General features: G+C 38.5%; 15 protein-coding genes, 2 long non-coding RNA genes and 1 other non-coding gene across 36 annotated transcripts in view; 9 read left to right on the top strand and 9 right to left on the bottom strand.

Annotated features, from left to right (window-relative positions):
* Positions 1 to 44,217, bottom strand: part of raw (NDT-like domain-containg protein raw) — a 136,076-nt gene extending 91,859 nt beyond the window's left edge. Inside the window, exon 1 of one of the 3 annotated variants that reach the window (XM_071591312.1) lies at positions 44,160 to 44,217. In XM_071591312.1, the coding sequence (XP_071447413.1) occupies positions 44,160 to 44,185 (26 nt within the window). In that variant the 5' untranslated portion in view covers positions 44,186 to 44,217. Of the gene's footprint in view, positions 1 to 8,274; positions 8,666 to 44,159 lie in introns of those variants that run through there. The other 2 variants (XM_071591305.1, XM_071591326.1) reach the window with 2 other exon arrangements.
* A 35-nt stretch (positions 44,218 to 44,252) lies between these two features.
* On the bottom strand, positions 44,253 to 82,206 carry LOC139686049 (uncharacterized). Its single transcript, XR_011700288.1, has 3 exons — positions 81,936 to 82,206; positions 66,815 to 66,955; positions 44,253 to 44,637 (listed from the first exon to the last, which is right to left on the bottom strand). It is a non-coding gene; the product is annotated as an uncharacterized lncRNA (long non-coding RNA).
* Positions 82,207 to 83,212: 1,006 nt separating this feature from the next.
* Positions 83,213 to 100,421, top strand: Fbl6 (F-box and leucine-rich repeat protein 6). Its single transcript, XM_071583099.1, has 8 exons — positions 83,213 to 84,192; positions 88,923 to 89,089; positions 89,318 to 89,487; positions 90,399 to 90,539; positions 92,428 to 92,595; positions 93,938 to 94,154; positions 98,941 to 99,103; positions 100,145 to 100,421. Exons 1-8 carry the CDS (start codon positions 83,213 to 83,215, stop codon positions 100,419 to 100,421), a joined length of 2,283 nt encoding a protein of 760 aa, XP_071439200.1.
* Positions 100,422 to 125,447: 25,026 nt separating this feature from the next.
* On the top strand, positions 125,448 to 152,153 carry Mvb12 (multivesicular body subunit 12-like Mvb12). 4 transcript variants are annotated; one of them, XR_011702026.1, is made up of 9 exons: positions 125,448 to 125,925; positions 127,065 to 127,302; positions 127,522 to 127,651; positions 131,051 to 131,161; positions 132,992 to 133,302; positions 133,401 to 133,462; positions 136,179 to 136,229; positions 144,319 to 144,464; positions 152,077 to 152,153. XR_011702026.1 is itself a non-coding variant. In XM_071591290.1 (8 exons), exons 1-8 carry the CDS (start codon positions 125,827 to 125,829, stop codon positions 144,352 to 144,354), a joined length of 1,038 nt encoding a protein of 345 aa, XP_071447391.1. In that variant the 5' UTR covers positions 125,448 to 125,826; the 3' UTR covers positions 144,355 to 150,677. The 4 variants fall into 4 exon arrangements, 1 of the variants encoding a protein (XP_071447391.1); XR_011702025.1 differs by lacking the exon at positions 152,077 to 152,153 and adding an exon at positions 150,776 to 150,978; XR_011702027.1 differs by lacking the exon at positions 152,077 to 152,153 and adding an exon at positions 137,662 to 137,715 and having other exon boundaries at positions 144,319 to 150,677.
* A 29,725-nt stretch (positions 152,154 to 181,878) lies between these two features.
* LOC139685851 (uncharacterized transmembrane protein DDB_G0289901-like) lies at positions 181,879 to 290,931 on the top strand. Its single transcript, XM_071583004.1, has 4 exons — positions 181,879 to 182,824; positions 260,541 to 260,807; positions 287,706 to 290,801; positions 290,855 to 290,931. The coding sequence occupies exons 1-4, from the start codon at positions 182,716 to 182,718 to the stop codon at positions 290,929 to 290,931; spliced, it is 3,549 nt and encodes a 1,182-aa protein (XP_071439105.1). The 5' UTR covers positions 181,879 to 182,715.
* LOC139693139 (proline-rich protein 12-like) lies at positions 290,719 to 434,829 on the top strand. 3 transcript variants are annotated; one of them, XM_071591286.1, is made up of 8 exons: positions 290,719 to 291,532; positions 364,264 to 364,293; positions 371,807 to 372,097; positions 386,224 to 387,031; positions 415,609 to 415,719; positions 424,137 to 424,525; positions 426,086 to 426,347; positions 431,168 to 434,829. In XM_071591286.1, the coding sequence occupies exons 1-8, from the start codon at positions 290,966 to 290,968 to the stop codon at positions 432,502 to 432,504; spliced, it is 3,795 nt and encodes a 1,264-aa protein (XP_071447387.1). In that variant the 5' UTR covers positions 290,719 to 290,965; the 3' UTR covers positions 432,505 to 434,829. The 3 variants fall into 3 exon arrangements, with proteins under 3 accessions (XP_071447387.1, XP_071447389.1, XP_071447390.1); XM_071591288.1 differs by lacking the exon at positions 364,264 to 364,293; XM_071591289.1 differs by lacking the exon at positions 415,609 to 415,719.
* Positions 434,830 to 445,811: 10,982 nt separating this feature from the next.
* Positions 445,812 to 474,086, top strand: Atf6 (bZIP_ATF6 domain-containing protein ATf6). Its single transcript, XM_071591283.1, has 12 exons — positions 445,812 to 446,015; positions 446,367 to 446,425; positions 446,811 to 446,997; positions 453,316 to 453,440; positions 456,318 to 456,570; positions 457,451 to 457,674; positions 460,216 to 460,359; positions 462,862 to 463,085; positions 464,069 to 464,365; positions 464,915 to 465,163; positions 468,388 to 468,662; positions 469,720 to 474,086. Exons 1-12 carry the CDS (start codon positions 445,901 to 445,903, stop codon positions 469,968 to 469,970), a joined length of 2,403 nt encoding a protein of 800 aa, XP_071447384.1. The 5' UTR covers positions 445,812 to 445,900; the 3' UTR covers positions 469,971 to 474,086.
* Positions 474,087 to 475,238: 1,152 nt separating this feature from the next.
* On the bottom strand, positions 475,239 to 483,906 carry LOC139685764 (tetraspanin-6-like). The gene is made up of 4 exons (XM_071582903.1): positions 483,871 to 483,906; positions 481,232 to 481,402; positions 479,259 to 479,558; positions 475,239 to 475,304 (listed from the first exon to the last, which is right to left on the bottom strand). Exons 1-4 carry the CDS (start codon positions 483,904 to 483,906, stop codon positions 475,239 to 475,241), a joined length of 573 nt encoding a protein of 190 aa, XP_071439004.1.
* Positions 483,907 to 498,885: 14,979 nt separating this feature from the next.
* On the bottom strand, positions 498,886 to 503,148 carry NC2beta (negative cofactor 2beta). Its single transcript, XM_071591282.1, has 3 exons — positions 502,629 to 503,148; positions 500,220 to 500,383; positions 498,886 to 499,196 (listed from the first exon to the last, which is right to left on the bottom strand). Exons 1-3 carry the CDS (start codon positions 502,834 to 502,836, stop codon positions 499,074 to 499,076), a joined length of 495 nt encoding a protein of 164 aa, XP_071447383.1. The 5' UTR covers positions 502,837 to 503,148; the 3' UTR covers positions 498,886 to 499,073.
* A 34-nt stretch (positions 503,149 to 503,182) lies between these two features.
* Positions 503,183 to 510,676, top strand: LOC139693094 (uncharacterized). 5 transcript variants are annotated; one of them, XR_011701959.1, is made up of 4 exons: positions 503,183 to 503,215; positions 504,568 to 504,735; positions 505,742 to 505,883; positions 510,570 to 510,676. It is a non-coding gene; the product is annotated as an uncharacterized lncRNA (long non-coding RNA). The 5 variants fall into 5 exon arrangements; XR_011701965.1 differs by lacking the exon at positions 504,568 to 504,735 and having other exon boundaries at positions 503,189 to 503,215; XR_011701971.1 differs by lacking the exon at positions 504,568 to 504,735 and having other exon boundaries at positions 503,199 to 503,215; positions 505,688 to 505,883.
* On the bottom strand, positions 510,500 to 516,731 carry Aptx (aprataxin). Of its 3 annotated transcripts, none has more exons than XM_071591280.1 (5): positions 516,470 to 516,731; positions 516,187 to 516,326; positions 515,440 to 515,573; positions 514,379 to 514,577; positions 510,500 to 510,904 (listed from the first exon to the last, which is right to left on the bottom strand). In XM_071591280.1, exons 1-4 carry the CDS (start codon positions 516,626 to 516,628, stop codon positions 514,411 to 514,413), a joined length of 600 nt encoding a protein of 199 aa, XP_071447381.1. In that variant the 5' UTR covers positions 516,629 to 516,731; the 3' UTR covers positions 510,500 to 510,904; positions 514,379 to 514,410. The 3 variants fall into 3 exon arrangements, with proteins under 3 accessions (XP_071447381.1, XP_071447380.1, XP_071447382.1); XM_071591279.1 differs by having other exon boundaries at positions 510,500 to 510,860; XM_071591281.1 differs by lacking the exon at positions 510,500 to 510,904 and adding an exon at positions 511,125 to 511,238.
* A 14,270-nt stretch (positions 516,732 to 531,001) lies between these two features.
* On the bottom strand, positions 531,002 to 604,113 carry Helz (Helicase with zinc finger). Of its 2 annotated transcripts, none has more exons than XM_071591277.1 (27): positions 604,014 to 604,113; positions 593,798 to 594,127; positions 591,489 to 591,751; positions 585,882 to 586,333; positions 582,150 to 582,401; positions 580,315 to 580,576; positions 578,004 to 578,309; positions 577,196 to 577,395; positions 575,397 to 575,566; positions 573,002 to 573,149; positions 571,098 to 571,302; positions 568,775 to 568,905; positions 562,815 to 562,921; positions 561,407 to 561,506; positions 558,219 to 558,345; positions 557,960 to 558,092; positions 556,279 to 556,397; positions 556,034 to 556,180; positions 554,885 to 555,031; positions 553,450 to 553,633; positions 552,634 to 552,871; positions 552,224 to 552,485; positions 550,886 to 552,096; positions 547,807 to 548,342; positions 544,497 to 544,660; positions 537,324 to 538,046; positions 531,002 to 534,006 (listed from the first exon to the last, which is right to left on the bottom strand). In XM_071591277.1, the coding sequence occupies exons 2-27, from the start codon at positions 594,045 to 594,047 to the stop codon at positions 533,494 to 533,496; spliced, it is 7,350 nt and encodes a 2,449-aa protein (XP_071447378.1). In that variant the 5' UTR covers positions 594,048 to 594,127; positions 604,014 to 604,113; the 3' UTR covers positions 531,002 to 533,493. The 2 variants fall into 2 exon arrangements, with proteins under 2 accessions (XP_071447378.1, XP_071447379.1); XM_071591278.1 differs by having other exon boundaries at positions 568,781 to 568,905.
* A 214-nt stretch (positions 604,114 to 604,327) lies between these two features.
* Positions 604,328 to 755,834, bottom strand: Tmep (Transmembrane endosomal protein). 4 transcript variants are annotated; one of them, XM_071591272.1, is made up of 11 exons: positions 755,609 to 755,834; positions 743,229 to 743,523; positions 632,698 to 632,863; positions 632,430 to 632,520; positions 631,757 to 631,924; positions 627,863 to 628,032; positions 627,064 to 627,302; positions 626,418 to 626,502; positions 623,610 to 623,657; positions 616,473 to 616,837; positions 604,328 to 605,784 (listed from the first exon to the last, which is right to left on the bottom strand). In XM_071591272.1, exons 2-10 carry the CDS (start codon positions 743,466 to 743,468, stop codon positions 616,593 to 616,595), a joined length of 1,452 nt encoding a protein of 483 aa, XP_071447373.1. In that variant the 5' UTR covers positions 743,469 to 743,523; positions 755,609 to 755,834; the 3' UTR covers positions 604,328 to 605,784; positions 616,473 to 616,592. The 4 variants fall into 4 exon arrangements, with proteins under 4 accessions (XP_071447373.1, XP_071447376.1, XP_071447374.1 ...); XM_071591273.1 differs by lacking the exon at positions 604,328 to 605,784 and adding an exon at positions 606,123 to 606,206; XM_071591275.1 differs by lacking the exon at positions 623,610 to 623,657.
* A 3,511-nt stretch (positions 755,835 to 759,345) lies between these two features.
* LOC139692954 (rab11 family-interacting protein 4B-like) lies at positions 759,346 to 1,054,856 on the bottom strand. The gene is made up of 14 exons (XM_071591271.1): positions 1,054,768 to 1,054,856; positions 1,051,352 to 1,051,454; positions 900,754 to 900,895; positions 896,537 to 896,821; positions 891,688 to 891,732; positions 834,032 to 834,067; positions 827,981 to 828,131; positions 776,169 to 776,272; positions 773,628 to 773,768; positions 772,772 to 772,970; positions 771,174 to 771,366; positions 770,424 to 770,584; positions 765,271 to 765,312; positions 759,346 to 759,686 (listed from the first exon to the last, which is right to left on the bottom strand). Exons 2-14 carry the CDS (start codon positions 1,051,407 to 1,051,409, stop codon positions 759,564 to 759,566), a joined length of 1,680 nt encoding a protein of 559 aa, XP_071447372.1. The 5' UTR covers positions 1,051,410 to 1,051,454; positions 1,054,768 to 1,054,856; the 3' UTR covers positions 759,346 to 759,563.
* LOC139686042 (uncharacterized) lies at positions 1,040,304 to 1,043,631 on the top strand. The gene is made up of 3 exons (XM_071583141.1): positions 1,040,304 to 1,040,573; positions 1,040,837 to 1,040,978; positions 1,042,793 to 1,043,631. The coding sequence occupies exons 1-3, from the start codon at positions 1,040,426 to 1,040,428 to the stop codon at positions 1,043,250 to 1,043,252; spliced, it is 750 nt and encodes a 249-aa protein (XP_071439242.1). The 5' UTR covers positions 1,040,304 to 1,040,425; the 3' UTR covers positions 1,043,253 to 1,043,631.
* Positions 1,054,857 to 1,119,680: 64,824 nt separating the features above from the next.
* LOC139686024 (mpv17-like protein) lies at positions 1,119,681 to 1,134,397 on the top strand. Of its 2 annotated transcripts, none has more exons than XM_071583123.1 (6): positions 1,119,681 to 1,119,776; positions 1,119,895 to 1,120,054; positions 1,120,141 to 1,120,232; positions 1,123,057 to 1,123,169; positions 1,124,748 to 1,124,818; positions 1,132,630 to 1,134,397. In XM_071583123.1, exons 2-6 carry the CDS (start codon positions 1,119,929 to 1,119,931, stop codon positions 1,132,765 to 1,132,767), a joined length of 540 nt encoding a protein of 179 aa, XP_071439224.1. In that variant the 5' UTR covers positions 1,119,681 to 1,119,776; positions 1,119,895 to 1,119,928; the 3' UTR covers positions 1,132,768 to 1,134,397. The 2 variants fall into 2 exon arrangements, with proteins under 2 accessions (XP_071439224.1, XP_071439231.1); XM_071583130.1 differs by lacking the exon at positions 1,119,681 to 1,119,776 and adding an exon at positions 1,120,468 to 1,120,559 and having other exon boundaries at positions 1,120,044 to 1,120,054.
* Positions 1,134,398 to 1,141,773: 7,376 nt separating this feature from the next.
* TRNAG-CCC (transfer RNA glycine (anticodon CCC)) lies at positions 1,141,774 to 1,141,844 on the bottom strand. The gene has a single exon. It is a non-coding gene; the product is annotated as a tRNA-Gly (tRNA).
* A 223-nt stretch (positions 1,141,845 to 1,142,067) lies between these two features.
* On the top strand, positions 1,142,068 to 1,146,015 carry LOC139692941 (MAPK regulated corepressor interacting protein 2-like). Its single transcript, XM_071591269.1, has 5 exons — positions 1,142,068 to 1,142,332; positions 1,142,473 to 1,142,585; positions 1,142,665 to 1,142,724; positions 1,142,808 to 1,142,861; positions 1,143,176 to 1,146,015. Exons 1-5 carry the CDS (start codon positions 1,142,328 to 1,142,330, stop codon positions 1,143,250 to 1,143,252), a joined length of 309 nt encoding a protein of 102 aa, XP_071447370.1. The 5' UTR covers positions 1,142,068 to 1,142,327; the 3' UTR covers positions 1,143,253 to 1,146,015.
* The last annotated feature ends 7,418 nt before the right edge of the window (positions 1,146,016 to 1,153,433 follow it).

Here is a 1,153,433-nt window from a genome sequence, read left to right as displayed (position 1 = left end):
ATAGCACTAACCTATCACTGGCTGTCCATTTGAAAAAAAAAACAAATTAAAATTAAAACCCTCGGTATTTGGGCAAGGAAATACATTTAAAATCCCACAAGTTATACGACAAAATAATTCGAGATGGAACTACCAAAAAATAACTTTCAATCAGACTTTCCTAATAATTCCCAATCTTAATTAAAAACAGTCCAGCATCTGCAGTACGCTGTTGAAAAACTTAAGAATTTTAATTAGTTCGGAAAGGAAAATAAAGGCAAGAAAACTGCTTTAGAAATTTCGACCCAGTTACTGCTAGCTAAAATCCAAGCGTCATAATTTTCTGAGAACCAGACTCTAGTGGAACCAGGTTTTTGTTATATATATATATATATATATATATATATATATATATATATATATATATATATATATATATATATAACGATTGTCCGGAAAAACTCATACGAGCGGCACAATAATGGGCTGACACAACATAACACAAATAGAAAAGAATAGACACATATAAAAGAACACTTACACGGTAAATTGTTCGAGCTTTCGGCCCTCTCAGGGGCCTTCTTCAAGAGAGACTATATATATATATATATATATATATATATATATATATATATATATATATATACATACATATGATATCTTATTACTGTTACCAAACCCAGATAATTTGTTTAGTTTCGAAAACAATCCATACCATTTATGCCTCACACATGGTATGGCAAACTTTTACTGAATGTTGACGATTCCCGTAAAACGTTTAGGATATCCCGATGGCCCAGCTCAATACAAATTCTACACACTGAAAGCAGATGAGTATACCGTTTACCAAATAGTTACGCTATGGAATTCAAAGCATGATTGACCTATTGATACCTAGGGAACAGAGATGGAGGATTAATAGGCTTGTTTTTTCCCCGAAGGACAGGGAGTGTCGTTCTACCCCTTCTAATGACTCCATCACCCTCAGGAATAAACAAAGACTGTGGCCTCATCGTGCCAATTGTTAAAAAAAATATTTAAATAACAATGCAATACCTTATATTCGTTTCCATTAAAATATACGTGACACGATCACATTAGAAGTTACCGCTGAAATATAGTACCATATTAATCCATGGATTTACGTATTCACCCCTCACTCTTTCTGTAGACGTGGTATCAACATAATCGTGACTTGGAAACTGAACATCAGAGCCGAATATCGCTACATCGGACATGGAACGTCGCCGAGTTTCTCAATGATATCCCGGGATATTTTTTACCTCATCTTGACATCTATGAAATGCCACTTTATCTCTGTATGAAAAAAGCGAAAGTTTTTTTTATTTGCACTAACCGCATGCAAGCGGAAAGTACACATCCAATACATGAACGAATGCAATTTATGGTAACTGATCTATCGAGTTCCCTACACCGCTCAAGTTCTGCAAGTGTATTATGGAGATTAAATCGGGACGAAACGATGATTTTGATCAGTTGGAATGGCCGGAAAAGATAAGAAATAGAACGCCATCGCAACGGGAGCCTTTCACTCGGAAAAAAGAATAAAACAAGAGGTGAAGGAAGCGTCGAGAGAACGGAGAACGTACCCCTGGATCGTTTGACAGTTGGTAAAGCGATTCGAGGACGAGAACAAAAGTGAGATATACTGGCAAACATTTTCTTAAGGCTAATTATATGCCAGTGGGAAAGGAGAAAGTTTCGCAGACAATGGCTGGCAAGACCGAGAGTTTTCAGATTGTTTAACACTTCGTCGACGTTCCTGCGAACTTATGGTGCTCGGAAGGTTACATATCCTATCCTATCCATAAAGTTACGCCTGAGACAACAAAATTAAAAAAAATATATCCTATCCTGTTAGTCTGATTGACCATCATCATGTTCAAATCTTAATAATTAATCTCCCACTACCGCGAGAGAAAAATTAATGAAAATGAGGGAAAAAGAGACGCTGCTAAGAACATTCAAGTACGCATATCCATAACAGGAGGGCAGCACGATGATTAAAAAACCACTCGGCCTTCACAGGAATCTCAAAAGATAGTATCAAATTAAGTGGGGATTGCAAGAGAAAGGAAAGGTTCCAATTTTCACATGAAAAGAAATACACCATGATAGATATTTGCGAACTCAAGAGGAAAGGCTTTGTTTCGTCCTTTCGTCTAGGTAAAGTTTCCCAAACACCGGATGCAATAAGGTTGAGGAAAATAGCAAATAATGTTGATCCAAACATAAGGTAAATATTGAGATGCAAGACAGCATCGCCATACAACGCGAAATTTGACGCCATTATCAATGCTATCCTGCTTACACCACATCACTTTGTGGAGACTACCGAGAAAGGTAGGATTAGGGTGGTCCCTCTCATCACTCATGGTCGTGTACTTATTGAAACTATTCTGCACATCAATATGATTTAGAGCCTCACAATACCTATTTCCATCTTCAGTTCCCATTTTTTTCCACCATCGACGGCCATTTAAAATTTCTTTTTTAATTGCCCTCCTCCTTTACCGCTTGCTTAATATCTTCATTTTCATCTCAAACCACTACTCGCTAAATCCAACACATGGCGGTAACAACCTACTCCTCTATCCACTTTTTTGCTTTCTTCGAATTTCCTTCAACTTTCTCCCTTTCCACACCTACTTCTCCGCCTCTCCTTAATCTACCCCATTCAGTTCATTTCTTCAGCCCTTCTCCGAGAGGATACCACGCCCCAAAATTCGCCTGACTGTGCTTATCCCATTTCGTTAAAGACTGGGTTTCTGAACCCGGAAAGCTACACTCAAATCTTTCATTTGATCAAAATAATCAAAGCTTTCATTTTATTTTCCTTTACATCCTTACTTTCAGTCTTCATTTAAATTCCATACTTTAAAAAAAATACTTTTCCTAACTCTGCTCTTTCCATAACTTAATTATTAGGCCTATTTTCGCAAGAAATCGTGCACTGGTGCAAGAAATATTATAAAATTAAACAAATTATACTAGAAAAGAACGCGTACACTGCGCCTTCACTCGTCATGGGCGGGTGCTAAGGACCAAATCTTACGACTCCTAAACACGATTTACCCTCATGAAAGATAATATTTAGCACAGTACTCAGCTCTATGTAGCAACTATTTAAAATAGACAAGGGGTAGCTTTGATCTTCGTTTTATTTTGTAATGGAGGTATGAGTCATTTTTTTATAAAAAGATAGCTCCTTGGTTAAGCGCTAACGAGAGTTTACCAATTTGACACGGGTTTTCTTTGCCATCTAAGAAAGAAAGTTTATCATGGTCGTAACCATATCAACAAAAAACCACACGATTGCGTTAATTTTTAGCTTATCCAATTAGATCGTAATGGATGAGAACGATGCAATAGAAACTAACAAAAGCAACAAATGTACGATGGTCCGGCGAATGGCCCAGAAGCCACTTTACCCTGACGCTCAGGGATTTCCACACTATCGCGTCATTTCTTCCCGTGTCCAAAATATAACGATCGTTCAAAGAATTCCCCACTATAAAACTCTTTTGGGGAGCCCTTATCGTTCGCCGAAGAGGCTATATCGTGTTTCATCACTTACATAGGGGTTCATATTCCACATAGCATCGTAAAAATATTAACAAAATATGGTATATCTTACAACTGTTCTTTACATCTACCATCGCCGGATAAACATCCTTCATAAGGATACTGAATGACAATACAGTTTAAGAGAATAATTTACACCCTAAACAGAATTCCTCGGTACCAGCTTAGTCAGATGAGAAAAAAACTACTCAGCTTGCCGACTGGCCACACTGAACGGTCCAAGCGCGAGAAATGTTTCGCACCTCTTAATTTGGTAAATTAAACTGAAAATATTACTAATTGAATTTCAGCTGTTGTTTCAATAGTAAAATTATTGTCAGATAACAAGTTTCACCAAATAATGGCTTAGCAACATTCTGACTCAGGACAATTTTATTTTGCACGTGTAACCCTTATGATAATGATGACTGTGGTATTACTGGTATTTTTTCAGCTTTCTATAAATACAGTTGGCACAGAGAACGATTTCTACTGAAGTAATAACCAACGACATTATAAGGAGTCTATGGTAATAATCAGGATACTTAAGTTAAAAACTCACAGTTATTCACAACTAAATAACTTAAACAACAAAATGGGGTCCATGTTTATGGAACTAATGTTCTTTTTCAAAAACAATTCCTGATAAAGATGGAATAAGTTGGTGAAGAAATTAAACAAAATAAGACAAAAAAGAAAGAAATTCGGATAAAAATTATAAGATACGTATCAATAGCGACTCTTATAACCTTACTCCATTAACTTTTATAAAGGAATGCGTTTTTATTCTTCATAACTGGCAATTTGGCACGATTCTGTTACTCACGTACGGCCTACCCAAATTTAACGTATCAGATGTAAATTACGACCGAAATCTGTCGATTTTTAAAATAATACGCCATTTTCTCTACTGAATAACAAACGACTAATATAATTTCAAAGGATTTAGACTCATTATTTTCTTGGAAAATTCATAAAAAGGATCAAAGGTCCTAGAAAGATATTTGCCTTCCGGAAACGTTACATACCTGTAGAAGTATTCGCCCGAGAAAGTCTACAAGCAATCCATATATTCACGGAATATTTTGTTTGTGAAATTGGCACAATGCATGTACTCGTGGTAAGATCAAACGATTCCATTTTGCATTACAAAATTCCAAATTAAAAATTAACTGACGATATTTAATGGAAATTTCACTGTCATACACAGAACATAAACGCTTCTTTTATCCAAAAATAAAACTTTAACTAATACGCCCAATAGTTAAATTATATTGAAAATGGAAAAACACATGTCAAAGTGTACATGTAAACATAATTGCGGAAGAAAATATCAAAAGTTTGGTCATATATTGCGGGGTCATGTATTGAAAAACAATTGCATATATGCCACGAACTACCAAAATAATAAATTTACCGACGATATTTTCTACACAAGATCTTTAAATACATACCATAGGCTTTGTGATTATCATATTGCTACCGGTTTTGATTGTAGAAACGTGGATAAAATGGTTGATGACATTTATTACGGAATTATATCGTTCCTTGTCATTATAACGTTAATGTATCCGTGAAATATAATACTGATGAGAGAAGAAAGTGACAAGAGAATATATATTTCTTCCACTACATTATGATCATACATTCTTAAATAAGGTAACATTTTATATACATGGGCCATTCATTAACTCCTTTGAAAATCCAGGAAATGGATTCGTAGTATCGGAAAAGGTTTGATTTTATTAATCATCATCTCTAAACAGACTGCTATTAAAGTTTCAGCTATATTCATCAGGTGATTTTTATTTTTATAGTAAATTAAAGCACGAAACTTTTGTTTATTTAGAAAAATAGAAAAAAAATGTGTTTCGTGCGATGGTCAAAAAATTCTATTTAACAGTCTTAACACCGAATGAAATCAAAGCAGACTTGGATGAAGTTCATGGCACACCTGTTCTTGTGTCTTGCGACTGTTTACAATTGGGTAATTGAGTTTCAACGCGGCCGTACATCCACAAGTGATTAACATCGTTATGGACGTCCACAGGAAGTGATTCCCTCCGAAATGATCGACAAAATCGACCATATAGCTTTGAGTGATCGACGAATCAAAGTCCGCGAAATACATAGTTGAGGCTAAAGGCATATCACATGGTATAGCGTTTTCAATTTTGCACGAAAAATTTTGTTTTAAAAAAGTCTCGGCTACAGACACATTTGCCCTCACTGGGGAATAAACGTCTTAGTGTGGTCGATTCGGAGGCCGATTTGGCGCTTTGACGTCGAAATCCTGACGAGATTCTGAATCCATACATAACTGTGGGCGAAACATGGATAGACTACTACGCCCCAAAAACAAAGGTACAGTCGAAACAGTGGGTTTCTACAGTAAATCCGGCTCCAAAGAAAGCGAAAACGTTAAAATCGCCCTACAAAGTGATGGCCGCGGTCTTTTTGGGATGCACGCGGAATCATCTATATCGAATTCTAGCAAAAAGGACAAACTATATATGGAGAGTGATATGCGTCGTTATTGTACCGGTCGAGCGACGAAATCAAGAAAATGTCCTCATATGGCAAAGCACAATTCTCTTTCATCAAGACAATGCCCCTTCGCAGTTTCGCGAAGATTATTTAATTAAAGTTCGAATTACAACAACATTCACCGTATTCGTCAGATTTGACCCGAGTATTTTTTTGTATTTCCAAACTTGAAGAAACAGTTCGGCGGAAAACGATTTACACCGAACGAGGACGTCATCGCTTACACAGATGCCTATTTTGAGGATATTCCAAAATCCTACTTTTTGGACGCCTTAAAAAAGTTTAAAAGAGAAATGCTCGGAATTGTACCGATCGAAAAGTACTTGTACTTGTACCCAAAATAAGTACTTTTTGTATTTTTTCCTACCGACTTATTGACGACCTACGTATTTTTACCCGTAAGTTGGTCTAATCGTGATTTGGACATCCAAACGGCGATATTTAAACTTTGAAAAAGTAATTTCTTTTATATCAGTGGGTTTTACAAGTAAGGGTTTCACCATAAGGAAGAATGTCCTCTCCCTCCCCCCAGTTTAAGTAATAGCCAGAATGAAAGGTGTAAAATACCGAACCTATATTTTGTCAGCGTGTCCTCAATTATGAACTTGATGAGTAATTGAATCGAACGTAAAGAAAACCAAAGTGCTAAATCAGGAGGACAACGAACGGTGACAAGAGCCGGCCCAGAAATGGCGTCCCACTTCCGCTCGTGTGCGCACTGAATGCCTAATGTTAACCAAAGTGTAACTCACATGTAACGGGAACAGAGGGCTACAATCTCGGCAACCCGTGAAGGTAAAACGAAATTCACCGACAACGAATTTGCGATGACCTTTGCAGCTTGAATGAAAATCTAGAGAATGGACCAGCGACTCGAGGAAGTTGTGAAAAAAAGCTGTCATTCGAGAGAGGACAAAATCCTTAGTCCTCGAGGCGCTCTAGCGTAGGTGCGCCTACGCGCGACTTGTGAAAAGCGTGGGGACACACCAGCAAGGAGAAGCTGCTTGCCTTCTTTCTTTTTTTGCTGAAATTTTAAAGACGACGATATGAAGTGTTTGCGAGTCGACACGCCAAACTCTTCAAAACAAATTACAGCTAAATATTGAAACGGGTGTTCGAGAATCAAACTCATTCGTCACCGTTATATTCCCTTTTTAGCAATCACTAAGAGGAAAAAATAATAAAAGTACCGAATAATACTGAGTGTAAGTTAAAGAATGGCATGAATACGTAGAAATTATACGCACACATATAAAACCGTCATGCTTTGAATTATATCATTACCCACGCAAAAAAATAACCTGTTTCAAATCAAATAGACTATTTTTCTCATTACTTCAATAGAATTAAATAATAAAATACAAATTAAAAACAATCACGCCCATCACCCGATAAAGTATCAACTGTTTGGAGTGACTTTAATGTAGATTAGGAAAAGATTTAGTAAAAATAATGCAGTGATAATCACGTACGACGGTGATCAATTGAAAAGGAATACATTTTCTAGACCTACTGACAAGTAGAAATCGGGCCCATAGAGATGCCCAAAATTTAGAGAATATGACAATAACATTTCTTGCGGGAACGGTAACAGCATTAAACAACCTTCAGTTCCACATATAACAATGCTGAAATCATTTAGTATAAATTACAGACTCAGATGTGATGTGATGGAACCGTTCCATAATAACAGAGACGAAAACTCTCGCAATTTTCCACTTAATTAAGCTTTATTATCGACTAGGTTCGACATACTATATCATTCTCAAGTGACAATGATGCACTACAGTGCAACCCTTGAGATTGATGTAGTACACCGAAATTAGACGATAATAAATCTTAATTAAGTGGAAAAATGCAATAGTTTTCGTTCCTGAATTTTTTTTGTGAGATATGACCATAACTGTTTGCTACGCCGATGCGAAATATGACCAATTACAAAGCTCAAAAAGAAAACATTTAACTTTAAACTCTCGAGGTAAAATATTAAGGTTAGAGGAAATATTCCTCATCAGGAAGGTAACTATTTGACACCAAAGGGCGCTGGACTATACAAAGGTTTCATTTCTACGCTCACGCTTCAAGAGCCCTTAATCAAGTCGCCGTAGCATTTGAACGCGCGCCGACGCGTTAAATAATAACCTTTCCGAAAACCGTACTCACCTGTTCCCTCACCCGCAAGATAGTCCGCACATTTATCCCCTGGCGATTCTCCACACAAACACACTCCCTCACCCTAGCGCTCCTCCGAATTTACGAATTGTCCGCACCCATTCGTCCACTCCCGTCCCCCTATTCGACGACGGCAGACGGCTCTGCACCAAGGACGAGACCGACTCCTGCCGACGCGGGCGTTGAAATCCCCATCCGCAGCACGGAGAGGAGAGTCGGAGAGGGAGTTGGGGGATCGAAGGAGAGGGGTATGGTTACGGGGCTGAACGGCTAAAGGGGTGGGGGGAGACGACGGCGCTCTCGCGCGCTCGCGTGCACGCAAAAAAAGTGACGTACCCGTAGGCGGGAGTCGACAAGAGCGCACAGCCGTCTCGAGGGGCGCCGCGAGATACACTGACGAGCGAGAATACGCGAGACACCCGAGAACGCCGAGAGAGGGAGGGAAAGAGAGAGAGGATAAGAAAATACGGCACTAATGAAAGGAACACGCGGTTCTCTCCCTTTCTCACTCCCCCTCTCTCGGTCGAACGGACACACTACCTCACCCGCGGCCGTTCGCTCGCACAATAAAACGTCGGCCGGACGGCAAAAGAGCGAACCCGACTCTAACCCCTCCTCAACCCGCCCCGCCGAGCCCTCTCCCCGTTGCCCCCCACCACTCAACCACTCCACTCGCTCGCTCACCTGCCCACCTTAAAGAAGCGATGCTACCCACGTGGTGTGACGTCAGAGGTCAGCGCCCACCTCATTGGTCCTCCTACACGCCGCGGAATGTAGTCCGGTGCCACTCGCCAATCAGGTGGTCCGTGCTGTCCCCACGCACATAATAAAATATATTAAAACCGAAGAATATATTAAAAATCGATGAGGTATGCTCACACCAAGGGGGCCAGTTATGAGCCGATGTTGAGAAGGGAGTTCATCGCGTGTCACTTAAATGGATTACGGAGTAATTCCCAATCCCCGGGAGATGGGGAGGACTAGGCGCTATCGGCGCCCCACGTTCGTAAATACATACATATGTATCGGGGCTTGAGGGAAGCCGTCGAGAAAAGTCAAGACGAAGTGTCTTTTCGCGGGGCAATCGAATGAGAAAGCGGGAAAGCCATTGACACATGACAACTGTGACGTGACACGGAGAAATAAGCCCTTCGAGCTCCGGAGATAGCGGAAGCGAAAATAGTTAAATTAAAGGACCAGAGCTGCAAGGAGGCGATCGTCGACGGCGGCAGCGAGGAGTTAATTGGAGTGGCGGAATGTGAGGAGATTACAACGCTACAATCACAAACACAGGTTACACTCAAATCTAGCAATTGTTCCGTAGAGCCCATCATTGACCTTATTCACAATTAAACCAAGCAATGTTTTTATATACATTTTTAAAATTTGACATTGGCAATGGACGTCATTAAACTAAAAACTATATTTATGTACAAATTGAGGACAAATAAATAATGGCTGATCAAAAAGAAACCGTCGTGATGAAATATAATGCTTCCTCTGGTGACAACAAGATAAGAAGGCGAATGATTTTTACGATTTGAAATTGTTGCACTGCGGTTGACATAAGGTTATCACCACTCGAAACTCGAAGACCCACTGCAAAATTGGAGTTAATGCAAAAATATCAGTCGTGATAGCTTTCACCGTTGTTATTACAGACTTTACTTCAGATAGATATCATACAAATCCTGTACATTTCTTCCTTTTCTTCGAAAAATAATTTAATAATATACGTAGGCCAGTTGTAAAACGTTGACAAATAAGGTCAAGAGCCTAGTACGAATACGCAAAATAATCACTTTTCCTAGAATGTGAATTCAATTTAAATAGCAAAAAGGAAGAAGATATTTTACGACTTACAGAAGATATACTTCCATAGACTAATTTAATTTAAAATACGGACTTGTCCATTTTAACCCCAACCGCCAATGGCATCCCCAACAGTTCTTTGAATTTTTCCCAAAAAAATCTTGAAATAAAAAACTCTTGCTCATTTTCAAAAGTGCTTATGGTAAAATTAATACGACAAATACATACAATTGTATGAGAATTAAATCAATCAAGACTACTGTGCTACTCCATCACATGGAATGCAATTAATAAAAATACATAACCCTAAGCAAAGTTATATTATTCTCCCAACGTTCTATACTTTTACGTTTATTGGAATTAGACACAACCACAATAAGAAACATGTTCCTTAACGATGCCGATTAAGGTCTTGTCACATGGGACAAGTTATAATACAATTCACGCAATGACTGGCATGTGGTCCTATTGGACAATCGTATAAAAATGGCACGAGACCTTACACGAGAAAGAGTTTGAGGCAGACATTTTTCCTCGCGCGAGTTGCATGCAACTACAAACCAGAGACGAGAAGGCGCAGTCATTCATATTCCTATGAAAGGATGCCTCAAGATAATATGCAAATCAATCGGCTCTGAGCTTTCCTCAAACTAGATATTGTACAGAAACTTGGCCCGTGTCACACGGCCCTTATTGCAGTACGAATAAATTATCTCCACTGTGTCCATTACCACAAAAATGCAGTTTGCGTGGTTAATCTAAAAAATAATAGACGATATTTCTTCACTAATTGAAAAATGGTATAAAACCAACTGAAATAATCCGGAAATTCACATTATATCCTCTGCAGGCCGCATGATTGTACATCGCCAGGGACGCAAGCAAACATGGTTGGCCAGTGGGGATAGATGGTCTTCGGATTTCGGTAAGGAGATCGAAGAGCTGGGATATGAAGGCAAACGAAGTACTCATTAAATAAGATACTCGAGACTCATTTATGCACTTTTACACAAAGCATGAATATGATTTTTTTCTGTTAAAAGAATTTTAACAGAAAAAAGAATTAAATTTAAAGAATTTAAATTTAAAAGAATTTTATTTGGTCGCTACCCTCGGCCAAACTCCCAGTGCCTACATGTGTCCGCATATGCTGGTTTCATAAGAGAATTTTTTAATCCTGACAATCCTGATCCATTCTTCAAAAACAAGTGTGGCTACGGATTTTTAATAAATACAGTTTGAAGGCAAACTCAAATGTTCTTATGCAGTATAATAGGCGCGGAGAGGCTATAACTATTAATACCCTGAATATGTAAGACGTACAATGTCGGTCCCAAAAGCAGTACCACTTATTTTTTCCCAGATAGACGGAGGAGCGGGCGGAGGTTTCTCTGGCTGGGTTCGAGGGGAGTCTCAGGAAAGGTAGGAGACCAGTGGCAGTTGGCTCCCAGCCTTTGCGGAGTGCGAATCGTTCGTTTGTGAATCCTCTATAACGTGACCTCGTTACGCTCCGTAATGAACCGGTTATTGGAATTAAGTTTTGTGTGAAACTGGGCAAAACCGGGAAAGAGACTCATGACTTGCTCAAGGCCGCTTATGGTGAAAACACCATGGGTAGATCGGGTGTTTTTGAGGGGCACATGTTGTTTCGGGAGGGTAGATAAGATGTTGACGAAGCCAAACGTTCAGGACGCCCTTCGACCTCAAAAGGTGACGAAATTTTTAAAAGAGTGAAGACTGCGTTAGACAGGAATCGCAAAAGAAGTTTCCACATGGTTTCTGATGAACTTGGCATCCCTAAAAGTGATGTGCATCGAATTGTGACCGAAAACATAGGCAAAAGTAAGGTGTGTGCGAAGTTGGTGCAGCGAGTGTTCACCGCTAGCAGCGGTGTGCATACGCAAAAGACTTTTGAGTGAATTTCTCAATTCTGGCAATAATATTTAAAAAAATTTAAATACTACTTTTGGGACAGACTTTGGGCACGCTGCTACGTGAGGGAGCGACATTTATTTTATTTATTTATTTTAAAACATTGTTCACATACAGCAGTGGCGCCAATTTACAGTGAAAAATATAACAAACATAAAAGAGGACAAAATACAATAACAGTATAACAATAACAACGAGAACCAAGCATGGACCGGGGAAAAGTTTAATTTACTGAAAGGTGGGATAAAGCTTGGGTGGTGAAGTTTTTGCATGATAGGTTAAAGGGGTCGACAGTGTGAGGGAGTGAATTTAGAAGGGAGGAGAGGCGAAATAACAGTGAGCGCTTGGTGAGAGATATTCTAGGAATAGGGAGATGGAGTAGGGAGTGGGTGCGGGTGGATCGGGTAGGTATTCTGAAGTCAAAGAAAGATAGCAGTTCAGGGCAATCAATAGCCGAGTTTAGGGTCTTGTAGAGGAGTTTTAAATCAGCTTTAAGTCTGCAGCTTTGGGGACTAGAAATGGATAGGGAAGACAGAACAGCATTTGAGGACATATTGCGGTAATGTGGGACTCGGTGTTTGAATATTTTGGTAAAGAAGTGAGAGTTGCAATCAAGGGATTTAAGGTTAGTTGGGGATGATGTGGACCAAATGGGGGAGCAATATGATATGATGGGAAGGACAATTAATGAGAAGTACGAATGGAGTGCAATTGGATCTTTAATTTCTGTGAAGCGGTAAAGAAGGCCTAGTAGGGACATTGCTTTATTTTTTAAAGTCTGTATGTGGCCGGAGTAATTTAGTTTCTGGTCAATTAAAACGCCAAGGTCTTTAATGGTTGTTACTCGATTTAAGGGAGTTGAATTAATTGAGTAGTTAAACATCAAGGGGTCTTTTTTCAGAGCAAGAGTCATGATGTTGCATTTTCCAGGGTTTAAGTTAAGCCTCCAGGTATCACACCATGGGGAAATTTTATGTAAGGCAAGTTGAAGGTGAGTTGAAGGTGAGAGTGAGGTGGTTGAGGTGAGGTGGTTGAGGTGACATAAGCCGAGGAGTCCAATTGTCTCTGTTTCAAGGACCACCTTAACCCCGGATTTACTTTTCTAGCATTGTTCAATAAAATTTATGCATTTCATATATAAAGGCCAATTTAAAAATTTACAAGTCCCGAGTCAATCTATTATGCTATTATTTATTGTAACTGCCTAGTTTTCACTACCACTTGGAACAGATAAGTACAATTTTTTCACTTACCTCAACTAAATATAGAAAATCAAAATTATCATACCCGTTAATTTGTTGAAAAAGACAAAAGCGCCCAATGAGGTCATGCAAACGGGACTAATTCATAATACAATTTATAAAGATAAACATAGCGAAAAAATTATTTTTAGGGAGGTGCGTTTATCTCATTCATCTGACCCAGAACCCTAGGTGAGGGTAGGTGGTTGTTGTTGGCCGCTGATGGAGGAAGATATTTTGGGGGAGTTCGTATTTTATAATTTTCCCAGATTTATGGGAAATTTGACACACAGTTTGTTTATTTCATATTTAGTTGTCTCTTCTATTAGGGGGATTAGTATTATGGTGGATAGAGCGTCGGGGTAAATGGGAGGGCCCGGGTTCGATTCCAGATGACGACTCTGGGCACCCCAGCTTCACCCGAGTTGTAATTTTTCCGGATTCAGATCTTCCTTGGAAACCGCAAAGGGCACAGGGATGTATTCGCACAACATAATAGTTCATAAATGGATCTCAATCATCTCATTGAAGTTCCTTGTTTGCCTTCATATCCCAATTCTCCAGGCTGTAACCCGGAGACCATCAATTACAACCGCCGTAGGTCTTTAGTGCTAGGTGAGCTCTATCATTACCAATCAAACAACCTTGGGTTGATTACTGAGGTTTTGGTAAGTTGACATCTACTGCAGAATTGGATGTGAAGCCTTTGGATTGTACTACGCTTCTGTCTTCGGAAAAAGGAACCAGTTTACTCCTCTAGTCTATTTGTCTCGCAAACACCCTTTGACTCAGATACGGAAGCCGAAAGTAACCTCTTGTTATCTATATTATGGTTCATGCCACTTTTGTTTACTTTTATTGTACTATTTCAATAGCAATTTTCATTTATCGTACGTAGAAGGCAATCTAGGTCGGCCCACCATTACACGGAAGTATATGAGTAAAATAGAAACAATCGTGGAAATAAGTGGGATATGTATCAAAGAATTATAATTGGATACGAAAGAAGAGAGGTTTGCAATCAGACAGTCTTCCAAGTGAAATATTAATGATGATATGATGACATCTGTACATAACGCAAATTACATACTAATCACCACGACCACAGCATATAATTGAATTATACATAAGTACATCTATAAAATAAACTGACTTTTCTGTACCCTTTACAGGACATTAAGTTATATTTTACTATCCTTCAACTGACCATTAAATGACATATACTCGGGTGCCATGAAAATTGACTCCGTCACGTTTTTGGAAGACCAGAAAGTGACTTAAAATGCATGTCTTTTTGGTAACTTTCGAATAGTCACCATTTATTATGACCCAACTGTTATGGTGAATTACCTATAAAAACCAAAATTTAACCAATGGTTCACTCCAATTTACTGACTACATCCGAGAGCAATTTAATGTATTTCCGTAGCTGCTTCAAAACCAGAATCATCTTTCCAAAGATGAAGGTGTTTCCTCGGATTAAACAAAAAAAGCAACAAAGAAAATTACCATAATGTTAACTCATAATTATCAGCAAAATTTAAATGTTTTCAAGATACGGAAGAGGAGGTCAAATTTATCAGTGCACGAAGTTTGCAACTGGATTTGACGAGGAACTTAAAGGAGCAAATCTTTCGCGCAGAGCAATGGCTACGAAAACGTGACAGTACTTCACTAACTTCCGTTTTTTAAGCGTCCGTTTAGTTAGTCAACAACATGAAACACAACACAACCGCTCCTTGCAAAAGGATGCAGACGAAGCACATATGTATACGCAGTAGTCATTGTATACTCAGCAGGAGTTTAGCTGAAGAGCCAGGAGTTATCTGAAGACGACCTTGTATCGTTAAGCGGTCGAACTCAAGGAGAGATAATGGGGGGACTTGGGCTAAGGTTTTCGAATTAAGAAACCAATGGGGAAGTAGCCATCCATGCGTCGGAGAGGATCCATCATATGTATGAAATAGAAAACCGTGTTATTATGTAAATGATTAAGATCTTTTGCAGAGCCAGTCCCGTCCGAATCAGACATTTAAGAGCGTAGGAGCTCACCATAAAGATGTCTTTCATGTCATATAGGATTGGATATAATTTTTTTGTTAAAATTTCATTCGAGATAATTTTATGCAATCGTTTCTTATGAGGTTTCCGACTCAAAATAATGTCGAAAAGAATCGTTACGGATTATATACACTACATTTTCTTATATAAGAAGATAAGTTCCATTAATGTAGGCATTATAAAATGGCAGGCGAAATATAGCCGACATCACACGAATGTGATTATTCCCTTTTATATCAGTATCTTTTATAAGTTTATCCCTTTTACGAAGTTTTCTGCGACGTGGCCGTCGCCAAATGAGGTCGCCTTCCATCTAGTCGTTGGGGAATTGTGGAATCTTAGAGGGATAATAAAGCTACTTTATCATCAATACATACGCAAATGTATTCGTCCACAGCCACACGAAACGATGGAAGCAAAACGAAATACCTGATACTTGTCGTAGTGACAGAGGTTTCCAGAGGTGACTCCAGTCAAATGATTAAATTCGTCAACGAGGTCGCTCTGGACTCAGTGGCCAGGACTCCGAGCCGTTGGTGTTTGAAAACAGGTTCTTTCGGTTAGGAAATGTATATATAAATGGGAAAGGCACGAGAGAAGGAAATGATCGGGGAGATATCTTCATTTTCCGTTCTTGATATTAGTGGGAGAAAGGCAAAGCAGAAGCGTCCCCGTACCTCGAGCGCTGACACACACATTCCTCGGTGGATCACACTTAAAAACGAACGTTTCAAAATAAAAATGGGACATCTTTGACTAGCGTATCCACCAATATTTCGACTGAATTTCTTAAAAGATTGGTTTTTATATCTGATAGAACTAAGGAACTAGTTTTCTTAAACGGCTCAATACAATGCAGTAAAAATTAATTATATCCATTCTTTCTCCGAACAAAATACTTGGGAAGGTGTTCGCTCGGACTGACGCTAAAAAAATGGGCTCACCAGCTCGTGCTCTTTGGGTTTTCTTCATTCATTTTCTTAATTTTCCGATTAAGTACATGAAACTATGTTTTAATGCTATCGATAAGTTACATTATTTCCCATATTATTCAAAATGCTACTTATCCGAGACTTAACAACAATTATGACAAGCAACTTAACAAATAACCGAAAAGTACATACGCATAGTAATAATAGAATAGGTACACAGTAAAGATTATTCTAGTCCGCTATTATAAAAAAAAACCAAGCAGCATTTACAGATTGCCCGCCACGTATCCTAGGTCTTTCCTCTTCTGAACTAAGGCTTGCGGTAGCACTTGTGAAAAGACAGGCTCACTGCAGAATGGAGGAAATCAGACGACGGCGCCTTCCGCTTAGATAACCCACATTTCACCCAAGTAACGAACCCGCTCTCTTTGCTCACTGGAGCCACCGTGAGGGGCGCCTGGACAGTACACACCAGTAACGACCCAGCAAATGACATTTTTTACTAAATTTTTTTTCATTCCCAATTGTGCATTTATCTCACAAAATTTATAACGCGCTTTTTTCACAGAACCGTTTCAGTTGTGCCTAAAGCTATTTTGTCATTTTCTCAAAAATACGTAACCTCAACGATGATTTCATGAAGCACTCGCCTAATATAGGGTTAAAATGTGAAATTTTAACAACATCATGTAGTTTTAATGTACCAATTGCCGGTTTCAGCCCACAGATGGTCGGACAACGCCGCCTAGATTTACAATAAAAAGTAGTTTTTGCAATCGTGTATGATGCTTACGTAAACTTTCAATAGGTATACATTCGTGGCCCGCCTACATTCGAGAACTTGAGACTCCAGCCCACATAAAAATCGATCCCCGGGAGCTGGAGTGATACATTATTTCTGCTTTTCGTTATATTTAAGCAAAGTTCACACGAGGAGGACAGGAATACTATCGGTTGAGATATAATTTACTTTATACCATTTAACAAACACGTTCCACACGGGCGTTTGGGTGATTCATTGAGCCAAATTACCAAACTGAGAGCTCATAATATGCCAGAATAACGACAGTCTGCCCATCTTCGTCCCCGCGGAATGCATGGGGTTGGGGGAAAAGCATTTAAGCCAAAACATTTGGTCAGAGCTGTCATCGGCTCGTCTCGCTTTGCAGCATTCTCGCAGGAGATATAACCGTTGGTCTCACCAGCGTGGGCGCCTTTGCTCTCGCTACTTTGGGCCACCCACTTACATCCAGACCGGGCATGCTAATGCATTTTCATTCTCGCACCTATCCGAACAATGCGTAGCCGGTCTTTTGAAGTAGAGGACATCCATGTGTTGTCTATGCATATGTTGGTCCGCTTATTCAGATGTGTACAGCGAGGAGCACTACAGACCTCATGAATTCTTTGCCCACTTCATTTTCCAAACGCCTGTTATACGGAAAAGAGAAATATCTAAGCTTGAGTATTCCTGCAACGATAGTTCAAAGGGAACAAAGCAACAATAATGGCATCCTGCAAACTAAGCGGCAGAGCCCGGATCTCAAAGATTAGTACCATGAGACGTGGTGCGTGCTTGTCAAATGAAACTCTCTTGAAGTTTTCTCAATACGATCCCCTTCACAAATAAGAAGCTATATTTTATCAGATCGAAATACTGAACTTGGAAAAGCAATAAGAAGAAGGAAATATGAATTTTGGCAGGATAAATGTCTTGGTTTGAATTTGTGATCAGAGCATTGACATGGTAGTAGCAAGACAAATGAAAAGGACTACGATTGCGCAATACGCGCCTTTGCCTCTCTCCACACGTTGGAAAAGACGCCATATTATCTATCACGTTCTGTGACTATAATCATTTTTTCCTTAAAAATATATGGATAACAGAGAAGATGAACCTCTGAATCAAGTTCATGAAACCATTGGGAAATCAAATGATTTCTCATAAGAGAAATTTCTCTCTCGCTATTTTTATTGCATGAAATTTAATACAATGAGTGACGAAATCTATGGTCTTACAAAATCTCGCGAAAATAAATTGCGATTCGCTAATAATGAGCACCACCCTGCCATGGTGATCCATATATTCACGTCATCGGATTTTTAAATAGAAGTAAAATTTTCCGATTATATTAAAAAATCACGTTCCCATAGTTTTCATCACGCTTGCCCTTTTATATCAATACAATTGCATCCAATGCACATGTCTGTCTCCGATAAGCAACTCTCCCCTCTTAAAGCAATTCCTCATTTCCAAAAGGTTCGCCTTCCTGGAGTCTCAACTGACTCCTCAGCGTTTAATACTTGTCTTCCTCTTTATTTCCACAAAATTTTTACATTCGATGCGGCGTGTAATGTCCCATTTATATTCATTTTTGCCGGGCGATCAGAGGAGCATTTCCTCTTCTGTCTGAATAGTAATTTCTCTTGGGCTGAATATTTGCTTTAAATCATCATTCACGGTAGTTTATGCACACTTCAATCTCCTTTTCAAATTTCCCGCAATGCACATAAAAACTTAAATGCACATGTTTTCATTCCATGTGAAATTTGATAACGCAGTTTCAAAGCATTGCAGTCGCTTTGAAGTCCATCACATACAATAAATAAACTTCGGATTTAACAGTTCATGGAGTTTATTTCAATACCGCATATACATCCTGGTCGCTGAAGAATTCGCTTCTTATGGAATCTCACCCATTAATATCATTATCATCTACAACTTTTCTCAACATATAGGTCTTCTAAATTCAGCATTATTATTTTTTCCGCTCATAATTTTTACGTGAACGTGTCGTCTCTGGTAAATATAGACTTAAAAAGCTTTGATGGCGATTTAGAAGCACGTGTTTACTGTTTCTATATTTCTCCTTCAGTATTTCAGTCGGGTTTAGATCCTGATTTCGGTTGCCACAGTATTTTATATTCAAAACGAAAAGCAAACTGAAAATCTTTCTGATGTTATACACTTTATTGAGCTGTGGAAAAATAACAACATTTCCCATATCATCACCAGTGTTTTTTAATGCACGAAACTGCTGGGTGAATGATGTCGGCATTCTGAGGATTCCACTCAACCAAGATCAAGGAATTATGAGCGACTGCTGGAAATTGCGATTAATTTTATTATATATATATATATATATATATATATATATATATATATATATAATTTCACCAGGGTTGTCATTTTTCTATGAGAATAGACGTTACAATAATATTCCAGTTCAGAAAAAGATTTGCGGAAAAATATACAAAAAATTACCTTATTTGTCCATTTTTAACACTTCATTCCCGTTAACTTTGACGAATGTGATTCCTTTTTCGGCCAATCATGGCCCAAAGTAAGAAAACTATAGCAATAAGAATCGATAACAGTTTCCCAGTAAATAAATTTTACTAATAAAATTTCAGCATTACATTCTGAGCGAAACGTTTACACTAAATTATTTGGGGTCCTACATACGAGTATTACATGAATAAAAAATATTCAGCGAGTGGCTCGCGTGACCTGGCTGTTTCCAGTTTCCAATCTCTTCAAAGTCCATTCCGCCCGAACCCACACTTCTGACGCGTTCCTCGTTAATTTTATTGTATGCAATGTACTATATTGAGCGACAAAATGCGCTTAAATGTTTGAGTCATTCAAATGTTTTCTTTCGAGAATCAGTAAAGTGAGTCAGTTTGCTCAATTAACCGAAAAAAAGCAAAGCTGTAAATGGACCGTTATCAAGGAAACAATCAATGATTCCAAAATCGAAATAGTGAGAAAAAACTCGCGACTCATGAAAGAAACTCAACACATATCATCAACCTCACGGTTGGGCTGCTTTAGGCGAGAGCAAAGCTCACCTCCAACCAAGCCTGTGAAATTGTCATTTTCAGAGCAGGGATGGCGGCTCCTTTCCCTGGACCACTACTATTAGTTTTATAGAGTTTTAATAACCAGAAAATTTCACCGTCTGGATTTTAAATGGAACTTCCTAGGGCAATCATTCGGAATTTGAACCAGGCCCCCTCCGATAAGTAGCCGAAAGCTTCGCATACTGAGCCGCCACGCCGTCACCAAATCACAAAGCAAAACGAAATAATCATTTAACTCGTAATAGCTTCACTTGTAATAATTATTACTTATAAACTGCGATAGGAACCCCAGGAAATTCTAAAACGATAAGTACCGCAATTATAACTTTAATTGCGACATCGAGGAAATTATCTGAGTCCTATGCCACATCGGCATCCAAAAGTGGCAACAAAAGAGAAACCAGCGACTATACTAAGCTTCGTTTTGACCAGCCAATTTTCGAAAGCGACACAAAAACAGGGAAACTCTAGCATATTAAAAAATATCTCCCCTTTCACAGACTTCTTCCTCTCCTTGACCATAGTCCGTGTCCTGAAACCCTCTGTCACACGTCATTGAGACCATTATGTAGAAGTAAATTCTGTTCAAACTTCAACCGCATGCCTCCAAACATTACTATCTTCTAATTGCGTAACATTTGAAATAACGGTAATTACGCCAAAATATAACTTTATTTGATGCAAACACCAATATTTGAATTACATTCCCTAATTCCTGCAGGGTTGAATTATATTAACTTATGAACCAAGCTACTACACAATTTATTTGCCAAGACTGGTCACTGCTGAATATTTCAGTATTATGTGACATGAAATTAAACCTTGATGTTTATTTTATTATAGAATAACCATTTCCTTATATACAAATATTATGCAGATGCAGAATTGAAGCAGTCATTAGGGCCGGCAAATGAAAGAGTTCAAGTTTACCATTGGAAATAGGCAGGTAATTTGGAAGAGATTGACATGGAGTGGGGGTAAGGGTAGAGATAAACCAGAAATCAGTGTAGTGTCGTCAGTGTGAAGAAAATTCCTGTCGTGGAAAGATTGCCGTTTTCTCTTAGCTTCCATTCTACATTGGCATCCTCGGTATTAAAGCGGTAGGCTTCGCTGTTAAATTATCCGCATGGAGTGGAGGGAATGTAACACAGTTTCCCACCGACGACAATACCCAATACGACATAATGGCGAACATTCGTTCAATGATACAATAGTTATTTACTAGGTCAAACGATCTTGTGCAGGGCAATAAACTCAAAGCACCAAGGAGAAATTTGGAGCAGCGGAGTAGTTACAGTAGGGAGAATCGCCTGGAAGAAGCTAAACTGGATCTAAGTTCCAGGTTCCGTTTCAGCAGTAAGCAGTCGTAGTAGTAGTTATTATGGATGGTGACCAACAGCTGAGGTAACCTGCGCTATTAGGCGTTGGTGAGCAGTTTGGTAGAGTCAGGGTATTCAGGGAACGGGAGAAGGTTTGAGATAAACCCGACGTCTACATAAGCCTACTCTTAACGAAAGGCAGCAAGGGGGTCCCACAAGTCAACGTCCCATCCGACGGACTCCACTTGAAGTGCTCTTCACGTGGTACCCCAGGAGGTATCGGAATCCCTTTGAAAATTCTTGCCAACGTCAGCATTCGAACCCGGACCTTCGGGGTTCGAGAGACTAGTAAACTAGTCAACGCAACTATGCGATCTAGCGAGTGGAATTAACTCGGATTCATTCGTTTTTTTACATCATGCAGCCCACATACTTAATATGAGCTCCGAAATTTCAATAAAAACGGGAACATCTGAGTTGATGTCACTCACACAGTTTGAACACTTGGAAAAGAAAAAGAGCAATTAAATTACATTTAAAGTGGAAAATTCGTCTCTGACCCCTCTCTGTTATGCTTTCACGATTCCAATGTCGGCCAAGGGGGGACATTGTTTATAAGCAACGCACGGCAGTCTCGGCGCCTAATCCTCGGGGCGTCCACTCCCATAACACTGGAAAATTCCATACCTATCCTCCTCTGAGTTCATTACTCATCACCTTAGTCACTAATGTCTTTAACCTTTAGCATCATAAAAACTCACGACTTTTACTGGCCTACAGCATCACATCCCACATAAGCCGAGCCATGTTCAGTCACTTAATTTTTTAACCTTCCTTTCGCTGGGGTAGTTTTTAAACGGAAAATACAACGAAGATGAAGAATAAAAAAATTGCTATATTGTATTTCGCAACACCTGAAAAATATACCTACACAAGTTTATAAGTTTACCGTTCTATTTAATGAATTTCAGGAGATATTTTAGATTAACTACTTTTTAACTAATATTTTAGATTTAACTACTACTAACTATGTCGCAATTCAAATGCAGCGACAGGTTGGCAACTTATTAGTGCAAAAGTTAAACAGCAGCAAAACATATGGTTCTAAAAAATGAAATAGGAGAGTAAACAGTGAGATACGTACCAACCCGAGTAAAAATGAAGGACTTTCGGGAGTATTTTGGGTATTGACATATGTTGAGTAGCTTTCGTGCATAGGTAAGTGGAATAATTCACCTGGAGGGGAATTATAGGAGAATAAGGGGAAAAAATATGTCAAGAAACATTCTGCGGTAAAATCGATCACGGCGAATTTTCCTGGAAACTTTCTCTTTGATTCGATATTACCGCAGAATTTTTTCTTACCATCACTTCCATTCGATTAGATATTACATACATGCATGCCTTTAGAGGGGATCATAATTACAATTATTTCATGCGTGTTTTAATTAATCACGTACATACGGTGCAACATCAACAAAAGGATAGAGAGTAGGGCAAATGATTACTTAGTGGATGATCAGTTTGAGTTTAGCAGGAGAACCACGCACGATGTCATTGCAGTGATGAGATCCCTAATCGAGATAAATATAGAATACAATCAGGACGTATTTGCCTGTTTCGTAGATTTCGAAAAGGCGTTTGATAGAGTGAATTGGGAAAAACTAATGAGTATATTGCAGAAAATAGGAATAAAATGGAGGGACAGGAGGCTAATCCGCAGTCTGTACATGTCTCTGGTTGCTCAGGTGCGAGTGGGGAACGGAGAGTTCGGATGGGCAGTGTTGGGAAAAGGTGTAAGGCAAGGTTGTTCATCATTGCTGGTGCTGTTCAACGAATGTGTGGAGGAAATAATTAAAGAGGCATGGGAGGAACTGGAGGTGAACATGAAATTCGGAGGGGAATTCCTAAAATCAATTATATTTGCTGATGACCAAGCTCTAGTTTGCCAATCAGCCAAGGGCTTGCAAGCATTACTGAGTGAATTAGAAATTCAGTGCGATACATTGGGATGTGAATCAATATACATAAAAAAAAGATTATGCGATTTTCCAGAAAGAAACAGGATAAGCTAAACATTGAAATAAGATGGCAAAAAATAGAGCAGAGCAGGTAGAACTGCTTACGTATCTCGGAAGCGTTTTGGACCAACACGGTCAAAGTAGTAGGGACGTAAGGAGAAGAATTGCGCTAAGCAAAGAGGCTTTCACGAGGAGGGATATGTTGATAGGGGGGTTGAGTGAAGATGCAAAGAAAAAATTTTAATAGATGAAATTCTTGAATTTGTAACGCCACACATTTTATTCAAAAACACGACCCAGGTTTCGAAGTTGAACGTCACCTGATGATGACGTTCAACGTCGAAACCTGGATCGTATTTTGAAATAAATTGTGCGAAATTACAAAGTCAATTATTTCATTTCATTTCAATATGTTATGCAAATTCCATAAAGTTACGCCGGAGAAAACAAATTTGATGCTAAGAAAAGGCTCGTAAAAACTTTGATATGGCGCGGCGCGGAAACGTGGTCACTGAAGCAGGATGATAGAAGTAGATTGGAGGCTTTTGAAATGCGGGTGCGGAAAAGAATGCAGAAGGTGAAATGGACCGAGAAGAAAACAAATGAGGAAGTACTAGTATGGTGGGCGAGGTTTGTTGGGAGAAAACATAAGGAGGCAGGAAAAATGAATGAAGAGCGTATTGATCGGCAATGGGCTGTTGAAGACTGAAATAGGGGGGAAAAGGTTGGGCAAACGAGGAAAGGCCAGGAATAGGATAGGGATGTTGAACGGGATGAAGGGAAGAAGGAAGTACACAGAGTTGAAGAGGGACTTGATATAGAGTAGGTTGCTAGATGGTGTTTTGTAAGCAGTCACAAAATATTTATTTGTTAGTTGTGTCCATCCAAAAACCTAACTTAAGCGGTTGATCACTTAAAAAAATACGGTGCCAATTTCGAAAAAGTTATTCCTTTAACATTTGGTCGCAATCAGCAATTGTAAGCTTTAGAGCATTTCCATCGAGGTTCCATCCAGATCTCGTAATCGACGATGGTGGACTCGACAATCTTAGACAGTTCCTTCTCCTGCCACACGCTCACTGTAAATTACATAACCCGGGCATTAAAATGACCTTTACGGTTAAAGCATGACAAATTCGCTCCTACAGGTATAACCATGCATGCATTCGCTAATATTGATTTTAGTATATTTTATTAAATAGTATAAATAGTAAGTATATTTTTTTGGTAAATTACTTCTAGAGATTTTCTCTTTAACTCTTATTTAAACCATGGTAATATATTATATGGGCAGAGGGTAGCAATAAGAATGTCCATTTGGCTGACAAATTTATTTTCGCCAATTTAAAAGCTGGGGCTAATAGCTTTATTCTGCATCTACTAACACACAATTATTTGGTTAAAAGTTTAAGTCGCGCGTTTCCAATTTTACTCCCCTCGTTTTTCTTCCAATAACACGCACATATTAAAAACCTTCCTACGAACCGATCCAGGTTCCTGTAAATACTCTCAAAATTTCACAAAGACACTTTTACTTGGTAGACTTTCAATATCGAAAGGCATAACCAAAGCATTTGGATGAGAATAGCATTAAAAAACTTACGATACATCTAACACTTGAAAATTAAAATCTGAAAGAAGACTCAGCGTAAGGAATTTATGGAACGAGAAAAGAAACTTGAACAGAGAACTCACACGTAGCTATGGTGGTTAATTGATTAAGAGCTTACGAGGCAATTGAGAATTATGAATACAATACATAATGGAAAGTAATTAATAAGAATAAGCTGGTGGTGAAGAAATATTATCTCACACATACTTCACTACGACGTCCAAATGGACTAGAACCTTGACGTAATTGAAGGGTTTGTGCGTTCTGATGACCCCTAGAGCTTTGCTCGTGGGACCACTGATAATTACTCCTGGTAGGGTCACCCATGCCAGATTGGTCGAAGTTTAGGAGCCAGACGAAAGGTTGTCCACGCAGCGTCTGTTCCTCAGTGAGATGGCTGCAGAGGCGTCTCACCCCGATGGTGTGGCCATTGAGTGAGTGTCACGTTAAAAACACTATTGAGGAAGGCAACGGGAAACCACCTCAATTATCATTCCCAAGATTTAAATGATGGATACTGCAGAGAATATGAGTACTGGCAACTCCAGGACTCGGCCCAATCGGCCGTGTGTCGGGTCCGGCAGCGAGAGAGGCAACGCTTCCGCGGTCATCTCACGAAACCCTTGCAAAGGAAAACTGACAGCAGCAGGACAGAAGAAGCAGAAGAAGAAGACCAAATTAGTTAGAATAGGAACTTGGAATGTTAGGACAATTTTGAGGAAAGGAAAATTATACAATATAAAGCGAGAGGTGGAAAGGGGAGCCAGACGAAAGGTAGTCCGCGCAGCGTCTGTTCCACAGTAAGGCGGCTGCAAAGGCGTTTGACCCCAGAGGGGTGGCCATTGATTGATGGTGCTACGCTAAAAACACTATTGAGGTAGGCAACGGGAAACCACCTCAATTATTAAAACCAAGAATAATTATAGATGAATATACAGCGGAAGGGAAGACATCCAGAGAGGGGTGGCGATAACACTAAACAGAAAGGTAGGAAGCAGGGTGGTAAGCAAAGAGCAAGCAACTAATAGAATATTATTAGTAGAAGTAAAAGCTAAACAGTTGAACTAGATTATCGTTAAGTTCTAAATGCCACAAAGCAATGGAGGGAGGACGAAGTCGATTCGGAATACGGATAGTTAGAGAACATAACTGCAAGTATTCCACGGGGAAATATCTGATAGAGTTGGGATATTGTAACGCGATTGTAGGAGAAGGAAGACATGGCAGTGAAGTAGGGGACTATGGTTTAGGAACAAGGAATAACCACGGGGAGAAAGCAATAGAGTTCTGTTGGAGACACGGTTGAATCATAACGAATATTTGGTTTAACGCCCACAAAAGGCGTAGGCAAACATGGAAATTGCCCGGAGAATCAGAAAGATGTCAGTTACACTATATTATGGCTAGGAACAGCGTCTTTAAGTCGCACAGTTTCCCAGGAGTAGATGTAGATTCAGATCATAAATTTAGTACCCATGAAATTCAACGTCAGATACAAGGGGATAAAATAGAGGAGACAGTCGAAGAAATGGGAGTGTAAAATCATTAACCGGGGCGATGAGAAAGGGGTACCAGTATAGAGGACATTATGAGTATGTACAGGGAAACGGGTAAAATAAAACGAAAACTGAAATTTATAAAAACAGGGATAAAAAAGCTGAAAACGAAAGTATAGGAACAGCAAATGATAAAAAGATGAGCAAATCATTGATTATGGACGAGATGATTACAAAGATAGACGACAGAAGGAAATGACAGAATATAAACACAGAAACGTGTAGAAAGAAGTATTAATAGATAATAATAAACTGAATTTGGTAAACGAATAGAGCGAAAGAAGCGTGATGGAAAGATACGCAGTGAGAGGGTATGGAAAGTTTACAAAGAAGGGGTGAATTGGTGCGCTGTACAGGAAGTAAGCAGGAAAAATCCGTACAAACAATGAAAGATACGTGTAAATGAGGAAAATTATTAATGGAACGAGAAATGCCTCGAGGGAGATGGAAATAATGTACAGAATGCATATGGTAAAAACATTCGGCCAGCAAGGTTAGACATGGAAAGTGAATATGCCGTAGATGAGGATAGCTTCCATTCAGGCGGAACTACTTAAGGATTTAGGAAAACGTGGAAGAAGAGGAATCCGTAGAAATAATTAGGCAGGACTTTGGCCGGAAGTTTCCTCAAATTGACTATTAGTTCATACTCCAAGACACGAGTTTAAGAGGGGTACAGAAAAATAAGTCTGATTTCGTAGGAAGCTTAAGTGGTTCTCAGGATCACCAATTAGAGGATGGAGAGTCGCGCAAATGGTTACTTAAGGGATGATCAGTTTGTGTTCAGGAGATACCCGCGTTATGCCATAGCAGGATTGTTTTTTTCTTAGCATGTATTTTTTTCTTTCGAAGATTTTGGGAAAGCATTCGATTGAGTGAACTCGGTAGAATTAAGAAACATATTACGGATGATAGAAGGTTGGAAGGATAGCCGCCTTATCCGCAACCAGTACAAGTCTCAGATTGCTCAGGTGCCGTGGCGAATGGAGAGTCTGGATAGCCAGTATAAGGAAGAGGGGTGAGACTGTGCTGTCCACTATCCTAATAAAATGATCACAAACGTTGATTTAGTTGCATTTTATCAGTAATTAGCTACACTAAATATGGTCAAACAGGCATCGGAAGAACTGGATATAGATCACAGTTAATGAGGAGTTCATAATACCCATCAGGTTGACAGATGACTAAGCTTCAGTTGGCTAGTCAGCTAAGGGGTTTCAAGCATTGTTGATCTCATTTGAAAGCCAGTGTAATAGGTATTGGACGAAAACCTATATTTAAAGGTTACACGGTTTTCGAGAAATGCCAAGTTAAATGTCGAAAAAGAGTTTATAAACTAGAGCAGGAGGAACTGTTTACCTATCTTGGAAGTGTTTTGGATCGAAAGGGTAAAAGAAGTAGGGAGGTAAGGAAAAGATGGTTTTATAAAGAGGAGGGCATTGATGACAGAGACTTTGAGTCAGGAGTTCAGTTAGTTCAGTTGAGTTAAGAAGCGTCTCGTCCAAACTTTGATACTGAGCCTGGTTTTGTACGGCGCGGAAACATGGCCATTGAGGCAAGAAGATATGATGCTTTTAAATTTGGGTGCGAAGAAGGATGGAAGAAGTGAAATGGATAGAAAGGAAAACAAAAGACGAAGCGCTAGGCAAGGTTAGAAGGTGAGGGGATTATTGTAAGAAATTCGAAGAAAGGAAAAAAAGATGGATAAAGATCCTTTTTCTTAGTGCTGTAATGTTAACGACTGTGATATAGGGAAGAACGTGGCGAGGAAAGCGAGGAAACTACCGCATGTTAGGAGGGATGAAGGCAGTATGTGCAACTGAAGAATGGTTTATTGAAAAGTCGGCGGCCAAGTTGTGTTTCCTTAGCAGAGGCGAAGAAATATATCGTTGTACCATTGTAGTACACTCTGTGTCCATCCAAAACCTAGCTTAAATTGTACAACACAAATAATAATAACTTAACCAAGAACAGAGTAATAGATGGAACGAGAAAGACTTAAAGCAGTTCTATACAGGTTTACACTTGTACATCCAATTTTTAATGGGAAACATCTTCACCGAATCACCGAACGTGTAACGAGAAATTAATTTCCGAAAGGCTATGAACAGGAAATGATGAATATATACTATGCATTCATTACATTGACATTTTTATGGATTAAGTGGTAAATACAGAGGACTGGCATCTACAGGTACTATGGATTATTACTGAGCCTGAATATTTTGAATTTCCACGAAGTCAAACTTGTTTCAGTTAATATCACTTTCAATAATTTCTATTAGTTATAATCCTCTACTTCCGTCCAGAATAGTCTTAGTCCACAATCTGGGTTAAACAAAATAATGTTTTAATCTTGAATCGGCAAAGATGTCGTTAAATGGGAGATGATTCTCAACCTCTATAAGATTATATTACCGCGAACTTTCACGGTAATCAAGGCAACAACAGGCCACAAATATTCAAATATTAATTTGCAATAGCTCCAATTATAATTTTAAATAAACATCATCATATCATGAGTATAAGACCTCTTGGGAGGCATACATTTAGGTAAGTCGTAAAGGCTGTGAACACCGAACTATGTAGTGTATGCTAATGTGAACGATCACCTAGAAACATGGCATTTAGACATTATCCGAAATTCTAAACCGACCGCCGAAGCCGAATTCCATCCGCATTTCATAACCTTGGCCGTCGAAGACCTCCCATCCGTCACTCACCACCTATCCAGCCATTATGGCGAGAAATTTCAATACAATTACCGGAAATGCCAAAATGCCTAGGTAATAGTCACGTAAAAACTTAATCGGAGATTATATCAGATCCCGCAAACACCCTGGGTGGTATGGTTCTTTGAGGAATCAAAAGGAAGGTTTCAAGAAAAGAGAACGACCACTGGACAAATGCAGAGACCTAATTAGGAAGAACATGAGACAGAAGAGTCATCAAGGTGTAAGAAAATCATTAGAATAGGGAAAAATCGAGGGATGAAGTCAATCAACAGGCGGACTGAAATGAAATGAATAATCGAGTACTGAAATTCTAAACAAAAAAAAAGATTTATTATCATCCCACTTGAAAATGAGATTTCGTTTGAATGAACAATTCTGAGGTAACGTTTAGAAATCGCATAGATGAGTGGAGATGCGGCGGCTAGGGAACAAGGAAATGGATTCTCGACAAACGGGAGAAAAAAAATTCTTTCGAAATGAGACAGCGCGGGGGCACCTGAAGTATTTCTCAAGGCGGACAGTCGCGGTAGAGATGAGCGGGACCGTCGGCGAAGAAAATGCAAGTAGGTGATGGACGGTAATAAAATGTCCAGCTGGATGAACGACGGGACGGTGAGTAACGGGCGAGGTAAACATAGGTACTAAGCGGCGGCCCACGTACTCATAACTAACGGGAGTTGTATCACTTGTTTCCTCAAGGCTTCAGTTTCTCAACTGCTTTGTCCTTTTAGTGAAGCAATTACGATTTTCAATGCTCTCAATGTATTGGAGTATAATAACGAAGGAATTCGAGAAGAACAACTTTCACATCAACGAGGTTCAATTCCATCGGCGGAAGGTATCTCATCGATAACGGCTTTAAGTTGGACAGTTTTAGGAGATGGTCATGATCGTACCATCAATCGCACATAGCTACATGTAACTGAGGGGAAAGACCGTGCCTAATAAGACATCGAACTCACGACCCTTAAGTAATACAATGAACTACTAATCCTGAGAGGTTCCCACGCGAGGTTCTTCCCTAAATTGCAAGGAGCTACTTCAATGATTGTGATTATAATTCAAATAAATCACATTAGATTAGCAACACATTTTAACTTATATGTATTTCTCGGATGAAAAAGGGTAAACAATCAACTAGCGTTTCTAGTAATTCCCTGATCAAATTATTTTATCGAAGTATATGATACCGCTACATTAGGTAGGTGTTACTCTAGGTGCTACAACTAGGTGTTACCCTTCGTTCAGGCATAATTTATATCCACAAGCTTAGTGTTAAATTTATTTTTTTCATCCTAGTTTAGTGCAAGCATCAAGCTTGTCCCACCACCCTTGTCGTGGATTTACTGTCCATAAACCTCAGTGTAGACCACCTCCGTCAGTAAGCAATTCTCACCAAAGCTGGTTGTGGATGAGCTATGACTCGAACCCACCCTGCTCAAAGAATATTACAATAGAACAAGAGGTCCTCCGAACTATTTTTTATCAAACTTGATATATATTTGAAAAACAATTTCGTTTTTCTCAACAAAATATAATATAATAGAGGTTTTTAGCATAAGCCTTTTTACGGGTTATTTATTAAAAAATTATCATTCTGATCACCTTTTTATAAATTTTTTATTTTCTTATCATACACGAAAAATTTGATAATCATCTTTCGCAAGCAGATTTTTCGTGGTTTTTCGGTCTTCCTGCATCCGGTTCCCATTCCCGGCTCTTTAATTCCACTTGGAACAAAAGATATTTCCAAAAAAATACGTATTTAAGAAAAAAAGTTTAAGAGAGAAGATTTCGGGAAATCTTAATTCCGCCTCCAGAGGCAGATAAAAAATCTTTAATAGACCTGAGTTTAAAAGGCTTCCAAGCAAGAATGCTATTCTTATCTTTGGCAAATGACAAGGAAAACCGTTTGAAGAAAGCGATGCTCTGACCGCAGACTTTGAACAATGTAGACGCAATGAACGATGAGTTGGTTGGAGGATTTTATGACGTAAACCAAATTCACTCGTACAAATACAAAATGTGACCAATGTGATATACATCCAGGTTCCATCTCAATGGTAATCCAGCCACTTACGGTAATGTCAGGATCTTTTAGGGCGGAGCTCACTTCGTCCGAGGCCCTGTGTTTGTGTAATTCAGATATTAACAGGGCAGGGGAGCTACTTCCTTTCCGTTTGCCGCATATGTTTCCCTGGAAGATCCTGGTTCCGGAAAAATCACAGCCTTGATGAAGCTGGGAGTGTTCCATTCACCGGGAATCGAATCCGGGATCTCTGTTCAATATTCGAACGCTCTACCCATTAGACTACCACTTGAGGAGGTTGTGATGATATAAAACCGGTTTAATAGAACACCAGACAAATATACAAGTAAAAAATAAAACAAACATGTATCAATCAACTCAAATGCTTAAGTTATGGTCTGACAAGCGGTAATACTAGCACTAGTGAAATGCAAGATAATGGCTGACCAATGAAAATTTAGTCAGAGGCGACGGAAAATAAAAAAATATATAGATCTACACATCCAAGGATATGATTTAATACCACTAAAGAGTCTTAAAACATTCTCCCTAATTGCGGATGAATAATCCAATCTTTTCCAAGAGCAATCAGGCTTTGCAACTTTCGTGAGCCATACGGTTTTCCACGAACCGTATAATCTTCAAGAACCCCAAATACACTACTCATATTGCTTTGTCTCCTCCGATGAGCACAGAGATGAACTTGCTCTTACAATAATGACTCCAATAAACAGGACGACAACTCTCGTTGGGCGTGTTTCGCCCCGCAAGAGAAACGGTACTGCGAATTCTGCCTTTTAGCTCCCCGCCTACTTCATCCAATCGTTCGGCACTCTTACGGTACGGGGGCGAGTGCTCTTTTTTTTATAGGATACTTTCCGAATCGCCCCTTTCTTGCGATCATCAACGCCTACTGTTGCGAATCATTCTTTTCTTTCAAAATAAAAGACGCTGACTTTCCTTTCGATAATAAATGACTCACAAAGAATACGTTCGTTTTGCGTAAATATGGCTCGACGAAAATATATATTTTAGTCGAAGAGGCTTGCGACATGTGTAACCATACCCGTTGCAAAATTTCAACAACGCTAGCAGATATTTCGCATAATCCATACCCCTTCAATTTAAGGTCCGATCACGACCTTGTGAAGCAATCAAAGTTCCGAGCATAAAAAAGCACCTTAGAACAAAAAACCAACACATCAACACGCAAGCTACGATATCTCACACATATACACACTATTTGACGTATGATACTCTGTAAATAATTTGCTGAGGTGAACACGCACATGCATTTAAGAAAAACGTAAATTTGCATCGCTCCATAGTTCTAACAGTGGGATCTAACATAGCAAAAAATGGAATAACCACAAAATTCAAATATTCTTTCAGATTATTCCAGATTAAAAGCTAATAGATATCCCAAAGTACACTAGTGAGTGCACAGATACGCAAAATTACGCAAATTTCACTTTCGCAGCTCATCTGAAATTTCATTCAAAGGAACGACGAAGAGAGTTAGGCCAGGGATTGGTGCACATTTGAGAGTTTTACAAGTTTCCGCAGTGGCCATTCGATAAATCCAAGGGACTTTCACCCGGAGAGAAAGAGAGACAGAGAAAGTCGACCGCGAGATAGGACAGTATGTACAACGCAGGTCAGCATCATTTCCCACCACGGAGGACTCATCAAACGGATTCGGATGCAGTTTTTTTAAAGGGCGAGCTGATCGGGACAAGTCCACGGCCAGGGCTCCCGAAATACACGCGCGGTGAGCGTGGGTCGTCCCGGGAGTGGCGGAAGAGGAGGTGGGGAGTGCACACTGGGGAGGAGGAAGGACCGACGCGGGCAAACAATTCCTCAAAACTTAGCTAAAAACGGTCAACGATCCGCGGGGCGGAGGCTCAGGGGCGGACGACGACGGCATGGGCGGCAATTCGAGCATCATGGAGGAAGGCTCCTCGCAGGACAGGGTTCAACACAACAACGACAAGAAACTTCTATTTAAGGAGCAGGATGGATATTAGTCCCCTTTCCCCAGTCCCACTTAAACCCCTACCATTATCCTCACCCCCCCCCACCATCAACAACCACGCCGAACCAATCACAACCTCCCACTCGTCATTATGACGTCACGGTACCCACACCGACGGCGACCTCCAACACTTTCTCCATACACCCAACCTCCCCGCGCTTTAAGGCCGATTCCTCCGCCCACGACTCTCACCAAATATGGTGGAGAGTCACTAGTCGGGATCGAGAGAATGGGTGTGGAGAGGAGAGAGCAGGGAGAGGGAGGGCAAGAAAGAGATGACAGGAGGGGGAGGGAGGTGGAATGGAGAGAGAGAGAGTGGGAGGGAGTGACGCGGGAGACGGGGGGGAGAGAGGGGTAAGAGTGGTTCTCTGGGGGGGATGGGGTTGAGGAACGGGATGGAAAAGACAGGGTACGAGGGGATGGTTCGCGGAGGGGGGAGGTAGTAGATTTGGGGTGGACGAGAAGGAATGGGAGGAGGTAGACGTGGGAGGGAGGAGAAGGAATCTTCAGGGTAAGAGAATGAGAACTGGTTACGGAGGGTGGGGGGAAGGAGGATGGCGAGGGAATCAAATGCAATAAGGACTTGATAATCGGACGAAATTGCCGCTCCATGTCCCGTCAGACAGACTAATATTAGGTGCTCGCCAGCCTAAGAGCTGTCGGGGACGTTCTCAATAGAATCATTAATCCGTAATGGTGTTATTTTGAAATCCATTATTTTTCAGGAACAGACTCATTTTATGTCAGTTCATAGTTTAACGAAAGTATCTACCTCCGTTATTAATTAATTCGTTTCCCAACGGATGGAGTTCCCGATAAATTTACTAGAATAGGAGTTTCATGTTCTGATACAGGCCACTGCTACATCTCAAAATGTGCACTCGTTACTCCTCAAGACCAGAGTGACGACTTGGTTGGATATGTTCAGAAGATAAGACATTTAAACATCGCTATCACAAGTAAGCTGAGAGTAGCCATACAATCACAGCGCGACTATAACTAGAGGGATCGACTCTCCCAATTGGTTTCGTGTCGTACCGCCTCGCATTCTTTGAATTAATCTTTGAGAATAAAATCCACGAATCCTATGAACTGTAAATGGCAAACTTTATGCCGAAAAGGACAGTCCAGATTTCACGCGATTAAAATAGGCCACATTAATACAGCCCAATATTTACGCGAAAACATCAATTAAATGGTCCCGTAATTTTAAGAGTGCGAAACACGGCCACAGCTAGGCAACCAATCTGCCAGGCGTAATATACACGCCAGGTCAACTCCAAGAAGGATTACGGTGAAATTGAGACAATCTGCTGTTTCTTCCGACAGGCAAACAAGTCAGCGGGCTTTTAACAGGGCGGCCCTCGGAAGACGTCGGAGTCTCAGCTGCCCACGCGAAATAGAGAGCAGGTCCGACGCGGGGCGGTGGCCGCGAAACTTGGCACATTGGGTGGACATAGTTGATGGGGTGGGAACATTTCGTTAAACAAAACAAAATGTAAGAGTGTCAGGCAGAAGATTGGCCACCGAAACTGCTCGACTTTGCGACAACCCACGCGTCCCCTCAAACCAAACACCCACGACATTGAGTGAATTATTTAGCGACGCCCGAGAAATGAAGGCTTGCACTTTCAGGGTGGGTGAGCAAGGTGTACGAACAACCGATATAAACTGCACGAAGCTTAAGCACCTGCGTTTTACAGTTATTCTTTTTGTCCTCTTTTCAGTGCGTACGCTTTAAGAAAAACACTGAAGCATGCAATCCAGCGACACAGGTAGAGCAAGAGAATGTGTCAGAGTAATTGGAAAATACACGGAAGATCGAGTGAATGCTCAGATCGATGAGAAAAAAATACCGCCGTAGTTTTAACAATTCCTCCTAAAAAGAAAATGTGTATGCCGATATATATAAAAAATATATTATTTATTCATTCATATATTGCATAAATAGGAATAGAATGGAGGGACAGGAGGCTAATCCGCAGTCTATACATGTCTCTGGTTGCTCAGGTGCGAGTGGGGAACGGAGAGTTCGGATGGGCAGTGTTAGGAAGAGGTGTAAGGCAGGGTTGTTCATCATCGCTGGTGCTGTTCAACGAATGCGTGGAGGAAATAATTAAAGAGGCATGGGAGGAACTGGAGGTGAACATGAAATTCGGAGGGGAATTCCTAAAATCAATTATATTTGCTGATGACCAAGCTCTAGTTTGCCAATCAGCCAAGGGCTTGCAAGCATTACTGAGTGAATTAGAAATTCAGTGCGATACATATGGGATGAGATTCAATATAAATAAAACAAAGATTATGCGATTTTCCAGAAAGAAACAGGATAAGCTAAACATTGAAATAAGAGGGCAAAAAATAGAGCAGAGCCAGTAGAACTGCTTACGTATCTCGGAAGCGTTTTGGAAAATCACGGTCAAAGTAGCACGGACGTAAGGAGAAGAATTGCGCTAAGCAAAGAGGCTTTTACAAGGAGGAGGGAGATGTTGACAGGGGGGTTGAGTGAGGATGCTAAGAAAATGCTCGTAAAACTTCGATATGCAGGGAAGCTATGTACGGCGCGGAAACATGGCCACTGAAGCAGGAGGATATGTGTAGATTGGAGGCTTTTAAAATGTGAGGGCGTAGAAGAATGGAGAAGGTAAAATGGACCGAAAGGAAAACGAATGAGGTAGTACTAGGTATAGTGGAGGAGGAGAGGGGTTTGTTGGGAGAAATCATAAGGGGGCAAGAAAAATGGATGAAAAGCATTTTGATCGGCAGTGGGATGTTGAAGACTCTAATAGAGGGGAAAATGTTTGGCAGACGAGGAGAGGGCAGGGAAAGGATAGGGGTGTTGGACGGGAAGAAGGGAGGAAGAAAGTGCACAAAGATGAAGAGGGACTAGACATAGATTAGGATTTTGGATTGTGTGTTGTTAGTAGTCACAAAATATTTATTTGGTAGTTATGCCCATCCAAAACCTAGGTGAACTGGTAGATTTCCTTTAATATATATCTTTCCCCTACTTGCAACCACCCCCGATGTAAAACATGTCCGCTTATCAGATCTGCTCCCTTCTCCCCACGTCCCCTCATTACCTCCCCACCTCATTCCGACGCTAACTACCTCTCCAAAAATGTTATCTATCTTCTTCTGACATGTAATCAAAGCTCTCCATTTTATATAGGTGAAAACATTAACCCCTTGTCCATCTGCATGAAGAATCACCGTTTCTCCTGTAAATCTTCCTCACTCCCTTCTCTTTCTGTCCCTACAAACGCAAATTTCCACAACTTTGCCTTCGACCAGTGTTTCTCCCTAACCATCCTAGAATCCCAACCCGATTCAGACACCAATAAAGAGGTCAGAACTCGCGAATCCGCGTACATTTTAGCATTCCGATCTTTTGAAACTCCAGGCCTCAACCGTCGCCACTAGATTCCTTCCCAGAATACCCTGCACCTCTCCTGCCCCAGCCCTCGCATTCCCTCCGCACAAAACCTTCCAGTCTGACCCGAAGATGGTCTCAGAAAAGGCCGAAAGCTTAACTTTTCTGAAGTGTGAGTGTTCTTATCGAGTTTTCTATTTGCAGTTTTTTGTTCTATTGCGTCGTCCAAATGTTTTATATATATATATATATATATATATATATATATATATATATATACACACATATATATATATATATATATATATATATATATATATATATATATATATATATATATATATATATAACGATTAACTAATTCCCAACTACTCGATAAATCTGCCTTACTCTTCCCAATCCAGACACTTCTTGATTAAGGGCGTGGTGTTTCCTGATCGTATTATCTCAGATGCCTACAATCGAGAACAACCGGTGACATATTTAAGCTAAATCACTAATTAAATGATTTTCTTTTTGCATCGCTCTCTTAGTTAAAAGAATTTATTTTCTAATAAGTAAAGACTATACAGACTGTACGCTTCTACGCTTTTAAAAATCATGAATGAGATGCCAAGGATGGAAAGTCAAGCAGTGATATTTGACGGCTGTATGTTTTACAAATAAAAAATAATTATGGGGTGATAAGGACGATCAAGATTTACATTAATGCACTTTGGTTTAAACCGCTACGTACCCAACGAAAGTTTCTTTTCGTAAATACACCAGGAAAAAGTGCAGCTGCAGTAAAATTCCAGCCATGATTTTTTATTGCCACTCAACTACAATAAAAAGTAGAATTGCAGCTTGGAATTCTGCCGCACCTGACTCTCATCGTTAGGCTGTGTTCCGTCGTTCGTTCTACCGTTTCACTACGCGGTATACGGTCATCCAGTTCACACAAATTAATCAAACTATTAACACTCAATGAATCACACATTACAATTTTTATTTGTTTACTTCAGTCTTTCCGAATCACAGCACTCGGGTCTGAATTCTAACGGTCTGCTTTCCCAATACAATATCAGGCATGCAATTAAACTTTCTGAATTCCACTTCAAACTGTTACCACAAGACACATGAAAAACAAAATCATAACGTAACTGAATCTTGTATCTCGACTTTAGGTATCCTAACATAATAAAGACGAACGAAACAGTAAAATTTCTCTTTTTTGCAGATTCTTAACTTGAAAAACAGGTTTTTATTATCATGCGGTTGCTTTCCTTAAATAAAGGAACGAAAATTCTTCCGACGAGAACCGAAGTATTAAATCTCACAACCTCTTTTCTTCTCCACATTTCCGCCACCGACATCACTGGGATAAAGGAAAACGACGCCGATTCCAGCTTTTATCAAAAAGATTATCACTGTCAACGAAGAAAAGAATGCCAGTACGACGAAATTCCGTTAAATGTACGTTTGAGAATTGCTAAAGGTGCTGGTGGAGGTACTTAACATTCAATAGTGTTCCACAACTATCTTCTCTAGCAAATACATTTAGGTTATAGTCATGAATGGCATAAAAAATTCGGAAAAATGTGTTTCCAGGCGAATAGGACTCCATCCACTACAGCTGGCGAGTGGCGTGAAGTGACCACGCGCACTGCTTGCCGGCAGTCTGCCTTCTGAATACGGCCGAATAAACGAATCCTGTGGAAAAAAGTCTCTAGAGCAGGAGATGCACAGTGGGAAGTGACGGCTTACTCATCTCCCCGCGTCATGGCACGCAGTTCCATCTCAGCTGTAATGCGCATGACCCTGGGTAATCCCCGCCAATCAATTACGTCTGGATGAAATGCGAGCTCTTCCGTATTATACTTTATGGAGCGTGAGCAGGCATCCTTCCTCTTCAAATCCTCCACACGAAAATGCCGGGTTTCCATCTTCCGCTAGCCCCCGTCCACGTTTGAATTCCGAACGAAATAGCGCTCAGGATCGTAGTAGACTTATGCAACACTATGGTCCATGGTATGCAATACTATGTCCCAAGGAGTGCCAGCCAAATGGAGACCAAATTGCCAAGTACGACCGTTTTGAATTGTAAAACAAAATTGCTGTACCCACTTCTCAATTCGAATCATCATTTTACAAAAACTTGATAAACAGTAATGTTGTAATGTAAAAGTAGTTGGTGCGAAGGCTTTCGAAGTGCGTGGCAGATGGAGAATTTCATCTCTTCCAAATCCATTACTTTTCTATTGCCGACTACAGACACGTCCGAAATCCAGGCAGTCACCAATCGTAATCAGAACACACAATTTTCTAAATAAAAGTCCCTGATTATGAAGATAAGTGATAGCTTTTTAGAATTATGCACATTAGAAAGTTATGAAAGGGAAAAATTAGACGGCTTGTGTATTTACTGATAACATAGACAAAGAGATTGAATTTAGTCAGTTGTAAACTATGGAATTAAGAAACAGATGCGTGCAAGATATACCATTACGCCAGAGGTTAACATCCACGTACGGTGAGACTCGAACACGCGATCTTCGTTTTAGTCTGTCATTGGGCTCTCCTCAGGACTAGCTGGGTTGGCAGATGCTATGAATACGTAATACATGTATGTCCTGAATTCGGCCAAGTACTAAGTAATTTATTTTTACCCATATAAAAGAGTAAAAACAAATCATAAAAATATATTAGTTGCGTTATGTCAACGTTAGTGTCAACTGAAAACCAAATCTATTCGTAGAAATTTCCCTCGTTCGATGCATATGGTAGATTTAAACTATTGCAGGAATTAAAGAAAATCGAATAATTATAAAGCATTTATTTCATATTGACAAAGTTACAATAAATAGATTGGCATGAATTTATTGGTTTTGCATGTAGTTTTATCCTCTTTTACGGACGGTGACCTAACACTCCCCGCCACACGCCCTTTCGGCGGCCTGTGGGGTATTATGTAAATGTGCATACATTTATGAGAAGCAAGTAAACACTGATGCAGCGATATCAGGAATAAAATGCTATTACCTGGGAATAAGAAATATATTTTCAATATTCTAAACTGACGATCGGATTCCCTAATGATCGAACTTTCAAATAATAGCAAATAACAGCAACGAAGGAGAATCCAGTATTGAAACAGGTGATTAAGGCAACGAAGACATTCTGCACTAGCTTCAAATTGTACACAACAGAAGTTTAGTTTTCTTCTATGCAATTTGATTATCTTTTAAAATCTGGAAAGGAGCGGCGGACTCCCTTTAATCTGAGTTGATAAACACCGATACTGAAGAATCTCAACTAGTGGTGCGTTTATGACTGGCGACGCAAAATGATGGGTCCAAAGATCCCCTTGCCTACACTGAATTATGAAATCAACTAGAACAAGGGCAAAAAATAACGTTAAGGAATTCGCCTCTGCGTGAATGTAGCCCGTGTTTGGTTCGTACCACGAATATAACTAACTGTAAGTCAACTCATGGCGCAACTTAAATGGCGCGTGGCGGAGGAATTGGGTAACATGTTATAAAATTCTATTAACACCAATCCAATTCGACTGGCTTAAATGTGAGCGAGCTAAGTGAGTCTGGGGACCGGGATGGATCAATTCTCCCTGAATGTGCACGTCACCCGAAGGAGACTGAATGAAGATAGATGTGAAAGCGATAGCCGAATGGAAAGCATGACGTGTTGCGGTGTCATCCTGACTTAGTAGCTGGTGCTAGAGCGCTTGACGAGAGCAAATTAGTTCGTTTCGTCCGCCGGTTCGCCAACCTTCGGCCCTGCTCGATTCCCGCAAGCATTAGCGAATTTCATGGTTGACAACCCGAATGAACATGGAGCATATCATAAGGAGAAATCAAACCCACGCATTACAAATTACAAAACTGCGTATGTGTATGAACATGCGTGTACATGGATACACATAAACAGCTGCCGGTGACGGAGAAATACAGGATGAAGGCTTCGATTTAGCACAATGGTTATCAAATGTCAGCCCGGCAGAGCTAGAACTGTTAACTACCCACGTTGTTGGAAGGAATGCAAATAATACAGCGCTCAAAAATTGACAGCAATGGAAACTCACATTGATGAATATCCCCTTAGTCTAAAAAAATCCTATTGGCACGTTGTCAGTAAGGCCTTATTCAACCACATCTCTCCATTAGAATGCTACTATTCAATAATTAATAATATACAAAACTGATTAATCCCTACACCAGGGACGATCTCATACATGTATGTACACCATACGGCAATTACATAAACATTTAAGAAAATTAAACTTATTGTTCACCATACCTAAGAATTGCTACTTAAGTGCGGGGACATTTTCGAAATCTCTCATCTCAAGCTTCAGGTAATAGGCTACATTCTATCCATGTAGGAAAATAAAGATATTTATGGCCTCTTTTGACATCTACATAATACCCCGCAAGCCGTCGCGAGGACGTGTGGCAGGGGGTAGTAGGTCACCAGCCATTCTATATATATATATATTCCCTCGGTTTCCTCATGCAGCTGGCACCCCGCGATCCACCAAAAACCGCGTGGAACCCCAATCATGCATCATGCCTACAAATATGGATTACGAGTATTACATGGTTAGCAGCTATCCTATGCCTACACAAAGAGCAAAATAAAATACATTAAAAGAGGGCAGGCACACATGCAAATCAGACGCATTACCGGTTAGTATTCTACACATTCTGGACGGACAATTCACAAATACAATAGACTTCATATATACAATCGCCTACACCCCACCTGGCACAAGGGCGCACATTAACGGGGGTATTAGGACGCCAGACTTGGAGAGTGTGTTGTGGGAATATAATCTTGTACATCCCTATTTTCGGCAGCGCGCACCAAATATTTTCTTAGGTGTTCCCCCTTTTATTGTTGTCGCGAAAGTGCGCGGGAAAAAGGTAAACTTGAATCTCTGAGTTCGACAGTCTCAATGTGAGGCCCTACTAAAGAAAAAGAGCACGTTTCCTCGTTTCCACGTTTAGCGAATGCCACCCTTTTTAGCGCCCTTCCCCACAAATAGTGCGCACGTACATGTTTTCCCCAAGAAAGATCCGATACAATGGTGACCCCCAAGTATTATACTATACGTCATCTACGACGCTCATCCGAACACCTCCGATTGTGTAATTTGGTAAAGTTTGGTTATGTTTTCTATTGTTTAATAAATGTATGATGGTACATTTTTTTGTATTTAATTCCAGCCCCCATTCTTCACACCATTTTTTAAATGTCGTTTAAGTCAGTTTGTAGTGAATCACGATCTGCGTTATTCGCTTTTTCCCTTATAGATTACAGTGTCATCGGCAAAGAGTCTTATGCTGCTTTCTATTTTACTGGTGATGTCATTGATGTATAGAAGAAATAGTAGTGGTCCTATGATGCTACCCTGTGGGACGCCGGATGCTACTTTCACATAATTAGAGCTTGAGCCATCTATCACTACCCCATTGAGATGAAACCACGCTTAAATAGGAACGAGAAATTTATGTTGCATGGTTATTCATTTTGCACAATTTCCAGTCTTTGAATGTCTGCGCTACGACGAACATCAGAAAAAATATCATGATTGAACGCATCTCATAGGCCTGATCATAAAATTCAAACATTGCACTATTTTAATGTTTCTCTCGCATAATTTTCTTTTACCTAGCTGGTCCACTAGCTCTCTATGTTTTAAAAAATTGTACGTTTCTCGAGCAATAGAGAATTGGTATAGAGAAATTTACACGGAATCTTAATAAATGCTCCTAAGTAACGAATTTACAGAGGCGCTCGCCAGTTAATGGCTTCTAAATTTGGAGAAAAGATATAACGCTAGTAATTTGGCCGGTAGCATAAGTCAATTTAAATAAAATATCAACTTAAAACAAGACTCATTTGACCGAAAATGCAATATTTTTCAAACAACCTGACCAGTAATTTCCTCCAATGGGAAATTAATAATTATATGCAGTGATATTTTATCTATCACCCATACGTTACTTAGACAAAAAACGGTGAAAATTTATCATGGCTATGGCTCCTTTTGCACATAATAACATTATAGCACCCCCTGAAGAGTGAACCCTTATAACGTCTACACTAAATAACTATGAATAATGTACGGCTCTCTGTCACACATTTCCCGCCAATTTACGAGATATAATGATGCGATGAGTTAATACAGAAAAAATTCCGCATCCCTCACGCTGATTTCATTTCACCCATCCCAAGTGTCTTTATATTGCCTTAACACCAGTATCTTTCATTCCGAAAGGTCAAAGATCCATAAAATAGAAATCATCAACCTTTCATTACTATTTCATTAACTGATACGGAATATTGTGCACCACCTGGTGGCAGGGACCACCGAAATATAGAAGTGAGTTGTATTTGTTTTGGGTAAACTTTTCATTTTTGACTACAATTAAATGCATACCTATACATCGCATTTGTACTAATTTTATATCCGCTACTTTGGTCCTCTTCTGCGTCACAGGACAAGCATATTACTGAATTCAGACACTGGCTTGGGTGTCTATCATAACCTACTCTACGCTGTCGGAGAATATGATAGAGACACACGCCAATGTCTGAATTCTATATTAATAGTCCTGCGACGTAACATGGCTTTAACATATTACTTTTAGAATTCAGACATTGGCGTTTGCCTCTATCATATTCTCAGACAGCGTAGGGTAGGCTATGATTGGGACCCACGCCGGTGTCTGAATTCAGTAATATGCTAGTCCAGTGACGCAGAGGTGAACTTGCGTAGCAGACATTAAACTATATTAAATGTTAGAGTCCGTTTACGTGTGTTCTATACATATTTTTGATTTCTATTGTGCCGTCCACGTATTACATGTATATTGTTCTCGTGAAAGCTTCTACATCATCATGACCACCGGGGTCGAGTGCAGGAGAACACCGGACAACACGTGCACAAGAGGCGTGTGATAAACCAGAAAAGTGTCCCAAAAGAGAAGGTCACTTCTATCTAAAGCGCCTTAGTCACAGACGCAGAGCGTCCCAGAAATAATCGATCCCCGACCGAAACGTTACGGTTACGAAGATTTCACTATGGACTCAAACAAATTAATTCCCGTGCCACCGCGCCGCAGCCACTTGTTCCCAGCCGACAAGGCGGTCTGCCGGCCATTTGCCCGCTCTTCCGAAACGACATGATCTTTTGAGGAGCCGCTCGATGAGGAATGGGACACAAGTACGTCATCATCCGAGCAAGCGTGTCCGTTTTGTTTTAATAAAGATAAGGCTCCGGACCGAAATCATCCCAATGCTGTTCCTGGTCCGCGCCGGCCTTGTTTTTGATAACAAAGATCACTCTCACCTGGTTACCGCACCGAAGACCATCATAGCTGCCGACCCAACTGCCGCAGTTGTCGCAATTTCCTCCTCTCCCCCGCTCCCTCCGCCACCTCCCCTCGCCTCCTCCTTAACTGCCTCCTCCCTCCACCGCCTCCCTCCTCCTCCGCCGTCGCAGCCTACGCCCACTTCCCACTCCCCCCTCTTGCCCCCGGAGCACCCCTCCACGCCGCCCCCCCCGGGTCCCTCCTCTGCGGGAGGGCCGCGCTTGCGCCGTCCCTTCAAGAGGATCGGAGTATTGGCGGCCGCCGGGGCGCCGGGGAGTGTCGGCGGCGTCTGCGCGGGCTGGGCTCCGGGGGACGCCGCTGAGGGGTGCGGGGGGTCCGCGGGCGGCTGGGAGGTGCGGGGGAGGGGAGCGTTGGTCGATGAGGCTCCGTCTTCGTCGCCAGCGCCGTCTCCCCCGCTCGAGGACGCCGTGGCTAGCGCATAGGTGCTACCTGTGGCTGCGTGAAAAAAAATGGAAGAGAGGAGATTCTGGTTAGATTCGGTGCGCCAGAGCGCCTTGCGCCCTCCCGGCTGAAGAAAGCCGCCAGGAATACAAGTGCCCGGAGGATAGGGGAAAGCATCCCACCATCGCGATACTCGCGTGTGATTGCGGTCGTCAAAATAAATTGCTGCATCCCACGAATGCGAATCAACTATTTTTGTCGTCATCAATATCGTCTTGAAAAGTGCAACTCGGCTTCCAGGTAGGTTACGAGGCCTGATTATAGATCAAAATACGTGCTGCAATGTAAATGATTTTTTAGTGCGACAAGGATTTAAAATCACTTCAAAAACATAACATATATAAATTTTAATCGTTCAGAGAAGAGTTTGAAAACGTCTCCACGTTGACCATCTTTTTCTCGTGCACCAAAACGCATACGCCCGCGATAACATAACAGATGAACTTCCTCGGTCAATGAGCTTGAAGCACCACTGGGAATGAACACTTACGGGACTAGATGACCCTGCGGATACTGAACGCCGACCGGTCTTGGACAAAAGTCACTCAAATGACTTTTTTAATTAAAGTGTTCGGCCCCATCGTATTTTTACTCAACTGGTTTCATCAATATCCGCGGTGTCCTCTTAAAAAATAATCGACACTATCAGTTATTATTTTGCGCCTTGGTGAATTTAAGTAATTCCTCCGTAAACGATTCATCAATTGCTTAAATTTTACAAACAGTCCTTCAAGAAAAAAATCTTTCATCATCTTTTAATGACTTGGAACAGCAATTTAAGGTAAAATTTCATAAATTTAGAGTATTTCTGGGACGTATTACTGTCTTCCCATGTCAATCAATACAATTTTTATTTAACAAATTTCAGCCCAAGAAAATTGGATTTCAGTAGTCAAGTATCAATATTACACTTCAAATGTGACAATATACACATTAAAAATCAGATGCTAGAAGAAATACGTGCATTTAATTAGGGATAAGGTATTTTCACGATGTGGATTCTTTTTCGAGTCGTCTATCCTTAACAAAAGCTGCCCAGTACTAAAAATCCCTTTTGATAGGATCGCAATTTTGATGCGTTCTCCATACAAAGAGAAACCATAATTCCAGGTAATATTTATATGCATGATAAAATACTTACCCCAGAAGGTATTAGGGCAAAAGTTTATAGCATTCTATGGCGTGATACACGGCGGAGTAGGCTATTTCACAGGATATCACTGAACTGAGATTTTTAGGCTCATTACCTACGTGGCTCATAAAATATTTAAAAAGAAAATCGACAAAGACCATTATAAAAAACATGGAATAGTCTACGAAAATTTTAAAGAACGAACTTACTCATTTGATAAATGGCAAACACCCCAAAAGACAAATGTACTCTTTACGTTCAAACAGTTTTTGATTTATTGTATTAATTTCATTAAGGCCCGTCAATAAAAAGATTTCCACGCTCCTTCATGAATACCATGACATTAGGGTCAAACAATCCATCGTTTCCACGGATTTCACGGTTCTCCAACTGAGTTATACATTAAAGAACGATGGTAGAGGCATTCGGCGTACACCTTACAAAACCCTACACCGAGATTTAGCAGGAAATGGCCATATTCATGCGCAAAATTTCTGAACTACAAATACAGCTAAAAAACACGAACAATTGCCCAAGAAATGTGACTTAATATTTATTAAATATAAAAACCAGGTAAACAAGACTCTTTATTATATGCAATGACGTGGCACAGGGTGAGATGGCTTTATGAGGCCTTCTGGCAAAGTTAATCTGTTGAACTCATTGCACGTTAGCGTAATACATATGAGAGGAGAATGCTCTGGTAAAGCATTATATGAGAATAAAACTGAAACTTACACATTATATCAAGTTTTCTGGGAATCTAGAAGACGACAAGAGGAAGTGCGCTGAAGGCTTTGAGGAATCCAATTAGAACAAAATTTCTAAGAATTCAGATTTCACCTGCATGACATCCTGAAAATGGCTAAAAACCTCCAACAGATTTCCTACCATATTCCTGGAACCTTTCCTACGAGACTGTCCGAAAATAAAAACTATGCGATTACAAAGGAGAATGCTAAATATTCATGAATTCATTCAATTCAAAATTAATGTTTTTAGTTGCTTAAATTTTCTTGGTTTTTCGAAAAAGAGCAACTGTTATATTGTGTCAATTTTATCTGCATGTGTACGCGTACCAGGGATTACCGCCAGAATGAAGCACCAGAGCAGCCCAGGGCCCAACCCCAGGCACTGATTTCAAAAAGTTTTAGTCATTCCAGTTTCTTTTCACCGAATTGGGGAACTGTGGGTATCTTAAGCCAGCTACATTCAGGACAACCCACCTGGTAGTTTTTCCTTTGGGACGATACTTCCGCGGATACCATTATTCGTATGTTAGGAAATACCTATTTGATTTCAGAAGTTATAAAATTATAGCCTTATTCGTAACTACTTCCGTGGATTACAATTGTAAATTAAGTAATACACCGATTACATCACAATCATAGGTTTTCTCCCGCGTTGATCAATATGGTTGTAAAAGAGCAGTCAACTATTAACCAAGCGATACGATTGAACCCCTAGGCACACAACGAGTATTGTATATATATGTAAATATATATATAAACTCGGACAGCAACAAACAATATAAGAACCGATTGTTCTTATATTGTTTGTTGCTGTCCAAATTTTTTTATTCGGCACTTCCGAGTTGCTTCGACGAAACTATATATATATATATATATATATATATATATATATATATATATATATATATATATGCTTTCGTAGACGTAACACGGAAGTGCCGAATAGTACAATACACAGTAACACACAATATAGAAACACAAAAAAAGAAGAACACTCACACGTTATTTCTTGATATTTCGACAGAAACAATCCGTCTTCCTCTGAAGATTGTTTCTGTCGAAATATCAAGAAATAACGTGTGAGTGTTCTTCTTTTTTTGTGTTTCTATATTGTGTGTTACTGTGTATTATATATATATATATATATATATATATATATATATATATATATACACACACACATATATATATATATATATTATTTTAGGTATTTTACCGGTTAAGGTAAGTTTTTGGATTGACACAGCTACTAAATAAATATTTTGTGACACCTAAACAAACACAAAATCCATCATCCTACTCTACATCCCCTCTTCATCTCTGAGTACTTTCTTCCTGCCTACAAAATATACGTATATATATATATATATATATATATATATATATATATATATATATACTTGTATATAAACTTCGAGGATGTTTTCGTGAAAATAGATAATCTAATAACAGCAATACACTAGGGATACTATTTCGCCGACAGGTGTGTGATATCCGCGTATATGACTACTTTTTTCCGCAGGTTATTAAAAAGAGAAGTAACATTGTCAGACGACAATTGGAAAAAATCTCTGGTCAAAAAATGTCCAGATTCCTTCCCACTTTTTCCAATGCACAGAAAGAAATTTCCCTCTTCTGCCGTCGAGTGGTCAGCCGGCACACATGCAGGTGGGTGTTGCCTCACATAGTCAAGCATAGGATTTATCGTTGTGACTCCACTAGCACAACAGAGAATTAACGAAAGTTCGAAAAAACAGCAAAAATTAACGATCCGAAAGGCAAGTCTCGAACATGGGTGCGCCATCAGTTGACTCTATTCCGAAATATCCATTTAGATTCGGAAGGCTGATAGCCTAAATACGAGTCCCTTGTAGTCGCCGCTAGCGAGGATAGCACTAGTAACGTACGGAATATACCGATGATATAATGATTTTAGTTTCTCCGGCGTCAGGAATAATGACGTGGACATTCCCGAAATGCACGAGTATGATGATATTTAATTCCCTGAGTGAGTAGAATAGTTGGGTTGCAAATTGGGCTTCATATGAGTATTCTCTGGCAGAAATCAATAGGTAAAAAAAGGATTCTACGATTATGAGAATCGATCCCACACAAGCAACACCACGACTTAAGTAATAATTACATATGAGACTAGGAATATAGAAAATAAAATTTAGAATACAAATTTAACCTTCTGCAATTTGCGTATTAAGAGTGTCATTAATGAGTCGGAGACCAGAAAATTCATGACGGACACAATAGTCGGTGAGAGATTTTTTTTCATTTGTCTGAAAATTACAAGGGATTATCTTGCGTAAAATATGCTATTCAGCTCTAGAGACCTCGTTCTTACTTCCATTTAAATATTAAATGACAGCGTAAAAATAGAAATTTTTTTGCAAGTTGGAAAGTGAAAGAGTCATTATCATCAGTAAATTTTGCGACGCCACGAATTAATATTGACGGCACGATACGACAAGTTAATACGAAAAACCTTCGGCATAAAGTTTACGAATCCTCCCTAAAGACATCTCGTAATCGATGAAGCTGACCTGGGCCAGCAGTACGGTGAAGCCGAGGACTGAACGCCTCTATGTTCGAGGGACTCCTAAAAGTTAGTCCATCTGGAATAAAATCCAGCTGGGAAAAAAATAAAGCAAGAGGGCTTGGGGTTCAGAAAGCGGTGCTTTTTAAGGGATACCCATAAATGACGCCAGCCAATCGGGGGAGGGGTAGATGGTTTAGCTGCGGTGATGTCAAGTTACATGGGAGGGAGGGTTACGAGCAAGGTGACGTCACTATGAAGTAATTAAAGAGGTCCGCAGTTTTAGGCCACTCTTTGACCTTTGATGGAATTAGCTTTTCGTTGCTTTCCTTTCCCCCCCCCCCCCCCACTTTGTGTCCGGCTAAGTCCAATTTCACAAACACCCCATCCCATCCCGTGGGCATAGACTATTACGTACGGGCATAGGATTCCCTTCCGGCTACAAAAGAAATTATTTCATACCGCACGAAAATTTATGAAAGGGGAAGATAAATTTTTTCAGTTGTATTGAATTAAAAGTCCGACTTTACGAAACGAATTCCTTTCGAATAATAGCAACTATCGAAGAAGGTGACGTCAATGGGTGGGAAGCCCTCTCGCGTCATTGTTTCTTCCAAATAGTGACGGTTGGCGGCAGGGGAATAAGAGGGTCAAAAATTCCAAAAAATTAGGGTGATGTCATTTATGGGCGGGCATATATTTGAAGAGGTATAAAGGCAGTCAGTTAGTGATAAAAAACAATTGTAAGCTAATGAACATCATCTCACCAACATTTAAGGTTAGATCCATGTTTGGATTAATTTCTGGGTGTCAAAATACATATGCTGCATACTTTCGAGTGATTAAATTAATTTGTCGATGATGATTTGCACTTATTTTTTCTGTGATTTACTGATTATTACTATTTTATTTATTATAAAGTATGAATTCATAAGAACTAAATAAATATATCGTCAAACAATTAAGCACTCCCTAAAATTATCCAGCATAGACAGGATTCTAAAATAAACCACAACGGAGGAGATACAATTTTGTACACGGTTAAATATCAAATCCGCCATAATTCTAAAAAAATCTATTAAGAGTCAATTAAGAATTAAGTCTAAATAGAGCATTGAATACTCAATAGATTCAATTTTAAAAATCTCATATATCCAAACCATCATATAATGATATATCACCGCACAATAATAACTCACAAAATAATAACGGCTCTGACAGAAATAAAAAAACTTCATTTGCTCGAGGAGAAATTCCCTTGAAGAGAACCCCTGAAGAATGAAGAGCTTCCCCAGGAAAAGCAAAATGAGAAATGTTACAAATGAATGGATTTAATGCCTCTGAGGCACTCTGGAAAATTCGCGGCCGACGTGACGGCGAAGTAGGAACAAATACCACTGAAAGGCCATAGAGAGAAGGAACAACAAGAAATAGCGCCATGACTTGATTGTGTATGGCATAATGATGACGCAAGACAACGTTCGCATGAACGCACTCAGGAGGGACAGTATAATGATGAGGCGAGCGCTTGCAAGGAAATTATTGAAACGGGAACAAGGAAGGACAAAATAAGAGTGAATCCAACGAGGTACTGGGAGGGCAGAAGAAATAGTTTGCGTAAGGTATCAAATTTCGATATCAGGAGAAGCCATGACAAAAGAATGAAAGGAAACCTACATGGCCTAACATACACATATTTATGGATCCCCCTACCGCTCCCAATTTATACATGCACTTGTACCTGAGAATGGGTCGCGGTAGTCCAGTGGGTAGAGCGTTCGACTGCTGACCAGAGGGTCCCGGGTTCGATTACCGGGCAAGTCACTCTGGGCACCTGCAGCTCAACCCAAGCTAAAGTGATTTTTCAGGTACCAGGTCTTCCTGGGAAACCATAACCGGCACAGGGAAAGGAACTGCCCCCCCCCTTCCCTGATGTGTGAATTTTCACACGCCGTATAGGGCTTAGTACTGGGTGAACTCTGCCGTCACCAACCAAACCGACCTTCGGGTTGATTACCGTGTTTATGGTTTTTTTTTGTACCTGAGACAACTTAATCTATCCAATCAAATCTCTTTGTTTCGTTCTTCCGTCACAATGTTGCTGAAAGACTTGTCATGGTTGCGGGGGTTGACCACCTCGTACCCATCTTAACTTAATGAAGCGCTGCGTGTGGAGCTGCCCCCCGTGGCCGATGATAATCAAGTCTCATAACGGGGATAAAAGATATGAGTTTGGAAAAGTTGTGAAACGTAACGTTAGTTTGTTTTTTCGTGGCGCGAAGAGGAAAATTGGTGGAACATCAAGCTAAATAAACTAATTTTATCCATCATATGACACGAGGAAGTGTATTTTTTAAACCCAAATTTTTATTGCATCTTTATGCTTTTTAATTTTTTTGGCCTGGTTCTGCTCTGCAAAGTAAAAAATCTAGGGGAATCAAATTGGAGACGCTTTTTTCGCGGCCTCGATATAGCGTATGCTTTTCACTTAGTTTTTTTTTTAACAATTAGAACTGGAAATCATGAACACATATCTGGAAGAACGAAAGACACAGCTCGCCACTTGCTGCACATCGATGGCCTACAGGAGTCCTTACATCCTGTACTATCCTTCAACTTGCGTGATAGTGCATGCGCCAGAGAACGCCAGCGCTCCGTTCGGCGGTTTGGCTTTGATATACACGTTCCTCCCAAAACCCCACTTCTCACCTCCCCCATCCCTAGAGCTACCACGCGGCGAGCAAGCTACAGCCACCCCGCTAACCCTGTTCATGATATTTACGCTGACTAACTGTAGTAAGTTGCACCTGCGGTCTCACAATGTCGTTCTCTTTATCTATCTTCCGCAATTGCATTCCAAATTAGCCGGGTTATTTTTCATGAATCTCTTCCCTTCTATCGCAACACGGACGAGGCAATCCCTCCCTCTCCTGCTATAACGGTTTTAATTCTTGGATACACTCCCATAATGCTTAAGTACAGCACCAATACTCCCTTATCGTTTCTTTAAAACAAATATTTGACAGAGTTATAAATATTTAATCAGATATTTATATTGACTACTCATCCTCCCTCTTTCCCTCACCTCCATCCGTGAATCAGATTATCAATATTCCTTGGACCATCTTCCTTCCGCCTCGGCATTCGTTCACTTCATTCCACATTTCCCTTTCGTTATAGGGTGAACAACCATTTTCTCCCATTCCCGGGTTTTTCCCTAACGACGCGTCGTCCTTTTCCTGATTTTAAATATTTGGAATCTGATTCGGAACTTTTTGTGAATCATCCATCCCTCATCACTGCTGCGGCAGCCACGAATATGATCCGTCTGCTCAGCCATCAGTTTGTCTTGCTAAAAGTCTCGGTGCCTGTAATCTCCTTATTGCTGCTATGACCTACGCTAAACATAAACTTACCTCATTCCTCAAAAGAACGTGCTTTTCATCTTGAATTCTCGAATATTTTAATCAGATTAGCCGCTCCTTCGAGAGATTCGGCCCCTTTCACGATTTCCCCGAATCATTGACTAAATTGAGCAATTCCCGACTTTTTCCAGAGTTCTCAATTTTCACGACTGGGTAACACCCTGAATTAACACCAAACCTCCTATTCAAATTACTTCCAACCTTCCTGATACTCCCGAAATCACTACGACCACACTCGAACACTAGTCACCCTCCATTCGCTAATAAGAACGGAAATAAGAAACAACAGCAAGGGAAACAAATATCGCCTTTCGGGGCTTCACGGGCCGCATAAAATGTTTTGAGAAAGTAATCGAGTAACCCTCTCTCACCTCTAACATCCCTCCCATTCCATGGCAATTCATTTGTCCCGCTTCCTGCTGCTGACATCCCTTAACCGGAGAATAACGGCCCATTCGCTAAATGATATCGTACAAACCCCTGTCTCTCACAATAAACCTCCGGTCAAACCATACCTCAGACTATTACGGTCCAAGTGCTCCTCTCCTATGCGTTTGAATACTCCCTTCGCTAGCACTTACGATACTTCTAAATATTACATGGCAAACTTTATCCACATAATTCTTCGAAAAATAAAATTTGAGGGTGCGATTCAAGATAGCATGGCATTGAACCGTCAAAATCCTTAACCTTAAGTAATCATCAATACTTGACGACATCGCAGACGAAAAATGTGAATGAGTAAAAGCGGGTATCGTCATTAGTTGCACAAGAGGGTATACAATTTAATCAAGATTTAATCACTCAAGGAAGTGAATTACGCAGAGCATCACGCCTTTTTGTGGGCTTTAAATGCGTTTGCACCTACACATGAGCAAAACCTGCAAAAAGGCATTTTTTAAAATTGATTTTAAAACCGCTAACATAATGAGAAATTAAAACGTTGACAAATGATTATTCAAAGGACTAAAAGGAGTTTTTAATTCTTTGTTCGGAAAAAAATTTACTGCGACGAATGAATTGGAAGATAGCGAGAGAATGTGCCTTTGAGTCTATTATTAATAATTACTAATTTTTTTCAAGTGAGTCTTTCTCAGCGCACCAAATCTATTTGCCCCAAGATGATCGTTATTAATTACAGATATTATTATACCATTTAATTGATAAAAATTTCTATGATTTCCTTCGTACTTAATAATCCTGCAAACGTGAATATACTATCTCTCCGTAAAAAATCGCGATGGAAAATGTGAAGATGCATTTATTCTATACATTTAATCATGTATTCACTTGCATATCATTTATTTCAAATGAAGGAATACATTCGGGCGTTGACCAAACTAATTAGCACTAATTTTTATATTGAAAAATGAACATCACATAAATGCTGGCCATTATTCAATCCTGCGTAAGGTATGCAATACTGCCTTTGAGAAACCATTGCGTCACATACGCACACAATCAATCAGAGTAAATGAATCACGGTTTGTAATGGAAATGTTAATTCCATTAAAGCAAACGTCTTTTACATGATGAAAACGATGGCTTGAAAATAGGCATGCCCACAAATTTGATTCGAATTCACATGCACCTAAATATAACGATTGCAATAACCAATATATCACACCAGAATTCAAGAAGGCAAATAATGTCAATCTGATCTGCTAGGTTAAACTTACGAAGGCGCCCAAACGGAAACGGGGCAAAGAATCGGCTTGTCCCCACGGTATGGACTCGTTTATGAAACGTAATTTTACTCCGAAGGAAATAGGAATAATTACAACAAAAATGTGCCAAACGTCCGCAGATACGTAATGTTAATAAACCAAAATCCTGCCTGGGCGTCTGTTTGCGGGTTCCCTTGGCACTCCAACCTATAACCAATGTTTAACTCTTCGCCGACAGTCGCCATGCTCAAACACCGACTAAAACCTAGGAAATCTTACGTCCACGGCGTTACATGAAAATGAACACCCGCTACAACAACCAATCCGAGAAACTAACAAGGACAAGGACCCAACAACTGCGTGCGCCTGTGAGTTGTCACTATGTAGTTCTCCTACCACAGCTACGGCAGTAGCGATGCTTACAATGTTAGCTTCTAGCTTTTAACGGACTGTGTTCGTTGAGGCGGATGCTCGATTTTCATTTGACTGCCCTTAGTATATTACATATCCGCGTTAGTTACTCCCCTAATCATCTCCTTCCTTTCTTTTCAAACCTGTTCAAGGCCTTATCTTGCATTTACATCTCCCCTACTACCCAAATTTGCCAAAACCGACGATCTTTCGGATTCTCTGAAGTACTATTTTGATGCTTAATCAGACAGGACCACCAGTTTTTTCTCAGTTCTATCAAAACTTCTTTGGTGAGCTTTGTTCTTATGCTCTCACAAATTCACTTAATCCGACAAAAATGAGCTCCTGTCTTCACTTTTTCTTCAGAGCGCCAGGTCAGGCACTTGACCGAGCGATTCGCCAGTGGCTTCAACCATCGCCTGGCCTATTGCCTAAATTTCTCTATACTAAAGATACCATTCCATTCAATGAAGTGTAGTGTCATTTATTTTCCAGCCGATGCTCTATCATTAAAATCAACCCACTTCAAGATGATTTGTATTCCGCTTCCACTGATATCCTACAAGGCAATTTTTCGCTGCTCCTAGTGTTTAACTTGTACATTAAATGCCTCACAGAGCCCTCTTTCAAAAAAAATTCATCATATCGATCATTCACACTATCCACAGCCCAATCGCATCGTCCATTGACTACCTAAGGGGCATTTGGATATCATTTTTGACTGAATGTTAAGCCGGAAGTCGTCCGCTATTTTATAAAAATGCAGCACGGTGGATTTCAGTCATGTTATCAAGGAAAACGACTTTCATCCCTGTACCATGGATGCATCGAGATCTCACGGAAGCAGTAAAAGTCCCACAGGACCGTGCTTAACAATTTCCTTCGACGTTTCATATTGGTAATCGGCAAAAGCCAGGGGAAATCGCTCCCCGTCGAAATATTTTACCATTAATTCGCTTTTGTTCATTCACCAACCTTCTGCTCAATACGTCCCATTCCTTTATCTCCAGTCTGGTTCCACATCAATTACGTCCAATCCCTCTTCCAGTGACTCTGTTTTCTACCGCGTATCGATTTTTTTTGGAAGCTGGCTTAAACAACGTCTACGCTCGTAACAGCGTCTTGCTGTCTGACCCAAAGATTACACATTTTTCAGGTGACAACCTTTCCCTATCAAAATCCATATTTACCCCGACTATCTCCTCAATTAATCCACATCGACTCTATTTTTTGGGGGAAACGGATATGAACCGAATCTCCTTCACCCAGACTATATTTTCCTCTCATATCTTCTGCTTCCACCCTTCAATGACCCATAAGGAAACAATATGACTAACGAGTCATCGTAAATATATCGTAGACAAGACAAAAGCGCTGGGAACGAGGCCACCTGGGGAACCAACCGTCGAACATTGAATGGACAGAAGTGTCTCCTAAAGTTTCAAAGTTTAGAGAAAGTGGGAAAGGGGTGAACCAAAAGATAACAGAATCAATGTGAGAACTGCAAGATCTATACCACCCCATAATTTACAATTTTATGTTTTTTGGAAAATGGGAAATGTGCGGATCCGGAACTGGTCGTACCTTGAATTTCGTTTAAGGTCACGGAAGTCTCCGTAAACGAAAGATTACAAACAACAAGTGCTGACGCACTTCGCATTTACTTCACGAACGTGGAACCTTAAGAAAACTAATTAAATAGTGAGGCCACACTCAATGAGCATGTAGAAAACAAATGAAAAAAACCTTTAAATTGTAATGCAAGTATTCCACCTTAGGTAGCCATCCATCGCGTCACTCAACCACACATCTTTCTAAACTCCCCAGCGTACTTGCCATAGTTCCAGCCCATATCAAAGTATCGGGTAACATTTTCTTCACTTAGTAACAAATGCACCTAATAAATGTAAATAATTTTGAAACGCGAGACTTTCAAAAGGAAAATGAAAGCGAAAAATAGTTGGAAGTTCATAATTGAAAACTTTTCTTTGGTCATGAAAATCTCAGATTTTAAGGTTTGCGGACCACAACTTTCCTTCAGTAGCGAGGTAAGAACTCTAAAAACAAAGAAATGTTAACCCGAGATGAAACCCGATGTGATAAATTTCATTTCGAAAACAAGTCGAACAACAGCATCTATAATTACATTAAGTTCATCGTAAAGTATTACTCTCCTCACTTCATAGAGGGCCAACACGCATTCATCCTTGAAGATTAAGAACCAGGAAATCTTTCACCGTCTAGGAACTATCCGTACATATCTGCCAAGAAGGAAACATTTAAAAGCTGCTTTCGGTATCGTCGCTGAACAGGTAGTTGCCGGCCTACGAAGAAAAAACCGGATTAGGACGGAATTTGACCAAAGGTTCCCAAAACTGCTAGGAGACTAGCGTAGTATACAAATTTCTTGGCCATAAAAAACGATTAATCGTCTTAGCATTTGGAAATTTGGCCACATTTCTCTCTAGTCAAATCAACCCAGAGCGCTAGGATTTAGGTCAGGCGTCAAAGTGAAACTAACTGAGCGCCCGAGATCTTACACCATTCAATAAGGACATATTCATATTTGGGGACCCAAATGTCTCATACTCTACTTCTCAGGCCCAGCACAGAGGCCGCCACTCAACTGGAACGAACTCTTGCACACATTAAAATATTCATGAGAAATCAATATAGTTACGAAAAATAATAGAAAAAAATGGTAATTATATTTCAAGGGAAGCATAGCAACCGGTGCTCGAAACGGAACCGGCAATAATTATGTAACGATGAAGGTAAACGTGAAAATATACACCGCGCATCGGGTGCTTGTGTTTCTACGTCATTGTTGTCACAGCGGTGTGCTGCTAATTTAAGGCGCTTAATATTTTAAAGTTCCAAAACGTTTCATAGGAACATACAAGAGCATAAGAAACAGTAAAATTACAGGTATTTTAGGTGTCCTTAAAGGCTTATCAGCACCGCTAAAACACAGTCGAAGATTAAGTCAGTGATTGAGTGGTTTAAATAGGAATTTAGAGAGTATTAACGTCAGCAATATATTAAGTACCATAATTTTGTAATCAAATAATAGCCTCATCATAAGCTATTCCGAGGCTTAACCATCCAAATAATTATTTCATTATAACTCTTCCACGGTATAAGTGGAAAATATAACCTGCGAAGTGAAAGACCAATCTTCCAAAAACCTGCTGAAGACGGTAATTTCTCAGTGGATATACGAGTATTAATGATAGCTTGCGTTCGCTCCTGAACTTTTATCCCTTGAGGGGCCATGGCGTTGCCAAATCTTACAAGCCCAGGGCTGAAAGGTATTTTACGAAAACATTATTTAATAAAAGAATATTATTCTCCATAATGCTTCAGGGAGTTGCAGGGCATTAATGTGAGGAAGGTATGCTGGAATTCGCTATCCTTCTGGCTTCGCCAAAGCTTCAAGGAATGGGATGAGACCAAGGGTTGACTTTCCGAGTATGCATGGTGTTTGTGGCAGATCCTCAACTCGGTTTAACTGCCCCGTCCTTTAACAATTGTAAATTTTCGCATATAATTTTAAGTCTCAAAGTCAATCATAGTAGCGGCGGAGTCTTCTCTCGCCGTTTACAGTATGGATATATGTTTATCAAACCAAACAACTAAAAGCTATCCCAAAATTACTAAATTCCCGCTGCCACACGCCCCCATGGTGGATTACAGGGTTGGGTGTACATCAGGGGTGACATAACGTTCAATTTAAACAGATATATCATTATTCTGAGTCATTACAATTCCACAATACGAATAACTCGTACAGGACGCACAGATGCAACCGGCTAGGTTTAATGAAAGGCAATATAGACATTACTTTAAGCGGTGAAACGAGAAACCACACAGCGAAGTGTTTTTGCACCGAATCCAGGGATCTCCACGGATTCGTGGTAAGTAAACGTATACCACGGACGCGCGCCCTCAAATATCGTTTAAATTGACCGGTTCGCCAGCCCTAATAATATAACCTCCTACCCACCGACTGCCTCAACTCCACAGCGGCAACCCGGCCGCGCTATCTCCTCCCCCGCAATACCTGCCCGCCCCGCTGTTCTCCAGCCCCCCCGGGAGAAAGCACGCACTCCCCGGCCTCCTTTCCTCCCCCCCCCTTGACAGAGTCCCTCATTAAGAGTACGTACGGCCCCAATCGAAACCAAATGCTATTACTCAAGTAGCATCTACAGTTGGAAGTGAAGTGCTGGAAAAGAAAAGTGCATCAGGTTTCCTCGAAATCGCGTGAAATAAATTATTGCGAAGTCGATAAGTAATAAAGCTCACTTCTTCGTGATAATCTGAAACAAATACGATACATAAGGGCAAAATTTACTCGTTTACGGGCGTTTAATACACGTGTGTTTTTGACGGAACATGGCGGATCCTATCAGGAATCAAGCCAGCACTGGCCGAACTCTTCCCAAAGGGACTCTACCCCTTACCGCTCGCTCACGGCGCCGCCAGCGACACGCCGTGCCCTCGGGGGGCATTAAGCCTATTTCGGGAGAGACTGCGAGACGTGAGCTTTGATACGATTAATCCGAGAGCATCGCCTCCCTTCATTCTCGTGTCAGCGCTCCCTCGCTTCTCTCTCCTTCCCGCTCTCTCTCTCTCTTTCTCTTTGCTTCTCCCGCTCCTCCCTTTCAGTACACTCGGGCTCGTTACGACCGTGAATCACGCACTCCTCCCGACCCCCCTCCCTCCCCCATACAACCCTGAGATCTTTAGCTGCTCTCCGAACGGGTGCGTAGCGTATGTAGTAAGTCGCGTCGGCTTGTAATTCGGATGAGGAGAGAGAATAGGATGGATGGTGCAGTTGTCCCAAACCCCTCACCCTCCGCCCGCGCCTCCTCAATCAATGCAAGGCCTGGCTTCCTGAGGGTAAGTACCAACATCAAGTCCGTCAATGTCGCATCAGGAAGAGCTATTTTGCCCACCACAAACGAAGATTGCGTCACAAATTTTACACAAAAAGACGTGGTTATTGAAACACTTTCAGTACCTTGTCTGAATACCTAGCTAATGAACTCTAGGACGGAGCTCGCGCGATATCATACTGCATTTTCCTAAATATAGGGATGAATTCGAAATTTCCTACGCTTCCATGCACTATGGACAATAAATATTTACCATTGTAGTAGTAGTATTTTGGGGAGGCGACCGACAGCTGAGGTCATTTGCGCCATAGGGGAAAGGATGAAGGGTGGAGAGAAACCCGGCTTCGGCATTAGCCTACTCTTTACGAAAGGCGCCAAGGGGTCCGCAGCTTAACGTCCCATCCGACGGATGGTGTACTCACTCAAAGTGCCCTCCACAAAGCACCTCAAGTAGGGATCGAGATACCTCTGAAAAATATTCAACACCGGCGGGATTTGAACCCGGGCCCTCAGGGTGGAAGCCAGTACGTTAGCCCCCGCACCATCTTGATCCCCGTATATTTATTATTATAAATATAAATTTTCATACTGACATTGCTGGATAGCACACAAGTTCCTAGCATGACACCTCAGAACAATAACATGTACATTTTAAATTCCACCTCTTAACACAAAATAAAATCAACTAAAGGAAAAAGTAAACTAGAAAACTACAGGAAACATCTTGTACTTTTTATCACCAAAAAATTCCTGCATCTTCACCAACACCTTCTCAATCAATTATAAATAAATACTAAGTCGCTGCGAACAAAGGTAAGCAAAGAAAATACGAAGCAAGTACCATCACACATTGGCCAGGATCACAATCCGTCCAAAATCACGAACTGTCCACAAAACGACTCGTAATTTCATTCCTTCCTGTACCAATCACTTAAGGAGAATTAAATTATGAGAATATATTACACATATATGTGTGTATTTAGTATTTGTAGAGGGAATTTTAAAAGTGATTTTAGTTCAGAGGTCTCCCTGAGCCCTTGTACAGGGTCCGTACAATAAGTATCGGGACTGGTTCCAAAAATCAAAGTTTATCGTAGTTACCATTACAATTACTTAATAATCTTCAAAATACTTTCCTCCTGCATCGATACACTTAGTTCTGCGCGTCTGCCACTCGTCAAAAGCCCGCTGGAAATCGGTTTCCGGAATACTGTTGAGAGCCTTTGTCGTCGCCACTTGTATCGCCTCGATGGAGTCTAACCGATATCCTTTGAGCTCCTTTTGAGCTATCCTTTGAGGTAATAACGTTGTCGAGAAAAGCTTCATTTTCCTGGACACAGTCCCATCCACCGCTCTGTTGAGGCTACAGCGAACCAGTCACGAAACTTATTGTACGGACACTGTACTTCGACCTAATGGATATCCCTTTCCTTCGACCTAATGGCTATCCTTGTCCTTCGACCTCATGAAGCCGGCTTGGATTCTGGCGACGCTGTAGTCTACCCAAGCGAACAAAAGCAGTGAAAACTCGAGAATAATACAAAGCTCAGGGTGATCTAAGAGCAATTTTATGCTATAATGCTGGGCAGTATTTAAATTATGGATACCATCCCTGCAAGTTAACGATTCCGTTGAACATGATTCTGCTGAGATTCATATGAATTTTATTGAATTTATCATAGGTAAAACAGTAAAATCGAAGAACTAACGAAGATGTGATAAGATGATTTAAGTGAAAGAAAGTTCAATGAATACCTAGCAAAGAAACATCATGATCTTATGTATAATTTTTAGGTGCCATGGCCTAATAAAGGCCATCTTTGAGGGAGAAATTAGCGCCGAACAACGACAGAGGAAGTCTCCGGATGAAATAATTGAAATAAATAACGACGGGCGTTGCAGAGACGAAATATGTAGGCATTAAATGCCTAGCCTAGCCGACAGAAGAATTTAACGGAGGTCTGCATCCGACCGACCTCCGAAAGATCGATCAATCAATGGCATTTTATATGAACCTACGAACAAAATTAAATACGTTTTATTCACAAATTTAATAGAATATTAACATTTGTGTGGGAAAACTTCTGAAATATTTGGCCACCGAATTTAAAAACTTAAAATATAATGTTCACAGAAAGGCTAGTCACGTTATGATGTTGACTCTGCAACAGGTCATATATTATGTGTAATTAAATTTTCCATGCAAAATCTAAAACCTAAAGTTCAGCCCAAAACCATACGACAAGCTCCAAATAATCGTGTATTTACCAAAATACTGAATCGCATCACGGAAAGGGATTCAATTACCCTAATGACACATGAAATCGTACAGTCACATTCAAATGGCTTTTTTCGGATTTGCATTCACAAAAAGACGTTTTTGACATGGCGAAACGAGACAGTTTCACTGTATCTGAACATATCTCTAGAGTAATTAATTTTATCTCTTAATATAGCCTTGTCGTGAATCAACATCGTACGTAGAAACAGCTCATGGGGAAGTGAAGGGGCCACTGGGTCATTAGGTCCAGTGCCAAAGTCGACCTTGGAAGGAGGGACCTCATTTTTCCGCGGGTTGACCTTCGGGTTTCCTAGCGTCTATTTTCAGGCAGCTTATTTTCTGCTTTTAAATAATTACAGGTATAATCTGAGATAACAGGTTGGTCTGAAAGATGGAAGGGTTTCAAGACAGCTACGTATTGAGTACTACCACGGCTCCCAAGCTTTTTGTGTCCTTTCGGAGGGAATGGTGCGTTGAAACAGGGCATTACATAATCATCAATGGGCATAATTCCTGAGAATGGCGTGAATCAACTGTCCCTGCTCTTTCCCGATCGGGGATCCCCTTCATTTCTTCGCTTTCGAATCCACAACAAGCGTCTGTATTGTACTTGTATTCCTTGTTCATGTACGTAAGTCATCCGCGATATTTCTTTGCCTTATGTCAATTTATCCATCCATAATTATCTTCAGCAAGACTTCATTATTCAAAAGTCGGGTATTCTTAAAATGTATTCCATCTTCTTAAATGTTCCTGTGAACTTCTAGCTTCACCAGATGTGCGTAGAATTTCAGCGTTAGTTACTCGTGAGTGACACTATCTACGAGGGTGAGTCAATTGAAAGCCTTAAAACAGCGCTACAATTTCGAAACATCGTGCCAGTGCCAATTTTCGTTTCCCACAGTGATAGCCACGGTTTGATGAGTGGCCTACAACTGGCAGCTTGACACCATAACGCAACAACAATGTAAACAGGGTCGCTCCACTTTCAACACACACCACAGAGAAACATTCATCTCTCATTCTTTTATGCAGTAATAAGGGGATTAAACGTATCAAAATTCATCCACAAATCAAAGTTGAGAATGGTGATGAACATATTTCACTTCAGCAATGAAGTCTGGACTAGAAATTTCTAAGCAACGTCATTTCCGTATCGGATGCCCCTCGACCAGGTCAGACACACCTGGCTGTGACGGCAGAGGCTTTTAGAGTAGTTACAGGAATGGCTTTTCTAGAGGAATCCGTGAACTTTCGAATCGTTGAAATACTTCTATTGTATTTTCAGAGGACTACATTGAGAGAGCCTTAACTATTCAAGATTACGCGATAAAAATATTTAATTTTTAAGGCTTTCATTTGAGTCAGTCTCGTACTTTATGTCCACTCCGTATTGCCACTTTGTTTTAATTTTCTTCTCGCTGCCGTTGACATCGTTCATGTCTCGTAATCATACAAAAATGTTGTTCACATGCACGTCTAGAATAAGCATTATCTAATTCTGAGGCTCATGTCCCTCTGCTATGAGGACATTTTATTATGTCTTCTTGGTTTAAAGTGGTAGCAGAGTAGTAGTAGAGTTTGATTCTGTCCATTTTTCTGTTCTCTTACTTGTTCCGTTGCTGGCGAACCTGCCAGCAAATAGCATATCAAAGCTGCCGGCAAAAAGCATAATCATTTCACTATCTGTTTATCACCATCAAATTCTATATTTGCATTGCCTCCTGTTCTTCTACCGCGGAACTCTTGATTTTGCTTTGTTTATCTTAAATTTGTATGCTTTTATCACCTTTCCCGAGTAAACAAGCATATTCTTCAGATCTTCATCTCTGCCAATAATGATGTCATAGACAAAAGGCATCATGTTGATGTTTTACGAGGATCCTCACTCCTGGAGCGTTTCATTTCCTATATTGTCTCTTCTATGTAAACACTAATGATGACGGGCGAAAGTACACACCCTTACCTCTCTCTTCACTAAAATCTAGCTACTTAACTTCCGAGTCCAGATTTAAATACAGTCACATGGCCCCTACTGAGGCTGTGCACCGATCTCCGGTCGTTTTTTTGACACCCCTATGCCCCAGTTAGCAATAATTCTCTTGAATCCAACATGATTTAATGTTTCTTCTACATCCACCACTGAGATGAATGCCCGCTGATCTATACCATTTTTTTCTCAAAGTAGCATAGCATTAAATTTTACTCCTGATTTTTTAAAATAAAAATTGGTCTTAGTCTATACATTCCTCAGATTTACGCTCTTTACTTCTACCAACGATTACTGCCACGGTCATCCATGCACTTGCCTTAACCATCTTGCAAACCTTGAACTTATGGTTCGAAAATATTAATATTTATCAGACCGTCCTTTTTCGGTTATTGTAGTTGACGCTCTTGTAGCATTTCATCCGTGTTTCCGGTTGAATTGGTGTCACAGTCTGCATTTGTAAAGATTGGTTAACCCTAGTATTCAAAGTTTTCGCTGAACTACCTACAATAAACCTCGATTACTGAGGTCCTTACGCGTAATGTCTTTACTATGACATCGAATTGTAAATGTCACAATATCATGTGGGATTCTGCTATCAGTTAAACTTCTCAATTATTATCTAAATAAACTTGGTCTTTAGTTTAGAATACTTATGTGTTACGATCATTGATTGCAATTTTTTTCCAAATACTCTCGATCTCTTCATCTTCGATTTTAATTTTACTTCTCTCATAATAAAACGCATGATATCGTGTCACGCTCATGCCAACATTTTTTCGCTGTTTCGACTAAAAGGCTACTCCAATCTTTCCGCGTAATACGTTTGTTTTGCTCTTATGCATTCAAGTCCTTAATTCATCCCTCCATAGTTTTTTTCTATTATTACGGCTAATTTCAATTTCTTGTCTTTCTATAGCACCGCTCTCCAATTTTTTTGTCACTCCATCCAATTGGGAGTTGATTGGCAACGATTTTAGACTTCCTCTTGACGACTTTCCGTTTGCCTACAACGTTCTTCGCCCTGTCTAGCTATTCACTTGTTTCACGGTCCACAGTTTATTTTTTCAATTCATAGGAAACATTCAGTAATTGCGGCAAACTTTCGCGTTTGAATATACATCAAACTTAATTAACTATTTCCAAATATTTCGCCCATTCCACAATCACTTATGTATTCCTTTGGAACATTCACCAATGTTTTCCTCTGCTATACGATAGTCATGTGGAAAAGATGTAACTTGAAGCCCAAAAAATGCTAGCATTAGGATGTTTGACGGTCTGAGACGTAAGTAACTTACGTGGGAGTTCGAGGATTCAGAGAACAGCTGTGGGAATATATTAAACCTGAGATTATAAATTAAAGCATTTTCCAGTGAAAAGCACGCAGACAAAGCCCGATTTCCCCGTGTATGTGATACAGCGGGCCTCCAATTCGCTCCTTAAGACGCCTGCTGCAACGCGGAAAAAACTTGAAGCCTAAAAACACATTACGCAGCTGAAGTCCAAATTTACCCGTGTCCACGTACTAATGGGCAATTAACGAGCCCCTTTTTCTAAAAAAAACATTACAATGTGACAGTGGTCGACGGCCATGAGGAATATTTCCATCTGAATAGCGTGCCTGCGAGTTTCAAGTGATACCACGTTGTTCAGGTAAAACAAATCGATCAAATATGAACACAACGGTTAGATTTCACCAGATTAAACATGCCTGTGAGCCCTTCATTCGATGACCTCTGTCGTGCTTCGAGTAGGAAAATAACCGATGATGAATCACTCATGAACAAATGGCGTTGCTGGGGATCGTCACCAGTGAAAGTGGGTTTCCATTTGTGTCACGCAAGTTTATTTTCATGTGACAAAGATTAAAGCCCATCATGAACCGCGCTGCCTACTAAAAACCCTGAATTTCTCATTTTGAATTGTTTGATTTCAAAACTGCTTTTTTTACAGGACCTATTACATTGCCATTTCTCGATTTCGAAGTAGGCACCAGCCGTTCCGAGAGGAACGGCAGCCAGGAACTGAAAGAGAATCCGGCAATCGACCTTTAGGGTGAGAAGCGAGCATTTAAACCATTCGGTCATTCAGAATGGTTTCTCGGCTATTGCGCTGGCTTCCGTCCTGTGACCCCGGGTTCAAATCCTAGAGGGGGCAGGATTTTTTAGTGGTATCTCAGTTCCTACTTGGGTGCAATATGGAGAGCACTTCTAGTGGAGTACGCAGTCCGTTAGATGGAACGTTAAACCGCGGGCTACCTAACTGCCTTTCGTTAATTTTGGGCTAATGTCGACGCCTAATTGCCCACCAATTCCTAATGGCGGAAATTACCTCAGCTGTTGGCCACCTCCCCAAAGAACTACTACTACTGCTGAAACGGAATCAGGAACTTATATACAATTTAGCGTCCAGACGATCCTCCCTACTACAACAACTACCCTGTTCCTAATTTCTTCTTACTTCCTCGAGCTTATTCCTGTACTATAACGCATGACTATAAACTATAACTAGTAAATAACTATCGTCTCATTGAACGAATGTTCGCCATTATATCGGATACTTGGTGGGAAAATGTGTCCAATTCTCTCCCCACCATTTATGTGGCTGATTTAGCAGCGGAGCCAGCTGCTTCAATGGAGGGCCTGTCAATGTAGGATAGGATGTTATCCGGGAGAAAACGACAGTCTATCCGCGACAGGATAGACTGTTGTCATACTGACGACAATGCACTGACCATTGGGTGGATCACAAGAGCCAAAGAGAACTTCAAGGGGTGGGGAGGGGTTGGATATTAAGGTGTATGGATGGCTTTAGCACATAAGGGAGAAAAGGGCAAACTTGAAACAATATCATAAATAGGGACCCGCACAACGCGGTACGTAATTTTCGCTAGCTTAGCTACATGTGGAAGGAAGACAATTTCTTTCGGCAGGGCATGTTTACGCACTTCGCGGGCGATAAGCCGCGAGAAGGACCGCGAAGACGTTTGTTATATAAAATAAATGTCACGTGGCCCCGATCCGTGCCTCCCGCTCGCTACTTCCGTCGCCCCGCTCCTCCAACTTACCTTCTCCGGTCGTTGCCGCCCCATCCATTCCTTCCGCTCTCCCGACCTGCCTACTCCGCCGACCGTCCTTCGCATATCTCATCTACATCGAGCCCTGAGAAAAGGGTGCGTGGCCGGGTGTGTAAGCACACCACCCCAGTTCTGGAGGGAAAAGAAAATGAAGGATAAAGAAAACAAAACAGCACACGGAAAAGAAAAAAAAGAACACAGAAATTTGAAGAAAATGCGTGTGTTTGACACACAAAAGAAAATTACCCAAAAGCACGAAGAACTTAAAATTATGAGGTCGGGAATGTGTGTTTTATGGTGGGAGATTAAAGTTAATTTAATTAGTCAAATAAATTAATTGATACAAAAATAAAATTTTTAATGGTTTTCACTCAAAATCTGGTAGTCAAAGAGAGAGGGTATTATACCCTTAAAACCCCTTACGGAACGCTTTCGTAACTCGTTGAAAGGAGTGGGGGGCGAGGTACGTCATCTACCCATTAAATAATCAAGGCTCGATGGTAAAACAAGCAAGCACCTTTCCACTGATATTTCTAAAAACCTAGGCAAAAGAAAATCTCGTTTGTTCAATGGGATATATTGTAGGGAAACGGAGTTATTTCCTTGACCGTCTTTACTAGTGATGTTATCTCCCAAATGATAATGAGTTGAAGATGAGATTTTCCACACTACAATTTATTAGCACGCCTCTGGGAACCCTTAGCTACACACAAGCCGTGTGATTTTTCGGGGACCAGAGCTTCCAGTGAAACCATAGGTGACAGATAAAGGAACTGCCTACCCTAACCGTAAGGCATGTATTTCACACGCCGTTGATTGGGTGAATCCTACCCATCAAACCGACTTTCGGGTTAGTGACTGTTTTATTGCGATTAATGGCCTCGGCAATTGACGGTCATTTTTAAGGTCAGTCGATTGTCTGAGGGTGATTTGTCGAAACCATAGTGCGTGTCCAATTAACTGTGGTGCGGAACACTATCAAGTCACAGTTAACTTTTATATGGCACGTTTCCACGGAGTACTTACTGCCTGAAACGGATTTTTGCATATATTGATTAGTCCTGTGTCCCTCTGTTTGTGGAATAAAAAAAGCGATGACCGCCAAGTAAATTAAGATCTGAAGTTTAAGAGTTCCCAAGGGACACGATCGAGTGAAAATAAAATCCATCACAGTGTTGAAGGGAGACCGACAACTTGTGGGCGTCTTCACAATTGATGGGCAAGTGAATTACATCACTGTGTTGTTCGGATGAAATGTTATATATCTATCGACGCAAGTGCCTTGGCACACCCCCGAGCTCCCTTCAATTGTCTCACACCGCTGGCAGGGAGCTTCCCGATAGTGAATTGCGGCCACTGAAAGCATCTACACCGCTAAGAGAGGTCGCAGTTGCATTACACCAGCTTGAAAAACATTATTAATTTTTAACAATAATAATACATAATAAATAATTAAATTATTAATGAATAATTAAACCCCCGCATTATTTTAAACCGATGTATAATTTTGTTTCGCGTCCAGCAGGAGGGAGCCAATGACGGAATGGAAGGAAGACTGATATGCAACCATTTTTATGCACATAATACATCAATTAATATCGATTTTCATAAAATTCCATTGAATAACAACGAAAAAAATGTTTCCTAAAAATCTCTTATTTTTGAAGGATTGAATCAATAATAAAAGACATTAACTAAAATATTTCTGATTTTTGAAAGATCTGATCAATTTTAGTCTTCCAACAGAAATGATACCGCAGTAACTTTCCAGATTACTACGAGACACATCTCTAAGAAAATATCGCTGCCTTAGCTGACGCTTTCCAATACCCATTTCGTTACTTCAGGGCAAAAGAGGGTATTCGCCCTCAGCACTCTACAACACTGCATCTAGAAGGAACATAACATTCACTAAAATTAGAATCTTACAATGATAAGTAGTACATTTCACTGAAAATATTTTGGTCGAACTTTTATCATGTCAAAAATATCAATTTTTCTGGCAGAGCTCAAGAGCTTCAATAAAAAAATTATATTTTTCACAACGGTGGTTTGGAATATATGCTATCAGGTAGCGGAAGATGGTCAGAATCAGTAAGGGTGCGGTTGCGCTTTGGAAAAATACCTAAGTAGAGAAACGTCTAGAGGTAGAAGTACGGGTAAACGATGTATACGCCGAGAAAGTGGTGGATAAAACTATAACAGTTAAACAGTCGTTTGCAACAAATTGTACATCTTCTGGGTCAACTTAACAGATAAAGGACGAACCGGTTAAGGAATCATCTATCAAAAATCCCATTTCGGGGATGGTGTAAAATCTGGCAATTACGTCTCTTGGATACCTGACAGCTTAGATGCATGATTAGCGAAATCCAAAGGTCATGCGATCCATTAGCAGAATTCAATTGAAAAAAAACACGCAAAAAGATCTATTAACAATATAGAAGCGAATGAAATGAAGATAAATGGTTGCAGAGTTGAAAAGATTTCCCGAAGGAGGTAAAAGGAAAATGAAATATTCACCCTGGAGTAACTAGATCCGTTGGGAAATTTCCATAATTGGACAGCGTCATAAACAAAGCTAGAAGAAGTAAGGAAAACGATTACGAAAGGAAAATAATAATTTTTGAAGATTATGGTGGGAAACATGGAGTAAGGTAACGAATAGATTAGCGGAATTTAAGTACCGTGTAGCTTTATACGAGTGGTTCGGAAATAGGCTGGCTAAAGAAGAGTGCGAGAACGGCTTTTGGGACCTAGGCTTGAAGAATAGAGCGAGAAGTGAACAGAGAGGAAGATATGTGAACCAAGATGGATCAGGCACAAAATTAACTTCTAAATTTGACAACATTTTCGATTGGTAGCTACCCTTAGGCGAATCAACAATAACTTCTCCGCATAAAATATATGCCTGTACTTTGCGCACTAAGCTCCATACACATACTGATGGTAATATGAATAACGAATGTTAACAAATTAAAGACTAAGAAAAAATAAGAAGCAAAGCTGATTACATTACAGATATAGACAGCGTTAATATTTGGTTGGTCGCGGATATAGAAAACCCCGTGGAATTCCACTACAATGGAAAATTCTAATGCAATTGAAAGCTATAGAGGATTTAAGTTTTTTTCTTAATCAGTATTAGTTACTTTATAACTCGTTGCTTACATGTTGTACAACACATAGAGGTCTTATAAACACTTAAGAGTACTGATATTCGGCGAAGAAAAGCCGCATTGGTTCTTTCAATGTCATTCGTAAGACTTACCACCAAGGGAGATGCAGGAAAGGAATAATACACTAAAAACAAAAAAAATAGTTCTGTCGTGAAAGGAAAAAATCAACAAATTTTTCTCCTAAGGGCACGCTAAATGAACAAGGGAAAGCAGCCACTGGGAAATAAATGTTAGTTCCCACTGAGAAAGAAACAAAATCGCAAATCAGGGCACGACAAATTGCGGAAAGACGAAACGAAGATATGTTCCGAAGTTAACGCCGAGTATGACGACCAAATGCACTGTCCCATTACTTTTCCGCTATTATACGTATACGAAATACCAAGTCTCTGAACTACGACAGAGTAAATGAAAACGCGGCAAAGATTGACTTCACAGGGTGGTAACCAATGAGGGGAAAGGAAGAATGATTGATTAGAAGGTAATAGGGTGACATCCCTCAGCAAATATTTCGAGTCGCTAGATTTCATACAAAATCAAAAGACACATCCGGACATAAGGTGAAATGCAGAAAAGCTGCCACACGACCGAGAAATTGAAAACACAACCAAGACTCCCTCAAGAACTGACTTAACAATTCCCCAAGCGAAGGTTACCAACTCCCATAAATCTATAAACTATTGCGCATACTGGCTAACTATTTCTGAAACTCATAACTCTCCATTGCAGCAGTTAAACTGTCTAGTGAGGATTTCGCGCAACCGGATTCGAGAGCGTCGCAGGAGTGCCCGTGCACGAATTATGGGTAAAATAAGATAACCGACGTGAGTGCTGACTGAACCTCGCCGAAAAACTCAAGACAATGAGAGAGATTTAAGGGCTACTCAATGAGAAAATGACTCTTCGTTGCTTAACTGAAGCATGCACGGCAATCCTAGGAATCAAGCCTCGATCCCACGCCATGAGCGGCAAGTTCGGCGTCAACCGCCGCGAGCTGGCCCCTTCAATGAACGAGCGTGGAAGGAGCGATTGATGATTTCCTCGCAGCGGGTACAGTCGGAACCATTAACTAGCAATGAAAAGTCTGACACATCACAGCTCCAAGAAATTTCCGTTCTTCTTGAGCTTGGACAGGTCTATAAAATGTTGGCGGCGACGGTGAACAAGCATACTTATTGCATGTATTTGGCCATGACTTGTGTGCTGTCAACGTTTAACAGTTGTGCACGGCTACTTTTGAGTAAGCTGACACAAATGTTTAGAATATAAGAATATCCAAAATTAAAACCGGCAGTTTACCTCAACATACTTGTACGAGGGTCATCCGGAAAGTAGTACCCGTTCGTGAAATAAAGACACAAAAGTAAATATTAACAAACATAAAAAATTTTATTTGAAAGAGGATACTTTAAACTACTTCTCAACATAATCTCCAAGCAAATTAAGGCATTTGTCATAACGTGTGACAAGTTTCTGTATTCCTGCTGCATAGTCCTTCGCCGCCAGCTCATTGAGATACGCGAAGGACCCATCTTGCACAAATTTTTGCATAATGCAGATGGTGTTTAACAATTTCATGAACAATTGTTCGAGAAACATTGGGAAAATGCTCACAGATGTCATCAATTGTGACGCGCCGATCGTTCCTCACGAATTCGTCAACTGAGCTCACCAGTTGGTCTGTAATGACAGACGGTCTCCCCGAACGCTCATCGTCGTGTGTGTTCCCCCTCCCCATGTTGAAGTTGCGACACCACCGCCGAACAGACGACTCGTCCATTACATTGTCTCCATACACCTCCTTTAATTGGCGATGAATATCACATGGGCGAACGTTTCTTGCATTGAGGAATTTAATCACTGCCCTCACTTCACAACTGGCGGCGTTCTCAATTTTTTTAAACATTGTAAACAATCACAGAAACAACACAGGCAATGCTAGCGTCACGCAACTTGGCTCAGAGAAGGCAGACAAGCCACTGAAGCTATCTGACCTCGTCCAGCGGCTACTCGCGTCGTCAGCACTTCATGCGGCACGAACGGGTACTACTTTCCGGATGACCCTCGTACATGTGCAACTACTCATTTTTTCACCTCGAAAAATTCGGTGGGTAGAAACTATAATTTTTACTCCTTCGAAACGTAACGCTTTACGGCCAGCAATACAACCATGTAGATATTCTGATTTTCTGCCGTACGTAGAACTAAATTTCGCATTTTCCTACAAAACAGGCTCGGGGATAAGAATTCTCAACAAAAATTCGCAGCTGGATCAGTCACACACTCGCCAGAATCAGCTGAGTTCGGAGAAGAGCTCCGAATTATTCTACTCTGTTAGCCCTCGCGTGAAAATTACTGGATTCTTCTGACGAAATAATTCTTCCTCCAAAGAAACAGAGTTCGAGAAGAACCTCGATGGCTTATTTTTTTCGGTTTTGAACGACATGAGGGTTAGTCACAAATAATGAAACAGAGCCCAGGATATGTGACAACACGGGTAAAATACTGTTCGAAGTCCTTAACGTATTCGGCCAACAGCATAGTGGCCATTTCATCCTATGGTTATAAGTATTCCTTTCTTTTCGTCAGTATCATTTCAACATTAGGTATGCAAATATGCAGAAGAGAGTTGGGATTTAAACATTTTAAATATATCTATCAGTCTCCATGGACTTGCAAAGCTTCAATTATAATCGCAAAATCAGGTGCCTAAATGCTTAAGGATATGTTTGCTGAAACACGATGCCCTTTGACTCAATGAAAACACTGATTTCCGGACATCAAAACATACCTTTCCAAAACTATAGCAGAAATACAGGAATAGAAATACCTGTACAGAAATACATGTGTTATCTATATTTTCAATTCTGTGCAAACGGACTCCTTAAAACACAATGACATAACAATATTATTTGAATCGGAATTTCTTTCGGCACACTTTTCAATCGCACTAGACAAATGAACACGATGCGTCTAAACGTTTTTCCTTTTTCCATTTAATCACGAGTTCCTGCTTAACTAAAGACTGAAAATCTAGAACTTGGTATTGTTGCGCTTGTGTTATTCAGGCAATCTTTATTTTTGCTCCTGAAAAAATACAGAATAATCTCTGTCGATGAACATCAATAGACTTTCATAAGCTACTGTCTTTAATTGACTTAAAAATTAAGAAAATGTTACAGCTACGGAGGGTGTTTATGAGTCTTTGACATGTTTTGTTGAAATTAAAACCATCTACTTCGATGAATTGACACAACGAAACTGCACGAATAAAACAGGATTGCAAACGAGTTTGACTAAGCCAGGGTATGAACTTTAATTACATATAGTACATAAAACCGAAAAATATTTAATCTGCACTATCGCATCAAGAGATACACATAACTATCCTAAGGTAGACGACAGTTATAATGGTGTTTGTTTTCAAATTTTTAAGAAGTAATTTGAAAATCGGCTTTTATCAGAGTCTATTGCATTATTTTATAGCAGACTATTGCGTACAGATTCCGGGTAAATATTCTCGGGACATGGGTCAAAACTCAATAAATTCAAATGAAAGCATAGCATAACAAACCCCATCTAATTAAACCAGTAGGTCTTTGAGAATAAGAGAACACCGAAAGCTCGCAAGATGCGCAGGAAAAGTAACGCCTCCCAATTGCTTGGATCTCATTTCAATGAATGAATTTCAATATTTATATGAATCCTTTCTTCAAACTAGTAATATCTACTCCTTGGCCTGTTAATACGTCTTCCGGGGTGAAGATTTTGGAATTTTTTGTGAATAACAAACTCTACAAAGGCTGACAATATCGTGCTTATTTTACCAGAGTATGCTCGGTATTTTTTTACATGTTACCCTTAACTAATTTAATCGGGACTCGCGTCTAGAAGCAACTACTCGGCCAAAAGATGATAAACAAAAAGACAAAGAAAAATATGTACGTGATGCAAAGAGAGTATATGCATATATTCTCTATGCATATATATATATATATATATATATATATATACACACACACACACAGACATATATATATATATATATATATATCAGTATATCAATCCTAGGATTGGTTTACCGCAGCCCCGAATTCTACTCATTTAATATCAATTCCCTCAATCCTTGATACCTTCTCTGTTCTACATCCTTCTTAATTTGTCCTAGCATGTACCTGTCTCTTGGTCTTCCTCGTGGATTCTTCCCTTCTATTTTATTCCTAATCAATCCATTGCGCCTCCGTGTGTGTCCAATCCATCTATTTCTTCTTTACCGTGCAGTTCTCCATATGGTCCTATCCTCTTCTGCTCTGCTTTATACATCCTCGTTCCTTACTTTTTCTGTCCATTTAATCTTCAGCATTCTTCTCCTGCACGTGTATCAAAGGCTTCTATTCTTCGCTGGTCCACTTTTCCAATGTTCCAAGTCTCGGAAACATAGAGCGCCATGCTGCACACGAAAGTCTTGACGAGTTGCTTCCTTGTTTCCAGCCTTAGGTTCTTTGAACATAGCAACTGCCTCTTCTTCATGAATGCGGTCTTAGCTCGGGCTATTCTTCGCTTGATGTCGGTCAAACTTTTTCCATCCCATGATATGCTGCCGCCTAGGTAGATGAAGGATTCCACTTGCACTAGTTTCACCCCTCGAATTGTGATATCTGCGTTTAGCTTCTCTCTTCCACACACAAGGATTTTAGTTTTCTTCTTATTAATGTTCATATTATATTCCCTCAGTACTTGGTCCATAGCACTTAGAGTTGCTTGCAGGTCCTCTCGCCTTTCCTCCGCTACTGCGATGTCATCTGCAAACCGGAGCATGTTGATTTCTTCTCCATTTACCTTGACTCCTTGATACCCAATTCTTAGGTTACTTTATTGCCTCCTCCAGGTTTACGTGGAATATTGCTGGCATGAGGCTTCATCCTTGTCTTTCCCTTTTGTTTATTCTGGCTTCTATTTTTCTTCCATTTTTCGTTACCATTGTTGTAACCTGATTCTTGTAGAGTTTATGGATAATTCTTCTGTCGTTGTAGTCCAATCCAAGAGATTTTAGTATCTTGAACATCTTTTTCCATCAGACGATTTCGAAGGCCATCTCCAAGTCCACGAATGCCTATCTGTAGTCTATAAAGTGTAACGTCCGTTTCAAGAAGATACGATAAGGCAGGGGCGGCGGGTCGGGAAATGGAATGTAGAAGCATTACATGGACTGGCAAGAAAGGTGAATGTATCTGCAGGCTATAGAGAAAATCATGGAAGAGGGCAAAGAGCTGAGTACTATTACGGAAAATTGGGAATACATCAAAAAAGGGATTTCGAAAGCCGCGGGAGAAACTATAGCAACCGGTAAGGGGAAAAGGACAAGGAATCCATGGATCACGGATGAGATAAATGCAAAGATGCTTGAGAGAAGAAAATGGAAGAAGGTAAACACAGTTAGGCAAAAGGAAGTACAAAGGGTTAAGTAATGAATTGAGACGGGGAACTAATGAAGCAAATCTGTGCTAACAGTTAAGATAAATCGGTAAGATAATAGTTGACACAGAAAAGATCCAAGAGAGATAGAAGAAATATATAGAAGAACTGTATGGTAAAGAACTTAGGCCAGCAAGGTTAGACATAGAAAAGGAACATGACACAGAGGAAGATAGCTTAGGTCCAGGCATACTCGACGATGAGACAGAAAGGGCATTAAGGGAGATGAAACCAAATAAGGCCGTGGGGGAAGACAACATTCCTGAGGAATATTAAATGAAGAACACAATGTATATTTAATCTGTTCTTCTTAGAACAGAGGATATATACTTTGTGTTCTTCATTTAATGAACATGGACTTCCACAAAGTTGAGCCTGGAACAATTGCATTCCTGAGAAACTACCAAAAGGTTTAGGAAAATGTGGGAGGAAAATTCTAAATGGACAGATTTGGAGCATCTCTGAGGAAGGAATCTAGCCGGAATACGTCAATCCAAAACCTACCTTAACCGGAAGATTTTATTCAGGTAATCTACCGGTTAAGGTAGGTTTTTGGATGGACACAACTACCAAATACATATTTTATTACTCCTAACAAAATACAAAATCCATCATCCTACTCTATATCAGGTCCCTCTTCATCTCTGAGTACTTTCTTCCTCCCTTCATCCCGTCCAACATCCCTATCCTGTTCCTTCCCTTTCCTCTTTAGCCCAACATTCTACCCTCTATCACAGTCTTCAACATCCCACAGCCAGTTAACACCCCCTTCATCCACTTTTCCTGCCTCCATAGGATTGCTCCCAACAAACCCCTCTCTTCGCCCACCATACCAAGTACTTCCTCATTTGTTTTCTTCTCTGTCCATTTCACCTTCTCCATTCTTCTCCACACCCACATTTCAAAAGCCTCCAATCTACGTCTATCCTCCTGCTTCAATGACCACGTTTCCGCGCCGTACATAGCTACGCTCCATATCAAAGTTTTTACGAGTCTTTTCTTAACATCCTTACTCAAAGTCCCCGTCATCAACTCCCTCCTCCTTGTGAAAGCCTCTTTGCCTAGCGCAATTCTTCTCCTTACGTCCCTACTACTTTGACCGTGTTGGTCCAAAACACTTCCGAGATACGTAAACTGTTCTACCTGCTCTACTTTTTGCCCTCCTATTTTAATGTTTAGCTTAACCTTTTTCATTCTAGAAAATCGCATAACCTTTGTTTTATTAATATTGATTTTCATCCCATATCTGTCGCACTGAATTTGCAATTTACTCAGTAATGCTTCCAGCCCCTTGGCTGACTGACAAACTAAAGCTTGGTCATCAGCAAACTTAGCTGATTTTACGTATTCCCCGCCCACTTTCATTCCTACCTCGAGTTCTTCCCATGCTTCTTTGATCATTTCCTCTGCATACAGGTTGAACAGCAACGGTGATAATGGGCAACACTGCCTTACACCCCTTCCTAACACTGCCCATCCTGACTCCCTGTTTCCCACCCACACCTGAGCAGTCTGAGACATGTAGAGGTTGCGGATTAGCCTCCTTTCCCTCCAATCTATTCCTATTTTCTGCAATGTACTCATTAGTTTTTCCCAATTCACTCTATCAAACGCTTTTTCGAAATCTACGAAACAGGCACATACCTCCAGGTTGTATTCTATATTCCTCTTGATTAATAATCTCATTACTGCAATGGCATCACACGTACCTCTTCCCTTCCTAAACCCAAACTGATCATCCCCTAAGTAATCATTTGCCCTACTCTCTATCCTTTTCTTGATAATAATGAGAACAACTTCAGCTGCGTGGGATATCAAACTTATTGTCCTGCGGTCCTCACATGATGTATCATTTACATTTTTCGGAAAAGGAACTAACACTGATCTCACAGTCTTCCGGCTTGATTCCTTCCTCATAGATACTACGTATCAGCCCATATAGCCTCTTCCTCCCACACTTTTCTAAACATTTCAGTAGTTCTGCAGGAATGTTATCCACCCCACGGCCTTATATAGCTTCATCTCCCTTAATGCCCTTTCTATCTCATCGTCGAGTATACCTGGATCCAAGCTATCTTCCTTTACGTCATGATCATTTTCTACGTCTAACTTTGTTGGTCGAAGTTCTTTACTATACAGTTCTTCTATATATTACTTCCATCTCTCTTGGATATTTCCTGTGTCAACTATTGTCTTACCAGCCTTATCTCTAACTGTTAGCATAGATCTTCCCTTCTTACTTCCCGATAAAGATTTAACTTTGCAGTACAGCGCACCAATTTCACCCTTCCTCTGCAAACTTTTCATGTCCTCGCACTGCGCCTTCCACCATGCTTCTTTCGCTTTATTTGTTACCCGCCTAAATTTATTATTTAACTCTTTGTACTTCATTTTGCCTAAATCTGTGTTAACATTCTTCCATTCTCTCCTCTCATCCATCTTTTTTATCATCTCATCCGTGATCCATGGTTTCCTAGTCCTTTTCGCGTTAACGGCTCCATTAGTGTCTTTTGCGACTTTCGATAACACTTTCTTGATGCATTCCCATTTTTTTCGATAGTACCCAGCTCTTTGCCATCCTCCATGCCTGTTTCTACATCCTGTTGATACTCCTTCCATGTCAATCCATTTAATGCTTCTAGATTCTATTTTCTAACCCGCCGCCCCTGCCTTATCTATTTGAAACGGACGCTACATTTCATAACAAGTAAATTGTGGTCCGAGACCGCATCCGCTCCCGGGAGGCTGTGCGATTTTATCACACTTTTCCTAAACCTGTGTCTAACCAAAATATAATCAAGCCGATACCTTTCTGAGTCACCTGGAATTTTCCATGTATATCTGCGCCTTTTGTGGTGCCTAAACCAAGTGTTGGTGATGACCAAGCCCTGTCTCCTGCGGAACTCAACTGCTTTCTCCCCGCTGTCATTCCTCGTGCCTAAACCGTAGTCCCCCACATCATCACCATCTCTCCCTTCGCCTACCATCGCATTCCAATTCCCCATCACTACCTAATGTTTTCCTGCAGCAACACACTCGATTATGTCCTCTAACTGTTCGTATATCCTATCGACCTCTTCCTCCGTATGGGTGCTCGGTGGCATGTATACCTGAACAATAGCCAAGTTCGTCGGTTCTGCTTCTATCTCTACTAGTAATATTCTGACAGTTGCCCGTTCTATGTTGACTACGCTTCTTCCTACCTCTTCATTTAATACTACGGCTACCCCTCGTTGGCTCCCGTCCCCGCCGTTGTATATTATTTTATAATTATCACTCCAGTAATCCCCGATATCCTTCCATCTTACTTCGCATAGACCTAAAATATTTATACTTCCCCTTTCCATCTCTCGCTTAATATTCTCCAATTTTCCAGTACTCATCATTGTCCTAACATTTCACGTTCCTATTCTAACTAATTTGGTCTTCTTCTCTTGCGTCTTCTGTCCCGCTGCTGTCGGTTTTCCCTTGCAAGGGTTTCGTCGGATGATGACCGCGGAAGCCTTGCCTCTTCCGCTGCCGGGCACGACATCGGCCGATTGGGGCGAGTCCCGAGGTTGCCAGAACTCAAAATCTCTGAAGTGACCACCATATTTATCTTGGGAATGATAATTGAGGTGGTTTCCCGTTGCCTTCCTCAATAGTGTTTTTAACGTGACACCATCACTTACTGGCCGCCGCACTGGGGTCCGACGCCATTGCAGCCGCCTCACCGAGGAACAGACGCTGCGTGGACTACCTTTCGTCTGGCTCCTAACCTTCGACCTATCTGGCATGGGTGACCCTATCAGGAGCAATTATTATTACTCCCGCAAGCACAGCTCTAGGGGTCATCGGATCGCACAAGCCCTTCCACCACGTACAGGCTGTAGTCCGGGGAGGGAGCCGGTTGATTACTTAATAATTATATAAATAAATAAATAAATATATATATATATATATATATATATATATATATATATATATATATATATATATATATAAACCATAAACACAGTAATTAACCCGGTTTAGTAGGTGATGGTAGAGATCACCCAGTACTAAGCCCTATACGGCGTGTGAAAATTCACACATCAGGGTAGGGGGGCCAGTTCCTTTCCCTGTGCCGGTTATGGTTTCCCAGAAAGACCTGGTACCCGAAAAATCACTTTAGCTTGGGTGGAGCTGTAGGTGCCCAGAGTGCCTTGCCCGGGTATTGAACCCAGTACCCTCTGGTCAGCAGTCCAACGCTCTACCCACTGGACTACCTCGACCCACAAATATATATATATATATATATATATATATATATATATATATATATTTATTTATTTATTTAAAGGGGGGCGAAACGGATTCGAAGGATTTTATCTTCGCTTATTTTGCCAAACACAAGACATAAATAATTCTGATGAAAACAGACGAAAACTCCAGCCGTTAAATACATGATGGGTGGGCAAAATGTGATGGGTGATTTTCCGTTATTTTTCATTTTGCTTTCGCAACTTGTTTAAATTTGTTACACAGGAGAGTCTAATGATATCGATAAACGAGGGGGAACTGCGCGCCATCGAGGGAGCATTTGTATTGGAAGTTTACGTCGCAGTGGTAAAAATAAGAGCAACCGTGCGCGAATAAATCAGCATGGAAGTTAGCCATGCTTTCCACCATCATAGGCCATCATCACGTATCACATGGCCCGCAAAACCGCATGTAACTCTTGCGTAGCAATCTGTGATCTCTGGGAGCTCTCTCGAGTACGTAAGGTACCAATTTTAAGCGCGCGGAATTTCGTAAGTTACATCGTATCAGTTCTACCTAAGTTGGCTTTTCATAACCAATGGGATCGGACCCAAATTTACTTAATTTAATATATTTTTCACAACCTTCACTTTCACTGCGTTTTAATGGGTTGGCATATTATCTAATACTCTACTTTCATTCATATTGAGTTCGTTTTGGAAGCTGGAGCTGCATTGTCACTCAAAGCTGCGGAAGGAATGCTGCAAGAATAAGACATTTACAGTAAAATTCCATCTTCCCATTAAAATCTGATTCCAGCAAAGGATACTCGGAGAAATAATATTTTTTAAAACCCTTAAAGAGAACGTCAACTTCAACGCTCACGAAAAAGAAATGATCTTGATTTGAAAGCATATGACTCGAAGACATACTCTCTCCGACTTTGAGAATGGGTCAATACAATTCTAAGCTAAGAAGAAGCGCCGTTAAAAAAGCCTGCTCACCTGTTTTTCCTTAGGATATATCATCTTAAGAACAACGATTGGCACGACTAGGGATAACATCGTCAAATTACTTTAGGTAAGGATCTATAAGGGTCAATAAATACCCAACATGCGAAGGGGATAGACGATGGAAAGTTTGGCCAACATATATAAAACCGTTTTACCGGTTATTGCCGATTGTTAAGTAGACATTAACAATTAAATAAAGAACTAGTTTATGCATTAAATTGGTTCATAAAAGTAGAAGACTAATCAACTTCAAAAATGCACTTCCCGCTTGTCAAGGTTCACGTTCTAAAATCAAATTCGATACACTCTGATTTGAATACATTCATGAATTCATACACTTTTCAAAATATGTACCCCCTCTTTATGCATGCGTATCAATCGGCAATAGTATTAATCAATCAACCAATGAAGTTATAATTAGACAAATAAGCCAGAGGAATCGTTTTCCAAACGCTTTGGAAAGTATACGCCGGTGGTGAAAGAAAACATCACTGTCAAGGATTAAAGACAGATACACAAATTTTGGAGAACGGTGGTGATGCTGTCATCCACCTCAGGTGATCGATAATTCTTTTGATAGTATTTAAGTTTTGGAACTTTGGATTCTTTCCATGAAATTGTTACACATATTCGACCATTCACGAATTGTCACTCCAAAAAAATAGGTCAACGAGCTAAATGACATTCCTTTCCACTCTGGCAAAGAATAGCTGGCTAACATATTGAGGTTATAACACTTCGTTTGAGAAAACCCAACAGAAAAATTCGGAAGAAAATATGATCGTGTCTAGGAATAAATAGCGTACGAGTAAATGTGAACCAAGTTTCAACCAAGAACAGTTGCTACTCCCTAAGTGGAACATGAGGGAACAACAGTGAATAAACATTTTGGTTCCGTCATCCCGTGCACTTCAAAATAATGACCAGATAACTGCACGATTAATGGTTCAAGAACTTCTCATGGTTAAGCCTGTACACACAACCACAGCGCGAACAGGAAGTCACAACGTTAAATCTACGCGCGCATTACATTTAAACGTCGAATGCACACTGCACACACAAACTCCTACACTGTAAAGTCAACTACAATGAAGTTCAAACTTAATCAAATTTTAAACAATCTGTTACTTTCTTGGGAAGAGAAATATGTTTAACGTCTAAAGGAGAAGGCCGACAACGGACTTTAAGATGATTAAATAGAATAAATACACGGTGACTACATACCTTAAAATAGCTTTTCCAGAGTAACCCATTGGTAAGATTTGCAATGAGCTGTTCACTCGGTTCTGAAGAGTAACCCACAATTCACGTACAATACACAACCAAAGGTCTTTTTGCGCCCTGTATGTTTATGTGATGTTCGGCTGTTTTACTGTTTTCTAACAAATGAGGGTTGAAATACGCGTATGTAGGGGAAGAAATTATGATCCATGGTTCACTGGATGTTCTTACCCAAATATTAAATCAAAGAGCGACGATAGACATGGTGCTTGGACTATCGATAACGTAGCAAACAGTAAACAAATATGGGCCGCATCTTTATTCATAGAGATTACGTCAGATATCTTGTGTGCTTGCCAAGTAAAAAAGGAGTAGTTCGACAAGTGATCCAAGATGAAACACAACCGTTTCGCGGAATTAAATAATTGACATTTAAATTGCGAATATGTCAGATATAATCAGCATTCAAATTACAATTTAGCGTCAGCATCCCAAATAATACCATTAAATTCCTGCGTACTTTATTGCCATCTAGTGAGGAGTTCTATAACGAACACGGCAGGACAAGGCAGAGATGGCGCCCCATAACGGTAAAATTTCGATTCTCTAAATGCGCTTCCGGCAGGGATATACATAAGGTCAGTGGCACAAGAAAAGTCAACCTCCCGAAATGAGAATGGTAATATCCGTTTGTTTGGTGTTTTCAATGACCCGCAGTAGTGATTATATTGCCTTTATTGTGAAGCAGCCGACGTGAATAACTTGATTAGTGCAAACCATGGAAAACAACGTTTTATTTAAAGGTAAGCGTCTTGAGGAACTAGACAGCTGCGAATCGTAAATAAAAATATTTGATAGAAGGCGTAGGTCTCATTTCATAAACATATTAATGGGAATTATAACCCATTTTCTTTTCTTAGCGGAATAATTTCTTCCTTTCCAACTATAAGTGATGACACCATTTACCTTGGAAGTAAATTAAGGAAATATAATGCATAATGTTTATGGCATCTGTCATTAGTGTTGTGTTTGTTGACGTTGGGCGCCAATTACCAAAGAGGAGTGTTTGTGTCGGAAAGATGCTGGAAAGGGGTTCTAATTCACACACTTTTCGACAAAAGTTGGACTACGTATTCAAAATATCTAGGGAAATGTAAATAGCGTTAATATATCCTGATTGAGATTTTATTGTTGAGAGAATGTAGAAATTTGAAACTTCTTAGAATATTTTTAAAATGGATGAAACTGAAGGGACAGTAATACCGATCGAGGTGCCGACCATGGCCACCCTTTCCCATTCTAGCCCTCCCTTAAAACCTACGATAAATCCAATGGTTCAAGTTAGTCCAAGTGGAGTTTCAAACTATGACGTGCAAGTGAACTGTATTTCTTGGGGAAGTGGGACGCCGCCTCAAAGTGGAGAGCCTCTGGATATTGTTAGTCCCAGTGAATGTGGCTTGGAACAAATGAGTCGAAGTGATAAGTCATTTAGCTTAGACAGCATGCTGCTGGAACAATCCCAGCAGGAAGCTGAAATGTCAAAAAGGAGTGAAAGTGAAACAGATACTGATCAGCGTGTCTCCTTATCTAGTGGTTCATCCGCTAGACATACGGGTGCAGGGGATAGCCCCGAAGTGACTTCAACGGTCGAGGTTGCAGGTGCGCCAGAGCCCCCTTTAGGCTCCCCTCCTGGGGAGGCGGAGGTCACTGAAGAGGGAAGTGCGTCGTTTTCAAAGTGCAGGCAAAGTTCACATCGCAATGAGAACTGTTCCTGTGTTCTATGTTCTCCGCCTCTTGGTGTAACCTCAGTGGAAGAAGGTGCGATGGGACGATTATCAGCAGCCGCCGAAAGGCCGGGGCGCCGGCGGCGTGGTAGGCGACGGAAAAGGGAGGCTACTTCTCCGTCCCCGGAAGATCAAAGGATTCGAAGTAAACCCCATCCTGGCGTCACCTACCGTAGTCAGATATCGCCGGGACAGAACGGAATCAAGCTTCGAATCCGTAAGGCGTCTCCTGGGGGGGGCTCAGCGCCTCATTCCGGAAGAGGCAGAGGCGGAGGTGGTACGAGAAAAGGTAGGAGAAAGGTGACTGGTAGTGGGAGAGCCGAGGGTTCATCTGCAGCCGATGGTAGTACATTCGTGTCTGGAGAGGAGGAGACGATGGAGCAAGGAATGTGGGGGACTAGCATCCCAGCATCAATTCTGTGCAAAGTCTTCTGGATGGTTACCCAGGATGAGGGCTGCGTACCTTTCTTGTTCAGGTAAGAATTTGGGTGAAAGTATTGAAATAAATAATTTGAATTTGATGGTTTTTGTACAATTTATGCAGTTGGTGCAGTACAACTGTAAACGCTATCCAGTGCTAGTCCACAGCTCTAGGGACGATATGTAGGTTCAGGTATAGAAAAAATATTTCCCTTTCTTTCAAAGAATGTCTTACGTCTTTTTTTCCCTAATTTAGAAATTTGAAATGAAAGCAGAATAAAGTTTTTTTAGTTATCCTTTTAATAACAAGTAAGTTTCTGGGAAGTTGAGTAATACATGCTTCCACTACCAATCTACAATGGCATTGTTAGGGGACTACAGAATGATCTAAAAATTACTCAAATTTATCTTTGTGCTTCAATGGCCGTCTGCATGTTGATAAAAATAATGAATTTATTTTCTATTGCTTGACTAGAGTCAATACAAGTTTGGGGACCCATCCCTGTATCTGGTGCTTATTGTCATGAGAGGTTGTCTGTCGGAATCTTTATTTGTTTACAGTTCTTCACTGTGTTCTCACGTATTTATTCATTTTGTTTCATCATAATTTGCAACAGTCACGTTTAACTTTGCCAGCTACTCTATGCAATCCTTGGTATTTGTTTTTTTTTGTTTTTCTCATCTATTTAATGGTCCATTATTGTCTTAAAAATTATGTGTATACCTTATGCCAGTAGCCAAAATATTTGGCGCAGTGAATAGAATAACAGCATGTTAATGAGGAACACCTGGGATAGACTCGGATTTTACTGATTCAGTTTCCTGTCTACTATATACTTTCCAATTGGTTTCAGTACTTTCTCTGTCTCAGTACTTCAGTACTTTCCCTTGGTGTTGCCAATATTTTTGAAATTGATATCAGTGACTTATATGTACATTATGGCCATGAGATTGGCACTCAATTTTTCATGGGGAATTTCATAAAAAATACTGTTTTATTGGAATTATGTCCCGAGATAAAACTTTGTGCTGTGAGTTATAGCTATTACTCTGAGGACACTGCATTAAGTTCAAGCTGGGTATTGTTCTGGGTACCTGAATTTCTGGGAAGCCATTGGCGGCAGAGGAGGAGAAACACACTCCTACTCTTGAGTGTGTGGATTCTTAGATCGTAGCAATAACCGTTTCTATTCAGTCATTATCTAAAATGTCATTAGTTGAATCTGTTTAAAGATTGTCCTCAATAATTGGAAATTTTGAATATATCATATACAGGTATATTCAATGATAATATATTTTTGAGGAATAATTGAAGTATCCAAAACTGGAAGTCCACCATCTCTATGTTTGCAAGTCCCAATACCACAATTTAAAGCCTCTATAGTTGCTACCCCATGCATGCAGATTTCTACCGTAATATTTCACTTTACATTCATGGCCACTATATTTTCAATTATTAGCCTTCCATTTATAAATATCTAAGAAAACCTCCATGGCCTCCACTCCTACAAAAATATTGTGTAAATCTGATGAAGTACTCTGAAGCAAAATCCTCTTTTCCCCTTCCCAGTATACACTCCCTTGTTCCCAGAGTACCAGGCAGTTCCGAATTAATTTTGAACCTTTTTCCCTAAGTTTCGAAAACTTTCTATTCAAAAAACAATAACTTATTCATCTGATTGAGTATAAAAAATGTCTAGTATTTTTGCATCAACAAGCATAGCACCACTTCATCAAATATTGTATGTTCCATATCCTACTGATCATTGTTTTTCCTGCAGCAGCACCAAGGTAAGAGCTTGGGGAATGCCTCAATTAGCATTTTACCTTGCAACCCACCACCATTGGTAATTGTAAGCATTGAATATAATTTTCTTCTCGGGAGATTTTAATTATCGTGTGATATTCCTTATTGTTGTTACCATTGTGCAAACAGAAAAAGGATCATTATGCCAGTCTTCTCAACAGTCAATTTCATTCATTATCAGTTTTGATCTCATCTACCATTATAATTGAAGGCTGAAAGTATTCCCTGTATCATTGTTGAGCACAAATAATTTGTATTTATCTAATAGTTTGTCTAGCATGTAGTCTGTGTACTTCCATTTATAAATATCCATTATCCACTATTCCATTAGTTTAGGTTAATATTAATAATTAAAATAAGGGATGAGGAAGGGGAAGCAAATAAAGAGAGTGACTTCAACCTGGAGTTACTACCTTAGATTGGAAAGGGAAGGGGGATGGATCGGAGGGAGGAGTTGCAGGTACAAAATTTTAAATGGGGTGATTTGTTCATATTGTTTTAGCAACTCTCTCCAATCCTGGTAGCCCCCCTTTCCTTCACAGAAAAACAAACCTAACCCACTGCTGTGTCCCTCCCCTCATTGATATACTGGCAAACCCTTCCCACCCCTCTGCCACCCCCCACCAATTTGACCAAAGACCTCCCTTTGTTCAAAAATGGAATTTGCTTGCCCCCTTCCCTTCCTCATCCCTTTCCAGCTAGCAAAAGTATGTATGTGTAGGCTTACTAATTTAAAAAAATTGTATTTAATGATAATGCTGAAGAATTGAATTAAGTTGTACCTGAATATAATTCAGTGGACGAATATTGTGTGTTCCCTTATTTAAGAAAAAACATATGACTCAAGCCATTTGTAATAATTGTTGAAAACTATAGAAAGACCTGACTCAACAGCTTCCTTTCAAGGCTTAGCACAATCTCTTGTTTTTGTCCAATAGTTCACAGTAGTCCCTCCATCTGCGAGAGTTCAGTTTCTTCACCTATGCCTCATCATGTTATTAGCATATTCACTTTTTTCCTAAAATTACCTGTATGATATCACAATGATTGTAATTAATTGAATATCAGTTATTTTCATAATGCTTGTCTTCTACCCATTGCATTCCTTTCACACTAGTAAACTCCCAGAATCGAAAGACCTCCTTCTGAAAAGTAGGTATTTGAAGATTTGGAGATAGATTCAAAAAAGGTTTGATTTCGAAAAGGTTTATTATTCTTGGCTCCATAAAATGGTTCATTATCTGATGAAAAATGATAAAAATGTAGGAGTATCTTTTTTCACTCTAAAGTCACTAAATTTAGGGGTAAGCAATGGATAGGTGCCCTCAAAAAATTGTTGATTATGTGTTTTTGATAAATGCTCTGCACATACAAATGTATTGGCCCCCTTATGCTTTCACAAATTGCATTGTAAAAAAGTTCAAAAATAGAATTATCTTGCTCAATCTTTTGATTATGCCACAAAAACAACCAACCAGTGTTCTTTGTCAACCCATTCCCTTGCATGTGTTTCCATGGTATCACATATGTGATCTTCACATTTTTCCATTCATTCATTCTCCAAGAAAGATCCTACCCAAACCAACAGTAATTACAACTGACACATCTTCACCGTTAAAGCTGCTTCCACTTGTGCTTCAATCATCGCCATTGCTTTTCATTGATAACATCAACAGGCAAATTTGCCATTTTGTTATCCGTTATTTTTATTATGTAAGATAAAATTTTAGAGGCAGAATATTTCCTATGACTTGCAAAATAAAAATAGTACATCCACAAGAAAACAAATTGATGATAGGAAAACACTATTGAAGAATTTATAACGGGTGACAATTTGAAGACTACATATTAATAGGCACTGATTACTCTGTAAATCAATTATAATTGTGGAAAATAAACTAAAACAACCCTGGAAATGAAATCATTAGTCCATGCTCTACTTTAAAAGTGAAATATGTGGAAATATAAAATATTCAGTTCACCCATAAAATGGCAGCACTTTGGATAAAAAGATATTAAGGTTCCAAAATAGTGATGACTTAATCCTTTGATTCGGAAATACAACCGAAGGAAAACAAAAGAAATATTTATTTGGCTTTCAAGCTATCCTTATATTTCATGTGTGCAAATGATATGTACACAGGTAGGTCCTGTAGGTCATCTTCTCTGTCCACCAGTTTAAAAATACATTATTAGATGATGCACCTTTCCAGAGTAAGTTATGTATTGTACTGAATCAACGTCTTTTATAGATATAACGTTTTTGCTATGTGTTTCTGTAGATATCACTTCATTTCAATGGGTGGGCGGCAGAGTACATCTGCATGTGCTCTCCCCATTATTTTTCTTATTCGTTATTTTCTTTGAGCTAGAAAGTTCCAGAGCTCATTTAATGTCCATTGCACTATGGAAAAGTCAACCATCTTGCTGATGATGTTGTTCTTTAATGAGGCAGGTGCCTCATAGTTTGGTTAACATACAGCATATAAATATCTGTTGCTCCTTAATGATTAAATATTTCCTGAAATGTATTTGAACACCCTCAAATTAATCTCTTACGATAATTGAGGTGTCACTTAATGCAATCATATTTAGAGGTTTTAGTGCCTTATAGCAATTATTTCGGATACCTTCTGTGATCACAGCTTTGTAAATCTATTTGGGGATTAAAAAACCGATTTCATCCTTAATAAAATAAAATGAAAACTCCCGTAACTGTTAAAAGTTATTATATTAAACTAATATTACGGCTATAGGAGTTTTCATTTTATTTTATTAATTTATGAGGCCGTAGAGCTCAATTTTTTACATTTTATATCATCCTTCTTTAAAAAAGCCAGCATATTTGTTCTGTTTTCTTTTATCTGGAATTACTTTTTTCACCACTATTAATAGTTTGAGATTGATATTTATTGTACATTATTTCATTTTTGTTTTTTTTTATGACTTCCAATTTATAGAATTTTACTCTTTTTCAAGGATGTGCAGAGTGTGTCACCTCTGGAGAGATATTGCACTGACACCTTCATTGTGGCACTCCCTTGATCTTTCATCACCTTTAATTGGAGAACGTGTTAAATCTGACCAGCTGAAACTCCATTGGTTTTTACAAAACCGCTGTGCACTCACACAGGAACTAGGACTCGGTAAGTAGAAGATTTTTAACTGAGTCATTTTAGGATTCATTGCCATTTCTTGTAAGGATTTAAATCCTGGTTGTCTCAAGCAAATATCACTTAAACTATAAGGGGCAATTTTAATTGCTCTTCAAAGGGTAGGATAAATTCAGCAATGTAAAAAAAAACATGTTAAAGACTGTGTATGTATTGAAAATTCATTTTTTGAGCTTCAGTGAATAAACTTTTTCATTTCAGGGGGTTGGAAAGTTTCGGGAGTCCCAGCTGCACTGGAAGAAATTGCTACAAATTGCCCTCAACTCCGTGGAATCAATTTATCTTCATGGACAAGGCTTGGGGCTGACAGTTTACGCTCTCTCGTGGAGGCTTGTCCTCAACTTTCCAGGATTGATATCTCAGGAATAAATGTAATGACCTATTTTTTCCCTAAATGTAATTACGTAGTTAATTTATATTCTTGTTGATTTTTGACAGGGTTCATGGCCAAGTGCAAATCCTAATTTTTAACAGGTCAAGTATGTACTTATTTTCCAATGTCAAGAATACTTCCTTTTCTGTGTACATTTGGTTACCTAGGATTACCTGGATAATGTGTTTAAATCACTTTTTTAATTGATATAGGTTGTTTAAATTAAGGGGGTATTTATTTAAAAAATGTGGACAGGTAATTTTGAAAATTGATCTTGGGTACACTACTTGTGTGGTATGTATTTACAGTTATGTAGGTGTTTACTTTTCTTTCACTTTTTAGTTTGTAGGCATCATAAAATGTCTACTGTGAAGATAAAATTTTCCCTGAAATTTTTTAAAAGCAGTGCATTCCCATGCTGTTTTACTAGCCATACTGCAAACATTATGTCATGATAGTTTATTTCACACTAATTGTTATAAACACAATTGTTGTTGACTTTGGCAGTTCTTAAGGAAAAATTTCATTGGCTGGTTCTTCTCTTTACCTAGACCATTTTTGGCAGTGTTAACTAAAAGATGTCTCTCATCACTTTGTCTCCTCCTGGTCTTTTCATCCCTTTCCTCTCATTCCATCATATAAGATTTGACTTTTATCATGATTTCATGACTGAGTAATTTGTACCTCAGGCATCTCATATAGTTTTTATAATGCCTTGCCATGAATCAAGTGCTTTAATAAGATAAGTTGAAGCTATAACCCTGTGGTTAGTGGTGGGTTATGCTAACCACATTGTCAGTTGAATCAAAATCAATATATAATTTTATATAATCAAACTACAGGACTTTCATTGCTCTCTTTTTTAATGTAGTAACTTCTGACTAATAATCCCTTTTTTGTTTATTTTAGACAGAAAGCAACAATCCACGTAGTGCTGTTTCACTTTCTTCAATATTGGGCTTAACAGAGTTCATGGGAGATCGTCTCACACAACTAATATTAGCAAGCAATAAGCTAGCTGGACTTTCACAAATTGTGATTGCCATAGCGGTAAGTGTTTATTCAAAGAATGAAATGGACTCTAATTTTTCCAGTTCCAGTGTTAAGTTTGGCTTATGCCACTGATCTTGGGTATGCACATGATCTGTTGTTAACATATTATAATCTCACCACCTTCTTTAATTATGTCCAATGCATAATTCAAAACTGCAAAATATGGCATTCAAATTCTTGATGAGTATGGGGCCATAATATTTGCTAATAAGACCATGGGTCATCTTCACACATCGGGGTGCTGGGCAATTGTCCTAGGGATATACAAGCATAGGAGTCCTGATGCTTAATCTTTGCTTTACAGCTTGTTTTTTAATATTTAAGTACATGTGACAAGTTCACCTCGGGACCTGCTTCAGCAGTTTATGGTGATAGGCAATCAGATTAGGTAATCAAGAACTGTTACACCATTTATATCTTTAGAGTCATTGATTGAAAGCATTAATGGCACAGAATGGTCATCACTTTCACCATGGATGTATGTATTGACATAATGTTTTAGAGGGAGAATAATTCCTATTTTTCTGATTAGACATTTGCTGGTTGAATTTATTCATAAACAGTTAAGCATGAAGGAATATTCTGTAGGAGTTAAAGTTATCGAGTTATTTTTTTCTTCCCTTTTTAATGAAATACATTGTGATTAAAAAGAAAGAAGACTGGTGAACAGTTTAATAAGTCACTGAATGTGGTAGTTCTGTTTCTTGAGCATCAATATTTATTTTTAATTATTGTTCAGTAGACTTATGTTATTCCACAGTTCACCAGTTCCACATTCAATACCCTGCTCCCCCAGTGTCTTATTCATTACTATGGTACCCTTGTTAGCTCTCCCACCTTCTACTATATATTACTCTGTATCTATCACTCCAATATTTTTTGCTATCTCTTCATGTTACCTTCAACATGTGTAACATGACTGCATTTCCTCTCTCCCTCTATTGCTTGGTGTTTTCCAATTTTCATGTTCTCATCATTGCCCTAAAATTACCTATTCTCACTGTGGCACTCCTCATTGGTTAGGAAAAAGAGTGTTAGTGGTGAGGGAGAAATGAGGAATGATTGGAAGTAACTTCTTATTTGAAGATGTCCTCGCATTGTAATATGCTATTTAGAATAATATAAATTAGGAAGAAAGGATGCATAATTCAGAAATGCAACCTTGAGGGAAAAACACTTTCCATTTGTGCCACATGTGTACACTCATTTGGTAGCAAGATGGAGAAAAAGGAATGTTGCCAAGAGACTGGGCCATCTGTGACAGCTAAATGATAAAAAATGCATGTTGTAATATTTTTTACATTAAATCGGAAAATGCTAATTTTAATCGGTCTCCAAGTTTCTCATTCCTCTTGCATCCATATTGTAATGCAAGAATAAGGTGTTGAATACGCTCATCTTTATTTATTGTGATGGGAAATCGTTAGTATTTATGTGCATAGTGTGTAGATGAAAAATTTGTCTCAATGAAGAAATAAAAATCTTAAAAGTCCAGTAATACCACATAGACAAGTGTAACATTTGTTTCACATGTATATGGCATTGCATTATGCCATGGTTCTCAATGATATACGTTGTGAAAACCTGGTATACATTTTTTACAAAAGAATGAAAAAATTCCTAAATAATGTACAAATTTTTAAGTCACCGAGGTCACCTGAGATCAGGCTGTACATTGAAGCATATAGGAAGCTGGTTGATGTATACTATGCAACAAAACCATTACTTTTTCTTCATTCATAGAGCATTGAACTAAACAGTTGTCATTTCTGTATAACATTTTGATTGGATTTAATAGCTATGAATGTGTATGTTCATCTTGTATGTAAACACATGACTATATAAATGTAATTATTTAGCAATGAATTTTTTACTTTTATTATAGACTCACTGCCCCTGCCTTGAGGTGCTTGACTTGTCAAATGTCCGTACCCTGGCACACACAACAGCTCCAATTGCCATCGAGCGTTTGCAAGAAGGTTGTCAACGCTTGCGTGTCCTGCGCATCACCAATAGCCAAGTTTCCCTTGCGCACTCGACACTCAAAGAACAGGTAAGATTATTTAATATGGAGGAGGAGGTGGGAGAGGGAGGCTTTTCAGATATTAAAACTTTGCATTGGCTTACAAAAATAACCTTTTTGCCATAGTGGGAGAGTGTACATTAGCAATGTATCTTAGTACTCAATATTCTGTCATCCATTTTGATTAGTTCTACTCCAGTGGTATAATATGAAACATCACATTTATCATTGCCACTCTCATCAGCTGTGAAGTATGTGGTATTACTCATTTTATGCATGGGGAAGGGAAAAGCATTGACGGAATCCCACATCAGCTATGTCATTTTTGTAGTGGTGATGTTAGAGCAGGAGTTTCCTGAGGATAAATGCAGAAAATTCATGGAGAGAAACATCAATGTGACTGACAAGGGGAAATGGTGATACTCGATCATTACAGATGAACTTGTTCAAATATTTAAAAAGACTATGTGTGATGCCGTTTCATCAGTGCAATATGGGCAGTTTGCATTTCTACAAGTTCTGTGCATGGTGAGTACTAAAACAACTGATGGACTTTCACAGTGGTGAAAGAATGGGTATGGTATTCCTGTATCCTGGGCACTACAGATAAAAAAAAGACAAATTTGTCAACAGAATTGACACTGAGAATGAGACAAGAGTCACTCTTGTTAATTTAGAGTCTAAGGAAGAGTCTATATGATGAATACACACTCATTCACCTAACAAGCCCAAAAACTTCAAGGAAACGCTGTCAAGCCAAAAGAAATGGTAGCAACAGTGTTTTGGGACCACACAAGGAGATTGCGCTGACAGAATTCTTGAGAATCAGGACCAAAATAGCATCAGAAGTTTATGGTGAAACATTTAAAATCCTTCGGAGAATGATCCAAAACAAACTGCAATGTTCACAAAGAGTCCTAATCTTCTGCACTGCAATGTGCAGCCCCACTCTGAAAATCAGACAAGGTTTTCAAGGGGTTCAAATTGAAGATTTTCGGTCTCCCCACCTACTGCTCAGACTTAGCACCAAGTCACTACCATCTTTTCCCCTAGCTGGCTGGATACCCAGCATCTTTCAGCATATAAGTAGCTAATGGATGGGGTCAGCAACTGGCTGGGTACCTTGCTGGCACTATTCTTTGGTGAGGAACGAGAAATCCAGTGCCACGGTATGGTAGGTGCCTGAATGTATGCTGGGACTATCTAGGGAAGTAATGGGAGATGGGTATGACTCCTTTGTAAGCTATAAAAATTTTATTCTCCATTAGATTTTTGCGAGCCAATCATACATTAATTTCTGAAGAGCTCTTTTGACTTTTATGGTTTCCTGTACATAAAATTGTTTGAATAACTAATTTTAAATATTTTATAGGCTTCCTCTCCAGGGTTTCCTAACCTCGAGGAGTTGTCCATAGCTGTGGATGGTCGAGGTTGCTCCCAGGTTCCAGTTGTTGACAATTCTTCCCTCGAAAGGATCCTTAAAAGTTCACACCAGCTACGCCTACTGGATGTGCGAGGCTGTACACGTGTTTCTGATTCCAGTCTTGTGCGTGTTCCTGCATGGGACCTTGAGCATCTCTTTTTATCTGGTATGTGAATATTTATATATAATCATCATAAAATTAACCATTGTGAAAGTATTCCTGAAAGCTTCTTCATGCTTTTCATATAATTCTCAATACTAATTACATTAAGAGATTTATTGGTGATTATGTGTTATTTATGTATTGGTGATTATGTATAAAACCATAAACACAGTAATCAACCAGAAGGTCGGTTTAGTAGGTGATGGTAGAGTTCACCCAGTACTAAGCCCTATACGGCATGTGAAATTCACACATCAGGGTGGGGGGGCCATTTCATTTCCCTGTGCTGGTTATAGTTTCACAGGAAGATCTGGTACCCGAAAAATCACTTTAGCTTGGGTGGAGCTGCAGGTGCCCAGAGTGCCTCGCCCGGGAATCGAACCCGGGACCCTCCAGTCAGCAGTCCAACGCTCTACCCCCTTGATGAGCGCGACCCACATTGATTTTATATATATAAAATATATATATAATATGTATATATATATATTCCCTCCCCGGACTACAACCTTGACGTGGTGGAAGGGCTTGTGCGTTCCGATGACCCCTAGAGCTGTACTGGCGGGAGTAATAAAAATTGCTCCTGGTAGGGTCACCCATGCCAGATAGGTCGAAGGTTAGGAGCCAGACGAAAGGTAGTCCACGCAGCGTCTGTTCCTCAGTGAGGCGGCTGCAATGGCGTCTGACCCCAGTGGGGCGGCCAGTAAGTGATGGTGTCACGTTAAAAACACTATTGAGGAAGGCAACGGGAAACCACCTCAATTATCATTCCCAAGAACAATGTGATGGACAATAGAGATATTTTGAGTCCTGGCAACCACGGGGCTCGGCCCAATCGGCCGTGTGTCGTGCCCGGCAGCGGGGGAGGCAAGGCTTCCGCGGTCGTCATCCCACGAAACCCTTGCAAGGGAAAACCAGCAGCAGCAGGACAGAAGACGCAGGAGAAGAAGACCAAATTAGTTAGAATAGGAACGTGGAATGTTAGGACAATGATGAGGACGGGGAAATTGGAGAATGTTAAGCGAGAGATGGAAAGGGGAAATATAGATATTTTAGGTCTATGCGAGGTGAGATGGAAAGATAGCGGGGATTACTGGAGTGATAAGTATAGAATAATATACAGCGGTGGGGACGAGAGCCAACGAGGGGTTGCCATAGTATTAAATGAAGAGGTAGGAAGAAGCGTAGTCAACATAGAGCAGGTAACGGATAGAATACTACTAGTGGAGATAAAAGCAGAACCGACGAACTTAGTTATTATCCAGGTATACATGCCACCGAGCAACCATAAGGAAGAAGAGGTCGATAGGATATACGATCAGTTAGAGGACATGATTGCATGTGTTCCTGCAGGGAAACATTTGATAGTGATGGGGGATTGGAATGCGACAGTAGGCGAAGGAAGAGATGGTGATGAGGTGGGGGACTACGGTTTAGGCACGAGGAATGACCGCGGGGAGAAAGCAGTTGAGTTCTGCAGGAGACAGGGGTTAGTTATCACCAACACTTGGTTCAGACACCACAAAAGACGCAGGTATACATGGAAAATGCCAGGTGACTCGGGAAGATATCAGCTAGATTATATCCTGGTTAGACACAGGTTTAGGAACAGTGTGATAAATTCCCACAGCTTCCCGGGAGCGGATGCGGACTCAGACCACAATTTAGTTGTTATGAAATGTAGCGTACGTTTTAAAAAGATAAGGCAGGGGCGGCGAGTTAGAAAATGGAATGTAGAAGCATTAAATGGGTTGAAAAGAAAGGAATACAAACAGGCGGTAGAGAAAATCATGGAGGACGGTAAAGAGCTAAGTACTATTGAAGAAAAATGGGAATGTATCAAAAAAGGGTTGTCTAAAGCCGCAAAAGACACTATTGGAACCGTTAACGCTAAAAGGACTCGTAAACCATGGATCACGGATGAGATGATTACAAAAATGGATGAGCGGCGAAAATGGAAGAATATAAATACAGAATTAGGCAAAATGAATTACAAAGAATTGAACAATAAATTGAGGCGGGCAACAAATAAAGCAAAGGAAGCATGGTGGAAGACGCAGTGCGAGAATATGGAAAGTCTGCAGAGGAAGGGGGAAATCGGTGCGCTTTACAGCATAGTTAAATCTTTATCGGGAAGTAAGAAAGGGAGATCAACGATAGCAGTTAGAGATAAGGCCGGTAAGGTAATAGTTGACGCAGGAAAGATCCAAGAGAGATGGAAGGAATATGTAGAAGAACTGTATAGTAAAGAGCTTAGACCAACAAAGTTAGACATTGAAAAGGAACATGACGTAGAGGAAGATAGCTTAGGTCCAGGCATACTAGACAATGAGATAGAAAGGGCATTAAGGGAGATGAAACTAAATAAGGCCGTGGGGGTAGATAACATTCCCGTGGAACTTTTGAAATGCTTGGGAAAATGTGGGAAGAAGAGGCTATATGGGCTGATCCGTAGTATTTATGAGGAGGGAATCTGGCCGGAAGACTTTGTGAGATCAGTTTTAGTTCCTATTCCGAAAAAGGTAAAGGCCACGTCATGTGAGGACTATAGGACAATTAGTTTGATATCCCACGCAGCTAAGGTTGTTCTCAGGATCATAAACAAAAGGATAGAGAGTAGGGCAAATGATTACTTAGGGGATGATCAGTTTGGGTTTAGGAAGGGGAGAGGTACGCGTGATGCCATTGCAGTAATGAGATTATTAATCGAGAGGAATATAGAACACAACCAGGAGGTATTTGCCTGTTTCGTAGATTTCGAAAAAGCGTTTGATAGAGTAAATTGGGAAAAACTAATGCGTATATTGCAGAAAATAGGAATAGATTGGAGGGATAGGAGGCTAATCCGCAACCTGTACATGTCTCAGACTGCTCAGGTGAGGGTGGGAAACGGGGAGTCAGGATGGGCAGTGTTAGGAAGGGGTGTAAGGCAGGGTTGCCCATTATCACCGTTGCTGTTCAACCTGTACGCAGAAGAAATGATCAAAGAGGCATGGGAAGAACTCGAGGTAGGAATGAAAGTGGGCGGGGAATTCGTAAAATCAGTTAGGTTTGCTGATGACCAAGCTTTAGTTTGTCAGTCAGCCAAGGGGCTGCAGGCATTGCTGAGTGAATTGGAAATTCAGTGCGACAGGTATGGGATGAGAATCAATATTAATAAAACAAAGGTTATGCGATTTTCCAGAAAGAAAAAGGCCAAGCTTAACATTAAAATAGGAGGGCAAAAACTAGAGCAGGTAGAACAGTTTACGTATCTCGGTAGTGTTTTGGACCAACACGGTCACAGTAGTAGGGACGTAAGGAGAAGAATTGCGCTAGGCAAAGAGGCTTTCACAAGGAGGAGGGAGTTGATGACAGGGACTTTGAGTAAGGATGTTAAGAAAAGACTCGTAAAAACTTTGATATGGAGCGTAGCTATGTACGGAGCGGAAACGTGGTCATTGAAGCAGGAGGATAGACGTAGATTGGAGGCTTTTGAAATGTGGGTGTGGAGAAGAATGGAGAAGGTGAAATGGACAGAGAAGAAAACAAATGAGGAAGTACTTGGTATGGTGGGCGAAGAGAGGGGTTTGTTGGGAGCAATCCTATGGAGGCAGGAAAAGTGGATGAAGGGGGTGTTGACCGGCAGTGAAATGTTGAAGACTGTGATAGAGGGTAGAATGTTGGGCAAAAGAGGAAAGGGAAGGAACAGGATAGGGTTGTTGGACGGGATGAAGGGAGGAAGGAAGTACTCAGAGATGAAGAGGGACCTGATATAGAGTAGGATGATTGATTTTGTGTTTTGTTGGGAGTGATAAGGTGTTTGTTTGGTAGTTGTGTCAGTCCAAAAACCTACCTTAACCGGTAGATTACTTAAAAAAAAAAAAAAAATATATTATATATATATAATATGTATATATATATATATTATATATATATAAGTATTTTATATATATATATATATATACATATATAATATATATATATATAAAATCAATGTGGGTCGCTGTCGTCAAGGGGGTAGAGCGTTGGACTACTGACCGGAGGGTCCCAGGTTCGATTCCCGGGCAAGACACTCTGGGCACCTGCAGCTCTACCCAAGCTATGTGATTTTTCGGGTACCAGATCTTCCTGGGAAACCATAACCGGCACTGGGAAAGGAACTACCCCCCCCTGCCCTGATGTGTGAATTTCACATGCCGTATAGGGCTTAGTACTGGGTGAACTCTACCATCACCTACCAAACCAACCTTCGGGTTTATTACTGTGTTTAATATATCTTCAAAATAGAACGCTCTTCGGCGATGCACAAATATATAAAAACACAGATGTAGATTTTTAGAATATAGAGACACAAAGAAAGGACTCTCACAATATGTTATTTGACGTTTCGACAGTTTAAGACGACAGCCGAGCTGTCGAAACGTCAAATAACATATTGTGAGTTTCCTTTCTTTGTGTCTCTGTATTCTATAAATCTACGTCTTTGTTTTTATATATTTATATATGTATGCTCACACACACCCGTGAAGAGAGAGGAAAATGAAAGAATATAATAGACTAGAATATTGGTGACAAGATGTTATAGCTAAGTAAAGTAGCAATATAAAAACTAAATAGCTCTTGCCTTTGGATGGAGAGTCTGTGGTCATTTAATCCATCCTCTTTGGGTTGTGTGGCACTTTGGTGTTAGTTCATTACTGAAATCTTGACTTGAATGTCCTTCAAACGTTTTCAAATACATAATAGTGAAATTGTTGGGTCTGAAACTATTTTAACGTCAGAGTAAAAAGTGAAAATCTTGTATTTTTAGGTTGTTATGCAACACGTCCCACAGGAGGTGATGGCTTAGAGCTGATTGCCCGCAAGTGGGTGCACAGTTTAGTGGAAGTGGACCTTGCCTGGAGCACTGCCACAGATGCCCTTGATGCTGCTATTTATGCATTGGCAGATAAAGAATATCAGTCACCTCTGAGGTCAGTTGCCAATAAATCATTGAGTGACATTTTTTTATCAAATGTCAAAAATATTTTTGTACCTTTGAGTGGCTGAATGAAATTCTTGAATCCTGCCCTTCCAGTTTCAAATTTCCCAATTGCATTTATTACTCCCTGGATTAGTCTGCCATGCCTAGGTGTAAATAGTAAATATGATGTTAACCTTTGAAGGGCCTAGAACACTCATTGCCTGGTACATTATTTGTGATTTGAATGAGAAAACATTGAGCAAAACATATTTACACCATTTCTTTCACAAAGGTTGGTCTTCCAATCACAGCAACCCTGTGTGCATTAGAGTCTGCAAATGGAAATGCAAAATTTAATAAGATTTGCCAATGCGGCCACTTGCCCGTGATGAACTTCAATGTGTAATTTGTTCATCCTCTAGCCCCTTGATCATTTTGTCTAATTTTGAGGCAGGCTGAAAACTAATTTTATTTCCTCCTGCAAGTATATGGTGGAGCAGCTTACTGAAGTTTTTAGAATTTGGGTTTCAAACGTGTTAAATTTGCCTGGTTTAAGTTTTTATTGTACTTAACTAATCTGCTATCACCAATGTCAATACTCCTCAAGAATCCCACTCCTGTAAATGAAACTTCTTAAACCATTTTTTAGAATAACAATGGCTTATTAGGAGGTAAAGAACTGTCCTCCCAATTGTTACCATTAAATTACTAATGGCCATGATAGACTAAGTTATATTTTGCTACTCCATACTCGAAAAAACTAGAGAATTATTTTAAAGTGAAAATCATTACTAAAAAGACTTTTAATTTCAAGTCACTCATTATCTTTATTGGCACGATTTTGGATAAAATTTAAGAATTGAAAATGGTCGTTATGTAGTTTATTATATGCATTATCCTCCTTTTGTATTCATATTCATTTCCCTTCAATTATTTGCCGGAGCTTAATTTAGTTCCTGAATTAATTTAATTTTTGATGTACACTTTGAGTGTTCTATATTTGACTAGTTAATTCCATTCTCGGGATTCATTTTTCTCTTTCATTTTCAAGAGTACTGAACTTGTGTGGATCATCGGTGAGCCTTGGTCCAATCCAGGCATTGCTCAACAGCTGCCCCCACTTGGGTTCCCTTAACCTCTCCTCCTGCCGAGCTCTACCACGTGGAATGAAGCGCCTCTACCAAACTGCAGCTGAAATTGATGCCCTTAGGGCATCAATACGAGGTGATCGATTGCAACGGCATCCAGAGGAAGAGGTCACTGCTTCTGAAGAAACCCCTACAACAGATGGGAATGCAGGAGAGGAAGGAGCATCACCTTCAGCCTAGAGTTAGCTAAAGATATGTGTACAAAGTCATTATGTTTCTGGAATGGTGGGGCGTATTAAGGCAACATAAAGGCATAATTTTAAGGTAGTTTATTCAATCTACTCTCAGTTTGCAGGGAAAGTTGTGTTGAAAACATAAAACATTGAAGTTTTGGGCATCTCAGGAATTCCCTTTGCAGAAAGTCAAATAGTTGGCATAATAAGGTTTCCTGAATGAGTACTAGGCAAATTTACATTTAATGTAGAAAAGCAGGTGTAGATATAATATATAAAGAATTAATTAGTGAGGTTCACATTGAAATTGTGATTCTTGTAAGGAACAACTGCTTTTGATGCCTATGCAAAATGATGATGTACTTTTTTTCTTCTGGAGAAAGTGGACATGAATTAGTATCTTAAGGTCATCATAAATGTTGGCGTCCATGGTGTCTAGATAGGGTCCAACCATTCAAAGCAGTTTGTTGTTGTTTCTCATCAAGAATTGCTACAAAACTATTTTCTTGGTGATTTTACAAAAGATTGTTTCAGATTGGAAACAATGCAGAAATATAGTTCATTTGGGAACTAAAACAATTTAGGTAATCTCCATGAATATAAACTGCCATATTGCTTGCTGTATGAATCAAATAGTGGTGATTTATTCTTTAAAATCTATTTTTAAGAGCCAAGGGCTGAGCCCATGGATTATAACAGGATTGATAGCACATCATTGATAATTAGTAAAATTGAAGCAGCACACTGTCATTTTCCTATATTTTCATTTGCGGTCATCACTCCTTTTAATGCTGTAGTGGGGATGACTTCTCCATTTGGAAAATCTTGCTTCTTCATGCTTTCAAAATAGTAGTCTTTGGTAATGAAGCATCAAAATTGTCATCTTATTCAACCCATATTTTCATTAGCTTATTGTTTGGTTCCAATTTATGAAACATACTAGATCAGCTATCGAAAGTTGTCAAGATTAATGAATCTTTCTCACAATTAGGTTGAATTCATGAGCATTTTCTTGTAAGCAGTTTTTGGCATTAAGTCTTATTAATTGCCTATCTCATCATGCAACAGTTTTATGCTTTTTTCCTAAATTACTCTAAGCTAGCCATCTTTCTTTCATCTCACATTTACTTCCTCCTTTATGGTTATTTATTAATTGCATAGGTGAATTTTTAACTTTCTAAATTTTTATATCTTGGCAAAAGGCAGTTGTTGAATACAGAAGCAACCATTAAGGTTTCCGAAATTATATTTTGTATTTGGCAATGTATTATGCCATAAGAATCCTAATTTTACTCCATAGAGAATGAAATTCATTAATACATGTATCTATATTGCCTATCAGAGTTCACTGTTTTCTGTTGCTTTTGTTGATTGAAAAGCAATCTGTTTCAAAGTTATTTTTTAATATATTAGTATTTCATTTATACATATAAGTCAACTATAACATTGCCTTTTATATTTAAGCCCATATATTTGCATGAAATGCATGTTATTTCATACTTTCCCTGAACCACAGTTCATGATCAGTCACTCAGATTGTTCTAATTTCTATTCCTTTTGGTGTTTGAAAAACAATCATGTCAAAGTGATTTTTATTCTAGTAATATTTCATTTGCAGATATAAGTCTAATTTAACATTGCCTTTTAACTCCAATTTATTGCATGAAATGCATGTTATTTCATAATTTCCCTAAGGCCGCCATTTGTCGTTCATTACACTTGTGTGTATGTGTAATTTATTGTTGGTAGTATGGTATAGTGTTTTCTCTTTTTGAAACATCATGTTCTTATCTACATCTTTTTTCATGATATTCATGCTAACTTTTAGATACTCTCTGCACACTCATAGATGATGACGAATTTCTTTAAGCAACAGTTGTTAAGTTTCGGAACAGTCTGTTCCTTGATGTTCATAATTTGCATTTTGGCATAATCTTTTTTTTTTAATCTTACTGCATTTCATTTTAGACAGCCAGTTGGTTCATAATCATCAGGTGCAGAATTTTGTGGCAATTATATTAATGTAGCTCTTTTATTTCTATAACTGATATTGAGATTGACGTCTGTTTTAAAATAATGTTGAAATATGCAACTAACATGTAAAACCTGAAAATTTCAGTTGGATATTGTCATTTAGAAACACAGTATGTGGATTATCGTGATATATGATTGTCATGGGAAGGAATGTTGTTTTTGTTTCATACATCAACAGCATTCTCCAATTCAGGCCAAAAAATTACAGATTTGATTATAGTAATGGGAACGAATTTTGGAGACACAAAAAGAGTCAGTTGTGCATTCTTTTGATACCCATTTCAACTTATGTAAGGGATCCTTTTGACTAACCTTAATGTTACTTAAATTTTACATCAGTTAGAAAGTTGTGAATTTCTTATTGGAGAATATGGTGGCCACTGCCATCCTTCATCTCCACCATGTGATGACCCTTTTACCATATTAATCATATATTTCATTATTTGTGGATATAATTACCACATTTGCTCACATGTACACTCTAAACTCAATACGGTTGGTCAATGTGAAAAATTGAAAAAGCAATTAGCCTGTCTTAATTGCCTTTCTCGGGGTCCAAATCAAGACTATGCACTTTTGCTCATTATTTTCGTGCATGCTTCAATAAGTGAGTGGATGAAAGGCAAATCGCCACAATTTAATCGACATCCCTGTGATTATCTTGTTTACTTTGTAGCAATACCCATCTATAATTAACCTTTTGAAAATGCAGAACTCTAGTTGCAGGGGTCTTGTAGGTTCATTGCATTTGGTTCCAGTGTTAAAACCCTCTTTGAAGCAATTAATATTAATCTGTTACACCCCTAATTTATGTCAAATTTAGCGAAAAATTCATTTTTTGAAATTTTGGCCACCATTTTCATCTTTGGTGATGTGTTTTTCTCATCATTGAACATCATAAATTTTGCCCGAGGTCAGAATGGATTGTGTGATGGCAATTCTTCTCTAAGAGCTTATGTTGCTTCAAAGAAGGTGATAACACTTATGATTAAATATGCTTCTCTTTCACTCACTCTAATGTGTTCATTCAATTGGAATCTCCAATTCTTGGAATTTGTATGGATTAAATAATAAGAGTAAATACCCTCCAAGGAATGCATTACATCTCAAGAAAATGAGCTAAGAAGGCCTCTCTTGATCTCTTTGAAGTTAAAATTGTAATGAATGATACAGATGTTTTGGGATTTATCTAATCAAAATAATATCACACTCTCATGTCATTCCTTTGAGCTAAGTGCAGAACTATTCCAATTATGGTGAACATCAAAGGTCATTATGAAACAAGCTCCTTCAAACTGCTATATTAGCTTCGCTTGCACTTCCAAATCAGTTTTGTTATGCTGCTAAGGTTTTATTCTCATTTTGTCATTATTTGACCACTTAAGTGTCCCATCAATATAAAATTGAATGAATGTTGAAAAAAACATTGAATAATGTGGATAAATTTGTATCCCAGACAATGGCAGTAGACAACTTACATGATTCAAGAAAACTAATTTAGGAGAAATGACATCATTTCCGGCTTAATATCATAGAGCTCCTTCATTATGAGTGAAAAAGGATAAAAAACACAGTGTTTCCACATTAAAATATATTTTTCATGACCATAATATCGTGATAATTGGGAAGGTGTAATGGGGAATATTCTAGTGTCCCACAAGAGGGCCTGGGTTTGAATTCTCAAGGTGGCAGGTTTTTTTATTAATATCCTGATCCCTGCTTAGGGTCTTAGAGGAGAACACTGCAAGTGGAGTATGCCATCATCAGATAGGACATTAAATGTCCATCCCTTGGCGACTATTGTTAAGTAGGCTAATGCCAATGCCAGATTTCTCCATATACTTAATGGCACAAATTATCTCAGCTATAGGTTTCCTCCCCTAATAACTGTATTACAACCATGGTAGTGAAGAATATATTTAAATATGGTTACCCAGGGTTTTTGTTCCTTCTACACTGAAAATATAGGAAGTGCTGTACATTCTCATAGGGTAATAGAAAGTATGGCTGCCTTTTGGTTGCTACCTTTATCCACTTCAATATATTTTATCCATGCACATGTTGAACTCAGCCCTGATTTCCTTCAAGCATATTGCAGTAAAGTGGAACCCTTCTTTGTACTAATTCAAAGAACTGCAGAATATGCTGCAAGAGTAACTTTTATCAAAGTCATCTGCCAAGTTGCATTAAAATGCAGACATTTCAATGCTTAAAAATCATTCGCCTTTGCCGGGTTTCGGACCCAGATCCTTTTTTAGCCCCTAAAATTTCAGTGTAGGTGGATGTCTAGGTAGCTTAACTGGCTAAAACCTGGAGATTGAGGGATCCTGGTTCGAATCCCAGTCAAGATGAATGCATTTTACTCTTGGAAATTTCTGCATTTTTTCTTTCATGCTGCTATAGAAGAGAATGAGAAAAAGTTTAAATGGCAGGAAAATGAGTAATAAAGGGATTCTTACTTCAGGAACTAGAAACAAATGACTTTATTATACTGTGCAAGAGGCTGGCACTGTTATGATTTTCATGTGGCAAAGTTCCCCTTTGAGATCTAAATCATTGTGAGGCAGTGCAGTGAACAATTTATGTGTTTTCCGCAGTAAAAAATCTTTTAAATTGACAACCATCCACATGTAAATGCTCTCTGTTTCCAGTTAGCTGCTTTTTTTAAATCTTGAAATTTCAAGAAAAAATCTTGAATTGCTCTGAAAATATTAATTTATCAAAATTTCATAACTTTTTGAAATAAATTGAGTTTGCAGCAACATTGCATTGTATGAACAAATCTAAGTAAAAATATTTGCTGTCATGTATGAGATTAGAGTTAATTTAACGTCGTTTCTTCTAAAGACAGGAAAATAATGGGCAGTTGGTGGGCATCGTATTAATATTTATGATTGATGCTAAAATTTACATTGGAATGGTTCCATTTTGTGAGCTTTTTATGTATGTGGACAAAGTAATGAATATAGTTTTATTACACTGAATGGCATGCTTTTTCAGAAATACTAGTGACATTTGATTTGGCATCAAATGGTGAAGTATATTTTTGATGTAATCATGTAAGTTGTTCATTCATATGTAATTTTTAACGTTATTTAAAACAATGATCTCATTCTTTAGTAACTGTGAACTTTGAACTCCATGCTAAGGCTAATTTTCCTTTCAAACTCCCCTCCTGTCGATGCCTCAAATTGTGGTAAATTTGAAATCTTGGAGGTAAAGAATAGGCTTAGATGTAATCGGGTGATTATTCCAAGGGCAGTGACATTAATGGCAGAAAATGAGGTAAACATTTTTGACAGACCAAACCAAAGTGTATAATAAAGGCAGAACTATTATTCAGTTGGTATAAATGTTAAATGTAATACTAAATTCCATCATTTTTAGCTGGCTATATGCAAGTTTTCACTTTGAATGAACAGCAGCATCAGCACATGATAAAGATGCATCAAAATATTTTTGCATTTTTTTGCAATTGAACCTTGCCTAAATATTTGAATAACTCTCTTCCTAAGTTTTACAATAATATTTTGATGACAAAGGCATTTGTGTGCAGGTTTCTAAAGGAAAACTAGTTTCCTCATGATGTGGCCATCAGGTATATGCTCTAGTTTGGTTTACTATAACCACACTTCATTGAAGCTATGTTTCAATTGCAGTGAATTCATTGGGTCGAGTCTGAGTTTTGTCTGGTAAAGCTCCCACATACTCTAAAGGATTGGATCAAATCTGGGTTATTATGCCTTTGGTAGGTCAACCGCAAACCAGGAAAGCTGATAAAGTATAAGAATCAACATAAATAGGGACAAGTCGGGGTTTTCCTTGTTTTTTCTAACTTTAAAAATGGCCAGTGTTCAAATATTTCATTCCAGATATCAATCATTATGTGCACTGCCTAACAAAAGGTACCTTACTGTTGGTGCTGCATTAAGAAATATGTTATTCCTTGTATTTTCTGTAGTTGGACATCATCTATTTCATTGACATCTTGAGAGCATGTAACTGCATTGACATCTCATTTTCACATTCATTTTCTTTATTTTTCAATCAATTAGTTTATAATTGCATGCACCATATAGCTCACTTTTTGCCTTTTACATGTTATTTTGTTCAGAAGGCCGGTGTGAACTTGCGATTCACCATTTAAACATATTTAATCTTTGAGTAGTCTAACCACCAAAAAATAGGCTTCAGACAGTCTTCAACATATGACCTGGCATATTTTATTTCCTTTTTGATATCATGAAGTCCATAAAGCATCCCCTTATCCTTCCTTTTCCTTTGTCCACATTATCAAGCCCGTAAGCATACCATTACCCCTCATACTCACTCAGTAATTAGTCTTCTTCTTCATCCAACTTATTTTTCCATGTACCCATTCTTCAAAAGCCTTCTATCTTTTCCATCATCTTACCTCAAAAGACCAAATTTCTGTACCATTAAGCACTATACTTTATATTTAAGTTTTTACCATCCTAATCTTTATGTCTTCACTTAGCATTCCTGTCATCCTGTGCTTGAAGATGCTTTTTTAGCCAATTCAGTTTTTTTATGAAAGGTTTCAACTTTTTTAATGACACATGCACAATATATTTGTTTGATCTTCGTTTCATCTCTGTGCAACTTCATCACTCCTTATGATGTGATTATTTGCCTAATGGTTCTACTTCTATGTAAGTTTTCTTCCAAAATACTGCACAGATGTGAAGTGTTCCACGATATCCTGGTTATGTTTTATATTTCTTTCTAAAAATGTTGTAATTACTATGGCCATGTCATGTGTTCCTCTCCCCTACTTATCCCAGAATAGTCGTTATTGAGGTAGTTTGTTCTGTTATGAAATCTTCTATTGGTTATTCTCCGTGCCATAAAAACATATAAAACATAAAATGTAAAGCAAATGAAAAATTATAAAACATTTATTAAAATTATGTGGTTGACATTTTTAGTGTTGCCATTCTCATTTATTTCATTGCAGTTGACTCACTCTTGCAACTCAATATTAATGCTCCAGAATACAGTATGAATTGTGCAATGTGATGCAGTTCCCCATTTGTGCTTAATTAAATGGTTCTAAACCAAGATCTGGTGATTTCCCAGTGTATTGAATGTAGAAATTCCTATGAGGTCTTCCACCGGGTAACATTCACCATTCTGGCTGATGTTTTGGTGAATACTTGGGCATCATCTGCTGGGCAAGGGTGCCATTATGCCATGGCAAAGGTGAGTTGGCCAACTTACATACTTAACCCTGGAGGTGAAAGTATATTACGTGGCCAAAAAAGGGAGACATGGCACTCTTGCCCTGAAGATGATACCGAAGTTGATCATTGAAGTATCACTAAGAATGGAGACTCACCCTGTGGAAGACCTGAGAGGAATTTCTGCATTGATTCTCGGCTGTTTCCCTCAAGTAGATCGATTTGAAGGAGGGATAATTCAAGAAATTTGAAAAAGTCTCTGAAATGTATACATATAAATCCTTTCATCAAATATTCCTTAAGTAGTAGTCATAAATTGCACAATTCTCTGAGGGGAATGAAAAGGAGTGTGCCCAGGAAGAGAGATATATAGTATGTTAGTTCTAATAAAAAAAGTTCCAAGATTGGTTTAAAAAGTAATATTTCAAAACATGACAATTTATTGCACATTATCCCCTTAGTAGTAGCTGGCTATCCAAGGTTTTTTCACAGTGTCACTTCTACTGCTGGAATCTTTTGAAAAATCCATTTTCGTGATCCTAGTTTAGTTCCTCCTGAGATTTTTCTTTCTATATCTGATCATATCATATTTTTTGTCCCTTGATGGGGGACTTGAGCCTGGGAAATAGAAGAGAGTCAGCAGGGGGCTAAGTAGGTGAATATGGGGATGAGGAAATGACTGCAATACCATTTTTGAGTCAAAAGTTGCCAATAACAAGAGATAAATGACGATAAGAATTATTGTGGTGTAACACCCATTCACCAATGCAACAAAACTTAGGCCTCTTTCATGTGGCACTTTAGTGCAATTGTCTCAAGACTTGAAGTTTTATAAACTAACCAAAATGTTGCATTTTTCAGCCATTTATCAAAGGGTTAGTTAACAATGTAACCGAACAAGTTCTTTCACTTGTGCAACATAATTTTTATCAGTCAATGTTGACAGTAGTTATCCAGAACAAGGGTCATCTTTGATTGATTAATTGATTTGATTCTACTCCTGAACCTTTAAAACCATTCATGGCTTCTTGAATTACATCAAACTTTATGCCAGTGAGCTGTTTGTGACATTTGAAAAGTTCCTGTGAAAGATTTCCCCAACTTCACTTAAAACTTAATGTAAGCATATTTTTTTTTGTTGTGGCATCTCCTGCAGTTTCTTGGAATTTATCTGGAACTTGTTGATCGAACTTCATGCATGGATTTGATGAGGAGGAGGGTCTCCAGGGCATTAATCATGCAATACTTTCCATTCATTTGCATCCACAAAGCATGTCACTTCCAACAGCTTTTCCACCCATGCCAAGTGATTTGGATTTGTGAACCTAAACATCCATTCTAAACCTGATCTGATTCTAAAGAAAGCTGACAGACATACATTGTTTTTATTATTCTTGAGGTTGTAGTAGTTTAGTGGTTTGAGTGTTCAGTTACTGAACCTGGGCTCAAATATGAGTGTCTGGGCACCCTCAACTTCACCCAAGCTGTGTGGTTTTTTGGATACCAGATCTTCCTGGGAAACCATGGGCAGCACCTGGAAAGGAAGTGGCCCCCCTACTCCGATATGTGAATTTTACATGCTATATGGCTTATTACAAGTTGAGCACGACCCTCGCCTACCAGAACAAATTTTGGGTTGATTACTGCTTTTATATTATTCTTAAACCTCCAAATGAATGCCCATATTCTTCACAACCTGCAGTGAGACCATCCAACAGTTCTACTGTGAAACAATTATGTGGAAAATTCAATTGGTAGAAGGATCTTGATAAAATGCCATTAGGTTTCATCAGGAGAGCAAAGGCTGGGGTAAAAGCTGGCTTCAAAATGTGGACTCTCCCAATCTGGAAATGTTCTCTTTTATTCTTAAGTCATCAACCAAGACAAAAAAAAGTTTGAAGAATGAAGTATTGCATATTCTTTTTATATGCACTTCTCATTTTTTTATCTGCCCTTCTTATTTTTACATAAATTGATATTTTTTAAATTATATGGGAAGGGGTATAACCTTAAATCCATTTCAAAATATTGCCTAAAACATGCACTTCAATCATCTTTTCTGCTTTCACTTTTTCCCTTACGGACACTCACAGCAGACATGAATATAAAGCCATGGAGTAAAAATAAGTTCCATATGCATTGCATTTATGATATTTGTGTTGACTAAATTTTTGATGGGCAAAAACACCTCAATTCATTGGAAAAGTTTGGAAGAATTTTCCATCATAAAACACATGGTCATATTTCAGATGGAATAATGCAAATAACACATTTAAATTGCTTGTTGAAGATTGATTATTTTTGTTTAGTATGCATATAAAAGTCTAATTATTTACTGCTACTAGCACTAACCTCATAGTAAACAAATGTGTGCTCCTTATATTATGTTACAGGACAATTTTGAAGGCTGAAATTTCATAGATGCTTTTAGAAATAACCAGGATGAAAAATAATTTTTCACATCCAATCAATTTCCTCTCATCATAAGCATATAAATGAAAGTACACAGTCATCATAAAATCATATGGTTATATTAATTCAAAGAAACACTCTGAAATAACTGAAATCGAGTCACCCATTGATGTGCACACTAATATGAGAGTTTCACAGGGAAAAATCATTCACCATGCTCATCACTGTGATTACTTTGTGGCATTACATGTGCAGTAATTCATCAGAGCATCTTGTTCTTTAAAAGCAGTTTCTATTCACATTATAAGAGAAGCTTGGTAGCTTAACTGACCAAAGCACTCAACCAGAAATTGATGTATTCAAGTTTGAGTCTTGGTGTGGTGAATTATTTTTGCATAAGATTATATACTTATATATACTGCCCAAACAGTGATTTTCATAATATAAATTGCAAGTATAGCTAAGAATTGTAAGAATTTCTTTCATTTATAAAACAGTGGGTTGAGAGGGATGTTATTGGGCTCAGTCTTGAGTGTGTGCAATGTAAGTTTATTGTAATGGCTCCTTAATCAGATTACCATGCATCTGTAAATCTATTTATGAATCCTCACTGCACTTTACTTTCTCTCTCTAATGTCATTGTTAGTGATTTATCAGTGCATTTGTGTTTATAAAGTGAAACCAAAATTTGACCAATTGAAATTTGAAACTGTGGTGTAAGTAGTTTACTTTTTGTAGGATGAGGTATCATTGTTCTGGTTTTTCTCTGCGATGTCTGCCCCCTCTGTGAGAGTTGAAATGTAATGCAAGAATGAGTAATTTCACTTGTAATTGGGCTTAACATGATTAGATGGATTTTTAGGGTTACCGGTGATGAATTTAGGTTTTTTGGATATGTGCATGGTGTTTTCAGTCCATCTTAATTTCTTGAATTTCAGAGCATGCTAATTCCACTATACTATTTTGTAATAGTTAACTAAAGAGTTCAGAACACTTTTACAACTTTTTTTGAGTTAGTGCCAACCATAGTGTGTATGTATTGTATTCCATGGATGCTTAGAAGCATATTCAATAACTTTAGGAAGTTATCTGTTAAAAACAAATCAAATTACGTTGTGCAGAGATTATTTCCCATCTTAATTAGTATCACATCATTTATCACATCGACAAACATTTTTCAGCCTTTATTGAAAGCATATCATGCTTAGAAAAAATATGCCACTGTCTTTGGCTTCAACCTTCTCTCATTCAGTACCTTCATCAGTACATATGGCTACAATTATCAGATAAAAATGGTATTAAATCTAAAATGCTGTTGACATCATTTTTGTTAAATGTTTTATACAGTCATATCTCAAATTGCATGTTACAATGCAAACTTTCTTGACATAAGCTCACATTAAATGATTCAAGCCTTCAGACTATCATTTGATTTTTTGATTTAACAATGCAAAATTGATTTTTTGCCTTTTGCAGTAATTTATTTTTTACCTGATTTTATTTAAATTTTTAATGAAAAAAATAACAAATGTGCACATGGGCATTGTATGATACACTTAGTGGCCTTTACTATCCTGAAGAATAATTGGTCTAAGGTTCCTAACTTTAAATTCATTATATAATGCAATTGTATTATTTGAGGCATGACTGTAATTTTATACAACTTCAAATAGCTAATTTGAAGAAATAATGAAAAAGTGCTATTGTCAATTTTACTATCCTATGTGAACTTTTCTGATTTTTTTTATTCTTTTTATTTCTGGAAATTATTATAGTTTTGCAAGTGGTAACTTTATTTCAACATGAGTTTTCTCTTGGACTAGAGTTGAATATTGCCATTGTGTGTTTTAAAATAAAATATGTAAATATACTGTGAAAACTAGATGAGAGATTTAACTTGGATGAGTGAGTTGAATGTCTTGATCTTATTAGCCATTTGTATGTGTTGACATGCCTAATTATATTATGCATAATAGTTTATGAAAGGCATGCATATTTCATTGCAAAAGTACATATTAATGGATTGAGGACATTTGTAAATTGAAAATTTAAATTTGTGGTTTGGACATTTTCCTCTGAACAAATACTCCATATATGGTGGAAAGGGTTATTTGTGAGCAAAGTGGACCTAATTATTTAAATCTGTTGATGTGTGTGGGAAATGGATTAATAAGAAGCAATGCACATAAGGCGGGAAAGTCATAATTCATTCATGCATTAATTTAAGGAAATTTAACAATTTGAAAGTAGCGAAAATCAATTTAAATCGTAATTATAATGCTTGTATTCACGGCAAACAATTTATGCTGATTTGGTATGGGACATTTTATTTATTTTAATATTGAACAAAGTTAGAGTGGTTTGCATGAAGGAATTTTAATGACATATTATAAAACATTTGGAAAGTGGTTTCTCATATCATAAGTTTTAATCAGAAGGAAAGTTTTATGCTGGATTTTTCAGAAGTAACTTTAAATAGAAAGACCTAGATCTAAGTTGGTTTGTAATAAATGATTTTATCATCTGGAAGGCTTCTAGTATTTCCTGGCATATAAGACTTTGTAATCATGAACTGGCCTTTTTTTAGTCTTACCATTATGAGTAGTTTTTCTGGGTAAATCTTTCTCAATATTATTCAGGGACACACTCCCCATTGAATCATGTGTGCATAGTGAAAAAGGCATGAAAGATGACTAAAACAAGAATATTTTGCCACCTTTTTCAAAATGATTTTAAGTAATTCCTAATTTCATTACTATTTTAATGCAGCTCAATTAATAAGATTAAATTTACACATGATTATGAATGATTAAAAATGAAAAGATTTTTTATTGGCTTTGTTCTTTGATTTAGTTGATTTTGATGCATAACTAGCACAAGTCATTGGTCTTAAGGGTGTTAAATCATAAATTTTTTATATTAAGCAATTCATGATGTCATGTGTCCCTGGGTTTAATCTTTCATTATTGACAAATTTGAGTAATAAGTGGCCAAATTAATTTGTACTAAAAGGGTACATTAATTCTGGGAACAGCTGCAGTATGCAAGAGAAAATAATTGGAAAAAATAAAACATTTTATGGTGTATGAAGCATCCTTGTGCTCCTAAAAATGGCTCAAAAACCTTACGTAACTTATATAAATTTGCTGTTTTCCTTCATTTAAAATTTTACTAAATGCTTCAAATATTTCCTTATTATTTCGAATTCATCATTATCTCCTATCAATTGAGAAATTAATGCTCCATTATGTCGATAAATAAGTAAATGGGGGAATATCTTCTGGATATTTTTCTTTCGTAAATATTTCTTTCTTAAGTAGACATATGTCCTTTACACCTACAAGTCCTATTTATCATACAAAGAATTGATATTTTGAACTTGAAGTGATTAAGAATTTTGTATTACTTTAGAAGAAGATATGCATCCCTTGAAAATTATGCATGTCCTTTCTTTATAAGTTTTACATTTTACATCAGTTAATAACTTTACAGATTATAGAATAAAAGGGATAAAATTCCCTTCAGTCTTGGTCAGTTTTTCTCCGATTCACTTAAATTCACACATGCACTGATAGGTAAGTCCCAGTTTCTCTTGATTTGAGTGGGAAAAATCTGCTCCTGAATGAATGTTCCACTTGTATACATCATGTGAATTGACTTAAATGGATTTTTTTTAAGAATCGGATCTTTATTTGAGTTTTTAAATTAGAATTTACCTTATGCGCCAGGAAATACTTCTTTTAAATTTACTGTTTCTATGAATATGTAGTGTGGAAGTTGAACTGTTTGAAGAATTCCTTAAGCAATATTATGACTTCCTCCAATGTTCCTTTAGATTATAGAATTATATGATGGTGAAAAATTTTCTTTTCAGTCAGTTGAAAAAAGACTGTTTAGTTTATAATTAGTGTACTTTTTATAGAAATTTACTGAAATGTTGAAAGTTTATTTTAATGGTTATTTCTGTAAAAGTTGAAATTTTTGAAAATTTTTATTTATTAAGGTAAAATATAGATGAGTTATATTGTAATTATCATTTTTATACTTTTATGATAAAAATGGAGTTGGAGTGGTTGTTACCCAAAGTGAGGAAAGTCATTGATTGTTAAATGCCTAAGTACTCAAACAGGCAGTGGCCTTGTATAAACACACCACAGTTTGAAGCCTTACTAGCCAATTATTGTATAGAGTAATGTTCTAATGCAATTGTTTAGTAAAATGTTAATTTCTATTGGTGTATTTTGGTGTTTCTATTATGAAAACTCTTTCACTTTAACCCTTGAGAATCAGTCAGACTGTGACCAGGTGACACTTGTGGTGCTGAATGCTGAACACATTTCTAATCATTATATTACATTAGTGGTGAATAAATTTCTGCTCTTAACCTATAGTTTTCAGGAGTATAGTGCAATAAGTTTTGAAACAATTCCACGTTGTATAGCAGCTTTTTAGTTTATAAATTACTTCTTATAACCAGGTCAATTGAATTAATTTTGCTCTAGTTAGTCATAATGAATCTGTGCCAGACCTCATATTTTGGTTATCATAAAGGCAAAATTTTCTTCATATGTCATGTTTTACTCTATTACGGGCTCAAAAAGTTATTGAATTTGTTGAGTAAAAGGAAGTGTATGTGCACAATACTATTCGGTAGATTGGATCAGCTCTTGATTGAGTTATTATCCCTGATACAGGTAGTGAAGGAATGTTGCTTCAGAAATTTTAATTTCAGCATTAGAATGTTTTGTGTGCATGGAAATTCAGCACTTGCCAAAATGAAATATCTAAACTACAGAAATATTTGCCTTTTGTTGGTGTTTTTAATATCACGTAAAACTCTTGTTAGATATTTTGTTTCTAGAGATTTCTATCAAAGAAAGCCAGATAAGACTATATCTCCAAGAGATATATTCGTACTTGTAACAGCTGCTGACTAACCTTTCAGTTTTCATTAGAAATATTCTTAAGAAGTGACTGAAGTGATAGTGATTATTATCTTGTTCAAAATAGCTACGTTTAATTATTCAGCAGTGAGTGCTCTTAGAACAAACTAAAGTTATATATGTTGCTTGTGGAAATTAATAGTTTACTGTACATTAGGTTACCTGAATGTTCACATTTTTGATCATTTGAGTAGTATGCAGATGACCCTCAGTTGCATGATTAATCGCTCAGGAATGCACACTGAGCATTCCTTTAATTTTGCAAATGTACTGACTCTCACATCAGGTTGCACATGCTTTAATTCTTTCTTTAATTTCTTCTAGTTTATGCTATATAAAATTCAGGGCAAAGCAATGTTAACATGATTTAGTTTCAGTTAGTGCTTACTACTTTACCTTCTAATATCCCTTCCTTGTCAATTGCTTAACTAACTAGTTATTCATCTTTGAAATTACTTACCAAAGTTTGGTTGTATTTGAGCAATTAAAATTTCAGTATGTTTGTTCTCATCTCCCTCTCAATTGAAAATTTCTTGATTTCCATGTGATTAAAAAATAAAATATCTGGGCTTATATTTCCATCTCTCTCTACTTTATCGGCAAAGTTTTGAGACACCTGTAAAAAATCAATCATAACCATTTGCATATTTCCCCATACAAGCATGTACACTATCTCTTTCAGTGTGTCCCATTATAATGTGTTTATGTGGTAATTAATGAATTTATTTGGCATCATTGCATTTCATGTCCAGTTGGGCTTAATATTTGTTGACCCGAACCCTTCCCTATTAAATCAACCTACAGTTTGAGCGCTGTGGTGTTTTTCCTTGTGTCTTGGCATCTTTGAAAGACACCATGGCCAAGTAAATAACTTTTCCTGACACGAAATATATAATATATATGAAATTTAAATTAAGATGGATTTCATGAGTTTTCAGGTAATCCTAAGTGTCCCATTATTTTATAGGGCAAGTTTTGTAGTTTATTCAAATATTTAAGTACATACAATTTTGCAAACTTTAATTATTTGCATTGATATGGGCTCCCCTGATTGAGAAAATCATAATGTAGCCATAAGGAAGGCACTGGCAACATGGAGATGTTAGAGATGCTGTAGAAATTCTTTAGATGATCTGCACTGTTATTATCTTTCTATGAATGCTCATGTGAGAGTGGCACCAAGCCAGTCAACATGGTGTACAACTCAAGTTTGGGTTAATTTGAAGTTTGACAGTTTGAATCTCGCCACTGACATGGATATTCTGTTGCATTTTGATATAGTTTTTGGAGTGTTTTTATTTTTGTGAAACCTAGCCCGAACTAGCAGACAGAGTATTGGCTTGCCATTACTACTACATGACATATGCTTGACCAACTTTATATACATCTAGTTTGTATTTTGTATTGTTTTTTGACTGCAAAATAAGTTCTCTGGGATAACAAATTCAAATCTGCAAAATAAGTTCTCTGGGATAACGAATTCAAATCTAATGAAGATAACTTGGTGGGATGACGTGTTGTTTCACAATCCTAATGTAGGCCACTTATTGCAACTTCTTTGTTGTAATGTGATAAATTAACCCATATGCTGCCACAAGCTGCTTGATTACCTATTCCAGAAGGGTGATTCAATTTAACGTTACATGCAATTGACTGATAATTAAGGTTTTTTAATGAGGCCAGTTTTATATTATCAATTCATGATATTGACTAGGCTTCCTGGAACAGAAAGTAATAGATTTATTTGAAATGATACCTTTGCTAATGGAAATGTGGCTCTTGATTATGATACCATTAAACAAAATATTTAAGCTACCCGATAAAGTGCTAATTTTTCCATTTTGGACCTGCCTAATATCATAATTGTATGGACATGAATATGATTAAATAATGTTTTTTTTTACAAAACTGTCCTTTCTCAAAAGCTTTTAACATAAATTGACCATGCTCAAAACATTGATAAAATCAAGTTTTAATTGATGAAATTTGATTTTTAAACTGTTATGGAAAAAGATTTCAGTGCATGGATTGGCATTGGGTATTTTTATTCTTTAACCCACTTTCTCCATGAAATTTAGAAATGATGTATTGTTGATTTTATGTTAATTGTATAATTTAAATACATGAATTGAAGTTATATCAGCTTACAGCTTTAATATTCTGTTTATGTTTGTTTAATAGTCCTTCATGATTTTTTTACAATTGGAAAAAGAACACCACACTTATTCAAGGGAGGTCACATTTCATTTAATGGTTTTTAACTTTTTATGTGAAATTTACATTGCAGTGATGCTGGATTGAATACATGCATTTAAATAAAGTGCTAATAATGTATTTAGTTGGAATCGTAATTCTATCACAATTATTTGTATTTCTCCAAAAAGAAATGAAACAGGTAACTCTGATTTTATGACATTTGTGGTTTTGTTTAATTTTGTGTATAATATCACTTTCATTGATACACACAGAGGTGATTCGTCATCACTGCAGTTTAGACTGAAATCTTTAAAAATCTATTTGGGCCAAATAATTTAGTTACTTCATCGTTTGATTACTTTTTAAGAAAGTAATGTCATAAAGGTTGAGATGCAGTTTCTAAATCTTTTATTAATTTTTGTATCTTACCATTGATGTTTTCTGATTAGTTATTTATAGCTGCATACCATCTAGGCATCAGTGTTACATGCAAGAATACTACCTTTTATGATATATTTTTAAATCCTTAACATTGTTCTGTAGCATCAAATAAATTATTGATAATTTACAGTACATAAAATTGCCCAATGCAGTGTGCTTGAATAACAGATATATAACAGATAGTTCTTACACTATTTGGAAATTAAATAGTAAATTAAATTTTGAAAATGCATAATTAATTATTAAATGAATTATATGTTAATGTAATAATTCTTTATTTCATGACACCATACAGAGGATAAAGGTATAGGCTCTTTTCATGATAGAGAAGGGAAAAATAAATATCGCTGTTCGGAGAGGGTTGTCGGTATTTCAAAATGGTTGGACCTTATGTATGTTTTTAATCTTATCTGGATGCAATTCAAATAAATGAGGTAGTGATATTGATAATGTTGCTCTTAGCCATGAAAACAATTGTAAAGCCCAATTAATTATTTTCTAAGGACTTTTAAAAGGAAATCAAATACCATCTTAAGTAGATGGAAGAAAAATTATAATGAGCCATTCTAATTATCTTTCATGAAAGTTGCTATGGTCTATGACATCATCATATCTCCCAAGACTGATTTTTATTTGTTTAAATAAGTTTGGTTAAATGGAAATGTTAAATAACATTCTCTAGTTTATCATCTGTAAGTACCTAATTACTTTATTACTGTTATGGTTCAATGTTCAATTATCCCTTCATAATAAAGTCGTATAGAAATATTGTCATTTATACATGAGTGGAAAAGTCAAAACACCAACTGTGTAGGAGAGCAAATGGATGTAGAATAATGAATTATTATTGTCCAGCATACAAAGAATAAAAAATTTACTGTTAATGTTGATTAATGAAATGACTCTCATTCCTGAATATTGTATGGATTCTTCAAAATATTAATTGATTAGATATAATGTGCCAATTAAAAGTTTTTGAAACAATTCTTAGAGTGTTAACAGAAATGTTCTTATCCTAATTGGATAATGCGCAGAAGATAAGGTCCAGCTGTAAGATTGTTTTCTCTATTTTGCCGCAGTGGAATCATTTTTATATTGTGATTAGTTGTTTGTGAAGAATATACATAGCGCTGTGCCATTACATCATTTTCATAATCCTCACTAACATCTACCATCAAGTAATTAATTTAGATTTTTCTGCCATAATCATTGATTAGGGGCTATTTTGTTGTACACAGTTTGTTACAAAAACTTGAATAAAGTTCCATTGACAAATTATGTGGCACCCAGGTTGAAGGGGCATAGCATAGGGAATCTCTAAAGCTGGTATTGGGGAAGTGGTTACAAAGAATTTTGATGCCACTCTGAAAGTCTTTGTAATTTGCAATATGCCAATGAAACGTTACATTTATGTTCTAATGTGGTGGTAGTAATGACCTGTAATCAGTTGATGGTATTGATTGTTCAGTACTCATGTCATGGCACATCTGGAAAAATGTTGGAGAGTGGAACCTGCGGGAATACTAAGAGTGGGTTGAAAATTATGGTCAAGGATGGTGTGGAGGACGAGGGAAGAGGTTGAAAATTTTGTGATGTAATATATCATATAAATCTCTCCAAATATACATTGAATAGGTCCCATGCATTATGATACGGAAATTTCCCTAGAAAAATTATTAGTCCTAATTTGGTTGTGTCCAATGTTTAGTTCCAGCTTTCCTGAAGGTTGTGTTTTGACTTTTGTGTGGGCATTGGGTGTAGCTGTTTATGATTTTTATTAGTACAGGCCAAAATAGTCATGGCAATGAGTCAACATGATTCCAAATAAATACCAATTAATGTTTTTATGTCAGCATCATACCCTGAATGTTCAAATAACACATGGCGAAGGGTTTAGTACGAGGTGAGTTCTAATCAAATCAACTTAGGGTTAAAGACTGGTTGGTTGGCTGTTGGAATTAAATCTAATGTACGAGGGATTTCCAATCAATATTATATTAATTGGTGAAGGAAAGGTAAAATTTAGAAATGATGGATGATCTGGAAAATGTAGATTGAGTAAAATAAATCCTATCTCTCAATTTTTGGCTTGATGAATTTTCAGGGTGCCCTGGTAAATGCAGTAAATAATTCTTTCCATTTATAATGTGGTATGACATTGATTTATGCTCAAACTTTTTTTTCAATTTTGAAGTTCAGTGAAACGACTTCAATCATTGTTCTAGTTGCTTTGTCTAATAACATATACGTAATAAGGATATGGTGGTTACTCATTGTCATAAATATTTATGAAACCATTCCTGTGTGTGTTGATAGTTACAGTTTCAAAGCGTGTTGTCCTCACTCGGGACACACCAATTTTAAACAATTTTTCCCGAACTCTTCTTTCATGAAAGAGTTGTTGTTCAGAATTCAAGAGAAGATCAAATATGAAACATATTATATTTGCAATTATCATTTGATGAGTATCAACTAGAAGTGCTACTTTTCAAAAAAACTGATGGTTGTTTTGTTTCAATGTCTCTTTTTGAAAAAAGAATCAAAAATAAGTTTGTGTGTGTGTTTACAAATGTATATAGTGCCGTGATATGTGCATTGTGAAAGTGACTGTAATCACTCCAACAGAAGGGCCAAAGAGAGAAGTTTACTTGTGCACTAAGTGCTCAAAGAGTATCAGTGGTTAAAATGGAAGCAGTGCCTTTCTGTCTTCTATTGCATACAAAATAATGACCTTGAATATTTCCAAGGGTATATTAAACTTAGGATTCCATGCCCAATTCAAGGCATTACTTTCTCAATGCACCAATTGTTTAAATGTTATTTAGGTTATTTGTTCAGAGTAAAGGTTGAAGAGATGATGTTTGGAGTGTTATTTATGCTCCTCATCCCTGTAGCAGGAGCCAAGCTAAACTCTATAAGAGAGATATTAATGCAAATTGCCTTTTTCACAAATCAGACATTTGTAAAGAAATCTAATGGTTTATGTACAGTCCGATTTAAGTTTTGTAGGTAAAAAAGTTTTAAACTAAAAAGATGAATATTAAATTAGAGATGTGTGTGTTTTTTCTCTTTGTGTGTATTATAATACTACTCTTCTGTACAAACTTGACTGCTATTTTCCACTAATAAGGATCTGCATAAAGGTAGAAAAATACTTGAACAGTAAGTTGTGTGACTTTATGTTTATAATACAGCATTTATTTTTGCAAAAGTGCTATTACCTTGCCGATTCAAATTAAAAACACTGTTGCCTAGTTTCTGTGGTATAAAATTTGAGCACTATTTAAAAATGTAAAAGACAAATTTTAAAAATTAAATGATGACAAAAATGGAAACCTAAATGAAGATCATTTCTTTCATGTTTAAATATTCCTGATTGCATGTATCTATGATTAGCTATCAATTGAAATTTCTTGGATACAACATATTAACATTTTTAATGTTGAACCTCTGTCAAAGTTGATTTAAATTATAGAACAATAGGTTAGTAACTACTTTCTACTGCTCATACTAATCCATTCTGTGATTGCTTTCTGCAGTGTTATCGTAATAATATTCAGTTTTCTGTGAAGAATGAGTTGGAGTCGTCCTATTCGCAATTCACTCTTATGCTACTCTGTTGTCCCGTACAGGTCAAGCCCTGTAAAAAAGCCTAAGATGAGCAAAAACTAGATCATATCTTTCATTGCCATAAGATAGTATCAACACTAAAATCCTTTAGAGCACAGCAGGTAATATTTAATATCATTCCCTCCACAGGAAGAGCTTGACTTTCTTAGTCATAATTGTAATGATTCTGAGCCAGATACAGACTTAGGATCATTTGGTTGGCCCTTGGATTTCAGTAGCATAAAAAAGAAAAAAATATGAAAACCCTAAGAAATTACTTAATCCAAATATCAAACCAAATATGTATTACCGAAGCTTGCTCTCCTGAAGGTTATGGATTGGAATTAACTTGGGGCTTTGGCATTGAATTTAGCTGTTTATGATATTTTGACTAGCCAAATTAATCATGGGCAATGAATCAAAATAATTCTAATCAAAGTGTTTTTACCATATCATCATATCTTGCCCTCCCATGGGCATTGAAATGGTAGGGGGACTTACCTACTCATCCTAATGATTCCTAGACCTCTACTGGTAGGGAAAATGACAATCGCTCCTGGTAGGAGGTGGCAGTATTCCCCAGTGAGGTGGCTGCAAAGGCATCTGACCTCAGTTAGGGGGCCATGATATTATCATACATATTTAAAATAGTACATAATGGAAGAAGGCTATGGAAAACCAACTCAATTATCATTACTATGGCAAAATGGATATTATTAAAAGTTTAGTATATTTAGAATTTTTATTTTCAGGAATTGCAGAAACACCCTCCTTGAACAAAATACGTTCAAATAATTATTTAAGGAAGATCTGTTGTAATAAAGACAAGTTATCAACCAACATCAAAACTCAATTCAATCCCATAGGTATTGCAAACAAATATTTAGACTTTAAGAGAATGGCCAAAATTTTGGTAAAGTTATCACATACGAGTAGGCAAGTGGATTCCAACTATGCTTTACAGATAAAATTATGATTGAAAAACATCGAAAAAACCTCATCCTCTGACCAGTTCCATGCAACTCGTAGCAGCCAACCAGGCAAAAAATGAATCACCTAGACAAAGGCTGAAGTTTATATCTCATCGCTGATGTAAATATTGGGGAATACTGGAGGGAAAGGTGACTTGTCCAAATCCTGACCATAAATCATATGGAACATGTAACATTAGGAGAGGAGGACTTTATATGGTATATTTTGTGGCATAACCCCTCCCTATTCCTTCAAAATTTGCAAATGAACTCTTTTCCAAGTGTTCCCAGTTTTCATGCATAGTTGTCACTTCTTATCCTAATTTACATACACTTACATCCTGTTAATATCACATCAGTGTACATTGTTTATACAAAAATCTATAACTTGGAGAGGACAAAATGCCTTCCATAAAAAATGGTTAGTAAATAGTGTTAACACACCCTCTCACTACCCTAAAGGGCTAAGGTATGATGTTAAGTTCCATGTAAGCATATTGTTTGGTTTGGTGGTAACTTGTCCTTTAGCTCAACATACATTCTATCTCTTTTAATTCCATCCAAATGCCTATTCTTTTCCTCCTTGTAGCCCTTTCCTAGAATTTTCTATAATTGTCTTCAGAATCTCATTGCTTCTCACTATCTCCTGCATCCACTTGACATGCTTTCTTTGAATTTCACCTAACAGTCATATTGCTTCTTCTACCATACCTAGAACTTCATTGTTAGTTTTTCTATCCATCAATTTTATTTTCTCCATACCCACATATTGAAAGCCTCCAGTCTTATGCTTATCCTTATTTCGTAATGAACAACTTTCTAATTCTTAAAAGCATGCTTCATATTTAAGTTTTCATGAGCCTTAGCATAAGGTGCCTGTCATCAGGTCACCACCTCTTTGCATATGCTTCCTTAACTAATGCCATTTTTCTTTTAATTTCTTCATCACCCCCCAATAGAACACTTCCTGTAGAGCTGATCTATTCTCCCTGATCTAATTTTCTCCCCCGACTTTGATGCTTATTTTAGCCTTCCTATTTATTGATCTCTTTGATTGACTGGCTAACTAATTGTTTATCATTGGCTAATCTTCCTGTTTTGATGAGGACTCCATATTTTACCACTCTTGTCCTTCCCATGCTTCACTTACCATTTCCTCTGCGCATGTATTGAAAAGAACAGGTGATAATGGACATTCCTGCCTTCCTCCCATGCCTAGCACTGCCCATACCAACTCCAGTTGCTATCTGCACCTGTGCAGATGTCTACCTACCTGTCTAAGACATGTAAAGTTTCTGACCATGGAATTATCTCTCCAGTCTACTCCCATCTTCTGCAAAATGTTCATTAATTGTGTTCAAATTACTGCCTTTTCGAAATCTACCAAGCTTAAAAATACAGGTACATCCTGGTTGTACTCATTATGTTCCTTCCTGCTAGTGGACTCTGTTGCCATGGTATCGCGCATACCCATTGCCTTTTTAAACCCAAACTTCACCTAGGTACTCATTTGGTCTCTTCTCCATCCTTTTATTGATGATATTAAATAATACCAAGCCAAGTCCTCACCTACTATTGATTTTCCCTTAGGGATGGTATCAATGTAGAGCTGACTAAGTTTGCTAGCCAAATTTCTCCCTCATAAATTCTGTGTTGATTCCATAAAAAATTTCCTCATTTTCCTAAATTCTTGAATATTTCTACAGATATGTCATCTATATTACCTCAGTATTTTTCAATTTCATTTCCTTTAATTCTATTTATATCCTTTTACTTTAATTTTATACTGGATAGGTGGCTTTTGAGATTTGGGCATGGAGAAGGATGGAAATGTAAAATGGATGGAGAGGAAAAAAATAAAGAAGTACTAAGCATGACGGCGAGGAGAGAGGGCTGTTGGGGAAAATTCAAAGTAGGCTGGGAAGGTGGATGCAGAGCATTTAGATTGGTGATGGAATGATGAAGACTGTGATAGAAGGAATCACATTAGGCAAGCAATGTACAGGGAAGAAAATGATACCCATTCTGGGTGGAAAGAATGGAGTTATAATGTATATGCAATTGAAGAACAGTTTATTATAGGTTGTGTATTGTACAGAGGCACCAAGAAATTTAGACATGTTAATTTTGTGTCCATCCAAAACCAACCTTAAATGGTAGACTAAAAACACAATAATCCTATGCATATACGTTTGTAGATTGATTCATGCTGTTTACTGGGGATGTCAATGATAAATCCATGGGATATGCTGTGCTGAAAGGTTCGAGTGGTACTGGATAAGGAGTCGCCAAATTGGTCAACCTAATGAAAGATTTTTAAAAACTAAATCATGGTAAACAAAGATAATCGCCAAAGTAGGGGATTGGCTCGTAGAAGGATCCCATTTGGAAGCCATTTAGCTTTAAAATAGTCATGTTTCCCAGTCAGCATGCCAAAAACTCCTTCAATCATGGCATCAATATACCATGGTTATTTCATTCATGTCATGAGGTATATGGCTTCCTTTTAACTAAATGGAACCCATCTCACATATTTTATTTCATTAATAGATAATCATGCCCTAACAATTTTCCAATCTCCTCCCCCAAAGCATTTATCCCTTTCTCGCGGAGAGGTGCTCAAGGGGTTGTTGTTGCCGTGAAATTCTCTCTCCCTCCCCGGCAGCAGATTATTGCACTTTGAAAACCACTCTCCTTCTTCTCAGAAAATGTGATGTGCCGCAGACCAATGTTCTAAGTCACTTACTTATTGAAATCCACCACCCTAACTCCTTAAAAATTGGAAATGGCACACCCCCATCTTCGGGATAGTTTCGGGGATGCAATCTAGTGGTACATAGGCTACACGGGCGCGATTATGTGCATTGTGATTGGAGGAATTAATGGCTTTCATTATGGAAATATCCCACAGCGTAAAGCCACCTTACTGCTGACATAAATCGGCATTTAATAAATCACTTAATGAGTTAGATAAACATCGAAATATTTTTATATGTAACAAGTATTGCATGATTGTAGGGAATAATGTGGTCCTCATTATCTATTTGCAGTACTCCAGCTACTATGAATCCTTCCTAACAACATCCACTTCATAGATTTATTTACGACTGGTCGAATATCATACATAAGAATATCAGTTTGATTTCTTAAACATTCGATTACAGCGACTCCACGGCAATTAGGAACACCATTCGAAGAGCCTGTTTCCGGCAGTGTTATAATAGTTTGGTCACGGGTAGAAAGGACGATGTAATCGTCATTAATGTTATTAATTATGAGTTCCAGCATGCTATTGTGGGTAATGTGATAAAGACTTTAAAAGCGTTGAACTTGGGGAAGGTTTTTGTAACTGATTGTCCATTGTTTTGAATCAGTTACAGTGCAGCTGTTCTCGTCTGATGGCATTATTGGAATACTTTTGTTCGAATGTTATTCATTGTGGAACTAAGTTTTGTAATGCAGCATTCATATTATTTGTTTCTCAATGATTAGAATGTGTACGCTACGGGTAAATACGTCGAGTGAGGGAGAGACTTAATAGGAATTGTGAAAATTGGTTATGTTGAAAGTGCCACTGCGGTGAATAATCCCACGAACGAGGAAATATGATGCATCAAGTGTACAGTACATTGCCTGATGATAGGCCCATTACGGCCATTGGTATAGTGTCAGATCCTGACAAATGTCCACCGGGATACATAGTTGTGAGTACCTTATTTATTAACCTCTAGAGCAGAAAAAAGTAAATAGTTAACCTTTTAAATATTGTGGTCCTGAAAATTACGAATTCGTTCTTGATTATTTTTTGCGGACATAGCCTGCAAGATGACTGTTTAATGAGGTGTGACATTAAATTCTTTAAAATATGCGAAGAGTTAAAGAAAATTATTCTAATGTCTTCTTAATAAGGAACAAAGTGTTATAAGTAGAAGAAATAGAATGTTTTAATTTACCCATTTTCAATAATTGTACGGCTAAGTAGTAAATTTTCTATTGATATTGATGTTTGAAACCATGCTTCACTTTCTAGCATATATGATGTCACTTTGAGGAAACAATTGATATCATATGGTACATATAATTCAACCATCAGTGAGATAAGAAACCGGAATGTTAGCTTAGTTTTATGGCTGTGGTAAATTTTATGACGTATAAAGCACTTGCAACACTCTATTAAGCTGTCATTCATTAGTTGACTTACTGTCATATCTCCAACCCTTTCCTTTATTGAATGGGGTTGGTCAAGGTAGTTGATGCTCTTGGTAGATGTACTAGAATCCTGCCGGGCCTCAGGCCATCTTGTAATTGCGAGGTTATACGTAGTTCACTTATCAAAAACCAATTAAAGATGTGCTCCGTAATCAGGAAACCAATCCAGATAGGTATTTCATCTATCTATCTTCATAGGGTCACCTACCTGTGCTAAGGTAGTTAAAGTTATCCCTCGTTTTCTGTCACCGGTTCTAAATTTCTTTTAACTGCCCTCAAAGAGAATACAGTAAGAGTATTGAAGAAATCTGACACTAAGTATAATCATACTAAAAATCATTTTAAAGTTATCGCAAAAGGCCTATGAAATTGTATTAAAGCCAATTTACAGCCCAACAAACATAAATAAACTAATACATGCCAAAAGAGGCAGTTCTCCAATTTGAAATATGGATTTTATTTCATGGTGATTGCTGTAATGAACATTTGGTTTGCATCATATTGCCTCAGATTAGATATGTTGAGCAGATGATTTTGTTTTTCTGTATAAATATGGAATTTATGTATATAAATGTTGGGCAAAGGATGAGTCGGGGTGAATGTAGCACTTATCTTAATCTTGTGAAATCTTTAGGTCTCCCGTACACATGATCAGGATTCTGATGCTGACCTATGGAGGGAGGGTTTTTTTGGCCGCAAGACTCGCTATATCTGCTTGTCAAAGACAGAAGGCATTGGAGGTATTCAGTTTGGTGGAAATGGCCCTCCTCCCCCTCCAGCTACAGATTACATTGTTCAGTCTGTGATCATCATCAATGACAAAGAAATGCCTCCTGATGGGTATTCCTTACTACCACGTACCATAGACTCAGGTATGTATGTGCCTAATAAAAATAATTTAAACCTGCAGTGCTTAAAGGCTAATGCTTAATTTTTATTGATATTTTTTTTTTTCATTTATGGCACATTGAATATTAACAAATGTCAAATTTCTTTGTCTCTACACATTATTCTCTGTCAAAATTTATTAGGTATGTTATAATTTCCATAGTTCACAATCAGGAGATTAATGGAAGTTTTTTCATTACTAGAACAAAAGGCATGGCGCAAGAGACAATTATGTTACCGATTGGCCAAAAGAAATCTAGCATCTTGTGCTGTTACAGATATTATTGTCCTTAGTCGTAGCAAGAAAGCTCCTGAAGGCTTTACAAGGGCTGGGTAAGTTCCTCTAATGTTATAGTATATTAAGTATATTAGATTTTTTCTATTTCATCACTACAAGAGAAAGCATTTTTCAATGTCTTGAAAAATTATTGAATTCAATGAAATATTGAACAAAGATCTTAATTTTTTTAATTTTTCTCCAGTAATTTGCCACAGTTAACTAACCAAATATTTATATACATGCAAACACATGGAACATAACTTCCTTCACACCGTCATAGTCCCTAAGTTTCCATCAATGAAACACAATGAATTCTCCTGAAATGTACCCTGCATCAAGGAAAAATTGACATACATTTTTGCACTTTTAATGAAAATTTTGAATTGCTTAAGTTCAAAATGTGTAATATTAATATTGGATAATTTGTGATGGAGTAAAATACAGAGAAAGTGTTTCTCCATTTTGTAGTAGAATTAACATTTCATTTTCAATGTACAAGCTAAATTTCATCATTTGTAATGCATCCCTATTTGAAATAAGGAAGTTTTTTTGCTTGTAAGTGACAATTAGAATGCCTAACATTCAATGTTTGGGGAGGTGAGATTTTAAAGAAAAATTATTATTTTATTTGTAAATAAATATCTCCTAAGCCTAATTTTCCTACAAGATTTAATTTATTGAAAAATAGAGAAGATGTTATTGTACCATATCCATCATAAAAACTTAACCAAACTTGTTTTAGGCTAGCAGTACCATTTTCGAAAACTCAGTTGCCTTATACAATTTTGAAACACTACATCCGAAGGCTTGTGTATTGGAGGAGGCATGAGAATTTCTATGTGGGTGATGGATTCTTGCAAGAATTTCTTGGTAGGAGGGTATGGGAGGAAAAAGGAAGAGCTGAGGAAGTGGGGCCCTAAAGGTTGAGTGAATGATGACTGCTTAGGGAATTTGAAATCAGCCGGCCTCTCTCTAGCCCATGCAGATATGGAGGAGGGATGGTATCAGTTCACTCATAATGGTTAACACCCTAGGAAGCTTTAAATATTTGTGACCTCAAGGATTAAAAATATTATTGGTAATCTTCCAGTTAACTTAGGTTTTGGGTGGACCCAGCCTATACAAAGGTACATTGATATATATAGTTGCCTCTCCTAACAAAAAACCTTACATCCGACATTATAATAAGCCCCTTTTCAATTACACGTATTTCCTCCCTTCATTCGATCCAACATACTTGTCCTATTTCTACCCATTGCTTCCTTATTTAATGTTCACCCCCTCAATCACAGTCGTCAACATCCCATTGCTAATCCAAATGCTTCGTATCCATCAGGCTTCCTTTGGATTTCTCCCAACAATTTTCTTTCCTCCCCCACCTTGTCTAGCACTTTATTGTTTGTTTTCCCTTCTGTCCATTTCACCTTTTCCTTGCTCACATTTCAAAAACCTTCTTTCTATGCTATTATCTTACTTCAATGACCACGTTTCCGCACCATACAAAACCATGCTCCATATCAAAGTTATCACAAGCATTTTCTTAAAATCCTTACCCAATGTCCTTATCATCAATTCCCTGCTTGTGAAAGCTTCTTTGCCTAATTTTATCCTTCTCCTTTTGTCCCTGCTATATGTATTGATCTATTTGGTCTAAACACTTCTGAGATAAATTGTTCTACCTGCTCTAGTTTATTAACTCCTATTTTAATATTTACGAGTGACTTTCTTGAAAACTGAATAACCTTTGTTTTGTTTACATTTATTTTGATTCCATACCTATCACACTGACTTTTTAATGCGCTCATTAATAAATTGAGTAGCTTCAGGCGTGATGTGGTGGAAGTCAAACATAATGAATAACTGATCGTAGCACTTTTCTACTTGATGTAATTTTTATTTTACGACCGGGTTTCAATGTATTACATCATCATCAGGTGACCTGATGATGATGTAGTACATTGAAACCCGGTCGGAAAATAAAAATTTTATCAAGTGGAAAAGTGCTACGATCGGTTATTAATTGTGATACTTAATTTTTACAACCCCTGGTTCATTGGATAACCAAGGCTTGATCATCCAGAAACCCTACTAATTTTATGAGTTCTCCACAAACGCTCCTATCTCCAGTTCTTCCTATGCCTCTTTAAATATTTCCTTGTTGTATACATTAAAAGCAGAGGTGAACATGCCTCTCTTACCCCACTTCCTAAGATTTCAACTCCCCTGCTCCCACTCACACCTGAAAGTTGTACTAGTTGTGGATGAGTCTCCTATCCCTTGAAACTACTCCAATTTTCTGTAATACAGTAAGCAATACTACCCAATTTACGCTATCAAATGCTTTCTCAAAATCTATGAAACTGACAAATGCATCCTTGCTGTATTCTATTTTACTCTCTATTAGTGATATCATTATTGCAATGGCATCACGCCATTCTCTCTCCATTTTTTTTGTGATCCTGAGAATCACTTCACTGCATGCGAATCAAACTTATAGTTCTCATGTTCTCTCTTAATCACTGCCATTCCCTTTCTTTTTGGGTGTGTAACTAACACTGAGATGATGAAATAATCTGGCCAAGTTCCTCCCTCATAAATGCTATAAATCAGTCCTTGAAAACTCTTTCTAGATGTTTTCCATTTCCATTATTAACTCCTGCGGGTATGCTATATACTCCAATGAGTTCATTTAATTTTAATTTCACTTAATGCCCTTTCTATCCTGCCATCAAGTATGCATGGACCTAAGCTATCCTCTTATACATTATATTCTCTTTCTATGTTTAAAATAACTGGCTTAATGTCTTAACTGTATAGTTTCTGAGTATATTCCTCCTTTCTCCCTTGAATTTTCCCTGGTTCAATTGATTTTTTGCCTTGACCCTTTGATTGTTTGCATGTATTTTCCCCTCTTGCTACTTAATAATACTTTTGCCTTCCTGTACAGTGCAACAATTACACCATTCCTTTGTAATGTTTTCATATCCTCAATCTGTTTTCCACCATGCTTCTTTTATTCTATTTGTTTGCCACCTCAGTTTATTATTCAGCTCTTTATACATCTGCTTTCCATAACTCTTCCTTTGCCGTTTTCCATTTCTTCTGTCATCTATCTTTCTAATCATCTTGTTTGTAATCAATGGTTCTCTTGTCCTTTTTGTATTTGGCTTTCCTATAGTTTCATTTGCTGCTTTTGATATCCCTTCTTTGGTGTATTTCTTATATTGTACCCATCTCCTTTCCTCACTCATAATTTCCAGTACAGCCTGTTCTCCTTATTTGTTCCCTGTGTTATCCTTTTGAATCTGATGCTACATTTTATTAGTGCTAAATTATGATATGAATGTCACCATATGAATTGTATGGGCCAACAAACTATGAATTGTATGGGCCATTGTGAGTGCTCTGGTATATGATGAACTACATGTTAATATTTGTTTTTATTCTTCCAGGGAAATCAATGGTCTTACATTATGTTACAAAGTAATCAACATGAGTGATGATGTGAGGAACCCTCACACAAACTCTGATGCTCAATCTGTTATACCAAACCTTGGTTATGGGTAAGTTGATGTAAATAATTCCTAACGGCTGCCCCTTGAAAGAACCTTAGATTTTCAACTCACAACCTCAGTTAAGAATATTATTACTATTAGTACAAGTAAAATTAAATATAATTGCAGTGAGACATTCATCTACTAGGGTTGGTAAAAAATGAATTTTTTATATTCGCTCGGGCATAGCATACCTTTAGTGTCATTTTTGACTTGATTCACTAAGGTAAAAAATGTTTCTATTTTTAAATTTCCATATGCTTCTGAGTGATCCTTGAAATTTGGTCCAACATCTGCATATGCAGCTAATGTGACTTTCCAAAACCGCCTTTACTCCTAACAGTATGATGAATACTTATGTCATCACCTCTTAGCTCACAATTTTTAAAAATAAAGGCTCATCTGGTGATTGAATGATACTTTTCAATGGAGAATTTCTAGCTCAATTACTCCACAAATGTTGTCGTCTGCAATTCTTTGTTTGTTTTACCAAAACTACCCAGAACTTACCTTCAGGTGATGGCTTGAACTCAATATAATATTTATATTGAGTTCAAGCCATGTGGAATTACTTATAGGTTGAGGATACCTGTGCCCAGTTTCTTAGGAGAGGGTCTGGTGTTCTGCTGAGTTGCTCCAAGTCTACCTATGTGGTAGAATTTAATACCTAAAAGCTCTTTTGCTTCAGAAGCCTTGCGCAAGGGTTCAATACAGAGTTGTTAAGAATCTATTGTGATACTCTGGGCATTGGAGTTAGTGTCTTGCAAATACCACCAGCATGAAAGAGTGTAATGTGTCAGTGCTGTAGTTCCAATGCCAACTCTTCTGCTAAAAATTTATCCAGTGGGAGTATTTCATAGGAAAGATGTCTACAGAGTGATGGGGCAATTTCTCCACTTTGGTGCTCAAAGGTTTTGTAGAGATGGGAGTTGGTAGAAAGAGGTCAAGATGTGTGCGTTATAATATGTACAAGTCTGGCAGGACCACAATGGTTTGCTCCTGAAGCGGAGGTTTTCATAGTAGAGGGATTTGTTAACCTGCAGTTTTACTGTAATAATTTATACAACTGCCACACTCTATATGTAACAATAAAGGAACAATATAGGGGAAATAGGAAAAAAACACACAATTGAAAGTTTGTTACAGTCATTTCCATCTTTTATATGGATCTGAATGCTATATGAGAGCAAAATGAAGAGGGAAGCATATGGTGCAAGCTGGAGAAATTAAGTTCCATGAGCGAGTACTAAAACATAACATGACGAAGGAAAAGACTTAAATACTAATTTGCATTGTTACTGAGCAATATTTCGCACAAAAAATGGAAAAAAAATGATTGAAGGCATCAGGAAAGAATTTGAAATGTATGGTGTTCGTGAAGAGATTTTGCAGAATAAGAAAAACTAGTAAAGCCATTGCAAACATATGAAAGATTAGAAAAAGTTTTCTGGTTCAACCCTTACGGTAAAGGAAGTATTGGAAGAGTAAGAAAAAGAGGCATGTCCCCAGCCTTTATCCTAGGACAGGCTCACAGCTGAATGCATGAAAGAATTTTATACTTAATTTTAAAGGGCAATTGCTTTGCATCTTCATCAAGAGGATTTGTAAGTTTTTTAAGTGAGTCAAAATAGTTATTGATCATAATTCAGTGTTGAGGGATGGTTTAAAATCCAGACTTGTTTTACATGATATTGTTATGTAATGGTATATTTTATATTGAGTGACCTTATCGAGTTATTTATCTTATACGTAGTTTGGCAGTTGATTTTATTTATTTTGGCTAATTAATCAAAGCGTCTTCATAAGATTTAACTGATGAATTTTTTTCATCCTTTACAGTCTCAGAAATGTGAAAGGTGTAACACCTTCACCTCCAATGGCAGCACCTAATGGCTTTGGACCCATTCATGCAACAGAAACCAACAGTCCCTCTCCTCCGTCAGCAGCCAGGAGAGTTCCCATCCACCCGTCCACCTCTCCTCCAGAGAGCCATGAGTATGAAATCCTATCTGCTGCATTGCGACCAACGCGTCCAGCACCTACACCACCACTAGTCCCTTTAAGGCCCCCTCCTCCAGTACCGCAAGTTACTCCTATTGCCAATACATATGCAAACTCAAAGAACTATGCCACACTCAATGCATACCAGGGTGAGTATCACTTTTTTGTGGTAAAATAGATGTACATATGTGTATACAGGTATTTATTGCATTTAACTGATGAAATACTCATATATTTGTGCTTACAGGTCTGGAAGGTGTTCCATTTATTTTGAATCCTAATTTTGTGGAAATTGCAGATCCTCAAACAGTAAGTATTATTTGCAGTAAAATTTTATGCATGAGATTCAAGTTTGTTCAATACTGACCGAAGAAGGTGGAGCAAATTAAAGCAAATAAAATTGTACATATGCAGACATATTTGAATTAGAAATAATGAAGCAAAAGTGTTTTTAAATCAATGATATTTAACTCTATCATCAGTGTGTCAAAGTTGAAATTTTTTGAAAGGGATCAGAATGGTGTGGTGGATAATGTGCTAACTTGTGATACTTGGAGCTCAGGCTTGAATATCCTAAGTAGCAGAATGTTTTGAGTGGTATTCTGATCTCTCCTTGAGGTGCTACGTGGAGCACTTTGAGTGGAGTATGCCTATCATGAGATAAGACGTTCAAGTGTAAACCCCCGAGACCTTATGTAAAGAGTTGGCTAATGGCAACCCTGGGTTTCTCTCTACCATTTTTCCCAAATTATTCTACTACCACGGTGGACCTTAGTCATCCGTTACCTTCCCATATATCTACGACTACTTAAAATTTCTAGAAAATTCAGACTGTAGCTAGAAAAAAATACCCAAGGAGAGCAACGATCTTCCAATAGGTATAACCAAACCTTAATCGTTCAACACTAATGTATTTAAATAATATACTTGCGAGTAAAGCTGTTCTGTTTAAGGCTTAGTAAACCTTGTCTGGTTAGTATACAGGCAACCCCTACTTCATCCAAAATTAACCTACTCTTTCAGACTGTGCATAGAGTTTTTCATGATCAGTTTCCGAATGTTTTTAAATCATCATGCATGACTGATTAGGGTATCCACCTTTCGTCCACAGTTCTGTGTGATCTCAGAAACTCGCAAGGATTTTGATGGAAAACCAGACCAAACCAGCCTCCAAGTAGATCACATGATTGCATTTATTTTCGACTGAGAGCAAACGCGGTACCTATCTTGCCAACATATTGCTCACACCCAATTTTTCGTGCAAAATTGAAAATGCTGTACCTTGATATTCCTGTGGCGTCAACTATTTTGCAGAATTTGAATAGTCAATCACTCAAAACCGTTTCGTGGATAATATCAATCATTTCTGAGGAAGTCACTTCCAATAAATATCCCAAATGGATTTCATCATTTGTGGATGTGTGGCCACATTTAAACTCTTTTATCCAATCGTAAACAGTTGAAAACACAGCGGCAGATGTCCCACGAACTTTACCCAACTAGACTTCTAGAACTTTTGGTGTTAAGCCTTTTAAATGGAACTGTTTAATCACGGCACCAAACTCATTTTTTTCCATTATTCTAAATGAGTGCAAGTGTGTGAGTTCAATTGACTATGAAAATGAAACCACGTAAAGGATCTAGCTGGAACTATCTCTCACTAATCTGCTGTTTTAGCAGAGTGGTGAGAGATAGGCTAACTGAAAGCAAACCTTTTCTGTTACTATGAGCGTCATCTCTTGGATTTTCTAAGGACTTACTGAAACAACTCACATAATAGGTGTCAAAGTACTGATTGATGAAAATCTCATAAATATTTTCCTTTCATAAATTTTATAAAATGTATCACATCTTATAAAATAATACAAATATTATAAATTTTTATAAAAATATCTCAAATATTTTTTGAAGGCAAAGTGACATTATAGATAATAATTTCTACATTTCAATTTTTCAGATTCTAAAATTTGGGAGTGCAAGTAAATTATTAATACATCTATTAATTTGCCGATATTACTTGGGTAGACAATATGTAGTTTACTGATACATTTTTCTTGTTCACCAAACATCTGATATATCACTCCAAGCTTGTTCTTTATTGCTTTCAAGCATTGTCTAGCATTCAAAACCAAAGTCTCACACTTCAAGTATCTGAAAGTTAAAAGAGTATTATCCTATCACTAGTGATATTGTATCACAATATTATTACACTCAATGGGGAGATTTTATCATAATTTCTTAATTTTTGCATCCAGGTTTATTCTTTGCACAATGCTTACCCTTCCTCATTTGGGGTGATTTACTCATGTTGCTTTTTCCTGATCTCAACCTTAATTGATGTGGTTGAACCTATTTTTTTTATTCACCTTCTAATGCCCCATTTAGAGAGTAATACAAAACCATGCTCCTAAGACATTACATGTTACATAGAAGAATATAGAGAAAATACCAGAAATAATACATTTTGGACTAATTACAGAAGGAAACAAAATGCATAAAAACAGTATCATGAAACTTTGTCTAAAGTCATTGCATGCAAATAATTGAAGGTATTCAAAAATGAAGCTTGAGAATGTGAAGTAATATTCTACAATGACATGTATACACACAAATACATGCACAGCCCTAATACATGAAAATAAAATATATATTCATATGGGTAAAGAGAGAGAAAAACATGTTAAGGACAAACACAATTGCAGCTGCAAAGTTGGAAGGGTGATAATTTCTAGTAGAAATTAGTTTCTCTGACCAGGACTTGCTTATGCTCTTATCTTTGACTTTTTTCTGGTAGAAATCCTCCCCCTTCTGTGTTCCCCAATGGCCTTGTGTTTGTCCTCTTATGCATGTCTATCCCTTTACCTTTATCCATATGAAAAATTGTTCTCCTCTTGGTGGAATGAATATTTTTACATTTATATATGTATTTCTTTATGTATTAATGAAAGTGTATTGTTTACATTAATGTGTATGTCTAGGCTGTTTTGTTTGTGCATTTTCACTCATTTTAATTTTCAACTTATAGTTACTGTTGCCTGCAGTCAAGCCCAAGACAAAATATCAGTTAGAGCAAGAGGTGAGTACAGATTCTATTTCATGCCAGAAAAATAGAAGTAATATCTGTCTGATTATTATATATGGTTGAGGAAAAGTCCATTTAGGATTGAAGCAGTCACAAAATATGTCATACAAGACTTTTAAAAAAGGGACAGACCTTGAATTTTCCAATGCACATTAGTGATGCCAGAGTAGCACCACTGTGCACATGAGGAAGGAGACAGCTTAATGTGCATGTTTTAATCTTACTCCTCCTATGCTCTTTTACTCTTACTCCTACTATGAGTGAGCCAGTTGCTGCCTGCTGGCCGCCAAGTGAGGTGCTATCATACATGTTCATTGCTTTTTGATTTCTCTGATGAAGATGACGAATGAGTTGATTTTCTTGGGTTTATTGAACACCATTATCATGGTGTTCAATAATTCAGGATATGTTAGTAGTGTCCAGTAGATCCTGTGTTGGAGATGAGTCATGATTGTATGGTTACGACTGAACGAAAATAAGCCATTCAGTTATTTTGAGAGAAATCAAAAAGGGATGAACTTCTATGACAGCATAACAGTTTCAGGTTTAACTTAGTGGAATTCCTTCATTCACAGCATCAAAACCATGGTCGTGAAACATTAAATCTTTTTTGTGGAAGTGTGAAGTTTCTTTTTACCCTCACAATTCTATGACAGTAGCCGGCTGGCAAGATCTGGCTAATAGGTGGGGAAATTGTTCAAGCATGCACATTAATCGGTCTCCTTCCACTGTGTGCTGTTTTGCTACCCTGGAATCCCTAATGTGCATGGGAAAATTCAAAGTCTATTCCTTTTTTGACAGGCCTTGTATAGGTATTTGAAAATGAAAAATATATAAATATCATATGTATTTGAATTGGTCAGTTTTATTCTGTTAATGCTGCTGAGATATTTCGAGATCCACTTATTTGTTAAAATGTTACCACTAAATAGACTTGTGAAGTCCTTATGTTCCTTACTTGTGTTTATGAAATGCTAAGGGAAGAAGCTGCATTGAGCCCTATAATTATGTGGAACCCTATTTAAATGCTGTTCGTAATCAATATCACCATTAATGAGCATTCTTTTCTAATTTTTTGACTAATTCCTCTGGTATTTTAGCTGATATCTTAGATTTCAATATTTTGTAATATCTCCTTCGCGTGTTGTGCTTAGGTTTACATAATTGTATTTTCTTGAACAAAGCAAGTTAATCTATTTCAATAAATATCTTGCCTGAAAATTCCTTTAGGCTGTTGTTGTAATTTATGTCCAAACATAGTATTTTATCGATCAAAGTACCTTCATTTTACTCTTGTTAAACTTTATTTTCTGGCCACATTTCCCAGTATTAGGTAATCTTCAAGCTTAAATATGCATTTGGTTTTCAACTTGCTTCCTTCAGAAACAAAGTGTGTTTTTGATGTTGCATTCACTTCATATTTCAGTAAATTTGTATTGATTATGCAAGGAATTATGGCTGGTTGCTGTGCATTTGTCAGGCAAGTTTTGAATTTATGGAATGAAAAATCCAGAATTATCAGGCCATTTGTAAAAAAGTGATTTCCATCCCGTCAAAATATACCTCATTAACCACTGAATTTTAGAAGAATCCCGAAGTAACCATTTTCCTTTCACTCTAACACCTCACTCTAGAATCAGATATCTGTTGTGGCTGGTACATTTTTGTATTATAAGCACCTTTCCTTGTCTCATAAGTTTTTCAGCTGTGGGATGAAATTAGTAACTTAGTAGTATTATCCAGTTTCTTTATCAATTACTTGGAAAACACAAAAATGATATTATTTCATGTGGTACTTATGTTGTCTATATTTTTATGGTAAATAAGAAGATAAGGATTTAACAAAATTTCAAATTGATGTCAACTTTTCATATTAATCTTGGTCTCTACTGACCTGGAAGAGTCATGGGATGTTGTGAAATCAGCTAGAAGATTTTCAAATCAACTATAAAATAATTAGCAATATGCCTTAAGAAAAGATGAGCTCAAACATTTGATATTCAAATTCAAAAGAAATGTAGTGATCCTGTCGATTTTATCTAAAACTCATTTATCTCCTTAGATTTTTGTAAATATGTGTAGTTCTCGTAAGCTGTATTGAAGGCTGAGTTATGAGACTATTATTTGGTCTTTCTGGTTTTGTTTTTGGAAGAATTTTCTACTGCATGTTGAAAGAACTGGCCGCACTTGGGTTTGAAGGTTCACTTGAAATAGGCAATAGAAAGAGCAGAGTACCTATTCACAATCACAGTGGAAATTGCAATAATATAAACACTTATTTCACAAAATGCAGTGCATTCTCACTTTATAATATGTTCGCAATACAATAAATGTGCTCTGTTTCTCTCCTTTCTGAACCCAATCTGATCATCTCTTGAGCAGTCATTTGGTCTCCTCTTGTCTTCTTTTGGATAATCCTGAGAACCACTTGAACTGCATAAAAAATCAAACTTATTGTTATATAGTCATCAATTATGCAGTTCTTTTTCTTCAATTATAAATTTCTCTACTGCCTATGAGTAATCCTTTCTTACTGTCCCAATCAATGCTTCTACATTCCATTTCCTCGAATCCCTTCCCTGTTTTATTCACTTAAATAATAATAATAATTTTATTTGCCCAAGGATTGGTTTACAGTAACAATATAGGGCACATCATAAAAATCGGACACGGCATAAAAATCTGATGTTACACTTTATCAGTACTAAATAATAATCTGAATCTGCATCCTCTGCTAGGAAGCTGCAAATTAATCATTCCTTCCCTAAATCTTTGCCTAGCCATAATATAGTCTAAACAATATCTGTCTGAATCCCAAGACATATTACACAAATTTTACTTCTACTTATTTTTCTATCAATCACTTCCTCTATGTTGACTATGATTCCTCCTACTTTTTTATTCAATATTATGGCCACCCCTCACCTTCCCCTCTACTTCATAATGCAAACTATCACTACAGTAATCCCCATCTCACCTCTCTTTGCATCAAGCATTAATGATGGCCATAAAAGTTTTATCTCTACGATATATATATATAATGGGCTGACACAATATAACACAAATAGAAAAGAATAGACCCATTTAAAAGAACACTCACACGGTAAATTGTTCGAGCTTTCGGCCCTCTCAGAGGCTTTCTTCAAGAGAGACAGTCATATAGACAGAGATATATATATATATATATATATATATATATATATATATATATATATATATATATATATATATATGTATATATACATTCAAACACGAAATCCCGCCAAACGGCGAATAAATACTCATATATACAGAAACATATAAAAGGAAAAGGGATAGGAACACGTATAAAGGACGAACACAATAGAGGTGGGGAAGGCGGAATCGAACGGATCACAAGAGTAAAAATATTTCCTCAACCGGGACTCGAACACCGGATCTTTCCACTTGCCGGGCGGATGCTCTTAACCACTTGAGCTATCGAGGATATGTAATTTACCCTGAGATCCGTGGGTCTTATATGTCGCCAAGCGCCCCGATTCTTTAGCCAAGAGATGGCGTCAGGGGGCTGTTTCACCCACCAAAGGAGAAATAGACAATACACAAGAGGAAAGGCCAGTGGTTAGAATTCATACAACATCATACAGGAAAAGAACAGTGCGTTTCGTGGCACGCATAGCCAGAAGAAAGAGATGAGCCACATTGGCCAAATACACATTCAAACACGAAATCCCGCCAAACGGCGAATAAATACTCATATATACAGAAACATATAAAAGGAAAAGGGATAGCTCATCTCTTTCTTCTGGCTATGCGTGCCACGAAACGCACTGTTCTTTTCCTGTATGATGTTGTATGAATTCTAACCACTGGCCTTTCCTCTTGTGTATTGTCTATTTCTCCTTTGGTGGGTGAAACAGCCCCCTGACGCCATCTCTTGGCTAAAGAATCGGGGCGCTTGGCGACATATAAGACCCACGGATCTCAGGGTAAATTACATATCCTCGATAGCTCAAGTGGTTAAGAGCATCCGCCCGGCAAGTGGAAAGATCCGGTGTTCGAGTCCCGGTTGAGGAAATATTTTTACTCTTGTGATCCGTTCGATTCCGCCTTCCCCACCTCTATTGTGTTCGTCCTTTATACGTGTTCCTATCCCTTTTCCTTTTATATGTTTCTGTATATATGAGTATATATGTATATATATGTATGTATATATATATATATATATATATATATATATATATATATATATATATATATATATATATATATATATATATATATATATATATACATACATATACATATACATATATATACATATATATATATACGTATATATATACGTATATATATACATATATATATATATATACATATATATATATAATACATATATATATATATATACATATATATATATAATACATATATATATATATATATATATATGTATATATGTATATATATGTATGTATCCCTCCCCGGACTACAACCTTGACGTGGTGGAAGGGCTTGTGCGTTCCGATGACCCCTAGAGCTGTGCTGGCGGGAGTAATAAAAATTGCTCCTGGTAGGGTCACCCATGCCAGATAGGTCGAAGGTTAGGAGCCAGACGAAAGGTAGTCCACGCAGCGTCTGTTCCTCGGTGAGGCGGCTGCAATGGCGTCGGACCCCAGTGCGGCGGCCAGTAAGTGATGGTGTCACGTTAAAAACACTATTGAGGAAGGCAACGGGAAACCACCTCAATTATCATTCCCAAGATAAATATGGTGGTCACTTCAGAGATTTTGAGTTCTGGCAACCTCGGGACTCGCCCCAATCGGCCGATGTCGTGCCCGGCAGCAGAAGAGGCAAGGCTTCCGCGGTCATCATCCGACGAAACCCTTGCAAGGGAAAACCGACAGCAGCGGGACAGAAGACGCAAGAGAAGAAGACCAAATTAGTTAGAATAGGAACGTGAAATGTTAGGACAATGATGAGTACTGGAAAATTGGAGAATATTAAGCGAGAGATGGAAAGGGGAAGTATAAATATTTTAGGTCTATGCGAAGTAAGATGGAAGGATATCGGGGATTACTGGAATGATAATAATAAAATAATATACAACGGCGGGGACGGGAGCCAACGAGGGGTAGCCGTAGTATTAAATGAAGAGGTAGGAAGAAGCGTAGTCAACATAGAACGGGCAACTGTCAGAATATTACTAGTAGAGATAGAAGCAGAACCGACGAACTTGGCTATTGTTCAGGTATACATGCCACCGAGCACCCATACGGAGGAAGAGGTCGATAGGATATACGAACAGTTAGAGGGCATAACCGAGTGTGTTGCTGCAGGAAAATATTTGACAGTGATGTGGGATTGGAATGCGACGGTAGGCAAAGGAAAAGATGGTGATGAGGTGGGGGACTACGGTTTAGGCACAAGGAATGACCGCAGAGAGAAAGTAGTTGAGTTCTGCAGGAGACAGGGGTTAGTCATCACCAACACTTGGTTTAGACACCACAAAAGACGCAGGTATACATGGAAAATGCCAGGTGACTCAGGAAGATATCAGCTAGATTATATCCTGGTTAGACACAGGTTTAGGAATAGTGTGATAAATTCCCACAGCTTCCCGGGAGCGGATGCGGACTCTGACCACAATTTAGTTGTTATGAAATGTAGCGTACGTTTCAAAAAGATAAGGCAGGGGCGGCGAGTTAGAAAATGGAATGTAGAAGCGTTAAATGGGTTGAAAAGGAAGGAATACAAACAGGCGGTAGAGAAAATCATGGAGGATGGTAAAGGGCTTAGTACTATCGAAGAAAAATGGGAAATGAACAAGAAGGGGTTGTCTAAAGCGGCAAAAGACACTATTGGAACCGTTAACGCTAAAAGGACTAGGAAACCATGGATCACGGATGAGATGATTACAAAGATGGATGAGCGAAGAAAATGGAAGAATATGAATACAGGATTAGGCAAAATGAAGTACAAAGAATTGAACAATAAATTGAGGCGGGCAACAAATAAAGCGAAAGAAGCATGGTGGAAGGCGCAGTGCGAGGATATGGAAAGTCTGCAGAGGAAGGGTGAAATCGGTGCGCTGTACAGCAAAGTTAAATCGTTATCGGGAAGTAAGAAAGGAAGAGCTATGCTAACAGTTAGAGATGAGGGGGGTAAGGTAATAGTTGACACAGGAAAGATCCAAGAGAGATGGAAGGAATATATGGAAGAACTGTATAGTAAAGAACTCAGACCAACAAAGTTAGACATTGAAAATGAGCATGAGGTAGAGGAAGATAGCTTAGGTCCAGGCATACTAGACGAAGAGATAGAAATGCTATTAAGGGAGATGAAACTAAATAAGGCCGTGGGGGTAGATTACATTCCCGCGGAACTATTGAAATGTTTAGGAAAGTTTGGGAGGAAGAGGCTATATGGGCTGATTTGTAGTATTTATGAGGAAGAAATCTGGCAGGAAGACTTTGTGAGAGCAGTTTTAGTTCCGATTCCGAAAAAGGTTAAGGCCACGTCATGTGAGGACTATAGGACAATTAGTTTGATATCCCACGCAGCTAAAGTTGTTCTCAGGATCATAAACAAAAGGATAAAGAGTAGGGCAAATGATTACTTAGGGGATGATCAGTTTGGGTTTAGGAAGGGGAGAAGTACGCGTGATGCCATTGCAGTAATGAGATTATTAATCGAGAGGAATATAGAACACAACCAGGAGGTATTTGCTTGTTTCGTAGATTTCGAAAAAGCGTTTGATAGAGTGAATTGGGAAAAACTAATGAGTATATTGCAGAAAATAGGAATAGATTGGAGGGAAAGGAGGCTAATCCGCAACCTCTACATGTCTCAGACTGCTCAGGTGTGGGTGGGAAACGGGGAGTCAGGATGGGCAGTGTTAGGAAGGGGTGTTAGGCAGGGTTGCCCATTATCACCATTGCTGTTCAACCTGTATGCTGAGGAAATGATCAAAGAGGCATGGGAAGAACTGGAGGTAGGAATAAAAGTGGGCGGGGGATTCGTAAAATCAGTTAGGTTTGCTGATGACCAAGCTTTAGTTTGTCAGTCAGCCAAGGGGCTGCAAGCATTGCTGAGTGAATTGGAAATTCAGTGCGACAGGTATGGGATGAGAATCAATATTAATAAAACAAAGGTTATGCGATTTTCTAGAAAGAAAAAAGGCTAAGCTTAACATTAAAGTAGGAGGGCAAAAACTAGAGCAGGTAGAACAGTTTACGTATCTCGGTAGTGTTTTGGACCAACACGGTCAAAGTAGTAGGGACGTAAGGAGAAGAATTGCGCTAGGCAAAGAGGCTTTCACAAGGAGGAGGGAGTTGATGACGGGGACTTTGAGTAAGGATGTTAAGAAAAGACTCGTAAAAACTTTGATATGGAGCGTAGCTATGTACGGCGCGGAAACGTGGTCATTGAAGCAGGAGGATAGACGTAGATTGGAGGCTTTTGAAATGTGGGTGTGGAGAAGAATGGAGAAGGTGAAATGGACAGAGAAGAAAACAAATGAGGAAGTACTTGGTATGGTGGGCGAAGAGAGGGGTTTGTTGGGAGCAATCCTATGGAGGCAGGAAAAGTGGATGAAGGGGGTGTTAACTGGCTGTGGGATGTTGAAGACTGTGATAGAGGGTAGAATGTTGGGCAAAAGAGGAAAGGGAAGGAACAGGATAGGGATGTTGGATGGGATGAAGGGAGGAAGAAAGTACTCAGAGATGAAGAGGGACCTGATATAGAGTAGGATGATGGATTTTGTATTTTGTTAGGAGTAATAAAATATTTGTTTGGTAGTTGTGTCCATCGAAAAACCTACCTTAACCGGTAGATTACCTTAAAAAAAAAATATGTATGTATATATATATATATATATATATATATATATATATATATATATATATATATGAATGAGAATGTGTGTGTGTGTGGAGCTGAGGGCGCCCAGAGAGGCATGCTCGAGAATGTTGTATATTGAATATTTGGAATAATACATGCACGTACATATACACATGCACAGATGCATACTAGATGATATCTATTGTGAATGAATGAATATATCTGCCTACATTATTAAGTATTTTTTATTCATTTCTTTCAGTTCACATATGACTTCAGGATCGAGAGACAAACTTAGATTATTATCATGTCATCAAATATTTGGGGTGTTTGATGCAGACTGAATTCTTCTGAGTTGAACTATCTGTGAGCTGCAAGGTTAAGAAACAGACACATTACATGTGAAAGGTATTCAAGCAATAATTCTAGTTAGGTATTTATCTTGCAAACATTGTGTCATAGGTGATCTTCCTCAGAAATCAAGTCTTGCTGTTTTTTCACAGCAATAATTTGAGGTATTGTTATACCATCACTGCCATATTCATTATAGTTTACAATATGTAATGGCATAAATGGTGATACCGTGTGTATTTTAATGAAGGAGTAAATCTAAATTGCATATGTTTGCCAACTTTATTGTTTATTGAAACATACAAATATTTTGGGCTTTGTAACCCCACATGATAATATGAGGTATAATTCACAATAACACTGAATTATCTTTGTCGTTTGCTACTTAACCTTTCAAAGCTTTATCATATAATATTTTCAAGGTGTATTAGAATTTTTTTATTTATTCTTATGTTAAGATGTCTTCCACATGCCTAAAAAGTCCTAAAACTGTGTTCAAACCAATTACGTCAACTTCCAGTTTCAGGAAGCTACTAATTTGTTGTTCCTCACTTGTAATTTTAAAATCAAGACTACCGTGAAATTGCCTGGTATCTTTTTACCAGTTTCAATTGTGGTGTTGTAGGTGCAACATAATCTCAAAAATGAAATTCCCAAAAATCCACAAGTGATTGTGTATTGAACATTATGCCACACACGTTTCATAGTTACTGTCATATTATGTATGAACTAATCTAAAATGAAAATTTTCTCTCAGCTCGTTACACTGAAATAATGTTTGTCAGATTTGATGATTTTGTTCTTTTGTAACATGGCCCCGCATTACTGATAAATCGTTAACCTCTATTTTAAATATCTGGCAGGCGACGCTAAACTTCTTAATCGTTAACCTCTATTTTGAAGATCTGGCAATCAGCACATAACTTTCAATGTTATCTCTATTACTTACTTCTTTGAGTGATATTTTTCTGAATCCATTATTTACTTTTAAAGTTACCAACCCACTTTTGTCGATGGAGATGTGTTTGAAATGTAAAGAAGTAAAAATATAGTTGTCATGTTAAAACTGGCTCATAATGATTTATACATCCAGTCCAGCTTTCAGTACAATCGGAATTTATTCATTTCCCATGAAATTCTGTTGTCTTAGAATCTAGATTTGGTGTATCCTCCAATATTTAACTTTTTAGCCAAATTTTTCCCAAAAAAATGATTTCCTGATGGGGCTTTCTTTGCCCTTGGAGTTTTCCCAGAAAAATCTTGAGTTACTGCATCTCAAGGTGTTGCCTTATTTTTATGATTTCTGTTTCATAATTATATTTCATCCTGGTACTCACTTTGTAAAGTTAATGTCATATTTTTAATTTTTTTATGATTTTGTTTTAATAAATGGCTAATTATTACTCTTAAGGGTCATTACATTCTCTTTAGAGAGAACTAAGTCATTCATGATTTTAAGGTTTATTCAGAACATTGTACATATTTCTACTTTGCAAAAGCATCAAGTCATAAACCATATTTTTTACACAATTGACCTTTTTTCTAAGTAATTTTAGGTACCAGAAACCTCTTTGTCAGTATTTAAGTTCATTGCCAATATAATTGTTTTTGTGGTTCTGTGTATAGACTAAATTGTCAGCTAGGGTGATGGTGCTAATCAGTTTTCAAGATAAAAGTTAATGGGAACTCCTATTTTTATGCATAAATAATGTAATACATTAAAATCATAAGTCCTAATGCTAAAAATTACTTTGGCCCTTTTCATGGTCAAAAATGAAATCTTTGAGATTCTGTATTTCATCTTGTTTTTTATTTTGTCTAAGGAAGATTTGTGGTTCAAACTACTCCAGAATTCTAATAGTTTTCAGAAATTTAGGTAAAGTAATGAGTATTAGAGGGCCTTCTATTTTTTTTTCATATGTTTAGTTCATTGCTTATCCCTTATGCCCAAGATAGCTTTGTGCATACAGATAGATGTCTGTTAACTTGGACACAATGAACGGGCATCTGGGCCTGTCCATATTCTGCCTCGGAAATATACTATATACCTCATAAGGTCCTTAACCTTGGGTTTCAGAAAATGTTTTTGGACCTAAACAATTGCAAACAATTTAAATATTCTTAGTTTGTTATTTGTGGAGATAGTTTTATGTTAGAAATCTAAAATTCTTTCGTTTACCTACTGGGCATACATTTTAGGTCTGAGTAATTTCAATAAAGGCTACAAATATTAACAAATGAGTGATATAGGTGATATATGTGATCAGTTGTGCCATTGGGAGTTATTTGACTCCTGAAAATTTACCTGGACACTAGTGACTTTCACATGGTTTGTCTGGAGTGTCATTTCATGGTATGGATTACAACTTTCACTGCACAATTATAAATCAGGGTTGTAGATGTTAAAAATGGGACCTATCTATTGGTGTTAATTACTATCAAATTATGCCTTGAATTTTTAGCAATAAAAATGAGATATTTGTCTCTGTGGTTCTAAACTTGGGTACATTAGAATATAAAAGCCCATGTTTCAATTGATATCAGCTGTAAGTTGTGCAAGAAGACGCCTCTCTTTACTTTTGGAATGAAAGTGTGCCCTTAAAGGCTCTGCAAGTACTTTAAATGTGTTTCTTATACAGTATTGGCTTGAATGTAAGGTACTATGATTGCATATGGTAAAACTAACATAATCCTAAGTATTCAGTACCTTCAACTTGATTGTGAAGACCTCCACTCCTGTCCAAAGAGATAGATTTTGGAAGAAAGTCTCACTTATATTCTGGCCAATAAAGTATTTCATCTTAATTTGCTTTGTGCTGAATGTAGCAAAATTCCACAATGATCTAAAAATTAGCTATCAAAGCAAAACATTTCATACATAACTTTAACAGTGTATATACTTGCTTTGGAAATAGCTTTGCTTAGGAAATTAAATTAGATAATTTATGATACTTCTTTATTTATGAAATTCAGTGAGGTACCGAATTCATCCCATTTTAAAGCAATTGGGCAAAATTCCCTTGCAGCGTGGATTGAATTTCAGTTCATAAAATTCGGTGATGGCTTCATTATTTTCAGGTGTTTCTTATACTTTCATACTCTCATGAATGTTCATTCACTCTCTTGATTACCTCACCATTCGTTTAATCGCTCATTTGTGTTTTGAAAATATTTTTGATTTTCAAGTGAGCATTACATGAATTTCATCCATTTATAGTTGGCAACTAAAAACAAAGTGATGAAATTCTCAATAGTCAGCTGTAATCTACTCATAGATACCTAATGCCTGAGAAAATTTCATAATCTAGAGAAGCCATGTATCTCTAAATGTATTGATATGTGTTTAGGATTATGGCAACTCATTAACGGCTTATTTATATGGTGAAGCCATTGCTGATTTGTTTCTTTTAAAAGCAGTTCCTCACAAAAACAATCCCACTGCACAATATAATTTTCAGTGCCACTTATCTGTGCATATGGGCATGACTCAGTGCTTATTACATGTTTACAAAATGTGTATTTTTCTGCTTTGTGCCGTGATTCTAATTTTCAGGGTTGTGAATATTTGAATGAGGGCACTCCTGTAATGGAAGTGTTTCATGATAAGATACAATGATAAATGTATTGTTTTGGAGTCTCCCAAAATTCAAATAAGTTGTTGAATGATAATTTAAACTTTTTTCACTATTTGTCTTTTGGTTTTATTTCTGTTATAGTTTGGCTTTTTAATTTTTCCTCAATTTGTAATACTCTTTTGTACCCCTTGTTGTTATTATTTTGTTACCAGAGCTGGATTATTAATTGTTTGCAATTATATTTCATTCCTATTTGATGATTTTTGCCTCATTTGTTATCAATGTATGTTTTATTTTTAAATGTGTAGCATGTTTTATTTACTCTTTCAATTTATAAAGACTTGCTTTTGTAGTCAGTTAATTTACATATCCCTCTGCTTGGGCAGTTGTTCCTGTGTGTTGTAAGTTCTTAAAATATATGGTTCATCACATTGTCAATGTAGCAATAATGCTATATGCTAATGCTGGTAATTAAGAATAAACAACTTGTTTGAGATTGCAATTTTAGCTTTAGTTCCTCTAAGCATGTGTGTTAAATGATTTAAAAATGAAATTGTTGGATATACAGGATGTAAGAATGATCACATTTATGTCGTTAATTCAGAATCATGAGGATGTGCATTTGATGTGTTTGCATGCTCATCAGGGTCACTACACTACATATTCAGTCATGATGTTCTCATTCACATGTATATCTGCTTTTATATTTTTCATTTATTGCTTTTCTGAATTTGCTAATTTTAAGTTGGTGCTACTCTTTTTAACTGTGCATTAGGTGTTGTTATACGGAAGTGATTGTAAAAAAATAGCAAAATCTTGTAAATGATAAAATGGTAGTTTTATCCTGCTGATGAAAGAACAAAATAAATCTGATTGATTTGAAAAAAGTTCAATTCTTTGGTAATGTATATACATATAATTATTTTATGCATTTTTGATAGAAATGCTCTTCTAGATTTTTTAATTTTTTTCTGTTAAATCTGAAATGTATATTGCTGCCAATTTTTCCATAGACACCACACCAATGAGCTGCATAGATTCTTTGTTGTTGTAATTTAATGGATAATATGCATATGTGTTTCCATTTGTAGAGCTTGTTGAATCAATCAATCAAAATTATTATAAGTGTACCTGCATAGCCAAGTTTTTCTAAATAATAACCTGCTGGTAGGTTTTTCAGATTGGTATTCAATCCTTTAATGATTTAAATGGTAAAATATAGTCAACTAAAATGTCATTAAATGAATTATGCATATGGTTGGATGAATTGGTGAATAAATCTTGTTTGTATATATCATTATGTAAATAAGTCATGAAATATTGTCAAGTGCCTACATCATTAGAAACATTTTGTTGAAATTTAAGTGTAAATTGGACTACCATTTATACCAGTCGAAAGCCAAATATTATCTGGATTTTATATGTTAGTAGTAGGTGTGATGTCCCAAATATCATAACTAAGTTGCATGTGTTAATCCACATTTTTAATGCAGTGAGTAGCATAGTTAGCATTATGCATCGAGGGGGGTGGGTACAATGGGAAACATTGTCTATACCATCTTTGGCCTCTTAAATCATCTACATCCATCCTCCTTCCATATATTTGTTTTAATTTTTAGATTTGCACATATCTCTTGGAAGGATTATTCAAGGAAAGTGGGAGAGAAGGGTTTCTGCATAACAACCCTCTCATTATCCCAATGGCTGTGCTCCTAATTACATATGCCTGCTTCAAAAGAATGATGCACATTTTTTTCTGTGCCAGCTGCATGACTATGTAGATTGTGACTGTTCTGTATTTATTTATCGAAAATGGCATTATTTGGCCAACTGATGTAATGTTAATATCCATATATTTCTGAATCATATTTTATTTTGGTTCGTAAGTTTCAGTTGTTGCAATTTGAATATGGCTCACCTTCCATTTGCATAAAAGAGGTACTAGGTTAATTTCACAAGTTGTTGATGAAATGGCCATTTGCTATAGAATAATGTTTATTCATGAATCAGTTGTGGTCTCTGTTAGATCTGATCCAGGCTGTTGTGCCATTTTGAAGGCATTGCTGTTAATTTTTGGAGTGCATTGTCGGTACACTCCATTGAGGATCTTTCACATGTGAACATTGAATACTAATGCCATGCCTTCTCTGTATTTGTGAAGTAGTTTATCTTAGTGTAGTGATATTGTGGTTCTTCATTGTACATTCAGTCAATCTAATGCATTCAGTACATTTTTAGAATGCAGGTGACAAAGTTGAAAGTTCTGATGTTTGTTTGAGGTGAAATCATTTGTATGTATATCCTTCTCTTCCTTGTTTCTATTAAAATGGATTGAGGTTGTGCACATATTATCTTTTCGCTCAAAATAACTAGATGTGTGCATACTCCAAACATTAGTGTAGAAAAATATTTTTGTGGGGTTGGAGCCTGATCCATGGTTCGACACAGTCAAGAAATTGTGTCCAATGTGGTACCAATTCTGTCAGGTCCAACAGAGTAAAAATAATAGGATGATAAAAGAATCTATGACAGTATATATGTGAGGTGCCAAATTCTTGTGTATTATTTTTTTGGAGTAAATTTTTAAACCCTTGTGGTGTCTTTTGTACTGTAGTTATTAAAACTGTTGTATGCATTTTTCTTCCCAGGAGAGGAAGTGTAATGTGTATGCACTTGGAAAAAAAATTTAAAACTATTCTGTGCATTTTCTTTTTCATATTCACCTCCTCACACTAAATGATAATTTTTTTAGGAATATTTAATCATCACTGAAATAATACCCATGTATTTCAGATACCAATGTTATGAAAATTGAGTCTATAAAGAGAAGGCCTACTCGATGACCCCTATGAAAAGCAAGGGCAGCACAAACCTAGGAAAAAGTCTCAAGTGCATCTTGTTGAAAAATGTCTCAGAAGACTTAAAGACCTGGAAAACACAGAAATTTCCATGATGGTATTTAATGCTCCATGACCCTGGTTCAATTTTGAAGCATCATCAGGTGAATTATGATGAGGAATCATTTGATGATGTTGCTTCATAAGAAAACCATGATAATAGAGAATAAAATGTGATTGTGTTTCTTCCTTAATCTTTCAAGAATTCACCTTCCTTATTGTTTGCAATCTTTAGTTAGTTTCATTGACTATGAATGTAGCCTCTATGATGGCCAATTAATGTTACAGAATCAGGTACACAATGTCCTTCCTATAAAGTTGTCTCGAGTACATATTTGAAGTATTTTTATGCCCGTTATCATGTCTTACATTATTTGGTTGATCATTTCCCTATCTACCTGCTTTGGTTGAAGCCAAGGTCTTTTTGATTGGAAATCAATATGCCAATTAAATCTATTTGCATGTCTGTCTGATAAAATCATAGATTCCAGTTTCTGTGGTATTTGACTGGACAACTCACATAAAAGAAATTCTTCAAGGCCTCTTACCTTGGACTTCTATTGGTAGTATTTATGAGTATGAATATTTTCAAGGAATTTTGGAAGATAAATAATGAAAGGGTTTTAAGTTTTTCTGAAAGCATTCAAATTAATTTGTGTGAAACTGTTAGATATTTTCTTATAATATAAATCCCAACTCTGAAATTTTTGCATTTTACTGCACACTTAGCCGAGGACTCAGTTTAAGGTTACAACATCTCATGCAGTTTGTTGGAATTTGATAATTCCCAGTGATTGAATCTTAGAATTCATATGATATGAGCCACTTACAACCGCAGATGATAGCATTATCACTTGAAAGAGGTGGCTCTTCGACCTCGGCAATGAGGAGTTTTGAAAAAAGGTCCTATGAATAACCAGTGGATGTTGATATTTACATTTCATCATTTATTAATTCCTTAATTACACAATCTTTCCTCCGATTGTTATTATTTGCTACAATTTAAGTATTATATTGTAATTTCCATAGTTTTTTATTAAAAAAATTGATAAATTAGATTGCTGGGGAAAAGTTTCTGTGTGATGGGATGTTGCAAAAAGACTATAATGTGTAGCTTTCAATGGATTTTCTTTGTACTTCAGACTGTTGTTCAGATTTTTCCAGGGAGTAAAAAATTATTTTCTTTTAATTATCCAGGTGGTATGTGCCCTATTTTATGGAATGGAGAGAAGATAATTTAGGGTATTGTTCATCAAGCATTTAAAACACTTTCAAGTGTTTTAACTCTCTTGATTGCTGACCACTGAGGAAGACCAGATTACCTTTCCCCTCTCCTACCCAGAATCCAAATTTTGGAAAGAATCATGCATTTAAAATTTACCTTTAATGTAAAATTACTTCAAGTGGATGAGTTGCCTTTCACGCAATATTGGAGCAAAGGTAATTTTTATTTTACATAACATGGAAAAAGATAAATGTACCTATGTGGAAAATTTTAAATGCTATTTCATTCATCTGCATAACACATAACTGTGGTTTGGAAAAATGCTGATATTGGACAGCGGCCATTTTAAGAACTTGGGTATTTATATATTTCTTCCTCAGGAAAAAGATACCTTCATGTGTATATTGTACTTAAATGGTGATCTCCAATAGTATGGTTAAGTCTAAATCATCTATTTTTAATTAAAGTAGAAAGAAATTTTTATGATATCCACCCATGTTAGAATGCTTTTAGGATAAGATAACTTTTAATACCAGTAATTTCCATGTTGAAGTACATATATGGAAACTTAAAAATTGCTTATCAGTGATGACAGCAGCTATTTTACGATTCAGTTTTATTAGTTTCAGCTAACATTGATTCTACATTGTTATGTCGTGTTTTTTTTTTGGTATCAGAACTTACTGGGAAATCTTAGGCGGCACAGTGAAAGGAACTGGTCCTATCCTACCCTGATGTGTGAATTTCACATACCATTGGGCTTGGTATTGGGTGGACTCCTATCACCTATGGAACCAACCATCGGGTTGATAACAGTGTTTATGGTTTTATTAATTAGATATTACTATTTTATCATGCAAGATTTATTTTGTTTAAAACTTGAATATTCAAGTCGAAGACTAAATTAGACACTAAACAAATTAGTGCAATTAATGGAATATCCACAATCACATAGAACTCTGCCTTAATTCATGTGTATTGGGATTTACTGTTATATACAGATTTTAGTATAGGTAAATAAGTAAGCTTAGGGTGTAGGAAATCATCATTATAAAGGGGAGGTAATTTAAAAGTCTAGGTAAGTTTTTAATGAACCCAGGAACTGCTACACTTCAAAGCTTTGCCTAAAAACACTACATGTAAATCTTGAAATCAAAATTTACATAAACCATCATTTTAACTCAGCACTTTTTTTAACTCTTGACTTTAAACTTAATAATGCTTATCATTCTGTTCAATATACTTACTTTGTTTTCTTCCTTAACTTCATTTACTCGGCGTTCTCTCCTCTTAAAAGTCTTCAATGAGTCTTTGCTGTTCAATATACTTTCATTTTCACTACCTTCTTTGATTTTATATGGCCATATTCTCCCCATTCAAGCATAGAAATTATTGATTTATTATTTCCAAAGATTTCATGTTTTCCATACTTCCCCATGCCCATATATCAGAAACCTCCAAACAACATTTCTTCTTTCCTCGGTGACCAAGGTACCGAGCCATACAGTACTTTAATCCATGTTAAAGAGTTCACTCGTCTTATTTTTACATAATTATTTATTGTCCTTCACATCAACCTCACCCTTTTTGTAAAATCTCGGCATCTAACAATTCTTTTAATGTCCTTACTACTTGGCCAACATTCTGAACTACTTGTAAATGCATAAACTGACTTACCTGCTTAAGTATATGTCCCCTCACTTGAATAACCTTAGCCTTGAATTATCTAAGCCTTCCTATTTATTGAGGATCTAATTATCTTTGGTTTCTTTGCACTGATTCTTACCTATCTTATTCTCATACAGCACAGCATACCTATCGTATTCGTTATCCAAGTAGGCAGTGCAATCCCTTAATTGACTGGCTAAATAAAGCTTCATCATCAATAAGTCTGACTGGATGAGTTACCCACCTCCTTGCATTCCTTCCCATGCCTCTTTTACGTATTCCTCCACATATATGTAGAAAAACATGGCTGACATTGGACAGCCCAACTCGCTGCCTATGATTCCGAAAATCACTTTGTATCTGAACTCGCGCTGAGGTGGCACTCACTAATTTCCACCGAGGCTCTATTTTCTGTTTAAATTGTCGACCAAAGAGGATCCAGGAAGTATTTCATGGTCCTCAGACTCTTCCGGTGGCCTCTGGTGCATCTGGGATCCTGATATTCCATTGCTCGACTTCGGACTTCCCCGGAATGTGATGAGTTCGCGCTGCATGGATTTCGTAGGCTAAACTTTAACACATGTCCTTTTGAATGAATGGATGCCCAAATAGCAGATCATCCGACCATCTTGGCAAGTTTGCTAGGAAGAACACGTAGCTGTATCGCTTCAGGACCAAAATCTAGGGGGTTTCCTAGATGGCCTTTATTTCGAGCAATGATAAGCACTCATCGTTAGAACGTTTTTACGAGCTCAGTGGCGGCATGATACCAGGAGGGAAATTATCGACCGCTCTGGTGGCTTTTCTAAAATAGTGATACTGAGTTTTCGACAAGTTTCCAGCCTGTATCTATCATTGGAAATGAAACTAAGATTCGTGCTTCTGCTACGTTTCTAAGTCCCCGACTGGAGATGGGCGCGGCCGCTGTCATCTGCTACAGGCAACTGACCAAATTGGAGAACCCGACAAAATTGACATGAACTTGGACCCTTGCTACGGACACGAAAAGAAGTTTGCGTTGGATTCGGGAAAGAGTATCATTGTCCTTGGATGGTGTGCGTGTAAATAGTTGTCCAGGCACCAAAAAAACCACGGGCCGGCCCTTTTGGGAGTGTATAATTGTTATTTATTTTCCTCAAAAAGTACGTGTTTTCATAAATTATTTGTGTCTTTTGGCGCCGTAAAATGTCAACAAATATTTATAGCTACCTATAGAATTAGAGATAGGCGTTAAGGGATATTTGATCGGCTACCAATCTTAACTCAGAGGAGTTGAAAATTCTTAGATTATTAGAATAAGCTACATGATTCCTGGCATTATGTTCATCAAACCTGGGAATGCATTAATGACACGCTGCTTATTGATAAAATGGACTAAATGTTATAGCTGTGACAGCTGAACTCCAAATTATCTCGAATAGTTATTAATCAAAAACAGCAATTAGGTTTATTTAAGCACGTTGGAGTCGTACAATTCGTGAAAAGTTAGGAAAAAGTAAAAAATTAATTAAAATTTCCTGGTTTTGAGAATTGATCGAGAAAAGTTTCAGAGCCACTGAAAAAAATAAAATTTTGTCCATTGATACTAGGGATTTTATTTTCTCAACTATCTCCGTGAAAAAGATGTCGACTTGATTTGGTTTTAATATGTATTGGGATACTTCATGGTAAATTTTTACTTATTTTTCCTTAAACTACCAATAAAGTTGGGAGATAATATACACACTAATTTGTCTTTGAAGTCATTAAGCCATATATTGGCTAAAGTTCCATCAATCAAAAAGTATCCCTAATTGTTTTATATTTATTATATTAAAAATATATGAGCCTTGTATCTGATCTGAAGTATTGTTAGAGGAAATATTCATCAGCTCGAGTGGAATACTCTGCAAGCACTCTTTAAATCCTTAAATGTTATTTTCTCTGGGAAAACTAATATTTAAATTCGTTAAATTGTTTTAATGACGGCCGCTGTGTTTTATCAGCTAAAAATAAGTTAAAATGAGGCCTTTTTTCCTGCATTTTCTATTTCCCATTTAATATCGCATTAATGTTTGTATTATAATGAATGCTTTTAAGTTTAAAAAACTTATTACAAAAGCCGTGAGGTGATTTTAATATTTTTATTTGAGTAATTTTAAATATTGTAAACATAAAAATTGCCGAAAATAGTGTGTTGAACATCCAATTGGAGAAAATAAAGAACAGATAATAATTTTCCACCAGATAAGTTTAATTGCACGACCGGGTGTCGATGTATTATGCCATTTTCAGGCGATGAAGACCTGAAGATGATGTAATACATCGAAACCCTGTCGTACAATTAAACTTATATTGTGGAAAATTGTCACAATCTGTTATTTATTATGTTCGCATTCCACAGCATCAAGCCTGAAACTACTCAATTTGTCCAATCCAAGAATTTCCATTTACTATTTCTCTTTGCATCAAAATGTTTGTTTTAGAGACAGCAACGCAGAGTAAGTTTTCGTCACCTGAGCATATTTGAAACTTTTCCGTTAATCCGAGTCCGGATTTATACCCACTATGAACTGAAAATTGATAAAAAGATATTTAAAGAGGTGATTTACTCAGGAAATCTGTGAATGTGGAAGGTATTTTAATGTATGTTATGGCTTTGGTTTTTATCTATAAGGAGAGTCCAGATTCAGTGCAATTGGTTTAAGAGAGAATTTTGATTCAGGGATTCAAGAAATAATAGTGCGATTGTATTGCATGCGCTTGGGTGAAAAGGGCTTGGGAAATAGGCTTAATACCTTTTGCAGCGAGTGTTAGAAACAAGATTTAATGGTGTGAATCACAGTTACTTATCCTTCCGCACGAACGCACCACACGACTCCACAGAAGTTGTATACGCCTTCCGCTCTCCTGCTCCATATGCATTCTTCTGGGCATTCCTCGGATGCGTCGGAGACCGTTTTACATGGCCGCCATCATCGAGGTCAAACCGTTGCCCAAGGGCCAGAATTTCGATGCGGGACGGATGGCTACGAAGTCCTAGAATTTGAACATCGCCAGGCGACTTACGTCCCCTTGCAATGATTCAGTCCATTCTTGCATGATGTATACATACTATATATGCATGTACCTGTATGTGTACGTGTGTTCTTGTATATTAGTTAATGTACAGGTTGTGTATGTATTCAAGTGCATGAATTGTTACAAGAATTGTGCATGTAATGCTGGTTCTCTACCAACCCCGCCACAAGCCTTGGCGGTAATATGCGGGGTATTTAGTAGATCTTCAGTAGTTTATTTCGAAGTATCGATGGATCCGAATCGCGAGGTATGCAGAACTCATTGTAATTCCATGCATCTCGTATGCTCTACTCATTTTGTATTTACGTAGTAGGTTTGTGTGATTTGAAGACACTGACAGCATTCTGAAAATGTCGAGGGTCGACTTTTAAAATTTAATATTGCCTACCAAATCTACGTCAAAATCCGATGTATTCTATTGCCTGGTGGATCGGTGATGCATGACCTTCGCCGGACGCTGTTTATTGGGTAACTCGATCCCCTGATAACTCAAAGGTAGTCGGTTCGAGTCCCGTCTCGAGCATGGGTAGAATGGGAAATATGGCGGTCCGATTTCTTAAGAATGTTGATGAATAAGGATCTCAAGGGTACACGGGCTGCCAAAGATGTCTGGGGAACATGTAAAAGGCTGAAAGCCACTTTCGATAGATCGAAATATCTTCCATTCCTACCGGGAAGGTATCGGATGTCATTCACCCGATTGCGATGGCATAGAAAAGTTTTTGAATGACATTTTATGACTGAAGGGTGTGCATCAATCAAAATTCAGTTTCCGTTTGATCGACCCCTAAAGTAGTAGGGCTGAGTCGATTGAAAGAATTTATTGCCATAATCGATGCACTCCCTTAAAAGTCTTCGAAGTAACACACCGCTGCGAGCGGGTTTACCACGCCTCGTGCGCTTTCTGGTAGGCGGCGCCCGGAATGCTGATAAAATCCCTCGTCACGGTCTGTTGTAACGCCTCCACCAAGCCGCGGTGACGTCCTTTCAACGCGGATTTGAGGCAGGGGAAGAGGAAGAAGCCTGGTGGAAATCTCTAAAAAAATTGGATCCTCACTCACATGGTCGAGAAGCTCTTGGCAGACCCGCTTACGAGTTTCCTTTTGTTCGTCCGAGAGCACTCGCGGCACCAACTTCACACACACTTTTCTCATACCCATGTTTTCGGTCACAAGTCGATGCACATCACTTATAAGGATATCAGCTTCATCAGAAACCGTGCAAGCACTTAATTTGCGATCCCTTTTCAGCAATTTGATAATTTCCTCCACATTCACGTAAACTTTGAACAGTACCGTTGATAAGGGACAACCCTGCCTTACACCTCTTCATAACGCTGCCCATCCTCACTCTCCGTCTCCTACTCGCACCTGAGCAGTGTAAGGCATGTACAGGTTGTGGATTAGCCTCCTGTCCCTCAATGTATTCCTATTTTCTGCAATATACTCCTTAGTTTTTCCCTATTCGCTCTATCAAACGCCTTTTCGAAATCTACGAAACAGGCAAATACGTCCTGTCCTGATTGTATTCTATAGAATAACATTAGGACAGGACGTATATGCCTGTTGCTACCCTCGACGTCTTAGCCAATGACAATAAAGGAAGCATCATCGACCCCGGAAGTCGACATACATGGATATACAAGTTTCCGAACGCCAAAAATCCCAGGTACCCAATCGTCCTGCTCCATTGAGGACAGCCAGGTGGGGACGATTTTTCCAGCGCTCCTCTAGAGGCGGACCACATCGAACCATCTCCCCTGTTTTTTCACAACCACATCCCTTCGGCAGATGACTTCCAATCCGACCCACAACCATAGAGGCCACCTCCTGTCTTGTGACGGCTTCATCGGTGCTCTCTCGAAGAAGGCCCCCCGTGGAACGCTGCCAAATTACCCGCTCTTCGGGGAGACCACGGTTAGCTCTTCCTCTTCGAGGAGGGATACGGCGACAGACCTCGCCCTCGCTCGTCGACCCATCGGACGAGGCATCCCGGGAAGCGGCGAAGCACTCGTCGCCCGGGGTCGAGTGGCGACCGGAGCGACGTTAGCCAAGACCAGAACTCTGGTAAGTGATGTCCGGTAGCCACCTGGTGCCTTTATAAGTATACAGGGTGCGGCGCTAAAATCCGGACAAGCACACGTTTACGCGAATTAGATTTCCTCGCCGGGTTAGAGAAACCTTACCCAGACTTCCCCAATGCATTATATATAGCCAAAATATCGTAAACAGTTGGTCTGGGGTACCAGAAGAATCGAACTATTTCGAAATGTAACGCCCAGCGCGAACACTTTCGAGAATATCGGCTCTTCGATTGGACTCCGCACTTGCACGTAACATCTCGACCATTTTGAGGTTATGACTGTTGACATGATGCCTAGAGCTTTCAAGAACGCCAATCGTGACCTCCAGTGCAACTAGGATATGGCGGGAAATTCAAATTGAAATTTGTCCCGATCCAAGCGCCGCACACTGCAAATGTATATATGTACCTATAAAGAAAAAACATGATGTAAACAATCTGTGAACTGACATTATGACAGACACAAAAAAACCTGGTTATATTCTGGACCGAATAAAATAATGTATATCATAGCTCAAGTGGTTAGAGCCCGGCCAGTCGAAAGATCCTTGGTTCAAGTCCCGGTCAAGCAAATAATTTTGCACATGTGATCTGCTCGATTCCGCCTTCCCCAACTCTCTTATGTTCGTCTTTTATGTGTGTTTTTATCCCTTTCCTTGTACCTATTTCCATGTGATTAAGTGTATGTATATATATGTATATAAACACACACACTACTAAAGTTCATTACTGTGTTTATGTATGTTACATTTATATTTATTATATATATATATATTTATTTATTATATATATATATATATATATATATGTATATATATATATATATGTATATATATATATAATTATATATATATATTTATTTATTTATTTTTTTATGAATGTGATATAGATAAACACAGTAATGAACTTTAAGGTCGGTGAGGTAGGTGATGATATACTACCTTGATCAAAAATTTCCCGGAATTTATTCAGAAAATTAAAAATACAAGTTTATTCATCTAAATCTATATTGTCCCCTTCAAAGTAATCCCCATCGACTGCAACACACTTATGCCAGCGCTTGATCCAATCCTCGAAACATTTTTTATATTCGGTTTTCGGTATGTCCATCAGTGCTTCCTGCGATTTTTCCATTACTTCCTCTCGGCTGCTAAAACGCGTTCCCCGTAATGGTTTTTCAACTCGATTGAACAGAAAGAAGTCACAGGGAGCCAAATCAGGTGAATTCGGTGGCTGTTGGATGGTATTTGTTGCATTTTTCGTCAAAAAATTACGAATAATGATAGCACTGTGCGACGGTGCGTTATCATGGTGCAAAATCCACGAGTTTTCTGCCCACATTTCTGGTCTCTTTCGGCGAATTGCTTCACGCAAACGTCTCATAACGCCCAAATAATACTCTTTGTTTACTGTCTGGCCTTCTGGCAAAAATTCATGATGCACTACACCGTTGTAATCCATGAAAACCGTCAGCATTGCCTTCTTTTTTGACTGAAAACGACGTGGTTTTTTTGGTCTCGGCTCATTTGGTGAACGCCATTCACTTGCCTGATGTCTGGATTGCGTGTCGTACTCATAAACCCACGTCTCGTCTCCAGTAATGATCCTTTTGATGAATGTGGGATCGGATTCAGCCTCGCAAATCATGTCTTTTGCGACGTCAACACGGTCTCTTTTTTGCATGAAATTGAGGTCTTTTGGCACCATTCTTTTACTTTATCAATTTTTTCACCGACTTTCGATGTCGATGGTCTGCCACTGCGTTCATCATCTTCGATTGACTCACGACCACTTCTGAACCGCTCGTGCCACTGGTAAACGACCGTTTTTTTAGAGAATCGTTGCCGAAACACTTTTCCAACATTTCCAACGTCCGTGCGCCACTAAATCCGTTTTTTACGCAAAATTTAATACAAGTTCGTTGTTGCAAATTTAAATCCATTTCTGCAATTGTAAAAAATCGCCAACACACACAGAGATAGATGTACTCTTGGCTACGTAACTTTTACAAATGTCAATTTATGACACTAAGATTTAAAGGGAATATCAACAACAGATGTACCAATTTAACAAAAAAAAACAGAACTCAAATCGGAACGATGGGAGCGCCACACGGTGGTTATTCCGGGAACTTTTTGATCAAGGTAGTAGTTCACCCAAGCCCGACAGCGTGTGAAATTTACATATCAGGGAAGGGGCGCCAGTTCCTTTCCCTCTTCTCTGCAGGAAGATCTGGTACCCGAAAAGCACATAGCCTCGGTGGAGCTGCAGGTGCCCAGAGAGGCTTGCCCAGGAATCGAACCAGGCCCTCCGGTCAGTAGTCCAATGCTCTACCCCTGGACTACCGTGACCCATATATATATATATATATATATATATATATATATATATATACACACACACACACACACACACACACAGACACACATATATATATATATATATATACACACACACACACACACACACACACACATATATATATATATATATATATATATATATATATATATATATATATATATATATATATATATATATATATATATACACACACACACACACACACACACATATATATATATATATATATATATATATATATATATATATATATATATATATATATATATATATATATATATGAGGACATAATCGCGTGTGTTCCTGCAGGGAAACATTTGATAGTGTGGGGGGATTGGAATGCGACGGTAGGCGAAGGAAGAGATGGTGACGAGGTCGGGGACTACGGTGTAGGCACGAGGAATGACCGCGGGGAGAAAGCAGTTGAGTTCTGCAGGAGATAGGGTCTAGTCATCACCAACACTTGGTTTAGACACCACAAAAGACGCAGGTATACATGGAAAATGCGAGGTGACTCAGAAAGGTATCAGCTAGATTATATCCTGGTTAGACACAGGTTTAGGAACAGTGTGATAAAATCGCACAGCTTCCCGGGAGCGGATGCGGGCTCTGACCACAATTTAGTTGTTATGAAATGTAGCGTCCGTTTCAAAAAGATAAGGCAGGGGCGGCGAGTCAGAAAATGGAATGTAAAAGCATTAAATGGGTTGAAAAGGAAGGAACACAAACAGGCGGTAGAGGAAATCATGAAGGATTCTAAAGAGCTAAGTACTATCGAAGAAAAATGGGAAAGTTTCAAGAAAGGGTTGTCTAAAGCCGCAAATGACACTATTGGAACCGTTAACGCTAAAAGGACTAGGAAACCATGGATCACGGATGAGATGATTACAAAGATGGATGAGCGGCAAAAATGGAAGAATACAAATACAGAATTAGGCAAAATGAAGTACAAAGAATTGAATAATAAATTGAGGCGTGCAACAAATAAAGCGAAAGAAGCATGGTGGAAGGCGCAGTGCGAGGATATGGAAATTTGGCAGAGGAAGGGTGAAATCGGTGCGCTGTACAGCAAAGTTAAATCGTTATCGGGAAGTAAGAAAGGAAGAGCTATGCTAACAGTTAGAGTAGTAGTTTTGAGGGGAGGCGACCGACAGCTAAGGTCATTTGCGCCATAGAGGATGGACAGGAAAGGATGAAGGGTGGAGAGAAACCCGGCGTCGGCATTTGCCTACTCTTTACGAAAGGCACCAAGGGGTCCGCAGCTTAACGTCCCATCCGACGGACGCCGTACTCACTCAAAGTGCCCTCCACAAAGCACCTCAAGTAGGGATCGAGATACCTCTGAAAAATATTCAACACCGCCGGGATTTGAACCCGCGCCCTCAGGGTGGGAAGCCAGTACGTTAGCCCCCGCACCATCTCGATCCCCTAACAGTTAGAGATAAGGCGAGTAAGGTAATAGTTGACACACGAAAGTTCCAAGAGAGATGGAAGGAATATATAGAAGAACTGTATAGTAAACAGCTTAGACCAACAAAGTTAGACATAGACAAGGAACATGACGTAGCGGAAGATAGCTTAGGTCCAGGCATACTAGACAATGAGATAGAAATGGCATTAAGGGAGATGAAACTAAATAAGGCCGTGGGGGTGGATTACATTCCCGTGTAACTATTAAAATGCCTAGGAAAAAGTGGGAGGAAGAGGCTATATGGGCTGATCCGTAGTATTTATGAAGAGGGAATCTGGCCGGAAGACTTTGTGAGATCAGTTTTAGTTCCTATTCCAAAATAGGTAAAGGCTTCATTATGTGAGGACTACAGGACAATAAGTTTGACATCCCACGCAGCTAAAGTTGTTCTGGGGATCACAAACAAAAGGATAGAGAGTAGGGTAAACAATTACTTAGGGGATGATCTGTTTGGGTTAAGGAAGGGGAGAGGTACGCGTGATACCATAGCAGTAATGAGATTATGAGTCGATAGGAATATTTAATACAATAAGTATTTGCCTGTTTCGTAGACTTCGAAAAAGCGTTTGATAGAGTGAATTGGGAAAAACTAATGAGTATATTGCAGAAAATAGGAATAAAATGGAGGGACAGGAGGCTAATCCGCAGTCTGTACATGTTTCTGGTTGCTCAGGTGCGAGTGGGGAACGGAGAGTTCGGATGGGCAGTGTTGGGAAAAGGTGTAAGGCAAGGTTTTTCATCATTGCTGGTGCTGTTCAACGAATGCGTGGAGGAAATAATTAAAGAGGCATGGGAGGAACTGGAGGTGAAAATGAAATTCGGAGGGGAATTCCTAAAAACAATTAGGTTTGCTGATGACCAAGCTCTAGTTTGTCAATCAGCCAAAGGCTTGCAAGCATTACTGAGTGAATTAGAAATTCAGTGCGATACATATGGCATGTGAATCAATATAAATAAAATAAAGATTATGCGATTTTCCAGAAAGAAAAAGGATAAGCTAAACATTGAAATAAGAGGGCAAAAACTAGAGCAGGTAGAAGAGCTTATGTATCTCGGTAGTGTTTTGGACGAACACGGTCAAAGTAGTAGGGACGTAAGGAGAAGAATTGCGCCAGGCAAAGAGGCTTTCACAAGGAGGAGGGAGTTGATGACGGGGACGTGGAGTAAAGGTGTTAAGAAAAGACTCGTAAAAACTTTGATATGGAGCGTAGCTATGTAAGGTGCGGAAACGTGGTCATTGAAGCTGGAGGTTAGACGTAGACTGGAGGCTTTTGAAATGTGGGTGTGGAGAAGAATGGAGAAGGTGAAATGGACAGAGAAGAAAACAAATGAGGAAGTATTTGGTTTGGTGGGCGAAGAGGGGGGTTTGTTGGGAGAAATCCTATGGAGGCAGGAAAAGTGGCTGAAGGGGGTATTGACCGGCAGTGGGATGTTGAAGACTGTGATAGAGGGGAGAATGTTGGGCAAAAGAGGAAAGGGAAGGAACAGGATAGGGATGTTGGACGGGATGAAGAGAGGAAGAAAGTACTCAGAGCTGAAGAGGGACCTGATGTAGAGTAGGAGGTTGTGTTTTGCTAGGGGTCACAAATTATTTAATTAGTAAATATGTCCATCCAAAAACCTACCTTAACCGGTAGATTACCTAATAATTATATATATATATATATATATATATATATATATATATATATGTAACTTGGACTGCGAAAAACAATATAAGAACACATAAAAAGAACACTCACACGTTATTTCTTAATAATTTCGACGGAATTTAGCTCCGTCTTCCTCGGAAGATACAGAAGTGTTGACTGCTGGAATAGGTAGGGTGAGGGATGCGAGAGAAAGAGAAGGGGGCCAGGGGAAGGGGAGAATGGGAGGCGAAGGAGGGGGGAGAGGAATGGTTGGGGGAGAGAAAAGGGAGAGGAGAGGCTAGAGGAGAGCGGAGATAGGGTAGGAGTGAGAGGGAGGCGGTGGAATTAACACAATCGGAAAATAAAACAATTTTTTCACCACACCTATTGCAACATCCAAGACCCAGGTTTCAACGTACAAAGTAGTAATCAAGACCCTGCAAATCGAAACAAAGGCCACGCACACCAAAACTCATGCGGAAGAACAAAGTATTCTCCTTCCCGATATGAATCGCTTCCACAAAGTGACAATTCAAACCATTCTCATTAGTGAACGACATTGAGACCCGGATGCTGATAGGCCATACAAAGCCAAATGAATGCCATTTCAAGTTTTTCATTCCATAGAATTATCGGAAAGGGGAAAGGACGCTAGTTTTCTGTTCTAGCGGAACTAGACCTACAGGTATGTCAGACCTGTATATATTAGAAGGTATATGTGTAAATATAAATATATATATATATATATATATGTATATATATGTATATATATATGTATGTTAATATATATGTATATATATATATATATATATATATATATATATATATATATATATATATATATATATATATGTATATATGTGTGTGTGTATGCATGTGTGTATCTACTAACGCACACATAGGAGTTAAAAACAAACTCGTATATACATATACATACCTGTATATACCACATATATTCAGACACTAAAGAATATAATAAAACTATTAAATGCATAAAATATTTGTTGTAGTAGGAGGTGAGGCGCAGGAGAGCAGATGTCATTTTATTTAAATTAGCAAAGTATTTAGACTGTGTAGGAGTGGAAGGGGGTGGAGGGAGGGTGAATGGAAACCCCTGGCACTGGCCGACTTTTGACGCGAGGCGTAATGGTCCTCAGTTTAACGTTTCATTGAATGGCGTTACCACTAATTTCCTTTCTCGCGTTTGCACTATCGTGAATGGAATACGAAGGAAACAATTTTAAACCTGCCCCTTGACGTACGTGTGCCAGTGTACCGTCGCTATATCGATTCGATTATTTTTGTCGTCGGCATTCATAATTAAGTTTCGATACAAAATTGTCCAAAGCTTCGCTTTGAGGTTCACTTCCTCAGGTCTATGCAGCTCCTGTAGTAACCTCTGCGAAGGCTTGTTCACTTTAGGTAATAACTTATCTCTGATGTCCCTTCCCACTTGGATCATCCATTTATGAGAAAGGCTTCAAGCTGATATATGAACTCTCTCCAGTCACAACAACCGATTTACAACAACTGTTTTTATTGCAGTCTCATTTTCTAACATGGAGTACATTGATCACTGCGAACTGTTAAAATGTGTGCTGCCAGTGAAAACGTTATCACCGAACTGATTTTACATTTGGCGGGATTTCCAGCTACATTGTTCATTTTGGCTCGCTACCGTAAACAGAAGACAAGCGCGGCCTTCCAAACACTGCAGCTCGAGGCGTACGGCCATAGTTTATGTATCATACAGCAAACATTCGGTATGAGGTTCTAGCTATTAGGGAAACGCATTGAATTTTTTGCAGATTTCCTATGGCCTCGAGGATAATGGTCAGGGTATTTCACCATTGACCATGTGTCTTCTTCTTCATCCAAGCCGAATATATTATAAACGTATTTTGAATAGTTACTCTAGTTTTAGGTACACAGACGGTGTCGTGCAGCGTCGGAATTAAGTTAAGAGCTATACATACCGTATGCGGTCAAGAAATACCTCCTGATAATAGGAAAGCGCGCTCCAGAAACGTACGCGTCTTCGGAGAAGGCTTACAACGATGAGTTGTGTCTCATTTGTCTCATCCCTACTCAAGTTTTTGAGCGAGGCCTAAACTATAGAAATGGAAAGGAGGACATCGGAGATGATCCCCGTCCCGACCGTCCTCACACATCTATAATATACTATACCATCGACAGAGTTGGTAAAATTGTTCGAAAATATCGCTGCCAATAGTTTGAGCGAGTTTTGAAGCCATCATCTGTTGGAAACAAATTTAGCATACGATTTTGGCAAGAGCATGTGTCACAAAAATGGTGCCGTGGCTCCTCACTCATGAACAAAACGAAACTTGAATGAGTGCTCGTGTCTCATTACCTCCCTGAAAACATCGTAGGTGAGTCCCGTGTAATCACTTGTGATTAAACCTTTTTTAGAATGATCCAGAAAATAAACGCCAGTCTATGCGCTGGAAGAGTCTAGTCCACCAAGACTTAAAGAAGTGTGGATTAGCGAGTTCAAATTCTAAGCCACTAATCGTTTTTTCGCTATCGAAGAAATTGGTTACCTGAAAGTCAAACAGTCAGCCAGGCATACTTTTTTAGGCTTAGAAAACCTTCTATGAGTGGATGAGAAGAAATGTGGAAAAATGATTCATTTTTCATCTAGGCGATCCGATCTTGGCGAAACACAAGACATTCTTATTGGACAATCCACTATATTCAAGAGAATTTACGTAATTTGATTTCTCTTTATACCCAAAGGTCACAATGGTATTAAAAGGGATCCATTTCGATTTGTTAGATGCGATGAAACGAAAGCGATGGAGCACATGAACTTGTGCATACTATCCGCCTAATATCCGCCTATACAAGTCTCGCATGACAAAACAACCTGACACCCTAAACTTCAACAAACTCTTCTTCAATTCCGGGTACAGTCTACCTCCCTTCATCCCGTCTAACATGCCCATCCTTTTCCATATCTTATCTCACTTACATAACGTCCTCTCCTCTACCACAATCTTCAGCATTCCATCGCCAATTTAAATGTTCTGCATCCATCTTTCCAACCTTCTTCAAATTTCTCCCAACATCGGTCTTTCCTGTCCCACCATGCCTTGTACTCTTTCGTTTATTTCCTATCTGTCCATTTGACCTTTTACAACCTTCTCCTCTTCCACATATCAAAAGCCTCCAATTGGTGCGCATCATCGTAATTCAATTACCATGCTTCCAAACCAAGCTCCATATCAAAATTTTATAAGTATTTTCATTACATCCTGTTTTAACGTACATGTCCCTCCTCCTAGTAAACGCTTCTTTCCTCTCTCCTTTTGTCCCGACTTTGATAATCTTGGTCCAAAATACTTCCACCTTCACCGGATTTTGCTCTTCTAATTTAAAGTTTAACTTAGCCTTCTTTTTTCTCGAAACCCTCATATCCTTTGTTTAATTTACGTTGATTCCCATCCAGTACCCATAACACTGATGGTCAATATTATCGGCAATGATTTTAACTGTTTTCTTGACTGGAATATGAAAGGGTAGTCATCCGCCAATCTAACTGATTTTATGATATCTCTACTGACTCTCATTCCTATCTTCAGTTCTTCCCGTCTCTCTTACCGTTTCCTTCAGGTATACATTTAAAAGAACGAGTTGTAATGCCCCCCTGTCTTAGCAGTAGTAGTATTTGGGGGAGGCGACCGACAGCTGAGGTCATTTGCGCCATAGGGGATGGACAGGAAAGGGCGAAGGGTGGAGAGAAACCCGGCGTCGGCATTAACCTGCTCTTTACGAAAGGCGCCAAGGGGTCTGCAGCTTAACGCCCCATCCGATGGACGGCGTACGTACTCAAAGTGCCCTCCACAAAGCACCTCAAGTAGGGATCGAGATACCTCTGAAAAATATTCAACACCGCCGGGATCCCGACTCTGTAACCGCCACTCGCACCTGAGTCTGAGACATGTATAGGTTTCGGATAACTCTTTTATCTCTCCAATCTACTCATATATTTTCTTGGACATTAATTTTTTCTTTTTAATTTATTCTATCGGTTTTACTTTCTCGAATGACTTGTCAAAATCTACGTATATCCTGTTTATATCATATATTTCTCTCTATTTGTGAGCTCATTACTGCTATGGCATCGTGTGTACTTCTCCCCTTCCTGAACCCAAGCTGATCATCCCCCAAGTTATCATTTACCCTCCTCTTCATCCTCTCATTGATGATTTCAAATGCCACCTCCGCTGCGTACGAAATAAATTTATTGAATTAAATACGTATTATTGAATAGTCTTCACACATGGCTCTCTCTCTATTTTTTGGAATGGGAACTATCAATGATCTGCCAGATCCTTCCGTCCGAATTCCTACCTCATGAATGCTCATAGCTGATGTATATGCTGAATTAGTCCATTAAAATTCAAATACCACGTTTTGCCAAACACTCTCGTGCGGGGAGGTATTATCTATCTATTCTCATGCCCTTATCTGTTTCTAACCCCCTTAATGCACTTTTTGTCTCGCAATCAAGTATGACTGAACCTAAGTTCTCCCCAACTGTTTCCTTTTACTTGTGTATGTCTAAATTTGATGGCCTAAAATCTTTACCATATAAATCCTCAATGTGCACGTATTACTTTCATCTCTCTTGGGTCTTTCCCAGTTCAACTAATATTTACCCTGCCATATTTGTAATGGCGTGCCCGGATTTTCCTTATTTACTTACTGATGGCGCTTTCGCCTTGCTGTAGAGCACATCCTTCTCACATTTCCTTTGCAAATTCTTCATACCCTCGCACTGCATATCCAACCACGCCACTTTCATCCCACCATAGAATAAATACACTATATGCTGTGAACATTTTGTGTGTTAAAATTTGGAATAGATTGCAAGGGTAGAATAATTTATCAATTCTCCCAGAACCAATTCGCTGCATTGCTAAGGAAAGATAGAACATGAATAGAAGCTGGAATATATTAAAGAGTTATATAAGAATGCAACCTCTCACCATCGTAATTTAATGCAAGCTTGGTGAAGAAATGAGGAAAAACTCCAGGAATGAGAATCAAAAGAATTGAGGTGAGTAAGAAAGAAATTAGCATGCTCCGTTTCACAGATGACACCGCAGTCAGAGCAGAAAATAGAGAAGGCCAGGAGCATTCTTGAATGTTAAAAATCAAGTACTTGCTGGGAGATACATTATGTACTGATGAGAAAACTACTTGGAAGAATGCTAAAACCCTAGTGTATGGAAAACTGCAACGAAATACAGATCTATGCTATGCGGTGAGAAGAGACATTTTAACGAATGGAATCTCCCTCACCTGTATCGGAAGTGGTGTAACGGGATGGAAGGAGCAGCGTGGGTACATCGAGCGCGGAATAGATCATTATAAGAAGGCATTTATGATGACGAGGCAAGCATAGTAGGAGGGCATATCAATAATGAGTGATATTAAATTTTAATTATATATTATCTTCAAAAAGTAAATGTTCTGTTATACTGTAAGCTCAATGGGTAATTTATATGCGATATAAACTTCGTTGATTTGACTTCAGTATTGCCACAGCTGTTGCAAATTGAAACATGTTCAGTTCGCCTACGTCTGCTTACGGTGATGGAAAATACTTTCCATGAAGGCTTAGGGGAACAGAAAAAAGTCACATGAGTCTGAACTATTGGGCGGATGAGGAACACGTTTCACGTTGGTTTTCGCGAGATAATTGTGATTTCGCGGAACCAATGCACATAAATGCAGGTGTACGCCCTAGGTATAATATTCCTGTCATTAATGTGTGGATGGCACCAATTGGAAAATTTATATTTCTGATATTGATCTTATAGTTATTCAACGATCTTGTCGCACAATTTCCGAAACGGTTTCAAGTTTACTTCTGCCAGAGCAATGACTGAAGCTCCGAGTCCACCTTCCTTCGAGATTTTCTCTCCTTTTTAAACATGTTAAACCATCTTGTAGATGTACTATAGGTAAGAAAATACTCTTCATAAGTCTCCTGTAGTATGACATTGGCCTCGACTGACGATTTGCTCAGGCGAAAGAAAAAGAAAAAATTCGCTACATTGTTGCAAGGGTTATGCGTCAGCACAATCAAACTCTTGGAAACCACCGCCGCGACCACCGGCTAATCAGTCCGGGGACTGATACCGGAAGAACGTTGTGAGTCAGGAGCGGAGTCACGAGTGATTCCCCCGGCCCTGCCGTGCGTCACAAGAGAGACTACCCTTTGTACCCTGAGCTCCGATAAAAGGGTGACCATCCTCGGCAGACGGGTGGCCCGCGAGTGTAATCCTGATCGCCCATAACCTCGGACCAGCCGTGCTCCGCTCGGAATTCGGTCCACGCCCGCTCCCTATCCCCGCTTCCCCGGACCAGCCTCGCTACGTAAGGGTTCGGTCCCTTCCTCACCGATACCACCAGACCAGCTCGCTCGAGTTACCGGTCTACATCCCATCCCCCGGCCGGTTCCTTCCGACGACTCGACGCCGACGACGCCTCTGGTCACCCTTCAGCCCGGTCAATCCTCTTGTCCTCCTGTAAGTACCTACCCAAGTCTTCCCTTCACTTCCTACTCTCTCGCGGCATTGTCTCATGAGCTGTGTACCGCCATACTGTCAAACCTTCTGTTACGCACATAAAAATACCCGTACCGAAGACCGCTCTTGTTATTTAATTAATACCCTCAACCCTTGTTGTCGCGGATTCGGAGCGCTGCGACAACATGTTAACCTCCATCGTTGCCGTAGTCGAACTGAGCATATTTCAACGTGCAACTGTTGCCGCTGATGCAGTACTGGTGTCACATCAATGAAACTTTAATCGCACATACATTACACGTTATGCTCAACATAACAAAATTAAATTTTCATACCATAACTTATGCGAGTAAATATTAATGATTACTCTTCATTGAACTGTAATACGGTAGCAAACAGAGGGATAATAATAGCTTTGTGTGGGATTTGGAATTCTAAAAATCAAAGACAAAAGTTGGGAAAGCAGATCAGGAAATAATAGATAGCTTCGAAGGCGAGGAGAATGCTGGTTCAGATCGAAAATAATTTAAGAAATGAGGAAATCTACAGAAAAATATAAGGGGAAAGAGCAATATGGACCACTATTTGGAGATTATGAATTAGATGGGTAAGATCCACAATGTGGGACAATGGAATTTGTTAGGAATATGATTACCAGGGAGAAAGTTACCGCGAGGAAGGTCACGGGATGGATACAAAAACAAATTGAAGAGGCATGTAAACAAGAAGAGCAATCAGGATACGTTAGAGAATCGGCTTTTGGTGGGGAGAAATGAAAGAGAAGACAGGAATCGACCAATCTTCTTGGTTGAAGGACTAATCGAATACATGATTTCATATCTGAAGGTACGAGTATGTAACCATTTCATTCATTTACACATGTATGCACCCATAAGACATGTTTACTCATATGCGTAAAAGTATGCATAGGAAATCACGCCTGTTTTTTACATTCCGTTCTTCACGCCCCTGCGCCTGAGGAAGGCCGTGAAGCCAGTTACGTTAACGGTTAAAATGATCGATCGCTCGACTTCCAGCTGTGCCGAAGGACATGCAATCAAACCCCAATTTAAATACGGGTATTGCCGGACATACTGGTTTCGTCGGCAGTCTTCGTCACCGATTCCCTGAGGGTTAGGTGAACTTCATTTCAGGGATTCCGAATTTTCTTCGATTTCGTCCATGTTTCATAAAACTTGGTCGAGAAAACAACTCCCACCTAATTCTTTTCAGCCAATGTCGTTTAAAGAACTAAGACTGCCTAGTTATCCGCGTGAAAGTTTACTATGCTCCATATTAAAGTTTTCAATCGTCTTTTCTTCATATGTCTTCATGTGGTCCCTGTCATCAACTCCTCCTCTATAGTTGATGCTTCTTTAGGTAAAGCAATTCTTCTTCCAACTTATTTTCTACTTAGTCCATCTCCTTCCAAAACACTTCCCAAATGGATGAAGTATTATCTCTCATCTAGTATGCGCCCCTCGAAAAAAATATTTATCTTAACCTTCCTATCCATACCTTAACCTCCATATCTTAACCTTTCTTGAGGGTCATTACCTTGAATTACTTTTCTTAGATTCGAATGCCATACGTATCACACTGCTCCTGTATGACACTCAGAAATTATTGCAAACCCAATGGCTTTGTGGCTAACTTAAGTTTGATCATCCGCAAATTTAACTTCTTTAGCTCCTACCTACCTCATTCCTTCCTCTAGCCCTTCAAATATCACTCTTAGATTTTCCAATGCGTATACGTAGAAAAACATGTTCGATGATGGACATGTCTTACTCATTGATTGGCACTGCCCATCCTTACTCTCCTTTACAGTCTGAGGCGCTTACAGATTTAAGATACATTGCCTATCTCTACTCTATACTCGCGCCGTAGACAAGAGATTCATAAATTGCATCAAACTTACTGTCGAATGCTTTCTCGTAATGGACGAAGCAAACATATCCTGGTCGAATTCTATATTCTTTTCTATCATGGTTCCTCTGAAATCACACCTACTCTTACCCATTCCAAACCCAAACTGATTTATCATAAGTAGCCATTGCCCGACTTCTTCATCGTCTCGTTGATGATAAGTACTACCTTAGTTGCGTCTGAAGTCAGATTAATGGTCCTAAATTCCTCCTAAGAAGCTAATGGTGCTGGGAAAAATACTGCCGTAACATATAAAATATGTAATAAAAGCGTTCATTTGACTAATTATACAAGGAACTAATGCGAAATAATAAAATATTTTTAGAGGAGAGAGGTAAAATGGTCAATTTTTACTGTCAAGTAAAAAAATAATTCTGATGGCCATATTTATTTTTTATTTTTTAAGCTTTTTTTATTTCATATCCATCAGTATTGCAGATGAATTAAATCTCTGATTAATGCTCTTAATTGTGAGAGCAGATCGCTCTTCTGTCGTAGCCATCCTGCTATTTCTATCTCCTTCAGTATTTACCTTAGGATCTTCAGCGTTGTATTTCAGTCAACTGCATCAGTTTTACTCGAAAAATCAGTTTATGTATATAAGTTATTTATCTGTATGTATTCCTTTATTCACGTAATATTACGATAGAACTATCAAGAGGTAAAGTTCATTCTCTCATGCCCTTAACGCGTTTCATGTAATTCAACCGATGTTCATTTTTTTAATTTTTTGCCCCTATTCTAGTCTTCTGGAAAAGCAATTCTGTCAATATTTCGATGTTTGCAATTAGTTTGACTCAGTAAACAGATTTTTCCAACAATTTTGCCACAGCTAATTACATGGGGAATAAAAATAGACGTTTTCCAAGAACCGCCCTCTGGTATCCTATGTCATTTTCGAATAGATTAAAAACCACACGTAATTTCACATAACTTTATTGACGATATGCTGACTCCAGCTCATAGGCGAATATATCATATCATTTTCAGATACCGGAATCTAATTTTTTTATTGTGCTAATTGATGGCGCCTTGGAATCAAAATAATTGTAGCGTGAATATAATTCTATGGAATTATAAAGTTTAATTTTTAATATATCCTAAATTAGTTGTCACGAGTTTAAATTTTTCTATCGATAACGTGATTACTTGCATGACCATGTCCTTACCACCACCTTTCACCACCATGTCCTTAGGTGTAGCTTGTTTCCCAGTTATGATTATTCTTTTCTTAAATCTCGCATAAATCTCTTCACTTGCATTTCCTGTACCCATACGAAGTATGATTCCCCAACCGGCATATGCGTGTATCCGGTTTGAATGATCCTGTAGCTCTGACTCAAAAAAATACTGTGGAACACTTAATTTAATATCTAAGACCGATTCTTCTGATATTCACTTTCAGGTGCCCCCTTCTCAATGTTAGTTTAATTATAGATTCATGCATCTCTACTCGCGGACCCATTTAATGACCATAAATCCGTTCCAACGGCAATCATTCGTCTATAATTCACTCGATATAAATTATCAAGTCTCTTTGCTGCGTTAACGACCGTGTTATTACGTACAGATTGACTTGTAGCTTTGAGATACGCTCCCAACGTTTTCCAGTTGTCCGTGGCTTCTGTGCTGCTCGGGGAACCGACGTTGTTTAGCACACCTCACCGTTCTACTCTTTCGTTCTGCCCCTGCCCGGGGATCCGAATTGGAGACTAGTTTACCTGCGCAATATTTGCTCGAGAGAGTTCGGTCATGCCTTATTAAATCAATACTAGAGGGAGTAGGTAATGATGTAAGAGTTGCCGCTCTTCACTATAGTAGAGCTGTGATTTCCCTTTGCCTGTTACATCACATTACTACAACCGTAAAAAAATTGCTACCTTTCCTGTGTACATTATTTTACCGTACTCTTGTATCCGATTCACTCTTTATTAAGAAGAGTTGCTTGCTGCTCCCTCCACATTTTTGTGAGGCCGATGATTGACGACCATTCGCTAATTCACGCTACCCTCATTGGATTTTATGCCATTTTGAGACTTAGATTTCACTTGAAGTTAGACACAGTCACTTTTTCGAGTAGACTTTGTCATTCACTGTTTATTCATGAATTATACTCACTGAGCGTAGCCCGATATTTAGTTTCAAGGTAATATAATAGAATTTTTGGCGGCTTTTAAAGATGTTTTCCCAAACATTTTAACTATTTTTTTAACGAATTTTAAGGTTTATTTATTGATAATTCGGTAATTTTGATATTATTAAAGAATTTTTAACGCCCAAATTACACTTTTTTCAATGCTTTACACCGGATGTAGAATTGGCTGAAAACATTTTTTACAGCTTTCTCTCCGCATGAATCTGGGAAAATCAGGTTGATTTAATTATACTCTCATTATATGATCAAAATATTCTTCATTCATCGAACATAAGATATTAATTTTATCCAGTATAAGCCAATAGTCAAAACTACCCTTAGCTACACTCTGTTAGCTTCAGTAGCCCCTTCAACAGTCTCCAGTATTGGGTTCATTAATGGCGGCGTATCTCTTCTGACTCATGTCTTCTGTTTACTCATGGATGGGTTCAGTATCTAGTATTACGTTAACGTTCAGTGTTTTTCTGGTTTAATTTAATTGCCGAAACTTAGGGGGGCGCTATGAGGGGCGGGAGGAAAAGTCCATTACGTGATAATATGCCGAACACATGTGAAAATATTACAATTGTGGGGTGTACTCGTCCACCACTTGCTCTTAGTATACATACTGTTAGGTGTTGTTTGAAATTTATTTCCTCAGAATTTATTAGGTATCCTCTTACCATACTCTGTAGCTGTTCGTTTACAAGTCGAGGATAGCTTTGGTGGAATAGTCTAAAACTACTATCTGATATACTTAACGATGTGTTATTCGAGATAGAGCACGTGTATAATGGATTATCGCGGAGAATATATTTCCAACTAGCTCTGAGTGACGCTCTTCTCAGAATTGGAGGAATCTGACAATGAAAAATTCCCAATGGAAATTGGGTACTAATATAGAGGCATTTCACGTGTATGGACCAAAGCCCCAGCTCGAATTGATTGGTTAATGCTAAATATCTAGATATTCTAATTCTATCTCGATACACAAAACTAATCCTAATAATCTCGAGCTATCGCTATGTCAAGTGTGAGTGGGCGACATCCCGTTTCATATTGCGCACACATCGCGTTCACATCACGCGCAAGCATGGCGCATTTGCAGTAAAAAAATTTTCATCTTCCTTCCCACACTCCCGCTTTATCTTTCACCACAATCATCTCTCATGCTAGAGATTTCGAAAACAAATCATTTCTAAGGATAAAATTTATATCAGTTTCTGCGTGAATCCGAGGGACCCTTCTGGATAGTGCTATGTAGGTGATGTTTGACTGAGATTCCCTTGGTGAATTTTACATGGCATTCTGAGTAGTTTGCCATGAGACAATGATTTTCGTGAAAGGGAATGTAAGCGGATCATCTGGAGGTGGAATGGCATCTCCCTGAAACAGGTTTTCAAAACAGCATTGACGAAGAAGAATCTGCCAACTCTCCGTTTTTTCTGAATTGACGAATATATTTTCTTATTTTTAACAGAAATGAAAACCGCTCCAGCATGTCTTTAAAGTCGATATCTAAGGTGATCATTTCTTTGTTTAAACACTTAAGGTCCGTTTGTTATTTAGATGAATGGGTTCAATGGTAATTGCATAGGCGGTCCATATCGAGGGGACAATTTCGGTTCTCGACGGTGGCAGATTTTGCAACGGCATTCTATTTCTGTTTCCGTGTATAGAAAACTTAAAACACACTCCACCCGTCGGATGGGATCCCCTACAGGATGGTCAGGATTATGCCGGCCTCGATTATCTCGCCAACATGCCACCATTCCCTGGTTGTTGTTAAGCTAGCCACCTACAAGTATTCCTCGTGGCGTAGGTGGTCACAGCGTCGGCCGCCTCCTTAAATTAATACTTCCAGTACCAATTAATGCATTTCTGCCACAAAATAACGACAGCGTGACTGAAGGGAGAATATAAGGGAGGGTGGATTGCATACAGAAGCATGTCTGATAAGTGTTGTGCGCTCCTCTCGACAAGTAAATCCTTTTACAAAATCATGGTGGAAGGCTGTTATTAGAGACTACGCACTCATCCTTATTAGAATTTGAATGGGTGCTCCCGCTAAGGTGAGCACCAAAAATTTATATTATAAATGCAATAAATACGACTATATGTCAATTCACTGAAGTTGATCAACTTACTTTCAATGAGAAAGTTCTTTTCCCAAAATTGCTTCGGCTTTCAAGACATCTCCCTTCTCAAACGTTTTTAATTTGAAGAAGAATGAGGGAACTGCTGTGGCGTCGATGCATCGGCGTTCAGCGAGCGTAAGAGTAGGTGGTATGGAGGAAGGTTAAGACGAAGATGTCTCCGCGAGTCCTAGGGCATGGGAGGAGTTTAAAGAGGGAAGGAGAAGGGAGGGAAGAAGGTGACCGTCTCGGAGGAAGGGAATGAGGGTCAGGCAAGCGGTTTAGTCTTTTAGTGAGAGGGGGAGCAAAGTTTGGCTGATGGCATTTTCGTCTTTCGAACTTTCTGCCGTATGAGTCGTACGTATAAATATTTTAGTTCAATCCCATCGCTCATTTCCGTAGAATCTTAACCAGCCAAAGGGTTATCATTCCCAATAATCTTCTCCATTCAGTTTTAATGTTTCTATTACTCTATCTTGTTGAGTTAGTGAATTAAATTAATTTTTTTGAACACTTGTTTCCTCAGAAAAAGTAATCCAGCAATCCAGCCACCACCGACCTTCGTCTATCTCGTTGCGGCATCGCTGGGCAGTTTAAATTTTCCGCTAGATGAGTTCATTTCGAGCCATTTATGCAATAAAAATATGTTTAAATTTCACTTATCGCAAGACATTGACAAGACTCCGTACAGTTAGCGTACAGCTAACTGTACGGAGTCATCATTGTCTTGTGATAAGTGAAATTTCTGCTAAGTACAGCAAGCTCATATTTCATCGAGCTCGACCACTCGTCACGCATGTTGTTTCTCTGTAAATTGAAGAAAGTGGAGTGTGGAAGATAAAATTCAGAGGGAGTAAAAGACTTAGTGGGACAGAAACAATGACTCTCTTTTGTAATCATATCCACGCCATGTCATCATAACGGAGAAATACTCTTAATTTTATGACTTTTTCAACCGTGGAATAATGCGCAATTTCTAAACCGTTTCCTTGGAAGTTCATTATTCGGTCCACTGAATCATTTGAAACACTCAAAGTGAGCCTCTCTAGCACAAAAATCCGTCGACCTGGTCCAGATGAAGCGACAGAAAAAAATGAATTTTTAGCCTAAATATGTTGAGGTTACGGGCAGACGGAACATCGGGCATCAGGATTTATATTTTGGATGAGTTTCCATGAGAAAAATTAGTATAAGTATACGAGCAATGCTTGAATACGATGCATTCAAGAAAATGTATCAGGACGGTTTCACATTTCATTAACGACCGAAAATGAATGTTTAACACGAGAAATTCGAGAAGATGTCATGAATTTGGTGTTATCGGAAAATTTTGCCGACTCCCCATAAACCCTTAAATTGAACTTTAATTAAGCTTGGGGTTGGATATATATTTTTACGTTGGCCAACGCGGAGTTTTGTGATTGAGGATAAGGGTATTCGGTCTATTCAATGATTCTTAAAGGGAGAGAATTTCGGTTTCCGGTGTGATAAAGAGCGATGTGGGAGGAGGACACGTCGTTGCGGAAAGGTCAGTAACCCACGCAGGCACGTTGTCAGGGAGGTATGGATTGCCTCCCACGCCCTCGGATTCTAGATGATTTTTCGGAATAAGGATTTCAGAACCTCCTCAGAGCCGTACTCGGAAATGAGTTTTCGGAACAGGTATTTTAGAGCCCGAGAGGGTAAATGAATAATTAATTCGAATGAGGATTGAAATGCTTTTCAAATTAATAATGCCTTGGAACACATTTCAGGGGCATCGACTTCGAGCGAATTTTGAGATTTGTCTTGTCACTTTGAAATTAAGACAACCGGCAGTTATTTTCCGCGACGGAATTCTGACTATATCCCTGTAATCAGTTATTGCGTAAGCCGGTGATATTCATGATAGTCGAGTCAATTCTTGATTTTTATATTCAAATTCATATTGGCAGTGTTCATTATATTTAGTATAATTTTTTGTAATTTATTTCCCTCTCTTATCATTGTTTATTTACAGTATGTGATAACATGTCGGAAGTAATTCACCCTTGACTGCTTGGTCGCGATCATTGATATTTTCCTCGTTATCGCTATCACTCACGATTTTCCGCTGAAGCACTGTTTAACGATAGCGTGTGGGCCTTGTGAAGATCTGCGATTGCGTCCCTTGTTAATAATCATTGTGCTACACTTATTTCCTCCCCCCTTCCCAAGGGAGTAGAGCTAACACTCGAAGAAAGCCTAATTATGCCTGGATTTTTTTCCATATCCGCTTGAATAGAATCGAGAATGTGTACAGGGCTGTCCACCATCATTTTATTGGGACATGAATAAAGTCTGACCCTTGGGCGATGGTAGTTGCAAAACCAGGAAGACCCCATAACCTTCTTAATGTTCGTGGGCGAAAATATACGCGTCCAGAGAGTTTGCTTATTGTAACTTAATCATATTTTAGATTCAACCTTGCTTCCTATGGGTAGACACGAGGGTAGGGATGGGCCAGGGAGTTTACCGGTCACAAAAATCCATTGAACCCACCCGGGCTGTTTAAAAATATGAATTCGGAGTAGATGACTTTTATGATCGTTCAAGGAGACAGCCACGATTCAGAATAATCTCCCTAATATCATTTTTCCTAATCTCATTCATGATTTTCACACGGATATTTTCTACTCACCCCTCCCCATTCCAACCCCTTACCCCATGCTACCTACCTCCTTCGCCACCGTATTGGCCCATTCGTCGTACGCTCTAGCCGGACGTGATAGCCGTCCGGCCATAAAGGTCGCTCGTCCTCGGCGATGTCCTCGTTAGAGATGATTATATTTAATTCGTGGCTATAATAGTAAAATAATCTTCTGACCGCCGGAGATGCCGCCTCCTGCTCAGCCGCCCCATCATTCAGACCCCGGGGTATGACGACATTTCTTACTTCCGTAAAAATAATTCATGAACTCCCGAGCACTCAGCCCCTTCCCTCAATTGCAATTCTCTCAGGGGCATCGAGTCCTCACTCCGAAATTTCTGCGAATGATCCACCTGCACTCGAATGCAGCGCCTCTGCCGTCATTCGAGGGTACCCTCGAATGACGGCGGTGGTTCGCTATGGAGCACTGGCAGACTGGTGGAGGGGGAAGGGTGGGGTATGGAAGAGGGCAACTAACCGTGGTGGAGGGCGAAGAAGAAGGTGGAGGTGGTGGTGGAATTGTGTTGTGGTGGTGCGGTCTAGGGATTGGGCCGGCCTGCAGGACGGAGGGGTTATAGGAGCGAGCGAAAGAGGAGGGTGGGGGGAGACTTGGGGAAGCGAGGAGGGAGGATGACAGGAAGGGGTAGCGACGAAGGAGGGGAAACGAAGGGAGTCTTTGCGGGGGGAGAGGGGAGCGGAGGAGGCAGGTGGCGGGCAGCGGCGGCGGCCTCTATCGTGCTAGAACAGTCGCCTGGCGGCGTGGTTAACGGAGACGTGTACGGCTGCATTATCGGTCCGCTGTTGCACTCTTTGCTTGGCGTGGAGGGAGAGAGTGTAAAGGGGGCGAAGCATCTCGTCTTGAGCGATCGGAAGGGCACACTCTTGGTCAACTAACCCTTCTGTGTTTCCGAGTGGGAGCGCGCCCGCACGATCCCCACTTCGATTCGATAGAGGCGTCGGCGATCGTGTTGCTTATTGTCCGCGGCCTAGCGTCTTCCTCCGCAACTCATCTCTTCTTCGGCGGGTATCCCTCTCCGGCTGCTGAGGCTACGAGGGAGCTCTGCCGCCCGGAACAGTGAGTTCACCGCCCTGGATGGCTTCCCCCGTCCGTGTGATCGCCGGACCTTGAAGTGCCTTCGCAGTGCCGTGGTTTCACAGTTGGTTGGAGAGTGGTGCCCGGAGGGATAAAACGGAAGCAAACGGTGATACACTTCGCTGGGAGAATTTTTAAATATGTTCTCCTCGCTTGGGGTGGATGTAACTCAAGAAGTTAGTTTTTTTTACTCATCCGCCTGTGTGGATTCAAGGTAGTGAAAAGCGAACTGAATTAGAGAAACTGGTGTGTATTTTACTGATGACACATGGATATCGACGGACAGGTTTGAGAACAGTTGCCATAACATTTCAAATAATCCTGCTGACGATTTCATAGAGCGGCTTCCGCTTCATCCGAGGTTCTTGGAAGTTAATTATTTTGTTACCCGAGGTAGGATAGTCTGCAAGTTTGAAAGTGGGAGTGACCATATCGCAGAGTTTTCAGTCATTGTGATTCTTTGACATCTCCCGCTTTCGCTAGAATAATTCTGCCCTAGGTGGGAAGAAGTTTCCTCCTTCCCTGTAAATTGACGTTATCGATTTCAAATTGGAGTAAACATCTGACCAGTTGGAAGAAAGGATTGTTTTTCGTCAATCCTGTGGTAAAACTGACTGTCTTGGAGAGGGTAAATTTCTACGACTCTTGATTCGGTAATTTAATCGGGAAAGAAATTCGATCGGATTTAGTTTGGTGTTTCTCCATGTTAAAAAGGCTGAGCGTGTGTTGCTATCTATGTTGTGCGGAAAGTCATCGCTTGTTATTGTTCGAGTTCTCCTATCAGCGAGAACCTCGGGACCTTTTTTTCCTCGAGGAGGAAGTGGAGCGGGGTGGTAACCGGTCGTGGAAATAAGGCTGTTAAAGTCACTTACTTTCCTCTGCCTGTTTGCTTTTCATCTCCTTTTGCAGCCTTAATTCTGGATGTAACCATTCTCAAGGGGTAAATAGATGGGAAAAACAATTGGAAAACGTCTCCACGTTATGTCGCGCATGCGCGCATAGTTCACGCCCACTCATTGGTCGAGGTCGTTTACCCTCGACCTGGTTACCCGTAACAACCTTCCGGGTCTTCACTATTGTGCATTTTTATATTGTCATTCCAGCCAGTAATTCAGTCGGATGGACCTGACTCGAACTTAAGTGCATGCTCCCAGCGGCTTAATCGGGGAAACGGAACGACAGCCACAAATCGCCTCGTCCAAGACAATAGCCTTTTTTCACCGACGATATTCGCATGTTGTGGTAAGGTACCCCGTTAATCTCAGTCATAATTCGCGCCATTGTGTCGAGGGTGTCTATCGACCGCAGATTGCAATTGAAGCTTCGGAATTACTTTTGTGCTTTATTTACGTTAGCAAATGAATGATTTTCTTGAAGTTCGATGTACTTTTCAGTTTTGATGTGCTCCTAAGAGCTTCATGTGCTCTCAATAGAAAGTGATGGTCGTTCTTCATTCCTGGTGGAATAGCTTGTTGGCGGCTATTGTCGGAGATTCGGTGGTTTATTTTCCTCTGGAGTCAAACTTGCTGGCAAGTTAGTGATTCCGAATTTGGTCACCCAATCCCGATCAACTGTCTTTCAAAACCTAGAACGTTGGCGTCTGGCCCTAAGGAGGCAAGGGTGAAATTCGTCGCAGTGTGCTTCTCCGTCATGTGATACACTGGAGGGAGGGTGGAGTTTTTTCAAGCGAAGAAAACCTGGACAAAAACAGTGCCAAAACACGGTGTGGTTGCGTCATAGTGAGGGCGGGTGAATGTAGGCCCATGTGGAGGCGGTCGCTCTGGCGTTGCATTCCTAGGGGGTGAACACAAATATGGCTGCGTTTTCGGATTGGCCCGGAAGAGGAGGAGGTCACTGGTTGCCGGCTTACGGGTTCACGCAACACCTCACGCACCAGAACCACGGATTTATCGAAGATGATGGTGAGTTAGCATATACATTCATAGCATGAAGTATTTCATGGAGATTATAATAAACTGAGATTGATGGTTTGAACTTAGGGGTACATTTGCCCTCTCTTCTCTGTATGCAACGAAACAAAGCGTTTACCGTATAATTTTCAAGAGAGGCGCCGTATAGTAGAACTACATACTCACTCTCTTTTGGAGCTGGTTTTCAATGAATTACATATAAACGTATACAATGAAATAATTAACTATGCATTGTGAAGATATCTCACTTGAGTATTCATCGTTTGGAAAAGTTAAACTGATTTCTTAAACACGAATGGTTGTTTGTAACACAATAATGCTCGTTTATTGTTTCTACAAACGAAGTATTCAGCTGTCATAACTAGTAATAACTTGTATATTGTACAGAGTCATTCGGCAGTAATTTCGACAATATAAGCATTAATTGGGGTGAATTTTGCGTCAAATTAATTGTTCTATTTTTCGATATGCATGTACAAGTGTTCGAAGAAGCTTGCGTCAATGATTTCGTGTTGCAACGTTTTCGTACCCTTCAAAGACGAATCACTGAGCCTTGGTTAGCCCGCGGAAGGCGTGCGCTGGAAAGCCTTGAGATCCTTAAGTTAGATCATGCAGAGGTATGCCGGTACTCTCTCCGCAGATGTTCCCTTCCCTCGGCCGCCTTTCAAGTACCAAAAGGGGATAAAGGTTGGAAGTAGAGATTCGAAATATGCCGGGATTTTTTAAAACCTGCCTGCGAAAGTAGTGGATAATTATCTCATTAACGAAATGAGAATTTTCCTCGCCCTGCGACACTCTTCACCAAGCGTCAAGCTGTCTTCAGATCTGCAAGCTGATAAAAGGACCGGTAGCGCTTTTTTGTCGCGGAAATCCAGTAGTTTTTATTCAAATGCCATTCTTTCCAGTCTCTCTCTGAAATTATCTCAGGTGAAATCGAATAGATTCTTGTTCGATTTTGGAAATTAGTCTTCTTCACTGTATCTGCTGAAAAAACGAAGTATATGTAGCATGAACATGTGTTCAGTATGGTTTCCTCTTCAGAGTCTTTTTGGGCTAAGGGAGTATTTACAATTCACATCGGTGAAAGTTCATGAGGGCGGATTGAGTGGAAAACATTTTGAATGCCCTGTCTCTCAAAACGAGCAGACGGTGCTGAAAATTAAAATTCACCGTGACGAGATGGCGAAGTTTGCTTTTATGAGATATATTTCTCTTCGCCGTCCCGCGTCCAGCTAACGGCTTAGTGAACGCAGAACTTCGCTTGACCCTACGCCTAGTATTTATTGCCGCATCACGACATCGGTCGCAATTTTCCCAATGATTTACGGGCACATAAAGGCCGGTTGCCAAGATACAGGCTTCCCAAAAGTCCAGTCGCCCGTTGTGCTTCGATACAACTGTACCCGTAAACGGTAAATCAGCACCAGAGCAAAAAAAACTTCCACTTGCTCACTTCCGTCAATACTGAAGAACTTATTCGTCTCTCGATCATTTTCTCACCCTCTGGCATAAACTGTGTTCATTCCAGTAGGTTTACCTCATTTTTCCATGTGATAAACGCAATAAATGAAATTTTCAGTTTCACTCCTCAGTGTTGAATTTCGATGTGGAATTGGCATATTTTCAATTTTCAGTTGGAATCATACATACTGTTATGTAGAGTAGAACTCACTAGACCCTCTGCGTAAAGTGAACAGTGTCTACTGGGTTCTATTGACCAATCCGTGTGTGAAGTGTCAATCTCAGACATCGTAAAAGATAGGGGCGTCAGATAAAATTGGTGTAAATAGTTGAACTCTCTAGTTAGAGGATTTCGGAAGTTACGGGATCTTTGAGTAGATCAAGCTACCTTGAAACGTCGCTATATCAAGACGTCTTCAAGGAAAACTGTAATTGTTGCAGGTCTGAAACCCCGATCATTTCGATAATCGAGCCGCATTCAACCCGAAGGTCAGCAGATGCGTGAGTGGAGAGCTCACTTCATTCTAAAATCTTAGGGTAGTGAAATCCACACATTCCGGGAAGGGGGACAAGCCCCTTTATCTCTGCCGCTCTCCGTTTCCATTATGTTCTGAAATTCAGAAAAACGAACTGGTGGTGTGGGCATGCGTTGGGAATGTTCCCGGTACAGATGGATCTGGACCAAGGCTACCAGTGCACAAGCGATTGGTCCACCATTTAACCAATCATTTCTACGTAAGTCATGAGATACTACTCTTGGAGGCTTACAATTGCAGTGTTTCCTAATAAATAGACCACATTCGCACACACACACTTGGCCTAGCTGGATTCCTCCGTGTTCAATGGGAACACCGCCGAATGGACAAAAATTTATCGACACGAATCACATCACCTTAATAAGTCCACTAAAAAAATTTGTTTTCAAGAGAATCGATTCGCATCGCATCAGCTGCTCGAATTCGAAATTAATTGTGTTTATTATTGAATCGAATCGGATTATCATATTTATTCTAGAGGGGTTTTGAGAGGAAGTGGCGGTGGATATTGGAATTGATATCGACTGTCGAGAGATCGGATCGGCTGGAATGGTAGTAGGAACGACTCGACACTGCATCGAATAAATCGAAATTCTTATGAAATTAATGCTTTCTGGGGCGAATCAAATCGGAATCACTCATCTCCAGTACGGAGGGAAACCCCGTTAACTTGTGCGTGGGGGGAGAGGATATGCTGTTGCTCCCTCTGCAGTTGTCTGGGTGTTGTGCGTTTAAGCATGTCTGACTAGGAGTGGGAGTTTAAGTACGATTCTTCTCCAAACTAATATTTTTGTCTTTAATAGAATTTATAGCATTGTTAATTTGTTTTAAAATTTTTATTGTGCGGCATTATTACAGTGATACCATAGGTACACTATGTATCCTAGGTATTTCAAGAGTCATAGGACAAATTCGTAAGACAACGCTAATGGACCGCAATGTCGTTTTGACCTCAATGTACTTGTCATAGAAATTTGCATTGGGCGTAACCAAGTGCATATGATGTGTAATGTTCTCTGTGTTGTGATTTAATTGTATATCATATCTTTATTTAGGGGTTATATCTATTCAGGGGTTTTTGCATGAATATATATGCCACTGTGGGTATAGTTTTGCTTGTATATGTTGATTTTGCATGTGGTTGTGTTCCTTTTTATGGGTGGTGACCTAACACCTCCTGCCCCGGATCCTTGCGGCGACTTGCGGGGTTTTATGAATACGTAGTTGTATGTTGTTGCTGTGGTAATTATGAACTTAATTGGACGTTACTTAAAGTTTCACTCGTACAAGATGATAGGTTATTGAAATTCTCCATCATTGTGGCGTCATATTTGTTTCCTAACGTATTACTTTTCTCAAATCGTACTCTTCTCTTTTTTGATTCGTTTTTTCTTCGTCTCTAGGACAATTAGCAGATTCAGCAGTGGCGCCTTGCGTATGCACTTATGGTTCAAAATGGGTGGGAGACGAGGGTGGGAGACGAGGGTGGGAGAAGTGGAGTAGCCGTTGCAGGCGGCTTAGAAAATGTTTTCCATTTGGGCAAGCTTCAAATGCTTTCTCTTGTTGGGCTTCGCTTTCTGTCCAAGGCTGGGGTAGGGCTGCCCTTCTGGTCCGCCTCCTCCGTATCCGCTTCCGGTTATTACCGTATGTCGATTTATTTTTGTCAGAAGCCCTTCACTCATGCCATTCCCATTTCTCTAGTCCCTCCCTCTTTTCTCCGGGCCTATCCTGTTTACCCTGCTCTTGGATCGGGAACAAAAGAGAGCATATCAAAATTTAATGTTTTCTGGGAATTCGATTGTTTTTTAAATGATGCACGACGAATAATATTCATGGTCATCATGATTATACGTCAGTTCCCATTCATCCCAAGGTATTGAAATTCAGGTTCGCGTGCATTTCGTTTGTGCGTAAATGTCACATGCGCCACTCGTGCATACAGGTATGCATATATATATATATATATATATATATATATATATATATATATATATATATTATATATATATGGAAATTAGTCTCTTGCTTGTCTTTTGAGGTAATGAAGAGAAAAAGTGGATGCACCATCATTATTGCACTTCCACCCGCGATGAGTGACAGGCCGAATACTCGTTCACGACCTATTGACATTTGCCAAATGTGTATTTCATATGTATTTATTGTATTTTTAATATTCGGTAATCTATTTATCCCACTATCAACGCCACATTAAATGTCTGTGCAGACACATTTCGAACAATTTTCACTCCCACTAAGACCTAGTTTGCGTTTCTGACCAGGACGTAATGTGAATGTTTTTCCAGTCCCTTTATGGCTTAAAATATTTCAATTAATAGTTGAGTTTAATTTCACCATGGAGAATTATTAGACTCGGCAGGGTTTCAGTAAATGAATCTTTTGATTTCCTGTCGAGTGTTTTATCAGTTTAGCTTCAGAAAATCATTCACCAAATTGTCGATGAATTTTCACCGAAGCAATGAGATTCACGTTTTATGCCTGGTGGAAAATAGTTGAAGCTTAATTTCCGGAGTCTTCCAACGGGGTCGTTTTAGGGCGTGGCCTAAGTCGCAATTCATCGAGAGTCAGTGGTCGTCCGACGCTCCTCTACTTTCTTCGCCCTCTCTATCCTCACGGTGCTCTATTAACTCGGCCGGCCGTGAATGGCGCAAACGCCATCGGCTCTCGATCCCTTAACTCAATAATCACCTACTTTTGCTAACTCTCCTCACGATTCCGTTACCTGTGTCTTTTCGCGGTCGGTATCACTTTATTCACCACGTAAACTAAATTAAATCTGTCTGAAAAACTCGGAACTGAGATAAAACTGATCTGATCATCTTTCTGCCGAGAATGGATTGAAGGAGTGTTCCAGTTAGTCACTCCAGTTTGAAAAGATTGGCCAACATTTTTTGATACATCAGTCTGGCAGCTAAAATAATTAATTAGTTGCTGTATATCATGAATATATAAAGTTCTCGATAAGCCCTGGCCACTATGGGAACGTTTAATACGTTCAAAAATAATATTCTTTACAATCTTAAAACATTTTTAGCATGTGTTGTAATTTTAAATATCGAATATAACTTATGTGAATTATAAATATCTATCCTGGACAAGCTCTTACGCTAGGCCCATAAAACACCTCATAAATGTTTTCCTGAGGAAATATTAATAATCTACGCGAGTTAATTTTTATCATCTTAGTGAAACTTATGTTTGTTTCAGCTTCAGTCTGCTGTTATTGATTTTCTTGTTTTTTTCCTTCTTATTTTTTCTCTTTGGTTCGCCAATTTTTCTGCATGCTTTTTCGTGTTTATTTCGAAATGTCATCGCTATTTTCTATACTGAGACCTGTGCAGATGTCACCTTTGGCAATTTTGTCGGAGTTACTGGAAATTCGTAACTACGCAGCTCGTAGCTGATATGAAAATATTCTCATCGGGTGGGAATGGACGCTTTTCATTTTGGTCACGCGTGGAATTATTGCGTGAAAATGTGGGTCCATTTTTTATTCAAACAATCTCAGCAGAATTGAGACTACACGAAACCTTAACAGTCGAAGGGCGTTGGAGTTGAAGGCCTTTCTCCGAATTCCTTTGTATCAAATATGTGTCTGCCCAAGAAAGGTTTTCGTAGCTGAGACGCAAAACAGCACGAAAATATATATTTATGCTATGATTTTTATTAAACTGGGCTGAGCTGGTTTCACATTTCAGTAGACTCTCATAACCGTGTCCTATCAAGTTCCATAGAATATGAAGTTTAGTTGAATTTTCCCTGTCATTGGCATTGCTCTTAATTAAAGAAATAATCAAGTTTTCTGATTCCGGTAAGTGTGTATGAAATATCTGCACTCACGGCGACGGCCAACACTCAATTTTCAGGACGCAACAATGAGAGGCACTCATATTATCCTAGGTAAACGTTACGTACGCGCTCGGGGTTCATTTATATTCATCTTATTTTACGCATGTGTTCTTTCATTCAGATAAATAAAATGCATGAAGTGAGCAGAATGTGAGCTATAGAGAATGATAACATAATATTTTGTAACGCGATAATTTACCCCAATTTTCATTAATTACTATAAACGTGGAAACATGAACTATATTGCAATGTCTCACTTAATCAAGGTCGTAATTAATTGAAATAATTAAGTTTACAACTGCATCAAGCGTTGAACAAACTTTGTCTCTGTGCCACAGGTACTCACTCAAAATTCTGCTTCCAACTTGATTAATGTAACTGTTTTCTATTTCTTCGTGAACATGTTTCTCAGCTGTTAATTTAACAAAAAAGTATAACGCGTCGCATGATTTATTCATTTCTAACTGAATCAAGAGTCGAGACGCTCGTTCCAAACCAAACCGCGATGCCACTCCGAAGATGCCTTGGCTACTACTCTAGCTCTTGATGAAGAAAGTTTATTAGGAATCCGTTGCTCTTTCGACTCTCTCCTGTGTTTTGCGATTCAAATGACTGTCGGATAAGTCCGGTCAAGGAGCGATGAATGAGGCGAATTCTATATTCATACTTAGTATTTTTTTAAGCAGGGCGTAAGAGAACAATCCCGATCTCAAGGAACCGAGCGAAGTTCATGCGATGAAATGAATCGGACTGTGCGATCCGTCTTCGATGGCATGGGTCCTTACCGTGAAAGCGTTTTGATCGCTGCCTGTTCTCTCCTCAGAGCAAAGCAAGCCACAGCGATTCTAATCGTATCCTTCAAAATATATCAAGATGGGATTTATATCAAGCGCGTTTCCCGTTCTTCGTCGTGAAATAAAAGGCCAAGACGAATGACCGCTACAATGCAACAATCATGGAAGCGTCTCGGAAAGCCGTCGTGCAATACGTATGTATGTATGTAATATTTGCTGCTGCCACATAGTTCTTCCGTGAAGGGAATGTGCGTGCCCGAATAGTTTTGATGCATTTATTTTTTGCGGGAATGGTCTTTCGTGAACGCATCACGAAAGTTTGGACCTTGATTAAAGGAGAGAGGGTGGATAAGATCCGTGTTTGACGATGAAATCTTAAGATCTTTTTCGGGGAGGTCATTGTTTCAAGGACATTCACGTAATGATACCTAAAACGATCATAATTTCTTCCCTAGGATTCATGAAAGAAAACTGTTTTCGAGTCCTGCAGGTACGTGCTCATATTAGCTAGAAGGAATGACAACGAGCGAAATAATCTTTAGATAACGGGCGGTACGTATGAAGTGTTGCTGATTTTTCAGGCTTTATTGGCACAGCAAGTTACCGGTTGAGAAGTACCCAGCTCGCGAGTTCTGCATATAGTCCATATCAAATTAAATTTCCAATTAAGTTGAACTCTCCTGTATTTACTTCTTTTAATTCTAAGATTATTTTATTTTTTATTGTCTTGCCTACAAAATTACTACTGTATATTTAAAATTGGAGTATTGCTCTAGAATATCCTAATATAGAGCAGCTTACCAATAATAGATCTGTATTATTCTAGCCTAAATACTTACTGCCAAATCACGTCATAAAAGAAATTATATTTGTTTCCAAACAAAAATTGTTTTTCTGGTAGAAAATATACGGTATCGGCTTTTCGATATCGGAAGGTCCCTTGGAGACAGGTTTTGCGTCTTGATAAATTGTAAAATATCCTCATGGACGTATCTATATAAATTCTTGTTGTGGTTTTTCTTCACCCTATCGAATCGATCCGGTATTGAAGGCCTTATCGCTGAACGGGAACTAGCACAGTGGAAAACAACGAAAGGGCGGCATAATCTCCTTTTCTGCAAGCCTCATCAGTTTTAAATGGTGTCAGGGAGCCGTCAAAGGAACTCTCGAAAATAAATGTTGCATCAAAGAAATGACCCTCGATAGCACTAGCCAGAGGAGCCATCGGAAACTCATTTATTTCAAACAAAATATTTGATTGAAATAGTTATATAGTATGTCTGTATGTATGTATATATATATATATATATATATATATATATATATATATATATATATATATATATATATATATATATATATATATATATATATACACACAAGTATATGTATACACATATATACACACATGTTTACAATATTTATTTGGTCCCTCAGATAGTTAACATTATTTTGTTCGATTCTCGCTTTTTAGTTTCAAATAATGAAAATACTGAAGGAATTAAAAATATATGGGTTCTGTTTGAGCAGTTTTTCACCAAATTATAGAGAAACCTAATTATTTCAATTACTCAGGCCCCTTACTATTATTATTATATACATCTCGTTGCTATCAGGCAATCGTCCTGGTGGCAACGGTCAAATCTGGTCAACGGTCACCCTTACAATGCACGAACATACATACACGAGGAGAGCAGGTGTGAGACAAAATGCTCTTATGTACAATGACACTTTAAGATTATTAACCGCACCTTTACCATCACACAAGGGCTAGGTTCACACCATGCCTCTTAAAGACAAAGATGGCACATAATCCCAGAGATGAGGCCTATTAGGCTGTAAATCTCATTGCTGAGTCTCAGAGGGATTTCTGGTTTCATAAATTCCCACAGAACAGTTGATGTTATTCATATATACATTTGAAAGACGCTTATTGATACGTTATATATTTAAACTCAGATGTTTTTGTTAATAACTAGAGTTCACTTTTCCGTATTAGAAATTGTTGGGGTCATTACATTGAGAAACCTATGAGGGATATCGTCGCAATTGTTTGTCTCACACATACTGTTTTGTCTGATGATCTCAATTTCAGAATTATGGGCTTTTCATTTAAGTATGTACGCAAATTTTGTCATGCTATCATATGCCTATGCCTTATGTTGGCTTTTTTTACAATTGTTGGAGTGCAAACAAATTCATTTTTCCTTTCCAAGACAGAGTATTGCGATCAAGAACGAATACTCCGGTGGAATGGGACCGTTTATGGTATAACTCCATTTTCTAGGAATCGGTGCATCTTGAGACTCGAAACGCAGTTTTCGGGATTCCATTGGGGTCCTCGAGGTTTTTATTTAGCGTCCAAATGCGAAATAAAAAAACCCCGAAGGTCCCTATGGAATCACGATAACTACATTTCAAGATCCCACGATTAATAGATCCCGTGAAATTGGTGAATCTTGGCAAATATAAAATTGGCAAAGTTTTGTTCACAGTGGGAGAAATGGTTTAAAATTATATGAGGAACGAGAAAAAAATCTAACTCTCTGATTTCGGTGTGTAGGCTGCCGATAGCATTCAAACCGATATCCGCAATAGTAAACATCATCGAATAATCAATTGCAAATCTGGGCTCACATATGCACGGTGGCACGCTGCCGGGGAATAATGCCTTTGATGGTTTGTCTACAAAGTTCCTGTTATGTTGGGCATATTTGTGAACATTCACTGGCGTTTGGTACGAGAGTAAATGCCATTTTTTGCCATTACTGTATTTATTCTACCGCGTCAATGCAGTTGCGTTGGTTTCACCAGCGTTCACGGTCATGTTTATCCTTTTCGGGCACCGCAGCAAAGAATTGGACTGTCCGTCACAAATGTCATAAAAACAGCACACCCTTTCCGAGAATTGCAAAATTGTTCTCTAATATTTCTTATAACGTTGCATTTAGGTATGTACCTTGCATACGAGCGGAAAGCAATCAATCACGTATCTGGTGGCTGCCATAAAACTCATAGTTTGGTTTACGGTTAAAGTGAAAATATTTGAAGTACTTGCGATGTCAATTGATGGGTGAATTTCTTCAGGACTCGATTAACTTTGACAGTCTACCATTTTACGATTCAATAATTTGAAACCGCATTAATTATAGCATCAAAAAATTGCCTCATTTATGGCTTACGATTAGTAAAAAAGGATTTAATGGTGTTGACAGGGGTTTTATGTTTGCAATTTGTTCTTTGAAAGAGAGACGTGGAAGACATGCCTCTTAACTGCGATCATTCATTATAGCTAGAAAATTTAGAGTGTATGTGTGGGAAATCTTGTCATTTTAAAATACTCCTATTTTATGGTATCTGGTTGAATTTTATGGTATGAGGGGTAGATAGTAGGTATATTCCCTAAGAAGTCCATCAAGCGCAAAGACTTAAAAAGAGTTCAAAATTTTCATCAAGATGTTATACCTGTATGTCGAATTATAAATGGATTTTATTTCGTTAACATTTTTACTCACAACAACGAATTTCTTTTGTATTTTAAGGTAACATCAGCTTTCCTACCCTTCATCCCAACCATTGTAATGAATTTATTCACTTTAAGACAAGTTTACTGAAAAATTCCGCTAACAGAATGCGTTTATTCTTAAACGCGCAAACAATGGATTTCGCGGGATCCCATCCGGAAAAAAGTGAGCATTCGCGTTTTCGCAACTGTTAAGTTTCCTTTTGGTTCATTCTTCGGGAGCTCAGGGCAAATCTGCGGCCTTTGCGGGGAGAGCTTTCTAAAACAGATCGCGATTTGCAGACTGTCGAGGACGTGGCTGTGAATGGAAAAGGTAGGTCACGATAAATAACTCACGGAGAGTTAGAAATCACGAAAAGGAAGTTTATTTGTTGTCCTCGGGGTCCCCTTCTGTTTATTACCATACCCTTCCGTGAAAACATAGGCTTTGAATTTTGGAAACCTTATGATTATGCAAGGGAACACGGGGCCGATGCATACTTCGGAGGTCAGCTATCCTTTGGCGACATTTGTGTGGTTTAAAAGTGTGGAAAAGCCGGCCTAAAGGTGATACGCCTTGTCCGAATTCCATGCTCTTCGTTTTCTTCCGTCGAACTAAATTGAAACGAAACCTTTCAGTTTGCTCCAAACTCACAACTTTCAGGGCTTTTCAATTACTCTTTGTTTTTATGGCTTGGGTGGGGCACAACTACCCTAGAAGTGATCAATCTATGTTGTTTGTAGTTCAGTGCGAGGCTCCGCCAGTGGCGCTAAGCATTCAATGCTCTGGCTCGTCGCCCACTATTCCTCTCCTCACGGGAATATTTCCATGAGGGCAAGAAGACCATTGGCCATCCCTAGAGAACATTGACGCGAGTGACGATGAAGTCACAGTTTTCCCCACGGGAATTGAAGTGTGCAGATTCCAATTATCCGTTTTTGTTCAAACCGTAATACTTTTTAGTCTCGAATAAATGGTGGGAAGCAATATTCTCTTTGATAAGGCTAAGTTTTGTGTTTCAAATTTTGAAACGTACAATTTTTGCAACTTAGGAATGTTCGGTCATCAGTGCTGACGCGGAGTCTAATCGGCGTGATGTATCGAGTTTTGTGATGTAAACCCGTTCAAAGCTTAAAGCATTACAAGCAATGATAAGGGAGTAAATAAAAACGATTTTGGTACGCCTTCAATAATTGTGTCAGCGAGGAAGCCATATCATGCGTGGACAACCTGCCGTGAAGATTCGATTCCTTGACAAGAAGACAAAATATCATTTCAGGGTACCTTATCCTACCTCGACAAAAATTTCTTCCGATGTGATCTCGTATTCAATAACGTGGAGTTTTTGCCTCTGCCAGTTTTAATACTGATTAACTATTCAAATTTGCCCAAATCCCCCTCAAAACTGTGCCTCAACCACTCCCCCCAAATCCCTCACCATTATGGCACTTACAGTCTTTAATATGTTGTCATATTTCAAAGGAGTTAGGAAGCGTACACATGTTAAAATTGATGTTAGTTACTTCCTCCAGTATTGTACAAGCAGTATTATCGCATTAGAAGCTATGAAAACTAAAGAAATTATTCTTGTGTTTTAATGATGTAAAATATGATAGACGGCAAATCTTATCGGTCATAATTCATTTAAAACAATCCCGAAATTTTATTACCAAGTTTTCCATTATCATATTTATTCCTTTTGCGTCGACGTTTTTATTTGCCCCCACCCACCCGAAAATGTTAATGACGCAGTTTGCGACGTGAAACCCTCACTCCTGCTAGCACCCCTGGATTGCACTGCACAATTGTACTGCAATGCTGGATTGCCGATGAATCCTTATAGCAGCATCCAAAATAAGTATGGTAGAAAATGTGGAATAAGTATAAGCAGTTGTATAATGGAGGAAGTATGCGGAAAGAGACCCCAACATTAACTCCGATAAATTCATTTTAATAAGTCGATTCTCTGGTGGTTTTTTTTTGTAAATGGTACGGTGATGTGATTGATTTGCGATGCACCTTCCTATTTCGTGTTTCTCAATTTTTATTCATCGAAGGACTGCTTGAAAATGCTTGATTAACTTGCTACTCTACTTTTGAATTGCTAATATTCATTGCTTGAATAGGACGCATTTTATTTTATGAAAAGTCAGCCAGCTCTTTTTTATGGTCCTGTTATTTTTACCTCACTACATGCATGTTTATCTTTCATTAAGTATGTATGTGTGTGTATATATATATATATATATATATATATATATATATATATATACATACATACATACATACTACCTTGATCAAAAATTTCCCGGAATTTATTCAGAAAATTAAAAATACAAGTTTATTCATCTAAATCTATATTGTCCCCTTCAAAGTAATCCCCATCGACTGCAACACACTTATGCCAGCGCTTGATCCAATCCTCGAAACATTTTTTATATTCGGTTTTCGGTATGTCCATCAGTGCTTCCTGCGATTTTTCCATTACTTCCTCTCGGCTGCTAAAACGCGTTCCCCGTAATGGTTTTTTAACTCGATTGAACAGAAAGAAGTCACAGGGAGCCAAATCAGGTGAATTCGGTGGCTGTTGGATGGTATTTGTTGCATTTTTCGTCAAAAAATTACGAATAATGATAGCACTGTGCGACGGTGCGTTATCATGGTGCAAAATCCACGAGTTTTCTGCCCACATTTCTGGTCTCTTTCGGCGAATTGCTTCACGCAAACGTCTCATAACGCCCAAATAATACTCTTTGTTTACTGTCTGGCCTTCTGGCAAAAATTCATGATGCACTACACCGTTGTAATCCATGAAAACCGTCAGCATTGCCTTCTTTTTTGACTGAAAACGACGTGGTTTTTTTGGTCTCGGCTCATTTGGTGAACGCCATTCACTTGCCTGATGTCTGGATTGCGTGTCGTACTCATAAACCCACGTCTCGTCTCCAGTAATGATCCTTTTGATGAATGTGGGATCGGATTCAGCCTCGCAAATCATGTCTTTTGCGACGTCAACACGGTCTCTTTTTTGCATGAAATTGAGGTCTCTTGGCACCAACTTTGCTGCTACACGACGGAAACCCAAATCATTAACCACAATGTCTTGGGCGGATCCATAGGCAATGTTCAAGTCCTCCGCTATTTCTCTGATGGTTAATTTGCGGTTATTGACCAACATTTCTTTTACTTTATCAATTTTTTCACCGACTTTCGATGTCGATGGTCTGCCACTGCGTTCATCATCTTCGATTGACTCACGACCACTTCTGAACCGCTCGTGCCACTGGTAAACGACCGTTTTTTTTAGAGAATCGTTGCCGAAACACTTTTCCAACATTTCCAACGTCCGTGCGCCACTAAATCCGTTTTTTACGCAAAATTTAATACAAGTTCGTTGTTGCAAATTTAAATCCATTTCTGAAATTGTAAAAAATCGCCAACACACACAGAGATAGATGTACTCTTGGTTACGTAACTTTTGCAAATGTCAAGTTATGACACTAAGATTTAAAGGGAATATCAACAACAGATGTACCAATTTAACAAAAAAAACAGAACTCAAATCGGAACGATGGGAGCGCCACACGGTGGTTATTCCGGGAACTTTTTGATCAAGGTAGTATATACATACGTTCTGCAATCTGAGAGTGTTTATTATATTTTACTACGAAGACTTGTTGAAATATGTTGACATCTTTTTCATCATGCCCTCTGCTGCGTTCATTTGTCGAACTATTGAGGCGTACCATGAGCCCGCATCTAGTCTCATCTTCTCTGATTATGCCAGCCCGACTCAGGGAGGCTCCAAAGGTCGCGGCAGCAATAATAGAAGGTTTGTGTTGGGGGAGATTGAACTCAGGCGCCCCTTTTCACTTAAAAATATATCTCTATTTCAAGAATGAAATCTTGGATTGCATCTGAGAATGCCTGTTGTGAGGAAGTTTAATTGAACAAAATTGAAAATCATGACTGGTTAACTCTTTTAAAGCTTTTTCTTAACTAGCATAAATCAATAGCATCAATTTTAGATCACCATTCTCTCAATTATTGCAATTGTAAACATCAAGTTTATTCGATCCTCTTCTTTAGAACTTAATAAAGAGGGGCAAACGGGCTCGTGTTGTCCAAATCCAATGGATAGGCATTCATAAGACTATGGCTTGAAAAGACTTCAAAAATATGTTTATATTTTTTTAATTTCTGTATTATTAGTGTTCTTTGACCTTTACATCCTAAGAATCTGAGATTTATTTGATTTTATACCCTATCATTATTTGTCATTCCGTTGAAAAACCAATACATATGGACATGTTTTTGTGCTCTATGAAGCTCTTTACGTAGGAATACAATTTAAAGGATTTTGCTTTCCAATGCAGCTGCCTCCATTAATGTCACCGAGTTTTTTACTTAAAAAATATTATTTGGCTCAAAATATTGATGCGTATTTTTGAGGCATTTGAAATTGTACGAGCAATGTGTTTTTTAATCTGCACACAAACAACACAGCAATTTGCACCACAATCTGTATCGATTTCTGTTTTTAATTCACCACTACATTCAAAGGTTTTTGTCTTAAATCGTGTATTTCGGTCCATTTGCACTGTATCGTGAATGTGAATATATGGCGTGTGTATTTTTTTTAGCTTTTCTGCAGAGTTCACACCTTGTTGATATACTGAATGACGACGATAACAACTCAATCCGTGGGTCGTGAAAAAATATTTTTCTTCTTGTCACTCACTTGTAGTTTACTACAATCAGAGTGCTTTATGCGGTATCCGGGTTGCATTCCCTTAACATTTCAAAGACCATAATCGAATGTGATTCTCCATTCCGTTGGCCTCGCCTCCCACACCTTCTGCAGGCTCGCCAATGACATCGCACCTGAAAGTCACGTCGACATCCATTCTACCGTTGCTCACATTTGCTGCGCTTGCCGAAGATTAGTGTGCAGTCTTGCGTTTAGCCAGGAGGTTCGCACGAAACTAACAGTTGTGTACTCATCACAAATTGTGCCGATTTTTCATCCGCTTTTCCACCACGTGATGGCCCCGATTAATTCGATCAACCAGACCCGAAGGAAAGGGTGCAGGAAAGAGTAACAACGCATTCCACTCTAAGAAAATTGATGAATTGATTAACTCGTCAACTTGGTCATGTGAAAAGACAAGTATCTATTTAGCTTAATAAAAGATTAGCTTGTATGGTTGCCTTCAACGTTTGATATCCTGTGATCTCTTATTGTGTACCGGGGGAACACTACCTTGATACTTTAGTTCGAATGACTATTTCCCTTCTTTCCTTATCGTGTTGCCTACCAAGGTAATATTGGATTAGAATTAATTCTTCGGTGCTGGAATTACGCTCATTTTGAATTTTTTTCCGTAGACTTATGTTTTCTGTGAGGTCTTTTCCCCTTAGATAGCTCCCATCCTAGTTTTTAGAATGGTGGAGTAACTTTTTCTGTTTCTTCGTTACGGCTTTCAATGAAATGGATGTATTTTATTTGTACCTGGTTCAATTCCCTGATCAAAAAATATTTCTGTGCTGGGTCTGTCACGTCCGAAATATACGGGTGATTTTAATCTTGCTTAGTCAGCGGCAAATGATTTATTTATTTTAAGGCTGCCATCGCTACCTTTCGTACGACTTGGCACTTCTTGCCGTTTCACAACACCCATCTAACTTTTTGGCGTGCTATGGCTACTTCGCGGATCTTAGCCGAGAAATTTATTTTCAAAAAAATGGGAAGATCGGTCGAAATCCATAAATTTGTCAGAAAAAATCGAGAAACGTGTAATTCAGAAGTTTACCTCCCCTGAGAGATTTTCATTCATGTAGCTTGAACAGATTTTGAAGAAGTCGGAAAGATAGTGTCCCCAACATTTGGACACAAAGGCAAGTTTTCACATTTTGAGCCAACTTCCCGAGGAGACGGTATACTAATATCAATGTACTTTTATTTCACACGGCTGCTCGTGAGACTTAACGTTATGACAGAAAATAAGTTTAAAGTACATTGGGGACGGTACTCTCGTATGCACGGACAAATATTATGCTTGAGGGAAAAAAGTTGAGGTAATTAAAACTTAAAATCGGGAGGGGAGTGCGGTCGCGCGTCCGTTCACCCTCTTTGCAGGTTGCTTGCCGTTCTAATCTTGGACATATCGCATGGGAAGTTGGAATGGACGTTGAACTGCATAAATTTAAGTGCGCTTGATAAAGTGAACAAATTACGAGAGGCATTGTTGGCGTCATTAATAGCGGACCGCAAGTAATCGGACGGGGCAACGTGTGGAGGGGCTTACAAGAACTGTTGGTCTCCCACGAGCTTGGTCTAAGGTGCCCAGGAAGTGCACAGCGTTAGCATTCTGAGACTTGGAAATGAGTCGACTCACGTTATATGGGATGGTTGATATTACACGCTTTTTAGCTCTCGGCTCTATTTTTACGTGGGAAACTCCGCCCAACTTAGTACCATGCAAAAACTTAATGACCGCGTCCGGCATTTTAACTTCGTTTATTTACGGTCCGATGAGCGAAAATTCATGGGTTTGAAGTTGCCCCTCAAAGGACTATGGACGCACTCTTAAAAGGTCTCATTAATCCCTGCTCTCCGAAACGAACTACGCAGAAATTAAGGGGATCATAGAAATATTTCCGCGTGGTCTCGGGCATAAACTGGAGACTCTTGAAACCGATGGCGGCACTTGCCTCATTTTGGGTTGTATGAATTCAGAAGAGAGAGTTTCATGCCGGATAAAAAGTATTCTATCCTATCAGATCTTCAGCCTCATTTGGCATCAAAATTATTGCTTATCTTTCTTAAATCTAAACCGATATGGATCGCGTGCAGCGTAGAGGAGTTAGCTTTGTGAAACATTGCTATGACAAACTTAGTAGCGTATCAAAATTATTAGAGGATCTGGGTTGGGAGCCACTCACCGAGCAGAGGCCAATTTGCAGATTAAATCTCTTGCATTAATTGGAAGGATGTCTCTTAGCAATGATATTGGAAATGTATTATTAACCCTATCGTACTAAGGTAGGAGAGATCATGTCAATACAATTCGAGAGATTAAGTGATGAACAGATAGATTCAAGATTCATTTCTCCCACGAACGATGAGGGATCAGAATGTAATAACGTTTGTCCAACGGCGCTAGAAGGAAAAGATGTTTTGGGTCAAGTGAAGTCTGGTGTGTAATCAACCCCTACCTCGCAACCTAGGTGGTGGCTCGCAGAGTACTGAATAAAACTAAAAAAACAATCCTCGTCTAAACGATTGCCTTAAACGTACGTATTTTAATGAAATCATTAAAATAATTTTGTCGAGCTTTAGAGAAAACTATCCAACAAAAAGTATAATTTAATCTCAGTGCCTTATAGCCATAACATGTTCATCTGCGTAATATCCTGCGACCTGTCACTGAGAATTTAGTAGGGGGTGATATGGACCCATCATACAGGTATATCGTGTAAATAATTAAAAAAGAAACTTGCTAGGCTCTCTTATGACTGGGATTTATTTCACTAAAATCTTCTCACAAATGATAGTGGCCATCCCTCCTGAGACGTTCAAGACGTCTGCTGTCAGAAACCGAAAAAGTTGATTTCCTCAGCTTATTTTTCACTATCAATCTGTAAGCTTTCAACCCAGCCCTTTTCTGGGAACAGTAGTTTCACAGGGTTTCCCAAAATATTATCATGAGTTTGGATTATGCGTATCGGAATTCTTTATTACTAATTTCTTCTCCAGGACAATGGTTGGCCAGTGAAGGTAGTATTTCGCAATTTTACTTCACACCAGAAATCGGAAACCTATATGTTCTTTCTATCACAACCTACGGCATTGGATTCTGCACGGTATACAATTTTTTTGCGTTTTGAGTATTTCGTCGCCTTTCATTCTATCACTTTGCCGGCAAAAGCATTGTTGCGTAGACAAGGACCGATATTTCTACCTGATACTTCCGTCTAGAATATCCTTCCGCCCTCGAGTGGAATGGTCGAATGCATCCCTCTGGGGTGGTCGAGGGGCCGCATACCGGAGGTGAACTGGATAGGCCTTCATCGTGCCCTGATATTTCGGGTACCCTGTTCGGCAACCCATATTTTTTTTCTACCTTTCCCCTCCGGGAACTTTATATTTCCACCTGGATTGGAGCAAAAAGAGAAAAAAAAACTAGGTAGGGGAATAGACACGAGGGGGGTTGGAAGGTGGGGCACAAGATGTTCTTAGAGTAAAATTGGGCGGCCCCGAGCCCCTCGGGGAATGCCTCCACGTGTAAAAAATGTCGTGCACGGGAGGCGCGGGTTACAGACGGAGAGAATAGAGGGAAGTAGGAGGGGAGAGGAGAGATAAGAGTGACTTTGTAGAGAAGCGCGGTAGGTTGAGGCGGCGGCCCTGGAGAAGAAGGAGCGAGAGAGAGAGAGAGAGAGAGTGAGTGAGTGAGTGAGTGAGTGAGTGAGTGAGTGAGAGAATGCTGAGCTGGAGGAAATACCTCCGTCGGCCTCCTCCTCCTTCCTCTCCTCTTCTTCTTCTCCTCCTCCTCCCTCGTAACCTCTCCCCGCGCGAGGGGGAGGGAGCGAGAGAGTCGTGGGAGGAGGGAAGATGACGGTGTTAACGGGGGGAGGGAGGCGGGGATATCTTCGATAACAAAGGGGGTCGGGTAGCGTGCAAAGGGGAACGAGGAGCGGTGAGGGGAGAGCGTGGGAAGGCGGATGGTGGCGGTGGCCTGGACGGTAGGGTCGGGACGGGAGGCGGAGAGATTGGTTCTCCGGGGGGATGGGTTGGGGTGTGGGGGGGGGGAAAGAGGAGCGAAGTGCTAGACAACCGGTTTTTCTCTCAACTTCCTCAGTCCCCCGTCCCCCCTCTCCTGGCAACCTCTCCCCTCCTTGCTACTTCCCCCCCCCGCCTCAGCTCTCCCACTCAACCCCTCCCCCCCGGCACACGCGAAGGGAAAGAATTCACGGAAATGCCCCGTCCCGTCAGGAACGCTGAGATTTGTATTTCTAATATCTCCGTCACCTCCTGACACTCACCCATCCTCCCACGCGGTTTCCTCCGACCTTTCCAACAGGACCTATCCTCCTCTATCTTCCGGCCGCCCGACTTCGAAACATCAATCAAAGGCTCCGGATCAGCTGGTTCATTTGCTCGATAAATTGATTCCGTTCCGAGCATCTTTCTAAGGGCTCTTTCGTCCCACAAAACAGGGTCGAGCAGAGTCCGCGATTAGTCTCTTTTTCGAGTTGTTTGTTTCTTTTACTGTGCTCGAGGTGGGTGTTCCCGTCGATGGGGAGCCGATTTCTCCGTGAAATATTCGGAGGATCCCTCCCGACCGGCTGTGATACAGGGCACTGAACCATGACACATTCTCGGCGTTGTTTTGCATTCGCTCGAACATCTGCAGTGGTGATCGTTGACGATGTGATTCCAGGAGCACGTGGCGAATCCTGATGAACTGCCGTCGATAGTCCATCTTGCGTACCCTCGGCATTCCCGCCATGCACGGGAGAGCGAATTCATTCCACGTCGGAAACTGTAAATGTGAACATTTCAACGCGTGTTTTTTTCCAACCCTGGTTTGACCGTGTGAGACGAGAGGGAAAACGAAGTCGTGAGCTAATCCAATCACATGTCTTGTAATCTTCCACCAAATTTTCAAAAGGCTTAATTCTCTATTCAAGAATATTTGAGTCGCTAATGGACCATTTGATCAATTCCATGAACGAAATGCAGCAGCACTGGTTCCTACGAGGCTCTGGGGGATATCGTTTGAGAAGTGATTGTAACTCCGCGTCCTTCAGCGCCGAGCCTAATGTGATGTAGCTAAAGAAGGGAAAGGGAGACGTCGAACGGGAGGGAGGAGGCGGGGCGAGGAAGATGATTGTGCTGGGAAATCCCGTTCAAGTTTTCTGCCTCATCAGAGAGCGTTGCTATGGCAACCATTCGCTTTCAATGTGTGTCAACGGAATACCATATGATCAGATCATAATTCTTAGCGGGGAACTTGTCTGTTGGTTTCCCGAAACAATGAAAGTCTCTGATTGAATGGCAAATGACAATTTAGAGGTACTCCTTCGAATCATGGCTAATCAAAATGAAAGCGACATGGTGGTCCCTACTCGAGATTTCTTTAGAAAATATTAATATTGTTTTCGGAAGGGGGAGTATTGGCCACAAAAAATACATTGTCGCTCACATCTCACAACAAATTTAGTATCATAGGTAAAGTAACATTGGAGAGACCACAGCCTGGGTACATATTTAGTAATTCATTAAATTTTCTGTTCTTGTTCGCGTGACGTGGTAAATGAGGATTCTTTGTGATTACGTTGACTTTTGGAGGGAAAGTGTTTCCGGAACACGATTCTTTTTCTAATCTCTGATGGAAATATGAGATTGGATATGCCGGCGTTGGCGAAGGGGCGGCGTGGTTCACGCCCACAAACGTGTCGTAGTCGTTAAGATTATTGTCTTTGCTGCTCTTGCCTCCAGACGAGCTTCTTTCTTTGTGTGTAGGCAATTGAGGACTTTGCTGTCATGAAGACGTTATTCCTCCTCTTTATTGCATCCACGTTATTCTCACATTTGATTGTTATGGTGTGTCATATTCAGACAATCAATTAGGAATTTAAAGAAAATTCTCCGACGCCTTTTCTTGAGAGCATTGTTAAGCTACCATTTTAATTTCTACTCATCATATTATCATCATGATAGTATAACTCTTTTTGGCGTTATCGTTCTGAATGATTGTAATAATAGAGCATCCACCGAGAAATGCGTAAATCAGGTTGAATTTTTTGCCGATGGACGTGTGTGCGAATTCAATTTAATGCTAGCATTAAACAATATTATTTTAAAGGCGAGGAAATTATGTGGTGTAAGGGGGATATGTTCATTTATTTTGGTATGGCGAATGATTCATATGATTAGAAGTATGTGTGTACGATGATGGTCCTCGTTAAGTATCTTTTTGCACGGGAGACTGATAGATGATGTCTTTGTGACTTAATTGAAAAAGGCCGGAATAACGCCATCGACGTGCTTTAGTTTCCAAGTCACTGTCTGTCTTCCTTGTTTGTTAATACTTCTTCGTTACTAGTCCAGTGTCTGGGTTACCTAATAGCACTCACTATTGTTAGTCAATTATTTTAAATGAAATTGTGAAATTTGGCGACGAATATTTCAAATGCGGAATATGGGTGGGTTATAATGGGACTAAAAGATTTTTGGGTTGGTGAAGGGTGTACTATTCTTCGCTCATATCCGTCTGAAGTTGCTGTTGGAACACTGCATCCTAAAACGATCATTTCAGCAGTTGACGAAAAAACAACAAAAATTGCATATCCACGACCAGTCATGAGACCTACAGGATGGATATGGCGACAATCCTAGTCGCGTCTATCAACATCATCTATATTAAGTTTTAACAAACCATCTATCAACGATTTGCAATATATCTACCAAGCAAAAAAGCTCGTTGTGTATCGAAGAAAAAATTATACTAAGTTTATTGAAGGTGATTGGCAGAACCCAAGTGTTGGTGCATCGGGGCTTGCCTGGGAAGTTACATGGACGTTATTTACCGATAACAATCCAGTGAAATCATATAGCTCAAAATTAGTTCTCAGTTCTCCAGTATGGCTAGTAAAACACTTTACAGAGTGTCTTCCACTTCCAAGTAATCTCACCAATAGTGTAGAGCAGTGTTTCCCAGACTTTTTCGAGCCACCGCACTTGGATCCATAAACCTATACTCAACGCCCCTTAATCTGTAGCTTCCAAATAATAATGAGGAACATTGAAATAATTAAATTAAAAACAATGACTAAGCTAATGTTTATTTAGAATCCAATAGATCTATAGTTTTCATATCACATTTATGTTATAGACTTAATACACAATGAAAGGAACTTTGGTGAGAATATACTTTTTACATAAAAACATTATCTAAACAAATAATTTTAAGAAAGCTTTTTTGGAAGTTTACATGTCATTTTTTGCTTAAAATAATCAATTATATATCATGAAAATGTTCAATTTATGATAATAGAATAACCAATCATGTTTTGTTTAAATTAGTTAAACAAAATAAGTGACTATTTTTTCATGGTCTAAGATAGTTTTTCATGATGTATAAATCATTGAAGGAGATTCTATTTCCTACTTTAATGACATATTTCCATCTAATAAAATTTTAATGGGATGGATGGGCTTGACGACCTGATACCAGTTTTCTAATGTCCGGCTTAATATCACTTAGCAGGAGTCTTAAATCACCGCGTTCACAAACCTGAAGTATATTTCTATGCTTGAATATAAACTGAATGACTGCACTAAAACAACATTCCGCTATATATGAAGTCGGAAATGCAAGAAGTTTTTAACCACCATCCATAATGCAGGATGACGATCGGAAACTTTCTGTAACCAAAACTTTTGATAATTTTTTTAAAATATTTGATTTCAATTCAACGTCATTTTGTAGTCCATTAATTCTTTCTCTAATACTTCAACCTCCTCACTATCTAGAAACGGATTTATCACCCAGTATGGAATTTCCAACAAAAGATTGGAAATCGCTGGGTCATATTTTTATGCATGGTGACTTAATGGTCATAGAAGTCTCTCAAATCATCATCACCTATACCAGCTTGCTCTTATAGCTTAAGCAGGGAAGGGAATTGAAGCTCGAGGCGACCTATATTGCGTTTAAATAAAAGCAACTTCGAAATAAACACAGCCACCACAGATTTCACCTTTTTAGGTTAGTATCATTTCCCTGCAATTGTAAATTCATTCCATTGAACTTTGCAAATAGTTCAGACAAAAATGCAACATTACTTCTTATCTCTTTAAGGTTGTCGCTGAGAAAAGCATCTTTCCCCTCAAAAAACTGCAAAAAGATTATAGAAGCACTTTATGCAATTGCTTTTGATAGCCAAAGGACTTTCGTGTGTAGTGGCAAAAGTTTGAAATCTTTGTCGTTTTCATTACACATTTCTCGAAAGAGTCGATCATTAAGAGTATAGGCTTTGATTTTGTTCGCCGCTGTAATTACAATGTTTAAGGACTTGTGTAGGTGATCACTCTGTATTTTAGCCATAAGATTTTGTCGGCGAATGACTCAATGAATAGCAAAAACATTTGGTACATATTTTATCAAATATGCGATACAACCATGGAGACGACCAGTCATTGACGGAGTTCCGTCCGTCGCAACAGCAAGTACTATATGTTAGAAAGTGGAATTTTTTTGCCCCTGAAGAAGTGCTCTACGATACGAAATATTGACTCCCCTTTAGTGTCAGTTTCTAATAGCCTAGCAAACAGCAACTCTTGGGATAGATTTTCATCTTTGATAAAGCATACGCTAGGTAGAAGCACAGATTCATTGCCTGGCAAAGTTGATTCCTCCAACTGTAATGCAAATTTTGTTGTTCTCAGGATGCTGCACAATACTATATATCTTCCACATTTTCAGTCATTTCATCTACTCGTCGTTGAACTAAAGTGTTTCTTAATGGAATAATTTTTATTGTATCATATAGTGGCTTATGTAGAGCAGTACTCAGGACTTTACTTACTGCTGGTAAAATGAGTTATTCGCCAACTGTTTGTGGATTTCCAGGGATGGCAATTAATAGTGATATATTGAATTATACACGCAAACCATCAGTGATATGTTTTGAATCGTTACACTGCATACTTGAAAGTGTTGGACGAATTGCAATCTGTCACGAATTGACTGAAATAATGTTAGTCTTTTCTGTCTTGTGAGGATGTGCTTTCCAAAAATGGTCAATTAGTCTGGAAAGTTTCATCGCCTCATTTGAAAACACACTTTCGCATATTAAGCAGATAGCCATGTTTAATTAGAAATTGGCAATTGTCCATCAAATGAAATTTAATACGACCGGTTTCAATGTAACTACATCATCATCAGGTTTAGGAAGGAAAAGTTTCAGGAAAATTGCCAATTTTTAATTAATCATGATACTCCACCATATCATGCTTGAAACGTCTCTTTTTAATACATCGGCATATGTTTATTTATTGATGGCACTGTAAATCCGTACTTACGATAATCCACGTTATACTGTCGACATTTCTTCTACGATGAGTCATTTCCTGCCATGCTGTTTCTACAGTAAAGGCTTATAAATTATTTTTTTTAAAGTAAAATTTAATGAAATTTATTATTTTATAGTTAACTAAATAGAATTTACATGTGAGTTAACTGATATGACGTAGATTAATCTTTAAGTGGTTTCTTTATAATTAAATTACTGATAACCGTAGGAAAAACAGCCAAACAAAATATTTATGTGCTTGCGGCATAATTTCCAACATATATAAGCAAGGCTGATACATGTGTTTGTTCTGCATGCCTGGGGAAAAAAGGTTGTATACACACGGTATTTTGCTCTTGAACGGTAATAGTTTCATTTCGGGTAAACTGAAAATATTAATGCAGTTTATTTATTTCATATAAATATTATACGTGTCATGTACAAATGCAATAAATTTATCACACGAGCGCGAATTCAAAAATGGTGCGTTGGGAGTTTGTGCCAAAGGTCTGCACATGCACTTTTGCCGTCTCTTATAGAGAAACCAAAAATCGGCTGCAAAGTAAGCTCCTCTCGAATTCGATTTATTATTTATTACTGGTTTAGTCAGGTGAGGATGAAATAATATTTCTTTGGCTCCTATTCCGTCGTTATGAATCATATTAGTCCATGCAGTTCCCTAAATTGTATTCATAAGAAAGGCAGTTCAAGGGGCTGTTGCGGTGACATTGGCTTTAATTCAATTTTTGGATTCTTGTGCGTTGATTCAACTAACGTTTATTCCATAGCAAGACCACCTTTTCATATGATGATATATTATTAAGAGTGATTTTGTTGAAGAAGTATGTTTACTACTCAATTTACTCGTGAAGGTGAAATATTTCCAAAGTTTTCTTTGTATACAAAGAATTATTGTGAATATTACCCATTATCTGAAAAAAGCTATGCCTCAAGGAAATGCGCAATGTCAGGAAAACTGTGACTTAAATCAGTGAACCGGGAATTTGTTTAATTGATATCTTAGCGGCAAAGGGAAAGTTCAATCATATATATACGTAGTATGAGAGGAAATGTCCTCTTTTTGAACTATCTATTATCATTTCATGAACACATAAACAATATACTGGCCGTTTATTTTCGTAATCTAATTAAATACTAAATAAACTACTGCCATCATAAATTAATACAAAAAATTATATGTTCGTACTATAACAAGAATGATATCATGCGATGAATGAAATATAACTTACCAATTCGCCCTTGATAATATCGTTGGAACCGAATGGTTTGTAAAATAATTATCCGGGTAAGTAGTTGATATTAAACCACCGAATCTAATTATCAGATGAGCTTATTCCTCTCTGGATTCACACCTGTTTTATTCGCACTGAGCATTTCTGCCGAAGTACTCAGGGTCGTGAATTTGTGCCAACGATAGACCAAATGAGAATAAATCCCTTCAAAAATTTTCCTTGTGTGAGAAAGACTTAGAAATATTTTTCAACTGTTCATACTTTATGATTTAAGGAAACACATGGTTTAAATTACTTTCAGATGCGGGAAATAAGGTGGACTTAAAAAGCGAAACTTTAAAACGGAGGCAAAAGGAATGTTACCAAGTCTTCGCAGATGTCACATTGTTAGGATCCTCCGGCGCTCCCCTGCCGTTTCCTTGCTTCTTTTTGCCCTCAAAGACTAGAGCACCGCCTAACTGTGGGCGGTAGCTCCCACTTTTGGAACCACTGGTGTGGAGGCATGAGTACGATTTCGGAATCATATTGTCCGCTTGAATTCCAACGGTCGTGACCACGGCTCACCTAAGTTCCTCCCGGCAAATGGAAAACGGCGATATTTCAAGAAGTAGGTTCGGGGGATTGATGTCGATCAATCTTGTTCCCGCCCAACATTGGGTGAGGGGTTTGTTGCCGGTGTAGAGAAAACCGGTTGAGGTTAAAGGTCAGTGTTACGTTGTGCGAGCAGTTACATTTGACCCTGCCCTCAAACTGGGCTCCTGCTGCCTCACTTATATATCAATTCTCTCTTCCCTCTCTCTCTCTCGCGCTGTCGGGTTTTTGCTTAGTTTCAAAAGTTCATTCCCGCGCGCAGGGCTGGTAATTATCAATTCACGGCGTCGTGATTGTGTTCCAGGTAGTGGAGAATTTCTCTCTGGGAATTTATTTCACAGTTGATTGCGGGCGGAAGCGAGCGCCGCCGACTGAGGTATAACGGGGAACGTCGATTCGCAAAAACGGAACCTTCTATCGGTTTCGAATTCGGTGCGGGAAATTCGTCCCCGGCATATGATAAACGGAGGTGTCCCTGCTGGACATCGGATCTCCTCCCAGAAGCTTTTAAGAGATTACTTCCGTTGTCATTGCGGCCTTAGTTGTAAGAAATTTGCGACCCTCATTGGAGAGATAAATAAGAAATGGATTTTTTATTGCTCCGAGGAAGGATCTAGTCTTTCATTTGCATTTTTTGATAAATTACAAATTATCCGTAAGTGCATTGCTTTATTTTTACTTGTACCTAGCTAACCGCAGAGGATGACATTATGGTTGGGAGCCATTGGGATTATTTTCACGAATATGGCTTTGATTATTTCCAATAAAGTTTAATCCCATCAGAATCTTGGTTAGGTTTTGTACTAGTTGTCTCTTGCATGCAATCCAGCAGCCTTTCTAGATAGTTGAATGCCTGCACCATTAGTTCATGTATTTTGTACAAGTAATAAAATACCCGTGATGTGAAATATTATTACCCAATGTGCCAAACAATTGATGTTACCATACTACCTTGATCAAAAAGTTCCCGGAATAACCACCGTGTGGCGCTCCCATCGTTCCGATTTGAGTTCTGTTTTTCTTGTTAAATTGGTACATCTGTTGTTGATATTCCCTTTAAATCTTAGTGTCATAACTTGACATTTGCAAAAGTTACGGTCGGTTTTCGGTATGTCCATCAGTGCTTCCTGCGATTTTTCCATTACTTCCTCTCGGCTGCTAAAACGCGTTCCCCGTAATGGTTTTTTAACTCGATTGAACAGAAAGAAGTCACAGGGAGCCAAATCAGGTGAATTCGGTGGCTGTTGGATGGTATTTGTTGCATTTTTCGTCAAAAAATTACGAATAATGATAGCACTGTGCGACGGTGCGTTATCATGGTGCAAAATCCACGAGTTTTCTGCCCACATTTCTGGTCTCTTTCGGCGAATTGCTTCACGCAAACGTCTCATAACGCCCAAATAATACTCTTTGTTTACTGTCTGGCCTTCTGGCAAAAATTCATGATGCACTACACCGTTGTAATCCATGAAAACCGTCAGCATTGCCTTCTTTTTTGACTGAAAACGACGTGGTTTTTTTGGTCTCGGCTCATTTGGTGAACGCCATTCACTTGCCTGATGTCTGGATTGCGTGTCGTACTCATAAACCCACGTCTCGTCTCCAGTAATGATCCTTTTGATGAATGTGGGATCGGATTCAGCCTCGCAAATCATGTCTTTTGCGACGTCAACACGGTCTCTTTTTTGCATGAAATTGAGGTCTTTTGGCACCAACTTTGCTGCTACACGACGGAAACCCAAATCATTAACCACAATGTCTTGGGCGGATCCATAGGCAATGTTCAAGTCCTCCGCTATTTCTCTGATGGTTAATTTGCGGTTATTGACCAACATTTCTTTTACTTTATCAATTTTTTCACCGAATTTCGATGTCGATGGTCTGCCACTGCGTTCATCATCTTCGATTGACTCACGACCACTTCTGAACCGCTCGTGCCACTGGTAAACGACCGTTTTTTTTAGAGAATCGTTGCCGAAACACTTTTCCAACATTTCCAACGTCCGTGCGCCACTAAATCCGTTTTTTACGCAAAATTTAATACAAGTTCGTTGTTGCAAATTTAAATCCATTTCTGCAATTGTAAAAAATCGCCAACACACACAGAGATAGATGTACTCTTGGCTACGTAACTTTTGCAAATGTCAAGTTATGACACTAAGATTTAAAGGGAATATCAACAACAGATGTACCAATTTAACAAAAAATACAGAACTCAAATCGGAACGATGGGAGCGCCACACGGTGGATATTCCGGGAACTTTTTGATCAAGGTAGTATGATATTTTTTGTTTCCTATTTATCGTAAGACTTTGATTTAACGAGTGAAAGCCTGCCATTCCCTCGTTGCTGCGTCATTCAGCTTAGTGGTAGTTTCATGAAGTTCTTTGTAACGAGTGGGCTCTCAGTTTCTTGTATTATATTGAAGTTTCATATTTTCACAGAAGCTTTAGTTATTTACTGATTGTTACTGTAGGGTAGATTTCCGGACTTAAAATCACCTTACATGCATCCTCGGCATCACATAGTTTATATATTTATCATTACTTTAGTGTAAAGTAACCACATCGGTGATGTCCGTAATCTGTTGGAACCTCATATTATTAATGTATGCGGTGAGTGAAATTGACTCTTTTCAACCATTCAAGTATAAAAAATTTCATTTACTAAGAGAGAGAGTATCTGCGTTAGAAGGCTGTTGGGTTTCTCTTTGCTGTCAGGGATAGTGGAAATTCTAGTCGTCAAGATGGTCACTTTCTGAAAATATTTTTTAAAAGAGGATCTTTCGGTATTATATAGCTTGCTAATTACTTCAAGCATGTGCCGATGTTAGTTCGGTTAGTTATATGTTCAACATATTTTTAATTATTCTTTATTACGTTTTCCAAATTGCGATGTCTGCCATGGGAAATTTCATGAACATGTGGCTGCGCAATTCTCATCCACTATTTGGTAGTGTTTCATATTACAACTACAATTATGTCCTTGCTTTGACATGGATTTGAATTAGTTTAGGCACCACCTCCGTGGATCAAGCTGTCATCTCCTAGATATATTATCGAGGCGATATCCTTCAGGGAGACTGTGATGTCTAGTAAGAGAAGGGAGGAGATGCCTACAGATTAGTCACAAACGAGTCAATCAGCGAATCATAGAGATGACAAAAAACCGAAATTAAATAAAGTAAAAGAATTACATAAGTAAATCAGTCCAATAAAGAAAATCCTTATCTTATCAATGACCTCTATCCCCTATCAATTTATGCATTGTGTTGAAATGCACCATACCTGTACGGAATACTTGCAAATCTTTCAAAGCGTCAATGGAGGGACTATCAATTTCATAAAAATAAACATATCTCTCTTAACATGCATATATGGGGGACTGAAATCCGTTATGGACAACAATAAGATGAATGACATTACCTTGGGCCGAATCGCAATCAAAAAACAATACCCTGGTGACCAAGTAAATAGAATGTGTTAATGATTTATTTTGAAATTACAACTTTTTATAGTATTCGTAATAAACAGCATTCCGCTGATGTGCGTGAAGGTCCGAAGGACCACTTGTATACATTTAGTTGGACCAAAAATGTATCATAGTTAGGATTTATCATGCTATCTCTTAAAACACTTGCCATCACTAATTTTGTCGATTGCTTCCTTTATAAAAAGTTGAATTTACAATGTTTTGTATCCTGTTCATTGCGAATTTTTCGCAGGAGATTATGTCAGTCGTTATATTAGATAATGTTTTGTATACGATGTGCAAAATATTTTTATTTTGAATCCATGAGTATTTTGTAATTATCAATTACTTACATCAGTGAATATGATCGAAAAAAATAATACGTTAACCACATCTCCAGGCTTAAGAGATATTTCCCTTCGAGTTCTGAGTGATATTTTGGTACATTCGTTATCTAATTAATGTAAATGAAGATGGAGACAGAGTTATTTAATCATATCCCTGATTTTTTTTACCTTCTATACCGTAATAACGGGATACAGAGTTTATACGAACAGGTGTTTTCGTTGCAGTGCAAGCAGTAATTTCATCCCAGCTCCGTAATCTACGCGATGCCGCATAACATCGTAAAAAATAGCATCATCGTTGGAATGTCTCTCTAACATTTTCATGAAAAAATGAACATTATTGCTAATGGAGCATGTATATTTCAATAATAAAATCACTAATAAGTTGTGTTTTCTGATCGCCCTTCTGCTCCTCGAAACCCCTAAGGTTGCTCTTGACTCCTCGTGCAAACTATCTACAGGTCGCATGACCGGGCGGGACTTATTAACCATGACCTTTGGATTAGTATGTAGGCGTATGCGTTGCTCGATTGACAGGCTCGGTCCTCGTTAAGCGACATAAGTACTTAAATAAAAAATGATTTTTCATTTATCTTGCCAGGGAACAATGTCATGAATGCGTTCGAATTTATTTCCGTGGAAATCTGCGAATTAGAACGCTTCGGTATGGAGATATATGGTTTCGTTGAAATTGTTAACATTTCATTCACAAATTTTTCCTGGAGTGACTGGAGTTGAGTGATTTGCATTCTCTGAACTGCTATATTAAATACATTTTATTTGGATACGATTGTATTCTGTCGTTACTCTCCTTAATTTTACATGGTGCGAATGCAGATGAGCAAACTGATGCTTCCACATGGTTCAAAGCACGTGTTTTTTACGAAAAAAATAAAAACATTTTTGCAAATTATTGACGAAAAATATGAAATGTCCAGATAAATATTTTTGCATCCAATAACTTAACGAGCGTAACAATCACGTGTGTTGGTCGCCTGTGTGAGATGACCGCAAGCAGTCTACTCAGACTTGCTATCGCTCGGGTTCTATTGTCTGTTGAGTGAGAAGCGCTTCCACAGCTTCACATCGCCTTGCAAAAGATATTAAACATATTAAACCTGAAGACTTCTTGCCGCAATGTTCGTGTGGACGAAGAATCATTTTGCTTTTCCTCTACCTTTGCGTACCGCTTTGTAGATTCTCATTACGGCCGTGAAGTTTTCCAGTGAAAACTATCCACGCACAATGCTGACCTACGGCCATCCGAAAGGAGATAATCTTTTAAGTGGTGCTATTTCCTTTTTCAAAAGATAGGTAAAAGGGATTTATTGATGCTAAAGAATGTAATAGCGGAAAGAAAATGAGCGAGCGAGTGAACAAATGAAATGTTCCAATTTAACAATTTTAGAGTGCAAAAATCATTCGCCTTGACCGGGATGATTTTTACACTCTGAAATGGTTGCATTGAAATGCATATTAGCGGATGACTCGGTCAAAAGTTACTGTTACGATATCTCCAGCTGTGTCTTGGAAATTAAATGTTCACAATAAACTTTCGTTAAGAATTCGGCTTCCGCGACCAAAAAACGATGAGGAAAGCATTGTTACTATCTCATATATTTTTATTAATCATTGAATAATAGCGATTTTTAATTTTAAATATATTATATTTATAATTAAATGAATTTAAATGTATAGTGATACATTAATATATAATGATACATACAGTTGATAAATCGCTAGTATTTACTTATTGGCGTTGATCAAAATAAATATGTATAGCAAAAAAAATAACATTCATGTATTTCGAAATTTTCGGTGGCACAACCACCTACCATCCTCTGAGGACAGAAGGAGCTGAGCTATACATATACTCGTACTTATCCATGCACTCACAGCTACGGGTGTGTATATTGTCAGATTTAAAATACGTTAGAGCAAAAATAATGTGGACGAATAATAATCTCATAAAAATACAGTTAAAACATCTTGTTCCGGTGTTTACAGAAGCCGTATTTAAACTGATATGGAGGAAAATCTCTTAATGTGAAATACAGTATGAAATGTTTTTTGGTGCATGATGTCCTTTTAAGGGGCAATCGATATATTTAGAATTTTTAATGATGATTGCATCGCTCGAGAGCGTCCTGAGAGAAATTATTTTCAATAAACGGGGAGGCATTTCCTTTTGAAACAGAAGGTAAAGAAAGTTAGGATAAATAGGTACTTTCCTCCAGTGACATTTTTCCACCTTTCAAGCTTCATTAGATTTTGGGTAAAATGCCTTCATATTTCCTTTCATGAGAAATGAAACCGGCAGAAGAGACTGCTCCAGTGAGTACGTGATTTGAATAGATGTGTTTTGGGGAGTGGATCTGCCATTTTCACATCTGCCAAATATGGACTGAATGGCAAACCCGGAATTCCACGCAATTCGTTATTTTATTAACTACATACATTCGTGGTTTTGCATGCAAGGGAGGTTAATCTCTGAGAAAATGGAAGCATCGCAGTGCGAAAATTTCAAAGTGTAAAAATCATTCGCCTTAACCGGGATCTGGGATCAAATCCCGGTCAAATCGAATGATGTTTACTCTTTGAAAGTCTTGCATTAGCGGGCTCAGTTGCAAGTTACTGTCGCGGTATCTTCCGCAGTTTATTAGAAGCATCGTTTTGCTTTTACTAATGCATCCAACATATGAAATTATCGGCGTGTTACTTTAAGTATTGGACTCAATGGGACATAAGAACTTCGTCCTTAGTGCGGCCGCAAGGTTGGAGAATTCCGATCAAATTTTATCAGCACATAATCACTAAGATAAAATGTAATCTATTAGGTTATGTGGAAATGTCCTTTGTTAAAAGATGAAAGTATTTATTAAGCCATTACGCTTCAAGCACCATATTTTATTTGTTGCTGCACTTGGCATTTCAAGATTAAATTTTTGTGTGGAAACATCTCTCAAGAATAATATATCCATGTTAATCGAAGGTTTTTCTGTCAATAGTGAAAGGATAATATATTTTTTGAGCATGCTAGGATTATTGTAGACAACTGAAATTGTTAGAAAGCTTGATAGCTAATGGTTAAAAAGTATTCTTTATTATCGGTCTCTATAATATTTATTCTATATTTAGACCACTCGATCTGCGAATGGTTTGCAATAATTATTAAGTTACTCGTGTTATCTGGCAAGGTCAGAAGAATTTTGAATATCTATATATGTTGTTTAATGAAGAGGATTTGACTTTTCTGTGATTCATGGAACATCGGGATCGCAGGTATTTTGGTATTTAAATGTGAAGTGCAATCTTGAGAATATTTTTACCTAAATCCACCAATTATATGCATTTGAGACCACAGTTTCGTCTACCTTTTTCCTCTTCCAAGTTTATTCCATTCTCTTCCCTTCTTCCGCTGTAAAAGGATGTACCATCTTCATTTTGTGAGACTAACATTGACGCGAAAGGTCGTTAAACCACGAATCATCAAATATCAGTTGCATGTCAGTGTCTTTTTAATTTTATTGGGATAAGCTTCAAACCGTTCCTCTTGTTAAAATTCTATATCATGAAGCTTTCTTTTCGTTACTAATCATTAGTTCCCAGTCGTTATTTCAAAATGCTAGTTCGTTTTTTCAGTTTTGTTGCTGTTCATAGTAGTAGTAGTTTTGAGGGGAGGCGACCGACAGCTAAGGTCATTTGCGCCATAGGGGAAGGACAGGAAAGGATGAAGGGTGGAGAGAAACCCGGCGTCGGCATTAGCCTACTCTTTACGAAAGGCGCCAAGGGGTCCGCGGCTTAACGTCCCATCCGACGGACGGCGTACTCACTCAAAGTGCCCTCCACAAAGCACCTCAAGTAGGGATCGAGATACCTCTGAAAAATATTCAACACCGCCGGGATTTGAACCCGCGCCCTCAGGGTGGGAAGCCAGTACGTTAGCCCCCGCACCATCTCGATCCCTTGCTGTTCATGGTAAGTATTCGTGATATGGTATGTGCCCAAGAAAACTATTACGTATTGCCATGTACTAAAAGAAGTCCCGCACAACTTAAACACCTTAGCGTAATTTCCCCCCTACATTTTTGATCTTATCATTAGTTCGCAGTCGTAGAGTTCCAAAGCAATCCGCAACGCGTAAACACATTGTGAGCCATACGTTTTTCTCCTTCACCTCCTTATACTTGAATTCATCCTGCACCCAAAATATTGTTCTTTCTTGCACACCCGCTACTCCTGTTTTTATCACACCCCAATACTTTTTCGATATCTCCTTCATCTACTTTCCCTGCCATCTTCGGAATTCATCCAGCAACTTTCTCTCTTCGCCTTCCATATCAGCATTTAAAAATCCTACTTCGTACGCTGTACCGAGGCTATATTCCCCTCTCTTTGTCTGCTTGTCGAAAGCCTCCCATCTACGCCCATCCAATTCTTCAAACGACCAATTTTCTGAATCATGCAACGTATCCATGTCAATGTTTCCCAAAATTTTCTTTGCGTCTTTAATTATAGTACCGTTTATCAGTTCCTTAGTAATTTGCACACTTTTTTCCAAAATGATTTCCAGATATATTAACTATTCCACCGGTTCTCATGTACCCATCATTAATTTTTGTTTAACTTCTTGAGAATCTCATCACTTTCATTTTTTAATGATCTGCCTTCATCCCGTACCTCTCGCATTGATGCGAAGCGCGATGCATGGCTTCAATTTGAGTTCATTTGCGTGAATCTTCCCTCGTGATTAGATCCTGCCATCTTTCATAAAGTTGTGGGATCACACTTCGCTTAGGGTATTGATTTCGCGTCCCACTTTGTATTAATAATACTAGTGTGTTTTCAAGCCTCGAAAACACCTCCAGAGAAGTACTGCATGCACTCTTAAAACGCCATTTTGCTTTTGTTTAGAATTGTTAGCTAAAATGAGAAATATGCTGATTACCACTGCATATTTGCGGATCTGCAAATTCCGATCTTCCTCCTTTTCTCCACGGTTGTCAGTAATTTTCAAGAAAGCCATGTAACCGTTTTCCAAATCCTTTTTTTTGCAGATAAGCAGTACCTAATACATATTTATTAGTGACACCCACATCTCGTTTCTCTTTTGTCTTGACCTTGATATAAGAATAATTCTTAAGAGAAATTTAATTAGAGAGCCAGCCCCTCTAAATGATGATTACTGGATGGCGTGCTTCCTCGTCAAATAACAGAATGGTCAGGCTTGTGGACTGACCTATGACGCGAATGGGGTGTGTCGTCGCGAGACTAAAGGATCGCATGCTTTCTTCCAGTAACCCGGCAGGGTTTCGATCGACCGCGAGGGCACAATATCTATCCGTCCTACCCCGTTCACTTAGGTTTAGCTTAGAGGGGGGCCAATTTTACTGCGCAGATGATTCTTTTAGTTGGTAGAATAGGGTTTTCGCAATCTCTTTCTCAAAGGAACGGAAAAATCACAGTTGGCATAACACGTGATACTCGGCGAGGATTATCCCTCCGCACTCTGAAGGGGAGCCCTTCGTGAAGAGCTGGACTCAGACCTACAAATTGGGTGATACTCTGAATCTTTGAATTAGTTTAATCTTTCAAAAGTTAAATCAATTCGTTCCGCTGTAATTGGCGTCCAAGTTGATGAACTTTTTTCCATTAACGTTCCTGTGGGGACTCAGCTTGGCACGTACAGTGTTCGTGAGTAAGAATTCAACGCAACAAATTGTGATACGTATAGGCGTTCTTACTGCAAAATTTCCATTTTTACATTATTGTAACTTTTATGAATTTTCAGCTCTCGTCATGAAATTGGACTAGAAATAAGGATCCATTGTAGTTGAATTGCAAATTATCCTAAATTCTCCTAAAAGAAAAAATGGAGTGATAAGCCCAAGATTAATGTCGGGTAAGGTGGTTGAAGAATAAAATAATGTACTTACGCAATGACATTACATTTTATGTTCAGTGTGTACAATATTTAGGTAAAAATATGGAGCCCAATAGATATTTTATTGTGTAATAGTGCGGGAACGATTTCAATTAATGTTTCATAACCCATAGTTTCATTTTATTCATCCGACGAAGGGGTTTAGGAAGACTAAGTAATTATATTTTAAAGGTGAAATTACAGGTTGCGGCAACATTACTTCCTTTTTTATAAAGCAAAACCCCTTTATAAAAGAAAGTTATGTTGTCGCACCTTGTATGATAAGAGTCTGGTATACGTACCAACATGGTATTGAGCCTGCAATGGCTAGGTAGAAATTGTTGCTGTAAGGTTGGTTTTGAAAACATCTTGAAAAATGGATGAGATTTATCGTACGCTTATTCATTTGATTGAAACATAAATTTTATGACATCTGTTAATTAGTTGTTACTTATTTGAGCATAAATTTGTTAAATATGGTATGAAAGAATATTGTGACTTATAGTATAAAGAATGGTATACGTGAATAGCAAGAATATATGAGAAAATACTTCTGTGATATTTTTGATCATTGAAACCATTGTAAAGTCCTATGGTTCGTTGAAAATCTTTCATCGGATCTTGTCTTGACGTTAAACACAAATTCACCAATCCCTTCTATCAAGTTGAAATCCTAATTATAAATGTCTGTAAGATTTTTGAAATGGAAGGAAGCATATTTGATATAACAGCAAACACTTCTTATTCCAATCTTCGATGAAAATAGTTTCCCTTCCTCGACTTCATGATGGTGCGAACGTTCGAAATTTAATCCTTGCTACGTGCTTCGTCGCCACTCAGGATCTGGATCATAGTTAGATGGATCGCTTTAAGGAAAACCCATAACGACTTCCCCCTCTCCACTCCGGCATGTGCCCCTGACATCAAGTTTTAAGTACTGTATTAAAAGCTTCGAGGAACTTCTGGTCGCATTTATGCGAAAGTATGCGTCACTGGCGCAAATATTCCGGGTGGAGTAGTGACCTTGGTGAAGGAAATCCTGGAACTATTACAATGTGCTCGACATGTGTCGGGTGCGATTGTATGATGCTCCAAGTACACGTCATATCATAGTGAAAAAATGATAGAAACGGATATACATGTATATATCGAAAAACTCGCTTACCCCGCGGAAATAGTTTTTTATATTTTTTATGTACTCATATATAATTAGACACACACACAAACATATATATTAATTCATTTATTTATGTATGCATCGAATGTGTTATTGATAATAATGGCTGGGATTTCTTATAGTATCAACTCAGTTTTCAAGGTTTATCGCGAACTGATGAGGTTTTTTGATCGAAACGTGTCGGATGATAATTGAGGTCCGAAACATTGCCGTAATGAAGAGGATTAAGAACCTAGTGTCCATGATCATGCTCGTAAGTGAAATGATGTTCTCGCATTATTATATAACCTGAAACCATTTAATGGGTTTATCGGCCCGTAACTCCAAACTTGCTAGTAAGTAAGGGATTAAGAGGGGAATTGAAAAAGGCGGTTTGATTTTTTAATGCTGAGAGTGATTAATTTATACGAGGTGCCCGTACTATAAGTAGGTGTATTGGGATAGGTTTTGGAAGATCCATAACGCTTTTGCACATAGATGGTGGCCCTCTAAAATAATTCTACTTTGTACGAACACCTTTTTTCCAATTACTGTTGACATTTACCATACCGCATAGTTTCCGGTCCGTATTGCCATCCAAAATGATCATATTTTTACTCTTTTTTGTCTTCTCTGATTATTATTTTTTTAAATTTACTTGCCTCTGATTCCTCTGTCTGCTGTATCTCCAACACCGTGTTAGCTCGTAAAAATACCCTCCTTGTGCATCCCAAAAACTTCTCTACTACTTATGCTCTAATTCTTTCCTTAAAGACCGAATTTCCCAGCCACACAAAGCTATCGCTGTCTGTATAAGTCTTCCCAACACATTTATTGACGTATGAACTCATTGTCATGGCCACCATTTTTTCCCATTAGCGGACGCGATTTTCCCCCTATATTTACAATACATAACCCGCCAACCGTCGCCAGGGCGTTGGGCCTGAGTGTTAAGACACCATTGTTTTATGTATAAAAATGCTATTGTATATAAATATATATTTCATATGTGTACATAAACACATGTACACATCCAAAAATACATGCCTATTTACATCATGCAATTATGGTTGAGTTCTTGTAAATTTTGAAGTTTTTCAATTTGAATTTGTGGTTGCATCTGATCTTGTTATGATTATGTATCCTGCAAGGGAAGAAAGAGTGCTTGAATATACTAGTGCTGGTATCTATCTCTCTTATTTTTACTGTTAGTTCGATCTGCCAAAGTAATGCGGAGCCATAATAACTCCCTCCGTGTCACTAGTAAACTCGGTTATTTTCTAGATACCTCACAAGTAGTGTTAGTCTTACTTGCCTCTCTGTGTGTCTCCTAAGAGCTCCCATTCAAATTCCTCCAGCCTACCCATCCGTTTTCGTCGTTTCTCGCAGCATGTTTTTAACAAATTTAGCGGATTTTCTCTGAATTATTTCCAGTTCCTCGTCTTATGATTTGGAAGTAGTATTGAGCATCTCTCGTACTTGTCACTATCATAATGAATTCGCGACGACGGAACACCGTACAAAGGTCCTAGAGTGTTACAAGTTGTTGAGAGTCACACTTGTGGCTCATTGGCACTCCCTGCGATGTGAGCGTGGTGGAGACTCTCGCTTGAGTTGGAAACGAAACGTGTGCTTTCGGGTTGAGAGGAACACCAGCCAACTTCCTACGGCCGATCCCTCCATGTCATTGGCGTCGACGCGCCCTCCCGAGCAAGAGCTCGAGCGTGTCGTGGGCAGCCGAGTGAGTCTTTTACATGCATATTCATTTGGTGAAGTTTTCATGTTCTTACCCATGCTCCTTAAGTTGTTCAATTCCACCCCATTCGGTGTCGATAAAATTCGTTACTTAGCGTTCGGGGTGTAGGGCTATCTCGCGTGACCGCCGAAGACCCAAAATAAGCCCCTCCTCTGTGTATTGATTCTCATGGATTACTTCGATTGGCGTAGAGCCTCTAGGGCCGTCCTCCTATGGCGTCTTAAATGCAAGCTCAGCTATACATCGCGTGGGAAGGCTAGGGTATATTATAAAGGACATTATCGATAGCCACGTAAAAACAAACGGTGTTCCTAAGAATCTGCAGCAAAGTACTGAATTGTTATGAGGATAACCATAGCACTTTACACCACCTTTGCGATGTACTTTTTGAATTAAAATAGTTTTACAATTGAAATTAAATTTAAAATACTTCGCCTTTCCACATAAACTACTTTCATTACTACCTAGGTTTCGTTATGGTATAACATCATCAGGTACTATAACGAAACCTAGGTAGTAATAAAAGTGGTTTATGTGGAAAGGCGAAGTATTTTAAATTTAATTTCAATATGAAGAATTTCCTCCAAGTGACGCCAGAAACTGTTTCATTTAGTTTTACAATTGTTAATATATAATTGAAAACTTCATAATTTTCGGAGATGGAGTGGGAATTCATTTGTAATTCACTCCACAGTTTAAAGGCATGCTTTCCTCGGACCATTATTGGAATCATTGCTTGTTTACAGTCAGGTCGTCTATCAACCGATTTGCCAATGATGACCAGTGTTTTCTCTAAATCGAAGTTTTGTGTTTCATCGATCACGTGTGCCATAAGAACAGTTCTCTGAATCAATTGGGTACGTTTCTGTTCCTGGTATTCCATGGAAAATTCCAACACATAATGAATTTAATGGAAAGTAATCACATCTTTTAATCTGTTCTTTATAGAAGTATTTCAAATACCTTTCATTAACTTTTCATACTTCCAGTCTGTTTTGGTGGGCACTGATGGTATGTGCCGTTCTCGTGATATTATGTCTTGTTTCGCGTCCAAAAACAGCCGAAAAGAGCTTACAATTTTTTGAGAATAATAAATATTCTACATATTTGATCATTTTGAGAAATATGTAATTATTCCATTTCGGAGAAACGACAAGAAAATCTCTATGTAAACAGGTTAATGACTTCCAAGGGGGTTTCAGAACACGGTGACTTATCCTTCATAAGGCTAGGTCGCCCACTTCATAAGGCGATGCCTGTTAATTGTGTGTATTTATACTTAGCAATCAGCTGCAATCCCACCTAAATGACTGTCATACATTAAGTTCTATTTTGATGAATGAAATGAAATTGCTGGAATGGTGTGTACATGGAAAGGTGGTAACCCCTGACTATAGTTACGTGGGTTAGTTGCCTGCGGGTCAAGTGGACAAGACGTGCAGGTTCGGATTGTCTCTGGTAGGAAAAAAACACTTTTTTAGGACTTGTTTGTTACTTAGAAAATGTAATGGTGAACGTATCAATTTTTAAACCAAGGATGCATGAAATATGTCACTTTTCGAGAACTTTTATTCATTCGATAGTGTACTTTCTTACACGATAGTTTCAGTAATTTCCAAAGGAAAAGTAATCCTCCTCTAATGGTCAGATCCCTGGACCCCAATGGAATTGTTTGCCCAATAAACCTTCAATTTTCTAGTTATGTTGGCACCCGAGTTCGGCATGGGCTACCTAAATCTTCCCTCCTGATCTTGGAACAATGGAGTTTCTAATTCTGTGAAGTGATAAATGAGAAGAATGGACAAAATAACAGGATTCGTTGAATGAAGAGCCCTTGCGTGCACGTGTAGGTAATTTTCCATGCATCGGTTGAGGTTTTTTTTCTGATAGAGCCCATTTCTTCTGATTTCTCTAGAATTAATATACTCTAGATGCTTTCACAATATTCTTTTCATGGTGGGTCGGATTTGAAGTCGGAGCCCGAGTTCTCTAAGGGGAGCGAGGCACGTTATTATCGGACTTGCGCATAAGTTTTTAGGGACACGCCCATCACCTCTGCTCGTGGGAACACGGGATCCCCTCACTCTTGACACGGGCTGATTAAGATGAATTATGAGTTGGGAGTGTTCCTAAATCGAAAAACCGTTTTTGAGCTTATGTCGCCGTACTGATATGACCCTTGGAAAACTTATCTATTGGCTTCAGCTGAGAATTCCTCTTCGCGCAATGCGCTGCCCTAAAGCACCAGCGAACGCTGGCCTTAGTGAAACCGTGTTTTAAGCAATGATAAATAGTGATTGTTTTTCAGCTTCAACTTTAGCTAGATGAAAGGTTTAGACCACACCATAAAATACTTGTGTATACCATGAACAGAGTAATCAACCCGAAGGTCGGTATGGTAGGTAGGTGATGGTAGATTCACCCATTACAAAGCCCCCTTTACGGCGTGTGAAAATCACACATCAGGGTAGTTCCTTTCCCTGCGCCGGTTTGGGTTTCCCAGGAAGATCTGGTAACCGAAAAATCTCATAGCTTGGGTAAAGCTGCAAGTGCCCGGAGAGGCTTGCCTGGGAATCGAACCCGGGCCCATTTGGGTTCAGTAGTCCAATGCTCTACTCCTGAACTACCGCGACTCTTTTTTGTCTGTATTTTTTGCAATATATTTTGTGTACCTGTGCAAATCCAAAATATTGCATAGGTCCGGAAAACTGCATTCGGTAAGATATGGAAATGAGCCTCGTATGTTTATATATATATATATATATATATATATATATATATATATATATATATATATATATATATATATAGATATATATAAATGTATGTGCATACACCCACTGTGTATTTGTATTTATCAGTCTGTTATCTCACTAACGGTTGACTTCATTCATGTCTAACCCAGATAACTGACGTTCCGTTTCCTTATCTTTATGGGTATTTATGGATGTCTTTATTCTTAACTATATATATTCCACCGTAGTATCCCTGCTTCGTCTTTAGCTTACTTGCCACACCCCCCCCCCCCTGGAATGTCGAGATTTGAATGGAGGGATGCCCGTATCGAGGCTAATGAGCTCAGGCGCAACGAAGGAATGGCGGGAAGTGCCCACATTCAAATTAGGGTGTGCTCTGTTGGTCACTTCGAAGCCGTACGATTTCTCTCCAGACTCATAACGCGGTGACAGCGATAATTGAAAAGAGTTTGAAACAACTGATAGACCGTTGAATGCTTACTCATTTGGAAAATTGGATGAAGGTAAAGAGATGGTGGCTTTCGGGTTGATGGAAGAAAGGTGAGAACGGCATCATTATGACGATTTCGTCAAGCAAGGAAGTTATTCAAAATTGAGTTCAACGAGATCGACAGGTGTTCCGGTGAGTTAAACCAAAGTCAAACGCGTAGGTCGGCTAATAGGTGTGAGTAGTACTCAAGCCTATGGCATGTGAAATTACACCTTCTTAAGTAGATGGGGGGACTTTGAGTAAGAATGTTAAGAAAAGACTCGTAAAAACTTTGATATGGAGCGTAGCTATGTACGGTGCGGAAACGTGGTCATTGAAGCAGGAAGATAGACGTAGATTGGTGGCTTTTGAAATGTGGGTGTGGAGAAGAATGGAGAAGGTGAAATGGACAGAGAAGAAAACAAATGAGGAAGTACTTGGTATGGTGGGCGAAGAGAGGGGTTTGCTGGGAGCAATCCTATGGAGGCAGGAAAAGTGGATGAAGGGGGTATTGACCGGCAGCGGGATGTTGAAGACTGTAATTGAGGGTAGAATGTTGGGCAAAAGAGGAAAGGGAAGGAACAGGATAGGGATGTTGGACGGCATGAAGGGAGGAAGAAAGTACTCAGAGATGAAGAGGGACCTGATATAGAGTAGGATGATGGATTTTGTGTTTTGTTAGGAGTAATAAAATATTTGTTTGGTAGTTGTTTCCATCCAAAAACCTACCTTAACCGGTAGATTACCTTAAAAAAAAAAGTAGATGGGAGTGGGAAATTCCTATCCCTTAACCGGTTATAGTTTACAACGTGGAAGTACCGGTATCCTTTACATCCTAGACATCACCCAAATTTGAACCCATGCTCCGGTCATTAACCTAACTCTTTACATACTTGGTTAGCTCATGGTGATTTAAACTTGAAATCTCATTGATTCAAATAATCTATTAATGTTCTTTTTCTTTTGTTGGGCAGTGTTACACTGCTTCGAAGTATCGAGGAGGTAGTCCTCGAGTTGTAGTTGCAGTTTGGGACTGGTCCATCAAACCACTGGATTGGATGTGGGGCTCTTTAGAGAAGACACGTCTTGGATTCGTGTATCCTAATTACAAAATGTCTGCCCGTTTACCCCGTATCCAAGGTCTAACTGTCGATTTACCCTTCATATGTTTCGGACTTGTTATTTTATTGCATTGTTCTTTTGTGTTGTTTCCTAATTCTGTGTTTAGGGCATCACAAGTATCGATTTTTCTGTATGTATTTTAATCATGGCGTGAAATTTGACATATTCACTCATCTCATGCATACGTTATTTGAATAAATGTGGCTGATTTTTTGAAGGTTCTCCCCAAAAGTGGTTATGTGACCTATTTTCGTCCTCCACTATATTTACCGAAATTGGACGATAAATTCTGAACCGCTAATTTTCCGTGTTTCTCAGTTTAAATCTTATCTGTTACGTTGACCTGATAACCAAGAGTGCGCTCTATCTATATAACAGGTGAAATTCACTTCCTTTTAAACTCGTGTTTAAAAACTCTTGAATTTAAATACTGACTGTAGGATTTGCATCTAAGAACATCGAAAATGAATAGTACTTAATGCCCTAGCTCGTTAGGACGAGCTTTGTAATGAAACGTTAATAATTGGACAATTCGCCCGGTGTTCATCAACTCATATAATACGTATACTATATTACAAAGTTTTGTTTAGTGCGAATTAAAAGGAGTGGCTGAGTACGTTTTGCTTCGCGATTCTATGCGCCGATTGATATCGCTTAACTTCCATCTCCGGTACCACTCCAGCTTTGGGATGACGTTATTATCATCGCAAAGAGTAACTCACTTCTAAGTTACACTTTGCATGGAAATGGCAATTTGCTATGATCATATCGATCCCCTACACGTTGCTACGCCGGTACAAAATAGTTTTCCATGGCCGTATAATGCGATGCAAGAACATTTCTCTGTTTTACTGGTTTTTTTTACGTTGATCTAAGAGCAAGTGGGGGAAAGAAGCCATTTCCGGCGTCAGGTTGTGGTATCTTGCCATAAATCAAAGATGTAATTCTTTAATTATAAACCGTTCGTTACGACGCGTGTTTACGCACGGCTTCCCCACCACGCAAGGCTTACGGATGTGAAAAATTGTACATTGAAGATGAGACGGCGCATCGAAACACGCTGCGTTTAGCTGCGTTTAATTTTATGACTGTATAGGAAACTTTAATTTAAATTAATGAAATTCATCTCTGCCAATAAATCGGACCAATTGTCACCAATTAGAATCATTTACAACTGTCAAGGGCCAATCAATATTTATTATATTCGCCATACTGTCGCCTCAACCGATCCTGACTGAATTGCCTTCAGTGATAGAATATTCCGTCCTGGTCCCTCATTGAGTTCTGTTTGTTGTATGAGTACTTCGTTTTACCATTCGCGGAACTAGAATGAGACGATGAATCCTTACGGGTTTGCGGCAAGAGTAAGCATGAGCCTAATCGTGCAGTTATGGTAGTGGTGTTAATGATCTGCAACATATCATGTCTGTGCATATGCATTATAGTGATTATTTTAATTGTGTCACAATAAATACGAATGCATTAATTTGTTATACCTACAGAACATAATGTCTAATGAAATTCCATCGAATGAAACTCAAGAAGTGCACCTAAATTGAAACTTTTAGCTCTCATGATGCTAGCCATGGTTCTCATGTACTGTGGCAGGTTCCATTTGGTGGGAATTCATGATCAATAACTCTCGATCATACTTTTCCTGTGTACTTTTATTCCGATATACAACGTGTTTCGACGTTACGATGATATCCAATTATGGGAGCTAACCATGAGAGCAGATAAAGTTGAAACTAACCTTCCTCTTCGGTGAATGGTCTTGGGAACATAATAATTTTGTACAAATCAACTGCGAATCGTTACGCGCGCAAGCCTTCATTTTGCAACCAATGCCAATGATGTTAGAATGGGCGTGGATGGAAATGGCCTGCCCCAGATTCGTGCGGGCCTCAGCAGGCGTCAAACCTATCGTCTATTGTGCCGCAAGAGGACGACCTCCGGCTTTGGTTGTGCGACATACAACCAGGCGGATCCACCTGATAAAGAGATCAGCGGTATTGAAGGCACACGAGTGGAACGCCTACGTGTTATCCTAGCTTCCGGTGTTTTGTGTGCGGTGTGCATTCGCAGTGCCTGCTACCGGTAGAACTAAAAAGAAATTAGATTTCGTAAAGCTATCCGAGTGAAGGAGCAGAGAGGAAGCCTAAGAAGCAGAGTCCTTCCCTAAATTCTATTGTTTGTTTTCCATTGACTCCTTTTAATTGGGATGAAAATCGTAAGCCAACTTCCTTCCTCATTTTGCCGGTAAAACGGTTTGTATGGAGCCCTTTCAACACTCGTCACTATTCCGTAAATGCTTAGGTGAAGGCTGATTGTATATTCGTTCGGTATAAACGTTCAAGCGTTGTTCAACTTCGGCCTCATTCTAAATTCCTTGCACGTAATTGTTTTAGGCAACTGGCTTGGCGCATCATAAACTGCATTGTTATTCAAGACGTAGTTAATTATGGAAGTAGAAAACCCCCTCCGTCCCAAAAGAATTTTACCTTCCGTTGAATTGACCGTTGCGTAATTCCAGAGATTCCTGAATCTTCCACCAGGCTCAGACGCAATTGACTTAGGGCAACTCTAGGAAAACCTTGAGTTTATACAAATACATTTTTGAGATCGTTTTAAGTAGGTCAGACGTTGCAGTCGCATGCTGCCCTTCCGAATGCAGTACTCAGGTCACTTGTGCGAAGGCTTTTAGATAATTAATTCATATCTGCGCTCGTTTATATGGAGAGTAACTGCCTCCATATGGTGCGCACATTCCGTGGGAAATGTGACTCTGGCCGACTTCTTTTGACATTGAAAAAAATGGAAAATGTTTTGCCGTCACTAGCTCACGACATCGCTTATATCCTCTCCACGGCAGGGATTAGAACTCAGATTGAATTTACTGAGGTTTCGGAAATGTGTACGCTTTTTTTCCTAGCTTGATTATTCGTTTTTAGAAAAACTTTCGTTCGGATGGCCTATCAGTTAATAAATCAGTATTGCTTCTGTAGCAGCGTTGTCAGAATTCTCGCGGTGATGTTCAGACTTTCAATGAAACATAAACTTGGAAATTAATCTCCTCCTCCTAAAAAAAAATTCCCAGCTAATTTTAGATTGCTGTTAAATGGTTATGATAATATTTCGAAGTCTTTTATTGCAGAATAATTATCTTCATTCGAGAGTTGTTTATAGCATTTTTTTGGGAAAAGGCCGACCACCACGCCATTTCACATGCTGTTCCACTGGTTGCCGGCTCTCTCGAATCCGCTGGAAGTCTCTCGGGATTATGCAAAATTCTTAAATTTCGCTCGACGGCGATTTTAGGCCCTTTCTCTCGCTATCACTCAACAAAACGATCATTTTCACGGAAAGTTAGTTATCAGACGCAGCAATTATGTTGAGCATGAAAAACAGCGATACCACGAGAGAGGTAAAGGGAGATTTCTGAACTTCCATCCGATTAATACCATATTTTCTAATCCTGAGTCAGCATAAAATTTTCAAATTTCAATTTTTAAAGCGGCAAGGAATATCGTTCCATGGCTCACGTATAAGATAGTTTTGATTTTTATGTATCTCTCGTAATCTTTCGGGATGTCCAACTCATGGGATAGAGCTATCCCTGAATCAACTCTCTAGAAGTTGTCAACACTAGTTGAATCCTAGCCGAATGAGACATGTTCGTGATTAATAGCTTACGTATAGAGTGAGATTACTCCAGTATACTACTATAATGAGAGTGATTATTCGGGTGCCCGATAATCCAAGCAGCACAAGCCAGTTAAACCTGCGTTTCTCAATATTTTCGATTATACGGCGTACTTGCACATTTTCTCATCTTTGGACACCCAAGCCCTTAAATCAACTAATTTAACTTCAGCATTTTGAAGTTCTAAAATCCTGCCCGTGCAGCGTGCTTCCTACGATGTTCTTTTTGCAGAACGATTAACTTATCAGAGGAGTTACATTCGTCCAAAAATGGTTGCGACACCAATATTCATATGCCGAGGAATGAGTTGTGCCCAATGCGTATCTATTTTAATATGTATGTTATGTACCGGTGTGACACACTCGCTCAATCCCAAGGTTTCAACGTCGCTTCTCCCTCACTTGGGCAAACCATTGTGACAGCGAGTATTCCTCCACCCAATTCAGACGAAGGGCATTGCCATTTAAATAATCCTTTGAACTTTGCGGCTCAAGGTGAGGTTGTTGATTATTTAATTTGTTTTATTAACGTCCATCAAGTTATGCTTTCAACTCTCGGAGCAGATTATACGCTCCTTCCATCTGTGCTTTCCCAATCTAGACACTTGTCGCGATCGTGCAAATGTATTCAAAGCGACGATAACCATGAAAGGTGTCAGTCCTCTCATCCGAATCGTTCATGTCGCGTATATTTCAAAAGTTAAACGCTCGTGAAGTGTTATTATTATAATTCATTGCTGCCTGTCTTATCGAGAGCATTTTTTTGTTGGTTTCAAAATTCTACGAAGTCAAAACCCCTCGGAGTTCGGGTACGGAAGAAAGATTTAAGTGGATGAATTACGGTATCGAAAGTTATCGTTTCCTAGACATTTTGCAAAATGAGAAAGAGGGCAAAGTAAGCGTGCCGGGAGCGAATCTTTTCGGATCTTGTGCTTGTCTCCGACCGGCACGCGATCGGGATTGTGATTTCCAAGGAGTTCGACGAACGGAGTCAGCCGTGTTTTGTCTCCGGAAAGGGCGAAAAATAGCGACACTTTTTGGAGTTTTAAAGTAGACTAATGGTTGGTCGGCTCACGGTCGCGGCAATTTTCGCAAAATCGTTAAATGTGTCGGAAAAAAGTTTTCGAGATCGGAATGTTCGAAGGCAGTCAGTGAGATCGGCGGCGAGCAAACTTTCGATCGGCGCCGCCCATTCTCACGCCTCCTCCTCCCCCATCGCCTCCCTTTCTTCCTTTTAAGGTCATTGTGCTCTGCACTCGGGCGACCAGCGGACGCGGGCGTCGCGGCGCGGCGATTCGCGACCCCCGTTCGCGGAGCGGTGAAGTCTCTCGCGTCGACACGATCGGGACGCGCCCAGCCGTCGTCCGCGCTTGCCCCCAATCGCGCTACGGCGATCTCGTGGGCCCTTTGAGCCAGGAACTGTTGAGATGTGCGAGGGACCGATGCGGGGCGACTGGGGGATATCCGATGGGGAAAATGAAAGGAAGGAAGGAAGGAAACTCGGGGTCGGTTCTCGTTTAAACTGGTAGCGGGTTAGGTGCTGCATATGTAGTTATCCGATACTCCTCGCCATATTCGTCAATATCACGAGGATCTAAATGACGCACTAGTGCATAATTTCGTGGGAACGCGGTTTTAACTAATTAATATGCATGCGAATAAAGTTGGTTTTAAGTGATGCATTATAAGAACTACTCTAGTGTGAATAGCGAAGGGAGAATCGGAATGGTCGGGAGGGGATGAAGACGCGGATGTCCATTATCGCATATTATTTTCAGTATAAATGTAGAAGACGCGGGATGGGCTGGAGGTAGGATTGAAAGTAGTTGGTAGTTGGGGAACTTAATGCATCCTTAGATTTGTGGATGTTCTTGTATTAATTGGCCAGTCAGCCAGAGGGTTACTGTCTTTCTGAGCTCATTGCAGAATCGGTATGAAATGTATGGAATAGTAATTAACCAAAAGAAAACGAAGGTAATGAGACTCTTAAGATATTGGAAGGCTAAGATAAACATTAAATATAGGAGTTATGAGCAAGAACAGGTAGAATAGTTCACTTTTAGGAAGTACTTTAGAAGAAGGTGTGCAAAGTAGTTGGGACATTAAATGAAATCTTTCGTTAGATTAAGAAGATTTTAAAAAGAAGCGTGAGTTGACTACAGACATCTTGAGTGAAGCTATAAAGAAAATAATGGCAACAACTTAAATAAAGAGTGTAAGAATATATGGCTCAGAAAGTGTGTCGTTGAGGCAAGAGGATAAGCGTAGATTGGATGCTTCAGAGATGTGGGCGAGGAGAAGAATAGATAAAGGAAAGTGGATGTAGGAAAACAAACGATGAAGTTCTGGGCATAGTAGGGGAGGAGATAGCCCTCAGGAGAATTTCGAAGAAGACAGGACAAGTGGATGCAAGAGATACTGGGGGGGGGGATATTGGATGGCGAAGACTTAATAGAAAGGTAAAATACTAGGAAAGCGATAAAGAGGATGGAAAGCAAATATGTATAAGTATGTTGGATGGAATTATGGTAGGTAGAAAGTATGCAGAACTAAATAATAAGACATTGTGATATGTATCACGGGGTTTACGGATATTTTGTAACAGATTAGCTATTGATTAGGAGTACAGTAGTGTGTAATGGCTGGTTCCATTACCTTTCCTAAACCGGCCGACTACTTTAAATAATTATGTCGAAGTGTAAAAACGAAATGGGATTTATTTTCGGGGGTAGGTTTAAACAAGGTGACGATTTAGGAGAAAATTGAAAAGCACTCGATCACATGGGTTTGTTTGGGAAATAGTGTCCCTCGCGAACTTCAGCCACACACAAACAATGCAAAAATAAATAAAAGGAAATAGTCTCACACGGTCACTCGGGTGTGTTAAGGAATAGCAGTGACTTGTCAATCGCATTCACACCCGCACTCAGGATTTGCAAGGATTTCTCCATTGTCAGGGACCCGTCGATCTCACTCAGGAATTTACAAATAAAAAAAAAAGAAATGACACCAATTCACGCTCACAGTCACTAAATCACTCGGGTTTGGTTGGGAACAGTGATCATTATGAATCACACTTACTCGCACGCTCAGGGTTTGCAGGCGCTACAACACACCATTACTTGTGGGGCGTAACACTTTCAATGCAGACGCACTTGCAACGGACGTTTAGGGTGAGTTAAAAAAATAATGACGTGGATTTTCAATACATTTTTAATGTATCCCAAGTGTTTTTCCCCCTGCAGGGGCTCGAGTTTTACCAAAAGCATTCGGCTAACATGCAGTCCATTTCATGGAAATAATAATATTATGGAAACTTCTGCTAAGTTCAAAGAAAGCTATGTATTCCAGAAAAGAACCGAGGGTCATACTTAACGAACTACTCTTCTAACCTTTGGTATCACTCGGTTATACTTGTGTGCCTTTCATTCAGTATTGTACGTATGTAGCGGGTATTATTCGACGATGTTTATCTTTCATTCGCATAGAAGTGTATCTCAGAAAATCATGTAATTGCTGTTCTGAATTATTTTTCCGTCCCTGAGGAAAAAATAAAAAAAAAACTTTCTTGCGTACGTCCTGGGTTTCATTTAATTATGCACTGTGTCAATTGAATTGAAAAATATATTTTACCTTCGCTGTATCTCCTCCCTGTTGCATGCTCTCTGGCGTGTGACCTAATAAGTGGAAATCATTGACCTAGGTCTTAATGCTTGAAAATTAATATTGATGCTCCTTTTCTATTAGTTGAAATGATATCGTAGTACATTTAACATCTTGAGCGCGAGTGGAATTTTAGCTCCATTACGCTATTTGTCTGCATTTTAATTACCTTTCTAACTGTTCTTAATTCTGAGTGAAGATTTCGACTCATCATTATGTATGGCAGATGCAAATCTTAAACTAACTTCTCTGTCGGAGCGAATTCAACCTACATTTATTTTGATGAAGGTGAAGTTTCATTTTAGTTTTTTTAGTGAAACTAGTGGCACTTTCGGTGGCCTATATAACCAAATCACCGCATTAACGTTACTGTGAAGTTCTTTTTAGCGAAAACTTTAATTAAACTCGGGGCAGGAATGGCGAGAGGTGGTTAATAAAATAATTGACTTTCAATCATTAAATGAGCAGTAAATACTTAGGTTTCTAAGGGATATTAAAGTGAAAACTTAAATATGGGTCATTTTCTCTGAAATTGAACGTTCAATTCATGCAGAAATAAAAGCGATTGATACATTTAGGCATCGGCAAAATGCTTTTATTTTCTGAATTCCATTCTCATTTCGTATTGCATGGTTCGTTTTCATGTGCATATGATTATAGTCCAACACATGAAATTATTTTTTAAACGTAATACGATGATTGAAGGGATTTAAAAAATATTCCATGGAAGTTACAACCGGGGACCTTAAAAAAGAAAAGCTTATGAAGAAAATTTAATAGCAGTGTTTGGTAGTAAAATTTAGTACTCTACCGAAAATGAACTAAAAAAACTCGAAGAGAAATGCAAAAGGTGATGGTATTCACTGTATATGCAATAGTTTCAAGACAATGAAATCAAGTGTTTGCCTGTATCAAGTGCACATACGTTCTCAAGAACACACGCTCGTACCCAGATATTCTAATTGATTGGACAAGAATTCTTCTCCGTACAGTCGCATCATAAAGGCATTCAGTTTAATGGCCCCTGCAGTAATTTACGGGCACATTTATGTTTTAGAAATTATTTCATTATAGTGAAAGGTGTATCGTTGATCACTTTGAAAGAATTAGACAGACTTTCACGCCCTTTAGTACAGCGAAATAATAAAATAATAAGCTTCTCTTTTGCGGAATTTACCTTTGCGTGTACAATTACGTGCTGTAGATAACAGTTTATGTGTAAAATAAGGTTTTTCTGATATTATCACAGAAATGCACTATAATTCCATATGTTTTATAGATGGGGACACTCTGAGAACATGCAGTTTTAATTTAAATATATTTAGGTTTAGGGTGAAACAGTTTAAGCATGCTATTCAATTTGGTCCCATTGTAAATATTTCCTGCGCCGTCGGAAAATTTTAATAATAACTTGAAGGTTTTGAAAAAATATTAACCCTGGGCACGAAGAGGAATTTAAGACATTTTATTGGACACATTGGATTACCAAGACTGAAATTTGTGGGTTGTAATTCTCTCCCTTCCTAGACCGCATAATGTTCATAATTGAGTATTTCAATGAGATGTAAATATAAAATTAAATACGGGGAAAGTTTTAATTGGGTAACAATTTGGCGTAATGTACCACGTTTACATTAAGGTATATTCATTTGCATCGTCCCTATCTTCCCGCCTCATCGTTTGAACGATACAAAAAAGGGATTTTATTGTTTCGTTTCGGACGATATTTAAAAAATTCTTCTATACCTCTCTCTCATTGATATTTATATGTCGATTTTAAATATTTGATGCACACTATAACGTTTAGTCCAAATTGGAATCGCAATGTAGTATTTGCATCTAAATACAATGCAAATACTACATTGCGCAGTACGATGATGATCATTATCCATGGCATATTTTAATGCATCGTAATTTGAGAATAGGGCCCTAAACTGCGAGTACCTTTATAGCTGGAGATTTCTACGGGCACTTTTGAATTCTAATAAACGTTTTTGTGCAGCTAAAATAGCGATAAAAGTTACCATTGTTCTGTATATGATGCCATAAATGTTTGTGAATCACAAAAATCCCGGTTATGTTGATATTCTGCCGGTTAAAAATTTAGGCGTACTTATTTGGAAACAGTTTTTCATAAATCATTCGTATTGGTCTCCAGCGTTTTTCAATGCAGTAAACTCTCACCTTATACTTAGACTTCAATTCGCTGAAACCGCTGATGATTGAGACACGTTTCCATTTGTCACTATAAATTTTATTCCATCATAACTTTTTATGTGAACGTTGGAAGCTACAACCCATCAATCTTCTTTTTTCGTGATCATTCTGTTTCATCCTTCGGTATCATTTTATTGCAATTTTCTTTATTTTTTTTAATTCTCTACTCGAGGACTTACAATCTTAGACCGCCGCTTGTATTTTATATTTCCTTAATGCTTCTGATGAATCGATCCTATTTCATGGCGCATATTTGAAGTCATGGGGTTGCGGACTACTTTGTGGGAAGAGAAAAATCATATACTTCGGGAGGAAATCTTATTCTATCAATACATATTTTAAAGCTACAGTACTGTGTGGAGGGTACACATATACATTTGTATTATTTTGAAACAATGAAACAAAAAGGGGAGTGGGTTCCACCCAAAGAAATGATAGAGAATAGGTATTGGTATAATTCTTTTGAAAAGGAAATTCAGATATATCTTCAAGAGTTACGCAAATAGTCACCGGTCAATATGAATAAATGGTGTCATAAATTTTGTTTTGAAATGGCGTTTGTGTAAAATTGTATTTATTCACGAGTTGAACATAATTCACGTCTGCGATCACTATCTATCAGTGCCATTTCAAGGCGATCTCCCACGCCCATGGTTAATTTATTTACCGCAGATTAGACCACATCTCGTGGTCGCCCCAGTTTCCATGGAACGCCATGGATGTGTAGGAGGACGTCTTTGATGCGGCCCCAGAAATGGAAAGGATGAAATTGTTCGTTCCGGCAAACACGTTCCGGCCGACCACCTCAGCCGCTTAGCCCTGCCCACTCGCAAGGAATGGCGACTGATGGAGATGACCTCAGCGTTTGCGGGATGGCCAACCGATGGCCTACGCCCCGCCGAGGTCATGTGGTCCTTTAAATCCGGCCCGGCTTCTCCACCCGAATGTCCGTAAACAAACGGTCCTTCGTGGGAAAGCTTCATTCGGAGTTGGTTGTATCGGGTCGGAATCATCGGTTGAATCTTTTCAATCGCCATCTTTGCTTGAGGGGAGCATCTGCTTTCCCAGCCACTCGTTCACCAATTTCCTCGAGGTCTAAGGTCGCTGAACCGCGAAGAGCCGCGGGAGAGCTGCTCCTCGCTTTCTCTGAAATCCTGTTGCTATTCTTTGTTTTCCAACTGCTATAGCCTTGTTATGGATGCAGACTCGTCTGCCTCCTTCCCCTGTGAGAAACGATCCGCGCTCATTTCGTTAGATGCGCTCTTTGCTTCTGTCACTTTGTGTAAGGTGTATGCACCCTTTCATTAACGCCACGAATTTTTGTGAGCTAAGCCTAATGTGGCTTGAAGCGGCGGATATAATTACGTTCACCTCTTAATGCTGCTGAGATATTAGAATATGAGGGTTTTTGAGGAAGTAACGAATATTTGTGGAATGCGTGGAAATAGGAATTGCGTCAAGACTCCCACGAAGGGTCCCTCGTGGTGCGAGGATCAAACAGAACGGGACCCAGAGCGAACGATGCTAAAATGCTGTACTCGTAATTTATTACGTAATTTTTAAGAATTAAGCCTAAGCCTTTGCGATTTATATTCAGTGTATGTATTCAGATAAATTTCCTAAAATAGAAATTCGTACAATTTGAGTTCCTGCTGTATGAAACTACATACTCTTCCGAGACGTATTCAAATTCTTACCCAAAAATTAAATACTACACTCTAGTTTCTTCATTACATGTAAATACTCTATAATTGGGAAATTTTTATAGTTTAGATGAAACAAAATTCACGTCGCGTTCGACCTAGTGGACCCTTGGGGGTAACGAACCGCAGTAAGGCTTCGTCTGCTGAGGATGGGCTAACGCTGTAGCTGGATTTCTCTCCACCATCCTGCCTTTCTCATGAACCTCCTTAGCCTCCATTCACCCACCCTCCCTCAATGTTGCCAAAGACCTCCACTCTGTCATGCCCCCTTTGTTGCTTTTGGATTACGCAATTTCACTCGTCCGCTCATGTAATGTTTAACGGTCGTGATTTTACCGGAATGCCTTCCTATTTCACATTTAATTTGCTGTGTTCACGGTTCAAGTTATTTCATATTTGGTTATTGACCGACGCATTAGTTTTTCACAAAATATTGACTTCGAGTTCCTTTCCGTTGACTCAGACATATTTAAGAATATCGGCCCAGACTGACGATTAAAAATGCAACTAAATGAGTGTGGGGTGATGAAGTTTGGAAAAACGGCAGGTAATTGCAATCGGTCGGATCGGCATAAGATTTTTGGAATGTGTCAGGTGCTCTGTGGTCCTCGTCTTTCTCTTCCTGGGGAGCACATGCTGGAAGATTATTCGAGGGCACTTTTAACAATTCGAAGTCATGAAGCGGTTTTTCGAATTACATGACATACTTAGATAAATGTGAAGAAGTGATTACGTCATATTAGTAAGTTCGGGTTGAACAGAATACAATTATATGGAACTATCAGAAGGCCCTTTATCTTAGGATTTATATGAAGTTCAAAAGAGGTCTATCACAATCCGTAACAAATCCGCAAAGCTTCAAAAGGTGGGGAATAGTGAAAAAGTTGAAAATGTTCATACATATAGTTGAAAATTATTTAAAATTTGAAAATTGTTGCACTAATTTAGAGACATTAACGCTCTCTACAGTGGACAGATTTATGTTCATAGCCTGGAGGGATTCAAAATTACTTTCGGGAAAATAAGTAACATTAATTTGAAATTTTATTCAACCCAAATACGAATATATTCTCAAAGAGGGGCGTGGCACTCATGGTCTCAGTCTTATAAAAATGAATATGATAAAAATTTAAATGCTACCGGCTTAGATGATAAACTGGAATTTAAACATCCCTCGTCTCGGAAGACGGATAATAGTCGGGGCTTAAGTTTTAAATTGGCTTAGCACATTTCGTTCTACTGATAGTTGAGGGATAGTGATTATAACTCTCAGCTATTTCGAAGTATTGTACTATCTGAACCAAATGAAAAGGATGTATAGATGATAGATAGGAAACTAGGTACTTACCTCAAGCAACCCGCGATCATAGCAAATTTATTTTATATGTCAGCGTTTTTCTCTCTCGATTCGAGCGTATTATTCGTTGATTTTATCAGTTCCATGACCTTTCTTTGGGAAATTCCTCTGCAAATATTTATTTCTATCCATAGCCAAATAAATTAACCAAATAATGGTTGGTTTGATTCACCTTCCGGTGATTCGCCCTAATAGCGGCTCAGGGCGTATAATTTACTTTAGTGCTGACAGTTTATCGTTTACTCGGCAAATTTACCCACTTATTTCTCATCTGTCTTCAAATAAAATATGCATTACTCTTTTGGATCAAGCGCAAAATTTCCATGATGAAGATGACTAATAAACTAACGATAAGTTTCCGGAAACATTGTTTGCTCTGTTAGGTTTTTCTCTTGGAAAAAACAATCTGGTTTCTGTAATATATGGAATCTGGAATCATTTTAATTTTTAATTTACGCTGAAGTAATATTCTCTAGCCGCCATGGGCATACATGTTCCACAATATTGCTTCTAACAAGAAGTCATAATTTCTTTCCTTTTCGTTACTTAGGAGTATAAATCCCTCTTGACTAAAACATGGAGTCTAATGCGTCTTAATTTCAAGTCATAACTGCAAAATCCAATGAATCTGGTTATTTCTCTCTGCAACTATCGGAAGCTATTATTCTGCAATTATTTGTCACATCTGACTTTTTACATTGAACCCAAATCTGGGCTTCCCCAATAGTCCTTAAAAATTATGCCCATTCCGCCCCTTTCACCACAATATTTCTGTTTAAAATAGACCTTAGCACGCATTAAAATCACTGACGGCGAACCAGTAATTTGTAGCTTGTTATTATACGTTTTTGGGAGATCATTTATAGATATCAAATTACGCTCCGGGCGTCCTGTCACCGTTGCATTTAGATATTTTTAGTTTCGTATTTGCATATTGGGAGGTATTGCGCCATCTGGTTTTACTCCTTGCGTCAGTGCCCAGTTTATCCCAGCATTTTATTGCTCTAATGAGAGTGAATAAATATTATTGCCGTTGACAATAACTACGATCCTTCAAACGCCTATTGGGTGAGTGAATACCAGTGCTCGTTAGCCTTTTATTTTTTACCTGAAATGTCACAAAGTCAAGGCCATAGCAGTCGAAGTTTTTCTTTTATCTAATAAGTTCATCTGCTCTTCATTTGTCACGCGAACCTCACCCGTGCGCCCGTTAACCCTCACCGATAAAAATTACTTTGGATGAAAGCATGAAATCGACTTTTCTTTGTTTTTCGACCTGCTTTCTGAACTCAAGCACGAGAGGCCGACCCCGAGCGAGATACAAGTATTTCAAACACCCACTGACAAAAGACGCCGACGGTCGTCGACACACCTTTCGATCCACCGCGTAGAATGCTGGACATGAGTAACCTCTGGAGTCTTGATTACTCACCACCGTGAATAAAACTCACGTATGTTATCCTCAACTGCGGGACACACCTACATACTCGCAGCGAGTATATTTTTCTCTGTCGAAAGAAATGGTGAGCAGAGAAACAATTTCATAGTTTTCTTCACTGAGATACATCGGTTCTTAGTGGTCGCCAACTCTCCCATGTTTCGCAGGATCTCCCGTATTACGTACTATTTTTTGCCAAACCTACTGACGCTCATGTTCTTTCGTCCAGAGTGAAAAATAGTCGTCATATTTTAGAGCATTCAAATATCTTTACGCCAGACGTTTAATTTTTCTACGAGATCAGTCATTCGTGGAAAACTTGTCTGAATTGATAATCAGAAAAAACATTTAAATTGTAAATAGTTTCCGAGGCACACATACGTACCTTGCTGCGTGGGAAATTTTTATCGGGCGTAATACACTTTGCATTTTTTCTTCAATTATCTAACCCATTGTGCCGTTGATCCCTTAGTGTCGCTTATGTTCTTTGAAAAACTTTGACAACTGTAGTTTTTCTCCTCAGGAACAAACGTAACCATACTTCCTGTGATTTTGGATGTCGGGGTTAACACTTTGAAACGGAGAATAGTGGTATATGGAATGTATTCCCCTGTTTTAAAATAAAAATCATCACGAAACGAACTCAATCTCTGCCTAACGCCAGGCAGAAGACCTGACGCACCGTTCATTCCAGCGTTTCCATTTGGAGGTGGGTCACATATGACCTCACTCCCCCAGTATACGCGGCTGCCCGTGGGACGTGCTCCGAACGGTCAATCAGCGTCCTTTCGTGTTTGTTTTGTACCCTTTCTCGTCCCACCCCACCCGGCACGATCTCTTCGAGACGCTTGGAAGGGACCGAGCGAGGTCTTTTGGTGAAAAAGAAATTTTATGACAAGATTTGATCAGTTTAGGCGGCGTTGACGCGTGCCTGTGACTGTGCGCCTCCGAAAAATATCTCTACGCGTTCACATGCGTTGATACCGAGGGGGTAGTCCGTCACTTGCTTTCATACTCGGACAAGTCTCTGGTATTAGGTGTTTCTTCTGGAGGTTCGCTCAGTTCCGTCACCGTGCAACATGCTCGCGCTAGAAGCATCAAAAATGTCTGCGGGCGCTGAGAAAAGTAGTTGATCAAGGAGCGTTTTTCCCGGGTCCTAGGTCGAAAAATTCTCCCTTACGCTTATCTATCTAGGATAAACAGACCACTGAAATTATTTCTTCAAATTGATACCTTACGTATTCCTGTGACGATGTCATTTCCCATGCAAAACGCATACGACCTGCACGCCGTCCACAAGTTCATCGCCCCTAGTAGATGTCCCGAACGCGAGAGTTAGTTGAGTCCAAAACGTTAAAAAAAGAATATCGATCCGTAATGCTGTACTATCAAGAAACATTGGATACAACGTAATGCTTCCGAGAAGTTCACTGTAACGGTATTCTACCGCATTCTCCCTCGCCCGTTGGCCCTTTCCTACGCCGCCCTTCAGATTGGGATGGCTTCGCGCTACCCAGGGCGAGTCGCACGTGCCGGCTGTAATTGGCCACGTAATAGGACTCGCTGCGGCGAATGGGTACGCTTACGCACCCGAACTTTTAATTGCGCACTGCCGACGCCATTGTTACACCATATTACCCTCTATTATCGCAGAAAAGGTTCAAAATTAAACCGAGCACCATAAAGTTCTTCCAATCAAGATTATCAGTCATGGTTGTGCATCTGGGTATAGCCCTGCGTTTGTAGGACTTCTTCGGGAAATGTGGCATGGAAGGGCATGCGGAATATTCTCTATGTTATTCTTATCCTCCATTCTATCCAAAATTCCTAATGTGATAAACAGAAATGTCAGGCAAAACAGTGAAATTTGTTCATGCTATAAATAAAATTCAAATGATGTACCTCTTAATACAATTATTAAATCCTCATCTCAATGACCAAGATTCTGAGCCGCATAAAATTGCCACTATTCCGATATTTCCATTATATTTTCTTTATATCTTAAAATGTATTTATTTTGTTATACCCTGTGCCATAAGATCTCCGTCTCAGCTCCTTGCTCTTTGTAAAAGCATCTAGAACTAACGCAATTCCTTGCTAGTTCTCCCCATTTTCCTCTTAAATATTTCCAAATTAATAGTAATGTTCTACATGATCTTGTTTGCGCTTTACTTTTTTTGAACTCTAATATTTAACTTAGCTTTACTCTTTCTCGAGAATTTCATTTATTTCGTTATCTTATAGTCAATTCTCATCCATAACCTATATCATCGGTTCTGCAAAACTCCGCAGTTATTCTAATCCCTTGGCCGAATGAATAACCGTCATCATCAAAATCTGAATTGATCAGTTCCCCAACTTCCTAATCTCAGGTTTTTTCATTCATCTTTCCCGTTTCCTCCCTGCACCCGTTGAAAAGCATGGGTGGTAATGCATAACCCTCTCTCTCCCCCCTGTCGTATCACTGCCCATCTTTGATTCTCCCTACGATAACCACACTAGTGCAGTAAATGTTTCGGATATGCCGTTGGTCCTTCCCTTCTACTCCTTTCCTCTGCTCTTCTTTCATTAATTGGGGCCATTATAGCGCCTCCTGAAATCCACGAAGCCACAAAAGACATCCTGGTTATATTCTATAATACCTTTTATCAGTGACCTCATTGCTTCTGTGGCGTCACGTGTGCCTGCCCTCCTCCTAAATCTAAACTGCTCTTCTCCTAAGTAGTCATTTTCCCGCTTCTCCATTCTTTGGTAGATTATTAGTTTATAGATTATTAAGTGGTACCTTTTCCGCTGGCGAAGTCAAACTCTCGGTCAGGGTTCTCAAATAATGGCGCTTTACCCTTTTTTATGGTAATTAACACAGAGCTTACGAGATCTTCAGATTTAATTCTTCCATCCTTAATGCTTCAGGTGAACCTATAAAAACTAGTCATTTCGTTGGGATTTTTGATCCCCACATGCCTTGTTTGTTTTCATTTCCTTTAATGCCTTTTCCCTTTCAATCGAGACACTTAACCCAAGCTATATTCCTCCTCGTCATATTCATCTAGCCTAAGCTTATTTGCAGAGTATTTTTACCTCATAGTTCTTCCATCTTTCCGCCTCGTTTTAATCTTTCTTTTCTTATTCGAACGTTTCCTGCCGTACCTCTGATATTTTGTTACTTCATGACAGTTCTTCCACCTTCCTGTTCACCCCTCTCTGTAAACTCCGTTTTTTCACACTGCTCTTTCCATCACGTTGCTTTCGCCCTAATAGTTAGTCGCTTCAGTTTATTACGATTATTGTAGTTCTGTATCGACGTTCATCCGTTTTCTTCTCTTATCTACCCTTCTAATCATCTCACTTCTAATACTTGGTTTCGCCAAACCTCTACTAAATACCGTACCTATCGTTTCTTTGTTGGTTTACGTTATCAATTTTTTGAGATTCGTCCCATTCCTTTTACCGTATCCTTTCCCTTGTCTTAACTCAGATTTACATTTACTATTGCTGGCATTCGTTTTTTTGTCCCAGTTCTGACATTCCATTTTCACATCCCTCTCTTTTTTATCCTCTTGAATGTAACAATAATGAAGCATCATCCGATCTGCATCTTATTCATACCATATTCCTGAAAATTGTACGAATTGATGGCGCTCTTTCTTAAACTGTCTAGCCATAATATAATATAACTGGTATATCCCTGAATGCCCTGTTAATTACCACGTTTATTGTGGTGTTCAAACAAAGTGCAGTGTCCAAGGAAAAGCATCACCCTTCCGCCTCCCAGGTGGTCGAACGGAGAGCAGTGGTTTTTTCGGAACCTCAATATCTGTTTCGTTCCCAAATTCCATAGACATGGGCGACCGCTTGGGTCGAAATATCGCAGGATTCGATCGTTGATTTTTTTTCTTTTATCCTCACCTTGCTGGTCTTTGAATAATTTTGAAACCAATGTATTTTCTTCTTTAGCGATTAATGTATAATAAATTCCCCCATTAGGTGGTGTGGTAGCCCAGCCCGTAGTGTTTGTCTCCTGACCTGGGGGCTCTTTCAAGTCGGAGAGAGGTCTCTAGACTTCCCCCCCAGCTTTACCCGCGCTTTGCGCGATTCTTCGGATACACGATCCCCTAGGGAAACAGTACTTGGCCCTGGGAAAGGAACTGCCTCCTATTCTGATGTATGATTTTCTCCACAGCTTACGGCTTGATGCGTGGTGCCACCTAGCTTATTAAACCGAACTCGGGATTGTATAGTGTTAATTGGCGACGTAAAATATAAGACAGCTACAGGCGAACTGAAATTTCCAAGTAATTTGCTTCGAAAGGTTTGGGTTCATTTTCTTTCGTAGTATACATGTAGTATTCCTTCTATCTGAGGGGTGGACAAGTTACTGCGGGAGACGATCGACTAGGTTACGCTCATCTTCTCTCCTTCATCCAAATGAAAAAATATTTTTTCTTACATTATAATTTTCAATCAGGCGACCTAAAATAAAGACTCGATGGGTGCGCCTGGCAATTTTAGTATATTTCACCCCTTTTTATTGTTGCATTTGTAAATTCTGTTGATAATTTCTAAGCGTTTCTTGTGAATCATGTTTTTCTAATACGAGGTGTTTGGCATATCTTTATCGCTATTTGCTCCTGGATTAATCAGTACATACCACCACCATAGTCATCGACCTGTGGGTTTATGTGGTGGTTGAGATGAGTACTCATTCCTACCCAGCCCTTCTGCGTGTGAAATACGTACATAAGTCCATTTCCTTTCCCTTTGCCGTCTGTGGTTTCACTGAAAGTTCGGATCCTTTGAAAATCCCACAGCTTTGGTCGAGGAGGAGATGACCAGTGGAATTTGGACCATTCGTATTTGAACTCGAGGCGCTTCATTGAGAAACCGACCGCTCTGTCGCCCACACGACGACGCCACGTCTAATCAGTTTGATGTATGCACATTCATGCTAAAGGAAGAAAATTCGCTGTTTCACAAAGTATATTCTATTCGCGACCGGTTTCGGAACTGCATATCATCATCTGCGATGTTCATCCGTCTGAAGAATATGTGATGGACATATTTTCCTGTTCATTCACGATACTCGTGTCCTAGTCCTTGAATATTTAATGCGAGCGGAGGTATGTCCACCTTCACCAATCTGATGCGATAAGTATACCCATCCTTAATTGTTCTCTTTCGGTGAGTATACAAAAGTCAATCATTAAGGGTCGAAAAATCTATTCTTGGTTTAAGATCGCTATTACTTTAAAAAGCTAAGACGAATTGCGCAAATTGGAACTACTGTTGACTCGTGCCCTTCATTTGATCCAGAGCAATATGAATTACAATCGCGAAACCATAGCAATTTCTGCGGGAGTGAAGAGAAGATTGTGAAGGTTTGAATCAAAGCTATTATTTTTGGGAATAAATTCAGGGCTTTCTTCAATGTTTCCAGTGCTCAACACAAAACGTACGCACGTTGCTATCGAAAGATAAGGCACTAAACCTCAATGAAGAAAATATATTCTTCAGGACCTGAAGAGTACATTAAATGTCGAAACCTTAGCCGTGAAAATAATTCTTTATTAATGGAACCCACTAGTAATTTTTATTGACTCTCCAATAATGGAGAAGTTCCACAATTAAAACCCGGATCGCGTGTTCTATTAAACTAAAACTTATTCTTTCGCCGTTGGAAATTGATTGATGGCCATTTAATATTGTCAGTGCCTTCGGCACGTTCTCCATTTATGAAACGCGGCGTAAGTCTGTTGGGACAATTGTCTGCCATTGAGACAATTGTCCGTTTGGTGGACAATCCCGCCATTCGCTCCACGCTAGCCTAGTGCAAAAATTGGGACCTACTTCCGCCAAGGAGGCGGCGCGCCCCCGTATACTTTAGCCCTTCCGAAATGAAACGAACATTGCCGTGTTTACTCATCCTTATCTTCATCTTCTCTTCCATTACGATAAATCATCATTACTCCTCGCAAGGAGCTATAAATCTCCGGGCAAACGAATCCTCCCCGTAATGGATCCGTCGGCAAATGAGCCTTCGAAAACGTATCGCTCCCAAACAGGAACCCATTCTTCTCGTTTGAAGAAAGCATTCTCTTTTAGGTGAACCAAGCTCCGAAACTCGAATTGGCTCATTGTGGTCCCTCCCCGCTCTCCGAGAAAGGAATCTTCAAGACACCCTCGACCAAAAGAGTGACCGTCTCGGCCTAGACCCATAATCCTCTTGAACCAATCAAATCAGGGGAAAATGTTACAAATAAAGTTGGACTGACGTCCATGATAATGAATAGAATTGCAAGTGAAGGATACATTTACGTTTGCAATTTGGTGCATTCGCTTTTCCCGAATAAATAATTTAAAATTAGAAATAATAAAAAATATCATCCTTTGACATTGATCCCTTTGGTTGACTTCGTCTTAGCTCGGTGCCCGTCGCCTTATTGGATTCGTTACGTTGAAAATTAGGTATTTAGCTTAGGCTTTTCCTCAAGGCTTGTAATGATAAATATCCTTGATCATTTGATTCGTCACATGTCTCAGTGACTTTGAACGAGTGATGAGCTAATGGTTAATGGGGTTCCTGTTCCGAAGATAAGTAAATGGTCCACGATACCTGAAATGTATGACGGCTCGAGGTGTCGTCGAATGTCGAAATACGAGGGAAATTTTCGTTGCTTATTTATTTTATTGTATTGGAAGAGATTTGAATCTCCTTAGGTTGCAACTCATATTTGTAATTCGTGAAGCTTCCTTATTTGTAACGATGACCATATGGCTTTGTTTCTACATTTAAAAGAGAAGGCCTTCACTCTTTATTCAATGCTTGAACTGCAGTATGTTATTCCTTATTTACCACCAACAGTTTCTGTAAATCATTTTATTTAACCCCGTAAGATTTGTATAATCAATAATTGTCCAAAAAGGGTGGGATTATATTGTACAGTCTAGCATTTAGGTGAGCACATTGGCACATGCGTCCTGCTTTGCAATCAGTTTTCACCGTATGCATACGTAATTATTATGAGTCTGCTCCAAAAGCACATGCATGAAAAAATCTTTCAAAGTTTACTGTTATTTCATAGCAAAGCAAACCATTTATTTCTGCCTCCGATGCGGTGCGTAGTACGAGGGTAAGTCAATAAATAACTCGCAAAACTGGATGGAGGCAAAAATCATCAAAGTAACTCCCTGTAATTTAGTTCACTTTTCCAAATATTCACCCGGTGCATTCAGACACTCATCCTATCTCTTCACAAGTCCTTAAAATCCGGTAGCAAAGAAGTTTCTGCTTGCTCTCGCGGCCATCGAGTAACCCCTCAAGACTGCGGCATGGCCATTTTCAAAACGTCGACCACCCAAATGATTTTTCAAGACCCCGAACGGTTGAGTATCACGGGGCGCTATGTCGGAACTGCGCGAGGGATGTTTCAAGCGTTTTTCATGAAATCTTTGATACAGCGCCTACTAGCGACAGCGACTAGCTCACGTTAGCGATTTAATTATTGACTTACCCTCGTATCTCGAGAAAACGCGATCTATCTGCGGTTAGTTTTAACGTTAACTATATGCTGCCTGTATGACTTTAGATTTGTCCGAGGTAAAGATACGATGCTCAGGAAAGTTGTCCTTAAGAAGTTTTGGACCCTCAGATTTCCTTGGCATGGGTGAATAAGAATTACGGCTCATTTCATTCATTTTGGATTACATAAATGGTTCCCGAGAGACATCCAAAATATGATATCGCTCACTCCATTGACAGCAGCCTTGTCGTCCACCGATCTGAACTAGCGAAGGGGATATAGAATAATCGCTTGTATAATGATCGGCGGACTAAACAAACATGACCTGGGCTCAGCTTCTTTGGCTTACTGGGATAATACTATATGTTGTCTGCGGGTAGATATTTAGGGATTAAAGGGATACCTCTTTTTCAGGCATGCCCAATTACTTGTTTTGCATTAAGAATACGCTTATCGTGTATTATCGACAGACTTTACCTTTGCGGATAGTGAAAATATATTGTAGTTACCAACGAATTTACCAAGATTTTGTCATGTTTGAAAATTTTGGAATTCGCCTTCATATCGCATTACCGTAATCGCATGATAATGATCTTTCACATTTGACACCAAAATATGGCCTGATCAATGCTGCCCAAAATTTATTATTACTCGCGTGAAACGTCTGGGCACAGTTGATATTTTTGGAGCATAGGTGAACTACATGAAAACACGGATATCAAAGTTTAAATAATAATAATAAAATTCCGGTATTCTTAGAGTCACATTCAATATATCATCATAGAAACGCTTTCCTCATGAATATTGATTCAATTTTGAGCGTAACAAATTAACATTACATACCTTTTTTAAATCGCTTTACAAGTTATAGCACTCAAAAATCAAAACCAGGGAGGAAAACTTTGGATGCAGAGCATGTTGTTTGGGGATGGAATACTGAAGACTAATGGAATGGAGAATGTTTGCCGGGCGAGGGAGGAGGAGGTAAAGGATATGCGTGTTGAACAGAATGGAGGGAGTTAGAAAAGTTATACGGGATTGAGGAGCAGATTAATGTAATTTGGGGTGCCAGGGCGTCTCCATGTTTGACGGAGCTAAGAAATGTAGGGATGCTCAGTCTATGTCTATTCAAAGTCTGCCTTAAACCGATTGAAATACCAATTGTCATAATTAGAGATTTCTCATAAATATTTCAAATTTATAGTTATTTTTTTCGTCAAAATAGTAATGACTGCTTCATTCAGAACAACTCATGCTTTAAATATGCTCCGAAAAACGCATGTTTATGTTATTAGACCGCATAATTACCAAATAGAGTAATCAGATCACATTAATAATTATATAAATGGTATCTACCTTGATAAGCCGAAACTCTTTCACTGCCGCTGATATTGTGAATACAATATTTTGAAGCTTTTCCCAGGGTTATCCATTGAATTACACCTTTGGTCGTCTAACACCCAAAGGCGAGAAGAACCGTTTCCGTTTCACCGACCGATCAATTTTTCCTTATCGGCAATTTTCTCGGGTTGCGAATTAAGGATGGAATCGTTCAATTTTCTCACCCCCTAAGCTCGTAAGGTCCCGACTATCGGTCATTCCATTGGACTCGGTGAGCCGGGCGGGGGGGGGGGGTGGAGAGAGAGGGGGGAGGACCTCCATAATAAAGCATTGGTCGATTGACAGTTAGTATCAGGAGTGGCGTATTTTGGCTTGCGTCCACCTCCCCCCCTCCCATATGCTTCTCTCCCTACCCCCCCCCCCCGTCTCATCGCGATAGGACGAGACGTCACGGCTTCGGCACACAAATATTTCATAAGGTGCACGGCCAAAAGCGGAACAATAGGCGATCGAAGCCGGGTGGAGTTCAATGGAGAGAGGTTTGGTGGCCTTCGATGACGTCACAAAAAAGTTGGCGAATAAGGAGATTCCTGCCCATCCCCCTCACCGCACACCTTCCTACCCCTTGCTTTCTTTTCTTTTGAGGTGCATGTGGAGTAGCACTCGAAGAGGAGTGAAATGCTTATAAAGGTAGTCAAGCAGCTTTGTCAGAGGGAAGTTGTGATCTCGAGGGATGATCGCTATTGTGAGAAGCTACATAATAAATGCTCCGCGAGCGAGGTGCACCCTCCCCCCACCCCCCAGCTCCCTCCTAAGACGAGAGTTTCCCTAACTCTGCTCGCCGATCAGTATTGCTATTTAATATTTGGGGATGTCATAATGGGAACTTCGCAGTCAAATTTGTGAAAAATATGTCTTTCAAATTCGCACAATTACTCCGAGACAACGAGACTTGGCGAAAATAATGAAATATTACAAATAAAAAAAATTAACCAAGTTCATCGCACCACCTTAATTAACTTCGCGTTTATATCTTAACATTTAATGGCGTAAGAAAAGCGTTTAACTCGTTGTAGATTGTACGAAGGTTTTTATTTGAAATTTTTTTGAACCCGAAATTTACTGCAATAGCGGCAGCCATTTCTTGAAATCCCAAAGAATTTTAAAAGGATCGATGTTAACTTAGTAGAGGATATTGCCGTTCCCGATGAAAAAAGGTTTTTCTGTTGGAACACTGTTTATTCAATGTCCTTGCTTCTGAATGTGGTGCTTAAGTTTTCGCAGTATTGACTGTCGTAAGAGTTTGTCATAATTAATTGGCTGATCTTCTAACACCCCCGCCACACGCTCTTGCGGCGGCTTGTGGAATGCCGTGTTGATGTAGGTGAGTGTTAAATAGCTGCTTCGAATGTAGACGCGGAAAAGACGACAGCGATGCCAAATACCCAACAGCTATCGAAAACCAACCCTCGTGAAACATGCCTCTCTTCGAATCCTGGCGAAGGAAAATTATATCTATTATTTGTTTCCGATCTCCCAATAAATTTTGTATTCGTAAAATAGAATGCATAAAGGCAGCTAAAATCCTCGCCTGTTACACGCTAACTAGCATCTCCTTTTCAATTTATCTATAAGCCGACGAATCTTGGAAGATATCTCCGCCACTGTGCTGCGTGAGCAGGAAAGTGATTATTCATGGCGAGTTGTGATTAAAGAGTTGTGATACAAGATTAAATTAACAATGTAACGCAGAATGTCCTGATAGTGCGTTTCATTCATAATTGAAACATTTTAGTTATTTTAATATGTTTTCTGACAATCGTATTGGCTTCGTATTCGTCGTACGAATGAATTATATCATGCTCGAAAATTTGAATCACCAGGATCTAAGATATTTATCCCTCTAATCAGTGTTCATTCCAACCCGATAGGTCTGCATGATGTTTAGACTTCTCACGAAAAAATAGCACTCTCGATGTCACACTTTTTAAATCGGACGAAACACTCGTCCACAACATGGTCCTCGCGAGTGCTGCCGCAGACGAATTTGTTCCATTTCGGATGAAACGTCCCTCTAATGTGTTCTAAAGCGTAAGTTCTGAGATCACGAAAGTGACCCAGAGGTCGGTCGTTTATATTTCCCACGAGTGTTTTTCCGTGAAGCGCTCAATTTATCACGATTCGTGCCGCCAGAGAAGGCAATTGAATTGCGACGAGAATTTAATTATGTTCATTTGTACGTACGTCCGTGGCAGCTGAACGGGAGATGCAGCAGCTGCCCCTGGCGGTGCCCGTAGTGCTCCAATCCCCGTAATTTGCAGACGGTGTTCTTGAGAGACGAAATAGTGGCACATCATAATATGCTGGGGGGGTTTATTGCTTGGAAATGTGGACCGCCTCTTTGCCCAATGGATGAAGTTCTCCTCTTCGGTTTTATTACGGAGAGACCTAGAAAACACCGTATGTGAGTTTATGCTTGAAGAAGAGCTATATAGTAAAACGGAAAAGTGAGAATGCGACTCTTATGCGTATAGCAGGGAATGCAATTCATTTTTGTTTGACATTTTCCTCAACTGCAAATAAGGTTTTTGGGAGCCACTAAGAAACCATTTGAAACAAACAACTAACTTTAAGAAATGAAAAGTCATGCAAATACCAGTTTTTAAAAATTGATTTATTTAATTGAAAATTTCATTATTACAGTTGAAATATATGTAGTGATATCTTATTGATAAATATACTTTGCGCAGTTAGTTTTAATGCCTGATAATAAATCACAAGGTTAACCAACCGTCGAAATATAGTATAGTCTAAAAAGAGGAACTATTTTTCAAATCAGTTCTACAAATCTTGGTAATTGGTGTTTTAAATATAAACAATTGATATAGAGGTAATTGGAGACCTATTTGTTGTTTTCCACTTTTTAATAATATTTGGACGTCATCATCATCATCATCATTATTGGTCGTTCAATCCTAAGATTGGTTGACTGTAGCCCTCCATCCTACCCTATCTGATGCTAATTGGCTTACTTCCTGGTATTTTTGCAATGTGCTTTCTTCTGTATTTGTCCCTTGTGTTTATCTCTTGGCCTTCCTCTTGGGACCTTTCCCTCTATTTTTCCTTCTATTATATTCATCACGAATTCATTGTGCCTCAGGGTGTGGCCTATCCATCTGGTTCTTCTTTTCTCTATGGTGTTCCATTAGGTCCGTTTTTCATCTATTCTTCTTATATTCATATATTCATTTCTTATTTTATCCGTCCATTTGATCTTAAGCATGGTCCTCCAGCACTAGGTTTCGGAGGCTTCTAGTCTTTTCTGGTCTACTTTTCCGATGGTCCATGCTTCTGATCCATTGAGTACCACTCTCCATACGAATGTTTTCACTTATTGTTTCCTCGTCTGTTGTTCTATCTTCTTTAATCACAGCAGTGGTATTTTCATTGTAAATGCTCTCTAGCGTGAGCTAATATTCGCTTTATATCTGTAGTAGTAGCAGTAGTTGACGTCTTCTGTCCCATGTGATGGTACTTCCGAATTGGGTGAAGAAATCCACTTGCTCTAACTTTTGTCCGTTCAGTGATACTACTGCATTCCGCTTCTCTCTTCCACATACTAGGATTTCAGTCATCGTCTCGTTAAATTTATGTTGTATCTTTGTAGAACTTGATCCAATTCGTTTAGTGACTTTTGAAGATCCTCCTGGTTTTCAGCTATCATTGCAAATATCTTCGGCAAAGCGTAGCATGTTTATCTCTTCTTCATTGATCCTAATTCCGTTTAATCCGATGCCTTGTGCTTCTCTTATTGCCTCCTCCAGGTACAAGTTGAACAATGCAGGTGAGAGGTTGCATCCTTGTCGAACTCCTTTGTCAATTTTATCCTCCATATGGCTTCCATCTCTCATTCGCATTGTAGCTACATTGCTTCTTGTATAGCTGATAGATTATTCTTCTGTCGCAATCTATTCCTAGTTTTCCCCCAGTCCAAACATCTTGTTCCATTCCACATCGTGGAAGGATTTCTCCAAGTCCACGAAGGCCACATACGGTTGCTTGTTCACACGCATTGTTTTCTCTATCATGATTCTCAGACTGAGTATGGCTTCCCTGGATCCTCTGTTCCTCCTAAAGCCAAATTGGTTTTCCGATAGCAGTATTGGACGTCTTCTCTGAAGTATTTCCGCTACCTCCATCGATTGCGGATGGTGCAGTTTGGGAACCAGTTTTCCATCCTGTGTGAACTGCGTAGGAGAAAATACCATGGCGATGGTAACTTTTGGTGGACTCAGACTATGAGCCACGTACCACGTTTTCTTGAGGTGAATTAGGAGTATTTGGTTTGTCTCCTCTATCCAAAGTCGATAAACTATTCCCAAGCCGAAGAAACCCTTCATCCTCTTATTCCGCGGTGAAAGGTTAATTGACGAAATGGATTTCACAATATCATTGATTTTTCAAGTTCGTAAATATCCATAAAGCTGCTTCTGTTCTGTCTCACGCACACATTTCCATTACTGCACGAACCAAGAATTGGAAAAAAGTATCATTTCTTTCCTCAGAATGAATTAAAAAATGAGAATAGGAAATGGATGATTCTAATTGATTAAATTAAGAAGGCGATACGAAGTTCTCCAAATATTGCCATATTTCGTCCATTTATTTATTTGATAGTATCAATAACCATTACTGCTCATCGCATCATCAATATTGGACCGCATGATTGGATGTGGAGCAATGGCAATCACTTCATTCATTCAGTTAGTTCATAGGACCTCATAAAAGTTTAATTACATCTTTATCATGGTTTATAAGCTTGGTCATATGTTGGCCAATGCATGATGTTTCACATCGATACTTCCTTTAGATCTATACTGAATAGGATGTAATCTCCATAATCAGGAAGCGATCATGATAGTTAAATATTAAAAGTGATTGGCTTAGGAAAGTTTACCTAAGCACAGTGCGGTACATAATTAATATCTTATGAATAAGATAGTGACAACCTGTATAATGTGCCCTTATCAGCAGAGAAAATTCGTTTGGAAGTCAGAAGGGTTCTAGAAAAAATAATTCTAATGTAGTCGGAGGAGCTGACAACATTTTCTGATGGAGTGATAGACAAAGAATGGCGCCTTCATCCAGGATGTGCTATCAACAAACGCGCGAAATATTGCTTGTAATGTATCATACGAGATAATTATTGCCATACATTTTTATTCTTACCTGAAAATAAATGGAAACGAATAACAATTTTTTAATGAGTTATTTTCACTCTTAAGTTACAAAAATATTTCTTACTATTGAAGCTTAAGTGCACAATTTTATCTTTAAGTTACTTATTGCCTATTTTAATTATTGAAAACTACATTTTTGGCGTAATTTATTTGCCCGGTCATTTTCTCTGGAGATTTTTTAGAGTTTTCGAAATTTTTATGATTATAATTCTCAATGAACGCATCGGCTATCAACTAATACAAATATGTCGCAGATATATCGAGATTTTTCTCATGTCTAAGCGGGGTTCGAAACCCGAAAACAATCATCTCTCCGAGCCCTTACTCCGTCCCCATAATTGTTTTTCACATGTTCCTTGGTGGCCGGAGATGTGAAATCTCTTCTCTTTTACATGTTTGCTCCACGAATAATGTTGTTCCGGAAAGTGAAGTCTACTAGAAAAGGGCTAATGCTATTTATAACGCTATTAGTTGCAAGCTCACCGAAGTGATAGATGATAGACGAGACAGTTTTTTTTTGAAAACCATTTATATTAGTCTCTTGTTCTCTCAGCATTTAAAATCAGCTTTATCGTCTCAGGTCATTTATTAATAATAATATTAATATTTATTAATGTCCTCTTAGTCTTATCTCAACCCGAATTAATTGGGATACCGAGAAATTCGCTACCGTAAAACTAGTCATTTAATGAGAAAATATTTTTCCAAGATGTGGGTAATACCCACGGTAACTAGAGTTAATTGTAGTTTGAGACCTTTGTATTTTTCCTGGGAAATCGTTGCGCATCACTTAATGAATAAAACAAATGGTCGATTTTGAGGGCAGTTCCCGAACGCATCTCTATATTTCCTCTGCGCTCGTCTCGTGGCGGCAATCCCATGTAAACGAACTAAAGATGTGAAGTTATGGGAAATTCCGGGGTGACCCAGTAACCTTGCCCATGGAGGGAAAGGGAATGTGCGAAAAAGCCAAGAAAACCTAACACAATTAACAAGAGTTTCGAATACAATTGAATTGGATGAGAATATAATGACACAGGTTCACAATATAATTTAGGTGAGTGTTAGTTTAGCGTGGCTTGTTCATCAAGATTTAAAGCCTTCGTTAATTAAATAATTAGTGACTGCAGGTGCAAGGAGTCCGCCAGTCGCGTGCGTGTGGCTGCAGTTCTTATTCTTCAGTCTTGCAACTCTGATTATTTTTATTGACCTGTTTCCCTCATTCCAAATGCTCGAAAAATTCTTTTGATGCGTGTTATTATTTTGACGAGAACCTCGTTGAGTGTTCAACAATAGAACTTTCGGTGATTAAATTTCTGGATTCACAATGCATTTTCCATGAGGACTTGCACATGCATCGAAGAGCACTAAATTATGTACTCAAAGGATTTTACGTTGGGAAGCATTTAGAGGGCATCCATGTTCCACCGCAGCGGTGAGGTCATGTAAATGTCATTGTATGTAAGAGTATTTTATCTCATATCTGTTCTTCTTGTGTATGTATGTATGTGCATTGTAAGAGTGACCGTTGACCGGTCTTGACCGTTGCCACCAGGACATTTGCCTAGTTGCAACGAGATTGATATTATAGTAATAATAAAAATTTAGCTTTCCGTTGGTCCTCTTTCGTCTCATTCCTGCTTTTCTCCCGCGGTTACTCGTGAGGTTGTCAGGGTGTCATGTTGTTACCTGTTACCTTGCCAAATGACCCACCCATTCCTGTCGGTTCTTTTCCTCATTCCTTCACACATTGGGACCTCGAGTTCACTCCAAAGGGTAGCTTCCCCGGAAATCCTTGCGATGACATCATCAGCTCTAAATGCTTACTGAATTCTACGCACCCTGAGCCATGGAAGGCGATAATATATCGTATCCACATAAACAGGTGGGCCGTTTTTTTTTAATGTAGGGACTTTGGATGTGTAAAATATATTTACCTTTTGCTCTGTGCTAAGGATCGTATGAGAAACAACGGGATAGGAACAGAGTGCTGGACGGTATTTGCGCGAGTGACGTAACTGGTATAATTTGAGAAAAGAGATTGTGGAAGCGTTATTTCGGTAACTCCTTGCGTATTACTATAAGCAGGTGGTCTCGACCACAGAAATTATGCAAAATTTATGAGCGACAGACATTGAGTGACATGGCATCCACCGTTGTCATATTCTTATCGTCAATACAGATATGGAAAGGACAACTCGAGCTTCTTAAGGCCTCTTTTAAGACTGACTATATTATATAATATTAAATAGTTAATTCCCTTTACAGCTTTAGGAAATATTATTTAATATAGTCGGTAATATAGATATACTTACTCATTTACATGTACATTATACCTCACTAGCCGCCACAAGGGCTTGCGGCGTGGGGCATTAGGAGCTAGCTATTTATGCGTACATATTCGCGTTCCTTTCCCTGTGCCGGTTATGGTTTCCCAGGAAGATCTGGTACCCGAAAAATCACATAGCTTGGGTGGAGCTGCAGGTGCCCAGAGACTTGCCCGGGAATTGAACCCGGGACCCTCCGGTCAGTAGTCTACCCCCTGGACTACCGCGACCCACACACACACGCACACACACATACACACGCACATACATACACACGCATGCACACACAAACATACATTATGTGTGTGTGTGTGTGTGTATATATATATATATATATATATATATATATATATATATATATATATATATATATACACACACACACACATACACGTGCATATTATTGTATACACAAGTAAGTTAATATATATGATCATATGCGTAAACACACTGCAAGCATGCAGTAGTGAGTTCGACGAAAAGTAGGGCTGCTAGTGTTTGATTTTGCTATGATTGTGTATCATATAAAGGAAGAGGGAGTAGTTGAACCTGTAATTGTAAGTGAAATACTCGCTCATGTAATGCTATTGGTTGAATAGTTCATTGTTATTTGGGGCCACAAAAATTTCCTATGTGCCGCAAGTAAACTGTACTCAGCTAAATTTCTTCATTAATCTCTCAGTGACTCTCGATTACTCGTTTCCTCTCAACTTTTAACAAACCATGCTCAGAACGTTTTCCAAATCCTTATGTGAACTTTTCTTCCTTGAATCCCAAATACTTGCCGCGTATTCCATATCGGTCCTAGCTAAAGCGAAGTTCAGTCTAAGGTCACAACGAGGAAAAGTTGACTGAAGGAGTATTTTCTCTCGATATCCGTGGGTCGTAAGGGTCTCTCTAATCGACCCTGGGATTGAAGTATTCGTAGTTTCTGTGCGCAATTTTTTCGTTAGTTCATTACCAAGTGCGCATGTAGCTAAATCGAATTTTACGTCGAAGGAGCGGTCCTACATTTCGCCTCAATTTTTCCTCCTCGGCCGCCTTAGCAGGGCGTGCTGATGCACCCCAGTGCATTTTAACTGGCGTGGGGGCGTAAATCCATTCACGGAACTTGCACGACGGAAAATTATTCAGCGGCGCTGTTTCGCGTGATTTGAAGGGACTTATTGGATTGCATCCTCATCAGAACAATCCGAGAAGATTCACGTGTGATTTTATGAAATTATCGCATATGCTCCTGAAAATGAGAAATTTTCCCGAGTATAAAACTTATTTAAGGTTTCGTTTCCCATGTAATATGTTCTCGTTACCCCTCCCCCCACTTTCTCCCCGATGGTGATGCATCACGTTGAAATCTTTTTTTGCTATGTTTATTCGATTGAAAGATTTTCTATTTTGTTATAAATGACTCGTTATTTATCTTGAGTTTTCGTCGTCATCTTAGCGTCGGCAAATAAAATGTTGCAGCAATGACATTATCTTCATTCATAGTACTCGAATGAATAAAGCACAGAATTAATGACAATGCAACGTAATTATTTAAAAAGAGAATTTGTGGCAGCTCACTCAAATATGAAAGAAAATGTTAGTGGTAATAAGGGCTGATATGTGCGATTTTTTCTCCATAAATATTTCAATCTTACGATAAATTATTTGAATTATAGGTACGCCATATCTAGTCATATCTTGTAAATATTTTATATTATGTGGAACTTATATTGAAGCCTTTCGCGGAAGCGGGTGTATTAATTAAAATAGCATTGCGCACATTAATTGAATGCGAGGAAGAATTCCGCCGGCACAAATAATTAAATTTTTACGTGACTTTATCATATTGGTGCTTTCCATACATTCCAATGAAATTGCACAAATAAATTCATAGGCAATTTCATTAATGAAATTCATATTCAATGCATTTCATAATGCAGTGGTGTTTTGGTGTAATTGTTTGTAAAAAAACAATGCTTCACTTGATCCTTCCGAAATCCGTCTTGTCGAATATAAATGCGAATTCAGCCTTTGCGTATGTGTAATGACACTCAATGCGTTTGCGTCATCCAAACGGCTCCTACTTTATTGTGTTATATAAATCATGCGTGGAAGATTTTTCTAGTACTTTGTGAGTTACTAAAAGAAGCTTTTCTATGTTTTTACAATCCTCTGAGAAAGCCTTTAGATGTAAGAACCTTAGATATCAGAGCGTAGCTTTTATTAGTAACACAATTCTCAAAATTTGGCACCCAAATAAAATCTTGAATAACGTTATATCCTTCCCTATGAGCCTGATGAAATACTTGAATTATTAAATGGGTATAAAATTACTTGCTTTTTGGTTTATGCTCCATTTCCAAAGGTTGTTTTATGAGATGCGAATGTTTTTCTGTGTTTGTTCATTACTGTGGGGGGCTGATCTGATAGAGGAAAGTGACATTCTCGGTCGTTAGTGCTATTAAGAAGATGGTGTATAGCGCGACATTTTAAAACGGTTAACTGTCACTTAGCGGCAGACAAAGCAATAAAAGTGATTCAGAGGAAGATCATTTATTTTTTATTTCTTATTAATTGCTGGAGTTAACATGTATGTGTCTCTATCCCCAAGGGAAGCTCTCTCTCTCCCTCTCTATTTCCCAACGTCCATTCCATGAATGAAAATTAATTTTCATTTAATGTTTTAAACTGTTATTTAAAAGTAAGCTAACTTTAGTAAAAATGTTCTGTAACAATTAAATTGTCTCCGATATTCTTTTCTCTCCCGTCTTCATCGATTCACTATCCTTAAGTATGGTCATTATTTGTGTTATTTTGAGATCCACTTTTTTTGTGTCGAAATTTTCATACCTATGTGTTTTTGAAATAACTGATTAATGCATTATGCAGAAATTCAAAACATAGTACCGCATCAAAATTTTAATTCGCTTATCACCTCTGTTCTGAATGCTATCCTTCGAATCTTTTGCATTATGGCACGCATTCAACAATTAATGTTGGTGCAACACTGTGAAGGGTAGATCATTGTCATAAGGCGGCGAATCGTCTTTGGTTACTTATTAGAATTTTAGGTTTTATCAAGGTGCAATCAAATTCTTAGTTTTGCAACGAGTTCGTTACATGACTGCTGGTAGAATTATTGTGTGACATATACTTATCTACTCATAATAGCATTATATTAGTATCGATATAGTCGGTGGTTCAATGATCAAGTAAGAATAGGTATTCAATGTTCATGAGAAAATGACTTCTTATGAAACTCTTATGTCTGACAAATTAATTTTCAGCTATAAATAGATGTAGATTGGAGGTTACCTACAGGTTTTGCCCAAGATTTTTGCATTCAATAGTTCCATCATATTAATTAAAGCAATTATCATGAACAAGGGAGATTGTAAACGCGAATACAACTGTACATTATTAATATTAACGTACCTAATTCGTGTACTAAGTAAGCTGATATTTCCAACATGCATTAGACGTAATAATTCTACCGATAGGTTTGGCTTCACAATGTTTTTGCCTCAATTGTTTCATAATTTGAATTTATTTAGAGCATTTAAAATATAGTTAATTTTGTTATTTCTCCGATCCAGCTTAAACCTCCCAAAATTAATAGTAAGTTTTAAGCTGTACACACTTAACTGCTCTTGTCTCTCTTTGACTAAAATAACTCACCCTTGTTGTTGACTATTTTTCTTCTTGTCTTAACGAATTGATTCGCAACGAGAGAAAATTCAATCAATGACAAATGTTCAACGTAATTTTCCTAAGTACTAAGAATTTTCCTCGTAATTACGCTCGTGATAACGTGCAAAATCATTGCCAGAGCAGTCTATATGATTCATTATTTATAATAATTTGAATTCTCGACCATTTAAACCAGTTACGGTGAACGTTTTAGCTAGGTTTTGAAAAAATTCTAAGAAGTCAAAATAATTGAATTTGCATGTGGCGCGTTGTTTCCTTACTTGTGTCTCCTGGTGTAACAATTGATTTGATGGATGTGATTTTGTTGCTGCATACAATTTTTAACCTTTTACGTGTTCGTATTATGTAATTATCCTGTAAATATTTGGGTAATTCTGAGGATATTAACTATGGTGCTTAAATTCGTTTCACAGATGATGAAGAGTCGATAGTAGTGGCGGAATCCGCATGCTTCGCAGAACCTCTGCTAGAGAGCGCTAGCAGTCACGATGTTACGAACCTTGGCAGCGCAGTTGGTGGCGGCAGTGGGAACTTCTTGTTCGTCCTGGAAACGATTGTGGAGGAGACAACCGACCAGCTGAATGGAGATGCCTCACCGAGGAGGCCAGCTTCAGCTGCGTCATCTGGCGAGCATGGAAAAAAAGATGTTCCGTCTCTTAGCGTCTTCGATGACGACAACTGTGAGTTCCTGGTATTACGTGGGCGGGAAAGTTGTAAACCTTTCAATATTCCCTCACTATTTAATTGCTACGTGGAACTGGGTGTGTCAATCTCCTGGCAGCGAAAGGATGAGTGGTTTAATGCATATTTATGAAAAAGAGTGCGATGGTAGTAATTGCAATGGAACAAATGTATAGGAAGGATCAGCTTTCTGGTCAGAACTACTTTTTGTTTGTACTATTTTTTTTTGTCTGAAATCGCCTCTTCTTAAAATGCATTTATATCTCTCTGCTTGGCTTTATCCTTTTTATTTATTAATATAATTCATTAGTTATCCGGTTGTTTGCATAAATTTACAAATTAACGACCTTTTACTTATGTTACAGTATGTTTACTCAAGTTAAAATTTGAAGTTTTATTTACCAGAAACTTTATATTTTTCATCTTCATAGCTACGAAAATATTTATTGTATTTCACGAACTCATCTACCGAGCACGATCTTTGTGTTTAAAGTAGATGTAATTATTTTTTAATTACCTACAGTTTAGACACTCTTGGTCTGAATCATGTTGATAAACTTAAGTTAATGGTTTTCAGGTTTAAGGGAAAGTTTTTTAGATCCCGATGGGAAATATGACTTCCAGTTATTGACACAATATTCATATAAGCTATCAGGACTAGTTCAAGAATGGCATGTGAAATTAATAGCATTGAAATATAACAGTTGATCTTAAACAGAGCTTAAAGTTTAAGACTTATCATGTCATTTTTGTATCAAATTTTATAACGTAGTCTAAGAATCATCATAATTATGCTTGAGTGAAAGAGAATTGCCAGACAATATTTTATTCAGACCAAAATATATTTTTGCATATTTGGCGAACTATGGTAAATGAAACCACATGCTCGTCGCAAATGGTGGTGTCATTAGAAATTGTGATAAATTATGCTTTAATTAACTGTTTGAAGCATATTTAAGATTGAATTAAAGGCCAAAAAACGAATTTCATTCATTCTCTAAATATTTTTGAAAAATCCTTCGCTATAAAAAACAGCGTAATTACTTTAATATTAATTGTTTTTATAGTAATATTTGATTCTATTTATTTGAACACATTTTTTATGCCTTTATGGACAGGCCCCCAATAGTTATTTAGGAGGATAATCAAATGTAACATTTTTAAAAAAATAATTCATTTGGTGGTTGGGTGTGTCAAATCTGTCACCTGTGTTCCTTGAAGCTGGAAGATAATACGTATTTTAATTTGAATTAGTTAATTCAATATTTTCACTCTCATGGTAAATCAGTCTGTAAAGTGAAAGTTATGCCTTAAAACTATGGAGAAATATCTGACTCGACATAACATGACGAGAGGGAGAGGCATTTGTTGCGTATTTTGGCGCTGAAGTCATCGCTCCCCTCTTATGATGAGGATTTTTGGTTTATACATCGGCCGGTGTCCTCTTATTCAAATGCAAAAAACTGCCTGGAATGCCGCAGCAGTTGGATACTAACACGGATGCACCCGCTGATGTACACACAAATACGAGAATTTCTCAGCGTAAGAACCATTCGGGTTTTCGGGTATCCGAATCTAAATCCAACCAAGACAGATGACGATGTAAACGCATATTGGTACCCTTTTTCCCTGATAGGAATCAGTTTCAGAATCATTGCGTTACCGCGTTCCTTCGACTTACTCCGTAATTGGGTTTGCATAGTCGTTTGAAGTTTGCCTTCAACCCGAATGAAAAGGGGCATTCTGTTTCCTTAGCAGAAAAATTTTTATTTTAGTTTGAAAATCCAAGTTTTTTCTTTAGAATGAATGCGTAATAGTGGGTGCTAAAACGCGAAAATTCGTAATTTGTGCCTGCGCGGAAAATTTCAGCCACTAGTGATTGATAATTTCCTTTTTTTATCATTTGTTTGCATCGCGATTATACATCTGCGATATAATTCAGGTTACCTGATAAAACACGTACAATTCATCACTTTTTAGAGGGTTACTCTTATCATGCTCAAAAATTATGTTGACTGTTGTTATGGATAAATAACTTGAGTTGTGGATTCAAGTAGTTGTAGAGGTTAGAGATGCATTAATGTACCCATTCTCCCTTACGCCGACAATGCAGTATTCTAGACTGAGAACTCGAATAGAAGTTGCTAGGATGGATGAAAAGCTTAAAAGACTAGAGAATTCGACCTGAAATGTTGTTGGTAGTATAGTTGATGGGGATTATAATAAAGAAATGAATGTTTTTCTAAGGGAGGAAAGATGGTTGTGCATTAAACTGTACTCCTCCCGACATTGTTGATGGAAGGAAAACTTTGTTATGTCAGGATGGGCATAAATGTCGAATAATCCATGCAGTCATGGGTATAGGTTCTTGGTGAGTGTCTGCGTTATGTATAGGAAAGATTGGATGAGGAATGAGTGATTCATGTAAAAAATTGTATTGGATGCAATGGTGATAAGCGAACAGGAACGAAGTTTGGCCATTTTCAAAGAATGGATGTGAGTCGAAACCGAACAGATACTTGAAAGTGGAATAAATGGTTTGAGCGGAAGTGGCGGGCTGAGGAGGTTAATAGATGGTCCAAGGGCCTCTCAATACGATATATATTAGAAGGTTTAAAAGCAAAAGAGTCCATGTGAAAAATGTATGCATGTTACTGGAGACAGAAATGTGCAGAAAGTAGTTCGAAGAAATTAATAAATTGAAGTACTTTGTCTAAAATTACTTAAAGTCAGACTTTGATGTCTAACTAATAAGAGCCCTGGGTAAAGAGTAATTATTGGTCATTTCTTAGTAGCCGAGGTTACTGTATCAATCTCGGGTAACCACAGTTATGGGAAGTAATTAAAGTGACATGTGTGTGTATACACACACACGCATAACAGTTATGGGGAAACTATTGTAATTGATAAGCAGTGATTAAGGGAAGAATATAGTCTTTTGAATAAACGAATTTTCACAATTTAATTTATGTGACATTTCAATGTTTAAATAAAGTGATCTAAGAGTATAAATTTGCGATGCGAATATTAAATAGTTGTAAAAAACGGGACGGCAGTGTTTTTCATTCCTTCATGACTCATCAAACGCTCTCGCCCGCGTGAATTTTTTTTGTGTAATTCAGGAGATCAAGCCAGCAATGTGTTTGAAACGGTTTTGGCCCACATGATTCGACTCATACAGTGCTGACGATTTTCCTCCCTTGCCGGAGAGCTGGGAGCGTCGAGACTTTTCATTAGATAGAACTGCATCGCCAGATCAGAGGGGAATCGCTTGAAAATTTCCTTCATCGCTTCGTAGTAGAATCGGAAGGATAAACAAGAACGATAGAAAAAGTCGAGAACGATAGAAAATCTTTGAATAGTAGTGCAATAATTATAATAATAGTACTTATTATAGCTTATGAACTAAAAAAATGATAGATGGATCTATCATTTAAATCAGAGTAATTGCTAAGTGGAGGTATGCAGTAATTTGCAATGTTTTTCATATATTTTTAATTTCCTTGGTTAATTTTCGCTCTGGAGAAAATGATACCATGCATTATATTTTTCAGATATTTGGCGTACATATTCCCTACACCTTTCTTCGTCTTAACCGACGGCGTGTCATTTTTGTACGTGTCCCTTTCTTTCTTTTGACTACTCAAGAGTTTCATAGCATTTATTTCAGTCCCTTCAAGCGAAGGAGTAAGGAAGGATATCGCGAAATCCAGTTGGTACGAAAATATTGTGCGGGGCACCCACATTTCCTGGTGACCCATTTCCACACTTATTGCGGGTCAAATGGCTTGGGTGCGGATGTCATAGGCGCTTATTGGCGGCGAGCAACTCCGCAATAAAACCAGAAATTGATTGGCATCCCGTCACAACCACAGAAATATGCTTTTGTTATCGATACTTAAAACGCATTAGCAGCTTATTCTACCAAATGAAAATTTCTCCTTTTTCCTTGAAAATTGTTTTAAGGCCGATGAAGTACAGTTTTCACTCGAAGTGAAATTTATATTCTTCTCAGGAGGTTAAATAACGAAGACGCTGAACATTTAGACGAATATCAGGATAATGGCTTAAGGCGAATATCTGGATCAGCTTAAGGCATTTATTGACTGTGTGAAGTTGAATGTGTCAAAGATAGTTCATATAGCTTGGTTAAATTCTTCCTTTCCAAAATTTTCATTAAGCTCTGAATATACCATCGAATTCGGGGCCTTGTGTGCGCAAAGGTGTATAATTGCGGCTTTGAGTTTTTCCATCCCTATTTTGTCTCTTTTATTATCATCGTCAACGATGTTTTTATGTCAAAATGCGTTCATACTACGTTCTCGTCCATTGAATATTTTTTCTAATCAATCTCTCTATTATCCCACTGACTTCATTTTCATTACAAATATCAACTTTGTTATCCCGTTGTGAGCAATCTTCAGTTTATTTCCATGAAATCATGTGCCACTATCTTTAAGACTGTTTTAATAGCCCAAAGATGAACCAATTTTGCCAAAATACTATCCAGTCTACCTAATATTCCTACGCATAAATCTTGCCGGGATTGGCCCCATGGTAAGCTGCTTTTAATAATTATCCCGAGTCGAAGCTGAATCAATCGCATCAAGTCAAAATAAATCATAACTAACTCGTAGTAACTCTTATTTTTTGTATTCATAGTAATAAAATATTGAGAAATTATCTCACTGAAGCGGCAGTAACTTAATAGTGTAGTTAACTATGTTAAATATTTAGCCATTATTCGTGGAATATATTTCTACTTAGGTGCCGCCACAATATCCCTACGAGTTCTTGCAATTTGTGCTTACGTTTTCCAGTTAATAGAGTCATGAATAAATTTTATTAGTTCTGTAGTCTTAGGAAAAATAATTGATCCATAGTTAAGGTTGTACACAGGTCACATCGGAGAGACGGATCAGCTGGCCAAAGATGAATATCCCCAGCTCTCGAAACATTTTAAATCCTAAAGCTGTGGGTAGTTTGGTTCGAATCCTTGCACTATCATCGTGGTTTACTTAGATTGCGTCAACGTAGCGAAATGACCTCAACTCTCGGGGATGCCAAGAACCCAACATTGATGTGATTGCGCTCGGCTGGAAATAAAATTTCAGCAAATGGATGGTTTCCCGACGGCGAAAACGGTCGTGAATCGAAGGGCGACACGCTCTGGTTAAATTTTTCTGCAACACTTATTTCCGTCTCTAGCCCACCGCGAGATCGTGAGCAGGCGTGGCCGCTCGGCTTCGGTCGTAATTATGGCGGGAGGGAGGAAGGGGGACCGACGGGGCCCTCTCGCTCGCTTGGAGGTGTGCGGCTGCTTCCCGATCTTTTATCCGCGAATCACTTTTTTCGTCACCGGCGATATTTTGTTCCCCCGCGAGGAGGACGCATCGCGTGTTTGGAAAGTCATCTCCTGGGAACGGTATCTTGAGCGACCCAAAGAGGGGATGCTTTCCTTCCGCTGGGGGGCAGGAAACCCAAATGTGTAATTGAAGCGAAATTCTGCATTTAAAAAATGCTTCCGAGGAAACCCAACCCCCCTGCTCTCCATTCCCTTTGTTCCAGATAAGTTTTTTTTATAATAATCTTCGATTTATGTGTAATATTCAGGTTTAAGTGGAAATTACCTGTTCTTGAAAGAGCTCAATGATATTTTCATATGCATTAATCCAGTTTAAAGTCTCTCAACGGCCGATATAATTTGCGTTTCCTCTTCCCTGGAAGTGTAGAGAAAGGAGATAAGTCTACTCTTTTCGTGAAATTTTGATTTTCGAAAATGAACGTAAATGCTCACCATGGCATGCTTTTTTCCACTTTCTAGATTATTTTTCTGCCATTTGATGACATTTATGCCATCGTACAAAGTCGGAATGCTAAGGATTCGTATAAATTTTAAACATCATTCATATTGAGAATGTATTGGTTCGACGAAGGCTATATTTTAGCGTAATAATGTTTTCTTTTGTTTTTAACGACTCAAAAGTTTTAAGAAGTGGATATTCATTTGAATTGCAAAAGGTTCGGAATTATCCATTTTAAGTAATTATAAATGTTTCATCGTGACTCATTTAACCACACGTATTACATTCTCGTTGAAATTGGTGAAAATTTTATCATGTCATCTCTGTTTTTTTCAATATTGGATCATTCAGTCATAGGTTTGGGGAATCGAATACAGACTTCGGACTCCATAAAAAAATGGCAACGGAACAATTAATTGACGTGGTTCAAAAAGGTGCAGAATGAACTTTTCTTGGGGGAAGAATATTTTTATTATACAGCAGGAATGGCATTTTGAGCAATGCTAATCATCTGTCATAGCGGCGCGAGACTTAAAAGCTCACTGTCTTGTTTCCTCTCGAGTTTCATTCTATGTCAGATAAATTACTCTTGATGCTTGTTCACTTTATGAGGCGAACATTTCTTAAGTATACAGGCCTGTAGGCTCACTTTGATTTTTCGTTGCAGATGAATTTGAGTTTTATGTTTCAATTTTTAGTATGTGTATTTTTAGTTTGAAAAATTATGAAAATAGTCTTTCAAAGTGAGGCTTCGGATACCCTTCTATAATTTATAATTTGATATTGAATCAAACCAGCCCTACCATAATTTAAAAACTGCCATCACATTTACATGTTATTACGTGCTCACTGATAGATATACCTGACCTCGGTGTCCAAAATTGTTGTTTCTTGAGCAATTTAGAAAACGCAATTATCGTGAGCGGAACAGGAATAACGTTCAATATCCCCTTATTTTTTGTTTATTAAGGAAAATTTGATAAATATAACAGAAAAAATCGATCACTACCCAAAAAGGCATATTAGAATACCCATTGGGTCTACAAGGCTAATAATAATGTATCTTGAATCGATATTCTGAATATTTATTTTAGTCTAAAGTTCTCTTAAGACATCAAATGCTGTCATTAAGAATCTAAAATCGCCATAAAAATTAAATCGATTTGTATAAAAGAAATTTTAGGTGGAAAGAACGTTGAAAGTTTCACTAGAATATTCAAAGAAAAGCACTAATATAATAATCGAGGCCGGGCTAAATACATGCTTGACTCGAAAGAAATATATCTATGGTGTATTTTGTCACCTACCGCGAGGGTATGAGATACATTTTCGTAGGACAAAAGGGAAATTCATTTGCAGCCAAGTTATTTATTTACATGCACTTCACTTTTCGGTCGCTATTCAAAATCAAAATGAATTCTCAGAAATCAGTATTCCCAATGAAGGACGTTGCTGAGTTGGCATATTGTATTTATCGAGATAATATAGTACAGCCGTTACTTCGTGGAATATTAGAAAACCAATATTAGAAATCTGATACAGAAAGGTCTTTATCTGCAATATTATGTTCTCATTTAACCATTCAACTGTCGATTTCAGCTTAGTAAATCCATTCTGTAGCTACATAAGTAAAGAAAGCACCGTGAAAAAATATACTAAAAGCTACGTTGCATACAGAAATGAAATGGTTCAAGGGAGGCCAATGTTGTCGGTAAAGAAAGGTTGAAGTCCGTTGGTCGCATTGAAGAGCTGAGATACAGCACTTACTGGTAGGCGGAGGTTTTTTAATCGAATCATCACCTCTTAAACTAACTTAATTCTTCCTGATAACGGGGTGAACCAAAAGTCATGCACATCTTAAATATTTACGTTAGTGAATTCTTTACTTTTCTCCGAGTTTTAAAATCATCGAAATTTCCTCTGGTTACTTCTGGTTTTATTTCTTGCCAAAGTTAACAATTTAATTGAACAGGATGACAGTAACAAGTTCGCCAAACATGAAGGAAATAATGGGTCGCCTTACTTGAAATGAGTTCCCTGTATAGTCATCTTCCAATGTAATTTTGGATACCTTATCAGTAAGTAAACGGCTGACAGCAGATGTACTTTGTGGCAAGTCTGCGGCCTAATCTTGAATACATATTATCTCTATGAAGGAAATGCATTCTGGTGCAATTCAGTTCCTTTTTTTTCGCCATATGATTGTTTTGGGTATTTTTAAGAATATTTTTCGGCCTTAATATCAAAGTAAACTAATGTTAATTTTCGGGGGCTCTACAAGCCGAAAGGTATCAAGGCATAAGGGCATCGATAACACAAGGACTGTTCGCCGATGCCTTAATTCAACTCGCAAGTTTAAAACTTTCTCATGTTTGAATACATAGAAATATTCTTTCATCCTATAGAAAGTAGATTATTATTTGGTAATCTGCCGTTTAATGTAGGTTTTGGATGGATGCCGAGATATTTCTTAGCTTCGTCTCGTACCCGAATGTACATTAAACTGTGCTTCAATTCCGCGTATATTCTACATCCTTTCGTTCCGTCCAACATGTCTATCCTTTTTCTCACCAATACTCGTATATCTAACGTTCTCCCCTCTATTACATTCTTTAACATTCCGTCCTCTATCAAAATGCTTTTAATACACTAATCCTTCCCTCTCCTCCCCCATCATGTTCAGCACTTCCTCATTTGTTTCTGCCCACTTTCTGCCCACTTCACCTTTTCAATCCTTATCCACGTACACGTTTCCAAAACCTATCTACGCCTATCAACCTGCTTCAATGACCATCTTTCCGCGGCATACATACCTGCACAACATATCAAACTTTTCACTAACCATTTCGTATCATCCTTACTCAACGACCCTGTCATAAGTTATCTCCTCCTTTTGAAATCTTCTTTACCTGCAGAAATTCTTCTTTTTTATGTTCCGGCTCCAGTAACAATCTTGATCGAAAACACTGCCGATGTGGTTAAACTGTTCCCTCTGCACTAGATTTTACCCCCCTATATTATCTTTCGACTTAGCCTTCCTTTTTCCAAAACCCTATAACCTTTGTTGTGTTAACTTGGAATCTCATCCCATACCAAAAGCACTGATTTTCTTGTGCGCTCAGAAATGCTTGTTACCCCTTGGCAGACTGGCTAACTTAACTTGATCATCCGCAAACCTAACTGATTTCATGAATTCCCCACCGGCTTTAATTCCTATCTCTATTTCTTCCCAAGCCTCTTGCACCATTTCCTCCCGGTACGAGAACAGCGATACCCCTGTCTTACCCCTCTTCCTAACGCAGCCCATCCCGAATTTCCTATCACCATTCGCACCTGAGCAGTCTGAAACAAGTACAATTTAACGATAAGTCTCCCATTCCTCCGTTCAACTCATATTTTCTACGATACATTCCTTGATTTTTTATATTCTACCTGGTTCACTGCATCAAACATTTCGAAATCTACAGAGCGAACAAATACATCGGAACTGTATTTTTTGTTTCTCTCTATTAGTGACATCATTACCGCCATGTCGTTTCGCGTGCCTCTCCTTTTCCTGGATCCAAACTGACAATTCCCTAAATAAATCATTGCTCTCATCTCCATCCTCCTATTGGCGATACTAAGTACCTTTAAGCTGCTTGCGAAATCAACCTTATTGTCATATACGTAGTCTTCAATTATGGTTGCCTTTCCCTTTTTTGGGATCGAATCTAACAAAAATATTATGAAATCTTCCGACCAAATTATTATATTATTAATTAACAAACAGTTGGGCACAGAAATTTGCCGAAATTCTGATCGAAATGTCTTGCTTATGTTTATAAAATCGTGGTTATATTAAATGAATGAATGGAGAGGAAGAATTAATGCTTAAACAGTGAGTTGAAAACGATAGGCGAGATAGAGATATTGAGGGATCAGCTTTGTCTACTCAAAAGGATATCATGGTAGAATGAATTGGGAAATAGGTTATCCTAGACAGCACGATTACATGACGTATGCGTTTGGAGGAGCATTACCACGCACAAATTCTATTATTTGTTGCTTTTTTTTCGAAAAATCTTTTGAATGAAAAGATGCTTATGAAATCATATTTTCTTCTCTTAGACAATGAGAGTCATTCCATGGATAATGTATTCCTATATTTTATAGCTCAAATCTAATCTGGGCCAGTGAAGGACGCAAAACTGCGTGAGTTTCGATGATTGCTCTGGTTATTTTGAAAATGACGTTCTTGCCTAGCAAACCCAAGACACTTGAGTATTGATTTGGATACTTCATTTTCACAGATATCTGTCCATGCATCGCTAATACTTGCAGCACATTCCCTCTTAGTCGCAGCACATTTAGGTTGTCCACCGAGCAAGGTTGCTTTGACTTTGAGTTATTTCTTCGAGAGGACAATTTTAGTAAATATTTGACCGAAAACCAACAGAGAACGGCGTCAAGACTACTCTTCAATTGTACCCGACACTTCATAATTTCGTGTGCTGGTTTTCTCGATGGAAGTGAATGATCAATATGTTGGACGTGTTTGGAGAGCGTGACAATTTATAATTTATCTGCTATGAAGTGCCATAACTACTTTATACGCCTAAAAAATGCACACCAAATCCAAAACCGAGGAACTCGATTACAATAAATTTGACGGATTTGAGGGTAAATAATCCACTTACTTTAATCATTTTATATGCTTGTATGCAGATAATATTGTATCGTTAATTGTCGTGTTAATGATCTTCTGATAATCAGGATCGATTTATAACTTTTCAAGTGCCTGACATATAAATATATATAAATAATATGTATGCATATTTTTTCTGCAAGGGGATGGATTTGAAATGCGTGGTGAATACAGCCCGCGTACGTACGCCTACACCCTTACCTACAGAAAACCAAGGACTCGATGGGAAGAATTATCCATTTCTTTCATGTCACGCCTGACAGTTAAGACAGCAGACTTAAAATCTAATTAAATAAGCTTTTGTTTTCTCTCGCTAGTGATTCCTACGGAATCAAAACTAACTTACGCAAATTTCCTCGGAAGACTACTGTCGTAGTTTGGTTATATTAAACGCCATCGTCGCTTTCATTTCAAAATCTGTTCCACTTCCAACTATTAAGTCGAGACTGGAAAGTGTCGTCGTCGTAGCGTTCGTTCATTCATAGGATTCCGAAGTAAATGCACCGCCGCCTTCGAAGAAAAAGCGTGCCGGCTGTGGAAGGAATAGGTAGGTAGATAATGATTTCGACGCGGTGATGTGTTATTCATGGCACCATATTGAGCGCGTGCTCTTGCGTATATTAATACTTTTACCCACGAACCCTAAATTTTTCCCCGACAGGGGCCACACCTATTACAATGCCCGTATTATTCATGCAAAAATATGCACGTGTAAAAAAGAGCTGGGAGGGGAAAACCTCCAATTATCCGTCGCTCAAAACAGAGGGAATCGCTTAGCACTGGAGTCCAAACATTATTTTTTTTCAACCTCGTTTGCTCGGCCTTGCTCGTTATTTGCGTTGATGGGCTCCTTCATCATGCCAAACACGCGTCGCTTGTGTTTATTTATTCGCCAGCATCTTATGCCCTCTTCGCGATAGTGCTAATTCCATGTGCTAAAAAGGTTTTATACGCGGTAAGCGTTTGCAAGCGTAATGCTATGGTCTCTTTGTTGATTGAAGGCCACTTTATTTGGATGTATGCAATTTCTCCTGTTCCAATTGCGAATTCTTTTGGGAAAAATATCGGATGCAGCTAAAAGTAACAGCATATTCTGCGCCGTTATGGAAGGGCCTTTAGCTATTGGTAATGTAAACAGTTGCATCGAGACAAGATTTTGGAAAAAACTTCACTAAATATCACGCCGAAAGCATACAGATTTTACTCCAATATTTTAGGTGGGCATCGGGGTGCTTGTAGCGATGGGAATACATACTTCATTAACATGCATTACGTATTGTAGACTAAATACCCACGTAAAGGATAAGGAATTTTCTTTTTTATAATGATAAAAATGTATTGTTAACACTCTCTTGCCAAAATCGATGGTGAAAATAGGACGCGATAAATTGTTGCACCAATATGATTTAATTTTCCAATAAACGATGAGGGATCAGGATAATCGACTTTGCGATAACATGTTTACATTAGGTAGACTATTTTCTTTCGAACTCTGGTGATAATGTAACCATTGCTGTTAGATCATCCCACATGTTTAAAATAGTACTTTATAATTAGATTCTATAGTCAGTGTAAAGTTTGCATGCAGTATTTGTAAAAAAAATACTTCCATCATTTGAATATTCTGATTTTAAAATTTCCGATAAACCCTAAAATCTTAGTTGTATTCAGCTTCGATTATAAATGTCTGGTTTGGAATCATCCTCCATTACGTAGCCCAGCGTGGCTAGCAGGGTTTATTGTAGATGTGGATACTGAGTTATATGTGTATATATATATATATATGTGTATGTATATATGTGTATATATATATGTATGTATATATGTATATATGTGTGTATATATATATATATATATATATATATATATATATATGCGGGTCGCGGTAGTCCAGTGGGTAGAGCGTTGGACTGCTGACCGGAGGGTCCCGGGTTCGGCACTCTGGGCACCTGCAGCTATGTGATTTTTCGGGTACCAGATCTACCTGGGAAACCATAACCGGCACAGGGAAAGGAACCGGCCCCCCTACCCTGATGTGTGAATTTTCACTCGCCGTATAGGGCTTAGTTGATTACTCTGTTTATGGTTTTATAAATTGTATAAGTCTATTTTTTCCAAAGATCTTGTCCTTGAATGTGATTATTTTGCATTCAAGTAGTCTCCAGAATAAAATTATCTTTGACTCCAGTCATATTTACACATTTACCCGTCCTCTTATATCTAAATAAGTTAAGTGTTCTGGTTGCATTGGTGCTCATTAATTAGCGTTTGATGTTTATGACTGCTCTCTAGTTTCACGGGATCTCAATGCTAAGAAATAAGTATCATCACACTTATTCCGAAGCTGTAATATAATTTGTCATCATCATTAATGTTGTACACAATGCATAACATACATCCCTACCCTGCTCAGCGTTCTCTTCTGGCTTACTCTCTTTAACTAATATCCTCCATAATATCCTATCCTGGCTTACTCTTTTTGCCTCTTCATAGAATTCCTCGTATAATTTCTATAATTGCTCTTCTGTTTATGAAACTTTTTTGACTTTAATTTATTTAATAGAAACATTTGAGTAATCCGTGGCAAACAGTTTACTTATTCGCCGAGGTACACGGAGTTAGATCGAGGATTACATCGAGATGTGAGCACCGTGTTTTCATTTTTAATCACAAATGAATGAACCGTTGTGAATTTCTTTCGTAGGAGCCTAGCGCCTCCATGTTTTAATGAGGAATAGAATCTTCGAATCGAATTCTAATGACTGTGAATTTATACATATGCATACTAACTTTACAGTATATTTTACAGGCATTATTAAGAGTGGATGTAGTTCAAATGTTTCCTATGGTTCAAAGCCTATTCTATGCCTGCGTTAATTTATAAAAGCAGCTCTTAAACCTTATAAGTTTCCAATTTTAAACCAATTATAAGTTTCGAGGATTTTTTCACGGCTTAGAGCTCATAGATGTTAATTTTTCACTAAAAAATGTGGCAATATAAAGGAAGATATTTGTTATATCACAAGTATTCCGACACATTCGCCCGGTCCTCGAAATACCATGAACGTTAATTTTCCTTACATAGGTACAAAGTGTTTATTTGAGCGTTATATAGTACAAAAGAATGCAATTAACATTTGTTTGTCATGCGAAAAAGATTTTCGTGAAGTAATTGAGACTAAATAACGTTATTTGTGTACTTGATGTCAACCAAATACAGTTTTTGAGCATTTTTCTCCCTTCATTTGATTCTACCTGACGTTTTTTCGGACCAAGTCCATTTTTCTGCGTACTTTGGAGCGCAGTTATTTAAGGCCATGGTTGCTGTGGTGGAATTCAGGATAGTCGAAAGGATGTCGAAAGACTGAAGGCCAGAAGGGGATTGACGCGGGGGAGGGATTAGTCAACAGTGGCAGACAGCCGGAGGGGTTTATGGGGGCAGTGGAACGTTTGGCGCGCAGGCTATCTAGAGTTAAGAAAACGAGCCTTTTGGTAGAAAGCAGAAATGCCGAACCCGTACCTACTCAAAATGCCTGACGAAGAAGAAGCAAAGGCATGGTTAGAAGTACAAGTTCGTGTTACCAGCCAGCATCGTCGTGTGTTATACTGTACTGTTAATATAAATATATATACATATATATATATATATACATATATATACATATATATATATATATATCCATATATATATATATATATATATATATATTTATATATATATATATATATATATATATTTATATTGTTGTAGTATGAAGTTCAAAAAGGGTGCATTTTGGGAGAAAATCAGAGTGTAGATGCTGACATAGTTTTGGATACAGCGAACTGGTTATTTAAACTCAAAGACAACGTAATTTTCTTTTGGTTTCAATGAATTAATGTGAGAATGTATTTATTTAGTTCAGGTGTGTATTTTATTCGTAGTTTTTAGCGACTGACCTTTTGTATTATCATTTTTTTAAGGTAATCTACCGGTTAAGGTAGGTTTTTCGATGGACATAACTACCAAACAAATATTTTATTACTCCTAACAAAACACAAAATTCATCATCCTACTCTATATCAGGTCCCTCTTCAACTCTGAGTACTTTCTTCCTCCCTTCATCCCATCCAACATCTCTATCCTGTTCCTTCCCTTTCCTTGTTTGCCTGAAATTCTTCCCTCCATTACAGTCTTCAACATCCCACTGCCGATCAATACGTCTTTCTTCCATTTTTCCTGCCTCCATTTCTCCCAACAAACCCCTCTATTCGCCCACCATACCAAGTACTTCCTCATTTGTTTTCTTCTTGGTCCATTTCACCTTCTCCATTCTTCTCCACATCCACATTTCAAAAGCCTCCAGTCTACGTCTAACCTCCTGCTTCAATTACCACGTTTCTGCGCCGTACATAGCTCCAGATCAAAGTTTTTACGAGTCTTTTCTTAATACCCTTACTCAATGTCCCTGTCATCAACTCCCTCCTCCTTATGAAAGCCTCTTTGCCAAGTTCAATTTTTTTCATTACGTCCCTACTACTTTGACCGTGTTGGTCCAAAACACTTCCGAGATACGTAAACTGTTCTGCATGATCTAGTTTTTGCCCTCCTATTTTAATGTTTAGCTTAGCCTTATTCTTTCTGGACAATCGCATGACCTTTGTTTTTTTATATTGATTTTCATCCTGTATCTATCACACTGAATTTCCAATTCACTCGGCAATGCTTGAAACCCCTTGGCTGACTGACAAACTAAAGCTTGGTCATCAGCAAACCTAACTGATTTTACGAAACCCCACCAACTTTCATTCCTACCTCCAGTTCTTCCCATTCCTCTTTAATCATTTCCTCTACATACAGTTGAACAGCATCGGTGATAATGGGCAACCCTGCTGTACACCTCTTCCTAACACTGCCCATCTGGACTCGTTGTTCCCAATTCTCACCTGAGTAGTCTGAGAAATGTACCGGTTGCGGATTAGCCTCCTGTCCCTCCAATCTATTCCTATTATCTTCAATATGCTCATTAGTTTTTCCCAATTCACTCTATTGAACGCTTTTTCGAAATCCATGGATCAGACAAATTCTTCGTGGTTGTATTCTATATTCCTTTCGATTAGTGATCTCATTACTGCAATGGCATCACATATACCTCTTCCCTTCCTGAACCCAAACTGATCATCCCCTAAGTCATCATATGCCCTATACTCTATCCTTTTGCTTATGATCCTGAGAATAACTTTAGATGTGTGGGATATCAAACTTAATGCCCTATAGTCCTCACATGATGTAGCCTTTATCTTTTTTGGAATAGGAACTAACACTGATCTCACGAAGCCTTCCGGCCAGATTCCCTCCTCATAAATGCTACGGATCAGCCCATATAGCCTCTTCCTCCCACATTTTCCTAAGCATTTTAAAAGTTCCACGGGAACGTTATCTACCCCCACGGCCTTATTTAGTTTCATCTCCCTTAATGCCCTTTCTATCTCATTGTCTAGTATGCCTGGACCTAAGCTGTCTTCCTCTACGTCATTTTCTTTTTCAATGTCTAACTTTGTTGGTCTGAGTTCTTTACTATACAGTTCTTCTATATACTCCTTCCATCTCTCTTGGATCTTTCCTGCGTCAACTATTACCTTACCCGCCTTATCTCTAACTGTTAGCATAGCTCTTCCTTTCTTACTTCCCGATAACGATTTAACTTTGCTGTACAGCGCACCGATTTCACCCTTCCTCTGCAGACTTTCCATATCCTCGCACTGCGTCTTCCACCATGCGTCTTTTGCCTTATTTGTTGCCCGCCTCAATTTATTGTTCAATTCTTTGTACTTCATTTTGCCTAATTCTGTATTTATATTCTTCCATTTTCGCCGCTCATCCATCTTTGTAATCATCTCATCCGTGATCCATGGTTTCCTAGTCCTTTTAGCGTTAACGGTTCCAATAGTGTCTTTTGCGGCTTTAGACAACCCTTTTTTGATCATTTCCCATTTTTCTTCGATAGTTATAAGCCCTTTAACATCCTCCATGATTTTCTCTACCGCCTGTTTGTATTCCTTCTTTTTCAACCCATTTAATGCTTCTACATTCCATTTTCTAACTCGCCGCCCCTGCCTTATCTTTTTGAAACGTACGCTACATTTCATAACAACTAAATTGTGGTCAGAGTCCGCATCCGCTCCCGGGAAGCTGTGGGAATTTATCACACTGTTCCTAAACCTGTGTCTAACCAGGATATAATCTAGCTGATATCTTGCTGAGTCACCTGGCATTTTCCATGTATACCTGCGTCTTTTGTGGTGTCTAAACCAAGTGTTGGTGATGACTAACCCCTGTCTCCTGCAGAACTCAACTGCTTTCTCCCCGCGGTCATTCCTCGTGCCTAAACCGTAGTCGCCCACCTCATCACCATCTCTTCCTTCGCCTACCGTCGCATTCCAATCCCCCATCACTATCAAATGTTTCCCTGCAGGAACACACGCGATCATGTCCTCTAACTGATCGTATATCCTATCGACCTCTTCTTCCTGATGGTTGCTCGGTGGCATGTATACCTGAATAATAACTAAGTTCGTCGGTACTGCTTTTATCTCCACTAGTAGTATTCTATCCGTTACCTGCTCTATGTTGACTACGCTTCTTCCTACCTCTTCATTTAATACTATGGCAACCCCTCGTTGGCTCTCGTCCCCACCGCTGTATATTATTCTATACTTATCACTCCAGTAATCCCCGCTATCTTTCCATCTCACCTCGCATAGACCTAAAATATCTATATTTCCCCTTTCCATCTCTCGCTTAACATTCTCCAATTTCCCTGTCCTCATCATTGTCCTAACATTCCACGTTCCTATTCTAACTAATTTGGTTTTCTTCTCCTGCGTCTTCTGTTCTGCTGCTGCTGGTTTTCCCTTGCAAGGGTTTCGTGGGATGACGACCGCGGAAGCCTTGCCTCCCCCGCTGCCGGGCACGACACACGGCCGATTGGGCCGAGCCCCGTGGTTGCCAGGACTCAAAATATCTCTATTGTCCATCATATTTTTCTAGGGAATGATAATTGAGGTGGTTTCCCGTTGCCTTCCTCAATAGTGTTTTTAACGTGACACCATCACTTACTGGCCGCCCCACTGGGGTCAGACGCCATTGCAGCCGCCTCACTGAGGAACAGACGCTGCGTGGACTACCTTTCGTCTGGCTCCTAACCTTCGACCTATCAGGAGCAATTTTTATTACTCCTGCCAGCACAGCTCTAGGGGTCATCGGAACGCACAAGCCCTTCCACCACGTCAAGGTTGTAGTCCGGGGAGGGTGTATTATCATTATATGTACTAATTTTTATCATTTAATTTTGCATTTTGTTTTACAAAACGGGAATTCTCGTAAATTAAGGTGTCGAAATGTAAACGATACTCATGTAGACTTTATGTGGGACATCGAATGGGAGACGTAATATTCAATGCGTTTAGAGTGCTTTCCCCGAACTAGGCGCCAAATTTGTGGCGAATTGAAAAGCCTATCATGCTCGAGGGGGAGAAGCAGCATACCTAGTTCCCTGCAAGTCACCGCTGTGTGGCATGGGGATGATTACACACCAGGCAACCCTTGACCCAAAACACCGACCCGTCCTTGCGCGGTCGACGTTATTCTGGTCCTTCATCTTTCTTGGGAAAAATTACAGCTTAAATCTACCTTTTCTACCCAATCTCGCCGAATTTCATTGGCATGATCCCCCCTACTGTGGTACGATGGGGCTAACAATACATATTCAGCATCATTTCTAAAGGGATATCCTCCCAATTTATGTAAGAGATTAAATCTGTAATTTAACCTTCGCTCCGTGAGTGACTCCCCTAAGAGCAGCTCCTCTAATAATTTTGATTGTCTACTCTATTTGTCATAACAACCTTTTCCCAAATCTAGCTCTTCTACCCTGCGCGCCATCCTATTCGGCAATACATTCAAATTCATGAGGATCCTTTGGCCAGCAGTATATTCTAAATGAGGCATAACGAGCGAAAGATAACATTTCTCATTGATCTTTTCATCATATTTCCCCAATATTCATTTATTAGTCATAATTTTTTTGTTAGCTTGTCCACATATTCCTCATGAACTGTTCTGGTGTTCATTGCACATCTGAGACCGTCGGGTGTGTAGCGGGTAAGATATTTATGCCCTGCAGGGCTTTTTTAGGTTTAAGTGTTAGTCAAATGGTGGGCATGTAAAGGGTCAGTGCTAGAGTTTCATGCAATAATTCACTTAATACATGATAGTTACTAGCGGACGGAAATTTTATCAAGGGATTAGATGATAAAGGAAAGCAATCCCCGTTAAATATTCAAGTAACCATTACGTCAAGGAAACTTATATGTTAGTAGTTGAATGCCGAAGTTTACAAACAAAGTCGCGGAATATCATCACCTTGTTCAAATCGCAGGCGAAGATACAATTATTGGAAAAGAAAGCTCGTCATCCACTGATATCACCGACGGTGAACTTTTCCCAACATTCTTTTCCGTTTACAGAAGCTACAGAGTAAATAGAATCGGGGGGCGGTGTCTTTATTTCAGTTAAGAATTCTCGCGTCTGCAGGGCTGAGGTGATTCCAGGCAACGGTTTTAAAAGCGTTTGGTGCTCAATTTAAAGTCCTGAATCCCAAAGAATCTATGCTCGCGCATTTTACAGACCGTCGGACGACAAAGATAATTCTATACTTTAATTAGATCAGCAAATCAGAAGTTTCTCATCCCATAACAACCATCGCGACATAATAATCTCGGTGGAGATTTCAATGTCCCATCAATTGATTGGAGCACATATGGTTTTGAAACGGGGGGTAAAGACAAAGATATCTGCGAGTCGCTATTACATTCCTTTACCTTGAACTCCATGCATTAACTTGTCACTTCACCAAGTGGGCTAAAATAATCTTGATTTGTTTGCAACGAACATACCCGTAAAAGTTTTAACCATAGAAACTATAAAGGGTATTAGTGACAACAGGGCAGTAAATGCTAAATTTTCCCTTAACGGGGTCCGAAATGAGAAGCCTGAAAGAATAATTAAAGGCTTAAATTGCGTGTTACACAGTCACTTTGTTAATTTTAAGGCTGGTAGTAAATACCGAAATACTGCGGATACGTGGAATCAATTCCTTAATATCACGTGCTCAGCAGTCAACAGGTTCATTCGAAGTAAATTTATAAAACATCATACGGAGCCTAGATGGTTCAACGCGGATTCTAGAAAAGCTTTGCAACGTCAAAGGCGATGTCACGCCAAGGTGAAAAATATTAGTGATGACATCTCTAGCAGCAATAGGGATGAGATCATTTATGATTACTAGGTATCTGGGGCGAATGCCAAGTAGGAATTACGGAAAGCGTTAACCGAATCCACAAGATAAAGATTAGGAGAAAATTTGAAAGAGCTACGCATTGGTCGACCAAATGAGGTGACGACTCAAGAAACGGTGAACAAAATCCAAAAAGTGATGCTGGATGACCGTCGACTGAAAGTGCGCTAGCTAGCAGAAATAGTAGGCATTTCAAAAAGTGCGGTACATCGAATATCAACTAAAAATTTGGGCATGAGAAAGCTGTGTGCAAGCTGGGTGCCGCGTTTGCTTTCACTCGAGCAAAACCAGTGTCGTGAAGATGTTTCAATTGAGTGTTTAGCAAAGTTTCACAGCAACAAAGCAGAATTTTTGCGTCATTTCATAACCGTGGATGAAACATGGGTCCATTACTTCACACTCATATTCGAGACAATAGAACAATCAGAATAATGGATTCAAAAGGGAGAGCTGTCTCCAAAGGCGAAGACCGTTTCATCTGTAGGCAAGGTCATGGCGTCGGTTTTTTGGGATGCGCCTGGAATAATTTGCATTGATTATCTTGAAAAAGAAAAAAACTATCAACGGCGAATTATATTCGAACTAACAGCAATGTTTGAGCGAAGAAATCAAGCAAAAGCGGCCGCATTTGGCTAAGAAGAACGTGTTGTTTCATGGACCCAATGCTCACGAATCCGTTATTGCAATGGCCAAAATTCATGAATTAAAGTTTGAATTGCTACCTTATGCACCCTATTTGCCAGATTTAGCGCCCTCGGATAATCTTCTGTTCGCAAACTTGAAAAAATAGCTCGGTGGTCAAAGATTTTCCAACCGTGAAGAAGTGATGTCGGCAGTTAATGGCTATTTTGAGGAGCAAGACAGTTCTTATTATAAAACGGGTATCGAATAAATTGAACATCGCTGGGAAAAGTTTATAGAGCTGAAAGGAGATTATGTTGCAAAATAAATATTTTTCCCCAAAATTTTTGTTTTCTTTGTTGGGTCGGGTACTCCTGGGACCACCCTCGTATTTAAGGAACTTGCGTCGAAAATCGCATCGTTTCTAGAAATCATATTTAAGAAATGGCTATCAGACCACAAGGTTCCCAGTGTTTAGAAAACGGCTGATGTATCACCTATATTTAAAAATGAAGACAAGGAGTAACCGAGCAATTACTGTTCTATATCAGTCACATCCATATCATGCAAGGTCATGGAGCATGTGGTTGCTAGTTCGATAGTGAGGCACCTCGATAGTCAAGTGTTTAATTGATGAAAGATCAGAACAGTTTCTGGAAGGTTAAATCCTGCGAGACACAACTTTGGTATTTTGTTCATGATATCCTTAGTTCAGGAGAGAGCAATGGAAGCAGTTTTTCCAGATTTTAAAAAGGCTTTTGACAAAGTACCTCATAGTATACTACTTACAAAGCCAGAAACATTTGGTGTAGATAATAATATCCTAGGCTGGATCAAACACTTTTTTAATGGTCGGGTACAGAGAGTGGTCAAGAATGGTGTTAACTCTAATGCAATAGAAGTCATTTCAGGTGTTCATCAGGGAAGAGTTATGAGACCGTTCTTATTCCTTTTTTACGTCAATGACTTTAACTCCGTGGCCAGTAGTAAGGTAAATTTATTTGCGGACAATGCAGTGGTTTACAGAGTTGTCCGTAATCTTGAGGATAAAGCAGCTTTAGCAGATGACCTAAATGCTATACAGCATTAGTGCAACACTGAGCAATTAGAATTAAACTTAAAACATTTCATAGTGATGATTTTTTAAATTTGCAATACCCTTCCCTCGCTTACTACATCAGGAACACTGAAATAGAAAGTATAAGGTCGATTACCCTCACTCGGGACCTCTCCTGGGTAAAGCATATACGGGGAATGTGTGGACAAGCCAAAAAATTGGGATTTATTGGATGGGTGTTGGGGAAATGTGATTAAAAGGTTAAATAGAGACGTCATCTTTTGCTTTTTAGGCGTCATTTAGAATATGTTGGTAGCATATGGGATCCTCATGAAGTTGGATTGATTGCTGAATTGGATCGCGTGCAGTGTAGAGGAGCTGGATTTGTAAATCGTTGCTACGACAAACTGAGTAGCGCATCAAGATATTAGAGGAGGCAGGTTGGGAATCACTTCAGGAGTGAAGGTTAAATTTCAGATTTAATCTCCTGAATTCATTGTAAGGACGTCTCTTTAGCAATGATGTTGAAAATGTATTATTAGCCCCATCGTACTGCGGTAGGAAAGATCATGTCAATAAAATTCTGGTGATTAGGCGCAAAACCGATAGAATTAAGATGTCATTTTTCTCCCTAACAATAAGGGATCAGAATAAAATGTTTTCCCGGCCGCACTAGGAAGGAAAGGTATTTTGGGTCAAGGCAGTCTGATGTGTAATCACCCATTGCCATACATCTTAACAGTGACTCACTGGGTACTAAATAAAACTATCTGTGTCACCCAGGAGAACTTGTGAATGAGGGTGACTCCTAAGTATTTAATCGAGTGTACACTTTCATTTCGGTATTTATGATAGAGAGGGCGTTCGGGGGCTGTGTTAGCAATCCATTACCAGACTTATGATATCTAGTAAAAAGTAATACCTAGTAATGTCTTTATGTTTATAAAATATGTGATTTGGGAGCTTCAGTTAATCTTGTCAATTTAACAATCTGGTCAACAGATTTTTATGCTAGAGAATCTTGTTGCAAAGTTTCAATAATAATATGAAAGTATTAAGTTCCCCGTGATTCCTTAAGACGCCTATACATGTATTAATTCCTGGATGGTGGTTTAAACGTGAGCTGGACTTAACTTCGCATATTCAAATAACAATCGATACCTGAATATCTAAATTCACGACTGAAGCTCGTTCCACTTTTAAAATTAAGTTTCATTCTTTCTTTCCATTTAATTTGTTTCCCACAAAGACCAAATCCTATCTGTACGTATGTTTGCCTTCCGCGGACATTTGGCGCTACTTTCGGAAACAAAGTAAAATTCATGAAGTCATTTAAATTGTGCATGAACGGTTCGACCGAAAATTTTTCTTTTAAAAAGTTGAAATGATGCAAAGCCCGCTTAGGCTACAATAGAAATTTGTACTTTGTGGTGAATAGATTCCTAGCTTTTGCGCTTGAAGTTTGTCGAAAGATATTTTCAGCGTTGGTTCGTTTGAGCGTATTTTTAACTACTTGGGTAACTACCCGAACTCTAGTTCACCTCAAATCTTACTCGGGTTTCAGAATACTTTTACGTTGTAACCAGTTTCAGAAATTCCACATCGAAATCGAACTCCCGTCTCGATGATCTTTGTGTTGTTAATACGCTTCGGAAGTTCATACAAGTCCTGGTAAGTTTTTTAAATATTTGTTATTGTAATTAGCCGAAAGGGGTATTTTTTAATTTTTGTTACCATTCGGGGTAAATTCACGCTTTTAAATTTGCTTTGACGAGCGACCTGATGTAAACCGCACTATTCTAACTTAAGCAGACAAGGTCTTGAATTAGTATTCTATATCAGTTAATAGGATCTCCAATTTCGACGGATTAACAGTCAACATTAAAATGGATTTTCATGTCTCTCAACCCTTGTGAATATGTTATATAAACTGATGATTCAGGCTCAAACTGATGAAAAGGAAAAAAATGTCATCAGGCTATTCGTTGCATCAGACATTTTCTTCGCATTATTAATTATAAAGCTGAGAATCTACAGTTTAAAAATGTACACAGCAGGATGGTATTTTGGTACGAAAAATTAGTACATGGCCGTGAATGATCCATTCACAGACAACAGACGGTTTGGTCCTACAATAAATTTTCATCTTCCAATAGTGAGAGCGTTTCCGACCGAACTTCCCGTACATTTCTGCTCCTGCCTGCTGCTTCGGGTCGCTGCTTTGCGTCCAGTGTTCATGTATTAAACCTTTAGTGTGCTCCCGATGTCAAGTATGAGTTCGACGGTCTTGCATTGGACGGTGTTTGGTCGGAGGGAGAGGGAAGGATGACCTTGTCGCGGGTGGATGTGTCCACCTTCATGGAATAGAGCTGAGAGGAAACGATTTTCTACAGGGATACGTAGAGGAAATAGCCTTCAAAATGTTACATCTTGGCGGACCAGTGCTGAATTTGAGGGTCATTTTCATTTCTCGTGATAATTTCTTCCACCTAGGTAATGTCGGCTATTATAATAAAGTAATAACTGTGTTTTTATGAACATTACTTTTTTCTTGGCGTCAAGATATCACTAATTCTCATTGTCAGTGGCTGTATTTGATGTCCGGTGTAATATTTTGAAACTCCCGGCTAGAAATAACGAGTATCTGTCGAAAATTGTAAATTCATTATTCAAAAATATTTTTCAGCGTTTTCATAATGTTAAGTTAGAAGAGTGCATTACGTTACGTTACATTATGTTACGTTCCAAAATTAGTTTGAGTTAATATCGCGGATAATAATCGGGTGCAAACGTCGTCTGAAGGTAAACCTTCGGGCACTGCCCAAAAAGTAATTTGTTATATTTTAAATGCATACATACACCTACTAACAGTTTTAGAAAGGCTCGCACAATTTATAATACTATTAAAATTAACGATTCGCCTACCAAATGTTGTGCGGGCGGGTGGGCGCTTCTATGACGAAGCACAGAAAATATTTCACATCCGCCGGTATCTGTTGAAGACAGCGGATGCGGACTGACATCTTCCGGATGCTATTTGGTTGTCCGGGTGAGGCTCTAACTATAGTTGCAATTGCTTTCCCTCTACACACGGGCTAAACCTGGGCGCCGTCATTGTCTTACGATTTTTATGCCCCTTCAAACAGTCGGCTCGTCTCGCTAGGAACGGCCGGCTCATCTCGGTCAGTTAGAAACTCCTTTCTTTGTGCGCTCTCATGTTTAGTAACCGATTCCTGGGAAAAAAATTACGAGGTAATTGTTTTGAGCCGGTTACTGAGGTGTAGAAGGCAAATTGAGCTCATTAAAAATGGTTGTGCTTTCATGGTTAGTGTGGCGAAATTATATGTCCGTTGCGTGAACTTCACTTCCATTGCAACAAAGTCGACAGCATTAAGAAATTGTTCGATTTTGGTTTATTAAATAAATTATGTGGATGTGATGTAGTAATATATACCTTGAAAATAACTCACTTCATATTATCAATCGGTGAGTCTTTTCCATTGACAGCCGACTTACTGATATTAAATGAGGTACTGAATTTTCCTTCTAGTGAATGATGCAAATTTATCATGGAATACCCATCTTTCAATAACCACGCCTTCATCCTCGTAACTCCTTCACCCTATCATTTCACGTATCTATTATCTAACTCCCTTAAATACGCCTATTTCACCAATGTTGGACGAACGAAAAAATGACCCAGAGAATTAAAATATTTTTTTTAGAGTTAAGCCTGATGTTTTTATTCTTAACTGAAATTATGGAATGTCTGCGGTTTATTTACATGATAATTCAAAATTTTCATAATATTAATCGTTTCAAGCGTAATTTGTGTAATTTTTCCATGATGAATTGCGTCAAATTAAAATTGTGTGATTCCACTTAGAAAGCACGCTTCAATGCGACCTAGGTTCCTCTGCGGTACAGCATTATCATGGGTCTGATGATGCCCCACCGAAGTGAAACTTTGAACTTATTTTCTATGTGGAATTGAATAGTTATCTTTTGACAGTATTTAAATTTTTTAATTGAAAAATTTGAAAAGATAATTTTAAACCGGAATTTCTCTTCCATGGAGAAAGCTTACAGGTACTTCCGGTTCTTGCAATAAGAAATTTCCTGTGGATAAGCTGTCGATGGAAATCTCTGAAAATAAAATTAGGCGATTAGCATGCCATGAAGTGGAACTGGGAACATGCTAACAAAAATGATACAAGTATTCTACGAAAGGGTAACTGTGAAAAAAAATCAATTTACAACATAATGATCATTTGAAAGTTTCTGTGTTTAATTTTTTCCAGTTTTTCAATCGTATTTTCATTGTTTTCCCAACGAAGCCTTCCAACAACCTCTTAATAAAAAAGAATCGGGAGAGGTAATATGCTATCTGCCATCGCTTGAGGATATGGATCACGCCTTGTTAAAAATAGTATAAGGTCTTTTTTTACCCTGGAATGTATTCGGTCGCCCCCCTTCGTCTGCCTGCTAGACAAAGATACTTGTTTTTCTTATTTTGGGGCAAATGAGAAGATTGAAAGCGTCACATAGGAAGTCTGGAAGTTGAGGCAAGCCTATGAGCCTCACTGCCTCTAACAGGATCATCACGTTAAAACAGTTTGTTAGCTGTTAATTATTTGATTTTTCTTGCGCATAACCTTATGCATTAACCAAAATCTCGTAACAAAGGACAAATATATGATTGAAGTACGCAAAGAAAATTGAAAAGTTGTACGCAGGAAGGACAGAGAAAAGAAATCTGAACTTCGAATTGACGTCCTTTTTTTCCTTTTCTGATGAGAGGTGCTTTGTAATTATTAGAGGAAGACATTACGCATAAATAATTTTTTGTGTATGGAATGAAAGTTTTGTAAAACAATCATCTATGTATACAAGAGATCTGCGGAATTGTCTTCCTCCTCAACATGAGTCATAAATCAGATTTTTAACCACTCCCAAAAGTCAAGAAACGTTTCAGTGGAATCATAGAGAACTCTAAAGTTAAATTTTACAATCATGAGCTCTAAAGTTAATTTTTACAATCATATTCCGCGGTGGTTTGCGAATCACTCCCCAAGTTTTTCCAGTTGCTCCCACTTTTTTTCCATTTCACTGGATGATAGCTTCGCCGGCATTCCAGTCAGCATCCCTGAAGTTTGTACTTGAAATTACCTACTGGAATACCGGCGATATTAGTTCAGCGAAATGGGTCAACGAGGGCACAATGTGAAATCTATGGAGTAATCATATCCTCCGGCGATTTTCGTATAACGTAAAAGTTTTAAGGATTCATTATTTGAAAATGATAAATTCTATAAAACCTTCGGAATAACTAACATAACTTATCACCCATGTATTAAGACTAAATTTACAATCCGTTCTCTTCTCTCTAGCTTGCGACCCTGAGGCCGATGGCAATCGAAGCGTTAGTCGAGGCTCCGACGGGGAGGTGCCCAAGAAGCGCAGACGAAAAGACCCTTCATCCTTCCTAGACACGACCGTCACCTCTGGTGATCTCTCTGACGAGGAGGAGCTCGGGTCAATTTCCAGATCCAGCAGTCTCCTCCAGTTCGAATCCCTAGAGCGGCAGCTGGAGAACGAGCTGGTGCCCTTCCGGACCACGGCGTCCAGTGACCCCTTCGGCCCTCCCCAATCCCCGGTGTCCCCACCCCTCTCCTCCCCCTCCACCTCTTCGTCGTCCTCTTCGTCTTCCGGAGACGATGAGGAAGAGGAAGACGGGAATAGCGACAACAGCAGCTCGGACACCTTGACCGGTGACTCCTTCCCACCAGTCCCCGCCGTGCCCTATTCGTCATCCTCGTCCTCCTCGCCGCCGTCCTCAGACTCGCCGACGGCGAATCGACCTCGCGTTAACCGCCTCCGCTCCTACCGCAGCTTCGACAGCCTCAACCTGATGGGGGCCCGGGGCGACGACCAGAAGGACCGAGGAGGGGAAGGGTTTCCCTCCACCGCCCCCTGGAAGGGTGGTTGGAACCACGGTCACAATCGCTCCCTCCGGCACATGTCGGATCGGCAAATCTATTCAGGGCGCTCCCTCAACGCTTTCCGCATGGAGCCGGAGACACACGAGGACGGGTTCGATCGGGGGTTCGGGTCCGATTTCCGACCACCTCCAGAGAGGTTCGGCTCCTGGTCCGAGCGCGGGAATGACTTCTTCTTCGGCGAGTTTGGGGGCGTCCCTGAGGATTCTGGGGGCGAGATGGCCTGCGACGAGGAATATGGAGACGATTTCTGGGGAGATGAGACGCCAACCGAGAGGTCTTTCAACGAGGACGCCGTCGCGAGGATCGACGAGGAGTCGTCGGAGGGCGTGACGAAGTCGATGGCCGTCGACGTTGACTCGGGATTTGCATCTAGCGAGTCTCCTAAGAGCACGAGGGCGGGGGGGAATCGCAAGACATCTCCGAAGACGTGCACCCGAGAGGGGAGCAACGCCTCGCGCAGGGACGGCGACGGTGCGGTGTCTTCCCTCGACGCCCTCGGCTCCTGGCAGGCGGAAGAGGAGTCCGCCAGCAAGGCGCTGCTACTGGTGTACTCGGGAAAGGTTTCCTCCGTTGATTTTGACGGCGGCGCGACAGAAAAATCGGCGTCCGAAAATGGGCGCGGCGGCGATGGAAACGTGTCTTTGGCGGGAGGGGAAGGGACGTACGCATATGTGACTGAGGAAGTGAAGGAGGTTTCAGAAGGGGAAACTGGTGAGGACATGTGGAAGAGGAGTGGGAAGGGAAGCAGCGAGAAGGATGTAGAGGGGAAGGAAAATGTGTTGGGTATGGTGGGAGGCGCGGAGGAGAAGGGGAGGAGAGAGGTTGGAGGCTGTTGGGAAGTCAGGGTGGAAAGGGGAGTGGTGGGGGTCGTTCGAGGGTCCGAGGGGCGGCGGCACAACGTGGTGGAGAGGAGTGGGGCTAATGGGAAGGCACCCGAGGAGTTACTACCACTGAATGGTCGAGTGCCGGAAGCGAAGGGTGGAAGCCTCATTGCCTCCGAACGAGCGCAAGTAGTGAATCCTCTTTTTGCGATTGGTGACGTCAGGGACGTGGGTTATCATCTGGGTGCCGGCAGTTGCGCCGGTGTTGGTGCTGGTGCGTGGGTGGCGGAGGGAGGCCAGAGGCACGCGAGTCCGAGGGGCGGGTCCACGGAGGGGGGAAAGGGGCTGGAAGAAGAGGAGGAGGAGGGCGGCCGGCCGCAGCGTGGAGAGAGGAGTGCAGTTAGAGCGGAGGCAGTCAGTGAGGAAGAGCGAGGAGAAATCCCGAAGGAGGTGGCTGAGGAGTCCGCCAGTGGAGAACGGAGCCGAGTTCAGGCGGGCGGCGTTGTCGGCGCGAACGACTTGGACTCCCGCGAAGGGAAGGCGACGCCGCCGATACCAACGTCGGCGAGGCAGTCTCCCGCTCTTCGCGACTCCGTAGGGTCTCCGTTCGTCGCCGGCATAGGAAGCGGCGACCGCGTGGTCGAAGGTGAGGCGTCGCGGGAAGCGATAGCCCGCACGGCTGCTGGGAAGGAGGAAGCTGCACCCTCGTCCTCTTCGTCTGAAGGGACTGCCGCAGTCATCAGCAGCAGCAGTAGCTCCGACGGCGAGGGGGCGGAGCCGGTTAAAGGTCGGAGCGGTGCGGAGGGCAGCAGCGACGGTGAGGAGGGTCTCCGGAAGCAGCTCCTGGTGCGCGGCTCGGCGGACGGCGAGGAGGACCACCGCCACGGGGGAGCAGAGAGTGTGACGGCTCGGGAGGAAGTTTCGCCTGGCGGAAGAGGGGTGGAAGAGGCAGGGGGGCAGAGCGGCAAGGGGAGCAGGGCGGGGGCGGCATCCGGTGCAGTCAGCGCGTTGGGCCGTGGGTCGGCGGGGCCAGTGGGAGGGGTCGAGGCGCGCGTCAAGGAGGGGAGGAAGGGCGGTGGTGTTAGTGGTAGTGGGCGGGGTGAGGAGGCGAAGACAGAAATAGCGGTAAGGGAGTCGGAGGATCGCTCCTTAGGGGAGACCAAAGGGGGGAGGGACGAGGAGGAAGAGGTGGGATCCGCTTCTGGACATCGCCCTTTCGTCGGAGGGGAAGGAGGGCGTCTCAAGGGTGGCGGGAAGGGAGTGTCAGGAGGGTTGGAAAAGGGCGGCCACCACCGCTCCCCCCGTCTGCATTTCTTCGGTGGCGCGGGCCGCCACGGCGCGCATTCCTCCTCGGCGGGCCGTTTGGACGCCGCTGAAGCGGCGGAAATCCGCCGGAGGAAGAAATTCGGCAACGCTGCCAGCGACTACTGGCGCGGCGAGAGCGCCGTCGAGGGTTTCTATAATGGCAGAAGCCGATCGGAGGGTGGGATAGGGGTAGAGGGGAAGGGTCGGAGTGCAAGCGAGGAGGAGGAGGACGACTACGACGACGAGGAGGTGGGGGGAGAGGAGGGGCAGGGGTGGTGCATACCGGAGGGCAGCGGCAGGTCCAAGGGGCGCAGCGCTTCGTGGACGGAGAGTGGTTCTTCGGGCGCGGACGGGAGAGGTTGGCGCCTTGCTCTGAGGGGGATTCTGCGGAGGGCTTCCGGCGGCGACAAGGGACACCGGTCATCGGCGAAGGAGAACAGCGGTGGGAAGCAGCACCGCGACCAGCAGCGCTCCAAGGCAGGAGGTAAGGGTGGACGAGACGGCGGCGGAATCGGCGGCAGCATGCGGTCCGAGGGCAAGCCTCCACTCCCGCCCAAGAGCGGCGGGGGAGCGCTCTCCTTTCTCACGCGGCTCTCGTTCCGGCGGAGGAAGGCGCCGAGAGGCGGAGAAGGCGGCCAACAACAAGTGGGGGGTGGCGTAAAGGCGCAGGCGCACCCGGGTATCGATCGCGAGCTGCCCGACGGGAAGGATGCGTATGCGGCGGCGGTGACTCTGGGCGGCAGTCGGGAGGCGGACGGGGCGGGTGGCGCTGGCCGGGAAGAAGGATGCTGTCGCAGTGGACGGTCGGACGGGGGCAGGAGGCAGGCCCCGGCCGCCTCTAACGGCGGCGGGGGCGGCAGGTCGACCAGCTTGATGGATTTGGGAGAGGATGGCGGTGGAGGAGGCAGGGGCGTTGGGGGCAAGGTGGACGCGACCTCGTGCAATGTGGCCGCCTCCAATGTGGCCTCCAGCGTGCACCAGCAAACTCAGCAGGGTGTTGGTGGTGGAGGAGGAGGCGGCGTGGTGGTGGACTCGAGGGCCAAGTCCATGGAGTTCCTCCTGGACGAAGGCAACAAGGCAACAGTATTGGTGAGTGTCCCACTATCCAGATTGAGAGAGAGCGTGGCCTCGTGCCCGTTCGCAGTCCTCGGTTATCTATATTATATATGTATGCATATAGATACATAATGATTTCCTCTAGTTTTTGCCCATCATGTGTGAGCATTTTTGACTGATGTGGCCCATTTTTATCGTCGAACCCGAACGAGGTGAACAATCTCCTTGATTGTTAATTGTTTTTTATGTGGTTTGGGGGACAACCGTGGGGGATGTGACCTGCAATGATCGTTGTGATGCCTCGCACATTTCTCTTGGAAACACCTTTTGGAGCCCTTTCGATTAAAGGCGACACCCCTCGCCGTATCTCGGCAGTTGTGCTCCGTGCACGCTCATATGATGCACAGTAAATTATGTGCTAATCGATCATTTACTGCGGTTCATTATCGTCATATGTGGTTCGTGCGTTTTTACGGAGCTTAAGAACTCTTGAAAACTCTAAACCGTAAACAATGGCTTCGAAATATTTTTTCTGTCCATTAAATAGGTTGCGATCGATCATTGGATTGCACGTATGCGAGTTATAGTAATAGTGGAGGGAACGATTCTGGAAGTCTTCACGTATTTTATCATGTGAGCGTGTTTTATTGTGACGGATTTCTTGGTTTTTCGTTAAAAATCTCACATATACGGTATTTGACTTTGGAATAGTTGATCAGTCTGTCTGATTATTTTTTTTAGTTTCAATTGGTGTTTTATAGCTCTGTAAAACGTGCATCCTCAAGATTTGATATCTTTATTCGTTATCATAACTGTCCATTTTAACCTCCTTTCCGTGCTGATTAACCGACATTGCCCTTTATCTCTCTCGAATCACCTGAGACTTATTTTCCTCGACTGGATGATTTTTTGCTATCCCTCCCTCAGTCTACTCGGCCTCAGATTTGGTTTATTTATACCGTTGGCATCTGAAAGCATCTCCGGTCTGTGGCTTTTAGAACACCGCCTCCCGATTTGCTCTGTCCGCCGAGAGTTTTAATTTTTTCGTCCTTTCCGAAGGGTGTCAAACCTATTGATGCATCGCGGCTATATCGGGGCCTTTGTGGTCCTTGAATGATTTTGTAGGAGCGTGAGGGTGCTGAAACCCGATCGAAGAAATTATTATTATTACCATTAACTCTGTGAGTGTGCCATTTTGTGAGATTTTCACGTTCCCCGGTTGGGTAATTTGTATGATGAGACTTAAAGAAGACGGGCGGCAGGGACTTCGGTCGATTCCCACTCCAAGCTTCCCAGCACGAAACTGTTTACAATAGATAATGAATAACTCAATATTTACACATGACTGATAGCGTTTTTGGTGGATTCCTTTGGAAGGGGCCTTGAGGAAGGGAAACGGGCCTCACGTGCAACACTCTCAAGACTTACTAAAATTTTTGTACTCTGACCCATTGATGGATCATTTTTTATTAACTTGGGGCTTAATCAGATCATTTATTACTGTCAGTGATGAGGGCGGTGACATTTCCCGTCCGTAATTGTTAGATGCAAATACATTTTTCAGCGAACTCCGTAAATGTGCGTTTTGATCGAGTTTATAGTTTGTTCGGATTTTGGCCACTTCATCTTCCGCCAACCAAATGCATGTACATTTTTTTCATACCGGAGCTCTTAACCCAGGGATTCATTCATTATTTTCCGGAAGTTCCGATTTTATGGTCCATATTTAGTTCCGGACGCAGTCACTGTCTCTGGTGACTGAAGATACCGCTGTTGTGTAGCTGAAATGCTTAAAGGATATTGAAATTGTTCTTAGTTTGCTTGTGTTGCTTTGGTGATATCATTAACTTCCTCACATATCCGTACGATCATCTTGAAATCGGCGGATTATCTATCAATGAAAAAATGTTTCATTTTAGGAGTAAGGTTATTTCCGTCACTATCCTTGATTATCGATTCTGGAGACACTTCAGTCGAGTGATTGTGACTGATAGTGATTTTTGCTCAAATATTTATTACTTCAAATTTTGTTTACCGTGATACGGTAGTTAAAGCATAAGAGGTAATTGTATAGGTTCCATGTAAAACTGACCTATTTCAATTGAGAGCAAATTGTATTTGTTTGCTTACCAATAATGAAGTAAACACCTTAGAATAAAATCCTTCTTGGAATTTTAGAAACTTTAAGACTACTTCGACTGAGAAGTAAGGTCCACTGCTTACTTTAACTGATTACGTTATTTTTTTCGTTTCGTGGCTTTTTTTATTAAAATTGCATTTATTTATCGGACATCATTCCATGATTTATTTCTATATTTACCCTTTTTAATATTGTAGAACCTGGTCTCATGATATTCTCGCACCACGTGCAGCTGGTGTACACACCTTTTTCTCGCGGGACACTTAATATACCTTTATATGTATCATTAAACATTGGAAAGATGATTGGAAGGGTTTCAAACTCGTATAAGTTTGTTGCTTATGACAAAAATCTTCACCATTCCTACGCTGTAAATCGTAATCATTTTAAGTAATCCTTGCCGAGGAAGTTTTTGAACTCAAATCCCAGATGAAATAAGATTATTCTGAAATTAAAGTTTATCAACACTTAGCCCAGCGAAATCTTCATCTGCAACTTTCCTTCCTTTTTTCCATTCCTGCAAAAAGCCTTCGAAGTTGACATAAATACCCTGCGATCCACCAAAATGGTGTGTGGCAAAGGGGTGCAAGCACCAGGTGGGAATGGTAAGTAATAAGCGAGGATATGGAAGAGGAAGGGAGAAGGGATAAATGGTATTCAGCAAAAAACTATCAAATAACGTGGACATTTCTATACATGCTGGAGGTAGACTTAATTAAAAAAAAGGGTTAATTCACTTAATACATTAGTTGTTTGTTATGCAAAAATTAGGACCAAAAATAAAAATTTAGGGTTCATAAAAAGAATACTTGGGAACTGTAATGAGAGGGTCAGAGAGTTTTGTTATTTCACGTTAGTTAGGCCCCACCTACAGTAGGCTGCGGTTGTATGGGATCCTCACGAGGTAGGTTTAATGTTGGAACTAAATGAGTGAAACGTAGAGCAGCTAGGTTTGTGAAAAGTTGTTATAAACAAGGCAGCAGTGTTATGACACTGTTGGAAGAATTAGGATGGGAACACCTAGTTGGCCGTTGGCTTAAATATGAAACATTTTAGGCAGGTTACTTATCTCAGTATGTTAAAGACATATTATATGCCTGGACTTGCTTTGGTAAATAAGATCACGTACGTAAAGGTCGGGAAATAGATAGTAGAACGTGTAGATTTAAAATGTCGGTATTTCCTGACGGGATTAAAGATCAAAATACTTTTTTAGATGTTACGAAAATGAGATAATTAGCATTGGTAGTGTACATATTTTGCCGATCTCCTGCTGTTTTTTTTATTTGATCCATCTTTTTTAAAAATTTAAATTCACTTTAAAAGCTATGCGCAAAAATTTGATGACCAGACAGAGACCGTTTGGTGCAGAAAAGAGAGAAACAAAAGAAATACCCGTAGACTCATTTTACAGGCAACCTGACTACTTCAGATGCGGTAGAGGTCCTAAACAACCAAATAATACATTTTATCCGCAAGAACACTAATAGCGATATTATAGTTGGGGGTAACTTCAATCTTCCTTCAATAGATATCTACATAATTATTTAGATCTAGATAATACCCCGCAATCCGCTGCAAGGAGGTTTTTTTTTCTTTTCTAAATTACGGGTGGTGTCTTATCACCCCCCGCCACACGTCCTTGCGGCGGCTTGCGGGGTATTAAGCAGATGTAGATGAAGGAGTATCGCGAGGGTTGTTAGGTTTCCACCTGTAAAAGAGAACAAAACCACTTGCAAAATCAACACATACATGTAAACCTATACCCACAGTTGCGTATACTTTCATTTAAAAAATCCTTTCAACTTACACGCATGCAAATACTTATACTATCAACTGGATAACATTTGCACCTTAGAATGCAGTAAATAATTTATCCAATAACGTGCAAGCTAGAATTTGAAAGGTAAGAAGGCGTAATTCCAATACCACACAGACGTAATATACAACGTTCTCCTCCCCCAAGGGCGCAGGGAATGTGATCCAATGCTGTAGGTTGCGCGAGGGTCCCCCCACAGAGAGAGACGAGGGGTGGAAGGGGAAACTTAAAAACAAAGCAGAGCAAGAATTACTGTAAAGAGTACTATATTACTTAATGGCATTCTAATGCGGTCATGCGGGAAGGGTTTTGGCAACAAAACACTCGAGGTAATTGAAAGTGCATGCAATTAAGTAAAACTAATTATTCCCTAGACGCTGAGGTTGTCTAGTGGAATTTTAGCTTTCTATAATCCTAGAGATGCTATCCCGTATTGTCCGTGGGAAGAAGGGTCCTTAATTCTGCTAGTTCTGGAATGTATTTCCCGAATTTTATATACATGATCCAAGTGACCAATGTATGTTGGAGTGCGAATAATTTGCGAGACCTCGGTGCTGAAACATGCGGATCTGAATTTATTTAGCAAGTTCAACATAGCATTGAATCGTCTTTCTTCTAATGATTCCCACCCTAACTCCAGAAGCATTTCAGTGACGCTTTTCGTTTTATCGTAAGAGTTTTTAACGAATCGGGCTGCCCGGCGTTGAACCTTCTCAATTTCCCGAATGAGGCCTTTTTCTCTCTGATCCCATACACTATATGCAAATTCTAATCGAGGCCTTACAAGAACGTGGTAACAGCGTTCCTTGACCTTGGAGTCACTTCTGCCGACAAAGCGTCAAAATAATCCCAATTTTTTATATGCTTGCCCGCAGACTTTTCGTATGTGGGTCCCCCAAGTTAAATCTTTAGTGATTGTAACACCTAGGTATTTTACCCTATCAACTAATTCTAGATCAACTCCAGCTAATTTTTAAACGAATAATATACCACCACACTCGTGCACACACATGCCTGCATACGTCATGCGGTAATTGTTGTGTTTGAGTTATTCATTGAACTTAAGGGTATAAGTTAATTCTTGACCTTTTGGGTTCGAATATGCGATGTTCGCGAATTGTGCGAGAAAGGAACTAGTACTTGAACCTGTCGGTGACAGTATCTGTTTCTCTAATTTGACCTGGATGGTCGGACCTACCGTAAATGGTTTGGTTGATTCCCGCTGTGCCACAAGGAAAAAGTGTCTTGTTCCTCTCTAAAAGTTCAAATAAAAAAAGTCTTTCATAGTAAAAATCTTACCTGTATCTTCGAGATTTAAACCTATATCATCCAGCATCCCCGTGACTATTACTCGCTACTCGTAGCAATTTTTAACAAACCTAACGAAATTTCTCTGATCCTTATTTAATTCTTTAAAAACGTTTTCTCTCATGGATCCCAGACACTCACTGCTTAATCTATATGTGGCCTAACTAAAGCAAAGTCCCGCCTCTACCTCTAACCTTTTTATTGCATATTCCGACAACTCGTCATATGAAATAGCTTCTTTATGGTTGGCTCCGATATTAATGTGTACTCCATGGAAGACATGATGTTAGTGTGACTTTTTGTTGTAACTTTATTCAGTGTAGCTAACCTTTCTTGAAATCCAATCTTCGGCATTTGGTCTTTATTCCTCAAAGTTCCTCGATGCAGCGATACCCTTGCCGTTTTATCGTTCAGAAATAGATTTTTTGTCAGGTACGTCAATGGGGAGATACCATCTTCCGACAGGGTGGGGCATTTTCAACGGATCATTTGCTCGTCATGTGAAATGGTAAATTTATCTCGTGGCTGTTCGCACATTTTTAGGACAGACCGTCGCCTGGCAGTCAGGGACGGAAGGAGGAACTATTTCCACCAGTCAAAGTAGCTCGTGATTCGTTTCCTTTTCTGTTCCTGTATTCTAGCTCGATTCGCTCTCGGCGGCTTTGGGGTAACACCATTTTGTACGTAACTCTTTTGAAATAGGCTTTTTGTCCCGTGCCGCTGCCTTGGTTACTCTTTCTAAGAGGCATTTTTCTCCTGCTAGGGATTCTATTGGATAGATTCGTGTTAATCCGTGATAGTCTGTCGGATTCTTCCGGTAGGCCCTGAGTATTACACTGAAAATAGGTAGAGATGTGTGCCAAATGTGGTACGAAGTCTTTTTCATTTCATTTGTAAAATAACACTTTCTGAGACTTCCTTAAAAGCCGTATTCAATGTCACTCCGCGGGCGTACCTACAGTTGCCAAGAATCTTGGTTTACGAAACAAATCACGCTTGTTTCGTAACGTGCATGAGAGCTGCGTAGTGCCCATCCCTGTGATGTCACATGAGCGATTGTTTAATTCGCACACCGGCGGAAGCTTAGGTTCACATTTCTCCTATCGCGAAAGGAGGTCATGCCTTTAAATGGTCAAATATGCAACAAAATTTTTGACGATAAATCTTCGCCAAAAATATTTACAGCACTGTCAAAGCGGAATAAATGTATGGTTATTAAAAGAACATTTTTTAAAGCCGTTCATGCCATCATCTCTCCAACGTGTCGTATTGCTGCGTATAATTTTTCCTTTTGGCGCTATCCATTTCCCTTCGGTTTTCATATATATTTTTTATTTTCCTCCTCCTGTGAATTTGGTATCGTAGTGGTATTTTGAGTCAGAATTAAGGTCCTTGATAAAACCTTTCATAACCGAATTATAAAATTAAATTTTTACTAATATCTAAAGGGTATTTACTCGGCAAGACAACGCCAGGATATGATCTAATCTATATCTACATCTATTTAATACCCCGCAAGCCGCCGCAAGGGCGTGTGGCGGGGGGTGTTAGGACACCACCCGTAATTTAGAAAAGAAAGAGAAAAAAAACCGCATGCAATAACCACAAAATCATATATACAAAAAAAAACTTGGCATAAATTCATGCATGAACACTTACACCCCACACACATGCAAACACTCAATTTACACCTTACATACACATGCACCTGAAAGTATACCTAGCATCTCTATAGTGTTTAATTTGTTCCGACTTATAAATTCAACGTTTTTAATATTTCTAAAGTGACTTCGGTTTCTTACTATTATGATTTCTGATTGTTCATCTACATCTACATCTACTCAACACCCCGCAAGCCGCCGCAAGGGCGTGTGGCGGGGGGTGCTAGGACACCACCCATAATTTAGAAAAGAAAAATAATTAAAAAAAAATCGCATGCAATAACGACAAAATCATATATAAAAAAAAACATGGCATACATTCATGCATGAACACTTACACCCCACACACATGCAAACACTCAAACTACCAACTAACATACACATGCACCTGAAAGTATACCTAACATCTCTATAGTGTTTAATTTTGTTCCGACTTGTAAATTCAAAGTTTTTAATATTTCTAAAGTGACTTCGGTTTCTTGCTATTATGATTACTGATTGTTCGGGGAAAGAATGAGTATTTGTACCTATCTGTCTTGGAATCTATATCCCTTAGTTTATCTTTGTGGTCTGATCTACCTAAGTAGTGTGGGGCCATTATAATTCCTTCAGTGTCATATTTAAACTCGTTTGTTCTGAACCTTTCTAAAAGTCTAAGCCTCGCTTGTTCTCTCCGCACTTCAAGTGGTTCCCAGCCTAAATCCCCTAAGAGACCTGTCACACTTGTGTTTTTATCATAACAATTTTTAACAAATCTAGCGGATTTTCTCTGGACTTTATCTAATTCTTTTTGCCAAATTTTCTCCCACGGATCCCAAATACTTGCGGCATATTCCAAATGAGGTCTAACTAGAGCAAAATAACACCTCTCTTTAACTTTTTCATTACATTTCCCCACCACCCGTTTTATGAAGCCAAGTTTCTTTAAAGCTGATCCGCATATTGTCCTGATATGTGCTCCCCATGAAAGGCGTGGTGTTACAACAACCCCCAAATATTTAACTTGATTTGCCGTAGTCAATACTGAACCCTCTATTTTGTAGTTTATATCCTGTTCCTCGCTTCCTTTATTCCAAAATTTCAAAACTGCACATTTATCTATATTAAGTGTTAATCCCCATTTATTGCACCATCCCGAGATATTGTCTAAGTCTCTAGAGAGTAGCTCGCGATCTAGTTGGCTCCTTATTTCCCTGTATATCACCGTGTCGTCAGCAAATAACCTTAGATTGCTACTAACGTGTGTGCTTAAGTCATTTATGTATATTAAGAACAGAAGAGGCCCTATTACACTTCCCTGGGGGACGCCCGAAGTAACATCTCTCTCCGTTGAGCACAACCCATCTATGACTACTATTTGTTTGCGGTTTGACAAGAAGTCCCTTATCCAATTAATTATTTTCTCATTGATCCCATAGTATTTAAGTTTGTGTAACAATTTATTGTGTGGGACTTTGTCGAAGGCTTTTTTGAAATCCAGGAATACTGCATCGACTTGGGTGTTGTTTTCTCCCGATCTAAGTATATCGTGAATGAAGAGACCAAGTTGTGTTTCGCAAGATCTGCTTTTCCTAAATCCGTGCTGGTTGTGGATTAGTATTTTCCTACTATCAAGAAATTTCATAATGTTAGTGACAATAACGTGTTCCAATATTTTACAAGAGATCGATGTTAAAGAAATGGGTCGGTAATTGGTTGGTTTATCCCTATCGCCGCCTTTATAGATGGGAGTTATATGTTGTTCGGGGAAAGAATGAGTATTTGTACCTATCTGTTCTGGAATATATCTCCCTTAGTTTATCTTTGTGGTCTGATCTACCTAAGTAGTGTGGGGCCATTATAATTCCTTCAGTGTCATAGTTAAACTCGGTTGTTCTGAACCTTTCTAAAAGTCTAAGCCTCGCTTGTTCTCTCCGCACTTCAAGTGGTTCCCAGCCTAAATCCCCTAAGAGACCTGTCACACTTGTGTTTTTATCATAACAAGTTTTAACGAATCTAGCGGATTTTCTCTGGACTTTCTCTAATTCTTTTTGCCAAATTTTCTCCCACGGATCCCAAATACTTGCGGCATATTCCAAATGAGGTCTAACTAGAGCAAAATAACACCTCTCTTTAACTTTTTCATTACATTTCCCCACCACCCGTTTAATGAAGCCAAGTTTCTTTAAAGCTGATCCGCATATTGTCCTGATATGTGCTCCCCATGAAAGGTGTGGTGTTAGAACAACCCCCAAATATTTAACTTGATTTGCCATAGTCAATACTGAACCCTCTATTTTGTAGTTTATATCCTGTTCCTCGCTTCCTTTATTCCAAAATTTCAAAACTGCACATTTATCTATATTAAGTGTTAATCCCTATTTATTGCACCATTCCGAGATATGGTCTAAGTCTCTAGAGAGTAGCTCGCGATCTAGTTGGCTTCTTATTTCCCTGTATATCACCGTGTCGTCAGCAAATAACCTCAGATTGCTACTAACGTGTGTGCTTAAGTCATTTATGTATATTAAGAACAGAAGAGGCCCTATTACACTTCCCTGGGGGACGCCCGAAGTTACATCTCTCTCCGTTGAGCACAACCCATCTATGACTACTATTTGTTTGCGGTTTGACAAGAAGTCTGTAATCCAATTAATTAATTTCTCATTGATCCCATAGTATTTAAGTTTATGTAACAATTTATTGTGTGGGACTTTGTCGAAGGCTTTTTTGAAATCCAGGAATACTGCATCGACTTGTGTGTTGTTTTCTCCCGATCTAAGTATATCGTGAATGAAGAGACCAAGTTGTGTTTCGCAAGATCTGCTTTTCCTAAATCCGTGCTGGTTGTGGATTAGTATTTTCCTACTATCAAGAAATCTCATAATGTTAGTGACAATAATGTGTTCCAATATTTTGCAAGAGATCGATGTTAAAGAAATGGGTCGGTAATTGGTTGGTTTATCCCTATCGCCGCCTTTATAGATGGGAGTTATATGGGCTAGCTTCCAGTCGCGAGGCACTGAGCCTTCTTCTATCGATTTTAGAAAAACAATATGTAAAAACGGGGCAATGTCTTCAGCTAATTCCTTTAATATTCTAGCAGGTATTTCTTCCGGACCAGGTGCCTTGTGTGCTTTGATACTACGGAGCAGATGTACTATTCCCTGCTTGGTCAGTGTAAGATCGCTCATGTGTTCCCCGGGTGGGTGTGGAGGATCATTTGGTGCGTTTGTGTTTTTGTTGTAGACGCTCTGGAAAAACTGATTTAAAATATTTGCCTTTTTCACGCTATCTGTAATGATTTCTCCATTTTCAGTCTTCAAAGAGTGAACAGTGGGACGTTTACCCTGTATTTCCCTAACATAGGACCAGAATGACTTTGGATTTTCCTCAAGATATGCTATGCTAATACGCTATGTTAATTCAAATAATGTATTAGGATTAAGTTTAAGATCCAAATAAAAAGTAATATACTTAAGTAAGTAAGTAAATAAAGACGGAAAAAACTTGGGTTACGCCCTACAGTATTTGAGCTTTTGTACAAGAACTTCTCCCATGCGGGACCAACTGCTGGAAGTGGTAATCGTTTATTGTGTGTGATTAGAGTTACATGTAACAATTTTCACGTAAATGCCATCTAGTCCAACCAAGCTGTATACGATTTCAATCACCATTCTCTGTTCTATTATTGCTCACGGAAAAATAAAATTTTTAAGTCAGTCCTCCGAACATTCTATCCCTCTCTCATGCCTACATTCAATGTCTCTCCTACCATAGTGCGACGTAACGACTTACCCATTATATTGTTAACGTCCCTAGACTTAAGATCTGTTTAAAATTTAGGAAAGAGGTATTACTAGTATAGTAATCATCAGCCTACAAAGGATTTAAAGCCCTTTTCTTTTAGTAACTGAGTCTCACCGAGTTTATCCCCCCGCCACACGCCCTTGCGGCGGCTTGCGGGGTATTATGTAGATGTAGATATCATCACAAATTTTCTGGTACACTACGAGGGTATTGGAAATGTGAGATTTAACAACTGAATAATAATTCTGTTCCTTTCTGACTTCATCACAATTCTCAGGTTCCCTTCTAAGAATCCTATCATGTTAGCTCATCCTTACATTTCCTTTCTTTGATCACAAATAATATACCGTATCAGTTAGGGTTATGAGATGTAAGAGATCCCCAAATTACGGTTTTCGCCTGTTTGAAACAGCGTTTGAACTAGAATTATTTTTAATAGTATCCAATTTTCTTCTTGCATAACTTATTTTTCGCAACTGGAAAATAACATCTACACGTACAATATTCCGCAAACCGGATGTAGATGTAGATGAAACCGCCGAGCGTGTGTTTCCCTGGGGTTTTACGGTACGTGCACGAATATGAATCCATACATGCATGTGAACAAATATTTGCCCATGTATACAATCACACGTACACGTATACATAGCCATATACTGAAATATATCTGTATCATATTTTAATAATACAGATCGTGTAATTATTATTCGATCCCCACTCATTGGTATGGACGTGTTGAGATAATTCAGGGCGCGAGCCAAATGAAAGTAAACCCGCAGCATTTCATGCTCGAGCGATTTTCTCAACGGGGTCAATAGAGCTCTATCGGTAAGAGAAAAAATGAGTATTTCAAGAATGCCGGAGCTTATCACCACGTATGTCTGACGTGCGGCCGAGAAATTTAACCTTCAATAATTTTATGAATAAGCAATTTATTACGGACTCATAGCTTGCTACCCGGGGAAGAACAATTTATTTTTTTCAAGTTTTCATCCTGTTTGCCAACTAAAGACTGTCACTTTGCCTCAAAATACCAGGATTTTCCTCCAGACGATCGGGCACGTACTTGGTCTTAACTCGTTGGACCTCGTATTTTTTTGGTAGCGCTCGAATTGAAGTGGATCGAAAAGTTTAGCGCGTAGGGAATTACCCCCTGCCACACAGCTATTGTAGAATCGAGGGGTATTTATGTAGATGTACCCGCGACCCACCAAAAAGGTGTGTGTGAGGAGGTGCAAGCAAGCAGGTGTAAAGGGTAATATGCATCCATAGCAGTATCTGGGATCCTTATGAGGTAGGTTTAATAAAAATGTTAGATATCGCGCAGCGTAGGGCAGCTAAATCAACCCGAAGGCCGGTTTGGTAGGTGAGTTAACTCAGTACTAATCCCGACGGCATGTGAAATTCACGCATCAGGGTAGGGGGGGCCAGTTCCCGTCCCTCTGCCGGCTATGGCTTACCATGAAAATCTGGTACCCGAGAAATCACATAGTTAGGGTGGAGCTGCAGGTGCCTAGAGAGGCTTGCCCTGTAATCGAACCCGGGGCCTCCGGTCCGAAGTCCAACGCTCAACCCCTGGACTACCATGACCCTCTGGTTGAGAGTATCCAAATTGTATTCATCTTCTGTTTTTTCTTATTTATTTTGGTTTATCAACAAAGCATTTCGTTGATGCGAATACCGCTGCCATTCCCTAATTAAATCACGTTGACGTAATCTTCTGGTAATTTTTATGGAAAATTATAAATTGAGGACTTACTCCTCCAGCATGTTTGCGTCTTGGTACGTTATTTTATACATTTTAATTAAATATTTTTCCATTTCCCCTTTCTCTCCCATATCCTCCCTAATCACTCACCCATCCCATATGGTGCTTACACCTCCTGCTACACACCTTTTTGGTGGATTACGGGGTATTTATGTCGATGTCGACACCTGATACAAATCAAATACATTACATATTGAAAAGAACACTCGAGTGTGTTCAATACACCAGTTTGTTTAGAAGCCTTGAATATGTTTTAGTGAAATTTCTGTGCTGAATATATTTATTCACATCTACATGTTAATAAATATATTCAGCCCCCCCGCCACACGCCCTTGCGGGGTATTATGTAGATATAGATGCATGCATGTGCTCAAGAACTTCCATCGTTGACAGTTTGCTTGCATAACGAATATGTTATATCATTCGATGGTTAGGTTGGCTGATAATGGCGCATGTTACAAAGCGTAAATAATTGATGTTCCTTAAAATTGAGTTCCACAAAATTTCAATTGTTATAAATAATCCAGGCTCTCTGTTTTGAAAACATCGCGTAACCCTTTTTACGGTCTTAGCATTTATTTATTTTGACCGGTGTTATAACTCTTCAGTCGGCGCCTTCTATTTAGAAGATGCACATTTTTGATCATGGAATACATCTTCAACTGCGTCGACGGACTTTATAAGGCATGCATCTGTTATGGGCTCAACTTAAATTAACGTGATGTGGTAGCGGCCATGGAGTAAGTGCTGAGTGTAAAACAAAAATAGCGCGTGCGCCCACCATCGTTTTGTTGGCGTATAAGGTCATCGCAGTCGAATCAAATGCATTATGTATTTTTTTTTCAAAATCTTGCGCGTGAATCATATGTGCCCGAAGCAGTCTGCCTCTTTGAGATTCTGCCTCTTGTTGCCATCCAACAAATTTTCTTTCCTTTGCCACCGCTTACACCATCCCTCTACTCGGTGGCGTTCACGGCTCGAGGTTGGAAAGTATGTAATGACTCCGTGTGAATGGAAGGGACACGATGTCCCCTCCTAGACTAATGACTCCGAAATATCTCGGCGGGGGTGCAAGTGGGGTGGTGACTGTGACACCAGGCAGCCCTCCATCAATTGCTTGCGTTTACATGGGTTTACTCCCAGAGTCATTTGTTATCCTAAGCTAAGAATATCTGACGGAATAGCTTGAAGGGGGTGATTTTTTCCCTATTATCGGAGCTCGATGGTCTCATTACCTACCCCTCAGGAGCAAACAAAGGGGTCCGGTTTGGAGAAGGAGAGTGGAGGGTAGTCCTTAGCCCGATACAACAAAAGATTTCTGTCGATGCGTGGGAAGTGTCCCGAATCTAGGAGAGAAGGCTAGGGGGAAATTAAACGCTGCAAGTAGTGGCCAAAAACAGGACTGGGGAGACTCACCCTCTCCACCCCCTTCTCTCCCTGTAACCCCGCCGTGATGGGTCGTTTGGTCCCTTGTCCTTATTGGTGTGATTATGTTTCCCTTCTTTTGTCTTCGCTCGTGCCCCGGTACGAGGGTCTCACGCAGCCATGTCTTCATATTCCCCACATTTCCCCTACCACTTTCCCTACTCATAAAACTAAACCAGAAGTTCAAAACGTTCGCGATGAGCATGCCATGTTAATGTGGCTCTTCTGGAAGGACGGAGTTCCTCAATTCGAAATTCGATTTCTACAGCTACTTATTGTCCCGCAAACTGCCGCCAGGGCGTGTGGCGGTGGGTGTTTGGGCACCACCCGTAATTAAGAAAAAAACAGCATGCAAAAGCCACAAATTTATACAATCCACAAACAAAACATTGTAGTTATACATTCATGCAAAAACCCTTACAACCCACAGACATGCAAACACTACCAGCTAACATGCACATGCACCTACAAATATACCTGCTATCTTTGCAATGTTTACATCTACATCTACATCTACATAATACCCCGCAAGCCGCCGCAAGGGCGTGTGGCGGGGGGTGTTAGGTCACCAACCGTAAAAACGAAAAATACCACATGCAAAAAACAACACGGAAAATTACACCCCAGCAGCGCACACACTCATGCAAAACTCCCTCCATCCAATACTCATGCAAACACATACACCGCCAAACAACAAAAAACTGCACCCCAGGATACAGCACGAAAGCCATCCTAAAACACGCAAGCCAGGACACAACAAGCAAGAATGTGAAACATCACTACCACATGAAAATGCACCACAAAACACTCAACCCCCCAAAGAGACAGTAAAAGGAAGGGAATTCGACCCAACGTTTAATTTTGTTCCGACTTGCAAATTTAATGTTTTTAATATTTCTAAAGTGTCTTCGGTTTCTTACTCGTATTATGATTCCTAATTATTCGGGGAAAGAATGAGTATTAGTATCTATCTGCACTGGAATCTGTCTTCCTAATTTTATCTTTGTGGTCTGATCTACCTAAGTAGTGTAGCGCCATACTAATTCCTTTAGTGTCATCGTTTAACTCCTTTGTTCTGAGCCTTTCTAAAAGTCTTAAGTCTCGCTTGTTTTCTTCTTTTTGATTTCAGTTAATACCCCGTATTTTTTGGTCACGATTATGTAAACGACGTGAGGCATCGGCCTCGGTCGATTCATTCATGTGTTTCCATCCCGGTGGACGAATGTTGTGATTTCCCGATTTCGCCAAAAAGAAAATGCGAATTCTGGGTTGTTTTTCATCTTGTTTTGTCGAATCCGTTATTTACGCGGTGTATCATTCATGAGTTCATAAATGCTGGATCTTTCAAGATGGGATACAGAGACAGTGGTTAAGAACTCAAGTGACGATATACTATCAAGCGTCATTTATATTCTTTCATTCCAAGGTTAGCAATTAGTCCTCGCTGCCTTCTTCTCGGTATTCGGAATTTTTTTCGAGAGAAGTGACGCGTGATAATGTCGTCTGTTAGCTTTCCTCCTGGAAGCGGTGAATAATTTCAAAGCAGAGTACGGAACGAGAAAGATGTGTTGGTTAGTTAATAGGTCAAGGTTCACCTATGATGGTGTGGTCACTTATTTTTCCTTCTTCCCGTCCCGAATGGCTTTGGCATTCCTTGGGTCGTGTCCCTTTTCGGGAAGCAGTCGTTCTTCCAATTCGAGAATTAAAGCCCGTGCACCTCATCCATCTACGTAATTATCAATCTTCTTTATCTCCGGACTTGTGCAGCTCCTCAAACGGCCACCCACGATGGAGACATCTTTCAGAAGAATGAGAATTTTTAACTTCGGTTCGCCATTGCCATCCTACCGCCTTTCTTGATCACCCCCCCACTCGCCCGCCCTCTCGTCCTTTCACTCCACGTTCACGCTGGCGCACTCTTGGTTCATCTCGTGCCTCCGCTCCCAAGTATTGCGCTGACGTTCCTCGTGGCGGCATTGATTGAGCATTGGTCGTCGTCGGAGATGGGCGTTACGGCGATGAAGACGTGGTTAAATTTCCGATCGAGTCTCGCCGATACCAGTCGAGTATGACACATGGGTGAATTTTATTGGACGTTGCATACGCGTGAGCAATCCTGGAAATAAACGTGAAATAATCCCGCGAAGGGGAGTGGATAAGTTTGAGCGAAATCGATCAGGTTTAAAATGGTTATGGCTCGCTAGCATTGATGACCTTGCGTTAAAACAGGTGGAAATGGATTTTCATCTCTTAATGGGGCTGCTGAATTCAGTAATATTTTTGAAAATAAGAATAGAGTATAAGTTAATCTTTTTCAAGGATGGCTCAGAGAAAGGAGTGTTTATACTTTGGAATAGCGTGTGGAATATAGCGTACTTATGAAGGAATATTATATCCGAACCTGGGTTAAACAATGAGCGGGAGTAACCTGATCATCTATGTACGGCTATACAATATCCCGCAAACCACCGCAAGGGTGTATGGCAGTGTGCTAACCATACATGCGCAAATATTAGTTAAGGAATGAATATTTTTATATATTTGATCAAACACAATCACTTGTAGTCGTGCATACTTACAAGTCTGTATTTTCGGGACATGTACATTATGAAATAATTGACTAAATAAATCTTTGTCTCTAAGTAAATATATTCATTTTGGATTTTTTTATGATTGCTTATCGTGCGAGAGAAGAACGAGTACTTGAATGTATGTCGGAGACGTTGTATATCTATTTTATTTCAACTCGGTAGTCGAATCTACAAAAATATCTTGGGGCCATAATAATTCGCTGTCTGTTGTAAGAAAACTCCCCCTAAGGACGTCACGGTTATGATGCCGAATACGTCGCATTATTATTTATTTCTTAAATCGCGTTCTTTATCGTCTTTTTCGTTCTGTTTCAGTGAAGGTCTTCTTTGCTATTTAGTAAATAAACTAGAGCAATTTTTATCTACATCTACATAATACCCCGCAAGCCGCCGCAAGGGCGTGTGGCGGGGGGTGTTAGGTCACCAACCGTAAAAAAGAAAAATACCACATGCAAAAAAAACAACACGGAAAATAACACCCACAGCAGCGCACACACTCATGCAAAAATCCCTTCATCCAATACTCATGCAAACACATAAACCGCAAAACAACTAAAAAACTGCACCCCATGATGCAGCACGAAAGACATCCTACAACACGGAAGCCAGGACACAACAAGCAAGAAATTGAAACATCACTACCACATGAAAATGCACCACGAAACGATATGAACGATAACATGAAATTTAATCAAAATAAAGGCTTCCATCATTTGCGACTTCTCCGAGAATTGAGATTTGGGAGAATCTTGATTCACCAACTATTCTTTCTCATCCCTGTAGTGTTTATTTTCCACCAAAGATTTTTTTACGGGGGCCAATCGCTAAATCCTAGAGGTATCATTCTCATGCTTCGTCCACCCAAGCGACCGGCTCACCCAATGTGAGCCAAAAAAATATTTTATGCCTAGGTTTGAGGTTTAGATTGGGTTTATAGCGATCGTTTTGGGACATTTAACTTTTTCAGGAATCACCTTGACGTTCACCTATGATTTCGACGTCCAGTTAATTGTTTCCTTTATATAGGACCTAGATGGAAATACTCTAGCCGTGGTATTCACTTTTGAAGTTTATTCCGAGTGATAAAAACGTTAAAAAAATAAGAGTAAATCGTGTCAGCTAAGCGGACACTTGATGCTTAAGGTATTCAAGGCAGACATGTCAATTCTGCAGATCTCCGTTGGAGGTTGTGCTTTGTTGGTCGTCATGTGCCATTGAACCACCGTCGGCTCTTTGAACTTCAGTATTATCCGTCGCCTGTGGACGCAATTCAAATAACACGAAACCGCAGGCAAGCCTTTTTGCGCTCTTAAATATCAGTGGCTTTGAAGCATGGTCTGAATACAGATGAGAGAATGGTGCGGCCAGGAATGAGAGAGAGGGCGCCGACCCCTACTCAGTCAACCATTCCGGAACCCCACGCCATCGCGAGTCAGTCGTACGACTTTATTCATCGTCGCTAAGCTTTGTCATTTACTAATTTGTTCTTTTCGCTTCTATTCGATCCGTCATGTCGATAAACTTTCGACGTATCTTGGATTGACGTGCAAAAAATTTCTCTCTAATGAATAATTGATTTTTCATGAAAGTTAAGAATGGGTTAGTGACTCTTTAGTGAACTTTATTATCGTTTTGTTTCCTTATTTGTCACCCAAAATCATTCTAAATTTATTCAAGAGAGATCTAATAGGATATTTGTAGCTGTAAATCGTTAGTGCCTCGGTTAAGTACTTTTTTCACAACATTTTATCCTCATTTTTACATTTTCCATTACAATCATTCGTATAATGGTCAGTCCACAGAATTGAAGTAGGTGTAGTGCGTCACCAGATAACTCACCTTACGTGGTCACGTCGCGATTTTAGTCACGTCACTAAGTCGTGAATTTCGAAAGTAATATTGTACGACACAAACACGTAGTAAATTATACCGCTGTCTTCTCCTTGTGTATATAATTAAATAATATTTCTTCATTGAGTTTGAGACCTTTGATATTTCATCCTCACCCTCATCCCCACCCCATTGTTATTGTTTGAATCATCATTTTAAAGTCACAGCGTCCTTTTTATCGTTTAATGACTTGTTATTATATCTTTTGAAATAGTCTCCTGAGGCGTATGCCTCATGGGACTTCTCACTATAGCAAGGATTACGGATGTACACAAAATTGCGTCTTTGCTCAATGAATCGTGCCACAAGCCTAACCAATGAGCTTATGACTCAATACTTTGAAGTATTAATGAAAAAATGATTTAATACGAAAAAAATAATTATTTGCGAGAGTTTTGTTTTATTTTGAGTCACTTCGTATGCCGAAGGTCATAATCAGGTTTATGCAATTGATAGGCATTTTGTGTGGAGAACTCTATAGAGATATCATAATTAAATGAAATATTTCTATTTTTATGGTCGGTGGATACATTTCCTTTTGATCATGTTAATGTTTTGGAAACGCTCCATGGGTGCGGTAAATGATCTTTTTCTCTGAGGGCTTATCCTTATTAATTCGGAACGGACGCCCTTTATTCGCAGCCGAAATCATTGGTAATTGATATGATTTATAATTAAAACCATTTCGATAGATTTATTTGGTAACACGTCGTTAGTACCTTTTCGACTCTTAATCCAACGAAAAAAAATCAAACCCCTTGATTGCAGAAAATGAAACAAGTGTAAAAATTGCACATTGGCGCAAGACAACGATTTGTATACAGCATGACAGAAGACGAGGCAGGTGAACTTTTCGAAAGTAAACACGCAAATAAAAGTTAGAGATTGTCTCGTCGCGGGCTGTGTCCGTCACCACGAAGACGCATTAAAATTTTCTGGCCGAATCCACGCTTTCCTGCTGGTGATAATATACGGCCAGTCGACCTTTTCATCACGGGATTCAACCCTCCTTTGTTTACGTGCACGCTCATCCATTTTTCCGAGTCGACCGACCTTTCCTGCTTTCCACCCTTCGACCATCTCCCCTCCACTCACCCCCTCCATTTACGCCTATGCCTTTGTTCCCTTACTCTCGTTTCCGACTTTTTTTCATCCATACTCACTTTTTCCTTCAGCTTAGTACCATTTCGGGAAATATTCTTGCCCTGTTTCTTGAACCAAAACAATTGGCAGGTTAGGTCATCCACGTAAAAAGTAATGACGCTAGAGCACTGATCTTTTAAATACTCGTCCTCTCCTATCACAGTGTGCTCACAACAAAACCAAAGTACTTTAACCATAGCAATCGAAGAAACCTTATTTTCTTCCAACTTCCTTTTGCGAAGCATTCACGTTCATCCACACTTATAGTAAAGGGCTGATGTCCAGATCACTTGATGCCACACTCCCGCGGTAGCTCACCCGGTATGTGATGTAGATGTGCACTGAAGTTTTTTAGGTGTAGTTTTTCAGGTCTATCTGGGGTCTTAATGTTCAGACCTTAGGGATAAAATAATCCCTTAAGTAACCCCAGAAGTAGAGGACCCCAGAAGATTGCGGGCCACTCTTTAGAGATAAGACACAATGTCGGATTGGTGCAAGGAATGGGGATTAGAACTGAATTCGTTGGACATTTTTGGGGGTAATCCTAACACCTCATGGGGGTGTTATATGAGGATTTCATAGGGTGAAAATATGAGGATAATATGCGGTGCCGCCTTAAAGAAACTTGGTTTCAATTAACGGTTAGTGGAGAAATATAATTCAGAAGTAAAAGAGAGTTTGTGTATCCCATTATTTGGCCCTCGTTTGGAATACGCTGCGAGTATTTAGGATACTTGGGAGAAATCATTGATAAGAAAATTAGATAAAGCTCGGCAAAAATCCGCCAGATTCGACAAAAATTGTTACGATAACAAAACGAGTGTGACCGGTCTTTTAGAGGAATTAGCTGCTTGAGACGCGAAGAGAACAAGCGAGACTTAGACTTTTAGCTAGGTTAAGAGCAAACGAGTTTAACAATGACACTAAGAGAGTTATTATGGTCTCATACAACTTGGGTAGGTTAGACCACAAGGATAAGATAAGGGCTCCAGTATAGATAGATACAAGTATTCATTCTTTCCTCGCACAATCAGGAATTAAATAGTTAGAAACCAAAGACATGGTAAAAAAATCCAATTACAAGCGAGGACCAGTTTAAGCGCTGTTTATACATCTAGGTTGCATTTGTATATTAGTTGATTGCATATTTGCATGCGTGTTAGTTTATATAAGTATTGCATGAATAAATTCGTCTATTTGGGTGTACATTAGAATTTTGGTTTTCATGTAGTTACACTCTTTTTACGGGTGGTGTCCTAACACTTTCCGCTACTCGTCCTTACGGCGCGGCGGCTTGCGGGGAATTGTTTAGAATAAGAGAAAGCTTATCCGTATCTAATGTAAGGGTAATTTTCGGTAATCAAATGCATCTGCATCTAAATGACGCACTGCTATCCGCCACTAGGGTCCGTGACAAGGGATGATTCAGCACAAGCCATATACGGAACTGATAAAAGACGCTGGGTAAAGCCACTTTGTAAACTTGTTTGCTTTTGAGAGCGTGTTTTAGTACTAATTATAATGACAGAGGGAATTTTAGTTTTTTTCTATTTGTTCTGTAAAGGAATTCCGGTTACAAACACGAAAAACGCCATTAAATTGCAAGAATTTCACACTGTAAAAATCATTCGCCCTGGCCGGGGCGAATGAAGTCGACCCCGGTCAAGGCAAATGACTTTACCCTGTGAAATTCCTCAATTTTAATGAGCATCAGCAATTGAGTAATTTTCACGGCATCTCCCTCAGTACTTTAAATCAGTCAATTCTGTTTTACTAGAATTTCGTAGTACAATTTTTCAAATTTCAATTTCATTGAGTCAAAAAGTTGAGTGCCCCGCGATCGCCACATTTTTAATTTTCCGCGTGAAATTTATCTACATCTACATTTATTAACGATGTTTTAAAGATTTGTGATCGGGTTAAAACATCTTGATCCGATGATTGATATTCATATATCGTTGACGAAGAGGGAACTGCGTGGGAATTTCGGACTTCTCGGTGCTGTCGTAAATCGTTGAGAAACCTTAGATTATTGTCAATTCCGTCGCCCGTAAAATACTTTCCCCACGTGGTGGTCCCGAATTTTAATGCAATCGGAGGCAGGCTAACTTAGCCGCTGATACTCAACTGTCACCCACACCCTTTCTCCTCGTCAAAAGATCTCAGTCCTTCCACCGATAGTAGCCAACATCTATGCATAGCTCAGTTCCTATCGCACACTCTCAGGCAGCTCGACCCGTTTCGCAGCACCTTTTAGGTTCCTTTCGTTAACGATATTGATCTCATATCGACTTTTATCGACCGAGAGGACTCGTCTCTCGAGATTAATGGAGGGCATGCTCAGGACTGTAATGAGGCCTTCGAAGAAAGTCTTTGGACCGAAATGAGTTATAAACGAGGGAGTGGAGTTCAGTGTAAAGATAGTTCCGAAGGCGGGTGGGCGGCTATCAGCCGTAACTTTATCTTCTCTTGACGTCCCTTCGATAATAATTTTCCCCTTCCTTTGAACTGCCGATTAATTTATTTGGTTCGTATGTTTGACGCAACAATTTTATGCTACTCGGCCACTCTGGGAGGGTTATTACTGGAAAACATTTTTTTCTCTTCGTTATTATCTCGGGAAATATTGCGAGAGTGTTGGTAGTATACAGGGACCTTAGATGTAGTTTTTTTTTCTGAAAATGTGGATCACTTTGTCAAACTTGAGAGTAATTTATTTTCGGGCCCACGCAAATATTGCCATAGTCCTACAATTATTTCATTATCAGCGAATTCTATAGCGAATTACGGTGATGACATCCGGACCACGTATACCGCAGTCTAACGCTGTCGCCGCGCGGTAACCAGATGGTCGCGGCCTTGAGTCCCTCAACGAATAAGGATTTATTTGTGTGTGTGATTTCTCTGGAGTTAACATATGATGCTCAACGGCCTTGAGCGTTCGGGCACCTTTAATTCAAGTTAATACTTCCCTCAAAGGTACCAGTTGGAATTTCCAACCAAAGAGAATTACGTTAAAAACGTGTCTGGGTTGCGGAATCGATGCAATATAATTTTTAGGGCAATTTATCCGTGAACTAAGAATGAAATATCATATGACGTTTACAGTCCAGAAGTGCTTATAAGAGTGTATTTCCTGAATTTTGTGTACTATTGTTTCCGATTTGTAATCATATTTGTTAGCCAAGTCACGCGATTCGTTTTATACGTGCGTTTCCACCAAAAATACATTCAACAGAAATCTTGTCCGACACTTCTCACAGTGTGACTCAGATGAAAATGCATGCATGCTGTTTCGTTCCAACTCCTTAAATGTAATTCATACACATTATATCTGCCATTCGAGATTATGAATTGAAATTAATAGCGTTAATCGACGCGAGGGGACGAAAATGAGTTTTTCGGATTTTTTTTGTTTCGGTCCCACCAATAACAAACAGCTGCTCCAAGGAAATTTCGAAAATAACCGACGCGAGCGGGGTCGCTCTTCTTTCTTAGACGCCCACCCTTCCAAATCTGTCTCGTCTCTGATCGGTTGTCGCACCGAGAGCCTTGGATGGAAATTTGGAGTATGCCCCAAACCGATGGTTCCCCAAAAAGTCGTCCTAACTCCTTTTGGAGACGCGGAACTGCCGAAGAAGAGGCGTGAAAAATTGTTTTGAAAAATAATAAGCAAATCTGATTGAAAAATCTAGAGCAATTTATTTGGGATTAATAAGTTATATTTTAATGTATCATTTTATTACGAGTAACTCAATTTAGATTATTTTGTAGAATTTAATGCTTTTGAAAAGGAATGCCGTAATTCTTGTACATATCACAGGGACAGAGTGAGATGTGAAAGATGAAGATAATTCTTTGAAACAAATGAAAATACGATGACTCAGAAGTAGTAGAAATGCTGACTGAAACATTTATTTAGAGGTACGAAATTGCAGGAGATGGAACATAACCCTCTATTTTTCATATATTTTTGATGCCAATTGGCATATCATTAGTGCATTGCAGGAATAATTGCTTTGGCTATAAAGGCGTTAACGAAGGGGAGGAAACTGATAGCTGAGACTTGTTTAATTATAGTCCTGTAGAAAATATTGTTAAGGATTTCGATGTGAAGCCGAGCGTTACGTATTTCCGAAATGCGGCCTTCGAGGAACGATGGTGAGAGTGAATCGGAGGCTTCCAAGACTTGGGTATGGAGAGACCGCAAAAATAGGATGAACGGAGAGGAAGACAAATGTTCAGTGTTTAGGCATGTAGAAAAAGAGAGAATGGGTTGCTGAGGAGGGGGACGCGAAGAAGGCAGAAAACTTGGATAGAGGTGACAAAGGGGGTGGAATGAGGCCGTGACAAAAGGGAAGGTGAGTGCGGAAAGAAAGGGAAAAGAATGGGCATTTTGCATGGTATGGAGAGTGTGACAAAGTTCATCTACATCTACATAAAACCCCGCGTGCCGCCTGAAGGGCGTGTGGCGGGGGGTATTAAGTCACCACCGGTAAAAGAAAACAGAACCACATGCAAAATCAACACATCCATGCAAACCTACACCCACAGTGGCGTATACAGATTTTCGGAATGAAATTAACTTTGGGATTGCTGCCATTGTTTGATGTTGCGCAAGTTGCGCCATTTTCGTCTTGTTACATACTACTCAGTCTGGAGTGCTAAGGACATAGTACTTGTGATAAAATAACCCAAAAATCTCAACGTTCTCTTCATTCTGTTATCACAACCGCGGAAATCAGCACCGGAAGTTATAAAGTGTTATTAAAAATGTCTTGATTTAAAACAAACATTTATTTTATTAATTTCATTAGAAGTTTCAAGGCATTCAGAAGACTCAAACGCTCAATAATAGTGTTCTGTGCCCATACAAAACCTACCTGAACATCATAGACTGCTAATCACGATGAAAGTTTTCAGCAAGTATGGAGACGTGATTAAATAGTAATTATTAATTATTTTGAGTTCATATGTCGCCGGGTATCCAACAGTAATTATCAAGGGCGAAGCATGGTAATTGTTTTAAGGTCGAGGAGGTCACCAATCAGAAACGCTTGCGACCACTCTCCTAAAATATTTCTCGTGGAGAGCTCTCGTGTGAAATCCCCAAGATTTCAATCTGCGTCCATGTCGCAGTCGATCCCCCTTGAAATTCTTTATAAAAAATTGGATTGTGTGACAGGGCTTTAAACGAAGTCCGCCACCTGCCCCTTCCTCTAGCACACCTCGGGGAGCGCAGTGCATACGCATCCGTAAATCTCTCCGCACCTGGCACCTTTCTTCCCCACGCTGATGTAGCTCGCTCTGAAAGTGAGATTATTTTCACATTCTCTTACGCGGCCAAAACATCGACGATTTCAAAAACTGGAGTCCTTACCATTTTTGCTAAAAAATCCACGATTAAAAAAATATTTCGTAATCAGAGGTAAGATATTTTCGTGCTTCATATTTTGGATTGGGCGAGTGAGTTCCACTGAATATAAAGCGGTTACTCCTGTGCATTTGTTAGAGCAATGTTTCGGAAGATGATGCAATAATTGAGAGAAAGAATGTGACAAAAAGAACTCCCCAAGCTCCCATTATAATATTTAGGGTGTATTACGTCTCCGTTATGCAATTGCGTAATTGTAAAGAAAAGGGAATTTGTTTGTGAAATGTTCATAGAACACACCTTGCTCATGAAAATGATCTATCGAAAATGTTAGAGAAAGGCAATAGCTGAAAAAATGGGGACTTCCAGCGAGTTTAAAATGTGTGTTCTCGTGCGACTTAAATCATGAATGTGAAGTTATCCTTCAGCCATGCTCGGTTCAAGGGTATTATGCATTGCAGGGCTCATTCTTCTGGCACTCTTATCTCCGAGGTCGCTGTAGTCGTCGTCTTGCTTTGAGATTTGGAATGCGCCTAAGGGTCTTTGTCATGTGGGGGGTGGAGGGGATATTAGAATGTTAATGCCGCAAGCCGAGCGATTTACTTAAATAAGCTATCACTCGCGTGTGAATTCACAGCAGTGTTGATCCGCTCTTGGCCAAATAAAAAAATATTCCTTTATTCAGATTTCTTAGGAATCGATATCAAAATTAGAAGACTACCGTCCCCAGGATGGAGAGATAAGAAAAAAATCGACCGCCAGAGGAAAGGCAATGGCTGCTTTTGTTTCGAGGAAAGAAGAGAGTGAAAGGGAGGAGACAAAAGGAAAGAGAGGGAGGGGGGTTTGGAGGGGGTTGCTGATCACGTGGTCTTCTTTTCGGAGGGAATCGGATGGAAAGGATTTTAAATCTCCAGCCTTGGCGAGGCGGCGTGGTGCGGTCGGTGGGCTCCGAGACTTAACGATTCCGGTCTCTTGACTGTACAGACAGACTCTGGGAATACTCGACTTGCGATGCAGCCGGTTTCGTTCATTCGTTCTTCTCTTTACAGTGGTCATATTGCATTCTTCTCTTCTTCTACAGGCCCACGTAGAAGGGCTACGCAGACCGGTATATTTCAATTTCTTTAAACAAGAAGAGTGATCACGCTAAAATAAAAACAACTTTTGGCGAAAAGTTTTTATTTAAACTCTTAACATTTCCAGTCATTGATTGCTAATGGCGGTTTTATAGACAAACAGTCGGGAAAGTTAATAGTTTAAAAGCGCTAATGAAAGAATATGAAAAGTATAAAATTGTGAAATTATGATGTATTCCAGCAGCATATTGTGTCATCACCAAAATAAGTCGCCATAGAAAATGTTCTAAGATATCATGGAAAGTATGAACTAGAGAGGTTGCCCTCGTGTTTTGAAAATTGTTGTTAGCAATATAACAGCCATCTGATAGCAGACCGTAAACTCATGTTTCTTGAAATTTTTAGGAATTTGATCTAATGAATTGTACTTATGCACAAAAAATATAATGCATTTATGCTATGTAACCTTCCTAACTCTAATAGTCCAGGTACATGAAGGTAATGTTTGTTTGTTTAATTTTTGGCATGTATACTCGGTCAAATCATTTTAATAATAATAATTTCAGAATTGTGAGGAGGAATTCAGTATTCGCCAATGAAACACCCAAGTTATTTCGTCACACCCTGGCATCTCATATTGAAGGCCAACGAAGCGTTTGAAATCATCATAATCGTTCGAGATTTAAGGCCCTCAACAATTTGCTTGCTTATTTGTCCTTAAATTCATTCAATTGGAAGGAGCAGTGATTTGTGCTCATTATGAGGAAATTAGGAATGGAGGATTTGAGTGGTAGACGTATAAATACTTACTGTAATTATCGAGGAAACGGATTTAAAATAAAAAGTAGAGAGAAATTTTAAGATATGAGTGAGAATGAGGATTTGAAAGTCCTATTCCATCGATAGCTGTCCTCTACGTGGTTGTTTCCTGCGCACGCCAATTAGTGAAAGGTCGTCGGGCCGCCATTAGTGCGCGGCGCATGTGCGAGGAGAGTGCGGCAAAGGAACCGCGTTACTTAAAGAGTCATAAAGCCATCACCTCTCTCGCATCTTGAGTTTATTCACCCGGGATGCCGTTCTGGGATGTGGATTATTGAACGCTTAAGAGCGTATGGAACGGAAAATGAAATCCAAAAAAAAAAGAAGAAAGTTTGGTTGAAAAGTAGAGCGGAGGAGTAAAAGGTCTCCGCAGCAGTTAATGGACTTATTAATTCCTTTGGGGTATTAGCGGTAAACACAAGAGCTAAGTACTTCAGTGCTCACTGCAGAGCGGCCCGAATTTTCGTCGGTGCCCCTATCAATGTGCCCCTCGCTGGGGTTAAAAAAATATATCCTTGCCGCAGAAGTGCTCATATTAAAAGAAGCAAAAAAAATACGGACGGTACATGTAATCGCTTGTTTAAGTTCACAAAAATTGGGAGTACCTGTAAAGGAGAGTGCAATTTTAATTGTAATTTTACAGTATTGAATTTCCTTTGACCCACATAAATTAACCTCGACAGTGGCGTATGGTGACCTCAAGGTCAACAGACGCAGCGTAGCACAAACAGTGAAATCTCTGTCAAAATGAGGCGAGGGAACCTATACTCATTCTCTGCGATGGGACCACTGATAGTCATCGCGGGTTATTAAAGCCATGGTAACGAGAAAATACCTGGTTAATATGGTAATGTAATATTTCCGGCATTGCTTTGAAAAGAAAAATTACGGCTAAGAATGATGTGAACACCGCAAGAGCAGGGTATAACCATTATTTTGAAAACGGAAATCGTCCTTTGAACAGTAGGCAGCTTTGCGTGCTTTTTGATATTCTTTAAGGGATGTCCCCGTAATTCATTCTGGTGAGATATTCTTTCGAGAAATTCTCTGTTGTTAACCCTTGGGCGTCCGATATGCTCGACTCTGAGGAGTTCTGGCCAACTCATCAAGGGAGAGGCCCTAATTTTTTTTAACGCAACCGAATGCCAACCCTCATCCCCACTAGATGTTTACTCCCGCCTTCACCGTACACGCCCGAAAAGTTCATTCCGTTGGCGTGCACACATTCGCCCAAAGACCCGCTGGCATTCGTCCCCACGGGGGGAGAAATATCCCGCCCACCTCTGCAATGTATTAGAAAATTTGATAGGACGGTGCACGTCAGATTCAGGCACGAGCTGGCTCGGCCTTCCTTCGACCAAGCTCAGCGTAGATAAAGGAGATAAGAGAGGCGTGGGCAATTTCTCCCCGAAGTCCTAAGCGTCTGTGCATTCCCCTCTCCCCATCCACCTCGTTCCTTTTCTTAAACGGCGAGTGGAACGGCCTCAGACCTCTTATGCCTTCCGTTCTTCCTCCTGCCTTCCGCGCGACGGAAAAACTCTTTCGCTCTCGAGTGTGTGTGTGTGTGAGTGAGAGTGAGTGAGTGAGTGAGTGAATGTGCTCTTTAATATGAGCCGACACAGACGGAGAGATCCTTACCCTATCCCTACCCGAGAGACCCAGCCCTATCCTTACAACATCTGCATCTGCAGCAACGGCCCTGCGCGTCGCCGTCGTCGGGGGAGGGGTCCGCCTGGGTAAGCCGGCCCTGCTTCCCCGCCGCGACAGCCCCGTCGCAGCGCGCGGCCATTGTCCCGACACCGCCAGCCCTCCCTTCTCCACCTCCCGACGTCGCCCACTTCCCTTCCTACCCCACTGGCCTCTCCTACCAAATCATCCCCCCTCCCCCTCCGATCCTCCCTCTCCCTTCTTTCTTCCTCCCTCTCCTTCTCTCTCCCGCTCTCTCTCTCCTGGCCTACATTCCCACCTCCCCGACTAATCGATCCTCATTTTGGAAGAGTGCGCAACTCCCGGAGAATGCGAGTGGCAGCGGGAGGGAAAGGAAGGAGGGTGGAGGGGACAGGAAGGGGGAATGGGCTTTTGGGGGGGAAGAGTGTGTATGTATGGGGGGGATGCCCGGGGGCGGAGGAGGGAGAGGATGGTTTGTGGTGGGGTGTTTTCGCGCTGGAGAGGGATGTGTGGGTTGGGGAGAGTGTGGTAGGGGTGATAGAGGTTTGGCCGAGAGTCGGCGGGAGGGTGTGGGAGTACGGCGGGGTATATTCGGTCCTTGGAGAGAGACAGACAGGGAGAGAGAGGTCAAAAACTTTCTACGTTCGCCGTTAGTATGTCGCGAGTGGGCGCGTGTGACGGTATGACAAGGGACCCGGCGATGATGCATGGGTGGACTCCCGCTCACATGCACGCATACACTAACACACGCGTAGAGATGCATGGGCCCTTGTTTACAAATTGGATTTCCTTTTGTCTTTGACGCTTTTAATAATAAGTAATAAGAATTTTATCTGCGAAAGTTGCATAAATCTTTAATTTGACGTGAGATTACTTCTAGTATGTACTCGGTTGGGTTCGGTAGCCACTCGTTTGCAGCGAAATATATCGTTTTTGTAATGCCACATTCTACTTCATTGTCGTATGCATGAAATAACACCACTAGATTGTTTTTTTACGGGAGTTAACTTCTAGAAAGAGATTTGGTTCCTTGAGACATGGATTTAAGCACTGTTACTTTCGTCTCTCACATACCCTTGGAAAGGAAAATTAAAGTGCATTATCAAAAATGGCTGATATTAATACCATGCAAATGATAATTAATTTTTTTCTATCAAATGTGTTCTTAACTCTAATGGTTTCACACCTAAACATTATTAACGCAATAATTAAATATTGTTCTTAATATAGGGTCACATTAATAGAAAATAAAGTGTCGCGAAATTCAATTTTTCGGCGAAAGAGAAGTATATCACTTCTGGGAGTTTTGAATGCACTTAAATAGCTCTCTCTTATCGCTCTAGTCGGAGCATACGGAAAAGAGGTTTGAATATGTTTTCAGATATTGTAGCTCGGACATCAAACATGCCTCTATTGCAAATAATGTCATTATATGAACATAAACCACCTCAAATAGAAAAAAAACATAGATTTATTCTCCTTTTTAAAGTGCCCCTAGACAAAAGAAGTTTAGATAATACATCTTAGTGATTATGCCATTCGTAATATAATTACGTCCTTCCGATTATCAAAACATGATTTTTAGTGTACCTGACTTGTGAATATTTGTTCATGGTTCGGTAAATTTTAGTATGAATATACAGACACACGTACATTTATACCCGCCGTATCAGTGTTTTGTGATTGATCAGTTTATCGATTGATCAGATTGTGTTCCTTATTAACCTACAAATCAATAATGATTGAATGCCTACTCGCCTTTCGTAATCGTACTACCCTGGTGTGATCATATCTTATCTGGAGAATTGTGACCCCAGCTATAACTTGCCAATTTGGGGTGTTTTCACTTTCTGATGAAGATGATGTAATTACGATTTGGAATTCATGCGCCGAAAGTTTTCTCCTTACATGTAGATGGAGAATAATTCATGCTACAAAATAATATCTAGCGCGGCGAGTTTCTTCTGAGACACGGTGTGAATTCTTTTTCATGAATGACTCTGTCTGTTATGTCACCTTGGTAGGCCGTGGACTATGCGCACTGGAAGCAAACTTCTGTGAATGAAATCGTAGTAATGAAGTATTTTCCACGTTTCGGACGAGCCAAATATTCCAGCGTGGATAGTTCGTTCTCCGACGTAAGTGGGAGGGGGTTGGCATGTTTTCTTTTTCCCTCCTTCGCTTCCACTTTCTTTACGTTTAGATGTTTTTCTTTTCTATCAACAACGTATATTTTCCTTCATTTAAGGCCGGAAAAAAACGGTTCATTTTTACTCTTGTCTGCGGGGACAAGTGTCTGTCAGAGTCGAGGATCTGCCTGAAATTGTGAAAGCCCTTATAAACTTGTTGAATTTTAAACATTAATGCAGTTCCCACAGAGGCTAGAATTTCACTAAAAAAATTGAATTTTTTAGACTTAAACGGCGCGCTTGATTCTTAAACTCAAGGTCTGTTTTCTGTCGCTGCCGATTGAAGCGGACTTCAAGTATTTCTTCGTGCAGTTCTTTGCTTCGCAAGCGGAGCGGATGTCTTGAGCGGAATACCCTCTCTTCGGCACAGAAGAGAGTTTGTTTCTCTCTCTCGCGGGGGCTTAGGCGTGACGGTGACAACTCGTGAAATACTCCGATACTAGTTCAGTACTCGTTCACCTTTCCGAAAGGCATTTGCGCCGCATCTAAAATTGCATACTAACTAATTCCGAAACATCGGACCTTGAAGTTAAGGAAGACGCTCTGCAAAAAGTCCCTTGGCGTCATCCATTGCACATTAATGCTGGGTGCTCTGATAACGTCCTCCCTAGTGGAATGACCCTCTGCTCTTCTCCGCTCTGCGTAGCATTGAAAAACGAGCTCGGCACACGAAAATCTTTTTGGCGTAAGAGTTTGAAATGGTGTTTCAGTTTGAACTGGGGTATGTGGATATTTTATTTTGTGCAGGACTAAAAATGTTGGTGAATTCTTTGCGTATAAAGTATTCACGTTATTTCACAATTAAATATATTTCTGTCCATTCACTTTCTACGTATACGGTATTTAACGTAATTAAATTTTTGAGTTACCTCAATTTCCATCCAAATGAAGTGCAAGTGCATTCACTAGTCCGCCAAAATTTGTGCAAGTATTAAATTTAATACTTTCTCATTTTTTTATGTTATTAGGGAAAATATTTAGAGGACCGAACAAAACCGCGTTGGGTAGGCTTTATGGAATTCCAAACATGGAATTCTTAAATTATGACCTTGGAGCTTTCGGCAGTCGTATCCGGTGTAATGGTAATGTTTTAAATGGTATCATCGAAAGTGATTCCTCGAGCGATAATGGTACACATAGGATACTTGCCTGATGACGAAAATTTTGAAACGATTTAAATGGTAATGACATCATCATTGATTGAAAATTAAAATGTTAAAGAAATGAGTCGCAGAGGGCGAACGAAGCCTTAAGATCTGTGAATGTGGAAAACTAGCCACCAGCATTTTATAAACCGGTATTTGGAAGTTTTTAGTTATTATTTCCACATCTTTGACGGCGCCGTCTTTTAAAATATGAGACTATATGTTGTTAGTTCGAATAAGAATTGTAATAGTAGTAGGGTTTGTTTATAAGTCCGGTGTCTGAACCTAGCAACGTGGGTTCTTAGCGACTACGCGGGAAGTAATCTTTAAGTCGACGATAATTGCAAGCAAGTGTACAGTATATATTTTTTAATTTTAAAAATTTAATTTCGGTTTGAAACTTGAGGGTTAAGGGATCTTAAAAAGGGTTTCATAGATATTATCTCTGTGCGGGAAAGGAATTGCTTCGTAGATCTATTAATTATGAAAGCGTGAGTTTGCTTAATTGAGATCAATCGTGTATCTTCCCGAGGAAGTAAAAAGTAAGGAATAAATTACGTTTATTATACAGTCAACAATGATATTGTTATGGCAGAAATTATCGTGATTCATGGAGAAATATCAAATGAGGAAGTTCGGACTATATTGATTGGGTGCCTGTATAATATCGTAAAATGGTGTGATGTTAAATTATTAATTTGAATTTAAGTCGAGAAGATCTGTTTTCCGTAATACTTCAAGTCATACTGATAAAAGTAATTTAAAGGTCTATAATGGTTGTAAGACATTGACCAGGTGCATGCTGGCGGCTCCCCAGTTCGGTAAAAATTGAAATTGCGAAATGAGAAGTGTGAAGTCAGGGGTTTCAGGTCTTGGATGAGTATCATTCAAGAGGGATAAAATTCAATGCTAAATGGGAACATCCATCAAAGAAGTCACATTAGTTCATATCTTATGAAAAGTCTGTTGTTTATAGCTCTTTTCTTGTCGATCGGAATGTTAATATAAATTTAAAGAAAAGGATGCCAAAAATATTATTCATAAAAATGGTCATTTCAAAAGTACCATCTCCTCTCAGTATCCTAATGTCCCAGCTCTAAACTTTTACTCAATCAACTCTTTCACTTTTCACCGTTGCTTTTGTTCGCTCTCTCGCACATACATGAGTAGATCGTTTGAATATTATAGTCGTTGGTCATTATCATCAGTATTTCTATCCAAAGATTAGTTTACTGCGGCCCTTCATTTTTCTCTATTCAGTGTTTATTCCCTCCCCCCATAGCTTTTTGGTTTTACGTCATTTTTAATTAGTCCTATATACTTGATAATCGCAGATGCAGATTTAAATAAAATATTAAGGACAATTGTCGATATCTTTTCATCAAACAAATTGTTATGGGAAGATTTAAATTTGTATGACTCCGTTTTAGGAATGTTGGAGTTGCATATTGAGATGTGACGTGGACTGTAGTAGTCTACCTACGTATTACGTTCTCGCCGAAGCATCATTTCCTTTGGTTTATTGTGCATGGATATAATTTCGAAAACGAACTGCAATAAATATGGCGCTCGAGGCGAAGAATGAGTCATGGATTGATTCAGTTTTAATTGCCGTGGATTTATTATGCATTACCATACCTTTAGATGCATACTAATGTTCCGCCTGAAATGGCATCAATGATACGTCTGTGGTAAACATTTCATTATTATTCGTCGTTGCTACCTTGCTTTCAAATCACATTTGATAGCTCCATTGTGGACTGCTGTTAGTGAGCGAGACTTAAGAGTTAAACTTGAATATTTAATTAAAATAATGTAATGGATTAGGGAATGATTTATATAATTTTTAAAAATTCTATTCTATTCTGGTTTATTATTTTGAATATTTTACATTTATCAATTCCTTCGGTCTTTATCAAATTCAATTATTACATGTCATTTTTTTAAATATATCTTTTAATCTAATTTTTAATCTTATTTTTTAAATGAAACTGTTTCCGGCGTCACTAGGTGTAAAATATTCGTATTGAAATTGAAATTAAAAGTTTTTAATGTAGTTGTCCAGAGGTAGGGTGTTGGAGTGCTGACCAGAGGTCTCGGGTTCCCTGTTTTCTTCTTTCCTGCTTCTTTCCGATTTCCTCCGGCAGTCACCTCCCCTCTCCCACCTTGCCCAGCACTTCCTCTTTCATTTTTCCTTACGTCCACTTATTTAAAAATCCCCCAATCTACGACTATCATTTTTCCTTCAATGACCATGTTTCCGCGCTGAACCAAAATAAATCAGAAGTTTCGCAGAAATATGTTGTCACTAGAGAATTTAGAAATACTTCATTTTTGAAGTCGAATGCTTAGCGTGAAATCATCGTGGCCGCATACTCTAGAGGTGGCGGGCAGTTAACCATGTTGATAGATAAAAGCTGAGGATGCCGAGGGACACCACCCGGAACCGAACGCAGGCCCTCCACTCTGTAGCTCAGGAGTATACACAGGACTACTGCGCCTTGGAATTTAGAAATTATTTCGAAAGTAATCATGGCGTATGAGTCTTCAACACTGAAAATTTTATCCAGGAATTTTATCTCGTGGACATGAAATCGTAGCCACCAGTAATAAAAATGTCAACTCAATGGATTGATGATGTAAATAAATTATTAGAAATTAAAAACAAACTCGAAAATGAGAACAGAATCTCAATAGTCTTTGTACTTCAACAATAGAAAAGAAATTCATCCGACAATCATTTTACATCAATGGTAAAGTTTCCGAAATTCTTGGAACCATTCAGTCAATCCTAACCTTTAATCATTTTTAAGTACGTATCTCCTCATTTGCATTCATTTTGCTTAGTTAAACTTAAAAGGTTCTTTTTTACTGTAAGATCTCTTATTAATTAATCAAATGTGTTTTGAAGAATATGTAATCGAAGTATAAATTAACAAGTGAAGTGATATACCCCTTCGATTGGATTACAACCTTGAAGTGATGGAAGGGCTTGTTAGCTCTCATGACCCCTAGAGCTCTAAGTTCTAACTTAGATACCGAAGTGCATGTACATGTAGTTAATATAACCTACATTATTTTAAATATTATACAAAACCATATTGTTATTAAAAGTCAAGAGAAAGTTAATTTTTGTTCTGGCATGCCTGGTGTGTAATGATCTCCCAATCACCTTACATCTACGTAATACCCCGCAAGCCGCAGCAAGGGCATGTGGCGGAGAGTGTTAGGTCACCACCCGTAAAAAGGAACACAACCACATGCAAAATCAACACATACATGCCAAACATAACCCACTGTGGCACATAAGTTCATGCAAAAATCCTTTCATTCCAAAAGGTGGCTTACCTTAGAGGTGGCTTATGGGTGCCAGATAGATAATGGCAGTCATAATGAACACTGAAAAAAAACGAATGGATGCACTTCAAAAGTTTTCCTTTAAAGAAATTATTCAAGACCATCGAATTTCACCTTAGTAATTTTCCGAAAAAGATATATGCTTTTAAAGTTATTTAGAAATAATCCAAGATCTTTGATTTTTGCCGCAGCATTTTACAATGTGCGAATTATTTTCCCAGCTGTCGGTATAAATCTTAATATACGGTTTTAAATGATATAATAGCTAGATAAAAGATGCCATTGTTAAACTGTCGCCTAACATTGACGTGAATGAATTGAAATCATAACTCTGGCCAAAACGTGCGCTGCATTCTGTGTCTGAAAAAAATAAATTAGTTTTTCCAAAAAACTACTTTTTTTATATCTCAAAAATCTCCAGAAAAATATAAGTATATCCAAATCAGACCCTAGCCAACGTTACTTTCGGAATGTTTACCCTATTTATGCATAAAATTTCAAGACCTTACTCCATACCGTCTTGGCGTGATGTGTCCCCAAGCAAACAAACAGATTAATTTTCAGATTTAGTAATTATTTGAATAATTATGAAATGAAAGGCGGTAGGTTGCGTGTTCCTTGATTTACCCGATGGAATGTCAACCCCAGTGTTTTCGGGTAGTCTTTATAATTGCGTGCTCCTTATGGGCACATCTCGGGCATTTCATCACGTGCTGAACCAATTAAAAGCGATAAGCCTCTAGGTGTCCGGTTCCGTCTGGCCATGTGCGCAGCCGTAACGCGAGCCGCGAACGTAGCGTGTCGATGGGTGCGGAAAATGGACATGGACGCAGACACGCGCAGGTTTTTTTTTTCTTTTCGTCGACCGGTTCGAGAATCATCATCTCGCCAAGAACGGACGATGACGATCGTTCGTGAAATCCAGCTGACCTCAGGGAGCTTAAGCGTGTTAAGTAATGACTAGAAAAAAATAAACGTACGTCTCGCTTCCATTTCATGGTGTATCCATCTCATCATTCGGGGCTTCATTTTTATTATGCCTAATGACAGCTGTACGTTTTTTCGGAACATTCATCACTTTAGCGGTTTCCCGGTCGTTAGATGCGGAGGGAGCGGTTTAAATGCCAACGGTCTTCTTCTGACTCACCTCTTTTTCACATTGAGCAAACTTATGTGTCATCGGCCTCATGCTTTCGGTCTACGGGCACTGGGTGGTAGACTCAGTACCTGTTTTAAGCGTCTCATCTAAATTTCCTCTTTTTGGCTATGCAACATTATTTTAAAAAAATATTCAAGCCAATTTAAAAATTTCACGTGAAGTAAGAAATTGGGCTTTGATAATTTGAAATGAAATATCACGAAGTTGAAGCTGAGGAAGTCGAATACACGAATGTGACCTTTTAAGAGAAAAAAGCCTTAAAGTGCATAGTTAGTATTAGCTTTTAAGTCAGGAGTAGTGTGTGAATATGGAATTGAGTGTGCGTACTAGAAAAAAATGTTGAATCAATTGGGCAATTAATTTTTGTTGCTGCATAATAAAAATAATGTCTCTAGATTGGACGGTTTGGTAGGTGTTGTTGTTGTTGAATAAATGCCTATTTCATGGAATTGACCTTTGCATCGGGTCTAGAGAGCGTGAAATAAAAAAAGGTCAGTCTTGTCGCTTGGAAAGTTAATTTTTTTAGACAATTTGGAGTAGATAATTACACCTAATAATAATGTTTGGAGATATAACGACACTTGAGTTCACTGCGTGGTACATTCGTTTGGATTGTATTATAAAGCTATACAGGATTAAAGCTATGTATAAAGTATTATAGATTGACTATAAAGCAATTAATTATAGTAAAAATAAGTTAAAAGATTGAAATTCAGTCTGTTCCTGTTGAATTTATCATGTCTTCGAAGAATGATGCCATGTAAGGCAAATTGTCATAAGTTATTCTGCCTTGTACCACTTATAATTCACGAATTGCGGTCCCAAAGTTTTGGCTGTTCAGCAAATTTTCCATGATCTACTCGAGGGTCATTCCTGTCTGGTGTTGACATTTATGACTACGTGTATTCCGAAGAGAACGGATGCTACATACTTGTATATCGGCGCTAACGTTGCGGGTTTCTCGTAGCGTTTTCACGGCGGAACGGTGAGAGATCTCGTACAGTTTCTTAGCTCCTATCTCCCATCGTGGGAAGTGGTCGTGAAGTGTGATTCCCGGACCACTCCTTCCTTTTCCCATTTCTTTCCTTTTTTGTGCCCTGTTTTGTTGGATGGTGATTTATAACATATATAAAAGAATTTTGAAAACAACTCTACTGGGAATAATCCATCCAGCTCCGCTATTTATGATGTGGTCACGATTGTGCTATAACGCTTAAAGCAGGTGTGAAGTATCATTATTGAGAAAAAGAGGATGTTATAGCGATGGGGGCGGAAGGTTACGATGCGATCCTGAGGGACAGATGGGTCGCCCGAAATGATTTTCACCCGAAGGAGCCGTTTGGTCTGGGATCGACGAGTGGCGACAGCAAAGAGTTTGGCATAACAAGGGAGTCACAGATGTTGTGGAGGCAAATTTTGATAGCCTTTATGAAAAGAAACGTTGGCAGGAATCACGAGGAGTTAAAGATCGGAGATTCGGAAATGAAATCTTTTATTTTGATTGGAAAAATAATGTTTATCATGGAAATTTTGATGTTATCACGTTTTTAACAAGAACCTAAGTCAGGAAATATGAGCGAATTGGTCCTCGACCAGGCTGACTTTTACTTTAAGTTGTGATCAATCCTCGAAGATGACTCAAGATAAAATTCGATTGTACTAACAGTATTTAACTTCCATGTTTATTAATTTTAGCCAGCCCTTTAATGTCTTCGTAACTTCTTGCTTCGGCGTCTACGTTAGCTTTTTTGACAAATTCTATTATAATCCTTCCTTTAAATTCTCCCATTCGATTCATTCTCTAATTACTTTTCGAGACTAATGTCTTTGAGTATGTACAATATATGTCTCCTCTCCTAGCCGCGTCTTGGAAAAATTTCGTCCTTTCACTAATTAGTTCTTGTTGGTGATTCACTTCAACCGTTTACTCGTCGATATTACTCATAAAATATTGCATTATATTTTCGCGTGGCGTTGAGCTCAATGCCATTAAATTGATACATTTCTTATTCCTTAAGTCGTCTTCAAAGAAACTTTCACGTGGAAACTTTTTGCACGGAAACCTTGGTAAAGAGTGGAATCCGAAATTGTAGTAGCCCTCTGGGAAAAATTACACGAAGACACTTGCGTATCGATCATACTGGACTCATGAAAAGGGAGTATCACGGAACAATTGGATTTCCTGCGTCTTCTTATAATGAATTGATGATGTGAATTTTTTCAAGCTTCACCTTATTGGGCGCAAGGTATATTAAAAATATATTTTTCCCAAATATCATCTCTAAGTATTTTAGAAAGCAAAATACTTCCAAAATCCAATACACTTATTATTTATTGTATATTAATAAGTAAATTTATATTCGCCATCATCTAGTTTTCGACACATTCAAAGCTATAGCTTCAGGCGTAACATTTTCTGTAAAAAAAATATTCTTGGGCTATAGTGGTTGATGTATAGGAAGGGTTTCGCCTTTTTGACGAATATTGAAAATTATATTCTAGCGCGTCCGAATGTATCTGTCTTATTGGGCACTCAATTAATCCCTCGTTCTTATCTGTACTTTTAGTTCAGGAATCGAGGAAAGGGCGCAAAAATGGCAGTGTTTCTCGCCATAAAAAGATGGAGTTTCGTTTACCTCCTACATTCGTGATTCGAATTTTAAACAGAGTCCTTTGTGTAGCTGATTGATGTAATTGAAATTATTCTCCATTGATCGCGTGCGCTTTTAGATTTTCATCGCGCCCTGGTCACGAAATCGAGTGGAATGGAATTTCCGCCGTGTTAAGACTTGCAGTCGTAGGCCGTAAGGTTCTGGAAAATGAGATCGAACTGGCTGATTGTGGCTATCGTTAAACAGATTCCTTGACGCAGCCGTATTTGCCTGCAGAATATCCTCTTTCTGTTTTTGACCTTGGTGACCCTGAGCGCATGCTTTAATATACCATGTCCTCCTTTGTTTGATTGCGTGATTACACGTCGTGGTGCAAATTAAAGTGCTGCGATCTCCTCCGCCCATCGTCTCATACTCATTGGTGACTTAACATTGTAGACATCGGAACTTGAACTTAAAATTCTCAATGGTTAGACAATTTACCGAAAGCTTCAAGGAAATTCTTTCTGTTTTAGCACTGAAGGTATTTATTAGGGATTATATATGTGCATAGGAGGCCAACAAGTCTCATAGAGTCTTGCGTTTTATGGGTAGCTCAAATTTTAAATACGCATTTACGTCATTAATAATTTAAACGATTTAGTTTCTCTTTAAATAGGAAACAGTTTAACCACCGCCTGCGGTATTGGTATCCCCAATTGTGATTTCTATTGATATGGCGGAAAATTACACGATGAATTCATACGCACTTGTGATTAGATATGCATCGGCGTGTCAGATTTGGTATTTCTCATTACCCACGTTCCGACGTAAGCTGCAGCATTAAATTATATTCGCAAGGCAAAGTGATAAAGAGAGAAATGATGAATTCGAAATGAATTTGAATGAAAGTGATAGCGGTTTAATTTCCCGCAATTCAGACAATATTTTGGGTTCGTTCAAACGATTTGGATAAGGATTAAATATTAATAAATTTGCAGCAATGGCATGTGGATGTAAAATTTATGAGAAACACGGCTATGTATTTACGTACGTGAACATCGACGGGATTGCTTCAAGGAATCAAATCGCCAATTATTTGGAAGTCACCGCTATTACCCCTAATACGAATGTTTGCAACCCTTCCCGAAGAACTACACTTTGGAATTGGTGTATAGATGAGCTGCACCATGAGAAACATGGTGCATAGATGAGCTGCCTGTCTCCTGGAGAATCGTTATGAGCGAATAGAAAGTCTCGCGATATCATTGGATAGCCTGAGTTGGCTGTCACTAGAAGCACGAATATTACATGCATTACAAACTTTGGATAGATAAAAATTATATTAGTGTAACGGTGTAACAAAGGGAATAAATTTAGCTTTTCACACTGGTCAATAATAGCATAATACTTACTCGCTTTGAATCGCAAAAGCAGCATCACATTGTTAGACGAAACTACATCGAGAAGAGCCGAACTGACGAGTATAGTGGGTCCTCTTTCCCCAGCGTGATTCGTGACCGCAGCAGTAGGAAACATAAATCATGATAGTTTGAATTTCCTGAAAAAACATTATACGGAATGCCATTTATCAACAATTTCTCTAATGCCTGGTGACCTCAGACGACCTCATGGCTGCTTAAAAAGTAAGATATTGTGGTTCTCCAACCATGGTGTAAATGCCATAATCGCCATATGAATATGGTGGGTCTGCTTCAAAGAAACCTCACTTCATTAGAGAGGTGGTAGAAAGAGAGGTTTCTATATCGTTTATTTTTCCGCATTGAGAGTACACTGTAAGCATTTTACCTGTAGACCTCCATGAAACTTGTTATTCAGTATATACAACACTACACTCATTTCTCTCCGTGAATTGGTAAACAACCTTCCCAAAAAATGTGTGAACATTCCGCCGATCTGTTGTATGGAATTCATTTCGTATTACGTGTATTTTAGTCCAGTTTTGCTTGAATTAACTCGTATAATGGCTTTAAAGGCAACATGACCCTCTTAGGAATTGTCAGAGCATGTCAGAAGTGTGCATGAGAGCTCTAAGCGCATCAGCTTAGCCATGACTTAATTAGACGTGGAATTCGCATGGTACCTGTCGCGTGAACGTAACGCTAAAGCGCCGCTGAGAAACTCAGGAGATCCCGTGGGTTGCCTTGGGAAGGAGAGGGTACGAATCGGCCAAGGGGGGAAAGAGAACGCGGGGAGCGTCATGTCCAGAGGCGGTGTCATTTATAGCTCTCTTTTTAGTCCGCCTTTTAAAGTGACGTTTCCATTTTAAAAATTCAGCCCCACATCTCAAGAACGCCGGTTTGCTCTTACGAAGTCGACCGGGATCTCGTCACTCAATGGCTTCATTATATATGGGTAGATTTATGGTAATGGAAATAATGCATTTGGATCATGGAAACTCGCTGTTATTGGCAAAACTAAGCATGCATAATGTGGATAGGATTTGGAATTCGGATGAGGTTATGAGTCGAGAAGTCATAGTGCATGGCAGCAGACAAGGGTCTGAAATCATCTTTTCCGTATTGTGTTTAGATAAATCTTTGGAAATTATCCGTTTGAAATATATGATTTATATGCACCCAAAGATGAACTTTCCGTGAAAAATTGACATTGATTTTTTTAATAGTGATCTTACACTGATTTTCATGCCTGCTTTCTTGAATAAATAAATTATAAATAAAAGTACAGTATGTGTCTCAATTATAAACTAAATATGACGATATTGGTCTAGCGTATAGAAACATTCCTGGTGAACTGATCTGTGCGTATTACCAGTCCTGTCTGTGCCCGAGTCAAATTACGACAGTGTGATTTTATAGGTAATAGGGTTATCCAGGTTATTCGGTAAGAAACTTCCCATTCTCGTAAATTTGCTAGGTGATATAAATAAGGCAATTTACAGCTTATTGCGAGGTGAGCCTCCATACTGCCCCTTCGAAGTCCATGGTGGTTTTTTTATGTTACCTTTAAATCCAAGTGACACAAAAAAATATGCGTTAGTGACTATGATAACCTTATTCTATTGTCATTCATGAACGGAAAACTAAATTTTTTTAAGTCTCGTCATCATTGCATTACTTCTACATCAACATCATACCCTGCAAGCCGCCGCAAGGGCGTGTGGCGCGGGGGGCTTGGTCACAACCCGCAAAAGGGAACAAAACCACGTGCAAAATCAGCATTTTTATTCTAACCTATACCCTAGTTGTGACAATTGTGTCCCTTAGCAGGGTCAGTTGAGGGAAACTTCGGTTACTTGCGGAAATAGGGATTTGTGAATAATTAGGGAAAGCTAGGAACTTAGAAAAGATTTCGCCTCTATTGGTTAAAGTGCTAACTGTAACATTTTTTAGGGTTCCATTTAAGATCCGCACACCTTTTATATACTGGTCTCATCTGGCGAACGACGGTCATGCTACATTAGCAGTCATCTCTCTACTCCGTGGTAGGAACGTACTTATTTTGGAAAATCCTTCGCTTTCCCTCACAATCATAAAATTCTGGCCCATTGGCTCTTGTTAGATCATTCTGCTTATTTTTTATCATTTATTTGTCTAATTCCAAGATTCCAACATTCCAAGTTAATGTTTTTTTTGGAAAGCCGATGTATTTAACTATTTTAATCTACATCTACACAATACCCCGCAAATCACTGCAATAGCACGATGGATTTGGATACTAGTCTTTTATGTATAGATGTACATAATTTTCAATTTTGGCTGCGTAGATTTTCGCGGCGGTGGCTTGAAGAATTCTGCATGTCCGGGTTTTCACCGCGTTGTTGTTTGAAGCCGACAACAGTTTCGCCGAAGTTTCATCCGGCGTCTTCAGGTCGAAGAACTTCGACTCTTTGACCTGAAGACGCCGGATGAAACTTCAGCGAAACTGTTGTCGGCTTCAAACAACAACGCGGTGAAAACCCGGACATGCAGAATTCTTCAATTTTCAATTTTGTTCAATGAAAAGCCATTCACTTTCTCCTGTAAATTTCCTGAAACACTGTTATCCATAACTAATACAATTTTATTTTTGTAAGATTTTTCGAAGTACCCTTCGAAAAAAGAAAAGCGTCCGAATAGTACCCCAATATTTGTCTTTCTCATTCGCATAAGAATAAGTAATAGTTTTTGCTCAGTTATAATTTAGAAACCGTATAATGCGTCGGGTTGCCCCATTCATGTTTGTTGAGTCCAGCCTTCTCGCTCCACGACCCTCTTCTTCCCCGTATCAATTTTTGAAAGATAAGCTGGAGCGTGGTCCCGCTGAGTCACTGGGCAGGACACCCGACCCCCCTGCCCTCATCGCGGGGGTACTACGGTGTGTGTGTGTGGTGTGTGTTTGTATGTCGAAAACGGTTCACCCCGCACGAGCGAAGCCCATGCCTCCCCGGCCTTGAAGCAGTCCACCAGCTGACGCTTGCGCCTCCATCCCCCCCTCTATAATTAGAATTTCAAAATCACTCGCGACCAAGGTGCCAACTTGCCACCCTCGGCTGACAGCATCACATTGGAATGAGAGAGAGCGAGACAAGTTTAAGGGGGTTGAAAGGGAGAATTCTCAACGTCGGAGTGGTTTGGCGTGGGGGATGTAAGAATAAGGTGCGAGTAGACAGCGAGAGAGGGAAAGTGCAAGGATGTGAAGGGCCGCGGACGGGGGTGACAGATAAAGGGAAAGAATAGGATGGGTCGTGGAGCCATCCCGCTCCCCTAGAGGTCGCTGCGTTATTTCCCTGACGTGAAAAGACGTCGAGTCGCCTCTGGAAGAAAATCCCTTTCTTGCAAAAGCGATTGAGATCCTTCTTCATTCCGTGGATCTCATGTACAGTAAGTCGTCCCTTGAAATTTGAGCGGTGAGCAATTGATGCAAACGTAGGTGGTGGCATAGTGTATAGATAGGGATTTATGTGTATGTATGGATGTTTATAGAAACCATAAACGCATTAATCAACCCGAAGGTCGGTTTGTTAGGTGATGATAGAGTTCAATAAGTACTAAGCCCGACGGGGTTTTTATTTTAATAAATTGTTTGGTAAATACGAGCCAGAGCGCAATGAAATATCCTAGTAAACTCTTTTCAAAATTTCTCTCACGAAAGCAACGAAAATTCGGTGGTGAAACATAACAATAATATGAACATTTCCGATTATATTAGGTGAGTATTATGTATCGTGGCTAGACAATTTTCCCGTTCATTTGTAAAAGATTTCACGTGCACAATGTGCTCAGAAAATGCTAACAAAACGATCGACACCTTTATCATATTCAAAGATTTAAGAATTATTATGTCACGAGAATCATTATTAAATATTAACTTTCCTTCTGTCCCGAAAGGGAAAAATGTTGCCACAAGTCAACTGAATATCATAAAATCTTCATAGCGTAGCAAGTAATTTTTATTTGAAATACACTTCTCGGGAAATATTATTTTTATCAATTTCAAGTGACATATTCTGTAAAAATAACTGTTTTTACTTTCTTATCTCTGTACTACATATTCCAAGAAAAGGATATATTCCTGTACATTAAGCATAGCACTAAACACCTTTAATCTAATGAAGAACTTGCATTAAACTCGCAGCACGGATGTGTTAAACGCGCAATAGTATGTTCTCGATACTAAAAAGCAGATGTGCTGAACATATTCTACAAGCTTAATCTCATCACGACTGCGTTCTGTTGAAATACCGTGAAGCACATTTTTTTTAAAATGCGCTCCTGTGAACCATCAATCTTCGCTGATTATATATTGCAAGGAAAGCTCTTTGATCGTGGCATACGTGTGTGCAAATACAGCTCACGATGCTCATTTTAAACCTCCTTTAAAGAGCAAAAGGGCACCGTACCCAGAAAAAGAACGTGTGGAGCTCGTCCCTCAATAAGCCCTCCCGCGGCGCGCGAAATAACGCATTCAGGGTGTGCGGGGACAGATGCTTTCCACCTGCCGTCCGTGCCATTCGAGATAAAAATCTGGTTCCAGAAAAATCACACAGCCTGCGCTCAGCTGGCGACGCGACGTCCGCCATTGAGCTCGACACCTGTGTCAGTGGCATTGGGAAAGACAGGATTGATGTTCAAGTGGTAGGGGTTGTAATAGATTTTGCATAATTGATTCTTGCTGGCCAACCCCTTACTTATGGATAAATTATCCATTGAATTTTAAAATTCTGATTGATAGATATTTGCGCAGTACACACAGAAGACTCCTTTTTAACTCACTTTAAAATTTCAACGCTCTAACCGGTGTTAGTTACTTCAAAATGTGACTTATAAAAACAATTCAGTGCTTCCGGGTTTTGTGGGAAAAACAGATATTAAGAGAAATACTCGAACAGAAAATAAGGGATGGTTCCTGTATTATTTTACCTCAAAACGATCACCGACCTGAAAACAGTGTATTTTTCCTGGTGAAACCTAGAGCTGTTAAAATTAAACTGTGCCAATGTATTGGCAGAGGTTCTTTGGTATCCACATTTACGGATGATGTGATAGAAATCATTTTTAGGATTATATAAGAAACCTATATTTTCATTAATGTTCCTGTAATTATTTAAGACAGATTTAACCCATCTTAATGATATTATTATCAATCAATTTATTGGTCTGAAATCACAATTTGAAAGTACCATCGATGAAATAAAATCTTTCTTCATCCGGGCTGTCACCCAGTCCCATAGTGTCCAGGTAAGCGGGGTCTTGTGTACTTAGTGGCAACTGCCATTTGTAGAAACTAATTTATTCAATTGTATGATATATTGTGAAGTCTCTGTGGGCCTCGGATTTTTCGCAAATTTAGATCAGTGCCATGCGCACTGCTTATTATACAATTTTTGAAATTATTAAGATATTGGGGGTTGTCATTGCATGCACGTCCACCCTGACTAATTATTTCCAGGGAGCGGTATTGTTGACCACGAGCGGAGTTCAGCGAATTGTTAAAACTATGTAATATTCTCTGGTTTGGTGCCGTGGTTGCTTAACATCCCAGTTTAATCCTTAATTTTACCATTGATCGATTATATCAGGATTATTGTGTTATAGGTTATGGGAGTATCCATAAATTACGCCACAACCGAAATGAGGGTGCATGGTCTGGAAATGAGTGACACAAAGTAGGGGAAGGATTGCACGAAGTGACGTCGCGCAGGAAGCACTACTATTTATTCGCGGTACACACGACTGAAGCCAATAAAATACGTCACTTTCATACTCTAGCGCGTTGAATGACCGACTGTACTGTTGCTAATATTGATTCCTATTCGAAAATATTTTGGGGGGTGAGACTGAAGGAGAGCGTGGTGGTGACATAGGGGTTAGTTAAACGTCGTGACGTGGTGCCATAGGAGTGAGTGAAACTTTGTGACGCAAGTGTAGCGCGAGTTATGTCCCTCTGCCCGAAGAATGGGGCTGGGACAGGAATGGGCAAAAATACGCGTGGCGTGAACTATTTACGACTCCAAAAGCGGAACCTCGTGCTTGATTGGTTGATGGCACCGAGAGTGACAACCTTCCTCGGCGAATCACCCCCAAATGGTGCAAGTTGAAATCGAGGTCTGAGAAGGACGCGGGGTGATAGACTCTCGCGTTCAGTTAGTTAAGGAATTCCCCCGACTATGCCGGTCCGAGCACGCAATGGCGGTCGTTAGAGAGAATAGGGGAGCGTCGAAAACGCGGGAGACGAGGAAACTCGGTCAGCCAGTCAGCCAGCCAGCGGTCCCCTGACTTGATTCGAGTGCTGCTTTCCTGCTCGTCGCGGCGCGGCGGTCGTGGGCTCTGATGAGGGGGCGGGAGAGAGATATTGAGGGGTGTGGTCTGGGAGGGGGAGGCAGGAGAAGGGTGTGGGGTGGGTCATTTGAGGGGAAGCGGAGGGGAGGTGGTAGGGGCGTGGTGGGGGAGGATGTCGTGGAGAGGAGGGCGCGCCCTCTTCAACCACTTCTGACCTCTCTACCCTTCCCTCTCTCTCATTTCCCTTTGTCATCCCACGCTTCCTCGCGAGTGTTTACCGTGGCATTAGCATTTAAGGTCACTCGAGCTCTTAATTAAGTGGGTTAGTGAAATGCTGGGGGGAGGATTAATTAAGAGGAAAACTCGGTGCTGATTGGAAACTTTCGTCGAATTTCGAACGCACGAGTTTTAATTTGACGAGTTTTATCACTAGCTAGGTTCATGAGCTCAGTGTTTATCGAAAAGATGATTGAAAAATTGCCGTTGTTACGTTATTAACCTGCGGATTTGAAAACAAGCATGATTCGTAATGGACCAAGTGAATTTATGCAGGATTTTAAAAAACTCGTCACGTGTCCCACCAGGTAGTGCCGTAGGTCCTGGCCGGTGCAGATCGGGATGACTGGCCTCTCCTGAGTGAAAGTAGGGCGAAGAAATAAAGAAAGAAAGTTACTCGATTCTTAAATATTGCTACAGCATGCGGTTAGAAAAATGGGCTTGAAGCTGATATCTCACAAAATTGAACTTAAAACATTAACCGTGCGAACTCAATTCTGACCTGACGGATGTATCCAACCCGCGGAGTGCATGGGTGAGCAAGTTATTCCTTAAAACCGAAACAATGGGAACTGACGAAATCAAATAGATGAGGCAAATCTTTAATCCACGTTTTGAATCGCGACCCGAGAAATGCAGAAATAAACCCAGACCTGTCAGTGTGACTGAAGACTAGTCACAATTAGGGTAAATTGGTATTTAAGCAATCATTAGTTATGTATTCTTATCCTGATAATGTAATATATATTTACTTTAACCTCAAGCTTTATTATCCGGCAATTTTTTTCATTCCTCTTTTGATAAAGATATTAAAAAGGAAGTCGAAGTGCAAGAATTGAGGAAACGTTGGCCACATTGATTCAAATATTGTCATTGTTAAAGGCAATGAAGATAGTGCTCATGACTTTTCTTACCTCTCTTTATCTAATACCACCGCAAATCTCGATATTTTTTGGAAAATTAAAACAAAATTGCCTTCGTGCAAAACTTCTTTAATGATAGCAATACGAGAAGGAATTTTTTTGCTTTAAGATATCATTGCAATGGCTTGCGTTGGGTGTTCACCTCGATATCTTGACACATTCCTGAAAATCTCAGATCGGACGTTTTTAAAGGCAGAGGACGTCGTTTATCAAGTTCTGATTTATTTTTCATGATTCCCCTTTGAAACACATTCACTTCTTAATTTTCGGAAACAAAGTAAATATGAATATGCTCCCCTTAATACCTTGAATATACCATCGAGGTAATTTAAAATTTTAATAGGATTTTTAATGCAGCCGGCGCATCTATTGATTCCATTGTAATGTGATTTTTTGATGGAATTTCTGCTCTTCAGAAAATGGTGAGCACTGCCGAATATTTAAACCTGCATGACGAGATCTCGTTCATTTTTATTCTACCATTGTATCCCCAATCTAGGAAAATCCACTGCTCAAAACTAATAAAAAAATTTCCCCTGGAAATAACCCTGACATTTGAAACCAAAGAGGCTTTTTGTTGGTCTTGTAACTGTTTCCTTCCTCTCCCGCGATCGAAGCATAGCGTAGCATCACTGATTTGGAGATACCGTTTACATAATCGTATCTGATTTCACCGCCACGCCATACGCATCAACAGAAGGCTTTGGCACTTGCATTGATCGGCCCCGTTGTGTATTTCATTGCTAGAATACCTATGGCAGGAGGAAGTTTTGGACCAAAACAAAAATCTAATTCACTTTTAAATCTCCGAATGATGTGAAATCCCTGTTGATGACGTTGTAAGTCGAAACCCGGTTCGTATTTAATAAAATATATATATGTGGAATAACCAAGTATTTATTTTCTGAAATGAATCGCTTCCACAAAGCGACGCCTGAAACCATTCTATTCTATTCACTTTCAAAGCCAAATTCATTCACTGATAAGGTAGGAACTTGGATCTGTTAAGCGTTTATTAATTTGTTGAATTGCATCAAAATATAAAACTTTTTAATGTTTTTCACTCAAATGGATATTTTTGAAACCATGTTGCCGACTATTGAAATATTGTGGGTTTGAAATGGCCGTTGCTCTCTAGTTCAATCGGATAAGAGATCCCATTTTCCTGGAAGCCCCTTCCAATAAGCAAGAGGAAATTGAAAAAAGCGAAAGACCCCAGAGATGAAATCATTTCAGACATCATCTTGAAAATTCCCACCAGAGGGCAAAAATCTAAATGCGCAAGGCACATGAATTATGGATTTATATTATGTCAAAAAACGTGAAAAATTATAATTACACACAAGTAGAAATGAGTCTCTCTTTGACCTCTCTTTCACCTATGTGCTTCGTTTTCTGAGATATTGGAAAACCAGAGTTCCCAGTTTCTTTGATGGGAGCATTTTGGACGTGGTAACTCATTTTTAAATGCTTGAAATTTCCAATCGTGAAGGACCCTATCTTTGTGTATATTGGTAATAGTTTCATTAAAGGCCATTAGAGAATCGACAAATCCCGTTAGATTATTATTATTCATCTGACGCAGTATTATCCATTAGCTCTCTGAGAGCTGTTTCAATATTTCTCAACACATAATCGACAAGGAAGGTTCTTCAATTGTTTGGCGTATTTTACTTTTCTTGTAGATTTCTTATGTTGAACCAAAATCCACTTAATCCTGGTAAGATTGAACCTCTGATTTTAGTTGCGTGCAAACACTTGATTAGGTTAAACCATGAATTTGGGCCACAGAGACGGAAATCCATCGAAATGTTTTGATTTTTGGGATCAAAATTGATGTGTTATAAGAAGCCCTCAACCTTTTTCTCCCCGTTTCCATCACTTTGTAGGCTTTTAGCATTCCCCTGCCAGGCATGAAGGTGGTGTGGAATAGTGAATCATCACAACAGCACTGGCTGCTGTTTCGTAAACAGTGTGCAGTCGCGATGGAGGCCGGGAAACGTGCTTCGTCCCTACATCACGAAACTTTGATTTGAAGAATTTCGCTTCATGAATAATGATAAGAAAACGAAGCGGCTGAGTCGGTCATTCAGGTGGGAATGCTTACAGTGATGGAGGGAGTAGGTTGGACGCTTCCTATGAACCTTCGGTACTACTTCCTCGAGATGCGGCCGTAGGCGTGTTCCTGCCGTAATTATATTTAGGCTCATCATATTCCTCCGTTTTACTTTGGGCGTCTTGCTTACGGTGACTCAAAACGTCGCATCCATTTCTATTTGGTGGTTGAATATTCAGGATTTCCTTTTGGGGGTTTCTCGCAGGGATGGAAAAGTTGAGGAGTAAAATTTATGGGGTTGCACGTTGTGGTTATTAAATGCAGTTCCAAATAGAAGTGATTCTGAGCACCCATGGATCCTTCTCCAGCAAAAATATAGTCAGCCTAGTCCAGCAGTAATCTGCCAATGGGATAGAAGAAATCTTCATTTCGAATGTCTCTAATTTACGACTGACCTTATTCATTAAAAAGATCAAGTTACCGTTCGTGCACAAGATCTGACGGGAAAAATGAGATATTTCATTGCGACGGAAGACTTTCATTTTACCCCTAAATTAAGTTGATGTTTTTGATCCATGATTTCGCGAACTCATTATGGTAGAATGATAGGCTGCCATGGAATTTCCAACTTATCCTTTTAAGTTTTAGCTTTTAGTTTTATCGTGACCATTCTCAGAGAGCTATTGTGGGAGTGCGGCTTTGATTACTCTGTGGTTTAATCGAAGATCTCTCTCGTGATCCGCCAATTTATGAGATATTCTCTCTTAAAAGTATTTTAAATTGTAAACTTAAATTGTGTCTAACATTCGCGTAGAAATAGATAATTTATGATAAAACGTTAAAAGTTAACCAAACATTTATAATGACATGCTGTTGGTTTAGAGTTGGTAAATTTTTATTAACTCAAGTAAGGTGTGTTTTTATGGCAACTTCGGATATATTCCGTGGGCGTAATCTCTCTTACGTGTTTTTTCACTGGAACCGGTAATTTCTCCTACAACCCTAAAAGTGACTGCGTAACTTAGCTCTTAACTTAGGGTTTGGAATCTAGAGAAAATATAGATGTATTCAGCGCTGTTTTAATTTTATCCGCATGAAGCAAACTTGCAGCATAAATTGTCGGGTCACGAGTGGCTGGTTTATCGCGAAAGGTCCTCGTGCCACTCGGTGTTTATTCGGTGTCTAGATTGAATTTCCTATGGTCCCCTCTTTCGCTCGCAGCATTCTTGCATTCACAGCTCCCGGTACGCCTGGGATGAAGTCGTACATATACTACATAAACTCGATCAAGCCCCGCCAGTCTCGATAATCTTCTTACGCTTTCCACGGATTCCCACCCTCGTTCCTTCAACTTCTTCTTAAATCGAGTCTTTGCCTACTTCTCGGGTGAGCGTGCACAATGCCTCTCTTCCTCGAGTGTTCTTTGTGTTCTGTTGGTGCATTTCGCTGTCTAGTCCGGTGACTGTCAGTAGTAGTTGACTTACAGTCAACAGTTTTGATTGAGTTTGGAATCCACTGTGTCCAGGGTTCGTGTGGTTGGGTAATTATTGCTATTGCGGACTGTTCCTTAGGTTTAACTTTGGACCAACCTTGTGTTTTATTTATTTGGTGTATGTAATGATAAGGCAATGCTCGTTTCTAGCCGTTTATACCGTCAGATTTATAAAATGAAATTTTTATCGCCCAATTATTCGCCCCAGCTGAATATATTTACATTAGTTTTCCTAACTACTACTACCAAGTTCTACTAGCTGCTCCCCACCATTTCTCCCTTTTAGACTGGTTAATTCCATCAAAGAAGGTATTTTTTCTCGCGATACCATGTGCAAATCCGATCTATGATTCATGTGTACCTTGATTAATAAAATTACCTCAAAAGTGAAACCACATCAACCAAATGCATTAAATGCTAGTAGTACTTACCAAAAACATTACTTTTATTTGCATTCTAATAAAGTTATCTTTTGTTTTAGTTTTTTTATGCCTCGCATTAGGTTTTTGCGGCATCATCACTAATTACCGATACGCATTGCTGTCGTTCCTCGAGTTTGTAATCGCTTGGATAATTTGTTTTACCAGCGTAGTTATTTATTAATCAGCATAATCGTGTATTACGGTGTTGACATCTCAGAAGTTGTTTCGCACTTTGATTGCCATTTTCTGCCTCTCCTACGGCAATTAAAAATGATGAAAACCTTCAAAATGAACACATAGTAAAGTATAAGTTATTCTCAAGTATCTTAAAAACTTGAAAAATTACAATCGTTTGTCCAATGTAAATTTGTGTGTTATTGAGAAAGTTAAATTATGTTATTTTTCTATTTAGCACTACCATTTAAAGTCGTGAAATGTCGAAACGCTAAAATGGGTCGAGAATGAGAATAAGAGGAAAGCAGAAAGTATCCTTAATAAGGATCCTTTATCAGCAGAAAGAAGTATAATTGTCAAATACCTGAGTCTTGAAACATAACGGTCCCCAATTTCGGACTTATATTTTTTATTTTCATTGAAATTAACTTCTCTGAAGCAATCACAGGCTTCCAAATTTAATTTCTCAAGAGTTTTTAGCGTGCTCTTTTACGCGTGGCTGACGTACGAGTAAATTTAAACAATGTGTGCGTCATTGTTTGTGTTAGAATACGTATAATTTTCTCAAAATGAAGAATAAAAAGTGCATAGAATACTCTCCCACATCTACACAATACCCCGCAAGCCGCCGCAAGGGCTAGTGGCGAGAGGGTGTTGGGACACCACTTGTAAAAATTAGAATGCAACTACAAGCAATTCAAACAAAAACATGTGAATGTACCTCCACGTAGACGTAGGCAAAATGAATTTAAATGCAAACACATGCAAATACATGCACAAGAATATAATGTATGTACACGGCCACATCTACGAATGCATTAAATATCTAGGCCGCGTTTAATCTGGTTCCTGTTTGAAACAATATTGACTTCAATGTTGTTAATTTAATGATTCCTTATTTTCCGAGGGAGAAGAATATTTATATCCTTCGGAACTGGAGACTATCTCCCTTGTATTGACCTTGTAGTCTAAATAGTGTGGGGTGGATTTTTTCTAAACTTTATCTAATTCTTTTGTCAGCAATTTATCCCAAGGATCCCGAATACTTGATGTATATTCCAAGTGGGGCCTTAATGAAGAGAAATAACATCTCTCGTTTACTTTCGCATTACATTTCCCAACCAGGCCGAGTTTCTTTTAGTCAGATCCGCATATTTTTCTGATATGTTCACCCCACGAAAGGCATGGTTTTAAGACCACCCCCTCCCCCCCTTGCAGCGAGAGAGAGCTGTGAATCGAAGAATATAAAGGTAACATTACTTGCATAGTGGTTAAGATAAGGGAATGGCTGTTTGACTCACAAGAACTGCGATTTCGGTCCCAGTTTTCTTGATAAAGCTCACAGAATCCGTTGAGATAAATATTTTCTTCCAATTTCTCTATTAGCGTGGGCCACATACCCCCATTTCCCTCCCTCTACCTTCCCGCTCCTTAAGTGCTGACGTACTTGGCTTCATAACAACGTAACTGCTACCCTAAGGCAACTAAATTTAGATTTAATATTCTCAAGAAGTAAGCGGTAAAATGTCATCAACTTCGGATAGTTCCGGTGAAAGTAGTTATAGTAAAAACCTTAAATCCGACTGAGTAATTGAATAACTCAGGCCTAAGGAAGTTTAGGCTCACCGAGTGTTGTTGGGCGCAGGCTAGATCTAAAAACGCTGGCAAGTATTCTCAGCGCAGCCACGGCTGCCAGATCTCGTAATTATACCAATTGGAACAAGTCAACTTCAATGGCCAAGCGCGGGATGGGGGCGGCGTATGGAACTTAATGGTGCCGCAATGAAAGGAAGCGGTGGTGCCTAGGTGTATCAAGGCTGTTTCCCATGCCCGCTGTTTCAAGTGTAGAGATTTTGCGCCCAATTGAGCGCGTTTTGTCGTAATCGCCGACAATAGTTCAGGATTATAATTTGAGTGATGCTAGTTATTACTTTATCGTAATTTATCATTTATAATGGTAAAAGGATATAATTCTGCGGCCTTTCATCTCTGAAAGCTAGAAAATTTAGTTTTAACTGTAAAACAGCGTTTGTTTTCATTTGTGCTGCAGGTTACTAACCGTTTCTGTCGCCAACACCAATATATTGAAACAAAATTTAGTTGAAGACTGAACAAAGAAGTGCATTTTAAGATAAAATTCTATTGACGAAGAATCTGCCTTGGCCGATTTCAATGTCGTTGTAAAATGTTGTCCGAGTGATTTAATTAATTCCAGCGTTCTCTAAAATGGATATACCAAGGAACTAATCATTCTAAATTGATTAATATGACTATCGTTCCATCACTGGCAAACGTAGTAGCATGGGGTATGATAAAATCCATGATACTCTCATGAGGAGAATTTTGGAACAGTATCCCGAGTACTCATTCTGGCCGAGGTAATATAGTAATGCTATATATATAAATGAATGAATTGGATATAATGCCAAAGAGTATTTTCTGAATTTTATTCGGTGACACTGGGCCATATTTAATGCCAGTGTTAATTAAGAATTATTAATTTATCAATAAATGTATTTTAGGGAACCCATGAGGCAGCTAAATCACTCGGGCAATTGATTCCTTCCCCATTGATATCGATGTAGAAGGATTCTTTGTGAATAGAAATTGATCTTCAAATGCACATTTACTATGTTCAGTCTTCAATTAAATTTTGTTCCGATAAATTGGTGTTGACGATGGAGATGGTCAGTAAACAGCTGCTAACCGTGGTCATTCCCAAAACCAACTTTATTTATGAGTTAACATTGTGATTACTTGGCTTACGCGAGGGAGAGATATGTGAACACAACACATCGACTTCCGAATTTATCTAACTTTTATTCCCATTTATTGTTACGCGCTGATTACAAGTATAAGAGGGAGTTAGACTGGGAAGAGTGATTTCTAATTCCGCGGGCTATCCCGGAAAATATGTAGTAGTCACGCACCGGTGTAAAACACTTGCGAGCGACCGTACACCCGCGTAACTTTCAATGCTCAAAACGTGCCACGAATTTTAATCCGGTTCAATCATGCAAACGCAATGTATGGGGATAGTATGCTCCCGACTGCGCAGTTTGTGTTTGCAGTCCTGTCTTGCTCCTTTACACGGGAAGTTTTATGAAAGATACATAAATAGCGGGTGATATAAGCCGCAAGTCCTGATATTAAAACATTTCAAATTACATGAAGTCCTCGCCGTGACGTTCGGTGCTCATTGACCGCGTTGTATGGTACGCGGTATCTGTATTGCAGGTCGTTACTTATCAGAATCAAGGGCTACTTAACAGGTAGTAAACGGGCGATAAAAATGCCGAAGTTAATGTTATTTGAAGTGCCAGAAAGCCATTTCAGCTTTCCGTTAGGATCCATCTCAACTCCTTCGCAGTCTGTTTTGTTTATCTCCTGTTTGCTTTTACTTCAATCGCGTTTGAGCACCTCGCTCTTTGATGAGATCTTTCTATTCATCAAACCATTAATAAAAAAATCTTCCCGAGATCTGGATGAGGTTTTCAACGACCTCCTGCAGTGGTTCTATCTTGGTCCTCGGTGGCGTAACGCGAAAGATTTTGCCAGAGATTCAGGATTTTACTCCCACAAGAAAATTATGAGGCTATTTGCTGTTTTTTTCGCGTAGTAGATAGGCCGACTACGGAAGAAGGGCCATTTAAAATCACCTGGCGAAGGAAATTCTGGCAAAAGGATTATACCCTTTGGCAAGTAAATTTTCCACGGTCGGTCAACGTATAAATGTATCACTATTTTAATATATATAGTTGGATAATTTTAATGCCGGACGATGTTCTGTTTTCCTAGAATATTTTTTATGTATCTTCCATGCAGGTTATATATTTTCATTGGAGGAATTTCTTGGTAAATAGACTTAACGATGGAATAATTATTCGCATGCATTGCATGATCGCAGTGTACTTATGCTACGGCAGGGCATTGCGTTTCGACCAACTTCTTATCATATATTTAATACGGTAAATACGAAAAAAAAAGTGAATCGATTGAGTCCATTCATTAGAAAATATTACGTAAGATGACCCGTTAATGTTCAAAAGTGGGAATTGGAGAGAAGTATGCGTTCCCTTTTCAGAAAACACCTAAATCCATCCATCCGAGGGAGCGGTTTCATCCGCTCTATTCCATTCTCCAAAATGTATGCTATAAGTCTGAGGTGAAAAGGGGGAAATTCAACTCGCGGGAAATTGACGTGAACAGTTTGAGTTGTAGTAAGATGGTGATCATAAAAATGACAATGCGTTCGCAGCTTGAAATCACGTCCGCCACGGGTTCGGCACATGCCTCACTTGGCCCATAAAAAATAAACGCGGTCTATTCGCACCTCCCCTCTATTTACCGAGCACAAACCGTGCGTAAAGCCGAGTGCAATTCACGACGATTAAAGCCTTTGACATGGCTCAGGTACCGGATGTCGCATCCAAAATCCCAGCGACGTCGGGCAAAGACGACCCTGGACGCAAGTGCGCCCTTTGAGGAGAGAGCGTGTGCGGCGGGCTTTGGTGCATCACTTGGGGGAGCAGGGACGACGGGGGGGATGAGAATGGCTCGGGAAAGGGACTGGCAAGGGCGAAGAGGGTAGGAAGGGCGGGAAGGAGGGAGAGAGAGAGGGGATCATCCTCATCTCTCATCTGCAGCGGCAGAGAGGGTGTCTGTGTCCTTTGCCAAGCAGGATGCTGGAGCCGGAGAGGCGCATGCGCCCAGCGAGGGGCGGCGTTGCCACATCCACCATCATATCCACCCATTTCCCTCCTCCCGTTCCCTGTACATAAGTGTACGTTTGCTTTTTTTTCTCTACTCTCCGTTCACTGTTGATTGCCGCGTGCTCCGTCCTGAACCTCGGTCTCGGCCGCTTCGCATGTGACTCGGGTGCCCTCGAAAGGAGTTGTGGGGGACAATGGAAGGCGGTCATTTCATTAGACTTGGGAGCGAGGGAGGGCACCCTGAGAAACGGAGAGGGGCATTTGGCGTCGTCGTCAGGGTCACGCGGTGGCTTCGGGGCCTCCCCCTCCCGGACGGGGGGCGGCCTGGCAATGAGGTCGAAGGGGGAAAGGTTGCTCCGTTCCTAGAATTTCAGCTTCTCCGTTTCGATTTTCCGGTTAAAATTTTTCGGTCGTTCGGTATATTCGATTACTGTGCCGGGGGGGGGGGGGGTGAAGGCGGGGCATGCCGCTCTGGTGGGCATGAACCCCCCCCCCACGAAGTTACCTCGCTGAGCATTGATTTAAGATGCGACCTAACCCGCTGGATTCCGACATAAGCCCAGCCGTTACATATCAGATTTCTTTGTTTGCCGATTGAGTGTCTCGGTGAGTTTTCCGTTTCGCCCGGGGTGAACCGAAACTAAGATTCCGCATAACACGATCTTAATCTGGAATCACGCCTCTTACTGGTGAGCCGAGCGCGAGGAATTGCATCCGTTGAGAGTGTTGGAGGAGGAGGCGGCACCTCTGATTCTTGTGTGGCTTTTCGATGTGCATGTTTCCAGCGAAGGCAGTTCTTCTACTCACTCTTCGCGAATTAATACTTATGTTGTACATATCAGACGCTATAGCGTCGCAACAGGTGTTCCCCTGACTCATGGCTTTATTTCGTCACCTTTGAGACATTCGCGAAACACGAAAAATTAACTTCAACTATTTCAGCTTCGGCTATTATTTTTTCTCTTTCAAAGTTTTCGAATGTCGATGATCATTAATACATCCCTATTAACACTTGACGGCGATTGCTAAGATAGCAAAAGAAAATTTTATGTCGTATTTGATAATGCTCTCATTTTGGCAGAAAATAATTATTTGGAAAGTTTTGTAAATATCCTCCTCCACCGACCCCGACGCAAATGTATCGGTAAACAGGAAAAATTGTCATCACACACAATTCTGCTTTAAGCTTAAAAAGTCAATTATCATTCATCTGAAACATTTCAGTACCCGTTCAAGAATAAAATAGCTGTCTTGATAAATCGTTTTAAATAGCCGGAAAATATTTCAGGAACAATTGGCTCAAATGCATTTCATGATATTAGTTATAGATCAGAGAAAAACATATTGTGTGTATTTTGGGAATATATTCTAAACCTCGGACATAGGCTTATTTCGAGACCCAAGTATAGATCTGTCTTCTCCGTGATGACTCGATAATAATAATTTTCATTGTATCATAGCATATCATAGATTGATAAAAAGTCATCTTCCAAAAATATTATTTAAGTCGAATAGTTTTTGTTGGATATAAAGAGTAATATAGACAAAAGTGTGGACAATTAGAAAATATTTTTATTTAAATACCATTCTCGACCTGTTTATGTCATGGTCTACGACCAAGAATTTTGTTAACTTCTTCCTCCGATCTCACAATATTCCGAAAAATCTGCTCGCCAATTATTTGTGAGACTAATACGTCGCCTACAATTGATGCGATTAGTGCATATAGGCATTCTATCAGCTACATACTTTAAGCTGGATATGGCCGAATGATTTAGTAAATATATGACAAAGACAAACTTACAAGTCAGGAGCAGAAAAAGAAGCCTTTTAAAGTTGGTGATTATTGTGTGCCATGAGGAGTTTGTTTATCTTAAATATAAAATTCCGATCATTGGGTGAAATAAACTGTTATTGTTAACTTTTTAGTGCTCAGGAACAGTTAAATCGTATGGTAGTCGACGACTCATTTCTCAGCACTTCCTATGAGCAGAAATGTGGTTTCCAGATGTATGTTTATTTATCTTGACGTCCGTCTCTGAAATGTGGCTTCCAGTCTTTTAAAGATACCCTGGCGCGAAAGTGATGATTCATATAATCCGATATGGCGGACGCTGCGTTGATTTACCGTGGCTATCTTATGACTCCTCTCTTTATATAGGGATCTTTTGCTGCTTTCATAGACAGTTGCATTCTTCTTCCAGACATACCTTGGGTGTTGCTATAATTGTAAAAGCATATGTTATACATTGAATACAATTGATCGGTCGTAGGAAGTGTTTCTCTTGGAAAAAGTTTGTAATTTAGTTTTGTGTGATCCGGAAAAATAAATTGCATTGTGCTTAGTGTTCAGCCATGTTGTCATCGTTCATGCAAGGGTTAAATTAAGAAGCATCTTTGTTTTATTCCTTTTCTGAAACTCAGGACACTTTTGCATCATCCACGGGACTGTGAAAGTAGTGTTAAAATTAATCGAGCATGTTAGTCAAATTTTAAAATTTCCGTTAAATATTGTATGATAATTTAAAATGCTTTTCTCTCGTGAGTAAAGGCTGTTTTCAATTCTCCAAAATGGGTTGAAATATTCTTCATTGTGGAGGGAGGAATGGGAGCTATTTGCCTCCTTTAGTGTCAATGGGAAAGGCCTTTTGAATATTTATTAGTCATATTTATTTCAACTGTCCCATGTTTCAAATTTGAAGGGGGACATGGAAGTCGTATATTTCTGCTTTGCCCAACTGCGTCGTTGAGTTATCTCTGAATGATATAAGAAAAGTTTTCCTTTTAAAAGTTCACGGTTCAAATGTCTTCCTTGACGTAGGATTCTTCAGTGAGTGGGTAAGGGCGTTTTAATCGTGCGCAAGGGGAAAACGTGATGGAATGATTCATTCCATCACTCAGAGCCAATTAGTGCAGGAGAGTGAGGCGGTGCTCCCCTTCTTCCGTGATGCCACCACAAAGGTTATTGAGGTTACATGCGTGGTGCTATGGCACGGGGGCGGATTAGGTCGGCCTCAGTACCAAGGAAAAAGTGTGGGATTATCGGCGTCGGTCAAGCATTATGCCGTAAGTGAAGGCACTTGATCCAATATACTATATGCCTCTCTTTCTCCTGTAGATCCCCGAATCTGTTTTACCGACAGCAGTTGCTTGCATACATATATAAATATATGTATGTATGTGTGTGTATTTTTATATATATTTCTATATATGAGAATACACGGAGAATAATGCATTCTTTTGCACTAAGACTGTGTATGTTTTATGATGTTAGTCCTTCAAGGTACGGCCTCTTTAAAAACTATTCCCGAAGAGTTTAAATATTCGACTACCAATAATGCTGATAAATAATATTCTCGGAGTAAGGAAACATTTGTAGTTATAATGCAAAAGTAAAGTATTTATTTTGAGGTCATTTTCAAAAATGTTCATTTACTCTCAAGGTCATACTATATATCTGCCTCTTTAGTGTAAATCACAATCTGCTCCGTGTTATCTTGAAACCTTAGGGAAAGCAATATGCATTACCTTCTCTGTGGGTATTACCTGCTCTGATGCCTATGTTGTACTTAATTATTGTATTTTTGCATGCTGCCCCTCCCTGGCATTACGGGAAATGAGTTTTCCCACAATGTACAGATAAATTGGTTTCGTTGCACTACATAATTAATGCCGCCTTGATTCCATATTCGCGAATCTAGTCCAACCAGAGCATTTAACTTTTGGTCATTCGGCATTAAACAATTCACCTAATTATTTCTCTGTGAAATAATTGGGTGAATTGCCGCGCCTTGTTATGAAGTCGATGGAAAAGCATTTTTTTTCCATGCCATGAATTTTGTTTTTCTCTCTAATGGCATTGCGTCCCACTGGCTATTTAGTATTATGCATACTTGCATAGTTAAAACAGGAACAGGATGACGGTTAAAATGGTTTGCACGAAAAAACTTCTGGCGGAAGTGAGAGTCATTTCTCATCCTGAGCGTGATAACCCTGTCATAAGTCATATCGTCCTCTCTAAAGGAATCTTTTTGATGGCTCTCACCATAAATCCGTCCGAGTATGCCGTTTCATTTGAAAGACGATTGGACCACACAGAACGTAGTTACAGTTTTACCAAGGTCCAAAGGCAGTGGCAGTTTTATTGACTCGCAACCATGAGCATTAGATTTTAAAATCCAAAATCAGATGATTTCACGCAATGCACGCAAATGTTCTAAAATTACTCAGGGGCTTCTTTTGTCCCATTGTGGACTTACGGGACTAAAGACTGGGGTCAATGAAGTTGCTTTTTATATTAAGGGAATACGATCTTTGTGTAGTAAGAGTTAGTTCCCATAACAAAATATATAGACAAAAGAATTTTTATTTGGTTTGTTGTGGAATCTAATAATTTGTATCAATTTCAAATGTCGGTGGTCTTATCTGTCTCTACCAGCAGAAAGTAAATGTCAAGTCAGTATTTCCAGGAATTGTTTCTTTGCTTACCTATTAATATCAATCAATTCGGAGACAAGGATGGAAAAATCCATTGTCAAAAGTGTGATGAGAAGGCAACTTTTTGAATTGCGGCCTTTGGATTTCAACAGTTCCCCTTCTGTAACAGTCGCAACTTCTTCCGTAATACGAGTATACTGCAGGTGGATACTGGGGGTTGAGTAATAAACATTTTTCTTTCGCCGGGACAAATTCCGAACCGATCTTCTCGTGGATCGGATTTTTCGCAGTTGCCTGCGTTCAAACTTCTCATTTCTGAGGGCACGCACGGGGCGAAGTTTTTCAGACTCTAATTATTTTCAGTTTGAGTGCCCTATTGAGGCACTTCAAATAAATTCCTATGACATGAACCGTGAGACTGCTGACCCCGTGGATCGTTGGTTAACGGATGCTGGCACTGTTTCCCCTCTCTTTCTCCTCATATTTATCCCCAACATGTCCTAATTAGCCACTTAAAATAGATGACTCGAGAGATTCAACATTTTGCATGTTGCCTACAGCTGCACTGACAGCTCTTCGACAGTCGTATTTTCATTTTCCCCTATCGATTCGCCATTTTTCACTGTTATCTCTCTATTGGCCGCTTATCGCATTCCCTTCCCCTCCACCGATTGAAAGAGCCTTCCCCTACACTGACCCCCATCCGTTCATCCCCCCTTCCGAAGGTCCTACAGGTATCCACGACTCCGTTGAAAGGTTCTTTATTGAAAGATGATGACGGTACTCTAGGAAACGGTGACAGGATCTCATTTCAATAAAGAGAAACTTATATGTGAATCATTGATTCAAGTTTTTCGCGGAATAGTGGTTTTCAATGTGACTTTCGTATATTTTGGGTTAAACTGAGCCATTTTTGAACGCCGATGTTCATGTTATTTTCCTGGCCGAAGATTGGTGGTTCATCCAAACTTAACATTAGAATATTGTATTGCTGTCATGTGAATGGTCATACGTTTTAAGGGCAGACTTCTCTTTGGGTTATTCGGTGTTCGCTTGGTCAGGAGCGACGGGACCGGATCAACTGTCTTCGAGTGTGATCATATTTTAGGTGACAAAATTAACTGATATTTCTCGATTTACATCTCAGTAGCGTAAAAAGTTCATGAAAAGTAAAAAAAAACATTTTTTCTAATATTGTGGGTTTTATATTTAATGGATTTAGGGCAGCCTAGATTTACTGATGCCGACTAATCGACGAAACCGGTCGGTTTTGAAACAAAAATCAGCGGAACTTACGAAGTTATTATAATTCACTTTTTAGGTTACGGTTTTGCATGAGCCCCATTTCTGGAGCGGTTCGTTTGCGATTTGTTCTAGTTCGAGAATTCACCTTCGCGAAATACAACTTTGATTGCTTTCAGTTTCATTTCTCATGTCTGTAATTCTAACAAGCCACCAGATATTATTTTTACGTTGGCTCTTAGGTTTCCGCGGCGTTGATCAGTAGAATTTCTCTCCATTTTTCGGGTCTTCACCACGTGTGTTCACATTGTTGACAACAGTTTCACTAGTTGGAGCACTGGCGAAACTGTTTTCCACATGTCAATGCGCGCGGTGAAGACCCTAAAAATGGAGGGAACTAACATGGCTTTTAGTTTCTTGTCTTAACTTTTCCGCTTTATAGGAATTTGTTTCGTTGCGATAGATGGCGAGTGATAATGAAGTATGACCTGGTGGAAATTGACATAATAGCTTTGAATCTTATAATTTTTTAAACTTTAACCAGTTCGAGAATACTGCCACCTCCTGCGCTAATTTTTAATGTCTTCATCTTGGCTCGATTTTTGCTTTATTCCGCTGATAATTAAGCCTCTCGCCCGAATGAATGAGATAGTTAAGGAGGCGTTGATAAGAACCGAAGTGTCTTGCCCTTGGCTCCGTTAAACGTTTACTTTTTATTTTCGCTCTTAGCTATCGGATTTTCTTGTAACTTCTGCCGACAAGGAAATTCTGTTGGATCGGCTTTCCCCTTTCACTCCGCCGCATCTGATTTCATCCTCTCGCCCGAATCCTACAGAGACGATTGTAAGATGATGTCGGCAGAGCAAGCGGTGAAGATCTTATCCCGAGGTTTAATAAAAGAGGAAAGGGCCCACGAAGTCACGCGTAGATATCGTGGCGCGCGGTGAATGGATTCGATTATGGAGGCCCGTTGCGTTTTTTTCCGTTCCAAAATTTATTGGATAGGCAAAGAATTTCGTCAATATAAATTCTTTCATTTTCATGATTTGCAGCCTTAAGCAGAATTTTTAATTAGCCCTACTTTCGCTTTGGGAAGGCAATATTAGTGTATTTAAAGTCACGACAAAGAACAGGAATCCTTCGCCCTTTGAAAAGTTTATTATTTTTCGCAGCCTTGGATCTCGATCCTTTCCATGGGGCTATTTTCTTAAAAATATACTCTTATGGCTTAATGTATTCCTACTCATCTTGCAGATTAAATGAAGCAATAGGCTATGTCACCGTCCTCAATGGACATCATAACTATTTATAACGTGGATTATACAGCCATAGCATAACGTAAAAACGTGGATATAACGACGTTCTTATGAATTTTTGGGAAAGTTATGAAAAACAGCGAACACAATCGTAATAAGTGCTCCAATGCTACGTTCGTATTTTTAAGAAACTTATTTTACCGCAGAAACGTAGCAAAACACGCGTGTCGTTCACTAAATTTACTCAGTCGCGAGTAACAGTAATTATAGTGAAGTCTTAAAGTACCCCCTTAAGCTTTCAAACCAAATTTACCCACTTGGAGGTGAAACAATTCTTTCAACTTCAATCAAGGGAAATTTTAAAGAAATCCTTCTCAGACTCAGTCGCACCCTCCTGCTTCCTCCCGTTTCCATGTTTGATGGAACGTCCACTCGCAAATGAATAGCAATCTGAGTTTCCAATTTCCATGCTTATGTGAAGAGAAGCGCTAGCTTGCGAGGAAACAGCCGTGCACAGGAATATCTCAAGGTTTTTCGTATGAGCATCCTTAGGTTTCGTCATTTAGCAGAGGATAGACGCATTCATCTGTTTAGCGCCAGTTTAGCCGAGTGCACACAGGTTACGTGAGTGAGGGAAGAAGATGCCCACGAGTCATGAAAGACTATGTCCGCGGCTACTATTTGTCTTGGCTGGAAGGCTTATTTCTAGGCACAAAATAAATTAAACATGCGGACTGATGGTTAAAAATGACTTAAAACATGGAAAGCATAATGAGTAAATGATTGGAAATTCGGAAAAAAAAGTTTTTTTTAGGATTCCTCGTGTTGAATGATCGGAATTGTCATGTACTCGTAATAAAATCCTTCCAAACAATCCCTCATCTAAGAATATATTTCTCTAGTCGTAGATGTAAAATATTCCATTAACCATGAATTCAAATCATGTATTCAGCTTGTTTATAATAACTGAATATTGGCGCCGCTTTATAAATCTGCAATAATTTGTCTCGTGATACACATTTTGGGAACAGAAAATCGGTTAAAATGATAAATGACTACGAATAGGTTTTGTCAAATGAATGGATAAATGTAACATAAAGAGTATACCTTTAGAGTAGTGAAACATATATTTTAATGGGTCTATCAAAATGATTTTTGCGCACTTATGTCGGTGAAGCAAAATCGTTCTCTGGCGCTATATTGAATCAATCTTGATATTATCGTTTAAGGTTTATACGGGGAACATTTACCTGTAAGTGCCCTGTTTATTCTCCTTCCTATTAAACTTTTCAATACGAAACCAGGTTGTCAAATATTATGAAATATTACCGAGATTCCCTTTAGCGATATGGCGACTGATTGCTGTGCAATATAATGCTTAATCGTTTGCTTATCTGTGGAAATATTGCAAACCCGTGGATGAGTTATTTTTAAGTCCAAGACACAATGTGCCCGATGAGTTCTTTATGGCTCTTCGAGCGTAAGGTTGCGTTGACGCCGTGGAATTACGAATGATAACATGGCAGTGACAATCTTTTGGCGGTGTTGATTTATATAAGTTACCTATACGTATATTGGAGTTGATAACGAACACGAAGAGAAATGGCTTATCATGCTCGAGTTTTATCCGCCTTCCCATTTGTGTCGTACATTAATTTATATAAATGGGTTGAAGTTGATTACCTCTCAGGTGTCACCCTCAAATTCATGCTTCAAATTACTCTTCGAGTGAAGTTGCGTGTTCCACCCGTATTTCTCTTTATTTTCCTAAAGAAAAAGATTTTAATCTTCCATTGCGGGATTCTGACCCAAGTTTGATCAATTTACAACTTCAGGTTTTGTGTCGTAGTGGTTCCCTTTTGAACTGGAAAGTTAAATATTGAAATCTGACCCATATTACCTCAGCATACTAAAGAAAAACGTTGAAATACATTTTAACGTGTTGGAATGTAGTGAAGAGAAAGGATAATAAAGAAAAATCACCGAATTTCCTTTCATTTCATTTCTTGCATCTATGGCCTCACCTTGAAAATTTATCGTATGTGATATATGGTGACAGTTTAGATGCAATCCAAGTTTTAGATAAGTACATTGACAAAATTTTTTGTGGTTGGAATAAATTATGAATTTATTTTATAAAATGCACACCAAGATTTCCTTGTTCCCAGTGCTTGTTTTCCTGTGCCAGTGAGTATGCCTTCTGCTTCCATTTATACTCGCTTTCACCGTCTCAAAAATATCGAGTGAGTCTGTCAGCCATGAGCTATTTTCCATACTGAAGTAATCCTATATATTTTAATGCCTCTAGTATTATGGTAATTGCAGCCAAGCACAAGTTTTCGTACTTTTACGCCCACGGTAAAAAATCCAATGACAACGCTGTTAGACAATTTACCACTTTCTCTAATTGCTGAAAATTTTATCCTAACAAAGTTTGCCTGCTTGTATGTTTATATAATCATTTTTCCAATTTAAACGAATGGTCCATATAAGACGTTTTCTGCTGTCTGAAAAATTTAAGGACAGTATCTCTAGTTGCGCGAACAGTGCGACTTACTCTGTGAAAATCTTGTGCAAGTTAATGCTGTATTTCTAAGCAGTGTTCTAGTTTTTCCCTTGAGAGGTGATTCTTAACAGCGCACTCGAAAACAATTACCACCGTTTGATTTCTGCTTAAGTTTGTCTCAATGTGGAGTTTTCCAAAGATACCGAATGATTGCAGCAATATAAGCGGCGAGATATGCGATAGTTGTCAGTCGAAGTTACGCATTGGCTCCGTATAGTAGCCCCTATTTCATGCGAGCCAATTCTACGACCTCTGGTCATAAGTTCGGTCAGGCTGATAAAGGATCGATGAGGGATAAATACTTGTGTGTAAAAGTAATGTTAAAACCTGTTTTGGGTGACCGAAATAGGCTGGATGGTTTTTTAAAATTAATTGACTATCAGAAGTAGGGGGTTAAGATCATAGCAGTTAATACCAGAGGCTTCAATTTTTACTTTGCTCTACCCTCGCTGTATGTAAGGTCGAATTTAGTGGAAAGTAATTGAACCAACGGGTGAGCCTTGTTCTCTTAATACTTCATCATTGTGGATCATTACCGTGCCCAAAATCAAATTATCATGTAGCGCGGACATATTATCAGGGCTTCAATTTTATTGCTAACGAAGTCTAAGTTTCAGAAAATTACTATTCACGATTCCTTCCAATTTCTTGACCGTGATCGCTTAAAATGTGAATCCGAATTTCCTCATCTAAGAAATTATAACGGTGGATATATAAGAATAAAGAATAACGATATATCTGTCTTGAAATGTAAGAGTTAACGCCTGGAACCCATATTGTGGCACGAGCAATAAATATCGTACGAAGGGCTTGTACTATAATTAAGAAATGAATAATCATTTTTAAAATAAAATTATTCCGAATTATACAGGTTATATATGGTAAGTTTCAATTTCAATTGTAAAATGAATGATATTTGATTTATTAAAAATAATTTATGCTATTTAAAACAAAATAAATTGTGCCTGTATTAATTAAATTACCAACTTCTCGATACCAATCAATTCATCGTCAATCAACGTACGAAAAATATTACTCACGTGTAAGTTTCACTCGCTATCCGTCGATAAACCTGATATGAAACCTAATAAGATTCGCGATTCGCAACGGCCGTGTCGTGAACTTGGAATCCAATAGTGTACCTTCTAGCCTGAATATAAGTTATCTGTTTGGATGTACTTGTCCAAGTTTTTAAAACGTCCAGATGTCCTATGACAGAGATTACTATTTAACGTTGTTGGATACCTCTTGTGTATGAGAAAATGTTTCAATGGACTTCGCTATCGTTTACTGGATATTTTATGATAATAAGCTAGTTATTACGGCGTCGAAGTCACGATTTTCGTTCATATCTCTTGGCAAATTTCCCTTGGATATTTTTTTTGAGAATTCCCCATCCCGCTCATATTTGCATAGGCCACCTTCCTTTCAACTCCGACCAAATGCGGACACCTAATTATTTCATCTCAACCCCCACAGAAATACTATATGTCTCATGAAGAAATACGATGCTCGCATGCAAGATTGTTATTTTGATTTCGTGACCGTGAAGGGATACGCGTGGGAGATAATGGGGCCATTAGTTCTCAACTCCTCTCTTCCATTCGGAAGGATCGCGAAGAGACGACATTTAACTATGTACCCACTTCCACCACTGGTCCCTCGAGGGCGGCGGAGCCTGGATAGTTTGGCACACCGGCTAAATGTGCGTGGGAGAAGTGAAAATTGAAACACGCAGCCTCGAAGCAGGCGCTAGGTGTTCCTATTAATAGTCGCCATGTGTCTCAACAAACCCTCGGCTAAGGGGAGGCTGCCCTCGAAAAGGCCGGCCGCGGCAGATTCCTTGCCCCGATGCCGCCGCCCCGCCACCGGCGTCGAGAAGCACCCGATCGGGTTCCGTCACGGCGAGATCGCGGTCGGCCATGGTCCTGTGTTCAGTGACTTTCTTTGGGGTAGGGAAGGGACGAGGATTTTCTGCGTTTTCGAACGCCTGGCGAGTGAAAAAAATCTGAAATTCCCGCTCAGAAACTTTTGTCCAACAACCTCTGTTCTTGCGAACACCAGCGCGTGCGTAGGCGATTGTACGAATATCTTCGGAGTCGCTAGTCGAATTCAGGTTTATTAAACCTCATCGTATGGTTTCCCTGTCACATATGCAAAGCTAATACTATACAGTAGCAAAACCAAATAAATGATGCCGTTTTTCGTAATCACGTGGATGTGCGAATTGTAAATCCAGGCACATTCGTATTTATTTGCGCTTAAATTTTTGGGTGAATCATCGCGGCTTGAATCTGGAATCGGAGCGACAACCCTATTCCGGAGTCTCCTTGCGTGCCTCCCGGGCTGTGGACCCCTCCTCGAATCGGTCACGATCGCATTCCATTGGCAGGTGCATTCAATTGAGTCGACTGGGCCCCCTTCGTGCGAGGGTTACGTTCCTAAAATGCCTCTCGCAAAGCGAATCCATTTTTACTCGCCCATCAACCCAGGCGCACGCGCGGGTTTCGCCCTTTCTTTGAATCACCGAGGGTTCAAATAGAAAGCACGCCTTGAAAAGACTCGCCGCAAATAGATATTTTACTATTCCAAAAGATACAAATAGAATAAATCTTGTTATCATTATTATTACAGTCGTTTCCGAATGCCCTATTGATGTCCATTTTTATGGAAACTACATTGCTTGCTCAATAATTGGCGGAATTAATAGGAAAATTGTTTTTATTCGAATATATTTTGTAATCTCGCACAGGTATAGCGAAAGAGGAATATTTTGTCTCCGAGGCTGAATGCATTTCTAACATTTTTATCTTTTGCCTCGTCCTAGCCAGAAATATTTTCCCTAATGAAACTTGGCGAAAATATTTTATTTAAAAAGAATATCAAAGTCCTATGTGCAACAAGTGACAGAAAACACGAAACTAACTGTTTTGTCAGCCTCGTATATTTTCCATCACATCAGTTTTCCATCGTTTTTCATTTGAAAAAAAAATGAGAAATAAGGTTAATAAATATGTTTAGTCAGTCATTCAACCCTCTGATTCTACAAGTTCAAGCCGGTCTCGGTGGCGGCAGGGTAACGTCCTCGCCTGCCAACTCAGAGTTCGCAGGTTCGAACCTTGTCTAGGTGGGTTTTCCTCCATGTGGGGCTTGGGTATTTGTAATCGTCATTTAATGAAATATTTAGGGGTTAGGTGGGAGAAGTATAAAGAAGGGGTTAGGGTTGGTTGTAATTTTGGGTTTAGGTGGAGAACTATAAGTCTTGATCTTGCCACAATGAAGTCGTTAATTAATTTTTTTTAAATAAATAAATTCAAGCGACTGATGCCTGATGAGTTTTAGTCACAGCTTTTGACTCTTTAATTGAATAGTGCATTGCATCCCAAGAAAATAAAAATTCTTTCTACAATTGGAAATTGTCAATACTTCCATGTTACATTTCCTTGTTAAAGGAATTGTTTATTCAAAAGAGGATTACTGTTTTGTGTATGCTCTTGTTGGCAGTGATTCACTTATCAAATAATTGGTCGTGATTTGGGTAACATGAAGTAGTTAACAAGCACAATGGGGCAATTAAGATAAATTGATAGTTTAAGGGGTGCCATTTTCCTCTACTACAGGAAGTGCTGCTGTACCAATGAAATGTTGAAAGAAGGTCAATCAGAACCCTTTATCCTCCAATGCACCTCAACTTAAAGGCAGTTGATAAAACTGTTAAAGCTTACAAGTTTTCACCTCTGTGGAACATCTACATTAAATCAGATAGGATGAAGTATATTTAGCCATCATAGCTTAGCTGACTGAAGTAGTTGACTGTAAATCAAGCGATCCAAGTTCAAGTCATGGTGTTGGCAAATAGTTTTTGAGCTGTGAAGTTTATCACACTCTGAAGGATATTGTGCAAGCTGAATCATGGTCAGCTCATTTCCTATGTGGAAATGCAAATTCTTCAGGGACTTAGATTCGTTAATTCATGAAATATGTTGAGTGTGTAGCTGTATATACATAGCTTACACATTTTGGTATGGGCTAAGTTAATAAACCAACCACACGTTTTATTTACGCTTCTTTAATTTTGAAGAGGTACCTATTTACTTAAGAGGGTAGGTACATACCTTTCCCAAGTATTATTCTCATAGCATATAAACAAAATGAGAGGAAAAGGGAGCTACAATTCCAAAAATGAAGCATTTTGATCTTGAGAATCCAGGCTTAACCTCTGAAAATTGTATGCCTGACAATTATATAAATACATTTGAACTGGTGCCCCTGTAATCAAATTTATGGTCTTTGATGATTTAGATACTTATTCCATCCTTGAAATAGAATACTTTGGTGCTGACTGTTAGCTTTTATACATTGCAAACCAAAGTCAGCAGACATTAAAGCCTACAGCAGCATTTCTACTTTGGAGAATGATAGCAAATTGTCACTAGTTAATCAGTGTTTCTTGATATGAATTTAATCATCTGATTTCCAGATTTTTGTCACTAACAATGAGTTAAGACCCAATTTGAAATGAGCGTGTTCATCTCATTTATATATCTTAATCACAATTAATTGTGAGTGAGTGATTAACTTGAACTGAATTTTACCATAATAATTACATCTCCTAACTGTTACTGTTTGTACTTCTGGCATGCAGGTGTGTTAGGTAAAAGTTAATGAGAAATCGGTGGATTTTAATACTGTGCTAAGATATTTAGTACTGGAATACATAATAAGATTCCATCATTGCTTTTGAGCTAAACATTATTCGGTATCCAGTGACTGTCCCCATCTCCTTTTGATGGGTCATTTTTGTACTTGTCTGGACGTTTTTGCACCAAACAAAGCACATTTTACTTCTATTTTATGTTAAATTTTCATCAGCTAATTTATCAAAATTATTATGGAGCATGGTGAGCTCTTTTCAGCATTAGTCATTGCAGAATTATGTTTGACTATTGTGCATCCTGATATTCTCTACATTTTCTTCTGCTGGGTGAATTTCATCTTTAACAAAATAATTATAAGATTTATTTCCGCATTGGATTTGAAAATTTTATTTTCATAATTTAATTTGGTATTTTGCTTTATTCTGCTGCAGAGTTAACTTGTCTTGAATATCTTAATCTATGATGAATGTTTAAGCATTCATTTTTTACCTTGCATTGTAAAATTACCTAAATACTACTTAGCTGTAGTTGCTTAAGAAAGCACTGCATGTACAAAGGTTCTAAGAATGAGGAAATAGAATTTGATTACCATTGACTCCATTAATTATGTACTCCAAAAAATCTTTTATTTGAGAGGAATTTATGGAACTCCTGACATTCGCTCGTTGGTGGATTAAGAATGCCATTTTTGAAAAATATCGTATTCATATGTACAATGAAATCAACTTCAATAGTGTTGCGACTCTGAAGTGGAAAAAACACAATCATTGTTTAATTTTTCTCTTTGATAAATACTCGTTCAATTTTATTGTTTGTTGGTTTTTAATGTACCTATTATTCTGATTGGCCCATGCTTAATTCAGTAGCCTGTCATCAGGGTCCATGCCTTCAGCAGGGCTCATGCTTGGAGGCTCAGAATGTCCAAGGTGTGGACAATAACCTTCCTTCCCCACTTAAGTTTATCTGTTATGTTTCCTTCTTTGTCTCACCCTTTTCTTTATCTTCTTTCACAAGTTCTCCTGTCCTTTTTCATACCATCATCTATTTTCTTAACCTCTCATTCTCGTTCTATCCAGACCCTTTGTCCCTCGAAGAGGGTGTAAGGCCACACCTCTGCATTGTAGAGGTGGGCACAGCTCAGTGCCACATATATATTTCAATAAACCACCATGAGAAAGCTGCCATATAACTCATAACTCGCCACTGTTGTTATTCACAATGATTATAGAAGTAAAAAATGAGGTACCTGTATGAGCCTTTTTCTCTTATATTAGTCACTTGTGTGAGCCATCTGGTATAAAAGTAGTTATGCAACCTCAGTGGACTGGTTTCTATATGTAATATTCCATTCAAATGATGACTACTGTGTGTATCTTAGCTCAAAATGTTCAGTAGTAAGTAATATAGAACTAACCAAATATCATAGTTGTAGTTCTTTTAGATATTTCCTGTCTTAACTGCTTGTTATGGAGTAAATATATTTCAAAATAGATTTCATGTGGAGCAATTCTGTCTGTATCTTCATCATAGATCTGTGTTTTTGGACAGATTTTATTTGATTTGGGGTGGCTTTTTGGTAGAAAATATTAAGTATTTATACTATGGAATATAAATTGGAATTTGACACCAGCTAATGTAACTTCCTGTATCCAAGTGAGGAAAGCAAAAGCTGTGGATATCACTTATGGTTCTCAAACATTTGTTAGATCCCATTAATAATTAGAAATTCCATAATTAATTTTGTTTCTGTTTAGGTTACCATAGAAAAGAATTGGAATCAGCCTGACCTTATGTCTTAACTCTTTGACCTCTTCCGTTGTTGTGTGCATTAAAATAAATGAATATGGAATCTGTTTTTGTCTTTTTTCTCTTTTTCCCTGCGCATGCGTATTGGAGGGCAAGGCGGTACCCACCGTACGAATTAAGGTACAATTTTGCCGTCCCTGTTTCATTATATCTTAATGGTTGTCGTTCTTGATCTCTCTCACTCTCTTAGTATTTCACTGTCCAAATCTCTCTTGATTATGTATATCTTCAATTACCTTAGCCTGCTTGTTTTATGAGTGTTGGTAAACTTATTGGTGGGTTCAATGGGACGATAGCAGTCATAATGCCAACATTTGATCCTTGAAATATGAGTGTTCAAATATTACAATGAAAACTGTGGTTTCCTCATTCCAGCTGAAAAATTGAGTGTATTTTTTTATGGTCCTCACTCAATGTAATTCCTAGCATAGGGTGTAGAAAATGTAAAAATATTCAGCACCAGATCATGCACTTTATTATGCTTTTGGTGGTCACGTCTTCTATTGCACACAATATTATCTCTGATATCATTATTATGTATGATAATTTGCATGAAGTTGAAGTGGTTTTTGAAGATATAGTGTTCTGGAAAGTCACAAAAAAAGTAGCCAACCTTGTAGACAAAAAATATCACTTTGATTCACAGAAACCTAGTAAACATGGGCCAGAGGAGGTGTAATTTTTTTTCTATTTCAAGATGCTTCTTCTTCTATTAATGCAATTAAACTGCGTACATTGTTCGAGTATTTGAAATAACATACATTTTTTTAATTCGCTAAAATGCTTGGGTCCCATTGAATCCAACTTGCCATATGATTGTAGCATCGCATGCCACCCAATTCCAGGATCCAAGCACCCTGAACCAATTGTGCCTAAATTCTTCTATTATCTGTATCCATGATGCTTCATTCCATCCACATCTTTTTTTCCTCTCCCTCCCACTTCCCCCTTTCCTGTAAGAATCGCACCGATGTTCCTGATACCTTTTCATGATCCATTGCCTCAGATAAGTAGTCTCCTGAACTGGGTGTATTGAGCCTGTTTGCTGTCCAGGTAAATTTTTGGCAGTATTAACCTGCCCAGGCATCGTAATCTGAAACTTAGAGTCAGGTTACTTTGTCATTTAGTTTTATAGCATTTGCTTTGGCTAAAATGACATTGTCCAAGGCTCAAGCCCAGTCCAGATGACTTTTTTTTCTTTCTCTGGGTCAATCCATCATGAAAAATGGGCCTTTCAGCAAATCTGTGAAAAAAATTAATTGGTACCTTTTTGTTCCTGATAGTTGTTCTTCCTCAATTTTCCCTCTTACCAATTCTCATCTTCTACACTTTTTTCATCCTCTTGACTAAATTTTAAATCCTTCATGCAAATATTTTTTTGGTATTTTTGTCCAAAGTGTTTTCTCTCCAACATGTTTCAATGAAATGCCATTCCTTTTATCTGTCATGCACTGTATGCATCTCTAATTCATAGAGTTGAAATTAGATCTAGTCACTGTATGTTTCATGCACAATTGGGAGTTTTCTTGTCTCGTTTTTTATAGACTCTTTGAATTGCTATTGAAAATTAATTGAAAGCCAAGGCAAGGTATTCAAAACTTTATGTAGTAGGCACTGAAATCTCTAGTGATATTCTCTTCAGCATGCTATATTAAGGCAGCCTGTCTCACCTTAGACTTGTAGATATTTATTATGATGTCCTGATTTAAGATATTGTACATTCATTTTTTAATCCTACAGCACTTTTTGATAATAGTGTTTAAAAAGTCACCATGATGAAGGTTGCTTCAAGTTGTTATATTTTAGAGAAAATAATTTGAATGAGAAATTTAAACAAATCCTAATTATTTTCTGTGTTCAAACCTAATGAGAAAATTCTAATTATTGAAATTATTTTCTCAGTCATCTGTGGGCATTGTTCTCTACTATTCTAGATTTATCAGACTTGGTCCATGAAATAATTCTTAATGATTATATTTCAGGTATTAATTATGCAAATTTTTTTCTGGTCTATACTTTAAATCTAAACCATAATTTAGTCAATATATTTTGTCTTCATGGCCAATTTTGCTTCACCACATCTAAATTTGCCGCACAATTTTATGCTTGTTCATCAAAACATTGGGACTTTTTACTTGTCTTACTCTTTATGGTACTGAGCCAAAATGGTAATAATAATAATAGGCATTTATGCTGTACCTACTGGCTCTTCTAATGTGAAAACTTAAAGATACATCTACTTTAAGCTGAAATAAAATAATTGTATTAACAGTTAATTAGCCTGTAATTGTGTTTCTTTGTCATCTATTCTACATGACTCTTAGAAAGGAAAATTTGTGTGACTTAACTTGTTCAAAAGTTGGGTGCAACTCATAAGTCCATATTTATTTGGTTTGAGGATAGTAACATAAAAGGTGGCAATAAGAGGATGCATTATATTTCCCAATTGATTTGTTTGAAATTGATTTCAGAACATTATAAATTACTGAGGGGCATTATTTGCAACTTGGTCTGGTAATGCATGATTCATATTTGCAAAATGTATAGTAACTTGTAACGTGGTGTGTCCTTAGAGTAATTTTGTCAACTCTACTCTGTCTTATTGTCGGAGATAGCCACTATTCAGTATTTTTCAAATGATACTTCATTATAAATGGCGTGGTAGATTTTGTATGCTTATATTTTAAATCAACATGCCATATTAACCTTAGAAATGTTAATAAATTCCAATATGCATGAAACCTGATGTAACTCAAAAAGTTGGAAAATTTTCAAATTAAACAAGTTCTTAAAACATATCTAAAAAGTCATTTCCAAATTCTGGAAAAATTATTACTGAGTTACTATTATATTACAGTGAAAGAAATGATTTCATTGTATATTTGCAGATGATTAAATTGAACAATACTTCTTGCTCTACGGCAGCTTTACATTAGTAATGAACTATAGTAATTGAAATTATTTCCATTTTATTCTTTTTCTTGAAGCCTGTATAAATAAATTGTATTTTTCCAAGCCAGTGTAATTCATTGTGTTGAGTGTTTCGTGTACATAGTTATCCATCCATGCTTCATTTTAATGCATATCATATTACTTATTCACATCATTGATTCAAATTTAGTTATGCACCAGGACACACTGAAAAACAAAATACCTTAATGAATTATATTTGTTTTATTTGTTGGGGATTTTGTTCCAATTATTGTCACATTTAACATATCTTGGTCCAGTTATATATGCCTACATTTTTTATCTGATACAATTTGGCCTGGTAAGCATTTTTATTATTCATCATTTCTTTAAGCAGTTCAAAAATATTAACCCTTACACCTACGTACAGTAGTTTAAGCGTTTAGCTTTTAGTTTCATTTGTTTTTTATATTAAATGACATTACATGAACATGTAAATCCAACCATTGAGTAAAAGAGTTAACATGTAATAATGAAATCATATATATGCAATGGTCTCCTTTAATTTAGTAATTTAATTTTTAGGTGCCTTGATGACTGAGGCCATTTGCATCCTTAAATGCGATTAGATGTAAAGCTATTTGGGATGGTTGCAGGAAGCATATGCTAAGATCAGTTGTTTCTATATTTTAATAAATTTTAATATAATTATTTTGTGGAGACTAACTGATTGATAATTAATGAAATTTTTCATAATACTTACATTTTCTTTTGGTTATATGAATAAATTTAATCTAATTTTAACATGACATTTTCAATGGTATGAAGGCCATATTAAAGTTCCTATCACATTATACTGATGCTGCCAGGAATCCTCAGTCATAAAAAGTGATACATGAGACTGCAATTACAGATAGTGTTTTGGAATATATGATAATTTTTTATGCATAACTAATAAAAATGAACATTTAGTAAAAAAGTGTATCAAAGTTTATCTCGTAAAACGTACTAAATGCTTATAAATTTTGGGATTGAACTTAAATGCTTTCAATTCCTCTTTATATTAACTTCAACAGTAGTAGAAACTTTTTCTACTGCTGTATAAAAACTACTGCTGAAAAAAAAGTTATTTTCAAATTTTTTCTTAAGTATGTGTAAATATAATATATGGTTTGTAAGTAGGTATGTAAGCAGTTCACTATCCTCTAAGAAAGCAATTGAGTTCAGGCTAGCCATCCCTCCCCTGATTCTCCAATTATTATATGAATCCATTGCCAACACGGCTTTGATAATGTTTTTTTTCTGCATTGGAGACCTTGAAAAAAATTAATAAATGATCTTTTAGTTTCTCGACCATCAAAACTGAAATATGTCAGTATGGGTTGGTAATGTGCATATTCACTTTGTCTGGTAATGCTTTTGCTGTTTGAGAGGGATGTAAACTGAAACTAATCCCCTTCCCTTCCTGTCTCTCAAGATACAATGATTAAGACTACATATTTGATGCATCCATATGAATTTCCTCGTTTTATCATTAATTTCTTTTATTTTAATCTATTTCCCTATATATCTTCTTTTTAATTTATTTTCCCATGAAGTCAGGCTTCAATCTGTGTCATCATTGCATAAGATTTGATACCACCATTCATCCTTCATTGTTCTGTTGAGGGGAGACTTTGCTGTAAGCAGCAGTGGATTATTAAAAAGCGATTATATCAGGTTGAGAAGTTATGCTACCCACTTATTTCTTTGATATGCTTACATTTCCAGAAGAGCATATACGAGATGTGTTCAATAAGTAAGGTGACTTCTCAAATTTTGCGGGCAACATACAATCTAATTTAAATTTTTTGTTTTGTTGTGTTGGTACACATGTCCCAAACATTTGTGTTGTTTCAACTATATAGCGTATTTAGTTTGTTATTGATGGATACAAATGTTGGATGTGTTTTGGTGTGCTTGGTGATTTTCTGTTTAAACAAATAGTTCAAAGAATTTGCATCAAACTTCATGTAAAAAATGGAAGTACTCCAAATTACCTGAAATGTTGACAGTGGCATGCAGTGAGTCTGCTCTGAGTAAATAAATGCTTAATGTGGTACAAGCTCTTCCAAGATGGCGGAGAAGATGCCAATGATGAATCTTACTCTGGATGCCGCAGCATGTCAACAATGGACGAAAACCTTGAAGCGTTGAAGCAAATTGTTCTGAAAAATGGTCGAATCACTATTGGAGAAGTTTCTGAGGATGTTGGCATATCGGTTGGCTCGTGCTCTACAATATTTTCTGGTGTTTTGGCATGAGACCTGTGTCAGCGAAGTTCATTCCGAAAGTGCTCAATTTTGACGAGAAGAACCATCGCATGAGCATCACTCAGGAGCTGTTGAATGACGTCAATGATGATTCTGATTTGTTCAAAAGGATTATAACTGGTGACGAATCATGTGTATATGGTTATGACGCCAAAACCAAAGCCCAATCGTCACAATGGAAGAACTCAGGGGAACGAAGACTGAAAAAAGAATGCCTAATTCGATCAAATGTCAAGGTTTTGCTCATTTTTTTCTTCGATTACCGTGGCATAGTGCATCAGCAGATCTTACTTCAAGGTTTTACGGTCAATAAGGAATATTACCTTGGAATTATGGGTCGTTTACGAGGAGCAATACGGAAAAAACATCCGGAATTGTGGAAAAACAATTTTAAGGCTTTTGCAACATGATAATGCACCTGCTCACTCATCGTTGCTCGTGAGAGATTTTTTGTCAAAAGCAACACCACAATTATGCCTCATCCACCATATTCACCGGATTTGACCCCCGGGACTTTTACCTGTTCCCAAAACTGAAGAGACCTATGAAAGGACAGTGATTTGCAACGATTGAGGGGATAAAGACTGAATCGCTGGAAGAGCTCAAAACTATACCAAAAAGTGCTTATCAGAATTGCTTCCAGGATTGGAAAAAGCATTGGCCCAAGTGTATGATATCTGTTGGGGAAAAGAACAGCCCCGCTGCAATGAGTGCTTCCAACCCCTGACAATAAAACATATCCTGACAGAATGTAGAAGATACCAAGGGACCAGAGACATGTTGAAGATAAGGGGAGACTTAAAAAATATTTTAGGGGATGACTCTGAGTCCATAAATCGAGTCTTAAATTTTTTAAGGGCAACTGGTTTAATGAGGCAGATATAGTTTTTGATCTCATAATTTTAATGGCCTTTGATTTTAACAATTATTTATTTATTTATTTATATTTAATCGTATTTATTTATTTATTTATTCCTAAGTAAAAAGGAATTTTAGTTTTATATTTAATGAGTGGTGCAAAATGACCTTAGCTGTCGACGCACCCTAAAACTCTCAAAACTATTACTACTATTACTTTGAAGGGCAGAACTTGAATATTGAAGAGTAAATAAATATTTTTTCATAAAAACATAGTCACCTTACTTTTTGGAAACACCTTGCGTACCTCTTTGACCTTGCCAGGTTCCACTATTGATTACTAAGGAATGTAGCATAATCACAGTGTAATTGACCAAAATCCAAATTTTTAAACAAATTGGTTGCTCTCAGATTATAATTAAGAAGTATTTCATTGAATACTTGATAATGAAGTAACCCTAATGTGCTTGTGAGACTTAATTTTCCTGGGGGTTATTTGATATAACTTTGCTCTTTTCACACATTTATGCCACTCGGTCTTCATTTCAGTTAGGGCAAGTGTATTGATGCTTGAAATTTTTTGTCCACATTTGTTATGCTAGCCTTCGAAAGCATCAAAATTAGTGCCCATTCATAATATAGTTTGCAAATATCATGCACTTTAATATTAATATGAATAAAAAGAATATTTAAAAATTACAGCCCTCCAGTTTCATGAAAAACTTTCTTGGTCTGAGTTGGAAAAATCAATGACCTGTATATCTTTTCCATTACCAAGATTGTACACTGATTGCAATATAGGTTGTTTTACTTTTGTTTGTAGTTTTCTAATTTTGATAACCATGAGAGGTAAGAACCTACATTTTCATTGGGAAGTATTTTCCTCTTTTGTATAATATCAAGTACTTATTTTAGCTCAATGCATCACTGCTGTCACGAGTCCAAGGGTTGATAAAAATGCTTACATAAAGTATGAACATTAAACATTGATATTGTAGACAGTGAAGTCAAGAAATTATTGTTGTATTATGCCCAAGTGGGCATTTATAAAAAATCTTTAGTGAACATAAATATAGAAAATAAAATATTTTTACATGCATGTTAGAATTTCAATAAAAATCCTCCCAATTAGATATTAAAGAATAATACTATAAAGTACTGTCTGTGGTGACAATTTCATCTCGGTAGTTATTTGAAGACCCGATTATGTGAAATTTTTTTTTTTTAATTTGTATGCTGCAAAATGCCCTGGTTTTTAACTACCTCAGAGATGTAATAAATTACAAACTGAATATTTCTTGATAATTTTGGATATTTTATGTTGAGTATCTATGCTAAAAACTGTTATTTAACTCTCTGTTTTGTGTGTTTTTATCATTGTGTTTGACACAGTAAAATTGTTCTATGCTTCTTGCACACCTTTACAGTTGGCACAGATTACTCAGCATGGTTTCTAAGCCTCATTGTGAAATATATGTTTGGTGAGCCCAATTTCTTTTCCATTGATGGAAGCAAAAGGAGTACAATATTTTCCTTTTGTTGCCAATTCACAGCCTCCAGAGAATGAACTTCAAAAGGTCGGAGTGGGTGCCCTAGGTGTCGGGGGAGTGGGTGCACCCTTACACTTGAGTGAGCACCAGCTACGGGTGCAGCGGTCACTACAGAAGCTCAATGTTCCAGAATGGTACCTGAGGAGCACTGCAGGAGGATCTCACCGGACTCATCCAGAATCTGGTGCTTCCTCCCCACTGTCTTTGCTCGAAAGAAGACACAGCTCTGGAAGGAGGCCAGGAGGGGGGTGGCCAGGCCTAGCCTCCAAGACTACATCGCTGTCCAGCTTACAGGTGAGTGTTCAATTCATGTTAACTTATAAGCTGCCCCAAAGTTAAATTTCCAAATGAAAACCTTTGTTAGCAACAAGGATTTGGAGATGGAGGACCTTCAATGCTGTTAATTTTATTAAAAATGTCTTTTCTGTGAAAGCTCATTCCTATAAATATCAATTGAACACATTCTTAGCAATGCAAAATTGACACTGATATGAAGGATAGAAGACTACTGTATTCACTTGAACAACGAGGTAATAATGAAAATAAACAATGTATTTATGGCAGTTACTCTCAAATGCATTGATCAGGATCACTATATCATGATCTGACTTTTTATTGTATTACTGCCAGTGTCTCTTGAGAGAGAGGCTCGTAGAAAAAGGGATGTACCCATTAAGGTGTACAGGAACAAAACACAAATATTGAAGACAATGAACTTCATATTGCTTATGTGGAATTATAAAATGTTGAGGATATTAAATGTAAAATAATGACACTGTCGGTTTCCCTATATTCTAAACCTTCTGATTTTATTGAAATATGTACCAGAATACCAATTACTCTGTTCAAGGTATTTCAGTAACTTACATATTTTGGGTCCCATTTTTGCACATAATCTATTTATTTGATTGAATGGATGCCAAATGATACCACATGTAATATTATGGAAATGTAATTAATTTAAAGTGTTGGCTGTAAGTGGTTAGGAAACATGTAGCCAAAATTGTGCCTGCTTTGAGTTACATATGTAGATTGCCAGTTGGTTGTTCAGATTATACTGTCACACTTATAATTACACAATTTCATCATATAATGCGATAGACATCCATTTGAGTTGTTTGCTTATGGTAGAATTATCGGACCCTAGTACATAATGTGTGAGTCGTGGTAGTAAAGGGGTTGAGCATTGGACTACTGACTGGAGGACCTGGGTTCGATTCCCGGACAAGTCTCTTTGGGTACCCTCAGCTCCACCCAAGCTATGTCATTTTTTGGATAACAGATCTTCCTGGGAAACCATTACCGGCACAGGGAGAGGAACTGGTCTCCCTACCGTGATGCATGAATTTCACTCACTGTCCGGCTGAGTTGTGGGTGATCATCACCTACCAAACCGACCTTTGGGCTGATTACTGTGTTAATGGTTATACATAATGTGGTGGTCAATGAAAGTGACAATTGATGTCCTGCTTCTGGAATCATAATAGGAGTGATCTATAATGATAGTCATCTCAGGAAATTTCTTAAAATGTTGAGTAAATATGGTGTTGATATCTTGTTCATTAGTTCTGACTGCATAGTAGTTGAATTTTGGTGTTGGCAATAGAAGAGCTACATAGATGCAGTATATTTAATGTGGGTTCTTAAACATCTGCCTAGGATGGCCAACACATTCACTATGACTGTCTTGATTATCTTGATGGTGATATGAAATCATAAGCTGAAAATCTCCCTAGCTGGAAATACCAGTGGGACTCCATCCTTTATGGAATAGTGTATCTGCAGTACATAAAAGAGGAAAGAATCGCGTATCATTTACTGCAATTAAAAAAATTATTTAAATCAGTTTTCCTACAGTATGTGCTTGGAGTTATAAGGGGAATAACGTAAAATTTCTGGAAAGCTATGATGAGCAGGTCATTATGGTTGCAAAAAAATAATTGATTTTTCAATAGTTAAAAATACCTTTGTACAAAGCATATCAGAAGTATATATGCAATAAGTGTACATCAATAGATTATAAAAATGTTAATAATAAAAAATGAAATGATGCCACTCAGGATGTTGGGGAGAGGTGAAGAAGATGCAATTCTTGTGCATAAATATGAACAATTATTTCATAAAACTATTGATTTATGAGACATTATGTTATTGATCTGAATAAATACTTAAGGGTGAAATGTTGTTGATGCTGTGTTATTCCAATCATGAAATCACATTTCCTCTAAAACTTTGAAGTTGAAGGATTTCAAAAAACCTTAAGAAGTTTATGATAGACATATTTTAAAAATCTGAGCCACTGAATTAGAAAGTCCTTCAAATACACACTCAAAAAAATATAGTAGCCTTATTATTTGAGGGTGATGATGATAATCAGGGTTTGGACTTCATTAATGAACTAATGTTCAATTTCCGTGAGATATTGGTCTAACATGACTATAAATGGCTGAAGAATCGCTCTGGGTATGATAGACTTATACATGTTATATTCCAGACAAAACATTCATAGGGGGGTAATATATACTAACTAGTTATAGTTTTTTATTTTTTTTATAACATATTCCTTAATCTTCTCAGTTTATACTTCATCGTTGTGGTCAGATTTCCTAGTTCGTTCATCCCTTGGGTTTTAAATCTAGTATACCCTTTTCTCAAAGTTTCATTTTCTAGTTACAGACTCATTATGCTCCTTAGCAAACTTCTTTTACTGTTCTAGCAACATCAAGCTTTTCTATCACACTTACTCTTTACTCCCTCTATTCACCCATATTTTGTAACTTTTATTAAATAACTTTTATTCTAATCCTGTAAAAAAATAAGAATTGTAAAAAGTATGGGAAAGTGTAATTTTTCATAGGTGTGAGTACCCATATTGCACTAGAACACTATATTTATTTATTGCTCCGAGAATATGGATATATAGCACACATGTGGGCAGCTTCCCATTTATAAAGATTTGTAACAAATGGGAGTATTAAATTTATCATGAGAATAAAATAGAATGCTAATTAGCATAAGTAATGACATAAACTTAAGAGCATAATCAAATAACACAATGAATCCAATGATGTTGAAAGACACAAATAAATATCTATTGTTGGGTATGTTTTGGTCTCTACACGAGTGCAATTAATTCCAAATATAATATGATTTTCAACTTTCTCATAGGAGAAATTGTTATAAGATTATTTGTGTTCATATAAGAAAATACCTTCCACACTTCTGAAGTTTTCTAGACCCACTGCTTGGTTTAGCTGTCATGATGTCATGGAAGATTAAGCTAAAGTAAAAAAATCACTGGTATTCTCTCATTCTGTTCACTGACATCAAATCTATCTATTCCTAAGCGAGCTGGCTGCTTAAGAATAGATAGATTGTGTTATTGTCATAAAAATGACATCACTCCCCCCCTCCGAAACATCTCCCGAAGTAATCATTCTCTTAAAATGCATTGCTGATCAGACATGTCAACTTTGCTTTATCAAGCTGACACGAACCTTTTTTAGAAGTTTTATCTTGGAATTCATCTTTAAAATGTAGGAACTGAAACTACAATAGTTTATCAACTTTATAAAAATGACATCACTCTGTTGCAATGGAACTAACTTATGTTATGTGTTCATAAAATTAGTAATCAAATGTTGATAAAGAGTGCTAGGTTAAAGACATATTTTTGGTAAATCAGCCATTATGAAATAATCTGAGAAGTGTAACTTTCGGTAACTTAGCACAATTTTGAGACAGAGGAATGTGATATGGCCTTTGAAAAACTTCCTCCTATCTACTTGAGGAATCCTTGTATTACATAATCTTTAAAATTAGGTACCTATTTTTCTAATATGAGAGTCAGTCAATAAATAACTCACAAAACTGTATTTAGGCAGAGGCAATAATAATCAAAGTAACTTCCTGCACTTCATTTCACTGTTCTGCTAATTCACCCTGTGTGTTCAGACACTTATCTCGTCCCTTACAAGCCTTAGATAGCCATCAGCAAAGAATTCTTTTGTTTGCTGCCGCAGCCAACGAGTATCCTCTTGGACTACAGCATCATTATTTTCAAAACATCAGCCACCAAAATGATTTTTTAGGGCCCCGAATAGATGGAAATCAGTGGGGCTAAGTTGGAACTGATAGGTGTATGCTCCTAGTATTCCCGATGGAATGTTCATAATAGCTGTTCATAATGAATAACTGATCGTAGCACTTTTCCACTTGATAAAAATATTTTTATTTACGACCGGGTTTCGATGTATTACATCATCATCAGGTAACCAACTGAAGTTGTGTACAAGCTTATATACCTTCCGGAAGGGGTGGAGAGGGCGCGGTAGGAAACGAGGGGGGGAAAAGGAGGGGAAGGGGGTGAAGGGAAAGACAAGGGAGACATTTACAAGAAATAGCGGAAACAGCATATTGACCTTGTTAAAAAACACACACAGTATATAGTCTTAAGGGTTCAAAGTGATCCTGTGGGGTGGATGGCGGCAGTCTCCAATAAACCATCGGTGGCCGGGACGGAACCAGTAGACCAGCTGGGTTTGGAGGCCAAGGATTAGGCCCTTCTGGAAGAGTGGTGGTGGAATACCCCCACTTAACTCACACACTGGAGGGGGGAGGGGAGGAGAAAGGCCTCAAGGAAGGAGGTGGTTGTGTGTCACGCGTGGTCAAAGTTTACTGACGAAAGTTGATGGAAAGGACGGGGAGGACGAAGTGAATTGCATGTCATTGAGAAGAGGGGTTTCCTTTTTAACTCGTTGGACAATTTCTAATTGTTCCAACGCGTCTAATTTTCTGTATTTATTTGACACATGAAGCACTTTTAATTTAAATTCACAGGTGTGGTGAGTCTCGAGTAAGTGTTTGGCGATCATATAGTAAACTTTGACCACGCATGACACACAACCACCTCCTTCCTTGAGTGCTTTCTCCTCCCCTTCCCCCTCCAGTGTGTGAGTTAAGTGGGGGTATTCCACCACCACTCTTCCAGAAGGGCCTAATCCTTGGCCTCCAAACCCAGCTGGTCTACTGGTTCCGTCCCGGCCACCGATGGTTTATTGGAGACTGCCGCCATCCACCCAATAAGATCACTTCGAACCCTAAAGACTATAAACTGTGTGTGTTTTTTAACAAGGTCAATATGCTGTTTCCGCTATTTCTTGTAAATGTCTCCCTTGTCTTTCCCTTCACCCCCTTCCCCTCCTTTTCCCCCCTCTCCAACCCCCCCCCCCCCTCGTTTCCTACCACGCCCTCTCCACCCCTTCCGGAAGGTATATAAGCTTGAACACAACTTCAGTTGATTACCTGATGATGATGTAATACATCGAAACCCGGTCGTAAATAAAAATATTTTTATCAAGTGGAAAAGTGCTACGATCAGTTATTCATTATGTTCGACTTCCACCACATCACGCCTGAAGCTACTCAATTTATAGCTGCTCATCTTGTGTATACCCATGCAACACACCCACCATTTTTACACTAGCTGCCACTGACTGCAAGATGTCATGCAGCATCTGCGACCAGGATATGGCACATACACCTCCCACTCCCCTCTCCTAAACTTACCACTTCTCGATACCTGCGCTAGTAAGGGTAAGAACCCCTCTACTTCCCCCACACCCTCGCTTGACTTCAGAGATATGTTAAAGGTTTTTGCATTTATGGCTATGAACTGTTAAAATCCACCCACTTTTCTCAGCCATTAGGAGGAATACTCCTCATAGGGTGCCTCATGTTTTATACCTTTCCCTCTAACTATCATTGCTCAATTCCCTCCCCCACCCACCCTACGACTGCTCACCTCCCTGCCCCTACCGGAGTGTAATATATATAGATGGATGCCTGTCAGAGTTATCACCTGAAGATGATGTTTAACGTCGAAACCTGGGTCGTCCCATATTAAATTTTCAGTGGTATCGCAAAGTTACTATTTTTCATTTCCAATTCCATTGCTAATGAAAATACTCTATATCCATCTTTCCTGTCTCCTTTGGATTTCTCCCAGCAATCCCATTTCCTCCCTCACCATGCGAGCCTCTTCTTCATTTGTTTTCCTTTTTGTCCAGTTCATTCTGTCCATCCTTCTCCACACCCTTATTTCAAAAGCCTCCAAAAGCCGCCACACTAAATAACAAAGTTTTGAAGAGCCATTTCTTAACATTTCTACCTAATGTCTCTTTCATCTAATCTCTCCTGCTTCGTCCATTTCAGCCCAAAACACTTCCAAGATAAGTAAACTGTCCCACCTGCTCTAGTTTATTAACTCCCATTTTAATATTTAATTAAAATGTTCTCTCTCAGTAAAAATGCAATGCATTTGTTTTGTTGGCATGTATTCTTATCCCATACATCTCACACTGAATTTCCAATGATCTCAGCAATGCTTGCAACCCCTTGGTTGACTTGCAGAATAAAGCTTGATCAACCACAAATCTATTTGATTTTATGAAATGTCCTCTTGTTTTTCATTCTTATATCCAGTTCTTCCCATGCCTCTTTAATTACTTCCTCCACATGCATGTTGAAAAGTAAGGTGATAATGGATGTCCATGTCTCACCCGTCTTCATAATACTGACCATCATGGCCCTCCATCCTCCACTTGCACCTGAGCATTCTGAGGCATGTACCAACTGGGAACGAGTATCCTATCCCTCAAATATACTCATATTTTGTGCAATGCATTCATTAATTTTACCTTCTTCTCTCCATCAAATGCCTTCTCAAAAGCTATGGAACAAACAAATACATCATGATTATATTCTGTGTTCCCCTCTACTCATGACTTCATTACTGCTATTGCATCAGATGTGCCTCTCCCCTTCCTGAGCCCAAACTGATCATCCCCTTAGCAATCATTTGCCCTGCTCTCGCTCCTATTATTGATGGTCCTAAGAACCACTTTAGCTTAATGTAAAATCAAACTTATTGTTCTTCATTCCTCACATATGGCTGCCATTGACTTTTTTGGAATAGGAACTAACAATGATCTGACGTAATCTTTCAGCTGAATTCCTCCCCCATAAATTCTATGGATTAGTGCGTGAAAACTCTTCCTTCCACCTTTTCCTAAACCTTTAAATTTCCTTTTATTTACCTTTAAATTACCTTTCCCGTGGTGACACGGGAATGGTGTTTACCCCTACTGCCTTATTTGATTTCAATTTCCTTAATGCCCTTACTATCTTGCCATCAAGTATGCCTGGACCTATGCTATCCTCATATATGTCATATTGTCTTTCTGTCTTAAATTGCTGGCTTCTCTTTACTGTATAGGTACCGTATATATACCTTCCATATCTCTAACTCTATCAGACTTACCTTTGATTTTTTGTGCAGATTTTCTCTTTCTCACTTCCTCATAGATCTTTCATCTTTCTATATAGTTCACTTATTTTACCCTTCATTGGTAAACATTCAGTATAATCTCAATGCATCTTCCGTCACGATTCTTTCTCTCTTCTAGTTTCCCACAACAATTTATTATTCAATTTATGGGACTTCCTTCTACCTAACTCTGTATTTATTTTCTTCGTTTTCCTTCTATGATCAATGTTTCTAATCATCTTATCCTTAATTCATTTTTTACTTGTTCTTTTCTTATTTAATTTTCGTATAGATTCATTGCCAATTTTTGCTCTCCTTATTCTGATATGCTCCCATTTTTCTTCTGTTGTTACTGTCTCTCTATGGTAAGTCATAATTGTCTCTATGGCCTACTAATGCTCCTTTCTTATTTACTCATTTAATGCTTTTACACTCTATTTCTTCTGTGTTTTATTCTTTTGATTCTGATGTTATGCTTCTTTATTACTAAATAATGATCTGCGTCCTTATCAACTCACTGGGAAATTGTGCATTTTAGTCATGCTGTGACTAAATCTGTGCCTAACCTTAATATAGTCGAACTGATATATTTCTGAATCCCCAGGCATTTTCCATGTATAAATATACCTGTTGTGGTGTCTAAAGCAAGTGTTCTACATCTACATAATACCCAGCAAGCTACTGCAAGGCCTTGTGGCGTGGGATGCTAGGTCACCACCCATAAAGGAGAACAAAAACATCCAAAAGATCAACATATTTATGCAAAGCTACACCCATAGTGACATATACATTCATGCAAAAGCCTTTTTAACTGACGCACATGCAGATACAAATACTAGTGTTCACGGTGATTAACCCCTGTCTCCTGCCTCTAATGCTTTCTTCCTGCAATCATTCTTGGTTCCTAAACCTGTTCATTCATGGTTCCTGTGCCTCACTACCATACAGTATATTCCTTTGTCTGCTACCTATTTCAATCCCCCATCACTATAAAATCATACCTTTCAGGAACTTCCACAATTATGCCCTATAACTGATCGTGTACTGTCACCCTCTTCCTCCCTAATATTTCTTGGTGAAACTATTAATTATGACATAGAGCTATAAAAATGGCTCCAAAAATATGTTAAAAATGAAGCTAGCTGAGTAAAATATTGTGCTAAAGTGAAAAAAGCCAACGAAATCTAAAGGTATTCATCTAATGGCCTTCAATGCACATTCCTTCTATTGTTGGTGCTTTGCTTCCAAAGTCTTCCACTTTTAGCATCTCTCTCCCTTATCTGTTTTCTTGGATATCTTAAGTAGCTTAAGTCATGAGATGACTCTCACCATCGCAATGAAGTAGACCTGATCATAGATGCATTCTACAGTAGCTATGGGCATTGGACTAACATTTAGTCACACATTGTTGGAAATAGCAATTAATTATCTTTCATCCAGAGATTGGAATTCCTAAATGAAATAAAATCTATCTAGCATAAAATTTGGCTTCAAATCTGTTGGAACCTATATAAATTATATCATAAAATTCATCCTGCTATGTTCATATCTACATATACATAAACACTCACAGATCTATTGAAACGGTGTGTGGCAGAGTGTGCAAGCACCAAATGTGATGGGTAAGGCATAAGAAAGAGGAAGGGTGGTTAAAGGGTTGAGAAAAAGGAAAAAAAATATTATATAATCCAAAAAAGACATGCAAACCATACCTATGCTCGCTAGTGGAAAACCTTTTCCAAGCAAGTATTAATTTCACCCCTGTAAAAGTTCTTTCGCTTGCAAAAAAGAGGAAATAAAAATGAACCATGACCCCCACCATACCAATATGATAGACCTCCACCATACCAAGACTGGTCATGCAGAACTGAAAAGTCAGATGGGGAATGTTATCTTAAACTATGCCCATTCAACTTATGGTCCCCAACCCCAATGTCCCATGTAGAATATATGACCTCCTGCTGTTGGTAGTGGATGGCGTGAAGAATCACCCCCACGGAGAGGGACAAGGGATGGAAAGGGAAAAATGAAAATACAGCAAATCAGGCTAGGGAGTATTCTAACAGAAATTACATGAATTGCATGTCAATCATATGCAGTCATGTGAGAAGGGACTTGCCAGCAACGTACAAAATTAGTGTGAAGCATGCATATAAGAATAACCAATTATTCCCTAGACGCTGCGGGTGGCAAGTGGCGTTCTTGTTATCTCCAACCATGAAGTTACTATCCTGTATTGTCCATGGGAAGAAGGAGTCCTTTAGTCTGCTAGTTCTGGTGTCTATTTCTCGATTTTTTTATTGACGTTCCTAAGGACCAATATATGTTTGATTATGAATAATTGACGAGATCTTCACGCTGAAGCAAGCGGCTCTGAATTAATTTAATAAGTTCAACCTAGCAACAAATTGTCTTTGTTCTAATGATCCCAAAATTAATTCGAGAAACATTTCTGTGATGATTTTTGTTTTGTCTCAGCATTTTTTAACAAAACAGGCTGCCCTGCTCTGAACCTTCTCAACTTCCCAAATGAGGCCTTTTTCAGTGGAATTCCTTGCATTAGATGCATATTCTAAATGAGACTTTACAAGAGCATGGTAGCAAGGTTCCTCGACCTTATACTCCTGCCAACAATGCATCTAATGAATCCCAATTTTTGTATTTGCTTGCCTGCAGACATAATGTATGTAGGGGCAACATGATAAGTCATCAGTTATACTTGTGCCTATGTATTTTATTGTATCAACTACTTCTAGGTCAACTCTAAAAAATTAGTGAACAAGACCCATTAATCTTTTAAAGAAGTATGCCACTAAAGATTTTTTATGATTTAATGTCAATATCCATTTTGTATATCACTTCAAAATACAATCTAGATCCGTTGATAGTATTAACCGATCCTCTTCCCCAGAAATCTCCCAGTAAATCACCATGTCATCCACAAATATCCTAATCCTACTTTTTACTTGGCAGTTCAAATCCTTAACAAAAATCAAGGAGAGCAAGGGTCCAATAACACTTCCCTGAGGTACATCTGAGGCCGCTTGTACCCATTGGAACTAGTGCCATATAGTAATACCCTCTGCTCCCATTCTGGCAAAAAGTCTTCAACCCAATTTAATGCTCTCCCATTTTTGTTCCTTAATTTATAAATTATTTTACTATGGGATACTTTGTCAAATGCCTTTTGAAAATCCAAAAAATATACATCCACTTGCCTACTGCTCTCCTGTGATAAAAGTAAGTCATGTGCGAATAGTCCTAATTGAGTCTCGTATGACTGGGCTTCCCTGATAACATATAATTATTAAATTTCATGTGCATGAATGACTTTGCAGTTAAAATTTAATGCAGAAATCTAATACAGAGAAGCTGTGTGGGAATGTTCTGAGTTTATTGACCTCCTTTCATTCCAACACTGTGGGAGAAGAAATTAGACAATCCGTATTGTTGGTATGAGTTATTTTTAGAAGGTAATGATGATAAATTACAAAAGAAGCATGAAGGCTTCTAGTGACTACAAAAATGAACAGAAAAATATTGGTTTTGGAGCAAATAGATTATGATAACAAACCTCATTAAATTGTGATAAATGGTGGAAGGGAAATTATTTCAGTAAAAAGTTAAGAGATGCACCAAATCAACCACATTGATACATGCAACACCATTGGAAATATCTGAAATCCAATTCCAAATGCATATATAATTAGTTTTATACCAGGATATGCCACACAATAAGTTGTTTAATAAATAATCTCAAATATAAAAATCTTTTTTGATATTTTTTAATGTTCATTTTTTTAAATTCGTGTATGCTTTTCGATATCCTGAGTCAATTAAAATTTTTTTGATTCAATTTTATCAAACAGAGAAAGAATTCTATTGACCCTTTTTTCAAATTATCAATGTAAATATTGATCCAGTTGTGGAATTCAGAGAAATATGTGAGAATTCAAAGAACTGAGGGAGATGCTGTGACAGTCAGCTCATTGCAGTCATCTGCTGATGTTTGTTGAAATGCAGAAATTTCAAAGTAAAAATCATTCACCCTTCAAGAATTAGAGGAGTGAAACGATAGCCTAATTGGTTAAAGCACCTGACTGGAAATTGAGGGATCTGGATTTGAGTCCAGGCCAAGGCATATTATTTTTACATTTTATACATTTCAAAAGATAATAGATTAATTCAGAGTTCTCTGTTTTAAATTTTACCTTCTCACCTAAGATGTCAAGCCTGTCACCAAATCCTTACTTCTAAAATCATTTCTTACCTATGTGTACATTAGGTAATCCATGTGTAAGCCCCTGAAAAAATTCTGGTGGAAGCCTGGTTTAGTGCAACTTTGCGCAATCCCTCACTTGTTTATGGTGTAAAGGAGTTTGATCAAAATCCCTGATAGATACAGGTATCAAATTGATCTCTTTCCTTAAAAATAATAGCAACACACACATCAACTTCTTGTCCCAGTGAATTTCTATGCCTACACTAGCACTAACTCTAAATAAATTCCATTTTATATGGTGTCCTCCCATAGTCACAAGATTTCAGGAAATGGATTCAATATTTCTGTTTTAATTAGTGACAGTTCAAAATGGCAGAAACTTGGAACAACTAACGTCATAGAATATTTAATTCAGCTTGTTTGTCAAAATTATGCATTTTTGTTGCAATTAATAATCTGAATACACATTTGTTTCAGAATCAAGCAATTGAAAGTTAGAAAAACTTGTGCAAATGATTTGTGTTCTATATTCAATGGAATCAATGACCATCTTTTTTAAGATTCATCAATTTACCTGGTGATTTGGTATCATTGATTTAACTCATGAAAATGCATTACAGGAAAATATAAGGTTAACTGTATGGGGGTAGTTTTGACTGCAACATTTGGGTAGGCTGCTGGGTATATTACTTACTAAGTTAAATGGCTTGGCATTGAATTCACTGCAATACGTGGAATTGATACTGTGCCAACTAATTTTAAGTGAAGACAACTTGGTATACCTAACCTGGACTTGACATGGTCAAATTAACCTATAGTTTGGTGTACACTATCTGATGTTATTTTGCTTCAAGTAGATTGAAATGAGGTATTCTCTAAAATGATGATAATAGGAATGAGCATCATAAATTAATAATGTAAAGGATAAATATATCAATAAGCTTTTTGATAATTATTTTTAAACTGTCTTTAGTGACCCTAAAGCACAAAGTCTTACATTAATATCAGTATATTTTTACCAAAATTCCACTTAAAAATTACTGAATCCCTGATCCTGAATTCACATCATCCTTAAATATACATAATTTTTTGTGAGTCAGGCAGTTCTTGATATTAATCAATGCAAGAAAAACCTCAAATATACCTTTCTATAACCTGAATTTAATGTAAAATATCACTGACCCATGGAGATGTCCAGCCAATTTTGATTATATTCTCTCCCTGATTTCATTCATAATTATGTTAATTTTATGCATAATAAATCACGAAAATTAATTTTTGCTATAAACTGATTAATATGGTGTAGTTCACCAATTTTGTAATCATCTTTGGCACTGGTTATCTTTCAGTGCAATTATATGAACTAGCAGAAACATTTTTCGTGTTTTTTTTCGGAGAGGATCTTTTCTTTCAACCAAAGCAAATAACAAGGTGCTGATTGACCTTATGTACATGCTATTTTGTTAACATTGATTAATATTGTGAGCAATAGGTTTAAAGAAAACAGAAAACATCGAAACTTGAGAAAACTGCCAATACAAGTAATTATTGGACAGCACACATTAGGAGCCCCTGGCATGAGAAGTCATGCTTTGAATTTTTTAATGTTTGGCTTTTTTTATTCATCTTTGCTGCATCAGTAAATGGTTTTTGTTTATAGTATTTATTTTAGTGTAATCGTATGAGGTTTAATTTAAGATATCATGTATGAAACATGAAAAATGCCCTTCTGAAGTATTTTTGCTCCCAAGCTTCAGTTTAGTTCATATTCCTTGAATTTACACCTTTTTCTACTGGGCAATTCAGATATGTAAATTTGAGATTTTGCTGTACGATACGATCATGTGTCCAAAAAGCACCAACTTTTCAATATATCCAAAACTGTAAAGAAGGTTTAACGTAGCAAGGCAAAAATATGATATTATCAGTTATGATTAAGATTAGCAAGCTGTAAAATAGGAATATACTGGAATGTGAATATTTGTTAAAATAGGTGTTTATAGCTCATGTTTGTCCATCTCCAATCCTTATTATTATTTTGTTCTTATTTTTAATGAAACTATAAAAATAATTATAAATGCCAGGTATTGATGATTACTTATGCTTTGATTGATTATGCTTTGCATTTCATTGTGCCTTAATTATCGTATATTTTCCCAATTTTCTAGTCATTTTTAATGTGTAAATTAACTATAAATGTTGACTCAAAGGGTATTAGTTTCCGAGTAGTTATATTTTTCTATGAAAAATTTAGAATCTCGTCAATACTCATTAGTACCCCTGGCCAATTTATGAGCCATATATCTTTTGGGTAATTAATAAAATCATGGTGTATTGATATTGGGTATATTCTGAAGTACATCTTTAATTGCCTTTCCCGGAATGTCAAACTCTTTATTGTTTGTTCTTTCAAATTTGAAATATTCTTTTAAAAGGAACAAATGGCAGTATACCTATGGGTAGCATAGGCAGGTTGATAGAGATGGGGCAAGTCACATATGTAGATATTATGCAAGCCCTGAGCCATGTGATTTCTGTCTTCAGCAGTATGCTGAAATTTTATAATGATATATGACATTAAAAACATATTTAGGCATCCATTAACTATTAGACTGCCGAATATTGTTTTAGAATAGGCTAATTGTTCTGCAAAAATTTCTGTGCTCTTTCTGTGTGATGATATGAGTAAACTAAAAATTACTCATGTATGTTTTAGAGCAGTATGATGCTATGGAACACCTGAATCTCTTTACTTGAATTACTCATCAAGGATTTTTTTATGTTCACCAATGAAAAGCAATTAGTCATAATATTCAAATTGTGAAGTTATGATTCCCTCTAACCTATAATTTATCTCTTTGGTTCTTTCAGACTCGGCGTAGTCCCACACCCACACGCTGTGTCATTGCTGGAACCACAGTAGCACCATCAACGCCTTCATCCCGCCGGCTCCTCAGCCCGGCAGGACTTTCTTCCGGTGGGCCATCTCCGGATGAGCCAGGGAGTTATTCTTCCTTTGGTGCTGTCACACCCAGGGCTTCCTTCTCCAGATGGAGCACCAGTCGCTTGCACCAGCGCACTACCCTTTCCCTTGCACCGTCAGCACCCACTTCCCCACGGTCATCGTTCTCCACACCAAGAGCTCCATATCTTGGCTGGCGCTCTCAAGAGCGGCTCCTGCTCTCCGATCCTTCTCACTATCGAACTCCCTCAGAGAGACTAGCTGCTGACCTGCTGGCCACTAGGAGGGCTGCTGCCGCGGCTGCTGCCGCTGCTTCCAAACCAACTCCTGCTCCCACAGAGACTGTCACGCCAACATCTGCACCGGTCAGGCCACCAGCTGTCGAGGTGTATCCACCATCAGGGAAAACCCCTGAACTTTCAGAAGTGCGATCTTCTATTACCGAAGTGACAAGTGCCATTGTGCACTATGTGTCCGAGAGAGTGCCAGAACAAGCAGGGAGTGATAGGCGAAGCCCAATTTCGGTGGGTAGGCCATGCTCCCCTAGGCAGCTGTGCTGGGTTGAGAGTTCTTTTGTTGGCAGCAGGCCGATAGACTCTCCGCAGACACCTCCGGACTTGGTTGATGGATCCAGGAGGTGCTCATCCGTGCTGTCGAGTGGAGAAACTGGTAGGGGTTTGCCCAGCGAAGCAGCAGTGGCATCATGCACCCCAAACGGTGAGTACTTACTCACTTGAAGGTGCATAGGGAGACATTTGCAAATGCCAAAAAGGAAAGGCAGCTTAGCTGAGGAGAATGGGACAGACTCTTCTATGAGTTTTACAAAAGGCATGCTGAATAGCTTGCACGCTGCTGTTGTCTTCAGTCTTATGCTTCCCACTGATTGTTTTTTTTTGTATATTGTTACTGTGTTGACAAAAGTTGGTACTCATATAGATCCTGATCGGCTTAACTTCATAATTTTTTGTGAAATTCTGGAAAGAGTATTTGAAATAGTATTTGTTTATCTATATATTTTACATTTCCAAAATTTCAATGAAAGAACAGATGTAGTTTCTCTTCTATCCGTTAACATTTGAGCTAACTCACATTATTATTGGCTAGTATATTGCTAGTTATTGTTTGAGAAATAAGACCTAAATTAGAAATATAACATTAGTTACAGCAGAGGCATTTTAAAAGTTGGGTGTCATCATTCATCATTGATGTAGTGGTCTTGAAAGATTTTCACACATAGTTTTAAAAATATAAACTGTTACATATATATATATACAGCTGTTTTTTGGAGGAGAAATAGATATTTAGATTTGTAAAATTATGGCTGTTAGATTTGGATAGTCAAAGTTGGATGATAATTGCACTAACTGACTAAGAGGCGTGAAATAATATGAATTTCAGACTTATTATTAGCATGAAGTATTAAATTTACTAATCTGCGGTTAAAATCTGAAATATTTGTATAGTAGTTATTATCGATCACTGCTTGTTCATTACCCCCTCGTTATTGTCAAATCACATGGTAAATTTTATGGATTTACATGGTGCTGTTGATTACTTTATGTAACCAACTTCAGCCAGTCATGGATGACTAATGCCTATTGTTTTTCTTTATTTTGTGACTTAATTGACAAATCTGGGCACTAGCAGTCCAGATGGCATCATTTAAACTTGAATGCTGGCTATTTGTTTTACACCATTAGTGCCTATTGAAGAATTGAAAGAGAGGGAGGAAATATGTGTGTTTGTGTGATTGCTGTTTCCATTTTGTAAATTAAGTGTCATATTATGGAAACTGTTGAACTAAGGAGTGAAAACTTTTCACTCCAATTTCCTTGCTTTAATCGATATTAGAGGAATACTAAATGGATTAAGGTAATTTAAAATTGAAAAAACTGTTGGCCAATTTGTTTAAATTGGTCCATGTTGGATTTAGAAGTAGCACAGAATGAAATATTTTTATTCTGAATGGAATACAAACAGAACACCTGTCATGCTTGTCCAGTGTTTACACTATGTTGTTGTTGTGTGGTATTTACACATCTTTAGTTCACACATTATTATGTATTGAATAGGGTATATTCTCATGAAAGCTTATGTTCCATCCTTAGTCACCTTGATTAAACTTATGTTCAGTAATCAGAAATCTTTATAAATAGCTTTGTAAAATAAGTTGATGTAGTGAAGTGGTGGCCATCTCCATCATAATACATGAATATGATGATCCAAAACATTTCTACTTGTGGGTAATTTTCTGCTTTAAAGACAGTGGACAAAGAAATATTTACTGCAGAATCATTGAGGGATCAATCTTAATTATTGTTTTTGTTGCTTACATTGACTAGTTGACTTCTGGTGTAGGCACATACTGTGGTCCATTAATACAAAGTTGGCTCCAGCTATTTTGGAAAAAACCTTGCTAGAATAGATATGCTATTTTAATTGCTAAAAACCTGCAAAAGATCTTCCATTAAAATTTAGTGTTTTAGAAAAAGTTTGATAAGATTAAAGCAAAGTAATTCTTCACCTATAGAAAAGCTATGCTAGCAAAAGAAGGCATTTATCGATGCATTAATTGGAATTAAGTACCTACCTTATTCTATACTTATGTGTTTTCTGTGATAAAACTGCATTTCATTGCTAGATCATACATTTTCAACGTCAATGAAATTGGGTGAAAGAAAATATTATATTTAAGTTGAAATAATGTATTTGCTGAAACCACCTTCTCTCATTTAAAGTGCTCTCCTTTGTGCTCTCTCTGCTTGTTTCAAATGAATTGAGCTGTGAGATCTCATTGACAATAATTTATGTACGTCATAGTAAAGAATCAGTAACTGCGAGCTATGCTGGATTCACAGTGTGCTTCATGTGATGTTAGGGACCTAATTACATCCCAAATTATCATGGGTGACAGCATCAAAATATCTTAGTTTAATGTAAGCTGTTCAGTAACCTTTGGCATTTATATTAAATGTGATAAATTATTACACCAAAGTAAAGTTTAGAACATGAGGAAGATTATTTTGAAGTGCAATGGCTCTTGATGGAATAGGAGAGCTGTTGAATGGGTTGTTGTGTGAAATTACTGCCAATTGTATAATTTTATCTTTTTTTAATCAAGTAGGTACCCCCTTGAAATGCAGAGTAAATGCCATCATTGTTTTACAAGTCTCAATAAGTTCAAAACCATATGGTGCTATTGCAGTGATTTAATATTTTTATTCCATTTTTGTCTTGGAATTATTTAGGCAGTAAGTGCATATTAGCAATAACTTAAAATTATACAAGAACACCAACATTTCTTTAATGTAGGTCATACCAAGCAAGGCAAATGAATATATATATATTTCATGAGAGATTGTGAGCTTTTTGGGTGTAGAAAATTTTAAAATTTAGATTTTGTTATAGGACTATGAAGGCGAAGACAAAATATTCGGTGGATCTTCCATTAAGTATATTATATTTCAGGCTAAAATTTTTGATGGAAAAAAATTTTTAAATGGCTTTTAAAATGTAAGAAGTAAATGTGCACTAATTATTCTATTACTCTTTCGTCTGTGCTCATTAAAAACTATAATGAATGTATGAATTAAATGGTATACCCTTGGTACTCATCTGAATGTAATGAGCCAATAAGACTTGAATTTTTGGAATTCTGAAGAACTGATTGAACAATATGTATTTTAAAGATGAATTAGATTATCTATTACAATTACATCTCAGATACAACCTAGAGAGCCTAGTAACAACGCAACTGAAGTGAATAGTGCCCTAGCTGGTGAGTGAGACAAATGTTCAAACATATAATTTAGTACATTCCATCCCCTGCATTAGATACACTTCTGCACCTGGATGTATTCCAAGTGACAGGAAGAGCAGTAGCCATCAATGAATGCTGCAAACGACAATCAAATAAGATAAAGAACATCTAGAATTTGCTTTATTTAGGATAGGCCATGTAAAATTCTTAAGTCTCAGTCTCATAATTGCAGTTGTGTTACTCTATAAAACGTCAGTGACACTTCAATTTTATCTATTTGTTTGACTATTGTAATGATTTTCTGTAAAGAGTTGTCATAAATGTGACTCAATGTCATAAATTTTGACATCACCGATAATGTTGTTGAGAGCATTTCAATGCTACATATTTTGAGATCATACTATCATGAAAATTGTGGAAGATCACTTGGATTAGTTTGTCTAGACAACCAATCGACACTCTTCAAATTACCCACTAGTGGTTTTAAGTCAGATTTCTCTGAAAAGTTTTCTTACTAATGGGAAGTTACCAGATGCCAGAAGTAAGGGCTTTCTCCTCTTTTCACATTTTCATGGCCATGTTATTGAATCTCAACTCTTGAGCTCTAGGAAGCTCTCAGTGAATGAGTAACGAGCTGCAGCTGGAGAAAGATGGAGATGTAGGGGATATGGGAGAATGTGTATTTGTTTGATTTGCATATAGAAAAGGGTGTGTAGAAAAAATTTAAGTTTTGGCTGTATTGGTAAAATTTAAAGGAGTTATAATATAAATGAAGTAAACGAGTGGACAATGGAACATTAGGCTGCAGGGGTTTGGTAGGTATATTCTTGGAGTAATTTGTTTAATGACGAGAAACATTCTGATCGGCAGGATATTTATCCATTTTCAGACTGAATTGTGCAGTACACTAAAATATTTTTTCTTGCAAATTTGTTTCTGCATGAGAAACATGCTTAGCTGCTTCATCAAAACATCACATTTTTCAAAACCTAGTCCATCACTTTTCATAGAGATCCAATGGTACTAATTTTAACTGCAGACAGGTGTTGGTTTGCATAGAGGCAGAAAGAGGGAATTAGTGTATTGCATTTATGATATTTGCAATATGCCTATTAGAAGTAAAGACAAGCAAAAGCATACTTTATTTGCATTAATGAACACATAAACTGACAATCACTAAGAAAATTTGGTGAAGTGTATTATATCAAGGCAAGTTACCAAGAGAATTTTATTTAGCATTCAATGTGAACAATCATAGCTTAAATGGAAAATCATTTGGTGATTGTTTTAAGCTGGTATATTTGAAACATTTTGTCATATATTATATGGAAAGGATGGATTATATGGATATCATTGAGTTTTTCTTGGTTGAAGACATTTGAAATAATTTGAAACAGTGATTTTAATTGATTTTAATGGGGTGGTCAATACATATGTATTCAGTTGGAAAATAGACCTCAGAAGAACTCGAAGAAGTGTTTCAGATCTGCTAGTAAAAAATATTATCTTTATTATTTGATTTTAGGACTTACTGATAATGTGTGATAATGTTCCAGATGATGTTATTTTGAGATGGCTGTCAAACTCATGAATTCAATTCTTATTGGTTGCAAATTAGCTGATCAGAATGATTATCTAAAAAAATGGAAATTTTCATTCAAAATATGCCCTACCATATATCCTAATGATGAGGTTCAGAATGATGTGAACTAAAATCTGACATTGAAAATATGCAAAGATTCCCGTAGAAGTGTTTTTAATATACTTCTGCCATAAAAATTATCATCCCTATATTTACACCAGATTTACATAGAATCTGTAAGCCAGTACATTTATTTGATGAAGAATGAAATAATTGGAAAAAGATGAAAACAAGGGTAAAATATGGGATTTTTTTTCATAGCGGTTGATAAAAAATGAAGAAATTCATGTTTTCGTGTGCTGATTAAATAAAAAGTTGAAAATAAAGTTGAACCCTACAGTTAGCTGTATCATTTGAGTTCTTATTTTAGGGTAATTTCCCATGTTGTGGCAAGTTAGGTTGCAAGACTTATCTACAAACAATCAAGTGAAATCTCAAAGTATTTTTGAAGGCTAGGATGAATAGCATATTGACTAATGCTAAGCTCCTTCATTTTAGAAGTCAGTGTATAGTTAATTTTTCAGAAACTGTTTTCATCTCTTAATGGATGTGAATATATTTTGGAGTCGGCCATTCTAACTGGCAATTTTAATTATTTGTTACATTTAGAGCTAATTTATCTGATTTTTCTCTTATTGTGTTTCCTACTGAAATGATGTAAATTAATACAGATAAGTATAAATTATAGGTTGTATTATATTTAATTAGTATTTCATAATAATTCATTTTACTCTTGATGGACATTTGGAAAGTATTTTCGAGTAGATCAATGGTCAAGAAAATTGACGAACAACTTTGGTGCACTTACTGAAGCATGTGAACCCATCTCATTTTACTGTATGCACTTATTTAAACTCTACACAAATTTCAATCTATATGTGGGTTGTGCTATTCTTTGTTATTCACCTCTTGTTAAAAAGTACAAAAGTAAAAACAATTGCACTATTTAATAAACTATCAACATTCATCACCAAACACTTTCAATGCTTTAGAAAACAATTTGTATGTACTTTCATGTTTGGATTTTCTTGCAGTATTTTGTGTTGACTACTTCATTACTATTTTAATAAATTTATGGCAGAATAATTCCATATTAGTGTTATCGTGAAAATGGAAAAATTGTTAAGGATTGAATATTCATTTATGTATGATCATGTTAATGTTGACATTACATTCTCCTAAGATTACTTCCTTTGTAAATAAATTGAAGTGTATTTGAGATTTTTCTTTTGAGTTTGTTATTTTAATTTGATTATGCATTCTCCTTTCCTTCTCAATATTATTTTATTTTTGTTATAAAGTTTTTATCTTTAGATTCATAAGTATAAGGAGTAGAAGCTAATGTGTATGTTTTGGTAGTGATCAATTAATGCCAGAAGAGTAAACATTCACCAGCAGTAGTGTGTTAAAGCTATCTCGAATTATATATGGATATCTCTGCAGTATTCATATATAGTAGGTATATCTGTGAATGAGCCAGCAGTCATCATCGAGATCCAGAGAAATGCAAGGAGTTGGTTTCAAAAGTGTGGTTAAGCACATTATTTTCGGCAAAATCATACTTGAAACACTACTTAATTTCATCCATTTAATATATCTTTAGCTTTAACTGAAAAATTGCTTCGGCTTTATAGGATAAAATGTCCCTCCAAATGCTTTTTCATAGTATATATTTTATAATATTTCATAACCTAAAAAATGTATGCTTTCCTGCTTTTGAAGTCCTTAATGAATGTACTCCTCAGCATTCAGTGGGCATATATGTACTCTAATTTGAGCAGTAATGTTTTGGGGAAATAGAATTCACCCATAGAAAATAGATCAATGTTCCTCTAATAACACTCATTTGATCTACATTTCTTTTTATAATTGAATCCATGCATTTATTTGGGATATTCTTTTGACAGTAATATAATTAATTAATTAGTGAATTAAAAAATGCAGATCTTCCTTCCTTCCAACTGTAATATATGGGATTGATACCTTTTCTTCCTACCTAGGATATGCTTAATAGATAAAATAATTTGTAATCATTTTTACTGGCAATTTTGTACTTAAAAATTATATAAGGTACCTGTGACATTTAAATGCACAGTTATTATCCCCAAGACCTCTTAGCAGGAGAAATCACTGAATATTTAAGTAAAAACTTCTTTTTTTCTCCCACCTAAGAAAAGAAGTTTTTAATTTTTTGACACTACTTGTTAGCAGCAAAGAGTTCTGTTTTTCCTTCAGAGAAGTAATTCATACGGTTGTCATAGGTGTATTTTTAACAAATATTAGTCTTAAAGACGTTTAAGTTATAAAGCTATTGGTGTGAGTTTTGGCTTTTGAGTTTTTTATCTTCAAGCACAATTAACATCAATGCTTTTTTTCCTTTCATTAAATATGTATTATTGCTTCTTCATTTGAGCAACAACCCTTTTAGTGCCACAGCATTGATGTTTATATGTGGTTATTATTGTGTGAAACTTGGTGTAATGTTAATTTACCCAAGAGCATTTGATCTCAAAAATGCCTAGTAATGAAGAAATTTCACATTGGTCACTCAGGTCAGCATCATACTCATATTGTAATTGTCACTTTTTGTTGCTACAAACTCATGTCTTGAATATTAATGTATAATTCTCCTAATAATCGGAAAATTTTCATTCCTTTTTATTTCTTTAACTCCAGTTAAAATGAATTCCTTTTAAATGAGAAATGTCCATTGCCTAAGAACGGCAATATTTTTGTTCCCACATTTGTGATTGATCTTTCATTTGCTTTCAGTCAGATGGGCATAGCATATTTAGATTGGAGAAATCTGTGGGTATGGGCATTATAAAAATAATATTTACTGCTTTTTAAGAAAGTAAATTCTCTTTAAAGATGCTCATAATGGTAGGGAATCACCTACTATAAGCATTCCAAAGAAATCTAGTTCATGTTCTCATACCTTTTCAAGCCCAGAAGTTGCTTATCTTGGCTAAACTCTTCCCTTTCCTCCAATTTCCATGTATACATTCCAAGTATACATTAGTAATGCAGAGTGTAGAATTGAAACAATAGAGGTATCCAAAAGAAAGTTTTTGAGGTGATTTTTACAGAAAGTGATTTTTACAAGGTTAGAAGTCCAATACTTCCTTCAAGTGCCCGCAAAGTCCATTTACAATTTTACCATTCTCCCCTGAAGTCACTGGTAAATGAGATAACTATTTTTACATGAAATTCTTGAAGTATAATTTCCACTATTTTGGAAATTATTGCTTGAAAAATTAGATTTTTTGCTGCATACAACAGTATTGGTAAATCACTAAAAATAGAACAAGCCTTGTCTGTTTCACACATAAAGGTGAGATTGGCAACTTCATGATCCTGTGATTTTTCTGAATTGGTAGTATATGCAGTGTTGAATAAGAACTATTCTCACAGTAACATCCCTAAGTTTGGAGGGTAACCTCTACATTTGGAATAGAATTGTTTTGTGATAAGATATTGGTATGCTAAGAAAATGTTTGCACACATATTGATTGCACGTATGTGCAGAGTGAGATATTTTTCCAATTTTTAAACTTTTCAAATTTTGCCTATTATTTCCCAGTGATCAATCACATGCAATAGTCATTCATTAATATAATAAAAATATCAAGTGGTTTCTCTATAATCCATTAACACTATTGAAAATAGTAAACTTAAATTATTATATAGTTTTCGAAACTTAAATCACTTCTATTTAATGATAATGCTGCTTAGTGGATTACCAACTGCTTTCAATGCCAATGTTTTGATCCATCACTATGCAATGTATGACCACATTACATAATGTGGAGTGCAAAGATATCACTTTCCCTTGACTATAGGAATTATCCAATTACATATATGTAGCTACTGTTTGTTGGCTTTCATTCAGAACCATTCATGACATTTTTCAGAATTTTGTTTTTTTTTAGCTCCAAAATATTAAAATGTTTGTTAGAATTATAAAAATATTGATGAAAAATAAATCATCTTATCAGTCCCTTTTATGTATTTTGGATCCTCTTTCCCATTCATTTATTACAATGGTCCAAGAAAAAATTCCTATTTTGTACCCGAGTGCAACTGCCTGCCATATAGTTAAAGCATAAATTATTTTAGTTCGGACTGGAAACATCATAAAATTAGATATCATCACCGTACCCATTTGACCCCAAATAATTTTGTAGGATATAGACGGAAAAATTTTATTCATCTCTTATAATATTATGCATATTTATTATATTAACACTAGTAATTTATTAGAGATGTGAATAGTGTGTTTGAAATAGGGTGAACAGTTTTTTGCTATTTACAAAATATTAAGTGGACCACCATCAGGAAATTGTTACGTGTATCAATGGGCAATAAATAAGTTGTTTCTAATTTATTGAAGCAGTAATGTTTCCCATTTTTCAGAATTATCCAATTTAATACCTAGTTGTTCATATTGCCCTTTGTATTCAGATTTTTTTTTGTTCAAGCATAGTCAAAATTCTGGAAGTTCATTAAGTCAGAGAATCTCTTATCAACACATCATGAGTTTTTTTTCATATTGTTATTGACGGATGACAAATAATTAATAGATTCGATCAATTTTTTTCTTACAGTGTGCACTTGGCATTTGGATAAAAGTGTGATGTGAAGTCCTAATGTGGTACTAAAAGGGTTTCCATTTGTTATGTAGAATTAAAAAAATATGACAATTTCTTTTGGGTCCATTTTAAATTCCTCAAGAGTCTTGTGGAAGGTAAGAGAAGGAGTACATTTTGTTTTCTAAATATTGTTGGCCATTTCCAAAACATCCTGCTTACTTTATTCAAACTCACTGCTGCAATGCTTTGCTTAGCTAGAGGGAGTATAGCGAATTACCTTACAACAATAGCTGTTGATCCTTACGTGCATGGATAAAGGTAAGTCTAATTTCAGAAAATCACAATTAGGATGAAAATCCTTCAAGGTAAGGCAGCATTTAGTCATTATATTATTAGATTTTTAAAACTCTAAATGTTTTTTCTGCCTTAGTACATTAGCATTTTATTTCTGCTTAAGGTATGTATTGTATTCCAAAAGTAAATACAATCTTTTAAATCTGTTATATCATTTTTATAGCATATTAATACAGAAAACCATAATAATTGCCTCCAAATTCATCCCTATCAATCAAAACCATTTTTAGGCCCTTTTTAACTTCCTGTTTTGTCCTTCCTGCAAAACAAACACTTTTTGTTAGCTATTAGGAATGCAATGTTGAATTATGAACCTTTTGTTACAAAATAGCATCCATTAATTGGAAAACCTTTACTACCTGTCTATGTAGGCATCAAAGGGTTATCGATTACCTCCACTTAATGCTTTAATTGTGGAAATCTGCCTAATTTACAACACTGGCAATGGTATGGACTCAAAAGTTTGACTTAGTAAAAGCATGACTCCATGATTATTTTTTATCCCTGCAAGAATTTTTACTAAAAACTTTATTCATCAGATTTTGCAATTTACAGGGTGGTTTAAAAAATGAAATTTTTAAAGGATCATGATTAATTGTAAAGCTTCTTATGTCAGAATGATGCATGGACAATTTTAGCCTCCCCTGAATAAACTTAGTGTTTTTTCACTAAATAATATTTTTGGGAAAAAATGCTAAGTTTATTATTTATTCAGTGATCATGAATTTTCACGAAGTAGTCTTAAACTATTGAATTCAGTTTTAGCCTCATTGTTAACACTCTTAGCATGAATCTCAGGAATTCCACATCCAGAATTTTGATAAAGAATATTGAATTTCTCCATAAAATTTATATTTCTGCTTATTTTATTTTTTCTATCACCTTTCCAACATAGTTAGGGAAATTATACTCCCTGAATAAAGCAATGAATAGCTCTTATCATCCATATAAATATGAAACTTTTAATAATGATAATTTCTTTGAGCTGAGAGTTGCTTGTTGACTAAGCTTAGATTGGCCACCCTTTTTCTCGGTCTAATCACACACGATTAAGGTAAAGTGGTAAAAGCCCATTGTATATATTGATTAGCAATGGCTAAACGTAATAATCTAATTATGTATATATTCAAGCCAATTATATCTAATTACTCATTGTTTTAGGCAACTTTTCTTCCAGTCTCAACTTGAATATATCTATATTTTTACCCTGATTTTTCTATGTAGTTGGAAGTGTTAAACTTTAATTTTGTTCATTTTCCACCTTTTCTCTTAATATTTGATGAGAAAATTCACTAAATGTGCGTATGTCATGCCCTTTTATTGCTATTGAAAGCATTCGACTTCTATCTAATATTTATACATGGCTCTGTCCATCACCTATCATCTCGAAAGAATACCACCTCTAACACCTATTTGTGTCATACTATCACGTCATTGCATGTTATAAAAATTAATTAAAAGTCTAATTGCATGGTATAAAAAAACTAATCATGATTGAACCAAATCTAATTAAGGGAAGAAACATGTTGCGTGTGGTTTGGAAAGCCAAGTTTTTTGAGAATTATTTTATTGAATATTTTTTGTGAACAAATGCCAGCTGAGAGTTAAAATGCTCATGCTTTTGTTGTATCCAGTTGGGTTGGGGATTTTCGTTTGTTATGTTAAGCATTTTTACACAGGTAGCACGAACCTCACACACAAATTACTGTTGCACTCCCAAGGTTAGTCGGGGATAGAGGAACTTTTTTGGTTTAAGATACCACCTCTCCTAAGTTGGCTAACGAATTTTCCCATGTTATCTTGATGCATTAATCTCTCTAATTCATTTGCTTTTAATGATGCTCTGTAGATGTTCTTTTGCGGTGTCAAATTCCACCAAGTTCTAGCTACGTCCAACATGTGCTGCCACCTGCTATACATCGTCTGGTTGTTATACAGGCTTTTTCACAGCAGTTCAATTTTTAATGTTTTCTGCCATTTGTTCTGATTTGAACTTACCTGTATACTGTATTTATAATTGCCTATTTTTAACGTTCAAATCAGAATCATCTGTTGTTGCATGTTTATCCTGCAATTCCAGTGGATACACATAACTTCGGGAGTTATCTTGCAAAGTTGTGAAATATCCAAATAAATGGCTATTAATTTGTAATGAGTGATAAAACCATTTTTTTCAGTTTTAGTTTTACAAGTTTTTAACCTTTTATTGCATAACTATGGCATTGCAATGTCTATACAATGCATAGCTGCCATTATAGATCTGTTTCTTCTCAATTTTGATATTCAACTCAGTTGTTTGAATTTAACCTTGCTCTCCCTTCCTGAGAAACAGGTAGGTTCACTCATTTTTTTTCTATTCTTCTATAATTTTTTCTCATCCATTGCATTAAATTGTTACATTTGCCTCAACACTTAACCAGCACTATTCTTGCCCATAGAAATGATAGTCCTTTATTGATGACTATCATTGTAAAATATTTCATTCAAAATCAGTTTTATTTTACTTTCACACACATGGAAGGGGAAGGTGGGCAAAGGTTTGTTTGGGGAACAGTAAGCAGGGGGACTTTTTGAAGGGTGTGGATAATATGGAAGGTGATGGGGCGGAGGGGGTTGAAAATATGTGCGGATCAGGGTAATTAATGTATAATATTAATACCTGGGCCATTCCAGGAGCCAGATGAATGCTTGGTCTATTGTTTTTAGTTTCAGTGGAGGATTAGAGGGTGGGAAGTATGCTAAGATGGACACCCTATAGCATTTATCAAAGGGAGTGTTATGTTCAGAGGTGTGTTGGGGACTGGGAGCATACCAATCAGGGAAGAATTCTTACTTGAGGCCTGGTGGTTATTGATTCCAATATTGAGGAGATTCTAATATTAATAACTTCACATACTTTGTATATATATATATATATATATATGTATAAAACCAAAAACACAGTAATCAACTGGAAGGTCAGTTTAGTAGGTGATGGTAGAGATCACCCAGTACTAAGCCCTATACGGCGTGTGAAATTCATAAATTAGGGTAGGGGGGCTAGTTCCTTTCCCTGTGCCAATTATGGTTTCCAAGGAAGACCTGGTACCTGAAAAATCACATAACTTGGGTGGAGCTGCAGGTGCTCGGAGTGCCTTGCCCGGGAATCGAACCCGGACCCCTCCAGTCAGCAGTCCAACGCTCTACCCACTGGACTACCACGACCCACCTAAATATATATATATTTATGTATATAAAAATACACACACACATACAACTTTTATATAAATGAATAGCAATCTCTTTTAAACTCATTCTTCTGATAGAGACATCATTTCCGGGTTGGAATCAACACTTTTTCCCAAAATATTCTCTGTTTAATAGTCTTCTATTGTAAATATCATTGCAGTCAATAGACTTGTGATTGACTTGATGGCAGATCTTCAATCATTTCTCTTATCAGCTTAGCTTTCCTTGTTTTCATATTTGTTGACTTTCTCAATATTTATTTCCAGTTCATAGCAAGCCTATAGTGTCAGAAGATGTATCTGCTGAGCATACCCCTTCTTCTTTCATGTTCTCATTTCTTCACCAATTCTTCATTCATTTGCTAATAAAATCCTCTCCTTCAAAAGTTTGTGGTTATACATTGCAAATTGTTGATACAACTTGTACAGATCTCAGTTACAAAGTTAAAGGTGATGATGATGTCATACCTAATGATGATGCTAATACATTGAAACCTGAGTCATGTGACTTTGTATCTGTGGTTTGTAAAAATTTTCCATCAATCAATAAATTACTGTGGAATTAGCCTTAGTTATTCTAGAGCAGTATATTTCCATTGCTTCTAGCCTTATTTTCAATGCTGTTTTTTTTCTAAAACCAACTCATATGAACGATGTCTACTACCACTACTCCATATGAATATCTATTTACTTCTCACACTGAGTTGGAATGAGTTATGGTCAATGAACCCTGAACTCCCCCAAGAACTTCTCTGTTGTTGCTTATTTATTGCCTTGAGCTTTAGCTGCAAAGCCATTTGTGTGTAGGTAATCAAGGCATTAAACAGTGCAGAATGAATTTTATGAAATGATTCAGAAGAGCTCTAAAAGCCTTGTGGTCATATTTCATTTTATTTAGGAAAAATAAAAGAATTGACTATCTCTAGATGAAATATGAATGAAATTTCTCTCCAACAATATATGACTCATTCAAATGCCCATTGCTACTCTTGAATGTATCAAAGTCCAGTTTTATCTCATTATGACTATGGCAGTCATCTCATGAATTTGGCAGATGAAGATATTCAAGAATTCAAACAAGGGGAATGCATCCTATTGGAAGATTTTGAAAAGAGAGTAGATAGAAGATTTGGAATTTGATGGCGAATTCAGGACCGCCTTCAGATTTCCCAGGTATCTTTCAGTTTTGTGTGTAATTTTGGTTATCCAGCTTCATTTTAAAAGGATTTGTGAAGCCATTATTGTTATTATTCTTATTAATGCTATAATTAATAGTGCTACCAAGCAATCATAGGAAGGAAGAAGTGCACAGGGAATGCAATCAGTTGGAGAGAATAATTGCAGTTGTTCCTGGAAGGAAACATTTGATAATGAAGGGGTATTGGAATGTAACATTAGGACAAGGAAGAGATGGTAGTGTGGTAGAGAACTATGGTTTTGTACAATAAATGACCCTGGCGAGAAAGCAATGGAGTTTTGTAGGGTACTGGGGTTAATCATAACAAAGACTTGCTTTAGACACCACCATGGGCATAGGTGTTCATTGTCTGTGCAATAAATGCACCAACTGGGTGCAATCTGGCAGCCATGACGCGGACTATAGCCCTGCCCACTAGCGGCGCTAGTTGCCTGATACCCAATGAGCCGCCAGTACTTGGCGGATCGTGGAGCTGTGCATATGATGCTAGTTATGAAAGTTTCTGTTATTCTTGTTTTTACTGTTTGTCGAAAATGGAAATTAACGAAATCACGTGGCAACGAATCAACAGCAAGTTTTTTGCGGAAGTATAGTAAAAGTTATCAAGAAATAACTGAAATATTGACAGCTATTTATGGTGATAATGCTCTGAAGAAAACATCCATTTTCAAGTGTATTAAGTGTTTTAAAGATGGCCGACAAGATGCCACGGATGATGCAAGGCCGGGACGACCTTCAACCACCTGTGTTGATGACAACATTGATGGTGTGGGATCCTTTATCTTTATCGATCGTGGAAAAATAGCTGATGAACTGAATATAGGAAAATCAACAGCGCACACTAATTTATCCGAGCATGCTGGATGGATCCTTCTCAATGACAATGCACCTGCAAATTTGGTATTGATTGTTCACCAGTTTCTGGCAAAAAATTCAATCCCCATCCTTGTTCATCCTCCTTATTCACTAAGTCTCGCCCCCTGAGACTTTTTCCTATTCCCTAAATGAAAAAATGTGATGAGGGTACATCTCTGGGAAGATGTGGATGCAATAATGGAAGAAACGACAAGAAAACTAAAAAGCCTAACTGCTGAGGACTTCAAAGGGTGCTTTAAACAGTGGAAAAGAAGATGGAATAAGTGCATAGCAATGAATGGAGAGTACTTCAAAGGGGAAAAAATTGATGTAGACTAAATTTTGAAAAATAAAGTTTTTATGGCCTCAGTTCGCATATTTATTGGACAGCTAATATGGAAAATGCCAGAGGATTCAGAAATATATTAGACTGCATTATGATTAGGCAAAGATTTAGGACCAGTGTGATTAATTTGCAGTTTCCTGAGAGGGGATGGGGTTTCAGAACAAGATTTACTACTAATGAAGTTTAATGTGAGATTGAAGAGGATAAGAAAGAAAGTATCAGCAGGCTGTATAGAAAATTATGAAAAAGAAAATGGAGATGGGTAAAATAAAAGAAAAATGGAAACAGCGGAAAGGAATATTGAAATCTTCAAATGAAACTGTGAACAGTAAAAGTGGTAAGGACAAGGAAGCTATGAATTACTGACTGGATATTTAAAGATAGGTGATAGCAGGTTATGGAGGAATGTAAACAACAACATTTCATTAAATCAGTTTACAGGAAATCAGGCTTTAAATTACCGGTCAGCCAAAGGGTTGCAAGGATTGCTGAGATTATTGGGAAGTCAGTGCGATAGGCATGGATTAGAATAAAAGTAAATGAAATAGGGGTTAAACAATGGTTTTTGAGAAAGAGAAAGGCCAAGTTAAATGTTGAAATATGAGGTCAATATCTTGAGTGAGTGGAACAGGTTACCTATCTGAAAAGTGTTTTGGACCAAAATGGTCAAAGCTATACGGACATAAGAAGAAGAACTACATCAAGCAAAGCAGCTTTTGCAAGGAATGAATTGATAAAAGGGACATTGAATAAGGATGCTAAGAACTGGCTCTTCAAAACTTTGTAATGTAGTGCAGTTTTGTGAGTCATGGAAACATGGCCATTGAAGCTGGATGATAGGTGGAGATTGGAGGCTTTTGAAATGTGATAGGAAAGAGATTGTTGGGAGAAATCCAAATGAGACACACAAGTTGGATACTGAACATTTTGATTCACGATGTGATATTGAAAATCTTGATTGGGAGAAGAATATTAAGTATACAGGAAAGGGGTAGGGATAGGATAGGCATGTTGAATGGAATGAAGGGAGGAAGGAAATATGCTGAATTGTGTTGAAGTCTGGTTGTGGTTTTTAGGATAGGCAAAGAAATGTATTGTTATACCATTCCATACACAGTTTCCATCCAAAATCTACCTTAAATTGTAAAATACCAACAATAATAATATGTCTTATTGCTGCTCTTCTTCTATAGGTCTTTGTTTTGTTTCAAGTGCTGCTTTCCATCATCTCTGGTTTAACAAGAATCATCCTCAGAAACTTTTTCTCTTTCAATAAAGAAATTTTATTGCCGCGGTGGAACATGATGATAGTTTTTTGTGAGTGACCTCTTCAGTGGAAATTTCCTCATCTAATTTCTAATTTTTTTACCGTATGATGTAAGCAATGTATATTACACATACTTCATATATTACACTTCTACATAGTTGTGTGTACATAAAGTTGAGTTACCTCATCTTTTGATATTTCTATTATTTTATGATGTCTGAAAAAGAAAATGGCAACTTTGCATGCATGACAAAGTAAATATCACCATATTGATGTTGGTTATACTACTGTTATTCCTCTCAAACTATCTATGAGCTCTGTGGATTAAATTTACTGACAAGTAGAAAAAAAATTCTCATTTTAGGCTTCATACCACCCAATTGTTGGTTCATAAACAACCTGAGGGGGGAAAGAGGATGAATGACTGCATCCAAAAAAAGTATAACCAAAGTCTGAGCCAATCAGGACATGATTGATGCGGGAAAGAAACTAAAGATGGAGGCACTTGAGAGGGCCATTTAGAAATTGGAGAGCAGTAAGGAGTTTCTGAGAGACTTACCACTGAGGAATAGTCCTGAAACATTGTTTGTATGATTTTATTTCAGCATTAAATTTTTTCATTATCTTCAACATTATAATTATTGGGTGAAATTATAACCTTTAATCAGCTCATATTAATGCTTTTTTTCAGTACTCGATGCTGTAAAAAGAATTAAGGTTTATATTTTTTGGGAAATATTGGTGCTGGCAGCTGGCATTCACTCAGATGTTTAAAAACATAGACCATAAAAATTGAATTCTAAAACTATTTTTAATGCACCAAGCACATTTATGAAATATACCCTGTAATAACTGTACTGCTGCATGTATGTACGTATAAAACTTTTTAAGTTATGACTTAAAGGCTCTAGTTTACTCTGAGGAATTTTTTGTCTAATCATGTTAGTACCTACCTCTATTTCTTTCTTAATACTTTAATCATGATTAATTACACAAATATTCGTAATCAATTAATGTATTTGCAGAAAATGTCTCAAAAATATTCTAAATCCTTACAAATCATTTGGCAAAGTGGTAGACAAAAATGTACCTGGTGTTGATGAAATTTACCTAGACTTTGTCATAGGTAGAGAAATCAAAATGGGTATACCAAATGCTTCAGTCACTTATGATAGAGAAACTTAAAACATTTAAGTAAAATCTCTCGTACTAGGTTTCATTTTGACAGTCAATGCTTTTTCAACTCTTGAGTTTATTAACAGGTGTGTCGTTGAAATTGAGTATCATGCATAAAGTAAAGATACAAAGGTTTGATAGTTTTAAATTATCAGTTAATTCTTAATTTTCCTTTATTTCAATGAAAATTGCATAAATTAATACATATTTTTCATTCAATATATAGGTCTGAAATGGTATTTTTGTCTGAGGTCTGATCAAAAAGCTACCTAATCATGTAAACAACCAATGTGCAGGCTCACTGTGGCATGTTTAAAGGGATTGTACTCTATATATATTATTTTTTGCTTCACCCTGATGTATACATATTATAAAAAATAACTTTATCATAAAAATCCAATAATTAAGCTAAAAATTTGTTTTCATAAGTCAGGAATGAGCTCAGGCTGAAATAAACCCAATGGTATGTGAAATTCACATTTTAAGTCCACTTTGGGTGAGATTGTCCATAGGCATCTCCCATGATTTTTATCTTGCATTACCTTCTTGTCCCCATCTCCAACTGGTCACTTAACCACGGTGGCATCTTATGGAATGCAATTGAATTGTTTAGCCTGAACTGCCCACTTTAGATTCTATTAAACACAGTGTTACTACTAATTGTTTTAATGATATATGATGTATGAATAATTGAATGTATTCCAAATATTACAACAATTGCGTGCATTGGAGTCAGGTTATTTTTGTGGAGGTGCTGATTCAAACTTTAGTGGCAGTTTGGTTATAAATTTGGAAATTGAATCTCTAAATCCATCGCATTTGTTTTCTTCATGGTAATATGACCCTTTTGACCTAGTTTAACTGAATTTTACACAACCTACTGGGTACTTATTGATCGTAAATTCATCAAGTACATCACATTAAGTATTCTTTGAAATAATATACATATATATTCTTCCCTCCATTACAGTCTTCAACATCCCACTGCCGATCAATACGTCTTTCTTCCATTTTTCCTGCCTCCATTTCTCCCAACAAACCCCTCTATTCGCCCACCATACCAAGTACTTCCTCATTTGTTTTCTTCTTGGTCCATTTCACCTTCTCCATTCTTCTCCACATCCACATTTCAAAAGCCTCCAGTCTACGTCTAACCTCCTGCTTCAATTACCACGTTTCTGCGCCGTACATAGCTCCAGATCAAAGTTTTTACGAGTCTTTTCTTAATACCCTTACTCAATGTCCCTGTCATCAACTCCCTCCTCCTTATGAAAGCCTCTTTGCCAAGTTCAATTTTTTTCATTACGTCCCTACTACTTTGACCGTGTTGGTCCAAAACACTTCCGAGATACGTAAACTGTTCTGCATGATCTAGTTTTTGCCCTCCTATTTTAATGTTTAGCTTAGCCTTATTCTTTCTGGACAATCGCATGACCTTTGTTTTTTTATATTGATTTTCATCCTGTATCTATCACACTGAATTTCCAATTTACTCAGCAATGCTTGAAACCCCTTGGCTGACTGACAAACTAAAGCTTGGTCATCAGCAAACCTAACTGATTTTACGAAACCCCACCAACTTTCATTCCTACCTCCAGTTCTTCCCATTCCTCTTTAATCATTTCCTCTACATACAGTTGAACAGCATCGGTGATAATGGGCAACCCTGCTGTACACCTCTTCCTAACACTGCCCATCTGGACTCGTTGTTCCCAATTCTCACCTGAGTAGTCTGAGAAATGTACCGGTTGCGGATTAGCCTCCTGTCCCTCCAATCTATTCCTATTATCTTCAATATGCTCATTAGTTTTTCCCAATTCACTCTATTGAACGCTTTTTCGAAATCCATGGATCAGACAAATTCTTCGTGGTTGTATTCTATATTCCTTTCGATTAGTGATCTCATTACTGCAATGGCATCACACGTACCTCTTCCCTTCCTGAACCCAAACTGATCATCCCCTAAGTCATCATATGCCCTATACTCTATCCTTTTGCTTATGATCCTGAGAATAACTTTAGATGTGTGGGATATCAAACTTAATGCCCTATAGTCCTCACATGATGTAGCCTTTATCTTTTTTGGAATAGGAACTAACACTGATCTCACGAAGCCTTCCGGCCAGATTCCTTCCTCATATATGAATCAGGCCATATAGTCTCTTCCTACCACATTTTCCCTTTAGTACTTCCACAGGAATTTTTGTCCACCCCCACAGCCTTATATGATTTCATCTCCCTCAATGCCCTTTCTATCTCATCGTCGAGGTATGCCTGGACCTGAGCTATCTTCCTCTAAGTCATGTTCTCTTTCTATGTCTAACTTTGTTGGTCTAAGTTCTTTACCATACAGTTCTTCTATATATTCCTTCTAATATCTCTTGGATCTTTTCTATTTTAACTATTATTTTACCAGACTTATCTAACTGTTGGCACAGATCTTCCTTTTTTTACTTCCTGATAGTGACAACCTTGCTGTATAGCGCACCAATTTCACCCTTCTTCTGAAAACTTTCTATGTCTTCACTCTGCATCTTCCACCGTGCTTCTTTTTCTTTATTTGTTGCCTATCTCAATTTATTATTCAACTCTTGATACTTTCCCTTGCCTAGCTCTGTGCTTACATTCTTCCATATTCTGTTCTCATCTCTCTTTCTAATCATCTCATCCATGATCCATGGTTTCAATGTCCTTTTCCCATTAATGATTTGTACAGTTTCATTTTCGGCTTTCAATATCTGTAGAGTGTCATAATATTTATGAGACCCAACTCTGAAAATTTTCAAATGTAATCTGTGAGTCTTGTATTTTGATATCCTTCCTATAAGATGTTTGATGAGTTTTTATCTGTTGTTAGCAATTACAGTATTTCTTAGGTTTAAAAAGGCCTTTTTGACCCACTGAATTCATTTTGATAATGTTTATATTACGCCTGTGTTTTATTTTCATTTCGCTAATATCTTTTAAAAAATTCCATAATCGGATTTTTAGTTTTTTTTCTAGATATTTCTAATGAGAAATTATATAAACAATACAATGGTAATTTTGACAACTCAAAACTACCCTTTTATTATTGAATGATACTTTTCGTTGGATATAATGAATTTCATAATTGATATCGATCGTAAAATGTATTGAAGACTACCTTATTTATTTTAAGCAGGCTGAATGAACTCAGTATCCATACAATATTCTTTCAAGAAAGACTAGGAAATTGCCATATCCTTTTATTCTCCCTTAGAGGCCGTTGCAATACTTGGTACATCTGCTAGTGATGTAGTGACCTTTTAAAGTACCTTATGATTACATAAATTGTTTTAGACTATAGTATCGCTAATGTCGACGAACCGTATATTATGTTACGTATGATATATGTGAATGGGTACTTATTGGTCATTTTCATGAAGTTTCAACCGTTCTCCTTGATTTTTTTTAAATATCGGTTTGACATCAAACTGGAATTTAACTGCACTATGAAAGCGGTATTTTCACTACAAACCTGGTATTTTCTCGTGTTCATGATGCGTGAAAATGTTGCTTTTCAATGCAAAAAGTTATTAAAATTGCGAGAAATGTCATTTCTCCTCCATTTCTGGGGAGTAGGTGGCAGCATATTTCTAGTGTTGGATACAGATGTTTTTCATCAGTCACAAAATATACCCCAGTGTAAAAGTTACGTCCATGGTCTTACATGAGAATCGCCACTCGATGGCCTAGCCTTGACAATCGAATTCCACCCGCGCCATTAAAAACTCGCCTCACTCTTCGTAGGAAAACATAGACGAAAGGCAAGATCAAAGGAGGATAGAGTCGAGAGGGATATAGGTGGAGAAATGGGATTGGCAGGGATTCACATGTGAGGCGAGGACACTACAAGACCTATTGTGCGAATATACTGATTCGTCGATTTTAAAGTCATCTCAGTGATGGGAAACCTGCGAGACGCTTTGCTTTTCCACTGGCTTCGAAAAAAATGCATAGAGTGACAGTCTATCATCTACATGTATGTGTTATTAGCACTAAAAACTCATTAACCGGATATCTATTGATTGTAGTTTTAATGCGAATATTGATGTTAAGAGGTAGCAGTAGCCCAGGAAGCACGAATCCGACTGTGAAGCTGGAGATCCTTGACTCAAATCCCAGTGATGTCAGAAATGTTTAGCTTTTGAAAAATTCAATGCAATCTTGCATTAACAAATATTGTTTAATAGCATTCGTATCAGTAAAATAGCCCCCCAATCAGACCTTCGGGAGGGAAAGAGTGGTGAAAGTGAACAAAAATATTGCAGATAAATGAAGCGTGAGATTCTTAGAAGTAACTAAGAAGTTGGAAGATGTAAATTTAGGGATTTCTTAGGTTGGGGTTTGATATAATAGAAGTAGAATACAAAATGGACCGGGCTGACGATGATTTCTGGAGCATTTGATACGGCGAGATGCTCGAGAAATAACATGAATAACCAGGCAATATCGCACTGAAGTAAGGGTTGAGAGGAAGAATAAAAAGGCGAATAAAATATAGCAAGAGAAACTAGATGGCAGAGTCCAAGTAAGGAAGTCCAAGAGTTCAATGATAATGGAAGATTTCCATGCCGCCGCCATCTAGTCATTCTAAAGAGGAAATAAAAAAAAGACGTGGGCAGCAGGAAGAGGTCTTCAGGTTAACGGATAAGAGAACCTCATAATACTGAATAAAATTCCACTGCCTTGGACATATTGGCTGGAAAGAGCAAAAAGGAAAGGGAATGAATAGCTAGCTGTCAAAAGCGTTGAGCACAGTCCTAAGTCTATGAGTGCCATCTGATTCTTGACGTTTTTTCCACAGAATCCTCAGGCAAAGCATGCATTCCCTCATTCCCTTTTATTCCCTGTTTCCAAACTGGTTTTCTATCAGGTTATCTTTTACTTTTCTCTCCACCCTCTCAGCGATAATTCATGTTAAGACTTCGGACGCATTTGACACTAATCTTGCCGTCTGATGTCCCTTCCAACTCTCAGTCTTCATTGCCTTCCACATTGACATCATTAAACTCTACTCAAAATTCTGCGAGCTTCCACTTTTGTGACTTGCTTGGTTTACTCCAAATACGCTTCTTCCAAGCACTTCAATGATTAATACATTGCTATTTTTGCACTGAATGCCTTTTGTTTTTTTTAAGTCTTCACTACTCAGTCGAATTCACTTCTCAGTGCATCTGGACCCATGCGTCTTTGTCTGTCGTCTTTCGTGAGATCTTCCAGAGGTACCCATCATTGAAATAGTTCTTCAAACTATATTTACCTTTCATTCGCGTTCTGATAAAATATTTTATTGGAGAATTCTTTTTAGGAGCTCTTATGTTAAGTATTCCATTTCTTTTTTTCCTTCGTAAGTATTCTTTAGTTTGCCTGCTAGCTTGGTGTTTCACTTCCTCATGTGATCTTTGATTTCATTGCAGCAGCTTCCACTGCACTTTTATTGGCCTACTTAGAGTTTTGTTTGCTAAAACTCCCGCGGAGATTTTTAGCCCATCTTTATTCCTCTTTTTCTCTCTGCAACTTTACAAGTTACAAAAAGCTCTCCGTCACAACTAGACTGTAGTCGCTAGCTCGTACACAGCTTCACTTGATTCTTGTATCCCTGTCTGATTTCGTATTCTCTTCAGGCACTATTGTAGAAGAAGGCAGCAAGTATCCTTGAATGCAATGGGCGAAGAATTTCTGAGATTAACATGATTATTAACAAGATGAATATTAAAACCCAAGTAAGTGTGAGAGAGAAGCTCCAGGCAGATGTTGCCTTCAGAGGAGAGAAATTAGATCATTTGGGTTCCTTCTTCCTCCTTGTATGTAGCATTGTATTTAGGATGAAATAAGGTCGATGGACGGAGCGGAGATTCTAACATATCAAATTAAGGAGGCGTTTATTAATAAAAAAACAGTAGGAAGTGAAACCGTGGGTGTGGAACGAGTGCTCTACGAAATTCTTGGTCAATCAGATCAGAAATGAATACAGACTTTCTTAACTTGGTCCTAAAGGTGAAATATCGTTGAAGATTAAATTAACTAGTAAAGCGAAAATACAGAAGAGTTGTAGAGGCAAAAGCAATAAGGAACACAATTAGGAAAGGAAAAAAGAACCAAATCGAGGCCTTTTAAGACAAACTATTTATAGCAACGCAATAGAAGCGGAAGGGAAAGTACTGCGAGGTTGGCAAAGGGACAAATGTGTAGGCTAAGTTAATGGGGATGTTGAAAGGAAGAATGATTCGGGCCTAAGGGAGATTATAGCATTAGAAAGGGAAGAATGGAGAGCTGGAGGCAACCACTTGAGAATAATGGTTGTGTCAATATCCTCACAATGTTGCTGTTAGTTAATTACTCATTAATTTTACTATTCATGGGTTATATTTTTCTATTAGTATTCCTGAAACTTTTTTGAGTTTGGTTTTCACTAGTAATAGTGATAAAAATTATGAAAATCTTGCGAATACGAATAGCCACTTTTGTTCAGATGTAGAATGAAATCTCTTTAATTTAATCATTTTTGCGAAGATAGTGGTTTCATTATTTTATTTAAACCAGTCAATAAAATTTTCCCATAAACGAACGATGTTTCTAAACATGTCCGACGCTTGTGAAAAGTGTCATTTAACGGTGGATGTCGATGTTTATGGTCTATTACACTGAACTCCAATGACATAAATCATAAATATAACCGTTATAGTAAAAAATTGGTCAATTTAAACAGTTTTCTAGCGTCGGAAATGCAATAGATCGGAAGTGAAGTACCCTTGGTAAGAAAAAATACTAGTTTTGCTCGATCAAATAAAATTGATCTGACGATTAATGTTTTCTTTCATGAAAGGAATAACATACCTGAATAATGCAAATATTATATTTTTAAACCCCAAGTAATGTCAGCGCTTGTGGAAAATTTTTTATCGGTCGTATACTATACTACTAGTACACAATCCAAGGTCATCGAGATTTTTTCGGTTAGAGTTAAAACCGGGGATCTCATTAATACGTTTTCTCTTTCGTATCTCTAGCGAAAATAACTGGAAAGGAAATACATTGTTACATAATTTATGAATCTGGAAATAGTCTAATTGTTTTTTCATTTCAAATTAAATACCATTGCAGTTATTCTATGACTATTTGTATGCTCATAGAATTAAAAGTACGTGTAGACTTCAATAAGAAAATAACTTCTAATATTCCCATAACACGGTGCCAATAATTTCTAATAATCTCTTTCTTTATCCAATAAGCATAATATTACCTTTTTACTCGAGATAACTCTGCTTGAACTCTCTAATACTCATGCTAGGTAACTTTGTAACATTACATTAGAGGTAGACTTTAGGATACGGCATAACATATTTAGCATGCAATGTCTTGCTTTTAATAATCATTGGATACACAATAGATAGGTTTCCAAAATATTTTGTGAAGACGTGAGAAAAAATTACACGTAGAATCTTGAATTTTAGGCATCAGGGTAACGCGGTGGTTAATACACTAGCTTCTCACTCCGAGGACTCTGGTATAATTCCGGAGGTGGCAGGATTTTTCAGTAATATCCCGAGTCCTACTGGGCTTGCTTTGGGGAGAACACTTTAAGTGAGTACGCCGTCACACAGGACGTTAAACCGTGGACCCCTTGGCGTCTATCGGTAAGAGTAGGTTAATGCCGATGCCAGATCTCTGTCCCCCTTTCCTCTATTCCATGATCGTCCTACACGTTTCGAATATTTCTTTACACACCTATCCCTAATGGCTCACATGATCTTAACTGTCGATCGCCTCCCCTAATAACTTATACTAATAATCATTGTTTTTGTCTCTAGCGTCAATTACGGCGTTCGAATTTCAAAACTGCAGTCGACGATGCGTGAGGGTCAAGGTATTGAAGGTGGGGCCTAGGGGGGGGGGTGAAAATATGACGTCAAATTGATTGCGCGTAACATTGTCAGGGTCCCTTCCATATGAGCACCGCGCTTCCCCCATCGGACATTTCCATACCAAGTTGGACTCGCCCTACCGTGCAAGGTGTAAATGCGCACTGCCACCATTAACTGCGCAAGCTGCATCTCATACGCTTCGCTGTTTCCCAGATATCGACAAAGTTTAAAGGAGTAGACTTCAAGTAGGCGTCAACGTCACTTCAGGGGCAAAACAAAATCAGACTGTACAACTTTCGAAACTATTTCCTAATTCTTATAACTCAAAACGATGTTAATCATTAATAGTTCAAATTTTGTCAATTACCACTCTAGAAATTTAATGTTTTCTCTTATTCACCGTGAATATATTGTGTTGATGATGCTCTCTTTCTGATTTAACTATATATATATATATATATATATATATATATATATATATATATATATATATCTTTTTCTGACCTATTTATACTCATATAACTTAGATAAATGTCTTCCAGTTATCAATCCAAAATTTTTAAAACTGCTATTATCTTATTTGTAGAGAAATCAATGTCTATATTTTACGAGAAAATATTTGGTCGAGGAGTTGATTGAGGCGAATGGAACTGCCATTCGCGGATAGTTAAACAATCGGGGGAGAGAGTGGAAAATCAAAAGTGGAGCGATAAAGGGAGGCTATTGTCTAACTGTTAATTGATAGCAAATCGAAAAAGTAGACGTACTGAATTGCGGTCAATTACACAGAGAATAATAAACCGTTAGCAATGATACGCCGAATAGAATGACGCAACCCGTGCAACTAAGCGCTGGTACAGTTTCTGTCACGAGGAATACAAAAGTGTGTCCCGCGAGGATTAAGGTGAAGGAGTGGAGCAAATAGATGGGAGAGGAGGAAGGGCAGTGCCCTCCCAGAAGGGAAAGGCACGATTGTGGAAAACTGCAGACGTGGTTGACTGATCCTCGTCCAAAAAAAGTTTCAACGGCCAATGGAAAAGAGAGGCGGGGATGCTGAGTCAGAGGCTCCGTTAAAGCCGATATCCTCACAGGAGCTCGCATGAGGAGTCATGCAATGCAAAATTAACAATACCCCCTCAGGTCACCGTTGGGTTTCTGTCGGTTTTCGGGAAAATGGCCGAGAGAGAAAGGGAAAAATATAAGGTCCGTATATAATACCATTTCCATTTTTAACCTATTACCATTTTTCCTGCCTTTGCTGCGGTTGCTTGTAGCGTATGAGGAAAACAAGCCCTTGAATCTATTCTGTCACTGCCAGACGAATGTTGATCACGCGTAAGATAGCACCATCTATGATATTTTGAAATAAAATTAATCTCGTATTGTGTATTCTTGTTTAATACGTACTCACATTTTTCTCGCAAGTTTCCGCAGGCGTTTTTTCAAAGCGGCTGTTCACGAACGTGTGTGATGTTTTACTTTTTTACTTTAATATTTACACTTTTTAAATCAATGTTTCCTGAGCTACATATATCTAGGCTGTATACCCCAAATTATCGAAGAATATTTTATGAGTGGAATAGTATCCGTAAAATAATAAAATATATTCATTGTGTAATGGGACCAATTTTTGTGGTACCGGTGATTTTCTAATGGTATAAAGAGCTTTAAGAAAAATTATTGAGTGCTCCATGCATTAATCTTTATCCTAAAAACAGTTTGTGAAGATTCCGGCTTGTGTGTCTCTCTGTCCATTAGTGAGAGATGCCACACCTCCAACTCCAGTCCACATGCGCAAACCTGACTCCACGTGATGACACTTCCCATCTCCAGTTTTTCATATCATATGAAGGAGTATTATTGCGTTCACTGACTCTGTGTATCTTCTATGGATTAGATGCCATTTCTGGAATATCTTTTGTATTGTTGTGATAAACCTGATATAGTTTAATGCATTAAATTAAATATGGATTTTCTCCTTAAGTATAGCAAACATCTTTCCTATAATAGACAGTTCACTTTATAATGATAACAATTGGTTTCTTAGTCACGTTTATTGTTCTGGTCTCTAATACCTTCCCTTAGCCTTCTATGATTTTACCATTGATTCCAAGTCCATTCTCGGAAAACATTTTTGTACTGACGACAAAATCAGAACAACCCACGTTCTTTCTATTGGGTTTTAGAATTTGGGTTAAAATCCCGGAATACACGTAAAGCACTACAAACTGAGGAGACAGAGATTATGTTTTTGCTTGTTTTTGATATCTTGGTGAAATTCATCAGGTATGACGATGGTGGAAAATATTTGGAAATTTATTAAGAAAACTTTAATTATATCAATGTTGTCAAGGTAAAACTTGCATGGATTGGTCAAGTGACTAAAACCTTAAATAACAATATTTTTTACAAAATTTAAATGCTTTGTGATGAAATTTATCCATGATTTATTGGTAGTTACTAGAAAAAAGATCCGTCTTCAAGAATGCAATTGGGGATATGGTAATTCGAGAATGGCCTTGGAAACCCAAGCCCTTTCCTATTTCTGATTTTTGGGATGTATACTTATTTTTCGCGTATGCTCATTATTGCCACAGCTAAAAAAATGTCGAGCTTATGATTTTGGTGAGTAGGAGGTCGTGCTCTTCTCTCGATTGGAAAAGGATGTATAAATACGTAGAATATCAACTATTCTTAATCTTATTTTCAACAGAAAAATTGATCTTGAAAGAGTATTCCTGACAAAAGGAGGTAATACTCGGTGCAAAAAACCATAGTTTCTGTTCAGAAACTCTGGTTGATATTTATCGTAATTCCTACCGTGCGTTTCGGAACGGCATTACATATTCCATGCGAATATCGGATGGAATGTGTCTCTAGTGACTAGGATCTTTAATTGAATATTCTCACGTTCGCCCTTTTTTATTTCCTCTATGTTGGTTTAAATTTCTGTAAAAAAAATGGTCTTCGTCTATTCATCCTGTGCAGAACTGCGGCTTGTACGGGATAATATCATGATGACCAGCAAGGTGATGGACGGCCGGGTACTGTGGTCCGGGGCCTACGAGCCTCCGCTCAGGATGTCAATGGCGGCAAACGGTATCCACCTACATTTTTGTACTTTCTGATATTGCCTAATAATTATAATTGGTTAACGCATTTCTTTTAGCAACACATAAAAAGCGAACCTGCATTTTACCAAATCGGTTTTATTTCTTATATTGCACGCATGACCTTTCTAAGGATGCCTGATAAAAAAGAACCCGAGCCAAAAGGAAAATTTTTGATTATTCTTTTCAATTCTTGAGTCACGTGCGCCTTTTGCTTCGCAATAAATTGATTTCTCAGCATCCAGATGCATATCCAGCAGTTTTAATTTTATGTCGCTATTGCCGTAAATTTTCACCACGGCCGTGGAAAAAATGGGCTGTTTGACGCAAGATCGCCATATTTGTTAACTTGAAATGTCATCACTTAAGCCAAGTGCCGAATTGGATACACTCTCCAGTCCTCACTGTCTCTCATAGAAGGCTGTATTTTTTACTCCGAATCCTATGATGTAGTGACGTTATTCTTGCAAAAAATGAACAGAGGAGCTTATCGGAGCAAATGTCATAGACTCATAAGTTAGCTTATGACTTCTTCCATCATGTAAAGGACATAAAAAAATCAGTCACTTTAAATGCTGAAATAGAATATTTGTCATTATGCGTTCGTTGGTGTTTTCAGAGGTGATATTACCCTATGCTTGTACCTATGAAGGAGAATGATTTATTGTGGAGGAAGCGAGTTACTTACGGTCATATTGATACACAAATAATTGTAATTTGAAGTTAACAAAATTCTATTATAATCAGTGCAGTGACCAGATACTTTGGTTTAGCTAATAACTATTGATTGACCGACAGTATATGCAAAAAATATATGACTCATGTGTTGATTAATTTACTTGCACTCATGGTAGCACTGTATAATATCTGTTTATTTTTTAAGTTAAGCCTTACTATTCTTTCAAGATTTCGTTTGAACTTAATTCATATAATCGAAATCTATTGATTATTATATGGGTGCTGATATTATTTAACTTATATTTCACTTTCTTTATAAATTCAATGGAAGTAATCAGGATGTAGACCTAAGGTGATATTGTTTGCTCGAAAAGTCTTTATTCACAATACATGCTCATGGAGAGACATTGATTGCGAAGGAAAAGCTATTACAGATCTTTTATGTAGTATTAAAATATGCTGAAACCCTACAGTGATTAATGGTAGAAACCTATTACACAATTTTAAATGTCCTGTTGCATATTCAATAAGTAACGCCTGCATATGGAGTGATACCGCCAGTACACGTAATTTGTGTTGTGGATGGCATGTATTCACGGGGCTAATGGGGATGTGTATTAGAAAGTTTTTTGCAATATGCGTGTCATTGATGAGATAATATCTCTCTATGTTCTATTTATATAGATTTCTGAAAATGGTACATGATCAAATTTTGGAAAGAATGAGTGAAAATTTAGAAATGCACCCAAATATAACGTAACACACTAAATATTGGTGAAATTTTCTGATAGAAATGGTTGATTACATACGCTTTCCAAACATAACTGAAGATTTTTCAAAATCGTATTCCTAATGAATAAATTATCACCTTCTACATCTATAAGTAGTTTCTGAGTACAAGTTGATAGAATAGAAGTGGGACACGGGAAAAATTTCATACCCATTCAAATCTTTCAACTTGTAGCACTGAAGTATTTTTATTTTGCAACCTGCGCTTCTGTTAGACTGAAGTGCCCCATGCATAGTTTTATGTTAGCTTTAATTACACTGCTACAAAGAAAACCCTTCGAAGCTAGAAATATATCGAATCATAAGTTATGTTGATTTCTTTACCGTAAATTCAATTTACTTATGCATGGCTTTTTGGTTGAATACATTAATAATAGATCCTTGCTAGGCGATATGCAAATTATTCATATATATCTATTAATTACGCACATTTATGATTGTACGATCATTGCACGTGCTCAAAGTTATATGCGCATGTTTTCAATTTCTTATACATATTTCAGTTCCTTTCCACGTTTCTAAAACTTCGTGTAGCACTTCTTTGAACTGTGAAGTTCAAAATATTTAAGGGAAATTTATTGCTCAGATCCCCGATGTATGGCACAATTTAAAGAAAATTTTCGTTATTAATATAATAATTTTGACGAAATGTATGGCACGCATGGCATATACTGCCCTCGGTACCTCTCTCGTTCCTTCAAGTGCAAAAGTGCAGGAATGTATGGAGCACAATGTGTGTCCGGTGGATTTTTCTTACGAATGCATGGATTTTTTGCATTTTGATATGATGTGGAATGAGCTTCGTATTTAAATAGCCCAGAATCCTCCCACTTTCTTTTTTGTGTAACGAATTCAATCAATATTTTTTTAATATTTGAACAAGTGTTGCCCTTAACGGGTTGAAAAATAATAGTGTCTCTATTTTTACAACATTTGTTGAGATTTACACCGTGTTTACATGTGAATCTTTTGTGACACACTGCACACTTCTGTGTGGATGAATAAGTGTCCTATTTTTTAAATAAAGATCTTCCCCCCTACATATTTACGATTCTCAATATGAATTTTGGGAAAGTAAAATTCTGCTAAATTAATTATAATGTAATTTTTATGGTATTTGGCATAACAAATAGCCTTGAAGTTTGCTTACTAACAAATTTGATCCAACAGAATGAGACCTTCTGTCTGCCAGTTGTATAAAAGTTTTAGACTCCTACGTGGCGAAAAGTTTTTGTTACGATACTATTTTTTGAGAGAGTTGGTGTTTTAACCAACAGTATTCTTCGATTTTGCAATTTGTTCTATTCTATTTCGAAAAATCTATTATTTTCTTCAAAATATCAATTTCGCTACCTTTCCATTTATTAAGCTTCATACCTATCTGCAATTTTGGTTATCTAGTACGAGGGTCATCCGGAAAGTAGTACCCGTTCGTGCCGCATGATGTGCTGACGACGCGAGTAGCCGCTGGACGAGGTCAGATAGCTTCAGTGGCTTGTCTGCCTTCTCTGAGCCAAGTTGCGTGACGCTAGCATTGCCTGTGTTGTTTCTGTGATTGTTTACAATGTTTAAAAAAATTGAGAACGCCGCCAGTTGTGAAGTGAGGGCAGTGATTAAATTCCTCAATGCAAGAAACGTTCGCCCATGTGATATTCATCGCCAATTAAAGGAGGTGTATGGAGACAATGTAATGGACGAGTCGTCTGTTCGGCGGTGGTGTCGCAACTTCAACATGGGGAGGGGGAACACACACGACGATGAGCGTTCGGAGAGACCGTCTGTCATTACAGACCAACTGGTGAGCTCAGTTGACGAATTCGTGAGGAACGATCGGCGCGTCACAATTGATGACATCTGTGAGCATTTTCCCAATGTTTCTCGAACAATTGTTCATGAAATTGTTAAACACCATCTGCATTATGCAAAAATTTGTGCAAGATGGGTCCCTCGCGTATCTCAATGAGCTGGCGGCGAAGGACTATGCAGCAGGAATACAGAAACTTGTCACACGTTATGACAAATGCCTTAATTTGCTTGGAGATTATGTTGAGAAGTAGTTTAAAGTATCCTCTTTCTTAATATTTACTTTTGTGTCTTTATTTCACGAACGGGTACTACTTTCCGGATGACCCTCGTACTTATAAAATAGGTTTATTATCCTGTTTGATGGTCGTTATTGTGAAATCAATAGACATTTTTCTTGTCATAATTTCCAGATTTCATATTTTTACCCCATTATTGAATTTTAATGGAAAATTTTCTGCATAACTATCAATAACGTATTGAATTGTCACTCGAATATTACTTTAGGGAAGGGAAGCGCATTCGCGTACTTCCGAAGTTAGATATCTAGCTTTGTGGCATGCGATGTATTTTTCACAAAGAATTTCAAATTTAAAAAAAAATAAGCAAAGATATTAAATTAATATGGACGGAAAGAAAACCAAACGCAGAGGTACAGGGTGTGGCAGCATAACATCCTTTTTAAAGAGGTCATGGTGGGGGAGGTGAGATGATATTGGGAGAAATCCGAATCCGAGACAGGAAAGGTGGATGAAGAGCAATTTGATAGGCGATGGAATACTGCAGACTATGATAGAGGGGAGAACGTTATTCAAGTGAGGAAATGGAGGCAAAGGATAAGCCACGTTGGACGGAATGAACGGAAGTAGAATGTATGCGGAATTGAAGAAGGGATTTTTCTAGTGTGGGGTCGGGTTATCTCTTGGGCGAGACGGAGAATCCAGGGATTTTAAGCTTGTGTCCATCCAAAACCTACCTTAAACGGTAGAGCACCAAATTATAATTGAGATAATTACGAAAGAACCACTAGCCAGAATTTTCACTTCAATGTTACAGCATATTTTACTTCGATCATCTTATTTGTAATGGGCTATTTACACTATAATCATGTTCGCGTCCCACCAAATACTGGCAACCATGGTTCCATTTCTTCAAGAGGAAACAATACGGTCTGTGAGTCTTCTAATATGAGTGCGGTGCGGAAATCTGAAAAGCACATCACGCGCGATAAGAATTAAATATCGCGACATAAATGTAGTTTACAAGGTCTGTATGAATAAAAAGTGTCGGTAACAATTTATTTCTGACGTGTTCGTGAAGTGCTGAATTCAGAGCGTCGGTTAAATGAGCGCACGATCGCAGATTGAAATGGCACTGATAAGATTATTATTATTATTGATAAGATTACGAAAACTATTATCAATGAAAATTTGCGACGATGCGAAAGATCTGCGCTAAACTGGTCCCGAAGGTCTTGACGAACGACTAAGAGCAGAGTCGAGTGTCTGCTTGCAAAGACCTTCTGCTACACCGTCGCGACGACTCTCCAACTTCCTTACAGTCCCGACTTGATACAAGCATACAATTTCTAATTCCCAAAGATTGAAATTCTCCCTCAAAGGACAACACCATGGAACCTTAAATGCCGTCAAAGAAAATTGCCCGCGTACCCATAAGGACCTATCGGAACCGCCCACCAGGGAACCTTTGAGTAGTGGAAAAGCCGCGGGCAAAAGTGCGTCGATGCTCAAGGGATGTTCTTTGAGGAATTTTGAGGCATTGTGGAAATATCTGAAATAAATCTATTTTTCCCGATACCATTTATACAAACCATGACATTGTCATTTGAACGTTATGTATCATTAAACTACAAATACTTTTAAATTGACCTGGGGCCTAAAAAATAGGTTGGAGGTGGCCATTCATTATTAATAGTAATTTTTCCAATCTACATACACTTTTATCCTCACACTTTTACACAGTATCTACTACACGGAGAGTACTTCGAAACTAACGATTCTAAAAAACCTGGGAATAAAACTTCGAACCAAAAAAGAAGTTCATAGTATCAGTATTTGAGCAAAAAATGAATATGCCAAACCTTTACCACCATTTTTTTCTCAAGCAGTTTGCATTCGCCATATGAATGGTATTGGCATGCATCAAAGGTACGAGATATATAATAAGATACGGCAAGTGATGGGACTATGGGATGGGAAGCGGTGGGGGTATGACGCGACTAGCTGAGAAGAGAACTAAACAAAGGGATTCAGGAAGTCAATCTTCTGATTGATTTACTGCCGCTGACGATAATTAGAGAAATTATTTGCTTTTGAAGCGAGGAAAGCCGCTATGTTCGGCTTTCATTACAACTACGGTGACATTATAGAAAGATGAAACTTTCGGAGGCTTGAGGCTGCTGCATGTGTGTAGAAACGAGATAAGTCAGGGATTTACAAAAAAACACCCTAAAAACTTTTTCAATCTACCTCTTGTTTACACATTTTACGAATTATTTATACATTATGCCGTTTTTCTTTTTATATAATCGTACTTGCATTTTATGTAATGGTACCAGGGTATTTATTATAGTACCCTATCGTTTCTTCGATGGGTCTGCGACACTATGCGTGCGTAAATTCAGTATCAAAAGAACATTATTTGTCGGATTAGCTTATTTTAAGATTTAAAATGATAGAACCGGGGAGTTTGAATATGTTTTTTTATATCATTTTTGACACAGAGAAGAGTAATTTACATATTCTATCTGCATCATACTAAATAAACCAGGAAATCATGAATGTAAATATTCCTTAAATGGCTTACCAGAGAAAAATGAGGCAAAATGTGCATTTGGTTAACTTTTGGTGACTATGAATGGAAAACTGTTACGTTCAAGTTGATGAAATTACGAAAAATTATGGTAGTAAAAATTTCATAGAAGTGTTCAAAGTATTTTATTTCTAAGTCGTTACAGATCTTCAAGTGCGGGAAGCAAATATTATAAGCAGAAACTCTTCGTGGAAAAATATCCGTTAGGACTAGATATGAATGCCGTAGTTCAACTTGGAAGGAGACGGATGTAGAGGGGAGAAAACAAACTTTGCCAATAACTTAGCAGATAAGACCCAGCTAATGAATCAGACAAGAAATGACGGTGAAGAGGTGAGATTAAATGTTCCAAAGAAGGTAAAATACAGCAATCTCGGGTTTAGAAAAATGAGTGAAAAGTCAAACAAAGTGAAAGCACAGATGTGTTCATCAAAGACCATGAAAAGTTTTCCACCCCAAGGAAGGTTGTGGAAAATAAAAATTCCTAATTCCTCAGCAAACTCTTATTCATTGTGACTCTAGTTTTTCTATGATGACTACATGGAAGCAAAATTCCTCTCTAGGAGACATTATTCATCGAGTGCGCGGTTGCATAATGACGTGCAAAGTCCTAAAAAATGTCTCTAGTGACAAGACTGATGGAATGGGTGGAGAAAACGCCTTGATCCTTTTTCTTCTCGCGTCATGACTTAAGCCACCCCTGTCCAATGCAACAGGTATCTTTCCCTCGTTCCAGTGCCCCTCGTAGTTTTTCTAAATTAACTTTCCAAGCTATTCAATTTCGTTAAGTCAACAATCTACTTTTTAACTTACCTACTCTATAGGCTCATCGTGCGATGATTTCAGCTTGGTAAAATGTGTATCAAAATTAAAAATCTAGGTCAAACTTTGCTATCAAGGCCGATTTTTGATTTATACCTGGGTATCTAAAAGATAGCGAGATATATATATATATATATATATATATATATAATTTTATAGCTATGTGCCACCATCTTTCTCCCGGTCCCGGAATGATCTGAAGTATAAGAGAAGTGAATATGTTAACTTTACTGTACCATCAGTTCCGTGCTTTTATTAAAACCTTTTAAAAAATTGTTTATTGCTAAGTTTATTTATTTAAGCATGCTGCCTTAATCACTCTCGTGATTCAGGACAGTGTTATACCTTTTGTGGAATGCAGTGGTTCTCCATTTTATGCTTGGAGAATATTTAATACCCTTAAAATAATATTGCTCATTGGATCTAACGACCTCATAAAAAATTGAAAGATTCAGCGAGCAATACTTGTATTAGAGAACTTTATTATTGTTAATACGAAACCATCTCTTATGAGATCGTTCTGTTTCATAATCTCATGACCGAATAAGGGACCAATAGTGGCCCTCATAAGCCCTACCTTTGAGGCAACTTTGAGTCTGTTAGCGCAATCATATCGTTCTTGACACGGAATTAAAGTGCGGAAAAACTCTTTTCATAAACATTGACTCTGGGTTTGGTAGCCCTGTATTCCGGTTGGCTTTGGCCACCCTCAAATTGACTCAAGCTGTGCAATGTTTCGAGAAACAGATCTACTTGGGTAACCGCAAGCGTCGCAGGGAAACGAACTGGGCTCCTACCCTCTACGCGCCTTTGGGTTTAGTCTGAAGAGAGATCTATCCTCTCCCATCAGACCATCGTTGGCCATAAAATTTTTTTCTTTTGTGGCTTGTCATTTGCTAGCATCGTCAATCGAGTTTCACCAAAATGAAACCGCCTGTTTTTATACGGCTTTCCATTCTATCTCTAATTTCGATGGTGCTCGGTTTTCAAGTGTTGGAAACAACTGCATCAAAACTGATTTTGAATGTCTCGCGCGAGATTGAGATAAAAAATTAACAATTACTAGTTAAAATTTTCTAAAAGTAATCGTCACTGGTGATCCAGGTTCTCTTAATCAGACGTCGCTGGCCATGGGCATGAATGTAATTATTCCTCCTTTGGAAGCATAATAATGGATTTCAAGGAAACTGCGGGAGATGCCGCAACAGTAACTTTAAACGGAGTCATCCGCAATGGAATTAAAACTTATCTATGACCTAATAATGCTTGCGACCATTACGACGTCATTCACGTCGATTATCAACGAAAGGCACGAAATGCCTGAGTTTTGCGTGACTTTGACGAGGAAGTTCGAAATTTAATAATTAATGCTTGTTTCACTTGATATTCACTTAAATGATTTTGCAATGCACGCGAAGAGGCGTACTGGGCTGACCGTAAAAATTCACGCACATTCCCCGTTTTTCCTCCATCCGCTCCCAGGACCAGTTCGGGACCTCGACGAGAGTTCCATCATGCCATCCGGGGCTCTGCTGGAGGCAGCCGCGCGGAGGGCAGCCGTCAGGCTGGAGCTGGAGACGTGCAGGTCCGCGCCTCCCAACCCGGACGCAACGCTGGAGGACGTCCTGGACTCACTTCTGGGCCTGCCCCCCGCCTCGTCGTCGCGGTCTCCCGCCTCCCCGGCTTCCCCCGCCTCCCCCCTCAAGCACCCCCAGATCCTGCAGATGAGAACGGCGCCGGCGCCGGTGCTTCCTCCACCACCACCGCCACCTCCGCCACAAATGCCAGCCATCAACGCTGCAGAGCACCGTCAGCTGCTGCCCCAAGAGCCGCCGCCGGCGACTCCTCCTCCACTGCCACAGAAGCCTCCGGTAAGCCGTTCTTACCTTTCGTTAGGCTTCTCCGACGGTTGAGGTCACGTGGCATTGAAATCCACAACCAGGTTACCATACATACATATATGCTAAAATACTCTTTGATTTAAACCCATCGGTTGTTACCTCGATAAAATAAATGAAATTTAAAATGTTTCCGTATTTTATAACTAAATTTTAGACCGTAGGCATCACGAGTACACGACGTGTTCCTTGTGAGAATTCTGTAAATATTTTATTGTATTCGCGCGTGTAATTCCTGTTCACCTTTTTCAAGATAATCACCAAAAATTAGAGATGAGAACATGAAATATTCCTTGAAGTCTGATGAAGGTTACCAAATCGAAACATCTTTCCATCCAGTATTTCGTTCCAACGAAAGTATTAAAAAGCGGGTGAAATTTTTTAAGGTTATAGAAACTCTTTGAAGTAAATGGCCTAGAAGATTGGTGGACTGAATGAGTTCTTTGAATTCATTCTCTCCCGACTTGACACAGCCATCGGCCAGAAAAATACTATGGTATATGCTACAGGCACGAGCCAAGATGTTGCCTTACTTTACGCGAAAGGCATTCGGAGAATTATGTCGTAAATAGTTAACACAGTATAGTAGAAGTATTAATTACCTTAAGAGACCTGCCGTTTCTCTTAGCAGGACCCATTGGTATTCGACCAGTAATTTGTGTTTCATGAGTGGCTAATTGAAATTTTTGAAGTTACTCAACTTTACATAAAAATTCCTACCATATTTCTTGAACTTAAAAGTACCTCATGAAATTCAAGGTAATAAAAGTTTCGTTGGATCATTAATACATATATTTGGATGGGTGAAGAGTATAAACCTACCTACTTTGCAGTGGAAAGTCTTTCTTTACTTTAATTTATATAAATATTCAATGCATATAATAATGTTCAGTTAAATATCAATGCACATATAAATGTACGAAAAACAGCTATTTGGCAATGCACAAGAAGACTGAATTGCTCTATCGCTATTTTTCGTTACATTATTTATGGAAAATATGTGTCAAATTATTCCACTAGGACTTTTTTCTGATGAAATAACTTACAAAGTGCAATTTTCAACTTTCGATGCATTTGTACAGGGATTTTTTGCCCTTGCTGTGAATATTATTCATTCTTATGAAATATCAGCCGATTTTTGGTATCAATTATATAATAAGTAGAATAGTACAAATTATTGTGCTTTAATGGTGGAAATATTTTCATTAGTTACACTTAACCAAGCAAATTTCATTACTAGATGGCAGAAATTCATTACTGGAGTTGGTTTTAACACAAACTTTGAATTGTCTAGCAAGTACATTTCCCAGCGAGCCAATTTCATTGCCACTTCCACATAGATAAAGTTAATTCCAAACAATGACATATAATTAATGATTACATTCCCAGGGGCACATCAGTTCCAAAGTTGAGTTCTGAAAATCCCCAAATTTTTCTATGGATCACTATATGTGGGGTGGATTTTGACCCCATGTGGTAGCTGTTGAAAAACTCCGAGGCTATCCCTGAAGTGCTTTCCCTTTCTCTCTGCAGCCAGTTATACGCACTATCACAGGAGAAGCACGCCGAAGGAATCCTTCTCACCAACGGAGGGCAAGGAATCAGTCTCGGGCCATTTCACCCACGTCGCCCACATCGCAGACTCACCTTTCATGGAGCGCCATTGCTGCTCAGGGCGAGAACGCCAAGGTGAAGAGTGTCCCGAATCCACCGGTGCAAGTGGAGAGTGCTGTGGAAGATTTGGTCACCTCCACAAAGGGAGCAGGAGGAGAGGATGAGGATGAGGAGCAGGCAGGTAGGAGGAGCGCGTAAGTTTCCGCCAGGAAGGTTCGAATTGGATGAGAGTCAGAGAGAGAGAGGGCGCCTAACTCATCGCTCGCGACAGGTTTTATTATTCCCAATGCACTGCAGATTAACATGTGTATGCTCATGATTATTGAGTAGAAGTAAAAGTGCATACTAATTAGCCTTGTTATCCCACTGTAGAAGCAGTAGGCTACTCTTGACTTCAAACTTGATGAATATGCTTGCAAGATTGTTCGATTAAATCTTTTTTTCCGGTAGAAAAAAATAATATAATTGAGATATCACTGATGGAGTCAACTGTAGATTACTTATTTATTTTTGATTGTGTAATGTCATTATTTTTATTGCTTAGACATTTTTGATTTATTATCTGTTAGGAATGAAAAATTGTGAATGGTAGACTGCAAAGCTTACTTTAGATAACTAAGTAATTCGCTATCGCATATTTGTTTTTTTAAGATGAATATATTTTCTTTTGTTAAGACCATTAATTAGTTTCACAATCTCTTTTTGCTACATTAATAATTGCAATTCAACTGGAAAACCAGTTATTGATAAATGTATACATCCATGATCTTCATTCAAAATATTTTAGATCTCACCCTAACATCCATTACTTCAATATTAAAATAAATTTTTAATTCAAATATTCAAGTATTTTGTTTAGCAAATTATATTCATTTATTTTTTATATCATGTAGTGATTACAGTAAAGTTTTGAGTCTGCAGTTCATTGCCCTCTCTCACTCATATTCCTCACCCTTCGCAAGATGCCAATTTTATTAGAAGAATCTGATTAAAAAGCAAATGAAAGTGAAAAGAGCATTTTTGCAATAGCTCTCCTATAAGAGGCATCTGTACATATTTTTGGATTTGTTTTTGAGAATTTTCTCTTGGGGTTAGTAAGGGCACTTGCCACTGCAATATATTTCAAATTTGGATATTAGATAATATGTATTTACCTAATTACGTATATTTCCTAAATTTATATTAAAAAATTAAATTCAGGAAAATAAATAAGTGGCATGTGCTGGGTACGAATTTGTTAAAATTATTCACATTTCTGTAGTCAATTAGCCTGTATGGATATTGCTGCTGATCCACGCTCTCCAAGGTTTCAAATAAATTATTGGTGTGTGACCTTGAAGTATAACTTATGTTAGTGTTGTTGCATTAGTATATTTATTGAAGCATTGTGCTGCCTTCACAAAATAACTATATTTTTCTACGTGGAGTCATACAAAGTTTTTTCAAACTAAGATTGGAGTCTACTGTATGACTCTCCATGAAGTTAAGCTCAAAAGTTGAATTAAGTAACATTTGCATTAGGAAATTTCACCTGTAAAAATTTGTACAACTATTATTATTCTCGTTTTGAATCAATTTATGGTCACAAAGCACCCTAATCAATCCAAGATTTATGATATACATGCATTATTACTGCATGGTCAGAATGGTGCTTGAATATACAGGGGATTGTGTCATTCATTTGACAATCTCTTCTCATTCAAATACTTTGGAGTAAGGGCTCATAATATTTATCCTTATTTCTATGTAGAGCATACCTATCATCCATGTGAAGTGAATGAAATTATTAAAAATCAGATAAATTCAAAATAAAGCACACTTTTAGTACCATATGATTTGTAGATCAAAGGACCCTAGTAATGATTATTGTAAATGCAATGATCAGGTGTCAAGGAATGGTGTACATAATAAACAAAATTCAAAGACTATTTCATACTAATCATTATCAATTTATCATTGTGTTTGAGTGTGCACTCAAAACTTTCATGAAACTAAAACCATCTAGCTGGTGTTATGACACTATGTGGCATCCTGCATTAAATTTGAATCATGCTTCTCCACTTTGTTAGACTCCTATGTGGCCTTGCCATGTAAAGTTTCATGATGCGATTCTACAGGCAGAATAACTTATTTTTACAATTTACATCTTTATTAGCATTACCATCAACAGTGATAGGCTTTTACATCTATGCATATCAATGAACCTTTGATCCTTTGGGCATAAGTTCAATTCCTATTTGTTTAAAAAACTTGTAGCAATTAACATGCCCAAAGGTCAGCCCAATGTTTGAAACCGTTGCTTTATACATCCTCAGTCAGATGGGCTATCATGCTTTAGGTTCTTTCATCAATTGTATGGTCAGATGATCAACTGGATTTCCTTCCCACCTCTCTCTTATTATTCCTTATTCCTGCCTAGTTCTAATAACCTCAGAAAATAGAGTTAAGGATCATAGCAGTTAGGTGACTTCTATGGGACCTTCCAGATAACTACAAATTGTATAAGACAGTATGTAGAGATTCCTTCAAAGTGCAGACACAATGAATTGTAAAAAGGATCTTTGATCCAATAGCTGAATACCAAAAATTAAAACAGATATGAAAGGGTTTGGGGGATGAAACATATGATATCAGAGGAATAAAAAAATCCAATGGCCCCAATGCCAAGCTAAGTGAAATGAAGACTGATTCAAAAGAAATTTTTTTTTTAAGTACAGTTTTGCTTTTATTAAAAAATACATTTGTTCACCTCTAGGTGCTTAGATATTTGACTACTAGACGTCATGCCTGAAGCAATTAATTTATGTCGCAGTAGTATAGGAAACTGTTTTAACAATCAATATGACTTTCTTTCTTCAGATCTTGAAAAAAAAAATTTAACATTTCAATTGATACTGTCTGTCTATTATGGCATTATTTTAGTTAACATGTACTTGTTTACATAAGTCAAAGCTTTTGCTGTTGAACCTGTTTACTTATTAGATATTGTTTTCCCTGTGTATTCATTTCACTTCAAGAGAAGCATGCATGAGCCCTATTTTAAATATTCAATTGCATTAATAGAAACTTAATTTTGTAAGTTGATTTTAATGATCTGCAAACTTTCCCATGAGGACTTTTCAAATTGTAGAATGTGAATGGTACCTATTATTATAAGAATTGGATCCAAATTTTTTATCTGTTATATGCATCAACTTCTTTTAATTTTGATCATCACTCCACAGTAATGTTACCCCTTATTCACACTTCTCATCACCCATCTCACTGCTGATACCATTCTCAGGTGGTGGCAGATATTGCCCGTCTCATATCTTCTGGCTACAGTTATCTTGTTGGCAAATTTAGGAAACCATTTCTACTCTTAAGTAACACTTGGGAGGTTAATTCTATGGGGGAATTAATGGAAGACTGTTTCAGAATACTTTTCTTTGTGCACTAAAGGGAATAGTACTTTGGTGCCTTTGTGAGACTAGAGTTCAACAAGGGGAGGGTAGGGAGAGTGTGTGAAATACTCCAGAACTTTCTGAAACAATTATTTCAAAATTCATGAAAAATGTAATTTAACAAAATAACTATTAAAAGATCTGGCTTGACTAATGCTTGAATTTCAGGTTTAAGTATTTTAATAGTACTGAAGGAGCCGTTAAAAAGTCTACGTCAGAAGAATGAAGTCAATGGGTACATTTCTACCTTCCACCATAGATGACATAGTCACAACCATGCTCACAATCACTGTATCATCTGTGCATTGATTCCCTTCCTCTCATCTATCTTTCATATCTTCAAATCCTTGGCAATCTGTGTTTTCCAACATTTTATCTCATGCTGCTCCAAGAGCTTCCTCCTTGAGTATTTCTGCTAACTTTTCCAGCACAGCTATGTTTGTTGTTACTCATATTAACACGCATGCAGGTATACAATCACTTGTATAATACCATAAATGTGTCATCCTTTTTGAACGTCTAATCCCCTCTCAGTTCCCACTAATTCACTGTCTCTCTTTCTTTCTCTCTTTTTTTGGTCTTTTTTTCTCTCTCTCTCACTCCCTCTCTCTCCACCCCCCCAATTTAGCTACTTACGATCTCTTCTTGTCTCTCCCCTTGTATCTCTTGCTCTTTCTTGTGCTTTTCTCTTCCTTCGTCTCACTTTCGTTGTATAACTACTTCAGTCTCACCCCTGTGTAGTGCTGTTGTAATTTCAACTGCCAAGGCTGATGTGATCTTTGAATGTACTTACCTGCTACCTTGTAAAGTCAAAATTGGCATGCCTAATGACTTCTCTCAGAGCTGCCATGCAGAGCAGTTTTGGCAACTAGTTGCTGGAGAATTGACCATGCAAAGATATGTAAATACTGAAGGGGGAGCATGACTAAGGTTTTTTACCCTCTATATATTAAAGATGCCATATCTAAAATTCTATGAAAGTGAACAGAATGTGGAAAGGACTGGAATGAGGCCTTCAGCTGATGCAACAAAGGAATCATTTACAATAGTGTGATATTATGTGTCAGTGTCTTCATCAGATGGGGCTCTAACATTTCGTATTCCCGCTTGCATATTTGAGTTGGAGAAAGCAGATCCAGTTGAAATGATTACCATTCAACAACCTTCCGTCCAATACCCAATAGCTCTGCATGCTACCACTTATTCTCGCGGCAACACATGACCCAATCACTCGTGCCAAGACCACTTTTCTAAGCATTAATCCCATCCACTCCTCCACCTTTCCTCCCCTCCGATATCCTTCCTTTGGATGCCATTTGATTCCTTCAATACCCCTATTCTTCTCTTTCTGCTTCCCACTCACCATTTTGACCCATTTTCCTCCCAAAAAATCCATTTCACTCTTCCTCCCGGCCCCTGTTCTGCATCGACCCTCTATTTATTCTTTCCTAATCCCCGGAATAATCCCGGTACTTCCCTCTTCCTTATACCCCCTCCTCACTACAATCCCTCGCCCTGGTCCTTCCTGTCCTCGCCCCCCTTTTCCCACTTCTCTCAGCTTCACCGAGTGAGGAGGACGAGGAGGTGGCTGGAGGGTTCCCCGCCCCCATCGCATCAGAGGAGCGCAATCCTCCCACCATCGCCGCCGACGGCGATGAGGGCCCCCAAAATCCCCCATACAACGTGGCGGGCGACGACCCGATGCTCCGGCCGTCCAAGGAGGACGACGCCCCCCGCCGCAGGGTGTCCTTCGAGATACGACAACTTTCGGACGACTCAGAGGCCGATGCCCGGCGCCGTCGCCATTGCGCCCGCAAGAGGAGCAGGGCAGCGGCCTCGTGCCGGAGAGTAGCCGCCGCGGCCACAGCTCCATCCTCGCCCGCCCTCCCCGTCCTCTCGAGAGTTGCGAGGCAGGGTTTCCTCGCTCGGGGTCGAGGATGCGTTAAGGTCTTCTTCCCGGGGCCGGAGAGGGCCGAGGCGTTCTCAGCGGCCGCGGTGAGCGCTGCCCTGGCCGGGGTGCGCAGCCCGGTGGCAGGAGAACCCGGTTCCGCCGCTGCCACCGCCCTCAACGAGCTGGGCGAGCCGGTTTACGCAGGCTGGGCGGACCTCCCGCTTCCCACGGGGGGCTGCGGTGAGAAGTGCTATCGAGACCTCGTCCAGCTATGCAGGACCTACGATCCGGACTCGAAGTTGGTGCTGCTGGTTTGCGTGTGCGTGTCTTCCGCAGAGACTCCCGGAGCGGGAAAGTGGTCCCGCAAGGTGGTGTCGCGTTGCATGAGCGCTAAACTGGGGCCGTTTCGGCTCGCCCCGGAGCCCCAATACCACCACCCGAGGCCGAGCGACCCCCCACCGCCCCCGCCGCCAAGGAGACACCACCCGCTGCCTTCCCCGCTCACCGCGAGGGAAGGTGTTGGAGGAGCGACAGCGGCGGCGGAGGATCTGCGACCTAGGAGTCCCATCACCCGCGAGATGGAATACCCGGAGACCCTAGTCCTCAGGGCCCTTCCATCGGAGGGATGTGGGCTCGTTAAGAGGGAGGAGGCCTACGGCAACGTGCAAAAGCACCTAAAGAGGAGGGGCGTATCCTTGAGAAAGCAGTTCCCGGACGTGCACCGAAGGTTGAGGTCATATGTGGAAGACGGCGCGACGTTCGCACCTGTGGCGATACATCCGAGGGACGGTCTCACGGGTCGGCCTTTCTTGTGCGTGATCCTCCCGGAGGGAGCGGACGAGCCGTGCTGGGAGGGAGAGGAAGGCGGGCGTCTCAAGAGAGTGGATGTGGGGGTGACCGACGAGGAGGAGGAAGAAGAGGAGGAAAGCGTGAGGGGTGTAAGGGAGCGTCCACAGCGGACACAGGAAGGAGGAGAACACCCCCATCAGGTGGAAACCCCCTAAGGGGACTGTGTGTGCCCTCCGCCGAAGACTGCAAACAATTTCTATGAATGGTCCATTGATGGAATTGGGTATAGTCAGTAGAACTATAAATTAAAGGTGAGGCCCTTTGTCTGAGATTTCATTGCTGACATTACTGCATGATGAGCCGGTGCTTTTACACATTGTTACCACATTACCTACTGTTAAAAATAATAATTTGTTACATACATTAGTCTGAGCTGCGCTCAATGGAGTTGAAGATTTAAGAATGAAGTATTAGAAACCCATAAAAATTAAGCATCAACCGATGCATACTGTAAATAATTTTCAGAAAAAGTTTTGCTTAAATGCATAACCACAGAAAGATTTTTTGAAAACTTCCAAACATAGGCAATACAAATACTTCTTCCCAAGATGTACTCTATGAATAATTAAGAAAAATGATAGAGCATTTGTAAATCTTTAATCTTGTTCAGTTTGTGAAGATAATGTTGCATGAAATCTCACATATTTTATAACACACCCAATGAATGCCCAAAGTAATTGATTTTGTGGTCAAAAAACATTGTGAGAAATAAAAAATTAAGCTCTATTCTAAAAGAATCCATCTATATTTTTTGCATCTATTTAAAAAATAACTCTAATGTGCAGCAATTTAGTATGCTTTAAATTCTGGTAAAATGTAGGAGCATATGCAAATGGAGGTCACAGGATTGACATTGGTAACTGCACAGTTTCTTAAGGTAAAGAATAAGGCTATGAGAACAAAAAAAGAGAGCATTGGATAGGGATGTTTAGTCTGGCATGCATTGAATTGCCTACTCCCAGCAAATTATTTCATCACACAAAGGCAAGCTTAATGCACTATTGATTATGTTTTAGTGTGACAGAGCACAGAGGGGGCATCAAAGATGGATATATAAGAATTAATGTGAATGATTACCTATGGCATGAGAGGAGATTTTGTCAATGCCTATTAACATTTGTGTATGCTGATAAAAATTCACTGGCAAACAAATTGCTGCAGAGAATATTGGTGCACTAACTATTGGCGAACAAATGCCTATTCTTAATAACAAATGAATTGCATATATGCCACTTAATAAATACATGATTTCATGTCCTGTAAATTAGCATGAAACAATAGGTGAGAACCCAACAACAGGATTACAAGAAACTACATTTACAAGCTTTTACTTACCCAGTGGCACCAAAAATTCTCCTTTATTTGGGAGACATTGCAATTGTGAATTGTGATAGAAATACAATTGATAAAAATGGTAATAAAAAACAAAAAAGCTCAAAAATAATAATGAAATAGCCATTCTCATTGACCTTTGCAAGCATGTTTCTATAAAAATTTTGAGTTGTTTTTTTTTAACATAACTTCTTATTCCCCACTTGATCTATTTCAATAAACTTGTATTCAAAACTTTTTATAAATCTTGACATAACTTACCTACCTTCAAAGAAAACAATGTAATAGGCAGTATGTAAGCTGATCAAGTCATGCTCACATGCATAAACAGACTCTTTAACAATAGAAATTAAGGTTCATAATGTTCAGAGAAATGGAATTTAGTGAAAAAAGACATGTGTACATTTAATTTTTAATAATTATGTGATTATCATGATGCACCCAGGCCTTTACTATGATATTATTAGCAGTAAAAACTACAAAGACAGAATGGGAACCCCATGCTGGCTTGGGGAAACTCTTGCTACAATGTACCAATATACTTTTTAAACTATTGTGTATTGTAATATTAATGTCTCACAGAACTACACCACTGTGTGGTTGGGTTGATTCAGCATGAGTTGAAAAATATTTGATGGAATGAAAATCAGTCACTGATATAACTACTACCTACTCCTATGTGTTACACCAGTAAAGCCAGTTTTAAAAGTGGAAATGAATTGCTATTTCTATAAGCTATCTATTTTAAGTAGCAAGGAATGTTAGCAATTCAATTACTTAAAAAGATGCCTTTGTTACAACTTTTTATCAAAATAGACTCAATCAACTGTTAATTGTCAATAATGAGAAAATATTGCCCAGCAAACTAAAATCATCACTAACCCTGCCTTTGTATCTTTCTCCTATTTATCTCTGTTTAGGCTCTGTTCTAAAACTATGGAATGTGACATTATTGAGCAACTAGTTACATCCAGTTGCATGTGTAAAGAGTATGTACATACAATAATTATATGCTGTTTCACGGTTTTTGCAAGAGCAATCTACAACTGAGATAATTGTTTTCCAAATGTGCCAAGAATTTATATGTGTTGTTTATAAGACATGTCTAAAGATGTTAAATATTGGTTAATAGATAAATTCAATGTGAATTGCCTCTTATTATGTGAAAGACTTTATTATTAATGAAAAGAAGAAAGGTGTTAATAGCTGCTTGCTTGGGCAAAAAAAGAAATAAAACAGGTAAGATTCTTTTTGTTGGGGACTCTTCTTTGAATTTTGCCAAAACTGATTTAAAGTGAAACTTTAGAGTCATTTGCTGATTACAAAACCCTGATCAATAAATAATGAACAATAAAGATATTTTGCTACCTCAGTCTACTGAAATAAAATTAATGTTATTTATCAAATGTGGGAGAAATCTTAAGCTGTCACAAAGAGTCAAAGAACTTAGGAAGTATACACCTACTGTTTGTTATAAACATCATTTAACTTCATATTATTTCATACCTATCTAAAAGTTGATATCATTTCCAGTACCAACATATTCTACCTTTAGTATTAGAAGTATTTGACTATTTCTAGAACTTGCTGCCAATGCAATTAAATCATTAAGTGCATAATAAATAAGACTAATTCATTATAAAATGAGAGGGCTGGATATGAATGAAAACATTAACAAGTGATTACATATATATATCCCCTCCCCGGACTACAACCTTGACATGGTGGAAGGGCTTGTGAGTTCTGATGACCCCTAGAGCTGTCCTGGCAGGAGTAATTATAATTGCTCCCAGTAGGGTCACCAGGCTGGTCGGATAGGTCGAATTAGGAGCCAGATGAGAGGTAATCCACACAGCATCTGTTCCTCAGTGAGGCAGCTGCATAGGCATCTGACCCCTGTGGGGTGGCCATTGAGTGATGGTGTCACATTAAAAACACTATTGAGATAGCCAACGGGAAACAACCTCAATTTTCATTCCTAAGATGAAAATGATCGATGATACTGAGAATATGAGTCCTGGCAACTACAGGGCTCAGCCCAATTGGCCGTGTGTCGTGCCCGGCAGCGGGGGAGGCAAGGCTTCTGCTGTCGTCATCCCACGAAACCCTTGCATGGGAAAACTGGCAGCAGCAGGACAGAAGACGTAGGAGAAGAAGACCACATTAGTTAGAATAGGAACGTGGAATGTTAGGACAAGGATGAGGACAGGAAAATTGGAGAATATTAAGCGAGAGATGGGAAGGGGAAAAATAAATATTTTATGTTTATGCGAGATGAGATGGAAGGATAGCGGGGATTACTGGAGTGATAATTATAAAATAATATACAGTGGCGGGGACGAGAGCCAACGAGGGGTTGCCATAGTATTAAATGAAGAGGTAGGAAGAAGCGTAGTCAACATAGAATGGGCAACAGAGAGAATATTACTTGTAGAGATAAAAGCAGAACTGATGAACTTGGTTATTATTCAGGTATACATGCCACCGAGCAACCATAAGGAAGAAGATGTTGATAGGATATACGATCAGTTAGAGGGCATAACTGAGTGTGTTGCTGCAGGAAAATATTTGACAGTGATGTGGGATTGGAATGCGACGGTAGGCAAAGGAAGAGATGGTGATGAGGTGGGGGACTACGGTTTAGGCACAAGGAATGACCACGGGGAGAAAGTAGTTGAGTTCTGCAGGAGACAGGGGTTAGTCATCACCAACACTTGGTTTAGACACCACAAAAGACGCAGGTATACATGGAAAATGCCAGGTGACTTAGAAAGATATCAGCTAGATTATATCCTGGTTAGACACAGGTTTAGGAACAGTGTGATAAATTCGCACAGCTTCCCGGGAGCGGATGCGGACTCTGACCAAAATTTAGTTGTTATGAAATGTAGCGTCCGTTTCAAAAAGATAAGGCAGGAGCGGCGGGTTGAAAATGGAATGTAGAAGCATTAAATGGTTTGAAAAGGAAAGAGTACCAACAGGCAGTAGAGGAAATCATGGAGGAAGGTTAAGAGCCAAGTACTATCGAAGAAAAATGAGAAAGTATCAAGAAAGGGTTATGGAAAGCCGCAAAAGACACTATTGGAACCATTAATGCAAAAAGGACTAGGATGCCATGGATCACGGATGAGAGGATTACAAAGACGGATGAGAGGAGAAAATGGAAGAATGTAAACACAGATTTAGGCAAAATGAAATACAAAGAGTTAAATAGTAAATTGAGGCGGGCAACAAATAAAGCAAAAGAAGCATGGTGGAAGACGCAGTGCAAGGATATGGAAAGTTTGCAGAGGAAGGGTGAAATTGGTGCCCTGTACAGGAGAGTTAAATCTTTATCGGGAAGTAAGAAAGGGAGATCTATGCTAATAGTTAGAGATAAAGCGGGTAAGATAATAGTTGACGCAGAAAAGATCCAAGAGAGATGGAAGGAATGAATAGAAGAACTGTATAGTAAAGAACTTAGACCAACAAAGTTAGACATTGAAAAGGAACATGACGTAGAGGAAGATAGCTTAGGTCCAGACATATTCGATGATGAAATAGAAAGGGCATTAAGGGAGATGAAATTAAATAAGGCCGTGGGGGTGGATAACATTCCCGTGGAACTGTTGAAATGCTTAAGAAAATGTGGGAGGAAGAGGCCATATGGGCTGATTCAGAGTAACAATGAGGAAGGAATCTGGGAAGACTTTGTGCGATCAGTGTTAGTTCCTATTTCAAAAAAGATAAAGGCTACATCATGTGAGGACTACAGGACAATAAGTTTGATATCCCACACATCTAAAGTTGTTCTCAGGATCATAAGCAAAAGGATAGAGTAGGGCAAATGATGACTTAGGGGATGACCAGTTTGAGTTCAGATAGGGAAGAGGTACGCGTGATGCCATTGCAGTAATGAGATCACTAATCGAGAGGAAAATAGAATACTATCGGGACATATTTGCCTGTTTCGTAGATTTCGAAAAAGCGTTTGATAGAGTGAATTGGGAAAAACTAATGAGTATTCTGCAGAAAATAGGAATAGATTGAAGGGAAAGGAGGCTAATCCGCAACCGGTACATTTCTCAGACTACTCAGGTGAGAATTGGGAACAACGAGTCCAGATGGGCAGTGTTAGGAAGAGGTGTACAGCAGGGTTGCCCATTATCACCGATGCTGTTCAACTGTATGTAGAGGAAATGATTAAAGAGGAATGGGAAGAACTGGAGGTAGGAATGAAAGTTGGTGGGGTTTCGTAAAATCAGTTAGGTTTGCTGATGACCAAGCTTTAGTTTGTCAGTCAGCCAAGGGGTTTCAAGCATTGCTGAGTAAATTGGAAATTCAGTGTGATAGATACAGGATGAAAATCAATATAAAAAAACAAAGGTCATGCGATTGTCCAGAAAGAATAAGGCTAAGCTAAACATTAAAATAGGAGGGCAAAAACTAGATCATGCAGAACAGTTTACGTATCTCGGAAGTGTTTTGGACCAACACGGTCAAAGTAGTAGGGACGTAATGAAAAAAATTGAACTTGGCAAAGAGGCTTTCATAAGGAGGAGGGAGTTGATGACAGGGACATTGAGTAAGGGTATTAAGAAAAGACTCGTAAAAACTTTGATCTGGAGCTATGTACGGCGCAGAAACGTGGTAATTGAAGCAGGAGGTTAGACGTAGACTGGAGGCTTTTGAAATGTGGATGTGGAGAAGAATGGAGAAGGTGAAATGGACCAAGAAGAAAACAAATGAGGAAGTACTTGGTATGGTGGGCGAATAGAGGGGTTTGTTGGGAGAAATGGAGGCAGGAAAAATGGAAGAAAGACGTATTGATCGGCAGTGGGATGTTGAAGACTACAATGGAGGGAAGAATTTCAGGCAAACAAGGAAAGGGAAGGAACAGGATAGGGATCTTGGATGGGATGAAGGGAGGAAGGAAGTACTCAGAGATGAAGAGGAACCTGATGTAGAGTAGGATACTGGAATTTGCATTTTGTTTGGAGTCACAAAATATTTATTTGGTAGTTTTGTCCATCCGAAAACCTACCTTAACCGGTAGATTACCTAATAATAATAATAAATATATATATACATATATATACATATATATATATATATATATATATATATATATATATATATATATATATATATATATATATATATATATATATATATATATATATATATATATATATTTACATACATACAATAATATTATGATCTAGAAAGAGACATTGAGCCAGTACTTCATTTTTGATAGGTCTCAAAAATTTGAAAGAAGAGAGTGGATGTAAGAATTTTGTTCGCCAAAAGAATTATGTGTACATCGGTAGTAAATGCCTCACTGAACTTTATATATCTTGAAAAAATGTGGAAGTCTTGGTGCTCCAAAGATGAGATTTAACCCTTCTTACACTCATATTGGATCAATGCCATTTATGCAGAAATAAAAACCACCACATGGGCCAGTATTTTTATTAATCAATTATTTCATTATTGCAGTTATGTTCTGGATGGTTGGACATGATGTGTCATGCTTTTTCATATATGTATGCTTTACATTGACACTTCAGCATTAAGATTAATAATTGATACATATTTTTCATCCATACATAATATATGAAGCAGAAGTTCCTCTTCTTGAGGTCGTGGCTTTCTGATGCTCTAGATCAGAAGGGCTCAACCTATGTAGATGCCTCAACAGAAGCAGGAAACATACTCCAAAGAGGTAATAGTCATTCAGGTTGAATACTTCTGCTCTATAAGTGCTCAATCTGCATAACTATAGCCTCTTTGGAGTAAGTCTTCTGCTTCTGTCGAGGCATTCAGAACTATTTCTCAGCCTCAGAGGTTCAATTGCCATACCCAAAACTGAATTCCAGCCTTGGCAAAATTATCTGAGGCAGTAATTCCTTGAACTGAATGAGGTTACTGTTAGTTTTAGTGATAGAGTTACAGATCTCATCTAAACCAACACCCTAATCACCACCCTATCAAGTATTCATTAAAAGTATTCTACCTATTTAAAGGTAGTTTCTGGATGGCCCCTAATGACAATTTACCTCTAATTATTGTGAAAACTTCCACTTTCTTTCCTAACTTCATTTCTTTGCTATTTCTGCCTCACTTCACATTGCCCAAAAACCTACTTTCTTCCTACCTCTACTCTACTTACCCTTTGTTCCCCTTCCATCACAGTCTCCAACATACTACTACTGTTCAATATTTCCTCCAACCACTCCCTCTGCCTACTTCAGATTTTGTAACTTCCTCTCTTCATCAATAATGATTGGAAGGAAGAAAAAGTAGTTGTAGAAAAGGTGGGGATGGTAGAATGCTTTTTAAGGATTGAAATGGGCATGGGAGGTTTTGGTTGCATATTTTTTCATGAAAAGTTAATTTTCTGAATCTTTCAGTTGTTTTTTCATATTTCATTAATGTTAAAGTCATGACTACATTTGACAAACATAAGTCAAGTTACACATAGTGGAGTGAACTAGAGGAATGAACTCATGTTCATATTTTTTCCAATAATATGAAACTCTAGAGAATAGTTGAAAGAAAGTTTGATAAGCCCAGTACAAAGAGAATGGAATTGAATTGGGATTTTAGCAACATGGAGGAAGATATAAAAAATTTAGATCTGACGAATGTTTGCATATTAAATACTTAAAGAAAGTAAAACAAGAAAAATATATAGCATTTAACATAGAATGTTAAGCAGTGCACTGAAATAATGATTTCTTAGAAATATACCACTTTGTGTAAGTCCTACTAAGTAATTTTTGGTATCCTATCTCTGAGTGATAAATTACTTCTGCTAATGATAGAAATCAATTTGGTGCAAAGTCTTTTCTTTCTTGATTTTAAATTCATACCTGTGAGCATTATACAGTTTGAAATACTTCACTGCATAGTGACGTAAAATTAGTACGGCTAGGACACAAATGAAATGAATTCAATCCAAGGTAGTATCGTGGAATTACTCATTATTTCTCAAAATATAACACCATTAGCATAATATTCTGCAGTAGAGAGTTTTCATCATCAGTTTAGATATAGATTAAGTGCTCTCTTTACTATTAGAGAGTAAAAAGTGAACTTAGGAGCTTCATTTGACATAAAAAAGCAAAAAAAATTCTTAGTTCTCCCTGACATTGGGGCCTTCAGCCTTTTGTTCAATAATGACTATATGTCAGTATAGGTGCAAGGGAAATGTATGCAGTTTGTGTCCAAGCATGCCTACATTTGCTATTCCTAATTCAATTACCAGAATATGAGTGCAGGAAAATACTTGCAGTGGCTCACAATTCATGATAGTTATCTTCTTCATTTTCTAGCATATCTACCCTCTCTTGATCATGAGTTGGAATAAATTAAAAACATTTTAAAACACTCAGACTTTTGACAGTTGAACATAGCATGAAAATCTCTCAGTTGTTATCTTGGTTTGCAATTGAAGAGATATATTTTTCTTATCCATATTTTAGCTTATTTTTCAAGGAGAGTATCATTTTTGCAGATAATTAAAACCACCAAAGTTTGTAAGAGTGGAATGAAATTATTCTTAAAAATATGTTACGCTCATTGCAGTATCATTTAAAGAAATTATATTCAACATTCTTCAATTTTGACTAAAATACAATAATTTTATGCACAAGAGATTTGGTAACCCCTACTTATTAGTGGGAAATATAATCCAACTCTATTGTGATATGGTAAAATGGTTTTGCAAAAGTCTGGCAGTTGAAAATAACCAATAAGGTAGTTCATAATTTAATTCTCCTTGATGGATACCTTTCTATTAAAAAGGTATGCATCCTGCAAAATTACCATTCTGCAAAATAACATGCTGCAAATAGGAAATGGCAGAGGAATTTCATACAACATGATCATAATTACAATACAGGAACAATAAGACAAGAAATTTTCAACGAAGTTATCTTTTGGAAATGTTTTTTAAAATGCTGCATAATTTCTAATTTAAGCAAATAGGTTTCTTGATAAAGTACAAAACACTCGGTACATATTTCAAGAAGTGTCTAACACATTGAATTAGTCATTAAATATGAACATTTTTTGGCATTAAAGCACTTGGGAGAAAGATTCACAGAATGATTGGAGAGAATAGAAGAGAGAAGCACAGAATAAAGATGTACCAAGATCCTAAGATTAAGAAGGAAACTACAGAAAAAGCAAAGGAGAAGTCATGATTAAAACAGTTAACATCAAGTACATATAAGGATATATCTGGGATAGCATAATAGAGAAGTAATAGGATACAAGAATCCAAGAAATGAAGGTGAGAAGGCCTCTACAAGAATTTGAGGACACAAATCAAAGGAGTCAGGGTAGAACAAGTAAGGTTGGTTAAAAAGCTGCTGCAAAGAAATCAACAACATTATGAAGATGGGATACAGCAGCAAACGGCAGAAAAGCTAGTGAAGACTCTTGGGAAAAAGAAAACTATGATTGAACATCAGAAATGCAATTCTAATATGTCAATATAAGAAGAAGACATATGAAAGAACTGAAAGGAAAACATCAAATAACTGAATTAAGAACATTAGAGCATAATTAAGCTGAGTAAATAAATAATGAGAACAAAGTAGACCAAAACAATTGAGACTCAGGTATGCTGAAATATGAATTCAACTGGATAGTGGAAGACAATGATACATAAGGCAAACATTGGGAACAAAGTGTAAAAGCAATAATGCTAGGGGGCTGTAACAGAAATGTTGTTTGGGGTAACTAAAGATGGTCATGGAAGTGAAAGATTTCAAGAAAATTTTTACAGGAGTGTCATAATTTTAGCATACAATAATATTGGAAATGTATAGATTTTTGGAATTCCTAAACATATAGAACTGTACCAGGTAGGGAAGCTTTAACATGGAAGGAGTTGATGACAGAGATGTTAAGAAAAGATTTAAAGGAAATGGCAATGAAAACATTACTCTAGAGTGTATTTTTGTACGGCTCTGAACTTGGGCATGAGGCAATATGTAGATGGAGAGAAGAATGGAGAAAATAAAATGGAACAGAAGGAAAAAAGTTGTCCAAGGAATGGTAGAGAAAGTTGTTGGGAGAAATTTGAAGATAGGAAATGTGGTTGCATGGAATATTGACTGGTACAGTATTGAAATAGAATATTAAACACTGTGATAGAAAGGAGAATGCTCGGAAAGTCAGGCAGAGAGAGAAAAAGATTAAACATGCTAGATACTAACATGTTCCTTTATTCATTAAAATGAATACGTAGAACATTACTGATGTAGTCAAATTAGAACAGCAAAAAAACATAAAAGATACAAGTAAAAATAAATCTGTCTTGAGGTAGCCCTGGTGCATTAGTAAGGAGCAGAGGAACTTATCAGTATTCAAAATGTTTACATTTAAATTTGGCTTCCAAAATTCTGCCTAAGAGTGTAGGTCTTAAAGGTCAAATGAAGGGAGGTAGAAAGTACTTGTATGGAAAAATTTTATTTTCATGTAGGCTGTCAGGACATACAGAATCTTCTTAGCTATAGCAATGCTTAGTCCCTGGGTTATTGAAGAAATATTGTGGTAAATTTTTAATTGATTTGCCTTATGTTTTAATATCAACAAATCTATTTGGTACAACTAATCATATTATCTCCGAGGAGAATCAGGCTCAAGGGAAAATATGAAAAAAGAGATTATTAAAAAAGTTGATTAGATATAGCAATATATATATATATATATATATATATATATATATATATATATATATATATATATATATATATATATATATATATATATATATATATAGTAATTATGAAGCAGGAATTAAGGCAGAAGTCTTCATTTTCTGAGTTATTATTAATCAATATAACAAAAATGAACATAGGTTCTTGATAATCTACCATAGGATAGGTTAATAATAAAAATTAAGATAGATGGACACAACTACCAAATACTTATTTTATCTCTCCTAACAAAACACAACCCAGCATCCTACTCTACAACAAGACCCTCTTCATCTCCATATACTTCCATCCTCCCTTTATTCCACCCAACTTGGAAAACTGTTCCTAAAAATATCCTATTCCCTTCCCCTCCCTCATTTGCCTAACATCTCCTCTATTTGAGTCTTCAACATCCCACTGTCAATGAATGTGCTTGCATCCATTTTTTCCGTCTCTTTATGATTTCTGCCAGTAATCCCCTCTCTTCCCCCACCATACCTAGCACTTCCTTGTTTGTTTTCCTTTCGATCCATTTCACTTTCCACATCCTCCACATTCACATTTCAAAAACCACCAATTTATGCCTGTCATCCTGCTTCAATGACCATGTTCCTGCATTGTACATAACTGCACTCCATATCAAAGTTTTGTCAAGCCTTTTCTCAACATCCTTACTCAAGGTCCCTGTCATCAATCCTCTCCTCCTTTTGAAAGCTTCTTTGCCTAATGTAATTCTTCTCCTCATGTCCCTACTAATTTGACCATTTTGTCCCAAAACACTTCTGAAATATGCAAACTGTTCGATCTCCTCAAGTTTTTGCCCTCCCTCCTATTCAAATGTTTAGCTTATCCTTTCTATTTCTGGAACACTATGTAAGTATAACCTTTGTTTTACTTACAGTTACTCTCATCCCATAACTATTGCACTGAATTTCCGACTCACTCAGCAATGCTTACAACCCCCTAGCTGACTGACCAACTAAAGCTTGGTCATCAACAAACCTAATTGATTTAATGAATTTTACACTGACTTTCATTTTCATCTCTATTTCCTCACTTAACTCTTTCATCATTTTCTCCACACACACGCTGAACAGCTTAAGTGACAATGGATAACGCTGCCTTATTCATCTTCCTAACACTGCCCATTTGGACTCTCTGTCCCCCCACTTGCACCTGAGCAGTCTGAGACATATACAGATTGTCGATTAGCCTCCTATACCTCCAAGTAATTCCTATTTTCTGCAAGATACTCATTAGTTTTTTCCCAGTTCACTCTATCAAATGCCTTTTCGAAATCTACGGAACAGGCAAATATGTCCTGATTATATTCTATGTTCCTCTCTATCATAGAATAGTGTCATGTTATTTTACGTTCTGGTCAGTAGCTTTTGAAAATGGTTTAAATAGAGCAAAGTGGTAAAGGTGAATTAATTTAGGAAGTAACAGATAAGTCTTTCCATACCTTTCAATATTGAAAGGCATGGGTGTTGTACATTATTCATGGGGAGAATGTTATGCAAGGGGAGAGAAGAAAGTATAATATTGGGATTCAAAAGGACATTGAGGAAGGTAGAGTGTATGGAGCTGAAATAGAAGGTGGTAATAAAAGGGCAGTGGAAAGGTCCTTATTTATTTGGAACTTAAGGACTTTAGAAGACTATAACTCTGCGAAATAATTTTTTATTCACTCAAAACAGAAAAATAATCGATTGACAACTATTATCAACACAAGAGAGAAGTAAAAGTGCAAAAGTTATTCACGAGCTAGTATGTTATCATTTACTCGAGTGCCCCATGTGGAGGGCATCTCCAGCCCTCCCATCTTGGCTTACCCACTATCGGCTTAACTCATTAGCAATAATTACGAGTATTGTTCCACATAATATATCATATGGCTCACAATGAAAGAAAAACGTATTAGGAAAATTCTAGCTTACATGATACAATAATGACGGGCATGGTATTATGCCTCTTTTGGCTCGCATTCAATACAATTACAATACCAAGGGTAAAAAAACAATTCAACGCTTCGATGGAATTTTACTTCGAATAAAACTATAATGAAACTAATTTTCGATTGACCAAGACGAAAGACAACCGATGCCTAGCGGGCTACATACATAAGCGCTGACTGATTATGCATTCAATTGAAGCCGGGTCATGAAATAAGTTTCCTGCTAAAAATTAATTATGCGGTAACCATATGCCAAACTGATTCCTTTAATAGAGCAATCATCAATTACTTGAATATCAATGATGAGCCTTTGTACGCATTTCCCGTTTTTTCCAAATAAAGTTGTACAAAACGATCAAAACAACAAAAACAATGGAAAGAATATGGCAACACCGTAAAACTGCAATGAACATGCATCACCTTGGCATCGGTGTTTTCGATAGATCGTGTAAACAGAAGTCATGTCGTCTGAATTGAATATGAGGAATTGACGTGTCATTACTCATCCGGTATTGGGGAGTATCCTTGAAATACTATTCGTTGAAGTTTTAAGTATTTTTGTGTATCATGCTCATCACTGAGCACGCTGAAGATGATTCCAGTTTACCCATGGATGTAATTGACTTCGGGGAGTACGGTTCACAAAACATTGCCCCTTCCGGCGATATTTCATTTTCCTTGGGTGAGTTTCTTTATTTTTGTCCTGGGCCATAGTCAGATTACCAGATTGTTTGTTAAACTGTAAATAAATATTAAGTCAATCTAGTCTGTTGTAAAAACGGATGGATTTAATTTCTTGCCTACAAATTATTTTCCGTAATGTGTAGTAAATAGTCAACTTTCGTTGATTCTCATGAGGAATATATGGATGGTAATTTTAATTCGGGTGAAAACATTCATTTTATCCAGTAGTTTTATTGAGGGGGTATGCTGACAGGTAACCCACCCGTGACCGTTGACCTCTGCGAGTTTATTGCCCCTATAATTGAATGTTTTTCGGTCGAATACACAAATTTTCTGTTATGTTTTTCAGATGCAGACTCTGAATTTCCACAAGAAGACTTCCTACAACAGTTGTCAAATGACTTAGAGGTATTGTTTATATATGTTTTAATGGAATTTTCACACATTGCAATCTTTTGCCGGTCAGTAGTTTCAAGATTGTTTGTGTGCTATTCAAGTTTGCATAGGTGCCCATTAGCTTCACTAAATACGAATTCTCAGTATAATTTAATACTTATTGCTTTCATCCAAAATGAGCAAGGTTTACGAGCGTATGTAAGACTGGCTCCACCCTTACATTGTTGAACAAATTAAAATTGCCATCTCCGAAAAACTGAAATGAAAGTATGATCCGTGCAAAACCATGCTGCATACATAATCATTATTCTGGAAAAATGTCTGCCCTAATTGTGTCTATTGTATTTCAAGTTTTAATAGTTTGAAAATTATAATTTTGTTGTAATTTCCGTTTGAGATTCCATTGCTCTTAGAAGAAGGAACATGTGATAGAGATTTACTGGATGACCATGAAAGTGATAATGGTGGCCCTACCTTCACGAATGGAAGACACAATTTTGGTTTGGGAGTACTGGAAGATTTAGACTTGAATAAATGGGATCCTCAAGCATATCAATCCCTAGAAGCAATTCAGCCTGATATTGGTAATTATTTGTTATTTGATCTATATTTTTAGTGAAGAAATATTTATCTTTATGAATACTTCCAGCATACATATGCCTGTAGATGCCATATTTATGTAGATGATGTTTATCTTAGTGTCCCAACCCATTTTTTTCAAGAGAAATTTTATGTTTTCCTTTACTATTGATGGTTTCATGCCGAGTAGTTTTATCCAGAAATATTTCTTCAAGCAAATATAAACTTGAATGTGAAACGCTCCCACAATTAAATGGTTTTAGTGTATTTTCATTCTTGTAAAGTAACCACTTTTTTTGTGTGCAGTGTTCAAAATACTTAAAACAATAATTCTTAGGGAACTCTCCGAAATATAATTGTATACAATCACATTCTTTCTTTATAAGTAAGAGATATTATTCCATCGGATTTACCTTCAAAAAAGGCATAACTGGGGTTTGAACCTAGCTCTCACAATCTGGCAATTTGGTAGGCTCATTTGGCACGACCAAAGATTCTTCGATTCTAGCTGGTTCTAGGCTCTTGAGCACTTGTGATTTACTGGGTTCCAGACTGCCTGTGAATCCACAGGAAGCTCGGAAAAAGGGAACTACCTAACTTGAGAAGTGAATTTTACTCATTGGACTTTAATCCATTTGGGGTGTGTGCCAAGCAACCTCTATCTTTAAATGGTGCTCAAGTTTTCTGTTTTGAAGGTACCTAATGCATCTTTAAAGGTAATGTGCTGTATTTAAATTGAATTGTTACTTTTTTAAATACATGTGAAGTAACTTTAATTTATTCAATGTAACAATTCATGCTAAAATTGTTCACTCTAACCATGAATACATCCTTGAACACCAAATTTCACATTGTTCCCCTTAATGATTAGAAAATAAAAAACTCCATGTGAATTATTTTAGAAAAATTACTCTCTTTCTCTAATTTCTTCCTTCCTTTAACCTTGAATTTTTCTTTCACCTCCTAGATGTCATACACTGTTGCATGTACAATATTCTTTTTCGTACCTGAGACTTTAATGTTCCTTGTCTTGAGAGTCTCTTTGGCCACATGGTCTAGTATTTCCTTGGTCTAATTCTTTCTCTAAAATCATTTACTCTTCTATCACTCATTCGTGGGCCTCCCATTCCTTGCCTTACCCCTTTTTTTAGCATAAATACTCTTATAGTATCCTGTACTTGCTGCATTTATTAAAAATATATGCTTATCCTGGTGACCCAAATTTAGCCTTGTACAATAAAGAGTACACTTTTATATATATACATATATATATATTTGTTGTCTCAGGCGTAACTTTGTGGAATTTGCATAACATATTGAAATGTAATGAAATAATTGACTTTGTAATTCCACACACTTTATTTAAAAACACACGACCCAGGTTTCGACGTTGAACGTCATCATCAGGTGGTCCTCATAGAAGCACGCTGGCTATATATACCTTCTGATCATAGGAGGGGGGGGTTGGTCAGAGAGGGAGGTCGGAGGGGTAAAAAGGTTACAATGTAGCTGGGAAGAAAAGAGCAAGGCATTGCTTCACCCAAAAGCTTTCGGCATTTCATGCAATGATCCACCGTTTGACCGCTATCCCTATGTCAAAATTCAATGTAAATAAGGAACTTAATGTAATTAAAACGTTAGCAGTAAACAATGGGTATTCAGAAGATCTAATAAATAAACTTTACCGGAATAAACTTACAAAAATAGCCTTAAGCCACATTTACAACCCCGAACATGTAAAAGATCCCACTGCCAAATGGCGGAGAATACTATATCTTGGGACTATTTCTCAAAAAGTAATTAAAAGTTTACCTAAAGAAAAAATTAAATGTGCCTTTTACAGTCGTTCATGCCTTAAGAACCTGATCTCTCACACTAAAGACAAAGTCCCCGAAAACGAGAGGAGTGGAGTGTATGAGTTAAAGTGCTCGGATTGTAGCACAAAGTATATTGGACAAACAGGACGGAAATTTAAAGAAAGGATTAAAGAACACCAAACATGTGTAAAAAATAAGAACATAACATCCCTCTTTGCAAAACACCTCATCGAAAGTGATCACAAAAGTGACTTTGTGACAAAAATTATTCATTTTGAAGAAAAAGGTCAAAGGCTCGATGCTTTGGAGCAGTTAGAAATTTTGAAATGTGTCCGTTGGAAAGATGATCTTGCCAACGAAATTTTGTATCCCTCCCACTCCCCACTCCTAGACCTACCACTCTTCTAAATCAAAAATGTAATTCTCTTTTCTTCCCAGCTACATTGTAACCTTTTTACCCCTCCGACCTCCCTCTCTGACCAACCCCCCCCTCCTATGATCAGAAGGTATATATAGCCAGCGTGCTTCTATGAGGACCACCTGATGATGACGTTCAACGTCGAAACCTGGGTCGTGTGTTTTTAAATAAAGTGTGTGGAATTACAAAGTCAATTATTTCATTACATTTCAATATACATATATATATATATATATATATATATATATATGTATGTATATATATATATGTATATATATATGTATATATATATATATGTATATATATATGTATATATATATATATGTATATATATGTACATATATATATATATATATATATATATATATATATATATATATATATATATATATATATTTATTTATTTATTTGATACCTTACACAATATTAATTTTTTTATTAATGTACTCAAAATATTATCAAAAAACTTTCTACCTGCATTTACACATGACTACCAGCATTTATTTCTAAAATATACTTTACATGCTAATACATTTACAACTAATTTTTTCTGTCCCTTGCAAAACTCAGTCACTTCAGCTGTCCTACCTTCGTATGCAGAAGTTCTTCCAAGATGTACAAAATCATCCTCCAATTCAAATATTTTACTTGTTATGCTCACTATGCCTTCATTTTTCCTGCATTCCGTACTTTCATACCTTCTTCATAAGCTATATCATAACCACCTAAATATAAAATGAAGTAAAATTTACAGCGCAGAATCAAAACTATTAAAAAAGTAAAACTCAAAGTTGGGGTTGCTATGTGAACCTGGACACTAAAGCAGCCTCAGCATAAAAGGTTAGTTTTCAAGTACTGTGGAACCTCAAATAGTGAGTAAATTCGCATAATGAGCAAAAATATTTTGCCTGAAAATGTGTGTATTGAGAGTATCTTTTCACAAGTGACGAGGTGAGGGGAATTCCCGGATTGATAGCTCACTGGTTACTTCAGTTTTTGTTTACCACTTGTTCTGCTAGCATTTTAGTGTCACTAGTGATAACACAATTTCTCAACCTTGTGTTCAGATGTGTTATATGTGAATTTTTTGGGCAAAATTTAGTAATATTTTGTGCATAGTTGTAAAACTGTCCCCAAAGAAAAAGTTGCGAGGAGAATAAGGGAATAAGCATAACTGTAAAAATGAACAATAAAATCATTAAAATATGTTAACAAGGTGTAAGCTTGGCTGATCTAGGATACGCATACAATTGGTCCATATCAGCAATTTTCACTATCCTCAAGAACGAGGACAAAATTAAGCAGATAGCTTCAAAGGGAGTTGCAAGAATATCCACACAATGGTTATGTATTCTCAATGATGTTGAAAGGTTGCTTTTCATATGGATGAACAAAAAGCAATCGCAATCTGACACAATTAACGAGAATATCATTGGTGAGAAGGTGAATGTGACTTTCTCTGGCCTTATTAAGATCATGTCAGGAGCATCAATGGCCGAAGAAGTATTTAAGGGAAGCCATGAGTGGTTCGAGAAGTTAAAGAAAAGAACCAGTATCCACAGCATTGTGAGGCACAATGAAGCAGCGAGCTGCAACTCAAAAGAAGCAGAGAACTTCATCGGTGACTTCAACAAACTCGTAGAATCAGAGGGTCACCTGCCACAACAGGTTTATAATTGTGATGAGATGTGTCTCTTATGGAAGAAGTTGCTGAAATAAACAAGATATATACACATAATTGCAGAGGAGAATGCATTTCCCGGCCACAGACCAATGAAAGGCCATCTGACACTGCTATTGTGGGCCAATGCAAGTAGTAATTTTAAAATTAAACCTCTGCTTGTTTAACAATCAGGAACTCAATGGGCCTTCAAGAAGTGCTGTGTTCATAATAGCAGGCTAAATGTGATATTGAGGTCATGGGAAAGCAAGGGAAACTGTTGCATTGTACCATACATATGAAATATAACCCTAATAAGGCAATGGCTATGCATGCAATGAATTTATTTAATGAGAAAGCTGAATCACATTTGCACAAAGTTTTGAAGTGTTGGGGAAAGCAAATGTCTCCAGACAGCTTACTATTAAAAGGGAATTAGGAATGCATAATAAATAATGAACTAATTATTTCGATTTTTTACAAATCAAGTTCACATTCTATGTTGGTTCATTCTGCTGTAGAATAAAATATGATGATGATCCCCAACCCTGAACGGTGGACATATAATTTTCTTTGAATGAACCTTTGACATAATTTATTTTTTTTTGCATGGATTGCATTATTTTAGTTTTCAATAATTGAATAATGGAAAATTTTGTTTAAATTAATTTAATTAACAATAAGAAAATTTGTTTCTCTAAACAAGTGTTTCTCTTAAAAGAAAGAATTATGGCTGTTGTTTGAGGCTCCACTGTATTATTATCAAATGTTTTGACCATAAGAAGCAAGAAAAGTAATTAAGAGCATAATAAATTACTATGTAATGCAAAGTTTAGCAGCATAATTTATTAGATCTATTGGTCCTGATGGTATGGAAATATTAGCAGAAGTCATCAATGGAGTATTAGATTGGAATTTTTAAAAAAGTCTGAAATAAAAGGCCAGAATCATATGTACATAGTACGTGTGTGGACATGCAATCACTGCGGCATTGCTCATCTGACATTCCACAATTTCAAAATTTTTTCTCCCATTGGGGACCTTTCACGAAAAATAGTGTGCCCTTTCTGGTCAAGGAATGTGATACCAGTTTACTGGGTTGTTTGGCTTTTCGAAAAAAAAATTATATGGTGGCTGATATTTTTTATTCGAGATAATCATTTCTCTTTTTATGCCGCTGGGTGAATCAGAACCATAAAAGGGGAAGGTGTTCAAATGAATTCTTAAACTTTGGAATGTGGATTCCCATGTATGTATCAATGGGAAACTCATATGCCTTCAATTGTATGCTACCAAACGCAATTTCTTCTTAATACGAGGGTCATCCGGAAAGTAGTACCCGTTCGTGAAATAAAGCCACAAAAGTAAATATTAACAAACATAAAAAATTTTATTTGAAAGAGGATACTTTAAACTACTTCTCAACATAATCTCCAAGCAAATTAAGGCGTTTGTCATAACGTGTGACAAGTTTCTGTACTGCTGCATAGTCCTTCGCCGCCAGCTCATTGAGATACGCGAGGGACCCATCTTGCACAAATTTTTGCATAATGCAGATGGTGTTTAACAATTTCATGAACAATTGTTCGAGAAACATTGGGAAAATGCTCACAGATGTCATCAATTGTGACGCGCCGATCGTTCCTCACGAATTCGTCAACTGAGCTCACCAGTTGGTCTGTAATGACAGACGGTCTCCCCGAACGCTCATCGTCGTGTGTGTTCCCCCTCCCCATGTTGAAGTTGCGACACCACCGCCGAACAGACGACTCGTCCATTACATTGTCTCCATACACCTCCTTTAATTGGCGATGAATATCACATGGGCGAACGTTTCTTGCATTGAGGAATTTAATCACTGCCCTCACTTCACAACTGGCGGCGTTCTCAATTTTTTTAAACATTGTAAACAATCACAGAAACAACACAGGCAATGCTAGCGTCACGCAACTTGGCTCAGAGAAGGCAGACAAGCCACTGAAGCTATCTGACCTCGTCCAGCGGCTACTCGCGTCGTCAGCACATCATGCGGCACAAACGGGTACTACTTTCCGGATGACCCTCGTACTACCATCAAATATGTCTGGGTCAAAAAGGTAATTAACATTTTATGGTAATGGCAAAAATAATTTTCTTTAACTGCCATAGTTTTGGGACTGTTTCATGGCTTTCATCGTGCTTTAGGTAAGCATATCATAATATAATTACAATCATTTTTGTGAAGAAATTTTCTATACCTTAAGCACAGAGATAATGTATAATGTGGACTCAGAGAAATAAAGAGAAAATGTATGCTATATATGTACATTCTGAGGGCTAAGACGAAGAGATTTCCTTGTTGTGACAAAATTATTTTGCTATTTTTCTCATTTTCTTTTTGCATTTTCATTATACAAGGTTCAGTAGCATTAATATTTTCCCTTTTCAGAATATGTCATCAAAGATGAAATCAAGACAGAGCCACCCTCACCTCCTTCCTCTATTTCGTCACTCTCATCACTTTCAGAAGTGGGAAACTCCCCTGATAGTAGTGATGGAAAAGTGGAGTTTAAGGTGTGTATCCTCTAAGAAGAGAGAGACTGTCAAAGACAACTTGAGTTGCTCGTCACCTCTTCCAAGTATTTTTTATAAAAAAACATCCTACTCAGGTTTAACTCCCAAATAGGTGTTAGTTAGTTAAGACCAGTGGCCAGCAAACTCGCCTGTCAAAAGAGCCAAATATTAACAGTAAGATTGAAATTTCTTCTAAGAGCCAAATTTTTCAAACCTTGTTTGTTTTTAAACTATGTTGGTAGGTACATTGTTATTAACTTAATTAGGGTACTTATACTTGTTTCATCTATCTCCTTTCGTTCATCCTCTCTGCATACCTTTCTCAATCCTCGACCCTACATATTCTTTCACTTCACAATGCTCCCTAAATTTAACTTAATTACCTTAACTTAAAGTTTAAATTCTACGTTCATTGAATAAAAATTGATCTTACTATATAACTATATTATTTGTTGATAAAATTAAATTGTAAGGTATTCATAAAATTAAATCATGTGAATGATTGACTAACAGTAATGTGAAAATTGGCCTTGAATTTCTTTGGAAAGTTTGTTTAAGTCATGTTGGTATATTTTTGTGTATAATTTTAGGCACAATTCCAGGTTCTAATCAATAAGATGACCACTCAATTTACTCTGGATAAGGTTCATGCTAGAAAATCATTGTTCGCACGAATATGTAGACCAGAATAGCGAACAGAACGGCAAACATTTGTTTTTTCAGCTGATTATATGAGTCAGGAATTTTATTCCAGGTGTTAAAAATCAACGCCTGCCTTCTCCAGGTCTTTTAAATCAGACCACTTGTTCTGTGAACTAAGTTTGCATTTATTTGTCTCCAATATTTCTATATCAGCCCAAAGATATTCAAATTTTGAGCTCTACAATTTGTTGTCAAGAAGAAAATTCGGAAAGCATTAAGGGAAGGAAAAGATGAGCTGAAAATTTGAAAGAGGATCCAAAAACATTTGGGTCCTACATGTGAGAGATTCAAAGAAATGTCTGTGGTTAATTCACTCAAAAACCATGAATGTGAATTAGTAAGCAGAAGTTTGGAAAAGCCAACTTATTAAATGCCTTCATGTAAAGTATCTTCACCAATGTCTCTGAGAGAGTACCAATTTGTGCCCACCAAATGATATCCAAAATGTAATTCTCATTATGAATAAATTATTATAGCACTTTTCCACTTGAAAAAAGTGGAAAAATGCTACAATCAGTTATTCATTATGTTAGACTTTCACCTCATCGTGCCTGAAGCTACTCAATTTGGTTATTCTCATATATTGGAATAGAATGTTTGCTGAAAAATATGAAGCCTAATAAATCCTCCTGGTTCGATAAAATACTTGCTCCAATATTTAAGGAACTAGCATTAGAAGTTGCACCCTATCGAGAAATCATATTTAAGAAATTGCTGGTAGATCACAAGGTTCCCAGTGATTGGAAAATGGCTAATGTAAAACCTATATTTAAAAACTGGGGCAAGGAGTAACCGATGCAGTGGTTTACACAGATATCCATAATCCTTGGAATAAAGCAGCTTTAGCTGATGACCTTAATACTATACAATGCCGGTTCAATACTTGTCAGTTAGAATTAAACTTAAAAAAGTATGTAGTGATGACTTTTTGGAAAAAGAGAAATTCCCACAAATGACTACTGCATCAGGAAAACTGAGATGGATAGTGTGGACTTGATTTAATAATCAGGTGTAACACTCACGATCTCCCCTGGTTGAAACATACACGGAGAATGACAAGGAACAAGCTAACAAAAATTAGCATTTATTTTATGAGTATTGGGGAAATGTGATGAAAAGATTAAAGAGAAATATTATCTTTTGACGGTTAGGTCTCATTTAGAATATGGTGCTAGTGTATGGGACTCTCTTTAAGTTGGATTGTTTGCTGAATTGGATCATGTTCAATGTAGAGAAGCTACATTTTTAAAACATTGTTATCATAAACAGAGTAGCTTATCAAAATTATTAGAGGAGCTAGGCTGGGAATCACTCCTGGAGCTGAGGTTAAATTAAAGATGAAATGTCTGGCATAAATTGTAAGGATGACACTTTAGCAGTGATGTTGAAAATGTGTTATTAGCCTCATCATACCACAGTAGGAGAGATCATGTCAATTAGAGAGATTAAGGTTAGAGCAGATAGAGTTAAGATGTCATTTTTCCCACGAACATTAAGGGATCAGTACCGCGCTGCCCGACTACACTGGGGGAAAATTATTTAGGGTCAAAATTAGTCTGGTGTGTAATCATCCCCTGCCACACACCCTACCAGTGGGTTGCAGAGTACTAAAAGTAAAGTTGTGGAGAAAACTTTTGGGGGGAGGCAAAGCACTTTGGACTGAGGCAGGTGGAAATTCTAACCTCAAGGTTGTGGATTTTAACTACCAGTCTCTCTTTAATGACAAGTCTTTCCTGTGGAGACATGCACTCGCCAAAAATACATAGTAGAACATGATGCAAAGATACTTCTTGATGATATGCGGGGATATATTATCTTTCTGAGTGTGTTTTCTCACTAAGTCACTTCAGAACACTTACCTAAAGATAAAGACACTTAAACACAACTATGCTCACACGTATTTTGTGGAAGAAAGAGCCACGCTCAAGGGAGTAAAGAGCCATGTGTAGCTCACAAGCCGCAGTTTGCTGACCACAGGTATAGGCAGTAGGATTATGGGGGTAAGAAATAATGTTTTGATATTTTTAACCAGTTAATCAGTGAGTACTTCCTCAGTAAAAATCAATTAAATTCAATAATGTTCTCCATTTTCAATTTTCTGTAAAGTTAACACATCAGTAACACCATATGTGCATGTACTGAAACAATTCCACTCTTGCCCAATCACTCTTATAGGTTGTTTTGGAAAGTCCTCCATCATCACCACCCAGAGATGGAGACAAGTGTCCATCAATGGCAAACATTCAATCGTGTACCATTGTGGGGACTAGTGTTGGCACTCTTCTACCCACAACTATTATTTCTGCCTCCCAGCCTGTTATAGTCCCTCAAGCCATTGCTCCTCGTGCACCCAAAGGTGTGAAAATCATACGACCCAAACCCTCTTGCTCTCCAATGCAAGTAACTGGTGCTTCACCTGAAACAGAAGGTTAGTTTTTAATTAAATAGATGTTTATGTTCAATGGAGAAATATTAATGATGTTTGTGTACGTATTTTCTGTTTCTTTACTGGCATGTCATGTATACGTTTTCATTTTGTGATTTCCAGTCAAAATAATATTTTATGTATGTGTGTATATTTATGAGTATGCATGCAAGCAAATGAATATGTATGTGCTTGTGTGAAAATATATAATGTATTTATTTTATAATATATAACACATTTGGTGATGAACTGGATAAAAATATAACTTAATGGAAAATGATATAATTTATACTACTTCCTGCTCAATACTTAGTTCATTGACATGAATCTCAACCTATTATGTATAATTACCCACCAAAATATTACCCCCGTATTAGCTGATCCCTAAGCTGGATGGAAAACTGCCTGCTTGATACAGCAAGGCAATGCGTCCATAAACTTCACAGATTCACTTACCTCCTAGCATTAATTGGTAATAATGCACTTAAGTTATCAAGTTCTTGATAGTAGCAAGCCAAATCTTGGAAAGAGATGACTGGTGATGCCTTTGCATATTGATTGTCTTTGAAGGATAAAAGTCTTTCAGGGATTTAACAGTTTCTAAGAAAAAAATCAAGATTCTTGCTAGGTTTCGTTGTGGCTTGTAATAATGAAAAAATGTAACACTTTACTCCAGGTAATTTGAAATGAGTTTAAATCATTTGTCTGAGTGCATTATCTATATATATTTAGTGAGTTTAAATGGTGAACATTGAGTTGTAATTTTCATTTAGTTGAAAATGGATTTCACTTATTTTGTGAAAAAGTTAATCTATATGGATATAGTTGAAATTTTGTTGATGCTTTGTTTTGAGAGAAATAATTTTAAAATTGTAATAACCAGGTGCTGAGACAAAAGCTTCTCCACAAGCCATTTTATTGAGTGCAAAAGAATTTGAAGCATTGACCTGCCAAATAAAGAAGAGCAGGAATAATGGAAACAGGGCTCCCGTTACATTAGTCACTCATGTTGGTTCAACACCTGTCGTTGAGAAGCCCACGTCTGTTGTTACACCTGCAGCACCTGCAATAACCTGCCAACTTGGGAGCAGTAGGACAGATTTGGAGGTTAAATATTTTTGTTGATAACATTAGATTTCATGCTATGGTGGTTTGTTCAGGCTTTAAAATAACCAAATTATTATTAATTTTAAATTTTTGATTAAACATGCCTACTCCTTAAGCTATTAAATCTCTTGGAATATAAATTAGCAGACTTTTAATTAAATCATGTGGGTGTAATATCTTTGACTGCATTCTGTATTACTGAAATTTTCTCGGCTATATTTAGTTGTCTGTTCACATTTCACTAGATAGTAGCACACTATTTGTGAAAGATGGTTCAATTTAATAAAACACACCAAATACAGCCCGGTACATTTTTCAATAAAAATCAGCCAATTGATGTTGGTTTCATATTGAATAACTGTGTTGAAGTTGTAATGGGTCTAGTTAACTACGGTTTAGCGAATTAGTAAATTGAATTCTTTATCTCTTTGTAATATATCTGATAACACTCCAGGGTTACTTTTTGAATTACAGAAAGAAGTTTTGATTATTGGGGATAGGGGGGCTTTTTTCAAAATATCAGTTATTTAATGCCTTTGTAATGTACACATATCTTTTCAATGCACGAATTTTGAAAGAAATGATGTATTTGTGAGTCATGGGATCAGATCATACATTCAAATATCATTGTAGAATATTTCTATGAATCCTTACTACAAGTATACTTATTCTTATGCTTGTGATCAGAGACTGGTCAAATGATGTGATATTCAAAATTAATTGAGATCAAAAAATGATGCTCACTGAAGAATGATAGTCATAAATATTAGTAGTGAGTTGTAGCTATTAGGAGAGGCAACCAACGGTGGAGGTCCTGTGCAAAATTGTATACATATGGTAATTTGGGAGAGATAGGATTATCAGAGAATGGGGGAAGTGTGGAAAGAAACTCATTGTCAGCAGTAATCACCTTGATGAAAGTCATCTAGAGTTCCACAGTTAATGTCTCATCTTGGGGATGGCATATTGCGCTCAAATTGATCGCCACATAGCACCCCAATCATCTGTCATAAACTCTACCAATAACTGGGGTTGTGCTGCATTCCATTGCTGAAGTTGTCCTTATTATCAGCAAATATTGGGATGATGATAATTTCATTGATATAAAGCATAGTATATCAGTACAGAAATATTGCATCATATGTTCCTGCCATCATCCTTCATGTCTGAAATTTCTTCTAACAGGGTTGGGGTGGATGCAAACTATAGAGGTCAAATGTTGCTCATTCTGTACATGAGTATGTACCAATAGTCAATGTTGACTGGGTCATGTGTAAATTATTTGTCAGCTCTTGAATTAGTTTTGTTCAAATTACATACATCAGTTAGAGCTCAATTTCTTAAAGGAACTACACTCTAATTTTCTAATTAGAAGATGGTATGAATAGAGTACAATTTTTTCCATTTAGAAAAGAGCCATAGCCATGGCTGAATAAATGATGTATTAATATTATTGATATTTTACCATTTAAGTTAGGTTATAGATAGACACAGACTATACAACTGTAAATCGATAAATTTCCTTGCACTCTTAATAACAAAACTGACATTCGGCACTATAATAGACCCTTCCTCAATTCTGCATACTTCTTTTTTGCCTTCATTCTGTCCAACATGCATAACCTGTACCTACCCTTTCTTTGTTTGCCTAACATACTATCCTCCCAGCTCTGCCTTCAATATCCCAGTACAAATCAAAATGCTTGGCATTCATCCTTCCTGCCTACTTTGGATTTCTCCCAGCAATTCCCTCTCCTCCCACACCAAAACTGCTACTTCCTCCTTTGTATTTTTCTCTTTCCATTTTACCTTCTCCATCCTTCTCCACTCCAGCACTTCAAAAGCTTCCAACCTATGCCTATCACCTTACTTCAATACCAAGTTTTTTAGCACCATACAAAACCATGCTCCATATCAAAGTTTTGATGAGTCTTTTCTTAACATCTTTACTCAACGCCCCTTTCATTAACTCTCTCCTCCTTGTAAAAGCCTCTTTGCCTAGTACAATTGTTCTCCTTAAGTCCCTGCTACTTTGAAAATTTTGTCCCGAAACACTTCCATGGTAAACTGTTCCAGTTAATGAACTCTATCTCATAAACCACATAACCTTTGTTTTAATTAGTTTATTTCCCATCCCATAACTATTGCACTGACTTTCCAATGCACCAAGCAATGCTTGCAACCCCTTGTTTGGCTGACGAAATAAAGCTTGACCGTCTGCAAACCTAAATGATTTTATGAATCCGACTTCCATTCTTTTCTCCAGTTCTTCCCATGCATCTTTGACCATTTCCTCCACACATGAGATTTGTTTGGAAAGGATCCTGCCATGCAATATTTTGAAACCCTCCATAGCACTTCAGGCCATTAGTGTTGTAATTAAATCATTTTTTAAATCCACTGCTTATTATTTAGCATATCATCAGCATATTTGTGCACTGTAAGGGATGATATAAATAAGATCATGATAATGAAATGCAAATGTGAAAAACTGTTGTTTATGTACTCCAAATTTTCATTTTCTTTTTCCTCCTCTGGTAGCACATAAAGGCCATAAAGAGGCAGCAGAGGATGATAAAAAATCGGGAGTCTGCTTGTCTTTCACGTAAGAAGAAAAAGGAGTATGTTTCAACACTTGAGGAGCAGTTGTCATCCCTTAGAATAGAAAATGACCTTTTAAGAGCTGTAAGTTTTATTCTCAGATTAGATTAGTACCTAATTGAGTTTGGATTAGAATTAATTATGTATAGTAAGGTAGTTGAAAATCCAATGACCATAACTGTAGAATTTCTCCATTAGAGGCAAAGGGTAGTTTCTATATCTAAGACCATTGAATTGAATTGTTAGAAAGTATACCACATCATAAAGGATTGCCTCAAATATGCCCAATGAGGCAGGATGTTTTTGAGGCATGCATGATTGATTTGTTGCAAGTAATAATGCACTTTTCCACTGCTGATGAAGATTTATGCTGACCTAGGTTTTGCTATTATTTTGTCATCATCAGGTGCATAATGTTGATATGTGCAAGCATATATAGTTTTCTCCAAGCCATCTAGGGGAAGGTTAGTGGTTATTTGGAGGGGGAGGGAAAAGGAAGAGGTGGCATTATATGGGAAGGGAAGGAACCAAATAATGCTCAGCAGAAATTGCTACCTTACTTTGTTTCTTCCCTTTCCATTTGCCTTCTCATTTCTCTCCCAAGCGAACAATCACTAACCTCCCTCCTTAAAAAAGCCATTGTTTCCAGGTAACAATGTTGATGTCATGTCATAGACCAACTTTCTGTTGATAAGTATTGTATTTCTGTTTGTTCAATGGTGATAATTTTTGTTTAAGTTTTTCTGTATGTAATTTAAATATCTTAAGTTTATGAATTTGTTAGAGGAACCACAAAATGTTCAGAAAAGACATGATGATGGTATTGGAGTTTTTTAGGAAGGTGTGTCCTTAGAAATTTTCATAATAATGTTTCAGTTAAAATGACTATTGTATAGACTTATTGTATTAGATGTGTACAAACAATAGTGTCTATTTTATGGCGTGATTTCATTTTGCCTTACTGAACAGCCATGAAAATGAGTATTTTTGTTGATATACCGATAAGGTCTTTTAATGACCATAAAACACAATTATTTTTCTTTAATTTATTGGTTCCAGTTGGTGCATGGGTTGACCATGTCAATGTCAATGGTTTTCAAATCACAGCACTAACAGTATTTATAAACTGTTGTCTTGTTCATCACTGTACACTCCGGTTGACTTTGCTCGAAGCAATACAGTGTGGAGTTAGTTACTAGCAGTCTCCCTGTATGGGGTGAAGGGAAGATAGGCAATATTAGGTCACTAGGCTCCTGCAAAGGTTCAACCTTTGGGCTAGTTTGTGTTTACTTTCATGCTGCCACATGCATCAGCTTTGGTGTTATACCAACCAATGGGATTAAGAGTTTCATGATTCCATTGGATCCTCCCTCCTACCATTATTAACTGGAAGGGTATACACATTTACATGGAAAATAATCTGCCATAATCACTTGTTATTGCTTTTATCTCATTAGTTTTACCTGTATTTCTTTCAGAATAGTAATAGAATTGATAAATCATTTTTTTTAGATGCCAAAGATACAAACTTAAAGCATTCACTCCTAAAGAATAGATATTCATTGCATATTATAAAACTGAAGGCTAATAATTGTCAAACCTCAGGGTATAAGTTGACCTGAGCATAGATAGTTACACAAAGAATTTTCTAATTATTAACTTACCCCTATGTTTATTTAACTTAATGTAAAATTCAGGTAATGAGAACAATATGGGTTAGGTAATTTGCCAGAAATATAAAATCTGAACAAACAAAAATTAACCAGTCTATGAATTTTGTAAGTACAGGTGTGTGTAAGTCATTAGTCCAAGCATGAGAGGCTGAAAATATTAGTGGTTTTACTAGTTAAGTTTGGCTTTAAATAATTTAGAAATACTTGTACTCCCCTTAATGGATAGGAAATGCTAATAATATGCCCAAATGCAAGACTGTGTATGATAAAAAGTCGGAGGAAAAACTTAAATAAAATTTTGGATGATATTTACCATTTGCAGAAAAAACTTCACTTTCAGAATCATAGTATTAGAGTCCCTTGTTTAATTTTACTTTAAATTTTGTCATTCCCAGCTCCCTTCTTTCCATGTTTTCTTGCTGCTAAAATATTTCAGTCTTCAATTATATACAGGTAATTATCAGAAATGCAGTTTTCATCTTTTGGCAGAATGGCTTCTGATTCATCATCCAGGTTCTACATTTATCTAAACAAGGCAATGGAAAAAGTGTTAGGAAACTATTCCTTAGTAAAAATAATTTTTTGCACAACACCTTGTAAAAATATTTGTGTACTTAAATTATTGTAATATGAATATTATATGCGGTGTTTCATGAAAGATTATTTTTACTAAATAGTAATGTCTCTGAATGCCTATATTCAAAGATTTATCCTATTCTTTATCTGAGGAACCACATGAAGGCAGTAGATACATTGAATGATTGGCTATACATAGTTAATATTTCTCTTTTATATTTTAGGTTTATATGTTAAAATGCATGCTAGGGATGTGAATAATTTGTTATCATAAAATGATAGATGTTTAATCTAAATTTAAACCAATTTATTTGAAATTATAATGTTATTATTTTAGGAGAATCAAGCTTTGAGAGGACATCTAGTTGAACTTGGAGTCAGCATTAGTCCGGTACCTTCAGAAACAAAGAGTTTGTGGCTAAATTCAAGTCCTCCTCTATCACCAAATTCTTCATTAAATACTTTTGGCTCAAGTGCACAACTCTTGTCATCTAACACCAAGAAAATCACTGCCTTTTTTGCCGTGCTCTTTATCGTGTCACTCAATGTTTGGCCTTTTGGGTGAGTATTATGAATTCATATCATGCATATATCTTATTTCACTTATCCCGTGAGATGTCTTCGCTTTCAGCAAAAAGTAGACTTATACATTTGGTGTACATTACTTGCAAACTAAGAAAAAAAACACTGTAGGGGAAAATTTCAATTGAGTTAGAACCCATGGCCTTCAAATTGGGAAGAAAGATTATTACCTCGCAGCCATGTAGGTCAGCTCAAGAATATTCCATGATATTAAATTAGATGGACTTCAACTATGAAATATTTTCCACTGACATTGACACAACATGCTTATATTTCCAAAAGAGTCTCTAATTTTGGACTAGATTGACTTATAGATTTCTTACCTTTAATAAAGAAGTTACATGAATGATTGACGAAATTCTGGAGTGAATAGTTTTCATGAGCCGCGTCTTATTGATATTTTAAGCTTCTCACAGCATTTATGTAATTTTCTCAGTTTTTCCACCAGATCAAGGGTTTCACTCTTAATATGTTGAAGGTTAACCCTGCGATTGTCATCCAAGCTTCCTACAATGGTATAAATCCATAGTTATTCTGTATAAACATGAATCTGTATGAATATTGTTCAGTAAATAGAGGTCATATTATTTTATTTGCATTGTTAATAATGGGAAATTTCAAAGTTATGTTTTTGTCTTGAAGAAAAATGACAATTAAATACTGCACAGGAGAATGCCAAAAACATTAAAACCCATTATTATTACTGTTGAAAATATTTTTGTGGAGATCATTCTTTTCTCTTTTTAGTTAGACCATTATTATCTGGTGTAGCTTAAGTAAAAGATGGAGGGTCGTGAATAATTCACAAATAATTCAATACAATTTCCTTTTTCAAGTTTTTTATACCTGCTATTCTAGCATATGCATTGGATAAAGTTTATCCTAAAGTCCTGAATTTTTCCTATCATGCTACAGTTAAATGATGAGTTATTTGCCATTGTTGTTTTTGTTATATTTTGCAGAGGCCTTCTTCAAAGTAACCAGATGGCGAATCCTTTAAGAAGTGGCGGTGGCAATGTTCCTTTGAGCCCTATCAACATTGGTAGGCCTCATCCTGCACCTGGGGCTGCTATTGTCCCAGCAACATATTCCTCTGGTCGTACATTGTTATGGTCATTGGGGAGAGGTCATCCTTCAATTCCACCAATTGATTCAGAAGAAGAGGATGAGGATGCAGCAAGTACTGGATTCAGCAATGGCAACTCATCCATTCCTCATCTCACATGTCCACTGCCTATTAATGTGACTGAATCCATAAGGTATAGTAATTTATGTCCTCCTTTCTCCAGTGCACATTACTATGCTAGAAATCATCCATTTAGAATTAGTCTAACAGGTGAAGAATAGGCTTTGCGGCTATAAATTTTTCTGATGCTGAACAAGCTACAATATCTTACATTGCATGAGATGTATCTCTATTTTGAGTGGGAAAATACGTACGTATTATTTTAAAAAAGAATATTCAATATCAAATGAAAAGATTGTGCATTTAGTTTTCATTTCACTTAGAATGGAAACATGATCAAGGTTTATTGAATGTTTATTCTTCATTGTTGTTATGATTACTAGTTGTTGATTCCCTGGCAATGAGACTATAATAATGGGAGCTGCCTCCTTAGCGGCTCAATATGCAGAGGGTTACAGGGGACTCATGGCAGTGAAAGTATTGGAACTTAGGTACTGGGACAATGGTGTTTTTCAAAATAATTATTTTCAAAATACTAGGTATTCACTGAGATAATAGCTACTAACCAATGAATTTTACTTCACAATCACTTAACCCTCTTCACATATTTTTTCGATCACAGGTTGGACAGTGAACTGCGTGGGTGGTTTGGTGTGGAAGCATGGATGGGAGCAAACATTTCTGCATCAGAGAAGAGTGCTTCCTTGCTTAAGGAGAGAAAACCTCGTTCTTGGGGAATTCCCACCTATCCCCCACCACTCGCATCTCAGAAGAAGCCTTCCCAAGTGTCATCAGGTTTAAGTGACCTTCCTTCTCCTTTGCCCACTGTGCAGGCATTGGTCAACAACAGAATTAAGAAGAAGGGATCAAAGTAAGCTCTCATTGTAATGATGATCATAGAGGCTGTTCACAGTAATTAAAGATGTCATCTAGGATTCAACCAGGATGTGCGTTCACTAATGGAGGGATTATTGGAGAGTAAAATTTTGTATCATTTTCTTTTTCTGTCATATAATACATATTATCAGGAAAAGCATAATACAGTCCATCACCCTTAGAGAAAAATTATAACAGTTAATGTAACCTAATGTAATGAAGGTTCTTATATATTGATAGAGTATAGTATATTAATCCTAAAAAAATATATCATCAAGGAATAGAATGCATTGCAACTCATGAATAGATGGTTAAATTTCTGCAGTTATTTATTGATGTGATTAGTAATCATCTGGACCACCAATTGAAAATTAGAGTCCTGTATGCATTATGCACACCCATAATGACTGCCTCTCTTCGAGCCTCAAATGGAAAGAAAAACTCTTTCAACCCATGAGTGTTACGAGAAATGGCAAATTTCAAGGAAAGTAAGTGAGTGTATTTTAAAAGTAAATGTAGGTAATATGGAATTGCAGGAAATTATCTTATGTCATAATTAGCATATAGCGCAGCATCCTTAGAAAAAAACTCTTGAAAATTAGGGATATCATTGCTATAGCCCTGTCCATTCAAAATTGCTGCATTTATAGACACATTTCACTATTATATCCTCTTGAATAATTGTTCAAGGCATGATACCCCATTTGCATATCCTCATCAGTCCACATGGTAGCGCAGGCCTGAACCAGTGGTAATGCAGTATGTTGCAATCTTGGGTGATCAAAACTATATTCACACATAACTGACTTCCAATTCAAAAAGACATATCGTATTTCCTAGCTAAGGGAACGCGGGTATAACTTCGACCTCTAAGAGAAGGTGATTCACCAGAAAAATACTGTCGAGCATTTTTTACCTGTATCAGACATAGAAAATGGGTGCTTTTATTACAATTGTCATTAATATCATTGTTTTGAGGCATTAGTAAGTGATAAAGATTTAATATTTCCTTGAGAATACATCGTAAAACATTCCCTAAGTAATCGTAATTATGTATAATGTAATGTTTAGTTACATCTCCCATGTAGTGTTGCTGCAAAAATTACACAAATTGGGCAAATGGGAATTTTGCCCCACTGCTTAAATATTGTATTTCTTGTGGTAAACTTGGGAGTCTACAGGCACTGAACCACAAGTAGTATGATAGTGTTGCTCAGTGTATATTATGTCTGTTTTTATTTAGCATGCATGTCTGCTTTTACGCGCAGAAATTAAGTTTCATTAAAAGTTAAAATTAGAAAAACCTCATGGAATCTAAAGGGAGAAGACTATGTTACCATATTGCATTTTATACGTGAAGTCATGAATTATCCTTCAGAACATGGAAACAGGGCAGCTGAAAGACATTTTGGCCCAACTCTGGCTGAGAAGATAATAGAAGAGGGTAGATTTTGTGAATGCAGATAATTAAAAAACATCTTTACATTCATGTGCACTAGGTATGTGAATTGCTGATTTTTCTGGGACAACCTCATGATATGAGAGATTCATTCATAGAAATGATCCATGCATTTGTACCAGATCTACATTAGTTCACAAACTGCATCTTGAATACGAAAGAAAGATTATATGGGACTAACTAATGATGTCACCTTCATGGGTAGAATTAAACATCCATCGATTTCGAGTTTTTGTAATTGGATGAAAAAAGCTATAAGTGAGGCTATCATAATGTCTTTTGAAAAATTTGAAATTAGCAATATGCTAGATGGAAGTGAAGATGACATTTAGTATGAGGAAAGTCACAACTCCAGTTAAAATAACTGTGGAAATGATGATGGTGATGACGAATTTCTGGGATTCTACATTGAGTAAATGTTATATAGTAGCTAATTTTTTCATATACAGGTCCCTTGCTGTATGAGAAACCCTCTTTTGTATCATCAGCCTGTTAATCTGTAGCATAAATGTACTTAAACCATTTGGATTCACTTTCCCAGTATTTATCTTTCTCTTCTCTTTCATTTTCTGATTCTTATTTTTGTTTCTCCGCATTATAAAACTTGATTTCCCGACTCCAATTCTCTTTCAACCCTCCAGGTTCATCTTTGTGTCTTTCTTCAAACACAGTGTCACTTTCCTCCTGGCTTCATATATTGTACTATTCATGCTGGAATAAAATGTTTTGGCTCACTCTCTGATAAAGGATGCAAAGGGAAGTGTCATGTGTCTCACATGTATGTTTTACTTAGTCAGATATTCTAAAATAATTACACACTGCTTGTAAATCCTTTTAGAGATTGCAATTGCAATTTTGGTAGTTGGCTGACTGGGTTTCAGAGAATTCCTGGAAGCAGTTGGCATTGATCTACAGATAATACCCTAGTATCTATAGTTTTCTATATGTAATGACTTACTTTACTTTAAAGAAAATATTATGCTGGTCCTTACATGAGGTTTTAGCTTTTATTTACTCCATAGAATCACTTTCTGTGTGGATGGCCACTTCAGGTGGGCAAATAGCTGTTTCCTATGTGTTAGGTGGCCACCCATGGCTCTCTACCAGTCCACCACAGAATTTAGTTCATGACCAGCCACGTTAAATATAAGTGAGGTTATAAAGCAGCTTCAATTTGGGTTTTCCCCTGCTGTCCTTTGTTTTATGGTGACAAGATTTCCTCCAGACTTAATGCTTACATCTTCCAGTCAAATTTTATGGATCATTCCTGACCAGAAGATGCCAGTGGAGTGAAGGAAAAATTTTTGATTTTAAGAAAAATCAACAAGAACAGAAAGTAAAGCAGCTCCATACATCAAGCTACTCTGAAAGCCTGAGAACCAGCATAAGTTAGGCTAACTTTTGATTCAGTTAATTCAGCAAAACAACAAACGAGTCATTTGGTCTCTTTTTGTCGGATTATGTGATAAGCATTTCTGTTTTTGAAAAAAGTATTTCAATTCTTTAAATGTAGCTGGATATGGCCATAAACTTAGTGGCTATTAGCTAAAAATTAGGAGACTATTATCTCTGAAGAAGCTGTCTGCTGAAGGTAAAATCTCTTTGATTGCATGAGAAATATGTTCAGAAAAACATGGTCACTAAAGGAGGAGTTCATTGAGGCAGGTTTAACTGTGTATGTTAAATATTTATGTAATTTCAGAGTAATATACATTCTCATATTTAAAATTCATATAAATTGGTGCAAATTTTGTCCGTAGGTTACATCACTGGCCTCTGCGAGGTGATTCATCCCTTGTTCAAGGGCGAGAGGTAGCTGTATATGGTCCAAGAGGTAGCGGAGACGATCATAGGGGGACAAAGTACGAGTTTTCAGCTTTGCTGGAGGCAATTGGTCGCCGAGAAGATCGATTCTATGTGGTCTCATTTTCTGGAGATAATCTTCTCCTTCCAGCCAGTGCACCATTACTAAATTCTTCTCATCAACCCCCCAGACCAAAGATGACTCTCCTTCTTCCTGCTGTAATGCCTAATGGTAGGTATATGCATTTTTTGTAAGTTTAGAGTGCAAATGAGTAATATTTGATGTAAATGTCAAATTTTGGATTATTATGTAAATTCCAAAGAAACTGCGAGAGATGCCACAACAGTAACTTTAATGAAGTCATCCGCTAATATACATTTCAATGCAACAATTTCAGAGTGTAATGAGAATTCTGATCTCACTGAACAAAATGAGAAGCCATGAAAAAAGTTAAGGAAACTCAAACTGCAATTACTTTTCAAATCTTTGACTTAATAGTTAGTTCAATTTGACTAAATAGTTAAGTTTCAAAAATATATGTAGACTATAATAACAAAGCCAAATCAATTAGAAATACATTCAGCTTATATGCTAAAGTAATGCATATGTGAAAATAATGACATGGTTAATTTTATTTAACATTTTGTCTTGAATCTCGTAATCTCAGGAGTGTTAAATCTCTCATCTTTTGAGAATTCTGATACCATAATTACATTGACTAGAGGAATTATACTGGAAAGGGTCTTTGACTTAAATATTTCTCAGAGTCATTGCCATGAATAAGACGTGCTTTTTCTTTTCACCCAGAGAAAGCCTGCTGATCAACTCAATCAATGAATCTCTAAATGCCACATTATGTGGCCACACTGCATTGTGATACCACAGTGAATTATTCTAGGCATCCATTTTTGTGATTCTTGATATTTTGCTAGCCTCCACTCAATTTATTCAACCCAGAAAATTCTGTACGCATTTTAAATTACTGTTTATTAAGTCTAGATTCGCCAATCTGTAATTTAATGGAATCATTTAGGACATTTTATAAAGTGGTTCACAATGTCATTATCCACTGGTGTCTTCCCCTTCATTACTGAGGATAATCAACACACTACTGTACCTCTCATTACTATAGAGATTGATTGATCATTTGCATATGACCCTTGGCTCAGAGCTATGACTGATTACTTTAATGTTGCTTACTCAGCATTGCTATTTTCCCGGTGATTAATTTTTCTGATGGTAAATATTACTGAGTCCTGGAGTAATTTATAAAAATTTTTTGTCTCAGGCACAGTAGGCTCTTCTGCAGATCATATAACAATGATGCAAATTGACTGTGAGGTGACAGATACTCAGTTGATGACTGTGAGAGAGGGAGCCATCCCATTGCATCTTCGCACCAAAGGCAGCACGGCCCAGTCACGTGGGAATGCAGCCCCTTGCCACAATGATACAACTTCCAAAGGTCTCAAAAAAGCACGAGGTGGGCTGCATCCATACCTCGGTCAGGTTGGAGTAGCAGGAAAGGGCAGACTATAAATTGGTTTTCCATAAGTGAGATGAAGTAGCACCTTAAATCAGTATTTATTAAGATGTAAAGAGAAAATGAATGATGAATACAAGTTTAGAAAGGGACAGATAAGTTAATCATGATCTTTACTGTTTTCAGCAATAAGTAACTGTTCCTTAAGTTTATTTTATTGAGAGAATGCTAGTATTTGTGTGGGGAATGAATGAATATAATGGGTGACTGAAGGAAATGACTGTCTCTCATTATTGAGATTCATTTTTTAAAGAAATAGTTGTTGTGTTTCTCTGATAAGGCTTGGATTTCTTTTTAAGAAAGAATTGTTTTGTTTTACTGATAAGGTTTTAATTTCTTTTTAAGAAATAATTGTTTTGTTTTCTGTTAGGGCTTCTAAAAAGTCAATAAAATTTTAATTCAGTTATGCACTAATGCCGTGCTTACAAATGGTCAAATATGTTAGAGGAGGATTAATTTTTCGTTAATCTGTCATTTAAAATAGTTTTTATTTTGGAACTAAAATTTCCAGATAATTAAGTTTTTTATTTAATTTTTCTCATAAAAAAGCAAATGTTAAAGAGAAATATCCTTCATGTCAAGTTAAATCCTGTGATAGTGATCATTTATTCAAGTATAAATCATGAATGAACACCAAATGCCATCAGAATTACATTGCTCATAGTATAAATCATGGATGAGCACCAAATGTCACCATTTTTCAATGATGCAAAGTGTCATCATTGCTTTTGTAAAAAAACTAAGTTCTATTATAGGGTTGTGTAAGTTTGTAATGTAACACCATTTTATTATTATATTTAGATTTCATAATGTGAAATCTCCAAATGAACCAAATTCTAAAAATGTTATATTAGATGAATTTTTATATAATCTCTAGAAAAATAGATATTATGAATAGAATTCCAAATTGGAAGAATATATTTAGGATTTTTTTCCTATATTGAATATCATTAGTGTGTTCCGATGAAATTGAAGCTAACTCACTGATTATTAGTCATCTTCCCAGTGTTATGTCAAAGCTAATGATGAGCCATTGTAGGTATGTCATCATTTGTTATCTTGTGATTTTTATTAAATTTCCTCATGGTGTTTTGTTTTTAATGCTTTGAATGGAATTCCTCCATAGTACACAGGTCAATTAAAGTCTTGAGAAAACTGATTTGTCTGTGTAATGGTATACATAGTGACTCAACCGTTGGATTTATGTTGTAATCCTCAATCTTGTTTTATGTCCTACATTTATATATTTGTGTTTCATGTACAATGATGAGCATTGGTGCTGAAAGTACAAGGGGAATGTAAGTTACTCCCTAGTTATCCCTGGTGTTTTGTGCATGCAGGATCTAAATGAGGTGCACAATTCAGAAAAAAATAGTTGTAATTTGGTGGTGAGAGAAAAATATGCTGTCAATAGTGGATTTTGATAATGAATCTGAGGTTCAGAATCTTGTAAAAAATTCAACAGAGAGGCCCTTATGCCATTTAATGTCTGGGTAGCCTTGAGTTTGTAAGGGGATAAGCTTTGTAACTTCTAAATTACCAATTGTAAAAATATTGATGAAATATGCCTTGTACATACTTGTCTCTGATGCATATTTAAAATGCCATTTGTGTAGAAAAATGTTCTTTTATAAAATTCAGAATCATGGCAGCAAAAAGTCAGGTGTTGAAGGGTAATAACCTCCCTTTAAGGATCTGATTCTTCCCCAAAGGAGGGTTGGTAATGGTTTTGAAAGGTATGCTGGACCTATGGAGTAGAAAATGTGGTGGCACCGACATGTCAAACTACACACTGGTGCATAACTGAATGGATAAAAGTCATTCTCGATGCATAAAAATAAGCCAAGTTACTCTTCTTAGGCAGTAAAATTGTTTGTTCTTGGCACAAGTACTTAAATCTGCCTTATAAAGTGGTGCATGAATTAGTGCTAGAAGAAGTCCTTCAAGGCATTGTATCAAATAAAAAGGGTTAAATGCTTAAGCTATGTTTTGGAGAAGTGGGATATGGCAACTAAAAAAATTCTGCCCAAATTAATTCTCTCTTAAACCAGCTCAAAAATTGGGGTTATGCAGGGGCACTTGTTACACAAGTAAACAGGGTAGATATTTGATAACCCATCTCATTGTTCACTGCTAAAATTTTTTCATATCCTCTCAAAAGTAAAATGTGTACTTCTTCTCTGGGATGCATAAATACCGTGAGTGTATACATCCCAAAAGTGCACAGCTGTACAAATTGCTCAGAATAGATGGAGATTGCTATGAACACAAGTATGTAACTACTGCGCATAGCAAGTTGTCAGCTGCCTGAATTATTATGTGTGAACTTTTACATTCATCAAGACATAAATTTGAATTTTGCCTTGTCTAAATTTGAGGAACATGCACATTAATTTCATGGAGGATAAGTGGGATTTGTCTACCATGCCTCATTTTAGTTCATCCATAGCAAAGGAGCAGTTTTCTGATTTTCTATTAAGTGTTTTCTAGATTTTTATGTGTATTATTTGGTGAAGGAACATCTGAAAATGCAAGTACTGCCATTTAAGTTTTATTCTTATTTTCTTCAATCTCTCCATAGTCATTGGAGATAATCTAATATTTTTTTATTTTGTTTAAAAAATCATAAAGTAACTATAAAATATATATTATCACTTCAATGATTATTCTGTAGCATTTTAAGAAAACCCATATTATGCTTTGGGTTGATCATACTATCCATCTTAAAAATTGAGTTTATTATAGCATGTATGCATTTGCAAGGATTAGAGTACTTAGAATATTGAAAGATAAATAATGTACTTTTGTTTGGATGTAATTCTTCTCATTGTCTTCTTTTATAAAGAGGAATTTGATCAAAAATTGTTCAGCAAATGGCAATTTTATTTTGTTTACCTTGAGGAACATCTTTATCCAAGGGCTCTCCAAAGCAAGATTAATTCCAGTGCAAAATGTGTCTTTCGTGGTGAAATAACAAAAAATCCTGCTTTTCCCGTTTTCAGCTCATTCTAAATATGTTAATCTTTTGGCTTATGTTTTTCTGTTGTCACTGGATGGATATACTGAAATGGTGTCGTGAAGTGTCATCCCACCGAGAGGGCCTGGGTTCAAATCCTGGAGACAACAAATATTTTTCAGTGGTATTACGATCCCCACTTGAGGTGCCCTGTAGAGAGCACTTTTGAGTGACCACAACGCCATTCGGATGGGACATTAAACTGCAGGCCCCTTGGCACCTTTTGCCAAGAGTAGACTAATGCCGATGCCAGGTTTCTCCCCACCCTTCCTTTCCCATCTTTTCCTAATGGGGCAAATGACCTTAGCTGTCGGTTACCTCCCATATAAAGACTAAGAAACTGAAGTGTCATAATTTATGTTATTATATGCTAATGTAAAAATGGTCTACTTGCATCATGTTGAAAGCTAAATGGGTTTCTATCACATCTTTCTACAAATGCTCAGCTGAGTTTAATTGTTTACATGAGGTGAAAGTCTCTGTAATAATTACTTTGTACAACTAGAAGGGTAATTTTATGCATATTTTTGTTATCAATGAGGTATTGACTCCTCATAGTCATGTCACTTTGTTGGTGATGAGTTTAACTGATAAGCACAATTTCATGGGAGTAATTTTTAAGTCTCACTGTGATGGGCATCGCCAATGTTTTCTTACATAATATGGCAAAGAAGGTATTTATATGAACAGTTTGAACATGTGCTGTCTTCATTTCTCTATCCAGTGTTTTATTGGTGAAGAAGGCTGCAAATAGTTTATTAGGGTTTCTTCTTAATACAACGTAACTTATGTATTATGTTCTTTTGTTTATTGATAGAATGCAAATGTAACATTATTTTCACAAGGCAGTATTATTGGTCAACTTTTTGGGAAAATGAGATTATTTGATTTCAAAGTAATAAGAAAGGTAGAATGTTTAAAGGTAATTGGTTACCTCAAAAAATGTTTGCCAAATTTTTAATCAACTGAATTTGTATAAAATTTGGTAAACTCAACCTTTCTAATCCACAGAAGCTCTTTTGTGTAGCTAACTGTTAAGAGGCTTATTTACATGATGAAATAATGGAAGTTGTATGGTGGAATAATTGGTCAGTTTATAAGTTCATTCCATAAAGATTTTAATACCCTTTATGTCTGAACCTTTATTTTGAAACTAACTACTATGTATTCCTAATCATTTTTGGTACTTCCAGTTACATCTGAGACTCCTATAGGGAAGAGAGTCATTAGTGTGCTTTTAATTATCTCCAATTCTTTTCAGTTACTTTAGGATCTTAATTATTTTTAACAGACATACTTTTCAACCATCTTTTAAGTAGTATGAGAATTAATGAATGAAAGTGCCAAATGGACAAAACTTTTGGAAATTACAAATTTAGCAATGGGTCTGTCTCTTTGAGTATTTACATATACTATTTCCCCATGAAATAATAGAAGAATTGATTCATGAATTGTGATTTACAGATAAAGCCAAGATGAATAAGAGAATTTTATTTTGTGCGTAATAAATGTTTATAACTTTTAGAATGATGAACTTTTGCTAAATGAAGTATTACAGCAATCAGCAAGTTAATAACACTTCAGTAAAGTTTTTATTCAAATCAGATTACAATCACTTCTGTGAAAGCTGTTGCTTCACCTTGTAATGGATTGATAATTTTCACCCAAGTCAGTGTTCCTACTGGTTAGAAAACATGTTTTATTGCACACAAAATTGATGCTCTTACTGTAAATGATATAGCATAACAAATGCATGTTATGACAGTAGCCTATCCTAAAATCTATGAAGGTGGTATTCTAGAAATTTGTGAATTTCAAATAAAAATTCTTGCTGGCATATGAAAAAACAAAAAACGATCTTTGATAAATATTGAAACTTTAATAAAATGTATAGGTACCTCAAATATTTTGACATAAAAATTTCACAATATTGACTCATGCATTTCACATGATAAATAATGTGTGCATTGATAATTGGTATTTGCCAAACCTGATGATTCACCAAACATATTAGTTTTGTTCATTCTAAAAATGTCCTTAAAAAATCTTTCATATTAATTTTTCTCACCTTCATGAACTGCATTCTGGTTCTTTTTAATGAAAGATACAATTTTTTGAAAAAAACGTTGATGACATAATGTCTTTACAGTGATGTAGATAAATTTTATATGGCTTCTAGGGTACACATGGGTGTTAGATGTAATAGTTTTCCGCCACTGACATTTCATAGTCTTTATATTTCATTTATTCACACTCTCCTGTATCGCCTAATCGCAGCATGAACAAGTAGTAGACCAAGTGATGCCAGGATAATCTGAAATTAATCAAAGGTAGAAAAAATATTGAAGTGAGACTAGCTCAAATGCCAAAATGCTAACAAAAATCTCGCCTCCACTTTATTTATGTGATTAATGAATAAGCGCTATATTCAGCATTGAGTTAATAGGCATGACTGCCTATGCCTAAATATTTATAGTTCATCTCTAGCCAAAATATTTTACTAATCATGGTAAAAGGCACTTTCAAGATGGGTACTGCAGTAGTTAACATAACATTATTTAAATATGCAATGAATAATAATATGTAATGGCATTAAGTTTTCACACGTTCCTCAATGAAGTAAAAGCATTATGACAGTATAAATACTATCACATTTTGCCTAAATTACAAAATTAACCATGGCAAATTTCAATTTCTCAGAAGTTTATTATTTGCTTGCAGATTCATGGATGTTAAGCCTCAAAATATTTACCTGTACAGACAAAGGGATAATGAGCATCGCATTGTGGTGTATCATCATAACTGGAAGCAATTGGAAATAGAGAAAAGAGATGGACAATTAGATTCAGGCTAGAGAAAGACTGGAGAAAAAGTAAAATTTTCCTCAATTGACACCTCAACCAACTGATCTCCTCTTCAAGATGGCACATTTTTCTGAAAGAAAGCCTAGTTCAAATATAACCATTATTTTTTCTTTTCTGTAGCCACCAACTTTGGAGGGCAATGGCAACTTGATTTTGATCAGTGTTTGTGTGATCAACTTCATTTTATGGGATTTTTGTAGTATTTTTCACATATCTAGCAAAGCTCTTGTCTGTATTCCAATAGAAGCAGATATAGGGTGTATTTACAATTTCTGGGGAAAAAGTTTGCTCAACTAAGTTCAATAATGTTTGGCAGAAAATTCCATCTTGGATAGGATGGAGGAGGGAAGAAACTTGGGCCTGCTCTGGAGGAAATAAGCTTATATCTGCATAGAGTGATCACCTTCACAGAAAGTGGGTGTCACACGATAGGGCCTAATCTTCAGGCCTGTCTTCAATGCATATTTAAAGTGAGACCCTTGTGATTGTAAAGTATAGAATCTATACTCTCTGTAGGCCAATGCAAATTGCTTCTAAAAAATCTCTGTGATTTAGTTAGATTTAATGGGGTATTCTAAAGGATTTCCAAATGATCTATACGAGGGTAGTTCGAAAGGTTCTTGGAGTCACCACCAGATGTCAGTGCTAGCACAACAGGTTTCCCACGCAGTAATAGGTAATCCTTAATGAGTAAATACATAATGCATCAGTGCCCTGGGAAGAGATCTGTAGAATGGATGCCTCTCTGTTGTTGTTCCTGTGTAGTGATTTGTGAAGATGGAAAAATTGAGATTCCAGCAGTGATAAAAACTTGGTAAAGAAAGGTATGAAAGCAAAGTGAATTCATGCCAACTTTCAGAACACTCTGGGGGACTCTGCTCCTTCATATTCACTTATTGCTTAGTGGACAAATGAGTTTATGTTTGGTCAGGACACCTTAGATGATGATCCGTGTAGTGGTTGTCCAAAATGTCCAGAAATAATTGCAAAAGTGCTTAAAATGGTCATGGAGGATCGCTGACGTAAAGTGTGAGAAATCACTGAAGCTACAAGGATGTACTCTGAATGGGCATATCACATTTTAACTGAGGAATTGGATATGAGAAAATTATCTGCCAGATGGGTGCTGTGACTCTTGATGCAGGATTATAAATGCATCAGAATGGAAATTTCCCAACAAGATTTTCTGCTCCAGTTTGTGACCACAGATGAAACTTGGGTCCACTGCTATACCTCAGAGATAAAACAGCAGTCAAAGCAGTGGAAACATGTTGATTTGCCTCCACCAAAGAAAGCAAAGGTAATACGGTTGGACGGAAAGGTGGTGGCTTCAGTTTTCTGGGATGCAAAAGAGATTCTGCTGATAGATTATCTTCCTAGTGGTCAAACAATTACTGGGCAATGCTCCTGGACCAACGGCAGCTAAAGATACACAAAAAAAAGCCAGGTTTGGCAAGGAAGAAAGTCCTCTTTTATCAAGACAATGCATGCCGACAAACAAGTGTTGTTGCTGTAGCAAAACCACATGAACTAAGATATGCATTGTTGCCACACCTACCTTATTGGCCTGATTTGGCTCCATCAGATTTCTATCTCTTCCCTAAGCTCAAAGTTTTTCTCTTCTAACAAATTCTCTTCAAACAAAGAACTAACAGCCAAAGTAGATAGGTATTTTGCAGGCCTGAAGGAATCTAATTTTTGAGATGGGATTAAGACATTGGAACTTTGCAGGACCAGGTGCATGTGTTCAGGGAGACTACAATGAAAAATAAAAAAAAGTTTCACTAAGGTAAGTCATTTATTTCTATTTCATTCCGAGTACTTTTCAAATTATCCTCATGCTAATATATCTTTGCATTAAATTAAATAACCATTCATTTAGAATCCCCATTAACTCTGCAGCCTTGATGTAATGAAATAATTTAGATTTTCCAATAACCCCTGCTAGGAGCAGTGAGTTGTTCTTGAGCAGTGAGTGTGTTGCTCTTGAGTTGGGTGACCAGTCTGGTAGATTGAAGAGGGCAAGTCAATTGAAAGATATGCCAGAGAGTGCTTGTACTTCAGTGAGGGGGCTGCGAATACATTAGAATGCAACTGGGTGGCTGTGCAAGTCATAGTTTCATGTTAAAATACTATTAAGGTAGACAATGAAAGCAGTCTTAACTTTATTCCCATGACTTTATGTTTGCCAAAAACAGTAATGTAACCAGTTTTATATGTATAGGATTCAGCAAGCTAGAGGAAATTACTGGGAATCCTAGAAGAAAGTGTCTGATAGTCATTGAGTGGTAGACATAGAGAGGGCAGGTATTTTATATGAAAAGGAATAATTATGGTGAGAAAATGAAGAGGGTTTCATAAGAGCAATTATGTAGCTGATTTAAGTATAAACATCAATACCATTGTAGGTATATATAGGAATTGTTAGGATATATGAAATAGTATCGCTGAAGTTGTACATACCATGGTTAGGTGAATTTTGGAAGTATTTCCATTTTCCTAATATAGGTATGAATCAGAATATAGTAGTTGTGAAATGTAACTTAAAATGCACAAGAATTGGGCATTGGAAAAGGTTGACGAAGTGAGACATAAAATTGTTGACTGTAAAATCAATGAATGAATATAGAATTCAGATAAGATTTTTATGTAGTTCCCACAAAGAGATGAAGATGATCTGATCAGAAGCGAATGAGAAGAATAAGGAAACCATACATTTTTTTCTAACTAATTCTTAGTGCCTCAAGGTGTGTCCGGTCCATCTATTTCCTCTTTGTCAAAGAGCTCTAAAAAATTCTTTTGCTATTTTATATGATTCCATGTTCCTCAGTTTGTCCATTAAATATTCAGCATTTTCCTCCAGCACCATGTGTAAAAGTATTCTACTCTTCGCTGGTCTTGTTTTTCATTGTTGATCTGATCCATATAAGGCCTTGCTATATATGTACAAACATTTTGACCAACTCCTTCCTAGTTTAAAACCTTAGCTTCTGTGTATGTGGTATTTGCTTCTTTCTCATTTACTCATTTTTAGTAGATCGTGTTAAAAAGTTTCTAAAAGTCACAGGCTTTAAAATAAACCAAATTATTCTTGTAAACCCAAGAACTAAGATTTTTTTATTTTTTAACCCACCTTACCAGAGGAGGCTATACCCTTCAAATGTAACATTCTGCATGTGAGAGTTTGACAACTTTTCAAAGTTGATAAGAATATGTCACTAATATAAAGAGGGATACCATTGTGTAACATTCATGAACGCATATATTGTGCAAATGCAGAAAAGTAACTTTCACTTTAACATCATTTAGTGCCAGGTTGTTCTAGCTTGAAGTTAACATGTTGCTATTTATTCTTGAGTGTCACTGATTGAACAGAAACATCATATCAAATTCCAAGGTCTTACCTTGATCACTGCCATGGCAACAGAAACTCCACCAATGGTAACAGTAGAAGAATCCACAACTTTCCTTATCTTTCGGAAGCATCCTGAGTGGAATACATCATGTCCCCAAAGGAAAGAGCAGGCCGGTTGTAAGGAGTGTGATGAAGGGTCATGGTTTGTAGCCGAAGATTTTAGGAGGTTGGGAGGTGATGTATTAGGCTGTGGTGTTGGATGCTCAACCTCACAACATGAAGGTGGGAGGTGTGTCATACGGGGATGTCCCAGCCATTCACCAGGGTTGAAAACACCACAGCATTGTAACTGAATCCAATAAAAAGAAGAAAAACATCAGGCATGCAGGACTGTATGGTGATTCTGCTGTATGTCATTAGTACACATGAACCAGCATCAGTTTGAGAATTTCACAATTTATTGTGCGAAACACCTGGTCAACAAGGGTACTAATAGTTTTCTAATTTTAATCAATCTATTTCATCAAATGTTAATGTTTATATTAGGTTCTAGAAGTGTAAATTTTATTCTAGACCAATATTTTTAAACAATCATTGATATTACCAACCCTTATGACTTGAAGATGCTGACAGAACAGAAAAATTTTGATGTCAATATTTATTATTCAGTTTTAACCAACGACGTATTTTCATAAATGAATATCACCTGTGAAAGCCTACATTCAAAATTTTTCCCATTCTCCTTATCAAACGTAATTTAAAATGAATTGGCTCTTTTTTTCATAATCTTTATTGCCTAAGTAAAATTATACCGTTTCACTATTTCTCTGATTACCAATTTTATTTAGGGTTCTTTGCGATACTATGTAAACTTTCATTTGCAAAAGAGGGAAAAAGATCGTATTTTCTGTGCAGCGAATTTTAATTCCCAACCAAGATATTGAATAGGGATATATTTTCAATATGGGCTCAGCTGAAATACAATTAGATAAGTGACACTTGTTGTTTGGGCACATCTCACAAAAACATTTTCCTAAATGTTTAATGGGGTGCTTGCATTTGGGGACCCCCTGGAGATGTTAGGCTTAGTCAGCAATACTGCAAAATCATTATAGAGGCGGATGGGTATATAAACACCTCCAGTCATTAAACTTTTTCCTTGTACCCACGTCTTACATATTCATCCATAAAAAAATTGTAAGCCAGTGATATAGTGATGTTAAACATCATTGTTTCATGCCATGCTTTATTTTAGACCAGTCACCAAAGGTATCATTCAGTCTTATGCTTGCCTTTCTATTTCTATCCATCACTGTTAGAGCATTCAATAACTGATCATTCACTCCATATTCCCTCAAGACCTTCCAGAACTCTAGCTCTGTTTGTCCTAAAGTATCTCTCCTTCAATTGACTAGGGTAAAGGATGGGATGGTATAGATAGAATGATAGGATGTGAAGATAACCATGAGAATAAAATATTAGTCTTAAATTCCCTAGTATCTCTTGCCTTCATTGTATTTATAGGGAAAGGTAATCACTCAATGAATTTCTGTTTTCATCCGAGTTTAAACTGGAAAAGGAAATACGTAGAAAATGATTCATTTGCACTTAATTATCATGTCTCCAGGAATTATTTAATTGAAATCAAAGGCAATATGCTGTTTAAATTCCCTAGTATTTTCATATAAAATCCTATTTTCACAATGCTCCATAGGTATTTTCTATGATGTACTTTCAAAAAGTTACTTTAGAAGGTGCCTGTTTATTTTCATATATCACATTTGATTTGTTTCAGTAACATAAAATAATTTTCTAACAGGAGCCATAGCATATATGTGCTTAGCTTTCAAAATATTTAGAACAGTAAGCTATTGTTTCCCAAATTCCTTTTGTTACATTTTTTATTTTAGTTTATTTGAATTTTATCATAAAATGTACCTACTGCATCAGGTTATCTTTACATTTTGACCATATTTTCCAATGGTTTTTCCTCTTACTGCATAATTGATTTGTTTTACAGACCTTTTGCTGCATCTTATCCCACTGCTTCCTGGCATCACTGTTGTTAGGGTAGAGATATAGAGAATCTTCCATGGCTTCTCGGAGGGCTCTGTTATAATGCTTCCTTGTGGACAGAGAGACTGATCCCGTTACTAGCTCAGTGAATGCAACTGCACACAGGATGGTTGCATACTGTAAATTGAATATTATGTCAATGTATGTATGGAATTTTTTATCTGATCAACATCCCATCTGTCATTTGCAATCGAATTTATTTATTTGTTTGCAGGAATAACCCTTTTACACAAAGAAAGGCAAAAAACATTTATTGGTTCCATAATTATAAAAAAACATTTACTAACGAGTAAAAATTATATAGTTACATACTCGTTATTGAGATTTAAAATTAAGAAAGAATTTTGATTTTCGATACATAAAAGACATTTTCAGATGGTATACAGGTACACAAACATACCTAGTTAGATTAATCAATGTAGATAAAATATCAATATTAAATAATATTCCAAATGGAACAGAATATTAGATTATAGTATTTGTTATAGGCCAGATGATGGTATAAAATGATAATTGTTAGTAGTAGTAACTAGACCTTGTGGCATTGATTAGGAAAATTTTCCCAATGAGCATTAGGAACAACATTGATATGTACAGATATCCACATTGCAATAATTAACATTCTAAAATTCTTCAGATATTTTAATAACATTTTTTGGGGGAATCCAGGTGAGATAGAGTTGTTGACTGAGCCAATTTGAGACTTGATTGCAGAATTTTATTCATATAGAGTTATTATTACATGTACTCACACATGTATCCAAAAACCATTCACCAGAGAACAACTTCTATTTGTGAAATCTTGCTATTATTAGTAGAGATTCTTACCTTTAGTAGTAGAAGGATAGCTCTCAATGGAAGAAAATATAATAAATTGCAGTCGATTATCAGTGTTATCATGTCTCATTTATCCTCTTACCACACTAATAGGTAACAAAGTACAAGGAGGTCAATTTTATACAGAGCTCAACTACTGTTGTTTCATATCTGATGAAGTACCTACCTATTCCAAGAAACTGAGCATCTTTTCTTAAAAATTCTATCAACAAGCTCCAGATATTCAAACTTTTTATCGAAAAAGTTCTAACAGAAGAAAATTTTCTAATTGAAAGAAAAAGGCACCTATATATCTTTTGATGGAGAAAAACTACTGGAAGCCAAATTGATTGCTGACATCAAACCATGTGAGTGCTGAAGAATTAAGTTCTAAAACAGAATGGGTGTTTAAAAATATATATTGATGTATGCATAATACATTAAATTGGATGTGTTAATGTGAAACGAGGGATTATTTTGCTGCTGATTTCATGGATGTAACTTAATTTGAAAAATATTTATTATGGCTCCACCAATCTATTCTTTGAAAAAAAAGTACATATATATATATATAGGCAAGAAGTCTAAAATTCACTCAAGAAAAGGTTTTCATGCTCTTTCAAAATAATTAAAGATTTACTGCTCTTGTGTATTCTCACTAACTCTAATCCAGGATATATGTATGATGTTCTTTATAGTACTCTCAGAGAAATATAAGTATCACTGTAGCTAAGAAATTAAAATGCTATTGTGGCAGACATTATAAGGAATGGAATATGAGCTCTTTATTATAAATATTAAGTGAAGGTATTATCATGATTTTTTTAGTCATGCTCCATTGATTAGTACTCTAATTTTGCATAGAAAATTCTCATATTATATTAGTTTTTGCTCTAGAACTTACTACTTAAGTCAGAATTTTGCATAGGTTGAAATTGATTTGGAACGTGTAGAATATTAAAAAAAATGACTATTTCTGCACTTGGCATTTACTTCATAGCAATTGATGATCTTTAAATTGTGGCACTCACATAAGATGTCTGTAGGCATTGTTTAAAAGCAAAAAAACTATATATTGAATGTGATAATAATTTCCTTTATTCCCGTTTTGAAAATTTCAATGTAAATTTATGAGTCAATTTTTAACATCCTGATGGTTTAATGAATTTGAAATCATACTGTTGCTTGCACAATTGATGTATGAACCCATCAATTTTATACGCAAAAATCATGAATCATGAAAGTAAGATGATGATGATTCGGACGTGACTACTGCTAAAAGACCTTCCTCGAGACAAAGCCATTCAAAGTCAGAGCACTTATGGACTGATGATAATGCTCATATGAGTACTAAGTGTAATGAAAATATGAAGGTTTTCAAATGTTTTAATAAAGTAAATTCTAACTACTCCTGAAAACTAGATGATGGTTTGCATTTTAAATACATTTACTGTCAACCATTGTGATTGAAAATTTTAAAATATTGTACTGCTCTGTTAAAGGAACTGATTCAAATATTGATACTCCTTGCAAACATGCTATGCCATAAATGCGAGAACTGTTTTTGATTATATAAGATGGGTTTTGGGTGCGAGACTAGTGGCTCAGCTATGAATGGTGGATACTGGTTATTGGGGGTGCATGATAGTATTCCAGAGGACTCTTGCTTGCCTCATTTCTTTGTAATCACCCAGGAAGGATCTCTCTCATCTTCTCCCATTCCAGGTGAGAGGAGAAGCAGACTGCACCTTCGGATAAAAGGAGCATACGAACATGGTCATGGGGTAGTTATGATTGCTTGCCATCTTAGAGCTCAGAGCAGATGATAAATGTAAGTCAATTTACAAGATAGAAAATTATTATTGTGATGGAAGATAAGGTAGTACTCATATATGGTACTAACAATCCTGTGGGCATGTTAGGTTAAGGTTTGATGGGGCAATATATGAAGGGTAGTCAAATAAAAACCAAACACCCACCCATAACACGCAGTCCTTGTGAAAGGTGGCAACTTTGTTGTTAAGTATCAATCCTGCCATTGCTGTGGTAAGAGAACTACATAGTGGCAACACAGAGGTGCACGCAGTTGTTGGGTTATGTCCTTGTTGGTGAGCGGACTGGTCTAGTGTGCTCGTCCAGCTGTAGAGTAGTAGTAGTATTTAGGGGAGGCGACCGACAGCTGAGGTCATTTGCACCATAGGGGATGGACAGGAAAGGATGAAGGGTGGAGAGAAACCCGGCATCGGCATTAGCCTACTCTTTACGAAAGGCGCCAAGGGGTCAACAGCTTAACGTCCCATCCGACGGATGGCGAACTCACTCAAAGTGCCCTCCACAAGGCACCTCAAGTAGGGATCGAGATACCTCTGAAAAATATTCAACACCGCCGGGATTTGAACCCGGGCCCTCTGGGTGGGAAGCCAGTACGTTAGCCCCCGCACCATCTCGATCCCCCTCCAGCTGTAGACATGGAGGCAAACAAAGAAGAGCAGAGAGGTGTGGTTTGGTTTCTGGTTGCTGAGAGTGCTGGAGTACTAGAAATTCATCGCCGCATGTCTGCTGCATATGGTGAACACTGCATATCCTGGGCAAGTGTGCATGAATGACATAGGAGATTCGAGATAGGCGCACATCACTGCAAGACCCAGGACAGGTCCATTGAGCCAATACCTCTGATGTGATAGAACGGATTTATAGCCTTACCCAGGAACACTGACAAATCACGGAGGAAGAAATTTGTATTCAGGTCGGCATTAGCCATAGCTCCATGCATGCCATTATCAAAGATCACTTGCATTTCCACAAAGTTTGTGTGCATGTGGGTTCTGCATCAACTGACGGAGGGACTCCAAAGAAACTGCGGGAGATGCCGCAACAGTAACTTTTAACGGAGTCATCCGCTAATTTGCATTACAATGCAACAATTTCAGAGTGTAAAAACCATTCGCCTTGACCGGGATTCAAACCCAGTCGAGTGCTTTAGCCAGTTAAGCTATTGAGGCATCCTTTTAAACTCTGAAATTTTGGGGGCTTTAAAGGAACAAAATGTTGTGACAAAATACCATACATTCAATGTCACAGGCATTCGTAGTCGTGCATGACGTGCCACAGTCCACGAGGTTAAAGCCAACTTTTAAACACTTAGGCTGTTTATACCTAGACAAATTCCAAAGAAACTACGAGGATGCCTCAATAGCTAAGAGGATGCCTCGATAGCTTAACTGGCTAAAGCACTCGACCGGACATTAAGGGATCTGGGTTTGAATCCCCGTCAAGGCTAATAATTTTTACACTTTGAAATTGTTGCATTGACAGAGGGACAAAAATTGACTGGACAGCAGGTTGCATGATAATGCTTGCCCCCATACTGCCAATATGACAAAGGCTACACTTCAGCAATTTGTTTTGGAAACACTTCATCATCCTCCGTACAGCCGAGATCTTTCACCTTGTGATTTCCACATTTTTGGCAACCTACAGAAAGACATTCGTGGATGTCGGCTTCATTTGGATGAGGAAGTGCAAGATTGAATGTGGTTTTGGATTTGTCAATGACCTACTACTTTCTACAAAATTGGATTTTATCATCTCGTCTCCCAGTGGGATAAATGTATCAACGCCTTTGGTCATTACTTTTGAATAAAACCATTCCATGGTCACATTGTAGTGGGTGTTCGGTTTTTCGTTTAACTGCCCCTCATAAAAACACATTGGGAAACAGACTAACAGAATGGACAACATCCCCTGAAAATTTCAATAGGATTTAAGAGAAAATGGAAGGTGTTTTTAGGACTTGTTTGAAAATTTTATTTAGTGTTGGGAGGCATTTAAATCATTTGCCCGCTGGTATTGAAAAGGAAGGATAGCTTTCTAAAGTGCCTGCTTGCTTCCCTGATCTATTCAATAGTCTTCTTCTGCTTTCTTAGATTCTTCTAATCACTAACACTTTGGATCCTATGCTGGGTTATTAATGTTATTTCATTTGGATGTATAACATAGAAAATTGTTGTCCTTCTTTTAGCCATTCTATAAGCATGGCTTAGCTCACATAATTGCAGTTGAAATAACATCCTCGAGGTTTTGGAGAGAAGGCATGAACATAAATATAAATTGTTTCTCAAGTTTGTTTTCTCCAGTGGATATGAAGTGCTCCTAAGAGTGCAATGACAGCATAATGAGAAAATTTTAAGGCATCATAAAATATACTACATAGAAAACAGGTGGTTGTAGCCCTAGCATCACTGAGAAATAGATGCCCTGGATTGAATCTTTTTCAATGTGCACTAGAGTTTTTTGGATCACTATTCATTTACATGGTAAAAAATTATTAACTTGATTCCTCAAAGATTTCACAAAATTTATTATATTTGTTTAAATGTGATAAAAACCATTAATAAAAAATAAAGGTTTATAAATAGAAATTGAGCAACTTAAAATAATCATGGAAATGGCTCTCATGCGGTATGGATCCTGATGCCAAAGAAGAAATCTAGGTGTATGCCATGTATGAACCTCAATGGTGAAGGATTATGGGAAAATGAATGGTTTTATAGGACTCATTTGCAATTTTTAAAGGAAGATGTTTTTAGGAAAAGACTTTCTTAGTTGGCTTTCCCTTTTTAACAAGAGGAAACAGCAGTATAAGGACTAATTGGCCACAAGTTTAATTTTTCACTTGGCAAAGATTTTACTAAAAATCATTAATAAGGGGCAGAAAAAGGGAAAACATAAATGAAAAGTGAAAATCACTTTGGGTTTTGGAAGGGAGAAATCTGACATAATAGAAATAATGAGAACCAGTTAGGAAGGAATGGATGCCCATGCATGTTTTGTAGATTTCAAGAGGTCATCTAAAAAGTTGATTGGTTAGGCTTAGGGACAGTTTTTTCAAAATATTGAAGTACAGGACTACCTGTTTATTGCACTAGGCAAATTCTTCAAAACCTGTAGGGGAGTAAGTGGAGACTAGGATAGGCTGAGGAGTAAGACTCAGTAGTCCATGGAATTGGTCAATAATTGATCAAAACAGTGAAATCTTTCGATTATTATCCTTTAGCAAATCAGCCGAGGGATTGTAGTCTTGTTGGGCTCAAAATAATTACAATGAACAGTATGGCATAATGATTAATCATAATAAAATAAAGGTAATGAATCCCAAGAAATGAGTAGGTTAGGTTAATAATCAAAGTAGAAGGGCATACATTATAAAATATTAGAGACTGCTATTATTTGATTAAAAATTTGTATGAATAAACATGAAATTGTTTTACAATTGTAGAAGAACAAACTAAACACATCAGCAGAAAATATTCGTATTTTTTCAATGGCATCCTTCCTCGAAAATGTACTCTCTTTATTTATTTTCTGTATAGGAGGTTGTTATCATCCAGTCTCTTGTTCAATCATGGGTATTGGTTTTGAAAATTTCTTAACCCCATGTTTTTATTATTTGGGGTTGAAGATTTCTCGGGCCTTCCACCGGCTCAGGGGTGCCAAGGGAACCCCGGACCCCATGGAAGATTCGAGAAAACTTCAACAAGCAGATACGCCGGGAAAGCATCAGATCTTACTTTATATTTGGGAGTCAAAATTGTGATATATTGATGCTTTCTCATTGTTTATAGGCCATAAACTTGATAAAATACAGCCACCAGCCCAAATGAGGTCTATCCTAATCTATCGTGATTTTAAACCTCAGTCAAATCTGTTACTATTCAATAGCCTTTTGGTTAATCTGTTTTCGAAATTCGAGTTATACATGAAATGCAGAAGGGTTAACTGTAAGTTCTAGGCATGAAAGAAGGCGATTTTTCTATTGTCAAAGAGATGCACTATCGCTGGCCCCTTGTCTCTACAGTATACCGAGTTTCTACGTCGTGGTGGTTACAGACGTATTAGGATGCCGTCGTCCCACCTGGAGAAATTAAGATTAGGGGCGGCCAAGGGATTCCGTCACATATCGGCGGCTATTTTATTGATTGTCTTCCGGGATGTTTTCTGGGTAAGATTATTGGGGCCTCTGGAGTTTTCAATCCACATTCAGTGCTTTTGAATTTGTAGCAACTATCATAATCTTAAGTTTTAAGGACATGATCGCCAAAACGTACACCCTACAAAACAGTACTTATTCATTGTTCTTTGTGGTGTATTTGCAAAATAAGGGGGCGAAGCCTCCCATTCACATCTGGACGCCTGTCATCAGTTCTTTCCTACGAAGCGTCGAGGCAGAGATTCTAGCTTTACGGACATCAATTATCCGAATGCGGCGAAATACATTACTAAAGTAGTAGTATTTAGGGTAGGCGACCGACAGCTGAGATCATTTGCGCCATAGGGGATGGACAGGAAAGGATGAAGGGTGGAGATAAACCCGGCGTCGGCATTAGCCTACTCTTAACGAAAGGCGCCAAGGGGTCCGCAGCTTAACTTCCCATCCGACGGACGGCGTACTCACTCAAAGTACTCTCTACAAAGCATCTCTAGTAGGGGTCGAGATACCTCTGAAAAATGTTCAACACCGTCGGGATTTGGACCCGGGCATTCTGGGTGGGAAGCCAGTACGTTAGCCACCACACCATCTCGATCCCCGACATCACTAAATAAAGCGCATGCAAACCCCAGGAATTTATGTGATTCGGCTCTAATTCCGATCTACATGTACTCCATAAAGTGCTGTGCGGAAAACGTTTCAAATGCAATACTTCATATGTCGGATGGGTCTTAAAGCTGCATGATCCTACGACGTCCTTCTTTAAGAGTAACCTGAAGCGTCGTTTCGGGTTTCTTTCCACCCTTCCTTCAGTCTTCAAAATTGCGTATGCCAAGTCACCTACTTATCCATAATGGTGCAAATGACCTCAACTTTCTATCATCTCCTCCTCTCCTTCCCCAATTCATACTCAGTGAAACAATCCAAAATTTAGTCTTAATTTTACGTTGAAGAAAAAATGCTCTCCGCAAGAGGAAAACAATTCGTTCATTTTTAATCACTAAGAGGTAAATGTTTACTAGCAAATACACACCTACGTCGCTGTTTTTTATTTAATTTTCTTATAGCAGTTACCATTATAATACTAAAACGTTTTTTCCCCTGGTCGTAAAGTTTATTTTTGCTGAAATGGAGAAAGCTTTCCCACAAATATTTAGGAGGCCTTTTGTTTGTTCGTTCATTTCGATGTGTCAGCTATAATCTAATCGGGGGAGGGCAGCTATCTCTGGGTTTGCTACCGTTATCACCGGAGATGTACATCCTATAGCATACAGTGTGATGTGTAACTGAATATTCCCATAGCCACCGAAGCGGGCGAAGGATAGGCAACATAATTTGAGCTTTCAGCACCGACCTGTACGAACCGCAAGTGTAGCGTGTCGTAATAGTTTAAATGTCTGCGCATTCTCCATTACCTACGTTGTGTTTGGAGTATTATTTTTTCAATAGCCTATGGTATTAAGTATTTCTGTTTAAAGTTTGAATGATTTGTTAGCGATGGGACGCCGTAAGAGAATTACATACATTCTATTACCTGGAAACTTAGACACCAATGTTACGTACTTAGGCACGTAGCGGGAACAATAATTTTTGGTGCTTAAACAGGACGGCTTCCGTAATAGCTGTAACATTTCTCACCATGGCAACTCTCCCTTTCCTGCCTTGAGTGAATTCAACGCTCTTGCTCCATCTCGGACTTCCCGGGGGCTTCGGCTCTTCGCTTTGTTTGCACAGTGGTAGAGCCAACGTAACACAGCATATGGAAATGGCACCAAGTGCAATAATGAATGCTGGTGGAGCCAAAACTGCCAGCGGTAAAAATGACGAGGCTGCAGACGATGAAAGTCGTGACGTGACCACAGAACCGGCGATGATCAAGACAGCTCCCGAAGCCTGAAAAATATATTAAAAATTATCCCCGAAATCGTCTGGCTGAAAATCAAAAACCATTTGATCCAGAGTCTAGTTTTGATCCTAGGATACCAAGCTAAGTTTTGAGGTGGATTAAATGTGGGTTGCATTCAGATAATGATACCGCGAAATGCGTTTTCCGACGAGGAATATTTATAGAGAATTTGGTGGAGGAATAGTCTCCAATGATTCACTTCTTTGTCCAGCCCCTAGCATTACCTCAAAATCTACGTTCTTCAATCAATAGTCCAGATGTTAAGATATAACTTTACTCACTACTCCTTTTGAAATGAACGACTAAATTTGATGACTCAACTACACTAGGTGCTTTCGCATTTTTCACGAAAAAAGTTACAAATTGAAAATCTGGACTATAAAATTAAAACCTTACCCTCTGATATCGCACTCTTTCCTTACTTTCTTCTAAGAAACTGCTTTTAGCTTATCAGAGCATATTTTTTCCGACGGATCAATCATTATTTCCTTCATAATAAACGGTTGTATGTCCCCATCAATCAGGATTTAGCAAGGATTAAGGTACCCAAATAGTATATAAGGCCACAGAATACATTCTTCTCCCAATCGATAAAATTGTCTTATTTCAACGGTGTTCGATGCCAGGACTGAAAAGGTCACAAGCTCAACCTCTAAAATGCTGTATTAATTGGTTTTGGCCTTCTCTAATAGGATCCCACCGAACCGTCAAGAGATCCGACACGACGGCAATCTTTTTCAATGAAGAGCAGATTCGTCTGATGTATCCAAATGGCGTCTTCTTGTACCACTGTTTTTTTCCTTATTATGGGCTGTAAATTTTTTTTCTATGCTCGATATACCAAAAATCATCTCAAATAATGTATTTAAAACATTATTCTTGTTAATTTGAAAAATCTGTCGTCACTGACTCAGCGCTGAACTCACCGATAACATTTCAAGACTAAATATTGACGTTACAGCTGTATATGGGATACCAGAAATATCTTTCAGAAATTTGGAAAAAAATAGTTTTTGGAGATCCTGGTCTGAAATTAAATTAAACCCATTATTTTTTCAAGCCTAAGATTTACTGGTAGAATGTCCCTTTTCAATACAAAAATACTCCGTTATATTGGGACTAGTCAAAATTTTATAGGTACCCAGCGATATAAACGATATCTCAAATATGTTGACTGAAGCTCATTCACAGCGATTTCGCGTGCATGGATATGGGTGATGTGGTACATTCATTGCATTATTATTGAATCAATTAATCTACCGTCTTTCATCAGTGGTGTAAATTCAAGAATACGGGGTCGGTTACCGTAAGTTATCACCATTATGCATGACCAAATGTCTTGATTTTTCTCCATCGCTATGAGCGATGGACAAAAGCTTTTGTCGACATGCAATCATCGCTTTCAAACTATAACTTTTCGGCAATGTTGGAAGATGTGTATTGTCCGTCTACTTCTACCGTTGCAACAACATAGCGAGATGTCAGTGAACTCCGAACGCTCCTGCCCGCTGAAACTGCCTTGTATTAGCACGTAATGTTGGCAAAAGGTTTAGCTGCGAAGCCATTCATGCGCGCGGAAGTCAAGCATTACACTTTATTGAATGTTTTAGATGATATTATTTGGAATAATTCTGGCATGCGTTCTTATTTGAAGAAAACTGAGTGTCCGGGCTGAAAATTGCGGACGGGATATATTTTTGAAAGAACATTCGAAAATCTCTCGGGTAATGACGGCTCAAAATCGTAAAAACATATCTCGGGGGTTAATGAAAATCTGAGGGAGAGAGGCGGCGAGTCTCCCGGGCGGAAAAAACATCGTGCCACTCGGCCGCTGCATTTTATGCTTGGTGTCGGAAGACTGCTCTAAAGATTAGTACCCTATCTTATGGTAATAAATGTATTGAAGGTCAGTCGCATCATCTCTTTAATATGAAAAATAAGCTGAAGAACAATTCATGGCAATTTGGTGGACGAGTACACCAGAGTGGTGTCTGACTCTACGGGCGTTCGAAATTTAGTGAGTTGTTTCAACTAGTCGTGCTTACGAGTTACTATTCTTTTCGACTGGAAAACGGTTTAGAATACGAGTGGTTATAGCGAATGAATTGCATTTACAGGGCGATAAAATACAGAGTATCAAGTGGTCTTATGGTTTGTGATAATGATTTAATTTTATTCTTAGAAAAGCAAAGAATTGAATTTATGAGTGATCGAAACAGAAATTAATTAAAAAACACAATGGCATTGTGAGAACAAATAGGTAAATACTCGGGCTCTTCTTTAGATCTACTTGGTATTTTGGTAAACAAGGCCTAGCTTTTATAGAGCACGATGAAACTGCGTTATCCTCAAAAAGACGAAATTTTATGAAATACTTAAATGGTGTAGATGTGGCGTTTCAATAAAAGAGCACCCTCAAACAAAAATCATTTCATGGTTTCTGTGCTGATACGGTCTTATATCTTCTGTAGCCAAATTCATGGATAGTGAAATTGAATGAGAAATTTCCAAAACTCATTTCATATTGATAATAATTAGTGAAGCCATGGATATCAGCATGAAAGCTCGCTTGTCAATAGTTCTTCGGTGCTTTACCGAAGATGGGGGAGTTGGAGAAAGATTTATGCACTTCTGAGACGAGACATCCGCTCAGACCAGAAAGAAAAGTCCCTCCTGCTTCATGCCTTGAAGACCTTGGACGACTTGGACCGAACAGATATAAATTAATCGCGCAATTGGTGATGAAGCCTCCGTGATGTTGGGTGAACAGAAAGAGTCACAGGAAAAACTAAGCTAACACCGCCATAATGTTCTTTTTAATATCCTGCTATGCTCATGCATAACACTAGATTCTCTCACAATCATGCTGCTTCATTGGATTTGCCGAAACCCTGTTTTTTCCTCTAGTTGGTGGCAGTAGCTATTTTGGCAATCCAATTGAAAGGACTTACTAAGTCCTAGGTTGAGCACTTATGCAAAGAATAGATTTACATCCTTGACATCATCACGGTGGAACTCAAATAACCAGTCGTTTGGAGACAAAAAGCAAGAACAAAAACAACATCAATGACTTACTGGAAAGTTTTCGCATGGACTTTAAAATTTTATTTTGCGCAGAAGTCATTTTTCACTTATTATATTTCACTCAATCATAGCTTCCATCTCCGAGGTATTTCATTGTTACCATATCGAAATTGCGTGAAAACTAGTAGCGCTGTTTAAATAGGGATTTGCCTAGTCGGCAGAAGCTGGAGTAGACTTCTTCGGCTTTATCTTTGAACATATTCTTCTCTACTCTTTTGCCTGCATCTAAAAGAGATGTGTCCCTTCTCTGCTGAACATTTTCCCAGGTTCCAGTAATTTCAGATAAAATTGTTTGTAAAATTTCAAGAGATTCGCCGAAAGATTTCATTTTTAGCTAGCTAGCTATTTTATTTAAGATTTATTTTAGCTGTTTCTAGCCGGAAGTACCCAGTGAGAGATACAGACGGACGGCATCAGATGAATGAATTTGGTTTTGGCATTAAAGCATCATTATGGATTTGATAATTTTTGCTCCTATCCGAATCAGCAATAGTACACGTCGCCCTATAAAATTCGATAGCAGAAAAAAATACTCCTTATATACAATACTCCACAATCTACCGATACACCTTCATTTAGTGTCCACTCAACTTATATTTGACTTACCGCAAACACGATGTTGAAGAAGTAGAACAATTTCTTTATGGGAGGTATGTCACAAAAATCCATTCCGTCTCTTGAAGTTTAGAAATACCTATTCTCGAATTTTCTGAGAACTCTTTTGCGAAGGAGAACGATCCTCAGAGTAACATATTTCTAGGAGGCTGATATTTATAAACTACCGCTCATTGAAGGAATTGGGAATTTTTACCGGGCGCGTGCTTAAGAATGTGATCCCAAGTGGCGGATTACTTTTTTGCATGGGTGACTAAACTGCAGAGAGCGTATGAGAGGAAACTGTTGAAACTAAAACGAGAACGACCCTGTTGATATTCGCGTAGTCACCCCGCGAGCTAGTGAATGAGACTGCCCAAAAGATTACTGTGTTGAAGATAGGCCTTCGTGTTCGTTCATTTGTTCAAATGAGGGTTCGGCCCGGGAGACAAACATGGTTATCAACACAGCCAGAAAAGCGAGATGGGTAGCGAAGATTTATAATTCGCGCGTACCATATACCATTCAAGGCTGCAAGCGGTGGTCTATAAATTACCCCTTTCTCTACTTCCCTCTCTCGCATTTCTTTCCTAGCGCATCCTTTTTCAGTGATGTTTCTCCTTCAATGCCACATATTTTTTGATTATTTGCTTATTTAATACATGCTAAATCTTGAATGTATATATTGAAACAAAAAGTATTATTAAGATATCATGGGATCTGGTAAACGGAAAATCTCCTTGTTCTTGAAGTCCGTATTGAAATTTGAATTTGCTTTAACGGATCAAGTTCTGCAAAGTTAATGCGTCTCTCTCTTTTCACAGCCTCTCGCAATAGATCATGTTCCTTTAGGTTTTCTCTTTTGTGAAGTCCTTTCATCTAGCTCTCATTATTTTTGGGAACAATTATTCGGTTTTTCTTCTGTTTTCAGTCAGTTCTTTCCAGTTTTACGAATGTTCTAGCAGTGGAATACGAGGTGTACTCTGAGACTAAGTAATATTTGGCTTCAAAAGGAAAATGGCCATGTTTATTTTATAAAATAATTTTGATCTCATTCCGAATACTTTTAACTACTTTACTACTACAATAGTTCCCACCATCATTAACATATTTATCTCAACGGAGTAAAACGAAGAAAAACTCCTGAACATAATGGACTGGCGATTCAATTCTGGGACTACATCGAGAATCATGAATGGAGGGAAACTACCTGTAACAATAGGAACTACTATTTTTTAAGTGAATTCTGGAGAATTCACCATGATGCTCGCCATATCGCGAGAAGCACAATACAATTGATAAAACCGTTTTTTCTCATTAAATTTTACGTGATACTAAATGCACGTTTTCATCCCCCCCGCGGTTTATCTCTCTCTCCCATTTCCTCAGCATTCCATCACATATTAACCATAGGCATCGCAAATCTAGCGATGAATATCAAATGGTTTCACATTCTTTGCCTCGAAAATAACGGATTTATTTATTTAAAACGGACCGCATTTCTCAGTCGGTGGGCACTCTATCATTCTAAAAATGTTGGATGCACACAGCCATTCGGAGAGATTTGATTGTGCCGTAGCCATCTGACTTAACAAATGCAATGTGAATCAGCGCGGATTCGCGCTGATACGCAGTGTTCGTCGATCTTGAACGTAGTTCCGCGGTGGAACTATTTACTAACGGAACCTGCTTACTCTTCGAACACGCCTTGTGGATGCAGTTTCGAGTGCCGAAGTTTCGACCGCACCACTGCTCGCCGAGAGAACAAGAAATCTTTGCAAAAAGAGGACTCTTTGCCTAATCTACGGCAGGGACAAACTCGGCATTTGCATGCCTCTTAGTTTCAGTCGGAATGTTACTCATGTAGACTACTCTGGTACTGGCCGAAGAGGAAGGGAGCATTGAAGACAGTGGAAATTATGGCTAAATGAAAGTTCCCTCATGAAGAGTGGAGGAGAACATATTTACATTAACACTTCTCGAAATGTAATGAAATAATTGACTTTGTAATTCCACACACTTTGTGTGTGGTATTACGAAGTCAATTATTTCATTACATTTCAATATGTTATGCAAATTCCACAAAGTTACGCCTGAGACAACAAATTTTAACACTTCTCCTTTGCTTTTTCACCCAACTTACCGACCATCCTTACAATGAGTTACTTGATGAGTTACGCGCAACTTCGTCTCGCATGTGGTCCCTGTGAAAATGTGGAATTAAATCTAACCCCCAAGTGTGAGATTTACATAAAGTGTACCAAGTTATCACATTTTCTTAGCATAACTGTAGTATCCTGTAATTGTTAAGTACAAGTAAATTGTTATATGTCGTGCCAAAGAAGGCATGATCATGTATCTTCTCGGCTCACATATTCGGAATTAGGACCGATGTACAATTTTCGTTGTTTACCATACCGATTTCTCCTGAGAGAATGGAAGTTTGAATTCCTTAGCGTTTGTACGGATAGCACTGCGTTCTCCTTTGCTGCCTGCTGGTTACAAAACCTTCCCGAGAGCCTGCAGCACGTTAGATATCGTAATGTGGAGCGTATAAAGGCGCGTCCAAAACCCTCGATTTCGATTCTCCTTTTTCCTTCTCTTTTATGAACATATCAGGGAGACGCAAGCGTCAAATCTGTCCACGCTCCGAGCGTGATGGTGTTTTTCAAGAAAAATATCTCTCGCGGTTCAGTTGCGGCGTTTACGTCTTACATTCCGGGGCGACTTGCAAACCTTGGCAGCTTTGCTGCCTGCATGTGCAACTTTCTCGGCCGTCCCCAAGCTCGAACGTTTCTTCGGCAACCGCAAATCGCCGCCTAAATATCATGCCTTACATTTTTTCGTCAGCATTCATCTTCAGATTGCACTTGCCTCATTAAGGGTGTTATATATTATTTCCTTCGCCTACTTCGTCCATATATTCGAAAACGCTTAAACTGACCTCGGCAGGGAAGTAAGAGTAACACTTCTTGCAGATATGAATTTAATTGTATGTTTTGTTTTATGTGAGTGCAACGACCGAATAAAATTTTTAATTTAACAATAGTATACATTTTCATCCCCTCTTAAACACACCAGGACACGATCGTCAAGTTCTCGATAAAAAAACTGAGGCGATGCACATATGACGTTTAATTTAATTTTCTCAAATTTAGATTTTTCGAGAGTTCAGCCGGATGTTTCACGCTGTCTCCCAAGTATCCTTACCGAAATTGGACAGTTGCGACTCAGAACTTTATCTGGGTGATTTTCAGTGTTTTATAAATTTCGTAATTGAACAGAACTCATCCTCGTTTTTCACATGAATTACTAAATGAGTCACCTTTATTTTTGGAAGGGGTGAGTCGTGTGGAATGGGGGGAAAGGGACAGAGGGGAGAGTGAGCACATGTAAGGCAGTGTGGCATTTTAGTGCCAAAAATGGAAATTATGTGTTGTGCATGGCTCAAAATTGTCAAGGATTAGGTGCAGCCCTTATAATCCCTGCATCCCTCCCACACGTGCCAGGGGGTTGTGGACTGGAGGTCCTTTAGCCATTACTCATAAATAAGGATAATTTTAGAGTTCGTTATCTTAGCCTTGTTAGAATGACGAGAAAACTACCATGTATCTTTAATGTTGCTATTTAATGCAGAGCATAGCGGCTTTATGTGAAGATTTAGGAACTTCAAACAGTCAAAGGAAATTTTCTTCCCAACCCATAGCATTTAATGTCTGGGTCTTGAGTGCATCAGAAAATACAGTCCTGACATCTCCACCATCTCTTCCCAGTCTTTGAACCCTGTGATATATCCTGCCCTCCCCCCGCTTGGCATCTTATCACCTTCCCATTTCCTTCCAGCAGGAGTCATGTTATGCATCACTCCCACGAACAACTGTGATGCAAATGAATCTCATGCAATGCAAATGCACTCTGAATCTAAAATGCAAATTGACCATATAATTTTGTCTCCTTGGGGTTTGCTACACAATTTGTAGATCGACTACTATCTAAAATGGAGACTAGCCATTTGTTAAATGCAAGTATACAGGTATTAGGTACATACAAGTATCAAAAATACAGTATGTGAGGAGTTATGTAATAAATATAAAAGAAAGAGTAAAGAAAAAGTCCTGTAAAAATTTGAAAAAAATACATCAAATTTGTGGTGGAAGGAAAATAAACAGTTAATGTATTTCATTGTAAATGTAGTATAAAAAACAATTGACTCATGTTTTTGTATTTGTATACTCTTCATGCTAAACCACTACAGGATGAACTGTGAGAATGAAAATCTTAATCCAGGAATTTGAAAAAATTATTAACAAAATTTTTTCAGTTCATTTCGCGTAATGTTCAATACTCACACATTGTGTAGAGTGCAAAATATAAGTTTGCCTCTTCTATTACCCCGGTGATGTCACGGAGATGCAATGAAGGCAGTCAGTTAGTGGTTAATCAAACTAAGATTGTAACGTTCTTTTCATAATTTTACTAAAACCCATGTAAACATCCATGTGATTAATAATTAGAGAAAAAAGACTTGAAGTATCCTAATCACTTTTCCCATTAGCGAAGTGATACTATATACTATCCATGAATGTTAAAATTTTATGATTCCAATAAAAAGAGAGGCCAAATTTTCTTGCACTTGGTATTCGAAAGGAGTGCGAGACGAAATATAAGGTGCACTCAAAATGCTTTTCAATTCAACAACAAAATATATTTACAAATAAAAGGCAATGCAATGGGCACGCGTATGGCTCCTGCATACGCCAATCTTTTTATGGGTAAACCAGAACATGACTTTCTGCAACAACAAACCCTCAAACCATTCTTCTGGGCCCGCTATATCGATGATATTTTTCTCCTTTGGCCCCACGGTTTCCCACCAGGAAGTCATATAGATCAGCTTCAAAAGCTGCCTGGTATAGTAAAGGTGGACTTCAACCAAAAGATAATGGCAGGCTTGGCCAATCAGTGATGACTAAGGCTACCATCCAGTGGGTAATTTGGGAACTCTTCTTCCAGTGGGAAAAATGTATCATTTACTCCTATATATTGCGTCCCTCTTATGCAGACCTCGTTGTTAGCATGGCCCAATCTATTATTAGTCTCTCCTTTGGTCAGAGTCAGTTTTGTTCTAGTCCTTGACCTTTAGAGGTTCCCACCATGGACTTGCACCATCAAACCCATTACAAAACACTACAAATGAAACCAAGATTTGAAATTCATTATTGCTTTATTTTATCTTTAGCAGACACCAATCTTTCCTTAATTATTGTTTAAACAATCATACAAAAAATCATACAACCACAAAACGTCTTGTTATTAGGGAGACATCATTTCTTTAGGATTTTAACTCCCTAAGACCTTTTTTCATGAATAATTAATCCTAAGGAGGCATTAAGTGGCTCTTAAGAATAATCTTCCTCATCTCCTTCTTCATTAACTTTTTGCTGCATTGATGTCATAAGCTGTGCAGCTGCTTGCAGCTGGGCCCATTGCTGCTGCTCAGCAGCCGCCTGTTCTTCTCTTGCCTGAAAGAATTCAGTGAATGTTACATTGAGGATTTGCAAATTATGAAATTATGAACTATAACTTAAGTGTGTCCATATTTGATAAATTTTTAAACAACACCCTATTACATCATTGGTAATTCTAGTCTAGTATATGTTCATTTATAATAGATTGAGTGAAATCAATGCTTGTTACAACTTATGAAAATCATTAAATTGTTATTTTCCTGCTAGCCACCTACTAATGCACTAGCAATAACCAGATTATATCTTTACTTAGCCTGCTTGCTAGTATTTAACGCTTACATTGTGCAGCAGTGTACTGATTTTAGAGCATTTCTATCAAGCATATATAGTGGAACCTAACATAACGAGGATCTCATATTGTAAATCACATAACAAGTAAAAATATTACATGCAAAAATACCTTGCTTAGTGAGCGTCCTTTTGCATAACAAATGACGAGGAAAGGGGAATTCCCAGAATGATTGTGTGCCTGCTACTTCAGTTTGTTTACAACTCGTTCCGCTAGCATCTTAGGGTCACTAGTGATCATACATTTTTCCTAACTTGTGGTCAAATATATTATTTTAGATTTTTTGGGCTATGGGATTGGGATTAAGGTTTAATAATATTTTGTGCAAAGGTTAAATAATATCAGAGGCGATAAGGCAGTCACTAGAAGTCTGTTTAATGATAACGCTGATCATGCGTGATCATCAAACAAATTGTGTCAAAGGTGTAACGTTTCGTCTCCACGATAAAAGAAATCTCAGAATCACTCAATTAATACATATAATCAAGTTTTACCAAAATGGTACTAGCATAGGTAACCTTAAAAGCAAATACGAGTTCCTTCATCAGTGAATTTTTTGTGCATAGAATGTTGCAGACTTAATCAAAAATAATCATAATTCAATGTTCTTATACAATACTTATCAAATCTGATTATGTACACATGTGCATTGCATACACCAGCACATGATGAATAGTTTCACAGGAAACATCAATCCAAAGATGCTCCGAATAATTGTTATTACCTACCTTGGCAAATAATTCTTGCTGTTGCCTCAACAATTCCTCCTCCGGAATGCCTAGATTTTCCAATCTTGTGGACTGCATTCGGCGTTTGGCAGCCACGGCTTTGCAGTCCTTCATTACAGCTTCTGCATCAGCCCGGTAGTCTCCAAAACCCAATCGATCCAAAGCTAAGAAAAGAAATTATATTAGCTGATTGTTTCAAAATTATTTTATGAAATGATGAAGTCAAGTAATAAATAGAGTATTACAGTCTGATCTAGCAAATGCATTTTTTTAAGCATAAACATTATAAAATGAAGATGTTTTATCATGAAAAAATTATCATAAAAATTTATAATTTCCATTACTACGAAAAACTAAACAGCAAAAATTAATAACTCTTACTTCCTTCTAGGTTCGCTAAGAGAGCAACAAATGGGTCATACCATGTCGATTCATCCAAGCTCACAACTCACCATTATCAATCTTGGCCTAACTCACAATTCTGGCAGTATCTACAGAGGAAATGAGTTCTTATTTTTTCACATCTTTTGTTTCATTTTTGAGCTATATCTGTCAAATTTTCACAAATTAGAGCAAGCATATAAATTTTCTACACATTTTTAATACTGGCGTACCATCAGTAAGTTAGAGGTATGGTAAAGGTTTTACTTAAAAGCTCTCAAATTAACAAATTCCAAAGAAACTGCGGGAGATGCCGCAACAGTAACTTTTAACGGAGTCATCCGCTAATGTGCATTTCAATGCAACAATTTCAGAGTGTAAAAATCATTCGCCTTGACTGGGACTCGAACCCAGATCCCTCAATATCCGGTCGAGTGCTTTAGCGACTTAAGCTACCGAGGCGTCCTCTTAAACTGAAATTTTGGGGCTTTTAAAGGAACTAGAACTAGAGACTTTCTAGTTCCTTTAAAAGCCCCAAAATTTCAGAGTTTAAGAGGACGCCTCGGTAGCTTAAGTGGCTAAAGCACTCGACCGGATATTGAGGGATCTGGGTTCGAGTCCCAGTCAAGGCGAATGATTTTTACTGTGAAATTGTTGCATTGAAACTCTCAAATTAAGTTTATATGTTTGTGACATTATGGGATTAATGCATTTAAACTAATTAGATATAATCTATGCTATGAAAACTCCAAAATATAGTTTTATTTTCACATGAAACAAGATACTTTTATCTCATCTTTTTCAACAAATCCTGCAAGTTTCAAAATGGGATCATACAAAAATACAATACACATTTCCAATATTATTTTAGTATGTATAAGGAACTTCTAAAATAACTTGAAGAAGGCACTATCAAAAAACGTTTTGGAATTTCATGGCTGACTAGTTATTCAGTATGCCCGAAAACTACATGGTCTCCTGAATATCTTCATTTTATGTACAGCAAGAAGGGCTAATGTGAAACCATTTAGAAACTGGAAACCACGATAATAATTCTTTCTCCACACCATGCATAACGCCTTCATTTCCAGTTCAATGAAGTCCTGCTTAACAATCTCCTATTCCTTTCAAGTCTTCAGCCTCTTCCAAACACCTCGCTTCTCCCTCACTTGCTATCAGATCCTAACTCCCTCCCCTTCCAGCAAAAAGCACTCGCCCATATGCATCTACAACATGTACACTATAAATTGATTTTGTAATGCAAATTGAATATTTAACACTCATGCCAACTATTTCAATTTTTGAGATACTTGGCATGCAAATCAGACATAATATGCAAAAAACATTATTTAATAATATCCTACATATTAGGGTATTAAAAACTCACAAATCTGACCTTTCAGATAGTATAGTATAGCAAATAATGGGACTTTGAACATGTGTGTACGCACTATAATTTAAGACTAGATGTACAGAAAGAAATGTTAGAAAATTTGAAATATGATTATGAAGCTAGAAAAATTTGTTTGCTAAAATTCAATTCAATTTAGTTCGACACACATTAATGTGACGGCATTAAAATTAAGCAACATTCCAATTAAACCCAAGAAAAAGCCTTACTTCATGTTTCAACATCATAACGAAATGGCTTAGAGTAAATATGTTAACAAAGGCATTAGTATATAGGTCAAATTTTTGTAAGCTAATCATATGCACATATGTTTGTACAGGTTGGCTAGGTGTACAATTATTTCAGATGTATGCTGGTTTCTGGTCAATGTTATGAATGATTACTACTGGCAGGGCATGATGCCAATGTACATATTAATTTGTTATAACTCCAAAAGTAAAAGGAAAGCAGAATGAACATGTGGGTAAAATGTCACTCAACACCAAACGATTTTAAAAGTGCAAAATAACATGAAAGTTTTCCGTGATCATTACAATCCAACAAAAACCTTAAAAAGTCGATTAAATGAATAGTTGCACCTAACATGATTTTATTACTGACATATCTGTTGCAAATACCTTGAAGTACATGCTCAGCATTAATTGTCTTCTTTGATTGTTGATTGCAGATATCATTAGCTTCAGATGAAATCAAATGGATGAATTCAGTACAGCAGTTTAATATTAACTCACGCGATTCGTTTGCTACTCGAATGTTAGGTAGAATTTCTTTGATCATTTTGTTTATTGACGCTCGAGGTAAAGTGAGCTCTTCGTCATCCGCCATATCTAGCAAATTATAAAGATGCACTAACTTTCCTCTGAAATCTAGAAAAACAGTACGATCTACCGACAAATGTTACTGTAGGAGCCCTTCGATTAGCACAGAACTAGAGGTCTTCCCCAGGTGTAATAAACTTAATATTTTTTAATATTATCTCCAAGAAATCATAAGCAATGCGATTCATCATACTTATTTTCTGTTTTACATCTTCATTTTGAACTCAAAACGCCACGCAATTAAGTTACAACATAGCGACGGTGTAAACTACATTTTATCTAACTACTTCAAAACACTTTTCACTAACATCTGATGCACGATTTGCGTCTCCTTCACCAACTGCCATTTGTTTGTTTTCGGATGGCGGAGGAACGAATACTGATTTGTAAGTCTTGATTGCCTGGTTTATTATATAAGGTTAATATGGTTAGCTATACGCTTTAAGAAGTTTAAAAGTATTCAGATATAACTTTTTGAGTATTTCTTCGTAAGAATGTGTATAAATATCTCCATTTTCTTCAGTTTTCATGTTTATCACGATCGAGTTTCATATTTGCCCCGTGCCAAGAGTAACGTATCTAAGATCACCTTTGTTTACCGTGATCGTGCCTACTTCGTACCGCGAGTGGAAAAAACTTACTTCGTCATGAAAAGCTTACTATGTTTGAGCTGACAAAACGTAGGATTCCGTTTTAGTGAGATATGAAATATAGAATCGCGAACATTGGTGTTGTGTCTTTAACGATGAATACATCCAGTATATACTTTGAAGTTACTAAGGTGATTGAAGTTCATTTAGGATTTATTTTTGCTTGAGAGAATAATTTACGAAGGAACAACCACAAACTTCTCTTTTGGAAGAGCACGTGTTTATGTTCCTGTTCGTTATTTTGGGCGTTGGTACAGTCATTTCGCTCGCCCTCTACGATATTTAACAGGGTAGTGTCACATAAAGTCAAACCATTTCTCAGGGTGTGCACAACGGCCACCAAAATTTTAATTTTCTACTCATACATCTGAAAGTAATCGTTACTCATGAATTTCTTGTCCTATTCGTATGCATTAGTCTTCCTAGAATATGCAGCCTTGTCTAGCATTCAAATACAGTAGATTTGAAAGATATGGGCTGCAGTAAACCAATTCTAGGATTGCAATACTGATGATGTAATCACTACAGGGAGACTAGCCAAATGTAAGCATTAAAAGTGGTGCCTGACAGCAGAGGAAGTAAGAATCTTAAAATGAAGTTGGGTAATTTGGTAGTAAGGATTTTCAGGGAATAAGGGGGGAACCTGACACAGGCGTGCTCTTTATGAAAAGGATCCACAATTTACCACCCCATGTGATTGATGGCATACTCTGTTTCAAGCGCTCACCACTTAGCACAGAAGCAGGCATTGGGTGCCCTTGACATATACCACCATCACCAAGATTCAAACCAGGGCTCTTGGGCTGGTAGCCAGTACAATAGGTGCCGCAACAACCTTTCTCGCCAGAACTGTCTCATATTATATGGACGTCCTCTTGTTTGCCCTAGACAAGGCCAGTTGAAAAAGTATACCACCTTGAATTTTTCATGTGCATTTACTTTTTATCAAGTAAAACCACTAATTTTTCAAGTACTGACTGCATAATCTAATTAAATTTTACATTATCTCATAATAGGTCAATGTTTGAAAACGCAAATCTGTTGCATCATTTCCTTTCTAATAGTCATCCTCTATTCCCCAATGAAAGCCTTTTTTTATTTTCTTGCATGCTGCTGCTCTTGTGACATGAGCCATCATGTCACAAGATCAGCAGCAGAGAGATGGCAAATGGACGCTTAAGAAAGCTGCATATTGGATGGAGACATGCAGGTGGATGCCTTTGATGACTCCTTACCCTCTTCCCACACCCTCGTAGGTATGAAAAGCCATATTTGACTCTATTTTTAGTGATATTGATGCCGGAGTATACATATGGAGTATACAAAGGGGCCCCAGAACTGCCCTCTGCATGAACATTGCAAGTGCGTCCACTTTTTCCCTTCACTTGATATAAAATATGATTGAGCCATTAATTCCACATAGCTTTCATACAATGAGAACTACTATATTTTCTGAGTAGCTTGGGTAAATCTACCTTAGCTCACCCAGCAGTTCTTGATCAAAGTTTTTCCATCTACTTTGCAATCATGTTCATATCAGCTAATGGTAAAAACTAAGTGATAAAACTAAGGACAGTGTCAGGCTTGGTAAACCCTAACTGCTTCACATTGAGAAAAGAGTAATTCCACCAAATCTTGCATTTATCATTCTCTACGATGAACCCTATATTTCTATTCATATTGATGCCATGAGATTTCTGCACATGTAAAACACAGAACCATGTCATACTTGTAGACATGTTGATCACACATAATGGCTGAAGCTGGACAGGAGAAGACTAGAAGTCTCTAGATGGTCCATACACACTCCCATCTGTCGTATATATTCTGAAAATGAGGCGACAGTGCCCATGTGAGTGGGTTTATGACACTATCCTGGCATGTGGATCCCTTTGATTTCAGAGTTCAGACCTGCAGTTTTGACTACAGGTCTTACCCTGAAATGATATGCCAGTGGCCATTTTATTGATTATTTCATCAACATGAGAATACCAGTCAAGATTTTCACTTGGAGATAATCCCAAAAATTTTGTGAAACTGGACTGGTGAATAGATTAAATGTGAATCTGCTCTTAGAAGAGGACTTAAAATAGATGGATTAGTTTTATTATGAAATTATGAAAAACATGTTTTATTTTCATTCAATAGCAAGTTGTTTTACCTGCATCATTTTGACAGATGATAGCACCTCAGCTCATCATACTCTAGTATGATGAGCTGAGGTGTTATCATCTGTAAAATTCTCTCCCATGCTTATTGCAGATGTATCATCAGCATACGTATATCATAACATTACTTCACCATATGGAGAGTGCAGAGGGAACGCAAAAGGTGACCAGTGAAGTCAGTGGCACAAATTTTAGCAATCTGTCCCTGCTCAGATGATGTTTACCATAATGGACAGGTATGAGAAATTATTTCATTTTTGTTGCTTTTATTAAAAAATGACAGTATATATCTTAGTATTAAAATAGCCCTTTTTAAAATGAAATTTAATGCTAGCTTAATATTTAATTTCATTAACATTTGTGTGAAAAATAAAAGAAGTATGATTTCTTTAATTTTTCATATGTATCATAACTAATAGAGTGTACATTTATAATCCTAATATCAAGCAATGCTTAGCAGATGATGTAGTTGTTTTGAGTGATAGAAAGGGGACAGTGGTTATGGTAGGGTATTCCAAGGTAACTGTGGCAGTTAACCATGTGCTCTCGGTTGTGACCTCCTCTGCAGTTATATCATAAAAGGCATGAAAACCTTAAGTCCTGGTTATTTACTTGTTGGCAACAAAGCAAGTATGAGCTACGCAGACCCAATTTCTTCTCACTCTAATGGCCAATTCTATTTTATTAAACCGAAGTTTTCTGGAATTGCTTACAGTTTTGCTAGTAAACTTTTGAGCAGAAGGAACAACTTTATAAAATCCACATTCTTTACTATTTTCATATGAATAGGTTTTTGTCTCATAATTGGTAGCTATCCGTAGATTATGCTTTATCTGATGTTCTCTGTTCCTTTGATATTCTCTATCTCATGGTTGTGCATTAACAGGGAATTTATTTCTTCCTATCCAAATTACGGTAATATCGATATGGCGCCTATGATTTTTTGGTGCCTCAATAACTGAATTTGTTAGTAAATATTTCTTAGCTTTGATCAGGTATTTCACTGGGAAGGCTATAATTAAAAGGGAGTACAAGATTAAGTTGACTAAACAAATACAAGAAATGTAGGTGTGTTGAGTATGATATTTTAAAATTAAAATTGTGTGAGATCATCAAAGAAATCTTTGCATTCTTGTTTTTAATACCTTAAGTGTTATTTATTGAGAAAGGCCAAGACACGTGAAGTGAATGGTAGAATTGGTGCAGTGTGGGAGGAACTATTTTTTGTGTATTTCCCAAGGAAAAACAAAAATCAGCCCCCAAGGACGATGCTTATCAAATGAAGATTTCAGAGACTGGCCAAAGTAAAAAAATTGAGGGCCTAAGAGTGGAGGGAGCTTTCTCAATATGCCAGAAAAAGCTGTAGCAGTCATGCTCCTGATGACAAGATGCACTATGGATGAAAATGGTCATAAAGTTAGTAAAATACAATTGTCATGACCGAGAACAAATTTCATAACATAATTATTGAGGACCACCACTTGAGCTGCATATCTTCTGACATTCAATCTTATGAACGTGGTGTATATACTAAAAAATAATTTGATGATCTTTATTTTAATTAAAGTTAATGTTCCAGCTGTAACATGTGGTAGAGGTTTGTGAGATGTAGGTATGAATGAGTGGAGAAAATATGACGGATTACTACAGGAATAAATGAATTTAGATGTGGTGGAGTAAAATTTTGAAGGTAGATTTATTGCATGGAGAACACATTGAGAGATTGAGGGATATTAAAAGACAGAAGACAAGAGGGGATGAAGGGAGGGAGATGATAGGCTTTGAGGAAGATAGGAAATATCTTTGGGTGGAGATAGGCAGAATGTTTATGCTACAATAAATCCTGCGGACACCCTTAAGCATATGTAGTCCTCAAGAATGGTCCTGAATCTACTTTAAATTAAGAGGTCACGACTGATGATAGGGCACTTTCCCAGTCACACAAATATTTTTATCCATGCATAAATCCACCTATACATCTAGGTGAATTGAACTTTAAGTGTTGGCTAGTCTGTTGACTACCCACATGGAGAGCTTTGAATTCTGCCAGTACAGGATTTTTTAGTTCACTTATCACGTCCCACTTCTCATGCTAGTATCATGAAACAAGCACCACAAGACCAGTGTTTCAATTTTTGGGACTTCTTGTCATCTTTGCTAAAAGAAGGCTGGTCCCAAAACCAAGTTTCTTTCTCCCCTTCATCATATGCTCACAAAAGTCACGCATAAAATAGGATCGTTCATGTGTTAACAATAAGCATTACAGAAAAGAAATACTTGGTTATTCCACATATATTTTATTAAACACTTAACTAAAATTTTATGAAAAACTTACAAAGTCATCATCAGGTAAAGTACAGAAGACACAGAGCTTTATATAGTAGACAGAGAAGAGGGAAGGGAGGGTGTTTGCGAAGTGGGAGGAGGGGAAAGAGAAGGGAAACTGTTGTGTACGTTTGGGAGGGGGGGGAAAAGGCGGTTGGGTATGGCATCTGGGTGAGAGAGGGCGGTTGGGTAGGACATCAGGGGGGGGTCCAGGAGGGGGAACGGGAGGAATAAGTTAGGTCATTAAGTAACATACCCTTATGATGACTGTTCTTTGAAATTTCCAACGTTCCAAGGCATCTAATCTTAAGCCTTTTTTCTCTAAATGTAGAATTTTAGGGACAAAGTCACTGGAGTGGTTATTTTCTATAAGGTGCTGGGCAAAATTGGAAGAAATAATTCCATTTTTAAAACAGGCGTAATGTTCCTTTACATGATCACTGAATTTCCTCCTGGTTTGCCCAATGTAGAAGGCAGAGCACTCATAATACAATTGATAAACTCCACTCCTTTCCATTATGGGAATTTCTTCTTTGCAGTTTGATAAAAGGTTTCCTAAGTGGGCTCTATTATAGTAGGCTGGTTTAATATTGTTGTCGGGAAAAGATCTGGTGACTTTACTGGATAAATTCCCCAGAAAGAGAATTCTTTTCCACTTAGAGACATCTTTTTTGGGGGTTGATTTGAGAGCTGTTTTCTCTAATTTTTTTTACTCAATTTTTTGACTAATCGGGAGCAAAAGCTGTTGTTTTCAGCTATCATTTTTATTATTTTAAGTTCTTTTGGGGTATTTTGTGGAGATAAAGGAATGCTAGTCAAATGGTGGACCATGGAGTTGAATGCCGCTAATTTTTGTGGGAAATGATGTCTTGACATGGAGTGAATGATATGATCCGTACAAGTATCTTACCAAAAAATGGAGAAGTCCAGTTGCCGATTATTTTTAGATATAGATATATCTAAAAGAAAATGGAGTTCTTTCTCCATAGTGAATTTAATGTTTTTGTAGTAGTAGTAGTTTTAAGGGGAGGCGACCGACAGCTAAGGTCATTTGTGCCATAGGGGATGGACAGGAAAGGATGAAGGGTGGAGAGAAACCCGGCGTCGGCATTAGCCTGCTCTTTACGAAAGGCGCCAAGGGGTCTGCAGTTTAACGTCCCATCCGACGGACGGCGTACTCACTCAAAGTGCCCTCCACAAAGCACCTCAAGTAGGGATCGAGATACCTCTGAAAAATATTCAACACCGCCGGGATTTGAACCCGCGCCCTCAGGGTGGGAAGCCAGTACGTTAGCCCCCGCACCATCTCGATCCCCTTAATGTTTTTGTCCAAGGAATTAAGACTTATCAACTGTTCAGTTCAGTTGACAAGTCTTAATTCCTTGGTCCATTCTATTCAACAAACATTAATTATTTATGCATTAGTAGAGGTGTAAACTGTCGCCAGTTATCTGGTAACTAATCCTAATAACTCACTCTAGCATTATATAAATTTGTTCAATTTGCTTGCCAGAATAATTAATGGTATGTGGTGAAATTATACAGGGCTTTAAATCAAACTAGTTAACCAAACATTGACGCTGTGGTCCAGTTTGCCTTATTTAAGCATTCAGTGTAAACAAATGTACACCTAATCTCCTTTCCATCTCCCATTGTGGTATGTTTCTGCTTTTGCGATTAATTGTAACCCTAAGATACAAATAAGTACTATTTTCTGTAACAAGCCAAAATGCCTTGAATATTCAATATAAATCCCTTAATCAGGCTAAACATGTGCCCATATCCTTCCTGTGTTGATTCCAGGACGGTGTGGATTGCAGAGTGTTTAATCAGGAAACCACTCAACCCCTATTTGAAACCTCTTTCAATCAATGTCTTAATAACTGATAGGCATCAATTAGTGCTTTTAAAATTCTGTTTCACAAAGATATATAATATTGATAATCGTTTTATTTCTTAAAAGTTTAAAATGATAAAACTAATGTTAACCCTGAAATTACTGATTACTGTATGATAATAACTTTGTTTAAAAATCCATTGTTCCTATTGTCTTTTATCCTCGTAGTCCTTCATGAACAGCTTTGGGTCCCATAGTTATTCACTCTTAAACCTTATTTAAGAATAAAGATAGCAGTTATTTTCAGTTAGTATTCTAATTCTCTTCATCAATATCTTAAGAAAGCTATGTTGCAAATTATTTAAATTGTCAACCCATCATCTCCTATTTCTCCAAGGAAACTCTAATTATACTTTTAAGAGGGCAAAAATACAGTTCACTTTGAGAGGAAAAATGTTCCTTGCCCAAAATTAAATGCAAACTGTACTCCCTGTTAATTAAATTACTATTAGATATTATTTCCAAATTATTGGGCTGTCTCATTTACACCTTACTCGGGATTGAATTCAGCTTTCATGATTACTCAGCAAAAATTACTTCATTAAGAAAAATAAGATTGCATTATATAATAATGCATGATGAATGTAAGAAAAACATTATTTCATTTATCAGCAAACAAAGAAAACCAAACATATTCACCTTCATTTCAAACTTGAATGAAAGTAGTCATACTTTATTTAAATCTGAATTTTTTTTACAGGTTTCTTCTTACAGCTACCTTCATGACAGAAGATTATTGCCACATTATACCTCAAAATATTGTCTCACTAAATTTCTGAGCTGGCCTAAAGATGACAATTGTTCTTTGCTAAGATTATCATTGCTCATCTCACAGACAGTTGGCAATTTGACACACACGCATCCTGCCCATAACCAAACGGAGCAGAAGGAACCAGTGCAACACTTGAGGAGATAAAGGTGATATGGTCCACTGTTCCAAGTCATCATGGATCCCAAACGTGCAGAACTCATCATATGCCATCTTCAATTCCTTTTGAATCAAATATTTAATAAGTAAAGAAGATGAGATGGGTACTGAAACTTGAAATTATTCCAATCAATCAGAGGGAAATTATCTAAAGGGAAAAATGAAAATGTTGGTGAAAATGCTGTATAAATACCTTTATTTTCATCTTTCTACATAAAAAAATATTAGTTTACTGAGCATTCTTAAATGGATGAGTATCATTGGAAGGGAAAATCAGACCAAGTGCTGACTTAATGCAACAATTTTGACAGTCTGGAAAATAATTCTATGCTTCATCTGCATAAAGACAGGATGGCATGGGTGATATGCTAATTTTTACAACACTTGGTCAATATTACAGATGAGACCAGTGAGAAAAGTATATCATTTTAACAAGTGTCACTGAAATAAGAGTGCAGTGGAATATAAATGTAAAACCTAACAATAACATTTATCTATTTTAATGGTTATATAATAGATTAAAATAATAGCTATGGCTCAAATACCATTGATGTATCACAAACATTTTAATAGAAAAAGAAAAAAATGAGTTTACACCTAGTAGTTCTATTATTTTCTTATGAATTATGCAAGGCATATAAAAAAGTAGGTTATATTTTAGCAAAATATCATTCACTTGAATATTCAGATACAAAGAAATAGAAAGAGGAGGAACAGTGTGGCTACATACGAGGTTGGTCCCATAAGTACCTGGCTTGACCTAGAGATGGCGGTAGTTGTTTGCAAAATTGTATAAGAAAGTATGCAATCTTTCAAGCATATGTTTCAAGTTTGAAGACGCCACATTGTTTAGTATTCATTTGACAGCCATCAATAGTGAATGTTTTTAGAGAATATGTGAAAATTGGTCATCATTATGTGACACCATGCTTTTATTTGAAAGGCCTCAGCACAACCAATACAAAAGCTGAACTGGATTCTAATCTTGGTGAATCTGTTCCTTTGTTTACAACAGTAAAATATTGGGTAGCAGAATTTTAACGAGGACATATGATCCGTCAACATGTGCATCACATTGGTCGACCAAATAAGGTGAAGAATCTGGAAAATGTGTAGAAAATCTATAAAGTGATACTGGATGATCGTTGACTAAAAATGCATGGGCTAGCAGACATAGTAGGCATTTCAAAACGTGTGGTATATCACATATTAACAGAAAATTTGGACATGAGAAAGATGTGTGCAAGATGGGTGCCATGTTTGCTTACACTCGAGCAAAACCAGTGTCGTAAAGATGTTTCAATCAAGTGTTTAGCAAAGTTTCACAGCATCAGCAGCTGCAGAATTTGTGCCGTTTCATAACCATGGATTAAAGATGGGTCCTTTACTTCACACTCATACTCAAGACGATAGAACAATCAGAATAATGGATTCAAAAGGGAGAGCCGTCTCCAAAGGCAAAGACAGTTTCATCTGTAGGCAAGGTCATGGCATCGGTATTTTGAGATGTGTGTGGGATAATTTTCATTGACTATCTCGAAAAAGGAAAACCGATGAACGATGAGTATTATGCCAACTTATTGCAACGTTTGAGCAAAGAAATCAAGCAAAAGCGGCCGCATTTGGCTAAGAAGAAAGTGTTGTTTCATCAAGACCATGTACTAACTCACAAATCAAATTCCAAAGAAACTGCGGGAGATGCCGCAACAGTAACTTTTAACGGAGTCATCCGCTAATGTGCATTTCAATGCAACAGTTTCAGAGTGTAAAAATCATTCGCCTTGACTGGGATCCCAGTCAAGGCGAATGATTTTTACACTCTGAAACTGTTGCATTGGAACTCACAAATCCGTTGATGCAATGGCCAAAATTCATGAACTATAACGTTTGAATTGCTACTTCATGCACCCTATTCACCAGATTTAGCCCCCTCGGATTATTTTCTGTTCACAAACTTGAAAAAATGGCTCGGTGGTCAATGATTTTCCAAACGTTAAGTGATGTTGGCAGTTAATGGCTATTTTGAGGAACAAGACAGTTCTTATTATAAAAAGAGTGAAACTTATTGAACATTGCTGGGAAAGGAGAGGAGTTAAAATGAGATTATGTTGAAAAATACATTTTCTTCCAAAATGTTTTGTGCTTTCTTTGTTGGTTCGGGTACTTCTGGGACCACCCTCGTAAATACTGTCATGAAAATCTAGTAAATATTATGAAAAATAAATTTACTTTACACGCTTGTAGTTCTTTTGTTGTCTTGTAGTGAACACAAGGAAAACAATAATATAGTTGAATTAGTTCATATAAAATCTTTAAATTGAATATCCAGATAAACAAATGGACTACAATGAAGAAGAGAAACATGGTAAGGTAACCAAGAAATAACATACATTTTGAAGTATTCTTTTTGGAAGTAGCAGCAACCAGCAAAAATAATAAAATGAATTTTTGATATAATTATGATGAAATTAACTCCAGTAATCTATATATTGTAAGAATAATATCATAAGAATAACTAGGCTCACAAACGGGTACACTAAACCGGATTTAATATATCCATTGCAAGCATACGTGTAATGGGGAGAGTAATGAAAAATGTTTGTGTAAATTTTTCTTTTCAAATTATGGAGTTCATGTTTTGAATGATTCCTCAGAAATGTGGGCTGGCATCAATTCATTAATATGATCACATGCTCACAGTTCAGAATGGTCAAATTATTCAGCAATTGAAATAGAAAAAAATTATTCCAAACATTCTCATCATTAACAGTACCCACAGCATGTATTTGCAGTTTCTATTAGTATGAATATTGTTACCTCTAACTACACAAATAAACATCACACACACATGAAGAAAATGGCATTTATATTAAACAATAATTTGAAAACATACAAATATATACTTCTCAGGCTTCTTAACATTTCTGTACTCTTCTAATGTGCAACAAGCAAATGATATGTCTCAAAATTTATTGTTTCGTATAATTTCCAAAAAATGGGGAGAATAAAAATATCGCTGGTATTATGAAGTTTGACCTTTGGCAAGTATTTTTCATTTTGCTGGCTCCGATGAAAGCATCAATATTTCTTTATTTTCTCTGGAAAATTTAACGAAGCTGTTCTGCAACAATTCATAGTTAACTCCCCAGCCTTTTTCATGCAATTGCTAAAGACACGAGATGGAATTACAGAGCCATAATATCAGATTTTACCCAGGTACATAACAAACAATTTCACCATGTGTGAACAGTAAAGCTGTGCAAGAAATTGATTGCATCCACAACATATTGAGAGGTAATGAGATAAGAGGTGTTTGCTCTTCCATGATGGAAGACAAGAGGGAGAGGGGTTGCCTTGTTGAAGATGCATCCTCGGTGGCTCTCCCCCTCAAATGGAAATTTACTAGAATGGTGGAATTTTACCAGAAGAGGGGACCCTATATCTGCCCTCTTCTATGTTCTTCAAAACGAACATAAGAGAATAATTATGAAAGTCTGATAGATGGGTTGAGATTACAAGGGTAAGGTAGGAGAGACAAGCTTGTGAAAGTTAGTGATGTGAAATGTAATATAATTACTCACTATCAATTCTGTTCCATAGGAGATGATTGCTTTTAACTTCCTTTCTTAGAGTGGGTAATCAAATGCATCTTGAGTTGGGGCATTGTCTTTGGCTCCAGTGAACACTTATGACATTTTAAAGGAGTTCCCAACATGCTCTCTGCTGTTTTAGAAGAAATTCTCTTTATGCATCCATTGTTCTCCAGCTCAGATATGATAGCTGAAAGAGATAAATTAATATAATTTTACAGATGAAAAACTTATTATTGCAAAATGCAGGGCTGTGCAATCTAAAAAATTATGAAGTACATTAATTAATGTCACTTCAGACTAACAGAGGGGTTCAAAGAAGGCAGGAAATATGGACAGGGCATAATGAGTAGCAATGGATGATGGATGACTGAAACAGAGAGGAGAATATTAGGGAAGCAATGCACAGGGAGGAAAGTATTTGGCATGTTGGATGGAATGCAGATGGAAAGTATGCAAAGGTGTCTAGCAGCACGTCAGGTTGGGCAGTAATATTTAGTCCATGCCCTATTCAAAACTGCCCTTGACTGGTCGAATAATAATAATTTGTAATATTAATTCCTTTGAAGGTCCAACTGAAAGCATCAGTAACATACTGCCTAACCCATGGGTTTAGCAACCATACAAGTTCAACTGCATGATTGATTTTAAGCTCATCTGTACTCGGGAACGTTAGCTTTGTCATATTACAAAATTTATGCATATGTTTGTCCTTTATGGACTGGCAAATGAAATATTTATAGGAAAAACGGCATATGAAAATAAGAAAAACAATCCTCAATTGTATGTCACTTAAGTAAAGCAAACGTTTTCTTAAAATAAATAATAATAAAAGTCCAGAGACTAAGCACATTTGCTTAAATGTATCATCATAGTGGGAATTATAGGAATACATCAAACATTATAAATATGCTTTCTCAATGGGGTGGTGTAACATGGCTTTAACGGTAGTTTTCATTAGGAGCCAATTAATTCTAAAATTTAGTCTACAATATAAAGGAGACCAGTGAACTCATGAGCACAAATATTTTGGTCCTCCTTGCTTTACTTACATGAAGCTGGAACAAAATAGGATGTTGTGAAACTATTCCAATGACGTTTAGTTTTAAGGCACTGAGAGTTGAAATCTTGGCTAATAACATGCATGTGAAGCCGACTCATACTTGCCACAGCATGAAATCCCAATCTGTTGAAATAAATTCGACCTCTATCATCCCAATCTTTTACAGGGAGTTTGTAATACACATTACAATACACTCAACTAAAATTGGAATATACATACACAGTTGCTGGTGTATTGCACAATAATGCAGCCCCCATATTATGCTGATAATTAATAATAATGATAGGTATGTATACTACAATAATAAAATAAATCTTACACTTTTCATTATGCGGAATCTTCAGCTATAATATAGTAGATATATGCTAAAAAATATACTTAAGTTTACGAAAACTATTTATGAAGTTGCAAATGTCTTGTTTCTTAGGCCAGTAAGCACACCGATGTATATTTTTTCAGTTGACTAATGCGGAATACTCACTTTCATTCAGGCAGAAAACAGGAACTCACGAACAAAATCATTAGTTGTTGCCTTGATAACGCATTATATCGAATAGTTCACATTATAAATAACACTGTAGCCAGAAGTCAAATATGATTTAAACATTATAATTGAAATTTCGGTTAGTTCAGAGGGTCAACTAATTGTAGATATGGGCCGAATTGCAATGGCCATTACTGTGATGAATAGTCTCACAAAGAACCACGGATACTTGCCAACTTTCTCGATACATACCGGATTTCATAATTAGGATTTTGTTCCACGATCCTATTCCCACATGCATACATCTTTTCAAGCAATGCAAGGTGTTTCTTTTGCAATTTTCCCAGGTCTGAGATATCTTCCTTAGGTAGAATTAAATAATGGATTTCTGCCTAAAATAAATATTAAGTAATAATGAACACGAACTCGTAAAGCCGAGATTAACTAATACCTAGCAACAAGAACATAGGGCAAAAATTACAAAATATTGTTTCTAATAAACCTAATGTTGTTTCAAAAGGAAATTATGACATACCTTCGGGTATTTATCTTTAATAACTGTCATTAAATCGTCCTCTTCGACAATTAAATCTGGATCTGCCATTGAAGATAGGAGTCCTTTGGACCAATGTCCATTAGGTTTTTTCTTAGCTGACGCATGCACCTGATCATTAGATGTTCTTTTAGTGCCCATTTCTCCACGTAAAAGAATTTAACCGCGATAGAAAAATTGTAGAGTATATTATGCTTTTGAACCTAACAAGAATGGACATTCGTAGTTAAGTCGATCGGGTGTCGACAAGGCCATAATCGAAGATTCGATAGTATAATGTGGTTAAGGTGGTAAAATTTGAATGGCGTTAAAGTAATTGAACGAAGGCAGTTATTGAAGTGGTGTTACCTCTACACAAAATATAGCTAATTTATCTTCGATTAGCATCGGAACTATTGTAACCAAATGTAAAATAATGGATAACGTCTAAACCTCGCAAATTCAGTTACATTAATCCAACTATAATGTAAGATTTGAACTGTTGCTATTTCTTACTACAGCATATATGTGACGCATTTAACAACATACCAAGATAGGAGCCATTGATTAAAAGGAACGAGGAATCCAGGAAGAGGACCCAATGTAATATTGAGTGAGTTACGTAAAGTACTTTGTTTTGTGAAATTCAATTAATATATAATAGATTTTTAAAAAACCCATCTCCAGGGTTTCTGGGTGACTGTTGTTGGAATGCAAGGACTATATAATTGAACCCCTAACTTATTTAATAAACGAATCCTCTAACTGTGGAATATTTTCTGGCCAAGTAGAGGTTAGCCAAATCATACCTGTATAGAAAATATAGGCGAAAAACTGACATAAATAACTATAGACAAATATCTTTTATCTCCATTTGCTAAATATTCGAGTTGATTTTTTATTTTAGATGAGCAGTAGTTCTTGATAAATTCAAAGTTATATCTGAATGTAGTTATATTTAAGCATTAATTCCATCAAATTGGCTGATGATTCAAACTCATTCAACCGGGCAATATTACAAGAGGATATTAATTTAATTCTTAACAACGAAAGAATTATTTGTGCATCCAACACTAATTTCTTAGGTTTACATGTTCAAAAAACTGGAGGATGGAATATTCATGTGAATAATCTGTGTTCTAGACTGCACACTGTGATTTACACTATTCGGTCCCTGCATAACACATTGTATCTGAAGGTGTTACAACTCTTGTATTATTCTATTTTTTTCTCCAGGGCATCATATGTAATAGTGTTCTGGAGATCATCAGTGTGTTTGTTGCACAATGTTTTCTCAATTCAAAAAAGTTATTAGATGTGTACTAGGTGTTTCTAATAGGACACCATGTGGGTCCTTATTAAAAAAAGTAAATGTTCTTACCATTCCATCTATGTACATGTATATTTGCCATGTCTGTCTTCATCAAAAATGATATCCATCTCTTTCATACAAATAGTGATTGTCACTCTTATTCAACTAGAAATCATCACAACATCCACACAAGTTACCATTAATCAGCAATTTCATTCAGAAGCCCAATGGCATTGGGTATAAGATTTTAAAACAAATTACCACACTCATTGAAAATGAGCGATGAATTATGCAATTTCAAATTGAAACTCAGGAAACTCCTTATAATGAAGTACTATTATTCATTGAATGAATTTTGAAATGACAAGCAATCATAATGCATTGTTTTTATTACACAACTTAAAATATATGCTCTTTTTTAAGTATATTCATAAGTAAAATCAAGGAAAATGACACATTTCATTTTTCAATATTTCATAATATTTTATTTATCCAGAAAACAGGTATATTTTGACACAATGAACATGCTGTAATCCTTTTCTTTGTATTTGATGACTCATATACCTAGCTACATGATATGCATGGTCAGTGGACGATAAAATATTATTATTATCACACTAAGAGTTAGGAAGTCCATAAAAAGAATTCATTGCAAGAAGGCGACCACCTCTCCAACATAGCCTAGTACAATTCATTTTATATCCATAGAATAAAAAGTTCAGCATTTTATTATATATGATATATTCAATTACTTTATGATCAAATGTTTTTAAATTAAATATGCAGATGTTTAAAGATAAGCAATTTGAATAAGTGTACATCAATATATTCCAATCCGGATTGTTAAAGATTATAAATATATTGAATATTGATGGGAGTTTTATGAATATTATAATAAATAATATCTAGTTTTGTAATTATATTTGGTAACAGGTTAAAACATTAGATAAATAAAATATTTTTGGGATATTATCAGAAATAATTTTTCAAAGAAACCTGACATTTCTCCTCCAATGCCAGAAGCTCCTTTTGATGAATAAGTGGCAGGTTTCAATTTAGATACATAAACAGGGGCGACATTTTTATACAACTCTTCTACCTTGCCGTTGCTTTTCCATTTTGAGATACTTCATAATTATTTTCCTCTTTCTTATATATAGTTTAAATACAATCTATATTGATTAATGTGAGAGGACTTTAAGTGCGTAGTATTTAGGTTTTGAAAAATTTTTTATCAAAGAATATTATACATTTGTGGCCTTATTATGAAAATTTCTGCAAATTTTGCTTTTCACTATTTACTTCTTTAGTTCCACGTAAGGATCTCCTCTTTCGAGGTACCATGATTCAGATTAAATAATTGTTCCCAATCAATATTTTATTACTTTATTTTGGAAAAAAATAAGTGGATATACACTGGCATATTATGGACACACACCCATTCCTCTGCCTATGGCCAACATTGCAATTTTCCACCTGCTACCTTCACTTTTGTAAGCTTGAGTGGGAAAGTATTTTGAATAAAATGCACATCTCTCTACAGATATTGGAAATTTTTTCCATGTTTAATTAATCATTTTAAGCATTTTTAAAAGCATAATCATGGTTTATCAATCTGAGTATTGGTTTGGAGCATCTATCCAGTTCATCCATTTATTCATCGTTTCTTGTGCTGATGAAGTGAATGCTCTGCTTCTCGAAAATGGTCTTTGTCCTTTTGGAAAATTTCCCTTCATAATTTTCTGAATTGCAGTCTTTAGTGAACTATCATTTCTCAGGTGTTGTCCAATCAGTTTGGGCATTCTCCATAGGCTTCTCTCTTCAACCTCATTTAATACTTACACTGCTGTGAACGTTCCTAATTGTGCATTCCCCCAATAGGCTGCTGTGAACATAGCTCTCTTCATACTATAACAGCAATATCCTCTTTTTCTATTGCCCCCTTGTTCCCCAATGGTAAATCTTTTAATATTTTGAAAATAAGTTACCATATGCGATACTGAAATCCAGTAGCATATCTCGGCAACCTCTAGGGAAGCATTTTCAAATATTAACAAAAGTAATTTGATGACCTTTTCTGCATAAAGTTGAGGATATAGTTAAATTTGAACAGAGTCATACTAATTTTTTAGATGGCATTGCACCCTGCAAGAGACTATTTCTGCCTGCTCTGGGTACAGAAGGAATCTCAAGGCAAAAATGTTTCCCAAGGGATGAGAGGAATAGGACCCATGGACCCAAACCTTCAGCTGAGATCATTTGCTTGCACCCATGCGTAAAAGAAAAGTTTTGTCCCCCAAGGGGCGACCACCATAGAGTGCATCTTGGTGAGTCATTAGCATAGCTTAAAATTCCAGAAATTAAATTTCGGCATTTGTAGAAAATGTCTAATTGGCCTTGGAGAAAGTAGGTAGTGGTGAAAATCATAGTGGCCTTTGTTAGTATTGGTGAGGAAGAGGGACAGACGATAGTGACACACTGTCAACACTATGCTTTTAATTAAAGTGCGGAAAGTGACCAGTTTTTTGCGTTGATGTGTACATCCTTTAGATGAGGTTTTGGAAGTGTTTACCTCCACAAATTTGTTTTCTTCACTGAGGACCTCTTTTCATTACCCCGGTTCAAATCTTACCATTGGTTTACCATATTGGCCTCCTCTGGTGATTGCACTATAATCTAGTCTCCAAATAAAAAGTTAGGATTTATAAAAAGGATACTTGGGAAATGTAATGAGAGGGTTCTGGAGCTTGGTTATTTTATTTTTTGTTAGTTATGACCCACCTAAAATATGCTGTGGGTGTATAAGTTCCTCACAAGGTAGGCTTAGTTTTGGAACTAGATCGAATACAATTTAGAGAAGCTAGGTTTTGGAAACGTTGCTATGAACAAGGTAGCAGTGTTTCGTCACTATTGTAAGAATTAGGATGGGAGCCACCGGTTGACGGTAGACTGCAATACAGGTTAAATTTACTGCACAAGTTTGAGGCAAGTTACATATCTGAGGATGTTAAAGACATATTACATGCCCCAAATTACGATAGTAGATCAGATCACATACCTAAAATCACAGAGATAAATAGTAGAACAAATAATTTTAAATGTCATTTTATCCTCCCACCATGAGACCAAAATTCAGGCGACATGAGTTATGACAGCAATCATATATGAGATAATTAGCATTGGCAGTGTATATATTTTGTCGATATCCTGCATGATTTCAATATACATGTCCTGTTATCGAATATTGTTACATGTATATTAACTTCTTTCATGTGATTAATGTTCATCCAGGGCATGATCAAACTAATATTTGTGTAGAGATGCCATGATTGGGATTGTCATGCAAGGCTGGTGACCTAGCACCCCTAAAACATGCTCTTTCAGTGGCTTGGGGGATTTTATGTTGATATAGATGAGATGAAATATAAATGCATTACCTTTTTTATTGATTTCGCAATACCATCATACAACTCCACTAATTTGTAATTGGCGTGGAAACTTGTACTCCAGCTGTAAAATATGGGTTTTGTTCCAATCTTCACCATGACAATTTATTATTGTATTGAACTTCAGAAAATTCCTCACTCTCATGGTACCTCTCTTCCATAGTATTTCCATTGATAGAGCCTTTGTGAATGATCCTCTAGCTACAACTCTAAAATCTCCTTCTATGGGCCATTTATATCCAAAATCTCTACACCCATTCTATGCATTTTAACCTTTATACATATTCTAGGAGGTCAGAATGATGCCCTGGCTTCCCACCCTGAGGGTTCAGGTTTGAATCCTAGAGGTGGCAGATCTTTTTCAGTGGTATCCCAATCCCTACTTGAGGTGCTTTGTAGAGAGCATTTTTATTGATTTACACTGTCTGTTGGATGGGAACTGCAGGCCCCTTGGTGCCTTTCATTAAGAGTAGGCTAATGTCTGGTTTCTCTCCACCCTTCCTATCTATCCCTTATGAAACAAATGACCTCAGCAATGGGTCACCCTCCCTCCCATACCAGGAGTGACCTAGTATTACCCATTCCTCCATATATATTGAAAACAAAAGTCATTATAGGCATCCTTTTCTTACTCCCTTGCTTAGCACTTCCCATTCCAACTCTCCATTAGCTATCCACACTAATGCAGTCTTTGACATCTACAGGTTCCAGGTAAGTTATCTTTCTCTCCAGTCCACTCATATCCTTTGCAAAATATTTATTATTATTCCCAGTTAATTCTGTTGCATGCATTCTCAAAATCTATAAAGCATACACATACATTTAGTTTAGTTATATCCAAGTGTTCTATGTTCTTTTCTACTAGTGACATCATTATTGCCATGGCATCATGGGTGTCTATCCTCCTCCTAAACTTTAACTGATTTTTTCTTTAATACTCATTTGCTCTCTTCTCTATCCTTTTATGATTGATCCTGAGTAACACTTTTGCACCTGTGAAATCAAACTAAATTCACATACCACTGGATTTCCCTTTTTTTGGATGTGCATCTAACAAAGTCTTCCCGCCAAATTCTTCCCTCATTGATGCTATGAATAATCCCATAAAAACTCTTCCTTTCCCATTTTCCTAAATTCTTGAGTAGGTTTGCTGGAATGTTATTCATTGCCAATGACCTTTTAATTTATTTCCCATAATGCCTTTTCAAACTCAAGTATTTCTGGTTCTAGACTATCATTATCAACATCATATTCACTTCTATATCAAAGCTACCTGGCCTATTATCTTTATCATATATTTCCTCCATATATTCTTTCTATCTTGTCAGAACATTTTCCTCTTTGATTAATATTTTAACCATGGCATCTCCAATAGTGTAAATGGAATTTTCCTTACATCCTGACAGTTTCTTCACTTTTCTGTTTAAAAAAACACAGTTATCAACCCAAAGGTAGGTTTGGTAGGTGATGATAGAGTTCACCCAGTACTAAGCCCAATGGCGAGCGAAATTCACACATCAGGATAAAGGGGCCAGATCCTTTCCACCTGCTAGCTATAGATACCCAGGAAGATTTGGTACCCACAAAATCACCCAGCTGGGGCAAAGCTGACGGTGGCTAGGAATCAAACCCCAGACCCTTTGGCCAGTAGTTCAGTGCTCTACCCCTGGACCACCAGGTTAGCATACCAATTTTGCCATGACTCTGTAAACTGTCCATATCCTCACACTGCTCTTTCCATCATGTTTCCTTTGCCCTATTCATTTATCACATTTTGAGTGTTTGGATATTTGTTTTTTCTTTTCCCTAATTCTGTGTCCATGTTCTCCTCCATTTCTTTCTTTCCTCCATCTGCCCAGTTATTTCTTGTATAATACACAATTTCCTCTTTTTCTATTTACTGTTCATTTTGTTTTGTTTGCTGCTTACTTCATTCCTTGTACTTATTTCTTTATTTCCTGAAGGAACATATCACTGTAAGTAAAATGGGATCATTAATTTGTTTTATTTTATTCGTAGCAAAAGTCGCAGTTGTTGAGCTTGATTTCTCACTGTAAATAAAATGCTAACCTCACACCTACTATTATTTAAACATTAAAATTGAAAGGCAACAAGATATTAACTGTTGTGCAGTGATAAAAACTTTCAAACAAATTACCTTTCAGCAATATTCTCATTAAGTATATTTATAGGCCAAAATCACATTAACAACATTGTAATGCTACATAAATGTAATAGTCTAATCTTAATAGCACATATACAATAACATTTATTATGGAGAAATACAGTAAAAGCTAACAGGGGGAAACCTTCTACGGGACGAAAACCCCCTGTTTTTCTGGTCATAAATACATGTCTTCTGAGTGTATTAAGTGTTATTTATGAGATTCCTTCCTTTTCAACAAGTTAAATTTGGATCTATTTAAAAAGTTTACATATAAATTAAACAATGAAAACTGGAGTGTTAAATGGTATCATATTCATTGAATTCCAAAGCAATTAGGACATTTTGCTCCTCAAATCAAGAATTACCATTATGTTCAAATTAATACATGTTCAATTTGGATACAGCTGCATATAGACACAGAAATGTCATATTGTCATGGCAACGATTCACTAATTCTACCACCATGCTATAACAAACTTTCAAATAATGAAATTCATTGTTACAAACATCCATTGTCCAATAAGTTAAAAGGAATATTTCTCACCTCTCTGACCAACAGTCATTTTTATGTATACTTATACATTTTATGCCAAATTGTTTCAAACACAAATCCCACAATATTTTACGAAATTATGCATTTTGATTATATTCAGTATCATACACATATCACTTGAATATTGTTGCTTAGAATGAGTGCAACATTTATGAGCCATTTACCGACGAACATGAAAATATCTTCTAAACAGGAGATGTATAATTAAAAAACATGAATACCGGCAACATTTCACTTTTCAAAGAAGAAGATAACACTGACTTTGAAAATACATTGTGAAAATGAAGGGAAAATTTCAATGAAAATGATACTAATATAATCAATTTAGGCTAAGCACAATTTTTATGTTATGTAATTCATACAAGGTACTTCATTTAATTTTTTGACACATAACTAATGAAGAGATTATACACTCTATCAAAAGCAAAGCATCATATTTTTCATTTAATAGTACATTTATATATAAAGGTCAAAGCACAATAGAACACAAAACTATATTTTGTCATATGAGAGAATACAAACAATGGCCTGCATGCCCATGACAAACATATCAAGTATGATAATTTTGGCTTACAGGAATATGTCTGAATAAAATACTCCTGTAAAAACATCAAAAACCTGTTAAGTACCTGATTATCACAGCAAACTTAGCTGCTATATGGCTAGGCAGAATAGGTGTGTTTCTGTAAATAATTTCGATCTTGATACATAGAACCAATACAATGAAATTATTATTTGGACAAGCTTGAGCCAATGAAATAAGTGCCACTGAAGGTCATATTTTGTAGTTTCTCAGGTACATTCAAGTTAGCTACTTATGAATATTAGGGAAAATATCACAGACATGTTCAAAGTGACTATCTAACATTTATCAAATTTCTAAGCTGTAAATGATGCTTACAAACAATCAAGTTACCAATAGTCAAGTATGCAACATGCCTAAACATTAATTTTACATAATTGCTTCATTAAAGTGAAAATTTAAATGGAAAAGTTTAATGATGTTACGGTAAAACAAAATAGGTAGGTATTCTAAAAGGCAGTTATCACAATTCCAGCAAGATAACAACTCTAGGTACTTTGTGAAATGGAGTATTCTGTAATTAATGATTGATCTTATCAGTCAACCTTTGTTAAAATTCACATCTATTTTATAAATCTCAATCACAACATTCCTGATTTTTATAAAAAAATATAGTATTCCTTCCACTTGCAGATAAAAATAAGTAATGAAAATGACAAAATAACCTCATCAACATCCAAATAGGGTAAATGAACATTAATTGAAAAAATTCAATGTCAGAAAAAAAGCAAAACAATAACTTAAAAAAAATGAAAGGGGTGTACTCACCTAAAATTGGATAGTTAATTGCATAAATACATCTTTTCAAGATAAGACTAGGATAGCCCAGCCATTCTTCTATCTTCTGATAAAATGAATATATTGAATAATAATTGCTATAAAAAAGGTTATGAATGTTTATACATTACATTCATGAGTCTTCACTGCTTCCTTTTTTCTAATACTCACTTGCATTTCTTAGCACACATTTTTTTGTTTCACAATTATTAATTAATGATTTCTAATAAAACATCTATTTGCATTTAAAAAATAAAGTCTATTGCACTGATAACCTCCAAGATTTTAACTCTCGTACATAGTAGTATAGGTTACAGATGCTCAGAATCATATGAGGGCCAGAATCTAGTTCAATACGTTTTACATTAAGTGTAACCATTACCTGCTAAGAATATCTATTCTTGGATACTCAAGTTATACTCTTCAATAAACAGTGAATGATGAACTATATGTAATTAACCAATTATTAAAGTGATAAAGCTAATAATTACTAGCAGATTATTCAATAAACTACCAGGAACCAGTTTCTCATAGGTCACAAGTCCTTTAAATAGTCTAAAACACTAAGTAGTTATAAGATGAGTCTCTGAGCAAAATATATGGTCTTGTAAAACATGGTTTCGAGAAATTGGTCCTAAACCTTTCCAGGAAATTTAGTTTAAATGGTTCCAGAGTTTTCACACTTCATGGAAATATTTTAATGAGAGGAAACTGGTGCCTTGTGAATAGCTTGCCAAATTATATGCTAATTGATCCTTAAATTACTCTTGAGAGGCTTCTTTTGACCAAAAACAGCTAATAGTAAGTTTGAATAATTACTCTGTAATAATTATGTATGCTACTTTAAACCTATACCCGTTTTGTTAAAGATTAACTACTTTGTGTGAAATTGAATGAAACAGTGTCTCTTACCATGCAAACAGTTCTCTCTTCACATCTTTGAGAAAAATATACCAATACATTTCAATGGACCAATCTTTCTTTACCTTGTAAATGACAATAGTTAATAATGATACAAGCTAGCAGAAAAATTTGAACTAATACCGCATGGGAAACCATGCATTAAATATCTCTGTTTGTGAAGCAAATAAGGTCATACTGGATAGAACAACTGAGCTTGAATGTTTTTGATCTCATGTTGGCAGGGAAATATTTGAAAACAGAAAATGCCTCATCACGCTTTCTGATGCTGGACATTGCATTAACATGCACATACATAGCCCTGTAATTTCCATAATGGGGTCATTATAAAAGCATTACTGTTTTAAATTCTGTATTAACCTCAAGTAGCATCATTCAATAGTGTAATGAATAAGCAATTTTTTACAGCATGCTATTCATCTCAAAACTGAAAATAGACCCTTGTAATGCAAAGTAATGAAAACATTTTCATTCAGCATTGCCTTCTTGTAGAGTTATAAATTGAACGGACATGGTTATTCCAGGGGCTAAGGGCATGCCACTCCACAAACACAACGAAGAAAAATCATTTACTCGAAAACACTGATTCCATACCCATGCTAGGGTTTGAACCCATGATCTAACAGTTAGCTGATTACCATCAGCCTTTCTCGATAATTAATGTTTTGTAGCATTTGCTTAGGAAATTTTATCTGAGACAGACATGCTGTTTAAAATGTAACATGCATCCAGAATTCCCAAATTTAGATCACAAGTTATTTTTTATGTACTTGCCACTGTCTGGTTGCACCAAGAAGAAGCCTTGAATATATGACCACTCATAATATTGTATATTTAAATAAATTAATTAAAACTTAATGACAATTAGAGGAATTAAAAAAATTTTCAAAAGAAGAACAGCAACTAGTGATAAATACTTATGCATCAATAATGTTTAAAGCAATCCCATTTGGGAATACTCTTAGGAAACCAAGATTTGTAAAATCAGGCCAATATATAGGTTAAGAAGACATTGCACATCAGACTGCCGTTTTTTCAAGACTCTGAAATAATTTAATCCCTATTACCACCATAGTTACAGTCTGTCTTAATGTATATCTAAATGGTTCACCATGAGTCACTCTATTTAATGTTATAATATTAATTCAAAATTCACTACTTTCATCGATATACAAAACTAATATTGATTAATGGCTGGTTAGAATTAATAATATTTTAAATCATTAAATTACCTTGAAGGACAATAAATCTAGCAATATTCTTAAATGAAAATAACTCCTTAAAAGTGTGGCTTCATCCATGTGTACATTTGCGGCAGACTTGTTAGTTTATCAATTGAATTACCTGGATTTGGGTCAAATCAAGATGTTTGCTAATGTTTGTGGAGAGGAACCAAATGATTATTAGCATGATTATCTTTACTCCTTACAATGATGATTGAAATAGGCAAAGCATAAACATAGGCATCCTTTCTAGCCTTCTGGAGCATAATTCTCCAATTTTTTTCATTTGTGAACATCCTGAGTTCATTTTCCTGCAGTATAAACCATTAAAGGAAATATTACATATTTCTTAGAGCAATGAGAATCCATTACCCTGAAGATTCTCATGGAGTGATCATTTATTTGGACATACCACTGACATGTTTTTTTATATTAAATATATTACAGGATGTATTGTATGCATGATATGTATTTAGTCCATTTGTATATTTCCTGTCTCTTGGTCACATGCACATACATAGCCCTGTAATTTCCATAATGGGGTCATAAAGCATTATTTTTTTAGATTCTGCATTGCATCCTCAAGTAGCATCATTCAATAAAGCTATCTGAAGAAGCATTTTTTTATAACACTCACTCCCAACCACTTTTCATCTCCCAACTGAAAACATGCCCTTGTAATATCAAAGTTGGATTGATTCGCCATAAAAATACTAAAATGCAAGTAACTCAGATGAAGTACTAAGGAATAATGCTACCTGAAAGATAAAAACGTGCCTCCCTTTATGCATTTTAAGGGGGAAAACAAAAAAAAGCAGGTAGAACTACTCAAACTTTCTTGTATAGAACTTTGTCAGAAGATATCCCCAAACCATTATTACGAACACAGGATTTCTTTGGCTTAGAGCTTCAGCAATTATTCTTATACTCCTTCATATACACAACTCATCAGATTCCACCTCCAGTGTTCCTTGACTTTGTTCAAGTCAGTATTTTGAAATTTATTCATTTCATAGCGAAGAATTTAAATAATGCACAAGGAAGAATCAAAACAACTTTGCATTTCCAAAGGATAGAATATTTATTGTCAACTAATTTCACTAGATTGCAGCATCATCTGGACCCTCCAGTGCAGCGAAATGAAAAGTGACCAGTCCAGATGACGCTTGTGTAGCAAAACTAATTGACAGTAACAATTCTATCCCGTGGAAATGCAAAGTCATTACAACTTTTCCTTGTGCATTACAATGGAATTCCACGCAGTATTGACCTCAACAATATCTCAAATAAAAAGAATTTAAAAAAATAAACGAAATAATTCAAATGTATGTATACTTTCTCAAATATGTCCAACCTTCATGCCACTACAAACATACGAATAAACCTGGATATCTATTATTTAACTTTTTAAGGAACAGATTTTTACTGAGAAGGCATCCACATTTGAAAAATTTAATCTCTTGGTCTTCTCTTCACAACGCACGTATGTTTCACCAGAAATGTTACAACAATGTATACCATTTCTCTCTCTCTAACTTTGGAAAAAAAGTTCTAAAATAAATGCCCTACTGGGTAGTATATACTCAATCGTGGATGTACATGTCTGAACATGTCTCATATGCATGAAACACCCATTTGAAGCATCAATACAATATTTTCTGAGGTTTGGATGGCAGGCTTAAATTTGACAGATAAGCCCAGTCAGACAATTTGCCGAGAAGACATTTATATTAAGCTAATAACAAAGCAATCTTATGAAAGGATAATGGCTAATTAAAATAGATTGAAAAAGAGAAAAGAAAAAGATATCAATAAAAAATATATAAAATTATACCATGACAAATTTTCTTACAATATAAATCCTTTATTTAAAACTGATCATGTATATATCTAGTAAATTCTAATGTAAAACTTGAGCAAATATTAAATTTCATGACAAAATATTCACATCATACTTGTATTTTAGTTGTTTTTTTTTTGGAATTACAATTTTCTATGCTCCTGCCATGAAAGCCAAAAATCCACTTTGTTTAATTCTGTGTGATGTGATATTCCACATGGTATAGTATTTGATAGCAATTGATTGGAAACCAGGTTGAAACCTACGTTTTGAATTTGGCCATCCTCAAGTACACCCGGGATGTATGCTTTTTTGAGTATCAGATTATAGGGGAAAAAACAAGACAACCAGGGAAAGGAATGGAACCTAACAATGTTACACGTGCCATAATCCTTGGTACGAGTTGAGCTCTACCCTCTTACCTATCCAACCTGCATAAGGACTAAAGACTGTGATGTGATGCACCCAACTTCAGGTCTATTAACCACTGATAAAGGTACTACATTCGTGAAAAAATTATATAATTTATCAATTTTTGGGAACAGCGAACAGCGTTTTACATGATTTATATTAACATTTATGTTCTGTGATGGTAAACTGGAAAACTACTCGTTATAATTCTTAGTTGCTGACTCAAGGAGCAATATTATCTTCATTTCCATGAACCTCAAACAATTCTTTGAAAAATTAAATCTTTCTGAAAATCAACTTAGCAGAGTTTTGGACATAGACAATATCCCACTAAAATGTGTTCAGTATGACAACTCAACACATTTTGCAGTTAAGTAAACAAAAATGTAAGAATGAACTTTCAGATCACATGAAAATGATTTCTCGACCATTAGAATTTAAAATAAAAGAGTTGCACAGGAAATATAATTAAAAAGCTACTTTGTAGCAAGGAGATTACACCTTGATCTTAAAACATTCAATTACTATGCAATCAGTAATTTAGTAACTTTTTCAGGCTTAACATTAGCATTGCCTTCAAATTAAGCTCGATAGCCTATACAGACACTAATTCACATGCAGAAATTATCACACTAACTCCCAGCATTGGAAATAAAATATTTTTTTCATCCAATATAAACGCAAAAAGTTATTTTGTATTTACATGGAAATACTTTACTTCTTTTCTTTTTCACCATTTCCAAAAACTATCATGCATTAAAATCATCTGCCATGTTTAACATCCATTGCTAATGGCACAAAAAACATCACAGCCTTCCTGGATAAACTTCTAAATTGATTACATTCATTGCATGACATTATATTTAGATGATGCAAAAAAACTCAAAGCAAATTAATAACTATGCACTACTATTTTTGAGCAAATAGTATGCATATTTTTACTTAGACTCTCCAGCAGTACACAAGTATAAGATTCATTTGCCAACAGAGGTTAGAAAAATCACGAGAAACAATTACTTCACGAGAACCAAATGTCATTCAAACATTACTTGAAACAGGGGATTCATCCTATTTCTAAAAACATTTCCAATTGAAAATGGCTTTTTTTGGTGACATTTTTAAAAAACTGTTCATTAAGTCTTATTCTTTTTTTTGCACATAGTGCTTAAATCCAAGCCTTTCCCTAAAAAACATTACTTACATTGATAAAAGTTACCTTGCATATCTTTCTCTCTTCCAGGTATAACGGTCTTTCCTTAAGTACTGATGACTATGTAATATCATTAAACACACAACTGCAGGACAATATATGAAGGTAATTATTTTTTTCTAAAATTTTGATGGTTTCATATAAGCTAGCATGACATTATTATTAACATAATTTTTAAAATAGTTAAACTCCATTAGGGAGGCCATTTGGAAAAATCAGAGGTGATATATTGTTATCAATGCCTAAAAAATTCTCCTAAACAACTGAACAAAAAAACAAATCAAAGGATTAAATGGACAAAATAACAACTGCCTAAGTGAATTTGAATTTCTTTAATTCTACAAAAAAATAAATGGTCCACCAAGATATCTTCAAAGATTTTTTTCATTTTTCTTCCTTAGTTGATTTTTTTGTATTTTCCATATGACTATGGGACGTTGAGCCACCCCAAAAAATGGTGCAAGCACTTGTCACCGAACAAGTAAGGTGTGCTTTAGTGCTAAATATAGAAACACCAACCCATGATCAAAGTTCTTCCATTATAAATTCTACAAATATATTCGAAGAATACAACTCTAAAATATATGTATATATATATTTTTATATATGTGTGTGTATATATATATAATATGTATATGTTCCCAACTTTGAACAACCAAATACTGAAAATTTCTCTAATATGAGGAGAACACTTCATCAAGAGTTACTTTTTTCATTATTTAGCCAACTCTTTCACATGAATTAACCACACACAGGTAAAAGCAATTAAGTGTTAACAATATTTGATAGTTTTCATTTCATTTTCAGCAGACAGAAATCAAACAAAGTCCTCTTCAATTTAGTCTTTAAAAGCAAACTCCATTTCAATGTGGCAAAAAATACCACACAGATTCATCACACACACAAAACTGTACAAATGATAAACAGTTGGTTTGCAAAATGATATAAAATAAATAATATTAATAAAATGTTCTTGGGACTTTACACACGAGAATTAGTAACTGTGACAAAAAGACTCAATTAATTGATTAAATGTCTTATTTGTAACAATTACATTCAGCCACAATTGCTGAAAACCTTAGCCATCAACAACAACACCTACAATCCAAAAATTCTGGAACAACATAAAAAAATGTTGTCTCCATAGCAAAGAAACAAAATATATTTATACAGCTCATAAATGAAAATAATGACAAGACCATTAACTTTTCTATTTGCCAAGGATAAAATTATAATTGGATGAGAAACATACACCTAAACAAGTGATTAAAAAATTACAATGGAAATATGAGAAAAGGGGATTCCAGCTCACAGGAAACATCTCCATCTCATGAACGACTAACACCTGATTCATTAGAGTGTGAACAAGAAGGTAATTTGTATAAACATAAGCATCATTTCTTGTGTAGCAAGGGATGTTAATAATAATCCATGTGCCAGCACTTGCAATGACTTTTAATTCATGAGGCAAGAGGGACGGAGGATTTGGTGATGGGCAGGAGAATTCATGGCTTGCTTAGAGGAGTGCTGTCTTTTTTTCCAAACGTTTGTTACTTCGAAAACGATCTTAAATTTCACAAACATTTTCTTACCTCCTTAAGCAAGACAATTAATATTGGGAATACAAATATTTTCAATCACCCAAGCCATCCTTTTAATCAGTTCATGAACATTACCAATTAGACTCAACAATGACTCTTGCCAATTTTGTATGCAAATGAGTGTGGCCTCAATCTATTTAGCATATATGTTACAAAAGAAAAGGAAGCCTACTCAAATCATGATATTCTATCACACCCATGCTATCAGGCCGACTCCAATGACAGACCATTGAAGTCCTAACTGGAAAACATCTTGGCTTCACTGTACAAGCTGAGATTAATTTTCAAAATTATTTGTTGGCTTTTGTCCTTGCATTTCATTGTCATGATGCCTAAAATAGACTTTTCAATTATTTTATAAAACAACTGCAAATATTCCATTTGAGAATAAAATGTACAGATACGAAGACAAATTTCTTATTTAATGAACTTCACCATCTCCTATGAAATTTTTTTTTTACATCACCACACAGTTTCAGTTTTATATTGAATGAAAATTAAGATTAATCTATATAATTTACAGTCCAATGTAGGAAAACCGACTTAAGTTGTAACTATCCCAAAACTAGCCTCCAGACCCTGCACTAAAACCATCAAATCATGTCCACCAAACCTTCAGAACAAAAAGCACTGCAGATTAACAAGCAACACTACAAACATCACTCACACTCCATTGAGGAAAATGTCTTCAAAATTTGCAGGAAAAACTGCCATTCAGACAGTGCAATGTGGATGAAAAGATGACATGCAAGGTACTTGACAAAATCTGATTTGTATCATTACATTTCAAGTCTCTTGGGTAATGAAACTAAAAAATCCAACCATACTTCTGTGAGAGATTAACAAATTCTCAGACTAACACATGAAATCCTCGATGGATGATTGATACTTAACAATTAACCTACATGATGGGTCTTTAATATCTTTCGTTTAAAAATACTAGTAGGTGATGAAATGAATTAAGAGAAAATTGACTATTCATTTCATGCAAAGTAGTGATAAAGTCCTGGGGCACCTCTATGGTTTCCTGTTCCACCTTTACCTCCACCAAGTTCCCGTAACAATGAGAATGGATCCCCTCTTCCTTGCCCTTTCATGCCAGGATTTGAGCTTGTTTGTGGCTGCTGAGGAGCTGGTGGTTTCTGCTGGGGTTGAGCACGAAGCACACTTGCATAGGTAATGACAGGTGCTTGACGCTGCTGTTGAGACTGTTGGAAACCATCTGAAACTCCTCCGCGCCGCTGTTGTTGCGGTGGCTGTTGTTGCTGATGCCTCGGCTGACTTTGTTGTGGCACCGTGTTGCCAACATGTCGTGGAGGTCCTGGTTGAGAATGATGATTGCCCATGTGCTCAGCATTATTCATTGGTCTCTGCTGTTGTTGTTGTTGCTGCTGCTGTTGCTGTTGTTGCACTTCAGAATGTGATTCTTCGGATGTAGGAACTCTCATAGTTGTCATTCCTCCACGCACCACATGCTGATTTGGGGATCTTCGGCCCTGAAAGCAAGGAATTTATTTTGACAATGTTTTCATTTGAATATAACCAAATGGAAAATCATCCCAAAATATAGTCAAATAAAATATAGTGTAGGTTATCACAGATTACACTTATATACTTGATAAGATTCAGTGGTATAAGAAGTTAAAATACTTCTTCATGAAGGAAATGTTACTTAAAATAGTTCAAGAAACATCATCAAACTTGGCTACCTTAGAACTATCAATGCTGAAATTTTTCAACTTCACTCATAAATTGTGCCTCTTGATGACTACTATATTATCCATGCAGTGACTACTATTAAAAAATGCATACTATTCAAATTTAACATTAAGGAGCTAGGGATAACATAAGGGCATGTTATTAGATATTATGCACATGTGGGGGGTGTAAAAAAGATTTAGTTCAAGACCTAACTATAGCACAAAAATAGCTTAATTACTTAAGCTGAAATGGGAATTGAAAAAAATATATTTTAATAACAGAAAATATTTGATTTGTGACATGATGTTCAATTTATAAACATCAAAAATAATAACACCAAAATAAATTTAGTTTACCATAAAAATGAAATTACAGCATGCCCTCACTAATATGAGCTATACAGAGTCTTTGTTTTATTAATATTGATTCTCATCCCATATCTATCGCACTGAATTTCCAATTCACTCAGCAATGCTCGCAACCCTTTGGCTGACTTACAAACTCAAGCTTGGCCATCAGCAAAGCTAACCGATTTTACGAATTCCCTGCCGACTTTCATTCCTATCTCCGGTTCTTCCCATGCCTCTTTAATCATTTCCTCCACATATACATTGAACAGCAAAGGTGATAATGGACAACCCTGCTGTACACCTCTTCCTAACATTGCCCATCCAGACTCTCCACAAACTTTCCATATCCTCGCACTGAGTCTTCCACCATGCTTCTGCTTTATTTGTTATTTAACTCTTTGTACTTCCTTCTGCCAAACTGTGTGTTTACATTCTTTTCCTTCTCTTATCTATTTTTCTAATCATCTTATCCCTGATCCATAATTTCCTTGTCCTTTTGCTATTTTCAGTTCCTAGAGTTCATTTTTCGGCTTTCGATATCCCTTGATTTACATATTTCCATTTTTCCTTGATAGTTCTCCGCTCTTTTCCCTCTTTTATGATTTTCTCTACAGTCAGATGATACTCCTTCCTTGTCATTCCAGTTAAGCTTCTAAATTCCATTTCCTAATCCACTGCCCCTGCCTTCTCTTTTTGAATCAGCCGCTATACTTCATGAGCACTAAATTGTGGCCCAAGTCCGCACCCACTCACAGGAAGCTGTGCGAATTGATCACACAGTTCCTAAATCTGAGCCCACCCATAATATAGTCTAACTGATACCTTTCTGAGTCACCTGGCATTTTCCATATATACCTATGCCTTTTGTGGTTTATATACTAAGTGTTGGTGATGACCAACCCCTGTCTCCTGCAGAATTCAATTAATTTCTCCCCGCGGTCATTCCTCGTACCTAAACAGTAGTCCCCCACCTCATCACCATCTCTTCCTTCACCGACTGTTGCATTCCAATCCCCTAATAAATGAAAAAGAAAAACTTTGTTCCAATCCACCACTTTATTTCTGGTACGACTAGTTTCGACGCTACGGCGTCATCCTCAGGTACCTGAGGTACCGTAGTACTTCCTCCTTATGATAGCTTGGTGGCATGTATATCTGAACAATGACTAAGTTGGTTGGTTCTGCTTTTATCTCTAATAGTAATATTCTACCCATTACCTGTTCTATGTTGAATACCCTTCTTCCTATCTCTTCATTTAATACTATGGCAGACCCTCGTTCGCTCTCGTCCCCTATGCTGTATATTACTCTACTATAACAATCACTCCAGTAGTCCCAGCTATCCTTCGATCTCACCTTGCTTTGACCATTAGTATCTATATTTCCTATTTCTATCTTTCTCTAAATATTCTTTAATTTTCCTGTTCTCAACATTGTCTTAACATTCCAAGTTCCTATTCCAACTAATTCGTTCTTCTTCTTTATATTGTCCTGCTGCTGTCGGTTTTCCTTTGCAAGGGTTTCTTGAGATGATGACCGCAGAAGCCTTGCCTCTCCCGCAGCCGGGCATGACACTTGGCCAATAGGGCCGAGTCCCGTAGTTGCCAGGACTGATTTTCTCTATACTGAACATCATAAGAATCTTCGGAATAAAAATTGAGATGGTTTAACATTGCCTTCCTCAATAGTGTATTTAACGTGACACCATCATTCAATGGCCACCCAACTGGGGTCAGATGCCTTTGCAGCCACCTCACTGAGGAACAGATGCTGTGTGGACTACCTTTCATCTGGCTCCTAACCTTCGAACTATCTGACCTGGGTGACCCTACCTGGGGCAATTGTTATTGCCCCCACCAGCACAGCTCTAGGGGCCATTGGAACACACAAGCCCTTCCACCACATCAAGGTTTTAGTCAAAAGGAGGGTGACAAGGATTAATGCCAAAAAATTACCCTGGAGTAAAATACCATATAATAAGATATAAAATTCAAAATTATTGAAATGTAATACTATCTGACCTAATAATTAAAGCGAAGTATAGTAAATGGATAATTTATAAAGATAAATATAGTCCGATAAGGGAAAATGAATATGAAAATATTACTAAAAATAGCTGAAGTTACTAAATCAAAAGAAAGAAATGGAAAACTTTAATAAAAGACTGCTGATTGAATTGTAATGTGACATTAGAACTTTGCAAAAACCAATATGCAGTTTTGCAAATACACAAAAACGTTTGCACAAGCTATCTCAAATATCAACATATTTACATTCAGACCATCTGTTTATTGTGTATTATTAGCTACATAGATGGAGGTACTACTACATAGGATGTTCAAACTCAAGCTGCCTTTACATCAGGCGCCTAACATTTAGGCACCTAAAAGCATGCTCCCCAATGCCTAAACAGACTGGACACGGCTTAAGGTGCTACTCCTACTCTCAAGCTGTTCCATTTGCTAGGATTGCATCCCATAAATGTTAAAATCTTTATCAACCACTTTTTGGAATCTCCTTCAATTAGTACATCTTACAGTACATTAAAGTGAAGCCAACTTTATGATATTTAGCATATTAAATATTAATGAATACATCTTAAAATTTACACTCTCATTGAATTATTTTAAACACCGGCATGACTGTCAATGATGAAAAATTAATAATTTTGGATAAAATGCTAAAATCAGAGAGCCCCTGTGGAAAAAAGTGCAAGGAACATTGAAGAACTCCAATTAGAAGACTTTAAGATTACCACTTACTGTATGCGCAGCCGAACGTGAAAATGGCACCATCACCTGGGGCCTGGGCTGCATTGCTGGTGGCACGCCTGAACTTCCCCGCTCCCTCCCTTCATTTCTTTGCAATCCTGATGAAACTGCAGCTCTAGCATAACCTGCAAAAGCACTGCTGCTACCACTACCAGTTTTTTCCCCTGCAGCATTCCCAAAATTGTCAGCATTAGAGTTTGTATGTGTGTTTGATGGTATAGGTGAAGATGTAGAAGTTGAGGAGGGAGAGGGTGAAGGAAGGAATCCAGATGCCCTCTGATTCTGCGGAGGGGCAGGGGGAGATGGCGATCTTTCTCCACCCGCTCTTCTTCTGTACAAAGGAACCGATGATCCGGGCTGGCGTGAGAGTATAGGAGGTGAGCGAGGGGGGGAATGTGGCCTACCATCCACCGATGAGCCAGGCATGGTGGACTGAGGCATCATGGGGATATCACTGACAGAGGGGATGTGTGGAGGGTTATCTAGATTGACTCGGGATGACGACTCGCCTAGACCCAGATTCGGTGGGAGGCGCAAAGAGAGATCGAATGCAGAAACCGACGTTGGAGGACCGGAGAGGTTTAATTCTGGGTCTGAAGGAGCTAGTGTGGCCATCGCTCCATGACCAACTTCTGGAGCACCACCATACCAGCTATGACGCTTCTCTGGTGGAGTGGCAGGTAATGGAACAGCTATTCTGGATAGATGGTTCATCTATCAAAAAAGAAATGACATGATTTAATGAATATAATACAAGCAATGTAAACCAAGCATTTTATAATAAAGTGGGATAAGTTTCAAGATGCCACAACTACAATGAAACCAAAAATACACATTATATAAATGGTTTAAGTGAATTAATGGACACTTCATGCAAGAGATAAGAAGTGTGGAAATTCACCAACTGATTTCCTTCCGACGCTTCAAAATTTCGTTACTTCCCAAACCTCACATAGCTTCCCTTAAATATTTCTTTGGCCATTGATGATCCTGACATCTTATTAATGAGGTCGGCAAAAATCACTTTACCCTTCACACAAATTATAATCTTGTTAATGGTGTCGCATTGCAATTGCTATTTGTTTATGCAAATGAGAAGCAACCTTTCAACATCGTTGAGAATACATAACCATTGCATAGATACTCTTGTAACTGTTGCCGACCCTGGTGGCGGCGGGGTAACGTCCTCGTCTGCCATTCCAAGGGTCGCGGGTTCGATTCCCGCCTGGGTGAGTTTTCCTCCACCTAGGGCTTGGGTGTTTGTAAATGTGATCATTGTTATCGTTGTTAATAGTTCGATGTAAAGGCCAGAATGTGCTGTTTTCGGACTTATACTGAATAAATAAATAAATAACTCTATTTGAAGCATCTATCTCCTTAGTCTTTCCCATGTTCTTGAAGAAAAGGCTAATCATTGACGTCGACCAATTGTTGATGTGCACACTAGATGAGCCACACTCACACCTTGTTCCTAATTTTCTATGATTTTACTTTTCATTTCTACTGTTATTCCGTTTCTCTTATGGCTTTCTTCTTATGAAATTTTCTTTGGGTTAATTTTTAAAAATATGCACAAAATATTATTATAGTTTGCACAAAAACCTCACTAATGTGAAAAGTGTTTGTTTGGTCCATGTGACGCAATTAAAAAAATTGAGTGTAAACAAGACGAAGTCCTACATATTGTGACAGATCTACAGGTCAAGCTCAAGGACTGTTTGAAATTAATAAATGACCAGTCAAAGGAAATCGCCATTCTAAAAACGAGTCCACTGAAAACGCATGAGAAACCGAGGGAAATACCGGGTGACGTCAAGATATCGATCACCAACTCATTGGAAAGTGAGCGATCGCAACTTCCCGTGAAAACTGTGAAAGAGAAGAAAAGTAACATGGAACGGTTTAATTATTCTCAAGTCGGAGCTACTGATAATAATACTAATAATAAAGAGCGTGCTCCTAAGGTGACGCTGCCGTACTCTTCCGTTGCTCGCAAAGGAAATGTACAGCCACCACCTGTGGAACCGCATACCACTGCATGCAACATGAGGAAAGAAGACGACGAGGGCTACACCATGGTCTCATATAAACGGAAACCTCGGCCAAAGCCAATTGTGGGGACGTCAAACTTGGACAGTGATTTAGTCGGGCTGCCGAAAATGGTCCACATACACGCTTGGCGATTCAAAGAAGACACGTCAATCGAAGCAGTTAAAGGTATCTAGAGGCACCTATACCTCTTTTCGTGTATCGGTCGGTGAAGACTTAAAAGATGTCGTGGAAAGTCCCGACTTTTGGCCGAAACATGTTTGTGTCAGTAGGTTTTTTTTTCTGAAGGCCCGCCTGACCTCCGCAAAGGGTTAGTCAAAGTTAGACAGCCATTAACAATCGCGCAAGTAAATATTCAGTGCCTTAGGAACAAAGTAAACCTGCTTGAAGTGGCTATGAACGAGTGTGAACCAGACTTTTTGTGTATTACAGAGCATTGGTTAAAATACAAAGAACTTAAGGTTATTTCACTCTCAAATTACTCCCTAGTGTCGTCATTCTGCCGGGCCACGTATAAAAATGGAGGTGTGGCCATTTTCGTGCATAGCAGAATAAAGGGGACTATTAACTCAGTTCACGTGCCTGTGAAGGAAGAAAAAACCTTTGAATGTGCAGTGTGTTTCCATGAAACTCCAGTGGGATTGCTTGTGCTCATCTCCATCTATAGATCACCAACTGGTGATTTTCATTCATTCATTAAAAAACTGGACCAACTCATTTGCTCCTTATATGCAAGCAACAGGATACTCGTGCTGAACGGCGATCTCAACTGTAATCTCTTAGTTGACTCCCCTCACAGATCAGAATTGTTGAATCTGTTCAAAACTTATGGCATGGAATGTTTTAACAATAATCCTACCAGAGTCACTCCCACATCTGCCACCCTAATTGATTACGCTGTGACCAACTTTAACCATGAAAAAGTAGTCACAACTGTTTGCGACCTAGGTATAACAGACCATTGCATGGTGAAAATAAGTATCGATACTAACCAACCAATGGATAGTCCAAATGATAAAACTTACCCAAGGCGGTCTCTCACTCATGGAAATATGCAGCATTTTCTGCTCCTTCTTCAGTCCCAAAACTGGGACAATGTCTATGACCTTAAGTCAGTAGACGAAGGTTTCAATTACTTTTATTCAATTTTCAAACACAATTTTGAAATGTGTTTCCCAGTAACACATCATAAAATATTTCATAGAACTAAATGTAAGCCATGGCTAACTGATGAGATCCGTTATTACTCAACTATCCTTAAAAAACTTGCTATCTCCAGTAAAAGTTCAAACAATCATGAACAAAGGTTACTCTATAAGGAATTTCAAAAGTATTACCGTAAACTGATTTCTACCACGAAAAGAACCTATAATGATAATAAGTTACTTAATTCCAATAACAAGTCCAAAACTGCATGGGAAATAATTAATGACTGTAGAGGTAAGAAAAATCCACAACTCACTCTCCCAAAACTTTGTAACCCTGAAAATAACACCGCCATTAGCTATTCATCTCTAGCTAATAAATTTAACAAATACTACGTATCAGCTCCTTGCCTAACTACTTCTCCAGCCAATGTGCTTTTAGCAAATGCACCATCGTCAATGTTTGCCAAGCCCTGTTCTGAAACCAATCTAAAAACTATTGTCTCCTCACTCAGAAACAAATCCAGTACTGGCCCAGATGAAATTCCTGGTAAAGTTGTTCATCATTGTTTTGAAGCCATAAAAGCACCCCTTTTATTTTTAATTAATGAATCTTTGATACAAGGGATTTTCCCATCCCAATTAAAAGAATCAAAAGTAGTGCCCATTTATAAAAACCATGGCTGTGTAAATGATTTGAATAACTACAGACCAATAGCCGTCCAAAATACATTTGCTAAAATATTCGAAAAAGCCATGTATATGCAAATAGCATCTTATCTCGAAAAAAACTTCCTACTTTCTAATTCTCAGCATGGATTTAGATCGGAAAGGTGTACCACAACTGCCATATGTCAGGCAATCGACAGCATACTTAATTCATTAGATGCTAAACGCAAAACTCTTGGAATGTTTTTTGACTTGTCAAAGGCTTTTGATAATGTAAACCACAATAGACTACTAATTAAACTCAATAGAATAGGAATTAGAGGAAGTCCTTTAAACTGGTTGAAGTCCTTTATTCATAATCGCACTCAAAAAGTAGTGTTATCAGTTGATGGGTCAAAATATTCATCCGAAGCATACCAAGTTAACAAAGGTGTTCCACAAGGCTCAACCCTTGGGCCACTCCTCTTTCTGATATACATCAATGACCTACCTAACTGCTTACCAAATAATGATGGAATAATACCAGTGTTGTACGCTGACGACACTAATATAATAATATCAACACAAACATATCCCAGCCTTGTGGAAAAAGCTAAGTCTGTCACACTTGCTATAAACAAGTGGTGTACAGACAACCTTCTAGACTTAAATGTAAATAAAAGTAAAATAGTAAACTTTACACACAATAAGAACATATCAGATGATCTGCTGGTAAAAATCAATGACCTATCAATTGAGCGTGTGACAGAATGCAAATTTCTAGGTATTTCTCTATGTGCAAATATTTCTTGGGATACTCATGTAAAAGCCCTCCAACACAAGCTCAGTTCAACTTGCTACTTATTAAGACACCTGTATGAAACTACAAGTAAAACTGTACTACTCAATTTGTACTATGGGGAAATTTACTCAAATATAACCTACAGTATAATATTATGGGGATCAGCTGCTATTTCTCAAACCATCTTTAAAATGCAAAAGAAAGCTATTAGAATCATCGCCAGGAAACCTTACAATGCTCCATCAAGGCCTATTTTCCATGAATTAAATTTGCTACCACTCCCATGCATCTACATTATGTTTTTAATTCTATATATAAAAAATAACATCGGCAACTATTCTCTTAACTCTGCCTATCATCATCATTACACCAGAGGCAGGAATGACTTCCATTATGGGAATATAAGAACTAAAGCATTGAAATTAGGACCCAATGAAATGGGCATCAGATTATTTAACAAACTACCCAAAAGTATCAAGGATACACAGGGAACTGCCGTATTCAGGCATAAACTAAAAAGATATCTACAACGCAATATGTTTTACTCGGTTGATGAATATCTCAACAATATTCCCGACCAGTAAGTTCATACTTTTAGTTTCTAGCAATGGTAATGGTCTGATTCATGTTTGTGATCAATGATTTTTCTGAATTTGATATTGTATGTGCATGTTACAGCCGATGTTCATGGGTTTGTACCAAACACTTATGTAACTATGAGCATCTATTCTTTTATGTATCTTAACTGAGCCTGTGTCTTTGCTCCTCATTGACGTGCCTTATATCATGTACATACTTCACCCACCTGGTATTTTTGTATTGTGATCTCTGGGCAAATAAAAAGTAATAATAATAATAATAATAACTAATTATATTTTTTTACACAAGTTGGAAAAATGTGATTATAGCGATGCTAAGACGCTTGTGGAACAAGTGCTAAACACAAACTGCGGTAGCAGGTTTTCAATGAATCTGGGAATTCCCCTCTCCTCCTTATTAGAGTCATTTTTGGGACCAATATTTCTGCTTGTTATGCAAATTACTGACTGTCCGAAGTGCTCATGAACAGAGGTTCCAATGTACAATGATACCATAGCAAAAATTGTACGCAATAATCTTTCATTTGATTCTTCCAGAATGTCTCCAACCTCTCACACCTTACTAAGGAAACAATGAAATGTTTCCTTAGTAAGGTGTGGGAGTGTGTAGTAAGCGTAATGTGTCCCCCCCCTCCAGAAGGCTGGTCTATACAAATGATTGTGTAACGGTGGAATTTATAACCTTAGAGAGCACATCAACAGATGACTCCATAAATGTACTGTCATGGCGTTTCCCTGTTTCTTTGAATCCCAAGGAGAATTTTTACTACAATATTCTCAGTGTTACTAAGGATGATTTAATTTATTTCCCCGTCTTAGGTGCTCAATCCTCACATTGATCTGCAGCAATCTTCTAGTCAGCTCTATTTCCTACTCTACGTTTGGATTCAGTATAATTGTTACAGTTAACGCCTTACTCCATGGAATTCTTTTCCTCAATCCTCTGACAAACTTCTTCATTTGTTATGCTATCTTTCTAACTTTACATATAGGGTAACCCCACATGAATGCAATGATCTCTTACACATAAGCTGATGCTGCTTGTAGTAAAGATATGTTTCTAATTGTTAAATGCTATCTTTGCCAGTCTTCCTATTTAATTTACACTACTCCACTCTTCCATGATTCTGCTTCCCAGAGAAGTTAATTCATTAATTGTCTCTAATGTTTGTTCATTCAATATTACTTAACTTAAGCATTTACTTTGCCCATCATAAGTCGTTTTATTTTCATTTATCATATTAACCCTTGTGCCAGGAGCACCATGGAAACATAAAGAACCTTAGAAAATATATTTTTTAAATAAAACAATTCACTCTTTTGGGATTAAAAAAATGAGCAAAAAATGTCTCATCAGCAGAATTTCACCTATTACCAAAGAAATATTTGGATCCAATAATTGCTATGAGAAATGATATTGGAAGAAAGAGAAATATTGCTGAAGTATTCAATGAAAATGGAACTAAACATTAGGTTTACAGAGTATTCTATCATTTAAAAACAAATAAATTCCAAAGAAACTGCGGGAGATGCCGCAACAGTAACTTTTAACGGAGTCATCCGCTAATGTGCATTTCAATGCAACAATTTCAGAGTGTAAAAATCATTCGCCTAGACTGGGATTCGAACCCAGATCCCTCAATATCTGGTCGAGTGCTTTAGCCACTTAAGCTACTGAGGCGTCCTCTTAAACTCTGAAATTTTGGGGCTTTTAAAGGGGTAGCTTAAGTGGCTACTAAAGCACTCGACCGAATATCGAGGGATCTGGGTTCGAATCCCAGTCAAGGTGAATGATTTTTACTCTCTGAAATTGTTGCATTGACATAAAAATAAATAAGTTCTACCACCACATGGAAAATTCCCAAATTAACCAAGTATGCCACCAATCTGATAATAATAAAAATACACAACATTGATTTACCTGAGAGGGATGAAGAAATTGTTGGGCGTGCATGTGAGCTGGTAGATTTCCTCCCTGTTCATGCAAATTGCGTACCCCAGCAGCCGCAGGAGATGGAGGACGCATCCGAAGATCATCAGGAGCTCCAGGGAAAGCATTTATTTGTCCTCCGCTACCAGTGACAGCTGGAATATATATATGCAAAATAACAAATAAATACCATATTGACCTTCACCATATTTTCTTAGATCATGCGGCTTTTTGATTCAACTTGAACTATATTAGCGTATTTGTGCCAGATGGTATTGTTAAGAGTGCTGAATAGAGGACTGAACAAAATCAAATTGAAGAGAATACAGGGTAGGAACAGTTAGGCTTCAGAAGAAGAATAAGGCACAAGAGATGCAATAAGAATAGTGTGTACCATTGGAGAGTGATGTCTGGAGAAGGGGGAGGGTTTGTGTGTTTTGCTGATTTGATGAAGGCTTTTGACTGTGTGCGATGGGAAAAACTTATGATAATCCTAAAAGAAAAAGGGGTGCACTGGAGAGCCAGAGAGCTGATTGGAAGCTTGTACTTCAACCAGAAGGTATGAATTAGAACTAGTGAAAAGAGGACAGGTTTGTACAATATTGGGTGAGGAGTGAGGCAGTAGTGCTGTCTCTCCCCCACTCTCTTTAATCATTACGTAGAGGACATGGTCAGGGTGTACTTGAGAGAAGATGCAAGAGTGTCAGTTGGAGGAAGAAGGATTGTGTGCATTAGTTTTGCTGAAGGCATAATCCTTTTATGCGAAGAAGAAAAACAGTTCAATAGAATGTTGTAGCATCTTAATGGCATGAAGGAGGAATATGGCTTGATGACCAACAGGAGCAAGCCCAAAGTAATAAATATTGGTGGAGATGAAATAAATATTGAAATTAAAGGAGAAAGGCTTGAACAAGTGGAGAGGTACAAATATCTGTGTATGGAGGTAGCAAAAAGCTAGAGGAGTGAAAAGGAAATTAAAATAAGGATAGTGATGGCCAAAGAAGCATTCAGCAGGAAATGTTATGTAGCAGAATGGATATTGGATTGAAAAAGAGACTAGTTTAGCATTATGTATGGAGTGCTATGTTATACGACTGTGAAACATGGACTGTATTAAAATGGGACCAGGAAAAGCTAGAGGCATTCGAGATGTGGGTAAGGAGAAGAATGCTGAGCATAAAATGGACAGTCAAGGCGAGGAATGAAGAAATACTGATAAGAGCGCGAGAAAGGAGGAGATTGCTGAAAACAATCAGAAAAAGGACAATAAATTGGTTTGAAAATGTGCTAAGAAGGGACTCACTCTTGAAGGTGGGGCTAGATGGAAGGGCCAGGCAAGAGAGGGCAGAGGAAGGTCAAAATGACCAATGACATGGTAGAGGGTGATGAGTATGAGGAAATAAAGATAGGACACAGGAAATGAAAACATGGTTGAGAGGAGGCCTTCATGGACCTGCCAACCACAGCAAATGACCTATTATGAGGATGATGATGATATTACGAATAAATGATCAAAAATTTAAATAGCTTCTCAATAAAATGATGAACCTTTAGAATGAAATTTTAAACCAAGAGTTTGAAGAGTTCCCATGATTTGCACACATATTGTTCATTTCAAAATATTTCTCTAAAGCATTGCAATTATTTAGTAATAAAATATTAAATTTCTACTAGTCATAGCACGCAAAAAATACTCTATTATCGCCAAAACATACAATTATTCTTGCTAAGTCATTCATTCATATTCCTGTGAAGTGATTAGTGAAGATAGAAAAAATTGAGATTCGAGCAGTGGTCAAACACTTTGTAAAGAAGGTTATGTAAGCAAAGTAAATTCAAGATAACTTTCAGAACACTGGGGGATTCTACTCCTTCATATTTATTTATTTATTTATCGACTTAATTGGGCAAGGTTGAGACTAATAGTCCCTTCTTCCACCTAACCTTAATATTAACCATATTCACCTGTTGCCTAGTGGACAAACAAGTTTATGTTTGGCCAGGACAGCTTAGATGATGATCTGTGTAGTGGTCGGCCAATGTGTGCCACTACCCCAGATATCAATGCTAAAGTGTATAAAATGATCATGGAGAATCACAGACTGAAAGTGTAAGAAATTGCTGCAGCTGTAGGGATGTCATCTGAACAAGCATATCACATTTTAACCGAGGCATAGGATATGAGAAAATTATCTGCTAGATGGGTGCCGTGACTCATCACACAGGATTACAAGTGCATCGGAATGGAAATTTCTGAACAATGTTTGGCCCATTTTAAGAGCAACCAACAAGATTTTCCTAGCCAATCTGTTACCACAGATGAAACTTGGGTTCCCTACTATGCCCAAGAGACAAAACAGCAGTCAAAGCAGTGGAAATATATTGATTCACCACCACAAAAGAAAACAAAGGCAATATGGTGGGCCAGAGAGGTGATAGCTGCAGTTTTCAGGGATGCAAAAGAGATTCTGCTGATCTTCCCACTGGTCAAACAATTACTGTACAATACTACGCTAACCTCCTGGACCAACTACAGCAAAACATACATGAAAAAAGGCCAGATTTAACAAAGAAGAAAGCCATCTTTCATCAAGACAATGTAAACCCACACAATAATGTCGTTACCATGGTAAAAATGTGAGTAGAAAGAGAGCAGTATAAAAACTAAGATATGAATTGTAACGACACCCGCCTCATGCTCCTGTTTTGGCTCCAACAGATTTCCATCTCTTCCCGAAGCTCAAAATTTTTCCTGGTCAACAGACATTCTCTTCAGACAAAGAGCTAACAGCCGAAGTAGATAGGTATTTTGCATGCTTAAAAGAACCTAATTTTTGAGATGGGATCCAGACTTTGGAACATTGCTGGACCAAGTGCATTAGTGTACAGGGAGAATTTATTGAAAAATAAACAAATTTCATTGAGGTAAGTCTATCATTTCCATTCCATTCTGAGAACTCTCCTAATTACCCGCCAATGCTAAAATTCCAAAATACTAAAGAAAAATGACCAGTTTTGCATATTTGTTGATGGAAAAACCAAATATATATATCACAATGCAAAATCACCGGGTAAACATACTACTGGGCATGCCTGTTAAAATGCTGCATTAAACTGAAAATGAATACAATGATAAATACGGGAATAGACCGGAAAATTAAAGCACAGCTGAACTTTATGCACATGCTTGAAACCCACTAATGTGAACCAGTGTACACTTATCACAGATGACTGAATGGTTGCTCTCAATTCACGAAAAGCAGAATGGATGAAACAAAAATGCTATCCCAAAAGATCTTACCAAGTCCAAGATCGGAAGCCAGGAAGAAGTCAATTGGGGATGTCCCGGAGTGTGAAGTGGCCACAGCAGCAGACCGCACTTGATGCTGCTGTTGCAGTAATTGTTGGTGCTGAATTTGGTGCTGTATTTGCTGTTGCTGAATCATACGCTGCTGCTGCTGTAGCAACTGCTGTTGCATCTGGTGTTGTATTTGTTGTTGTTGCTGCTGCTGCTGTAACTGCTGGTGGTGGTTCAACGGCTGCATTTGCTGCTGATGCCTCTGTTGTTGCTGCAGCGCGATGTGATTTGGCAGTGCACTCATGGGGCCTCCGAGGTTAGGGTGTCCAAGGTGTTGTTGTGGCTGCTGCTGTTGCTGCTGCTGTGGTGCCTGGGGTGGGGGTGGTGCTGGAGGTGGTGGAGCTTGGGGAGGAGGTGGGGGTGGTGGGGAGTAATGCTGTTCAGGTCGATTGGTGGCTGATCCAATTCCTGTTGTAATACCACCAGTTGCACCCACATTTCCTCCATTTATTCCCATCCTCATCATGAGTTCCATGAACCTGAAAGAAGTAGATCCAATTATTTTCACATTTAGGACAAGAACCCATCAGCACTAACAGTTTGAAAAATTAGGGGGTGTGGCTAGAGGCAAAGCGAAGTTCTCATCATTTACCTGCTCTTACACCCCATCCCTTTCACTGAGAATTTTTTTACCATTTAAAAATTGTATAATTACTACTTTAATGGTTATCATTATATAATCATTCTGGCCCCAATCCTATAACATAACTTCTTCCTATTCCTTTCAAATCCCTGGTGGATACTGGAGGTAAAACAAACTTGTGTCAAGGTTGGCTACCAGTTTCTTCAGTTTTTCGATTGTTGCTGCAGCCATTCTTACCTCAAGTTTTTTTTTGTAAATTTGCTTTCTGTTTAGCTGAGCAGAGAATCATACAAAAGTATGGGTGATTTAATTAAAAATGGCAAACAAACAGGGATGAAAAAATTATTATTATTTGAGGAAATAAAAATATCTAGGTATAAATGAATCCTATAGAGTCAAACAGATGGTTGAAACAATTCAAATTTGCTAAAGAAGGGAAAAAAGAAAAAAACAAAGTGGTATTGAAAACTATATGCGGTGAAATATCTGTAAGGTATAAAAAACTGGAGGCAGTAACCAAACCAAGGAAAGGATTAAAAACAAATTCTCCTAATTATCATTGAGAGAGAGGGTCTTCTTCTACCACAAGCCACACAATCCAAATGAAACAATGGAGAAAATCCTCAAATATCCCAACACACTACCAGCCATTTATGATCTGAAAATCTCACATACACATTGCTACTTGGCCCTTTGTAAAGATTAATGAGGAGCAAAGGAAGTCATAAGGAAATAGTAAAACAACTTTTTGAGCTCATATCACACTAGAAGCTCATGAAAAGAACTCAAAGCTGTCTAATCTCTCAAAAAGTATACCTAACAAATAATTCATTAATTTGAAAGGTAGTAAGGGTAATATGATACTGATTTTGGAGAGTGTAACCTATATCAAGAGATGCAATGTACACCGCTCAAAAAAGTGCTACCCCCTAAATATATTTTGGGTGTCCTTTGATGTAATCAACCGCTTCATAAATTGTCCAAAAACAGAAGCTGGCATACCTGGCCATCGCAATATCCTGCGATTAGTAAATGTTGCATCAATTGAAAGCGTATGTGAAACAAAAAAGTTTCTGGATTAATGTTTGCATTACTGTAGTCAATTAGAAGGGTTCATGATGAGCTCCCTCTCTCTCTGCTCAGGCTAAGTATTTAAATGGATACTGAAGAAAAAGTTTTTCTCCTTAAGACATCCTCTATACTGCTTTCAAAATGGCATAGGGGGTGACTCTCCATAAGTTCCTAAAAACTGTTTTGAATGCACACTTTGAATAGGCGAGAAGTAATCACTAGGGATAATTCAAGTTATATTGCCATGGGTACTTACAGTTGGGTTCTTATCATCTCCCTCCCTCCTCCGAAAAACCAAAAAAATGTTTGGCAGCACGGAACTTAATAATATGATCTGTTCTAGGTTGAGGTCTCAGAAAGAGTTCACCAAGGTTAAGACTCATTTCGATTGAGAACCATTGATCTCAGTGGCTCATGAGAACGATTACTAATATAAAAAACTTGAAATTTTCTCCACTTTTATTGGTATGTGTATGAATATGCTACAGTGTAGTGAAATGCATTTTGCCATGTAACAATTAAAATGTGGGAAATAAGAAGTTATTTTTAATCATGGGTATTCTCCATGGATATTCATAAGTTTCACAAATGTATACCTGATACTATCGCAGTGACTCAGAAGAAGGAACTTTACTCAGTTCTCTCCATTTAACCCCAATGCAATTTGACAGATGGTGTGTTTAATGCATGGGCTTGATCGGCAATACAATTGGACAACTTCTGAAGTGTTAAATTCTATTAACAAGTGCAAAGTCTACTAAGAAATTAGATTAAATTTCTTGAACTTGACTGTAGAAAACATTAATCTGGAATTCCATTTCTTAATCCACAGAAAAAAGTGCCGCTTCAAACTGTACTCACAATCCAAGGACATTATTTATAAAAACTAGTAGCCCTCCATTCCACAATTCATATGGTATCCAACATCGCAATGACAGACATCAACAGACAAAGGAAAGTCGTCGGAATTTGTTTAAAATTAAAACCAACAATGTATAATAAGAAGAGTAACTGACACCTTATGCAACAGGAAATAAACTCAATAGATCAGAAAGGAATATCTCAAACAGCAGCAACAAATGAACACCAGTGACAAAAATCTGATTTGTGGGGTGAATTTTTCTCAAAATTCAACAACAGCTCTCCAATATCAATATCATGGTGTATTGTTACACAGACACATGCATTAAATTACAATCTTGACTCTTCAAAAGACAATTAGGTTACACTGTAAAGAATTAGTGCTCAACTTAAATTAGTGCTTAACCAAAAATTTTACTATTAGGGAAAAGTGCATAATGTAGTAGAGGTAGTATGTTTAAGAAATGGGCGATCCCAGAATCACTAACACAAACCACATTTTCTCACCTTGTAGCAGCTTCATTGCCGACACTCTCTCGGAGTTGGTAGTAACATTCCATCTGTTTTGCTCTAGACTCGAGGAACTCATTATGAGATTGAGGAGGAAGTAACAGACGATAAGGGGCTGGCGGCTGTGGAAATGGTCCTCCGGATGGTGGTGACCTCTGCAGTGGTTGAGGGATTGGAGCTGGGGATGATGAAGGAGGAGAAAAGGCAGGAGGTCCGAATTCATTTGGTCTCTGAACTTGTCTCCTTTGAATCTGCATTGGGTCTGGCGCCACTTCTCCCCCTCCCATTCCACCCCAACCTCCACTTGCTTCACCAATCCTCTGAACACCACTTTCCCTCTCCACAGGCTGCCGGACCTGGGGTGCTGTTTGTGCTGGTCTCTCAGGAAAGTGAACATTATGGAGAAACTGTATCTGTGCACCACCCACTCTGTCCTCCCTCTGCCTCTGGGCGTCACCACCACTGCCACTAACACCACCACTATTGCCACTAACACCACCACCACCACTACGTGACACCCCTTCACCTTCTTCTGTAAATGCACTTGATTCCTCTCCAAAGTTGAGTAAGCCCCTAGAAATGGAACCCACATGACGACTTGGCTCTGGGACTGGCTCCACTGACGGTGGAGACCAACCAGAACCTCCTCCAGTGCCGTGTCCAGTGGGATGAGAAGACTGAAAGGGGGGTGCAGGGCCATTTGGGACTATAGGTGTTGTGCCCACACTCTGCTGCCCTTGCCTCCGGTATTGATATTGGTGTACCTGGGGATTTTGCTGTTGCCTCCGGTTAAACCTGGGTCCAGATACAGGGTTCTGCCCAGTACTGGACAAGAACCCTTCTGGCGATGGGGCAGTTGCACCAGGGCCTCCACCAACTAAAAATCCACCCACATTAGCATTGGGAAAGTTCCCAGGGATTGCACTTATTCCATTGGAATTGGCAATCGGAGGAGGGGGATTCCCAATACCAAAAACAGCACCAATATCGGGAGGCATTCCAGTAGGATTAGGTGCATTCAATCCTTGGCTTCCATGGCGCCCAGAAATGGGAGATGGATCACTACGACCAACTACTGGGGCACGTATATGAGGCTGAAAAGATGGCTGATGAGGATGGTGGCTAGTAATATGATGCTGTTGAATTCCTGAGGGAAATTGGTGATGCTGGTTTGGTTGATGATGGGGGAATATGTGAGCAGGAAAGTTCTGGAATGAGAGAGAGTTATTACAAGAATGGAATTACACTAATAAAATCTGTAGAAAAAAATAGAATCACTGAGTAAACTAGTCAGTAATTACGCTAAACGTTAAATAAGAGTATGCTTCAACTAACTTGTTGATGATGTGGCTGCTGCTGATGATGCTGATGACCTGGAGCAATGCGCTGTTGAATTACTTGGCGATGTATCTGCTGTTGAAGCTGCAGCTGTTGCTGAATTTGTTGATGTCTTGGTACAAACTCTGGGGCCAAAGGATTGAGAACGTAAGTACGACGTGTTTCCACTCCATCTAGCTGAGATCGTAGTGATGCCCAAGTGAGTCCAAAAAGGCTATTGTTTGCATGGCATATCTCTAGGAACCGCTCCCAGACTTTCCTGTATGAAGGAAAGAACACAAAGCTTTGAAGTTGATATGATGAATGAGAGTTGGGAGACATATTGCCTGGATTTGCTACAAAACAGTTATTTTATTGATTTGATGAGTCTTTTCCAAAAGTTTGAATGAAATAGATAAACAACATACCTGCATTTTCCAATGGAGCAAAGGGCTACAGGATCTCCGACAACAGCAACTAAACTCTGAGCTCTTGTTATGGCAGTGTTGAGTAGCTTTGAATTCGAAAGAAAACCAAAATCCACGCCCTCTCCAGGGACAGCACTACGTGGTCCTGAGGTGTTGTTCGAACTACTGTCAGCAGTACTAGACTGACAGGTTCTTCTTGTCCTCACAGTGCTCAGAAAGATAGCTCTGAATTGCTTCCCTGTGAACATGAATGAAATCCTAAGTCAAAGGTTCATCTGGCTAAAGAACATATATTTGACAATCAGTACATCTACAATCGAAGGTGTACAAGATTTGAGAGGGACTTTGCTCCATGGGGTACGTGAGGAGCCGGATAATCCATATTTTGCCTAATCCAGACAACTCCCAGATCTATAAGGCCTGGTTTTGCAAGGACTTACTGTGGATAATTATAATTATTATACAAGTAACAGACACAAGTTTCATTTAGGATATCACTCCCTTAAACTCAAGGACCACATAAGACAAATGGAGAAGTATTATTTAATTAAATTACGGTCTCTGACAGGATAATATTATACATTTAGAATCAAATTGTACACAGTTGTCAATCACAAGATTCTACCTAATCCATGAGTTTTTGGGGTTGATTTTATACATTTGTTTTCTAAATAACTACATGCTTATATTCACACCTATTCTGTGACTTATTTTTATCTTCATTAATGAAATTTATTGCAATACACAACCACTGATGACAATTATAGCTATAATGATACAGGGAGACAAATAGTGCACTTTCATCGCTCTGCTCACCCTGTACGTTAAGCACTCTTTCAACAGATATTCCTCCCAGACGCCTCTTTCTTAGCTCAGATCGAATTCTAAATACTTGGTCAGCATATGGAGTCATGATTCCAATGCTGTGCTCATCCAAACGGCCCCAACTCGTCGGCCACCTCCGACGAAGCTCACTGACTCTTTCCACAACCTCATACACCTGAAAGAATAAAACACATACAATCAAATCTAAGAAAACAAGCAAAATAAATCCATATTTTCATTCACACTCAAACCCATAAAGTACAATCAGTGAGTATTTAATACAGAGATTCTGTAGAGCATAGAATACTAGGACTTATAAATACACATGTTGCATGGCTTTTTTTAGATTTTGTATTTCTTATACAATGTGATGATGATAAGTTGAAAATACAACACAGGCCTTGCTTTAATAACAAAACCCATATTTATATTAAAATAAGTATATTACTTGGAGATGGGTTGAATAAATTTATTTTTATTTTGAACACTGAACTAATATAAAGTCTTACTTCACATATTCAATAATCCAGGGATATAATTTTCCCATAATTACCCATAAAATTGAGTTTTTTATAAGATATACATCAGTGTATTATGGGAAAGATCAACCCCAGCCGTACTCTTAATGGTAGGCAAAGAATTATGGTGATGAAATATTCGCTAAGGTGTACTAGATAGCATTGACCCTCATCAACGGCACTGACTATGAATGGCTTCTAAGAGTGCACAAAGCACAAGGATATTAATCCCAATTGATTATTTCAACATTCTCCTTTTAGAAATACAGAACAAATTGAATCAGATATTACTTTCAAACAAGGTAGTCTTGATATCTATTAATTGGCTACATGAAAGAACATTAGATTGAGTGGTGGAAAAAAATTGAAAGAAATCATTTTGATATACTCCAATATGGTACTACTTCTATGCTAAATTCGAGAAAATCAAAAATGATGCAACATCAATTTGACAAAAAAATTTAATGGCTTCATTTGGAATGACGAAGCAGAATATAATATAAGCTTAGCACACTCCTACATGTAACTATTGCCAATAATTACCACAAAACAAATAGCATAATTTTTTTCCAGGTATTTGAGGAAAAGTTCTAATTTTTTCCTAGGAGATCATGAACTTGCATTATTCCTTGTATTCAAGCATTCATATATTTATTGAATTAGATCACTACAGAAGTCCACCCTACCATTTATAACTTCCATTTAGCTGGGTGTCAATAGCAAAGAACAGGCATAACCATGTATCACAAAGTATCTGAGGGTAGGACTTTGAAAAAACTATGTAACAATAACAGGTTCACTCAATTTTTCAAACTAATTTTTACTGAAACTCAACAAAAAATTTTAAGTCCAAGCATTACACATATATAATTCAAATCTGCATTTCACTATAATACATATACACTAACCTCTGAATTATTATAAAAGGCAGTGCTGTTTGTGTCTTGCACATCTTCACCACTGGTAGTGAAAAATGTTAATGGGTAAAATCGGTCATGACGTGGTTGCTTCCCACTGCTTATCAGTTTCTGTTCATAAAAGAGCTCGGAAGTAAACTGGAAAAAATTTAAATTGCAATTAGTAAAACATAAGAAATTCAAAGCAAGAATCTCAACCACATGTATGCACAAGAAAATATCATAAAAATTAACCAGTTGGTTATCTTGTATATAATCTTGAATCTTAGTCTTGTTATGCTATACAACTTATCTTGTACAACAGCAAGATTTTTAATGCAACAATTACAGAGTGTAAAAATCATTTGCCTTGACTGGGATTCGAACCCAGATCCCTCAATATCCGGTCGAGTGCTTTAGCCACTTAAGCTTTTGAGACGTCCTCTTAAACTCTGAAATTTTGGGGCTTTTAAAGGAGCAAGATATTGTGACAAAATACCGAACATTCAATGTCATAGGCATTTGTAGTCGTGCATGACGCACCATAGTCCATGAGGTTAAAGCCAACTTTTAAACACTTATGCTGTTTATAACTTGACAAATTCCAAAGAAACTGCGGGAGATATTTAAGCATTGGGTCATTTACAGTTAACTTATGGTTTAACTACTTCACATATTAAAAAAGATAACCAGGTCTCAACATATAACCAATCTCAAAAAAGGACTTACTTTAAACAGTTTAGTACACTTTAATGAAGGTTTTTAAAAATAAATTGGGAAAGTTTTAATGCATATCTAGCTTTTAGCACAAAAATATTAAATTTGCTGGGAGTTAATGAATTTTCTCCTCCTTTAGCATTAAGTTTTATCATTGGTTTAAAAGGTAATCACTTTCAAATAAAAACTATCATATAAGGTTTTGACAGCAAGGTTAATTTCTTTGTTTGCTGGGCAAAATATACAAATGCGTTTTAACTTCAGCCTGAGATTAACAATGAATATAGTCCAAGTCTATTCGTATGAGGATGGTTACAAATATCACTGAAATGTAGGCAATTATGAAGGCTTGTATAAAAAGAGACATACTAAAACTACCATTCAGAACTAGAAGATTATAGTAGTTAAAAGCATTCTAAACATATGTTTTTTGTTTGCACTTACCTGAATAATAGCCTCATGTGCACGATAGTTTTCACAAAGGAGAATTTTGCATGGGAATGTGGGTGGATAATGATCATATAATCTCTCCAATAACGATACATGTAGGTTTCTCTCTTTTGCAAACGACGAAAACAACTCAGGGCTTAACTAAAGGGAAGAGAACATTCAGAATTAAGAGTGATAATCTATTAAATGTACCAAAATTACAACAGCAGCAGAATTAGAAATAGCAAAGTTAGCTATACCTGCATGTGATCACCAGCAAGTACGACTCTTGTGGCATCAGTTGCAAGCGCTAAAGGCATTATCGCTTCACACTCCATAGCTTGGGCTGCTTCATCAAGGAGGATGTGAGTAAAATGTCCTATGAACAAATAACACCCCATATTATTAATTAGTGAACTGCATGAATCTAACCTACTTTGGCATTAACACAAACTTCTGCTCCATCTGAAACATTTGGAGCATTGATAGAAAAAAAATTGTGGTTGATACAAAAAAGTAGGTTTCAATTCCAGTGGCAATAGTCAGCAAACTCAGATTTCCGGTTAAAGGTGAATCAACTAGCATGCTGCTTTTCTGTTATTAATTTTGAATTTAATGTATTAGTTCAAGTTCTAAGATCTCCTATTTCTTCTGACAAAATACATTCATCAAGAAGTCGAAACTTCTTGATGAATGTATTTCTTGATCTTGATGAAACTTCTTGACTTCTTTTATTTCTCAATATTTTCTCCCTGTTGAAGTAAACATTTTTCACAATGTTGGGACCATGATTTCATGCTTCCTAGAATGATTAGGTGGTAAGTAGAATTGGGGCCCCTTTTACCCACTGCAAAAACTGGCAGTTTTCGATTTCAAATCTCCAAAGTCTATATACTAGGTCTTTATTTTATCCAAACCAAGAGTAAGGCTGACCTTTGGAAAGGATAAGAGCCCAGGGTCAAGGGATATCAGTGTGCCTCCCCCAATTTCCTCCAAAAAATGGGATGCAAATCATGTCTGCTGAGGAACGTAGACTAATTAAGACTTTGCAATGGAACCAGGCTTTGTATCAAAACTTGTTCATGCAAATTACTGAAGAAACTATCCTATCATTAAATTCATTCCCAGGAACAAGCACAATTTACATGGCATGTCTGTGTTAAGGATGAAATCCTAGGAATACCAATGGCTTCTCCTTTTCCACATTGTAAGTATAGTTGCAATAGCCCGCAATTCCTGATTTGTCTTCCCTGTGTTTATCAGTTAAGTTCAAAACAACCCATTAGTTTGAAGAAAGCTTGCTTATTACAAGGACAAGTATAAGTCATTTGCTTAAGGATTAGCAAGAGTTCATATCTTTATACTTTCATTCCCAATGGATAAATCAGAAATACTTTTTAACAAAAGTAATAGCATGAATGAATTAAAATATTTACTGAAAAATCAAAGGAATATCTTTTTCATCCATTAACTTTTACCTTCTGAGTTTAATGACTTCACAAAAAGTAACACAGTGGAAACCACGGAACACAAAAGCTGATAGCATGAATATTGGTTAACTCATAATGACAGTTCATTCTTCTTCTAACAGTTGTCACTGTATATTTGTGTTTACAAAATGGTTGATATGAATAAACTGCCATAACAAATTTCTTTTACTTTATAGAAACTTTTATTTCAATTTATTTACTTTTAGAAACTTCCTTTTACTTGATATAACTTGAAAGTTCTTACAAAATTACTATCTTTAACTCCTCTAGAAATTATCAGCACAACGTTTTAATTTTCAATAATTTTATAATCTCCTGTAATTTTTAAAAATGATTAAAATTAGCTAAAATTAGATAAAATATTATGATCATAAATTTTTATTTGCATAATTTATAGAAATGAGGATGACTAAAAAAATAAGAAAAACATTTGCAGCTTTCATAAACTTACCTTTTGGCAGCCCAAGAGAGGCCAGGTACATGGAAATCGACAGAGTAACAACTATTACTCGATGCTTAACAACATCCTCTAACGTGGGAACACGAAATGTACGAACACCACCACTTGTTTCAATCAGGCAATACTAAAATTTAAGAGACAAAATGAAAGATTAAATTTCTAAAATACATTCAATACTACAATTGAACAATATTCAACCAACAACTGCTATTATGTCAAATTTACAAGATAATCAAAGCCTAAATCATACCTGTTGCACAACTTGGTGTACAGTGGCAACCCAGCGCTTATGGTAGTATATCCTTAAAGGTCTAGCCTCATCATGGCCAGCCTCCACATATGGATGTAGATAGTCCTTTATGTACAAATCTGCCGCACTGAAAAAGACAGAACAATTCCAATTATTTCTTAGGTTGTGGTATTTAAAAAAATTATATTAAACAACTAAAATATCATAATATGTCACATAATCCTGATACACTAATGATGATAAACTAATTCCTGTCAATAATCAAGTATAATTTCCTTTTTTTCCTGGTCGCTAAACACCTTGTAGATTAGCAGTAGACCATCCAATGATCAGCTTTATAAGTGGTTTAAATAAACATTTAATAAATATCAATTTAAAAATAAAAGAGATTTTGTATTAGGTGCCACTGAAAAATCAGTACTATGAAATAGTCCCTAATGGTGATGTATCCTATATTGACTAGTCTCATTATGACTAGACTTCACATACTTGACGTACAGTGGAACCTCGCTTCATGAGCATCTTGCATGGCAAGTAATTTGCATAATGAGCACGACTATCAGGCCTGAGAATGACTTGCTTAACAAGTGACTTTTCACATAACAAGTGATGGGGAGAAGGGAATTCCCAGAATGATTGCACACCTGAAGCTTAAGTTTGTGTTTAGCACTTGTTCCGCTAGCATCATGGCATCGCTAGTATTCATACATTTTTTCCAAACAAGTTCAGACATATTACTTGTGATTTCTTGTGTGCAAAGTTTGAAAATATCTTGTGCATAGTTTTAAAAATGTCCCTCTAGAAAAATACATAAGAAAACAGCCATAAAGGAACAGAAATAACAGTAGAAATTAAAAGTAAAAGCTATGAAAATTAGGTACAGAGTGTGAGCGTGGCTGATCTACCACACACTTGCAATCAATTGACATAAACAATTTGCATTTTCTTGGAGAACAAGAACAAGATTAAGGGGATAGATGCTTCAAAGAGAATGACGAATTCTCAACAATGTTGAAAGGTTGCTTCTCTTATGTATAAACAAAAAGTAATTGCAAGGAGAGACTATTAAAGAATAACATTTGTGAGAATGCCAAAGTGATTTTTGCCATGCTCGTTCAGTAGATGCTATGATCATCAATGGCTAAAGAAATATTTAAGATGAGCCATACGTGGTTCAAGATGCTTATGAGAAGGACCATCATCCATGGTTATGTGAGACATGGTGAAGAAGCAAGCTCTGACTCAAACGATTTTTAATTGTGACAAGACAGGTATTTTCTGGAAAATGATGATTAATTTTTTTTCAATTTTGCTGTTGCATTTTTACAAAATTTTGAAGTGTCAGCAAATACAAATGTCTTTAGAAAGCTTTCTAGTAATAAGGAATTAGATACTAATCATAAATAATGAACTATTTATTTTACTTCTGTTTTGTTTTTTATAAATCAAGTTTGCATTACCGGTTGCTTCATCCTGTGATAGAAAAAAGATGAAAATGATCCACTATCCTAAACAATGTATACGCAATTTTCTTTGAATAAACATAGTACATAATTCTTTTTTTTGGCATGGAACGCAGTATCATATTTTACATTACTTTATATAGGAAGAATTGTTTCGCTATACAATTGTTTCACTTTTTGAGAAAGATCACGTAATGAATAATGCTCATTATACAAGGTTCTACTGTATTAAGTCCTATATGCATATATAATCTAAAATAGGTTGAGATCAAATATACGAAAATTTTACCTCCAGCACAACCACAGGGGATCAGGCAAGAAATGGACATCACCCACTAAACGATGAATGCACATGAATTCAATAAGGAAGCATTGCTCCAGGTTATTTTAATGTTTTTTACAACATGTAGTGGCTTAAAAGCAGTAATAAATACTGTTATTCTATCTCAGTCATTATATAGTATGTCTGTGTACAGGGCATATTTCATGGAGTACATTCAGAGCATGATAACTATTTATATTATTTGAGTAGTCCATCACTCTTCAAACATCTGCATGCCCTCTGTGAAATACTTATTATTCCACATTTCTAAATTGATTTTAAAACTGTCTCACATTTCAGAGCATTCCATGAAGTTTTGACAAGTTCACACATCTGCAAAATGCTAGTTCTATTCCTTCCTTCCACAAGGTGTAACTTCAAAATCTGTACACTGCATCCAACTCCTCCATTCCCCCTTCATTAATCCTTTACATGGTGGAATAATGCAAACAGCTAAAGATTTGTAGCTGGCTTGTAGGATCACCTGGAATTATTTCTGGCTATTTAAACTTGTAGTTGGTTGATTTTATTTTTTACAGCATCTGTTCCGTGACTCCAAAACTGATCCCATATTAACTAAGCAGGTTACATGCAGGCCTAGACCACACATTGTTTATCCACAAATTCATCCCACTTTCATCCATCCAGCTCTAAGAAGGAATGTAAACAAACACACCAGTTGGCAATTTTTCCTTGGGCAACTTTTTTCTTTGGATAGTCAAAAAAGGCTGCAATTTTGTTCCATTAGCACAGTAAGACAACACAGCTGTGTAATGGGCTTCCGCATGTCCACAAGTTCTCACAAACTATGACAGTAGTCAATATTCAGTACTTTTCGGCATCAGTGACTGAATAGGCAAGTTGGCATGTTAAGTGCCTACAAAAAGTGTTAACTAGGTTTGGAAGATTCAATAAGTGGGTGTTTGCTTATTTTATAAAGAATATTTCATTAAGCATTTTTAGAATCAAATGGCTTATCCAGAATAGATTACAGGAAATAAATACCTGATTAAGGTATTACTTTAAGATCAATTCCATGGAATAGTTTAATAGCATAAAGCAAGATTTGACAGTAGATAAAAATTTCCAGTCCTTTGTAGTGGCATAATATTGTAAAACTTTTATTATGAATATTGTAAGGTCTTGCAGCACTAAAGTGTTCAGCCACTTTATTAAAGCAAAATGTAATTAATAATGAAGATGTAGGCAAGAAAGTAACAGAGCATCTTCATTACTATTTTTTAAGAAATCACCATTCATAAATTAAACAGCAAAAATACTTTTACTGTCCATTTGATTCAACATGTAGTAAACCATCTATAATACATAGCACAAATAATTGTCTTCAGGGGCCACATTAAATTAGCCATGGCTATCAACGTAATCACACAAGGGACCCTTACCTATTCGAGTGGGTGCAAACTAGGACTCTAGTATCAGACTGGAGAAGAAGCTGTTTAATTGCTTGCGCCAGTGTGTAGGTCTTGCCAGTACCAAAGGGACCTGAAAGACAAATCAATGTGACTCATGAAAGATATTTACACAACTAAAATCATGCGTGACTCTCTTATTCACATATGTTTTCAACAGTAGTATTCATCAATTATTTGTTGAACATTAAACCCTCATCTCTAAATTCTAAATATCTTATCATAAAAAGGAAGTTGGGTTGTATGGTTACCATTTTTATATGAAATCATGTGCTATAATTTAAAGAAACATATTTTGTTTTTAGGATGACAAAGAAAAAAAATGTTCATACAGGGTTAGATAGCATCATTCCAGGTTTTCAAGGATAAAAATTCATTTATCAAGGATCTACAGTTCACAACTCCCTGGCACATGCAGGAGGGATGCAGGGATTGTAAGGGTTGTACTTGATCCTTGGCAATTTCATTTGTCTGCAACATATGAATTTCATTCCGACACTTCAATGCTACTGTGAACACCCTGGTTTCCCTGTGCTTGCTCTCCCCTTTGTCCCATTCTCCTTCCACACAACTCTTCCGCCTCCATGATGCAGATTCTATGCATTCAAGTACCATTACCTAAGCAACGGTTATGTATTGTGAATGATGTTGAAAGGTTGCTTTTCATATGGGCAAATGAAAAAGTATTGCAAGGCAATGCTAATGATGAGAACATGTTTTGTGAGAAGGAGAACGTGATTTTTGCTGAGCTTGTTAAGAAAATGCCACTATCATCAATGGACGAAAAAGAAGTATTTGAGGGAAGCCGTGGGTGGTTCGAGAAGAACCGGCATTCACAGTGGCATGAAGACCATAATTCTCTGTTGCATCGTACATTAAGAAGCATCACCCTGATAAGACATACGTACAAAATACCAAGTTGCATTTTCAAATAAATTTGAAGAGTCCATAAAAACAAATGTCTTTCAACAGGTTTCTTGTAAAAAAAATCATAAATAATGACCTACTTATTTTGATTCTTTTCTTTTTTCTACAAATCGAATTTGCATTCCCAGTGGTTTCATTCCGTGACAGAAGAAAAGGTGAACATGAACCATGATCCTAAATAATGTCTGTACAATTTTCCTTGAATAAACCTGGCACAACGTTTATTTTGTATGGTAGGCAATGCATTTTTGTATTTCACATTGCTTTATATGACAAAAGAATGATTCACTAAACTAAAAATGTTTCATTTTATGAGAAAGACCGCAGCACAGATCATGCTCGAAGTACTAAGTTCCATGGTAGTTGGTTTATGTTTAGATATCCTGTATAAACATCAAATTAATAAATGTGAGTCATTTATAAACAGTTGGCACTAACCAAAAGAGTAACTTACCAATTATGAGTATAGGAGGTAGAGGAAGATTTACAGGAGTTGTGATGGCCACTACAGCCTCTCTCTGTTTAGGATTCAGCCGTGAGTCTAGAGTCTCGTTCCATTGCCTAAAAAGTGAAAATTTAAAGTTTACTAACAAAAAATGGAGCAAAACACAAGAAAAAAAGAATAGTCTTAGAAGTGGTGAATTGTTTTTCTCTATGCTGCTCAGGTCCCACACAATGCTGTTAACAATACTCTACAGCGCAATTGCCAATAATTCACCATCAATGGCACTAAACTTCTTGTATGCAACCTTAAGTTGGTGCTGATCATTTGAAAATATAAATTCAATCATGCAAAAGCCAACTGAACTAAATGAAATAGCAAGCTACAGTCAACTTCCATAATCGATCTTGGCTGTCAGCTTAGAACTACCATTTATTACTTTTTTAGACAACTGAACCATTGATTGAGTAATGCTGGAATTATACCATAAAGAGAGAGATGTGGTTCCCCTTAATGGCATAAAAAAAATAGCAAATATCAAATGAAGTAAAAAAACAATTGTATCTTTCCACCAAATTTTTTTATTTAGTAAAACTAGTTCCAATGCATCGACATCATTCTCAGGTACCCTATTACATACCTGAGGATACTCGGATAGATACTTAAACATACCTGGTGTACACTACCTGAGGATGACGTCTATGCATTGAAACTAATTCTACCGAATAAAAAATTTGGTGGAGAGATACATTGGTTTTTTTTACTTCAGTGATAATGGATTTCCACAAAGTTAAGCCTGAAAACATCAAATGTATCAAACGCATTGTTTTAAAGCATCTAATCATGAAGCAGAACTGTCTGAAAATTAGATACTTGGTATCAAGAGGTCTTGGAAATTAATCCAAGAGCAAATGAATAGTAGCAAATCCAAAAGTCAACTCAAAATTGAGAAATGTGAGAGAACACTCCCATTCCTATGCATATTGACTAACTGAAGGAATTTTAGGAGTCCAAGATATAACACAATAGTCAATGAATAATGATTAATGAATTCAAATGCGCAGTTTAAGAATGAATGTTTTAGTCATTTTCATAAACAATAGAAAGTAGTACTTTTAAAGAGCATGGCATTTAAAAACTAATGGAAGGTTATTTTACGGAAGTCCTTGATATTTGAAATTGCCAATGATATTCTTATAAAGGCATGGTTAATTCTAATTAATTTTAATAATAATTTTTTACTTCCTACTGGACACCTCTGGTTCTCCCATACATGAATATTCACAGCTTACAGGAAAACTGAAAACAAATAAACACGAATGACAATTTTATGATCTTATCATATTTCTTGCAAGATTTTTCAATTTCTTAATAATTGGCCTGATTTCTGAATTTGGGCATATGCATTCCACATGTAGGGTAGGTTAGAAAAGAGGGTAGTGTTTGCCTGCATGTTATCATACCTTTTGTGATGATATACCTACCTCCATTGAGGACAATGCATCAGGCTATAAAGACCTTACACATTCTGATTTCACAGCAAAAAAGAATTGGTGGTAGCATGAAAAAATTGGCCAACAGCACCAGCTTATTGTGGAATTGCTAGCCTTTCCACCATACACACTGAGGATATTATTATTTTATCAAATTTCTCAGTTGCAGCACAAAATATGGAATAATAAATTTAAAAACCATAGTAATAAAGATTTTCCTGCAAATGCTGTCATCATTATCATCATCAGAGTATCAACTTGCATTCTACAGTCATCAATCATTTAATTCAATCAAAATTTTCTTTATAATGCCTACCTCATTTTCTTTGCATTCATTCTTTATGTTATCTATCCTAGTTATTCAAAAGAACCTAATTTATTCACCCTGTCTGCTTCTCATATACACCACTCATTTTTCAACTTGAAATTGCTCTTGTTTATATAATGGAAGGTCTCTTGAGCATGTGGAAATAATACAATTGAAGGAATAGTAGGAAGCCAATGTACAATTGCAGACACAAAAAACCAAAGCATAAAATTTTATCAAATTCGGGTGAGACAGCCTGACTGCACTAAACTTTAGGTTTCCAAAAGAGAATGTGTTACGAAAAGTGCTGAAATAACTAAATGCTACATCTAACTAAATGTCATAGCTAAACCAGTTTTATATCCATAAAACTGATGAAGGCAAATTGTGATATTTTTTATTCTGCAAATTATTACCTACAGATTCCTGAAAGAAGTCCTGAAGAGGACACTAATAAAATAATAAAATGATATCATAAAAAAGGCAATAAAAACTTTGCATCTTACAAATTGCAGCAGGACAATTGCACCATTTGTAAAATCAAATAATTAAAAGCAGCAACAGGCATATGACACTACTAAAACTAATTTACAATGGTGGAAAACCTTGCTTTTCTCTTAATATTTTTGATTATTAGTTGAATTGTTAGGCATTATTTGTGACAATTAATTTGAAGATGCACTGCATTCAATGCACGAACTTTTACATACCAGTCCCTCTGAATTGAATTCAACATTAACTAAGTAATTTTAACTTTTATATAATATGACATTAGGAACACTTGAAGCATACTTTTATCATTTTAGGTACGTTTTGGTTGGACACATGTACTACTGCTGTATTTAATAGCCTCAAATAAAAAGACAATCTGTTCCCCTAAGCACTATAATAAACTCTTTGTAATTTTTGGCATACTATCTACCTCTCTCTATTCCATCCAACATGTCTATCATCTTCCTCCCACTAACCTTCCTCAATAATGATCTCCTTTCTATCACGGTCTTCAACACTCCATCACCAATAAAAACACTGGGCATCCACTTTCCTTGCAATTATAGACACTAACGTTAAGTATTACAGGTGGATTAAATTGGGCATACATCAAGTTGAATTTATTTACAGGGTGCGGCGCTTAAATCCTGACAAATTTCAATTTGAATTTCCCCCCATATTGAAGTTCCACTGGAGATCGCAATTGGCATTCTTGAAAGCTATAGGCGTCTAGTAAACAGGCATAACCTCAAAATGGCCGAGATGCTACCCACAAGTGTGTAGTACAATCGAAGAGTCACTATTATTGAAAGTGTTTACCCTGGCTATTATATTTTGAAATAGTTTTCTGGTACCCCAGATCAAATGTTTACATTATTGTGGCTAAGTATAATTCTTCGCAGAAGTCTGGGGAAGGTGTTGCTACCCCGGTGAGGAAATCTCATTTGAGGAAACACGTTCTTGCCTGGATTTAAGCACTGCACCCTGTAAATACATTTGCAAACATACACATTGACTTACAATACTCATATTTAAACGACATTTCTTTCACAGATATGCTTTCACCATTTCAAGAAATACCAACAAATGATCTGAATTGGAGTACGTCAGGATTTTGAAATTCTGTCGCCAGAAGCACAGAAAATTCTCAATTGTCTGCTATTCAGTCCGGGCATAATTATGTTCCATAACCTTACCACAGCCGGATTACTGTTGCTACTCAGTAGTCAATAGACTAGTAATGAAATAATAATAATTTAATTATGTACATAAGCAATATCTTCTGAAGGAGTACCCATTTAATCTGAAATCATTATGTACTTCTTTGTATGAACTACACTCAGTTCTCATTCGACATATCTGTTGGAATTGGGTTCAGGGCATATGAATTCATGCCTTCCTTTCTCTTTTCTAGGCAACCACTAACTAAATATTTTAATTATAGATACATTTTTTCAAAAGTGAAACAGCATTCCAATTTCAAAAATTATGAAGTCACTATCTCTCCATATAATGGTTTCCTCATTATATAATTAGGATTTTGTTTACCTTCATAGTTTTAAAGGAGGTAAATGTGGAAAAGCAACAAAAACCAATCCATGCAACTTTTCTTCAGCTAGTTGCCAAATCTCCATCTCAAATAACCCTTTACTGGAGGCTACTCAGATATTGTTAATAAAGCTCTAAGTAAAAGTTATCTGCAGGGGTCAACTAACCAGGGGATGACAAGGATAACAGGCCTAGGTTTTTCTGATTATAAAATTCACACATTAACTGGGTGTATGAGGCTTCCTTTCCTTATGCCACCTTTGATTTCCCTTGAGGTCCATATTCTGATAAATTGACCATTCAAATTTTTGAATGGACTTGCCTAACATCATTGCCTGGGATTTTAACCCAGGACCCTCTGGTCAACTGTTGAACATTCTACTCACTAGGCTACCTAGCAAAAAATTTTATATTACATAATATTCCATCGAATTAATCAATTAAGATATTTTGATAATTCAATTTGTTCTTACCCTTAACTTAGGTGATTTTCCCAGTATAAATTCAAATATTTTTGGATGGCACTTTAGTAGAAAATAAAATAACCGAGAATTGTTTTCCAGGCAGATTATTTTGAACTCTGAATTCCAAAGAGAGAGTAATTCAGTGTGATTATGTAAAATAATATAAATAAAGTATATAATAATAAAATATGCAGTCATTTTGCATACAATATTCTATACCATAGCTCATCACTTTGAATAATGTACAATCAGCATTTGGATATAGAGAAAATTTGCAGTTTCCTCCTCACATTTCTGGCAATTTACTTACTTTTTTAAGTTATTGGAAATAAAATTTGCATCAATTCAGTTATTGATATTTGGGAAATTTTTCAGGTAAAGACCATGATGAATGTCAGCACGTACATGAGTGCCTCAAACCATTAACAGAAAAACACTAAGGAGTCAGGGCCAATGCTACTACATTATGACAAAATTTTCAAGTGTCATGCTCATCAGTAATAAAAGAGCAACACTTTCAAAGAATTGTATCTTTCAAACTTTAAACAAGCAGCACCCGAATAGCCTACTTTCTTAAGGGAATTCAATTAAAGAGCAACATTATATTAAAAGGAATAATGTGTTTTATATTCTTGCCAAATTTTGCAAAGATAAAATTTAAAAAAAGTTTGTGTGCTAATTGGATACATAATTAAATCATACAAAGAGGTATTTACATTTACCGTACGTTGATTCAATAAAACACTAAAAATAATTGTATGTACTTATCAAGGCTTCCTCAAGAATGATGCAGCTAAAGTTGCAATTTTGATAACTTACCCTATATCCCATTAAAGTAGGTCATTTTCATTGAACTTCTAATGCCTTACTGGCATCTGAAAATACACAGTACTCGTAGCTAAGTCGTTAGGAAACTCAGTACCTAGCCAACCACCAAAATGAAGTAATTCTCACCAATTACCCGCCGAATTGAATCGTTCTTAATATTTATAGGAAACCAATTTGATTACCAACATTATGTATACTATTATGAACACCATTGCAATAAATTTCTTTTTCAACCTACAAGAGAGTAAAAGAAATTTTAATTTTATAAGCATATATGATTTCATACAGAAATATTCCTAGTGAGCTGCTTAAGAATGCAACAATTACAGTTATAGTAAAATCAACCAAAGCAAGTAATAGTTGAAAAAATGTATAATGATTTTAAGCATCTCACTTAAATCAAATTTACTTAGCTTCCCTTTTTCTAACCGAACTTGAAATGACCAATGATGAAATTACTCATCAGTTATTCCAGTATGAAATAAACTTAATTATTTAAAATGCTAAAGGGCATGGATTTTAAACTGACAACTTCAAACAAACAACAGAGTATTGGATTGATTTATTGTCTACTGTTATTGAGAGACTTAAATACAAAAACATCATATCACTAATATATAAATCAATTGTAGAGGATAAAATTCTTGTAAAAGAGCATAAAAACAATTCAAGAATGCATGCAGAGACACAGGAGAAGGATCAAAAAAGGTAAATGCCGCATGCAGACCATAGATAAATTATGTATACAATGAAAACAAAACAAAAGAAGAGAAATGAAATATTGGAAAAATAGCCAAAAAAGTCTCTACATAAGGTCAACATGATTAAATGTTAACTCACACCAACCTCTGTGGCGTCCATGGAATGTTGGGAGGAAGGTTTGTATCAGGGAATAGGAGTTGAAGGTCTGGAACTCTATCTACCGATTGATGCCATTCACAATATGGTACTCGATTCAACTGAAACTGGACCTGTGAAGTCAATCAAAACACTCTCATATAACTCTTCAGTACTTGAAACAGGCTTCACTAAAATACAAGTGTACACTAACTGCATAATGGCCACACATTTTTCTCATGGAATGTTCTGTAATTTTGACACCAAAAATTACACTGAAATGTAGCAAAGGACTTATGCTTGAGGGTGATTTGAAAAGTTCTCGGTCTGATGATAAAATTGATAATTTATGTTTTCAAAAAAGTTTTATTTTGCAACAAAATTGCCTTTAATATTATCCTTTCATTATATCATTTCATCAAGTGGTGTTCCACTGCCATTATCACAACCGGCTAGGAACCATTGGAGTTTTCAGAAGAGTTTCAGTGCAAGGGAGCCAAGTCGAAGGAATGGGTAAGATGTTCCACCACTTAGTAATGCAAATCACTCAATTTTCCCATCACCAAGACTTTTGTGGGCAGGTCCTTTCTCCTCATGGAAAATGGTTTTTTTCCTCTGCTTTCTTGAATATTTTCATTGTTTTGTTATGAGGTGAGAATAGTACACCCCATTATAGTCTGTTTTGGAGTGTCAATCAACAAAATTCCTTCAACATCCAAATAAACTGCCATGACCTTTCCCGCCAATGGTACCATCTTCACCTTCTTAGACGCTGAAGAACCGACCTATTCAATGCATGAATGGTTGTTTTGATTCTGGAGTGTAATGGAGAATCCCTGTTTCATCAGTCCAGAAAACCACTCATTTTTCATAAACCATGCCAAGTACTGGTGGAAAAATATTATCTGAATGAATTTTTGACCCTAGGTAAGCATGTGCAGCATCCATCTTGGGCAAAGCTTTGTCATGTGCAATTCCTCGTGGAAAATGTAACCGACACATTCTTTTGATATTCACATAGTATCAGAAGTTCATGCACCTTCATAAGCCGATCGTCCAAAATAATAGCAAGCACTTTTTAGATGACCTGGTGTGGTTGCACTGTTTGGACATCCTTTACGGTGATCCCTTTGGAGAATTTCACAGCCATGTTCAATCTGAGCCGTCCATTTCTTCACCATGGAAAATTGAAGGAGAAGAATCCCCATACACATTTACAATCCTTGAATGACTTTTGGTTATCATTAAACCTTCTTTCACAAAGACTTTTACTGCATGACACTTGATTTTTCCCATTTCCAACAAACCACTCACCACAAATGATTCAAACAACTGCCTACAGCAAAATTCTATGGGATGACTTTCGATTTCACATGGTGTCTAATAAAAGCAGTGCCAACATGAGAGAAAAAACATGTGAGTAGTGATGCTATTAATGGGAGAGACGGAGAACTTTACAGACCACCCTCGTAGATTTGAGAAATGTTTTAACTAAAAAGGTTTAACTCAAATGGTATAGCAAGGCAGTCGAATTTTGCAGAGAAGCAAAAGAGAAATTTAAAGATACAGGAATTGTGCCCAAGCAGCAGGCCACTCAAAATAGTGCTCAAGCTGCAGGCCATTAAATAACTGACAGGTACACTAATGCTTTTTACATGTAAGCTCCAATCTCATGACAAAACTTCTAATGTAAAACACAAGCATTTCTTTCATGTTATCACTCATTCAAACTTAATCCTGCCATGATAATAACTGATTAGATGTATAGATCCAAGTCAAACACAGCACATGCCTGTCTAGACATGCATTCTGCAACTCTAACCCTCATGACATCACTTAACTTTATCACCACCCTACTGCTTCATATAGCGGGAAAAGGTGATTGTCTTCATTAATCATTCTTAGGGAATTCTTGGCTCTAATATAATGATTACAGAAGTGGCCAAGTTGAGGTTCATTTGACTTTTCATGGTTCAACTTGGCATTCCAAGGCTTCATGTTTGTGTTGAGGCTGGTCTCAACTAGGTAATTTTCCTCTTGGAGATACTAAGTCATTCTCACCTTCTCCTTTATATTCATATTAATATTCCCATATTCCCCTAACACATATTTATATAACTTAATTCACATTTATTATATGTTACGTTTCAGAAAAAATCTAACAAATTATAAATGTATATGAATGGTCATACAAAATACTTTGAATTATTCTTATCAACTCTGCATTTTCCTCTTCACATTACTATACAAAAATGTTTTTTTTTAATACGACTGAAATTGTCTACTATGCAATACTACTTAAGTCTGGTCAATATATGGACATTACCTCAGCTTCCATTTCAGTTTCAGGTTTAAGGCTGAGTCTTCTAACTAACTCAGCTGGCAGTCGCAGGTACACCATATTTCTCCCTTTATCCTCAATGAGGGCTTCATAAACAGTTCTTCGAGGTGAGCCACTTCCATCTTCACTATTCATTTCATCACAAGATAGATCACTCTCTCCAACTTTTGATACTCTCTGTTGCTGGTTTCTAGAAAATACCACAAAAATATCTTTCATCAAACTATGCCAGAAACAACAAAATATCATAAAATATTACAAAGTGAAGATCTGTATTTAAATCATAAATAAACTTTTCTTATAATTTGAATGCATGGCTGTTGTTTATTGCATACATTCATAAATTAAGCATCAAATGAACATGTTATCAGAAATGTTATAATTTTAAAGGGTAATATCCAGGCTTCACCCAATGTCTTGTTTTGAAATACCACATTTACAGATTAATTTTAAGTCCCCCATAAGAAGTTGTATCATTATATATCAAAGGCAATCACAAACAATAACAATTTTCAAGATTTGAAAAAATAGCAAACCTTTGGGACTGTTTATCTTTATGCTCACCCGACAGTGCTGACACATTAAAACTAGTAAAACCATAACCAGACGAAATCGCTTACAATAATAATTGCTCCTTTGTCAATAAGGCACATAAGGCAGACAAATGCAATTTCATCAGATATAAGGGTAGAGACATCTATCAAAGACCATTACATTTTGCATTGATATGCACTGCCCTGCTTTGTGTACCTGTGCTAACCCTGGAATATTATAATGAAGTAGTAGTAGTTTTAGGGGAGGCGACTGACAGCTAAGGTCATTGGCACCATTAGGTATGGTTGGGAAAGGAAGGGTTGAGAGAAACCCGGCATTGGCATTAGCCTACTCTTGTCAAAAGGCGCCAAGGGGTCCACAGCTTGACGTTCCATCTGACGGGCGTCATACTTGCACAAAGTACCTCAAGTAGGGATCGGGATACCACCCAAAAATTTTTGTCATCTCCAGTATTCGAACCCAGGCCCTCTTGGCGGGAAGCCTGTATGCTAGCCACCACACCATCTCAATCCCCATATTATCATGTCCATACATCTTGCCCATGAATATAAAAACCCATTAATCTTACCTGTCAATATCAATATTCTTTAAATAGATTTTACTCAAGAACCCTAATAACAGAAGGCTCCCACTAGATATTTAAAAATGTAATCCACACTAATGCAAAATTAATTTATCATTTTTCTTTGCTCCAATTGCGCAAGAACATCATTTGCATTTTCTATCTTTTTTCATAAACATATAAGGCTCAATGAGTATGAGTTGATTATTTTAACTTATAAATTTTATTACTTGAAAACCAAACTTCTGGATCTACTGTTAGTAAAACAGAATAGCTAATTTCTACTTCTATGGCCATTTCTAGGGACTTGAGTTTCCTTGGGATCTCTTGATAAATCACTTCTCTTGGCTTTTAAGTTTTCCTGGGTCCCAAACAAAAAAGTTTACTAAACTCATACTATAACAGGATTCACCCGTGATCTTCGGGTTAGCAGCCAACCATTTTACCCACCTGATTAATCCTATCCCTATTTTAATACAATGAAAATCAAACTTCACTTTTTTTAACTGAATTGTCATCTATTTCCAAGCATTAGCAGATAAACTTACCAATGCCATTTTCAAAGGTGTGTATTGTAAAATAACATTCAGGAGTAAATGAAATTATTTTTAAATAATCTATTAAACATAAAAATACATTAAGCAATTAACTTTAAAACCTTGTATTTACTAGATAATTATTTCAGGAATTAATCACATTCATACCTTAAAATAAATTTCATTGATATGGGAGAAGAAATAATACTTTATCAGTCACATTATATTAATATTACTTTTTTGGAAGAGGTGGTGCTAGAAGCACAGTAGTGCAGTTGTTAAGGACAAGCCTCCCAGCGGAGGTATCTTCTGAAACATCTCTTGCAAGGGGAAGAAGGGCAAATAACTCTCCATTGTGGGCATACTTGGCAGCAGATGCATTTCCTGTTGACAAAAGGGGTATTGAAAGGTCATTTAACACCTTACCATGCACAGCAATAATACAACATGCATGTGACTGCAATAAAGTTGATATGATTATCCTACCCTCCAAATTAAGATTGAAACTCTATTTAAAATCCTCTATTTAAGAAAAACAATTCCAGACCAATTGTTTACGGCAGCTATCCTTAATGCTCTCAATATTTTTATTACATTAATGGCATATCGGCAAGGATAAATTTATATTTTTCTGGTATTTCAATACAAAATATGACTAGAGAATAAGTCTTGCATGGTATGCTTTTTCCCATATGCTTATGAAAACAATTTTTTTCTAACTACGAAGGGTGTAATCTTGCTTTTATGGCTGCAGAATTAAAATTCTCCCGCAAGTAATTTCCTTCATCCATGAGAATTTCCTTTTCGTCAAATGTATTCAATCACATACAGGGTATGTTCCAATGGTGTGCAATTATTTTTTAAAAGCAATTCATTGAACAGATTTGCAGAAACACTTAAAATTCTTCAAAGAACTGTCCTTGGGCCGCAACACATTTTTTCCAGCGACTCTGCCATGACCCATACACACCATGGAAGGGGTCTTCCGGGACCTCTCGCAAGGTCTTCATCATGGCTGATTGGATCTTTTCTATGGATAGAAAACGGGTTCCTTTCAGAACTGTTTTAATCCGAGGGAACAAAAAGAAGTCTAATGGGGCAACGTCACGACTATAGGGGGAGTGGGGGAGTATTGGCACCAGGTGTTTGGCCACGAACTCACGGACTCATAGTGCATTGTGGCAAGGCATGTTGTTGTGATGGAGTTGCCAGGTAGAGGAGATGTCTTTTCTCATCCTGATGACCCTTTTTCTGAGTCTTTGCAGCACATCCACATAGTAGGCAGCGTTAACTGTCTGTCCTTGAGGAACAAACTCCTTATGGACCACTCCTTTGTTGTCCACTCTTGACCAATGTTGATGCCAAGACTGCAACTCTGTGCAAGGTGTCAAGGTGTCAAAATTGAACAAAATTCTTGAAGGCTATAGCCCAAATGATATTTTTAATGCTGATGAGACAGGATTATTTTTGTGCAGTGCTGCCAGCAAGTACTGCGCTTCAGAGGGGAACAATCCATGAGCGGAGCCAAGACACTGTTTTATTAACCAAAAAAGCAGGTGGAAGTGAGAAGCTTCAGCCATTAGCAATTGGTTGTAGTTGTTTTTATGGGAGGCGACCGATAGCTAAGGTTGCCATTACGAATGTTTAGGAAAGGAAGGGTGGAGAGAAACCCAGGATCAGTATCAGCTTACTCTTGTCGAAAGGCACCAAGGGGTGCGCAGTTTAATGTCCCATCAGACGGACATTGTAATCACTCGAAGTACTCTCCACAAAGCACCTCAAATAGGGATCGGGATACCACTGAAAAATATTTGTGGTCTCCAGGATTTGAACCCGGGCCCTCTCGGTGGGAAGCCTGTATGTTAGCCACCGCACCATCCCAACCCCCTAGCAATTGGTACCAGAGTCCTAGGTCAAATATGTAAAAAAATTAGCCACTAGATATACACTAAATTCCAAAGCATGAATTACCTCAGAAATATTCAAGGATGAGCTTCATGGTCTGGATGCAAAACTGGGGTCTCAAAACAGGAAAATTTTCTGTTTATTGATCAGTGTCATGATCATTCACCAAATGTAAACTTGAGAAATATGAAGCAACAATTTTTGTCTTGCAAATTGTACTCTTAAAACTGTGAGCTCCAACTACTGGATTAAGATATAATTCTCATTGGAAATGAAAAATAGTAACTTTGTGATTCCACAGAAAATTTTTCAGTGGAATCACAAAGTTACCATCTTTCAATTCCAATATGCATCGATTCCATAAAGTTACGCAGGAAACCATCAATCATCATTGTCATAATAACTTAAGTAAAAGTACTTGGATTAATTTTATTCATCCAATATTACACTTCTACTTGATTTTAAAATGATTAAATAAATTCAGCATTGCAATAAACAAAAGAAAATACCCAGTCACATCAACTGATGCCAATAAGGTGTTTCCACCCAATGCAAGTCTACTATTCCTATCTGTTGATGAAGATCAACATGATTTCAAATTTCACTCAGTTCTGGTTTTTTCAATAAATTTTCATATCAACAAGAGAATCTATACCACATCCTCAGATTAATACTAATGCACAAAGTTAAGCATTCCATCAAAAAAATTATAAAACAGCAACAAACCAATTGGAGCAGATGGAGCTGATGCTGGGGATCCTGAAGATGTAGAGGGTGGTGATCCAGAAGCTAAAAGGTAGCATGAAGCCAATCGAAGGCGACATGAAAGGTTATATTGTGCTGCAAGCTCGTACCTTGCCATTTCTTCAACCCACAACAACTCATGAGTTCGGCTCCTAAAACAATCACATCAAAATTACAGAAATAACTACAGATAAGAACAGCACAAATATAGCAATTGAGGTCAAATCATTCACTTCATCAATGCTAAATATCACAGGAACTAACAAAGTTTTATGGACTATTTAGAAACAAAAAAAATTATACCTTTACTTTTCACACAATTTTCAGAATGTTTGAGCTTTTACAATAAATGTTATTTCATTGATTTTTAACCAATTTTAGAAATATACAGTACTTTAGTATAATATGCTCTGCGAAATTAACTACTTTCACTTGTCTGGTCTATCCTTAAGATTTATTTTAAATGTTAGTGTTTCAAGAATCACGTGAAACAAGAACTTGAGAACTGATGCAAAACTCCAGTCTATACAAGTGCCATGGGCTAGTTTAATATTCATAAAATATAGCAATGGGCATTCCAATGTTGGTAGATTATTTTACTGGGAAGAATAGCCTGTTAATGTACAGATATATAAGGAATAATTGCTCAAATAACATAATGTTTTCATAAAATTTGAGGAAAAACAAAATGTCACCTGTTCAGAATTTTGTACATTTATTTTTTATTTGCCAGCATTACAATATAAGTTTCATATATAGTATTTTATAAGTATGATACATTTTTATGACAAATGAAAATGGTGAAAGAGCAAATACGTCCTCTATTCTCCCTGTACTAGAGATACCCACTGCTTTCAAGAACTTCACAGCATTCAGGATGAAATCAAAGACTACTGATAAATTTTTATCGCCACAAGAAAACTGTATCCCTAATTTTCCTGTCCAAAACGTAAAACTAATATAAAAGCAATAGAAAGAAAAATACTAATTGAAACAAACAAATTTGCAAACATATAACCACTGCTCGAGGTATAATGTGCAGCATCATAATAGGATTGAAACCACATATTTCTGGCAAATAATTTCAATTAACACACAGAGGTAGTACTTCTATTATACAGCTACTTTTAAAAAATCTTACCACTTCCTGGTGTGACCTGCTCAATATGACTGCCTCTGCAGTAGTCGAACCAACCTTTCATGGCACAGTCAGTCGCCTGCTGAATGCAGCAACATATGACTGTCCATCACAGAAGTTGGACCTGACCACCAGATGTGCCAGCTAAGTCTAATCCAGACAGGCGAGGCTATAGATAAAATCAACGGGGTGCCCCACCCCCAGGTAAAAAATATCCTTTACCATTGACAGATTAAATTTAAGTTTGTGGTGTGGTCTTTAGAGTCATATCATCCTGATTTGGAAAGAGAAGGTTGAAAACTTTGAATAATAAGCAGGTGTGCACTGCATTGTGAATAGGTATGCAACAATGAACATACAAAGGCAGTGTCAAGAGTGGTGCTAATGGCAAATATCAATTAGAGAAACTATAGAAAAATCAAGACACATCTCAAATGAAGTTTGATAAGCTTCACCTATCCAAAATACTTTGCTGGCACATCTGGGGGTTGGTTCTTCTGGGTGCTACTGCATCTAGTATTGGACTATGCCATGAATGGGTTGCAAAACTGCTCTGAGAGCAGACATGATATATGGTAAGCATCAGGAAGTAATCAGAATTTATCAAGTAGTTCTATTTTAATGGCTAACTTATAGCACATACCTATAATTGTCAGGTGAAAGTGGTGCCCCTTGAATCACATGCCTGGAAAGGGTGAAGGAACCAGGCTGAGGGGTGGGATATGTTGCCAGGAGGTCCTTGTCCCTGTCTGATGGTGCATGAGGTGCCTTGGGAATGAATTCTATGATATCTGAATTCAAAGAATCCCATCGTGGGGCCCACATTGATAGTTGGACTGATGCCTAAAAAAATTGAGCAATTAGCCAGTTACTAAGGAAATGACTTACTGGAAAGTGCAATCTCATGTAAAACATATTTATTAGCTAATTAAATGGTGATGTACAACCCAAGAATAAGAAGACTACAATTCATCCTTTATGGGTCTATACCTGAGAGATTAATGCATTTTTGTAAATTTGATAATTTCTTAATTATACTAAACCATTTATTAAAAATTTTAAACTTTGATAACAAAGCCACAAATCATTTTGAACTTACTCAGCAAATACCTTCTCTGCTTTGTCAATACTACACACTAAATTACTTCCTTCAATTCAAAAGTTAAAAAATGGATCAAAATTTTATTCTCCTCCATTAAGATGATAACACTAATTACTGCCTATTTTAAATATAACCATCTGCATTTTTACTTGTCTATTGAAAAAAATATGGGCCCTTTGAAAAATATGTCGTCTCTTCCTCAAGTAATGGAGTTATGAACAGTAAGCAGATTTGACTTAGTTATTAAATTTGATTAATAAAATAAATTAAAGGAATTTTATGGTAATACAACAGATATGTACTTAAATTGAAACAAAAAAATATTAACTACAAAAAGTGTTTCCCATACCTTTTCTTCCTCCTCCTCTTCTTCCAATGGAGTTTCTCCTTCCTTTTCACCTCCGGCCTCTTCCTCACTCACACCATCCTTAGTTGCGGGGACAACATCTACTGAGAGATGACGAACCAAGGCAGGAAGAGATGGACCCGCCCCAAAAACCACAGCCTGTCTGAAGGTACCGTACACCTCACTTGAGAACTCAACCACCACCTCTGCAACTTCCGAGGAGGAGGCCAGTCGGGTGTCAGTGCGAGGAGGGGAAAACTCTTGGTCATTGTCTGGTTCCCATTCCTCTCTTAATTCCTTGTAGCCATTCTGTACAGATTTCCAAAGCCAAAGGGAATTACACAATTATTCATTGGAAGACATTAAAAAAATTAGGCTTATTCAAAATAATAACAGGACAGAGATGAACTTCTCCCATTGTTAGGACATTGCAGTAGTTGAGCATCACCTACTCTCATTCCAATGTACTGTTAAGTGAAAAGGAAATGGTGTCCTTCCAATTACTCTGGATTGCATCAATATAATTATGGTATGAACCCATAATATTGTCCAAAAATCTAAATATGAGGAGCAAATAACATTCATTTTTGACAGGCAAAACCAATAAAAACTTTCCCAAATGATAATGAACTTGCGATAAATTTCGCAATGTATTTACAGACAAAACTGGTGTGGCAACCAAGTTTTTAACTCAATCAATATGTAAATGAAAAGCATTAAAAAATTACGCCCAGGGCAAATAACAGAATACATATTTCAGAGCAGAAAAAATTCAATACATCCATGAAGATTCTAGACTAAGATGCTCCCTTGTCTACCAAAAACTGTAATGCTCACACAATGAAATGTCTGAAAATATTAACAAAAAAATGGCATGTCAGTAAAGATTCAATGTTGAATGTTTAGAACAGGAAACGGATAGATATACTCTAGAGATAGAATAGTTCAAGGGCCTGTGTTTTTCTCATATAAAACAATGCCTGCTGACTATTAATTTAATTTGCCTAAGTCACTATCTTGATCACATATAGTTAACAAAAATGTTTTGATAATACATTCAAATCATTTGAAAAAATGTTTATTGCATACTTGAACTGTACTTTTTAAGTCACAGGTTTGTCTCCATATTGGACTACAAGTGTGATTAATTATATGATTAACAGTATTATACTTTCATGACTGAAATATTTAAAAACTATATTCCACAGGACATTTTTTGCGAATGACCCAAGTTTTGTCACATCCCTTATCTAGGTTTGCTTATTATGATTTTATTGGGGAACACAGTTTATTTTTTTAAATTCCAATCATGGATAAATTCCTACTGATGCCAGACACCATGAATTTAATCAAAGCTATACATTAATTTATGTAAAGCAATTCTCAGCAATTTTTCTTGCTCTAATGAAGAAGGCAAATAATTTTTAAAGGAAAAATGGAACACAATTTGAGCATAACAAATTAAATACCGACATCAAAATTAAAATTGATAAAATATTGAACTTCATTTATCACCAATAATCACCATTCAATAAACCTTTTTTATAATAAATAATGAACTTGTCATCGCCAAGCAGTAAACCGTTATTTATGCTGGGAAATTCTCATTATGAACAGCTCTTACACAATGGTGAAATGACATTATTTCATATATTGCAATCTATTTCCATTCCAAAAATAATTACGTTTAAAATTATAGAAAACTTGATCAACTGTATTCACGTCACAATACTGACAGGAAGATCGTGACCCTACCTGCTCATCTACACCAGATCCAGAGTCTACAGGGAAATAGAAATGTGACATGTTTGCTTGCTCTGACGAAAATAGTATTATCACCCTATCAATTTATCCAGATGCACATACAAAAACAATGAAGTAATGTGCAAATCAAGCATCAGTACAAATAATTAATTATTGGAACATTTCCCATCATTAAAATACTACATGCAGCAGAAGAGCAGAATCATGAGTCCTTGTTTTCAAAACATACAGAGTGGGCTTATTTTCACCTTTGAAATGCAGTGATGTCACTTGAATATAAGTTACTTAATATATGCTGCTCTAGTACAGGATCCTGCATTTATATTTTTAAGCATTTTTCAGTTTCATTTTCCATTCCAAAAATAATTACGTTTAAAATTATAGAAAACCATAATTAACTTTTTGAGACAGAAGAAATCTCATTAAGTAATATGCTCATATCCTAATTTTAAATTAAAAGCTTTTGTGATACACTAAAACATGAATGATAAGTTGTAAATTGATCAACTGTATTCACGTCACAATACTGACAGGAAGATCGTGACCCTACCTGCTCATCTACACCAGATCCAGAGTCTCCTCTTGTCTGCTGTTGTGAGATAATGGCCACCCTGACAATGCAAAAATGTGGTCGACATGCATCTTGCAAGAGAGCAACTGTTTCAAGCCGAGCTGCTGCAGCTCCACCCACTCCATGATTTACTGTCAGGCGGAACATCCATTGAGCACGACCTGGCTTACGAGCCACCGTTAAATTTAAGTCAGGCGTGCATTCAAGCGTTAATCCTTCCACCCATTCTGACATAACAGACCTGAAATGCCAAGAGTTCCTCATTAATTATAAATTATCTATAAGCACTTACAATTGCATGCCACTTTGAATACAGAGATAACAGTTAAAAATGCACCCTTAAATATTTTCAAACACACTATTAACTGATAATGACTTCAAGACTTAAAACTTTTTTTTTTAGATTTGGAAATTGTGAACCAATTGCAGTTAGTTGGCTAATGAAATATTCCAAGGGAAATAGAAATGTGACATGTTTGCTTGCTCTGACGAAAATAGTATTATCACCCTATCAATTTATCCAGATGCACATACAAAAACAATGAAGTAATGTGCAAATCAAGCATCAGTACAAATAATTAATTATTGGAACATTTCCCATCATTAAAATACTACATGCAGCAGAAGAGCAGAATCATGAGTCCTTGTTTTCAAAACATACAGAGTGGGCTTATTTTCACCTTTGAAATGCAGTGATGTCACTTGAATATAAGTTACTTAATATATGCTGCTCTAGTACAGGATCCTGCATTTATATTTTTAAGCATTTTTCAGTGAATTAAAATGATTACTTTGCAAGTTTGTTGAATGCAGAATTCTAGTAGTTCATATATTATAAGCAGGACAACATTCAAGAACCAACTTCAAAGGTAGCACTAGTCCATGTTGATGTTGAAAGTGATCTTGGAGGAGAGAAAATACATTTTTAAGTATCAAAATGAAGGAGAAAATCCAAAACAAATCGAAAAATCGGCCAAGGTGACATTTTCTATGAAAGCAATAGCAGAAAACCAGTACTTTCTGATCTGCAGTCAAAAACCAAATTTTCCAAGAAAATTCTCATAAATTGTTTCATCAATATCAGAAATTGGAAGGATAAACTCATCTAACCCAAGGATTTCCAAGAATGGAAGAGACTAGGGTGGCCTTTGAGCTCATTTAATATGTGCACCCTCTTTTTCAGCCGCAAAATCAAAGAAAAAAGGTATGTGTGGCACAGGTTAATAAAAAAGGGTTGGATAGATGAGGATACTCAACTGAACTAGAACTAAGCACAACCGCATATGAACTTCATGAACCAGGGTAAGGGGGGCCTGTGCCGCCTGAAGTTTCCCAGGAAGATCAAGGACCCAAATAATCAAAAAGCTTGAATGAAGCTGAGGGTGCAAATAGATGCCACCTGGAGTCAAACCTGGGCCCTCCAGTCAGTAGCATAGTGCTCCACCCACCTGACCACCATGTCCCCACAAGTTTATGCAGAACATCCAAATTAGATGCTAATTATGACTTTTGGAGGAGACACTTCAGCTGTTGTCCCGGGGTAGGTTATCATAAAAGAACTTTGAAATAAATTTCTATAATTTACTGAATCTATGTCATATGTTACTGGATGTTCATGGAGATTCATAGCCCAATGGAATTGAAAAAAAGGAAAGGCATTCAAGATTGGATAGATAGAATTCCTCCGTTGTGCCATGTTTCAGGAATCCATCATATGGCTGTTCTATTACAGATGTTACGTGATGCAGCCATAAGTTTAAGGTTCATGAAATATATTAAAGTACATGACAAAATATTTTATTCAATATACTCACCGGTCATGAACCCATCTCTCCAGCAAGGCCTCAGCGAATGGTTGCCCCGGCAGCAACCCTGCTTCCCTTGCTTCTCTAAGCCTTTGCCTTCTAAACTGAGCCCTTTGGAGCCATTCCGCTAGCTCCCCTTCCCCATGAGCCTCCGAACAACGTTCACCCAAGCGACAGTGACCACTTGCTGCAAATGCAGCACATAACGAATGTCCACTTGTCTGGCTGGTCTCAGGCATTCCACTTGCACTGACATTATCACTGAAATACAGACATAAAAGATCATTATCTATTTTGTAAAAGAAATTAATAATGTCACACCAGCAGCATATATGAATTATACATGCAGTGGAGGCTAATATCTAACTATGGATAAATATTGAAACTGGGAATAGCTTTTCTGAAAAAATAATTGTTATTAGCATTAAATTTTATAACAATTTTGAGAACTTCCTAAGTCAAGGTGGTTCATTTAAATAAATCATCACATAATTCATCACTAAAATGAATTATTTGAAAACATGAAGAATCAAAAAATTTTAATCTGCTAACCAGATTAATAGGTATTAATTACATCTTCTTCCCTTGCTCCAACTACAAAATAACTTTTAACTCCTTAAGATATAAAGAGTTGTAAATATTTGCATCTCCGTAACACACTCTTTCAATCCTTAATAATTGACTTTGGAGACTGTCCTCATAGATGTAGAATGAACTGCACATATCTTTTAATTGTGTGGCACACTCAAATGCAGGCCATTGCTTGGTGCTATCCAGTAGTAAATTCTATTGTTCCTTAAGGAAATATTAAGGGACAGCTATTAAGGATAGAGAAAATACACTATTATGCAGATGGTGAAAGATAAGCCAAGAGAGGGTGCATAATCAGGGGGATAAATAACACTAAAGTATGGGAGGGTTGATGAGACACTATCGTCAGAAGTGAGTGTGACATAGCGCAGGGAAGCTCTGGAATCAACATCTGCTTCTCTTGCTTTAGATATTAATTACAAGTAGTTCAACATCAGAAATGACTGAACATCTGAAGGCGATTATCAAAAGCATTATATACACAATGATAAAAGGACAGAATAAATTTGACCCATGGATGACATGGGCGAACGCTCCTGTGGGGGCAACATAATGGTTCTATCGGCCTATGATGGCAATACCCAAATGTTTTGAGTAGTCAGGAGAATGTAAATCAACATGGACGCATGGATATGTATCATTAACAGGTAATGAGAAGATCTAAACCTTTTTTTAATACATCACCTTCCATTTTGGAAGTTAAAATGGCTTAATTTTCATCAAGAGGAATGCCTTAGTCTGAAAAGTTCATGAAGACCAAAGTAAGAACCAAGACATGATGATATAAAAAGTTGAAGGAATTGTTCAAAGAGACAAGATGAATCTATGCCAATACTGTGATACCAGCTGCAAGCTGCCAGGATGATAAAAGAAGGTTTTTCATAGTAGAGTTTATAGTGTAGAATTGGATGTGGGCTTTGTAATCACTGGGAGCTGCCATCCGAGCATGAGAAGTGTATTTATCAGGCTCGTATTCCAAGACACAGGGCCAATTAAGTGAATATGAAAGTGTCAACATGAAAATATTTTTATTTCCTGGGTTTCATGTTCTCAGCTGGAGACGTAGAATGAATGGGAAAATGAGTGCTGTAATGACTTTCGACCAATGGAGAAATCCTACTTTTCCCTTGTGTCCAACAATGAATAATAAGAAGCATATTCTCTTGCCAGAACTGAAGAAAAAACAAGTTGTACAATTAGCACAGAGCACAATAAATACTGTGAAGTAATTTTAAGACCTCGCACAAGTGGTGCATATTACTTCTAGGGTTTTTAGGGCAAATTAATGTCTGAAATCACATTAAAATAGTGCTAAATATGGCAAGTTCAATAAGAATGGACCCAAGATCAGGATATGGCATTTCCAATACTTCCTTTGTTTATAGTGATGATAAAGATCAAAATTCAAAACTGCAAGAATTTAGATTAACCAGAATTATTTGAATAAAACTATTCATCCAAATTTGACATTATTAAATTGTTCAGTCAATATTTCAAATACTCCGAGGTTAAGATTATTACATTAAAAATAAAGAGTGAAGGTCCCAGCCAGGAATTCAACCTGCCTAAAACCTGGACTTGGACATACCACATTAGCCAGAATTATAACAGCTTATCTTCCAGCTCAATTTAAGTAATACATGTACAAGTTCTGTTCAAAAAGTATCATGACTTTGGTGTTTTTTCAAAAGTTATTTATTTATTCATGAATATCTATTTTGTACCCTTTAAAGTAATCTCCATTAGATATTATGCACTAGTGCAGTTTTTTCCAATCCTCAAAGCACATCAAAAAATCATTTTTTGTGATCATGTTCAGCTCCTCTTTCGATGCAGTCTTTATCTCGTCAATCAATACGTAACGTTGCCCTTTCATGGGCCTCTTCATTTTCGGGAACAAGAACAAGTCACTGGGGACCAGATCTGGGGAGTACGGTGGCTGCGGCATCATTAGTGTGTTGTTTTAGGCCAAAAATTCGCACACAAGTAACTATGTGTGAGCACGGGCGTTGTCATGGTGCAAAAGCTAATTTTTGTTCTTCCACAAATCCAGGCATTTGTGCTGGATTGCTTCGCACAAATTACCCATAACTTGCAAGTAATGTTCCTAATTTACCATTCTACCCTGTGGCAAGAACTCATAATATTTTTAGTATAACGCCCCTGCAATCGAAGAAACTGTAAGCAAAATTTTCACATTTGACCGAACTTCGCACGCCTTTTTCGGTCTTGGCTCGTGCTGCAGCTTCCATTGGGATGATTGAGCTTTAGTTTCCACGTCATAACCATAACCCCACGATTCGTCACCAGTTATGACCCTCCAGAGCAATTTGGGTCATCCCAAAAAGAGGCCAACACCTCATTAGCAATGTTAATGGGTTGCTGTTTTGGGCCGAAATTGACCGATTTCGGGACGAATTACAAGGCGACCCAAATCATGCCCAAATCGTTGGTAAAAATCGAATGGCACAAGCCAATCGGTATGTTTAGATTCTCAGCAACTTCTCTAATGGTGATTCGACGATTGGCCAACACTATTTTCTTCACTTCATCAATGTTTTTGTCTGTTGTTGACGCACTCGGGCATCTGGCACGAGCTACCTTCCCACTAGGCTTGAACTTTACAAATCTTTTCAAGGGTAACTATAATTTACATCAGAATGTATAACACATGAATAACTCTTCTAGGAAGAGGTTTAGCTTACGCCAACAGCATCAAAAGCATAACTGATATGTTTTATGTAACAAAATTAAAATTTTCCATAGTATTGATGATCCATTGATTTCACAGCCTGGCTTTTGATGTTATTAGAAGATTTAAAGATTTTTTGCAGAAGAATGGTATCCCTATGGTAGCACTAAATCAGGATTTTGCTGCAATAAGAGAGGACACATTTCGGTTGACTTAGAGCACAAAAATATTAATGGTATTCTTAAGCTCGACAGTCCACGAGACACTATCTTTTCAAATCTCTCTAGTAACTCACCCAGTTCTCTAAGAAAAGTATAATATGTATTGTAAAACATTCCAAATCATACTGTTTGCAAAACATGCAAGAGAAACTGTGGTTCCCTGATAATTCCATACACTACCATTTGTCACAATTACAAAACAGAATTTGCAATCATAAATACTGGAAATACTCTCACCTGAGCGATATTCCTCTTGGTGGAGGTCGATACTGCCACTCTTGACCCTCATCTGATGCCACCGACCTTTGATGTGCTTCCCCACGGCAGTGTCTCGCCAACGCAGGCTGGTCCTCGAAGGACATTCGACAATAAGGGCAGCCAAAGGACCGTCTTTCATTTTGATCACCACCACTATTCTTGTGCCTCTCACCACTCTGTCCACTTTCCCTCTCCTCCTCACCCCCACTCCCATCATCCCCATCCCTGTGAAAACCATTCACTGTTGGCTGAGAAACACTGTTCCCTTCACCATTGTTATTACTCTGATTCATGCTGACACGTGTAATTCCCTCTGTCGGGGGAGTTCTTCGAGCACCAGAGGTTAAAACTACAGGGGCAGCAACACGTTGTGGATGTTGATTCCTGGTGGTACGGTTCCACGCAGCACTGGCAGCCGCAGATGCTTTCACCTGTTGAAGAATAATGAATCCAAAACTTAGGCTATAACCAGTAAAATCTTGACCAGCAAGAGTGCAGAATCCTGAAAAATTCCACATTGCTACATTAAGTTCCCTGCACTATCTATAGGGATTTCATAATAACTTATTAGCTAGCAAATTTTAAAGATGCAGAATTCTCATCCCTGGATTTACAAGAGCCCGAAGATGTCTTGCAACAGTGTATGGATGGCATAGTGGATTTTGTCACGTCATAACTGTAGTCATATATCTGGCACAAAATTACTACTATCTGTAGCTGATAAACACGACGATAATAAAAGCAAAAATGTAAAATGTTTAAGATTTCAATTTGAATCAGTTTACAAGCAATGATGGTGCCAAGGTTTGTCTGAAATGAAGGACTGTGGAAATGGAACAAGGCATGAACCACCTTATGAAATGGTAGGCTGAGATGGTAGAAAATACTGGAACTTGATCATTTTTACTGATGCAATTTTATAATTATGATTTTTGGAACATGTTCAACCATTCAGCATATTGAATAACTAATGTGGAAAGCAATAGGTAGGCCTTGCTATTAAAAATGTACATGTTAGGCATACGGCAATACAGTAGAATCTTGCACAATGAGCAAAATTTGTTCCGGAATCTTTCTCGTAAAGGGAAACACATATTAAGCAACACAGGATTCCACATATAAATTAATTTAAAATGCGATATTGCATCCCATGACAAAAAAATTATGCACAAGGTTTATTCAAAGAAAATATATCTACATTGCTTAAGATTTAGAACCATCATCATCATCTTTGCTTCTAATGTGGAATTAACCAACCAGGAACACAAATTCGATTTGTAAAAACAGAAAAGAATCATAATATTTATTTTATTATTAATCATACACAATTCTAATTCCTTTTTTGGTAGAAAGTTGCCGGCAGACATTATTTTTGCTGATGCTTCAAAATTTTTCGTAAATGCAACAAAGAATTATCATGAAATAAATTTGTAGCATGTATAACCTTATTTGGGTGAGGCTTCTCAATGTAGATGGAACAGTTTCTCATGCTTTTTCATGACCTCAACATCACATTCAGCCTGCTCTTTTGCATTTGACACTTCTTGAAGGCTCACAGTGATTCAGAATGGTAAACAAGCAGGATTTTAATTTTCAAACTGTTGCTTCTGTTGGCACAAAATAGCAGCATGAGAGGGTCTTTCATTGGCTTGTAACCAGGCTATGCAATATCCTTGGCTGTTACATGTATATAAGTTTCACTCCAGCATCTTCTTTAGAGACCCATTTCATCACAATTTGAAACCTGTTGCAGCAGCTAACCCTCTGAATCTACAGTTTCTTGAAGTCACCAATGAAGTTTTCTGATTCTTTTGAGTTGGAGCTCACAGCTTCATTGTGCCTCACAATGTTGTGGATGCTGCTTCTTCTCTTAAACATATCAAACCACCAATGGCTTCCATTAAATACTTCTTTTTTGGTTTCTGATGATCCAGGCATCTCCTTAACCTTTTGCACTCTGATGTTGAGTGTGACTCGACACGGTAAGCAATGGCAGCAGCTCGCATGTCGAGCCACACTCGACACGGAGTTTCACCGCAAGGGGAATTGGGATTTTTGTCTATTTTTCCAATAACTTTTCTTGTAATCATCTGCATGAAAGGAAAAGGAAACTTAAAGCTTAATTAAGAGCATGGCTTGTTTTATAAATGAATAGTATCGACCCATGATGTCGTCGTCGACATAAATGCCGTCTCCCAAAGGATGCCACCACCTACGCAGATGTTTTTTGTAATCTATTTACTGTGTTGTAAGTTCTTTTTCATTTGTATTGTTTGCTTTTTATTATTTGGAAGTCAGCTAAATGTAAAGCAATGTCTTTTAGAGATTATCGGTGACTGAAAAAAGATCGCAAGAATGTAAAGTTACCTCAGTCAGCTGATCCTTAGTTCATTGCTTTCTAGTTTTGACTCTTTCGTTTCCTTTTCTTCCTAGTGTCCGCTGTCTCATCAAACATTCTTCCTGCTCTTTTCCTATCTATTGCATAGTCAGGAATCTTGAGTAGGAGGGTCCAAGATATGATCTATTATATTCATAGTAAAACACGAACCTTAGGCCTTTTCCTGGAGTCGTACTTTTTTGAGGTTGCATCATCCTCCTGTGATAAAAAAACCTTCTTTATCTTAGTCTCCGAGGTTTACTTACGTTTCTAGAAGCATAACGCAGGTGTTTTCCCTAATGACAGAGGGTTCTCTTACAACAGATGCTTTCCCTTTGAACGAATGCTTTGCCAGCTAGTAGTTGCTCATTCTGAACGATTTTCCCCTTCTCACGATGGATAAGTATTCCAAAGAACTAGAAAGCAGCTGTTTCATGAGGTGGGATGAGATGAACTCTAAAATGGTGGCGTAAATTGTTTTTCTGGGGGCTTCAGGTCAGTGTTGTAAATTCATTTATATGGTATAAAGAATGCCAACAAAGAAAAAATGAAAAACCGATCTCGCATGTGAAATTTGTTAGGAAACTAGTACACAATCTCTTTGGAGAATTCCGAGATGGTACACAAACGTCCAGGGTTAGATTACCATCCACAAACATAGAGCAACATTTAGATGGTAAACTCCATATATTCACACCTGACCCTAACAAAAAACATAAAGATTTTGCGGTTTGCTCTAACCAAAAAATCAAAGGAGGAAGAAGAGAGACGATATATATCTGTGAGACGTGAGAATGTAAACCAGGTCTTCATGTTGGTGAATGCTTCCAAAAATATCATACCATGAAAAATTATAGTTTAAATTATGCTTTATCAATAAAGCTATCAAAATAATGTCAAAAAATCCAAATAAATAAGTTTGTATGAAAAGAAACTCCAGTTTTTCATTCTAGTGCCACGCTTAGCTAATTTGGGGTATTTAAAAAATTGAATCCCGAGTAGACTAAGGCAATCGAGAAAAAAGCACCCGAGTGCAAAGGGTTAAAGAGGTGAAAATCATTTTCACCCTTACACAAATGCCATTTTCCTTAAAAGGATTGCAATGCAATTGCTTTTTGTTTACCCATAGGAAAAGCAATCTTTCAATTTCATGGAGAATATATAGTCATTGAGTAGATATTCTCGTCACTCCCTTTGAAGCATCCATCACCACCTTTACCTTGTCCTTGATCTGGAGAACAATCAAAAAAATCAATGTCAACATAATGATTTCATGGGTAAACTAGACCAGTCATGCTTTCATTACACTCTCGCTTTTCAATGATTTTTCTTTTCATTTCTATGGTTATTTTTATTCTCTTATGGCTGAATCTTGCAGCTTTTTATTTGGGGACATTTTTAAACTATGAACAAAATATTATTACACTTTGCATAAAAATAACAAACAATACGTCTGAACAGAAATGAGTTAACATGTTGGATCGTTAGCAACACTAAGATGCTAGCGGAATGAGTGCTAAGCACAAACTGAAATATCAGGCATGCAATCAATCCACGTTGCCCCTTACCTCGTCACTTGGGGTGAAAAAGTCACTAATTAAGTGAGGAATTTTATAAAACAATAATCTTCTTATCATACTAATTATTCACCACGCAGGGTACTTAGTGTGTTACTGTATCAGGATTCCAGTGTATTTATGGAAAAGAATGATATTGTGCAACTCTAGTTCATCTACATAGTATTAATTTGAGTTTGGTGTAGTTGGAATCTCTTACCACATAAAAAAAAGTTTTTGGACTTACTTACATTGCCATCACACAAAGCTCTAAAAATCAGAAAAGATGATGGGTGGGACATGGATGGTTTCCATTATTATTACATATTTATTAGCCCAGATATTTGTAGTTTATACACAAATACAGGGCACATCAACGTAAGCAATAGCAGAATAACACACAAATGCAATAAATGGCAAATATAATAGAGACATTAAATAAAAACATCAGAATTGGCACTTAAGAACTGTGGTACAAATGAAGAAATTTACTAACGGTTCGCCATGAAGAAACTTCAATAACTTTTACTGAGGGATTGATACATTTTTCATTCTTTATCTCAAGTGGTAATTAGAGAGAAGAAAATAGGTAACTGGGTGGAAGGTCATATGCAGAAAAAAGGGCAGAGAATAGGGTAGGAGTGACAAAGACCAAATGCTTCGTACCATTCAGATGCAGGGACTGTAAAATCTAATAAGAAGCATTTCCTTTCCAGGGACTCTTGAATCAATGTAACAAAAAAGTCATCAAAAGTAAAATTTGAAAATGGAGGAAGCAAATGGCTTTATTTTGTCTCAAATTATGGAGACCTAACAAAATTCCTACAGCTTTATATTTCCTAAATAACTACTGATATCTACTTTGTATGCATGCTGTGCACAAAATACTACTATTTAGAATGACCTCATAATTGACGAAAGACTAACCGAAAAGATAGCCATTACCAATATTGGTTAAAATATTCTTTCTTAGGGCATCAAGAGTTTTGATTCAACAATCGAATAAAATTTATCTAATTACTTCTAGCATCAGATTTGAAAGCTGCATTGCATAGGAACATTACAATGATATCTCACCATGCATGTTTTCCAAGAATGAAAAATACTATTTCAAAAATGCCTTTCCTTAAGAATTGTGGTTTCTAAGCAAATTTTAACCTTATTTCCTGGGATTCCAACACAACTAGAATTAGCTCAGTACACAATGAATCTAGGCATTCTTAAGTGACTACAGTTCGACTAAATTCAAATTATTGTAGTAGGAAGTTAGAATTTGCGTTGAAGTCCATGCTTGATAAGACTGAACAATGAACACAGCTTTAAGACCGCATAGCAATACCCAGCCAAGGAGGCTAATTCAAATTTGCTCACTGCAACACATTATGCACTTCTTTTCAGAAAAATACCTTACCACTTGCTAACACACATATTGAAAGGTTCTGTTTCTCTTTCCCCTCTAAAGAGGTCAAACTGACTTCACTGTAAAAGATATTGAGTACTGATTACCACTTAACATGTCCTTCCTGAATAAATCTGGGTGAATGACAGAGGAGGTCACATAGTTACAAGCACCTTTGGCATAAAGAAAAACAACTGAAATAAAAAGAAAACAATGGAAGTTTAGTCCACCCAAATGCAATGCATCTCACAAACCTTCGATGGAGCCACTGCCCCTTTAGGAGCAATTGTAGTGGTGCCCAGCATTGCTCTCAGTCTTTCAAGCACTCTCCCGGCTTCGCCCTCCTCTTCCCCATCCTCACCACTCCCTCCTCCACTAGCCACCCACTCCTGTGCAGCTGCCTCAGCCTCTGCATAGCGCCTCAGAGACAAGAGGGAGTGCACGAGCCTCCTCCGCGCCCTTGTACATATACGGTCATCACTCTCTACAGATTCACTCCCTCGACTATCCAGCTGGCCTGAAATGGATGCAAAATGAATGAGTGCAATGGGGAAGAGTTAATTGGGAGCATATGCTAATACAGTGCCCTAAAATAGATAGAATGGAGTCTTGTGGTTAAAAAAATTAAAAATTATCTGGGGAATTTTGTTCCATGTCTTCCAGACTTTCCAAACAACACACTTTTTCTAAGGATTTCACCATGACCTCAATTGATTACAGGAAGAATTTTTCACAGTTTGATGCAAATTTCATGATATATAACCTGGAGAAGAGCATAAGAATTCAATCCTTGACATATCTGCATTTAATTCATAATGAGCTGCAGTACTGCATACATCTTTGGGCTAAGTACAAGAGTAATAAGTTGATAACCAGTCATTTGATTTGGTGGGCATAATATTCACTGCAAGCATGCAAAAGGATGCCATTAGTAAACAGTACTTAAAGAGTTAATTCAATACCACTGCTGGAGGGTTATCACTGAAGAACTGTCATTCCCTTACACATTACAATATGTTTAAAGTCCATGCAGGAAATACTGACAGGGTCTAGATGATTCTGGGAAAACTATTTAATATAGATCACATGAAATGTTCACAATCCTATGAAAATACCTTATTTTAATATGGTAAATGGCATCTGCGGCATCTCTCGCAGTTTCTTTGGAATTTATTTTAATACTGTATTGCCCTCATAAAACTCGCATATTGCCCACATAAAATCATCAAATGTAAATACATTTGCAAAAATAATTTCATGTACACAATAATTACCATACATGGACATACATTACACTTAGAAACCATTATCTTGCAAAGCAAAAGTATTTTCATCATATGAGTTTAACATTTCCTCATTACCACACATTTCAAAGTGCACTAACAAGAAGATGAGTAATGAAGTTACATAAACACACTCAAGATGTGCTATAATGATATGCATTATTTAATACACAAGCATAAACTGGTAAAAATTCTTTGCATTTTAATAATTCTTTGTCACAAGAGCTTCAACATTCTCCGGTTTTTCACCAAATCATGACTTTTAGCATGTAATATAATATTAAATATCGTAAATACATATTTCCAATAGATGCTTATACATTTAAACGTTACTAAATATTTTAAAATTCTTAATGGCCAAGCACATGGTGTTACTAAAAACTATTATCAATTATTAAATTTAATATCAATTTAATGATTTCATATATATATATATATACACACATATAAAACCATAAACACAGTAATCAACCATAAGGTTGGTTTGATAGGTGATGATAGAGTTCACCCAGTACTAAGCCTTAAGATGTGTGAAATTCAAAAATCAGGGTAGGGGGGCCAGTTCCTTTCCATGTGTCGGTTATGGTTTATCAGGAAAATCTGGTACCCAAAAAATCATATAGCTTGGGTGGAGCTGCAGGTGCCCAGGGAGGCTTGCCCGGGAATTGAACCCAGGCCCCCGGTCAGTATTCCAACTCTCTACCCCTTATATATACACATATATATATATATATATATATATATATATATATATATATATATATATATGTATATATACATATAATAAATATATATATATAAACGTGTAAAAGATTGAATTTATAAATTAAATCAACATAAGAATTAATTTAAATTATAATACCCCAAGAGAAACATGCATGCTACATGCAAATAAAGGTTTAGTGCAACTGAATGTGTCTGAAGGAATTTTATGCTACAGCAGCACAGGATCAAACTATATGTACTAAAATATCAATTTTTGTATGTAATCTGATGCCACACTAAGGACTTTTACAGTGCTTTCCATTTCACATAAAACCTTACGCATAAAAAAAAGACTATGCTTAAGAAACATGGTACCATCCATACTCCTAACAATATAGCATTCAGAAAGAGAAATGGAACAACACATTCTCTGGGTCATCAAAACACAAGCCCACATTTTGTTCAGGAATTCAACCCAGATTATTTTTAAAACACTTACAATAACAAATACTTTTAATAATCAACTCCCTGAAATAATAGGACATTTCTACAAATAAACCACTTTTTCCTCTTACCTCCCCCGAATGCCCTCTGCCTTAATCTAAGTGGTGCACTCCCTTCCAAACGCAGAAGCCTCCTACAATCTGAGACGACTAGCTCATGCCTCCCTAATCCAAGGCAACATTCTGATCGAGCTAGGAGAAGCCGGGCTGTCTCAGAGGGAATGGTGCCTCCTTTGGGCAGAGATGTTAAACACTGATTCAGTAATTCCAGTGCCCTGGAATATTCTCTGCGACCAATTAGGTCGTGAGCCTGTGCCTCCATTGTTGGCACAAGCCGTGTGTTGGTTGATGTAAGACCAGCTTGGATAGCAGCAAACAATGACTTGATAATTCATCGGTACCCTGTTAGGTGAAATTCATGTTGCATTACTATTTCAATATTTTATGTAATTAGAACAATAAAAATGGAAATTTGACAATTTAATTATGTGCTCTTTCCAAATTTGTCTACATCCACTAATTCTACTAATCGCTACATTGCATGAATGTGAAAGGCCCTTCAATTATAGCCACAATCTGCAACAAGCTGGCCCTAATTTTTGCCAACACATCAAGTATGAATGCAAATACCAATACATAAAAATGTTGATTTGATAGAAAGAAAAATTCCTGGTATTTTACATTCTAAAGGTCTCAATTTTATACCTTACCAAAACCTAAGGTATTGCCCTTAAACTAATCATGTAAATTAATGATACACAATTAAATGTAATTTACATTAACAATTATTGCATTAATGGAGAATCACTTAGTATTTTTTTTACACACTAATGTACTCCATGTACCAACAGTACAAGAATGCAACCACTGAAGACGTAGTTTGTTTTACTAGCTGTCGATCCAAGAGAGAAGTTTATTAGGGTCAACAGAAATAACATTTCTGTTTTTAATATATATGAAGCATCAATCTTTCAACTTATTCCCAGAAAATTCTGTTAAAGGTAAAATATAAGCAAGATTAAGCTGTCTGCACTGCAAATAACTTCAGGATATCCATACATACAAGGGTACACATACAATGAATTTAAAGTAAACATAAATTTTAAGTAGTAGATATTGAAGTTCCATACGTTCATTTTTTTACTCTAGCTTGTTCCTTTGAAGCCCCCAAAATTTCAGATTATCTTGATACTAATTAACCCATAAATGCAAACTAATATTAATTTGGAAAATCCAAACACTCAATATAAAGGAATAGCCAATCTCATATTTTTATGGATTCATCTACATACAGCATGAAATTCTTTGGTATTACAATGTTATGTCCAAATAGTGATGAGGAATAATTTTGAGGTGCACCAACAATTTTTCTAATAAGAAAATAAACTTGTCTAATAATCACAATGCAGTCGTTCATGAATTTCTAAGTCAAAATTTCAGTTTCAGGGCAAATTATCAATAAGTGTAAATTTTATAATCTAATGTACTTATTACTCTAAACCACCAATGCTCAACCTAAGTACCTTGCTGCAAGATATTTTATCACAGTAAGAGAATTATATGATTCAAATTATAGTAACATACATTAGAATTGGTTCCAAGACAATAGGAAAAATACAACATTGTTGTGCCATAGAATTTGAGCAATCAGCTAATGTGAAATAAAAAAAGTTTCCAACTGCTGCCTAAGAAGATTATAACAAACACCACAATAGCACAATCTTAATAAACAGGTTTTTAAAAATTGAATATTGAAATATATGTATTATGAATACAAAACTATTCACCCAACAATTATTTCTGAATTTTTAAAAATTTAGCTGGTTTTGGAAAACTTGACTAAAAAAATGAATAATTTCTTAGCAATTCAACGAATTTTCATGACCATCAAACCTCTCTAAGGCCAAAGTTTACTTTCCCAAAAATAGGGCTCATTAAATTTTACTCCCATGATGGAATGTTAAATAATGACCCAAATGCTATGAATTCACAATTAACAACAGGACATACAATGGTGCGTTAGAAATGGATAACATGTTTGTCAAGTAAAATACACATAAAGAAAATGCATTATCAATTGTATAAAGGAGACTGGAATATTCCATGCCTACTCTTACCAATTACCTAAATACACCACTGCTTATATAGTGAAATTTATCCGCACCCTCAAGAAGAGATTTTCCATGCATTGAAAAATGGTATGTAATTATGAGCATGAGCAAATATCACATGACCTTTTGGTTGTGTTTAATAAATATTTCTTTGGGAGCAAGCACTATTATTTACACAAGCTTTCTCAATATTTCTAGTGCTCAATGACTTCTGATAATTTGCATTAATTACATTAAGGTAGATGACAGGGAATCCACTCCACCAAATTATTTTAATGGAAAGGACCTAAGAGCTTTAAAAATGTCAAATTTCTGACATGTTCCCAAATTACAATGGATAGGGTGCCCAGAAATGATGTTTTTGAAAAAATTAAATTGGTCAAAATTATCATTTTCAATATTTTTTAGATTTTTTTTCCATTTCCCTTCCCTACATTAATTTTCCATTCCAAATATAAGATATAGGTAAACCATACTATAAAACAACATGCTCAGTGCATATAGGCGATCGTTATAAAGAAATGCAATCTTAAAATATATTAGAAAAACAATGGAAATCTGGAAATCAGATGATCGAGGAAGCACGTAAAATGGGAACTGATAAAACATATAAAAACAGTAGGGGAAATCAAGCAAATGAAGGCAATGGAGCTTTGGTAACATATCTTGCAGATTCAAGAAGTGAACACATGGGTCTACGAGTGACTGACTTTTTGAGAGGTTACACCTCACCTACTACATCCTAGTTGGTCCCTGCAAAGTCCTGCAGTTCTATGGCCAAATAGAACTTAGGTAAAGCCTTGTGTCCCAAAGATATTAGAAAATGATTATACAGAAGCATAATTACTTTTTAAATTTAATATCGTAATAAGAGACTAATAAAAATAAATATTTCAAAATAACACAACAATTGATCTTGAAATTACAAAGACGATGCCCTCTTCTAGTCTAATTAACATTTATTTAACTGCATTGAGTTATATGGTGGGCATAATATGCTCATGAGTAAAACAAATGTAGTTCTGAAAAAACTTGACAGCTAACACAACGGTAAATTTTCACGGTTATCCAAGCCAATGGATGAATGACAAAGCATAAATAATCAAAATACACAGCTAACTGAAATACAAGTAAAATATGGTTATGATACACTATGAAACACTCCTTCATTCTGTTTTATTATTTCAAGTTTTTTTTAGCATTTTTTCCATTTTTCCGCCATTTTCATAAGAGTGAAATTATAATTTACAATAACACAGAACTATGGTCACGTAAATAGCACAATGTATTTTCCTCTTAAAGCTAAACCAATCACGTAGTGAGGAAAAAGAATGACTGAAGAAGAGCGAATATTAACAAAGGATTGCTGATATGGGTCATATTCATCATAAGATACTTAATAAAATAATGCAGGGTAGATAGTTATTAATAATGTATAAAAACAAATGATAGCCAAAAGATAAACAATGAAAAGGGATGACTGATACGGATTCATATTCACCATACGATACTGATTAAAAAAATACATCACAGTTAATGACTAATTTTTTGCATAGTAAAACTATGTATTTGCTCACTTTAAAGGGGATTATGGAATTCTCAGGGCTAGTGCATTAGAGTAAACAATATGGGAAAGCAAGGATAACACAAAAATGTTTACATTAAAACATTAAATACTATTGTCACTTTTTGATTTTGTGAAATGAGAAACTTTTGACGAAGCCCAGATATTTCAAACTTGTATTTTTTTAAAAGTATATCAAAATTTCAAAGCAACAAACTATCTTCATGACTGTAATTCATTAAAATTTCAAGGTGCTGGGAATAGAATAGCACAAAGAATCTGCAAAACAGTTATTCCAGAATTAACTGCATTATATACAAGTAAATTATTATTATTATAAGGTAATCTACCGGTTAAGGTAGGTTTTTGGATGGACACAACTGCCATATAAATATTTTGTGACTCAAAACAAAACACAATCCAGCAACCTACTTTACATCAGGTCCCTCTTCATCTCTTGAGTACTTCCTTCCTCCCTTCAGCCCATCCAACATCCCTATCCTGTTCCTTTGCTTTCCTCATTTGCCTAACATTCTCCCCTCTATCACAGTCTTCAGCATCCCACTGCCGATCATTATGCCCTTCATCCATTTTTCCTGCCTCCATACGATTTCTCCCAACAAACCCCTCTCTTTGGCCACCATACCAAGCACTTCCTCATTTGTTTTCTTCTCTGTCCATTTCACCTTCTCCATTCTTCTCCGCACCCACATTTCAAAAGCCTCCAATCTACATCTATCTTCCTGCTTCAATGGCCACGTTTCCACGCCATACATAGCTATGCTCCATATCAAAGTTTTTACGAGTCTTTTCTTAATATCCTTACTCAACGTCCCTGTCATCAACTCCCTCCTACTTGTGAAAGCCTCTTTGCCTAGTGCAATTCTTCTCCTTACGTCCCTACTACTTTGACTGTGTTGGTCCAAAATACTTCCGAGATACATAAACTGTTCTACCTGCTCTAGTTTTCGCCCTCCTATTTTAATGTTAAGCTTAGCCTTTTTCTTTCTAGAAAATCTCATAACCATTGTTTTATTCATATTGATTCTCATCCCATACCTGTCGCACTGAATTTCCAATTCACTCAGCAATGCTTGCAACCCCTTGGCTGACTGACAAACTAAAGCTTGGTCATGAGCAAACCTAACTGATTTCAAGAAACCCCGCCGACTTTCATTCCTACCTCCAGTTCTTCCCATGCCTCTTAAATCATTTCCTCTGCATACAGGTTGAACAGCAACGATGATAATGGGCAACCCTGCCTTACACCTCTTACTAACACTGCCCATCCGGACTCCCCGTTCCCCACTTGCACCTGAGCAGTCTGCGACATATACAGGTTGCGGATTAGCCTCCTATCCCTCCAATCTATTCCTATTTTCTTTAATATACTCATTAGTTTTTCCCAATTCACTCTATCAAATGGTTTTTCGAAATCAAAGACGAAACAGTCAAATACCTCCTGGTTGTATTCTATATTCCTCTTGATTAATAATCTCATTATTGCAATGGCATGATGCATACCTCTCCCCTTCCTAAATCCAAACTGATCATCCCCTAAGTAATCATTTGCCCTACTCTCTATCCTTTGTCTATGATCCTGAGAACAACTTTAGCTGTGTGGGATATCAAACTTATTGTCCTGTAGTCCTCACATGATGTAGCCTTTACCTTTTTCGGAATAGGAACTGACACTGATCTCAGAAAGCCATCCGGCCAGATTACTTCCTCATAGATAATTATAATTATCTAAATATAATGAAGTCAAAACAGGTAGTACTGACCAAATGGGGTAAAAATAGCATTCAGTATTGAACATTAACCCATGGAGGTGGAACCTTCACATATAAGACATTGGTGATTTTATTAACCTAAATTTTGGAAAAAAGTACGCCTTATATGCTGTCACATGCAGTATACCTGAGGCAGATTGGAAAATAAGAACTATATAAATCTTATAAATCCCATTATAAACAGAGTAAAAAATTCACCCTTTAATTTTTTCATACACACCATTAACTGACAATGACTTCACAAGTCAAAAACAATTTTTTTCAGACTTGGAAGTTGAGCACCGATTGCGGTTAATTGACGAAGAAAATATTCTGCAGAAAATAGAAAGATGATATGTTTGCTCTATTACAGTAACAGTATTATAACCCCATCAATTTATTCAACTGCACATATAAAAACATTCTTTTAAGAAAAACAATTTTTATAAGAGTGGAATCATAGATTTACAAGAACACAGAACTATAATCAAGCAGCAGAATATGTTTTCCTTAGAAAGCCAAACCAATCACATGATCAGGAAAAAACAATGCATTTTTGTGAAAGACTTATGTTTTCTTAAATGTTGCTCACACCAACATGAAACAATGAGACCTTCTTGATAGAAAATTTTAATCAGCAGAAGTAGCAGCGATACCAAATTTAAAATCAGACACTTAATTTTGTATATATCTATTTCTTGAAGGATAAATTAAAAATACCTAACACTTAACAAAAGACATACCACATGACTCACAACAATTTCTAGTGTCACTAGGACTGAGGTCAGAATATTTTATTCCGGCTCTTAAAAGTAGTTAATGAATAATTAAATTTTGATATCATCATCATTGATCAAAATTCAAGTCAGTGTGCATATGGAGCAAGATAAATGAATGAAACATTTTTATAAAATAAAATGAAAATTAAGCCCTTATACTACAGCCAAGTCAAGCAAACATGAACTGGGTTTTGAAAATAATTGTAAAAGAAATGACGGTTTATTATGCACCAAATCAATTTTACAATAAAAGTGCATTTTCCTTTAGTTTTTGAAGTTAACATGCCGAAAAACGTTTTGAAGTCACAATAAAGTAATTTGATAATACACATAAATGGTCAAAAAATATACTCTTAACAAATGGAGTAATTTATTACATAAAAAAACCATAAACACGGTATTCAACTGGAAGGTCGGTTTGGTAGGTGATGGTAGAGTTAACCCAGTACTAAGCCTGATGGCATGTGAAATTCACACATCAGGGTAGTTCCTTTCCCAGTGCCAATTATGGTTTCCCAGGAAGACCTATTCCTCGGTAAGCTCAGTTGAAACAAGATGTAGTGAAGTCTAATTTGAGGCATAGCCATCAAATGATAAATTAGATAATAGATTCACTAGACGCATATTTGTAAACAATGTAGTCAAAATAACAATCACCAATCACTGAAGGATTCACCTATTAATTTCTACACCCCATTAAAGAAATTGACATGGTGTAGCCACATAATTTTTCCAATTATAGCAGTTTTCATCCTTCAATAATAATTGGAAATGCCAGATAAATAGTGCGCAAATGCCTGAGCAGTCAGCATAAAAATAGCCAAGACATTAGGAAAAATATAAAAAAATACTTTCAACTAAAAACTAACCAAAATATTGCATATTATAGAACTTTCATTATTTAAGTAAAAATTGAAAACAATATATTAACAGCAGGTAGTACACCGCCACCCTGTGCTTCCACTAGAGGTTATGTTTACAAAATACATTGAAATAATTATAACATTTTAAAATGGCAAAAACCTCACACAAAATTTGAAATGTACTCATTATTATTACAGTAAATATTTTCATTCATAGCTAATGAATTCTAATATTGTTGGTAGGAATTACCATTATCATTATTTCACTAATGTTAAAAGTTGCCAAATCCTAAGTCAAAATATACTGATGAATAAAATAGGATATAAAATTGAAGAGCAAACCTTACTCTGCAATCTATAACTTAAAGTGAGCCAAAAGATTCTGCAACTTTTCTTCTGATAGTTCAATAGCTTTAACCTTGTCACTGATATCTACCAAAGATTTAATAAGGACAACCATGTGGTAGAATAAATAGAGAGCCAACATAACTGTGGTATCTCTCCTTAGATGCCTTTATATTTCGCATAGGTGTCTTTATTACTGTAGACACACATCTGACATCAAGGAAATAAAAACTTATTCCATAATTTAATTATTAAAATATAACAAACTATGAGTAAAACAAAAGCATTACTTTATGTCATCTTGCATTACTAGTAAAACCAACATATTTTTTGGGCCAATAATGGGGACTTCATTGGTAGTCTACTCCCACCAATTATATAAATATGGTTCAGGTGCAAAGGAAAACTATTTCAGCTGAAGCATTACTTTGCAGCTGTGGAGCAATATAAACAACTTGATGAGATTTAAAACTATTTGTTGAGTTTATAATTTTTCAATGGCCAAAAGTTTTTTTTCAATCAATAACTCTAATCTAATGATTTCTTACCACTCAAATGGAAGCAACTGATTTGAAATAATTAACTCCCAGTCTAACAGTGCAATCTATGTTTGCTCCACACCTTAAGAACACAACTTCCTATCCAGCACTGAAGATATTCCCATGATAAATAAATAGTGATTTGACATTGGTGCACTATTATTAGTTGCTCCTTCCCTCACCAAAGTTTCATAAGCCTAACATAGAAACATGAATGAAATGAGTGGTGACCATTATACTCATTAGTACTTAAATTTTAACAGAAATGGCTCAACAATATTTATTTGGTAACTTTATCAGCAAGTACTCGCTCAAATTTTCAAACACTTCCCATCACTATTTAGATATATTATGTACTGAATACAAGCAAGGCAATTGTCATATGAATAAAGTTTACAAAAGTGATCATGTATTCATATGAAACAAATTTTCAGACTGATAATTTATTCAAGCACTTTCAGTGAAAAAGATGCGGGACATGAAATATCCAGACAACACAAATGCACATACACACAACAATCTACATAAGCCATTACTTAAAAACGACTGAATAACTTTTACCATCCTCTTAAATTTCTATGCTTTCATTTTTTGAAAATAAGAAAACATCACGAATAAAAATTACAAAAACGTGAGAGCCTTGTTTTAAAATTAATGGACTCCCATTATTTTGCTATAAAGCCACCATCATATAACATTCTGGGCATCACTTTCACCCTCTATGTAGCATTTCTTTCTGCCTAAATGCAACGTATTATTGGTCAGATAAATGCCAGCGGTTATACATGTATTAATTCAGAAAGAAATTATGTTCTCAGGTTACCGTGAAAATATAATATAGAGTTAATTGATGAAAAAATATTCACGCGAATTGAAAATCTCCATGAAACTACAAACAAATGTTCGCATTTTCATTTATTGACACCATTAATTCAACAATATTGCCATTAAAAACATACTATCACTAGTAGCAAAGAAAATAAAAATCAATTTTAGATGTTTCATATATCATAACAATTTTCCTCACATGATAAATAAATCGACAGTTTCATAAAATTGGATAGTTATATCTTATCGTGCTTTACATTATGGACACTAAGTAAAACAAAGCATTGAAAAACTCGTGCATCTTATGTTTTGCAGTGATAATAGGCTAAGAGACTTCTTTAGCATTCCTCTGCCACACTGTCGACGAATGCTAAAAACTGTCCACATCATGACCAAGGAAGTGCATTAATAATAAAAGCGTCTCAAAGAATAAAACTACATGCTTATAAATTCGTGGATGCATTAAAGCAGTGGCCATGGAAAACAAGAAAACACATTCGCAAGGTTCAAGGATATGAATAAAATACATGAGTGCGGATATGTGAATAACAAATTACAACAAAAACTAACATGCGTAATAATATTGCTTCCAAAAAGCTGAACACACGAGAAAAATATCGTTAAACGTTGACCAAAAAGTAAAATAGCGACATTGGCGTTCATTTAAGTCCCATAAAAGTTTTTCACGAATCAGCACAAGAGAAATGCTTAGCCAGTAATATATTTAGATCCATTAAAACAACTTCCTAACTTTTAATGAATTATTATTCGCCCGTTAATTATATTTATATTGTAAATTCAAAACATACAAAATAATGCTCGACTTTGTTTCAAAATTTTCTACATAGAAACTGCTTTTCACCAATTATATCTTTCATGTTAAAAAATGCCATATTAAGAACTATACCGATGCAAAATCTACACGCAACGTCAGACTAGAGAAAACAGCAACTAATAAATGAACAAGTGTAAAAATGTACATACATTATCGTGCCTTAACTTCATTAAATCACTAGGTACCTCATTAGTTTCAATATAGTCACCAATTATACGACAAAGATATTTACCAGTTTACCGTTTCACTTTGCATTAGAAAGTCACAGAACAATACCCCATGGCTGTTAAGAACCACTGAAGAAGGAACTTCAGCATTTAAACAAAGCTACACTGAATTTTTGCAATGCACCATGGAAAACTTCAAACCCGTTATTCGACCATAACCAGGATAAGTTATACGGCTTAAAAGTCGATTTCCAGTCATCGCCTAGAGTATTAATTGCTAACCGAAAACAAATAAAGCAAAACAAAAGATCAAGAAGTCAAATAGTTATTAACGATAATAACAGCCTCTACAAAATATTTCCTAACAGGTCGCCATTTTCATGCTATCGTAAATAATGTAATGTATTGAATTGTCACACATGCTAAGCTAAACATTCACGGTTATCTCCCATTTAAAAAATTGCACTTGAAAATATATGAAATACCTTTATTATAATGAACAAGCGCTGAGCTCTTTTTCCTTCGAAAATTCTCTCGTTTCTTCAGATAAGCGCAAATATTTTACTCACCCACACTTCTTGCGAGGTCAGGCGCTCCCTTTCACTTGTTTATTCTGAAGCACGATGTGCGGGAAAAACGCTTGGGTTGAGGTTTGAATGTTACTAAGAATGATAAGTTAATATTTATTTTCACCGAGGTAGGGGCGAAGTTATCGTTATGTTCCAAGAAAATCCTGTTTCTACAATTATAGCAACTCAAGGCATTCTCTGTTACCGTTAAAATGAAGTCGTACACAGAGTAACACTCGTTACTGTTTCGATATATTTCACAAAAGAACATTACACTTTTTACAGTAAAATTCGTTCATTCAGCATTTCACCTCTCATACTTTGTACAAAATAAACTATTTACCCATTTGGACACTTGTAAATGTTAAATCAAGGAATTCATACAATTAATTTGTTTTTACGTAGTACTATGTTATACAACCCATAAATGCTAGGAATCACATGATGGGGTTTCTTCGTGCATTCAGTTGTATCATTTTGGTAACCTTCAGTCAAAATTGTCACTAAAAAAGATTAACGGTGCCACATAAGATAATTGAGAGTTGTGGTCCATTATTGGCAATGCATTTAACTTTGCAACCAATCATTTCCCCAGGTTAACTTCAAATACCGATTTTTGACTGAAAAATTGTTCTCGAGGCTTTTAACTTACACAGGAAATTTTAATAAGCCATTGCTTAAATAATATTTTATCATCAGTTTTACAAATACTAAACCATACACACTTATAATTTTTTAAGCACAAAGCAATTACCGTAAGCTACTATTCCAGTGGCAAGCAATTACGGTGACTCGTATCTAATTACAATCAATCTCAATTCTTTCTAATCATCGACATGCAATAATAACGTCAAATCATTACCACTGGCACCTGTCATAGAGGCACTTTTATATTCCACATTCTCCCAAAAGCATGATCAGGCTTTGACATTGATTCATTTTGTATGCTAATTGACACTTCTCCAGTTCTGCTCTTATTAATGATTTCCCATTAACACCATAAATTTGGTCATGCAAGTGGCAATGCATCGCATTTAAGTGCAGCATGTTAATATATCTTCTCAATAAAATAATATTCTTAAGCTGCTTCAGTCAGTATCATTTGTAGAATATTGATAAGATAATCCAAACTTTTATAATTAATTTTAAAACAGTCACAGACACTAAATATAACAGTAATCACAAAATCTGTCTGCCTAGCTGCAAGCAGACAACAAACACAGAGTCTTGTGTTCACAAAATCACATATTCACAATCAAATTAACATCATAGAATAAAATATCTTCACTTTTGGCAGGGCCCACATTTCTTTCTAGATCAACAATCACATCCAACAAGTATCAACGTGTTCAGTCACATATAAGTTAAACATCTATTTACACAAAATTCCTGATCCACTCAGCCAAACCATTAAAAATATATGTATCCATTCATCCAAAGAAAACAGTGCATCATCTGTCTAGTATTGGCTACAAAGTTATTTTTTCCAAAGCATTCACAAAATTAAAAGAGATGGGGTGGACGAAGCTTTTTTCTTTTGCTGCAAAATTTCTTTAAGAAAGAGAATGTCCAAAAATAATTGCAAGAGATTGCAATCCATCTTCAGTGATGTACTTTCACATGTAATTCATTTAGAGCCATAGTAGTGGCTTCATCATAATAGGTGAATCCTGTATCTTGCAATAGCCTATAAAGAAATGAAAAACAATGGAAACTGTAGGAATATAATTAAAAAGGTATCTAATCAGTCATTCAAAGAGAAGAAATCTTTGCAAGAGTTACACACAAATTTGGTATTCAGTATTATATAGATTAGTAAGTGTGTACAGTAAATATACGCCAATGTTAAGCATCATATACAGAGTAAGATAGTCAGTATACTTCGAATGGATGCCTCCTTAGTTCATTGTTGAGGACTTTCACAAACTTACAGGGTGCCACAGACATTGCCGACCCCTGAAAATTTTAAGTTATTTTAAAACTATTAAAAATCTCTTTTTTCCCAATAACAGTTTGCTGTCATATCCTTTAGTGAAACACATCTCACTGATCCTGGAACCATGTCTTACACAGCAACTTGTTCATTGTGGTGATACTGAAGGAATGAACCTGGGAAGAAACACTTGCATTTTGGTTTCTTTAAGCAGCAAACATGGAAATTAAACGTCTATAATTGAACAGTTTATGAATTGATGTATAAAGTTTACTTGTGAATGTTAAATACTACAGAATTCATGGTATCTTGAGAGCACTTTACCAATTTTGGTACTGTGCTCATTTGGTAATATTTTGCAAGAGAAGAAAATTATCTCCTGATTTTTAATTGTTTCATGAACCAAGAATGTCAACCAAATTGCTCTTAACATGAGCATTGGTAGACTAGACCCGGCATCTCCTACATTAGCACAGAACGTCACTAATCAAATATCTTTCTCATATTGTGGTTTTATGAGGTCATTTTTTCAATCATATGTGAAAGCATATTTTGCTGCACAAACATAAATTAAGGATATCATCTCTGTAAGTTTTTCTTCTGCTCACATCATTATAATGTTATTTCAACCTTGATTTTCAATAGCATCAGTTGCAAAAGCTAATTTTATAGCAATGTTAGACTTTTATAATGCCCCTTTACCTATCATGAGCCAACTTGTGTAACAGAAAATTCAAAATCATCAATTGGTAGCATTGTAAAAACTTTGAAAAGCCCTTTATCCCTGATAACTATAAAAACAGTAAGTTTTATTTTATCTGACCACTACCCTTTACTTGCAACTTCGCTGCTTAAACTATTTCACAATCCATCATACAAACAAGCAGGTCTTCTCCAATAAAATTATTCCACAATCGCAAAAAGTCCAATACCTGAAAATTGGGAAAATATGAATAATGCATACAGCTATTAAGAGTGCTTGAAGGAATTCTATAACATGTTTCTACACCAATTCTACATCAATTTAGTCTTCCCTAGAAAATGTATGATGAGCAGGAACAAACGAAAGAGCCATGACAGTGGGGTAGCAGACAAAATTAAACATCCCTCAGCTTATCTGAGAGAACTATTTAGCCACAAATATTGATGACATATTGAAAACCAGATAACATACATCAATAACAAGAGAATCATCAAAGCAGAAAACATTCAAAGAATCCTGGATAATCATAAGCTGCTCTTAAACAGAACCTCTCCTCCCCTCCCTCCAATCTCCCCTCCAATTACATGACTGTCATGGTAATTTCTGACTTTACTCTTCATTATTTTTCAACCATTTCAATGATATATTGATTACCCATTTTAGTGGTTGCTCAACCCACAAAGACTAATTACAAATATTTAGTTTTATATAGATGTAACTATAATAAACAAATATTCCTTCTGGTACCCCTGTTCAGAGGAAGAACAGTCTCTGATAGTTCAGGACTATGTACTAACTGAAGCCCAGGAGCAGATGGTATCCTAAGTTCTCTGATTGAATTGTTGCAAGAGTAAATTAAAGATCCTCTGCTTAATATGACCAACTCATCTCTTTGCTATGGTTTTGACCCAGCCCCTCTTTAAATGATCCAATTTCATCTAATTATACAAAAACAAGGGAGGCCAAATTGATTCTAAAAATTATAGGCTAATAGGAATACAATGAGTTTTTGCAGGCAAATTTGGATTATCATCCTTAAACGGACTTATATATTACTTTGGAGAAAATAATATGCTGTGTCCACATCAGCATGGATTCGTAAAAAATAGGCCAACCATTTTAGTCTCTTGCAAGGCTTTTACTTACATCATGACATCTCTTGATGCAAAAAGAAAACAATTGGCCTGTTCTTAGACCTTAGTAAAGCTTTGACTCAGTTGCTCAGAGTAGACAAAACCATCCAGCCTAGGACCCTACCCCATGGCGCCAGTGCTATATGTGCACAATAAACTGTCACAGACTTATAAAGAACTTAAAAATGCAAATGCAAATAAAAATGCTTTTAAGATGTTTTCTCCCTGAGATGTACAGCATTTCAGTATTACAGCATTTCAGAGTTAATTAGTGCGACAAATCATGATACCTAATATGCATAAATTTTTATTTATATCAATACTTTCTACCTTCATGTCTACTCTTATATTGTAAATAATGAGTAACTTGTAATTTTAATAATGCTATATTTATGTATTATTACTCTTTTGTATCATCACTTTTTCTGCTAGGATCAATATGTGATCTATGCTTATGACATGTCCTATATTGAAAGTATGCACCCAATCCTTAGATGAAAATAAATATTGTTTAATTACTGCATGGAATCACATGATCAGGTGGGAGCATTGTAAGAAAGTATCAGTGGAACCATCACTATTATTTTTCATTTGAAGGAGTATACATTTGAGATGGTTTATGTGATGGCCTCTGCAGGGCTCCAGAATGTAGCTTTATTTCAAATTAGTCATAAAGGCAAAATGAATGGTGAAGGGGTTTTTCTACAGTGAAAACATTGATGAGAAGTCATATGCTTAGTCTTAATGAATATGAGGTGATGACATTATGGGGTACTTATCTCTGGAAACAAATTTTAATATAATCTGTGCATAGGACATGTCCTATATTACTGTATACATTAAATTTTCCATATCACTAATCCTAGCAAAGAGTCTGAATAATGATTCTACTTCATTTGGAAGATTGAACAAGGTGAGACTTGAGTTCACCAAGATCAACTGAACACTTCTTGTTTTCTAAAAAGAGGCAGCAACCCTGAGAGTTTATAAAAAAAATGGCAAAAATGCTTATCCCTTTGCTCACTGAACCCAAATGTTACACCAGAGAATACTGATAAGGAAAAACTAAGACCTTGATCAACTGCAGAGTCAACATGATAGACAAGATAACCCACATGTTTTCTGTTGGAACTTTCTAAAAATGCCAAATATAAATTCTTCCATTCATGAAAGGCAAGGCCTATATTGTATAACTTGTGTTGTTTACATATTCACAGATCATTGAGAATACTGCACACAGTGGTTACAGCCTAAGAAATAGCTAAGAGAAGCCATAACCACTGAAAAAAGATCACAAATGTGATCAAGATAATTGATTCGCCAGCTCACATGATGTGAAAAAGCAAAAATGAAAAGGGGACGAATTAGTAATAGAGAAAATTCAAGTGTTATAACCTCAAAAGTGCCTGGAGAAACTGTATAATAGAAATTACTTACAACCCTTGCAAAAGCTTATGACATTATGCAGGAAATTATTTTGGGTCTGGAAGGGTACATTTTCTAAAAATCAGTTGGCATGGGAAGATGTAGGAGGGATGCCACTGTTTATGATGACCTTAAACTTGACTTCTCCACCAATTTCAAAATATGTCCTATTCTGCCTCTAGCTACACCACAGCTCATGGTGGTGGTGGACAGAGTGGTGTCCCTTCCTACCCATGTGACCCAGTGGATTGAGGGCTGGGGATCTCTGCATGATTAGTCACAAATGAACTTGCAATTATACGATATAATGTATCTATTTCATTTGAAGTGAAATTAAAATTTTTGTATTATATTCATGCTCCTGGTGATTTGCTAATTAATTTTACTTTAAATGGCATGTAACTGTATTCATATTCAGCCATACATTCTCATGAAGATATTTAATAGGAGATAAAGCTATTTCAGATATGTATGTTACAAGAAAGGGAGGGAAACAGACGACACCAGGGAAGTGCCTAGTGATTCAGATGAAGTTAAGACCCTTCTATGTGAATAAAATAATGCCGAAATTACAAAGGGTGGAAAAATCTTTGAAAAAAAAAACTGGGTTACTGACGAAATCAGACAACTATCAAGAAGTCTCATAGAAATGGCTGCAAAAACCAAATTTTATAATGAACCAGCCTTATTGAAAGAATATAAAGCTTGCAAAAAGAAATATAAAAATTTACTGACTAACCTAGCTAGCTAAACTTGACTAGCTAAGCATATCTGCAATAATAATAGAATCGTATATGCTGAAAACAAATCAAAAGAATCCTGGAGGATAATACATAATTTCAGATGACCCTCAATCCCTCATAAGCCACTTCAATTAAATGATACACAAGGAAATATTGTCGCCAATCCTACACATATATCATCACTACTTTACTATCATTTTAACAGTTTACATATCAGCTCTAATGCCTATAATAATAACATGTAACCCCAAGTAACAATAAGCTTCTCTTCTTATATCCATGTCTGGAAAAAGAGTTTGGTACTGCAGTGAATCAACCACGTACAAACTGTAGTCCTGAGGATGATGGAGTCCCAAGTTCTATGATTATATTCTGCTATCCTTTCATTAAAGAATCCCGACTTAATTTAATTATTGAATCTCTCTCCCAAGGTATAATCCTAACACCTCTCAAAACTTCGACAGATATTCCTTTTTATAAAAATAAAGGTAGCAAGAACAACCCAAATAACTATCGACTGATTGCATTACAGCCAGTGTTTGCTAAAATATTTGAGAAAATATTTCTAAACAGGCTTACATACCACTTCAGTAAAAATAATTTATTATCAAGTTATATGGGTTTATGAAAAACAGACCCACCATTTCAGCCAAATGTGAGGCTATAAACTTCATTTTGATCTCTCTTGAAAATAAGTGACCAGTCTTCTCTTAGATTTAAGCAAAACCTTTGATTAAATAGATCATATAATTCTCGCTAAAAAATTGTAGTGTTATGGAATAAAATGGGTACCAAGGCATTGGATCCAGTCATATTTAAAAGATCATGAGGATACAGTCACCATAACAGTCAGTGGTTTTGAATACATTACCAAAGGTAAATCCAAATCCAAAGGAGTACCTCAGACCTCCATTTTAGTTCCTGTACTTTTCTTACTTTATATTGATGATCTGCTCTGAGTTTTAATGGGAATAAGTGGGATTAAACCAATTCTATATGCTGATGATACAAATATATTTGTTTTTGCAGCCTCCATAAATGAATTAACTTCTAAGGGTACATCAGGATTGCAGCTAGCAATACATTGGTACAAAGAAAGTAGTCTGAAACTGAGCAATGAAAATTCTCAGACAATATATTTCTCTCTAAACCCATCCAAACTCAGTCCTCCAATAACTGTGGCTAGCCAAAATATAGAATTTATCACAGCTACAAAATTTCTTGGCATCCATTCGGACTCAAACTTACCATGGGATACCCATATAAACTGCATTTCTGGAAAATTAAGTTCAGCATTTTTCTTACTTTGAAAAAAACAGTGAGCAACGATGTGCAACTAATGCTTTTTTTTAATTACTATGGCCTAATCCACTCCAATATTACATATGGTTCCATATTTGGGCGGTCATCTCCTTTCCACCAAGTCATATTTAAATTTCAAAAGAAAGCTATTCGCATCATTGCATCTTAACCCCCAATTTCATCTGCCCATCCAATCTTTTAAGATCTTGGGATCCTACCTCTCTCATCCATAAACATCCTATTCACAGTAGCATACATGAAACAAAATCTGTCAGATCTCAATGCAAATTCTCCCTACCACAGTAACCGTACCAGAACCCAATCAAATCTGCATATCAAATTTAATCGAACAAAGCTGCAAGCCAAGGACCAAAGTCATGTATACATTTCAATCTTCTCTGTATATGAATGCTCGGAATTTCAATTTTAAAAAATGATGTGTCCTCTATTGTTGTTGTACACCAATGCTTTGGAAAATTAAATTATTATTATTATTTTAATATTTACAAATAGATAGTTTAGTTCACTTTAAGGTTAAACTTAATGGATTTCTGTCACAGAAAATTTACCATTCAGTTCAAGAATTAATAAATGTTGGGTGAGTTAACTTAATGTATAATTATGATATGATTGTGCATCAGTACAGTGTACTTTTAACATGTACATACATTTAACTTGAACAAGTCTCATCATATATGGGATTATATTTGCATCACAAATTGTATCAAGATCCTTATACAAATAAAATTATTGTTAGGGTACACCCTACCCCTTTATGATGTCACATCCTGTGAATCTAAGAACCATAAGCTTTCATGACAGCTGTACCTCAGTGGCGTATGAGGATATAATGTAGTCTGTGGCAAAATAGCAACATTTCCTAATTTTAGATTAAGACTGCAATAAAGGCTTGCTTTACATAGGCCAAATTACAGCAACCAAACTTGCTGTATACTAGAGAAATTGTATAACTATCTCAGTATATTATTTAACTCAGTCATTGGGAACAACAGTGCCCTTCAATGATTTGTGCTTCGATAAAAAACATCCAATTTCAAAAGGCTTTGTGAAAATTCATGATCACTGAATAAGTGAACTTTGTACTAATTCACAAAAATTTATATCGGTTTCAAGGCATAGGCCACCTTGCTAGGTATAAAATTGCTTACATGGCTGGGAAGCTACTCCTTTCCCACCCCAAATTCCCTTCCATAGCCTATCTCCCTTCCTAGAGTATATATATTCTCAGGCCATGTATGAAATTGCATACCTGATGATGTCACCTATGCACTGAAACTGGCAGAAGTGTAATAACGTTTTTGTGAAAAAATACCAAGTTTACGTATTCAGCGATTGTTTGAACTTATTTAGCTGACTATTACTACTACTTATTTTTTACCAAGTTTATATTTGTGTTCTGTCATTGAAATTGGCAATATAAGAAGTTAATTGTGCCATGGATACAATTCTATAAAAAAGAAAATACTGGACAGTAAGGAATGTAAGTGATTAAGGAAAGAATTTACATGGCCAGAGAAAAGAACACCATCACTATTAATGTGCCAATAGCCAATGCATCCGATAAGTTGGTTGTCAAAATTAAAAATTTTTCTGATGCCAACCATTATTTGATATCCATTCTTGCCTGGTTCAATTAGATCTGAGTCTCCTGGAACATTTTCAGTATTTTTCAAATTATTTGCTATGCTTTGACTGTGGGAACAGAAGTAAATTAATATCACAGGAAACTGGAATGGAAAATTTTCTGTGATATTATGATAGTGTTTTTTCAATGGATATTCAAAGTGAAGCCTGAAGTACAAGAGTTTTTTTTAAACAAGATGATAGACAGATGGACTTGGCAAAAGATATGGCAACACTCTACAGGTAGAGGTCTATGAAACACACACAACCTATCATTCCATTAATTCATAGAGTATGTTTTCACATGGTACAGAAATTATGCACAACAAAACTTTATATTCTTAGGAGTACATACTGTGAAGGCTTCCAACATTACTTAACTCAAAGGACAATTTTTGGCAAAATTAAGTTTTTAGCACTACAAGAAAACATGCAGTTCACTCATAAATATGAGGACTAATGCAGTTTGCACACCCATTTTAATATGTATTCTTGAATAATTTATCAGGTTGCTTCTCGTGTAGACATTTAAATAAAACAGAAATGCTTAATGCAAACACCAAGAAAGCCAAGCTGCATTGACTCTGGCCAACACAAATAGTGTAGTTTAAATTTAATTAATTGCACCCAAATGGCAAGTGTTTACTGCATCACCTCATCATGTAATTTCTGTGTAATTAAAAATTGGCAATTTGACACATTTTTGTGAAAATACATACCATCCATCTACAAACTATAATGAAACCCAGGTAGTAAATAAAAAATTTTTCTACGAGGAAAAGCCAAGTTGTTTAGTTTCAATTTCAACATGAAGATTTTCCACCAAGTGATGCCAGAAACTGCTTTGTTTCTGTTGTTTTTTCAAAAGACACAAAACCCTATTAAAGATCTTCAAATACATACATAATTGTTTCATGGAATGACCTGTAATTACCTTTTTCTTTAATTCTTTACCTCAAAATTTTCTTCAGTAATAGTCTACAGTAAGCAACCATGCCTAACGATGTTTCCAATTCGTATCCCTCTTCTTCTTTTGGGTACCCTCCAAATTTTCTTGTTTTCAGAATACTTCTTCATCTCCTATCCATTTTTTTCTTTCATCATTATTAGGTAGCACCATATTTCCAATCTTTTTCCACCTGTTCCCCTCAATCATGTTCTAATGTAGAGAACAGTAAACTATATGTATAAATAAACATCATAGTTTCTCTTCTTTATTCCTATGCTAGTACTTTTTGCCATCATTGTACATTCTTTGTCTGAAGGAGAGTGTCTTCTTCACCATTCCTATGCTGCTTTCTATATCTCTCTTACTTCTTGTATAACTTGTAATCTTCTGCTTATGTAGCAAAATTATTCCACCTGTTCCAGGGTGATTTATCATAATTTTAATTAAAGATAAACTTGCTTATTTCAACTGTTGACAAATAGCTTAGGTTTTATTCTTATTTATCTTTGAAGTTGTACATGTTCATCCCCCCTTCTAATATAGGCTAGTATCCTGGTCAGATCTTTTTTTTCTCTGCAACTTAAGTTAATCTGTCCATGGATCATAGCTGGCTTATCCTATCTCTGTGATTTTATCTATCTGTATCTTATTAATTACCCCTTCAATGTACAAATTAAATATTGATGCTAATACTGTGCAATCCTACCTTTATTTTATATTCTCTCCTCTCCTTTCACCACATCTAATCACTTCCACTTGCTCTCTACTTACTCAAGAGGATGTATAAACCTTCTGTCATTGTTCTTCATTCCAATTTCTTGTACAAAACACATCATATTCCAGTCCAGGTTGTTCAAAATTGTCTCCAGATCCATAAAGGTATTAAGTTCAGTTAATCTTTCCATTGGTACGGAAGCCTAGTGGGCAGACCATTTGGCTACTGACAAGAGGGCCCAGGCTCAAATTCTTGTTGGAATGGACACCATCAGCTTCATCCAAGCTGTAATTTTTGAGGCACAGGAAAAAAATGGTCTTCCTAATGTGATGTATGAATGACATGCATAATAATTTTGACAATGAGTATGAGGTATCAAACAAACCTTCTGGTTGATCATTGTGGCGTTCCTGCATCCTCTTTTCCGCCATTAGTCTACGGTAAAGGTTAACTTCTTTTGTTCCCCTACTCTTTTTGAATCCATACTAATCTTCATTTAAATACTCTTCCACTTTCTTTGCCATCCTTTGGGAGAATATTTTTGCAATAATATTCCATACATTTCTCCAAAGCTTTCACATTTGTATGACATTTTCATTTTTGATATAAAGACAATTATATTCTTCTTAAAGTCCACCAGTATTTCTTCTTTCACACACATATTAGATTATAATGCCAAATCAGAATATATATTTTTTTAAATTTTTTACCAGTGCTGACAGTATTCTGTCAATGCAGATATGTCATTTACTCGTAACTCATTTATCAAACATTAATTCTCACATGAACTCTTATTTCATTATCATCAACAGAATACTCTTCTACTAATGGCCTAGAATACATTTCACTTCCATTATAAAACAAAATTATGATTAGTTTTGCTTGGAATTCATTGAGTGGTGTCTCACAGTTCTGTAGAGCTGATTCAACTTATCCTTGGGTAGGATCATGAAGCACTTCTTCAGCCAACACTCCAGAAGTTTCCTTCTTCAAGTCATTTTATTTACCTCTCGTCAGGGTTGTCTTACCTCAAGCTATGAACCTATACCTTTATATTCTCTACCCTTTCACAGAGTGACCTCACATTCCAAGCTCCAATCCAAAATTGATTGAAATGCTTTATTTAAGCATTCTATTGGGTATTCCTCACCTAGAGATTAAACGAGGGACTAGTTTACCTCCAGAATATTTTACTTGGTTCATCACTTATTTTAGTAAAAAAACAGAGAAAATGAATAACTGGTGTGCCTTAGGAAAGTGATGCGTGGTCCTGATACTGATTTCTTGTAATCCTTCACATCACAAATTGGCAATTGTTCAAGTAATTTTTAACATGCCAGCCATGAGATGATTGTTAAGAGTACTGAACTTTGTCGGTTCTACCTTCACTCATACCGAGGGATGCAGTCCTCTCCTCCAAATAACTGTTGGCCTATTGTTTGGCAGCAACCATGGGCTAAGTTAGAACTTTCATAAGATTTCTCAGCATTTTTGAGTTGCCTCGCCCATGGATGGGCTTGTAATATCACTGTTTGCATCAACTTAATTTCCATGTATACTCACTTATTTTGCAGCAAGTCTCTTTATCTAGATGCTGACTCACCATAAATGACCAAGTGGACGTACTCAGTGGCTTTAAACTCAACCATCAGTTACACATTGCAGTTAAAAATTGCATTTCTATGCACACATTCAGTTAAAAAACCTATGTATCTGACAAGGATCAAATTCTTGATATCCATTGCCAATTAAGTGAAACGAAATAGATCATCTTTACTCTTAAAGAAGCAAAAAAATGTACCCGTCAATTTGTAAAAATAATGCTTACCTATAGGACATTCGATCTCCTCCTAAGGAAATAGACTATGGAGAATTCAGAATAAGATGGGAGGATGAGCAAATGGCATGGGCAATGTAGAATGAATGTGTGGGGAAGAAGAAGGCTCTTCTACTGGAACTCATCATCTGAGCTCAGGAGCATTGTCTTCTCACTGAAGTGGTTGCTGATGGTAGAAACTCTCTGGTTCGGGAGCAGTAACCTTTGATGCCTGTTTTCAGCAGCTCCTCCGACTCCACCCACTCCTGTCCCATTCCCTCCACCACCATTTCCAATCCCTCCACCACCATTTTGAGTAGGATCATCTGGATCATAGCTGGCGACCCTCATGCCCCGAATAGAGTTGGTAGCACCACCTAATGGTTTCCAAGATAAATATTCAAGACAATGAGTTTAAAGTTTTCAATATGTATTTCATGAAGCATTTATTCTCCTGGTACTTTTCTCCTCAAAGATTGAGACAGTCACTTATTTATGAGAAATTTACTAATCACCAAAATGTGAAAAACTACTTTTCACTAGACTTGGATAAATGTTTTAGGGATCAAAGATTAGTACCCTGAGGCTATGTACTGAACTCAACAGATATTCATTACACTGTCCTCCATTACCAAAATATGATTCTTTTATTTGAGAACTTTCCAGGTGGAAATGAGACATTACCAAACCATGCCTCTTTTAGTTTCTGGGGCTAGAATTAGAAAAACCACAACACATCTTAAGGACTACCATTTTGATGAAGTAAATGAATATGATAATAAATAGTCACAATGAGGTTGATTGACACTGGGATTCTTCTTTGCCAGATATTAAATTTCTCAAGGCTTTAATTTGTAAGTTCACCCTCAACCAAAATTTTTACACATATTTTACACCTTCATATGTTAATAATCTTTAATCACTTCTTAATGCGAAAGCATCACATGGGGTTATGAATTTGTAAATGATAATGCCACTCCCCAGAACAAATTATTTGATAATGACTGAAAATAATACCTATGTAAGTACATATAAAGTTAAAAATACTTGGAACATACATATGCAAGCATAGGTCAATAAAGCATCACAATTTGAATGTCATTTGTGAAAGGGTATTATAAGACATGCAGTTGTTAAACCACTCAATATTTCAAACCAACTGATGCTCTAACTGATTACAAGGTAGCACCTAGAGAAATGCTTCAAGAATCCAGCCCAATTTAAGTTAAATGTTATATCACAACTGGCAATCTCCTAACCAACTTGAGATAAATTGACAGTACAGGACTGCAAAATCTCATTTCTAGACTCCTCATAAACATTCATGCATATTTTATAAAACTGCCAAAGTCACTAAATGCCCTCTTGGGGAGCACAAATCTAAAGAAGTCCAAGTTTCCAAAATCTAAGTTCTCAAAACTCAATTCTCCCAAACAACCTAGAAAATTAGGTTTGCACGCTAACCGAAAAATAATTAAATGGCACAAATAACTAGTATAATATGAATTTTAAGCAATCATTAGACTAGCGAAATCTACATTTCATCATTTTCCAATTGAGAGTAGATGTTAATATGTCCCTAACAACCATCGTGCATCTTGTATCACATGAACCCCCCGTACTTTGTTCTATATTATTTTTTCTTCAGTTCTGCAAGCCATACAAAAAACCTATTGTCTTCCTCTCTTGATAAACTTTCTGCCTTTTATCATCACCATCAGCATCCCACTACCTATCAATGCTCTTCCGACTCCTTTTTCTGCCTTCTTTAGATTTCACTGGCAACTTCCTCTACTATCACATTAAAAACTTCATTAATCTTCCACTTGTCCCAACATACTTTCTCCATATCCAAATCTCTTAATTCTCATATCTGTACTTATATTCTTCCCTCAAAGGCCAGGGTTCATATTTATACAGAGCTAACCTTTGTATTTTAGTCTTTATTAATGTTTTCACTACATTTCACTTAGTATACCTGCCATCAATCTCCTTTTTGCAAAGGCTTCTTTTGCCAGTACATTTATTTCCCTCATGTCCACACTACCATCCACATTGTCCTCTGAAATACTAACCAAATATCTGAACTGTTCTACCTGCTCAAGTTTATTCTCTCCTACTATAAATATATGTATTGGCCATTCTACTTCTTAGATTAATCCTTTCAAGCAATCAATAAGAGCAGCAATCCCTTGACTTACGACTAATTAATACTTGAGCATCAGCAAACCTGCCTTAATCACTTTGCTATCCACTTCAATTCCCTTGTCCTGAAACCCCTAACAAATTTTCTCCATATAAGTTCAAAAGCAATGGTGATAATGGAAAATCCAACTCTTCTGCCCCTTCAGATTCTCAACCCTTGGCCTTACTTGTATCATCTGCTTCATGTACAGGTTTTGAATAAATTATCTAACCATACAGTTTACTCCTATATTCTACAGTAATTCATCGGTTTTGCCCACACTAAACAAAATTCATGAAGCACCCAATGACATGCTGGTTGCTATCTATATTTGCTTCTGGTGATGTTTTTATTACTACAATGGGATCACGTGTTTGCCTCCCTGTACTAAACCCAAATTGATCTCTGCCTCAGTAGCAATGCAAACTATTATGTAACCTGTTAGTTGTAGTTGTAGATTCTCAGTAATATCTTTGCCACATGTGAATTAAACTTATGGTTCTAGATCCATCACATATTGCCACTTTATTCTTTTTCTAAATGTGGATCAAAACTGACCTATTTAACCTTCCAGCAAAACTTCTTCCTCACAAATTCTATATACAAATCCAAGAATATCTTCCTTCTATTTTCCCCCAAACGCTTAAAAAATTCTGTGTAGATATTAATTGCTCCTGCTGCCTTATTCACCTTCACTTTCCTAACGTCTTTTCTATCTTACCATCTAATTTCACTTGAGCCAAACTATTCTTTTTTTGTATAAAGTGGAACAGCTCCAAGGACAAACTTTCAATAGAGAAATTTACAACACTTGTACAGTTACTTGAACTAAAATCTGATAATTTTCACCAATCTGTGAGTTTTGCTACAATATTACTGGATTGATGAGATTTTTCTCTACTTGTGCAAAATACCTGTATTGTTTGCATTTATACAGCATGTATGCATTCCTTGCTATATCAAAATAAGCAAGCAAATCTGCAAATGTCAAGAGTTCAAAATATAACATGCAATGGATTGTCAATCATTGTTAACCAGGAATGTCATGATCATAAATAATTATTATATAAATTGCTATACATCTTCTAAAAACTATCCTTTCCAAAACACCTACCTCATAATATGTATATATTCCAGATAATAATGGTCAATTAAGTTACCGGGATTTTACAATTAAATATATATTTAAACATGGAGTCTCAGAAGAACTTATTAAACATAGAATACTGGCCTAAGAATGTGATTGGCTAACTATATCAAGTGTTGCCTTTATTTTTGTATGTCAGTGAGTAAGCAGGTATGTGCGTGCTTATTTTTTGTCGGTGATCTCAAAGCTATATGCATATCAATATTTCCTAAATTTGCTGAGATGTTCACATAAAATTTCCTTTTTCTCAATAGACCAGTCCCTTTACAAGTAGTCCAGTGCCTCTTTTCAACCTCTTATTATCATCATTTACATGTAAATTCTTGCCTGTACTATACAGCTCATGTTAAAATAATTATATTTAATAAGGTTCAAGCAATACTCGAAAAAATACAGATAAAACAGCAGCCTAACAGATAAGCATAGAAAAATTAATAACATGCACTAATAATTAATTAATTTTCCAAGTTTCAGCAATGACACAAAGAAGTGCAATAGCATTGGTACAAATTTCAACCAAACTTTAACATCTATAACACCTTCCTTCTTCATAAGTGCACTACCCCCATTTCCCATAGGAACATAAAGTCATATACAAGGCATGATTACAGTTATCAGCTTTGATACTAGGCTGTCAAGCACAAGTATGTGGAATACATATCAGCAAATCAATGCTTATCATGCATTATACAAAATCACAACCATAAATTTCATCAAACCAACAAATATTATGTCCTTAGAATCTATGTTAATAAATAAATACATCCCTGAAACCACTCATGAGATTCATGCTACACATCAACAATTAATTTTCCAACAATCTTCAATTCGTAAGCAGTTGATCTGGGGTACCCAAAGAATCAAACTATTTCACTGGACAAACACCCAGCACAAACACTTTCGATAATAGCGGCTCTTTGATTGTTCTCTGCACTTTCTGAACATCTTGGCCAGTTTGAGGTTATGCATGTTTACCAGATGCCTATAACTTTCAAGAATGTCCATCGCGACCACCAGTGGAACTACCATATGGCGGGATATTCAAATCGAAGTTTGTCCGGATTTAAATGCCGCACCCGGTATTGTAGAAGTATTAGGTCTGGAGGAGGTGACCAACCGCTGAGGCGATTTGCAATAATTATATTCTTCATCTATGCTTGGTCTTCTTCAAGTCCTACTCCCGAGCATCAACATCTTATGCTTTATGAAATCTTCCTTTTCCAATGCATCTTTACTTAATTACTACACTAGACTCATTATTTCCTTCTAAAATACTGGACAAAAATGCAAACCTTTTCATCTGCACTAATTTAAGCCAACCCTCTATACTGGGATCGGGATGTTGTGGTGGCTAATATACTAGCTTCTCACCAAAAGGGCCCGGGTTCGAATTCTGGAGATGGCAAGTATTTTTCAGTGGTATCCCGATCCCTACTTGAGCTGCATTGTGGAGGGCACTTTGAGTGAGTATGGCGTCCATCGGATGGAATGTAAAGCTGTGGACCCATTAGCGCCTTTCTTTAAGAGTAGGCTAATGTCAATGCTAGGTTTCTCTCCACCCTTCTTCCTTTCCCATCCATCCCTAATGGCGCAAATGACCTCAGCTGTCAGTGGCCTCCCCTAAATCTACTACTAAAAATTTCAGGATAGCATTCATATTTCTAGACAACTCAATTGCTTCCATTTTCTTATTATTTACCTTCATATATTTCACATTGATCAAGTAATTCACTCAACAATTAACACAACCCTTTGAATGATCAGAAATTTAAAACAATTCATATTTCAACTAAGATTCAACTCCAATTTATCTCCCGTCTCTTAGCACTACTTCCCTGACATGCAAGTTAAATTAGCAATTTTATAAACAAAAAATCCTGTTGTAAAACCAATGACCAAGTTTTCCATCCATAATTACCTTGAAAAATCTATAAAAATAAGATCAAAAAACTCTTACCTATTCTACGGACTCCTATGAAATTTTCTGGAGATATATTGTGACGGAATGCTTCTCTTCATATCTCGTCTTTTTCAATTTATCTCATGACTACTCTTGGACCTAAACTTTCCTCATTGAATTTGTCAAATATGAGCATGCACTGGCCTAGTTCCAGTGCATGCACATAAATGTTGACTCTAATTCAGATCCTTTAAAAAATTCCAATCTCTATAAATGACAGCTCCCCTGTCCAAAGACCATGTTTTCTATGTGTATCACTTGAGACCATAGATACCTTGGAGGTGGGATTTGGCAATTGACTATCTATGATTCCAATAGCTACTAACTCTTCCAAAAATGAAAAATCAATTTTTTACACCACCAACTATGTAGAGAAAATAAGCCAGAATAATACAGGTAGGTTATTCTGAAAGGGTTAAGAAAGAGAGAATTCTATGATTTTGTATGCCAAGAATGAGCAACATATTTGCAAATTCCAAAATTGTGATTAAAAGGTAACAGTGACTGCTTCCACTATATTCATTTTTGAACACATATCTGACACTCAAATTCTGGGAAATAGTTATTATCCAAGACAAGAGGAAAATAGTTGCAAAGAGGAAAAACACAGATTTTACGTACCTACCCTGACTCGTGGGCCAACGTATCTTGTCTCAATGGAGACTGATACTTCAAGAAATTAAAGTTTCATCTCTTGCTTACCATATATGAGGACCACATTGAGATAACAACATAACACCCTCATTTACCAAAGCAATTTAAGAACAAAAAGTCTGAATAAGTAAGCATGAACCCACAGCAAAAATATCTTTATTTTACAATGAAAAACTGCAAAATACAACAACCAAACTTATCTCTTGTTTGACAAATAGACAGTATAATGGCAAATGAGTGATTATTGTATGTATTATTAAACAAAAAAAACTGAAAAATGTTCTCTACACCACAAGACTGCGGGATATTACAGTGTCTTTTTTTAGGAAGAACAATCACTTTAAATTTAAGGCTTATATAATGAATCAGATTTCTTAAAAAAGATGATCCATTTTATTTTCTACAATTCTCATCAATCATAACTGTAATAAATATACAGCATGGATTAATTCATACTTACTTAACTGCCCTGTACAAGAAAATAAATTTGTACTACACAGTAAATGAAAAACTTCATAGAAAATCATATCTTGAACCACAAAATCTAATTACCTATGCTTATATTTATGCTCTTAGATTGTATACTAAAAACATGTAAACTTGAAAATATAAAACAATCACATTAAAATTATATCACAATAACTGCTTCATGCTTTAACATACACTGTCATGATATCAGTAATAAGGCACGATTAATGAATAACCTAATGTTTATTCCATTCCAAATAATTTTTGTGCCTACAATAATAAGTTCACAACCTATTTCCCCTCAATCAATTTTAAAAAGGATAAAGGAATGTTTACGACAAATTAGTTTTCACTACAACTACTTGAATTCACTGGAATGTTACCGTATGCACCATCTAAATTTATACACTTGTGAGAACATTGTGATTCCATAGTCAATAACTACTAGGGAACATTGAAGTAATACTTGTAGTTTACTCAATTACATATTTAAGGTCAGGCCAAGAGGACATTAACAAAAAAGTTAAATATAAGGTCTAACTGAGGTACAACAAAGATACACATTTTTGCATGAAATATGGGCATCTCTAAAAGCTTTGAGGAGTATATTTAAACATGTATCGACAGGAATGTTACCCAAATTATATAACTACTCTCTCAACAACACTGCTATTAATGTTTTAAAAAATTCAAAATCGTACACAACTTCACTACGAAGAATTAACTTCATCTGACCTGTTTCATATGTGAAATGCTGGGACCATCCAATATCTGTGAACTCCACTGCAAGTACAAGACAATTAGTTTTTTACTATGGCAGCTAATCACAATGATAAGTACCCCTGCCTTTTACTCCACGAGGAAATACTACCATATCTTTAACAAAATATTAAATTTGACATTGAATATTTTATCTGGAGTACTGGCAATCATTGTTTGCCCACAGCCTCCTAATTAACATAAAAAGAGCCACCTACTTTCATTGCCTAGGTTATGATGGTAAAAATTATAAAAGTAAATTTGGTGACATGAATTGCAAATCCAATATTCGATATTGACTCCATTAATAATGGCCAATTTATTCCCCAGAAAAATGGATGCTGATAAATTTAATTTGTGACTTTATATATTCTTTTCTAATACATTTTAATGACTCTAAGATTGAATGTAAAGAATCTAAGAAAATTATCAATAAATTAGAGAATGTTTATGATAACTCATCCTAAATAAATTATTCTGTTTGCTTCCAGTTTGTGTCACACTGATATATCCAATGTAGATTAGCAATTCTAAAAAAATGGCCCAATGAATTACAGTATTACCACACTCACTCAAAAACTATGCACCTATAAATGTATCATGTGAGAAAATGAATCTATGTACAAGGAATTATCTACAGAAAACATGCTGAATCCCATAATTGGGAATTACACAAGTCCCTTTTACTAATGCCATAAAAATATTAGTTACCATTGTAACAAAGTCCAATGCATCAAAATTAAATGCACTTTAGAAGTGAATAAAAGAGCTTTGTATTTTACAACTGTATTACAAGATATAATTAGTTTGCTATAAATAAACATAAAATATATACTTTAACTCCAACACAAAGTTTACCAATTGTGAACAAATAGTCAACACAAAAATATACCATAAATGAAACAAAAAGCAATAAAAGATATTCAAGAGGTGGGAGAGATTAAAATACATGCATTCTTCCAGTCTTTCATTGGCACCTAATTCACACATCTTGATTATAAGGCATTCAATTAATATTGTCACAGCAGCAGGTTTTGGGAAGGCATTCTTATATGATTTGCCTAGGTTCAAAATATTACTTTTTTTTAGGGAAGCTGATATAAAAAACAATGGCAATGTGGTTTTAATGCAGAGGAATGATTCAGATGATATCATGCAGAACAGGCCTAAATGCAGCATAGGTTGCAAGGCAGGGAAGCTTTCAGGGGTCATGACCAGTCAGCATGCCAACTGGCCTTCGCTGGAAAATTCCATTTACTGCATAGACACACAGTGCTCACAGCTTCTCATACGGCTGATTGGTGTTCAGCTCTGAAACATGCATCAGGCATAACAATATGCAAATTTATGAATGTAGAAAAAAACATCACTAATATATTTTCCTCCGGTGTGATCCACAATTGATAGTTTTGTTATTTAAAAAATGAAAATGTAATTTGGGCAAAAAATCCACCCATAATGACATGGGGTCATAGAGTCATACTTTATACTCATTAATTTAAAAAGATTTTAATATAAGATGCATAAAAATATTTCTAACAACACTGCATGACCCATTCGCAAAATAAAATAGGACTTATTCAAAGCTTCCAAAAGAAAATTAAATAATTAATATGACTTCAAGAAATTGACAATAAAGTCTGAAATGATACCATAAAATCCACCTAAAATCGCTTGACATATAAAGAAAATTAAAGATAAACACAAAAATTTCAAATCCAGGTTCAGGTTCCAATAAGCTTGGGAATATCATGATATTAATTTAACTGGCTTTTATTTGACATCAACAAAAACTTAAAAGCCACCATATACCATAGCCTTGCTTCAAAGCTAGGATTAAAATGACAAAAAAGGAGCAGGGAAAAAGTGCCCAAATGTAACCTTCAAAAGGCTACCTTAGAAAAAAGAACAGAGATGCTAGGAAAAACAAGAAACTTGTCCAGTAAACAGAAGCTATTTTTGCATGAGTAAAAAAGAATAATATTTTTGTATGTTTTCATAGTTTTCAGTGTATGATAAATGCACCTGTTTTAATGCCTTTGGCATTTTCTGCTATTCTTACCCATATTATACACTCTAAAAATATTATGAAAAACTATAACACAAATCTCATTTATTCATTAATCAGCATGTTACTGTAATGCATTATTACCTGGCTACCCTAAACACTTACAGCGATTCTTGAAACTAGTAGTACTAGAATACTGCTTTGAGAATACAAGAAAACTGTATAAGCTCAGTGAATTAATTTTTCCAAGTCTATCAGGTGTTGGGAAGTATTAATTTTCAGCCATCACATGACACAACATGAAGCCATGGCAGTGCCCTGGCTGGAGATGGGAATACGCTAACTTAAAATGCAAGTAAAATGGCATCAAAAATGGGAGGCACTAGTCACTTTGACAAAGTATTTTTTTACAGAAAAATAAATTTTATAGTAAGAATGTAGGTGGTTGAAACATGTTCTCATATCTATCTTTTAGAAATAATAACCCTTAAAACATGGGAAAGCATATTTTATCATTGCCCTTATTATTAAATTGTTGTTTATATTTTTGGAAAAAAGTTCCCTTTATGGATAAATTAAAGTAACCATTTACATAATGACCGAAGTTGCTGTAACATTTAATCTGATCAAGTTCATTAACTTCAGGCAAATTTTCCTAAAAGAGTGCACAGTTTTTGTAAGTGCAGTTTAATGTAGTCCGGGGAACAAATGGGTTGCCTCTTAGAGTGTGTTGATTCTGAATAATTAACACCAAAAGAATGATGTTGATCTTTTACCTGAACTGTACTGAGTGTATTGTTGATATTGAGGATGGAAATTATGGATGGCATCTGTCATGATGTCCTTCGGGTTCATTGTCTCCTGAAAAGTAAATGAAATGATTTGGTAAATGAGTAATACCTAGGTCATGGTACCAATAAGGTAGCTAAACTTAGAGGGCTATCATTATCATGAATTTATCATCAATCATTATTTTCAATCTGGCATTACAGAGAATACGTTCTGGGCCATTAATGAATATTACTCATTTCTGTTCAATTATACAAATCTAAGAAAAAATGGCAAAGATATTATTAACATTATCCTTTCCCCATTTTTTTCCAATCCACAGAATATCCTGATTTTCTGTCTATAGCCACACTGATAAAACTTGAATAGAAAAATGGAGCCATAAAAATACCACAACAGAAAACACTAGGAAAATCAGACAATATCATCTGCCCATTTGCCATCCATAAAATAATGCTCTTTGACATCATACTCAAGATTCATTTTCTATTTCACTTTTGAATATAAGTGTATGAATGTCTGTGCTTTCAACTCGACTGCTGCATTATTGCTTTAAATTAAGCCACATTCGTGAATCAGTAGAGCAGTGGTATTAAATAAAAGGCAAAGGATCATTTTTTAAAGTTACTTCACCTTAAGGCTGCTGGAGATGCTTTGCATTGTGACTGATCTTCCCCTGGAGTCTGTCAACCTGCAACCTTGGGCATAGTAAACATGATGTGGAAAGGCATATCTCAAAGCAACTGCCGCCACAAACATTTCTAAGCAAATAAGGAAGTTTTGGTATCCAGCGGATACTGTTCCAGCACTGGCACCACCACCAGGCATAGGTGCTATCACTTCTGCCTTCTCTAGGGCAGCCAGCAGGACACCTGCAGAGAAAATAAAAAAAAGGAGCATTACAAAAGTTCTGCAAGGGTAATATAGGAGTGTTGCCGGCAGCTGTGGCTGTGGTTGACAAATCACTATCTATGCAAGGAATGGCATGTTTTTCTACCAATCAGGGTCCATCCCTTAACTGCCAGAGCCAGTTGAAATCTTAGAGATATTACAGTTGTTGGTCTGTCATTAGAGGAATCGATATTGTATTTACACTATAGGGTTACGAGCTGCGCCCATTTCATTACCCAATGCGAATTTTGAATGAATTTAAAATTACACTCTTTACCTGAAGGGGTTTTTAAATAACAATCACAACAAATGGTAGTTTCTGAGAACTAATTAGAAATAACAATCATAAATTCTACAAATACATGAATATTCAAAAACATTTTAACCATGAGATTCCTAAAAAATAAATTCAGTATTACAGGAAAATAATTCCTCATGTAATTTATATGTTACTAACAACTACTTTAACCCAATAGAATTACTACCAAATAATAAAAAAACAACAGTCAATGAATATCATGGCTAGCATTAATCTACTTACCTTGCCAAAAAGACAGAAAGATGATAGACTTGACAGTACAAAACTTGAGAATAGGCTCAAATGGGGTGAGGAGTTCTCGTGTCGCAAAATAGAAGAGGAAGAGTCCATATAGAGCTAATGACACTGAAACATTATATACCAGTGTGACATACAAGTAGCCTCCATCTGGACTGTAATTGAAAGAAAAATTATCATTGAGGCAAGAGATAACATAGATGAAGGTTCAAAAATAGTTCAACTAAGTATGCATCCTTCTGAGAAAGCTCTCATTGCCTAACTTTTTTATTAAATTTGTACAATATTGTTTTTAACTCAGGCGTGATGTGGTGCAAGTCGAACATAATAAATAACTAGTCGAAGCACTTTTCCACTAGATAATTTTTTTTTACAACCGGGTTTCGATGTATTACTGACCTGATGATGATGTAATACATCGAAACCCCAGTCGTAAAATTAAAAAAAAAATTATCAAGTGGAAAAATGCTTCGACTAGTTATTCATCCTAGCATTTACATAGTAGTTCATTTGGCGGTGCTTTTAAGTAAACCCTGGTCAAAGTTGACTGTATTTGTAGTGCTTTTACTTAGTGTACATATTATTCTGTATTTGAAAAATATGTAATCATTATTATTATTAAAACTCACATGTGCAAATAGACAATTTCAGGAGCCACAAGTCCCAAGTATTACAATCAAACTTGCCTTGGAAAAATAACATGACATCTCAAATCCAATTAATATCACCTAAGATAATAAATAAATCAGTCAGAAAAAAATACACTCAAAGGAAACTTACAAACACCGATCTCTATAAAAAAAAAAAGAAATTCACCAAAATGGCATAACATAGGCCTCCTTCCAAGCATGTGGCAGGGCATTCTTGTTTAAGGTAACATTGAATAAATGATTTATATAATTTGAAACTACACCACCACCCAATTTAAACAAGGCAATTGAAATATCATCTGGCCCTTTTGATTTATTTGCCCTAATTTTCCTAATTTTTTCATAAATTTCTGCGCTTATCATTTTAATACTTTCAGTATTTAATATTTTTTTGCCTCCTTGCCAACTCTGAGATGTATCTACAGAATCCATTTCGTTTATCATCCCCTTTAATACACTTGCATATCAATTGTTAAATGCCTTTTCCTTATCATCTACGATTAGTGTTCTATCCTCTTTTTTTAAAGCTGTTCTGTTTTCCCTGTTGTCTTTCCTCCTCCGCAGGTACTTAAAAAATTTATTTCCATTATCTTTCGAGATTATGTTCTGTAAGAAAGTTTCTTTGGCTATTTTCTTTTCTCTATTTAATTCATGAGCTAATATTTCGTAATTTATGAGCCATTCCAAGGTCTCAACCCATTTTTTTGTGAATCACTCTTAGTTTTTTCTTCAAGGATCTGATGTTGCAGCTGTTGTAGGACTCGGAGTCGGTATTTTCTTTAAGAATTTTTTTCAGGACAAATTCATTTAATCCCTCCTCCATTATCTGCTTGAATGTCTCCCAGATTTCTTCTTCATTCTGCCCACCACTTACCCATTTCCAACGTACTTATTAGGTTTTTATCTATGCCTATGAATATCCCTCCTCCACAGCCATCCCTATCCCTTCTGTAAATGGCCAAATTTTGAGGAAAAATCTTGTTTGACATAATGTGATCACTTAGCCATGACTCCGGGCCTATCACAATATCTGGATTACATGCATCAACTAACGTCTCAAAATGACATGCTTTATTTAGAATACTTCAGCAGTTAACCTGCAAAACTATCAAGCCCTTACCTTCCTTCCCTTCTGTCTTGAGAGGTCCACCTCTTGGGCCCATTACAGGTTGGGGCGACATTTTTAAACAGATTAGACATAACCAGGGATCCCTTCCAGTTTAAATGCACTCCATCAGTGCCCACGTACCTGTCACTCACCCAACAATCCAGGTTCACAAATATCAGACCTTGTTGCACGCAAACCCACTCTATTCCTTCATTTATGCCGTCAATTCTCTCAAATTTATGTCCCTTCTACGAAGAATTCCACTAATGACAATTTGAGCACTTTTGAACTTATTTTTGGCTAAGGTTGCCAATTCCCAAACAAAACCTATTAGATGGTCATCTGACTTAGCACTTTTTACGTCGTTGGTCCCTACATGAATTATGAAAACACTTTCATCACCTTCCCTATTCATATTAATTATTTTACAGTCCAATTGTTCCACTCTTATCCCCAGAAAACACTGAATGCCTTCATTGATACTTTCGCAACAATCTCTGACAAAATATATTATTACCAATTATTTTCACTTTGGGTAACCCTGGATCACCACGAGTCATCCCCTCCCATGACACTCTGTCCCTCCTCATTGGAATATCTTCTCTCTTTGGTATCATATTTATTCAGCCTACCCTTACTTCAATCTCCTTGCTTTGTTAGCTGCTCTTTCTGTAGGATGCTTTCCCGTATTCCTCCTGCACGTTCGGCATCTGCATCACATGAGCTTGTTTTCTTTCTGGTCGGTCTTACATCTTCCTGTTTCCTCTAATCACACTTTTGGATGAAGTGGAAATCAACTCCGACTGGTTGTTTTACCCACCGCCTTATCTCTGCCAATAATGCTTTCAGTTCCTCATTTTCAGCAGAAAGGCTGAAAATCGTCTTTCGAGCGATGTTTAAATCTGCTAGCAGCTTTTCAATGACCTCCTCTTCTTCTTCTAAACTACTTCGATTCTTCTGACTTTTGCACTCACTGCACTGCTATTTGTCACTCATACAATCCTCCAGTTTACTCTTAGAGCAATTCAGATGGTACCAACAGCAACATCCACTACACTGGACTCCATTTCTCAATTTTCTCCGGCAAATAATACACTTCACATCAACCGCCATGCCCTTTCCCATTTCACCCACGGGAGTGTGCCTTCTAGCGGTCACTAATACGCTGCTTAAAAGCACATCCATATCCCTTGAAGGTCCATCAGAGAATGAATTGTAATGGAATTGATGCAGCTTTTGTTTGAATTTTTGCTTCATGTGCATGCACCAATAACCCTCTTTGAAATTATCACTCAATTAAATGCTTCCCCTGCTTATCAAATAGTATGTACATAAGGCATAATGCCTACATTATATTACACATTTAGTAGAGTGATTTTTGAGTTTTTTGATGAAGATACACTAGACTCTCAAACTTATACATTAGAGCCCTCCTTAAGAGATCTGTTAATTTCTTAAATAATATAGGTACCTGAGATTATATGACATAACATATTATGTACATGCTATTTGATGAGCAGAGGAACCATTTAATTGAGCGATGATTTCAAAGAGGGTTATTGGTGCATGCACATGAAGCCAAAATTTAAACAAAAGCTGCATCAATTCAATTAAATTTTTTTAAAATACAGAATTATATGCACACTAAGTAAAACCAGTACAAATTCAACTCTGATTAGGGTAAACTTAAAAGTACCACCAGATCAACCAACTACTATCTAAGCATGTCTCATTATTTCAATTATGTTCAACTATGATCGGGAATGCTGGTGATCATACTTAGAATATTACTTTTTATTTGTATTGACCTAAAACACCCAAAAAGATTACTCATTTCACATAATATTAAACAACTTAAATGCAATATTTGAACAAATGCATGTAGTAAGGAGTTCCACAGGATTCCCTTGCAGCAGACTGTTTTGGCAAAAAATGCAACTAACCTCTAGAAAGTAATATTGTTAGAATACCTGTCATGATAAAAATATATATGTGTATGTTTGCATGTAGGTGTACATACATGAACGTGTACATCATAAATAATAATATAAAAAAACATATTATACATTTAATATGCATAAATTAGAAATAAATATATTCATTCTATATAACCGCACTCACCTCCAATCACCATCCCTGTATTTCCCAAACGATTGAAGAATGATGACCACAAATGCCATTATGGGCTTCACAATGCAGAACTGCAGAGTTGCTTGCTTGAAGAATCGGAGAAAACCAATTGTATACGTTTTCCCAGATAGACAGCATGTTCCATACATGCAACTTGATCTGAATAAAGAAAATTATGTTTAATGAAGAGTTAGGAAAAAAAACTGCGGCTAAACTTTCACAAATTAAAATTTTCCTCGTATATCTCCTTAAAAGTTAATTAGCTTCTCATTATAAGAGGAATAATCATAAGTTATTGGTTCATGGGTAATTATTTGGATGAGTAGAGTAGAGTTTGGATGAGTGAGTGGAGTTTGTTCACTTAGTTACTTATACATCATTTTCCGACTGAATAAGCTGACCTTTCTCCTAATAAGAACCTATTCAAAGCTATAACAATTTTTTTCTTAAGAGTCCTGCATCAACCCCAATCAACAATAAAATTTCCTCTTGATTGTGGCTACGTAAAATATGCATAAAAGTGAATTACAAGTACATGCATACATAATAACAATGGGGCTAATACTGGCAAGCAGAAAAAGCAATGATAATGTTAACTCCAAAATACGGTTTACTATTCCAAGATCAAAACAAGTGAGAGATGGAACAAGAGAAGAGAACTCACCTAATTGGTTTTCCTCGTATTTCACTCATTATGTTGCCTTCCCCACCCAAATATTCATAACATAAGCTTAAGAAGCTATAGATCACAAAGGCTGTAAAAATGAAAAATAAAATAAAAAAATGTGTCAATTATGTCATTTTTAATTTTATACCAATGATAATTAAGTCTCCTTCTACACTAACAATCATCATATTTACATTGTTATGCTCAGTCTCATTCAGACTGTAAATATATAGATTAGCAAGATAATGAGAAATTAATGGCTTACCTTCATAGCAATCTCTAACAGTGAAGAAATATACATAATAAGACTCTGAATTGAAGAAAAGGAGTGACACCCAAGAATAGAAGCCGTAGATGGGAACAATGAATAAGATTCTGACGATCCACCTTTGCTCTGCGGGATTTGTATGCCACCTTAAATGCAAGTATATCTGAAAAGAGAAGGAAATACATTAATAGTAGGTATACCTGTACATTTTATGAAATAACTATGGAAAAGCAAAAAAAAACTAAGATGTCTCTACACTTTATCGCTAGTGAGACTTAAGATTAGGGAAAACTCATCAGATGCTTCCATAAAGAAACTCCATTATACATATCAATCATATCAATAAAAGCTCATTTTACTTGAGCATACTAGCATTTCCGATCATAGATTGTGTAACATTTACAGGGATAATGTCTAATTGCTTATAATCCCCAGGCACTTGACAAACATTCCATTACATGCACTTCATTTTATCTTACTAATATTGGATTGATAAACAACTTATTGCTGAATACATGCATCTGAACTTTTGCAACATATTGAAAATGAAACTGATTTGGACAACGTCATCACTGATGATGAAACCTGGGTTTTTGAATACGACCCAGAAACAAAACGTCAAAGCTCTGAGTGGCACATGAACCAGTCCCCCATGCCCAAAAAAGGCCAGAATGAGCAAATCAAAAGTGACAGCAATGCTCATCGTCTTTTTCGACAGTAAAGGAGTGGTCCATAAGGAGTTTTTTCCTCAAAGACAGATATTTAACGCTGTCTACTAGGTGGATGTGCTAGAAAGACTCCGAAAAAGGGCCATCAGGATGAGAAAAGACATCTCCGCTACCTGGCAACTCCATCACGACAACGAGCCTTGCCACAACGCACTATGAGTCCACGAGTTCCTGGCCAAACACCAGGTGCCAACGCTGCCCCCCCCCCATAGTCCTGACGTCGCCCCAACAGACTTCTTTTTGCCCCCTCAGGCAGCCCTGAGGCACCCGTTTTCCGTCCATAGAAGAGATCCAATCAGCCGTGATGAAGACCTTGCGAGAGGTCCCCGAAGACGCCTTTCAGGGTGCGTACGGGTCATGGAAAATAATTTTAGAGGCGCAAGGAACTTTGAAGAATTTCAAGTGTTCGTGCAAATCTGTTCGATAAATTACTTTATAAAAAAATAATTGCATTACTTTCGGAGCGCACCCTGTATTTGATTTCCCAGTTTTTTAGGCATTTCTTCTAGACTTGAATCAATCCTGATTTACGTGGAACACACGACTGGTGAGAAATTAATTCTAAACTTGCCCTTTAACGTGAGATTTATACTACCAGACAGTCTAAGGTCCAAGCATGGAGGATGCTTGAACCAGTGGCGAAATTAAAGGATTTTTCTGTTGACCAAAAATTTAACTTGACGTCGATGCATCTTTCAAGTTCCTGGGCGTTATCCTAGTTATATTTACGACAGGAAAATGTTCGTAGTCAGTCCAATAATCCTAAACATATTGATCCCTCCTTTGAAGTACGAAATTAAGGAAAAATTTAAGTTTATAATTTCGAAAACTTAATGTTACCATTGTTCTGCTTTTCACGTTTTTCAACAATGGCAACTTGGCGCGGAATAATTTCATAGCACACTTACCAAGGCACGACTACCGTTAACACTGATTTCTCGCGAGATAAAACCTCTCCATTTTTCTATCGTGGGAAGAAACACGGGATGTTTGCTTCATTTCTCAAATACACTGACCGCTTCGCGTGGGAGAGTTCTACGGGTATCCTTTGGTGGGATGAAAGAGGAAGGAGTAAACATTCCCCCACTATAAACAAGCCAACCTCCGAATAAGAACTGTATTTCCCACGGGCCTTGACCTAATTCATTACTCCGCAGCAGTAGATGTAGAGGTTCAATTGGTCAAGAACACCTACCATCCAACCAATTTCATTCCACTATACCAGAGCAAGGGATTACCCTACTCCAAAGAATGGGATTTTCGCCGCCAATTATAATATTAAGTAATTTTTTTTCAGACAGAAGAACATAATTCGAAGTATGAAAAGAGTTATAAATTAACCTTTGCGGTATAAGCTAAATTGGTCCTTGATTGGCATGTCCAAGTCTTCACCATGGAATAGCCATAAAAGTTATTCCAGGCCCTCTTGCGTTTAGGATTTTGTTTCAATATTTTCCATAGGGCAAGAACCACGCTTTATCCACAAGTTTTTCATCATTACATTTCATTACAACTCGTGTCCATAAGTAATGCACATTTACCTCAAATACACGATTTTGTGGAATTAGTTGTAATTGGAACTCGTCGTAATCAGAGTTCGGAGTCTATCCCACCCTGGCTGGACAACGTCAAAGCGTTTTATATGCTTGGCCCGGCCAGTCTGAAACTAATTTAAAACCACATTCTCTAAAAGTTCTGATTTCATTTTTCATGAGAGCAAACTTTGCATTTACTACCTCAGTTCTGAAAGACGGCCACTCGGTTGAGAAAGTTTTGGAACAATGGTCCGAATTGATTTCGATTCTATCCCCAATATCCATTCTCATGCTAGACTCGAGAGCTCACCCGGTCTTAGAAGGCCCGAGGGTCTTTCATGGGTCCGTGAACAATCAGGCTCCTTTCAATTCGTCAATCATTGATATCGAGTGAAATGCCGACCTTTGTCGCCATATACCAAAAGTAAATACAACACTGATTTTCTCTTTGAGATTAAGATCCCGAGGCAGAAAAATTCACCAGCAAAACCTTCTACTCCCTCGAAAAACAAGCACGAAAAGTTGAAGAACCAATTGGTGGGGCGAATGGAATTAACGCTGCAGAAGAGGAAAACAATCACTAGAGCCTACGTAGAGATGAAAGAATCTTCGAAGTAGATCAAGAAGGAATACGATGTCAATTGAAAACAATCCTCGAGGTCGGTATCTAAATGGAAACAATTGGACAGGGATATGCCTGAGAAACGAAAGGGAATGGATGTTTGCCATTTAATTCGTTAAAGAAAACACAGCAGCGACGATTCTTGGCGGGGGGGGAAGTGAAAGGATCGGCGGAAGGAATAGGGGAAGTGGGCTCTTGGGACTGGACTGCTGGAGGGTTGGGGAGAGGAGCATTGGACGGACAGCAGATGACACAGAGTAGATTGGAGTGGAAAAAACAGAACGAGCGAAATGGACGCAATGCCGAAAGGAAACAAAGAGATCTCGTCAAGATCACTGATGGGACCTGGGGCCGCATATTCGAAAGGGTCTGATGAACTAGCTATTCGTACGTTGATGACACTTTTCTAATATGTTGATTAGTGCAGGGCCCCTCTGATCTTTGAACTACATCGATTGAAAATAAATGATATCGAAAGGAATAATATTCTCGATGTGTGTGCTCAAAGGGGATTTTTAAATCACTTTATGCGGATAGATAATTTTATCGTTTCTATTGATATAACAAAGTTTTATAAGTTAGGCTGAAAAAATCGATCAGTATCAACTCGTCCAATAAATCCAACAAACCCACAGCAAACAACCCGAAGGTTGGTTTGACAGGTGAGGTAAATACTAAACTAACACTATGCCCAACGAGTGAAATTTACACATCAGGGTAAAGGTGGGGGGGGGGGGTTGTTCCCTTCCTTGTTTAGTCTGTGGTGTTCCAGCTGAAGGATGATCTGGTACCCGAAAAAACCGATAAGAGATATGGTGAAGCTGAAGGTGTCCAGATGCATCACCTGGAATCGAAATTGACCCCTCCGGTCAGTTACGCTCTACTCGCTGGACTACCACACCCTCCTCATCCCAATAAAAATAATAAATTACCGTACCCACCTCGAAAAAAACATCATACCGAGGGCAAAATATTGCAAAACCCCAATGATATCTCAGTACATTAAAGGGTGCTAGTTTCAGAGGCGAAGTGAAACTAAATTGAACATGATGACAGAAAACATCTTGCTGCTGTTTTCTGAATGGGGAACCACTAACGGCCTACAAAATACATTGACAGAATTAATGGTATTGTGGCATTATTAATTATTGTGGCATAACTTAATCTCAATTTCAAGAAATTTTTCTTATTGTGTATTTTGATGAAGTAAGATTTCTGCATATGGATTGGTGAATAAGGGATAAAACTGCTCCTAAGATCAAATCATGCACTTCGTTCAGGAACAACTTTTATAAACCTTTCTTGATCACAAACGACCATTTCACGATGGACATTAGGGCAGCATATGACGTGAATGAATGGCAAATAACTTTTTGCAGATCAAATTAGGTTTATAAGCTACTAGACGTTATTCGGCAATATTTGTTCGAGTTCTTATTTTCATCATCTAAGGATACTTAGTTGTAAAAGTTTTTATGACAGTTAAGTAGTTTCTATCCTAAACTGGACTTGATTCCCTCTGGGTACACTTGTTCATGCTCCGTATTGAGGTTCGAAACTGACAAATATAATATATAATATAAAAATAGCCATATGAATGCCAAGCAATACCCAACCAAAACTAAAAGTACCCAAGGCCAATTCTATCATGCCATTGAAGATCTTAGAAATTTCGAGAAAAAATTACCGACTGAAGTAGGTACTTCAGTAATCAAGTCTCCAACTACCTCGGTATTCTGCCTGCTAAGTATCCGTCGCAGTTATTGATATAGGTGATTGCACACGACCCACAAAACTTATGATTACGACGAATTCTAATTGAGCAAATCCCTACGATTAAGCAACGAAACGGGCGCTTGAAAATAACTTGTTGTAAGACCCAATGTTAATCCCGCCCATGACGCATTCCCATTTTATCCGCCGGTGTGTCCAGCCACTGTACGGAGAATGCTCCTTATTTTTGGGTCCTAGGTGGATGATAAGCAACCTCATTTGCAATTTCAAGAAGCTCGAAAGAGAAATAATCAAGTGAGCGCCTGTTCCGGTGGAGTTCCCTCCAGTCCCGGGGGAGAGATTCATCACGGAGGGAAAAAATGAGAGAGAGAGAGAGGGATAATACTAATGGGCAGAAATTGGAAGTCGGAAGGAAAAATAAATGAGAGAGGAGAATTTGGGGGGCGGGGGAGGGATGAGAAAGAGAGCGCGAGCGACGAATCTCGAAAAAACCTTCACTCAGCCACTTGGTCCAAAAAAAACAGAGACGGCGCATCTCTCCGCAGCGTGCGCTCTGACGGCTAACGACGAAATAATTACGAACGCCCATATTTTACAAAAATATCACATCCACGTGGAGGACAGAGGCTGAGGAAGAAGTCATCGCTCTCGCTTCTTTCTCTCTCGCGCGATCACGCTCACATTTTTCGAAACGCTGCACGAAAAACGTGTCACTCTCGGCAACGAGGACGGTTACCGCTGGAACTTAAAGGGGAAGGGACTGCGGAGGGAGAGAAGGAAAACAGCGCGGTTACCGCCGCAAGCGAACCACGGGGAGGAGCGAGCGTGTACAGAGGCCGCGTCGGTGGGAGGAGGGACGAAGAGGAAGAAAGGAGAGAGAGAGAGGGAGTAGGGGGCACTTTGAACCCGCTCCATCGATTGCCGAAGCTTAAAAAAAGAGCGAAGGAGTAGTGGTAAGTGGGAGTGGTTGGAGTATGGGGGAGGACGCGAGGCGGGGGGTATGAGGGAGGACACGTGCTGGGAACTAGGCCGGAATGTTGCACCGTTGAAGGTGGAGGCTCGATAAAAGGTAAGAGGGAATCCACGAATCTGTACACACACCACCCACGCAAATACGTCCACCACACCCGTCCGAAGAGGGCGAGCACTGAGAGAACCGCACTGTATTTGTGCTGCGGGGCTCGAAATGAAAACGTCACTTTTTTTCTGTAGAACTGCCGTCGAACCGTTTGAAGACGGATACAGAAGAAAAAAACTGGCCAGTTTGTAACAAGCTGGGCTCTGCAATCCGCCAGTGCGGTGATTATATTGATTTCTCCCACTTTTGCCAGCGACGGGATGGTGGAGCCGAAGAATCTACAAAATTCAAACCACCGAGGGGATGATGAGAACTGGAGTAGGCACGGGTGGTAATCAACACGAGTGCTTGGGCATGGGTGAGAAAGATCAGCCCTCCGGCATTGTCGACATCGTTATTTTTAAGCCGTTCGAGGCTTTAACGCGATCGAAGAATACATTCCTAGGGTGCGCGGAAAAAATTACATAAAAATACTTGACATTTTCTCCACGTGAATACGGAGTGGCCAAAACTCAACATTTGGTTTGATGTTCCCTAGAGTGAGTTGTATATCCTTGTTCCTCATCGATACCCTCTCTTTTCATGACATCAAGGACTAATCAATTTTGACACGGAAAAAAGAATAATTTTTTTCTATAAATATTGAACAAAATGAAAGGCGTGTTACGCAATTTTACAATAAATAGAAGTCTCCATTACTTAAATAGTAAACGCATTCATTAAAAAATGAGCCAATGGTTCACATTTCCATATTATATTATTAAATGGTAATGTGAATCATTTGAAATCATACGGAAATGTGGAAGTATATGGAATTATAAAAAACTCAAACTTCACACTGCATGGATGTAGTTGGGGTGAAAGCTGTGGTTAACGACAGAAGATAATGATTGCTACAAAGATAAACGCTTCGTGAAACAGTATTAACTAGATACACACTAGAAGAAACTAATTTGATTATGCCTTTAATATTGTGCACATTAAGAAATAAATAAGTCTATGGTTGGGGCATTTGTTTGACTTGAGTGCGTGCGCCCCTTACGTGAATTCGACCAGTAAGGGACGACTTTGGTTCCATGAGTACGAACAGTACGTTTCGAAAACCGGCGGTGTGGCCCAAAGTAGCGCCCTGTAACCAATAAGTACATAGTCGTCACCAATGTTTCCACGATATCCCTAGAAACATTGAAAAAGTGGGCCGGAGAAGAATAGAAGCCTTTGAAACACGGAATTGGAGGAGAATGCAGAAGATTAAATGGACAGACAAAATGAGGAACGAGGAAGTATATAGAAGAGCGGAAGAGGAAAAAACCATACGGAGAATTTTACGGAAAAACCTGATGATGATCTGATGACGCAGCGAAGGAGCGAAACCATGGCCGTGTGATAAATTGTGGAATTGCTGGTCTTTGTTCTACCAATATTTGAAAAGAAAAACTAGATGGTTTCATTGGACACACCTTAGGGCTTTATGCATTAATTGGAAACATAATACGTAGAAGTGAAAATTGAAGGGAAGGAAGATACACTAGGAAGACCAAGGGACAATTACACAGGACATGTTAAGATGGACGTAATGGAGGGCAGACATCAGGAGGTGAGGGAATTATCACTGAATATAGAAGAATGGAAGGCTGCAGTAAAGAAATCATGGGATTGAAATACTGATGTTGACAATGTACGACGTTAAGCGTTCATCATTCAGAAAGTCATCGATCTTTCAATTTTGACGGCAGACACACCGGGCTGGGGTTCTGGCAAGTTATTTCTTCAATCCGTCGATTAACAGCCGCAGATCGTTATTTTTACCTATATCTCCGAATGGTAACTTCCAACCATCCTTGTGTCACGCAGTTCCTAATCTCATTGATGCCCCTAATTGGGCATTCATGAATGCTCACTCGATGGTCGCTGGTCACTCTTCTGGGTTTTCCATTTTTTTGCTCTGCCATTATGCTCCCCGCGAATTTATTGTCTTCATGTTGGCTAATCCATCTGTTTCTTCTTTTTTACGTACTGATCAGGTGTGCACCAGTTACTTTTCTCACACTCCTCGGGATATACCTAATCTCTTTGTCAATCTGTTCACTTTATTTCCATCCATCGTCTCCAACTACAGATTTTGTAAGATCCTGTCTTCTATGGATCTTTTTCTCAGCAGTCTTTGTTAATTGAACCATCTCGTTAATTCACGCCCCAGAAAATGGTTTTCTCACTGCTATTTCTCGTTTTCAGACCCAATTACTTTGAGTAGAGCCTCAGCTTTTTCATCACTTACGCCTGGGGCTACGCTACGCAAGACCTTGGTCATCAGGAAACCTAACTGATTTTACGAATTGCCCCCTGACTTTCATTCCTGCCTCCAGTTCTTCCCATGCCTCTTTAACAATTTCCTACACATTAACCTTAAGTTAAACAGCACCGGTTATCATGGGCAACACTGCCTTACACCTCTTCTAAACACTGCCCAACTTGACTCTCCGTTCCCCACTCGCACCTGAGCAGTCTGAGACATGTACAGGTTGCGGATTAGCATTTACATACATACATATATAAATATAAATAAATAAATAAATAAATATATATATATATATATATATATATATATATATATATATATATATATATATATATAACACACATATGCATACACCCACATACGTTCCTCACCTATAAACAAAACAAGAGAGCACCTATGTAGGCGTCAGCACGAGCACATGCGCATAGAAAGACACATGGACGCTTCTAAGAACCCTAGGCAGAGGCTGTGAAAAAAATATGGCAGGAAAAATGTTCGGGAAAATGCAACGAATAGACCGGAATAAGAACCCCGGACCTTAGAAATAATAGGTATGTGAGGAGAGAAGGCTGTTGGAAGAAATAAAAAAAACAGGAAAAGTGGATGCAGAGCATATTTAATGACGATACGAGTAAAACGTTGAAGACATGATATGATAGCCGGAAATACGTTTGTTTAAGCGAAGTAGAGGTAGGAATCGAATATGCAAGTTGGAAAGAACGAAATGAAGCAGGAAGCATGTGGAGTTAAAGAATGGTTCAATGTAATTCAAGGTTCTTGAGTATATCTTTATTATCGAAAGACGATAAACGAAGCAGTGCGTATCTGAGATCTGAGAAACGAAGCAGTGCGTATTGGATTCATCAAACACCTTTCTGACACTTTCTTTCTTCTTTCTGGACCACCGTTAATAATAATAATAAATTAAAGTTTTGTATTGATTTCGAACACACTCTTTCATTAGTTAACAATGCGAATATACTTTAAATTTTCTACGCGACATTCCAATCTGGTGTGAATAAACATGAGACCTACGACACTTACTTAGCGACCCCGCATTTTTTTCAATCATGGAAAACTAAAATGTCACGGCCCAACCGCACCTTAAATATATGCAACAGGAAAATTCCTAACAAAAGGGATTCTTCATTTTTCCCCAATTTTCTTTAATGGCAAGAATTTTGATTATTTTTAATGAAAAACGCTCCGAAGTGAATTTCAAACATGACGTATGGAGTAATTATTGTGATGGATCCAGTCAACTTTGAAAATCTGACTTTCTGGGCATGAGCTTACCTTAATATTTCGTCGCTAAATTCTACTTATAACGTGCCATCAAATAAATAGTGAAAACGCTAAAAATTTGGAGTGAGAGATATTCACATATCAGTGAAAGGTAATCTGGGAAAAGAAAATATTTATGTAAATAGAGATACAGTCCTACGACGGAAGTTATGCCAACGATAAATGAAACGTAAGTAGAAGGTAACAAAATCAACACTACTAAAATTGACCATTTTCATATTTAAGCTGTCGTACAGTTTATTTTTATTTTACACCATCCTATGAACTCTTGGCATTGGTTATTAATGCCTATGCTTTGTATATTTCTTTAGAAGAAAGGCAGAAGAAGGATACAATGCCACCCCCCTCCCCCGCTGGGACTATAACACCTGGACCATAGAGGAAACAAAAAAAAACGTGACGGCCGTCAAGAGAGCACCTCTATAAGGCCGGAGTGGATTAGGGGCGAGAACCCTGGGATCGTGCATTCGGGAGACGCGAGGGCAACGAACCCATGAAGTCATTCTTCCGTGCGGTGGAGAGGAGGAGGAGACGACAGTATGCATGCATATAAGCATGCATGAATGCATGTATGTACAACGTGGCCACTGCCCGCCGAAATGGAGACCCCTCCCCCCTCCGTCTCACAATCTCCAGAGTGGCTAGAGACAGAGGCGAAGAAAATAGCAGAGCCCACGGCGAGAGGAATTTCCGACGTCTCGGGAATTTTAGCTGTCGCAATGGGGACACTCGGCGAGATGTACACAGGTCTACTTTCATATTTACTTAGTTTTACCTACTGTCAACGCGAGGTAGCTCCTTTTTTATTAACACAACCACTCCGATTGGAGTACGTGAACTGCAAATTAGGGCCAATAAGGCTTATAACAAAGACGATTAAACTTCCTAATAGTTGTTTAGTGATGTGGATGTCCATCATCCTAATCTCCTCGGTTGAAATTTATAGCATCGGCTCATCTTCATATATACTTCATTTCGCTCGTAGTCTAATGGGGTCCAGACGGATGCAAGAAATCATGCAAGCGCCAGAGGGCAAATTACAAATTGGAAGGAGCAAAATTTTTCTTTATCACCAGGGATAATAAGAATACATTTTCCGGCAATATCAGTATGTAACATCCGCTCTCGTTTATCGCTAGAATGGCAAGGGTATGCTTCTGACACATGCAGGCAGCGGAAGGAAGACGGGTTGCGTCGACAGGCTACAAAAGATTAAACCAGTTCATTAACGCACTACACCCGACCATTTACAGTAATTCATTACACTAAGATCTTGCTACTTAAACGGATCTTATTAATGGCTAAGCCGTCTCAAGGCAAGGAGACGTATAATTATTTTTTTTACTTTTAAAAAGCTTGAGCTCCGTTCCACTTTTCATTTACGTGGCAATTAATAAATGCATCTTCACGGTTGAAAGATCTTTCGAGAGGGATGGAGTACGCGGCGCCAACCACAGCCTTAAGAAATCCTAAAGGATAAATTACCTTCGAAGATTTGCCTACATAGTTTCAACGCATTGAGCATCAGTGCCGTAAATGACACTAATTGAAGTAGATACTTGCTTCCAATTAAGCGGAAAATACCTAAAAAAAGTAACATCCGGTTGTGACTAACATAATTCCAAACCGTACCTTGTACACACGTGGGAGTGAAAGATAACTCCCTGTGACTGGCCCCCTCATTCGGCGAGAACCGAAAGGTGACTGTTGTTCCAGGGGCCCGCAGAAAACGTGCACAAAACGTGATTACGTCCCCGCCACTTTACTTTGACTATCGCGATAGGGAGAAGGAATATTCATTTAACCATGAATGTTAAAAATCTCTCGCACGGAACAACCACCCCACTGGAGGAGGATCCCCCTCATATCGAATTTTCCCATTGGTCGAGGCCATGGAAACGCGGCGTATAATCCTGGGAAGAGGACGAGGAGGAAAAGCTTTCAATGTATCAGCAACACCTCAACCGCATTCGTTATAACTGATCCAAAGGGGGAAATATTTGATATTTCGGGAGAGGTGGGAAGGAAGAAAGAGAAGACATAGAGGAGAGAGGACAACACGCGGGGCCCAGCATAACAAGAAGACGTAATGAATAAAACGTATTTGGTGAATGTTCCGAGGAGTTCTCCCCCTTTTCCTTGCTTTCGTGCGCCCACGGGAGAAAGATGTAAAACGAGGGAGGGGTTGCCCTCTCGCTGGAATAAATGCCAGTGGGAGGACAGCGAGTGGGCGGCACGGAGGAAGGGGTGGGGGGTCAGAGGGCGTTGGCCATCCCGCCCCCATGCGTAACATGCGCCAGCTTCCGCAAATCGGCAGTTAACTTCGACTTATTAACTGGATGATATTTTTAAAAAATGCGGTAAAAATAGCTTCCCGTCCCATTTGTGAAGCTAAAAAATACCAGGGCAACAGAAATCGATCCATTGTGTCAAATACTTAATAGAAACATGAAATATAACATTCAACGGGTCACAAGCGCTTTTAAATTTGCGGAATATAAAACTGTTATTCCCACAAGTCCCTCAATTGGATCTTATTCGGTCCTCAGAGGTATCACCCAGAGCACTCACTTTTAACATTATCCGCACAATTTAGATAAGAGGTTGAGGAAAGCACATTCGAAAGCTCGTCAACAATGAATATAACGGGAAAAATAACGATGGACTTTAATTACTAAACGGAAAGAAGATCATCTGTGAATCGTCGCAAAGCAACACGTGTCACGAAATGTGTCGGAGGAATATCTCCTGCAACAAAAAGAATAAAGTAAAAACAATATTTTTAGAGAATGCTTCACATGCAGTAGGCTAATTACGTGGAGGTATTTTGAAATTCTCGGGCTGGTACTTCCGAAATCGGTAGAGGATCCATTTCTCATCCGCATGCTAACAGGTTGATTCAAGCGCACAGCCACTTAAACTAAAGCAGACCAACCAGCCTTGCTCCCATATGGCAATGAATACATTAAATTTTGAACTTGATATCTCAAGTTCTCATTAATGCTCAGGTTTTCACGGATGCATTACTGCCCATCGGAATCGGACATTCTGGGTCCGTTCTGCACTCTCGAAGATGCAACTTATTTTGAGGAAAGTTCTTTTTACACCCTCAACGGTATTCTCGCGTTTAATTCACAATTTTCCCTCCCGTGTATTTCGAGCAGCCTGAAAATTGAATACCCCGGCACCGAGCCGACGGAAGTCGACACCGTCCGGCAAGACGAGGTTGAGGGGGTGAAAGAGAGGATGGTGGGCTGCAGGGGAAAGATAGAGATAGAAAGGAGGGCTTTCGGTACAGGATAAGAGAAAAGGACAAGAAAAAGAAAGGTGGGAGTGTACAAAAACGCCGGGAAAGGTATGGACTTTAGTTCTAGGAATGGCGGGCAGGGGAACTCCGCGCAATTGAAGGAGTAGTGAGATGCGGTCGCGCTCCGCTCAGCATGGAAACGGGGATGGGGGAAAGACGGGGGTAAGGGATGAGGGAGATGGGGAGGAAGAGAGAGAGAGAGGGGACAAAATAGGACGAGGATTCTGGGGAAGTTAGAAATTCGTAGGAGCGGCAGGAAGGCAACTAATGGGCCGTCTGGAACGGAGGAGAGAAAAGAAAATGGCTCGTTCTTCGCCACCGTTAACCCCTCACTACCCACCTCCCCGCTCGTCTCACCTTCCCCCAAGGCCTTCTTCTCGTGAAAGAATAAAGAGGACAAGTGGCGGGAGGGAAGAGAAAGGATGGGTATCGCAAGGCATCAGAACTGGACCCTTTTCCCGTATTCCCGAAGAGAGAAGTCTATCCAACCCCGCAGGACACCTAAAGCGTGTATCGATCCACGCACGGTGGTGTGAGGAGGTGGGCGTCCGGACGAGACGGGGTGGGAGGGAAGAGGGAAAGAGTCGGAGGAGATAAGGGGGAGACGCGGAGAACACACCCTAGGAAGTGGTAGGGGGTGCGTGCGAGCGACAGAGAGGAAGGGGGGATGGAGGGAGGATAAACTATAGAAATAGCGAGGGAGTAGTTTCCGCCGAGGGGGGAGGGGGGAAAGGGCGAGGACGTGCCAAGGGGCACCGGGTGGGATGCTTAACTCCACAAGGCCATCGAAAAGGATGCTTCGCAGCGGAGGCTGGGGCATTCTGAGTCTTGGATCTCTCGTTAAACCATAGCGAAGATATTTCGTCGTTAGACGGACGTCATCTAAAAACTCTTTCGTCAGCTGTAAGCTTCAACTATTGTAAACATTAGTGGATAATGACAAACATGTAACAATTTTTTCTTTCACTTACGTTCAGATACAATTTACCTTCTTTCGAGATCCTACGAATGAATTTTTATCTCTGAAAAATTAAGATGGTAGCCGTAAGCGGGCATAGTTTGTTTTCTGTGGGTAGCTGAGGGAAACAAACGAATATAGGAAAGATAGGATTACTACCGGCGTAATATTTTATAATTATGAAGATGTCGTTCTGCGCCACAAGGAGGTTGCTGAACCGCTGCCGGGACGAACGAAAAGAATTTTATATACGCAACGAATACAGATGAAGTAGGCTTCCTATCAGAAAACACACCTCCTAACAGAAATTGACATCAATATAACATAAGGATTAAGTTGATTTAAACTGAAATAAATCGGAGAGACGCTACAAGTCAATACTTAACTTAACAACCCATGATTGTACTATTGAAACAATATGCTCCAGACGCGCGCAATTTAGTTAAATTAGAAATTCTTAAGATAAAAATTGTTTAATTTGAATTGAAAGAGAGAATTTTATTCGTGGCGCAGCGAAAATCTTTACCGGAGCCACAAGTCAGAAAGAACAAGAGTGATGGCCAAATTGTGGAGTGGGGTGTGCAATAAGCGTACTAAGAGTCCGCCCAGAGAAAGCGACACATCAACTGGCAGATAACATCCGTAATTTCCGGAAATTAATAACGACGTAAAATAATAGGCGAGAGCCTGCCGCCATAGCGCAGCGCTGCGGCATCAAGAGGAATGAAGTTCTCTAGCTGTTTATAGGACTGGCGCCCACAACTCTAGGAACGTCCTGACTTTTCCAGCTAGAACTGCTAAACACGATAAATGGGATGAGGGGAGAGGGGATTCCTTCTTGGGCTCGTGTGAAAATTTAATGTGGAGCTTAAGTGAAAAATGCCCGCGCCCACTAATCTTCGCAACTTCTTCCGTCCTTCCCACGAGATCGAAACCATTTGGGAGCCCGCTTGCCTTCACCTGACGAGGATTGAGGGAGGAAACCTCAAATTATTTTCACTTTATGAATCCGCAGTTTCCGGCTCCATTTCTCTCTGGTTCAGCAAGGGGGCAGGTAAACTTTTATCCGAGGGTCAGAGCATGCATTAATTCAGCACATATTACCAGCTAGGAACAGCTGCAAAAATAGGAGAAGTTTGAAATCGCACGGTTGACAGCGTGTAAGGAGCTTATCTTTAGGTACTATACAGAACTATCATACTATATATCACCTTCTCATGAAAACATGGTGCTATAAAAGAACTATAGTAATTGGATAGAACGAGTGACGCAAAATACGTACTTAAAACAATGGATGGAGGATTATGGAGGGCACAAGTCGAAAAACTAACTGAACATAGCCCTTGCCACGAGACTTTACCCAACTGCTTAACCGAAGGAAATATAGAGAAGAAGAATTACAGACTAAGTCCTTATACTTGTGCTATGCAGAGGAAGCTAGCACATCATAGGTAATATAAAATATGCCCGAGGACGAATTTTAGAGTGCCTTTATTATAATTCAACAAGAATGATTTAACGGGCGCCAGTACTGATTTAATTTTTCCCACTATAACACAGAAATAGACGTTGCGTTGTTGTGATTTAAAGCTTAAACGGCAGGGAGTTAGCTGCAGCACTGAAAAATGTTGGAAGTTTTAAATAAAATATAGTTATGATGTACTCCTAATTTTCATAAGGCGAAAATAGACAATCAGGCTCTTTCTTTTATTTAAAACAGAATGCTGACGCACAAAAAAGAGACCAACTTCTCTAAACTCTATTACAGTGGATGTAGGAGCAATTTGTTTAGAAGTCACTTTTCGCTGAATTTATGAAATAACACCAAGATAAAGCTAGCTAACCGCTGCTAATTCAGTTTTAATTATTTTAACCGTTATCATTTGAAGGTGAAATCTGAGGAAAAACAATTTTCAACTCCCCAGGTCCAATGAATACAACTAAACTGCGGAATAAGTGAAACACCTGTAGTTAAACCACTGATATACAATACCGAAGACTGAATACGCGGCTAAACGATAGCAATATCGCCTCTGTCGTCCATTAGGTACAGCAAATAATGAAAATAATCGAATCTCGAAACATCAACCACATTAAATAAAAAAAGTCGATGTGAGTAAGCATTACTCACATCGACTTGCTCAACTAAATAGTACTCGCATCGTCTTGTGTGACAAATATATCGAAACGATTTCGATTTTTCGTCATAAACCACGCCCTTGCTGGGAACCCTTAGTGTTGTACTTCGACGCTGATAACTCGGTAGGCACAGCCAAATAAAATAAGTTTTATTCGACCGTTATCTGTGATCACAACAACATGAGAGGATGAGTTACGGAAGGGACGGGAAGATGGGAAATGGAATTTTCAGCCATTAACGGGGAATTGATGAAAGATATCATATGGACACAAAAAAATGAGTTCGGAAAAAAAGGGTCAACGACTCCTATGGAACATATTTTCAAACATTTTTGATTCCCCTCGTTTCAACGTCAAAACGAGAGAACCTCTGGGGAATAATAATTTTATCGATGCGAAAATACCGCAGAAATGTGCACCTTTCGTAGCCATCGATACGGACGGGCAGCTCGGGGAATCTGCTCACAATCCGCAGTCCCGTCAACAACAAATGACCGCCTGTCGCGCCATGGCAATTAATTGTGTGGTAGGGGAAATGAGAGGTGAGGAGACGTGAAGAGGGGGGAGGGGGAAGGGGAGAAAGTTAGGGGGTGCACTCGGAAACTCGACCTTTCACTTGGTATCCGAAAAGCTTTTTACGAGTCCCGGACCACCATGCTTCAAACTATTATGATTCCACCTGACGGCCATAATTTCTAACTAATTGTGAGGGTTTAATCTCTAAGCAGAAGCAAGTACAGAGCTTCCCTCCTACAGCATCCGCAGGGGCTTCACGGAGCGTCGACCATTCCCCTCTACTCCTCCGTCGAGACTGAATGCATCGACGGTGAAGAGCAAGTCGACGATGGAGAAGGGTTTCAGACCTGGCGCCAGCTAAAATATCGTCCCCAGGGCGCCTAACGGCCCATTTCCTCCCCCGCCCCAGCTCACCAAACCCAAATCTCAAGCCGGCCACCGGTGAAGAAGGTTATTTCTGCCTGGATGTTAAGAGACATAAATTCAGCTAGACCTTCGCGATGTATGTATTAAAAATTAAGTGTGTTAAGCAACAAAAACGGAGTAGCCGTAGCAAAAAAATTCTAACAGAGCCTGAATTATCCATTCTTCTCCGAAGAGAGAGGAGGGAAAAATAATAATCCTAGCGGAGGTCGAGAGTAGGTAAGGAGAAAGGTGAAGTGGAAACTTGGGCGGCGTGCGAGCGAGGGATGGGCGTGAGAAGGGGTCCGGAACACCCAGAGGAAAAGGGCACGATCTGGGTGCGCGAGTGAAACATTACCGTTTAATCAAAGGGCATGGGGAGATGTGGGGAGCGGAACGTGCTCTCTTCACTCAAGGGGCCTCCCATAACGCGTAAAATCCGCATTAAAAGGTGCACCGGGAACTGAGTAAAAGGAGGAAACGAGGAGTTGCGAGTGGTGCGATGAAAGGGACAAAATGGTAAAATTGCCGTAATGGAACGAAATGCTGGTCCCTTCTTACTGAATGCACGCCACTTCTAAGGACATAAGGTAATAAGATATTAGCATGTAGCTAAGGATAATTACAAAGATGACTTAAAAACATCTTACTGTGTTTCAACACCTTATGTTGACGACCCTAAACCACAACAACAAGATGCTAAAAGTGAAGGTAAATGGCAGATCTAGCAGGCGTTATAAAAGGTAAAGTCATGTATGCCAGTAAGAAAACCGAAAAAATGAATGAATACCTATACAAGACGCGCACACATCAATGATGAGTGGTCTCGAATGTGGACGAATGATGGATTAAATGTTCATACACTGTGAGAAATATTTTAAGCTCGAAAATTAGAGAATTGTGGTTTAAAACGACGAAGAGCGGAGATGTTATTACCTTACCTATTTCGCAAAAATATTTCTAAGGGTTAAAAAGACCAGCCGCGACGTAAGCCACTTATATGCGGCTTGTAGGATAGGATACCAATAAACAAGTCATGTATCTAAAACGTAATAAACCTCAACTGACAACTGATATTATAACAGAGCTACATGTATTATCACAATCTAATTAGGTGAGTGAATCGGTATGGATGCCAAGACATTTGCCAGAGAGGACTGAATCATGAATACATAAACCAGCTGATAGGAGAGATGAGGACGATAGAACTTCGAATGTGAATATTTTTAGTAGTTTTTATGGGAGGCGACCGACAGCTAAGGTCTTTTGCGCCATTAGAGATGAATGGGAAAGGAAGGGTGGAGAGAAACCCGGCGTCGGCATTACTCTTGTCGAAAGACGCCAAGGGGTCCGTAGTTTAACGTCCAATCCGACTGACGTCGTACTCACTCAAAAGTGCTCTCCTCAAAGCACCTCAAGTAGGGATCGGGATACCACTGAAAAATACTCGATGCCGCCGGGATTTGAACCCGGGGCCTCTCGGTGCGAAGCCTGTACGTTTACCACCGCACCATTCCGATCCCCAGTGAATATTCCTCCGAGACTATGTCCTTCGGGGCATTCAAAGAACAACAAAAAATTTGTGACACAAATACTATTACTTTGGTACTTGCTGTAAGAAATGATTAATGAACGGTGGGATGGGGGATCGAGATGGTGCGGGGGCTAGCGTACTGGCTTCCCACCCAGAGGGCCCGGGTTCAAATCCCGGCAGTGTTGAATATTTTTCAGAGGTATCTCGATCCCTACTTGAGGTGCTTTGTGGAGGGCACTTTGAGTGAGTACGCCGTCCGTCGGATGGGACGTTAAGCTGCGGACCCCTTGGCGTCTTTCGTTAAGAGTAGGCTAATGCCGACGCCGGGTTTCTCTCCACCCTTCATCCTTTCCTATCCATCCCCTATGGCGCAAATGACCTTGGCTGTCGGTCGCCTCCCCTCAAAACTACTACTACTATGAACGGTGGGCATAAGAATGTCAAAACACTATAAATTTTTAGCGTCTCAAAGATGTGAAAATTTACTGTTAATGTTGACAACCAATTGGACAACGTGCAGTTCAAAACAGACTGGTCAGAACGAAGCAGCTGAGAACATGCACAAAAATCGCGTCACTAAATCTTTTGCTAGTAAGTGTAATTGTGTAGTTTGAAGAACGTTTGGAGTGAAAGTTCGAAAGGGACTCTTGAAGGCCAGTTTTGGATGCTAAAACACTTCTTCCACCGCTGAAAGTATTCGTAACATACCTACCTCAATGGGGTTCTTCGGTATTCGATGATACCATAAATATAAAAGAAACCAATTTCTAAATAAAGGAAATAGTACGTTTTAGTTTGACGAAAGCGTTTTTCACTACCGAATGCCACGAAGAGCATATACAAGTATATATATACTTGTACGAATGTATTATTACATATTCCAGGAGCTATCGAATATATAATATGACGTGAACTACGAACATTGCAAAATTTTTCCAACAAGTTAATAAATGCTTTAAATAATTCTGAAACGACAGGCCCATTGGTAATAAAACATGAGCTTAAGTAAGGACACTAATGAACTCCACCGTAAGTAAACTAAATGAAATGCCACATATTCCCTCCCAACCAAATAACTAGGTAATTTCAAGACAGCACCGAAGGAGAAGAAAATGAGAGAGCTTAGCTAGGTTGAGGATAACTCTGTTAGCTTTCCATCTCCGGAGAAGATCGCGCGTCTCTACTTCTCAAGCCGCCCCTCGCATATTTCCCTTTTAGTTGAATTTTTTTTCCTTCGCTGACGACAGAAGGTGTGCTTATTCTCCCCGGTGGCGGATCTAAGGGGGTCTTGACGTGGATGAGATGACAGGTGGAGAGGGCGGCTGGCTGCGTGCGACGAGAGGGCGGATTATAACAGGGGGCGGAGCCGAGCAGGGAGACGGGAAATGAGAGACGGGGAAATGGAAATAAGTCGGCAAGAGAGGAAGAGGCATGATACGAGGGATCCACCCCATCCGCTTGACGCGATGAACACGCACTCCGGGGCCTTCCCGACGACTTGAGGGCCCGACTACGGCGAAACAAAGCGTGCACTTTCACAAATACGCCCACATAAACAATCCCTTTCCCACCGAACCTGGAGTCAATTCCACACCATTTAGCATTATATGCCACCAGATAACGCAGGCGACGTTTCTATCATACAGCAGCGATGGGAGGACAAGGGATGGTACCCAAGCGCGTTCATAATAACGGTAAGATGGACGAAGGCGACGGCTGAAGCATTGGAGGAAAGAAAGGCGAAAGGGAAAGTTCGTGACAGAATGAAGTTTTCCAGGTGTCTAACTCCAAGAGTCAGCGTTAAGAGCGTTCTGCGAGCACAACCTGACCATTGACGATATTCTCCATAGGTGCTGAGCCTTGAAATATGAAATTTGAAGGAGAATCAGGGCTTTTTTCGGAATTTATAGGAAAGGATGCACGGTTTTTGCTTGTCATTCGAATGGATGACGGGTTTATTCAATTGAACATAGCTGAGCAACATCGAAAACCAATTTCTTTTTTTTATATGTTCTATTATGAATGATCTCTCCTGAGTGCTAAGTGCTCTGGAAAATATTACTTCAAGTCAATTTCTTGGTTTATCCTCACGCTAGGAAGAATAACCCACTGAATATGAAGGAACCTATGTCCTCATTTGATTATACACTCGAGGGGTGCCGTGGTGCACGAACGTGAAAGAGATATGCAGCATAGGAACTATAAAAATACTTTTCCACGTTAAATACAATTATAGACATATTTGACAAACTTGTAAATACAGCTGCATTACTCAAATTGCGCGAGGAACTTCCCCAGCACTCGAACTCAAGGATATCAATCATGAACTTCACCTGACAACGTATTTTGGTTACCACTTTCTCGGACCCGGGGCCGCTCTCATATATTCGACCATTTCATTTGCGATCGTCCGTTAAAATATTACTCAACACCAAGACAGCTTTTCTCTTCTTGTTGCTTCACCGTTTCCTACCATTGAATGCCGGCCATTCAGAATATCTTATCCCGGAGGCGGAGACGACCAAATAATATTATTTGGCCAGCAGGCAAGGCATATCCACCTTTAAAATATCAATTACAGGCTGCATCTTCAAAAGCTTGGCGTTGAGATTTACACACACCACATTTTTCGCGTTATTGAAAAATTTTTTGGAATAAAAATCCAATCTCTCCGAAGAAAATACCAAACCGCGCTACCTTTCCCACGAGCTGCGGGATTTCAAGATCTGGGACGGGTTTACGGATTTTTTCCTCCAGAGCCGTGGATCCAAAACACTTCCGCTGAGGAATTCATCCCGGAGAATCACTCGCCAACCCCATCCTCTCCTAGCACATATAAACAACACACCCTCTGAAACAATTCCCCTGCCGCAGCCGTTTCCCTCTCCGCTGTTTGGATTTAGATCATCGCACACTATCCCATCTGCTACCACTCACAAAAAAAACCGCATCGTCTCCTCTTGATGAAGAATTAGGATTTCCTTCCACGTCATACCTGGTCTTATCCTCCTGGGAGGATGGGCCGAGGACGCATAAGGAAAAAAACTATTATCACACCGGAATTTACTTTCTCCTAGTTAAATTTCAACTACCACTCGCACAACAAATGGCTCCTCAAGAAGCGTGAACACACTTCAATTATGAAAGCAGATGTATTATGACGCAGTTAACCGAAGCAAGGGTGGTGAGTTAAATGTGGTCAACAACAGGCTAAAATTTAAAGGTTTAATTAATTATTCTCAAAATTCCTCCCCATGGACTATGACCTTGGCCTAATGGAAGTGCTTGCGCGTTCTAATGACCCTTAAGAGCTGTGCTGGCGGGAGCAATGATAATTGCTCACGGTAGGGTCAACCATAGGTCGAAGGGTAGGAGCCAGACGAAAAGTAGTTTGCGCAGCTTCTGTTCCTCAATGGGGCGACTTGCAAAAGCGTCTGAACCCAGTGGGACGACCATTGGAGTGATTGTGTCACGTTACAAACACTATCGAGGTAGGCAAATGGAAACCATCTCAATTATTATCCCAAGAAAATCTCATTATTTATCCCAAGAATGTTACGATGGAAACTATAATGACAATGAGTCCTGGCAACTAAGGAATTCGGCCCGCTGGGCTGGGCGTCATGCCTGGCAGTGGGAGAGGCAAGGCTTCCGCGGTCGTCATCCCACAAAATCCTGGCAAAGCGTAATTGACAGAATCAGCATAGAAGACACAAAAGAGGAGCGAACCAGTTAGAAAAGATGGATAGGCGACTTATCCTCAATCGGTACATGTCTCAAATCTGCACATGTGCGAGTCGCGTATGTAGTCGGGATGAACAGCGTTAAGAAGAGCGGTAAGACAAAGGTGTTCACCATCACCCGTGTTTTTAAACGTAAATGCTGAGAAAATTGTAAAGGGGCATGAAAAGTACTGGAGATGGGAATGAAATTTAGTGGGGATTTCCTAGAATCAGGTTTGCTGATGATCTAGCTTTAGTTCTCCAGTCAGCCAAGGGGTGACAAGCATTGCTGAGCGAATCGTTAATTCAGTGTGTTAAGTATATTAATAGAGAAAAGATAGGAATGATAAGTTAAACATGAAAATAAGGGTTCATGAACTAGATCAGGTGGAAGTTTACTTAACTCGGAAGTGTCTCAGAGCAAAATGGTCAAAGTAGTAGGAACAAAAGAAGAATTACTGCAATAGGCGGAGAAGATTTCTCAGGAGGGAATAGCCGACCAGGGAATCTGAGAAAAGATACTTAGAAAAAACCCATCAACACTTTGACATGGAGCGTAGTTTCGTAGGCGGGGTAAATATGGCCGTTGAAGAAGAATAATGAGCGTAGATTGGAGGCTTTTGAAATGGGGGTGTTGAGAAGGTTGGATAGTCAAATGGGCAATAAGGAAAACAAATGAAGTTCTAGGCTTGTTGGTAGAGGAAATTGGTTGGGAAAAATGCGGAGAAGGCAGCAGAGATAGATGCAGGGCATTTTGATAGGCGATTGGATGTTGAAGGCTGTGATAGAGGGGAAAACGTAGGTGAAACGAGAAAGGGGTAGGAATACGATACCCATGTTGGAGGGAATAAAGGGAAGACGGAAGTACGCGGAATTGAAGAAGGGCTGATTGATGTGCCGGCTATTAGGTTGTGAGTTCCTCAGAGACTACAGGACATGTGGCACCGTTGAACAGTGTGTGTCCATCCAAAACCTACCTTAACCCTTACAATGCCAATAGAATAATAAACCCCATAAAGAGTTGATTGAACCATCACCAATCCCCAATATTAGAAGGGTGACTCGGATACCTGGGAATTAAAACTGTTACGACCTCGACGTTATGCTTTGTATACTATACAAATAATATTTCCCATCTCAACGGTGATGAATCCTCATGGATTTAACTATTGGAAACCACTGCGGAGCTATATACTTCTAGTTGATCAAGCTAATCTGAGAAATATCTTGTAATGCTGTCAGCCCATTTTGAAGTACGTAAAACAGTGGGAGTAATTTATATTCAACAACAGTCAAATATAGGAAATCCCTCTTCGATATAATATTTAATCATTGCCGTTCAAATATGGCGCAAGCTTTCCGTTTTTAATTGCATGTATGAGATTTAGGGAATTATATGTACCACAAAGTACAGCATTGACGCAAAAGTTACATACATGAACACTTTCATGGAGCAAAAGTACGGAATATAGGTTTTGAAAATTTTATTTTCTCTTTCCCTACTATTTTGTTTCTTCATAGTTTTCACTTTCAGCATACTTATACCTCTAACGTCGTAATATATTTTTCAAAATGCCTGAAAATATCTTTCATTAAAATTTTTTTAAATTTCAAATGTTGTGCTGTGAAAATTGCTATTTTTCATATGCTATAGTGTGATAACTACGGCACTACTGGTGCACATATTACTTCAAATCCAAGCAATTGGCTCAGCTACATCACCAAAAAATCAAAATCTGGTGTTTCCCGCGATCCGCAAGAAACCTGTGAAAAGCGTACAAATTACCGGGAAGCGTGTTAAATCCTTAAGATTCCTTTTCTTTTTTAAGAACCGAAATTCCACTCGCTCCCAAAAATTCGTCGTCCTATCGTGAGATTTCCGACTGACATATAACAAATTCCATTAACTTCCTCTCGCAGATCAGAACCCTACTCTCCTTCAAAACTGAGAATTTTGGAGTGGAGGTGGGAGGAAAGGGATGGAGGGGGTAGGAGGTAGAAAATGATTCATGCCCAAAGTTTTGGCAGGAGGGTCGCCGTGACTACGTTCCGAAAACGCTGGGACGGAGAAGAGGAAATGCAAAAGAAATGAAGAGGAGAGGGGCTCCAAAAGTACCACAAGGGTACGCGCTGGCATAAATAGGCAACCCCCTTTGCTGGAACGTGGAGGGGGAGGGATGATTTGGTACGCGATGGGGGCGTCGGGAGACGGATGAAACGGGCAAAGGAGTTGCGCGGGTGCGGCTGCGTGCATAAGTGTTTACCTAGGCGTTAAATCCTCACCGTGAGCCTCCGACACGCCCCTCTCTCCAACCCCGTGGTCCGGATGAAGCGCTCGAGTGCCTTTCCTAATGCAACGCGGCGTAGCTTCCCAAGGAGCGGCGGGCCATTTAGGAGATGGCCCTAGCGACGCGAAAACATTTTGCGCCCCCTCTCCGCTTTCCTTCTGCGGAACAACGGACTCATGCATCTCGGACCCCCCCACTCCTTTCCCGGATGATGATCCCATCTTCAAGGCGTGACAGCCAAAAAAGGAAAGAAATCGCACCTCAGGATGTCCCCTTTTCTCAGAGAGGAAACTAACCGTCACAGACTCCCTTGCGAGTTTCACTTTGGATTAATACAGGAATTCGGTCGATGTAACATGTCAATACTTATTTACGGTAGCGCTCCTTATCACTCAGTAAAGTGTATTCTTTTGGCTGACTCGGGGGTATATTTAACACGTCGTCGCATACACCCAAGAGATATCACATGATTTGACATCGGGGAAGACGACGGTTCCCGCAGCACGAAGTCGATTCCTAAGAAAGCGATTATACCACAACACAATTCGTACTCAGAAGGTTCGAGTCGCAATGATGGAAGTTTACATACTTGGATAACATTTGATTGCAAGTTCCTTTGCAATTTTGAGCTCCATTTACGTGAATGATAATTCAATCATAACACTACCATCTTAAGTTTCTAGAATAACCTATTTTAACGTCATTTGTTACAGGAGACAATTAATTTTGGCCATTAACTTTTCATCTGATAACACTAAATCTATTATACGAATCTAGAACGTTCCTGTTTAAAAACAAAAAGGGGTCGAAAACTCTCCATTTTAGGCAAAAAGGATCTTCCATCGAGGGAGTTTGCACTCGTGTATGGAGTGCATTGGCTGATCTATTGCCGATCAACTGCTTCCAAACCTCTGACATTTGGAGAACACACAACTCACGCACTCGCATGCCCATACTTGAGGGAGTATGCATACTGTTCTGTTTGACCTTAGACGGCAGAAATATATTTGCGGCGGTCTCTCACTCCTGGTCACAGGGCGGTATGTACACTTCAGACTACAGATAAGCTAACGTATGCAATAAAGCCGTGGAAACAAGCGATATTTCTCTAGCGGTAAATTCTTCAGTGCGTAGGTAATGCTTGGCATTTGGTATTTTAATATGCACTTAGCTTTGAGTAATCACCAATTAAAAAGCAATTTAGCTCCCTTGCCACCTGCCAAATAAATAATTGTTGAGAAAGATAACGAGCGTGTAAAAAACAGAACAATACGAAAATTTACGGACTTGACTATTTTTCCATGCGACAAATTAGCCATTTTGTGATCCTACCTAAATATTTTAATTTTACATCAATTTTTATCTTTGAAGGATTGCGATTTTGGGCATATCCACATAATTTCATGTGTTTTATTAATGATACTGTAAAACTTTCACATCGATGAGCAACATAAAACCATGGGAGGAAGGAGGTCTATTTACACGTGTACAGGTTAAAGAATTCCTATCTGCAAGACTGAGACTCTGCAAGAGATCAATTGCCAAAGTCTTCTGAGCTTCGTAAGACCATCGATCGGATAAGAGAGCAATTAATCATATACACAGAAAATCGTAAAAAAATAACATGCATTGCGATTATAGGCATTGAATACTGTTACTCACATGTCATCCAGAATGAATCGTGACATGCGTTTTCCATCACGATTTTGATACATTATTCTCTTGTCATTCATAAAAAATATCTTCATTCAAGCTCTTACATTTAGTAGTAGGAAACTTATCGTGGCCTAAAGTTATTCGGAATTAGAACCTTTTTAATTGGCAAAATATCACTTTTCGGTAGTCACTTCAATACTCGAGGAAAATGGCAACCATTTTGAGGATTATAAACGTAGCAATGCTCAAACATGCATAACGTGCGTGGGTGTCTGTAGGTGATCTTCCGAGCCAAATTTCTAGCAAACTTGGTAGCTGAAGCCATTATTAGACATAAAATGCAGTAATATGAATAGGCCATACGCATATTGAGGTACGTCAACATTGAGAAGAATTACGAAAAGCTGAAATTTCAGCTCGCCGGTGTAACGGTAAATTTAAATGTCAGTAGTTACCAATGGGCAACGCAGTCGTTCATTTGGATCCCAATCGGAAATCCATAGCACGCAAATGAAAATCATCTAAAATTTATTGAATTGAAACAGCGGAGAGTATGTGATGACCACAAAATAAATACTGGAAGGCATAGCAGAGGAAACGAAATGAGTTGGGAATAACACTTTTTTTTTAATTTCCAATACAAAACTGTCAATATTCATATCAAATCATACAATTAAATGCAATGTGAAAAAAAATTTGTAGCTCTATAATGCACACAGACAGCGATTTTACGTGACCTAAAATGGAAAGACGAGAAAGGGCAGAGGAGATGGAAAATAATGGTTATAAAAGCCTCCTGAAGAGAGATCGTAAACACACGACTGCGAAAAATGGACAGATATCAATACGGCAATATCAATGCATTCATGCATACGGTTTCGTAATTGATACATCTTATGAAATTTTCAAGAAGAGAAGCAGTGATGAAATGCATCTTTCTGATATTTTTTATCGTTCTATAAAAAGAAAATAATTAATTTATCTAATGTAAAGCAATTTATATAGTGACAATCACACTATTTTATACTAGAGACTTTTATCTTTCAAATTATCCAAGGTATTTCTCAAGTTAATGATTCCCAAATATTTATAATATGACGATACTCATTTCACGAGGAAAGAGTGGAGTTCGTCAACTGTTCCGGTTTCTTTTAATGTCTGGACGACTTAAAACGTCCTTATACCTTCCGAAAATGAGGGTCCAAACATGGGTAAAACGACTTTTATATTCAATCACTCCACTCTAATCCCACTTACGTATTTTAAGGGAGTAGGGTGGGTTGTAGAAAGAGAATTAAATGGAAGTTTTAACCACTTTCCCTTGAACACAAGCGGAAGTCTGAAATCTCGGCGTTTGTACAGCAGGGATGGTGGCGACCGGAAAGGGGTTCTTCATAATTAGCATGCGGTGGACGAAGCTTAAAAAGCGATGGTGGTGCGTATTCGAGGAGATTGTTTACAAGAGGAGAGAGGGCGGGAGAGCGGAGATATATAAGGGAGCGGAGGATGAGGGAGAGGCAAATAAGGGGAACACGATGGATGAAATCACATCCACGGGATTGCGGCGGGTTCGATTCCCGGGTAAGTTTCTCTGGGCACCCTCCGCTGCAGCTTAAGACGTATGATTTTTCAGGCACCAGATCTTCCTGGGAAACCATAAACGGCACATGGAAAGGAACTGCCCCCCCCATACCCTTCGGGTTGACATGCATATTTTCATAAATACAGATCAATGACGATTTGCTATCTAAAAAAATGATTCGTCGATAATTTTGCAAACCACCATGACCTTACCATAAAAAAACATCATAACACTAATTTTACCCGTTAATCGACAGACACACGGGTCTTTGGACAGAAAAACATACCTTTATTCTATAAAAACGGAACTGTCTATAAATCGGCAATTCGAGTTCAAAATTGAAAGCCGATTTCACTGCAATACGGCGTTTCTATCGACTAACGCCCGTCAACATACGTTTTTGAAGACAAACGCGTCCGTAATAACCCATTTACTTCAACGGAAATCTGTACAAAGCCCAACTGTTTACAATTGAACTTATCGATATTTTCTCCAATCTAATTTTTCCATCACCCCCTGCCACATTTCAAGGGAACGCAAAGAGCGTGGGCGGGAGGGGATACCCCTCTCCCTCTCTCCTGCGGCGAGGCGTCGTCCCCAGACCAAAGGAAACCCCCCTCCCTCCTATAGCCCCCCGCGTCCTCCGCTCCCCTCCCCCAGAGGGCCCCCCCGACTCCTCCCCACGCAGCGCGCGCCGAGGCGACTGGGTCATGCCGCCAGTGCCGTGGCTGGCTGCATTGATTTACACGCGCGCGCGCGCCAAAGAGAGAGAGAGAGAGGAACCGGGGCAAGAGCCATCCGAAACAAAACGCGGGCGAAATACTCCACTGATGAGAATTCCCGACTGCGCAACTGCCACGCTCCGGAGAAGAAATCTCGAAGTGGCGAAAGGAAAGGGGGAGGAGGTGCGGGGGTGGTTCTGGAGTGAAGGAGAATACGTATTTATCGGAAGGGGAAGAGGGACGGGACCTTCCGTCACGAGGAGGGGGGGGGGAGTAGAAGAGAAGAGAAAGAAAGGGGAAGGAATTACTCGGATTTAAATGGGTCACGGATGCGAACTCGAGAGTTTATCATTTGTTTTCCTTTTTCAGGTCACGACTTGAAAGAGCGATCCCGGGAGCAACGAGAATATTTCCATTAAAATCCGGCTCGTGGCGTCGCCGTTGAGATTGTTGCCACGTTTGTTTTTGTTTGAGAGGAGACAGGCATTCAATGGCAAAGAGTAAAAAGACGGAAGTCATCCGTGAAAGGCCGTAATGTCGAAAGAAAATTAACACAACAGAGGGAAAATGGGTGGAGGGACAAATGGGTGAATAATCACGACGAAAGCTCCAAGGGAGATGAGGGGAAAACGCAATAAATATTGGCTAATTCCAGCTTTCAGGGAAGGATGTTACGGAGACTTTCATTAAACCCGTAGAATCCAATAGAATGCTCACACGTCAACTTTTCAATGTAATTTTCATTTATGAACTTAATTTTTCATCCGAAATTCAACTTCAAGAACTCAATCGTCCAGCACAATTATTTTCAACACCACATACCATTCATTTGACTCGAAGTGTGAACTCTATTTGACGTAATTTTGGCATGATCAGCCGCGTATTTGACTATGACCATAACTTCAGTGAAGAGCTTTTTAGCCTTAGAAGCGGATAATGTTGAAAAGTTTCCTCGCAGGGGAAAATATGTGACCAATAAAATATTATAACAAACACTGGCCAGGGGACACCCTTTTTAAACAATATTGAGGCTCAAAATAGAACCCCCAACACTAATTTCAGATGAATTTGGGTATTTGTTCACAGAAAAAGGGAACTATATCGAACGGATCATACGACTTTAAACTCCACCATTCAGTTTTCTTCGATTTCGTATTTTTAGTTTATTATTTTTATTATTAATAATTCGTTCAAAACGTGAATTTTTCAGCTTTATCTTTTGCGACAAACTCGTTTTCTTCAGATAATAGGGAAAAATTTCAAGTGCCTTCATCGATGGTTTTGAAAAGGGTTATGCCCTATTTTAAGAATCATATTTGTTTTAATTCAGTCAAAGGCTTTGTTCCTTCAGAAAGAAAGTTTACGATAACTACGCAGCCACTATCTTTTTCCCGTGTTTGAGTTTAGGCTGCAACAAGAGTTAAGGCATTGCAGTTTCTAAAAAGTCAGCCATGGCAGTCCACCGTAACCATACATAAGCAGTACGACGTAATCCCCAAGGTGAAATTCGAACGTGCACCGTTGGTTTACAAGAGTTCGCATTACTAATCCGGCTGAAAATTTAGGCGGACTACGTTTTCAAGAAGGAATCAATTTAAATGATTTAAAATTGAAAGACAGTCATTGCTAACTGCTCAAGGGAACAGCCGCGTGGATATTAGGAAAGCTACGGATCTCGTCAAAACATTAAGATCATACTATACTGGAAGCAGAAGAGGATCTGGAACCAGCTTGATATTTTCTCCAAAATTCAACCATTCTACAAAAAATACACGCTTATCTACCGAAACATTGAGTAAACCGCACTAATGCGTCATGACCAGAGCAAAAATTGGGTGGAATCCTTTGGCACCTATTTCTAAATCGAAGGTAGGCATGTGATTTTCTGCACCTTATGGCTTCCTGGTAAATCTTTGGCGGGATAGAAAGAGGGGCTTTTTTTTATTAATTACGCACGCGGTAGGACGTAGCTATCGTTAGGCGAATCCTCGCGATTAGCCAATCTTCGGTTTGAAGATGTGTTTTGTATCGTGTCCGTTTATATGAAAATCAGCTGTGAAGGAATTAAATTTGAATGACAGTTTGAATGTCACGACAATATTAATTCTAATTGGAAATAGGATAAAAACTTTAGCTAAGGAATCACAATTAGCATTTGGAAATCACTATTTGAAGAATCGTAAGAATATGGTGTCGGAGTGTACCGATGTGCTTGACTTAAGCTCATAACTTATTTTGCGCGGGATACTGATATCTTCTAAGGCACAAAATAATACTGTTTAATTTTCGCTAATTACAGCAAGTTTATCGAGAATAAAATCATATTTCACATAAAAACTGCAGTGTTTTCGACTATGACTATGGTCAAGCTAAGAAAAATTGTAAAATATCGTGATAATGGATAAATTTCAGCAATGGTCCTGTACCTAACAAGATCTACACGGTACCTGGTTTAATTCTCATGTATACTTTATTTCGTTACTAAACGAACTCATAATTTCTGCTGTTTTCATAAATTCACATTTTTACTGCGATTTCGTGCTTTAAGATTTATGTAACCAATTCCAATGTCCAAATTACATTAAGAACTATTCCCAAAATATGCCTATATATGTATTTACTCAAACACTATTACATTAAATTTAAAAAAATAAGCAATTCACCACTGACGTATATTCATTTTTATTAACAGCAAAATAGAATTATCATGGAAAATTAATTTTATATGCTTATTTAGGGCTAACCAACAAGATAAATGTAAATGACCTCTTATACCAACAGACCACGACTTATACTTGACCACGATCGGTCGTGATACAGCAGCAAAAATCAGGCTCACGAATGAGTTTTTTTACGTGCAAGTCCACGAACGGAAAAATATTTCCTCATCATATTTTTGTCATATACTATAAGAGACGCGATAATATGGCAGGATGCTCACAAATGAAAAGTATTCCGAAGGAAATGAAGAGGAAAGCACGAGGCAGGATGATTCCCGACGAAATAATGTAAGGTCTATGTGACATATGAACTGCAACTGTGACATTCAAGAGGTACTACATAATGATTTCGACTAGCAATTCGATGCATCTGGTGGCGATGACAAGGCGATACAACCTACGGATGTACGATACGATACAGTACATCTCGATCCTCTAAATAATGTACAATCAAACGGTGAGAAATTTAATATCAATCAGGAATGAAGTAGAGCCTAATGTTAACGGTGCTACTTATATCTCATGACGAAGTTTAATTACTTGATAAATTGATCGCTCGAACAAAAACACGTAAATTTCTGCGAAACGTAAAAATCTAATATTGATAACCACCTGAAAAATCCAGTTTCCCTTTTTTTAATTCATGATAAAATTTTCTTTATTAGATTTTCATTAATTCTGAAAACAACTTTTTTTTCATCACGAAGTTCCAAATATTAAGTTCAAATCTCAAGAAATTTAATTCTCTGGTTATTCTTAATAGAGCCATGGCAGAATCTTACTTGACCTCATCGTTGTTTGCTGGGCATAAACTGCGAATATGCATCGGCCACCTACCTCTAACAATTTAACATTGGCGGTGAGCGGTGGTGGTTAAATATTTTCCACCCTCATGCATAAGTACAGCATTATGGCGGCTTATTATCAAGTGGAATTTTATATTATAAAACTAGCATCAGTATCATTAACCTCAACATAGTTTATCAACACGGCTCATGTAGGGGAGGAGGCTAAACATGATAATTCCAAATAATTTCTCAAATATTAAAGTCGTAGTGTAAATGTTTATCACCATGGACAACATCGTCGACGTGATTGAAGGAATAGAGCTTTCCAATGACCCCTAAAACTGTGCTGATAGGAGCAATGATAAAAGCTCCAGGTAGAGTAACCCATACCAGATAGATTGAAGGGTTGAGTCAGACAAGTGAGAGGTTTATTGTGTAGCCTGAGTAGTGCCTGTTACGCGGTGAGTTGGCTGCAAAAAAGTCGGCCGCGTAGAGGAGGCTACTCAAAGAGTCCGATTAAAACACAACTGAGGAAACAACCTCGACCGTTTTCCGCATAATGTCGCGATGGATCTTAATATCTCGGTTCACTTAAGTTTACCTCCTAACCACATTGTATTAAAAATGATTAATGAGTGATATGAATGCGATACCACGAATGTAACACTTTCGATGCGATGCGCTAATTCAGTCGATGTCTTTGCATCGACATCGATTGCGAATGGTTCATTTACCGAGCACAGTTTTAATAATTGACACACACGCCGAAAATTCACGGACCTTCCCTTTGCGTGGACAAGCGGCAAGAACCTGTCTGGGACGGCAAGGGCGCACGTATTTCAGAGAAATCGCTTTTGTGGCTTCTCAGGAGTCCCGACAGGTCGGCCAACCGCACCGTTTTCCTCGGATTCCCGAATCCTCGCCAACGCAGATTACTATAGTCCGCACGTCTCTCACTCGAGGCCCCTTTTCCACAGCCTACGTCACAGCGTCGCACATACACCCGCCAGCATGCATAAGAAATCATGCGAAAGATCCCGTTTGTGTGGAGAGAGAAACAAACTGAAAACCTACGCCTCTTACGATGAGGGTGATCGATCGCGCCGGACTCCTCTTTATGTCACTTAAAAGATTTTATATTGACCGTTCTGTCAATATATATATCGTTCCCACGACCATTCGACGCTACGTGAGAAACTTCATCGACGAAATTTGATGGCCACACTACACATCGAAGGTATTTTTTACGCCCCTTTGAAATATATAAAAGTACCGCTTCCACGTTCTAGTTCTTGCGGCCACTGCCAGTGCAGAGAGATGAATGAGGCAGGAACACATCCGATGGATTCTTAAGTGGAAACATGAGATGAAAGTGCATACCCGCCCGTACACGAACAATATTTCATCGGATTCTCTCTCGTTTTCCGGAAAACAAATTAATATGAACAGCTTGGCAAGCTATTACATTTTACCGAATCGAGGTTTCTCCCGTTTTTCCAAGTATGAAAAATCCTCTATCAGTGACGAAAAAATATTCTTGGCTGAAAAAGTTTTGTCTATGATTGTTTAAAACGGCATTTTAACGTTCATTCACTATTAAAATTTCCTCAATATGATGTGCACATTCATACATATTATACCATAATTTGGGTTTAAAACCAGAAAAATTTCACAGTAGACCGATATGGATTTACAGAAAAAACGCGAATTTTCAAATTTAATATATATTTTGGAAAGAAAATTAGGTCCCCCGCCATTCTTGATCGACTAGATCCAAGTTACATCAATCATTTACCAATTCCAAGTTTATTTCCAACTTCCAAGAGTCATGGAAGGCTTGATAGGCTGATAAAAAAGTAGGCCAATCCAATAAAAGGAAAAATTATTCACTTCTTCGTTTACACAGCACACGGGCGCTTACGCACTCAACCACAAAAACGGTGAAGCAGAAACATTATCGCCGAACTAACGCATACAATTTTCATATCGCCGATAGGGATTAAAGATCCAATGATATTTAACCATGTAATCAAGTAGAATTCACTAACAAAAGCTTCAAAGGAATCACCGTGCGCAAGGGTTCAAGTGTTTACGAAAGGAGGTTTAAACCCTGGTCTGTTCCGCAAGCTCTTTGAAACGTTTGCCCGCATAGAGCAAAACATTTAGGAAACAAAGGAACATCCTCGAGCAAGTAAAGGGCAGCACAAGTTACTCAAGACCGGAGAGTTCTTGGGGATGAGCTCCCCTGCATCAAAGAACTGGTACGCGACATTACAGTCAATCGATCCTACGTACACAGCGGGAAAAAAAGGCATTACAGCCGCGGGGCGCGAATAAAAGCAATAAGCATTTCGATTCGGATATCGGTCGAGCTAACAGAATCAACATCAGGTACAGAGCACGCTCCATCCTGCTCTCTAAAAAGGATTTCGCCATGGCGCGATGGTGGGTGGTGAGGGGGACTCTTTAATATTAAATGAGTCGAAATAATGGCTAAAGATCCCCTACCTCGAGACATCCTTGGGCTTATGCATCCCAACCTACACCAGCAGTGCCGCCTTCAAAAAAAGTAATCAGGATAAACCCGACACACAAGGGTTCTCGGCTTCCCTTGAGGCGGAATATTACTCTTCACACAAAGGAAATGAAATTTAGCGTCTAGACGGCGGCCGTAATATCGTCGAGAGAGAAACGGAGTTTGGAAGCATGACTCTTTTCAACTTCCACGTAATAATTTGCCGAACCATTTCGGGAAAAAAATATTTTATCATCAATCACGATAATTATGACTGCATACTTTTTCAAAGTTATAAAATTCAATGAAGAGAATATCTTCCACGAAAATAATCACATCATTTCTAAAAACTCAAAACTCGGGTGATCTGGTGAACAAATATTAATAGATTCCGACATATCACTTCCAATGAAAATAACAAAAAATAAAAAATAATTTCCACGTTCAAAGTTATGAAATTTCAACAAAAGCTTCCTGATAGTACAAAAACAAAAGTGTTCTTCAAAACTTTTTCGAATAGCGAACTACTTACAAAAACATCAGGAATATACGCATCGCAAAATATGAATGAATGCCGATATTTTTAGTACGCCCACGTAAGTTTCACTAATTTCATTTCAGCTGACCTATCTAATAGGTTTCTGTTATGCAAATAATACGAAAAAAAGAGTTCAAATACTAAAAGGTAACGCAAGTAAAATTACGAAGTGAAGTTATTATGTCATAGCATATAAACTTGCAGTAATAATTCCCTCACAGCCGCTAACATTTTAATGAAACTCTGGGACAAGTTTATTCAAACCACAATCCTCTCTTTCCAGAGGAACTATGAAAATCTAGCAATTGGAGAAGTCATTATTTTGAAGAGTATTTTTTTCATTTCCTCCAAGTTTTACATCAATTGTGAAACCTAACCTATGAAACAACCCAGCGAAAAAGCAAATCTTTATGTTGTCTTCAAGGCCGTCGCTATAATCCAGGTCAAATGACTTTCGCTCCTGAATACGCCCGTGAAACGAAACTCCCATTAAGAAACAACGTTTGTTTCATCACCAAAATGCCAGATCATGAGATTTGCACCGAACCTACACACCGGCTCGCTCTCTCTCACTCCACCATTATCTACACTGAAAAATGAGTGCTCTTGAAAAACTAGCGAATTTCAACTGCTGGATGGCTGGCTGGGAGGTAAGTAAACAAGCCAAAAGTAGAGGGACGTTTCAGTAAAACATTTATAGGTGATATATGTACATTTATGGTCGCCGACAATAACGATCACGTAGTATCTGACCATTTTTGTTCCGTGATTTTGCCACCGCTATTTCCACTAACATTAAAAGCATTTCTTATACCACCACAAGAAGTTTATCATTATTCCAATATCAGAAAAATTACTTTAAAAACTCAAGAAATAAATACAGTGGACATATTTCTCTCTACCGAGTGTTTTCTCATGGCGACGAGAAATGGAGAGGCCCTTCCCACCGGATACAGCACACGAGTTCGTGGATGTGGAAAAATAAAATAACTACACTTTCAGTGAAAAGTTCTCCGCCACGGACGGGACCTATTCTTTTCACCGATCCGCCTTCGCCTCGTTCCCACCGAGGGTCGCGTCCATTTTTCTTGATTCACCACCACAGGCGGGGCGGAATCTTAACACGCCGCGCGACGACACCCGCATCTCTCTCTATGCCGCTCTCACCTTAAACGCCACTTCCCTCAATGAGATACGCCGACTAACTCCACTCGCCCTCGTACATTATGAGGGTTCACGATTAGCAGAGGAGAGTGCCAACGGGAACTAATATCATAGGGGTCTCTGATATAAGAATAAAAACAACACGTTATGTTCATACGGACTCATGTAAAAAGTCAATAATCAACCCAAGCCTTACTTATACATACGAGTACAATACTCATATTCTTGGGTGTACATTTGACTAATTCAAACAAAATTAATTGGCGAGTAATATCTCTAACAGAGCTCTGCTGAGACAACATCAAGGGCACAAAGAGAAGGATTATGCCTTCCGTGGAGAATTCCAGTGATAGCAACTCCTAAGATCCGTTAATAATTGAGATCAATGACCTGACATAAGCCGGGACAAAAATTCTGGAAAAAGAATCGTAAACTATACCCCCGTGGTACATAAATGCTGATTCATGAACACAAAAATTGAAGATTAAAGGGAGACCGGACGTGAAGCTGCAAGTTCGCTTATATTTTCTTATATCAAGATTTTTTGATGCAAGTTACGGCGGGAATATAATTTAAGGGTATTACATCCTGTTTTACACACATTTAAAGATAAAGCATCAGCACTCTTATCCTTTACTGCATATTAGTAGGAAATATCGATCCACTTATCACCTCCTACTTTCCGCATTATTTTCATTGTATATAATCCCCGACTTCCGACAGTAACTGATTACGGAATACTTATCAACAAGATCATGTAACTCATCCACAAAATTCTACGAAAAATACGTAGTCCAGGCAACCTAAATTCCACCCTAGAGTTACAGAGTAGTAGGCTTACAGTACCACCTACAAAGGTAGCGGTCGTTCGAGAGAAAAACCAATGGTCCAAGAAGGAGAAGAATATTCGAGTGCATCAAGATCTTCAGGTGGGTTCGCAGAAGTCCCTCCGGCTCCCGTTCAGAATCGAATTCAGATACCGTACCAATGGATCTCGAAAACGCGGGGCAACAGATCGTACACAGCTGGCGAGTGGAGACAATGGGAGAGAGCCAGGCACCATCCCTCCGACCAATCAATCCGGGGAAACAAGTGCGGCCAGTGCCCCGCGCGTGGCGGAGGTGAGCTGAATTCGGAAAGAGGGAATTGGGGATGTGCAAGGGAGCGGGCGAGAATAACAATAAATAAGGATTGAGGAGGCAGAGGAGAGAGGGGAGGGATTGAATGGGGAGGAAAGAAGGAAAACAAGTGAGACCGGAAAGCGCCGGGGGGGTCAGGTTATTGAAAGGGGCGGGCAGCAGGGCACATGAAATTTAGGGGAAGGGGGAGTTCTGGGAAAAAGGACATGACCCCTCCGCAGTGCATGACATCACCGATGAACGTGAGTCGTAAAATGGACGCCTAATAGTATCTTACGCTGCATTCATTTCAACGACGAAAGCACCTCATAGGCAGTAAACCGATTGGACGACCCCCGAAAACGTTTACACATATACGTATACTTGTGGCAGCGTCATTAAAGTATATAATTGCTGAACTGATTTATTTATAATTAATACTTGATTTGCAAACATATATAGCTCAATAAAGTGTTGCCGAGGGGTTGATATATGTACATGCACATATTGGCATTGATATACTTATACGTACATGAATATATTGATGTGTTGCTACGGTTTTGTTACGATAGTAAAAGGGACTGTAAAAACATAATCAGGCTGTTAAAACTGGTTGAGTTCGTTAGGGAAATAAAATAAATTTGACTGAACCATTAGTGTAATTGAGTTCATTAGACTCGATTAAATTTTCTTGGTCCAATTTTACTTTCTTTTTCGGAACTTCATACCCGAAACGTTCGTTTAATCAGTCTGAAATACCTATAATTTTACTCACTCTTAATCCCTTACTTAACATTTTCCCTTCCATCATGGTCTTCAACATCCCCTTTCCTCTCAATGTCTGCCATTTATTTCATTTCCACCTCCTTGGACATCATACCTACTTCTCTTCCTCTCCTTAAATTAAATTTTTAGTTTCCCTTTAGTCAACGAGCTTTCTCTATTCTTCTTCATGTTTATATCTCAAAAGCATCCATCAGGGGTTAGGTGGTAGAAGAGAATCCATAGTCTCAATCTCTCCCCAAAATAAAGAAGAATATTTATCTATCAGCGCTCATCCTCTACCGTGTAAAACTATGTTTCAGAACTATACAGCATTAAGCTCCATTTTAATACATTTAAAGACTTAAATAATTAATTTGTTATCACATGGTACCCTGCAAGCCATCGCTATGGTGTGTGGCTAGGTGTGATTTCACACCAGACTACCTTTGATCCAAAATATTCCCCCCCCCCTAGTGCGTTCGGACGCTATTCTGATCCCTTACAGTTCGCGAAAAAAATTACATCTTAAACCTATCTGTTATACACTTAATCTCTCTTAATTTTATTGACATGATCTCTACTACCGCAGTACGATGGGGCTAATAATACATTTCCAGCATCATCGCTCAACAGAAATCCTTCCAATGTATGCAAAAGATTTAATCTGTAATTTAACCTACGCTCCGTGAGTGATTCACAACCTAGCTCCTCTATATGCTGATACACTACTCTCTGTCAATACACTTTTGTGATAACAACGTTTCACAAATCTAGCTCCGCTACGCTGCACGTGATCTAATTCGGCAATCAGTCTAACTCCATGAGGATGCCATATACTAGCAGCATATCTCATAGCAGCAGAGGCCTAACCAGTGAAAGATAACCTTTTCCTGAGACCTTTTCAACACATTTTTCCAACACTCTTCTAATAAATCCTAATTTTGTATTCCCCATATGTGTTTCACCCAGGAGAGGTCGTGAGTGAGGGTAACGCCCAAGTATTTAATCGAGTCTACACCTTCTATTTCGGTATTCCTGATGCATTGGATATTCTTATTTACGCCTTAGGCTTCTAATTTTGTGAGTAGTTTACTATGAGGAACTTTTTCGTCAGCATTTTTTAAATAAAAAAAACACATCCACTGGAACTCTCACCGAACCATATTCATAAACATATAGCAAAATTTTTGTCTCGCAGGCATTACTCTTTCGGAAACCATACTTGTTTTTTAACAATAACACTTGACTATCGAGGTGTCTCCCTATCGAGCAAGCGTTCTCCCTATATGCTCCATGAGATTGCATGTTATGGATGTGACGGAAATATGTCTGCGATTGGCTCCTCCTTGTCTCCGTTTATTAGCCGTTTTCCAATCACCGGGAGGATTGTGATCTACAAGCGAATTTTTAATATAATTTCTAGATACGACATTCATCCAAGATAATAAAAAATAATTTCTTCGTGCGGCTTAATTCATTCAATCTTATTATCTCGTTATGAATTAAACCTATTGTATTCTCCCCGTAGCGGTGTTTTTCAACTGCATATATTTCTATTTCCCGCACGACTTTGAGGTTGCTGACCCGTCCCGTCTGGGTTGCCGCGTCTAGGCAATACAGAGGTCAGGGGTTCGATTAGAGCTCGCATATGGATACCGTATTCAGATGTGCGAATCATATATTTAGGTTAGATGGTGCAGCATAAACCTAGCCATAGAGAAAAATGATATCGAATCACAAAATTCTGTTTACCTTTCCTTAAGTTAATTACAAGCCTTTTTTTACGCTTATAAAGCTTTCCGACCCTTTCTCAAGCAGTGTATGATCACTGAGCTGCCTCCCCTCTAAATATGACCTTGAGGAATCCGGTTGGAAAACCGCAAGATTGGGCATCGGATTTCGCTGTCCGAAGAACACCCACAAAATAAAGTGCTTCATAGCATGAGTCGAAGAACACGATGGAAAGCCAGGATAACGCTGCAAAAGCAAAGAACCCATGAAATCGAGAAGTAGCCTTCACGGAAACTTACAATGGCAAGATCCGAGGATTTTCTGGCCTCGAACATGACCAATGCAAAGAGCCCCACCTTCGCCCTCTGAATTTCCTAATCTTCAAGTTCGGTTACCACGGTTCCAAGCTCAAGGGATTTATTAGACGGCTCGTGAATTTTTTAAGGAACCAAATCGTCATGAACGATACCAATATCTTTACACTGAATTATTGAAAAAACGCGGAGCTGCAATTCTACAAGCCAAATCGATGCCATGGGACATAAGTACTTCACAAACATCTCCAATTTGCGGCTCAGTTGTGCAATTCCCAATGCCGCCATGAGTCAAAATACAAGACAAACTAATACGAAAATGATTCGTGATTCGATGATTCGACCATTGCCATTTAAAAAATACGCAATATTGCTATTTTACCTCACGTTACTGCATCAGTCAACTCAAGCATCATGGATCAAATTACCACCGATTGAATAAATTATGCAATGTTAAATTTATTCAGTTTTTTAATTACTGCGCAATTCAGTCTAGAGGAAGTACAGCCGATTTAGAAGAAATGAAACGAACTTTCAAGCATGCAGTTTATGAATTTTATTACGAATAGGCTACTTTCACATTAAGTTGTTGATTATCAATCAACTTTAAATACCGCACAACGATATTCCGATCGAGGCCGATGGTATTATTTAATTTTACCGAGCACATAAACAAGTGTGAACCTAGACCAAAAATACTTTTTCTATGGACCACAACGTATCCCGTTGGCTACGCGTTAAAAGCACCAGCAAGGAAGGCAGAAATTAAGACAACATTTTTTAAGAAAAGTCTACGTGAAAGAAAGAATTTTCCAGGCACAATCTCTCCTCACATACTTCGACCGGTGAGGCCCCATAACTTCCTTCTCAGCACGCCTTCAGCGGGGGGATGAGGAAACAAAGGGGAGAAAGGATTGTAGGGCGGGCTCGCCTTCCTCTTCCCTCCCCCGTGGACTATCGAGTGGGCAGGCGAGGAGGTGGGCCGTGGAGGGAGAGTATATGGGCAGTGCAGCGTCGTCATCCGTGACCCAAGGAAATCACCTCACGTGGGGAACACGCGGAAGGTAAGGGGGGGGAGGTAGGGAGCAAAAGAAAGAGTGGGAGGGGATGGAAAGGGGAAGGAGGAGGAAGACGTAGTCTGAGTATTTTGGCGGGGGCGAAGAGGGGAGGGAGGCGAAGGTGGGGAGGGGCGAAGCACGAAGAAGAGGCGAAGGGGGGCGAGGCTAAGGGGCACCGCGAGGGCGGTGGGGACGGACGGAGGAGGTAGAAGGGGGTGAGGAGGTAGAAGGGGGCAAGGAGGCGAAGGGGAGAGAGGACTCGGGTGCCAGAAAGGAGAAACGAGGAAGTGGAGACGGAGGGATGGGGCGGGAGGGAGAGGATCAAAGGCTGGGAGGTAGGGATGAGAGGGGAGGAGTGAGAGGGGGCCTTGAAAAATGGGAGGGGGGTTGAAGAGTGGGTAGGGTATCGAAGGAGCGTATGTGGGAGTAGGGAAACCAGGATCGGGTGAAGTGTCATCCCGAGCGAGAAGGGGCGAGAGGGGGTGTAAGGTAGGCGGAGGAGTATTAGGAGGCGCAGGCGAACGCTAAATGAGCGTTTGAAAAGTATTTTTTTTAAATTCCACGATTTACTGCTGTGTTGTAAATAAATTTGCGAAACTGTCATCCGTATCATTGAAATGAGATAAGCTGTAAAAGGAGCAAGAGCATGTTGGCTTTCCAGCTTTTTCTATTATTAAAACTCCAATTAAATGAAGTGGGGCGAAAAAGAAACCATGTAATAACGAGGTGAAGAAGAAGACTTCAAATTACACCGTGGTACTGAGATGAAAACACAGCCAAAGGCAAAACGATTGCGGGTCGCAGATCCAGGCCTTATGATTAGTACCTGCAGAGTGTTGTACGCCGAGCACAATATTATTGTCACAAATAACGGGCAAGTGAGTCAAAGAATGGAATGTCTGGGGAAGGAAAGAGTGCAGGAAAGGTAAGAATGGATATGCATGATAAACTTTATCATTCCGTAACTAAGCATATGGTTTCAAATGAAAATTGCGGGTATCCTATAGCACTAAACAAAGGCCTCGAACCAAATCATCGCATTACAATATGAAGTAAACTGCTCACGTCAGGGGCCGGCCGGAAAATTTGGAGGATAACAAAGGGTAGCGAAGGGCACGTTCCTCTCAAAGGGCGGGGCAGAGCGGGGCAACTGACCCGTGCCCAGTTTTACGAGGAGTTCAAGCACCGACAGCGCTGCGAAGAAGTTTCGTCTCACGCTCCTTGAGTGAACGTCCGATTACTCTGAGTAATAAGGGTGATCAAACAATCAAGTTGAGACCAGTGTTCAACTTTTTGCTATGGGGTTTACTACAATTGAAGAAGTTGTCGCGGTTTCAACACGAAAGTGTCGGTCTCTTCACCACCTGGAGGAAGTGATTCCGAATTTGAATTTAATAATAATTAATGGAGTGGAGGGTAGAGAAACATCAGGAACGAAAACCAGGACTTTTCCCGGCTAAGAGATAGTCAAATGAGTTTTTGGAAACTCACGAAACCCAGAACACTTCGTTTCGTAACAGCCCAAATAGTCCGATTCAAATACTAAAACGACATTAGGTTAAGAAAAGTGAACTTCTTACACTGAAATTTTTTATATATTTGATACCGGTATGTCTGATTCTTGTTCATTTTAAGGTCATAGGAGATTCGCAATCATTAATTAAGGGGTAATAACATCTAACTTAACAAGAGCGATTTTCTTATTTTAAATATGATATTCCCCTCCAACTTTTCTCGGAGTACTCTGAGTTTCGGACTATTGTCATCAAGGAGGTTAGTATCCATTGCAGATAGCGTTTAAAAATTCGAGAGCATATATGTTGACACAAGTGCTCACAGCTATTTAGTTAGCATCACTAACGTTAAATTAATTCTTAAAAAAATTAAAATTTTAATTCTATTCTTCGTTATCATAACAATATAGACGTATAATTTTAAGAGGAATGTAAAAAATAAACGACAAAGCCTCTGCGTGTGTTAAAGTGACTCGATATTATATGCAACCGGTGCTCCGTGATTTTGGGTTGAAAAAATAATCCAACTCGATAAATATTACAATCGACCCGGTAATAAAGTCCTCGCTGATCCAAGACGTAAAAAATCATTACGGTTTTGTTTGGATTTATCGATCGAACGCCACCGTGTAAAAATCACAGGACCGGAATGATATGCATTTGTTACATAATCCTATACAGTGGCTTAATACATACTATATGATTTTGGAATAAATATTTACATCAGCGCCGACAAAGGACTAATGCATCCTCTAAAAGTGTCGAGCTAACGACTTCTTACACTCGACTTACGATTAATCTCTTCTAGGGAGATGACCTGAGATTTGTCCGGAGGGAGGGAGATGGCAGAAAGGAGGCTAGGACAAGATGGACGTTAAGTCATCAAAGCCTTTACGGATAACACAAGGCTTGTCTGGGAAGCCATGCCCTCACCCTGCCTTTCTCGATTAGATTCCGGAATTTGATACAAATATAAAACAAACATTATAGAATGCAGATTGAGAAAATCTTGGTGCAATGCATTTCTCCGATTTTGCATGTTATGTTGAGTAAATATATATATTTCATGAAACCAAATCACCACTTTTAACAAGCTACTACCACGTGGAGAAACATTTATTCCAAATTTTGGTAAAATGGTAGTATTTTTAGTGATATACACACAAAAATGCATTCGATTTCCTCTCTTTTTTTCCAATCCCTGTCGTACCTTATGATTTTCAATTTCTTTTGCGACTGAGCTCACATTGCACCGTATAGTTGTAGGGGAGTATCTAATTCAGGACTATTTGTACGACACAAAACCGAGGCAGCCCTTCTGATCAGCAATCGGTGGGTTTATTCAGAAGAATAACATGTGAGCTCCAATTTCATCAACCTTCCAGCAAAATCATTGGCTTTCTCAAAACAAAATATGACGTCCTCCTCGAAGGGTGTGAATAATACGTACTAACTGTGTTGACACCCTCACGAAACTTTCGCTTTTGATTTGAAGAGCAATGGTCCAAAAAAGTACCTTAAATACTCAGGCCAGAGGCCCAATCAGCACACAACTCACCCTACCACACACCTATTTAAAGCGGCCAAATCTCAACAGAATCACTTTGACCTGAAGATATTCTCTGGAAAGAGGACTACACCATCGTCATCTGAAGACAACCAGCGATCGGGATGGTGCGGTTGCTAACGTAGAGGCTTCCCACCGTGAGGGCCAAGGTTCGAATGCCGGAGGCGGCAGATTTTTTTTCAGCGGTATCCTGATCCCTACATGAGATGCCTTGGGGAGAGCACTTTAAGTGAGTACGAAGTCCTTTGAATGGGACGTTAAACTATGGACCACTTGACGCCTTTCGACAAGAATAGGCTAATGCCGACGCCGCGTTTCTCTCCACCCTTCCTTTCCCATTCATCCCTAATGGCGCAAATGACCTTAGCTGTCGGTCGCCTCCCCTAAAACTACTACAACTGAAGACAACCAACGCGGAGGTACACCGAAAGCCTTCCAGCAACTCATTGCATTTCAGTTACTCTTCCCATTTGAACGGTCTGTGTACCAATGGCAACGAAAAACTAGTGAAAATGTGACGATGTTAGCACAACCGGGAAAACGAATGACTTTGGTGAAGAAATTTTGTAATAGAATTTAGTTCACAAATTCCTTTGCTCTTTCCATTACTTTGCGTTACGTCATGATGAGACTGCTACCCGTAGCCACAATCGGGTGAAATTAACTTTTCCGCGCACGTATAAGACTTCTTGAATACGGCAACTGCGATCAATTATGCAAGTTCCTCGTGCCTTTCAAGGAAAAATTCCATGTAGGTCATCGTCGGTCGGACTTCTTCACCGCGTTGCGATTTCGTGCGCAGGTCTGTAGCAAGAGCCAGTGCTACTACCGTAAGACCCGAACGAGTTTCCGTCAACGTTGATTCCATTGGTAACGACAAGGTTCCATATTTTTTAACGTCGAATAAGCTTAAAAGGCTTGGATGTTATTCTATGCACAGCACGGATTTACAAAGGTTATACAGTATGCTGCGCGTGCGTGAAAGAAAACATACCCGGCAGCGTCGTCTTTTGGAATTATGTCAATACATATTTCTCAGAGTTCTAGTGATTCAATCCCATAAGGATTTATTTACCCTTTTCGCTCAACATGCAATATACTTCAAAATCCATCAATCATGAAATCTGCCGCAGACTAATAAGTCACTAGAGCAATATTAGCCATCCATCAATGTCAAAAACATTTTTCCTCTTTGTGGCTCGCGGTTTCGCATCGCACTCTACAAGACAAACATAAGCAGTCTAACCAAACCGATTATAGCATCCGAAGTTTATGGACAGCCACGAGCGTGTCCTGACGTCATTGAACTCAAGATTGGTCGTTTTATCATATTTCATAAAGATGAAATAACGAATTGACCTCCCAATTATGGACTGGATTCAACCACTACCGACATTGCCTCCAAAACCTGAGGGTCATCTCAAGAACACTTTTACGCATGTCAAATGCCTTACATTAACTAAGTTATAGATTTCTACAGGAGAAGTATACCAACGAAAATTAATTTGCAACTTATGTATCGATATGCCATAGAGATAGATTTAAAAATTTTAATTGAAGCACTAATTAATACTCTTTAAATTTCAACACTTCCTTTTAAAGTCCTAGTGACTGCTTGCAATGTTTGATGCAGATGAATGGACAATAATGTCAGCAAACGAACGCGATTGGGATATTAAAAGCAGGGAACACGGTATAAGGAAAATTTTTCTTTGACAACTTTTATCAAATCGACAAGCAATACTGACCAATTTCCAGGGAAGCGGAGAAGAGCCGACTCCCATAAGTCATTATTTTTTTAACTCTGACAGGTTCTCCGATCCGTTCATCTTGTGATAAGGCATGCTCGTAAGGCAACATTTATGCTGCGGGTTCCGTTACTCACTCGGTCATTAACTACGACGTCGTGGAGAGGTCTACATAAGTTATCTCTATGGCATAAAATAATTCCGTCAAAAACGAACGCATACGCCATTATCGATAGGGATTCGCCATTATAGACATTGTCGACAGGTGGGCAGGTAGACTTCGGTCGAAATCAAAACGAGAATGAACCTGGCGAGAACCCGCAGCGCCGCTATGAGAATGAACTCGAGAAGTTTGTCTTTTTAACGTCCCATTTTATAAATAGTTCAACGCACCCAATCCACCAACCACCAAGCAAGCTACTAAATTCCAAAAAATAACCCTGCAACCTCTAAGCATCGACCTCGGGCCCTCGAGAATGAGAGGCCTGACCTCCAGGCACCGCAAAACAGCCATCGAAAACACACTCAGGGCGATTCTCACTCCAGTCACGCAGCCCTTTGATTAAGAATTACCTTAAATTTACGATTTCCCAGACGGCCACAGTACTAAGAGCAGTCGAGATTTTTGCTTCTGACCTCCCCCCTCCACCAAACGCTCAAGTCACGTGAAATTTCTTCTTCGCTCGCGCAAGCATGCTCGAACTGGCCCAGCCACAACACCACACCACGCCACGGCGGCGAGGGCACCGCCCCCACACCGAGACCGCACAAAGAGGGGTGGGAAAGATCACAGGAGGGAGAGGAGAGGCGGGTGGGAGTGCGCTCGAGCAAAATCACAGAAAGGTAGGCAGGAATACACTCCTGCATAGATAAGTAAAAGTGAATATATGTAATGCCACTGGAATTGTAACTTTTAAGTCGGTGTCGGTACATTTCACTCAACCCCGCGATAATTCAAATCAATGTCTCCCTATTCCCACAGAAGTGTCTCCTAACGATCGCTTCACAATTTTATCGAGTGTTGTCATGCAATTCTATCAATCTCTCTTTCCTACGTTAACACCCATCATCAAGCTCGTGTAACCTTTAGCCCTCGAAGCAAGCAAAGATGAATGATGAAACAAGAAAAGGAGATAGTTCAAAATAGGATGGCTGGTGCCTAATAAATATTAGAACGCACTGGAAAAGAATAAGGCACTATTACGGGTCTAGAGATCTTTCCAATAGCAACAGCAAAGCGGGGAGTCGACCGAAAAATGTCCAATCAAGTCTTCATGTTATATAAGAGCTTCAAGAATTTGACACGGTCCAAAGGCCATATTGAATACAAAAGATGGGAAACCACTGCACATTAACTTTAACAGGAACGAAACCAAAATAAACAAGATAAGTAAGTGTTTAAATCTTCCACTAACAATCCAATCCCTGTTCCTTTCCCTCACCCTAGTCGTTAATGTTTTTTAACTCTGACACCAGCTAAAGAGATCATTTATTAAAATATTAACACGCGTAGATGCAGGTGTGGGAAAAATAAAGATGCCAGCATACGTATTTCGTGAAAGAACCCAGTGCAGGTAAATGCCCACAGATGGAGAGGAACGGAGAAAAAAACCTACAAAACCAACCTATTGGGCAGCTTAAGGTACTAAAACCCAAATCAAATATATAGAACTGAATAGTAAAAGGAGAGGGAGGGAAAGGAGGAAAGGGTTGAAAAGAGAGAGAAAAGAGCAGAGCGAAAACCTGGAGGGAAAGCTTGAGGTCGGGACCGGGGAAGGAGGGGAGGTTAGGAGGACTGAGAGGAGCAGAGGAAGAACGGCGGGGGTGGAGTCACGTAGATACAACGTACTCGCTTTTACGAGCACCGCCGACGTCTCCCTCGCAACCAAGATCCTAAACATCGCAAGCCGTCGCCTAGACGGCATTAAAGGATCGCGGGGATCGTGAGAGAACAGAGGAGGGAGAATGTGTCTCCCCCCACCCGATATCGGAAACATCTTGCGCGATCGATTACCTCTAGTTCTAAATTTAACCTGCGCCAAACAAATTGGCGCCCTAAAAAATCCCCCCCCCACCCGGTCGCGACTCGAAAAGAGAACGGGCGCGGGTCCTTAAGCAGCGACATCGTCGTCCTAAAATCAAAGTGCCCTCTCTCCCTCTTGACGCGGCAAAAAAAAACAAATCGGTTCGAGGAAGGCATTTACTTCTTCATCGCCCACACGCGAGTGACCTGATGGTATAGAACAACCGGGTAAGTCTTCGCTTTTTATTAATCGATCAAATCGTGGTTGCGGGACCTGCAGGCTAATTCAACCCGAATCCGTCAAGTTGTTTGGGTGCTGATAATGCGTCAAGGTCGGGAGGGGAAAAGACTTGTCAATATTTATACCCGCGGAAGGCAAAAGGGTGAATGGACACACTTAGAACTGGCAACACTACACATGGGTGACCAGAGGGACTCGATTGAAAGGTTTTGAAGCTTAAAACATACGAATTTGGGCATCCGGTTTTGAAGGTCAGGATAAAAGATACGAGACCGATTAGAAGAACGTACTAATTAGTAAGGCTTGACTACATGACAGAATAATTTATATACGCATAACCAACTCAAGGCAGACAGCAACAAGGTCCCCAAAACAATCGCCACTTCCTCTTCAACACAAGCCCATTGCCTTAACAGTTTGTTTTGAATGCTTATGGAGACTAACGCTTTCATGGGAATATCATAACAGCAGCGCGCATCCGATCGAATAGAATAAGAAGGAAAAATCCCAATTCGCCTATGTATATGAATATTAGTTAAACTAGTAGAAAGGACAGGACAAGGCCACAGAATTTATAAAGAACAGGGAACAATAAACGAGATAGAGGGCTAAAATGCCCAGTACAGACTACAGGGTGCTTTTTGATTCTGTCCGCCACTTGGAAGAGCCATGACAATGACATCTTAAAAGCAAATATCCCTCCACTCACCTATTAACCCCTAATGAAACTAGAATATCAGCAATATTCTATTTGGACACAATAGTAACAACATTCAATGTAGAGGGAAACCTTTATGACTGCGATTCATAATTACTATTTACCGTGATACATCTTAAAAGAGGAAATGTACAAAGATGTGGGAATGTTGTGGTTTTGAATTCTCACTTAACACATCTGGAAAATGTTCATGAAGGGGTACGAGTGATTCAGATGTCTCAAAATATATTCTTTCTATCGAACGTTTAGGAGCATTGGCAGGTCAAGGGGAAGAGATCAAACAAGCGAAAGGTATTTTAAGGACCAGTTATCGACAGGATTTAGCAAAGATAATACCACAACAATACAATAAAGATGCTATCGTGATTAGCAGTTGAGTAATTCAACTACTCATTAAAAGTTAAATCAGGAAAAACGAGGGACGGGGGATTACATTTTTAACTCTCAACAAAGTTATGGCGGTGAAAGGTACCGCATCTAAAACTACGAAACTGAGGAAATACTCGTGCAAGGATATACGAGTACTCGTATATCCTTGTATATCCTCAGTTACTCGTATTACAATTAAACTCACGATACTAGTCATTAAAAAAAGAACTGGTTTTTTCACTGATCTTGACACATTGACGTTGATACGTGCGATGTTTTCCAAACACAATAAACAAATCAGTTTTATCTATATTCAATTTTTCAAGAAAAATTCAAGTCAATGGCAAATTAACCAGTTGCATCTGATTGTAAAAAAACAGTCTACTACTACCATTTGCATTTTTTTAAATTTACTCATGGTTTGAAGTAAATTGCACATTTTATTCGCATAAAATATCCATTTGGCGAGTAACAGGTAAAAATATAGAAGCATATGCAAAAAAGGTGAAGCAAGATTTCTTCTATTAACAACGTCATGCCACAAGGGCATGAGAATTAAATTGGACTACATCTCAGACTTAGAGATAACAGATAAAAAGGTCAAAAAGAAATGTTATCCGTCATTGGTTAGGCCTCATTTAGAATATGCTGCAAGTGTATGGGATCCTCACGAAGTTGGATTAATTTCGGCATTGGATCGCGTGCACCGTAGAGGGGCTAGATTTGTAGAACGTTATTATGATAAACTTAGTAGCGTATCCCAAATATTAGAGCAGCTAGGCTCGGAATAACTCACGGAGCGAAAGGTAAAGTCCAGATTAAATCCCTTGAATAAATTGGTAGGGCGTCTCTTTAACAGTTATGAGGAAAATGTAATATTACCCCAATCGCATTATGGTAGGAGAGATCATGTCAGTAAAATTAAAGATATTAAGAGCAGAACAGATAGATTTAAGATTTCATTTTTTCCACAAACGATAGGAGACAATAACATTGTTCGATCGCAGTAGGGTAATGTTCGGGTAAAATTATTACGGCATTTATTCATCCCCAGCCACACACCCTGACGGTGGCTTGCAGAGCATATAAATAAATTAATAACATTAATAAATAAATAAATAAGTTATGCATATCACGAGAAGGGTTATCTTTAGACTGAAAGGAAAAGCTAATGTTCAATTTAATTTATACATTTCAATGGAATTACAAATTGTTTTCATTTTCCATGATTCTTGGTGATCAAAAGTAATTAATTATTACAATAGATACATGATATGTACTCCCAAATAAAAACTTTCCCGTTTCAAAAAATCCACTGACCCTCGTGGTTTAATATTCTATAAATTTTTGGAAGAGAAATAATCATCCTTGTTTCTTGTGCTAAAATGAACTTTCATTTGTCACTTAAACTGAAAAATTGACTCCAGAGAATTTAAATTTTAAAAGACGCTGAGCGTTTATTCACTTCGTGAACTTTTCATTCTACAGAAAAAGAATTCCTCATTCTTCGCATACTTTAGGGCGTATTTTAATTTTTGCGATTCATAAAACCATTGAGCAACCTTCCCTCGATTATACTCTGAAGCATTCAGGACATCACTCCCAAGTAGCTTGATAAAACCATAAACATCGTAATCAACCCGAGACTCGGTTTGGTAGGTGATGGTAGAGTTCACCCAATACTAAGTCCTATACGGCGCGTGAAATTCACAAATCAGGGAAGGAGGGCAGTTCCTTTGCCTGTACCGATTAAGGTTTCCCACGAAGTACCCGAAAAATCACAAAGCTTGGGTGGAGTTAAGGGTGCCCAGTGTGACCTGCCCGAGAATAGACCCGGGCCATCCCAGTAGCTATAGTACATCAATGACTAATCAGCTTCCAACCGGTATGAGATGGATTTAGAAATCCATCGGACGTACTTTTCAGCAGCTCTACTCATGTGGTTGCACACAAAAGGAATATATTTATATATATTTAGAAAAAATCGTTCAGGACTAAGGAATTTGATATTTCGTGATACTCTACGGTCGATCGACAAAGTTCTTGAAACTACTTAGGCACTTAACATGCTCTTTTTGTTGCTTAATCAAGACACGAGGAAGATCGCATGCCCAAAATTAATTATTTTGGAAATTCCATTGGTTTTTCGGTCCGTGAAGATTCCGACGTATAAGACGAAATCCTCGCCTCTTTCGAGTTCGTAGCTCTTTCAAGCAAAACGTCTCCATTACACACGCGAGGGCATCAACCGCGATTGATCCATGCGTCCATTTTTCCAGACAATTGGGCCATCCACGGCGTGGGGCGATTGATCATTTAGATCATATGATAACGAAAGTGTTATCACTTCAAAATTATCTTTCTTGATTTGAAAAAAGTTTTGGCTGAGTCAAAAGAAACGGCATTCAGATTTTAAAAAAATCTAAGACTTCAACGTTTTGGTTGTTTTGATGTGCGAGGGTGAAGCTCACCTATTGATCTCTACCTTAGCCGTGTGGAACTCACACATCCAGGATGTGGGGTAGCAGTTCCTTTTCCCGTGCCATCTGCGGTTTCCCAGAACGTTCTAATGCCGAGAATATTACATTTTCTCTGGGGATGTATTATACACCAATGTGAACCCTGGACCCTTCGTTTAAGCTCCAAACACTCTACACAATAGGCTACCATATACGGAAGCCTTCAATGATTTTGCTACAGAAAGCAACTTTAAACAATAATTACGCATACAATTAGAGAGGGTGTTATTATACTTTACCGCTTGATATACATTTTCCGTCTTTAAGGCTAACTTGGCAACGAGTACTTTAAAATATTCTTTCACACAATTAGTAAACATCTTGCACATTTCCGTCTGATACTTAAGAGTTGACATTATTCCATAGTTTAAAAAAATAATTAAACAAAGTATTTAATGCTATTACTTAACGAACACCTCGCTAAAAGTTTCTGCTAAAAAGTTAATATGTTGTCTCAATATCACCGTTGTATTTTCCTTTTCGGTCAATTGGAAATTAAGGCTAAATTCCACCTACCTCAGGATCTTTGGCAAGTTTATAAAAAAATCGAGAGTGGTACTAAATACTTACGTGAGATGTTTAACTCCATTTCAAAGTACCAAATATCTTGAATTATATATATCTACATTATTTCATTCCTTGTGAATTAGCTACGTTTTATCTGAAGCAGCTGCCCGAGTTTAAACGCAACTGATTCCTCAGGGAATCGGTTGGATTTTCGTGATCCAAAACATCAAGGTATGCTGAAATACGCTATACGAGAAAATAAACGACTTTTAAAATTAAAATACAACCCGAGGGTTTCCGATACTATTTTTGTTACACACGTTGCTTTCCACATGCATTTTAGCTCTTCGTGGCGCGCACGCGCCGGCTTGATGAGAGTAGTGGACGGATATCTAGATCAGCCGCCACAGACTAAGCCACGAACGGGGTTGCATGGTTGTGTACGTGTATCAAACGATGGCGACGGAGGACGCGGAAAAAAACACGAAAAGACGGCTCGCGGCGGCGGCAGTTTAGGCTTCGTCGACCGGGATCGCAGTAAATCCGCGGCGGCATTCGCGAGTGTCGCGAAAATACGTAGAATGAGGACGGGACTTCGACAAGTGATCGATTTAAGCATCCTTGCGACTTGAATTCGGGAAACGGAATGAACCATTGAGAGGCGCGCTCAAGGGTATAAACTGCCACCAGCAATTGCTCGTGAGAAGTGACTGATCCTCGTCATTTCGGTTTTGGGAACCGCAATTTCTAGCAATGGTTAAAATTCATTTCCCTGCGACGTCGGGGCCTCTCGGCAAACGGCCATGGGATGAGCTCAATAGAAGGCAGTCGGAAGCTATAGCCTCGACGATAAGTGCAATTAGAAGCAATATTTTTACGATTACGTCCGAGACGTAGATTAACATGGGGGGGGGGGTTGTGCATATTTTTCGCTCCAAGGTGCTTAGCATATGGAAAAGTTCAGACTCGTAGTTCGAATTTATTTAGATAAATTTTGAATTTTCCGCAAAGTAGTAGCGTATCCGATGGGAACGAATCTCCCAAGAGGAAGTAAATAATCACAGCCCTTGAGTCGACAACGAATAATATAAAAATAAGAACATCATTCCAATTTCAAATCGCATTATTAGTACGTCCATTGACTCCGCACGAGAAATTTGAAATCTATCTTCTATTTCAATGATGTACTCGCGGGAAAAATAAATATAATGCAGAACAAGTAGTTCTCCGATTTAAGGACAGAGATGAAGGAGAAGATATGACATTAAAATTTTTTTTTTAATGTTACGCTGATCTCGTTAAACAGGGGAACTTTCACAAGATGAATGCCATGGTCAGAATATTTCCGACCGGGGCACAAACAGCAAATCAAACTCTTCCGAAAAAATGGCCACAAGCAAACTTCATGGATGAATAAACAACTCTGTGCTGAAATTGGAAAAGTTAAGGAAATGTTGTACCTACCAATGTTAGCCCCAACTTGACCTTAGCAATCAAATCGAATTTCGTGGCCAACGACCATGACGAACTTCCTTATGAAAATCCATATGGCCAAAGGCGAACCATAGGGGAAAATCTCAGTATTTCCAGGCTCCCTTTTCCAAGATTTATCTTAAAATTGAAGCATAAATCTAATAACGATTTTATTCTCATATTCCGGCGGCTTAATGTCCACAATATACGATAAAAGTTTCAGAAAATAACTCTAAGACGACTACTTGCAAGAGAGAGGATTTTTAGGACCTATCCCAGCAATCACTAGCAAGGGTTATGAGTACATAGCATCCGTTGAAGTGAGCAAAGTAACACATGGCGTACAGTAAAGAATTAAATATATTTCACCTTCCCATATTACACATAGATTTATTCATACCCGCGTTTAGACTTGATGCATCAATACGTTAAAGAGAGAAAAACCATGCGTTGGAATATAACTTCCCATATGGTGGAAACGTGTCATATTTTCAATTCTTCACGATGGATTAGAACCAACGCATCAAGCCTGAAGCAGTGAACCTTGCGTGGGTTGCTGATTGTGGGGTCTACGTTTGCAACAAAGGATTTCTTTCAAATTCGCAAGGATTTCACGTCAACCAGGCGAAAGAGGGACTGAGACCTCCAGCGAGATAAGATAGAACTTTTCTCTTAAAAATAAAATAAATGAGTAGTTTCCACTTGATGAGTTTTAACTTATCCCATTCATGAATCCCGTCATTTTCAAAAGATTAAAGTGATGTCTTATAGGACAACCATGGGTCGCACGTAACCTATTTGGCGGAAAATTGCACAATAAATGTTTCGATGCCTCGAAAATGAAACAAGACTTTGTTAATAACAGTCCAGAAAGACGCTTTAAAAGAACTTGGAGATCCACTAAAAGTAGAAAAGATTTTTAGTTTTGTTATTCGATCCATCGCTCGGGATCTCCGTTAATCCTCTTAAGAGTGATTTATTATTACTGAGCAATGAAATTATATCTCCCACCTTAAAGTGAACGATGCAAGTAATGATTTCTCGAAGTTAACAGTCAAATGGGCCGCCGTACGATCTACGTGGAGCGCTGCTTAACAGGCAAACATTTCCAAAGACCTGACAATCTGAAAAATTTCTAATGGAGTGTGTTACTCCGCGCAGCACTGAATAAACGCTTTTTAAGAACTCAAAGAGAAACCACAGTATAAATCGTACAGTCTTTTTCTGTCAACCCCCACGATTACGTCCCGTAAATCGAATTCCATCCATCATATCTTTGAAAGTACTTTGACTTCGCAAGCTTAACTACGCAACGTGGACGGGTTGTACTTGACTATAAATTAGCTTTATGAAATAATTTTTCACCGGAGATATTCGGAAAAATAGAAGCACATTGAAATTCGTTTCGGTGAAAATAATTTGGCCCAAGATTTGTATTTACCGGCGTAAATATTTTTTGCGCCATGCTGTGCATTTTTCTGCACGAGGGGCCAAGTGTAATGAGGGAAGGAGGGGGGCAGAGGGACCCGTCAAAATTATTTTTCGCTAAAATCACGGACCTGAGTAAAGAGCTTGGCGGGTAGTAGCTTCTCCATCTCTGTCTCACACGATGACTAAATTGCGACGCATAATTTTAACTGGCTGCTGCATTTCAAAGTGACTTTTCGAAACGATAAATATCAAAATACTAGTTTACAATTGCACAATTGAGTCGCTCAATACCACCATATATTTTTATTGTATTAGAAATTGTATTGACATCCAATGAAAATGGCAGCTTAATAACAAAAACGCGAGCCTTTTCTGAAGGGTCGCTTTTTTGTTATAAAGTGTAACGTACTGCACACATTAAAAGACTGACACCAACAATGTTTCACACATACAGACATCAAATCTCAAATTACGTCTAGCACCACGATCTGGCTGCGACATGTGAACTTCATGATAATATCACATCATCAATAAACCAATTCATAGAGGAAGTAGATACTTACATGCGCGATCGTGGTCACGCCGCTCAGAGATCATAGGAAAATATGATCAGAGGAAGCCCACTTCATTCTCTAGAGAACAATCATTTTGGTAATACTTAATAAAATAAGCCATTGATAAGAAATGACGGAAATCTTACTTGAACATACGAGCATGAGAAAAGAACCTGGCAGAAGGCATATAAAACACAGTTGCGGCAGAAGGAAGGATAGGTTGCGCAATACTCATCCCACCGGTAAGCCCAAGTGACTTGAAGAAATGACGGACAATAAAGAAATTGAGTGAAATTGCCACATGTTTTGTAAAAGATATTATTATTATACGACTGCCTATAGATTGAATTGTTCTACCAAGCAGCCACCGTTGACCTTTTTTCGTACGCAAAAAATGATGACCGGTTGCTGACGAAGTTGCCAACTAACCCAAAAGTCATTAGTTCGACTCCTGCCTAGGAAACCGATGCCATACTGTCTTATTAGGGAATTTCTCTGGATGATTTCATGCTGTGAATTAATCTTGATCTTGAGAGCAATTAAAAACCTAACCACCTACGTGACTACAACTTCGGTTTCTCTCGCGGCATTATTTTACAAGCATGTATTTCGTGAAAAAGAGCAAAAATGTGTTTAAAACAAAAATATGGTATCGCTACATAAGATTTTCTGCATATAAGGGGTCCGCTCGGCGGAAGCATAGATTTTTCTGAGAAATGAAAAAATGATTACCTTCACTTACTCACAGTGATAGTGCAGGGTATTTCAGCACCGTATGGATTCCGAGATATCGAGAATCGTCGGAGGAAAACACGTGACGTCATCGTGAGAGCTGTAAAACCGACGGGAGCGGGTATCGCATTTCACTTTATCCCTACTCCCCTTCCCCACTCAACGACTCTCTCGAGACAATCCTAAGTCCGCGTCTTACTCACTCCGACCTCGCGTCAACCTTTCACTGCTGCGAACCCAAAGACGAACAGCCAAAGCTTGCAAGAGGAGGATAAAAATGGTGAAGCTTTCGTCAATTCAAAACTCAGCCCCTTTCATTGCTTTAATGACATCGCCAAACCAACCATTGGAAACACCGTACATCCCTCCTCCATCGAAGGTCTCTCTTTTAGTCGATATCCTTTGTCGAACGAACCCCTCCCCCGCCCCCACGTTCGCAATCGTATCAGCGACTAATGACTTTTTCATGGGCGTGTGTTTCCATCGCAGGGGTAACCTATGTAGTCATATCCTGTGTTTTGGGCAAATCACGGAAAGAGATGTTACTGGTGTCTGATTATGGAAACTTTCTACAGTAAAGCAAACTGCACACTCTCAGTGAGCGACCGACAAGTTATGTGTACGCCGGGCTACTGCTAATACATATTTCCGCTTCGGACGCCAGTTCCGCTTAGAAAAATCATAAATATAGAGGTGTTACTAAAAGTCCATTAGCGTAATTGAGTTGGAGAGAAAGGAATTACCTCACCGTCAAATCCAAATGAGCTGAACCAAACATCCCGCGGCGGAAGAGAGAAAGAGAAAGGAAATGGGAAAAAGACGTGGAGGACACACTTGATTATTGGGGATAACCACGAAAACATCGGGAAAAAAATACGACGGGTCAAAATTCATTGACAGACCATCTATCGATAGAACAGCTTCCCCAGATTGGAGTAACGGAAGGGTTTGCGTGAGGGATTCGAACCTCTATCAGCGGGATTCGGAATTGGAGCGATGGTTTGGATTGCGGAACGGGTGTGAGTGGTGGTGGAACGGGGGAATGAATGAGGAGGCGGAGGCATTTCGTCGTATTGGAACGTGAACCCGCGCGGTCGCCCGAGCAACGAACGCCCACGCCAAAGACACTCCCGGTGGGCCCGCCCTCTTCTCCCCTCCTCCGCGCCTCTCTTCCCCCTCCTTCCCCCTTCCCTCAACACTCCCCCCTCCATCCATTCGTCATCCGCCGTCGAGAAATTCCATCTTACGAACGCGAGGGTCTGCAGGGAAAAAAATAATAATAAAAGAATTATAAAAAATACACGCGAGGGCAAAAGAAACAGCAGAGGAGAGGCAAGCGCCTCGCTCGACATTTATGCGTTTTTTCCACGACGGCTACGTGGCATGCCTGGGAAACCCTTTCGAGGCCCATGGGATGTGGGCGAAGGTATTACTTCCGCTTTTTTTTTAAATTTGGATTTTCGTCCGGATGTGTCACATGTGTCTTGAATGGCAAAGAAATTGGAAGAGGCATATTGGAGTGAGAAGATCGTCGCGTCGTCTCGGAAGGGACCAATTACAGTTTAGCAAGGATATATTTGGCCGAAATTAGACCGAAAATTTTACATGCTATTTTCATTCCTTTTTGTAGAAGGAGCATCGCCAATTTCACCTGATACTAGTGATGAAAGGATATAAGGTTACTAAAAAATGAAGAGTTTATGAGAAAAAACAGAGACCTACCGCTCTCACGTGATTACGTCGTGTCTGTCGATTTTTAATGCGACTCTTCAAGTTTAAATGAAATTTAAATGTACTCTATTAAGAACTAAAATTTCATTTATCGGTCTCCATTGAGCATTTCGGTTGCGTAAGATAACTTTTCAGCAGACGTCCGGCTTCTGTTAAAATGGATGCCGCAGGAGTGTTAGCGCTAATTTCATTTTCCAATTCAATTTTAAAACATTTGAATCACTTTTACCCGACGGTGCTGATTGGCGAGACCGTTCAAAATTCAATAAGTACACCATCCTTACGCAAATAAATATGAGAGATACTAGTATCATTAACAATCGACAAGGCAGCGCATACGCATTGGCGTAGACTGGTATTTTTTTGTCAAAATAATTAACACTCACTTTTCAAACATGATCAGTAAAAAACAAAATTTACCTGACGAGACTAATGGAGTAAGGAACACACCGAACATCTCACGAAGAGGTTTTTTTAAAAGATTTTATGGAGTCAGTATTTACTGAAAAAGAAAGTATCCTCTTACAAATGTTTCTTTCACACTTAGAATTTCAGCCAGGGAAACACCATCACAATGGATTGGACCATGGATGAATGGTGATGCACAAGATAGCGGTGTAATGTTGAAAAAATTGGGCTTAATGCTTCTTGAAGCAGAGTTCCTTGCTACTTGAACCGAGGCGGAAAGGTGTAGCAACATCGGCTTCCGTATCGCCGCAATAGTTCCTATGGGCGCTTGCAGGTGTGCCAACAAAAATACACAAGTAAATTCTCACCATGCCACTATAACCCAGGAAAATATTTCAGAAATAGAATCGGCGTTCCAGAATCAAAAGACGATACACTTCTTCAAACACTATCATTTATGAAAACAAGGTAAGTTATTCAATAATCCATAGAATTTGCAATCCATAATTTTGCATCACTATGACTCTCTCATTAACCATATCTACTATTAAAGTACACTTGGATAAATTACAGATATATGATGATTAAACTGCACTATTGTTAAAACCAAATTACATTTATTTTACATGAAAGCACAAGAACAGTCTTAATGGTCTCTCTTCGCATTATGCATTCCGTGGATTGTGACTGATACAAAAACCACTTGACCAGAGGTGATTGCGTCGAAAGTATGGTCAAACTATGATAACATATCTTTGGGCTAAGTCATGATTGTATTTGGTAAAGACACACGGATGTTTTAAACTTATGGAATCGAAAAAAAAGGCATTATTCTCACGATCAATAATATCGAGACCCAATCAAAAAATATGCTGTAAGGCTCGTCATCATATAGGAGGGCTTAGTCGCAGTCAGTTCGATGTGGCGCGGCTTACAGATCCTGATAGAGAGAGTAAATATTAGATAAGATTGGGTTATGATGCCCACCTTTGAGTCATTTTTTCCTGCCTTCTTGCAGAATGCGTTTAACACAAGTGATTATACTTCACCCATGAAAGGGAAGACGTCCTCATGAATATGAAGAACGACAGCACAACAGTCAACATAATAACATTGCTGCGTAGCATTACATTTTCTTCGGTCGAGATTAAAATGTAATTTGTTGGAATAACTGACAGCGTAACAACAATACAAAATATGAAATTTTATTTTAACATCGAAATAAACGGAGAAAAATATATAATTTCTTTGGAGGGATCGAACATAAACCAGGGAATGTCAAAAAACATATCTATGTACTTTCTTTGGGCGTATTTGTCACAAGAAAAGGATTCATTCCCGGGGAATATGCACTGTAATCGAAAAGCAAGCGATAAGCAGGCCTTCCATAAATCTTGAGGAAATGGTTAATGGTAGCGGCGATAAGTAGCTATTAGCCGCGCTATAAAAAGATGCTTACTTCAGCGTAACGCCATATCAATTCTTTGTCACCTTAGTTGTCTCACTCCCGTCGCAGTTGAAATTCTAGGCTTTGCACCGGCTTTAAGTATCTAATCGAATGAAATATATGCGCAATAGGGGTGATTTGGCGCACGCAACAAAAATATGAATACCTAAGATAAACATTAGCGTGGAGTATGGCAATCTAAGGATAACAAGAATCGACCAATGGAACAGTAGAGCAGGAAATAATAGTGGATTTCGAAACCTGCCGCTACATATCAAATGTACAGATTAAGTGAGAAACGAGGAAGTAAACCGAAGACGAAGAGGGAAGGAAATAATATATGAAAAAACAGCAGGATGAAATGGCCACAACTTGTGAGACAATTGATTGGTTTGTCACGCTGTAAAAGAAGAAGAAAAGGCGTGCCATTAACTGGCACGGAATTGAGAAGAATTGGAGGGCTACAGCCACCCAGCTTTCGAATCGAATGACTAATGATGATGAATAAATTCACGCGTGGATATTTTGAGTTAACTATTCATTACGTCGAAAAAGAATTTGCTTCTATGTCACCTAGTTAAGAAAGGGGTCAAACATACTTGGTTTCTGGGTCTGGAGATGTACTGCGGCCATGACCTCTCGTCAATGGCGGGGCTTTTATCTACGCCTTGATCGTGAATCATCTCGTTAGCTTCCAAAGAGGAAAATGGTGATGAGATAGCTTTCAAGGCTGATTGCGTGTGGAGTGTATAGTGTTTAGCATATAGCGTTTCTCTGGCGAGGCAGCGAGGGTCATCGCTACTTCGCGGAAACCCAAGAGGATCGTTGAGGCACCTAATGCTCCACGCGCGCTAATCTCGAGAGTCATCTCAGCGTCAACGAGCCGAATCGAAAACTAACGATCAAAAAGGAAAAAAAAATGTTCCGATATGGGTGGAGTAAGACTGTTTCCATTGAAAAATCAATTTTTACGCGTTCAGGCGAAATATATTCGAGTTTGATATGACAAAAAGAAGAATCATAAAAATAAATAAAAATAAACCACGCCTTTACCTCGGAAGAAAACACACATGTTCACAAAAACGTTAAGCATGCAACTTCTTGCATTAGGAAACAAATAACGAACAACCATTGATAACATATACTGTCGAAATTTAATGTTAAGGAGTCCCACAAACGTCATTCGAATTCGAATGAGAGGTGGCCTAAGCAAAGTCCATTTCAGTGATGTGGTCTTTTAAAAATAACATCCCTTTGGGATGAGGCCCTATTAAAAATAGGACCCCTTCTATTTTATCAAAACTATTTTAAGTATGCATTTCTTGAAATCCCTTATGGGATGATCTGAGGCAGGCTCTTAGCGGAAGGGCAAAGACACTAGCCACCAGCGGTGTCACCGTATCCGAAACCAATAGGCCACTTTGGACTCGATAGATTTATATACACGTACAAGCGGAGACAACAGGGAATCTGAATTTACAAAGATGGGAACTGTTCGCTCGACCCAAATGGTGCAGTAAAATCGCACACATTAAGCGAAAAACTAATCGAAGGCGTCGATTTCATTTATGACCGAGTGAAAACAATTATGACCTCTCAATTATTCCACTTCTTATATCTTGTATGTTTCTACCAAATTAATGATATCAAATCACCTGGTTCCCAGTCGTAAAACAGAGTATAGATGAACCCTATCGGTGGAAAATACGCGCTAGCTAGAGAGTGGAAGTGTGGGGGGATAGCTATCGACCAGATTCCGAAATATTCTGGCTCCTTATATGTACTTTACTTAGAAAACAGTGACTGCAGTTCTGAATTAATATAATTATCGCTTCTAAATGGTTTTCACAAGCCAAAATGTTAATTTTTCCATCGGATAAGAGCAGTACAACAAGCTGGAATTATGGCTTTCAAAATGTCTCAAACGGTGAGCACCCAGCACTTATATCCTAGCACTATAGCGCGTTCCCTGCAGAAGCCGTTAAGGCTATCGTTTTGGAGGCATGTGACAAGATGTAACTCCATGATTACGAAACAATTGAACCTAATTACCATTTTTTTATCATCTTTTGTGCATTATTTTGAGGATTTTACTTCCGTAAGTTTACGACTTTCACGGTAGTGAGATGAATTTATTACCCCGATTGAAAATGATTTCCAGAAATAATAGGCAATTCCCTTCACTTTTCCAAGTTTTACGTATTATATAGACATTTAGCCGAAACTAATATAATTCGGAAAATACTACTGAATCGTTTCCACATCCGGGGATGGCGCCACTGCCGGCCATATCACTGGTGTACAAAGAACCAATAATAAAAAACGGAAGTACGAGTGAGATATAGTATAAAAATGTAAAAAAACTACAAAGGAAAATCTTTTTTCTTTTTGTTATAAAATTTCAATTCCTGTCTCAGAACGTAGAACTTATTGACACCGATTTCCAATTGACCCTGCAATCTGTAATTAAGATTTACTTTATGACTAACTGGATTTTATCTGCAGCTATTAATTTTAAACCAATATAGTCTTATTTTTAAATACTAAGCCCGGTTTCATAATTTCTGGTTAAATTCAGTCGTTAGTTAATGTGAACGTTAACTAGGTTTTTTGGACAAATCCGATAATATAAACAAATTACATTGCCTATTAGTGAATGTGAACATTGTAACCGTGGTAACATTTAGTTAGTTATTGAACTGTTTAACAGTCGGATTTGAACTTAACTGGCATCCGTAAAACTGAGTTTTGGACTTAATCGAAGGTTAAAGTTAACTTACACCTCAACGAGAGATTATAAGGCTCGGGATAAATCTTCTAAATAACTGTGGTGTATTTTTAAATACTTACACGTACATACTCTTATTTAACAATCTGAATTTAATAATTTTTCATTTACACCAGGTAACAGTTTTTCTAAAGCACTACTTTGAGAAGGATCATGATAATTTATTTTATAACAAACGGAGACGTCGCAAAAAACAACTGGGAGCGTCACCATAGTTAAAATTTCAGGATGATGCAAACGATAATTGTTTAAAGATCGGATATAACGTGTTGCTTTCAACGTTGCAAAAATATTGTCGGTTACGAACACGCCGTTCTATCAAGACCATTATTTTCATATTTTCATTTTCACCAAGATGATTAATTCATTTCACCAGCAATTCAAATGGCTTCATAATCCAACAGAATCATCGCCGAACGCTAGGAAACAAATGAATATTCAAACGGTGAGTTTAAGTAATTTTCTTCATAATGAAATGCGCTGTGAAACGTTAATTTCCCAGTGTTGACAGTTATAACGTAAACAATTAATGACGGACCCGAAGAATTTCGAATCACAAAAACTCCCTCAGATGGATGCCGCTACCACTCACTCTTCCAGCTCGTGGTTCAGCAGGAAGAAGTAGACTGTCTGCCGTCACTTCCCCTCTGCCTTGTCCAAAAAGAACTGCAAAAGGCGGCACCCGCGATGATAATTTGGGATGAGATGAAGAGCTCTCCGGCGAGAAATTGGGTGCTGCCCGTTATATTGGCTATCTGCAAGTTATGAAATCCTTGCCAGCCCAGCGAGAACACGTGACGCCAACCACACTCAAGAGGGCACCGCAGACATTTGGGGTGGAAAGGAAAGCAGGAGATACGATGGCGATCGCGAGTGTTAATTTCCAAGGAAAGTGAAAACGCTTTCTAAAGTGAATAAGCGATCGTCGACGAAATAGAAAGAAACGCCAGACCCAAAAATACATCATTATTATGAGAAAATTAATTATTCAAGTGAAGTTGTGAGAGCACCTCGTGCGAAAAATCTTCAAGCCAACGGATTTTCTTCAAGTAAGATATGACCTGGACACCACTTTTCCTTATTTGTTCTTTGAAGTGCCATTAATACATGACCTTCAATCATTTTAAGAATTTAAAGACATAAAACGTTCTAGTAAACAGATTATTCATTTGTAATTTCTCGCCGTTCTTCACATTACGACCTGGATTTCGGTAACGTGTGGCTACAAGAGGCTATTGATGCAGTTTGTGAAAGTTTGGCGGTGAAATCTGGTTCTCGTACCCTGATTATCCCATGCAAATACCCACACACCTACACTGCATCCGAGCTATGTTATACACTAAATTACAATCAAGCGGCAACGAAATAAAGATAGGTATGGCTCGTGAAATGAAAAATTAACACGTGGAATTACAACGCTTTTCTTCACGTACATCTAGATGGAACCCTGCAAACCACAGCAGGGTGTTTGGCGGGGGATAATTCTACAACTGGCATGCAACGCCATCATTCATTTTTGCTTCTATGTTAGTTACTAATAGAAACTTGAAATAATTAAAACGATGGAAATTATTTCTACAACAGCTTATGTATGTGCACCACGGTATCTGCGTCTAAAATACACTTCTTCATACATGCCAGACAAGCCTCTAGTGATGAGAGCAATAAAATAAGGTTTAGATAAAAACATTGATCACTTATCCCGCTACTTAGCATCAGAAGAATAATATAAACTGTGTGAAATACACAAAAAATGTATTATTACGTTACTACCGCTTTCTTCACATATGTGACATCTTCAGGTACCACGGACGAAGCTTCATCACCTATGAGATGAGTCTGTATTTACACATTTTTTGTGTATTGCACACAGTTTATCTTATTCCTCAAGATGAATATTCCCTAGGTTGAGCCCGATACTATTGAAATACTAAGCATTAATAAAGTCGTTTCCTTAGTTCCTTCTTTTGCAGTTATTCCCTAACTTATGTGGGAAAAAATCCATCCTCATTTAAAACAGTCTCTCTAGTAATTTTCATGATATATCCAAACGTAGTGCGATCGGGCTAATTTTATATCTTTAGCATCATCATAGCATAGTGAATGAATTGCTTCCAATTTATAATAAGATATTTCATGTGTAATTTAACCTTTGGCCCATGACTGATTCCTAACCCAGTTCCTCTAAAAATCTAGAAATGTTACTATCTTTACCATAAGTTTTAAAAATCTAGATAATCTTCATTACAAAACGATCTAATCCAGTAATCAACCCTACTTCGTGAAGATCGCATATACTTATACACGAGAACTAACGAGTGAAAGCCAACATGATAGCTCTTTTACCTTCTTGTCATAGTTCCCAAAGACTTTTAATAAATCCTAATATTCTTACTTCTTTTTCGCATACTCTCTGCATATGGTTCCCTCCAAGAAGGGTCATGAATCAACAATCGAGTTCTTTATTAAATTTACAGTCGCTATTTAAGAATTTTTTATTCAGAAGGCGTTCGCGGGGAGAACTACTCTTATTCCAAAAATACATCACTGTAAACGTCTTTTAGTTCCAATTGCCATGTTTCGCACCAGGGTTATTATGCATTGAGACTACAAGCTGCTAAAATTGTATTCGCTAATATTACTCTATCCTTCGTGCGAGAGAATAACTCTATAAACGATTACGTCGTAAGCAAAATTTACTGTAAAACACGGCGTTTATATGGTCGCTGTATCCTATAATATAATAAAATGATAATTCTACTCACATCGTTAAGATTAAAATCACAAATTATTGCATCGTAATATGGCGTAAATTTGTAGCATGTGCCTCAGTTGCATTTATTTAATTGCTTTCAAATTACTACATTTTTAAGACTGAAAAATACTCGCAAAATGACATCAGCGACAAAGAATTTAAACTCTTTCTTGCAGGAGGAAATGTCAGACCCTACAAAATAAATGTCCTGAGTTTTACTCATCATCGGCCCTGAGAAACACACTCGTCGTCAGAATTTTGCCGGCAAGAAGCAAAAAATAAATAAAACCTCGCAGTCAACTTGTGGTTTTCAGAAGGCCACCTGGTCGACTTTCGGGCATATGTAACGGTGTCCTTCCCTTCTCAGAACAAACAAAATCATCTCTGGCGAAGCCAGAAGAGTAGTGAGGGGGGGGGGAGACCAAAGCTTCGTATCCATGGCAACCTGAAGTAATCGATCGCACCTCTGCCACTGATAATGCGGGGAATGAAAAATGACATCCATAGATTAATTTTGACAACGGCGGTGATCGATGAAAAGAACCGCTCGAGGAAAAAATACAGAGCTCTACATGTACTAGAGCTCCCTCGGAGGAAATCGTGCCCTTCGAAACAGCTGATCAACGCAGCGCCGCGTCAGCGCTCTGCGACCAATCCTCACATACTCTACAGGCAATTACTCCTGCGAAGCGTGCACTTTACGACTCGAGGAGGCTATAAATCCACAGTGAGATGAACCACGCAACTCTGTGTACGAGGCAAACTATAAAAAAGAGACGATACACTGCGTTAGGCGCCAATGAAGAGAGAGTGTGCAGACGGGAAGTTAATATCCTCGACGATTAATGGTAGATAATGCGCAAGAGACAACTTACTGCAGATGTCCATCCGATTTCTCATGCCGATTGTTAGGACCGACGCCCTGTCGCCAACATTTCTTTTAATTCGGCTATGTGCCCGTGTACTAAGATTTAAGAGAGAGGACCTGCTTCCATACCCTACACGGGTGAATTTCTCACCACCTAAGACTTAGTACCAGGCGTGTTCTACATGTATATGTATGTCCTATCACACATACCCTAGGATGGAGGACTAGGTTTACCTTCCTGCCTGTATGCTTTGGGGTTTTCCTCCAAGGTGCATGGAAATGATCTCAACTCTAATAAATGAAACACACGTACACGCGACAAACCTAATAACATTAAGAATAAATCCATTTCGCCGAGATTTCGTGAGTCATGCGTGTCTGTGTGAATCAACAAACACTGAAACAAGTAAGAATTGTTCTCAAGATTATTCACGAACAGCAACAATCATAAGGCAGTTCTTTCGGTAAATAAAAACCGTTAAGCAATTCTGTCCTCACCTTTTTGTTGAATGTTTCTACAAAACTTAGTTCCGGTCCGCGGACTTTCACGAAAAATGTACTCGACTGGCGAATGATACAGAAAAAATGCTGTTCATGCTTGTAGCCAGAAGAAATTGTAGTGGTAAATATGAATAGAACTCGGGTAGCTTTCATCGAGGGAATCGTATTGGTGATGAGCCTAATGTACAGACTCGCTCACTGGCAGGCCTCATTTATCTTATTGGGATCCCGATTACATCCAGGTTTGCGGGTAGAGAGCACTCCAAAAGGGCACTATTGAGAAATCAGCTGCTGATCATTTGGGTAGACGAGAATGCGTTCATTATCCTTCCTCCTCCCATACACCATCATATATACCACCACCCGAAAAGCAATTGCATATCATTCGACACTGTTCAAGAGCCGATCACTGGAAGACCGTTACCGTTAAAAAGATACAAAGGGCGGGATAGCTCGAAGGGAACACTTCAAACCGCACTGGGAATACCGTAAATGAGTATAGCCACAGCAATCGACCCGAACGCTGACTTGATAGGTGAGGCTCGCCTAATACTAAGCCCAACGGCATGTAAAATTTATAAATCAGGGCGGGAGGGTGGTCTTTTCCGTCCCGATTGTAATTTCCCAGAAATATCTGGTACCTTTAATATCACACAGCTTGGGTGAAGCTGAGGGTCAACCGGAATCGAACCCGGACCCTTCGGTAATCTACTCCGCCCTCTACCTACCCTAAAGTTTACAAAAGGCATACACGTGAAAATTAAAAAAATTTAAACACGTAAAAAATATAAAAATGCGTATGTACACACATATACATATATGTAGATATATATACAAACATATATTTGTATATCATGTCACATGTCTTCTTTTAGCCAATAAAATGCCTTAGTTGGTGATCACACATTCGTAAAACGCACAAATACGAACGCGCTCGTGTATGCATAAATCAAATATTAAAACAAATGCGTAAACGTTATACACGGGATAACATGCTTCCAACAGAACTAACTCATCAATTAAAAAACTAAGAGGAATGTTGAAGAATTACTACTTTTTCTGATGTTGTATATTCCCATTTCATACGGCGCTAAAAATTACAAAATTCACGCAAAAATTTCTCTTCATGTTATCCAATAATAATAACGAACTAGAATTTAATTGCTTATTGTAGCAGGGAGTATGATATGAGCTTCGACAAGGAGATCAATTTTATGAATTCTGTTAAATTGAGCATATTATAAGCCTACAAGAAACAAGTTTCAGAGAAAACCAAGGGACATTTGACAATTCTTTTTGGAACTCGTTCTTGTGTCCAACTTGCATGGATGGACACATAACTGGATAATGTCATTTCAAAGCTTATCTCAAAAGCGAAGTTCAGACGATTTTGAAAAAAATATCTTCACACATTCACCATAAAAAACTTGGAATCCGAAAAATTATTCATTCGCGTCGGTTAAATATTTTCGACTAGGATTTTGATTAGTGTCACGTGGAAACATAAAAAAATATTTAGGACACAGACCTTCGAGACAATCCCCGCCAAGAAATCGTTTCATCTAAAGGAATGATAAATTATACAAATAATTACACGTAAAATATTTGACGTCGACACTTCGACGTCACATTCCATTGGGAATAAAAATATGATACGCATATTTTATTCAAACAGAATTAGCCACGGGTGAAAATAACATTTCTTTTTCAAATATTCGTAATTGCCGTCCAGATATTTCCTAAGGCAATCTATAAGATCTCAAACGGGAAATATTTTTTTAATCGTGAACATTAAAAACGGGATTAGTTCCTGGGGAGGCGCTGTGGTTTAGCGAGATGACCTTTATTGGTGACAGGCAATGGAGGAAAGCATAAGATTGTCATAGCTTTTCGTACTGGTTCTATTATGTGGTCAACATTCTCATGAATAGAACTAAGCGGCAAATTTATATGTATCATCTTCAATGTAATTATGAAATTTAAGCACATCAACATTCCTATATTTCAATGCGTACATTTCATACTAAAATCGCTTACAATTTTTCTGAGGAAGAACCATACGCCCTTTTCCCTTGTTTCGGTGGTCGCAGGAGTGCCCTTCGGAGAGTTGAATAACGAGGAAAAGCAGAAAATGTCACATCACTTGCCGCTGAGCTAAAGGTTAGGATTATTAGAGCTAAGACTTTTCATACCGAGAGGGCTTTAAGTAAGAAAACACGGGGGACAATGATGGTGAAACCAACCCACACGTTTACGAGCATTGGGCACTGAGGCAATACTCCGATGCTGACACGCTCAAAACGCGTGTCAGAGAAACCTATAAGTTCACGTTGTAGGCTTGGGATGGATCAGAGCCTGTCTTGCTTGATGCTGTGTTCCCCACCCGAGGAGAGCTATGTTATCCGGGAGGATTAAGAACGAAAATAACTCATCAGTGTTACTTGCTGGGGTGACCGCGCAGTGAACCGCCGCTGTCGAATCTACAACAAACACAACTGTAAAATAGATGTAACACATGAACACTGCACCAAGACTACAGTCGACATCGAGGACATTTATTTCCGGATTGTAGAGTATCCTTTCATCATGTCCTTGTTTTTATTTGATACAATAATAAGAGTTATTACGACTGGATTATATCTATTGAATTGAGACTTGTGAAAAAGAAATGGTTTAAATGGCTACCTTTGCGAAATATCGACTGAGGAACATGCAATTTACTAATGTGACAAAAAACAGAAATTTCGACGACTCTATTCTCAGGAAGACACTATGTTCGAGCATGCTGAATTGTCTCAATAAATCATTGTTATTATTCAATGCTATGTTATTTGCGAATGATAAAATTATTTAAACCTTAATTGGGACCACAACTTCTATGGCATAAATGAAAGAGTTCAGAGAGATTCAGATGCAAGTATTTTAATACTAAACTTTTCAGGATAAATCCATGAACGTCCGAACCATCTTATCTATGGACAACAGTCAAGTGATCGATCAATGGTTGTCAATGATGATGTATAGAGCGAAGGCATTGAATAATACACGATCTGTCACAGTATTGCTGACAATGATTGCAGTGATTTTTTTCTAGCTACTTTCGTTTTTGTCGAACGCATCAACCATATTAAACCGGCGCTTCTGGCGGGCCCCTCGGTTAGCACACCATACGCAAACCCACTACCTTTTAATGGGCAGCTTCCTAAAGATGGAAGGAAGGAAAGAGGAGAGATGCTACAGTGAGCCTTAATGTGTCTCTCCCGTCTACGGTCATCCAGTGGGCAGTTTGGCGAAGGAGAGAAAATGAGAAAGAGAGGACGGTGAAAGGGCACGCTGCCCGGAGGAGAGAGGGAAGAAGTCGAGAGGCCATGGCCAGCGTTGTCAAGTCTCCCCCACTTTCGATTTCCAAGCACCTTCACGGGAAGGCACCGATCCGTGAGATGGGGTGAGACAAAGAGAAGATGTATAGAGAAAGAGAGGAAAACGCGCTGAATGGAATTCGATCGACGAATAATTCTGTGCAACACATAGAATCCAACCAAGGGATTCGAGTCATTCGCCACCCTCGACACCATTTCACGCGACCAAACACCGAAAGAGATTAATCTCACGAGGAATGCAGGCGCAGGGAATGTTTACCAAAAGCGACGTCGGAGCACTTAAAAGCTCGACTGTGAATTTCAACTGGGAATTCTGGCGCGATTGATTTCGATAATGGCGACAAAAGAAATTGCGAACTGTGAATTAAAATTAAATTGTTCTGGCTCCCATTCATCACTCATCCAGCAAATAACCAAGTTCCACTTTCCTGAAGTTTTTCTCCCTGCTGACTTCTTTATGAAAATAATTCCTGCCACAGTGACTCTTCTGGCCGGCACAGATTTCACCGAGCATAAATAATTAGAGAGTTTTTACGCATTAGCATATGGCGGTTCTCAGTTTCCCTTTGATTACAGGACTAATGGGGAGAAATGCTACAATAAAATTACCGTACTGTTATAATTTTTAACTAATTAAATTGCCGAAGATGGGTGAGCTTTAGGTTCAAATAATTATCAACTACTAACCGCAAGAATTCCAGTAAAACTGTATGGGGTCCTCCAGGCTGTAGCTAGTACATAAAATACGCGGGTTTTGAGGAATTCGAACTTTTTATGCAGAAGTTGTTACTTAAGATTCGTGATTCTTGAGAAAAAATATCATTAAAATGTTAAGAACTCTTGCACCGAGCAAATCTCAAAAATTAACGCTAGGATATCATAAAAGTTGCAGCTCTCAGAGACAAAGAATTAGAACGAAGTATTTTTAGGAGACGTATTCTTTAAACACTGAAATGAAATAGTTTTGAGTCAAAGAGAGATAAATGACTCTTCAATGAATGAGAGTTTTCGTTCAAATAAATTTTGTGCGGCATATAAATGTTGCTGGGCATATTAAAAAAATTACAAAATCAATCTTCTGCATGGGCCCAATTTACAGATCTCAGTACATAAAAATTCAGCAAGACAAATTTTCGAAAAAATACCTCTGGCTCGTGCAGAGTTTCAAACTACACGACCATGCTCATTACACGAAACGAAGACATTAAAACGAAAATACGTACATTTTGAAAAAGGAGTTTGCATGCTCATAATATTTAATTTTCGCTGTAAAATGATTAAATATTTCCTGTATTTCAGACCGAAAACGTTCAAGCATTACCATTTTGGATTTGAATTATTACCATAACTTTAAACGCATTTACTATACGTAATCTTTTAATCTAACCAACATTAGCAGGTTTATTACGAAGGGGGGTGAAATAGAGCACCAATTTGCACACAAGAAAGCTGGCAGAATAAAAGCAGCTTGGGCAATGCATGGAAAATGTGCAGAGACCCCATCTGGTCAGAATTGGGTTCGGCCGTGTACGGTGCCTCTCGCCTCTCCGCGGATGGGAAACACCCTATTCCGCCCTCCCGGAATCTGACAATTTCCCGAGGGAGGGGTACGGAGACATCCCTACGTGCATAATTCAAGAGAGCTCACCTCATAGCCAGTCTTACTTTCCTCACCCTACTCACTTCTCCACTGCCCCTCTCCCTAGGCTGCCTTCGACAGCGGGAGGGAGGAACTGCATTTCGAGGGAATCGGCCCGAGGCGCCGCCGTCGTCTCCTTATAAGGCCTCGAAATGTGGCGGGGAGGGTGACCGCCGATTTTTACAGCGCTCTGCACCAAGCGTAACTTATGGCACGAATCCAGAAATACAATCGACAATTGGTCAAAAAAATGCAGGACCGAGTAAATATGCACCATTTAGAATAAGTGGATGATTTTGAGTGTGGGAACTGGCGTACCTTTCTTTAATTCTCGAAAATGTAATTGTAATACTGTAATCGTGATCGGGAAAATAAAAGTAACGCCGGATGGAATAATTTAATTTATTTGTTTAGCATTAGTCCGCAAACAGCACTTTTTGGCTTTTACGTCGGACTACTAACAACGATGACAACGGACACAATAACAACCATCCAAGCCCTAGGGAGAGGAAAACCCAACCATGCGGGAATCGAACCCGCGACCTTAGGGTTGGCAGACGAGACCCCACCGCCACCGGGGCCGGCAAATTTAAAGTACGACTAGGCAGGACTCAAAAGGACTACGATGAATGAAAGGAAACCCGGCGTCGGCCAAGTAACTCTACTTAACGAAAGTTGTACCATTGTATTTCGTTTTAAACCCTTTCGACGGACAGCGTTCCGCCTTTGAACCAATCTCCCGTGACCATCAAGAACGAACGGAATACAGATATTACATCCACCATTTTCGGGCTCGGGTTCTCGGTCGGTTTGGAAATTCAATTCGTCCATCTCATCAAACCATACCCCTGACGCGAATGACCATACAGCGAGGCGCAGGGAGGCCTCGCTTGCAATCAACCCCTACTTCAAGTACCCTCTCCTTTCTTTTGGATCCAAGATTTGGATGTGATACTCACCGCGTATCAGAGGCAGATCAATTTACTTATCTAGGAACTTTAAGAGATTAAATATCAACCTTGGAATAAGGAAGCCATTTCCAAAAGCATTATTAATAATATCCGAATATTTCGCGCGCGAATCGAAGTCTCACGAATGGCTACGTTGGGTGATCAGAACAGTCCAACCATTGTCATTATGCACCACAACTGAATTTCACATTGCATTAGACCATTTGATAAGTAAAGTCTCAGGCAACCAACATTCGGGTCTTGAAATGCCTACCAGGGGTAATCGTTTGGTTCCTTCATTAAAAATATAATTTTACATTTTTTTTATTTTCTGTGGCGTGAGTAATATTAAAAAACGAAGAACTTCTAAATATTTTAATTGGATTCGAATCTCATAAGTAAGGTCACAATTGGAAAAATTAATCATTCCCTATTTACTACGGGGACTCAGGGAACCAACCATGTGACACTAGGAAGAATTATCGTTTCCTACGGTACAACTTTGTCAGAAAAGCCACTTAAAAATTCCTATGATATTCTCGGTTACTCAGAACTCGAGCTTACAAATCGTGGGCTGATTATTTTCTCAAGTGCACACTGATAAGAATTTTCCAGTCACATTCGAATGGAAAAATCTTTTGTGTCAGAAACAATGTGAAACAAATAATTAGTTTCGGAAATGTACGCTCGCCTTATCACGACATTTTAATGGAGGTGACGCCCCAGTTTGTGGCACATTTTAACGATTACTTCCGGAGCGACCAAAACACGAAATCACCCAATACTTGAACAAACTAGAGATATGCTCGCGGAAAAACCCCGTGGTCCTCTGGTCACGTGCGTCACAATCAGTCTCGTCAACCAATTCAGAGAGCAACTTAGTTCAAATAATGAATACACGCAGAAGTAGGAGCGGGCAAGCCTTCATTCTGTGAATCCCATGAGTTTTAACCAACTCTTTTCCTCCAAAGAAGCGATCACATGTCTCGAATGCTGGCATATTTTAACGTGTTCCCAAAAAAATGCAAATCTGAATTAAATGCGCTCGAGTTTGCATTGACGTAAACACGACGCATGGCACTTCCTCTTCCAATCACGTGGCGAGACAATGTCGCCATTCAAGGTTGCTCTTAGTCGCCACTCCTTTCCTAAAATCCTGAAAATCACCCACGTCAGGAGAAGAAAAGGCTACCTTTTTTTCGCGGCAAAAGTTATAGCTGGCAAATTCATCACTAATTCTTTCGAAACGTGCGTAACATTTTTCATGCGTAAACAAGCTTGTTAAATTAATTGAAATTAATTTTTAATAAATGGTCAAAACCGTTCCACATAATCCAATTTCGCTAGCCTCCTATGCTTTCATGGGCTTCCGATCATCACCTCAGGTAAAATACACAGTTTAACAAATCCTTCGTTTCTTAATAAGCCGTTACAACAAAGTCTGTAAATAGTCAAATAACTTCAGCTACCCTGATTTCGGTTATGGTAGCCACTAACCCATCACGCATCAAATTTGATCATTTGCTTTGGCTCCTGGAACATTGATGAGGAGGCTAAAAGAGCAGGGATTCTCCGTTTGCTTAACAGCATTTATGGCTTTTTGACTTTATTTTTTATTGCTTCACTCAACCACATGGCGGTGAAAGGAAACAAAAACATAGGGCATGATTAACTTTAAGTCTTGTATCGCTTGACGGGCTAGCAGTTAAAAATAATGTTTAAATAAAATAAAGGGTACAAGAAAATTTTCATGGCATGCCAGCAACGACACAGCGCATACGGACCAGTGAAAATAATGCCTCATTGAAATATATATACGACTGATGGGCAAATGATTATTAATACGAATGCACTTACACGCATCGCACACTTTTCATGAGTCGGAAACTTTCGCCAAAATGGAATTATTGTGGATTTGTCACTAACATGGAAGGTTTCTATTGCTCGATTATTACAAACCGCTTTGGCCACTATTTAAGATTTACCTTTTCAAGGATGGCATCACCCAGCAGAAGGAATCTCACTCGATAACAAATCTAAATCATAAGACTCACCACCAACAGTCTTTATCACGGCACAACTTAGGCACTTCCATGGTATCACTTACCTGAAATAAAGCATACAATGAATTAATTACATCAATGTGCATTTCATATCAACTGGTTCACAATTAAAAAATTAAGTAACATCAATCGAATATTAATAATTTAATAGCATATTTAATATTAATAATTGTCTAAGATCTCACTGAAGCTCTCCGAATAATTGAGAATACAAGCATTTGGGCATCTTCAGAGAAATTATTGAAGCAATAACTCAATAAATGTATATCATGATGAGAATGCTGCAGAGGTGAACGAACTCACACTTTAATTCAGGTACAGGACATTCGCAACGTTACAAAGTTTGGCGAAGGATGGGCATACTTGAAGATACCAACTCTACAAAAACCTTTGATTATGAAGCTCTCAATGAAGTCGCCTCACCGCTTTCTCTCGAATAACTTTAAATAGCCATAGATAATCTTTAAGAGTAATCGTTTTCGCACTTTTTATTCAGTGGAGAACAAAATGTCCCAGCCAGTTAAGAAGGCTTGGTTATACAACAAAAATCTGCCGAGCGAAGAAATTTTCAGCGGCTATGATCCAGCAAACATGCATTAATCCTGAAGTCAAGAATCGAACGTAGTCGTGCTTCATTTTCATGTCTCAGTTCTCGACAAAACGAGTGGCTTTTCCATCGATTAGAACAGTTTCATTCGCCATTCCGGATTCACAAATTCCCCTCCAACATGTACCTGAAAGGACTTGAGATAAAGAGTTTTCCCTAGAAAACACGAAGGTAATTAACATTTTGTTTGGAATATCATACTAGCAGAATGATAAAATGCGATGACTAACGAATCAAAACATTTTTAAGAAATTATGCGGATGATTTGATCGAACAATCAGGGATACGTATTCATCCGCCGTTGCAAGCCGAAAGAAGGCCTCTGAGAGGGCCGAAAGCTCGAACAATTTACCGTGCGAGTGTCCTTTCAAATGTTGCTATTCTATTTGTGTTCTATTGTGCCGTCCCATTATTATATATTATTATTCGGTAATCTACCGGTTAAGGTAGGTTTTTGGATGGACATAATTACTAATTAAATAATTTGTGACCCCTAGCAAAACACAACATCCTACTTTACATCAGGTCCCTCTTCAGCTCTGAGTACTTTCTTCCTCCCTTCATCCCGTCCAACATCCCTATCCTGCTCCTTCCCTTTCCTCGTTTGCCTAACATTCTCCCACCAATTACAGTCTTCAACATCCCGCTGCCGGTCAATACACCCTTAATCCACTTTTCCTGCCTCCATAGGATTTCTTCCAACAAACCCCTCTCTTCGCCCACCATACCTAGTACTTCCTCGTTTGTTTTCTTCTCTGTCCATTTCACCTTCTCCACTCTTCTCCGCACCCACATTTCAAAAGCCTCCAGTCTACGTCTATCCTGCTGCTTCAATGACCACGTTTCCGCGCCGTACATAGCTACGCTCCATATCAAAGTTTTGACGAGTCTTTTCTAAACATCCTTACTCAAAGTCCCCGTCATCAACTCCCTCCTCCTTGTGAAAGCCTCTTTGCCTAGCGCAATTCTTCTCCTTACGTCCTTACTACTTTGACCGTGTTGGTCCAAAACACTACCGAGATACAGGATACCTGTACGTAAACTGTTCTACCTGCTCTAGTTTTCGCCCTCCTATTTTAATGTTAAGCTTAGCCTTTTTCTTTCTAGAAAATCTCATAACCATTGTTTTATTCATATTGATTCTCATCCCATACCTGTCGCACTGAATTTCCAATTCACTAAGCAATGCTTGCAGCCCCTTGGCTGACTGACAAACTAAAGCTTGGTCATCAGCAAACCTAACTGATTTTACGAATTCCCCGCCCACTTTCATTCCTACCTCCAGTTCTTCCCATGCCTCTTTAATCATTTCATTATTATATATATATAAATATTATATATATTTATTTATATATGTGTATATATATATATATATATATATATATATATATATATATATATATATGTAAATTTCTCAGTGGCTATACGCGGCGAATCAAGCAATGAAACTAGGATCACGAGGCGGAGGGAGAACATAATAAATATTACCGCGGAGCGTGGCGAGCACACCGAACCCGTATGATGGACAAACGCACTCACGATCTTAAACGCGAAATACTCCGAGACGAGTGCGTAACTCTCGCCTCTATTTAAGAGACTGAGTGAAATCGGCGAGTTCCGTTCCATGCGCGAAGAAACAGCTCATTGATTTCATCCGCCCAGTGGAGAAGGGACAGAGGCGAGAGAAGATTCCACGACACATTTCCACCCGATATCGTGGAAATTATTCTTTCGACTACGTGGCGGCATTCCCCGCCCGACCCGATCATACAACTTCCTCATTTCCGTGACCGCCAACTCGATCTCTCTCCCATCCCTTCCTCCCAGACACTCAGTAACCAGATAGACGGCTGCAGTCAGATATCCCCTTTGTCTTTGGTCGAGGGGAAATAGAACTCGGAGAAAATCAGTGCTCGGGAGCTCGTCGCAAACGAGGGCTGTTTCGATTCATGTTGCGGAAGACTAATTTGGGTTCAGCAATCGAAATAAGGCGGCTTAAATCTAATGCAATAATTAGAACCTGTCCATTCGTCGCTTGGGGGCACTTTTTGATGAGCTACTAATGCAAAATTTGGCATGTAACTAGATCGTCGGATGAAAATAAATGGCAAAATTAAATTTAGCAAAAACTTGTTTCAAGTTTTTTTTTTACACCCTACCGTTCTAGATCAGTAACCCGTGAGGATACCATAATGGAACTAATGCAGAAAAATAATGAAAAACAAATTGGGTGTTTTAAAAGCTATTCATATTTTTTTCGTACTACATTAAGATGTGTTTTAAAACCCTTCTCTTCCTTTCTTCGATTCAGAATGACAATCAACGCAGTAAACCTTCAGAATATCTCCTAATCAGGTGAATTGCGAGGCATTAAAATAATACGATAACTACGAGAAAAACTGACTGGCGTGATTCTCTTAATCTATCTAGTAGTAGTTTTTGAGGGGAGGCGACCGACAGCTGAGGTCATTTGCGCCATAGGGGATGGATAGGAAAGGATGAAGGGTGGAGAGAAACCCGGCGTCGGCATTAGCCTACTCTTTACGAAAGGCGCCAAGGGGTCCGCGGCTTAACGTCCCATCCGACGGACGGCGTACTCACTCAAAGTGCCCTCCACAAAGCAGGGATCGAGATACCTCTGAAAAATATTCAACACCGCCGGGATTTGAACCCGGGCCCTCTGGGTGGGAAGCCAGTACGCTAGCCCCCGCACCATCTCGATCCCCTTAATCTATCTAAGCATGCACAATCGATCTGTATATGATTGTGTAAAAACAGAAGAGAATATTTAGGGGCTTCACCGGAGTTCTCCTATCCCTACTTCTAATTATTAATGATACTGCACTAAAACCCGAGACTGTGACAAGCCCTTTAGTACAAGTACTACTATGTACCGGAAAGACAAATCTCAAAATTATCCATTGAATTTTCCAGTTGATTCATTCAGATGGGGGATGGAAAAACGTTTGAGAACAGATTACGAGAGACGTGAATAGTAGCTAACTTAAATTAGTGTTTCAAATATTCTGGTAGTATGCGGAGAACCCCCTCATTTATTTTTCACCAGAATAAAAAAATACATTTTTAAGTAATTCATATATTTGCACTCTTTACTCGACACAAGAAACATAGCACGCCCAATTAGCTTTAATTCAAATTTGATTTAAAATCAGATGTTTAACTTTGATAATTTGAGGATTGAGTCATTACTCGTACAGTATCAACACGAGATGTGTGCGTTGAAGATGAATAATTAGGGAATGAATTTCAGGGAATGAAGGCTAGTTTACACTTTTAGGTAGGGGGGCATAAATTAGGTTAGAAGAAATAAATATTATACTCGAGTAATATTTTGGAATAGAAAATAGATAATAACAGAAAGACTGGGAGAATTAATGAAAACCAAACGGAAGCCAATTGATGACGCACTCTACGTCATGTTAAGGTGTAACTAAAAGATAATCGAATGCTTATGTTATGGAGCATAGTGAGGAAAGGTCAAGAAACTTGGTCTTGGGGTTAAGCTATCACATCTTGAAATTGCTAGGTGGAATACAAATGGAAAACGTTGGATAGAGAGGAAGGAAAACAGCAGAGTGGGAGAAATGAGAAAATAACGGGTCAAAATCGAACATATGAACGAGATGTTGAGAGGATATTCAAGGCTGCTTAGTGAGGGGATATGTGACAAAAAAGGACAGAAATAGAGAAAAATAATTGACATTTGGATTGAGAGTATGTAGAAATGATGAGATACTGCAAAAGTAAATAGTTCACGGAACAAGTGTCGTCACAATAACGTCATAATTTAATTCATGTAAAAGAGTTGGTATCGTCTAAAAACTTCTCCTACTAGATAATGATATTTTGCGGTAATCAAAGACAAAACGTTTTTCCCGCCCTTTCTAACAAAACATGATGATGGAAAAAATGTTTGGAAGGATGTTCATGTTTTTGATAATCATAAGTCAACAATATATATGCCAAACAGACACAAACAAAAATAAATGTCTTCGTGAGGACAATAAAATACTCTTATACGACATTGAGAAGAGGCAACAGGATGTGATCAAGCGAAGAACTACCCCAAGGATTAAGAGGAATGCTGACTAGAGACGAATGCAACATTCACGTTTCACATGACTGACAATTTTCCCAACGGAATCAGAACGGGTAGTTATGGGTTAAATCTCAAATTCAATAGAAGAAGCGTTGAAGCAACTCCCAAACTGCGGCGGGATAGGTGATTTTGTCTTCCTATTCCTCCCAACGGACATAATAAATTCAAACGAACCAAAAATAATAGTGAGTGAAACGATCGATGTTTTTACCGCAGGAAGTACCAACGTAGAATGAAATGCACGGTGAAGTGGAATGAGAGCATCCGAGCATGAAGATATCTCAGAAGAGGTTCGCCAATCCCGCAGCATTTACCCATCCCTTGAGGATTCAATGAATACTAAGAATTTGGATAACAAATTGCCTCTCTTTTTCCCCCACCCCCAAGGTTAATCACGTGACCATCCTCGCAGACGTCATCAATTTTGCCAGAAATCTTAGATGGCGACATTTCTGGGCGATGCAACCCGCCACTCAATCCCCCGCACACACACACAGCGCTCTCACCAAGTTCCGGCCGCCTTCCCACCTTGAGCCTCCACCGCTCCCTCCAAATCACCCGGTCGAAATCTTTATCAATCTTCTCCTGTCCAAAACATCCAGTCCTTCTTTCCTTAAATCTCTAAACCCGAAAACTAATCTTTCCCCGGCCGAATTAGCTGAGTTAAAAAAACTCACACGCAACCCCAACCTAGTCATCACTTCTGCCGACAAGGGTTCGACAGTTGTAATCCTAAACACTACAGACTACCTTCAAGAATGCAACAGATTACTCTCCGACACTTCCTCCTATCAACATATTCCTGCTGACCCTAACCCCGCATTCCAAAAAGAAATAATCGCTTTCCTCCGAGACAATGGCCCTAAGGAGAATCTTTCCCCCAGGGACATCTCCCTCCTTTCCCCTTCCCAACCTCACACCCCTCACTTCTACATCCTTCCTAAGATCCACAAACCCAACAACCCAGGCCGCCCTATAGTCTCCTCGCGTAGCTCTCCGACCGAAAGAATTTCCGCCTTCGTGGACCACTATCTCCAACCTTTAGTTCACTCCCTACCCTCCTTTATCAAAGATACCTACCACTTCCTCAGATTGCTCCACTCAACTTCACTCCCTCCGGACACCCAAATTACTATGGCTACAATCGATGTCACCTCCTTATACACATCCATTCCTCACCAAGAAGGCCTTTCTTCCCTACGTTACTTCCTCTCCAAACGCCCTACCCCTCAAATCCCCAGTACCGATTTTCTCATTGATCTTTCCAATTTCATTCTCACCCGCAACTCCTTTTCTTTCAATAATAACCATTACCTCCAAATAAAGGGCTGCGCCATGGGTAGCAGATTCAGCCCTTCATATGCAAACCTCCACCTCGGTGTCCTGGAAGAGAATTTCCTTTCCAACTATCCTCTGCAACCTCTCCTGTGGCTCCGATACATTGACGACATCTTTCTACTATGGCCACACAGCATAGATTCCCTCAATTCCTTCATCTCCAAACTCAATGATTCCTCATCTTTGTCTTTCACCTCGACCATTTCATCCTCTCAGATTACCTTCCTCGATGTTAATATTTCCCTCAGTAACAACAAATTCCTTACCTCTGTTCACACCAAACCTACTAATAAGCAGCAATACCTTCATTACAGCAGTTGTCATCCCTCCCATACCAAGCGCTCCCTCCCTTACTCTCTTTCTATCCGCGGTCACCGCTTTTGCAACCATCCCGAATCCCTTAACAAATACCTTAACAACCTTCACCACTCCCTCCTCCAACGTGGATACCCTGATTCTCTCCTCCATAAAAAAATACTTAAACATTCCTACACCCCCAAGCCTGCGTCAACCACAGACTCCCAGCCTCTCTCAATCTGTACTACCTACTTCCCAGGCATTCAGTCTCTCAAATCCATCCTCAAAGACCTATTCCCCATCCTCAAAAATCACAACACTTCCTCCAACCTTCTCCCCAATTGCCCCTCTGTCACCTTCAAACGTCCCGCCAACCTAGCAGATATCCTCAAATCCACCAGGCCACTCTCAAAATCCCCTAACACCCCCAGAGCCATACCCACTCCATGTCATCGAGCAAGATGCAAAACCTGCCCTATTTTCACCACTCCACCCCACTCCATCCCACCATTCAACTCTCTCCCACCCTTCCCCTATTCCTCTTGCACTTCCAAGAATGTTGTTTATCTTCTTACCTGTAAACTCTGCCCGTCCTTTTACATAGGCCAATGTTCCACACCACTTAACATTAGGATTAATAACCACCGCGCCTCGTGCAATCCCTCCTCCCCGTCCGCGGGTCTCCCCATCCCTAAACATGCTTCCCATCATAATACCCCCTTTAACAAGTGTTACAATGTTTCCGTCCTAGCGTCCCTTCCCACATCCGATAACCCTATAGAATTAAAAACCCTTGAATTGGCATTCATTTACATCTGTATGGCCTATCAGCATCCGGGCCTCAATGTCGTTCACTGATGGGAGTGGCCTAAAATTGTTACTTCCACCCCTTCCCTCTCCCTTTCCTCTCCCCAACCATTCCTTTCACCCCTCCTTCGCCTCCCGTTCTCCCCTTCCCCTGGCCCCCTTCCCTTTCTCTCGCACCCCTCACCTCAACAATTCCAGCAGTCATTACTTCTATATCTTCAGAGGAAGACGGATTGTTTCCGTCGAAATATCAAGAAAATACGTGTGAGTGTTCTCTTTTTTTGTGTTTCTATATTATGTGTTACTATATATATATATATATATATATATATATATATATATATATATATATATATACATATATTGTGCGTGTGTGAAGATAATTAAGCTTTCATCGGATTAAAAAAAACAGGAAAGACCGAATGAGAAATCTTTTAAACCACATCCTTGATTTTTACCCAATGACTAAAACAAACAATCACCATGATAAATATACATATCATAGCATCGACATCAAACAACTACTTCCCTTTGGAAGTGCATCTACACAATTTATTAAGACTTAACATATGACTAAGAAGGAATATTATAAAAAAATATTCTTTCTCGAGCAAAGAATATACCATCTTCCAAACAGCCGCCTCTGAAGACTTCAAGGTTTCTCGAAAATCCACCACTTCCAACCAACACATATTGATACCTTTTCAACCACGCTGTATTACAACTAAAAGGATTTCTACAAAGAGAATTTTAACACCCCATCTGAATTTGAAAGGGAAATGGAAAAGCGCTATTCCGCACGGTGCCTGAATCCGTCCTACCCTCCCACCGAAATTAAAGCCCGCCATTCAAAACTTCAGCCCATGTCGCCCGCTACTTTGGACTACATTTTTCCTGTAAAACGAGAATAAGAACCTGCACGACAACATTCAACAAAAACTAAATTTTCAGACAAAAATTTCCACTGAGTCATCCTTACTCTCCTTCCCTCGTAAGCGGAAAAGAAAAAAAGAACATGGCATTCATGAATCCGCTTTCGCAGGCGGACTGAATTACGTGCGGGCGAATTCACAATGATTTTTAAAGGTCTAACGGGACGTTCACAGCTGACGGAGCATCGCGGGCGACAACGACCGGAGAAGATATTTCACATTCAAGCGCCGATTGTTACGCATGCATTAATACGAATGAGCTCTCATCGGAAGAATGACGCGGATGGCGTCGACGACTAGAAATACCAACAATACGACAAGTTTCGAGCATTAACGCGAAGTCAATTAAATTAAAATCCGCGAATTATCAAACGTTGTAGTGTAATGTGCCTATCTTCTACATCTTCAGAAAAGTTGCAACGAGATTTCCCGAGTTAAAGAAAGGTTTTTTCTTTAGTGAAACTTATCTCTGCTAATTAGTAACGAAGAATCACAAATTTTAACAGGCAAAAATTAGTAATTTTTGCAATTTTTTAAAAATTTTATGAACAGATTTGCACAAACACTTTAAATTCTTCAAAGCACTGTCTTTGGGCCTCTATCTCCATGTGAACGAATATATATATATATATATATATATATATATATATATATATATATATATATATATATATATATACACATATATATTATACACATATATATATATATATATATACACACACACACACACACACACACACACACACACACACACACACACACACACACACACACAAACACACACATACACAGATACCACAACCCGTCACATGGAGAACACACATTCATTCACATAGACACAAATAAATGCGTGTGTATGTATAACTACCCATCAGGGCTGGTCGAAATGGTTTTAATACCATGAATTCATTCCTCATTCGTCTCCAAATTTCACCTCATTCACCGGGCGCCGGGATTAAGCTTTTTCAACGAGAGAGGAAGCCAAATGGAAAAAGCTCTTCCCCACAAACCCACTACAGTTGAGAAAAAGTGAAAGTGGCTATCTATTAGCATAATTTGGTCGAAATATTTTCTACTGCGACTGAGTCCAAGGACAAACAATTAAGCACCAGAAAAAGATTTCAGATCCAAATTTATTTGGTAAAAGTAAACATTACTGCACTGCAGCGGCATCAAACGCAAAAAATATTCGTCTTCATTCACTTAATATATCATGCGTGACTCTTAACTCAAAGGTCAACTCCTCTACCTCCTTTCATTTTTCCATGCTAACTAAAATTTCTATGTAGTAAACACACCCCTAGAAGAAGTTACATTGTAAACATGTTCTTTGGTGATAACTATTAGCTGCGAGTTTTTCTGTGCAAGATATAACATTCGTATATTCTCAATTGAGATGATATCTGACGCTTTCATGACATGAAGATTTCTTGCCGATTTCCGATTAAGATTTCTTAATTTGGGAGTTATTTTTTTTGAAGAAAGCATACCAAAGAGCCACACACATTAGTGTTTATTTACCTAGCATAATGTTATAACTTAAACTGTGATCAATTATAAGGACCGACAGTTAATCGATTCCATTCTATACTATAGCATGTACAAGTGCTTACTGAAACACGATTGACTGCTAGAATAGTGTCATTCAAATGAAAAGCAATATTTTTAATATGTTTCAGAAGGTATATGAAAAGGAAATTTAGCATATAACATTTGCCTACCAACAACCTTACATTCTTAGTTTTAAATCTGTCCAAGAATTAACAATGTTACCGGTCCACTGAGGCTAATCCCGGGTAAATAGTTTCTCCACGCTTTCCTGGGAGTGCGGACAACGAAGTGAATTTCTAAAAATCAGTGTTTTCTGGAATTCGACCACCCATGTGCCAAAACACAACCTTGTACCAATTGTGGTTTTACGTATTTGACACTCTCCACAGAATCATCACCTACTTAAGCATTATAAATATAGTTTTTTATTAAAGAGCCAGCAATAATAAACTAACAGATACACTTGGGAGAAGGCTACTGCATACCCAAGAAGTGTGTATTTCTGGATTTCGGATGCGTTAATTGACTTTCGGCGGAAAACAGTTTTGCTTCGGAAAATATGGCGTTTTCATGGGAAAACAGGATCTCTAAGTACGATATATCGCCGAAATCCAAGAAATGACGTTGATATGCATGTCATGCCGGACGTGGGGTCAACTGTCAACTGCCGACGGCAGTTGACCCAACTTCAGAAGTACTCGTAGTATTAATTTCATTTTTAGGTAATTCGACGACTGAGGTCGTTCTCAACCATCACTTCAGAAACTAGGAACGGTTGCGTATTAACACGCATTGCTAATAATAAGTCTCTCTATGAGAAACATAATTCGCTTCCTGTGCACGAACTATATTGTGAAACCCGCGGAATGAGTGACACCTATGTTACACCAAATATAGGAAAACTGTTCTATAACAACCTACTTTGGAGAAGAGCGAATTTCAACCGATGGTGAGTTATGCGCACGTTTCGACAAGGGCCAATGTCATGAAAATACCAACCCGAGAGTGGAATTTGGAATCATAACAGATTCGAGACATGGCGGCAAATGTGCAAACTGTCGGTGGGAATCACGCCAACAGTGTGGGACTCATAAATTCCTTGATCGAACAATTCTCTAAGGTCGAGATTTGACGAATGGGGAATTGGGGAGGATAAGCAAGGAGTGGGGGATTAGAAAAATAAGAGGAACCGCTTCGACTTCGCCAGGCATTGGTCATGTCAGACGGGTGGGGGAAAATTTAAGCGACAGGCACAAATTTTCGAGGTGGTTATCAGGCAGTGCATCGGTGGGGGTGTGGCAGCAAGAGCACGAGGAAATTGGGACAACGCATCACTGGGATTGAAAAGGGAGGAGGAAATGATGATGTACGAGCGGAACGAACGAAGGGGGGGGGAACAAAGAAAATGGAAGGAAACCTTACGAAACAATTTCTCCGTCCCTGGCGGCTTCTTGGGCGTACGTTCCATTATTTCGCGCCCACGAATTTCTCCGAAGCAATGGTAAGTCGGCCATCGGAAACCAGGTAGAGGTGACCACTACCCACCAAATTGAAAGGAGCGATGGGAAAACAGCGGAATGCGGTGCGAATTTTAAGAAACCGGCGAGCCATGACGTTAAGCGGGTGGGTAAAGGGGCACCGAGGGGTGCAATTTCCATAGGCGTGCTTTGGAAAGAAGATGTCTGCTTTCTGAATGTTTGTTATTTCATCACACGCAGTTCTCCTCCCCGGGATTTTTCAGTTCCAGTCCCTGACTCTAGGTTTGCAATTTCCCCTCGTTGGATTGTGTCCCCGAGGATGGTGAACCTCTCATTACTTAGGCATTCTAGTGCCTACAGAGTGAGTTCAATTGCTCTAGAAAGCTGGCGGATTTATTTTAATTTTGGCCTCCCATGTTCACAGTCCCGATTCCATTTTCATTCCAAGTGGGGCGAGAGCAGAGGTGGACTCTCGGATTGTGCTCCGAGTGCAATAGAATTACGAAAAGAGGATCTAGGGTATATTTTGGTGCGCTCTTTTGTTCTCGAGGCCACATTAACAGAGGCGGAGAAGGAGCCCGAGCGACCGATTTCCCATCAATGGAGCGAAAATGATCGTTAAACGGTCTTTCAGGATGATTTTAAGAGAGTGCAAACATAACCACAGCACCAATCTGCGAGAGGGATAAAAAAAACCCTAATCCATATCGTTTCAATTAAAGATGATAGGATAAAATAAGTTAATCTGACCTCATAAATTATCGCCACACATTTTCCTGCGCCGGAGATGATAAAATGAAAGTTCTTAGGCACGTAATTTCACACCACGCAGATTTCTTTGCTCAAGCAAAAGCACGCACTCCCAACTTGACAAGAAAATGCTTTGTATTAGCACACAAACACACAGTTACGCCGGACTATTCATGCAGCTAAGTTGTAACCCTTCCATTATATGGGAATATGAACGACATTTCATCCTTATGTGAAGGTTACATGAGAATTAAAATTCACTGCTTAGGATTAACTAAAAAACACAAGGCGACTGCGGGATGGAAAAGTGGAAATTACGGAGACAAGCAAGAGGAGAAAGTGTGTACGAAATGGCACGACTCAGACGACTGTTACAAATCTAGTGGGAGATTGACGGGACACGGAGAGAAAGGGTTGTTTGATCTCCTAACCCCATTTCCATCCAGACGGTGTATAATATCCAATTGATCGGGACGCGCCGCCACTGTTCTAACGACGAATTGAATGTCGGCGCCGCGGATATCATTGCGGCCCTTGTATCGGCGGAGAGAGAGAGAGGAGAAATTTTAACTCAATCTAGTTATCTATTCTAGTTCAAGTTCAGGATTTATTGCACACATTTAAAGAAAATAAGCACACCGGTATTCTCAGAAGTGATACATAGGGGCATATGACGGACACTAAAACACCCGTATATCATGAATTAAAAATAAGAAGTAAGGAATAATTCCATACATTTTATCTTTGGGGGAAAATTTATGTCGTGTGTACGCATTTAGCAGGAAACAAATCTCGGTGAAGGACGGGACAGGAAAGCACATTGGACATGTAACTCAAAATCACTTAAAAGACTTGACCAAAAAAGTTCCCAAAAACATACTCCATGAATGGCAGGTTTTACCTAATAGAAATGTAAAGATCGATATGTTGATGCCATTAAAATAAAATTTGAAACATTCTCACATAGTTATCATCAGCATTGGATACAACTTCGTGCCTTCGAATATCCCTTGAACATACTCCCCAGGTTATCAGGCTAAATACGACCTAAAACACTCGAAGCTCAGTGCGGATGTCGTTGTGACCAGCCTTAACGCTTTCCTTTGGGGAAAATAGCAGAGGGATGGTGTCAGGGAGGAGGAAGTAAAACTTAAGGCTTCAAATTTTAGACCTTTCGTGATATTCTTAAAAAAATGAAGACCCGAAGGTATCACCGTCCAACTCCTAGTTCGTGAGCTTTCAACGATGCACGCGGGGCGAATGTGGCAGAATGATCCAAATGAGGGAGCCCATCGCGAATAAGGTGAAGGGGTCATTTCCGCGATTGCTCCTCTTTCCTTCTGATTGCGAGGCATTCGTCTACATCGATCAAGAGGCTCGAAAACGACCGAAAGGGCGCACTGCGGAAGGAATACGGGCATGCTTCATGGGCACTAAAGAGTATTTTTTTTAAAACAATATGCGAGAAGTAAAATGAAATAGTTACTCTCAGCTTAGAGAGAGAAGCTATCAATTATATGAAACCATAGTCAAATCAATGCCGCTCATAACTTCGTGGTTCAAAGGTTACGAACGAAAATAGTTATCAAAGTTATATTTGAAATTGTTCGCGAGAAAATCTGAGCCACTTCGGGGAATCACTGGGGAATCTTCCCCGGGTAGGAAACACGAGCCGTGGAGCGAGTCTTGGTAGCGAACACGAGAGGCGGAGTAAACTCTGCGGTGAAATACGCCACCAAGGAATAGGAAATTGTCGCCAAACACAAAAAAGGAAAGAGAAGCTAGGCGTGCCTGGAATAGCAGGAAAGCAGATGGGTAACATTCCATGCGACATGTAGGGAAAAGGTCAAACAGCGGACGAATGAAAGACGAGAGGGAATCAAGGGAAGAGAAACAGTTTTTATTCCCCAAAAGCAGGCGAATCAACAAAATATCGCTTTGATCATCACAACCTAATCCGTATAATATTGGAGACCAATTTTAAGTACGTAGCTCTTCTGGAGAAAATATTTCTTTTTCAAGCGAGTGCATTATTTTCGAAGAGAAGCACATGAAGTATAAGCACAAGTGAGTACAAGAATAAGTGAAGTAAGATTATAAGCAAATTCATTTTCTCCATGAACAATTTGCTAATAATGAAAATCACCGTCGGAGCTTAATGGAAATGGTGGATAAAATGATTAATTAAAAAACGAACTATGAGAAGTACTTTCAGTACTCCGTCGACTTCAACTGAATGAATTAGAACAAATGCCATTGCCGAATATTTTGTTTTTCAAAGTTAAAAAAATGTTCACGAACTACATTGATGAAGCAACCTGTATATCAATGGCTACCAACAGCCAACTCTCCGAACACATTTGTCTCCGCAAGCCTAGGAAAGCATGCACATGGACAAAATCTTCCAATTAGTTCACCAACGGGTGAAAGACAAACGGCACATATGAAAAAAATTGTCTTCGATGGCTAAATCAGTGAAATTATGGAACGACTGGCGCACGGTGCGCGCGGAATGATTTCTTGCAAAAGATGGTGTCCCTGAGGTCCGAGCACAGGGATACACGTCACGGCGGCTTATCGATGAAAGTCTGGAATTGACCTTCGATGTCGAGGGAGAACCACGAGACAAGTCACGAGTGGTTAAGGATAGTTAGTGGTGGTGGGGGGAGAGCTATGAGGCTTAACACACCCAAGAATTGAGGCCGGAACACCGTACTCGAGTCCATCATAAAAATCAACCACTCCCCTCTGCCAGCTTACGGCAGAAAGCGCATGGAGGGAATGGAATAATCCACGTATATTAATAGTTGTCTCTCGGCTATGAGAGTCTCAGACAAAAATTTACAAGCGACTTTTGATTCTGGAAACTTCAAGAAGGGCCCACGGAGGTGAAAGACTGCTAATAATACAATTCAAGTTTGACCCCACAGTGGCATGAGAAATCCCGATATATATATATATATATATATATATATATATATTGTTTATATATATATGTATATATATATTGTTTATATATATATATAAACAATTTTTATTGCCCTGGGAGCAAAGTCCCTTGGAGCAGAATACAGGTTACATTAGGTTTTGAAACCTATGGAGTGAAACTGGTTTTAAACTAGTGAAACAAGACATAATTTAACATCAGTTGAACATCGGTCGATAGTGCTTAGCACATTACAAGCTTACTTGCCTCCACAGAGCACCCTCCAAAGGACACCTCATCCGCATGGGATCACTCATCCGGTCGAATATATGCACATCACCACATAAACTAACTCGAAGATTGGTTTTAGTCGGTGGAATTTTACCTCGCACTTCGCCTTATGACGTGTGTATCTTCTTTCCTTAGCAAAGAGAAAGTTCGGCTTGGCACAATATATTTAATTATCGTACCGTTTGGATTATTAACTCTGACCACCGAGGTCCCTCAGGTCGATAGCAGAACACTGTAGCAACTACGTTATCAAGTCGCTCTTAACGCACATATAGTACCACTATAAATCACTGGATTTTTATAATATCTACATATTTAAAAAGATCTGAAAGCATGTGAAACATTGATGGAACAAATAAATTATGAGCAGCCACTTTTAAATACCATCAACCATAATTGAACACACAAAATATCCTTGTAGGTATTTTAAACTCACGCTATCTTTAATACTATTCACCTATACGTAGTCTAAATCATATGGTATTGGTTAGATGAATTTTTAATGCAGAGTGGAATGGGAATTTGTCCCGTTCGTTTGTAGTTTCTTATATTCTCTCGAACCTACCAAAATGTGATTTTTTAGAAATATTTAAGTGACACAGGACAACCTCACTATAGTAGCGTAATGCACTGGAAGAATTGGACGGTCAACTATGTCAACCTTGGATAAAAACAAAAAATTCAGACGTGACGAATGAGACCCAAATACGTAGCATGCAAAACCAAAATCATAAAGAAGGACGGAAATAAGTTGTACCTTTAAGACCCCTATGGAAAACGTACGTCTAAATTGAGTTTAGTTTAATGGCCTAAATAATAGTAAGCGCGAAGTTGGAATAAAAATAAATTTACACCAGAACGAAATGAACTAAACAATTTGATGAAAACTTAGCATGTCATTCTTATAGGTATGATTGTTCGTTAAATCTAGGCCCTAGTATTGAATGCAGAGCAAGCCAAGTTTCAATATCCCTACATATCCATAGGGATGAATGAAGAATATACGAAACAAATGGAGGGAGTAAGAGGGAATGTAATGAGGTCATTTGTGCAAGAGTGGGAGGCATCGCTCACTCTAAGGTTAATTAACGGCCGAATATTGAAACTCCTCCGAGATTCGGTCCAGTGATGGAGAAAGGCTATAATTCTCCTCTCAGCCGCAATGATGGTTGCGTACAATGGAGTTATAACAGGGTCAACTATTTCCTTGATTCGGAGGATTGGAGAGATGAAAATTCAATAATCGTACAAGCGGGCGTTGCGAAGTGATTTCCTTACAATATCTATTAATGAGATGAAATAAAAGGCCTCCTCTTACGAAGAAAAGCACATTCCGTCCCATTGGCTAATTACAAAGAATATATATCAACCCCCCTTACCTGACTAGAAGAAAAACTGAAGGACTGAAATTCTGATTTTGGAAACATGATTTATTTCCCGGTATATGAAGTCCCCATTGATGGTTTTTTTTCCAAAAAGAGCCAAATGAACTAAATTTGAATAACTTCGCTATGCCATACGCCAGCTAAACGCCAAAAATACAAATCATCACCGTGATAATTAAGGGCAAATATTCTCGGAGAGAGAACATCCATCAAGGCTACAGCATTTGAAACCTAATAAAGTCTGGTAAAAGGCTGCAAAACCGAATAGACATACACTACGAATTAACGACAAAAACAATGGTGACTTACATAAATAGGGAAATCACACAAGGAAGCAAACACCCACCAAAGCTGTTCAACAGCTTAGACTTGGAAGAGAAAATACAAGAAGCACGCGGAATGGGTTTAAAATGAATAAACGGGAATGCGATAGAAATTAACTTGATCCATTGCGTTGATATCGCATGCATACCAGTAATAGCAGAGATTCAAAAGGACTATCAAGTATCTTTGAATGCAAATTACTTACGGAATTATGGAGAAAATCAATACTAAAAAAATTAAAATCCCGGCACACGGACGAAATTTCTGAAGGCGGATAAGAGGAGATTAATAAGAGCTATTGGAAACTTTCCACTGGCTCAGAAGCAGAATAATACGAAATGGAGACAGTTGGACGGACGTAAATTCAGCGTAGAATAGCCCGACCTGAGACGAGGTTCGTAAGGAAATAACAACCGCTCCCAAATGAAATATGGTTACCAACAAAGCAGCATCACGCAATAACCTTCGTGCGGATTTCACATATCGGTAGTTTGGTCCATAGGAAAAGCAAATCGAAGAAGCAAGGAGCCTTCGAAAATCCTGGAGCAGGAGGCGGATGCTAAATGGATATAGCATTCGTAAAGAAGAAATATGAGGAAGAGTAGAAAGAAAAGGCCACACGGAGAGCAACACTGAAAAGAAAAACTAGATTGGGGACGAGATTACACACAAAGAATCAGCTAAGAGTAACAGAGAAGGGAAGAATAAAAGTAGATATGTAGACCTAACAAGAAAGGTGACTTGCCAGGGCAAAATGAGGTGACAATCGGCGGAGAAGAAATTAAATTTGCATCCAACCCAGTCAAAATGTAAGATCAAAAAATGAAGCTGAAGTGCGCCAGAATTTGGGTGTTTGTAATTGTTTGTATTAAAATATCATTGATAAAAAGTTCTGCGTAAAGGCCAATAAGCTATTGTCCGATTAATGCGAAATAAGAATTAAGACTTGCTCGGATGTCTCTCATTCTGTCAACGTACTTGCCATTCAGCCTTCCTCCTGTATCGGAGATATTGCAGGCTATTTAGTTTCTCACTATTTTTCACTCAAGATATTCTCTCTTTTTAAACCATTCCGTTTAATTCAGAGTTTCTCATTTTAACTGTGACATTATCAAAAACTCATTCATAACTTAATGTTAGCCACGACTACCGGCAGGAATTTCGGTAGGCAATCTTATACATGAAGACATACCATCAAATAGGTGGCCAAAAACTAAGGTAACCAAAATTGCATGAACAGCAAATTTTTTTATTCGGCAGTTACGAACATTATGAGCAAAGGCGAGAAATAATATCGACAGCAGCTACATATCGTGAATCCAAATGTCTATTTTCAAGGATGGCTTATGTCGTTGCAAAATTAATTCGATTTTTACGTGCTTTGACAGCTGAGGCCGTGGACTCATTCCTGAAACATTTATCTCATAATAATGAACACGAAGCTCTCCTTCAAGACAATTATTATTACGCTGTTATCGAGGGGCACCTTTTATGCCATTTCTCGCAAAAATTCGTTCGCAGAACTTTTTCATAGCAAACTCTAAGGTTTCAAAATTTTCTCATCATCAAATTCTACAGCTATTTGGACCACGTCAAAGGCATAACGATTCGCCTTATTACTTTGTGTGTTTTCGGCTAAAAACCTCATTTTTATTGAATTGATGTTAGGCTAGATCATAAAGCATTTTCGTTGCTAACACCCAAGCAATTTTCAGAACCTCAATCACCCGAAGCCTGAATGGAACGATCAATTTATACTACATTCTCATGAATTTCAAGAAGCTCATAGAGATTATTAACGCACTTATGGGAGCACAAGTATTCTGGTACCGTCAGAATAGAAATCATTTGCACGCTGCTGTTATGGTGTAATTGAATGAAACGTATCGAAAAGTCTTCAAAGAAGAAAAGTTACCTTTACACGACGCGGCAGAGACTGATTCCATCAAATGGTTTCCTATGAAGTTAACTAACAAAAAATTACTTGAAATTACGACCTCAGAAATTAGATATCTTTTGACGCGTCAAAAATACAACAATAATACAAATAAAACAATTAGGTTTTTTAAAACCATTTCGACTCTGGCAGATATAGTCAACTGCCCCAAAACAACAGAATTAAGTAAAAGAACCACGAAAGTGAATGAATAAACAGCACCAAAGATACAAACAATGCGCAAGCTTGTAACTATCGTATGCACTGTTGGGAAAATTAATCTACGCAGGAGAAAAACCAAGAAGGGGGATTTCAGTCTGAGATAAATTGATGAAGCACACAGAAAGATGCGGCCAGTCATTGGATGCACACGTGAGTCAATCGCGGCATGCGTACTGATAGCAGAACGGGAAGAAAGGAGAGGTTTGGGGGGGGGGGCTTGGAGGGATTGCGGGGGGGGGGGGAGGCGGGCAGCTCGAAACAGCCCATACCTCCGGCGCGGGGGCTTTGAATCTTCTCTCTACCTTGATAATTATTCTAGAAAATCAATATAATACTGAAGTACTATGCTGCGCTTTGCTGGAAATACTTCTTCAATGAGTCCAGTTTCTATCATCCTTCTATGTAACAGCGTATAGTTCGCTGAGTATAGGTGCTTCAACCAAATGGAAATAATACCTGGTCGGCAGGAGACGCCAACTCAACGACTTAGTTGATGTGATACGCAATTTAAAAGAGATAAGAGTGATTTCGTTCATTGAGACATTCGTTGATAAACTCACCGTTGAACGCAACCGATTTGTCTGGATGTGGTCCAATTCCGTTATCAGAACAGTGCGACAAAAAATAATTACTTTTTAAAGGTAAACGCAGTAATTAACAGAGAAAATCTCGTGGTTGTAATAACGTATAAAAATAAAATGTCACACATGGTCCTTCATTAATTAACTGGGCCGTCCTATGGGCCACAGTTATTCATTATATTCTTTTATGCTTCAGGAAAAGATTCAGTTATCATGTATCACATTAAATAACAGTTCTTGAATAGTCTAGAAGGACATACGTTGTTAACGGCCTTTCACCAATTTTTTCTCAATTCTCGGGCACTAATGAATATATCGTCTTCGGCAGATAGAGGACGCCGAAAATCGCTAGAGCACCAGTTAATAAAACCAAAATTCACTGGAAGATTTGGTGCGTAGGGGAGAAGTCAAAACCCCGTGGAAGGGGGTTCTTAGAGTGGAGAAAGGATGAAAGATGAGGGAAGTGACGGCTGGAAGGAGAGCGAGCGATCGTGAGCAGTGTAAGGGAAGTAGCGGTCGGTCAATGAAATTTCGGTCGATAATGACAGGGAAGCAAACCTTCCGGGAAGAGTGTTAATTAATCTGAACCGTATAAAATATCAAAGCAACGAGGTTGGCAGTGAAAATGAAGGCAATCAGTGAAGACAAGGGCCAATTATTGCCCACACCATACGCCTTCAGCAAACGAGGAACTTTGTAGAAGTACTATCCCAATTAAATCTGGAAGACGCCGCATGCCCTGTAACAATAGGACTGCCAGAAACAGGTCAGTAATTTTCATCACCAACCCTCCAGAATCATTTCATACAGCTAAGAATTCCCGGGTCACAAATGACGTCGGTATCTCTTTATTTATGAAGTAAACGGTTTGTTTCATGCCTTGAAACCCTTTCTGGTGGAATACTTATGGCTGATCTCATTTCCCAACAATGCCTTTCGATCGAGGGAACTTGTGGAGTTACGTAACAGAAGACTTAAAATGCAGTAATTAGCGGAAGTGATGAAAACAAAAGAAAAAATTTCCCATCGAAAATTAACTCGGCTGCAACAGCTCTCGAATGCCTCTAGAGAGTTTCGGGGAACCGCCTATTTTTAGAGAACAACTCGAACTCAAGACGCCACTTATGAGAGACAATTGGATGTCACAGAAGAAGTAAGACAAAGGGAAAGGTGGAGGACGGAAGCCAAGGGCACACCGGGAATGGGAGAAGAGTAGATATAAAAGGGAAAGTGAAGACAAAGGGAGTAATAGCACGAACTAACCGACCGAGAGATCACGCGGGAGGTTCCCTTTTCAGTCGGGATTTCGTGTCCACGCTGGGTTTTGAGGGACGGGAAAAATGAGTAACCTAAAATGGGCAAATAAGATATTACAAGTTTAACCTGACACAGTACTCTATATGCACCTTACTCATACAAAATCTATCAATGAATTATTCTGCACCGTCATCTGATAATAAAAATTCTCACCCAGTCTTCAAATATCATTTGATATTTCTGTTCAGCTTAGAAGAAAAAACAATTATTTGTTACATTTATCTATCGGGAAAGAGTTCGAATAATTCGCATTAACTTCAAATACAAGCCTCATTCTTTGATTTCGATTTATATATTTTTCAAGTTTTATACAAATTTAGAACTGATAAACCTCCTTTAAAATGTCCGTCAAATACACTCCTGATGAAAAATCAGATAATTTATCTGACAACATATTACCCGAGGCCGCGATTTCTCAGATTTTTCCTGACATATATGACGCATTATTATAGAGGGCAAGTTATGCTAGCAACAAATGAATAGAATTACGGACGCCTCATTTGATTACTAATAATTTACAGAAAGCACGATTGAAATACTAATTAATCTATAATCACTTCAGTCTCATAGCAGTCCATTCTATACCTAGACTTCTAATGAAACCATTCATTATTCCTCCACGCAGCAACTAGAAACACAAATACATTAGAGAATGCTAGCCATATTTGATTCCAATTCAGAGCCGTAAAATAACATTAAAATAAAATGGAGGCCAACATTTAACTAATTATTCCTGCCCTAGGCACACCTTGGCATACGACCCAGCAATGGCTCTAGGGTGCGGCTCAGCTGTACCGCATCTCATTGCTACCCTTGACAACGTCAAACAGTATCTCTACACATGTCCCTGCTCTTGCCCCCAGGGCAGAAACTGAACGTGCGCGCGCACTTAAGGAATAAAATTCTTTTTTTTCATTTTAGTACCCACGCAGCTAAAAATCCCCAACGGGCCTAGTTCCCAACATTTTTTTTATGACATTTCCACCGTTCCCTGCGAGCGCAGGTGCGCAACTTTCCGCGACTGCGGAAGCATATTCTCGCAGACACTTCCGGGCTAATTCCATCTAATCGCTTGAGACCTCCCAGACAATAATGCACCCAGGGTGGCAGCTCTCAGGGACGAAGATAAAATACCAGACTCATTCCGGTGCGCTACCTTCAAGAAATCCCCCTTATGCACACTTCTGAAGGGGGATATCTCTTAGAGGCTTACCGGAACTGCAACACGATAGTAAAATTATCTGAGGAAGGGAGGAAGATTGCGATAGTGCGGGAAGGGGGACTCTTTAAGATTATTCTACGAAGAGAAGATATGGAGAGGGAGGAGAGGCGAAAGGGACAAGTGAAACGTGGCAGTAAAGCAAGTTGGTGGTTAGGATAATGATTCTCCCTCGACCTAATCAAGAAGGTATTGGAGGCCAAGGATTAGACGTAGGAATGGATATTAACGATTTTTGGAAGAGAATTCCCACAAATCCGCAACAAAACGTTTACATCAAGTTCTTGGTCCTTTTTAAATCTACTGAGTCTGAATTTTTAAAATCTTTTTCGCCTGAAGTTGAATCTTTCATGCTCCCGTTATAAATGATATTATTCTCATACGGTTGTGCCTTTATCTTTCGAATGAATTCCCTGATTCCCGAAAAATCCCTCGGGTGGACCAGGGTTTCTAGAGCGTTAACATGAGCTATTTGAGCAATATTTGATAGAAATCTTATAATAGCTTTCATTCACTCAAAACTTTATGACTTCGGTTCGTTTAACGGACGCTTACACCGACTCTCCATTGCTTCCATTAAAGGCTGGAGTGACCCATTTTAATGAAGTAATAATATTAAATAAAAATCCGTATTTTTACATGAAATATTTCTGTGGAGGTCACTACATGATATATTAACGCATGTAACACACTATATTTCCACCTATTTCTATTAAGTTTCAGAGATCATGACTGTTCAATACAATTTGATATTAAATCTAAAATCATCTAAAGATTTAATAGTTATTATATGAAAATAACTCCTAGAGAAAATTAAGCCAGCAATATTCCGCATAATTAAAAGCAACCACCTATTATACCATTATTCCTAAATTGCGAAACTATTAGGATTAGCAAGAAATATTCATTAATACATATCTGCTGAAACTACACTGCTGTAGAATGACAGCATACATAGATGCCTGCTCAATCACGTTAAGACAGAAATTAGCGAACAGCTTACCCAACATTGATTCTGATAAAATCACAAATGCAAGGAAAGACGGGAGCTAGGGCATTCACGATGACAGAATTTATGACCGATAAATTATTAACAACCTTACGAAAAAGTTACAGAAACAATTAATTGTATTCTTATATATTATTACAGAGCTTAATGATAAATTGATCGTAAAAATAGTTGGAAAATAGAGAAGCATCGATGAATAATAACAGAAGTGGTTAAAAGTATTTTAGAAAGGAAAATATTTGAATTTTCCGAAAGAATCGATTAATCTCGCTGAAGAGGATAGAAGGACAAAAGAAAGGAGACAGAAAATGAAATAAACGAACTTGGTGAAGGCATAAAATACGACAAGAAATTAATGTAATGTAGGAGAGAATTCGCTTTCAACATTTTCTTCTAACTATCGTGAAATCTGAATTAAGTTGAGACGAAAAGGAGTATATGGAGGCGAATATGGTTTCAGAGACTCAGAAGAAGAAGAGCATCTGTGAATGTGACAGAGGCGACATGCGTACGTACGGATATTCTAGAAGGAGAAAAAGCTAAAAGGAATTAAATTTCCAGGTGAAAACAAAACTTTTTTTGACTTTGCTTACCCCAAGATAACGGCTCGAAGGGCAATATATATCCGTAATGAAGAGTATGCCCGGGTGAGCAGACACTTTATTATGAATTCATATATGACTACCAAGGAAGTTGACGGGAGAGAGGTAGGGCGTGGAGGCATGGATGAAATGGAAGTCTATGCCAGGCTCCAGCGAAGAGGAAGGTGCACTTATCCGATGTTTGCGCGTTACGCTGCGTTACGTGCGCTGTGATTCTTACATCCTTTCCCCAGATCGAAGGAAGAGGGGCGATTCAATCGTCCATTGGGCGACGAGGCCATCCGACCGGGGTTAACGATTGTTTCCGTCGCCCGCTTGAATGAAAGCCCAGCCTTGATAAAAGGAAGGAGGGAATGTGAGGGCAGGCTCGCCTCAGAAGGATGAACTTGCACATCTCCCCATTTTTCCGCTCCGACGACCACTGGGATCGGCAAGTGAGGCGGTGCAGTACTGGGCGAGCGTGCATTCTAACCGCCAGCAAGTTCGTACGAAGATATGCATCTAAAACCAACCATATTGGCCGTACCGCGATTGTTCGCAGGAAGATACCTGGTTTTCCTAGCCCAAAAACTTCAATCTAACCACACTAATATCAAAACGAAGGAGGTTGACGCGCTCCGAGGAGAGAGGATCCACAAGGGCATAATAAAAACTCGTAAGAACATTTCTGACATGAAATCACTTCCTAGAATACGAATTCATTTCACGAATTACACACATTTTGAACCAGCAATTGTATTTTAATTTTCTAACTAAAATTACAAGAGGTTATTTAAAAATCGACGTTGTATTATGTTAGAAGGAAGACCTACCTGACCATGCGAATGCTTGTCCAGTCGTTTTGACGACTCAATTCATTTAAGAGTGCTATAATCCAAATCGAGAAGGTACTACACGAGTAATAATTTGAATAACACACAATAAAAATAGTAATCTTCTTGATCTAATACTCAGGTCACCTTCCCAGCAGAATATTCAAAATTTGAATGATGACAGAACAACAAAAATACAGAAACGAATAACTTACTGTTGTCATTTTTTCTGCTGTGGTGTTACTCTACAGATAGTTAGGTCTTTCAAACGCATGCACAAACAATTGGCTTATGCCAGGGTCTACCACTGCATTCTGCCAGGTTGATAATGAGTTAAAGGGCGACAAAAATGCTTACTGAATGCGAAAATCGCATGCATTAAAGAAAATTTCAAGGCTAAGAAATAAAAAATTCAAGACAGCGCAATTCTTTCGTGCTAGTAAAATGAACCCGGCAGGCTTACGACAAAGAACAAATAAAACACGCTCCTTGAAAATTTTTCTGCGATGTTCTCTTCACTCTCATCCTGCTGTTGACTATATCAATAAAACTCCCGAATGATCAAATATTATGAGACAATGATTCAATATTGTATTAGCAAAATTTTTTCGTCGACGGTGAGATGAATATGAGCCCAATTTGAGATGCACAATTCTCGAACAAATTCCGACGGAATTCACCAATTTTCAAAATTACAATATAAATTACAGTCACAGAGGTTACGTCATCGGGACTACGCTGATTTAACACACTGTGAGAAAAGAAAGTATAAATAGAATGGTTACGCAAGGAAAAGCGATTCACCGTTCGTCATCAACTCTGGCTCTATTCGAAAATTCAAATCGCAGAGGGCATATGAAAAAATATCTTCATATTTTTACCGACTTTAAACGGGTGTCATTTTTTAACACTCAAATTGACGATGAAACAATGACTACCAATTTATTTATCAACATCAACCTCAAGAAACAATCGATCTACAATATCAACGGCGAGGTTATTCGAGTGGATTGATAAACCCCGTCTACTTGGCTCGATAGTTATCCTAACAAAATTCTTCAATGCTAAATTACTGTACTCAACAATCGCGAAAAATCGTGCATATAACAGCAAACCTTCCTTTTTTGCGGGTTAATTTAATCCGCAAGGTTTTTTAACAAGTTTACTGCAAAACGCGCATGCTACTGGGGACCAACAACTATTTTCAAGCTCGTTTGTTGTCTTCAAAGGAAACATGCCACAATGCCATCACTCCAGGTGGCAGAAAAAAGAACGAAATTCTAAACATCCGACTCATCACTTCGCACCCCGCTGCTTTATTGTTATAAAATCCACGTAATCACAATCCGGCAAGGGGCGGTCGGCTGTTTTTATAATCCCCGTTGTGATATCTATTTTTGCGAGAATCCACGGAGTGAAAGTCCCGTGAAATCTAATTATGCTGTGTATGGGAACTATTTTTTTCAACGAACGTGACGTTCCCTCACGACCCGGATCTTTTTACGAGAGTCCTGCGTCAGAGCTCTCTCTGTCAGCCAGCCAATAGAGAGCCGGTTCAAAGATGAACTACCACCCTCCTTCCCAGCTTTATGGACCTCTCGCACCCACGCCGCATCCCTTTGTTGCCATTTAAGCGGAGAATCACGCCGATCCAGCAAACCATTAAGTTTCGCACATGAGCGGTCATGATGGATGTTTCGTCCGTGGACGCTCTCGAATATCGGTAACAAAGGTTTCAAATCCACCAACAAAAGCTCAAGCAGTCGTGAAAGGGAATTAGAAAGGCAGATGCGCATAATGTAGGCACTCGCAAGCCTTGTCCGAGGAATCATTCCAGAAATAGATGAAATTTCCATCGTATACTGTTCGTGGGAGGTTCCGAGTTACGAACGGCAATACATAAGCATTCATTTTCATGATCTACCGACGTGGGATTTCAATTAAATCTCGTATAACTAGCGCTCTATGTTCTATATGCCGGCAGAAATTGTGGTAAATCCTACGTACACAGGAAAACGATTCGAGTCACGACCAAATTCACATGAGGACGGCACGAGAAAATGTAGAAATGTGCTTGAATGGATTAACTTGAACCTAGACTTACAACATCTAAAAACAAAAGTATTATATAAAGTACATAGACGTGTAAGTTAACGATTATCTCCGGCACATTCAACGGGATGTTACGATGTGTGTGTGACAAAACAATACCTACGAACAGCAAAAGCGATGCGGATTTTGTTTTCGTTGTTCATTTTAAATTTCCGCTACACGTTACTACTACTGCGGCTTCAAAAATGGAACGATTTCCTACACGGTGTTATCATCAGATCAGGATGTTCGAGTACACCGGAAAAAGCTCCAATTATAACTATCTGGAGGTAAATTTAAAAGTTTCATATCCTCTCTTTGGTGCCATTATTATCAATGTTTCTATGAGGTAAGATGGTTTATGAGGTGTCCAGCACAAAGGACTGCTAAAATGACGGCGCCGTTTAACTTTATCTTTAGTGCAAGTGTCTTCGTAATAGTTTTATTCTCCGCATAATGAAGTCATTCAGTCTACAAATAACATAGAAAGCCTAAATAAAGAGCCTGTGGAGAGACAAACAATAAGTCGGTCCTGAGACGTTTTCGGCGTGATGACTCGCACATGGTAAGGTGGGAGGTCTTCACACGCTCTCGCGATTGGTGACCCTGGGGGTAGAGACAGTTGCCATCAACAGCGGCACATAACTCTTGCTGGATTAGCTCTCTATTCTATTTAACTTCTGCTAATATCTTCATGCACGCGTAATAAAAACGCTAAAACGAAACCGACCTAAGCAAGTAACGGGGCAGTGATTGACAAAACGGCAACCATTAAATAAAACCTACATATGCTATCTTACATCTACAGGATACCCTACAAACCACCGACAAGGTGTGGTGGGGAATGAATCCAAAGGAGTTCACGAAAAATCGCGGTCACGCATCGTACGTACATGAAAGACTGGTAATTACAAAAATATGGGTGATTACATCGAATACACAACGCAAGCTGTACTTTGCTTTATCATTTATTTATTTATACGGCCAATGTTTTGGGTTGTCCCTTAATAAGAAAATTTTTATCATCTCTATCGTCAGTTATCAACTCACAATTTAATTAACAACGTGCTTATCCGATCCCCCATAACCCTTTCGTAGCCAGTCTAATATATCTTAAGACTTCCGCGGCGACATCACTCTTACTAAGGGCCACCTGATCCTCTTCCGCCCCTCCACTCGAGACAAAGCGACTAAAAGGCTATGCAGCCATTTTCTGCGGTGTTGAAATTCGATCGCGCTATTTTTAAGAGCGCTTTTCAAAAAATATGATTTAGGTCAAAAATATGCAGTTTTCTCAACAGAACGTGACTTTTAATTGAGCGGTGGAATAATAGACTCGTTACATAAAATTTCAAGCGTGCAAATTGAACATGAATTAAAAAATACGAGCAAAACTACGGGAATCGACATGCTGGGAGGAGGAGAAATTCTATTCGGAAAGTAAGGTAAGAAAAAGCCCACCGCCAAGCCTATTACGTAATTTTCTGTCCAGCCATCACGACTTCTGAAGCATTCGTCAGCAGTCGATCGGTTCCCGCATTCAGGTTCCAGTGACATGAACGCCCTGGCACTCTCCTGACTCACTTTCACACGTTCGCGGACTCAGCAAACGTTGCCGCCTCCGTCGGGGCCACTCGCGCGGTTGACGAAGGCAGGATTTTCCGTCTCACGCATATGTACTTCAGTGTCGAAACGGAATCACGCATCCGTCTTGAGCTCGTACCCCTTCACGTGGAAGATCCTCACACCGTGTCTCCCATCCAGCCCTCATCACCCCCTCCCCCGCCCGCCTCAGCACTAGCCAGCTCTGCGGCCTTCCTCCGAGGCCCAAGGTCGACACCATCTCCTCCAGCAGCCAGAGGCGAGCGAGCGGGGTCACTGGCGGAAGTGAGACCTTCCACGCCGCTCACAATCCATCGGCCGAATCGCAGCTGCGAAACTCTGTTTACCATTCTTCAACCCGAAGATACACGATAATATAAAAACAGTGGGGTGGGGCAAGAGGACAACTGTTACGAAAAAAAACGAGGATAAGTGCCACCGACACGGCATCCGTTCTACGAGAACGAAAAAATGGTCTCGGGATTCTCACCCGAAAAGTTCAAGTGACGGGATTTTCGCCATGACTTGGCGACTCTAATGTTTCCCCAAAGTTGTTCGTAGAAATAGGCATTCGTCCCGATTATTTCGATTCGCGTCACGGTTGAATGCACACGAGGAAGGCACGAGAAAATGTTGGCACTCGGCTGGGTTACCTTCGACCTCAGCACGAATTGGGCAGAGTCAATAGTAGTACCAACATCTGAAAACAAAACTTTTACATTAATAGATATTAGGTGAACGATAATCTCTGAACGTTTCCAAACGGGAACTCGAAAGATTAACGTTCGACAACGCGACGCAAAACGTAAAAATTGGTTTATTATTATTATTGGACGTAACATTTCTTGTATTTTATCCATTTCAAACTTTTGCCACAAGGCAAACAGCATGAAGGAAAGAATTGGAAAGTAATTACGTCACTGTCACATACTACGTCGCACAGCCTTGGGCATATATATATATATATATATATATATATATATATATATATATGCCCAAGGCTGTGCGACGTAGTATGTGTATATATATATATATATATATATATATATATTATATAAAGTTATTATAACAATGGCACAATATCAAATCCATCCATATACACAGCTTCAAAAATATCTTCTTCAAATTAAAAGCATCAGCAAATATAAGCCCCATAGTTCAGATCCTTCACGCACTACAGGAGATATTCTAATCATGAAAAAATACATCTTTAAATCACAAAAGAAATAGAGGTATTGAGGTTCCATAAACACGTCTTCCCATGGATTTGCGATTAATTTCTTCAGCGCAAGATAACTCATACATGCACAATATTCTACTTAAAACGTTTTTGCTAAAGATAGTTTAAGTCAAATTAGAGTAAGTATTCTGCGCTCTAGAGGGTACCTCACGTTGTATCGGATATCATTGAACGACACCGAACTTTTTCGCCTAACTCGCTACAACCAGGAGTGAAATATCGGATACCCAAAACGAGTAATTTCTTTGCTTCGACTTTCTGTTGTAATTCTTCAGTCTCACCTTGTTATTCTCCAGTTCCTGCAATGGCGCAAGTTAAGTTTATCCGCTAAAGAATCACATTCAGCATGCAGATTTGAAGTCCACCATAAATGGATGGTTGGCCAAGGAATGAAACCGATTCAAGACGGAATGAACGCATTCCGATCCAATGGGCGAAAATACAGAAGCGTGATTGATAGAGAAAAAAATTAAAGAACTCAAATTTGTAAAAAACCAAACATCACCTTGCCGCAAACAAATCCCGCAAAAAGCCAAGATAATTCCACGATTTTCACTTAAAAAGTAACAGTAATTAAAAGTTGTCCCTCGTAGAACCAAATTAGTTCTTATTCAATGACAGCAATCATTATAGAGACAAGTATAAATTCGACTGTAAAATAGGCCCTAGACAAAAATTTTAATTTCTGGCCAATGCAAGGCCCAGGAGAGAAACCGCAACAAGTTCCTGATGCGACTGAAACTTCCCGTGAGTATTTGGCTCACTTTTACGTCTCTCTCTCAAAATGCTCTCAGAACTTATAATTTTATACTTCTAAATTATACAAAAAAGCCCTAGTTATATTTACGCCCTCATTAAAAGTAATGCAGAATTACGCCGAGAGCATTCTTATTTACGCATCCCTCTAATTGCGAAGGTATACAACCATCAATCCAAAAATCACTTAATAGGTTTTTCACTGCGGCATGAACAGACTAATAACGTCCGCAATTCATTGTATACTTAGTTTTCCTACCAAGCAGTGCGTAAAAAGGTCCAAATTCACGAGACAAAAATGGTCCCATCCTCTCTTGATGAGCGAAAAATACTCTCCGCCGGCGGGAGCGGATTAATTTTTAGAGGATTCCAAGCGGGCCCTCGGGAAGGTAAATGGAGCCCACGGAGTTAAGAGCGACCGAGCACCCGTGGAAAAAAAAACATGGCACTTTTGGCTATTTTTTTCCGGAGAAGCTTGAGGGGAAAACGTGAACCAGGTTATCCGCCGAAAGAGTTTGCGTTAAAACTCTTAAATTTGGACGGAAGAGTAAATGATGTCATTACTTATCGAGAAGAGGACGTCGCGATTGGGCCAATTAGATGGCTCGTGAAACGCTTAGCAGATAGCAGCAGGGGCGTGCATAAGGAAAGTGAGGGAAGCAGAGAGAGAGAGAACACGGTGACATATATGAGTTATAGAGGCCTTATTTTTTTATGGCAAAGTCCATTAATTAACGTAATTCATGTGGAACAAGACTTGGCACTACACGCGAAACTACGAACTGGGATATCACGGCAATTAAAAACATTAGATAAAGCCACTTTACAATTAACGGGGAAGCGTCGTGCGCGTTTAAAAAAAAGCCACGAAGTTATGTGCGATTGTTGTAGTTCTACAAAAAAATTAAAATTTACGAGACAAAAACGTTAAAAAAAACGAGTAACAGCTCCATGCAGGTTGGACTTGTAATACGAAATCGGATAAATACTTAATTGAAGACCGTCTACGTATCTCAAAATGAATGTCTCTACGCGGCGAGCGGGAACAAATGCACTAAATCATTAGCATTTTGCAAGTGATGAATTAAAATTTCTCCACTTATCCCAAGAAAAAGACACCAGCAAGGTTATGCCATAAATAGGATCATAAAATAACAAATTAAAGTAAAACTCCTAAAGCCGTAACACCAATCGTCCCGCAATGAAAAAACAATTTTTTTGCTGCGATGGTTTGTGGGGAAAGAAATTTCAAGACAGTGACCAACCACAACCTCCCAATCAGAATACCCTTCTGTAGTAGTTTGCGGGGATGTTACTTCCTCGCCAGTGACCAACTACAGACCCAAATACAAATGGGATCCTTCACAGGGTTAAAGCGGCTCCGTTAAGGATACTAGGGTTAATGAACAAATACACACTATCCGGATCTTACATACACACTTCAGGATCATAATAGACAATATGGAACGTACTCGCGCATTTTTAACCACCGACCCTCACTTCTTGCACCAGGGAAATTTTGAGGGAGAGCTTAGAACAAAATGCAAAAGAGATGATTACACTCCCCCACCATTCTCCATCTATCAACACTAAAATGCACGAATGCGACTAAATAAATGAAAGACGCCAAGTATGCCAAGAGCACACACGAGCATAAAATGCACTTTTCGTGCAAACAGAAGACAGGCGTTTAACTGTCACGTGCAATATTTTCACGAATTAAAACCAATAAAACTTCTTGCTTTCGTCGCTCCGAGACGAAAAAGGCTGAAAGCACGCCACATGTACCGTGATTCATGAACCCACAACAGGAAACTGCCAGAGGTTGTTTGCAGGCCCATTTGGATAAAAAATCCAACAAAGTAAGTCGAATCTCCATGGTTACTAAGCTTTAATAGCACGAACTTTTTATGCGGCTCTACTGCAAAAGATATTCGAACACGACATTAGATTTACTAATAGCTCCTAGGTAGGTGGGTAGTTAGCCTGTTGAAACGTGATACCAAGTTATCATGTCCGCAAAGGGCTGAGAAGAAGATAATATAAGCAAGCACAAGATCGAGCAGATTAGATTTTAAAACTTAACGAAAATACACACCGTAAATTGCAAGGGTTACTTTTTGGAGAGGCGCGATGGCTTTCAAGACATTCGATGACGTCGATGAGAAAGTTATAAGACTAAAAAAAAAGGATAGCGGCCGATAATTGTCGACACCCTTAATAAAATTACACATTCACAACGGACACATTGGTATTAAAACGCAGGGTGTTTAAATTTTTTTCTCTTAATGATGAGTTTTAAACAAATGCCATAACAAAAACCGTATGGAATTTTGTTGACATGAGGTTTAAAACGGGAAAAAGGGGGGCTGCTACATTAATAACAAATGGTTAGCAGAAACAGTCAATTAGTGTAGTTTCCACATCAATCTCAATTTCTAGAACCATATCATTCACTACATGGAAATGTACCAAGGTAAAGTTGTGCGATAAGAAACTCTATGATTTATTTTATTGATATTAATGAAACAATTATGTACATACAATTTAATGGAGTTTCATAATACCATGAACAATTTACACACGCCACATAAATATAAATTAATGGTGACCGACATATTCGCTGAAATAATTTCTATGATTTCGATGGTCAAATGCTCCATCATTCGATGCTTATCCCGTACGATCATTGGGATGGGCAGGCAGTTAGAGAAATATCAGCACAAAAGGTAGCCTAGAAGCAACGGCGTATAAATGACAAATTAAAGACCAGAGTGGAGTCCTCCACTCGATAAACACCAAAAGCCAAAGTTGGTTTCCCTTTCGTTTTAATGGTAGCAAATATAAAAAAGCAATGTAGAAAGTACATTTTATGCGCCTTTGAATACGAAGATTGGTCCAACGAAGACACCCATTTTTTTCCTATCCAATACTAACTTTCACAAACACACCATAATAGCTCCTATTCAATATATCCATCTTTATGCGGACTATGAATTTGTGCCTTTTTTCTTCCTCGCCGGACCTTAAATTACGCCCTAAACAAATCTGTTGAGCATTTAAGAGTGACCAATCCAGCTGATTTTTACACTTATTGTCAGCCATACACGGATTTTCCTTTTAATCTACCAAAAATTTCTTAGTTTCTCCAGTCAGCATTTGATTTTATTGTACTAATTTCTCATCTCCACTTTCATTTTACCGGTTACCACGGAGAAAATATGGATTCCAAGATTTTAAGGGTTGGAAAAATTCCATGATTTACAGGTTTTGAAGAGTTTCTATCCACTTCTCGCTTAAATTTTCTCTTGATAAAAACGAGCTTGACGAGAGATAACCCACTGACTAATTCATTATATTACGTCTCGTTCCCTTACTCCTCGTACGACCTAAACGCCAAGGTTAACTTTTGAAAGAGCCCAAACTATAAATTTCATTAAAACTCATCAGCTAGAGAGATGTAGCTCTAGAATAGACCACCCACTCTCACCAGAAAACATGACAGTCACTGAAACTGTAATTTGCCTCTGTATATGTAACGACCCGCTCAAAACACGACATATGGGAATGCTTTCCCGCAGACGGCAAAACGCGCCTTTCCTTTTGGGTAATCAAAAATTCAGGAGAGGAAAGGATAACCATCGTCATTAAATGGCACCATCGCTTACCGCCATATGAATAAATAACGTTTATTATTAGATACGTATTTCGAGTACGGTAGAAATTAGAAGATGGAGGAATTAAGGCTGAAATACCATTAAGGTTTTAGTCTGACGAATTAAAACTCGGAGAGTACCGCTCCCATTAATTTTTATCATGAGATCTTTAACACCAATTTTCACAAAATAATCGTTTTATAACTCTAATTGTCACTATATATTTGTTTATATATATATACCAAGATATATATATATATATATATATATATATATATATATATATACATATATATATATATCTAGGACAGCAACAAACAATATAAAAACATAAATAGAACACACGTTATTTCTTGATAATTTCGACGGAATTTAACTCCGTATTCATCGGAAGAATATATATTGTTTGTTGCTGTCCAAATTTCTTATTCGACACTTCCGTATTACTTCGAAGAAATCATATATATATATATATATATATATATATATTTTCTATAAAAATGAGTATTTGTTCGCCGTTTGGCGGGATTTCGTGTTTGAATGTATATATATGTATGTATATATATACATATATATATATATATACAGTATATATATATATATATATATATATATTTATATGTATATATGTGTGTGTGGGTGTGGGTGAAATAGACAGAGAAGAAAACAAATGAGGAAGTACTTGGTATGGTGGGCGAGGAGAGGGATTTGTTGGGAGAAATCCTGTGGAGGCAGGAAAAGTGGATGAAGGCGGTATTGACCGGCAGTGGGATGTTGAAGACTGTAATAGAGGGGAGATTATTAGGCAAACGAGGAAAGGGAAGGAACAGGAAAGGGATGTTGGAGTGGATGAAAGGAGGAAGAAAGTACTCAGAAATGAAGAGGGGTCTGATGTAGAGTAGGATACTGGATTTTGTATTTTGTTAGGAATCACAAAATATTTATTTAGTAGCTGTATCCATCCAAAAACCTACCTTAACCGGTATATTACCTAATAATAATATATATATATATGTGGGGGTGAGTGTGTGAGTGAATTTACAGGTAACAATTTAGGAATGACTATATTTGACGCAGAGTTTACTGCAGCTTGTTTATTTTCGTTTTCCTCTCCCTTGAATACCCATCATACACATGATTGATATACGAGGGAGGGGAAAGACGCACTATGATACGGTGTAACGTGATTGCAGGGACCTATATCAAGCGTAATATAATTTTTTGGATTTCAGTGAATGACAAAACACCAAAGTAGAACGGCAGAAAAAGTATGGGTCGCTGATAAAATTTTATGCGCAGGATTTGTCATCAAAATAACCTCCCATAAATAATTATCGGCATCGCGGGTAACAATTTTTATCACACTTTTAGCACCAGTTCTGGAAAGTGGCTTCAAACTGTTTCGATCGCGTCTTAATAAGCCAAATGTCATCACAGTACCTACGTATGCTAGGAAACAACCGCCTTCGCAGTCGCCTACGAGTTAAAGCAGCCTGCGTTTCAACTTAACCACACCGGACGCAGACGTATTTTCGTAAACATAATTTCACACGGAGTCGTTAGTACTTTAAAACACAATACGCGCGCTCCCATCGGAGTTCGAAACCCGTATCTTTTGGAACAGCGGCACTGGACTGGAATAGGGGCGTTTGACTTCGAATTAACCCGGTCATTGTTTCTCGTTCATTTCGACTCGACTGTCGTTAAACCACGCAGGTTCCGGATACCATCGCCATCCCGAACCGTCACATTGACCGTTCACCGAGATCGTGCGGCACGCGCGTTTGCAGGACGATCACATATGGCGAGAAACTTCCCTGGGCGCGCCTCCTACCAGTTGTGCGGTGGGGAGGGGGGAATTATTGGTCGGTCGGGCAGGGGCAGAGGGGCCGCCCGGAGGCGGGAGACTCACCTGGTGACACGTGAGGAGCAGGGCGGCCACGACGAAGGCCCCCGCGATCCCTTGCGCAGCCTTCGTCTGCAGGAATATCTGCGGCACCTCTTCCGTGAGCGCGACGCTGCTCAGGGTGTCGGCCATTGTTGTGGATGAGACGGCGGCGAGCGAGGGTGTCGACGTGAGAGTGGCGGAGGGAGTGGAGGAGGAGGGGGAGGCGGGGCCGATCGTTGTGGAAAAGTTCACTGTGGCCGCCATGGCGACCCGATGGCTCCTGGCCACTCCAGATCTAACGGAATGCGGCCCTCCCTCCCTGTGAAGGAGAAAGAGAGATAAAACGAAGGATAAATAGACGTATTCAGAAAATAGCCAATTGCACATTATGACAAGCAATGCATTTCAAATGCGACTTGTGTCCTGATGAAAATATCAGACCTATACATTTCCGACAAACTGAATATTGCAGATTCTATTCTTGATTTTTTTAAACTTCCCCTCAATTACTTAAATCTTTCTTGAATTGTCACATACGCTAACGTAGCATATACATTTCATTCGGTCACGCCGGAAATAATGCTTAATTGGACGAAATACTTAAAATAATACAATAATAATACATGGAACAGGAATAATACAGGAAACAGGAATCAATTTTCATTATAAAAATAGATGACACACTAACATTATGACACCTATTGGTAACGACATAGGATCAATTAAAAACCCCTAAAGATACTTTCATCCACTCAAAGGTGAATTTTACGCCATAACTTTACTTTCAAATCATACCATAACGTCTACACTGACAGACCAAGAACACTAGTACCTCTATGAGTACACACAGCATAGGCCTAAAGCCCATTGGCTAAATTCATTCACAACAGCATTCATAGTAAATTACGTTATACTGTTAACATCTTTTTGAGTATATATCCCATTGTTTACGTCGATTTAAGTATTTATAGTTCACAACTGCATTAACTTAAATCATCGAACTTTTTCCTATTAATTCGATAGCAAAAAGAGTACTTCACAATGTCAAGAGTAAAAAAACAAGGAATAGAATATATTATCAAAATATTTGGAGGAAATATAATTACGGGTATACTAAATTTTAAAAAGTGTTAATTCTACCAACTAACCTAACTTTAACCATATCTAATTAACCAATCATAGGTAAATAAAATAATGCAATCAAGTCTTTGTGACAGATACAAATATGCCATTTAATTTGACCATGATATGATACATATTCCAGCGCCAAAGTTCACGGACTCATTACAATTTAACACTGAAAATATTATTATTAACTAAATGAACATCCGCATCTAAGGCCATTCCCTGGCAACGTATTGTTGAAAAGTTATGTAATGACTTCAGTACTAAAATGGAACGGCCCCGTGGTGCCGGTTGATTGGTGAATTAAAGTCTTGTTCGTCAAGACAACGTATACGGAACAATATACTTCGTGTAATGTTGTGTTCAAAAACTTACAACAGTTCGTAATAAATACATGAGGAGCAGAATAGTTTATGCATATCCCCAACTGTGACACATTTCGACAGGTGACACGGTTCCATCTACACAAAAGATCTTTCAGGGCCAGGTTTCTAACTGCATAATTTCTTCGCCAGGTTTTCTTACATAAGAAACCCACGATATTTTTATCTTTCCAGGAGAGTCCTTATCTTAATAAAAATGCGTGACAATAAGAGAACCGGCGGAATCAGAAGTCCCCAAAAACTTACTGGGAAAGTTCAGAAAAAAATGAAGTCCCTGAGTGTCCATAATATTCTTAGATCTCGCAGCAGCCTTACCAGATACAGAGGAGGAAAACTTAACGCAGTCTTTCCGATAGGAGGGTTATTTGGGAGTAGGTAGTATTTTCAAGGGGTGACGTTGGAAAACAAAACACTTCAGTCATTAGCCTTTTCCCAACATAAACCAGCATGCGTCCCATACATTATAACTGCAAACGAACAAAAACATTACTGAAGGTACTAATTAACAGATATCGCCCAATAGGCAATCAAACTTGCACTGAAAAATACGAGAACTAAACCAGGGTCCTAGCCGAGAGAGCACGTAATCCGCACGTGCTGCACGTAATCAGTAATTTCACCGTTACGCCATTCACTTCGATCGGTACCTCTAAAACGATCCTCTTCCAGACAACTGAAAATAAGTCAGGGTTTCCATAGCTACCGGTTAACTCTACATAATATAACGTATTAAGGCCAGCGGCATACCTCCACTCAATAAAAAATAATTACCTCAGATTCTAATCATGGATGTACTCAGTTCAGTGGAGTAAATCGTTAACCCAGAAAAGTCAATAATTAGCGTGAAACACGAATGCCCTCCCCTTCGTTTATCAGCACAACGATGAATGTTTTTGACTTGGAAACGGGCCTGACTAGAAGAAGAATTCGTTCAGCTTGGGAATAATCGATCATCCCTCACTCGGAAGAATGACTGTCGCAGAATGTCTCGAGAAAGCCTCGTAGCCACATGCGGGAAACTTCGGTCGTGGATTAACATCAAGTAAACGAGTAGCAATCAATTTCGAGAGAACAACAGTGATCATACAGAATATACCAGGTACGATACACAAATCTACATGCTTTCCAAACTAAAGGCCGCAACGCTGGATGTTGAGTGCATTTTGAAATATTTACTACGACAAGTCAACTAATAAATCAAATACGGACGCAATTATTTCACTTTAATTGAGTATGTGATGATTTGGCCAGGAATAATCAAAGCTGGCTTGTTTTCACGACAGAGTTTTTTAAATATTTCTTCGTGAGAGGCTATAAGGTTCATTACATTTTCTACGTTTTTATTCTTTAAACATTGGTCAAAACCAATCAACAATTTCGAGCCGCATCCGAGCGACTGGCCAGCAATTTCTGTAAAACATTCAAAATAGCCATCATTTTTAGGCAAGGAAACAAAATATTTACCATGCAATAGCTTCGTCTGAATTAAAATAATAAAACCAATATAGATCTGCTTCGATTTTATTCAAATCATACAAACCTTTCAGCAAGTTTAAGAATGCATGACTCCGCTCGGTGATATTGAATTCATATCAAATTATAAAATGGCGAATGGATGAAACGCGTTTTCAGCAAAATTACTAGAAAACTTAAAAGAGATTTCAGTAAATACAGGTGTGATTACGTCACGCCATATCTATTAATATCGAAAGATATCAAAGACGGAAGTTTCCGATAATAGATGACTCAATACTTGAGAAAATGATTTCAATAGCTTTTTCGAATACACCATACTTGATGAGTTAATAAAATCGATTTCAAGCTAATAAAAATTCCCCAAAATAAGAAAATTCTTTTTAAGCTCTCACACCTAAGATAGCTCAAAAGAAATGTGTTGAGCGCCTAAAATCCTGAGAGTGGTGGTGCGCTCGAAATATCGCATCATTTCGAAAACTGACAAATTATCTCAGTTATGAATTATGAGTAACGACATGCATGGATCGGTATGGAGTATAAATATATGGATCGGTAATAGTTAACTTCATTCGTCAGGACTCCATTGCAATACACAGTAATATTTGTTTTTATGGAGACATTGATTACTTACTGAGTCTTAAAGATATTATGCTAATGGTTACACGAAACGTTCTACTATTCCGCGAAAGACTCTTGACAGTGTTATTAACAACGACGAAAAGACAGTAATTCACACCCAGGGAGTGGATTTCATCGGGAAGAAAGAAGAACATTAAGAAAATGGGAGGCCATGTGAAAGGCGGGGTGAAACATAGAGCCTGGTGCAAATTGTTCCTCGTAAAGACGTCCATTCTGTTGATGATGTCGATTAATCGAATAAGTTTCACGGCTGAGGTCCAACGAACCACTAGAAAGAAGTTTTATTTTTCTACCCCAGTCAAACGAAACATCTCAAACATTCATCTACCAGGACACAGAAAGAGTTCCGAAAATTGTAAATATTTGATGACGTTTACCTCTCCATCTTACCGAGTTACCGCGGTTATTACAGGTACCGCTAAAGCTACAGGGGAGAGAAGGTTTTCTCAGATTTAGACGGAGGACAAGCAGGAGTTCAAACAGAAGAAAAGCACTCACAAGTTAAGGTATTTTCAGGGCGAAAAATTCGGTCAGTGCGAAAGCATACAAAAATAGGCACGGACTAGAATGGCACCGAATGCCTCCCTTAAATACGTATGCACGCCGCGAACATGATATTTTTTCGCTCTCACACCTGCACAACAGACTGTTCAATGTCCAATTGATTGGAGTCGACATTATTACATTGTTTCTCAAACGCATGAAAAAAACAATAAGTACCTTTCAATTAAAAATTCTGCCAATTAAAAAACACACATTGCCACTTGACCCTAGAGGTGAATATAAATCAAGAGCGACGTAGGGCCATAGGCGAATAGTAAACCTTCAGTTTAGTTTTCGTGTCCTAACTAGAAATATTTATAAAGGACGCGAAGCCCGCCGTACAGGAACATGGCAAAAATATCAAGCGCTGTCAGCGATAAGACTTCCAATTTATATGTTATTTCAAGCTGACAATTCCAAAGGTTGACTGCTCTGTTGACCCACATTTGGAGCCCACAAAATATTCTGAACTAGCAATTACGTTGGGGTTGGTAAAATACTGATAATGAGAAAGATATCTATTAAAAATAATGCATACGCGGCACTTAAACAAATGCATATATCGTGGCGTTACATAAAATAAATTACCATTCATTTTATCATGCAAATGGGCCAGCATTTCGAGCGACTGGTACTATCACAAAAGAAATAACTATGGGCTCCCAGAACGTAATTAGCGTGGTTCATCCCTTGGTGTGATAGGAAATCAGCATAAGAAGCGTATCCGGAAATACTGATTTTTATCTACCACTATGATTGAGCATTACTATACGCCATTGTTTAACTCTATTGTTGCATGCAGCGCAATAAGACAACACGTGGCTCCGTACGCAGGCAACTATAAAACGATAGTGTCACCTTCCTTAGCTTTTTTGTCAAAGGAAAAAGCAGCACAGAGCATGAGCTCATTTCTAGAAGTAGGCCCGAAATGCGGACGATCCCCCCGGGGCGTCGAATCTTGGAAAATACGAGACCTTGGCTTCCATTCTTGAATCGAACGATGAAAAACAGTCTATATTGGTACCATTTCCGTCCGATACTGCAAAAGTCAATACATAGGCCTACCGTAAAATTCTACACCCAATTATGCTGTAATATTTCCTTCCGAAATGTTTTTTTATTACTAATAAAATTAAATCAATATTGTCTCATGACGTAGTATGATGTAGAGCATAGTAAAAAAACATTTAAAGCCATAACAGGAAACAAATATAGCAGCTTGGTGAGCACAACATTTTCAATGATTTGATGGCACGACATTGGACTCATTATCATCTCACTCCAATTCTCATTAAATACCCAATTGAATGCACGAACGAGTTTGCGAGTAAAACACGTCAAGTTCGAAAATTAAGGTCCATGCACAAGGTATGGGAAGTAGACCGTGAGTGCAACACCTGAAATTGCGCAGGTCAGCAGCTTCAAGGGATCGGCAACATGCTTATTGGAATCATTTAGAGCCTCAGAGAGTAGGCCAAGCTGGTGCTTCAGCAAACAAGTTCCGTACATCTGTAGTGTACTTGCTCCAATTAGCAGCATGCCCATCTGTTCCCTTGAGACGTGAAACAAATACATACATGCAAGAGGTCACGCATTGGAACTCGGCGACATATTTCACGACTCAAAACAATAAATGTATCACTAAATACATTGAAGACAAAGCTTCGAGAATTTTCCTCGATTTAACTCCGCAAAATTCCCCACATTCCAGGCGGCTTACTAATCAAAGGCCGATAAGATTAGTTGTAAACACCGAGGGTTCAACCACAAGAGAATGACGTAGTTTGATGTCTAATGAGATTTCGTGGGCTAAGAACGCTGTGGTGTCTACAGAGTAACCGGGCGGCATTATCAATTATAAAGAATTTAAGATACATAATTTAAATAACAGCGTTCTGTCATAAATCATATTGATTTTTTTAAATAAATACCACGAGATGGCGACATGAAATATCTGTTAATTTTTAAGTACACAGGATATGATTCACTCGGGCTTAACTTGGTGTAATAGTGAGATATTTACAGTTTGTAAAAAAATTAGCTGCCATAATTTTCACGATTTATACTGTAACCTTTTAAAAGGGCGTAATTTGTTTATGGAATCAGAGCTGGTCGTGGTATTTTGTTTCAAAATACAAAAAAAGAAATTGTTTCAACATCAAAAAATGAATTTTGATGTGATTTCGATAAACAAAACAACGAACGGAAATGCCCTTTCAAATGCATTTCATTAAATGTCTTAGGAAAATATACAACCACCATATTATTACATTGCTCGGTATGCGCTGTTGATTGAGAAAGCAAAATATAATCAGAGGTAATTCCATGTTTGGCGAAAATATCATCTATATATATAATATATATATTGGTAAATGTAAAGCTGTCGACACATTAGGCGTTTTTAATAAATTATTATTCATCCCGGGATGGAAATAAGGAAACTTGTAGTTTACTGTAAACTTATCAATTGTACTTAAATTTTAAATTACCTTATAAAGTCCCTATTTCAGTAAAAATGCAATTCACTCGTTACAAAATGCCTTTTTAATCATTTCCATAACTATACCAATGTGTGTGAATTTGTTATAAAGGAATGCAACATAATATAGTAATCGCCATAAAATTTTTTAACCACAGCATCACGGGGATTAAAATGTCAGAAAGAATGGCAGGATTATTCGTTACTGAACAGAAAATTGCACAGCTGCGCTCCCCCAGACGTTGACACCCGCTGTTACAAACGTGACTTAAATACGTAATAACAGAAGTAGCGGAAGACTTTCAAATGCTTTGCTGGGGAAGCTGCAACGCTCGCCTTTAAAGTGAGTAATAGTAATTCAGAGGATACGCCTAACCATAAATTAGCATTTCTTCATATCGCCAGCGTGCATTTTTAATGGTTGTGGTCTGATTAATTGAAATTCCACACCTAACGGATTCCACGGCGAGGTCCACAGAGCATAAGGTGAAATTTTCATTCTCAATGCTCAAATAAATATTCTTTCGGAAAAGATAGAACTTAGATTTTCAAAAAGTATCTAAGGAATATTTATTATTCATCTGCAAGTGATGCAGAGTTGGAAAAGAATTTACATCAGCGTGAAGTAATTAAGTTAAACATATCGCGCATACCAATTCTTTGTTTCAATAATAAAATAAAACCAATTAATAAAAAAAACAACAAACAGCTTTCTCCAAGCTAAAAGCCCTCTGAAAATAGTCTTGAATGTAAAAAGTATGAATTATTCAAATTCTCATATTGCGTAATCCAGTCAAGTATTCAAGTCAAGTCAAGCGTTCCGCCATTTATTATCGTCAACAGACTCCGTCACACGTCTGCGTCTGTAAATTACAACGACTTGTAAATAGCTTTTGAGGAACAGGAGCCCTTAAGTTTTTCGAATGATTAGCCAGTGCAATCATCCACAGTAATCAACACTAGGACTGATTTCGCTGTGGGTAGAGCTCACCCCTAACCCGAGAAAGTCCTTCAGACTATTGAAATTCAAACAATCAAGGTAGGGTGTGGGATATCCCTTTTCCCGTGACACCATTCGATTTGCCCAGCATTTATAATACCCAGAAAACTGCACCGCTTAGATGGTTATCAGTGAGTCAAAGAATTCATTCAGGATTTTTAACCTAGGGCCATTCGGCCAGTAGTCTAACGCTCTACCCGCTAGGTACCCACGCCATCCGTAAGGTAGTTGGTCCTTTGTAGTGTGTCCCTGGGACTACTCGTGCCCATGAGACCCTCTTCAGTCCGAAGAATGGCATACAACATTTGTTACATTTTGAATCAAACTTCTTCGATGATAAAAGCTTATAGCCATTGAATAATTAGACACATATCGAGGGCTACTAAGGAGCAAATAATATATCCCGAGGAAAGACCATACCGTTCCACCGGACAAAACTTTGTAATCAAATTATGACAATCATAAAAACGTGCTACGATTCCAAAATGTTTACGAACGCGGCTAGTATTTTTTCTTGTTTTTTATTGTCAATTGCAATACTGAAATCCATGATGTGAAGAACTCCCTACAAATAAAAACGAATAGATGTTCTATTTTTATTAGGTTTTTGGATTAAGAATGTACCCAGTGACCGTCAGATTTACTTAAAAATTAAAAGATTTGTCAGGGTGCTTTTTTTCACGACATACGTGTAAGTAAAAAGGGGCAAATGATTAGACTTACTGCATATAAACATGGGTATAACACATCTGATTATGTATCAGAAAACATGGGAAAGAAACAACAATAAAGAATGTATATCACCATAACAACCGGTGAGCAGGATTGTATTTGCAATCCAAGAAAGATCTGGTAGAAATTGATTATTCCAATCTTCCAAAACGGCTGGCTCTAGCTCTGGGGTAGAGCGTTGGACTAGACCGGCGGGTTCGAGCACGCCTATGGGCACCCCAAGTTCCATCCAAGCTGTGTGATTTTTCGCGTACCAGATATTTCTGGGAAACCATAGGCGGCAAAGGAAAGGAAAGCTGACTGAACTTAACCCCCCTAACCTGATGTGTGAGTTCCAAACGCCGTCGGGTTTAGCACTGGGTGAACATTACCATAACCAATCAAACCGACCTTCGGGTTGATAACTGTGTTTACATGTTTACTTGAATGTTTCATCGTTCAATTAAGCGATTTCCATGAACTACAGTTAAAAATGTCAAAATTGTGTAATTCCATACGCAGTAACATATTAAGTTGCTGTATTCATCGAGAACACAGTAAAAATCGTACCCGATATAACGTTTGGAATCATAGCAGACTGTTATAAAAAATTGTCCAATCGATAAAGGAACAATGAGTATTGCTCAAATTTCGAAATCGGAGGTCACGAGCCGCCTTGACAGATTTGGCAAGGAAAATTAAATCTGGTTGTGTAAGTCTGCCCTCAAGTGTTGCCACAGTCCATTTGAAAAATACTGCCAAACCAGTGCAGAGTTGCGCTAGAGTACGTAATGAATGGCAGAGGGACATTAGGCTTACGATACCACTTAACATTATTTCTTAAAACAAACAACACTTCTTCAGGCTGGAGTTAATGAATTCGTTTTTCGAATTTCGAGGGAGCTTTAAACTAGGACATCGTAATATTTTACGGCTACAAAAACTGTAAATGAACATTTTAATTTGTTGCATTTCCGAAAGAAATGGATCTATTTTTAGAGTCCTTTTTGCTATGGTCAATAACAAATTCGGTTGCGAGGATGTGTACATGTACGTAAAACATGGACGAAATCGAGTGTCAAAAGTTTCGCAGGCCTTGCTTGAAAAGATATTGTTCAGAAACGACCAAATAACTAACAGAGAAATATAATCTCGTAATTCACACAAAAGATTAGGAGCAGCTCCATCAACTGTGCGGGCGAATCGAAAGGAACCCGACCTCGACCGAAATTATGAAAGGGAGAGAAGTGGATCGGAGGGAAAGATGTTTTGGATGAACTCAATGGGGTAAATGCTACTACTGCTCCATATATTACCAAAATGTGGAGAAGTCCACGGCATCTTTATGATATGGCTGACAAGTGAGCCTGAACAGGTTGTCGAGACGTCCAACGCTCATGTCAGCAACAATGTAGCAAAGTAACTAATTGTTATAAGTCAGCAACTATCAGTTTTAACCGCATTAGAAGTAGTGCAAGGGACCACGAGTATTAGTAAGACAGGTACATTCCCATAGAATTATTCCGGGAAATACATGTACCAACAAAACACATATGAAGCCGATTTGTTACAAGGTTACCTGCCGCAGCCACATCCCCACTACCATGCCTCCAAATGTCTACGTCACGGGATCCGGAATTGCATCATTATTATATTTTCGATCCAATGTTTGATAGATAAAAAACGGTAATTCTTATCTATTGACACTAATGCTGGCAGAATGTGCTGCTCAAACTCTTAGCTCATTCAATATAGATGCACATCTAAAACCGCGACGTTTTTCACTTAATGTAAGGATTACGACAGCAAGAAACTATTAAAAAGGCTATTGTGGAACATCTGGATAGCGGTTCCAGGTGCCAAGAGAACGCTAGAGTAAGGATATGCGAAAGGAATTAACGACAAACTGAAGTAGTTGACTGTTGTAATTGCATTTAGCATAGCACATTATCGCACTATCGCCTGCTTAATTATTCCATATGTTTCCTTTAAGGCCTTCTATCATTCCCATTCTTCATTGTATTCGGGCCTAACCTGCTTTGTTTTCGTTCACTCCCCTTTCCTTCGTAATATTCACGGTTTGCAAGGAAGATTAAACGTCTTCAAGATAGGTCTGCAAAAACTTTTCAACAAAAAACGTCATATGGTCATGATTTGCCTAATAGAAGGGAAGAGTACGGTAACATTTCTGGACGAATGGCTCAGCTGTACTTCGGAAAACATTGGTTCAACTCCAAAAACATTTCTCAGCAGAAACTTGGAAAATATGATTCGATGCGTACACAATTCCACTGAAAGTTTCAATATTTTCCTGTAACATGAATGACTTATTGGCACTTAAATTACGGGAAAGAAAATATGTGAACTCTTCAATGTTATGCCTGGTAAGTGTAAAACTCAATATACAAGTCTTCTTTCATAATGAGTGGAGTGATTAAGAATGTAATTCAGAGACTCGTTTTCCAAAATTAAACGACTACTGAGTGCATTCAGCCAGTGGCCATAGTTACAGATCCAAGAAAACGGCCAAAATGTTAGCATAAAATTCTCTAATTACATAATTGTTAAAATGAATGCAGTATATTGAGGCATGAAAAATAGTTCGAAGCAATTAAAAACGCGCCAAACCGCATTGTTTTCATTGGCCTTTAAGTGGTTTTCTTCGGAGAAGGACGTTACTAAAGGTGTAATCAAGCACTATGAGCTACAAAACTTCATTTTCTCTAAGTTCCCACGTACCAACCACATTACACCATTAAAACCTTCCTCATTGAAAATACCGAAAAATATGTACGGTAATGTAATGTGGGAACAAGGGACCCAGAGAGCGATAGGGAAACACGCGGCAACATAATGAGTACACCCTTGTGCCAAACGTAAAATTTCTTTTCTGCAGTAAATTGTATGGAAAGGAATACGATTATTATGACAGTCCACTAATGAGTCGACAAATATGAATGCGCTCTGAGAAATCCTGGAAGTGGATAACGTTAGAAACTGGACCACCAACTATTTCAAAGGCAAATCGTTCGTGGGCGAACGTATTGTGAGCTCAAGATATTACATGCGTTACAAATGTTGTTAAAACTACAGCTTAGAGGGTTCACACAATCAGTCTTGAAAAATCCTGAATGCCGTGGAATGATCAGCAACAATATATGAAAATTGACAATCGTGTTGCAATTTAATAAAATGCATGATCAAAATCACATTAATAATACTGGAATGCCCGAGCAGTTGAGTTACAGTAAAAACTTCAGTTTATTGCACGCTTCTCAGCGTACGTTAACATAATCTGGTCACTGACATTCTAGAAATGGAATTTCGTCAATACATTTATGTGAATCTTACACTATTGAACCATTGCAATTTGAAAACACAGGGATATTGACAGAACACATCGTGAATACTTCTTTGGATTCAATAAAAATCATGATGAAAGGTTTGTACACACATGCCACGAGGTTTAAGGAATAGAATATATACTGAACAACGTGACTGCAACGAACAACTTTGAAAGCTGAATCAGTTTGGTTTGCATGAAACTCTATACTAGTATTCGTGAAATAATGCAAAATAATTTGAGGCGGAAGAAACTCATCATAATATAACATAACAATTAGCAACTGAAGCTAGTTCGCTAGCGATGCCATTCATAGGGCAACACGTCAAAATAGTTTTATAAAATTGACCTTTAATTATGCAAGGAACATTTCTGCCTTTATTCAATCAAGCATCGATCAGGTATAACATTTCTCAAAAAAACAAACCCATCACCTACGAATCACTGGCGGAAAAACTACACAGCCATTTCAGCTACGTTACCCTACATTAAACGGGCAATACCGATAAGATGTAAGAACTGACGTGTAACCCACTTAAATAATTATGATAATTTTAAATTCCCAATGCAGTTATCTCCCGTTTTCAGCAAGTAACAAGAGATTACATTGAGCACTCACAACAAGAAATTCAAAACCAGGGAGTTAGACAAGTATTTTGCTACTTTCCTCAAAGATAGATAAAGCAAGTATGTTAGTTGACTGACCTGCTGTCAAATGTTGTTAGATGCCTTTGCCACTTGTTAATACCGTATGGAAGACTGCAGCGTTGTCATGGGAAGAATCAATACACACAATTCACTAATTAAATCCACAAACTCGAAAATAAACACAGAGAATTCTTCGTAAGATTACAACCACAACACTGACAGAAAGCTCGTACAGGATCTTGCTTCTCCACGAATTACGGAATGTATCAAACCTATCAAACGATTTTCCACTCACACCCACTGCGCATGCTCAGAAGCTGGAAGTAAAAAAAACTTCCAAAAACTTAGATCGGGTTTAACAATGTGAACCTTTATTCGACAAAACCTTTGCTGAAAGGAATATTTAATTTTTTTATTTTTAAAGAAACAATATGTCTGAGCTGAGCACATTAATATAATGAAAACGACGGAATATGATTACTAGAGTCATCTGTGGAGTATCACCGAAGTAGATAGTCTCAGCACCAAATTCAAATGAAGTGTTAAACCCTGTGAATCCTTTTAAGCGTTTATTACACTCTTGCCCCTGGTACAGTGTTTGTCTTGAAATTGTGGGGTTAATTATGATTAAATATGCAATCCATTATACAGATTGTACATCTATCTGGGCTAGCTTTATGGCACATACAGTAGTCACTTATGCTGTCCGTTCTTAATTGTATATTTTAATTTACCTATTCCATTTTCAGCAATGGGATATCCTATATCTGAACACATGTAAGCACCTACCTATTTTCAAAGTTCAAATTTCATACTGTTTATCCTAATAATTGCATCTTTACTTCCACACAGTATTAATAAGTATCACATTTCTTATTCATTCTAATTCCAATCTCCGTCGCCTTCGTTTTTTTGAATTTAATGTCGTGCTGACTGTAGGTCCGTTCGTTTATTGGTAATTATTGAAATATCATCTGCAAATTTTATTCTGTCGAGGACTCTTATTCTTACTACCAGTCCTGCTATCACATGCTGTACTTTTTCTTCAATTCTGTCTAACACCACATTTAACTTTACTTAAACCAATGCATTATATGTTTTCCCATTCTAAATATTGCTTATTGGTCTTCATAAAGTTTTTACTCAGTTGAATGTTTATTTATTCAAGGTGATTTCCAGAATGTTCATTATAATGTATGATTCTTGGGCAATACTATTTTTCATTGTGGTTTCCCTTGTGTCACTATTTGCCCTCAAACAGATACTATTGGCTGTTTCCTATGGTACCAACAGTTAGTCATATATTAAATTCTGTTTAGTATATTTCCAGAAGATTCTGTTGAAATGAGTTAATTAACTGTCAGTTCTTCAGTGCCATTTATCATTCATTTCTTCTTAAACTGTAGTAATAAACATCCACTTCTATGTATTTTATCTAAGAACTCTGTCAATATCCTAAGTTTTTTATGTTCTAGATTTTTTTAAAGTTCAATAGGGAAAGTATCAGTTCCTATTCTAGGTCTATATTCATCTTCTTTATTGGTTTTATAATCTATTCCTTAATAGTTTATAGACCAATTTTATCTTGATAAATTGAATCTTCCCAATTCAAATATGTGCAAGTGTATGCCATTGTCCTTTCATCTCCTTAATACCCTTTGCTGCTAATAAGAAAATATATTTATATTATTCCATCTATGCCTTCATATCTTTTCATTAGCATGAAGGCCAGCTTATTTCTGTTAACTAATCCACATAATAGCACACCTTAATAGAATAACCTCTCTTCACAATTTTACATAAAATTATTTTTTATGAAACAGGTGCCTAAAACTGTGCTTCTCTTATTACTAATCCCCCTCTGTGGGGTCACATCTTGGTATTACTATATGAAAACAAAAAAATTTAATCATGCCTCTCATCAAGAAATGTTAAAATTGCTTGGCAGCTATGAGTAGCAGTTTTAGTTTCAGAATTGTGGGCTGGCATTTTCAGCTACGAAGAGAATTATAAATTTCACAAAATTTTTCTTTAGTGAGTTGAGCTTGACTTTCTGAAAATGGAATCAAAAAGCAATAGACTGAATTATTTGGAATAATTTGAACTATTGCAATTAACTATGGAAGGATAGATTTTGCATCAGCCACTTTCTATGCTTTGTGATACCTTTATAAACCACTTCTCATTCCAATAACCAATCTATTAGATTACTCTCCTTGTCTAATTGAAATGTCAGACCCTCTCATCACTCCTCAACCCACTAACAAGCGAAGCCTCCCCAGATCTTCAAGTACATATACCACACTTTCAAAGAACTTCCTGAATTTTTTGATGAAGTATCACTCTGAAGCATGATACATAAAAAATTACAAAATATCTCTTCAAATGTTCATTGAGAGTAATGCTGACCATATTTGTGACTGAGTTCTCCTTATTCACACTCCAGGGAAGATGAAAAGGGAAATTATTCATAATTTAAAATGAGAATGTTCATACTCATGTAAAACATTATGCACAAACAAACAATGAAACTGATAAGTGATTATAATCCCTTTGTAGCCTTATATCATCCTAGACAACATTTATAGGTTTGGGACCTAGTGTTCAAACATTAAGCGAAGAAGCAGGAGGCTTTTAAGGCAATCTTCATCCTCCAAATACACATAACACACATCTACAAAACATTCACTTAAGTTTTTATCGCAATACATTGCTTTAATCTGCTAATGTCATAAACTCTGATCCCCGTCTTCCTTCTAAAATAAGATATGGAGTCTTTTCAATACCTTTCCTTTAAATATATTACAAAACCTTTTTATATTTTGTTATGTCTGATGAACACTAATTTTTTGTCCCTGGAAATTGCTTACCTTGTAAAAGCCATGCCCAGCTTCAGCATCTATTTACTTTAAATAATTCCCGATGTCTTTCTTAAACCTCTCTCACCTCCACAACCTCAATGTACCTTTGCACTAGTAGTAAAGTAGTTTCTAATTTAAATGCTGTGCTAGCAGCCTCATCCCAAAAACATGAAAGGCACCCACCTTTTTTTTTACTAAACCACCACCATGTATGTTGATCCCATTTTGCTGTCACAAATAGTATAAACTCCTTTGAAGTGTCACAATAGCTTTAAATAATATATACCCTGAAGTAACAACATTAAAAATATTAAATTATACCCGGCATGACCATCTGACAATTTTAGGCTGGTGATGTTACTCAAAATTAGCCACAATTACATTTAAATGATGCAATGTCTTACTTAATTTCATACCACCACATCTGTTCTTTGTGCAGAGGATAAGAGGTTTACTTGAGGTACAATTAAATTTTATTCCACTGTTCTCAAATGCATAGTTCTGGCTGGTGGTGCTCTAGTTTACATCTACAGATGGTCATAAAAGTGCTCCCACTGAATCCATGTAATAATAGCAGCATACAAAATAAGAAATTGCAGACTCATTTAGTTTTTTATAACTATATTCACTATTATGTATCAGCCTCTTGAAGTTCTCAGGGATATACTCTCTCACACAAGGACAGACCTGAAAAAAACTTGATGGTAATCTTGGAAACAAATTATGCCTATGGTCATATTATTCCTTCATTTTTCATATTAAAACCGTGCAGAAAAGCTTGACTTGCAGAGATGATAGCCAGATAGAGGTGATACCCAGAGTCAAACCTGGGCCCTCCGATTAGTAAAGTGCTTGATTCACTTGACTACTATGTCCCCTAGCATTATTTACAAACAATATTTGGTGAGTTTGACCATTAAAATGTCATTCTTATATGAAAATCAACTTAATAAATTCTTTATTGAGATAAACTGTGTGCTTTACATTAAAACATATTTTCACAATATCACAGTATTTATTCATGGACAAAAATATGCTCAGCTTCCCTTTATTACAGTATAAATATGATACAAATAAATATTCAATGGACGTGGGGCATTTTGTGAATAGGGCTTGAGTTAATAGGGGGAAAGTCTTCAGGTTGAGATTCATCATTCCTTCCTCTTCACTTCCAGCAACTGAGGGTAATTCTCAACTATATTCAAAAGAATACCATCAATGTAAGACCGCAATTCTGAGTTCACCTCTTGCTGTTCTCGGAGAGTATTTCTTAACTGAAATATAGAAAAAATGAATGATTAAAAAGAATCATCAAACAGAAATTATTTCAACCGGCAACATCATCATGCACTGGTGTTTTTTTCAGTTATTATAAGGCAATAATATTACTAATGTAGATTGATAGTTTCATCTCGCATGGTACCTACAGTTTCTCAACTGAAGCAGTATACCATTCCACAGGGTTTGATAACCTGCTCAATTAACCACTGTAATGGCACAACCTCCTGCTAATAGTAGTTATACCTAGCATACAAATAGGCATGATTTTTTTCCAAGAGACTGACAGTCTTTTAAAGAGTCAAAAGGACATGTTCATCCTCGCTTTGCATCTAAATAAAAGATAATCACTAATGGCAGACTTCAGTTTCCCAGTCCCAGACCAAAGACTTGTCAGTTATTTAGTTGCAATTTATCAACCAACAGAGAAATAAAAAGAATACAGATTGCAAATTAATTTCAGAGAATTTACACTGCATTTGTAGGTATCATTGAATGAGGTCTACCTACATACTAAAAGACATGTATTATGAAGGGTTCCTTGCAAAAATCAAAAAAAGGTACGCCTTTAGTTAATAAAGAGGTGTACAAATTTATGTTTCAGACAATGTAAAATGCCTTTGCACCGTAACCACATCAATATTGGCATGAAAGTCAGATACATGAGTACATGTAATGATACTCGAAGAAGCTACCATTTTTAACATGATTTGGGTAATACAAAAATTGATGAAAAAATGAAAATCATTTGACTATTTCAAATTAGTTAGATCTCTCACTGAGCAAGCCACAAGTATACATTTGGGTTCCATATATAAAAAGATATTACAAATTAAAAAATATCAGAAAGAAATCCATTTTATGATTAGCAACAAACAAAAAACATCAGATACTACATAATCTGGGATGGTAGCCACTGAAGGCTTGAAAGTCAATAACTGATTTACCTTATTTATAAGATATCAATCATGCAATTGCACTAATAGCTTTGAGGATATAATCAATCTTCGATGTATTTGAAGATCAGCCAATACATTGTGATAAAATGAGGGATTTTGACTGTTCATCTGATAAAATTTAAGGATTCTTTTTTCTCTGGATATTTCATAATCATAATAAAAATAGGAAAACACTAACATGACAATATATATATATATATATATATATATATATATATATATATATATATATATATATATATATATAAAACCCTTAGGGTTTGCCTTGTGGGGTATAGTGTTGATGTCATTGCCATCATTGTGGTCATTTCAAGGGTACAGGGTACTCTAATAAAAACATTACAATGCGCAGCTCTTGGTGGTGTTGAAGAGAGGATGAGTAGGAAGGTTTTCATTGGGTTTCAGTTTCCTCTCAAAATAGCCTTCTGAGCAGTCACCTACATTTAAGTAACCAGACCTATGAGTAAATTTCTGACAAAAAAATAATTTAAATTCACAGCACTTTGAATCTATACCCCACAATTACCATCAGGTTTATTCAACCAGGACCCATATCAAGCCAACTTCCCTATCTTGGAGATTGCATACAATATTTAGTTGCAGTTTTACTCTCAGGATTATGGCCTAGAAATACAATCAATTTGTTTTGAAATACCAAGATATTATAGAACTAGGACTTTGGATTCTGAAAATATGTGAATGAAATATAATATTAATTAATACACTTCTTAGCACGCAACAGGCAATTTAAGGAACATGGGATAATATTTAAATGGTTAACATGTTAAGAAGAAATTTGGAAACCCAAACTTGATGTTAGTTAAATCAAATTATTATTGTCACAGCAAATTGCCAATAGTAGAAATACATAAATTTAAACAAGATTCAAAAGAATGGTCATGAAAGCAATACGTGTGAATCATATCAAGAATTGCTGCATTATTTCTGCTTTAACTAAAATTTTATGCATTTTAATCTGAAAGAATTAGCATTCTAAATGGCACTCAAAATATCCAGATGTGAAGGGCAATGATTTATATGGAAAGAAAACAAACTTTCAGTTATTTGCAGTTTTAATGGTAACCATCAGCCATATGAAGAGTATAGAGCAAGAGTAAAAAAATTAGAATGCAGTATTTATATAAGATTGGATACTCTTATCCCATCATTTATCATAAATAATTATTTTTTGTCACTTTCTGCAAAAGACAACTACTGATACTCTTTCCAGTCTTGCCTTATTTACCTAGTGTATGCATCACTTTGACATATTCTATGTTAATGGTTTCAATACATGGGTATGTAAATACTTCCATAATTATGTCATCCTCATGGAGAGAGAGTTCTGCCCAATGAGCATTAGTAAGTTCCTCTGTGGTTATGCCATCACTTATCTATGCATGAACGAGTTGCTTGCAAAGATTATTACAACTGTTACATGATTTTGGTTATTTAAGTAGAATAAGTTATCATCTGGGGCATTATGTGCTTAGTGTTAATGTTACCTATCATCAGTTGAATAATATGAAATGCTGATTTCAACAGAAGAATCTTCTATAAAAATATTTTGAAAGATATCACTCATGGATAAATGAGGCAAGTTAATTTTTAAATTATGAAGATATAGCTATACTATATATATTTCATATACACCTGATGAAGATTGCAATGTTTGGTACACTTTGGGGATAATGGATTCTTGATAAGTTAAAAATTAGTATGCATGACACGGGTGGCTAGGTGACATCCCTTAGGGAAAGAAAGCCATTTGAAAATCTCCCAAGAATATTCAGGGCAGTGACAACCATATTATCTATATTCCCATGCTCTCAGCTTTCATATCCTGTTATCAGTTCTAAGAAAGGAAATTTCATATCTCTACATTCTTCATATCCGGTCTATCAGGTGGATATTCAAAAATGACAAAGGTCTATTTTGCAATCAAATTAATCTAAATACGGAGTATACATGACAAGTCCTGTTATATTTAGGATATCAATTGCCCACCCACTAAGGAGCATTGAAAGAGTAACTAGCAAAGTTCACCCAAGTTAGAATCTGAATTTAAATCAATAATCAATTAGCAGATGAAAAACTTTTATGCTACTGCAAAAGGTTAAAAATAAATTTACATTTCTAGGTTTACAAATATAAATTTTATTTCAAAATTATGACTGATATTTCGGAAATTTTGATGAGCCCAAATGGATGGAAAAGTTGGGTCCACTGATTAAGAATTGTAGAGGAGAGGAATCTGATCTTTGGAAAAATTTCACACAATTTTTCATATGACACAATCATCAATTTTAAGGCCAGCTTGATAGACAAGTGTTTTGATTCATACCAAGTCACTATGATGCTAAATTCACATACTCCACGTCAGGGGTCATTTCTTTTCTGCCACTTGCACCCAGATAGTTCTGGCCTCCAGGAGATATAACACCTCTTGATTTAGGTGCAAGTACATTGACAAGGAATACTTATATGCATATAAATTTGCATCCTAGACCAAATATGCCATAATAGGATGTCACATGATCATCCCTAAAGTTTAGTTACTTAATCAAAAAATATCACTAAAGTAGAAATGGTGCACAGGAAGATGGGGTAAAGAGACAGTGGTGCCTAGCAGATTTTTAGAAAACTATGCTTCACCAAATTTAGCTTATTGTTACATAAGTATACATGAATATTGAATGAGGATGCTAATAACTTACAAAATTTTCAGTCGATTATCTGAGAACATTTTTAGTGAACTTCATTGTTATATTCCTGTCTACATAAAGATGAAATGCCATGAGTTATGGCTCTCTTTGCCAACATTATTATTTTTCTTTGTTTCGTCAAGTGTTTTGGAAATAAGCTATGTACTTAAGTTAGACCTAAGCAAAACAATTTAATGGGTACTACTGTGCATAATAACATTTTGACTACACAATCATCTTTGAACACTGGAGAAAAAGTTTGATTTATAACTCGTGTAAAATAATTGGCAGAAAAAAATCAATATTTTCACTGCTGAAATCACTTTAATAACTGTTTTTGAAATGATACACCGTGAAGGGAACATACTTATTTCATCTACCTGTAGGTCATATGGTTCATTGAACACCCTGCCATAATATGCAGGTTTTCAATTGCAAATGTCATGGTAATATCAATGAAATGGGACCATGAGAGTAATGGCAAAAATGTAAGCTCATGTTAAATACCATTCCCACCAATGCAGTAATGGGAAACCTTTACTAGGTGTTTCATTTGTACCTACAATGCCATAGGCATCACACTATAGCTTTTCAGCATAGGAATTAGAGGATGACAGGCCAAGATAAATACGCTCACTACTGCACTGACTACCATTCCATATACGACCACTCATCAAATTTTGTTACTCATTAAAACTAAGATGTTTACCATGCATAATGCAAACACTTATACCTAAATGAAATTACATGCATGGTTAATGATGTAAATATGTTCAGCAACCTAGGGTTAGTTTACATACTGCAATTAAAAACTGTAAAAGATTTAACACATGCATGTATTTTGCTAATGAGGTAAGGAGCAGAGAGATATTCCATTGAAATAAGCATCAATAAGGATGATCTACCAAGAATGAGAACAACAGAAACTCACGAAAAAGACAACAGTCTAAAACTTAACCTATAGAAAACATTCTCTCACCTATAATTTTAGTTTTCAAAGGAGCTGTGTACTGCAACATTTATTACTTAGTGTACTTTAAATATTTACATTGCTTTAAAATATTTCTCATCTTTATCATAACTGCTTTACCAGCATGATAAAGGAATGTAAATGTTACTTTTAAATGATGGTGCAATACAAGGTTTGATAGATAGTGGAATATAGTTCTACTCAAGCATACTAATGATGATGTTTGAGTATTACAAATACATGGAAGACCTTCACACTTATTATTATGGCCTCTCACTAGGGAGAGGGGTAAATAGAACTGTTTGTTCATGCCTACATTAATTTTATCTTTGCTCAATCACATCAATTCATACTTAGAGGTGAAATTTATCCTAACAATTGTTATTCTTGTTACAGTTTTATTCCCACCATTGCAAATGCAAGAGAAGACACTTTACACCCCTGTAATTCCCTAATTACAGGACCCATACATACATGGGTATGTTGTCAATTTTGAATATCTTACGTTCGTTCGTTTAAACCTAAACAACCAGATCTTTTAAAACCTTGACATAAACCATCATGATGAAGGAGGCCCACCACCCTTAATCCAAACTACGATATAAGAGTTGATTGCAGACACAACACCATCACAAGTGGTAAGACTTAAAAGAAAATGTTAGTTGAACCACTGCATATATAGCATGTAAATATGGCAAATTATTTTGGATGTAGTAGGAGAATCACTTAAGTTTGAGAAACAATACCCTCATGCCATGTTTTTAAATAAAAGTTTATGCACGGCAATAGGTCTGCAACACATGAATATTATTTTACATACATGAGAAAAGAAAATTAGAATAGGCTTTCCAGAACAATTACAGACTTAACTGTACCCTGGATTTGTGTTACAATAAATAGAGTAGACAAAAAAGTTATTTGCCATTTTATTTAACTGTTTTCCTACCTTTTCTATGGTGATCTGGTCCTCTGTTGAATCAACCACAGACTGCCAAAAGAAAAAAATGTCAGAATCCCAACTGGGTACCACCAAAACCAATTTACTAAAATGTAATACCCACAAAGGCAAAGAAGACATTACAATTCAATGTTCAACTGCTATTTAATACAAACATGAGTTTGTGATGAAAATCAGAAAAACTTTCTGAAGCTTTGCAATGTAGCTCTCTGTGACCGCTGGTTTTGAATAAAAATTAATTACAGATATGGTCCTAACACCTTAAATAGGAACACTACCCTTAGGCTTATTTTTATTTTGTTGGTGAAGTTAAGCTAAGGGGAATTAGGGAAATAGGACAGATGTTAGTCATGAGTACATTGAAACATTATGAGCCTTTACAATACATTATATTAATTAATTTCACAACCAAGGGAATAATGCAAGACTCACTCTTATCATTAAATCATTTTTCAAATAAATAGCCAAATTCTTTTTGGATTTTATTAAGTCTTAAATAGCTAATGCACAAAATGCAAAATATATGGGTACCATTTGAGTTAAGTAACAAAATATGGATTCATTTTATGGAATATTGCAGTATTATATCAAATTGGATATTTACTTTTATTATTAAAACTCAAAAGAAGTCCATGAAACTTTAGAAACTGTTTTGCATGAGATTTAAATTGGCTCAAGGCTTCACCAAGAATTTGATGGTTAAAAATATTTTAGAGAGAAAAATAGCATTCCTTTCCAAAGCCAAGAACATGAAAATAAAACAGATTCCTCTTCTTAAGTTGCAAGTCTGCTTAAGCACCATAATCTAGTCATGATCTATTTATTACAGACAAGCTCTTAGTGCAAGTACATACAAATAAATGAGTGCAGTGAAAATAAAAGCAGCCCTAAAAGTGATCACCATGGAGAAGTATTCAAATGGCCTATTTGAACAGCCACTGATCATTTTCTACATTCCTGTAAAATGACCATTTGTGGTAAGTCATTCTGACCACAGCTCTTTCAAAAACTGCATGATGTCACTTGCAGAAGCCCCAGCATAGATTTCTCATCAACCATTTCCCAATATAACTACAAAAAATAGGTAAACAATCATTTTTGACACGCAGTATGTTGTAACAGTTTGTTAACTTTATATGCCCTCCTAAAGTTGTGCAGAAGCATATAAGTTGCCATCACCAATCACGACATACACATTTGAGTCAAATGTATCTTGTTAACACAACAGAATGAATCTACCAATGTTAAGTCCAATTATAAATTATGTTTATATACTTAAAATGTGGCTAATTACTAATGAAGAAAAATAAGGTATATACTTCTACAGATGTCTACCAAAGAAATAACTATCTACTCTACTGATCAATACCGCTAAATGTCATCAACACTGACAGGATTCATCCACAATTTAATTACTAATGAATTTGATCTTGCAAGTTTCCTATTTTGTCTACTCATTCTACTACCTTTGTATCTGATTTTTACTTATTCCTTACAGAATGCCAAATGACAGCAGCAGCAATGAAGTAATAATTAACTAACTTAGGATGAGAAAGAAACCTAGTTTTCATTTGCTCCTCTACCCTTTCTTAGCCTTCAACTTCTGGACAATACCTTGGAAAAACTTGAAATGAATGCAGTGCCACAGAGTGAATAATGCCAGGTGTTCAACCCTCGAAATAATAAAAAAATCATAGTTTTACATTAGGATATCCTCTTAATGATCCAAAAAATCTGATAAAGTGGGCAAATTACGATAAATTTGTCATGAACATCTGCTGAACAAAAATGTGATGAATCTGCTTCTGTGATGCTGTATTCTGTTAAATGAAACATAATACATTCAATATCTTTCCACTGACTGCCATCATAATTCCTTCCATAGAGTTATCTAATTCCATAACAAACACTATGAAAATATAAATAGCCATTCAATCATGTATTCATGAATCTTCTCAAATAAACTTCACACATTATTAATGACAAAGTCATGAATAATCATTAACCCTTCACGCTAGCTAAACTTAATTAAAGTAACATCTAATAGGGTCTCACGTGGTTTTGAATCATCAGCTTTATTTTATTATGAGCACATAAATGAACACTGACACTATTGGATCTACAACAGCTGCAAAATTTAATACAAAATTCACTTGAACACAAACAGGCTTCCAGTTGCTAGATCAATAATCAACACTGATGATTTTGGAGAAAATTGCTGTTCGTATTATTTTGATGGAAAATGAATATCTTATATTAATTTCAATTGTGTTATATTTAAAACATTTACTTTATTTTTTGTGAGACTAGTTTTATTTATAAGATTTGTGAATTATCTTTTAGCTAACAAAGTGACAGATGAGTTGCCGCAACTGGATTAATTAAAATATCACTGGCATTAGAGATTTAAAAATATCATTTTAACAAATGCCAAAGTATTGTTTTTTATAAACAAGAGTCATTAAGACACCGATTTTGAAGGAAGTTTCTTCCGAAAGAAATCACGTAATTCTTAATTAGAGAACATTTATAAACAGGTTATTCAGCTAAATCTCATACCTGGAAGGCTAAATTTTATCTTTTGCTAATAACTTCAATATAAAATTTCTTATTACTCAGATCCAGAGTTAGCATGCAGGAATTCTCATCAAATCCCAAACGGATACAAAAATGTGCATATATACATATATTCAAGTATCAATGGCAATTTGGACAATATTTGCACAGGGCACCTCAATGCATATTTCCGTTGAATTCCTGAGGATTTTTTTTGCAATGAGGACCATTCCGCAAATGGAGAAAATAAATATTGCATGCTAGCAAAGTAAACAAAAGAGAATGTGGTCCTACTTTGCTCACAGGGAAAAATTAACACCCAGGCATTATTACATTCATAATTTTAAGTCACTTCAACCATTTCTGATAACCTTTTCATACACAAACTGTCAAAAATGCCCACTAATATTTTCCTTCTGCAATTTTGGCTTCAATAATTTGAAATTCTACCTCTTTGACAAGGGGACAGTTTTGGGATGAAAGAAACACTCAAATGGAGCTGAGAACCATTGAGAATTTGATGGACCACACATGGTAACTATGCATATAGTTTTTATTGAAGTATTAAAAGAATAAAAAGCAGAATTTGAAGAATAATGGACATATGCATAACCCTCTTCAAAATAAAGTAGTCCACACAGATAAAAAACAATCAATAATAGTGCATAAATAGGTGGTGAGTAGGGCTTTGAAAATTCTTCAATTTGCAACAATAACAATAAATTCTTAATGCAAACAATAGTTATCAAAAGTAAGAAATTGGAAGGAGCCAAAGAAATGGGATATTGTGTTCTCTTCATCCCAATGCTTGGCTATCTGCTAGGGGATGCACCATTTTTCTCCTACCATGAATTCCAAGAGGATCATTCAGCAAATATTTAGCTACAGACATTTAAGAGTAATGCCATAATATAAAATAATAATGTGTGTCAAAAGGTACAAGCAGGGATAGGAACTGAATTCTGTTCTTCATTGTAAAAAATTAACTAAGTCATGCATCAATTTCAATTTTAGAGGCAAATTCCATCTCTTGCCTAAATATCACTAACTCCCTATAACTGTGGATTTGCTAAGCAACTAAGTCAGTCAAATATCAAAATTTCAATATCAATATAATGTAATAATCAAATAATTTACATTTTACATAAATAATTAAAAAAAATTAAATGAGAGTAGAAATTTGAAGCATATCCATTTGAAGCATCCATCCATATCCATAGCACTTGCAAATTGGAGTTTTGCCACGGACATTTGCTTGGTCAAAATTTCTCTACCCTTTTCTTTGGGATTGTATTTAACTTTTGCATGATTTTGTATCATAATTGGATGGTACGGGATGCCTTTCAAACAATTTTTGAAAATATATTATCTAAGTAAAATCCTCCACTCAGAAAACAGTTCAAAATATAAACTAATGGGAGAAATTTTAGAAATTTCCATGTAAAATCCAGAACTCATACCATGATGGTCCTTTTGTATCTAATTTCTGAGTGGAATAACTATGATAGTATTAGATAGCTGGTCAATCAAAACCAGTGACTCAGCATTAATATAGGTAGTCTGATTTCCCCCCAAGTTCACTAAGAAGAGTTACCATTGAGTCTGGGGCACATAGATATGAAATCACATTTTGTTTCTGCAGAGTTACTGATTCGACCAACTACCTTCTAAAAACCACATCTCTTCAACCCCAACTGTTCTGAATGAGAACCTTGTCTAAATATCCTTTTTCTAATGAGAGCAGAGTCAAATATTAAAACAGAGTATGACATGTGTACTTCCTTTTTATAACTCTTCCTCTAACCTTCCAAATTTATAACTCTTCCTCTAACTATTGCATTCGGTTCTTCCTTAAATTTAAAAATATATTCTTGTTTTCCCATATTTGTATTTTATGGAAGTTGTATCAAATCCGAATTTTGGCTAAGTTCCCTCTCCACCTCAGACCCTGTTTTCAGTGCAAAAAAATCGCCCTGATAAGGGCTGACATTTATTGGCAGTGCACTGGTAAGGCTTTGGTCTTATTTTAAATGCAATTTTTAATGCTTGAAAAGATAACTCTAAGGAACTGCTTGAAAGAGTTTTGTGAGTGCTGTGTATTTCTTTGTGGTTGGACTACCTTTTAGAAGAAAGAGTAGATGCCCCCCACACTATCGATTTAGCCCCTTTCAGAACGTAATTTAGAGGAAGGGAAGAAAAATGCTGACTTTTTGGACTACCTACCGACTAAGATGTTTTAGCCAATGATCTATGAACTTCAACCAATTGAACTCCATACCCTGGTTTCAGCATACTTTTTCTCCAGAGCTATCCAGGGAATTATTTTTGATGCAGGACACTTAAATTATTATATGTTTTTATTGAGTTGGCTTAAGGTAGGTGCAAATATTTTAAAGCAGCTGGAACAATAATTTTAGCACAAAATTAAAGCAAGTAACACTCGTAGATATATCCTTTAAAATATGAATAAACTTTTAAAAAGGATGCAGTAAATTTTTTCCATACCCTATTCACACCAGACCGGCACACACATTACAGACTAAACTTATGAATACAATGAATAGGGTAGGTGGGGTATCACTTACCTCATCTTGAGACATAGCCTCTAGTTCTGCAGCAAGACTGTTGGCCTTCTCCTCTTCTCCAAGGACACCACCTGATCTTGAACCAAGTAAAAGTGTCCTACCCTGCTCAAGACCAAGAGTCAACAATTGGGCCTCCAGCTCCTCATTTGCTTCTCGAAGGGCTGAAACGAAATGCACTCATACTTAAAAATTTTATTTATAACTATCAACATTTTTGATAACCTTGTACTAAAAGGTCTTGTATTTACAGGGCTGAAACCATGTGAAAACTATGGGACAAAATTTAAGCATGAAAATTGTAAATAATTTCTCAGTACTTATCCGTTGGTTGTAAAAATAGGTTTGATTAGTGTGGTATCACAAGGCAAGGTTGGAGTTGAATAAAGGGTAATACCATTTTCAGAAAACTTAGGAGTAATGACCAATCAATGCCTAACCCCTGATGCATGCATGCATGTAAATATGGCAAATAATAAGATATAAGATTTATGGAAACAGATAATAAGATAAATGGATACAACGTGCATCTACCACAACATCCAAAATTCAAGTTTTACCTTATTAAAAAGAAAAAAATGAGGGGTAAGTTACAACGGCAAAATTTGACAAGGAATTGGGGTGAAAATGGATAAAAACTGGTGGCCAAGATGAAATGGAACTTTTACTGAAAACCCTTGTTGGCATCTGAAGGATATAAGTTGTGGAATTAAATGGATACCTTTAGATGTAGACATATGGCCTTTAACTAACCTCTGTTTTCTTCACGCAGAGTTTGGACTTCCCCTTGTAATTCAGCAGTATGTGATGGCCGGCCAGCCTCACGCTCAGATGATGTTGATGACACTGAGGCACTGCGGTCACGGAATGCATTGGCTATTGTTTGTGAAGCACTCAATGCCTCAGCTCGTAACCTCTCAACTTCAGCTTTCAACTCTTCGACAAGCTTAAGAAAATAAATATGGGTTGAGAATAACAATTTTTAATGTTTTAAACAACAATTTGCAGAGTTTAAAACTAACCTTAGATTTAATTCAATTACTAAGCCATAAAAATCTACACTAGTGGAGGTAATATTTTCAAAATTTACATTAAATTTTTATTTCACACTTCCTGGGCCTTCTCAATTGACATGGCTGGAATATTATCATCTTGTGACTCTCATTGAAAAAAGATATGCTTAACATTGAAAAAGTTACAATTAAATATGAATTTTTTCAAAAATGCATAAAATCTTTTACTGGAAATGAAGCCCAAAGTCAATTTGAATTTAGTAAAAACTTGTTGTAAAATTGATATCTTCCAGGTTGTTACATTAAGGTATCTCTAGCATCTTACCACTGATGATTTAATAGTGACAGCGCAAAATTGCAATTTTAAACATCTTCACCATTATTAATAGCTTTTTGCAGAGAATTAAGTTAATAATAAGCCATCTGTATTACACATTTTTACAGGAAATGTATTCTGATAGTATGAGATGAAATTTTCATTTAATTTCTATAGGGAAAAACCAAGTTTCGAACATTAAATACTGAAAAAGAGTGGTTGGAAAAAAGTATGCATGATGTCATGCTTGGATTTAATCTAGCTTGGCATTGGAGTGGAACCAAGGGGACACGGCTCTGGGAACAAAAATTATCTATTGCAATGCCATAATCTCTAAAATTTTCATTTTGATGATTGATCAACGCAAGTTACATGTGAATGTGGAGATTACAACTGATTTTTAATACAGGTTCAGTATTGAAAACAAGTGAAAGTGTTAAGCCTAAATGGGGGTGCTAAATTCAAGTTGACTTGAGGTCTTTGAGGCCTTCCAAGCTAACTACATGTTTTAACTACATGTATGTATTGCACAGGAGGCAGTATACTTGTTAGAATATAGATATACTTACCCACATTTTTGTATTCATAAAGAAATTTTAATACCTAAATATTGATTAATAAAAAAAAGTTTCATTGCCCCTGACAATATGCCCTCGTAGGACAAATACTCTCCATTCCTTTAATTTTTTTGCATTAGTCTGAAAACAGCACTTTAGCTTTTACATCGGATTTTGAACAATGACATAACAATTGTCAATTACATACACCCAAATATTTTTAAAAATAAATGTTTCAGAACCTGATGTACTTGTACACCCAATTAGCAAAATGTAATCATCAGATCAATTTTGTGGTTATACTTTCCCCCAATTAAAATAGTTCAAATTAAATGATTATTATTGCTTATAAGTTAATTGTATAAAAGACCAATCAACAGTGAGATCATGCACTTGGTATTTCAGGATACCAGTTATGATGGTAATCTAGAATGGGGTCATGTGCCATTCTCTGAATTAAATTACCTTTGCATTTCTTATTGTGTCACGTTCTCCTGCTTCCTGTAGACTGTTTGCCTGCTTCTGCAAAGATTCTAGTTCAGCTCTTGCATCATCTTGGCCTATCATTGCTTCAGATGCCTCCTTACGCAACCTTTCAATTTGGCTTCGTGCTACATTAGCCTCTTCCACAGCAGCAGCACACTCTTTTTCAAGTGTTTTTAACCTGCATAAGTACCAAATTGGTGTAGTGAGAAGATTTAATAAATGTGTACCAAAGTTTATCAGACATTGCAATGATATAATTAATTATTCTAATATAGTCTTTCCTTTCATATTACAATGGAACATGGTTTCATCTGTATTCTTAATCTATGGTGGACAAGAATTCTTATTTGATAAGTACCAAAATTAGGAGTCATAATCCCAAGCTACTATTTTCTGATTAATCAGCTCAAACTCACGATTTCATAACAGGTTTCACTTAGTCATTTAAACATTGACTTCTTAAATACATATTAAATGGATAAATAATCTAAAATTATGCATGTGTGTACCTCTGCATCAGAAATATTATTCCATTTGGTAAATTGGATGTTTTCACAATTAGCCCTACAGAAAGTACAAACAGCACCTTGAAACTATAGATTATCATCGACATATGATGATAAAAAAAACCCCAAGTTGTCAACCCAAAGGTTGGTTTTAAAGGCAAAAGGGTAGGTCTAACTTTGAGCTAAGCTCAGTGGTGTGTGAAGTCACACATTATGGTGTGGGGGACAGATCTTTTCCCTTTACGATAGTAGATACAGATTATTGCAAAGCATGCAGTCAGGCTAATAAGATTTCATTGTTTTTCAAGTAGGTACATGGCATGGAATACCTGATATGGCAGTTTTCAAGCTCCAGTTGTTTCTCTCTTTCAAGACGAGAGATAGCTTCTCGATTGCGTCTCACTTCTTCCTGAAGTCTTTCTGCTGATCTCAGCTCCACCTCCCTCAGTTGTTCTTCTAACATGACAACCCTAAATAGATGGGTAAAAGAATAGGATAAGAAAAATATTCAAGCCCTTTCCCAACAAAGTGTATTCTTTTAAGAATATATGTAAGGAATATATGTAATAATTTGATTGATGTGTGGTGTATTGTATTATATGTAATGGCTTAATTTTTTTAATTTATCTTTTTTCTTGCTGATTAATGGATGTAAATGGGATGGGGATTCGCTTGTTTTGTTAAAGAGATTTGTGTTTTCAAGTCTGATTTTATCTATTATCTTTTGCGATTATTTGGGACTTGTGTGCCACCTGACACTGTCTATCAGCACATGTGTATTTTTAATAATAAATAATAAAAAAATAAATATCATGCATATTGCAAGTAAATAAACTAGAAACAAAAGTCTACTTTTAAACTTATCAAACCACTGAAAAAATGACCTGGCCTAGGTAGAACCACACTTTTTGGAAGCGTGCTACGGACCATTAACTCAAAGAGTATTTTCCGGTCATTTCGTCCGCTCAATTAATAAATAGTAAGTACAGATTAATTGAGAGACTCTGGCACGTCATGCGTGTTACATAACCCACAGGATAATCGTGTTCCTTTTTGTTCTTTGTATTACTGCGACTTAAATTGTTTTGTCGTACTATCATAAATCACGCAGAAGGAATACTTGTATATTTGAAGGAAATATAAAAATTCATACGAGGAGAAATTCAATCGTTTAGCTGACCAAACACTATTTTAACATCACCAAATGAAAGAATCTTTTATGCTACAAAATTCGTTCCTAAACACTTTTTAAACAAACTGGGAAATTGTTGCTTAAAGTAACAAAAGAAACTCTCTCTTTCAACATGAAATTATAAAAAAATTACATTTCATTGTATATTAAATTTACATGTTAATTTAATTTTATGATTTCACAACATTAGCTGGTGCTTCCTTATTTAGAGGACAAATACGAACTTCCGGCACGGAATACCTTGACTTTTCCTCCATCAAAAATTTTTATTAAGCCACAAAAGGAAACCACAATTCCTTGGAATGGTTGAGAAACCTTCTTTAACAGGATGTAAGTAGCATATTTAAACTTGCGACTTGCGCTCTAACAAACCACGGGGTTTAGCACTAAAGCAAGAAAGTATTTTCAACGCCATCCTTTATAATAAAATCAATGGAAATAATTGCAAATAAATGCGTCTATGTTACATATATTTCATCATCATTAGTTGTAAAATCACCATCCACTAACGGTATAGACTTTTAAGTCATCTTGTGAGATAATGGCTATTTTCGCAATATTATATCTGTATACGTAATAAATAAGCCCCTAAAGAGAAAAATTTCAATAATAAAACTAATATTCTAATAACAACAAAGTATAAATTCTTTTATGACCCTAAGCATTGTGCAAACAGACAAACATATTCGTAATCGAAAACCTAACGATGCTTAATCTTCATCCTTTTTTAAGTGTGCAAGTTGAGGCTTACGAGAAACGCTAGGAGGCTTACACCAAAAATTAGCAGGAGGGTCAACGACGAGCTTGCGAGAAACTGCTCCACGACGAACGTTGAAAGAAACTAAAAAGAAGAATTATCTCTCAAGGTTCACGACTGCGTTATGTTCTGCCCCTTTAGTCGAGGCCAAGACAATGAAGTCATTGTCTCAACGACGTTACGATGCCGAACATTATGTCATCAGAGTTTAGAAGAGAATTCGGACAATAAAGACGAGCAATGAATATTAATGTGAAACGCTGCCCACCCCGGGATTCCTCTATCTCTCTCTCTACAATGTCAATTATCACAAAGTTGAATTCGAAACGTAACATAGGTTCCTGCTGCAAAAATTCTCCAGTTGTAAGATTCGATCTATATGAATGTAGCGCTCCCAACCAAAGGCGTAGATGAGGTGCTTCTGTCTCCTTATCCGGCCAAATGATTTCAATCCAAATGAGTAAGGGAGCTTTTAAATCATTTTACCGTAGTCCTGTGAACGGTTCCCACATTCATGTAGATCCCAGTGTCGGAAACATATCTAGGATTTATTCTATGAACAAATTTATATATTAACATAGAAAATTTCTGAAAAATTTAGGTAAATCTGAAAAATAATTTGATAAACATATTTTGCAAAAACATAACCTCAGCCACTTCAATGTGGCCGAGTGATGAATGACACAACCTAAAAACGCATAAAATGCGTAGAAAATGAGAACAAATTTTAATACAAAGGGAGTCGCAGTTCTTCAAAATATGTATGCAGCATAAAATTATCGCATAAATCCGTAAGATAAATTGTTAGATAAACAAAATTAGGAACGTCATTGCTGACATGTCATGCTGGTTTGAGGCGTAATTCAAGCAAAGGGAAATTATTGACGACATGGTATACCCAAATGGAAATTGAGTACCTACCTTGCTTGAAGAGTGGCATTATCTTGTTTGGCTCTCAAGTATTTGTCGTCTGTGCTCGACTGGTTGTCTGCCAATGCACTGACTTGCTGTTGAAGAAGTCTAATCTGTAAAGAGAAAAAAATGCATTTAAGGAACTGGGACGGAAATCAGACCAAATGTAAAGAATCTCTCCGCAAAAATATTATCTTTAATTAAAGTTAGTAGGGAAAAATAATTAACCAATCCCTATCAACAATTTCTATGAATGGTTAAATGAAGAACTAAAAAAATATCGTCATTCTCTTAATTTGGAAATTGGTCAGTCGCCACGCTAACATCCCCCATTATTTGCGAGTAAAATAATGACATAGGCCTAATTGACAGGATTACATGACTGATGATATTTATCACACATCCATGGTCCTGCACGGACGACCTTCCAAAGTCAGGCATGGCGTTTTACTGGGATCTAATAGATACGCGAGAGGTTATTAATGGTTTATGGAAAGTAACGCGTCGTCTCAAAGCACGTACATACTATCATTATCCTTAGGGCTCCCTTCCATGCTCCAAAAGGTGAACTAGGAACTCGCTCGTATTCATCTTCCCATCGATGACTGATTTACTAGAATAATCGTAATCATGAACACCGAATACTTTACAGCTTTCAAACCTCCGATTAAACTACGCAAATGAAGCTATAAACTCCAGTAACTGCATAATATCGCAGTAAAAAAATCTGAAGTGTGATGATTTGATTGATGTGGTGGGTCATCTTTTGCTACGGTAAGACACTGTGACATTACCAAATATCCTTAAATGACTAGTACCTGAATTCCCTGCCGTAAGTCCCGTGAGAAAGCTTCAGGTTAATACCTAAATTACAAACACAGAAATGACCTAGCATTGGTAGTCGTCAAATTATAGATATGAAATTTTCTCATCTGGAAATGTGCATTGAAAACCTTAACTCGGAATTCGCCGTTTGATGTGACAGAAGTGAATGAGGAAAAGTGTGGGAAAATCGATATTTTGGATTGAATTGGGTATGGCAGGTATTTAATACCAGGAATTAAGGGGGAGCATATCAAAGTTAGATGGTAGGACATTAAATGATATTTTCAAATGTATTCCATTAAGCAATCCTCTGGACTGATGTATTGCAAAAAAATTGATTAAAAAATACTTGACGGAGCTGCACAGAAACAATGCAATTATTGTATAAGGCGTTTTAAAGAGTGTTCAGGTCAGGTCGACAGTGATTAGTGTATTAAATCAGACGTGTGCAGAGTCTCTTACTCTACTCTTGGATGAGATTCTCAAGATAAGACCTTGTTCCTAATATGCGTATATTGTGCTACTGAACGTCATGACCTACTTCTTAATGGAAATTCAGGGGTCCGCGAAAAAACATCTCTGGACGCGAAATGAGACTTTTTACAGCAAAATGCACTGAGAAGGGATGAAAAATCAAAAATATCTTTTAGTTCCAATTAAGTTGGTATTTTGAATAACGTGCAGCGTAAAATTCAAAATGGAGAGCATTTTCTTATGATTTACGCACCTTTACGCGATATTAAGCATCCTTTCTGATGATAGAATCAAAATCAGAAATTATTATTCATTTATCTATTGTTTTTTTACATTTATAGGGTTAACGGTGAGTGGGTGAATTGTGTGCGGGATGAATACGTCAGCAGAGAGGTAATCTGATAATTGGCATCAACATTAGCCTCCTTGTAGGGTAGAAATAAATGAGATTAGTGTTCGAACTTCCTCTTGTCAGCGCTGAAATATTGCATATAAATGTTTAATCTACGTGTTCGCTACGGGTCACCCATTCAGAACTCAAATTACCTCTGGAAACTCTGGTCAACCCCGATCGGGATTCAATTGGGAATGGCCTCGAATAAATGAGGCATTTTCTGTCTATAGCAACGTAAAAAACTTCAACAACCAACAAACTATACGACGGACAAAGCAGATATGACATTTTTCATAGAATGCCTGAAATAGAGTAAGCGATCATTAAAGATATATCGCCTTCCCTGATAATTATGAATTCTTCTCTGATAAACATGAATATCGAATGTATAACAGAATTTCATGAAGGTGAAGAGAATAATGATTTTATCATGAGAATTTTGTTTATCACAATATGTTCCCGCTCAATTTTAACTGATGAAGTTATCATTTTGTATCACTTTAACAAAAATTACAGGAATTCATCCATAAGATAGTCTCCAGAAGAAGAAGCCATGGGTTCAAGTTGATGATTCAGCTCTTCCAAACGCTAAGCACATATTTACTGAGGTTTTGTATCTGTACTTCATCTACCCTATTATTTTCATAATCTTTGAAACAATTGATTTGTATCAAAAAAAATAATAGCGGTGCATTCCCTTTGAGTTGATCCACCCTTCTTCTCACAAGAAATAAAATAATAAATAGGCAATACTCCCAAGAGACGACTTTGGTGAAGAGAAGATCTTTGTCTATTACCTCTCCCTTCTACCCGAAACAATAGGCACTGATTTAAAAAAAAATCCAAGTCATATCTTTTAAATCGGAGGCTTTATGGAAAATAATTTAAGGAAATGAAACAAATACGAACTTCTCGGGAAAGTAAGAGCAACTAGATACAAGGACAAACGACGAAGAGCAACATTCACGTTGGTCATCAGCAGTCTCGCATAATCACTCCAATATATTAAAATTTTGCTTGAAAGCATTTGATTGCACTTAATTTTAACATATTCCCACACTTAAGATAAAATTTCCCCACACTTAAGACAAAATTTCACCAAGTTGAGATTTTGTTACGGTCAACTTCATTTGGGAATGACGTCGAAAAGGACCAGTGAAGGTCTGCGAACTCAGAAGGATGGAACATACGTAAACATATGATTTCAGTCTGGTCTATTGAAGTGGTCGTGAGGTGATATTAATGGAAAAAATCGTGAACAATGAGGCAGATTGGACGATGAGGAAGATTGGGCAAAGTGGTAGCATGTGGGCGGAGGAGTAGTTGGCAGGCGAATGCCGAAAAAAGTAGTTCATCAGTGACAAAAGGAATGACATCGACAGGAGAGAAGACCTATTTTTGGACATGTCACAATCTCTCTGGAATTCACAGGAAATAAACCAGATACGAATTTCCGTCTGATGCATGAAATATGGCTTAAAATTAAAAAGAGACATAAAAAGGGCGAAGCCAACGAAACCCAGCGGGTCTTCCGGTCCATCATTTTTCAATTACTCTGCGCGTTTAGATCTTTTAAGTGCTTTGTGCCCTTATTTGATTCGATGTTGTTCTCATTTCGGTCCTTCTGTCTTTCTTAAAACCTCAAGTGGCAGTAACAACAAGCATTCTTTAAGACCACTCCCAAACTGATTGTTATCCAATGGCCTCCGAGATCTGCTCCAGTTCTGGGTTAAGTAATGGGGTTCTTTGAATGCTGACCGGTGTTCATTAAATACCTAAACTGAGTCTAAGGCTATTGAAACATTAAACCAGCCAATACAAAAATATGCCCATATGTTTAAACAATTGAAAATGAAAATGCCAAGTTCGATTAAACAAAATAGTGAAAATAAAGACATGAAAAAAGGTTTCATCCGCGCACCGCGCAAGTTAGAAGAATGACAAATCACATTTATTAGAATAAGAGAATCGTACGAATACGAATCGTACGTGATCTGTGACGCGAAAGAGTCTACTCACTCTGGTAGGGTTGTCTGGAGTATTTTCACCAGGAATTTAACTTAATCCCATTAAGCAGTTTAACACAATAACATAGGATTTTTTGCCGCACATAACTCCGATTAATCTTTGAGAACATTTTACGCTTTATTTTTTAATTAGGTAATTGATAAAAAATGATTCGAAAATTCATTAAAGGAACGAGACAGTAAAATAAATCTTTGTAAAAAGTAATTTGTCACGATGTTTTCTAATACTTTCTTCTTTGCGGTTCTGTAATAATCACAACTAGTCCCTTTTTATAAAATCAGATTAACATATCGTATACTACGAAGAAATTATCACTGATTTTTCAGTTTAAGAATAAGATACCTTTTTAAAGTGTTATTTTTCATTAATCGTTACATATAATTAACAAGGGAAGAGCTCCTAAGCCCTCGCTAAAATAAAATATCTAGGCAAAACGCTCACCACACGAAGAAGTGCGGATTACTGTACACACTAAGGTATACCTGAAAATAAGATATACCTCCTTTGGAGAAATTTAGGAAGTTAAGAGAAGTCCCTTCCCTTCATTCTCACTTCATGTATAGCTCCTTGGGCTATGTTTATCTCATCCAGATCATCGCAGACGTCAGCACGGGGGTTTACATGAATAAACTTACGCTGGTGACGCAAAACTTTTCTCACGAGGGACAAGCAATTGTGGACTCGACAGAAGGAATGATCATAGCTAAACCACCGCGCCCATATGCGATAAGTGGACGCGAAACACACAAACGGGTCTCACACCATGGCCTCGGAATTCCACCTTAACCGCGGAAAAGATTCCCCCGAGTCAATACTCCACGAGTTCGGCCCATTCTTTTCCTTATGCTTTCGGCGATTCTGGTGACTCTCTTCACCGCAGAAAGCCAAGGCAAACGAAAAAACAAATCTGAATAACACCTAACGGCGTACAGGGAACGAGGAATTGAAAATATTCAAAATTCTTCAGCGTCCAATTTCTCCCTCTCTGTTGACAGTTAAATATATAGTATACGGAAGAAATTTGCTAGTGACATTCACGTACAGTTTGCAGGATGGGGTGATTTCCTGGTGCTAATTTATTCAATTCGAAGGCTACGCCGGGCCAAAAAATATAGTTATGAAAAAATACGAACGCACCTCTCTAAGCTTAAGTCCAACATGGACATCGAGACACCTGTTGGACCGGCGCGATCACTAAAGCCTGGTGGGAGCGGCCACATTTGAAAATAACTCTGCCGATGGTATGTGCGATACATTTCAGAAAGAGTATCCGGAGACCGAAATTTCCTTACGTCATTCAACCTATGACGCATTAAATATTTCAACCCAAATTTTGAATTGAATAATTTCATGGTTATTACGTCGTAATAAATTATAAATATACTTTTTACACAAAAATAATGTTTTTTGTGAAAAAGTGCCGTATTAAGTATGTCCGGAAGTGCTTACTTCGTTAGGTATTCCTTCAACTACATCAAACCTGGAACTGTTTGTCTTTTTCGCAATTACGTCGAATCAGAAGGCGAGTTTTTATCAAGTTGCATACCCAATTGACGACAGAACTGTATTTAGCAATGTCACCAAAATGGATATTATTTCATACGATACCAATAAATCATTGAGTTATTTAAAACTTAAGGCCCCTACAGCTCTATCACCACCTAGGGGAAGGGACAATAGAGCCATTTTCACGCCCGCAACTCCTTCGTTCTATTGAAAGATTTAGTCATTCGTTATAGGATCTTTCATAGAACTGGAAGAATCCGCCGTTACCAGAAGTGAACAGCACACTTCAACCGCACGAAAAAGGATTCAATTAAAACTATTAGAGGAACACATTCCCAGATCCCATTTAAACTATTCAGAATGGTCGATTGCGCCAGGTACCGGTCAGTATTCCTTTTAACAAATAATCTGTGAGTAGCGCGAATCACCATAAGAACAACCAGAGCTTGCTTCAGTATCATCTGTATTAATGGCATTCGTCAGATGTGGATAAGACTATAATGTCTCCATGGACGAGAATCAACAGAAATCGACTGTTCGTCGTTCAAATATCAACCCATCTCGCAATCACCGGTAATTTCCGATGTCAACCTCACCTGATCCGTCATATCCTCGCACCAGAACCGAGCCTCGGACTTCCTGATACCATTGTTTCCCGGGGTGGGCATGTTCATTTGCCATGGATCCAGCGATCCGTCCCCCACGAACTCGAACTGCCCTTCCCAAAGGTCGAGATCCAGGTCGAGACCTCCGGTGACCACGCTGCTCGTCGCGGTCCCAGTGCTGTCCCGCCATCCAGCGGGTTGACCGCCCGGATCCAGCGGGCACAGAATTGTCGTCCCTGAGGTATCGTCCCTCAGACACGCGTCCTCCGTGTCACTCATCGCGTGTCGCCCGGAGTGTTTTTTTTTAACCAGGACAACACGATTCGGACGGCGAATCCAAAAAAATTAACAATCACTCGAAAACACGTTCGTTCGGCACATGGATGCCGAGGTGCATCACGACGAACGAAGTCGATAACGAGTCGAAGCAGAGGTTCGACGCTTCCTCACACCCACATCTCGTCCTCCCGTGTAAGCGGTGCCGAAGCCACTGTCTATGGCTCCCCGTGAACTCCTGCGGCACGGCATGTGTGCGCGAAGGGCAGTGAGACGAACTCCGACCACCGAATACGCACCCTTCCTTCTGTCTGGAAAGTGGGAGGAACCGCATAGAGGGTGAGTGGTTGGAGTGGGGGAGGGGGGTGGGACGACAATGGTTCAAGGTCCGGGACAGAAAGACTAAAATACTGACTGGGGTCCGCTAGGCAGACGAACTTTTTACAGTGCAGTTTTCAGTTGAGGCGTGCACGACACCAACGGGGAGGCTTATCAACCCTTCGCCCCCTTCTCTTTTAACCAGGCATAATGGCCCGGCATGCATTGCCAAGCACCGGACGGAACTTGACCGAGGACGGATTTCGTGGGCGGCACTGGGCGTGGGCAGTGGCGTATTAGATCCGATAACCTCGAGGGGCGAACAAGGGGCCCTCGGTGTTTTCAAGCGGTACTTTTTTTTATATCTTCCCTCTCCTCTTCCTCTTTCCCGCTCTTTGACTTCTTTAATTATCAGCTGTCGAAGAAAAAACGGGGGTTAGACACCGACGGAAGATTTAACCAAGGGGAGGGGGAATGAAAAACTCTCTCAATTGTAGATGAGGCATTGCGGGGAGGCAGTCGGAAATGAATTGAGATAATATTACATTGGCAGTACCAAAGGGATAAACCTCTTCCTGGCAACATCCTTCAAACTTTCATGGTGGGCGGCAAGTGTCGATGAGGAATCGCGGAGAGGCAGTCGGAAACGATTAGAGATAGTATCACACTGGCGGCTCCAAAAGAAAAAATCTTTTCCTGACATTATTCATTTATTATTTCCAGATAGGATGTGAAAAAAATCTTGGCTCTTCACAAGATCTCGTTTGCTCAGTCGGCCTCGCACAATTTCTGGGAAGTTAAACGAAAACCTGTCCCAAGATGAAATAAAAAGTATGCAAATGGGTACACTGTGGACCGATTCAGAAATGAAATAAGATAGAATGGCAGGAAAGGTAGAGCAATATACACATTGAACTCTATGAAACGCTACTGCGCCAAAATATAATTCACCGTCCATTTCACATACTGGTGACCGATTAGGAACTAGCAAAACATTTGGAATCAGATTATCGGAGAACATGTTGATAAATATTTCATAACTGAGCATAAAATTCATTGACTATCATAACTGAACGTAAGAAAAACCATAAACCACAGTTATCAACCCGAAGGTCGGTTTGATAGGTGGAGGCAGAGCTCATATAATACTATATCTAACGGCATGTGAAATTTACACACCAAGCTATTCTTCGTGCTCTCTTTATATTCATCGTAATATATTCCCATTCTTTCAAGTTAATGTCAATATCAACGCGTAATATCAATTTTATCAATTTAACAAATTAGATACTTGGAATATTTGTGTGTGTATAACATCGAAATCTGTAGCTTAACTAAAATGGATTCATACAGATTCATACCTGTATATGCCCAAAATTGAGTGTTACTGAATGATCTTCATACTGGGAGTGGAAACATTTTAAATTGAAACGAAAACTTGCATAACGGCAATTGCCAGTATAAAATAGATGCTATTTGAGATGACCAAGCGAAGGTATGGCATTCATAATTCTGCCATATCCTCAAAAGTTTAATTTTGAATAAACATATCAACCGACTTAGTGCCGCAGTCAATTCAACAGTACATTACCACCGCAGCTGTACAATTTGAAGAATAATTTATTTGAAATTTTAGATTGGGTGACTATAATTTGCAAGCCCCGGTGGCGGCGGGGTAACGTCCTCGCCGGCCAACCCACAAGTCGCGGGTTTGATTTCCGCCAGAGTGGCTTTTCCTCCACCTAGGGCTTAGTATTCGTAGTTGTCTTCGATGTAATGTGGGGGTTAGTTGGAAGAAGGGACTGTGAAGTGTTAATCATGCCCCATGAAAGTCGTTGAATGAATAAATAAAATATTTGAAAGATAATTAACAAGCGTACAAACGGAATTTTTTTATTGGAGTTAAAACTAGCATTGTATTAATAAATTTATTCTTTCCCTCCGGCAAAAGTTTTAATTTTTGAATAGCCATTTTCCTCCTGTTTCACAAAAAACTTTCCATATGTGACGGCGAAATAGTAAAAAAAAAGTACATACTTGAGTATCACTCGCTTGTTCCGCGAATTTTTATATGCATCACATTAAACAACTATCGTATTCTTACGATAACCATCGCAAATGACAATATTTGGTAAGACACATACCGAGCAAAATAGTGCCTACCTAAATAACCTGAAGAAACCAAGTCCGAAAGGTACAAAAGCATACAAGGAGGACCGAACAAGAATTTTGGTGTGCACTCTAATTTATTTGCGAAATATTTGAGAGTGAGAAATGCTTATGCCCTCCAAAGCTTCGCATTTCAATAAAAAATATTAACCCATACGACAACGGCTCATACGTAGGATAAAAAGACCATTTGAATTGGACTGTATACGCGTATTACCTACTCAAATAAAATCGATGTGATTAGAAGAACATTCAAAGAGCGAACGTTACCTTCCCATATGCACTGAGTTACTTCGCAAGTTAAGTAACCTACTGAGAAGAAGAGTTTATCATATGACACACCAACCTAACCTTCTCACATAATCTCAAAGAACAAGTCTGGTTCAAGAAGTGAATTCAAAATAGATTCTAAACTATTCTAAAAAGAAACTGTTCAATTTCTGATGCCATGGAGTGTTCGACAAGGAATGACGACTGAGACTACAGAAAAGCTTCGAGTGTGACGGATTTCATTAATATGTAATTACTCTACGTTGTCTACCATGAAAATATCACCAGTTAATACAGTCACTCATCCACTTCCACACCTGAAGTAATTATGCACACGTTATAATTATCTACTCTACATAACGAGGGCCTAAGTTGCATGACAAGCAGATGTTATTCGAAGGTATGGCGAGGGGAGGGCAGTTAGGCAATGGCCTCCAAACTTATTAAACATTTCCTTCAGTGCTGTGATAAATTTGAATTGAGAAGCGCTATTTGACCGGTATAAATACTATTTCAGAATAAGTTACCCTCTGTATTAGCACCGTCGGTCAAGAAATTTAAAAAAAATTTCTTTTTGGGATGATCCTGTTCCCACAGCCGATGGGCACACTTGCTCCTTCCTCAACCGCTCCCTCGACACTTTCCCTTCGCAACAGAGCCGAACCCTTGGGCAGCAAACTATACTAACCACCGTAATATATTCAGTGAACCAAAATTAAATAAAACAAATATGATAGGGCTACCATAAGCAAAAAGACTACCTGACACATTATAGCACTTTCATTTAAAAGCAACCTAAGTTCAAAATTCATACACAATATCACATTTTTGTTAGCTCACTCCCATATGAGTTAAAAACTTTAATTGTAAAGAATAATGACTCTTCAAATTTGACTACCTATTGCAAACACGAGCGACAAACTGCGCAATATAGCTTAAATAGGTTTGTTTTGCAGATTTGGTGAAAATATTGGCATTAGAAAACGGCGGTGTCGTCATAAGGCGATAACATTAAAAGTTTCGTCGCAGGTCCGGTTGGATTAGGTGTATGAAGTACACTTTCACCATCGTTTGCCATGAAGCATAAATCAGAAACAGTTTCCCATAAAGCACAGCACCCTACCATCTTAGGTAAACAAAAAAAACAAACTTCGAATTAATTCCGATTAACGATAAGCCAATCCAATATTTAAACCCTGCTCATTTGCAAGATTCTCCGTAATAAACGAACTGATATATTTTATGGCGACCATATCACTTCATTCCAAGATTCAATCTCACAATCGCAGCGGAAACGGAACTGGTGAGAGAGGGATCGCACTATGAAGACCTGCGACTGCGACGTCCAAGGACGGAGAGACTAATGCGTTCTACTAACTTCATTCCGGCTGAGCATGGAATGAATGCAATGGAAAGCTGTACAGTAAGGCAAGAAGGTGCGCTCATTGCGGAGGGGGAGGCTGCTGTCTGTCTGAAGGCAGAGAGAGAGAGACACTCAAATTGACAAGATCCACTTCACGGAAAAGGTGAGTCCTCATACATTAACGCTATTACGTTAGATCGAACTGCCAAGGCAAGCGCGGTGGGCGAGGCGAGGAGGAGCGTCGAACTGGCTGTGGAAAGTTGAAGCTGGGGGGGGGGGGGGAAGACCATCCGCGAAGAACGACTGAAGAGCCGTGGAAACAATGAGCACTCTCGAGACGATGCCTTCTAAAGGAGATTCCCGCCTTCCCTCGCTCCCGACATCCCACGTCCAGACGACCAAACAAATGAAGGTGGAAAAGAGGCGTTTCGAATCCCAGAGGGAAACGCGGAGGGCGGTGCCCGAGGCCCGAAGTTAAGAGGATACTAGGGAGGACTGACGAAAGGGTGAGAAGAGTGGGAGAGGGCAAAATAAAAAGAGGCATGCGGTGTGTGCTGAGCATACGTAGCGAAGGAGATAGAGGTGGGAAGGGGAGAGAGACCGGATGTTGCGACACGTGCGAGTCAAGTCTAGAGGCAACCTCGAAGGGGGGGGGGGTGAGGACATGTCGGCACCAGAACACACGTACCTACGTGTGTACTTCGCTCGTAGTACGTGTGCATTGCTTTGGGCCCGAACCCAAGACAAATCAGTCTCCCTGCACGCACGAATGGATGCCTGCAGTTGCGCCGAGCCGTTTGTTGCACAACAATGACGAAGGAATGGAGGGGAAAAAAAGGGAACGGGGACGAAGGGGGGGGGGGGAGGGGTCTCATCGAGAAAGGAGGGTGACAGCAAGCAGCATTCCGCACTCGCGGCCGTTCCCACAAAATCAAACAATGTCCCCTTACCCCTCCCCCCGTTCCCGAAACCTCTGGCCGTTTGACGCGTAAATACGAAGACCGCATGTGTTTCCTAGCGAAAAATAAGAAGGCGACTCAGTCAAATCCTCAAGCACAGGCCATGTTCTTCCTCTTCACCGAGTCATAAAAGTCGTCTTTAGGGCGCAGCTGAGAGGGAGGGTCATTTCTCGCGTCACTTGGGTTTGTGAATAATATTGTCGAGGTACCCGTTTTCGTTTGGATCTTTTGGACGCTGCCAAAGTGTGTTGGAAGGGATGTCGCACGTGCACAAAAATACAGTAAGGTCGCAGACGAACTGCTTGCTCATGAACGCTGGAAAACTCGCGCCAAAACCCAAAAATTAAACCGATGCGGTGGTAATGAAAGCGGAATGCGAGCGCGAATCGCAGCCAATCGCAAACTTCAGTCCTCACGAGCAGAAGTCTCATTTTTGCCTCAGAGGTTTTTATTACGAGAGCAAAACTGATAAGCGCAGTTTCAGACGTCACTTGGTAATGTCTCTGCATTAAGACAAAAATTTGTTAATATGTGCTAGTCCGAGATTTTATTAATGAGATTCAGATAACGACAAGGACTCGAAAACAATGAACCCTGGAGCGGTTTGATTAATAAAATTGAGGAATTATGAAAACAGTAATCTTTCCCTGAGAAAATACCTTTTGAGTACCGGTACAATACGAGGTTTCATTGATAAAATTTTCCCTCACTCTTATAAACGGAAGTGGGGCTTCTAATATCAGAGAACTGGTGAAGTCTAGTCACACCAGAGGGCAGTTATTATCGCTTAAGTCTCTCAAATTACGGAAAGTTTTCTTCAAAAAGTTTTTTTTTTGAAAACTAAACGAATATTACTAATTTTTAACGTAACATCTTGGCTGTGTACTTTGAGAAAACTCATTACGTGTATACACAGTGAAGTAACAAAATAAGCCTTTTTCCTCGCTGGGAAACAAAGGTCGTCGAGACAATATTCTATCAAATTATTATTAATTTTCATCTCCGCCTATCTATCTATCACCATCGAGATGAAAAACAGGTGCCATTTTCTCGAAAATGCCAATTCACAATACCATACTCGCGAAGAATTAGTGACGTAATCGAGGGCGAATCGGTGGATAGGTTGAAGGTAGTCACCTCAAATGACTTTTAGGTCCATCGTCTTAAAATATTCGACACCAGTAACTGGGCAGTTATTGCAATGCTTCCCTTTAGAAAGGAGCGACTTCATCTGGATCTTGAACAGCTGCAATGAAAGCACTCCGATTCAGGCGGGAGAGTAGCAATCCCATAAATTCGCACCAAGTTGCTAAGCAACAAGCTGAATCCATTTCATTTAAGTATGAAGTAATACCTTCCAGGTAATGTTCCTAGAATATACAGCATCTATCAAATTCAGCTTTCACGAAGTTATTCAACCGTTTTGTAACTCTTCTACGCATGATAAAAAATGTCCTAATTTATGACCGGAAATAATAAATCAAACTACTACATACAAAGAGCAGCGAAATTTATTTTTGTCTCTTTTAGAGGATCAGTCCAAACAAATGTATCAAGAAATTAAATTGGAAAATTAATGCAACAAGACGTATTGAACATTGGAACTAGAAATATCTAAATGAACTAGCATTTTAAAAAATAAAAACTAATTTCTTCAGGCAATGAAGGCCAAGAGAGCTTAGGGAGACTTTTTCCCCATGAATCATGGCCCAATACTCGAATTCTATACCCGAATTTCCTCCACTTCCAACTCGTATCCGCTACACGTTTGGATTTGTAAATTAGCTCCATGTTCAACTGTTTTGTTTATCGTAACCAAAGTTAAGCTCCTAGACTGAAATGCACCTTACTTAGCTTGAATAATTCAAGTGAAAAACGTGATGAATTCGACGAATCAAATGTGCAAAACTGCTCATTTCAACATATCCATTTTGAAAATTAATTACGCATGAAAATAAATTAATTGCTTGTTTCTAGCAATAAGAAGTTACTGTAAATAATGCAAAAAATATAATATGACATTTCCTCAAAAGGTGGATAGCTTATTCGAAACAAATAAAAAGACGCGATTCAAGAAAAATCGGGACTACTTATTAATTTGCGGAAAGAAGTGGTTTGCAAATGAAAGGATTTTAATGGTGTGGGGGCTGGTGCATTTAATCACTGGTGGGATACGGTTCCAAAGTAAGTTAGACATTACTTTGTCTACGAACTAATTTAAATCAGTGCCGGGCAGTTACATGTCGAATGCTTCTTAAGCGACGCTTGCTACAAGAAAGTGGAAATCCCATAACTCCGTAATGGGAATAAATGCGTGATATTGTTGTTACAACAAAAAAATCCACGCTTCAAGAGAGAAGAATATTTATTTATAATTTTTTTATGAGAGTAATTTTACTTATTTTACCAAACAGAAAACAATTATATTGTGAGGGTTGAAAGGCCTGTTAGGTGTTAGCTAACGCCGCAACACTTCATTCTGCAGCGAAATCCATAAGTTTATATCGTACTTCTTTACTTCTTTCACTGCGGCTCCGATGGGAAAATTCCCTCCTGACACTGAATATATAACACGGACCATCGAGGAGAATGGAACTATTCCGGAGTCGAAAAAATAACTTCTTCAACTTTCCGAAAAAATATGGTCTGCAGGCAGCTCCACTCTATTATCCTAGGACGGACTATGAAAGGTTCCCCAGAAAGTTCGTATTTGCTGAACATTTCAATACTGGGCGGATTATTCGCTGGATAACCTTGTGTGCCGAGTCATTCCCGTTTCCCAACTTAATCATATAAATACCAATTTAAATATATAATACTATACCGTTAATGAGTGATATATTATATTTCCTGATGTGAGACCGAGATACATCTTTTAGAAAAAAATATGTATCTCGGGCTTAATTCTTCAGCTAGAGTTAACATTCTATCACAGCGAGTAGTTATTTTTGATAACTTTATACAACCTTGATCAATGGGACGATCCTATTATATTTAAAAAAGAATGTTATGCATAGATAATTAATCTTCACCAAGATTGAATGCGTAGAGAACAACTTAAATGACTTCCTAAATAAATTCTGATGACTGCTCGTAGCATTTCTATTGAAATGCATAAACTGCTACACATTGCAGGAACGATTTGCCACGCGTGTGATCAAGAAAACCAACGCGCAAGCTCTAGAGGCAGATTTGTTACCTGGTATCGACGAATTCCACTGCAGTAAAATAAGCCAGACCTACCGATCTGTCAAGTTCTCTAATAGTACTTCTCATAATCAGCGATAATACCTTGGCTGTCATTTAAAGCCTCACAATCGATTGCCAGCACATAAATGCTAAAAAGCTCTACACACGCTATCTCAATACAAGGTTTTAACTTCCCAGCTTCGCTTATCTCCCATACTTTACCAAAACCTCTTAATCTCCTGTTTTTGTAAAGCTGATAATAAATCACGATTGCAAAGAAAACATCTTTTTATGTAGTTGCCGATTGGATGACTGATTTTCGTTAAACATTCATTCAATCTAGACTCTCACCTCCAACGAAGAGCAATTTTTTCGGATGCCTCTAAGAGCCCAAGGTCAGTCGGTGCCCGTACCTCAGATGAAAGGTTTCACCCAAATCCACCCACACGCAGGTCTCCTTTTCGCGGAGGAGACGCGCCTCCAGGCGTCGACAGTTCACTCCGTGTTGAATTCTTCCTAACCATTTTAAGCTGGCCCCTGATTGGCAAAATTAAAAAAAGCGTTCCGTATCGCAGCGGTAGAATTCTGCACGTGACGCCAATGTTTCGCTCGTCATCGCTGCACCAAAATTTTTAATTTCATTTCCCCATGCGAGTTATCCGAGTCATCAAAATGAAAAAAAACGAGGACAGAAAACAGTAATTACAGCGAGGGACATCTCTCCCCACACCTCGGCAAATATTTGGGACATTCAAGGCCCTTGGCGCAAAACAAAACACGGGAACATTTTGTAAGCGGAAAACTCCCCTCCCACGAAAGTAGAGAAAAATTAACGCGGCGTCAGCGTTAACGATGTTGCCTTTGAAAGAAACTACGCTTTAGAGGTTTCCGCCGCAGGATGCCGTCACTAGTTCCTTTCGGTGAATATGCGTTGGCGAACGCTGCTACGTTTCTCGCTTCCCGGGAGAGGATTTTTTGCAAGAGGAACACACGTGAAGGCCTGCATCCAATCTTCAGAAAGGGCTACCGAGGGTGGTTGGCGTGACCCCCTTAGGCTTTGCGATTAGAGCGAGCTCGTAATGACTCTCTCTCTCTCCCCAGATGAGGGCTCCTCTCCTGAGTTCGGATTTCGTGGGCTACCTAGACCGATCAAAGAGAAGACTCCACTTCATCAACATTCAACCGGGTCCGCTTTCAGTCTTCTTCTTCAGAAACTACGAAATCTTGCCCACGATTGCGTCGAGAATCCAACAAAACTTTTCAATACACCCGCCTTAGTACAATGGCTTCTAACGCTTCCATTAAAACTACGTCAGAAAATTCGAAAGAAATTATCCATGAAGTTGCAAAAATGCACAAATCAAATACTCTCGACTCAAGGATCAAAATAAGAATTTTTCAAGCAAATGAGGTAACATACGTAGTTAGAACTGGACACTATCAAGTCAATTTGTAGTGCAAAAATACAGTTTCCGCATTAATTCGGAAATATTTCCAGTTTTCCATTAAATAAGCGTGCGTATTAATATGGATCGCAAGAAATTAACGCTGCGAATGCATTCAATAGGCGAGTAACAGAAGGGTTCAGTATCAAATTGAGTTCAACGGATACTAATTTCAGGTGGACGTTTATTTTAAAAAGAACAGCAAAATATCGATCAGTAACGATGGGTAGTTGTAACCGTCTCCAAGTTGGAGATCGATAATGGACAATTTTCCGGCAAAGCCTCCCCGGTTGAAAGCTCTTTTAACCTCTTCTTTGAAGCATATTCTTGAATTACGTACTTTTATGGAGCATGAAAAATCCATGACATCCATTACGCTTCACTGCCTAACGTCGATTTCCTCCAGTCGATAAAATCAATTGGTATATTTTGATACTAATAGGCGAGCAAATACGAATTCGAACGGAAAGAGAGTCCATGTTCATGATACAAATTCCCTAATCATAAAAATATGGTTAAAAGAGCAGTGATTTACAAGTTAATCAATGATTAAATTCCCCTTTAAGTCGATAATAGACTCCATTTTTCGCTTTATCGCAGGGAAAGCTATCCAAACAGTGATGTAAGACACACAATCCTCTAACCTCAGGGAACTGGTTAGTAGTCGCGCGAGACTGGGCAGTTATTAGAACTGAAAATAATGAAAAATATTAGTTTTACATCAAATTAAGAGGACTATATTCGTTTAGCGAAACTAAAAAAAACGAGAAACTGCAATGGATTCATATATAAAGCTTGTGAAATGAAAAATAATAGGGTCCGCAACACAGTCACTTTTAAGTGAACTAGTTCACTCCGTTTATAAGCAGTACTGACAAATGCAAGCAAATAAAAGTTCATTTTCTCATCCGGACTTTCTGAAGATCAATAATGCATCATGAATTTGAAATCATTCCGATTGGGTTTACTCAGAAAACACTACATGCTCTTCATGTCGGACAATTAAAATATAATCGAAGTTGATCCATAACTCGACCAAACACGTGCCCCTACTCTGACGGTTAGGATGAATGAAAGAAAAATCCAGACAAGGAAGAGGTGCCCGTAAAAGATATTGTCGGGCGTTTATAGAGCCGGTCTCTTATTTTAAGCTTGATTGAGAATAGAGAGAGATAGAATAATTTCAATTTCAAATTGAATGATTCAGATGAACAACTGCTTCTGTAAAATACTCGATAAACAATTAGGATAAATCTATTTCGGGAGGGAGCAAAAAAGGTGAATATGGAATCAATTCGAAACAAAAAAAAGTTTCTTCCCCATTTCATGATGCTCCCTCTGACCACACAAATTCAAAGCTCAAATAAAACGATTGAAATTCACATAATCATTTTGACATTAAGTTAAAGACACTTCGGAATGCATTAAAAGGAGGGAAGTTGATACTGAATCCCACTGGGGAAGTACGTAACGTAATCTGTAGTTCGACTTTATTACTCTGGTTGTGGCGACCCGACGCACCGGCGGTAAGAGTATGAAGATGCGGAAGATAAACGAGTCATCAGCGAGACGACAAAAACATCCATTCATGGTCAAACATCGTGATTCAGGGCACGCATCGGAGGTTCCCTTACTTTTCGTACGTAGAACATTTCCTTCGCGATACGACCCATTAATGACGATAATTAACTCTAAATTCAACTTACGCGGTAGCGAGACCTTGTGATTTCAAACATTTGCAGTTGTCATTGGTGCAGCTCCACCACTAAGCATTCCAGATGAACCTCCGTTTATTTAAAACAGATGACGCAGCCATCCCACATTTACTAATCATAGCGAGGAAATCTCAATTGACGCCATCGAAGGGACGAAGTGCATGCGGAATCATCTCGACTCTTAGGCTCGGCAATTCTAATAAAAGAAGCGCTCATTAATTTTCATCGCCATACGGATTCTTTATCACCAAATAATTTCAACTATGGGGTAATTCAAATGGGCTGCGTGTAGAAAAATTTCGCAATGTAAGTTTTGAATATTTACGGAATATTTATTTAACGGCGCTTGAGGAGAATATTACTGATTTATATAAAAAAAACATTTTCTTTCTGCTCGTATAGTTGCGAATGCTGGTAAGATGTCTTACATCGGGTAAGACCTTAAGCATTCGTCTTTTTCTGTTGCTAGCAGTAATAGAACTAAAAATATCGTTGGAAGCAATAATACTACAGCATTAACCCCCGAAAGGATACAAGATACGCAACATTAACAGTAATTAAGTACATTGAACAGAGTGAGTACTCCAGCATTAAGCGCCGATGACGATTTGTTTTAACATTTACAACGATTGGCTTACAGTAAGGGTAATGCAAATCGATTACAGAGAATATTACGAAAAATTATAAGTACAGATACCTTAATGGTCCTACGTGTCAGATCTCAAAATATCATCGAAGATTATCCAAATATCATTACGAGTTGAGACCCATGTTCACGCTTCTCATCTTTAAGAGAATTGTTTGCCATGAATCAGGACAGTCCCAAAAGGGGCGAATGTCAAGTTCTATTCCCATTTAGGAGTTTCCAGACGAAAGCCCCTTTCCTATTCACGAGGCTAAGTTTCTTATCAAGTAGTTCAAAGCGAAAGGAAGTTGGCAGACAGGAGACATCCTGACTAAACCCATGACGCAAGAGACCCATGTGAGGGAGTTGGGAGAGTTTAGGCGGTGAAGGGGTCGCGAGTCACTCAATCTACGGAGCTGCTAACGCAAGTTCAAAGCTCCCATATCCCAATCCTCCTGCTCGGATGCAAGCATCACTCTGTCGCGGAAGAGTCCCCTCGCACTTGTAAGGGAATTCCCACTTTCACGTGAGAGCGGACACTTGTAAAGCCTCCCTCTAATCTCGGATCAAATTTAACGAAGATATTGCGTGCGTGCCGAGAGGTAAAAAAAAAACACATTCAATCTTAGGCACAGGATTTTGGTTAAATTCTTCGTCCTCGGAGACAAAATTTTTATCATGAGGAGGAGGGAATATATTGATGAATGACCACGTGAGGACAATGACCTATACGACATGGGAAATCATTCAAAAGCGAAGAGTTTCAAATAATTTCAAACTCAAAGAGAGTTCTACGTGTAAAAGTATTATGACCACAAACAATGTTGAAATAATTCACCAGGACCAGAATTAATTACCCTTTTGCGTAATTCAGAAATGAACACATTATTGAAGGTCTCATGGCGTCACTTGGTGGAACTCGAATCATTTTCGACGTTAAAAAAATGCTTGTATTATATACAGCATCTATAGTATTACCCATATATTATAATTTTACAATATTCTTTATGCTTCTCAGTTCATTGTCTTTATGAAGGATAATCCTTGATGATAAGAGTGAGAGTCAAAACCTACGATGGTTTATGAACATTTTTTAAAAGTAAACTATACAAGTATACTTTTATTTCTAAATGGAAAAATAACACATTTACTGAATATATTATATATATATATATATATTAACACGTATACTGAAGACTTTTCAAGGAAATTGCGCTGTTAATCAGAGAGCCGCCCCTCGCCAAGAGGTGCGAGACCTGCTCGGATTCTCTCCTGGTTTTTAGCCCCGCCCTCATTCCTCCATCACCTCATTCTAATATCTGCAGACCCGACGGGGCATAAGTGGGGAAACTACGGCCCGCCGAGCACGTTACTCCTGCCTCCGAAGGTGTCACGTAATGTTCCACCAAGAGAACACACTTTACGAGACCCCTTTAAAGTGCATACTCCCCTCATATCAAAAAGTCTTCCCACTTCTGCAATGTGTTAGAAATTGGCAACATTTTTTGCCGCGGGCAGTTGTGTCACAACCTGAAATGTTGGTGAGCCATATATCCTTCTCATTGGATTAAATCGCTCATTATCAAAACGGTATTTAACCACGAATCCACCCGAATATCGTCCAACATACGGCGGGCCGGAATGAAACTCAGGTACGACCGGCTTTTCCTAGATCATCTTAAGCAATTTCGGCATTCAATGATTTCCTAGTGCTATCACAAAATAGGAAGAATTTTTTTACTTCGTGATCGTAAGAATACGGCCGACTTCCGGGAGCCACTTACGATCGGCGACACTTTACTCACGCATTTAGCATTTACAAACTACGGCATGACCCCTGCAACACACGACACACGGACCGAATCCCACCCCCGAAGGTTTTCAGCCCGGCCCGGCCTAATGCCAGAAGGTAAAGGCTCCTTGGAATTTTAGCGAGGAGTGTTAAGTTCTTCGAGTGATCCCGAACACCCTAAAAAAATCGGTCACCTGCAAACACACTTCCCCCTTGCCATGTGCACAAACGCCGGCTGGGCGTTGTCTCCCCCCATCACCCACATTGTGCCACGTGTCCTCGCACGGGGGCCGAGGGTGGAAAGGATCGAATTTTTTTCGGGGGAGGAATCGACGATGGAATTTAAACAAAGAAGCAACGAGATGCACCTCCGGGGCACGGGGAACGACGCAAATTCCCGTGTCGCCGGAGATTCGCGTGCCAATGACTTCGCGTGACTGCGTAAGCCCAACCGCCCGTTCACACCCGGCACACCTATTTCTCGATGGGGGAGGAGGGGAGCCAACGGGCCTCCCCCTAATCATTTTCACGCCTTCTTTCTTTCGCCCCTCCGCCTACTCCTCCCCCCTTCTTCTTTGAGACGGGGCGGAGGCGGGTAGGGACACGTCGGAGACGAGAGGGCGGGGCGAGAGTGTTAAAAGAGGGAAGAAGGTGAAAGGATAGAGAATGAAAGGGGGGTGGGAGTGATCCCTTAAAAGGATTGCCCTCACCGAACTCCTCCGCCTGGTGCTTTTTCTTCGTGATACACGACCGCACGGGGAGGCGTTCTCTCAAGTTGCTCGGCTCAAAAAGACAAGAAGAGCGGGTGTCGAGAAGTTGCGGGAGTAGGAGGAAAGAAGTTGGCGTAAAACGGCAGGGTCTTGGCGCAGGGGCGAAATGAATCATCGGGTGTGACTAACTGCTCGTGATTCCCAGGGACTCGGGCAAAAAATTACCGCAAATCCGTAATACATGTATATAAAACTGAAAATGTGCACATGTGGAGAAAGGTACTTGATTAACTGGGTAGCATATAAAACCTCCCTTAAGCCCCAAGGGCGAATTGACGGAATTTGGGTGTGGACAAGGACATAGGTTATTAGAATTGACTGAGTATATTAAATATGACATAAGAAATAAACTAATGAAACATATTGAGTTTACAATGATCGAGAAGTAATCAAACTGATTACTTCCCACGAAAGAGAAAAAAATTAATGTAAAAATAAATGCTTTGAAAAACGAAAGGTTTTCGTGCCTCCAGGTATACCAAAAATTGCAACAGTCTGGCGAGAACATGTCACAGGAAGAATTGCGACCGATGTAAGTTCTATTTCCGCCGTAGGGGCCACCCGATGGGAGAAATATTCCACTACAAATTCAATAGAAACTGACAAATAACACTAGTAAATAGATGCCCATATAGTTTTCTATGTGGTGCATGATGTGTCCGCATGCGATTCTGAATCATAATAAACCAGGTGAAGACAACCTACTATGGAGTCATTTATCTGTCGGGTGAAGAAGCAAATAATAATGGAAGCACTGAATGGAGTGCAGTGAATTTTGAGCAGTGACGCTTTCATTAGGCTTGGGACTTCCATTTGGAAAATCACTATTCAGACTGGAAAGCTCAATCTCACAAAAAAACATTACTTCATCTTCAATCTTCGACTAGCGATTTCAGAATGTTTACTACTTACGAAATAAAAATCTTGTGCGATATAAGCGCTCTACTAAATATGCTACACTTTGCTGGTGTGGCACATACGAGTATTATGGATCCAAATACCACAAGATGATGTTCGAATAATGATATACGCTAACAATAGAACAGTTTCCCCGTCAATATTATTGCATTTAAGATTAAGCGTTTAAAATTTTTAGAGCAAATTGTGCTCTCTGAATGAACCAAGGAGACTTGAGCGCAGAAATTTCAAAGTTTGTGAGTAAGAAAAAGGAATAAAAGATATATTTTTCATTAAAGACATAAGTCGAATGCCCTGAAAGAACGGTTGTCATTAGACCACAATAGCAATTCTGAAGAAAACTTACTATGAGCACAAAACTCCTTAGATTCTCATTTCTAATATTGAACTGGAAGAGAATTATCACGACGATAGCGTTCAAATCTTAGGATGGCGCTAGTTCGTAACATCTGGGCGACCGCTACTTACATCCACAACGCCAAACACGAAAGAGTCAAAACAAACCTTTCCCTTCAGTAAGAAGAGAACATGAAACACCTTGGAGTTGACGGCAGTGAAAATAGGATTTTTGGGATTTGGCGAATGCGTTGGGAACTGGAGGGACGTCGCGATATTCCACAGAGCCTCAAATGACCTTCATTCCAACACTGCCGTACACCTGAACATACCTCGTCATAACAAGTGAATGAGTGGCAACTGAAAATAAGGAGCTTCATGCGATAATACATTACACAAAGCAATTCTGGATGTGATAAAAGATCATTAAGTACTCCACTTAAAGTACTTTACTTCTTCAACGTAGTAGAGCATCTTTAAGTACTCTGAAGTTTATTCAGAGATTTGAATTTACTGGATAACAATTTATTATGGTGAAAAGAAAGATGTAGCTCCTGCTGTTGGGGTAATACACGCCCCTAGTTAACGTATGACGGCCTCCAAAAACTAAGCTTCCTTCCATTAATTCCAACCTACAACTCAGTAGTGGAAAGACTTTTGAAATTCCTCTTAGAAAGGGGTCGCATTAGCACACCAAAATCGCAACCCCACCATTTCAACATTTTTCCAGGTAATACGTATGATAGCACGGCAATGATATATTTTTGCTTTTCAAAATAAGGCCAGAAATCAAGATGTCTTGAATTGGGATTCAAGATTACGGTTGAAGTAATTGGGATTTCATTGTGCTCCAACGTTTGAAGTCATATCGCACCGTATACTGAGGAAGGTTTCAGAAATAGTTACACGATAATAAAGCCAGCGACGGGATTCGAAATAGACCTTTGAGTAAGGAACAATATCACAACACAGGAGTGAAATTTGACCGAGAATGTAAATGTCGAGGATTTTGACAAAAGTTAATCGACATTTCAAAAATCAATTATATTATATTTAACGTATAAGTTTCAATAATTTAATCCCTCCACGATCAAATTTGAGATGCTGTTTGACAATCGGTTCTACGATCACATGGTATTTGGAAGGTGCTCCATATGAGGTCAATAAGCCTAGGAAGCTAAGTCATACATTAATTAACTTGTGAGGTGATACAAGATAATTTTTCTGAGAAATTGCCTTTTTGTCTGTTACAGCAACTATTAAGAATTGATTGATACCAGCAATAATTTTTTTTCGACATTTTTAATAACAACAACCAAAAGTATTATTAGCAAGCAGGTTAGCATTGTATCACAATATTTTCTCCTTTAAAATATTCCATTAATTGTTGGTGAGTAGCGATATAAATTATGAAGTCGGACAAGTGACTCGATATTACTGAAATTTGCCGAAACAAAGCATATTTGCCGTTTACATCCCAAATATAATGAGCGCCTTTGCCAAGGCTAAAGCGAAATGATGACGTGAACAACAACCTGGATGGAGAACGTAAGAGATACATCCATGGGTAATGATGACACATTCCTATGTAAAACCCTTTCCTCGCAAGTACCCTTCAACGAGGCTCATTTCACATCCTTTCTTCCTGACATAAACATGCAAAATTCCGTGTCTCCCGGCAATTTTTATTTCATAGCAAAAGTGTGAGTGCGGTGAATCCTCTCCCTGAGCACTTTACTCCGATTTATTTCACGATTAATTTAAGTCCCTGAGGATATGGGAGGATTAACGCAACAATTCCAAAGAGTCGAGTGAATACGCTATTTCACGTGCGCAAGTCTATAGCAGCTCGTGAGGAGTTATGGGGAGCATGACAACTGCCGTTTTTAATTACACACCGGTGATATGAAAATGCTGAAAGATTAAGACGAGTCTTAATGAGCATGGTGCTTTTCACTGCTGTTATAACGCAGCGAAAAAACAGACAATAAGATCCTACCAAGGGTGGGATTCAATCATGGTACTACATACTGCTTGTAATCAGTGGTCGAGTAATTTTTCTACAAAAACAGGGGAGATCATTATATTCCGAGCGTCAAGTCACAAGTCACGCGCGGACTATAGTACTCTTTTCATTTTGACAGTTTGTACTGCGGCGACCCTTTTCTCCCAGAAACAACTATTATTCCGTCAGAATCTTAAATTTTTGAACGACGATGACACTTGCGACACAGCCACCACTGCAATTCCTTCGCGCCAGATTCTATCAAGGAATCATGGGAGTTTCGAGGTTTTTTTCGCGGGCTGCTTTTTTTTGCCTGTGCACGCTCGCCCGTGACTGTGACATTTTGGTGAGCAGAACGAAAACTGGACGCGATTCATGAAGTTGGAGAAAGATATATTTAGAGGATGAGTGGGAATGAGTTCCCTCGAGAAGGCCGCCACTTTTTCCTCCCCTGCGTTGCCGAGATCACGGGGATATAAATACCAGAGGCGGCGAGAGCGCGAGGTGGGAGGCCGCGGGGGATGGAGAAGGTGGGGGGGGCTGGGAGAGATAAGTGCATGCAGTGGTATTACGACCTGGGAAAAGAGATGGCGAAAGTGACCATAGGGTGACCTATACAAGGGTATCGGAAGCAGGCGCAGAGACAGCTGTGAGGAAAAGGTTGAATTCCCTCTTGGCATTCGCGACGACTATAACCAGTCTCCCTTTGCAGTTTCTCGCGTGGAGAGAGACCAAAAACGCTGCACTCACACACCCGGGAAAAAAGAATATCTCATAAACATTCATTCCTACGCTTGGAGTTGAACTTTCAAAACAAAAATGCATAAAAAATCAACCGGCGCAAAGAAAGACGAGGCATTCGTACACACGACGAAATGTGTAAATTTATTCCTCGTCCATAATTTCAAAGAGCGAGAGGAGAAATAATTAGGAGATATTCGAAATTAATTCTATTTTATTTGAATTACAAAACATACTCTTAGCACAAGAGAGAAAAACAAAGTTGAAAACTTTTTAACCATGACGACTGAAAACGTGAAACTTTAATGCAGCAATGTTTAACCTGGTGGTTGTCCCCCTTGCTGACTAACTGAACGTGTGCGGTGAGATTATTATTACTATAGGTAATCTGCCGGGTAAGGCAGTTTTTGGATGGGCACGACAACAAAATATTTCTCGTCTCTCCTAAAAAAACAAAACCCAACATCTTTCTCCACAACAAGGCCCTCTTCACCTCCGTATACTTCCTCCCTCCCTCCATTCCATCCAACATCCCTATCTTATTTCTGCCCATTCCTCGTTCGCCTAACATTCTCCCCTCTATCACAATCTTCAACATCACACTACCAATCATTATGTTTTTCATTCATTTGTTCTGTCGAGGTGAGGTTACCACCACAATAAATAAAGTTTATGAGGGTAAAATTGTTATTTTCAATGCTGCGGTATAAAATCGCCTCGTCACCAGATGTGCTTCAACACTGACTGTTAATGCCACGACCTCAGTTTTTCACTTTTATGGAGTATTTACAAATAGTTTTCGCATTGACGATAGCAACAACGCGAAATACTGAACTATGATCTCAGTTTTTTATCAGCGAAATGCTCCAGATGTTTTATTTAGGCATTTTGACACCAAAATTGTCTCTAAAGAGCCCTTTACTCCGACTAACGTCTTTCCACTTCAAACCTCGACGAATGTGGATTAATGGTTTGGTTGAGTGACGACCCAGCCCCAATGTCTAAACCTCCACCATTAATGGTGACACTGCGCGGGGTCCCAGAGGAACTGGAAGCTGTGGAGTTAAATTGATTTGGGGAATAGTTACGGGCATAAGAAATCCTTGAAACGACCTTTAACTCCTTTCAATTCCCTAACGTATTTCAAAAGAAGAGAAAAATGTTAAGGCCGATGAATCGAATCCCCTGACGGTGATGCCATTTTGATGCATTTCGTATCGATTTCTGTGGTGGAATTCTTTTCCAAAGAGAAAAAAAACCTTAGTTGACGAGTTCAGTATATAACTTATCTCATGAATGGATTGAAATATGCCTGTGCATACAAATCATGCCTTCTCTCTTTGAAAGGAGTCTGTATGACTCATTTACGACAGCCAACTGAATCGGCTTAAGGACAAGGTCTAAATCACTTCAGATTTAACTTCAACCTTGGTGTGTTCCAAAGGTACATTACTGAGACAAATGCGCTCATGTCAAAACAGCCAACATTTCTCTCCTGGCAGATTGAAGGTAGCCCCTCACTATCGTTCTATTTTCCATCCGAAAAGTAAATAGCCGAAGGGGAATGATAACACATTTAAGAGCCCTCTTAGATAGGTAATGAATAAATTTATAAATATTGGATTCTAGAATGAACTTTTATTAATCGCGCCGAGAGATGTATAAATGGAAAACATTTCCACGCACAGAGATTACGCGTATAATTTATTGATTAGAAACCCACAATAATTTTCACTTCAAACCAATTATCGACAAAATGGTGACTGCTTGTCACACACATCTACGTATATACAGAAATTTACCGATGCAACACCGCAGATATTTAGGCTCGAACTTTCACTTTCAACCGTTCAACAACGCGGGGAATATATACCAGGAGTATATGAATTATGTAGGAGGAAAAGGGGAAAGTATTTTTGGCATAATTTACTCGTTGGGAACTGATTCGATCAAACTCCCCCCCCCCCAAACCTCCGACCACTCACATTTGAATGCACGGACCCGTTGAAGGTTGTCCATGAAATTCAAGGGGCTTCGAGCATCTTGTACGGGAGATGTTTCCGACAGGAGTCAAGGGAAGGAGGATGAGCCAAGACTCCTCGTCTTTTTTCATCACTCTGCTCCGTCCTCCGTTCACTATGCTCACGGGGACGTCTTTCACGCTAAAGCTGCACACAAGACAACACTGCCACCGCGAAACGACGATGACAGGCCGCTTCTCCTCCAACATTACATTGGCCCCTGGAGGATATGACATCAAAAATATGGCAGCGTTTCAAAAACCCTGTGACCTCACCATTCCCCCCTTGCTCCAGATTAACGTAGCAACTACGCCTCCAGACAGAGAAGATTCCTGCCCAACGGGGTTTATAGAGAAGCAAAAATTTTGAGGGGAAAATATTTAAATAGGATACAACCAAGGGGAGCTGATGAAAATTACTCAAATAGTTTGCAATAATCTGAAGGTAATTGTTTTAACTGATTTTTACTTCCTATTTATGTTTCGCTTTCGCTCGTTCATTTTGATAGTATTCAAATGATCGAACCGTTCACCAAAATATACCTATGCGTTTGGTAGTCTTAATTGCAGATCAATTACCGGCGAACGATTTAGGTTGCCATCCACACGTTACTGTTAATTTGGAATAACCACTTAAACTTAATTCAAGTTTTTATTAAAAATTTATTTCGCCTTGGTGAAAAAATTTGGAAATACATTATCCCAAGTGAAAAAGACGGAAAGGGAAAACAAACGAGCAAGTATTAGGCATGGTAGGGATAGGAAAATGGGTTGCTGGGAGGAATCCGAATGAGGCAAGAAAGGTGGATACACAATATTTTCCCTGTCAATGGGAATTTGAAAACTCTGATAGAGTGAAGAACATTAAGCAATATGGGGAGAAAAGGATGGGCATGATGGACGGAATGAAGGGAGGTAGAATGTATGCAGAATTGAAGATGGGTTCGCTGTAGTGGCGGCCAGACTGGTTCTCGTTGATTGGTGCTAAAGATTGTAAGTCATCCTGTGCCCATCTAAAACCTCCCATAAACGGAAGACAAACAAATGATTCCTACAAACAAGAGGATAAATTAACCTAATAAAGCTTACATGGTTTACATTGTAAAGTTCGGCGCTTAAATCGGGACACTCGGTAGGTGATGGCTGATTTTTTCAGGTTTCGGCAAAATCGAGTCACAATGCGTCAAAATGTCTACAACAAATTAAGCGTTGATAAAAAAAACGAATTGCCAAAGCGTGAACTCGCGAAACCACGCCTTCTCCGTCCAAGTCGAGCGAATCCACGACCGACTGCCCATTTCGACGACGTATTTCCCCATAAATGAAGCATCAATTCGCGAAAGGGGAGTGCAACAGTATTCTGACGTCATGCACCCGCCCAAGAGGCCGCTTCCGCTACGAGAGCGTTTCGCAGAACGCGACAAGGGCTGTGTCGGCCGGGAGGGATAGGGGTTGCGGAGAGGGGAACGGGGTAGGATTGGAGCGAGCAATGAGGGTGGGGAGAGGGTCTCCCCACCCTCAAACGTTGGTGAACTGCGTCCACGTAATGTGGCGAGAGGCAGGCTGGCAAGGGAGGAAGGACAGCAAAACCACGTAAGAGCAAAGACTGAAGAAGCCTCATCAGTGTTGCCAACTCGGATTTAGTGATAGCTACACCCAAAAAGGCACTGGTAAGGAAATGAATGCATCTGAATGAGGTTCAGAATGTTTCCTGCTGTTCGCCCGTAATTCGTAGGACACTACCATGTTTTTCGACAAATTACTCACCAAATAATTAACTATCACTCTCGAATCAAATTTAAAAATCCGAGAGCAGTGGGGAATAATACAAAAATAAATAAAAATATCATTTAATCTCCTGAGCATTATAGCATCATATTCAAATTATATTAAGGTAAAAAAAATCCTAAGGTGGACCTATCGCCAATAGGACTGATGTGACTAGTAGTAAGCGACAAAGTCGCGGGACTCTCGATAACATGACACGAGACGAACAAAAACCAAATCTAAAGGAAATCCGAACAGAAAAGGCAAATCTGACCAGAAGTCCTGCGTCCTTATGCCCTTCGGGACGCTGTCGCATTCCACCATGAGTTTGATACTATCATATGATCCCAGAATCGTAATTAAATATGTCCATTTCCGTAAGTCAAACACAGTAAATGCTCACAACGACGAAGTGGTTCTCATGATGGAAACAACAGAACTTATGAATGTGAACACAACCTCTCGAAGTAGATACCTTATGCTCTATTTAAGAGCAATGCTATTGAACCATGGAAGTCATACCGCTAAGTGTCCATGATTTTCAGGGTCTCGCCGCACTGAATCTGAGGGACGCAGGAGGAGGCCAGTCGGTTCCACAGCCAATAAAGAACTTAGCATCGACCGAAATCAAAAATGTCGCAGCCAACACTCAAACTATGGCGCACGTTCTATCTTAATATGCGTGTCAAAAAATGAAAACTTAAAGATTAAAACGCCGATAAGTATTAGTTCCACTTAACACTAAATAAGTGTTGAGGTCACAAACGGTACGACGTAAAAGCGAATGGTCTAAGGAAATCTATGGCTTGGCTAAGGTGAACAAGCTTGGAAGTCTAAGCCAAACAAGCGAGGAGCTCCAAGTACCAAACTCGATGCGTTCGTGAATCCTTACACTTCGTGAAAAGCAACGCGAGACTGTACGCAATGAAGGGTTTATTGAAATAAATTACTCCAAACACCTCACAATCTCGATTTTTCGGGGAATGCTCCAGTGAGTCAGACTTAGTACATCGGATGAGTATAGCTCGCCAGCTAACTTCAATATCAATAGCTTGAAAAGACCCTGCATGTTGTGATATGACGCAATGGGGTTTCTTGCATTATGTCAGACATCCAGAGATAAACTGAGCCGTATGAGAATCGCAGGAGCCTAATTAATACCCATCACTTCTGCCTCTCTGCGATGTCTCTAGTGCACGATCATCGCAAAATTGATCAAAAACCTCCATCCGCTTAGAATCGTGCACGGTAGCAAAGCAGTAAACACATCTGCCATGTTAACTGCAACAGCCTGCGGCTTTTAACGTTTGTTTATAAAATCCTTTCGGTTTGTTAATGAAAAGCTTTGGATGATCCAATTTCGAAAAACAATGAAATATTCGGATCCATTCCTGCATACATATGTTTTCAGCGAATCGTGTATCTCCGAGACGCTGACATACTACCTTGATCAAAAAGTTCCCGGAATAACCACCGTGTGGCGCTCCCATCGTTCCGATTTGAGTTCTGTTTTTTTTGTTCAATTGGTACATCTGTTGTTGATATTCCCTTTAAATCTTAGTGTCATAACTTGACATTTGCAAAAGTTACGTAGCCAAGAGTACATCTATCTCTGTGTGTGTTGGCGATTTTTTACAATTGCAGAAATGGATTTAAATTTGCAACAACGAACTTGTATTAAATTTTGCGTAAAAAACGGATTTAGTGGCGCACGGACGTTGGAAATGTTGGAAAAGTGTTTCGGCAACGATTCTCTAAAAAAAACGGTCGTTTACCAGTGGCACGAGCAGTTCAGAAGTGGTCGTGAGTCAATCGAAGATGATGAACGCAGTGGCAGACCATCGACATCGAAAGTCGGTGAAAAAATTGATAAAGTAAAAGAAATGTTGGTCAATAACCGCAAATTAACCATCAGAGAAATAGCGGAGGACTTGAACATTGCCTATGGATCCGCCCAAGACATTGTGGTTAATGATTTGGGTTTCCGTCGTGTAGCAGCAAAGTTGGTGCCGAAAGACCTCAATTTCATGCAAAAAAGAGACCGTGTTGACGTCGCAAAAGACATGATTTGCGAGGCTGAATCCGATCCCACATTCATCAAAAGGATCATTACTGGAGACGAGACGTGGGTTTATGAGTACGACACGCAATCCAGACATCAGGCAAGTGAATGGCGTTCACCAAATGAGCCGAGACCAAAAAAACCACGTCGTTTTCAGTCAAAAAAGAAGGCAATGCTGACGGTTTTCATGGATTACAACGGTGTAGTGCATCATGAATTTTTGCCAGAAGGCCAGACAGTAAACAAAGAGTATTATTTGGGCGTTATGAGACGTTTGCGTGAAGCAATTCGCCGAAAGAGACCAGAAATGTGGGCAGAAAACTCGTGGATTTTGCACCATGATAACGCACCGTCGCACAGTGCTATCATTATTCGTAATTTTTTGACGAAAAATGCAACAAATACCATCCAACAGCCACCGAATTCACCTGATTTGGCTCCCTGTGACTTCTTTCTGTTCAATCGAGTTAAAAAACCATTACGGGGAACGCGTTTTAGCAGCCGAGAGGAAGTAATGGAAAAATCGCAGGAAGCACTGATGGACATACCGAAAACCGAATATAAAAAATGTTTCGAGGATTGGATCAAGCGCTGGCATAAGTGTGTTGCAGTCGATGGGGATTACTTTGAAGGGGACAATATAGATTTAGATGAATAAACTTGTATTTTTAATTTTCTGAATAAATTCCGGGAACTTTTTGATCAAGGTAGTATGGTTTCCGCAAGAAAACAGATATTATTGAGATACAACAACTGTTCAAAGTTTTCTTTATATTAGTTTGAGAGAAACGGCCGTCACATGTTTGAAAAACGCAAAAATCAATCAGAAGGGAATTTTATCGAACGAGTATGACGCGAATGTATGACATTGATATGAGTTGAATGTATCCGTGGACTTAAACCGCGGACCTAAAAAAACTCCTTTCCCACATCCATTCCCTGACTGGAAAGTCATTATAGAAAAGATTCAATCATTGACTGTATTGTGCTTTGACTAGAGCTTATGCTAAGCGTGGCACGGCACGCTTAGCATAATCTCTAGCGTGGAATAGCACTGTCCGTGCTCAAATCTTTAAACATGAGCCTTAAACGCTAAAAAAATGAAAGCGAAAATGAGGAACACACACAATATATATATATATATCATTTTCACTTTAATGTTCATAGCGCATAAGGCTCATGTTTAAAGATCTGAGCACGGGCAGTGTCATGCCTTCATGCTTAGCATAAGCTCTAGTCAAAAACACAATACATTTAATGATTGAATCTTTTCTATACTGACTTTCCAGTCAGGAAATGGACGTGGGAAAGGAGTTTTTTTTAGGTGCAAAAGCCGAGAGCAGCTTTACAGGATGTTACAGACGTTAAAATACTGAGCTGGGGCGTTTTATGTTATATGTGACTTATTCTCAGCCGCACAAAACATCGATTTGATTTGAACAGCGTTTTCTTAAAAAAACATTTATAGGGAATTCATCATCAATGGCCGTCAATCAATGCGATTTGTTTAATGCAGCTCTCGACTCGACATTCCCATCTAGTCTCTTCCTGTGTTAATTTGAAATCTTTTGAAGACTTCGATTATCTGGCGTACTCATGTATCTCGCTCATGGTCCTCCTCTGTGGTTCTCCCAGCACACTTTGCCTTCTACGTGCGAGGCATTGCAGGACTAAAACTCCTATGCAGAAATATTTAATGCAACTTTATCGGCACTATCAGGTGATGGGAAAGCACTATCCGCTTATTTATCAGAGCTATAGATATAAAATACATTGGCGAATCATTTTCAAGTAAGTTGAAAGGCAAGGTATCAGACAAAACAAATAATGGTATTCGGAATATTTCGATAAGAAAGTTTCCGAGTATTGTATCTGATAGATTTTGCTCTTCAATTACAAAATTAAATCAAGATTTTTGGTTAAATAAATAAGATAATGTGTACACAAATATAAATTGAGTCTTGATTAATCATCTAAAATAAAGCCAATTTGAAATCAAACAAGAATAGTGACAACTTCTAAGGGAAATAAAACCGTTGTCGACATTCTGTTGACGCCCAGCCGCCTTCCTTAGTCGCACGCTTTACCTTTTTTTTCAATTCTTTTTTCACTTTTTACTATATATAATTTGCCTTCGCCATCTTTACTTGTTTCTCGTGTTAAAAAATGAAGTAGTGGGTACCGTCACATCTTCAACCCCTGAATGAAGCGGGCTTGTTCTCCATGTAGTCTGAATTGGTTACCTAGTTTTAACCTCTGCAGATTTTTCGACCCCAGTATTATGACCTTTGTACACAGAAGATGGAGGACGGAAAGAAAGACGTAAAAGGATTTTTTTACGTTTTTATATGCTACAAAATGTGAGACCTTAATCAATTCAGCACACCTTCACTTTCCTCCTTATCTTTCGCGGAATCGTTTATCTTAAAACATTGGCCCGGACGGCTGGCAGATGAGGTGTCATCATTTTTGAGTTCCTTCTTTTTTGGAATTAGGAAACTGCCACGATGAAAATTATCGCATGAAGGAGAGCCTAATGGCATCAATAGGGTAAGCGCAATGCCTCCGATCTAACACTTGAGAGCGAAGTCGAAAATGCTTACCTTCAGTAGTGGACAAATATCTAATACCCCAATATCCAGTGCATAGATTCAATGAGTGCCGACATTAATAAAAAAACTACTCTTCTTCGACGTGCTGACAATTCTGAGTGGAAAATGACGCTAGGAGACTCCTTTGTGGCTCGCAAGTGGACCTCAACAACTCCTTAGGACGTCATTTCTTTATTTTCTTCGTTCACTTTTATTGTCTCACTTATCGATTGGCACATGAATGGCACTTGTATATTGAGGCACTTTCCTCTCTTCGAATGGAAGACAATTCAAAATGCGGTGACAAAAAAACCTTCGATATTTTATCTTATAACGTTCGATTTAGTCTGGGCTCAGAGTGACCGGCAATCAGAATCACCGATAAACATCAAAACGGTAAAAGTTAAATAAATACAATCTCATTTTCAAGCCAAAAAAATGTCCCTGAAATGAGATCATGAATTCATAAAATTTTTAAACGCCTTATTACAAGCACTTTCCCTCACAGAAAATATCCGGCATGCTACACAAATATGTAATTTTAATTTACAATAATATTACAAACACTTACACAAAAAAGTTTGCAAAAAGCATTCGAAGTTAGTGAAACTTAGTGAGTGGCACTTTAAAAAATGATGAAATATTTCTCCCCAAGAAGATTAATATAAAAGACTGGATTAATCGATGTAAGCGGTCATTAGCAGTTAAACCGGGGCAAAATAGTTTGAGAAAAACATTTTTCAAAAATGCAACGCGTTGTGTGCTTATAAACGATCACTATGCGCTTCCGGTTTATGTACACCGATTCACTAAAAAAAGGCATTCAACGTTTGAAAAATTAACAAAACACGCCGCGTCCGACTGAAATGCACTCTCAAGTGCGCCCGCTTCGATGATTTCCTCGCTCGACTCATGAACGAGTCCGTCACGTGACCCATCAATCTCCAAGGCACGCAATGAACTCTCCCTCCTCCCCATCCCTCCCCCAACGACTGAATTCCACTTTCCGACTTAATCTTTGCTGTTACGCGGCATCCACGACGACACGTTTCACTCCGAAAGGATCACCATACGCAGCATATATACACACACACGCAAACACAACACGAATTCCCTCTCACACCCAACACTCCCTGGAGGTGAGGGGGGGGGGGTCGAAACGGAACGGCGAAATTCTTCCCGAGACACCGATGCGAGGGGAGAAGACACGACTGTGCCCTCAGGGGCCCGATGCCGCTTCCCATACAGCGCGTGAACCGACTCGACCGCGGTGGACCCTGAGAGCCGTCGACCACAACGAGGGTCGCTCCGAGGAACGAACACACACAGACAACATCACGTACACTATTCCTCGCTATCCCCACGACACTTGACGTCACACGCCAATTTGCACGAGTTCCTCCGGTCGCCGGATAGGGCGACGAAGGTCCGTATCCATGCAGGAACCTCCGGGGAGAGCGGAGAAGCAAGAGTACGGACGCATATCCAGACGGGTTAACTGGCCGACTGACTTCCGTCCGTTCAAGTTATTGCTGCTCCCCACCGGCTTCGAGAGGGTCCCCTCCCGCGCCCAACCCCCTTCCCGACTCCTCGCCCCCCCCCCCCCCTCGCCCTTCCTCAATAGCTCCTCCTCCCATGCGTCCTTCCTCTTCCTCCGTCTTCCCTCCCCCCCACCAATTATCTCCCCTCCACCCCGACCCCCTCTCTCCCATCCCAGCACCAAGTCCCCACCACTCCCCTCGGCAGTCCCCCCGCCCTGCCGAGTCCCAACACTTGCCTCGACGCAGAGCTAGAGAGCGCTGGACGAGGAGCATACACGATCGCGGAGGAAAAGAGGTCCACGGATTCGTACAGATGGCTTAACAACTCATGTATTCAGCCTGTGTCCCCTCAATCATCCTCATCCCGCAACCACACTCAAGGGACAGGTGTCTAAATACTTCGAATTGAAGAGCGAATACCGTAATGCACCACTGTACGGAGGAATTCCATATGCGCACCGATTTTTTACATTTATCTCGAAATCAGAACGTTTGCTTATAAATGTAAATGCGGTTATTATTTTGGAGTTCGTCGAAACAAGGTCGATGCAAACAGGGGGGGGGGCTCCTTTGTCATGGGGGCATGCGTTAAAAACCATTCACGGACGAAGATACCCGCAAGACTATTATCATTGCGGAGTATAATAATTGGATACAGTGCCGATTGCAGAATAGGACTGCGAAGTCAGCAGGAATTTGTGGAATCCGTAAATGTTTAGGCTAATCTTATTACACGACTCATTGAAGTTTACTTCATTTAATCGGAATAACTCCATACACGTTCCAATTAAATTTTCTGATAAGTGTAGCGGATAGCAGAACAATTTACGTTTCAATCGCTAATTGATAGCGTGGCATGACTTATGATGTTAATTCTTGATGGATTCAAAGTGGATGTTATTTCGGTCACCCTAACTAATGAATTACACTATTGTGTCCGTGCAAAGAGGGATGAACAATCAGCGTGTCCTTTATTATCAGCATCATTTCGTTGTTTGGATCATCTTCATTGCTACCGACGAACTTAGCTAATTATGCGTTCCATTCGGAAACGGGCTCAGTAGAGAGAGGGAGGCAAAAGAGAGGTCACGCACCTCAAGGGGTCTCCATGGCCGCCATCTCGGAAAGAAAATAGGAAAAACACGAGAACATAGTGTCGGGGAGGCTAATGATGGGATTTATAAGTGCAGGTTAAAATTTCAAACGGTGACTGACCTCATGTTTAATGAGATGTCGTCGCAATGTAGACTAAATTATTTCTCACATTACACATTACTATGAAATAACCACACTACGTACAAAAAATCGAATCGATAGCGTCGATCCATTTTGGCTGATAATTACTACGCCGAGAGAAAAAAATGGGCTGAAACTACCCCCTTGATGTCGAAGCAGAAAAATTCAAGCTTTGATAGAGGGCGAAAAAATTAATCCCTAACATAGAAACACAAAAGAAAAATATTGAATAATCCTCACATCCTTCTGCTCCAATATCAGTTTTTCAGGTTAAGAAATTGCTCACCCATGTAAAAAACTTGCTATAAAATCATCTTGTATGGAAGCCAGCAAATGAATTGGCTGAGATTATTTGCACGTATGACCAGCAACTTTTTTCCGCGTCGGTACTCTTCAATGCTATATTATAAATTCCGAAATCACTGCGGGTATTAGTGTTATGCGATTTCACTTGGAGTTTGATCTCTACCGTTACATCAAATCTTCTTTTTAGAAAACTTGATCCTAAAAATATACGCCACGTGACGTTTGGGCAATTAGTTGAAAGCATAAAGCCAAAATTTCAGCGGAAGGCCCACGTCATGACAACGACCCACTCTTTCCACGAAATGAGAAATTTCCCTCTGCGACATTTTTAACTCACATTTCAACCAGCAGGAGTTAACACTTCCATTGAAATTTAGGGATTATCTAATGTTGTATGGGAAATCTAAGAATGTTGATGAAGTTGATAACTTTAATTTCAAAAGGGTGCCCAAAATAGGTTTGTGAATCATCCGCCACAGATATTTATTTCAATCCTCTTTAGAACAAGACATAATCACGAAATAACTGAAATAAGTATCTCATCGTCCATGAAACGTCTGCTGAATTTCATTAATTACTGTACTAATTTCATTAAGTATTTTAGCAGCAACATTCAAATCATGAGAGATGCGTGCGAACAGTGTTCGCGAAACGGCTTATGAAATCGAAAAAATATTATTTCTTGGTTCAAGAAAAGGATATTGAAATACAAGGATTATGGATAACACATGTAAAACGATCCACAACAGGCTATGGATAACACATGTAGCGATCCACAACAGGCACGTGTGGCAGGAAGTGATGCCTTACCCGCCGTTAAAAAACTTAATATTTTAACATGAAATTTAGAACAATTAGGAAATTATTTTGTTGTAGCATGAATGGTCTTGATCATAATTTTATTTTGTTGCGGTCAGGAAATTAATGGAAGGAGATATATTCCTTGAATCAATGTTTACTACAGTTAATTTCCCTGAACTTCTCAAATGTGGTTTGGCCTGTCAATGAAATGTGGGGATAGAATTATACTTCCGTGTCGCCATTTATTTCACACGATTTGTTTATCCAATGTGTTCAGTCCAATAAGCATTTCTGTACCTCAAGCGAAACCAAACTAGGGTCTTCGATTAATAGTAATGAGTTTTCTGTTTTTTTAGAAATTCAAAAAAACTGAGCAGGAACACTTAGTATTTTGTTTAATTCTCAAATTGGAGCTAATTGTGCAGCATCAAATATGAGACCACATTCCAGAAGAGATCTTACGAAAAATCACACCTATCTTTACCTTTTTTACCTAAATATTCTCCCTCTATTTTTTTGATGAAGCTATGTTTCTTCAATGCAGCCCGGAAAATATCCCCACCCCTTCCGAGTCTTTTGGCGTAAAGGTGACGGTATTTCATCTACTATGAGGGACATGACGCAAATCAGCGCTGCATTTCGTGGAAGTAACATTTAATCTGTTGCTGACTTAAACGATTTACATTATAACGTGCTGTGTCTGCCGGGAAGTGGGGTATTGTTAGTTTAAGAATAAAAACATTTGTTAACAACGTAGCAGGCAAATCTTTACTTTCCTCAGACGAACGACTATGAAGCTGAAGTTCCCGTTCAAGTTGTGCTCTCATCTCTGCAGCTGCTCCTTCACCGTTTCCGAAAACATATCTCAATTTCATTCCATGTTTGGTATCATTAATCTGTTGCTCTGTTGAGATTAAAAGCCACCGGTAGCTCTGTAGGTGGTGATGGTGGCAAGGAAAATGGGGACGTTGCGGAAAAGGGAAACGACACGTCAGGAGGATTCTTCGCCAGTACCCCCCGCCGAGATTTCCTTCTAAAATATGAAGCGGCGAGAGTGCGGGGGAGAGAATGGAGGTCGAGGGGAGGGGAGGGGGCGAAAGAGGGAGGCGCGCGAGCGGGCGTCTCCCCCAAGCGCGAGGATGCTGGAGCAACCGGATGACGGATGTGCTTATTTTGAGAAGAGACGGGGGAGCCTGGTCGTGGCCCGAGTTTTCCCTTTTCCATCCCCCTCTCATTTCACTCCTCCCTCTCGAAAACCATACACCCTGCGTCGGTCTCCCCTCTAGGGGGTAATTCTCGGAGGGATTACAAAGGCTTCCGGGGAAGCGATCACCAGATGCCACCCTAGGATTCGGCACACGCGGAAAAACCACAAAGAGGAATCCAATTTTCATAAAGCAATTCGTTCTGTGTCAAGAAGATAGGCTATGGAAAACACAACGTTTGACGCGCCCGCAATACAATTTCCTACTTCGATCTGTTCTACTTCAATCAAATATTCAATCGTTTAAAACTGTTCCCACGGACGAAAGCTGTTCATTTCATGGTTCTACGTAATATACGCGTGATTTCGGTCAGGGGTAAGAAAATATCATCAAGTACTTTCTACCCAAGTTCCCGCGGTGCTTATGTAATTAAAGTCACTATAAATTTGGCTTGGTGATACATCGCATTTCACTACCCCTTAATAAGTTTTTGCTTGTAAAACCATGAGTTTAGTACGGTATTGAACTATCAAATCTCGGCAAATCCAAATATAATCGAAATATGTGGTATAAAATAAGTTCATTAGTTTTATACGTGTGTACGTATTATAAAATACAAGTACAATAACAGTATACAAGTACTTATTTTATTCCACAAATACGCACTTAAAGGCAACCAAACTAGAAGGCGATAAAAATAACAGCAAGAATTAATTCAGTTATTAAACAATTAAACAAGTAGATTAAGTTTGCGAGGATGCTGGTCTAATATCCTAAGCATACAATTCAAACAGTGTGATCCTCAATAAACGAACGTACTTGATTAGTGAAAACAAGGTTAAGGATGTTATTCGCGTGATGTGATGCATCGTGACCTTGAAATCTTAGCATTAACATAATATGGGAATGAAATGGAGGACTCGTTTTCCGTAAGACTTGAACAGGATAACAAGTTGACTTAAAATGGATAATCCAGTTTTCGAACAAGATGGGCCGGTCGCCTATTTTAGAAAATCCAGTTTTTCATCAGAAATCCAGTCCAACCAAAACAAAGCAAACAAAATTTGTAAACCTTCATTTTAACGTGAGGTCAAAATGCAGTAATATTAAGTCATAATTTAAAAAAATAATCTTAACGAGACAATAAAAACATCAGAATGAACAAATTAACAAAAACGTGAGCTCTTGAGGTGGAAAAATCGGCACCGGAATATCTGTAAAAAGAATAAATTCAAGGTTGTAGGTCACACCGTCACGCTTTGGGTCCGGTCATGTATAAGACATGAAAGCAAGGGCGTGACGTGCATACCGCCACGACGGCAATATCATTCTACTCGCGGGTTCACCAGATTATTTTCGGATTTTTTCTTGAAATTAATGCACTATCAATGATCAGCTATTACAGCGAAATAAAAATATAATATCAAATGAACTCCACCAAATTTCACAATTTTGTATCATAGAACATGAGTTGCCAGTTTTACTTAGGAGAAAAATCGAAAACCATGTTTACGTACGGCGAAAAGAAGAATTAAATATCCAAACTTGAAGTATGCCTGAATTCCACGTATTTGCTCAGCGATGCGCCCAGGGTGGTAGGATTACAGTCAGAAGTGTCAAACTGTCAAGGCGGAGAAATCAGGAAGAGAATCTCCATGGAAGGGAGGAACTTGTCAAAATGTCTCTTCCTCTGGAATCCCAACATCCGAAAATTGTTGGAACTCACGCCGTTGACTGACAAGTAACTAAGTGAAATCGACGGCACTATATATTTTAATTGACGACACTCAAGTTTTGAACGGAAAAATGTGCACATTTTGAAATATCATTCCATTTTACTGGTAAGAATACTCGGGCGACCTATTTCGGACCGCTTTTTTAAGGATATTCATAATTACGAGCGACTACAGTTCACGACATGCGAAGGATCTCATTCGCCGTGGATATTCAGGCCCCCTGATAAACATAACAATAAAAACGAGTGGAGTTCAGAGCAGTGGAGATCATTCATCCATCCCTTGAAGGCGTCACCCGACTTTGCATGGGGATATCCTGGTTCCCAGGGCGCCGCCCCCGTTTATCCCCGCCTCGCTCCACTGCTCCCCCGTCGGCCAGGGCACTCGCACACGGTGAAACGAAGATGATACTCGAACTCCGAGAGGAGACCTCCTATTATAGACCCTCTCGCTCGTCTAATTACTGAATTCCAGGGCTCCCACTCCAAACACTCGGCCTCTAATTCATTCACTAATTTGATGCGTGTGATCACTTTCGCCGCTGAGGAGGGAGACGGAAAGCTCCCCTTGAGCGCAGTCTCTTTAGATGCCTTCATGTCTATTTCCGTGCGCGTTCACAGAGTAGGCATGCACAAAAGCACCCGTTGTGTTTGCCATGACCACCCGTGAAACAAATCGACCAAGCTGTTTTGAAGTTACTGTTCCAACTGGAATAGTCGTTGAAATTCAGCTCTCATCAAAATCCCCTCGGACAGGGTGCCTTATTCTTGTCATGCATTTTTATATCCTATCATCACAGTCTAAACTTCCATCATGATGGTGTATTTTCTTTCAAAGAGTAAGGATAGATTTAGCTTGGTTTCAACGGCAGCACAACCAAAAATAATGACATTTGGAATGAGGTGACCACATGATGCAAACAATCCAGTTTTAGTTCAGGGAAATATCGGTTTTAAATTACTTTTACACCAAATAAAAAATATTACGAATATACGCATGCATATATCATGCCTGCTGATTTGTTTTTACGGTTCTCAAAATGCCAAATTTAAAGTTGCGCCAACCATTTGGTCAAGCGAAAATGAAGACACGGCATTACATTTTGGGAATAATGTTTTTCTTCCTTCCCTGTAATTCTCTTGTTTGGTAATAAAAAATCCATTCATATTCATGAAGAACCCACCACCTCAAAATCAGGGCATAATATACGTACAGCTTCAACATAAACATCCACAATGAACCAATTCGAAGAAACTACCGAAGAAAGATGCCGCGACAGTAACTTTTAACTGAGTATCCGCTAATGCGCATTGCAATGCAACAATTTCAAAGGGTAAAAATAATTCACCTTGACCGGGATTCCGGTGGAAAATATTCATAAAAATTTGAATATTTGTATTTTTATATCGTTAATTTGGATGTGGATGAGCAATATGCTTCAATTGGTAAGCAATGTCTATAGCGTCAAGGGTGAGTGAGTTAGCTGAGTAACAGGCAGAGAGTGTGGAGAAAAAAACTGTATCGCCTCAATAGCATTGCGTGGCAGGACTCTCCTATACTATATCTCGTCTTCCATTCTAGTTTAAATGTAATTTATTGACCTGTGTTTATATTTCAACTCATATCATTACACCATCAAGGTTGTTTACTTGTGACTAAACTAAAATTAATTTTCTAAAAATGGAATCAAATGGACAGTAATCAGAACAGAGTTTGATGGCTGATTTAAGATAATTTACATTCGAAAATATTCATTTATTCATTTTGGAACGTGTTCTTCCAAACTACATGGCAGAACAGATATGAAAATGGAGAAACAACAACCTACAAATATGTGTTACGTAAATATGAGTACCCATGAATTACAAATGAAATGAATTATTCAATACAAGAATTTGGTGACTAAGTAGCACAAATTTTTAAATTGTGCCTGGGCATATTTGAATCGTTGCTTGAGGAAACAAGTTACATATAATAATTTCATTAATCATTTATGAACGCTGGGGGAAAAAATAACACGTCTAATTCCACATGCTTAAATTACAAGGTCACTCCTGAAAAATGTTGGCAAAAAGCAAAGAATATTTTTTAAATACGATTGTTGTAGTTAGTTGACTTGAAGTAATTCCCAAAAGGAGGATATATTATTCTTGAGGGAAATGATTAGTAAATTGGCAACAGACAAAGTGAAGATTTTTAGAAATTTAAATTGTTTCGATAAATTTGCATGATAAGCTTGGAGTAGAATACCTCTTTTGCATGGGCATTAACTGAAGTGGTGAAATGGTTCCTAAGGTAACATTAAAATGAAAAAATGTGTAAGGAGTGAATCCGGTACAGTTGTGGAGATCAATATGTCAGCATGAAGAGTCCACATGATATTTTGTGGCATTATGGTAGGCATTTAGGGATTGTGGTTTGACTGGAGGTGACTACAGAACTTTAACTTGAGTGTAATTAAACAGCTTGTAAGATAGCCTTTATCATACTGCATGCTGATTGGATATTATGATTGAGATGGGAAGTTTTTCTTCTTTGAATACACTCTACAACAAAGTGTTCCTTAGCTCTTCCAGATAAAGTAATAATGAAGAGAATGTTTTGAAATACATTTTTTCTCACAAAATTACATGAAAAATAATGACTATATGGAAACCATTTTACTAGCTAGAACATGTCATGGGAATAACATAGGTTAAGTATATGCTAATGTTTTTATTCATATTTATCAAATTCAAATCCAACCTGAAAACCCCCTGGAGTCCTAAACATGAATGCCATTGAGATAACTGGCTTAAAAATATTCTCCCCTTTTCTTTTCTTAATGCTTGAATTAATTTTTAGGTATTTACATTAACCTTATTTGATTTGATGCCCTTTAACTATGTTTCATAGGAAGCCAGCAAACAAAGCAAGGGAAAGAAGTCCATTATGCTCAAGTGGGTTGTTTGTGCCGAGTGATAAATGGTATGACTTCGCATTGCATGGAGGCTGAGCCAAGTGATAAATGATATCTCCTCATAACACTACGGGTGTGCCATTTCGAGTAGGATATCTATCCTACACACAACGTTTGTGGCCATTCATCATCCAGAGGGATTCTGATTTGTATTTATATCCTTCCATATAAATAGCATAAATGTCAATACTTCACATTTAACAAGGTGTGACAACATCACATGGTGGAATGAATTTGCCTCCAGGTCATTAGCCACCCTATGAAGTTTTCTGAAGAGTATTTTCATAAAAATAAGTAAAAGAAGAAAAAACAGTAAGGAAAAAATATTGAAGATGACAGAAATGGAGCTAAGAATCAGTATAAAAGATATCACAAAGAATGTCAAAGAATGGAAAGTTGGACTTACCTGTTAGTTGCAGCTATTAATTAAAAGTATAAATATATTGAAGATGACAGAAATGGAGCTAAGAATCAGTATAAAAGATATCACAAAGAATGTCAAAGAATGGAGAGTGGGAATTACCTGTTAGTTGCAGCTATTAATTAAAAGTATAAATAAAACTGTCTCAGTTTTACAGTCTGGCATAATAAGCAGCTTAATACTTAGAGTTAATTGAAAAAGGAAGAGGAAGCTAGAGTCCGGGTTGATTATCTACCATTTACTATGAAAGGAATATACATGTACCCAGCTCTCAAAACATACCTCACTCAACAGCCAAGTCAACTTATTATGATAAATTACTATATAAATCAAATTTACTTTAATCAATTTTGCAAACATGTCAAGTGGACTAATGCATGACCATTATTGAAATGCAACCCTGAGGCTGTTCCAAGCTCCCTTTGTATTTGTAATAATTAGATTTACTTTTTATGCTTTTACACTAATCCCCTCGCTGTATTTCTACTGGTCAATACTTAAAATAGAGTAATATAGATTTTTTTTACCATAAGTAGTATTATACTGTGGATGAAATTCACTTTTTTATTGGCCACAGGACACCAACGATTATACTTCATGAGCTAATTATCAGTGAGAACATATAGGGGATATTCACAAAATAAATGGGCTTCATTTTAGTAGGAAATGTATTATCTCCAAATGAACTACATTCGTCATTGAAGATGAAGATTAGAAAGAAATGCTGGATTGGATAGGTATACTTTCAACAGAATTGGAGGAGGATTTATTGCAGTCAGATCCAGGCTGTTTTATTTTGAGAGGCAAAGAAATATATTGTTGTTCAGTGTTTTTCCATTCAATCCCAACTAAAATGGTAAAATACAAATAATATTGTGAATGCATTATGATTGGGAAACTCCTGCCAAGCAGCAATGGCCACTGGAATTCTACAATTTGTTAATTTTTAGCACTTTTTACGGAGAACTTCATTAAAAAACAACTTTCTCTCCTATGCTATTATCAATCAAGAAACAATACATGCCCATAAAAATAGACTAAAAAGTGGTTTTTGGATTAACGCTAAATAAATACATGAAAACATTTCTAACACAAAAGAGGTACATGGTTAATATTATTAAGGTTTTGTGGTATTAATTACACAGAAAAAATTGCAGAGATTAGTAATTTCTTCCAGTAATTCATCCTTGACATCATAATAAATATGAAATGAAGATATTCCTAATAACTTTGCCTAAATGCTAATTAGCTCTCAAAATTGTTTTGGCATTTACTCCCTATCTGCTGATATTTCAACTTTTCAGTTAACACCTTGATGGGAAAACTCAAGTGCCAACCTGGGAGAGTATGGGGAAAGTATTATTATTTTCAGTCTAGAGACAGCATTTTTTAATCGACCATTGATTTGATAGCGGCTGATTTTGGAGAGCATGATTCAAATATTTACACATTTTTCACTGTGATCTCTTGATGCATTTTTTGTTTCATGCTGATCATATGAATCATTCCAGGGATAAAAAATTATTTTTGCAGGAGACTCGTCATCCTACTCTCTTTCATATTTGTAAAATTACAAAACCTTCAATATGCCACATCTGATGGGCACATTTACAGTGCTTTTCAAGAACACAAACCCTGTGATTGGTAGTCCAGGATAAGAGTACACAGTAGCAGCATTAGCTTGGTGACATGCTGTTTTCAGGAATACATGACAGAGGTGATGGTACCCATTCAGCCTACCTTGTTATGGGATGAGCCTGAACACTAATGGCCAAATAGTAGACAGAAGCCTATCTTGTGCTTATGAATGAAAAGAATTAAGTTATAGTAAATTCAACTATTTGCATCTCATATTACTCTTAGCATTCATTGAAAGTAAGTTGTTTTAGAGGTCAAACATGGAGAAAAACTCAAGAACATCCACCAAACGCAACCTAATTCATTACAAATGCAGAAAACTCAGCACCAAAATTATTGCTGTAAAGGCTTTTAAATAATATTAAAGCAGATTTAGGTAGGAGAGGTAGTGGTTCATTCTGTATCCCTAATTATTTGCTTTTTTTCAGGAGAGAAGAGGGGTGAGTCATGATATAATGTACATAACTATGAAAGTATCTGAGATACTATATATCTGCTTCTCTTGAATTTTTTCCTATAAATATGAACATTAATGTTCTCAAAGCAACAGATGCATATTTTATTTATTTTGGAAAAAATTACTGCAAAAACTTAATGCACCACTTCCCTTTCCATTAATTAATAATAAGAATAAATTAATTTTATAGCCAACAGGCATTCCTAGAGTCAGCCATTACTAAATTAGCCAACTATCATGGGCTTGAGCTAATGGGAGGGCTGGGGGATCTGGTAATTGGGCGAAATGAAAGACTACATAAGTACTTTCTCATGATCATGAACTCTTATCTATACCCCCACTAACGAAAGGAACCAATAAATGGTATTTGTAATTATACTATGTCTGAAAATTCAATTAAAGCTCAATTTGATTATTGCATTTGTGACCTTGTGGAATCATGAGTATTCATGCTAATGAGAACCTACGTCGATTTCCACTGGTTTTCATTGGTTCAACTGATTTGACCTTAATGTAGCTTCTTGCCAGAAGGTGCCTCATCAAGGTCAAAAAAGTTGTACCCATTAAATCAGTATAAAGGTACAACTTTTTCAATTAAAAGAAAGATAAATTTTAGCAGTGGTGTGAACTGGCCATTAAGATCAGGAATGTCAAAAGCTTCTCCAGAAGAACAAAATCTGACATAAGTTACATTAATTCAGTGAAGATAAAATGACATTTCTTCTGCCTTTGTTGAGGGCCCAGTAGTTACCCCTGTTCTGATAGTTCCAAGGTCCTGGCTCAATATCAGAATATATACAATGAATATTATATACTTTTTGTAGTATCTTGAACTACAAATAAATGGTCTTAGCCTAGTAAATTTAAAGAGACAACTCGTTCATAGTTAATAAAATTTACGTTACAACTTCGACTGAAATAGTAGTAAGAAGCATTATACCATATTATTCTTTTTCTACACTACTGTACTTTTTAAGTCCTAACTTACAGGACAAAACATATTATTTAAAAATATTAAAATATATTAATATAAACCCCATAATGATTAGTTTTTATAGATATATAATAAATACTTTTCATCAATACAAATTTGGCATTTGTGACTCTCTGAAAGGTTTTGAATGGAGTTCCTACTACCCTCATACTGAGAGTTAACAGCCAAAACATTTATTACGCTAAGATTTATAGTACAACATTACTGATAACAACAGACATAGTGGCCATCAATTAATTGCATTCAAGTGTGTGGGTTTCCATTGAATATTGGGAAATTAATATATTTCATATGTTGAGGACAATATGAAATGCTTAGCATTCTCTTCTCATATAATTAATGACTGGAAAAAATGGGATTTTCTCTTAACTACTTATACTCTGCAACATTTGAGATAACATCCCTAATAAAACCTCCATCAGAGTTTGTAAAATTTCGGTAATCTAGTTTAGTGTAACTATGTATTTCATTAAAACAGGCACATTGCACAAACTCGAGAGAATGAAAGCCATAAATACTAATAATATTGAGATTCAGCGCTTTTATTGGGGTGTATTTCCCAGTTCAGTACTCTCCAACAGCGCAAATGAAACCATAAACAGAGAACTACACCTCAATCTACCTCAAAGTCAATTGCTCTTGATAAACACTGATGCAATTTTAGTCAGAGACATATCAAAAACTTGGGGATGTAACTGGAGAAATATTTAGCTGATATTTTAATGCTATTGAATATCTAAGAAACCACCTAATTCGTGTGTGCACAAAGTAAAAACATTTTTCACAAAAATAAAAGCATATGACATGAATATGGAATTTTTATCACTACTTTAACTGTGGTTTCCCTGAAAGTTGAAATTCATATGATCCTATTACTGTGATTTCCCGCCAAGGAATGGCCATCAACCATCATTATTCAAATTAAAATGTGGGTAACTTATTACAAAGGTTGTTCTCTAAATTTCACCTGTTTTCTTTAGACATTTTATTGGTTTTGTAATTAGGTACCAACTTGTAAATTTAGATTGTATGTAACTAAGGTCATCTCCTTCCTTATTTCCTTCGGAAGAAACATTTCAAATTGTAAAGGAACATCCATGCTCAAAGTAGGATCCCAACTTTCAATTTTCCCTGCCATAACATAAAGCATAAGATTCTAATAAATTTTGTCTTCCACTTCCAAGTCTTTACTCTTTGCCTGCTTTTTCAATCCAAAAAGAGTATTGAATCCACATTCTCTGTCTTTCCCTTCAAAAATATAACATGTATTCCTGATACCACCATTTAAGAACCAGTTTTGGTGGAAGGCAATATATTATCTTGTGCATGTTAAGGGAAAACAACTCATAATTGAATCTACAGTTTAATAAATCTGATTATTTGAACATGAAGACCCGATTTTATTTTATCTACTTTAGGGATCAGCTAACACAACTTGTTCAGCAAAAAAATGGTATGGCCAAAGTATATATTGAAGAATATTTATAATACTCATCTTATTGTATTCTTGGAACATTTTTTTATTTAATGATAAAAATTCATAAAAATTGAAAGCCATGGTTGCAGTGAAAATATCGGTGAGAGAATTTATATTTTATGTCATGAATTACTGCCTGTGGCAGCAATATATCAAGGAGAAAGTTGGCCGACATTGTGTCTTGCAATGATCTGCATTCAATCATTAAGGTAATGTTACATTGAAACAAAGAATAGGTGGCAAGAATCTTCATTGCAACTATGCTATAAAACTTTGACTAAACTTTGAATTAAAAAATTTAAAGACAGGCATCAACAAGGTTGACAATATTATAACAGAATTACATTTGAATTTGACTGCGCAAATTAAATGAAAAAATCCAATACAATAAGAGGGAAATTGCTCCCTGACACAAAGATGGAAAAAAGTCTAATTAGCAAAATGCATTAAATTCAAAACTACTATTGGAGTCACAAAATTAGAATTAGTAGTCAGAGACACATATTTTTCACAAAAGAAATAAAATTTCCACATCAAACTAAAAGATACAAACCTTTCATTTGTATAACTTTTAGGATCACCCATTTATGTTTTGAATAGAAAAATCAATGAAGCAAACATTCAAATACTTGTCTTGTATGGCATGTATTACCCTAAACATTACTGCTAACAAAAGAATAATTGAATCTGATACTGATGCATTACAGATGTAAATTACATTCATATAGTTAGTAGATCAAATAATTCACCACTACAAAGGGCATGATCTACATCTTTTACACTCTTCCTTCATCAAAACAAGTTCTCCTTCAATATTTGATGGGTTCAAAGGTTAAATTTGGAAAATATTCAGATGTGACTTGGACAATATAATTTTAAAAAAATGGAAATGCTAGTAATAAAACAGAAGCCTTATGGTGAAATGACAGTAACAAAAATCTCAGAAATAAATGACACAGCTCCTATGAGAAATGAAATATTTTATCTATATGATTCAGTTTAATTTAACCTAAAATTAAAGAATGATGTTAAAAATTTGAGTAATATGAAAATAGCACAGTAATATTCACTTTACTATGAACCTGTGCACCATATTTCTGGGGGGACAATATACCGCTAGTCCTCCCAGAGCGCTCACTATATGATCTGAGCTTGGAAGCCAGTCAATTTTCAATAGTAGAAAACTTTGCTGATTTAATTCAACTCCATGGAGATAGAAGACTATAGTGGTGGATGTCTGATTAAAATGGAGAGCAAAGAATGATGCCATCTTCAAATATAGGAATAAATTGAACCAAATAGTGTTGAAAGACTAGATTTGGGATTTCATGAGATTTGACCGAAAGAAAGCATTGAAAGGCCAGAAATTAAGCAGAAAAATGTTGGAAGACTTTTTGAAACCTCCCATTTTGTAGTTTCTAGCATACTGTTACCGAAGTTACAACCTCTGACATTTCTCATCCAACTAAGTTTTCCAGTCAATAGGGACAATGCCTTGTGTTTTCCTCTCTATACCTTACTTTCCTATCATTCTACCCTCAATTAATATCTTCAGCATCCCACTGTTTCCCATTGTCTTCTTTGAACTTCACCTTACTACCATCTCTCTTCCTCTACCATACCCAGAAACTCTTTATTTGGTTTTATTTTCATCCAATTTCATTCCTACAATCTTCTCACCACCATCTCAAAATCCTTCAATATATCTTCAATCTGAAGTTTTTACAAATCTTTTCTTTACATCTTTACAGGAAGTGCCTGTTGTCAACTGCCACCTCTTCGTAAATTCTTATTTACCCAACGTAATTCTTCATTTAATGTTCCCACTCTCCTTCAAAACACTTCCTAAATAGGTGACACAGCATCTATAATACACCTTTGAGATATACTGCTCAAGAATGCTATATTTGTAACAGGTCATTTAAATAGCACTAAACTCATAAATAAAGGAAGAAGTTACCAATACTCCAGGTTAGCAAAATTAAAAGCCTACATAGTTGTCTTTCTTATTATTTTTAAGGATAAAGGACCTAATTTTAAAATACTAATTGAAAAAACACCTTTGAATTGGCAACACATTAAGAAAAATTCAACCTCCCCCAGTGCATTTCTGCAGTCCACTCACATAAACTTAGCTGATGCAAGATGGAAAATAAGTACAAAAGGGGGGAAAGGTTGAAGGCAGATTTAAGCTAGACATCACATTCCATGGCTGACTGTTAATTTGGGCAAATCTTAGTTTGGATGGGCATCTATTGAAGGGAATGTACTCACTTGTAAGAAGATGCAGTAAATAGGCTTCCCTACCTGTGGGTTAGAGAATGTGAGGAAACCAGCCTCCTCTACCTACTCTCATCTACATTCACTCCCCTCTCCGATTGTTGCTCAAAATTACATCTCCCTTCAGTAAGTATTACATCCCCAATTATCTGCGACCAGCTGGACCCACAACAGACTACTGAATGTTGACCAGGTTACCCGTAAAATACTGTTCATTACTAAGATTTTATTTTGGAACTTCTTTTACTTCTACTAGGTTTATAATAATAAGATAAAATACACGGCTGAATGTTAAACAATACTGGATTGCCAAGGTTTGGGTATGCAAAATAGGGCAACTCCAAACATATACACTCGCAATATGTACCACCCTGTCTTGTGGTTTTCATTCAGATTCACTCATTTCTTTGTAGAGAAATTCCAGGGAAAAATACTTTTTTCCAGACTTTTAGTGTTTGAGGTTGACCTTTTTAGGGCGTTGAGGTAAATAAATATGAAATGCATAAAACCAGAATAATTGATTGCAGGTTGAAGTTGATATCAAATTTTGCAAAATGCATTCTTGAGCTACTTTATTAATTTCTCAAAATTTGAATAAAAATAATCAATAAATATAACCATTATTAATATCCATATATCTACTTTGCTGGAAGGTGTGTTAGCCAGCAGCAAAACTACACTATATCATTATGAAATGTGCATTTTTGAGGAGAATTATTGAGTGTCACATTTCTTTCAAAATCATTGGACAGGATTAATATCTGTTTACTTTATTAATTTGAACTCATTTGCACAAACCATAATTTAGAAAATACACACTTCCCATATTCTGCTGTATTTATTCAACTATTGAACCTATTGTTTTGCATTTAATTTGCAATTAATAATGTATAAAAAAGGTGCTACACTGGGGCTTAATTTGACATATTGAACCTAATGGACCAAACCTTTATTTCTAATCATAATAGCATCTGGCATATCTCATTTATGCCTGCGTAAGTTATTTAATATTCTTCATCCAGCATGTTTAATGCAAGTGAAATTTACTAAATAAAATCCTCTCAGAAAAATCCAGGCACAAAAAATCAAGTAAATAAATGCGTCTTGTACTTTTGAATGTCAAACAACAAGGTATTTAATACCAAAGATTAGTATTAATGTGCAACACTTCAGTTGCCTGGGCAGAGTTCACTGGATATCATGATATGCAGTGATGAAGTACCACCTCAATGCCTATTGGATTCACTCTCACACAATTTTCTTTATCCTTAAGATTGTGTGAATTACATTTCCAATATTGCAGCTCATTAAACTATTTAGGGAATCAAAGGCATGGGTTCATCTGTTGCACACAGTATTTTCTGATAGGACAAATAATTTGTTCCAGCTTAAAATCATGTAGAATACCTAGGCTCAACAGACTATTATTGAAACAATCAAATTAATTGTTCCAATGTGCCTACTATCTGCTACGAGTGCCTATTAACTCGTGGAATACCAGCAAATGGAAATAATTGGTTTGTATTGAACCATCAACAATATGGTTTTTGCTACGATCTTAGTCTTAGAGGCATGAAAGTAAAAGTACGACTTCGTAAGTTTCTCACCTTGTGGTTGAGGTCAAGGACTCCTTCCTCGAGCGAGGAAGGGTCTTCTGGGAATAGCATCTCATCGCAGTTCCCCTCGCCAGCTGACACCCCACTTCCACTACCTCGTCCAGATGATGATGAGTTGAAGCTGGAACTGCGATACAGCTGACTACATTAAGAAACCAAAACATATGACATGAGTGAATAATTATAATGTTTCGATATTTTAATACATAGAGGATATTTTAAAAACAGAGAGAAACAACAGTGGCAACTTTTAAATTCTCAATAACAGAATTTCCCTTTACCTACACATCCAAGCACTCATTCCAAGGCAAATAGAGATTTTCACGCACGTCTCGGTTTTTTCAGATATAAACATGTTGGTTAAAACGTAATATAAAATCTAATCATGATCGGGAACTAAATTTACGTCCGTAGTCATTTTTAAGTAATAAATCTAAAACAAGAAACGGCACAGTAAAACAGTAGCTTCAGCAAAAATCATTTAAGTAAAATGTTTAATGAATTATCCCATCGATTGGCATTGACGATACAACCATCCAGCAGTATCAAGACATGCTGTGAATTAAATAAAAACCATGGACATCGAAGCTATCGCTCGATGCATTCAATTGTTTCCAGTAAACCCACATATACAAAGGGAGAAAAAAAACCTACGTACTTATCCATTTTATTATTTTAATCAGACCATTTATCCCGAACGTTGACTGCACTTAGTAGTCGTATTTCTTTATAAAATACCAAAGGAATTTTATTCCGTCATGCTGCAGGATTCAACTTAAAATAATTCCAAATATATAGTATTCCTAAAATACAGCTTTCATCAAAGAACGTCATCCAAGGATAAGGCAGAGAATTAAACATTCACGCATGGTGTTAAACATTTTTGCTTTTTACCAGAATCTAATGTCTTTGCTTAGCTTATACAGTCATTACTATGATTTCAAAAATGCTCGGACTTATTTTGCAGGGCTGTTAGAGTGCAGTCAAAATCATTTAAAAGTAAAAAGTATTTTAATAAATAATAGAATTGTGACTTTCTATTCATTTACTTTTCGTTCATTGAAAGAATGTTTCATTCCCACTTAATGAGGACATCTGAACTCGGTTTCACTGAAAAAATAAAAATATTAACTGACAAACAACATTCCCATGAGAACATTTCTTTCCTCCGCGCATTAATTAGCCATTTATATAGTATCGATGTAGAGATCTCTGAGAACGTTAACTCTCATTTCCCGGCGCGTGAGCGGTCGAATGAAAAGCAGAGCCGCGAAAGCACACTAACCGTGCAAGAGTACATACATGCTGCGTTTGTTTCGGTATCTGAAACGTGCTATTTTCTAAATTTATTTCCTAAAAACGACACCGGGTGCGGCGTTCGTCTACTGACCGGAGGGCTCCTTTTCGTGTATAGGTGGACAACCCCAGCTTTACCCAAGTTACGTGATTTTTCTCGCAAACCAGAGACGACATTGGGAAAGGAACTGGTTCCGCTAACCTGTATGCACGAATTTCATACATCATAGGTATACTAACCTAACAAGCCAACCTTCGGGCTGATCAAATGTTGTTGGGTGTATATTACAGAGACACACATTTGAGCGACTAAAAAACGATCAAGTAGTGCAGTCAAGTAATTCTAAATAAACCCTGCCCACACGTGTTCCGTTCGGGAAATTTTTATAACTACAAAAGCGGATACCTAAAAGTAGTTGTGTTCAGAACTTATGCAGACTTGTGCAATCCCATGCCACCATTTACAAGAGACCCCGTCACGAAAGAAATAAGTCGTAATCTGACGGTCGGATGGAAGGAGGCTCTCTATTATTGGCAATCCCCCAGGTTATGCATCTAGACATTTTGGCATAACCCACAGTTTCTCATAGAATAATTAATCAATATTTTTTTATTTCAACTCTCCAGTGAACGAAAAAGAAGCCAAAATGGCTCAAACTGCCGACGTCTTTATTGCATGGCCCAATGTGAAATTCGCTGTAGCAGGTATAACTGAGTATTCTAGAACGATGCAATACAAATTAATATTCAAACTAATTACCGTAATAACTAATCCATTAAATTCAATCACATTTTAATGAATTATTCCGTTTTAAATCCTTACTTCAGAACGATTTTTCAATATTGTAGTATATTTAATTCAAAATCCGGTATATTTAGAGGGAGTGATTTAAATACACGTATTATATCCATGCACTGTCATTTATTAATGACAACGATTTGCATTAATGCCAAACTTTTATCAGATGAATTAATTGCCGACTTATTGTTTTCTCACAATCAGATTTGTTCTGTTATCATAATGAAAAAACTTTGGTAATTCCGAATGAGTTCATCACTCAACGCCAGTTAGTATTTTCGGTGTATTGATTGATGTCACCTAATTCCGAGATAATTATGCTATTTTTGTGAAATATGGCCATTTTTTCCCAGGAACGATATCGCAATTAATCAAAATCAAGTATGCATATGATTCGATTTATTAAAAAATTAATACAAATTGAAATATGACTCAAAATGCTGTACTAATTGATTTTTGATTGAGCCGTCGAGCACATTTGAGAGTTAATCGTAAATATGATTCAGAAGATAAAAAGAGTGCATAGAACTATTCTACATCACAAAGTTCCAACGCAGTACAAGACAGTTTCCCCTTTACCTTGATTTCATAATAACGAAATTAAAACTAAAGTCGCGAATGCGAAGATCAAAATAACAAACAACGCTTGAATTTGGTAAGACCCACGAAATGCGCAAAAATTATTAGCATTGTCGGTAGGAAATCCGCACTACATGTTACAACGCATGTTACTACCTTGGAATACTCCTAAATCAGCTTTTACCTAGGATCCTAGTTTTATATGAACGGTTAGAATAGAATAGGGGAGGGTGACAATCCAAAATTGTCTTTGTCACTAAAACTGCACGAGGAAATATAAGGGGCGACCGAATTACATTTTGAGAATGGAACATTTCAGTTAACTTTATGCCCCACGTAAAAACTGGGCAAATACTTAAGAATGCGGATAATTTATAAACTATATTAATCCGGGCTTAGTTGTCCCAAAACCATTGCCCCATTTCTGTTTTAAATTAGGTACTGAATTCGAAAATTTTAATTTTGGGGCCATTATATTAGGAGAGAGTTCCTTAACTATGACAGAAAAATGTGGGACAGATCTAACACAGTGACTTTTACGAAAACCTGTCGTGGAAGCATTTCCAAACACTGAAAGTATATAATCAACAAACGGATCTTTAATGACTAAATTCACGGCCAACGGGCCCTGAATTTAGTTAGTCCTTTTCGTCATTGTTTCCTGAAAAATGCGAGAGATTATCAGCGTAAAGGGCCCGCACTCTTAATCGGTCAAATGATTTTTCCTCCTCTTCATCTCTCGCATGAGAAAGAAAATCTAAGGGCGACGGCGTTAATGATTCCGTCATGGTATTACCCGCGGTCGTTTTTAAAACTGCCCGTTCGTTTCAATCATCCTCCCACGATGCAGAGGAATATCTCACTCTTTACTAGTATTTTTCCGACGATTTACCTCGTTTTGAGGGAGGGGAACCGCCAGAGGCCGCCTGTACCTTCTCCACGTCACGTATGTTGTCGTTAGTGGCGATGAAAAGGGATGGAGTAGTTCGGTCTGCAGTCTCGCCGCACTGCTAGAATACGCCGGTCACACACGTTTATTTGATTAGACGATAGCAATTCATGCAACTGAAGGCAAACGTGAGGGCTTCCTGAGCACGAGTGTACTCTTTGGATTTTGGAATCGGGCCAGAAACACGTCGAATCCAAAAAATCATAAAAGGGCGGTGAAGGGGGGTTTCACCGGCGGAGCCGAAGAGACGAGGGTGCCGGGGAGCAAAGAGGATTATGACTTTGACGACCCTTTCCCTTAAGCAGATTATTAGGGAAATAAACAACAGAAGATAGGGAACAGTGCACTTTTGCTTCGGAATGGCGATGCAAAATACCCGCGAGCGAAACAATCGCACTAACTAGCCCAGTGGATATTTTTTAACGCCGAGGTCTCGGGGAGCGTTCCAGTTGAAATGATGATTCCACGTAATTCAGTGTAGGGTATGTGCGATATTTTTTTATATGCTTATTTCGCAGGCTTCGCGCCATATCAGGTACAGAAATAAAGCCGTTAGGGAGATTTATTATTTGATAATGACCACTTCGGACGGCAATGCTCTCTTACGCCATTTTTAAAGGCATTGTACCCACCGTACTTAAAAAGATTTCCATGCACGTGGTAATAAGCAAATGGATCTTCAAAAGGAGTAACTGTAGTGACTAATTACTTACAAAACCAGTTTATAACTTGCCCCTCATATCCAACAAGGCAATTTGAATATTATATATTTTAATATTTATACATATATCATATGCATGTTATATATATATATATATATATATATATATATATATATATATATATATATATATATATATATATATATATATATATATATATATATATATATATATATATATATATATATAGGGTTCGTCCGGAAAATAAGTGTACTGATTTTTTCCCGCCGCTCCAGGCGCGCCCAGCACCGCTCCGACGGGCTGCGATTGGAGGGGGGTATGTTGGCAAGCGACGCTGAAAAAGGCAGTCGGCTCTGAGCTGTGGTGTAGTGAGGAGCTCTGTTAACGCGAACCTCCACGCTCGACCCACGTCACGGAACGCGATGCCGAAGTTTTTGGAGCAGCGTTATTCCATTAAATTTGCGGTAAAGCTTGGGAAATCGTCTACCGAAACTGTCGGTATGATTAACCAGGCTTACGGGGAGTCAGCCATGTCCAGAAACATGATCTTTCGGTGGCACAAGATGTTCGTGGAGGGCAGAGAAGAGGTCGACGACGAACCACGGCCTGGACGCCCATCAACGACACTCACCGACGAAAATGTGCGAAAAGTTCGCGATGTACTGAACTCTGATCGTCGTCTTAGTGTTCGGATGATAGCAGAGCAGTGTAATGTGCCAAAAACAATAGTGCACGAGATTATTAGGGAGCAATTACAGATGCGAAAAATTTGTGCAAAGTTGGTGCCGAAAGTGCTCAGTGATGATTAAAGACTCAATCGTTTGGAAATCGCGACACAACTTGCGGATCACTGCAAAAATGATCCACATTTTTTAGAGAACGTTGTTTCGGGTGACGAGACGTGGATCTTTGAGTACGACCCCGAGTCGAAGAGACAAAGTGCGGAGTGGCACCCCATCATCACCCCGTCAAAAGAAAGCTCGCATGAGCAAATCTCGGATCAAGGCGATGCTCATTGTCTTTTTTGACAAACGGGGAGTCGTCCACTACGAATTTGTACCTGAAAGACAAACTGTAAATGCTGCATTTTACGTCCAAGTGCTCGACAGGCTTCGAAAACGAGTCGCCCGCGTCCGGCCAGCGATCAAAAACATCTGGCGGCTGCATCACGACAATGCGCCGTCTCACACCGCGCTTGTCGTGTCGGACTTCTTGGCCAAGCACGGCGTGGCAACGCTGCCGCACCCGCCCTACAGCCCGGACTTGGCACCACCGGACTTCTTTCTGTTCCCGAAGATAAAGAGGAGTTTGAAAGGAACGCGATACGGGACTTTGGACGCCGTCAAAGAGGCCGTGACGACGTGTCTTCGAGAGGTTCGCGATGATGCCTTCGCGGGAGCGTTCCAGGAATGGGAACGCCGCTGGAACAAGTGTATCGACTCACAAGGGTCCTATTTTGAGGAATATTAGCTTAAGATATGTAAAAGTGTAATAAATTTTTTTTCCTGAGCTCAGTACACTTATTTTCCGGACGAACCCTGTATATGATTATTTGTAATATAATATAAATTATGTATTTATAAAACCACATAAACTTGTCTTATAGGAAATCAATTAATCGACGTCCATCAACATGTGTTTATGTAGAGTACCCCATTACTGGATTTAATACTATATATTACAGAAAACTAGGATTACATACAACCGTAAATGATCCAAATGATGTCATGTTTTACCTTGCTAAGGCATTTGATCCAAGCCGTTTCCCGGTGCTAAAAAGAGAAGAGAAAGAAAATGTTAGTTTCAAAAATTAAAAATGAAGGAACACATTAATACAATCACGAATAACAATGGTTATGATTTCAGTGTGCAATTAAACGAAGTGAACATTTAAGGTTTCAAATTACATCAATAAACTAAAAATATAATCAAAATTCTACAGTAATTATTTATATTACAGAATAACATTCACAATTAAAGGCAAAATTTTAGCCGTCGAGGTAGCAACAGAGTGAACAACGCTTTTTCAAGTTGCCAATAGCCATTATATTTTCAACACACCCGCATCGCGGCCAATATCGCTGACAGCATTGAGACTAAAATATTCAAAACAATCCCCCTGATGAAATGATGTCCGCACAAAACGGGAAACGAAGAGATTACGGCCCACTCCCCAGCATTTCTAGCTGCGCATGTACCGATTTACACCGCACTTCCCCAACAACAACCATTGCTCAACAAAAGTTGTGTACTCTATGATACTATATATGGCCACGTCGTAACTGAAAACAATGATTTTCTTTTTCCAAAGAACATGCACAGTTCTCGTGAACTTAGAGGTGTGAATATTGCAATCGTTATGTTATTACTGATTTACAAATTGAAACAATATTATTCTGGCCATGTTCTCAATGATTTCTTCAGCATTTAAACGAAGATATGTAAATTTTCTATTTCACACCATGAAGGGTGTAATAGAAGATCCAGCCTTACTGAATGAAAACCGTAAAAATTATTTTTGCAATGATTACATGATTAGCAGACTGGGTAGCATTAATCTGCTGACTCGAGGGCAAGGCGATTGCTTGGAAGTTGAAATAAGCTCCAATATGCACGGAAAAACATGGCTTTCAATATTCGTTAAACAACTTTTGATGCTGAAAGTTGGCAAGTTAAGCGAAGTTGACCACTTAGTAATGCTTTTCACCATTAAAACATGCAAAAGCGGCTGACAAAAAACAAGCACAGCGTGTAGATAATCAGCTGCCTTAACATAAATGTTAGAATAAAGTTGACGGTAGTTTGTATAAGAGCTCAATTAAATTTTATTGATATCGTGCCCATATGACATCAAGACAAAAAAAATATATATTAAAGTTACGTTCTTGAGTGGGTTGCTGTAGTAAACCAGCAGCAGAGACTTGTTTCATTCGTAACGGAAGAGACCATAGCGTTCACCAGTGGAGTGGAAGATGTAAGGCGGGACCAATTCCACATTCCCATGAAAATATATCGAACTCGCCCACCACGACAGTGTCGGCGACCCGATTTTTATTATGTACGGCCATAAAGCCAGTACTCTATTCCATTATCTGTTTCAGGTCATTGAATGTGGTATGATGGTATAGTGTTTGGTCTCCGTTGAATTGTTGCGGCTAAATTCATAATATATTTTATTTTATACAACATTCGGTAGAATCGGATACATAAGCTACAAGTTCACTAAAGTCGAGCGCAAGTAGTTATAGGCAAATATTTGGCAGAAATTAAAAGAATGCAAACATAAAAAAACCACCTCCGGCTAACGGTGGGGCTGATAACGCCGCCATGCATCGTCCGAAATAAAGTTTTCCACCAACGCTAAGAGATAGACTGAGGAATCCACCTCTTGTGCAATTTATCATTTTCCATTAGACCCTCAATATAATACACATCGAAATCATCTAAATTCTATCCCTTCATTAATATCTTCCATAATCGAAGGGGGAATATGCCGCCAATTATAATAGTAAATCAAACGAAGGAGAAAGGTGGCGTTAGCCAACACAAATATGAACAGAGACATAAAAAAGGGCACTCAAACGTATTTTCCGAATTTTCGTTGGCACAACCCACCTTCTTCCGCGGACAGAGGGAACTCTTCCCCGCAGATGAAGGTGGTTGTGCCAACGAAAACTCGGAAAATACGTGTTTCCTTTAATGTGCGTCTATTTATATTTGTGTTGGCTGACGCAATCTCGCTTCTTCGTTTGATTTATTAATCACACCAGTTAGACTTTCATAGAATAAATACCTATAACCACACACCTATTAGATAATTTCTATGCATTATATTTGCATGAGATATTTCGATATGGAATTAGATTCTCCATATGTATCTACATGCCTACGTAACGGCACTTCTTCGACATTTACTTAAAATTGCAGCCCGATGTAAACACTTTAAGGCCAACCTCAATCACTAAGCATTCCGTTTACTTATGTCGATATGCAGTCGGTGAAAATCGGATTCGAACCATTCCGAGGACGGATTTCCCGTACGTATTCGAATGTAACGAAACGCCAGGCGAACGACAATCATTGTGACGTCACCCGGCTGGAATCCGTGTGGGCCCACACCTGTTTTGATCTCAGTGGCGTCATGTATGGAGTGGAGAACGGGAGGGGGAGCGGGGAAGAAAATGAGGGAGTGGGGGCGGGAGAGGGTCAGCTAGGAAGGATGTCCACGTCACGGGGCGGAAGTGAATTAATGGATGCAAGAATGCAGGAGGGGGGAGAAGTAGAATGAGAGGGGAAATCACGGCGATAATGGGACACGCACCTCCACAACAATGGAAGGGTGGGGGCGGCGAGGTGAAAACGGGAGACGGGCACTCAATTGCACGGCGAATGGAGAGAAATGAGGCCGCGGTGCGCGCAAAAGCAGCGTCGAATTCGCGGCTGCCGGCTAGAAGAGTACATGTTGGCTGTAGCATTGCTGCGTGTGTGAAATTTACACGTTGACGCGGCTGGGTTGATTCCTTTCCCTGTGCCACCTGCGATCTCCCACTGCGTTATAGTAATCATAAAATGGAATAAATAGGATTATACTTGCGGTTGGGCAAGGAATTCGACGCTGGGTGGTAAACAAGAGCTCTAGTAGGCTACCATGCTGCCAAAATTGATTTAAATTTCAAGTTCAATTGAATTTCTTCAACTAAATATGGCTTTTGATTCGTTTCTTACAAAGCGAATGAGCGAGCATCTAATTCGCACATTTACGAAACATATTACTTCTTCATTTATTCGGAGCGTATGAATTAAACAAAAAAGAAAGGACGTCGCAATTTATTAATATGTCGAGCATTCATAAGCATATTTTCATAACTTAAACTTTTTCATATTTGAGTTTCAATGAACCCGGGATGTTAGAAATTAGGCCAACAGCGAAAGACACGTATAAAATTGGATCAGCAATCATTTAATTTTTAGAAAAATATTATAATTACAAAATTTAAGAATCAAAACACCAATGGAATTAATTAAGATTGAGGGAATATTAAATTCCATTATTTGACTTTTTCTTGACGAGTTTACAAGTTGAGTGACTGGTGGCCAATTAGAGTGTTTTAAATTGGACGATGAACTAAAATTAGGAATAAATTTCCAACCATCGCATTTTACAGCTAAACATGCAATGTAAATGAATCCTAGCAAATGGCACTTCAGTAATAATTTTACCATTTGTTTTACAAATTAATAGGCACTTTAAAGTATCTTGATTATGAAAAGATATTATTTGTGGTTTTAAGAAATATTAGAATGCATAGCATATAGTATACATGTATAATACGAGGGTGGTCTGAAAAGTCTCCGACATTTTTTAAAAGACATTTTTTCTGAAATTTTTGAGGTCGGAAACTTTTCAGATCACCCTCGTTTATTAATTCTTTGAATTTTATTATCATATGGGGGACGTAGTAGTCCAGTGGATAGAGCACAGGGCTGCTACTTCCTGCACCACCACTTATTGAAATGATGGTGATTACCATATAATAAGCAAAAGGGAGCGGAGTCTTAATTCCTAAATGATTAATGAGGAAGAATGAGACGACAAATTTTAACGAAAAAAACAAATCTTATCTCATCCATATTTTTTCACAAGTCAAATTTAATATGGCTTATTTGCACTTTATATTCTGTCTTGTGTGAAGAAGTGGCTATCTGATTTTCGTGATGTCTTAGACATGAAATGTTTAAGAGACATAATGTCCAACTACCTGTCCTGTGCAACTAAATTTCACCTAAGAGATCTATGTAAAAATTTATTCAGTCATATTCGTGGTCTATTCATTCAATTTCATCTTTTGGACTGTCAATAATTCGGCACGAATAAATACACCACTGATAAATCCGGAATTATCAGCTACGAAGGAAAAAGTAAATTCACTTTAAATAGTGTTTCGGGTAGAAGTAGGAGCTCGTTCTCATCAAATAGTTTGGGAGACAGATTTCCCCCCAAGAAATGTTAATTTAATGGCATTCTTAAGAATTTAATTTATGGAAAAAAATATCTTCGACGATTATTTCGATGAAATTACTCTCCGGCACTTATCCCCTCAGAATTGCGTCTGGAGAATAGAAGCGATTCCATTTTTAAGCCTATAATCCTTCTTTTTCTTCCTCATCCTTCCTCCAATCTACTAACGCTCGCAGACGAGACAAAGACCACGTGCTCATGGGAGATATCCAGAAAATATGGGCGGGAAATGTAAATAAGTGTCGCGGGAGAGAGCGTAATCTCCGGGGAGCGGGGGACAGATGATCGAGCAAGTTGGATTTGACCGGTTCAGGGTTATGGGGTACATTAGCATACACGTGCGAGGTGTATGCCCCCCTCACCGCGTCTTCACCATTCGCAAATCCGACCACAAATCGCCGAGTCCCGAGGGGGATCATTTCTCCAGCCAGCGAAGACAAGACGGCATGTGGGGAGGAGTGGAAGGAGGGCGGAGGAGGATTCGGGTTCGGAGGGAGTTGTGGAGGAGGGAGAGGAGATTGGGGGAAAGGGACGATGAAGGAAGAAGTGGAAGGAGTTGCTGGAATGATGTAAAAGGTCAACTTCGCAAGTGCACTGAGTGCTGCGGGCGAATGAGGGGGAGTTACGAAGAGAGAGTGAGGGAGACGGGAGGTTGAGACCGCTTATGATCGATAATGGAACACGATATCCCCGCTGAATAGACCATGGCCCGGGAAGGAGATTTCGAACGAATGCAATCCACCGAAAACAACTTCGATATCGACCAAGCAGATGAGAATCCCCCGCTCGACGGAAATGTCAGTCGCGCCGCGGGGAATTGGAGCGACGTTTCATTGGATGAATATTCAAAGTTATCTCATCCGCACCCGTCAATGGATCCAGGGATCCTATCTTTTGCATGTCATTCAAGACCCTTTGTAATTTTACGACAACCCGTATACGAGGGTATTTGCTCCCTAAGTATCGTTTGGAAACTTTTTAAATGGCATAGGCATTTGAATCGTGCCCAGAACGCGGGAAATTTCAATGAAATTCGGTCATTTTCCATTAAAGACTTGCCGCAAAAGTGAGTGCACTGGAGCCAAATTCCCAAACCAAACTGGTTAGCCTATTTGGAAAAACCTCTTCTCTTTTCCTAACGCAAATGTCGAGAGTTTGAATCCAGCCTCAGGCACGAATGTTGTGTAAACTTTGGTGGACCGCTCTGCGTGAAACTGGGCGAGATATGAAGATCCTAGTGATCAAGCGATAACCACTGGCGATCGGCTGTGAAAAAAATACATGTATTCCGAAACCCTCTATGTGTTCTAACTAATGAAGAATCCAGTAACTAAAAATGATTAAAATATTAATTTTCACACTTAATGCGTTTGAAGTTCCATCTTTTCACAATAATGGAACTCCGAAATTTTCACTTAGTAATGCTCAAGTTATTATGCAACCTATGAGGTCGTTGGAAATCGGTGAAATCATGAAAACATTTTTGTCGTACAGGTATGTATGTTTGCATACAAGATGACAAATGCGAAATTGAAGAAATGACACCATAACAAGGTGTAATGAATGAACCCGAAGGGGAGAACAAAAGATAGTATAGCACCACACTTCATTCGCACGCAGTTTTTGCGAGACACACCGAAGAGTCAGGTATCAAAATTCCAACCGAGCCAGAAATTCCGGACAAGGCAGCCGTCGTTCATCATACCTTTCGCTCTGGATTCCAAGAGATTCCATATAATTTATTGTTCCAAGCGTTATATGGGAATCGTGCGGATTTTTGATTTCTCCAATTCCTTTCAACACCACGCATTTCTTTTTTTTGTGCAGACAAATTTTAATATGTGCTTATAGCTCTTAAAATAGTTGTAATTTATTTAAATTATGACCAAAAACAACATTTTGATGAGGCTCGTTTTAACAATGATACACGCAAGCAGCTACACTCCCTCCAATGACGACACAAAATTTCTAAGATAAATAACTAGCGGGCCTGTTTCAATATGGATTTTCATTCATGGGAGATAAATAATTGTTTGGTGAAAGTGGTATACGAATGTCTAAAAAAATGGATATTTCGAAAAGGAACGCAAAAAAAGCCAAAGTAAAATATTTGAGTAAAGGAGTCTGGAATACATTAATTTGTTCTTATTTCGACAAGGAAGATATGTAAAAGCACTTACAAAAATTCTAAGGCTCCTGAAGCTTTCTAATGCAAATAATTTGTTAACTACTTGCTAGCCTTTGAGAGCATCACGAATGCCTTCGTCGCTGGCCAAGAAAATCATGATCTTAAAAGGAATACGGTGGAATTAATACTAGAAAGCAGGTAAATATCTGATGAAGCCTCTCTTAATTATATCATTCCAATTTGGCCAGCCGGGGTTGAATTACAAACCCTAATTTACATATTTTCTAATTTACATATTTACATATTCTACTGAATCCCTCCCGGTGTTTCGACCACGAAAGAGAGTAACAATTTAATGCACAAACCCCATCGTATCGGGGGATAAATTCCGAGGATAGTCTGACGTTTTTGCTTGAAGCAAGTTGCCCGCCGTCTCTAGTTTCTCACCTTATTTATTAACATTTTCCCACGCGCCACTGACCGTGACATTTGAAAGTAGAGAGGCATCGTGGTAGTCACGCAGCAACACGCCAGCTATGAACGACGAGCTAATTTAATGTGACACGAAGTCATCGAAAAATAGCGGAAGAGGTTATTTCTTTATTAACATTGAATTGATACCGAAAACACATATTATTTTTGTATAACAATGATAATATTTCAAATACTTCTCCAATATGCTGGTCCTTGAAGTATTTCAGGATACAATCTGAATGCAAATTTCAATTAATTCAAAAGTGCTGCCATAGAAATAAAAACTGGACGAATCTGCATAATGTGAGCCCATTCCACGCAGCTGGGGAAATGACAAATTCTGACTAATCAGAGGATTTCACGTTGCTCTACTGATTATTATGAATAAGCTGGTTTCTGCTTCGCATTGACTAGAGAAAAATCGATATTTTGTTCGCTTTTCCCCATTATCCCCAACACAATTTGACATCCTAGCTTTTAGATTTCAAACAATGGGCGGTGGGTCGATTCGCATTATCCTCTTAGAAGGAGGCGAAGATGGATTACACGAGGAGACTGAAACAGCACTCGACAAGGGACGGAAGTGGACTGTTTGACCAACAGCGTACAATTTCCATTTCGTTCGAGAGCCGCCTTATTGTTATCATTCTGCAATACCGTTTACAAGTAGCCGTGTTTCCATTCCATTACGCTCTATGCATGCCACCCGACGAAAATTTTGTAGGTATCCTCGGTTGACATCCTATATCCATTATAGATTATGTTGCGCACTTTCGCAGGCTTGGCTTAAAGCAATGGTGGATGATCTATCCGAAGTGGTCAGTGTATGTGGCTAGCTCCTGTGTTACAAATACGAACCGAAAAATGACTTTTTCGATTAAAACAGAAAACCATTGCAAGCAGTCGGTCCTCAGTTCGCCCGTACTCTGAGAGCTAGGTGTAAATACCACAGTTGGGAGTTCAGTCCACAGGGCACCAACGGGTGGCAATGGGTTATTCATGACTAACGAACGATGACGGTGTCGTTGACTGACTTCTCAATAACCTTTGCAAAGGTTCAGTTTTCCCGTCACTACAGGTCAAGCCCACCAATGGGAGTAGAGCTAATTATTTAATAGCCGTGACGTCGCTAAGCACCAAGGACGATTTAACATTACTTCAATCCAGTCTGTGCAACTTAAACTGGAGACCCTTCGAGAAAGAGTCCTCAGGAAATTTTTCCTAACAGAAGATAGACCGGAGTTGAAAAATGCAGATAATAAGGTCACAACCTGCAATTCGTAAGCAAATTATGAAGCCTGTGCTTCGTGTGGCTGTTTAGTGGTCGGCAGTCCCAGGCCCTATTCCTCCCGTTGATTGTGAAAAGGTGACCTTTCTGCTGACTAGACGGCGGACGTCAACGTCTTTGGTTTTCGTCACCGTCCGCCCCTGTCGCGTCAACAACCGCCGATTCCATTCCCGACATAAACAGATCTTAAACGGAATACGATTCCCTCTCTTTCCCGGGTGGTGGAAGGTCCTGGCCCAAAGAGAAAGGGTCCCTAATTACGGCGCCGTCACTTAAGGACGACAAGGTCTGGAAAGAGAAGGAGAGAGAGAGAGGAGGAATGGTTTGGAGACGAATTGCCCTCGGAGTATCAGACATTGGTCGAAAATTGTGGAGGAGGGACGAGAAAAAAATATAAAGCGTTCAGGAAAGTGGCGATCAGGGGTGGTAGGGTCGGAGTGCGAGCGAGTGGCTTTAAAACCAGACATAAATCACTTTGGCCCTCTAATTCGCTCCCTTTCCCCAACCATTCAATCAGGCGACTGACGTGTTTACAAAAAAATTGAAAAAAATATATTCCCCTTGTCCCGACTAAGGGAATAATTCATTTATTCTTCTCCCCATGCTAAAGGGTTTGTCGCAGGGGCTTGAAATAGAGAAACGAGGGGATTGAACCGAGCATTCTGACAGAGCGATGGCAATGGAGGGAAAGGAAATAATGTAAATTACAACTGGTCAGAATGAGGAGGCAAAGGGTATGAATTACGGAAACGTAAACAACCTGCCATCAATTTCAGCTGGGACAAATAGTTCCTATCACTGTTGCTAGGCCCATGATTTGAGTTATAAAGTGAGAACTTATGACGCGCTGAAGGGTTCCTGCAGAAATATTTCCTATAGTAGTGATTTCTTATCAAGAAATGCTTGGCATATGCACGGACAAGGAGTTAATACAAATTCCGCGAAGAAAAAATATAAAAGAACGGTACTCGGAAATCGCTACGACAGTAAATGTATACTAAAGACGACGGTTTGAACGCGGATTCAATCATTTGGCATTCCTTTTGCCATGGTCAAATCCTCCAGGGGCGCTGCACTTTGAACACTCGATTGCGTCATCGCACGGCCATTCTCCCCGACGAGCCCCGCAAAACTTACCGAATGACGTTTTTACCGACCCAGGAAATGACTTCGATCGCGGGCAGCCGGATTATCGCCACAATCCTTTTGCACTCGCCGTAAAAAGTTGAAAAAAGGCGGACGCACAACTCCGCGATCATCAACACGGCGACATTTCGATCATGTTCCACGCACTCTCTTCGACACCCTTTCCGTTATATCACTCGGCCCGCGAAGGGGACGGACGGAGGGCGGTGGGGTGACTGTCGATTCCGTCATGCCCGATTCCTTTACCCACCCCGTTCGATATGACACCGAGGACGACTGTGACGGCAGTCGAAAATGTTTTCAAAGGGAAGAAAGGATGGATTGGCGGGGAGGAAGAAAGAGAGGGAATGGAGGGAGGCGAGGCGTAGGGGTGGGCGAGAACGAGGAGCTTGAACCGCCGCCGGTCGGTGACCCTGAGGGGGGAAGAAGACTGCGCGGGGGCGGAAGGCGACGGCGTGAGGAAGGGGGCGTAGCAGGTGGGTGGGTGGAGAGGCGTGTCTTGCGTGTTCGGAAAAATGAATGAGAGCGACTCTTGGAAACAGCATTATCGATTATATGCAAGGGATTTGCACGGCCTAGAATACCCAGGGTGAGCTAATTCATGGAATATCTCTCCACTTTTCAACATCTCAGAAACTCAGCCGCGAGGGCTCGGGTCCGGTGTACTCGCACACGAGTTACGACGCCGTCACGTGTGATGTCCTGCACCCGTCGAGTTGCCCTCCTATGGAGGCGTGGAGGCCGGACTTCCTCTGCCCTTCCTCCCCAGGGACAGTGCCGCCGGGTAGGAAGGGGAGACGGGAGTCCGGCCGCGGCGTCCGGCGCTGGGGAGCGAAAGCATCGATGAGTGCGCGTGCGTTTGCGCGTGCGGTGAAGGTGTCCTCCCCAGGGCGGACGATGGACTCGTTTGAATCAGCGGTCTGGCACGAGAGGGGCCCCCTCCCGTCGTGGAGGGGAATATGAAACGTGCTTTTCTGAAGAAAAAAATGTTTAGAACCTCCCTCCTGCTATTCTTTTCCGTGCTATTCTATCTCTATTTATGCGGGAAATTCCCTATTTCGAGATGGGAAGGCCCTCATCATAATATTTGCATTATTAAATCCCTATTCACACCTTTCCAATGCTAAATCCAATGAGATGGCATTAGAGTAAAACACTCATCTTTGCGTTGATTATTGCAATCAAAGGTTGATTTCCCTTAAGCGATTCGGTACTACAGCTCGAACATCCTCTAATTGCGACGAGATTTCCGAGTTTGACCCCAAGATGTCATCTGGACCGGGAACGGGGCTTTGGTCACATAAAGTCATAGGGCGCAGTGGAGCACCGATATCCCTGCGGTATCGAGTAACTACACGCAAGGAGGCTAAAAAGGAATATTAATATTACTGATAAATTCATCATTTAATCTAACTCTGTAAATATATAATATGGTAGGACGGGGTTCGATGAAAATTAAATGAATGTAAACCCACATACAATGGAACATGAATCAAATTTCAACACAAAACAGTTCAATCATAAAACAAAAAAATATTAGTGGCAGTCTCATCGGTCAAAGACAGATTTTAGTTAAAAGACGAAAACAACAAAACCTACTGAGGTAATCTAAGGGACTGCGTTGACGTAAATGCAGCATCATTTCATACGGTTTTTTGACAGAAAATCGACACAGGAATGGTGAAATGAGAGTCGCGACGCTGCTATTTCTGAGTATCACGTCACCACACGAAGCAAGCGTGTCGACCACACGAAAGGCTCGCAAACATCATCAGCCCGAGGATCATCATCCATCCCAAGATCGTTTCCATATGGCTATCTTCTCATCTCTACCATTTCTCCGATCAATTGCATGATTTTTCATTATTTACGCTTAAATCACACGCAACTGTGGTCAAATGGCTGAGTCCCCAGTAGTTCATCCGTACGTCAGTGAATACGCCATTTTTTTTATTTTCAAAACATACTTATTTGCTATAAGATTGTTAAAAAAGTTGAATATAATATCTCCCAAGCACACATTAGAGAGTTCCCGCGATGAGGAAAGGAATGGAATTAAGATTTGATGAAAGCAGGTCGACAACAAATGTATGTTGAAATAATTGAAAAGTCTTTCTCGGAAAACGGTAAATAATGAGACGGTTTTGAACTTAAGGACCTAGTGGCCAGCATCGCTCCTTTCACGATAATGGATATAGCTGAGGAACTTGAAGATTTAATGGACACAAATTCTAATTTCAATATCCAATTTTACACAACAAGGAGAATGAGACGGGCTTAGTAACTCAAAGAGCACTCTGTCAAGAAGTTTCAATACATATAACTGCTTCACAAGAACTCGAGTACCCTTCACGGTAAAATACGTTAACGGGTCAAAATACAATGCACCATGAAATTTGAAAAATAATAATAATAACGGAAGAGGCCATTGAAAAGCCTATTTCGTAATTTAAATGACTGCAAGAATTATTCAATAAACGCGAAAAATCCCAAAAATGTTTGTATGGCAAGCATGTTTAATTACGAAAATTCCTTGGGTGTCAGCTGTAGAAAATATTTTGAAAAAACCAGCAATGTAATATTCGGAGACGAGGTTTTCTCTCATGATCCTCTTTGCTCGAATTTTCCGTCTCTCATGGAAAGCATGGAGCCCAAGAAACGATGAATTATGGCAGAAATAGAATTTCATCTTCAAACTGCTCGTGGAATATGGCTCGGGCCACACTCTTTGTGTGAGTGGGAAAGAAGATGATAATTCGCTGCCATGTGGACGACAGTGGCAAAGTATTCTCTCCCTATGTCCCTTAGACGTTTGCGTAATACAGTCCAGTGGCGGGTGTTCGCGTAATGATTATTCCTGGATGCCAAAGAAATGGGACAAGGATGTGACACTTCCGGGAAATATCCTGACTGTGCCGCAAATAAACTGACTAGGTTCTCAATTGCTCACGCTCTATTCATCTCTCGCCATCCCTTGACGTGTGATTATCTCTTTCTAAAATATTTCGACCTATAATGGGAGTCAAGCGTCACTTTTGAGGATGAGTTACTAAGCAATTACTGCCGTACAGCGCATTTTAAAGTGAAATATACGAAACTTCCTATGAACATGAGCTCAGATCGAGTGGTTAACCAGGTGATTACCACCCAATGTTAAAAACAGCATAATCGGCTGAAACTACACTCGCAAATTCTCAAATTGATTGATATGAATCTTTTTGTTCAACTAATGAAGTGAAATTATAAAACGCGCATTAAAAATTATAATATTTAACTTTTTTCAATGATGTCAGATTCAACTTACTAAAGACAATTTAAATGCACACAAAATGGTGATAATCAATCTGAAAGTGAAGTTGAATTATGAAATAGAACTCTGAAAATTCAAGGTGGCTTGATAAGACTTAGAAGATCACTTGCATCAATAACAAAATTTGATTGAAAAATAATATATTTACAATGCATGATAAGCTCTTTGAAAAGCAGTTTGCTTACAAATGGAAACATCAGGTCCATCATTTAGTTGCATCGGAATCTAATCAAATAACTTAAAGCAATTGTTTTCAGAAGATATGAGGTCCTAGAAAATTACGGTCCAAAAATAGTTGGTTTAGTTGATGCAAGCATAACCATTGACGACAAATTTGAGGAAGTTCTTTTAACAAGACAGTTCATTAATAAGTATTTACATTGCATTAATTAGAATGTGCATAGGATTCGCTACAAGATTACGATGATATACTGTTTAAGCATGCTCGAATTAGTTTCATGATAAAATTTCAGTGCCGTCATAAACTATTCAGGTGAAAATAGAACTTGCCAAAATAAACGTTCCCATATATTCCTATCCGGTCTGGGTATAACGGTAAGTGAATTCCAACCAAAGGTCACGTGATGCCCATGGGAATGGAAGGAATGCGAAGCCAAGTGCTCCGTGACCACGCTTCATTGAAGAGGAATTCTACGGCTCATAGAGACAAGGGAGTGTGTGTTTTTCTCTTTCATTGTTAGCATTGCAAGCAAAATGTGCGTAAAATGAACTGTAAAAAAACTCGCAGAGCTCGAAAGAGTATAACAACAAAAGTTATTTCCTCGCTAAATTGAAAAACTCTTCAATATGGTGAAACTTAGCGCCATATATACTGTATTTGACAGCATCCCGAAGAAAGCACTCTTTATATCAAGAGGAAAGACAATAGAGTATAAGGAGGAAAGAGGTTTAAACGGCGGGACAAAGATCTAGAAAAAACATGCCATTGAAAAAATTGATAACTGTATTCAAAAGACATTTAAAATTTAATTATTAAAATACGGTTCATCAACCAAAACAGGATTCCCACCTCTAATTCTCATTCCTCAAGTAAGAAGGATTCCTCAGCATTTGCAGATAAAGCCTTATCCTATTATTAATGGCACAAAAATGCACTTCATGCTAAATTTATGAGGCTAAAAATACAAATAAAATGATCAACGCAAGGAAACATTGGCATGCCATGCATAAGATCCATTTCATATTCATACTTTTATTAATTAGGTGCACTGGTTCGATTATTGACAATAATTAAGGCTGAGAGTAATCTTTATGTAAAACCAATGGGAACAAAAGATGCAGCACACACAAGAAAAAGCCAAAAGAGAAGTACTGCAGGGGTTTTTTCTTCGTGCGAATGCTGATCCGTACCCATACAAGTGAGGGTAACATTTGGAGATTATCAAACGTAACTGTATTCAAAAAGCTGCTGCAGAAAGAAGTGAAAAAAATTGCATTCGTAAAAATTTCCCATTAAGGGACAGCGGAATAATTTGTTGAAAAAGTACCGAGATCGGTATAATTGTCAGGTTTGGTAGCCAGAATACAATTTGAACAATTTAACTTACAAATATTTGTGATTAAAAGGTTTAGTGCTGTTAGGTGCTCTCCTTCTTTGGGAATTCAGTTTAGAATTTTCGAACATCAAAATAAGCTTTCGGCGAACGAATGAAAATATCACCTCTCCGCAACATGGAGTACCCAATATGATTAAGGCGTTAAAGTATTTTTGAGATATCATTCAGAACACGTATTTCGAATGGCATGCAAACTCGACGTAAGTTCAAGCAAATTTGGAAATTTTTCCACACCAAACCCAAGAGTGGGCGCTCACATAACATAGCTGGGAAAATGAGAGGAAGCCCCAGGAACTTGGACTGAATAATAAAATTCCGAACACTCTCACGCCTGCCACATATCCCCATGGGCCAAGGGAGGGATCGAAACAATCAAGGCGGTAAATCAACAAGGGCGGGATTGGCATTACGGGAGAGATGACGCACCATCCATAGGAAAGTCACTTTTATTTCGAACCCCTTCCGCGTAAACAGCCACCGCATTAAAACGACCGTTTAGGGGGCGGGGTGGAACTGAATACGTAGAGTGAGGGCGACGTTATAAATAAAAGGGAGGCACGTAATGCTCTTATCTCGAGCAACTTAATGATGTGAACTTGGACATAAATTCAGCATCACGTGGACGAAATTCTGTCATAAAAGTGAAAGTGGAAATAAGGTCTTCGTTTACAGTTTTACTAACGCTTTGATGAAGGCTAAGGTTGAGACTAGCAGAGCAAGGAAGAGAGGATGCGGGAAAAATAAGTGAGACATGAAGATCACTTAGAAGTGAGTCGTCTTGAAGATGCATCACGCTCTTATTGCGAGAATAAATCATTGACACCGGGGTGAAAAATCAAAGAGTGACCGCTTGGTTTTCAGTTCTGGTCCCCGAACGCGGGCGATAATTAATTCCCGGAACCCCGGCCGAAAACGAGGGATCCAGGCAGAGGTGGAACCCGATTGCCATTAAACCGCCAGCCACGATGATAAAAAGAAACGACCTTCTTTAAAAACGTACTGGATGGGTTTTGGTGATGTGTTTTCACTCGCTCTACTCGCTCACTTAACGGTTCGGTGTTGGAAGGGGAGATAGAGGGCAAGACAAGGCTATGCACTATTTATGAATTTACAACGGACGATGAAAGAAGATATTGGACGGAAAGGTAGAATGAAGATGGACGGAGAGACACTCGATGGGTAAACACGGGGGACTGAAATGAATAAAATCATCACGGAGAGTGGAGGAGAGAGACGAGAGATTACGACGGAGGATGGGGAAGGACTTCACAACAGCTTCGCTCGAAGCAAGAGAATTTGGGGAGACAATGTACACGGCCCAAGAGAGGGAGAAACTTTCGACAGGGAAGCAGACGTGTGAGTTTATGCATGCGTACGAGGTTGAGAGAGAGGGTAAAGTGAAAACAGAAAAGGAAGGTATAAATAAAACGGAGCTTCAAAAGTGGATATAAACGTGACCATATGTTCTCTCCATTTACCTTACCCTCCGTCCTAACATGAAGAATATAATGGAAATAGTCTCAGGAATAATTGAAAAGAAAAAAAACAGAAAAAATCGTACTGTTTGTGATCAGCATTAATGCAAAATATTTCTCAAGAAAAGGCAACGAGAATTGTGGTTGACTACCCCGAAAAAAACCCTCACTCGGGAAAAGCTCTATTTGATGAGGAGGGGTGCCAGAAACCTGAGAAAAACCCTACATGAAGAATACACTAGAAGAAAACAAACTGTGACACAATCGTACTTGCAAGGCACCAAGAGAACATAACGAATAACAGAAGAAGAAAGCAGCATAAAAGTTGTTACAGGGAGAGAAGAGGATAAAATGGAGTTGAGAGATAAAGTAATCCCTTTCCCAAAAGTCGTGGGTTTCCCCAACCTCTCGCACCCACCCACGACGCCCACTCGGAAAGGGAGGAAGGAAGAGGGAGAAGGGGGTGCTGCAAAGATGCTGCAGGATGGGCGGGAGAAGTGGTGCCTGTGGGATAAGAAAAGGGGCAGGAGAGGGTGAAAAAGGATGTGGGCGGGGTGGGTGTGGGAGTGATGAGGGGTCGGAGGATTTAGGGGAACGTCGAGGGGTGCGGGGCGGGAAGAGGGGGAGGGGACCGCGGAAATCTCCGCTGGAGTGCGAGAGGGAATTCCTCGGCGCGAAGGGCGTGGGAGATGGCTGGGGGGTGAGAATGGGGAAGGGCTGTGATGAAGGCGGAGGAGGAGCAAGAGAAGAGCGGGGGTTTGGAATGGAAAACGTGTGCGGGGAAGAAAGGGATGAGCGATGCTTGTACAAAAAGGAGCGAGAGGAAAAAGAGAGGGCGGGCGCCGAGTGGGAGGTCGGAAGACAAGTCGAACGTTTGGTGGGAGGGCGGATTCCTTTTTGTTTGGCTCGGCATCGACTCGGCTCTCTGGGATCCACCTCGTAAGAAGTCGTGAGGACAAAGGCAAACGGGTATCGGACGGCACACTTGCTCAAACAAGGGCGGAAAAAAATAATCTAAATATGACAGAGGGGACATGGAGCGGTTAACGCCGGAGGAAAATAAGGAGGTGAAAAAACTAAACATTTGCCGGAGAGATGAAAGGGTACATGTCGGAGGAAAGATTGCAAAGAAAAACATGCAGTCAGAGAGGGTTTTTCTTTATAAGGAGGAATCGTTCCTCGACTGAATAAAAATCACCCAACATAATAACAAATATGTATAATACTTAAATATTAACCCCGAACGTTAATTCAAAAATATCAATGACAAGCTGCTAATATTCCTAATTATGTTATTCCGAATTTTTGGAAGGAATTCAGTGGGACGATAAATAGACTCGAGTTATGAGGCACGGCGTTTCCTTGAAAATTAACTCACAAGTTGGGACCAGAGCGAAAGGAAAGGGGTCGTTACTCCTTATTCTCCTACCAGAGGAGATGAAGGTGGTATTCTCATGTTCACGAGAAATTCGAGGAGAGCAAAAAGAAATATTTCAAAACGGTTTTAGGTATTGAATTACTAAAACCACTCTCACTTACACTCCACTACGACTATTTCCAGATTTTTTCCCGCAACTTTTAATGTAAAAAAAAAGAGGTTTGATTGACGCCCAAATTAAATCCCGGACTCGAAGCCAGCCAACCAATTCTCTCTGTGGTAATATTCATTAGGCATTTCTGTTCGTGGCGGTTTTTATTTCTACTTTTAACTTTACCTCTAACGCCATCACGTTTGCTGAAATTTTATACAGGATAAAGAAATCAATTCGAAGCTATTAATTTTAATGGAAAACCTCCCAAGCAACGAGCCACGGGGATGAGGACAAAGAAATAATTTGGCCCGCGATTACGAATAAAGAAAGGACGAGGAAGGAAAATTTCAACGGTAAATACACAACTGCTGGAGGACCACAAAACAATGGGCAATACTTAAGTGAACAAGAGCAAAACTATTGATTCCCTGTTCAAATAAAATCAGGAAAGGGGATTCTTTGAGTTGGCGTTTTTAAGCGTTCAAAATATTCCTGTAATTAGTGTAATCAGTTCTGTAAAATTAGAGTCACAGGGCGACAGATTAAAATACGAATTGGTGACTTTCAAAATGCTAGCTCAGCACCCTGCTCTCACAAATAATCACAGTTGCTTTTCATAGACGGGCACAGTTGGACACACTGCATTGGTGTCTTTGGCACGTAGAGAATTGTAACTAATCGAAATATAAAAAATCTCCGGCTTACTTTCTGGCGAATGTCACCCGGAATGAAACATCTATACGTTTTCGAAGGGTTTCCATTAACCACCGACCACGGTTTTGAGATTAACACGTCATTACACAGGCATTATTTGCAAGTAAATTGGAAGCAAGCTCTAAAAATAACTAGAGAAAAAAGTGGTGGAAGGGGAACTTGGTGGGATTACTGCTACCGGTTGAGACAAGGGAGTGAGTGACTTTAATGAGAACAGGGAAAGGGTCTAGAATTGTAAGCCTGAATTGGGGCTCTTGGGGAAGTTTTGTAGGGATTAACGAGGGTCACGCAGAAGTAACGCCGGGGTGTTCAATGGAAAATAAACTGATGCTACTCGGTTAATACCAAAGGAGTTGACGAGGGAAAGATGGTGCGAAAGAAGATGACAGAGGGGAAACTTTATCATTATTCATCAAACTGAAATACACTCGTCACTCTTTTGTAGCCCCCATTCAATTATCTTAGTACATATCTAATTGTAAGCTTTCGGTATGTTTGCCCAACACATACACCATCGCAAGCCTACATTTTCACACACACACACAACGATTTGGCTCCTTTAGATGATTATATCCTTAGAATTGGATCATTTGCGTAAAACTATTTTCGCCGTGAACATGCTTAACTTATTTTTAAAATAAATGTAGTGAGCAATTTGATCATTCATTTTTTCAAGGGTTATTAGAAGTTCATGCTACATTACCATCAATAAGATTTTCAAAGAATTTTATATTGTCTCACCATGTTATACCTCATTAGATCAAGGAAAATCTGATTGCGAAAAATAAAACTGCAGAAAACTAGAATATATACGTAGAATCAGTTAATAGAAATTGTAATGCCTAATAGAAGTTTAAAAAAATGACTTGCGGGCTACAGGATGTGATCGAGTACGCCATTGAGATTTCAGTCGTTGATAAGCAATTCTGAACGCCACTTAAACATACATGTACAGGTAAAACCAGAGTAAATGATACCGTAGTGAGTATTTGAGCTTCCTGGAAAAATGGAGATGATCCCATACAATTCTTCAAATCCTTGGTAGTGCCAGTAACTTGTATTTCTGATACTGGAAGATCGTTTTTGGACCTAAAATTACGGAAGAATGAAGAGCTTAGAGCGCCCTAAACACCTTCATCTAAAAAATATATACCTAAGTATATATTTGACATTCTGGAATTTTATGACACCATAAACGATTTTATGCACGCACAAAATAAGGACTTTTAACGCCAACGCATACTCCGTTTTAGTCGATAAATGGGAATATAGTAAAATGCCACACGATCCTGCATCACATTCACACTGTAAGCATTGAAGATCTACTCGAAAACATGAATCGCTGATCTAGCCTTAAGTCACGAGGTAAGAAATTTGTCAACAAAGTGACCATCTCAATTAAAACCTTCGGCTAATTAAGTGTCATCCATAAAAGCCCCTATAAAAAGTAGATACTCTAAAAGTATAAGATTATTTTGTAACTGTACACATTTTAAGTGAAATGCTTCTATCGTTATTACAAAAACAAAAATGCAACTTCAACAGAAGTATTTTACCTCAAGGAATCCAATTTAAAGTAATAAATGATGAATTTGTTTACAAGCAATTTATACAATCAATTTTTTTGCCCCTGCTGCTTATTCGACTCTTATTGCCATGCCATTCATTCCGAGTTATCCGCCGTCTTCAAAAAGGTTTTTACGTCACTGGGAAATTGAAAAGGGAAGGGTGTGAGACTCAATAGATATATTTACTCAGCATTTGTTATATCCAACTGAATTCTTGTAGCCTTGCTCTTTGATATAAATGTCTTTCGTCCGTAGGATCAACTAAATTAATGGTGAAAAAATAAATATGAGGCACACCAAAAGAGAAAAAAAGGCGGTCAATGACCGACAAAATCGGATTAAATGAACTGAAAGACGGACGGCATTGGAAGAAATACTGGTGAAGGGAGAAGCGGCTGAGAAAATTGAGACGAAGAAGGAAAAAAATGGGAGATGATTGAGAGAAAATATCGTAAAAAAGAACAGGCGAGATTGTTAATCACCATACATACTCAGCAAGCTCTCAGTGTTAGTAGAATGGAATCAAATGAGTGAATGTCATCTAATGATATACATTGTAATACTCAAAGGATAGCAAAATATCATATTCTGGCCCCTTCATCTTTATAATAAAGAGAATAAACCAAAAGTACGATGCCGCTGATTTCCTCGAGCATACCATGTAAATGCAATTCATACTTATATGCTGGTAGCGGAATTGGGAGGGGGATTATACGACGGAAAGTGAGAAGAATTGATGGAAACATAGGGCAAACTCTATAGGAAGCAAATTGCACAAGAATAGGGAGGGATAAGGATTTGGTTAACAGGGGTGAAAACTAATGCGTAGGGAGAGGAAAGTGGTATATTCTCCGATACTCCGATAGGAAGAGAAAAGGTTGCAAATTATGTAGATGATGTTTTCGGAGAGACAGCCAGCGTAGGAGCAGAGTGAATAGGTGACTGCAGGTGTAGGTGAGAGAGAAGGGGAAGGGAACGAAAGGATGATAGGGAATGCTCTAAGTTAAGCGTGCAGTGAGAGGTTGTAGAGTGAAGAGAAGTCTTCCTCGCCTGATGGAAGCTAACTAATCGACGAAACGTGAAATACATTTACAAGTATGTTAGTGCCCCTTTCGCGGGTTATGTATATTTAAATACGTTATATCGTTGTATTTGGAAACATGAAAAATATTCAGGTCAATATTGGCAGGAGTTTGAACAGGTTTCCGATAATTAATTAACTCTTTTACAGATTAACCAAATCTCCAAAAGACAAAGGCAAAAATTGCTTTAGTGTCCAAAAATAATTGCAATATAAAAATACCGATTAGTAATATCATTCTTTTTAGGGAAAGGAATCTGAAATTTTTCAAGCATCTGAAACCATAAAAAAAAATTTCGAAAATTTGACACACATTATTTTCTATGAATATATGAGATTGCAAATAAAGCGTCATTGTACAAAACACGTCATTCAAATGTTGACAATTGCCTATTTTATTCGATACCCCCGATTCGACTATGCTGAATAAACTTGAGAAAATACTTAACCCACACACAAACAGGAGTTAAGTATCGAACGGAAGAAGTAAAAATCTTCACATTACTAAACAGAAACAATCTCCAGCGTATTTCGTGGATGATAAATCGATTTTCCACAGTACACATATTTCACAGGTCTCATGGCTGGGCGGAGTCACGGCGCTCCTCCTAATTGGCCTTGCATTTTTAGACCGGGTTGGGGAAGAGCGCGCTGACTACAGGGCCGGCGAGGAACGGTGTCGGTGGGCGTGCGAGCGAAGAAGGGGAGGCCGTGGGCGACGTGTGGGGAAAGGGTTGCGAAGGCGCGTAGGATGGAAGGAGAGGGGGGATGTGGGGTGGATTATGCCGGCTGGAAGAAGAGCCTTGGGGTTTAAAGGCATGTCCGGTAGGCGGCGGAGACGAGATTCACAAATCTAAAGGTCTCCGGTGTGACCTCCCGAAGGAACTGCCGAACTCCTTGCCACGCCTCCCCCCTCTCCCGACCGCCTGACCTCTCCCACGTCTTCATATATCCCCACCTCCAGCTTCCATTTTGGCCACGGGATAATGTTTCTCCCCACGCGAGAACGAGAAAGAAAGGAGGGAAATGGCAAATGAGGAATGGTGGAAGTAAGGGGGAAGGAGGAAGGGACGGCGAGACATGCGATTGAATGAGTAAGGGAGAGCGTTGGAGTGGAAAAAGAGACTCCTCTTTGCAACCGAGATTCACTCTGCTCTCAATCGTATTCCTCTATTAAGAACGGGATCGGGAAATGGAGGAAAGGATGGAGCGACGGAAGGAGCATACATGAAAAGCGAAATATAAGGATTGAGATAGAAAGAGAGAGAAATAATTTTATTCATTACTCCAATTAAAAAAAAGTATTGCCCTTCGTTTTTCTAGGAGCCTTATAGAGGACTATTGCCTGAACAGGCGGTTTACTATAACTATAACAGACTCTCAGTTTCGGTATAGCAGCAACTATTGGTACAGGGACGAAAATCGCCACCGAGATTGTCATTAGTAGCGGGCTTGACGACAGTTTTTCATCATATAACTTATAGAGCGATGATAACCCCAGCAGCCTTTCTCGGCGTAGGAAAGGGGAAGGAAATAACATCGACTTATCATATTAACACTGAGAAACCGAGGTTAAATTATTCTAATTTTGGTGGTATAGGTCATAGGCATAAATATTAAGTAGTCCACCGTTAGGTAGGTTTTGGATGGACACAGATTGAAGAACGATATATTTCTTACCTCTCTTAAAACCCTTCATGACCCCGGACATTACTACCAATAAACCCTTTTTCAAGTCTCTACACTGCCTCCCTTTATTCTGTCCAACATCCCCATCCTTGTCCTACCCCTTCCTTGGTTGTCCAACGCTCTCCTACCTGCCACAGACTTCAGCATTCCATTTCTAATCAATATGCTAAGCATCCATCTTTCTTGTCTCCTTTGGATTGCTCTCAACTATCCCCTCTCCTCCGCCGCTATGCCCAAAACTCTCTCGTTTGTTTTTCTTTCAGTAAATTTCACATTTCCCATCCTTCTTCACACTCACATATCAAAGATCTTCAATCTACGCCTATCATCTCATGTCAACAGCAATTATTCGATGCCGCATAAAACCAAAATCAATGTTTTCACAATCTCTTCTTAATTCACTAGCTCAAAGTACCTGACATCAATTCCCTCATCCTTGCGAAATCTCCTTTGCCTAACGCAATCCTCCTTCTTATGCCCACACTTCTTGGAACTATATTAGCCCTATTTCAAATTCCACTTCGAATCCCGGAGATGACAGATTTTTTTCAGTGGTATCCCGATCCCTACTTGAGTTGCTTTATGAAGAGTACTTTGAGTGAGTACGACGTCGGTCGGATGGGACGTGAAAATGCAGACCTCTTGGCGTCTTTCGACAAGAGTAGGCTAATGCCGACGCCGGGTTTCTCTCAACCCTACCTTTTCCATCCATCCCTAATGGTGCAAATGACCTTAGCTGTCGGTCGCCTCCCCTAAAACTACTATTACTACTTCAAATTCCAATCAACTCGCATTGACTTCCCCATCTCCGCAATTCTAACTTAATTGTTTGAGTTGTGAAAACAGGAGAACTCGAGGATAACTAACCATTTCTTTTTGAAAAAAACATTAATTAAATTAACGGGTAAATAAATTATTGCGGCATTACGGGTTGTAGGAGTACCCTCGAGTTGCGAGTCCAATTATTTAATAACATCAACCGCTCGCTACTCAATAGGTTGCTCTTGATTATTCGGGCAGCAGAATCAACTGATGATTCTCTCGCAATAGAATCGGTTCAAGTCCCAAAGTTAGCGAAAACCGAGTTTGATGTGCGTGCACAGGGAGCTGGAAGCATGGAACCCGAACTCCCCTTGAAGAAATCCCACAATTCCATCTGCTTTCCGAGCATTTTATTTGCGAAGTCTATCCATGCCATTTCCACAGCTCTTGTGATTACGAAACCAAATAGACGGACACTATTATTACGAGAATCCGGCATGAGAGGAATGAGAAAAGGGGCAGACAGGAAAATGAAGTCTTTTTCAATTGAAGAATGATAAAAAGAACGAATTTTCACATAATCGTAAAACAAAAGAGGAGAGGGTCATCGAAAATAGTTCTAAACCAATCAATATAAGCCCTTGATACCCTTCAAACTTGCAGCGTCAGAGAAGGTATCGAAGAGCCAACGGAAATGACATGGACCATTATGGGCTAAAATAACACCCTCTCTCCGAAAATATTTCTCCACCGAACTGGATAAACATTTCCACAACCGAGAATGGAAGACTGGATTTCTCAGCCAGCGTCCCACACCCACTCCCACGAACAAGGGCTGAAAACACCGGATTACTCTGAACAAGTCGACTCCGAAAGGGGTGGCGCCGGAAGGGACGGGAACGACTATGACGCCTCGATTTCGTTTCTCAGAGAGGAAATGTACACATCAATATTTATCAAAATACCGCGCCAAAAATTGAAACAAAGCGGTAGACTCCCGAACGAAATAAAAACAGGACGTCACCGGATGAAGTGGCTCATTATTCCTCCACTTCTAAGGGAACCAGGGGGAGGTTGAAAGGATAGGCGAGGGTGGTGCGATAAGGGGGAGGGAGGGAGAGAGAGAGACAAGGATGGATATGCGAAGGGTAGTAGGGTGGGGAGGGAGGGCCGGAATGGCGCCGAGTCGGTGTTTCCACGATTAAAGGGAACTTCCAAGGGGATTGTTACTGAGCGCCGAGGTTAGGTAAACGTGGACAACACGCAATGGCCCACTGGCCGGTCAGCTATCGCGATTGCTCAAAGCATGTACGTTATGTACCTACGCCGAGGGCGGGAGCGGATTCAGCGTGTCCAGGCAATCTGCCGAGTGGACGAGGAGGTATCAAATGTTTGCCCAACATGCTCCGCGGAGCATCGTTAAGGGTCAAGCGTTTGGCTAGTTCCGACCGCGGTCCAGCGAAACAGAGACGGGACTCACCGATCACACCGACGGAAGGACTTCTTCGGGTAGAGTTCCAATTATTGGATCCCTAGTGCTAGCATAACACTTAAAATACTTAAAAGTAATTAAAAAGTATACAATTAAATCTCCACCTTCCTCAATCTGCGAGCCACCATTCACATTACCCTCAGCCTGGACGACGGGTTTGACCGACTATTAGTTCTTGAAAACCCTTTCACATCAATTGATTGTCCGGCAGTGTGAAAAATAGCATGCATTTCATGTGCTCGGAAATATTTTTAGAGTTTTCGCGTTACGTAATGTCATTAGAGGCCGTGGAAAGAAACAGTAGGGGAAGATAAAAGCTCCAAAAGGTATCTCTGAGACTTGGAAGGTGGATAAAACTACGACTGAGCTAAGGTAAAGGGAGTCTTTTAGTATAGTCTATATTCGTTCTTGCAGTGGTGGAAATTCTCAACGAGGAGTCATTTATGCATTACGTCACATTGAAATTCACATAGACTATTGTTATCACCATAAAAATGAATTACGAATTACATTCAGGGAAATGAAAAATTTTCAACTCAAAAGTTTACGTAGTGAGAGGCCACAAGATGAAAAATTGACGGCGAATGTTCACCTGGAGAATTATGACGAATGCGGGCATTTTGTCCTCCGCACACGGCTCACATTTGCACTTGATCAACTGGAAAACTAGTACACAGGTAATTGAGACAATAATAGTTTGGATTTAGCATGACATTGGCCCAACGGAGTGATAGTTTACCTCTTAATGAAAACACTTTCTTAATCCGACGTGAGCCTTGTACTATGTGAACGGTGTTACGTTAGTTATGACCAATAACTCTTTGAAATATATTTTACAAGTTGACATAATTTTTTTAGAAAATTGTAGCATAAGTCCCATAAACAGTAAAATATATCAATTTACGATTCGATGACACAAGAAAAATAAAAAACAATCCATATCACATTAAGCACAATGCATGGAGTGCAAAGTTTCATTTTTAACGTTTTTAAACGTTAACTTTCTAGCAATATTTTTTGTTTTAAATACATTATAATGGTCATAAAAACTCCAATATTTCACACGCCAACCAGCTTACAAAGGAGAAAGTCTGAAGGACTCCCAGTTGAAATACTTATGCTTTCCCTTTAGACGTCGCCTTCGGGACACCGTAATGCGCGTGGACCGTTTTAAAGCTTGCCTGAAATATTAAGTTCCCAATCCTGGGGGACATTTCAAATGCCTCTGGATTCAACGGACCTCAGGAGGCGATAAACGTGGATTTCGACGTGGTGCTGCGGCACGAATGTGGCGCTAATTTAGCCCCCTTCCGCCGGCACCCCCGTCTCTTTATTCCGTCTCTCCCACTGTTTATTTACGGAGTCAACCTCGTGTTTTGGTTTTTCACAAAAACCTCGGTCTGGGGGGGGGGGGTACAGGGAAGGGTTTTAAGGGAGGACTGCGGCTTGGGCTAAGGACCATCAATGCGCAACAGCCATGCGCAAGAGACCAAGCTACGTACCCGCCGCACAATCAGCCCTTCCTTCCTCCCAAACCAGCCATTTCCCTCCCTTTTACATCTCTCGCTCTTTCTCCCAACCCGTTCCTCTGTCTCTCTTCCACAGCCACTCGTGCGCCCCCTTCTTCTGCCACCGTCGTGCACCCCACGGTTCGTTCAAATTCTCTCTCCTTCTCCTCTTGCCCTCCCTTATTTTATAGAGCCTTAAAGAGAGAGAGAGAGAGGCCGCGGTCTGCTGCTGCGGACCTGCCACGACTTCCTACGACTCCTTCCATCTTAATTATATTTCTGACGAGTTTTTTTCTCTATGAAAAAAAAGCTATATATGCAAAAATTACTAGGAAAAAGCAAATTTTGGGCGGGCACGTGGCTTGAATCGACAAAATCTGAGTAGGGGAAAATACGAATGAGAAGTAATGGACTGCAGGGACGGAGTCGAACATACGAAAAAGGAGTTGATTTTGGACATAGGGAAGGCTGAAAAATAAAAATATTCAGCAGATCTGGTTGAAAGAAACACACACTTCTTGACAGCAATGCTGTTATCTATTAAAAGACGTAATTATAAAAGATTATCCACCTCTCGTATATCATGAGGAATATTATTCAAAACAACGGCAAGCAACATGTCTAAGTTTTTATACTGTTTTCAGACATCATGGGGGTGGTCAATTTGCAAATATGACTTACTTGGACTTGACCAATAATTACAATATTGTCATATTGGTATACTCCAACTAAATTAAGCTTTCTAAACCAAAGGACTTAAGTCTGTTTTTTATAATTCCTATTGGAAGGAAAAATCCAGAGAAGGTTTGCCAATGATCATATCACCTTTTCATCCTAATAGACAATCATATAAAACCATAAACACAGTAATCAACCCGAATATCGGTTTGGTAGGTGATGATCGAGTTCACCTATGAGTCCTAAGCCCGACGGCGTGTGAAATTCACACATCAGGGTAGGGGGGCCAGTTCCTTTCCCTGTGCCGGTTATGGTTTCCTAGGAAGATCAAAGAACCAAAAGTACCAAAAATCACATAGCTTGAGTGGAGCTGAGGTACCCTGGGAGACTTGCTCGGGAATCAAACCATCTCCCTCTGGTCAGTTGTCCAAAGCTCTACCCATGGACTACCGCGACCCACAGACAATCATTTAAGGAGTAAAAAGTAGTTTCGGAGATTTTCGCAAGACCTCTTATTCATTGGGGTGGGGGATGAATATGAAATACTTCATTTTTGTTTTTCAATTCCATTTCATTTTTTTTCCAAAAAAAGTTCATGAATTTTGAGTAATTCACTTGCAATGTGAAACTTTAGTTGCAATGAACTGATTTTCTCGATTTCAAAGATTACCCTATTTTAAATAAAAACTGAAATCAGGAAACTCTTGACTAGGAGGATGCGGAAAAAAGGAATCGCTTTGTGAATCTTAGATTCCATCAACTCAAATACATTCAGCTAGGGGGAAGAGGGGAAGATGCGAGTAAACGAAAGGGCTTCTTCTTTTTTTACTCTCTATTATTTGTATTTTCTTTCTTTTTCTTCCTCTCTAATTCTATGAAAAAATATTAGAATGATCTAAATTTTCCAAAATACTTTTGATTGAAATTTTCACGTACTCTTCTAACGTAATAATAGAGTAAAAACCTCAACTCTGAAAATTCAGGGTATTTAAGAAAGAAAAATTTCTAACACTGGAATTGTAGGGACCAAACTTTTGGAAATTTTTTTGAAATTGAAGCGGCAACTTCCATCGATTTCACCAAGCTTGAAACCCTTTAATGTACCATTCGTGTCATAAAAAAGTTTTAGTTTTTTTCTTTTAGCTGATTTTCAATTCCATGTACAAGAATAAAAGATACATTTTAGTACGATAAAGTGATATTTGAAAGTTTATATAAAATAAATAACACTAAATAAAACCCACAAAGGGGCATGAGGAGAAACTAGGGGAAAGTTGTTCACGGTCAGAAAATTTTCAATCAAAGCTGGTTTTGTGTGCGTAGGAAAATGATTAAGGACGGGCCTTAATAATTGTGTGCATACGACACTTGTCAGCAAGTAAATTTTGGAGTAGTATACAACACTTGAAATTTCACTAACTGAAACACATATTAAAAACATGAATAATGGCACTGACAATGGGTAAATTGAAATTAATATCCCATTTCTAAGTTATTTCCACAGAAGAGTCACGCTTATGGTTTTTTGCACTGAAAGTCGATTACACTTTTTTAATTGACCGAAATATTTATTTGCACGGCCAAAAATCTAAGTTATTTGATAACGCATTGCCATTCACTCGTAATCACTTCTAAACAGAAATAAATTTGAAGCAAAATCTTCCATAGCAGGGAAGATTGAAGTTTCATTTAGTGAGTTTGAAACTAGACGTGGAAGCCGTAAGAAGTTTTCTCGTCCATTCCCCACTAAACCGAGCCCACCGGAAATGGCAATGGATGCCCACGACCGGGAAATATGTTAGCGTTAAGGCCGCGTACTCAGCCCGTCGTATCGTGATTCTTACAACTGCCCTGGAAACATCATTGGGCGCTCAACTTTGGGGTTCATTTTCCGTAATGACGTTCGAAAGAGTGATCAGGGCATGAAAATATAAAAAAAAGCATGAGAACTTTTAATTAAACAAATACCTACGATATCTTACTTGAAGCCAACGAAGCTGGTCTTTAAAGACTTAATCATAATGCAACAAAGATGATTCCGAGGTTAATATGTATATCACAAGATATTTCTCCTGGAGTCAATTAATAATAATAATAACATGGAAGAGCACGCATAAATTACAATACCCTAATTATCATAATTTTATTTAGAAATGTTACAATGATCAAAAATGTTCAACATGAAAATTAAAAAAATAACTAACATTATTCATAAGAAGATTTTGGCCATCATCAAGCCCTACCATTTTCGCAAACAAGGCACATAGAGGACGGAATTGTTTTCAGATTTCATCAAAAATGACAGACCTAACGGAGACGGTTATTCGATGTGGCTGACACCAGCAAACAGACCTATGTTCTATCGATATAATGTTTTCATTGTGTATCTTTTAATACGGAACGTTTAAACGATATATTTTTATAAATTTCGTTGATCGTCACTTTTCCTTGCCAACTCGTATTCTGGTCATTCAAAGCTTTGTTAATTCAACTCTCGAATTGATAAAAAATAAGAAAGCTCCATAGAGGAAGCTAGGCCGATCGGACTGACTAGTGTGTGTGTGTGTGCGCGCGCACGGTAGATAATTAAAGATCTAGGCTAACGTGGGGCGGGATATCATATGTTTTCCTCCAGTACCCAGGGTAACCAATGTGCCTTCGACCTCGCCGCTCCCTTTATCTAGCTCTCTGGGGAATTCACAGCGAGGGATGAACTGGCATTTCCATTGGAAGAGGGAGGGAGAAAAAATAACACACGGCCTCTTGCGTAACACGAGTTTATTCTCGTGTAACCTCGCAACTCTAGGGTAGTCAGTGGTCAGGCTACCAATTAGGAGGTTCGAAACGTCATCACGTCTCATTGAAAATGGAACACCAACGGACTTATTCCTTTTCACTTTCCAACGGTTATAATTAAGAATAAAACTAAGCTTGTCTCAGATAAATATCTACTCGCCCTGATCGCTCACCAGGAACTCGATAGTAATTATAATTAAACTCAAACTGCGTATGCTTACAAAATTGCAACGAATTCGAAGCCACTTAGTACAGATTTATCTGTTTAGGTTATCTTCACAGTCGACGTTAAGCACGGCTTCAATTGATGGTAAATGCCTTTTGATTATCCATAAAAATAGGAGATTAACTAAAAATATGACTATTAACTAGCAAATAAATAAATAATTAGTAGGGCAGCATGAAGCGAATAAATCAATCGGAATCCTTTAGTGCAAAAAAATGAACTGCCCTTATTTGGCATTGCCGAAACGTTTGTCATTTAATGCTTAACGACCAGGTTAATTGGATTTTCCAATAAAACGTTGCGATAAAGTCAGGTACATTAGACTTACAACCGAACATCGAGAAAATGGCTTGGGGATTTACGACCTTGATTATTATATTGCCTCTTTGGCTAACCAAACAGTTGCCTACGATTTCAATTGGTTAATTTGTCCAATGACTCTATATTGAGGCATAATTTCAAAATTAATCATTGCTATTCTTGTGTTTCTATAGTGCTAGTACCGCCAAGAATGCGAGAAATCATTTCTTACATGCTCATGAAACCAAGGAGGTAGAAAAACTCACTGAAGCTATGCATTTATTTGAAAACTACAAATTATGGTAGAAGATTTATTTTGAGCAAAGATTTGCTCAAGTGACGTTATAAAAGATCTAACAGCTTGGCACAGGTGGAAAAAAAGGAAACAAATATTTCCTACCATTAAAATAAACACGTTTGAAGAAAAAAAGCGGCACGGGACTGAGCAAAATGAATTACGGGAAATATGCAAAATAGCCGCCAGCACCATCTCGAGTGCGGGAGAAAATCGATCATGCCCCGTCTGAGTAACCCTGGCTGCACAAACCCCCGGAAACAACACCCCGAGCTTCTAACTCACCCCCGCGGAATGTCTCTGGGTAATGCGAACCGATGCGACGCCGTTAAAGTGGGCGAAAACGGATTCCCGTCGATATTCCAACCGCGGGCTTTTAACTCTTCCCTACAACGTTGAGACTGCGTGGGGGGCATTGGAATTGATTACGCCACAAATGAATCCTGGTGAGAGCTGGAGAAAAAAATTCTCTCTAATGGGGAGACGGAGAAACGATCTTTCCGCACCGGGAAATGTAGAGGGATACTTCAAGGATTTTTTTTTCCTCCCGAAGGAGGGATACGGAGAAGCGGAAGGAGGAGTGGCCATGGATAGGGGGGGGGAGGAGAAGACGTCTGGGAGGCTGAATACTGCAGACGACCGCAGCATCCAATCCGTTATTCAGGAGGGGTGGGACCCGGAGGATGGCTAGGGGGGAGGACGCAGAGTATGGAGCTGAGCGGAGGACGACAACATTTCCCGCCCACCGAGAGTCTGTGTGACTTGAAACTGGCCGGGGTCCCATGCCGAGGATTAGGGAGCGATTTCGGTCCGTTGGAGGACATTAGATTAAGTCAAAAAAAAAAGAGGGAGAGAGAAAAAGAGAATGGAAAATTGAGTCGACGCTGCTGCTCACTTTGTCACATCCCAAAACCTCAAGGATAACAGCACGTTCCCGGATGGTGTGCGAATTCTCCGCGGTGTCAACGTGGCAAGAGTCTCGACAAAATAACTATTCCTAAACCAGATTAGTTTTTATTTATCTGTGTTCCTGCACTTTCGTGCGGCTTAAGAAAGGTCACATACGCGTTCCTTGGTGTCCCATGAAATCTTATGTGAATACTGCCGAAAATCAGCGGAGCGATCAATATTACTGCCCACGACAATATGATAGTTAGTGAACAAAGAACTTATGGATTGACTTCTGAAATATCAATGGCTCGCATTTTACCAACGTACTTATGCGAATACAACCCAAATGTTTAAAATGCCAGTTTACCTGCGTAAGATTATATTTACAACCATTTCCCTCTGTACGCCGATGGTATACGGTCCCGCATGCTTCTTTCCTTACTGATCCGAGTGGGGTGTTGCATACATTTAGGGGGAGGTCACATTATTGGTCGGGTAGCAAGGGCCGCGCTCTCAATAACGTATTTGACTTTCTTCTATAATTTCTAAAAATTACTTTTAACCAATAGATGGAAAAAAGAGTAAATGTAGACCACTAAGTCATAGTCATTTAATAAATTATGCACACTACTTGAACTTATTGACAGTGAGTAAGCTTAGTCTGTTAAAAGATTCAAAGTGAATAATAAACACAGGATTGCCTTTCTTGACTCAAAGCTGTAACCGCAGTTCTTCTTGGTGTGATATATAATCACTGTCGTGAAACACGAAAATAATTTGAAGAATCTCTTTTTTTTGGGATCAGGTTTTAGACTTCCAAAATCATGAATAGGTCGCAAGGAAATTTTAACCACGAATTCTATTTCGTTAAAACAAGCATTATGAAACTATGGTTGAAAAATAATAAGTCAGTTCAGCAAACAATTGACGGAATAACGGAGCAGACATGGTCAATAATGTGGGAATAATGGGAATGGACATGCCTTAGAATTATACGGCAATTTTGAGTTTTACAACAAAGCATTCCGGAAGCTGCGACTGTTGCACACGCCACTCGAACGTAAGTCAGCCGCGGCACAAATTTCCCGGTTAATATGGAGTGTGCCGCAAGGTTCGATCGACGTGTTGTACCCCCTCATTCGAATCGAAGCAGTTATTCAAAGCGATAATATCTCTAACATATATCTCATGGCGTGCCGTCGGTTCCGAAGGGCGATTCGAAACATCAACCCCCTCACTATTCCTCCTCCCTTATTCTCTTTGACACCTCGATTATCTTCTCCGTTTCGGGATATAAATCGTAGATCGGAGGGGTCGCCAACCTACGACCCCCAGGTCGGATCATACCAGTGTGGAAGAAGTTCATTACGGCCCGGCGAACGGCGTTGCGCGGCACTACCATAGATTTCTTGCAGCAGACTGTCCATCGTAGTAGTCAAAAGTCAACTGAGGGAGAGCGTGGCCCAGCAGTTCACACTTTGTTACATGATGGCCCAGTCCGGGGCAGTAAAAGGCCGTTGAACATTGCTGTGGCCAGTCGCAAATGGAGGTTTTTACAGCACACGCTCCCAGGTGACACACGACTGTGTAGTTGACACGCCCCCTAAAAATGAACCGGGTTCGTTCACTGGCGGAACAGAAAGAAGGGTTCATTCGCATGACCCTGCAACAAATGGATTTCATACTGATGGATAAAGGCGAGTCCCTTGGAAAATGCTAATGTGGGGAAAACAGGGAATACATGCACACATCAAAATAAATAGGTTGTAAGGGGGTGATCTAGAACAAGAACCATTCTTTTTTTGCATTATTCATCGTCGATTCTACCCGTTGGGAATTTAAACGGTTTCTCATCACGCGAAACGCTTGAATTCTTGGAGAGGTGTAGTGTGAGAGGTGGGGTACGTGATGAACCCACGTGACTGCGATAGGATAAATGAAAGTGGTTGTAGGGTGAAGGTTCTCCAGATCATTTCTGCGAAACTGACATTGAAAACAGCGGGGGGAGATAATAATATGTTACTCGACCTTTACACTCAAGGATAATTTTTAGTGCACGCATATTTTTGTGAACTGCTACGGTTTTTAATCCTATATTTCTCCGTAGTTCCTATCTTCTCTCGGCCATCACTCCAGTGAATTTATGAGTTTCGTATACATCCGAGCCCGACCCAGAAAAATATTTTGGGTAGAAATTATTTTGTTTTGTATGTTCGAATCGGGAAATCAATTAATTGATTTGTCCCTCGGATGCGTTTCAGTAATCTCATCGCTGGAAAGAAGGAAGGAAGCCCTCCAAAATAACATTGATGCTCTCAACCTTATTACTTCCGTATTTTAAAAATAAATTCAATTTTTTTTCATTAAAGTTTAAACATGGACAGTAGCGGACATACTTTTACGAGTACGTCGGCTTTGATATGCTAAGATTGAAAAATATTCCCAATCATAATGAAAAAGGAAGTTTAAATTATGAATGTGAATTACATGAATTGTACTCGCAGGCAATCTCGATTGGAGTATAATTGTGCGTCAGAATGTTAATCCGCCTTCTTCGGAAAGAGAATACATTAACTTCCCGAGAATTGCATTTTAACGGAATATTTTGTAAGGAAACGTGGCAGCAAAGTAGACACTAGCTCACGCAATCGAAAGATTAAATACATACTAAATTGAAATCTAAGGCGACTGTTACGCAGCACATAACATAAATAAAAGCGAGTAACGCAGGCGTTTACATAACTGCCCACAAAACGAACTAACGTTCCTAAACATAATTTTAAAGATTTAGACAAGTAAATGGAGAAATTTTTCTGACTTCATCAAAATAGTACCGCATATCTTCAAACAGTAAATTGAGCCGTACGATTATACCTGGAAGTTTAAAATCATTTTTTTACGTAGAATTTTTTCCCTTAAGTAATGACTAGTTACCTTCAAATTGCCATCTCAATATCAAAGTTTTCAGGCAAGTACAAAGGGTTTTCTAATGATACGCAAGGATTGGAAGTATGATGTTTTACAAAAACCGTAAGAACCTAACCTGTCACAAGGATCGTAATAATCCACGTCAGGCTAATCAGTTGCATTTATTCCGATCATTTTATTTCCATTCGATCTCATTCTAATCAGTTTGAACTCATTAAAAAAAGATGGCAACCAGTAGGCACTCGCATGACTTCTGGGATCATGAGTAGATGCAGACGATGTTCAGCAGTATTCAAATATTAAGCCGAAGAATCTTGCATTTGACATTGATCTCTCCTAGCGCCGAAACGATTCCAAAACGGTCCATAAAATATTCAACCCCCATAACGCCCAGAGAATTTCGTGCAATCATGGGAGAGAGTGAAAAAGGGGTATTTTCACGCAGTCCCCGGGGGTTTTCCAAACATCGACCGATGGGCCTACCGAAGGCGTTGACCTAAGTTTGACCCAAGGTAAAAATAGAGAATAATATCTCATGAGAGAAGGAGCTGAGTGCGACATGCGCAAAGGGAAACTCGGAGTGGATACAAAACGCCCACTCATCGGAGAAAAATTCTTTTAGCAGGGTCGGTGGTAACTGGACAACATGGTGCGGGGAGACGATGCCCTTGTTTACATGTTACATTAACAAAACACCATGCAACATTTTCACATTTAGAGAATAACGGATCAAGCAAAAGAACTGGGAGCAAACAACAACACAATTTAGATTTGGACGTTGGACTATGAGTGTCTAATCATATTTTTCCCTAGTAGTGAAACAAAAAAGTATTAAATTTTTCGCACGTTTTCTAATGAAACAACATAGGGCAACGCCATAAAATTATTCATTGGTTATTTACCGCGTAGACTCAACATTTTACTGTAACATCAAATACTGCATCGCTTAGTGTGACGACATACCGTTAGGAGGAATAACTTTGGAAATTAGCCCAGAGAATAAAGTTCTTCCTAAGAGACGAATTAAAATTGTACGAGCGCTTCCATAATATATTTTCCAAAAAAATTTGAACACTGATTCACAACAATTGCAATAACAACAATATTTGCAGCATCTCAAGTAAAAAAATACGTCTAGCCTTGCATTTTCTGGCTGTTCTTATATCTCAAGCATTACCTGAGCCTAAGAATTCGGTTTTTTCCCACAAAATTTTTCGAAAAAATAATTCAGTTTTACAGTTCTTAAAAGTTGAAGATACAAACATGAGTAATTTACAAACAGGCAAATTATAAGTAATTTAGCGGGTGAACTCAGAGTGATGTATATTAGAAGGCATAAATGGTAAATCCAAAATATGAATTTAGGTTTGGGCATGATAACAACGAATTTCCCAACACGAGTGAGCAGATGAAATCCATGCCTTCTCGGATAAAAAAGTGATTCGGATTATACTGATGGATCACAGCCACGAGAAACATTTCAGAAATCATGGCATCTCCATCGGAAAATAGAGTTCACACACATACGACTCATGTAGATAAATCGAAAAGTTAGGGCAGTCGATATTCCGGAGATCACTTAACGCCCGAGCAGGCGAAAACTCAAATAACCATGCAAATCGCGGTAGCAAAGCAAATACGCTAATCCATCCGTTGATAAAAAAATTAACAAAAAATCGAACTCTTTCTAACGCGAAAAAATAAAGAAAGCCTGGAACGCATCGAGCGCCATCCATGCACATTCGAAGAGGGAGGATCCAACGGAAAGGGAGGAAGGGAATGGACGAGGACATCCATCGGCGAAAAGAGAGAAACGAAAACAAGAGAAGCGCAAAAAGAGATCCCATTTACCTCTCCCACCTGAGGAAAGGCAGGAGTGCTGCATCGTAATGCACCTCCCTGTTGACCTCCAGTTCCAGAACTGACGGAGGGCCTCCCTCGGTGGGGCGAGGGCCCTCTGGAGGGACGACGACGAGTTGGAGGGACGAGAGGGAGAGGGTTTTGAAAAGTGCCAGCCCGGCGGCGCGGGGGGAGGGGCCGGCCTCCTCCCGACAACTCTTTTATTTACTTTCGATTCGAGAGCGAAGCAGGGCTGCTTCCTCTTCTTTTTCCACAGTCCTCGTCCGCAGCAAACTTCGAAATTCGACCACGCGTTCCCTCCGCCCCTCGCCGACGGTTCTCCTCACTTCCCCCCGGCGACTCCGGCACACCTTGGAACGGAAGGGGAGGCACACGCGTGACACAAACCCACACACACACACAGGAGACAGAGAGATTGGGAAGGGCAGGAGAGCAGCGGCGGTGTGGAGAGAGGGGGGCGGAGGAAGCTGGGGTGCTTTGCAGGGGGCGAACATTCGGGAGGTGCGGAGGAGGGAAATGAGGGAAGATGGGAACAAATCGACGGCCAAAGCATCACAAATTTTACACACACACTTAAAGCAGGCGGACATGCGGTCTGCGTCGTTTTTTATCTATCGCCACACTTCGGTAAAGCAAGCTTCGAATCGTAAAATTTTATAATCTACACCTGCACAATGCCCGACGATCTGCTGCGGGGACCTGTGGCAGAGGGTTTAAAGGTTACTGGTCACAAAAACCTAAGAGGAAGATCCCGATGCAAAGGTAAAATGTACCAATATATCAGGAAATTACTATTTTTTTCTGGCTTGATTGTTGCAAGGGGGGCAGATGGGTCTTTTAAATGAATTTTGGAAGAGGAAAAGAATCTATCGCTTCGACAGTGTATCTCTCCCATGGCGGCGTCACTATTCTCCGACCTAATAATGTAATATGGAGCTCGGATTACTTTATCGATTAAGTGTGTAATATCATTCGATTCATGCCTTTTAATCAAGTTTAAACTAACCTTGTATCTCCAGGAGCTCCCATTCCAGGTTAAACAATTACTGAGCGGTGCTTTTTGTTCTTTCGTGGTGGTTTTACAAGAATCGTGCCATTTTTCTCAATAAAAACGCTGCAATTGCACGAGTTCGCTTTGCACTCCAGGCGATTTTTTGCGCCCTCTTCATTTACTGCGTCGAGGGAGGTAACCTCCTCGCTCGATCCGTCCTAGTTGTGGCAAACGTACGCAGTATTACCATTTGGACTTGCGCTCCTTGGAATTGATCTAATTCTGGATTCACCAAAAGGCTTACAGTAGGATTGCAGTAGCTATTCCTCCCTCCCCGAAATACTTGGAAATTTATCTCCTCACAATTTATAGAATTATAATATATTGAACAAAACAAATTTCTCATACATGTGCCAAAAATATTCGTTTCAGTGGTGAAACTGCACAATCCTCGCTATATATATATATATATATATATATATATATATATACACACACACACATACACACACACATATATATATATATATATATATATATATCTATATATATATATATATATATATATATATATATATATATACACACACACACACACACACACACATATATATATATATATATATATATATATATATATATATATATATATATATATATATATACACACACATATATAACCGCAAATTGAATTTTAATATGAACTTAGATTCATGAATCTTGACTGCGATTGGTATTGAGGAAACGGGATGAGAAAATTTCAATGCAGAGAGGGTTTATTCTTTAGGGAATAAGATAATGCATCGGTTTCTCGCCTTTCAGATATTCATGTACTTTACCAGGAAATTTCCAAATTAGTTACGCAATTTGAAAAAATAATTTCAATATACAATGTTTTTCGTATACTCGATTCACGTTCTAATATGACCCTCTATTTCCGCACCGTATGCACCTGAAATCGAGAACACATTTAGCACTGAGGTGACTGGAATAATTTGAGAGGAGCAAAATGAGTCTCCATATGAACTCTCACGGTACAAAATATTATCGCACGGGATTGAAGCTATGGCACTTGACCACTATTGTTAGAGATCCTGTTCAACTGAAATCCACACATTAAAAAACATTACTTCGCGTTACACGGGTATTTACTTCATAATTATCACTATATTATGGCAAGAAACTAATCGCTGTACGCAAAATATACCTGTTGAATAATATAAATTCGATTTTTATTCGAAGCCCTCCTACGTCTCTAAAAGGGGCGTGCCCATAGGTCAAGAACCAATGATATTATCAACACGTATTGGGGCCAAAAAGCATGAAAAAGATGATTCAACGGAAAATCACCACAGACGTCTAAAAACGACCTTGGACCCTGCGGAGAATTTAAGATAATTAATTCTCAATAATGCTTGAAGCCTCAAGCATAGAAACCGACGCAAAAGAGAGCCATTGAAGACTGAAACAAGAGATGTGAGCATTGTTATGGCAACTATTGGAACCCAGAAAAGGCAAAAGCTGCGGGAGGACCACATCCAAAGGAGGAGAAAAAAGCGAAGGTGGAGTGGAAGCGGCAGTTGAGCGCGAAAGGAGAGCGGCATGGAGTGAGTAGAAGGATATGGGGAGAAAACGATCTTACCTGAACTTTCTTTCGAATAATCCTTTACGCTCGTAGCACGGGGGAGTCGATTAAGGAGGCTTTGCGGATGTAATAAGGCGTCCCGTGATTTTTCTCCCTCACGTTAATAAGGCGGGACGGCGCGAAGGGGGTCGGATCCCAGAGCGGACGGCGGAGAACGGCCGGGTGCCAGACACTCACTCTCGCGGGGAGATTTCAGCGGAAACCAACCGGAGGCGGCGCTGGCGCAAACGGCACTACGGAGCGAGCACCGCTGCGATCGGACTAAGGAGGAAGGCGGAACACATATGCGGTGCTGGACGCGGGGGAGGCGTGGTGGCCGGGAGGGAGGGAGAGAAGGAAGCAGCAGATAGAGGGGAGGGTGACGTATCGACTGGAAAGATGGCCGGCGCGCGCATTCGCGCAAACACACGCACGCACAGCGAGATGTGTGGCGGAAAGATTGATTGGATCCGAAGCCCTATTGTTCACAATAGTTTGAGCCTTTGATGAGGGCCATTCAGACACATTCACATGGCCCTTCCATTCCTCTATTCCCGCCCACCTCCTGACCGCAACCCTTCCTCCCACGTCGGTTTGAGTCTCTTCAGTGCGTAGGAATACGAACAATAAAAAAACTTGATATGATATCCTCGAGTGGGAGCTGCAACATCAGCGTCGCTGTTTTTGTCTCTAATAAAGCGTTGTCGTCATCTGCTGTTTTGCCAAAAGACAAAAGGGAAATACAGACCGAGCGAGACCTATAACTTTTTTGTGACAACTTTTATTGCGATAAAAGCCAGAGTTCTAAGCGCCATTCGAACTATTAATTCATATGATATTACATTTGCACCGTTCGTATTTTTTACGCAGATAACTAGTCCTGAGTTTATTAAAATTTTTCACGTATTTAAGTTTTTCTTAGTTTGCATAGGCCAAAATACATCGAGCACTATTAAATACTATTAAAAATAATACCATTCGTAGTACTACACATTTTACTCGAGGCGCTTACGTTTTCTCTGAATGACCTCCACGTAAGCATGAACCTTAAAGGGACGACACCGTGAAATGAGGAAATGTGCACTGTTAATTCGCACGAATACAAGTAGCAGTGGCAACCACATTAAAATGTATTATGAAGCTGGAGGAAGATCGAAGTAAGCGTTGAAGTGCTTGGATACACAGAGAAAATAAGCATTTCAGTATGTTAATGGACTAACTAGTTTTTATTTCCAACATTTTGGCACTAAATCTGTTATATTTTGTCATTAGTAATTCATTTCATGTGCAACTGCTAACGCGGATATAGTATTTAATAATAATCCTACCGACCAAGAATAGAAGGCTGGGAAGGCTTTGTAACGAGAACGTCGCGTGTTAGAAGCCCGCCTCAACATATCGCGTAATGGACTTTCATATGGGAGGCGTACAGTGCGAAAAGACTTGAGCTGCTGAAATATCGAATTATCTGTTTTTCCAATCAACGATAAAAATAAATTCTCTCTTGCAACCAACTATTCACACATGATTAGTTGGACAAAAGCGATTATTTCACCAATTGAAGCAATGTGAAAACATAATTAATAATTATTTTACCAAGAACTTAACGCTCGTCCTTATCCTGATATTTGAATCATGTCACAGTGGGTTGGTAGCATACGATAATATTACAAAACGCAAAGGAAAAGAGCATTCGTGATGGCTGAATTGCGTGATCGTGATCTGGGAGAAAGAAGCACCTTTCTTAGCGGAGGTAATTCGTCACTGTACACGACGACCGTGAAATAAAAAGTGCACAGAGTGTAAGCTGGCGATCGTTGACTCATTATAGATGCTGGAAAAGCGAGTAGAAGAGTAAGACTTAAAATGACCGAAAAAAATGTCTTAGGCCTTAAGTTTATGTTCCAACTCTCGGTAAAAACACGCAAAAAGATGCGCTTCCGTGAACTCATTCTGTATTTTTGAAACATCCGACGAATTTAGGTTTTCTGGACGTGGCGGAAGTGACGCGATATTTGTCACCATCCACGGGCGCACGGGCGAGCCCTGAAGAACTCTTGAGCTGCACCGGACGCAGACTCTCCCTCGAGAGGGTCAAGCAAACAGCATAAACATTCTTGAGCTGAAAGCACCAGTTTCTTTAAAAATGCTCCGGAAATGTTTTTTTTCACACTCGAAACTCACAAAAAAAACACCTCCGCTCCTGCAATTCGGACCCAATTAGGGGGCCGTGACAATTTCCGGTAATTGGAACGGACCATTGAGAAGCGAGGGCTCGAGTCGTTCTCCGATCCTCCGGGACACTCCGGGATTTCATGTATGACCGAAGTGATCTTAACACTTTTCAAATGAAGATGAGTTTCTTTCTCTTTCAGCCTTCATCTCTCTTCGGCTAATTATTTTCGATTCCTGCGGGTAAAGACGGATGTACTGGTACTCTTGAAATCAATGCATAAGTTCTTATCTATAGCTTAGAGGGATACACCTCCACTAATGTGGAGAGAGAAGGGCAAATGGCAATTGCGGCGAGAGAGACGGACTGTGAAATAATTCATTCACTAGATGATTTCAAATCGGAATACTGTGCTGGTAATGCATTGGGTGTCTATGGAATTAGGAAGTGAATCATAATAAATGTTCGAAAGTTTCCTCCCAAGAGTAAGTAAAGTGGCATAGGGTACCATTTTATTTTCCAATAAAATCATAGCCTTAGAAATGCCTTCTTCGTGGAACATTCCTGTAGTAGGTGTTTAGAGCGCAAATAAATGTTTTAAAAACGCAGCGGGAGTGATTCAATAGATAACCACAACTTTCGCCATTTTGAGTATGCATGATCCATTACAAACAATACGCTGGTTTCGACCTCAAGGGAGGTCATGCCAATATATATGCTCAAACTGACATTACTCAAACCTTTGATCAATAATGAGGCAGTTTTGTTTCAGATTTTGCGCACCAGGAAACTCATTTGATGCAAATGTTCACATTTCATGCACAAACTAAAACATATTTGTCGCTGATGCCAAAGTTAATTCTGCGGGAGACCAACCGACTGATATGCAAGTTTTTTAAAAGAGAATAACCACATTATATGAAAGACCATCAGTTGCAGTGGGGATATACATGCATGCATGGGGAGACGGGCAATACACACAAACACACTCAATGCATCAATAATACGCCGCACTCCATCACACTCGCATTCTGGGAATGCCGTCACGTGATCGTGAGCTCTGAGGGAACAATTGAAATCAATTTCCGCACACTGGAGATAGATGTCATTTTCAGGAAAATTAGCGGATATCACATTTGGAGTGACGCAATATAGGTTTAATGAGACAGTTAATTTGATGAAGATTTGATTGCTGTAGGGTCCCTTTGAAATTACAGATTCAAATATGCATCATTTTTCTGCAGCGTTACAAGTCATAAATCGATATAAGCCCGTTTAAGTTGTCTTTAATCGCCAAAACTCCAATATCACATTCAGTGTAACCTCGAAAACCTGAAGAACTCTAGTCGAGTCCCGAGGATTATTTTAAAGAGGTGTCGCCGTCGTGACGGAAATGAATATCAACTAATAACGAAAATCGACATTATTTGATTTACACTGTAACACTCGTTTTTTCTCATAGCGCATCAAATATAAAGGTATGTTTTTTCTAAAACTATTGTCCACTACTGAGATACATAATTTCATAGGCATGTGAAAAACAATAGATTGCATCATATTAAACAGTCAAATCGGTGGAGACCGCTCGTTTCTCTATTTCAATACTGAAGACCTATGGTGCAGGTTGCGGGTTCTAATATCACATTTTCGATAAGATTCAAAATGGCCTAGCCAGTCGTATTCCTTAGGATCTAAACTTGAGGTAGGTACAATTTATCCTAATTTAACTCGACGTTGCAAATTGTTCATTTTTTTAGAGAATTTTTTAACGAACCAAAATGTTAAATAAAATGACCCACCTTCAAGACTAATTCACAGATGAAAAATTGAGTAGCATATGGAATTATTTGAAATCGCCACGCGAATTCGAGCCGATTGACTGAAGTAGGATTCTCGATTCTGCTCTAAATCGAGGTTGCTATTTTCTTCAGATAATTAAGTGGACCTTAGATCTCGTACCAACTTCTCCACAACGATGTGCCTTAGGAAATACCACGGTATAGGAATAAAGGTTTATTAATTTATCATAATAAATTATGTATATTCCAATGCAATGGCGTGAAGATTTGGAAATGCACAATGTGCTTATCGATGAAATTGGTTCTGAATGTTTGCCTTGGATTAAATAATAATAATAAACTTCGATCGGAAATGCATACCTGGGATAGGCGCTCCAGAATTCCAAAATATTAATCTGCTCTTGAACTTTAGTCCAATTCTACGCAGATAACAACACAACTATGCATAGTAATCAGTCATCACCATTCAACATTGATATTCCACTACGTCATAAAGGGATGATGACTTCTTAGTTGCACTCAATTTCATGAAAATTTAATTAAGTACTGCTTTTAGTGAACGGGTGAATTATAAGTCAGAGCCGTTTTTCACGTATTCATTCCAATTAAATACGATATACTCGTATGCTCATCTCGAAGTAAAACGAATGCGGGGGACTCGATATGAATTTTGAAAACGACACCCTTCAGGTGATAGGTGCACGATTTTGTCATAAAGAATTGGCACAGGACTCCGTTAGCGGCAGTTCGAAGGGTGGAAAATTTTCCAACGCCATCACATTCCCGTAGCAACCGAATATTATTTTTTGTTTCTTTTTTAAATGCCCTCCCTCCGAAGGGCAGGACCGGCCGGATCAAAGCAAACAGGGTGCGGCCAAAGAAAACCACGCGCAACCCCAGTCCCATCAATCGATGCGTGTCTACGTGCCTTCCTCTGCACGTGAGTATGGATTGAAGCGACCGCATGCACGCGCCTCCACGCTCCCCTCCAACTCCTCTTGGGGAGTCCCACCGCGAGTCACCCCATCTCCCGAGGCATGACCCAACTTCGACTCCCGATGCCGTGACTCGGTGGCCAATCTCCGACGAGATTGCATGCATCTAACCTGCACATGGGTATGTATTGTGGGCGTTCATGCTCGTAATTAGTCGCCCGTGTGTAAGTACGTTTGTGCCGTCATCATCATTAGTTATCAATCCAAGGATCTAGCAGCTATCCAAAACTATCCTGTTGCCGGCCAATATTTTTATTTCTTCATGCATAGTCGTTTCCTGCGTTGACGTCTTTCATTAACTCCTCGTCATTTCAACATTAGCCTTCCCCTGTAATTCTTCCCTCCTGTTTCCTTCAAAAATTTTCTCCAGTAAACTATCATTCTGATGGATTTTTCGATCAGCTTCTACAAGCGTCTCTCTTCGTCCACTCTTCGAAATACTTAGTCATTTTTAAACAAAGCCAGGAAAATAATCTTATTTGAATGGTTTCATTCTTCTTTATCTTAAGCTTAGGCTGAATTTAAGATGTTGTTTTTCCCACGAACGGCATTGGATCAGAATGACATTATCCGACCGCGTTAGGGGATAAAAATAGTTTTTTGTCAAAAGCAGCCTGGTGTATAATCACCCCCTGCCACACACCCTAGCGGTGGCTTGCAGGGCACCATGAAGATAGATGTTGCACTTGAACATCCTCTTAATGCAAACTAGTTTCCTTGTCAGGTCCTATCTGATAGGAGGGCTGTTTTCTTACATACTAACGCTTGCAATGAACGAATTACAGCCTGGCAACATTGCGTACGTATATGGAAAGGAATTTAAGCTGAGAGGTCCATCCAAAATGGACGACGAGTAAAAAGGCACAGAGAACATGTCCCGTATCTTTCCAGATTTTTCAGGCACTCTAACTACGTGATAGTGGTTTCCCAGAAAGCTTTGGTACTCAGAAAATCACTTAGCTTTAGTTTAGATGCGGACATCCAGAGATTTTACCCCTGAACCTTCGATCGAAAGCAGAACTATGTATCTACTCGCCACGCCGCTCCGACTGTGGGTGGGTGCTTCTAGCCAGGGTTTTTTCAGAGATTACGGAATCACTTGCTGTTAACTAGATACATCCGTTCAAATGTCTCTTTTTTATTGCCTATCACTGAATTCAACATATTAGTTATGACCTAAGCACGTTCAGGTTGAACAGTCAGGAATGGAGAGAGAGGGAATCGAGGGCTAAATGCAACAGACTAACAAAACTAGATAACCTCAAAAGCTGGCGATGAAATATTTCAAGGAAAGACTCCTATTATTCCTTCTTTACTTTCATTGGCGTACTCATTTTCCCCCATATCTCACCAAATGCGGCTGTACTGTCCAATTGTAAGTTTTGATACTCTAGTATGATGAACCTTCCGAAATTTACTACCCACTCAGCTCAAATTAATTTTTAATTAGATTTATGAGTAAAAAATATTAAATTCTGAATGCTTCTCACTACAAGAAACCTCCTCTGCCACCAATTAACAATTACTACGTTAACTCAATGATTTAACATGATTTTTTTCTCATGTCTTGTTATGGCCTAAAGGACTTTGCTACGTGTTTAGTCATTGATCCATCCTGGGAATTAACTTAACAAATATTCCATAGTTCTATCACATTTAGCGATTGCATTGTCATGTGTAGAGTAGGGATCATATTGTGTAGTCGCACCGCCTTTTTATTACCTTCTTAAAGAGGAAGTAATCCAAAACTCAACACATCAGCCATAGTTTGATACATATTTGAACGGCTGAAAATCATATCGACCCACCTCGAATTATTTTTTAATTCACACAAAAATCTACTCCATTAATCACACTTATTGCATTGAATGCACTCTTTAATGCGGCATTACCTTTATTTAACTTACTTATGAGGATTTTCCAAGGCTTGATAAAGGTGGTTTATATTTATCACAAACTTTTTAGCTTTAAGCAGTGCGAGAATAGCCCACTAAGGAGCTCAACTATTATAATATCAACGTAAGCACATTGGGTGGGCATTTTGACCTGCCGTTTCATATAATATGTTAGAAAGCAAGAGCAAGCAAGTTCTGCTACAAAGTAGGTTCCAAAATGAATCTCAAAGTGAATAGGCACGAAACTGTGGGAACAAAGTAATGCGCCATATTTTGTGACACGAGGTACATGGTCGATATAGGTGATATATTTCCATGAACCAGAGGATATCACACGCAGGAAAATATATGTTTCTGAGGCCTCCAATATTTGATTAGAGCCCTGTTTTTCAAAGCTACACGTCGATTTTTAAGTCTCCAGGAAACGGTGTTAGATGTACAAGAAATCTTTAAAGCTCAAATTTTGAAATATTTAGGCAAACAACAAGTACTTAATCATTAATTACATATCATTAGCAGACTGCGTACGTACACATTACAAGAAATTATAAACTTACTCTTAGCTTTGAGAAACGGTTCCCAGAATGTTTTGAAAAACTTGTCCAAACAAACCAGAAATTTATTTAGGGCTCAATCCCGTTCTAATTATTTGACAATTTTCACAGGCTTGAAAACCGATTTCTCGTCAGGAAAAATGGTGGTAGTCGGGATTCTAAAACGCATTACGGTGCCGGCCCTGTGGATATTGCAATTTCTTCGAGAAAAAAAGGCGAAATTGTCCGTCCCATTAGGACTCTCTCTCAATCATGGAGTAACTTTCATTCGTTCATTTAAGGTATTCTTTCTATTTAAGGTAAGTTTTGTAGGGTTTTAAATGCCCATTTTGGTCCAAGCACAGGTATAACGATAATTTCATTTTGATTGTCCCCCATTATTTCCTTCTTCAGTCTTCGTAATTTCTACATGCCTTTAAGCTGCTCAAAAATTCTAATCCATCCGTTCTTCAAATCGATTAATTAATCTCCTCGCTATCGCCGTCTCCATGTCCCAATGCCTATAAATATTTCCTTCACCCACTTTTTCCGCCTTTTTCGGATTTCACTAAGCAACATCTTCTCGTCACCCGCAATGTTTAAAAATTCGTAGTTTTTCTTTCTCGCAGTCCGACCAATTTTGCCACGCCCACATTTCAAAAGCCCAAAATATACATTTAACCTTTTGCATCCAAGACAAAAATTTTAGAACCAAAAGGGCTACGCTCCATTGGAACCTAAATCGCTTAGCTTTATTTGGAGTAACTCACTTGAAAACATTTCAAATACAAGTTTCTTCAATCCAGTTCCTTTTAAATATAATTGGTATCTGGATGCTACTAAAAAAAACTTTGTTTTTGACTTATTTCCGAGGTAAAGTAAAATACTAAAACTAGACCTTTAAAGGCTAACGAGGGACGGAGGGTCGATTCGCTCACCTGGAATCCCCATAAATCCCTGAACGTAGAAATACCTACTTATATCCGTACATGATCTGAAGTATGACTAAATTGCCGCCTTTGACGCACAGAATCAATAGTTGATAGCTTTACCAAAACAGCAATTTGTCACTGTTCTCGGTTTCCATATTTGTCCGTTATCCGCAGTTCAGGTTTACATGAAAGAAATTTTTTTTCATTGCTTTGTGTCCATTTTCCTTGAATCCTGACTACTACCTGTTCTGAAACGATTAAACATTTTTCCACATGGCGATACGTAAATTTGGGTTTCACCGTGTTTTATTTCCACCAAAGGATTTTTTCACTGTGCACTTCACTCCTTTAGTTTCATTTCTCGCGTTCGCTAGGTTTATAGGTTTCCATGATTCACAATAGCAAGGAACACACTTGACGTAGTTGGGAAGGTGGGGAGCAAGGGGGTTGCGTGTGATACAAGGGGAATTACCAAGGGTGTTAACGTCCGTTTCGGGACACATTTTTTCCATTTGTTTGGTACTAATTTCGTTTCACTTGTCTTTGAAGTTTGCACCGAGGCGCTACTATATTAGCGAGAACCGGCGTACTCAGCGTGGTCTGCCCGTTGGCTACTTTACAATATTAGCGCCCTCCCCCCCATTCATGCTAGGGGCACTGTCGAAAATTGTTGGACAAAAATGTGAAAATTTTCTTTCTTGGATGAAATTTCTACCCAATGTCCTGAATTCCTAAAAATAACATCATATATTAAAAAATGAAGAACTATTTGAGAAATTTTTTTTTTGAAAACCGGATGCAGTTTTATAACCATTATCCCTTCCCACTATTTTTCCCGCATAACTAAGTTAGAAATTTGGCAACGGGTTTGAGCCTTGGACGCCTTTTATAACATTTTCTGTATATTTTGACGTTACGGTATCAATAAATATATTTAATACGGCTTTGGATACCACACGTGCTCGGTAAAAATCGTTGCGTTAACGCGTACTAAGAGCTCAATTCATAACCATTACGAGTAGCTTCATATTAAAACCTTTACGTAAATCAGGCAGGGATTTCAGGGCTAAAAATGTGATTTGGAATATGCCCTCATTTCCGAACTACAGCATTTCCACGATCCTTTTCACTATCCTGCGGGCATGGGGCCGAAATGGGGTCGCTCTAAAAGAGAAGCTCACAGGAAACGTGCATCGGTGGCTTGGGGGGGGGGGGGTAAAATTTATGTTACCACCTTTTCCACAGAAATAGGTCGCGTCTCAGATCGTTGGCCTCCGACGGACGGCAATATTCCATTCATTTCCCGATTTTGCGAAAGTAGTAAGTCGATATTCCATCGCTAATACCCAAGAAATACTCCTATGAAGATCGGAATGAATTTCCAACAGTCGGAGCCCTGCCTCACGATTTCGTTCTTTTTTCTTTTACCCGAGATCTCTTTTGAATTCATCGCTGTATCCTTTAAGGATCCTTTCATCTAAAACCTTACCGTAGAACCAGTTAGTTTTGGGCGATGTTCGATGTCGTACAGAGCGGAATCACTTTAATTGAACATTGAAAATGCAATGATGTGTTGGCGATGGAAACGGACTGCAATGAATTTACCAGAGAGAAATACGATTCGACGACGAGACGCGATAGGGACGATTTGTATCCCCTGTCGACGAATACTATTGCTGACATTGACGGGGATTCAGCGGTGACCGATCTCCCTCATCACCTCATTACTTTTAATATAGAGGGTGGGTACTAGAAATTACCTATCAAACATCCAATATAGTTATACTCCTGATAACCATAGGAATTCAACCGTGACTTATCAATTTGTATCCGATCGAAAACTAAATCGACCCTAATCGGAAAGCGAATCGTATCTACATCCTTAAATTTGCATCAACACTAAGGTAGCTACGCTGAAACCGGCTCTAATCAACTTTTAGATTATATATGTAATCACTAATTAATTTAAAGAGTTTCAATTAAAGGCGCTAACAAACAATACTTGAAAAGTGCTCCGTTTATATAGAAACGATTTGATACAATTTTGTCAAAATAAGCGAACAGACCGATAGGGAGATTTTGAGGGCAATAAATCCTAACAACGAACAGGTTCGTGGTCGAAATTAAATTCGCATTGTCAAATCAAAAACGTATTGATACATGATTCAATTACTGTGGGTACAGCTCTACTTGTACATCGCGTATCTTACAGGTTCGAAATCTCGATGGGAAGTAGTGTGCCCATCGCAATATCGCTCAGTCACATGTAGATCCTGCACGAACGTATTTAGCATATTCGGGACTCCTACTTTCTGCCGTAGGCCCAAGGACCGAGTGACGACGCCTTCAGCAGTTTTATTTCACCCCTTTTTCTTCCCTCCAGCCGCCACTCTGAAAACATTTCCGTCGGCAAATGCGGACCGCAACGCTGTCGCTGGGTTGGAGGTGGAGGGAGAACGGGGAGGGATCTTCCATTTGTTTCCCTGCATTTTATTTCCACGTTCGCTGCGCATCTTTTTGTTTTGTTGTGACACGTGAATACGCTGTGCAGACGCGAAATTGCGATGTCGGGGTGTTTGTATAGCTGCCGAAGCCGCATGGGGAGAGGTATCAATGAGCGCGAGAGATATTTTATTTGCCGAGGGACGAGTTTGGACCTTAGGACGAGAGATCACTCACGTAAACGAACATCCTGGAACTCGTATGCTCAAAGCTGAGAGGGAGGGAAAATTGTCAGGGAAATAAGTCGTAAAACAAGAGTACGGGATAAAGGGGACGGGAAAATATTTATCCGCTACCATATTTTGTCGCACTCTTTCTCTCACCGAGTAGCAATTGATGTGCCTTTCGCTTATTTTATTTTTTCGGCAAGGTTTTCGGGAACAATTACTTTCGGCGCGGGCAGAAAAATATTTGATTCGGATCAATGGTGGCGCAATTCGCGACTGGCAAACGGGATCCGAGCGGCTATTTTTCATCCGCCCAAAGCTACCACAGAATTCACTTTTATCTCAGACGTTTCCTGAATTAGTTTTACATAAAATAGACTGAAAAAATGGGAAATTCTTCACAATATTAGTTTCTCGGCGTGAAAAAAAATCAGAACTGTTATTTTTAAAGGAACGTTTATTAAAAAACTATGGATTTTAAAATCAAAGAATATTTAAAAAAATAATAACGTTTATATTACTTAGAATCAAGCGTTCTCGTTCCGTTGGTTGCAAATTTTTAGTAAGGGTTGAATAACGTCAAAAATATAATCTGCGAATTAAAACATTAAAAATATGTTTAACTCAGTGTTCGGCTACTAGGGACCTTTGATGATGACGACGGCAATGCTATGGTTACGTTATAGTATATATAGCTCGAAAATAGAGCATTCTATGAAGAAAAAGCTATTTACACCTGGATTATTAAACAAACGTACTGCTCATTTGAAGTCATGAAATATTTTCACTCTGGCCAAATTAAAATATTGATCTTTAGTTTAAAAATGCATTTAGAAATTACGACCCAAGAGTGTATATTACGCATATTATAAACAAAATTGAAACGTTTGCAATAACCATAGCACATCAGGCAGCAGGGAAAATTTGTTACATTAACTTCCGCATCCTGATTAAAAATGTAAATAAGAAACAAAAACGCACGGAAGAACTCGGCAATAATATCTCCTACGAAATCGTACCGTTCTGCATCAGGCAAGGAAGTCGACAATAAGGACCATAAAGCAAAGGGTGTTTTTTCTCCTTTTTAAAGAGAAAACGGCTGATTTATTAAGCCGTTGTAGACAAATGTTTCCGCGACCAAGGTTTCTTGTCCACTACCCGAAGGTGGACAAACGTTTCCGAGTCCTAGAAAAACAGATGTGGCAAAACACAAAATCCGCCGACACACTCGTGCATGCATCGTTTGGTTTTATATTTTCAGAGTTCACTCCAACTTTACATTGTCCACGGCACGGTGGTTGATTACAGTGGAAAAGGGATTGGAACAAAAACTTGACTCAGCGGTGTATAAGTAATTCATCTTTGTAAACGTTTTCGGTGTGTGTGTCATCATATTTCTTGTGTCTCATATATCCTTAATACATTCGCAAAACTGTTTTGGACTTAATAATGCTACGTTACAATCTGCTTAAGTTTTCCTTTGTCACTGATCCTTCACATTTTTCAGAAATGCAGCATGTAACTTCTTTATCGTAATGCATATGGCATGGCCCTTGTATTGCTGGGATACTCTTCCCCACGGAGAATTTTGTCAGACCATATGAAACCGAATTCGTTCGAAGAATTGCGTTAAATGTGCCATAATGCGAGACCCAGCATATTTTAATGCATTTCTCCTATCTTAAGTAATAGCCATCATCTGACAGTACACAACAGACTTGTCTACCATGGTGCGAAAATGACTTTCAGGCAGCGATTGAAATTATTCACGGCTCCCCAAGTTTATCATCAACTAATGCCACGGAAAATTCATTTTCCAAATGAAATTCAATGAAAAACCAATTGCCCAGTTGAATACATACACTTATTGAAGGCATCAAATCCAACGACTGGCCATCATCATTAGCGCTAAATGGCCGTAAGATCGGTTTTCCAAATCTCTCCCTACATCTCATGCCCCTGAAAGCCTACAAATTTGGTGATCAGCATGGATCCATGAAGGCGTATTTTTAATGTCAGAGTGGTTGAAGCTGTTCACTCTAGAAGCTGAATTACAATAAATGGTTCATTTTGGAAACATTAGAGGTGATAATTAGACCGGGTTGTGAAAACCAAGTTGTAATCTTATGTGCGCCTACTATTGATGTCGGGACGTTTCCCTCATTCGTACTGCTGTATCGACTGACTAACTTCAACACCCTTTAGAACCAATGCTTCGCTTTCATCACCCGAACTCCCTGGTTCATCGGAGTGGATCCCCCGAAAACAAAAGGACGAACGTGTTGGCGACGGCGACACGTTTAAATGGTCCCCGAGGGAGCTGTAGTCATAACGACCGATCCTCCTCACTTCCACTTAGCGACAGAGCCCTGTAACGGGATGAGAGAAAGTGGGTGAGCTAGCGCATGACTATCGTAACGTATTGGGGGGGGGGGGCGAATGTATGGGGGCGTTACTGCTTGCGAGGAGACGAAGATGCTTCTAACAGTCGGACCACTCAATGTAACGCCTAGCCGTGAGACAAACACGTAAGGTTTCGAAGCTAGAAATACCCCGCAGGAGTCGAGTACACTCGATCGTGAATAATTATGGCGCAATGAATTGACAACTTCCAGAGATGGTTTAAAAATAGAAAGAAAAGAATGACTTTCGTGAATTTTTGTAAATTTGGCGAATTCGTCGATTATATCAATCTATAAAGTTCTATTGCCAATCGTTTGTTGTATCAGCGAAGTGATTGATCTGTTTAGTTATTTAATTGTTTATTTCATACTATATGCTATTAATAAATGACCACCTAAACTTTTTCCCCGACTGCGTAGATTAAAAGACTTTCCAGATCGGCTCAGAGTTGTTCGCTGGAGGCTGGATAATTTCCTCTTGACTATGTCAGAGAAAAACAAAGATCCAAACTGGACATTATTGCTTCATTGGCTGAATTTTGTATTCTAATGGTTGAATTACGATATTTATGAAAGGAAAGAGAATAATAGGAATCCTCAAGAAATCAACGTATAAACCCGAATACGATGTCACTCTTGAAATAATTTTCACATTACCTGCGTTCTTCATTTTACATTTCTCTCATTTTGCGGCATATTTTTGGGCAGTAATACTTCCAGAGAACTAAAATTTATTTCAAATGTGGAATTGAAGACGTAACGAAAAGCACGGGCGAACTCTGAACTTTGATATCCTTTTCTATGAGCGAAGTTTGAAGTTTTCTCCAGAAGCCATTGATTCTCAAGCGAAAAAGTTAGATTTGACATTTTCATTTACACATTAATACGCCGATCTTCTCAAATCAGAAACGCCAATTTGATGAGAAAATCTGATGAGGATCTCGATCGTTGATTGAAGGACCGTTCGATGAAGGATCGTTGAAAGAAGTAATAAGGATATTAAATCAAATTAATAGTGTCACGCAACGCAGTTTAAATATACAATGCAATTCTAGGGAATATCACGTAATACATTTTGATCACTCACAACAAAATGACTAAACAATTCCCAGAGAAAAAGTGAGATGATACTACCTTGACTCTAAATTTTAAGGAAACGTTTACACCCAAGTACCCCTTGAATTTTTATGCTAATATAGCAAGCTTTATTCTTAAATAAAAAGTTTCAGATCAATTTTTATCAAAAGAATGATAATTTTGCATTCATTTCAAAAGCCATGCTAACGGAAGAAACTCTTGAAGGTGGAAAATTGGCTAGTAAAGCATACATTTCTGCATTGTACACTGTGGATTCATATATAGGTGCATCCAATTGTTTTCACTCGTATTGATATACTCCGCAGAGGTTTTCGCGCACATTTCTACGCTCTTTCATCCTTCAAATACGCCATAGCATACCGAAAAAAAATCCCTAGGTGAAACAGAAAGAGAAACAATTCTCTTTAGTTTTCGTTGAACTCATGAAAAACACAAGGGTCAGGCAGAGTTTCTACACGGAAGATGCAAGAATGTAAGGATATCAAGCACCCCTTTGGCGAATATAAGAGTGGGAAATGCGGACACGCCGAAAGGAACTCTTTGTTCATTGAATCCCTCAACCTACCAAGTCCTATTCTCCCCGTGTAGTGAGGACGCTTTGACGTGTTTCGTCCTAATTAGTCCTCTCAAAAGGGAAAATTCACCTGACGAATCCCAGAACGTGTGAGTAACGATTTTTATGGAAACACTTGGGCTGCCGCAGTGAAGAAACGGGAGAAAATTATAAAAGCATTGGCGTCTGAAAGTAGTCGGCATACGCGCACGAACATTCAATATTTGTTCGCAAAGATGCGAATCGGAATTAGTAATCAGTTCATCATGAGGAATATATTGGATGTGCCTGAGTAAGCTAGCCAAACCTAGGATCTATTACAAGGCTAATATTGAATCCTAGACCTAAAGGCATATACGAAGGGAGACAGGGAGAAAATTAAATACTCTATTTATGGAGACTATCGCATTTTGTCGTTTAAACTTTGACCCTTGAATAATTTTGTATCCTTGATCTTTAAAGGTTTATTTAAATGGATCCTTAGTTATTGCAAACTTCAACCCTTCCTTTCAATACGCTTCTAAATAAACCAACATCTTTCCTTTAAAGCTCGCCCATTTATTTTCCATGGCCTAGCTATTGTGTTTATTGAATATCTCATCAGGATGTGCTTTTATTCGGTTGAATTCCCGTATAGACTGTAAGATTTCTGTTTCTCACAAATCTATTCACCACACCACACCGATCAATATGCCCTTCATTCATTTTTCCTGCCTCCTTAGGATTTCTCCCAACGAACCCCTCTCCTCGCCCACCATGCCTAGAACTTCCTCATTTGTTTTCCTTTCGGTCCATTTCGCCTTCTCCATTCTACTGCACACTCACATTTCAAAAGCCTCCAATCTACTTCTATCATACTGGTTCAGTGACCACGTTTCCGCGCCGTACATAACTACGCTCAATATCAAAGTTTTTACGAGTCTTTTGTTAACATCCTTACTCAACGTCCCTGTTATCAACTCCCTCCTTGTGAAAGTCTCTTTGCCTACCACTTTGACCGTGCTGGTTCAAAACACTTCCGACGTATATAAACTGTTCTACCTGCTCTAGTATTTGTCCTCCTATTTTGATGTTTAGCTTAGCCTTTTCTTCCTGGGAAATCGCATAACCTATGTTTTATTAACATTGATTCTCATCCCATATCTATCGCGCTGAATTTCCAATTCACTCAGCAACACTTGCCACCCATTGGCTAACTGACAAATTAGAGCGTGATCAACAGTATTGATTCGCGGTGGTCCAGGGGTAGAGCGTTGGACCACTGACCGGAGGGCACGGATTCGATTCCCTGGCAATAAACTCTGGGCAGCTGCAGCTCCACCAAAGCTATGTGATTTTTCGGGCACCAGATCTTCCTGGGAAACCGTAACCGGCACAGGGAAAGGAAATGGCACCCTACCCTGATGTGTGAATTTCACCCACCATTGAGCTTAGTACTGAGTGACCTCAATCATCACCTACCAAACCGACCTTCAGGTTGATTACCGTGTTGTTGTTGTTAATACATTGAACAGCACCGGTGACAATGGACAACCCTTTTCGAAATCTACGAAACAGGCAAATACGTCCTCTATATTCCACTCAATTAGTGATCTCATTACTGCAATGGCATCACGCGTGCCTCTCCCTTTCCTAAACCCAAACTGATCATCCCCTAAGTAATCATTTGCCCTACTCTTTATCCTATTGTTGATGATTCTGAGAACAACTTTAGCTGCGTGGGATCTCAAACTTATTGTCATGCAGTTCTCACATGATGTAGCCTTTATTTTTTTCGGTATAGGAACTAACACTGATCTCACAAAGTCTTCCGGCCAGATTCCTTCCTGACAGATAATACGAATCAGTCCATACAGTCTCTTCCTCCCACATTTTCTTAAACATTTTAGTAGTTCCTCAGGAATGTTGTCTACTCCCACGGCCTTATTTGATTTAATCTCCCTTAATGCCTTCTGTATCTCATCGTCGAGTAAGCCTGAACCTCAGCTATCTCTTCCTCTACGTCATGTTCTCTTCCTATGTCAAACCTTGTTGACCTAAGTTCTTTACTATACAGTTCTTCTATATATTCCTTCCATCTCTATTGCATCTTTCCTGTGTCAACTATTATCTTACCCGCCATATCTATAACTGTTAGCATAGATCTTTTTCCCATTTATGGTATAAATTCGCAGCAGCAAAGCTTCGTTGGGTGTCAGCGTGATGTTCGAAATTCTCATCTTCGACATCCTACGAAGTTCCGGAGACTCGCAGTAGAGACCGCCCTATGCCTCAGCGACGGGCGCGCCAACGGACGAGAGGAGAAAGTAAATGTCTGAACAAAACATGAAATCAGATAGCTAGATGCGCTGTTTTCGAGCAGAAAATAGTTAGAACTGCGATGACAATTCTGCCATTACCGACGCATTGGCTACTACGGTGAAAGGGCCACAAAACTCGACATAATTTCTATACTTATGCGTCGAGTTGGAGATCATACATGCACGTATATTTATAGTATTAAAAACTTTATTATTAGAGCGACGAGGAACCGGGAGTTGATATTAATCTATTTCAAATATCTCCGAAGTTAAACATCAACTTCCTATTTGACTGACTAAAGGCTCTCCAACCGACACATAAATTGGGACATGAATACTTCAGGCAAAAATTTCCTACGTGAATACAGATCAGTGCCCTCGGGGTCAATATACTAGACATCGCAATGATCCTATCATAAATACTGACAAAAATGTCTCAACTCTCATAGTCCCGAGTGACCTCCAAAATATGAATTCGCCACTATGCATTGGATATTCAGCAATATTGCGTATACAAAACGAAAGCAGGAACTTGGAACAGAATAAAAAATCATTCCTGCAGAGAGAAAGAATAACATTCCCAAAATTGAGCGCAAATTAATTTTTCTTTGCGAGATAAAAAAGCCAAATGTGATTTTACTCTACTCGCACGTCACTTACATTAGAAGAATTGGAAATAATGGAAATACAAGGAAAACAAGACACGAATTCCAAATTTTGAAGAATTGGTATGTTATTGTTATTGCATTTATTTAAAAACACTGAATTCTCCCTACAATCAGAATGTTTCTGATATTATATTTTAAAGAGCAACAAACTTACCATATCATCTGTTTTCTCAAATAAAAATCATTGATACTTCCTGATTTCTGCTTTCATCGCCGTCACAAATTTCGGATTGGGCATTTATTATACATCGAAGCGATGGATCCGTTTCATATTTTATGCGTCAACTCAAAGGCATGGAAATCCCAGTTAACTATTTCTGGGCACCATACCAAAAATAGTTAACATGCGATAGACTGACGATCTATTCATACGGGAAAAGAAAAAATAGTGCATTCGATAGTACAAAAATAATATTCATGATTTATAATTAATAAGTGAGAATTTTGTTCCAAAACTTTCACAACCTATCGACATCATCAGCCCAAATCAACATTTTTCTCGTCATTGCTACGAAAGCTCACATCTGCGAGCGTTAGTGGCCCGAATGGAGCAGGCCAATTTGCTATTCTTGGATGACTAACTATACTACTGCGAAGGAGGGCTTTCTATCGAGTTTTGCAAAATATTTAGTAGCCCACTCTCAAACACGGAATCGAAGTGATTTTGCTCTCTAACTTCACAAACACACTCGACATCTCTAACGAACGAATGAACGAACTTCCGAGGAAACCTTTTGGCGTGCCAACATCGACTTGAAAACCTCTTTCCTTTCGTGCGTGCTTGGAAGCAGCACGAACTGGCACAACACATCCTCGAGTAAGAACTCACATCCTCGTCCATCGTGTACACCCAATTCCCTGATAAATCAAAGAGTGCCTCCGCCACCGGCGAAACAGGTAGGACGCAAGGATCGGTACAAAAAGGAAATCCTCCACCACAAGCAAAACCCCAATATGCGCATGCATGCAGTGTTAACGCCATGTGCGAGATTTAGTGTTGTAATAGTATTCGTTATTCCTTACTGTCTGAAGGATCCCCATCGCCGGTTGGCAAAGGCGTCGCCATGGCTGCGGGGGGAAAAAAACACTTTGAAATAAAAAAACCCCAAGTTGAAAATTATGATGAACAAAAAGATACATAAGGCACCACAAGGATCTACATAACCGGGTCTCAACAGCCAGTATTTTTGGTGCGATCACTCAATGGATTCAAGAAAATGAATCTCGTCATAAACTAGCGAGAGTTAAAGAATATGCTACAGCAACAGAGGAGGGAAACAAGGGACTGACTGCCCAAATTTTTTGCTGCGCTATGAATGTTTTGCATTGGATTATATGTGAAATATGTGAGATAAAAAAGGAAAACACCATTGAAACCGATGAAGAAAGTGTTTTTAAAAAACGTTTTTCTTGATGATAGGGTGATTAAGTGAAACTTTAAAAAAATCAATGGGACAGTTCTAATTCACATTTTCACCGTTGACAATTGAAATATTGGACCTATAGCCTTAGCTTATTTTCCGTAAATAAGCACCACTGAATCAGTTTACATTGTAATTTCACAAGAAACGGAAAGGATAATTTCATTTTGTGGGCGTTGCAAGGATATTCTATATTATTATTATTGTTATCATCGGTTAGAAATCGGTAAAGGTAGGTTTTGGATGGACACAAGCTACCTAATGGTGCATCGACCATTCCCGATTGTCTATATTATTATCGTTATCCGATTGGGGAATTTACGATATTCCATGTGGTAAAAAAATTTTAATCGATGACTTTATTTTTTTTCAGTCTCGAAATACTTGGCTGTCGTTACCCAGTACTTACAACTTATAAATGGCACGTACAATGAACATAATAACTTCTCACTCTGTGAACACCACTCATCAAGAACCACAATAACAGAAGATAACAGCACCATATTACTTAAAACCAACTAAATAATACACTTTTAACAACACTACACATAAGGGTACAACAGTAAATAAATAATATACAGCGCTAGGGAAATAGGACAAATATTTTTTATGATTATTCCTGGAAAAAGACCTCATTATCCATGAGACAATCCTCTTGAGGATCATGTATTCGCCCTGGAGATTATGGGGATGGTTCCAGCCTGCTTTTCTGTGGCAGTATTTAAACGAAAGATAACCACGAATTGCGAAATATGGCGACCCTTACAGCTGAAAAGGCGTTCGATAGCCTTTTTTTGGTATTTGAATAGCGTGACCGCCTTCCGTTAACTTTCGGTTTTTCCGTCTGTGACGGCAAAGGCTGTAGCTCACTCCGGCGGGAAATCGATTGCAAGTCGAGCTTCAGTCCGCAAAAATATCGGACCACGATGGAAATATGAGGATACATATAAAATCGGGCGGAAAAAATTCTCTGACACCAAAACATTGTTGCTGGAAATTAAGGCAAATTTTAGCGTAGTGAAAATACTGGAGTTCCCTCTTTCCGGGATAACATGGAAAATCCAGACAGTTAACTATTCACAATAATTCTTAATAAAATCTGGAATTTGAAGAGCAATTGATTAATTATGAACTCCTGAAACCGATTTATCCTTTTCTCAATTGTTTTTTCTAGAGAAGGATCAGTAACGTTAAAATATATTCATTACGTGAGCGGGGAAAAACACTGAACATGAAGAAACTAAACTATATACATTTAATACGAGGTAACTAGTAAGGCAACTATTACAGCTAACAAGTACTTAAGCCACACGGGGCAGAAACAATAAACATAAAACTGTTCTTTGTACTTAATATACGGTTTTGCATCCATATCATTACATTCCCTGTTCTATGGAGGAATCCTTAAAATAAATAAACAAATAGAGTAAATTTGCTCGCGTTCAATAAGGAGGATATTATGTCACAGCTTCAAAAGGGCGATGAATTTAATTGAATGAATGGAAAAACTCAAAATTAATCATCAATTTTTGCTGTTAAACAAAAATATAAGGTACACTAAAGTACCAAAACAATTCATAGAAACATGATAGGGTGCAACAACTGTAAAATGAGTGTGTACAATGCTCTCAGAGAGAGTATTTTGCACACAAAATTGAGTAATGTGGAAACTCATGCCGGATACATTACTGAGTGACAAAAGAATCGTAAAACAAAATATGTGCTCCTTACAACTGTTTAGGTTTGGACATGAAAAAAGACAAAACCAGATAAAAACATTATCTTAAATATTGCACTAGTGCTTTACCTCATACTCCGCCACCAAAGTGAAACAAAATAATAGTTATTTTTCAAAGTAAAAAGTGGACAAAAAATGCGAACTAATGTGGAAAAATAAACTTAGGTGAAAAATACACAAAAATATACTGGCACTAAAAAACGAACAGAAAATTAAGACTACAATAACAATGATATTATTACAGATAATAAGGAAAACCGAATAATTAACAAGGGACCACTAGACACAAAATAAATAAAAGAACACGATTTATAGAGACCACTAAAACCAAAAAGCCAATGAATTGCAGTTCTAATGATGTAGTATTAAGTGCAAATACATTTTTTTAACACTGAACCATTTTTTTTGCTTGGAAAGCTAGGCACAAGAAGGGAATCATTCCATTTTTAATTCAAAAGCGAACATTTACCTAGCTATCATTATGTACTACCCCATTCAATCTACTTTTTAGGTCGAAATTTGAAAAAGTATTCCTTTTTGATGACAATTTTAAATGCAATCCACCTTTCCAAGTAACGCAAAAAACGGCGAACGGCGAACTTCGGTAGATCTTGATTATCTGAATAGTGCGTGTTCAGTGGGAAAAATATCCCATTCGCGAACTTCCGTCTTCATTCCCTTTAATGTTCTAAAAACGCTCGATGCATTGTGACAATTAAGACCTTTGACAATTCCCTCGAGAATGGGGAAAAATAAATTCCATTCCACTTCGAGAGCTTTCAAACTGATGATTAAATTGTTCTGCGTGACACACAATTGGAGGAACCTTCTTGCTTTGCTCACCATCCTCATGTTTCCCTTGCTTTAGGAGTACGCCCACTCCTCGGATTTGTTCATGGACTCCCATCCTTCCACTCGCGAATACGCGCTTTGAAAGGGCACGCTGGTTTTTGTATCCCTCCGCGTGCATCCGAAACAAGTGGGCCCTCGCTCGGCCGCTGTCCAAATGACGGCGAAATCGAGACCATGGAACTCTGGGACAAGTTGAGATTGCGCTCGAGTGATATCGCGACCGGTTGCCACATTATGTGGATTGGAGCGTAATCGGTGAGGCATATACCGGGTGAGCCTAAAATTTTAATTCACTCTCCGTGAAACAATATATGAGCAATATTTCCATTAGTAAAAAATACGATGCATTCGGGGAGCATTTTTTTTAAACAATCAGATATTCGTACTTTTGCTTAAGAACGCGTACAAAAATGAACCGTCTAATGTTGTAGTAATTCCAGCTCTTACAGAGATGCATATGGCGAATCTAGGGCATCCAATTTCTCAACGAAAGAGCAGCGGGGATTTTTTTATATCTTTACGAATTTTTATAATTAAACGGGAAATATTAGATTGCACGAGGAACGTTCTATGCCTAGATGAAATCATCCCCCAAATGCGTTTCTCATCGACTACCTGAATACAAACAATGAAAAATTCCAGAAAAAACCCTTCAAACTAATCTAATGAAAAAACTTATGATCCTTTAACTTAATTTTTTATTTGTATCTCTATGCTAGTAAGTCAAAAAAAATGGAGAGTAACGTGATATAAATACAGGTGGCCGAGGTTTTTTGAATTAAAATGAAATTATAATTCCTTTTCTCAAACGCATTTTAACATTAATGAAATCAAACTATTTTGTTAACTTTCTAAGGGATATTTTATATAATCCAGCCAAATTAAGTCTTAGACAATCTATTATGCTTTCAAGCACTCCCCGAATCGAATGAAGAATCAGAGGCACATTCATCTGAGAATTTTTTTCAAATATGAACTCAAGTAGACAGTTTCAGTTGTCCATCATAATGATACCTAGAATTGTCCATCAATGGTGAGGCAATATTTTCATTGAAATCCGGGTATGACGATTGAAACACTCACGAGAGTACGTAATTACATTTCATTCTACAAATAGTAGAAGATAAACCAAGGAAAATATAACTCGGAATCGTTGACTGCATTCAAGTTATGAAAAGTTATTTTAGTTCGAGAATTGAGTCTGAATTTAAATATTAATTCAACGCTCGATATTTTTTGCACAAGATTCGATTCCGAGTCAAAATTTACAACGCACGCCATTCTAAGATAGTGCCCGAATATTTTTAGGCGCGCCCTGGATTTGAAACTTCACAGTCCACTCGCAGTTTTCAAAGGATACTGTCGCTTACTGCCAATACCCAGCCCCAACAATTATTCAAATAATTGCAATTCTCATTTTAGACGCGCTAGGAAGGGTAACTGTATAAAGGGTCGTCATCACTCTCAAATTCACGAATTTATACAATTATCGCGCAATTATATTGCAGATAATAGAAGGATATTGATATTCTCCTTGCATTGCCACCAATTTCCTAGACAAAAATAGACAGCCAAGATGAGAAGCGTATCTCATTGGAAGGCAAAAAGAGAGATCGGTGTTAGGTTTCGGCATTGTGAGGACTTGCAGAAAGACAAACAAATGCTTAGGATTTATTAATCACTCGTAAAATATACTCATAAATCCATTAATAATAATCGATAAATTATGTTTTTAGCTATTTTTCGATATTGTGAAAACTTAAAACCAGAAACTAATGCTAGGGGAAAAGTTATTTTAGAACAAGAATTAGAACACGGAGGGGGATGCGCACGATGGCGATCAAGGGGGGACGGTCCTCACCCTGGCTGCTGCGACCTCCTCAGGCTGGACCTCGCCCAGGCGTTTCTCTGCAGCCCCAGGTGCGTGCCCCCGTTGGTGTGCCTGGTGGGACTGCCACCGCCCCCGCCACCGCCTCCCCCGCCGCCCCCGCACCCGTTGACCACTCCTTTCCGCGGGGAGTAGGAGGGGGAGGACCCTTCGTCGTCATCGTATTCCTCGGCGCCGAGTTCGAACTCCGGCGCGGGCCCTTCGTCGCCTTCCCCATAGCACTCGAAACTTTCGCCGTCCGACAGACTGGAACACTGACTGTGAAAGAATCGCAAGAGTGAATTTAGTTGGGGAAGTGGGCAGAGATCTTTGTGTGGCTGTATTTCAAAAGTTTATGAACCAATAACAGTGACAAAAAATCCATTACAGGGACAAATATTTAAGCTTTGTCAGCTGATTATAATAGGTGTGTTAACCACAAACGGAGTAATAAAGGCAGAAATAACGGTAAGGAACGGACATCACCGGCTGCGGACCTTGGAAAGAGCAAATTGCATGAGACTGTGACTGTCTCGGGAACAATGTGTTACATACATACCTGTATATTATATGTAGATTGGGTGGGAGCATCCATCAACGAAGCGGGTCTAGCTATGCCGTAGGTATTATTAGTCATTGTATGACAGAAGTTTAGCTGCGATATATTTACATTTATTCACTCGTTTTAATCAATCATATCTGCACCCCAAGAATTCGAATAAGGCGGCGGACAAGTTATTCACACAATGAGAGCCTACAGATCTTAAAATTGATATAATGGTAAGCGGACCGGAAACACTAATAGGGCAATTGGATTTCTTCATATCAAGGAATTATTATTAGAGATTACATCGCTCGGATTACATTAACATTAATAAAGAGTATGGAGTTGTAAATTACATATATTACACATCAATAGTTATTACTACAGTAGAATAAAATTTGGTTCGAAATCACTCAATCAGAACATATAGTGAAATATGATTCCATTGATTGCCCTGATCCGTTATCTTTGGACTCATTTATTCTCTCTGAAGAGGCCTACTTGGCTGGTGAGACACAAGGTGTCTAAAGTTTTATTATATTATCAAATATTACGACCTAGGGTATCATTGGTATCCTTGATATTATGAATTAGTAGCGTCCGTCATTTCCTAGTGAATCTAGAATGAAAAAGTTAAAGATATAATGGGAGAACCACATAAAATATCCTGATTTAATTACCAACACTGAGCCATAAAATATGATTAGAGAGATGTTGAGTAGCGTGCGATAAATACGCTATCACAGCTTTGTTATGGTTATATTCCAAAGACAGAACATTAGGGTTCTCGGAGGTATTCGGGTAGATCATAAAATAGCCTAACGTAATCCTGATGCGAAATTTACAGCACAATTTGTCTGAGAGAGAGAGAGATCTTTCTGATTATTAGAATTTATTTCATTCAGCATGATCTAAGGGACCAACCATGGATGCCATAAACTTGATTTTTGAGATTTCTTTATCCTCCTTTCCGTGTTATTACCGTGAAATTAACTTAATCATTTCTCTGATGACTACCCTGCACAATGGGTCCTTTTCGTCGAAATGAATTGTATGAATTAATACCAAGTTGAGTATAATAATTCGTAGCAAGCGTCCAAATGAAATTACTAAAATTGTGTACAAAAACTATCCGTACCTCATTTCTTCATTTCCGTTACCGTACATTTGCGGATAGATTTTTTTTTCTGGAACAGGAAAAGAGCTATCCACGAAAAAAAACGACCTTAGGGTGAGGTTAGAGGATTTTTTTAGTGGAGTCGGACGCAGTCGGGTAGGCAAGAGTATTCTGCGGCCATCGAGTATGAAGCGGCGGCCTATAAGTGAGAATCTTGCACAGAAAAACTAAAGCATCGTCACTTTACCCAAAACTCACCACTGCTCCTTTTACATAGGATTCCCCTCCCTTCCTTAGCAAAGTAATTAATGGAAGATTGCTAAATTACTCTCAAAGGTGAAATTATGAATAGAATTTAATTACAGACGCCTTTAACAAAAATTAAATCTGTCTTGCCAGTTCTGAAGGGACCTCGGGGTGAAATTTGTTTCGTTCCAACAATCTTAAAACAGGAGATCGATTTTCAAAGTCACAGTTCAACTTTTCAATAATTCTCTAAACTTTTAGCAGGCAATTCTGGTAATTATTCCACTATAAGTATAAACAGGCGATGAATTTTGCACAACATTTTTGTACATGCACACGCTATTCTTTTAATATTTTCAATAAGGGGCTATATTGGCTCACTAACGGGTTATGCAGTAATTTAACTTGCCGAGAAATCTAGAGAAACACGCCGTTTGGCGGGTGGAGAGTTCTACTAGGATTAATTCCAAAACTAAAGCCATAAATCCAACGAGCAAACGAGAAAAAATACTCCAAAACTTACTACATCCATCCTTTAGTGATTGAGAGGATTAGAGGCGGTTCCCTCAGGATTTTAAAGTATGTACTAAAAAATGTGACTTCTGTGACCGACAGGCCCGGGGTAAACCTGTTCCGTTGTGAAAAATTTGGACATAACGCTACTTGGGGGAGGAGGGTAGCAAAGAACAATACGTTTACGCCTCTTAGGAAACAAGAGAGAGGGTAGGAGAGTGAAGGGGCGAGCCGCTCTCTGGTTCCGAGTCTGTCGATTGGTAACTTTCGCTCGTTTATTAAGCTGTCCAAAAGTTAATCATGTTCTCCTAAAAAACTCCCATTTTTAAATGTCTCTATCATGTTAGTGTATTAGTCGATTTAATAAATTCACCAACCTATGGGGACGTCTACATAAAATCGATAGTTTCTCCCGGAGATGTCGGCTCGGCGCAACTTGCCACCCCCGCAACCGTGCTTCTGAAAGTTCCATCACCAACCAAAAACACGATTTTTTTCCATTCCTTCACCTTCAATAACAAAAATTCTGCAAGCGACAGCATCCAAGACAGCAAACTCAGGGAGTCGATTTCGCACGAGAGTTTCCACAGCATCGGGTCGAGAGTCACCTGAACTTCTCCGACTTCTTTGGCGCTGAGCTCACATCCCTCAAGAATAAATGGCGGGGTGTGAGGATTTCTAGTTAACCACAGGTCCCTTCGCTTTCTCCGTCCGTGGCACTCATCTGTTTCATTGTCCTTTGGCTTATCGATTGCAGTTGCAAGCGTGAGCACGGATCCGTGGGTATCGACGAGAGTGCGGTTTTGGGCGCTCCTTTCAGCCGAGGCCGGCAGCGGCAAAGTTGTCAAGGGGGCCATTCTCTAGCGTTCCCCCTCCGTCCCCGCCCCTCTCGTTCACCACCTCCGCTCGCGCCCTCCATTGCCATTCCCTGGCGTAATTTGCGAAGGCCGGCCTTGAAGTAATTACACAATGCGACTGCAGAAACAGTTCTTAACGACAAAAGCGAAGTGCTATGCACCATTCATTCCCTGCCCTTCGGCTCTGCACGCATAACGGACGAATGGATGGAGGGAGGTTGCCGGCCGGCTTCGCTTAAATACCACTTGCCCGAGCTAATTCAACAGCTTATTCTAAAATGTTAATTGAAAAAGGTCTAATATTAGGTCTCGTCTTTTTTAATCCAACACAGTACCTAAAGAACCGCCCAACGTAAATTCTTGCGTAAGATACCTATGAGTCCCTGCAAATTACGAGTACATGATATCTGTGTAGCTTAAATGAAGTTCTTGGACATTTTAGCGGGAATGATTGAGGAAATAAAAAGGCAACAGTTACGATATGCTTTTAATGATAAACATACCTTCTATTAGGTTTTTATATCTCCTCAGTAATATGGTTGGAGTGAAATGTTTTCTATGACGCTCTTCATCCCTGCTCGCACGCAAAATGAATGACTTGTTCTTTGATCGATAAAATGCAGAGGCAAATTTTATAAAAAAATAAATGTTGCCCCCACAATTTATCGAGCAATTGATTTGCCTCCACATTTTTATTGATGGCATTTATTTGATTTTTTATTCCATTAAGTAGGCTAAAAATGCTACTTCAGAACTAACTTTCAACGCGTCGCACGGAAATGATCTGATGGATGGATACCTTAAGTGGCATCAAAAGCGATAAAGAACTTGTGGTTTGGAGGGATTGGGGGAGATGGATAGGGGATGTCTTAAGGAAATAGATGGCTCTGCATGTGAAGGAGCGATAAATTGGCGGCGATGAATGGGGACGCACCTGTGGTTCGTGCTCTTTCCGTTCGTGTCGGGAGAAGCGCTGCCGCCGATCGCGGAGTCGGTGTCCATCGATGTTGTCATGAGTCGCTGGTCGTCGCAGTCTGGCTGTGACGCCATGACCGTCACTCCTGGTGAAAGCATATCTGAAATTAAATAGAAAATCCACGGGTCAAAATAAATCACGAGGAATTTGGAGGTAAAAGATGGGGCTTGCAGATCAAAAGGCATGGACAAACATCAATTGAAAGCGTGCAGAATTTGATGTAAAATGTACGAAAGGAAGAGGAATGGCGTAAAATAATAAATGTGATGAGAAACAATAAATCATAAACCATTAAATGAAATGCATGCACTTTTTGTTAGCGTACACGGTATTTTTCTATCAGTGTACACATAACAGAGACACAACAAATCTATAACTATTATTTATTGATCGTCATGGTTTCACCACTGTGTGGCATCATCAGATGTCACAGAGTGGCGAAATAGCACTGAGTGGCATCATCAGATGTCATCATCAACAGGAATACGTGACGATACCACACAGTGGCGTAACTATGGCCATCAATAAATATTAATTTTGGTATTGCTGTGCTTCTGTTATCTGTGTAAGGAGAAATTCCATCGAGAAACGGCTAAAATTATCAAAAGTTTCTTTCAGCACACAATACCAATAACAATCACCGTTTAATCTTTTTAGCGGAGTTAAAATAATTCATGTCTAAGAAGTTACGTGAATGAATTGGTGAAACATGGAATTAAGCGTTTTCACGTTCCATTGATCTTAATACAAGTAACCCCCTCATGATGAGGTACCAGGACGAACATCTAATTAGAATTATCACTATTATTAAGCAAACAGCTTGGAGACGAGTGACGTTCGGCTGTCTAAACCGGGTGAAAAATTGAAAACGTGCACTCAACCCCAGATTTCACTCTATACCATCCATTAACGCATTGCATATTGCCGCAAATCAGAAGATTTTCTCAACTGTCATTAGCAGGGAATTTTGGTTCCAAAAATACAAACACCACCGACATGAGAAAGGTTTAGGGAAGGTTAACTGTTCATTGAGTAGTAAAATAGGAAGGATAGTCACTTTATTCATGCGTAAGGTGGCTATCATTCAGTTCAATTATTTCTAAGTAACTCATCCAAATCAGTTGTACAAAACATAAATCCTGTAGTAGTACCACTGGAATTTGATAATTGTGGTAATTGACATCGGAGTTATAAAGAGGAGGAATTAAATTAATTCGAACTTGAAATTTAGAACTTGTGACTGAGCGCTAACATAAAATAATGATGTTCGTTTAAGAAATGGTGTCAGAGATCACCAATTACCCGTGCGATAGATGCATGAAGCATTGGTAGGAGACGAACACACAGCCGTAGATATGACTAAAAGGGAGTTAATTCCAATAATTTTTCTAATTTCATTATAATTTAATGCATACGCTCATTCGTTAGGACCTTAAAATTTATTTGAAAGAACAAAATCTTAAAAATAATTTTTATCTTCAAAATATTAAATACACATTTACAAATGTGTAATTGATTAATATTTATAATCTTAGTATATTCAGAAATGGAAATGAAAATTTTACATGCAAAAATGTCACGACACATAATTCTTAAACTTTTAATGAACTCATTCAGGATCATCAGTCAGCCCATAATGTGTGTAGATGGAAGGGGTAGGGAAAGGTTTTGGACAGAAAATGAGCGTGAAAAAGAAAAACAAAGGCATTATTAGCTCTTCGTTAGCACTATACGTATAGAGTAAAAGTCATAAAACGAACTCGATCATGACTTCGCTTGAATTGACATGGAGTCAATCCCATTTAGACGAACCTGTGGGAGGTGGGGGTGGTTACGAGACCCCTTCTCCCAAACTGCATAAGTGAGGAACATAGGCAAAGGTAAATTTTGAGAGAGAGAAGCATGAAACGGCAGATCCTTTTTGGCATTTAGAATGGCGAACGAGAAAGAAAGTAGAAAATGGGAGAGGAGCGTAACTGGATGGAGATGGATACTTGAGTGGGCGTGCGTGTGGCTCGGATCCTCGTCTTTCAACCTCACACGGTTCAACGGCTGAGCGGTTGGTTGCTGCCCGTCGACTGACCGGGGGCACCCACAGGAAGGTGTCACACTCATTTTTCATCCTAGGGGACGCTCCTCGGGATGTCGGCCGCTAGTGCAAGTCAAGAGAAACCAAGCCGACGGCGAATACGTCTGGCTCACACCTCGACTTCCCCTGTGGGTGGGCCTCGGGTGAAGTCGAAGGGTGTGAGCAAGCCGAGCGCAGCCGACCTTACCAGAAGGAGACGATTTTCGCAGAAAAGGCCCCCCCAAAAAAACAAAACTCTGCTGGGAAGATTTTGAGATGGGCGAATTCTCTACTCACGTCATAGGTACGATTTTAACACTTCGAAATTACAGGAAAGCATACCGAACGAACAGAAAATTCAAATTTTTGGACGAAGTTTACATTTTTAAAGTATAAAAAAATACTACGCGAGTTTCGTTGGGTGAAATGAAATGCACTCCGTGACCACATTTAAGTATGTGTAAGATAAATGAAATGTTTCCGCTTTATGCACAATTAAATTCCCAGGGGAAAAATTATGCTTAAGGGAAACAGTATTTTAAGAAGGTTACGGCAACACACAAAGGCAACTAACATTAACGCGAAAAAAAACAATACTTCCCACTAAACCTCAACCGAATGTCGCATCTTGACTTCTATTATCATCTTAAATTTGAAAAAAACCGACCTAGGGGTGTGCCATTTTCAAACACACTTGAGCCATTTTGACCTTGGAAATAACAATGCGCAAAGAAAAAGCCCAAAGCAGTAAGCAGTTACAGAGTATTCCACCTCAAAAATCATAAGCGGTGAGGGTCTCGTCATTCAATACTATATTTACAAAATACTGATGGTAAAACCGAAAATCCACCTGAAATTTATTTAGCATAAATCCGCAAATCATTTTTTCAATTATGAAATAATATTGTGCACCTAGGAGTGCGATTGTTTTCACAGAAATACAACGTCAACGAATATACTATCTCAGTGTAAGACTAAGGATAAGTAAGGAAAAGCGATTCATTTGGTTCCACTCACTAATTAAGAAACCAAGCACGGGCGTCATAAATTCTCTGGATTTCAGCATGATGTGCCATCCCGTTTGAAGAAAACAGGCGGCTCTCATATCCTAAGCAGTATACAAAGTGACGGAATCAGACAAAGGAAATAGACTCGTTTGCCCAACAAAAACAGCTATGATAGCGTAACATCTGCACAGGGCCATGGCCATACTCGCCTAACTACATACTTACTTTGCGGGCGGGACGGCGCACATGTTTTTCTTTGGCGTGGCATTTGTAACCAGCACACAGCTTGATTGCTTTAATGATAGACAACTTCATAGATCTAATATTTACGCCGATCATGCGATTCTTCTCCATTTCTTACAATTGTTCCCATTTTAGCTTCACAACAAAATAACATCGTCATCATTTCCATTTCCTAATGAGGAAACTCGAAGTACGCATGCGAATAGCACAATTAACAAGAGATTTTCTAAGGACCAAGACAGAATATACGTAGAAATACTTTTTTCTTGTTTGAAAAGTTTTCTGTAAGGATACTTATTAAAAAGAACAAAAGAAATAAATTGCTCTTCTGGAATTACAAATCCTACAAAATGTATTGCGTTACAAATTCCTACTATGAAGATTAACTTGTGCTCACAAACAAGTTGCGACTATCCCCAAAGGCCCGTTTTTCTCAAATGGTGTTCCAGGATTCCATGAAGTGTAAAGGAGGTTTTGCGAGGATAGCTTAACGCCAGAGCACCGACGGGCAGCTTTCATGAGGGGAGATCTCTACATATTCTGTCACGGACTATTTCTTTGGAACAGAATCCGACCTGAATTTAAAAGTATGCATAGAGTTTGATTTTTTACTGTTTCATTATCTTTAACTACCCCCCCCCTCTATTATCTTTAATTCCACCCCTGCCACACACCTTTTTGGTGGCTCGCAAGGTATTGATGTAGATGTAGAACTATACTTTTATTGTTAAATATAAAAAACAGCTACAATCTAACTACATGACTGAATCATTTTCAATTTCAACTTATTTTTTGCTTGATTTTCGGATTATTCATATAAACAATAGGAACGATAAAATTCAATAGATACTCAGGTTCCCACTAGATATTTTACGAGTGGCTAAGGCACACTAATATCGAAAATACTTTTCAAGAACATCGCTCATAGATTGGATTACTTATAAACCATATTATCAAGTGCTAATGTGCAACTTTGGAACAACGAATTGCAGGATTAGGAATTGGTTTGCTATTTCTTGTTTTCAATTGACGTTTTAATGCTTCCTTATGTTAAATGTTTTAAAAGTGCTAACTACGACATTAGAGCGGATGAGGGTAGTTATTCGAATGCACTCTTGAGGAGAGAGGAAGTCTTCTGGGTAGTTTTAGACAAGGTGTAATGGGTAGTAGCTAAATATCTCCAAGGAGAAAGGATGTAGGGTAGGGACGGCTCCTCGGGAGACGGGAAGGCGGGCGGTTGTAGAGGGGCAATGGAGAAAGGAAAATGTTTCTGCGGAGTGCGAACAGATGGGTGGTTTTATGTTACTAACTTTCCCACCCTCTCCCGAAACGTCTCTCCTGGACCCTTGTGACCAAATGCCACTTTCCCACTCCATTCATTCGTTCAACTTGTTCTCGGCTGACGAAACGAAAGAACGAATTGGATTAGAGGGGAATGGGTCGTTAAGATATGCTTCGTTTAACGAAAACGTGTTATGGTGTCGTATTTACAGAGACATTAAACACAGCATGAAAAATAAATTTGTCATATGAACATTTTTCATGAAAACGAAGCAATGATTAATGCAAAAATACATTAGGGTCTTCAAGTTTCAGGGCATCCTAATTTTTTATGACAAACTACACGTGACAAAAAGTTGAAACTTCTGTTACTTCTCAACTTAATCTCCATGCATTCGCACATATTCACCAAAACGCCGACTCCAGTCGGCGAGAACGCTTCTGTAGGGTAAATTACTTATATACGAGTGCATCTTTATTGTAATTTGTGGCCGAGGCTTCTTGGGTTCGTTGTCATATGACACTCAGCCATCTTTTAACTATCATATCGACGGACGCAATTTTATACACATCCATAACACCATTATCATATGTCTCTCAATCAAAAGACGATGAATTTCAATTGGTGTTAAAGCAGGCAAGAGGAGAAAACGGATTATTTCACGTTCTTCTTGCACTCCAAGACACTATTATTGAAAACGCTTCTCACTCTAGCGGTATCTATTCAAATTCTTGACACTTCGATGTAGCAATCATTGTCTTTTATTGGTTAAGATTGCCCACGTATTTCAAGCTGAACTGCATCGTTCCATGTCCTCCCAGTCCCGAGAAAAATTGGGAAACCTTGAAACTTGAAGGCACCCCGTACATTGCTATTTATTGTGGCGTTTTATTAAAGGGTCATTGTATATAACGAATCTTCTGTATTAACACAGTAATCAACGCGAAGGTGGGTTTGGTAGGTGATGGTAGAGTTCACCCAGTACTAAGCTCGACGGCGTGTGAAATTCACACATCAAGGTAGGGGGGCCAGTCCCTTTCCTTGTGCCAGTTATGGTTTCCCAGGAAGATCTGGTACCCAAAAAATCACATAGCTTGGGTGGAGCTGCAGATGCTCAGAGTGCCTTCCCCAGGAATCGAACCCGGGACCCTTCGGTCAGCTGTCGAACGCTCTACCCCCTGGACTACCGCGACCCACTGTTATTGTATATTAGGCCTGATATTTTTTTTCATTTAAAGTACATACGTGGAAAAAAAACTGGCGATAACGGTACATTTCAGCGTGCACATGATAAAAAAATTAAACTGATACGTAGAGAATATTAGAATTTAGGGACTGTGCAAAACCAACCCTTAATTGGTTGAATACCTATAATGAAAAATGAAATATGCTTGCTTGCATGAAAAATGCATTTAAGATCAAGGACATATATTGGATTATCTTAATTATGTATGAGATTGTTAAAGTACCCAGGCGGTGTGATTGTTCAGAGCAGATCTTACTGGGAAAGCATAGGCGGTAGAGGGAAATTAACTGCCCCCCCTTCCCTGATGAATGGATTTTGCACGCCGTTGGACTTAGTACTAGGTGACCTCTACTCTCACCTACTAAACTAATCTTCGGATTTATAGCTTTGGTTTTTTTGAATAGTATTCAAAGAGTTTTCATTTTTAACTGAGCGTCGATATTATAATCAATTAAAGAGACCTATACTAAATAAGTAATAATTTTATTTCCGGGTCATAAAAAATATCTTCAATGCATTTTTATTATTAAAAATTTAATAAAATCATGCTCAACCAAGTACAGCGTGGGAACTATTAACTGTTGCATTGTATATCTCAATCTTTTATTCTAACTGTGGCTCAAAAATCAAGTCTTCAAAACAAGTTAGTCTTTCTATAATGTATTCACCAGCACAGAGCCGACAATCGGAGTTAGCCATAACACAAAGGCCGCGTGACCCAATTAAGCTGGCACATTTGCATGAGCGATATGGCGAGGAGGACGCGAGTAAACGAGCAACGATCATCTAAATTAGACGTTTATGGATCCGTTTACTGGATTAGGCTCTACGCCTCCCGGGAATTCATTCACTATGGCCAATTACGTTCTTACGTTTCAAAGTATGTATGCTACATATTAGCAGCGCACTAACGGTACAAATGATTGTGGTAGTCTATTGGGTAGAGCACTGGGCTAATGGACAGAGTGTAGGGGTTCAATTTTAGGTGACACCTCTGGGCACCTCCGGCTTCACCCAAACTGTGATTTTTCGGGGACCTTATCTTCCTCGGAAACCACAGGCGGAGCGGGGAGAGAAACTGCCCCCCCTGCTTTGATATGTGAATTTCTCACGCCGTTGACCTTAATAGTACGTTGGGCTTAGAAAGTATTTGGGCTCAGTTAATAAAACCAACCTTCCGGTTGTTTTAGTAGGCGTTGTGAATTTACACCGAATGCGAACTGTCAAATATTAATATAGCTTATTAATATTTCACGGTCCATTGATGATAAAAAGGATCCTTGGGTTTTCCCGCGTCAGCATTAGGATTTCACATCTCTCCTGTAATGGAGACTTCTCCAGGATGTAAAATGATCAACTTATTTATATTATATAACTATTTATATATTATTTTATTTGTGGTGGGGACGAAGGGGATGAGTTATTGAATGTTCCCCGTGCACCCCCATTTCCACCACCTAACAATACAGTATCATAAATATGTAACAGTGTGCTAATTTAACCATTTTACATTCTGAGGAAGTCCCAGCAGATGAGAAGAATTGTTGGTGAAATCATAAATCTGACGCGTAAAAAACCACGAATATTATATGCCATCAATATCATTATTTAACAGCGTGTGAACTTCAGGAACAAATCACAAGAAATTTTTAACTAAGCAGAACGAAAAATAGTTCGAAAATTTGAATGTCTTTGGAAAATGATTGGCGAAAAATATTCTCATAAATAAAACATCGCGTTACGACAGAACAATGACGTATGTCTATTTAAGGCTGACCCGATGGCACCTGACGATTAGGGTAAATGGATAATAGAACTCAACGAGACGGCTTGAACCGAGTACAGGAAAACGGAGAGTGGGGTAAAGAGGGAAGATGAGAGCTAGAGCCCTCCAGACACATCTGACACAAGAGTACCAAAACCCCTTCATCGTCCTCTGAAGGAGAGCAGCATGGGGCGAGGCGCCCAAACGAGCCAACGACCCCTTGAACCTCCCCAGGGCCAGGATGGAGATAAAAAAAGCAACCTGTGTGCGCTGCGGCCCCACTTCCAACTCACCAGCTTCTTGAAGCACCATTGCGTCCTTCCCGCTATCTCTTTGTCCCCACCCCAGCAGACAAAGAGCGAGAGGGAGATGTGAGATAACCCAAATTCCAAAGCGGAGTGCCGGCGTAGGCTAGGCACTGTTGCGAGGCGGGGGGGAATGCAAAACTCGCGGTCAGAGGGACCAAAGATGAAGGGAAGAAGAATAGACTGGAACCGAGGGGAGGGTGGGGACGTCCTATTGTTTAAACATCCGAAGTGGATCACCACTTCGAGGTCGTTCTTTTTAATTGGAAGGTGAAAAAAAACACGAAATGACCGAAGTGAATTTCCCTGGGGATGGATTGGGGAAGAGAGATGTCCGGGGAGAGGGAGGACGGAAGGGCATGCATCGGAGATCGCTGATCGGATTTATATGCAAATATTCCTGGCGCGGAGTGGGTGGCTTCGGTGGATAATTCTTGGGTCCCTGGATTTAGTCTCCTGGGACGCTTTGGGTGACTTCGGCAAAGAGGAATCGTACGGGGTACAAAAAGGTACGAATTTTTGTGTGTGTGTGTATGCGAGAGCGAGCGTGTGCATGTATGTAGTACTGACGTACTACGTCCCTCGACCACAAATTTCCCCTACTCCCATAGATCCCGAAACGACGCAAACCTCATCGATATGCAAATGAAACTCCGAACTCTGCTCTCTCACACACACACACCCACGCCCAGGCGCCATCGCTTCCGACACCAATTTCCACACCTCTTCCATTCAAACGATCTCCCTCTGTCTATTTCTCTTCACCCCTCTCCACACCATCACGTCCACCGGTCGCGGGAAGAGCGTTGAAAACGGGTGAATTGGAACTCATTCACGATTGCCCTTTGAGGTTAAAAAAAACGTGGACAAAAATAATTTTTTCCCTCCACTTTCGTAAAAAATCGGATTTGTTGGCCTGCATACGGGCTACGGAATACTCGGGTGTATAGGGAGGGATTCGTGCATTTGAAAATAATCCTGGAAATTTCCCCATTTCCCAGGGTGCTGTAATCCTTATTCAACTCAAAAAGAAGCATTTTTTCAGGTTGCACACTTCATTTTGGTAGCCTTTTCTGTGTTTAAATATATAACAATAAATAACTGGAAATAACGGACGAACCTTTTCAATTATTCTCGAAATTTTAAACTGATTTTATCACATAATTATTATATAACGACAAAATATATCTGATACTGTGGATACTGTTACTGATACTGCAGTTTCTGTAATGGACTATATTCTGTTACTACTAGCACAGAAAAAGAGGTGTAGATTTGTTTTCTTTTCTCTGAATATGCCTCGTACAATTCATGAAAGAGCTAACAGTTTATCATTCCTACTCTTTTTCAAAGAAGTCACGCGGAGGAGAATTCACTCATCTTCTCCTTCTACTGATAGTTATGTGGACATTCTAAAAGCCTGTATGGAATCATTTACAAGGGATATCACGTCTTTAATAATATCTTCAGATTCTGAACGTTCTAAATTTGGTCTCGAAATTATTCTTGTAATCAGGTTTTTCCTTCAATAGGGTTGGGTGCATGCTAAAGGATTTTTAACCTTGCGATGGAACTTGCGTTGAAAGGATCAAAACTGTTGCTCACTGAGCTGTCTAAAACTTATAATAATAATTATTATGTAACTATCGTCTTCCAAAGCCTGAATTTAATAGGAGAAGGAGCATTTAACGCACCGCTTAAAAAGCGTTAATATTTTACTTTCGTGATTTCTCCACTAAGTGCCCCCAAAATCTTTGCACCATTGGTGCTCTAAGCCGGCCGATTTACATCATGTACATCCGACTTAAAAGTGAATATGATTATTTGTCTTAAAATTGCAATAATTGTGAAAGCTACCTGCGATAAAGTGAACACGAGGTAAAAAAACATTTCTAAGATTAGATTTTTCATTCTAACGCAGTACTAAATGTAAAGTCTTGTGAACTCAATTTGAATAACGGAAGATGTATAATGGCCGCTGCCGTTGGTGCACCACTACCAAGTGAACTTAAATTCAATTTAAAAAAAAGGAGGGCTTCAAAGAAGTCTCAAAAGGCTTCTGCTAAATCGCATATAAGAGGAGAGGGCGTTAAAGAATCGCTGAGCTACACACGAGTACTGAAAAGGAACCACTTAAGCAAATTAGTTGACCTATGTCGTGGATGTAATTCTACAGGTGTCTTATGTACATACTTCTGGTTGACTAGGATGCTAAACTTGTGTCTTTATTTCGAGAGTAGGATAATACTACCGGACTCATCCAAACGTCCTCAACTTCGTTTGTTTGGCTCGGTTTACCAAACAGTCTTAAAAGAAGTAAGTGATTTGAAAAGTCTCGTGTTTTTCACACGGGAATAATTAATTATTAATGGTACTCGTACTAATACATTCAACAGATTCAGGCGAGATGTAGTGAAAGTTCATCATTATGAGAAAAAAAATCTACACTTTTCCACGGGTTTATTGGTAACGCACAACGCGGCTCTTGTACCTGAAGATGGTCCTGTGAACCGAAAAGCGTTGTACATTACCAATAAACCTGTAGAAAAGTGCAAATTTGTATTTCTCATAATGAAGGTACTAAGACTATTTTAATTTTGCATCGATAACTCTTACAATAATTCAACTCTAAGTCATTACCAAGATCCTACGTGGATAATTTACTTAAAAGTCTCCCTTCTCAATGGTCGAAAAATGTTTAAATCCTGTGAGCATTAAGCGATAGTTGTCAGCTATAATTGGCCTGACGCCCTGATCATAGTCTCATTAAATAATTTTACATTAAATTTTAACCTCAAATTTCAAATGGCTCGATACACAACAGACAACAAATTTTTGGTCAGTATAGTCGAAGTTTTCCGGCATTTGGAGATCTTAGAGGCAGTCACGTATGAGGAAAGAGATAAGAGCCACATGTGCTCCTACCTTTTTTCTTAGACACACATGCCGATTTTATATCGTCAAAAATTATTTGCTATAGTCAATCGAGATGAAGGAAGAGATGGGTGGGTGGAGATGCAAGAGGAGTAAAATGATAATTTCGAAATTTTTTACTACGCCGGGAAATGCACATAACTGCTACTCTAAAAAAAGCAGACTCGGTCACCGATTAAGAAATGCATGAAAACATTCGTGTCAGTGCATACCTATACCCGTAATATCAATGCATGAACCGCTGGAAAACAGGAAGTACGTGGGAGTCTTAGATACTTAGCGTAGAAGGATAATTTTTCGCAGATGTCAAAGTTCAACTAAATCGATAAAAAGAGATAAGAGGAAGCAAACGGGAGAAGGGAAATGGAAAATGGAGCAGTGCACGGAAGTTATGAGGCAAATTGACTGGGAATACCTAGAGACAATGGTGTTTTGTTATGAATGCTATAGAGGCGAAAATAGAAGAAGTCTCACGGGGAAAGAATAATATTTGAGAAACCATTTATACGCAGAATAATTTAAGAACTGGAGGAATGGGGAGATGCAGTTTAACCAATCTCCGGATGGATAGACTAACGATGATGGATTAAAAAAAACATGAACACAATAATCAACCCGAAGGTCGGTATAGCAGGTAATGGCAGAGTTCACCCATTACTAAGCCCTATACGGCTTGTGAAATTCACGCATTAGGGTGGGGGGGCCAGTTCCTTTCCCTGCGCCGGCTATGGTTTCCCTGGTAGATCTGGTACCCGAAAAATCACCCAGCTTGAATATTGCTGAGGATGCCCGGAGAGGTATGCCCCGGAATCGATCCTGGGCCTTCCAGTCAGTAGTCCAGGCTCTACCGCTGGACTAACGCGTCCTCCGAAGATGGATTACGTTGATGATAAATACTCGGTTTTAATTGATGCAGGTATATTTACTAACTGAAAAATGTATTTCTAAAAACCAAAGATGCCCAAAATACGTATCATTCTAATCAATATACTTACGTCTTTGAACCAGGAAAATCTACCTATTTTGTAACCATCTGCTCCGCGGTGGGTATTTAATTTACGTCAAAATTTTATGAAGAAATTACAGCACACCGCATTCATATAATGGGTTGGAAGAACGAAATTTTAAGTGAAGGACTGATTTTATTTTAATAACACCAATGCAAATCAATATTATCTACACAGAAACGATAGGAGTTGTAGCTACTCTGGTGAAAGTAACGTTAGTTAACCCTATACCACATCCTCTTCTAATCCGGTTTTATTTTCATTCACTTGCACCATGAAACGATGCGGAATTTGTGTAAGTTTAAGTACCGTTAAACGGTTAACTGGATAGAATCTCCAGGGACATTAAAACTCTCTGCCTGTGCTGCTTTAATTTAGTTTTTTATCCCCGGATCGACTTCATCAATCTTCAACCCTTTTAACTAACGGAAGCTCTTTCTCTCATTAATATCATTCGAGTGAAATAGTAGATCTTCAGCATTCTTTGGTATGGCTCCAAAGTGTAGGACAGCCGATTTCATGAAATTGGCTGAGATACTCAATTACACTGACGCAACTCTCGCCCCTCATGTGCACGGTATCACTTATAACCCTGTATTTTGGACGACCGATATCACTTCCTATTGCACTTGAAAACATCTCATGTCATCTCATAGAGCCCGCTGTTTCTCACTTCCCATCCGCAACAACACTTCGCCACCAACCTCATTCATTCATTAATTAATTTATTAATAAGGAAAACGAGACGAATCATGTTTGCTTTCACTGACCGGAGGCATTTCCCTAGAAAATTGGCCCGTAACCGTGGGAGTGACCTGAATTATTTATGCTGATTTCTCTCGGAGTGCACCCCTTTGTGAATGAGTTTTTAATCTCACCCACGCACCCATTCCCTTACCACCCCTCCCCAGTCGCAGCACATCCGGGGACCACCCACCACTCAGTGCGGAGCCGAGTGAAATCGTGCGAAGTCTCTCTAGATGGTGAATTGAGGTGGAGACTGCCCATGGGTAGTTCAGGGCGGAGTTATGGATATTTTCTGTTGGAGGTTCTCGCGCGACATTAGTTTGGAGCATACATTGGAGGAATCCACCACTTCCACGCGGCCATAGGAAAATATGAAACGAGCAAAAGACATAGCGTGACGAATGCCTATTATAAAGCCAAAAAACTATTCGCTTGTGAGATTTTCTCCTTCGGTTTTCTCTTCTATTCCGATTCCGGTTGACAAATCTTCTCCCATTTGGGAAATCGCAGGACAAGAGTTAAATGATTCAATAAAGACAGTTTCTGTCCTATTATTAGAGCGTTTCCAACTTTACAGAAAGAAATTTTCCAACTTTGTGACCAGAATACGACACACTTTCGAAGATGAAATATCCGATATACAAAAATTAGTAATCGATTTCTTTCTCCTAAAAAAAGAGCGGACAGATAGAAAAAAATTATTTTCGAGCACGCGCTTGGTAGAAGCGGAAAACTAAAGAGACCGAAGCAAGATCCGAATCGAAGAAAATCCTGTTTTGTTAGGGTAAAATGCCCTTTAACGGCACTGTGCTCATTTGACCTTTACGCGAACTGTCCGAAGAAATAGGCCGGGCGTGGATGAAAAAGATCCTTGCTGTAAAGCCACCCGAAAACCAACATTGCTACCACAATCACTCGAGGAAGGCGAAGGGGTCGTCGGAGGTGGAGGCCTTAGGGTGGGATTGCGGAGCCATCCCGGCTACGACCCTTCTCAGGAGGATGGGAACATAATTTTGCATGTTTGCCTCCGCAAGGTGATCCGTGTTTCCTCACACGGAACGGTATCCATGGGATAGGCGCGGTGTCGTGCTCTTTTAATTGGTCTCCGATGGTGCCTCCCATCAACTGGTGCGCGAACTATTGGGACACGCTCCACCTCCCGCGATTCGCTCTATTACCCGAGACTCCCTCCCCCCCCAGAATAAGAAGTACCCCAACTCCGGATCTTCCTTTCTCTGCTCTCCGGCGCCGCCAGTAACATCTCAATGATCACCGCCCGCTGCCGCTCGGGTGCAGCGGGAAATGGCGGATGGTTGGGGAGACCCAGCTGCCGGTTGCTAGGTATTTGGATTGGTATTGATTACCCTTCCCAAACTCATGTGGTTACGGAACGAATCCTCAGCGTTTCCATTTCACCCGATGAAACCGATAATCTATTACCTCTTCATTTGAAACTCCACACTAGTTGGAAATGGGTCCATGGAGGGTTATCTGTTAGTTGATGAATACTTTCGATTTGGTGAATGATCTTCCCTGGAAACATTCCCATTCGAATTGGATTGGTTTGAAGTTGGGAGTAATATGAATGGCTGCGAATAAAACCTTTGCTTAGCAATATATTAACTTTCCACATAATAGGGCGTAACCAGTCGGAATCCCAGAACTGAAATACAAGGAACGAAACGTCTCATCAAGATTTCCTTTTCTAAGAATGCAAACATTCCAGAGAGAAATAAGATCTTGGACGCGTGACCTGAATATCATGGGTATATGTGATATTTTACAGCGATGAAATAATTTCACCGGAAAATGTCCATTTAATCTGGTTAAGCTTTAGCTGTCCTTGGACTTGGGCTTCCACGCATTTCACCTAGTGCCTTTTAAATCATCCTAGATACTCCGAAGCCAGAAATACCCGCGTGGGCAGGCCGCGAAGCCTCGCACTACTATCACTTGACTTGATTCAATAGCGGAGGAGCGGAAGTGAGCGCCAGTGAATTCAATGCGGGTCGAAACGAGGTGCACTCCTTAAGAGCCGCATAAAAAAGATTTCTCGCGCACTGAATTGAAAGTTGAAATGAAAGGAGAATCCTTTGGCATTCATGCTTTTCATGGTTAAAAAGTATCGAATTGCTCAAAACGTAGTTCATCTGCTTAATGCAATTAAAATAGGGTTTTCATGAGAGCAAAGACACTTTTTCACACGTCACAAAACGGAGCTGTAAGATAATTCGGAGGAAGAAAGTCTAATTGAAAAGTCCTGGTCACCTAATAACCTGCCTACATTCGTAGAGCTAAATTAAAATACTCGAGCATGGATGTTTGTTGCTGATTCAGTGATCTTCGTGGAGTGGTTTTTTGGTGCTAAATGGACTTAGCAAATTGATCGAATTAGCAATATCCCAAAACCCTCGAAAAATCTATGTCAATAGCCCATTTGTTTTAAACTTAGTTGTCATCGAGGAAAAAAATCAATAAGAATAATACTGACAAGTAGCAGGGGGTGAACGATAAAACGAAGCTTCTCATGTAGAAGGAATTAATATGAGAGTGGTTCAAATTGAGGTAGGTAGTGGTGAGTGAGAAAGAGAAATGATTCAATAATAGCTATACTAAATGAAAATACGAGGAAAAAGTGATGGAAGATGTCATCGGAAGGCCCTATTTAGACATAATTTTCTCCCGAAATTTGGTTCGGCCTTGGAGATGGCCTTATTAGGCAACCCCACATGAATACAGCAAAGAAATTTTAAATTCAGGAAAAGAAGGAAGTGGTCGCCCATTGATCAAAAGATAAAAAGTTTTGGGCAGCTGGCATAGACTGCCACAAAAAGAGGTGTTTTATTCTTGATTTATGAGCTGATAAATCTAAAACTTGGGGCATGAAATATTACCATCGCACCGGCATGGATTTTACATTCATTCCGCCAGCCATGTTATCTGTCGGGCCAGAGCGTAAATTTTCCATCAAATTTATCAATTGAACTCGGATCACTTTAAAAAATATTGAAAACACATTCTAAAACGACAGCTTCAGTCCCTCTAAAATATTATGGAAATTAAACAACCTTACGTCCGATCAAAACTTTCAAAGCACGCTTTGACGTTAGAGCGAGAAAAATAAACGGCCACGGAAACGCAGTCGCACACGGCAAGCATAGATGACGAATATTTTGCCTGAAATCGGAACTTGCGCAAATGATGAAGGGGAGTCCGGTGTTCACGTCACTTCCATGGGGAAGGTTAGGGATGGAAACCACGAGAAGACTCTCCTTCCTCCCTTCGTGCGACTCTTAACGGTGCAAGGTTGCCGCAAAAAATTGCGGTGACCCATGCTCCTCCCACGGGGGATGTCGGTGAACGGTCATGGGAGACTGTTGGCGTGTTAAATATCTCAGTAACCGACGGGCAGGTACATATACTCACTCTCCCTTTAACTCCCAATAGAAGGCACAAGTGAGAGAAGAAAGCGCTCCCTATTACTCGTAATTTGCGCGGGTCTAATGGGATACGGTGGTTTTTTCAAAGACAAACGCAGTCTACAGTAGGTGGGCGTGCACTTGAAAATCTCTCGGGAGGATTTTATTGACTGCCTCTTCCTTAAAAATACGCCTTGGCCCCGAACACTCCTATCACTCAAGATAAAAAGATATTAGGATTTCAAACATTGGCATTCTTGTTTACCGATGGCGTCATTTAAATGGCATTCAAATTCCTCATGAGCAATAAAAATTTACATTTTGGAGAGCACTAATTGGTGACAGTATACTTCAGTTTGCGATAAACATAAAAATGACCCCGACTTGAGACTAAAAAAACTGCATTAGGGAGAGAATTATTAGGAAACAAAATTTATTTTCCTTAATTTGTGGTGCTTAGAATATTCATTCACATGATAACTTTGGGATAATCGTTATGACCTAAATATCAACGCACTACTGCTTATGACTCCAGTCTGACTTCTAATGCGTAGGTGTAAGCACCATGCTTATTACTATTATTCTGTAATGATTTTTAATGAGAGTTAAGCATTCACCCAACGGGGTCTTCCTTAGAAAAGCCCAGTTTCTCATTCACTATGTTTTTCTGCCACTGCGTTATTGACGTGAGACGCTATGGGGGAACCGGAACGATGGCAGACCAGCCGTATGATGTTTTTGCGAGTGAAAGTTATGTGTATGTGATATGAATTACAAGCGAAGACATTAGGCTCTTTCATTTAAAAATCTGAGGCACTGAAACTTGATTGAATTAACTTCATTCCCGCATATAACAAAATACGCAGGTAAAAACAGGTCAAATGATTTTACTCAATCGTGGGATTGGGAGAGAAAATGCACTGGACATAGCCACATACGCTACTGCATAATTGTTCCGTAATTTCGAATATGAATCACTTTTCAATGCTCTCCTCCGTAGGAGAAAGAACTTGACTGATTGTCGAGAGAGGAAAGAGGAAGAAGAGAAGACAGGCTGCGGGAGTTTCGATTTGAGTTAGCACACTTCCGGCCGGGTGGGTGAGTCAGGGGAAGGAGGGCGAGGAAGGGCCGAGAGGAAAAGCAAAAGAGGGGGAGGGGTAGGCCGCCTTCCACACCGCCCGTTCTGGTCTTCCCTTTCCGTTTTTTCTCACCCCCTCCTCGGAGGTGGCGGTCTCCTCTTTCAGCTCCAGCCGTGGCCCTCACGCGGCTTTTGTTACAGAGCAGTGGGATGCCGAAACGGGCAGCGGGGGAAGAGGAGCGCAGCCAGGAGGATCTCCCGGTGAAACATTTCTTGAGCGCCCTCAGATTCCCCTTCGAGGCAGGCGGCTGCCGGGCGACGGCCAGAGACTCTCTTTCTCTTGAAAACTGACAAGGAGTCACAAGGGACGCGAAAGTGCACTTCAAAACGAGATGGGGGTCATAATTTTGAGGTGGGCTGCACACCAGAGCAGCCAGTGTCTCAAAGGACGGGGAGCCCATCCCCAAGCCTCCCCCCTCGCGAGAATCCAGGCGGCGTGCTTTGAGTGTTCTTTGCATCAAAGAAATTAGAAACAATGTAGTTGGTAGATGAGTTAACTTATATTTAATGAGTTAACTTTTACATAACGCTTAATAATGAAAGACAACGCGGTCAAGCGAATAATTCCGATAAATTTCTATCTTCTAATAAAGCGTTCTGTTAGCAATGTGTTGCAGATTCGTTTTTTAGGATAAAATATGAAATTTCATGATTTTGATGTAATGAGGGGGATCCCGCCCAGAGGGATCGGGTTCAAATCCCGGCGGTGTTGAATATTTTTTAGAGGTATCTCGATCCCTACTTGAGGTGCTTTGAGGAGGGCACTTTGACTGAGTACGCCGTCCGTCGGATGGGACGTTAAGCTGCGGACCCCTTGGTGCCTTTCGTAAAAGAGTAGGCTAATGCCGACGCTGGGTTTCTCTCCACCCTTTCCTGTCCATCCCCTATGGTGCAAATGACCTCAGCTGTCGGTCGCCTCCCCTAAATACAACTACTATTGATGTAGTGTCGTCCCAAAATATTCAATTTTTTTCGAGAGTCGATCACAATTCTGTGCCTTGTTTTCAACTTATTGATATGGTTGCACGCCTGAAAAATTTTCGCCCTCACCACTAATAGTTTTTATGCCAAAAAACGAAGGTTTTTCTGTTAACATGAAAATATTTCCCAAAATAAAACTTAAATCCACTCCAACCTCGGACATTAGGTATTTTCTCTTTCTTTTGTTAAGGTTTTAACAGTTTAAGACAAGTTGTGTCATCATCAATTTTTGATAATGCTATCTTCCCTTGAAGTTTCCATGCAAAAATATTCTATCGAGAATAGTTTATGACATTGATAAAATGACCAATGATCCAAAGCAAAATTAAGTTTCACCATTATCTTCTTTTGGTTATTTATACAGGAGGAATTGATATCGTATCAAATTAACACCGCCGGTGACTATATCTGGATCGGTAAGAGGATTAAACAATTTTTATGTCTCATCACTTCTTTGATTTTTGGGTGATAACCAGGAATCGACATAGAGAAATAGAGGAAAGATGTCTTTAATTATTGGGTGGATGAAATCGTTTACATAAGTGGTCAATATTTAATAGATCGGAACTAAGGTTGTATAAGCTAATAAGACATTCAAAGATAAGAAAATAAATAATCTAAAAATGCTTCATGAAACCCCGCGGACGGGGATAGAATCTTTTGCTCTTCATGAGTCGAACCAAATCAGCCAACCAAAGCATGTACATAAGAAGATAAAATCATTATGAAAGCTTTTTTTTACATAAAAAAAATAACTTTGTTATATTGACTTCGAAATTTCGTTGTGAGGAGGATTAAATGATTCGCAACACGCAAGTCCTTTGTTGTTTTCATACAGTCCATATGCTCATTTTTGTTACCATTTCTATGATTAAAAGCTATATTTTAGTCATATATATATCGAGTGCTAAGAATATCTTTTCATGACTCTGGTTGCATGCACCGCGGACAGGCCCAGCCTCACAGAAGGGGATTCCCATATAAAAAAGACGTCGCCGGTGGTACTCCTATTGTTCCATTTCTCTTGCTTTTTTTTTGAGTGGATCTTTACTCCTAGTCACCAAACGCGCTGTTGCCTAAGGCTCTCCGGTTGCTGTACTCAAGGTCTCATTGATCGCTTCAGCCAGAGGTTCCCAATACGGCATTAACAGGGGACTTTCCTCATTTTCCGCGGATTTTACCGTCCACCGACCATCTTAAGTGGGTCGCACGGCGCCTTAAGTTTGGGCAACACTATTTTAAGCTCCTTTTGATGAAGCCGATCTTCATAATGCCTTCCGACGAAGAAATAATAAGGAGCAAATAAATATTATTAACAGTTCACCGATTCCCTTAGAGGCTGCCATTCGCAGAAACACTAAAATAGACGTGATATTAATTATATCTTTTCAATTTTTTTGTCCTTTCGATTTCTCTTGGCTGATTTCACTGCGCCCGATAAGTAGGCAGTAACAACTTGAGCGAAGAAAGGACCTGAGTTCGTTCATGCGCCGATTCTGCGAGGCACAAATAAGTCATTTAACAAGTATTAAATTCTAGCACTCGGTATCAAAGATCCAAGCAAAATGAGAATAAAGGTAGCTCTCGAAATCGTTCTATAAACATAAATCGCAATCATTACCTTCGGAAACAACTCTTCATGAGAAACAGACCAAACGATCACGCATATGTTTTCATTCTTAAGAGGGGTCCGAACCAGCGCTGCTGATCATGAATAATACATAGTCTCTACTAACACGGACCTTATCGGCAGAAACACATTTATTCGATGCTACCGTGAAAATATTAGCATTAGTGAAGCTCATAGTTGCAAAATAATTCAATGAAAGGGTTTTTTTTCTATAGTTAAACCTAACATCGAATATACGCATTACGAGCATTAAGGATCCTTCTCAGAGAGCATAGATCTAACAGCTAGGGAAGATACAGGGAGAAACCGTCTTGTTCGTGAAAAATGGGTATGAAAGGACACTTAATCATCGCACACTTTCTGTAAAATATTAAAATTAAGACTTTGTAGATACGAAAACTCTACACTAAATCGAACTCAAATCAAAGACAGTTATCGCGCAATTTTAGTCATGGCAATTAAGAAGAATTAACCAAAAACTCGCATTACATGCACATCAGCAAGCCAGACAATGGTGACTGGCAAATAGACGGATTCAAGGACTTATTTTTCCCTCTCACTATGTGCTACGTTACCAAAACAAAAACGAAAGGAAGCGACTTAAATAAGTTCAAAACGGTTCTCCTTGATCACACTCGCCTCCTTTTTTATTGATGTGGTACTAATAGCCCCTGGGCCAAGCTCTTTTGGTGGCTTGTGGTTATTTTGTAGATGACTGTATTTACAATCCTTTAGCGACAGAATCTTATTTATGGAGTATCTTACAAGGTTTTTAAATTTTGAGAGTTACCAAAATAATGATTTGAGCTCTTCCGTACTCAAGTGGAATTAGAGATAATGACCAACGGAAACCTATAATTAAATATGAAATTTTTGGTATGGTCCGCTGGTTGCTCCTTTCCCTGCGTTAGGAGATAAAGCATATGCCAGAGTTGAGCACCGACTTTCATCGTAAAGGTCGAATTGAATCGTTTGGAAAGTAGGTTCGGAGATATTTCAGCAAACACAATAAGTTATCAGCCACATAAGCAAGAAGAAAAGCGTTATTTTTAGAATATTAATAGGATCTTTTACAATGAAAAAATCGATTAAACGGAGATAATTACTGTTTTATTTTAATTGTAAATCAAATTGAACAATCATCAAATACGAGATCTTTACACATTAAAACTCTCTCATTTGTGTGCACTTAAGCGGGTGACGCTACAAGTGCAATTGTTTCGGAATTTACTCTGCTTCTTAGAAGTAAAAGTTTACTACGTCCATCTTCATTGAGCGCTCCCATTAACGATTTCCCACAGACATTAAATAAATATTCTCAATACATGAACCTCGATATCAGTCTCGGGAGGAGAACACTAGCGGTTTTACGCAATGAATCGATTGAGTTGGCAATTTTCCACAATTTTGATAAAAACTGCATAAAAAGCTTCGCCGCCCCTTAAAATTGACAATACATAGTACAGTGCCATTGGGTTATATAGTCAAGGGTAGGAAGGACGAGTTCTACACTCAACCCACCCTGGAGTAGTGGGGTGAGTAAAGTGTAGAGTGTACAATGTGTCCTTCCTCCTCCTCACTTCCCAGGCCACAAATCGTTCTGTTCGTCTTCATTTACGCAAACACCCTGCGAACCACCAAAAATGCGTGTGGCAAGGGCTCCAAGTACCAAGTGAAAAGGTTAAGGGATAATGGAGAGGAAGGGTGATTACGGGTTAGGAAAAGGGAAAAAACATCCACTCAAAATTCTTACAAAAGACGTGCATGTTGGTGCAAACTCATATACACCTCAGCGGAAAACTTAATTTAAAATAGGTATTAAGTTTGCCAAACACAGAAGTTCTCGTGCATATTAAAAAGGAGGGAATAAAAATTAACCACAACCACTCACCCACATGTTCAACCGTTACATTCAAGTTCTGAAGTGCACAGCATAGTATTATTATTCCACAGGGAAGTAAAACGCATGGTGCCTTTGCTATTTCAAAATTGAGGAAAACGACAATATCATATCCATCACCACAACGAAGTTAAGCCAGACTCCGTTGATTTTACTTGCGGGTTTGTTTCCCATAATTTTTAGAGTTTTGTTTTGACATCGAAGCGACCGCAGCAGCTTTTGATTCCGGCACATTTAGACATCCTTGGCAACTAAGCCCTCCCTCTCTCGAGCATCAGGTCTCCTGGTACCCGCAGCGCGAATATCCCCTTAATGAGTGCCTAGGAACATTAGGAGGAGCATCTGCATTCGGTCGAGGGCTACGCAATTGAAAATCACAACGGAAAACACCTGATAAAAATGTTACTCGTCATAAATTTATCAGACATGTGCCGGAGAGCGTGGTCTATTGGAAGTGCAACCCCGTCGGGAAAGGGCAATTCGAGGTTATTCGCCGGCAGGCCTTGACGTGGTTAGCTACCTGCGTGGGCGTTGGCTTCAACGCCTTTTCATTCCATTCTTCTCTGAAAGGCGCCCACGCTCTAACCTTCCTCTGTCTCTCTCTCGGCCCTAATCCCACCCTCTCCATCTTCCAAAAGCTCAAAAAGTGGTCTGAATGATGAAATGACTACATATGTACATGTCACCTAAGTATTCTCAAACTCCGAGATGGCAAGATGGCCAGACTAACAATTTTTCGGTCCCTTCAACTCCGTGAACGAAAGGGTGAATCTCATTCTGAACTCATGCACCTTCAAGTAACTTCAGAAAACATGCAAAATTGACATTTTTTGGAGATGCTCGTGATGAGAATATCTTCCAAGATGCTTCTGATAAGAAGATTATGGCATGCGAATACCAAATTCATACCTATGGATAATATCCTACCCTTCCAGGAAGCGATGGTACTTAACCTGAACGCGGAGTTGGAGTATACCGAAACATTGGCGATTTCTCAATATCGATCTAAAGACTTACAGATCCAAGTAGATAAAAGAGGGATCTAAATAAAATTTCAGCAAAGAGCTTTGCCTCATCTCATCCATTCAGCCAAAGAAATGATAGCGTGCACAATATTGTCTTCAACGGTGCTTAAAGAAATCATTGTTCTATCATCTTTTGTAGCGATTGAATATTTTTAAACCCAATAGGAGAAGAACTAAGTATTTAACCTATGCCTCATTCATGGGACTTATTTCAAATTTCATTTTTAAATTATACAATATCCAGGTGTCCACGAGATTCCGAAGACAAGAGCTATCTCCTCCAATCACCTCCATTCGCTATCTTATTCGTCCAAGTCCGCCTTCGTAATTTGTTCTCGAACTCCATCTCTTTACTTCGGAGCTTCTGGTTTCCCATCTCTCATTCGCATTAATTACATTCCATTCCAAAAAAAACATCCGTCTTTCGATCCGTATGCCATTACCATTTTTTATTTTCTTTCGTCCGGAACCGCTCTTTTTTCTACTATTTTCTTATCCACAAATTTTCCACTGTTACTTTTATTTTTGTGAAACTGCTTTCTCTTTAAGGTCTAAATTGATTTTCTCACTGATCTCTGCCAATAGTGTGTTGCAACTAGGAGTCCAAAGTCTTTGTGCCTTTAATTTATCCTCCCACTTGCCTTTCAAATAGTTTATCTAACCTGGGTAATTGTGATCACATTAGGTATTTATGGTTTTCTATATATGTTAAAAATCCCAGGTAGTTTCTTAATTTATTCTCATTCAGCTAAGTTTCTTTCAGTCAATTATCACCTTTGCATGCACTTCATAAAACTGCAGTAATTTCCTGGCATCGAAAAATAAAATCTTCAAATTTTGAGCTTGACAATGTATTACGTTTATACGTTCTCATTCTAGGGTAAATGCCTTACGCTGGGTTCGCCAGTTTCATCTGAACCTTAGCACGGCTATGTGATTTCTATTTCACGTTTACAATGACAGTTTCTCATTATGAATCTGATAATATCTAAAACAAGGGAAGTCACTTGTCGCATTCAAATGCCCAAAAGAAAACAGTTCAAATACAGGTACTGGCCCTGTAATTTACATGGTAGCCTGCCCGTGTAAGACTGATGAAACGGAATGCTTTCACTGGTTCATATTTCCCAACTATCAATGATTTTCTCCTGCACCTGTTCTTCTTACGCAGATCCGCTAGGAACAACAGGTGACCCGAAAGTGTTGTGATGATTGGCAGTAGCTTTTTTTTCGAGTGAAGTCAGAAGTGCGGGTAATGAGCCAGCACCCTTACTCGATCTTTTGATTAGAGCTTAAATGTTTGGGATTCGCAGGTGAGATTATGCTGCGCAACAATTCACAAAGAATATTAGGTATTTTGACGATATTTCAGTCGTTGTTTAGATAGAAAATCTCGGAAACACCTGCTCATATATTTCTATGCAACGGTAATTGAAGCTTATTGTTTGTTGAATGAATGCCCTTAGGGTCAAATTCCATGCGGGAGAATTAACAAAACCACCAAATCTTGTTCGATTCTTTGCAAATAATAATGGCTTGATTTACTGATAATAAAGATTTATTTTAACACCAATCTTTACTTACAAAGATTAATAGGGGTTTTAAAAGATTAATAAAGACTTATTTTAAAATAAATCTTTATTAGCAGTGGAACAGAGTATTATTATTTGCTACGAATCGATCATGTTCGCCTTCAATATCATCACGCCTGATTCTACACATTTGATTACCAAACCTTGTCTTTTGTTACCGTCGTGGATATGCGCATTGTTTTTAAGTACGAGCTCGTATGTTGCATTCGCATATAATCGAAAAAATATATCTCATCTGAAAGGAACAGATAAAATGACAAAGGAATTAGTCCGTTTCAGGCAAGTAACATTGAAGATTTTGGATTGCAGACCACCTCATAATAGATGCGGTTATGGGTGGTCGTTCTTTCGATCCTTTGGAAATTAAGAGACAATGGAAGCAACGACCATAAATCTGCCCTCAGCGAAAATCATAACGTGGACCATTAGCGTGACCCTCTATCGATCTCTGTGTTTACTCCCATTGGAGAAGTTGCCGGTTGTAGGAATTCCGATGGAAGTGTCGCACTTCAGTGCCCTGCTATATCAGCGATATTTAGTGGCAGCCGTTTGGATAGGATAAAGATTTCCGTGCTTACAAAACTTTGCTGGTTTCTCCTCCACGAAAGAAGTAATAGTACACCCAACGTTGGCTTCGTATTGCATGACAGCCTGTATTCGAGGTTCTCCTACGTCTAAGGTCGCATCCAATCGCAATACTTTCAAATTCCGCTTCTCTAAAAACAATTTTGTAAAATGCATGCATATCGTCCTAATACTATGAAGGGATGATGTTCTAATCCCCAGATATTGTACTTTCCGGAGACAGTAATGCAAATAATTGGATAGCTTTGATCCCAAATAAGGTCTTTTCAGCTGTGAATCGTCAGAATTAAAACTCAAGATATGCGGTAGCAGTGACACCTTCTCCTAAAGTGCAGAGGTCGGGAGATGATCGGTAGAGTTTACACGGAATGATATCCATTAAGTAAACACATTAAAATAAAGCACAGATAGTAACAATTTTCCACTAGATTATCTAGCGAAAAATTGATACTATCAGTTCCTTATTATTCGACACAGCATCACCCCTGAAACTACTCAATTTGTAAGTAAACTCAAAATATAAGCTTCTGAATATCAGGGGAAAGGTTTTATATTATAAAACAATATTGAAAAAAACTACTTGAGTCCAGTGGTGGTTTTAAAGTAAAAATTGTAAAGATGAAGAGAGTATATTGGTAACACAATACGACTTAAAATGAATATAATGCTACCGATGAGTATGAGAAATTATTGATACAAGTCTCGATCCCCATGAGATCCAGCACCGTGCACCCTCTCAGGAGAATGAGGTAGTTTTTGTTAAGAGAGAATGAATAAGAAAAAGAGCGTAAAGTAGAGAAAAGAGCGGAAGGAATCAAAAAAGAAAGAAAATAACTGAAAAGGAAGAGGGAATGCAACATGTTAGACGATACAACTGGGGGGGATAGAGGGAAAATAAAACACAGTGTCACTTAAAACGGAAGGTACCACTTCATGGCTTGCAGTGACTGATTTCGGTTTCAATACGGCTTATAGTAATATCACAGCATCTAACTTCAGTAAATGATTCACAAACACAACAACTATGGCTGAAGAGGGATTTGCGACTGCGACTTTCGCCATGCCAGACTATCGCGCCATCGATTCAGTTATCATCTCAGAACTGCCATTCCGAAATTAACGGCGAAACAGTACCTATTAATTTTTCTTGTTTTTCCGCAACGCGGGTAATGCGTTTACCGCCATTCGGTCGACCCAACGAGAATGAGCCATCATCCCGATTCCGCACTCCGTGATACCGCAAGCCCGCCAGCATCCTTCCCATCCCTTCCTAATCCCCCTTCACCCTCTCCTCCGCCCAAACCCTTTTACAATGCCTGCCCCTTTTCCCTTTCGCTCAAAATTCCCCTCCTTCCCTCGGGATGGAGGCGAAATAGAAGTGGAGAGGAGGAGGGTGGGCCTCCCTTCGATTTCATTCCAGGAATGGAAATTCCTCCAACGGAGTTCACTCCTCGCGCCTCTCGGAACGTATTCCTTTTCGACAACTTTCGGCGTTCCCTCTCCCATTTTTCCCATTCACGCCCACTCCCTTCCACCGGGAGAACTCAGACCAAGTTTCGTTCGCCGGGAATGATTTTTCTTCCTCTCTCCCTTCCCACTTTCCCTCTCCTCCGTTCTCAGGCTACGCTCCACCTTTCCCGACCCATTCGGCGCCTCTCGATCCACATAGATGCATTACGCATTCCGAAGGTATCCCTCCACTCAACAAACCCTTTCTCCGCTCCTCAAGAAGTCAAAGATATTACATTCCTCTCGAATGCAAATGTTTTGTCTCTTCACGAATAGCCCTTCATCGAGATGAACTGTTTCATCGAGCTATTTTTGCGCAACATTAACGCTAAACTGCCTGCCCGAAAGGAGTGTATTCACAGCAAAAGAAAATTTTCACACATGGAGGCTGAATAATTTGTTGCTACAAAGCCATATTCAGATTCATTGAAAATCAAAAGTCGGAGGAAGCTGTAATTTTCTCACTTGCTTTAATTGAGTAAAACTAATTGCTTCTTCTCATATTCATCTGATAATTACTCAGCACCATTACACGTCCTGGTCCACGTTTTCCATCAGCAATTTCAAAATGGCGCGTGTAATGAAAAAAGGAGCATATTAATGTATCAGTATTTAAAGATGGACTTACAGGAAAAAAAATAGCCAGGTGAGATGCATTTATCATCTTATCGGATTCGTTTTCATGGTATTTCTATTGGTCCGTTGTGGGTTTTCATATTTCCCTTCGTGAATTTGAGATTACCGCGTCGTTTCCATTTCTTCTACCTCGGGGAGACCCGCGGTTTTTTAAGTGGTAAACAAAAGAAGCGAGGAAGCGCTCAATGGCTTATGCCGTGGGGAAAATTCGCCCAGGCTATCTGATTAACCGGAATAATCACGGTGGCGGTAAAGCACTTCACCCGTCCTCTTTTAAATGCCAAAGATTTGCATAAGGTGGGAGCGCGAGGGAGGGGCGACAATTTCCTCGCCGGGTTTGAGCTTTGGGATGAGGGAAGTTGATGGGGGAGGGAGAATGCGAGGGTGTGGAGCTGCGATCTTTTTTTTTCTTCCTTAAATAAAAGAAAATCCACGCCAAACGAGGAGACCTCGACACACATTCTGAATACCGCGACGTTGCCGGATCTGCGGCGGCGTATTTTCGCCTTCGAGTGAAATGACGTCACGTCCCTCTACTCCCTTTTAATCCGCTTTACCGAACGACAGCCAAACATTTTAAAAGTGTTTTCTCTCGCAGCACACGTCCTCTGAGAAGCAAGCGTAAGACTACTCTCACCTTTGCGTTCACAGGCTAGGGGAGTGGAGCGTTCATCCCATAACCGTATTTTTGGGGAGTTTGTTTCCAACCAGATGAGAATGACTACGCGCGTGGGAGCAGGCATACCATCGCGGGTTGTTAAGTACCCGCTCACACCAGTTATTGCGCGTACAAAAAAAAACACCCTATCTGATGCTTGGAACTCACATAATTATTCCAGGTTCTGAGATAATAATTGTACAAAATGCATTTTTATTACGTGGTAAACTCATTGCATCAAAATAATGTCGCAGTGGTTGATATAATGATTAATCCAGCGGTATGAAATCCAAAATTTATTAATATCTATACGCAGTTGCAAACGTTCTGCGCCTAAATATGTCACCATTTAAATTGTGTTATCTAATGAAAATCACTTACTGTTTCCATCCTTATTCCATTCACGTTCAACATTGCATCCATGGCGAAAATACCATCATGTAAATGAAAAAATCTGTCCAAAAGAAAAACAAATGGGATTTTGTAGGTCAGACGGAGTTTGATACGTATGAAATGAGATCTAAAAAGCGGCTGACGAAGAACACCGTCCTCCCTTCCCCAACTCCTTTTCGGCACTCAAGTCATCGAGCTCTCGTAATGAGTGCCTCAATTCATTTACTGCATGAATTATATCCTCTTTATCCATTTTAAAATTCTTAAGATTCGAATTAACTGTGCAATATAGTTTTGTACTCGAAACAATCTTCTAAAATCGTCTTTCCTTTTTCATAGCACACACTATGTTTTCAAAATTTTAGAATTACATCCGCCATCTTACTCTGAAAACAAAGCAGTCCGAAGTCGTCCTCGCATAAATGAAACTCGTATTAATTAGCTGATAAGAAATTGCCGCGAGCGCTGGAAAACACGTTTTTCTCCTGCTTTTTATAAGTCCTTCTCATGTAAGGGCATGGGTACTACATCAAACCACGCGTTTTATCAAATTTCCAACCGCGTAACTGTCAAAGGAAGCCACTCGGCCCTCGGGCCATGCTGAGTATCTTATCCGTTCCGAGTCCTTTTCTCTGTTTAAAGCGTTTCACCTTCGCCGCCTGAGTCATCCTACGGCGAGAATTCAAGACGGAGCAGGGGGTCACTGACCAGTGAGTAAGAACAACCACGGTCGGTGGAGGAGATTCCCTCAGCTGATTGGTATAATCTGTTGACCACCTTCCGCTAAGGGCCTGTTTTGATGACGCTTGATACCGACCGACATGTTCGAAGGAAATATCCTTTATGTAATGGCACCCTGAGGACTCCCGCAGAACTCATAAAACCCTCTGGACGTGGTAGTCGGATCGGCGGTATATTTGACGTCACATCCGGAGAAATGCGACAGCAAAGAGAGATAATGAAAGATGCTCTTAATGTGTAAACTACTCTAAATCTCTTCCTGGATACGACGGGAGTGTTATCACGCTGCTGTTGTCTCGTTTACCATCCGCTCATTTTTATCGATTGTCAGGAAAAATAGCTCCAGGCAAACTTTTTTCAGTTCGAATGGATGAGGTGAGCGTATGATAATGGGGGGATACCGGAAAATATATTTTAATGTCAAAATTTGATGCTTAAATATACAAAAACTTGTAGTATTTCTAATTCAATCACGCAAATGGAAGAAGGGCTCCAACCGCGATTCAAAAACATTTTGATCCTTCATGCAAATTATCCAACCTCCTCTCAACCGAATGTATTGCGAACTACCGCGGGGGAACAAGGCTATTCAAAAGGTGTCTACCCAACGACAAAAACGGAGCCATTTTCTTTATCAGTTCTTGTTCATTCTAAAAATAATTATTACCGTAAAATAAAAAACGCTCTTATTCATAAATCTAGATAACGACGGATTTATTTAAATCTCATAATCATTGTTTTCGATGCAATTAATTAATTATTAATGCGACCCACTTATTAAAACAATAACCTTGAATAAACTTCCCAGAGTTAACATGCTCACAACGGAAACTGGGAAGTAAGATGAGAAATTATTGCAGGATAGTTTCAGAAAATACCAAGAGGACAAATATAGGTACAACCACTCAATCGGTCTATTTTCGGTTTGCTATAGGTGAGCTGGACGCCTAAAGTCCGCTCTCGCAGTTGCCGTGGGAAGAGAATTAAATATTCCTGAGACGGGCGATGCACGCGATGCTTCTGTTTTAGCCTGCGTGCCCATGGCAGCAATAACAAGTGGCGAACGGTAGATGAGAGAAGTGAAAGCGAAAAGGCGGGCGGAGGAGAAATTGGAAGGGCATGGCGCAATATTCTTAATCGACAGTTGCAAGCTCAGCTGAGGGTGAAAAAAGAAAAAAAACCTTCAAGCCGTTTTTCTTACGTCCCTCAAAATACCCTCCTGCCTTCCGGGTTAGACGAAAGTAATAGACGAAGCGAATCAACTGCACTGCGATTTGCTAACCATCTTAATATCTTAAGGAGCGTGGTAGTCCAGTGGGTAGAGCGCTGGACTACTGACTTGAGGGTGTGGGCTCGAATCCGGATGACGCCTGCGGACACCTTTAGCTATTCCCAAGCTGAGTGATTCTTCGGGCACCAGATCTTCCTGGGAAACCATAGTCGACACAGAGAGAGGAACTGGCCCATCCTACCCTGTTTTTTACTGCAGTTTAACAATATCTGGGCGCAGATCAAACCCTTAGTAACGTTGAAATATTGGCGAACGCATCAATTTTAAGCTGGTCCGTGTAACTCCAGGTTTATTTAAATTGCGTTCACCTTTATTCACGTTAAAAAAATTGGTAAGTGAAATATTCTGTATTTTCGACTGCCTGGCAATTTCACAACTGCAGACAAAACGCAGTTGAAATTTGAAATTTGTGTGAACATTGGGATAACATACGAAGTTAGTAAATAAAATGTCTTGCACAACTGTGAAAACCTCCCCACTACAATTACTTGAGGGTTAAATTCAGCAAAGTAACTTACCGTCGCAATGGCGTCTTGCACGAACACGTTAATGAAGTGATTCCGTATGTCCTACTATTTCAAAAATCCCTCTTAATTGTATTGAAGTTCTCACACAAATTTTGGACATTGGGGAAGTGCTGCCATGTATTGTGGCTTCTACGTTTCGCCTTGATTGAGTGCTCCGGGTCTATTTTAGTTTACCTTTAAATGATCATCATATATTTGTTATTACACTTTTATTTCTTGACATAATTTTTGCTATTCAAATTTATAACTGAATATTTCGTATTGGATACACATTTATAAAGTATAACAACAACATAAAATATTGATATCTGTTCATTGCATACCGCGGTGTAATATGGATAATTAATAAAGTTTTTGACTGTACCGAGAATGAAAATCTTTCTGAAAATCCGAAAGAGCAAGTACTATTGTCGCGAACTAGTCTCAGTAGGTTAGTAATCACATTAAAATTACAATGTGTAATGAAATCTTTGGTAAAAAAGCATCGCATTTTTTGCTATCTATAAATTATATTATTTAAGGAAGAAATCAGAACAAGAATGCAAGAATTAAATTGGTTCCAAACAGTCTCCAATTTACTATAAGCGGTGTCCTTTTGCCTCTGTAGTTATTTAAATATTAAATAATACCTAAAATATATTTTTCTTAAAGGCAAAAGCCGAGGGCAAACCCATGTCATTATGGGTAAATGGAACGGTACCATACTTCTCCTATTCCGCGTTTTGAATGGTCTAAGGCTTAGCCTAACAGAAGGAATCGAGCCCCGCGATCGTTTCCGGCTAAACCCAAGATCTGAGATGATATTGGGTTCAAGAAAGTGCTATGAAATTGAGGCGGCTAAGGGAAAAGAACCGGACCTTGTGACCCCTCAAAGGCCTTTGAGGCGTCGGGGTTAGTGCGAGGTGAGGTCTAGCTTCACCTATCAAGTATTGAGTATTAATTATTAGGAGAGCCGCCCCACAGTTAAGGTCATTTGCGCCGTTAGGAATAGGTAGATAATAGGGGTAAAATGTTTAGGTAATAGAGGAAGGATATAGTGAAACCCGGCGTCGGCATTAACCCACACTTAACGAAAGGCGCCAAGGGGTCCACAGTTCAACGTCCCATCCATAGAACGGTGTACTAAACTTGAGGATGGGAAGCCATTCGCCACCGCACCATCCCGATCCCCTTAAATTAACCTTCCGCCTGATTTCCGTGGCGATTTTATACTCCTCAAGGGAAAATGTAATTGTACGGACGATGAGGCTTTTGTAATAATAAAAGAATCACAGCGGTGACTTCTAGGCCACCATGTAGAAGTATACGAAAAAATCTTTCGGTGAGTGCAATTGTGTGAACAGAACTCCTCCGTCTTCTCATTTTAAAGGAACAAAAAATCCGAAACTATATTTAGAATATCAGACGCTATTGAAACATCTCTAACGTCACACATAATGAAAAAATAAATTCAGTCAACAGTCTTGCTATGCTATCCAAACATCCATGCAAAACGGAAAAACGTTTGCAATAAGGGAAGAAACTTTTTACTGATAAAAATTGTGTCCATGCAATGACTGCATTGATAGCAAAATTCTTCCTACGCGGGGTTGCCGAGCAGTAAAAATGTTGATTTCAAGGTCAAAAACAGCGATTTAAAGGTCGGAAACAATGTCTAATGAAATACCATAAACACGGTGGAAAAGATAGGGTAAGAATGGGTAAGTTTTCAGGGGTAACTGATCACTGCAAAAATACAGCAAATGGGGAGTCATGCTGAATACCTGAAAATGTGAGGTGGTGAGGTGAGAAGATAATTAATTTGAGGGTTTTAGCAAACCAATCGCCGTCTATGTAACCGCTGGCGATATAAATGAGCAATAATGAGTCAACACAAATGCATATATATATATATATATGTATATATATATGCATATATATGTATATATAAATGCATATATATATATATATGTATATATATATATATATATATATATATATATATATATATATATCCCTCCCCGGACTACAACCTTGACGTGGTGGAAGGGCTTGTGCGTTCCGATGACCCCTAGAGCTGTACTGGCGGGAGTAATAAAAATTGCTCCTGGTAGGGTCACCCATGCCAGATAGGTCGAAGGTTAGGAGCCAGACGAAAGGTAGTCCACGCAGCGTCTGTTCCTCAGTGAGGCGGCTGCAATGGCGTCTGACCCCAGTGGGGCGGCCAGTAAGTGATGGTGTCACGTTAAAAACACTATTGAGGAAGGCAACGGGAAACCACCTCAATTATCATTCCCAAGAACAATGTGATGGACAATAGAGATATTTTGAGTCCTGGCAACCACGGGGCTCGGCCCAATCGGCCGTGTGTCGTGCCCGGCAGCGGGGGAGGCAAGGCTTCCGCGGTCGTCATCCCACGAAACCCTTGCAAGGGAAAACCAGCAGCAGCAGGACAGAAGACGCAGGAGAAGAAGACCAAATTAGTTAGAATAGGAACGTGGAATGTTAGGACAATGATGAGGACGGGGAAATTGGAGAATGTTAAGCGAGAGATGGAAAGGGGAAATATAGATATTTTAGGTCTATGCGAGGTGAGATGGAAAGATAGCGGGGATTACTGGAGTGATAAGTATAGAATAATATACAGCGGTGGGGACGAGAGCCAACGAGGGGTCGCCATAGTATTAAATGAAGAGGTAGGAAGAAGCGTAGTCAACATAGAGCAGGTAACGGATAGAATACTACTAGTGGAGATAAAAGCAGAACCGACGAACTTAGTTATTATCCAGGTATACATGCCACCGAGCAACCATAAGGAAGAAGAGGTCGATAGGATATACGATCAGTTAGAGGACATGATTGCATGTGTTCCTGCAGGGAAACATTTGATAGTGATGGGGGATTGGAATGCGACAGTAGGCGAAGGAAGAGATGGTGATGAGGTGGGGGACTACGGTTTAGGCACGAGGAATGACCGCGGGGAGAAAGCAGTTGAGTTCTGCAGGAGACAGGGGTTAGTTATCACCAACACTTGGTTCAGACACCACAAAAGACGCAGGTATACATGGAAAATGCCAGGTGACTCGGGAAGATATCAGCTAGATTATATCCTGGTTAGACACAGGTTTAGGAACAGTGTGATAAATTCCCACAGCTTCCCGGGAGCGGATGCGGACTCAGACCACAATTTAGTTGTTATGAAATGTAGCGTACGTTTTAAAAAGATAAGGCAGGGGCGGCGAGTTAGAAAATGGAATGTAGAAGCATTAAATGGGTTGAAAAGAAAGGAATACAAACAGGCGGTAGAGAAAATCATGGAGGACGGTAAAGAGCTAAGTACTATTGAAGAAAAATGGGAATGTATCAAGAAAGGGTTGTCTAAAGCGGCAAAAGACACTATTGGAACCGTTAACGCTAAAAGGACTCGTAAACCATGGATCACGGATGAGATGATTACAAAAATGGATGAGCGGCGAAAATGGAAGAATATAAATACAGAATTAGGCAAAATGAAGTACAAAGAATTGAACAATAAATTGAGGCGGGCAACAAATAAAGCAAAGGAAGCATGGTGGAAGACGCAGTGCGAGAATATGGAAAGTCTGCAGAGGAAGGGGGAAATCGGTGCGCTTTACAGCATAGTTAAATCTTTATCGGGAAGTAAGAAAGGGAGATCAACGATAGCAGTTAGAGATAAGGCCGGTAAGGTAATAGTTGACGCAGGAAAGATCCAAGAGAGATGGAAGGAATATGTAGAAGACCTGTATAGTAAAGAGCTTAGACCAACAAAGTTAGACATTGAAAAGGAACATGACGTAGAGGAAGATAGCTTAGGTCCAGGCATACTAGACAATGAGATAGAAAGGGCATTAAGGGAGATGAAACTAAATAAGGCCGTGGGGGTAGATAACATTCCCGTGGAACTTTTGAAATGCTTGGGAAAATGTGGGAGGAAGAGGCTATATGGGCTGATCCGTAGTATTTATGAGGAGGGAATCTGGCCGGACGACTTTGTGAGATCAGTTTTAGTTCCTATTCCGAAAAAGGTAAAGGCCACGTCATGTGAGGACTATAGGACAATTAGTTTGATATCCCACGCAGCTAAGGTTGTTCTCAGGATCATAAACAAAAGGATAGAGAGTAGGGCAAATGATTACTTAGGGGATGATCAGTTTGGGTTTAGGAAGGGGAGAGGTACGCGTGATGCCATTGCAGTAATGAGGTTATTAATCGAGAGGAATATAGAACACAACCAGGAGGTATTTGCCTGTTTCGTAGATTTCGAAAAAGCGTTTGATAGAGTGAATTGGGAAAAACTAATGAGTATATTGCAGAAAATAGGAATAGATTGGAGGGAAAGGAGGCTAATCCGCAACCTGTACATGTCTCAGACTGCTCAGGTGCGGGTGGGAAACGGGGAGTCAGGATGGGCAGTGTTAGGAAGGGGTGTAAGGCAGGGTTGCCCATTATCACCGTTGCTGTTCAACCTGTACGCAGAAGAAATGATCAAAGAGGCATGGGAAGAACTCGAGGTAGGAATGAAAGTGGGCGGGGAATTCGTAAAATCAGTTAGGTTTGCTGATGACCAAGCTTTAGTTTGTCAGTCAGCCAAGGGGCTGCAAGCATTGCTTAGTGAATTGGAAATTCAGTGCGACAGGTATGGGATGAGAATCAATATTAATAAAACAAAGGTTATGCGATTTTCTAGAAAGAAAAAGGCCAAGCTTAACATTAAAATAGGAGGGCAAAAGCTAGAGCAGGTAGACCAGTTTACGTATCTCGGTAGTGTTTTGGACCAACACGGTCAAAGTAGTAGGGACGTAAGGAGAAGAATTGCGCTAGGCAAAGAGGCTTTCACAAGGAGGAGGGAGTTGATGACGGGGACTTTGAGTAAGGATGTTAAGAAAAGACTCGTAAAAACTTTGATATGGAGCGTAGCTATGTACGGCGCGGAAACGTGGTCATTGAAGCAGGAGGATAGACGTAGACTGGAGGCTTTTGAAATGTGGGTGTGGAGAAGAATGGAGAAGGTGAAATGGACAGAGAAGAAAACAAATGAGGAAGTACTTGGTATGGTGGGCGAAGAGAGGGGTTTGTTGGGAGCAATCCTATGGAGGCAGGAAAAGTGGATGAAGGGGGTGTTGACCGGCAGTGGGATGTTGAAGACTGTGATAGAGGGTAGAATGTTGGGCAAAAGAGGAAAGGGAAGGAACAGGATAGGGATGTTGGACGGGATGAAGGGAGGAAGAAAGTACTCAGAGATGAAGAGGGACCTGATATAGAGTAGGATGATGGATTTTGTGTTTTGTTAGGAGTAATAAAATATTTGTTTGGTGGTTGTGTCAGTCCAAAAACCTACCTTAACCGGTAGATTACTTTAAAAAAAAAAAAAAAAAAAATATATATATATATATATATATATATATATATGTAAAGATTGATGACATCATAGCTGATGGTACGAAATATCGCTTTTTCGCGGGCCATGGAAGGTAAGCAAGCAGAAGTTATAATGATTGCCCACAGACTTGTTCAATATAATGATGCTGCCAACGGGAGAACAGGAAACATGACAAGGGTAATGTGATTTCAATCACTGAAATCAATGCCAAGAAATGCACGCGTCACGTGACCAGTAATGTTCTCCCTCTGACACTAACTTCAAGTACAGGACGGACATAAATATCCCTTTTCGTGTCAATGAAGTTATGCTAAGTCATGTACACGACAGCCTCTTCGTCGAAAGGATCGAATTAAAATGCAAACAACTGCCTTGAAAACAAGTTTAAGGAGTTGCGCCGTTCTTTTTTTCAAACCTTGAGCTCACCTTTGCCGTGATTGGTCAGAGGGGCTCAATTTTCCTCGAAAGATTCGAGGAATTGCAGCGGAAGTATACAGGAGGTTTCGGGAATTTCTAAATATTCCCGATGACTCGGCCCGATGGGTCTTTTGTATTTAGCCGTACGTACCCAAATTTACCGGATGCGAAGGCGTCTATGGACATCTAAAGAATACCTGAGAAATACTACTTAGAAATAGTGCAACTACATGTTTACCACTGATGTGATGATGCGGTAGGTGTCATTTTATTCTGCACTTGGAGAAAGGTGATGATCGTAGTAAATAAAGTGGAATGCGTTCCTAATTGTTTGATGTACGGAGGGGTATTTTAATCATAAATTTATTGCTTTTATACGAGAAATCGAGAGAAGACGTATGGCCAGTGGAAGCAGGAAGGTAGAGATATAAAATATTAAGTTCTGGAGGGCTCTGGAGTCAAACTAAACAAATTAAGTGATGAAAATGCAAAGGAGCTTATGTCACGTTGTACGCTGGAGAACAGGTTAGCGTCAGCTTTAGTTATCATTTATTTTAGTAAGGAAAGTTCCATATCATTTCCATATATTTTCAAAATCAAAATTTTAATTTCTCTTTAAATAATTTTTCAGTGTCATGATGCTTGAGAGCATAGGTTATTCCGCGGGCTCGATTGTGTGAAAGTAACAATAAAATGTATTTTTTGCCCGCTTGGTGCATGGATCATCAAGTTTTTAGGATAGAGTGAATAATGATTCAACTGAAATCGCCCTTTAGTCATAAGGCATAAATGAATCATTCGAGTGTTTTGTACAAGGCCAACTCGAAAAAAAATCAAATTTGTTCCATATGATCAAATATAATTCAGTCTAAATTGATTAATATTGATCGTGGGAAACCATCTTCCATCATAAATTTCCAAGTTAACTTCCTTAAATTCAAGATCATTATGGACCCAGTGAATCACCCGATGATTCCTCGTGGTCAAGGTTGGGACAACACCTTGCATCAGCATTCATCAGTAATTGGAATAAAATCATCTCGGTCGTCGTCAAGGCTACAGGGGCTAGGTACTTTTTAGCATAAGAGTGAGAGGAGAGAATTATTTTCATGTTATTTGGCAATTAAATTTCGGAAAAGTCAGCGTCTCTTTAATTATAAACTTCAACAGTAGGAACACGATTTCGCGACAGCACAGGGTATCCAAAATAATGTGTTATAGCGAACTTCATTTGAGGTTTATCAGTCAAATAGAATGAGGTTCTTGGAGAGATTTCTCACGGAAAATATAGGTTCAATTGGAACTGGTCTTCTATTTACACAACTTCCAAAGTGCAATTAGATTTGTTTTGGAATCTAAGTTAAGTCAACTCATAATAACCTGTTCAAGCAAACCCGACTTGATTTAAGTGTCCCAGAAGCGCTTTTGGAAATATTTAAACTATAAATGAGAGAGCTAATTTAAAAATTTTCCACTATGAGCTCATGACTAGTCACATGAAACTCCGATTCAAACAAGCGCATTCTTTTGACGAATCCCCATACGCTGACACTTTTATTGTTAGCCTATTTTTATTTTGATGAACATAAAAATGAAATCCGATATTTTATCTCTACCACCTCCCGTAACGATTCCCCATACATTTTCACCAGCTCTAAGCTCTCTTACCTACTGCCATCTAATTGCAAAAGCTAATATATATACAGAATAGAGTTAACAACGGCCCAACAGCAATGTCCTACCTTGCAAGGAGATATCAAATAATGCAGTAGGAAGCTGAATAACAATAATTATAAGGAAAAATAACTCACGCTAAGAAAATGTTTCATAGACTGGCTGATAGCCATTGATCAGCAGTTTACATATAAGTTTAACGGTGTTCATGATTCATTGATCGAATCTATCTTCAACCAGTGGAACAAAACATATTTTCAAGTTTTCCACACTAGCTTTCATCACATTCACGTTTTAATGCATCAAAGAAAATTATATTTTCTTTGGTAATCTCCTCCATGATATAAATGAACGCAAAATCAAATTGAATTGTCGTTATATTGGGGGTTTAATGCATTTTTTTAATTCTTCAAGCTTGCACATAAGACTTTTTGGCACAGCGTTTCCTCCATTAAATATCTGCGCGTTTTATTTTCGATGAAGAATAATTTCAACATGATACTCCTTTAGACACAATCACATCATCGTGTAGGAAAACTTCCTTGACAATATAAATATTTTTCCTAATTGGACAAGAAATATAACAGGCGTTGGGGCTATTCATAGAGACCAGGCTAGAGTTCGATTCGTTGGGTGTTGAGAAACTCCTGCGGAATGACACCACAGTGGTAGTATCATGCCTGCGGCACCGCTGCCCGCATTGTCGAAAAAATGGCTGGCTCTGATTGGCTCCAAAACAGGAGGCATGAGGTTTACGTGATTCCCATGGGACCACGGCCCTCGCCGCCTCGAAGAGGGGAATCCTGCCGCAAACCGTGAGCTGGAGGAACAAAGGGAGCACTATCTACTCGGACCGAGTGGAGAAAAAAAAGGTGCGCTAATGTACAAATGTGTGTGTGTGTGCTTGTGTGTACATAGTGTTCCGAGTCCGGTGGACATCAAATGAGAAAAAAGTCATGGACTCAATGGGAGAAAGAGGCGTTATCGACCGCATCGCCATTAATTCACTCCGCAGGCGAGGAGAGCGTGTGAGCGAGCCGACTATTTCGCAAACGTTTTGCTTTTTGCCGGGGGTTCGTCGAAAAAAAAAAGAGTGAAGAAAAGGACGCCTTCCCCATTCCGCCGTGTGTTATGGCGCATGAAAGTCTCGGGGCGATTACATCGGGAGGGAATGAAGGTTTGAGTGATAATGTGAGGGAATGATACAACAGAAGACAACGTGATACCGGAGGGGAGAGAAATATTGGATTCAGCGGACGGTGGAAACTTGAATAAGGCCGACGCGGAGGTGAATTGTTGGGAGGATGCAGCAGTCCGGTGGGAAGGCTGCGCGTGAAGCTGTTAGGCAAACCAACTTACGTGTACAGAGAAAACGATCCCATCGCCAATCCAAACTGTCGCAATGAGGAATAATATTATCTAGCAAGAGCTAAACTGTTATATACAGGCTGGTTGTGAGAAAATTGTCTACTGGGAGTCCCACGGTTGCCTCACGAGTCACATATAATCAACCAACAGAATGAATAGTGACGGTAAAAAAATATTAATAGGCAGTAAATTAACAGTAATGAAATATCTATAACCTGGATGTAATTATGCTATATGGCCTATTATAGGCGTCAATCGTGTAACATTAAAATTTTACACGATATTTGTAGATGTTTTCGTTATAATTTAGTATTTCAATTGTAAAAAAATATAGCGAGGTGATGGTAATACCTGAAGTTACTTATGCAAAACTGCATTCTTTCCCTTGAAAGGGGGAATTTGATAAGGGTTAGTGTATCACGCACGCACACAGTCAAATTACGTGATTATATTACTTTATATATGGAAACCTTTTGGATACCACTAATACATCTCTTGCAGCCAGGAAAGCATTTGCCATCAGTTCCCTTGATATCACAGAGAAACCCATGCTTGAAGCCAGAGCCAGCCTTGGGGAAAACAGGAGAGTGTATTAACTACCAGACAAACAAGACCGACAGCGAGAAAAATTTCCCAAAGGAAATGTTGAAGTATGAACATTAGCACATTCTACTAGCTGTAAATATAATCCAAACTCCGTAGTCGTAAATACTTATCAAAGCATGTAAAAAAAATTATGAGTCATTAAAATTATCAATGAATCCGCAGATTTCTTAAGAGATTGTCTATAATATATTCACATGCAATGGGAGAATAGCGAATATAAACCACGCCCTTAACGGATCAATAGAATAGCTCTTAATCTGGAAATTTAAATTAGATAAATACTTGTCCTGAGTAGGGTAAAAACTAAGTATACAACAAATACAACAGAAGGTTTGAAGCCGGTCTTTATTACGGAACTTAAAGTTGTTTTATTTCCATTATTTCTTCCTGGATTAAGGTACTTAAAAAATAGCCACTTCGAATCTTCGTCATGTACTTAGAACAACTTAATTACAATATTTATTGATGGTCTCATACGTTTTCATATTATACGAATTTTCTACTTTCCCATGGAATTCAGGATTAATTGCACCAATTTCACCTGAGGAAAACATAATACTAATTTAATTTACGCTATCGGCATACAATGCCGTCTTATCGTGATCCCCTCATGGTCATTTCACATGAAAAATTACTTGAATTACATCGAGATTCAAGTTTGAGTTCTTAACGAGGTATGCTCCTTTCCCACGTGGATAGTGTTTCATCATTCCATGAGCTCAAGTGGACTGAGATCATGAAACTGCTTTTAAACGGAGTTTATTCAGATTACAAGACTTCCGACTAACACATCAGACCTTGCCGCCGGCCTACCTTCTTCGTTGCCATTTCCCAGTATTCAAGCTCAGCTCCAGCACACTAGAAGCGACGTAAGTACCGCATATAGCACCTCAAGTGTCATGCTATTGTTTAAAAGATCTACACTGACTCCATCTGAATATATCAAGCGTGTAGATTTAAAATTTTAATTTTTTTCGTTGAGTAATGATGTTCAAGGTGCATTCCAACTTAACGAAATATGACAACTTTCACTGGTGCATTAACGTTAATTCCTTCCCCATTAAAAGCAAAGAAAGAAAAGGCAGGCAGAAAGGAATTAAGACCCTGGGACAAACCCGGGTGGCTTCTGATACGCTGGGTTTTACGATGACACTTCTACATCATACTCGTATATAGTCCCTAGAATCGAATAATATCAAATCTATTTTTTTTAACTCTTAGGAATCGGCATCAGCTGCGCTTGATCGACGTAACGAAGTTGAATGACACTGCAAGGAGATCCTAAAATGTTTAAGTATATATTAAAACTAAAACAAAGCATTGCTTTTGCGAAGACTACTAATATAAACTCTCTCGTGATACATTGCATTGTATAATGTTTTTGAAAAGATTCTTTAGCTGTGTTAAATAAGTTTTTGAAACGAATTATTTCGCTGAATGTAATCAATCCGTGAAGTTGAGCTATGAATGATGAAGTTTGCAAAGTAATCATCGCAGTGGGTCAAAGCTGTCGCTCATTAGTATGATTAATAAACTTATTTTATTTTGTCTGCATTCCCTTCACTCCTGTCCCACATCTTAATGGCGAAAACCAAAGGTAGGAATTTTATTGTTACGCATGACGTAGGGTAGCTGAGAACCAGGTTTATATTACATATTACATTGCCCCCCCCCCAACCCTAGCGTGGTCGGACAACGTTATTCTGATCCCTTGTCGTTCGTGGGAAAAATTTCATCTTAAATCTATCTGTTTTTTCATTAATCTCTCTAATTTTAAGGGGAATGAATATCGAAGCTGTTCGTGTACAACTCGCCGATCTCTACGGATATGCAAAATGTCAACCTCGAAGACCAATAAAACAGGTAGTGTTCAAAGGTCATATCTACACAACATACTCTAGCTGGTATATTTTCGCATATAACACAATCTTGCTTCAAAGACAGATCACCCATGAAATAATAGTATTACGATTTCATCTAAATACTAACTCACAACTAAAATAATTTGCCCCCTTCACTCCACTTGAACTTAAAATATCAAGGGAAAATATGCGTGAAATGAACTACATTGATAAAAATTAAGTGATGTGATGAATTTTTCCAAAACGAAAAATGTCGACAGAACCTTATACCAATTTGGAAAATAATCACTTATTCAGGCAGGAGATCATGGAGATCCAGTGCAGGATGACAAAGACGCACGCCGCCAACAGAAAAATTAACATGCGTATATAAGGGAAAGAAACGGGACACAAAGCTCTACCGGAAACTGAATGTCAACCCGGCAACTGAATGACAGGAAATAACCTTCAAATGACGACGATCTTGCTCAAATGAATTACCCGCACATGGGAAAAAGATGAAACGCCGCCTGCATCGAAGTATCATTGTTTCAGGTGGGTCGACTGTGAAGCAATTAGCAGTTATCGGTCATGCATTTGCAGCACGGATTCGCAGGCCGTTAGAGGGGGAGAGAGAATTGACGCGGATACAGTTGTGCTAGACACGCCACCCTGACAACTTTCGCGTGTCAAAATCTTCGTAAGAGTCGAATGGAGAAGGGGTATGCGAAATGGTGTTTACTTGCCAATCAGATAATTTAAGAACTCTAACTAACCCTTAAAGTTTCATCCCCAATGTTGAAGGAGCTGAGATTTATAATTTTAGCCTATTTAATTACTTGCATGCCACGTAGTTTCATTTCATATATCCACTGTCAGCCACAAACCGTGATGTTCACTTTTCAGGGGAAGTCTTCTGAGTCGAAACTTGGCATCACTACCTTCTCTCCATCAGCATTCAGCTACGTTTTATTTTCGCAACAGACGATTGCTGCTTATAATTGTTCACCGATGCGATTAGAATACTTTAAGCAAGGGAAAAGTAAAGGACTTAATATTTCACTTACACCGACACCAATCCATCGATGAACCCCGTGTCCTCCTATGTGTGCTCCTTAGGAGGTTCTAGAGAAACGTTTGCGAATATTAAAAGAAATGAGCGCGATTACTAATTCGATACGAATCTCAAATCCAACTAACTGAACCAACTAGACTGAAACTCGCTCGGCATCTTCTGAATTCAAGAATCGAACCCGACCGTGACCGATACTGCTCTTATAGGAGTGAGCGTGATACACACTTGAAGGCAGACCTTCTAAGGGGACTCCTTCGATTAAAACCCCAGTAGAAGTCCTACAGCAATGATACATGACAAGATTTTAGCGGCCAGACATCACATATCGCAATATTCCCCAGTCCTATACATGCTCCCAGAAATAAGTAAAATATGGCTGAATTTTCGTTTTATTCCGAACACCTGAGATTATAAGGCCACAGAGAAGAAGAAGATAATGAGGTATGCTCCAGCGGTGCAAATCCTGAAGCTCTCACTCACTGCAATCAAATGAGTACTCAGACTGTAATATGCTCTTTCCATAAATTAGGTCACTCTCATTTTTTCCATACTTTGTTTCTCTCTTTCCCAAAGTGCCTCCTTAAGGTGAGATCGCTCTGAAAGTAAACATTGGGGCCGTTTTTTATTTCAAAACTGACTTCGCTGGTAGAAAAAAAAGTTTTCCGTGATCCCACCTGAATATAAATAAAATACGCCATCTTTAGAGGCTACGTACCAATCGGAAGATTGTTTTGTAGCTGCTCTCCAAGCTACACCTCCGACCTTTTCCCGTTTCTTTTAAGGGCTTATCTTCCCCAAAACTCCTCGAAGTATTTCTTCTGTTTGTACTCTTTATAACATTTTAAATTTCATCCTTATTTCCTGGAACCATATTTACTTAACCTTTAAATATTTTTCTGTTCATCCAACTATCTCTTTTTCACCACATAAAAATGAAACGCCATACATAAATTTTGAATGTGCGCTTCCTTATACCCCGACTAGCAGACTCCATTTCCCGTGAGTAGTTATATCTTTTTCTAGAAAGCCCCGTTCCCCTGTGCTACAATGACAATTTAATAATATCATTACAGTCGCATTGCGTCCATCGACCGAGAATGGAGAAAGTTTATCACAATACTTAAGACTATTTAAGCACTTGCTGAGGTTTCACTGTGCACTTTTTCTTGTCAAAGAGGTCAACGTCATCAGCACTCGTAAAATGCACTAATTTGAGAAATTATTTTGCGAACTTCATCCGTGACCCGTCACAATTATTTCGGCTCCGCCTCTCCAGCTTCACGGCCGGTGTCACGGAACTCCGAACTCTCTACCGAATAGTTGTAAAATGTGCTGCGTGACCTAAATAAAAATTTCGTTGCTAACGTTATTTTCAGGGATCAAGTCGAGGAGAGAACGGAGGTAAGTACCGACAGCGGATGTCAACGAGATCTTGATTCTCAACTCTTCGATCTCTTTCGATCAACGATTCTCAAGCAGGAGAACTGTACTGCCCATCAAAATATATATTTGCGATTAGTTGAGGAGGGAAAGCGAATGGATTACAACAATAAACTTGTCCTTGAATCGCAATCTGACGTTTATGACTTCTAGAGGACTTTCATCACTTCGGCCTACTGGCCAGGTACTCCCTGTAGCTAACAAATTTTGGGCACGCACTCATCCGTTCATTTCATTTCCTCAGAAGCCCCAAGCGCTCTCGTATTTCTCGCTACAAGCAAAGGTAACTTCCACCACACAACACAAGTTCTGAAAATTCACGAGAGTGAGTTACGGTAAAACGGCAAAAGTCTGACGAACATAATTGGAAGTGAGGTGGGGCAGGCCCAAATGTGTGTTAGGCCAAAATCCTATTTAGAACTCCAAGGACCAATCAGGTGAGACGCCCGGGCTTCGGAAGTCGATAACAGGGCCGCTTTCAGAAGTTAGCATGACTCGTGCGAGAGTGAAAGTCTTAAGAGGCCCTAGGCATTCGAACCGCCATTTCCATTCGGCTGTTTGCGCAAGTCACGTTCATCAATTCGAAGAGCTCACTTGAAGAGAGCTCTCCACGTTCGCTAAATATACATTTTTGAGCAGCACGAATTGGATTGATTATCGTATTTTACAGGAAAATCCCTGCGATTACCAGTAGAGACGGGGAGTTTTCAACCGACGGTTCGATATGGTAAGATCGAAAATTCGCGTGATCTCGCATTTAAAAGCAAGATTGTTTTGCGTCAGAGGCACTGAACTCCCCTTGTACTAAGAGACACTCAGAAAATGAAGTCTTTTAAAACGACCGCCAACAAACACAATGTACGAATAACGTTTGAATCAATTTCCGCCGAAGATCTTTACAGTTGATTCAGATGGCAAAATTTCAAATATAAATTATCCAAAAAAAGAAATGTTCCTGTCATAATTGATGTTGGCTGAGCATTTTCAATGCAATTTGCATGAAATAAGTGTCTACAGGATTTTGTGGATGCGCAAAATGTTTACGTGCATTTACCTTAAAAGACATCCCCCCTAGAAAGTGAGACTTAAATTTGTGGTAATGTGATTGAGCAGTCGCAACATCGTCGACAAAATGGATTCAACATTATTATTGATGTCATCCTATGGCTATCCGCGATGAACTAAAAATATTCTAAAATGAGTGTTTTTTATCATAGCGACAAAGTCGATTCCGTAATAATAGCTACTTGCAAGCCTGCTGAAGCAAGTAATTCGCGAGAGGAAAACGCTGTCGTTGACGACCGGTGTTTAGAGCCCCGTGGAAAATTTAAGCTGCATATTGAATGGGAGTGAAAATTGTGAATGAGAGAATTGTGATTGAGAACCACATCCCCTTACAATAACAGTAATTTAATTAAAATCATGACGAAGATTAACATACGCAGTCCCGCAAAAGTAATGACTTGCACTAGAGTATGTGACTAAGTGCAGTATTCTTCGCAGTAATTTCATGTGGATTAACGTTTAAACTTCTACGGTGTATCGAGAAGAGCGGAAACGCTTATATTTGCGGGACTTCTGGCTCTTATTAATATCTCGCGGAAATTCACCTCGGAAGAGGAAGATCAGGTATTTTTTATCGGTTAGCATACTTGACGATGATTTCCTTCAGGACGACTTTCGACGCATTTCTCTATTTCCTCGAGGTGTCCCACTCGCGACAATCTCGCTCCCACCCTCCTCGCGGCGGCCCTCCAGGCCACGCACTTGGCTTCCTTCTCCGCGGGGCATCGACGGACCTCCTCTCCTAAAAGGTGAACGAACGAACGCACTCCGACGCAGGTATGAGTGGAGACGCTCGAGGGAGCAGGGTGAGGCGGGAGGGATGGGCGCGCGAGGGACCTGGATGCGACTTCTTCCGTGGTGACGAAACAAAAGCCTCCGGGAAGAGCTACGTTCAGGAGGGAGGTGAAGAGGGAAAGGGAAGACAATCGAAGTAAAAAAAGAAAGGATGCCTCACGAACAAACGTCTTGAAAATCTCGAGGAATTTCGAACGCTGCGAAGCGTTAAGGGTGACAACCCGAGTAGAAGAAGGTAGGGGTGAGGAAGGGATGGGGGGAGGGTTGGGTCAAGGGAAGGAGAAAAATGAGAATTGATTATTCTCCCTCCCACGCGAGGGACTGGACGATGTAAATTGAATACCGAAGAAGTGAGTTTCGGCAATGCGATAAAAGAGGGGCGTCATTGCATTCGTATCGAAATCAGCTCAGGGAAATTCTATTTAACAATTGTTTCACGACTTGCCAACCCAACCTTGTACCTGCATGGAAGATGCAGAGATATTTATGTTATCGATATTGATCGATATGTCCAATGAACATCATAATCATCTCGATATCTTTATATTGTGGGCCAGCATTTGAAGGGGGGTATCGCACACAACATTTTTGCATCACAATACGATATCACACGTCAGCGAACATCGAAAGTGCACTGGGCTTTGCCGTTTTACATTTGCTCGTTTTTTCAACGCACGTGCTTCATAATCCACGGGAATTCAGTGTATAATGAGCTAGATTAGCCGCAATTTATCACTTCCCATGTTATTTTCAATTTTCGCTGTCAGTCCACACTTAACTACCAACACCAATAAAACGGTTGATTTACTCTTTTGTTAAAGGCGCTACCACCCAACACGGGAGCCTTCACTTGTTTTATGCTAGACGCAACCCACGCGGCGCGCCGGTTGCCAAGGTGATCCGAAGAAGCCGAAGACCCGACTGGATGGGGAATGGTTACTTCACATGCGATTTGCATCGAGGAATGAAGTCAAACAACCTTGTCAGAGAAAATATAGGTGTTACTGGGGGTAACGGCGTGGTATTATGGTACTCCTCGTCTTGGGTTCAGTTTCGAATCCCGTCGGTGGAGGGTTTTTCCACTGCAAGCAAAACCCCACCAACGTATCGTGTTGAGATCACTTTAAGAAAGTAGGAGTCAAGCTTAAGAGAAAAGAATAAAAAAATCATGATACATAACTTGGGCAGTGATAATTGAAAGCTAACCATAAGACGAAACAGAAAGGATGTGAAATATGAGAAGATGGGCCATCGCCAGAATATCAATTTACAAGAGAATGTAACGTAAAATCCGAAATGGGAATCAACACAATTAAATGGTATAATCTGGTACTTGTTGAATATAAATCAACTATGCATCTTTGCATGAGACCTAAAATGATGAAATGCGTGAATCTGAGATAAAAATTGAATCAAATAATTTTTTCATTGGATGATTGCTCTTCAGTTTTGGAACCAGTTGGTTGATGGAAAAACTCACATCGATACTGCTGCTGATCCCTGACGAATTTCTCTTACTGTACCGGTGTGATCGTACTACTAAATCACTACCTATAACAATAAATTTTCACTAATTTTAAAAACAAGTCCTAATTAAATTTTTCCTGGAAGTGTTTTTATCCACACTGCAAATTTTTCTTTCAAATAATCCCAAACAATCACTGGTGAAAATTAAAGTACATTTGTTTTGTCTGTGCTGATGTTGCCAAACATCGGTTCCTTCCCAAAACTTACAACAGATCTGAGACTTTTTTCCATCCAAAGAGCCCCTACTTACTTGTTGCGCCAAAGATATCAGAGTCCTACCAGGAAGAAATAATACCGCCATTTGATTTAACTCTAAATTTACTGAATTTGTTTTTGAATCTGATGATTTTCAAAATTGAAATTAGATGAACTTCGCATGGATTACCTCTGAAATCTTACGTTCAGAGGCAGTAAATGCATAGTTCACGAAGTCGTTGCTATTGGCCATTTTGCAACCTCCAATCTTACCTATTGTCACACTCCGTCATACTGGAGCAAACTCTCAAACCTTAAATAATCCCATGCAATTTAAATCAGCCCTCTCTATCAATTACTGTATACCTCAGATTTTGCGAAATTATTTTTGCTCTACTATGAAGCTTGGCATTCGGTTGATTGTTCTGGCAGGTGTCACGAACCCCGCAAGAAGACGCTATTAGTAAAAATAATGTTAAAGATTAACTTGAAGAACGGGGTAGAGAATATAATACTGTGGTCAAGTTGCCACGATACCAAGATGAACCTCATATCGGTTGCAAAACAGCATTTCAAACTAAGATTCAGTTAACACGAAGGGATGGGGTAACTCACGAGATTAGCCGCCCTCTTCACGCTACAAGAAATAATAAGAAACTGCCTCATTATGCATCATGTTTAAACATACTGACCTCCCCTAGCTTCACGAACTGAAGTCCCCAGCAGTTTTAGCAAGACCGCAAAGACGAACCTTCTCTATCTCTCCTATGAGTTAAACGCGATTCATCTTTGACTAACTTTACTTCCATAAATTTGGCTTTTCTCGAAAATTTAATAAAAATCCTTCATGCCGATACGTTTGCATTGCATAAAATGTTATGGAAGGGCCGCAGCGGTGGTTGCCGTTTCGATTTATTTAATGCTTAGGGGCCGCGCCTAACGTGACGTCACGGATATCCGATTTTCCCCTCACCCAAGCTCTTTGCGGACCGTCACCTTGGGCCATAGGTGTCCCATCCCTTCCTGTCCCAGAAGTGCTAGGAATATTTACGGACGGAGCCATTTAACGTTTCCACGGTGACAGCAATGAAAGGAGCGCTGTTTCCACGTCTCGGTCACCAGGCGAGGCAGATAGATACAAGGGAGCGAGCGTCTTGGATCAAGCCGCGAGTGAATTTTGCCCTGTGGTGAAATCCCTTTCTTCTCCCCGTGCCACTCCCCTTCCTATACCGCTACGGAGAAGTCCGATACAAATAAAAAAAAGAAAGAGGTACACATTTGAATCCCAGGGGAATTCTTTTGATTAGAAAACCGTTAACCTCTGCGTGGGAGGCGGTCGGTGTGGCCACCACCTCGCGCATCCGAAGAGTGGAATGCAAACGGTAGGCGAAGAAAAGAAACGAGAGCGACGCGATTCGATTGAAAAAAGGGTCGATACTACTTCCCGAGACACGGGCATTATTCAACGGGTTTGGAGCGTGCGTTCGAGGGTCGTCCTAGGAACGATGAACTTTAACCTTTCGTCAACCCCCGGGAACTTGCAGTGGTATCCCCGAGGCGTCCTTAATGACCGACCCCGGTGAAACCTCGCGGGCGATCCTCTGCCTCGACCGTCGGGAGTTCGTCGATCCCCCGGGATTTGCATGCTTTGCGGCGAATGGCTCCCGAATATAAATCACGAAAAGCCACGCCCTTGGAATGACAACCTGGGGACTTGGGTGAACGAAGATATTAAGGTACGTACTTCGTAACAACCGGGATACTTACCTTCCTAAATCGGCCCCGTGACTCGTTAACGATGGTAATTTCTCAAATGAAAGGGGACTTTCCATTTTCGCAGTTCCGGCGGCTGAGGAATTTTGGCGCCTACGCGGGGTCACTCGAAGCTCCCCTTTAAGGAGAAAACCTGCTCTTGGAATACATTTACACTAGCAAAATTGAAGAGGGCATGAATAAAAAATATATGAATTGGTCACGCAGTGTCTTTAATTTCAAAAAAAGGTGGACTTGATGCTAAGGTGAACGTTTGAAGTATATTTCTCTCTTGAGTATTTCACTTAATTCACATTTTTAGAGTGAAGGCAAAGTGAACCCGATGGCAACAGACATGACTTTAAGGTTAGCGAGGCTGCTAATTTGAAGGCTTGCATTTTCCTGAGACGTCTTAAGACTCGATTTATAGTGTTGCACCCGCGCCTACTGGATGCGAAATGTTGTCCTTATGTTTTCCTTAAATGGTAAATTACGCAAATTTCCTTCAGCACACGATAGAAACTCATACACGCAATTTACTGAGGGTGAACTGGTTATATACATCATTGCAGATACGAGCATCTCAGACACCGCAGCTTCTTTAAGAAAAATGAGCTCTGCATAATTTGATCCAATAGCGTTATTAGGATATTTAAAACTTAATCGAACACAAAAGGTAAACTTAACAGAAATTAGCTGTGCATATATGTATTGCTTTGAAAATATTAATACAATTATATACGTCAAATGAAATATGCCATCCTAAAAGTCCATTCCTACAATATTTTAGAAAAATTTTGAAGAATAAGCGAAATCGATAAATATTAATAACATTTCTGCAGCAAAGTTATAACTAAATATAAACATCTTATAAAGTAGGAGGATCTCCGAAGGCTATTAAAAAGGCGCTTTGAGACGCAAAAATAAAATAACATTTTTCGCACGGCATTAGCACAGGGATTACTAGATGTCTATTATTTACTGAAAATGTCCTCCTTTTAAGCGCATTCGGGGACATCCGGGCCGGATTTTCATTGTTGAATGGAATTTTCTGGGTGATAAAAAGTATACTTATCTGCATGTACAACTGTGTGTGTACATACGTTCGCACAAGTATGTGAGTAACTATGTAAAGGTCTCCCACTTTTTTGGACAACATTTAATCCTTTTATCCAATATTTATTTCCAATGCTTTTGTTCAACATTAATCTGAAAACATCTGGCAGCCCTGAGCAGGGCCAGTGCGGGAGGGCTTAAGCGTTACGTGGTACATATCGCATAACTGAAGCACAGAAAATAAAATTTCGCAAGCTTCACAGCAAAATAATTGGAAATGCTACATATTGACGCTATCTCATATGATTATTGTACTTTTTGGATTCAAGTGTATCTCTGTCCTGATCTAAAACCGAAGTTGTATAAATAACGTGTACCATATTAAACGAAATAAATGCTTTCTTCTCCAATTAAAATCAAAATTGTTTCCAAGTTCAGCCTTCAACTTTTGTGATTATCCTTTCGTGGAAGAAACATTTGTATAAAAATATTTTATTGAGATAAATTATCAAAACAGCAACTCCCAACGTAGCGCTTTTCGATCATGCATAAAATAATTTTTCCTGCTTTCTCAAGGAATTTAACTGATTTATTTCAATGATTTCGTCAGCCCATAGTTACTGTAAATAGGATACTAACATCCATCGATCGAGCCCAGGAAGGATAAAACATACTAATAAACTGATCCTCACTTCCTCTCTCTTTCTCATCAATAAAAACTAAATTCGTCAGCCTACACTCAGGTTTTACCTTTAATCATTTACTCTTTTCCGCAAGTGAAATCACGCGTTTTGGTTAATGGAGACAATTCTGCAACCTATATTTTATCATGGGAAGTTTGTAGCATCCATAAACCAGCATAGCATTGACATTGATAATAATATCCGTATTTGAGCCCGGAGCCTTGAGAGTCAGGCCATGAGTTCTCTACCCACTAGAATATCACGCCGCACTGTTCGATTATTTTTCCACCGTCCATAGGTTCCTCAAGAGGCATCACAGATTACAGGGAGAAAATACTAAGGAAAAAGATCATGATACAAACAAGTAGTACCATGAACTACTGCCCACACAGATGCACACACTTGAAGTCCGCCCCTGAAAGTGAATGGTCTCTCATGCCTTCCATTCTCCAACTGCTCTTGCTTCCAGAGGTTTTGCCCACCCGATCTCCCTCCCACTCCCTCTCTCTCTCTCTTCCCATCCTCCATCTCCGGAATACCGTTACAAATGCGGAGCCCAGGAGAGATGAGTTGCACACCGAGGGCCAAAGAAAGACGGCAATGCTGCCAGCTTTATTTAGACTCCACCGCACCAGGTGGCCGGAGTAAGCTCATCATCGCTAATCCCTCAGCCCAGGGAATCTGGCGGCGCACGCACATATTACTGAGAAGATTGGGCAGAGGGGATGAATATTCTCACGTGGAAGACTTCCCGATTTTATTCGACGAAATGAATGGAAAAATATTCGTAATCCTTCCCTGTGATTCCTTCACCTGACTGGGTACACCATTGCCGGCATTCCTCTCCGTAAACTGTATGCAGGTTTCAGCTCCACCTGTTTCTTTTTCTGCAAGCGAAAAAACCTACACCAGGCTAATCCGGAGATGAATTAAAAACTTGACAATTCCAAGTCGACTGAAAATACTAAAAGTCAGCAGTTTTGTGCATGCATCTCGAAAGCGAGAAAGAATTCTTCATGCATCCGTAAGGGAAGAGAAATTGTTACTGTAAACCTAACCCGAATTATCAAAGTTATGTAAATTATAGACAAAATATTTTGGTAGAGAATTAAGTGACAAGGGTGATTGCCTGACAATCAAAATCGCACCAGACCGCTAACTCTAAGGAACTTTAAATAATCACGAATAACATGATATTTTGCCGAGCCAGAAATACTTTTCTTAGAGTGCGGGTTTTATTGTACGTCACCTATTGTTTTAGCATATTTGCCAGCGCTTGCCGCAGTGCAACCGTTGGATTCACGAGAACCTCTCAGCGACGACGAAATTCAAATGCAGGAAACCTCACTTCTTATAATTCTTGCAACCAATTTCAGGACATCCTTATCGACGGACTGGAAAAAAACGTAATATGTACCTTGTGCTCCAAGGCAACAATAGACCCACGGCGACTTCATTAGAGGCATGGGAGAGACTTGGTACCGAGTCACCTGAGAGTCAACCGCTGAGTAAATGGAAACTGTTTATCGGCTTACGAGCTGCTTGATCACTTTCCCTTCCACACGACGTTCTCACTTTAAGCTGATTTTCCGACCAGAGCTCACTTCGCCTCCGTTCCTCCTCCCCCGAATTCCTAGACAGCATGCCTATCCGTCCTTTTCCGCGTGCGTCGCCTGCCCTCAATATCCCTACTCAACATCCCTCCCCCCATGACGGGGGATGAGGGTGGGGAGAGCTCCACCCTCATACCCCGTCCCCATCGGTGAGAGCACGGGGTGCATCGACTGACCCTTCCCAAAGGAAACGCGTCCCACGCTACGGTGGGAAGGGAAATCGAATCGATATGCCTCTGGGTGAAGTGTTAATGAAAACAGCGGGGCACTATTCATTAAAAACGCACGGCCACTCCCGTAGGATCTCAGCAATATCCAGGAAGGGTACATAGGGCAGAGAAAAAATGTCCAGCACCACTCAACTGCCGACTGAACTGATCATCAACCATTGATCCCTGAATCGAGACTCTCACCACCATTTCCCTTTCCGTGATTTCGCGGGAAAATACGGCAGGGAATGAGTGTTGGAAAGATAGATTCTCACTTTTAATTCGACGCATGAACCCCCGCAGCTTAACTGCCGAAGTAGCAGAAGACCATATTTTTTAATAAATATACCTACTCGTATGTAATCTTGGAAATTTTGCTGCACACGCGACTGGCATATTCCAGCTATCTATTTCAATTGAAATATGATAGAACTATTCTCTATTATTTACAATTTAAATAACTTTGTGCAGTACACTATCAAATACGCGTCATTTTTTTTACGTGCCAGAAAACGACGCATTAACTACGAACCGCCTAATTTGATAAGTTTCATAGTTTTCAGCAGAATATTTTTAAGGATATATTACAATGTATTATTTATTAAGGTTAAAATTAAGGAGAGATCGAAACTAGCGTAGTTTAAAAACGATGGAGAACGTAGTTAGCACTCATGGAGTTTATGCAAATGGGTATTGAATGATAACCCGACAGAAAGGTGAGAAGCAGAATTAGTGCCTATCGATAAATACAACAAGTAGGACAAGCATCATAGAGGTGACTTTTCTTATCTACACATTATATTAATTGACGTTTCTTCGCCTCTTACTTTCAAATGCTTGTTCCAGTAACCTCAATTTTTCGTTATATGTGCCCACTTGCTATTTCCGCTCAACCATAACAATTTGGAGCAACCCATTCACTGCTTTTGCAAATCACGAGATTCAAGAAATACCATCAGGCGGAAATAGCAAACAGCCCATCAATGGAAACATAATCAATAGCTGCCGTACTACCGGCTAGTGTTTCACTCCTTCAGTTCCCACTTTTTGCATTCTGAATTTATAGATTTGGAGTCAGTTAATTATATTCAGTCTCATTAACTTCAGCGTCTCATAACCAGAAATGATACTTGCAAAATTTTGGTGTTCACTGAAGACGTTTTACTTATACCAAATAAAAATTTCTCTTCGCCGAAAAGAATAAATATAGCAAAGGAAATTTAACGACTTAGATTCCTGAAAATAAGCGCATTAAAAAATTATAACATACCTATATCTATCGAAAATATTTCAGGACGATGCGTAATTATGGTCATTATTTTTGAAATATGCTACGCATAATGGCGCATTACCAGGCGATCAAAACAATGTTTTGTAAACTTAAGGCCATAGCGTTGAAAGAAAGCGGGATCAAATAACTGGAGGCAATAAATTTCGTGAATAGTATCTACACGTATTTCATTTCGATAATGTGTTGGAGAGTGGCAATATCTATAATGGGGTTCATATTGACCGGGAAATCGGGTTATTGTGTTCAATTATCATTCAATTCGTCTTTAAGGTGGGATGTGAAACTGTAAGCTCCTCGATGTCTTTCTTTAAGATTAGGCTAATTCCGACGCTCCTTTTCTACTCACCCTTCCTCATGTAGGTACTTAAAAAAGACCTACAAATATTAAATTGATGATAGAGGGGAGACCATTAGCTAGGCGAGGTATTGGAAGGAAAAGGATAGCCATGTTGGACGGAATGAAAAAAGGTAGAATGAATACGGATTTGAAGAAAAGTTTAGCGTACTGTGTTGGACGTCAGATTGTCTCTCGCTAGATGAAACTCAGAAATTTTAGCGACATTAAGTCGGTGTCCATCCAAAAATTATCTTTAATGGTGAACTACCAAATAATAATGATATTAACATATTCACCCATCATTAAGAACGATAATCTTAGTTGTCATTCGCTTTCTCTGATGACGACTTTTACTCATTTCATGGAAATATGGATATTAAGGTTGAGCGTTCCAGGTTCCATTTCATAGCTTTTCGTAGACGGGTTTAGTAATTGCAATTAATTGATTTCACCATTTCGTTGCATTATGAATGCATTTTGCGAATGAGAACTTCTCAATAGACGTAATAACTCTGGGAAGTCTTCAGAGTACGCCACTGACGTACACAATTGAGTGAATTCCAAATTTATTATTTCTCCGACCCCAGAACAAGAGCAGATATCAGCTGCAGGTTATTTACTACAGAGGTAAGGCGAGATATTTCTGGTTTCATAAGCGAAGAAACAAATTTCTCATTCACGAAATACAACAAAATGCTGCAAAATTCGAAAGTTCGGTATATAAGTTTACTAAAGAAACACTTGAAACTCTCACAATACTAAAAAAATTAAAACACACTGATCAAGGCCAATCGTAATTAAAACTTTCTCATGCCCATGCAATGCTGGTGAAGAAGATTGAGCCGGTCAATTAAGACGAACAGAGTGAAATTTTCCCCTAATTAACTATTTTCATACCTTCATCAAAGAGCTGAAGTAAATAGGTGTTATCAGTGCGAGTCCTAAGGTTTAACCGACTTTCAAACGATTTTAAAAGTGAATTAAGCGAGAAATACATCATTTTCCCTAATTCGACATACCATCTACCCACGAAGAGAGTGAAAGGGTTCCTTGCAAAATTATTTTCATTTCCCTTCGGTACAAACCCGATTGATTTCTATAGAAACTTCCGAAATGCACAGGTAGCATTCAGCTGCAGAGAAAATTCTTTGCGTGCTACTAGATTGGAACTTTTTCCCATAACCAACATGAGCAAGGCATTTCTAAAGAGGAAAATAATATGACATATTAGTTATAATAGCGTAACCTTGAGCTATAGTTCCATTGATGCTGTAGAACAAAAGTCTACCATTACATGATAATTTCTATTTTTTTTCATTTTGCCTTATTCTAGAGCGTTATGGGGGAGAATTCTCCCTCGGTCGCATTGTTTTCATTCTTCCAGTTTACGTAGCGGTTTTCGCGTGATTTTAAGAGAGGAAATCGAGTGCATTTAATTTCAATTTCGCTAGGAAAGTTGTTGATCCGTTGTACCTCTCGTGAGAAAAGAATTCATTCCCTAAGAATGGTAGGCAAACAATAACAGTTAGCACGATTTAAGCCCTACTATGTCCGCAAACTATTTTCATGAAAGGAACTTAGTCTTCTGTAAAATATGTAACGGCTGCAGTATATTACTAAAAATTGGTACCACACTATCTAAAGCAATTTGCAGACTATTCCCTTTCAGCATACGCCAGCCTTTTTGTTGGTTATCCTGAGTATTTGATAAACGACACAGTAACATGAATAACTGAAACGTAAAATGTGACATGTAATAAAAAAATTCTACGTGGAAAAGTAAAGTGCTTTCTTTCATCCTGAGTATTTGATGTCTGAAAGGTAAATCTGAGAATGAATTTGCATTCAGGTGCACGTTAGGGAGTACGGCTCTCAGAATAAGTGAATGAATGCTTACCTAAATACAAAATAGGAATAATTTTACTTCTGATGTTTAGTGGTTTGAGCCCAAAGTACACCAGAAAGAAATTGTAAATTGAAGAAATTTGTGTCCAGCCATATGACAGATGACAGTTTATAGATTCGTCCGTATTTAGATTGATTATTCCCGTAGAAATTAACTAAATGCTCAACGAGCATAAATTCTGTTTTCGTTGACTCGGGAATAGCGTAACTCTAAGGGTGGTGGTCCGACCCGAGCGGCACTTTAGGTCTATTGTAGTGGTTTGAAAACCGAGAAAAATTTTCCCAGGGTTCAGTATTCTGTAAGAACATTCTGCAATATACAGAATATTATATATATATATACACATATACACACACAAATATATATGTATATATATTTATACATATACATGTATACATACATATATATGTATATATATTTATTCATATACATGTATACATACATATATATGTATGCATATATACATACATACAATTACATCCATCATTCAGCAGGGCCTACCAGCCAGAGGAGAACATTCTTTAAAATGAGTCTCACATATAATGGCTGACATTTCTTTTAAGGGGCTAAATGAGATCGCAACAACTGAAATTTAAATGACGACTTTTTCCAAGGAGATAGGCTAGGTAGTCCTTATGCGAAGGATCTAATAATAAAGATCTCACGTTATCGAATTTATTTTGGGTGCATGTTTATTGGTATCTGTCCCGTCGATTTCTAAAAAACTTGCCACAATACAATCGATGTTGATTTTCCGAAACCCCTCTCATTCCTGTCCCAGTTTCATATTCATCATAATGTATAAAACGGCTTTTGACTAGCAGTTTCATGCATTCTTTCTTATATCAATTATAAAATGTTATTGGTGGGAAGAGGAAAGAAACTCGTTTTCATCACTAAATGTCTACTTACTTCATAGCCCTATCGAACGTACGACTTTTCCACTTAATCGAGTAAACCTCTGAAATGCCAATGACTTCAAATTAGGCCAAGAGCGTGAGCTTACAATTTATCGTGCGGCAGACATGAAACCCGTTTACTAGGGCAAGAAAAGAGGGGACTCGATATTTCTTGTCACGCCACAATCGAAGATGATACTGCTCTCGAAACTCGAGATGGCTCCAATGTGACTCTGGTATTAACATCGAATTATATCATTATTTCTAAAAGTGAAAAATTTTAATTTCAAGCAATAAACACAAAGCGGATGAAATGAGTTCCATACGTATGCGCTGGAGAAATGTGAAGCGATTATATCATTCTTTCGACAAAACCTACTTAAACCGTAGTAAACAATAATAAAATTTTAGCTTATATTACAAAATAACGATACTATAGGATGGGTATCACCTTCTTTAATATCATGACAATATACCTTGGAACAGCCGTAAGTTGACATTATTCAAATATACTGATCACAAAATACTAGCGGAAAAATACTATACTACTGGACGTAGATGGGGTAAGATGTAAATAATTACTTGAAAGTTCAGTGATACGAACATTTAGTACTTGATGTTTTAGTACCTCTCCTAATTTTTATATATGGTGAGAAAGCATCACTATGGTATTTAAATCCGCTTTTAGATTGATATTCAAACCGCCACTTCCAATTGAGCATTAGAATAACAAGCTTAGAAGACGGCATTTGGGTGGCTCACATGTTGGTTTGGCCTATTTGCTAGAGAGAAATGTGCATGAATATTCATTGGAGATATTTTGCATCCTTACTCAGTTCATGGCATGCCTCACACGAGTCGTTTAGGTATGGTATTCCTCCAAATAAGCACCATATTACACGGCTAAAAATACTTTCCTTTTTTTCCAAAAAATAGACCATAAGCGAGGAATATTGGCTGTGAAAAGCGACCTTCCGGTCTCCTTTTCCTTTTTAACTTCGTAACCATTAATCGCAATTCACTCGTTTTAGTGGAACTCTCTCTCTCTCTGAGCGTATCTGGTTCATTTTATTACAACGGGGTCGGGCTTCATTAGCATGACTTTTCCACTGCATTCAGAGGGAGAGCTTCCATTTCCCGTGGAATTCAATGCAATCACAGCTATTAAATTAAAATAGTTTTAATTTTCTGGTTAGCTTTATCCAATTATAACCCTGTCAAAGTGCTGCGATAGGAAAAATAGTGTTTTCGAATGCTTTTTTTTCTTTCAACTCGAGAATTATCAATCGCAAATTCCACGGAGAGCAACCCAACTAACCTCAGTCCCATCGCTAACGCACTAAATTTAACGACAGTTTTTTCTTAGCCTTGTAACAGAAGTCGCAAGCCTGGTCGGAAAATGGAGATGTTTTATTGGTTTTTCTTTCGAGAGAGAGTTCGAATAGACGTCTTCAGCCATCCTGGCAACGGGAACGCGCCTTTGTGTACGTATATTTTCAAGTATGCCTTCGAATCATAGAATAAAACACATTCCCTTCTCAATGGTTCAGAATCCATTGGAAGAATGTAGGTGGGCAGGCAGAGAAGAAACGAGTATTCATACTTTCACGCTAAATAACATTGCCTTACCGTTAGAACGTCCCATACATTACGACGGTAGTCTGTTAAACTCAATAATAAATGACAGGTTTATAAAAAAAACTATGACCATTTTAAACAATTCGTCGACACCTACTCATTTAAACGATCCATCAATTTGAAAATTGAAAAAAAGCCTTTTCACTGAAACTTTATTCAAACACTACACTAAAATATTTCCACGGCGGAAAATCGAACCCCGGTCTCCCGCGTGACAGGCGGTGATATTGACCACTACACTACTGAGAACTCCATATTATAACGAGTTCTTTCATGGTCTAATACGTAGAATAATATTCCGTTACGACATCTGAAGTCTGGGTATGAGAGAAGAGACACGGAATTTTGCAAGAAAATCTCTGATAAATTGATGGAAATACTAAACTTGAAGAGGAACTAGGTTGTGACGTGGCCGTACCCGAATGCATGCGGGCAATAATAAAACCCCTCCGGAGAGAATTTGTGTTTGAAGTGGATTTCTTGTCAATGCACGGTCAATGGTACCACTGAAGTGGCGTACCACCGCGACCATCTAACCGTTTTCATGCGACTCGCGACTGCTGGCGTTCATTTTATAGAGGTTAAACTGTAGGTATTTGAGTTTTCAATTCATTACTTACTCATTATTTTCAATGACGTATTGAAAAACTTTATTTTGCTGCCAAATTTAGCTGAAAATATGTTAATTAGTTTCTTAACGTTGTCGCATATTAATATACTTAATTAAATAATTCAAATGGACGAGGTTATTTCTATTTTAGCCAAAACTTTCATGCTCCCTTCAAGCTCGGAAAACATCTACTTCGTCGCCAATTGATATATAAAGATCGAGCATCATCGACGTACGATACAAACCCTATGCACTATGAGAGAGGATACAACAGCATTCTATTATATATATTTCGCTATCTTTACGTGGGTGAAGACAGAAATATTTTTTGAGAAGCGTAAAATCTAAAACTAATGATCATTGTAACTTATGAGAAACGATTAATTCTGCAAAATAAATACATGAAGAAAAGTTGAGAAAATTCTCGGGAAATTCAGATCAGTGGCCAGTTTAGAAATACATTTTGGCTTCACACGAAGAAGAGGCGCTGCGGAGTCCATAACTCTAAATTAAATATGAAAAAATATCCCCCGATACGGTATCGATATCCGGTCTCCCGCGTGACAAGCGGGGATACTGATCGCTGCACGCACTACCGAGGACTACACATCCATCGAAGGAGTGAACGATATTCAAATCCCACCCGAACGTAGTGCCAAGTCCTACGTGAAAAAGACGTTGATCCCGAGACTCAGCTGGCCGGAGCCTTTTTAAGGAGCGATGCCAGGGTTGGGTGCGGAGGTGTCCAGCATTGCTGCGTCGGCGTCCGACCAATAGTCACTTCAAGCGGATGTAGATATGGGAGTGGCAAGGTAAAACCGCTCTTTCTCCATGGTGAATCACTCGCGTGCATTGCGGCCCCCACACTTGCGCGTGAATCGACCGCTCACGACCTCCTTCACGACGTGACTCATTTTGAAATCCTGGCAGAGACCGGCCGGCCGGCGCAATCCTGTCGGTGACCCACGTCCATCTCAAGGTGTGGGCTCTCCCTGCGTCACCAAGGGCAAACTTTTTCTGGGGGTTTCACAGTAGCCATCCGGCTAGTGCGAGCTAAAGTTCGTTAAGGAGCTTCAGTCCTTATCTATTCTTTCTTTTTATCCGGTTAGTCTCACCAGACGATATCGCACAGGGTGCAAAAGTAAATTCCCTGCTCCCTTTCACCGTAACATCTTTTTTGTAATTCGTTTCAGTCTATGATCTAGAGAGTTTTTTTACACTAATTCCTTCAGCTGATTACATTCTTCCCTCAACCGTTAGTATTCCTTCATCCTCTCGTGCTCCTTCTTCCGAGATTATCTTAAATGTTCGCTTTATTTTTTTATTATCCTATCAATATTGGAAAAAATTTGATACCTTCTTTGAACTTTAGCTGATTTCTTAATTAACGCTTTCCCTAACTAATAGTGCTTTGTCTTGAATAAACCTTACACCGATGAAAATAATTAAGGAAACTACCACATAAGTAAGGGACAAAACGTTTTGGTGAAGAGGATAGTAAAAAATAATTAAAGGGACTCATACCTTTCGTCCCTATAATAAATAATTCTCCGAAAAAGATATTCAAGAAAGGTATTTCTTGAGTAATGTCTTTACACCATCACCTAGCTACCTCAACACAACAGCTAGAAATTATCAATCAGAAATTGATACAGGATTGAGGACTTCTTGTTTTACAAACTCACCCTCCGATGTAGCATGCACACAGCAGTATCTAACATCAGATTTCTGAGGTAATCCTATAGGTTTGACACCGTTGGAAGCACACTCACCTGTAAAGAAAGTTTTTTTTTCATTAGTATTTACAGAAACCTCCAATGAATTAAAATTCATGATGAAGGTGTAAAATTATTTTAAGATCAGGATTTTAATCTTCTTCACTTTGGCACAGACTGCTTTGTACATATGCTTCCTCTATAAATGCTCATTTTAATTGAATTTAATATGTAGAATTTATTAGGTGAACCATATAAATGTGATAAAATTAATGACAAAAGATGGCATAAGAAGCAAGATCATCACCAGGTCAAAATGTAAGAAAGTAACTCCAATTGCTCTTCAGAAATCAATCAAAATATATACTTGTAGGTAGTTTGGACGCAATTTACAGTAGGTTATATTGAGCATAAAAATTTTCACAATAGATTTGACTGTGCTTACGAGTATGTTCGATTGATATCTGAAAGACAGGACAAATAAAGATTTTAATACGTACCACCAAAATTAAATGAAATATAAATAATAAATTCATGAATTCAGCATCTGCCACTGATACCACGCCATTTCCATGATTGCTTACTCCTCGGAGCGTAAAATAAAAAAATCTATGTTCTGGATATAAAAATTCCCATGTTCCAATACATTTAATTTCCCTCGGTTAGTGTAAATAAATCAATGCCATGGCGCCACTTTCAAAGAAAGAAGTTTACGGATGCTTTGAAGTAAAATCAACTGGATTAGTGTAAAAAGTGCCAGGGACATTACTGAGTAATCATTCAAATGATTGATGACATTCCAAAGAGTTAATCCCGAGGAAATAGAATTCAGTGGTTACCTACGTATTCGGCTTGTCTACGCTAGCTATTGGAACATGGCGTTAGCTTATGTGTGACTCCACGTTTCTCATGGACAGGTTTTGCTATCATTTGCTGAGAGAGTTTAAACAACTTGAATAAAGTCGACCAGAAAATATAAACCATACATATATTCTACATAAGTCAGTAATAACCTAAAAAAGAATTCAATACTTAAGCTTGGACAAAAATTAGCTATCGAGTTACTTCCTGTTTGCTGATCGGATTGCGTTGGAGTAGGGATCAAGTCTATCGAGTCGAAAAGTGTCTTACTACGAGAGGGGAACTGTAATCGCCAGCATTTCTGTACAAAAATACTTGTTTCATAAAATAGGGTGTTGAAATAGGTTGAGTGAAGTAATAGAGAAAAGGTTCCGCAGTGATAATATGAAAAATAGGTGAGAACGGATTAAAAAACAATCGAATCACTCTTATGGATTCTGTTTTTAAATCTTTCTCTGGTCAAGACTGTGGTGCATAAATGCGGGTGGATAGGGTTGGGATATTTGGACCTCCTAGTCATCATTGCATGACAACAGTGCAGCCCCAGTTTCCTGCAGCCTATTTTTCTCAGGCATATTCGCGCAGAAAACCGCTAAAAACTTCCTTATAAGATCACGTCCACTCTTAATAATAGAACAGCTGGTTTTTAAATCCAATTATACTGGAATTTTTGATATTTTGCTTCCATGATAATCGGCCAAGTCAAATTCGTTGACATCAAGATGAATGAACGAACACGAAAAAATTTCACAAACGATAAATACAAACTTCTACAAATGTTGAGATTTACTTTTAAATTTCAAAAAAACGAGAGGAATTAAAAAATTATTTTATCTAGCACGCGCGGTAGAGAATTTCCTTATTTCACTCTGCCCCATCTGGCTCTCTCCCTACTTCTCCATCAACGCCAGAGACACTCTCTCACTTGATCCTCCAGTCACCGTTTAGTAGGTCGTCCGTCACGAAGCCTCTGGACCAAATCCAGAGCAGTCGTTTTTTTCCTTGCGCCTAATACATTCTATCCTCTCTCCCCGTCTCATTCCCACCACGACACCCCATTCCCCGACCATATAATCAAATTATCTGCCATCGCCAGATCTCATTCGATTAAGTGGGGTTTGGATATCGACAAAAAGTGAACCCCACCATCGCGCCACCCTCGCTCCTGGCTTGCAGCACCCTCCAATTTCAATCTAACGTAATTGAAAGACGTTGATTGGGTCGCGACCTATGCTCTCATTCCGCGAATCGAAACAATCGCGAGAGGGCCGCGATATCTCGGTCAGGTGACGCACAGGCGTAAGCTTACAAATCCTCCATGAGACTTTCACGGGTTCCGACGCCATCTCGGGGCTACCGTTTTCTTTCGGTCGGGGTCTATGATTATTGGCTATAAAAGCGGCTTATGCTCGGCTACTGAACAATCCCCGAAGAAAATGACGGATTTTTCAGGAAGGCAGATGTTGAAAAGGCTATAAAATGGGGATGTTCCGTGAAAGACAAACGTCGACGATGAAAAAACCGGCGAGAGACAATCAAGTAAGCAACGAGAGTCACAGGTCAATACCCACCCGCAACACTTAGAACGAAACCTGCATATGAAATGTCGCGCGAAATGGATTTGGCACGGAGTGGAAAAAAATTGGCAGAACTTGAGGCAAAAAAGATTTTTAGGGGAACAGGTAACAGGAGGTAAAATAAATTGAACATGCCACGAGGAAGAGCAAAGGGAAAATACTGTATGTGCAAAGAAGTTGAGTCATCAGGGCGTAAAAGAATGAGAATCAACTCATAATGCTGCAGTTAATCAATCTTCGGATGAAAAGACATAATTAAATGACAATTTGCTAACAGTATCCATTTAAACGTTATCTGAGGAGATCTTCATCAATGCGTCTCTTCTTTCCCCGTTGATGAAACCCTCTGGTTCTTTCGACTGCTTTGTCTTCACATTTCCTTAATATTTTGTTCTCTCAAAAAAGGCCAACCACTGTTCTTTCGTCGATGGATTGTAAAACCTTATCTCTTTTATGGAGCACGCGGCTAAAAACAACCTCTTCAAATGTACAGGCGCTATGTGCGCTTAACCTTGACCGATTTATATCAGGACAAGAGAAAGGTATGCTTTACTATACAGGCAACATTTCCATGAACTTTCAGAATCACATAATGAACATACCTTCGGTTAACAATGAGCGATTTTGAAAATATTCATATTTATGTGAAAGTGGATATTTAATCATAAATGGCTGGAGCCATAACACAGGAGCTGGAGTCATGCGCCTCAGCGGCGGCTTGCGGGATAATGGGTATATAGTATGCAAATGAGACTTGGAACCGCCACCGCGTTTATTCGCACCAAAGCAAACCCAACTCTGGCGAATTAAAATGTGATCACCATCAATCAAAATGTCTACCTTCGACTTGAAGTAGCTTGATACTAAGTTAAAGTGTCACCAGAGAAGCTTGTATCCATATACATTAATACGTAAGATAATCACATTAAAGTAGCTGAAATACTTTTATCATTCTACCTCAGCAGTCGCTGTGCTTACAGCATTCCCTGCGTGTGTAATTATATCTGGTCATACTTCATGAATTTTTCTCTGTAGCAATAGACTCACCAGAGTGGCAACTGAAGGTGTTTTAGTGCTATGGCTTCATCGAGGTCGGTCACCTATTAAGGTCGGAGTATGATCAGTTTTTAGACCTTTCGAATTATTATTTAAGGTCAGTACGCTAAACTTAATAACAGTTTTTAAATAAAAATACAGTACTCTTAAATATAACTGATAGTTTCGGCCGCCAAATTATAAAATGGGTATATTTTCGATTTCCATAGTAAACAGAATAAAGTAAAAGTACGTAACCATAAGATATTATATTACCATAACATTAAAATATGTTTAAAATACATTTTACCGTACTTGTAACGCTTTAGGAGTAAATCGCGGTAGTCCATGAGTAGAGCCTCGGACTAATGACCGAAGGGCCCGGGTTCAAATCCCGGGCAAGCCTCTCTGGCTTCTCCTCCACGCAAACTATATGATTTTTCGGGTACCCGATCTTCCTGGGAAGCCATAACCGGCACAGGGAAAGGAACTGCCCCCCCCCCTACCCCGATGTGTAGGGGGGGGGGGGCAGGGATTAGTACCGGGATTAGTACCGGGTGAAATCTACCATCACCTATCATACCGACCTTAGGATTGGTTACTGTGTTAATGTTTTTTTTTATGGTAGTGTTTTGAACAATAGCTAATGATTTCCTGAGGAACTCTACTCTTTGATATGATTAAAACATTTCAAACATACCATTTCACTTTCAAAAAATGTCTAATATTTGCAGAAAATTATGAAAGAGATTTGATCGCCTAGCAAGGTGGTTTTCTGGCAAAAGAAGACTTGAGAACTCCACGTTCAACAAATATCATATTTCGATGCATGATCATACTTTGAGTTTCTTTTAAATTATGTTTTCGTTACATAAAATTTCAGCGGGAAAAAATATTTTGGCCTGGCGAATCAAGTTTGAGCTTGGTGGTGAACATCGAAGAGCTGTAACGAACAATCGATTATCATTCCGCCAGCTACAGAGTTCGACAAAGAGCAAATCGTAATCCGCGTGAGAGAGATTTTTGGAGGAGTAACACGAACTAACTTCCCTGTATTTTTATTCTTGCTAACATATGCTTTTCTTCGCCAATGTATCCATCTACTGATTCACTCATTCTCTCGCCAAAAAAATCCCATGAACATCCGCTATCTCATAGCATCTGAGATGCCGAGTAAAATAAAATGAGTTACATAATTAAAATCTTCTTAACTCCTAAATTATGATTACTATTTCATAGAAATAACCCATAAAAAATAAAAACGCATTTCTTACAGACACAAGCCTCCATAGTGGCATAATTCCTTTGCTGGGTTCCCTTAACAAGAGTCCCATTCTTAATGCAGATTCCAGAGCACAGATTCTTAATGCACATAAGCAAAAGACGAGATAAGGAAACGATTTTTTCACCCTGCATATTTAACTTCAATACCTAAGTCGTGGCTATACATTATTGTCGGCAGTTAGTAATCTGAAGATTTATTCTTCCATTTGGTTGAATGACTTGGAAAACTGTTAAGCCGATACTAGAGTCGATTAACATAAATCTGTATTTTCACACCAGATTTATTTTTTTTGATACGACACTTGATACCACTTCCATTGATCATGAGATTGGTTTCCCGCAGCTCTATGCTCAGTTAGCCCTTACGTCACTTAAGGCATTCGTGGACAAGCGAGCATAATTTCGGTGCCAGGAGAGCCAAGCGATACGCATGGACAAAGAGACGGAGGATTAAGAAGAAGGAAGAGCCAAGTGTACGGAGACAAATGTAGAGAGCAAAAGGAATTCTCCGCTCCAATTCACCCGAGTGGGAGGGGCTCTGGGAAAAAGCAATCATTTTTGCATGTCCCGCTGGATTTTCTCGCGAGCTTGCCCAAGATTTTTTTTTATTTCACGCTTTCGAAATACGGCGATATGAGAAAATGGATGAATGTCTTTCAAATGGCTATCCTCACGTCGTAAAGTTGGCACTAAAAATAACTGACAGAGAATGCGTCTCTTGCAGAAGGAAATAGCGGCTGATTTATCTGAGAAAAAAAAGCTGTAACCCTGAATTTTAGATAAATATCAAGAGAACTTCATCGGGACGCAAACTGCTCGAAAATGGCCGGGACCATGATTCATGGATAAGCAGTGGGTAGGGAATAAGTATAAATAAGAGGCTAGATTTTTTGCTAATGGTCAGTCTCCTTACCTAACACTTAAGGTTCAAGGGCAAAGCAAATAAACCCAACTGGGTGCTTATGCTAAAACCAAACAAGTCGAAATTCTCTACAGTTTCCAGTAGTTAGCAAGAAAATAGCTAATGAGGAGATGAACACTTTTAAGTTTTCGCTTTGATCTTGAGATAATCGCCAAACATAAGTGAATAAGCGTCAACATCGCATTTTGATTATGAACCCAGTAATATGAACGAAGGCATACTAAATAATTAGTACGGTATTAATGTCCCACTCTCTGGATGCCAACTACGTAATTTTATGGCAAATAGCAAGATAATGATATAATAATCATAGATGTATTGGCGGCTTGACAAGCAATCGATAGAAAAACGAATTAACCATTCGTTATGAGACTCTATTTGAGCTCAAAACGACTACTCGAAGGTGGAACAGTGGCTGTTATTTCATCTCGAGGGCGGTAAGGAGAGACTAAACCAGTGTTTATACATGATTCTACGGTAAAAGTACGAATGTACATTAGGAGATTCGGGGACCGCACTGACAGGTCGAGAGCACTCAGAAACTGGAGTTTAAATTATTAGGTGCTTTTCGGCAGTTGATAGTGTTGATTTATCTTCAGCATTGATGGTGCGCATTCCTATTGCAAATCAATAATAAGTCCGGAGCCACGCGAATATTTCATCGAACAACTACGGTTGAACGGATACTTTAAGTAACATATAACTCGTTAAAATGGTAAACGTTGATAGTTACTGCCTTGCGATTACTAAAGAGAGCAATCTAAACTCTCTAATCGGATCTATAAACCCCCCGAGTTACCACATCAGCGTATGTCACAAAGTATTTCAATCAGTTGTCCCGGGAGAAGTGCGGCATGGTTTTATAATTAACCAAATCGTTAAAAATCATAACCAGGAATGTAATCGCAGCATACACCTAATGTCTCATGACTTTATTGAGGAAAAAATATCAGAATTCCCGAAAAAAATCTTGATGAATCCCAAAGCATAGATAGCACAGAAAATAAAGAGTAAGGCGACAGTCATCGCCGAAAGCACACGGTGATAAACCATATGTAAATACGATATGATTAAGTTCTAGGAAGATTTTTTTCTGAACCAAATTGCTTGGAATTAAAATTCTTTCACCAAACCTAAATAAATTCTCCTGTCTTCGAAATATCATAGGGCTCCTTAAAATTTTCTTGCGCTATAACCTTCATAATACTGTAAATACATTGCAACCAACATTAATCATATTTGAAAGACGCCCTAACCCCTCGGATCCTGAGATCTGTGACAGATTTTCTCGCTTGGCTCGAGTGAAACATTTCTTTTATATTAATTTAGTTGGTATGCCAATATATTGATAATGCATGGTATTCCGTGCAAATTATTTCGCTATTCATGTCCTAGTCTGAATCTAGGATTTCTTATAATGAGCTTATAATCGCGAAGGGACAATAAGTGTTTTAGTATACCTAGATTAATCAGTCTTATAGACGTAACAAAAATATACGACTATTTTTTTCTTGACATCAACCTCGATGCTGAAACAGATAATAATTACCCAAAATATTAACTGAGACAAAACTTTCGCTTGCACCGTATTATTTTCATTCATCTTGAACCTTCTAATTCGCGCGCCACTCTTCGGGGTATTGTGAATAAAAACTCTCCAAGTTTTACCACAGGAATTCGAGAGTCCCGATTGAATTTACACATTTTAAAAATGTCTGGAACACGCGAAATGAAATCCAAGGGCATCTGTTCTTGAAGGTTTGTTTGGAATATTAATTGCCCAAAATTATATAACTCCTCCACTCTCTGGTCACTCGAGAGGAAATTGATCGCTACGATTTCACCCGCATATTCGAACGCAGACTGTGCGGAACAAGAGGCATTGGATAGCATCCCGAGCGAACGCATTTTCTCCTCGCGAACATTCTATTGAGGCTATCTCGGGGGTGGAAAATCGGTGACCACCCCAATTCTCTAGAAGGCGAAATACCTGCCCATTGGAGCCAGTGGGGCTGATATTTTTATAAGTAAGAGTGGGAATTTGTTAAGTCCTTTTCTTGCGTTCGTATTTCGAGCAAATGAGTGATAACTCAAAAGGTCAAAATATGAACGAGCCAACTGGTGCGCCAGTTAGCACGGAATGAAATCATACCGATTACTGTACCAATGGCTAGTAAGCAATTATGTGCACAATCTCAAATCATTTTTCTTTCCTCTTGACATCAGAATATTCCTGATTTATTATCATTAAAACCTTTGTAAGCACTTCATGCAGAGTTTCTAGTTCGCATAGCACTGGGAAGTTGATTTTGATATTTTATTTTCGGTAGGATTTTCATCTCCATCCACCTTCCAATCACAGACTAGTGTCCTTCGATGTGTTCAACTTGTTCACAAATGTCTCTGTGTACGAAACTATCAGGATAGCTTAACAGGAACTAAAGAGTGCAGGAGAGGAACCAAACTTCCTCAGTGATTTTGAAACTTTAGTGAGAGTTATTATTAAGAGGAGAATTATTTCCAATTCGACGGAGGCTACTATCGGCAAATGTAAGGATTAGCAACGGGATCCCCATTATCTCCACTCTTGGCAGATTTGTACATTAATGGCTTTAAAGTTAAATTATTCAGCAACACCGCGGTAGACAAAAATAATATTCATTGCTGATTCCGATGCATGGACGACATATTCGTTGTGTGGACGGGCACGGATAGACACCAAGACAATTTTCTTAAAACGTTTAACGCGTAATCCAACAGTATTCAATTCACGTGTGAGAAGGAGAAGGGAGGGAAACCAGACTTTTTGGATGTTACGATATCAAGTGATAGAAAAAGTTTTCAATTTTCAATATTCCACAAAGATACCACCCTGATCGCATCATGCCGTTTAACTCCCGCCATCACTTTTCACAAAAAATGTCCACATTTCATTTTGTGTTGAAACAGCTTCTCAATATACCACTCTCTAAGGACAAGTGCAACCGCGAACTTAATACCATTAAGTTGGATTGCAGCAAAAAAGGACACAACATTAGTTGTATAAACTCAATGCTGGCTAAAAAGGAGAGGAAGAAAACAGTTTCCCTCATTTACCATCCCCCTAAGGTGAAGGCTGCATCCCAAAAAAAGTGGTGCAAATTACCATTCTACGGAGATTTATCCCTTAAAATAGGACAGGTCTTTCCAAAAGACGAATTTATGGTTGCCCTCTATAACAGAAACAATTTTAGATGATTTTTTTATAGAATAAAAGACAGGACTGATAGATTGGAAAAAAGTGGAGCGTAAAAATTAAAATTTAGTGATTGTGGCGCCACGTATGCGGGGCAGACCGGGAGATCCTTCCGATCGAGAGCGGAGGAACACATGAGAAGTTTCCTTCACGGGAAAGCATGCGACTCCCTCTTTCCGAGTCATCTGCTGCAGGAGGGACACGCAAGTGAATTCACCCCTGACATCCTACACCTTGTCGAAAAAGGGAGTAAAATGGAGATATTGGAAGAGCTGGCGATAAGAAGACAAGTAGAAAAAGGGCATTTCCTCTAGGACATTGTTTTTCTAAGATATGATGGATAAGATGAACCTCTCTCTCATTTAAGAAAATGCCTCGTGACCCCCAACCTTGAACCTTCCTGAACCCTGAACCTTCCCCACTCACCATAGCTCGCCCCCCCCCTCCCTCCCTTAACCACCCCCACCACCTTCAACCAATTCCAGCCACCCCTGTACCACTTTCCCCTCTTCACCCCTTATATATATGAAATATGTATGTATATATACATATATACATATATATATATATGTAACCGACCTGTATTTACATCTACTTAATACCACGTAAGCCGTCGCAAGGGCGTGTGGCGGGGGGTGTTAGGATACCACCAGTAATTTAGAAAGAAAAGAAAAAAACCCGCATGCTAAAGCCACAAAATCATACATCCACAAAAAAACCTGTATGTGTAACTCTGTACCTTAGGATGACGCCGATCCGTCGGAACTAGTTGTACCGAAATTGAGTGAAAAGATATCGTATATTGCTTTTTTTACTTCAGTCGTAATCGCTCTAACATCAGAAAGCATTTTGCCATTTCTTATTTACCTACATCATAATTACATAATCCGTTAGACTAAATAAGAATGACGTATCGTCAAAGAGATCACTTAATTTATACTTAGATGGTTTTTAATATAATTTAATGATTCTCTCGGTATGTTTGGGTACATTCAGTGTTTACGCTTCGATGCAAAACGATACGAAGTTGTCATGGGGACAAGTCGTCTAGCAAAAGTAACAAGTCTTCGGGTGGCGTAAAAAAATGAAACGTCGCTCCCTACCCTTGGCTGCAACTACTATGGCCTCCGTTTCAATCCATTGCCTTTAAAAGGAGTCTCGTTCCCATCTCAACACTGTTTTCATTACACTGCGTAGTACGTAGTTGCCGGAATGCTTGTTGAAAATGGTATAGGATTGCTTATACATGTACGTATAATACTTAAAGATCGATACCATCAGCTCTGGTCCAATATAATGCGAGTGGTTTGTTTGATAAAGCCTCTATGCTGTTAGGCGTAAAAAATATATAAAGCAATTATTAAAATTGTTATATAATTTGAACCCTGGATATATCTTAACGGAAGGAAAAAACACTCTTCCTGCAATTAAGAAATGTGGTTGTGCCACCGAAATGTTCGAAAAACAAAACTGTCTCTAATTTGTTTTACTTAGTTTTACATGCCATTGCCACACTTATGCCTGACCTTATATTCGCTTTCGTCGACATTTTTCGCGAATAATTATATGCACACAATAATACATAAATTACACACTTTTTATCACAAAATATGAAGTGCTTTACTCTGCAACACTTTAAATTAAAAAGAAAGAGCTGCGTACAAGCCGCTCGTATTCTACTGAGATTTCGTCACGCACAACCACCTCGGAAGAAGACCCACTTCTTTGGGGGAGTGCGTCCCCTTGCCTGCTCATACCTGGAGAGGCGCCAAGAATTCTTCGCGAGGGAAAAGGACGAAAGTGAGTACGGCGCAGTGTGGGTGCTCGCGGGGAGACAATATATTCCGAGAATAGGACGCGCACACGACAACCCTCCGCCCACACCTCACCCCCCCTCCATTCCAAAACACCTATTACCTGTCCCCGGTCTGGGTCCCGGGATCTCTTATGGCGACCCAAACGAACAACGCCTACCCTCTCTACTGCCACTTTGACTGCCGGAATCCTCCCCATATACCATTACACCTTTAGTTCCCCCCCCCCAAGACTTCTTGCCTTCCTCGGCACGGAGCAACCAGAGGCGTATTTTAAAGAAATCTTCTTTCCTGGTGTTTTGGGCGTAATATGTTTTTCGACTTACGTATAAAAGATAAATATGTCAGAGCTGGAATACGCTTGCTGTGAAATCCTCGAATGCCGAGATACTGCTCCTTAACAGGAGTGCACGAGTATAATACAAAACCAATTGAATCTACAGTTATTTTCGTGTAAAAACCCTAAAAGTTGATGAGAATTTATTTTTAAAATGCTAAATTACGTAAAATAAAATAGAAGAATATCTTTGTATACTTATTGTATTTAACCGAAGAAGGATTAAAAAAACAGTGTTTAACTATGGAAATTTAATTTTATCATTTGGAAAACAAATGTTTACTTGGCCGATAATCACTAGTAATGGCTGGAAATAGTAATTCTCATATATTATCGTTTTGTTAGAAGTATTACAAACTAATTTCGTAGCATTTTAGAATTTATCATTTTTCTTTTTAAATTAGAATGTACAAATCAATTTATTTCTTATGCTGCCAATCCTTAAAAGAATCTTGATCACACATCTTTCACGTTCATTAAAATATGTAAAATGTGTACATTTTTATTACCTCTCTATTTTTTGGTATTAGTTTTGTTGCCTAACGTAACTCTTAAAAGTTATGCATCAATATCTACATCAATAAACGATTTGAGATGCCTTTAATTTCATTCAGAAAGATACCTACGAGTATACCATTGATCTTCGTATGAGAAATCATGGGAACTACTCACGAACTGATAACGAGGTGGTTTCTAAATTTACTGCTGGAAGAGATTCATCAATATTCATCGAAGGCACACTGCAGGTGATAATTACCCCCGGAGTCCATTTATAATTTGTTAAACTGAAACATTACGTATATTGTGACCTTCTCTTAAATAATTTCAGACGCATTATCTTGAGCAACAAGTCATTCGATGTATTGGCCCGCTGCCAGGGATTTCGAAGGTAAAATCTCCTTTTTAAGAAAAGCCATCCTGAAGGCCAAAGATGGGAAAGAGGACTTAGGAGGAGCTGATGCAAAGCTCTTCGTCCCGTGACATCTGGCAAGTTCGTTAACAACGGATCCAGGTCTTAGGAAATGGGAAAGGAAGAGGTAATTATTTGCCTAAAGGAGATTTAGCTTTATCCGCAGGCGAACTCAATTTTCATGGAATGAAAACACATTAAATAATATCATTCCAATATTACGAAGTTAAAAATTGCAGAAGATATTACATGGTCTTCAATACGTATTCAATGCTTATGGGGTTCCAATTTCAGTATCCGATAGTCGCAAAAGCGAAAACAAATACCATGGAATACAAAAGAGTCCAGTATAAGTGTGCATGGGCTCCCACATGTTTATAAGACGCAGTAGATTCATTTTTAATCCTTCCTTGTGTCTTATGGCTAGAAGAAAACCAATGATAAAAGTACACAATAGTGTACTTTTATCTTCACAAACTTCAAACAAAGGTTACTTTCCCGAAGTATCATGCACAACATCCATTCCTGAGTTAGAAAGATAACAAAGAAAGTACAAATGACATTATATATCGAGGACTGGATCCACAGTTCTGAAAGTTGAAGCTCAAATGAGTTAGGCAATAGAGATAAGAGCGAAGATCAACAACAGTCAGAAGTGGCTAAAATCGAATCAAACTCGAATTATATTGAAAGGAACTCCGAGAAATGACACAACAGTAACTTTTGCGGCGTCACACATAATAACGAGAATTTCACAGTGAAAATATCATTCAACTAGATCGATGCTTTTTGCAACGTGCAATTTTCGCATTTCCCCAACAATTGCTTAAGGACATAATTGACCAGATTTTCTCAAGTTATGTTGCAACGCTAAGCAATTAACTGCCGCAAATATTTGTCAACACGCGTAGAATATCGCGAAGAATAATTCAACAGTTCTGAGAGGATTCTGGCTTCTCACCGAGGGAAAATGTTTCGGGAATGACCGTCAAGACAGTTGGAAGACTGAAAAACAAGAGGTTCACGTAAGCCAAGTCGCAGCACGCTTGAAGGACATCGGTCGGGAGAGACCGTGCAAGGGCCTGAGGACACAGGGAGGTGGACCGAGAAAGGAAGGCATGTAATGGAAGATGGCACGAGTGAAAATGAGACAACGCGAACAGGAATAGGCCTTGGAGAGGTAGGACAAGAATACAAATGTGGAGAAGCCAGGGAACATTTTCAGGCCAAATCTTTATGTAGAACACTCAAGGGTACCAAAAGAGTGAAGTCGCCGACCTGTAGTTCCACATTTTTTCATCTCATGGAGAAGAAAGGGCGCCAAGGACAACGTTATTAATTCTATTCCCTGACAAAAAGGAGGGAAAGAGGTATTGAGCATACTCTCCTTAAAGATTACAAAGAATTTACTTGAAGCTGTCTTATTACATTCAGCATTAAGCGTGCTCGGTGCATAGTTTACAGGGTAATCTTGAACTTGATTTTGAGTGAATATGTGTACGGTCAATCGAAGTAATCTGATTTATAGTCATGAAAATAATACTATGCGTAAACTTTCCGAGTAGTTGATATCGGTATCTTGCTGTTACAGAAGTTAGGGCCAACGAAAAATCGAGATATTCCTCACTCTTCTAGGAGCCTTGATCTTGGGCTAAACCTATTAATAGTAACGACGAATGTTAAGGATATTTAAAAATGACTTAACCATATAAAAAAGGAAAGTTACTCCAACTTCACACCATTTCACCTATTTCATATCCTTTCTAAACACCATGTCCGAGTCTAATGCACCCCAATTTGTATTCGCACTGTGAAAATTTTAACCTTAGGAAAATATAATTAACATTATCTTGTCTTTCATGTTTTTTCACAGTTCGAAATGTTCACCTCCATTGATAAGAATCAAACTTGGTTTCTGCCCAAAAACAAGAGCGAAATCAAAAACCATTTACAAAGCCCGCCAAGGAAAAGAGCGTTTGTGAATATATGTACTTCTCTATTTTCTTCAGACCTATGACGAGAGAAGCACTTCATTTAGTTCCACCTCATCCATCGGTGCCCACTACTCTCTCGCCATTAAAACCTCAAAGTCGCCGTCACCGGGGCCACAAAAAATTGGTCGGAAAACATCCGATTAGCGATCAGGGTTGTCAAGTACCGCGAGGATAGGGAAAAAGATTCAAGAAAAAGAATAACAAAAACACGAATTGAGACCTGACTCCGGATAAGTCGTACTCTTTTCCTTTTCCGCTCGGTTGACCGCACGGAAGAAAAAGGTCTCACGGGAAAACGTTGCGAACAGAGGGGCGAGGGCGGGAGGGAGAAAGACAGAAAGGCATTAGGCGAGAGATGTTTGCGTCAACCGTCTGGCAAGTAAGCATTGAGCACTTGGAAAAATACATAATCGTGCATGGGAATGCTACGGCAAGGAAAAGAACGCTGTAGCAGAGGTCGTCATGGCCAACGCAATTTACGGCCTTGGAACCCAAGAGTAGTATTGCGGCGTCACATCGAGTCGCTGAAAACTTCAAAGGAAGTTTCAAAGGAATGAAGCAAAACTCGAACAGGAAAATGGTCGTTTACCAGTCTGAAAGAAGTGGAAACGATTCTTCCATAATTTTTTCATTGCCATGTGCGGCTAAAAACCTAAAGCTCGCATTGATACAGCTCTTCCCTCAGCTCCTATCTCTGCTGCTAGCCTTGACATTTCTACCAAATTCCTCTCCCTCACGTTTCCCATCACCCTCCCTTTACATAGGACAGTTATCAGCCCGAAGGTTGATTTGGTAGGCGACAATAGAGCTCGCCCAATACTAAGTCCCACGGCGTATGAAATTCACTCATCTGCGCATTAGTGGGAGTAGCTCCTTTCCTTATGGTTTCCCAGGAGGTCTGGTATCCGAAAAAGCGCACAGATTAGGTAAACCTAAGGGTACCGATGAGGCGTTGCCAGGAATCGAATCTGGGTCTTCCAGTCGGTAGTTCAGCCGTCTTACCACTTTCCATAAGGTCGAAGTTGAAGAGACACAGGTCTTTCGCTAAAATTTTTCGATTGAGGCTAAATGTCTTGTTCCCTAATATTAATACGCAATATATCCCTCCGAGTCGAAGAACATCGCCAAGCAAAAATTGGAGAGAATCGGTAAATTGCCACAGCGGAGCATACGGCGAACTCTTATGCAAGGTCTACATAATTTATATGTCAGGTAGTTCACAAGACTTCATAAAACTAAATTTTACATTTAATTAAATTCGATTGCACTCCGCCCAGATATGGCTAAACTATTTAAAAAACCATCTCAATTATGATGCTGAGCCGAAAACAAAACCGTGGAAATATCTTACTAGATTTAGATTTCATGCTTGTCACTGAGGTGTCACTCATTTATGCAAGATGACGACAAAAATGTTTGAAAGAGGCACTCTGCACTGTTACCTGGCTCATCCGCAACTTGAAACCGAGTCACGGATGGGAGGAGAAGGAAGGCGGTTACGAGAATATCCTTGCATATCAAATGTTGAAGTAGCTAATGGGTTTTGTTAACAACTAGAGAAGTATTGAAGCCAAAAACTGACCATTATTTTACTCATGCTAATATAATAAATGACCAATAATATTCCAGAAAAGATGCCACTTTTTTCTAATTTGAGGGTCTATATTGAATTAAGTTTGAATCATTGATGAATTCATAAGGAAATATCGTTAGAGCAGAGCCCTAAGGTGCTACGGACATTCACGATAAAATTAACGCAGTGAATGAGCAGTGAGTTCTTAGTAAAATTCATATTAATGAATGAATCACAAACATATATCTCCGTACCACCTCGTAAAAATAAATTTAACAACGTTATTCAACAATATTTCCAATGTTAGATTTTTGCTCATTGCATCCTAACTTAAAAAATAAATACTGTTGTTGCATTATTACTATTACGAAATACAATTATTTGTCATGGTAATCTGGTTAGCCTTGTGTGTATCAGATGAGATTTGGAGATACATATTGAGACCTTAGCGAAGGCATTAATCTAAGTGAAGGAGACTTCTCCGATTAAATGCTTTGCTCTGTTCAAAGAGAGGGGATAAGAATAGAGGAAAATAAATTTCCAACTATATTCATGGTGTGAAAATTCTACTTGATTGTATATTCTAATACAGTGTACGCATGTATGTATACACACACTCGATCAAACCAGTTTAAATTCGCCAACGGATGATTATGCACACTGTAGATAAATAAATGAATAAGATATTAAGCAAAGATTGAAGAATCTCAATTTCATTGGTCGATATGCCTAACAACAAGCAAATAAGGAAAATTGCCCAAATAGGTGCCCAGTAACAAGCACAAAAAGGAGTCATTGCTTAAAATGTTGGAAATAATTAGTCAATTATATTAAGAAACGGAAAGGAAGGTATAATTTTAGCAATTTTGGCTCGGAGGAGAGCAACCTTGACGGTAATTTCAACACTTTTAATGAAGTCTCTTCTGAGGAAAATAGAGCTTCTTGCTTTGAAAAAGTTCTCTCACGTGACGAGGTCACCTCGATCGATCCCTGCGTGTTTGTTTACTCCGACCGTTGACACGCAAGGAGACCAATTTCGTCATTCATGCCTAGCAAGTTTCCTTTCGCGTTTTCCGGAAAGACACTCCCACGGTTCCCTCCGAAGAATTAGGCTGTCTAATATCGATTTGGTCGGTAGAAATGATATCTTTTATATACCTCTGGCATTGGAAAAGAAATTTCAAATCATAATTCAACTTGAATTTCACGGGCAATATTTATAAGAAGAAATGAGTATTTGTTTGCTCTACAAAGACATTCCAAGACCTTCGAATAAATGGCCGCACTATGGCAATCTGGATTGAATTTCCCAGGGCAATATTATCCTGTTGCCCACCAAGATATTTCACATTTGTACAGTTTACCTTTATTTAGAACAAAGAATGCAACGCGGTGACTAGTATTTAAACACTTCAGTACGGGAGCTTTGTCCATAACTTGTACGAAAAATTAAATAGGCACAGAGCAGCGGGGTAACGTTTCTCCTCCGTTGTTCACTTACCAAACATATCTTTGGGTTCACCAAAAAATGCCCTTCATTCATTGCAAAAATATATTCCACTACTAGTCATATGACTGCCAATCAACCTGAATTGAATTATATTCGTAATTACATTAAATTAACCTGGATAGCATACACACTAAAGGAAATTTTAGTCACATTTTTATTCGTGTGTACCTGTTTATTTCAAATTCAGAGAAATCAAACCAAAGGGAGGTGATCTCAATACTTACTTTCCTCAAACACATACCATTACTTCTCTTTTTGGTTACGGTCGTTAATTGCCACAAAAGGCATCGTTTCGAGAGTTTTTCACTGCCGAAAATGAAGTCGGATAACGGTCCACAAACTGGTATAATTTAGAGAAAGGAACGACACCTTGTGCGTCATGGAAAGTTCACAAACATAAACGTTTCCCCCGAACCCATGTAACACAAGCAAACTATTTAACTTTCTCCTGTCCTCAAATACTCTCAGGCCAAAGATCATATATGCTGCATTCTCCCCTTTTGAATACATTTTGTGTGTTCCATATGTTTCATATAAACTATTTTTTTAACAGAAAATTCCATAGAAAATGAGTAAGACTTTCAATACATTAGTAGAAAGTACCATCTGATGTACTTCACCAAGAAGAAGAGCCAGAAACGCTTAGAGTTAGGCAGGGTTGAAATGCAATGAATTTGTTACAAACTTTCTAAATGAGAAGGCCCCACGAAGGAAGCAAAGAGAAATTACTTGGATAAAGAGGTAAGTCGAAAAGAAATTGTGCAGTTACTAATTAAAACGAATGAGAACGAATGTGTAGAAAACAGGATATTTTTAGACATAATAAGGAGTTCTAATGCAGTCAACGATATTTAACTACCTGGCTATTGCATACATAGAGTTGTTTCGCTTAATTGGCTTCGATTAATTGGTGGCATGGAAAGTTTAAAGATGTAAGTATACTTGCATTGTAATTTTTATATCATATTCCTCATAAATTTCTCTTCGATTCTATAAATTATCTCCACCTCATTTAAATTGATTTCCCTAGCGCTCCATGAAAAACTAAGTATGGCAGCTCATTTTCTATCTTGTAAATTCATGGTGAACTCTTACTCGTAATGTATATTTACGAAGGCCTGGCATTAGGCAATGATTTTAACATTTGCAAATCGGCATGCAAAATACTCATCAGGTGTATACAACTTGAATACTCTTGAGCTTATGAAACAGTTAAGGTTTACACTTGAAGTTGGCACAAGTGGCAAATGAAAGAGGAATAAACTGCTATCCAAATAAAGTTCAAATAATAACAATATTTTAAGCACAGGAATTCAGCTGTTCGAATAATTTTGACGAGAAATGGTCGAGATCTTTGCGCGTTTTCACATTTACCCAAAAAAAATTGGCAGTCAAGCTAAACATTAAAGACCTTATTTGTCTTAATTCCATTTTCATGTGCCAGAGTATTATAGCGAAATATTATTTTTTAAATCATTTCTTTGTGTGGCAAAACTGTAAATTTTTGCGTACCAAAGGAGTTTATTTCTACTAACACCAAAAGGAGACAAATTTTAGAGTTAGATTCAAGGTTTCTGGGACCAAACAGCATCAGCTCCTTCACATTAAAAACATTTAACACAATGAATGATTTTCCTTTTGAAAACAAGGAAGAGAGATATCTGATTAGCACCCATCAACATGGAGTTGATAAAACCACGAATGCAAAATGCAGAACCAACACTTTCATTGGCCCGCGTGAGCAACTCGCTGTAGGTACATACACTCGTCGTCAGGCTAGGTACTCTCTTTATGATTAATTCGAGTCTTATGACTTTAGTTATGTTGATTCCCACTGTGGCCCTACATCGAAAATCTATGGAGAATTCGAGAAACTGGGAAACATTAGCACCCGGAAGCTAAGGTGGCTCATTACTCATACTGCGTTCTCAAACGGACTACATTAGCGCTACGCTATCTCTAGCCTGATCTGTTCGCACGAAACCGACAAAATTGCATAAGAAATCAAAGCGTATGCGAGAAAATGAAGATACGAGAGGCGTAGAAAGCGGCCAGAGATGACATCAGGGTGCCGTTCGTTTAATCGTAGATCAACCTTCACTTGAAAGATATGCGCTGTGTTGGTGATTGATCGACTGCGATGAGTAAGTGGTGGATTTCTTGCCGTAATTGAAGATTACGGCACATTGGGAACGCAAAATTAGCTTCCGAATAAGATACTTTGTGAAAAAATTACATACACTGAATATCCTTTCAAGAAGATCAATGTTTTCAAAAGTAAAATTCTACAAATATCTAATCAACTACCTGCTACATTCACTGACGCTACACCTACAAAACATGAAGACTAACACACAAAAATTACTACTACACGTGCAGAATTCAATTATTAGTATTTATTAATGTAAGGTTACTAATATCATAAAATGCAAACCACCACTACGGCGTGTCGTTGCTCGCTTACTGTGGAAAGTTTGGAAATGTTTGAAGGAATGACAGAAGAAAAATTGCCGGTAAGGTTTACAGACCTACGCATGTCAGAAAAGCATATTTTATTACCATGTCGTTCATTTTTAATGAATTATTCTCATAAAGGAGAATAGGGCAAGAAGGTTTTCATGGAATTAGGACTTGGGTTCAGCATAATTAAATTTTTTCTAAATGTTCAAAATGTGAAGAACGTCCGTCAATTGAATGTATTTCCTAGGATCATCCATAGACTTTTTCAAGAATTCCAGTCCTTAAACAGCACATATTCGCTGTAAATGGGCAGCGGTTTCTCTAATCATTTATGGTTTCAGGAGCGGATATAAAAATAGAGCTTGCGTGCGGAAAAGTTGAACGGAACCAGGAACATTGCGCTTCCCTGGGTTGGGAGCCAGTATACTCTCTGCTGCACAAAATGATCATTAGAAATACGAGAAATGTACAAGTTATTTTTCATTAATAAGAGTCCACTGCGCAGAATATCAATTTTCTAGAAAAATCGAGCGAATTATTTCAACTGACCGAAAAAATTCTGTATTTCCATCTAGCATAAAAAAACCTTACGATATACTTCAAGGAAGTTTCCCTTTACTGGATAAAAACTGACCCGTTCCGCCAATAATTTCAGAGCGAAGTAGATCGTTTCGTCGAATGAGCAAGTAGGAGTCCTCCGATACTAATCACAGAAGAAATTATTTCATTCATTAATATATCGATTCTCTTGATTTTTTAAATTTTCGTTTACCCGTTGATTCCGAATCTGAAACCAACATATCGGAAAAAGGCCTTTTGTTCACTTGATTCATCACACGTCAGCTCTCGATGGGGAAAGCATGTACGACTTCCGGGCACCGACTTTTTTTTCTCTCGAGGGTTGGATAATGCAAGATTCCAGACGACTCAAAAATCTCTCCCTGATGGCGGAGGTAGAGGCAATACCCTCTTTGGACACTTCTCCTGAGACGCCAAACATTATTCCATGCACGCGTCCCCATGGCGACGCGAGAACAAACGAACATTAAGCACGCGTCAGCACGTGCGGAGCGCAGGGCAGAGTGGTACGGGGGGGCGCGGGGAAGAATGACTGAAAAGGGTGTGGGGAGCCGTGGGGTGTGCGGAGAAGGTGAATGAATGGGGATTTGGGGGGGGGCAGCGGTCTCAGGCGAAGGAAAATAAGGAATGGACATATGCCGGACGTGCGGGAAGAGACAGAAGAAAAAGGTTGTATGAGGGGCATGGGGGGAGGGGGAGGAATGGAGGCAGCGGAGGCGGAGGGCCATCGCTTTGGCCGCAGGTGGAGGATGGAAGAGGCGAGCAGTTCGTGACTTGATGGCCGACAGCCATAGCAAATGAATATCAAGTCCCTTGCCGCGCATGAGGGTTATAGATTTGACGAAAAATAAATCTCGTGGTTAAAAAACTAGACGGGTAAAGATTTTCATGCACGGAAAATTTGCGATTTGCAATGTCGAAGTCAGGCCTACGGATGCTTTGGCGTATTTTGACATCGTATTTATAAGAGGATAAGTGGTAAAAAAATTTGTCAGAAATCAATAGGTATTTCATGTGTATTGCCTCTGAGAAACGGATACAAAAAAATCCCTTTATTAATGTAATTAGTAAAAATACTTTTTGGTCTTGAAGAACTATGTTTCGTTGTTCATACCTATATTTTTAATTGTTTTGAATTGCCAAATTATCTTATTTTTAACAACGTGAGTTTCCTTAAGGCAAAGTCTAAAATTTGCCTTTTCATCCTGAAGCAAGATTATACTCCCTCAACAATAGCAAACATGTCCATTAACGAGGACTACCAGCTTAATGAGAGCTTAAAATGATGTTCCAATGGCTTTTCGGAAGCCAGACCAAAATTGGAGTTGAAGGTAACAAACTCCTGAAGGGTAACAAGATGATTAAATTACGCTGCGCACAAATTGAATTTTATTGAATTGCGCAGATGAATTCAGACGAGAATAGGAGGAAATAAGAAGTAATGGAGAGATTAGGAAAAGAGAGAATAAAGTGGAGGCAATAACGTGTTGAACACATAATATGGGTAGATTCAGTTTCAAAATAAAAATAAAGCATCCGACTCTTCACTCTCTGGTTCTTATTTTAATCAAAAAACTGACAAGGCGGAATTGAAACTAAAAAGCACGCGTAGAATAAACTGTAGCTGAATGATTATTAAAAGGCAGGGCAATTTTTTGGAGTGCTCTAAAGTTCTAAAGGAGGACATTTACTTATTACCCACTCCATAGAATCCCCCCACATCAATAATTATACTATTAAGAAAACGCCGTAACGTGTCCGACTACCATTTACATAAGGGATAATTTGCCTTATGGGACGGAAAGAATTACCTCTTACTTCCTCCGAGTTGAGCTTCGCTCTTTCTTTCAGTTTATTTTGACTGCAATCAAATAAAAATTCCTCTCCTGTCCAGACAGAAGCAGAAACAAGAGAGCGTGGAAATTTTTAGGCATGAATTTTTAGGGCTGTCGCACCATCTGCTGAATTTATTTCCTTCAAGCTGCTCGAGTTTATTTTCATTACCGAAACGAATCCCAATGGGATTAGGGCACGTCTCGCTTTCGACGCTGAGCACTTAACACGATTCACTTAATTTTAGTTTCGAACGTCGCAGGATGGCCACCGAATTCCATTGCTTCTCTACTACTGTAGAGAGATCCCTTCTCACGTTTGGGACCGACACGGCACGGATGTGAAAACGGGTAAAAGCGTACCCTTTCGCACAAAGCAGCTGCCAAGTAAATAGAAAAATAAGAGAAAGGAACCGAGAGGAAGGTAGCGAGTAGCCATTCAGAGCCAGATTATGTTGCCCTGAAGTCCCAGGGAAGGTGTTGCTTCGGTCTATTTTTCAGAGGCAACTCCACCTTGTGGGCTATCAGTCGAAAACAAGATCCTCAAAACACAGATACAACTGCGACAACGAACACCCGAAGGGAAACGACTCTCGAGAACGAAGATCTGATGGGTTGGGTTGCTGCCATCGGCAAGGTTTGTTGTGCTACGCATGAACGGAATATCACAGTAGTTTCGATGTCGGAATTCATACTCGTATCTTTATTTAATTTACGAATCGGCATTACATTTTCTAAAGAGCACATACTGTTAGATGATTCTTTGTACAATATATCCTATCTATCTATATTTCCTTGGTATATTTCCAATGTCGATCGATATTTAAATGGAGTTTCGCACACCTAAAAATGTCATTTTCGTCAAAATGCACTGCATTGCTACGCATATCGCAGTCGATGCATTGCAACTACCGCACGGCCATATCGCCAGTTGGAATCACTCGAGATATTCCGCGAATTATTTCTGTGAGTTCAAATGGATTCATGCTCGTCAACCTCCGATCAACGGTGAATTTCTGTGGCGAAATTTACATTTCATTCTCAGCGCTTCTAACTAAGTGTTCCGCAACTTTTTATTGATCTCACGACTGAACCGTCAAATTCTGGTCACCTAAGCCCGTCCAAACTACCCCCGCCACGGAAATTTAAAAAATTGCTTATATCCCATAAATACAGCAGTTTCATATGCTCATGTAAATTTTATTAAAGAAGGAAGCGACATTAGATATTCCAAATACCCTAAAAGAAGAAGTAAAATGATCAGCTTAAGATATTCAATTCTAAACGACGGTTTTTCCCTATTAAACGTGCAACAAGTTTTCACCAATAAATTTGGATCCACATATCAAGTTCAGATTAAAGTCCATCCTCAAATTTGCCATGGGATCTGAAAACTAGAATGATGAATGTTGAAAAAAATAATAGAGAGCTTGAATAACGGCAGCGACAGGGTTCAAAACTTTATTATGTTTATCCCTCAAAGAAAATAAGAAAATTAGCTGATTTCGTAGCTTTTGTTTTGTACACAAATTCAAATGTCTGTCATTTCATAACGAAGTACTAATTATACATTCAATATTTATCGCGTCATAAATACGCAATAAAATAATTACTATTCAAAATTTTATAGTTATATCATTTCACTGTACATGCATTCCTAATAAAATTCCAAAATCGTCGATTTATAAAAGGAAAATATGCCAAAGTAATGGTTAAATGTCGTATTAAGTGCATTCAACTAGTAGATAGAGCGTTCAACAAAAACTGAAAAGGGGGACCGATCCCAAATACAAGTTACCACTCCCATGCTATGTGATTTTTTTGTGAACCAAATCTACCTGGGAAATTGCCAACGCAGGGAAAGGAACTGGCCCCTCCACCCTGTTGCCTGAATTTCACACACCTTTGAGCTTGACACGAGACAAGCACTACCATCAACTATCAAATCAACTCTCGGGCTAATTGTCGTGGCGGTGGTTTCGGCAACATTAATGGTTTACTTCAGAACAGGTTTGATAATATTTTTCGGGAGAAATGCCTTAAACCATTACATTAAGGTTGTGCCTAACCAGATTGACAGTTACCATAAGTTAGACCTAAAGTTTTATCAAAAGCTCACATCAGATCAATTTAAGGCAAGCCTTCGCTTATGAAGCCATTAGAATCGTTCGGATGAAAGAAATACTATCATAAGTTTCTTTTCTGTTATTAATGGATGAAGACCTAGTACCAAATGGGAATGACAACCTCGAAGGGTACCAAGCATTTCGAAATGATTGAAATATCTCGGTAGATTTAAAGCATCTCGAAGGTTGAGTGTTGGATTGAATAAGAAGAAGAACAAAGAAAACGACAAACGGTTCAAACAAGTTCGGTGTGCAATATAATGACTTTCCTGTTTAAATGACGCCACGGCGATCGCGTCGAAGGTTAGTCACGCGCCACTCATGTTTCATATCAGCCGAATTGACAATATGCAAAGATCGCGAAGGAACGCTCTGCCACCACTCGGGTCACTCCTCGATATTCGCTGATTCGACGGTGGACGGCAATTTTTCACGTACCACACGTACGGAACTGAGGACCCACATTTCGCCACCGGAGCGGTACGCCATTGGAGCGTGTATTGCGGCATCGATCCAACTAAAGAAAAGGAACATAAATCAACTTGCGGATGCGTTGGCATGGCAAAGGTGAGGCGGTGAGGTGTGTTCATGGAATGTTTTAGGAAAGGTAAAAGGAGGAGGGAGGGTCGTAGAGCTACACAAAACGATAAGCTCTACTTTAAGATAAGTCTCTACTTTTTCAGTCAAACTGTTTCGGTGCGAGAACATCGTAACAGCTCGCAACGGGTGATTTACTTAAATCTGAATCCGATCATGATCAAACTGTTTTGTTCAATGAAAAGGGTAAAACCTAGATTGGGCCGCCTCTTTCCTGTTTTGCATCGCGTTCTTTGACCTAAGTGCGACCTCGGTGATGTGCGACAGATGTCAGAACCGTATCTTCCAGAAATAACTGATACGGAATGAATGCCTCAGTGAAACTTGAATTATATAGATCACCATTTCAATTCGGAGATTTTAACGATGGCAAATACATTTTTATACGTGATAGTTTAACTCTATAAATCCTCCGAGGATTACTTTGGCACTCGAGCAACTATCATGCTGATATACCGATGAATTACCACATAAAAACACTTTTGACCCCTCGGGATTGGGAGGAATTCAGACAAGGTGACAAACGATTAATACAAAATGTCACATGAAATTTAGTTTTTATAGGTTACATATAAAATGGCAATGCCATACTCGAGAAAAATATTCACAGGCATCATCGACATTGGGATAATAAATTTCACAAAACATAAAAAAAGCCAAATTATTGGAGGATCGGTTATCAAGTTATCTCCCCAGATAATAATACTACAAATGTTAATGAAAACGCAGGAGAGCCCTCTTCAGGCATCTCTGGCGACTCATGTGCCACTGTGAGCCTGATTAAGGCACACACGGTCCGTTAGCGAGTGGATGCGTTACCCAACTCTAATCTGACTGGCTACTGTGATAATATTAGAACTTATTTAACGGTATCATAAAATGTCCAACAATATCTCGAATTGCTCAAAATAGAATCTGCCATCACGACACGGACATTTTTTAAATCGGATAAGGAACATGAGGAGAACTTATCCATGAGTATTATATGTCCATGAGAGAAACGACAGTATAATGCTTCCTTCGGATAAACTTATTCTTCAGCGTGAAAAAGGAGAATGGCAATGTCCAAGACACAGTATTGGAAAAACACCGAACTGATATGATTCCTTAAAATAGGTATTCGAATACATCATTCATTGGAAGGTCATGCTTATATTGGAAGACAATACCTGGATAACGCGCAATTACCTTGCTTCCAAACTATCGCGGTAACTGGGAAGAGTTAAGCTGATATTAAGATTACTACCTGAAAGGCTCATATTTGGATAAAAAAGTACGACGCTCCCGGATATTTGAATGGAAATCGCAAAGGGAGTTGGGACCCTCCTTTATTTTTAAATCCATCCATAACTTGGTTCTTACAATTTTCTTTTTTCCTGCTAAACTGTTATTTTTCCTGTCCTCAATGTCTTGGGGTTTGGCCTTGGTCTTCGATATCAGTAATTAGGCCCAGACACCAGAACGTGACATTGACTCAACTCTTCTGTATTGTTGCCTATCTTCCTCAACTTCCCCGCATGCCAACACGAAGGTATAAAAAAAATTCTTAAGAGACACGCCTGCCGTCTTTTCACTTAACGCTCACAAAATAAGGCGTACATTTTCAAAATATAAGAAAATAAGTTTATAGGGTAATTTGCTCAAATGAAAATCTATAAGCATGTAAGGTAAGGCCGTTCCACAAAATCCTTAGTTTGCTGACTTCTACTAAACCAATATCGAGGGCGGTAATCAATTACGGCGAAAATGTCATTATTTTCAAGTGTCCTCGATGGAAACAAAGCACACCTAATTACAGGTGCATTTAATGTACAAACAGCAGTTGGAATAACTCCCAGACAAACGCGTTGGTTTAAAAACTAGAAGACGGCAAAATATTTCGTGTTACTTGATTGGGCGAAACGAAATACATTTTTGTTATTTTAAATAGTTTCAATTGCAATAAATTTAGACCACACTCTTACCTATGCGCTGATAATATGTCGAGAAATTTTTGCGGTGGCTCACACCAAAGAAATAAACAACAACAAATCATTCCGGGAAAACTTAAGTCCTCCACAGACAACTCATTACTTAGAGCAGTTCTCCTCAAAGCTTGAAGTGTGCGCGCACTATAATTCCTGGGTTCATATGAGAGAGGACACAGGGAAAGTATTTGGTCATCCTATTTTGGGTTTACGAATTTCACACCCTTGGTGCCAACCATTATCACCCGTTACACCAAGCATTGGTGTGAAGACTGTATTTGATTTAAATCGTGCAATTGTGATGACATAAATATGTGATTTTGAAGTAAGGAACTCTTAAGCATATCGTGCTCACAATATTTTAGCACAATATGGCCAAAAGCGTCTTTGAATAAAGGATAAAGCAGAAGTCACGCTGTGAATGCTAAGTCTCAGTTCACTACCTAAAAATGCCCTTCTTCGATATATAATCTCCTCCTTAAAGAAATGCGGAATGAAGACGATCGGGTATGAAAGTCGCATGCCTAAACACCGGTGATTATACTTTCTTGAATTACATTTTTGCTGAAACTTACTAAAAATTTACAGTTTTACGCATTTGACTCTGAGGGCTCGATCCCATTAGTCAATCATGAGGCGGGATGCCATCCTCTTCACTTTCTGTTTCCCGGAAAACAGCGATGGGGGACGGCTCAAATTGGAAAGGTTTTTTGCTGCAATATTTGAACTTTGCATATTATTTTGGATCTTAAGTTTACTGGATCCAAGGTCAACGAGAGCTCTCAATCGATAGAGAAAAAAACCCTGCGGAGTATTCCATTGGCGGGCGAATGCGTCTTTCCCCTATTCTCTCAACCGAAGTGTGCCTAAGAATCGAAAAATTCGAGGGTAGATATCGGCAGGAAGAGGCCGGAATATAACATACAGGTGGCACCAGACGCACCCGTGCACTCCCCCTCCCTCTCGACGACTCGCTAGATAGTACGAGTCTTAACAGGCATCACAGAGGCGGGCAGGTGTGACGGGAAATGGTCGTTGCAACGACCCCTTCGGAACAACCCCCACGGGGACGATGGCCACGGCCACCGAATTCACAAGAGCGTTCAGCGAGGGACTGTCGGTCATAACCCCTTCGCTTTGGTTCCCATGTGCGAGGCTAGGGCGAGCAGGACCCTTTAATCCATTTCCATACAATAGCGCGGGTATTAATTCATTCCTTTCATTAGAACTTTAACAAGATCTCGGCACTTGAGCACAGAGAAAGAGTATCTTGAAATATATATATAAATATATATATATATATATATGCATAAACGTGAAACTATGGCAGAATGAAGAAAATCTAATGATGCATTTTTTACGATAGTAATAGATTACCCAACAAATAAAAAAGTTTCAGATTTGATGAAGCATAATCGTTTTAAAAGGGTGTAAATGACAATTGTTCCTTCTTATTACAAAAAAATGCCTCTCCTCTCTTTCCCATTAGGCTGGCACTTCCTTATTTTAATATTTTTCCACTTCCCCTTTCCATTATACTTCTTCTCTTCCTTTTAGTACTTATTCAATGGCTCCCTCGCATCCTCCCCAACCCGCTTGTCTCACCCTCTCATTGCAACATATTCTTTGATAAAGTCAATTGAGTCAGTCAAAAAGTAATGAGAAAAATTGCGAAGAGTAGGCGAAAGAAGATACCTTTAGTACCCCGGATAAGAAAGGGTGCAAAGGGTGTCGGATGAGAAAGACGCATTAAGTAAATCATCTCACTAGCTTTTCCAAATGGTAACGGTCGACAGATGACTGCAATGAAAGGGAAGCGCTGCAATGGAAGACCTCGAACATAAAAGTGCGGGGTGAAATGAAAACGCCAGGGAAGAAAAAACGAAGAAAATAGAATACTATAACTGAGATTCATCAATCAGAAGGGCCCGTGAGTTTCACCAGGTGCTTTTTTTGTCGTCGTGTAACAAAGGAGGTTTCAATATGCAATATTTGTAGAAGGACGTAAATATTGGAAAAAATAATAAATGCAGACGCGTGTTGGAACGTTAAAACTGGCGACCGTCTTCAATACCTAGAATATTCTTCTATCTGCTATTCTTAGAGTGTTATTAATGACGAGGAACATTAGTTTTCAAATTCATGACTTGCTTAAGTCCGCCTACAATGTTTCAGAAGTGTTAGATACAGATTCTAAACGTCAGAGATCCAGTCCTGTGCGGCACAACATGGCTACAGCGTAAAGTGAAGGACAAAAATAAGCTTGCCTATTCTGTATTAAATTTCAAAGTAGACAATGCCATAGAATACTAATAATGTGTTATAGCAACAATATGACTTCTACATACTTCAATAGGTTTCATCCGATCATGAAAAACGTATGGCATATGATGCCATTGAAACTTTTCCCAGAGACTACCTATGATTCTGGGACATTGGGCTTTCTATAGGCACCATTATTAGGTCAAAGGGAGAGTTGCATTGATACGCTAACAAATAAGGTAAAACTCGACAATAATCTTCCAGCATCAATAATTAAAATCGGAATATCGTAATTTTCATTCGTCATTCCTGGAAAAAGTGAGAAAACTGGAGAATAAGCCTGGGGAATTGAAGAAACTGGAGATTGTTGAGAATATAGAAAGACTGAAAAAACGAGCAAAACCGATTTCTGTTAACAACCTATGGAAGGGAATTACATTAAGAGAAGTGGTTCAAAGAAAGAAATATAAAATTTAACAACTTTTGAAACCAAAAGTCAGCATAAAAAATTGTGGAGGGAAAAACTGTTGGAGAGAACTTATGGGAGATGTCGCGAATGAAATATCAAAACACAGATTAGTTAATAAAATAAAGCGAACTAATCTGAAGAAAAGGCAAGGCAAAAGTAGGCAGCAGATAGAAGAATCGAATGGGAAGCTACAGTAAACCAATGCCACCACTTTTAATATCGGTCAAAATTTAGTGGCCATTAATTCTGCATTTTCCACTTCAATTAATATCTCATTTGACCATAATTGAAGCATTCACACGGATTTAATTTGTCCTTAATTATTAATCAGGACGAGAGAAGGCCCATTCTGGATACTTGCTAATGCGATGTTATCCCAAATGCCCTTGGTAAAATGTGCGGACCGCATAATTAGAACGATCAAGGTGTGAAATCAGTCACCATGTCGGCAATACTGATTGACCGAGCGAAATGACGTCATTTCGACCGACGTAACGCCTCAGCTGGCAGCTGAGAGTTATAACTCAACTCCGCGTTTCGAGGCAATCTGAATGTTCGCAATCTATATTCAGTGGGCTGCTTATTTTCGGAAGAAAAAAATTAATCTGAGCCATTTTTTTCGATCAAAGCTATCAATTTCGTGTGTGAAAGGGAGACTTTTCCCTCGCGTTGAAAGGATCTATTCAATTCCTCTGATACGTTTTGGGCGAGATCCAATTTCCGTCGCAGACAGGCTGGCTCTGTAATCGTTTCAGGCAACGTGGATCATATGAAACTATATCGCCGCACATACCCGCAAACCCAATCGAAGCAGTAGCGAAAATGTCACAGCGAAGGAAAGAATATACCCAAGCCTCAACACTCAATCCGATCACGCATTTGATGTTGCCTACGCCGAGACCAAAGCTAATTTCGGTCCAATATATGAAATATAAATTGAAACTTATACGGTAAAAGAAGATCAAAACATGGATCACAACCTCGCTAAAGGCACGCCAAAATGATGGATTTTTATTTCCGCAAACGATCTTGCTGGAAAGCTTCCTTAACCAACAATAAAAAAGAAATAGAAATACGAGGTTATCTTAAGTAAATCGTTTAAAAAAACCAACGATCATAAGCTTACAAAAGGATTTAATCGCAATACGCGATCACTTACCATTTATGGAACCAGACATAAAATTCCTCAAAAGTCTCAGAATTTCTGAAAGATCACCATCATTAATAATTGAAATAGATCAGGGAAACATATACCATTCTGAATAACCACCCAGGGAATGATGGACAAATATGCAAAGGAAAATAAAATTACAAGTATTATTTCACCAACTGGGATCACACCTTTCACCCCTCGGGCGAGAGATCGATTGGTGACATATATAAATCCAAAGGAAAACTGTGCGATCCATAAAATACTGCAAATGGTAAGCGGAACCACGTTAGATTATCACAATAACAAGAGGCGAGGAGTCTCCCGAGTGTTAATGAGAAGGTAGGAGGAAAATATGAAATAAAATTATCAGAATTTCACTTGGCCGTAGTACTTAACACATTTTTGGCAAATTTCGTTTGTTTTCTTCTCGTCATTCTTGACAAAATTCATGCCTGCTAACTGAAAAACAGAACTAACATGGGAAACGTAAAAACAGAGGTTATCCACCAAGAGGGATAACATTCTGTATTGGCTGAACTTGAGATTGATAAATTAATGAACGATTTACTAACTACCTAAGAATCTCAAATTTATAAATTTTTATTATAACTGAAACGCTGACACACTATGCCACAAACCCAAATCGAGGCCTCCAGGAAATTTTAGTAATGCAAACGTTTTTTCTGTGGAAAGATCGGAAGAATGGATGAGGGCAATCTCAGGATTCTGGTCTTGAACTCCTGCTGTACAGATCTCTTTTATTTCTAAAATATCGCTTTTGCCGGAAACGGATTGGGCTACTTCTGTGTGCTTCCCTCAAGAATAAAAGCCATTTATTGGCAGCATCTGAATTAACCTCGACCCCAATTTGATGCGTGCGAACGTGAAAGTAACTAAAGGGCGGATTTCGGTACCGGAAGCTTTCCTTCCTTTCACGGCGCGCCCTGGCTGAACACGGCATGCTTTGGAAAAACCCTTCAGCACGATCAGTAAATTGGAAGACGTGGGAAGGTTATGGGAAGATGCTGAGCAATGTCTAAGGAGGAGATCGCACCAGATAAGCGACGACGGAGAACATTGGCAGAGGGTTACCCGCCCTCCACACATAAATCGCTTTCACCTGTGCCACGCCGGGGTAAGGGATCAGAGACCGATCGTGACTCAAGATTACCTATTTGAAACCGAAATTTCATTCCGTTCTACATGAAAAACTGTGACTGGAATATTGGTCAATGAATTGGTTGGAAAGGGTGAAGAAGTCCAACTAAAAAGGGAAAAATCTTACGTGTGTACTGGTGGCAGGCCTGAATTACGAAAAGAAAAGAAATTCGCGACCATGCCACGATAAAAAATGTTGGTATTCTTGAAAGAATCATCGATTGACAGAAGAATACTATGTACGAAATATTATACTCGTATTTCCCAAAAAAAATTGATTTGGTACAACTTGCTTCAACGTACACGCGTCATTCTCAGGTACATGATGATGACGCTTATGCATTGAAACTAGTCGCACCAATAAAAATGTCTGTGGAAAATACATAGTATTCTTCTTTCATTCGAAAATTAATTTCCACGAAGTCAAGCCTAATAACATCGAGTGTAAAAGAATCATACTTAGAACTATATTAAATTATTTTACTAAAATACTTTCCTTACTAAATGAGGTAGACATGATGGGTGGAAGGTTATCGACTTTAACTCGAACGTGTTCACTGAACAAACAACATTTTTCTCCATAGGCTATCTTGGTGTGCTTCAATCATTACTGCAGTTATTTTTCCCGATTTTACCAATAACGAACAACCTTAAGCTGTCGATTTCATCGATATTATTGATTTCCAATAATGTGTAGAGGAAAATTCCCTCATCACTGAATCGCGGGAGTTCTTATCTTAATTTTGTGAAAACACCTCGCGTTCTCTTTCATAGTGCACACCAATAGGAGGAATTTCATAAACCTATTAGTGCCGAAACTCAGGCATATCTATAATTTTATAATGGCGGCCTCATAATTAAGCACAAATTGAACTTTGAGTGAACTGAATTCCTTGGGGCCCGACATTGTGATAAATTCCACGACTTACTCTGGGCACAAGTGCTCGGACTCATTCGAAAATCTAGGAAACAAATAATCGCAACGTAAGTGTCATTCTGGTGCACATAGAAGGTCCTTCAGAGAGTGAAGAATTCCTGGCAATCGATAAGGCGAGACCAACTTCCCTCTCAATGAACCAACCTGGATCCTGATTAACGAAACTCCGATACAACGTTACTGCCTTTTCGCTAATAGACTGCTCGGTTCTATCTACCCTTTCCTGATCGCCAATCACTCGATCGGAGGTCATTCCTTCATCATCAATATGTTTAAAGTCTAAGATTATTGGCAGCAGCCTTCCATTATTTCCTTCATAGAGTCAACCTTCTGGTTGCTCTTCCTTCTTAAATTCATGTTTACTTTCCCAACGCATCTGTCCCTTGGCCTCATTAGTGTGGCCGTCCAATCAATTTTCCTATTTGGTTTCCAAAAAATCCATTATGTCTTCAAGTATTTCCAATTCATCATTCCTTCTTCTGACTGTCATTCCATTCATTGTAATTACTCGCCTAATCTTTTTTGTAACTCCTTGCACTCACTTCATCTGTCCATTTTATCTTCCACCTCTTACATCAAGATTCGAAGTTTTCTATTCTTCTCCGGTCTGCTTTTTTCTTTACTTTAGCTTCATTATTGCAATGTTGCATCCACAAATGCCATTGCCTATTGCTGATTAAATACTATTCATAATGCCTTTAAATGAGCTATACTTCATAATGTCGGCCATAGTAATTGATTATCAATTAGGTGAAAATTCTGCTGTCCTTCAACTTCAAATAGAGATGATGGAATGCTCAGTAGGTACGTACAGATTGGACAATTGCGCTTCTACTCCATAAATTTCCAAGCTGAAAGACTCCACTAATGTTTCATAGAGTACTGTGAGAAGAAATTTTCTCCGCTTTTTCTTTTTATTAATGAGTCTCGATGTCGACGACAATACTGGCATACTGATTGCCTAAAGTTGCCAAGATGAAGCACACTGCTGATTCGCCTATTTTACTCATTAGCCTATGGTAGCTTCCGAGTTTGTCTGAATTTGGAGTACGTTACATCTCAAAGTTGCCCTCTTGCTTAACCAAACATCTTCAGGAGTGAAAAACTGATAAAAAAGTTGAGTCAAAATATGTTCCACTCTATACCAGCATAGTAAGCCACCTTGGCTCGCAACTCGTCAACTCCAGTGGGTTATCGTCCCTTGACCTTTACCATGACTTTTACCTTCCGATTGGTGAATGTGAGCAGGAGCCGATATATGATGTCTACTTGATGATCGAACAGTTATTGTCTTAGGTGCAACCGTATCTAAGTGAACTATCTTTTGGGTTCATCGCGCTCCCCCCTCCACCTCCGCACTCTCCTCTGGAAATCTCAGTAGCCCACATTCCGGCGACCCCCTCGCCTCCGTCCCAGCCTGCCTGCTTGACAGTTACCACGTTCCCTGTGCCCTTCCACGACGGCCCAGATGCGCGGCAGAAACGGTGTCACTCTCGGCGCTCTCTCGTTTCACCGCCAGACAACAACTCCACCCACCACTCCGAGCGCCGACTGGTTTCCCTCAAAACGTGAAGTGCGCTGGAAGTTATCACCTCGCACGTCAGTCAGTATCAAACACGCAACGGTAGAGTTTCAGTGAACTCAATATGGCAGGGCTGGAAAAGTTTTAATCGCTCACGTTTGCTAATCCCACTGGAGAGAGCTTAAAGGATATTAGATGACTTAGAATCGAATACATTATGCTCATAACTGTACCGTAACAATTCTTCTTGAGGAGTTAGCATTTTTTTAATCAAGTACATTGACCCACCCTGCTGAATCCATTTTGTGGCCTGTTGTCCTGACCTGAAAGATAAATTACTAGCTGCATGTTTATCGCGTAAAAGATAATTCTTTAATAAAGAATGTTAGGAGATGAAAAAAATGTTTTCCTTCGTATGGCGACGAAAATTAATGATGCCATAAGTAAATAACCTAGTTTTCTCGAAACCCCTTGTTTCCCCACTCGGGTTGGGAACAAAGATAGTTATAATGAGATAGCAATCATATTGGACGCAACAATTAGTATAGAAAAATTGAAAGCATAAATCGTGTCAAATAGGCTTATTAACCTGAGGTTGAGAATAAACGGAGTAACTTCGTTTCACACACAAAATTAATACCCTACAACCAAAGTTTCGCCGTTTCGCGACATCATCAGGGGCAGCGTTCAGGCCACAACACACAACCATAGGAAGGGGAATTGGGGGATGAGAGGGTATAAGATGGGTGAGAATGATCTATGTAAAACTGTTTATAGGAGAAATGGATTGAAGTAAAAAGATACATTATGATTCAAAATCTCTACTGGTTTGGAACCAGTTTCAAAAGGTGTTATTTTGCCTTCGGATGTGACTTGGTAGAAGTATTCCCCGAGCAATGATATCGTGTTTCATTGGCAAAACTTCCTTTAGGTATTTATGCATGGGTCGTAGCCGATTCTCGTATCAATTACGATAACCAATGAATACCCTACATACAATTCTGTCACCTACTCTCCTTATTGGAGATAAAACACGTGGCAATATTCCATTATGATTTCCCTTGGCGGACAGGTTTCAACTTTTCAAGTTATAAATAAGGCGCTAAATCTTTACTGCAAGGAATTCAGTCCTTACCTAGGAAATGACGATGCACGTCGAAATCGTTCCGTAAAAATACATTTGTGTGAAATAAGCATGAGTAAGTATATGTGTAAAAACTTCGTTAGGGAGTAATGCCTACAATTCATTACAAGCCACTGATTACAATATGAAATCGTGAATTAACAGAAATTCTATTCTCTACGAAGTAGGGTAGGGAAATTCGTCACAGCTACAGGGATCGCATTTTCAAAATGTCCCATCTGGCCCCCTATGACGTATTCAGGCTCATATATAATCGATGCATGAAAAAATACAGTTATCGTAATTAGAATAAATACAGAATTGGCAAAGGCAAAAATGACCCGGCGTAATACTCTTTTTTCCATTACATGCCTAAAAAGAGAACTCAGAAATTTTATTGCAGAATTGCCTAAAACTTGTATCACGTGGTATATTGTACACAAGGCAAATGTATAATAGCATCAAATACACCCAAATAGGGGCAGAGTATCTTCATGGGGACAATTTTTAAGTTACGCCCATCAATCCACATAGGGGTTACTGACAACAGTACGCATTAGTGACATAGAAGGTTAACATTGAAGAAAAATCCTGCAGAGTCGAGATACACGAAAGACCCATCTTCATTCTTGCTTGTCTGCCGCCCGGAAAAAAGGGTCCTCAAAGATATACATGAAAATCGTTTTACCTTAATGCGTTTCTTTTCATTTCCTTTTAGCTTGATGCGTTCCTATTTGATAAAAAGCGAAAAGTCGAAGCCCATGTGATGCACTTCATAAATCCAACTTCGCATTAGGATACAAAAAGTATTCTTTCCAATAAAATATTTATCTTCACGTTCTTGAAGGTCTTTCGGATTTCTGAGATAGACCCAATGTCTAAAAACAGACTATTCGCCAGCGGCATATATTTAGCTGCCTTGAAAACTACGAGGGGAGGCGAAATTCATTGAACCCACCAAAAATAGTTCCAAGAATCGCGTGGGACTTCGTTAACTAAGCCCCCATGTTTGACATTACCGATGGAGCAATTACAGATATTCCCAAATCGTCGGAGGAGAAGGAGATTCGGAGGGAGGGATCCATCGAAGAATTCGAGACCGAAACGTGGATCGGTTTAGTGAAAGTAGGTGACCCGGGACAACATATCCTCGTTTCGGAGAGAAGAAAAGAGAGGGGGAGAGGAGAAAAAACTAAACTCGAAGCTCACGCCACATCGCTTTCCTAAGGATTGGCACGTTTGCGCTCGGATTAAAATCTCTTGTGGAGATTCAACCGTCCATCTCAACACAATAATGAAGAAGTGTATGAACGTAATGGACTGCCGAACCTCATTCTTTCAACGATGGGGAGGCGGCCTACGTGTGTATGTTATCAGATGATTCGGAGAAATCCACGCGACGAACGACCGTCCCGATCCTCTCGAATTTTCACTCGCCGTAATTGCGAGGGTACATTTTTCGATACGCGGTCACGGGCTCTCGGCTCTTCCCATCCCCCACACCATTGCCGTTCACTCTCAATCAATCGCCCCTCTACCCCCGAGCTACTTCGCCCCAGATTCGTTCGGCCGGACAACCGAGAAAGACACGCTAGGTTTCGTCACCCACCGCTTTCCTCCACTCACTTCGGCAGGCCAGCGGCTTGATTGGCAGGGACCGAAGATCATGACGCTGCCCACTACAGCTGTGACATACATATACCAACTTTTTTACATTTAGTTTATTGTTAGAACGCTTTTTCCCGGAGGGTAGGCGACGCATCAGCACAGTTCCACCACGCTGAGATTAGCCATCATATTCAGAATCACAATAGCCAACGCAAACGCTGGTCTTTGATCGGTAAGGGTCTCTCCAAATAAATTAAGCGAAATTCACACCTTGGACTCTCCACTCAGTAGCATTTCCAATCGCCAGAGCACCATGCGGCCGCGTGCTGTGAAATACATATGCGGTGGGCTCGAATGCTTCCCAAGGTGCAATAATGGCAACAATGAGATGCACCAAGTATTTAATTCGTATTGGACCCGACACTTTATATTATCTATTTTGTATTTTCTTCCAAATGTTGCATCGGGACGGAAGCCCCGAACACATTGAGCAATATAATGCGGGTAGAGAAAAAAACACTTGGCTATTTCACATAAAAAAGTTTTATTATTTTAAACCACAATTGTATCAATGCTGCACATCAGGTGATGTAGAAACCATGATCGTGTAAAATAATAAACCTATTTTATGTGGAATAGCAAAGTTTTCTTACCTCTACCCTTATCATGAAGGAATTGCACCTAGTTAAGCCTGAAACTGTTTTGTTTATCAATATAATGCGATTATCATGTTCGCGGAAGGACCGGATACATCATTTGTGCTATTTCATTTGGGCGTTAATTCTATATTTAATTAGTTACTTTTTTCAGCCGGGTATTCATCTAATAATGAAAGTGTGAACGCTTAAAACTTTTACACAGTCGTGACATAACTTATATTTATTCAGTCTAGATCAGGTTGATCCAGTTGTAAGCAGATGTGCAGACTTCTTTGCTACCACCTAACTTTATTACGCATTCAACTTTCATGAAAGTGAAACCATTTCTCAATGACCCACGTCTCAAATAAGCTATCTTTCTTAGACCTAACTTCAACAGTCCCAATTGGAAAACGTTTATTTCTACGGTGGACCGTAGTCTATTGAAAGTTCTTTCAGATTTCCCTCTCTCTAGAAAGTTTTTAGGCATATCTTTTTTTCAAACCAAAAATGGGTCGAATTCTACTTTTATCGGGTCCAAGAATGGAATTTTATATCTAATATCGGAAGCAAATTTAAGTACAGCAATACTCCACGCAAATATGGAGAACCTTCAATTATCCTTCCTTAGATGGGAATAGGATGTTTAGAAAGTCAAGGTTCAAGGATACCAAGGCTAAAGACTTCACGGGTGACTCTTCGCTGAATATAACCACATACTTTTGAAGAAAAAGGAATTAGAATACCTGGAATCACCCTCTCTCTGTACTGGTTGAAGATTTTCCTAACGATTTGTAACTCCAGAGAATTTTATTTTTTGGCTTGATAAGTTAATTATAAAATAATATGATTCTCTCTTCCTGTCACACTGGTTCTGAAAATTACAAATGAGATAATTACTTAACTATATACGCGTCCATAGCGCGCGCACACGCACAGATACATATATATATGTATATGAATTGTAATATGATAATTTGTCCGCCATTTCCGGGAATGTGTAATAGCATTGTGTTTTCTACATGCTTGTGCATTACTTTAATCCGACTCCGAATTTTTACCAAGTAGATACTGTTCCTGATTCTAAATAATTGATTAGAGAAATAGGCAACATTTTGGCAGTTCATGGACTGCAGCAAGCCCATTTTTCCCTGGCCCTAAAGTACTTGAGGAGATAATTCCATTTTTCACTCACATCTTCCCCCGAGACCGAAAAGTACGTTGGGATGTAATATCCTCTAGAATCATGAGTGTGGTAGTCAGCCAACGGGAGACAGGCGGCGGTGGGTTAACTCTTGACGAGGTCCCAAAGTCATCCCATCCCACGGATTAAAGCGTGACAGCGAGAGGCAAACCCCGAGCCAAGGGGACAGGGTCAACGTCTTTGGTGGTTCCCTGGGCGTGAAGGGCACGGGAGGAGGATGGGAGCAGGAGAGAGGCGAGGTGGGAAGGCGTGGGAGGAGCGGAGAAGAAGAAGGATGGGGATGGTGGTGGAGTGTCTGGCCTGCGGGCGGGTAGACGTTGAAATAGGATACGCACCCACGCGATGGACGCTCAAAAAAAAGGCTTTCTTCTCCCGGAGAGTGAAAGGGACTCTCTCCAGGAAATAGTAAACCATTTGCTCCGCGCACCATCTATTTCGAGCAGGTGACATCTCAACTGCTTAACGGGAGAGAAACGTTACACTTATAGGCATTGCTGCCTCAGAAGGTTCCCTCACACGAAACCGTGCGCAAGAAACAGGTTATATGCCTGCCAAATACAATTAGGTAGGTACACGTTCCATGGGCTGACTCCGTAAATAGTGGACAAGACGGGAACATTCACGCCCGTGTGCGCTTCACGACAGGTATTTAAAAGGATATCGCCAGTAAAATATAATTATCAAATCTTAAAGGTAGCATTCTTCCTTCCTTTTAGAGGTGAGTAACTAAAACGAGAGAACGATGAACTTGCTTTGAAACGACTTGAATACTCTTCCTCCGTTGTTTTCACTCTCTGCAACTGAAAATGGTGTAAAAACCACGCTATAGAGATTAATTGAAATTCACCCACAAAATCACAGACAAACATCACCCGTCAAATCCGCAAGGCGAAGCAGTGGAAATCACCCCGAGCGGAGAAAAGATGAAAAACACTTTCACCTAGTCCTTCATTCTGACAAATTTGACGAACACGTTATTAAGCAGCAGTATCAAGTGCAAATACATTTATTATTTACCCTGAATTTACAAAAGTACTAGATTCTTGTTACTGTGGGCCTAAATGTAAATGAATGTTTAAACGTGTATCCAAGCGCATTCTTTAACTCCGTTCTCTCATTAGCTTTTTTTAATAAGAACACTTTGGCCTAAGTTTATAATGTCTCATTAAATCCAATCGTTGGCTAATATGAACGTTAACTCAACGTGGATATTACCAACCAATCCGAGTCTATAAATAAATAGTATTACTCATTATTTAATGTGAGCATTGTGACCATGGAAACACCGTCTGTCAGTCATTGAGCAATTTTACTTTAGGTTTTCAATTTAAACAGCGGTCATCAAAGTGAGTTTTTGCCTTAACCGGAGGTTAAATTTAACCTTCAGTTTTACGAATCATAAAACCTGGCTTTATTCGTATAGGACATTAGATGCAAGAGAGGCCCGATTTCGCCAAGAAATCATAACAAAGGTTAAGTACAATGAAATTCCTAAGTCCCGGCCAAATAACTTCCCTCCGTGAACGTCATCTTCACCCCCATCCCGTCACGCATGCGAGCGTGAGAATTTTAATAGATACGTCGTCGGCCGATGACATCAAAAACGAAAGCGGACGATCTTCACGCGATGGAAATCGAATCTCATCGACACATACAAGATGGAATTTCAAAGAAAATAAATAGCAAAAATAAATATGGCAACGTGAAGGAAAAACTATTGCCTAGGGAGACACGAAGTGGCTAGATGAAATTAGGCTAATTAAGACGCGCGCCATTGAGAACGGGGTTAAGTAGAAAAACACGTCTGCTCCGGAGCGATATCCGAAGGGACGAGCGACTCACGGGTGGAGAGATGACACGCGAGTGGAAGGGAGAAAGAGAGAGGAGAGACTGGAATGGCGTTGGAGATGATACACTTGCGGCACGACGAAGAGTGGGAAAAAAATCCTGGGCGATGTCAGGGAGTAAAGGAGATGTAATTAGGCTAAGTGAAAGACGCGGACGATTCCGGCGAGTAAATACGGGTGAAACGATTTCCGAGGAGTGGATGAGACGGGCGAGGGGAGGGAACTGCGGGAACAAAGGCGATAGGAAAACAATGGAAGGGCGGAAGGCAATTGGGAGAAAGGAAGGGATGGAGAGAGAGAGCTCCTTCTTCCGAGCACACATGTCCGCGGTACGATGAGGGAAGAGAACAAAAGGGTGAGGGAAGAATTCCTCCGCGAGAGAAGGGATGATGCACTCGCAGTGAGTTTAAACGAAAAAGTAAAACTCGGTTAATGAAGAGAAAGCAATTTGACGCAGTTAAATGAACGATGGCGTAGGGACGCAATTACGTGGCAATATTATATTATTTCATTTCAAACATTAATAATTACCATAGGAGTGCACAAAAAAGCAATTTCAACAACTTCTTGACAAAACTTCCCTAAACATTCTTTGCATATAATCGCCAAAGAAAAACACATCAAAGACGGTGTTCCCAGAAAAAAAAGAAGCAGCCTCCTAGCAACCAAAGTAAACCACAAACAGAGACAAATCTCGAGGTGGCAACCATCCAAACTATTTAGACTATTGAAATCGTATAAACTGTAAGCGGTTTAAACTTCGTTACGTTAAATTTTCAACGTCATGTAAAATACCAACGAGTTGCATTAAGCATCTAGGCTCTAAATATACCCTCCTTCCGGATACACAGTGCATGACATCATGCGAAGGGTATTCTTCTAAAAGCTTTTTCTGGAGCAGCGTTAAAAGTCTTGATAATCACTTGACAGAATAAAATTGACGAAGTAATGCGTGCATAAAGGATTCTTAAGACACCGTTTGCGACACACAAGCCGATCTCCGACTCATATTAAGTAGAACTACATAGTGATCATCTGGCATTTTTCTGTTAATGGAAATGATTTAGAGATCATTCACTACCCCATACCTCTCGAAAAAGGAATTTTCAACAGAGAAGTGTCGCACAAGATATTTTCACAGTTGAAAACTCTCATTGATCTACATAGATAATTTTACAAGCACCCAAACATTTTTACAACTGGGACATCGAAAAGGATATTTGAATATAAAAATCAGGAGTCTACATACAAGTTGACCTTCATCACCGCACGTATTCTATTCTATCTCCTACTCTGATTTATTCATCAAATTTTAATTGCTCCAACCAGTCTTTACGCTCCCCAAAATGTTTATTTACTTCCTCTTCCTTCCATTCTCACTCAATATCATCCTTCATTTCCTTCAACAGCTAACTGATTCCAATAACACCTCAAATTTCTGAATTTAATTTGATAATTTCTTAATTAACATCTCCAAATTTTCTAATGACTCCCGATTACCATTAACAACTACGATTCCTCCCCGAACCTAGCGAACTTATGATCATTTTACTTTTTATAACATTTGAACAGATTTTAGAACTGTCAAATAAATACCCTAAAATCCCTAAATCTTCCCTAATTCTTCTTCCTTAAATTCCTGGTTTCTCCACAGCTAAGATGTACACTCCGTAAATATTTGTCTTTCGCTCCCCATCTTACATCACTGAGCTCCCTCTTTCTAGACAAGCGTTGTTTAATTTTACAATTGTTCTTCGAGAATTGTTCAAACTAAGCGACCTTTGGATTAACGCTGGATTGACCCTACGTGTCCTCTGAAGCGAAAAAGCCTCGTAAACTCGAGAGTACTGGGGCAAAAGCCATATAAATATTCAGACGTAATTGCTCTATACTAGAGACAAAAATTGAAGCCAGCTTCAGAGGCTTCCTCGGTTTTTATTTCACAGTCTGTAACAAGACGCTATTCCCAAGAACCCAAATAAGTGACAAAGTGAGGGACAGGTCCTGGCGGAATTGCTATCGGAATGAGAAATTTGTTTAAGTGCAGTTTGCTTCCCACATAAAATATTTTACAATCGCAACACGAGACAACGACACGTATGATAAACGATGCCGCTCAAGGTAAAAGTGAGGAGTAATGAACTTTTCAAATGGAGGAAAGGGAAACTAGACGCGGAACGATAGGTCTCGGTGTATCTGAGAAGTCCGTGGGAGTTGGTTCAGCGCACAGGAATGAGGATCGAGATGGAGTGGGGAAGCAGGAAAGGTAAAAAGCCTTAAGGAAGGAGATGTACCCATTCACAGAGGCTATTACGCCGTCCATACAACTCCGTCCAACATCCATGAAAGCGAAAAAGTGAAAGCCACATGGGTTTTCCACAGTACCTACAGTTTCATATTCGCCGTAAGTACTTCATGTAAGGCAAGTCAAGCCTTAAACCTTTTTCTGAGATCTCATATTTTGGAACGCTTCTTACCAGTTCTTAAATGGGTGCCAGTCTGCCAATGAATTAAAATGAAACGGTGAACTCTACGAAAGATACGATGCAGGTACGTATTTCACACAGCATTCGAAAGGCGACTTTGCTTTCGCACCAACTCCTCTCATATTCCGGAATCTCCACAATTATGTCAGGCACAAAAGTTTGAGGCAAGTTCAAGCGATTGTAAATAACACAAAAAAAAGAACATTTCTCTTTTCCATGCACGAGATAGATATATATATTGGAAAGGTTTTTATTTGCTGGCTAGGATGAGATTAATGGTGGAGAGACGAAATGGGATACATATTACATATCTTTTTCCTTCACCTTTAAATATTTGGGATGGCCTATTATACATGGCCTTTATTCTACAGAAAGCTAGTTGTAAGATTAATTATTGATGAAATAATTAACTACCATTTATTTACAGCAATCACCATTCGAGTGCAATAAAAATAGCTCCGATCGGAAATTTTGGATTCTTGCATTTGTGACGAGGAAATATATTCAAATATGTGCAACAGGAATGCTTTAGAGTAATTAAGCGAACCTGGGAAATCTCCACCATATGAACATTAAATTTTAAACTAAAATATGCGCACGAGTGACGAGGACATTGCGAAGCAAATATTGATCAATACATTAAATTGATCAATAATGTATTTAATCAATAAATATTATCACTTCAGGTAGGTTTCAAGTCTCCTGGTCAAGGTATATTCACTGGCTCAACAAAATTTTTTCAATTATCCTCGTAACAAAATCCTCTACCTTGTTTTGCAGAATAGGCCATAGCAATCCCTAATGAAACCAAATATATTCTTGACGAGTTGAAGCACACTAAACTAGGTTATACCTGTACCTATGAAGTTTCCGATTACCACTCCAATCCTTTCAAAAACCTTTTCAATATCCCGCCCATTTCCATTGATACTTGCAAGCCCTACGCAATTATACCATTGGGCGGCTTGCAGGGTATGCATACAGGATTGTGCAGTTGTTCAGGAAGCCTTTTATAGCTCGACATCTAATTTCGGCATACTACACGTAAATCCGCGCCAACGCATCATTTCAAAAATCACATACATGAGCGGCTGTACAATTAGACTAGAGAAAAGAAAAAGCTTTCGTAAAATAGTGTTGGAGACGGATTCTAAAGGTCAAGTTTGCTGAAAAAGTGAGTAACCAGGTTTTCATTCACAATGGTCACTTGGAGGGGATAAATGCGTAGGCTGCGTTAAGAGGAACGTTAAGACGGAAGAGCTATCAGGGCGTTAGGCAATTACGTTCAGCATAATAAAAATATCTACATCTACCCTGAAAGTCCTCACGAGGGTATGTGGCATGGGATGTTAGGTTAATTGACATATAAGTAGACCGTCAGTGATGGCATTCGGTTCAAATTGCAGTATTTTATGTTTCTTACTGTTTCTTCCACGGATCATGTGCGTAAAAATGAAGCCTTCAATCGATCGGAACGGGAACTGACGTCCACTGTGGTCTCGTCTATCAATGTAATGGGAATCTAGACATATTCATGTTATGCCAACGTTACACTCGATTGGTTTGTATTTTCCTTAAAATGCAAGTCGTGAATTCAATATTAGTGTTCCTAGTATCTCCAAACCGAAGCATTGCACTGATAATATCAGTTTTCTGTTCGGTCGTAACGAATATTTACGAAACGTTCAGTTTGCTCAGAATCCTGCTCAATTCCGAATGTAAGTCCTATGCAAGACCCTAAAAACTCAACACATACTCACGGTGCGATATGACCAACGATAAATGTGTGTATGTGATGAAATTCGCGTACGTAATGAACCCTCTCTCCTCATTGGGAGATCCCCTTAATGTTTTTTTATTTAAATCGACCTATCTCAACGTTCCTTTACTCAACACCATGACCACACAGTCGGGATAAAAGAAAGAATCTTGATATAAATCACGCCGCCATCGAGATGTTGCTGCACAACACCCACAAGAGAGTTTTCGACTCTCTTAGGGAATACCTACGGATACGCATAAATAATACTCGCTGAATAACACACAACGAAACTTTGAAGCAATCTCCAAGCAGCCCGTACACTTTGCCTTTGTTGCTCAGGGAATAATGCAAATTCCTATTCGCACGCCCCCTATTCGCATCCATTCTGGCTCTCAAAGAGTTTCCCTGCTAGGCAGGCAGGGATGAGGTTAATCTACTCCCTTCTCCTCACATATTACCTACTTTCGTGAATGTGTAACGCCGGAGATGAGAACAGAGAAAGCTATATTAAGTCCTATGGAATGCAAATATAGCTCGCTTCCAGCACGATCTACACTCTAAACACATCGCAAGGCATTCCAACGATCTAATTCACGCCCTGGCACTAAACATGCTTATGAATTACGTCATCTTGTCAGTCCTGTGCCAACGATAACGCATCTGCAATTAATTGCCACTTAAAGCGCGGATTTTTTTCCAATGAAGTTACTGCAGTTTAATGCGATTTCTAAGGGTAATATCCAGAGGTTTGTGAAAGGGCAAGTTTTTGTGTAACCACTATATTTCCATATAATATCCATTTCAATTCAAATTCGTCCGTTGTTACTCAGCCGCATCTTTATTCAAGTACTTCAGTTAGTACTACTCAGCTTTCACCATCTGAAAAAGGCATCCCACTCGGAATATACTCGGTATTTACCAAAAATGTACAGCCCGTTACATGAAAATAATATAATCTTTCAGAAAAATGACTGCTGACATTAACATATTTTTTAATCTGTCTTGCGCCGCTGCCAGGCTATTAACTGCTTTCTATCGTACGAAAGAATCTATTGAGTTACCATTTATGATTATATTAAGGGATAGAATATTTTTGAGATGGTTCAAATCCACCTATCACCTTGTCCCCAGGATGATGGCGAAGAAGGCCCAGAAAATATACACCCATCAACGTTGGAAATCTCCAAAATGTGCCAATGCAACGCTATGGGTTACCAGAACGCTATGAGTTGAGAAGAAGGTGATAGAAACCGTGATGATAATGATCAGCGATCAGTATAAGATATTTTGTGAAAGGAATCCGAGGAGACGAAGAGAGGCAATCCCAGGGAACATTCAGGGTGAGATAGTCGGTGGATTTGACAAAAATGGTGCCCATTACGTACGCAGCGACCCATAGGTGAGCGATAACACTTCGAAAGGTTATGTGACTGCCAAACATACATTCGGCCACTAAAGTGATATTCCTATGTTACGGAAAATGGGATTGATTATATTTGCCGGTAGAACTATCTGGCATGTCAATTACCCAAGCTGAAATTAATCCATTACGTGAAAACGTGAGGGAACCCCAGAACTGCATCTACCGACAATGTGCCTTGCGTGATCGCTGAAGGAACAACCCTTGAGAAGTGACATTCCTCGCCGGATATTTATTTAAATCCATCACTTCCTTGAGAATGTGGCAGATTTAGGGAGAAGGGAAGAAATACGCACACAAGTATTATCCTATGCGAAAATCACTTGCTGAAAAAGTTTCCCATTACATTTCATCCCTTGTGTTCACTGTGCTAAATGTAAGGCATGAGAGGATGTAATTATGGAGAACGTAATTATATTGATGCATGTATTATTAATTAGCATTAATCTGTAAAATATTTATATTAAAGTTGAACAGCCTCCTAGGATAAAGGATAAAGGATAAAGGACGCGTGGTTTTCAACTTTAGCATTTTCTCTTTCTCATTGAAAACTTAATGAAACAGAACAGTGCCTTGTTTTTTTTATGCTTAAATTTCATTCAAATACATATCTTCCTTTCGATTAAGTCTGAGTTCGCCCATGCACTTGCTTAATGCATCATTGCCTCCTCTTCATTCCTACTATCGCTATTCTCCTCATGACTCCGTACTTCCATTGCCGCATACAGTTTTCTCCATCTTCAATCTTTGCCTGTTGTCATCCAGTTTGGAATGAATTACGAATACCAATCGGTACCTATAAGATTTAAAACGAAACAGAAATAGCATAACGAAATGATACGTAACTAAACTAAAATACGTTACGTCTCCCTAAACGAGATGATAAATGTTATTAACGGATTTGATCGCAGTTATCTTTGAAAAATAAAGCACTCCTACAGATGATGTCGTACGTCAATGTTGAGGGTTGTCTCGGGAGATCAATGGAGAGGGAACCCGCGGGGCCGAATGTATTCGAACCAAAGGCACAAGTTAATGAGTGACATGTGAATTTTGGGAAATATTTATGCACACAATCCATTAAACCGCATACTTTGGTTGAAAAAATTCCATCCTGAGAAAAAGTAATGTAAATGAACGCCACCATATTGCATTCAAATTCAAATACCCTCGAAACCCTATCGCTGCAAAAGCTACGAACGGAAATGTGATTTTTTTTCAATACATGGGATTATTGTTAACACAAATGCTCCCATGTCGACGTTCACCAGGTTTCAATAAAAGTCAAGGCAGGGAAATTCTTAAAATTCGTTTTCTCCTTCCCTTCGCGATGCGGTTTGGTTGGGTCCGAGGAGAGAATGAGAGAGGAAAGAGGGCAAGCGTGCAACGGCCGGAGGAATGAGGGGGTGGTAGGCGGGAGGGAGATGGAGGCGGTGGCCGTGGGAGTCCACGCCACCGTTTTCCCCTTTTTCCTTACCTTGGTGACGTCAGCGGGCAATCTCGACCTGGAATGCTATCCTCTTCGCTCTCTCCCTCTTCTCCTTCGCTTCTCTCTCTCTCTCTCTCTCTCGGTTTTACTGCCTTCGCGGTGTCTGGCGGCAAGTGCGGTCACGTGACGCGGTGCGCGCTCCCACGAAACAATAAGAAACACACGCGCGCCGACGGCACACCGTATTGAAGCGGAGTCGTCACTCCCCTCTCGAGCGAGAGAGAGATAGAGGGACGGAACTAGGTGGGTATTTCCTCGCGATATCCCGACGGCGAAACTTCTTGCGAACAACAGCTGGTCTCTCCTTATTTTTTTCCCCTTCTGCCCAGCCGGTGCGCGCCGAGGGAACAATCAAGCACTGTATCCGGAACGCTTGCACCAATTTTGAAAATACACACAATTTCCAGGGTTGTTGAACGTTTGGCTGTCAACCAAAACAACTTGGGGAAAAAGTATTTTATTTTTCAATTCCAGCACCACGAATAATTAGCAGAGATCAAAGACAAGCTCCAAGATATTATTTAGCGATTAAGACTATTTTCGACAATAATGAGGAAGCAGCGAAGAACAAAGGACGAAATCCCTCAGAAGCAGTAATGACGATGACAAGAGCAGAGGTTCTCGGATGCACTCTGACAGCCCAATAAACGATATCTCGATTTTCCAGCCACACGGGAAACGTAACGGGACATGGGGGGAGGGAGAGGAGGGGACAGGGAAAAAATGAACGAGCAGGTAAGGTGAGACTTGATTGGACTCGAGAGGGAAACTCGGAAAAAAAACTCTTCGCTTAAAATCAGCAGCACCCAGGAGGTAAAGGCAATCCCCACGCACAAAACTTAACTTCTCTACTGTATTTAAGATTGGAACGAATCTTGACGGCCGGGTCGCGGAAAGAACTTCAAACACTTCTCGATCTAAGCCCGTAAAACACCTCTTCGGGCGCCTGGACTTCACTATGGACCGATGGAAAAACTTTTTGAGGGGCGCTCGCACCACTTAACGATTCCAACGCGCACGCACGATACAGCGAGAACGGCTTCTGCGGAGACGTGGAAGGAGAGAGAGAGAGACGGGTTGTTCTCGAGAACGAGGAGACAGGAACGGACGTGCGTACACTTCAACAACTGGTCTCCCTCCGAACTGAAACACACGGAGCCCACTGAGCGGAGATATCAGGAAGGGGGTACGGGAGAGAGAGAGGAGTAAGGGGAAAAAAAGAGCCGCTGCGAGGGTGGGAGAAGACGACAGTGCGCATGCGCCAAGGTGCTTCCTCCTCTTCCACCCCGTCCACGCGCGCTCTTACCTGGCAACGGAGGTAGCTAGCCAGCGGCACACCGGGATGGTTGTCGGCCGGGAATAAAGCCAGAGTAAAAGGATTAAGAGTTAATAGGAATAGGGGCACAACAAGGGAAGCCGGACGGAAGGGACTCATTCCTCGACAGGTTCATACGACGAATAGGGGGAATAAACAATTAGCTGTTTGGAGGGGGGAGACAAGGAGACGCGCCTATGATTCCGACGCATCGTTCGTGTGACTCAATCCGAGCAAATGAAAAGAGGTATCATGAGTCGTGACGTCGGGTTCGTAACGCGTCCGGGAGGGAAATGAAAAGATTCCTGAAGACAGTACGGATGCTGGAAATACTACCTTGATCAAAAAGTTCCCGGAATAACCACCGTGTGGCGCTCCCATCGTTCCGATTTGAGTTCTGTTTTTTTTTGTTAAATTGGTACATCTGTTGTTGATATTCCCTTTAAATCTTAGTGTCATAACTTGACATTTGCAAAAGTTACGTAGCCAAGAGTACATCTATCTCTGTGTGTGTTGGCGATTTTTTAAAATTTCAGAAATGGATTTAAATTTGCAACAACGAACTTGTATTAAATTTTGCGTAAAAAACGGATTTAGTGGCGCACGGACGTTGGAAATGTTGGAAAAGTGTTTCGGCAACGATTCTCTAAAAAAAACGGTCGTTTACCAGTGGCACGAGCGGTTCAGAAGTGGTCGTGAGTCAATCGAAGATGATGAACGCAGTGGCAGACCATCGACATCGAAAGTCGGTGAAAAAATTGATAAAGTAAAAGAAATGTTGGTCAATAACCGCAAATTAACCATCAGAGAAATAGCGGAGGACTTGAACATTGCCTATGGATCCGCCCAAGACATTGTGGTTAATGATTTGGGTTTCCGTCGTGTAGCAGCAAAGTTGGTGCCAAAAGACCTCAATTTCATGCAAAAAAGAGACCGTGTTGACGTCGCAAAAGACATGATTTGCGAGGCTGAATCCGATCCCACATTCATCAAAAGGATCATTACTGGAGACGAGACGTGGGTTTATGAGTACGACACGCAATCCAGACATCAGGCAAGTGAATGGCGTTCACCAAATGAGCCGAGACCAAAAAAACCACGTCGTTTTCAGTCAAAAAAGGAGGCAATGCTGACGGTTTTCATGGATTACAACGGTGTAGTGCATCATGAATTTTTGCCAGAAGGCCAGACAGTAAACAAAGAGTATTATTTGGGCGTTATGAGACGTTTGCGTGAAGCAATTCGCCGAAAGAGACCAGAAATGTGGGCAGAAAACTCGTGGATTTTGCACCATGATAACGCACCGTCGCACAGTGCTATCATTATTCGTAATTTTTTGACGAAAAATGCAACAAATACCATCCAACAGCCACCGAATTCACCTGATTTGGCTCCCTGTGACTTCTTTCTGTTCAATCGAGTTAAAAAACCATTACGGGGAACGCGTTTTAGCAGCCGAGAGGAAGTAATGGAAAAATCGCAGGAAGCACTGATGGACATACCGAAAACCGAATATAAAAAATGTTTCGAGGATTGGATCAAGCGCTGGCATAAGTGTGTTGCAGTCGATGGGGATTACTTTGAAGGGGACAATATAGATTTAGATGAATAAACTTGTATTTTTAATTTTCTGAATAAATTCCGGGAAATTTTTGATCAAGGTAGTATTTCGTGGCAAGCCATTGCTTGGAGGCAGGAAGGAATATCAAGCGATCCACCATGAATTTGAACGGATCCACGAGTTCCCTCAAAGACTTTTTTTACTGTTGATAATATAGCAGTTACCTGTGCCCATTGGCACTGAAATTTTAGCATAATATTCTCCTAAGCATAATTTTTTGATGTGATGAGCAATTTAAGGTTGATTCCTTCTACCGCATCCGTCTTATCAGGGGCCATCCATCCTATCCTTCCTATTCAGCGATTAATTAAATTATGCAAAGGGAAATATATCAATTCCAAGGTATCGATAATACCATTCCCACATCGCGTTTACAACAATATCGAGTCTTTGAAAGCAGAAAATTCCTCGATGATAAACCTCAGGAAATGAATGGCCCATTGCGCGGTGGACGGCAGAGAGTCGTTGAATCATGGAATCACGAGAGCTGACAATAGATTTGCAACAGGATTCCTCCAATGTGGAAATAAACGCCTTTTGTTTGTAAGAATATTTCTACACAAGTATATTATTGCTGAGCAGCAATATGTTTGCGTCTGAAAGGGAATGACGGATGTTACCAGCCAATATTTTTTTTCGCGAATCAACCTCCTTCAGCTTATACCGCTTTGAATCAGTCAAGCAATACAAGTTGTTTTTCATAAGTTAGTCCATGAATTTTCCAGTTTTAAGACTTACGAGACTGGAACTTGAAACAAAAAATATTGCAGGTTATACGCCGAGCAATTCTGACGTTTTTGCATCAGTGGAATTTCAATTACGTACACTTATTTTTTATCGAATTGGTAAAGCAGCATCTTTTCCGAGAAAAATAATGAATTCTAAGGAAATAATTATTCTAATCTGTTAACACTTTATGCCACCGTATCTCTTATTCTCTCACTAAGACATTTAATAATAAAACTTTGATATTTTTTCACCCCATTCAATTATTATCGATGACGAATTAACAAGAAGGTTAACGTTCACTGCGTCGGTGTAGTCAGCATCTAATATATAGAAGGGCGTTAAAATGATTTAAATAATAATGCCTGAGATTTTAGAACAAGTGAAAAAAACAATTCTGGCACTGACGTAAGTTGTTTGCAAAATATTGCCCGCATATATTGGCACAGTTCGACCCTTCACTCCGCCGACGCTGAGCACTTGGATTTCTGCCATCCGCAGATTATAGCGAAATGATGACATTCGATATTTCTCCCTCCTCTTTATGGTTCCCTAAACTTGGCGACGGGGCGCCTTTCTCTGAGTTATTTCATAAATGGAGACTGATTAATTCGAAACAACTCGAAATTTCTTTGTCTCTCTATTTAAACTTCAACATTCTCCTCTTGAACAATGTTTCAAAGGTTTCTCTTCTTCGCTGGTCCACTTTTCCAATTATCCATGTCCCTCATACATACTAGAGTGCTACGCTCCATGACGACCTGCGTCCTTGTTTGTAACTTAAAAGTTTTTTAACATAATAATTGCCTCTTCTTTGATTGAACTATTCTTCTTCGTTTAATGTCAATATAAATTCTTCCATTCCAAGTTATATTACGACCCAGGTAGATGAAGAACACTTGCTCTAGTTTCAATCCTTGAATTGTGTATCCAGCTTTTCTCGTCCACGGAATAAAAAATTAAATCAGAAAAATGAAAATCAGAGTTTCAAGTTTTCCAAATCTGAAAATATTTGGCGCTTCTCGGAATTGCACTGTAGTCGGAATCGCTACCACTAGATTACCTCTACAATTTACAAAATGCGTGTATGTAAAATTAAATCCACGTATTTAATTACTCTCTCAAACAAACAGGCGGAGGCTAGCGTATTGGCTTCCCACTCTGATGACCCGGGTTCGAAAGCCAGAGGTGACATATAATTTTCAATGATATCCCGATTCCTACTTGAGGTGCTTTGTGGGGAGCACTTTGACTGAGCGCTTTTCGTGTCCATCGGTTGGGACTTTAAACTGCGGACCCCTTGGCGCCTTCCGTCAGTTTCGTTGGCGCCGGGTTTCTCTCCTCCCCTCCCATCCATCCCTAATGGCGCAAATGACCTTGGGTTTCGGTCACATTCCCTATAACTACTTCTACTACTCAAACAAACTGTGCAAAATTATTCATAAAATACACAGTAAATGAATAAAGTTCACATTCTCAAAATATTTCCACGACTTTAAATGTATGCTTCCTGCTTCAATTTAAATTACCTATGCCCATGAAATTGTAAAGATGTCATTGGCGAACAGCCATCACCAAGGATCTGACTGTGTCGAATGCATTTACTCAAATGTGATGTGCGTTTTTACGAATACAATGTTCAATTGCTATTAATTAGGAATTTGCGATATTCCGTTTTAAATATCACCACTCAACATATAAAAATAAAATATATTGGCAACAGGCTCCATAGAATAAACGGGTGGAGAGTATACTGTAAATATCGCGATATCGTACAGTGCTAATACGAATGAGAAATGAAATACGATACCATTCACATCTCGATATCGAAATGCTCGGAAAATAATTTGCGATGTTAGATTTTCATCCCACAGCCCTAGGAGTGCTAAACAATCGCCAATAATGAACAGTGGGAACCTAGGAGTCCTTAAATCACAAGCGACGATGCCCTGAAAAATTATTTCATTCCTTGAGAAATTAACGGCGGAGCCCTCTGCACCGTTACGATGATTTACTGGCACCAAGTGCAAATGAGGGAGTCCGCAAACGGCGTTTCATTACGACCTAACAGTACCACGCATTTTGAACCCTACGAAATACCCCCGTACTATCAGCTCCAGTTGCAACTATTTCCAGAGAGGAGGGTGAGTTCTGAGGCATGGTTGATTCACACGAATCACCGCGGTAGAACGCCCGTAAATAAAATGACTGTTCTGGATAACCTTAATAGAGGATTATTTTAGTACCATGCGCATTTAATTTGTTACGCAGCTAGACACCTACACTACTAACGCATGCATTATGATTACGTGCTCACAACTCTATAATTTACGTGTGAGTAACCGATAAAAAAAGATTCTATGGCGCATTATTTTTTGTTTTTTTTATATTCACAGACAACTAACTATATTTTTAGGGGAGACTTGAAACACCGTAATATGAGTTTATCGATGCTATCGCTAATACTAATTAAAATAGAAAGAAATATTCACACATAATTAGTTCAAAACACATCAGCATTATTTGGTTGATCAACTTGTGCTGATGCACCAGGAAACCAGTAATAGTGTTAAAGAGTAGGATTATCTGCCCTGCGCAATCGAATGTGACCATTGATTTTATTCGTTGAAGTCACTCTTAAGTCGACATTATTCACGAAATATTCTAGGAGAAAATTAAATAAAAAACCAAATTCAATAATAAAACTCAGGGTAGGATCTTAAGAACTAAGGAATATATATACACTCGTATGTATATAGTATATATATATATATATATATATATATATATATAGGTATATGTATACACACAAATAATGAGAATGCATGAACTAATATTTCTGCATGTACTTGTACGGTCGGTAACCTAACGACCCGCGCCACACACTTTGCGGCGGCTTACGCGCAATTACGTTGATGAAAAATGCTCTTAAATCATCCTAAAATGTTTCAAGAAATGCTTTGCATACGGATATTTAAAATATATACCTTTTTAATTCATCTCCAGAGACCAATATGATGTTATCGATGATGTTCTAATAGACTGCTGACTTACGGTTGGGAGATGGCCAACCATTCTTGAAGTACCCCACGTCTCTCCAAATTGTTTATCGTTAACACGGAAAGACGGTAAGTATGGCTATGATCGCCGAGAGCGTGGTGTTATGCCCGCGGATGTGACGTCATTGCCGGCGGGGAATCTACATATTGAAGAGAAATCTCTCTTCTCCCGTCGGGGAATCGGGGCCAAGTGACCCCTTTCAGACTAACTAATGGGAAAGGGTCAATAAGACAGGGGCTGCAACTTAAGGTGGGCAAGCCGGACGCCCGATCCCGTACTCCTCCTTCCACCATCCCTTCCGTTTTTAACGACAGTCCTTTGTGTAGGTGGCCGCTTTATTTTTGGCGGGAACCCACCTCACCATCCCGCCGCCCTCGCTACGTCTACGCCCTTGCACCTGTTACCCGTACGACCCGGGAGGTTGGTGCTTTGCGGCCGGTCGGTTTTGAGGGAATTTGAAAGGAGAGGAGCGAGAAGCAAGACTGAAGAGGGAAAGAGAGAGAGAGAGAGGCCTCTTGTGGAGAAGGTGCGGTGGGCTTGAATAGAAAGGTAGAGGAGCACAAAAGGGTCGTTTGCGAGGCGGGAGGTTCCCTCCCGAGCCTCCTGCCTTGGCCTTTTGCGCCCGAGAAAGATGATGTCTGGCCAGGTTGTGTTGGGAAGCAAAAATAAAACCAACAAAACAGAAAGAAATAGACGTGAATAATAGGAGAAGGCGATATGGTGGGGAAAAATTAAAATGAAAGCCAAACGGATATCAACCCAGCTATGTTTACGGTTCAGTCAAAAGTTGAACATTACCGGGATCACGTATCAAAATGTCGTCACTTTACCAGAATATAGGAAGGGATAATGTCTGACATTGCTAACGACCGGTTTGACTGACTAGCCCTCCCCCTTCCAGATGTTAAGTTGTAATGATAATCTCACCCCCTCAACCAGAAGTGGCCACCCGCAAAATATCGCTCGTATTTCACTGATAATATATATATTTTTATTTCCTTTTCTTGAAATACTTCAGTAGCCATTTTTTTATAAAATTTTAATTTCTATTTGACTGGTGTACATAATATTTTACTTATATTAATGTGTGTAATTTATTCCATGTATTTTTTATTATTTAACGACCTAATTGGAGTAAGATTGAGACTTCTTAGTTCCTTCTTCCACATTGCATTCCTGTACATTACATTGAAGACAATCACAAACAACCAAGGTGTAGGATAACCTTCCTAGGCGGGAATCGAACCCACGAAATATGAGTCGGTAGGCAAGGACGTTACTCCGCCGCCACTGGGGCCGGCAAATAAGTAAATGAGTTCGAGCGACATTCAAATAGCTTAATACCTTCCTATCTAAAATAGCTTAATATTTTATATTTGTTTGATGTTCATTTCAATTTGGTTCGAAGAGTAGTTGTGACAAGGTCCCATACTTCCGCATAATTTTCGCTTCGATTCTAGAAATAAATTAACAGCCTCTTTCGTAGGAATTTGTTTGTCTGTGATATATTATTTAGTTCAGAGGCGGCTCCAAAGAGGTGTTGGAGGGGGAGGGGGCTTTCCATGAACCAAAGAGGTAAGAGGAGGAGTGTGAGACCTCCCCATGGGAAATGAACCTTCATCATGTCATTATATTTATTTTTCTTTACGAAAATTTCAATGGAAAGCCATTTCAAATTGTTAAAATTTGAAAGATTTAAAAAGGTGAATGTAATTTTGGATGTGTGCATTCATATTTATCTAAAAGAATATAAATTATAAATATTGCAATGCCGTAGAAAATGATACTTATCGGATTGAATCGAAGATGAATTTCCTTCGGAGCTTTCTAAATAAGTATAGCATAATGACATTTAATGGAGGCCATTATGGGCTCTCCCCTACGGCCCCGAAACCTCTCAGGTACCTGAATTGCCGCCTACATAGTATCTGGGAGATGAAAGTCGAATTGAAATCTTCGAGTGTCAGAATAACCTATTTAAAATCCATTCTTGAGGCATATTCGAGGGAGCCCCAGCCATTCCGCGACCATTCTCACCGTAGGTTCACTAATTACCACCCGAATTATTGAGCAGTTGCAAATTTTTTCAACATTCTTTCTCCTCCCAATAGCTTGCTGGGAGAGGAAAATAAACGAACACGCGAAGCCAATTACTCTTGATGGCCACATAAATGCAGAGAAAAAAAGAGGATTATTTTTGTGATTAAGTGTGAGGGTGCCCCGGGTGTATACCCACGGATGACGCCCCGAGGAGATCATTTCATTGGAGACACATCCTAGACTGATTTCATCCACTCGCTCTCTCTTATGTTTTATTTGACATGAATGGATGTACCGCATCTAATTGCACGTTGGATCACATCCGAATCTAATATTTGCGATTAGGATATCATGTGCAAAACCTAGTACCTGTTATGTTTATTATGTATGCATTTCAGCATTCAGCGTGCACTTTATTCGCGTGATAGACGAATAGAACACCATGCTGCAAAATCGAGAGCGAGTATTAAAGAACGGATAGTAGCAATGTTCAACTAGATAAGATTGACTGAACGACCAGGTTTCGATGCATTAGATCATCTTCAGATGATCATTTACCTTAAGATGGTAAAATTCATCGAAACTCGGTCGTACAATACATCTTATCTGGTGGAAAATTGCTACTATCCGTTCTCTATTATGTTCAAATTCCACCGCATCACACCTGGAACTACTCAATTTAATCGAGAGGGATAATGCATCCCAGGAAAAATTGCGTGCATAGCTCGATATTTTTATAAATTTCGGAGTTATTTTTAATTAATTTCTCTTCTATGGTAACAAGTTTTGAGTTATGCGCAAATTAGGCCACCCCTTAGTTTTTAATTGTCAACTCCAAGAACTATTGCAATCTAACATGCTGGAAAATACGGTACTCCAGAGATTCTCCCATAGGATGGATATCCAAGCCAGAGGGTCACGTTATCTGATGTGCCACTGCCTGTCGTGGCTTCGTATAACGATACAAAACATAGGTACTTCCGTTGTCTCAAAGCGGAAGTGGAAGCGGTGCACAAACTAACCGGAAATGACAGCGAAACCTTGCGCCTCCGCTGCAAATGATGGGATGACAGATGGGACTTCTCTTTTATTCACCCAGGTACGTTAATCAGAGGGAACACGTGAAGAGGAACGATCCGTCAAATTTTCCTCAACACCTTAATGTCTTGAGAATCCGAAGATTTTTGGACCTTTTGAGCGTTGATTCGAAGCCATCTCTACGATAACCAATATGATCAACGTTCATGCCAGTGGCTGTAATCATCAGGCGTGGCATCAGACCCTCTTTGCAAAAAGACAGCCCATTTTCAACTTTCTAATATCAAGGACGATTCGTAGACGCAAGTAGCGGATAGAAAACTGGACCAACTCCCTAAGAAACTCCTCCGTTCTCCTGAACATTTTGCTGAAGATCACATATTCAATTGATTTCAAGACGAATTAATTAACTTCCGCCGACTACCATTTTAAAACCTACCATTACCAAATAACTCAGTTTTTGGTTAACGAATTAGCACAATGTTTTAGACAAATTACTTTCATCACACAAATATCATTAACTTGGGAAAAAATCAATTTCAAAATAATATTAATTTAGACTGCAGTATCTCGGAATAAATACTACCCAAATCAAGTTCATATTGCAAAATTCCAAACAGCAGAATGGAATTCATTACTCGAGACTTGTAAAATATGCGGCTTCCAATGAGGAATTCTGAACTTATGAGCGGATTAGTTGAATCTGAGAAGTTTTTCCTAACGCAAATATTAATAATTGTTAGTCATAATTGAAACAAAAAAATACAACGTAGAAATAAAAGCAAACCTCAACTATAACAGCTACTCCTTGTACTCCGGAGAATATGGCTGGGAGCATCAAAATATAAGTGAGTTCCCTTAATTTTCATTATTCTTTTTCAAATAAATTTTTACGCTATTATGTATGTAATAGAGGCGCGTGCTTTATGTATCTATGCATGTGTATATAAACATATATTGTGCCATTGTGGCATATACCTGAACAATAATGACCAAGTTCGTCGGTTCTGCTTTTATTTTTAATAGTAATATTCTATCTGTTGCTTGCTCTATGTTAGCTATGCTTCTCCCTACAATTTTATTACAACCTTCACATATGTTTTTGAAGTTTCGACGGCACGACCGTCAGATTCTGAAGATGACGGCCGTGCGGTCGAAACGTCAACTAGATATGCGGGTCTCCTTACTCTGTCTATTAATGTTTCAATCAATGTTTTTATATATTTATGCCATCACTAAAGATCGTTCTTTTCCGAAGATGTAATATGAATGTATGTTTGTGATGGAACATAACTGCGAAGGAATTCGAAGATTTGGGGGCAACTTTCGTTTTCAGGTATAGTGTATAATATTATTTAGTCTTTATGTTTCATTTTAAATCATTACCTTATTTCGTATAAAAAATGGACGCGAATTCGCAAACTGTGATAGTGAAATCCATGTTAATTATAAGAATGCACTCTTGCACACAACCAACCCAATTCAGAAGGTTCCCTATCAGTTGCCCAGCCTATTCTCTGCGCATGGCTGGTAACACCGAGCAGGGGGAAGTTTAGCAACAGAAATTCCTAAGGAAACTCGCTGGAACTCCAAGTTCCTTTAGACTCTAAGCCACCAAATTCAGCAAAGGGGTGCGTGGTTCACGCCAACGTCCGGTTCCCCCACTTAAATATATTAATGAATGCCGAATTCCCACGCCTTTAAAGCTTAGCACTCACAACACAGGCTGGTACCTCTAGTTTTCTTATCCTCTGGTGGCATGCTCGGAATTCTCCAAACTAGTTAAGACATGCCCCGACGACCACACCTGACCAGAGAGTCAAGAGCGGCATTCCACCTAAGTTCTTCAGGAAAGATTTAGAAAAACGTGCAGTGGCGATTTCCAATTATAATCTTCCGAACACGTCACCAGACCGACACAGTTTTAGAGAGAACAGCGAGGCGATTTAATTGTTATTTCACCGGTATTTCACAATATATTTAACTTCTATTGAAATAAAATTGTATTTGCAATCGAAAGGTGAATTTTCAAAGCTTCCTTGCAGCATTGACCTTAGGGAACAAATTCATCTTGTAAGATCGATGGATAGGAAACTAAAAAAAACTCCAGCGGACAGAAAAATTCTTTCGAGTTCCAATGGTCAAGCGTTGGGACTCGAAAATCTTTAATCTTTAGGTGTCTGGTATCTATGAATACCAATTTTAAAATTACCAACATTCTGAATAAAAAATGCATATCAGAAAAATAATAGAATAGCTATAGAAAGAATAAAGTAAAGTGGCAAATAAAACTGATAGTTGCTGTTTGCATTGTGGGCATGACTGAGATATGAGGATATGGATAGAATGATGAAGTAAGTGCACTCTATTTTTAGAACATGTGAAGGCATGAGGGATGCGTGGAAATATGGATGAAATATGTACATTCGAGAGTCTCGGTGAAATAATAATTCATCTCAATTCTATTTATATACACCTACTCCCAGCAATTAGTTCTGTGCCTTAAACGAAATCTAAGTGCTCAGTGTAATCCGTACCGTGATGCTACATATTTAATTTTGTTTTAATATAAAAGCAAATGTCATGCTTACAAGGATATCGTCATTGAGAAGCTTTTTCATTGTATCATCTGCCATTATTGTTTTATAATGCGCATTTACCACCAGTTTTAGACTCCGTGGAACACCCTCACCCGTAATGCCAACGGCCTAACTTGTACACATTTCCTATCCTTCCCGTCGCCGATAAAATAATAAAATCAACCCTTCGCGCGCCTTGATGAACCCAAAAGAGGGAGATATCCCTTCCTTCTTCCACTTAACACAGCATTTTTTACCCGCGGGGCATAAAAGAGAAAGGGAGGAAGAAGACGAGAAGGAGATAGGAAGGGGAAGACGGAGCAAGGAGAACGAGATGGGAAGATGGAGAGAAGGAAATGGTCGGCTATGGCTTTTTAAGGGCTCTTCCAACCCCAGATGTTCCCCTCCCTCCCTTCTCCGCGGGAAAAGGCGGAGTTTGGGTGAAAAATAAGGGTAGTGGGAAGGGTGCGTCGGGGAGGAGGGTTGAGCAGAATGGAGCGGTGGTGGAGGGAAGGGTGGGACGGGGTGGAAAGGAGGCGTTCGAAGGGGGGAATTTACATGAGTGATGCGAGCGAGAGCTGCGTCGAGGAGGGGCCACGAGTCGTCGCCGCCGTTTGTTGAACCATCAAGGCACAGGAAAGAGGAAAATGGAGCAGGCGAATATTTTTGAGAGTGAGGAGGATATCACGTGTTTACCAATGGATTTTATCCAATTAGCAGACACGAGGGCGTGATAAGTGGTGTTAGAAGTCGATGAAAATGGTTGTTATATGAGAATGAACGAAGCGAAGTATCGTAATATTAGTTTTGGAGGACGAACACTACAATTGTGCAAAACCCGTACACAATCATTATTTACACAAAGGGAAGGATAATTAAATAATGAAATAACATAGTGTAGAATAGTATCACCTCTACCTGACAAGGAAGAAGGCTGTAAAATAGCAAGTACTTGAAAAAATTGAATGTGAAGATTAGATATTAGGGTATAGCAATAGAAGCAAATAGAGCATCCTTATATCATATTTCTTTTCAGCGGTAATATGAGGCGTTTGCGAAATTCTATATGGTTCATTGCCTGCTTCTACTTTCTTTAGTTTCGTTCATCATCGTAATGAAAAAATGCAAATCAATGGTCGGTTTCTATACATCCCTCTCCGAAATAGGCCCTAGGAGTGTGAAATTCACAACTTCAAGGTAGGTGTACAAATTTCTTTCTCTGTGACACAATTTGGTTACCCACGAAGTTCTAGTGAGCAGAAAATATTATTGGAAAGAAGACGCTCGATCAAAAATATTAGTCATAGAACGGAGTAATTTAGTGTACATAATTAGCAAATAAGTAATGATAAAAACGGAATATTTTATATAAGTTGAACTTTTAAGATGCCAATCTGTACTGCTAGCTCATTTCATATCTTAAACATGTCCTTTCTCAAGAATATTTCATTCTACTCGCGTTCCTTTCTCTCTCTCCTTTCTTTCGAGTTTTCGCTACTAGGAATTCGACAAGGTGAATGGTCGATTAAAAAAAAAGTTGATCTCAGACGTGACAGGACGTGCAAGGGAATACGCCATCACTTTTAGCTGGAGAAAAAATATACGCTCGTTTCATACGGGTTTTTAAAGGGAGCTCTGGGTTTCCGAGCAAGGGCCGGAGCGGCAAAAGGAACAGCAGAACCCTTAGAGGTGGGCGGGGCGAGGTGAGGGTGAAACGTGCGAGGCACCGAAAGGGTTTCCCCACCCTCCACCGGAGGAAAGGAAAGATTTTTTCCTCGTGACCGCAGTAGAGAACCACCTTATTTTTTTCTTCAAAAGAAAAAGTATCCTTTCCTGACTTGGTCCCATGTAAGTACTCCCTGTCATGAAATACATGCACACACACACTGACGCCAAGGGTAAACAACGGCGACCCCGGTGAGGGTAGGGGATGAGGTACGGGGGAAAGAGCTATGTGAATTTTTTTTTGACTTAACGCGAGAGCGATCGCATGCCCAGCGGTGCGCCATAGCTGTTGCTCGAGATTCACTGGATAGGAAGGTGTCTCTTTGCGTGGAAATCATGCACCGTCGCTCCACTGCGCGGAGGGAGTGACGCAAGGTGTTTTCAAACTTACCGTACGCCTGCTGTCATCGCATACGTCGGAGATCTCGATGGATGACCAGAAAATCCTCACGCACCATGCAAGACTTCTTTCTATGACTCCACTCTTGTGTTCTCCCGCAACCAGACATGGAGGTGTTAATAAAATTACGATTCTGAAATTGAACATTTTGGCCGTTCCCCTCCCTTCATCCGTATGCCATACTCCACTAAAGCCACTTGGAAAAGTGTCACACTACGCCGAGCATGCCTCTATTTTTTTATCAGCCACTAAAAAGAATAATTTTGACGCGACAGCACACTTTCTCAGAACCTCCCCCCAACTTGCAATGAGCTCTCAACCGGATGTACCCTCTCTTTCCCTCGAGATTGTAAAACTTTTAGCGGGCGCGAAAACTCCCCGCTTCTAGGCAGCTATACAATCCCCGTGCGATCAACATTTTTGCATTCGATTAAAAACTTCGGATTCCCCTTCCTTTTTCAGAGGGAAAACTTCCTCTTTCAAGGTATTCGGAATTTGGAGAGGGCTTAGTCACTGAGAACTGATAATATCAAGCGTTAAAATTAGAAAATCCTAAGATAAAGAAAGATCAACTGTCTCACAGCTACATAACTCTGCTTTCGGGAATTAGACTCCAATGATTTTATACAAGGGACATATTAATTACACCAATAAAAAGCCAATTGTGAACATTCTGAGAAATAAGCAAACCCTGTAGTATTGTAAAGGAAGGATGAACGAAGTGGGAGAAAGGATTCCAATAATTAGGAACACGAAAAGTGGCATCATAGATAGGAACATAAGAATTTGTGGATAGTTAAAAAGGATTCCCAGCGTAAGATGAAATAGGTAGTTGAGGAATTCCAACACTCGGATCGATGACTGATGGCGATGAATTTATCCATAGTGGTACTTTTTACAACTCAAACTAAAAAAATATACCCATAAAAGAAGGTACATGCATTCCGTAGATATTTAAGCCTTTATCCATCCATGAGATCACCTTATGCCGGTGATATTTTCCAGAATGGATAATAAATCGTTTCGCGAAAGAGTATGAGAAGTGAAGAATTAAAATATAAGAATTGTTGCCTTCAACACTACTAATTACATTTACGTTCGAGTAAATATTCCAATGGACTTCTCTATCCTCGTATGCGTTCTACCGGTTAACTCATCAGGAATTTTCGACTGGTTGAACCTCGGGGACCGGCTGGAAGACCAACAAAAGCTCTGGTTTACCATGTCTCCGGGTACAAGTTAAAACTCTTGAGGAGGGCAGATGTCTCTGTCGCGGTCTGCGCAGTTCCAATTTCGCAAGGCGCCCTGGGAAACGACTTCATGCTGTGGACGGTGCGCACCCCTGTTTGTCGGAGGGGTAGCTGTCCAAATGGGAATGCTCTGGTGTAAGCGGACTGAAATTGAATTGTCACATTGCTACACTGTTCTCAGTGCATTAAAATTTGATACACCAATGCAATAAATTAAACAGGCATGAGTGTATTTTAAAGCATGTAAAAAGGTATTTATATATGATTTTCTAATGAAAAATAATACCTTCTACCGTGAAAAAAAATGGAGAAAATAAGTTCCTTTGGATATTATCATCTGCGCTTCGGTTGCAAGCAAATTGCCTAATTGTTTTCGCCCAAATAGATTTTTCGCTGTGCCATTAGGAAAAGAGCTTGGACCTTGCGAAACTAAAGTGTGGTTTGAAGTCGTATTGCCCCTTTGATCAAAATCGAATATTAAATCCAGAGCAGGCACGTGGGCGCGTGGCAGGGTGTGCTAGGATATCTCCGGGGCTTGTTTTTTTACATTATACGGCTAAATTTGCAACTCCTCTAAAATTAAATGCAAGTTTAGAATCAAGATTTTTAAACCACACATATTATGAATGCATACTCGTGATGTTGGAAAAATGTTTCCGTCATAAGTTTTTATGCGTGCAACTTATTTGTACTCGTACATAAAGGAAAGATAAGCTTGAATCATTTGCCCGAAGAGGATGAAGAAACTTTCACGAAGCCTTTGTGAAAGAATAGCCGGTGACCACAAAGTATGAACAACAATGTTGGAGTGTGCAACTCTGGTTTTGCTATGATCGCGGATTGTACGAGGGAGGAACAAGCTTAAAAACTATGAATTTATTTTTTCTTACGCAACATAACTGGTTATAGTATGCGATAATCATAATTACTTCGAGGCTTGAAATTAACTTGATTATCCTGTATCTATTAGGTCTAATTTGGTGACTGGAGGGATCCCCTGTGTACTCGCATGCCTGTTACTCTTCATTGTTCTTTCGTTTCAATTTATCATTAACATTGAGAAACATTTTTGAACTTCATTCCTAATTATTTTATGAGAAGCTTCCCTGATTGGCCCCATATGCTTATCACATATTCTAAATGTGACCGTCTAACGTGAAATAACACCAAGCCTAGACTTTTTCTTTCATGTAACAATCACTCATCTAATAAAGCCAAGTTTATTTAGGTAGAATCCGCATTATTTTTGGGTGTGGATTATTGATGGGAGGAAATAAGATTATCAAGAAAGGCAAACACCCTTGTCCTGATATGGAGGAACAATAATTAGGACCAATAAGTACTCATTGGAGTGATTTTTCGACACGTGCTCCCTAAATTAGGTATTTTACACCGAACAAAACTTTAAATGACTTTTAAAAGAGGCAAATCTGAAATGAAATCGCTTGCATAAGATAGACATGATCCCCGTTTCGTGACTATTATTAATCATTTTGCATTGGCTATCACGTGGGAACCAAAGAAGTCATTTAGGAGTACAATTTAAGGAACTAGGGGAGAGGAAGTGTAAGTACACACAAAAATGAGTGCGCAGTAAATAACGTAGATCAATAAAAAAGAATAAGATTAGATTTGAGATCGAGGAATATCGCCACAGAAGAAGGAATACCATATCCGTTGGTATCAATGAAAAGAATGACACCGACTAATCGCCAGACGGGCTTCGTTCCCAATGGGGCACCCCAAGCCGAATTTTGTATCATATTCAGCCGTAATTTTCAAAGGTGCTAATAAATATAGTCTCTATCAAGAAAGTGATCCTAGAATATAATCACCTTCCTCATATAAAACTTTATTGGACATTAATTTTATTTTTCCAGGTTATGGACGAAATGTTTTCCGTCAAGGTAATAGCTTCATCACAACATCCAACATTCGTATTCTACCGTTCTATATCCATTAAACGATAAACAACATTTTCTGCAAAAATTTACATTAAATATGCTTCAAACAATGGAGTATAAAATGTCTCGGAGCTGATATCTCCGCAGACGCAGCACAATCAACTGTTCGCGAGCATCTTTTCAAGGGCAGTACCTTCGTAAGCATCCGCAATCCCTCGGAACCTTGGTATCTTCCCTCATTTCCGACGGCGAGTGAGGAGAGGCGGCGACCGATCAGCGGAAACGATGCCATTTTGTAAGAACGATGTGGGCAGTGCGACCTTGGCAGCCATCTGTTTTTTTTTCCTCTATCGACTGGGTAATAATGGTGGGTGTTCACGCATCGGGTTCTTCTCTCGCAGTCCGTGCAACCTCCCCCTTCCCACCACATCCCCTGCTCCCTCCCTAAACTTCTCAAAAGTGCCCCACCCCCCCCTCACTCCGCCCAACCTGCTTCGAAAGAGCTGGCGTGGGAAAATTCCCGCCGGACAGAGTGCTGCAAATGGTGCACCGTGAGAAGTGATGGGGGGATTCTTCTCGTCCCTCTCGCAATTTGAATTTCAAAAATATTCATGAGTGGGTGCTGTCCAATTAACAATATCCTCGAAAGAACCGTGGAGATCCACATCACGGCCCGCCCCTTCCAAAGGAAGTCAGCGGAACGGCATTCACACCGTCACGCGTTAAATACACTAACCTATTTCTTCGAATCGGCTTATTTTGCGCTGCACCTTGAAAAATCGTTTCCTCGTGGAAAACGACTCCGCTACTGGAAGTTTGGTATAGCTACCCCACGTCGAGGGCGTTCGATTATTCTCTTAGAGAAATAAAAAAAAATTCTCTCCAAAAAAATAAATTAATGAAGTGATTCCGGTCAAGATGTTGCGGTTGGGGATGTGCTGTTTTATATATTAAAATTGTGGTGCTATATTGCCGCTCCAGCGTCAAGCTCTATTACTGTTATTAAGTATCGCGATCACTCAATTACTACATTTGTATCGATTTGTAAAGTGGACGATAAACCATGTTGCTGTGATTAAAAGTGAAGGTCATAAAGAGTAAGGAAAATTTTTCCTGCGCATAAATAAGTATACAAATAATGAAATGCAAATGTGTTAAAGCATGTGTTTATATTATGTACGCACGAATTTACATGAAATATATTAATTCAATAAAATTACTTGAGAACAGGACATGCAGCAGAAACAAACAGAAAAACAACACGAGACACACTAAGGTAGACGTAAATTTTCGACATCATAAACTTTCTTCAAGACGGCTGAAGGGGCTTTGTTCTGCGGGTTGGGCAGTAATTTGCTGTTTTTCCGAAAACATGAGAGGAGAAGAAATCATTTGTAATGCCGAACAGCTATTTCATGAAGTGCCTTTTATAAATGTGTATAATTATACGAGAGTAGGCTGAAAACTAATGCACACATGCTTGTAGACCACAAACAAAATTACCTTCAGAAGCAGTACTGGTGGCATGTGGAAGTAATATTGTCCATCAATATGCATGCGCAGGTTTGAGGTCGTTTCATTCATCCAGTGTATTTCGAGAAGCGAAAGTATGGAGACGTGTTCTAGCGCTATGTCAACGCGAGTTAAACAGCGTGCCGTTATCGAATTGTTAACCGCTGAAAAAGTGACTCCTACTGAGATTCATCGTCGTTTAAAGACTGTCTATGGTGACGATGCTGTTGATGGGCCAACTGTTAATCGATGGGTAGTAAAATTTCGTGGTTGCGAGCCTGGAAAAGCCATAATTGTAGATGAAACACGCAGCAGACGTCCGATCACTACCACAGACGATAAACATCGCAAACTCGTCGAAATTTGTTTCAAAATGACCGGCGAATCACTCAAAAGCCTATTGAAAACCATATTTGAATATCCAAGGAAGAAGTTTGTCGTGTTAAAGGCACCCAGGCGCCATTAATTTTGCAACATGACAACGCTCGTCCAGACGCTTCGTGCGCAACTGGAGAGGCTCTGCGAAGACTGATATTTGAACCGATTCCACACCCTCCTTATTTCCCCGATCTTGCACCTTGCAATTTTTATTTCTTTTCTCAACTCAAGAGACACCTCAAGGGTAATCATTATACCTCGGACGATGAGGTGAAGGCAGCTTCCAAGTTCTGGATTCGAGAAAAGTCGGAAGAATTTTTCAGTGACGGAATGAAAAAACATGTTTCACGTTGGAAGAAACGTGTTAGCCTTAACGGTGACTATGTTGAAAATTAAATATGTAATTTTGAAACTTAAGAATTTTAATTTAATGTACCTTTTGCCCGATCTCGCGATTTGTTTTTGTTCGCGCTCTACAAGCATGTGTGCATTGCTTTTCAGCCCACCCTCGTATAAATATAAATAAATATATGCGCTCAAAATCAGAATTCTTGGGTCTGTGGAAGACAGAAGCTTAAGGTAGATAGCATATTTCAAGGAATGAAATTAGAGCAAATAAAATCCTCCCTCTACCTTGGCAGCAGAAAACTTGGGAGAGGAAGGCCGACCGATATCAAGCGAAAAATAGCTCAAGCTAAGAAGGCAACTACTATGTTCAAAGGACCTAAGGCAGCAAGCAAGGAAGCAGTTCGTCAAAACGATCTTATTTTACATGACACCCTATGGAGCAGAGATATGAAACAAATCAATAAGTTGGAGAGTGAGCAACAAAAGCCTTCGAAACACTTAAAAAAAATAAGATACCGGAATTCCACCGCCTCATTCACAGAGTCAGTTATCATTATAGGAACTGAAAGTTGGTTAACAGAGGATATCGCACACAGCGAAATATTTACCAAGTCCTTCACAGTTTATAGAAACGACAGACAGAATAGAGCCGCGGGAGGAGTGTTAATTGTGGTTAAAAACTCTAGCGTCAGTAGAACTGAGTTATATCCTGATAGCTGCATAGAAAGTGTTTGGTTCTCAGTGAAAACACTCAGAGCGAAAAGAATATGTCTGCGCGTATTATAGACCACCCCACGCTGACGTTGACTCAATACCAGATCTAGAAAGGCAGAGTAAAAAGCTTTACGTCCCACAACAATAAGCATAGTCTAATTATCGGAGGCGATTTTAATATTCCCATAATAGATTGGGATTCGAACAGTTTTCTAAATGGAAATAAAGAGAAGGGTTTATGTGAGTCCCTCTTATTTACGTTCACCTCGAATTCCCTACATGAATTAGTCACTTCACCAACAAGGGGAAAGAACATTCTTGATCTATTAGCTTTAAATATACCCGAAAAGGTCTTAAATGTAGAAGTTATTGACGGAATCAGCGATCACAGGGCTGAAAACGCTCAATTTTCTCTACGCGTAGAAAAAGTTAACAAAACCTAAGAGAAAGGTTTATTTATTCAAAAAAGCTGACTATGTTGGCTTAAAATGTGAGTTACAAGTTCCTTTCGTAGATTTGACTAATTAAGCAAAACCAGAAGCGTCGAGGATACTTGGAATGATTTTCTTGCGATAATACGTTCAGCAATACAGAGAGATACGTTCAGATACCTAGTAAACATACGTATTATAGAGAACAAGGAACCCGGTTGGTACAACTCTGAAGTACGGAAATCTCTAAGACAACAAAGGGTGTGCCATGCCAGAATGAAAAACGCGGTTAAGATTCCTCCCCTGATAAAATCAACGAAACCATACAGAATTACAAATCATCTAGGTCCACTGCCAGGAAGGCCTTCCGGAAGTCGCTAGCGGAATTCAAAAGGAAAAAATTAGGTGAGCATTTACGCGATAACCCAAAGATGTTTTGGTCCCAAGTCAGGGAAGTTCAGGGAAAAAAGTCCACCGTAAACTCGTTGAATAACGAAAAGGGGGATAAGGTAACGAGTAGTTTAGATAAAGCCTACATATTAAACTCGTTCTTCAAGAGTGTTTTCGACATATGCTCTTGGAATATACCCAAGAACCTTCCGAAAGCATTTCAGCTACCAATGCAAGCAATCGAATTTCCCCCCCGCGGAATACAGTTACTCCTTGAACACATCGACCCCAACAAATCTCTGGGACAAATACAATGTACACTCTCCGTAAATTTTCAGTCTTACTTGAAGAAGGCCGAAAGCTCAAACAATCTATAATGTGAGTGTCCTTCGAAGTGTTATGTATTTTATTTGTGTTGTATTGTGCCGTCCAAATGTTATATTGCTCTTGTGAGTGCTTCATTACATCATCGATATATATAAATAAATAAATAAATATATATATATATATATATATATATATATAATCAAACCACTGCCGGCGGATTTTTCACGCCTCGAATGCCTTCTGGAAGGCGGCCACCGGAATGCTACTAAGCTCTCTCGTCACGACATGTTATAACACTTCTACAGAGCAGTGGTGACGTCCTTTCAGCACGGATTTGAGGCGGGGGAAGAGGAAGAAGTATGGCGGGAAAATGGCTAAAAAATTTGGATCCCCAATCACATGGTCGAGAAGCTCTAAGCAGATACGTGAGTGAGTTTCCTTTTGTTCGTCCGAGAGAACTGGCGGCACCAACTTCGCAAGCACCTTTGTCATGCTCATGTTTTCGGTCACAAGTCGATGCACATCACTTTTAGGGATGCTAAGTTCATCATAGACCATGTAAAAACTTAACCTGCGATCCCTGTCCAACAAAGCGTCCCCTAAATACTACTACTACTATGATATTATGTCTAAAATTTATCAACATGAGTAGTAACTCATAATATGATGAAGGTGGTTGGTTATATCGAAACATCAGTCGTGAGTGTGTATTCATATGTTATATTTTTTATAAATTTATGCGTTTTATTTCTTTGACATTTGACAGAAATTATGTTTATTTCGTGAATATTGTATTCTCAATTAATGACATTGAATTATGAACAATTATATTCTTTACAGTACATCAAAACAACATTTTTGTTTTCCCGGCCGGGCGATACTGCGTCACATTTAAGATAAATACTTCGCACCTACATACGGAAGGATTTTATTGATTTAGTGGTGCTGCTGATATAGCTGGGATTATCACTTAACATTCTTGCGCAAACCGTGACGAGGGAGGTTCCTCATTGTGGCGGCTTTAATCCCATTTCTGAATTATTCTCGTACATCTGTCATGAGGCGACATTTCTGATTTGAAATTTTGCTGCTTGGAAAAGTTGAGGCCAGGGAATGAGAATGAGAGTGGATTTGAGGTTTTCGGGATGTGGGCTTGGAGGAGATTAGAGAAAGTGATCTGGGCAGAGAGAAAAATAAATTATTTTTGAGGATTTCGGGGACGGGAGGAAAAAGAGGTTGGAAGGGGAAATCTGGGAGAAATAAATTAATGGAGCTTGAGAATTAGATTATTTTGAGGGACCTCATAGATGGGATAAAATTAGCCAGTAAAGGAAGGAATAGGGAGAGAATAAGATAGTGACCATCCCTAGGGGCAGGACTTGAAAAGAAATATATTAAGATAAAAATATTTTAGAAGAATTTTTTAATGAAATATGAAAGAGTATACGCTAAATATTAATGTTTTATATGATTTTATGCTAAAATAAATAATGAGTTGAGGAATGTTGTTGACGAAATAAGATTTACCGCAGCGAACACATTTTTATTTTGAGGAGCGTACTCTAGGCAGTCTACGTTTTCATTCAAATACCTATACGAGTAAGGCTTCGTGGAGTGTTCGCACTGTGGGAAGTAGACCGACACACATTGTGAAATATCATTAGCTCTAAAAAAACAAAATTCGTGTCGCCACTTCAACGAATGCCCGCTAGTCAACCTTATGAGCCTTATAACGAACTTCGATCGACGATTATAAAAGATATAAGCATGCGCCGCTATAAAATGTTCATGAAACTAGAGCAGCTGAACATTAGAGCAATAGCAGTTTTAAGAAACGAATAAATTCGTGATATGACTACGTCGCTTGGTAATCCAACAAGGAATGTCGATAATCCGACTCGAGTCACGTATAATATGATACCTTGAAACACAAGTAAGCTGAGGTACAGTTTTAACGTCTTATCGTTTATCCATTTACGTTATAAATTCACTATATACTTAGTTGATCCAAATTTACTATCATGGCTATCAATTGGATGTTTTTCCTGAATTAAAACGATTGTATAAAAAGTATCGGTGACAATATTTTCCTGAATTAAGTGCTGAATTAAGATCATCGGTTAAGTGTGCGTATGATTGAAGATCGTATTGGCATAGATAATATTTCATTGCACGCCATTATCAGCGAAAATTTGGCGAAGCGAAAGACATACGCGAAACTCGTCCCGAAGGCCTAGGCGGACAACCAAGAGCGGAGTCGAGTGCCTGCTTGCGAAGACCGTCTGCAACCGTATCAAGACGATTCCCCAACCTTATTACAGTTCCGACTTGGCACCAGCAGATTATTTCCCATTCCAAAAAGTGAAATCCTCCCTCGGAGGACACCACTATGTGACCCTAAGTGCCGTCAAAAGAGCGCGGGTACCCTTAAGAACTTTCCGGGATCCGTCTACCAGGGGAGCTTACGAGTCGTGGAGAAGCCGCTGTAAAAAGAGTCGGCGCTCAAGGGATGTACTTTGAAGAATTTTGAGGCACTGTAGCAATAAATGAAATAAACATCTTCTTCAGAAAATGTTACCGTTACTTTTTACACAAACCTGGTACACCATTGCAATGCACCCACCAGTCTTCATTTTCTTCTTTATTGCCGTTTTTCTATTTTATGATAGCAGGCCAATACGGGGATTTTGGCGAGGGTTAAATGGAAGGTGGAATTTGTTAACGGTTGGGATATTGACGCACTATGCGAAGGGATATTCTTAATCAATTCCTCAAGTGGAAATGGGTGGTAGGGGCGCTTGCAGGAAACAAGAGTAAAGTATAAGAAAATATTGTGGATGTGTCCAAATTTAAATGCTAAATGACAAGCAATCTCCTTGATTTATCTTTACACGTTAGGAAAGACTGAATGACAATCAAGCGCTCAGGAAAAATACCACTATTTTTCAATGTGTCCATTGCTAATTTCTGAAATCCAACCCGTTCTCCTTAGATGAGAGGTCTCAGTTCTGGCCGTTCTTGCCACATAATAGGGTCAGTGACATTGCCAAATTATAATAAATGTGAAGAGAAGGTACATAAAATGGGTCTCACCAATTCCCGCCCAAATACATATATATTTGGATAATGTGGGTGACCACTCCCCATTCATTCTCCACCGGTGGCAATCCAATAAAATTCTAGCTCTTTTTCTCCAGTGCTCATGCTGTTTTATAGGAAAAACAATCCGACCTTAACAAAATATGTGAGCCTGGGACGGCACGCGGCGGGCAATTTATTTCTGGAAATACGGCGCACCATTCTGCCGTCGACAAAAACGACATTTCCCTATGTGTCTGAATTATTTCTCTCCATTCTTTCCAACATTATTTTGAATATGCAACATTCTCAGTCGAGCCGGAAGCTCAAACACAAAAAATCGTGCATTTTCCCTCGATAAATTTGATATCCCATCATTCTTCTAAATGGGAACTCACGAACTTTTTAAAAATACCTTACAGATCATGCATGTTTTTTTTTAGCTGCGAAAGCCAAATATTGAGAATTTTTGGTTTGGAAAGACTCAGCTAGAGCAACAGAGTGTTAGAATTTTGTTGCATCAATTAATCCTAATGGTGACTGCATTTATCCCCAATGCGGTACTAAGCATTCCCTAGAAATTGTGCATACAAACGAAGGTACAAAGTACCTCCCAGGGATCGGCATGAGAGCGATTGTTTTCTTTTCTCGGCTGCATTCACTTTCCTATGGTCAAAATAAAAAATGACTAATTAATTGCTAAAGGTGGTTTATGGTGGCTATGTCTTACCGCTTGGAGAATATTTTCGACTTTGATAAAATTCAAAATAATTATTTCTCATATAGTATGCCCGTAAATACTTTTGAATGCCTGTAGTCCCCTGAGCACACAATTACAAGTCCCATGAACATACAGTCCCCTCCAGGGTGTGTAGCAGTCTAGAAATAAGTACTGTTGATTTCAAAATTGAGAAGAGTATCAACTTTATTTGTAGTAACAAAAGGTTATCAAATAATTAGACTTCGTGCATGGAAATGGTCCCTAAAAGATTTCCGAGATCCGCTACTGGTTTTATGAACCTTAAATGAATAACTGAGTGATTGTTGAAAAATCAATATGCGGAAATCGCTAATATTATACTTCTGGACTTACTTGCATTCCTAGCATACCCATTGCCATCCACAAATTCTCACGTAAACTCTTTAGCGTTGTTTTAACGTAAAGTCTTTAGCATGGTTTCCTTTAAATATCCTTCTCTTTCCAAATTACAGCTCGAAATATCGTCTCATTATTGATAAGAATAGGCAACACTTTTGAATATTTCTTTAAGGTTTGCGATTATATGTGATCTATTAATGTTACAACCAGGACGACTTTAATCAAGCACATTCTTAATTGTTGCAATTAATTGTCTTATGACGGGAAGTGGAGTGGTTGTCTGCTTAAATGTGTTTTTAGGGGATTGCTTTTTATTTGGGCATAATCTTAGATTATTAAAAATCAAAGAAAATGAAAATACACTCTTTGGTTTAATTACAATAGCCCGATTGTTAATGGGCCCCTCGCTGGCCTGAAGAGAGAACATAAAAAATGTAATGGTCCTTTGAAAAATTACTTACGTCTAAAGCAGCAAAAACTCAAATAGTTCACCACCATTGTCAAAGGAAATCACCGATCTTAGAACCGTGTCATTTTTTTGCCTTTGTGGTGGTTTTCTAACGTAGCTACTTGAGAAATAAAAAGGGCTATTAATAAAAATCAGTTTCACTTCAGTGCAAAATGAGCATCAAATCGCTTCCAACACATTTGTATATCCATCCAGTTTGTATGGCTCTATCAACTATCAATCTCCTCAGGGAATCGAAAACGATTGGCCCAACTCGTGCTCCACGATGATGATCCTAAAATTAGACGAATATTATCGTATGCGTACAATTTCAGATCAAATATATTAGATTAATATTCTCCAAATTCATAATCCGATGGTATGCAAGTCTGGCCTCGGTCAAAATATCAAATGGAAAAACGAGTATATAAATAAGTCCGTGGGATTGGCATAAATGCTCCTTCGAAGAGAGAGCTTGATTTTAGCGGGTACTTGTCATCTCCTCTCACCCATTTCTGACGCTCATTATTTCCAAATAAAAAAATTATCTAGTTCACCTGAGATCTTCCAGCTCACTTTTTTTCTCTGTGTCTGTTATCTAATATGTCTAATATGAATCTGGGCGGAGAGCGCGTAAGTAGACGTTTACTCTGAGACTTTAATTCTGAGCATTCAATGTGAAAATTGATTGTCTTTCCTGTCATGTCTGTAAGGCATACGCTAATAATCACTCAGATAAATTATATACCGTTACATATATTTTCATCAGTTTTTGCAAAAATGCCTTAAAAATTTTGATTAGAAACATTTAAAAAATTCTATTTTCAGTGTTTCACGAGGGAAGTACATTTTAAAGTTCTTCGTTATTATGCTGAAAGTAATAACGATATAAAATTTGTAACTGATAATTTACAGATCCAAAGAAAATATTTGATCCCCACTGACTTTCGCAATTAAATTGTGCACGCTTTTCCCCAAACGTTTTCCATTGCACATTGTAAAGCAAAGTTTATTTTTGTGCATTAACTATGATTTACATACATTATTATCACCGCCGGAATATTTATCAGATACGGAATAGGGTGTGAGAAAGATAATTATGTTTCATCACTTTATGTACATTATCTGCTTACACCTACTTAAGGGCAAATAACTTGTGTGTAATTAAGGAGAGTAATAATTTTTAATTCTACCGCATCATTATTGACTTAGGACAGCTGCCTGAGGATGTCCACCTATATGAGAAAATGGCCTAAAGAGAAATTGAGAGACCAAAATTTATGGAGCTTGTGAACTGGAAATTCCACTTGGCGCAGACCTCAGAGAAAATGGTAATGAAGGGTTAGAGTATTAGGGACACCTATGACTAATAGAGGAGTCCGCAGAATTACGTCCATCGTCCCCTTTGTAGTGCGTCAACCCTTAGCCACTAATCAAATCTCGTAAGGATTCCCGAATCCTCTTCTTTTTTTGATGTTTCGCACCGAGGACGCGTCCCTTTGCTTCGCCGCCCTCCCTCGACTGTCCGTCACCGCACCACGTGCTCCTCCGCCGCGTGGGACACCTGGTTTGATTTCCGGGATTCCAGGCACGTGTTGCAACCTCCTCCACACCTTTCCACCGTTCAAACCTTAGGTGTACTTCCTCCGCTCCCTCTTCTCCCTTGCCTGTAGTACACCCGCCGACCTATCCCTCTTTATTACCCCTCTCTCCCTCCCCATCTCCATCGAGGAGCCTAACGAAATCCATCGGACAGATCAGCTATGTATAGCTCATGCATAGTTCATCCCCCTACGCCATGCGATAGGACTTAGAGCGATATGGCAATAGGGAATCCGTTGCAGCGAAGGCGACGATAAACCTTAAATTAGAGCGTTAAAATATCAATTTATATGCTTCAATTTGGGCGAGGGGAGGATTAAAGAGGGGACGACGAAACGATTAAAACCAGTGAACAACTTAGGTGGTTCACAAAATGTAACTAACTTAAGAGGGGTAACACAAAAGATCAGTTAAATGAACGAATGGTGAAAAATAACCAGGTGATTTTAATTTTTTATCATAATGAATGTCAAATATTTCCACAAAATTCCGCTTGATACTAATTTTTGCTACATATCACGCTGGTCTGCCTTATTACTACGATACTGCCCAAAAATTTAATTCCTAAATCTGCCATCGGTGTTGTTAAATAACTTATTGAAACTTTCTTTTCGATCAATTTACTTCTCTGGGGGATAAGGTGTTTGTGGTTCGAGTAATTACTTGGTATTTTTTGTTTCCTCTTTAACGGATTCTTAGAAAAATAGAATATTTTTAAGACTCTTTTCCAAAAGAACACTTCCACATAGAACGTTCGCGAATATTTGCCGATGTAGGCATAAATATAAGATGGTTACAGCAAGCCTGTTTACACCAACCTATAGAGTGCTATACCACACAGTGCTTCTATTTACACATCGTTCTCTGAAATCGTAATTAGCCCCTTACTAATCGCGAAATCAGCCACTTGATATATTTGCAATGGAATATGAGTGATAAAAAATTTAAAGATTTTGTGTACCTCGTTTACTGAAAATATTGAACTGCACTTCATATTAACTGCAGTCGAAACGCTCCTACGCTTGAGGTGAACGCCTGCGACTAACATGGAATGTTATCAACCGAATGGGAAAAAGATGTTGAGAGCTTCGGTAGAATTGCATTGATTAACCAATATTAGGAATCTTTTCCCATCGCGCAATTCATGGGAGCAGCATGAGGAAATATGAAGTAAGGAAGTTGCACTGGCACACCCCACACGCCCGTAAAATAATGGCCGAGAACATTACCGAAGAGTTCTGCGACTTTTATAGATTCATCATTTACCTCATCCAGATAATTTTGATGATGTCTATACTCTTTTCCTTACAACTAATTCAATCTTTCACAGTAGTTGTACATTAAAGGTGGATTTTGAAGGTTCACCACGACTATTAACTTCTACGCACCACGAGAATTTCCTTTCTTTGGCTTATATCAGTGCTTTCTTCAATTCTACTTAACTGCTATTTGTCTTCGTGATGTCGCAAACAATATACCTGTTTTCAGTTGATCAAGGGCATGATTTAATATTATCATAACAAATGACATCTGGTAACATATATTCGGAATAAAAATATGGAAATGATAAAGTTTAACGTTTGCAATCCAAACGTTCGCAAATAATTCGTGATCAACTACGGATTATGTTAAATATGTTGATATGATAGGCGTAAGCTTATTGTATCAAAATATTCAATACGATGAGCACCACTGAACGAGGGACATGAAATGGCTTACCTATAATGAAATAGGTGAACAAAGGACAATGAAATTATTATCATCTTAGTATCTCTACCAATGCATATGAACTGCTATTATTAGGGTCAATTTCTCAGGACTTCAAGTCGCTACAAGTCACCCGAAGAGGCTTAAATATAACATACAATTTCAAATTGGCATTCCTTGCGATGTAGGTAAGTAAAAAGTGCTGTACCATACATTCTCACCAATAGATTCATTATATGCTATTTACCAGGCCTTTTAACTGATTTATAACTTTAAAAAACGAGCATACTTAACTTGAACGTTTGGAAAACGATCCACGAAAAATAACACTATCGAAAATAGGTTCGCTACTCGGAGGAGCTGAGATGTCGCTTCAATCCAACTTCAAACACTTCAAGCGCTTTACGCCTTACGAATTGCTCTGTTGTTGTATCAGTGAAATAAGTAGTAGTGTTCCACAGTCGACTAAAGTAGCGTTAGGGTGTTGCATGGTTTCCTTGCTAGAGAAAAAAATTCAGAAGTGGAAATGGTTTGGGACTCTGAAGCACTGAACACTTTAATTGATTTCGTTCGTGAGCATGCGTTTTTATATGATCCCTCTAAGCCAAAATATTATGACAGAGAAACAGTTTTCAACTCATGGAATTTTATTGGTGAAAAGATAGGTAGAAAAGGTAAGCGAATCGACTCATCCATGGTATCATGATTAAATTTCAATAATTGAAAATCAATACAGAGATGTCAACCAAGATGTAAACCATAATTTGTGCATTACTAGCATGACAATACATGACGTTATTTTGTTGAAACGTATTATTTGCACATGTTTACACAAGGCAAGTAGTAGTGCAAAATTAGTGAATCACAGTGGTGGATTTTCGTCATAGTCAACGTTAATCTTTCAAACGTAATAGTCAATATTTACTTTTTATTACAGGGTCTCAAGTTAGAACTATGTGGAGACAAATGGTAAAGATATATGCTTGGATTAACAGTGGACATTACAAAGTGGACGATGGGTGCTATTGGCCCTATCTAGAAAAACTGAAATTTTTGAAACCATTTTTGGGAAATTATACGTAAGTCATTAACTATTTGCGTAATTTTTCAGTTGTTATAGTACTTTCGAGAATCAGAATCAACTAAGCCATGCGCAATGGAGTTGCGACCAAAACTTCAATTGTTTACAGGGTAATTTGGATTGAAATTCGAGCCAGGTTTCCAAATTTTGTTAGGTAAACGAACACAAGAAGGCTGATTGAAGAATGGAACAGGCCGGTTGCTATATAAAACTTAGACCTAAAACCTATGACTTCATTGTATGGATAGACCAGAGTTCAAATTAATAAAAGCCAAAACTTCTTAGAACGTGGAATAAACATCCTCATCCTTAAAGCATACATGTCCAGCTTAGTACAGCATAAGAAATACTATATTTATACAGCTAAGCCTAATAGTTATTTTACATGCCCAATTTTATATCTGCATTGATAATTTTTCCTGGCATAGTTATTGAAGGTCATAATATGGTTTCAATTTGAATAATATCTCCTAAGTACGACTTTGTCTATAGTGTCTCTTTGATCAGTAATACTACTACCCAATTGTAGTATCGATTCCTTATTATTACATTAAAATTTTCGAGGTCCTGTTCAATTTTCGATCATGAAGCAATTTTACTTCATGATTACCACGCTAAAGCCAAAACAAATTTTTGTCCAAAATAAAAGAGTAGCTTAAAGATGGGAAATTATTTTTTCTAGCACATCAGCTCAATCTGAATATAAGGACTGACGTGGACTTGGTTTTTACACCGTAGATGTAGGTGATTTTTGATACACTGATGAGTAATTGAGAAATTTAACTATCCATTCCCTTTGTTTAAATAGTGCCCATTTTATGAGATTTTGGTTTTAAAAAATGCACATTTCTGTTCACTCTTTCAGATTCACCTAATGTTATCATAAAATTATTGTCTCTCCATGGTGAGTTTTCGTCACTAATTTTAATAAAGGAATATTAAGTTAGAATAAATCGTTAAAATAACTGTTTTAACTAGGGTCAGAGAAATCTGAGAAATATGTATGGTTTCAAATTACTTAGGTTCAGAACTTAAATTAAATCACAATTTCATGATTCTTTTGAAAGAAGAGCTTTCTGTTCAACCTATAATTCACATTCCATGAGGGATGAAATATAAGCTAGGCAATTCTATGTCATTGTATAAAGTGAAATGTGTATATGTACAAATAACATTGGCAAAGAAGGGCAGTTAAGGAAGTTCAAAATAAAAATTCTCATCCCAGCCTAAGAGTTGCAAATTGGGACTACCGAACTAGCAAAGGCAAAAAGCTTTCTTTGTTACCTAACCAATTTTAACTATGTGAAAAAATATTAGGAGTGGATAACTTTTGAACAATTCATGTTAATGATCAATTAATACAATTATTGTTCTTTATATAATTTTTTCTAGCTTTGTTTTCAATAACCATACTTCTCCTGATCATTAATTAATCTTCCTCCTTACTACTACATGATTAAAGCTTATTATAATTTGATTTTTTCTTTAATGGCTAGTATTTTCCCAACTACTGCCCTTGATCCTTTCCACACATTCTTTTGATAAATGCAGGGTGCTTGCACATCATTAGTCATCATTGTTATTCTAAACAATATCAGCTTTTCAGTAATAAAGTGAGGTTAGCAAATATATGGATCATCTGTATTTTTAGGTTAAAATTGAAATTTTGAATAAATTGACTGCCACTTTGAATGAAACTTATAAATCTTATGTGCTGTTCAATATGGTGTCATTATATTTTGAATGCAAGAGAGATTATTAATGTTCCAGTAGCGAATAATGATTGGGAAACATTTTCTTCTTTTCTTCTAGTGTCGGGATGAACTTGTCATATGGTGAGGAGTTCATTGATTATGAAGCATCATTGGAAGTAGGTTTGCCTGTGGCTGCATTCATAACCTACAAGTCATTCAAGTCAAATGCTGCTCATCCTGTTTGTGATGATAACTCTCAGTTGCAAAATGATGAAAATGGTTCAGAAAGTGAATTTCCTCAACAGGATATGAACTTTTTATCTGACCCAGAATTGAAGTCTCCATTCCCAGGCTCCCTTAATGGATTGGCTGTTCAAAAGAATTTGGAAATTGAAGAGGCCCTGTGTCAGTATTTGAGAAAGAAGGTGACTAAGGTGAAAGATCCAAATGAATTGTTTCTAACATCAGTTGCTCATGACATGAAGATGTTATCCAGTGTGGACCAAGCAGTATTCAAAATGAAAGTTCAACAGTTGTTGGTGGACATGATTTCCAAGAGTAATTGTGGAAAGAAATAAAAGTTATGTATTAAAGACCTCAATTGGTGCTACATTAAAGAACTAACTTAATCTCAACATGGATGTGGACTAAAGTGCTTTGGTACTATTTACACTAGGTAAAAATGTTTAAAGATTAAAGTAATTCATTGATGAAGTTTTAAGTGCCACGAAAAGATTCTTAATTTCAGGTTTTGTTGCCCTTCACAGCTTGTGAAAATTATATGGTTCCTCTTTTCTAGATATTTTTAAAAATATTCCGACTGCTTTAGATGTTGTTGAACTGTTTTAGGAAATGTGTTTATTAACTGACTTGCATGATTGTTTCATAAATGTGCAGAGAGTGTATAGGTTGTTTGACCTGTATGTGTTTGACAATCAATGTTTCCATCCAATTTTATTGCAGTAAATATAAAAATTGAGTAAATTTTGTTTGCTATATTGACATTGATATTCAAAGACACTATTTTGATTCCTGCCAAGATATCAATGGCTCAAAATTTCACTAATGAAGTTAATCAGGAATATTGCTGGTAATTCAAAAAGGTTTCGTGTATTGGGGTAAGAAGATGTAATGTGGCAGTCAAATTTGCCATACTATTGATGAAGGATCTCAGGTTTTCCCGGCGTATGGTATTCAAGAAGTTCAACTGGCTTTTTCCTGAAATCAGTAAAACATGGAAGCCAGTGCTAAAGAAAATTAAGAATGCAAGGGAACGCACCCGATTGGCCGTAGCGGAGCACACTAACGCTTCCGGCCAATCAGGGCACACCTGAGCCCCGGCGGAGTGTATAAATACCAGGCCTTTTTCATGCTCAATACTTCACCCGGAAGACGATGGCAGAGTCAGCCTTCGAAACGTCGGTGTACTGCAAACTGACCCGGTGGGAAACCCGAGAGAACTTCTTGCATACTATTGTTATTATTGGTAATGCTCCATTTACAGTAGGTTTTGGATGGACACGGACTGAAGAATGATATATCCAATTGACTCTCTCAACAAAACATATTGACATTCAACACTTCCATAAACCCTTTAATAACTCGGAATACTTCATTCGTCCATTATGCCTTACAGACGTATTCCTTTCCTGTGCCTTGCTTGCTCACATAACCTTCTCCCTTTTATCACAGTCTTTAACATTCCATAGCTATTCATAATGTTCTGCATCCACCTTTCCTCCTTCCTTTGGATTTCTCCTAATAATCTTCTGCTCCTTCACCATGCCTAGTACTTCCACACTTGGTTTTTATTTCTGTCCACTTCAGCTTCTCCATCCTTCTCCACACCAAAATTTCAAAATCCTTCAATCTATGCCTATCATCCTACTTCAATGATCATGTTTCCGTACCGTACAGGTATGTAACTGCACTCCATATCATAGTTTTAATGAGTCTTTTCTTAGCATTCTTAATCAACATCCCTGATATCAATGCTCTCCTTGTGAAAGCTTCTTGGACTAATGCAACTCTCTTCTTCCTATGCCCCTAACTACTTTGAACATCTTGATCCAAAATATATAAACTGCTCCGCATGCTCTACTTTTTGCCCTCCTATTTTATTGTTTAACTTAAGTTTCCTCTTGTCTAGAAAACCTCATTGTCATAGTATCATTTACATTGATTCTAATGCCATAATTATCATACTGATATTGTAATGAACTCAGCAATGCTTGTAAACCCTTGGATTATTTAAAGCTTGATCATCTGCAAACCTACGGAAAGAATTCTATACCAATTTTATTCCTACATCCAGGCCTTCCTATGCCTCTTTTTTCATTTCCTCCATTGGCAGGCAAGAATGACAATGTACACCCAGTTATCCCTCGTTCTAACACTGCCCATCATGACTCTATCTGCCACTCACACCTGAGCAGTGTGAGACCAGTGTATGGATGGAGTATATGGATGTCACATTTCCCTCCAATCTTCTCCTATTTTCATTTGATATATTTATAAATTCTTCCCAGTTCATTCTGTAGAACAACTTGAAATCCAGGAAACAAACAAATGCAACGTATTCATGTAACATCTTAATATGAACTTCTCTGCTGTACATGTAAATTATGCTGTTATGTTTGTTGTTGGGTTCCTTCAATCAGTCTCACAGTGAAATTAATGAAAATACAGAAATCTAAGGGAAATATTTGCAAATCATGCAAATGAACGCACATTGGTGTGAAATGTTTCCCATTGCATATTTCTGATTGCCACTCCTGGTGATAAGTATGAAATGTGTATTTTAATGTTTGATTCTGTGCAAAAATGGTCACTTTCCTGAAATATTTGTGGGATATTTATAATGTTTTACAATATGATGTTAATTTATATTCAGAACCTACTTAGGGGTTTAAGCTGGGTGCCAGTTTCTCTGCCTCACTGCATGTGGATAGAAAATCTAGAAAACGAGGGAAAAAAGATTGGCAAGTGAAAAACAGCTGTATGTTAGAGCTATAAGTTTGATATTATGCACAGCAAAATTATTGCTTAGGATTATCAACAAAAGTATAGAGAAGACAGCAAATGAGTACTTAGGAGAAGATTAAGTTAAAGGAAGAGGACGGTTACCCACAATGCCATAGAAATAATGAGGTCACTAGAAGAAAGGAACATGGAATTTACTTGGATATATTTGTATCCTGTGTAAATTTTGAGCCATTCGACAGAAATAACTGGGAAATATTAATAAACACTTTGCTGACAATATAAATGGACTGGACAGATAGAATCTGGGACCTGTAGATTTCAAAGACTGCACAAAGGTGGGTGGTGAATGGAGAGTTGGGATGGGTTGTGCTATGTAGAGGAGTAAGGCAGGGATGCCCATTATCACTTTTTCATTTCAATATACATATATGTGGAGGAAATGGCAAAAGAGAAATGGTAAGTGTTGTAGTAGAAGTATGTGGGTAAGTATTCAAATTAGATTTGTGGATGATCAAGCATTAGTTGGCCAGTAAGGGCCAAAGGGTTATTTTATTACTTAGCTCATTGCAGAATCTGTGTGTTAAGTATGGCGTGATACTTAATCATAAGTAATTTGGGTAGTGAGATTCTGAAGGAATGGGACAGTAAAATAAGCAAAGCTGGGGGTCATTAACTAAAATAGGTAAAACAGTTCACCTATTTGGGAAGAGTTTTGGATGAGGGTAGGCAGAGTGGTGTAGACATTAAAAGAAAAAGAGTAAAGAAGTATAAGCAAAGAGGTGGACATTGATGACTGGAACCTTAAGTAAATGATTGGCTTGTGAAAACTTTAATAGGGAGAATATTTTTGTGTGGTTAAGAAACTTAGTCTTTGAGGCTATAGGATAAGTATAGATAGAGGCCTTTGAGATGTGGGTGTGGAGAGAAATTCAAAGAAAGCAGGACAAGTGAGTGCTTGAGATAATGAGCATGGCAATATATGCTGGGATGGAGAGTAGAGGGAGGAAAATAAGTCATTTTGGATAAATTGAAGGGAAATAGTATGCAGAGCTCAATAATCAGTAATCGCAATATAGGGTATAAGGATATTTTTTGTGTTAGGGCATAGGAATACAGTAGTCCATTGAAAATTTACCATAACCCTGTAGACTCTGACTACTAATATTTACTTTAAATGTGTAATTTATATGTGTAACAAGTTACATTGTGGCAGCTGTTGTAAATTGAAATATGTCCAGTTTACCTATGGTAAAAATGGAAATGGCACATAATGAGCAATGCTCTGTGTTGAAATTTTGCTTGAGCCCGAGAAAATGGTTATTTGAAGCCAATATAATGCTGCATGAGTTAAATTGAAATTGGGTTCTTACCTGTTACACAGTTAAAAGATGGTTTGTAATGTTAAAAGAAGGACGACGATCCATTTCCAAGGAAGGTGGACCTAGAGCTCTAATCTTTAAAAAGTAAACATTATGACATGGCAGCCATTGGGAGAGAAGGTCGTCAAATAATGTTATGAATACTGTCAGATATATTGAAAGTGTTGTTTGGTGTCACACACACTTCAGTAACAGAAAAATTGTACCCGAGATATATTTGTGCAGGGGAGGTTTCGAGACTGCTCATCAAAGCAACAGGATCCCAGCATGCAGATTAGTTCACAGCAGAAGCTGGTGTTACAGGAAAATGAGCATCTATCGAAGATTATCACTACAGATCACTTGCTTTTCTGAGGGGGTTGATGATGTACATCTTCATACAGAGCTTTGCTGTTTGCTTTCAGAATCAAATGATGGTGCAAGAATTGTGAACATATACTTGAAGTAAATAAAGAAGAGAATATAGCATTTGGAAAAGCTACTCTGCAAAGAAGGTGGGAGTAAAAATAATTGAAAAGGAATCCATTTGACAAAGAAAAAGGAGATTGTTGTATGCTCACATTATGAAAATATTGCTTTTTGTTATAGGTTTTACTTTTTTCTTGCCGGGTGACTGAAAAAAAGTAAAATTTGTAACAAAAAGCTCCCTTTTCTCTAAACTAATGAAAGACACTCAAGAGCCACTCTGTTACTGAAGGCTGATTAAAGGCTCACTCTCTCACGTGGCTAAAACTATTTGGTCATGGCCCTCATCAACTATCTCACAGCATGCATTTATGCTTGCTATATTCTGATACGCTTAACTCCAGCCTTGCTGCTTCACTTGCCTAACCAATTAACCTTAACCAATAATTTCTAATTTATTGCTCCTTGGAATTTTATTTTGATATTTAATTTATTGTGATATATTGCTCTATAGACTGCAACCTTGACATGGTGGAAGGGCTTTCCACTGACTCCTAGAGCTGTGCTGGCAGGAGAAATGGTAATTGCTCCTGGTAGAGTCACCCATGCCAGATAGGTCAAAGACTAAGAGCCAGATGAAAGGTAGTCCACAAGTGTCTATTCCTCAGGTAGCTGCAAAGGTATCTGACTCCAGTGGGGAGGCTATTGAGTGATGGTGCCACGTTAAAAACACCATTGAGGAAGGCAATGGGAAACCACCTCAATTATTATTCCCAAGACTTTTACTATGGGCAATGTAGAGAATATCAGTCCTGTCAACTATGTGACTTGGCCCAATTCACCGTGTGATTGGGAGAGGCAAGGCTTCTGCGGTCGCCATCTCACAAAAACCTTGTAAAGCAAAACTGACGGCAACAGGATAGAATATGCAGAAGAAGAAGAGGGAATCAGTTAGAATAGGAACTTGGAATTTTAGGACATTTTTGAGAACAGAAAAATTAGAGAAATTAAATCAAGAGATGAGAAGAGGAAATATAGACATTTTAGGTCTATGGAAGGATAGCCGAGAGAACTGAAGTGATCATTGTAGAGTAATATACTGCAAAGGGGAGGAGAGCAAACATAATATTGAATTAATGATAGGAAGGGTTGCCATGATATTGAATTAAGAGGTAGAAAGAAGCGTAGTAAACATAGAACAAGTAACAGATAGAATATTGCTAGTAGAGATAAAAGCAGAACCGACAAACTTGGTCATTGTTCAGGTGTATATACCGCTGAGCAATCATTGGGAGGAAGAAGTCCATATGATATGCGATCAGTTAGAGGATATAATCGGGTATGTTCCCGCAGGAAAACATTTGATATGATAGGGGATTAGGATGCAATGTTAGGCAAAGGAAGAGTTCATGGTGAGGTGGGGGACAACGGTGAGGTATGAGGAATGACCGTGTGGAGAAAGCAATTGAATTCTGCAGGAGACAGGGGTTAGTCATCACCAACACTTGGTTTAGACACCATAAAAGGTGTAGGTATGCATGAAAAATTCCAGGGGATTCAGAAAGGTATATATTATTTTATATTATGGTTAGGCACAGATTTAGGAACAGCGTGATGAATTCACATAGCTTCCTGGGAGCAGATGAGGACCCTGATCACAATTTGGTTGTTATGAAGTGTAGCATCCGTTTCAAAAAGATAAGGCAGGGGTGGCGGGTTAAGAAATGGAATGTAAAAGCATTTAATGGATTGACAAGGAAGGTATATAAGCAGGCTGTAAAGAAAATCATGGATGAGGGTAAATATCTGAGTACTATTGAGGAAAAATGGCAATTCATCAGAAAAGGGATATTGGAAGCCACAAATGGAACTAAGGGAACCCTTTGAAAGGGTGGAACTAAGGGAGACGATTAGAAAGATAGATGAGAGAATAAAATGGAAGAATGTAAACACAGAGCTAGACAGAAGGAAGTTCAAAGTGTAAAATAATAAATTGAGACAAGCAACAAATAAAGCAAAAGAAGCATGGTGGAAGATGCAGTGCGAGGATATGGAAAGTTTGCGGAGAAAGGGTGAAACTGGTGAGTTACGCAAGAAGGTTAAAACACTATTGGGAAGTAAGAAGGTAATATCTGTGAACAGTTAGAGAAAAGTTGGGTGAGAAAATAGTTGAGACAGAAAATATCCAGGAGAGATGGAAGGAATGTATAGAAGAACTCTATGCTAAACAAGGTTAGACGTAGAAAGAGAATATGGCCTAGATGAAGATAGCTTAGGTCCAGGCATACTCGACAACAAGATAGAAAGGGCATCAAGGGAGATGAAATTAAATGATGCCATGGAGGTGGACAACATTCCTGTGGAACTTCTGAAATTTTTGGGAAAATGTGATAGGAAGAGTCTATATGGACTGATTCGTAGTATCTATGAGGAAGAATTCTGGCTGGAAGACTTTGTGAGATCAGTATAAGTTCCAATTCCAAAAAAATAAAGGCTACATCATGTGAGAACTGCATGACAATAAGTTTGATTTCCCATGCAACTAAAGTGGTTCTCAGGATCATCAACTCTTAAATAGTTCTGCTAGGATATCATCAATTCCCTTCAGTTTTGTTCAATATCATTCCTTAAATGTTTTTAATATTATCGATTTTTCCAAATATTGTGTTCATTTTTCACTGAAGGGAATAACATGAAAGACAATTTCAGTATACTTTGAGCATGCTGAAATGCCTCAATGTGGATGCTGGCAGTGGCAAACCTGGCTGTCTATAGTCCTTAACTGGATATTAATCTCTTATAATTCTCAATCAAACCATGATTTATTTTGTCAACCTTCAAAGAACATATTCTCAAAGAGCATTATATGACTTGCAAAATGAAAAGGGGAAATGAAGGCTAATGCATAATAAAGGCTAAACTTTGATTGTTCTCTCATCCTCCTCTTTTCACTATTCCAACCTATTTTCCTGTTGGTTCTGGTTAAAACATTGGGAGACATTGACATCCCGGAAGACATGGCATGACAAGACAATTGACATACAGGAAGATTAACACAGCTAGCGAGATTTGCGAACGTCTCCAAGACTTGCAAATCATAAGTGTGTATGTTAAGTTCTTGATTGCTCTCCTCTAACACTGGGTGGGAAATATCACCAAAAACGAATTCATCACTTTTAAATTGAAACTGGAAACTTAAATATGGTCAGAGAGTACCTACTCTGTTACTTCAGTGGTATATCATTCATTTCATCATGTTATATATGTTCAAAGTAATCATCGCAAAAGTTAGCCTGATGAGTAAGGGCAGGACTTATTTTTTTCTAAAAAGCCCAATTGTATGTCAAAGTTGCACATTAGGGAGAAAGGGCACAGCTCCTTTAACTGTGCAGCATGTGATTTCCCAAGAAGACCTAGTACCAAAAAAATCACACATCTTGGAGAAGCTGAGTGTCCCCACAGGCATCACCCAAAATTGAACCTGATTCCTGTGGTCAGTAGCTCTCTCTGCTCTACTTTCAGGACTACTAAATCCATTATGCTTTATAAATGGTAAAAAGATGAATGAGTATTGCTGGTAAATTGCAACACTCATTTTTCTTTGTCGCTTGTGATGAGAAAATTTGCTACACATTAAACCTCAGTAGGAATAAGTAATGTAAAGGCTTGGGCATTAGAGGCTGTAATTGGAAGATATCTCAAAAACTAAGAGTTACCAAAGCAGAAAATAACAGAATGAGGGCTACACTAATACCACAATCCTCTTCCCTTGCCCTTTCAATAATTTTTGGGTGTTATACATTTAGTATGAATGTAAGTTTAGAGGTAATTTAATTTTAAATTTAGACAAATATCTGGGTCAAAACTAGTGTATGCACAGCATGAAAGTGAAAACATAAACCACTTACCACAGCCACCATACAGCCATGATAGTACCCCAGAGTGAAACTGGTCAAAGCACACCATTCCTTCCGAGCATGGCTCCAGTGTACTCGTGAATGCAGTCACCTCCTGAAAAAGTAGATGTGCAGAATTGATGAATGAGAGATCCACCAAATATTTTGTTTAAATGTCATTAATTAAGGCATTCACTGTGTTTATTGCACATAGTGATGTAATTGATGTGTGTATTGATTTTATGTGGCTTGATTGAGTATAAATTCTGAGTTGGGTGGGTCACTTTATTTCAACCAATTAAATTAAATGCTATAATATGAGAAATTAGTTTTCATGACAAAGTTTGAGTGTCAAGTATTAGATACCATTTTCCAAGCAATTAATCAGAGAAAAAGATGCTAGATGTCTTATGAATATTGTCAATCCTCTCACAACTGCAAATGATAATTACAGGAGAAGGAAAAATAAGAAAGATGCTGGAAAAGGAGACTTATTGATGGAAAAAATATGATAAATTGCCATTCAAATGGAGGAACAATTATCTATGCCTTGCACTTCAAGTAACACCAAGCATGTGAACAGTTGATTCCCATGAATCATCCACAGCCATCAATCCCAGCCACTTGCTCTCCCCCCAATTGCTTGCCATCGGATCCTCTCCCCCTATCCCTCAAATATCAAGACCATTCAATCACTCTCCAAAAAGTGTATTAAAATGTGATATTACTAGCATCACCTAAATATGTGATGAACTTTTGGCCAATCTAGTGCCTTTGCCAAGGGATTTGGCATGCTCAAACATTGATTACAAATACTATGCAGTACAGTCAGAATAAAAAATATATAATGTATACAAATGAAGACTGTATTTCATAGAAAATAGAATTCATCATATTTTTCCCTGGACCTTCCATTGCCTTCACAACATGTTAAAACACAAGTTAAATGTAGGTTGATGTGCGTGAAAACCATTTTCAAAGTTCAGATGGTAAGATCCCAAAAGGTAAACTTGTAAATTATGAAAATGGAGCCAATTAGAAAATATATTCAAATAAATGATGGCCATCAAAAATATGTTTTTGTATGTATAAACTCTTTAGATATTACCTGCACATAAATTAATATGGCAGAATGTGTATTTTAAACAAAAATGTCAAAGAAATATGTTTATTTTGAACTACACTAATTTTAATACGATTTTATTTGATTATAATTTATTACTATGGAAGTGAATTTAATTTACTGAAAGTTAAGGTATTGTAATGTAAAACAGTTATTTTTAATTAATATTCAATAACTGTTAATTAATCTTCACTACCAAAATATTATGATGAACGATTTTTTTAAGATTACTAAGATTAATGACTGATTGGATCATTAAGATTAACAATTTATGATCTTTCATACATATAAATATATACAGTTGTTCATGCTCCCTCCCTTAAACTATTGAATTTCTATCTAATCATTAATTGAAAAATTCCTTCAGGTTAATGAGAGATGCTAATTTTTGAGTAAAAATTCTTACAAAGCTGCAGTTCTGACATAAAGTTGGTGACTGGTGGCAAAATATCAGTTAGATTCTGCTCCCCTTTCCCTAACCTGTCACTGCCGCTGGCACCATTACAGATAGTTCTGTGCTACTTTGTGATTGATTTTTAACTGTATTACTTGCTTCTTGCTAACGGTAGGAATAATCCTGTGATTACACAAAGGGCAGTTGATGGTATTTGAAAACAACAATTAAGGTGGTTTCAGTGCACACATTTTTCTTCCATTAATTTTCCCTTATATTCCACTATGTACAATTATCACATGAAGTAGTGTAGTGGCTTAATATTGTATGTCCTTACAGATAATCATGCTGCCAATTGGATGATTCTTTGCTTGAATCTGGAAGGCACCATTTAATCAAAATATCCTCAGCAAAATCAGGGTTTTATTTTGAAGTGCCTATATGGTTGAAAGTAGGGAAGAATGGAGCTTAAAAGTTAATGAGTGATTTTCATGAGCTACACCAAAATTCCCAAGGAACCTTCAAATGGGATTTAAGGATTAGATATAGTGGAAATACATTTCAACATATTGCTATTTTGTTGGTTTTTTCCTACGACTTGATGGAAATCTATTGCTAAGTTCAACTCCTCTGTTGTATTGCATATGTTTTTAGATTTAATTGAATTCTTGTTCTTTTCCTCACTGCAGTAATCAACCCAATTGTTGGTTTGATATACGAAAGTAGAGTTTACTGCATACATACTATAAGTTTAAGTTTTTTCGGTTAAAATTTGCTCGTTGGGGAAGTTACTTTTCCATGTCATCTGTGCCATAATGTGCTTGTGATTTACTGGAAAGATTTGGTAATTGAAAAATCATACAGGCTAGGTGATTCGTAAAGTGACAAAGAATGATATTTTCAAGCACAGACCTGTATTTTTTTTTCAATGTAGGTCATTCATTAAGGTTCATTCACAATTAAGGTTAGAAAATGTATTAATGTTTACCGTACTCATTAAAACAGCAGTTATTCTGTGTTTGATATATTGAATCATTATAGTGATTTTTATGCAGGGTTGATCATGGGGGCAGGGGTGGCTCATGGTTGATAATTGGCAATTAAATTTTTTCAAGGGGAAGGGGATCAAGGAAATACAAACTGACCCATAAGTTCTTAGATAAAAGAAAATTTGATAAAAGTTACCGTATTTGTAAAAGTGAAGAGATTTAATGGCAGCATTGATCACATTTTCCATCAGGAAAATGCAATGTAATAATATCAATAATTATTAGCAGATACCAAATGATACAATAATACTTCAAGATACAATTAGCTTTTATTTTAACTAAGAATTCGGGCATAATATAGAAAGATAACCATAAACACAGTAATCAACCTGAAGGTCGGTTTGGTAAGTAATAGTTGAGTTCACCCAGTATTAAGCCTGATGGCATGTGAAATTCATATATCAGGGTAGGGGGGCCAGTTCCTTTCCCTCTGCTAGTTATGATTTCCTAGCAAGATCTGGTGCCTGAAATATCACAAAGCTTAGGTGGAGCTGAGGGTGCCCAAAGAAGGTCGCCTGGGAATCGAACCCGGGCCCTAAGGTCAGTAGTTCTTGATTCCACCCCCGGACTACCACATCCCCTATTATATTTAACAAGATATAAAAGAAAATCAAAAAATGTGTAATCAGAATGGTCTGATATTGGGGGGGGGGGATGAGTTTGATGGAGGGAGATGAGTTGAATAGTCCAGTGGGCTGGGACCCTTGTGTTATGGTAGCAATACGATACTAATGCATTGACAACACCCCCAGCGAGCTGCTACAAGGGCATTCGCCATGGGATAATGGACAAAGGTAACAGGTCATTCTTTCAATTAATTATGGAAATTATGAATTCATGTTGAGAAAGTTCATACACCTACCTTGGTGGCAGTGGGGTGACGTCCTTGTCTGCCAATCCAAGGATCGCGGGTTCGATTCCCGCCTGTATGGGTTTTCCTCCAATTGGAGGTTTGTGATCGTCCCCATTGTTTACACTGTTAATAGTCCAATGTAGGCCAAAAAGTGCTGTTTTTGGATTAAGCCTAAATAAATAAATGTGATATTTCATGCATTCAATGCTGTCTTGAATGCGAAAATGAATTTTGAGAGGTATGCCCTGACAGTTACTTGCATTGATTCAGGAGACTATATCTACTTTATATTGATCATGGTGGTATTTTGTCAACTTCGTGTGGAGGTTTGGTAATGCCCTTGGCATCAGAAGAGAATGTCTTATCTTGCTTATCTTGTCTTGCCTTGATATCGCCTTTGTCTTTCAACTTCACTTCGAGATTGGAGAGACTACCATTCTAGTTTCTCCAATACACTCCACCCTATCTTGCCTTTTGAATTTCCACAAAAATAACTATGCTTTTGCAACGTCTCTGGGAGACTGTCATAGGGTAAAGATACTTCTTACTCCAATAATACTGAGGAACCCTTACTGCATTATTTATTTAATTATTCACAGTCATTCAAACGAATGACCTACAGCATTGTAATTACGAAACAAATATTATTTTTCATAAACTTCAACCGGTCAAGATATCAGTACTCAAAATGTCACCGAACTTGGCATCAACCTTGGACCGAGCATAAAGCCGCTCGATACTAGTCTTGAGCGTTCCAGCTGGCGCGAAAGTGTGAGAGAGATAATGTGAGTAAAAGAGATAGCGAGGCAGGCAGATCGAAGGAGGCATGGGGTCGTGAGAAGGGGAGGGAGGATACTCGCTCGTGAAACTCTCCTCGGTGTTGCCGCTCTCTGCGGTGCACACCTCCCACAACCTTCTGTTCTCCTAACAAGCACAGACGCGTCTGCGGTGCTGCGGAGCGCCGGCATAATCGACGAGTGTGTCTGCGAGTAGCTAGCTGCTAGCTTAATACTGCTCGGGGAGGACTCTCTGTGCGCACTTTGCGTCCGTCCGTCTAACCCTCGACCTGCGTCACACCACTCTGCCGCCGCGCACATCGGTCCTGCCTTCCTCCTCCTCTGCAGCATCGGTCTCCCCTCCCTCGCCGATAGAGGCGGTCGGGTAACTCTTTCTCTTCGCCCTCCCCCTCTCGGAACAAAGCGGGGAAGGGAGAGGGACACTCAGGAGGGAGATCCCCACGTGCGCGATCCGGCCGCTTTCCGAGCGTGGTGGTCCACCTCTCACCGTATTATAATCCCCGCGTATTACGTGTCCGCAACGGGGGACAAAAGGAGCCCGTTGGTGGTGTGATAATCGACCAGGGGAAGAGGTGAAAACCGACTGAGACTCACTTCAGGCCGTAGGCGGCGGGACTGCATATAACCTTCGAGCGCAATCTCGCTAAGGCGAACGGTCACTGAAGGGGCGAGGAGAGGGAGAATCGCCACTGACTGTCACTTATAGCAGCGATGTTAGTTAGGAAAATTTCAAGGTGAAATCAATGTGACCCACCAAAGTGTATTCTTTGCTTTTAGAGAATTTTCCCTACACAATGAATGCCTCGGGTCCCCTTTTGGTGTGACGCTGCGCCCTCACGCGCATACGGTGGAACCTGGAAACGCTCTACCCCACCTTTGCCTGCGGGTGGATATAAGTACAATCTGAAATTGCGGGGGCGGAAGACCGACGATATAAACATTATACCGAAGTAAATAATATCTTGGTTATTTTCCACAGTTTTTATTACATTACCGACTATTTAGTGTATTAAGAAGTGTAAACTATTGCGGAGAATGTTTTTTTCTTTAATATGGAACTATTTCACAAATGAAATCTTAATTCAATTATTCACATTCGAGGTATTCGTTACCTTTCTATTCATATTTCATAGACAGGGATTTCATTTTCTCTCAGCACACACTTAGGTGGTTAACTAAGCCGTTTAGACTTAGTTAAATCATAGTGTATCTAAAATTTAAGGCGAAACTTTTTCCCAGTGTGACGGTGGTGTTGCAGAAGATGCTTGATCTAGCTCAAAGCTGAAAGAAATCTCACAGAAGTTTCATCCACTTTAATAAGAATGAATATTTTTCTTTTTTAATCGATAAATTTGTCCGGTATTAAAATTAAGACATTTTGTAGGTACTTGAGTAGTTTTTCATATTAAACTGGACAATATACGCGCAAGCATAAATGCTATTAATTCTTTGAAGTCTGGATGGACTCTATTTTGGGATCACAGACAGGGGCTTTGGCGTATTAACAAACAGTCAGCTAGATTTCTCTGACCAATAAGTGTGTACAAGCAGTTAAAAACGAAGCCATTTCCCTCCTGGACCTCCTACACCGCTTCACGGATATGTGAAATCCCCTTTGATTAAAAGCGCAATTTTAACTGCTGTTACTCCAATTCTTTCGTATTGTTCTGACATGTGGTCGTCTTACCTAATTTCAAAACTTTTCACTATTGTTTTGGTAAAATAGTGAAGCACAGGAGTCCCTCATTTTCGCAATATGTCCACAGATGCATTTCTGTCTTCACTCCACATATGCAATCTTCCCATTCACATGATTAGACCAGATTTAAAGTTCCTTCATAATACTATTAACCCTGTCATTGACATCCCTGAACTGTTTTTTTGATACAGCCATCTCGACCTACGCGTAACCATTCCTTATTCGATACATGCGTTCCTCGATTTTCAGTCACTAAACGCTCGATTTTCTTCCGCCTCCCTTCCCTAAATGTACTTCCTGACAGCATTGACTTAAACGCTTTCACCACTCAAACCCTGTCTCATCTCAGCCTTAAATAGTTAGAACTTTATGTTTCAACATTTTTCGATATTTTATCACAATTTTTCTTGCTAATTGTTGCATTCATATGTCTCTTATCGCATTCTATATATGTTAAATGACCCACAGCAAATTTCCAATTTTACTGCGCATCAATGAAACAATTTCAGAGTGTAAAAATCATTCGCCTTGACGGGGATTCGAACCCGGATCCCTCAATGTCCGGTCGAGTGCTTTAGCCAGTTAAGCTATCGAGGCGTCCTCTTTGAAAGTCTTTGAAATTACTGCACATGATCAACTTCTTTACATTAAAAAATAAATGCACTTAATGCGTCCTTTAACAAATAACGGGGACGCAAATTTAAATTTAGTTATGGAAGATGATCCCACAATGAAAAAACGGAATACTAGCTCATATCTGTACTCTCGTGCCTGAGGGTCCAAACCAATATAAAATAGAATCAGCATGTAAACATTAGTCTACCTTTTTTTAATGCAACAATTTCAGAGCGTAAAAATCATTCGCCTTGACTGGGACTCGAACCCAGATCCCTCAATATCCGGTCGAGTGCTTTAGCCACTTAAGCTACCGAGGCGTCCTCTTAAACTCTGAAATTTTGGGGCTTTTAAAGGAACTAGATGTTATGACGAAATACCGTACGTACATGCAATGTACGTACCCGCAGTTTCTTTGGAATTAGTCTACCTCTTAGTACTTCACACGAGTTCTCTTCACCATGAATAACTACCCCAGAAAATATTTGCAAAAAAAACGCGAAATGTGCCGTTGATTTCTTCGGGACGCTGTAAGTAAATTTCGGAACGGATGGGATCCTTATCTATGCTTTACATTGTTCTTTGGAGGAGGCAGACATCCCTCGAATGGAGCGATAAATCGGTCGTCCAGGAAAAGAATGCATATGGTGAACTAGAGTAATTATTTATTTTAATTTTAAAACTAGGATTACTGGGAGACCTTTAGCGGTCTAACTCCAGCATATTACACTACTTAATGCACACATTCTTCCATTTTCAACTAAATTGATTCCAGTTTTGTTTTAAAGTTTTCCCCGCTCTTTTTCGAATATGCGTAAATGGGATAAGGTAGAGCTAAGCGCGTCTAACTGTATGCTGACACGTTACTATTTTTAATATTAAATTTTTAGGCATTTTATTATTATTATTATTATTTAGGCATTTAGGTAATTTTTAGGCATTAAAAAACTGCGAAATTTTGGAAACTGAGAAAAAACTGGCTTCTCATTGCAATGATTTCATTGCCGAATGTGGAGGAACTAAGCTACCGCAGAACCAATACAGCTCTCTATTTCTTCATCAGACCGATCAATGCTAAATCTCCCTTCCAAAACAGGTGGGTGACACAATTAAGCTGGTTCATGAGAGAGATCCCGCCAGGCCATTCAAAGTAGACGCCATTTGCTCTCAATCAACTTCTGCATGCTCTCGCTCTTCCGGCGGCTGAACCGGGAAGAGAGACTAGAAGGGAGGAACACCTCCTGCGCTCTTCTGTTCGCCTGAGATCCGATGACGGGTTCGCGGTGATTCGTAACGCCTTCGCGACCGTCAGCGTGATGATGCCGCCGACGACGACGCGGAATAAGTAAATAGACCCCCCCTCCCCCCCCTCTCTCTCTCCCAGGGGATGTGGATGTCTCATCGTAGCCGCAGCCTCGGAGAGCCCCATGCGTGAGCTCACCTCCCGCGATTCATCTTTCCCGAGTATCCGTTGTCCCCATTAGGGACACCGCGCGGAACGGCGCCATTGCATGGGGGGGGGCCAGAGGCGATGGAGCCGACGGAAGCGTGAGAGCCGAGACCGCAAATATAGTATGGTGGCGCGCGGCGAGCCAATGACAAACAGGGCATTGGAGATAATTGCACTGACGAATATCAAAAATGGCGTTACAAACTCTTTTTCCCAGTTGAAATCTTTCGGTTCACGTTACATTTTGTATAATAAGTTGGGGCATACTCGAAAACAGGCATGTAAAACATGTTCACTTTTCTATCCTACTGCTGGAAATTCGAATAAAAAAAATTCAAACTGCTGGTGACACAGATGTGTTAAAAAAATCTTTGATTGTTCAGGACAAGTTATAAACTACACTAAGATGCTGACCAATCATTCAATAATTTATTTCAATGGTGAAATGAACAATTTCAGGAAACTAAAAACCGTAAGGCATAAAACAGAACCTCAAGGTATTCTACCTGGTAAGGCAGGTTTTGGACGGCCCACACGCACTGCACTATTACTTACATATCACGAGAATTAACTCGTTCATTATATCCTCTTCATTTTGTCCTAACTTCAACCTGCATTCGTGGTGCATAAAAAATTCAAATTCTCTTCCTCTACCTCACGAACCCGTCATTATCCGTTCTATCACGGCCTTCAACACCCCCAATACCTTTCAAATATTTCCTCCATCAACTTTATCTTCCTTTTCCGAATTACCGCAAAAGCAACAAACATCCTATCTTCAGCTCACCCCATCGAAAACTTCAGCATTTATTTTCTTCACTGTTCCACTTATTTTCTCCATTAATCGCCGCACCCCCATCTCACAACCCTTCAATCTACGAGTATACTCATTTATCCTCTGGCCTCAAAAATAAGGTTTTAACATCCCTGCAGTGTTACGCCCCACATTAAAGTTTTTACTTATATTTTTTCACATATTTATTTAGTGTACCGTTCATCAGTTCTCTTCTCCTTGTAAAAGTTTCTTTCGCTAACTCAATTCTTCTCCTTATACCCCGAATATTATGCGCCATTTCCTACACAACACTACTAAACACATTAAGTGCTCCTTTTACTCCAATTAATTCCCTCCCACTTTACCTTACCTTGGCTACTTTTCAAGGATTTCATTATTTTTGTTTTCTTCTTGCTAGCCTTATTCTTGTACTTCTCGCATTGTTCCTGGAACGTTTTCTTTCGTAATCCTTTGGCTGCTTGACTATTATTACTTGGTCATCTGCATTTCCTCAGCATACATTTTGAAAAGTACCGGCGATAACGGGAAACCTTGGTTTGAGAATCAGGAGGAAAATCTTATAATTTCTTTGGGTCTGCAGATATTCTATCAGCAGAGACGGAGAAAGAGAGAAAGGTTTATGTTAAGAAAAAGAGAATGGAAAGTTGATACCAGTCACAACCGTTATAGTCCTCGTAACTGCAGTAGGTATAGCTCTGGATGGATTAGTTTAATATAATACTAGCCGATAGTGTAATAATGCAAGCATTGTGTGTTAATACAATGCTTGCGTCATATAATCAGCAATACTTTTATCATGTAAACAATATATAAGCGTCAAACCACTGTGAATCAAGTATTGGTGACTTTATATATATATAAAATCTCCTTTTGTCTTTCTTCGTCAATAAATCAGAAGTCCCCGCTGTTTTTTCTTGGGGCTTCACAGTCCCTAAGGGTGGGCGCTGCATACACGGAGATGTAGATGATATCAAAATGGCATTGGCCAAAACCTAGGTATTTTCAACTTGTACTTGCCAATTTCTATTCGTTCTTGTATGAAGTTGAAGTAAATAAAGTTGAGAAATTAGTAATTAATTATTCAGAATCGACAAAAACGCTTGTTCGTGTAAATGCCATAGACCACCCCTCAATAGCATCAAGCATTCTCGAGAACTCTGAGCGAACCGGCACCTAAGACAGCCTGTTTTCCTTTCTCGTGTCTCTTTTTTGCCGCCTGAGCGGGAAAAAGGAAGGAAGGAAGGAATGTGCTCGCCTGGGGAACTCTACATTTGAAAATGACGAGTCTGCGGCGCGAATCGTAGGGAAGGAGGTGTTTCCCTAAAGACTAACGCTGGTAGAGGCGGAACGCGCGCGCTACACGACTGGGATCAATTCATGGATAACGTCGATTCTTGAAGGGAAGAGAGGGAACGGGGAATATGAGAAACAAGAGATATCCTCTGGCCGTTCGCCATGTGCTACGGGAGCGATATAATGCTGTAAAAGTGGCCTGCGTAAGCTCGAGATAAGTACTTTTTCTCTAAGTAATTTTAACTAAAATTTCACATGCTGCTGAGTTACTCATTCAAGTTTTGCCACTTTTTAAATGCTCCTTCGCTTCTGTACGTAAATCAGACAACGGATACAAAGGCATAAACTTTAATTCAGTGGAAATAAAACAATTTAACTGCACACAATTGTTATAAGAATGAATTTTGTACGCATGCTACGGGTAAATGGCAATCGCCAGTGAGTTGATAACCCCTTGACTACTGGAAACCGTCTTTCGAAGCCAAAAGCAAATTTTCAACCACTCGAACAGCAGTCGTAAAATCAATTTTTTCTCAATCAATCCCTCTGAAACGTACACAAGAGGTCAATTTTTGGCACTAGAATGCTATTTATTGTATGGTACTATGATCGTAACTGCACTCAAACTTTTAAAAAAAAGTCCCTAAATTCAACCCATTATAAATTCAAAACACTTGACCTTGTGAAGTAATATAAAGTTGGTGAGATATTGATGCTGCGGAAGAAGTTTTTGAGGATGTAAATTGAATGAAATACTGTTGAGCCGATAATAAATGTTAAAGGTAAAATGAAGTGAATGAGAGTATCTTGAAATAACTGCTCTGGTTGTAGGAAGGGGAAACGGTCCAGCTCGTATGATTACTTGTGACCTACGTGTGATGAACCCTGGCGTAGGATTGATTTTTTCAATCACTGAATAATCATGTGAAGGTGCTAATTTATCTCCCTTGGGCTGACCACTTCCAAAAGCAACAATTGGTGCTTAATTCAAATTTAATCAACTTACTTCATGGCTGGCGACCTAATGTCACCCCCCTCCCTCCACGCCAGTAGAGTAGTAATTAACAGTACGAGAATGGAATTCATAATACGTATAACGGATGTTACATGCATGATGTTCGCTCGTCTCCCTTCCACGTGCCCTTTCGGTGGACCACGGGATGCCATTTGTTTGTGGAAGTATTGGAGTAGACGGAGTATGGCTGCTGACCTAACAACCTCTGCCACAACGTCCTTTCGACGGTCGCGGGCTAATTTATGGTCAAATTGGATATTTGGATGAAAGTTACATGGTATTGATATCTGTAACGTTATTCATTCTTTCACTGTCTTTTGACAATGTTAATTATTTACGGAATGATATCTATAAACGGCATCATTGCTTACGTTATTTTACTGGAAAATAAAAGCAAATAAACACTCCAGAAGATGAAGAAGGCTGCAGCGCATTGCATACAAGCGTGTAATGAAAAATAGCGAATGAATGATCAGTTCAGCTGATGATAAAAGGTATCTTTCCTGTGATTGCAGCAAACACTGACACAGAATTTCCGGGCTTAGACAATTCCACGATGATGTGTGAAAAATCCAATGAAGAATTTTGGAAAGAGAGTGTTTAGAATTTGAAGGTTTATAATTTCGGTATTTTTACGGCAATCACTGTTTTTGTCTTGCTCCCAAGTTTTTGTTATTTTATTTGAGTGAATTCCTGTAATTAGATTTTAATTTTAATTAGATACATTTTAATCTACCGTATTGTGCAATGTTTCAAGTTATAAATATTTTCTTTGATGATCTTCTGTTCACAAAATTATTTTTTAATTGTGTTTTTTGTTTTATGAATTATATGGAGTGGACCTAGGATATAAAATATTTTACTGTAACTTATGTTCATGAACATAACTAAGAATAGGCTATTTCGTGGCTGAAAAGCCAATGTTTTAATCATATTAATAAACAAAACATCTACTGTAGATGAGACCATTTGTCAGCCTCAAATGAAACTATTTTGATTAAACAATTCTGATAAATATAGCGCAAGAAGGAGGGTTAGTAACTTGTTCCTGTTTTTTTGCATTCAATTATTTAAAATATTGCTTGACTAAACGAGATCTAATTAAAATGTATGCATATACAATGCACTTTAATATTTTAAAGTAATGATTTGTGTTTCGTACCGAGGGGATTACCCTAAGAATTTTAAAACTTTATCCAGGTACTTTTAACACGAATAGAAAGAATGAGGGGGGAAGGGGTATTTTTACTTTTAGGGGCTAAGTTCTGTTAAATACCAATTCCAAAAAGAAGTGACCCAAAGGATGTGTAATTTATGTGAAGCTGCGTCGAAGCTGGTAGGGAATTGGAGTTCATTCCGCTGGGTTCCTTAAAAGTAAAATGTCCACTGAAGAGATTACTTGAATTTGGACACCCAAAGCAGTAGTAATTTCGTCTGTGCAGCTAAGAATGAATAAAAAATTAACGGATGGCATACGAATACATATTTTTATCATAAATACAAAAAAATGGACAAAAAATCCAAGATATAATATTATTGAGACAACTGACTTGAGATAGCTGGTGCGCAGCTCTTTCAGCACAGAGTTCAATTTACAATTATTTTGGTCTTTTTCACTTGATTTTTTCTATTGTTTTGTTTGCTTCCCAAAATATTAGTAACTTATGCGATTATTTTTAGGAAAAACAATATGCTAATTAACTTTTCAGTTCAGGAATTTAAAGAAGTTAAGGGCAATAAAAAGTTTGGAAAAGTTATTATAGTGACAGTTTTTGTATGATGGAGTATATCTTTCCCTACACGATGCATTATTTTTCCTTTGATAACATATCAAGAAGTGAATAATATGGTTAAAACAAGAGGAAGCACTTGCGATGCCTAAAAGATAATAGACTTTTGTGACCGTTCCGAAACCTAACTTATAAGGCGGAATACCTCGAATTAATCGTATAATATTTTCTTTTAACAGATTATCGTTTTGTTGTTTTTGCTTTAATTTCGCCGTTCTTGTGGTATATCGTTTCAATAAAATCAGTATTTTTTTCTTTACCTTATAATATACATACTTGTATGTAATAGGTATTTGGTATTCCCAGTATTTTACTTTATTATGTCACTTTGCACTCTTTAATCTTAAATTTTGCATGGTATTATGACATAAGCTTTAAATAAAATGTTTTTATGTTTCTTTAAGAAAATGTAAGACATTGATAATATTATTAAGGATACATTATTGCGATTATTTTAAGACAATGATATTATTAAGAAGCGCGATGCGTCATAATTTAACGACGTTCACGGTCCGAATGGCTGCCTATCTTCATGAACCCCCATTCTGTCACGGCTCTCACAGAACTAGTACTATATGTCAACTCCACTGGTCGCCATTTCATAAAAATTTACGGCTTGCGTCCAGAAACATCCCCTCTTGTATGGACTAAGATTTTTAATGCAGGTTGTAATCATTTGGATTGGCTAAAAAGGATTTCATATGATTATACAACTTCCCGCCGGTGCTGGGAGGAATATAACATAAACATGAAAAAGATCAATATATTGAATTAACAATTCAGTGAGAGGAAACAATGATTTCAAATTGAAAACCTAGTTGAATGCGACTCGGCGAATAGACTGGAGGAAAAGCAGATACATGGAATGAAAACGTTTTTGTTAACCTATCGACTGATTAAAATAAATTAGGCTAGGAAAAGGCCAAATATGAATTCGGGATACGGGAAGAACCATGTATGCTGGAGGAATTACGGGAATGCTGGAGGAGTGAGACTGGGAGCCTCTTGATTCTTGGGGAGAGCAGGCAGGACTAACAGATATTAGAAAATTAAAGAGCACCTGAGATTTCTAGTGACTCAGCGGTAATTATTGTGGAACCAGATTATATAAGATTATACAGATTATACAATTATATATTTGCATTGGTAGAATCGTAAACCGGGAATAATCGGATATGTAGACACCGTCACAGACAGATTCAAATACGCGGTCATCTCTCGTACGATACGCATTCATAACGAAACCGAACCGAAGACCCCGAAAAAAATTGCATTAACTTAAAGAAAACAATTTGATGAATTAGTCCAACCCAACAGTTATGACATTATTTATATAGGCGTGTATGCGTACGAGTGTTTTTGAATGTGAGCTAACTCATATTAAATTGAATATACAGGTATAACCTAATTTTCTGCATGTATGGATGGTGCCATAACACCCCCCGCCATACGCTCTTGCGGAGGCTTGCGAGTTATTGTGTGTATGTAGTACGTGCATTATACGATAACAAAAAAATCGCAAGCAAATATATCGTGGATGAGTCGACATGAATGGAATGAAGTGCAAGTTAATCAAATAAAATGTAATGCCACAAAGGTTAATTGCCGACTACAATAGCTGGTATTAGGCAGAGTAAACCAATGTGCAGGGGTCATTCTGTGCATTTAAAACTAGCTAACACATAGGACGGTACTTCGAAAGCTCAAATGTTTCAAATACACCACAGTGCTTCGTTTTTGTGACCTATGAGAATAAAATTAAATTAACATCGAAAAAATTAAGTTGTATGGATTTAATGAATCGACTTCTCTCTTTACGACCCCCTGAGTAAGGTGCAAATAACATCAAAATATTTAGGTGAGAAAGAAGGGCGACTATTTCGGGAGACGACATTAGGAAAACTCACCCATTCAAATATATCAACATTAGCGAACTTCGTATACACCAAATAAGGCATAAGAATGTTTAGCAGCAATCCAGATCATGCTAAAGATGTAATTTCGAACGTAAAAATGTTGGGAATGAAAACGGAATGGAGGAAAATATGAAAGAATCAGTGCATTAACGTTCTCAACGGAAAGTTGGAGTTACATACACATCCTCGTCCCGAAAAATCCTTGTACGGCGATCAAATTTTGGTCTGGATTAATGGTGGCCCGACTGAAATCATGCCCTGTGTCAAAGTGACGACCCATAACGCTCACGCACGAGATATTTCTCGAAAAAATGTACTTCATTCCCTTTAACCAGTATTTCGACTATAAAACTAACGAACGCGGAAACATCCTCCCCATCTGGTTAACACTGTCCACCCCAGTGTAACCGTCTCAAAGCGCCCAGATGTCAGCCTACTAACGCAAGTAATTTTTTTCAAGGAAAATAACGAGCGTCATCGCGGTGATGCTTTGTTACTCCGCCGCCAATCGATAGCAGGAAAAAGTATGGCGCACCGTGAGCGTGCAGGCGTGCTTTCCGTCACCGCATGCCACCGGCAGAAACTTAATAACGTCTGTGTAACTCCTCACTTGTGCGTGACATCTCTCTGTTCTCTCTCTTGCTCACGCCCATCGAACGGAAGCCCACGCGGGGTGGGCGGGAGTGCACATGACGAGCTCGTCACAAGACGTAACAAACAACCCGGCGAAGATGACTGCTCAGGAGGTCGCCTCTTCCCAGCGCCGCCGCCACGTCCAGCCTACTCTCTCGACGGTCTGGGGAGTGGTGGTGGGAGTCGTGTGGGGGTGGGGGAGAGTGGTACGGGAGGTGCGGCAAGGAGGTGGAGACGACGGGTTTGAAGGCGTACGTATTTCTTCTCCCCTATGATGACGGCAGCAATGGCGTCTTCCGACTCTCTTTCTTCCCCCTTCCCTTCGCGTTCCGCGTCTCGGGATCCGCCGCTCTCCCTTTCTATCTCGAGATATTGCGATTTCTATCGACTGAGCGGTCGGTATGTGCGCACATGGGGGAGTTAGTTTGTTCTGGGGTTGGCGGCCATTTGGTCGAGGATACTCCGAGGCGACTATTTACCCAAGGAGAACATAATGGCTCAAGAGGTATATCCACCTGGAGGAATCGTGCCGCAACTCTCGACTGAGCGGAAGAGAGATGGGGGATTTTGCGCGCGATGGCAAGAGTTTCGGAGTCCGAAGGAGGCAGGCCTGCGGCCTGTATTTCCCCACGTGTTCTCTATACTCCGTGAGGTCACATCTGAGAATGCGCAAAACATAGCGACCAACATTTCCCATCGCTAGTGAGAGAGGAAATTATAAGCCCCATGTTTTCATGAGAATCTGGCGAAAGAAGCACAAAATTCTGGTCGGACTGCACTTAAAAACCAAGCATGAAAATTTGTTTGCATGGTGATTATTCACCACAATCGCCTGCAGCTATCAATCCCAAGATTTCTTTGTCCCAGCTTCCTTTACGTTTACTTCCCCGCAAGTCTTTCTTCATGCTATCCACATTTATTATCTGTTAGACGTATGCCATCCTTCGCCTTCCTCTGTGCTCCTTTCCTAATATTTGAAATTCTATTCTTACCTTCAGAGAATTTGCTATACCTTTGAGAAGGCTTATTGAGATGGTCTCTTCTTCATAATTTTTCTAAAACTTAGAAAGGAAATGTTGGAAGTTGAAACAATAGTCCTTTGTTTTTATAACTATGGAATTTGGCATCTTGGAATGTATGGGATCTTAAGTCGATCAAAGTGCACCATATCACGAGTAGTAAAGACTTTTTCATACGTGGGTAGCCATAATTATCATTGGTCTCAAATCTCTACTATTTGCGTAAAAAACGTAAATACCTAAGTAAGATTCCAAGAAACTGCGGTAAATGCCGCGACGGAAACTTTTTTCGGGTCGTCCGCTAATATGCATTGCAATGCAAAAATCTCAGAGTGGAATCCCGGCCAAGGCGAATGATTTTTACACTCTGAAATTGTTGCATTATAACTTAAGTAAGAGTTGTACAAAATTCACATTAATATAGCGATATTAATGATGGAACAAACAGGATAATGAAAGAACAATGGATTTTCGTTCAAATGGACTGAAGGTAGGCGATGCTGGCACGGCTGGATACGAATTATAAAGCTCGATTTAATATTTTTTTTCATATTTTTTACATATCTCCGATAGTATGAAACTGTAATTCGGTTAATTGAATATAAGGGAGGGTAAAAGCAACTTGGATCCGCCCCTGTCAATAAATTCTTCTTTCTTGAATGAATGAAGCTTTTCTTTAGTTTTCATCTCAGATTCAAGTACATGAAACAAGTCCGTCATTTCATACGTACACATTTGAAACCCTTTTTTCCCCAAGGGCTGCATTTAGACTTTATTAAAACAATAAGATTTTTGTGTTCCCTTTGAGAATATGACAATATAAAATTAGGTTCTGGAAACTTTCTAAAACTATTTGGCCAGATGCTCTAGGGGGCATGAGTTCGACTATATCCCTTTAATAATAACTATAACAACAATATCTTACTAACAACAGTAGTGGAATAATACGTTCCAGTGTTTGGTGGGCGTATCCCACTGATTTATAAAGTCTATCGTACGCAACATAATGAGTGAGTTTCACTCTTTCTCATTGCCGGCCTTTTATTATATTTCCACCATTTGTATCCATTATTATTAATAATATTCTTAGTCTATACTGTCGTTCCCTTAACAAGGAAAACTTCCGTCTCATCGATACGGAATAAACTTTCTAGCGTGGCAATTCATTTAAATGGGCTCACCGCAATTACTATTAAATTATCTTGACAGGTTTAATGATCAATTTACGTACGATACAGGTATGTCCATGAGCCTATGATGTGTTTTCTTCTCATGTTGCCTATAGATTGCTCGTTGAAATATTTCTTTCAGCAAATGATTCGCTGTGGCTGATCGTAATCGATAGAAGTTACTTCCTAAATTAATACTTTCTACTCGTAATGAATGGACTATGTTTCCATGTCAATAACATCACTAAAATCCACACGCGTTTTGTTAGTTTTTTTACCGATTTTACCGATTTTTGTCGGCTCGCTTTTCACGTCAGGAGCAGGAGGAGGTTCCTCCTTCCTCTATGGAAGACGACACTCAATATGATTCGTGTGAGTGCCGTACTGACTGACGTAGCCGCACAGACCTGAAGACTCAACAATTTGATATCGGCCATCCGAGGCGCACATAAGTTAATAGGAGGTGGCGCTCTCCCACGTGGTGCAAGACAACAAGGCAGGCAGGCGGCGGACCGGGTGAACGAGGGAGATCGAGAAGACGAGAGAGAGAGAGACAGAGAGGCAGAAGGCGTCGCCCTCCTGAGAAGCAGGAAAGACCTGATCGACACGCCCCCCTTCTTCTCTCGCGTTGCTATGGACGACCGACGGCGTCGGTCTCACGCGTCTGGAGGAGAAGGGCACACACCCAACTGGCGGAGGACGGGGTGAGGTGCCGCTGCCAAACTCGAGCGGCCAGGAGCTAACTGAGGGGAGATGGCGACGACGGCCATGTGAAACGCAGTCGGGCGGCGATTGAGATGGATTGAAATCCGTCGCTCGACTCTTCATAAGAGCACGGTCGTAGCAGGCGTACACGAGGTCGTAGGAAGTGCTTCCGACGCAAAGCGGCATCCTCGCTAGGCCTCACGTGGCCGAGGGAGGAGGGTTGGGTCCTTTCCACGCCCCGCCCCAAACAAGCCATGCCGTCGCACTGCCATTTTGTTTTCGTCTGGCGGAAGCTTTGAATTACAAAAACGGGACTCGGGAAAGTTTTCTGTGGTTAAAATGTTGGAATGGGTCTTCATTCATGCTGTGTCGCTATCACCGAAAGCCGGGAAATTCAGTAAATTTTCCTGTCGGTGTTATTACTAATATTGATTTATTAGGTGCTCTTGCACACAAAACAATTATTTTCTGATCCTTAAGTTTGTAAATTGATCAAATATGTTTCCCAGGTGATGACCAAATATCCATAAAATCGCTATATATTTACTTTCAGATCTATATTTTCGTCGCCACGAAATGGAAGCACAGCCAAATTGTGCAATTTTAGCACAACACTTGATTAATGGCGAATGTTTCAGATTTTTTCTTCACTGTATTAATAATTTGCATATACAGTATTGTTTGATTGCGTTAGTGGTGTCAGGAATCATATTCAGTGAATTAATTCCGAGCTAACAATCTTTAAATATTTGTGTCAGCACGGTCATACATTGTGTCAAAGATACTCAAATCCACAACTCGATGAATAACTGACTGAATTCGCTTCCCATCATGTGACCCTAACCAACTGGTGAATTCAATAAACAATGTGTTGGAGGTCAATTCTGGTCGCACACTAGCGGGTCGACGGTGGGGCGCGAGGGGTCTGAAAACTATTAAGATATTTTCCTCGTACGAGCAGTCTAACCGCAACGAGTAAGGCCGATCAGATCTGTTTACTTTCGTCCTCCGAGCTGAAAGGAACCAGAATTAAAATTATGCATACATGTGGCGTATTTTACAATAATAAGAAGAATTGAGTAGCCGGGGATCGAGATGGTGCGGGGGCTAACGTAGTGGCTTCCCACCCAGAGGGCCCGGGTCCAAATCCCGGCGGTGTTGAATATTTTTAGCGGTATCTCGATCCCTACTTGAGGTGCTTTGTGGCACTTTGAGGGAGTACGCCGTATGTCGGATGGGACGTTAAGCTGCGGACCCCTTGGCGCCTTTCGTAAAGAGTAGGCTAATGCCGACGCCGGGTTTCTCTCCACCCGTCCTCCATTCCTGCCCATCCCCTACGGCGCAAATGACCTCAGCTGTCGGTCGCCTCCCCTAAATACTACTACTAAGGAGTAGCGTAAACATAAGAAATTTGCGATGAGCTTGCTTGAACATTTTGATTGAAAAGGTAATGAATTTAAAAAGGACTGCTATGTCATTTATGTGATGAAAAAATATGTATTCACAAAAAACATAATTTCGAAGGAACCAGTTCCGTCCTCAAAGCGAATACCCGAAGCACAGTTCTTTCCCATGTACGTACAACCTGCTCTGGAATTATCCAGAAATGTTTTCAGATATCAGAGAATGTGTGTCTTTAAAGTCCTTCTATGAGTGCCTGAAAAATCTTCGTAAATAATTAATTTCGCAATTTCGTCTTTCGATATCACCAAAAGAAAGGTTAACCGTTACTCTAAGGCAGAAAAATTAGTGCTAACTAAATGCCATTTGATTTTTGATAAATGATACTTACAGAAGTGACGATAAAATTAAGAAACTGCTTTCTAAATTACACATTTCCATTTATTTCCTGATAAGCATATGATTGTAAAAAAAATTCTTCTTGTACAGTCAACACTTTCAATTTTTGATATTTCTAATTCATAACAAATGAAGCATACACTAAAATTTGGAAAATAAATTCCAGAATGACAGATTTTACTTCAAAGTTATTAAACAATTAGTATTATGAACAATTAAGTGTTCAATAACTATCACAAAAAACTTTCTCAGGATTAAAAAAACACTGAATTTGGTATCTGGAGTCATAAGGCTAGTAGTAATAATTTGTTATGCAAAAATTTCATTCGTAATTATGCATGTAAAAGTGAAAAAATATCGAGGAACAATTAAACCATGGGATATTTCAGCTACGGATAATAAAAGTAGTTATTAGGGGAGGCCATATGCGATCAACTGCGCCATTAAAGATATGCAGCTAAATTGATAGGGATAGGATGCTAAGGGAATGGAAAAGGGTTGACAGAAACCTGTGTCGTGGTTAACTTGAAACCCTCTCTACTCGGTAAATGGGTTTCTTGAGAGCTACGAGTATTCCCTAAACATCGCATTCTAATTTGACAATATGTTGACGATGAACTTGAATGCATGTGTGGCCTATGTCAAATAAAGCTTATAATTATCGACAACTATCATTATCAATAGATAAAGTTTAGCGATGAACCTACATCTCGTATACTAAATACGAGAGCAGAACAGCGATGCTTGAAGTGTAAAGTGGGGAAGGAATACTGGAACGTTATCGTTGGGAACGTTTTCCGACTGTATCAGTCAGAAAATGAGTAAGTAAATTTAGGATGCCAGGGTATGAGACCTCTAGCCATCACTATGAATCATGGGCCTCTAGTTTTCGAGGCGTTGAAATCATTGCAAAAAATTTGTGAAGATAGATATAATTTTATGAAACACCAGTATGAGGAGAATCATTTTCTTATTTTGGGGCTACGCATAATTTTATCCATTAAGGCAAAGTGGATTGGACTTACTCGTACATCTTGAAATGTTTTTATTCCCAGATCATTTTAAACTTGTAGCTTTGTTGTTAGCATGCCTTCTACACACCTTCCTTATCTCTTCTCCTCAGCATTGATACTAATGCCTCCCTTCCAGCCTAAGTTTGCTCTCTCTCCAAAATAAAATGCACAATTTTTTAGACCGGGTTATGTCGATTTGGCGATTCATTCCCACCACATCCCTCGTACCCCACTACGTTACACCTTTTCGCTGGTTTGCAGAGTACCATTTAAAAATACGTAGATCTTTTGCTTTTTCCAAACACGCCTTGCACTACCACATCCCTACCTCTCCACCTACCCTTCTAATGCAAAAAACATAAAGTTTATGATGGTGTTCGAATTCGCAATTTCAGCACGCATAAAAAGAAACGTTTCAGGCGTGATATGGTGGAATATCATGACTAATTAAAAATTGCCAATTTTTAATTAATAATTGATCACGCAAATATAGGGAGAACGATTATTCAAAACTGAGGGTATTTTTCATTTTCAGAGCTGCTGCTTGCTTCGTCTATCAACCTACCCATTAAATTCTCAATGGATGGCTTGCAATAAACTTCATCTGATACTAAAATTAGTACACATTTCTCGTTTATAAAGTCGATATGGCCTTCATTCATCAAACTCAGCATCAATGTTTCCAAGCATAATATTAGATGTTTCAAATGATCGGGATCATGCTATAAATTAAAAATATCTAAACATTCCGTAAGTAGTAGGAATGTATGAAATAAAGTGTAACTCCTAAACATCATATCACTTGAATATTTAGGAACAGGTGCTATTGCAGTTGTTCAGAAATAAAAGCTATTTTCATTGAATATTTCTGTTGTATTGATGAAAATTAGGTGCGTTTTGTGTCTTCTCTGTATGTGACTAGCCACATATACAGGTAGTCACTCTACCAGTTTTCTATCCTTCCTTTGAAATTATTTAGTCATTCTAGAATATTTTATTTTTGCGAACAGGACATGCATTGTTTAAGTATTTTAATTGCCTGACAAACATATTGTTCATATACCGGTCTTTAATTTTTGCATGCCTTTTAATTTCGGGCATGAATTTACAAAGAAGTAAACAGAGGTTGTATAAATACGATAAATCACTTTATTTTAATGGTTCACCAAATTCACTCATATTGGGGAGGAGTTGATTAGAAGATTTGTTCTCTTTTCACAAACATGTACCCAAAAATTACTTCGATGACTAGAGCCCGAAAATAATTATAATATGCCTCTAAAATGTACACAGACGTATCGTCGACGGTCTGCCTCCCGAATATTTTGAACGCTGGACTTTGAGATGAGATAAGACAATAAAGGTGAGGAAGAATGCTTAAGGTGACCCTTATAGCATACGATAGAGTATTCTTAGTAAATAATGAGTTGAAGTACGTCTATACGTTGGAAAATCCATCAACTGTAACCGTTCATTTAATTCATGAAAATTCAATTTAATGTGCCGAAATCGAACTCAAATTTGTAATTGGATAATTTCAAACACGCATCAAGGTGTTTTTTCCTTAATTTTCCTCTTTCTAGAGTTAAGACTAAATAAAAGTTCCTCAGTGCACTATAAAATACGTAAATATATTATCAAACGCTGCAGGAGGTACCAGTAACTGCCGCAATGCGACTTAAAACGTGAAATTATGGGCTAATTATTTCGAAACTTTAAATTTTAAATTTATTGTGGAGACATTTCCCGCGCCTTCAATAGAGGAACTAAAGCAACGAGGGTCAGGTACTGTTAATATACCTAGCCCTGTTGTGTTGAACATGCCTTTAAAATCGCATGACTTTTCTCTCCTTGCACTCGGATTGAAGCGTTAATGACAGAATACTACAATATCGAGAGTTAACTCAGGTGACAGGAAAGGGATGGACCCCGCGCCCTGGATGAACGAAAGTCACCACGAGCAGGAAATGCCACATGAGCTCCACCGCGTGAGGTTATGAATTTTATAAATGCTGATGGGACGGGGGAGGAAAACTGAGGGTTACTCGTAATTTTTGAGTGGGTGGGTTCGAGTGTGGGGCTGGGAAACAATCACTCGGTAATAGGAAACTACGTATGTTCATGCTCAAACGTACGTCAATGCCCTTCGGTCTCGGATCGAAACGAGGAGCTTTGGCAACGGACTCGCCGCCGCCGCCTACGGACGCTGGCTACCTCTTTACCGAGCATTCGCCCCGCTTCCACCGCGACTCAATTGAGAAGACTCGCGCGGAATGAGTGAGTGCTGCTGATATAATATAGAAACATGCATTTGTTAATAATGAAAGGAACCCCTCTCTCGTGCCACGTGCGTCTGTATCCAAGTCACTCAGGCCCTCCTCTACGTCAATCGCCAACCCTTCCCCTTCGGTGGTAAGCTCCGCCCCCTATCCACGAGGTCCCTCCCCTGAGAGAGTGAGAGCGAGAGAGAAAGAGAGACGGATGTAAACAGGCTGCCTGCTCGTAGCCGGGCGCTTCAAGCGGCGATTCCTTAGGCTGCTGAAAAACCTCCTTCCATGTTATGCTCTCCTCATGACAGCAAGCCTAATTATCTGAGACATTCCGCAACCAAGGGAGACTGAATGTAGTCACAGCAGTGAAGAAGAAGAATAGTTCCACTTTTAAAGGGAAGAAAGATTCCTCGTGGTGCCCCTTAAATGAAGGGATTTATGAAATACGAGCGGAATCAAGAGGGCGCAGCAGAGGAATTATTTTTTCGGAACGGGCGAGTCACCGCCACCAGATGAAAAATCGCTCAAAATCACGAGAGGTTTCAGACAAAATGTGTACGCCGCCGCATCCTATACAGGTCCGGAATGATCCCGAAAACGAAAGAGGATCGAACGAAGAAGACAAATACAATCATTTCGAGGGTTCCGTCGGAACGAACGGCAAAGAGCAAATCATAAAATGAAACATCCCCTGATACTTGCCCGAAGGACTGTAGCAGAGCCGTGGAGTTGGTGCGAAGCGCTGACAGCCTCGAGAAACCACGTTGCAGCATACAAATTGGCACGGTTATGGGCTTCGTTCGTGTTTTTTCTAATGTGAGCTTGCGAAAACGAACGGCTTCATTTCAAGATAGTGATCGGGAATTGAAAGGGGCGAGGCAGTTCGCGGAGCGGTACACGGCAGATGCGCACGATTCGTTTATCGTCTCGCGAGGGAAAGTCGACTCGAAAACTGGGAGTGGGGGGCAAGGAGGCCCCCATCTTTGAACATCATCGAGGTGAACGAGTTAGCATTTCAAATGAATCAGCGAAATCAAAAATGAAAGGCAGCAGAGGTCGACCGAAAAGCCAACTAGTGTTCAAGACTAACTGCAATCGCGTCTATCGGAATAAACATTATTGGTTAACAATGCTGATAAAAAACAATACTGAACAGGCATCACACACAAAAAGTGTTCCATGTTAACGCAGATAAATTGCCTGCTTTGGACTTTGGCCCCCTTCGAAGGAAAAGGGGGGGGGGCACATTCGCTCTGCTCGTAAATTAGAAGACGCATGACACATGCCTTCGGGTACTTCGACAGAGGGAGGTAGGTAGTTGTGTGCAAGACGGTATGGGTACCGCTTCGACCTGCTTCTACTGAGAAATTTCGGTTACCCTGGTAGCGTAATTGAAGTACTATTTAGAGAATATCGTAGAATCGTTTGATATTTCGAGAGTTAACATGTTCACGATAAGAGAATGAAATAGTGGAAGCAAAGGCCAACTAATTCCAAGGATGCGATTGGCACGAATGCCGTTGATACTGGAAAGAGTTGAATATTCTTTCCCGAGAACGACTCCCTGAAACGGATCCCCCCCTATTATTGATATACAACGGCTCGATGAAATCGAATGCTAATAGCGATGGATACACACACTTGAGGGGGCAGTAAAGGCCAGTCAATGAATGGATCTCTAGAGAATTTTGTTGAGTGAGCCTAAGTATGAACATCAGAGACGGATTGCGTGCCATGCGATGAGGTGGAACTACGGATAAATGAAAAGATTGGTGCGTGCATGCGAAGGTCGCGCGATCTTTGCGATTGCTGCGACTGCGAGATACAAAATGTCTTCCTTCCATCCGGCTGGGAGAGGTGCTAATCCGCTCGGTAGTGGTAGGCCAAGGACCCCTCTTCCTTTTCTTTCTCTCTCTCGGCCAGCAGACAGACATGCAGGCAGGCAGGCAGCAGCAGCCCGCAAGGAATGCGATAGGCGCAGGAACTCAACAATTGAAAATGACAAGGGGGCGGCGCGCATGATACTACAGGAGGTTTCCACCGAGCCTCCCTCTAGAATTCTCTCTCTCTCTCTGACACACACGTGGAGGGAGGAGCGATTGATCCATCCCTGCAGGCACCTACATCGGATGTTTTGAGACCTTGTGCGAACTGCGCGCGCATCCTCCCACTCTTTCTTTCTCGTTCCCTCTCTCCATCGACCTGAGGCACCCTACCCCTACCTCTTTACTAGTCCGAAATTATTTGATTCTCCTCCTCCTTATCTTTTGCTTCGTTCTCCTTCTTCCTCAGTTCCCCATCCCTCGCACTAGAGAGCCTCCCTATCTCTCTCCACACCCTCACATTTCTTTGTTCCGCCTCCATATCTCTCTCTCTCTCCTTCTGCCCCTCCCTCCTCTCCTCCATTCTGAGCCTATGAGATACGGCAAATGGACGCCTCTGCATGGTGGACCGAAATCACTCGGGGAACATGAGTGAGCGAGAGGTGTACCTCAAGGCCTACTCTCTCTCATTCCTAGTTGGCAGGGCCAGCCACGGAGAGCCGCCACCTTCGAAGCTCGAGGAGGCTAGCGCGCGCCGGTTTCGAATCAACCTTGGAAGTATTTTGCTTGCTCCCTCAACAAATTTACCCAAATAAAATTGTCCACCATTCGTTCCCTCGAGGGTAGGTTTTCATTCATGAGGGTTGGTTTCTCTTCGGGGTGGTGGGTTTCCCTTCGGCATAAGGTTTCCCCTCGGGCAAAGGTTTTTTTTATTCAGAGGTTAAAGTGCGCGGGGGATCAGGGGGAGGATTGCGAACAATTGCACTTGGGTAGTAGATGAGAAAAAGAATCGCTATGAGCATTTCATATTATTGACCTAGACTTTTGGATGAAAAGAATGGAAAGGCATAACTCGGTTACTTTCACGATCAGCGTACAAATAAATACTTGAACTCCACTCGCGGTTCCTAGATCTCATATTCACATAGTTTGCACACATTTTGCAGACGAGGTAATAATCTTAAGGAAGAGGTAATAATCTTCCAAATCTGTAGGAATCCGAAAGGAAAATGACGCAAAACTGTGGGAATACATCCATAGATGATAGAATACGTTCAAGTTCTCCCCTAACATACGTGTAATTAATATCATATCAATCAATCCCGTTATATAAATTTGTTTCCCCAACAGTCTTTCCCAACAATGTGACAAAACTGACTTATTTATTGAATTCAAACGGTAATTTCTTCAGTTTAATTTTACGGCTTCTTCTAATACGTATCAACACCTTAAATGCACAAATTGAGTAGCTTCAGGCGTGATATGGTGGAAGTCGAGCATAATGAATAACTGATTGAAGCACTTTTCCACTTGATAACATTTTTATTTTACGACCGGATTTCGATGCATTACATCATCATTAGGTGACCTGATGATGATGTAATACATCGAAACCCGGTCGTAAAATAAAAATGTTATCAAGTAGAAAAGTGCTTCAATCAGTTATTCACCTTAAATGCATATGATAATTAACAGACATTTATTGATACCTCTATATATCATAACATTTGTCGCACATTTTTCGATGGTTATTATCAATTACATTTTTATATACATTTTCGTTAGATCCCTATCGCCTATTTCTTCCGTTGCGTATATAAAAAATGACATAAGGTCTTCTTTGATATGTTTTCATAAAAAAGCAACAGAAAGCATAATAATTTAATTAAAATCACATTTGAAAGTTTCTAAAACAAACCTTTCAATTAAATTTAAGTATCAAATCTAATTCATGGCGTTCGGCGTAACATACAAATTAAGGTAATCTCAGCTATAAAATATGTTCTGAATTTCTTTCGAGATATCCCTTACTTTTTCTTATGAATAAAAATAAATTCCCAGGAAAAAAAATATATATATATGTAATCGTTTAACGGAAAAAGTACCACTTCGCACTCGAAAATCACATATGTCGACATATCTCGGTCTTTCTACGTAAGAACGGAGTTATTCCAACAATATATTATCATAAATTGTTCGATTACACTATAAGAGATGCTGAGAATATTGTGCGCACTAGAAAATAACTTCTTACCAAGTCCTTAAATTTTATATTGAACTTGGGTGTAAGCCACGGAGAGTCCAAATAACAAGTATTTCATCGCATTTTTAGAAAGGCTGGCAAAATATTAAACATTTGAACAAACTTTAAGATAGGGTACAGTGATGGCTACTGCAGGTTATTTAATAGCTATAAACCTGTTTTCAGCTATGATTTCATCTTCACAATAATTAAATATTGCTTAAAATTATGATAGATTCGTTGAAAATGTAAATACACTAATATTAAAAGGGAAAATCTACCAATAAATGTCTTTCGGAGAAACCAGGAAAAATTGTACTTTGATAGAACTATAATAGAACCTACTGTTAAGTCCAATAATGAATAAACTTAGCGGACCGAAATGTTATCCAAAATGTAGTAACTGATAAATAAATAAGGAAATATAAATAAATAGATCTACATTTGTTTGTTTGGGGATACATCACGTCAATGCGGTACAGAATAGTCGATCAAAAACTTCTTTAATACTTAGGTAAAATTTCCTAAAGTGACATAGGCTAGGTCCGATTTTCTGGACATTTTTTAGATCGAAAAAAAAACTATTTACTTGTATATAAATCCTTTTCCCCCACACAGATGGCAGCAAAGGTTTCACTCAGAATTAAGATTTCGATTCATTCACTTTGATGAGGTGCTATACTGATGGTGCCTGAGCTGCCCTGATGGCCATCCGCACACCCAGCGGTCTTTCTCTTGGCCCGCGTAACGCTGGTATCTACTCGCTCACGCACACACTCAATTCCAAACATTGTAAAATAAGAAATGTCATTTTACAATTGATACGTACAAATTGATACGGACCTTCTTCCTTTGCCAACCTTAATCGGCTGACCGACTAAAACGTGAGGAAAGGCGCACTTAAATAAGTTTTGGGATTCCAATGAATATAGCGTTTTTTTGCTATTGTTTTATTTCCTGCGAATGTTGCAAATATAATCCTTAGTAAACGTAGAAAGTATATCGCTATGCAACGAAAAAATAATAACTCTAAAAATTGAAACTCATAAAACCGATTATCAAGTTTGTGGTATTTGCATATATTTGTCCGATAAGATTATATATATATATTTTCAATTCACCATGTAAGTCCACATTGAGTAATAAATCCAACAAAAAGTAACAAGAGCTGACAAAGACTAACGGAAGGAAAAGAGTAAATTGACACTAAGCTAAAATTAACAAATATGAACCTTTTAGTTATAAAAGTACGCAAACATGCATGTATAAATTAACTAAACATGACAAAAAGCATATAATAAAACATTACTATTAAGGATTAATGACCGAAAAACTACCGTAAGGTAATGTTCAATTTAATAAAATAATGGTCCTAAAATTATTAAATGAAATACTATTTGATCTAATAAATTTGAGCAAATCTAAAACAAAGGATAACCTGTAAAGAGTGCTACTCTGTAGGGTGTCCAAACTCAAGCTGCCTTTTCATTAGACGCCTAACATTTAGGTATCTAAAAGTATGCTCCCTAATACCTAAGTAGTTTGGACGCAGTATTACTTTGAAATGTTCCTAAAAACTATTCAGAGGGGATCTTTTGCTCCCAATGACTTTCCAAAATTTACTTCAAAGAGACTCTTTATAACACTTTCATAAACATGGTCCAAGCTCAAAGATATCCTTTTTCATTTGTTACTCTGATAAACGCAAGCGCCTTTCAATTACCCTGTATTTTTTGCCGTGCAATTGCAGCAGAATAATATAACTTTCTCAGCTATTGTTCATTCCCCCATTATCTGACGCACAGTCAGCTATTGATCTCTCCTATTCCCAGAAGGTGTACAGGGAACCCCCAGAAGATCTTCCGTCCCCCTACAAATGGAGATAAAGGACATTCATTGCTACGAATTCCTCGTCCGTCGTTTTAGAAAGTGCTACGTTTATTCTAGCAGCATACTCTGTCCTCAATCGCTCACAGCAACGAGAAAAATTGGGTTGAATAACAGTAATCATCAATGTTTTCACTTGGCGCTTCGACTGCTAATGTCAAAATATGAACTTCATCCGCGGCATGGGACGCAACTCATGTACATTTTTAATACTATTTTCAAAATCTACGATAACAATGAGTACCCGAAAAGTTGTGTTATTTTTTAATTTTGTTTTTGTAGAAAAATTTTTCCCGTATATTTCTACGAAAAACTATGTTATTACGTATAATGATTTTCCAAAGGAAATATGTCAACTGATACAGTATAACGTGATATGTATTACGGCATGTATGTAAATATAAGATGCATATAAATCAAAGTAAAAACTTTTTCAAAAAAGTAAATAATAATTACCTCATAATTCCACTTGGAGTTGTGAGCAATAGACCTTATACGTACTAAATAATAATGGACAAATGTTATGACTTTTCCACCAGACATTAATTAATTACACGACTAGATTTGACGTTCTAAATTATCTGCAGCAGAAAGGCTGGATGATGATGAACATGGATGCACAACAACGATGTATATCGAAACCGGTCGTGTAGTGAATTAACGTCTCGTGGAAAAGTTATCATTTGTTCATTGTCATGTTCGAATTCCCCCAAATCACGCCTGAAACGAGGTGTCATCCCCGCAAAATGTTTGAACTTTCTCACTGATGGTCCATTCCCTAATTATCCGATGCACTACTTACTATTGACTGATCTCTCCTATTCCCAGAAGGTTTACATGTTCTCATGTGTACTCGTGTTGGGAACCCTCCAGAAGATGCTCCGTTTCCCTACAAGTGGAGGTTTCATTCTTTGATAGAAATACCGATCTAGAAATTAGTCGTGTGGCAATAAACAAATTTCATTAACTTTCTTTGTATCTCACTCCAGAAACTGCAGCCGTAGTAGCATATCCTAATGAAAATATGCGAAAGTTGCTAAATAATGAATGGCAAAAGCCTTGGAATCCCTCATCACTGGTAATTGACTATTGATAAAGATTTTTCCAAAATCAAAAATCCCCCTAGGATCCTCGATGTGAATTGGTACACTACGCTTCGTATTAAAAAAAAATATTCTGCAAAACCTAGCAAATTTAATGAAAATTTCAAATTGAAACAAAAAATGCCAATTATTTCATGCCCTTCTAATTAATTCTCTTTATTGTTCTAACGAACGTTTTCAACTCATCTTTCGAATAATATTCCTCTAGTTTGGCATTCTTTATTTATAAATTTCAGTCTTAGTGCATATTTAACAAAAAATTCATAAAAAGTTGCAATGAACCAACAATTAGTACTACTTTTGAATGTTTTTGGTGTAATACTTAACGAGATACGGGGCATCAAATTAGAAAGCACCGCGGCACGCCACCACTCGCACCACCCGCCTTCACATCCCAGGTCATATCATAACGACTGCCCGGAAGATGATATAAATATTCAATACACAATGCAGCCAATATCTAAGGAAGGTGTCGTACTAATATTAAAACTATTCATGATAATCCACCTCTAGAATAACTCCATTTTCGCACGGAAAGGTCGAAAAACCAAGAAAATGTCGAAATACATAAATTTCTATCTAGTGTGGTGTCGCACGTCTTTCCTTTACCAGGTTATAATAATACCCAATACAATGTATTTTCTAACCGAATGTAACAAATTTTACGAGGGCCCAGAAAGAAATTCCGAGTCCGGAAAATGCCAACCGCTCTCTAATGCACAAACTTAAATGAAAACGGTAACTTTGTTGTCATCCACAAGATACTTTATTCAGATGACCTCGGATTCGCCGCTTATCAGTATTATCAGGTTAGGATGAAGCTAAGTATCATCTCCAATAGAAACACAACCTTTAGCAGTAAATTAGTAAAATGTGTATTAATGGCGTCAAATAAGTCTTAAATTTAATTCATTGCTACTTTCCAACAGCCGGCTAATGAATGTTTTATAGTTAAGCAGTTAAACATGAACAAGCACCGAACACGAAGGAAAACATGCTTACTTGTCCGTAAAATATCTGGTGCCAGCATGCACTTTTGGCTATCAAATCTCCCACCGATAAGAGATCCTAAAATGCCACCGCTGAACACTATACTTGTAGTATTTCAACTGTATCATGGTTCACTTAAAATCCTGGAGCCAGTAAGTTCAAATAAAAATCAACGTCATAGTAAATGTCTATATGTATTTTAAAGCACGATTTCTCTGAAGCCCTTTTTCTTTATAGAAACATTAGTAATGAATAATTTATTATGCTGAACATTATTGGTAACCATGCTAAATTATTAATAACATTTTCTGAGTTGTACGAATGTCTGTGATCCACCATTACTAGTGGAGGGACACGGTGAGTGGCCATTATCTCGGTTAAAAAATGATTGAAGATGAGGACTGTAATTACTACAGAATTTTATGACAGGTTTTGCTGAATAATTCGCCAATATTAGAATTTTTTTATCGGATAATGGTTTAATAATAAAGAATGCAGTTTTTGAAAACAGAAAAAAATGAGACAAAACTATAAGAACTGACTCAAGCGGCAAAGAGAGGTAGAATTTTAGAGTCGAATCTTAGTTTTAAAGATGAAAAACAGGCGCCCGGAGAAGTTCGGATTACCGGCGACATACATGCATGAACAGGAAGTGAAGTCCAAGCTGTCTATGTATACCTGTCCATCATCAAATATCTCTGCGTGAATAACAGTTGTATCGACTTCAGATCCAGCGGTCTTGGGTAAAATCATCACTTGGTGCATAACTACGCCTAGCGATTTCCTTCCCCGTGGGAGATGAATGAATGTCGTTTTTTATAAATTGTGGACGGTGCTGTAAAAGAGTCTGTGATAAGGTGATCGTAGGGATGATAATGTAACGTATTATCTAATTACCCTCCATTTGTCATTTACCCTCCGCCCTAACTTCCGCCCAAGAACACCGACTTATCCAAGCGCCGTCGCCACCCGATCGCTAAGAATCCGCCGACTCAGACCTCCTCCCCCACCTTTGAAACCTAAGCACCGCGATACGCGTGACTCTCGAAGGAGCCTCTGGTTCGAAAGGGAGCCGGTGTGACGTCACGTCCTCGGTAAGATTAAAATTCCTACGAGGGAGGCTTCTAAAACCAAAAGGTTAGTTTGTTTCTCCTTTTTGCGGTCTAGTCTAGGAAGCCGTGAGCCAATGGGGAAGGCCCAGGCACGGCGATAGAAATTTCTAACAACAAATGCAGCTCCGCATTGCATATAAGAGGTTAGTTTAACAGTAGAACTAGGTTTAGTTTGAAGGGGAGAACATAGGTTTACAGGAGGTACACACCTAGAAGCCTCGCCACGCGATAGCTATGCTCTCTCTCTCTATCCTGTGTCACTATCGTGGTCCCTTGGTGCAGCACACGATTGGTTAGTGAGGCCTTCTCGCGAGGCGCCCACGCCGCGCGCGGGCGGGCGACCCGGCCGGGAGTCTCTCGGTGCGCCCGGTTACCGCAATGAGAGCATTCCGCCCGATTATTCGTGCTCCCTTCAATTTCACGTGTCCAATAGGACCGGCCAATAATAGTGCGCGTCTCAGTATTTGCAAACGTGAGCAGCAGCCAGGCAACGAATGAGGTCCTTCGTGCGTGGCCACCATGGCCACTGGGAGCGAGCGCATCCCTAATAGTTTCAGTCTCGTATCGCGGAAAATCCGAGCGGAAAAATTTCGCGACCTCATGAGGACGAATTCGGGAGGGAATGTGAGAGTTAGTATGTGCCTTTTCCCAACAAAGATACCCAGTCGCGAAGTTCCTGGGAGCCAGTTTCGGTGAAGTGAACGACCACGTCGAGCTGGAAATTTTGAACTCAGCCGAAATTGCTAACAAGGATTGCATTATGCGTGTGCCGTGAAGATATCCGTGGAATATGGAAGGGGATGACTCCTTTTCCACTCCCTCGCTCTCCTCCTCCCCTTCATTTCCGTCGCTTCTTTTCGGATGGATTCGGATTTTGAACGAAATAACCTTCGTAGCAAATAAATACCCTCCGATGCTGATACTGAAAAATTATTGGGGTGCGGTGGCATATCAACCGAAGAAAAATAACGATGATTTTTAAACAAATCAAGGATATTGTGTAGATTCAGCGGGCAGATTTTTTCGCACGAAATTCGCCTTATGAAAGAGGAGCCCGGATAAGAATTCAAAAGTCTATGAACGTATATTTTCCGCAGACAGATCAAGAAGCAGTGAATGAAGGGGAAAAATAAATTAAAATCACGAGGGCTTGAAAATTTGAGATTTGTTTCTCATTCTTAACCTGTTATCTATCATAGACGAGTATATTTGGTGTAATATTGCCTACAAGTTCACCCCCACCCTAATTAGTAAGGGCGACAGTTAAAGGAATCGACCAGAAAGCCATCTCGCACAAGCGTCCCAGAGGTTTTGCAAAGGAAATAATGGTGAACTCCAGCCATTAAAAAATATAATATGCATATGGAGGGAGGGAGTAGGGTATTCGCCTCGCCAGATTCCACCCCAATTTCTCCCCGAGCGCCGAAATCCTCGTCTACAATAACACCTCTCCTGATACCCAGCGGCCCTCAATACGGGAGGGCGAAGAAAATAAACCCCGGGCGGAAGGGAGAGAGCTCCGAAAGATATTTCTCCTCCCTTCCTTCCCATCCTTTCATTTTCCTCCCCTTCACTAAATGAAAGAGATGGGCTGGGGCGCTTGAATCGTGCGGAGGAACATTACACCCCTCCGGTCCTCTCTCTCTCTCTTCCCGCCACGGCCGCCAGGCTGTCTCCCTCCCTCCCGACGTTCGGCTCACGGATTCATAATCGGCGGGGGGACGGCGGGGGGAAGCGCTAAAGGGGAGAGAGAGCTTCCCTCCCCTTTCGCGCGCCCCATCCACCAACTTTTTACACTCATCGACGCGGGACGCGGAAAAAGACCTCCCCTAAGCAATTTCGATTGGGATCACGGGGGACAAAAAACCCGGCAGACTTTTGAGACCAAGACGGAATGGAGGGCTGCCTGGGGGCAGGCGCTCATGACGGCACGGGAGGTCGACTCTCGACGCCGAAGAGAGAGAAAGGATCGAGAGAGAGAGAAGCACGGGAGGTGGGGAGGAGTCAGCCGGCGGGAACGGACTCGTTATGCCGAGGCGGAGGTGGCTGGCGGTATCACCCCCCCCCACACCTGCTCCAACCTTCCCCGCCGTTGTCTCCCCTCACTCACTGTATCTCTCAATCCCTCTCTCTCTCTCTCTCTCCCAGTCCCCGAGGGCGGTGTGATGGCCGCGGAGGCATTAGGCACTCGAGTGCACTGATTTTTGTTTCAGGAAAAAGGACCACTTTCATCCCTCGTGCCATCAATTTCAACGCCTTTTTTGTGTATGTATTTGTGTCTCTCTCTGCAACGGGCAAGGGGGCTAGGAAATTAGAGAAATGGGGGTTGTTGTCGATCGCGTGGATTTGGAAAGGGAGTGCTGCGGGTAAAAAATGGTTTGGGAAGGTTTCGGGGTGGCCACGACGTCGATATGAAAGGGTATGGGAGACAGGCTGTCACGGCGGCCAAGGAGGTCTCTCGCCTCTCCGTTCAATCAATCATTCCATTCCTGTCCGCTCTCTCACACCAGACCCTCCTCCTCTTCACTCCCCCCTCCCCTCACGCCTCCCCATCCCCACGCTCCACTCCCACATCCGCCAATTGGACGAAAAAGTTGATCGAAGAGGGCCCGCCGGCTGGAGAGAGGCGGCCGTCGGTCGAGGGTGGGGAGTGCCACGCCTCCCTTTCTTCTCTCGCCTAGGCGTGTGCGTGTGTTTTGAAGGGCACCGGAGGGTTAGAGAAGGGGCGTGTGGCATGGGGTGCCTGAAGGACGGCCGTTAGGTATTTGGGGATTCTCTGATTGATAACGCGTCAACTTAAACGAATGAACTATTTCTATGGTGCGAATTTATTTTTAATTAGTGAATTTGCATAATATATATTTATTTTTAAGCGATATAATATTTTATTCAACGGTAATTTGCTAGATCTTTGAGAGTTTTCACGAAATGCCACCAGTTGACCAGCGGAGGTGGGAGAGAAGGACCGGGTCGAAGAAGCTCGTTGATTCAATCTCGAAGAACAAACGCCCTGCGCAGAGAATTTTGAGGGCATCATCTTTGCCCTGATAACCTTCAAAATGTTTCCCTATCAGCCATAAATTTAATTTGAATGATTTAACAAGGGTTCATTATTAGGCAATAGTGATAATAAGGCAATTTTCTTTGCGGTCTTACAGAGCCTCTCCGTTTGCCACCAGATGGAACGAGACAACTATTTCATTTTGACTCATGGATAGCATATTGTTTGCATGCCCTATTGTCAGAGTGTTTTTTTAGGAACTTTTTAAAATATTAAAATTTTGTAAATAATTATATCTGTCAGAAAGCAACATTTTAGGTTACCACTGTTAGATACTACTTTCCGATTATCAAGAGAATTTAAATCCTTAATCCCTAATTACATTTTCATAACCACAAATACCCATTAGAAATGGGTGAACGCTTCAAAATTTTCGGGATCATTAAAATATAACATTTTTCCAAAAAATGTTCATTTATGCAAAATAACAGCAATCGTATTCATCATCATCACCTGCACCTCTACAGCATGGTGTTGGCCTTGGCTTCCTCTATGATATGCCTCCACTCACTTCTTGTTCTTGCTTTTTCCTTCCATCTTGTACCTCCCAATGCCTTCAAATCATCCTCCACATCCTGTAGCCATCTCTTCCTTGGTCTACCTGTTCTTTTGACCCCTGCCATCTTGCTATTAAGCATCAGTTTGGGCCTTCTTAACATTTTCCATCCTTTCTACATTGCCCAGCCATGCCAGCCGCAGTGACTTGGCAAATATAACTGTGTCCTTCCCATCTAGAAGTTCATTTATCTCAATGTTCATCCTACTTCTTCATCTCTCTCCTTCTCTAATTGGGCCATAGATTCTCCTTATGATTTTTCTTTCAAATTTTCTAAGGGTTTCCTCATCCAGACTTGCGGTAATTGTATTGCTTTGATTTATTCTATATCAATGCTAACAAGGTGAATGTCTTTCTGACTCAAAATTAAAATTTTGGAACGGTGAAAGATGTTTTATGAACAAATTTAATAAAAAACAAAGTTCATTAAATTATCGCAGCCGCAAAAGATACTTTATTCAGAATTCTCTATGGCAAAATTCAATTTTAAAGAAAAATATATTTGGGATAAAAGAATTCGGGAATTATTGAAGTGACCAGATGCTCACAATTCAGATTGATCATAAGATTCTCTCATGTTTTTGTTTTTAGTAAACCAATATTTTTCCTGCCACATGATGACATCCTCGTTACTACATGGGTCAATTAATGTTGATTGGTTTGGCTTCTCTCTCTCTCAGATGTGACAGATAACATTCCTTACGAACAACTTTTATGAGGAAGCAGCGAAAAATCGACCGCTAAAATATTTTTGATGAAATACGTGTGCCGCCTTTGCCTGACCGTCCATCCACGATTCTTCTTCGGTTTCTCATAGACAGCAAATAGAAAAATAGCTAGTAATGGCTGCAACAAACGAAACGATACGCACGGCCATAATATGACCGACCAATCTCCCTCGCTTTAGAGAGACGGGGCTTTCGGTCGACAAGTTCCACCCTCGCGTCGCGGGCGTCTTCTCCCTGCCAACTTTCAAACCTTCCCGCCGCTTACCGAGCGAGTAGTAGTAGACAGAATAAATCGAGCGAGAAGTTTGCCCACGAAATCGGGCGAAGAAGGAATGAGGAGCTACGAGGATCGGGCGAACATGACGCCGCGAGAGGTGCCGACCCCTTGCTTGCGACGTCGACCTTAGGAGTGAGAGAGGGAGAAAGAGAGTCGGTCGTCATCTTGTGTGCGTGCGAGGTGCAGTGCAGAGGGAGTCGAAGTCTCCTTCCGCCGAAACCAAATGGACGGGGGAACGGGAAAGTAGGGAGCACGGGACGGGAGCGCACCCGTACTACTACTACTACTGCATACGTATGGTCGGAATCCACCTGAAGCTGGAGGCACGACCTTTTACCACCGAAACGAAAAGTATGGACGTCGGGCGCACATCATGCCACGGGAGGTCCCCTCTTGCAGAGAGCGCGTGAGAGAAGACGGTATTCCTTGCGCCGATCGAGAAGGGGACGAAGGAGGTGGGAGAGCTGGCAAGTGTTGATGGGACGGGGGCTCGTCGGGGACCGACCACGTGTCTCGGAATGTGGGCGGTCTCCCGGTGTGGGCGTGGTCTCACGTCATCTACCCGCCTTCTTCCGCCATCTGGTGAATGTGGGGGAACTGGCGCGGTTCGCCTCTTAAGAAATGAACCGTCGTAGGTCAAGGCAGCAACAAGTGGACGCTCTCAAAGTCTCCTACCAACCGAAAAGAACTTACTTTTCACAATAATATGTTATGAGCCCATAAGTGACCTATCATAGGGCACCCACATACGTCAAATCTGCGGGCAAGCAAATAAAAAGTTGAGATTTATCAGTCTCATCGTCGGCAGGATCGAATAAAACTTTAAGGAACGTTTATAGTATTTCTAGTCTTCGTTTAGAGTATTCATTCACTGAGGGCATGGAATTCGACGGAAAAATGCCTCATTCGGGAAATTGGGAAGGTTCAACGCAGGCGGCCCGATTCGTTATAAACTTTCACGACAAAACGGAAAGCGTCACAGGAATTCTTCTAGAGTTGGGTTGGGAACCAGTGGAACAAAGACGATTTAAGACTAGGATGAGCTTATTAAATTAACCCAGAGCTGTTTGTCTCACCACGGAGGTCCCTTCAATTATTAGCATTCCAATGTATTCCAATTGGTCTTTTGGATCATGAATAATATTTTTCAAACTGGTAAAAAATTTACGAACTGGCAGACCAGAGGGCTCCTTCTTCCCACGGACAAAACGAATGAGTAACTGAAGGGTAGGAGCTAAAAATAATAACACTTCCCATGTGCAACGTCCAGAGAATAAATATTTTTACTTGTATGCATGTATATTTCACTCGTATGTTTGGTAGCCCATTCCTTTCCCGCATGACCGAGTGTGATTGAAATAAATCCAACGTATTCCACATTTAAACAATCTCCAAACGTCTTTTGCTGTACTTTCTAGCTCCCCTATTTCAACCCACGCCCCTCTCCAGTCGGTGATGACTTACGCGGTCCGCTGACAACAGCAGGATATCACACTTTCTGCTTGCGGCGTCAGGGGGTGGGGACCTTAAGTTGCATGGCTGTAGGCTAATGAAATTTCCCCCCTTCGTGCTATCTATGTAGTTCTGCATGACCTGTTTTTGTGTGGTAGCGATCTATCGTATAAGTCGTTGGTGTTTATTTTTATTCCATCCTACTTAATACAAGTACATATATCTGAGAACTTCTGCACCGGGCAACTTCAACACTCTTTTAAAACCAAGTTTTCCGCTAACACATGTGTGTGCATTACCATGCACGTCCTTTCCAGCTATTGTTAAGTGAAGGTTTTTCCCCTGTCCCTCACCCCTCAAACGTAATTCCTCTGCCTTACCCCCCTTATCTTTTTCTCCTAGTGTTTGCATCACTTGCCACATACCTTTTTGATAATTAGAAAAACTAATGAGTGTTTGTAGCACCAGCAATTAGACTGATTGGATTTATCATATGGCGTATGTGGGGTAGTCTATCAACAGCAAGATTAATATGAGCGCGGCTGTTGATACCTGAAGAAATTTATCTTCCGAGATCTTTTTATGATCTGGCGCAACTCTGCGGGAAATATACCTTTTTCATGAAACCGAGCAACGTTGTTATTATAAATTTAATAAATAATTCAGTTGACTAGAATGTCACTCATGTCAAGAAACTGAATTTGACCCTAAGTAAAGACAGAATTTCTCCTTGGTAATCCACTACAATGCTAGATGTCATCAAAGAATTTTCATGTCATTAACACGCCCCCTTACAATGGAATTCTTATGATGATTAATCAGGTGTTGTGTGGGCAAAACTTGGCAAAACAGCACCTCGGCGGATTGCCGAACAACAATCAACAAAAGGAAAAAAGGGTGATTTCCGTTAGCGTTCACTGAGTTCTTCAAAATACAGCGATCGATTAGGTACACTCGAAAGTATTCCGAATGCTAATTGAGCATCGAAAAACGCTAGTTTATCCTTGTTTGATTTTTTAACCTATTTCCCCACTTACAAGACATTGACGTGGGAAAAATGAAGCCATACAAAAAGTACGCTTCCAGAATGACAGCAAAATTGGCATGCTGCAATCCACATCATGGACGCCTGCAGTCACTACATCGTATGGCTGCTGACGTGCTTGAAACAGGATGCGAGTTTAGAGCTCAAAATGCTCAAATAGGCAACTTTGTTTGAGTACAGGTAAAGATTTAAAAGGATTTTTTATTACGTTTACGTATTCTATTTTGATTATAGGTCTCGCATCGGGGTTTTAAAGTCGTGCGATAAATTTATCAACAGTGACTTTTTGTTCGATATTTTATCTTTTTTTTCAATCGAAAAACCCACAAAAATTATTTTTATGCATGGAAAATATGGACTCGGAACTAATTTCGCCCTTTAAATTAATACCTATAATCAAAAAAGATGAATCTATATACTCGTATGATTGCATTACAAAAAAATAGTAGTAAGCCAAAACAAAAACTAGTGAAAATGTATTTTATCCAAAGGAATGAGTACACATAGGCCATTAAATCAAGGAAAATTCCAAGGGACACCTTCCTTCTCGAATGAATAGTTAGTATGAATGCAACTGAAAATAGGCTGATTGAACTGAGGGGTAGGCAGATCTCATTTCCTACCATTGACAAGAAAAGCACCGATTCTCGTCGCTCAAAAGTTTGCCGAGTTTCGCTAAGCACAGGGTGTAAAATTCATCCTTTAAAAAATACCTTACATCACTCTGGTAACTTAGTTAGCGATACTCTAACTGAATACTAAATCTAACTCAAACTTTCAGCTAAACTATTGGTTCGACCACGATGCTCGTGCCTTCTATCATCTCTCGTTCATTCGCGTAAACTTCGAGAATCCTCCGGGAAAAGAATGGCGGGGTTCACCGCCGAAAAAGGAAAGAAATCGATGGGAAAAAGGCTCACATCTGGGAGAAACGAGAACGAGAGGAGAGTGTTCGGTACCCGTTAAGGGGAGACTTCTCCTCGACGTACTGGAGACGTGGAAATAGCTGCGGCGAGGTTGGTGGTGACTATGTGCGAGTGGGTCGGGGGATTCCCATTCCCTCTCCCCCGCGCGGAGTGCCACCCGGGATGATAGCGCGAGCGCTACAACTGAGCCGTCAGCGAGGCGATGTCTACGAGGGCGAGGAGAGCATGAGGGTGCGAGAGGTTCTCGGAATTCGCGAAGCGGTTCGAGCTGGAGGAGGAGGAGAGTCCGCCTCTGTGTGCGTGTGAGTGTTTGAGAGAGCGAGAGGGAGAAAAGGCAAGAGGGAAGGAAAGCGGGAGAGCCGTTGCGGTGGAAAACACTTGGAGTGTGAGATACATCGACGTTGATGATCTTGCGGCTTGATTCCTTAGGTGCTAAACTAGTCAAATTCTTAATAACAACTGGTGAAGATACGCAAATACACCGTAGGGTGCACGATATAAGGCTTGGAGCGAAATAACAAATGGAATGGCGGGAACTGTGAGAGGTATTTAAGAAAAGGGAAAGCGGTGATGGCGTTTAGGCAGTTGCGATCTCGGAATCTGTTAGTTTTAGCATCGATTTATCTGATATTCATAAATTCGTGGTGATAAAATTGAAAAATATAAAGGAGACTTTTGTTTTAGCCTACGGATACGTAATTTGTATCTTACGCTGAATCTTGTTCTCCCAAATGAATTCCTAGTCAGGTATGAAAGCGCTGAAATGTCACTTTTTAATTAAAGATCAATAAATTACTAATTAAGTATCAATTGCAACTTTATCATAAAAATTACCATCGTATCGGACTGTTTCCTTGTATCGAATGATTTCCGGCCCTCGATTGAAACTTTTTCCTATGGGATACCAACGCTTTACACTTACTCTCAATGAGGTCTAACATGTGGGAAATACTATATATCCAAGTTGAATAACTTTAAAATTCCCTACTCCAGCACTGCATCTTGATGCAGCAATTGTCACGACGCATAATATTTTAACTTTGCGGGAAACCCTATTCTGAATACATTTTAGCCTTTGAAATTATTCTCGCCAGAATTTTACCCGAAATTATTAAATTTCTTTTTATAAAAACGAAATTTATGCTGTCGGCTTGATGCTCGAGTTTTCTCCTATGATGGCATCGGTGATTGATAAAAAAAAGGTACACCTTAGGGTGAGGGTCTTCGGGAATGAAAGCTAGCACTATCTGGCTAGCAAGGCAGAAATACGAAAAAGAACATAATACGAGGGAGGTCTGAAACGTTTCCGACCTCATAAAATTTCAGAAAAAATTTCTTGTATCTTTGTTAGGTCGGAAACTTTTCAGACCAACCTCATATATTATTAAATAATTCAATATTACTTACTAACATTAGTTTGAACCTCTATTGAATGCCAACAATTTGGACACCTCTATCCTATCGATTTAAATTATATAAAACGATTCTAATCAACTGTTTGACTTTTGAATAATGATTACTGAGGTGAGTAAAGAGAGAAAATACTCAGAAGTTGACATTACTCAGGTGTGGTTTTTACTATGATAGATATACTTAAACGTTTGTATCCTCTAAAATTGATGGCAGTAGGCAATTCAAGTAATGGTGGACTCGTGAGTAATAATTACCCATAATATGGGAAACTAACTGATACTTAGTAAACGAGACGAACTATTTAATACACAAGTAGCACACATGAAAACAAAAAACGTGAGAGAGACATACAGGTCTGTAAACGTCTAAAATGCTCTTTTGACTTGCCGTCTGTCTTTCTCTGCCATAGATCCACTTTCGCAATTAATGCCACTTTTCAATTTCTTTACTCAATAAGTTCAACGGTCAACTTATATACTGATACCTACTAGTTTACATTAATGACAAATGAAGTTGACATTTCGGCTGGATTGTTAATATCTTCAGAAACGCTTCAATAAAAAAAACCTGGCAAATGGAACGGAATGCTTAGTTGTAAATTATGTCAGCAGAAATCGTTTTAGGCCCATTTGAAACACTTTCAAGGATTTTGTCTTCATTACGCTTACTTGGGACGCGTTGGGGGCGGGTTATGTTGCAGATTGGTCTGAAATGGAAGAAAAACAGTGACAGCGTCGAAATTGCCCGCGGAATTTAGCTTGGGCGGGACTCGCAGCTGGGTACAAACAGCTCCTCTTATCAGTCATCAAAACAGCCCACAGTGTCTCTCGGAACAAAAAAATTCCCGTTTGAAAATATTTCAATCCATGCCGGAGTTTCTCGTAAACCAAATCCCCACGACGAATCCGACATGGGCGTTTTTTTTTAAGCTCGAATGCGAGGCAGAAGCCGACCCAGCTGATCCTCATCTCCGTCGGGAGCATTACTCTCAACGTAGGTAGGATGGGAGAGGAGAGCGTCGTGTGTGCATCCCCAGCGCCACAGTGAAAAGTCCCGTGACTAGGGTGACCGGCAGGGACAGGAGGTAGCCATCTCTCGGTCTCCATGGGATTGGATAGCTACATGGACGGACGGACGGGAACCGAGATTTTTTCCTCGCGAGCTCAATATTCACTACATCCGAGCTGTTTGCATTGAATTTTATAGAATTCTGCAGGATTTGATGCAGAAATCAAATATCCTTATTCGATATCGATTAAATATAACGAAATTGCCGGGAGATATTATTTATTCACTTAGAGTAATAACCATCACCCTGATGGAGGATTTAAAAAAGAGACGAGTCTTCTTTGATGAAGGACTTAAAATTTTATACTATAAGAGAGCCTCAGAATCCTCAGAAACTGTTCTATTTCCTGTATTTCTAGCCGAGTTTCCGCATCAGAAATCCTTCATTTATTTACAACTAGTGGAGATATAATTCCTTTTACATTTATTAATTCAAGCAAATCCTGTTTCCTCAAAACCTGCGGAGTTATTTTTATTTGCGAACTTTTCATATACTGCTTATTATTTGCAAATATATACATCTTAAGGTAAAACAAAGTCAACCTATTCCAAAGAGACAAATGTTATTGGTGATGACGATTTTCCACTTACAGAGACAAATATATGATTGCTCAAATTTTTGAAGTGTAAAGCAATACCCAACCTTTCTCTAAACTTGCAATATTCATGAGGAAAGCTACATTTCATTACACGAGCATTTGATGACGAGGGTATGATTATGATTGGCTTTGAGTCGTCCTGGGGTTGCTTGCCATCTCAATGGTATTACGATACGTATATGAGACTTCTCGTACAATAATATTCATAATATCATGGCGATCTTCATTAACCGCTTTTACCTAACAAACATTAGGTGTCTCAGGCCCTGAGCAACATCGAAGTCGCCAAAGCATACTCTAATCCATGACATTTTGACTAGCGCGCAGGTGTATTTCCTAAGGGGTAAAATGAAAAATTATCCACCAAGGCAAACATTATGGATTCATCAGATTATGGATTGCTCGTGTACTTCTGTATAAGTAACAAAATAGGACTTAAAGTTGTAACGTTCGGGTGGATTTGTATTACAACTGTCATGAAAGTAGGGATCGTGAATAAGTTGTCATTGCGCTTTTCTAATGTTTCATATTATAACCAACCACTGAGAGTGGCTTAAATTTCCCAATGCTCACAAAATACACGCACTTTATGAAAAACACGACCCAGGTTTCGATGTTGAACGTCATCATCAGGTGGTCCTCATAAATGTACATAAAGTGATTGGAATTACAAAGTCAATAATCAATTTTATTTCAATATGTTATGTAAATTCCATAAAAGTACGCCGGAGACAACAAATATTTATTTTACTTGGAATGCTCCGTAAAAGCTAACCAGAAGGACTCAAAGATTAATTTGTAACTCGAAGAAACGGGCCTCAGGTTGTATTGTGGTGGCATTTTAGGAAGAATAAACTGCAACTCGGAAACGGAGTTCGGTCGTTCATATACGTACATATCTTCCCGTGCGAATCTATTTTTAATTTTCTTTCCCCTATTCGTGATTTATTCTTCTATGAAGTCAACATTCAAGATTCGAAAGCCACATTTTAGTGAAAACATGCAGATTGCAAACGATGGGTGAATAATGAGTAAATGAAATTAAAACAAACACTTCTGATCCTATCCCTTTAATGCCATTATATATAACCTTCCATTACTCGATGGACCCTCTGCCACGCACTATTTTAACTCTGCGAAGTTCGGCGAAAAAGAAGAATAATGAAATCACTTTATAGAGTGAAAAAATTAATAAAAGGTTCTCAAGGAAAAATTTCAGGTCGGCCACAAAAATCTAAGAACAAAATTCCTACAATTAGTACATAATATGGATAACCTCATGAAACCATAATAAATATGCTACCTTTCATAAATAAGCCTTAATGTTAGGCAAATGACGTATCAAAACTGTTATCAAAATCGATGCTGGAAGAAAATATGCTTTTCCATTCTGAGTTCTGCATCACTTAAAATGTACATTGAAAATAAAAGCAAACAACATTCAAGCTTTAAATGTAGAAACAGGAAAATGAATTAAAAAATGATCATGACAAAACGAATATTCTCTAACTGCTAAACGTAATTACAAATAAGTTTATTATAACAATTACGACTACTATACGGATTCTGTGGATTCTAAAATCCCCCTGATCAACAAACAATGGCATAATACGTATACAACATGTGACCATTCAACCATCTGAAAATCCAAACAAACACATTTACAGCTAGGCAAATAACTGTAACGGAAGACAAACCAAATGACTCATTCTTTTGAAACAAAACAAATTTTTTGTACAAGTCCTTTTAAATTCGGAATTTGCTTATCGATCTTCTACAAGAGCAACACACGGCTTCACCGCTCGGCTTCGAACATTGCCGATGGATTACCCAACTTCAGACATTGGACATACGAGTATGGAAGGAAAAGTGCCCACTCCATGACAGACAGCGCTGTATTCACAGTTGATTTGTAGGCAAATAAACAAAAATATATTTTCCCTCTAATCGTACAATTCGCATTTGAGGATACTTTTTTAATATTCCAGCAGAGTGTTTACTCCAGCTACTCATGGGCCTTGAACTCCGTAAGTATCATAGTCGCAGCACAGAACATGTCAATCACGCATCCTTGATTACGGCATATGAACAAATCGCTAAAAATGTTGGTCAATTTTCTCAAAAATGCTCGAGAGCTATGCCTTCGTGTTTGCACACTCTTGAGACTCTTGTATTCTAAAAATCAAACAGAATGGGTTTAGCTGACGGTCTCCAGAGATTTCATCCGGACTTGAATCGGGGCCTTATGCCGATTGCTATGGACAGACTACTGACATGGTTACCGTTCCACGTCAAGCACCAAGAAATTATGAATTTGGGAGTGAGTGATCTACACAAAAATAGAAATGAAGTTAGCTTGGACAGATGCTACGAAGGGGCTACCTCTTGAAGAAAATGCAACGGTGGAAGGGCCAGGCAAGAGAGGGCGGAGGAGGGTCAAAACGACGGAGGATGTGGAAGAGGTGATGGGTATGAGGAAATTAAAGCTGTGTCCAAACTGGCTAGGCATTGGGGAGCATACTTTTAAGTGCCTAAGTGTAAGGCGCCTAACGAAAAGGCAGCTTGAGTTTGTTCACCAAACGAAATACTACTGCCATTTTCGTAGCTCCTTAAGGCGAACGAACATGTTTCAGTATTGCTTAACATCACCCTGCTATTACATTGCATAAAAATTAATAAAATATAAATAGCTAAAATATTGCGATCCTTTAGTAAATATATTGTTACAGCCATCTAGTCGCGGTTGCCAGCATTACATTTGCTTATGAAGCGGAGGCAAGAGATTTATTTTTATGTGCTTCCATTGTACACTGATTAATAGTTACCATGGACGATTGAAATACATACGCCAATAAATAATGAGAAAATCCTCAATTTAGAGACGCTCCCATGCACAGTTTGAATCGCTTCATTAGTCAAAAACCTACCGCTTCGGCCGAAAGTTCCCTTGGTGGACGCGTGTATCGCGAAAAACTTGCCGCTCTTCCCTAAAACACCTCTTCAGCGCCCATGGCCTCCGATCGAGTTGGTCCTTCAAGCCCGAAAATCAAGAGCAAGGAGTGGAAAGGAGGGGGAACCTCGGCCTAACTACCAACCCCACCACGTTGGTGGCTCTCATCTCTTCCGTAATTCGGCAAGTTTCATATCAGGGGAGGCGGCGGATGGAGAGGTAGCCATACCCATGTTTTAGTAAGCGAATACGTGCCGGAGAACGGATCGCTTCGATTTTTGGCGATGCTTAGGGTTTGTTGTAATTTCATGATCTTACGAAGAATAAAATGGCAATGTAATTTCGACTATTAGCGACGTTGTGCAAATAACTTTGCGAAATTTATCGAGGAAATTCAGTTAAACTGTTCCATTTATTAAATAGTCAAGCTGGAACTCTGAAATGGGATAGTGTTTCCGGGACTACTTTGTGGATATTTTATTTTCATTTCAATGAAACAATTGTTAACTTTCTCCCTTAATATACGACCCTCGTAATATGTCTACCATGGTTTCAACATAATGTATCTTTATCTTGGTAAAAACTCAAGCAAAGCGATCTCTTAGTAATGGCAAACGAGAACGGTGAAGGCAGGGCGGGACTGGGGGTGTTTGCCACTTACGGGCAATGAAACTGTAGGAGCGACGAGGAGAGGGGGATAAGAGAATGATGATTACAACAAAGGGTAGGTGGAGAGGTAAACGTGAGGTTAGGGAAGGCCACTGTTTGGAAAAGCGAAAGATCTACCATATCCGAACGGTACCCTGCAAGCCGTCGAAAGGGTGTGTGGCAGGGAGTGGTTCAACACTAGGCATGATCACTGTGCATTAAAAATTGAGTTTGCATAATTTTTAGCTACCAATGGAAAATATTTCAAATACTGGACATATTATTAGCTGCGTGTAAATGTGCTTAATATGGAATACTTCTCTACGATTGCGAGATGAGCTGCTAGTAACAAGAAGGGCAGTAAAATAAAGGTTAGATAAAATAATGAAAGCATAATAGGCAACAAGGCTGGTATTTAGAATTTTTTAAATAACTGTTCGTCCAAACGAGATTCTTTGCAGTTATGCTAATCCCTTAACATTCGCGAGAATAATGGCATTCTACGTCTTTCAGTCATACACGTACACTTGATCTCTCTAATCTCATTTCCATGATTTCTCTGGTGGCAGCTCGATGGGGCTATTAATACATTATCATTGTTATCGCTGAAGGGACCTGCTTTTAATTTATGTAAGGTTTACTTGGCGTCGGTGGAAGTGGGGGTACGAGGGATGTGGTGGGAATGAATCGCCAAATCGGCATAACCCGATCTAAAAAATTGTGCATCTTACTTTGGAGAGTGAGCAAACTTAGGCTGGAAGCGAGGTCAATATTTATAAGAGATAAGGAAGATACGTAGAAGACATGCTCATTACAAAAAGGAAAATTATCAGGGAAATTAAACATTTCAGGATGTTCCAGGAAGTCTAGTTCCCTCCCTTTACCTTCATGACGTAAAATTATACGTAGCACCAAATTAAGAAAATGGTTCTCCTCATACTCGTGTTTCGCGAAATAAAATTTATCTTCAAGATTTATTTGCAATGACTATGTTCTTTTCTCTCATTTTAATGCTTCGGCCGGTTTGGCGACTAAATAAATAGTGAAAATCCTCATACTTGACTTCATAAACACCACTTTATTCAAAGTTAGGGAAATGGTATTTTCTATCAAATACTAATCTGCCCACAATCATTGGATTATACAATTACATTTTTACATTGTCAGCGAAAATGATTTTCTGTTATTTATACAAAAGTTATCAATAAAGGCTAATTTACACCTACGTGTACCTTAGGAATCTAACCATAAATTATTTGACTCTCGCTTCAAAGGGTATTTCATCCCAAGATATTGAAAAACCTCAGTACATGAATACCTTTATAACTTTTGGAAATTATACCCTTCATGAAGCATACATTATATCTATTATGTCAATTAGTTGGCGATCAGTTGTGATTTAATTATCCTTGGTTCTGTCATCCAGAACGTAAGATGTAAAACCGTGAAAAAGTAGTTACTATCGCTGTGGAATTTATCACTTAAATTATAATTTACTTTAACTTACCTTTCTAGTCGAGGTTCCGAAATATTAAAACTCAAAACAAATCAAAACTTCAAATCCCAGTACATGTCATATTTGAAATATAAAATCAAGGACGTTAAAGGGTGGAGTTTCTACAACGGTTTTGTGATTGGGTATCAGAAAAATATTAAAGTACGCATGCATAAACTCAGTAATGGCTAGTTGTTTCATACCCTGATATCCTAAATCCACTCATTCATTTGCGGCTTTGCGACCTGAAACTTGTAAAGAGTTAGCTGTTACTCAACGGAAACTAAGTACATGCATTATTTTTAAGTACTCAGTAAGCATATTGCAGAGAGACGGGACGTGGCCACCGAGAGTTTTAGACTGGAACATTACCTCGCCCAATTTTATTCGAAGGCATAGGAAATGTCGCCACAATGAATTTCAAATGGAAAGTTTCAAAAATGGTAGCCGATTATTTCAGGTCATATTTCTCATTTCAAGAATCAATGATTTACCTTTAGATTGTCTTATTTCTCGACAGAAAGGAACAAACTCGATGCGTATTCGAATTTGCCCAATTGCTAATTCGAATTCGATTTCGGGACATAGAATTGAAACTTCATGGATTATATGAGCGTTGACACTTGATGGATTTTCCAACATACAGGCGTACTTGAACTCATTATTTACTAAACATAATATATCGTATGCTATAAGAGTAACGAATAGACTTAAGTAAGACCTCTATTACCATATTTGATCTCAAAGCTCAACATAAAAAATATTCGGAAGGCAGAACTGTCAAAGTTGACAATAGATTATGTAAATTTAGAGACATATCACGATTATTTTCTGGCTCTAGTCGTCGAAGTAATGTTGGGATACATGTTTTTGAAAAGGGAACAAGAAACGCATCAAATTTTCCCTAATATCAATGTCATCAACATATGAATTTGTTGAAACACTAAAATTGGAATATTTATCGTACTTATACGACCGCTGTGTACTTCTATGCAATGTAATGAAAGAAATCAATAGGAATTCAAAAATTGAAGGCTGGTTTATGAAAAATATGTTTGTCAGACAGTACAATTTGTTTGCATGAATGTTGGATGAAGAGATTTTTGCATGAGCGTGTGCACCGCAGGGGGTTTAGTTTTCCATGTTGTTGATTTTGCATGGACTATTGTTCCTATTTACGGGTGGTGACCTAACAACCCCCGCCACTCGCGGCTTGCGGGGTATTATGTAGATGTATATGTAAAAACATAGTGCGTAATGCATATCCTATTCACAGCTATTAAATATTCTAGAATGGCTATATAATTTTAAATGTAAGATAAATCGCTGAAAGGCTGAAAGAGAAACCACTCGTGGAAGTAGTCAATCACCTAGTTTACACATGCAAAAAGCACCTCATGCAAAATGCGATGCAGAGAAGACACAAAACACATATTTTGATCACTTTAATAGAAATATTCAATGAAATGGCTTTTATTTCTGTACAACTGCAATAGCACCTAATCCTAAATATTCAAGTGATATGATGTTTCGGGATTACACTTCATTTCATACATTTCCTACTACTTGCGGACTGTTTGGATATTTTTAATTTATAGCATAATCCCGATCATTTGAAACATCTGTTACTATGCTTAGCAGCATTGATGCTGGGTTTGATGAATGAAGGCCACATCAACTTTCTAAATGAGAAATGGGTATTAATTTTAATATCAAATGAGATAGGTATGCAAGACACCCAGAATCAGCCACCAGCATGAGAACATAATGCATAGGTTAATAGGCTAAGTAAGCAAAATTTCTGAAACTGACAATTACTTCTAGTTTTCAATAGTCATCCTCGCTAAATTTGGGTGCTAAAAATGTGCATTTCGGAAGCTTCTTAAAATGTATGCTTTCATGCTTAACTTGATGATGCCTCAACACGGTGAAACGCGTTTTCCCAAATAATAAATTTTTGCAGAAGAGTACGTCGTTCCTTCAAATATTTATGGATTCCCCACCTTCATTGTATATGAATAAATCAGGCTGTCAATTGAGTTTCAGCGTATTTTGAAATAAAGATCACAATATTAATTAATCTCGTCAAAGAATACATGTTTACGTTTGTATGCAATCTATTTCTTTATTCATAAATAATGTATGAACATTAAGTACGACAATTAACTTCTAAACAGATGACGATCGAAATTCTGATGTTCCGGCGTGTACATCTCAGAGACTTTGAGGAGGAATAACTCCCAACACGGACTTTCGTATGCTCCCGCGCCACGTAAGAACTTGAGGAAGCGAGCCTTCGAGAGAGACTTCGGTCGTCGTACTACTTCCCCACTTATGTGCGCCTATCTTCCGCGTTGCACAGCGCAGCGACGGACGTACCCTGCTCGGCAACAGTGGCAATGCGCGGGGAAACTGATATTGTTTTTGTCCTACATGGAGAGAGACCTATATGGTGGAAAGGAAAGGGCGCCTTCTTTTCAAGGACTTCGACCGGGGAGAAGCGGCGTAGAGGGAGGAGGATTCTCTTTCTCTCTCCCCGAGGCCACATGGAGAGAGAGGCGCTGTCGGTCGAGTGACTGTTATTGACCTCTTCCGATAACGTGTTCCCCTGCTCCTCGTAGCTATCCCTCGAGTCTTCGTCGGATTCCGCGGCGGGTCTGAGATTCCCTAGGCAGGGCAGTGTGCCATGGGGAGGGTGCGATCCCCGGGACGGAGAAGGGAGAGATGTTTTTTGATTTGAGTGGGATGAGAATAGAGGGGAGGGAAACGCGGGCTCCGGATCGGATCTCTTCTCTCACCCAACTCCAAGGGAGTCGGTCACTCCCGTAAGCCTCGAATTCGAAGCTACGGATAATTTCGTCGAAATGACGTCACATTTCGTCGGATGTGCAATCCTTGCGAATATGTGCGACTTAACAGGGACGAATCCGAGTCTAATTTTGACTTACTTCCCTTGCCGATTTGGTAAGATGCATTAGTTTCAGAATCTATGTACCTGTAATTCTCAGCTGAAGTCAGCTTCGATCTACTTCCGGTAATTTGTGCGTTATAAGTTAATAACTACGCTCTGTAAGTACTTGTAAACCGTATATATGTTAATGCTTAAGAAGGAAGTAATACGAAGTTTGAATTAATCCCATTCTCGTAGTTTATTTGAAGTTATCTTCGTGAATTGTAGCCGTCAACCCGTGAACTAAAAATATTCTTGAAAATAAATCATGGTGAGTAATTACGTCCGCTGAATTATAGTCATATTAATTTATTTGAATAATGTTGATCACCTTGAGTGGAGTTAATACTTTATTTGTCCATAAACACCTTAGAGCATACTATCTTTTCTATGTATTGACATCGAAAATGGTTGTCTGCCATTTACGAGGGAATTTAATTTATGTTAGCGTAATTAACGCCGTGTTATGATGTGTTTGTGTTATTCACCACCTTAAGCAATACTAATAAGGGAAAATAATATGGTTACTATTTAGTTAAGATTAGTATACGCTTCAATCGGTCATTATATCAATTCTATTTCATGTTACCTATTCAAAATACAAGCATCATACATACATACTTGAATGTCATGAAAATAATAAGGTAAATTATATCAACTCTAGTATTTCATCCCATTATTTCCATTGATTTATGAACCTAAGCGTTTTATTTCCTTCGCAAATTTTCCTCGTGAGTTTCCTGAGCTCAGGAATTGAACGGAACAGAAATGTGATTTCGATTTTATACTTTACTTTATTACTAATAAGGGAAAATAATATGGTTACTATTTAGTTAAGATTAGTATACGCTTCAATCGGTCATTATATCAATTCTATTTCATGTTACCTATTCAAAATACAAGCATCATACATACATACTTGAATGTCATGAAAATAATAAGGTAAATTATATCAACTCTAGTATTTCATCCCATTATTTCCATTGATTTATGAACCTAAGCGTTTTATTTCCTTCGCAAATTTTCCTCGTGAGTTGCCTGAGCTCAGAAATTGAACGGAACAGAAATGTGATTTCGATTTTAAATAGAAATAAACAGATATTCATTTTGATATAAAAAGTGCATTTTATTGCATGAAATCCCACTATATCCTAATATTAAATTTGACCAGTTTGAAACAATATAGAAGTGATTTTATTAGATTTAGATGTACTCTGACGGCCTTTAATTACAGAAACCTGTGTGATTTCCCACTTCCAACATTTGCATTTGCCGAACATCAAGGAATTACCTTTAGTAGAACTCCCTTGCGTTAATAAATCATTTGTGATAAAAAATACAATCATAGCATTTCTTTTAGCCCGACCCTCGAACAAAAGCCAGGAACATTTTCATATTATATCATGAATTAGCGTTATCAAAAGACAAAACTAAACCCATATATACAAGTACACATTGCGCATTGCCTGGCAGGGATTTACAAAACTAACTTTAACCAAAATAAAAATAAAACTCAAATTTCACCTGGCTTATGAGACTAAATCAGCCAGCGAATAGAAAAAAAAACATAAAGAGTTACATCAAAAATTCAATTAGAACCGGCGAGTGAGGGAAGAGACAATCGGGAACTCGTGCCTCGGCCAAACGTTTGGAAAGGAAGTCACTGAAATGCTGCGACAAAATACTTACTCCCCCTTTCCTTCAGACTTCAACCGTTTTTTATACCAACCGTAAAGACATGTGGCCATTAAATATGTACTCAAATGGGAGAGGCGTTGTAGGTCACCACCAAAATACTATTTTCTTATGAAACACAACTTCGGTTTTTATTGATTTATCGGCAAATTATGAGCGATAGTTGATTCCTCATTTCAAATTTGGAATTACGGGTAACTATGTTATATATCATACATTTGGCGGGTTTATTGCAAATACTAGGAGTCAGAGGTTCTTGTATTTATTTGCCCGTATACACGTATACACATATTTTTTACGAGTTACTTGAATTTATTATTTGCAATTGACGTATTTTTACGGTGTAACTCTAAGGGTAAAACTTACGTCTTACAGTTTTAGGTCCATTTTCAATGCCGTCGTAATATTATTATATTGTTTTGCGAAGTTACTTTTTCGTAACTCTGGCTCTATACATCGATGGTTTTCCCATCGTGAAAAAGAATTTTTCACGCTTTTCACAAGGGTAGGATTTATGAACGCGAGTTAAAAATCTAAGATTGGTGCAAAGGACAAAAATAAAAAGCTTTCCCATTAATCATTATCTCTCATACCCGCCGTATTCTCTATACACGGATGGCATTATATTTGAGCACTAAGTGTATGTAGGTTTAATATATTGGTAACTTGAATAAGTTGGGTTGACAAAAGAAATCATAATGCATATGAAGTTTCATAGATTATCACAAACCAAGGAGTGTACCACAAACCCCATTAGGCTCCATGGCAGGAACTCCTCAAGCGTTTGAATAGTTTTACTCCAAAATAAATATGCGTCACTTAATCGCGCCCAATGTTTTTTTTAAATCTTGTATCATGAACTTCTAAATCACACGAACGATTGGAGTATGAAATATAATTTAGCCGACATAGGAAACAATAATTTGATAACATAAATTTCACAAACACGTATTACTGGAGGTCATCCATCATTTTTCAAATAAAAGTAGATGGCACGAAAACTTACCGGCCTCACTCTATGTTACGTAAACGAAATACACATTTTGGGACAACGATGAACGCCGCTCTGCTTTAATTGCCCAAGTTTTCCCAACTTAATTATTAAGAAAGTGCTATGCTGCCTTCTGTAGGCTCATGCAGATGTATAAAGGCTTTATTCTGGTACCGTTACCTTTTTTTGGATATTTCTTCTAGAGAGCAACGGAAAACATGAAACGATACCAGGCCCTCGTATGATAACCTCCCAAGGTTAGGCGAGTCCAAAACCGAGGTATCAATTGGGGAAGAAAACTAACAGGTCAATGACGACTGACGCCTTCGGTGGGAGAAGCCGTTCCCGCTCACCTTATGTGGTAAGGGTGGGGCAGAAGAAAGCTTTGCACCTCCTTCGCGCTTATTCACCCCTCGGCCTTACACGTCCACTTGTGGAGTTGCTGAGGTTCCCGGGAGTGTGGACGAGCCTGAACATAATAGAGTCGGACGAAGACGAGCCCCCATCCCCCCATCAAAGATCCACCACTTGCCCGCATTCCCCTCTGCCATCCTCACGGACGCCATCCACATCACTTAGGGCGTCCGTCATGAGACTCACGCAGGCTCCATTCTCACCCCACCTCCTCCCCTCTCTTCCTCTCCTGCTCTCCGGGACTCCCTTGCAAGCCGCTCGGGGACTTTGGCGTGCAATAACACACCTCCTGCCGTTCTGTTCTCTCCGCGTAGAATTAGAGGAGATGAAGCCGGTTCGGGGTCCGTTCAAAAAGTTCCCGGATACCGAACGCCTTCGACCACTTTGCCGTAGCCGTTACGGGCGTTTATGTGAAGGGATGTCGGAGTGCGGCGAAAAATTGGATCGGCGGAAATTAGATCTTTGAGGGAGCAGCGTTGTTGCGTGAAATTTTGCGTGAAACTCGGCAAATCCTTCACGGAAACTTTTGAGTTTATTACCGAGGCTTCTCCTTCTGGTAAGAATGGCATGAAACGTGCCGCGCGTTATGAGTGGTTTACCCAGTTCAAAAAGGGGTGGCAATCGGTGGAAAACGACGAGCGTACCGGAAGACCATCAACGTCGACTGATGGGCCCCTCATCGAGAAAGTAAACGATCTCGTTTGTGCAAATCAACGTTTGACTGTCACAGAACTTGCTGAAGAGTGTGGCATCTCGATTGGTTCGTGCCATGAAATCCTGACTGAAAAACTGAGGATGCATCGAGTAACCGCCAAATTCGCGCCTCGCCTGATGAGAGCAGAACAAAAACAACATTGGGTTTGCTAGTGATGTATTTTTTTGTGATAAATAAAGTTCGGGAACCTTTTGAACAGATCTCGTACCTGTCGAAGGTGACCGAGGTCAGCCCTTTCTGCCTTGTCGAAAAGAAAGATTGTATCCGTAGCGTGTGACTCCATGAGACCGAACGGACTAAACAAGTATACACTATGGGGGGATGTTTACCCGGCGTGCAACGGCAGGCAGTGCACACAGGAAGGCTCACCCTTATTTAACATTGTTTACTTATCCTCAATCAATATAGGAGAAATGTGCTTGAAAAATAGAATAACAAACCTAAAGTAGCTTGGAATCTGTGGGATGGCAAAAATCTCAAAAGTTAGTGAGGGCATGAATAATAATTAAATATTTTTCTCGCGATATACACATCTGATAATTGATTAACATAAAATAAACATTCATGAGACCTTAATTCGTTTTTATGCAATTTCAACTTGATTATAACATTGATATCATCATACTGCTGGGCGAGCATGAGGTATAATCTGAGGCGCTGGCTCACGCTGTCTTAATCATTATTCCCACGAGGAAAACAATCAGACAGAGGGAGAACCGCTTGCATCTTTCCTCTGCATCCCTTTTATTTCCTCCCCCTTTCCCTGGAGTGTCGAGTGTCGCCGTGACTGTAACTTGCAGAGCGACTCCGGATGGGTTAACCCGAGTGTCGCCAGTGATGCCACCCTTGCAGCTTCCTTTTTGTTAACAATTGCAAATGGTGCCACACCTGAAAATCTCCAATTTAATGGAATAAATGTTGCGTTAAGAAAGATAAAAGAGAACGAACCATTCAGATAACCATAAAAAATTCCACACGTGCTTATCATTTGTTAGCCTGTTTTCTCTCGAAGAATAGGCGATAGTTAACCAAAGACGACGATTGGTTAGTGAAAAACTATACGGAGGTTACCTGGAAAATGTCGTTCCATCTACGAATAATATTTTGCTAAGCTTCCCGCAGCAGAGCTCGAATGATTCTGGCAATATTAAATTCTTAGCCAGTTTTACAAACCTATGAACTACATATATACTTAACACTTTCATGCTACACTTCGTGGAATTTTTTGATCTTCATAATACGAGTAAATGAGTTTGTAATTGTGTGCAGACTTTATTTTAAGGTACAACGCGTTTCACCGACTTGAAAGTTTTTCTGGGTCGATCTTTCCTAAGAGCACATATTCAACTTCTGCATGTGAAAGGAGCTTGTATCTGATGATGCCGCAAGTCGGTGAAAAGCGTTGTACCTTCCTGTGGAAAATTGAAAACCCATTTACATGGATGTATGGGTTAAAGTTGTGCCAAGCGATGGGAGAAAGAGATGGATTAAGTTGGTTCTAACGTTAATATCCGTGCTTGAAGGCGACATGACGTTCCGCAACCCGTTATCTACGCTTCGCGACTCTGGCCAATATTTTCCTACCGAAAAAAGGTACTGATACTGGAATTGGGAGTCATCTAATATTCGCCACTTGTTGTCTCCGAGATATTCCTCTGTATTTCTAATTCAACTGTAGTTCCCATTACAATTGAGTTTTGTAAATAGATTAAGTATCTTCTGTTCAGTTTTGATATGATCATACATTCTTTTAACACATGGATATTAATGAAATTTAAATTTTAGTGCAACTAAGGCCATGGATTCCATTAAATTGAAATAATAACCTAAGAGATAAATAACAAATTTCAGGAGCTGGAGCACATTTGTTTACTTCCTCCCTATGTCCCACAAATTCAAGGTAAAATGCCGAGCACAAAGAAAGAATAAAAAAATGTCTTTTCTAAATAAAACAATTGTTGATTGGAACACCTTACCTACAAAACTATTCGAGCTCTTTCCTAACATAGCGCATATTTTTAAGAAAAGATGTAAGGGATATATGCAATAATGCGATTGATGTGTGGTGTAAACTTTTATGTAACAGCTTAATTTTTTTTAATTTATCTTTTTTCTTGCTGATTGATTGATGTTAATGAGATGGGGATTTTCTTGCTTAGTGAAAGAGATTTGTGCTTTAAAGTTCCCTTCAAATGTACTTTTGTTTAATGACTGATTTTACCTATCATCTTTTGTGATTACTTGGGACTTGTATGCCACCTGACACTGCCTATCAGAACACATGGATTTTAATAAATAAAAAATAATTTAAAAAAATAAATGTCAACTTCATGGACTCGATCCGCTTTGCTTGTTGGAATCGCAAATCAGTACATTGAAATTGAGCATGTTGATCTCGATAATGTTTACTCGAAGAGTATACGATCGTGTGAGTTCCAGTTGGCTTATTTTTCATGCGGTGAAAATGTCGACAGCTGCTGAAATCAAATGATTGGGTGTTTCATCGATCCACGAAGCACTTCCCTAGTTCCGTGAACAAGGAATAAATATAAATAAACACTCTTAATCGTGTTTAAGAGCCAAAATGTTGAAATTCTTTTTGGCCGTCGGCCTCAACATGAGTCTTATCCGGTGCACACCCAAAAATGAAGCCCATCTGGAATATAAATACCCACTTATCCTGACGCAGAAATTAAAAAAAAAATCTGCCAGAATTTTAAACTTGATCATTTAGTAAGGCAGCGAGCGCTTCCTTATCATTTATAAGGACATTATTTTCTGAAACGAAATAGTTTAAGAAAATAATCTGGGAGATTTTCACCAACTTTAAGTAATCTGCATTTTTAATTTGAAAATCCAACACATTGTGGTGGCAACACTAGTGAAATATCCTGACGTCTCAAATGAGAGCGCTACGGTAGGTTTTTGCAAACATCACAAGGTCAGCTTAGAGGCCAAGAAAGAGAGGCTAAGAGGTAAAACTTACATATTCGTAAACCAAACATGTTAAATGTGGCATCCAAAAGTATTCATTGGAAATATTATTTATGAAACCCTTTCAGTAAAAAGAAGAGAGAAGAAACATCATGCAATGAAAATCTTGTTAAATTTTCATCTTTGTTCTTCAAAATTACGGTTTCCTCGTCCTGAAAAATCACCAAAAAGAATACAAACAAAAAGTTATAAATAAATAAATACGGCGATATATCATTTGAATTTTCTAATATTATTTCTCCCAGACGGGAGAGTTTCTGAAGGGAGAAAATGGATTGGCATTTATAAATTTTAGACCACATAAGATTAACGTTCCTTCTCCCTAAGTTACAAATTTGATTCGTCCAAGAAGTGACTATACTTAAAGACCGCCTTCTCTCTGTCTGTCTCTCTCTCTCTGGATTTCGATTGATCGCTTCCCCGGATTTATTTTTAACCCCATTTAATGATTAATGAAATCCAACATTTACACGGAACACCATTTCGGAAATGGTACCCAAAGGTGATTGATTCCGTACAGGTGAAATACTGAATGGACAGGACATGATGCGGCTACATGAGAAACCCTGTGCGCAAAAGAGCTTTAAATTCATATCAAATTACTTCAGAAAGGAAAGCAAGCATGAAGCTGTCAAGTTGTCGCGGGGGACATAGGTGGGGAACGACGGGTCGATAAAGTATGAAGTCATATCTTACTCTTTAAATACATTTATTGTCGAGACACCCACACGACATACAATAAGAACAGTAAAACCCTTGCATGACTTATAACAATCCACGTACACTCACGGAATAAGTCAGTAAACCTTGCTTGGTCTTCACGGTCGCTGGCCGGTCGCACTGGTAGCACGCCCTAATCAACGAACGGTCGCACTGGTAGCACGCCCAAATCAACGATCGGTCGCTGGCCGGTCGCACTGGTAGCACGCCCTAATCAACGATCGGTCGCTGGCCGGTCGCACTGGTAGCACGACCTAACTAACGATCCTATGCGAGGCAAGACTCAAGACTACCGCTCTCCCTTAGGCATGGGGCCCTTATATACCGTCCTTAGCAGGTGCGGTACTCGTTATTCATCCTTAAGGAGTGATGTCGAGGCGAGTCCAGCCTTGACCATTGCCCGGTGAGGGTACATGAGGGTTAGGGTCCCGTGGCCCCCCGCAGGTCGGATGCTGCACGTGGGACACATGTGCTTTGCAGGATGCTGCGAGTCCGGCCTTGACCATTGCCCTGTGGGGGTACATGAGGGTTAGGGTCCCGTGGCCCCCCGCAGGCCGGATGCTGCACGTGCGAGTCATGTCCTTACGACAAAGTCAAAAAAGAGATCGAACTCTTAAATGATTTCCGCTTGTGTTACAGGCGATTCCCTCTTTACGCAACTTACATAGAATATAACAAGGAATGTAACAAAACACAATGGAATGACATAAAATATTATTACTGACCATGAAAACAATGAAACAATTAGAATTAGAACAGGCTGCCTGCACTAAAAAAGTGTCTACTCAATTTTCATGGCAACATAGATCACAGCGCATACAGTTTAGAGGAAAATGTTTCAATTGCAAGTTTCGTTTGGTGAAAGTAATGGTTAGTGTTCTCTAATTGAATGATGAAAAATAGCGCGATCAAAGTCAACAAATAAAAATCGCGAACTAATAACCATTCTATTGAGAAGGAGTCCACTGAAATTTTAAATGAAGTCAGGATAACCTCTTTCAAGGTACAAATGGTCATTTTCCACCGTAATAATTGATTAATAATTTACTTGGCGAACCTTATGTAAAAATAGTTTCTTGACACTCGCGATAGTGTCCCTCTCTTAAAGAACTCTTTTATTTATCAATACGTACAAGTATTTCGAGTTTTAGAATACAAACTAGGTGCAATTCTAAAATTGGTTCCACTAGAAACGACTTAAACGCAGGTTCAGCCACTCATTATTGCTTTCGCTCGACAAAATATCATTAAGAAAATTGAAATATGTACCTCGAATAACTGTGATTTATATTACGTTCCTCGGCTTTCTCCGCTTGTAGCCTGACATCCATAATGACAGAGATTGGGGATCAGAAAATTTATAAAAGGCATACTGAAAACTTTCCTCGCGTTGTTCAACACTTTTCTACGGCGCTTCAGCGACGGTAGTTCCGAGTGTGTCACCTTGCGCGATCCGATTATGGCGTACTCCGCGACTTGTCCTCATTCACCCAACCGGAAGAGCGGAAGAGGGAAGGGGGCGAGAGGGTTACAGGGAGAGAGAGACGGGGGAAGAGAAGAGGTGGGGCGGGGTCGGCAGGGAAGTCGGGTTGGAGTATGTGGTGATTGCCATTAACGGAGAAATGTTGAGGGGAGAGAGTGAGTGACAGGAATACACGAAAGAAATACATGGGAGGGAAAAGGAATGGGCAGTCACCGTAAACATTTTCGACAGCTGCAAGACGAATTCATCTCCGGAGAAAACCACGAACATTCCACTATTCTAAGTACGAGGAAATAGACATACAAATTCCGGTAGTCACTAACTTAATCTATCAAGTGCACCTACCAAAATAAATAAAAAATACAGCTATAGTTTGCAACAATATAATAACTTTTGGTGTTTTGTGCTAAGGATAAGGTTTGCCTTTGTTACAGAGTCATTCAAACAAAGAATAAATGGCTGCAATTTTCTACATATGATATAACCATCTCTTATGGCGCAAGGTTACATATTATACCAATTATCTATTAGTATTAAAGTTCAATACTAAAAGCCGTTCGATGATAGAAGCCAAAGAATTAATTCTGACTGCATGCAATAAGCTGTGAATTAGTATTTGAATAAATGCATGTCACAGTGAATAAATGTTAGGAATGTTTTGCAGCACATACAAGAAATTACGCAAGCTGTTCAAATGGATAGAATTCATTCGGTATTCCGCACCTAATTACAGTCCATGCTGGAAGGGAGCCATCAACGAATTTCGACTTCCTTCGGTCTACGTGGAATTGTTTATTACAATACTTTTAAAGCAAAAGAAAGGTCGTCGTGTTTAGTTTTACGTATTCCTGCTGTCACGACTAACCGTCCAATTTAAGTGGCTAATCCTAAAACTAGAAGAGCATTTGCCTCTAACGTGGGAAATTTTAGATTGAGCAATTGAACACAGACGTTACAAATAAAATGCACGCGTGCATGAACATTTTTACACAGATTATTCCTTCGAAATAAAAATTAGGGCATCTAGTCTTCACCAGCACCGGCATAATGCCAGCCAACCGTACATGTATAACGAAAGTCGAAGAATAATTAAGTTGTGAGACGTCCCTTTTTATGATTGTCAAAATCCTCGCGAGACTATCTTTAGCGACTGTATCCTCGGGTTCTTACGACCATAAGGAGCATGATTCTCTCTGATTTAAAATGTCTTTCAAAATGGCAATATTACTGTACCATGCAAAATCTCCTTATTTATTTAATGGAACGTGTGTATTTCCAGCGATGCTTAGAATATAGCATACGTTTCACCTGTACATTGCGGTACTGTTCCCGATTTTAGTAATGATTACGTGGATTGTTCAGTTTTACTATGCGACCTTGGGAACTGAAACGGACATCTAAAGGTTTATTTAGTGGTTCCCCTGGAGTTAACGGTTCATAAGCGTAGTGCCGGAAATACATCGTGTCACGAATGGAGAAAGTGCGGCTAGCGGGTCGTATCCGGGGCGGTAGCTCATAGATCGCGAGAGGGATGGCAAACAAAGATTTTTATCCACAACACAGGCAATTACCCGAGCATGGCGGATTTCGACCTCAGATTACATAACACCCCACCGAAGTGACAAAAGTGCCGCGCACGGAAAAAAATTTGCTACCGAATAGGCGAAAGCAGAATTTAGGAAGCAAGACCGCACCGAGGATATGCTTTTATTCATTATCGAGAGCTCTCAGACTGGGCGTAAAAGCTTATCACTTGGAAACCAAATGTGATGCGTGCAGTAAAGAGAGAGAGAAAGCTTTCTTCGAGAGACGAAACGGTAAATTAAGGCGTACATACTACCTAAATGTTTTGTTGGATAACATTTCTGGATTATACAACTCTTTTAAATCTTGGTTTGTGAAGCATTACCATGATGTAAGGAAATAACTTTTTTTAAAGTTCTGTAAATTCAGTAGACTCGTATTCTAAGACGTATGTTTTGTATGTCATCTTCGGGCGTATAAAATATGGAAGACACGTCCTTATATAGTGACACGGGGGGTTTTGATAGAATGGTGGGTAACTGGAACTTTCTCGGGAAAACTTAAGAAGAGAGTTTGAGTCGGGAGTAGGTAAGAAGTCTGGAAAACATGAAAATTAACGCCTGTCCCTTTGGCTGATGATAGAAAATCCTAAAATCGCCAGCCCCCATTTATCTTCATTTTTCTACCCCATTGCTCTAAATAAATTTTTAATGATATAAGAATTTCATCAGTCCACGGCAAACAAACTTCAGAAACAGAAACATTTTCAACGTAAATAACCTGACAGAAAAAAATTAACCCTATCACCAGGCGTATTAGTAGAAGGAGGACGTCAAAGGAGAAGCCAGGGCCATAAGGACAATACCAGGAATGGGAAAGCTTCGCTCATCGGAAGGCTAAGGGTTACTTGTCAGAGATCTTTCCAGGACCTAAACCTGATGAGGACAGCATTCACTGCTTTTGATTTCAAAGTGATTGCTATGAGGTAAATCAGAAGAAGTATTTTCATTAGTAATACTAATTTCACTCGCTCCCTCAGTAGCATTAACAAAACCTATAGAAATCTATAGAGCTATGAACACAAAAAACGAACTTTTAGCATATGCAACATTAAAAATGACACACTCAGTTCACAAAATATCACAGTAATATCACCCACGTCTATCGGTGAAAATTCACGCCAGCGACATATATTTGGGGCAGGCATAAATTAGTCCAAGGACGGAGACATAAGATATACGTTCCTCTTCCTATTGTGTACGATTTTATCGCGCATCCAAATAATCGGACCATTTTCCACAACCTTCCTCCCTCCTCCAGCATGCAGACGGGCTCGAGAGGAAACGCATGGACTTAAATGTCTTGGCAAACCGCGTGCCACGAAATATCAAAAGGCATTCTGAGGGCGTAGGTAGGCAGACACCTGTGACAATGGCCCGTAATTCACCGTTCGGCGCGTCCGATAAAACTTCGCCCAACTCCCCTGCATGCCCTGAGGGATGACCCTGAATGGTGTCGATTAACTCCCACGTTCGGTTCCGCACTGCGTACCAATGAACCGCAACACTCTTGGAGGGTGGAGAGGGAAGGGAGTGGAGTCCCCCTTAAGCGCCGTGGAGGAGTAAAAAGAGGCATTCTCCGATGGCGCATGACGCGGCGAACATTCACAGGGCTTCTCGACGCGGGGGAGGTAAATACCTCAGCGCGAGCGTATCTGTGTGTGTGTGTGTGACCTCTCGAGAGCAAATCGATGGCGTGAAATGCTATGCACCCCATAACCGCAGTGTTTTAACCTGAATGTCGGTTTGCTACAGCCGGTCCTCACTGTTGTTGTAGGTCCACTACAGCGTGTGACGTTCACGAATTCAAGGGTCGGTGGTGGGCAGCTCCTTTCCCTGAGCCACTCGCGGTTTTACAGAAAGTTCTCGTACCTAAGACACACCAAAATTGGATAAAGCTTGGAGTTTCCCAGATACACTACTCAGATTTACAGCAGGCACCCCGAAGCTGGACGCTATACTCACCAAGCTACTACGTCACCTGGGGGCTCTTATACATATAGTTGCAGTTATACTCGTAAATACATACATACCTACGCCATGGTTGACGTCTGATTGACGCAGAAAAAATCGGCAAAAGAGAATTCCATTATATACTTGAACATCGAATTCAAAGGGCTGTTATTTGAAACTACCGGAAGAAAATACTAAAATCTTTTAGGCATTCTATTTAGCTAGAAGAAAAGATACATGCTATACAAGGTTTACTAAGTGTAATTACTGTTTTTTCGAAATTTTAAATCTATTAACTCAAATTTGACTACATAAACCTCGATTTAAAAAATGGAATTACGGAAATAAAACTTAAATTACCAAAAGAAAATAATTATTGGCGATACAAATTGAACTTTCAAGGTGTCAATAGTCATGGATGAAATCATTGTGTAACTTTCTCCGGGAAATACTTTCTCTGAAAGTACAACATCCGTTCTCAGCGGAATTCAACCCTGCATCATTCGGCGCATGGAGAACGTATCGCTCGACTGTACAATCAACCTGGCGAACCTAATTACTTTAATTGGTTCATTATAACGAAATAGAATTACTTCCACTAATTTTTCATGTAGTGATCAAGTATTATGATAAAGTATTTTAAACTTAAGACTCAAAATGTAACTAAATAATGTATCGTATCGCTGGAATAGTTTAAGTGAAAATGGATTTGAAGGCTAGTTGATCAGAAAAACTCTGGAGAATATCGATAGAAAATGTCATTTTTTATGGCCTCCAAAACGAATTATTTGGTGATAATTGAGCCATCACAAAATTTCTCTTGAATCCATTCGCCAAGGAATGGTTTAGTTAGAAAATTTTGAGGATCAAGTGATCTCCAATCACTTAGAGTGGAGTGTGGCCTTATCCTTTGATCAAAATGTTTTCCTCAAAGCTATGAGCTTCCGTAAAAAATAGCTTATCCTTTTCATCAGGTTCTCTAGACCTTGGCCGTCGCTTCAGGTACACCAGACGCCTTTTTTGTGCGCCGCTGTTACCGCCGCCAACATTTTTCTGCAAATAATCTCTCCTTGAAATGTTTCCTCTGAACAATGGATTAGAAAATGTAAGGCTGTTTCACGTTCATTCAACCAATCCTCATCACCACATCCGATGATCGCTGTCGTTCGTACGCGTAAAAACTTAATGCACAAAAAAGTCATCCACTTTGTAGACTCGTAACAAGTTACTCCATCCGAGTCAAACACTTACTGTGTTGAAAATTCCAGATTTTATTCGATGTTGACCGTTCTATAATCTCTATATACATTCACAATCGTACACAATGGCACACGCACACACAAACATCTCTCGTGGCAGTTGGTTTAAACCATTCTTTCTCACCGATCGTCACCCTTTTGGCTGATGGCATTATCTCTAACCTCGCGAAGCGTATGAAGCAGCGGTTTTCTTTCTGTTTTATCGCTAGCGGTGTACAATAATGTAATAATGTCCCTCTCTCCAACCTCACCTTACTTCTCCGGCGAGCTTGGGAGCCGTAGCACCCAAGTTCGCCGAGTTTACACCACTTATTGGACGTAAAAGCTTACAAGACAACTCGCAACTGGATCAATAAAGGTCTTTCAAAAATTATCTACGGCATTACTTTTTAAGGTTGCTGGAAAAATATATCGCCAACATCCAGTAAAGGTCGATTAGGCTTATATTTTCAGAGCCAAAAGATTAAAGGTGAAATCGTCAAAAAGCCTTAATCTCACATTAACGTTCGGAAGATGAATAATAATAGCAAAGCGGGAAGAAGATCCTAGAATGCAAATGGACGTAAATTACTGTTGGTGGCGAAATTAGAGGATTACTCGTTTTCACATAGAGAACCCTAAGGGCTGATAACGACAGGTATGCTGCAATGTGCTGAAACTTTGGAGCTCTGCGTCTAACACATTCCATTACCACTGCTTTCGGTGAAATTGGTTGATTTTCCATGAATCCACGCTAAATCATAACGGAAAATGCTGCTTATACACAATTTTATTTCGTTTAATTTTAATTTTGAAAGGAAAATCGCTCACAAACGCTCTCAGATTTGCATGAATATTTTTGTCATGGACAGTGAATGAACTTGACGATGTCATACTTGTTCCCATATTGGCTAAGAAGCTTCATTAATTTTTTAAATACATGGTGGATATAGAATATCACATAATGTGAGAGACTGAAATTTGTGTTTCCTGCTTAGTGAATTTGTGTCCGAAGGCGTCCCAGGATATCTGTTAGAAAAGCATGGAATTCGACCAAAGAGGTTAGTGATGACAGGTACACGCTGTTCCGTCAAACCACGAAAGAGTTAAAATTTCTGAATACCTATGCATTTTTCTGAAAATATTTCCCATGATAAACTACAGCTCATGTCAATCAGGGTCTCCTTTCTCAAATTAAAGCCAAAATACTCGAAAATAAATGATGCCCAGTATCATTAATCACTAATTACCTGGCTGTCAATCTAACTACTTCTGCATCACGCACGGTAACGCTTTTCAGGGTTAGGTGCAGTCCAAAAAGAGGTGATCGTTTAGACTAACAATGAGTAAACTAAGTTCAACATATTATGAATGCCCCCGCAACGTTATGAAGACGACCACATGATTTTTGAGCTGTATCGTCCGATGACAGTTTCTCTCTGTCAGCATTAATATTTCACCAGAATCTTGTATAGCGATTCAACTTCATCCCAAAAGGAGCCCATTCATTGTTGAGTCATTCTTTGATTGGTCGAGTACCACAAAGAAATTCTGCTAAGAGGCAAAGGACAGAAAATATAAATAAGCAAGAAAACAAGCGTGGGTGGTAAATATGAAAATATGGACAATTTCAAATTCACAAAAAGGACATAGAATGCCTCCGCCAATTGCAATTCTAACAGTGGAAGCAGTAACGTGTGTCCACATCTCATAACTTGATGGGTTTGCTAATTAAATAAATAATTTTGAGGAAAAAAAGAGTAATTCTGTCGTTACCGTTTTGGATCCCCGGAAGTAAATATTTCCGGATTCCACGATGGTTCGGACAGGCACAAATCCGCTCCCGTTGACGTCCCAGAGGCCGAAAATAAAGTGAAGATGCTGTCGTAATTCCTTCATTTGGAGTGCGTAGAGATAATTACCATTGTTTTTACAACCATTTCTCATAGTTCACGGAAGCTTCTTTCTGAGCGCTATTGCGACGAGTAACTGCTGAAGCAAACACTCATTGTAGCCCCGTAAGGTTCTCATTGTTGTATTTTAACACTTCTATTAAATACGCTGAAGATATTTGATACGCTGAGATTAGTCGGTGTGGTAGTTTTAACTGTTGGCCTTCCAAACGTTAAAGGTCCAATGCATTGGCGTTTAGGGATGTGCCACTGTGACATTATGAACTTTCCGATGAACATATATAGGCTCTTGCCGATAGACATCAACCCAGTGGGGATGATCCGTCCACATTCTCCTTTGTAGCGTCCTCACTTATCAAATAACCAAACACCACTTCGAAAGCCACCTGTGTGCTACCTTGGATTGCGGAGGGAGTTTGACAGCTCTAGACAACTTCCTCATCCCCTCCATGTCCACGCATGTCTTCACCATCTACTGGGTGAGGATGAAACTACGTACACAGTAAGCAACCCCGCTCCACGGCCAGTCCACACCACTGAAGAATTACAAATAAAAAAAAACAAAAAATTCTCTTCGTGGAGAGCATCTATATAAGTATAAATAGGAAGGATTGTACATAAATATTGCACATTTTAAAACCTCAAGAAGGAATTTGGTACCTTATAATTACGGTAGGCAAGTTATTTCATTGATGCTACCAATGATGATACTCCCTCAATGTTAGACTTTCAGGGATAAAAATCTATTGGAAACCAATGTTGGTCCACAATATGCATCAAATGATTCATATGCTATTTACCTAAAAATATTCACGGAAAATTACATTTCTATAACTTATCGGGGATAAACACCTCGCATCAGGAAATTCGAATTAATGGCAGGAAAAACAACGGACTGCGAACGAGCGTCAAGAATTCGTCGAGGCCTGGACAATCAAGGGAATTGAGCCGATTTGAGTTGCTGCAGAGGTCATTTCCATCAAGAGATAGGGGACCAAATGCCGTCGACGCGTTGTAAGTTGAGTGGTATCAGCCTTATCTATTTCATCACTTGACAGATTTATCTCATTTGCTGATGTCCTTAAAGTTGCCTTTGTTTTCTTCGTCTCAACGATTGTAACATTCATTTCAGCGTGACAAAGAAAGAAACCTAGGTAGTTGCTGCCATGGCAGCTATTAACGCAGCCAAGAGGATATTCCGTAAACACCCTGTGATAGTTAACTCGTTAGTTTACGGGACGTTATACGTTGGTGCTGAATTCTCGCAGCAAACTTTGACGAGAAAAATACTAGTGAGCGGTCTTGATATAATTAGTAACCATTTTCGCTTCTGAAAGCAGTTTTCTTTTTTCATTTGAACGTTACTATTTTCTTCCAGGTGAAAGATAAACCTCAGCCTTATGACACTGATGTCCTCAAACGATATGCACTGATTGGAACTTTTATTTATCCCAATATTTTATACGCATGGTATTTACTTTGTTTTATTTTGTTTCTAATTTATTTAAGTAAAACACCCTATGATCATAATCAGATATTTTCTGTATTTTTTAAAGTCTTTGTGGGCCTTGTGTTTCGTGAAAATTCTAGTGAAAACTTTCTGTGCTTTGGAATGAGGAATGTCTTTGCAGAGTTGCTTGTCTTGTATGTTTGGTTTGGTTGGATGCGAAATGATCCAATCTCTTCTGCTTTCTGTCACTCACAGAACAATGGAAAGCCTGCCCCTTATGATGCAAGAGTAATCACCCATTATGGAGTCCTTGGGTTGGGATTCTTCCCTCAGGTTTACTACTACTGGTGAGAAATTAGTTCACTGCGGTTGTATATGTGCATATTGTCATAGGAATGCCAGAGCTTGGATAATTGTTGATTGATATTTAATTGTGAGGCTTTCTTAGAAGTTCATGTCCTGGAATGTGGCATGGGTATTAGTCTTGATGTCAAAGTACATGTTGAACGCTTTTGTGGTAAGTGAAACGATTATATGTTTAACGTCTAGAACAATGCTAGTTGCATTCGATTGATTAATATTTTAAATAAAATAATAAATAAGATAATATTTAAAATACAGTATTACTTCTTGTTTCAATTTCAGTGAATTGCAAATTTTCACACAAAAGACAAATTCAATAATGTAATTGTTTGTTACTCCTGATTGCATGAAGTGTAAATTGCATGCTAAATACATCAGGCATTTAAACTAATATGGCAGTAATGTAGAATCGAAATAAGAAGTATATTGTTAAAGAGCTTGCCTAATCTGAAATTGGTTGTGTGCCTCTTCAGAGGTGTTATAAACCTGAAATGTGTCTAATATTTAAATAAAAACTTTTTTTTTCTCCGTGATACCCTTGTTTTGCTTAAAGTTCTTACCCTTGGCAAAGTATGCATCTTGGGTGTAGTTGGTTATTAGCCCTTTGATGCTAGGAGTCACTAAGCATTCACTACTTAAGCTACCATGCTAGGAAATTCGTAGTAGTAGTAGTAGTTTTGAGGGGAGGCGACCGACAGCTAAGGTCTACTATCAGGACTACTACCAGGAAATTCGTATCAGTCACAGATATGTTATGAATTTTCAAATAGTTGAGGTGTAAGAATCTTAGTGTATGTAAGTAAAAATATTCAGCCCACCTAAAATGCCTGAGAGGAGGGTTTATTTTATGGAGTGTTTACTATGAAGGCTGTGGCTGTGATGTAATGTTCACGGCGTAGCCACCAGTTCAATATGGGGCAAACATAAAAACCATGGGCTAAGAAAAAGTGGCTTCAACATTATTCCTTACAAAAAAATACATTTCATAATAAATATCATGGTCTATAATGTTAACTAATCAGAGTGCAGGAGTCTTCTTTGGTATTACATTAAGTAGTTACTGTGGGAAGTAGACATAAAAAATTGATTTTAGAAATGTTTTCCTCAGATCAATTGTAGCCTAAATTATATCCTCTCCTAGCATTTTGCTAATCGTGCATTGATTGCCCTCAGGACTTTATCTTCATATCTTTATGAGATTCACTGTGACAATTACGAGCCAAATAACTTATAAAAACGAAGGTTTTAAGTTTGAATTCAACTCAGGGCTGGATTATCAGTTGTGTTTCATGTGTTAGCTATGTTGCTGAATGAATCTAGCATCACAGTTCATGTATGGTGATCGAGTCTGCCAAGACAAATCATTATACCCTCTTTACTCAATATATTTAGAAAAAATTTATTTTGGTCATTGTGCTGTGGGCATGGTGAGCTTTCTGCTTTGAAATTATGTTATGCATTGACATCCTATGATTTATTTTTTGAAGTAACTGAATGTGATAGCATTGCAATGGATAATCAATTGCTTGAATGTGGATGGGGACGAGAATATAGTATGGCTTAAAAATTGTGTGATACAGCATGGAACTGTTGAATGTGAATTTCAACTCATTGGAGATGTTTTAATTCACTAAGTGTGAGATATATTTTGGTATTTAATGCAGGGTTAAGAAAATTGAAAAGGAGTATCTGCTGTAAATCCAGTAATTTAACAAGGATGAGTGTGATTTATTTATTGATTTGTTTACATCTTATATGTGTTTATGATAAATACACAGAAACCCAAAATGTAACATGATGTGTAATTGCAATAGTCATTAAATGAATTGTTGAATTAAGGAGAATATGGTTGAATTTAAGAATTCTAATGGGATATGTGCCATTTTGTCGGACTGGCTCAGATTGATAATTTTCTGGTTATTACAATATGAAATGCGTAATTTCAAATAGTGCCAGGGATCATGTCCCATTATAAAAATGTATCTTTTTTATGCTCCATCCCTAACTTCTAAAAATAAAATAAATATCTACTCTGAGTAATTTCATTCTTATAATACAAATAAAGATCAATAAGCAGATATTTTTTCACAATTTATGAGCCTAATAAATATGAGTAGAAATAACAGTTGCATTTGATGCCTCTTTGAAGATATAATGATTAATAATTGTTGATATGTTTAGGCTATTGAAAGAATGAATCTGATGCATGTTTTTTCTATTTTGATTGATCAAGCTTTGAATCAGCTGCTTTCTTAGTGTGATGCATTTGTCTATGCTTTGGAAAAAAATCTCCATCTCCAGTCACATCTGCCATTAGGATGAAATCAGTGAATTTTATATATAGAAAATTTTGCAAGTCCTCACAACATGTATTTCATTTGTTCACCACATAATATTACATGAAACATCCTGATTGATCAAGTTGAGAATTATTTTTCCTGTAAGCTTAACTAATGAAGGGACTATTTGTAAAATGTTTAGGTACAAGTGGTTAGATGGACGCTATGTTGGAACTGCAGCCAGAACTGTGGTCAAGAAACTTTTGTTGGACCAGTTTGTACTCACTCCTCCATTGCTTGTGGTGTTCTATGTCAGTAAGTAATTTATCTCAATGGAAGCTTTAGGCTCATTATAAACTGTAATTGATGCATAGTGGTTTTTCTCTACTCTGCCCTGATTGGTTTGACCCTACATTAAGATCACCTATTTACCTATGCAAGATGTGTCAAACCTTTTTTGAATCCTCAAGGGAGAACAATATATTTATTCAAGGTGCTGAATATTTGTAATTGAAATAAAAAAATTCTTGGCGAATTTTAAAAATGGAAGGTTCTGTTATTGAAGTAAGTGGTACATTCTCACAACAGTGCCACCAAATAACTTCAAAGTTCTCAGACCCCTCCATACGTTTATATTGGAATAGTGTAAACAGGCATGCATATAACAAACCAAAAGAGTACATTCAGAATTCTTCTTTTCTTTCCCCTCTCACATTATGATTTTCCTATTCAATCACATTACATTACAAGAATTATCTCTTTGTCCCTAAAATACTCCAGAATTTTTTATATAGCTGAAATTATAGTTACTCCTTTGTACTGTTTGGGTTGTTCTCATAATTTGTGCCAATGCCCTTCTCTCCATCTCATTTATATTGCTCTCGTTTACTTCTTTGAATTTCAAGAAACTGTGGGAGATGCTGGCACTGTAACTTTTAACGGAGTCATCCACTAAGTGTGCATTGCAATGCAACAATATCTGAGTGTAAAAAACAAACGTGCAAATGATTTTTATCCTCTGAAATTGTTGCATTGTAATGCACACTTAATGGATGACTCGGTTAAAAGTTACTGTTGCGGCGTCTCTTGCAATTTCTTGGAATTTGTCAAAGGTAAAACACCATTGTGTTTAAAGTTGGCCTTAACATCGGGGGCTGTAGTGCTTTGTGCACGGCTAGGAATGCCTGTGACATAGTATGTGCAGTATTTCGTCTTAACATCTTGTTCCTTCAAAGCCCCCAAATTTTTGGAGTGTAAGAGGATGCCTCAATAGCTTAACTGGCTAAAGCACTCGGCTGGACATCCGGGTTTATATCCCAGTCAAGGCAAATGATTTTTACACACGGAAATTTTTGCATTACTAGCTTGATAATTGACGGATCATATCTTAAAAGAAAACATCCACTTACATTTATTGCTTAATTCACTTCATTCTACTTTATAACTTTTATTTGTTCAATCATTTTTACCTTGCTCCAATCTGTCCTATTGCAACAAATATTTGCTGTAACTTCATCTTTACTGAATGTTTCTATTTTGTGTATATAATACCTACTGCAGCAAAGACATTTTGGTTAATTCCTTATGTGAATTTTTGAATTAAAAACTGGAATGGGTACTCTTTCTTATTGAAATGTTATTGGGTTATGCAGTAGTTAAGTTCTCCGTGCTTTATAAATGAGCTACTCTTTTTCTTCTGCACTACAAAGACAATTTTTCAGTGGCACAGTTCCAGGATGAAGAGGATTATTGTGTTATGTTTTAGTCACATTGTTTAAAAGGTTAACCTCAATTCGCTTATTCCTTTGTATTCAGGTATTTTTTGCATAAATGTATATTTAATATTGTTTTAGAGGGTGTGGTACTTTAAAACTTTGGTGTCCTTCTTTACAGGCATGAGTGTGATGGAGAGAAAAACTGATTTGTTTGAAGAGTGCAGGAATAAGCTTCTACCCACTTTTAAGGTTAGCCATAGCTTTGTAATTCCTTATATATTATTATTATTATTGGTATTCTACTGGTTAATGTAGCATTTTGGACATAACCTATGTGAAGATACAGTAATATTTTCCTGCCTGTACTGGAAAAACAACCTCACATCAGATACTACAATAAACACTTCTTGATTTCTTCGTAATTGTTGTCTCCTTTCATTATGTCCAATATGCCTATTCTTTGCCTACTCCTTGCTTGCCTGCCATTTTCCCCTCTACCGCAGTATTCAACATACCAACGCCAGTCAAAATGCTCTGTATCCTTCTTATCCATCTTGCCTCCTTTGGATTTCTCCCATTAATCCCCTCTCCTCCATAATGATTCTTGGTCTTTCCTCGTTTGTTTTCCTTTCTGTCCATTTCAGTTTTTCCATCCCTCTCCACACCTGCATTTCAAAAGCCTCCAATCTATGCCTGTCAACTGACTTCAATTACCATGTTTCCTCACCATAAAAAATCACACTCCATATCAAAGATTTAACGAGCCTTTTCTTAACATGCTCAACATTCCTGTCATCAATGCCCTCCTAGTGAAAGCTTCCTTGCCAAATGCAATCCTCCTTATGCCCATACTACTATGACTATTTTGGTTCGAAACACTTCTGAGATACCTGTAGGTAAACTGTTCCACCTGCTCTATTTCCTGGACTCCTAATTTAATATTTAACTTAGCTTTTCTCTTTCATTAAAACTGCAACCCCTTTGTTTTGTGTACATTTATTATCATTCCATACCTATTTAACATGCTTTCCAATACCCTCAGCAATATATGCAACCCATTGGCTGACTGGCAATGGCTTATTCATCTGCAAACCAAACTGGTTTTATGAATGGTGCACCGACTTTCATTTCTTCCAATGCCTCTTTAATTTTCCACAGACTTTATTTCACTGTATGTGTAATATGGAAATCAAACAATTCCACGAAGTGAAGCCTGAAAGTGTAAAGTATACCTCTCACAATGTTTATAACTTCTATGCAACCATCGATCATTTCTCCTAGAAGCAATGCAATTTTCTGCAATGGATTTAAAGCATAATTTTGAACTACATAACTACCACCTACATAGGGCTGAATATAATTTTTTACTAATTTTTTCAAATGGAAAAATGTAGTGAAAAATTATGTTCAGCCCTATTCCTTTTAAAAAATCTTGCCAACTATTGTAATACAGAAATATTAATCCTTGTATACCATGGTAAATTTGAATCGATAGCTCGATATGGCATTGTCTGCTGGGGGAGCTCAGCACATGGAAACATCAATAAAATACTCACACTTCAAAAACGGGCATTAAGGATTATATTTAAACTAAATGCAAGAAAATCCTATATGGAGTACTTCAAATGCCACTAAATCATGACCATTCCCTGTATTTATGTGTATAATGTGATTTTTTATGCCTGCACCAAAACCCCTTCGCTGGTCAGAAATAAGGATGTTCATAAGTACGACACCAGGGGTAAGGACAATCTTCATAATGACCATTGCAGAGTAGCAGCATGACAAAAAACCCCAGAAGTTTCAGGAAGACTGCTCTTTAATTGACTTCCCGAAGAGTAAAATGAATCCTCCCCAAGGAAATAAATTCATAAAAATGTTGAAAAATTTCTTTTTAAATAATGTTTTCTATAGCGTCCGAGAGTACATAGAAAGAGTCAATATAAGGAATTTTGTTTTCTTAAATCTTTAATATTCATATTATTATCATTAGGTAATCTACCGGTTAAGGTAGGTTTTTGGATGGACACAGCTCCTAAATAAATACTCCTACTCTACATCAGGTCCCTCTTCATCTCTGAGTACCTTCTTCATCCCGTCCAACATCCCTATCCTGTTCCTTCCCTTTCCTCGTTTACCCAACATTCTCCCCTCTATCACAGTCTTCAACATCCCACTGCCAGTCAATACCCCCTTCATCCACTTTTCCTGCCTCCATAAGATTTCTCTCAACAAACCCCTGTCCTCGCCCACCATACCAAGTACTTCCTCATTTGTTTTCTTCTCTGTCCATTTCACCTTCCCCATTCTTCTCCACACCCACATTTCAAAAGCCTCCAATCTACGTCTATCCTCCTGCTTCAATGACCACGTTTCTGCGCCGTACATAGCTACGCTCCATATCAAAGTTTTTATGAGTCTTTTCTTAATATCCTTACTCAACGTCCCTGTCATCAACTCCCTCCTCCTCATGAAAGCCTCTTTGTGTAGCGCAATTCTTCTCCTTATGTCCCTACTACTTTGACCGTGTTGGTCCAAAACACTTCCGAGATACATAAACTGTTCTAACTGCTCTAGTTTTTGCCCTCCAATTTTAATGTATAGTTTAGCCTTTTTCTTTCTAGAAAATCGCATAACCTTTGTTTTATTAATATTGATTCTCATCCCATACCTGTCACACTGAATTTCCAATTCACTCAGCAATGCTTGCAGTCCTTTGACTGACTGACAAACTAAAGCTTGGTCATCAGCAAACTTAACTGATTCTACGAATTCCCCACCCAATTTCATGCCTACCTCCAGTTCTTCCCATGACTCCTCAATCATTTCCTCTGCATACAGGTTGAACAGCAACGGTGATAATGGGCAACCCTGCCTTACACCTCTTCCTAACACTGTCCAACCGGACTCCCCATTCCCCACTCGCACCTGAGCAGTCTGAGACATGTACAGGTTGCGGATTAGCCTCCTTTCTCTCCAATCTATTCCTATTTTCTGCAATATACTCATTAGTTTTTCCCAATTCACTCAATCCAATGCTTTTTCAAAATCTATGAAATAGGCAAATACCTCCTGGTTGTGTTCTATATTCCTCTTGATTAATAATCTCATTACAGCAATGGCATCATGCGTACCTCTCCCCTTCCTAAACCCAAACTGATCATCCCCTAAGTAATCATTTGCCCTACTCTCAATCCTTTTGTTTATGATCCTGAGAACCACTTTAGCTGCGTGGGATATCAAACTTATCATCCTGTAGTCCTCGCATGATGTAGCCTTTACAATACTCATATATTTTATGTACATTATTATTCCTATGAATTTGTATATATGTTAATGCACCTATAAATGTAATTGAATCTTAACAAAGCTCTTACAATTATGTATTGTTCTATGGCAAATAAATCTATCTATCTATCTATCTAACATTTTCCAGTGGCCACCCTCAAGTTAACCAAGGATGAGAATGAAATAATAATAAAAAATTTCCATCATATGACATGGAAATTTGGAGAAATAAGAGACAGCTCATAATGACTTCACGAAACAATTTTTTTCTGAAAAGTATTTGCCAATTTCTTCATTCTACTTAACAAAATTAATACTGATTCTTTGCTCTTTTAAGTGCTAATTCATGCTTTAACAATTGAAATTCAACTGAAACAATCCCGTGTCAATTGCTTCTCATTTTAATCCTTGCCGTCAGTTCCTCTAACCATTGGAATCTTCCAGAAAATTGATAATAATAAGTTAAGCAACAAAAGTGTCATAGCTTAAAATGTCTGCACTATAAAATGGAAGAAAAGTTTTGAGGATGCCTCCTCAAGCAGAGGCTACATTTCCACTTTGTTATTTTACTTGGAAGTTTTTAAAATAAAATTTTTCATGAGTTTAAGTTGAGAGGAATGAGTTTTAGAGAGGGAAGAAAGGAAAAAGGTTGAGGTCATTGAAAATTGGCGACAATTCTTCATGAGTGTTAGTGGAGTAATCTACAGAGATAGGGGAGTGGGAAAACAAATAAAGGACTGACAATCAGCTGAGGTTATTTAGAGGTTAATATTTGAATGTAACTATTACACTGACTATGACAGTTTATTGAGAAGATTCAGTAATGATTTCATAAAAATCTTGAAGAATTCTGAACACATGTCCAATCACAACTCCTCTGGAAGATGCCATTGAAAAGGTAAAATGACAGGAAGATACCATGCTACCAGAGAAGTTTAAAGATACATACTAAAGAGTTGATATTTCTTTGGAGTGCTAGCAATTCAAATTGAAGGGTATAGTAGTAAAAAAAAGAATCTTCCAAATCATCAATCCTTCCCAAAAATGGTTTTACATATATTTTCTCCATGACACATTCAAATACATGTTCACCTTTTTTGAAAATTGTTTAGGTATTTTTGAAGATAAAGTTTCCTGTTTTATTATCCTGCATCAGGGATTAGTTTTCTTTGTATTATACAATTTGGTCAGAGATTATATACCCTTTAGCGAAGAAAGAAATTAAAGGAGGATTAAAAGGAAAATATTTTGAGAAAGAAACCCGAGAGAAAGTTGAGAACTTGAATGATATTTGCATTCAATGGCTTTAAGTTGTTTTATGCAAAATTTGGCCGATAGGTGGCAGTTGACTGAAAAAGAAAAAATGCAATTGCATACAAATTGCAGTGGACTTGAACAATTGTAGTAGTGAAAGAAGTAGTGTCATCACACCCAGTTAATGAAATTGGAGACTTTACATCTAGTGTCATTGATTTTCATGCCGAATGTTGATAATTTGTTATGTTGAAAATTTCAAGTGTGATGTCTGGAAATTATGGCTCAAGTTCATAAGTACATACTCCAATAAAATACTTTGAACATGGATAGAATAAATTTTAAAATTTGTCAGACTTAAACCTATCATCATATCCTGGTGTGTCAGTTCACTACATACACGATTAAGTGATGGAGTATGTGAACCAGTATAGTGGCATTTACTCTAGTTCCTTCAGAAGGGATACCAATGTGTTAATAATTGTGAAAATGAGCCAGTAGTATTTCTAGATTTCAGTTTTGTTTATGATATGAAAGCAGAAATGTGCCCGAATGAACCTGTGAAACTATAAAACTCGGTAGGAAAGTCTGCATGTGGCATGCATGCTTTATATCCTTTGATAGCTATTATGTCTGCTGACCTGGAAATGTCATGGAATTTTGTGTAGCATCTGGAAAATGTCCCAACAGACTCGTAAATAATTCAAATATATCTAAAATAAGCATGAAGTCAAAAATTAGAAAGAATTTCTGTCATTCTATTTTATCTCTGAAGACAAATATCATGCTTTTTGAAATGGGCTTTTATTGTTGATATCTATCTTGAAGCCTAATTTCTGAGACAGGTCTGGGGACATGCTTTATTAATTGGCCTTTTTGGTTTAATTTTTGGAAGAACTTTCAATTGCATGTTGAAAGCACAGGTGTTTATGTTTGTAAGGGAACTTGAGGTCATCCAATACATGTAGAATGAAGTGTGTGTCATTGTGGTAGAATCAGCCTTAATGCCATCAAATATTCCTCAAAATGCAGTAGGTCCCCACTTAACAATGGATTTTGGATGAAATAAATTAGCTTTATAGTACAATTAATGAAGAAGCTTGTTGTTTATAGTTGAAAACTCACATTGCAATTGCTCTTGTTCTTTGAAATTACATATAGGATTTAATGTACAATGGTTCCTCTTTCATCTGCCTGCAGTACTGCTAAAAATTTATTTGTATGCTTTATACTTGTTATTGATGGAAAGTCACAGGACGTTAGAATTACATCTTTTAGAAATCTTTCAACTCCTGGTTAGTGTATTTGTGAAAAAGTTGATGCCCTTAAAAATTATGAAATTTCAGATTTACCGATTTCTGAAAAAAGAAGTACCAGTTGCTCTATTACAAATTGCTCGTGAAACACTACTTGTGTGCATATTGCATTTATTTTTCAAAAGCTGATCGTTTAAATTGTCTACTATACAGAATTATGTTTGTTATTGCCGCCATACCCCATCACACACTCTTGTAATGATGCGTGGGATATTTTCAAATATACTTGCTAGAAAAATTAATTGTATTTACATATCCATTCCATAGTAGTCTACCTGAAGATTGGTCATGATAGGTGAGGGTATCTCTCTAACAAACCCTATGGTGTTTGAAATCCATGGTAGGAGGGCTAGTTTCTTTTCCCACAGCTTTCTACAAAGTTCTGACAAATAGAACCAGAAAATCTCCCTGCCCAGATATCGGAAGAGTTGGGCATCACCTGGGATTAGAATATGAGACTCCAGTTGTTAGCTGAACTTTCTACCTACTAGCCTACCATATCTGAGTTAAGCATATTACTCTTGATAGAATTACCCAGTGAAACAGCTTAAGAAAAATGGATAGTTGAAGTAATGTTGTCATATTCACTTTGATTGACAAAAGCTGCACATATTCAATAACTTTATCAATTTCTGAAGTAATTACATAAAATGCTTTCCAATTTTAGATGGGAATGATTAAAAAGTTCACTTTACACGTAGTATTCCAAAAAGGTTCAATCATTTGCAAAAGAGCCATGTAATTAGTATTAGAATCAAGATTTAGCCAGCCCAAATGGCAGCGGGGTAGTGTTCTCATCTGCCAGCCCAAAGATAAACTGGTTTTTTTTTCTACTTTGGCAGATTTTCCGTCTACTAGGGTGTTTTTAACTGTCTTTAATGTTAAACTGTTAGTAAAAATCCAATGTAAAGGCCAAAAAAATATGGCTGTTTTTGTATTATTACAAAATAAATATATAGATGCAGACTTATCAGAAGCAGAAGGAATAGGAGAGCATGACAAGGATGACATAACATGACTGAAAAATTCCTTCAGTGTCATCTTCTTCATGGTATTCGTGAATTTGTCTTTTTATATTGAATGAAACATTAAAACATCGTTCAAATCATTTTATTGAGGTGTGTAATTGATGTTGTTAAATGTCTTTATTACAATGGATTGACCAATGCCATGATATGGATGAATTTGAGGTACGCTGACCCCACTATTTTAATTCATTGACACCTCCACCTTTTATTTTATATTTAGAACATATTTCTTAGTTTTTTCTTCTGCATTCTACTCCATTTAGAGATGATGGCAATATTCTTCTTTCTTTACGTTTGTGTGTATATTTACTAAATAGTATGTTTTAGATTTCACTTACATTATAGCTAATCAATGTGTTTCATGTTAACTTGCAATTTTGATAATGTACAGTATGTAGCTCTTCATGCAGTATTTTACAATTGCATAGCTATCAACATACCTCTAATTTTTACTCATATATATACTCCAAATATGTATAAGTACTTTGGCAGATGATTTCAATCCCTTGGGAGAGGAAATGATGGATTGGAGGAGATGCTTGAGGGGTTAATTAATTCTATTCATATGTGCATATGTACAATGAGTGATATTGATAGAGACCAGTCGAAGTTATTAAATGCTGCCCATGAAGGGACATTGGCAGGAATAAAAATTCTAACCCACTAGTTTTATTCTGTCATCCTCCCATTCTTCCCCACTCATTTATACTCCATCCACTCTGTCTGCTTGAGTTATGCCCTTTCAATCAGAAAAAGAGAGTTTATTGCGTAGTGTTGCTTTGGAGAAAGCTGGGCATTTACTGGTAGAAAGACTGAAGTTTTGGAAGGTTTTGTTAGAATATGAAGTGAAAAGGTAGTTAAAATGCTACTTATGGTGAAGAATGTGGTTTCAATGCATAGGCAGTAGAAAAATATGAAAGCAGTGAGATTCACTGGTTTGGTTAATTAAAGAGGGCAAATTAGAGCTGAATTACTGCACAGATTGTATGGTTAGAGAGGGCGGGCTAAACCAAGAGAGTTATGAGCGAATGTCCTCCATTCAGCGGAAATTTACTTCCATCACGGGGTAAACCAAAATAATTAATACATTCTGGTTTTTTCCTTTTACATTTAACTTTGTCATTTGGTATTTATATTTAAAATTGTTTTTGAATGAGTTTTATTACTTTTCCAGACCAGCTGTATATTTTGGCTTCCTGCTCAAGCTCTGAATTTCTTGTGGGTCCCTCCTGCTGCCAGAGTCATTTATGTAGGCACATGTGCATTTGCATGGGTCAATATTCTCTGCTGGATCAAGAGACAGGACTACTGAATCGTACCAGTTAAATGGTGGCTGAGTTGATTAATGGAATTCGAAAGCTGGGTAACAATATTTCTCCACAAAACTGAGGATCAATTCTTTTGTGAAAGAAAAGAATTTATGGAGTATATCAGGCATAGTTGTTCCTTTAACAACTATAAAAAAATGCTCCTGTTTTCTTGATGTTATTTAAGTATATATACATGTTTCAACCAATGTACCTGTTTTGCTGTTGATTTTGGGTATGATTTAATATCACCTTTGTTTTCTCTAACTACAATCTAAAAGGATTCATTTTGTCTATTAACTACTGAAAATTTTGATGGATTATAATCATATTGTCACAAACTTAGCCCTTAAACCTGCAAATGTCACAGCATATTTTTAATTCCTCCATGGAAAATGCGGATAACAATTCCCATGCCTTGAAAAGGAGCGTGATTCATTCAGATCCATTTAACACATTGGATAAAGTTTATGCCCTCATAAATAAATAGTATTCGGGTTTTAAATTCCCTCTTGGGCCATTTTGTTATTTTGGTGGTGTGCTGATGTTGCTCAAGATGCCACTCAACTTCGGCATTTGTATTGTGACAGTGTAGCAGATATTAATTTTATTAATATGAATAATCACGTGCACATTGACCGAATGGAATGAGTAGATGAGGAGGCATCAATTCAAGCCTCTGCTTATAATTTCCGTAGATGAAATTATATGTCCCATCTCATTTCCCTCAAATAGTCATGGGAATTAAACATTTTCATTTTCTTTTTAAAAATATTCAGGTGCATAGTTATACCTGTAGATGCTGGTATAAACTGGCTTCTAGTTTAAAAAGGAATTTAGTTCTCAATTACATTTAAAGGATATTTTCAGGTTAAATATTAATGGGGGTGTTAAACCTAATGTCCATCCATCAATTTTCATCACTCTTCTTTTTGATATGTTACATTAAAGTTTAGTTACTTCACAACCTCAAAAGTTATGGCCTGCCATTCAAGTTTCCTGAATATGCATATAATTTCATTCAGGCATATTTTTATGTTAGTTACAGGTTTATATTGTTTTTCAGAGGAAATGAGGAGCTTCATTCAGGAATGACTGTGAAAAGGTAGAATTTCAGCATTACTGATGTTTTGAGATTGGACCCTGGATAAATCTAGAAGTTAGTTTATTAACATCTGAATTTGTTGAGGCTATACACATTGAAGTTTTATGCCACCTAGATTTTTCCTAATTGGAGTACTTGCTTTGTAAACCCCAAGTATTTTTTCAGATACAAATAATGGTTTGACTAAAGACAATCATGAAGGTAGTAGACAAATTTCAATAATTGTTAATGTTTGATGCCTATAAAGAAAGAAAGTTCAGTGATAGGTATAATACGGGGAAAATGTAGAAATCATTACCATTGCCCTTAAGTAAAGTGTGTATTTCAGTTGTAGATAAAATAAGTTTTCTGTAAAGCTTATTTGAAAAAAAAGAGAATGAAAATGTGATACAGATAAATAACATCATAATATAAAAGCTCAGCTAAAAGGTAAATGGAAGAAGGTACATAATTGACATTGTTTCACACCTTTTTTCAAGTACGATTTTATCAGTGAATATTTTTTAATTTATTTTGTCATTTAAATTATATTTTGGTCCCATTAAGCATTTAAAAGATCTAATCTGCATTAACATAAGCTATTTTAATCTTTGCCAATATCCTGCAAGCTATGCATTTATGAAGTATCGTCAGCATTTAATGAATGTCTGAATGATTAAGTATCATATCTACATAATTGAAAAGTTAACCTATATTGGGATGTTGAATTTTTAAAGTAGGACCTTAAAACTGGAATGAAAATTTCATGCTTTGTTACAACTTGTGCTCATTTTATGGGCAGTGGTAATGGATACTCATTTAAAAATAAATCCTCTAAGTGAAAACACAATTTAAAAAAAATATTTGTTTGGATGGCAAAATGAATCTAATGATTTTAATTTATCGTGTTCATCAAAGATGATATTAACTCCTCCCTGTGAAGATATCGGCAAGGATGTATGCGACTGGCATATTAAATGAGATTTGAATGGAGCTTTAAGAGGAAAGTACCACCTATTGCAGTTGAGAGAAATTTAAAGTATTTTTATCGTGAATGGGTAAATATGAATTGGGAAATATTCAGCAGCAGATTTTGCTTTGACTTCGATCTGAAGTATATAACTTCATTTGTTAATGGTTCAAAGGCTTTTATTTTAGTTATTAAATGTAGATACTATTTATGTATATATATATATATATATATATATATATATATATATATATATATATATATATATATATATATATATATATATATATATATATATTTATTCATTGCTTGTCTGTTTGACTTCTCTGCTGGATGAAGCTATCTGGAATTTCTGTTCCTCTCTCTTTCTCCCCATTTTACATTCCAAATGATCACCTGCTGTTGCAAAATACTTTTCTTGCATGTGCCAAAAAGATGGAATCTAGACATTTTTGATCCACTGTTTATCCAACAGAACAGTCCCAGAGGTCTTTATGCTCCAGAGGAATTATAAGTGTTTTAATCCAAATAGAAACCATATTTTTTTAGACTTATTCTTTTTTGTGGTGATACTGGTGACTTCTGAAACCCCACTGAGCTCTGAACTTCTGAAATCAACTGGAAGTTATTCTCTGAACGATGGTGTCAAAAATTGAAGCATAATGTGGACCTCAAATTTTCATTCACTAATATGTCGTAATTGGTCCTGATTGCATTTTATTTAACATGAGTTGTTGAAAGATCAGTTTTTCTCTAGAAGAAGTGGGTAGTCTATTTCCATTCATCCCAATGTCTCTCATTATGAACTAATAAAATCTCAGGAGTCACTTTTATCACTTAATGGACCAATTTGATTTCTTTATTGAATTCAGTTAATTATTGAAGTGTTTGTTATCATTGTTTTTCAGTTAAAAAATCATTTAAAAATATAGTAAACTGTGATCAGCCTACTTCCATAAATATAGTATTCTTGAAATTTGATGTGCATTGTTTGAATAGGGTTGTTATTACAGTTGTTTTATACTATAACTGTAATTACTTTGTATGGGAAAGAAATATAATTTCAAGCTGTGTATGGTATTTAGGATAATATTATACATCCCATGGTTGAAAGTGATGGTGATTTTTCAATAACACGAAGTACTTGTGTTTTTGAGCATTGTGATATTTGGTTCTTTTTTAAAAAGTTAGCTGGGAATTTCGCTATACATAATACATTTTTCATATTTGATATAGTACTGCATAAGGCATAAAAGCTCCTTGTACACAAGATAAACTTTTCAGCACTGCTAATTTTTTTCACTGTTGTTCAATAAGTTTATTACTCTCTGAGAGTACCCACTGTTAAAGATATAGTGCCAGTTGTATCTTTATTATCTCAGTGCATTATTGGAAATAGGGTTTCAGTAGTTCTATATATATTTTTTCCTGTATTGTTTCTATTAGAACAGTCTGGCTGGAGAAGTAAATATATGAATATAATAAGTATTATTAGCTATTTTTGTGCAAAGATTTTCTTATGCAAGTACATAAAATGTTATGTAAAATACAGTAAAAGAGTAAATTCTCCTATTAGTGAAGCTTGTCATTGCTGTCCCCTAAGAAAATGCTCAAATAATTATTTACATAATTTTAATGATTGTTTTTAGTATCTTCAGACCTTTTAAACTACAAATAATTGGGAATTTTAACTTTTATACATGTTTATGATGTGGAGAAATTATATGTGATCATCTTATGTCTATCCCCTGGCACAAATGTCTTTTAAAATATTGGTTTTGTCATTATATGCGATATAGTGAGAATTGTTACAATGTTTGGGAATTCATTTGGCTATTATAATGTACGAGGGTCATCCGGAAAGTAGTACCCGTTCGTGCCGTATGAAGTGCTGACGACGCGAGTAGCCGCTGGACGAGGTCAGATAGTTTCAGTGGCTTGTCTGCCTTCTCTGAGCCAAGTTGCGTGACGCTAGCATTGCCTGTGTTGTTTCTGTGATTGTTTACAATGTTTAAAAAAATTGAGAACGCCGCCAGTTGTGAAGTGAGGGCAGTGATTAAATTCCTCAATGCAAGAAACGTTCGCCCATGTGATATTCATCGCCAATTAAAGGAGGTGTATGGAGACAATGTAATGGACGAGTCGTCTGTTCGGCGGTGGTGTCGCAACTTCAACATGGGGAGGGGGAACACACACGACGATGAGCGTTCGGAGAGACCGTCTGTCATTACAGACCAACTGGTGAGCTCAGTTGACGAATTCGTGAGGAACGATCGGCGCGTCACAATTGATGACATCTGTGAGCATTTTCCCAATGTTTCTCGAACAATTGTTCATGAAATTGTTAAACACCATCTGCATTATGCAAAAATTTGTGCAAGATGGGTCCCTCGCGTATCTCAATGAGCTGGCGGCGAAGGACTATGCAGCAGGAATACAGAAACTTGTCACACGTTATGACAAATGCCTTAATTTGCTTGGAGATTATGTTGAGAAGTAGTTTAAAGTATCCTCTTTCAAATAAAATTTTTTATGTTTGTTAATATTTACTTTTGTGTCTTTATTTCACGAACGGGTACTACTTTCCGGATGACCCTCGTATATTGGCAGATGACAGTCTTATGGAGCATCAGGGTTTTCACTTTTAATTGCATCATTCCTAGGACTAGATAAACTCTCTTGAAGTCAGGCAGTGTGGTAACTACTCTGAAAATAGTTGCATTAGTGTTGGTCTACTTGTTTATTTTGTTGTTTTCTAAGGATGTTTATTGGTATTTAAAGATGCTTTCCTTAAAGTGTTTCTCAATGCATGCATATATTTAGAAAACTTGAATGTAGGTATATATGCTGGCTATATTGTGATCATTGTCTGTCTTCCACAGAAATTTTAGATTAATTTTCTCATTGAGTCATAAACTGCAACATGTCATTTTTAATATTTTATGGTAACTATCAATATGTATATTAGATTGGATTAATGCTTGCATTGACTTGGGTGAACACCGTTTGTATTGTGTTTGCATAAGTATGCATATGTGTACCCAATTCTTATTGACATATTTTAATTCATGTCAGTTACAAACTCAAGCAAAAAATTAGAAAGGAAATATCATGTGAAATATCAGGATATCTTCTCTGCTCAAGTATCTGTCTTCATCAGATGGTTTTGGAGAATTTTATTTAACATCTCTGTCCATTTATACAAATTAACATTCAAATATTTCTGTATACTTATGATCAACATAAATCGAGTCTCTTCCTCTTGTGATCTGAAGGGGATTTACTGTGTAGTTATAAATACAATCGATACAAAAAAAGAATAAAAATTTAAATGTGTAAGAGATCAAGTTGTAAGACTTGATCACATCAGGGACTCTGTCAATATTTTATGTATTTAATTACTCATATATAAGTTTTCTCAGAATTATATATTTTTGAGCAGTATGATTTATATTAAGCACTCCTGTTTAGATGTATAAACAAAATGTATCTTTCAATTTAATTTTCTTTGGTCAACTAAGAGAAATGTTGGTTATGTGTGTTGTTTTTATCCTTAAGTCTAAATGCAAGCCATTTAAACTGATTTCTTATCTTAAGCAAGGCTGTTTCATTGAATGAACTCAATTTTGGAATGTATTTACTGTTGTTTTGAGATTAAATCTATGATACCATGAAGGAAACATTACTATGTGGTGAGTGAAAATTGAGATAAACCAATTGCTGGCTTGAAGGATGAAAATATTTACCTATATAATAAAATTTTGCATGATGAAGGTTGCCTTCACTCTCTTGAAATGTGTCTCAATGTTGACCTAAAATTGTTTATGAAATTTACCATGTGATTATTGAAGGAAATAGTGTATATGCATTCATGGATATGGTCGTGATGCTATATTTTGATTGTAAAACTAGTGTGTTGAGTCGTACTTCATCTAAAAAGTTGATGGAATGCATATTTTTCAGCATGTGAATGGCTTGTTTAACTTTACACTTATATTAATTGACGTCTTTGACACCTGTTATTGTTAGAAGCCATTCCGGAATTGTAGTCCAGAGTAACTATATTTTTAACCAGCACTAAAGAAATATGAATGCTCTACATTTTAAAAGGTGCTAAAATAAAATTTAGCAGAATTTATAAAATTCTGCTGTATATATCCATCCCGATGCATATCAAATCTGATCTTCCACTTGAAAATTATTGAACTTGGCACAGCATTTCACTCATGCACAGCTTAAAATTTTTACAGTTATTCAATTTATCTATTCATTTGAAATTTTCTATATTGCAACAAAGTTTTATTCCACTATTGGCACTGAATTTTCTCGCTACAAAGTTTTTGATTATTTATTATGTAAGTCACTGTATCATTGTAGTTACCTGCTCATAAGTCAGTGTTATCTGTGTAAAATTTAATGAGAATGAATTGCTGGAATTTGAATCAAATGTCTTCCATTATACTGTACATTTGGTTAGTGCTTATGAAGAAAAAATAAAACATTTTTATGTAGCAGGCATTTTTATTTACCGTTTGAGTAAAATGTTATAAATTATGTCTTGATTATTCCTAGAAGGTCTATTGATAATGTTGTTACTTCTTTCAAAACAAGTTTTATTTGAAAATAGGCCTTTTTTTTGGTGGTTGAGAGCATTATTATTACGGCTGCTTTTGGAAGTTGAAGTGCATAACATCATGTGAAAAATCATCTTTGTATCATTCGCGAAGGTGAAAGCAAGTTAATTAATTCAAATTTTAATGACATTCATTACAATAGAAACAATGCCTGTATCCATCTCAGTATTTTTATAGCTCTTGGGAAAGTTTCACGTCTAAGTAGATGACTTCAATGGGTAAAAAAACCTTAAGAAAGCTAAGCAACTAGAGAATCTCTAATTTGTTGCAAGCATCTATAAGGAGTTAGTAGTGTGGTGTGGGGAGAAGCTATGACAGTTTCCAAGTGTTCTTGTAACAATGGTAATTTTGATGATTAAGACAATTTGAGGGAAAAAACATTATTTTGAATAGGAAAAAGTCTTAATCATCCATTCCACTTGTAAAATGGGAGTTGGTGGAGGCTGCTCAAAGGTTGTATGTGCAGTGCTGATTTTTAATGAGGCACACAGCACTTGTACTATTTTTCCATTACTACTTGTACTATTACTGGTCCATTACACTTTCTGTACCTGTCGAAAGATTAGGAGAATTATGTGATTTTGTCCGATTATTAATGATGAAAATATTTCATTGTACATTAGGTGTAGTGACTTCTGGCTTTTATAAGCACATACAGTAGCATGATACAAAACTTATATTATGCATTGAGACAACCCCATCAATATAATAGGCAACACTGGAAAAAATTTGGATTGGTAGTTCATATCCTATCTCAGCGGTGCATGTGTGTCGTCATGAACTAGTTTTTATACTGTGTCGTGTTTATGCCACTTTGACATGATTTATAGCCATTCAAGAAGAAACGAAATTCATTGCAAACCAATAATTTGAATTTGTGTAAGAAAATAATGATAAAGACATCAATATGGAGCATAGTACTTTATAGATGATAGACCTGGTCTTTGAGGCAAGACGATGAGTAAAGATGGGGGCTATTGAGATGTAGGTGTGACAGGGAATGAAGGAAATAAGTTGGGCAGTGGAAGACAAATGCTATGGTTTTAAATAGGTTGGGCAAAGAAAGGAAGTTATTGGAAGAAATGTGATAAAGGCAGAGAAAGCAAATAGAGGACATATTGAGGGGTAGTGGGACATTGCAGGTCATGATAGAAGGGAGAATGTTGGGAAAGTGGGTATGAGGAAGAACAGAGTGAATCTTTCAGGCAGCATGAAGACAGGAGTAATGAAGAAATGAGAAGTTCCCTCAATACTTAAAAATAAATAGTTGCGAGGACAGGAATAGAAGGGAGGAAATTGGGAAGCCGGGTAAAGGAAGGGAGACAGCATTTTAGACAGTATGAAGATAGATGAAAGAAAGTAAAAATCAATAAGGAATATCCTGATAGATAGTCATGATGGGATCATCTGAAACCTGCCTTTAAAATAGGCGGAATGCTCTGATTGATGAAATATGAAAAAGAGGAAAATCTCCCACTATTACTTATGATTTTTTTGTGCCCATTTTCCATTCTCCTAGCATAACAGGTATGATAATAATTAATTGCAGACACCATAGAGTGTAATAACAATATTTCATTATCAAATATTTTTTTAATATAGCAGTTGATATAAATGCCCAAACCCCATGTTTTTGGTCTCTAGAAAGCTGCTTTATTTTATACATATTTGTTTTTACATGCTTGGTGAAGCACATCGTAACTCCCAGTAAAGTGAATACAAATAAAAGAGTTTTCAAATAACCCAATGAAATTGGACTTAACATCTAGCTCTAGAGTAAAAATTCAGGATGCAGAATACCTGTATAACTGCAGAGGAGGGAAAGCCTGAAGGAAGGAGCATTGGATTTCAAGAATTTCACCAATTAGGAAAAGATTTCCTGAAATCTTGTTTCAAGTTTCCTCCCGTTGGTTTCAATAAATGGGGAATAAGCTTGGATAGGAGAATGGAGGATAAGAATGAGAGTTCTGTGCCATTAAACTTTTTGCTGAGTAATTGGTTAATGAACTGTAACAAGGGAGGACTTTTCAGACAGGCAAAGATATGTCTTAGAAGACAGTGTTAGAAAATTGGAAATGGTACAAGTACATCAGAATATTAAATTGTTCATCAATTGTTATACATTATACCAATATTTTCCAGCAGAGTAGGGTATGCTTTGCATTGGAAGTCACTATCTGCTGCTCAGGGACTAACTGTAAAAAAGGCCCACTTCTTAAATATTTTAATTTGCCTCAACAGCTTTCGCACGAAAACGGGTATTGCAATCAAATGCTTTCACATTATTACTGAAAGAAACAAAAAAAATATAGGGAAAAAAATGTGCACTGCCCGGGAATCGAACCCGGGTCGCAAGAATGGGAATCTTGCATGATACCACTACACCAGCAGTGCCGTATGAAAAAAGATGGGAAACGTATACATTTTATATAATATATTAAGGTGAGTGGCATTGCTTTTTAATTGTTAAAATTTAAATATTTTAATGTTTTGATTTTTTCCCCCCGAGATATTAAAAAAAATTAATTTACGAGGGAATAAATATATTCATTTCAAGGTCATGCGGAAACAACCACCGCGCAAAATTCCCATGATACTTTGCAGGGTGCTGTACTAAGCGTATGACAGCCTGCGTTGAGGAAAAAATAAACACCTTGTGGGTGTCGAAGTAAACAAGTCTATCGACTGAGTTTTATGCACTTTATTCTGAAAGAAGTTCCTGTTTATAAATCCAGAGTACTTTTTATATTGTTGATAACTATTGTTGCTGCAGTTTTATGGCTTTGCAAAGATCATTAGCCAGGATACAACTGGGAAGTCTAGTGTGCTACCCGCTGAAAAACTTTGTATCTTCAATAGGAAGATATTCTAGCTGAAATGAGGTAGGGAATGATCATTATTAGCACGTGTAAAATGCATGAGATTCTTGGGGTTCTATTTTTTAGCGAAATTTTGAATTGTCATACGTGTCCATGAGTTTCTTGTTTATGTTGATTGTGATTTATTGACGTTTGACCTATAGTTACCCGAAACCCCAGTTACAATCAATGAATGGGAAAAGACTGAGTAGTCAAAGAATGCAGCAAGAGAATGTTAGCCCTCAACATGAAGAATTAATCAAGTATATTTATGAATGTGAGTGTTACCATTTTCTTGAATAGCTATCTATTTTGATTTATATCAAAACTTATTCTAATGATGATCTCATTTGCAGCGTGGAACAAAGTTTCTAGAGAAGCGGATATAGGGCAAAATGGATCTAACAGTAGTAAAGGTATTACAAATAGAGAAGATAGAGCTGGTGGTAGCACGTTAATTTTTGACTGTGTTAATACCTTATATGATGTTTTATTCTAGGAATGCCTTCAGTCTCCTATTATGAACCTCGGGAACCCAACCCGCAACTTAAAGGTACGGAATAAGTTTCAATTCATGACTCAAAATATGAACATCTGCTTTAATTAAATCCACTGTAAAGAGTGTATGTGGCACAGAATGCACGGCATGTGCTCGTTTGTTCGATTAACTATCATTAAATTAATTATTCACCGGTGGATAAGTCCTGTCACACAAAAATAATTTTTATTTGTATATATTTTTGTTATAAAATTTCTCATATTCCAAATTAAGGTGGATAATAATAAAATAACTAATCTAGTTGCACTACGCGTATTATTGTGGTACTGCATTTTCATTTAATAACACCATTCCATTTAAATTTACAGATTTTAAAGCCTTTGACTTGGAAGCATGGTGGGGGCAACGGGTGGTGCAGAGTATAACTGGCACTCAATCAATGTAAGAAAAACACATGGCCTGGAAGAGCACAAGGAAGTGGAACTTCATGAGGGGAAATCTTTTTTAATGCCATGTGTACTGCTGGACGAAGCCTCTTTTAAGGAACACCAACAATTCATGAGCACATAAGCACATGATATTTCAAAGCGTACAAATTGAATCATTTAACATTAGAAAATAATCTCTCCCCTATTCCCAAGTAGATGAATCAATCTTCAGTATTGCCTACAGAACTATACAAAGGTTAGAGGTGAAGTACCACTCTGTTTTCCTCAGGCCTGCCCGTTTTGATTGCCAGGTAGACATGTTATTTAAATGTGTCAGAATGCTAATCAGTTTGAAATTTACCATTCTAATTAAAGCCCTGCATTCATTGAATGAGTCACTGTGAGTACACTGTCACTATCATACTGAAGGCCACACAAATTATGCCCTTTTATTAATATTTATTTCATGAAACAAAGCAGAACATCACAAGTGGTGTTTGAAAGTTTATAGCCCATTTTTCTTAGAAATGTGATTGTTCTGTTTTTTTTTATTTTTTAATTTTTTTATCGTGTTAGAAACGTTTTTGGGGCCATGTTTGGCATCCTTATAAAATACCTCGATGTTTTGCATGTGTAGTACCTTTGGACTTATATGCCAATCATACAGAACAGATCATTGAACAGCATATTTTGATTGCTTAAATAATGGCCATTAAATCTGAAATGGTACGTATTAAATTTTGTGCTGTCAATCATTATATCTTCCCTGGCCAATTACTTAACATTTCTAAAATTATTTATGGTATGATCCATTTCAGATTTTGATTGTTTACCCTTAATGCTAACATTCCACACTAGGACAATTTTTTCTTTTTATAATTTTAATCTCTGAAATGGCATTGCTATAGTTAATTCTGTTCAATGTTACCACTAAGAAGTAGCTAATGGGTGAAATGAGTAGTCATTTAATTATTGAATTATAGATTATTATTTAAAAGAATAGACTTTTTATAGTTTGATCAAAACATCTACAACTATGTAAGTTGAACTGTAATTCAGACATTCTGTTTAATGAGAATATGCTTTATTTCCTCTGAGGCAATTAAGTTTGTTTTCATCTTGTCGAACACATGCAATGGGACATATTTTTGGCACCTCTCATTGTCATACATCTTTTTCCTAAGTGTTTTCTGTAATTGCCATTTAAGTGAAAAGCTTATGCGAGGATACTATTTTATAGTCATTGTTTTCAGTTATTTTGTGAAACAATGCAATTATGCACTGTCTGATGAGATATCATAATATGCATTTTGATATTTTCAGTTTATGATTTAAATGACACAGATGACAATTTATCTCCTTGAAGGTACTTTTACTTTGATTTGTATAGTTACTTAAATTGTTTAAAGCTAATAACACTATATGGCTGTGCAAAGGTTGGTTACCTTAGGAGAATTAAGAGTTTCATCCCTGTGTTTTGTAATTTTTATTTTCTCAATAATCTTGAGTCATAAGTGTTTGTGTTTAGCTCAATTTCATGTGGATACAGTGTGGACTAGAGATAGTCAAATCACAATGACATGTCAAAGAATTACTTGCTGGATGCTGTTTTGGTAACAGATTTCCAGATGTGAAGTGTGAAGCAATAATTTTCTTTCCCTTGTGATGTAAATGAAAAGTCATTCCTGGAAGTGATCAGTTCATATTTATTAGGCAATTCTCAGGTCTTTGACAAAACAGGTATCTATCTGAATGACTGAATGTATAAAGAATTGGTTAACTGCTTCAAAGCATTCACAATTCATGTTTTTATCATTTTGCCTTTGTAATATTTACAGAAGCACTGGAAAGCAATGAGTTGCACAAAATCCAACAGTACACTATAATTTTTGCTTAAATCAATAAGTCACCACCATGAGACTATTTTGCTTATGGTTTGCGCATTGAAATCATCAAGGTGCTTAATTTGTTTGAGAGAGAGAACAAATTACAAAGTCAGCAGACCATGAGATTTCCACACCATCACTGCCTATTTTTAAGAGCATTCCTCAACCATTTCATTTAGATTAGCATTCAAGAATGCAGGGGGCTAACTTAATTTTGTTTTGAAGGGCTGCATCAATTGGCTGATGCATTCATAGTTTTCCACTTCCTATGCTGATTTCCTCTAGCCTATGATAAATCCCCAAAGATATTTATGAAGCCCAACTATTTTCCTTTGTTTTACCTACTCCAGGAGTGCGTAAGGGTCATTTGGACTTAGGATTGACTGATCTCCCTAGCAATAAATGAATTGTCGGGAGTAAGTCCAGATGATTTGTGTTTTATTATTTATGCAAATCTGATGAAAATATGTGATTGAGGCTTTTTTCATGCCTCTATCATTGGATATTTAAATGTTTGGTACAGTACCGAAAATGAATGCAACTTTGTAGAAGAGAATGCTTGGGGTCAACTTCCCACATAAATTTTAATTGTATTTCTTTCGTGGATTCTTGATGCAATTGTAAATATTGAATTAAGTCATGTGAAAATTGGAAATTGTGACTGTGAAAGGAATTTGGATACATGATTTTGTGGGAAGATCCCTATGAGGTCTTTTTCTGATGAAGAGTTTACGTACTGTAGGCCCCTGTTGCAATGTGAAAATCTGTTTTTTTACTCTGACCTAAACTGAAATTCGACTCGCTGGCTATAGAGATCTTTGTAGATGATACTCTATGCCTGTTTTTTCAATTGATAATGAATTTTATTGAAAATAAAAGGTTTTACCCAATTCAGATGGAATATCTTTTTATTTCGATGGTACCCTACTATTTGTATGTCCTTTACTTAAAAGTATTGGATTAATTATTCGTAATTTTTTAAATAAATTTTTAGGTGATTATATGGAAGTACTTGAACTCTTGTAAAATATTTTTGTGATCAAATTTACCAATCTCTCACTAAGACTTTGTGGCTGTACTAATTCAGGAAAAGATTTCTTGTTGGAATCTGGAAATACATAAACCATTAAGGCTGTGTGGGCTTGAAAAATGAATAAACTTTTTAATGTAAAGAAATTGATAATTAATGTCAAATAGAGCTTTAAAAAAATGCCAGCTGTCATGGTAACCTAGCTATTTTGCTCATAGAACATCAGAACGTATATTTCTTTACATATTAGATTATGCGTGCTACTTATTACTGTTAATTGCATGTAAAATTCTTGTTAAATTTGTTAGGATTGGGTCTTTAAGTTATTTGTTTTTAGGTTTATTTACAGTTTTTCCTCACCGTGTTATTGTTTTTTAATTGTTCACTAAATATTTAGATAAGTAGTGAAAATAACGAGATGACAGTCAATATTTATTAAGTTAGGTATATTAAATGAGAATTAATGTGTAGAATCGTCAGAATATTCATTTATTTACGAGGTGAACTCTTACCGAGCCCCTTATTTAGTATTAGAGGCCTTAGTTTTCTATGTTCTTTTTTTGTCATAGTATGGCTCCCTACATACTAGGACCTCAAATTTTGGAAAAACTTAAAATCCCAAAACAGAACCTATATTTAATATTTTAAGCAGGTAACCAGTGTTTTAGTGGAAATGAAAATTTTGTGCTATTTCTTCTAGGGCGTAATGCTTAACAAAATTAATAAAGCAATAAAATATAGATTATTATTATTAAGTACAAAATCCATCATCCTACTCTACATGAGGTTCCTCTTCATCTCTGAGTACTTCCTTCCTCCCTTCATCCTGTCTAACATCCCTATCCTGTGCCTGCCCTTTCCTCGTTTGACTAACATTCTGCCCTCTATTACAATTTTCAGCAGCCCATTGCCAGTCAATATGCCCTTTATCCATTTTTCCTGCCTCCAACGGATTTCTCCCAACAAATTCCTCTCCTCGCCCACCATACCTAGTACTTCCTCATTTGTTTTCCTTTTGGTCCATTTCACCTTCTCCATTCTTCTCCACACTCACATTTCAAAAGCCTCCAATCTACTTCTATCATACTGCTTCATTGACCATGTTTCCAAACCATACATAACTATGCTCCATATTGGTGTTTTTTGCAATCTTGTCTTAACATCCTGACTCAATATACCTGTCATTAACTCACTCCTTGTGAAAGCCTCTTTGCCTAGTGCAGTTATGTGTACGTCCCTACTACTTGTTGGTCCAAAATACCTCCGAGATACGTAAACTGTTCTAGTTTTTGGCCTCCTGTTTTAATGTTAAGCTTAGCCTTTCCTTTCTGAAAAATTGCATAACCTTTGTTTTATTGATATTTATTCTCATCCCTTATCTATAGCACTGAATTTTCAATTCACTCAGCAATGCTTGCAACCCCGTGGCTGACTGACAAATTAAAGCTTGGTCATCAGCAAACCTAACTGATTTTACGAATTCCCCTCAGACTTTCATTCCCACCTCCAGTTCTTCCCATGCCTCTTTAATCATTTTCTCCACATATACGTTGAACAGAAGCGGTGATAATGGACAATCCTGCCTTGCACCTCTTCCTAACCAAGCCCATCTGGACTCTTCATTTCCCACTCGCACCTGAGCAGTCCCTGTTTAATTGACTGTTGAACCTATTCACTGAAAAATCACTGTTTAAAATGATATTCATACATCTGTGCATAAATTATATCTTATTGATCAAATGAGTGAAATATTTTAATGATCTTGCCTGGAAAACGTTATATCACATTGTGAGATATGTGTAATCTAGGAATTTAAAATGCCTTAAAAAAACTTGGCATATTTTGATATGAGTGTGAAGTTATATCTAGGAGATACTAACATGAGCAATATAGAACATAACGTTTAAGAAATTGCCATAGTCTCTAAGAAGTCTAAATTTATTTTGATCAAGGGACAAAATTCTTTCAATAGAAAAAATTAATTCTTGGGGCTTATATGCATCTTTAAAAGTACAGCAACATACATGTGAGGAATGACTGATTGAATTATTATGAACTATGTCTCAAGAAATTGTAAAATATTGAAATCAAGTGAGAAAAGTATTACCCATTCTTACTGCTGGTACTAATTTATCTCTTTGGTTTTTGAACATGAAGATAGTCCCCCTTTACTTTTCCTACTAATATTTTGGGCAAAAAGGGTGGGGTTCACAGAAAAATTATCATAATTGATAAAGGATAATAGAAATACAGATTAATCATGTTACAGTTTTTCCTGTTGTGTTTAGGAGTTGATGACATAAAACATTTGATATTGAGTGTTCCTCATACGAATATTCTTTCCTTCTAATTTATTCTACCTCACCTTTTGTTAACCCCTCACGTTCGACGCAGTATATAGTATTCGACATTTCATTGAGCATTCTACATAATTCGGTGGGGACTGAAAAACCTGTGAATAATTTATAAATTCCATTTAAATACAGAAAAAGGCCCTAACCACTATGAAAAATGTATTATGACAGCAAATATAAAAGTGGTCCTAATTCTATGAGTGTGATGTGAAGCAAGTGAGCCTAAGGTGGACAAACATTAAATTACGGCAAATTGACCTGCACTAGAATCCTACCAAACGATTTTGGAATAATATAATTTTCTGCTCCACGTCTGCCCCAATTTTTACGTGCGCAGAACGTCAAATTAATTGCTCAAGTGGTTTTTTTTAATACCCTGCGAGCCTCCACTAGGGTGTGTGGCAGAGTTAAACACCAGACTGCACTTGACCCAAAACAATATTCAGTGAAAGAAAAACACCCTACTCCCGTGGCGTGGTTGGGCAAACGTTATTTTATTCCGATCTCTTATCGTTGATGGGAAAAATGGCATCTTAATGACATCTGCTCTGCACTAAATGTTTCGAATTTTATTGACATGATCTCTCCTACCGCGAAACGGTGGGCTAATAATAAAATTTCAATATCATCGCTAAAGAGACATACTTCCAATTTACACAAGAGATTTAATACGTAAATTAGCCTTCTCTTCGTGAGTGATTCCCAACCTAGACCCTCTACGCTGGACGCGATCGCGGTAGCATTCGCAATGGTGAATCTCAATTTTCATCTCTGTGTGACTTTACTTTTGCAAATCAGTTAGGTTTCTTTTTTTGCTAAAAATCTAAGACATGATGACAACCATTTGGAGTCAATCGCTTAAATATGTCCGGCGAATGGGAGGGATGGTCTGCCTAGAAATTCTCTTGAGCATGGAAGGAAAACGGCCTTGGGAGAATAGATCAGAAGGCTGCCATCGATCTCTTTAACGCCCATGATAAACTTAGATGAAATGTTCAAACCATAACCTTCGTCAATTCGTGACGTAGAAAAACAGCTACGAAGACTTCCTGCTCGATAACATTCGATAAACAGTATCGCAGATAAACCGTCGTGAAACGTATGAGTCATACCGTGATATGATTTGGGATCTTGATCTTACAGATGGTGCTGAAACTTTGAATAACGATTTTGCAAATACGATTGGTGTGCTTCTTTGAAATCATCCATAAGTCGCATAACCAATTAAATGACTATTTTACATTTGCCGTGTAACCATACAGACGTTAGCGTCGATTCTCCTTCTGGTTACGTAAATCATGGTGTGACAGTGAATTCCAGTAGTTACGCAGATGTCAAATGAAAGTCTTAAAGACCGTAAAGGATCACGGTTATATACTCAAACATTTTGTCAATGGCGCAACAAAGAAAAGCACATCTACCTGAATCGCCTTTTCATCTCCTAAAGTTTAAAATTAAGACGTTCCATCGTGGCCACGAAAACAAAATTGTTAAATATTTGCTATCAAGCATCGCCTGCGGACCCTCACCCCTTCCTTAGCATAGCATTGATCATTAATCTTCTGTAATAAGCACGTTACGTAGATTATGGGCGAGCCCTTGTTATTTTTTGCAATTAGTGTTGCTGGTATCTACTCGGGGAACTATTCGTACTAAGTAGCTCAATTTTTGATTAACTCTACCATACAAGAAGATTTACGTAAATTGCATGCAGATGCCACTCGCTTTGCCAAATTACCAGTCTCTGCCGCACTGTTGGAGTCAACATGCTTGGAAAGGAAAGCAATGTGACATCCTCTCGGAAAATTACACACTGGGACTTTCACACCGTCTCGATAATCACATTAGCGGGATAATGCTGAGAAAGTCATGAAGAGTCTAATAGGAAGCGTTCGTTCTAATTTCGAAGATGGACTTAAGGTCCTCTTACAAGAAGAGCCCTTGAGCAGATTTATCGCGGAAAATCATTTACAGGCCCAACTAAGAATGGTTGTATTGGTGTCTCTCGACATGAGAAGGGTGACTTTGATCTTATGATTGAATTTGGATGCAGAGAGATTACGAAGTTTTGTCGCGTTATTGACGAAGGCATTTTACATTTGTAATGATAAAATGACAATAAGAACGAACTTTTTTCTGATAAACCGGGTAATTTGTCACTTGATGGCAAATAAATAAAGGGTCAAATGAAATCGGGAACACATTCAGTCATCAATGACTGAAACCTTGCGTTCAGGAGGCAAATTCGTCCGAAAGCAATGCCAAATCAAATTGCAGGTGTGTATTTCCCGGTTTATCTTCTGAGCTTGTATAAGACACGAAAGATCTCTCTTTTCCTTCAATATCCTTCCTCGAAGCTGGTATCTCCAAAGAATATATCCAGGAAATATTCACATACATGGTTTGTATAAAAGACATCGGGAAATGTTTCGGAAAATAGGTTTATTTCAGCTATTATTCTACGATACCTCGAAATTCTTCCAAGTACATCCTTTGAGCGACGACGCACTTTTGCCAGCGGCTTTTCCACGACACGAGGGTGCGCGTGCATACCTCTTTGACGCCACTTGCAGTCCCATGGTGGTGTCCTTTGAGGGAGTATTTAGCTTTTGGGAATAGGAAATAATCTGGTTATACCAATTCGGGACTGTATTGGGCTTGGGGAATCGCCGCGATGTCATTTCAGAAGGTCTTCGCAAGCAGACATTGATGTGCACTGACATCTAATAAATGCCGATACGATCTACGATCATGCGTACATGTAACCGACGGTCGTAATTTAGCACTTCTCGTACACGCCAGAAAAAAAATTGTCACGATACTTTTTATACGAACCTTGTATTATGATCATATATGTATTTACCATGATTCTCCTTCAGGAGAAAACCAGACCGGTCATAGCGTTCGCTAGTTATATCAAATCGTAAACGATTAATAAATATGTCTCTTTAATAAGAGGAAAAAGATTGATTCACCACAAAAATGGTGTTTCTCTAGCTTCCAGTTGGAAAATCTTTAACTCTACATTATTTTTTCGAAAGCCAATAACTAGGCAAATGCATGTTCTTAAGCTTGGGGGATAGTTATGCCATTTTAAAGGATAAATATAAATGCCATGACTTGGACCTACGCTTCAATAACTAATTGCATAAATATTCAATTATAAATTAAGTGATAAAAGTATTTCCTCTGTGCGAATCATTAATCACTCAAAGAGGATTTATAAATTTCGCAATAATAGCGGCACCTTACTCCGACCCGATAATTTAGCTTATTTTTATTAAAGGTAAACTTATTCACATTGAGTCTCATAATGTATTGGCAATAAATTTAACTGAGTTATACAAAAAAGATATCTATTTATCCCTTACTTAAAAACTGCTTAAAGCATGAATTGATATTAACTTTTGTAATTGTGAAATTCATTATATTTTTCGATTTTATGGCATATACATTACATATCCTTCTTGGCTTGTATTTTATACATTCCAAATATTACGTACTCATCAGGATTCGTAGAAACAATTAACATTAGTAGCCGCTCTAATTTACTGTTAAGCTTAAATTTCAGCCAACACAGGAGGTATCACGACACACAACAATGCCATTCTACTGCAATTTAGGACCCATTTTTAAGGGTCGTCAGAATGAAAAAGATAATATCTTAAACAAATAGAAAATATCTTCGTACTTACCAGGGCAGGAATTGAAGTTGTCTGCGACATCCTTTTTCGCTCCGACGAGAAGAAATGTGACGTGTATAACCTGAAGGATAAAAGTCTCGTTTAGAAAATGAAATGGGTTGTTTTGCCCACAATTTTCCGCCCCAGGTTAGTCTAGGATAGATAACATATTAACATACACTGTTTCATGATTACCGAAACTGCTGCATTCTTCTAGTGAAGCAGGTGATTTTGCCACGGAGGCATTCAAAACTTCTCGTGAGTTTCAGTTAAAGTGTATCTACTTCATATCCGCCAGGCATTGGTCCAAATCGCTCACTTCGGTGAACACCGATTTGAAATGAACATGCAGGTGGTGTCCATCAAAGCAAGGATCCGACATTTGGCTCTTTTGAAAAAAACAGGGAGGACTTAATTTTTTCCATGGTGTTAGTATGTCTCCCTGTGGTATCAAATAGTTTATACATAATGACAATGGTGAAATTTATAGACTGACGTGGTTTACGCATTCGTATTTGTTTGAGCTATCAGCGATTATTTCCAATAGGCACTTAGAACACAGAGAGAAGTCATGATTTCGGGCATTTTACGAGGAAGCTTAATTAACAGCAAAAGTGCAGAATATTTTGAATTGATCCGCAACGCGTTACTTATCGATCTACATTGAGTGAAAATCGTAAGGGTATTCTGAAAAATAGCAACAGTAAAAAATCCCCAAGCTCCCTTCCTCTCCATGTAATTGCATTGGGGTTGGTTTAAAAAAATCTATGGTATTAACTTTCGTTGGTATCGAGTCCAAACTTTCGGAGATTGTGCGTGTCGGTCCGAGTGCACACGAATCGAGTCGCTCCCGCGACTGAGACACGTGACACGTTTGGGATTGCCTGCATAAGGAGCCCAGAGGAGGAAGGGCGAAGAATATAGGTGAAGGCCTTATTTTATTATTATTTATTAAGCCTATAAATCCTCGAGGCCAGATCAAATACCCGCTCGTATATTTAAGGAACTAGCATGGGAAATTGCGCCATATCTAGAATTCATATTAAAGAAATTGGTAGTTCGTAGATCACAACGCTCTCAGTGGTTGGAAACCGGCTTATGTAACACCAATTTTTAAAACGGAGACAAGGAGGAACCGAATAATTAAGGACCTATATCCCTCACATCCATATAACGCAAGGTCATGGGACATATAATAGCTAGTTCGATTTTGGGGCACCTAGGTAGTCAGGAGATACATCCTGC

The sequence above is a fragment of the Hetaerina americana genome, unplaced genomic scaffold (genome assembly GCF_022747635.1).
Source record: "Hetaerina americana unplaced genomic scaffold, ioHetAmer1.1.p SCAF_1, whole genome shotgun sequence".
NCBI classification, from domain to species: Eukaryota; Metazoa; Arthropoda; class Insecta; order Odonata; family Calopterygidae; genus Hetaerina; species Hetaerina americana.
The sequence above is the reverse complement of the archived record's forward strand: the minus strand, read 5'-3'. Positions and strand labels throughout refer to the sequence as shown.

Bases quoted from the DNA above. Each gene is read 5' to 3' on its own strand.
- NC2beta (XM_071591282.1), bottom strand. From the start codon at position 502,836: ATGGCGGATGACGAAGAGCTCACTTTACCTCGAGCGTCAATAAACAAA. The intron at 500,384-502,628 runs GTATTTGCAACA...TTCTTTTCTTAG, and splicing joins TGCTGAGCATGTACTTCAAG to CTTTGGATCGATTGGGTTTT. The intron at 499,197-500,219 runs GTAGGTAATAAC...GAATTCTTTCAG, and splicing joins AGCAAGAATTATTTGCCAAG to GCAAGAGAAGAACAGGCGGC.
- LOC139685764 (XM_071582903.1), bottom strand. From the start codon at position 483,906: ATGGCAAGCAATCATAACTACCCCATGACCATGTTC. The intron at 481,403-483,870 runs GTATGCTCCTTT...TTCAATTTACAG, and splicing joins ACTACCCCATGACCATGTTC to TATGCAACCATCCTGTGTGC. The intron at 475,305-479,258 runs GTAAGACCTTGG...GATTAATTTCAG, and splicing joins TTGCCATGGCAGTGATCAAG to ATTATCCTGGCATCACTTGG.
- Atf6 (XM_071591283.1), top strand. From the start codon at position 445,901: ATGCTCATCACTGAGCACGCTGAAGATGATTCCAGTTTACCCATGGAT. The intron at 453,441-456,317 runs GTGTGTATCCTC...TCACTCTTATAG, and splicing joins ATGGAAAAGTGGAGTTTAAG to GTTGTTTTGGAAAGTCCTCC. The intron at 465,164-468,387 runs GTAAGCTCTCAT...TTTTGTCCGTAG, and splicing joins ATTAAGAAGAAGGGATCAAA to GTTACATCACTGGCCTCTGC.
- LOC139692941 (XM_071591269.1), top strand. The intron at 1,142,725-1,142,807 runs GTATTACAAATA...GTTTTATTCTAG, and splicing joins TGGATCTAACAGTAGTAAAG to GAATGCCTTCAGTCTCCTAT. The intron at 1,142,862-1,143,175 runs GTACGGAATAAG...TTAAATTTACAG, and splicing joins ACCCAACCCGCAACTTAAAG to ATTTTAAAGCCTTTGACTTG.
- LOC139686042 (XM_071583141.1), top strand. From the start codon at position 1,040,426: ATGGTTTGGGACTCTGAAGCACTGAACACTTTAATTGATTTCGTTCGT. The intron at 1,040,574-1,040,836 runs GTAAGCGAATCG...TTTTTATTACAG, and splicing joins TGAAAAGATAGGTAGAAAAG to GGTCTCAAGTTAGAACTATG. The intron at 1,040,979-1,042,792 runs GTAAGTCATTAA...CTTTTCTTCTAG, and splicing joins CCATTTTTGGGAAATTATAC to TGTCGGGATGAACTTGTCAT.
- LOC139685851 (XM_071583004.1), top strand. From the start codon at position 182,716: ATGGCTGCGTTTTCGGATTGGCCCGGAAGAGGAGGAGGTCACTGGTTG. The intron at 260,808-287,705 runs GTGAGTTCCTGG...TCTTCTCTCTAG, and splicing joins CGTCTTCGATGACGACAACT to CTTGCGACCCTGAGGCCGAT. The intron at 290,802-290,854 runs GTTGGCGCCTTG...GGCGGCGACAAG, and splicing joins TTCGGGCGCGGACGGGAGAG to GGACACCGGTCATCGGCGAA.
- Tmep (XM_071591272.1), bottom strand. From the start codon at position 743,468: ATGGCGGCCACAGTGAACTTTTCCACAACGATCGGCCCCGCCTCCCCC. The intron at 628,033-631,756 runs GTGAGTGCGGTT...TTTCAATTACAG, and splicing joins TACAGGGATGGTGATTGGAG to TCCAGATGGAGGCTACTTGT. The intron at 616,838-623,609 runs GTCAGATGAAGT...GGAAACCATTAG, and splicing joins GCATTTCACATATGAAACAG to GTGGTGCTACCAACTCTATT.
- LOC139693139 (XM_071591286.1), top strand. From the start codon at position 290,966: ATGCGGTCCGAGGGCAAGCCTCCACTCCCGCCCAAGAGCGGCGGGGGA. The intron at 387,032-415,608 runs GTGAGTACTTAC...CATCCTGTGCAG, and splicing joins GGCATCATGCACCCCAAACG to AACTGCGGCTTGTACGGGAT. The intron at 424,526-426,085 runs GTAAGCCGTTCT...TTCTCTCTGCAG, and splicing joins CACTGCCACAGAAGCCTCCG to CCAGTTATACGCACTATCAC.
- Fbl6 (XM_071583099.1), top strand. From the start codon at position 83,213: ATGGCCACCCTTTCCCATTCTAGCCCTCCCTTAAAACCTACGATAAAT. The intron at 92,596-93,937 runs GTAAGATTATTT...AATATTTTATAG, and splicing joins ACTCGACACTCAAAGAACAG to GCTTCCTCTCCAGGGTTTCC. The intron at 94,155-98,940 runs GTATGTGAATAT...TTGTATTTTTAG, and splicing joins TGAGCATCTCTTTTTATCTG to GTTGTTATGCAACACGTCCC.
- LOC139692954 (XM_071591271.1), bottom strand. From the start codon at position 1,051,409: ATGGTGTGCTTTGACCAGTTTCACTCTGGGGTACTATCATGGCTGTAT. The intron at 900,896-1,051,351 runs GTAAGTGGTTTA...ATTTAATTTCAG, and splicing joins ATGGCTGTATGGTGGCTGTG to ATATGCTTTCACCAGGAGTG. The intron at 828,132-834,031 runs GTAAAACATGAC...TTCTTAATGTAG, and splicing joins GGATCAAATGCCTTAGCAAG to TCAGCTGTATCGCAGTTCCA.
- Mvb12 (XM_071591290.1), top strand. From the start codon at position 125,827: ATGATGCATCAAGTGTACAGTACATTGCCTGATGATAGGCCCATTACG. The intron at 127,652-131,050 runs GTAAGTTCCTCT...TTATTCTTCCAG, and splicing joins GAAGGCTTTACAAGGGCTGG to GGAAATCAATGGTCTTACAT. The intron at 131,162-132,991 runs GTAAGTTGATGT...CATCCTTTACAG, and splicing joins ATACCAAACCTTGGTTATGG to TCTCAGAAATGTGAAAGGTG.
- Helz (XM_071591277.1), bottom strand. From the start codon at position 594,047: ATGGAGGCACAGGCTCACGACCTAATTGGTCGCAGAGAATATTCCAGG. The intron at 555,032-556,033 runs GTAAGTGCAAAC...AATTTTTTCCAG, and splicing joins CACATGAGGCTATTATTCAG to TTTACTTCCGAGCTCTTTTA. The intron at 553,634-554,884 runs GTTAGTGTATAT...TTATTCTTTCAG, and splicing joins CCTTTTATAATAATTCAGAG to GTGTATGAGGTTGTGGAAAG.
- Aptx (XM_071591280.1), bottom strand. From the start codon at position 516,628: ATGGGCACTAAAAGAACATCTAATGATCAGGTGCATGCGTCAGCTAAG. The intron at 516,327-516,469 runs GTATGTCATAAT...TATTTATTTTAG, and splicing joins TTAAAGATAAATACCCGAAG to GCAGAAATCCATTATTTAAT. The intron at 515,574-516,186 runs GTATGTATCGAG...TTATTTCAACAG, and splicing joins AATCCTAATTATGAAATCCG to ATTGGGATTTCATGCTGTGG.
- LOC139686024 (XM_071583123.1), top strand. From the start codon at position 1,119,929: ATGGCAGCTATTAACGCAGCCAAGAGGATATTCCGTAAACACCCTGTG. The intron at 1,120,055-1,120,140 runs GTGAGCGGTCTT...ATTTTCTTCCAG, and splicing joins CTTTGACGAGAAAAATACTA to GTGAAAGATAAACCTCAGCC. The intron at 1,123,170-1,124,747 runs GTAAGTAATTTA...CCTTCTTTACAG, and splicing joins GCTTGTGGTGTTCTATGTCA to GCATGAGTGTGATGGAGAGA.